General features: G+C 42.0%; 1 protein-coding gene and 1 long non-coding RNA gene across 6 annotated transcripts; both read left to right on the forward strand.

Annotated features, from left to right (window-relative positions):
- Positions 1-103,551: 103,551 nt before the first annotated feature.
- ROBO1 (roundabout guidance receptor 1) lies at positions 103,552-899,303 on the forward strand. Of its 5 annotated transcripts, none has more exons than XM_077342365.1 (32): positions 103,553-103,858; positions 210,074-210,215; positions 468,502-468,585; positions 628,840-629,166; positions 764,391-764,548; positions 785,730-785,850; positions 789,784-789,922; positions 792,655-792,782; positions 810,079-810,087; positions 816,844-816,968; positions 819,956-820,127; positions 822,989-823,194; positions 828,090-828,171; positions 831,270-831,438; positions 831,536-831,702; positions 833,523-833,644; positions 835,880-836,111; positions 838,721-838,842; positions 844,372-844,543; positions 852,361-852,558; positions 855,990-856,016; positions 858,238-858,280; positions 865,780-865,934; positions 867,066-867,398; positions 871,485-871,589; positions 875,815-875,959; positions 876,125-876,376; positions 877,397-877,806; positions 883,278-883,430; positions 892,909-893,217; positions 896,754-896,968; positions 897,647-899,303. In XM_077342365.1, exons 2-32 carry the CDS (start codon positions 210,128-210,130, stop codon positions 897,659-897,661), a joined length of 4,983 nt encoding a protein of 1,660 aa, XP_077198480.1. In that variant the 5' UTR covers positions 103,553-103,858; positions 210,074-210,127; the 3' UTR covers positions 897,662-899,303. The 5 variants fall into 5 exon arrangements, with proteins under 5 accessions (XP_077198483.1, XP_077198480.1, XP_077198482.1 ...); XM_077342366.1 differs by lacking the exon at positions 103,553-103,858 and adding an exon at positions 105,512-105,664; XM_077342368.1 differs by lacking the exon at positions 855,990-856,016 and having other exon boundaries at positions 103,552-103,858.
- On the forward strand, positions 279,073-363,520 carry LOC143840682 (uncharacterized). Its single transcript, XR_013232310.1, has 3 exons — positions 279,073-279,109; positions 357,625-357,676; positions 363,437-363,520. It is a non-coding gene; the product is annotated as an uncharacterized LOC143840682 (long non-coding RNA).
- Positions 899,304-1,149,830: the final 250,527 nt, after the last annotated feature.

Here is a 1,149,830-nt window from a genome sequence, read left to right on the forward strand (position 1 = left end):
CCTAAAAAGCAGAGACATCACCCTACCAACAAAAGTGCGTTTAGTCAAAGCTATGGTATTCCCAGTTGCAATGTATGGCTGCGAAAGTTGGACCATAAGGAAGGCCGAGCGTCAAAGAATTGAGGCTTTTGAACTCTGGTGCTGGAGAAGACTCTTGCGAGTCCCTTGGACTGCAAGGCGAACAAACCGGTCAGTCCTAGAGGAGATCAGCCCTGACTGCTCTTTAGAAGGCCAGATCCTGAAGATGAAACTCAAATACTTTGGCCACCTCATGAGAAGGAAGGACTCCCTGGAGAAGAGCCTAATGCTGGGAGTGATCGAGGGCAAAAGAAGAAGGGGACGACAGAGAATGAGGTAGATGGATGGAGTCACTGAAGCAGTAGGTGCAAACTTAAAAGGACTCCAGGGAATGGTAGAGGACAGGAAGGCCTGGAGGATCATTGTCCATGGGGTCGCGATGGGTCGGACACGACTTCGCACATAACAACAAAGTAGCCCTAGCATGGATGGAGGGAGAGGAGGAGAAACAGCAGCAGCAGAGGAGGCCCCAGTGAGTAGCTTGGCCCTGGAGGGGGAGAGAAAGTGTTGGATTTTGTCTCTTAGCAATAGCCAGCCACAGACTATCAGTCAAAGGGTTAAACTGTTTACAGTTATTGCTAGTGGGGACAGGCAGAGTGGGTCAAATAGTATGTTTTAGATATGCAGATTTCTTCTTGTCGAGGCCATTATCTGACTCAGGCCTGTCACATCCACAAGTTTAGCAGGAAGAGAAGCTTTCTACTTCCTCCCTTTGTTTGAGAAGAGCTCTGCTTTAGGCAGAGAGTCCAATCCATCTTGGAAAATGTGGCTGAATGGAGTCACTGAAGCAGTTGGTGTGAACTTAAATAGACTCCAGGAAATGGTAGAGGACAGGAAGGCCTGGAGGATCATTGTCCATGTGGTTGCGATGGGTCAGACACGACTTCGCACCTAACAACAAGTGGGGTGGGGGAAGCCCCTCCCAAGCAGCCCTGGAAGTTGGCATCCCTGGACCTCTGTGGGGTTGAAGGCCATAGTTCCCCTTCCCAAGCAGCCTTTTTTTCTCCCAGGGAACTGATCTCTGCAGTATGATAAAGAGCTTCCTTTTGGGGAGATCTTCAGCCACTTGGAGGCTGGCATCCCTGGATCTCTGTGGGGCACAAGGCTGCAGCCGGTCATCCCAAGAAGCTCTTTTTTCCAGGGGAACTTATGTCTGCAGTCTGACGAAGAACTGTCTTTCTGGGGGATCCCCAGGTCCCCCCTGGAGGCTGGCATCCCTGGACCTCTGTGGGGCACAAGTAGGGATAGGAATGTTCCTTGAAGTTTGGAAATGGGACCTCAAGAGTCTGGGGGGGGGGAGAAGGTATAAAGGCTGCCCACCAGCCTGATGGGACCCAGAGTGGGCTCTGCTCTCCCTCCTTCCCAGCTGTTTTCTCCAGAAGAACTGGTGCCCAGAGGCCTGTTGTTATTCCTGAAGCTCTCCAAGACCCCACCTAGAGGTTGCCAACCCATCTGGCTGCAAATGGTGGAGGAGTGGGGGATCAATCTGGGCTCTTGAGATAAAAGAGTCTCACACTATTTAATCACTTCCCACATGCTGGATCTTAAGATCCAGCAGGGAACAGGGCAGGGAAAGGATCAGCACCCAGGAAAGCCACAGGGCAGGCATGTGTGCCAGTACCCATTGTATTCCTAGATACAACGGGTTTTGCCCCTAGTAATATATAATCATGGTAAAACAATGAACTCTAAAACAGAATTGATATGAGTAATAATGTCTTCTCAGAAAAAAATGAACAAATGGAAAATGGAAAAAGCATGCATTTAAGGGATGTATCCTGTGAGTTGAAATGCCAAGTTAGATCAGGCTTACTCAAGCAGGGTTTCTTGCTGGCTCTCAAAGTGTTTCCCAAATGGGTGGGGGTTAATTAATGTTTAATATATTTTTTAATTTGCTAAACATTTATTGGGAGATACGACCATATACGGTCATGTTGACTTTCCCCCTCAGTGGCCAATGATGGGCCTGGAGGAGGTGGAGAGGGGAGGAGCACTGGGTGGGTGTGTACATAGCTATGCTTCCCAACCATATTCTACATGATTGGAAAAAAGATGACTAAGGAAGGATATATAAAATTATGCTACATATACAAAAGGGAAAGGAGAAAGTTTTCTCTTTCTCAAATATAACCCAGAAGAACCCAATGAAGAGATTCAGAATAGTCATACTTCATTGTGCAACTTGTTGCAATAGGATTTGGTAATGGCCATCTCTTCAGATGGCTTTAAAAGATATTATATGAATTCTTGGGAAAAGGTCCATTAATAACCATTAGGTGAATGGGGCCTCCATGTTTGAGGGCAATATACTTCTGAATTTTTTAAGCAGAGTAGCAGCTGGGTTTTGCCTTTGGTTCCAGGCCTTCAGATATATCTAACTATCCACTTTGTGACATAAGATGTTTGACAACCTAGACCATTAGCTTTATCATACAGTTTTCATCAGAAATTCTTATGGTATAGCTGTCTTCTTTAATGTTGTCCACAGCCTCTCTTTCCCTCTGTAAAACAGGAAAAGATCAGAGAAAGCTATTTCCCATTTCTGCTCTCCGTTGTCTAAAATTGTTACTTGATAAATTGAACTTGAACTTCAACAATCAATTAATCAATGACAGAAAAGGTCTTAGCTCTGGAGTGTTAAAAATGATGGTGACAACAATCTCCCTTTTCTCTTTATTAAGACAAATATTCTTTGAATTTCCCCAATATTATTCTAAATTGATAATGCAAGTGTGAGTGAAATGACATTTTAGTAGCTCCTCTTGTCCAATCTTCGGGTCCTATTTAAATCTCATTCTGTCAGATGGGTATAATTCCTTTGCATTTCTAGTTGTCATCATGGTGGTAGCATTCTGTATATTATCATTACTGCTGATCCATCCTTCTTTGAAAAATAGCCAATTTACATTCTCTCTTTTGAGCAGGCCATTATTATAAGCCTGACTGGCATCTAAGCAAGGCTTGAATTAGATTAGTTGGGACTTGGCTCATAAAAAAAAAGAAAAACTAGTTTGGAAATTTAATGTAATCATCTCCAATTTATTGTCAGTGTGAGATTTAACATAAAATACTGATATTTTGCTCCAAATATCTCATCTTGTATGAAAAAAAATATTTTGTAAGTTTATAGGAACTATGCCAAGGCTTTTTATGTTTTTATGTTTAATATTTTAAAAGATTTTTTCAGTGTATTATTTTGCTACTCTATGAGGCTTGCCATCTTGCCTGTTATGTTAGAAGTAGATGTTAAAAGTAGAGCTCCATTATGTTAGAAATATAGCTCATTCCTTGTCTTTGATTATCATACCTAGGATTTTTTTTGTAGTTATTTGTTAAGATATCTCACTATTGGTGAAATCTATGATTTCTCCCCTTTGTATATAAATCAGAAGCAGAAAATTAGAAGAATGAGTCACCCTGATCTATAGTAACTGTCATTTAAGCAGTCATGTAGTCTACTGAATCTGGCTGGAAAGTGTCTGATCATTCAATCCCATCTCAGCCATAGACCGCAAATTTTAAATCAGTTGTTCCATATGGTATTACTAACAGCAATGTTTAAATTATCTGACAGCTCTATGCACAGAATTCCTGTACAGCAGATTTACATACAATGCATTTAAAGTTATTTATTATACTAGCTTCAAAGCCCGTTCCTAAGAACAGGCCTTGAAAGGGCCCCTGCCCCTGGTCAGACAGCTTAAGGTGGCTTTGGGCCACAGCTTGCAGCCGGATCAAGTGGGGTGGGCAGGGGCTGGCCAGCTCGTTAGCAGGGCCAGGAGTTCCTTAACAGGCAGTCAGCAGGCCAGGAGGCCCCATTAGCAGGCCCAGACTAGCAGGCTGGGAGGCCCTTGTTAGCAGACCTTCCACCATGACCCTTTGCCCAGGGCCCTCTTCCCTTACCTGCTGCTGGCTCCAGGCACTGAGGCACATCTGAGACCAAAGAGGCTAGAGTCCAGGGATGGAGGACGGGAGCTGTAGGGGCAGGGCCAATCAGGGTGCAGCAGCAGTACCACCCCCAGGCTGTTTCACAAATATATAGAGGAACCATGGATAAGGACAAGTAAAATACACAATGAACCTCTGTGAAAAACAGTAATATGTCATTTTATCTATGTGTTTTATCTATATCTCTACCAGGCCTGAGAATTGTGGGAAGAAACATATAGAATAACTCCTATTGAGAGTAGTGCTTTCCTCTGTTAAGGGAATCTTTGTCCAGTGGGTCTTGAACCAGTGGGAAATTTCACTTGGATTCAGATTCCAGCCCCATGTTTCCACATATGGCTTTACAAAGTCATTTCCCCATTGTGCTCCTAGTGTCAATGGAAAGCAAATAAAAGGTAAGTTGGCAAATGTCTGAGAAAGCAAGAATAAGGTGCAAAAAATGCCAGAAAGAGGGAAGGAGATTTGTAGAGGATACAGGGAAAGTGAGCTGCCATCCCACAAGTCCTTGAAGATCCCCTACCATGCAAGTGGCCCTGGCCCAAAGGCCAGCACCAGAGAACTGGGCCACAGTTTTCCTATGTAGATGCTGCTGGGGAAGACAGAGAGGCAGATAAAGTTTAAGTTGGCTGTTGAGAGGGAAGGAGATATGGTTACCAATTCCAGGATTGGAAATACATGGGGATTTGGGGGGGGGGGCTTGGTGATGGTGGAGTTTCAGGATGGGAAGGAACTCAGAAGAGTATAATGTCATACAATCCACCCTCCAAAGCAGGTGGGGTATGGAAATCACTCTGAATTACAGCTGATCTCTCTTGGAGAAAATAATTGCTTTGGAAGGTGGATTCTCTATCACTATACCGTGCTGTTATGGATCTGGTATATTCTTCTGTTCAACAACAACAACAACAACAAAACTGAGGAAGAGTCCAAAGCTAATTTATTGTAGTCCAAAGAGTAGGTACATTAGGGCAGTTCATTAGAGAAACAGATTGCTAAGAACAAGCTACAACACTACGTCTGGGGCTCATATAGGCATTTCCTCCAGCCACCAACACATGTACACAAAAACTTTTCCCACAGAGCACCAGTTTTAATGTACAAAAGAAAGTTTTAGAATAAAGTTATGACATCTTGCTTTTTAGAAGAAGCTGTGGACATTTGGCTCTAGCCATAATATGCAGAGATAGCACCTCGAAGGCCAGAGCTCCATAGAAAGCTAAACCACCTGGGAATAGATAACAAAAGAAAGGGGAGAAGGGAACTGGAAAACCAATGTGTAAAGAGACCAATGTTGTAGGCATGTAGCCTAGCTGAGTCATGGAGCCTAGATGGGGAGGGCTACATAACACCTGCTGAGTTCAATCTTTAAACCTCACTGGCAACCCTAGAAGGAAAAAAAGAAGCAGGAAAAGGGGAGAGTCAATGGCTTTGGTGAAAGGGAAAGAAGAAATAGCAGGAAAAGAGGAAATGAGATGCTTCCCATAAGACCTTGCATGTTGCCAGTTATCACATTCTATTTACTAGACAGAGTGATTAGCCAAATGTAACTTTGTACTCCTATTGTTGCCATTGAGGTAGATGCAGTTATACAAAATCTGATAGCAAATAGTTTCAAAATGAACATCAAATTATCATGTAGTTCTAAACAGTTACCTGCTGTTGACTTCCACTGAAGTCAATGCAAGTTATAACTCTTAGGACTGCACAGCACGTTACAGTCAGGAAATAAATATATAAATCTTCACTGTGAAGGACCATACTTTCCAGGAGAATGCTATGAATATGTACTGCAGTTTTTATTGTAAGAACCATTCTTCTTTCTCTGGATTTCTGCTTTCTGAAATCTGACGTAATTTTCCCACCTAATTGGGGCTGGGAAGTCATTTGTGAGGCTAGATAGCCATTTGACAGAAATGCTGATTCTGTGAATTTAGGCATACTGTAAGTGGGTGGACAGAAGGGATGGTGTCAATGCTTGGCTCTTTTGGCCCGTTCTTGCATGCCCAGAGAAATGGCAATCACCAATTCGGGTTGGGAGGCAAATTCTTTCCATGCCTAGAGATTTTCTCATTCGTGCTTACTCACTGTTTGCCACCTTGGCACTGCATTAAAGAATCTTGTTCTATGTGGCTCACGTGCCATTTTGATGTAAGCCATCCACCCCACCCCCCAAATGATCCCTCCCCCCAAAAAGAAAAACAACTTTAGAAGGCACCATTTGCTATATGAAGGGGGGAAATATGGGGCAAAAAGAAACAAATGCACACACAGACGCCCATTATGCATGGCCGCCGAAACGGCGATTTCGGGTCACATGGAAAACGCGGAGGGGGAAGACGCGAAGCACACTGGTTATGCACAGGACAGGGCGCAACGGCGGCAAAACCCAGAGTAACCAATTATGCACGCGGCGATCCCGGCGCCACTTCTGGTTGTGCCCTGGTCACCCGGAAGCAGCACTTTCTTCCACGTTTCGCTAACGCGGCTTTTTCGGCAGCATGCACCGAAGCTGCGGCCGGTTGCAGCCAGCTCTGTGCATTATCTGTGATTTTAGTTGCCGCCATTCCACCTGAATGTGCGTTATTCCCCCCGTGCATAATGGATCAGAGAGACGAAACAAACACTGCTGAAAAACTGTATGATACATAGAATCATAGAATCATAGAGTTGGAAGGGGTCATACAGGATATATAGTCCAACCCCCTGCTAAATGCAGGATCAGCCCCAAGCATCCTAAAGCATCCAAGAAAAGTGTGTATCCAACCTTTGCTTGAAGACTGCCAGTGAGGGGGAGCTCACCATCTCCTTAGGCAGTCTATTCCACTGCTGAACTACTCTGACTGTGAAAAATTTTTTTCCTGATATCTAGCCTATATCGTTGTACTTGTAGTTTAAACCCATTACTGCGTGTTCTCTCCTCTGCAGCCAATGGGAACAGCATCCTGCCCTCCTCCAAATGACAACCTTTCAAATACTTAAAGACGGCTATCATGTCCCCTCTCAACCTCCTTTTCTCCAGGCTGAACATTCCCAAGTCCCTCAACCTATCTTCATAGGGCTTGGTCCCTTGGCCCCAGATCATCCTCGTCGCTCTCCTCTGTACCCTTTCAATTTTATCTATGTCCTTCTTGAAGTGAGGCCTCCAGAACTGCACACAGTACTCCCGGTGTGGTCTGACCAGTGCCGTATACAATGGGACTATGACATCTTGTGATTTTGATGTGATGCCCCTGTTGATACAGCCCAAAATGGCATTTGCCTTTTTTACCGCTGCATCACACTGCCTGCTCATGTTTAGTTTACAATCCACAAGTACCCCAAGGTCTCGTTCACACACTGTGTTACCTAGAAGCGTATCCCCCATCCAGTAGGCATGCTTTTCATTTTTCTGACCCAGATGCAGAACTTTACACTTATCTTTATTAAATTGCATCTTGTTCTCATTTGCCCATTTTTCCATTGTGTTCAGATCTCGTTGAACTCTGTCTCTATCTTCCGGAGTATTTGCCAGTCCTCCCAATTTGGTGTAATCTGCAAACTTGATGAGTACTCTCTCCACCCCCTCATCTAGATCATTAATAAATGTGTTAAAAAGTACCAGACCGAGCCCCCGCTACTCACCTCCCTTCAGTCTGATGAAACACCATTGACAACAACTCTTTGAGTGCGCTTCTCTAACCAATTTCCTATCCACCTAACTATCTGAAAATCCAGATTGCAGTCCTTCAACTTATCCGTCAGAACATCATAGGGAACCTTATCAAAAGCTTTACTAAAATCCAAGTAAACGATATCAACCGAATTTCCATGATCCAGCAAACCTGTCACTTGGTCAAAAAAGGAAACCAGGTTGGTCTGACAGGACCTGTTGGAGACAAATCCATGCTGACTTCCTTGGATCATCAAATTGTCCTCCAGATGCTTGCAAATTGCTCCCTTTAATATCTGCTCCATTATCTTACCCACAACAGACGTCAGACTCACTGGTCTGTAGTTTCCCGGGTCATCCTTCCTCCCTTTTTTGAAGATCGGAATAACGTTTGCTCTCTTCCAGTCCTCCGGGACATCTCCAGTCCTTAAAGAGGACCCGAAGATGATGAACATGGGTTCTGCAAATTCTCCGGAAAGTTCTTTGAGCACTCTCGGGTGCATTTCATCCGGCCCAGGGGATTTGAACTCATCCAGTGCAGCTAAATGCCTCTCCACAACCTCTGTCCATGTCAACCTGCCACCCAGACACTATCTCTTGGCTACTGCCATCTCTAGATGTGCCTAAACCCTTTGGCCTGTGGGAAAAAACAGATGTAAAATAGGCGCTGAGCCTTTCTGCTTTCTCTGCATCCTCTGTTAGAGTTTGTCCATCCGCACCCAACAGTGGGCCTATTGCGTCCTTTACTTTACATTTGCTCCTCACATATCTGAAAAATCTTTTCTTGTTACAGTGGGCTTCCCTGGCCAATCTTAGCTCACTCTAGGTAAGAAAGCTAGGGGTCTTCTTACCTGCCTTCTGTTGCTGGCCTCCTGGCCTGTGCTGCTCTGTCTCATAGAGTAGACTCTCACAGTCTGACTCTCCAGAGAGTGTGCTGTTAGCTGCTGCATTGAACATTGGAGGATCATCGCTGGAGAAGTCATTTGACTGAGGGACTCTGATCTTTTTTTTCTCTTGCCTTCACTTTTCTTTTTTCCCTTCTTAACCACTTCTTGAAAACTATTCTTTTGATTTCTGTGGGTGGGGTGTGTGGATTTTGGGGGGGTTTTTTATTCACTGTTTCTTCTAGTGTTTCTTTTTTATCTGAGGGGCAGCATTGTTTGGCTTTTCTTCTTGGGGTTGTGTTCCTTTTATAAGTTGATTTTTTACAGTTCTTTCTTTCAGTGTTCAGCTTTACAGTTCTTTATTTCATTTTTTTGTTTGGGGGGCTCTGTTGTTATAGCTAGATTTGTCCATTCTCCCAGTTTGGTAGCTACTGTACGTCTTGTAGTACATTGCTCGCTTCGGGTATTGTTGTTCTGCTCTGGTTTGCTGGCCTGGGAGGCACTGTTTGGTTCTCCTGCCAAAGCTGTTTTCACAGAGCAGCTCTGTCAGAGCTCTCTCAGGGTGTCTGGCATGAGGAGATGAAGGGAAGGCAATTGTAAGCCACCTTGGGACTCCTTTGGTTAGTGAAAAGTGGGGTACAAAAACCAGCAGATATTCATCCTTTGACTTTTCTGTATTTGTTGGTGGGGGGGAGACTGTGATGATGGAGTATGGATTAAGCACTAAAGGCACCCTGAGCCACTCTACTGGATGATAGTAGGGTAGGTTCATGCAATAATCCTGTTGAGGATTATCCTCTTTTGCACTTACAAAGCTAATTTACTGTTTTTCTTTGAAATAAATGTTCACAAACATTTAACTTACTGATGCCTCAATTAATATAATTTTATTGGTATCTATTTTTATTTTTGACATTTACCAGTAGCTGCTGCATTTCCCACCCTCAATTTATACTTGAGTCAATAGTTTTTTTACAGTTTTTTGTGATAAAATTAGGTGCCTTGGCTTATATTTGGGTCGGCTTATACTTGAGTATATATGGTAATAATTCTCATTTGTTCTGATTTTTTTCCCCTTTCTCCAGCACAGAACTCTTTTTGTTTGTCTCCTACCCTCCCATTGAATGTCTTGGTTCATGGAGAGACAATATACACTTCAGTTGTTGGGTCACTTTGAGGAGTGTTTGCAAAAGGGTAGCATGGGTTTGCAAAAGGGAAGGTTGGGTTTTGACTGTGCTAGCATTTGCAGAGTGTTAATGGTTCTTGTCACCAAAGTACCAGCAGAAGATTAAATTTCAGCTGTTGTTTAAAAAATCCCTCTTCTGCCCTTGTGTGTTTGTGGGGTTTTTTGCCCCCAGCACTCTAGGATATTTTCAGCCTCACCACATGACTGGTGATTGCATCTATGTAAAGTGCATTATCCTATTGCTAAATTTTTACCAGGAAAAAAAGGATACTGGAGGTTGAAACTTTGTTTTATCACTAATCTTTTGCCACTAATATTTTTTTAATTTAAATGGTGGTTGTACAGCAGAGAAAGTGGGGGAATGGCAGAAGATGTTTCAGTGGGCAGAATGACTGATGTGAATGAGGTGCATGTCAAGGGACAGAAAAGGGCTGGGGGGAAATTGGATGAAATTATTATGCTTTTGGAGTTACTTGAACTTTGAAGCAACTAAAAATAACTTTCAACAAAATTTCTCTCAGAAAACATGGGGGGTGAGGGGGGACTGAGCAGAAAGCAAGGTGAGCCATAAAGGGAGATAAATGTATGCAAAAGGGGAGATAAAAACCACTGATGGGCATGCATGATGAAAGCGATGGAAAAGACACATGTGTAATAGGTTTTTATTTAAGTGATTGACATTTTTACATAAAGGAGGCTTTCACAAGACATGGTATTTTAATTAGCTTTGTTTAATAAATGCCTTCCAGTCACACAAGAGGAACCTTACAGACAAACTTGATAATAAAGAATGCCAATTTATAAATGGATGTGGCGCATCAAGCAATAGATCATGAAAATGTATCCTTTGAATGACATCTGGAATCTGGGATTCAAGCCAGGAAGTAAAAGCATTCAGGTTATAAAGCTATGTATCTTCAAGATCAAAGATCCAATCATTCCCACAATCTACCATGTAAAAGACATTTGATTTGAGGGCCCATAAAGCATGCACATCTTAATGCAGATTTTTCAGTGCAGCAAACCCTTAATCTTGACTTGGGATTCTATTCCTGCATTGTTCCTTTTCCTCAAATGTATTTATTCTGCAGCTACAATTAAAAATCAATTTTTAAAATTGGGATTGAATGGCACTTGTGACATGTGGAAGGAGATGTTTGTTGTTGTTTTTTTAATACACAATTTGTCTATCACAAACGCCTTCCATTTAAATTCTCATGGTTCCATACGATGAACACGAGTCAGCAGTGTGACTCAGTGGCTAAAAAGGCAAATGGGATTTTGGGCTGTATCCAACCGAGTATCATGTCCAGATCATGGGAGGTGATAGTACCGCTTTACTCTGCTCTGGTTCAGCCTCACTTGAAGTACAGTTTTGGGCACCCCAATTGAAGAGGGATGTTGACTACACTGGGAAAGGGTTGTTTTCACTTGTGTCCTAGTGCAGCTGCATCGTAATGCTAACTTCCTGTCCTTCCTTGCATTGTGATATTTTTTTAGAGCATGTCCTGTGTGGATTGTACTCTGTCCTCCAAATGGATCAATCTGAAGTGATTCTTAAGTTCAGTAGTTGGCAGAAGGTCCATGTGGCTCAGACACCATGTTTATGTTCGCCTTTTGGAAACTGCCAAAATGACCCCCCCAAAAAAAACCCTTTGCTCACTAGGGTATAAAAGGAGAAAATGTTTACAAAGCTTTAGACTTCCCATCACAGTATCTGTCTCTCTTGACATCATCTGTCAATTTAATTTCCCCACTAATGACTCCCCTTTATTTTATTTGCATGCAGTACTGAAATTTCTTTTTTGAACTGGGGGTACTGCTGTTTGCCTCCTGTCCAATCACCCTTTCTAGTAAATATGAGCAAGGAACAAACTTCATGCAGCTCCTTTTAAATCATTTAATTTTTAATTACTATTATTTTTTGTTCAGTGATCTGAGACTAGTCTCATATATTGCTGGATTCATGCCACTATTTTAAACAATTAAAATGTTTAAAAGAAGGGGAAATTGAGCTTGTACACCGATGAAGAGGCGAGGATGGCAAAAGGTGCAGTGTGGGAGGAAAAACTTCAATGTCGATGGGGAAGTGACCTTCAGGGATGGCAAAAGACTGTTGAGGGATGAAATCTGAGGGAATCTGTATTCTTTTGGATCATCTTCAGATTGGAAGCAAAACAAGTGAAAAGTTGGCCCAAAAGCACTCTCAGAAAACTGGGGGAAACAATGTCAGTGAAAAAGACATTTTCAAGGCAATTTCATGTAGACTTGAGGATATCGAAATGCAAACTATTTTCCGTCCCACGTAATACCTATCCCCCCCAATTGTGGGGCATTCCATCCAACTATAAACTCCTACCAGCTTATCTCTATCAATTGGACTCTCATTTGGCTAGGAGGGTCTTCCTTCTTGCCAGAGTCAACTCCTTCCCCTCAAGCGTGTCCTGGGGAAGATTTCATCAGATTCCCACCTTGAAAATACTACATGGTTGAAAAGCCCTGGACACATTACCACATATTATTTTGGAGTGTCCAGTCTTCTCTCCGCAACAAGCTTTAATACAGTCATATTTGAGGGACTTAAATTCAAAAGTCAATTCTAAATCGTTCATCATCAAATTTATGCTTTCAGAAAAGGATCCCATTAAACTCACCAGGATAGTCAATGCCCTTGGAAGCATAAATAACGTATCTTTGAAAATGTGGGAACATAGTATTGTCTAACCCATTTTATTTCCATGGATTGTGTTTGATGATGATGATGTTATCCGTTCAGTCGTGTCCGACCCTTGGAGATTCTATAGGAAAGTATTTGCCAAACGTCTCAATGACCACCTCTTTCAGTTGGTTTGTGTTTGTGTTTAGATTGTGTTTGTGTATGCCAATAAAGGTTTTTGGAGTCAGAGTCAAGTCACAACTGAGTCATGGTGCTCCAGATCAATGGGGTTTTAAAGGCAAGAGGCAAGCAGAGTAGGTTTCCTTCTTCTGCCTAGCATCCCCAGTCTTCCCTGGTGATCTCACACCCAAATGTAAGCCATGGTCAAATCCTGCTTAGCTTCCAAGCCACTGACAAGTTTGGGCCAGTTAGAGATATTCACTACTTCTTTTTCTGTGTTGATCTCCAGACTTTTTCCTAGATGCTGCTTGTAATATTTTTTAATGTTGAAGGTCATCCAGCCCAGTTTGCTCAATCCTTTTGTACTGACATCAGCCCCAGTGAGCTGACTGGTATTGGAACATACCTTATAGACACACAACAAACATAATCTCTATCTCATCCTATGTTGTTCTTGTTTTTTTTAATTTGGAAGGGATTTACTTCTAACCTGATTTTCTTCATTTGTTCCAATTTACCATGATAAAAAATAGAAAGCAATCAACTTTCACAAATATTGCTTGCTGAAAACAGACTAATTAATAAGGCAAGCAGGTGGCAGAGCAGTTAGCCTCGTTTCTTCAACTGATTAAAACAGTCTCTACCCCAAGAAGGCAGCCAAAACACCTCCTGGGGCCACAGAGAAGCCTCCTATTTTTCCTGTGGTTTTAGCTTTCCAGGGTTTATTTTTGCTGTGCCAAGACCTTAAAGGATGCTGTTTGTGAACAAAGGATAAGAATAAGGACCAGCAGCTGAGCTGCCTTTGGATTCTTTTAGTTACCTCTGGGAAGCAAAGTCAATTTGTTCTTTGCATAGGGCAGCCTGTTGTGTTATGCCCTGTGACACTCCCTGCTCTAAATACTTGCCCAGCCAATCGATGCCATCTTTGCTTGACCACCGGCAAGAATCCAAAACTCTGCTCCACATGACCTCATACAAACACTCATTGTTAACAGGCTGTGCTGTGACAATCATTCCCTGAGCTACAGCTGTTACAGCTGTAACAGTGTCACTGAAGCAGAGAGAAACTTCATGAAAAATATTATGGCTGTTGGTTTGTCCCTCAAATCTGATTCTGAGGCATGATGAGGAACAAAATATCCTGTCAGCACTTCTGAAAGAGAGACTATGATTCAGTCATTCCTGTTCCTTGCCATTTTCTTTTCTGCTCAAGAAGCCACAAAGGGATGGGTAGCTCCTGCCCTCCTACTGAGGGATGGGTAGCTCCTGCCTCCAAAAGGCATCATCAAAAGCTGTATATTCACTAGAACAAGTGACAGAAAGTCATGATTAACAAGGACATCACCTTTCACAGTTTTGAGGGACAAACAAACTATCAATCGGATGGGCAGCTTCATAAACCTATTTGTAAAGCACTTTGTCCTATGATAGAAATCAGGTGGGAGGGATGTCAGGTAGACTGTTACTTTTGAGGGCAGCAAAAGTGCCAGGCTGTTGCCATTCTGTCAAATGATGATATATGTTTCTTTTGTGAAATAATTTTTCCGGTAACAGAAAAAAATTCTCATCAGCTTTGAATGTAGCCATTTTCCCCATAACCTCCTAAGTATACCCACATGATGATGGGACTATTCATTCATTTCTGGCATGTATGTAATATAATCAGGAATTCAAAAGGCTGCCAGGCAAGAGAAATTTGGAGGTGGTTTGCCATTGCCTACCCCCACATCATGATCTTGGTATTCCTTGGAAGTCATCCTTCCAAATGATCTCCCATGCAAAGATAAGACAACTCTGCTTAACTTCCAAGATCTGATAGGATCAGACTTACCTGGGCTATCCAGGTCCTGAAGGGGAAAATGCAGAGTACCACAACAAGGACTGATGTGTCAAAATAGTTAACATTGCTTATTATCAGAAGACTATAATATGTGTAGCATTTATTTATGTATCCCACCTTTCATCCAATGCGTTCAGAGTATACGTGGTTCACTGCCCATTTTCTCCTTGCAACAAATTTGTTAGGTTGGCTAAGAGAACCCTCAAGAAGAGTGAGAATCCAACACAGTTTACTCTGGTTCTAGTCCAACACTTTTGTGAGTGAGTAAACACAAAAGGCAGAATTAAAAGTGTCACTTTGGGACACTGCTACAGAGGGTACAATGTCTCAGTAATACTTAAATCTAAACAACTGTATACCAGGAATGTCAATAACAATCATTTTTAAAGTCTTGTTTTATTTTACAGTAGAAAAAAGGAAGATGCAGTAAAAAGAAGTAGAAATGTTGAAGATGGGGCCAACATGTTTACTGCAACTTTAGAGACAAGAACTAGGAGCAATGGATTCAAATTATGGGAAAGGAAGTTCCACTTAAATATTTGAAAGCAATTTCTGATGGTGATGGCTGCCACAGGGGGGTTGTGGAAATTTGTAGGAGGAGATTGGATGACCACCTGTCAGGAGTGTGTGATTTTTAAGTCCCTGAGAAGGTGGGGAGTTGAACTTGACCTGAGAAGGTGGGGAGTTGAACCTTTCTGGTCTCTTCCAGCTCTGTGTGATTCTGATTCATCAGTATTAGTTGTGATCCAATTATAACATGGAAAATGCTGGGGTGAAGCAAAGAGTTATGCCTTGGTGCAGAGCAGACCAGGGCATTTATTTCCATGGAATCCCACCTTTCTGCAAAATAAGCCCCCTCTGTCACCCCCCCCCCACAGCGGAACTAATCCGCCACTGCTGTTTCAAGGGGGCACACATTTCAGTGGGACGTGAGGTGTCCTGCTGAAATATGTCCCCTGTGTGGACACACCGCCAGTGGCCCAGCTTGGCTGCCATCGTGCGGAATGGGGCTCAGATGCCAGTTAGTGAAAAGTTCTTGTTGTTTGAAGTTCAAATCAAATGTCATAGTGGTCTTTCCTTTATCAGTTGCTTTGCATACTACAGGATCATGGGTAGGTCATGCCTTGGCAAATAAAATACTTTGGTAACTCATTTGAAACAGACAATCAGAGAAGGTCTTCATCAAGATGCAGGATGAGAGTTATTTGCAGGCATACGGTATGCTAGAACTTCCCCTAAAAATAACCATAGTTCCTATTAGGCAATGCAAAGATGTGAAATGGTCACACTGTTTATAATTCTTCCCTCCCCTTTTTTTAAAATAAAGTGGCTCAGTCATATTTTGGCTAGCTCTTTAGACCAAATTTACAGCAGTTCTTAAAATGCTTTAATTGATCTACTTCAGCAGCCATTACTCAGCAGTCTTCATGTGTGGAATAAGTCAAATTCAAGCAGCCATTCTTATTTCAAAGAAAGTCTGAACACAATCAACATATTAATGTTGAAGTTGAAAAGTTTGTATTCTTTCAGCAACATAAGGTTTAACTTTGTAATAATTGGGGAAGGGGAACAGAATGACAACCTGTCTACTAAAATGATGATGCCATAGAAAAACATACAAAATAATCCAAAAACCTGATTCCCACACCCATAAAATAAGTGCTTTGAAATAGAAGATGATGCTCCAACTGGTGTAGCAGCTCCACATCACTGACTATAACATTTTGCTGGCTTGGTAGGCAGATTCAGGGACACAGCTCTTCCAGGTGTCAACATAAGATGATCTTGTATCTTCCCTTAAGATGTATATTTCCACTTAAGAGACCAGAATAGCTAGAAGGAAACTGTGCAAATTATGTGTGTGTTGGGGGGGGGGGGGTCCCAAGCCTCATTACTATTTATTGTTTGCCTACACACAATTGGGTAGTTTAAAAGAAGGAGTACAGCATTAGGCTGAAATCTTTGTTTCTTTTTCTCTAACTACTGGATAGGGGTTAATTTTTTTTGTCCTTTTCTTTTATACAGAGAAGGATTTCACAACCATCATATGAATGTGGATATACTACTACATTTCAATAAATGACTATTTACAAGCATGCAGTAAAACAGATCCAAACAATGTTAATAACTGTCCAAATATTAGGTTCTGTATTAAATCTCCAGTTATTAGAGCATGCTATGGAAACAGCCATTTGAGCACTGAGTATTAAGCAGTTTGTGGCATGCTATAAATTTCAGATGCATGCATGTTACATAGGGCTGCACAAATCATACTTTGGAAGTCAGTTTCATTTGTACCATGTCTGCTGTAATAGACCAAAAACAAGTCAAGCATGCTTCATTTCCATTTTCAGGGGCTCAGGGATCATTCAGTTGAAAGAAGGGAAGCTTCTAATAGCCTTTGAAATATAGCATTAAGAAACATCACACGCAACAGTTCCACTGGCATAGCAGTTTATTAAATTCCTGCTTCCTCAGCACTGTTGATGATTCCATTTCCCCCCTTTTCAGTTCCTTAATTTTCTGTGTACAAGAGATTCCAAACACTCTGTTCTTTCTACTATGCTGTGTACCCCAAAGATTCCAAATACTCTCTGGCACCACACAGCTGGACCTGGGCCATCCCAGTTCCTGGAACTACACAAGAGTTTTTCCACAGGAAGACTACAGGGGAAAGGGAAGGAGTTAGAGCTGTAGATAAGTGAGGGCAGGTAAAGCTAGGCTTGCTGGTGGGTGAGTAGAAGAGTGGAAAGCAGGAAAATGGGAGAGGCTATAGGGCCTTTTAAGGAATGGAAAGAGGAAAAATTAGGAGAAGGGTAAAAAAGGACCCCTGCTTGCTGCAATGGATTTCCAGACTACAGAGAACAGTTGTCCTGAAGGTAATAGTGGCTTCAGAAGATGGACTGTGTGGTCCCACATCCCCACAGAGCTCCCTCCCCTCCCCACACACATGTCTCAAATTTCCAATGATGTCCCAAGCCAGAGTTGGCAACCCTACTCATGTCCCATCCAATTCTGCTGAGATCAGCTGGCACACCAAGAGCCTGAGGTCAAGCAGGTTGCTGCATCTTGCTCTGCAGGAGAGCACAAATGAGATTTAGTGGAGAGTTATGCTTGGTCATGATGGGGAGCCATTCCACATTCCGTACTTCGTATGGATGCACGCTGCAGGAAGACCCAAGGTATCCCTAACAAAGATATACAGTAATCTGAAAGGAACAGAATGATTTAAGATTAGCCTAATAATTACTTCTCATCTTAACACTGAGGTAACTTTATTATAGGTCAGAGAACTCTATCTGAAATGGCTTGCCAGTTTGAAGGAGAGGTGACAGTAAACACTACAAGGAGATGTTTCTTGAATGATTGCTGCTTCTTAATATAATGCCCCTTCTCACACATTAGCACCTTCAGGCTATTAATGTATGTTGTAGTACATTTACCTTTAGCTTTTAATAAGCACCAATTTATTGCACAGGCATTTTGGATTGCTTTTAGGTTGTCATAATTTTATTGTAGATCAGGGAGATGAATAGATACAAACTCCTTCATATGCTAAAGAATGTGCAAAGAAAACACAATATATTTTTGAAAGGGAAAGGGAAACCATAGGTAGATTGCAAACCTTTGAGATAGAGAAGACCAAAATCCATCTTGAGCCTTCCAGACCGTAGAGAACACACATCTAAATTTCATGAATATCTTGGTGTAATACTTTTAGGGTTGGAGTGTAACTGATTGGGCAAAGCTCTTTACCGCCACCTGGTGTAGGAGTTAAACAACCTCACTTTTTAAAAAAGCATATCTGCAAATTATTATAAAGGATGATGATTTAAAATGTCAATTTTTATACAGCTACAATCCTTTTCTTCTGGAGCATCAGAAAGGTTTCTAATGTCTTTAAACAGGCAGTAGATAATATAATTTGTAATTTTGTCCTCAAAAATGAATTCTGATATTATATCATTTTCTAAAGAATATTAAGCATAATTTGAACATGCAGGAACCTTGTGTGAAAAATATCATATTGTGTCTTTCCCAAATTAATATTTTCATTAAATTATTGCTCATTCCTATCAAGAGCATCAAAAGAAGACATGCTTTCCTGCTATACCACTTGTATATACTTAAAGCTATTGGGAAAGGCTGAGAATGTTATAGCCACTTCAATAGATTCAGCACTTAGGTTTGAGGAAATGGAACAATCTAACAAGCAGCCTGTGCTTGCAGCCACCGCTTTGACTTTTCCTACTCCTTTAACCTGATTTGCATGGCTTTTTTGACAGTTCTACTATTACAGGCTTGGATCCAGAGCCTTGCAAATCTCTTGCAATTATTGGCAAGGATAGAAATCTCACATACATTCTCAGCTGCATGTCACTGTCAAGATTTTTCAAGGAGAACATAGGAATCAAAAGATCACAAGCAAGAGTTATAAGCAAACCAAACATTCTGTATACATCGTAGAGAGCATGTCCCTCCCTATGAGCCTGCTGGCCTATTGAGATAATCTTCAAGTGTTTAAAATAAATGTTTCCCTTAAACAACATTAAACGCATGGCTCTGGGGGAGGGCATCAAAAGGATCGGATTTTTTAGCCTTAGAGTGTAGTTTTTATAAATAGTAACGTTATCTCATGGAACATTTTATCCCAGATAATAGTCAGTTTATGTTATGTATTTGTTTTCAAAGTGTTTTTGGAAGAGCTCATCCTGAGCAGAAGTTTTCTAAAATAGCAGGTACTTCTACTGTACTATTCAAAGAACCACACTAGAGAGTATATCTGATTTGAACCACTTTCTGTTTGCTTAGTGCCAGCAAAATCATGCTTCTTTACAGCTACTGCCTTATTTAATTCTGCATAAAACTGAACTGAACTCGCGTAAAGGTGAACTTTTTCAGGTGTTTAGTGGCTTATATCTTCAAAGTGCATTGATGTTGACAGATAAGAGTTCTGAAAGTCCTGCTGTCTACTTATCCTGTCATCATTTCTCAAAGAAAACATCAAAGTTGGCTGTGAATATGAAATAACCAGTTTAATATATACTGATGTCCTCCTTTTTACTTTCAAAGAAACAACTTTCCCTTCTGGTTTAATTTTTGGATAACATTTGTAAAATGGTCATTTAATAGCACAGCATGATTAAATAGGGTCCCCAATCCCCAGTTGAGTGAGGGAGAAAAGGGGCTCACTAAAAACTGTGCGTGCTTTAAACTCCACTGTCTGTATTATTATTATTATTATTATTATTATTATTATTATTATTATTATTATTATTACCCCAATAAAAACCTTATACATATTACAAACACAATACAAATTATAAAATATAAAGATGTGGTGGTAAAACATTAAAATTTTGTACATCCCACCCCAAAACTATACTTATGTTATACGTATGTTAGAGGGCAATAATGTAGCAACACAGATCCCAGGAAGCAAAGAATTGAGACCAACAACTAGTGGTTAAGGATAGAAATACGCACTGTAGTCTTCATCAAAAGACACAATTTGTCAGTAAAACAGGGCCTGATAACTTCATTTTGTGAATAATGGTAGGCATCAGAATGTACCCTTGTGGCACAGAGTGGTAAGGCAGCAGACATGCAGTCTGAAAGCTCTGCCCATGAGGCTGGGAGTTCAATCCCAGCAGCCGGCTCAAGGTTGACTCAGCCTTCCATCCTTCCGAGGTCGGTAAAATGAGTACCCAGCTTGCTGGGGGGTAAATGGTAATGACTGGGGAAGGCACTGGCAAACAACACCGTATTGAGTCTGCCATGAAAACGCTGGAGGGCGTCACCCCTATGGTCAGACATGACCCGGTGCTTGCACAGGGGATACCTTTATCTTTTACAGAATGTACCATCTGCATGTTCATTGACCTGTTTCTGTATATCGACTGCCTTGCTGAACAGCAAGTGTCTAAAACATTTTAACATTTTCTAAAATGCCTCGGATTGCATTTTGTGTAGTCCTCTGTATGTGTGTGTGTTTCTGGTTCATTTTGTGGATTCCACAACTGATGTTAATATTCTCTGTATTCTCCTTTAGATGTGGATTAAGATAACAAATTTTCTGCAGTGAATTTACAGTAACCAAGTGATGAAAACCAATGCAAATAGTTTATCTGATATGGTTCAATTAACAGTGTTCTCAAGAACCAACAAGTAAGATTATCCTTCAGATATAGAGGTCCCAAGCTACCTAGGATTTTTTAGGTAAGTCAGGAACTCAAATATGACTTAGAAGCAATCAATGCAGACAATCCATAATAATAGTTACATGATAAAATCTCCCAGTGATTAAATGAACAGTTACATTCTGCACAACATCAAACTTCTGGATCACCTTCAGTAAAGCCGTACCTAAAACATTGTACAAATATAGGAATCTGCATCTTTGCTTGAAGGGATCACAAGTTGTTTCCACACACAGTTTTTGCTCCAGTTTGGCAGCCCATCAGGAGGAGAGTGTTTTTGGAGTACTCACACAATGTTTCCTTGGGAATTGCCCTTGAAAAATGTCCAGAAACTTCAGCTGATGTGAAATGGTGCAGCTATGTTGACTGGGGTGGGTCATATCACTTCAGTCTTGTTCAGTCCACATTGGCTTCCAATTTGTTTCCAAGCACAATTCAAAGAAAGAAGAAGACCACAAAGAACAAGAAGAAATCTAGATTGTGTCTGAATTGCCATCTTTTTCAACAGATGTCATTTGACACATATGTTTGACGACAATGTTTATGGATCTTTTGGTCTAAAGGTAATGCAGAGGTGCTCTTGTAGCGATTTCACAGGGTTATTTTACAGTATTAGGGTTAACATCTGCCTAAACACAGTACGCAACTTCTGATGGATGATAGGTAGTAATTGTCCAAGCAAATCTTTTGAATTGCCTGTCTTAGAATATATACTGCTCTGCCTGATTGCTTTGACTGACAGTTTTCCCTGTCTGAGTGAGTGGAGGGCTGTGAAAAATCCTTCACTTCATGAGCATTTGGGAAAGTGATTTCTGACACATAAACTTTTGGCAGCAATTTTCAAGGGGGTCATCTAACATGACTGATATAGTAGTTAGTGTGATGCTGGCATAGCACATTTAACAGTCGCTGAACTCCAAATATGACACAGTGGGATCCTAATTGCAGCACTGCAAGTAAGGAGAAGGGAGATGCTTGTGATGCTTGACACATCTTTTATCACTATGACAAAGGAAGAGACATTGCATCTGGTTACATCGGTTATGGAACATTACTATAACATGGGTACCTTTTGCACCTTGGATATGGGCTCTCATTGCCAGGGCAGAAGCTCAGGGGAGGAGGGATTGCTGTCAAGAGATAGGCATTGGTAGTTCTTTTAAGTGGTGACCTTATTTAGCCAATAACCTTGATAATACCTTTTGCATTCAGAATCTCAGAAATCAGGAAGACTGTCTAATGATGGTTCTAGAAATAAGCTCATAGACCCATTATGCACGGGGGTTTTAGCGCACATTCGGGGTGGAATGGCGGCGACTAAAATCACGGATAACGCACGGAGCCGGCTGCAACCGGCTGCAGCTTCGGTGCATGCCGCCGAAAAAGCCGCGTCAGTGAAACGCGGAAGAAAGCGCAGCTTCCGGGTGAGCGGGGCGCAACCAGAAGCGGCGCCCGGATCGGCGCGTGCATAATCGGTTACTCTGGGTTTTGCCGCCGTCGCGCCCCGCCCCGTGCATAACCGGTATGCGTCGCGTCTTCCCCCTCCGCGTTTTCCACGTGACCCGAAATCGCCGTTTCGGCGGCCGTGCATAATGGGCCATACTGAACCTCAGGATCATGAAACCTGCTTTGGGCATGAATGCTCTGTAGTTATATAGCAGGATTAGTAACAGCATGCTGCATAGTTATATGGTTTCTGAATATCACAGTTTTCATTGATTATTTATTTATTTATTTATTTATTTTCTTAGATTTTATACCACCCTCCCATATGGCCCAGGGCAGTTAAAAAAGAGGAGTTTGTAGCTAATGATTGTAGAAATAAGCACAGAATGCTCTTAGGCTCAAAGAACAGGTATTATTGGACTTGATACCTTTCCCTCCCAAAGTTTGCTTGTTTGTTTCTAGATCTGTATCTTTCAGCTGTGGACATAGCTATAGAGGTGGGATCCACTCTAGAATGTGGTTTCCGTAGCCATAGCCATTTCTGGTAGAAAAAGAAAATGTTTAAGAAAAATGACATGATTGCCACATTTCATTTGAACTTGAATAACAGTTTAGAAATCATGACTTCGAACTGTGACGATTGGACAACCAACCAATCATAATCAGAACTGAAGTAAATGATACCCTTAAGCAGAACAGCTTTCCGTTTGAGTATTTCCTTGTTGTTTAGAGTGTGGAAAGCAAACAGACAGGATCTTATAGGTAGGAACTTGCACAAAATATAAATCCTAATATATTAGTCATAGCCAACCATTAAATTAAACCTATGGTAAGAAATCCAGGCCAATAATTGTAACCAGAAATAAATTTAGAAAGGAATACCACAGTTAATGCTGAAATGCCTTAGAAAGTTCATTGCCATAGACTGGTTGAAATGATTTAAGTATAGTAGGATGTTCTGATTTTAACACCATACTTAGTTCTTGGTTTTTGGGTGTGCAATGATGGAACAGGTTCCCCTCCTCTGTTTTGGTTCCCCATGGCCTGAGAACACAAGAAGAGCAACAACTTATCTTTTATATTTTATTAAGGAAAATAAGGCACAGTGGTGAAAGAGGTTTCTATTGTGAATAAGCATACAGCAATAAAATAAAAACAACAAACTAATGGTTCACCAACCATAGATGGTCCTAACTTCAATTACTCCCAGATGCTAAAAGGGTTTCTCCCTTTTACAGGCAGGTGCACAGTCAAAAGTGTGCCTTGACCCTTCTGCCAGGCCTCCACATTGGGCCTCACCCAATCACAAATGGTTGCTGGGCAAATCTGCACCACTTTTTCATAGATTATCACTCCTGATAAGTGGGACAACCAGAAGACTGGACCTGCCAAGATAACACCAAATGACATACAGCTGAAAGCATATTCCAAATACCTCCCCAAAGGCAGAAACTGCTAATGGAAGGAGTGACCAATAGAAGGGAGGGTAGGAGGTGAACCAGCAGTTAAACAGTAAGGAATACAGCTGATTAACTGGGCACCATTAGAGTAGGATCTTCACAGGGTGATACATAAATAAATATATATAATTAGAAATACTTCTCTATGTAGCTGTAGAAATATATCTGGTATTTAGTTGGGTCTATGAAATGGATGCCCATGAGAATTCTTCCTAGCGCCTCAAAGTCAGCAATATCCACTTCTTCATAGGCAACACATGTAGGATCTCAGATTTACTGCAGCCATATCTGCTGTCTGCTAACATAATCCAGCCCTGGCTTATGTCCCAGTTCTTTACAACTTTACTTCATGTCAGTTTTGGAACTACCAAATTATTCAACTCCCTTCCTTTGTATTCACTGAGGACATAAAACATGCATTTTTCCATCTTCCACAAAAATGTTTCCTTTTCAGCTAAATTAAATAAGACAATCAGAACCCTTTGCACTGGAGTTTACTATGTTATATGTTTGCTTTAGGATTTTGTTCTAATAGATAATCTATTTATTTTATCTTAATCTCATGCCTTTGGAGCTCAGGAAAGTAGTAATTATATGTTGCCTGATAGCATCTTCTGGGATGTGGAATTAATAACACAACTGTAAATGTAATCATTTCCCAGGCTTGCCAGTCCAAATTCTTCCCAATTTTATTCAAAACATCTGGAAAAAGAAAACTCTTCATCTTCATTTTTTAAAAGAAAGCAACTAAATTTTGCTTATAAAATGAATGGACATAATTTTTAGCTGATTCATTATCAGTGTTAGCTATTCCTTCAAATACTTTTTTGTGTGTTCTGCATATTTTTTGCATATTATTTTACAAATAGAATCCCATTAAATTTTACAGAGGTTTATGTTCATTCCAGAAGCAAAGGAAGGTAATCCTTTGCTAGGCCATTGCTGGAATTTATCCCAACACCACCTTTGTGGGCTCTGGAGCTGGGGAACGCAGTAGACAGCCACACAGTCTCCAGTCAGCTGGCCACATGGTCCGGTGTGGGGGGCAGGATCCTATAGCAGTTGGAGGACAGTCCATGTGCCAGGACAGTCCAGGCAGGGCTTCAAGCAATCCTTGGACTTTGCCTACTTGCCCCTCCCCTATAAAGTTGTGCAGCCACTGGGATCTCATTCCAGATTTTTTTCATGATTTACCTCCCACCATTCCTGCATTTTGGTTGTTACAGGTCTTGTTTACTGTTTTTTTCACAGCGTTGGGCAGTTTGAGTATTGGAATAGATTGGGAAGTGACGCCTGCATGCCCAAGTCCCACATTCTGGAGACTCCCTTAAGGGGTCTTGGGGGAGCCAATTCAGTGGGGTGCCAAGCTTGGGGGCTATTTGTGGGGCTCTCAGTGGCAATGAAACCATGTAGTGGTCAGCACCCACATAGTTCTTGGGTATGCCTGTCCTCAGTTCACCCCCAGAAGGTGGGTTCTGGTGTGGGATTCATCAAATAGCAGGCAGGTCACTTGATGCAGAATCCATCCCCATGCTGCTCCAGTGCTCCAACAATATACTCAATAAAGCTGTGGCAATTTTATTCTCAAAATTGTCTATGGTCCATTGTTCCATTCCTTGCCTGTGCTCTCCTCTATGCCCCTGGACCCACAACAAAAACAGTTTTTGGAGTAGAAAGAAGATATACAGGATAAAGTGCATCCCGTTTGTGATTCAGTTCCAATACACATTCAATTATTTTGATAATAAAGGGTGCCTTAGCTTCTGTTCACTATTATTGCAGGAATCATTAGTGGGTAGAATAATTAATCTCTGAGAAACACGCATTTGCAAAATGAATATACAAAAGTCAGTTAAGAGGAAGAATGAGAAATAGCTATCAACAATGATGAATTGATTCAGTTTGGAACCCAGACACAGACCTCTCTTATCTAAAAGAGTCCTAAATTTGGTGATTCAGGGAATCAGGTGATGAGATGACCTCAGAGAAGGTGGCTTACTAATATATTTTAATTCTATACATAGGAAAGTTCAGACTAGCGAAATTTATTCAAGCAGAAACTTCTGTGTATCTGAGTACGATGCAGCATCTGATGAAGCTGTTTCATAAAACATCATTCTGGACTTGATTTTGTTAGTCTTTCAAGTTCCATTGGAATTTGTTTGGTTTTGCCTCAAGAGACTAACATGGATACCCTCCTGGAATTGTATACATTTGACAGTCTTTAGAATGTTCTAAGAACATTAGAATAACTGTGCGTACACTCAGTTTTCTCTGTGGACAAAGTACATGGTGGAAGAGCTCCACTATACGGCCTTACCACCTTACCTCAGGCTGAGGGCAAGCTAGCAAAGGGGAAGCAAGCCACTGCCTCATGATGACACTCCCCTAAGCAGTCCTGCCAGTGCCAGACGCCATAGACTATTCCTGAGTCTGTCACATGGGCACCAGTTGCCAAGACTAGGCCTCACAATATACAAAGTTAGCATGCCATGATGAAAATTTTTTTAACATTACCTTTTTTTGACTAGTCTTAGTGATGCAGTAAGAGCCTCTTGTGGTGCAGAGTGGTAAGGCAGCAGACATGCAGTCTGAAAGCTCTGCCCATGAGCCTGGGAGTTCAGTCCCAGCAGCCGGCTCAAGGTTGACTCAGCCTTCCATCCTTCCGAGGTCAGTCAAATGAGTACCCAGCTTGCTGGGGGGTAAACGGTAATGACTGGGGAAGGCACTGGCAAACCACCCCGTATTGAGTCTGCCATGAAAACACTGGAGGGCGTAACCCCAAGGGTCAAACATGACCAGATGCTTGCACAGGGGATACCTTTACCTTTACTTAGTGATGCAGTGTGAAATTGTTTTGTAATCTGATATGGCTATGCTTTGCAAAAGAGCACCTCCAGATTTTTCTCAATGTGTGTATCAATTCTAATTGCTCTTTTCAATCTCTCTGACCTTATCAAAATGTGTTAAAGTAGAACTATAGGGATTTGTTGCTCTTACAATGAAAACTTTATAGGGATCAGAAGATGAAGGCTTCTTGATGGGTGATAACCTGACCCTCAAATGCCATTCCAGAGGTTAACAATGAGTTCAAACTATAGTGATAATTTTGCCAGCAGGTAACTTTTGAGGAATTAGTTAAGACATTTTCCCCAAACCCACTTTCTTTTCAAAGCAGGCTTCCAGTAAGGGGGGGGAACTAATTGGTCAGCTGAGCATTAAGCCTTGTAGGATGTACAGCAGGTGAAGGAAGGGTTGCATCTATAGCCTCTAACATGTTAGCTTTGAATTCTTTCCCTTCCATACATCTGCTTTCCCCCTGCTGACTTAAAATCACAATCTGTTTTTTTCTCCTAGTGAACTTTGAAATGGCCGCAAGGCAGATCCATGTTGAATGCAAGCCCTGGTAAACTTCAGAGCAGACATCAGAGAGTTCAATCAATGAACAGTGCTGGAATGCAGACCTTACTCATATCAGCCTCAAGACATTCCTCATTCTTTTTTGAACTTAAAAAAAGGATTTTGCTTATTGGTTGACTGCCATTTTGTTTGCTTCCTCTGCAACTGGAGATTGATCTCAGTTGTACCTAAATTCAAACATTATTGCAAGAATTTTCAAAGTATATAGAACAGACTCCCAGTGTGTATGAATTATGTGTGTGTCAGTAGGGAAAGGTTCTCTAAAAGAATTGATACACATTTTGAGAAAAATCTGGAGGCACTCTCTTTTGCAAAGCATCAATAGAATTTCCAAGAAAGTTAAAAAAATTTCAACAAGGCTAACAAAATTCTGCAACACATTTGATAGTGTATATTTTGGTGCATGTGTGTACATGTGTAAATGAGCATAGAGAGCTAGTGAGATTAATTATTAAGGACTACTAACCAGAGTCAAATTAAGACTGTGCATTTGGGGGGGGGGAATTTGTTTTCATGGCCACAATTTTGGAAAAGGAATGGCTTTCATTTTCATGATATGCCAGATATATTCATATAGTTTTGTAAGTTAATTTTGGGGAAAGACTTCGCGTATATCAATATCAGGTTTTTCTGTTGTTTCCTTCTCTCTATAAGGCTGGATTTTTGTTTATTAGCTTGCCTCCCAACAAAAAGGGGAAGGAAGGTTATTCAAGCCATGAACGTGTGGCTTCATTTATGGTTTGAAATATAATTACCTCCTCTATTTCTTAATGTATTTATGGGGTTATTAATGACATTTAACCCAATTAATAGTTCTAAAGAATTAGAAAGCTTGCAAACCCTACTGGGTTTGCTGACATTTCTTTGCTACTAGGTCAAAATAAATGACCTTCCAAAGCCAAATCCCCCCCCCCTTTACACACACAGAGAGAAAATACTAGGAAGGGTGCGAAAAAAAATCCTAGGGGCCTTTTCGCACAGGGAACTTTGTTGCAAATTGTTTGCGGAATGAAAAATCGCCATTTAAAATAGTGGAATTCGTCGTTATGCATACCTGCCTTTGTAGTGGAATCAGTTGCGTTTTTTAGCGTTTCCCACAGGCTTCCGGTCTCGGCAGAAATCGCTAGAAAGGAAGCGCTATTGCCAAGCTCGTCCCGCCCCTGGCCGTCAAGCAGCCAATGGGCAGCCGTTAGCATGCTCCCAAACAGCCCCTTTCCCTTTAAGAAAGGTTTTTTAAAAAAAAAACGACCCATAGCAACGAATCTAGGTAGATTCGTTGCTACGGAGAGACCCATCCAGCTGCCTAATGTGAATTGTCATTTGATTGTATGATCGTTTGCACGCTGCCTCGAGTGATAAAAAAAAAATCCCCCCCCCTCTCACGGGCCCGATTTTCGGCTGAATTTATTTGTAAAAAATAAAGGGACTTTATTTCAGCAAACGGGCTTTTCAGTGGTTTGTGCTTAGTGACTAAAGGTGAAGGACTGAAGCCAGGGAAGCCTCTAAACAGAAAGAGGCTCGCCGGTGCGTTTATCCCCGCTCGCTCGGAGAAAAAAAAATGGCGATCGCTTCGCCGGAAGTTTGGAGGAGAGAGCCAGGGGGAGGGACTTTGAAGAACCAGCAACAATGGTAACGCACAGGTCTTTAGCGCTACTGTTGCAGATTGGTTGCAGGAGTGTATCGCTATCCGGAGGGTGAATCCACTTTTCTGGATTCCCCTGAAAGCGCCACAACGAAGCGCTTTTTGCTGATTGGTTTCAGGATTGTTGCAGATTGTCTACGACGTCGTGGGTTATGGCAAATTAGTAGCGTTTCCAAATAGCAACCATTCTGCTACTTTGAAGCCGTGCGAAATGGCCCTAAATTTTTGAAATTTGAGAGAGATGAATTTTGGAAAAATACATCTAACATGAATTATTCAGTAGGTAAATTTAGAACCTCAGTGATGCTGTTACTTCAAAAGTAGCTTTTGTTCTCTCCTCGTCTCCTGTGTATCTTGAAAAGTCGAATCCTCCAGATTACAGAAATAATAAACAGATAAACCTTCAGACTCATAAAGGAGGTGTCACTAGAATAAGATCTTAAAGGTAGCATCACTGAACAAAATGAGTGGAGAAGGCTATTATTGTTGTTATTAAAAATGTACTTATAACTCACCTTTATCATTGAGACTCAAGGGCTAGGTGGTGGCAACAGGTGAACTGAAAGAGGTAGAGAAAAATCCCTCAGAGGGCAAGATGTGGCAGGACCTGCAGGTCAGTAGGGCTATTCCTCAACAAACTACCAAACTATACAGTAAAGAGGCAACCTCCAGAACTGTTCCATTCTATTGCGCTTCCAAACCGTTAAAAATCCTTTCATGAATTTTTCTGGTTTTGCACATTCTGTGAAATGATATATATGGGAAGGGGGCTTTACAAGGTGGGAGCCATGGCAGAAAAAGTGCACAAATGAGCCTTTTAACATCTTTAGAAGGCTTTGCTCAGATAAGTGAAAGTGTCATAGCAGGGCATAGCAGGAGAAAAGATTATGCAGGTCTCTTGGTCCAAAGCCATTAAAGCCTTTGTAGGTGATAACTAGAACCTTGATTTGAATTCAGTAACTTATCAGTAATCAATATAGTGTCTGGAGTGGCATGCACAGGCTATTTAATGCCCAATACTAGCTAGTCTATGGTATTCTGTACCAACTGGAATATCCACATTTTTTTTTGTAGGCAGACACATATAGAGGGCATCACAATAGTATAGCCCTGAGATAACAATGGATAACATGGATCCACATAGCCATTTTCTGAGCTGAGCTGAGGGCATGCTTATTAAATTTGCAAATGATACTAAACTGGGAAGAGTAGCAAACAGCAGGATACAGGATGATCTTGACAGGCTGGAAAACTGGGATAAAATGAATTTCAAAAGTGAAAAATGTCAAGTTTTGCATTTAGGTAGCATTTAGGTAGGAAAAATCAATTTTGTTATTATAGGATGGGGGAGACCTGTCTTGGCAGTAGTAGTAGTAGAAGAAGAAGAGTTGGTTCTTATATGCCTCTTTTCCCTACCCAAAGGAGGCTCAAAGTGGCTTACAGTCGCCTTCCCTTTCCTCTCCCCACAACAGACACCCTGTGGGGTGGGTGAGGCTGAGAGAGCGCTGATATAATTACTCGGTAAGAACAGTTTTATCAGTGCCATGGTGAGTCCAATGTCACCCAGCTGGCTGCATGTGGGGGAGTGCAGAATTGAACCCGGCATGCCAGATTAGAAGAAGTCCACACTCCCAACCACTACACCAAACTGGCTCTCGTATGTGCAAAAAGGATCTAGGGGTCTTAGTAGATGATACACTGAACATGTCAGCAGTGTGACTCAGTGGCTAAAAAGGCAAATGGAATTTTGGGCTGTATCAAAATAAGTATAGTATCCAGATCAAGGGAGGTGATGGTACCACTTGACTCTGCTCTGGTTCAGCCTCACTTGGAATACTGTGTTCAGTTTTGGGCACCACAATTGAAGAAGGATGTAAACAAACTGGAGCACATTCAGAGGAGGGCAACAAAAATGGTGAGGGATTTGGAGACCAAGACATATGAGAAAAGATTGACAAAGCCTGGTCCATTTAGCCTGGAGAGAAGACAACTAAGGTGATATGATATGATAAGTACTTGAAGGGCTGTAACACAGAGAATGGAGCAGAGTTGTTTTCTGTTGCCCCAGAGGTAAGACCAGAACCAATGGGATGAAATTAGTTCAAAAGAATTTTCGGCTAAACATCCAAACATTCCTGACAGAGCAGTTCTTCATTGGAAGAGGCTTCCTCAGAAGGTGGTGGGTTATCCTTCCTTGGAAGTTTTTAAGCAGAGGCAAGGAAGCCTCTGGAGCGGCTGAGAGAAGGCAGAGGACCCCCCTCCAGCAGCGACCATCTGCGGCCTTCTCCCGGCCGCAGCGGCCGGGAGAAGGCGGAGCGGCCCACTCCCCACTGGCGGCGATCGTCTTCGGCCTTCTTCTGGCTGCTGGGGAGGCCACGCTGTGTCTGTGACGTGGCAAGGCCGCTCCAGCTGCCGGGGGAATGTGGAGCGGCTCCCCCCACCCACGACGATGTCTGGTGGCTCTCCCGGCTGCAGGAGCAGCTGGCAGAAGCAGGAGGAGGAGTACTGCAGCTGGAGGATTCACCGCGTCAGCTGCTAGGTCAGTGTGCGTGGTGAGTCTCCGGCCGGGGGGAAACAGCTACTGGGGAGCTGAGCTTCACTTTACTGCTTTATTTAATCTGCTCCGCAGGAGCGGATTAAAGATGTTTCTGTTTCTTCATGGAGCTTGGTATTGGCTCACCATGAAGAATGCTTTTTTTAGTCTTGCAACATTGTCTTCTGTGCTCGAATTGTTTTGTGTCAGGTTTGAGTTCTGTAGTAGATTCTCAAGTCCAATATTGCCTTTGATTCTCAGCTTGTACATAGTCTCATATTCTCTGATTTTACATTTACTGGGTTTGCAACAGCAGTCCTTTGATTTGGCATGGACAATTCTCTGGTTGGATTCTTGGGTTGCTCATTTGTTGTGTTAGGCTTACCACATTGCCCTGCGGTTATGTCGGGATTCCCTGGTTCTTTGGATTTGTTGGTTCTGTCAAGGAACAAGGAACAATTTGCTTGAAGCTAGGGGGCTTATTTAAAGGGCAGGCACCAGCAGCTCTGTTACAATTTAGGTGCAATTTGCTTAAAAAACAGTCCCTCCAGGCTCTGGAAATATTTCCCACAGAAAATAATAAAGCCAAATAATTTTGGAATCTTCTGAATCCCTCCCCAAATAAAACCCAGATTGAAATACCAAACTAATACTTAGAACGTAGAAAACTAGGAATACAAACATTTTTCAGCCTCCTGCTTTATGGATGTACATCTTTACAGGCCACTTTTTCAATCCCTGCTGATCTTGCTTTCTGAACAGTAGATAGGGATACTTTGCATGGTTGTTATGACTGTCATGCTCAATATTTCTCTTAGGAAATACTGACACCAGTTTTACAGGAAAGGGGGATAATGGGGCAATCATTAGGCTGTCAACAGTACAATCCTATGCACACTACCTTCCCTCTAAGCCAAAGGATAGGATTGCCTTGCATAGGATTGCCTTGCAAATTAATTTCAGTGACATGCTTGTATGTTGGGTGGAACTTACTAAAACGTTAATCATTGCATGAATGCATATAATATACATTCATATTTATGTATTCTGGGAAAGACAGCCAAGGTTATGAACATCCCTGCTGTTTGAGGATACAGGCACAGAGAAATTGAAAGGCATGCCTCCTGTGCATGTTGTTATGACAGGGCCTTTTGTCGGCAAAACAGTCTCAGATTAGTTCCAGAAAATCTAAATCCAAACCTAATTTCTGGCAGGGTCTATAGGATCAAATATGTCTCCTTGGCATTGATCTGCTATGTGAAACCCTCAAAAGGGCACTGAATGACAGCCAAACTTATTATCAGCTCCAGCAAGTGAAGGTCAGTGAATGCAACATCTGCCTTGCTGGGACTTGTCTGCTTACTCATGCGCAACTTTCTACTTATCCAGAGGTCACAAAAACTCAGAGAAAGACCAAGCTGCCACTCGAACTGGCTGCTTCTATAGATATTGAAGCAAATTGTTTTACTACTAGCTCACTTTGAATTTTGGCAAAGCCTGCCGACTGAAGAAGTTGAAGGTCACCCAGAGGACATTATTACATACAAGTTAGCAAGGCCCAAAAGTGCACATTGTGTGAATGTTTGATTAGCAGAGGCATATTAGTTTCAATGAGCAAAATGACATTGTTTCTGTACTGGCTTTCCTACCAAACAATGTTTGACCTACAGAATAAGAGAGCCGTCTATTTAGCTGCTATAAATTATTGAAGCTACACAGAAAAATCTAGCTGATAATCGTCATCTTATAGGAACTGACATTTTAAAGTATGATCAAACAATTAATTACTACTGGAAATCATCCATACTAGTTTTTATATTGTTCGATCCCTTAGTCCTAAATATGATACAAACTTCAATATATCTAATTCTCGGCATGGTCCAATGTGAAGATACTTAAATCCAGAAACTAAAGCCATGAACAAAACAAAACAAAAAAAAAACTTTCTACAGACCGGCTTGCTGAAGTTCAACAGCAACCACCACTTCAAAGCTGGTGTGATGTCATGTTAGAGTTTCTGTCTAAGATCAGGAAGACCAAGGTTGAATCCCCACTCTGCCATGGAAACTCACTGGTAGATTGGAGAAGATAAATAGTGAATGGATGGGAAGGAGCTATAGAAAGAGGGAAATATGAGAATATGGGGTTGCCAGGAGGAGGGCAAGAGGAAATATGGTGAAGAGTGAGGTTTCCTAGCTGTGAGAATCATAGAATTGAAAGGTATCTCCAGGGTCATCTAGTCCAACCCCCCTGCACAATGTAGGAACTCACAACTACCTGCCCATCTACAGTGACTCCAATTTGAGGCCCAAGTGATCCCTCCCACACATACACACACACACACACAAAATCTTCATAATCCAACCTAGCTTGGAGGAAATTCACCTACCATCCCACAGTGGCGATCAGCAATTTCCTGGGTATGCAGGGAAGGGCCACAAGAGACAAACAGTGGCACATCCCTTCCTGCCCACACACTCACAATCTGCCTATGTTCATAAAATCAGCAGTTCAATTCAATTACAAAACTCAGATTTGATTTAGGAAAAGAAAGTAGATTATTGAAGGAAAATGATTCGCTCATCCGCTTGCTAAGACTGGGGATTTCTTATGATCAGTAATTTTATAATGTTCATCTTCTCTTCAAGAAATAAAGGTTGGTATACCAGCTTTCAAAATATCTACAGGTATATTAAATATGCCAGCTTTTAAACACTTAGTTACTTGTGAGCTTATACAGCTTTCCTTTTCAGTGAATGGGAAATAACTATTGTAGTCCTTAAATATATTTGAATCATGCCTTTAAAACTTCCATACTAGTCCAAGATAGTGCAGGTAGATGGGAATGAAAAAGGTTGTGTACAGCTGGATCTCTTTAAGAAGAAAACTATTCCTAGTTGGTGACCTTTTCACTGTTTGAAACTGTATAGATGACAGATTTATTCTCCAACTGAGCTCTTCAATCTCTAACTGCTGCATGTTAGCAAACCTATCTGCTGCCATCAGTTTCCAGCTGTTACCATAAAAACAGAAGTGTTCATGTTGCTTCACAATGTCCTTGAACTATTTTTTTTCCCGTCATGTGCAGCAGTGCCCTCCTGGTATTCACTAGGTACGAAATATTGTTGGTAACCTGGGATCATCTATCCTCAATGTGTGGCCAGTCCAGTATGTTTTTACTATGATGAGCATCATACCAATTGTAGTTGGACGGCTCCAGTTCAAGGCATTATTAATAGAAGCATCCCTGAAGCTTCATAAAAGAATACTGTGCTCATGAGGCTTCAGAGAACCCTTATGGTGGAGTTGAATAAGACTTTTAAAGTAGGTAAAGATGTGCATTGATTCAGAATTCTAACCCATTTTAGGGTAGAGTTTTTGTTTTTTTGGGTTTTTTTGTTTTGCATATTCACATGATTTTGAATAAAAAGCAAGGATATAAGTGTCCTGCCCATGTATCAGATGACTTGAGCAAGTGTGGATGGCTCATGGATGGCTGCCCGGACTCCCCCCGGATACATTTGCCAGGTTTTTGGAAGCCATAACTTGGGGGGAGGGGTGTTGGAGCAAAAACTCAACCCATCTAAGACAAAGGTCCTTGGCTGGGAAGGAAGGGGGCAGATCAGGAAGCGTATCTTCCCAACTTGGCTGGGGTTCAACTTAACATTGTGCCCCGTGCTAGGAATCTGGGCATGATCTTGGATGCCTCACTTACTATGGAGGCACAGATCATGAAAGTGGCATGCCTGGTATTTTTCCATCTTCACCAGGTGAGGCTACTAGCACCCAACCAGTCACCAGAACACCTGGCCACAGTAATCCATGCAACAGTCACCTCCAAGAATGACTTCTGTAAATTGCCCTACATGGGCTTACCCTCATCATTTACCCAAAGATTGCAGCTGGTACAAAATACAGCAGCTAGGGTCCTCACTGGGACATCTTGGAGGGCCAATATTCAGCCAGTGCTGAGACAGCTGCATTAGTTGCCAGTTGCAGCCTGGATCAAGTTCAAGGTTCTGGTTCTGACCTTTAAGGCCCTTAGCAGTCTGGGCTCCATGTATCTGAGGGGCTGTCTATCATCTGATGATCCCTATAGGGCCTTGCATTCTACAGGTCCTCAAGAGATTCACCTGGCCTCGACCAGGGCCAGGGCCTTTTCAGTTTATGTAATTAGCATTCACAATGTGAGTATGTTTGTGTCTCTGCAATTACAGAAATGCTTCCCATTTAATTTTCTATGTGGCTTCATCATTTTTATATCCCTCATAAGTTGTGAAATAACTGTTCTACCCAACTCTTCTCTATAGCTATAATAATGGCTGTGCCCTTACCACTAAGCTGCAGTTTGCCAAAGCGGAGTGTGAGGTCATCAAGGAGAGAGTGTGGGGAGGCCAGGGGACATGGGCATGGCTTGTGTGCCATGCATGTGGGGTAAGGGTGGCTCAGTCCCTTTGAAGAGGTGGCCCACTCATTAACTGGCCTCTTGCCTCCTTGACTGGTCAGCGGGAAGATTAAAACCTATCCAGCCACCCTGTAACAAGTGTTAAGTTGTATATGTAATACTGTAATACTGCAACCATATATGTAAGGCAAATTTTAGTGGTCTATTTAGGGATGATAGTTAGGTTTTAACACTGTTACCATATATGTTGTACAGATGTTGTGCAGGTTTAATGGTCTATGTTAGAGGTGATGGATTTCAAAGTTGTAACCATAGTTTGTGCTTTTGCTTGTTGCTATAATTTTGTTGCAGCTGGCAGTTTTGCCCCCGGAAGTTTCTTTTTGAACAGTCTGCTCCCTGGCTGGGGAGGCAAGCTCACATCACCAAGCAACTGGTGGAGAACCAGAGGCTCATGCCCATTGGGTTGCCTTGCCTATTCTGGCTCCAATGGCTATGGGATGCTGAGTGCTCGGCAACTCCAGTCACACCACTGGGGTCTGTCCTTCCTCATGGTCCACTGATCCTGAGACAGCATGGGTTTCTCCCTGGGCTGGGCTGATGCTCCTTATGAGGTGTTAATAAAGCTATGGCCAATTCCATGCCAAACAAGAGTTTGTGTGCACATCCTCCTTGCCAGCCCATAACTGCCCTCCTGTTAGGCAATCATCTTTTAAAGAAAACCTGTAAAAAGAAGTTTTCTTTCATTAAGGTTTTTATTAGGTAAGCTTCAAGCCCAGACTGACAAGTATTATATACTAAAACACAATAGTCTACATTAAGTAATTTTAAGTCCCATTGATTTTGATAGAAGAGAGTTAATACCTATGCTGAACTCTGTTTTTACCATCAATATGATCTGAAGGCACTCAGCTTGCACCTGGTCCACACCCACAGTTACTACCGTTCAGAGCTACAAGTTGAGTGCTTTATATGCATAGTTATAAACAGAAACATCTATTTTGATTTTAAAACCTTTTATCATAGAGGGTAGCACTATGAGAAATACAAATGGCTATTGATTAACCCCACACACAGAACAAATGCTATCTTCACCTCCTGTGTGAAAGCATAGATATGTAAAATGACTTGTGTGCAAAGGGATCTATAACTAATCTTGTTTTTTTTAGTTCGATCATTTCTGTGCAGTTCATAAGGTCAAGTATTATAGCTTTCTCATGGTTAGCCACAACTACTGAAGGAAATTTTAAAGGGACTTCAAAACTGACATAATTAGTACTAATATTTTTAAAGATCTAATGGTTAACTAAATGAACTTATTAATTGTAGAAGTTTGAAAGAACACAGAAAAATATTCTTTTATTATGTTTGATATTGATCTAACTAGCTACTGCATCCTTTACATCTTCAAGAATTGCTTAGTAGATCACATTTCTAACCAATTGTTATGAAAATGCATTTTTTAACATACTACAATGGCCCTGTCTACTTCCCACCCTCAAAGGCAAGATTTGCCCTCCATTTTTCTTCCCCTTCTGTGACTCAGCCATCCTAGTCATCTGTTTTCTTCTTTCCTGAAGAATTCTGGCTGTCAGATCCTGTCACAGTATAATATTTTGGCTTCTTGTTCAGCCAAGGTATTTGAGGGAAGGTATGGGAGACTGCTTTTTCTATGACAAATGGTATTCAAGAAGGCCATAAGTTCTAACCATATCAGTGAGCACATAATCTTCTAAATAAATCCGCTGTTTGAAACATTATGTTTCAGTCATCTGAAATCACTGTGATATAGATAACTGGGCTTGATCACTCCATCACATGAAGCCTGCTGGGTGACTTTGGGCCGGTCACAGTTTTCTCAGAACTCTCTGTCTCACCAACTCACAAGGTATCTGTTGTAGTGAGAGGAAGGGAAGGTGATTGTAATCCATTTTGAAAGTCCTTAACATAAAGAAAAGTGGGGTATACAAATCTAGGGCAATTCCGCACAAAGGGCAATGTCGCTAAGTCTGACCACTATTGAAAAGTGCTGCAGGAAAAAGCGGCAGGTCGCAGTAACGCACACAGTCATTTCTATCGAAAAAAAGGCTCTCCCACTAGCGCTGTTCTCCTAATGCACAAGTTTCTGGTCTCGCCAAAATCACAATAGAGGAGGCGATATTTTTCCACGCTTCCTCCCACCCCTGGCCATCAATCAACCAGAACCCAATTAACTGTTGAGTTCGTGTTTACCTTTAAGAACTCTTTTTTAAAAACTCGAAAACACCGGTAGCAACGCATATTCGTTGCTTCCGTGTATCAGAGAGACGTTTTCCGCTGGTGTAGGAGCTGGCGCTTAATCATTTGCACGCTCTTAAAGAAAAAAATATGAGCCTCTTGTGGCGCAGAGTGGTAAGGCAGCTGTCTGAAAGCTTTGCCCATGAGGTTGGGAGTTCGATCCCAGCAGCCGGCTCAAGGTCAACTCAGCCTTCCATCCTTCCGAGGTCGGTAAAATGAGTACCCAGCTTGCTGGGGGGTAAACGGTAATGATTGGGGAAGGCACTGGCAAACCACCCCGTATTGAGTCTGCCATGGAAACGCTAGAGGGCGTCACCCCAAGGGTCAGACATGACTCGGTGCTTGCACAGGGGATACCTTTACCTTTACCTAAAGAAAAAAATCCCCCCCCCTGCTATTCCTGGCTGAAATTATGGGCAGAGTCGAAGGGGGGTGGAGGGGGTGGGCTCTATTGTGCTTGGAAACTTTACAGACACTTGCTTGTGGAGTGATTTCAGCCAAAGAAGCAACGCTTTTTCATTGGTTTTGCTGGTTTAAGGGGAAAAAATGGCGATCGCAACACCGGAAGCGTGGGAGCGAGAGATTAGGGAGGGACATTCTTTCTACCGCTACATTGTGAACGCACATGTCTTTTCTGGATGTGTTGCAGGTTGTTCTCAAGAGTCTAGCGGGGTTTTTTTTAGGGGAAATCCACTTTTGTGGATTTAGGGGGAATCCACTTTTCTGGATTCCCCGAAAAGCGCTACAACGAAGTGATTTTTGCGGGAGTGTTGTAGGAGTGTTGCTGATTGGGTACGACAAAATATATAGCATTACATAATGGCAACACTTTGGCTACATTAACGCTGTACAGAATGGACCCTACTGTTTTAGTTCTTCATCAGTTAAGAGTATCATTAAGCCTGTTGATTAACCATCTGCTCCATTACAGAATGTACACAGTTTTTATCCCACTGGTAGCTAAAAACATTCAGCTAACCTAGTACTTTTAAATATGATTTTAATAGTTAATTACTTATATCCAGAGAAATCTGTAATATGCTGTGAAGATGGCATAATAAGGCAGAGAAGTTTGCAGTAAAAGAGCTCAGGAAGCAATTGAGCAAAGAAGAAATTGAATATAGATTAAGGGTGGCTGAAGGAAGTAGAGGCAATGAAGTATTTGTGATACATAGGAATATAGATATATATAGAAGATCTCTGAAGAATGCAGAAGCAGGATGAGGAAGAAAAGAAGGATTAAGAAAAGTTATGACTACAGAAAATAATTTTAAAATCAAGGGATAGGAGGGACTAGGTGCTATAAGCAACAGTGCACATGCATTGGAGCACTATAGGATTTATTTATTTATTTTAAAAATCAGAAAAAAAGAAAAAAGGGAGAAAGAACTCAAAAAGAATAACTATTTTTTTTAAAGTAAAAGCACATATAAAGTACAGACAAAAATATAACTATAGTGGTGTAAGGTCTACGCAGGAGTTTCTATAAAAGGTTTTCAAATATCTAAAAATAAACAATTGTCATCTCTATGTCATGTGTTAAAGTACTGATAAAGTTTTAAGGTCCTCAACCTATTGATTTATCTGAGATGAGCATTTATCTCTCCAGTGTTGCAATACAAGGCTTTTAGCAAGCATCTATTTTTGTTGATCATTGGTTAGCCTCCCAGAGATGGGCTGATAGTTTAAAAGTACATAAGCATCCTAAAAAATCAATGACAATTCTAATACAAAATTGATATGAATAATAACTTTCTCCAAGAGAAACTGAATAACTGGATATGCCTGAAGCACATGTTTAAGGACATATTCTGTGAGTTACAATGTCAAGAGTTAGATACATTACTTGATCCTTTGCTAAAGAGTCACTGTGGTGGTCAGTATACTTTTTTTGCTTAGTATGTCACCACTTAAAAGCCAAGGAGACAGCAAGTATAGAGTTTAATATATTTACTACAATTATTTAAACATTATAGGCAGGAACAAACCAAATGAATAGAATGTTGAGTTCATATTCTTGCGTTCATTCATGACTAAGCAATGTTGCAAAAAAGTCATGTTGCAGGAGACACACAGAGTCTAGCTGCTCTAGACTTTTTTGAATATGTATTTTTACTTTTTTTTTAACTCAAACACTGAGTTTGTTGTGATAACCTTTGCTCATATTCTGGGAGACCCCTGGGAGTTCATACTGCTCTTTTAGTGAACAAGGTTAAGTCTGCATGATCAGATCTTACCACTAGCTTTTCTTGAATAATGTATAATCAGATCCTAAAATAATGAATTCTAGAAGAAGAAGAAGAAGAAGAAGAAGAAGAAGAAGAAGAAGAAGAAGAAGAAGAAGAAGAAGAAGAGTGTGAGGTGGGTGAGGCTGAGAGAGCCCTGATATCACTGCTTGATCAGGATAGATTTATCAGTGCTGTGGCAAGCCCAGCTGGCTGCATGTAGGGGAGTGCAGAATCGAACCCAGCATGCCAGATTAGAAGTCCGTACTCCTGACCACTACACCAAACTGGCTCTCTATATAACAGAGGCAAGTTTTAAAATAAGTTGAACTAACTTCTCCCTAGACTGAACTTTTTCATCACATTTTAGTGTATGAAAATCCTACAAAGTTTATATTACAGAAGCAAGTGCCCCAGGGATCATTGGCATGCCCACAGGGATGGAGGAAGAGGCAGTGCATGATACGGCAGGCCCAGGTGACATGGCTGAGAGCATGGTCAGAGATACCTCTGGGGCAGCATAGTGTTCTCCATCTCCCCGCCATATGGCTGGGCCAATCAGGCATGGCACAGCTATTGGGGCCAAGCCAGCCAAAATTTAAATGGGCTCTCCAGGTCTGGCTTGCAACTTTGTCTGCCCACCCATCCTATATTTTGATGGCGACATCATGCATGTTTATCATCAGGGTTATTTCTGTTTGTATTTGTTGCCCTTGTTCTGTTCCTTTTTGGCACAACTGTATTGGCAATATCAGCATGGGAGTAGATCCATTTGGAAGGAAATGCAGTTTTGTGCGGCCATTTTCTCCAAAAGTTAAGGATTTGGGGGTGAGGGTTCAAGAGGCATGCCCAGTTTGGGGGCTAAAAAGGCAGCCTCACTCACAAGTGGAAAAGAAGACAACACAATCATTACTGCTCATGTGGATTCCAGCATCCCCTGGTTAATCCCTTCCCTTAGCAGATGGGCTGGGGACAAGGGAAAGTTTTTATTGGCTGGCAGGTTAATTGGCCAATCCCTAAACACAGTTGCCCCATGCTGTGCCAAGGCAACCAATAAAGTTGTGGCTATTTTAATTCCAGATGGTTGTATATTGTCTTCTTGCAATATATTGGTATGGGTGGCACCTCACTGTTTCCTCCCTCCCCCTTCAGCACATTTCGGTTAAATTCCTACTGACACCAGTGAGTATTTATTTTATATATATATTATTTATTTTTTGCTTGCTAATAACTATCCCAAAAGCACAACCCCATCCTATGGAAGATCAAGTAATTTGTAAGCTGGTGAAATTGGATGTACTGTAAGACTGGAACTTGTGTTTTGTGGAGCTTTATATAATCCCCAGAGCTGCAAGAAAATTGGCCAGCCTGGTTAAGTAAGAGAATATAAAGTATTGCTTAATTATAAGGATAATGGATGAAGGTTATATATTTCTCTTTTTGCTAGGGTTTTGTTTTGTTTTTGTTTTTGTATCTCAAAATGTGTATACACTTCATAGAACCATTAAAAATTCACAGGAACTAAAGATCTTTGCTTCTGTAAACAATATCACATTAAAAAAACAAGAAAAGTTGGAAATGTCACATTCAGTTTGTGTTCCTAGTGGCTATCTAATTTTGTTCTGGCAGGTTTTTTCAACCCTAGAAGATTCATTTGCAATTCAAAAACATTTCATTAATAACACCACTTGGTATGAAAAACAATTTATTATAATGAACCATCCATCCCACTATGCCAATGTTCTTTGATAGTTTGGTGGATTTTGATTAATACATTCTTATGTGAAGGAAAAAACCAATCCTGATAAATCATTATTATTTACAGGAAGTCCAGGTTTTTGAATATGCCTATATTTTCCAGATGAAGTAACAGAAAATCACATTTCCATGCAGTAGGAGCAATTCAAAGTTGTATTTAACCTGAAGAGTATCTTCCATGGTATAATTCATGTAGATATACTGATGCAGAATTTACTTATAGAGATTTGAGTTGAATGTATCAGAAACCGAATATACTAGAGTTATCTACATGTATGACTTTAATTGTTCATGTCCATAACATCAATGGGATTTAACAGTGAAGTAAAATGCACCAGGAATCTTGGGCTGTGGACTCCAGATATATGTTTTAGATATATGCTCTAGTTGATTTTTAAGTTGACCGCTTATTTGCTCTCTTCTGTGCTTCAGCACTACAAATTAGGATTGGGCACAAACCTGGAAAATGTAGTCCACAGCTGTTCATGGTTTATGAGCCTCAAACTGTCATGAACTTTTAGGCACCAAACAAACCAATTTGGTTTCTGAGGTTTGTGATGTAGTAGAATGCATCTCCAAGGGTTACCAACTTCCTGGTGAGAACAAAGGATCATCCAGAATTTCTCCAAGCTGGAGCTGGCCACCCTAAAGGGAACTGAATTTTGTAGTTGGGAGATATATTGTGTTTTTTTTTCAGCTGGGACTCCAGCCTGGTGTAATACGCTACCAGAAGAGATCTGGTCCCTGCAGGCCTTCAATCAGTTCCACAGGTACTGCAAGATAGAGCTATTCCACCAGGCTTATGGTCAAGGCCTAAAATAGCATCCACCAATAAAAGCTGATTTCACCGCTGAAGATCTCACCGTTTGAAGACTGGCTCCTTATCAAAACCTCCCCTGTCTGGGAATTTTAACTGGAGCATTAGTAATACTGTAAAAAAAACGTTTTTTTTATTTTTAACTCTGTATTTTTTAAAATGTTGTTACTCACCTTGAGCAATGTGGAAGGATAGGATAAAATTTCTTTATTATTATTATTATTATTATTATTATTATTATTATTATTATTATTATTATTATTATTATTATTATTATTATTCCTGGAGAACCATGGCTGCCACTGTTGCTGTGGGGAATGGCAGCTGGGCTGCTGGGACAGTGATGAAATAGTAAAAGAGATTGATGGGGTGCTGGACAGAAACAGAGAAGTGACAGGCATGGAGAAGAAAGAGGAAGGCATGGCAGGAGGGAGAAAAACTGAGACACAGAAGTAGGGGAAGAAACAAACATGGGGGAAATTGGATAGCTGCTCCAGCAAGTTTCTTGCAGATCCCTCTTTGTTATATAAACCTTGTGACCCAGTTTCTGCAACTTATTGTTCAGACACAGAGAGAGATCTCTCACATGACTCTGCTTTCAAATTTGCCTCCAGAATCTTAGCCCCATACAGAGATTTTGAAGATGATCTCACTGGTGGCATTGTTACACTAATAAGCGGCTGCGACTTACCGCGGCCGCCTTTGGCGCGGCGGAGGGCAGGCGAAAGGGATGCGTCTTGTCCCTGCGTCCTGGGGCAGGCGCGCTCCGTTTGGAGCGTGCACGCTGGGAGGGCGGGTCCTTGGAGCGCCTATTTAAGGCGCCGCGTGCCAAGGGCTCGGCCTCTTTGCCGGACGCCTTAGAACAGCTTGCTGTTCTGCGGCGTGAGGGAGGAATAAAAAAAAAAGAAGAAGAAGAAGTGGACAGAAAGAAAAGGCTTAGTTCGGCGGGGGCTCCGAGCAGCGGAATATAGGTCTGGGTGAGCTGTCAGGACTGGGGCAGTTATAAAAAAGAAAAAAAAACGAAGGACCCTTTCGAGCAGCTGAGGCGCGCCGGGCCCGCTTTACAAGCATAAGCTGAGGAGGCATGGCCTCAAAGAAGGGAAAGCGGGCGGCGGAGAAGGCGGGAAAGGGTGGCCAGCAGATGTCAGGGGATCGTGAAAATGGGGGGGAATCCCCTTCGGAGACTGGGCGGGGAACAGGAAAAAGGCAAAGTGCCGTACGGGCTCGAGAGGCCTGGGCAACGGCAATGCCTGCTGCTCGTGGGGCGAAAGGCAGGGCAGCCATTACACAGGCTGCAGTGGAGCCTGTTCTCCAGAGGGGGCGCCAGCACACAAGAACTGCCCCTAGCAACAGCAGGCAGAGTCTGTTTGCATCGGTGGCCAGCAGAGGGAGGCAGAGAACCCAATCCAATGGGAACAAGCAGAAGAGCAGCAGGCTTTCCCAGCCAGTTTTTGACACTTCTTCTGAAGGCTCTCCTTGCATAAATGAGGAGGATGAGGAAGAAAGGGGGCTTAGACGCAGGGCCTTGCAGTCCAGGCGCACACGCATGTCTAAAAAATGTCAGCAATCCATACAGAACCGGCAAAGAACAGGCAAGCGCACTCGGGAGTTAAACAATCAAGCTGCTGGGCAACTACCTGGAGGTAGAGCTGCTTCTCCTTCAGGGAATGGGGAGTCAGGGAGTTCTTCCAGTGCTCATATGGCCCCGGCAACAGGGTCACGGGCATACTGGCAAGGGTATTCTCAAGCTGTGGCTCAACTGACGGGGTCCAAGGCCAGAAGAGGTTCTTCCCATAGGTACAGCACATCAGAGGAGGCCAGCGGGGGCTCGAGCTCATATATGGGAGAATCTTCGCGGGTTGGCCCAGGGAGCGGCCGAAGGCGCAGAAGGCGACAGAGGAAGGGTGGCCATAAGCGCAGGCGTGCGGTACACAGCAGTCCATCCTCTGGTGAGACCTCCTCATGGGAGGAGGAGAGGGAAGTTAGACGGGAGGGATGGTACTGGCTGGAAGGGGCTTTTGTCCCGGGCTTGCCAACTTGGCTGCACCACAGACGGGGGAAGGCCACTCGTTTATTAGATGCGGAGGGCATCCCTCTAGGTGACAGGGTCCCTCCGAATAGGTACAATGACACAGAGGCTCCTCCAGGCGTGCACCTTCCCACAAAACTGCGGGAACGGGCATTGGAGGGTTACTACGTGGATGTATTCTTATTCATTCGTGGAAAAGGAAAAGGGGGCAATACAGGCAGTAAGGCGGATAAGAAAAAACAGAGAACCGTTCCTGCCCAGGAGCGCACCTTTGACAATTGGCTCAAAGGTTATACAGAATACTTTACATTAGTGGCGGCTGCTTATCCCGAGCGGGGATGGCACCTGGGGCGACATCTCTCCAATGTATTGGAAGCCAGGGATCTGGCTGGGGACAATGCCGCAATGGAGTACGACCAGAGGTTCAGGGAGCTTGCATCCCACAATGCTGCGGCAAGGTGGGATGTCAAGCACCACGACACCTGGTTAGTACATGTGGGTCCTAGTGTTCGAAGAACTAGGGATAAGGCCGTGACATCTGGTCCTAGCAGGAGGCCCATAGGGCTTCCATGCTGGGACTTCAATAACAGAGGCTGTAAGCGGCGGTGATGCCGCTTTGAGCATCGATGCGAAACATGTGGGGGCAGCCACAGTTTCCCTGCTTGCCCCCGTGGAGGACCGTCCATGCCCTTTCGGGGAGCCCGATCCTCCACTAGGAAGGAGGGAGGAGCGGGCGATGGTGGACCTTCCGCGGGAACAAAACCTAACTAAGGCTATACCAGAGGAGTTAAAAACTTTAGCTCCATCTCCTGTCCAGTTGGAGGCATTGCTTCCTCTACTCCATAGATATCCAAAACGGGAAGCTGCTAGTTACATTGCTGATGGTTTCAGCAGGGGGTTTCCTATTCCTTATCAAGGCCTCAGGATTGCCACAAGCTGTGGCAACTTAAAATCTGCATCAGACCTTCCAGAGGTAGTGGCACTCAAGATAGCAAAGGAATGTGCTGCTGGAAGAGTTGCGGGACCTTTTGTAAGCCCACCATTGGATAAATTGCGTGTATCACCGCTTGGGGTCGTGCCCAAGAAGGCGCCAGGCAAATACCACCTTATTCATCATTTATCATATCCACGTGGAGCATCTGTTAATGATGCGATTCCGCCCGAGTTATGCTCAGTCAGATATTCATCTTTTGATCAAGCGGTGGCCATCGTTCGGGAATGCGGTCCTGGTGCCCTGATGGCCAAGAGTGATGTACAATCGGCCTTCCGTCTCCTGCCTGTCCGCCCTGAGGACTTCAATTTACTGGGATTTCGGTTCCGAGGTCTATGGTATGTAGATAAAGCCATGCCCATGGGGTGCTCAATTGCCTGTGCGGCATTTGAGGCCTTCAGTTCTTTTTTGGAATGGGCGGTGAAGGACAGGGGGGGGTTTAATCAGCTGTCTCACTATTTAGATGATTTTCTTTTTGCTGAGCCTGCTGGGACTGCCATATGTGCAGATCATTTGAGGGCATTTCAGAAACTGGCGGAAGAGTTGGGGGTTCCCTTAGCTAAGGAAAAAATGGAAGGTCCATCTAGCTGTTTGACATTTCTGGGCATTCAGTTGGATTCAGTACAGGGCACGTCACGTCTCCCAGTGGAAAAGCTTCAAGTACTAAAAGAGCTCTTAGAGGTAATGCAGTCCCGCAAAAAATGCACGCTAAAAGAGATGCAATCCCTCCTGGGGCACCTGAATTTTGCGTGCAAAGTGGTTTCCCCAGGTAGGGCTTTTTGCGCTCGGCTAGCAAGAGCAACGTCCGGGGTGAAAAAACCCGGACATTGCATTAGAGTTACAAAAGAAATGAAAGAGGACATGTCAGTCTGGCAACAGTTTTTGAGCAGGTTTAACGGCGTGGCCATTTGGCAAACGCCTTTAGATTTGCAGGACGCCCTGCAAGTACATTCGGATGCGGCTGGGAGCATGGGCTATGGTGTATATTCCAATACTCATTGGTGTGCGGGCAGGTGGCCTGCTACCTGGAAGGTCAAGGTCCTTAGGGACTTGACTTTCTTGGAGCTGTTTCCCATATTAGTGGCTGTTGCATTGTGGTGTCCGCTGTTTACTAACAGGCGGGTTCGCTTCTGGTGTGACAACCTGGCGGTGGTCACTATAGTGAACAAACAGACGGCCAAGTCACTTAGGGTTATGAAACTTGTTAGACATTTGGTGTTACTTTGCCTTGATTATAATATTTCCTTCTCTGCCACACATATTGCGGGACTGCGAAATGAAGCCGCAGATGCACTCTCTCGTTCCCAGGGCGAAAAATTTTGTTTTCTGGTCCCAGATGCCAACCCGGAGCCAGATGTCTTCCCAGAAAGCTTATGGAGCCTTGGCGTCGATTAATTCTACAAGGAGTGGCAGGGTCCTTGGCGCCTTCTACCCAGAGGGCCTATGATGCAGCATTAAAAGGCTTCTTTCAGTTTTCAGAAAGGCTGGGCCGTGTTGACTGTTGGCCCGTGCAGGAGGACTTGTTATTATGTTATTTGGCACAGCTGTGGAAAACTGGCAGGTCACCCACCACACTACGCAGGGCTTTCGTTTTACAGTAAACTGTGGGGGTCGTGGGATCCAGGATCATCCTTTTTGGCCAAAAAGGCCATAAAAGGTTGGAAAAGGGGGATGCCAAGTCAGGCCGATACACGTCGCCCCATTACTAGGGATATCCTAAAAGGCCTGATTGAAAAATTGCCAGAGGTCTGCCACAATAACTTTGAGGTGGCACTGGCAGGGGCTGCCTTTTGCCTAGCGTATTTTGGAGCATTCAGATGCAGTGAGCTTTTAGCACCTGCACAAGCGAGTACAGGACAAATGGCTCTAGCAATAGAGGATGTCACATGCGAGAGCGCTGGCCTGTGGGTGAGCCTTCGCCAATCCAAGACAGATCCAGAGGGCCGGGGTTCAACCACGTTTATACCCAGGTTGGGAGCATCATCCTTTTGCCCGGTCCGCAGGGTACGGAGATATCTGAGAATACGGCCTGACGTGGGAGGCCCCTTGTTAATACATGCAAATGGGTTATGTTTTTCACGATTTCAATTTGTAGCCATTCTACGCATGTGTTTAGTTAAGTTGGGACTGCGTCCTGATAGTTTTGGATCTGATTCCTTTAGGATAGGGGCAGCCACTCAGGCGCACCTGGATGGGGCTTCCCCCCAAGAGATACAGCGTTTAGGGCGTTGGAAGTCGAATGCTTACAGGGCTTATGTTCGGCCTTTTGAAAATGCTTAATTGTGCCCCCCCCTTTTTCCCAGGTTTGAGCGGTTCCAGAATGACGGTGTGGCTGATGGGGCATAGTATCGTTTACTGGGCCAGCCTTTATGCCTCCCGGTCAGGATGGACATCAAACTTGGGACTTGGTGACAGGCTGAAGGTCATCTGGAACGGTTACCGGGGCATGAAATGGCCAGCATTGATGGGGGCAATTGGCAAGGCACATCTTCAGCATGGAGCCCCTTCGGCAATTATCATTCATTTGGGTGAGAATGATATGCCAGCGGTACCGGGACGGCAACTAATTAATATTATTATTTCAGATTTGCAGAACCTGCAATCCTTATTCCCAGAGACATATTTGTTTTGGTCAGAATTATTAGATCGGAGGCAGTGGCGGCATGCTGATCACCCTTCCAAAATAAACAGGGCAAAAAGACGGGTTAACAGTGCTGTAGCCCGAGCGGTTAAGGTTTGGGGCGTTCGTGTTGTCCGGCACCCAGAACTCGACTGCCAAATTGAGGCTTATCTTCGGCCAGATGGTGTCCACTTGACAGATTGGGGGACCGATCTATGGCTACATAGCATTCGGTTCTCCATCGTGGAATGGTTAAATGAGTTTTAGGGTTGGCAGGAACGAGGCGGTGCCACGTTCTATGGCGGGGTTGTGCGTGAGAGGGAGTAGATTTGAAGGGAGGCGGTGTGTGACCGCACTCCCATGGGTATGGGGGCCTCCATAGGAGGCGGACCGGGAAGGGCAAAAAGCCAACCCAGCGGGGTAGGCGCGCGAGCCCCACCCCTTTCTGGTCAAGCTGTCTGAGGGTCAGCCAGAGCGGCTTGCACCCTTTGGCCCCCCCTTTGTCGGGCAGCTTCCCTGAGCAGGCCAATTCCTGAGGCAGGTAGTCTGTTTCCCAGCAGGGAACGACAGCAGGCCATTGTGCCCAACAGGAATTGGTTCTTATAGCAGTCAGCGGACTGCAGAGATGGTACCCTCTCACGCTATGCCAACCCTAACAAATTATTAAAGGTTGTGGCCATGTTAAAAGCCAATCATTTGTTGCGTCTTTCTTGAGCCAAAATTGCACTCCTGCTAGTCAAATGCATGTCTGTAAGGACACTTGTCTAAATTTAGTTGTGTGGAATCAGCTAGCAGAGCCAGCAAGAGGCAGCGTGGCGTAACGTGGGACCTTGTATTGCACAGTTTACTGGGATAGAACCAAGGCAGACAATGATCTAAACATGGAAGAACTTTATTAACACACACTAATTAGACAAAAGACAACACATGCATACTCAAGCAAAGAAATGTACATTCCTAGCCACTAGCACACAAGGAAAAGGCTTATAGGGGAGGAACCTATACTAAGGGTTGATTGGAAGTGATATCTACCTGTCTTCTGGGTGGAGCAGAGTTCCAGAGGTCCAGGGAAGCAATTTGGGGCGATGGACGAGGGACCAAGACAAGCGTCGGACAGAGTTTCTGTAGCTTGGAAACTGACTGCCCTTTGTGGCTGTGGGAGCCCAATATTTAAAGGAAATTTGTGACCTGAGGTGATAGGGGGCTGATCCTACCTTGTCCAGGGCTTCTACAAAGAGTTTGATGGCTGGGGCCGGGTCCCAACAAAGAAACGGGTTGCTGAGACAAAGAAACTAGCTGCTGGGAATATGAAGAAATATTTCCTATCTAGAAGGGCTGATGGCCCATTTCTGACAAATCCTGGATGATTGCTTGTGCCTGGGGATAGTGGTAAGGGAAAAGACAAAGACCAAATCTTGGATTAGATTTAGTGTTGAAAGAGAGTGGCCAGTTCCCTACAAGACAATGTGCTTGGCTGGCTGGAGGGGAGTCTTGGTTGGGGTGCCTTTGTCTCTCTGTAGTTGTGCGGTGTGCTGACAAACTCCTCTTTTGTTTGCAAGCAAATAGGTGGGGGGAAGCCTAACTCCAAGTCCTGCTTCAGAGCCAGAAGTGGGTTTTAGTTGCTCTCCCATTATGCTTTGCAAGGCTTGACCTGGCTTTTCTCTCTCTGGTGCCAGGGTCTGCGCAGGAGTGTCAGGAAGGGTTGACACGGGTGTGCCAGCCTTTGATGGAGGAGTGACAGCCCACATAACAGCATTTTCTCCACTGTATTTCATTTCTCAGTTAATAATTAATTGTTCTTTCAATAAAGGAAATGCAAGAGTGGTAACTAGGAACCAGCATCATATACTCATAATGTAGAAAAATAATAGAGACCTTTTCAGTACCATTCCTATTGCATGTAGCCAATTTTGGGAAGCTGGACAGGTCATTACAAAGTAGAATGTAAATGGCAGAAAGTAAAATAAATCTTGAATGTATAAAATTCAAATCCTCTCTACATGCAGTATTTTTAAGAATTGCAAATAATCTATGAATTCTGAAGATAGCATTTTCTGCAACTTACCTTTCATGATCTGTTTAAAGTCATATTTTCAGAAGAAATGAGGAAATACTGTCACTGACAACTGCTGAATGGTATTTGATAGATCGAGGATATAGGATAATAATCAAAAAGTAGCATTTACATAGGCCTACTTGAAAATATACTGACTTCTTGTGCGTATCAAAAATCCTTTGTGGAATATATTGTAAATTATAGTATCTGAGATAAGATATAGTATCTGAGATCATTAATAAGATGAGATACACAGTATATTTTTATGTATCTCTAACAATGGTTCAAGACTGTGTTTTGCATACTGTTATTTCATTTGCATTTTCAGTGCTTTTGGTTTTTCTAAATGTGTTGTATTGTTTTGACAACTGTGCATACTTTGTTATAAAATAACAAATGGTATTTATAGCCAGTCTTGCTTTTACCTTCATAAAATGAAGCACCAAGGGTGCTTATTAAAGTTTGTGTTCATTGTTCCACTGTGCAAAGGAGGTCTTATTCTCCTAGTTTTAAAACTGGAATGAGATTAATGGCTGAGTTTGTATGGGATGCCTTCGTTATTTTTTTATTATTATATGCTCTTTTGTTCACATTTTTTCCCATTCAATAATATATGAAAGAAAAAAATGGTACCTTACAGTCTATCATACAGTTTATTATTCATACAGTCTATTAGTTATATTATTTATATTTATATAAATAAAAGGTTAGACAAAATTAAGGTATCCAAGGGTGGCTGGCCACAAACGCAATGAATGTTTTAGAAAGTAACTGTTTTTTCAGGTCATTGTGTAAACTGTCAAAGACCAGACCAGAACAATGGTAACACAGAACAACTGTCTTCAATAATCACTTTCACAGCAATGTAAGTGTAACTGCATGAAGCCCAGAGCATTAGAACATCCTGCCCACTAGCAGGGGCACTACAAATTGCCAGAAAGAGCTCATTTTCATTCTAGATCTTGCAGGGAGTGCTATGCACACTTAGTCTGTCTAAGTCCATTGTCTTCAGTGGGCATAGGCTTTAGTCAATGGATCATATTTTTCATCCCTGGAGATGAAAAAATATAAACTTAGGACCTGTTAAATCCAAACAATATTATTTACTACATGTATGATGCCTCAAGATAATCAAGCTGAGTGTCATTTAAATTATTCTTGATATCAATGGCTTGGATTCCAGGCCTTCTTTCCATGTTCAGCCCCCTGTTGAGGAAGTCCTCTGCTCTTCAGCACTTCTGTCTAGCACTGAATTTTTTTTCAATTTCATGAAAAACTTTGATCTGGCTCCAAACCAGTTGCTCCAACCATAGTGGTGGCCTGGGCCAACCAGTCAATTCCTCTCCAGGTTGGCCAGGGAGGGGCAGAGCTCCAGGCTGACCTGGAGTTCAGAGTTTATGGTGTGGTTCCTATTTAGCCAAGCTACTGACAGGGCCATATTCATTGTTGTTTTTGGCCCTCCCTCCCACCTGCCCTTGGATTTTTGGTTGTTATGGGTGCTGTTTCAGTCTACTTTGATTTCATTTCACAGCTTTGTGGACATTGGGATGGATTCATTTTAGAGGGTGGTTGTGCTTGAATGCTCACCTTTTCCATTTTAGAGACTCTCTTTAAGGTGTCTTGGGCTGGAGCCATTCAGCAGTATGTCCAGCTCAGTGCTGTTGGCCACCAGATGACAAAGGAACCACTCAGAGGTACTCAGAAGGATCATATGAGGCTTGACACTCCCGGGTTTTCCCCCAGCAACTTAGCTGGGGTGGAGGGGGGGTAATATCAGGTGGCAGGCAGTTTGCCTGATGGGGGATCTATTCCCATGTTGTGCCAAAGTGCCTATTTTTCCTCAGTTTGGTCTGTATTGTTCTTCTTCCTTAGAGTGAGTCTTTGCCCCTAGGTTGCAAATAATCTGCATAGTACACTGTTCTTGCAATGAAGAAGAATACATTGCGAATGGAAGCAAGAATAAATATCCAAGCCAATAGCACATTGGCATGTTATCAGATGTCATGAGAAAAAGATTCTTTGTGGTGGAGGAAGTCATTGCCACTAGTGAACAGAATCATAGGATCCAACTTACTGAATGTATTTAAGGGTGACCTTACAAAAATTATAGCTTATATATCATCGCCTTCCTTTTATCATAACGAAGAAAATAAAAAAGGGCCTAAGTCCTATCTTAAATGGCAAAATCCTGACACAAAACTGAAAAGCTTAACAAAGCAGCAGAAATGCAGTAGATCAGTCAATATTAATTTGTTCTGTTACCTTTAAAATAATAGCCTTATAAACACAGCAGTCATTTCAAACCAGTTAGTCATGCTGCTTCCTTTTTGAAAGAGTTCTATAGCAAAGGTTCCATTCATGGAATAACTCTCTTCTCATTTTCTGTCAGCTTTATTATCCCAAGACAGTTGAACCATATAATTAAATTAACTGCAACTTTGCAGTTCATTTCCAGATATTTTTAAATAGCATATGATATCTTTTATGGAACATTTAATAATCCTATTCATTAAAAATGTTGATTCAACAAGTATTTACCTCTTTCAAATAAAATTATTACAATAATGGCCTATATATAGATGGCATGTGATTTTACAGTCTTAGTAATACCAAATACAGAGAAGGGAATCACTTTGTGACATTCTAAGGGGGCTAGAATGGATGCACCTGGTGCTAATTAGGCAACCCTCACTAGGAGGTTTAAAAGTGAGACACAAGCCATTTTGAGCCAGGTGCCATTAAAAGTTTATGTCCTCATCAGTTAATGCTGCTGAAGAAAGTCATGAAACAGAATCTTGGTCAGTATGCATTATAGAGAATTCCTCCTTTGGCTTCCAAGGATTGGACAATAAGCAGGACTCAGAATTTATTATTTGTTATAGTATTATTGTATATATTTATGAACATACAATTTATTTATTTATTTGCTGTATCCCTCAGTAGAAGTCAGGATGGACTTTGCCCAGATACATAGCAAAGTCATTTGTGGAAAATAACTCAGGGAGCTTAAAAATAAAAATAAACTCAACACGTTGAATGTGAAAATGTTTTAAGTGGTGGGGGAAGGCTTTTGTGTCCTTGGCACCATCCAGTCATTCTTATTTAAAGGCCGTTTCCCAAATTCCACATATTGCAAAGCAGTTACCTATTGGAGGCTTAATGATCAGGAGGAAAACATAGTAGGCCAGGACACACTCATGGCAGATAAATTTCACAGGTGAAAACCACAAAACAAACCAAGCTGAGATTAGATTCGAGGTGTGAATACAATTTTTCTACATTCTATGCTTACTTTAGCAACAATTTCATTCCTTGGAATGGACAGGGGAGAACCTCCCACAATCTCAAACCAAATTCCAGCTGTCAGGAAGTTTGGTGACTTGTTTTTCATACTTGCAGGTGTCACAGCAATCTTTATGTCTTTTTTTAGCACATCCCACAGGATTTCAAGACCTTTAAACTGCAATTTTCAAGCTGTGGGTCTAGGAGGGGTATTCTGTACATCATAATTATACTTGCAAACATTTCTCAGAGCACCCTCCACCCATGGTTTGTTTGGTTTTTCAGAATTGCTAGTTATGGCTAAAGGCCTTATGTGCATATGTATCCTGAAAAATCAAAATAATTATCAACTAGGTAAGTTAAATCTGTGGATCCTTAAATACAGAGACATGAACCATAAACTGACAAGACAAATCTTTCTACAAACCTCAAAATGTCCTAGATTTGCATTAAAATCTGAAATTTAAGCAAATTAGAATAATTAAATAAATATATTAAATAATAATCAAATAACAGAAGCAACACCTGTAGCTTTAAGTCACAAATGCTTTCAGTAGCCATTGCTAGGCAACCTCAACAATAATGCTAGCCTTCAGGCCTTGGCTCCTGTCAGTAAAAGGCAGGGTCGTAGTATCTTTTTAGTGCTGTTGTGGTCTTTTCAAGGGGAGGCATCAGAGCCAGGACTGGCAACAACCACTAGGCAACTTGTTAGGATGTGACTTGTATGACTTACTAGGATGGGCTGCTTGTTACTATTTAACATTAGCCACACTGCAAAACCCATTGTGGTGTAGCGGTTTCAGTTTCAGACTTGAAATTCTTTTTGTTAGATGTTGAGAGAGTTCTGGGTGCTATAAAACTGAAAACTTGCTCCTGCATCCCTGTCCCTCCTGGCTGGTTAAATCTGGTTGGGACATGGTAGGAGATCTTTCTTACTCAAGGCTGCTTCTCTAGTTCTTTGAAAGAAGCTGTAATTAAGCTTCTGTTGAAAAAGGACCTAGCCGATTACTATTGTCTATCAAATTCTTGGGAAAGGTAATTTAACTGGCAGAGCAACTCCAGGCTTTCTTGGATGATACTTCCATACTTGATCCTTTCCTATCCAACTTCAGGCCTGGCTTCAGGATTGAGATAGCACTTACAGATTTGGTAGAAGACCTCCATCTTCAATTGGATTGACACAGTTGACCATTTGGTTTTGGTCAGCCATCTGCACTTGCTAGGGTTCATTATGTATATATAATGCCTGATACAGATAGCCCAGGCTAGCCCAATCTCATCAGATCTGGAAAGCTAAACAGGGTTTGCCCTGGCTAGTATTTGGATGAGTGACGTCCAAGGAATACCAGGGTTAGGACACAGAGGCAGACAAGAGCAAACCACTTTTGTCAAAGTCAAAAATTACTGTATGTTCAAAGACCCGCAAGTCATAAGTTTAAATTACAATGTGAATTTCAGGTTTCTGTCTTTCAGTAGCAGCCGTGTATTTTCCAAGTTTGAGAGATGATTATCCAGCAAACGGTAATTAGCTTATTGTGAACCTCAAAAGGAAAACATGGTCTACACTTTCCCAAGGTCCTCAAGGATAGAACCTTTTCTCAATCAGGACTTTAGCACTGCAGAAGGCAGAGCATTACATCTTGCAAGAATTAAGGCCTTTCTGTAGCTATGTAGCCCCAAAAAGAGAGAGGTAAGCAGAGGTAAGCACTTTGCTTGTTCATAACCTGAGACCAGGATCATAGGAGGAGAAAAGCCTAGGCTCACAAGCTTGCCTAGAATACTCTTTAGCCAAATGGTATGAAAGTTGTCCAGAGGTAGCTGTACAGTAACTGCTTCTGAATGTCTCTTGCCTTGAAAACTCCAGAAGTTGTCATTTTCTACCACCAATATTCAGATCTATACAGTTACCCATTTGGATCAATATTTATTATATATCTTTTATTATATATTGTTATTGTGGCTTGCTATTTTGAACAAAAGGAACATGAAACTCTTACTGACTTTTCTTTCTTAGAAAATGAGTTGTTCGCAGTGACTAGACTTAGAGAATAATATAAAGAATATATATATGTACTTTTTTGCATATATATAGGACCCCATCCCTCTACATCAGGCTTTCTCAATAGGGGTTTCATGAAAACCTGTGGTTTCTCGACAGCCTTGGAAGAGTTTCTCTGATTGGGTGGGAGTTAATTAATTTTTAATATATTTCTTTAGTTTAAAAAATATAGGGTAATATGACCATATATGGTTACATTGACCTGCCCCCCCTCCCAAAATGGCCAAAGATGGGCCTGCAGGGGTGGAAAGGGGAAGAATGCTTAATAAAAATCCTTGCTGGCTGAGGCTCATCAAGTGTGTGACTTCTGGGGCATGACAGGGAGGTGTGCCCTGCTGATATCACTTCTGCAATTTCTTAAAGCCTCAAGAATCTTTCAGAGGTTTCTCAATGGTAGAAAGTTTGTGAAAGGCTGCTTGAGATTATTATAGAGAGAGCTGAGGGGAAGGGGAAAATGTAACTGCATGTGAAGGTAGAGATCATGCACTATGGAGCCGAGCTTCATTATGTAAAAAACATTTATCTAAGTCAGAAGTAATCTTTTGAGTGCTAAGGACTACACTAGTCCTTGAAAGAATGTATTATTTTCTTACCGGCTCTAAAACATAGGCTTTGTTTTTTTAAATACTGACTGGCAAATATGATAATAATTATAATTTCATATTATATTCATAGATTAGGTACTTTGCTAAGGAAATGTTGTGGGCCCATGGAGATATAAAGCACTGCTGTCTCTAGGTCAATGTAACCAATATGAGAGAATGTATTTTTGTCTTTGTCTGTTCTGCAGTCTTGGAATTGTGCCTAATAAGAAAAAACATGAGATTGTCCTTGCAGTTTCTGCAGGCTGTTTTTCAAAGGGTCAGTCAATGAAGTTGGCATGGCTTTGAAGGATTAAACTAGCTGCAGATGCAGAGGAGTTTCTTTAGAGTATTCATTCTTGTAATTTATTGAACAAAACTAACCAGATCTCTTGAAGGATGAGGGCTAGAAAAGAAACTGCTAACAGCTTAACAGAAATATGTAACAGAAAGAAAAACCATAATAGCTTGCATGTGTGTATATCAGTATTTGTGTGTGTGTGTGTGTGTGTGTATATATATATATATATATATATATATATATATATATATATATATATATATATATATATATATATATATATAGCAAATACTGGCATATAGTTAGAAAGTGCTTTGTCTCTTGCCTGCAGCCAGCTGGGTGACCTTGGGCTCATCACAGCCCTAAGAGTGCTATTCTCACAAAGCAGTAATAGGATCTCTCAGTCTCACCTATCTCATATGGTATCTGTTGTGCAGATAGGAAGGGGAGGCAATTGTAAGCCATTTTGATACTTCTCTTGGTAGAAAAAAACAGGGTAAAAAACCCATTCTTCTTCTGAAATCTTAAGAGTTAAACCTCAAGAAGAATACATATGTGTTTAGAGATAACTGCATAGAGTGTCCCAGTCTTCTGGAAACCAAAGGAGTCAGTGAATACTTAAAGAAAGTAAACTGGAGCATTAGGGAAACACTGAAAGAAAAGTCTCTCATCATAAAGATTTTAAGTCACTGCAAATAGCTTAAGAAACTTAAGAAACTTAAGAAATAGCTTAAGAAACTTAAGAAATACCAGTACCCTGACCTGAGTACATTGAATTGCTATTCTGATTGCTATAGATCAGTGGTCCCCAACCTTTTTATCACCGCGGACCACTCAACTCCGGGAACCACTCACCGGTGCCCCACTCAACGCCTTTTACTTAGGCCCGGTGGGGGGAGGAGTAATTTACTCCTCTACTCTCAACCACTGCCCTAACGTTCTCTGATTGCTATCGTAATGTTTAAACATCCCTTCAAAATAAGATACAGACATGCCACAACTATGAACATAAGGAACATTTTATTTTCGTGGAACTTTTAACTCATGATAATGACAAATCAGTGGGAACCCTGAGCTTGTTTCTCTGCAACACGATAGTCCAATCTGGGAGTGACGGGAGACAATGACACCCAAAGTGTGTTGTAAAGGGCCAGGGGGGTGAAGTAAAGGGCCGGGGGGGGGGAAAGAAGGCGTCCTTCAGGGCCCACCTCCAATTAGTCGAAGGACCACATGTGGTCCGCAGCCCACAGGTTGGGGATCGCTACCATAGATGACAGATTAAGCCATAGCAATCAGAGGCCAATGAGTCCCAGGGGTGCTGAGATTAAGGGAAATTTAGAAGTATTTTTTAAATAAAATAAAATTTTAAATAAAATAAAAGTAAGGACTGTGATTCCCCCAACAGCTTCACGCTTTCTCACAGGCAATTATATGGGGTCTATTGACAATATAAAGGAGACTACAGCCTTTCTTTCAGTCTATGGAAGAATGTACATACATGTGCTGCCTTAAAAAAAAAGCTTAAATGTTCCTTAAATGGATAACAATGTATACTGAAATCTATACTAAGATGTAGAACAACATATCAGAATTGTTTCATTAACTGGTCATACACAAGCCTGATATGTTGGGGATCAAACACAGTATTGCTTGGTATGATCATGAATACAAATTGATTATGGGCATGATTGCCAAACTGGGAGTGAGTAGAGAACCATGGAATTTTTTTTAAAAATCAACACAAAGAAAAGTGCAGAAAAACAAACTGTGTATGTGCCATTTTTACAATCTAATACAGACTGGTCAATAAAAAGTAGAAGACAGATGGAATGCACTTGGGGAACAAAGCCAATGAAAAAATTCTGAACACTGAGTGTGAGAAACCTATGCCTCTCTACCATTTAATGCTCTAACACAGTGGTCCCCAACCTTTTAATCACCGGGGACTACTCAACGCTTGACAATTTTACTGAGGCCCGGTGGGGGGGGTAGTTTACTCCTCTACTCTCAACCACTGCCCTCTGACTCTGGTCGCTATGGTAATGTTTAAACATCCCTTCAAAATAAGATACAGACACGCCACAACAATGAACATAAGGAATATTTTATTTTCATGGAAATTTTAACTCATGACAATGACAAATCAATGGGAACCCTGAGGTTTCTCTGCAACGAGATAGTCCCATCTGGGAGTGATGGGAGACAATGACACCCTAAGTGTGTTGTAAAGGGCCGGGGGGGGGGGTGAAGTAAAGGGCCAGGGGGGAAAGAAAGCGTCCTTCGTGGCCCACCTCCAATTAGTCAACGGACCACAGCAGCCCACAGGTTGGGGATCATTACTCTAACAAAAAAAATATTTTACTAGGTTTTCAAGCAGGCCTTTTATTAATTATTATTATTTATTTGATTTATATCCTACCACCCCCGGCAGCCATCTTGTAGCAGGTTACACATTAAAAACCCCACATAATATACAAAGCCCTATTTATAAACCCTTTAAAACAGTCCCCTGTTCAATTTCTGGCAGCAACTAACACTCTCTTCCCCCAACCTTTGCTCATTTTACTCCTCTTTTCTTGGTCCACTCTCCAATCTGATATATCTTTTATCTGCATTGGTTCAGTTAATTACTTACATTTGATGACCCCCACTACCAGTTCCATACCTCAATGCCACTTTTGAATGATAACAATAAAGGTGTTTGTCATTTACCACAAGATGATTCTAGCTCTGTTGTAATTTGCTTGTATTCCCAGGCTAGTAATTATGATGATAATATAGTCTGAATCATTTTCAGATCCCACTGACCCCATATGAATAAACACCATGGATTTGCCTTAGATTATTTCTGCTGAGTTAGCCTTAGAACATAGCAGTTCTATGTTCTATGAAATGACTGGAAAACATCACAGCTAGCTAGGGAACAATATATGATTCCATCAATTCAGTCCCTTCTCGAGAAGAAAAAGTGATGCTGACAAGAAGTACCTAAAAATTTCCTTATTATTATTCATTTTTTTGCCACAGACTTCAAAGGATGTTTTAAATTCATGTCTGGCTTATTTTCTATGCTATTTATCTATAGATACACACCTTGCACAAGTAACACATACATTTAGAAGAAAAGTATTATCCTCCATTACAATACTATTCTATAGAAACACTTTTTCTCTTTATGTTCCCCCACAGGGTTTTACAATGCCCTTCTCATCTTTTCCCATTTTCCTCCATGACATTATTTCTTTCCCTTCTCTGTCTTCAAGGAAACTCAATTTACAGTTGTCCCTTACAGAAAACTCCCTGCAACTGACTCTTATATACTAACTGCTGGATTCTTTAAAAAAAATAATGTTTTGAAAAAGGAGAAGTGGTCTTTGATTCAAATGCATCACTGCAATGAAAAGTTCTGGAAAAGAACAGGTGCACAGCACTGCACGAAAAGTCAAGTAAAATGGCCATGAAGCTTTGTATCATCTACCACATTCTGTTTTAGAGCTTAAATTAGTGTAACGGCATCAAGAACTTTCAACAAACAAACCAAACACTCTGTATCAACTCAGCTATGCATGTATAAATATAGCAAGCCAGACATAGTAGCAGCATAAACAAAATGATCTGTTTGATATAAATGTGAAAAAGGAACCAAATCTATCACCCTATTTCACATCTGCAGAAACATTTGAATGTACAATTCTTTTGTTACTCTCAAATCTATAGGAGTTCTCAGGTCTTATGATACCAAACAATAAAGAGAAAAAAGCAAACTATATAATTCCATACATACAATAAACATACATCTAGAGAGGCTAGACAGGTATATGAGAAACTCAATCTTTTATAAAGCCAGGAATCCTTATTTACTTCTGTAACTATCCCTCTTTCTCTCTATCCACATACATAATTTAAATAACAACAATAATAATAATTTTGAATTGGGGTGAACCAAGGTTGCAGATGATACAAAATTATACAGCATGATGAAAAACAATGCTTATTGTAAATAGCTACAGAAGATCTCCACAAATTGGGTGAGTGCACAACAAAAAGGTGAATGAAATTAAAAGTAAAGTGATGCACATAATGAGATAATGAGAATGTGCCTATAATAAGTTGTGAAATTCACTGCCTGTGGAGATAGTGATGGCCACAAGTGTAGATATATTTTCTATGTGTATAAATACTATTTCCCTGTTTAATCGGCTGATGTGCCTAAACTAAAATTCTAAATTGAACTGATCTACTCCGGAACACTTTTCAGTGCCCAGCTATTTAAATTAATCCTCAGTGGATTCATATTGTCATAAAACTTTTTTAAAGACATGAGTGTGAGAATGGTGATAAGAAATTGTTGCAGGTGAACATGAGAAAGAGACTGAAGACTGAGTATGAGGACCACAAAAAAGGCAAAGACAGTATTTCACAGATAAAAAAACCGCGGACACACAATTCTATGCACATAAATATCTATGGGGAAAAGAAATAAATTAAATTAAATCGAGAGAAGCTTAAAGATGTATCACAGCTTGAAGGCTGTTATTTTTGTTTTTTATTAGTGTATTTCTCTAGCAGAAACAGGGTCATGCTGAAATTTAAATGGGTATGTAAATCAATATGCAAAGTATTTATAACCTCCAGGCATCTGGGAAGTTGCCAGGGCTTTCTTAGCTCCAAAGTGTTTGGTATAACACAGCTTTGTGGCTGTAAATTCTCATGCAAATTGCATAAATTGTATCTGTGTGTAAATTTTAAAGCTACGGTTTATTGAAGGTATGACACCTGAGGACCTATTATTGGAACTACAACACTGGTGTTGTCATCCGCTGAACTCCCCCCACCCCATCGATAGGTCTCTGCTGGTTTTTTTCATGCTAGTTTGAGATTATGTCAACTCACGTCCCAGGATGAGCTTTGCAAGAAAATGTCAAAGTGGCCCTATATTTCTCAGCAAAGCCAGGTGTGAAATATATGAAGATGTAGATACCTTAGGTTACTATACTTATTAAGTTGTCATTAGCTAGTCAAATTCATTCAGCAATGATAAAAATTAATGAGTTATGCTGAATTTCCTCATTGATAAGTAATCATATATTTCAGAAATGAATAAGGTAATTGAAGTTTAGATCTATTTCTTTCAAATTACTAATTGTTCCCATGATTTTAAAATGTACCTTTCTCATGCTTACAGGGGAAAACAAAGAAAAACAACAAATAGGTTTGTGGAAATGCTGGAGAACTGCCGCCAGTCAGAGGAGTCCACTGACCTTGATAGATCAATAGTATGATTCTGTGCTTCATATGCTTGCTTATGACTTTTTCTTTCCTTTTTATTTACTGTTTTGAAATAATCAAACAATAGTATTCAATAATAGCCAGTAGTCCCAAGCACTAGAAAATGGGAAATATATATTAATTAATGTATTAATTCTGTAGCATGAATTGATTGGATGCCTTGTTTTTTCCTTGTTGTTGTTAGTTGTGAAGTCGTGTCCGACCCATCGTGACCCTATGGACAATGATCCTCCAGGCCTTCCTGTCCTCTGCCATTCCCTGGAGTCGATTTAAGCTCGCAACGGCTGCTTCAGTGACTCCATCCAGCCACCTCATTCTCTGTAATCCCGTTCTTCTTTTGCCCTCAATCACTCCCAGCATTAGGCTCTTCTCCAGGGAGTCCTTCCTTCTCATGAGGTAGCCAAAGTATTTGAGTTTCATCTTCAGGATCTGGCCTTCTAAAGAGCAGTCAGGGCTGATCTCCTCTAGGACTGACCAGTTTGTTTGCCTACATAATTCTGTGATATGAATCAGAGGGCCATTTGTCTCATTTTAGAGGTCCCATACTATGTAATGTTATAAAATTAAATAACAGATTAACAATTTTTTAGAATCAAAGGTAGTTTAGAAGGGCAATTGCTTTCCCCATGAATTTTCCTACAGAGATTAGAAGTCTTTGAGATTACCACTTTATGTAAGTCGCTGTAGTAGATGAAATATAAGGACTACAACATTTCTCTGCTGCTCTCGGCATCACAATGACATATATATTCCAGACAGTGGCTTGCATCTGCTGGAAATACCTGGGGTGTTTCCGCACAAGGACCAATGTTGCCAATTGGTCCCACAAAGCAGAAACGCTATTTTTAAAAGTGCAATCTCGGCGTTACGCATACCTGCTTTTTTAGTGGAATTCAGTAGCATTTCATTCGTTTCCCACAGGTTTCCGGTCTTGCAAAAATCGCTAGACAGGAAGCAATTTTTTCTGTGCTTTGTCCCGCCCCTGGCTGTCAATTAAACAAACAGCCAATGGGCGGTTGTTATCTTGCTCCAGGAAACCCCTTTCCCTTTAAGAACAGGTTAAAAAACACACACACACACGTTGCAACGAATATGCGTTAATTCGTTGCAATGGAGAGACCCATCTAGCTGGCAGCTGGCGTGTGAGCTGGTGATTCATCGTTACCACACTCCCCCGAATAGGCGTGATTTTCGGCAGAAAATAAAGGGAACTTGAAAAAGGGGCTGTGTTGTTCTTGGGGACTTAGGGGAGCTTTAAAGGACTTTTGTGGAGGGACTGTAGCTGGAGAAGCCTCGCTGGGTGAATGAAGGCTCGCTGGTTCATTGCTTTCTGCTTGCTCCGAGGAAAAAAATATGGCGATCGCTTTGCCTGAAGTTCGGCGGAGAGAGCCAGGGGGAGGGACTTTGTTGGAACCGCAACAATGGGAATGCACAGGTCTTTTTCGCTAGTGTTGCAGATTGTTTGCAGGAGTGTAGCACTTTTTGGAGGGTGAATCCACTTTTCCAGATTTCCCTTTAAGCGCTACAATGAATCACTTTTTGCGGGACTGATTCAGGAGTGTTGCAGATTGTGTGCGACGTCTCGTGGAGCTGTAAATTAGTAGCATTTACAATTTGCAAGCCTTCTGCTACGTTAAAGTCGTGCGGAATGCCCTCTGCAGTTGGAAGGTATTTTCACCAGCAAATTGTGATTTCCTTATCTCTTCCATCCCACTGCAGCCAAAATGCATTCATACAAGTGCCACTCATAACACAACATAAAAGTAGAGTCAGAAACATGCCATGAGATGTGGAAAATCACAAAAAAAAATTCTACAAAAACCCTCCACTTTATCTAACCCAGTGTTGGGAAGAATTCAAATGAAATACTAAGTGTTGCTGGCTTTTATCATTAAAAAGGAAGAGATTCCATCCCTAGGAGATACCCACAGAGCCTTTACTTCAATGCAGCTTTCCTGGATAGTTTATTTTTTATTCTGAATAGTCAGCAGATGCAGCTATAGTTATACATAAATACACTCCATCATACACACATACACACACTAAAGCTACAATCCTTTGCAGATTCAAATGAAAGTTATTATTTCAATGGGACATAATAATGCATTAAATGTCCTGCTGCTTCCATCGCTTCTTAACCTATCTTCAGGATTTTAAAAAATCCCCAACAATCCTTCTTTTCTCATCATAGACTACACTACTCTACTACTCTAATTCCTTAAGTGTTTTCAGATTTGGTTTCTTCAGAGACTCAGCCCCAGAGCTGGAATCCCAAATATCTCAAAAGAAGTCAGTTACTATAGGGTAGGGCACTTTTCGTTGATGTGAGAGAAGTATACTTGAGTAATGGACAATGTAAAATTAAGCCATCACTGGTACCACAAAATATGGCCTAGTGCAAAAACCTTGTTTTTAAATCCTCTCTGTTTTTTATGTACTCTCTGAAACAGGATTAAAGAATCCTATGTATACAACAGAAAATACACTACTAAAGAAATCTACTTTACCTCACACACCTAAAGTTAACTGCAATGACATAACAAGTTATGGATGGTGAGGTGGGACACAACTCTCCAGTCTCATGTACTCACTACTGGCAATGTGTTACAAAACAAGATAACAAGAGAAAGGCCTGGATAAGGGGTTGTAAAATAAATAAACTGAGAAATTAAAATTGGCCTAACGGTAGTCAAGAGACTAAGACACAAGGAAGTAATCAAGTTTCCTTGACATTTCTTTGACAATGCTTCTATTCTTTGGCTTCCTTAATCATATTCTGACCATGATTAGCAATCAAGCTTGTTAATCTTCTAATCTTGTTAATCTGCCTCAGTATGTAGATAAGCAGGAAGGGAGGTAGCATAATATAGCCTGAACTCATCAAAGGTCGAGTTGATACTTGGACTGAAAACCACCAATAAAGGCTCTGCAGAGGAAGGCTTTGGCAAACCACTTCTGCTTCTCACTTGCTTTGAATGGTCCTTGCTGGAGTTGCCATGAATTATTTGCAGCTAGACAGCACATACATATGTGACTCTTAGCAGGAGTCAGACCCATCAGCCATCTCCTGGCCATTGTCAACAAATATTGGGTTTACCACTGTTTTGGATGTACACCTAAACACAATGAAGAAGTTGTGTTAGCGAAATTAGACATTTTCTATCAAGAGGCTAAATTCCCAGCAGAATGATTCAAGGTGGAGCAGTTTGTTGTATTATAACAAACATATTTGAAAGAGAGACTTCAGCATGAAACTGCTGAGTTGAAATTTATAGGGAGATTTGATACAATCAAGCTCAGTTCATAATGAATTTCAAGTTCACTATAAAAATTAATTATCTCTTTTTAGAGGTTTGCTCTATTCATCTTTCTTCTCCAGTTTACCAGCAGTCAGGAATCTACTAAGCCTTTTCAAACATTCAGAACTTCATTGTGATTACTTGAATATCTTCAATAAATATTTTAAAGCTTTTTGTGAATATATTCAAATTAAATTCTATTAGGATTATAAATGTATTCATACTAGAATTTGTATAAGGGGGGTTATATATGTGTGTGTGTGTGTGTGTGTGTGTGTGTGTGTGTGTGTGTGTGTGTGTGTATTTGTTTTGCCTAAAGCCTGTAAATTATATAGATGCATCTGTTAATAAAGAAAGCATATTTAAACAATATCTTTTTCAAAAAGACACAAAACAATTGAAAGCACTATTGGAATAAGAGACTTTTTCCACATTAAGATTTAACTTTAGCTCTACACTCAAAGCAGAAAAGTTATCTTTTATCCTTGGTCTATGCCAACTGAACTTTCTGCGGATCAATAGTAATTTAAATGCCATCCTTGCCTGTAAAAGCACTGTGTTCGCATGTCTGTTTATTTCACAAGCCAAATGATTCTTAAAATGAGTCTGGAAAAGCAATCACACTTGTCCCTTTGGAATTAAATGCTACAAACAGAAAAGAAAACTCTGCATTTAAAATGTGAAAGTGTTCAGATTAAGGAGATCTCACCTCTTGAAGTCTGATGTTGATTTATTTAGACATAGCTTACAATTTAATTCCATGACAAAATGAAGGCTTAATAACAAATGCACCAAGTAGACAGAGAGAAAGAATGTTATTCAGAGAGATCTATAAGGAAGCTATTCTTGGTGTTGGTAGAACTGTTAAATGTGTTCATAAAAAAAGTTATATGCCAAGTATTTGATCATGCTTTCTTTATACCAGATCCTCTATTAAATGTTTGTACAAAATTTAACTATGAAAATAATATGTTGAACTTACTACTAGTTCTAAAAAATATATTGTTTTGTTCTACTGAACTATGTATAGATTAGAAAGTATGATGTTAAGCATTACAAACAATACATATGTAAACAATAACAACCTTTTAAGCTCATTGACTTCAATGTACTATTTGTAAACTTATTTTCAGAATTCAAAGGAACTATGATTTTTTTTCTCTCCATTTTTATTTCTCTTCTGTGATTGAGCCACCCTAGTTGCAATAGCTAGTCATGTGCCAATATCAGATTGTGGTGTTAGATGAAATCAGGGATAAAATTTCTGTAGTATGGTCAGATCATTATGCTCTGAAGGCCTTGCTATCCATACCAACAGCTGCCCACAAACACTTGTACATCTAGTTGGATTCCCAATGCCTCCCTGCAACTAATTGGAGGATCTAGTTGATGACTGGCAAAAACAGCTGTCAGTTGCTATTTAAGAGATCACTCTCTGACTCCCTCTCAACCTCTGGCCTAAGCTGGCTCCCCTGCATGAAAGGAAATTGGAGTTGAGTTTGGAAGAAATATCAGGATGAAGCATCAAGAACATCTTATAAAGGTAAAGGCATCCCCTGTGCAAGCACGGAGTCATGTCTGACCCTCGTGGTGATGCCCTCTAGCGTTTTCATGGCAGACTCAATACGGGGTGGTTTGCCAGTGCCTTCCCCAGTCATTACCGTTTTACCCCCCAGCAAGCTGGGTACTCATTTTACTGACCTCGGAAGGATGGAAGGCTGAGTCAACCTTGAGCCGGCTGCTGGGATTGAACTCCCAGCCTCATGGGCAGAGCTTTCAGACTGCATGTCTGCTGCCTTACCACTCTGCGCCACAAGAGGCTTGAGAACATTTTATAGGATGCTTATAAAAGCCCATAAGATCACAGTGGAATTCATAAAGAGAGAACACTAAGTAACTTCCATTGCATCCACTAACTCACACCCAGCACAATTGTTTAGGGTAATTCAGTTTCTTATGGTGCTTGAGGAATGACACAAAAATGACATCCAATAGGACATTAGCTGTGAGGCATTCACAAGCTTTCTCGGGAATAGAATATTGATGTTCTATCATGACCTCCCTCCAACTGTTAATGCAATAAAGGACCTGGAGGCCCCTTGGCCATCATCTGGGATGAGTTTTGAAAGTTTCAGAGAGCTCACACAAACTGAGGTGGACAAGCTTTGGTGAAGCCAACCACTTGTCCTCTGAATCCCTGCCCCTCATGGCTTGCTAAACTGAGTGGTGAGAGGATTGGGAAAAGATAATAAACTTTATCTTCAGAGACATTCCCAGGGAGGCTAAGACCTATTATGCACGGCCGCCGAAATAGCGATTTCGGGTCACATGGCAGATGCGAAACAAACCGCTTATGCACTGGACAGGACACAACAGTGGAAAAACCCAGAGTAACCGATTATGCAGGCGGCGACCCCGGTGCCGCTTCTGGTTGTGCCCTGGTTGCCTGAAAGCTCCACTTTCTTCCGCATTTCGTTAACGCGGCTTTTTCGGCGCCATGCACCGAATCTGCGGTCAGTTGCAGACAGCGCCGTGTGTTATCGGTGATTGTAGGTGATGCCATTTCACCCCAAATGCGGACCTTCCCCTCTGTGCATAATGGGCCTAAGTGAGGCAGTGGTCCTGCCTCTAGTGGGAATCAACTACAAGCATACCTGAATGAAGCATCAGTCCTGAACCTGCCTCTAGCCCAGCCACAGGGTGGATATGGCTCTGTTAGGCCTGACAGATGACCTTCAAAGACAGTTGAAATTAGATGGGTCAGTACAGTTAATGGGAGGAAACTCATAAGAAGAGACCCACAAGAAATATCATTTCTCCCTCCCCCACTATTTCCCCTTTACTTGAAAAAACCCTGGAGCCTCTCCCGTTTTCCTGATTCCTTTCCAACACTACTGTCATAATAAAATAAACTTAGGTTTGTGGTATATATATGCCGTAATAGCTAAGTTGGCCATTAGGATATCTCAGTCTCTTCCAACTCATTTGAAACGCATGGCTGTAGAATTAAATAGTTGTGCACTGAATTAATCTGAAGTGACAGTGACATGGATTTTAAGACAGAGCTTTAATTTCCTTGTCAATAAAAAAGCCGCATGTAGATATGTTTCAAATTTCCTGTCAGTTTTGCATATAACTTATTGCTACACACTTCTGTACCACCTAGAAAGTCTGCAAGAATTTATCACCCTTAAAATATAATACATGAAAGAGAATTTGAAATTAATTATGTACAACACAAACTCATGGTTTATTGAGGGGGTGGAGGGGAATGCTAAGAAAAATGTTATTCACATCCAAGAAGCCCAACTGGGTTATGGAAAGTAGGCAGAAGGTACCAAATCCTCCTTTTATTGTCAAATATATATATATTAGACTGCTTAATATGTATTATTGTATATCAGAATGTATTTCTATTGATGGTTCCCACATGAATGAAACAGTATTCAGGGAACATTAGCAAGAGATGTTATATTAGCAAGATGAAATCTCTGTCTATGCTGTTTCGTCCATTTAAAATATTCAAGTAATTCCGGAGACACTGAATGATTCACTATAATGGAACTTTATCAGTTCTTTACTGGTTTGATTGTGACATAATTGACTGGGTTGGAGTTCACATTTGTTGGACTAGATGGAGTTCAACAACCACTGAATTATATTAGGGGCCATGCTTACTCACCCTCAGGAAAGCTCTACACTGTTTAAAGCAGTGGTCCCCAACCTGCAGGCCGCGGCCCGGTGCTGGGCCGCGAAGGCCATGGCGCTGCGCCTCGGTTCCCTCTCCCCCCCCCGCAGTAAAAAACTTCCCAGGCCGCAAGCTTGCGGCCCGGGAAGCTTCTTACTGCGGGAGGGGGGGAGAGGGAACCAGAGCCGTGCCCACGCATTGCGCAGGCGCGGCCGAGCCACGCATGCGCACATGCGCCATGTGAAGCCAAACTCGTGCATGCGCAGCACTTTCATGCATGCACGCATGCGCAAAAGTGCCACGCATGCACGATTTCGGCCGCGCATGCGCGATGCATGGGCGGGGCAGTTGCCCTGCTGGTCCCCAGCCTAAAAAAGGTTGGGGACCACTTGTTTAAAGGACTTGTATTTAACATTGATTAGACACTGATAAAGGTTTCCATTCCTTTATGGGAATTGAACTGGGATCTCCATCAGCATTCACGGGGATGTTCCCTTAAGAAACTCTAAATAAACATGTCAGGTGTAAACAGGAAATCTTCATTGAATTCAAAGTGATATGAACAAGCACACAAAAACACATAAAATATACACATACAACAATCTTTAAGGAAAACAAGGGGTGAATAGGAATTGCAATAGCATTTGGGCAAATAGGCAATACTACCATGACATGGAGGGAGGACCATGGATTCAGCAATGAAACAACCAGAGTTTTGTGGAAAGGATGAGGGAAGCCTACATGCATGTCAGCAGTGTAAGAAAGACATCTATAATACACACAAAGAAGAGGAAAGTAAGGTGTGAGGGGAGTTCCAGAACACACACACATAATTGCTGATGGGTACTATACTTTTATAGGAAAAATTTTGCTTTGGGCCATGCTAACATGCTAGCCCCTAAAACAATGTATTGGTGGGATTTCCTGTATTTGACAAAAAAAAATCTTAGGAGACATGAGATGACTTTGTCTAGGTGAGGACAATACGCTTGGGAAAACCTTGATGGGTTTCCATGAAGTGTGATTGCTCTACTTGAGTAGCATTAAAGGTATTTATGTTTCATGACAAACCCTTGAGTACAAGACAGGAAGTTATCAGAGTGAGGAAAGCTGTTAGGAATTGCTGACTGAGCGCTGTAGGTCTGAAGGGAAAGAGAGATTGGCAAGATTAGCTACCAGTTCGCAGACGGTCCATTCACCAAAGTTTTGCATCCCTTTTGGATGGGGAGGAACCCATTAGTGAAAATCAATCCCTACATTTCCACAGAACCAGTTATATCTAGTTATGTCTGGGGGACTGACTTTTGGCTGGCATCCATGTTTATATTCCTGCTTGGGAGCGGACAGTGTATTCTGAATTTGACATACAGCTGACATCTATTTCAGTGTCAGTTTAGACTGCTACCCCTTAGTGTGAGGAGTGGTCTGGCTGCTAACATAGTAAGATGTTCAAAAGCAAATGTAGTAACAACCTGCATATAATGAGGAAGCAGAGGCCAGGGTCGACAGCAAATCCCCAATCTTCAGCCTTGGAACTGTCTGTGTTCCAGTGGGACATGTTTAATAAGACATGAACACAGCATTCCATTTGAAAATATAGTTACTATTAAGTCTGCTGGTTCAGTGTTCACAGACTCCAAGTCTTCAAAACAGCTCTTTTTATTTAGCAACTCCAGCAACAGACTACAACTACTGAACAGAGAAAACTCATGCACTTTTATATCTTTCAGGCATCCAGCTGCTGCCTCTGATTGGCTCTAAGCAGAGCAATCTGATTGGCCCTTGTGGAGCAATCTGATTGGTCCTTAAGCAGAGCAATCTGATTGGCTCTAGTGGAGCAATCTGATTGGCCCTCACCAGAGCAAACCGATTGGCCCTAAGCAGAGCAATCGGATTGGCTCTGGCAGAGTGATCAGGTTCCTTGATTGGTTAGTTCCTTGGCTAGCAGAGAACCCTCATTTGCATCTGTGTCCAAATGCCCACAGACGTAACAGTTACCATAATGAACTGAGCTTAAGAAAAAGTCTTCAAACAGCATTCTCTTGACTCAGATAATTAGATATAAGGAAAATAATTCAAAATCAAGACTTTACTTATTTTCCTTTCAGTAACAGCTTGAGTGGAGCAAGAGAAAACATGGTCTTGAACATAGTTCCTAAGAATAGTTTTGACTAAGGATGGGCACAAACTGGCTCACAAAATATTTTTCATAACAAATTCTAGCCTGTATGTTGCCCAGCCATGAACTTCCATGGACTTTTAAGGCAAACCATGGAGGTTCATGGGGAGCAAAAAGCAGAGTTTTATCCCTCTCCTTTCTTTTTACCATAAAAGATGCCAAAACAGCTCTTTAGGATAAAACAGTTGAGCCACAGTGGCAGCCTGTTCCCATGGTTCATTTCAGGTTCTGAATAGCTGAGCTTGCTCCTGTAGCTCAGCGGTTTAAATATACTGTTTTGTGCTCCCTATGAAAAGTGGCAGGCAGCAAAAATCAGAGATCATGGACCCATACAAACTGGTTTGGTTTGCAAACCAACTTCCTACTTCATATGGGTTCATGGTTTGGTTCATGGTTGGACCACAAATCACAAATTTAACACACCTGCAAATATACGGTTTGTGCCCAACCCAAGTTTTGACCAGTTTTGAAGCACTGTCTTTGCTATCTAAGCTATTGGATCTTATATTACAGGACTTATTGGGAAGGAAATCAGGGATTCCTTGGACATCCTAACTCAACGTAATAGGGGCAACAGCCTTTTCTTGTGGAAAGGCTCTGTCTAGACAACCTCTCTGTCCAAGAGGTACTAACTTCATTGCAAAAATAATTCATTCAGTGACTTTGTACAATTATGCTCTGTTCAAATTCAATTGGTGAATCTGTTCAAATCTGTTCAAATTGATGACTTTTCACAATTCTAAGAAGCATATAAATAATTCCTAAATAATTAAACAAATAATGCTTCATAGCTGAATTAAATAATTTTGTGTTTCATTATGATTACTACTTTTTTGTTGTCATGTGTATTATAGATAACATTTTTCTTCTGAAAATCTTCATTAAAAAAAACTATATATATATATATATATATATATATATATATATATATATATATATATATATATATATATATATATATATATATATATATATATATAGTTTGCTGTTCATAATTGTTGTTTGAAGAAGACTGTTCCTCATTCCTGTAAATAAGCTTATGCAGGCAATAAAATCAAGAACTAGAAAACTAAGTGGTAGAGCAAACCTCCAAGGGAATATACAGTTCAGTTGAGAAGCAATAAACTGTCTTTCCTTCACGAGACTAAGATAAGACATTAGTGTGCTTTAGTAAAATAGTCAAGGTTCTTAAATGTGGTATATACAAACATTCTCTTTTGTAATGTGTGTTTTTTCATTCTTTCAAATAATTCAGTCACTGAGGCAAAGGTATTACGTCACATTGTTTTCAGTATTAAACAGATAATCAATAGTTCTGTGTAATAAAATTAACTGTTTTGAATTTATTAAACTTAGGATATGGCTGCAGAGTAACTATAGCAAAATACCATTACAATCTACTTAGTATAAGCATTACTGTCCAAATTACTTGTTTTAAGCTCTGTCATATCCTGGGTAATAGACAAAACGTAAAGAATAAAATAATACTGGATAACTGAATCTACAGTACAAATTCTCCCTTTCTGTCTTGGAGCACTTTATCCATGTTATTTGCTTTGGCCCTCAAATCCAGTGAATACAGCATTCTTATTATTTTATTTTTTAAAAATTGCTGGAATTTCCAGTGTTTATTGAATTTATGAAATATAGGAAAGAAAAAAGTTAAAGTGCTAAATACACAAATACAAAAAGATATTAAACCCCCGTATGGTTGCTATTGACCCTTATTTGACAAATATATTGGTTTACTATCTATCTATATAATCTATGTAGTAATGCCATTGTTCTTTAAATTCTTCTGATGATCTACCATTTATCAGGCTAGTCCGCTTAGCCATCTTCGATAACTCTCCAAGTTTGTTGAACCAGTCTGTTATCTTTGGTAACTCCTGCTGTTTCCAGATTTTGGCTATAAGTATTCTTGCCTCAAGAAAAAATCTTGAACATTTCGAGGAATATTATTTGGCATCACAATAGCATATAATCAGGTTACACTTCAACATTGTTTCTAAATACTATAAATTTTTATGTGGAAACATCTCTAGGCATGGCCCTGGGGTGGAATGGATAGCAATGGAAATCTACAGATATGCTGTGTTGCTCCCCACCTACACAGCAAGAGTGAAAGGGGATTCAATGGCCAGGGGAGAAGTGTGCTGCTGTTTGCTGTTCGTCTCACCTTCTTCCCTTCCCTTCCCTTCCCTTCCCTTCCCTTCCCTTCCCTTCCCTTCCCTTCCCTTCCCTTCCCTTCCCTTCCCTTCCCTTCCCTTCCCTTCCCTTCCCTTCCCTTCCCTTCCCTTCCCTTCCCCTCCCCTCCCCTCCCCTTCCCTTCGTTCTGCTGACATCATCCGCTGCAGCCCCCAGTTGAGATAGCATGCAAAGGAGCACCCAAAGTCTGTGATGGCCAATAAGTGGTTATGAGGATGACTTTTCCTGCATCTCCTGGAAGGGGGGGACGGGACAGAAGACAGAGAAAAGCCAAGCTAGCCAGCCACATAAGGGTGATTGCAGGCTTTGGATGCTCCTCCATGTGCTGTCCCAATGAGGTGGTGGTGGAAGACAGACCATACTGGTGAAGCAAGTAGGGATGGGGAAGAGGAGAGATTTATTCTTTATTTAAGATGAATATCCACTCACTCCTTTCTTGGCTTCACAGCCTTTGCACACAAACCCTCTCCTTTTTCTCTTCCTTCCTTCCTTCCTTCCTTCCTTCCTTCCTTCCTTCCTTCCTTCCTTCCTTCCTTCCTTCCTTCCTTCCTTCCTTCCTTCCTTCCTTCCTTCCTTCCTTCCCTCTTTCATTTTCTGCCTTCTTTAATCTTCTTGCTTGCTTCCTTCCTTCCATTCTCTCTCCTTCACTCTTGTCTTATTTCTTGCATTATTTCCTTCACCCTCCCTTTTTCTTCCCTTTCCCTCCCTTCTTCCTTCCTTTCTTTTCTTTTGTTTTTCTTCTGTCCTTCTTTCTCTTTCTTTATTCCTTCATTGTTTCATTCCTTCTTCCTCCCAGCTGGTGCAAGGAAATCAGTTGTTATTTTTGAGGATCTCCAGACCCTCACCAGGAGTTTGGCAACACATCTGCCCAAAGACACCCCATGATTTTTTCCACATAGATTATAAACCAGAATCAGATCCTCGCATAATTTTTTCCACAGTGGATCAGATACATTAAGTGATAGGATAGGGAGTCTTTTTCTACATGCCATAATTACAAGTCTTCAATCTAGTAATGGGAAAGCAACACCCCTTCTTTCTCAGACTATCATTAAAACAAGAGGAAGTATTTCAGTTCTTCTTATGTCCTAATGGACTCTAAATGAATGTGTTTCCCATATTTTTAGTGATACCGAATTGCTCGGATTGCCTGGTCTCCCTGGCCACTGGTAGGGAATAGGGAGAGATGATGCCAGTTCCAAGATGGGAAACTCCTTGAGATTTGGGGACAGAGGACAGGAACCTCATTAAAGTAGAATGGAGTCAAGCATCCATTTTATCTAAAGGAGCTGATGTCTGTTGACTGTATATGAGTTGTAATTCCAGGGGGTCCCCAAGACCCACGTGGAGGCTGGCATCTCTACTCATTGTATCAGAGACTTTGAATTCATGCAGTGGTAACCATTTCAGTTCCTGCAGTCTGTTCTAGAAGTCTCTATTCAGTTCTGCGGTGATTCAAAGTTGAAATAAGCTTCACACCAGAAGCCTCTATTCATTTCCATAACAAGCCCAAAGTTAAGGTGACCAGAATTCATGGGCTGAAAGGCGGGACGCCTCTCCTCCCCTCCCCTCTTCCCCCTCCCCCTCCAACCGGGAAGCTAAGCAGGGTTGGTACGGCGGCGGCCCATCCCAGGATGAATCCAGCCAACCCTGCTCAGCCCTGGAGGCCTGACCAGACCAACTTCAGATGGTGGCAGCAGGCCCTATGTGCTCTCAAGGCCCTTCCCACTCCCTGCTGAGCATGCACCCCTCAGAGGGTGGGGGAACCTCCAACGATGGAAGTTTTGGGAGGAGATTGGAGGAGCTCCCTCCCCTTCCCCGTCCATGCCCCATGACCATGTTGACCCTCGATCCCCTCCCCCTCCTTCCCCCATGAAAGTCTGGGTGTGCATGCATGCATTCAGGTGTGGGTGCATGTGTCCATGCACATGTGCATGTGGGCAGCTGCAGGGGTCCTACAGCGCCCTGCACAGCCTCCAAGTTGAATGCAAGGGATGAGGCAGCACACACATACTGCTTGGTCCGAAAGGAGCTGTCGCCGCCAGACCCCCAGGAAGGACAAAGTGGGGCTCTGCCCCACGCACAGCCTGGCCAATCATGGGGAAGGGAACAAGAGAAGAGAACATGGTCAGTGCATGGCGCTCTGCCAATGGCTGCCCCCCCGGCCATCCTCCTGTGCGCTGCCCTCACCTCACAATCGAGCCAGGAAAGAGGCTCCCCTGTCCCATTTCTTCACCACTGACTTATTATCTCCTGCAGGGAAGCCGGCGGCAGGAGGCGTCAACAGCGGGAACCCCGACCGGCCTTGTCATGACCCATATTTTTCCCTTGGCCTGCTCAGTGGCAGTTTCTCCCCCAGCGCTGCCTTCCTCCTGAACCAGCCAGGAAAAGAGGACAGACTGAGCATGCAAGGTGTATGGCTCTTGTGCGAGCCCACTTCCATGCATGCACAAGCCCGAGCCTGCGGAGAACAGCTTTTCCTGGGTCTTCATGTGCAGGTGGGGGGAAGTGGGGCGTTTGGGAGATGCGCACCCACAGAATGTTGGGCGCTTGCATAGATGAGGGCCACCAGCGAGTCAAAAGAAAGGCGTTGGTGCCCTCGTCGCCCAGCAAAGGAGGAAGGACCTCGCGGGACATTTAAAGACTCTTGGTGGGACATGGGACTTCCCCCCCAAATAGTAACTGTCCTGTGGTTTCGAGACACATGGTCAGCTTACCCAAAGTGTACTTGAATACTCCAGGTCTTCAAGTCCAGTATGTAGTGTCCCACGACGGTGTTGGTAATTCCAGCCCAAAAAATCCTACTAAAATTTTCTACTAACATAGCGTGTTTCATCCTCACATAGCTGAAGAGTATCAAGGACTCTATATGACATACCATGGATCTATCTATCCTATTCCAAATATGAGATGCATGTATAAAGAGGTAGGTATACTTAAGCATAAAGAGGTAGGTATTCCGCAAAATGAGTAAACTAGAGAGAGGTAATATGATTATGCATGTCTAAATTTACACCCCTCTTTGAATCTGAAGCCCAGGCCATATTCCACCTCTCAGTTTCCTTGCTTATTATTCTTAAATAACAGCAAGCAAGTATTGGTATATAGAGTAACGGACTTTTAAGTAACTATAAATTTGCTTTGCTTGGCTTCACATAAAGTGTTACATTTCTGCTTTTTTTCTTTTCCAACAGCACTTTGGATTTTGATCCCATTAGTATAACAACAGTGAATAAACCATAACATATATAATACCCAGTAGAGAAAATAAATATATAGATTTCAAGATACGGAATCAATGGTACATGTCTGGTTACGTTTCCTGAGAATTGAGATCATTTATCTGTGTTAAGAATAATTAAGGTCTGAATTTTCTACTTCTCCCCAAATGTATTAACATCAGTCTTTTTATATTAGTATTAATATTTTTTTCATTAATGAAAAATTTAATCTATATTATTTTTTCATTCTTTATATTGGCTACATACATTTCTATGTAACTGGTTAAATGTCTTTTCAGGAAATAAGAAAAAGGCATACATAGTGGAAGATAAGCTGAATTTGGGCTGTATTCATGCTGGTTTAGCTGGAGGGATCAGGTTATAGCAGGAGTAGCTGTCTTGTCAAAGCTGAGCTCATCAAGAGGACACAAAGTCAGAGGAAGACAAGTAAAAAACTGAGAGGTCAATGGGCCATTTCGCACGGCTTCAAAATAGCACAATGGTTGCTAATTGGAAACGCTACTAATTTGCCATAACCCACGACGTCGTAGACAATCTGCAACAATCCTGAAACCGACCCGCAAAAAGCGCTTCGTTGTAGCGCTTTCAGGGGAATCCAGAAAAGTGGATTCACCCTCCGGATAGCGATACACTCCTGCAACCAATCTGCAACAGTAGCGCTAAAGACCTGTGCGTTACCATTGTTGCTGGTTCTTCAAAGTCCCTCCCCCTGGCTCTCTCCTCCAAACTTCCGGCGAAGCGATCGCCATTTTTTTTTCTCCGAGCGAGCGGGGATAAACGCACCAGTGAGCCTCTTTCTGTTTAGAGGCTTCCCTGGCTTCAGTCCTTCACCTTTAGTCACTAAGCACAAACCACATAAAAGCCCGTTTGCTGAAATAAAGTCCCTTTATTTTTTACACATAAATTCAACCGAAAATCGGGCCCGTGAGAGGGGGGGGATTTTTTTTTTATCACTCGAGGCAGCGTGCCAATGATCATACGATCAAACGACAGCTCACATTAGGCAGCTGGATTCGTTGCTATGGGTCTGTTTTTTTTTTTAAAAAAACCTTTCTTAAAGGGAAAGGGGCTGTTTGGGAGCATGCTAATGGCTGCCCATTGGCTGCTTGACGGCCAGGGGCGGGACGAGCTTGGCAATAGCGCTTCCTTTCTAGCGATTTCTGCCGAGACCGGAAGCCTGTGGGAAACGCTAAAAAACGCAACTGATTCCACTACAAAGGCAGGTATGCATAACGACGAATTCCACTATTTTAAATGGCGATTTTTCATTCCGCAAACAATTTGCAACAAAGATCCCCGTGCGAAAAGGCCCAATGTATTCAGGCTGTGCAATCTAAGAATCAAATGTCTGGTCTGTGGTCAGAAGTTCCAGGTGTCAGACAAGGCAGGGAGTCCAACAAGATAGGAATCAGCAGAGCAAGTGGCAGCAAAGCACTTTGCATGGTTTTGTTCATCTTCAGGGCTACTGTCTACCATCCCAGTAGCTCTTAAGTCACTCCTCATGCAGATGTGAGTCTCAACTTGACAAAGCACATGGCTTTGGGCTAGTAACCATGCATTGCACCTTTTAGTTTGTCGCTTACTTCTAAGATGCTGCCTGCATTGTTCTGCATCTGTCTCTAGTGAGACAGTCTGAGGATCTTCAGCTGGTCCCTGGCTGGAAGTCCAGGGTGGGCTGAAATGCTGAGGTGCTTCTGCAGGCACTTCCAGCTGTGAGTCTGGAGCAGCGTGCCCCTCAGTGTATTGGGATTCTGTCTGGGTTGAGGACTGCTCAGCTCTCCTTCTGAAGATTCCCCAGTGGCCTGAGTCTCGCACATAACTGTTTTTGACTGCTCCTGCTAAGTTAGTCATTCAAATGTCCTATAGCTCTTGTAAATGTAATGTTATTTAACTGTATTATTAAAGTACATATTTATACAGCTGTCGCTGTATAAAAATAAAAGGCTAAGGCCTAAGTGGCCGGAAAGTGGGCAGGGCCAGTCCGGGTGAGGGCCCAATCAGAAGGTGTAAAGTGCCTTCCGATTTTGGCCCTCACCAGGACAGACAAGAGTTCCAGCCAGTCGGGTGAGGAAGACAGACAGGACAGACCAGAGTTCCAGTCTCTTGGGAGGCACAAAGCCAAAGTTCTGACATAGCTAGATAGAACTCACCTCTTCGTAAACAGTCATGTAGCTTCTAAGTGTATTGTGATGTAATTTGTAATCGTTAACCCAGTTATAAATCAATTGTTGATCACTAGTTAATGTTTGTGTAACTTATGATATATGTTAATTATACTGGATTTCTGTGTTTTGTGAAATACTGCAACTCTATGCATCAGTGAAAAAGTACTGCCAAGCTCAGTAAAATTTACTTTCATGAAAACATGCGTATTTCCCCATAGAACTCACAGATTGTGCCTGATTAGTTTTGGAATTAATGGTATGGATATAAATACTTCACAATTTTTCTTTCTTGTACAAAATATTTACCTATAATTTGAGAGAACAATTCCCCTATGGGTTTTTGGAATTCCATCACAGTAATAATGTAGAATTTGACTAAGTTTTGGAAAACGAAGAAGAAGAAGAAGAAGAAGAAGAAGAAGAAGAAGAAGAAGAAGAAGAAGAAGAAGAAGAAGAAGAAGAAGAAGGGCCTTTACGCACGGGGATCTTTGTTGCAAATTGTTTGCGGAATGAAAAATCGCCATTTAAAATAGTGGAATTCGTCGTTATGCATACCTGCCTTTGTAGTGGAATCAGTTGCATTTTTTAGCGTTTCCCACAGGCTTCCGGTCTCGGCAGAAATCGCTAGAAAGGAAGCGCTATTGCCAAGCTCGTCCCGCCCCTGGCCGTCAAGCAGCCAATGGGCAGCCGTTAGCATGCTCCCAAACAGCCCCTTTCCCTTTAAGAAAGGTTTTTTAAAAAAAAAAAAACAGACCCATAGCAATGAATCTAGGTAGATTCGTTGCAACGGAGAGACCCATCCAGCTGCCTAATGTGAGCTGTCGTTTGATCGTATGATCGTTGCCACGCTGCCTCGAGTGATTAAAAAAAATCCCCCCCCCTCTCATGGGCCCGATTTTCAGCTGAATTAATGTGTAAAAAATAAAGGGACTTTATTTCAGCAAACGGGCTTTTATGTGGTTTGTGCTTAGTGACTAAAGGTAATGGACTGAAGCCAGGGAAGCCTCTAAACAGAAAGAGGCTCGCTGGTGCGTTTATCCCCGCTCGCTCGGAGAAAAAAAAATGGCGATCGCTTCGCCGGAAGTTTGGAGGACAGGCTCAGGAGGAGGGACTTTGAAGAAACCGCAACAATGTTAACGCACAGGTCTTTATCGCTAGTGTTACAGATTGTTTGCAAGAGTGTAGCGCTTTCCGGAGGGTGAATCCACTTTTTGGGATTCCCCTGAAAGCGCTACAACGAAGCGCTTTTTGCTGATCCGTTTCAGGAGTGTTGCAGATTGTCTACGACGTCGTGCAAATCAATAGCGTTTCCAATTAGCAACCATTGTGCGATTTTGAAGCCGTGCAAAAAGCCCCGAAGAGTTGGTTCTTATATGCCCCTTTTTTCTACTAGAAGGAGTCTCAAAGTGGCTTACAATTGCTTTCCCTTTCCTCTCTCCACAACAGGCACCCTGTGAGGTAGGTGAGGCTGAGAGAGCCCTGAGAATCAGAATAGCTTCATCAGTGCTGTCATGAGCCCAAGGTCATCCTGCTGGCTGCATTTGGGGGAGCATAGAATCAAACCCAGCTTGCCAGATTAGAAGTCTGCATTCCTAACCACTATACCAAGCTGGGAAATTGAAGTCTTATCTATCAGATTTATTTATGTATATATGTATGTATTTAGAAAAATTTATATAACACCTCTCAAAATAACCTGCCTAAGTCAGCTTACTATGGACATGGTGTTCAAATTAAATAAAGGTAAAGGTAAAGGTATCCCCTGTGCAAGCACCGAGTCATGTCTGACCCTTGGGGTGACGCCCTCTAGCGTTTTCATGGCAGACATGGCATGCCAGTGCCTTCCCCAGTCATTACCGTTTACCCCCCAGCAAGCTGGGTACTCATTTTACCGACCTCGGAAGGATGGAAGGCTGAGTCAACCTTGAGCCGGCTGCTGGGATCGAACTCCCAGCCTCATGGGCAAAGCTTTCAGACGGCTGCCTTACCACTCTGCGCCACAAGAGGCTCATGGTTCAAATTAAATAGGTCTGGCTATAAACTGGTTAGGCCACAACTAGTTGTCAGGAATTGGGTTTGTTCCTCAGGATAGGTCGGATTAATCAGCAAAGAATTTGAGGCACCAAGCAGGAGAGGATATGTGCCTGGAGCAGTCCATCACTTGCCTTGCAGCTGAGTCACTATGTAGGAGTGCCCTATGAAGGAGTGTGACATCTTTCAAACCCAAAGGAGCTCTGAAGGACATCCAGGAGACAGAAGAAACTTGGTACCTCTTGGCACATAATGGTTGTGGGGACTGGAAAAAGCGAGGCTGGCAGGTGTACTCACTGAGTTTGGAGGCAGGGTGGAGCTGCCCAAAATACATTAATGTTGCATGACTAGCATGCCCTGAAAATAATTAACTTATTTGAATAAGAATTGATGAAGACGAGCCATTTAATTAAATAAACTGAGTTCTCGACGAGGGGGCCTTTTGCTGCTTGGGAGAAGTGCCGCAAAGGACATTGGAGCCCACACACAACTCTTAGTCAAAGCAAGGTAGCGTAGTGCTGTGAGGTGGATAGGCAGGGTGAGGCAGACACCCATATATGGGCTGCTTGAGCTTTCTCAGCCTCTTTTCCCCCTCGGCAGTCAGAGAGGTAGCAACAATGTACTGAGGGCTGGGCCTTCAATGCAGCAGAGTGTGAGAGGGCCGTTGAGGGCAAGGTACCAGGCCAATAGTGGCAATGGCCATGCTGCTGGTGCTTTAAAAAATGACAACCTTTATTCAAGGGTTGGTTATGACTTTCAGCTTTCAAAGAAAAGAGTGAAAATAAAATAAATAAATAAATAAGAATGGTGCCGAAAAAGAGTGTACAGGATAGGGGCAGGAAGAGGGACCAGGAGAGATCCCCGCTTAGGAGCCCAAGTACTCAGGGGAAAGCTGGGAAGAAGGCCCAGGGAAAACTGGCACCTCGGAGGCTAGCAAAGTTGGTGCCTTGGGGGGGGCAAATGTAGGGTGGGTCCATGGGGCCACATAGGGCACATCAGCAGACATGACACCTCCTACCTCCCCTAATTGGACCAGAGGGGACAGGTGCAGGGCAGAGAAGTCAACTGCTGTGCCAGGCTCAAGTGAGGAGAGTGCAGTAGCACAATCCTTGACCCTGGATCAGCCTCCTCAGCAACTATAAAACAATAAGCGGGGGGTGGAGGGATGGCCACAGCACATGCCTGGACAGCATATTATCTCTACCACGATGGGGGATGGGGTTGTGGGGCACACATGACCGGCATATACCCCTCTTCAACCAGCATACACTGGCCATATGGACAGCCAATGCTTGGACAGACTTAACCATTTGACCCACCTACTGGAGGAGCATAGCCCACCCTTACATGGCCAGCCTCCTCCTCATCCACATGCCAGTATGACTCAGTAGGTGGATGGTAGGGAGTGGAGGGAGACTGGCAGGAAAATTTGGGCTGTCCTCTACCTCCTTAGGGTGGGTTACAAGAAATTACAGGAAGGCAAGGGGTGGCAGAAGAGTTGCTGTGGCCAGTTGCAGTATGACCAGGGCAGGGCATGCAGCAACCATGGCAGTGGTAGGTTCTGACTCTTTTCATGGGGTGCAAATTGAATAGCCATCGACTATCCATGTCCCTCAACATCAGGGCGATAGGATTGGGGCTTTAGGAGCCATGATAAACCAGCCTATATTTCTTGGGCAGTGCTGGGATGCAGCTGGCCAGCGGCTAATACTTACAACTCAGGAGACCAAAGTGGTGGAGGTTATAGGAAATTTTGGCCTGCAACTCCGGTGGCTCAGCCAGGTGGGGTGGAGCTTCCATCCCAGGTTGGCACAGAGGTGAAAAATGACCTCGAGACTATACAGAGGTGGCTGCCAACAGTGGAGATTATATGTTTTGCCCTATTGGAGAGGTATGTTTGGTGTGGGGCAATCACCCCTGGATGCATGGATTTGCCTAGGAGGCAGGTTGACAAAGCCATGTTCAAATTCCTGACAGGTAATGGAGGGAGATAGGTAATGGAGAGAGTGTTATCTGGCACCTGGACATTCATTACTTTTAGTGGGCCCTATTCCGCGATGAGGGGTTCACTTGTCCAAATGGGATATGGACATGTGGTCGCATGCAGTGTAATTTGCTATTTTGTAGTGGCCGCATATGTGAGCAATGGCGAGATTACGGGGATAGTAATCCTCTGAGCTCTGTGGTGGTTGTTAAAATGACGTGGATCTGTTCGGGGTGGCCAAATTTGCATGTTGGCCTCCCCAAGATAGGGGGCCTTCATAAGCGGCTGAGTAGATGCTGAGCTGGGGGAAAGCTCACATTTCCAGGTGGCAGATGGAACCCAACATAGGCGGGTGCCAAGTGGGATCCCAACTAGTTGCCACCTCCCATGGGTCACCAGGCCATGTTGTTCCAGTAATTCAGTAATAGCCAGGAAACCTGTTGAGAAGGAGCTTGTTGACAGGGGCTGCCTGGCAGTCAGTTGACCCCATTTAGTGCCTCATTCACTTATGGAAATAAAGGCTGTGGCCTATTTTATGCCACAGTAGCAGAAGTGTCAGTATCTTTACTGAGGTGCAACGAATACCCTCCTACAAGTGGCATCCTTCCCACCCTCCCTTAAGTTAATTGGTTGGATGAATTGTCGGTTTATGTATGTTGTTTCATTTAGAGTTGTCATTTGTATTTTTCACAGCCTGTGGTTGTTAAAATGGGGCAGATCTGTTCGGAGTGGCCAAGCTTGTGCTCTGGCCTCCCCAGGATAGGGAGCCCCCATAAGGGGCTTAGTGGATGCTGAGCTGGAAGAAAGCTCACATTTCCAAGTGGTGAATGGAACCCAACAGAGGTGAACACCCAATGGGTTCCCATCCAGTTTCCACCTCCCACGGATCACCAGGCCTTGTTGCTCTGGAAATTCAGGCTGGCTAGCCAGGAAACCCATTGAGAAGAAGCATGCTGACAGGGGCTCCTTGTGATTGGCTGACTGCAAAAGGGCAAGATCTTTCCCCATTTAATGCCTCATTCTCCTATAGAAATAAAGGCTGTGACCAATTTTATGCCAAAGTAGAAGATGTGTCAGTGTCCTTACTGAGGTGCAATGCATGGGGGTCCATACAAGGCAAATGAATGAAACCAGTTGAACTCACACCTGATTGTCTCATGTCATCATCTGGAGGGTGCCTGGGCAATGTCCTTTCTCTGACTGACACCTGCCTCAACTTTGAAGGCGGGGCATAATGAGAGCCTTGTGAGGAAAATCTTAACTGGTGTGCTGGATGGTATTGGAGGAGATATTTAAATAACAAGGCCTGAAACCATTTAAAGGCAGGTTGCAGCACTCTGAATTAAGCCTAGAAACAGATGGGCAGACAGTATAGATCTTTCAGATAATACTACTGTGTTCCTGACTAATGTATTTTGGTAGCAAGAAAAGGAGCGGTTGTACTAAGATTGGAGCAAATAACAGGAGACAATTGGTATGCTGGGAGAATTAATCTTAATTCAGAGACCCCTATTTGTTTTGCATATGTTTCCTTATGGGGATTTGTATAATATAACAGTCTGAACAATATATCAATTGTCTCTTGTTCTTTGCTCCATTTATACCAGATGAAAACTGTTTAGTTACCTACGTCCCATGTACGTATACATTGTTCTTACAAAGATTGGTATAAGAACTGACAAGATAAAAGGCTAGGCTCAAAGGTGCATCTACATCAGGAAGAAATCAATGAGAGTGAAACATAACATTCACATTAATGTAAATGGAACTCAATCAATTTACTTTTTCCATTGCAACCACATTGATGATCAAAGTACCTTGGAATGGTCCCTCTCATACCGCATTACACAGATGAACAAGCTATGCGGTATAAGAGAAAATTCCAAGGCTAGAACTATAGTAAAGATACATGTCATGAAATAATCACCTGTATCCACCAACTATGGTTACATTGCTAACAAAATGATATCTTTGTTTGCCCTTATCACTCAATTCAAGAAATCAGATATAATCTCATTCAGAACTTTTAAGGTATACCAAAGGAGATGTACAGTGGCTAACAGTGGCATAGACCCTGTTGGTTGCAGTTTATATTAAGGTTCCACTTATCAATAGTTTATGAAGAGCCAACAAATGATTAATACCTCTTATAAGCATGTACCAAGCATGACTATTGTGAGCTATTCCGTTATAGGTAATAGTAAGCACATCAGTTTGCTCTGTCATAAATCAGCATAACCTGTGGGAGTCCGTAAAAAACTATAACGGATTCATTGTAATATCCATTAATTTTTTAAAAATTCTTATTAATTCATTATAAACTGCTTAATATTATAAGCTGCTTAAAAATAGAGGAACTTATAAAGGATGAGACAAGCCATTACTTTGAAGGCTTCAGTTTCTAAACATATCTGAAGAAAAAAAAATTCCATTAAATGTTTATGCACTTTGACTTAGATTGGTATCAAACCATGTCACAACATAGAGAACATTAGTAGTATAAAATCTGTGTTAATGATAATGAAAATAAATGACCTTTTTTAGACACTGCTTTACACTACTCAAAGGAGTCCCAAAGCGATTTACAAACACCTTTCCCTTTTCGCTACACAAAGGAATCCTAAAGTGGCAAACAAACACCTTTCCCTTCCTCTTCCCAAAACAGACATCTGTTCTGCAAGAACAGAACTAAGAGAACCATGACTGGCCCAAGGTCACCCAGATGGCTGCATGTGGAGGAGTGGGGAATCAAACCCAGTTCTCCAAATTAGAAGCTGCCACTCTTAACCACTACACCAAACTGGTTCTGTTAGAATATCATATCTGTAAGAGTAAAATACCAGACCGTTTTCCAGATCATTTTACTTGAATTATTATATGTACAGTTGCTACAGTTGGCCTGCAATATTGAATGTGTTCATGTTTGGTTAATTTGAATATCAATTAGTTGTACTGTGGTGCTGAGAAGTGATCAATACCACGCAGATGCAATTGTGTTATAGATAAAGTGACACAGCATGCACAGTATGTATGCCGTGGTTTCTCTGTGTTTTTTTTAGCATTGATTTTATTTAGATGGAATTACTCTGAGTGCAAACAAGAGCATTAAGGAAATTAGAATAATAGAGGCATAGGCAGAATCCTTATAGGTGACCCTAATAGAATTCATGAAGATACACAGAGAAAATAACCATTATATTTTGCACTCCTTTCACATAGGTCTAGAACACAAAAAGGGCAGATAAAGTAGATGGAAGGATATCCAACCTAGAATGTAGTGATTCTCCTCCCCCTTTTACTATTATTTATTCACTTTTCAGCATGCTATGTGTGCATAAACTACCGATTCTTTCTGCTTGCTTCTTTCCTCCCACTTATACTCCTGAGCAGGGATTCCTCCCCAGTATGATGCCTGTGGATGACAGGGCATTCAACAATTCCTTGGTGCTTTCCCAAGTATTTTCTTTTAATGTGTGGGGCTAGGTGGGGCTCTTGCTCAGCAGGCACCTAGAGATTTCCCACTATGACAACTGATCTCCAGAAGATCAACATTGTTTCCTCTAGAGAAAATGGCTGCTTTTGGGGATAGACTCCATGACATTACACCCTGCTGAGATCCCTCTCCTTCCCAAACCAACCCTCTCCAGACTCAACTTCCCAAATCTCCAGGTATTTCCCAATCCAGATCTGGCAACCTTACCAAAAGGGCTTCTGATCAGAGACTGAAAATCTGATGGGCTGGGCAGATCAAAATTATATTTTCATGAAGTGGGCGGAGACATGGCACTTGGATAGCTCGAATACTTCGAGTTCCTGTTCCACTGAGGGTCAATCGCTGCTGTGATTGACAGAATTGGGTTTTGGGTACGCCAACCCACCCACCATCTACTCAGGAATTCCTTGTGAATCTCTGGGGCCTCTCTGTTCCGCAGGGAAATTAATATCCCATTGGAACGCAAGCTCAGTGTGCACAGGGTCCAGTAAGTGCCGTCCGCCATTTTAAAACTTTTTTCTTTTCTTTCAACTCTGCAATCTACAAAGCTCTTATTTTAATCTACAAAGCTAATTGGATATTTCCCTGCAAGACTTTCGACTCATCATAACTCCGGAGTGAAAACATCTGGCAGACATCAGATCGAGCCTATAAACAGTGTGGGGTTTCCCCCGGCACCTTCTCCCCTGGAATAAACTCTCGGCGTGGAAAGCTGCTTTCTTTAATTTAAGCAAGCTAGAGTGACAGGAAGATAAGCGAATCTACTTTTATCCTCTACTACGATTTACTGCAAATGAATGCTGTGAACTGAGGGGAGGACATCTGCTAAATTCCAAGATATTAAGACATCAATCAACGCACAGAGATGCAAGTACTTTTCCATTTCTCCGTTTCTCCTTTTCCCCCCATCTCTGGCTCTGCTTGAAGCCACCTCGATATGAGGCAGGCTAATTCTCTTTTCTAAGTAGAAGAAGGACTTAAATTAATTCAAACTAATTAGTAACAGCTCTTACTGCATTTGTTTTGGTTTTTGGAGATAAGAGATAAGAGCCGTGGTTGGGAAGATCTCGCGAGAATTCTGTTCCAGTACGAGACATTGCTTTAATATCAAAACAGACTGTTGCTTTCGTTAGGACTCTGTAGGACCTCTACTGGTTATTTGCAAAATTGCCTAAGACTAACAAAATTCTAAGCCTAGAACATGTCTATGCTAAAAAGATTTGCTCATCTATTAGAGAAACAAACTCAAGATCTGAAAGCATTTACAGATGGCTTGCTTAAAAATATGCTCATGGAGTTCAAAGGCGTCAAGGAAGAAGTCTCTAACAGGAATGATGAATCAATAACAGTGGCTGATGATATCTCTAAACAAGGTGGAAAATTACCAGCAGAAGAGAAATTTGAAACTATGGAGATGGAAAAGGGGATGTCGGAGCTTTGTAGCCTAGATAAGGACACCCTACCGAAGAAGACATACAGCCACTCCAAAGCAACAGTACACAAGAACCAATCAAAAGATATATGGATCTGCTGTGAAAGTAATCGATTGAAAGGAGCTTCTTGGAAAAAAAAACTGTACTGATATTGGAGCCCAGGAGGTACAACTGTTTCAAGATTCACCGATGTATATTCCGAGGGAAAGACTACAACTGCACTTTCTAAGCCAAAGGCCAACTGGACAGAACATAAGTCAATGGGAACAACAAGATGCAACAAGCCTCGATATGAGACCCCCTTAAGAAGCTTGGGGGACGGAAATGAGACACAGTGGTTGAAATTCTTTTCCTCCTTTTCCTTTTTTCTGTAGCCATATAGGCAATATAACTAGTTAAGAAGTTAATCTGGGGTCTAAGATCTTCTAAGTAAGCTGAATTTGTATTATTAAATCTAACTTAGTAGTGTCTACCAGCCCAAAATTAAAGCTTAATTAAAAGGAGACACTTAATGGAATGGGTTTATACTACCATGTAAGTGTGGGGTCTTAGATTTCCTATGTTAGCTGAATTTGAATTATTTAACATATCTCTGTAGTGACTCTCAGCCTAAACTTAAAGCATAACTAAAAGGAGGCACCTAACTGAGGAGGTGTAAATGTAAACACTTATATAACTTAACAACCTTAACAACCCATATATATATATTTTTCTTTCCGTACAACTAAGTAGGCTTTTATTTTTTCCTTTTTTCTTTTCCCTAGTGGAAATGTGGATGGCTCTAAGACCACGTTAAGTATAAATTGTTTAATTGTTAAAAACTATGCAAACAAATGTTGAAATGTGGTGGAAATGTGAAAAAGTTTATAAGCTTTGGGTAAAAGTCCATAATATTGTAGCCAGTCTTATAATCTTAAATGAAGAGAAGAGGGTTTTCAAGAACAATGGGGCCCTTATCTGATTTACCTAAGAAAATAAGTTAAAAGGGGATTGAAACGGAGTATCAAGTGTATTAAACGAAGAGTATAATCTTTTTCTTTCTGTATCAATAATGTAGGTTACTTGCCTTGTATTATCTTTAAATATTACAAAAGGGGATTGAAACGGGGAACTAAATGTATTAAATGAATAGCATAACCTTTCTTTTTCTGTACTAACAATGGAGATTGCCTGTATTTCATTATCTTTAATCCTGGAAAATAAAAATCTTATTAAAAAAAAATTATATTTTCATGGTGACTTGTAAGCACTGTGTTGGTGTTATTCTTTCACTTCTCTTTCCCAGTACATTTTTAATTACTCCTCTTTTCCCCTGCACTTGGGTTTCTTCTGTATGGTTGGTTCCACTTTGTGTGGAAGGCATTTTGTGTTTGGTGTAGTTGCACCCATCATCCTTTGTTAGAATTCCAAATGTGCTCATAGATTCAAAAAAGCTGTGGATCTCTGCCCTTGAGGCTAAAGGCTCAGGAAGAAAACTGCTATTCCTGCTTTCATTGGAGGTGTATAACTTCAAGCTAAGCAATGTACCTATGCTGCCTAGTACATGGTACATTTTATTCATATGGTCACATCTTTAAAAATAATCACAAAGTTGATTTTGTGTGTGTGTGTGTGTGTGTGTGTAAGTACAATTTAAACCAAAGCAAAGGAGGAATATACATAGCCATAAGACAACAAAGTAATTTAAACCATCTTTGTACTAATAGCCAAGTTAGCTCAGTCTGGGGATACTTAAATCATTCTATTATTATATATGTCCTTCCCCCAGTAAAGAATTACATGTCCAAGCTTGATCCCAACACCTAAGAATTCAGGCATGAATAATAAGGAACTGACTATGAACCTACAAAACTCTTGCACATTTTCAGTCTCATTAAAGGAAAGGATGAACCATTATATAGGGCAGACTCCAACCTAATGAAGTCTTTTTTTGTCTTGCCAAAGTAGAAAAGATTAACATAATTTACAAGCTAGAAAATCTTAAAGAAATTTTGAAGGTAATTTCTATGAACTGGGCTGGTTATGTTATGGATAGTTCAGTTCACCTCATTTCTGTAGAAAAGAACACTAAAAATGATTTGTTAAAATTGGAAACCCAGCCCAAATTTAACCAGAAAGCCACTCTGTCCTCGTTTAGACTTTATAAGTCAAAACTAGTACTCAAAGTCCTGCAAAAATAGAGAAGAAAGTAAATGGGGTGGGAGGTGAACTACCCACAATCTAATTTGGATAGTCTATCCTCAATATTCCATCTCCCGCCTCTGTATCCCATGCCTGATAGTAACAACTTTTAATTTTAAAAACAAAATACAATGCTCAGAAGCATAGGTATCTTATAAACCTAGTAATTTTAAGAACCCCAACTCCCAACTTAAACTTTAAAAGTGTATGGTTTTTTTGTAGAAAAAATTCAACAAATTCAACATATACTTGGTGGCAGTCATGTTTGCTATAATGCTGAATTTTTCCAAGAGATTCTACATATTAGGCCTTACACAGTGTTTTTGGAATGACTTTGATGAAGGAAAGCCATTCTACACAAGATATATCTTTCATTCCAAATACAAAGAACACTGCACAGTTTATAAGGCATTTGACAGTGCAATCCACAGCAGAATTATATGTTAAATCCATTAAAGTCTATTGACTTCCTGAGTGCTGATGGAGCCCCAACACTGATGATGCTAATTTTAAACAAGATAACCAGTTCTTCTGGGGGAAGAATAATGGTCATTATTCAGGGAAGAATAATGGTCATACAGGGCCATTCCACACCCGGAAAATGTAGTGAAAGGGTTACCTCTTGCAGACGTTTTTTTTTTTTTTTTTACATTTTACATCAGCATCCAGCAGCAAACCAGAATTTGCATCCTCCATTTTAAAGCAGTAGCTGGGGAATCCACCAAAGTGGATTCCCCCAACTATATTGCATGAGTGGGAGAAGAGCAACCAGCAACCACTAGTGAAATGGCTGTGCGTAACTAAAGTGGCTAGAAGTCTTCAGGACCTGCCCTTGTGCCTGCCTCCCTTTTCCTTTCCCTGAAATGGGGCTCTCTTTTTTGTAGCAGTCTGCCTGGAGTGTTACTCCATAGAGGCAGAACAAAAAAAAATTCCTACCCACCAGTTGCACACGAAGCATGTCTCTCAAACCCTCCACCGAAATCGGAAAAAAGTTACATCTGTTCATCTTCAAGTGCCAAACTTCCAAAATGGGCTGGCATTAAACTATGTACTATGCATCTATGATTATATGCATAGGCATAGCAATGGAGAAGTTTTACTTTTTAAAAAGATTGCTTTCCCTTTAAAAGATTGCTTTCCCTAGGAGAAAGTTGATTGCTTTCCCTAGGAGAAAGTTGATTGGCTGGCTGCCATGATGGACAGGCAGAGGGAGAATTGCTGGTATTGCGAGTCCCTCTCTGCAGCCATTTTAATTAGCTGTGTGAAGTGCCTGGAAGCATCAGAAACGGGAGAAGAAAGTGAGAGTGCAAGGAGGTGAGAAATGGCAGAGAGCACAGTTTTTTTTACCGTGTTAAGCAATTGCGGTTGCTTAACACTACGTTTTTAGAGATGCAGAATGACCCACAGTATTTGCAAGGTTCAAATTGCTCCTTATGCTGTATTTTGCTCTTTTTTTGTTATAAGTAATGCAAGTGATGGGGCCTCCCTCCATATGTTCCTTTGAGAGGCTAGTGCACAGTCTAATTAATATAGTAGTTAAGAAATGCTTACTGATATTTCACTCCCTACTTACATTCCTTTTTACAAGCTTAGTATACATTAACTACACTAAATCCATCCTTTCCTTTCTGTTATTCCCAGCATTATCGCAATTCTCTTAAATTCCCATTTGTGTGTGATTGATTCCTTTCTATTTTGGTTCAATTATAAAGCCTTATGAGCCTCAGGGGAGGAGGTATAGAAATATAATAAATAAAATACTTATACAGAAGATTATGTCAATGGAAGCAAAGTTTCTCAGGAGCAGGATGAAAACGTCTGACAGATTTGTACCACTCACCAGCGTGAATTACCATACAATTCTTTATTATATTTTAAATTTGGAATTTGAATAATGAATGATGAATAGGAGTAATATGGTGTAATATGATTTTGCAATGAGGATTTAGGTTATCAGGAAAATAGCACATAAGAATTGCAAAACACTTTGCTCCCTGTTAGTATAACAATAAATTAAAATTTCAAAGTATCTTGTAAATTGGAACATAGTTTATGATTGTTTTGAGGTATTGGGCAATCTCTTTGAAAATATGCACAAAATCTCTTGAGTCATGACTATAAAGAAATCTTAAACAATGTTGAAATTGTTTCTATTGATGCATTTGAATAAAAGAAAAAGTGTTGTATTACTTTTTTCAATTCAAAACATGTTTTAGCTTTCACTTTCTAGCTATAAAATGATGACAATCACTTTAACTACTTTAAATATAAACTTACTTTATTTGTCTCAGTCCATGCTATGTATGAATACTTCAGACTAATGTATTAAAAGATTGCCCTGAAAGAACAGTTGTCAGTCACATTTCCACACAATTCCCAGTCCAAGAAGGAAGCAGATGCTGAGGGATTTTCAGAGGACTTTGGGAAATAGTTATCATGTCAGGAATCTGGCATTCCACGCTCCATCTCACTTTCCTTTTCTCAAATCCATGTGGCCAGGCTCATGTCTACATGTTTAACAGGAAATTATCTTAAATCAAATTATCCAATGATGTGTAAGTATTCCCCCAAGAAATCTAAAGCATGCATGTTGACTAACCAAAATTCTCCATGAAATGTACCTTCAATGTATAACATTCATACTTTTTTTAAAAAAAAAAGCTTAGTTCACACATTTTTTAAAAAAAAGTATACACTGAGAGCTTGTAGACCTATTTCCTTTCAGTCATTTTGAAAGCTTCTCGACAAAGGTTCAATTGTTAACATTCATAATAAAAAGCTACTTTTAATGTTGTAATTTTCCCTTTTCAAAATTAACTAAACTACCAAGATTTTCTCTAGTATATCAAAAATTATTTCTGACTATTGGCTATTAATACCATTACATGCCATTTAAAAATTAAGGCTATGTAGAAGTCTTGACACAATAATTGTTACATTCCTTCTTTAGTTTGATAAAACATTTATTTTATGTTAATATACATTTTGATTAAAAATAATTTATCATGATACTGAATTTGTGTTTTGCTTCATATAAATACTTCAATGATTCTTGAAGTCTCCTCAAAAAATAATTGTCAGTTGATGAAGAAAGTTCATTAATTAATTCCCTTAAGATCCTGGGATGCATATCATCCAGAACTGATGACTTATACAGATTGAGCCTTTCCACGTATTTTTGCCAGCATTTCAATGCCAGCTCTGACAACAAGGATAACTATCTTTTTCCCCTGTAAGAACAATTCAAAGATGTGAATGAAATACAAAAATACAGCAAGGGCAAACTTTGGGCAGATTTCATGAAGGGGAGGCAGCTAATTTTGTGAATTTATAATTGTGTATATGACAAGCCTCACACAGTATGAATTAGGAAATAAAATATATAGCTAGTTTTTTTCCTACAGAATGCACTAAGGGATCACAGCAAAGTTCTTCTGTTTCGTAAACAGAGTACAAAGTACATGAATCCAATAGTCATTAATGTCCTGACAACAATTATGAAAAAAAAGGCTCTTACCCTTAAGCCACCACATAACAAAACTTATTTAACGCAGTACAATACAACAGGCATACAAAAGAACAATCGTTTCAGGCTTTCAACAATATAGAGATTTCTCCAGATTCATTAATCATAACATTATTATAATTCAACTAATACAGAACTTAATCCAGGTTTTAATGAATGAGAAACGCCAATTCAGTAAATAGAATAACAATCCAACGTGTAAAGAACTTATTATTTATTTATTATATTTATATACCACCCTCCCCTAAGGCTCAGTGCAGTTTACATAAAACAGGGACCAATACAGATAACTCATAACTAGGTAGTTGTAACAATAATAAGACAGTGGTAACAATAGACCATAGAATAGTAGAACAATAAATCAACTATCGCATACTGACGGCCCTGTGTGTTGGTGAATCGGCAGGGGTGTCCATAGGAAGGAGGTTCTGGGGGACAATGGAAAGTGATTGGTTCAGGTCAACCTCAACCAAAAGTCTAGTGTAGGAGATCTCTCTGGCCCTGGTTGAGGTCAAGCAAGCTTCCTTGGGACCAGGGATCACCAGGTAATTGGAGGTAGTAGAGTGTAAGGCTTCTTGAGAGTTGGAGGCAGAAAGGTGATCCTTCAAGTACAATGGACCCAGACCATGTATGGCATTAAAGGTGATTACCAGAACCTTAGGCCTAATCTAAAATTTGCTTGGAAGCCAGCACAGCTTTGGAGGATGAGCCGAATGTGGGACCTCCATGGTATTGCTGTTAGGACCCTGGCTGCTGCATTCTGGACCATCTGAAGTTTCTAGATCAAGGTTAAGGGCAGGACTGTGTAGACTGAGTTGCAGATGTCCAGCCTAGAGGTGACCGTCACGTGGATCACTGTGGCTAGGTGTTCTGGGAGAAAGTAGGACGCTAATAGTGTGGTAAAATACCTGCTGCGCTACTGTTGTGATCTGAGCCTCCATTGAGAGGGAGGCATCAAGAATCATACCCAAGTTCTTGGTGGAGTGGGCTACTGAAAGCTGCACTCCATCCAAGTTGGATACACGCCCTTCCTCACTTGGATCTTTCTTGCCCAGCCACAGAACCTCCATCTTTGAAGGGTTGAGATTTAGGTGACTCTGCTTGAGCCATCTCGTCACTGCTTCCAGGCAGCTGGCTAATGTTTCTGGGGAAGAATCAAGGCAGCCATCCATCAGGAGGAAGAGCTGGGTGTCATCAGCATATTGGTGACAACCTGGTCCAAAATTCCACATCAGTTGAGCAAGAGGGCGCATAAATATCTTAAATAGGATTGAAGCGAGAACTGCTCCCTGAGTGACTCTACATGCCAGCTCGTGATGGCTTGATGAACTCACTCCTATTGCTACCCTTTGTCTGCAATCTCAGAGGAAGGAGATCAACCACCAAAGGGCAGTCCTTCTAATCCAGACACTGGTGAGGCAGTGAACTAAAAAAGCTCATGATCAACTTTGTCAAAAGCTTCTGAGAGGTCTAATAACACAAGCAGCACTGACCCATCCTTGTCCAACTGGCAATGGAGGTCATCTCTACCCCATGGCCAGGCCGGAAGCCTAACTGGGATGGGTCACAGTCCGAAGCTTCTTCCAAGTATGCTGATAGTTGGTCTGCAACAGCCCTTTCAAGGATCTTTGCCAGAAACGCTAAGTGCAATATGGGACAATAATTTATGGATTGTCTCGGGTTCAGGGATAGTTTTTTGAGCAGCAGGCAAACCACTGCCTCTTTTAGCCCTTCCGGGAATTCTCCTGTTGAGAGGGAGAGGTTGATTATCTCCCAGAGGGAGATTACCGTTCTTATACTGGTTGTTTTTAGTAGTCACGATGGACATTGGTCTAGAGGGCAAGTGGTTGGCTTTGCTGCTTTTAGTATCTTGTCCACTTTGGTCAGTGCAAGGTGTCTGAAGTTACTCAGTGTACTCTCCAAAGATGGCCAAGGGGCTCCTAGTTCACTTTCTGTATCTAAGGTTGGAGGGAGGTCAGGGCAGAGTGTCAAGATTTTGTCTGCAAAATGACTCTCAAATGCCTCACAACTGATGTCCAATTGGTTATTATTTTGGTGCCCCTCCTCTAGAGTAGTAAGACATCTAACTATGCTAAATAATTGCACCGGGTGTGAGTTAGTAGAAGTGATTGCGGTTGAGTAAAATTTGTATTTTACCAACTTTATTGCCATCCAATAGGCTCTTAACTGCATTCTATAAAATGTTCTTGCAACTTCATCATGAGTCTTCCTCCAGACTCACTCTAGTCATCTCAGTTCCTGCTTCTTCCCATGCAGCTCTTTGGTGTACCAAGGAGCCTCCTTGAGACAAGGGCAGAGAGGATGTTGGGGAGCTATCTCATTGATGATGGCCAGCATTCTGTCATGCCAGTTGCTGACCAGACCATTTAGAGAAGTACTGGGAGGCATTGGGTCCCACAGAGCATTCAAGAATCCAATTGGACCCATATGTCTCCATGGGTGAACTAAAATCTGCTTGGCGCCCAACTGAGGAGGGGTTGGTAGCCTTAGCTGGGCCTTTAGGGCATAGTAGTCTGACCATGGCACAGACTTAGCCAAGATCAGATCTATGGTCAGCCCTGCACCGAAAATGAGGTCCACGGTGTAGTCTGCCTGATGGGTAGGGCCAATAACAAATTACGAGAGCCCTAGCATTGCCATAGCTGACACTAGGTTCAGCCCATTTCCAGAAGATGGTACACCAACCAGATGGCCACACTCTCAGTTGAGTCCTACCTGAGGCCTAGACATTCAATTCCTAGAGTTGACAGAACGGGGAGAGGATGGAGCACAGTTGTTCTCTCTTGCCACGGAGGAACGGACCAGAATCAATGGAATGAAATTAATTCAAAAGAAATTCCGTCTAAACATCAGGAAGAAGTTAGAGCGGTTTCTCAGTGAAACAGGCTTCCACTCTTAACCAATGCATCAAGCTGGCTCTCTCAGTGTTTTAAGTATGATTGTTGTCAGTACATTAATTTCTATTGGTTCCATGTACTTTGTACTGTTTACAGTTTGGGTGTAGTTCTACTGCTGCTTTCTTTTCTCATGATTCTGTTTGGGACATATAGTTTTCTTTTTATTAATTTCTTTAAAAACTAAATTGTATAGAAAGCGAGCCATCCAAAACCCTGCCTCTCAATAGCTTACGATAGCAATTTAAACCCTATGCTGGCACAACAATTATATATACTGGTGTAAATAAGAGATACATTGGCACCAAGGTATGTTGGCGCCACTTTGGCAGGAGGCCAAAGTGTAAATCTAGTGGGTATCTGCCTGTAACCCTGTGTTCTGGGTTAGTTTAATTACAGCAAACTTGGCATAACTAGAAAACTCCCAACAGATATTAGGGAAAGAGAAAATGCAAAACTGCCCCCCCCCAATTTCCTGCCATCCCCTACTGCTAGCATAAGATATGAATAAGATCTGCAGCTCAGTTATAGAGTCATAGATTCTTACAAGTGTTACATAAAGCGCAGACATTATACCCATAGATATATCTCTCTGGCCTCCTATCAGGCATAGTTAGAATACATATAAGGGGAGCTTTTATAGGAAAGTCCACAGACAGCACACTTTGACCCAAACCAGGGAACAGACACAATCATAGCATATTTCTGTTCTGAACACTGCACGTATTCCACTTCAGAGCACTAACATCAGACAGAAGCTTTGGTTCCTCCAACTGCAGATGGGAGGACAATGACCCCCGCATAGATAGACCAGGGAAGGGAATCAATTGTCAAAAGCTGTGACTGTACTGTTCTGTGTGCCCCATGTACCTTCTCTATTTGTTGCCTCAACATATACAGAAACCTTCAACAGTTACCAACAGTATATGGGAAAAATTACAGGCCTAATTAGCCAATGCTGATCAGACACAAACTTGCAGGATCCATTTGTTCCTTCCTTTCTTGTGTTTTGTGTGTGAGCAGCAAGCAGGCTGACCTTAGGGAAGCACTAGCATGCACTTGCTGACTGTTGGGTGTCATGGGAGCATTGGAGGCATGCCATGTCATGATGGTGGGATTGCTATGGATACTGGTACAATTGCAGCACCCTGCACTTCTCAGGTTGGGGTCCTTTATGGATTTTTTTTTTTTTTGCTCTGCTGAGCAAAAGTTGCCAACTAGTGGTGTTACTACAGCCATGGTGATCCCTACAGTGCATAGGTGTTGCTTTCTTAGGAAAAGCTACCATATGAGGAAATCGACAGCACTTTTGTGAAAGTATGAAATATTTCCTCGTCAAAGTGAAGAAATGCTATTTTCTTTTATTACAACTTCATCTGGTTTCTAAATGCTCACATCCATAGGAAAATGTGAGTTGTACACGAGAAATTATATAAATAATGATATTAATAGTGCTATGCTATGTTGTAGGTTTCCCCCTTTTTGTCCTATATCCTACATGGGTATAGAACTTCCACCATTCCACGAGTTGGTTGGATGCAGCCAGCTTTTTCATTCAGACTTTCCCAATTTATTTCATTAAAGCTTCCATTCCACATTAATTTCACCTGTGCAAATCTCATGATTCTTAGTGTAAATATTAAGGAGGTCAAAGATTCATTTATAGAAGTTAGATCAGTTTAAAGGGGTACTTAACAGCTGCTATGAACAGAGATAGTACTCTCAGTTTTGTCTTGGTCTCTTTTTAAAAGTGATGATGGCCAGGAAAAGTGTAACATTCTATTTTTTTTCTTTCAGGCAGAATGAAGAAACAGATCAGAAATGATGATACAGAGGCTAAGGCAGTGGTCCGCAACCATTTTCAGGTTGCAGTCCGAAGCCAAGGGGTGGGGGGAGAGGGCAACCCAGGACCCCATGCATGTGCGGCAGCCCCGCAGAAACGTGCATGTGCGGCAGCCCCATGCATGCATGAAACAGCCGCATGTGCGCGTTTGCAGCCCCACTGTGTACAAATGCGCATGCGCAGCAGGTCTGCGCATGCACATTTATGCTGCTGGCAGCCGTGCTTCCCTCTCCCCCCCCTTCCGCTGCAAGAAGCTTGCCGTGCTGAAAGCTAATTGGCCGCTTTAGCTTTAGCGGCCAATTTGCTCACAGCCTGGTGAGCTTCTCGCTGCGGGGGTGGGGTGGGGAGAGGAAGCTGTGGCCTGGTTCCGAAGCTCTCGTGGCCTGACACTGGTCTGCGGACCGGGGGTTGGGGACCACTGGGATAAGGTACAGGCTTAGAAAAAGAAAATCATATAATCATTGTCCAAGAAGGATTTTTGCTATGATTTAAAAAAACAACAAAAAGTATACAGTATAATCAAAATTGCTAAAAGATTTATCATCTCCTGCCCAAATTGTAGTATACCTAAGTCAGGTAACTGGAGTTGTGAATGGGCAGGAAAGTCGCAGAAAAGGGCACCAAGTTGCAGGAAAGAAAGAAAGAAAGAAAGAAAGAAAGAAAGAAAGAAAGAAAGAAAGAAAGAAAGAAAGAAAGAAAGAAAGAAAGAAAGAAAGAAAGAAAGAAAGAAAAGGAGGGGGAGGTCACACCCAAAAATGATAAAAGAAGCACCTGTAGCTTTTAGCAGTGGATTCTTTCATTGGCTGTTGCTAGAATAGAATATTTAATTTTTATACCGCCCCTCCCCATATGGGCTTGAGGTGATTCGCACAATAAGACACATTCAATAAAAACAGTTACAATAATACAATTGCATTAAAATACAATGTTAAACCTCATGCCTGCCCCCCACCCCTTCACACCCTCAACCAGCTACCCCAGATGAGTTGACACCAATAAATAACAAGTAGGGGCAGCCAAAAAGGAGATGAAAGGAGACCCATGAAACCTTAGGACTGCTCTGATCTCAACCATAGGCCTGGTGGAAGACTGCCATGTTACAGTCTCTGCAGAACTTGGACAGTTCCATGAAGACCCAGATCTCAATTGGTAATTGGAATTTGAGAACCTAACAGCCCAAGCAGCTTTATGATTCTACCTAGCAGCTTGGAATGCACTGTCCCTCTGGGAATTCTTGTGGGAGCTTGAGCCGTGCTGCCCTTCCCAGTTTAAATCATTGGTAGGGTTGGCTGACTGTTCATGCCCACACTTCACCCCACCACTGCCAGTCATCCTCAATCAATTGTTTGCCCCAGAGGAGAACATACAGGTACACAGAGCGGGGGAGGAAATAGCAGCTTTGTATGTGCCTGTGTATGTTGATATATGCTAGGGAAATGGCATGGGAGAACTTCCCTCCCACCATGGCACCATAGTCACGATCCAAATTGGCACTTTTGGCTGCTGTTATCTATCCTAAAAACTATGGGACATCCTGTGCATGTTTCATATACAGTTTGGTCCCAAAACAGACCTCAGCAGCAGGAAAAATGGCAGTCTTCATTGGTTTAAACGTTAACAGCTTTGCTCAGTTGCTAATGATTGGATTTTATATAGTGTATATACTTTACATTTTATATATACATTCATTTATTCAGATTGTAATCTACTGGATGGAAGGATCAGAAAGTTCTTAACTGCTTTAATTCTTTTCAATGCAGCTTGTGCCCGAGAATTTCCTGCTGAATTCTGTCCTTAAGGTATTTCAAATGCAGACTGATTTTAAATTCAATTCACAGACTTGTGTTAGTTTCTTTTTTATTGTTTAATGATTTTTTTGATCTGCCTGCATCATACTATTACCCATTCAGTGATCATTGATCAAGCAATTGCATTTTAATTGTCTTACTAGAATGACATTTATCTTTTTTTGTTTTGTTTCACTACAGACGCATAAAATTTGCGTAGATGGTTAACTGCCCACCCACTTTGGTTTAATAACCAATCTTCCTGTTCTGGTTTATTAATCCCTACAGAATATGCAGTAAGTATGCCGATTTCTCCTATGCCAATGCTAAACTTGTTATAGTAGCTATACCACCCCAAACTTTTATTTTTCCAAATAACTTCTGGTGATAAATCTTAATTGTTTCATTTTTTTATCATCCCTCCCATCTTTTTCTGCAGCACTAGCCTAATAAAGAATTCTGGGCTTACTTTGGGATATTTTCATTGCAAATTGATGCATTTTATTAAACCGTTGTTTCTACACAGAATTCCTGTATAACAGATCACAAGGCTGTAGTTGGCCCCAAACTTATTACTTACATAAATGAAAAAGCAACTATTTCCCCAGCAAGTGAACATCATTTTGGGAACCTAAAGTACTCTTAAACTCCCTCTCATACGTTTCAGGAACAACCAAAAACATGTCTACTTGGAACTACCTTACATTTTATCCAACAGGCTTATTCCCAGGAAAGTGTTCTTATGATGGCACCATTCCATACATAAACAACTAGACCTAACAATCATGATTCTCTGCTGAAAGACAGTTGGCCTGATGGTTACTAATTAATGACCCAACATGGTGGACTCAGTCAGTTGTTTCCTGCTCTGAAATAAGACAGAAATAAGTTAAGTGACCCAATGTAATGGGTGCAATAATTCATCATGCCTTGGGGAAATATTTTCATGGCCTTGACCATGATGTGAAAAAATAGCATAACTAGCTTTATTTTCTTATAAGACCAAGTCAACTTTCTGGCACCTCTAGACCCCCCAAATTATGAATTGAAAGTATTGGATTTTATTAACCTTTATCCATCAAAATTCACGGAAAACCACCGAACTTGCTAGTAGTTAGTCTAGAAATTCCATTGGGGTGTGTTAGTGTTTCTACATTCTGGGGACCTGTACTTCTTTTCTCATGTATCCATTGTCTTTATATCTCTAAGTACATATAGTTTCAGAGCTCCTGCCTTACTTTCCCCATGGTTGTTGTTTAGTTAATTTTCACTAAAAAAATTAGATGAGGGACAGGTGCTTTGCAGACACAAAAAAGAGCCATAACTTTTACCTTTAGGTGTAGATAAGCTTTTATATGTGAAATGCTAGATGTCTTTGTTCTTGCTATCTACTTCCTGTAAGGTCAAGGGTTGAGATTGGCCTTAGTAAGGGATATTTCATGTTTTTTTAATTGTCTTTATATAAGCACAGCTACCTTGACTACTTCTGTATTATTGTCAATTTCAGAGCATGATAAACAAATCAGCCAGGTGAACTGAGGTAGTGATTTCTCCTTCTCTGGAAGTTTTTAAGCAGATGCTAGATAGTCATCTGACAGAAATGCTGATGTTATGAACTTAGGTAGATTGTGAGTGGGTGAGCAGGAAAGGATGCACCAGTGTTTGTCTTTTCTGGCCCTTCCTTGCATACCCAGGGAATTGCTAATCAACACTGTTGGATGGTATGTGAATTTTCTCCAGGCCAGGCTAGATTTTGAAGATTTTTGGTGGGGGGGATCACTTGGGCATGAAATTGGGGTCACTGTGGATAGTCAGGTTATTGTGAGTGCCTGCATTGTACAGGGCATTGGACTAGATGACTCTGGAGGTACCTTCCAACTCTATGATTCTATGGTCCTCAAAATGTAAAATGATAACTTGGATAGAATCATAGAGTTGGAAGGGGCCATACAGGCCATCTAGTCCAACCCCCTGCTCAACGCAGGATCAGCCCAAAGCATCCTAAAGCATCCAAGAGGGAGATCAGCACATTTTAGATGTTATTCTGGGGCCTCAATCATATCCCAAGCAGAACAATTGTTTTACATGCCCTGTGGAACTGTTTAAAGTCCTTCAGGGTCCTGATCTCATTAGCCAGGGCCATTTGAACCTTGATCTCACAGATCTGAGTATGAAACTCTAACCCAACCTTTCTCAAGTTTTCTTACCATAGAGAAAACTACCATAGAGAACCCCCTGAAACATTCTACAGGCTTCAAGAAATCCCCAAAGTGGTGTGATCATACAGAATATTGTTGAAAGCATAGCTGTGTACATGCCCACCTGGGGCCCCTACCCTTCCCACCCCCTCTAGGCCATTGGGAGTTCAGGTTGACATGACCATATATGGTTATATCACCTGATAAATGTTTAACATATTTTTAAAAATATATTAAAATGAATTGACTCTCAACCATTTGGGAAACCCTTCCAGGGCCATCAAGAAACCACAGGGTTTCATGAAACCCTAGTTGAGAAAGCCTACTTTAACCACTATACCACATTGGCTCTGAATTACACTCACTATGGCAAATGGTTGATCAACATGTTCAGGGCAATTTGTGAGTTGCTGCCAGGACAGGGCTTTACAGCCAAGATTTCTCATTCAAATCCTATCCCATATATAGTTATATAGTCAAATATTGAAGCTGTTCTGAGCAGGACTCTGAAGAGATGGAAAATATCCAACACAGATAAAGAACAATAAACATAACTTAGAAATTAAAAATAACAAATACATCTTTGTTTTCCAACTAATATATTTTAATATAATCAAATATTATCTCATGTGTATAATTGTTGATCTTGTGACCTGTACAAGAGAAATAAAAACTATGACACCTAAGAATCTGTCACACATCCGTCTGTTTTTCTGACACAGCGATCTGTATGTGTCCAAAAACTATAATGTATAATCCTTATGCTAAAGTCCTAAAAAGGTGAAAATTGATATTTTTTTACTACCTGATTCAATAAGTTTTGTGAAAAGAGAGGCCGAGTTTATAAATCCTTTAAAAAATGGATGGGCTAAATGGTATGCCACGTATACTAGAATAAATCACAGCTAAAAGGGCATTAGACTGGCGCATCCCAGCACCCAATGCTGATGGTATGTCCAAGGAGCAGCAATCACCAGCAATACTGCATTGATGCTTCTCTCCCACAACTCTATGTGAGCGTACTTAAGCTATCCTTCTGATAAGGAGGGAGTGATTCTGATGATAGCCCTTTTTGGAAATAAATATGAGGCATTTCTTTAGCAGAGTATCTTCCTGCTATTTTTTTTTTCTCTGCCAGAAGGATTGTATCCCACAAAGCCATAGGGGTGCACTCTCATGCTTAAGGGGCTCTCTGTCTGGAGGGCTGATTGTTTCAGGAAACTTGATGAAAACAATCTTATTTTACTTATATGTCCACTGTGTCTTAAACCAATGCACAGAAAAAATATGTTGAAATATATTTTTTTTACTTCTACTTTCCTAATCTTAGCATTAACTTATTTTAAAAATTGAAGTGTTTCATTCCAATGTCTATCAAGCCTCCAGTACAAGGAATCCGTGACAGCCGCTGAATGTGTATTTTACTTGGTAACACATCAGCAACACGTATTACAACAGAGGTAACGAATCAATTCAGGTCTCTTCATTCTCCCCCCCCCCCCCCGCCATGCCTCCTCCAAAGCCGCTTGCAAATTGCTGCTTTGTAGTTTCGCTGCGATGGAGCAGTAGGACCCAGGGGCCTGCCACAGCCACCAATAGAAGCTCATACTTGGATCTATTTGTATGCAATGCCTTCTGCTCTGCGCATTAATGGTAATACAGATAACGGGTCTGAAAGAATTCTCGTCTGAAGAAGGATTTGATTTTTCGGGGTCCTGATAGTGGGCAGAAATCCAGTTTCATTCCTCCTTTATGGTGAAAAGTCTGTTGAACATCTTGTCTACTTGAACTCAAAGGTCTGAGCGTGTAAGGAAAGTTGCGAGGACTGCGTGAAGCATGGAGCGGCGCGTTTTCTGACAGCCTCCTTATCTCTGAGGGTAAGTGCTGCAAATGTCAGAACTGTTGAGTTTTGTAAGGTTATAGTGAGTATGAAACGAACTAGTTATCTCTCTCTCGATACACATAGAAAGGAATAGGGCATCCGTCAAAAGACGAAGCCTCCAATGCATAGCCAACAAGTTTCTTTGCAGGTACCTCCGGTCAAGCTTTCTTATTGTATCTAAAGTTAGCAGGTTACTGCGGTGCTGATACTACAGCGAATGTTAAGGAACAAGTTGAAAAGCTCCATGGGTGTAGGGTAACATTGTTTTACAGCGAATTTCACGGTGCATGGGCAACGCAGAGGGAGATTGCCCGTTCCTCCCCCCGTTTTGGCAGATTTATAGACTGTTTGGAAACGCAACTTTGCAGGAACTGGTCTTTCACTGCGGAACCGAGTGGTAAGAGATTTCCTGCTCGAAACGTCTTTGGCTTTCCTGCTACTTCGCAAATCAGGCAGCTGTATGTGTGTGCGTGCACCTGTGTGTGGCTCCATTCTTTTTTCTTTTTCTTTTTTCTTTTTTGAGAGGAGCTCTTTTCCCCGGCTCATTCCCTATTTACTTTTTAGTAAGATTTTTTTTATAACTCACGGCCTGCCTCCAACGTTATAGGTTGTGAATGAAATAACCCTTTAAGAACATAGCAAGGAAATGTGCCCCCCCCCCTCCGCGCCTGCATTTTGCTTGCCCGTCAAAACCCTTTGGTAACTAGGATGCATATTGCAGGTGGGGGAGCCGTGCAGCGTCTGCATTATTGATGAAAAGCTCCCCGCTGCTGTTGGAGGGAGGCACAGCCCCCTCCTCTCCGAAGGCTAGGGCGGCTCCGGGGGCGTGGAAAGCCGCTCGGTTCTCCCAACCGGGCGCGGGGCTGTGTTGCTGCCAGCGCGTAACACAATAGAAGCAGCCCCCTGCAGGCCACCGCGGGGTGGGGAGGGGGTGCGGGGCGAGCAAGAAAAGGCTCGTCGGCTCCGCTGCAGCAGCAGCAGCTGTTCGTGCTGCAGTAGTCAGTGCCGCAACCCTGCAGCGTTTTCACTCCGCCGCCGCCCCCCCTCCCTTCCCCATCCTGGGCTGCCTGCGGAGAAGCCACAAATGAGGACAGGGGGGAGTGACACTGGAAGGGTGCAGGGCAGCCCTTTCGACCTCCTTCCCGCCTCCGCAGGCCTCTCGAGGGCAGAGAAAGGTAAATACACGGAGGCTCGCGCCTTTTCCCCGCCGCCCCATCTTGTTCTTTCTCGACAGACTCCTCCAGGCTTATCGAGCCCAACTTAACTAACTGCAAACGGGGGTTTGGAAAAGCAAAACGCTCCGGGAAAGGCCCACGCCCCCTCCATGGCCCCACCCATTCCTGGCCATGCCCGCCCAAGGAGGAAGGGCCGCCGGTGGTGGGGAGGGCTGCCTGTACTTCTCCACACAAGATGCTCGTCTTTCCTCGCACGGGACAGTCGTGGGCGAGGCGAGAAAGTCCGCGCGGAGCGGGCTGCGGCGGGGTGGGACGCCTGTCTTGCGCGTGCCCAGCAGGGGCGATGCGGCGCTCTCGTCTTTGCACCTCCCGTAGAGTTGGCCGGGCCGAGGCAAGCGGTCTTCGGTCCTGCGCACAGCGGGTCAAGAGGAGGCAGCCCCAGCCATCGGCCCACTGGGGTCTAAAAACAGTCATTTTCTCCCCCCTCCCCCGCGCCTAGATTTTGGTTCTTCTGACGGTTTAGCCACAGCTGTCTTCGTAAGAAAGCACTTTCATGTCGAAAACGGGGTGAGCAACACTTGGCAATCCAGCACACATGCGTATATGTGTACATACCCGAGGAGCCGGTAAACCCCGACACAACGCACATCTGTAATTGCCAGACATGGCAGTATACAGGAAGGTTGCCAAATGGATATGACGCTAAAGGCCATTCCAAGCACAGGTGTTAACATGAGTAATTAAACCTTGCATATTCACAACCAGGATTACTAGAAGAGGCTTTCAAGACATATGCTAAAGGGTGGCTTTGGTGGTTTTAAGTTACTGTACTCTAATGTGTGATGTAGATGAGTGAGGTTGCTTGTATTTCTAGCCGAGGGATGCCAGGTACATAAAGAATAATAAGGAAGCGGTTTTGGAGGCTGTTCTCTAATTAGAGGACTTGTATGCTTCAAACTTTTAAAAATATGCTGCATATGTGAATAGTGGCATGCAGAGAAGAATGCATTTTTGCTGTGACACGGGGCTACTTAGCTTTATTTGCTTACCCAAGGCAAAGGGCAGTGTGTTTGAAAGAAATGCTATGAATCCATAAAATTGTTTTATGTGTGTGACAGAGAACAATGAGTGGGTTTATTCATATATGATACTGAAGTAATCCCCAAGTTTGCAATCCATGTATAAAACCATAATTGGCTAGGACTTTGAATATATTAAAATAGCTTTTGGCAATGGTCACACAGAGATATAGATAGCATGATATCAAATATTATTTTAGAGTATTTGAGCATGATATTTTATTATATTTATATACTACACTACCAAGAAAATATCACCAACATTCTTCATGTTACTTAGAAATACTGTCCTCTGTATTCAGGATTTGAATGCAAAGAGATATTATGTTTGACACTCAGGCCATATAGTAAGCACAACAGAAACTGGAGCTTGACAAGATGTCTAATTTTAGTTTTGGGGTCCAGAACTCAATCCTTAGACTGGACAGGATAAGGCATAACCAAGTAACCATGTGACCACGTAAAAGGCCTTAACTACTTTTATGCATTTTATATCATGAATGGAACAAATCAATCAGATCAATTATCTGGTGCCTGCGGTTTAAAATATTGCTACCAGAGTCAATAAAAAGGTTGGAGAGCAGGTGTAAGCAGGTCAATTCAGGATCCTGTTGAAGTCACTTTGATGAGGCTTACTCCCAGAAAAGTATTCTTACAATGGCTTTGTAGCAATATTAAACTGCTCATGCAATACAGTAATAGTTTCAGACGTTATTTTTCAGTTTCTTAAAAATGACACTGTTTAATGGTGCTGCTGAATTTTATGTGCATTTTCTGTTTTGGTTTTTTAGATATGTCTTTCAGTATAAGAAAAGACTTTAATAGCCTATTAGGCTACATTCAAATGTAAGAATGGGAAGTAGCAACAAATCCTGTGAGCTGTGTATATATTTGAAGCAAAGGAAGGTAAAAAGAGAGCTGCCCTGCTGGATTCTCCACCTCAAAAGCTAACTTAAAACAGCATAATACTGTTTAATGAAGTAGCTTGCTTTGTTAGAGGTTGCATTGTTTACATTGTGAAAACCCACATTCTGTTTATGCCTTTTTACCTCTGTTTTGAACTGGAAATACTTCATCTTTGTAGAATGCTACCCTTACACAAAGATGCAGCTAGTTTTCTTTACTGCCCACAGAATTAGAGGTTTAGTATCACAGTACTTATTAAAATAGATGCCAGAAGCCTTTTATGAAGCTGATTATACAGATCATTGGACCAACTAGCTCACTATTGTTTACATTGTTTAGCGATAGCTCTCCAGAATCTCAGGAAAAGAAACATTGTTCACAGCACCTCTAACCTGTGCCCTGTTTCAGATTCAGATTCTGGGGATTGAATCAGGGGTTTTCTGTATATATAGCATGTGATTGCCCTCTGAACCATAACCCCCCTCCATTCACAACTATGACTGCCAACTTCTTGCTATTCTTTGCTCCTGTGCTTTAATAGCAGTTTTCTCTGTTGACATAAATAGGTAATAATGCTTCTTTCAGTGCCCAAATGTTTTCTTGTTGATTCTTCATCAAGTGGCCATTCACAGCCCAACCTATTTTTCAACCATCTGGCAACCACAGTCATGGAAAAAAATTGAGAACCTATCTCCTTACAGTGGCTGATAGCTATATTTTTTTTTGGTTCACATCCCTAATAAGCTGAGAGATTGTCTCTGGTCCAAGGCTACCCAGTGACCTTCATGGTTAACAGATATTTGAAAGTCATGCTTTCCACACAATCACTACTAATCTGCCCATGTATTGACTGCCTGAGATTTCTTATTGCTATAAATCTATGTTGTGGAAAAATATACAGCTATATTTGTGTTAGCAGCCTGTACTTTCTGTCAAGAAAAAAGTTACAACTTCAGTAATGCTTTTTGACCATACATCTTATCTAAGATGGCTAGCTTCATTGTGATTGGTAATTTGAAGTCTTCAGATGATTATGGCTGCTGCCTTTTTATAACAAGGATGCTGGAGCAATTGTATGAATGGGTGTGAAGGTGGATGATGAGCAAAACTTAATTTATTGTCATTGGCAAGTTCTGGTAAAGCCAGATTATAGAATCATAGAATCATAGAGTTGGAAGGGGCCATACAGGCCATCTAGTCCAACCCCCTGCTCAACACAGGATCAGCCCAAAGCATCCTAAAGCATCTAAGAAAAGTATGTATCCAACCTTTGCTTGAAGACTGCCAGTGAGAGGGAGCTCACCACCTCCTTAGGCAGCCTATGCCACTGCTGAACTACTCTGACTGTGAAAAACTTTTTCCTGATATCAAGCCTATATTGTTGTACTTGTAGTTTAAACCTTTTACTGTGCGTCCTTTTCTCTGCAGCTAACAGGAACAACATCCTGCCCTCCTCCAAATGACAACCTTTCAAATACTTAAAGAGGGCTATCATGTCCCCTCTCAACCTCCTTTTCTCCAGGCTGAACATTCCCAAGTCCCTCAACCTATCTTCATAGGGCTTGGTCCCTTGGCCCCAGATCATCTTCGTCGCTCTCCTCTGTACCCTTTCAATTTTATCTATGTCCTTATTGAAGTGAGGCCTCCAAAACTGCATACAGTACTCCGTGTGGTCTGACCAGTGCCGTATACAATGGGACTATGACATCTTGTGTTTTTGATGTGATACCCCTTTTGATACAGCCCAAAATGGCATTTGCCTTTTTTACCGCTGCATCACACTGCCTGCTCATATTTAGTTTACAATCCACAAGTACCCCAAGGTCTCGTTCACGCACAGTGTTACCTAGAAGCGTATCCCCCATCCAGTAGGCATGCTTTTCATTTTTCTGACCCAGATGCAGAACTTTACACTTATCTTTATTAAATTGCATCTATTTGCCCATTTTTCCATTGTGTTCAGATCTCGTTGAACTCTGTCTCTATCTTCCGGAGTATTTGCCAGTCCTCCCAATTTGGTGTCATCTGCAAACTTGATGAGTAGTCCCTCCACCCCCTCATCGAGATCATTAATAAATATGTTAAAAAGTACCGGGCCAAGCACCGAGCCCTGAGGTACCCCGCTACTCACCTCTCTCCAGTCTGATGAAACACCATTGACAACAACTCTTTGAGAGCGGTTCTCTAACCAATTCCCTATCCACCTGACTATCTGAAAATCCAGATTGCAGTCCTTCAATTTAGCCCATAGATTAGCCCATACTGTTTCCAGGATGTAATGTGGAACTTCAAATTGAAAGCAAAAGGCTTCTAATTAAGAAAGTTTGGCTTCTAAATATTTGATTGCTTTCAGGTCTTTTAAAGACTTTGGCTTGTAAGCAGTCCAAGGGACTCGCAAGAGTCTTCTTCAGCACCAGAGTTCAAAAGCCTCAATTCTTTGACGCTCGGCCTTCCTTATGGTCCAACTTTCACAGCCACACATTGCAACTGGGAATACCATAGCCTTGACTAAACACACTTTTGTTGGCAGGGTGATGTCTCTGCTTTTTAGGATGCTGTCTAGATTTGCCATAGCTTTCCTCCCAGGAGCAAGGGTCTTTGAATTTCTTTGCTGCAGTCCCCACCTGCAGTAATCTTGGTGCCCAGGAAAATAAAATCTGTCACTATTTCCATTTCTTCCCCATCTATTTGCCAGGAATTGAAACTGTCCATTGGGTTTTCATGGCAAAGATACTGGAATGGTTTGCCATTTCCTTATCCAGTGGATCACCTTTTGTCAGAGCTCTCAGCTATGACCTGTCCATCTTGGGTGGCCCTGCACGGCATAGCTCATAGCTTCACTGAGCTACGCAAGTCCCTTTGCCACGGCAAGACAGCGATCCTTGAAGGGAGTTGTAAGTGCTACCAGAGTTAAATAGAATTGGGAGATTACGAAAAAAATGTGTCTGTTATGAGCTGCGATAGATTGATTGAATCGAGGAAGCCACAGTTCATAGTCCTCAGGACTAAGGCTATTGATGACAGAATGTTTTGAGGGGATCATTAATTTATAGGGTTGTCATAGTTTGGAAGCAACTCAGCAGCACTTAACACATTCACAAATAAAGTAACAGGACATTTATCTCCAGGCCTGTTGGCAGTCCTATTTATGAGCTGAGTTCAGGAAGTTTGGATAATTAAGAGAAAAACAGAAATGGCTGGGGACAATGGAGTTCTGGTGAAGATCGTGAAATCTTTGGCATTAAATCAGTATGCTAACTTAGACAGTTTTCACATAGTGCTTCAACAGTAAACCTGAATTTAGAGTTTTCTTTATTCAAGTATACAGTGGGTAAATATCTTGAATAACATTTGTTTCCTTCTCATGTTTTTTAAAACTTTCGCTGCCTGATTGTGTTAGAACTGTTGAATTGGTATGTGCAGTGTTATTGCAGACCACCCTACCTGGCCCCATCCACTCTCTAAAATCAGGTGGATGCCAGGAAATATTTATGATGTAAGTCAACAATATTTATGATTTCTACACTAAGTGTGTCTATGATATTTGTTATGCATTCTACATGGATTTTGGATATTAGACATTAGTTTTTAAGTAAATTGCAAACTTTGTTTATTTATTATATTTATATACTGCCCTCTTCTGAGGCTCACAGCGGTTTACATGAAACATAGAGGAATAGGAACAATAACAGTAAACTCAATCACTATCTGATGAATATCAGTATTGATAATAACAGCAATAAACAGAGACATTCAAACAGACCCATGGTTGGTCAGTTAAGGGCATTTGAATTTATGTGAGGGAAGCTTGGGAGCTCAGTGGATGTTGTCCGCTTAGGTTGACCTCAACCAAATGCCTTGTGGAAGAGCTCTCTTTTGCAGGGCCGCCTGCAGAATTGTTCTAGTTCTGTCAGGGACTTGATCTACTCTGGGAGCTCATTCCACCAGGTGGGAGCCAGGACAGGAAAAACTCTGGCCCTGGTTGGGGTGAAGCAAACTTCCTTGGGGCCAGGGATCATCAGCTAGTTGGAGCAGAAATCTTTTATAGGGGTGTAGGCAGAGAGGTGGTCCCTCAGGTACCCTGGGCCCAGACTGTGTATAACCTTAGAGGTGAGTACCAGAACCTTAAGTCTGATCCAGAATTTGACTGGTAACCAGCTCAGTTGTTGGAGAATGGGCCGAATTTGGAACTTCCATGGTGTTGCTATGAGGACCTAGCTGCTGCATTCTAGACTAGTTGAAGTATCCAGATTAAGGTTATGGGTAGGCCTGTGTAGAGTGAGTTGCAAAAGTCCACACTACAGGTGACTGTTGTGTGGATCACTGTGGTTTGGTGTTCTGCGGCCAAATAGGGTGCTAGTAGTTTGGCTTGGTGAAGGGGGCAGAATGCCAGCCGTTCTACTCTTGCAACCTGTGCCCCCATCGAAAGGGAGGCATCAAGGATCATGCCCAGGTTTCTGGCGGAGCAAATCGCTGCTAGCTGCACACCGTCCTGGTTGGGTAAGAATGCTTCCTCACTTCGGTGAAATGGTGTGGATCACTGTGTGGCTATCCATCAGGAGGAAGAGGTGGTTGTCATCTGCATATTGGTGACATCCCAGCCCGAACCGCCGCACCAGTTGGACAAGAAAGTGCATAAAGATGTTAAATAGGATTGGAAAGAGGACTATTTTATTGTGTTTTAACTATTTATGTTGTAAACCGCCCTGAGACCTATTGGGAGAAGGGCGGTCTAAAAATTAAATAATAATAATAATAATAATAATAATAATATTTCTGAGGGACTCCACATGTGAATCGGTGGCAGCTTGATGATCTCTTTCCTATTGTTACCCTCTGTCCACAGCCCTGGAAAAAGGAGACTAGCCATTGAAGGCCTGTCCCCTGTATCCTGGTGTCAGCAAGGTGGTAAGCTAAGTGCTCGATTGTGTCAAATGCTGCTGAGAGATCTTGGAGTACAAGCAGCGCCGACCCGCCTTGGTCCAATAGGCAATGGAGGCCATCTGTCAGGGCAACTAGCACTGTTTCTACCCCATGGCCAGGCTGGACACCTTGAATGGATGGGTCTAAGACTGCAGCTTCTTCCAGGAATTATAATATTTTGTCCATGACAGCCCTTTCAGTCATTTCCCCCAGAAATATTAAGTGTAAGACTGGACAACAGTTGGCAGACTCTCATGGGTCCAAAGATGGTTTTATCAGCAATGGGCGAACTGCTGCCCCTTTTATCCTTTAGGAATTCTTCCACTGAGAGGGAAAGGTTGATTATCTCCTGGAGAAGGGGTCCTAATATAAGTTGTCTTTAGCAGCCACAACGGGCAGGGATCTAGTTATCATGTGGTCCACTTCAGTTAGTGTGAGTCATCTGAGGTTATTTATTTATTTATTATATTTATATACCGCCCTCCCCGGAGGCTCAGGGCAGTTTACAGAAAACCTATAAACAATACATGAAACTTACTTAGTGTTACTTAGTGTTCTCTCCAAAGATGGCCAAGGGGCTCTAGTTCACATTTTGTATAGGTTGGGGTAAGGTTGTGGCAGAATGTTGAGGTTTCATCTGCAAAATTATTTTAAATGCCTCACAGCTGATATCTGACTTATTTCAGTGCCCTTCCTCTTGGGCAGTGAGAGACTGAACTATTGTAAACAATTATGCTGGGTGTGAGTTAGCAGGTGTGACGAAAGTGGCGTAAAACATGAGGCTTACTGACTTTGCCATTTCATAGGCTGTCATATGCATTCTATAAGATGTTCTCGAAATTTCATCACAAGTTTTCCTCCTGACTCTATTTGTCTCAGTTTTCATTTCTTCTCATGAACTTCCTCAGTGTACCAGGGGGCTTTCTTGAAACAGGGGCAGAGAGGACGTAGGGGAGTTACCTTGTCAGTGGCAGCCAGCATTCCAGTCACTGAGCAGGTCATTTAGAGAAGTGCCAAGAAGCATTGGGTCCTGCGGAATGTTCAGGGATCCAATTGGATCCATAAGTCTCTGCTGGTGAACTAGCATCTTCTCAGCGCCCATATGGGGAGAAAGTAGTATTCTTAGCCTAGCCTTCAGGGTATAGTGGTCTGATCATGGCATGGCATTTTCTATGACCAGATCCACATGCAACTGTCTGCTGAAAACGAGGTCCAGAGTGTGGCCTGCCTGGTGGGTAGGGCCAACACATTGCGAGAGCCCTAGTGTTGCCATGGTGGACACCAGGTCCAGCCCATTTCCAGAGGGCAGTAGCTCAGCATGAACATTAAAGACCCCCAGGATTAGAAGTCTAGGGAACTGTTGCATCTGGGCTGGAAGGGAATCTGGAGGTGCATTGTGTACACAGTATACCAGCCAGATGGCCACACTCTCAGTTGAGCCCCACCTGAGGCCAGTACATTCAGTTGCTTGGATTGATAGTGTGTGAAGAGCCCTAGAGGAGAAATCCTGCCAGATTAGGATTGCCACCCCTCCTCCCGCCCCACAGTCTGAATCTGATGGAGGACACAGAACCCAGCAGGGGATAGCTCTTTAGGAGCGACTGTTTCACCCTCCCTGACCTGTGTTTCTGCACTCACACCAGGTCCATTCTATGTTCTTCAAAGTAGGTTTGCAGTGATAACTGAAATATAAGAAAACTTTGTAGAACCAGACCTGTGGATCATCTAGTTCAGTGTACTGTTTCACATAGTAGCCAACCAGTTGGTCTGGAGGATCAGAGAAAGAGGACATGGACTGAGGACTTTCCTTGCTGCTGCAGCTAGTACTGTTATTCAGAGGTTTGCTGTCCCTGTATATGGAGCCTCCCATCAGATACCATGACAAGTAGCTATTGACAAGTAGCTATTCTTCCATGAATCTAATACCCATTTAAACCTTTCTATGTTTCTGTCCATCATCACTTCCACTCACAATGAATTCCAGTTTAATTGCTTATTTAGCAAAGAGGTATTTCCTTTTTGCCTATCATGAACCTATTCCCCAACAATTGTGTGTTCCAGAGTTCTAGCTCTGTCTACCCCATAAATCATGTCTCTTAGCCATCTTTTTTCTAGGTAGAATTGTCCCAGACTGTCCAAACTTTCCTCAAAGTAAAGGTGTCCCAACCCCCTAATGGTCTTGGTTGCCCTCCTTTGGTCTTTTTCCAACTCTGTAATATTATTTTTGAGATATGGTAACCAGTATTACTCACAGTATTCCAAATGAGGTTGTATCAAAGCTCTCTTCAATGGCATCACAATATTGGCCACTTTTTTCCAAATTCTTTCCTTATTATTCCTAGCATGAAGCTTGTCTTTAAGTGTACCTTGGGTCAACATTTTGATCAAGCTTTCTAGTATGAAGCCAAGATCTTTCAATCTCACTCTGTCAGTTCAGACCATATCAGCGTATATCAGTATTATTTGTTCCATTGCAGATCACTGTACACTTACGCTTGTTCAAACTTCATTTGCCACATTGTTGCCCTAATACCCAATTTAGAAAAATCTTGTAGCTCAGTGGCTCCTTAACCTTTTTGGACCCAACCCCCTTGGTTCTATAAGCTCATCCACAGTGCCTTCTGCCCTACCCTATAAGAACATTATTCAGAATAGTGCTTTGCTCAACCCACTATAAAATACAGTAATACAATCTAAAACAGCAATGATTAATTGCATCTTTATTCAAAAGCCAGTTACAACTTTTTAGTGTAATTTGTTCAACAAAACTAATGAACCGGATCTTATGATGCCAGCTTTTCAGAGTCTAATTGTGCTGCCCTAGCCGGGCACACGCAGGGTTAGTCCACAGGAATGCACACTTGCCGAGTCAACCAAGTTCAGAGTGCATACCAGAGAGTAGTCAAAAGTCCAGTCCGGGTCTTATCCGAAGCCTTGACAGCCAACGTTCAAAGGAAAACCGAAGGGGGAGTTGTTAATCACACCAAGGCCAAAGCCTGAGAGTCGTTCAGGAATAAATCAAGTCCACAATACCTATTCGTAGTCAGTCGTCATATCAAGGGTCATCAAGCCGGGAATCAGTCAGGCAGAGCTTCGCTAAGGCGCAGGTAGTCCAGAACCGGGTCAAGGCAACGGGTGGGCTTGTGCATAAGTTGTAGCCACGCTGAGAACCACTTCTGCTGTGCTTAAATGCAGGCTGAGCTGACAGGCTAAGTGGTTGCACCCGGTACTCAGTCTCCGTCCCCCACCTGGGCCCCACCTAGCTTCCTCCCTTGCTCTAAGCTGAGCACTTTGATGGCGCGCCATCGACGCCATTCTTCTGCATTCCCGCCTGCGCACTGGAGATGAGTCTGGACTGCGAAGGGTGTTGCTGCAGGCTGAAATGCTGCTGGCATAGAGGACATGATGTCTGCCTGGCTAGGACCTGGTTGTGTGTCCCTATCGGGGCTAGCCTCTTTAACCAGCATCCTGCTGCTTTGCCCCAGCTCCGCATCTTCTTTCTCCGAGGGATCTGGCAAAACAGGCTCTGGCATTGGTGCAGAGGCATCCTTTGGTGACGGTGCCATGACACTAATAGTCATTTTACAAGAATCTTATGTACCACATTTAGTAACTACTGTTCATTAAAGTTGTAATTCAGTTTCTCAGTATCTGGTTTAAATTAATTTATCAGGAATCTTCGATCACCATGTAAAGTAATCTGGAATTGATTTCCTTGCTTGGAGAGTCATCAGATGACCACGTTCAATAGTCACAGTGGAATCCAATTTGATTTAGAACACATTGGCCCTTCAAGATGCTGTTTCTTGATAGGTATTCACAGTGGGAAAATTGCACCTGGGGGCCCAATGTTAGCAAAAGGGTACCATCAACAAGTAGTCAGCAGCAAACAAACCCAGACCTCCAAAGGATGATAGTTTCAGGCTAATAATACAAGCAGCACCGACCCGCTCTGGTCCAACTGTCGATGCAGGTCGTCTATCAGGGCGACTAGCGCTGTCTCTACCCCATCGCCAGGCCAGAAATCTGACCGGGATGGATCTAGGATCAAAGCTTCTTCCAAGTATGCTGATAGTTGGTCCGCAACAGCCTTTTCAAGCAACTTCGCCAGAAACACTTAAGTGCGAGACGGGGCGGTAGTTGGAAGGCAGTCGCGGGTCCAATGATGGTTTTTTGAGCAGAGGGCGAACCACTGCCTCTTTTAACCCTTCCGGGAATTCTCCTGTTGAGAGGAGAATTTTACACAAGAGGTCTGATTTCTTAAAATCCACATTAAGACAGGTGACAGAACACCTGTTGCTACACCACTACACCAAGAGTGATTAAGAGTGGCGGTTTCTAATCTGGAGAGCCAGGTTTGATACCCCATTCCTCCACATGTAGCCAGTTGAATGACCTTGTGCTAGTCACAGTCCTGTCAGAGCTTTCAGCCCCACGTATGTCACAAGGTATCTTTTGTGGGGAGAGGTTGAGAAGGCAATTGTAAGCCAATTTAAGACTCCTTCAGGCGGTGAAAAGCGGGGTATAAAAACCAACTCTAATTTTCTGTGTGTATCAAGTGCTGCGAAGCAGTGTTTATTGTAGGTAGACTTTATCCACATTGAAACAGATGAGACAAAATATTGGATTTATTTTATTGTTACTTTATTTATTGGTTTTATACACCACCTCTCCCCCAGAGCAGGCTTCGAGCAGTTTGTAATATAAATGTATCCCAAATGAAACCATGAGGAAAGACAGGATATGTTTTAATAACAAAGTGTTGTTTTAATTTAATTTACATCCTTACTTTTTATTGTCTTACATGGAAAGATGCAATAGATTAAATGTTAGTATAAACTTCAGATTCAGTATTCCAAATGCAAGAATACTTGAGCAGCTGAATATGGTTTCTGAATGAATCTTGACTTTCTCAAAGAAGATGTACTACAATAAATGTTTGGTTAGCATCCTTATGACACATTCCCACTCCTCCAACCATATAATCTAGAATTTATTGATGAGTGTAAGGCCATCGCATAGTGAATTTCATATCTGTATCTATTGAATTGGACTGTCACTGTACTGGTCTCTATGAGACAATATCACCCAATGTGAAGGTTTTGATCTTCATGGTAAATGTATAAGGTGTCTTTCATGTTTGGTATGAAAATTCAGGTCCACATCCTTAGTTTATCATGGAAGTCATAAAGCTGAAAGAAAGTGACTTTTTCAAGACTAAAGTACCTCATCTGGATGCTTATGTGGAAATAAAATGTCAAAATAAATTTCTTGAAAGAAGACAGACACATTCTGTTTTTAATTAAACTAAACAATATAAATGATTTGCTTTTCAGCCAGTTCTCCTAAAATTTTGGTTGAAAATTGTTTTCAAATGATATCTGAAAAGTATATTTAAATTGCAGAACTATAGGATTGCCACTTTTTTTTTCCTGGCAGTGCTTCATGCCTTTAATGTTAGCATAATGGGAAATAATTCAATATATGTGGCTTTCCCTGCCTCACATCAGGAAATATTTATATATTGTTCTTCTGACTGTCAGGCAGCTTTTAAATGGAAAAGAGTAGTATCAAGCAAAGTGGCCAGCCTAAGCAGAACAGCAGACTAGGTTCATCAGAGAATTTAGAAATCAGACATTGTTCTTATTATTTGTCATCGTGTTGTCTCTGACTTCAGGATGAAAGGCCTACAACTGAACAGTAAACAAATTGTTCCTGGAAGAGTGTGCCAAAAATATGTCACCATATTTTTGACTACCTGTCTCTCCTATTATTTGTTCTAGCTCTAACTTGTAAAATATAGGGAAAGGAAAGATTGAAAGCCTACCTTTGCAAACTGTTTAGAAACTTAGAATCATAGAATTATAGAGTTGGAAGGGGCCATACAAGCCATCTAGTCCAACCCCCCCTGCTCAACGCAGGATCAGCCCAAAGCATCCTAAAGCATCCAAGAAAAGTGTGTATCCAACCTTTGCTTGAAGACTGCCAGTGAGAGGGAGTTCACCACCTTCTTAGGCAGCCTATTCTACTGCTGAACTACTCTGACTGTGAAATTTTTTTCCCTGATATCTAGCCTATATCGTTGTACTTGAAGTTTAAACCCATTACTGCGTGTCCTCTCCTCTGCAGCCAACAGAAACAGCATCCTGCCCTCCTCCAAGTGACAATCTTTCAAAGACGGCTTAAAGACGGCTATCATGTCCCCTCTCAACCTCCTTTTCTCCAGGCTGAACATTCCCAAGTCCCTCAACCTATCTTCATAGGGCTTGGTCCCTTGGCCCCAGATCATCTTCGTCGCTCTCCTCTGTACCCTTTCATTTTATCTACGTCCTTCTTGAAGTGAGGCCTCTAGTTAATACAGCATGTGGTAATCAGGTTATTGTAACTGTCTGGATATAGGGACTATATCACCCTTGAGTTGAAGGAGCTATAGTGGCTGCTTATCTGGTCTTGAATAAAATTCAAAACATCATTTTTTACCTGTAAGAACCTATAAATGACTTGAGGGAGGGTGATTGAAGAACCAGCTTCTCCCACTTTTTCCATCTCATAGGTTAAGCTACCTTTTTCAAGGCCTACTTCTTTTGACCCTGCCTGCAAAAGGTAAGTTGGATAGCAACTATGATTTTTTTGGTGGTGGAATGTGCTGGACCAAAATATTTATTTTTACCCAGCTTTTACCTAAGGGGTTCCATCTTATTTTGCTGTGTGTTAGTCTGCTCTTTACTTAAGGACTGTTTATCAATAACATGTTACCATTAACCATTTTAGACTGTTTTATTTTTATGTTCTTTTCTGCTTTTATGCCGGGGTTTTCTTTTAGTGGCTATTCCTATTTATTAAATTTCTATACTGCCCTCCTACGAACCAGCTCAGGGTAGTATACATCATACAATACGATTAATAACAGAATGATTAAAAGAATAATAACATAATAAAACATTTAAGCAATTTAAAACATTTAACAGTATCTGTAGTCAGTAGCAACATCAATTATTGTCATACTTTCCAAAATTGGTTACTATCCATTGATCTTTTCCAGCCTTGGTTGTATATGTGGGAGGTATTTTGCCGGGGAGGGTCGGTCGATGTTATTGCATGTCTTTATTGATTTAAACATAATTATTTATTTCATAGGACTTGGTTTGTATTGAGTTGGTTTTATTGTCTTGTCTGCTTTTTTGTTTTATTGTTTTACTTGTGAGTAACATCAAGAAAGTCTTCAGAGGCGACACCCAGATTTTTGAAATAAATATACCCATTGCCCCCAAAGATCAGGAAGTAGTTCTAATATATGAAATAAAAGTTCTCACTTGCACATGGATTCATGGCATGCATTGTGTATGTTGAACTTCTCCCTTTCTCACTGTGTTTTGTTTCTTTAGGCTTTTACTCCTACTTGATTTTGTGTTCGTTACTAGTAGAGTGAATGGTTCAAAACAGTGAATTATAGTTAGGAGGAAGCAGAGCTAGCCTCCTACCTCCATGAAAAAAAAAAAAAGATCCCTTGATGGTTGCCCTGGGAAAACAGGATTTAGATTATAGAAGCATGACCACCAGAGCCCAGAGAGTATGTTATCCTTTACTATTGGCATTTCCCCCAAAATAAAATACCAAGGTATTTTCTTCTGATGATAATAGCTAGGTGTAGAAGGATATTTGTGTTAGCATGGTTGAATGCACCGCCATTTGCAGTTTTAATGTGAAGATACCATTCATGACAACGGTTGAAGGAACAGTAATCGGATTCTATTACTCCTTACTTTATATATGGAATTGTGCATATAAACCCCCGATATACTACAGTACTCTAAATTATAATAGAGTTGTCAGAAATATAATTTGTCATTCTGATTTTTTCATCTTCTAGCTTCTCTGCCCCTTTTAATGTCCAGCCTGAGAAAGGGTTATAGAGCATTAGAAATCATGCAGTCAGTTATCCCCAGTCTTGTAGGCATGTGCAGAGCAAAGACTGTGTCCTGCAACTGCCATAAGCAGGCTCCCTAAAATGGGGACAGGGTGTAGCATTAAACAAAGACACTGCCTCTGTTCTCCATTTTCCCCATTTTCCCTGCCTTGCAGCATCTGCAACCAAAGCCTAACAGGCGCCTCCAGGTGGGACTTGGGGATTCCCCCAGTATTACAGCTCATCTCCAGAATACAGAGAACAATTCAATAGGAGAGAAAAAAATAGTTGCTTTGGAAAATGTGGCACTGTACCCCACTGAGATTCCTGCCCCCCCCCCAGGCTTCATCCCCAAATCTTCATGTTTATCAACCTGGATCTGGCAAACCTACTCATCATCCCAATTCCACCAGTGGCCAAGGGGACCAGCCAAGCATGTTTTGAATGTAATGTCATTTACATAATTATGGGGTGGGGGGTTATCTCTTGCTCAATTAGAATTCTGACAAATGTGTATATTGGTACCTATGTTTTTCCGAGAAAAACCCGGAGTGCATTTTACAAAGCAGTGAGTTGGAATTTTGAATGCTATTTCTCAGCACTAAATAATTGCATAAGTCTTGAATTTGGAAGAACATATTTGAAGGCAATTTGGTGTTGGGGAATGAGAGAGAAGTAGTTTAGGTCAGTGTAATAGTCAAACATACAAGAACTGGAAAGGAATGTTTTACAGACATTAAAAATAATTCCAAAATGTTTGAAAAAGGTTTTATTTCACTATGAATGATGGATTAAAAATGGAGAAAATAGACACTGCAAATATGAAGTTGTCTTTCATTGTGATAGCTTTAATGCAAGACCTCTTAATATGGTGTTTTGGTTTCTTTTGTTTTGATAATCTTGGGTGCAATTATTGCTTTTATTCTTAGGCCCTTTTTAGTTTTATGTTAGACTTTAAACTTTATGTGGCATTGATATTAATTTCAGGGAATCAATTAAGGTAAGTGTTGAAACTTACAGTCGTTTATATTCAGAGTTATTTAGAATATGTAAACTAAAACAAAAGTAATGTTTTAAAAACAATTTTCAAAAATGTTAATAGCATTCTACTTCAATTTAAGAGGACTCTGATAGGAAAAGGATCCAAGCTTGTATGATTAGGATTGGAAGATGAACTGTGAAATCATTATATTATCTTTATTGACACAAGTGCAAAAACTTTCACTACATTTTTCCACTTTTCTGAATTTGAAAGATTAATAAATGTGGCAGACAATTACTACAGCTATATGACCTAGCCTACATCACAGGCTTTATTGATTGGTTTCAATTAATGAATGTCAGCAAGTAAATTAACATAGCACCTGAGGCATAATTCTCTAGTGGCTCATGTACACTTACTATTCACCATCCCAGTGGTTTTAACTCCTGTTGAGAATATTGCTAGGAGGTACAGTGTTTTCAGTCCAGACATGAACTTTACCTATGTAATGATGGTCATTTGCAGCAAATCCATGTTTTACCACAGAAGCATCTCTTTAATTGATACCTTATCAATGACAATTCAATTAGTCATTCTTAAGACAGTGAAGTATATTTTACATTCTGTCACACAAAGATTATTTTGCATGTCTGATATCAGTTGTAATTTCTATAACTAAGTCAAATTTGTAGCATGTTTCAGAATGCCATCTGAAAAGTTTTGTAGAAACAACTGCATGCATTTTGTGCACTAAGTCAGTTCGGTGTAGTGGTTAAGACTAGTGGTTTTTAAACTGGCAAGCAAGATTTGATTCCCAACTCCTCTACATGCAGCCAGCTAGGTGACCTTGGGCTTGTCATCTGTCCCTCTTGATAAAACAGTAAGGGGTGCTGGGGTGGGCTGAGTCCGGGATCAAAACTCCTGGATTGGCCCCTTGGCCCTGGACTGACACGTGGAGGGGACAATTGGAAGGTGCAAACCGCCTTCGAATTGACCCTCACCAGGACAGACCAGAGTTCCATCCAGTCAGCCCAGCCAGGGACAATCTGGAGACATCGATGCCAGTCTGCTCCTGACCACCACAGGGAGAGGAGGTCAGTTGGGCTACCAAGAGGGATGTGAATGGAGGCTTGGACAGGCTGTGCCAGCCCCAAGGCTGTCCTAACTGTCATGTCCAACTGCAAATTGCCTCAGAACCCTGACAGAGCTGGCAGGAGGCTGCAGAGTGCTCCCCCTTCCCCCCTCCAGAACCTCTGACAGGCCCTGACTGAGGGGAGGGAGGCATTTCCAAGAGCAACGCAGGGGAGTCTGAGGGCCTTCCTTTTGAGGGGGGGGGACTTTCCCCTTCTGCCAAACAGTTGCCTGACAGGGAGGCCACAGAAAAGCCCCTTCTCACTTAAAATACCGCTCTGGCCAGGGGTTAGACACAGCCAAGCCATGTGTCTTTCTTCTTTGCAACTCTCTGCAGATTTGAGGCCACTGCACAGCGTTATTCAGCAGATGAAACTGGTTCTTTTGTCTCCTGTTTCATCTGCACAACAACACTGTGCAGTAGGCCTCAAGTCTTTCAATTCAACAACAACCTGTGTGGGAGGCCTTAAATGTTTCTTCTCTACCACAACCCTGTCCAAAGTAGCCCTTTCTGCCTGGGGAGCTGATCTTTATACTCTGCAGGTGAGCTGTAATTCCAGGAGCTCTCCAGGCCCCACCTGGAGGTTGGCTACCCCTGGGTTGGAAATATTTCTGAAGGTTTGTAGGTGGGACTTCAAAATCGTACAGTGCCTCAGAGTCCAGCCTTCAAAGGAGCCATTTTTGCCCGCCATTGGGAAGGATTGGTGCAGGTGTGTCCCTCCTGGGCTATGGGCTATGGCCAGCATTTACCAGCAACTGTTTGTATTTTGGGGCACAGACAGGCAGACCAGCATTAGTCCTGTGAGTCTAGAAAGTGCAGGAAGATCTAAATAAATATTTACAGCCTGAAACTGTAAATAGTGAACATGTAAATGGCTGGAGACATGCATTTTTTCAACCTTGGCCTGGCAAATAAAAAACCTTACTAAGGTCAAGATTGCTGTGCACAGAGAGTCTTCCTCTTAGGGCTGCCAGCTTCCATGTGAGGGTCTCTACCCCACCTCCCTCATGGGGAGTCTGCTTTAGGGAGAGGAAGGGAAGACAACTGGAAAATGCTTTGAGACATTTGAGGCCTGCTGGGTAACTGCGGCCCATTCCCAGTTCTCTCAGACCTCTCACAGCACCACATACCTCACAGGTTGACTATTGTGTGGAGACGAATGGAAAAGGTGTTTGTAAACCGTTTTGAGACTCCTTTGGGTAGTAAACAGGGTACAAAAATCCGTTCTTCTAAGGAGCAATCATGAAAGAAGCATTTGGGCTCGTAACATTTTATCAACAGTGAAAAAATGGAAAAGAAGGAACAGGGTGGACACCTATATACTGTGACTACCCCATGTGTATTAGGGCAGAGGGGCATTTCGGTGTCTGTGGCCTAATTCACACAAGAAGGGAGATGACGCAGAACTGGGGGGAATTGGTTGCCGTGTAATCGTTCCCTAAGAAGAGTCTCCAGTCTGATTTTCCCTTCACATATCTGAAGACATGGCTCTGAAAAGCTCATCTGTAACCACTATGCCACAATTCCCAAAGGTCAGTCCTCTCCCACACTCAATGAACATTCCAAACCACAGGTTCATGACACCTATATCTTCACACCCATGCCCTCATTTGCCACCACAACCTCCCATACAACACACACATTCAACCCCTTGCCCTTACAGACTGGACAACTCTTCCCCTTCCTCTTCCCAGTTTCAAGCTCTAGTGCCCGTTGTATTCTTGTATACAAGGGGCTTTGCCCCTAGTAGCATTGATAAAGCTGCTCTGACTCAGCAGTAATATCAGGGCTCTCTCAGCCTCACCTCCCTCACAGGGTCTGTGGGGAGAGGAAAGGGAAGGCGATTGTAAGCTGCTTTGAGACTTTTGGTAGAGAAAAGCAGCATCTAAAAACCAAATCTTTTTCTAATATAATTTAAAATGTGAAAACTTCATAGAAATTTAGTGATGCATGTATCAAAAGTATATGCACATACTTTGCAGAAAAATATCACTAGACAAATGGTCATGAGATTGCTATGAACAAGACTCTCAGTTCTCTTAGAACTACATGAATCACAAACACATGTAAAGCTCCTGTACTGTATGACTTCAGAGTATAGCCGTGTGACCTATTCAGTCATTCCAGTCTAAGTTAATTGAAAGCAGTACCGTATGAAATGCAACCTGTGAAATTTAAAAAATTAAATGTATTTTCTATGAATTAAAGGCTCAATAAAAACAAAACTCTAGAAGATATCCTTTTATCAAATGTAAGTCTTCTTCTCCACAGCTGCTTAAAAACTCTGGTGTGTGCCAGTAGCTTCTGTTCCAGTATGAAAGCAAATGCACAGAAACTATTGGCACACGCACACTTTGGGGTGGGAACATTAGGCTTAGCATTGTAGGTCTAGCATTATGTGGTACACATTTTGTAATTTCAGTGATTAGCTATGGGCTCTATGTTTTACCTTTTTAACTTTATATGTTGTGCACAATAAATGTTAATTGAATTTGTATATTTATATTCTGTGAACATCTTACCTTTCAGTATCTAATTAATGGTGGGTTTAGGTTTGTTATTTTTTACACTACCCGCATTTTTGTTTTCTTATGAAGATAGAAAACTGCCATTTGATCTACCTTTGTGATCTGCACCTTCATTGAAGGGGTGGTGTCGAAGAGCACACCCAAATTCCTAGCAGACTATGTAGCAGTCAGCTGCATGCTATCTGGGCAGTGCAATCGTACTTCCTCACCTGGCCATTTCCTACCCGCTATAGGACCTCTGTCTTGGAGGGATTGAGTTTCAGGTGATCCGCCCTGATCCATCTGTCATCTCAGGTAATTCTTTAGAGCAACCAGTGTTGTTTCCATCCCATGACCAGGACAGAAGCCAGCCTGAAATGGGATGAAAACTGATGTTTCTTCTAGGTATGCTAGAAGTTAGTCTATGGCTGCCCCCTCAATCACATTCCCCAGAAATGCAAAATGGGTGGTAGTTGGCTGGGTCCTGCGGGTCTGACAATGACTTTTTCAGTAGAAGCCAAATCACTGCCTGTTTTAGCCCTTCTGGGTTAAACTGTAGACAGGGAGAGGTTGATTATCTCCTGGACGGAACCTCCTATCCTCTTGTTGTTCAACTTGAGCAGGCAAGAAGGCCAGGGATCTAATGGATAAGTTATAGGCCTCACTGAATTTAACAACCTATCCACTTCGGCCAGTGATAGCTGCCTGAAGCCATCAAACACTCTCCCCAAAGGCAGCCAAGGGGTCTCCACTTGCATTAATATATCAAGTGTGGGGGGAAGGCCATAGTGGAAAAACAAGACCTTATCCACAAAATAGCTCTCAAAAGCCTTGCATCTTATGTCCAATTTGCTACTATTTGCCCTTCCTCAAGGTTGGTAAACAGCTAAACTTCCCTAAATAATTGTGACAGGCATGAGCTAGCGGGCATGATGGATGTTGCATAAAACTCATGGTTAGCAACCTTTGCCACCATCTCATAGGATCCTATGTTCCCAAAGCTCTGTCACGAGTCTTCCGCCAGATTCATTCTAGTTGTTCAGTTCCAGTTTCCTGTAGTGTAGCTTTCTGGTATACCAGGAGTCCCATTTGAAGTAGGGTCAGAGAGGATGTTGGGGGGGTGATTTTTGTCAATGGTGGACAGCATTCAGGTATGCCAGTCGCTGACCAGGTCATCTAATGACTCACCAAGAGTCATTGGATCTCACAGAGCATTCAGGAAACCATTCAGATCCACAAATCTGTGAGACGGCTAAAATACGCTCCCTGCCTATACAAGGAGGGGAGACTTATGGAGCCAGGACTTTACAGAATATGGTTTGAGCATGGAACAGTGGTAAGTGCAACCAGGTCTACATCTACCAATGCCCTACAGATCAGATCCAAAGTGTAGCCTGCCTGATGGGTGGGACCAGTAACAACCTGTGGGAGCCCTAGTGTCTCTGACACTAGTCCAGACGATGTCCTGAGGCTGACGGCTCTGTATGAACATTGAAGTCTGTCAAAATCACCAGTTTGAGGAACTACAAGGCACAGCCCACTGCCACCTCTCAGAGTCCTGATCAGTCATCTTATGGCACTGTCACGAACCTAAAAGTAACCCCTGGGGTCACACAGAACAAGTCTAGGCATCTCTTAATAAAAGTCCAACAGCTTTTTATTCAAGTCCACAGAGAGCACTGGTAGGAGCCTTCATGATAGGTAGGCATTACCGAAAACAGATATCTCAGGTACAACTAAGGTTCATATAGGCAATCCTCCATTCTTCTTTTCGCACACAAATTGTGTGCCAAAATCCATTCCCAACACTTATCATCAGAGAGAGAACTGCACAGAGCATTTGCACCCAAGAACCTGTAAGCCAGCGAGGCTGCTTGGTGTTTTAGACACAACACAGGAAGAACACTGATAACACCTCAGAGAATGGAGCAGGAAAGCGACCTACGAGCCAAATAAAAGCAAGGGGGGGCAGAAGGGCTAGGCAGCCTCAAAGAACCAGGAAACCAAACACCCAGGAAAGACCAGGCATGTAGCACACCCAAAATTCAGTACAAGTAATTGGGGGAGGGGGTTACATGACAGGGACACTAGGTGGGCATCACACCAACCAGATGGCCAAGCTATCAACCAAATCCCATCCTAGGCCTGCACCTTGAATACTGGGGATCTTTGATGCTGGGAGAGACTGGGGATATTGAAAGTGATTGATTTGAAGAGTGAGCTTTATGGGGACTTTGACTTTGTTTGTCATGTATGAAAACACACATGCTTCTCCACCATCCTTTTCCTGGTTTTTCCACATGACTGACTGAATCAACCTAACCTGAGAACAAGTGCTGAACTGCAGGACATCATAATACTGACTAGCTGATCAGAGTTGTATATACAACAATCTTAATGAAGGCACAACAAATTAAGAAACAGGTGTTTTTTTGCAAAAAATACCCAAGAATTGTGAAGAAATTTTTTGAAAGTGCAGGAAATGTTTGTGATAAATAGTGAAGAGTTTCGGCTAGTCTCATTATTCATCAACTAGTTTCTAAATATTCTTTCCACCGTGACTGTCAAGAAGTCTTGAAGGTTTATATTTAAATTTTCCCAAGTTGTTCCTGGATACAGAAATATCAGTATATGTAATGCATTTGTCAGATTAATAATGGTCAAATCTTAGCCAAATTTTGCAAATAATTTTGCAATTTAAAATTGCTTCTGGTCCTAAGGTGTGACCACTGCCATTATAGGGACTGTATTAGAATATAAGTGGGTTATTGGACTCTATTTTTGTTGTTTTAGGCTTTGTTTATTTGTAAAGTTTCCTGACTAGGTAGAAAGACATGACAAACTAGAGATTACCGTAAGAAAATAATGTTGACTACAATGGTAACTGATTGCATTACTGTAATGGTACAAATGGCAAGAAAAATGACAAGGAGCAGTGATATCCCGTTGTGGCTGCATAGAATAATACTCAGATGCACTAATGTCATATTTTATAATTATTTATCCCCTGGCACCATTAAAATCACCATTTTTTCAGGATAAATGTGCCAAAAGCATTTTATCCCACTGCTATGAGAACGTTCTTTTAATAAATTTAATTACTTTCAGGTCATTGGGAAGAAACAATGATTTTGCAGCTTTCTAAAGGTACTTATTATTTAGAGTTTTAAATGTCAAAAAGCAGCTTGAAACACTATAGGGAGTCTGTTCAGTAATTGGAAAAATGTTTTCATATTAATGTTTGGATTGCAGTAACATGTGCCATTGGTACACATTAAGTGATAATAAACATATCTTTGATTAGGTATAATTTCAGTATTGGCTTTTTAAATAGATACTTTTGGCCAGTGTTTGTAATGATATTTTAATCCACTTGAGGCATAGGCAGTCTCCCTAATGCCTGTTATAGTTTGCATAGAATGTTAAAAGAACAGCTAGGTTAAAAAGTCACTTTAGAGGGGGAAAGTCAAATGGCTTCAGGATTATTCTTTCTGCTGAGACTACTGATTGCATGACTAATTATGCTTTAGTCCATCTCAAATTTGTAGTTTGATTATTAATGTACTTAGAACATAAATGAAGCCATGTAGATTAGTTATGTTTCCATAATCTAAGTCAACAGCTAGTTGATATAGAACAACACAGCTTGGCTGCTATTTGGCATAAATCAGATTGAGAATGCCATACCCATTCTGAAGATTAGTTATCACCTACACAGTCCTTAGTGGCATTGGACCTATATATGTTCAGAACAGTCTCTTGAAAACTGAATGGAGGGAAGTAGAAGTCCCTCATTCCTCCTCCTCCCGCCTCAAGTCCATGATCCTCAGCATAATCATGGCACTTCTAGAATATAATAATAGGATCTAAAATGGTGCCAAGCCGTCATGGTGGATTCAAGGTTACGGTAGCATCTAGTTTCACCCTGTGAGCACCTGTAATTGGGAAAGAATATGTATTGGTCTTATAATTTTCCTGAGACAACAGCTGTACAGTTGTGGTAAACCAATGAAAAACCTTAATGTGTAATTTCTGATTCTCTCAGCCTCAGCTACCTCACAGGGTATCTGTTGTGGGGAAAGAAAAGGGATGGCAAATGTAAGCCGCTTTAAGACTCCTTCTGGTAGAGAAAAGTGACATATAAGAACCAACGCTGCTTCTTTTATTAATTCAAAGGCTCAAGTGAATTAATTTGTACCTAATCATTTAAAAACAGTGGAAGTGGAAGTTTCTTTAAAAACCACTTTTAGTGTTGTGGCGTGTCCCATGGCAACAGGAAATGTATATTAAAAAATATTTTTGGACTCGGGAGGGACAGATGTTTGAATCCCCAAAACTACCGCTGTGAAGGGATTGGTAGATTACATTGATTGACAACTTGAGGAGCTGGGGGGAAAGTTCAGGTTCTCCATGCCTCCGGCTTCTTCGCCACTTCGTCAGGAGGCTGAAAGTTGCAGCAGGATAGTGTGGGAGGGGTCTCCCATCAGGAAGCATGCAAATAAACGGTTTACTATCACACGCTTGTAAACAGGAGATAGCGTGCCTTTTATGCCTCCATGCAGAAATGGTAAAAGCGGCTTAAAAATTGTCTTCTCTTTCCTCTCCCCACAACAAACACCCTGTGATTTAGTTGAGGCTGAGTGAGCCCTGATATTATTGCTAGGTCAGAGCAGCTTTATCAGTGCTGTGGTGAGCCCAAGGTCCCCCAGATGGCTGGTTGTGGGGGAGCAGGGAATTAAATCCGGCTCTCCGGATTAACAGTCCGCACTCTTAACCACTACACCAAGCTGGCTAATGGTTAATTTTATTTATATGGCACTTTATAACTAGATCATAAAGGTAAAGGTAAAGGTATCCCCTGTGCAAGCACCAAGTCATGTCTGACCCTTGGGGTGACGCCCTCTAGCGTTTTCATGGCAGACTCAATACGGGGTGGTTTGCCAGTGCCTTCCCCAGTCATTACCGTTTACCCCCCAGCAAGCTGGGTACTCATTTTACCGACCTCGGAAGGATGGAAGGTTGAGTCAACCTTGAGCCGGCTGCTGGGATTGAACTCCCAACCTCATGGGCAAAGCTTTCAGGTGGCTGCTTTACCACTCTGCGCCACAAGAGGCTCTCTAGATCATACTACATTGCTAACTTGAATCACAAGTTCTTTTCTGTTCTTGTATTGTATTTTTACTTTCCTTAAACATGATGTGATATTTGCTGCAATTTTTTTTCATAATTACGATATAATATTATCATACACAATGTTTATGGCATTGACCTGGAGATCAAATAATATAGGTGCTTTTCTTCTAGATAAAGACCTTTCTTATATGATTGAACTCAAAATGTGACTGGTCGTCACACGTTTTTAAAAATAAAAGGACTACTATATCAAGTAGCTATAGTGTAAACTCTGAGCCTTCAGGGAGGGCAGTATATAAATGTGAATAAATAAATAAAATAAATAAAGCTTAGGTGAAGTATTTGAATTCCTTTTTTTCTTAAAGCTTAATTGGTTGCTTTGACAATTTGTTGCTTCTCAGGATAATGTGTGTCCCTTTACTGCAGCAGGCCTCCATGCCACTTGTCTCTGCCAGTACTGTCAGCAATTTCAAGAGTTCATATGCAGTGTGCCTTATGGAAGGACCACTTGATTTCTGTCTGTGATTTCTTAACACTCCAAATCCATATCTATTTGTTTATGCTTGCTTTCTTTCTTCCCCCCCCCCAGATATGACCTCAATAGCAGTTTCATGTATAGACTTAGAATACCGTAGCAAGGTTGAGAAGTGCATATGTGAAGCCTCTAGACATGTATCCTTCAGCTCTGAACTGCAAGGGAAAGTGATATATAAATGAAATGAAATAAAAATAAAATAAATCCTTCTGCTTTTCTAGATTGCATGCTTTAACCTTAATCCCAGGTGTCAGTTTATATTTGGTAGTAAAGGAAATAGCAGAGACATAGCAGCATATTGGATGTAAATTTATAGCTCCATAGTAGGTTTAGACATGCTTGACTCTGCAAAAGATAACATTGAATAGTTAATACTATACGTCATTAAACCATATATTTTCCAAAAAGACATGTCATTTGCTACCTGATTGGCCCTCCTTAGAGGTGTGCTACAATAGAGACAAGGTACTCTGCAAATGAGGTCCAATCAGTTCAAATTGCACTCTATCAACGAGGGCCAATCAGCAGATGACTTACTCTCTACCTGATTCCCACCCACCCCCCGAAATATTCCCCCATTAGAAGATGGCCTTCAGCCAGAAATGGCCTGCCCTGGTAGTTTAGCCAGGAAGGGCTGATAAGTGGTCAGCTCTCCACTTCAAACTTTCTGGCAGTTTCAGATATTTGCTGGGTGGAAAAGGATATAGCCTCAGAGCTACCTTTTTAACCACTACACCACCATGAATCTTAAGATAGAGTGGGAAGCAGGTGGAGGAGGGTGTCAAAACCATGATTTATGCTTATGCCATGTGGTCATCACCCATGGGATACACATTCCAGGTGTGCCTTCAGATGCCCGGTGCTTTTGCCTCTAGTGTTTACATAATCACAGAACTAATAATAACTATGCAACCTAGACCTCAAGACTTTGCTTAGTCATACCTAAGTTTCATAAGTTTGGGTGGGAGTCTGAATTGTGGGAGGGAAGAAACAATAACCCAGAAGGTAGCAGGAGAACCTTTAGTTCATAATGGCAGACTTTATTGTGTGTAGCAACTGACAAGGAAGAAGGAGCTACATAAAAAATGTAATGAAGTCAGAAATTGCACAAGGTAACAGAATGGAGTGAAAAACTATTAAACAATTCTAGTAAAAGTGATCATATTAAACAAGATATATTTATCTTGGGCTTGTGCAACCAGGACCCACTGTTGTATGTACATGTGGTGTCCCCAAAACAGAAGGCAAAAAGGGAAGGAGTGGAAATAAAGATTGTGCTTGAAGTGCACACAGGAAGAAAGATGAGTTTAGAGTGAGTTCTGGAGGGTAGTAGATTAAGGTTAGGAGGAAAGGAAGATGAAAAGATGCAGCATTTGTTTAGAAGTGAAAAGGGAACAGGGAGTGCATTACTAGCACAAAGGAAGGTATCTAGAGCAGTTCTACAAATGAGTGCAAAGAAGGGAGCAAAATAACTTGAGATGAAGATGTGGGGAAGAATGGCTGGTGTCACAGAGCAAGAATGCGAGCGAAGGAAAGAGTGAGGCAGGATACCTTGCCTGATTGATAAGCATAAACAATGTCACAAGTCAGTGGAGAGATGACATTTCTGGAATGAAAGTGAACCTAAAATTCTGGGCAAAAGCGTTTCTCAAATTACTTTTAAGAGGATGCTAATGGAGAAAGAGATGAAATTAACTTGCAGATTGAAGGCTGCTTATTTTACTGGATAGACCTGCATTACTCTGGATACTCCTGGATGGGAATGGAATATTCAGCTATTGTCACACTAGTGCTGGCCATTCAATCTGTGTGGGAAAATTGCATGAAGGGAAGTAACAGCATCTTCAAGGGACCTGTATGCCTTATCTTTGGCTACATTTTATTTATTATATATATATATATATATATATATATATATATATATATATATATATATATATATATATATATATACACACACACACACACAAGTTTTTTTTATTTTCATAAAGATAGAAATATAGGTTGCAATACGAGTTATTAATACAAAAAACAGTAAATAAAATATAATCATCGTTTGAAAATATACGACCCCACATTAACTACACAGTGATATAAACTTTTGCCCAAAACTGAGTCTAAGAGCCATCCACATTTCCACTACATTAAAAAAGGCCTATTTAGATATACAAAAGAAAAGTTGTTATTAATCAACTTACTTGAGAGATCGTAGATCTCACGTTAACTGCTCATACTGTTCTACTCATACTGTTCTACAAGAAATGTTTAATGTTAAGCATCTAACTTAAACCTAGAAATATCTGTCAGGATAGCTCTCAGATTGTATCACGTTAACTGCTTGATACAATCTGAGAGCTATCCTGACAGATATTTCTAGGTTTAAGTTAGATGCTTAACATTAAACATTTCTTGTAGAACAGTATGAGTTTTGGCCCTGTATCAATACCCTAATGAAGGGAAAGGAAAGTAGGGCTTTGCCTTAAAGATGTACAAAAAAAAAAAATTACAAGAGGATGTCATAACTTCTCCTTATCCTTAATACAGATACATCTACAAAACAATTTATACTTGACCCATTCTAAGAGCCATCCTGACAGGTATAAGTTGAGAGCTTTGCATTTTCTACAGATCAGTGTGAGCTTTGGCCCTATAACAATACACTAATAAAGAAAAAATAAGGGGGGGGAAACCCCATTTTATATTTCCAACACTAACGATTATATTACCTATATGCCTACAAAGGAAAAGAAACAAGAGAGAAAAAAAAAACACTGCTTCCCCTTTTTCATAAACATAAAAATAGCAATGTAGGATACAGTATATGTTGTTAATACAGAGAATAGTAAAGTTTCCAGGTTTAGATTAAATGCTTAACATTAAACATAGAACAATATAAGCTTTCAGTCTTCTATAGCTTCTCCTTATCCTTAATTCAGATACATCTACAAGACAATTTATACTTGACCCATTCTAAGAGCCATCCTGACAGGTATATTTTCAGATTTAAGTTGAAAGCTTAACTTTAAAAGTTTTCTACAGGTCAGTGTGGGCTTTGGCCCTAGAACAGTACACTAATAGAAAAAAGAAAAAATAAGGGGGGAGAACCCCATTTTATATTTCCAACACTAAAAAGCCCCCAAGACTTATCTTAGGGGGCCATTGCTGCTGCGGGGGAGGAACACCGACAGGGACCTGGCTGGTTGGAGAGATTGCCCAGCCCTGGCATTCTCTGAGCAGTATGTGTGTTGGCATGGCAACAGGGGGTGTGGCTGAACTGGGCGTCAGTTAAACGGATGGCCTGATGTTCTTTGGCCTCTTTCCCCCCTTCAGGGCGCCCAAAGACGCATCGCTTGGTGGAAGGAGCCTTTTTCCTGGCCCAACCGCCTCGCGATGTCAGGAAAGCCCAGCAATTTTATTTCATTTTACTTTTTGAGGGAAAACGGATGCTAGACATGCTGCAGGGCATTGTTTGTTTATTTGTTTTTTAAACTAACAAACAACTAAGCCTCTCACAGGCCGTTTGGGCAGGAGCATTTGCCCCTTCAGAAAAGGAAGGAGAGGGAGAGAGGAACAAGTGCCCATGGCGCCGAAAAAGGATGCTAGTGGGGGGAAGCCCCAACTGCCCATGAACTGTGCTGTGCTGGTGGCAGCTGCTGGTTCCAGGGCCTTGGGAGCAAGTGATGTGACAGGCACATTTCATGATGCAGCGGCAGCAGGTTCCTCTGCAATTCATGGGATGCTGGGGGCATTAAGATGCGTGGCAGTGGGATCATCCACCTTGATAGAGGAAGGGAGGGTCTAGGTGGGAGAGGTGAGGCTTCCGCCCCCCATCCCCTTCCAACAATTATGCAGGGGGTGTTTTTACTCTGCAACATGCGGGCCCATCATTTGGGGGTGCGGTAGATCCTGGCTGCAGTTGTACAATTGGTGCAGGACTGGGGCAGGTTGTTGTGGGCCCATCTTGGTGGCAGGGATCATCTGGACCACCAGCCATGGGGAAGGGAACATCCATGGTTTTCCTCTGAGAGGATTTGCACAACCAAGCCCGTCAGAGGTGGTTTAGGTTCACGTGTGTCTAACCACTGTGGAATTGGCAGTTTCTCATCTTGCTCACCTGTGGCTCCATGGGGTCCAGGATACCAACAACCCCCTTTGTGGCCAGGGGGCCATCAGGATTTGTCTGCTGGGCCTCTGGGCCAACACTTGGCTGACTATCAAGCTTGAGGTTATGCTGTAGGACTGCAGACATGGATGGGGAGCAGGACTTCTGCTGCTGCACATCTGCAAGATCACCCTGGTCATACGGCCAGGAGGCAATGCCTCGGTGAAGCTGGCAGCAACCTGGCCCTACGATGTCTGGGTGGTATGGACAGGGTTGGCCAGCTCCACATCATGGTATGCAGACCATACACATGGGCATTGACCCTATAGCAATTGCTATAGCAGCACATCAGGGACAGGCCAGTGTAGGTGCGGTTAGTATTCCTAGCTCCTCCAGGAATGTTCAACAGGGAGGAACAGAGCAACAAGAGACAACTGGGCATAAGAGTATAATGTATGGAGGAAAGTACTCCAGGGCCTGGCAGGCTGCCGGTACCTCGGGTGAGTTCTCTTCTCTGAAGGCCAACAGGATGGGACCTATTGGCGTCAGGATTCTTTGGTTCTGGGTATCTGATCTGGATGATGAATCAGCTGCATTCTTTGCATATTTATTATAAAGATAAGGCGGGGATGGGTTAGTCCACGAAATCCCCTTTGGGTTATGCATCTGGTGAAAACCCACCTGGTACTCACCTTACTAGGAAATCAAGAGGGCCCATGATGGGTATTATATTGACATATTTAACAGGCAATACATGCCCACCAGACGAGATGTTCCAAAAATAGGGTTCAAAGGGGATTTAAAAACAAAAACAAAAACAACTTTACAGTGGGATATAACAATCACTCCTTGACTAACTGGTTAAGGGGGTAAACAGATTTTCTACGCTTTGTGGCTGATGCTCTCCCAGAAGGGAGTTGGCACTTGGAGAATCATTTAACAAATGTTTTGGAGGCCAAAGCACTTTTTGGGGATGCAGAGGCCATGGTGCATAATGATTAGGCTCGCAAGTGATCTTCAAACAACATCTAGACAAGGTGGGACTTAAAGGACCATGACACCTAGAACATGAAAGTGGGCCCATATGTCAGGAGGACAGAACAAGACAGATGTAAGCCCATGTATAGGAATGATGGGCGGGGCACCTGTTGGGAATTCAATATGAGCATGTGCCAATACTTTGAGCACTGCTGCGAGGCTTAAGGTGGAGCCCACTTGAAGAAAAGACGTGACAAGCCAGTGGTTACAAAAATGCCTTTTTGTGGGGATCAGCCCTCTTCCCAAAAAAAGGGGGGAAGGTTGGGATCCAACAGTGGAGCTACAACCAACTACAGTTTTTGCAAGGGCACATAGCTGGCAGAGACCTCATTGGGTCATGTAGTCCAACCCCATGCTGTACGCCATGGGCACTGTTCGCATAAGCAGAGTTGGCAGGGACCTCCAGGGTCATTTAGTCTAACCCCCTGCTTCTGTAGCAGTCTCGGTTTGTATGAGCAAAGAGCTGCAGGTACCTTTCAAGGTCATCTAGTCCAACCCCATGCTTCTGACAGCAGTCTTGGTTTGTATGAGCGAGGAGTTGGCAAGTACCTCTCAGGGTAGTCTAGTCCAGCCCCCTGCTTCAGGCAACGGTCTTGGTTTGCAGGAGCACAGAGTTGGCAGGGAACTCTGGGGGTCATCCAGTCCAACCCCTTGCCTCATGCTGAGGCAGGCTGCTGTGCACCAGCTCGGAAGGTCTCCAGGGAAATCTGAGGGGGCTTGCAGCCATGGGGAACAATGGCATCTTCGACAGCAGATGGTGAGCACTGTCCACTGGCCTGGCTGCTGGTCCCTGGCTCAGGTGGGTAGGAAGGCACCCACCCCATGGGTGGGGAATGGAGCACCCAGTGGCCCTCAGCTGGCCACTGGTGTCTGGTGGCCACTGGCCAGGGCTACACCGTTGTCTTCGCCAGGCAATACATGCCCATCAGACAGGCAGTGGGTGCCAGTATTGGGGGAACGGGGGTGCCATGTACTATGGGTCTTGGGGCATTGTTGGATGCCACTGGTGGGCCTCAGCCAGTGGCATTGTGATGCATGATGGGCCCTACAAGGGCCAGTTTACAGGGGGCACCAACCCAAAGGCTACTCCAGGGGAGAATATCATTGCAAAAGGGGAGGTGGCTCCCTGGTGGCCGGGTCAACCTGCAGCAGTGGCCGGACATCACCTGTTGGCTTCAGGCAAGCCACGCCTTCTGCAAATGGTGTCAGAGTCATCACCTGGTCTTGTTTTGCAGGGCGGCCAATCCCAGGTTATTTGAAGTTAATGGGCCAGCCTGGCTTGGAGGGGTGTGTGTCTCATTACAGGTCCAGTATGGAAGTGCTGTTGGTGTGGATGGGCGAGCAATGCCAAGAGCTTCCCAGGGCTTGAGCTGGAATGTGCTTGGCACAGGAAGTGGCTGCTTAGGACCACACAAGGTATGCAAGGTGCTGCACCCTAGAAGCCGGTGGAGATCTTTGGCCAAGGAAATGAAGTTAAGGCACCCACATAGTAAGGTACAATGCTCTAAGGGAGCATTCATCTGGTTATATAGTCTCAGTTATGATAGACTGCAGGTCTGTCAACAACTGGTAGATCACTCTGATGCAGGTACCTCTTCATCCCATTCAGGAATTCCCTAGCTTCATATTTATGCCAGCGTTATTTGGCTCCCCATCACGTGATGCCAATGCTGTTTCTAGCTGGAGGGAGCAGGGGCAGACTACATATTAAGTTCTGCAGATCAATCCCTCATACCTCTTCACTTCTATACATCCGATCTGTTTGGATGGCCTCATTGATCATCTGAGCTTTGCGTTGCAGCCCAGGTCTGCAGATATATGAGATACTGTCTGACGAGGCCAGCCTTGTGGGAGGACGTGGCTGCAAACCTGTCACCTGTCCTCACCCACTCCCCACATAGCGTGGGGGCCTGGGGTTGCTCGGATTCCAGTTATAGGAGTGATGGGGCCTCTTTTGACTAGAGAGACCAATTTTGTCCTTCAGGGAGGTTGCTTAAATTATGTCTGGGGCTGGGACAAACAAGTGGTTTAGGGGGAAGTGTCACATGGCCAGCATGAGTTCAGGGAGCTGTCTTGGGACTGCATAGACTCCAACCTGGGAAAGTGGCATGGGCCCCATCTGCCTGTGCATTGGAGACTAAGCATATTGCAGGTTCAGGAGGATGTTTCATGGCTGGGCTACTAGCAGATCCAGTCAGGTCTCAATATGCTGGCATATGGGGTTACCCCGGTATGACATCCGTGGATCAGAAGGTGTATGTACATTAGTGGTGGTTCACAATGTCACCACGGACTGCAACCTGTAGGACTTAGGGACCAAAGGTGGGATGGGCTTCAGTGCTCAAGGGGAACATGTCCAGGGCTTTGGCAAGGTATGCAGTAGATGCAGAGCAGGGCATTGGCCAAGGGAGGTCTGCCCAGGTTGGGTGGCACAGTACTAAGGGCTTTGCCAGGGCATGCAGTACAATGTTTTCCCACAGATCACAACCTGTAGGGCCTAGAACCCAATAGGGTTCTGGTACTTGGTGCTCAGGGGAAACATCTCTAGGGCTCCTGCAGGGTATGCAGTATGCAGAGCGGGGTATTGGCTGAGAGCGGCTGGCCCAGGGCGAGCATGGGACCGTGGCCAGTGTCAATCAGTGTGCAAGGGTGCTCATGTAACTCTTTTCCAGTAACAACCTTTTGGTTTCCTTCAGAGCGGCAGTCAACGGGGGTGCCTGATACTGGTTACAGAGAACGGCACCATGCGGCAGATGGAATGGCATGCTATAAGACCTGGAAGTGATCCACTTGGGGGTCTGAAGGCATCACCTGGCTCGGACATTGTTTGGATGCAGCTGCCTTCCTGGACATTGCTGTGATGGCAGACTTCCTGTTCAAGTGTGACAGTGGGAGTCCGTATTCCTCAAAGCATTGGCTGACCATCATGGGACGTTGGCTTAGCTATAGTTGTGAACGTTGAGCTGAGCACCAGGAAACATTGTTGCAGTAATTGCCATATGACACTTTGCCAGCATTGGCAGGGGCAATGGGGTTGGGCCCTGGTAACCTCAAGGGACAGTTATGGTCTGGGCTGAGTGGCTAGGATGCCATGTTGCTAAAAGCTATGTCTCACAAGAAGCCCCACTGGGCACAGTGGACAATCACCAAGGAATGGTCCCTGGTGGCGAGTGACCCTTTCACCTGTCGCCCAGAGTTCTGTGATCTCAGGCGGAGCTAAAGCCTGGGTATCTAGCTGTATTGGGATGTGTATTACTCATTGGGGGCCCCATGGTATGGCATTTGCAGTTCTGGGCCCTTTATAAGAGTGATGGGGTGCACTTGGGATGCACTTGTTGGAGTGGGGCATGGACATCTGACTCCATGGGATCCAACATGTTATTTTGAATTGGCTGCAAAATTGAGCGGTGGCGGGAGCTCGAAGAGGTATATACCTATTCGGGCTCAGTGGCGGAAGTGGAGCATGGGAAGGATCAATTTTGGGGAGGCCAAGCTTGCGCGCTGTCCTCCCCTAGATTTGGGGGGCCCTTTAAAGGGCTGTGTGGATGTAGAGCCTGATTGAAGGCTAGCATTTCCGGGGGGCAGGAGAACCCAACAGAGGCTGGTGCCCAGAGGGGTCACTCCATGGTGCCTCCCTCCCCTGTTTCAGCCTGCCATTATGTCCGGGTTTTGGGGCTGGATAGCCAAGGCAACCCGTTGAGGGGCAGGCTGTGGTGGGCTTCCTTGTGGTAGGGTAACCACAAGATGGCATCATTCTCTTCCCATGCTTGCCACACACAATGTTGAATAAAGGCTGTGGCCAAATATTTTATGCCAAAATTATGGTTGTCAGTGTCCTCATTAGGTGGTCAATATCCCCCTGCAAGGCAATGATTATATTACCTATATATGCCTACAAAGGAAAAGAAACAAGAGAGAAAGAGACACTGCTTCCCCTTTTTCATAAACATAGAAATATAGAATACAGTATAACATAAAACATAAAACAATATGACCGAGCTTTCGGTCTTCTTAAGGGGGTCTCATCTCGAGGCTTGCTACATCTTGTCGTTCCCGTAGACTTATATTCTGTCCCATTGGCGTTTGGCGTAGAAAGTGCAGTTGTACTCTTTCCTGCAGAATATGCATCGGTAAATCTTGAGGCCGTTGCACCTCCTGGACTCCAGTATCAATACAATTTTTTCCCAAAGAGCTCCTTTAAATCGGTTACTTTCACTACAGATCCATATTTCTTTTGATTGATTTTTGTACACTGTTGCTTTGAGATGGCTGTATGTCTTTTTAAAAAGGGTGTCCTTATCTGGGCTGCAGAACTCCGGCATCCCCTTTTCCGTCTCCAGAATTTCAGATTTCTCTTCTACTGTTGGTTTACCACCTTGTTTAGAGCTGTCATCAGCCACTGTTATTGATCCATCATTCCTGTTGGAGACTTCTTCCTTGGCATCTTGGATCTCCTTGAAGATATGAATTTCAGATTTCTCTTCTACTGTTGGTTTTCCACCTTGTTTAAAGCTGCCATCAGCCACTGTTATTGATCCATCATTCCTGTTGGAGACTTCTTCCTTGCCATCTTGGATCTCCTTGAAGATATTTTTGACCAATCCTTCTGTAAATACTTTGAAATCTTGGGTTTGTTTCTCTATTAGATGAGCCAATCTTTTTAACACAGACATGTTTTTGACTTTAAAAACAATAGCCGGCCTCAAACAATTTTACAAGTGGCCAGTAGAGGTCCTCTGTTTTATCCTCTGGCATGTGACGTATTGAAGTCAGTAAGGCAAATATTCTCATACTGGAACAGAGTTCTCGTGAGATCTTCCCATTCACAGCTCTTATCTCTTATCTCCGAAAACCAAAACAATTACAATAAGAGCTTTTGCCAAGTAATTTGAGTTGATTTGAGTCCTTCTTCTCCTTAGTTAGGAGAATTAGCCTGCCTCATAACGAGGTGGCTTCGGGCAGAGTAAGAGGAGGGGGGGAAACAAAGGGCTTTGATGCAGGAAGAGAGACGGAGAAAAAAAAAGAGAGATACTTGCAGTAAATGATGTTTTGGAACTCAGCCGATGTCCTCCCCTCAGTTCACAATGTTCATTTGTAGTAAATCGTCGTGTAGGGTTGAAGCAGATACTTTAAGATTAAAGAGAGAAAAGAAAGTCCGAGATAGAAAATGGCAGTCGTTCTCTGGACCTGGAACACTGACAGCCTATAATCCAGGGAGATATACTCCCTAAAGGATTGGAGACGGCCCCAAGAACTTCCTGGGTAGAAAGGTGAGGTGGGGTTTGTGTACCCCTCCTCTTTTCTGCCAATTGCTTGCGCAATTGCTTGCTCAATTGATCCCTTCAGAGATAGCAGAGCAGATGCCCTGCCACCCTCTCAGAATGACATCTTTAGCCACACCCCCTTTGGCTACATTTTATTGAACTCAATTTGTATCATTTATTTATAGTCCACCTTTCTCACTGAGTCCCAAGGAAGATTACAGGAAACATAAATCTGAAAGGGACATTAAGGGTCATCTAATCCAGCCCCATTACACAATGTAGTAATTTCGCAACTACCTCTACTCCAGTTATATTATATTTCTATACCACCCTCCCTTCTAGCTCTGGGCAGTTTACATATAACAAATAGGAAGTACAAATAACAAGTAGTACAGCACAATTCATAAATCCAAGAAACTAATAGTAACAGTGATTTTAACTGGTGATAACAGTATGTATAACATCTAGTAACTTGCTAATTATGCAACAGTGATTCCATGGGTAGGCCAGTGTGGGATTCAGTATGTGGATAGGGGTTTTCTGGGGGCCAGGTAGATTCCATTGTTTCGGTTGGGCACAACCAAATGCCTGGTAGAATTGAGCCCAATAGAGATGCTCAGCAGCCAATGGAACAGCTACAGGAAGGATATAATATACATGTTCTTCTTAGTACCCACTAACAATCAGGCTGCTGCATTTTGTACTAGCTGGAGTTTCCAAGTTGATTTCATGGGAAAACCTGTGTAGAGTCTATTATAGTAGTCTAGTTTTGTGGTAACCACAGTAAACCATGGCACAGATCGGCCAAGTGAAGGCTACCTGCTATACTGTTGTTAGGTGCGAAGTCATGTCTGACCCATTGCGACCTCATGGACAATGATCCTCTAGGCCTTCCTGCCCTCTACCATTCCCTGGAGTCCATTTAAGTTCACAGTGACTGCTTCAGTGACTCCATCCAGCCATATCCACTGCTATACTAGGTAAAGCCAATAGATGGGGGTGGGGGGCACAGTGGTTCAGGCTTATTTATCCATTCGTAATTCAGGATCCAATATAACCCCTAGGCTCGTAACTGTATTAGAGAGTGTCAGCTGGTGTGATTTCCTATAAGATCATGAAGCTGTGGTCTGATCCAATGTAAAATTCATCTGTATTGAACAAACTGTAAGTTTGAAGGGAAACTGCTCTGTCTCATTCTTGATGCCATGTGAATGCTATTCAGAACTTGACACCTACTAAAGCAAAAAACAATCTTAATTTGAAATTGCCTGTAGTTGTATGTCATTTGTAGGATTTGATGAATCCCCCCCCTCAAAATAATAAAGGAGATGTTGTGAATTACACATCACAGGCCACAGGAAAATACTTTTTAAAAAAGTAGCAAACCTATGCATTGAATCTTTGTTTGACTTTTATATATACTTCTTCATGGGAAAAGTATAGATGTCTTGCTCAATTGTCAGTTTGTGAAAGGGCATATTACAGGAAAAATATGAAGCTGCACTTTGTTCCTGTCAGTCTTTGATGAGACACATATCTCACTGGGTTTCATATCCTGCTCCTCACAAAAACAAAAGAAAACATCATGAATGCTCCTGGCTAATAAAATTGATGGATTGCTGCTTTTGTTGAAATTTGGCTAGGATTGGCTTTGATCAAGATAGAAATGGAAAATAAATGAGTTTGAGCTGATGCCATGTGTTAATACACACACACACACACACACAGACACACACACAAAAGAAATGGATGTGAAAGACATCTTTCAGCCTTAAGAAAGCAGACCATTGGCAGGTCTGATTGTTTTAGGCTTTAGTATCATGTCAAAAATGGGGAGGGTGTGGAGTGGTTTTAAATTTTTGGTACTTTATTTACTGTTTTTGCCAAACACTAGATGTTCCATCTTGAACTTTCAATGAGATATAACAGAAAATATTTCCTTAAATAACTATTTAACTTCGGTACAGTTCTACTGCTATGGTTAGATTGTTTCCTTTATGCCAGGCTTTTTGATAGCACAGAAATAGAATTTCAGAATTCTGTAAAATAAAGAATTGCCTGCTAAAGCAAATCTTTAGAGATACAAATCAGCAATATATTCAGGAAGAAAGCTTCTTGTTGTTAGGTGCGAAGTCATGTCCGACTAAATCAATGCTTACTGATGGCCCAGTGGGTGGATGAATCTGCAATGATGGTTGTAGGAGGGAGGCTCAGGGGGGCCGATTTGAAGCAGTGGTACTGGTCGATCTCAACCAAATGCCTCGCAGAGGAGCTCCTTTTTGCAGGCCCTGCAGAACTGATCAAGTTCCATCAGGGCCCTGATCTTCTCTGGGAGCTTGTTCCACAAGGTGGTGGCCAAGATGGAGAAAGCTCTGGCCCTGGCTGAAGTCAAGTGGGCATCCTTGGTGCCAGGGATCACCAGGAAGTTGGAACTGGTGGAATGTAAGGCTCTTTGAGGGTTGTAGGCAGAGAGCCAATCCCTTAGGTACACTGGGCCCAGAACGCATATGGCCTTAAAGGTGATAACCAAAACCTTAAGTCTGATTTGGAATTCAACTGGAAGCCAGCACAGCTGCTGGAGGATGGGTTGGATGTGGGACCTCATAGGTGTTGCTGTGAGGCAGCTGCATTCTGGATCAGTTGCAGTGTCCGCATTAAGGATAAGGGCAGGCCAGCATAGAACAAGTAGCAGAAATCCAATCTAGAGGTGACCATAACATGGATCACTGTGGTTAGGTGATCTGCGGACAATTAGGGAAGTGGCATATAAGAACCAACTCTTCTTTGTCTTTTTGTCTTTTGTTTACTTAATTAGTTAATTTTGCCATCTTAGAGAATTCACCCATTTTATCCAATCAATTTATCGCATTAGGTGGGTCTTATTGTTTATAGGTCTGTGTAGTTTGCAGTCTCTCCACTGTCATAGCATGGGGGGAAAATTCCTTAGCCTCAGCAGGTATATTTTCAGAAAAAACACTTGGAGAAATGTATTCAAAATACATAGGAATTTAATTTTTAGTATCTACCGCAGCATAGTATGTATTTTAATCCAGAATTTTTTAGCTTTAATACAATGCCACCACATATGGTATAACAAACCAATAGTCTCATGACACCTCCAACATTTTTCATCATGTTGATTTGACATCCTACTAATCCCTTTAGATGTTACATATCATCTATAAAACATTTTATACCAATTTTCTCTCAGATTGACATTTAATAAGCTTAACATTTTTACCTCATTATCGTTCCCATTGTTCCAAAGATACATTGTGATTAAACATTTGCATCCACTTAGTCATACAATTTTTGATTTGCTTACCGTTAGTCTCATATTTTAATAACATCTTATATATTTGACCTTGTAAGTGGGGGTTTCCTTGTAAAACTAAGTTCTTTGCTGTTATTTGCAAGTATCCACACCAGTCAACTTTCTTGTTTTAATTGCTCCCAGCTTTCGATCTGTCCATTGCCAAACACAAATGTATTCTTGTGACAAAATAGTGAAATGTTATATATTGAATGAAATATTTTTAACGAGCACCTCTTCAGGAGTTCACAAAAAATACTAGTAAACTATATATTTAGTTATTGCTAAACACATATATAAGTACTATGATAAACTGAGAAATAATATGACCAAAATTGTGTGATTTGGGTTTTTCCTCTCTTCACATATGCAATATCTTAAATGCCTGAGAGCAAATTAAAAGCCAGAGCTAAATATCAGATTTTAATCAATGGCTATTATCTTTAGTGTGAATGTCCTATGCAATGCTTCAGTAAAGCTAATGTGCTCCCAAATATAGCTATTCAGGTTAATGGAGAATTGTGGCCTATTGGCAAGTCTCTGTTCCTTTAAATTGTAAAGTATATCTGTTATGCCCTTATTAGTGTAACATAGAATCAGTAGATGATGTCCTCAATTTTTGTAGTGATTTCAAGAGCCTCTTTGTTCACAATCAGTTTCATCTATTCTTTCAATTTCAGAGTGTTTAAAATATGATCAGAACAGCATGTTAGGAAGGAAGGGTGCAATCCAGAATATTTAAAAAATGACAAAGATGTGATTTGTTTAATTCTTCCCTTCCCTGTAAGGAAACTGAAACCAAAGGGCTTTTGAAAATTATTTTAAAAAGCTGAACAATGACATCTAATTGAGTTTAGTTGGATCTAAATCTTACTGGTTTTGATTAGACTTATTTTAAGTCATACTCATAGGGCTAAAAAGATACTTACATCCCTTGGTGATAATATATGTTAAGAGGAGTATATGCTTACAATCACAACTAGGGTTGGGTGCTTCGGTGCCCGAAGCAGCCGGTTGCTCCTGACGCAGCCAGTGCCACGCCACGGGGGGGGGGGGAGGGGAGGTGCGGGTGTCGGAGCGCCAGTGGGTGCACACATGCAGGTGCGGAGCTCCATGCCTGCGTGTGTGCGCCTGCATGTGTGCTGATGTCTGTGCCTCCCCTCCCTCCCACAGCGCGGCGCTGGCTGTGTCGGGAGTGACTGGCCACTTTGGACGCCGAAGCACCCAACCCTAACAACCTAACATTTAGAAGCAAGTTCCATTGAACAAAATGGGGTTTACTTCTGATCAAACAATAAATACAATTCACATACTGTATTCTTAGCATATACTGCTACCATTATTTCTCTGGTATTTATTGTAGTTTCCCAGTGATCATGTGCTTCGCACAAAACATTGTATTTTTGGCTGACTAAAATTAAGTGTCATAGTCATAAGCTATGAATTCCTGGAACAGTTGTATCAGGGTGTGAACAACTATTTTTTTGCTTTCAGATATTTTCTATATATTGTTTTTTCCCCCCTGAGGTATGAAAAAATCTACAAAAGACCATCATTGTGTAGTTTATGATATGGCTTTTCATGTCACCTAAAGTTTGTTAGTTAATTTAATTAGCTATCTAGAACATATTTTTATAATTAAAAGATTTAAAAGATTTTTTTAGAAATGCTGATGGCCAGTAACTGCATAGATATGTCACTGTGCCATCAACACCTACCTTGGCTGTTTTCTGTTGGTGATTAGTGGCAAGGGTACATGACTTTCCACCCTCTTGATTGTCTTTTTAACAGATAGTGTTCTCCCTCTAGGGGTCAAGGAAATCTTCTGGGTGATTTCTACCAATCTGTAAAGGGGGCAAGACTTTTATAAAGTTCTTTTTCCTGTCATCAGGTGGGAGTCAGTCTCAAGACCAGTTCGTTTTCTGCCTTTGTGGGGAGAGCAGTGAGCTGGCAGCCTTGGCCAAAGCTGGATCCAAAGCACCTGCTTTGGATGTCCTTTTAACAGTCCAAAGCAGGTTAAGAAGAAACCGAGCTCATTCTACCAGGTGGGGGTCAGGTCTGAAAAGACCCTGTCCCTGGTCAAGGCCAGGCAAACTTCTTTTGCACCAGGGATCACTAATCTATTGGAACCAGTTCAGCCCCAACCGGTAGAGCCCCAACCTGGTAGAATGAGCTCCCAGAAGAGCTAAGGGCCCTGCGGGATCTACCAGCTTTCCGCAGGGCCTGCAAGACGGAGCTCTTCCGCCAGGCATATGGTTGAGGCCAGGGCAGCTCTCCCACTAATCCATCAGAGGATCCTCTCCAATATTGAAATCTCTAACATCGAGATCATTGTTAGATCTATTGTATTGGTGCCACTCTCTTCTGAATATTATTCCCGGGGAACTACGATCAGAATTGTGACCACCGCCTCTTATATGTGACTTGTTGTTGATATTAATTGGGGTTTTTATGGGGATTTTATTGTTTTTAACTGTTTATGTTGTAAACTGCCCTGAGACCTATTTGGAGAAGGGTGGTCTAAAAATTAAATAAATAAACAAACAAACAAATAATAGTACTCTTCAGGGGGCGGAGAGGCAATTCCTCAAATACTCTGGGCCTGGACTGCAAATGGCCTTGAAAGTCACAACCAACTCCTTGAACCTAATCTGGAACTGCACTGGGAGCCAATGCAGCTGACTGAGCACAGGGCATGTATGAGCCCTCCATGGTGTTCTGGTAATGATTCTGGCAACTGCATTTTGGACCAGCTGTAAATTCCAGAGAAGGGACAAGGCAAGGACCATGATAGAGTGAGTTACTTAAATCTAATCTGGAGGTGACCATTCCGTGGATTAATGTGGCTATATGATCCAGGGCCAAGTAGGGCACTAGTAGCTTAGCCTGGCATAGGTGAAAGACTGCCTGCTAAACTACTCTAGTGACTTGGGTGTCCATAAACAGGAAGGCATCATATATCACTCCCAGATTCTTGGCCATCTGTGCAGCAGTGAACTGACCACCATCCAGGCTAGGCAGATGAACTTCTTCTACTGGTCCCTTCCTGCTCAGCCACAGACTTCCATCTTTGAGGGGTTCAACTCTAATGTGTATACAATCAGTGTTTTGTCAGAACTACTAATGGTGAATTCTAGATCCCTTAATTTTATAAATGTTTATAAAATATTGAACCTGAATTGTAAAACTAGAAAATGCTTATTGATCAAGTAGGACAGAAGTGTAAGGTATTCCTGTGAGCAAAAATATTTAAATCACTGAATTGATAATAACCACAGAGTCCAGTACAGAGATGAAGAAGAAGATAACTTGTGAACTGTAAGCTAAATTTGAGCAGAGAGTGTGATGTGGCAGTAAAGAAGGCAAATGCAATCCTGGGCTGTATCAACAGAGGCATTACATCAAAATCCTAAATTGCCATAATTCCACTGTTAGCCACATTGTTCAGACCCACCCCCCACCCCCTGGAATATTGTGTGTATTTCTGGAGGCCTCACTTCAAAAAGGGTGTGGACAAAATTGAGAGGGTTCAGGGGAGAACGATGAGAATGATCTGGGACCTGGGGACAGAGCCCTATAAGGAAAGGCTGAGGGACTTGGGAATGTTCAGCCTGGAGAAGGCTGAGAGGGGACATGATTTCTGTCTTTAAGTATTTGAAGGTTGTCACTTGTAGGAGGGCAGGGAAAGTTTTGTGTTGTCAGCAGAGGATAGGACCCACAGTAATGAGTTTAAACAACGTTGAGAATAATATTGGTTAGATATCAGGAAAAAACTTTTTCACAGTCAGAGTAGTTCCACAGTATTCAAGCAGAGGTTGGACGGATACTTATCCTGGATGCTTTAGGCAGGGGGTTGGACTAGATGGCCTGTATGGATCCTTCAAACTCTATGATTCTCTGATTCTAGAAGAGGAGAAGTTGATTTTATACCCTGCTTTTCACTACCAGAAGGAGTCTCAAAATGGCTTACAATTGCCTTTCTTTCCTCTCTGCATAACTGACACCTTGTGAGGGGGTGAGAGAGCTCTGATAGAGCTGCTCCATGAGAACAGCTCTTATCAGGACTGTGACTAGCCCAAGGCTATCCAGCTGGCTAAATGTAGAGGAAAGGGAATCAAACCTGGCTCTCCGGATTAGAAGCCACAGTTCTTATTCACTACACCAAGCTGTTGTAGAATTCTTTAGAGGCTCAGAGCATAGAAATAGGTAATGGCTCAAAAGAGGCTCTTAGGCATGTGGAATTACTGCCATGTGCACTTCAGTCTCACCCATTCTCCTTTCTGTACAATGTGCACTTGCATGTCATTGACTACTATCTTAAGGATGGAGACCACTAGGTATTCCTATTGAATACTTCTAAGATACATGTGCAACCCATTTGGATTTCAGCTTTAGTCTAATACAATAAAAACATGACTGTAAGATTCTCTAATTTATCAAATTGTGAACTGGATCCCTTGAAAAATCTCATAAAATATCAGTCCTTTCTATAATGAATCTACAAGTACTATATTTCTTCAGCAAATATATTAATAATATTAAATATAATTTAGATGATTGCTGACATGTTGTTTATCTGAGGCCCGTTATGACTACCAATGTCAACAGATGTGAACCATTCTAATAAAGAATTTGGCAAAGCTAGTGGCAAGTACCTTTGTACTGAAGCAAAGTTATAGAATGTTTTCTGGATGCTATCATTCTAAACTTAATTGGCACCTATGTCCTGGCAAGGTTGTACATGAATTGGCAAAACTCCTATGAAACAGATGGAACTGAGTACTGGTATGCTGAGAGCCAACATTTGCATTTTGTTTGAATATTATTGACTGAATTTCCCTCTAGGAAGTATGAGTTTGCAAAATATAAGAACTTCTGAGTAATGAACCAAGATGCATTAGTTTCCATCTCTAAATTAGGTGAAACCAAAGAGGAGTACAGCAGCTGTGCAAATACTCTAAAACTATGTACTTGCTGCTAGTGCTGTGAAAATAAAAATATTTAGCAAAATTACTATCTAACTATCTATCTATCTATCTATCTATCTATCTATCTATCTATCTATCTATCTATCTATCTATCTATCTATCTATCTATCTATCTATCTATCTATCTATCTATCTATCTATCTATCTATCTATCATCTATCTATCTATCTATCTACCTATCTACCTACCTATCTATCTATCTACCTATCTATCTATCTGCAGAGTGCTTCATCTGAAAAAATGACATGGATAAGATTATTTCTAAGCGACCTAAGTTTCCTTCACCAATTTCTATATGAAATTTTTGTGTTTTTGTGTCTTGTAAAAATTCACGTTTCCTGCTAAATGGCATGAAATGCTGATGGAAATTTAAAAACCTCATAAATTAGGAGCTAAATAGCATTAACAGGATGGAACATGTAAACATGTTTTTGATTGTTAAGCAGCATTTTTATAAGCATGTAAATTAATCCAAAATAGCATTTCTCTTCCTTTGTTCAAATAGTTAGTTGGTATGTTTTTAGCATAATAAAATCTAAAGTATACAAGAGAGGATACTCTTACTCTCTTGCCAGTTGCAAATGCAGGCTGTAAATATAAACCAGAATAGTCTTTACCAATTGACAAGGGGTGCATTATTCCAAGTTGCTGCATATTATGTGTGAAGAGTGCCCCAGCTGTGTCATTGGTGAGGTTAAAAGGTGTTAGCGCTTGCATCTTCTAAATGAGCATAGTAAATGAAAGTGAACAATTAAGTAAGAAATTTGGCTTGGTATCTGTACATGCTGTGTTTTATTGTGGTGTTGCCAGCTTCTCTGAAAGAAAATACAAGAGCAAATTAAACAGCTTTATGAACTCGCAGGAGGAGCAGTTGTTCTAGTGGCTTTCATACAAATGTCTAATTAATTCTTGAAGTAACTCAAATTGTCCTTTTGTGAATAGTGAATGGGAATTTGCAAAGGAACCTGTGCAGATGAAACTAAGTGAAACAGGACATGGGATTTAACGATTAGCTGGCAGTTCATAGTTGCTGGGACCAGGAAATTTTAGTTAGTTTTCTCATTAATATTGCATTAGTAAGTTAATGAAACATTTGGGTGAATATATTATAAGTAATAGAGGCATTAATGTTATTTTTGAACACTCAATTATGTTAATTGTCATCTGTTGTTTTGCCTCTGAATTTAAACGTTAGCTGAAGAAATCCAAGAATAAACAACTGAGGAATATTCATTTAATATTTTATTCATTCTAATAAAATCTTGACTTTCAAGTAACCATAATTCAACATTTCTTAATCGCTTCCTTTGAGAAGGCATTTGTTTTCACCTCAGGTTTGGACTATCCCCTCCCCTTGACAAGGGCTGGTTTATTGATGCTTTTGTGTGTACCCCTCTGGCTGCTCTGGCAGCTTTTCAGGTCCATATTCTCCCACAAACTATCCAGTCATTTCCTTCGAAGTTTATTGAATCTATACCATCCTAGGCCCTGTCGGATCCTGCAGTGGTCCCTCAAGGTTGTGGTCACATCAGCTAGGCAGGTTGGGGAATTGGTCACTTTTCAGTTGTACCCCCGCTTACATTCAATTTCCCCCAGGAAATGTATTATTGTGCATTTCCAAAGATTTCCTTCCCAAGGTTATCTCCCACTTCCACCTAGCCCAAGAATTGCTCTTCCCAGTTTTCTACCCTATGAGCTATGGGCTCATCTGCAGCGTTTCTTCACAGGCTTCTGCTTTCTGAGATTCACCGTGCAGCAACTTGGTTGCAGGAAGACATTCATCAAACATTACATGCTGTACCTTGAGGATAGAAACAATGCTGTCTTTGGAAGATCAGTTCTGCAGTCCTTGTTCAACTGGATGCTCACCCATCCTCTGTGGTAAAAGCTCATATAGGTCCCAATGTGGGGCTGCATCAAAAGACAGATAATGAAAACAGGATTACACTTACCCCGTCCCTGCTGTGAGCCTTTAGATTATTCTTTATTAGAGGCAAAGCCTAGTGCACCCTGGAAAGCACTGGGTGCTAGGATGCATGCCTTCATGGGTGCTGGCAACATGGCAAAAGCATAAATCATGGTTTTGACATCCTCCTCTCTCTGCTTCTCACTCAGTCTTGTGATTCAGGGTGGTGTAGTGGTTAAAGAGTGGCGGACTCTGATCTCAAGAGCTGGATTTGACACCTTTTCCATGTGCAGCCAGCTGGGTTGCAAACATTCAGAGGAACTGAGAAAAATAATAATTGGCTGTGCAATAAAGTCTATTTTGAATAAATAGATTTTATCACACAGCTAATTACCAATTGGTTCCTTGGCTTTTACTTTGTGGGAGTTACAGGTTTTTGTTTTTGAACCTCATGGGGAAGGCTGGAGATCTTCAGGAATTACAACTGGTCTCCAAGCATCAATCCCCATGGATGTATTTGAGTATGAGCCTCCTTTCTGCCCCCTCCCCCCGGATGCAGAGAGTGCAGGGAAAAGCACTTGGCCAGCAGTTGCTAATCTGTGGCCTGGTGTAGATCTTGCCAGGGGAATTTCACGCACACAAACATGCATGTCATTTCAAGGTGCTCACCTGCAGAGTATAAAGATCAATTCTGCAGGAGGAAAGAGTTCCAGGTATTTTCTAACCCAGAGCTGGTAACCCTCCCCCCAAACTTTCAGCCAATCCAGGGTGGACAATCAGGTTGAGAGTGAGTTATCTGCATTACCACTGATTGGTCCTTGTTGGCAGTATACAATTTGAACTGATTGGCCTTCATAGGCAGAATGCAATTTGACCTGATTGGCCCTCGTTTGCAGAGTTCTCTGTCTCTATTGGTGGCACACCCCCAGGGAGGGCCAATCAGGTAACGAATGACCTTTCCTTTTGCAAAATATGTGGTTTACTGATAATGATTGTATGTCCTAATGGTTCCTTGCAAATGTGTAAGCTAAATGATTAACTGGAAGAATAATCATATCTTCAAGGAGAATTTAGTCCAATTGTTGTGAATAGATTTTTTTTTAAGCTATGTGCTTTCTAATGTAACTCTTGATATACAAGTGATTGTTTGATGTCATATTGTTGCATCAGCAGGATATAAGGATGAAGTTGTTAGCTTTAATATCTTTAGTTCAGGCTATATCAACCATGCTCTTAATTGTAGAGAACTCCTTCAGTTTTATTTCTCTAGTCTTGAAAGTGTATTATATTCTCTTACTTATGTGTATTCTGAATCAGTACTGCCTAAAGGGTGTGAATGGCAAGTCTGTAAAGTATGCTTTTCAAAGCTGCCTGACAGCTGTGCTCCAAAAAACCCTTTTACACAATCATTGAGGTGTTGTTTCATAGCAACATTGCCACATAAGCCGTGCTGAGATCACTTATAGCAAGACCTACTGGGAAGGGTACTATAGGAACCAAAGAGTAAGAATGCAAGGTGCAGTGAATGCACAGCGGTGTTTACTGAGCCATTTATATGACACATTTGTTGGTATTGTAATCACGGTTAAGCTCTAATGAATATGCTCGAGTATTACTAGCAGTATGCCTCTTGACAAAACAGCCTTTCAGGCAGAATAAGGGCTGGCAAACATGGCAATTATAATGTAATCAGATACATCCCAAAGTAGCTCCCTGCATGGCAAATGTGAGATTTGGGAAAAGATTTCATTATGCAAACAACCATGATATTATGCACATCAAAGACAAAGCTTGCTTCACCAAATTAATTCCATGTATATGTAGGCACAACTCCTGACATTAGTGGAATTGTATTTGCTTGTGCCAATATGTAGCCGAGTCCCGTCTGGCTTCAAATGATCATTCCTTTAAGTATATTGATAGGAATAAGTAGAAGTCTAGGTTGGGCAGCTCACGTTCAAGAAAACTACATTCTAACACTGAACTCTGAAAGGTAATTCCATAGCCTCTGTAATGAAGGTCAAGTTAAATGGTGTATCACTTATCTGGAATTTGGAACCTGATTGTAGGAATTGTAAAGTAGATTAAAGTTAAGCGTGCAACAAAATTACAGGGATCTTGAGCTTCATTTGTATTCAGAATGTAGCAGGATGTAAAAACAAATATAATACTTTATAAACTATTTAGTAATTTGCAAGACACATTTTATTATTATTTTATTTATTTATTTGATTTCTATACCACCTTTCCATATGGCTCAGGACAGTTTACATACAACACATGGAACGAGTCAACATACAACATAGTCAATATACAACAATAACAATCCAACAATGGTTCTAACAACACAACTTCAGTGATCCCAACAATTTTCTGTTCAAGTTGTTGAGATCATAGGTTATCATACAGAGACTTATATCATCTCACTATCTTTTTATTGTAATATTTAAGAAAGTTAAAGTGATTGTTATGTGATGTATTAAAATAATTGAAAACCTTCTCATTTGAATCCTGCAAATTATCATGTAAATATTATCTGCCATTTTTAGACAGCACCTGGACAAAAGTTTCATTTTTATCCAGTGTTTTAAGTTGCACTGAAAATGTTTTATGTAATTAGTCCCAAACTACTGTTTGATAATTGTGTGTAGGGAAATTCTGTATTACATAGAGTACCAGGTGATGCTGTGTGTGCATCATGTGCCCTAGTGTCTTGCCCTATGATTGGCTAATGGTGTCAGCTAATGTTTAATTGTTGATGTTTTTCAAGCAAGTTCCCAGATCATCATTGTCATCATCATTGTTATTAATAATAAATGTTATTTATAATCCCCCACCCTTCCCTGAAGGTTCAGGGCAAGTAACAACAAAAATATACCAATAAAATAACACAATAACAGTAAAATAAACAATAATTAAATTCCTAAAATATAATTTATATTCAGTTTAAAAACAAAATTATTCTAAAATTTTGCCTCCTTCTCTCTGGTGAGTGGGTGCATATTAATTTGGTTGATGGTCAGTATGGGAGTATATTAACTGGTATTTTGGGCAGGGAGGCCAGAATTTTGGTATTACTTCATGCCTTAATCATTGGATGGAACAACCTTAATTTATAAGCCCATGCGGCCCTAATATCACCAGGAAGAGCATTCTGCCAGACTGGGAATAAGACCAGTTTAGCCTCTTTGGGGCTGGGGATATTGAGCAAATTTTGCTCACTGGATCTTGACCTCCTTTGGATAATACACTGGATGAGGTGAGGTGGTCATGTAGGTATGAAGGTCCAAGAACATTTAGGGCTTTGAAGGTGAGAACCAAAACCTTCAACCTGATTCTGTCCTCAGTGTGGAGCCAATGCAGCTGGGAGAGCACAGGTCAAATGTGTGCTTTTCATTGGGACCTGCACAGCCGCATTCTGGACCAGTTGAAGCTTCTGGAGTAGCTTCAAGGGCAACACTGCATAGAACAAGTTGCAGAAGTCTAGTCTGGAGGTAACCATTGCATGGATCACAGTGGATGACTAAAGATAAAGAGCTAGTTGCCATACTTGGTAGAGGTGGTAAAATGCCTGGCAGGCAGCATTTGCAACCTGGGCCTCCACAGATAAAGTAGAGTCCAGAATTACATCTAGGCTTCTGACAGTGGCCAAAGTTGTTAAATTCACTCCATCAAGACCCAGGAGTTCCACTGGCATACTTGGGGCATACCAATTCAGCCAACAGGTTTAGCTAGGTTTAACTTAGCTAGGTTAATCCATCTTTTGTTGTTGTTAGGTGTGAAGTCGTGTCCGACCAATCGCGACCCCATGGACAATGATCCTCCAGGCCTTCCTGTCCTCTACCATTCCCCGGAGTCCATTTAAGTTTGCACCTACTGCTTCAGTGACTCCATCCAGCCACCTCATTCTCTGTCGTCCCTTTCTTCTTTTGCCCTCAATCACTCCCAGCATTAGGCTCTTCTCCAGGGAGTCCTTCCTTCTCATGAGGTGGCCAAAGTATTTGAGTTTCATCTTCAGGATCTGGCCTTCTAAGGAGTAGTCAGGGCTGATCTCCTCTAGGACTGACCGGTTTGTTCGCCTTGCAGTCCAAGGAACTCGCAAGAGTCTTCTTCAGCACCAGCGTTCAAAAGCCTCAATTCTTTGACCCTTGGTCTTCCTTATGGTCCAATGTTCGCAGTCATACATTGCAACTGGGAAGACCATAGCCTTGACTAAACACACTTTTGATGGCAGGGTGATGTCTCTGCTATTTAGGATGCTGTCTAGATTTGCCATAGCTTTCCTCCCCAGGAGCAAGCGTCTTTTAATTTCTTTGCTGCAGTCCTCATCTGCAGTGATCTTGGAGCTGAGGAAAATAAAATCTGTCACTATCTCCATTTCTTCCCCATCTATTTGCCAGGAATTGAGAGGGCCGGATGCCCTGATCTTTGTTTTCTTGATGTTGAGTTTCAAGCCATCTTTTGCACTCTCCTCCTTCACCCGCATCAACAGGCTCTTTAGTTCCTCTTGACTTTCTGCCATTAGAGTGGTATCATCTGCATATCTAAGGTTGTTGATATTTCTCCCTGCAATCTTGATCCCAATTTGTGACTCCTCTAATCCCGCCTTTCTCATGAATCCACCTTAGCTAGGTTTAACTACTCCACTTTAGCCAACATACCACAGCCTCACGACAACTGGCCAGCAAATTTGAAGTTATAGATGGATGGCCGTCCATGAATAGATGTAGCTGGGTGTCATCTGCCCATTGATGCCAGCCCAGCCCAAAACTCTAGGCAAACTGGGCAACAGGAAGCATATATAGCATATATAGATAGAAGCATATATAGATGTTAAATAACATTGGGTTCCCTGCAGAACCCCACATAACAGACATACAGCTGGGAGTGTCTTTCCCCTAGTGCCACCCTCTGACCCTGGAGAAAGGATTTCAGCCATTCGAGGGCTGTGCCTTGCACCCCCATGTTTGATAGGCATTGGGTGAGCAGCCCATGATTGACAGTGTTGAACATTGCTATTAAATCCAATAAAAACAGCAGTGCTGGCCTGCCTAAATGCAGCTGTCTCTGGAGTTTGTGTGTGAGGGTGACCAGAATTGTTTCTACCCCATGGCCAGGTTAGAAGTCAGACTGGTATGGGTCAAGGGCAAATGTTTCATCCAGGTAACTCTGAAGCTGTTATGCAACTGTCCACTCAACCACCATACCCAGAAACAGCTGATTGAAACTGATCCACACTGATGCTGTCTTTTAGCAGTGTTTACCAACAGCAGCCTACCTAGTTTGATGATAAATGTGCAAGCTGCTGGTGTGGTTAGAAACTGCCTTTAGAAACCTAAAAGTCAGTTAAAACCCAAGACGAATACTGGTGATTCAAAAGAAAGGGTTTAGATATTGGAAATTGTGTATCAGCTTTTCTGTAAATCAAAAGAGAAAATATTCAAAGAAATTATAGTGCAGTGTTTGGGGAAACATTGGAACAAAAGCCTATCAACATAAAAATTTAAGTAACTGTGAATAGCTTAATAAACTCATTAGCTTGAAACAAGAATGTGCATCTACTGATTTTTATCTCAATTTTCAACCCTTGATTTTATCTGACTTTTCCCCTCAATGTTAAATGAAATATTTTGTTATTTTTAAATTTCAAAATGTCTCAAGTGCCATTTAAGTTGTTCAAAGAGGCTCCTGATCCTTCTCTCAGGTTCCTAGGTTAAGCGGGCATCCAAAATATTGTATTGTGACAGGATAGGGCAACCAGAGTTCTTCAGAAAAGAAGAAAACCCGTTACTTGGGCAACTTGGTCAGTAAAGGGAAAGAAAAATGAGGGAAAGTCTTGCCTCTGATGCAGGGAAGTATACAGGGATGTCATAGTATCATTATTAAAATAAGGTGTATTCTTTATATAATGTATAATATATATAATGTATAATATAAAATAATCAGTAACTGAATTCTTTGTAACTGTCTGCAGTCCTTATTAATAGTTTTATTTTTTTCTTGACAGCATGCGGTGTTTAAAAATCATCCTGTTTTTGTCCCTGGAGGGCAAGCAGTAACAATTAAAATCAGCTGAAATAATGTTAATGAGAAGGCCACCCAATTCTACATGGCTATTTTACTTGATTAGCTTTAACTGTGAGCAATTAATTTAGTTCTTTTACTTGTCTATTGGGCATAACAAATTATCTGTAATCTTTAATTGGGGGGATAGCATAGTAACATACACATTACATTCTGGAATAAATCACAGATTGATTGTAAACAACAATTTTAAAAACCCCCGCTGATAATAAGAATTAAGAAATTGTAAAGAACAAGAGGAGGCTTTGTGTTAGATGAAGAACATAATTTTTGCCAGATGAGGAAAACATAACTAACATCTTCTAATCATCTTCGTTTATGTATAGTGAGAGACATATAAGTTAATGTTTTCCACACAGACCACAGGAAATGATTGACAAGTTTCGTAAAATCATATGTGAAACCAGTATCTGCCATCTGAGTAGCCCCTAGCTAGGGTGCGCTACTGTGGCTCATCACCCTCACAGCCTCTTATGGAGGCCCCCAATATGGGGAGACCAGCGCACAGGCTTGGTCTTCCCCCACCCAAAAGGATCCACCCCGATGTGCAATACCCACCAGGTGTGACAATGAAAAGTAAAAGACATTCTGTAAACATTCTGCACATACGTAACAATTGCTATATCAGTGTACTGCAATAACAGAGTTGCATTGATCTAACGTCATGTCGTCATTATGGATAATTGCTGGAAAGCCATCCATACAGCCAAGAAATACGGTGAGAGGGTGGGTAGCTCTGCATCTGGTGCAGAAGAGCAAGAGTCCAGGAGCAGATGTGCCCCCCATATCATGACCTGCTGGCCTTCTGCTTAACAAGCCCTGCTCCTGCACCCAGGCTGCAGGCTGCAACAAGGCTGCACCCAGTCAGTTGTACACTGAGGGTTTGCCTGTTACCTGGCCATCCTTCCAAATGAGCAACAATGCCTGTCTTTTTACTGGTCTCCCGTAGCTGCGATCTTTGCAGCCTTGGTAAGTCTCAGGCGTAGTTTCTGTAACACTTCCAATGTTCCAAGCATTTGTGCATACTCTAGAATTCTGAAGCTTTAATCTTGTAAACATTTAATATTTTAATTTTTTCTCTGTTAATTTTTATAATTTTATCTTTTTAGCTTACTATATCTACAAATTGTTCCTAATGTTTGAGTGTTACAATCTCTTATGTCTTGTTTTTATCTCTTATGTTTCTGTACTCTGGTCTATACTTTATCCTATTGTTATTTATGACTTCGTAAATAAATAAACAAACAAACAAACAAATAAATAAATAAATGCTTGTTTGCTTGCTTGCTTGCTTACTGAGATAAGGCAACATTATTTTTCTGCAGCTCTCTAATTACTGCATGGCAGAGGAGATATTTGAATCTACTCTTGGATCTTAGGTGTAAGCATTATCTTTTGATATACTTTTTCACAATATATAACAGTTTAATTGCAAAGTTGCCATTGTCTACAGGCACCATGGCATCTGCTGAAGTGTTTTGTGGTACTTTTTCAGATGCAAAAGGTTTCAAACTGAAGAGGAAAAAAATGGGGTTTCAGGTTACTTCTTACCAGCTCACTGAAAAGCAAAGTGCTGACAGCTCATTCCAGATAGGGGCCTCCCAGTCATGTGTCCTTGGCTTGGACACAAGCAAAGTACTGTTATGTGTGCTTTTTAACCTCTCACTGTTGTCATGCAGGTTTTTAAAAACTGAAACAAATCTGTATTTCTCAAAACAAAGAATTGATTCCCACTTCCTTCTGCGTCTTTGGGGCAGAAGATGCTTGACATCAACCTAGGAGACAGCCTTTGCATTTGCTGGGGGCATCTTTGGGAAGCTGCTGTTTCCATTGTAGGAAGTAACAGACCCTGATAATAATTTATTTAATGGACCTACCCTCCTGACAGCCATTTATAATTGGATTTGCTCTTACTTTAGCAAATTTGTGTTAGTTCCCATTGGGTTTTTTTCAACTTCCAAAATACCCACAGGCCTAAAAAGGTTAGGGACCTCCATTCCGTATACCCTTTACATGAAAAATTTCTGTCCTAAATTAAAGAACATATGTTGTTTTCTGTTGATCTTTGTTTTCTGTTAGTTTTGAAAAACAATTATTTCCACATTTCTCCCTTTCATAATTCATGGGTAATTTACAATATAATCATAAAAATCACATAAAAATCACAAGAAAAATAAAACAACAATTATAAAAATACATAAAAAGTCACCATTTAGATTTAAAAAACACCCATTATGAGTTGAGTCTGAAATCACTGTCATGTTTTGTTTCTTTTTAAATAAACCATGCTTTCATAATTTTATTTTAATGTATTTTTACCTTTCATTTTACATAGGAGTAGTGTCTACTGTCTACTGTCAGGGGTACTGTCCTTAATATTTGTCTTAAAAAAAAGATTGCACAATTTGCCTGTCCATTATGTTGTTCTTTATGAGTTGAACCTGTCAGTCTGTAAATCTTACGAAAGCAACTGTAAATCTTTTTTTATGATCTGTGTGGAACTGGACAGCTAAAAGGCATATCCTAGGGTAAAGGGTGTTCAGTAATGTCAGATGAATCCCTAGAGTCCAGCATTCTGTCATATTATTTTCTGCAATGTTGACACAAATGAAGTGAAACATTCATTTATATTCATATCCACATGATTATGATAATGAAGCCATTGATGGTAATATCAGTATGATAAATTCAGTAGAAATAACATATACCTTTAAAATGGAATGTTACTTCAAATTGTGGTTCCTAAAATTGTAATTGTAATGTATTTTTGAGATGAAATGTAATTTTTGGGATATATATTGTGTGTAAAACTATGCAAATGAAATGTATATATAACATACTGAGAAAACATAAAACCCTTCCAACTCTCATTACCCTTTATATAACTGCACTCAAAAGAAAAGCAGGATTACTTTACAGGAAACTGTCAGCCAGTCATAGTAAACTAAGGTTATAGCAGTAATTACATTTATCCTGTGCTGCTTAGTGGTTGAATATCTGTTGTTATGGGCACTTATTTCAATTGTAGAAAAATATTTTTCTTCTATGGAGTGATTTTCTCTATTCCTACACATCCAGACTACATTGTGTAACTGTAGCAGTGATTGCATGTAGTAAAAATGAAGATGGGAAACTACTTAATGTGTTTAGAGATATCAACATGAAGTGTACATAGACATTTTGTTTTGTAAGGTTTTTAAGAAATTTGGATGAAAGGAAAAAAACTTCTTTCACATGACCTGCACCAGACATAATTCTTTTTGGTAAATTCTTTTAACTACCTATTCAGTTTGAAGCATTTGACTCTGATTTTATTTTTAGAGATCTGTTTGTCAATTTAGAGGAGGAAGCATCAAAGTAACGGAATAAAATTCATGTTATAACCTAATTAGCTCATTTTCCCTTCGATCAGCATAGGTAAAGAGTTTGCAATAATCTATTTACTGCTTGGTGAGATTTGAGGGAGATTACAGAGCAGATTACACCGATAGTTCAAAAAAGTCTGGTCTGAGAACAGAACTGGCTTAGACAAAATACCTCCCCCCCAAACTATGGGATAAAAACAGTATAGTATATGCATAAGCCTGGATTTCACCAAGTATAGGATCCAGTGAACTAGATTTAAAATTTAGAGAAAAATTATATAAATATAGAATAATACATTGACTAAACAATGCAATATGAAGATGGAGGGGAAAGAACTATTAAAAAAATTACAGGCAACTAAAATTTGAATACTGTTAATTTTAGAGAAAGTGCCCTTATGCACCATTCCATATTACCAAGTTTCTATTCCTTTTATGAAAATGATCTCTTGAAAAGTTCTGGTTGATATATGCTGCAAGGTGACAGAAGCGTGGCAACTATTGTGACATTGTGATACAGCCATTCCATTAGGTGGGCGATGCTACAGAGAATGCTCAGGTATGGGCAACTTTTGCCCATTCAGAAGAGCCCTAACCTGGGCTTTACCCTTTTGCACATTCAGAAGAGCCCTAACCTGGGTAACCTAGACTAGCCAGTCTTATCAGATCTCAGAAGCTAAGTGGTGTTGGCCCTGGCTAGTATTTGGATGGGAGACCACCAAATAATAGCATCATCATGATACAAAGGCAGGCAATGGTAAACAACCTCTGAACTTCTCGTATTAGAAATCAGCAAGGTGGAGGTAGCACAGGCAGGGAAGGTGGAGAATATCCCCAACTTTACCAACCAAAGGCAGTGTACATAATAATTTCTCGAGTTGTTCTTCAAAAACCACAAGTCTCTTATTACTGTGTAATAAATGGTTGCCCTAGCAACCACTGACAGTCTTCCAGAAGTCTGTTTCTATACATTACTGTCAAGATCGAAGTCTTCCTGCAAGCAGAAATGAAGCCTCAACCACAGCTACACAGATGGAGAGTAGTGGGCTATTTGAACAATTCGTAAAGAAAACCAAAAGGAAGTATTTAAGGCATACACAGTTTCCTGCAGTTGCAACTACTTTTTTATATATCAGTGGCTGACTACTTGCAGTATTGGTAGAGGAACAGCAAATTCTAAAATTTGCAAAACTGCAAATTAATAGATTTGGATTTCAGGGTTTGGGTCCCCCATAGCCTTTGAGTAAGAGGAATACAAATTTTTTGAAGAATATTGAGATTGTTATTTTTTATGAGAGATTCTTTCAAGGGACTGGAGTAACAACATTTTTTCTAAATTAATCAGAACACCACAAAACAGAAAACCACTAGTCTAAAAAGACAACACAGAAAGACCTTTCAAGCAATTATAGAACACCAAATGTAGAACCGGATAAACTTTTTAGAATGATTACAACTTTGAAAATTCCCATCCTAATCTGATAGCAGTGCAAAAAGGTTACAGGGTGTTAAATATAGTTAGGGTTATTACGTAGATCCTTGATTGCTATGACGGAAAATTACCATAGAAATATTGAAGGAAAAAGATTATCATCTAACTACATAAAGGAAATAACACAAATGAAAAACTGCTGTTCATATTTGTATGCAATTAAAAACAGCTGTGATGGAAAACTGGCCATTTAATGGCAGCAAACAGTTGCATTTCCTTCCACTGAAATTAAAAACATTCAAGTTAGAATTACTCCTGCTAAATTCTCTGATTGTGTAAAAATTTGCTAAGTGAGCTTCAAATATGATTTGGCTGCTATAAATTATGATTTGGTTGCTATAAACTATATTTGAAAATAAACAAATTATAGAATCATAGAGTTGGAAGGGACCTCATGGGTCATCTAGTCCAACCCCCTGCACTATGCAGGGCATTCACATCCCAATCGCTCATCTACTGTAATCTGCCACCCACTTAAGCTTTCACAGAATCTAACCTCTGTTTAAAAATTTCCAAAGATGGAGAACCCACCACCTCCCGAGGAAGCCTGTTCCACTGAGAAACCACTCAGGAACTTCTTCCAGATGTTTAGATGGAATTTATTTTGAATTAATTTCATCCCATTCATTCTGGTCTGTCCCTCTGGGGCAAGAGCGAACAATTTTGCTCCATCCTCCATATGGCACCCTTTTAAATACTTGAAGATGGTTATCAGATCCCCTCTCAGTTGTCTCCTCTCTAGGCCAAACAGACCAAGCTCCCCCAGCCTTTATTCATATGTCTTGGTCTCCAAACCCCTCACCATCTTTGTTGCCCTCCTCTGGACACATTCCAGTTTGTCAACATCCCTCCTCAATTGGGGTGCTCAAAACTGAAAACAGTACTCCAAGTGAGGCCGAACCAGAGCAGAGTAATGTGATACCATCACCTCCTGTGATCTGGACTCGATACTTTGTTTGATACAGCCCAAAATCCCATTTGCCTTTTTAGCCACTGAGTCACACTGCTGACTCATGTTCAATGTATGGTCTACTAAGACTCCTAGATCCTTTTCGCACATATTACTGCCCCCCCCCCCAAATCTTATATTGGTGTATTTGGTTTTTCCTACCTAAATGCAGAACTTTACATTTGTCCCGATTTAACTTCATTTTATTCAGTTTAGCCCACTTCTTGAGCCTATTAAGATCATCCTGTATTCTATTGCTGTCTTCAGTTGTGTTTGCTACCTCTCCCAGTTTAGTATCATCTGCAAATTTAATAAGTATCCCCTCTAATCATCCAAATCATTTATAAATATGTTGAACAACACAGGCCCTAGGACAGATCCTTGTGTACTCCACTTGTTACTCATTTCCAAGAAGATGCTGAATCATTAACAAGTACCCTCTGGATACGGTTTGTCAACCAGTTATTGATCCACCTGACAGAATTAGTATCCATACTGCATTTTACCAACTTGTGAAGAAGAATATCATGTGGAACCTTATCACAAGCTTTACTGAAATCCAGATAAACTATGTCCACAGCATTCTTGTACTTACTATTTTATTATTTATTATTTATTGGATTTTTTACCCACTGCTTATCTCAGTGTAAATATTCACAATGTACTTAGCTACATAGTAGATGGACAGCCCGCTTGGGAAAGATCCACAAGTGCAGCTGAACTTTCATACTATTTTCTTGAAATAGTCTGTCTCTGTTTATGAAGCAGCTTCTGAAACAGTGGGCAAAGGGTGGTGTGTTGCCAGGAATTGTTGTTGAAATACAGTGTAGTTCTGTTGGATATATATTGTTTGTTGGATTGTGGCACCATCTTTGGAAAAACAAATGTATCCTGAAAAAGGAGTCAAATGAATAAGGATTAAGAAAAAACAAACACAACCCTACTTTAATTGCAGATTCCCTCAATTCAATTTAAAAATTGTTTTCCCCCCCTTATCGTACTTTTTGCTATGGGAATATGGGAATGTGAACATCTTTAAACCGCCCGCAGCACCGCGGGCGCCACAGGCGCCACGGACTAAATAAAGCAGTAAGGGCTGGTGGGGAGGAGTTAGGGCGGGCTCTGTCCTGGATAAAAACTCGGAGGAGTGAATCAGGAGCCGCGAAGCGAAGCAGCTCCTGATTTGCTCCTCTGAGTGCCACTCTTTTGGACACTTGGCCCGTCTCCCGGACGCCGCGCCTCCAACTCTGCAGTCCTCCCCAACAGCCATCCTTGCTGGATGGCTTCCAGGGAGGACGCTCGCCCCACGCCGCTGCGGTCTGGGGAACCTGCTTCCCCGCCAAGCGGCTGCCCTTCCACTCTAAGCTGCCTGCGACCAGCTCCACTACCGCGCCCATCCTCCACTTCCCACCCCCACCCCAGACGTCCGTCAGCCGCCAGCGCCCACGACCTCCCCCCCACGTTCCCACTCCCCACTTTGCCGCGCACCCTGGACGCCCTTCTCTGCCCTCCATCCCCCATCCCGATGTCCTCTGATGCCTGCCGTCACCTGCATACTTCCCCCACCCAAACCCCACCCCACTTGCGCCTTGCCGCTTCCCCCAACGTCCCCGAGCTTCCCCGCCACAGCCGCCATGATTCCTGAACTCCTCGCCCCCGTTACCCGGTTGCCGGCCTCAGATACTTCGCCGCTGCTGCTGGGGCCCGCGCAGACGGCGCGCCCGAAGACGGGCCGCCGGCCATGCTCTGAGATGGTGCCCGAGACCCTGACGACAACGAGCCTGTGCTGACGAACACGCCGAAGACAGGCCGCCGCCCACACACCAAGATCGCTCCCGAGACGCTGCTGACGCCCTCAACAGCAAGCCACGGACGAGCTGTGGCTCACGCCGCTACCGACCTGCTCCCTCAGATACGACTCGCTCTCGCCTGTACACTATCCTCCCTTCCTACACCTCACCTCCCCTCTTCCTCCCTCTGCCTCCGGGACCCCTCGCTTACTCCAGCCTGCTCTTCCAGGGACACTTCCAGGCACCCCTGCCAGCACCCCATAGGAAGCCGCCCCGCCGCTAGCACCCATTGTATTCCCACTACAATGGGCCTTATTCCTAGTGGATATATAAAATCTGATTAATGAGTGGTTACATTTCTGCAAAATTCAGGCTTATGCTTGAGAGACCAGCTCTCACAAACCCATTTGAACTATGAGCTTGATATTCTTAGATATACTGATAAGCAGGAATAACTGGTGCTTTCTCCTTATCTGTTTACAGAGAGATGATTAATTGAAGGACTGAGACTACCATACTTTATGTTTGTTGAGTGTCTGAATTATTTTCTTTTCTGTGAATTTTTCATTTTCTTTTCTAATATATCTGACCTTGGGATGCGCACGAATCATATTTTTGCTATTCAGGTTGGTTTATGGTTCATGACTGAACCACTGGCTAAGTCAAAATGATATGCCAGTCCTGAACCAAATCATTCATATAGATTTGCCGGCCATTTAAAGTTTAAAGCTCTGCGTTCAGCTCCCCACAAAAGTGGTGGGGGCAGAAATCAGGGGTTTAAATGGTTTTGAACCATTTAAACCCTCTGGTTCTGCTCCTGGGGGTGTAAAACCAGAGGGTCAAATTTGGGGTAAAGTTTCTTGCAGGTGTATGTTCCCCATTTTCTGCTGGCCACAGTTTTCCTTGGCCAGCAAAAAGGAAGGGGTGAAGTTCTTCCAAGGGGACACTTTACCACCTTCTGTCTGCTGGAGAACAGAAAGGAGGGGCAGAATGCCCCTTTCAAGGTACTTAACACCTTCCACTTTATTTCCACCCTTGTGGGGAGAGGATCTCCAAAGAAAGGTCTCCCACCTCTCTCCTGGCCACAACAATCCTTGGCCAGAAGAAAGTGGGGAGATTTCCCAGGAAGGGATTCCCTTCTACCATTTAAAGGGGCTCCCTCATGCTGCACAAGGAAGCCTGAGACAGCTGAGCTGGCAAAGGGAGACCTCTCCCCACCAGCCCAGCTGTCTCAGGCTCCCTTGGGCAGCCCGTTGAAAGGAAATCCCTCCTACAGTTCATTTAAAGAGCCTGAGACAATATAGCCAGAGGAGAGAGACTTCCAAACAGCCACGAAGAGCCAAACTGAGCAGCCCATTGTTCAGCAAATGTTTGGGAAGAAAAGCTTCACCTAACATTGCTTCCTAGTCTCCAAACCAACCCAAATTCAGCCCCAATTATGACTTGTGAGCGAGTTTCTATATATTCCTAATATGCACTGTAAAAGTATGCTCTTCCCCCATCTTTTTTTGCTCTTTCTCCTCATGTCAAAGATTTCATTTATTCTTGCTGTGCTGGTTGTTAAAATCCATCTGATTTTAATCAGTCAAGTCATGGTGCTACGAATTTAAAAAGAGTAACATAGATTTCAAAATGAAGTCAATTGGAAGAAAATGATAGAAAATGATATCTCCCCCTACTCACTGCATAGTCTTGTAGGGTTGCATCAATGTTTCTCAGCAGTGTTTCTTAATACTCCTTTCCATATTGCTTGGTTTGCGCTATGTAAACTTTGTATTAATAATTTGTAAATTTTGAATTGAATAATCACTTAGAATTGTGTCCCAGCAATCCATTGCCTGTACCACTATATACCATCCTGGCTACATTCAGTTTAACAACCCTCACCAGAGCTTACCATGACTGATTTCCATTTTGAATCTTTATCAATGTGTATGTGTGTATACATGTGTATAACTGAGGGAGTTTAGTATGGGTATCAAATAATATTTATGTTCTTCAAGATTGTACAAGTTTTCCTTCCTTGAGGCTAAAGTAAACAAAATTTAGGAGATAAAATCATTTCTGTTTGTGATATTGCAGCATAAAAGAGCTGTAAATGTAATGCTGTTACAAATTTAAAGCAAATGATGCCATATATCTGCTCATAAAATGAATTGCAAAATGTGCAATGGAATAAAATATTAAGCCAAGGTATACATAAACTCAGGCGATTTATTGGGCAAACATATCAACAAAGCTCATAACATTGCTTGCAGGCTGAAAGAAAGTAATGGTTTGACAAATGTAGATATAAAATCAGCATAAAAGAAAGATGCATGTTGTGAACTGATAAATCTTCACACAGCATATACTGACCACTATAGAGGACTTTTTTTTTTACATACATAGAAAGAGCTTGGAAGATACTGAATAAATCTACTGTTTCACTCATGTTTTGCAATAATATCTGGATAAAATGATTTTTAAGTCCTCAACTCTAAACATACTCTATTTTTATATGGCTTTTTCCTCCTACCACTTGAACTCATTTTGTATCTTCACATCAGTTTCCTTTTGCCGAATGTATACATTCTCGGGTTGTTTATCCATCAGTGATTCAGAATTATACTCTATTGTATGTATAAATTATGTAAATTGTACAATAAATTGCACACAAAACCAACACAATGTATAAATGGAATACAAATGAATCTAGAAAGCTGAACGCCAAAAGTCAGTAAACAAAACCCATGAGAAAATGTGCTCATTCCTATCTCCATGTAGTAATAGAGATGAGAGGCCTCCAATATGGGAATAGACTTGATGTTTTTATACTGTGCTGGCACCTCAGATACTTGCAGAATGAAATGAGTTACAATGGTGACCCAGCATCACACCAGCATGCTAATATAACTTCCAGTAAAAAACTCCAGAGTAGAACCATAGATAAAAGTTTTCTTGAGATAGAAAATACCCTCATATACCATTTATGCATTGGTAACTTCACTGCCCTAGCTCCTGTGCACAAGCACAAATTGGGAGTGGATTAGGTGACCAGGCCAAATGCTCCCCTATGTGGGTACAGGAATTGGTGGGGCAACCTGCCACGACTAAAACTCCAGCCTGTAGCCTGGCGTGAAACCTCCAGTGCATAAATGGTCAATGTTAGTTATCAGTGCTGACAGATGTTTGAAATAGGCCCTGAATACTGTGGAACATACTAATTTCTGTTTTTTGTGAGGGAGTGATCTTTAGGAATTTGGGTTAGGGTTGCTTTTTATTTAGAGCTGTTCTACTAGCCTATAATTACTGGCCTCCCTGCCAAAACCATGTAAACAAGGACACTGAAGATCATACCTATGATATCTTCTTTCCATTCCTTAGAATAGGGGGGGGGGATCATACAGATGGATCTTGTTGTTGTTGTTAGTTGCAAAGTCATGTCCGACCCATTGCGACCCCATGGATGATCCTCCAGACTTTCCTTTCCTCTGCCATTCCCCGGAGTCCCCATTTAAGTTTGCACCTACTGCTTCAGTGACTCCATCCAGCCACCTCATTCTCTATTGTCCCTTTCTTCTTTTGCCCTCAATCGCTCCCAGCATTAGGCTCTTCTCCAGGGAGTCCTTCCTTCTCACGAGGTGGCCAAAGGTGGACAACTGGAAGTGCAACCGATATGTGTATGACAGCCACAAAGTTGGCTAACAGTATAAAACAAATGGATATTATAGTTTAAATTACAAATTGCATTTAAATAGAATAGTTTTTAATTTAAAATTTATATTATACATTTATATTGCTTTTTTGAACTTGTGTAAGCCACCTAGAGCCTTAGAGTAAGGGTGGTATATAAATACAATAATTAAATCAATACACACACACAGTGTTTATCACATTTATATCACATACCTGCCAGTTTATATCACAGTTTATATCACATACCTGCCAGGTAGCACACCGGATATCAGTTAATTACAACCTTGATAGGCAATTCATCGTCAAAGTCCAGTCCAGAGGGTCTAAACCAAGGGAAGCAGTTCACCAGAGAGGGCGGGATAGGGAGCGAAGTCAAAGTTGGGCCGAGGTCCTTTGCTAGGGAGAGTACCGAAGCCGTACCATGGTTGAGTAGTTGAGAACAAAATCAAAAGCCAGGAATGGAGTCAAGAAGCAAGCCAAGGTCAGGAGCCGGAAGTGCAATCAAAAGCCAAAGTCAGGAACCAGGGATGAGTCAAGCAGAGCTTTGCCATAGTGAACTGGAGCACCGAGCATCAGGAAAGACAGACAGGGAACATTCATATTTCACCCACAGATGACCTTGAGGCAAGTACAGCAAGGCTGGGTGGGGTAACTTCAGGCAGAGGTCTTGGAGCCGTGCCTAATCCTCATCTGAGGAAGGAGATGTACCTGGACTCTATCTAGACTGACAGTGTGCTGCCAGCCATGCTGACCTTCTGAAAGTTGTCAGATTTGCTGCCACGCTGTCAAGTCCTTCGAGCTAGATGGGTTCTTGTCCTGTGGCTTCACATATGATGGAGCATAGGGCAGGTTATCAGACTGGCTGGGAATGGGCTGCTCTGTAGCTGGAGGATCAGGCTGGCCTTGATCCGCAACACAATCTCTGACAGGGTCCCCTGGCTCTGCTGGGAAATTGTTTGGCTTGAGCAGCATCCCTGGGTCAGCTGTAGCCTAGAGTGCCCTCCAGGGGCACAACTGGAAGTGCAACCGATATGTGTATGACAGCCACAAAGTTGGCTAACAGTTTAAAACATACATGATAAAATCACTTTTTAAAACTATTAAAATCATTCCCATCAAAACACAAGCCAGTAAAACAATAACAGTTAAAAAAAATTTAAGGGCATAAAAACAATTTAAACATTTATCTAATGGATGGCTTATTTAGGATGCCAAATGAAACAAAAGTCTTCACACAATGGTGGAAGATGAAAAGAGAAGGGAAAAGAAAACTGCCCTAAAGAAAATTCAGAGATTTGGTGCCTTGACCAAAAAGTCTCTCTCCCAGATTGCCACTTGACTAATCACAAAAGATGGGGACACCGAAATGAGGGCATATGAAGATGACCATAGTGGTTAGGCAGGTTCATAACAGAGAAGGCAGTCTTTCAGTTATGTAAGTCCCAAACCATATAAGGCTTTGAAGGTCAAAATCAGAACCTGGAACCAGCATAGGTGGGCCAAGACTGGAATGATATAGCTCCTATGACTCATCCCAGTAAATATTCTGGATGCTGTATTCTGTATCCATTGAAGTTTCCAAACACTTCTCAAGGGCAGCTACATGTAGATCACATCTCATCTAGATGTAACCCGGGTATGTACCCATATCTTTTTCTGCCTAGGAAATGCCGCAGCTGTCTAAATTAGTAAAAAGGCAATCATGGCCACAGCTACCACCTGCTTATTCAGCAATAGGTCTGGGCCCAAACTTAATGCATGCTCTTTCAAAGGGAGTACAGTACCATCTAAAACAGCATAAATTGCAGTTCAGACCTTCCTCCCACCGGTAACACTTTCCTCTTGTTGGGTTTAAGCTTCAGTTTACTAGGCTGCATCCACTCCAAAATTGCCTGCAGGCACCACTTCAGGGTTTCTGTAGCCTCCCTGCAATCTGTTGGAAGTGTGAGATAGAATTCAGTGTCATCTGCATATTGAAACTACCCAGCCCAATTCCCCAGTTTTCTTATACAGTGGTCCTGTATGTAAATGTGAAAGATCAAAGGGGACACAATGAAACCTTATAGAACCCTATAGGCCAGGGGTGGCCAAACTGTGGCTCTCCAGATGTCCATGGACTACAATTACCATGAACCATTGCCAATTGGCCATGCTGGCAGAGGCTCATGGTAATTGTACTTTGTGGACATCTGGAGAGCCACAGTTTGGCCACCCCTGCCATAGACCAATGTCAAGTGGCTGAGCAGCACAACCATAAAAAACCTGTCCTCCATGTAAGACCATAACCACCACAGAACAGTCCAATAATAGTTCGATTTATATCAGACAGAAAAGTACAAGGTAAAAATGGTATCAATACATTTTAGCTATTTTCAGTATAATTTAATTTAAAGCATTTATTTGTTCTATAAATTACTTCTGCAGTTCATTTTTATATATCCAGTTTATATAATTACAAATAAAACAAACATAAGCATTCACAGCTAGCTATCAATTTAAGCTCATTCATCAGTTAATTTAATTAAGTACTTCGCTTCTTGAAATCAGATGTGAAACTTAAACCCTAAGATATTGCTGCAGGCATGTCTACAGAAGTGAGAAGGAAGCAGTGGGTCACTGAATAATCTGACAGAGTGAAAATCACTGGGGGATCAGTCTTTCACACACAAAACAAACTCAGTGCTTATGATACTATACCTAAACAGCTGACTGAGGAAATTAGAGCACTTTGATTACTATTACATAATATCTGCTGTATTTCTTTTTGTTCTGCTGAAGAAAGCATTCTACAAAGATATTTTTAAAGTGAATAAGAGAAACATCCAAACTTTGGTATAATATATTTACCCTAGAGCTGGAGACTTTAGTATGAAACTAGTGTGTCAATAAGATTGACTAATGGGGGTGTGGCTAAAGATGTCGTCCTGAGAGGGTGGCAGGGCATCTGCTCTGCTATCTCTGAAGCCTGACAGGGGTCAATTGTGCAAGCAATTGGCAGAAAAGAGGAGGGGTACGCAAACCCCACCTCACCTTTCTACCCAGGAAGTTCTTGGGGCCGTCTCCAATCCTTTAGGGAGTATATCTCCCTGGATTATAGGCTGTCAGCGTTCCAGGTCCAGAGGACGACTGCCATTTTCTACCTCGGACTTTCTTTTCTTTCTTTAATCTTAAAGTATCTGCTTCAACCCTACATGATGATTTACCACAAATGAACGCTTTGAACTGAGGGGAGGACATCGGCTGAGTTCCAAAACATCATTTACTGCAAGTATCTCTGGTTTTTTTTTTCTTCGTCTTTCTTCCTGCATCAAAGCCCTTTGTTTCCCCCCTCCTCCTACTCTGCTCTGCCCGAAGCCACCTCGTTATGAGGCAGGCTAATTCTCCTAACTAAGCAGAAGAAGGACTCAAATCAAGTCGAATTAATTGGCAAAAGCTCTTATTGTAATTGTTTTGGTTTTCGGAGATAAGAAGATAAGAGCTGTGAATGGGAAAATCTCACGAGAACTCTGTGCCTTAACTGACTTCAATACGTCACATGCCTGTGCCGGAACATTAGAGGATAAAACAGAGGACCTCTACTGGCCACTTGTAAAATTGTTTGAGGCCGGTTTTTTTTAAAGTCAAAATCATGTCTATGTTAAAAAGATTGGCTCATCTAATAGAGATACAAACCCAAGATTACAAAGTATTCTTAGATGGATTGATCAAAAATATCTCCAAGGAGATTCAAGATGGCAAGGAAGAAGTCTTCAATAGGAATGATGGATTAATAACAGTGACTGATGACAGCTTTAAACAAGGTGGAAAACCAACAGCAGAAGAGAAATCTGAAATTCATATCTTCAAGGAGATCCAAGATGCCAAGGAAGACGTCTTTAACAGGAGTAATGGATCAATAACAGTGGCTGATGACAGCTCTAAACAAGGTGGAAAACCAACAGTAGAAGAGAAATCTGAAATTCTGGAGACGGAAAATGGGATGCCGGAGTTCTGCAGCCCAGATAAGGACACTCTTTTTAAAAAGACATACAGCCATCTCAAAGCAACAGTGTACAAAAATCAATCAAAAGAAATATGGATCTGCAGTGAAAGTAACCGATTTAAAGGATCTCTCTGGGGAAAAAATTGTATTGATACTGGAGTCCAGGAGGTGCAACGGCCTCAAGATTTATCGATGCATACTCTGCGGGAAAGAGTACAACTGCACTTTCTACGCCAAAGGCCTATGGGACAGAATATAATTTTACGGGAACGACAAGATGTAGCAAGCCTCGAGATGAGACCCCCTTAAGAAAACCGAAAGCTCATATTGTTTTATGATTAATGTTATACTGTATTCTATATTTCCATTTTTATGAAAAAGGGGAAGCAGTGTCTCTTTCTCTCTTGTTTTTTTTTTGTCTCTTTTCTTTTGTAGGCATATAGGTAATATAATCATTAGTGCTGAAAATGTAAAATGGGGTTCTCCCCCCTTATTTTTTCTTTCTTCTATTAGTGTATTGTCCTAGGACTAAAGCCTACACTGACTTGTAGAAAATGTTTAATGTTAAGCTTTCAACTTAAATCTGAAAATATATCTGTTAGGATGGTTCTTAGAATGGGTCAAGCATAAATTGTTTTGTAGATGTATCAGAACCAAGGATAAGGAGAAGCTATAGAAGACTGAAAGCTTATATTGTTTTATGTTTAATGTTAAGCATTTAATCTAAACCTGGAAATCTTATTATTCTCTGTATTAACAACATATACTGTATTCTACATTGCTACTTTTATGAAAAAGGGGAAGCAGTGCCTTTTTTCTCTCTTGTTTCTTTTTCTTAGTAGGCATATAGGTAATATAATCGTTAGCGTTGGAAATACAAAATGGGGCTTTCCCCCCTTATTATTTTTTTTATTATTGGTGTATTGTTATAGGGCCAAAGCCCATATTGATCTGTAGAAAATGCAAAGCTCTCAACTTATACCTGTCAGGATGGCTCTTAGAATGGGTGAAGTATAAATGGTTTGTAGATGTATCTGTATTAAGGATAAGGAGAAATTATGAAATCCTTTTGTAATTTTTTTTCTTTGTACATCTTTAAGGCAAAGCCCTACTTTCCTCTCCCTTCATCAGGGTATTGATACAGGGCCAAAACTCATACTGTGCTATAAGAAATGTTTAATGTTAAGCATCTAACTCAAACCTAGAAATATCTGCTAGGATAGCTCTTAGATTGTATCAAGCAGTTAATGTGAGGTCTACGATCTCTCAAGTAAGTTGACTAATAATAACTTTTCTTTTGTATATCTAAACAGGCCTTTTTTTTTTTTTAAATGTAGTGGAAATGTGGACGGCTCTTAGACTCATGGCTCTTAGAGTTTTGGGCAAAAGTTTATATCATTGTGGAGTCAATGTGGGGTCGTATATTCTCAAATGATGATTATATTTCTATCTTTATAAAAATAAAAAAAATCATTATTAAAAAAAAAAAAAAATAAGATTGACTAATCATTTAGAAACTATCAGAAATAATGTTGGACTTGTTTATTGAATGCAGTGTAACTATTTTTTAGCCTCTTGCCTAGAATTACTTGAAACCAATTCTGTTTGAATCTGCTCTGCATTTAACATGTAATTCAAGCTTTAATGGACTTAAATACAACCATTGAGGTATTCCCAACACCATTCTAAACAATTTTTTTTTTAACATCCAGCCTGAAGAAATCTGTGAACTCAAAAAAACTGCATATTGTTATATCTTGTTGGTTGGTTTTAGGGTTGTGCAAAAATTTGATATTTTTCAGATTTGGGTATATTGAACCCCAAAATATCAGGGCCATTCTGCACTCAATAAAAGTAGATGCCATATTTTTGACATTTTGCAGGAGGTTGCCAACATCCAGCATCCAAGCAGTAAACTGGCAGCTATATCCTCCATTTTAAAGCGATAATTGAAGAATATCAAAACGTTGATTCCCCCAACTATTTAGCGTGAGCGAGAGGAGAGCACCCATAAAGCCACATGCCAAGGAAATGTGCAGAGCCGAAGTAGCGCTATCTCTGCCTCCAGTGCCCGCCCTTGCATTTGCCTCCATCTGCCTTATCCCAGGGACGGGGACTTTCTTTTTTTATAAGCAAACTGCCTGGAGCAACGAACACGTGTTAAATTGCCCAGGCAAAGCAAAAAAAATTTTTTTCCCCACCAGTTAACACACAAAGATATACACAGGGCCTCCTTTTACACTGTGTCCTCACAAAGTCATGTCCTGAGCAGATCAAACTTATCCAACCTGACAGCCGCCACCCCCACGGATTAAGAGGAGGTCACCCAGATGCTTGAATAATACTAGACAGAACCATGGGCAGCCCCAGATGTCCCAAACACAAGCGAAAACCCCCAAAAACCTTGCAATGGGTGAGTTTGCAACAATTAGGCACTGTCAACAAACACGTATGCTCACCTGCCCTGCAAGAGTTAGAGAAGGAACAGCTGGTAGGAACGCCGAAGCCTTCCTGCCAGAGAGAGAGAGAGAGAGAGAGAGAGAGAGAGAGAGAGAGAGAGAGAGAGAGAGCTATTTGAATTGCAGCTGAAGTTGGAAGCTTCTCACATTCCCAGTGGGTTGTTTGGGCTTGGAGTGTGGGGAAGGGAAATCAGACAAGGAAGATCTCACCTCCAGATAAGCAGATACTGTTTCCCCAGAGGATAATCCAGCCCCCCAACCCCCTTGGCAAGAAAGTCTTCCCTTCTCATCTCACCTCCTGCCAGCCCTGTCTCCCTCACCCTTCTGTGGATGTCATGGTCTTGTCTGTGCCCCTCTTGTCTATCTTTTGAAGAAATCCAAGGGCTTTTCTAAAGGGGCGAGAAGTGCAGTGTGTTCCTCTCTTTTGCCATTTCAAGCCCCCGTGTGGAGTGATTAGAAATGTGAGAAGGTAGCAGAGGGAGGGGAGGGAGCTGGGAGGTGAGGAATGGCTGGAGGCATGCTATTTAATAGCGTTTCGCTATGGCACTGGCATGACACTATTTTTTTAGATGTGCAGGAATACTCTAAGTATTTCCTGATATTCTCAAATCTCAATATTTGTATGTTATTCAGATTTGGTAAATATTTGGGAATCCAAAATAGTAGTCTTTTAAAATGACTTCTCCAAACCATGACTTCAGCTTAGAATTAATTCAGAAGGCATTTAAAGGGCTCACAGTTCCTTCAAATGCCTTCTCCAAGTTGAGAGTTCACCCAGAAGACATTTAAAAGGACTGCAGTCACTTTAAACACCTTTTAACTTGGGCTATCAGGTGGTCCCCCAAAATACCAAATATTTAGGATTTCTTGATGTCCAATCTATGTCCAGCTGAAAAACTATCTGGAAAATACCAATCAGGTATTTTTGGAGGGGGGTAGTTCAGTTCGCTGAGTGCACACTCCACGGTGGTAAATATTTGGAGTGCACACTCCAAGGTGGTAAAATAATATATCTTTAAATAATAACAATAATATTGTACCAGTTATCACTGGAACATTTGGTGCATCTGGGCATTCTAGACATTCAGCAAATAACACCAGCTTAGCTCCAGAAGACAATGTTGTCTGGAACAGTAAGAATCCCGTGAGGGATAACAAAAATAGATTCCAATAGCACCTATAAGACCAACAAAGATTTATTCAAGGCGTGAGCTTTCGCGTGCATGCACTCTTCCTCAGACTAGATGAACAACCATAATAACTGTAGAGATATAAGGCAAAAGCAATTTGTGGCAAATTAATAAACTGTGTCATATCCAAATTAAGGCATATGGTGCCATATGATAATTCTTTGCTAAAACAGCTAATAAGTCCTTTTGAGTTCAGTTGTAGTTCATAAAAACATTGGAGAAATAAAGCTGTTCACGTTAGTAATTAATGGCAGACACTTTTCCAGTCGTTTCTGGCCCCATCCATCTCCACCCAACCATGGAAACATCCCTGCAAGTGACAAGCTGTCCTGAGACCAGAGAGTTAAATTCAAAATTACATTACATATTACTAACATCATATTACAATCACATTGTCCCAAATAAAATAAAAAGATGAGAGGATTGTAAGGAATGTGCAACTTTGCAGCTCCTAGGTGTCTTTGTTGCATCTCTAATTAATACCCTCCTTGCCTGATCTGTGAGTTTCAGAGGGTGGCCTTTTCTTAGCCAGTCTGTAGTGGTGCCATATTCTTTCCATTTTATTAAATTGGATTTAATGGTGGTTTGTGGGATATTCAAAGTTTGGGATATTCGTTTATAACCCATCCCTGATCTGTACTTCTCAACAACTTTGACCTATTTGGTGTGCTCCTTGCCCTTCATCTTGCATGCTTAGTAATGCAGCTGAGTCAGGGGCCTTTCAGAACCTGTGGTAGTTCATGTGCCTATTAGATTGCAAACTGGCATACCCTAATTAACTAATCATGTGATTTCTGGTTGGACCATATCTTATTTAGAGGTGCCATAGCAAGGGTGGGGGAATACTTATGCACAGTCATGATTTGTGTTTTTATTGTCTTGAGTACTGTTTGTGTCGCAAAAAAGAGTTTGCGTCTTCTAAGCGTTAGGCCTGTTGTGAGAATCAAATGGTGGTAATCCCCCCCCATCCCTAACCCAATTTAGTTCCAGGTTGTAATGCAAAAAAAAACAGGACAAACACCACGAAATATAGAAATGCTAGAATACTTTTGCAAGCCACTGTAACAATCCCTCATCATCATAGAATCATAGACTCATAGAATCATAGAGTTGAAAGGGACCTCATGGGTCATCTAATCCAGCCCCCTGCACTATGCAGGACACTCACATCCCGATCGCTCGTCTACTGTAACCTGCCTTCACAGAATCAGCCTCTCTGTCAGATGACTATCTAGCATCTGTTTAAAAATTTCCAAAGATTAAAAATTTCCAACAGGAAGCCTGTTCCACTGAGAAACCGCTCTGTCAGGAATTTCTTCCTGATGTTTAGATGGAATTTCTTTTGAATTAGAAGAAGAAGAAGAGTTGGTTCTTATATGCCGCTTTTCCCTACCCGAAAGAGGCTCAAAGCAGCTTACAGTCACCTTCCCATTCCTCTCTCCACAACAGACACCCTATGAGGTGGGTGGCTGAGAGAGCCCTGATATCACTGCTCGGTCAGAACAGTTTTATCAGTGCTGTGGCGAGCCCAAGGTCACCCAGCTGGTTGCATGTGGGGGAGTGCAGAATCGAACCTGGCATGCCAGATTAGAAGTTCGTACTCCTAACCACTACACCAAACTGGTTCTCTTAATTTTATCCCATTCGTTCTGGTCTGTCCCTCTGGGGCAAGAGAGAACAATTCTGCTCCATCCTCCATATGGCACCCTTTTAAATACTTGAAGATGGTTATCAGATCCCCTCTCAGTCGTCTCCTCTATAGGCTAAACAGACCAAGCTCCCCCAGCCTTTATTCATATGTCTTGGTCTCCAAACCCCTCACCATCTTTGTTGCCCTTCTCTGGACACGTTCCAGTTTGTCAACATCCCTCCTCAACTGGGGTACCCAAAACTGAACACAGTACTCCAAGTGAGGCCGAAGCAGAGCAGAGTAAAGCGGTACCATCATTTCCCGTGATCTGGACATGATATTCCATTTGATACAGCCCAAAATCCCATTTGCCTTTTTAGCCATTGAGTCACACTGCAGACTCATGTTCAATGTATGGTCTAGAAAGACTCCTAGATCTTTTTCGCACATGCTACTGCCAAGACAAGTCTCCCCCATCTTATATTGGTGTATTTGGTTTTTCCTACCTAAATGCAGAACTTTACATTTGTCCCGATTTAACTTCATTTTATTCAGTTTAGCACATTTCTCAAGCCTATCAAGATCATCCTGTATTCTGTTGCTGTCTTCAGTTGTGTTTGCTACCCCTCCCAGTTTAGTATCATCTGCAAATTTAATAAGTATCCTCTCTAATCCCTCATCCAAATCATTTATAAATATGTTGAACAACACAAGGTCATGATATATCTTCATACTATTTGCTCATGTTTCTTTGGCATCCTATTGCACTGTTTTTAAATAACAAATTATAATGCTGCAGTTAATGTGCCTGCTGTATTTTGTAGGCTCCTTTTTGTTACTGTTGCATGTCTTAGTTGGCTACACTGTACCCATTTTTCTTTCATTATTTCCATTTCCATTTAACATTTTGCTATCATTTTTACATAATCTTAGCCACACTTTGTGAATTTGACAAGAATAAAGAAATATAAGATTATGTAACTTTACCAATAAATTGATACATTTAGCTACTCAACTTCAAACTGCAGATTTCAGTGATAATAGGTTTTGTCCTGATTTGAAGGTAAGGTTGGATTTCGTCCAGAAAGTAAGCCTACAATGGTGCATTAGCTTCCATAGGAGCTAATTTGATTAATGACAGCTGAGGTAATGTCCTGTAGTGTTGAGGATTTTTACTTTGCTGCAATTAAATCATATCTTCACTTCAAACATTGTAGACTATGTAATACCTACATTGCCTATGATGATTCGGAGTTGACAACTTGGGAGGATAAAGAATATTGTTGCTTATGTCTAGGTAGGTAAAGAATTGGGGATTAGGAGTAATAAATTAAAACCGGGAGAAAAGGAAATTGCTTTTTCATATCTTTGTAAATATAGTATGTTGGGTGAAGCATGGCCAGAATGGGATGTTTGACTACTCTATGGATGTTTTTCACTAGGCACACTGCTAGTTTCTCCTGTTCCTTAGTTACCAGATGTACTACTGTATTATTTCAGTTCTGTTCATTTAAAGGTTGGTTAGCCTTACCAATGGTCCAAAAGACTACCTACTTCAGTCAACTGTGTTGGTTTTTAATTAGATTTTGAGTTTGCTTTAAACTATCATTAAAATGATAGTGATTTCTAAGGGTTGCTGTTGATTCTGGAGCTTCCTGTGGTAAGAAGATCATGGAGAGTACTGCACAAGAAGATGTATCATTTTGGAAGTGGTGTTACATAAAGTAATATATTGAAAACATTGTTAAATATTCTCCTTTGAATGCATAGCATGTGTACATCAAAGTCGAACTCAAAGCAGTTGTTTTATTGCAAAGGGATTTCAGATTGGAATGGGAGACTGCTGAATTACAATTTATCCCAATGCTCAGGGCAATGGAACTCCCAGAGTTCAACAGCAAAATCAGATTCTTATCTCACTATATATGTTACATTGCTCATAGAATCATAGAGTTGGAAGGGACCTCCAGGATTATCTAGTCCAATCCCCTGCACAATGCAGGGACTCACAACTCCCTTTCTATCCACAGTGACTCCAATTTCCTGCCCAAATGATCCCCCCCCCCTACCAAATATGTTCAGAATCCAGCCTAGCCTGGAGGAAATTTACCTACTATTCCACAGCAGCAATTGTCAGTTTCCTGGGTATACAAGGAAGGGCTACAATAGACAAAAACTGGCACATCCCTTCCTGTCCACCTACTTGCAATCTACCTAAGTACATAAAATCAGCATTTCTTTCAAATGACTATCTAGCCACTGCTCAAAACTCAGTTCTTGCTTATACTCAGTATTAAACTTTGCTTGTCATAAAGGTGCCACTAGAATCAAACTGAATTCTTGCAGCCAGTTTGGTGTAGTGGTTAGGAGTGCGGACTTCTAATCTGGCATGCTGGGTTTGATTCTGCACTCCCCCAGCTGGGTGACCTTGGGCTCACCACGGCACTATTAAAACTGTTCAGACTGTGCAGTGATATCAGGGCTCTCTCAGCCTCACCCACCCCACAGGGTGTCTGTTGTGGGGAGAGGAATGGGAAGGCGACTGTAAGCCTCCTTTGAGTAGAGAAAAGCGGCATATATGAATCAACTCTTCTTCTTCTTTATTATCTATAGGCTATTTGCTGCTTTCACAGGTCTTACCATCTGCTTTAATCCAGTCTTAGCTATATTTATCCCTGAGTTACTCATGCATCTTGATTCTAATTAGATCATTCTGGCAACCAACCCACACACCTGTATGTAATGGTTGAGGACATTTTGTTTCATTGTAGCTGAAGAAGAGTGTATGCATGCATGGACACATTTGAATTAAACTTTGTTGGCCTTAAAGTTGCCAGTGGATTCAAACTTTTTTCTACGTGCACTTCTGTATATCTAGTATATAAAGGTAAAGGTATCCCCTGTTCAAGCACCAGGTCATGTCTGACCCTTGGGGTGACACCCTCTAGCGTTTTCATGGTAGACTCAATACGGGGTGGTTTGCCAGTGCCTTCCCCAGTCATTACTGTTTACCCCCCAGCAAGCTGGGTACTCAATTTACCGACATCAGAAGGATGGAAGGCTGAGTCAACCTTGAGCTAGCTGCTGGGATTAAACTTCCAGCCTCATGGGCAGACAGCTTCAGACAGCATTTCTGCTGCCTTACCACCCTGCGCCACAAGAGGCTCTCATATACTACTGTTTAATTTGTCTTTTAAATCAGTGGTCCCCAACCCCCGGTCCGGGGATCGGTGCCGGTCCGTAGATCAGTCAGTACCAGGCTGCAGCTCCTCCTCGTCCTCCTCCCCAGCTGCTGCCTCAGGGGCTGCCCTGCCACTCTGCCACCAGCTCACCTTTGGTGCTCTCCAGCGGCCGCCATGGCTGAGGCTGTCCGTTGGCATGGCACTGAGCAGCTGCTCGTGGCAGCACCCCCCAGTGGGCGGTGGGAAGTCAGGGGCGCTGGCTCTTTTGACCCATCAAGGGATTTGTATTGAGTCCTGAAACTACTTGAGAAATGTTTTATATTACTGATGTGCATTTTGACAAAGTGCAGTCACTCCGAAATCAGATGACTAGAGACATACAAGCAGCTGGTTTCTGAAATTTAAAAGGAAGATTTGTAACAGGCAAGGTGGCAATCAAGACAGAGGTAGGTGTGTATTATAGTCTGGAGGGGGGGGGAAGTGCTTTACAAAATGCATGGTTATTCAACATACTTTCCTAAGCTTGGAACGTAATAGAATCAACTTATGATTGATGCTTATTCATTTCAAGCCAAAAAACTGATTACAATACCATAAAAGCAGTAGCATTTTATAAACTAACTAGCATATAAGCCCGTTGTATGCCCAATACAATGGGCTCTAGCAGCAGGCACCTTGTGGAGTGGGGGCAGTGGCAAGAGGATGGAGTTGGGCATGGGACGGTGGGGGAAGGAAGCAAGCAGTTGGCATTCCGTGTCCGGCCCCCTGCAGAGGCCGGAGTGTTGGGAAAGGAGGCAGCGGCCGGGCGGTAGAGTTGGTGGTCATCGTTCCCAGCGTTCTCATAACTTGTGAGAGGCAAGTGGAACATGGTTGAGGTAGCGGGGTGGCTTGGGGAGGGGGGGAGGGGGCAGGCAAGTCTCCCTCCCCAGACTGGTGTGGGTTTGGTGGTGTGGCTCCTGCATTGTTTCTGAGCCCTTGGAGCATGTCGCAGGGCTTAGGGAGCAGGCGGAGGGCACAGCGAAGCCTCTCCCCGCTCCTCTAAGTTGGCATTGGCACTGGGCCATATCGTGGAGTGCCGCCTGATCATCAACGCGCCGGGGCATAGTGAGCATGTGGAGTTTTGAGCAACTCCCCCTGCCTACCCAGGGACTTGCCTTGTGAGCTGTCACGTGTTACAGCATTAGTTCTGAGCAGCCCTGTGGCACAGGGATTTGGGAGTGGGCGGAGACAGGGGTGATGGCCCTCCTCTCATCTCCACTCGAGCTTGGTTTTTGGTGGTCTCCCATTGCATGGCATGTTTCCCGATCATCCCCGCAGCCTGGCGCGGGGCTTTGTGAGTGGGTGGAGGCGATCCCCCGCCTTCTGTGTGTGTTCGTCTTTGTTTTTGGCTGTATAGCGGCTTTGGCGGTGAGCAGCCCTGCAGCTACTTCCCCCCTCCTCTCCACCAGGTTTGTGGCATCTGCCTTCTTGGAGGCACACTTGTAGCGTCCCCACATCCAGGCTTTGATAGGGGGGGCATTTCCCTCCCGCCTGGCCGCCCTCCCGCCATGTGTCTGGCGTCTCCCCGTTGTGGCTCCTGATTTGGCTTCGCATTCCACAGTGCACAGTGGGGCTTTGGGAGCGGGTGGAGGTCACAGCCATTCCCACCCCCGCCCTCTTACTGGTTAATCACAGTTCTCAGCAGCCATGGTCCTGGAAGCTGTCTGTAGCACTGTCCGAGCAGCACCTGAGTCTCAAGGGGTGAGTGGAGTTGTGCCAGCCGGGCCAATCAGGGTACGGCCAGCTTCAATGATTGGCCCTATTCCAAATTGGGCATCCGGACTCGCTCCACCCCAGGGGCAGTTTCATAAATATACAGAGGAACCATGGATAAGGATGAGAATTAAATAAAAACTAGTGAAAAGAAAAATCATTTTTCAATCTTGTAAAAAAAAAACAGTTGTTTAAATTGTATATTGGTTTATGGTATAAAGCAAAGGTTTATGGTATAAAGGGGGTGAGTTCCTGATGACAATTTTCATAAGGTTTTGCAATTTCCCCCATTTAAGTGAAGACCTGATTTGTCTTTTGTATTGTTACTGAAGCCCCCCTGTCACTAGGGTTCCTAACTCCAGGTTGGAAAATTCCTGAAAGTTTGGAGATGGACCCCTGTGAAGGCAAAGTTTGGTGAGGGGAAGTACATCAGCTGCATGTAATGTCATATAGGCCAAACTTCTAAGTAGCAATTTCCACCTGAGAGACCAACTAGATTTTGGGGGTATAATCTTTTGAGAGTCAAAACTGACTTCATCAGATCAGTTGTAATTCCAGTAGCTCTCAAGGCCCCACCTGGAAGCAGGCGACTCTGCTCTGACCCAGGAGTGGAATTGGGGGGGGGATTTAGTGTGCTGCACTGTGGGGTAGTCTTGGAAAATAACTTCTGTTAGCAGAAATTGTCATTGGAGTCCAGCTGATGTTGATGAAGCACATGAAGTATATATGTTTAGTGCTTATCATCCTGAATCGCCAGTTTCAGCAGTTTGTTAGTCAAGAGAAATTTACATTCTGTTTGGATTAGCTGTAATTTCTTCTCTCATGATACAGTACTTTACTGGAATGGGTTTTTTTGTGTGGCGCAGAGTGGTAAGGCAGCGACATGCTGTATGAAGCTATCTGCCCATGAGGTTAGGAGTTCAATCCCAGCAGCCGACTCAAGGTTGACTCAGCCTTCTATCCTTCCGAGGTCAGTAAAATGAGTACCCAGCTTGCTGGGGGGTAAATGGTAATGACTGGGGAAGGCACTGGCAAACCACCCCATATTAAGTCTGCCATGAAAACGCTAGAGGGCGTCACCCAAGGGTCAGACATGACCTGGTGCTTGCACAGGGGATACCTTTACATTTACCTATTTACCTGTGTAGCCTGAAATACTGCCCCAGATGTTGCTGTTGGTGACAATGGATCCCAGAAACAGCAATGGGGGGGGGGTAATTATTTTCTGTTAATATAATTTCCCCCTACTGAATCCATTCTTGAGTTTTATCAATACAGTTCCTTCATCTCAAAATCTTATTAATTGCTAATTTAACATAGAGGGTCTGCATCCATATGTATAGCGTGGGATCCAAAGGCCTATGTGCAACTAAAGCTTTTCAAATTCAGGTTCTCTTTCCAGCATAACCCCTCCACCCTCAACTCCCCCAAATCTGTTCCTGAAAGCATTTGTTGCAGTCTGGGGGATTGCAGTTATATCAGAAAATGGAGCTGAAAATGAACAAAGGAAACCGTGTAGTGAAAATATGCTTTAAAAATGGGCTTTTGTATCCCAGCTATATACTTTTGTGACCTATTGTGTTACAGGTGTTGTAACTAACAGGGATGATTTCACATCTCTCAGCCCTTCTGCTTTGACTTCAAACTGTAATCTGCATTTCAATTTTATTTCTCCCCTGTGCAAAGTGAATGTGAGTATATTTTCATTTCCTCACATTAAATTACAGATAGGCAATTTTTGCTGCAAAAATAGCACAACAGAAACAACTTGATCTAGACCATAGCAGGAAAGTGGCCCAACAAAAAAGACAAGCAGCAAAGTAAGAAAATAAAGAAATATTTGTGCATCTCTAAAAACAAGTGCAAAAACTTGATTTGGGATTTTTGATCACAAGAAATATTTAAAATATTTCTTGAAAAGAAGCTGCAAAGAAGAAATGGAGATATGTAAGACCAAGGGAATAGTGTGTTCTTCCCTTGCATTGGAAATAAAAAGTTGTTTACAGGTCCTTCGCCTAGAACAGTCTTTCTCAACTTTTTTACTGCTGAGAACCCGCTGAAATATTTTTCAGGCTTTGAGAAACCCCAGAAGTGGCATGATCATGCAGAATATGGGTGGGAAGCATAGCTGTGTACATGCCTATTCATGACCCCTCCCCTTTCTACCCCTCTAGTCCTATCATTGGCCATTTTGGGAGGATCAACATGACCATATATAGTCATATCACCCAATAAATGTTTAACAATTTTTTCAATATATTAAAAATTAATTAATTCCCACCGATTTGGGAAACCCTTCAAGAGCCATCAAGAAACCCCAACGTTTCACGAAACCCTGGTTTAGGAAGTCCGGAGGAAGCTTTTAAATTTTGCTTAATGGGGCGATAGGATACAGGCAATAAGTCTCATATATACAAGACTGTGTTTGATTTTGTTGTTATCCTCATTTTTTCTGTTGCATAGAATGTGATCACAGATACAGTCAGTTGTGTTAAGGCTGTTTCCAATATGACTTATGGGGAGTGTATATGAAATTCACGAAATGTGGATTTGGAAAGTGTGAAGTACATTGATGTCCGAAAGAAAGAAAGAAAGAAAGAAAGAAAGAAAGAAAGAAAGAAAGAAAGAAAGAAAGAAAGAAAGAAAGAAAGAAAGAAAGAATGCAGAGCAGACTTTGGGAAACTGACTCAAGGTCATCTATATTCAGTACCAATTACTGTTGTGCCATCAGTATAAAAAATCTGATAAGAAAGGGAAAACCAGCGCCTGGGTCCGTGAGGTGATAGTTTTAATGTTTCTAAAATTGTGAATAAGGTAAGTTATCAGTAGAGAATATAATGTTAGGAGTCTAGGAACAAATGGTGAAAGAATTTAATTTGAACTTGGCTCTGGGAATGAGAGACAGCTAATGGAATGAACTGACATGTGAGCATGGAAAATAGAAAATGAAATTATAATACTGAAGCTGGTTTGTGATAGGTAAAATTTAGATTATGTGCCAAGACCCAAGAATGACTTTGATAACAAGATTGTAGCAAGTGTAGATAAGAATTACATCAAAAGTTGCCTTTAGTTAAATGAAAAAGAGGTTTCCCAGGGAGTATTAGCAAAGGATTCAGCCACGCAAATTTAGCTGAAGGCTAAGGGATTTCCAAGATCATTTTTAAAGAGATGTCAGGGAAGTTCACATGAAGACGGTGATTTTAGTGATTTTGGTTATTTTAAAAATACTAACAAACAGGGTTTAAAGACTCCAGCCCATACATAAAAGCCATTTGTGGATTCTTTTTCATTGCTTTATTACTGTGAAAGGCACAATCATACTATCTTGTTTCTAATGGGCACATGTTCATCTCAGGATCAGCCTTTATTTGCAGTACTCAAATATAGAACCATGGATTCCTCAATGTGAACTCAGAAGAAAAAAGGAAATCACAAGGCACATAGTAGTCTTCTCTATGTTCATAGATGAAAAGGTTATAACATAAAGTCTAAATGGTCAAACATATGATCAAACATAAAGAGTCAACCAAAACGGGATAATGCTCACTGAAGGAAAGTGCACTTTATGAAATCCCCAGACGATTATGAGCATTTTGCCAATGTGATACTACAACTACTACTGTGACAGTATATTGGAAGAGCAACCACTGACGAAGATAATTCAGAAAGCGGGTCACTTAACCTAGGATCCCGTTTTGGTTGACTCTTTATGTTTGACCATTTAGACTTTATGTTATAACCTTTTCATCTATGAACATAGAGATGACTACTATGTGCCTCGTGATTTCCTTTTTTCTTCTGAGTTTATTTGCAGTACAGCATGCATACAGAATTCTGCATGTATAAAGTATCCTATGATTTCAAAGCTCCTAGTCATTAATCAGGCATCTATAGGCTCTGTTCTAACCTCTGTTACATAAAAATTGGGAACCTGCGGTATGGAAATACTGTATAATAAGTACTAATGTAAATATCATGGTTCCTTCCTCAGAACAGATATTTAAGTTTTTAAAGTAATATTATATTAAATATTTAAAGAGTTCTATATATTTTTTAAATGTATAAGAAATTCTAGCTTTTGATCTTGCACACAAGAGAGACAGTTTGTGTTTTGCTTCTACCCCAGGGAGATTCCAGATAGATGCCTGTTGAAAAATGGCCCTGGTATACAACCACCAGTAGCAAATTGTCAACCCAGAAAATTCTACCTAAGTAATTATATTTTTGCCCCCTGGTTGAAAAAAGAATTATTATATTGCATTTATTATTTTGTATTATTGTATTGACCTCTGATGAAGATCTTATAGATCAAAATGCATTAGGTTCAAGTTTTTTTGTACTTACAGTGTACAGGTTTGACTGATATGAGTGTGAGCTATAGGGAAGTGTTCCCTTTTTATGGTTTTTAAATATTTTTAATTTTCTTGAACTCTGTTTAATAAATTGTTTATTTAATATATTTTTATACTTTTGTGTCCCTCAGCCTCTTTGGTTCTCACCTGTTTGTCAGATTGGCTTTTTTTGTTTTCCTTCTTTTCTCTTGTGAGTAAACAGAGAAATCTGATGCCAAATTTTCATACTGAAATATGAAAGTTAAAGAAAGTGCTCTTTCAAAAACACAAACCTTGATGTATTCCTATATGGAGATGTTAATTCCTTAGAATAATATGCTGCAGTTTGGCAACCTGAAAGGACCAACTCCAAAGTAAGAAAACTTGCACAAAAGTAATAAAAGGGGATAACTGTGGCAAATTCTATACATTCTTATAAAGTAAGGAAAGGTTTGAAGTATGAAAATATTTGTGTTCATGCTAAACGTATCGTATGTCCACTAGCGATGTCACCAGGTGTGCATATTTGCTTCTCAGAAAATTATTTCAGGATCATTTACTGTAATGATAGTGATGCTAGCCACTCAGTCATGTCCAGCTCCTGGCGATTCTATGGCTCTTCTGATCTTGTACCCCTGTTTTTAGTTGTATAATGCTCTGGCCAGTGTCCATTTTGATCGTATATAATCAATGTGTTCTTTGTTGGCTTAGTTGTTATGTTTTTTTTCTACCATTGACCAGTCCTAGCATAATTGCTGTCTCCATTGAGTTGGATCACATAATATGGCCAAATTTAGTGAGCCAGAGTTTTGTAATTTTGCTTATCAGTAGATATATTAGCCTTTATGCGCTTGTTTCTTAATTTTTCTGTCCATGGAATTCACAGAAGCCTTCTCCAGCATCAGAGCTCAAATGAATCAATTTTCCTCATGTCCTGTTTTTTTTCATCCAACTTTCACAACCATAAGTGATTATTGGAAATATGACAGATTGGACTAAACTACACTTGGTAGTGTGGTTTATGTCCTTGCTTTTCCATGCTTGTTTCAAGTTTATCATTGATGAATACTCCCTCTCTCTCTCAAAAACAATAAAAGACTTTGTTCTCCTCCTTGCTTCTCGTTGCTAGTGGTGCTAGCCTCTAAAATAGAAAAGAAGTATTATCCTTTTGATATGAGAGTTATATCTTCCAGGTTGCTTCCAGGTTGCATGTTTTACTTTGTCACTGTGTTAAAGGCAAAAGTATTTCTACTCTCACTGAGATATAAAATTCTAGACATTTGGCTTTCAGGTCAGAGTTCAAATGTTTCCTGAAAACATGATGCTGTTCTGAACCCTCTAGGGCATGACTGAACAGTTGACAGCTACCAAACAAATTTGTTTATTTTTGAAAAACAGGCTGTCATAGTAACATTGACAACTGCTGTAACAAGGATTGACATTTAAATTATGTTCTGTTGCTTCTGCGATATTTTTTGCTTTTGTTGAAATTGAATTGTTTATCTTCCTCTCTCTTTCTCCCTGTCTTACACAGAAGACCCATAAATACTGTATAACTGATCTTCTTGTTATGGAACACTAAGTCCCAAAGCACTGCCAAGTACAAAGTAAATAAGCCATTTAAAATAATGTGTTGATATAGTTGACTTAATTTATATGCAAATACAAGCAATTCTATTGTAGATTAGTGCTGCTAATTACAAAAATGCCTGTGTTTCAGAAAAGGATACCATGTTTTAAAGAGAGAAAAAAATTACATGGAAATTTAATATGTAGCATAGCCAATACCTCCATCTGTTTAGCAAGATAGAAGTTGCCTCCATTGTGTCATATAGAAGGTTTGGTGTTGAGTTATTCTTGTGCTAAGTTCACCTTGCTTGAATCATCAGTTCAGTTGTCTTTATTCAAATACGCATGTTCAAGAATATGGTGCTGAGCTTTGACGTGAGTAAGCCTATGTAAGGATGGTAAAGTAAAATTTAATTTGTGAGTCTTAGTCAACTAGGTGAGCCTTAGTCAACATTTCTATCTCACCTTCACAAAATCTTATCCATAGTGGCTAACAAAAAAAGGAATAAATAATATAATGCATTTAACATAGATTAAGAAAAATATTATAACCCAAAGAATTTTACATGTTAAAATGTTACTCTTATGTGGCAACAAACAGCGTTTGGAACCCTACAATTTGCAGCAGCAAATGAAAGGTAGCATATGTGTTCCTAAAATGGCTCAATGGACTTGAAGCTACTAAACAGTTGTAAAACTGTGGACATAAAAAAAGGTAGAAAGAATTTATGACTTAGTGAGAAATTGTGAAAAGGAAGAATGGGGCAAGAAAGTCCAGTGGACAGCCTTTTTTCCACCCAGTTTTGTATGAGGATTATAAAAAGTAAGCTGGGAATCTCTAATTCAAATCTGTAAAAGACTCCAGTTTAGGAATCTCACGGGACTGAGTGCATTCAGGCCGAAGAAAACAGAAGTAGTGTGCTGCATTTTTTTGTGCTTCAGGCAAGGTGTACAACATCAGATTCCTGGCCTTGTATTCTTACTTGGTCAATGGATCAGTATATTCTGTTCACTGAACTTACAGTCCTCTGATTAAGTTTCAGCAACTGACTTAGAGTAGTTTGGATTCTGGTACAACTGCCTGTGGTCTTGACTAGTTGTGACAAAAATCTCTCCCTAGGCCTGAAATCTATAGGTATTGCCTTCAGACAATGGAGTCTAATTGTACTGACTTACAAGGTTATTGTAAAGATTACTGAAATATTATATATATATATTAATTATATTGAACCATCTAACTGTGTAAAAGGAGAAATTAGATAAATTTTATCACTGACAAGGATACTAAACAGCAAAAATGAGACCTCGGAACCAGCTAGGTTGTACTTTGTTGGTCTTGGAAGTGCCCCTGGACTCAGAGTTCATTCTCACATCTGTTTGTTAATGTTTGGATTTGTATGCTAATTTATTGTCATTCACAGATTTTTCAGATGTCTTAATCTAATCTCATCTATAATCACCCAGTTACTTATGCATCTTGACTTTTATTTGGCATTCCTAGCAACTAATCCCTCCCCCCCCCCCCCCAGCCAGGGTGGTGGTGAAGAGTGATGAACTCTAATCTGGAGAGCTGGGTTTAATTTGCCACCTCTCCATTTATGCCCAGCTGGGTGACACTGGGATAGTCTCAGTTTTCTTACAGTTGGTCTCATAGAACAACTTTCTCTGTAAGGGCTTTTTTAGCCTCACCTACCTCACAGGGTGTCTGTTTTGGAGAGAGGAAGGGAAGGTGATTATAAGATGCTTGGGGACTCCCTCAAGTAGTGAAAAGCAGGGTATAAATGCCAACTCTTCTTATGTAATGGTTGAATAAATTCTATTTCACTGTATCTGAAGAAGCGTGCTTGCACACAAAAGTTTTTACCTTGCATAAAACTTTGTTGGTCTTAAAGGTGCTATTAGATTCAAACTGCTGCTTCAGACCAACACAGTTACACACCTGAATCTGATTAATATCTAGTCACTGTTGATCTCTTTTTTAAAGAGTAGAAACACTGATATTGTAGTGTTACAGTACAGAGGAGATCTCACTGTTGTTGTTAGGTGCGAAGTCGTGTCGGACCCATAGCGACCCCATGTCCGACTAGAGGCACCTAAATTACTTGTAGAGTGGTTTTGATTTAAATTATTTTCTTTTAAGCTATGAAGTTGCAAAATAAAAACAATTATTTCAATGTAATAGATTTGTATTTTCTCATATACACCTGATTTTTAAAGAATATGCTGCATTCATACAGATTCATCCTAGAATTTGTCTTATTGGCTTCTGAGAATCCTTGCATCACTTTGCTAATTCCATCAACATGTCTTTGTGGGCACTTCATACGGTACTGCATGATAACAGATTGCTCGAAGCTGATTATTTCACACTCTTTGAGGTACAACCTGGAATACTACCATTGTTGGAGGATAAGCATTTTGTTTCCTTCTTAATGTGTATATAAAGTTTCTTGATTTTGTAGCATCGTGTGCTAAAGCATGAAGGGTGTGATGCATGTATATGTATATATCTTCTATATCTCTCTCTATAGATATATAGCTTTATACACACACAACAGAAATCTTATGGCATGTGTGTAGTACCCAGTTGCTGCTCGTGAATTCTCACTCCTCCAATGCAAGAACAAATTTACAGTCCAGTGACACCCTTAAGACCAACAAAGTTTTATTCTAGGTGTATCTTGTATCCAAGGAACTGTACGTGCACACGACAGCTCATACCTTGAATAAAACTTTGCTGGTCTTTATAGGTGCCACTGGACTCTAACTTCGTTCTGCTGCTTCAGACCAACACAGCTACCCAGTTAAATCTATCCTCCAGTGCCAGGATAAGATACTGGAGGAAAGGTTCTGCCTTGTCTGAGACCAGTCTATGTATTTAAGAGTAGTGCAACATGTTTGCGAGAAATAGGATTTTTTTGGCACTCTAAATTGTTCAAAATGCTTTTGGGAGTTTGGAATTTCAGATGTTTGATTGTAGATTGAAAGTAGTGCTTGCTTCTCTAAGTATTTAATTAGTGCATCTATAAATTAATTTGTTGTTGTTGTTAGGTGCGAAGTCGTGTCCGACCCATCGCGACCACATGGACAATGATCCTCCAGGCCTTCCTGTCCTCTACCATTCCTTGGAGTCCATTTAAATTTGCACCTACTGCTTCAGTGACTCCATCCAGCCACCTCATTCTCTGTCGTCCCCTTCTTCTTTTGCCCTCGATCGCTCCCATCATTAGGCTCTTCTCCAGGGAGTCCTTCCTTCTCATAAGGTGGCCAAAGTATTTGAGTTTCATCTTCAGGATCTGGCCTTCTAAGGAGCAGTCAGGGTTGATCTCCTCTAGGACTGACCGGTTTGTTCGCCTTGCAGTCCAAGGGACTCGCAAGAGTCTTCTCCAGCACCAGAGTTCAAAAGCCTCAATTCTTTGACGCTCGGCCTTCCTTATGGTCCAACTTTCGCACCCATACATTGCAACTGGGAATACCATAGCCTTGACTAAATGCACTTTTGTTGGCAGGGTGATGTCTCTGCTTTTTAGGATGCTGTCTAGATTTGCCATAGCTTTCCTCCCCAGGAGCAAGCGTCTTTTAATTTCTTTGCTGCAGTCCCCATCTGCAGTGATCTTGGAGCCCAGGAAAATAAAATCTATCACTAATAAATTAATACACTATTGTAAATTACCATAACTGCTCACTGTTCTCTTCTGTAGTAGGTTTTCAAAAAACTTTTCAGTGATTGCTAGCAACTTTCTGCCACTTGGGAACAACATTGATTGCATATTAAAAAGTTACTGTTCTGTATTTTCCACAGATATGATGTTTTCTACATCTTGTCAGCTAAATAAGTGAAATAGTTGACTGTCCGTCACTGGCTCCGGGGTACATTTTAAATTTGTATAGCTTCCTGTGACACTCAAATTATTTGGCTGGTAATTAGGTGTTTATCAGATTTTCTCCAAAAAGGATAAGACCGTTATCTTACACAATTATCTTTGACAGTTGAATTCTCTCTCTCTCTCTCTCTCTCTCTCTCTCTCTCTCTCTCTCTCTCTCTCTCTCTCTCTCCATGTGCGTGCGTCTATGTATGTCCTACTGGGGACGTTGAGAAGAAAGGAGACATTTCATAACTACATGACTTTAAAATGCCTATATTGTTAGATGTTGTAAAACTGAATTAGAATCTAGCCATATTTTTAAATAAGTTTCTCAGCCAAGTGTAGTGCTCTTTCATTAATAAAGAGTAGCACTCTTTATTAAGGTCAGTAATGTTATTTACTTATTCAGATATATGCTTTATAACTATTTTTCCTATATATAGTGAGAATTTTCAAAGGAAAAGTGTGTTTTAGATTTATATCCCAAATCTTCTCTCAGATTCAGACTTGCTGAAGTTATAATTTATGCCTTATGTGAAGTTTAGATAAAATCCCTGTTGATTTTTAATCCTTTTCCCTCCCAGTCACATGCTCTGCAGACACCTCCCCTCCCCTTTTCCTCAGTTCTTTGCTATTGTGTTGTGAGGACAAGATTTTTTCCAGCTTTTGGTTTTGTGAGTTGCCTTTCTTTTCTAAGGAGTGTTGCTCTTACCAGTATTGCTATGTCACGGAAGGCACTGTTTACCAAATATATCTAGTGTGATACAAAAATGATTCACTTTAATGAGCATTTGCTTTGCCTTTTTTGCTTCGATGAGACCCACAATACTGCCATGTACTCAGAAAGCTCACCCAGATCAAGCAGCACATTTAAAGGCTACCTTATGGGATAAAATACTTTCTTATTCCAAACAGTTTGGGAACTAAGGTATCTGTCCCAGTCATACAAGACCACTCACTCCCTGCCTTCAAAGTCCCTTGTTAGAATCAGCCAACTTTTGAGCCTGCCTTCAAGCACTTCAGCCCTGCCTGTTGAAGGGATGGAACTGAAGTGTCAGATGCTAGCACCTACCTGTTAAGATAAATGTTGTGCTTCAGAATCCCCACCCAAGAGGGCTTGACCTAAGACTGAACATAAGGAGAAGCATCAGTCTTAACTCAAAGGCACCTCCCAAGACAAATTGCATTAGTTCCAACCAACCCAATTTCGGTGACAACAGGAACGGAAGAGATTTCTCCTTTGCATACACCCTTGTTGCATGCCTTCTCAACAGCCAGATTGTTCTCAGAAGGAGAAATAGAGCCTTATTGTGGTATGTTTGCTATCACTGCAGTGAGCCAGGCTTCAAAACTGTCACTTTTGGCCCCGTGGCAGGTGTCCATGCCTCCATTTCTTTGGCAAGGCTATATTTACTATTTTCCTTCTCTTCATTTGCTGTAATGGATTGACTGGCAGTTGCAAAGACCATGTCCAAAACTGAGACATTCATCTCAGAATCAAGATGCTTCATTCATTTCAGCTTGGTACTCCCCCCACCCGCCCTGCCCCGCCCCGCCCCTCTGTTTCCTCTCAGCCCCTTATGGGACAGTCTGATTTTGAGGGAGAACAGTTTGAAAGGGGATTACTCTAACTGTATTTTTAACTGTTTTAACAATGTTTTTATTTTATTACTGTAAGCCACCCTGAGCCTGCTTGTGGGGAGAGTAGGAATAAAAAAATCAAAGTATAAATAAATACTGTATAAATAACATTTGTATGCTGGTACCTTATGAACAAATGTTAATATGAGCTGGGGAAAGCTTGCGATCATTATGGCCCCTTGCAAAAGTCCAAGAGACCAAGACCTTGAAGAAAATAATGTTGCTCTCCCTAAGAGTAAACAGACGAGAGTAGGAGTTTTTTTTACCCCAAATCCCACAAATAAACAGACAAAAAATTAGGTGTTTGCAATTAAAATGGCTAACCGGTTCTCTCCTCTTGAGAGGTTTGCGAGCAAGAGAAGAAGGTAGAAAGTGATATAAATATGCTTGATAGGGATACTGAAATAAAAGCTATAACATGCTGAAGCTGAAGTAAAGCATACGATGGAGCAACAATCACAAACAAAGCTAGAGAGGGGGTGTCCTCCAGTACCTGAGAACTAAAATTAAGTTGAACTGATTGGAAAGACTGTGGAGTACATTTTTAGGAATATGAAGCACATTAAAATCCAACTTAAAATGATTACATCTGAAATTGGGAGATTGACAGCTACATTTGATAAGCTACAGCAAGCAAAATTTTGCAACTTAACATCTGATTCTCAAAAAATAAACAATGTGCAGCATTATAAACTTGTCTTAAAGCCAAATACGATCTGCCTGATCAACTGCAGCTATAAGGGGTTGATCCCAAGTTGGATAAATAAACTCAAGATCAAAGAATATTTAAGTGCACTGCTTAAGATTAATTATTCTGTAATTGAGCTTACTGAATTTGAAATAGTTAACCATCCATCACAGGTAAAGAAGATTTGGCTTACATTTTATACCTCAAGAATTCCATCATCCATTCAAAGAAAGAAAATGATGTTGAGAGCAAAGTATAAATAACATTGGACCTTTCAACTGATGATACTGTGAAGGTTCCTGATCTTATATCACCAAATGAAGACTTAAGGCTCTACGTGGAGCAAATGGTGCATTTCCTGCCCAATGTTGATTTTAGGGTCTATGATTTCCCCTTTTCTAACTGAAAAGGGATCATCCTTGTTGTCTCCAAATAATGTTTCTTTTCCTCCTAATTTGGCCTGAGTTGAGAGTATAACCTCACTGACCAAATTCCCACTGCCAGATATCTGTCCCACTTCTCCACAAATTGTGTAGATCAGCTTTCAGTGAACTAAGTTCTCTAACTAAAGTTTCTCCTCAGAGCAGATGGTAGATATTACCTCTCTGCTCTCTGAACCAGAATCCGAATAGCATTATCTCCTTCGAGCACATAGTGTATCAATTCCCACTTACCTTTTACTGGCCAATCAGAATGATCAGTCCAGCCTGTCTCTGGCTCTTTCTGCCTAGTGAAGATTTGTAACCCTTCAGTTACTGCTGCTGTTACGTCAGTACTTGGGACCTGACTTTTAAAATGCTGTTAGTTGCAACTGGCTTATCAGCTCAGGTTACAAGTTTCTTTGATCCTACAAATGTGTCAGTAGTTGGGGTTTGTAGAAAATCATTACTTTCACGTAGTCAACAGGCTTCTTTTATTCGAGCCTTCCTAGACTCTACTGTGGTAAGAGACAGGGTTTCTTGCATCAAAATGATAGTTAGCTATCTGTTACATAACAGCTTCCATTCTGAACTCTCCCCCCCCCCCACAGAAACTATTAGAACTGATGGCCTCTAACTGATGCAGCGGCATCCAAATTGGTCTTTCCAGGTCGACACAGCCAGTGCACGCCAAGGGGGGGAGGCATGGGCACCAGTGCAGAACGCAGTGCACACATGCAATAACAGCTGATTCAGACACCGCCATGCACAACCCTACTCCCATATACTTGTCTATGGGTGCAACCTTTGCAGAATTATTTGTTGTGGAAGTAGCTTTCTTTTTTGCATTCCCAAACACAAAATTGATAGCAACTAGATATATAGTTTTAAATATGTTATTTTGCGAGCTTAAATGGACTCCAGGGAATGGTAGAGGACAGGAAGGCCTGGAGGATCATTGTCCATGGGGTCGCGATGGGTCAGACATGACTTCGCAACTAACAACAACAACAAGATATATAATTCGTTAGTTATTCTGTTATGTGATGGTAACCACCTATCAGGGATACCATTTAGGGGAGAGGCGCCTCCAGTTTCAGTTACCAAAGACACATCAATGCATAACTGCCCCCCCCCCGCACACTGTGGTTCATATTCCATACAGGGCATTTGGTCTCCCAAAGATAAGGGTTTTACATTAACCTGCTATGTGCAATACATTACCCCTTACCTCATTTGCAGAGTTTACACACAAAAATGCTCATTCAGATTGCTGTGAACATTACTATGCCAATGACCTATATAAATTGATGAGGGGCTGGGGCAGTAGCCCTCTGAAGGTAAACTAGTACCATTTTGAAAATAGCCATAGCTCAAGGATCTTCCTTTATGGCAGCCCTACCCCCAATCCCCTGCCTGCAGCCAGGAGGGACCTGACAGCCCTGCCTTGATTAGTAAGACCAGGATTAGTTAAAGGGCAGTACCAAGTAGAGGGGTAGAGGGGGATTACAGTAATATTGAGCAGAAAACCAAAAAATGAATGGGCATATACAAATAGTTATTTAGTAAGAAAATAAAGAGAGGAAAACTTGGGGAACAAAAGTGAAAAGAGATCAGGACAAATTTGTGAACAGAAAGAACAGTTCATGAATTAAGATTCGAGATTATATACTGAACATAATGAGAAAAGGATGCCAGTGACAAGAAGAGAGAAAAAGCAGGAGGCAGCTCAGACCAGATGAGCTGTAGAAATGAGAACAGATGAAACAGTTTCCAGGCAGAAATTAGAAGAATAGAAAGTAAAACTAAACTAGAAATAATGAATTGGATCCTACCAGCTTTTCTACTGGCAAAAAGGAGAAGCTCCTGTTGACTACAAAAAAAGCTACTGATCATAAAACTCGATGTAGACAAAAAAAACAAAAACAAAAAACAACCAAACACAACAACAGTGCATGAGCTCTGGGTGTTGCTTGGACTAAGGGAATCAATAAAGAACTGAAAAACTAATAATCAAGTATACAAGCGAGAAGCAATAATATTTATAATTTTCACTAAATATTTTTAGTCATTGTAAGGTTTTGGATAACTATAGATGGCACAATTAAAAATATATAGTCAACTTCCTATATATTTCATTTTTTCTCCCAAGATATTTTCCTGTATTTATAGAAATTATCTCAATTTAAGTAGTACCTCACCTGACTTTTAAAAAATGACATAAAGACAGAGTGGACCTTAATGAATTTAGGTTCCAATAACAGCTGGCTTAAAAGCATTAATTTGTTGTTAGTTGTGAAGTCATGTCTGACCCATCGCGACCCCATGGACAATGATCCTCCAGGCCTTCCTGTCCTCTACCATTCCCCAGAGTCCATTTAAGCTCACACCGACTGCTTCAGTGACTCCATCCAGCCACCTCATTCTCTGTCGTCCCCTTCTTCTTTTGCCCTCGATCGCTCCCAGCATTAGGCTCTTCTCCAGGGAGTCCTTCCTTCTCATGAGGTGGCCAAAGTATTTGAGTTTCATCTTCAGGATCTGGCCTTCTAAGGAGCAGTCAGGGTTGATCTCCTCTAGGACTGACCGGTTTGTTCGCCTTGCAGTCCAAGGGACTTGCAAGAGTCTTCTCCAGCACCAGAGTTCAAAAGCCTCAATTCTTTTGACACTTGGCCCTCCTTATGGTCCAGCTTTCACAGCCATACATTGCAAGTGGGAATTTATTTGATTCCAAATAAAAACAGAGTGTCAGTGTGGTGTACCTGTTCTCTAGAATAGTCCTGAAGTAGTTATTGGTCTCTTTTTCTCCTGTACTAAAAGCTGCATTGGCATAGATTTCTGTTGAACTGTCATGCAGATTACAGTCCTACTGAATTTTCATCTTTCCCTATATAGCAAAGTGATCAAAGACTGCATTATATACCTGAACAAACACACATGGTGAGAACACTTTCTTCTTGCTGTCTATTATTAAAAGTTTACTTTTGCACTTCACCATTCTTCTTGTGCCTGTTGAGGGACAGCTCATCTGATAGTATAAATATACACAAATGTTTTGAGGGTGAAAAATATGCAGCACAAAAAGGACTTACAATACTGCAAGCTGGCCTTTACAGTTACTACCTTCAATGGTTAAAAGTCACATTGTAAAAATAAAATCAGAGTCCAGTAGCACCTTTAAGACCAACAAAGATTTATTCAAGGAAGAGCTTTCAAGTGCATGCACTCTTCCTCAGACAAAGAAAAAAGAATGTTTGACATTTTGAGATTAGACTTCTTACGATGTATCTTTTTGTGCCTTATACTTGTGTAATTTGTTATCTATTGCTGCTGAGATGTTTCAAAGCACATGTGCATTCTCACATTGTCTTCTAAAAATCCATTTCCATGTCTACCAAAATTATTTTTATAACTTTTTTGTAAGCAAGAACTGTATCTCAGGGTTTATTACTATACACTATTCCTATATGCATCACCAGCACTGAAAATCACAAGGAAAGGCAGCTAAATAAATGCATGAGCATTCTTCCACTGCCTCCTGAGAACCATAGATTTTTTTTAATGGGAAAGACTTATTGTTCAATTGTCATCCTCTTGTCATAACAATGAAAGGCTCTGACCAGACTCTGAAATACAAACAGCTACTGAACAACAGCAAAGCTGTTTAGCATGATATGACGCCAATGTTAAGGTAATTCAGCAAGGGTACTCAGCTCATACTTAATGAAGAGTTCAACCAATTTTACTCATCATTTGCCTTGTATATTGTCCCATTCCCAATCAGCTATGGACACATGGAGGCAGCCAAGATTTAGCCAATCTCGAGTGATTAAATAATTAAAGAGCAGGAAAGTGGAAAGATCCACAAAGTGTATCAAACCTTTGGAAAGCTAGAACCACCCTTAGTAGAATGCTGTCCAAGTATGAGATGGTAGTGGAAATTAGAGCCTAGCTGAGAAAATATATAGGGAAAAGATATCCTTGCCCTTTAATTTGCCCTTGTCTTTAGATGGTTGCATTGTCTTTGAAAGTAAGCCTGAAGAGCAAGAGGACTCATTCTGCTAGGCATATGTTCCTTTGCCTCCTCTAGGCTTCATCTGTAGCCCTCCACCTTTGGGCAGTCCGAGAAGAAACTTTGGCTTGTGGGAGTGAAGATAGACCCAGTCAGGGGGCTTTGGGGTTGCCTTCCTGTGTATTCTAGGATGTAAGTAGCCTTAATGTACTTGAATAGTTGCTGATTATATTTTCACCTTGAGAATGAAACAGATCAGTTTCTGGCAGTGTGAAAGTTCTCAGCATCCCAACTTATGATTGATGACAGGCGAGGATGGAGTCAAAGCCCCTGGTTCTTGCATGAGTAACTGCTGTTGTAGGATTATGAGGTGAGTGAAAAGTAGCAAAACCAAGATCTGCAGGGTTCTTTCTTATTTTAATATCTTTGGCTCTATAGCTGCGTGTCATAGCAACAAAGTTAAAGAAAGCAGGAAATACAAAAGCAGATTAACCCCTTTTCTATATTCACTGCAGAGCTTTATTCTTCTTAGGCTTTGTGCATTTTAATTTGCCATTGATTTTGAAATGATTATAGCTGCAATAGGTTCTTTTTTATGCCTGTGAAGCTTCTCAGGCTTGACTCTTTTAATTACGGTGCTTCAAAAGAAACTTTATGGAATAAAATGGCGTTGAGCTGGTAAGCTACCATTTCTCATTACCCTTTCCCCCATTTTAATCAGATTCAGTATAGTCCATGTGGGATAATCCCCCTCCTGCTATTCTGATTGCATTTAGGAGTAGACAGTATGTGGTAGGCAACCATTGTTGCTATGTATCAAGATACCATCTGATAGTTTGTTGCATAGAGGTAAATAGAACTCAAGTGAAATTTTCCATCAGGAATACTGTTTCAGAGTTCGATAGCAAAGAGATTTCAGTAGGAGGGAGATCAAATAGTAGGGCTAGTTGTATCATGATACAGTTATTCAGATGGGATATGGGGGGGGACAGTGTTGGCGTTGCTGTGAAGCGGAAACCGTTGTAGTGGTTTGTCACTGCGCTGTGACAGATGAACACAAGCAACACAGGTTTGTAGGTTTCTTAACCTTTTATGTACAGAATATTTACATGTTATCCAGCAGAGTGCTGCGCGCACAATGGCATTTCAGAGAGACAGAGACAGCTTCCCCATCACTCCTTATATACACAACTTATGTACATGCAACCTTCTCTAGTATTGCATCAGCTTTCTATCCAGCCAATAGAAGCATTTGTGCTGTGTCATTCCTGTCCACCTGACACTTCTCACATGATCAGTACCTGTCAGTTAGATCAGTTTGATCAACTTCACGCTGTTAGCTGTCACTTGGTACATTATACCAACACCCCTCCTCAGATAACAGAGTGAAGTCCTAACATGTTACTAAACAGTTCATGTTTGTTTATACATACAGGCTTTGTGAATACACCAGATACATTCTCATCAGTTCTGCAATTTATGTGAAAAACCTCTTGCCACAAGCCTAGCTTTTGCTTGTGAAGAACCGTCGGCCTTTTGCTTCAGACGATAAACCCATTTACAAGATATAGGCTTTTTTCCTTCAGGTAACTCTGCCTCTGTGAATACTTCGTTGTTTACCAGTGAGTCAAATTCCGCCTGCATGGCTCCTAGCCAGGCGCCCCTTTCTGGTTCTGCAAAACTCAGAATTTCCTTGAAACTCTCTGGCTCCTGTGTGCCAACAAAGTTTATCACTGGAGTTCCCAGAGTCTCATACTGCAAGCGGTTTGGTGGAACCCCTGCAGTCTTTCTAAGAGTTGCTCTGACACTTGGCTTAGTCTCTGAGCTTGCCTGCATCTGCTGAGATGGACCAGGCATTTGACCTCCCTGGTCATTGTGATTTGTTTCACCAGCATCTGGAGTAACTGGCAGCATAGCCATTTCAGGACTCTGTATGTGAGACCAGATATTCTGCTCATTGAATGAAGCAGAACGGCTGAACCTCACTCCAGTTTGTCCCTCTTGAAAACGATATGCCTTCATTCCAGACTGATAGCCAATGAATTTCAGAAACTTTGACCGTGGCCCTGCCTTAGTTCTCTTTGCTTTGGGAATGGACACCCAAGCCCCAGACCCAAACACTCGCAAGTAGTTCAACTTAGGCAGTTTTCCATACAATAGGAAGTATGGAATGTGATTAATAGAACTCGACCACACACGGTTACATACATAACAGGCCGCACTGACAGCCTCTGCCCACAGACACGTAGACGACCTTGTGTCTTTTAACATACACCACATGACTGTCTGCAGTCTGCCTATATGTCTTTCAGCCACTCCATTTTCACTGGGACACCCAGGATTTGCTATCCTATGGCTGATGCCATTTTTCTCCAGCCACTGCTCAAAATCATGAGAAATAAACTCACCCCCAAAATCTGTTTGTATGGAGGACAGTTGACACCCCAACTGCTTTTGTGTTTTAAGACACCAGGTTTTAAATAGCTTGAATGTGTCTGAATTGTGCCTCATAGTTAGTGTCCAGCAGAACCTGCTATAATCGTCCACTATACAAAGCATGTACTGCCGTCCTGAGACACTAGATGGCATCTTTCCCATAAGATCCATGTGTATTAGCTCAAGAGGTCTATGTGTTACTCTTGTGCTTCTTTTAGCCACTGGATACGCCTTGGCTTTTACTTCCTTACACACCTGGCAATCCAAATAATTTGTACACTCCGAGATGTCACCAACCCCAAGAATATCTAAGGTTTTTTTCAATGCTGAGTATCCTATATGCCCAGCCCTTCGGTGCAATAAATGTATACAATTATTGTGAATGGGAGTGTTATCAACAACCTGTGCACTTTCTGAAGTCTCCTTCAACAGATACACACCATCAGACAAACACCCCTGCACCAACTCCTTTCCTTCTTTCCAAATTGAACACCCCTTATTAGTGAATATGACATTAAACATTTCACTTGTTAAGACAGACACACTTAGGAGATTGGAACGAAGTGAGGGAACACACATTACATTCTTAAAAGTACAATTAAGGTGTGGGAGATATAGTGAACCCATACAGACAACTTCTGTTGTTTGTCCATCAGCCAGCCGCACTTCCTTTAGCTGGGATGTCTAAATGTCTGTCAGCAGCCTCTGGTCATTGCAGAAGATCCCTGTAGCTCCGCTGTCGATTACCCAGTCCCCTACTGAGGGTAATGCTGTGTTCACGAGCTTGATCGTAGCAGTACCCATTATCCTTTGGGCACTATTTGTAACATCCTTCACCGATTGGGAATTAGCTTTTGAACAGAAACGAGCAATGTGCCCCGTTGACTGACAAATCCAGCACTTTCTCACTCTCCCAAACACCTTCTCCTGCTTTTGGAAGTTGCTTGCATGCTTGCCCTTAGGTTTTACATAGACAGCAGCCACCTGGGAGCCGGAATATTCTTTACATTCCACAGACGAAGTCGATTTTCCTTTGGCCATATGCCCAGACACAGATAAGACTCCCTTGGCAACTTGCCTGGACTCAAAATCTTGTAGTCGCCCAGTGACTTGGCTCCATTCCAAATCACGTGCTTCATAGCCCTCCAGGCTGGAAACGACTGGTTCAAACTCAGGTAACAGAGATGAAAGCAGAATGAAAATGCGATCCAATTTCGAGGTATCTTTTCCTCTAAGCTCCAAATTACGAAAGCACTCACCCAGAGCATCAATATGTGATCTCACAGACTGACCTGGCAGCATCTGAGTTCTATACAACCTCCTTGACAGAGATATCAGCGTACCGGCCGAGTCCTGGAGATAAACATTGCTCAGAGCAGTCCATGCCTCGCTCGCAGAGTCAGCATTGTAGATATGCAGCAATTGTTGATCATTCACAGCTAACACAATTGTAACAAGAGCCCTCTTATCAGCCACCTCTTCCTGTGAACTCGGTTTGGGAGGGGGATTCTCCAAATACCTCCAGAGCCCTTCTCTGGTTAGATAATGCTTCATCCACAGCACCCACACATTGTAGTTTTCCGAGTTGAGCTTCTCCACGGGGATAGCAGCTGTGCTCGTCATCGCAGCTGGAGAACTCATCAACACGTCTCTCTTCCCGCCTGCCTCCGTACCTTCAGCACCGGCAGATAACTGTTTCTCCTCAGCAGACATCCAAGCACTCAGGATAACACCACTGCCACAAACTCACCACTGCAACCACTGCAACCTCTGGGCCCATAGCCCTGTTTGCGTTGCTGTGAAGCGGAAACCGTTGTAGTGGTTTGTCACTGCGCTGTGACAGATGAACACAAGCAACACAGGTTTGTAGGTTTCTTAACCTTTTATGTACAGAATATTTACATGTTATCCAGCAGAGTGCTGCACGCACAATGGCATTTCAGAGAGACAGAGACAGCTTCCCCATCACTCCTTATATACACAACTTATGTACATGCAACCTTCTCTAGTATTGCATCAGCTTTCTATCCAGCCAATAGAAGCATTTGTGCTGTGTCATTCCTGTCCACCTGACACTTCTCACATGATCAGTACCTGTCAGTTAGATCAGTTTGATCAACTTCACGCTGTTAGCTGTCACTTGGTACATTATACCAACAGACAGACGGTCTCCCATCCTGCCATCCCTATGGTCCTAGGCAACCCTCCCAACTGCATAGTTGATTAGGCATTATGAGCAAACTCTCAGGAGGGAAAGAATCTCTAATAAGCCCTGTACTGCATGAGGAGTTGCCCATGCCATTTTTAAGCAGTGCTGGAGCTTCAGAGACACTAGGAAGATTATCTACTCTGGCTAGCAGAGGGAAAGCAGATGCAGCAAGTCAAGAGTAATGGAAGGGAGGCTGAAACAAACCTCAGGTGACATAATATCTTGAGCCAGCACTGGTCCTTCTTGGGTTTCTGGAATTCTGTGATCATAGAACATTTAACAAACATTCTTTATTAATATGAATATTCATTATTATTTTAAAAAAAATCTTTACTTGGGCCAGTTAGTGTGCTACATTTTGACAATGCCTTTACATATGTAGATTTTATTCTTAGAACTCATATCCTACCCTCAGTGTAAGTTGTTATTATTCAGACTGCTTAAGAAGGCCCTCAGGCCGAAGTGCATTTGGTCTAGTGGTTCTTGTATGTGTAACCAATATTAAGGGTGTGCATTCAGCTAATCCAAGCTGGTTCAAATATTCCTCATGGATCGGATTAAAAATGTTGCTGTTGGAAACCAGATGACATCACTATGGGTTCTATTTTGTGTGATTCCAAAGGGCAAATCCTTGCTTTTCAGTCTCTATATAAAACTCCTAGGAAAAAATCTTGTGTAGTTTGTGGATTGATAGTCTTCAATATGCCTGCCACCTCTAGCTTTATATATCATTCAGATCTCTTGCTGATGTGGTAGAGGTTATGACCTGCTGCTCTGGTTAACTGGCTAGAGGGGAACTAAACTCTGAAAAGTAATGCTAGTTGGGAAGGTGGTGGACTTGAAGGACATTGTTCTCCCCATGTTTGATGGAATTCAACTGACACTTTCTGACTCAGTAAAAAGTCTTAGTGTTTTACTACATCCAACTTTATTACTAGAGAACCAAGTTAAGTCAGTTGCAAATAACACTTTCTACCGACTCAGACTGGCCTACATTATTTTATTTTTTAATGTATCTAATTTATATGTCACACTTCCCTGACGCTGGCTCGGGGCAGTTAACATAATGATAAATTACATAAACTTAAAATTATAAAACTATGAAAGATGGGGCCCCTTGATAGGTATTGAGCTTGATAGGGCTGATCTGACCACTTGAATTCATGGCACAGTAACATCAAGGCTGGGCTACTATAATTCACTCCTCATTGTTTGCCCCTCAGAATCAGTTCAGAAACTCCAGCTTGTGCATAATGTAGCTGTAATCAGGAGCTAGGCAGAGTGTGCATCTTGTCTCCATTTCGCAAACACACTATTGGGTGGCCATCTGTTACTAGGCTTAATTTAAGTTATCAGCTATCACAAACAAAGTTTTTCATTGGATAACTCAGGCAAGTCCAATCTTGTCAGATCTTGGAAGCTAATCAGACCTCACTGATTGGATGGGAGACCTCCAAGGAACACTAGATCCATGATGCAGAGGCAAGCAATGTCTGAACGTCTCTTGCCTGGCTACCAGAGAATCCTAGGATCTTCATGGCTACACCACACATGATCTACAATCAATCAAACAATCAATCAATCAATCAATCAATCAATCAATCTGTGACCATATATATTTTGAAATGCCACTAGGGGCGGTCTGCTGTCTGGGACACATCTGGTGTCTGGACTCTGTTTCCAGTTGTTGTTGGGTGCGAAGTCGTGTCCGACCCATTGTGACCCCATTGACAATGATCCTCCAGGCCTTCATGTCCTCTACCATTTCCCGGAGTCCATTTAAATTTGCACCTACTGCTTCAGTGACTCCATCCAGCCACCTCATTCTCTGTCGTCCCCTTCTTCTTTTGCCCTCAATCACTCCCAGCATTAGGTTCTACTCCAGGGAGTCCTTTCTTCTCATGAGGTAGCCAAAGTTCCAGTGCGATAGGCCAATCTGGCCTCTGCAGCGCCCACCCCAAAACCTGGTTGCCAGGTGTGCATTCCTTTGCAGCCACACACTCCCCGCCAGCCACCGAGCCCTACCCAGGCTGCCGCTTCACATGGCCAGCGGTGGTGGCGGCTGTGAAATGCCGCCATTGGCCCTAAGGAGGCAGCAGCCCTGAGGAGGTTGCAGTGGCCTCAAGGAGGTGGTGGTGGCCCTGAGGTAGTGGCGGCTGCAGGGAGGCAGTGGCGGCGGTGCTCAGAAGGCCACGAGGAGGAGGTAGCTGTGGACACAAGGAAATGCCAAGCATATCTGCCAGGATGAACCACCCACAGCCGCAAAGAGGAGTGGGCACCCCAAGCCATTGGCAGTATCCACAAGGAGGAGGTAGCCGCAAGAACAAGCTGCAAGCAGCCACTGACTGAAGGAGGCAGCCTGAGGCAGGGGCGGAGGCTGGCCCTGAGCCAGCAGCTGCGGCCCCATTCGGTCGCCACCAACTGCACCTCACCACTGTCACGAGACCGCCACCAGCCTGATCTAGGAGCGCCTGCCCAAGGACCGCCAGCCCCAGGGCCGCCGCCCGCTCCCCACATCACATTCAGAAGGACAGGTAATGGAGGGTGAGGGATCCCACTTCAGCCTTCCTGGCCCTGACTCTCTCCACCTTCTCCACAAACAATCCTCTGCTAGCACCCACTGCACTGAGGCATGCAGTGGGCTTTTTACCTAGTAAATAAAAAAAATCTTCATGGCCTTGACCTCTCTTATTTGTGGGACCACCTCGTTCATGTCCGCAGGACCTTCTGCAGGTGCCAGTCCACAAATGGGCAAAACCTGCAGCTGCCTGTACACCTTCTCTCTTCATGTGACTTCTTTCGTTGTGGAGTAGCCTGGCCAAAATGGTTAGGAAAGGTCCTGGCTTTCTGCAGCCCATTTAAAACTTAAAAAATTAAAATAATTTAAAATGAATTATTTATTTCCCCTTTTCTGTACTTAATCAATCATTAAGAACTGTGGTCAATACAATTGAATAAGGCTTACTATAAGTATGATCTTATTATGTAATTTTTGCACACCTTAATGTATCATGTTATGTTATGTTTCAGTTCTTTCTGGTATTTCCAGATTTCTGCAGTCCTAATGCATTGTTTATCAAATGACCAATGTTATTGATTGTATTGCCTCACTAGCCAGGGTCGCGTAGCTGATAAGAGTTGCAGACTCTAATTTGGAGAAGGAAGATTTATCACACCACTCCTCCACACGAAGCCTATGAAGATACCATGGGCCAGTCACAGTTCTCTCAGAACTCTCTCATTGTGGGGAGAGCACAGGAAGGCAGTTTTCAACTGCTTTGAGATTCCTTAGCGTAGAGAAAAGTGGGGCATAAAAACCAACTCTTCTTTTACCATGCTATGTGTAATCTGTCTTGTGGGAAAGGTGGATGAAACATTAAGAAACATAAATATATAAAGAAACAATCATTACATCATTCAATCATTCCTGATGTAGGAATGTATAGCAGAAACTACCAGGCTTCAGAGGAGCCTATCTTACTTTGTTGAGGATATTTATGTCTGGCCTTTACTTAAAATTTGTAAAGCGCTCCCGCGGGAGTGGTAAAAATAAAGGAGAAAGGGGTAAGTGGGTGGAAAAAGAGGTGGGGCGAGTCCGGGATAAAAACCTGAAGGGGTCAATTGGGAGCCGTTCACGGTTCCCAATTGGCCCCTCCAAGTGTCAGTCTGGGGCCAATCAGGACCCATGCAGCACGCGGCTCCCGATTTGCCCCTTGGCCCATCCCAGACTCAGCAGGGAGGGGGGCGCCCAGGCCATGTGGCGGGCCTGCTCCGCGTTGAAGCCTGCACCGCCCCCAACTCCCGGGTTCAGTGCAGGGCTCTGAGCCCCACGCTGAAGCCGGGAGTACGGAGGAGTGGGGCATGACTAAGAGGCAAGGTAAGCTTGACTCTGCCACAGGACATGTTCACTTACCTTGAGATGGCTCAGTATTCGCAAAGCTGTAGTTGCTACGGTGAACTAAGGGCAGACGCTTCAGAAGCAGTTGTTGAGCATGCTCAGTTCTGTTGAGCATGCTCAGTACCAGAGAAACCAGCTCGAGCTGCTGACTTTCCTGGGACACTGGCGGCTGCGGCAGGAGGAGGAATACGAGTGCAGCGGATGATCTGCCTGCCAGATCCTCCGGCAAGGTTTTTTTTTGCTTTAACAGCCGGAGGAAGCAGGAAGCTGAGGGGTGGGAAGGCATTTTACTGGAGCTGAGCAAGGCTTGTGCGCGGCCGCGGGTGTGTATGGTTGCAGTGGTAGCAGGTTGCCGTCCGGAACTGCTGGGCTGGATGAGGCAGTGCTATTTCTTTTGACAGGATTGCACACTTTAGGTTTTGTATATATTTCATGTATTTATTTACATGATTTATATTTCATCTTTCTGTTACCAGTGGCTAACGGTTTAAAACGTACATGATAAAATACCATTTTAAATCCATTGAAATTACCCCAACACATCATTAAAACAATTAAAACCAGAGTTAAAATACATACAAAAACATACAAGCGGCCATTAATACACTGGTTAGGAAGTAGAGATGAGGGTATGCCAAATGAAACAACACAGCTTTCACACATTGGCAGAAGATGGCAACAGCAGCTACTGCCCATGAAGGTGTAGAATATACTTAGGGAGAGAGTCAACTGGCAAGGTGATGTACAGTTACAGAACTTGGAAATACAGCAGTGTTCCCTCTCATCTTTCCCCTACTGAGAGGAACAGTTCACACATCCTGAACAGAATATAACTGCTGCAGACTTAAAATGAGCAATGGACAGCACATGACCCTACACAATTCCAGATTACTGCTGAGCTGGGCTTTCTGCATTAATGAATTGCCACTCATGCACAGAGCTTCTAGGGAGCAGTGGGACACAGCATTGCTATCACTGATCCTTCTAATCCATTTCAAACAGTAACGATCAACACTTACTTTGAGCTCATAGGTTGTTATTCTGAATGAGCCAGCCAGTGCCTTGAGAACCATCCCATGAGTTGGAGTAGATTATATATTTTTATTTGTCTAATCTATATGTTTGTGTTGTTTTGTACAGTTCTTTGAATCTCCAGTGGGGAGAAAATCAGAGCAGCTCCAGTGGCAATATGAAGTTTGCCCTCTTAAAGTGTTTGTTAAGCATTAGAAAGCAGAGACTGGTACAGACAAACAGGTTCATCAAAACATTAAATTTCTTGACTGTTTTAACCAGATACTTCTTTACATGGAAATGTTAACAATTTATTCCTGCGCGTGGGAGAGGCTGGTAGGGGCCCTTTCAAGGCCCGTTCTTAGGAATGGGCTTTAAAGCTAGTCTGTACACTGCCCATGGCGCCGCGGGCGCCACGGACTATATAAAAGAGTAAGGGGTTGTGGAGAGGAGTTAGGGCGGGACCAGTCCGGGATAAAAACTCGGAGGCGTCCAATCAGGAGCCGCGAAGCGGCTCCTGATTGGGCCCCCCCGAGTGCCACTCGAGGGCCAAGTGGCCAATTGGAAGGCGCGCATAGCGCGCCTCCCTATTGGCCACTTGGCCCGCTCCGGACTCCTCACACACGCCACTGGCAGCACGCACCTCAGGTAAGTGCGAACCGCGAAGTAACGCCCGGGGCCGGCAGAGGCCTTGCCCACCTACCGCAGCTGGCTTTCGGGAGGGGGGGCGGCGGCAGCCAGCCTCCTGTCGCCCCAGGAGCGGCTTTGCCGCTCCCGGGGCGAGAGGAGGCCGTTTGGGGCTTTCGGGAGGGGGGGGCGGCGGCAGCCGGCCTCCTGTCGCCCCAGGAGTGGCTTTGCTGCTCCCGGGGCGAGAGGAGGCCGTTTGGGGCTTTCGGGAGGGGGGGCTGCTTTTTCACTTTCCGCCATCATATGTATTGATTACTGGTTGTATTATACTTTCTCTGAGGGAAGATGGCATGGTACAGCTCGATCTGATCAGATCTCAGAAGTTAAGCAGGGTTGCTATATGGAAGGCAGATCACCAAGGAAGACTCTGCAGAGGAAAGCAATGACAAGCCATGTGTGTTTCTCCCTGGCCTTGAAAGCCCCTTGCTGGGATTAAGCCTGTCAGCTTTTTCTCAACATTTTTAAACCCTTGAAACAGTCTTCAGGCTTCACACACATCATTTATCACATTTCATTCTAATTGTGAAATCCACTGCATTGGATCCTATAAGTTATGAAACCTAGGTTATTGTATTGTTTTTTATTATTCCATTATTTTTAGTTGTGTGAAGTGTCTTTGGAAAGGAGTTGTAGAGACTGGGGTTGGCTGCCAAGGAGGTATTTGTATGAATACTTAACAAATTTACCACAAAGGGGGTTTCAACTACCATATAGAATCATAGAATCATAGAGTTGGAGGGGGCCACACAGGCCATCTAGTCCAACCCCCTGCTCAATGCAGGATCAGCCCAAAGCATCCTAAAGCATATGTGAATGTATTTATTTTAGTAAGAGTTTTAAGTTTTATTTTTGAGACTCCTGAAAATCCCTTCAGATTGTTGGGTATTCTTTTAGGTGTAAGAGGTTGATTTATGCGAATAAATTAAACAGGGCGTATTTTAAATATTTTCTGAACTGTCTGAAAATGTAATTTATCATTTTCTGTTTCTTATATTATGCAGATAATATTTGCATAACTTGCTGCTGGGCTGGTGTGATGCAAGAACAGAAGCAACATGAAATGGAAACATTATTCTTTTACTGTCGTGGTAGCTGTACTCAGCCTGTCCTCTTTCCATCAGTTATTGGGTCAGCTTATTCCAGGTAGGATCTGAATTATCCATACCATACTTTTATACATTTATTCAGTATTCAGTGTTCTAGTGTTTCTATTGTAGGCAGTATTTGGCTTTCTGATGTGGAGTGATCTTGAGGACGCCACTAATTAAAAATTAAAATATTTTTAAAAATATACAGAACAAAAACAGGCAAAATGGAAATATACAGCAATCATTGGTGTAGTTCATTTTTGGAGTCTATTCCAGAGTGAAATCAGTGAGGGACTATCTAGATTAAGTAGGAGTGTTGTAAGGGAAAGTAGGAAAGCACATTCTTTGAAGTTAATGTAAGGTATGAACTGATCTCCAAATAGTGAAAGAGGCAATAGAGATGGAGAGCATGGTGTATTATGCATGGCAGAAAACCTCGCAAAACGTCTGCCTAAAAAGATGTTGTTTTTATTTCTCCACATGGGATCATTTTCGCTGTGCAAAACCCATTGTATTATTTTTGATTGTACATAGCAGCCCTTCCTCATAGCATCAACTGTATTTTTTCAGCGCAGTATCTAAAACTAGCTTTGTAACTACTTTTCTTTTGTGACAGTACTGAGGATGCTCTTTTTTGATGCATAAATGTTAGCATGTTTTTGGTCTCCTCCCCTTTTCTGCTCACAGTCCCTCATCCAACAATGGGAGCTCGAGGCACCTGCTGCTGATATTCTGCCTCCTCAGTGTCATCAATCAGATTCCCTGACAACCTAGCAAACTTTATTGTTTTATTGCATAATAGCCTGAGGAGGTATGCTTGGTATTTCCTGCTACAACAGCCTTCCTCAAACACTTCTTCCTTCCTCGAACACTACGAAACTAGCTTCTCTGTAGAACTGTATCACAGAAGTAATTACTTGCAGCAGCCTTCAACCTCTCATCAGTGACCATACCGGGGGGGAGGGGATGGGGATGGTGTTGTTTGACAGTTTATCAGGTTGGCAAAGCAGAGGGGTCTTCCCTGTGCCACCTTGCATTGGCTCAGCAGCTGTCTGAAATGCCAGTTTCATCTTGAAGGAGAATAAGGAAGCAGAACTGCTTTAGGCTATGGGTGGAGGCCCCCGTTTTGTGCTCGCCAGTGATTAAAAAAAAAAACACAGGGGAGAGGATGGTATGGTGGTTCATGTCCATGAACTACAATTCCCATGGTGTCCTGCAAGCACCATGTGCCAAAGTGGCGGTCAGGTGATATTGCAGTACAATGGAGGAAGTTACCCCTCCCAGAATTACCATTGGAACTTTTACAAATATATAATTACAGCAAAACCCCTCTCCCCCACAATGCAGTATCAAAGCACATGCATAAATGGGAATGTTTTGAAAATTGTTTTTAAAAGGGTGATTTAAAAGGGTTGGCAAACTGACTGCAGTGAATCCCAGTACATGGATAGTAGTCCCAGGAATGAAATTAGAGAGAATGTCTGTTTTCAATATCCTTCCACTAATATGAACTATAAAAGTTATCCCAAATGGTTTTCAACATCTCAGGTTACTGACTTTCCTTTTCTCTCATGGATGCAACTGTATATGCCATACAGTAGACTACTGTTGGACCTAAATATGAATGCTGCTGAAAACATGCAATGACCATATATCAGGGACCTACAACATGGCATCTATGGTGAAATGGTACCCACTTGCCCTTTCCTGGCACCCACCAAGTATTTTAGAAAGGGATGTGGGCAGCAGGTTATCTGATTGGCCATTGGACAGCTGACTCTCTGTGCAGGCCTTTTAAAACCTTCCTTTGGCAGCATCTACTCCCACAACAAAAACTGACGACAAGATGCATATATGAAAGTATTTTTTTAAACAGTAGGTTCATTTCTAAAGGCATCCTGTTAAACAGAGCTCTTTCCTGATATGCTGAATTGTTGTGCATAACCTCACTCCCTAACATTTTGTGATTGGCTCCGCCTCTTGCAGCAGTCATTTTGTATCTGTGTACACCAGCCTGTGTCTCTAGGCTCAGAAAGGTTGGGTACCCGACATGGGGTCACCTGGCCCCTTTGTTGGGGTCCCCTGGTTGGTTGCTGCTGCCGCCGTGGCGGTGGCCAGGGGCAGGCAGCAGCGGTGATGGGCAGCGGCAGGGCAACAGTGGTGGTGGGCGGTGGCAGCAAAGCAATTTCAATGGCCGCCTCCACGCTGCCTGCCCATTTTGCGCATGCACCCTTTCCATTCAGGTTCAAGGCAGTAGACAACAATTGTAATACATTTTGATAAAACAGTAACATCAATAAAGAATAAAACAGAAAACTATCCTGTATGTCCTCTGTGTGTTTCATTTCATGGCCTTGTTTTTATCTTTGTCCCTCCAGCCTTTTTGGTGGTAAGAAACTGTTTATTCGACGTATCAGTACTAAAGGAGTGTCAACCTCCAGATGGGTTCTTCATATCCCTAAGAATTGCAGCATGGTCTCTGTGCTTCAGAGATCACCTCTTCTAGAAGAAATAGCAACTTTGATGGGCAGATTTTCTAGCATCAGATTTCCCCAAGCTCCTGTCCTCTTCAAGTGCCACTCCAAAATTTGCTGGTTTTCCCATGATTTACTTGGAAATCTTATTTGATTGGGATGTTTATTTGTTCTGAATAGTTATTTAATTAAATCAGATCTTATGCCCAATTTGATATAGGTACATTAGTAAATGAAAACCAAATGTCCTCATTTTCAAAACATTAATTATGTTGTATCACACAGTCAGACCTATTGTTGTCAGGTTGGGCAACAGATGCTTGGTGGTGGGGGGGACTTACCAGGAAAAACCATGTAGCAACAGTTTTTACCATAGCTTTTCCCCAAATACCAGAGCATTGCTTGAACATTGCTGGTATGATGACATCAATTCTGTTCAACATTGGGAACGTGGCCTGTGTCTTCCTCTTTTTTCCAGGTAAGTCCTCTTGCCAGGTGGGGGGGGGGCAGGTCTGGTGGCAGGAGACCCCTGCCTTTACTGGGGGGAGGGGCTGGCAACCCTAGTCATGTGTAAGGATTTGACTAGTGCAGTCTTAAATGTGTAATCACAGCTTCATTTAAGAGTTCATTTAAGTACCATTCAATTTTTAAAATAATTTTCTAAATTAGTTTCTTGCGTAAAAGAAAAATGGAAAAACAATAATCTTATGGTGGAATAGCCCTATGACAGCAAGAATCATTATGACAAATTCTTATGAATCAGCGCTTCCAATAATAGTAATAGTAATAGTAGTTACAATTCTCTCTTTTTTTAAGATCTCCAGAAGCTTGCAATATGTTATCATTTTGAACTTTCCTATAGGAAAGATATCTTTCATAGTATGTTCTTTGAAAAAAAAATCAGAGCCTGACTTTACCTTTTAGCATTGGTTGTTCCTGTAGCCTGGATTCTGTTCAAAAGTCTAGACACAATTTAACCCTTTTGATTAAATTTCTTTCTGTATGAAATCACAGGAGGCATCCAGACACTTTCCTATAATTTATAATGAGTCTCAGATATCATCTAGGAAATCTTTTAACTCAGACATCCAGGCTACTGGTAGTAAGAGTGGTGGCCCAATTATTATATTGTTGGAGATTGAGTGCAAGAGTCTTTCCGACATCCCATTCTATTAATGTTATTTCTCCTCCCAGATATTTTAAAGATAATTCTCACCACTTTAGTTCCTTTGAATTTTATATATAATAATGTCTTTTTAAATAACATACAACTTTTTAAAAGACCAACACAGATCCACTGACTTAGCTTTTAAATAGAAATAAAACTGGATATCATCTGTATATTGGTGGCACTTTACTCCAGATCATCTCTGCTAATGGATTCTTATGAGGTTTAGCAGCATGTAGCTTGTAGATGTTAAGCAGATGTAACATTAGCGTAAATACCGTGGGCCTCAACAACTGTTCCTCAATACCGTCTTCTGGAATTAGCCATTCAAATAGTAACATAACCATCTTTGTATGGTATACTTCCAATTCCCAATCCATCCAGTCCTTTCCAGAAGGACTTACCATGATCAGTAGTATCAAATGCCACTTAACGGCCCACAAGAATCAACACGAACACTCAATCCCAGACCTAAATCTGCATTAAAAGGGTCTTGATATGGGTCCTCCAAGACTGCCTGAAGCTCTGTAGCCATCACCTGTTCAATCATCTTGATCAAAAATGGAATGTTGGTGATCAGGTGGTAGTTTTTTAGATTCCATCGGTAAAGGGATGTCTGGGGTCTCACAACTACTCTTTCTAGGCAGTTGGGATTGTACCCTTCTGTAGAGCAGAAGGCCTCGGCACCGGACCGCGGCTCCTTCTTCCCTCCCCCCCGAAGCGAGAAGCTTGCCAGGCCGCGAGCAAATCGGCCGCCAAAGCAGCCGATTAGCTCACGGCCCGGCAAGCTTCTCACTTCGGGAGGGGAGGGAAGAGAAGCTTGCCGAGCCACAAGCTAATCGGCCGCTTTAGCGACCGATTTGCTTGCGACCCAGAGGGGCCGGGAGGGGAAGTTTCCTGAGGTGAACCTACAGCCAAAATATCGTACTGTGACAGGATTAGGGATGCCAGTCTCCATCTGGAGATTCCCCAGAATGACGGCTCATCTCCAAATTAGTTTCCCTAAAGAAAATGGCTGTTTTGGAGGGTATATTTTGTGGCATTATAGATCACTGAGGTCTCTGTCCTCCCTTGGTACCATCCACAAATCTCCAAGAGAGACACACTCAATCCCCTACCAGTGGACATAAGAGACCTGGCAATCCTAGACAGAGTGGGGCAGGCAGAGTTCAGCAAAGAAGAAAACAGATTATTAGTGTGGCTCAGCCAATAAAAGGAAAGAAAAATGAAGGAAAATCTTGCCTCTGCAGAAGGGAAGTGAACAGGGCCATCATAGGAATGAAGATATGGAAAACGTAGGTGTAGCAAATGTTCCTTAAGTGGTGTGAACATGTTTTGACAGAAGACTTCAGAGGAATGCACAGAAAATTAATGGTGCTTTTAATGTTCAAGATATTGTTTTGACTCTTGTTTTTTTAAGGGATTCTTCCTTTCTCTTTGTGTAATTATTCCAATGAAAATTGTCACCCCTGAGGTGATTTAAGTTCTGGCAGTGAAAACTTGGATATCCATGGCTTTTGACAAGGTAGTATAAAAGCAGTTCAGTAATGGCAATCATGTCCTGGATTGTTTCCTGTGGAAACAATTTGCAGCCCCATGGCAGCAGTTCATAAAAGAAAAACAAGGTTAAAAGATCTTCATACTGGGTATTTCTACCATAGTGGCAGCTCTACCAGCTAATTATTCTACAAAAAAAGTCTTTTTGCTTGCCATTTTAAAAGACAGTATTTAGTTTTGGTAGTAGTAGTTTCGAAACTCTGACAAAAGACTGGCAGTATGTGTTTATATCAGAGGGTAGATTTGCTTTCTGAAAGCCTTAATTCAAGAGCATGTGATATAGCATAACCTTGCATTGGACTAGTTACTTTGGGACCATATATTAATTCATACTAAGTGATTTTCTTTCTTTCTTTCTTTCTTTCTTTCTTTCTGTCTTTCTGTCTTTCTGTCTTTCTGTCTTTCTGTCTTTCTGTCTGTCTTTATTTATTTATTTATTTATTTATTTATTTATTTATTTATTTATTTATTTATTTATTATGCCACCTGTTTCTTACAGTTCTGGCTAGTTTACATGGGACATCATGTAACTTTACACGGAACATTATAATAATCTATAACATTATACAAGTTTCAATACAACATCACAACCATCAAGTAACAATTCACAACCTAACATAAATAACAACACTGGGGAGATCAAATTGTTCAGTCATGGAAGGGCATCTGAAGAGGAGGCCCAGCAGATGCCCTTCTATGAGCTCCCCAAATTTTGTACCCCTGGTTCCCCACCAGTGGCTCTGCTAATGTGTACTAGTATTCAAATGTTCAACAGCTTTAATTGAATTGCCTAACTACCAGTGTCTTATATGCAGCAACATTTCTAGGATAAATATCTGGAAAGTGTTTCCAGCGCTATAAGGAGCTCACATCAAGCATTGAGCCATGACAAATTAATTAGCAGTGGACATGAATTCTTCCCACTGGGAATTTCATCCAAACTCTCATTGGTTTAGCAAGCTTGAATGAAAATAATGAGCAATGTTATAAATGTTTAATACATGTTGCAAATTGCATTGTATCTACACCAGTACACATTAACTTCTGAATCCTAGAGATGACGAACCATTCCCCCCCCCAACTAACTGCAGAGTAAAGTGAATGTAATCAACATTTCATGAATCATTATATTATTTTTAGCCTGGTATGGCTGCCTCTCATTTATATCTTTATGAATAGCTATCGTGTTCCATTACAATACAGTGTAATCTCTGAGCAAACATAATCTCATACTAATACTGTATGTCATTCTTAGTCATTCATGTTTGTTTGATGCACATTACATTAAGCTATAGCTGAGGAGATCATTATTTCATACTGGCATAACTCAAATACCGCAGGATAAATGTCAGACTTTAATTTTATTTATTTATGGGAGGGTAAGTGATCATGTGTGAGGCACTTTAGAAACATAACGTATCTGAATTCTGTACATCATTTGTAAACATTAATAAATCAATTTGAGGGACTTTCTCCTCAGTTCTGCACCTACCTGTTATATTCCTGCACTTGAATGATACATACATTTACTTGGAAGAAAGTTCTGGAGAGTTGAACTACTATATAAATGTATGTAGGACTACATGCTTTAGGCAGCTTGTCCAGTTCAGCAATGCTATCTCTTTAAAAAGGAAACTATAGCTGCCATCTGTTCAGATCATTCTTCCAAGGATGGTTTTGTCAGCCATCACTTCCCCTTCCCTTTTTCTTTTGATTGACACCAAAAATGGTCAAAGGCCCTTCAGTGTTTCATTTTCCTCAGCTCTAAGAGTTGACCTTTGTTTATTCTTTACCTTTTTTATGTGAATGACAAAGGCCTGGAAATCCGATCAGCCAAAATGTCATGCCCGAAAAAAGGGCAGATATTAAACAGCAATAGAGAGAAAGAGAGATAGACAGCACCATGCATACTTTGCCTTTTAGATGTTGTCACTATATATATTGCCAGAAAAGATTGCCAGCTGCACTTCAATGCAAGGTCTTTTTATTAGCCTTAGTTTATCTAGTATGTGGTTTTATTTAATTGTCTGAATGGATGGTGACAAATCAGGAGATACAGTCAGCTGCATGATACTTAATGAAGAAATCCGTATTTCTAATCTAGCTGTAGAGCACACAGCTCTCCTGCTTTGATGAAGAGGCCTTTTGTGATGAACCTGACTGGAAAGCCACATGTGTTGCACTGACTATCTAATTAAGTCATCAGAATGCAATGGAGCAAGTGTAGGGGTTCACATGGACTCATATAAATAATTTCAGTCCCTCTATTACCTGGCTAATAGAAAGTGGCACTATTGCAGATTATGACTGATAGGGGTTAGAATGGTACAGCTGCTGTGATTATGTGAGCAGGTAGATTTCTGTGAAACACACTTTTTCTTTGTCTTCAGGAATTGAGGAGTCACTTTGTTTTATTTCCCTATATTTTACATGGGCATGCCATTACTTCCACTCGACTGCTACTATCTCTTCCTCTACTGTCCTGCAGAAACCAACTCTGTACTATGATAGATTTCTACAGTTTATCTTCAGGCTAGTCATTTACTCCTTGGAAAATGCAGTGAAAAGTTTTCATTTGGCCTTGAATATTTTGCTTTCTAACACTTGATGCAGTAGAATACCTTATCTTTTAAAAAATACCTACTGCCCCATAAAAACTTCCAGCAAATAACAAAGATAGATAGCATAATAACTACCACTTTGGAAGGTCCAGCACTGATTAGGAGGTCCAGGCATTTGGTCAGCAAATAAATCCAATAGGGAGGAAGAAGCATCAGTGAAACATCACATATCAATGTTATTTCTACAGCACCTAAAATATGGGTGGTCGGGAACTAGTCAACAGTGCACAAGCAAGAGTTCAGAAGGGAAGGCAAGCGCCTTGGGGAAAGGATCCTGTCCCCAGTCACAGGAAAGTAGGTTGTTTTCTTTTGTGCCTTGGAAAGGGGAAATAGGTAAATTCATATCTGTACACCGCCCGGGGCGCCACGGGCGCCACAGACTAAATAAAAGAGTAAGCCGTTCTGGGGCGGGATGTGTCCGGGATGAGGAAGGGTCCGGATTGGACCCTTCCTCATGACAGACAATCGGAGGGACCAATCGACAGGCGCTTCGCGCCTGCCGATTGGTCCCTCTGATTCCCAGCCCCAGCAGTTGCTCCCGGCCTGGTGGGGGGGTGGGCCAGCCAGCCTTCTCCCGGCCTGCGGAGCGCCCTCGCAGTGTCTACGACGCGGCGAGGGCGCACCGCAGGCCGCGAGAAGGCTGGAGAGAGCTTCGGGTGGGGGGGCGCTGGGAAGCCTTCTCCAAGCCCCGAGTCTGCTAGCGCTTTAGAACTGCAGAACTTTAAAGTTCTAAAGTCTGCTAGCGGGAAAAATGAGATCCATTCCCGGCCAGGAAGCTAGCGGGCAGAGATCCATTCCCGGCCAGGGAGCCCCCGGCAGCCGCGCTCCACTTGAAGGAAGAGGGGGGGGGCTCTTAAACCTTTCCACGCCTGCTCACCTCTAGGAGCTGCATTAGATCAGGGGCAGGAAAACTCTTCCTAGATCTCCCCAAGGAGAGCTTTCTAATGGAGAGTTCCACACCTCCAAGTGGGGTCTGACATATCTCAGAAAATTTAGGGTTTCCAACCGTTAGGAAACACATGGATTTTTTTTGGGGGGGGGGAACAGTGGAGGGCCATATTTGGGATGGGAACAGATCTTAGGGGAGAGGGGGTCATAATGCCCAGAGCCCACCCTCCAAAGCAATCCTTTTCACCAGCTACATTGATGTTTGTAGCCTGGAGCTCAGCTGTTTATCTGGAATCTCCAGGCTTCATCTGGAGCCTGGCAACCTGACCAGAGATCCATTCCCCTCGGAAAAATGGCTGCTTGGAGGATGTGTTCTTCAGCATCAGACCCTCCCCAGCCTCCAGGAATTTCCAAATCTGATTTGGAAATGGACTGGGCTTAACTCTTTCCCTGCCTGCCGTTGCTTCCAGCTGTCAGTTGCACACAAGGCAAAAACGTACAGGAGAAACAGAAAGTTCTAATCACAGAACTCTGACCTCTACGTTGCCTCTTACCAGAGCAGATTTAGGGGATCTGTGGCTACTCTGGGGATCTCCCTCCCTCCCCACCCCCCGCGAAGTGCCTCTCACCGCGTCAGGCTGCTGCCCAAGGGAGCCCCCGGCAGTCGCATGGAGCGCGGCTGCCAAGGGCTCCCTTGCCTAGCACCCGCTGTATTTATTTTACAGCGGGCTTGATCACTAGTGTGTGCTATAATTGGATGACTTAGGAGAGAGCAGAGTTCTGTAAATAATGCTGAATCAGATAAAAGTGAGAAGAGTTCCAGATGTACAAAACATTTTAAATCCAAGATTGAACTAAATAGACTCAGGCTAGGAAGACATTGTATTCATCTTAATACTAACAACATTTGGTGATTCTTCAAACAAGTATTGAGTGTTTGTGTCTGGAAGTTAAATCATCCAACTGTTTTGTTTAGTTTCACTTAAAGTTCATCAATAATTGAAGTTGTTCTAGTAAGATTCTGATTCAAGCCAAAATAAAAATTCAGTTTAAACAGATATGGCAAATCTTAATTCTCTTAAACGCAGATGGAAAAAAATTAAATATATTCTTTGTGGTATGAAATAAATTAATCAACATCATTGTAATATTTCATCACAACACAATTTAGTTAAGTTTACTACATATTAATTCACAGTCCAGTTAAATACATTCAGTATTTGCTCCAGGCACCCTTTAAAAGAAGACATAAGACAACAACTGATCTGCATAATATTTAAATATGCTAACATATGTAAATAGATGGCCTTTTCTAAGGCAGCCCAGCTGTAGCTGCCTTTCCTCGCAGACCCACCCTGACTCAAAACACAGTCAGAATCTTCTGCTAGCTTTGTTCATCATCATTTGCAGACAGTATTGAGAGGTGCCACTCACCTGATATGCCGCACAGCTACTGCCAGGTTCAGAAAGATGTTGCTTAGCACCAAAAGTTACATCTTCCCAGCCACACCCTTCCCTATAACCAGTGATGCATTGGCCTGGATGTTCCTTCCTTCCTGTTTGGTGTCTCAGGGTGCTAGATGATCATCCTTACCAATAATGATCAGCCCACTCAATCCCTTCTAAAGTAGTTATGCATCTTTGTACAGACCTATTGAATGCACCACCCTCAAAGAACACCATGAAGAAGGTGAAAAAAGTCACTCACACCCCAAACACCTATTAAGAAACTCAAACTCAAAAATTCCTACTTGGCCCCAAACAGTGATCAGCTAGTCCAATGACACCTAAGAAAGAAAGAATGGGCAGCACTGAGCTACTAAAGGCTGCTCAGAGGAGGGACAACTACATTATAAACCCATAAGCTGTGCCCCTGACTGGTTGTCCAATACTTTTGCTCACCAATAGGGTTTCATGCAATCTTTGAATTCAATGGGGTATTAATGTCAGGAATTTGATGTTATCAAAAAAAACAGGACATTGGAACACAAAAGAGAAAGTATAGTAAGGAAATTATATATCTAACCTTGCTTTATTACTTGAGAAGAATGAATAAACACCGCACTGGGCTAGAAGAAGAGCTGTACAACAATGCAAACAAACATTTAAAAAATCTTTTTTTAAGGCAACAAAGCAGTCAATGCAAGCAAAGACCTGCGTAAGACAATAAAACTGTCTAATGTTTTACCTATGGTACTTAGTTTCTATGGTAGAAGATCTGGGGATAAAACAGGAAATTTTCTCCATGCTAACTGAAATATTCAAACATGGATGAGAAAGAAAATATAATGCTTGGCCTCAGCAATTTAGGACTAGGTACCTGATATAAATTATTTTATAATTTGAATCAATTTAAATTACAATAATAAAATGACCTTTTAATTTCACAACTAGGATAATGACCGAGACATGCTACCAAACTTGTAACAGTTATTTTTGTTTTAGGGACTGCAGTAGAATTTGTGTGCACATTTCTGATCATTGGCATTCAGTTCACACAGTAGGTTATGTCCCTGTCCCTTGATATCATCTTTTATTCCCTTAGCTAAACTTTAAAAGGTTGATGTATTCTCACAGAAATTCCCTCAGATGCTGGGCTGATTTTGCCCGTGGTTTATCAAAGGCCTGTGATCTTTTATAAAACCCACATTTGCAGAGATACTGCTTTAGAGTCGCTCATTAAAGTGAACTGGGGCTCAGAAATCTAATACCTTTTAATATTTGGTTGTATAAACATTTCATTTCACTTGGGCATATAATACAATCCTAAATTAAGGTCAGAATCTTTTACAAGAGCTTGCAAGATTCTTTTGCCATTTTAAAACTAATCTAATTTTTTAAAATGATAGCCGTCTTGTTGAAAATCAATATTTCATTACTTCTACATTTCCTAAATGATATGAATTATTAGTCCAGTTATACCTGTTTTATGTTAAAATTGGTATTGTTTACTCATAAAACAGTTTGTCATAAACTGCTCTTTGATGACAGTTTTTGCATTATTAAAGGCTTGATTCATATAAGCAGAATTCCTGACCTAACTAGGTAGGTGTGTGTATGTGGGGTGTCTGTGTGTTTCACACAGCCCACTGAAGGATGTAAAGATAAATAAGTTGATAACAACCATTAATTGCCTGTCTAGTGGAGAAAACAACATACCAGAAGAGAAAAAAGGGACCCTTCCTACTCATTTAACTTCAGCTTCCCATCCATCTTTCCTATGGCTAAATAGGAATTTCTTTTATGCCAAAAAAGGTGCTTTTTCATGTGCTCATATTTCTGTTTCAGAGAGGTTAATGTAAGTAGACCTGGCACAATGAAAGTAGACCTGGTACAATGTCTACCTTGGATTGGCACAATTTGTGTGGAATCATGATGTTTATATTGGCCAGCAACCTAAAGATAGGGCAGGCAGCCCAAATCATTCATTATCTAACCAGGAGAGTGGGAAGAAAAACCCCTGGATATGGGTCTTAATCCCTTGTACTACAGACTGTGCAGTAGGGTTAATAAGCAGTATATTGGAGCATAATTTTGCTACAAGCAAGCAAGGTGTGGCTATGGGCCGTGCTGGAATTTTAGCCTGGTTAGATTGCCTGACAAACTTAATCAGAATGTTTTCAAATCTAAGGGGGAAAATCATACATTCCTCTGTCTTTTGCACTATACTAATCTCTATGTATTTTCATTCTTCATTGAGGTGGAAATATGGTGGGCTTCTAATAGGACCACATGCTAGTTTATCAACTAGTCTCCAGTTACCATTCATGGGTTCATTTCTCTGGCTCTGGTGCCTCTTTGGGACTTTAATGCTAGTCAGAATGATGCAGATTCACATTTATGCTTTCTATGGTAGATACCATCTTCATATTCTGCCTCCTAAATTATTGGAAACTTTGAAGCTTAATGTGTGGCAGATGGTGTGGCCATTCTGGCCCACAGGCTGTATTCCACTCTGCCCTCCAAAGCTTTCCCAACACCTGGAGAGGCTATTCTCTCCAGTAACCTGCTACCACTGCTTGATCTTTTTGTAGGAATTACCCACTGGGACAATCAGGATTTCCAGGCTTTGCATCTGTGTCTGGTCTTTACCTGGTCACCATGGGAACTGTTTACTGCCTTGTAAACAAATGATGTGACAGGCAATCTCAATGGATCTGAGGGTCCAGAGAGGTGATTTGGCTTGCTAACATGTGGGTTCTTATACCTTGTTGAATGGTGGCACGTGCTAGGAACAGCACGTACACAGGATGGGCTGGCCTGGAACCAAGACTTAAGGGTGATGGCTCACGATGGGCTAGCTAATGGCTCAGGAGGGGTGGTAATGTCTCAGAACAAATTGGTCCAGTAGAGCATAATAGAAGTCTTCCAGGGGCTCCTGGAGACGATCTAGAACAGGGGTAGTCAAACTGCGGCCCTCCAGATGTCCATGGACTACAATTCCCATGAGCCCCTGCCTGTGTTCGCTGGCAGGGGCTCATGGGAATTGTAGTCCATGGACATCTGGAGGGCCGCAGTTTGACTACCCCTGATCTAGAATCTTGATGTGGGGAAACTTCATCCTGTTAGAGTGACAAGGGTGAGCCATGAGTGAAGACAAACTAGGCAAGGAAGCAATCAAGTAAAAGACTGTTGAGTACTGATCAGCGATACAGTGGGGCAGGGGGTATGAGCAGAGTTGTCTGGTCAGGGTCACTATAGATGCTCAGGACATACCCAGTGACTTTTGGCAAGTTGACATGCACAGGAAATGGTGGTCTGGTCAGCCCTGATTCCTAGCTGACAAGAGCACATGGGGTCTTGCTTTCCCAAGCCTAGGCCAGTTTTGTGTGCCATGGGAAGTTGGGCGCAGAGCATCAGCCCAATGATGAGGTATGTGATTACTTGCAACAGCAATGGTAAATGATTGATCAGTTTATTGGTGGGCTCTGCTTACTTCCACACCCACCAGAGTGTAAATACTCTTTGGCTCCAGCTCTCCTACCTCACTTTTTTGGAAGTAAGCAAATTCAGAAGGGCCTTTATTCTGTCTAGATTTGCAGCCTTGCCCTTAACCATCATGAATGGCAAATACAATAGGATCTCACTCTCTGAGAGAATCTGCCCGTGCCTCCTTGGAGAAATTGAGACCACAGAGCATGTTTTTTTGTTTGTTTGTTTGTTTGTTTCTACATTGTCCTCTCCAGAACAAGCTGCGGCATAAGGCTATTTTGTAACTGTTATACAAACTGTTAGAATATGTCTCAAAAAAACTTTTGGTTGACAATGTATATTCCTATTTCTATGTTCTATGTACACCGCCCTGAGACATGACAGTGAGTGGCGGTATAGAAGCCAAATTAATTAATTAATTAAATAAAAATTCTTCCATTCCTAGATGCACCACAAAGTTTTGTGCTTCAGTATATTTAGCTTATAAAGGTACAAATATCAAATTATGATTTGTGGTTTTTAAATTATATTGCTGGCTTTAGTTCTATTTTTATAAATCAACATTATAAATTTTATTTTCATTCTGATAATATTTTAACTATAACTGTTGATATTACTCTTTTGTATGTTGACCTTTTGTTAAAATGTTTTCTTTGGTCTGTGAATGTAAATAAATTTGATTGGTTCACACCCACTTCTCTGAAGAGGCATGTCACCACTTCCGGGGTTTCTTGAAGCCCAAAATATTACGTTGTTTCCATTACGTTTCCATTACGTTGCAGCTTCATCCAGCTGTCTAAGTGATCATATAATTACTGGATGCCTCCAGCAGACTTCATTTAAGAATTCTGTCTGCTCTGATGGACTTAGTACAAAAGAGAACTCCTGCCTTGCTTCCAGGAGTTTTATCTTCTGCTTTTCCCCTCCCATTGACCCAGTCAGGCTAGGTCAAGGAAGCTTTTTCTGAAGTCTCCAGAAATTTCTTTCTGAAGTCTTTTTAGTCTTTAATTCCTCCAAATGTTTCATGCTTGGAATGGAGGGTAGGAAGTTTGACCATCCCATTTTCTAGATCTATTGGCATTTGTATGAAGGTGAGCTGAGGCAAGTGTAGAAAGCAATCCAACTGACTTCCCCACCCAGACTTTTTTGCCCAGAAAGAGAGGAAAAAAACATTTAGAAGAAGAAGAAGAAGAAGAGTTGGTTCTTATATGTTACTTTTCCCTACCCGAAGGAGGCTCAAAGCAGCTTACAGTCGCCTTCCCATTCACAACAGACACCCTGTAGGGTGGGTAAGGCTGAGTGAGCCCTGATATCACTGCTCGGTCAGAACAGTTTTATCAGTGCCCTGGCGAGCCCAAGGTCACCCAGCTGGCTGCATGTGGGGGAGTGCAGAATCGAACCTGGCATGCCAGATTAGAAGTCTGCACTCCTAACCACTACACCAAACTGGCTCAGAGTAAAGATTTAGCTCATTTAGCTCCAAAGAAAAAATGCATTTCTTCACAGATGGTAACATTCTTTATCTACCAGCCGAGCATTAGTGATTCAAGCTATTTTGTAAAGGAACTTGACTGGACAGCAGGAAAAATAGCTTTCTAGAATTTAAATCAGGTGTTTGTTTAGCTGTTTTTTTTAAGAGATTGATTTTTTGGAAAAACAGATTTTGTATACCATCAAGAAGAACATTTTTGTGCTGCCTATTTTCCTTGGAAAAAATTCTCTGTTTGGTTTGTTTCCTTTAGGACATTTTAAACCAATTTATAACATGCATGCCATTTTTATGCAGTTAATAAAAAAGATTAATTGGTTGAAGAAAAGAGTGATCTCAATTTTATTCTACACCTGAAGAAATCATCATAAAACAAGCTTGAACTCAATAGTTGTCTTGATATTCTGTAGCATTCCACATTTAGCCCAAGCCAAATTTGGGTGTTCTGCTTGGATCTACTGCTCCAGAAGTCTAGCTGATCTCCTCACGTCCTGACTAATTCTTCATGGCAGACTTCTTCATTAGTCAATATAGTTTATGCACTTCACACCAAATGAAAAACACAACCACACAAAATAGCGATATCACAGTGATTTTGGTATTTCTTGGAAACCTTCAGGGACTTGACACAAATTATTCCATTATCATTCTATCACAACAAAATCTGTCACTGCTATCAAAAGAAAGTTTAAATACTAGCTGAAATATCACATTGAACATATTTTATGCAGCTATCATTTGCTGTACATGTAAATGTTATCTTGCTAAGGTTATTCAAAATATAATATATTGTATGTTATTTTGCTATATTTGCTTAGTTTCAGATGACATATGGAGTGACAGAATGGAATTAATGATTGACAGAACATTTTTTTCTTTTAAGTATTTGGCAAGACAATCTGGACGAGCAAGAATGTGTATATGTTGACCCAACACTTATTTTCCCATTGAATAAATACCCCAATTTCTTAATGTAACAGTAGCAACACCTGGTGCCAATCATTTTCAGGCTCATTAATTTTGACAATGTTATTTCACTTTATGTAGTCAACTGTGTACATAAAATATTTCTATTTGTTCTGAAATCATTTCTAGACAAGAATTACATTTCAGTACATGTATATTTGACAGTTGCAAAAACACTTTCTCAGCAGGTTTATGTGAACAGTATCACCTTCTGTTCTGCGTTGTTTAACATTATGCTGTCAGTCAAAACATTATTGTTTTTATTGTTGTCTTTTATGTGGGTGTTGCTGAGCACAACTTTACACCAAGCTAGAAGTTCATATGAACATAGGGACCAGATGCTACATTAGAAGAGAATATATAAACAAAGATGACTATGGGAATTTTACATAAAGCGTAGCTTGAAAAATAACATTCATGATTCGTATTCTCTCTGCTTTGACTTTTATGGATTCCAACATGTTGAAAATAAAAATCATAGCTAGTAGTTCAGTTAATATTCCTAATATACAATATGTAAAAATAATATGAAATTTCATTTAAATTATAGCTGGTGTGACTGAAACAGCCATAACAATTAATTATAAAATATTTTCATGTCATTCAGTGTCAAAACAATAATATTCAATGGAGATAGTTTTTATGTTTGAATGAAACATGCAAGTATGATTATGTTTCTGTGAACTAGTCCATTGTCTCTAGCTTGGTCCCAATTTTTTCTCCCCCCCCCCCGCCTCCCAAGCAGGGTTAAAATATTAAGTATGAGTGTTTGCTGTCAACTAAATATTGCTCTTTCCGGCAGGAACTTGGGGATCATCCTGGATGCCTCCCTATCAATGGAGGCGCAGGTAACGAAAATAACCTGGCAGGCCCTTTTTCATCTACACCAAGCAAGGCTACCGGCAATCTATATGTCCTCTGAACACCTGGCCACAGTGATCCATGCAATGGTCACTTCCAGACTAGACTTCTGTAACTTGCTCTAAGTGGGTCTACTCCTGTCCTTGACCCAGAAATTGCAGCTGATGCAGAATATAGCTGTTAGAGTCCTCTGGAACACCTTGGCCCATATCCAGCTGGTGCTGAGGCAGCTGCATTGGTTGCCAGTTGCATTTTGAATCAGGTTCAGGGTTTTGGTATTAACCTTTAATGTCATCTGTGGTCTGGGCCCAACATACCTAAGGGACCGCCTCTTGCCCTATGCCGCCTGCAGGGCCTTGCGCTCATCAGGCATGAATCTGCTGGCCATCCCATGAGAAGTATGCCTGGCCTCGACCAGGGCCAGAGCCTTTTGGGTCCTGGCCTTGACCTTGTGAAATAAGCTCCTGGGAGAGATGAGGGCCCTGACAGAGCTTGCACAGTTCCGCAGGACCTGCAAGATGGAGTTCTTCCACCAGGCATTTGGTTGAGGCTGGGTGACAGCTAAGATCAAGGGCTCCTCAGATTGGCCAGCACATCAGGCCTTTCCCCTTATTTACACCTTAATACTGTGCCAGAAGGGGGAGATTTCAGAACAGATGTGGGGAGGGAGCCAGCCACGAGCCAGCTTGCTGGGAACGGTGGGTAAGAAATCTAATTATTATTATTGTTCATGATTAAAGTAAATGCATTAACTCCAGGGCCAAACACAGGGCCTTTTGTGGTTGCAGGGAGGGAGGGAGGCTGGGTCAGAAAAAGGCTGCTTTGTGTTGGCCATGGCAACATGCAAATGCCTCACAGAGACAGAAGGGAAGCTTTTGTGTGGTAGCCCGGCATATCTCCAGGCAAGCCAGCCAATATTGGGCTGTCCAGAATTATCTGGAAACAAGGGTTATAGCAGACCTCAAAAGTACAATCTTTATTCTGGTCTGGTCCTCCCCTTTTTACCTGCCATGTTGCCCGGGCCCAGCTGCTCAGTCAGCTTTGGACACAGTTTGTTCTTTTTGCTTTATTTTTTGTCACAGCTTTGGGCAATTTTCAGGTACTGGGCCAGATCTATTTTCGGGGAGAGACAGAATCTGCATGCCTGCCTCCCCGACTCCTTAAGGAGTCTTTGGGATTGACGTTGGCAGTGACATGCCCAGTTTCGGGACTGTTATCTGGCAAGGGAACCACACAATGGTTTGGGCCCACGTGAATCTACTGGCTTGCCACTCTTGGTTTAACCCCAGCATGTAAGTTCTATCAGCCCAATGCCTGGATCTGTGCCCCATGCCATATCAGTGCTCCATAAACTGTAATTTAAAAAGCTGTGGCCTGTTCTGCACTAGTAGTCAACAATCTGTACTAGCATCAGTTGTGAACTCTGCACATGTCTGAGCTACCAATCTTAGAGAGTGACATCAAATAGATGTCTTCACGTTCCTACATATCTGTACAGTTTCCTAAGTATTTTGTATGCTGTAATATTTCCCTTTATGTGTATAATGTGTGTGAAAAAATATTCCAGTTTCCATTTTGATCCAAATTTACACTTCTGCAGTAAGTGTGGAGGAGGAGCTGTTGTTTTGCCAATACACACATTGAAGAAAGGATATTTGCAGTGGTTAAATATCTAGAATATACCCTTACTTTGATTTATTTTGCTACTTATAATGTCCTTGCATTGCCATTTGAAAAGTGAAAGTTCCATATTTTGAGTTGACCAGTGTTAGTAGAGTTATATAACAATGTTTTCAGGCTTGGCTGTTTAGGCTAACTGATCATTTTTTGTTCAGAATACAGTTTCACCAGTTTTCTTTTCACCAAATAACGCTTTCTGTTTGTGTGCATGTATGTGAACAAATATATACAACATTCTACACATCTTGTCATCTTAGATATTCCTGTCCTGGGATAATAACGAATGAAAGGTTTGATCAGTGAAACAATAGTGTTGCTAGGTCTTCCACTATGGTAGAAGACTCCCACTGGCCACCTTGTCTTCCTGCTGCCACTCGAAACAACAGCAGGAGAAAAATGAGCAAATTTTTAAAATGTCATTGGGCAAACCCATGATGCAGTGATGCCAGGCATCTTTAGGAATTGCTGGAAATGTTATGAGTTTACTGTAGAGGTTCCAGAGTCATAATATCTCTGAGTAGAGGAGGTCTCTGACAGCCTAGAATGTCAGTAAGAATATACCCATATTTTTTAACAATCTTGCTGAAATTGGGGGACAGGTGTGAGTACTCAAGAGAGTATATAATCTTGTCAACAGGTTCTTTAAATTTAGCCTTAAATAAATTCTCTCTATATTAAATATCAGCATCTGGCATTGCCAGAGGGAGCCCTTCAGTGTCCTTTAGTGCATCTATAGCATGCCTTGTTATGGCACAACTGGAAATTAATGTGACATGTCATTCTGTAGCAAATCCTTTAATAACATAATTTTTTATATTATGCACTGGCAGTCTTCAAGCAAAGGTTGGATACACACTTTTCTTGGATGCTTTAGGATGCTTTGGGCAGGGGGTTGGACTAGATGGCCTGTATGGCCCCTTCCGACTCTATGACTCTATGACTCTTTGATTCTGTGATTCTATGATTCTTATAAACATACTGATGACGTTTTCTCCTACATCTAACGTTACCAGTACTGACTCTGCTGGAACTTTAAAATGTTCTATCTTATAAATGCATGAATGTCTGCTACCAATGATTTTTAAAAGGAATCAAAGTATTTAGCTACTGGTTCTAGAATGGAGCCTATGCCACAAATTATAGGTCTCCCTGGAATTCCTTCTTTAAATGGCAACCCTAGAGATATGGCAAATAAGAAAGTTGGCATGAATAATAGGAATACGACCAGTAGCTAGACCCTCTTGAGTAACAACTCTATTATAGAAACTAGCAGTAGAGCCCGCTGTCAAAAAAATACAGTGGGCCCTAGGGGAGGGTTTGCTTCCCCTCACGCCCATGTAGCAAAATGTTCCCCAGGCCCCAGGGCTTGGGGAGCATTTTAAAGGCTGCGGGGACGCATTAAGACGCTGGCCAAGCCCCGGGGAAGGCGTCTGCGGCTCCTGGAGCCGCGGAGCGCCTTCCCCGGGGCTTGGCCAGCATTGTAAAGGCGAGGGGGGGCTTTAAGACGCTGGCCAAGCCCCGGGGAAGGCGCTCTGTGGCTCCTGGAGCCGCGGAGCGCCTTCCCCGGGGCTTGGCCAGCATTGTAAAGGCGGCGGCGGGGCTTTAAGACGGCGGCGGGCTTCTTCCTGGAGCCGCGGAGCGCCTTCCCCGGGGCTTGGCCAGCGTTTTAAAGGCGGCGGCGGGGCTTTAAGACGATGGCCAAGCCCCGGGGAAGGCGCTCCGCGGCTCCTGGAGCCGCAGAGCGCCTTCCACGGGGCTTGGCTAGCGTTGTAAAGGCGAGCCGTTTTCGGGGCAGGGGCCAGGGAGCCTACCTTTGCCCTCGGCGGCCAGCAAAGTAATGGCCACCGGAGCGAAGGGAAGCTCTGATGGGGGGTGGGGCGGGCTGGGAGGCGCTTCGCGCCTCCCAGTTGGTTTGTGGCCGGGCAAGCAGCCAATCAGCAGCCGCACTGTGCGCGGCTGCTGATTGGCAGCTTGGGGGTGGACTGACCAGCGGAGGGGCCAATCGGGAGGCGCTTCGCGCCTTCCGATTGGGCCCTCCGCTGGTCAGTCCAGGGGAAGGGGCCTATCGGCACCCTTCCTCATCCCGGACAGGGCCTGCCTTTGGAGCCCTTACTCTTTTATTTAGTCCGCGGCGCCACGGCGCTGCGGGGCTGTGTTAAAGATATGTGCTATAGGGTTTACGGGGAAAGGTTTGTAGAAATTTCTGTCAGAGAGTTGACTAAATATTTCTTTATCATAATCTATTTAAAATGACCACCCCTCTTCCTTTATCTTAACTCAAACAGTTAAGTGATCCTTGGTCTGCTACGGAAAAATTATACCATGACTTTGTCATAGTTTTTTCTAACTTCTTAATATCTCTAAGTACCAATTTTTGAAACAGTTATTTCCATGTAGATTTGAAACATTTCCCCCCAAAAAAGGTCTTAATGTGAATTGTCTTATATGTTGGAAAATATCAACATGAGTTTTATTTATTTATTTACTTGCTTGCTTACTTACTTACCGTCCTCGCCGTGTGGCTCAGGGTGGTTTACATAGAACATAGGAAACAAGAAGATAAGTACTTTATAATTTAGAATAATATTTTAAAAGCATTGTAATGAGGTCTTGGAACATAAGAAATCCCAAATTTCAAAACTCTTTCTTCTGCCATGGTTAATTGTCAGGAAGATAACATTAACAGTTACCTGACTGTGGTGTCGTGGAAGATCTCAAAAATCCCTATTTGAGTATAGTACAAATGCAGGCATAATGGTGATGGGGTCAGGTTGAGCTGGTGAGTACGGTATAACTTACCGCATTTATATTCATAGAAACTTTTTTGCTGTTGTAACATTATACTATCATCAGAGGCATGTCGCTGGGGATACTTGAACACCTGCTGGTTTGACTTGCATCCAGATTGCCAGTTTTGAACAGGGAAATGATTTTCTAACATTTGGTTCAATTGTTCATTGATCTGCTCATGCATGTTCAGCAGGTTGTTTATTCCTTACTAATTTTGCAGTACAGTGTAATTAACATTCTGTGCATGTGCAGTTTCACACAGTCCAAGTTAGTTTTGCGACCTCCACATCTTTGCTATGTAACTGCTTCACTTAGACAATGGCTTATATAGACAATTAGATCATTCAGAAGTCAAATAAATTGTCATCAATAAATGTGTTTCAAGTAAATCCTTCCCTTCATATTTTTCTGGCCACTGATAAGTGTGGATAGTGTCTTTGCAGTTTTGATAAAACTAAATGCAAACCATTTTGGTGAGGTGCATATACTTTTTTAAAAATCAGTTTTGGATACAGATTTCTAATTGGTCATTGTTTTCATTATTGTGACTTTTCGGAAGTGTTGAAACTGGATTAGAAATATATATATATATATATATATATATATTTGTATATATATTTGTATTTCTTCTTACCAGAAGTAGCAAGAGTGGGGAGAGAGGTTTCTTCTTGCTACTGGCATCAGGGGGAAGAGCTTGCCCGACAACTAGAAAATGGTGGACAGGCTCTTGAGCTCCCATGAGGCTTGTCCATTGCAGTGGCCATTTCCTCTCCTTCCCCATTCAGGGTGTTTGTGCATCAATGACCGTTTCTGCTGTTAAGTTGGTTCCTTTCTGCTGCAAATGTATAAAGGAAAACATATCTCTGCATAGAAGAAACCAGAACCTTTTGTGTTTAAACAAAAACAAGATATTCAGAAAAGCTAATACACATATTAGCTAAACAATTCCAAATCTTAAAAAACCCTAAAAATGTACCCCGTTGGCAGGGAAGCAGATTGTCAGTACAACAGCCAAGTTTTTCTTACTTATTTTTCTGCTTGTTTTTTACTGTTTATAATTGCCCTTTCTCACAGGGGATCAAGGCATATTACACAGAGAGAATCAGCACAATCAAGAAAGTGGGGCATTTAATAACCAATGTGTTAAGACTGAAGATCTCTGGAACCAACTAGAAAGAACTGAATTATTAAACAACTAGTAAGCAAGCCCGCTGCAGGGAAATGCAGCGGGCGCTAGAAACTGACCCCGGTTCAAGGTCTTGGTGTTGACCCTTAAGGCCATTCATGGTCTGGGACCCACATATTTGAGGGAATGCCTGGCACTCTATGTCCCTGGCAGGGCCTTGCACTCTTCAGGCTCCAACTTATTGACCATTCCTGGCCCTAGGGAGACTCTCCTGGCCTTGACCAGGGCCAGGGCTTTTTTAGTCCTTTCCCTTACCTGGTGGAATGAGCTCCTGGGGGATCTGTGGGCCCTTGGAGAGCTTTCTGCTTTCTGGAGGGCCTGAAAAATGGAGATCTTCCACCAGGTTCATGGTGAGGGCCAGTGCAAATGGTATGGGTGCCCTCTCCTGTTGGTGTCCAACATCTTGACGCCGATCATCTGGTTCCCCCCATGCTGCTTCTGAAAAGTATTGTGTTAGGATATAATGGTTTTTGCCATCTGTGGAAGTTACTGTATTTGATAATGGGGTTTTTAATGGGATCTCATGGGATTTCATGGTATTGTTTGGATTTTTATATAACCTGCCATAAGCCAGTCTCTAACAGTGGCGGGCTAGAAATCTAATAAATAAATGAAAGTTTTATCTTGAAAATAATTTTTACCAATAATTGTAACACACACATACACACGGATAAATGTAAAGGGACATTTTAGCATCTTTGGGATACATGTCCTCGTGATTATAGGCAAACATAGTGCAGTGCATATAGGAAATATATACAGGATACTTGCCCAGAAGTGAATCCACAGGCTATATTGTTGAGCAGTCTGAGTAAAGCTTTCACCCACATATCATCAGAATAAAATAATTTTCTTCTTGACTGTAGGTTAATCTTAGGTGGCATATATTGCAGAGAATAAGAGGAGACAATCTGGATCTCACTCATGTTGGACAAAATATCATAGCAAAGAAAAAACCCCTGCAGACCAGGCTATTGTGATCACATTTGCACAGAATAATTACGATCGGCACTCGATCCATATCAGTCTGGCTTCCGACCTGGCCACGGGGTGGAGACGGTGTTGGTCGCCCTGTTGGATGACCTCCGTCGCCAGCTGGATAGAGGCGGGTCGGCAGTGCTGGTTCTTCTGGACCTGTCGGCCGCTTTTGACACCGTGGACCACGAACTACTGGTCCACCGCCTCGCCGAAACGGGGATACGGGGCACAGCTTTACGCTGGATACGCTCCTTTCTCCAGGACCGGACCCAGAGGGTAGCAGTGGGAGATGAGCTCTCGTGCCCCTACAGACTTCCTTGTGGAGTCCCACAGGGCGCAGTCCTCTCTCCCACATTGTTCAACGTCTTTATGCGCCCTCTGGCCCAGCTGGTGCGGAGTTTTGGGCTGGGTTGCCACCAGTACGCTGATGACACCCAGCTCTATCTCCTCATGGACGGCTGCCCGGACTCTCCCCCGGAACCATTTGCCAGATGTTTGGAAGCGGTGACAGAATGGTTCGAGCAGAGTCGCCTGAAACTCAACCCCTCCAAGACGGAGGTCCTGTGGTTGGGACGTAGGGGTCGGGAACAGGAAGCGCGTTTACCCACCCTGGGAGGGACGCACCTTACCATCGCGTCCCAGGCCAGGAATTTGGGTGTGATCATTGACGCCTCCCTGACCTTGGAGGCGCAGGTCAAAAGAGTAGCGGGCCAGGCATTTTTCCAGCTTCGCCAGGCCCGACTACTAGCACCCTACCTGTCCCCCGAACACCTAGCCACAGTGATCCATGCAACGGTCACCTCCAGAATAGATTTCTGTAACTCGCTCTACGCGGGCCTTCCCTTGTCCTTGGTCCGGAAACTCCAGCTAGTGCAAAACGCAGCTGCCAGGGTCCTCACTGGTACACCTTGGAGGGCTCACATTCAGCCAGTGCTGAGGCAGCTGCACTGGTTGCCAATTGCTGCCCGGATCCGGTTCAAGGTTTTGGTTTTAACCTTCAAGGCTTTACGCGAGTTGGGACCCACATACCTGAGGGACCGCCTATCACCCTATGCCCCCCGCAGAGCCTTACGTTCTGCGGGAGAAAATCTGCTGGTCGTTCCCGGCCCCAGGGAAGCACGCCTGGCCTCGACCAGGGCCAGGGCCTTTTCGGTCCTGGCCCCTACCTGGTGGAATGAGCTCCCGGGAGAGCTGCGGGCCCTGCAAGATCTTCCATCATTCCGCAGGGCCTGCAAGACGGAGCTCTTCCGCCAGGTTTACGGTTGAGGACGAGGCTAACATCTATGCCCCCCCCAGGGACCCGGGACCCAGGACCTGGGATTGAGATTGGGGATTAGTACCATCAGTATCCCCTCTCCACCTGCTTGTAGTAGGAGGGGGAGGTTGATTAGCCTATCTTGCCAGGTTAGCTTGCTAACCGATAATGTTTTATTGTAATTGTTGCTGAGGGTTTTTAATGGATTTTATTGGGGGTTTTAAAATGTTGTAACCCGCCACGAGCCGTAAGGGAGTGGCGGGCAATAAATCGAAAGATAATAATAATAATAATAATAATAATAATGATCAGGCAGGGATGCTGGTGGCCATTGTATGGGGACTGGGACAGGGAAATGCAGGAAAACATGCTGTTTGGAAGCTCCATTGCCACTGTGCTGCATCGGCAACCACAGCTACAATATGGAAACTACAGAAGGCTGTCCCCATGTGGAAAAAACTGACATTAAAACAGCAGCTGCCATCCCGCATAACAAAGAAAGGCTGTTGTTTGTAATGGCCACAGTTTTTACTAAACTGACCTTGGGGAGCGGCGGGCTGGTCGGCATCTTGGGCGGCGGTGGGCTTCTTTGGGCTTCGCGCCTCTCGCTGCGTCAGTCCGCCAGGCAGGGAACCCCCGGCAGCCGCGCTTCGCGCGACTGCCGTGGGCTCCTTCGGGCGGCGCACTGACGTGGCGAGAGGTGCTTCGCGCCTCTCGCCGCGTCAGTCCGCCAGGCAGGGAACCCCCGGCAGCCGCGCTTCGCGCGACTGCCGGGGGCTCCCTCGGGCGGCGGCCTGACGCGGTGAGAGGCGCTTCGCGCCTCTCGCCGCGTCAGGCCGGGAGCAACTGCGAGCCGCGCTGCGCGTGGCTCGCAGTTGCTCGGGCTGGGAATCGGAGGGACCAATCGGCAGGCGCGATTGGTCCCTCCGATTGTCTGTCGTGAGGAAGGGTCCAATCCGGACCCTTCCTCATCACGGACAAAGCCCACCTCAAGGGGGCTTAACGAATTATTCAGTCCGTGGCGCCCGTGGCGCCACAGGCTGTTTAAAGATATGATTTAATCAATAGGTATATAAGTAGAATCAATCAGATTCTAGTTATAGTAAGCTGTACACTGCAGAATCTGATCAGTGCAGTATAGATCACAGTCCATAATGATTTGTGTAAGTAAATCTGTTAAACATTTTGTATACTGCAACCCTATTACTTTTGCAAAAATACCCTCTGGCTAGCAGCTTTTTCCCTGCAAAGTTACCTCCCCACTCCTACACTTCCACACAATGCAAAAACACTCTGAAATCCTAGGAAGTAAATTTTGGTTACTCTCTAAATTCTGGTAGCATTTAGGATAAGTTTCAGTGTCCTGAGACAATCCAAACAGCTAAGGTATAATTTTAACTCAGTAATACTCAAATGTACATCCATAGCTTAGGACTTTCACAGCCTCCCTACATGTCATGGGCTAAGAGGGCTCAAGATGCCAACTAAATCCCACTGCTCCTTAGGCATGCCTATGGCACTGCACATTTTTGAACACTGAACCTATACTGCAGTTATACTAGTGCTGTGTTAGCAGGGAAATATGCTTGGATATATCCAACTTATGGTTGTGAAGGAACTAAGCTGTCATTATAAGTAGTTCCAAGATAGATTTAGAATTGTGCCCTTATACTACCAATCTGTACCATGAATGTCAATGCACAAGTTATAGAGTTAACCTCCAGTAATGATAGACAGTTTGGAGAAAACAGAGGCTGTTGTATTCCATTCCATCCAGGGAAAGCTACATATTTTGGATCTTTAGGGTAAATATGTAACTACATTCACACACACGCACAAATGCACATGCACTGAATATATATAAATTTGACTTCACTCTGCCTAACCACTATATCTGTTGGTAAACATATGGGAATTTAATAGTCAAAATTTAAAACCTAATACATCCCAGAAAACAGAAGCATAAAACCATTTCATTAGACAACATAAATCTTTAATTATGTTTGAATACCAATCTAGAAAGGAAAATATATTCATCAATGTAGTTCCAACACCACAGAAATGTCTTTTTCTTTTGCTCCAAACCAGTGTAAAAAGCACAAAGTACAAAACTGAAAAAGATGAATTATTGCAGTTATCTATATGGGCCACATGTATTGAGCTTCTGATGTCTGAAAGATAAGGAGCACAGACACTTTTCACCTAGCAGGCATTTATCCTCATTATGCCAGTATAATGTTTTCTTCTCTGCAAAAAGATGGGTTTACCTTCCTATAGTCTAAATGCTGTATATAAATTGTACTATTAAAGAATACTTTGTGCTGTGCACGGCATAATTCTAAACATCCTTGTTAAGGGTCATTCCTCTAATTTGAATATCATTGAAAAAGTTCAGCTTTTTCATTACCCATATACATTACCTATGACCTAATATGCACAGGTGTTTCCCATCATTCTATATTGATTTTCCTACCTTTGCTTTCAGTTTGCTTTCTGGTTGCTGTTTCCTTGAGTATTCTGAGAGAACTTTTGTGCCATTTCCCCCCTTGTTTCATTTCCAAGCCAAAGGTAATTCAAATGCATACAGATTACCTCAAGTTCCCCCTTTACTGCCCCACAAACATCAAAGTTGTTCTGCCCATTCTGCAGCTTCTGCTATCCTCCCCCCTTCATTGGTATACAAACTCCATTTTCCCTTCATTTTTAATTTATTTTCCCAAGCAGTGTTGCTAGTTTCAGCTTCCTGAATAAAATAAAAAATAAAATAACAAGGGATTGTTTAAAAGGAGCTGCTAGTACTAACTTGAAATCAGAGAGGATGCAAATTACAGTGGGAAGAAATGCAATGCTGCATGCAAACCAAATTAAGTGGGGGGAGGATTGTTGGCAGGGAGTGGAATTGTCATGAAATGCAACGAGAAAGGGTGAGACTGGGATGGTAGACCTAAAGCTTTGAAAACATTTTGTTCTTTAATGCTTTACTGAACAAAGTTTTTTGGGGAAACAATTTTGTCAGTCTCCAGAAGACAAACAATAAAATGGCAGCTGAGCCATATGGATTATCTACAAACTGCCAAATTTAAGAATTCCTTGGGATAAATCCATTTGGAGGACAGAGTGCAATCTGCACAGGATAGGCTCTAAAAATTGCCAAGATCACAACCAGTGTGTAGAATCAAATTAGGGATTCACAAATAGAAAATTATGCAAATTTGCAAGGAAATTAAAATTGCTGTGCAGCTGTACTAGGCAATTGATTAAAATATTCTCCACCCCCCCCCCCGATTTAATGGTACATGACTAAAAAAACCCTCTTAAGGGCCTCTGTGGCCATTGATTGCAGCACACAATGCCAGTGTCAGTGGGTTCTACCACGCATTCTGCACACTCAACATGTTTCCTCATATTATGAGAACATGTGATTTCCATTTTTTACAGTGTCTGATAACACAGCAGAGAATCTCCTAGTGCTTCATAATATGGGTAATGGGGTATCACAGTTGCTTAACAGTTACGAAAAAAGTCTGGTCAGTTTCAACATCGGGTTTTCATCTTTTGCCAGCCTTCCTTTCTGTTCCTTTTCATTCAATAAACTGATGTTACGCTGGATATGCTTCTTCCTCCAAAACCGGACACAGAGGGTAGCCGTGGGAGAGGAAGTATCGGGCCCTTACCGGCTCCCTTGTGGAGTCCCACAGGGCTCGGTACTCTCTCCTACATTATTTAACATCTTTATGCACCCTCTGGCTCAACTGGTACGGAGCTATGGGCTGGGTTGCCACCAGTACGCTGATGATACCCAGCTCTTTCTCCTCATGGATGGCCACCGGGACTCCCCCCCCAGATCCATTTGCCAGATGTTTGGAAGCCGTAGCTGGATGGCTCGAGCAGAGTCGCCTGAAACTCAACCCCTCCAAGACGGAGGTTCTGTGGTTGGGCCGTAGGGGGGTAGATCAGGAAGCGCGCTTACCCTTTCTGGCCAGGACGCAACTTAATATCGCATCTCAGGCCAGGAATTTAGGGGTGACCATTGATGCTTCACTAACACTCGAGGCACAGGTTAAACAGGTAGCTAGCTGGGCATTTTTCCATCTTCGCCAGGCTCGGCTACTAGCGCCCTATCTGTCCTCCGAACACCTGGCCACAGTGATCCATGCGACGGTCACCTCTAGAATAGATTTCTGTAACTCGCTCTACACCGTCCTGCCTCTGGGCTTGATCCGGAAACTGCAACTCGTCCAAAATGCGGCTGCTAGAGTCCTCACAGCTACACCATGGAGGGCTCACATCCAGCCAGTTCTGAGGCAGCTGCATTGGTTACCGGTCGCCTTCCGGATCAGGTTCAAGGTTTTGGTTTTGACCTTCAAGGCCATCTGTGGTCTAGGCCCAGCATATATGAGGGACCGCCTTTTGCCCTATATCCCCCGCAGGGCTTTACGCTCTGCGGGGGCTAACCTACTGGTCGTTCCCGGCCCCAAGGAAGCCCGCCTGGCCTCGACTAGGGCCAGGGCCTTTTCGGTCCTGGCCCCAACCTGGTGGAATGAGCTCCCGGAAGAGCTGAGGGCCCTGCGGGAATTACCAGCATTCCACAGGGCCTGTAAGACGGAGCACTTCCGCCAGGCTTATAACTGAGGCCGGGCGGAAAGAAGATCAGCCCCCCCCTCACAAACTGGCGGTAGAGAGCGTCACCCCCCTCCGTAGTTGAGGATGCGGAGAGCAAATGAGTAGATTATGCCATCGCTGTTGCCATTACTGTAAATTATCGGTTTTTATTGTCATTTTATGGTTTTAGGGGACGGGGTTATGTAAGCCGCCTCGAGCCTTCGGAGGGAGGCGGGGTATAAATATAAATATAATAATAATAATAATAATAATAATGTTAAATTGCAGGTGCAAAACCTAAAACATGAGGATTTATATCGGTGGTTCCTGAACACTACTAAGTAGCTGCAATAGGGCAGTTGTGTAAATTTTAAAAATACTTGGGACACACACACACATCACAAGTGACATTCTACCATACTTTAGAAAAGTATGGGTTTTAAATTTGAGCCGCAGAATAAATACACTGGAGGGGGAAAGTGGTTTATAAATTGGAGACAGCACCTGAAGATTAAAAGCTTACAGTTTTGAAAATCTGCACTTTAATGTGAGTGTTTAATGAGCCTATTCTCCCCAAAACTGTTTTGGAAAATTTTATACCTACTGACCTGCACCAGCATGATCCCTTTGTGGGGGGGGGGGGAGGAGAGCACCATCATCCCCCCTCCCTCCCAAACTAAAAAGGTGGTGCAGCTTGAAGCTGCCTTGCCTGGCTGGTTTGCCAGCCAGCTGAGCTGGCTCCAGGCTGCTATGCCTTTTTACTTAGCTAGGGAAGGGCAGGGGCGAGGGGAGAATGCTTGGCTGGTGTACTCGCCCGCTTCCTGGGGAGGGGGAGGTCAGGAAGCTGCTCCATGCCTCTCCAGACCTGCCTCCCCCCCACCCTTTGACTCACTAGTGCCCGCTGCATTTCAGCCTGCAGCAGGCTTTGCTGCTGGTTTAGCTATAAACTATAAATATATAAAAAATGATCAGCACTTATTGAACCATGAATCAATTTCATTATTATAAGAATGTGCATGCCTCTCTTACCATTTCTCCACTGACACCGTCTAGGGACTCCATATGTCTAAATCATCCTATTCCATTTCAAAAATATGCACAAGTATGGATCCAAAGTCTACTTTAACCGAAACTCAGTTCTTTTGAGGCATTTATTAATGCATGTTTCTTGACTTGATACTCATGCATTTTGTATGCTAGTGCTAGAACTCAAGTTGAACCATCTTCAAAAGATAGGTAAAGGTAAAGGTATCCCCTGTGCAAGCACTGAGTCATGTCTGACCCTTGGGGTGACGCCCTCCAGCGTTTTCATGGCAGACTCAATACGGGGTGGTTTGCCAGTGCCTTCCCCAGTCATTACCGTTTACCCCCCAGCAAGCAAGCTGGGTACTCATTTTACTGACCTCGGAAGGATGGAAGGCTGAGTCAACCCTGAGCCGGCTGCTGGGACTGAACTCCCAGCCTCATGGGCAAAGCTTTCAGAGAGCTGCCTTACCACTCTGCGCCACAAGAGGCTCTTCTTCAAAAGATACCCTGAAGAAAAAACAGCTAGTTTTATGCCAAGCTGACAGATGACCTCTGTCTTCAGGTTAGTCTGAAAATGTGGACTTTTATAACTGTTAGGACAAAATTTGCAGAAGGGAGAAGGGCACAGTACTGAAAAAAGTCATTAAATAAAAAGGCAGATTTCACATTCATAAAAAGTGTCCCATGCTTTAGTATATCCAATAGGCATCTAGAAGCTATCTGGCAGTGCTTCTACATATGGGTAACTGGACTTCCTCAATATAGCAAGAATTCCTTCTTCGAAATAGCTTACTGAACAACAACTCTGATAAAGATAATGTAGTGTAATATGGATTAATGACTTCATTTTACTCTAGTATAGACTTCAGCCTCTTGAAAACTGATACAATATAATAATTTCAGCTTTGCCAAATGTGTGTCTGGCACTCATTAAAACCCCAGCATGAAACACAATAAAATGTTACAGTGGGTGCTCACTTGTCATCTGTTCCAGGTTAGACTTGTTTCTATCTTACATCTTTTAAAACACAAACAAGTTTGGTTTATATGAAATACAAAAAAAAACCCTTTTTGCTACTTTGACAGGACTATATATCATGTTGATGTTAAATCTTGCTGACACTTTGTCCTTGACAGTCTTCAATAAGTTACATGTTATCTTATAAATGTAGAAGCACTAGCAGTAATGCCTACTGAAACCAGAGGAAGTTCAGTGCATAACATTCAACTGTTGGGCATAAAATAGGTATTTACTGAGATATAGAATAGCAAAATGTCATATCTTCAATAAATTTGCTATATATCAAACAAATGAATTAAATAAATAACTATAGCAAACTGTCAAAAATGGAGTTCCAGTCAGTTTGAGTGAACAGCTCTTTTAATATAAATGTTAAATATATATAAATATAATGTAGAAAATTTGTGGGAGCAACCTTTTGATTCTCCCCACCTTTGTTTCTCCCCCCTTTCCTCCTACTTCTCTGCCTCTTACTCTTTCCATCCTGCCACCCCTTTTCTTAAGCCCCTTTCACATTACCATTCTAGACCAGATGTTATCTGTTGTTGGCCCAATTCTAACTAAAGCAATAGAGGGATGGAGGTTTCATACAGAACATTTTATTCTGTTAATGGGCTGCCTCTCAAGCATTCTAGTCATTTCATACAGTACCATACTTTTTTCATGCCACTTTTCCCCATGTGAACTTTTTTGGAAAGCTTTAAGTTGAGCGCTTTAGTTCAATATATATGTTCTTAATGTACCTCAATGTGGCCAAGGCATCTAAATAGTACTGCCTATCTCTTCCACTCTTATTCACTTGTACCATCCTTTATCTTATTTATTTATTTATTGCCTACTCCCCCCTCACACAGCAGTAGCAGCAATAGCACCCCATATGCTTCCTCCCCCCACCCCACAGCACCAGTTATTTGGGAATCATAATGGAACTCTCAGCTACAAAATAACTAGGATTTTCCCAGCTTGCAACCCTTGTCAGGCCAGGCCTCAAGGATCTCTCTCTCAAAGGCTTAGATTTACCTTCAAAAGGCCCTGCCCACCTCCCCAGCCTTTTACTGAAAGAACAAAACTTGGAATACCATAGAGGCCTATCAAGAACCATTTTGTTTTTAAACTACAGGCCTCCTTTTATGAGTTTCGGCTTTTTAAAGCTGCCCACTGTACTTTTTTTTTTTTAGTTTTCACATTTTTCTGCAAATCTGAAAGATATGTCTTGCTTCCAGTTCCCAGATTTAAGTATCCAAAGATATCCCACCTTCTCTATTAGCACAAGGATTCAGCCGTAAAGTATTAGCAAATAATTTTAAAGCTTGATGAATATCAACTAGGGTTGTGGGCGGCTGTATCCGAATTGGCTGCTTCAGGCCACTGCAGCCAGCGCCTCACTGCGGGGAGGGGAGGGTGCGCAGTTGTGCATCCTCCCCCCCTGCAGTGAGGCGCTGGCTGTGGTGGCCTGGAGTGGCTGATTGGGACGCAACTGCAGAAAGTGAGTCTAAGGCAGTACCATCAGCCAATAGAGAAGCAGGGTTTGGAGAATATCATATTGAAAAGATGAGGAACAAGAACACAACCCTGAGAAATCCACAGGTGACTATGAGCAGATAGGAAAGAGCCTTGGGAATGATAACATACTTGCAGTGATGAACAATTGCTAAATTGAGTAATAGTGGCCTAGCATGTATAGTGTGACTACTAGTTTTGGAGATTGAATCAAAACACATTTTGGAAATTGAATCAAATGTTGACAGGATGTTGATAAATGGAGCATAAAGTTTTCCAGTTTCTTCTTCCATCTCTTTCCCAGTTTCTTCTTCCTTCACTCTCCTTGCTGAATTACTGAACCCCCTCCTTTCCCCATGAACCTTCATTCCTACCACGATCCCAAACTCCACAGTTGATTTTAGATTTCTTCTTCCATCTTGGGAAATTATCCTTGGACAGCTTTCCTTCTCTTGCCCCAGATCTCAATGTGAAGGATGTGTCCTTTCAGGATGAGAAAACACATAGGACTTTCTTTATCTGTTTATATTCCCTTTAGATTACCCATTCAGATCCCAATTAGATAACAACTAAGGGCACCAGTGATAGGACTGTCAATATATTACAACATTATGTTTTGCTTTCCCTTGCATTTCATTTTTCTGCACTTTTTATTGGAGAGTCTCTCTGTCTTATCTTTCTACAGGTATAGTTATGGAATTGGATCTATGTATAGAAAAGATTGAAGTGGTCCCAAAATCTTAGAATATATGCATGGTTCTGCACATGCAAAAGACACTCTGAGCATGACAAACCCTGCATGAGGACCTATTTGGGTAGCATACAAATCCACAGATATTCCAGGATTGTTTATGTAGCACCAAGCCACAGTTTAAGGAGTTAGCTATATTTTCCCCTTCCTTCAGTCTCCTTGTGGGATTTGAACTGGTTAAATGCTGCACTTTTATGATACTTTCAGTCTTTCAGTACAGAACTTTTTCTGAAGAGCCATCTGCTGGCTAACTGCAGTTACAAAAATACAGATTTCTTTCTTTAGGTCAAGTTCCATATGTCTACTGTGGTGAGAACTAATTAATGTAAAATGTAATCATATTATATGTATAATGTGCTTGGCATGCTGCAGAACGACTCACCTCTTAAAGCTGGACATGCTTGGTGTCCTCAGAAGTTCCACAGGGGACAGGAGCTTCATTACATGCAGCTGGTGTGGCCCATGGAGGGATGGTTGCTTTTTGAGATGTGTGCTTGCTCCCCTACCTGAGGAAGAGGCAAAAGGAAAAGAAAGGTGGAGGAAGGAAGTGTGAGGGGGTCTTGCTTAGCGTTGGCTCTGCATGGTTGTGGGTTCAGGAGCTGACATCCCTTCTTCTCACTACATGCTTCAGGCACGAAAAGAGAAACAAATATGTGGGAAGTGGCAACCAGCAGGTGGGAAGGCACACCCATAATTTCTGCCATTTCCATCAGCTTCCTTCTCCACTTTTCCCAGCATCATGCCACAGTAGGAGGCACCCAGAACAATCAACCACAGTCACCAAAGTGTGAAGAAAGTGCTAACTGCTACCCTGCTTTATAACAACACTGAGCTTTGTCTTTCCAGCCAAATCTGGTCACCTCTGGCTATTGGAGCAGCTGCCCATCTTTGGCTGCCCTACGACCACTTTCATATCCTAACTCTGGGTGTCCTAAGGGGGGAAAGAAGCCCAGCAACATCAGGACATCCTTTTTAAAGATGATTTGTTCAGCCACCCTCCCCCCGTAGCCCGGCCAATGTGCGCGCCACCCAGAGCATGCCGGGGCTGGGAGTTCTTTCCCACCAACCAGGTCGCTGTTGGCGTTCTTCCCCCGCGGTGGCTTTTTATCAATAATGTAAACATTTACAGTGTTAGAACTGAGCAGAATAAAACATGTGATACTTACTAGATACAGATCAGTGGCTGAAACACAAAGAAATGTGGGCTTATTTCTAGATTTTTGGTACCATACCTAGATGCCATGACTAGGTATGTAGTCTATTAGGGTCTGATCCAGTATAAGGAACTAATCCATAAATTGATTAATTTCATATATTGACCTTCAGCAAGTCCTCAACCTTTTGATTCTATCTTCTTCTTCCCTTCCTCTGTGACAGGTGTGAGGCATGCTGAGCCTTGTATAATGACTGAAAGCATATTTTCAACATTAGATACTATTGTAATGGTGGCATGGCTCAGTGGTGGAGCAACTGCTTCACATTCAGAACCTCTCACGTTCAATACCCAGCATCTCCAGTAGATTATGTGAAATAATTTGCTTGAGATCCTGGAGAACTGCTGCCAGTCAGTGTAGACAGTAATGACATGGATGGACCAAGGGTCTGATCCAGTATCAGGCAACTTAGAATCATAGAATCATAGAGTTGGAAGGGGCCATACAGGCCATCTAGTCCAACCCTCTGCTCAACGCAGAATCAGCCCAAAGCATGTGTCCTTCATGTGTCCAAATGTATTTAAATAAGATTTCATTGAATTATTGACTACAAATGTATCAATAACTGTGGGATTTGTCAAACTGTTTTAGACATGAGCCTTTGAAACCCATTTCACAGGAGAAAGTTTCAGATTGCAGACACTGAGGCTGATTGCACATGGGCAGAAAAGGCTGGGAGGGCAGTCATATGGAAATGAGGTTATTCCAAGGCCTTCAGCGCATTATGCCACCATTGCCCCCCTTTAAGGGAACACAGATATATTCCGTGTTCCCTTAAGCACTACAGGAGCCAACAGGGCTTAGCCTGGCAGAGGCCCATGTGAACCGTAAGAGGCCTGGAGGCAGCAAGAAATGCTCCTCATAGCTCTGTTGTGCTTCATGGCACCACGGGGCTGAATGGAGTGATTCTGTTCTCACACACCTTCCTGCACAGCAGAATCATTCCGCCACCGCTGTGTCTTCCACAGGGATACATTTGGTGATGGGCTGGGTCTGACAGAGAAATGTGTCCCGTGTGGGGACACAGAAAGTGATGGACCAGCCTCCATGGGGACAGAGCATGCTGCTCTGCTGCAATACACTGGTGGCACCCCAGAGTACCACTGCTGTTACAGAATCACTCTGATTTAGTTTATTTTAACCATAATTTATTTTAACCATGATTATTTTGTGAAGTCAGCTTGCAATGCAGATAATGACACATAATCATAGAGTTGGAAGGGGCCATACAGACCATCTAGTCCAACCCTGTACTAAATGCAGGATTAGCCTAAACTTAAAGCATATTCTAATTTACCTCATCAAATGTTGGTTTTATCACAAGTTCTCTGTGGACTGTTTGGGCCATCCAGGAACATGTCAGGATAGTAATCAGAAGATTTACATTCATATATCATGCAAAATCCTAATTCTGTCCCAGTATTCCCCTTTATATCATTTTCCATTTACATTAATTGCTGCCATTAACTCCTGTTGGACAGAAAGCACAGTGTGCAATCCTTCTGTTCGCCTATATCCACTCCCGTTATGGATTTTTCTAAGCAAAAATAATGTTACAGAGAAATTATGCCAAAAGATATTGTGTGTATGAAAATGGTAAGATACAAATATATTTCATAAGTTAAAATGGTTATACATAATCTGATGCAAAAGGGTTATTGGGGAAAAATTGTCCTAAACACAACATTTCATCCCTGTCAAGGTAGATAAGTCTGCAATAACCTTCACTTGGATATGGAATCAGCATGATTATAGTCAGTGCAAATCTCAGGACCACTCCATGACAATAAATAAATGGAGGTGTCGAGTCTCATTTCAATCACCTTCAGTAATGACCTTGAAGGCATGCAAATGTGAAATTTACTCAATGGGGACTTCATGGTAACCCCATGATTCAACTGTGAAATTAGAGTAGCTTGTCCTTAAATGGGGATTTCACACAGTCTGAACCAGTAAAGTCTATTTGTAAGGAACACAACTGTGAAATCCCAGCTATCAATCTGGTTTTGTGACATGCTTATATGGGAATTACCTTGTTTATATATTTATGCTTAAAATAATTAATTATAGACTTCAAACAAAATTTCCAGGAGTCACACTATGCTAGGTTCTAGTATTAAAGGTTATTCATAATCTTAGAAAGTTCTTTGAGGATACAGAACTGACATCATATTTTTAAAAGGAATTCTTAATTTAGATATCGCTCCTCTTGAGCCAGTCGTCTCAGGGCAGTGTACAACCTTAAAAATGGACACTGATAAAAGGTGTAATTTATCATGAATAAGTATTGTAAAATAATAAATAAAATGAATCTGAACCTGTTTTACTCATATATTACAAAAATGTGAACAAACTAGTAAAATAAAACTTGTCCTATTTGTTAACCAAGGCTTGGGTTTTATTTAAGAAAAAACTCGATGTTTATCAATTTATTTTTATTATATTACATAGTATATTCAATGTATAATACCTCTTAAATGGTTATTTATAACAGTCTTTGCTTTTTTTCTGTTTACCTATTACTTCTTTGACAAAGATTAAAAATATTAAAATAAATATTTCATGGTTGTAGCGCATGATGTCAAAAGTCATGGATATGTACCGCAGAAAATATTTTCTCATCTTGGAATCATACCATTGTTTGCATAACCTCTGTGGCTTGTCCTAGCTCACACAACAGATTACAAAGTCCCATTCCCTAGTGTACATTAGAAGATCAATACACTGTCATTCTTACACTAAATATCCCAAAGTGGTTTGCAAAGTAATCAATTTGATATTGATTATGTAGGCACAAAGCCCACACACACAGCAGTTAATCACATGCAGAACTACTCAACAGAAAGAAATGACAAAGAATATTTCTTTTTAGATGAACACTGAAACAATTTTCTTATATTTCTATCCATTTAAACATTCTACAAAGCATTTGTTCATGTGAAACCATTACCCATAAATATAAAACACAAAACCCTTGCTAAATATTTTCTTTATGATGCCTTTTTTTAGCTTCATCTGTTTCCTTGTAGATATTTTATTATCTTAAATACTTTCATCCTTTCTTACTTCTGACACAGTACTCTACTGTCTTTAGCCTGTGACTTCCTACAAATTATCCTCCACTCTTACAGAATTTACCAATTGATTAGATATGAGTTCCTATCACATCCCTGGTATCTGTTAGAATGTACGTTGTTCTTACTCTCACGCATCAGGAGCTCACTTGGTAAGTCTAGATATGGCTGACTACTTGATTTACTTGCTTCAATAGTTTATCAACTTTAGGGAAGGACAGTAAAGACATCTAATAATTAATAAACATAACACACATGTGATTGCTACCACCCATTTGGTACTATGTATTTTTGTATTTATATTTATTTATTACTAGAAATTAATCAGAAATACAGTGTGAGAACTCCACCAGCCTCAGCGTGGCTTCAGCGTGGGGCTTGCAGACGCGGCGGGCCTGCTCTGAGCCCCACGCTGAAGCCTGGCCCAGCCGTCCCCCTCTCCACCATCTGGGACAGGCCAGCGGGCCAATTGGGAGCTGCGTGGCTCCCAGTTGGCCCCTTGGCCCTGGACTGACACTCAGAGGGGCCAATCAGGAGCCGCTTTGTGGCTCCCAATTGGCCTCTTCAAATTTTTATCCTGACTTGCCCCACCCCTTTCTCCACCCACTTACCCCTTACTCCTTTATTTTTACCGCTCCCATGGAAGCAGCTTACAGATAGTTCCGTTTATAGCCTACCACTTCCATGTAGTGTCTCATGGCGGATAAAACTGACCCCCCACAGTAACCCCCCATAATAAAACTCCATTAAAACCCTCCTTCGATGACAAAGAAATTCCCTACCTCCAGCTCCACAGACTTCTTAAAGCTGCCTCGGGACAAACCCAGGAGTAGCCTGTTGACCTGGCTTACTCAGGAATGGCCCAGATCTCACTCACCCTGGAATCAACCAAAGTTCAGAAGAGCTCCATTTTGCAGGCCCTGTAGATCTGAGAAAGTTCTGTCAGGGCCCTCAGCTCCTGGGAGCTCATTATATCAGGTTGGCGCCAGGATCGAAAAGGCCCTGGATCACGAACAGATTTGTACCTATCAACCAGGGATCACAAACAGATTTGTACCCACAGAGCAAGGTATACTGTGGGGGACATAAAGAGGTAGGCGGTCCCACAAGTATGTGGGGTCCAGAGCACAGATGGTCTTAAAGGTTGATACCATAACCTTGAACCTGATCCGGGCTGGATGTGGGCCCTCTAAGGTGTTCCTGTGTGAACAAAGTTATGCAGAACAAAGTTAGTGGCACCTTTAGGACTAATGAAGTTTTATTCAAGGCATAAGCTTTCATGTGTACACACACTTCAGATATCCACCTGGCTCTGGGTAGCTCACAAAAAATATGAACAATACATTAAATATGTAAAATATTAATTCAGTAAATTAAATATTTAAAACAGGTTAATGGTGTGGAGGGCCTATATCCAGCCTGTGCTGCGGCTGCTGCATTGGTTATTGGTGACTTTTAAGGCCATATGTGGTCTGAGCCACATGAAGTCACATGAAGTCTGCTTGGCCTCAAACAGTACTATGGCTTTTCCGGCCCTGTCCCCGGCCTGGTGGAATGAACTACCAGAAGAGCTGAGGGCCTTGCAGGAGTTGCATCATTCTGCAAAGCCTGTAAAATGGAGCTCTTCTGCCAGGCCTTTGGTTGAGGTCGGGTGGAACAGGGAAGATCTTATCCCTTCCTGGATTGCTGTTTGTCCATCACCCTGGGCATACAAGCTGATGGGGGTGGGGAGTGGGAGTTGGGTATAGATCTCAGGATGAGGGTGGGTTTTTAAAATGGGGATTGTGATTGTGATAGGAATTTTTAAATAATGTTACCGTATTATTTTTACTTGTACATTGTTGTGAACCAGCAAAGCTGGGAATGGTGGTAAACAAAGGTAATAAATACGTAAATCAAATTATCTATCTATCTATCTATCTATCTATCTATCTATCTATCTATCTATCTATCTATCTATCTATCTATCTATCTATCTATCTATCTATCTATCTATCTATCATCTATCTATCCCCTTACAGAGGGGGTTACCTGATGTTGAGGGGTTTAGCAGGTAGATGGATTCTTAAATAGGAAGGTCAGTATTTTAGATATTATTTTCCTGGTCACAGTCTAGATACTTTGTAATTAAGCTATCTGTAAACCGCTCCGCAGGTATAAATAAAGCCCTAAGGGCATTGTGGGCGGAGAAAGGGCGGGACAAGTCCATGATAAAAACTCGAAAGGAGCCAATCGGGAGCCGCAAGGCTCCCGATTGGCCTTTGGCCCTGGACTGACAGCGGAGGAGCCAATTGGAAGCCGCAAAGCGCTTGCCTCCTCCAGCCCTTGCCTGCATTTTTATACTGTTGGGAGGTGCGAAGCACCTCCCAACCCCTACGGCCCCACTCCTCACCTCTGCCAGGCACCCTACATTGCAGTACACAGTTGGGAGAGCCATCAAGCCCTGTGACAAAAGTGCCTTTTGACACTGATGGCTGGTGCGGGCCACCTCCTGGCCCAGTCCTCGCCTCTGCCGAGTGCACAGCCCCTTTACAAAAGCCCCTCCCGGGCCCTACCAACCTTACGGCTGCACAGCCAATCAGGAGACACAAGCTGCCTCCTAATTGGCCCATCTGCCCACTCACTGTGATTCAAACTTCTCCGGCCCCACACAGGGCTTCCCAAACCCGCCCCTCAAGTCCTCTGCCGATAGGCTCCAAGCCCGCAGAGAGCTTCAGGCCCAATACTACAGGCCCCTCCCCCACGACCCTTATGCCACGCAGCGGCAGCAGCCAGACGCCCCACCAGCACCACGCCGACGCTGCCTCCAGCTGCCCGCCCTACAGCCCCCAGTCCAGTCTGCACAGCAAGCCTCGCACCCCCCCTTCTGCTTCCCTGTGTCAGGGCTGGGTGGGAGATGGCTGGCCCTTCGCCGAGTGGCTTCCTCGAGGGCTCCGAGGATCGAGGGTGGGGCCAGGAGCGCCACAGCAACAGCCCCCGAAGGGGAGGCATTCACGGCGACAGAGAAAGAGAGACACACAGCACCAAACAGTATGGACCTTGCCAGAAGGCAGCACAAGGAGGGCCTGCTGGAGGATGCAGGAAGTGTGGGGAGGGCAGCCAGAAGGGGAGGAGGAACCTCCGAGACACAATGGCGGGATTGCTAAGACGCTGAGGGGCAGACACACACTCAGGCCGCTGCAAGACAGAGGGATTGCAGCCACACAGTACCTGGATCGGTCTCGGGGCCAAGGACAGACACATAGAAACAGTGGCCTGGGACACAGAGAGCCCATGGAATGGCCACAGGTGGGAACAGAAAGACAGCACACAGAGAACATGCAAGACGGTGGGGGGGGGGAGAAGGAGTCCTGGGAAATGGAGCTAGCAGGGAGGGAAAGAAGGAGGAATAAGAAAGGGTGGAGTGGGACAGAGAATGGCATGGCCAGCATGCTGGAGGGAGAATACCCAGGAGGGAAAACCCACGGCCAGGAGACATATGAAAAGTGGCCTGGAAGAAAGCAGGCTGGAAAGGATACTTGGAGGGCTGCTCAGATTGGGGGCGGGGATGAGACTGCCGAGCCGACAGGGCAGGAAGTGGAGGACTGCCCAGATAGAGAGACACCGATTGAGAGAGAAGGCACACAGACAGCGAGGAACACCAGAGGACTAAGGTGGGGGGGGGGAGGAGGCACATAACAGACAGGCAGAGATACCATGGCCTGGGCACAGAGAGGGATGGATGCGTGGATGGGTGGATTGGTACAAGGGCCAAGGACAGGCAGACAGAGAGCCCTTGCCATGGGCACACAGAGATGGCCACAGGTGGCCACAGACAGACAGGAGGCAGAGAACAGGAAAGACAAGAGGGGGGGGGGAGTCCAGGGAGAGAAGTAGGGAGTGAAGGAAGGAAGGAGCGGGGAAATCCTGGGATGGATGTATGGATGGGTGGATTGGTACAAGGGCCAAGGACAGGCAGACAGAGAGCCCTTGGCATGGGCACACAGAGATGGCCACAGGTGGCCACAGACAGACAGGAGGCAGAGAACAGGAAAGACAAGATGGGGGGGGGGGAGTCCAGGGTGAAAAGGAGGGAGTGAAGGAAGGAAGGAGCGGGGAAATCCTGGGATGGATGGGTGGATTGGTACAAGGGCCAAGGACAGGCAGATAAAGAGCCCTTGCCATGGGCACACAGAGAAGGCCACAGATGGCCACAGACAGACAGGAGGCAGAGAACAGGAAAGACAAGAGGGGGGGGGGGAGTCCAGGGAAAAGCAACATCAAACCACCTCCAGAGAACCCCACCACCCTCCAACCCAGCCTCTTCACAATACGGCCATACAATACCTTTCTACACCACAGTTTAATCCCTCTTTAACAAAACACTACTGCCCATTCCCACCAACTATATCTTCACTTTCCTGAACCTCTGCCATCCACTCTGCCCAAACACCTACAATACCACTTGCAGAAACACCCAGTCACCAACAGCACTCTCAAATCTACACTTTCTAGCGCCCGTTGTATTTAAACATACAATGGGCTTTAAATCTAGTATAGTATAACTCTCCCAACTTCAAATCTCTATCCACTCAGGTTCTGTGCAATTTTCCAGTAACTGAGCTGAGTATAAAAAAAAAAAAATCAACAGAATCTCTAGCTTTCAATGCTTGCCTTTTAGCTAATGAAATCAGCAGGTAGGTTACAGTTGACATGGTTACAGAGCATCTAGAGCAAAATAAAATATATTGAGTGAGGAAAAAAGCTCTCTAAGCACTTCATCCAAAAGATGTAGGATGGAATTCATAAAACATAACTCCAGACTGGGAATCTTTAACCAAAGACTGTTTATTTATAAGAAATTTGGATATAAAACACATAAAATTACATAACCATTTTTATGACACAAAGCAAAGTAAGACTAGAGTAGAGATGCCAACATTTAGGTGGTATTTGGGCTGCCCCCAGAATTATAGGTCATCTACAAACTACAGAGGTTAGTTCCCCTGGAGAAAATGGATACTTTGGACACTGTCATTGTGCCCCAATGAGATCCCTGTTCTCCCTAGGCTCCATCCCAAGTCTCTAGGAGTTTCTTAATCCGGATCTGGCAGCCCTACCTGTGGGGACCTGGCAACGCTGGCAAGATATAATGGAAAGTAGGTGTCCTGTTTGCAGTCCTATACCCCACCATATAGAATTGTACTTCTTTTCTCCATTGCATTTTTAAAGTTATCATTTCAGTTCACCCTCAGGGACAGCTGAGTACTGCTGAACCCCTCACCTAGAAACAGGATGGTTGCTTGATGTTGAGTTCCAGTGACACTTTAATTTTAACAAAAATGCGTACATAATGCAGAGTTCTTTCTCTGCTTCCTTCCTTTGCCCAGAGCCCTTATTTCTACACATTTCAATTCTGAGTATAAAGGTTCTGTTACTGGTCCTGACTCCATTTTCCTTTCTGCACTTACTTTATAAAGCTCTTTCCAGTAAATATCATCCCTCTATCTTCCCTTTGACATTCCTGTTGTTTATTTCATTCTCACCCTCCTGTGCACAGTATGCTTGTTCCTGCCAGTAACTCTTCTCTCAGTTTGTCTTTCTCTTGCCCTCCTGTGCAAAGAATTTGTTGGCCTGCCTGCAGAGTAGAAAGCCTCTTGCCCGTCTGCTTTTTCATGCAATCACCTTTGTCCTGAGGGAGATAAAAATACTTTTAACCAGAAGACTCTCATGAAAGTTGAATACCCCCCCTTCCATTGTTCCATTTAGAAGTGGAACAGAATTACAGAAAATCAAGATGGGGTGAGGGGGGGAGGAGTATGTCAACTCTCTGTACACTTCTAACCAGTGGTTAATCCATAGCCAGCATATGCTGTGAAATTTGCCATTTCCTGTCTTGGCCAAATTATTCTATTTATTACAGGAAAAGGGCTTTGGCATTTCATATTATAGCACACATAGTAATATAAAATATCAAAGCCCTCTCCTTGTTATAAGTAGAATAATTTGGCCAAGACAGCAGATGTTACTTTTACCAGCATATATTTGCTATTGATTAACCAGTAATTATTAAGAATATATAAAGAGACTTCTCAGTAGCAGTATTTTGTGACCAAATAAAATAGTTCTAGCACAAATGTATTAAATGACTCAGCATATCAAATAGTCCCACCAGGAAGCACCTAAATTTGCTCTTTTTATGTTATTAAATTCACAATATAAATTCAGCATGGCTCAACTGCCTGTATACGAGAAGCTCCATTAAGATTAAATAAGGGAATGTGATTATTTAACATTAATTTCTTTTCCTGCTGTGTGAGAATGGGTATTGAGTGTAATCTGCATAGTTAGGCTGATCTAATAAAGAGAATAATAGCTTGTAAATTGAATTGGTTTGCATTAGAGTACAGTTCGTTCTAATTTAGCTATAAAGGTGCATTGTCTTAAAGCATTTATCAATGATACCTGAAGGGAATCCAGGGGCAGTGCGCTTTAAATATGACAACCATTTTAATACATTTTTCAAACCTCACATATTAGGGGGTCTATAATGTTTAAAGTCACAATCAATGTGATTCGTGTTATCAGTGTTCAAGGCCAACATGAATGTGTTTTATTATGTTCCACAAAAGTCTTAAAAAACTACCAAGATCTTTAAAAAATGTTCCACCAGGGTCTTCAAAAATTATTACAAGTTACAAAGCAATACTGCTGTGGCCTGAAGTAAATATCATTCTGAAATGTATGTAATCATAGATCAAGCTATACATGTAATATCTACTTCCAATGGAGAATGATCAGTAGGATGTAGGTGGCAGAAGAAAGGAAGAATAGCTCCTCATCCCTGGTCCATATGTCTTCTCAAGGGTTAACCCACCTACATACAGGTACAGGTTATTCAGTCAAAAACTGAATGGGAAAAGAAGCTGCTTCAGGGTAATTTAGAGTTTAAAAGCAGCAGGGACAGAAAAGAATTAAACATAGATTCATTCATCTTGTCTCTGTTCCTGACTTTCTTTCATTTGAAGGGACTATCAGGTAACTGTTTTGTAGTCACTCCATGCAACATACTTTGTAAAATATCATCACATTTTGCTGGTGAAAAACTGCTGCATATTAATCTGTTGTGTTCTAAAGAAGGTGTTCTAGGGAATATATTTTCTTGATGTACTTGGCACTTAGATTACTTCTGAAGTACTAGTGGAAGAGGTAGAAGGAGTAAAGGCAAGAAAAATAAATGTTTTTCACTCTTGTTGCCTGGCAGTCCTATAAAACTTATTTGTTTGAATAGGCCAGCCTTTCTCAACCTTTTTACCATGGAGAAACCCCTGAAACATAGTTCAGGCTTCCAGAAATCCTGGAAGTGGTGCAATGGTCCAGAATAAGGTAGGAAAGCTTACCTATGTATATGCCCATCCAGAGCACCTTCTTCCTCCCCCACCAGGCACATCATTGGCCATTTTGAGAGGGGGAGGGCAGGCCAAGATTACCGTATATGGTCATATCACCTGAAAAATGTTTACAAGTTTTATATATTTTATCTATATATATGTGTGTGTGTGTGTGTATAATATGTGTATAATATGTGTATAATATGTATATAATATGTATATGTATAGAATCATATATACATACAAACATACATATATGTATGTATGCATATGTGTATGTGTATATGTGTGTGTATATACATACATACATACATGTATACATGTATATGTGTATGTATTAGGGAACCTATTAGAGAAACCGTTCCAGGACCATTACGGAACCCCAGGGTTTTATGAAACTCTGGTTGAGAAAGTCTGGAATAATCAGTCAGTCAATCAATCAATCAATTAACGCCCTCTCTTGAAGCTCAAAGCTGTTTACCAAGAACATACATTTTATTATACAATACAATGTAGTTCAATAACTGTGTCAATTAACAATGCAGCATCGTCAACAATAATCATAACGGAACATAGTAATAGAACATTTAATCACAGTGACATTATGGGCGTACTCTCATAGAGTGAGCATATCTGGATGGGAAGGATTCTGAGGGCCTAATAGGTGTTGTCATTGGCCTCAACCGAATGCCTGATGGAAGAGCTCCATTTTTCAGGCCCTGTAGAACTGTGGTAGCTTTAACAGTGCTTAAATCTCTTCTGGTAGCTTATTACACCAGGTGGGGGCCAGGACAGAGAATGAGGCCAAGTGTGCCTGTTCATTAGCTGGTTGATATTGGCTGAGCATAGTGCTCTTTGGGCACATGGGCAGAGAGTTGGTCTCTTAGGTACACTGGACCCATACTGCATATGGTCTTAAAGGTAATTATCAGGACCTTAATTCAGTATTCAGTATTCAGTATTCAACTGGTAATTGTTGCAGCTGTTGGAGTATGGGCTGAATGTGGGCCCTCCAAGGTGTTCCTTTGAGAACCCTGGCTGCTGCATTCTGGACCAGTTGTAGTTTCCAGATCAAGAATAAGGGTAGGCCCTCGTACAGCAAGTTGCAGAAGTCCAGTCTAGAGGTGATCGTCACATGGATCACTGTGGCTAAGTGTTCCAAGGCCACGTAGTGTGCTAATAGTTTGGCTTGGCACAGGTGGAAGAATGCCAGCTGCACTACTCTTGTGACCTGTGCCTCAATAAAAAGGGAGGCATCTAGGATCAAGCCCAGTTGTCCTCCATCCAGGGCTGAATCTGCACAGATCTTTTATTGCAATCCCAGGTTGATTCAGTCCCTGATGTCTACACTGAATACGATTTCCATTTTGATTTTGGGCACTTAAAAATTTTAATCTGCAACAAGCATGATTGATCCGAAGTGATCCTAACTTTCCCCCACGATATCCTGGAGAAGATATAACACTCGATATTTGAAAAATTGGCATGAGTAAAGGTGCAGCTCTCTACTTGTCCTGAACTAACTTGCTGGCTCCGGCCTCCAACACTGTAGAAAAGCCCTGATTGCCCAGGACGTCAGTTCAAAGGCTTCCTCATTCCCAGGTTGCAAGACTTCCCTTAAAGGGGAAACCCTACCCTCTCTCAGCAGAAGCTCCAGTAACCCTAAGATTTGCCTCTTGGATTTATTCCCCCTCATCTACTATCTCCAATCCTACCCCCCCCCCCCAATTCAAGAAAAGAAAGAAAGAGGCTCCTGCTGTGTTTGGCTCCCCCCCCCTTCTGAGCTTCCCTAGTCACGTATAGAACACTTCTCTGTTTCAATGGGGGAGGGATAGAGGAAGTCCCGAGTTCAAAGTGATCTGAATTCAGAAGGATCCACAACGGAATGAACAAAGTAAGTGCAGAATCAGCCCAGATTGGGCAGTTGTACTTCCTTGCTTTGACCCTTTCTACCTAGCCATAGGACCTCCATCTTTGAAGGGTTGAGCTTCAGGTGGCTCTGCTTGAACCATCCTGTCACAGCTTCCAGATATCTGGCTAAACTTCTGGGGGTGGATCAGGGCAGCCATCCATCAGGAGGAGGAGCTGGTTGTCATTGGCATATTGGTGGCAACCCAGCCCAAACCTCTGCATGAGTTGAGCAAGAGGGAAAAGGATTGAAATTACAAAATACATACTGATGGCATCCAATTTCGAACCTCCATAGTAGCTGGGCAAGAAGGTACATAAAGATGTTAAATAAAATTGGAGAGATAACTGACCCCTGTGGAACTCTGCATGAAAGTTTGCAGCAGTTCGATTGTATCTTTCCAATTGCTATCCTCTGTCTGCAAACCCAGAGAAAGAAGATCAGCCATTGGAGGACTGTCCCCCATATTTCTGCGAGGTGGTAAGCTAGGAGCTCATGATTGATCAAGTCAAAAAGGCACTGCTGTGAGGTCAAGTACTATAAGCAGTGCTGACCCACTTCAGTTCATAAGGGCAAAAAGCACTGTTTCTACCCCATAGCCAGGCCAGAAATGTGACTAGGATGGATCTAGGACTGAAGCTTTGTCCAGGAATTTTGATATTTGGTCCTTGGCAGCCCCTTCTACCATTTCCCCAAAAAACGCTTAGTGCAAGACGGGGCAGTAGTTGGTGGGTTCCCATGAGTCCAGAGATGGTTTTTTAGCAGCAGACATGCCACTGCCTCTTTAAACCCCTCCAGGAATTCTCCCGTTTATAGGGAGAGGTTGATTATGTCCCAGAGGGGGCCCCCAATCCTCTCATCAGTTGTTTTAAGAAGCCTGAGTGGCAGGGCTCTAGTGGGCAAGTGGTTGGTCTCACTGAAGCTAGCATCCTAGAATAGACGTATAAATGAAAGATGCCGGTCCCTTGATTATTGAGAAGAGATAGCATCTGTTTTTGTTCTGGGAACCTGGACTATGAAAGGAGGTATCACTTGTTATGTGATTCTTTCATAGCACATGGAAAAATAAATATGAAGAATAGCTCAGTCCATATTGATATCTGTTAGTCCTGATAATATTTATTCATGGTAGATTTTAACTTACATCTACTAAACTTTATGTATTTCCTTTACATAGAAGATATGCTTGAGTAGTTGATAGTTTGTGCCTACAATGCAGGCCCAGTGTTAAAGTCACAAGAATTTTTCTTTAGTACTGATGGTGAATCTGCACTAAGAAGGAATTTCCCATACCATCACTAATTTCTCTGCTACAGGTCTGTGATGGAGGAAAGCAGAACACTGGCATCTCCTTTTTCATCTGAGCTTTGTCTAGTTCCTAAGATTTTGAGGTGGCCGATGTATATTGGCAAATGTAATTGTCAGTTAATCCTGTATCATAATATTGAGCATATTGGCTCATAATTTCTAAACACTTTAGTCAATTATAGACTGGTGAGACAATGGGGGAAGATTGATTATTCAGAGAGGTCACCTACCTACTAAGGAAGAACAGGAGCAAAGAAGTTGAATCTGGGGCTGGGGACTTCAGAAAACCACTGAAAACAATCTAGGGTAAATTTACTCACTCCCAAGTGGATGAAATAAGACTAGGAGTAGCCCAAGTTTAGCTTACTAAAGTAAGCATGGTGGGAGAAGCCACCATTTTTTTTCTTCTGACTGGAATATAATCTATAAATATGACTTTCTTTTATTAATATAAGACTATTTCAGAGTAGTCAAAATAGTGATTATTGTATACTCCAAAGGAACCTGGAACCTGGGGGCTAAAGAGCCGAAGGGGGGGAAATTAAACCAAAACCACAAAAAAACGGAACCAAAACCACAAAAATCAAGCTGAAAACAGGACCTTAAAAGGTTGAGTGTCTGTAATTAACATGAGTTAATTACAAAATTATATGGTTTTTATTGTGTACAATTAAAACTTAAAAAATTATAAACATACATATACAGCCCATAGGCAAGAACAGTGTTATAAGCACTATATAAATCAACTATAGACTGACAGATTTCAGCCCATGTAGGGCCTTCTTCAGAGGTGTGATTATGATACACTCATTGATACACTCATTCATTAAACATAAGATATGTACAACAGCCAATAAAAGAACCACAGATTAAAATGGTTGTGGAACTTCATTTTTACCATGGAAGCAATCAGAAATAGCCACTATGTTCCATGTCATTTAAATCCCAGGACTGAACTTGATGTGTCTCAATCAAACTTCTAATGATAATGTTGATTTAACTCTACATTACGCTGATTACAATGACTTTATTAAAGCTCTTTCATTACTACCATTAGTCTTTCTTGAACAAAGAAGCTATTTTGTAGTTTCCCGTGGGGGGGGGTGAAGCCAAATTGACAGCCCTCCCCCCAAAAACTAACAAAATAGAAATAGATTTTTAATTAATTTATTTAAAGTACACATGGCAGAGAAGGCTGTGTCTGCACTGAGATAATTTGCAAAATCTCTGTGTGTGTGCGTGTGTGCATGCACGTGCATGTATGAAGATTGCAAAACAGTCAATCCCTTAGTGTATTTTAGCGATGCTGTACAGATGTAAAGGAGATTTTGATGTCACTCAGTAAGGAATCCTGTTGGCATGATTGACACACAAAGCAATTTTTTTTTTGCCATTCTAAGATATTTTCTTAGAGAGGGACACTCCATGGACAAACCCATTGGAGTAATCCTTCCCTGTTGTCATCTGTTAAGGGGATTTTTATTCTAATGAAAACGATCTGCCTTGTGTGCCAATAACTAGCCATCACTGTTTGATATGCACAGAAATTCAATCAGATGCGTAATTACATTTTAACATGAGTTCCAAACAGCTGGCTAATTCCCTTGTTTCTGATTAAAAAGATTACAAAATAAAATTTAACACTGCATTTACATACTGCTCTAAAAGGAAACATTTGCACATAAGTTTTAGTCATTTAGGAAATCTGCTCAGCACAGGGGATCAAAGCTTTCAGCACTTGTATCACAGGGCAATGAGATATAATTTTCTAAAGATAGCATGACACATATAAAGCAGCCTGTAGTTTATCTTTGTTCAACAGACAAATCACAAAAGAATATGAAAAAGAAACTGGGAAAATTTAATTTTTTAAAAAAAATACATGCTGTTCAAAAGGTACAACAAAATTTGCACCTGTCTAGATGAAAGTACCAGCAACAAACTTATTTGGACTGACCTGTAATAATGGACAGATTCATAATCATATATTGTATAACTAGTAATCAAGCCTGCTGTATGATTAATACAGCGGGCGCAAGGCACTTACTGTCGGCGGGGGCTCCGTCGGGCAGCGAATCCACCCCAGGTGGCGGGCTTTCGGCGGCGGCGGCGGGCTGAGGCGGGGGGGGGCTCCCCGGGTGGCGGTGTTTCTTCTGCGGCGTCCTGATGCAGCGTGGGCTGCCCTGGGCGGCAGTCTTTCGGTGGCGGCAGCCTGACACGGCGAGAGGCGCTTTGCGCCTCTTGTTGCGTCAGGCCGCCAGGCAGGGAGCCCCCGGCAGCCGCGCTCTGCGTGACTGCCGGGGGCTCCCTCAGGCGTCAGGCCGGGAGCAACTGCGAGCCGCGCTGTGCGCGGCTCACAGTTGCTGGGGCTGGGAATCAGAGGGACCAATTGGCAGGCGCTTTGCGCCTGCCGATTGGTCCCTCTGATTGTCTGTCCTGAGGAAGGGTCCAATCCAGACCCTTCTTCATCACGGACACATCCCGCCTTCGAGCCGCTTAACCATTTATTTAGTCCGTGGCGCCCGCGGCGCCACGGGCGGTTTAAAGATATTTAAAGTGCCATTATCCATTCTTCAACAACAGTGTAACCATAGTCACATAGTGGTCATAGGAAAGACTGATTCTGAATTATGAGTAATTCAATATCTTGTTCTATCATGAAATTTGGACAGCTACAGTATTTGATATTTTTGAGCCATAGCCTAGCTAAAATTGTCTTTATTCAAGTTCACCTCATACTGACTAATTTCTGCTACTTTTTTTCTAACCATTGTTGCTCTTCCAGGTGTGCTGTGATTTTTTTGTACCCTTCCATTACAACTTTCTATGCCCTTTCATTATAACCCTGGCCCATTTTACCCTGCCTGTGAACAACTTCTGAGAGGGAGAATGTCAGAAGCCTGCTTTTTTTTTGGGGGGGGGGGGTCAAGCAGGCACACATGGTGAGGTGTGTGTATGGTTGAACTGTCAAGAAATAGAAAGGAAATGTCTCAGAATTTTGGAGAAAATATAAGTATGGATCAATGGGTGACATTGTAGATTAATGAGCTGAAATTGTCCCATGTAAAAAAGAAACCTGATATGTTTTGGGTGGTATACTGCTCTCGGAGATATAGTGAGAATAACTAAGAATTATGATGGGAAATGCTGGAAGTATCAGGATATAAATGCATCATTTTAACATAGGTAGTGGTACAATTCCGCAGGGCCTGCAAGATGGAACTCTTCTGTCAGGTATTTGGTCATGTCTAGGGCTTGGAAAATCATTGGGTCCCCCCCCCCTTCTTTGGATGACTTCCATCTTATCTGTAACACAGTCTAGCTTCTGCCCTGGAACATCTGTTAGGCAGATGCCGCAATCTTTATGGGGGTTATATTGTGGGTTCCATGCTGGTTACTTTTTTAAAAATCTTGAACTATTGTAATGTTTTTATTCTGATTGTTAGCTGCCGTGAGCTGGCCTGGCTCAGAGTGGAAGGCAATAAAACTTTAAAGCTCTAAATAGCTTGGGACCAGGGTACTTGAAGGATTGCTTTCTCCCATATTGCCTACCTTGCCAGTTAAGATTGGTCTCACAATCCCTGCTCTGTATGTCCCTGCTTTCGAGGGGAGATGGGTAGCAAGAAGAGGCAGGGCTATGTTAGTAGTGGCATCAAGCCTCCTTTGGGCTTCTATACTTCCCATGTTGCTTTATTTTAAGTCTGAGATCAAAATTTTTCACCCAGGGTCTAGGTGTAAGGTCAAAATATTTTGCTCATCCAGGCTTTTAATTTAGGCTTCATATTTTAACACTATTTTAGGCTGGAAATATTCTGTCGTAGTTTTAGGTATTGTAACAGAACAGTGGTCTCTTTCATTTTATTTGGTTGAATGTTTTTATGCTAGGCTGAGTTTTTAAAGCACGGATTTAGTTAATATCTTGTAATGTTTGTTTTTATGACTCTTATTTTGTAAGCCACCTCAGGCAGGTTTGTGGAAAGGCAGCACAAAACATTTATAAAAGAAATAAAACATAAAGATCTCTCACATTTTGCCACCCGTATCCGGCAGCTAATTTTTCTTCAGGGACATAGAATTTAATTCAGAAGAACCATAGCACTATGTCCAGAGGGCCATGTTCACAGAAACATGCATGTATCCACTAAAATGCAATTTTTGAAGTTAATTTTTGTATACAGTCCTATATTGCAATAAACATACAATGCAAACAACTATGACTGGCTGTTTCTTTCAGCCATGTACATATTTTTAAAGAAGAAAAACAACCTTGTAGTAATTTCAAACAAGATTGTTTCAACAGCCACACAAAAGTACACTGTGTAAAGTTTACAAAAATGTTGGATTGCTCATAACTTCCTATTAACAGTACATGATTGTAGATTATTTTGTAAAGAGTTAATATTATACAAAAAGTGTTCACATTTATGGTCCTTAATATTTGGAGTGTTCTCCTTACATGTCAATTTCAAACGTGCAGCTATGGGCAAGGCTTTCTTAAAGGATCACTGTCTCGTGAATACCGACGTTCCCATTGTAGTAGTGCTTCATTCCTAGAAATTCCCAGAATTAATCAGGTAGTAAATAGATACAATACAAAATGTTTATTCATTTAGATCCACACTATGTCCCACTATCTTCCGTTCTGTGCCTGGTTGACAAACTGCAACCAGCTTTTTCAGGCTCATAGGGAGAGATAGATTTAATGTATTTTAGAACTTAAATGCCATTGTATTGGTTTTTGACTTACTTTGTAAACTGCCCTATGACCATGGGGGGAAGAGAGGCCTATAAATTGAAATGCAATAAATAAATGATCTGAACACAAACATACTCCTGCAAAACAAAAGATCCAGCAATGCTACCTAACAACTACTAAGAATTGTTAAAAGGAGGGGCAATAAAATGGGTGTAAAGAAAAAAAATGAGCCTGATCTATTGAGAGTCCAGAGAGTCTGAAAGAAGACAAATGTCCCACAGCAATGTTACATGGTGAACAATCCTAGAGATTGGGGCGAAAATGAAAGAAAGAGGCCGAGACCTTAAGTCTCTTTAGGATCCTATGCAGGTTCACAGGGAAAGTAGTAGATGGGAAATGATGATAGCAAATAACCTAAAGGATTAGTGCCACTTTTATGCATGGATGATGTTTCAGGACTTCTGTACTGGGATTGGACTGAGGACAAAAGGTTAGTTTGAATTTTACTGTTATTACAGAAAAATTATGAACAGCTGAATTTGACTTGCACAAGTGTTAGATAATCATGTTGAAATATTAAAATGTATTGAAATGACAGCTCCGTTGGTGATCTCAGAGGACAAAATACCAGGAGTGCTTTGTCTTCCCAGGGAGAGAGCCCTGGGAGGAAGAGAGCACTCTCCCAATGAAGGCCAATTTACAGACAACTTTCTCCCTATCTGATTGGCCCTACCTGGGGGTATGCTACCAGCTTGGTGTAATGGTTAAGAGCATAGACTTCTAATCTGGCGAGCCAGGTTTGATTCCCCACTCCCCCACATACAGCCAGCTGGGTGACCTTGGGCTCACCACAACACTGATAAAGCTGTTCTGACCAAGCAGTAATATCGGGGCTCTCTCAGCCTCACCTACCTCACAGGGTGTCTGTTGTGGGGAAAGGAAAGGCGATTGTAAGCCTGTTTGAGACTCCTTCTGATAGAGAAAAACAGCATATAAGAACTAACTCTTCTAATTTTTCAATAGTGAATGGGTACTCTCCCAACGAGGGCCAACTGGCAGACAACTCTCCCTATCTGATTGAGCCTTCCTGGGGTTGCCACCAATAGGGAGAGAACACTCTCCCAATGGCCAATTTGCAGACAACTCACTCCCTGCCTGATTGACCCTCTCTGATGGTATGCCACTAATAGGGAGAGAACACTCTCTCAATGAGGGCCAACTGGAAGACAGCTGACTCCCAATCTGATTGGCCCTTCCTGGGTTGTACAACCAATAGGGAAAGAACCCTTTCCCAATGAAGGCCAATTTGTATACAACTCACTCCCTACATCATTGGCCCTCCCTGGGGGTGTGTCACCAATAGGGAGATAGCACTCTCCCATTGAGAGCCAATCATGGATCTTAAATGTTCACTACCTGCTGCTTGCTGGATGGAAGAAGATCTCATTCTCCATCCCTCCATTCCTTCTTCTGTCTCCTCTTTTCTTCCTTCCTTCTCTTCCTTTCTTTGCTTTCTTCCTCCCTTCCTTTCTCTGTTCCCTGGCTCTCCCCCCCTTCTTTCTGGATCAGTTCTCCTTCCTTGGAGATTAGTTTATATTTAATTATTTAATTTATATGCTACTGCTCTCAGAACCAGCTGTCCCTATTATTCCTGAAGGTCTCCAGGGCCCAACCTGGAGATTGGCAACTCAGCTGGCTGCATATGGATGAGTTGTCAGGAATCAAACCCATTTCTTGAGATTAGAGTCTGCTACTCTTTAACTATTTCACCACACTGGATCTCAAGGGCTCAGGAAAGTCACAGTGCATGTATATCTGCTAGGACCCCTGTATTCCTGGGTGCAATGAGCTTTGCCTCTTGTTTGTCTGTGTATAAAATGAATGATTGCCTGATGGATTCTTTCTTCTATTAAGCTTATTTTAAGCCTTATCTATGTGACAGTATTGGAATCTTAAGTGGGAATGTAATTGTAAGAATTACTTCCAAGAAGACATTTTCTACACAATTGGCTGAGGGCATGTCAAACTACTGAAATTTAACCGGAAGCCTGGGTTTTTCCTGTGCATGTACTCCAACACTTGGGAGAGACCAAAGGAAAAATACACACAGAACCATCTTGGGAGTTCACATGTTGGGGTATACTCAGCAGGCTTCAGTTACCGGTAATATACCACTTGACAATAAGTAATGGAGCCTTGTAATTTTTTGAAAAATGATATATTACTAAGTATCTGTGACCATTTACTATAAATATGGCATACACATTACTGAACAATTTTTGTTATTCAAATTACATGCCTTTTTAGTATTAGAAATTTCTTCTGAAGTTATAATTCTCCAGGTAATACTAACCATTAGATAACAATTATCTTCTGTAATCATTTGTATAATGGAAGGTATGTAAAATAAATTGCTGCATGATTTAGCACCACAATGTAGTTATGGTTGAAGAAACTTTTTCATTACAGCCCTGTCTTGATAGAATTATTGAAATTAAAAATTCATAAAATCAGTTGGTTCATGTGTTATGAATAACATGAAGCAATGTAATATTCCATGTTACAGTGTATATTTTTACTACTTAATATGATAGTTAAAAAGAAAATCCTTTGAAAACTCCAAGCCTAAAAAAAGAGAAAGGTTTAAGTAGTTTGTATTTCATCTGATTAGAAGTCCTCATGTTATGAGATGCTTACAGTTTATGTGGATTATCTCTGTGTATATGTGAGGACTTGAACTTTTATAGAAGTCAGTAAAAATAAATATTTTTAGCTTAGAACATAAAAGAAAGTAGAGTAGGACTAGGTGAGCATCAAGGGCTAGGGTGTTCCATGTATTAGGTGCAACTTCTGAGAAAGAATGTGCTTTTTCTAAGGCTATTGAATGATTACGATACAAGACCTTAATTATCAACTTCTCAGACTACTACTCAGTAGACAAATACAACAAGATATTCCAGAGAGAGTCTAAAAGGGACATCTCTGGCCAGACTCCAGGGCAGAGTCTGCACTTACTTTTTTTATTCCATTGTCAATCCTGTTGAATTCAGATCGATTTGAACTTGGGTCTTCCTCTCCCCCCCCCATTGAAACAGGAAAGTGTTCTGCACGTGGTTAGAGTAGTTCCGAAGGGGGGGGGGGAGGCAAATGAAGACTCTTTCTTTGTTTTCTTGAAGGGGAGAAGAGGATAAAAAAGTCAGAGGAGGGAGGAAAAAATCCTTTCTTTTCTTGAAGGGGGGGGATCGAAGAAGGCAGAAAAAAAAAATTCAAGACCTAAGTAAGTTGAGAGAAATTAGGGGCTTCTCCTTTAAGGCAAGTTTCTCACATGACCACCTATGGCCAATCATGGGTCCTCTACCACGGAGGAGAGCCCAGATTCAAAACAGCCTTTAAATATTGAGGGTTAAAAGCACTCTAAGATATCACACAATAAAGGTAGGGTCACTCCGGATCAATCCTTCTTGCTGCAGAAGGAAATTTTAAATCGCCCCAAATCCAAATGGAAATCGCATTCTGTGTAGAGGGCAGGGACTGAATCGACCTGGGGTTGGGATAAAAGCTCCGTGCAGTTTACACCCAGGTTTCAGGATCTGTCAAGTGGCTGACCAAATCCAAAATGACCATCCCAGTTTCATTTTTGTAACTTATATCAAATTAAGTCAGAGTTTGGTTCTTCATGCAGTTCACATTTGTGTTTTTGATTCTTTTAACAGTGCATTCAATTCTGATTACACTAAGCAGTTCTGACAAGGAAAAAATGAAATAAAATGTTCTGCAGTACAAACATTGCAGGTGACCTGTTCTGTAGTACTATTGGTCATCAGCTACACTGTTCATAAATGATAAAGTTGCCAAAAATACAATCATATCAGGTCTAAGCCCAATTATTTCAGTTGTATTGTAAGAAATAAATGTCTCTGAAAATGAATTTACCTACTGTTTGAACTATTTATCTGTGAGCCTATACCAAAATAATTTTAGACCTTAGTCTTCTTCAATGTCAGTTCCTGCCTTTCTCTGCCATCTAGTGTTCAATAGTCACATTTCAGTTTGTCTGTTTTTAAATAGAAGGCAACTGGACATTTGAATCAGTTTAAATTACTGAGTAATTTAAAAAAATTATCTCTAATGTGCAGTGAAAATCAGTTAACATAAAACTTGAAAAATAACGTATAGGCATAATGTAAGAAATTAATGCAATATCTCCTATGCCTGTATGACAGAGATTTACACTATTAGAAGTGAAGTATTTATTACAAGGAAGAACAGAGGATGACAAATTATCGGGAAAAATAGCATAAGAAACTAGCCACATATAATTTTGTGTATTTATTGTTCCTTAGTTTAAATATTAAAAAATGAATCGGTAATGGAAAATTATTAAATGCTAATATTCTAATACATAATGCTGATTGTTAGTATAAAATGTTAGATACACTTCATGTCAACATACCCTATGTACAGCAAAGCTGTTAACTTGCTTCTATTCCTTCTGCCACTTTTGACTTTGGATTTACTTCTGGGAATCTCTTGTCTCATCAAGCATTCCTACCTTGAACTAAAACAGATTTCCCAGGTTACAGCATTCCCTGGAGGCAGTCAATATGGATATGCCCTGTGGCCATGTCTTCAGCTAACTTTCACTGCCACATAACCAAGCTTTGATCAAATTCTTTCCCATTCCCTCCTTAATATTCCCTCTCCTCCCTCCGTCATCTCTACTACACATAATCTGTCAATTTTCATTCTTCCTAGCCTTATATCCAAACTCCCTTGCACTGCATTCTGACTTCCCTTGCTTTACCCCAGCTATGTTTCATGATTTCTCTTCACACTTTCCAGCTTTGCCTGAGTAGATATTACTTTTATGTTTCATTAATGTTGTGCCAAACTTTTTCAAAAGAAAAAACTCCAGGTGGCCAAGAAATGCAGATAACATTGATGAAGAAAGGCTGTTGGAGGGATTGTTTTTTGCTCTCCTGAAGATTGGCTAGCTGGCTGTTGCTAGAATTTGAGAAGGAGGGAACAGTTGTCAAGGCAGATTGACAGAAGGAACCTGGCTCTCCCTTCTTTTCTTTCTATGAATGACCATTCATGCTATCCTGCCCAATGATCGATCAGACAACCTTGACTCATCTGTTGGCATCAAATAAACATGTCCCTGTTCTCTCTTGGGGGGTGAGAGAATGAGCCAGAAGGATGTTAATAATATGGCTAGAAAAGCTAATTCTGCTCTTTATACTCACTCTTTGAAAATGCCATCTCCTTTTCCCTCCTCTTATTAAAAAAAATAGAAAGGAATCTCAAAGTCTTCTTGGTAATATTTTTCACATGGCTCTATGAAGATGTTTGAGTAAGGGAAATAATATTTTGGCTGAGTATAATCAATTATTTAGAGCTGGGTTTTATTTGATAGAAGCACAAGTTTCTATCATTCCCTTTCAATAGGAACCTCATGGGAATATCATTAGGGAAAGGGTTAATTAGCCTCTGTTCACATGCTGTTACTCCAATCTGCAGCCTGCAAAGGATACCTGAATTTTAAAAATCACGGAGAAAAGAATTACAGAATTATCTAGAAGATGTAGTTTGACCCTAAAATCCAGATAGGAATGAGATGAATCTGCATATGAACATGAATTAATGTATATTTTCTTTATATCTCACAAAAGAACATGACACCTAAGATTATGAGTTAAAACTTTCCCAGAAAGAATTGCTGCATCAGTGATGTTTGACTTCAGGTGCATTATAAGGGCTTCCCTGATTAGTCCATAGAGCAACTATCGATGTGCTATTTTTGCTAACTTTTGGCAGGATGTATGGTACAGAGTGTCAAGCCTACTTCCTCTCTTTTTGTGTATGCTGAGAAGGGGTAAAAAGATGTTAGTTTATTATACTGAAATAAAAGTAAGTATCACCTTGACACCTAGAACATTTATTTTAATACTAGAATGAAAGCATGTTGCAGCAGAGAATGCAACAGGTGCTAGGGCGGGTTGTCCGGGGGGGCTGGTGGGCAGTTGGGTTTTGGCTGGGTGGGCAAAAGGGCTGGCAAAGGGCAGCAGCTTCTTGCTGGCGGGGCTGGCGGGGTGGGATGGAGGCAGTGGGCAAGGCTTCCAGCATCCTTGGGAGTGGCAGAAGCCATGGTGCATTCCTCGTTAGCAGCTGGGCCCATAAAGCTGCTGCCGGAGTGCTGCCCCCTCACATAGGGAGGCAGGAGGTATTGGAGCAGGCAGATCAGTGTCCGGGCACATCCAGAGCAGCAAACAGGGCAAGATGGAGCATAGCGGGAAAGGCAAAGGGCATGGGGGACGGACATGGGGGATGGGTGGTCCCCGGAATGTGAAGGTGGGGGGGAGAAGGATGCTTTGGGGGGGGGGGGTGCTGGGCATTCAGGTTCCAGCAAGTCTGGCAAAAGGGCTGGCAAGGGCCAGCGCCTCCCTGGTGGCGGGGCTCATGCTAATGGGGCTAGAGGCTGGTCAGCATGCTGCAGGGCTCCCCAGGTCAGCATGAGCAGCAGAAGCTTTGGCGTGCTCCCCGGCAGCCTGCTGGGCGGGCAGGTGTGTCGAGCGGCGGGAAGGCCAGGGCACCATGGAAGCACCCTCTGCAGCACCCAGGGAGCATCTGGCTGCAAGGTTATGTGTGCACCTCTCAGCCAGCTTCAGGGGCCAGCCCAATCTGGGTGTGCCCAGCTCTACTGGATGCACCCAGATTGGCCCATGGGCTGGCTTCTGGGGGCTGACACTCCAGGGGCCAGCCCAATCTGGTTGTGCCTAGCTTTGCTGGGCATGCCTGAATTGGCCTGTAGGCTGAACAGGGCCCGGACAAGGCTCTGACACTGCTCCTCCCACTGTGGCTCTTTCAAAAATATTAAAAGCTACTAATGGTTACAGATGAACTTTCATAAGCCACAGCCCACTTTGTCAGATAAATAAGTGAAAGAAAGTTGGACACGTTTCATATATTGCCTACTCCTGTAGTGCAAATATGTTCTCAGAGTTACATGCAGCAAGGTAACATTCCAGGTGGAATACATCCTACTTATGTTGTTATGATAGAGAGCCTATGACTGGCCCTCAAGGTGGTGGGGGAAGGAGAGATTTCAAGAGTCCAAGTGTTGAAGGGACCACCTTGAGGGAGAATGAACTTAAAGTGACAGTACAACAGTCTTCTTAAATGCCAGAGTGCCATGCCCCTTTTGACAGCATATGACAACCTCACTTACTTCCCTCCCTCAGAATATAGACTTTCCCTCAGTTTGTTCTTTCCCTTTCTGACTGAGCAGCCCTATTCATCTGTTCTTTTCTAAATAATTGTAGTTTTTTTGAGATTTTTCTGCTGGTTTCGCCTAGGAACCTGAGGGAAAGGTCAAGATCCCTCTTTAACCACTCAAGGCTTTTTAAAGTTAAAAAACCCAAAATATTAAACATAGAGGGAAAAGAACAGGTGAAATGAGATATAATATTTCTAAGATAATGTGACCAGATTGTCCCACTTTTGGAGGGACATCTGGGGGTACCTGGCAAATTATACTTATTTTGAAATATATTACAATACTATTTTTGCATTCCATGAAACTTTTTGTTGCTCCATATAGACCAAAGTTTTAATAAAGAACCCCCCCCCCCCCGGTCATTGGTGTCCCACTTTACCAATGTTAAAATCTGGTCACCTTATTCTAAGATAAACCCCAGATTTTAAAGCAACTGAAAGTTTCTTCTGTTTTTTACAGTCACTTAAAATCTTTAAGATGTGACAAGATTTTGTTTTAGTATTTCCTAAACACTCCAGTATGCTTTCTTGAGTATATTTGACTTTTGGTTTCCAGAAGGCAAGGCTACTCTGTCCTATATTCAGATTCCTTCACTAAACACACCAGTACACTTTTTGAGTTTTTTTTACTGACCGTTCAGAATTTAAAAGACAATTTCTAAATACAAATGGCCTGGGATCTTTTCACTCTTCAGAGCTATCTTTCTTTCCTAACTGGGTAAGGAATTTCTTCTGTCACTAGAAGATCTGTCTTTTTTCTGGCCTTAAGTGAGAGCCTTCACCTAATTACCCACTCTGTGTTAAATCACTTTCAATCAGGGCTAAAAACAGACTCTGTCAGCACTAAACCCTTCTCTGTCAAGGCTAGACTCAGGCTCATCAGCACTAGACACTTCTTAGTAAGTTCTGAATTCAGCATCCAACTGTTTTATGTCAGGCCTAGACTCAGACTGAATGTTCAGTACCCAATTCAGAAGTCTTTCTGTTCAACTAATTCTAATCAATCAGATCTCTTGGTTCAGACTGCCATTCAAGGTTCTCTGGTTCTGTGTGGAATTAAGCCTTCACAGTCCATTGCTTGTTTACACAGCACTTATAAAACATACAGCTTCTAAACATAAAGTTTGTCACACAGCAGTGGGAAGTTGAAAGTCAGGGTCTATGTGCTGTGCAGATGAGTGTTACCTGCTTGGATAGTGGTGATCTCACCCTCTTCCCTACTTCACATGCAGGATGTTCCCTTTGTTTCTTCATTCTGTCTTGCTTTGTCTATTTATTCTAATTTGTTAGTCTATAGCTGTCCCACCTTGATACTTTATTTTGATGTTGGGCCAGCCCAGGGGCTTGAGGAAAGAGGAAAATTCACCTTCCTATCTTCTACTCTCCCTTCAAGGTTCACTGCCTTGTCGTGACAAAAGGGCTTGCGTAGCTCAGTGAAGCTATGAACTATGCTGTGCAGGGCCACCCAAGACGGACAGGTCATAGCAGAGAGATCTGATCCACTGGAGAAGGAAATGGCAAACCACTCCAGTATCTTTGTCATGAAAACTCTATGGACAGTACCTAAAAGCAAAACGACATGACACCAGAAGATGAGCCCCTCAGGTTGGAAGGTGTCCAATAAGCTACTTGGGATGAGTAGACGGCTAGTACAAGTAGCACCAGAATGAATGAAGCGACTGGGCCAAAGCCGAAAGGATGCTCAGTTGTGGATGGAACTGGAGGGGAAAAGACAGTCTGATGCTGCAGAGATTTTTATTCCATAGGAACCTGGAACATCAGATCCATGAATCAAGGAAAGCTGGAGGTGGTCAAACAAGAGATGACAAGACAGACCATCGATATTTTAGGAATCAGTGAACTAAAATGGACAGGAATGGGTGAATTTAATTCAAATGATCATCAGGTATACTACTGTGGGCAAGAATCTCTCAGAAGAAATGGAGTAGCCTTCATAATCAATAAAAGAGTAAGAAAAGCAGTCTTGGGATACAATCCTCAAAATGACAGAACGATCTCAGTTTGAATCCAAGGCAAACCATTCAACATCACAGTAATCCAGGTCTATGCCCCAACCACTGCTGCTGAAGATGGTTAAGTTGACCAGTTCTATGAAGCCCTACAATAACTTCTAGAAGCAACGCCAAAAAATGATGTGTTTATCATCATGGGGGATTGGAATGCTTAAGTAGGAAGCCAAAAGATAATCGGGATAACAGGCAAGTTTGGCCTTGGAGTATAAAATGAAGCAGGGCACAGGCTGATAGAATTTTGTCAAGATAATACAATGGTCATAGCAAACACTGTTTTCCAACAACCCAAGAGATGACTCTACACATGGACAACACCAGACAGTCAACACAGAAATCAGATTGACTATATGCTGTGCAGCCAAAGATGGAGAAGTTCTATACAGTGAGTAAAAACAAAACCAGAAGCTGATTGTGGTTAAGATCATGAGCTTCTTGGTGCAAATTTAGGCTTACGTGGAAGAAAGTAGGGAAAAGCACTAGACCACTCATGTATGAACTAAATCATATCTTTGACGAATATACAATAAAGGTAAAGGTAAAGGTATACCCCGTGCAAGCACCGAGTCATGTCTGACCCTTGGGGTGACGCCCTCCAGCGTTTTCATGGCAGACTCAATACAGGGTGGTTTGCCAGTGCCTTCCCCAGTCATTACCGTTTACCCCCCAGCAAGCTGGGTACTCATTTTACCGACCTCGGAAGGATGGAAGGCTGAGTCAACCTTGAGCTGGCTGCTGGGATTGAACTCCCAGCCTCATGGGCAAAGCTTTCAGACGGCTGCTTTACCACTCTGCACCACAAGAGGCTCATGAATATACAATAGAGGTGACAAATAGATTTAAGGAATTAGATCTGATAGACAGAGTGCCTGAAGAACTATCATTGGAGGTTCTCAACATTGTACAAGAGGTAGCAACTGAAACCATCCCAAAGAAAAAGAAATGCAAGAAAGCAAAATGGCTGTCTGAGGAAGCTTTACAAATAGCTGAGGAGAGAAAGGAAGTGAAAGGCAAGGGAGAAAGAGAAAGATACACCCAATTGAATGCAGCATTCCAGAGAATAGCTAGAAGAGATAAGAATGCCTTTTTAAATGAATGGTGCAAACAAATAGAAGAAAACCATAGAATGGGGAAGATGAGAGATCACTTCAAGAAAATTGGAGATATGAAGAGAACGTTTAATGCTAAGATGGGTATGATAAAGGACCAAAATGCTAGGGACCTAACAAGCAGAAGAGATTTAAAAAGGTGGGAAAATGATACAGAAGAACTATATAAGAGCGAGATTAACATCCCTGATAACCATGATGGGGTAGTTACTGATCTGGAACTAGAGATCCTGGAATGTGAAGTCAAATGGGCCTTAGGAAGTCTGAGCAACAATAAAGCTAGTGGAGGTGACAGCATTCCAGTTGAACTATTCAAAATCTTAAAAGATGATGCAGTAAAAGTGCTGCACTCAACATGCCAGCAAATTTGGAAAACTCAACAGTGGCCACAGGATTGGAAAAGGTCAGTTTACATTCCAGTCTCAAAGAAGGGCAATGCCAAAGAACGTTCAAACTACCACAACATTGCACTCATTTCTCATGCTAGCATAGTTATGCTCAAAATCGTACAAGCTAGGCTCCAGCAATATGTGGACCGAGAACTTCCAGAAAGACAGGCAGGCTTTCGAAGAGGCAGAGGAACTAGAGATTAAATTGCCTATTATTATTATTATTATATTTATATACCGCCTCCCCCCGAAAGCTCGAGGCAGCTCACATAAAATCCCATCCCCTAAAATCCATAACAATGACAGTAAAATTACCGTAATTAACAACCAGTTGATTGACAATAAAACAACAAGTGATGGCATCATCCTAATCATCGAGTCTCCGCATCCTCAACTGCAGGGAGGGAAGCTGGCACTCGCTACCGCCGGTTTGTGAGGGGGGGCTGATCCTCCTTACCGCCTGGCCTCACCATAAGCCTGGTAGAAGAACTTTGTCTTACAGGCCCTGAGGAATGCTGGTAATTCCCACAGGGCCCTCAGCTCTTCCGGGAGCTCATTCCACCAGTTTGGGGCCAGGACCGAAAAGGCCCTGGCCATGGTTGAGGCTTGGGGCTGGAGATAACCAATAAATTATCCCCAGCCGAGCGTAAAGCCCGGCGGGGGATATAGGGCGAAAGGCGGTTCCTCATATACACTGGGCCTAGATCACAGATGGCCTTGAAGGTCAAAACCAAAACCTTGAACCTGATCCAGAATATAACCAGTAGCTAGTGCAGCTGCCTCAGGACTGGCTGGATATAGGCCCTCTACGGTGTAGCTGTGAGGACCCTACAGCCGCATTTTGGACTCGTTGCAGTTTCCGGATCAAGCCCAGAGGCAGGCCAGTGTAGAGCGAGTTACAGAAATCTAATCTGGAGTTGACCATCGCATGGGTCACTGTGGCCAGGTGTTCAGAGGACAGATAGGGCGCTAGTAGTCGAGCCTGGTGAAGATGGAAAAATGCCTGACCAGCTACCTGTTTAACCTGTGCCTCAACCAATATGTGCTGGATCATGGAAAAAGCTAGGGAGTTCCAGAAAAACATCTACTTATGCTTCATTGACTATTCTAAAGCTTTTGATTGTGTGGAGCACAAGAAATTTTGGCAAGTTCTTAAAGAGAAGGGAATACCAGAGCACCTTATCTGTCTCTTGAGAAACCTATATGCAGGTCAAGAAGCAATAGTGAGAACCAGGCATGGAATTACTGATTGATTCAAAATTGAGAAAGAAGTTTGGCAAGGCTGTATACTGTCGTCTTGCCTATTTAACTTATATGCGGAGCACATCATGAGAAAGGCAGGATTAGAGGAGTCACAAATTGGGATCAAGATTGCAGGGAGAAATATGAACAACCTCAGATATGCAGATGATACCACTCTAATGGCAGAAAGTGAAGAGGAACTAAAGAGCCTGTTGATGCGGGTGAAGGAGGAGAGTGCAAAAGTTGGCTTGAAACTCAACATCAAGAAAACGAAGATCATGGCATCCGGCCCTCTCAATTCCTGCCAAATAGATGGGGAAGAAATGGAGGTAGTGACAGATTCTGTTTTCCTGGGCTCCGAGATCACTGCAGATGGGGACTGCAGCAAAGAAATTAAAAGACGCTTGCTCCTGGGGAGGAAAGCGATTGCAAATCTAGATAGCATCCTAAAAAGCAGAGACATCACCCTGCTAACAAAAGTGTGTTTAGTCAAGGCCATGGTCTTCCCAGTTGCAATGTATGGCTGCGAAAGTTGGACCATAAGGAAGGCTGAGCGTCAAAGAATTGAGGCTTTTGAACTCTGGTGCTGGGGAAGACTCTTGTGAGTCCCTTGGACTGTACGGCGAACAAACCGGTCAGGCCTAGAGGAGATCAGCCCTGACTGCTCCTTAGAAGGCCAGACACTGAAGATGCAGCCCAAATACTTTGGCCACCTCATGAGAAGGAAGGACTCCTTAAAGAAGAGCCTAATGCTGGGAGCGACTGAGGGCAAAAGAAGAAGGGGACGACAGAGAATGAGGTGGCTGGATGGAGTCTCTGAAGCAGTCAGTGTGAGCTTAAATGGACTCTGGGGAATGGTAGAGGACAGGAAGGCCTAGAGGATTATTGTCCATGGGGTTGCGGTGGGTCAGAAATGACTTCACAACTAACAACAACAACAATCTTCTACTCCTGAAATGGCACACTGGAGGCTTCTGTAAATTTATAATGAACAGAATCTTTTATTTAGCAGAAACAAAAAGGTCAGGTCGAATCAAGGGTAGAATTTATGAGGTGAATAGATAGGGTGGGGGAAACTAACATAACTTTGGAATCACACTAAATTCAGCTAATATGCTGCCAACAAGTAAGTGGATGCTTAGGAGAGTTTGTTTCCTAGCACACATCAGGGAAATTGAAGTCACCCATCATTACAAGATCCAGTTGCCTGGATATTCTATCAGGCTTCTCAAGAAGGGCAGAATCCATGTCCTTACTCTGGTCAGGCAGTCTGTAGCAGAAGCCACCCGTTATATTTTCAGTTTTTCCATCCCTTATCTTCACCCAGATACTTTCCACTTAAGTGTTCCTGGCGCCGCAGTCTTGGGGCAGCGGGGTCGGCTCGGAGGTCGGGCGGGGAGCGGACGGTGAACTGGGGGTGAGTGGGGAGCAGCGGGTTGTGGCCTAACTGAGGGCCTGTATGGCGGCCGGGCGGAGGTTGGCGCAGGTCTGCGGAGGTCGGTGGAGGTCTGGCGGTGCGGGCAGGCGAGGTTTGGGTGGCGTGTGGGTGGGTTGGGGCTTGTTCCGGGCAGAGGCCGGTTGGGGGGGCAGCAGTTTGAGAGCGGCGTGGCGGCTGGGAGTCTGGTGGGCTTGTGAAGGCGTCGGGAAGCGCGGGGGGGCGGCAAGTGGCCGCGGGGCGGTGGGGCGGCAAGGAGCGGCCTGTTCGGCGGCAGGTGCAGGAATGGCGGCAGGGAGGCTCGGGGGAGGCGAGGGGGGCGGATTTGTCAGTCCGGCAGCAAGGGACCAATCGGGAGCCGCACGCAGCGTACACGCAGCGCTGCGCGGCTCGTGATTGGCCCCTTGCTGCCGGACTGACAATTGGAGGGGCCAATCGGCAGATTGGGCTCTCCGATTGCCAGTCATGAGGAAGGGGCCTATCGGCACCCTTCCTCATCACAGACAGGGCCCTTCTTAGGTGCCCTTAACCGATTATTTTATCCCCTCCGCAGGAGCGGTTAAAAATTAATTCTATTGTGGTGGTAAACAGGGAAGAAGTATCTTCCAAAGACCAGGAAGCCTCCAGCTGAGTCAATCAAGTCATAGGAGGAGAGTATTTCAAAAATGGCAGAAAGTTCCTGATTTAACTATGCTAACTACATATCACCTCCAATGCCCTCCACAGGATGTTCTTCTTATGCTGTTAAATCATGCAAACTGCCAATCTTGCATATTCCAACAAACGCCAGTACTTTAAATTGGACTTAGAAGTCAATGAGTAACTAGTGGAAGTACCAAAAGCACTGGGCAGGCTGCACTACAGCTGACAACCTTATTATCTTTAGCTGTCCATGTTTTCAGGCATATCCCTCTCCCCCCATCTAGTCTGTTAATATTCAAATAGACATGCTGGGGAATGAACCTTCTGTGCACAGCGTGTAACCCTCCACTGTTGCTGTTCTCCAACTACTTATGAAAGACTTAAGAAAATGCAAAAATTATATTTGCAGCTTGACTTTTGCTGGCTGAATGTAAGCTGCCACTATCATACTGCCCTTATGCGCATGTACGGTGAGACCACACATGGAATACTGGAAATAGTTTATTTTTATTTATTTATTAAACTTTATTTATTTATTAAACTGGTCACCATACCTGAAAAAATATCGTAGAGCTTCAAAGCACTGGTTTGAAATTATTAAAAGTATTTAAAATGTATTGTTTTAATGCTAGAGGGCTGGCAAATGTTCTTGAACACTTCAGGAAACACAAAATCTTAATAAATTATAATGGCCGGTTTCTATTTATTTGTCTAGTGTGAGTTGATGAAAGACTGTTTCTGCCAGCTTTCTCAGAAGCTTGAATGTACTTGCCAGGAATGTTGTGCTTGTACTGTAGTTGATAGTATTTTAAGCATTGACTTGCAAGTACTTGAAGTGCTGTGAATATCTTTTGTTCAGTTTTGCTGGCCACAGAAAATAACTGATTGATAGTGAAATTAAATTGTGTGCCACTAAATACTTGTCCAATAAACATACATTTGCACTTTCACAAGAAATCCACAAGAGGGCAACATTTGCTAGGCATATTCTTTAAAGCAGTTTGATATAAGACTGCAAGAGTCCTTTTATTCCATGGATGTGGATAAAGTTCAGTGATTTTTGTATTTAGCATACTCCTGTATTAATTGGTATTGTTATCTGTCCTTAACACATTGATATGTGTTAATAGAAACCCTTTCTGTTTTATTAGGTTGTGAACATGGGCACTGGTGTGTATATGTAATTAATTACAATTAAATTTTAATGTGCGCTTGAGTTAATCACTTGACTGCCTTATTACTAGTATTCTTGTCTTGAAAATGATTTGCCAGTTGAAAAGGATGGTTAAAATGACTGCAATATGGTTTTACATTAAGGGTATGTGGACTCACACTAGAGAATGTCATTCTTGTCAGCTCCCTTGAAAATTAATTGAAAATATTAACCAAATGTTTCAGAAATGATCACCTTGGACTTAATGGAATATGTTTTTAATATTTAACAGCTTTTATCAGGATTGTGAAATGCCATTTCTCTCATGCCTTGTCAGCCTTCCAAATGACTTAAATTGGTAAGTAGTTCTATTGCAATCAGTTAAACTACTCTTGGAGTAAACTCTTTTTCTCATTTTGACTAACTGTGGCACAATGAGCCCCCAAATAGTTAAATCAAATAGGTTGGAAATGATAAATTTGATTAATGACTCCTCAAAATCTTTATTTTAACTTGCTGCCAAGAAGAATAAATGGGAAATAATGTTCCATTCATTATTCCAGAGACTGATACGTGCAGAGTCCAGTAGAATGCACATATGACGTGAGCATTTGAAAACACATTTTCCATACACCATAATTCAGTTGTCAAATCAGTTTATGCCATTGCATCCAAAATATATCAAGAGCTGGATGTTTACATCTAGCTTTAGTGAAATTATACTGCTAGATCCACCAGTATGACACTAAAAGAAGCAGGGAAATTTTAGTTTAATCCCTCCTTCTACTTCCAATTCACTTCTTATTCTGTTTCCAGAAGTTGCCATTTATGGGGCCTGTTTGGGCTTCATTGAGAGATGAAAGCTGAGAAAGTCCTTTTCTTCTGATGGGAATTCATTCTACGGGATCCAGCCCTTTTCTGTGGTACTGAATCCTCAATGTAGGTACAAGTAAGGAAGTCACTGCCAATGCCATACTAAGTGGAGTTAGAATCTTCTAACTTCTTTGAAGTCAAGATACTAAGAAGGATGTAACAAAGAAGTATGTATATATATATACTTATATAAATGCCTGTATAACCCCCAAACTGCAGCTTGACTACTGTCAGGGGTTAGTTACTGAGAATATTTTGAACAGTTATACCAATTGCCAGTCTGTTCACCAGTTCAATTCAAGTTGTTGGTTATGACTTTTAAGCCCTCCAACATCGGAAGGACCATCTCTAGCCATCTCTAGCCATATGTTCCTGTAGACCAACTACAGTAATTAGGCAGGTATTTATTTGCTATCCTAACACTGAGGATGGCCCATCTGACATTAGCCATTACTTAGGCCTTTTCTATTATGGCTCAGGTGCTGTGGAATGGGCTTGCTGCAGGGGAGGGGGGCAACCTTGAAAGTCTTCTGAAGGCAAGGCCTTCTGCTATGCTGTTCATACAGTAGCATTTTGTTATTGTTAGGTGCAAAGTCGTGTCCGACCCATCATGACCCCATGGACAATGATCCTCCAGGCCTTCCTGTCCTCTACCATTCCCCGGAGTCCATTTAAGTTCACACCCACAGCTTCAGTGACTCCATCCAGCCACCTCATTCTCTGTCGTCCCCTTCTTCTTTTGCCCTCAATCGCTCCCAGCATTAGGCTCTTCTCCAGAGAGTCCTTCCTTCTCATGAGGTGGCCAAAGTATTTGAGTTTCATCTTCAGGATCTGGCCTTCTAAGGAGCAGTCAGGGCTGATCTCCTCTAGGCCTGACCGGTTTGTTCGCCATGAAGTCCAAGGTCTTCTCCAACACCAGAGTTCAAAAGCCTCAATTCTTTGACGCTCGGCCTTCCTTATGGTCCAACGTTCACAGCCATACATTGCAACTGGAAATAACATAGCCTTGTCTAAATGCACTTTTGTTAGCAGGGTGATGTCTCTGCTTTTTAGGATGCTGTCTAGATTTGCCATAGCTTTCCTCCCCAGGAGCAAGCGTCTTTTAATTTCTTTGCTGCAGTCCCCATCTGCAGTGATCTTGGAGCCCAGAAAAATAAAATCTGTCACTATCTCCATTTCTTCCCCATTTATTTGCCAGGAATTGAGAGGGCCAGATGCCATGATCTTCGTTTTCTTGATGTTGAGTTTCAAGCCAATTTTTGCACTTTCCTCCTTCACCCGCATCAAAAGGCTCTTTAGTTCCTCTTCACTTTCTGCCATTAGAGTGGTATTATCTGTATATCTGAGGCTGTTGATATTTCTCCCTGCAATCTTGATCCCAATTTGTTACTCATCTAACCCCGCCTTTCTCATGAATACAGTAGCATACTCAAATAGAAAAAAATACATTATTTAAATTTACCCAGCACTGATATACCTATGGCCATTAAACCAACCTGATGTTCATCCCTTCATTCATAGATACCCCATTAGAGTTCTATTGATAACAGAGTGCACTTTAACTCTCCAGTTTTAACTTTACACATGTATTTAAGTAGGGAAGTTTCTAAATTTCTTGGTGATAGGAATTGTTCCTGGAATACAGTTTTTTATTCTCCTTGATTTATTTGAGGGAACAAATAACTTATAATAAAACCTTTAGGGCATTGTCACTATGAATTACAGAGACAAAGGAATCAATGAGCCCATTCCACAATTTAAATTAGGTGCCTTTATTTAGCAATACAATGTAGGAATATAATTGATAATGAATGCCAAACTTTATGCCTTAATTACTTACTTATAGGAGGATTGAAGATTAATTAGTTAAAGTCTAATCATGAAAATTCTCTTGTGGGATACAACATACATTTTCACAGGGTCCTATATTAGTAAAATTCTGGAAAAATATTTTTTTTCCATTTTATCAGTTGGTACATGTATTTACCTTTTTAGTAATATAAGTTAACAGTTTAATTTATACTGCCCTCCCTGAAGGCTTAGGACGGTTAACATATAACTGAAACTATACATGGAACCATACATATAATAATAACATATAATAATATCTATGAATCAGTTAATTGATCTTACTGCAAAGTTTTTCAAACTTTTAAAGTGACATGCAGAGTTAAACTCACTGACCTATAAACTATTTACCAATATATATTTGCACACAAACAAACAAACACACATACCTGGAGCAGCTTCGCTGTGTAATATACAAAGCTAAGGCCTAGGTGGGCAGGGCCAGTCTAATCTTTGGACCAATAGGGAAGCAACATAGCCCACCCCTCCAGCCCGACCAGGGGCAATCTGGCAAGCTCACAGCCAGTTTGTCCCTGGCTGCTGACAGGGACATGGTAAGTGGCCTGGGGGAGGGTGGTGGCCTTTTCCCCTTTGGCTGGAAAGACCTCACACCACCTTGCAGAGCTGGCAGGTAGCTGGTGAGTGTGTTCTCTCCCTTCTTCCTTCAAGCCTGCTCTAAGAGCCCTTGACTGAGGCAAGGGAGGCATTTACAAGAGCAATGCAGGGAAGTCTGCGGGCATGGGTGTGCATCCCTTTTGAGTGGCAGGGGGAAGCTAACAGGGAGGCCACTGAAAAGCCCTTTCTCTCTTAAAATACTGCTCTGGCCAGTCTCACTGCAGGAGGCAAGAGGCAGCCAAGGAACTCTCTGTAGTTTTGAGGCCTTCCACACAGGGTTGTTGTGCAGATGAAACTGGATGCTGTTATGGAGGTTCTTTTGCCTCCTGTTTCATCTGAACAACAATGTTGTGCAATAGGCCTCAAATATGCAGAGAGGGGCCTTTACAGCAGGCCTGAAGGGAGGGGGGAGGGAGTACATTCATCAGACACCTGCAAGTTCTGTCAGCGGTCTGAGGCAAAGTGAGGGAAGTTGTTAGACATGACAGCTAGGCCTGTGCAATAGGCCTCAAGTGTTTCAACTCAACAACAACCTGCGTGGTAGGCCTTAAATGTTTCTTCTGCACAACAAACCTGTCCAAACTCGAAAGAAGCCCTTTCTGCCTTGGGAGCTGATCTTTATACTCTGCAGATGAACTGTAATTCCAGGAGCTCTTCAAGCCCCACATGGAGGTTGGCCACCCTTGGGTTGGAAATATTCCTGGAGGTTTGGATGTGGGACTTCAAAATCGTACCATGCCTCAGAGTCCAGTCTTCAAAGTAGCCATTTTTGCCTGCAGAGCTGATCATTATAATCTAGAGATGAGCATTGATCTACAGATAATGGTAGAGGCTCGAAGACTGAGGTTGGGGTGGAGTTGTGCGGGTGTGTCCCTACTGGCTTTGCCCAGCCCTTACCAGCAACTGTTTGTATTTTGGGGTGCCAACAGACAGACCAGCATCAGTCCTGCAAGTCTGGAAAGTGCAGGAAGATCTAAATAAATAATATTTTCAGGCTGAAACTGTAAACAGTGAACAAGTAAATGGCTGGAGAGACATGGCAACTGAAGTGACTATTTTCAAGCTTGGCCTGGTAAATTAAAAGCAGCATTTGCCAGGAAGGTACTATGAACTCAAAGGCATAAGTGGCCCAGAATTTCAAGCGGAGTTACAGAAAAGTAGATAGTGAGACTTTGAGGGGAAATAGGTGATCCACTTTTATTAGGCAATGATAACAACGGAGACTACAGTTGCCCGCAATAGGCCTCAGGCTTCAGAAGGGCAGACATCACAAGCCAAGGAACAGACTACACTAGCCAAGAGGTGTCTAGGGCCACGTGCATTTCTTTTGATGGGAGAGAGCTTTCCCTTCAACTTAAGTGCCTGGAAATTAGCTGTTCTTCCAGGGAATTCTCAGACCCCATCTGAAGGCTGGCATCCCTAAACCTTAGTGGGATACATTGCTACACGGTCACCCCTCCAAAGCAGCCATTTTTGCCTGGGGAACTGATCTTTATAGTCTGGAGATGAGCAGCAATTCCAGATCTCCAGGCCCCTCCTGGAGGTTGGCTGTCCTTGGTCTCAGTATATTCCTTGAAGTCTGGAAGTGGGACCTCAAAAGTGTGTAATGCCACTGCAGCCACCTAGCATCCCCTGACCTATTTCAGGTCAGGAAAACATTGCCGGGAGGAGTAAGGTTGCCAGATTGCTGTAGGTTCATGTTCTGGAATTCCACACCACCTAGGTGTGCATAAACCTGACTAAGGTTAAAACTGTTATGCAAAGAGATACCTCCTCTCAAGGTTGCCATCTTTCAAGTCAGGCTCTCTACCCTCACAGGAAGTCTGCTATGGGGAGAGGAAGGAAAGGTGAGTGGAAACTGCTTTGAGACACTTGAGGCCTGCTGGGTGACTGCAGGTCATTCCCTGTTCTCTCAGATCTCTCACAGCCCCACATTCATCACAAGTTGTCTATTGTGGGGAGACAAAGGGGAAAGACGTTTGCAAACTGCTTTGAGACTCCTTTGGGTAGTAAACAGCAGGGTACAAAAATCCAGTTCTTCTTCTTCTAAGGAGCAACCATGAAAGAAGCATCTGGGCATATAACATTATATCAACAGTAAAAAAAATGGAGACAGAAGAAGAAGAGCAGACACCTGTGTACTGTGACTACCCCATGTGGATTAGGGCAGGGGGACATTTCTGTGTCTATGGCCTAATTCACACAAAGGAAATGACATTGGATGCAAAACTGGGAGGAATGGGTTGCCGTGTAATCTCCCCCTAAGAAGAGTCTCCAGTCTGATTTTCCCTTCACATATTTGAAGAGATGGCTCTAGAAAGCTCATCTGTAACCACTATGCCTCAATTCCGAAAGGTCACTCCTCTCCCACATTCAATGAACATTCCAAACCACAGGTTCTTGACACCCATCTCTCCGCACCCATGCCCTCATTTGTCACAATGTCACCACAATTTCCCACACAACACACACATTCAACCCCATATCCTTACAGACTGGACAACTCCTTCCCTTCCTCTTCCCACCACCAATCTCTAGCACCCGTTGTATTCCTGGATACAATGGGCTTTGTCCCTAGTATATATGTAACACAGTTATCTCACTGGATAAGTTTATAATTTGTAACATTTTATATTTTTAATTGTATATTATTTTTGGCCAATTTACATGTGATACACAAGCAAACTCAAATTTACCATTGAGCCTCACAGAGGTTCCGCTATCAGTTTACCCTGTTTTTCGTCCTTTTTTGAAGCCTTGTGACCTGCTATGAATAGTCTTGACACTGGTCCAGACCCCAAGTCTGCAAACCTAATGGAATTACTCGTAACCTTGAGGTTTCAGGACTGCAGCCAAACAATACTCTAGTAAACCTTTTCAGTGGCATAACCTGTAAAACTTATAATAATGTATGGAATATTTTAGCAGCTGGAGAACTTGGCCATAGAACTGCAATAAATTGCTTACATTTATCTGCCAAGGATATCAAAAGGATTTTTTTTAAAGAGAAAGAGCTGTCAATGGTACACTGCTCTAATATGTTAGAAATTAAATATCTATGTAGTCTTCTGTTTTTAAAAAGGAAAAGGTTTATAAAAGTCAAATAACCTTCTCAGATATGCTTAACAGTGTCAGTTATTGGTACATAGGTTTAAGCCCCTTTGCACTTTCAATGTGCTTTTGTAGCCGGATTATCCTGTGCAGTGCACTGAAAGTGCTTTATCTTACATGTGAAGAATGGACCAAGAGTACTTTAGCAATTAAAATTCTGGTTCACATTGGGGTGCTCCTGAACAGAACCCTCAAACCCAAACAATCCAGAAGTCATGAAATGAACCAGCTGAGTACAGACCAATTCATTTTGCTTCTCCAACTTAGAATCAGGGGGAAACAAAACAGAGGCCTCACAGTAGACAGGCGCATGTGCCCTACAGTAAGGCTGAAATGGCTGCCGGCTATTTGAAACCTCTGTTTTGCTTTCTGCTACTTGGATGGCAGTGGGAGTAAAACAGAGGTTTTAATGGCTGACAGCCATTTAAACTTCACTGCTGACCATAGGATCAATCAAGCTGTGAGGTTTAAACAGCTGACAGCCATTTAAAACCTCAATTTTACTTCCTTCCATTTTTAAGGGGAAGCAAAACGGAGCATTTAAATGACCTTAACTGTAAACACAGCCAGGCAGCAGGTTTGGAGAATGTTTTGGGGAGGTGCCTTTTCTGAACCTGGGTTCAGGGGGGAATGGACTGGCCAGATTTCTGATGGACTTAGTTATGAACTGGTTTGTGTCAATCCCAAAGGGACAGTAATACACTACCTTTAAAAGACCTTGAAGGCTTGACTATAACACTTTCATCCCAGATGCAGGAAGCAAGAGAAAAAGTACTAATATAATCCTGACTATAACAGTATGGAATCAGCAATATGGAATTAAAAGAGGTACATATCTATCATTATTCATACCATCTATTGCAGCCTGAAGACAGTAGGTTGCAGTCTGTAAAAAGGAGATGAACGATGCATTCAGACACTATTAGTGATGTCAGGTTTCAAGGGCTCTGTAGAGATGAAAGCTCTGCTGGAGCCAAGGAGTTTTTAACTAAATTCTATGGTGCTCTGTTCTCTTGTAAAAACACACTCTAAGTGTAGTGATTTCATGATTTAATCATTCATTTGAAATATTTTTATCTCACATTCCGTAATAATCTGCTCAAGGATTGTGTATATGTCTCTCTCTCTCTGTGTAATCTTTAAACAAAACACAATAATGATGGCACAACTAAAGCAAAGATAAGCTGCATGAAAACAGGATAATAAAAATGATAATTAACCACTAAAACAAACTATCAAAATATGAAAGACCTAAAATTATGCTTATTTGTTCTTAACACAGCAATTATAATAATCATAAATAGAAACCTCCCCCTTAGACTTCAAGAAGAAGACAGAGGAGGAAAGATGGGATAATGATACTGTTGCAGAGGATAACATGTTTTAAGCATGAGAAAATTAAAATATTTTCTTCCGGTGCTTACAAGATTGTAAATGTGATTTCCTAGGAACATCTTTGAATAAAAATGCATTCAACTGCTATCAGACATGAGTGACTCTGGAACCTATGAGGAGAAAGGAAGGAATGGTGGGAGGCTGGATAGGTACACCTCTGTGTTGTCCTCTGCTGCCATTCATGGCTCCGCCCCTCCTTTTGGTAATTGGCTGTGGGACATGGAGGTTGTAGGGCCAGAAGACTGGTCCAAAGTGGTCTTTAAAAGAAGGATAGGCAGAACCAGGGTTGGAGAAGAAGTTCTATAGTGTCACAGAATAAAATCCTTTATCTTCCATGGACCGATTATGCATGGGCTAGGAAAGGAGGGCCTGTGTCTGCATACCATCGGGGCTAATCTCCGCTTACACATGATGCTGGCCCCAGCTCAGCCCCTTCCTCATTCCCTGTCTTTTCATGGTGGCCATCAGAGACCTGGCTGGCATAGGTCTGTGCACAAGAGAAGAACCGGGCCTTTCCAGGATAAAAAGTATCCTCAAACTCTTATCTTTTGAAAGTCAAACATTTTGTTGTTGTTATGTGCGAAGTCGTGTCCGACCCATCGCGACCCCATGAACAAAGATCCTCCAGGCCTTCCTGTCCTCTACCATTCCCCGGAGTCCATTTAAGTTTGCTCCTACTGCTTCAGTGACTCCATCCAGCCACCTCATTCTCTGTCGTCCCCTTCTTCTTTTGCCCTCGATCGCTCCCAGCATTAGGCTCTTCTCTAGGGAGTCCTTCCTTCTCATGAGGTGGCCAAAGTATTTGAGTTTCATCTTCAGGATCTGGCCTTCTAAAGAGCAGTCAGGGTTGATCTCCTCTAGGACTGACCGGTTTGTTCGCCTTGCAGTCCAAGGGACTCGCAAGAGTCTTCTCCAGCACCAGAGTTCAAAAGCCTCAATTCTTTGACGCTCAGCCTTCCTTATGGTCCAACTCTCGCAGCCATACATTGCAACTGGGAATACCATAGCCTTGACTAAACGCACTTTTGTTGGCAGGGTGATGTCTCTGCTTTTTAGGATGCTGTCTAGATTTGCCATAGCTTTCCTCCCCAGGAGCAAGCGTCTTTTAATTTCTTTGCTGCAGTCCCCATCTGCAGTGATCTTGGAGCCCAGGAAAATAAAATCTGTCACTATCTCCATTTCTTCCCCATCTATTTGCCAGGAATTGAGAGGGCCGGATGCCATGATCTTTGTTTTCTTGATGTTGAGTTTCAAGCCAACTTTTGCACTCTCCTCCTTCACCCGCATCAACAGGTTCTTTAGTTCCTCTTCACTTTCTGCCATTAGAGTGGTATCATCTGCATATCTGAGGTTGTTGATATTTCTCCCTGCAATCTTGATCCCAATTTGTGACTCCTCTAATCCCGCATTTCTCATGATGTGCTCTGCATACAAGTTAAATAGGCAAGGCGACAGTATACAGCCTTGCCGAACTCCTTTCTCAATTTTGAACCAGTCAGTGATTCCATGTTCAGTTCTCACTGTTGCTTCTTGACCTGCATATAAATTTCTCAAGAGACAAATAAGATGCTCTGGTATTCCCATCTCTTTAAGAACTTGCCACAATTTGTTGTGCTCCACACAATCAAAGGCTTTAGCATAGTCAATGAAGCAGAAGTAGACGTTCTTCTGGTACTCCCTAGCTTTCTCCATGATCCAGCGTATGTTGGCAATTTGATCTCTAGTTCCTCTGCCTCTTCGAAATCCTGCCTGTACTTCTGGAAGTTCTCGGTCCACATATTGCTGGAGCCTAGCTTGTAGGATTTTGAGCATAACTTTGCTAGCATGAGAAATTAGTGCAATGGTGCGGTAGTTTGAACATTCTTTGGCATTGCCCTTCTTTGGGATTGGAATGTAAACTGACCTTTTCCAATCCTGTGGCCATTGTTGAGTTTTCCAAATTTGCTGGCATATTGAGTGTAGCACTTTTACTGCATCGTCCTTTAAGATTTTGAATAGTTCAACTGGAATGCTGTCACCACCACTAGCTTTATTATTGCTCAGACTTCCTGAGGCCCATTTGACTTCACATTCCAGGATGTCTGGCTCCAGGTCAGTAACTACCCCACTGTGGTCATCAGGGATGTTAAGCTCGCTCTTGTATAGTTGTTCTGTATAATTTTGCCACCTTTGTTTAATCTCTTCTGCTTCTGTGAGGTCCCTACCATTTTGGTCCCTTATCATACCCAACTTTGCATGAAACGTTCTCTTCATATCTCCAATTTTCTTGAAAAGATCTCTGGTCCTCCCCATTCTATTGTTTTCTTCTATTTGTTTGCACTGTTCATTTAAGAAGGCATTCTTATCTCTTCTAGCTTTTCTCTGGAATTCTGCATTCAGTTGGGTGTATCTTTCTCTTTCTCCCTTGCCTTTCACTTCCCTTCTCTCCTTAGCTATTTGGAAAGCTTCCTCAGACAGCCATTTTGATTTCTTGCATTTCTTTTTCTTTGGGATGGTTTTAGTTGCTACCTCTTGTACAATGTTGCGAACCTCCGTCCATAGTTCTTCAGGCACTCTGTCTATCAGATCTAATTCCTTAAATCTATTTGTCACCTCTACTGTGTATTCGTCGGGGATATGATTTAGTTCATACCTGAGTGGCCTAGTGCTTTTCCCTACTTTCTTCAATTTAAGCCTAAATTTTGCAACAAGAAGCTCATGATCTGAACCACAATCAGCTCCTGGTCTTGTTTTTATTGACTGGATAGAACTTTTCCATCTTTGGCTGCAGAGCACATAGTCAATCTGATTTCTGTGTTGACCGAAACATTTACTGACCGAAACATTTACTGTGTTGACCGAAACATTTACTGAGTCAAACATTTACTCAGCAGCAATTAATATACACATTTAGGAATGCTAGTCTCCAGGTGTGACCTGGGGATCCCCTGGAATTGTACTCATCTCCAGACTAAAGAGTTTCCTTGAAGAAAATGACTGCCCTGGAGGGTGGAGTATAGCATTATACTCCACAGAGGTCCCTCCATACCCCAAATCCCACCTGCTCCTGGCTCCACCTGGTTAGGTATTTCCTAACCTATATTTGGCAACCCTATACAGAATCCTGTTCTGTGATATGTAAAATAAAAACAGAATGACTACCTGCTAAAAACTTTTCTGTAATTTCTGTAATTATTCTCATCAGTAAACATGTCAAGTTAATCTACAAAGAATATACAATTCTGAAATTCATTATTATAAATCTTATACACCATGCTGGCTCTCACATTTTATTTCCTTTCCATTTTTAATTCTTTCTTAATATGTACTCTACTGTGCATATTGATGTTTTGAGCTTATATTGACAACTCAATTGCTCCTTTGTGTTTAGTCACCTGTGCTGTGAATAGCCGTAGTCAACAAATATGTAGTTAGGATTTGTTTTTATTGTCCCAGTGTATACTTTGAGAATCTTTTTTCACCCACTGGGGATTGGTAGCTCTGTTGTCTATTCAGGACTTTATATCAAACTAAAGTTACACACACACACACACACACACACAACCAAGAAAGCCCATTGCAATCAGGAATACAATGGTGGCTACGACCCAGGGGACACTGAGAGGTGCAGATCTCTCTAAAGAGGTGTCTCTCTCTCCCTCTCGCTGCGTGTCTCTCCATGTGCCTCGCAGCAGGAGGCAAAGCAGGTAATCAGGGCTGTTTTGTAGGAGGGAAGCAGAGCTGGTGTGCACCTTGGGGCAGCTCTCTGTCTCTCTCTCTCCCTCCGTTGCAGCAGGGGTGGTTCATTCTGTGTGTGTCTCTCTCTGTTGTAGCAGAAGCCATAGCAGGTAATTAGGGCTCATGCTTAGGAGGGAAGCAGGGCTGGTCAGCAGCTTGGGGCAGCTCTCTCTGTGTCTCTCTCTGCCTCCCTCACAGCAGGAGCAATAGGAGGGAATGAGGGCGCGTGTTTGGTCTTGCAGGGCTCTGTGTGTTTCTCTCTGGCACATCTGAGAGGAATGTGGCTAGCATCAAGGGAGGGAGGGCGGGAGCTGTAGGGGCAGGGCCAATCAGGGTTCAGCCAGCAATGCTGGCTGCACCCTGATTGGCCCTATTCCAACTTGGACAGCAGGACACATTCCACCCCCCAGGCTGTTTCACAAATATATAGAGGAACCATGGATGGGTGGATGGATGGATTCTCAGTTCAAAAATCTCAAATGGATTTGTTTTCTCTCTAAAATTAAGGAGACTGCAAAAAGGCAGCATAACCATACAAACAGTCATATCTGGATTCATTTGGACCCATTTGAATGGTTCAGCTCACTGCTCCCTACTGGTGAAGATGACAGGAGCTCAAACATGAATAACAGGGTTTTTTATTGTGCAAGGATAGCTAATATAAATAGGAATAGCTTTAACAGGATACTCATTTAATTCCCTTGAACCTTGTAGTTTTCAAGTGTTACTGTGATTTTACAGCTCTCAGAAGATTTCAGTAAAAACCAAAACCACAGAGACCTGGAAAATTATTTGACATGTGGTCAATATGCTTCTCATGCTTATGGGGGTGTGTGGGGGGACCCTTTAAAATGCTGCATGTGTGCTCTTGATATTTAAAGCATATTGTCATCAAAAATATAGTTACAGTTTTTATTATGTACCTAAAAGCTATAGAATACTATCTGATTCTGACATCTGGTTTCATTTACGCGTTTAAGGAGCTGGTAACAACCCCCAACTGGTGTTGTTTGTGTGTGTTCTTCAGGAGAAAGCTTCTCTAGAGTTCTCATTCTACATTGGATGATTTCCAAATAAACTACAGTTTGTACCAAAAGTGATGAAATAATTTGACCATTATTTATATTAGCGATTTTATTTACTCCAGTATCATTTTTTTATGGACAGGTTGAATAGCCAATTAAAGATAAAACAATTTTTAAATTGAATTGACTTCAGTTGAATAATAATAATACTTATTCTTATATTCCACACTTCCTGGCAGCTCAGGACAGATGACAACGTAAGTTAAAATGAACAAATCTTTAAAAACCAATAAGTTGTTTAAAACACTGTGTGCATTGTTTCAGCCTCCTTCAGTAGGCTTGGGGGGGGGGTCCAGATCTTCCCAGAGAGGCAGATTTTCCTATACTTTGGGAGTGAGGACAGCACTTTTGTTGTTCTGACTGCAACCAAGGACCTGATGAAACAGTTCTGTCTTGCAGGCCTTGCATAACTGGTTACAGTCCCACAGGGCCCTGATATCTTTTGGCCGAGCAGAGTAGGCATACCTTTCAAAATTTCCATCCTTGTGCAGCCCGAGAGAGAAGCCAGTTTGAACTACCCTCCCCTCCACAACCCGACAAACAGATGATCCTGCAAATAGATTAGCTATTGCAGGTGGGAGGCATCCTACCATTTTGGCCACTATGCAGAAATCCCCAAAGAGTCCCTTCTGCACTCATCTAAGGCTGAACCAGAAGTTATACAGTGAAGTTTTTTAATCTTTAAAAGTGGCTTTTCAGGGATCATAGAGGTTTTCTTGGACAGTGCGGGAATGCCTGATGCTGGTGCCGAGCACTCTTTGTGGCCCTGTAGATTACATTCTGTTTATTTTTTTATTTAAAAAGATAGATCCTTTCTAATAAACCGTGTAAAAATAAGCTTTACTAAATCTAACTGTCTGTATTTTTCACCTTTGAAGGAAGCATTGGTTAGGAATTGTCTTTTGCAACATTAAATACTCAGCGTTATGAACAATTCCTTTTTAAAATAATTGTACACCTTCCTAGACAGTTTACTGGAAACTTCCAACAGCAATGCAACCTTCTTAGCCTATTGACTTCAATGGATTTAGAATAACATAAATCTTCTTAGGATTCTGCTGTTATAATACTAATGTGAAATAAAGGCACATTCTATATATTGTTTGAAGATTAATGTAGCTTTAATATTCAGGTGCCTGTGAAAGTTTCTTAGACTAAGCTGCTTGCAGACAGCTGTTTCTAATTTTAAAATGTCAAGGCTCTTTAGGTAATAGTGTCTTATGTGTATATCTTACAAAGGTGTGTGAGCTTGTATCTTGGTCTCTGTGTCAATCAAATATATTTTAATAGCAATTTTGACATTTGCTGCTTCCAATATTCAAAACACACATGCCAGCAAATGTTCCTGAGCTGCACTAGCAATTTCTAATAGTTAATTGCTTCTCTTGATGTCTGCCTAATCCCAAGTAACATTAAAGAATATTTTGAGTAACTACAAGTGTTACGTTCAAACATGTATTTAGACAAGAACTATATAAAAAGACTTTTATCCTAAGAATATCCTGTGAAGAACCAGTATAATTGGTTTTAAAAGAATGTGTTGATTTATGCATTGAATTTCCTCTGAGTTTCATGTGGTACAATATGACCCCAAAACTCTGGATGTGAAAAGACTACCTGAAAAATCTCAAGATGGCACTTAAAACACTATAAAACCTAAACAAACACATGTACTTAAGAGATTTCCTCACTCCCTATACTATACAGCACCTGTGTATTCATAATCACTGAAATCCTTTGACAGGAATTACTTTACAGGAAAAAATACTTGGATATAGTTTTAACTTGATCTTTATTCATCAGACTTTGACCGTTTATTGAATTATTGTTATATGAAAGACAATTTTATTTGTCCAAATATTTTCCACAGTTTACATCAAGTTATAGATTCATTCATAAATTTTAGTTGCACATATACAGGCTTAGCTGGGTGAACATTAGCAACCACTTTTTGTTTAGCAACATTAAGCAGACTTTCACACTGGTCTCCTTTAAGATAATAGCCTGACATGAAACTATACAAAAAATATAGAGTCAGTGATTAGGGGGGGAAAAAAATCCATCATGTATGGGTGCCTCACATAGACCATTTATGCACTGGAGGTTTCATGCTGGGCTGCAGGCTGGAATTTTAGTCATGGCAGGTTGCCCCAACTCTTCCTGCACCCACACGGGGGAGCATTTGGCCTAGTGCTCCTCATCCACCCCTGATTTGTGGTCCTGCACAGGAGCTGGGCCAGTGAAGTTCCCAGTGCATAAACGGTCATAGATCCATCAAACCTCTGTCACGTTTTTAACAAGTCACATGTACATGGGAAAAACAAACTATCATCACTGTCATATGAATCTTGCTTCAGTGAGATTCAGTTAATGCTGTGAACAAATGTAAATTTGGGGTTATTATTAGGGCTCCTGTATGAATTTAAAAAAATCTAAGTCCAGGTGTGTGACACATGGTATATCCAGAGGTGCTATCACCAGTTTTCAACCCCAAAACACCTTCTATTTTTCTTTGAGTGGTAGAAATATGACCTGTTCAACTAATACTGAAGAAGATGTAGGAACTGACTCCATTTAAGTATTTAACTATGAATGGTGAAAGTTTTGACTTTCAGTAAATGAAGCAGGGGGAAAATAACATTAAAAAACCTTGTCTGTTTTTTACCCTGACTGTATTTCCTTCACTTTCTTTTCTTGAGCTCCCTTTAATCAACTCAAACTCCTTTACTGGAGTTAGAGTTGATTAAACTCTAACTACACTGGGTTTTTCAAACTTCTCATTGATCAGGTGTGCAGTCTATAAGTCCAGCTATCATGGTCAAGCTGTAGTGAAACCAGTTTCAAGCATTTCTTCTAAGTTCACCATGTCTACCTTTTAAAAATCTTTTAACTTTGTAGTCTGATGTTTACATTTGTACTCTTAGTTTGTCACAAGCTTTTTTTTGCCAATTTTAGATGTTTTATGCCTTTTTTTTTTTTTTTTACATTTGGCACTTCACCAACTGATAGCAATGTGCCCTGACCTGTACATTGCATCATATCCCACTGGTATTTTTTCATCAGTCAGCATTCTCAGTTTAGTACAGGATTACTGCCTTAGCCAAGAAGTTAAATAGGAAAGGAAGGAAAACTTGAACAACAGATTCAAATATCTACATAATTACTAACAGTTCAGAGAATTCTAAAACACCATCCATAAACCGGCAAGAAATGTTAAAACAGTAAAGAAAACATAAGAAAAAGTTGCTGAATTACTATTAAAAAATGGAAGCAAGTTAAAACTTAGGAAGCTAAAGCAAAAAAAAAATAAATGTGTAAATTTTCATTTTGTAGGTATGTAAATGGCATTCCCCCCCCCCAATCTCCTACCATTTTTTTTAACCAAAAGTAAATTTTTCATGATTGGTTTGGTCTGGAAATTCCAAGCTCTGTGTTTTGTTTTGTTTTTAATCAACTAGCCTTTAAACCAGATATCCCCTGACTATTCAATCCTTTCCCTTCCTGTAACCTTGAACACTTACCTTATTTTCTAATTTACAGTACTTGAAGAGACTTTGGTCAGTCATCTTCATCATTATTAACACAACAAAGGAATTATTGGGCAGCAGTGAGCTTGTTAGTGAAGAAAAAATCTATTTAATAACGGGCATCAATAATGCCATCTTATTTTCCCCAATTGAAGTTCATCTGTTCTGTATCTGTAATTTAATTCTTCAGTCCACAAGAAGCCGCTAGAATTGTCAACAAGAAAACGTGCAAAACAGCATTCTTATGGCAGTTTTTTCCCCACACAGATATTTACTCTCATTATTGATCTCGCACAATTTATCTGATGATTTTTGTGTCTATTGTTGAGGGACAAAGCCTTAACTGTTCCCCCTTTCCTCTACAGGACAAGTTTTCTATGGGTGCTATCTTAAGAACACTTTCCCAGTAGTAAGCCCAGTTTAATCAAATGGGATGAATTTTTGAGGAGAATGCCTAATATTTCTCCCTATATTACGATATGTAGTGACATGGGACATTTTGAGATTTTCACATGTTCTGTGAAATCTGCATTGAGCAGTCTATGTGTAGAAATGAGATTAATGGGATGTGTAGTGACAGGCAACTTGATTTTTGAGAATTCCTTGCTGTGAGTTCACTGAGGGAGGGGCTATTACTAATAGTAATAGTAAATTACTATTTTTAAGTTAGTAATTTATATGATTATCCAGGTCTCCTTCTCCTGACCACTCTGGGAGATGACCCAGCATATGGGGCACAGAAGCATCCTAACTCACCTCAGGCAGGCGAAGGGCCCTGGAGGCCAATGGTGCCACAGGCGGGCTAGCCAGCAAACATCCCCAAGTCCCAGATAGTCAGGCTGTGGAGACACACACCAGCAGTCCTTGCTGACAAAAGGGACAGGAGAGCTGGAACAAGAGTTCCCACAAGACACGCGCACCCAGGGAAAAGGGTCGAGAAGCCCCTGGAGGGCTCACAGGGAATGCAGTCCCCCACCACCAGGAAATGGACCTCAGGCTCCCATGCCCATCCCATGCCCATCCCATGCACAGGCAGAGAGGGCAAGTTCATAGGTATGTGGCTGGTGGCCAAAAGGTCAGAAGCATTAGGGGCAGGAGCATGCAGGTGAAGGCACAGGAGGCAGCTAGGTATAAAAGAAGTGTTAAGGGAAGTGTCAAATGCAAGGAGAGTTCAGGGTCAAATGCAAGGAGAGTGAGGAAGAGTAAGAGAACAATATTGGACAGTGGAGAAAGGAAGGAGTAAGAAGAGAATGGCAGAGAAGGACGACAAAGAGCTGAAGGCCCATGGTAGCCAACTGAGGGGGGCAGAAGGGCCAACAGATGGCACTCTGTCCTTAGAAGGACCCCAATATCTTCACAGTCAGCTAGATTCCATTAGCAACTTAAAAATCAACAATTTTTTTCAGTATATATCGAGCCAAGTCTCCCTTCATCAGATACTAGTAGGAATGGAGATTTCTAATCCCTTATATCTGTGGTTCCCACCCTCCAGGTGGCAAATGGAGATCTCCCACTATTACAGCTGAAAAGGAATGAGATATAATGTTTTTAAAAAGCAATGTTAAAAAGCAATGTTTGGTAATAATTCTTGCTATACCTTCTTAGCATCTCCCCTTCGATTCCTCTTTAAAGCATGAAAACATTGATGTTACTAATAATGTTTTCATTTTCTACCTCTAATTATACTACATGTAACCACTAACAGGTCTGAGACACTGAGAATAGGTTTGTTCTTAAGAAACAGTGTTTTGTTTTTGCTTGAATCCTTTTGGAGTTGCTTGCTTATGTTTCTTTAGTATTATAATCACAGGTGGTCACTGAGTCAAGTTCTGAGAGTCATTTTCTCAAACTATGAAAAAAAACACAAAATTCTGAAGAGGTTGTGCATTTTCTATGTAGCATGTGAGCAACACTACAATAATCTCTGTTACATTTATTTGTAATAGAGGCCATATTATGATATGACTTGTGTGTTTTGTGCAGACAGCATTATATATTGAAGCAAAAATAATATTTGCACATCAGTTATTTGGAGGCTTTCATTTGCTATTTTTAAAGCCACCCAATTTCATTTTAACTGCTTTCTAACAATGCAAAGTTAAAATTCTGCATATGAGGACATAAGGATTTTACAGTTGCATGCCATTTGGGAGGCATTATTCTTCCCGCACTTGGTTATGGGGGGGGGGGGGGAGCAGATTGTGCAGTATATTGGTCTGAAAGGGACAATACTCCTACTTCATTCCCTGCAGGTCTGTATAGTTTGCTGCAAATTGTAGAGCTCATACCAGCTGTCCCTTATTCAGTATGATTATGTGCTCAAACTAATGGGACTCTAGGAAGAGAATGAAACTGCCAGCAAAAATAACAATAATATATTAATCTAATAAAGCAAAAGAAAACTAGAAAACTCAAAGAAAACTGGAACTATACAATTTGTGATTTAGAGATTTCAGCCATTACTTCTACAACATCCAGACACTACCCTCATTGCAGCCACAAATATTTGCACATCAGTGCTAATATTGTATTCAGCTGTTCACATTAATGTTGCTCACATAAATTCACAGTAGCACTCACAAGACACACCCTTTCTCTTCTCTCTCCTCTTATGAGATTACATATTGCAGTCCTCATTATTCAGAGTTCTGCAGCCAGATACATACCACCCACCATCCTTCTTACAAGGCCCTGCTGTCTCCAGGATTGGCACAGCTCAAACCTAGTCCAGTGCTGCCAGTTCTCTGGTTTTGCTTGATCCAGACAGTTAAGTCTAGTTTCAGCCTGTAATGTTTATCTGGGGCAAAAGAGCCAAGCCAGCTACCATTTCACACAAACTTTCATATAGCCCCTTCCTGAGTCATATAGTTCCTTGCTGAGAATTTGTCATCTCTCTTTTGAGGCCAGAGGACGCTAAAGAGAGGTTGTTTCTTTGTGGACACATTACATTGAGGCTGATTCTCACTTCTGGTTCAGATGTGTGGCTGTTACTGCCCAGTGGTATGTGCTGGCCTGTTCCAGGTTCAAAAATTCTTGGATATTTGAAGATGGAGCCTGGGGTAGGTAGCATTTGTGAAAAGGCAGGACATCAGCCAGGTATAATGCTACCCCCAAAATAGCTTTTCTTCTCTCCTGAACCCAGGAACTGATCTCTGACATCTGGAAGTAAGTTGTAATTTCAAGGGATTTCCAGACCCTTTGGGGAGGCTGGCAACCCTTCACCAGTATCACATTGGAGCTACAGCCTATTCTCTTGCCCTTCCCCCTTCCCATGAGCAGAGTTCTGGATTTCTGTACCAAGGACTAGCTCCACCTTTTCCATTTTATTTTCACAACAGTCATGTGAAGTAGGCCATATTGATAACAAATGTTAGTAAAGTAAATTTAATTTCTTTTTCTTTTTAAATTAAAAACTTCATTTATTTACTTACTGTATTGCAGTCTTGTGATGGACACTTATGGCAAATGGTTTTCCCAGGTTGTCTTTTGACTTTATCACTTCTATGTCATAATAATGTATTCCAAATATTATTTAACAAATGCCTATTGCAGGACAAACTGGACTAGAAGCAGATTATCCAGCAGTTGAGAACATCAGAATGGCACAATGCTTTGGAACAGCATTGCTCTCTTAGTTCTCATGACTCTACCAGTATAGCAGCACCATGAGGTATCCTTGTGTCTCCAACTATATTGACATGTTCCCATTGCTGAACAACTGAATGCCAAGATCTTCATCGCATCCTCATGCTCAATTTTGTCATTGAATGTCCTTCTGGTTTACATGAAAGATGAGAGAGATGATAAATAACTGCACCCAGGAGATGTTTATTCCATTTCAAAGTTGACATTGTGGTGCAGAGAACTTTTTAAGAGTTGATAATGCTCCACAGGTAGGAGCCAAGAACTAACTTCTCCTTGACCACTGCATAAAAAAGCGCTGTCCAGCAAAGCTATTCCAGGTGATTAATGGCCTTTTGAATCCAGGCTCCCTTCCCTGGAGATTGAATTACCTTCTGCCTGCTACAATTAGTTTTAGCACCTGTTCTGTAGATGAAATTACTTGGAATTGACTCAACTTGGGGGTTGCCTGTTTTGAAACAAAACAAGAGTTGAGTTCTCAGAGACACAGCCTTGTCCAGTTTGTTTGGATTAATTTCAAATAGTACCCCCCTTTTTTTGAGGCATTAGATGTGCTGGGTATATAATGATATCCATGTGTAAAATAGCCCTAGACCCATTCTGGCAGGTGAAAGTTGGCTGGAAGGAGCTAGGTCATTTTTCAAGGTGGTAATCAGCTTGTCCTTAGAGGAAAACAGGAAACACATTATCTTCTTTTTTAAAAGATCACAAGGATACTAATGATTATAGCCAGTACTGTGTCTGTACTGAAGTTCTGTGAGGAACTAAGTGGCTCAGTCAAAAAATTAGTAGAATTCGACTTAGTTTCAAAATATGGGATTTACAAAATTTATTTATTTGTGTATTTATTTGTATAGCCCATTTTTCTCTCTCACAGGGACCAAATGTGGTTTGCTTAGGCAGGGGGATATTATTCATGTCACAATAAGGACTCTGACATCAAAATTGGCATAATGTGGCCACAGCTTTATTCAACCTGGAACATGGCGTTGCATGGGAAGAACATCTGCCAACTAGCAGCCAGCCGGCCGCTCATGGCAGTCAGACAGCAAGCCACTGTCCCAGTTCTGCTGGCAAGCCCACCAGGCACTCAGGACCCAACTAGGCCTGCTATCTTGTGGGGGGAGTCACCAAATGGAGCCCGGCGGGCATCAGTCTCTGTCGAGCTCCAAATCCGCCTGGAAATGTGAACCGTTAGCCCTCTCAACCGAGTGAGAGTGCCATATGGCTCCACATTCACGCAGTCCCATATGGAAGGTCCCTCACCTTGGGAAGGCCAGCGCGCAAACCTTTGGCTATCCCCTAAACAGACCTTCCCATGCCTAATACCACCACTGAGCGTGGGGGAAGCGGTACTTTCTGCCAAGCTCCCACCAATGCTCCCTCTGCAGCCACTCCAGTACTGCATGTCACAGTCCCCCAAGCCAAATATTCATCCCCCAATTGAATAAAAGCTACCCTTCCTTTCTAAATAAGACAGGTTGTTGGTGAGTAATATCAGGGTGCCTGATTATTTCACCCCCAACTTCCTTGATATAGCGGGCGACCGCTTTGTTGGCTCCTCTTCTGGCTAAATCTACATGTCCTGGACCCATTATGCACGGGGGGAATAACGCACATTCGGGGTGGAATGGCGGCGACTAAAATCACCGATAACGCATGGAGCCGGCTGCAACCGGCCACAGCTTCGGTGCATGCCGCCGAAAAAACTGCGTCAGCGAAACGTGGAAGAAAACGCAGCTTCTGGGTGACCAGGGCGCAACCAGAAGCGGTGCCAGGATCGCCACGTGCATAATCGGTTACTCTGGGTTTTGCCGCCGTTGCACCCCCTCCCATGCATAACCAGTGTGCTTCGCGTCTTCCCCCTCCGCGTTTTCCATGTGACCCAAAATCGCCGTTTCGGCGGCCATGCATAATGGGCCCTGGTGAATACACCCCATACCAAGCATGCTGCTCAAGGAGGCACGACCATAGGATGGAGACCTGAAGCCACCACATCAGCAATTCTCACAAGTCTTGTATGATGGTTTTGGAGAGGCCCCAACCGGCCATTGCCAAAATGTCATTCTCTCCCAGCTGCACAATTATTAAGTCTAGAGCTCCCAACATTGGCACAACATTTGAAAATGTTTCTAGAAATGCTGACCATTGCATGCTGCTTTGACCTAGCCACGACATCCTAACACAGCCCTCCAGGCCTGCCAGGTGTTCACCCCAACTGGATCTTGTCACATATCGGGAAGCCCAGTACACCATGCCATGGCCGATGATAAAAATAACTGGCCTTGGTTCTAAATCAGATAAGTAGGCCCGTCCTCACATATCGCTTGTATCGTGATGAGCGCCAACGTCCCAAGGCCCTGATAACCTCCCCTGAAAAACCTTCTATTGCTGCCTGTGTGACGGCCCCTATTCTGAATTAGTGGGTACTATACTGCTTGGCAGGCAGGCTCAATCGGGCTAGATGCACTCAGAACACCACTGTAAATTGGTATCTCGTTGGGCATGTCCCATCGGCATGTATAAATAGCAGTCCTTGGACATGTGGCCGAACCTGCAAAAAGGCCTGTGTGCTTCGTACAGGGCAGGAGAGCTCTCCTCGTGTCCTCTTAAGAGTGATCCATACCCTTTGGTCAGACTGGTCCGTCTTAGACCAACACAGCCTTAAGCGAAGTTCCTCACCTTCCACTAAAATGTCTTGCATAGATACTTTTTGGACATCAAATAAAGTTTAAAATGGAAACAATTTTAAATTGCTTTATTTAAAACATACAACATATAGTTATCTGGTGACCAGTGTGAAAGGTACTCACTTCTCTACTTTGGAGGCTTCTCTCTCCTATATTTCAAAGTGTAATAATGTCTGATAGAATGGTCAGAAAAAGGTGAACTTCTAGCTAATGGGACTACCTATTAATGATACTGGATATGGTTAAAAGTGGCTCTGAAAATTTACATAAGGGTGTAGTTTATGGACAGAGCCATTTGACCGAGAAGGAAAGCCTTATTACCAAGAATGAGTATAAACAAATCACTAATAATTGTAGCTTAGGCTAGTAAGAAGTGCTAAACATAACAAAAAAAGGGTTCTTTTGTAATATTTCAAGTAAGAAAAAGAGTAGGGACACCGAAGGACTACTGCGGGGACAAGAAAGTGAAATTATAACAGATGATGATGAAGACAGGGCTGAACTGCTTAACTCCTATTTCTCATCAGTCTTCTCTTGTGAGGGAAATAGTAATCAATGTGGCAAAAACATAACCCAACAGGGGGGATGGGAAGGGTGGTCTAGGATCACTGTGGGGGCATCTAGTCTCTTTAAATGAAACAAAGTCTGGGCCAGATGAATTATTATTATTATTGTTATTATTATTATATTTATTCCCCACCCCACCACTCCCGGAGCCGGTTTGTGGTGAGTTACAAGGACGTAGATAAAATTGAAAGCGTACAGAGGAGAGCGACGAGGATGGTCCCGGGGCCAAGGGACCAAGCCCTATGAGGATAGGCTGTGTGCTGCCCTAGCCTGGCACACGCAGGGTTAGTGCAAGGGCAAGCATGGTTACAAAATCAAGCAAGATCAAAGCGCGTACCAGAGTAGTCAAAAGTCCAGTCCAGGTCTTATCAGGAATTGCTAGTGGATGAAGTCCAAAGGAGAACCGAAAGAGTTGTCGTTTATCTTTACCAAGGTCAAGCCGGGAATCTGTGGAGCATTCAATCAAAGCGTAGTCTAGTCGGGTGAAGCAGGGTCAAGCCAGGAACAAGTCAAGCAGAGCTTCGCTGAAGCGTCAGGGAGCAAGAAACCAGTCAAGGCAACGGGTGGTCATGTGCACAAAGTTGCAGCCACACTGGAAAGCACTTCGGCTGTGCTTAAGGACAAGCTGAGCTGTCACACCAAGTGGCTGCACCTGGCACTCAGCCTTCCTCCAATAAATGAGCCCCACCTGAGCCCAACCTAGCCTGTTGCTGTAGTCTAAGCCGAGCACTTTGCCTGCATGTTGCCAACTTTGTTCTCCTGCATTCCCTCCTGCGCTCTGGAGATGAGTCTGGGCTGTTCAGGGGTGTTGCTGCAGGCTGAGGTAATGCTGGTGCAGAGGGCATGGTGCTTGTCTGGCTGGGACCTGGTTGTGGCTCCCTATCGGGACTTGCCTCTCTAAGCAGCACCCTGCTGCTTTGCTCCAGCTCCTCCACTTCTTCCTCCGAGGGAGCTGGCAGAATGAGCTCAGGCAGTGATGCAGAGGCACCCTCTGGAGACGGGGCCATGACAGGTTGAGGAACTTGGGAATGTTCAGCCTGGAGAAAAGGAGGTTGAGAGGGGACATGATAGCCCTCTTTAAGTATTTGAAAGGTTGTCATTTGGAGGAGGCAGGATGCTGTTCCCATTGGCTGCAGAGGAAAGGACACGCAGTAATGGGTTTAAACCAGTGGTCCCAAACCCGTGGGTCACGGCCCGGCGCCGGGCCGCGAAGGCCTCTGCGCCGGGCCGCGAAGGCCTCAGCGCCAGGCCACGAAGGCCTCTGCGCCGGGCCGCGGCTCCGTCTTCCCTCCCCCCCGAAGCGAGAAGCTCGCCAGGCCGCGAGCTTTAGCGGCCAATTTGCTCGCGGCCCAGAGGGGCCGGGAGGGGAAGCCGCAGCCGCTGGCATGGTCGGTGGCGCAAACACGCATGCGCGGACTGCCACACACGCGCGTTTGCGCCCCTGCCGGTCCGCAGCAATGTTCACTTGACTAATCATGGAACTGAAGCAGTTGGGTTGTTGGATTTGGACATCAATATCTGCTATCAAGTCAGTTGCTCTCGTCTTAATGTACCACACAGGCTTTGTGAAAGGAAGGCCTTGATGTGAATATCTTGGATAATGGGTGGAATACAAATGCAGCATGGAATGGAATGGGTTGGGGATGGGATGATTGCCTTCTGCTACCACTGATTCCTTTGTTATCAAGAAATGTTTTTCTATCAGAGGAAGATTTAGTGAAAGTTACTGGTTCCAAACAATAAATCAACTGAGATTTTAGTATGCAAGATGCAAATGAGGATGAGATTAGATGTTTCATTGTCAATATACAAATGTTTTATTCCAAATCGTCACCATATTTACAAATCAACATGTGAAACAACAAACATAATTGGTGTCTCTGGTTATTGGGATTTCACAGTCTCATGAGAGTCTCATTGCCCCTTCCTTGTATGTATTACATTCCTTCCCATCCTTCTTCCAAGGACTCAAGTCAATATGTATGATTTTACATTTCCCATTTTATTCTCATCACCTTGTGAGGTGGGCTCATGACTGACTGGAATGATAGATTCAACCAGACTCTCTCCAGGCCTCATTCAACACTATCCAGCATACCACACTGATTCTATTGTAGTGAGCAAACACTGCATAAGAACAGCACTTGTTGGATTGGTTTAGGTCCTTTCCATGTTGCAAAGGCACATGGTCTCAAGTCAATGTCAGTGTTTGTCAGTTTTGACAGGACTGCTTAGTTTCTTCCAGCACTCCTGCATTAATGCAGCATTCATTGACGGTAAACATTCTAGCCTGCATTTTATATACAGTATATCCTTAGGGGGATCACTGGACATATGATAGACTCTTTGCACTACACTGATGTACACAGTGTAGAAACTGGAATCACAACCAAAGGAACTATTGTATAGATGCATATAGGCTTGGCCTGTTTTTGTCAGATAGTCTCCTAGGAGTGCCTGTTATATTTCAGACTAGTTTGATATGAAGTGTGAAAGAAATATGGCAAGGCAAGTGTCAAAGCAGAAGTCTGACAGAGTTTGCATCTACCTAGATATTTCTTTTCAGTTTGTTAAGTGCTAAAATATTAGGCTTACAGTTTCCCCTTCCTGTACATGCTAAATCTTTTGATATGAAGTTTTGAACTGACATGTGTTTCCTCTGGTATCCTTCATGTGTATGCTGTAGACAGCAGAGGCTCTTACTTAATTTTTTATTATGTATTTCTATTTCAGAGGTACAAAACCCTCTATTCACTGTGTTCCACACTGGGAAGCTTCCATTTTCCAGCCTGAGAACTGACTCCATCATGTACACAAACTATTTCCACTTCTGCTGTACGCTCTCCATCTTCTTTCTATGAAAACACACCGTGTTCAACTTTCCTCTTTATTGGACAAATGGGACAAAATTCCACATCATTCAGTGACAGCATAGGACATTTATTCCACAGAAAATAAATTTAGGCACACATGTTCCCAACATTTGCCACTGTAGTCATAAATATGCTAAAACTTTCCAGTACTAAGCACTATGGCTCTTTAATATGCTGTATGTAAATAGGATTTTAGACCTAATTAATCACAACTACAGCATTGTCATGCATTATTACCCCCTATTTCATACAGATGGGAAATTTAAAATTTGAATGAGATTGAGAAATCTGAATGATTGTAGAAACAGATGAGATAAGGAGCTGCAACCTGAAGTTCTACGGTGGCTAGTCCATTCTGACTGTTTTGGAAGGGCAAACAGATGGTGATATAGTTGCGATTTTGTACGCAGCATAGAGTCTAGAATTTATATGAAATGTTCATTCTTTGTTTTAAATGTTGGTGAAGAGCTTGCTGTAGTGATTAAGAGCAGCAGCCTTTAATTGGAGAACTGGATTGGATTTTATACTCTCTCACATGCAGCCAGCAGGGTGACCATGGGCCAGTCACATTTCTCTCAGAGCTCTCTCAACCTCACCTTCATAGGGTGTCTGTTGTTGGGAGAGGAAGGAAAGGCAATTGTAAGGCCACTTTGAGACTTCTTTGTGTAGTAAAATTGGGGTACAACCCCCCCTCCCAAACTCTTCTTCTTTGACCCCACATATCATTTTGAATTCCTGTGAAGCTATGTCACAAAACATAGGACATAATACAGAAAAGATTAATCATGACTAGAGTGTCTTCAAACAGAGCCTATTTGCGTGATGCATTGGCCCTATGCATTGTGAAGAGGCAGGAGAGAGGGACATGCTGTATTTCTTTGCACATCCAGTGTTCTGGCCTGCCTCAATGCCAGTTTGATAGGCACAGATTCCCAGGGCCACTGAACGGAATGACTGTGGGGACAAGATTCAGGGGATCCAAGTCATCTGAAGTGGCCTTGAAGCCAGCATCAATGTTGTTTTCACCAGATGCATTAATTTTTTCTCCACAGGCGGAGGGAAGGCAGAGCACAACATAGGCTAGTATATGAGTCCATGATCTCAGCCTTTCACAAAGTTTACTACAAGGTTGAGGCAAACCATTGCTTCTCAGTTTCAATGGAAGCTTTAGACAAAGTCCTTCATAAAAGGCACCTGAGTAAACGTAGCAGAAGATAGGTTCAGTTCTGGATTAGCAAGTGTTTAAACAAGGAAAACTGCTTTCCCAACCACTAGACAACAGTGGCAATCTGATCAGGTTTGGGATTTTTTAAAAAAATAGATATTAGGAAAGATATAAATATCCTTTTGTAAGTATACATATCCTCAATATTATTATTGTACAGATCAGGTATATTCTTTAGCATATTCCTTAGGGGAAATTCGGTTGATGTCATTTACTTGGATTTTAGTAAAGCTTTTGACAATGTTCCCCATGATGTTCTGATGGATAAGTTGAAGGACTGCAATCTGGATTTTCAGATAGTTAGGTGGATAGGGAATTGGTTAGAGAACCGCACTCAAAGAGTTGTTGTCAATGGTATTTCATCAGACTGGAGAGAGGTGAGTAGCGGGGTACCTCAGGGCTTGGTGCTCGGCCCGGTACTTTTTAACATATTTATTAATGATCTAGATGAGGGGGTGGAGGGACTACTCATCAAGTTTGCAGATGACACCAAATTGGGAGGACTGGCAAATACTCCGGAAGATAGAGACAGAGTTCAACGAGATCTGAACACAATGGAAAAATGGGCAAATGAGAACAAGATGCAATTTAATAAAGATAAGTGTAAAGTTCTGCATCTGGGTCAGAAAAATGAAAAGCATGCCTACTGGATGGGGGATACGCTTCTAGGTAGCACTGTGTGTGAACGAGACCTTGGGGTACTTGTGGATTGTAAACTAAACATGAGCAGGCAGTGTGATGCAGCGGTAAAAAAGGCAAATGCCATTTTGGGCTGTATCAACAGGGGCATCACATCAAAATCACAAGATGTCATAGTCCCATTGTATACGGCACTGGTCAGACCACACCTGGAGTACTGTGTGCAGTTCTGGAGGCCTCACTTCAAGAAGGACGTCGATAAAATTGAAAGGGTACAGAGGAGAGCGACGAAGATGATCTGGGGCCAAGGGACCAAGCCCTATGAAGATAGGTTGAGGGCCTTGGGAATGTTCAGCCTGGAGAAAAGGAGGTTGAGAGGGGACATGATAGCCCTCTTTCAGTATTTGAAAGGTTGTCACTTGGAGGAGGGCAGGATGCTGTTTCTGCTGGCTGCAGAGGAGAGGACACGCAGTAATGGGTTTAAACTTCAAGTACAACGATATAGGCTAGATATCAGGAAAAAGTTTTTCACAGTCAGAGCAGTTCAGCAGTGGAATAGGCTTCCTAAGGAGGTGGTGAGCTCCCCCTCACTGGAAGTCTTCAAGCAAAGGTTGGATACACACTTTTCTTGGATGCTTTAGGATGCTTAGGGCTAATCCTGCGTTGAGCAGGGGATTGGACTAGATGGCCTGTATGGCCCCTTCCAACTCTATGATTCTATGATTCTATATATTGCATGAAACAAATATATTACTCCTAAGATTAAACAGCAAACGCTACTTTCTGAGGAGCTGTCAAGTAGATTAGCAAACTGTGTGAGAAATGTAACAATTTTTCTCTTTATAGTGTCAAGAGGAAACTGAATTTCATTCTCAAGTTTTGTTTTGTGTGTGTGAGAAACTGGATGAATACTTAATGGCTGTTAAATCTTGGGAAAGGAGATAATATATGGACTGAGTGTATAGAGACATTTATGTCCATTTGCTTAGCAACTCAATCACATCATACAGTATAGTAAAATCTACTTTTGGAGAAGGAGATGTGTCATTTATAAATATATAAACAAAAATTAACAATATATGTTCAATTTCATATTTTTTGCACTTACTTTGCTTTATAAAATGCTTTGCTTTATGAAAACACTGAAAAATACTATCCGAATAGATTGTATCTTGTATTTGAAAGGTTCCCTAAGTGGGAGGGTTATCTCAGACAAATTAGACCCCAAAAGAGCCTAATAAATGCTGCCTCCTTCGCCTCAACTGGTTTGATTTCAAAATCAAATATACTTTTCAGTTTTAAAAACTGCTTGAAGAAGATTCTCCTTGGATTCATGCCACTCAAGTAGCTACATGCATGTCATTTGTCATTGCTATTCTGGCAGCTTACCTATTTTTTTTAATTGCTTTTAGATGCTGATTTGGGTTTCAGAGGGGTAGTCAAATTAGTAAAGATGAGCATTAATGCCCTCTGTTAATGTTATGCTGTTTTAATTCCGTTATTAACCCATGATATTATAGTTTGTTTGTTTGTTTGTTTATTTAATTATTTATTTGGATTTTTATACTGCCCATTCTTTACAGCTCTGGGCGGTGTACATGGAACATTATAACTTTACATTGTTGTTGTTATGTGCGAAGTCGTGTCCGACCCATCGCGACCCCATGGACAATGATCCTCCAGGCCTTCCTGTCCTCTACCATTCCCCGGAGTCCATTTAAGTTTGCACCTACTGCTTCAGTGACTCCATCCATCCACCTCATTCTCTGTCGTCCCCTTCTTCTTTTGCCCTCGATCTCTCCCAGCATTAGGCTCTTCTCCAGGGAGTCCTTCCTTCTCATGAGGTGGCCAAAATATTTGAGTTTCATCTTCAGGATCTGGCCTTCTAAAGAGCAGTCAGGACTGATCTCCTCTAGGACTGACTGGTTTGTTCGCCTTGCAGTCCAAGGGACTCGCAAGAGTCTTCTCCAGCACCAGAGTTCAAAAGCCTCAATTTTTTGACGCTCGGCCTTCCTTATGGTCCAACTTTCGCAGCCATACATTGCAACTGGGAAGACCATAGCCTTGACTAAACGCACTTTTGTTGGCAGGGTGATGTCTCTGCTTTTTAGGATGCTGTCTAGATTTGCCATAGCTTTCCTCCCCAGGAGCAAGCGTCTTTTAATTTCTTTGCTGCAGTCCCCATCTGCAGTGATCTTGGAGCCCAGGAAAATAAAATCTGTCACTATCTCCATTTCTTCCCCTTCTATTTGCCAGGAATTGAGAGGGCCGGATGCCATGATCTTTGTTTTCTTGATGTTGAGTTTCAAGCCAACTTTGGCACTCTCCTCCTTCACCCGCATCAACAGGCTCTTTAGTTCCTCTTCACTTTCTGCCATTAGAGTGGTATCATCTGCATATCTGAGGTTGTTGATATTTCTCCCTGCAATCTTGATCCCAATTTGTGACTCCTCTAATCCCGCATTTCTCATGATGTGCTCTGCATACAAGTTAAATAGGCAAGGCGACAGTATACAGCCTTGCCGAACTCCTTTCTCAATTTTGAACCAGTCAGTGATTCCATGTTCAGTTCTCACTGTTGCTTCTTGACCTGCATATAAATTTCTCAAGAGACAAATAAGATGCTCTGGTATTCCCATCTCTTTAAGAACTTGCCACAATTTGTTGTGCTCCACACAATCAAAGGCTTTAGCATAGTCAATGAAGCAGAAGTAGACATTCTTCTGGTACTCCCTAGCTTTCTCCATGATCCAGCGTATGTTGGCAATTTGATCTCTAGTTCCTCTGCCTCTTCGAAATCCTGCCTGTACTTCTGGAAGTTCTCGGTCCACATATTGCTGGAGCCTAGCTTGTAGGATTTTGAGCATAACTTTGCTAGCATGAGAAATTAGTGCGATGGTGCGGTAGTTTGAACATTCTTTGACATTGCCCTTCTTTGGGATTGGAATGTAAACTGACCTTTTCCAATCCTGTGGCCATTGTTGAGTTTTCCAAATTTGCTGGCATATTGAGTGTAGCACTTTTACTGCATCGTCCTTTAAGATTTTGAATAGTTCAACTGGAATGCTGTCACTACCACTAGCTTTATTGTTCCTCAGACTTCCTAAGGCCCATTTGACTTCACATTCCAGGATGTCTGGCTCCAGGTCAGTAACTACCCCATTGTGGTCATCAGGGATGTTAAGCTCGCTCTTGTATAGTTCTTCTGTATAATTTTGCCACCTTTGTTTGATCTCTTCTGCTTCTGTGAGGTCCCTACCATTTTGGTCCCTTATCATACCCATCTTTGCATGAAACGTTCTCTTCATATCTCCAATTTTCTTGAAAAGATCTCTGGTCCTCCCCATTCTATTGTTTTCTTCTATTTGTTTGCACTGTTCATTTAAGAAGGCATTCTTATCTCTTCTAGCTTTTCTCTGGAATTCTGCATTCAATTGGGTGTATCTTTCTCTTTCTCCCTTGCCTTTCACTTCCCTTCTCTCCTTAGCTATTTGTAAAGCTTCCTCAGACAGCCATTTTGATTTCTTGCATTTCTTTTTCTTTGGGATGGTTTTAGTTGCTGCCTCTTGTACAATGTTGCGAACCTCCGTCCATAGTTCTTCAGGCACTCTGTCTATCAGATCTAATTCCTTAAATCTATTTGTCACCTCCACTGTGTATTCGTCAGGGATATGATTTAGTTCATACCTGAGTGGCCTAGTGCTTTTCCCTACTTTCTTCAATTTAAGCCTTAATTTTGCAACAAGAAGCTCATGATCTGAACCACAATCAGCTCCTGGTCTTGTTTTTATTGACTGGATAGAACTTTTCCATCTTTGGCTGCAGAGCACATAGTCAATCTGATTTCTGTGTTGACCGTCTGGTGATGTCCATGTGTAGAGTCGTCTCTTGGGTTGCTGGAAAAGAGTGTTTGCTATGACCATTGTATTCTCTTGACAAACTTCTACCAGCCTGTGCCCTGCTTCATTTTGTACTCCAAGGCCAAACTTGCCTGTTATCCCGGTTATCTTTTGGCTTCCTACTTTAGCATTCCAATCCCCCATGATGATAAGCACATCATTTTTGGGCGTTGCTTCTAGAAGGTGTTGTAGGGCTTCATAGAACTGATCAACTTCATCCTCTTCAGCAGCAGTGGTTGGGGCATAGACCTGGATCACTGTGATGTTGAATGGTTTGCCTTGGATTCGAACTGAGATCATTCTGTCATTTTGGGGATTGTATCCCAAGACTGCTTTTCCTACTCTCTTATTGATTATGAATGCTACTCCATTTCTTCTGCGAGATTCTTGTCCACAGTAGTATACCTGATGGTCATCTGAATTAAATTCACCCATTCCTGTCCATTTTAGTTCACTGATTCCTAAAATGTCGATGTTCAGTCTTCTCATTTCTTGTTTAACCACGTCCAGCTTGCCTTGATTCATGGATCTGACGTTCCAGGTTCCTATGGAATAAAAATCTTTACAGCATCGGACTGTCTTTTCGCCACCAGTTACTTCCACAACTGAGCGTCCTTTCGGCTTTGGCCCAGCCGCTTCATTCATTCTGGCGCTACTCGTACTAGCCGTCTGCTCATCCCCAGTAGCATATTGGACACCTTCCGTCCTGAGGGGCTCATCTTCCGGCGTCATATCGTTATGCCTATTGGAACTGTCCATAGAGTTTTCATGGCAAAGATACTGGAGTGGTTTGCCATTGCCTTCTCCAGTGGATCACCTTTTGTCAGAGCTCTCAGCTATGACCTGTCCGTCTTGGGTGGCCCTGCACGGCATAGCTCATAGCTTCACTGAACTACGCAAGCCCCCTTGCCACAACAAGGCAGCGATCCTTGAAGGGGGATAACTTTACATAGAACATTATAATAATCTATAATATTATACAAGTTTCAATAGAACATCACAACAATCTATCAAGTAACAATTCACAACACAACATGAACAACAACAAACTGGGGAGATCAAATTGCTTAGTCATGGAAGGGCAACATAAATCTCACTTATTGCAGAATAAATCTCACTTTTGTATGCAGACTTTATTTAGATAAACATAATTGCCAATTTTCAAAATCTCTTGTATTGACATTGATGCATATGCTAGTTTTAGAATTGTATGTTCAATTAATAATAAAATTAACTGTGATTCACTCGTGATTATTTGCCTTGTTATGATTTTAAGACTGAAAAATAGTTGCACATCTTTAACCGCTCCTGCGGAGCGGATTAAATAAAGGAGTAAGGGCTAAAGGGGAGGAGATAGGGCGGGCTGTGTCCGGGATAAAAACTTGGAGGGTCCAATCAGGAGCCGCAAAGCGGCTCCTGATTGGGCCCTCCGAGTGTCACTCGAGGGCCAAGCAGCCAGTGGTGAGCCGCGCAAAGTGCGGCTCCCCATTGGCTGCTTTGCCCAGCCTCGCCTGGGCCGGCCGGAGAGTCGCTGCTCAGAGGAAGAAGCCTTCCCCAGCGGTAAGTCCTCCGGCCGGCTTCCCCTCGCCCAGGGAGCCTTCTGCCGGGCCCTGGGGCAGGCTCGCCTGCACCTGTCCCCAGCAGAAGGCCACAAAGCCCGCCACCACCGTCCTGAGCCTTCTGCCGGGCCCTGGGGCAGCCGAGCCTGCCCCTGGGCCCGGCACTAGGCCGCAAATCCTGCCGCTGCCTTCCCGAGCCTTCTGCCGGGCCCTGGGCAAGCCTCGCCTGCCCCTGGGCCCGGCACTAGGCCGCAGAGCCCGCCGCCCCCGTCCAGAGCCTTCTGCCGGGCCCTGGGGCAGCCGAGCCTGCCCCTGGGCCCGGCAGAAGGCCGCAAAGTCCCCTTTAAGGCCATCTACCTTGCTCTGTTCCTCCCTTCCTCCCAGCATTCCCTTTCTCCTTCCCTTTCTTCCTTCCTCCCTCTCTCCCATCTGCCTCTTTCTGGCTACCTGTTTCTCTCCCTCTTCTTCTGTCTCTATCTTCTTCCCTTTCTTTCTGTCTTTCTCTCTGTCTGTCTTTCTCCTATTCCTCCTTCCTTCACCCCATCCCTCCACCCACCCACCATGCTAGGGCCCGCTCTATTTTGGCCACAGCAGGCTTAATATCTAGTCATATTATAAATGATTCCATGCTTGACACCAGCCGAATTTTGCAGGACCATAAAATATCCTTCTTTTTTCTTGTTAGTGTTTCTGCTGAGTAGAGTGGATGTTTCGCTACATTCTGTCCCCAGAGTATAGAATCCATCTGTTGCTAGAAATGATGTGTTTACAATCCTCTTCCAACTGCCGAACTGAAGTCTATCATATTTCCGCTCAAATAAGTATCTGTAAATAACAACTGTTCAAAATAGAGTGCCGACTTGCTAAACTCTCAGAAATATACTTTATTTGCTGCCACAATCACAGTATTACCTGCACTAAGCCCAATAACTTAAAAGGTTATCTAAAAACCTCCTATGCTAGGCTCCATTTTTGCACCAGAAAAGTTTATTTGCTAACTTTCAATTCAGCCCAGTTTCCCATACCATGATTTTTGTGCTTGGAAAATATTTCTAAGGTCAAAGAGACATGTATAACTATTTTCTTGCTTCTGCTCGATTGCTATGTTCCTTGTTATATTAATGAAATCAGTTGTGTTTCCTGAATTTGCCAACATTGGGAAAATGTACTGGAAGTGTAGAAGTGAAATCATATTTTTTGCACCTTATAGTTGCATTTGCTACTTGATTCAAGCAGCTAAATTTATTTTCCCAGACATGGGCAAATGCATATGTTAAACAAAAACAAAACCAACAATAAAAACAGTCTGGCATACTTCTTAATGTTTATCAGCATGACATCAAACTTATTGCTGTCTCTGCAGAAGAGTCTTATTTTATAACAAGTTATTCTTGGTTTACATTCTAGTCACATCAGAATTGCCATTCCAAGCATTTGGTGACTGTCTTAATTTCTGTCATAAGACTAGAGATGCTTTCAAATTTCAAATAGAGATGCTTTCAGATTTCAAAATCAGATATATTTTTCCCATCCCTGAAGAATGAAGATAACAAAAATCACTGTTTTCACCTCACTTTCACTTGGGGGTTTTATGTCAAATGTTAATGATTTCATACTCATATTCAGATTGCCTCATTATGGTAAATATTGACTGTACTTAATGATTTTACTGATTGTATCAACTGATTGGTCCTGGGGGGGGGAACCTAGCTGGAAGGATAGGGAACAAAGGTTATTGTAGTTGCACTGAACTGGAGGAAACCAGGCCACTGCTTTTAGTGATAATAGGATATTCCTGTCTTGGTATAACATAGGCAGCTGGCAGCCAGATTGCTGACTGCAGCCATCATCCACCAACCTGTTGGGTGTAACCTAGGAAAAAGAACCACTTTTAGAGCTAGAAACATCATAAGCCTCCCTGTTGCCTTCCTTCTGAGATGTTTGGTCAATATGTTCTCCCTAAAGGTAGCTGTCGTGCATTTCACCCCAGAGCCCCTTAAGGATACCCCCTCCCATTCTAGGGTCATGCAGGGAGTCATCAGCTAGGGTCATGCAGGGAGTCATTGTGACAGATATCATTTAACATGACAATCACCCATGTATAGAACATATTCGCTTGCTATGAAGGCAAAATTCTCATGGCAACCAAAACTCCAGTCACCACCATGAGTGAAATTCCTTCTTCACCCTATTAAGTGGTTGCCCCAAGAGACATAGCAAAGCTGACTATAAATACCAGAATTTAATTATAAAAATATAGGAAGGCAAAGTGGGGTTTTGGAGAGAACACAACATGGTATAGCCTGAGACCTCATAAGCTAAGCTGGGTCAGTACTTCCACCAAGGAAGACTTGCAGAGGAAGTCAATGGCATACCACCTCTGCAATTCATTTGCCTTGAAAGCCCTTTGCTTTGTGACTTAATGATATATCTGTGTATATGTAAGGTGGGTTTTGTTGGCAAAATGCCTAGGCTGCTTGCAGCCCCTGCCTTTTAAACATGCAGTGAGTACAGAATTAGAACATACTGACATTCAGGTCTATTGGTCCAACTTACTGGCCCCACCCAAGTCATGCAACAGGCCAAGAGTGTGAACCCTGTGGGAAATGTCAGTTGCCTAGCTGAGAGCAAGCAACTATGGGAACAAGTGAACATGGACTGACTAATCAGTTAAAGAGGAACAAGTAGTTATACCTTTTTAGTGAACTACAAGACATCTTCCCCCTGTATAGATAGCTCTGAGATATAGCCATTAACATACATCTCCTACCCAAAGGGTAAGTTTAGTGACTTCTGAACAACTACACTTGTCATACTATCACTAAAGAAGCCAGTATGTATAAGCATAGCTTCAGGACAGTGACATCTCCCTTTCTTTTTTCTCAAGTCTTGAGCTTTTTTAAAAAGGATAACCACTGAGCCTGGTAACTTTTCCAACTTTGTATAACTTTTCCATCTTGAATATTGCCTTAAGAGTAATTACAGGCTTCAGTTAGTAGGATTTATCAACATTTAGTCCTAAAATTGCTGGAGGAGACAAAAGATAGGATTGTCAGTGAGATGGGGGGATGATATGAATGTGGCACTGAATAAGGATTTTTCATCAAGCCTGTTTCCTTAGGTGTCCGAGAAGTATATAGTAGATAAAAAAAGCATTATCTATATGGATCCTCTGCACTACTTTGCTCTACTTGCAGAGCATAATAATACTTAGATCACCTATAGAGGCATTCCTCTGCTTTCCTCCACCAGTAGAGAGCAACAGAATTTAAAGTACAATAAAGTCAGAGTCCAGTGGCACCTTTAAGACTAGGCATGAGCTTTTGAGTGCAATAATAAATCTTTGTTGGTCTTAAAGGTGCCACTGGACTCTGACTTTATTGTGCTACTTCAGACCAACACAGCTACCCACTTGAATCTAGAATTTAAAGTTGTAACCCCAAGATTGCAGTTCTCTCCCCAAGAAGTAAGATGTTTTATGTAAGGTTTTTAATTGCTAATATCAGCTAGCTTGGGGACTCAACTGCTTCAAAAGGAAATATACATGCCAACTATATGGCATATGGACTATAATGTTACCTGGAAACCAGCATCTACATCTTAAGCAAAGAAGGTTGGATCCAAGGTCAGTTTCCATAGTCAGTTTCTCCCCTCTCATTGAGGACAGCCAATTCACTCCCTTAATGTTTATGAGGGTGCCCCAAGAGCAACATTTCAGCGGGCTATAACAGGACAGTAGAGATTTCAAAGTTCCGTTCTAGTGATGGAGAACCTTCCGTTAGTGTAAATACACTGAACTTTGATTCTGCAAGGGCTGTGCTTATGCTTAAGCTCTGTAACAAAGGAAAGCAAAGATGAGCTTTTCCTTCTGATATTGAAGACTTAGTTCAGAAAACAAAGCATACTGGCTAAAGCCAGTTATAAAAAATGTTGCCTTAGCATTTTTGCCCTGCTGAACTGAGGTGAATAGCAAATATGTATGTATTTTATTTTCTGCTTCAGGATTTCTTTTTAAATTGTCAACACAATTTATATCTGCTAAAATGATATGTGCAGTTCTAATGAAGCAGCAACTTCAGATAAGCCCTTTGCCAGCAATTCTTAAAATACCTGTAAAAGCATCCTAAATTTTGGAGGGCAAAATAATCAAACCCCAGATTTATAGGTTGGCTTAGCTACTCCCAAATGACTTTATAGCTGTTCATCCTTGTGATGAAGAAACATTTCCTGTAAGACTGTAATCTCACACTGAGCAGTCAGAATATCTAATGTGGGCACAATGTGCAGACACAGCAGTATGCATTCATTTTTATTCAGCAGCGAGAAACTAATTATAGCTGAGGTTGGCTAAGGATACTCTGACAGTGATGTCTGCTGGATTTCCAGCACCATAAGATGTTACTTCCTTTCTCTAAACAGCACAAGCCATTTTAAAGATAATTCACTTGTATAATAAGAACTGTTTTAAATAGCATCTGAGAATTAAGTATTAATTAAAAATAATATGCACTTTGGATAAAAATATGTCCCCACTGGTAGATTTTCACACAGTCTGTCATGTCAGCTAACAAAAACAGGGAGTACATTCCATGCTCTTCACTGTGATCTACCTCTGATTTGCACTCCACTTTCAAGGGGAGTGTCCTCACACAGAAGTTAATGCCTTATTAAAGAGATACAAACCTTTCTGCAATTAGTCTAGACATGTATCTTGCTATCTCTGTCTCCCCGGCTAGTTTGGGACTGTTATTTTTTGATGATTGGGTTCTGTTTTCTTTTAAATAAACATTTTACACTAATTGGTAACATTGCATCCATTCATCATACAGTTAAATTTTGAATGATTTTGTTTTCTGGTATCTCTGAGGGAGAAGGCTGTCATGCAGATCTGAACCAGGCTTAGTTCAGGCATCACAGGAAAACATGGTTTAATGTAACTACGGTTAGTGGGTTGTCTGAATTAACCCCTTTCACTCAGTGTCTCCTTTAAGCAAGAGGCCTCTATTTATCACCCTGGTGTGTATGTAGGAAAATACTCATATGAATTAAACAGTGTGTAGGAGGCATTACTGCACAATACACTACATAATCAAATTGCAAACTGAATTATATGAATGATACAGGACTGTATATAAAAAGGCATGAATATATAACTGTCAGAAAGATGTGGATGTCTATAGAAATCAGTATAAACAGGTAAATAGGCAGTGGTGAAGCATCCTTACGATCAGTGGCTCTTATATTTGAGAAAGAGCCATGTAGGCGGCCCTGTCCAGTCGCCAAGGGCCACCCTGTCCAGGTGGTGTCCGGGTGGTGTTTGGGTCACGGGCCAATTCAGATGTGCATCCGGATTGGACTGGCCCCTGGAGCACCCGCCTCCAGGAGCCAACGGAACGGGCAAATCTGGACACACTCAGCAAAGCTGGGCGTGTCTGAATTGGGACGGCCTCTGGACCATGGGGTCGCGATGGGTCGGACACGACTTCGCACATAACAACCTGGAGCTATCTCTTCAGCCAAGACAGGAAAGGGGGAGCCAAAACGCTTACCCGCTCTGGTTTGACCTACAGGGAAGGAGTCGCCAAGGAAGCCTCTTCCAAGCCGGCCTGCTCCAAACTTGCACACACAGTCCACTATGGCAGCGGTCCGCAAGCTATCGCTTGCTGCGGACCGCTGCAGTGTAGTGGGGGGAGAGGGCGGCCCGGGGGCCCGCAAACGCGCATGTGTGGAGTGCTGCGCACGCGCGTTTGCACGTGGCAGGGGCGCAAACGCGCATGCGCGCCAGTCCGCGCATGCACATTTGCGCCGCCGCCATGCCAGCAGCCGCGGCTCTCCCTCTCAGCCCCTCCGGGCTGCAAGCAAATCGGCCGCTAAAGCTAAAGCGGCCGATTAGTTTGCGGCTCGGCAAGCTTCTCTTCCCCCCCTCCCGAAACAAGAAGTTTGCCGGGCAGCGAGCTAATCGGCCGCTTTGGTGGCCGATTTGCTCGCGGCCTGGCGAGCTTCTCGCTTCGGGGGGGAGGGAAGAAGGAGCCGCGGCCCGGCACTGAGGCCTTTGTAGCCCGGCACCGGGCCGCAGCCCACGGGTTGTGGACCACTGCACTATGGAACCTTCAGGAGCTTTTGCAGTTCCAAAGGGCTTGCAAAACAGAGCTCTTCCCTCAGTCATTTGGTTGGGGCAAAAGAACCATAGAACATCATCTAAGTGGCCCCATCCTATAAGAGCCAGTAAGAGTCCTCCCCCAAGAAAGAATTAAGTATTATTCACAAGTAAGTAGAGCCAGTAGTTACGGATTTCTAAGTATTTTATCAGCTTCTTAAACTGCTATTTATTTTAACTAGTTTTAATTGATAATGTTATAAACTGCCCTGAGCCAGCATCCATGAGGGGCAGTGATACAGATCTAGAAAGAAAGAAAGAAAGAAAGAGAGAGAGAGAGAGAGAGAGAGAGAGAGAGAGAGAGAACGAACGAACGAACGAACGAACAGGCATGATTTAATTTTCCTTCATTCATTGTTTATTATTCATTGTCAAGGGGAGGTATCATGTGTACCCTGGTTCTCATAGCATGTTAGCAACTGCTTATTTTAACAAATTTAATATACCGGCTGACACACCAGTATCTGGGCTGCTTCAGTTTAATCCCAGAGTCATTGAAGTCATCCCACAAAATATGATAAGAAATCTAGTAATACATGCTTTTCTGCAAGATATCAATTAGCGCCAAGCACAATTATGGTCAGCTGGTTGGAGGGATCTTCTATTGTAAAAATCTATTTGGATAAGATTTAGACCAATTGCCTTTTGAAGTACATTCACTTTTATTTCTGACATTCTACCCAGTCAGGAGATTTTAAATTTTTTTCAACTAGATAAATCTGCTTTTATCAATTTCCAGGTCTTCTGATAACAATTTTGAAGTAATATTGCAGTTTTGTCCAGTCACTTTCATTTTCAGATACTTGATGGCATTGACAGCTAATGACAACATTTTATAGTCTTTATAATATTTTCTTCTCATTACATTACAAATGTCATCAGAAAAAAATTATAATTCTGAATCATAGAATAATAATGTTTTTGTTCAAATGTTTTTTTATAATAATTTTATTGTTTATTATTATATAAAGCATTTACAGAGAAGTTGTAAAGAAAAAGCGACCAGTTGATATGGTTTGCCATCTCTTTTAACATAGATATTTAGTTCCCATCACATATTATTCCTAGTCTAGAAGTTTTTACCATTTTTCTTAGCCAAGTGATTGTTAATACATATGAGAGTATGATCTGTTATAGGAATACATTCTGTTATTATCTTAAATGATATTAGGTCAGTCTCCTTCATAAATTGGCCCTGACCCAAGAATTACTACTGTCGTCTTGTTAATGCCTATAAAATATGGTTTGTCATCCTCTTTTAGCATACATATTAACATACATATTCAATTCCCATCGCATATTAATCCTGATCTAGGAGTTATTACCATCTTTCTTAACAAAGTAGTTGTTGATACCTAGGAGGGTATAATCTATTATAAGGATATATTCTATTATTGTCTTAAATGATATAAAGTCAGTTCCCTTCATATATTGGACCTGTCCTAAAGGTTACTACTGCTATTTTTCCCACAGGAAGCCCGAAGAATACTCCATTGTTCAGCTCATCTTTCAGGTGGTCGCAGAAAATGAAATTGTGTTTTTTTCCATAGTAGAGTATTTCTGATTGTCCTTCTGTCAGGGCCAAAGAAATCTCTTACTTGATTCTTGCTTGTAATCGCCTTTGAGGGGGCTCTGAATCCTTTGTCAATCTGGATCTCTTCCTCTGGTCGCACAGAAATATCTCCTGATAGCTTCCTAGTTGCTGTCGCTTTTGAATAGACTCTTTTTATTTTGCTGATCCAAGTCATTTCCTGCTCTGAATAGACTTCCAGGTTTTCGGTACTTTCCTTCCGTGAATCTGTTTTCCCAGGGTCTTTAAAGGTACTTTGGGTTTTTACATCTCTGGCACTCTCTCCCTCCAGTTGATTAACTTCCAGACATTGAAGTTTCACTTGATTTACTGTTAGCTGAGCTACGTCATCAGCTGGTCTCTCCGGACCTTGGGCTCCATCCAAAAGCTCCCCCTTAGTCCCACGAATTTCCTTTTCCAGCTTATTGACTGCTTTCAGTATCTCTGAGTTTCCTTTGCATAACAAATGGAAAAGCTGTGCCTTAGTTAATTCTTCCATAGTTCTAGGCAGTCACAAACTATAAACAGAAAGTCTCGTGAGGTCTCGCGGGAGCACGAGCGATCCCAAATTATCAGTTTGTCGATCTCCGTATCAAGTCAAATTCCCCCACTGAACTTTCACCGATAAATCTTCAAAGCACTCTCTTTGTTTGGTTAATGGGTATAATTAACTGGGAGTCTCTCACTCGGCGAAAGAAGGAATTCGCTTGTGAATTGGTTGAGGGGGGGGAGGGAAGAGCTTGTGGGAGAAGAGAGAGAAAAGCCAGAAAGCTTTCAATTCTTACTGTTGCAGATTCCAGCTTCTGTCAGCTTCTGCTCCTGTCGATCTGGTAAATGATGGTCTGGGAAGAATGTAAGGTCAGCTGGTCGTTTCAAGCTTGTAAAGTTGTTTGCGACAAAGACGCCATCGTGACCTTGAGCACAAGCCGCTATTAATCCAGGGAGGTCTTCCTATCTCCCCACGGATCTGTAGGACCCTCAGGATGCCGTTCCCGGTTCCTGGGGCGACCGGTGAGCAGATTTGCGTATCTGCTCAGGTCAGCCAGGTGCAGAAGCTCCTGACCCTCGGCATGGCTTAAGAGCTGAACAGAAGTCCAGCTTTTTTTTATGGCGCCATCTTCAGTTCTGTTTTTGTTCAAATGTTCATGTAGATTTGTAGAGACTATAAGCCACCCTTAGCCTCTGGGCAAGGGTGGGGTATAAATGCAAAAATAAATAATGAGTTGTTTTTTATACACCGCTTTTTTCTGCCCGAAAGAGTCTCAAAATGACTTGCAATCGCCTTCCCTTCCTCTCCCCACAACAGACACCCTGAGATTTGTGAGGCTGAGAGAGTTCTGAGACATACTTCTCTGTGAGAACAGCTTCTAACAGGACTGTGACTCGCCCAAAGTCACTTAGCTGGCTGTATGTGGAGGAGCAAGGAATCTAACCCAGCTTGCCGGATTAGAAACCGTTGCTCTTAACCACTAAGTAGTAATAACAAAAGTTTTGGCATAGCCGCAACATAACAATAAACTCAGCTAAATATTAAATATTGTGAAGATTTATATGAGGAGATGGGCAAAGTATGTTAAGAATTTGCTAAGAGAAGGGGGTAATATAGACAATCATTAATCTGTCCTTTATTGCATTATACAATGTATATACTAGTTCCTGTATTGTGATGTATAATTTTTTTGTTTCTGTTTCTTTTTTGAAAAAAATAAAATTTAATTTTTAATTTAAAAAAAGATTAAGACCAGTTGGCCTCCTCATGCATCAGTACTGTTAATGCTATCAGTTGATAAATGTTACCTACTGTGTGGGCACAGAGGCAGCACAAATATCCCAACATAGCTCATTAGAAGTGGCGGCTTCTAATCTGAAGAGCCTGGTTTGATTACCCATTCCTCCACATGCAACCAGCTGCATGATCTTGGGCTAGTCACAGTCCTGTTCTCACAGAGTAGTCCTGTCAGGGCTTTCACAGGGTGTCTGTTGTGGTGAGAGGAGGGGAAGGCAGTTTTAAGCCTCTTTGAGATTCCTTCTGGTAGTCAAAACTAAGACATAAAAAGCAACTCTTCTTCTTGAAACAATAAATTGTAAATATGCACCAGCAAGAGTTACCCCTGAAGTCACCGTGCTGGATGCAGAAGGAAAGCTAATTGAAAAGCTAAGCATTTTGAATTGCAAGCTAATTATTGAGTTGATTAGATGAGGTGCTTGACAGGAACAAGGAGGTATTTTGGACAAGGTAAATTCAATTTGAACACCTGTTTTGTGATCAAATCATTCCTGGTTTAGATTAATGGGATAAATAAACCAGTGGTTTGACTTGGCATAAGCAACATTGTATATATGTTCACTTAATAAAAACAAAACCTGAAGCTTTAGGAAAAGCAACAGTCATAAAATATTTTCCATTGCTGGAAGTACCTTTGATCTCTTCTATGACAAGCACCTAGAGAGTTGCCAAACTGAGAAAGAAATTAAATTTTAGTAAAATGCAATTCATTTTTTTCAAAAAACCTTTCCAAGTGCATATTCTTTCTTTCAGTGACCTACAGAGGGCAGAGGAACATAATAAATGATGGTTGCTATATATACACAATTTGCCAATTTAACTGCATGTGTGAGAGAGAGTGTATGAGCCTGAACAAGTGTTGCTCTCTATCACTCCTTTGCATCACAAACAAGTATATAAACCTCATTTTACTCATTCATAAATAAGTCTAAATTCAATACAAATTTCTTTTATTAGCTTATAATTTCTTTCAAATATCGATTGTTCTATTTCTATTCCATCTTTTTCTGTAAAATGTCTTGAGCTGATTTTGATTTGATGTAGTAATTTAACTATGTTTGTAATATTAGTCTATGAAATATACACCTATTGCTGTGCATATTGATGTCAACCTACTAAAGCTTGTGTAAAACAAACTATGCATCACAGCTAACATCTGATTGGCTAGTATTTTGGTGCCTTTCAATGAGGGCAGTGAGGGATTGAACTATCCTAAATAATTGTGCTGAGTGTAAGCGTGCAGATGTGATGGTAGTTGAGTAAAACTTGTGTTTTACTGACTTCACCATCTCATAGGGTTTCATCTGCATTCTATAAATCCGTATTCTATATAGCCTTTGAGAACCTAAACTTCTACACAAGGGTTGATCATAAATCTGACTGTACGTGGAACGGGTTTGATGTTTATTAATACCCCCATAACTAACATGACTTGCAGTCCAATCCTGAGGATAGTCCAAAATCCACTGATATCAATAAGGGGCATAACTTTTCCTAGGAGTACACTCTCAAGATGCTGTAGGATGTAACTGAGTGTAAATCCGTCTTTTAGGCTTCAGGTATTTATTAGGTACTCCTAATTACAATAATTGTATCAAAAATCACACAAGTTTAATTAACAAAATAAATATATGTAAATATTTGTAAATCAAATGTCAAAAATGTCGTGGATTGGCTGATCATACAGTGGCCTGCTAACTAAATAATTTTCCTTGCCTTTTAATCGATTGAAGTAGTGAATTAATTAAATTATGACCTAATAGATGTGTTTTGAAATATAAAGTGTTAGTTAATTTACAATTTAATAAACATAAGCTGCCCTTTATTGTGACACAGAAATGCAATCTTTATTGTTTTAATTTCCTACTATTTCCTTCTAATATCCAAATACAAATATTCTACAAGCCTGCTCATGACAAGACAACTGAACTAAGACCCAACTAATTTAATCAAATAATGTTTTAATGGGTTAATCCAACAATGAAGGTTAGCAGGCCTGCTTTATCTATGGTTTAACAGTTTTCAAAGTTTTATACATCTGATTATGCAGTCTCTGGTGATGGAAAGTGTTGTCAAGTCACAGCTGACTTATGGTGACCTCATAGGGTTTTCAAGGCAAGAGACATTCAGAGGTGGTTTGCAATTGTCTGCATTATGACCCTTATATTCCTTGGAGATCTCCCATCCAAATACTGGCCAGGGCCAACCATGCTTAGCGTCCAAGATCTTATGAGAATGGGCTAGCCTGGACTAGGGCATACAGTCTCTAGATAGCATCATTTGCTTCTTCCAGCTACTCCAAATTGCATTTCTTCACAAACGTTTCAAGATAAATTAAAATACAAAGAAAATCATTTACTATTCTTACTATTCTCAAGTGCCATAAACATAATTGTGGTATATTTAACTGAGCATCTCTCTTAATGCCTCAAAGTTAAATTGTTTTTCTATATGCAATGTACTTTTTCTTTTAATTTTACAAGTAGATAAATCTATTTTATAATGTTGAAAAGACAAATAGAATATATTTTCTCATACTGGCCTGTTTGAAAATTGAATCAGGAAAGTAATTATGGCAATCTTAGAGGACATTGTGAAGGAAGTAAGCCTTATTGTAGTACAGCTGTTGAATATGGTAAACCGCCATGAGACCTTTGGTGGTATAAAAATAGAAAAATAAATAAAAATAAATACCTAAACATCTATTTTTCTTTTATCAGAATTTCTTTAAAGAATCCTATAGAAATAAGCCTGGTGTTCATCCTATGCATGCCATGATGATTGTTGTTATTATTTAATACCATATGTATGTAGTAGCAAGAAAGCCCATTGCAAGCAGGAATGCAATGGGCACTAGGACCCAGGGGACACCGGGAGGTGCAGATCTCTCTCTGTCTCTCTCCCTTTCGCTGTGTGTCTCTCAGCAGAAGACATAGCAGGTAATTAGGGCTGGAGGGAAGGAGGGATGGTGTGCAGTGTGGGGCAGCCCTCTCTGTCTGTCTCTCTCCCCCTCTATCACAGCAGGGGCTGCTTTCACTGTGTCTCTGTCAGCAGCTTGGGGCAGCTCTCTTTGTGTTCCTAAGAACGGGCCTTGAAAGGGACCTCTCCCCTGGCCCCTGGTCAGGTAGCTTTGGGCAGGCAGGGGCTGTACAGCTCATTAGCAGGCCTGGGACAGAGCTCCTTAGCAGGCCTGGGACAGAGCTCCTTAGCAGGCAATAAGCAGGCCAGGAGGCCCTTGTTAACAGGGCCCGCTTAACAGGCCGGGAGGACCTCGTTAGCAGGCCCAGGCTAGCAGGCCAAGAGGCCCTCAGCAGGCCCTGCTTAGCAGGCCAAGAGACCCTTGTTAGCAGGCCCTCCACCATGACCCTTTGCCCAGGGCCCTCTCCCTTTACCTGCTGCTGGCTCCAGGCACTGAGGTGCATCTGAGAGCAAAGAGGCTAGAGTCCTGGGATAAACGATGGGAGCTGCAGGGGCAGGGACAATCAGGATGCAGCCAGCTTTGCGGGCTGCACCCTGACTGGCCCTATTCTGACACAGACAGCCGGACACGTTCCACCCCCCAGGCTGTAGCCGATACAACAGAAGCTAGCAGGGGGAGAGGGGGGGAAATAGCAAAGAGAGAGGGAGGTAAAAAGGAAGAGAGCAATTAAGATAGAGCTTGGCATTGGGGAGAGGTTGTCCAGTCTGTAAGGGCATGAGGTTGAATATATTTGTTGGAGGAGGGGGGGTTGTGGTGGTGTCATGACAAATGAGGGTGTGGGTGTGAAGAGATGGGTATCAAGAACCTGTGGTTTGGAATGTTTGTTGAGTGTGGGAGAGGACAGACCTTTGGGGATTGTGACATAGTGGTTACAGAACAGCTTTCAGGAGCTATGTCTTGAGATATGTGAAGGGAAAATCAGAATGGAAACTATTCTTAGGGGGAGATTACATGACAACCAATTCCTCCCAGTTCTGTGGCCCTGCTCCTTCTGTCTCCATGTTTTTACTGTTGATATAATGTTATGTGCCCACATGCTTCTTTCACAGTTGCCCCTTAAAAGAAGAAGAGCTGGATTATTGTACCCTGCTGTTTACTACCAAAAAGAGTCACAAAGCGGTTTACAAACACCTTTTCCATTCATCTCCCCACAATAGACAACCTGTGAGAGATGTGGGGCTGTGAGAGGTCACCCAGCAGACCTCAGTTGTCTCTAAGCAGTTTAAAATCATGTTCCCTTCCTCTCCCCATAACAGATACCCTGTCAGGAAAGTGTGGCTAAGAACTCTGAGAGGACTGGGATTGTTCCACAGTCACCCAGCATGTCTCAGGTGTCTCTAAGCTGTTTAAAATCACCTTCCCTGTGTCTCAACATAACAGTCAGCCTGTCAGGGGATTAAGCCTGAGAGCTCTGAGAGAACTGGGAATGGTTCACAGTCATCGAGCAGGCCTCAGGTATCTCTAAGGAGTTTAAAATCGAGTTCCATTACTCTCCCCAAAATAATTACCCTGTCAGGGAAGTGGGGCTGAGAGCTTTCTGAGAACTGGGAATGGCTCACAGTCATCCAGCAGGCCTCAATTGTCTCTAAGCTGTTTAAAATTGTCTTCCCTTCCTCTTCCCATAACAGTCACCCTGTCAGGGAAGGGGCTGAGAGCTCTGTGAGAACTGTGAAGGGACCACAGTCATCCAGCAGGCCTCAGGTGTTTCTAAGTAGTTTAAAATTGCCTTCCCTTCCTCACTCCACTGTGAGGGAGGCGGGAGTAGGGGCCAGCTGTGCTGGCTGCACTCTGGTTGGCCCGTATTCACTTGCAGATGCCTGGAACATGCCTGGAACATGGAACAACACAGGGTTGTTTCACAAATATATAGAGGAACCATGAATACAATATACATACATACATACATATACATAGAAAGAGAGAGAGAGAGAGAGAGACTTGAATACACCAATCTTGACTACACCAATCTTGACAATGGCAGTTTAACAAACAGAACAAAATTCAAGTCCAGGAGCACCTTAACGGCCAACCAATATGTCAAGGTATGTAAACTTTTTAGTCAAAACTCACTTCATAAGTTTAGCCATTAAATATTCAACATAGGAAACTGACCCTTTTTTGACAGGTATAGTGTGTTTTCAGCAGGAGTAACAGGTAGACATTTGTAGCTTTGGTCGTTAATGCATTCCTGTGATAGGAGAAAGAGCCTCTTGTGGCGCAGGGTGGTAAGGCAGCCAACATGCTGTCTGATGCTCTGACCATGAGGTTGGAAGTTTGATCCCAGCAGCCTTCCATCCTTCCGAAGTCGGTAAAATCAATATCCAGCTTGCTGGGGGGGGGGGTAAAATGGTAATGACTGGGGAAGGCACTGGCAAACCACCCCATATTGAGTGTGCCATGAAAACGCTAGAGGGCGTCACCCCAAGGGTCAGACATGACTCGGTGCTTGTACAGGCGATACCTTTACCTTTACCTTATGATAGGAGAAGCCTCACATGTTGAAGTCTTTTCATGCATGTGTTAAGGGCACATGGACTTTGCTTTGGAGATGGGGTGGCAATGTTAATTGTCAGGAAAATACTTTTGTACGTAAAGATTACAAGCCCAGTAAACTTAACATTATTTAAGATTAGAACGCCCACCCTAACTAACTTTTGGTGCACATATTAACATGTCACTCACTCCCTCAAACAGCAAGAAATTCCAAGAACCGTGCTACTAGATTCTGTTTCCTTGGAACGGAAACTTTAAAGAACCATTAGTGTTCCTTTTGTTACAGCTCTGACTCCCACCAGGCATCACTTTCAGACAAGAACATAGTGATATCCCCAGCCACAGTGATCAGATGGAAAACTCATTGCACTCTGAAATGGAGAAATGTTTACAGGAAGATTTTAACAGAAAGAGAGAGAGAGCACTTGCCTCCCTCATAATTCATTATGTACTGCTTTTCTCCAAAATGTTCTTTTTAGTGCCACCACTATATGACAACAGTCATAGGAAGCTATTTAAAATTACCATACTGCCACACAATGGGAATCATTCTTCAAAAAAATAATAATCAGATCTTATGGATTCTTCAAGTAACAGCATCAATTTTAGCCCTTCCTTGTTTCCTTTCTGTTTCTTCTGTCCCAGTATTAATTATCTTGCTATTTCAATATGTTTTATAAAACTCCATAGGCCAAGATTTCATGGTTTCTGCTCTGCTGCTTTCTGTGTCTTTATTTTTCTAGCTTAACGTATTTCTCAAAATTTAATGCTTTATTCTATTCAACGCAGTCTTATTTTTCCATTGCCAAAATACTCCCAGTAGTCCCCTTCTCCATTAAATAAACCTAGGGGAAATATTAGTTTCCAAAAGATAAAAATGCAGTTACAAGAGAAAAATGAATTCTGTCTAAGACATTCTCTGATATATTAAGTCAAGTCCAGGAACTCATAAAAGTTTCTTGTAATGACTCGGTAGAGTTTAGGAGCTCAATATTCAGACTGTTTGGCATTTCACATGATATCACTTCCCAAAGAGAATTAATCAACAGAAGACATCAGCAACTTCTAGTTAGTAAGAGGGATATGACAAGGAGGTGAATCAACAAAGCCATTTTTGTTCAACGTGATCATTGTTCTAGCAGAGGGCCCATCCTTCAGCTAGAGACAATGGGATGAATCCCATCCCTGTTCTACCACTGAACTGAGCAAAGGAAGAGCTACTTAGATTGGAGGAAGACTATTTGGAGGATGGTTCGATCCAACCCACTAGGTTGATCAGCTCCCATTTCCAGGCAGTAGAAGAGATAGTTTAATACAACTCAATAGAACGTTAGTGATTGAGAATCTAATAGCAGATCCAAGAACCACCAGGTCAGTGCCACCTTGGGTGTTGGGGTTATGCGTAAAAACAAACAACATATATGAACCTTAGGCTGTTCCAGAAACTGAATATGTGAAGAGGTTGTCTACAGACACTAACTTTGGATGAAATACTGGTTTGCAAACCTTTTTATGATGTGTTTGGGCTTTTTCTCTATTGTCTCATAAGTCTTCATACACAGCTTTCGAAATTCCTCAGACCTTTAAATTCACATAAGCCACATAATACTAATGGTTTTGGTTGTGTGGTATTATTTATGTACTTATTTACTGCATTTTATAATTTGCTTTTCCCAAATGAGGCTGAAGGTGGATTACAGAATTAGAAAACAATGCAATTAAAGCAGTATTATACATCTAAAAACAAAATAACATAATTGGATGCAGTGTTTTTAAACTGCCTAAAATTTTCACTGACACTGAAACAACAACCTTAGTTCCTTAATTCTTTTTTAAAGTATCTCAACAATACTATTGTATTCCAGCCCCCAGTATTCAAATAGTATAATTTCAACTAGTTATCCAATTGGATTTGGCTGTTACAGAAAGCAGTAAGGCTGTTACAGAAGGCTGTGCTTCTTATATCGGGCAGTGTTTACTAGATCAGTCAGATGGCCATGTTAGATTTGGCTACATTTCATCACCCATGAGCTCAAACTAAGCCATTTCACAGTGGAATGTCTTCTGAACAGTTGAATGCTTTTGGAAACTTGTGATTCTTTTGGAAACTGTTGCCAAAAAGGGAGGCATTGATTTTTAATGATGTTTGTGACAAATACCTATACGTTTATATATAAATTTTAGACCCCTTCGTTAATTAAAAATATTCATTCATTCATACATACCGCCGCTCTTAGCAAGCTGGGTTGCAGCGGTACACATAAACATCATATAAAACACACCTAAAAATACCATACAATATGTAATATCCCCACAATAACAATAAAATCCCCCATATAATTATATCCTTACAATAAATATCTCCCCAATAACATAAGCAGATAAGCAGATAAAATGGCAATAATAAACATGTAAACTCCTTCCTGCACACCTCATAGCCAAGGTTACCAGCAGGTTACAATCACAATGTATTCAGAAGGAGAAAAACTAGAGGATAGATGTCCAACATTCAGGCCCAGTCTAATACCGAGCCCAGGGGAGGGGAGACCTGGTCTTATGTACTTACATGGACAAACCTGTAAGATTCACAGGGGATTCCCATCCTTTTTTAACCCATCTCTCACTAAGTCACTCATTCGTGAGCCAGCCTATCTTGAGAGCCATTTCCAACAGCTGCCCGGTACACCTAGCGGGGAAGCAGTTTTAGCTCCCCTTCTCCTCCCCCCTCAGACCACTTGTCTGTCATCCAGGTACATGCAGCTGCAGCTCTGAGGCCCATTCCGCACAAGTTAAATGTAGCAGGAGTGTGGCAAATTGCAAACGCTACTAATTTGCAGTTATGCACGACATAGCACACAAACTGCCAGATTCCTGAAACAGACCCGCGAAAAGCGCTTCGTTGTAGCGCTTCCAGGGAAATCGCCCAAAGTGGATTCACCCTCTGGAAAGCGCTACACTCTTGCAAACAATCTGCAACAGTATGGAAAAACTTCTGTGCGTTACCATTGTTGCGGTTTCAACAAAGTCCCTCCCCCTGGCTCTCTCCTCTGAACTTCCGGTGAAGCGATAACCATTTTTTTTTCTTAGAGCGAGCGGAGAGCAACGAGCCGGCGAGCCTTCATTCACCCAGTGAGGCTTCTCCGGCTGCAGTTCCTCCACAGAGCTGCTTTAAAGCTCCCCTAAGTCACCAAGCACAACACAGCCCCGTTTGCATGTTCCCTTTATTTTCGGCCGAAAATCGCGCCCGGGCATGGGGGGGCGGATTTTTTTTTCCACTCGGGGGAGCGTGGCAATGATGAATCGGCAGCTCACACACCAGCTGCCAGCTAGATTGGTCTCTATGTTAGGAGGAAGCAAGGAATCAAGGCATATTCGTTGCAACGTGTGTTTTTCTTTTTTTTTAAAAAACTGTGCTTAAAGAGAAAGGGACTTTTCGGGAGCATGATAACGGCCGCCCATTGGCTGCTCATTTGATTGATGGCCAGGGGCGGGACAAAGCACGGAAAAAATCGCTTCCTTTCTAGCGATTTTTGGCGAGACCGGAAACCTGTGGGAAACGATTGAAACGCTACTGGATTCCACTACAAAGGCAGGTATGCATAACGCCGAATAGCACTATTTTAAATTCCGTTATTTCTTTCTGGAAGCAATTTGCCACATTGATCCTTGTGCGGAATGGGCCTGACTCTTCCCTACTTCCACCTTCCTTCCTGCCTAACATATGCCTAACATATGACTGTTTCCCCCTCCTATTCCCAGCTGCTTAATTCTGGAACAGCTCAGCTTCCTCTCTCTCCTCCACCTTCCTTCTTTCCCTCCCTCCCTCCCTCTTGCCCATATGGGTAAGGCAGCAGTGCCTGTTCCTCTGTCTTCTCATTAGCCACACTGAAGGGGACATTCCAATACATTTTCTGCACAGTTTCAGACAATCTCTTTTAGAGAGGATTTAGCTCCCCTCTATTGTTTGGGTATTGTTTTGACTTTTTCAGAATAATATACCTAATCTGAACTTGGCCCTGTTCTCTAGGACTATCAGTCCACATTGGGGCAGGGACAGAATTAGATATAGAATTCTGCTTCAGAGTGGATATGAAACGATGGAGAACAAACAGATATCTTACAGCAGTGGTCCGCAACCTTTTCTAGGCTGTGGACCGGAGGCGGCGGGGAGGGCGATCGCCCGGCTGCGCATGCGCGTTGCGGCAACGCATGGCACAAACACACATGCGTGACCAGCATGGGCAGTGGTCCGGTGGTTGGGGACCACTGTCTTACAGCATTCCTAGATTCACAATAGACCCATTAAGCATGCAGCGGAATGCCCAAGCTGGCAGCAACAGGGCTTTGGGGAAAATCCCTGATTATACTTGATGTCCCTGCCATCCTGGGTGCCGCTGAGCCCAGGCCCTTGGAAAACCTGCGTTAATGAAATCCAGATCCTTCTGGGGGCCTGGGTCTGCTGAGGGCACAGGTGAGGGCTAGGTCAAGCCAGCCCTGTGCATAATAGGAGGATCCATGCTTTTTGGCTTTTGGCCTACTCTTGCCCCTGCCGGCTACATGGCTCTGTGGAGCTGAAAGGGGCATCCCCCACCCCCACCATGGTGGGAGAGCAGCATGCTGCTCCCCACCATCGTGCAGTGGGGGCCCATGCCCCCAATCCCCAACGCAGCTGCTGCCGCCGCTTCAAAATACTTCAGAGCTTCCGTCCCCGTGTTGCATGCGCGGGGTCGTTGTACCGGGCAACCAGCATGCTCCGGGGAAGATGTAGCTGCTGCCGTGCATAATGGGTCATAGAGTTTTAAAAGACAATTTTGTGTTTAAACCTTTTGAAGTCATTTGAGGTTTTTATTTTTTGTTTTTGCATTCCTGGACAGTGCAATGTAGCTGTTTTACTATTTATTTTGTAGTTTAAGAACTGCAGTATTGTTCAGCTATTCTATCTGCAAGAAATTGGACAGAAAACTCTTAGGGGCTTTTTGCACGCCTTCAAAATAGCACAATGGTTGCCAATTGAAAACGCTACTGATTTGCTGTTTTGCACAACGTCGTCGACAATCTGCCACACACCTGAAACCAATCTGCAAAAAGCGCTTCCTTGTAGTGCTTTCAGGGAAATCCCCAAAAGTGGATTCACCCTCCGGAAAGCGATACACTCCTGCAACCAATCTGCAACACTAGCGAAAAAGACCTGTGCGTTAACATTGTTGCGGTTTCTACAAAGTCCCTCCCCCTGGCTCTCTTCTCTGATCTTCCGGCGAAGCGATCGCCATTTTTTTTTCTCCGAGCGAGCGGGGATAAATGCACCAGCGAGCCTCTTTCAGTTTAGAGGCTTCCCCGGCTTCAGTCCCTCCCCTTCAGTCACTAAGCACACTTCAGTCACTAAGCACACTACTAAGCAGTCACTTTATTTTTTACACATTCATTCAGCCGAAAATCGGGCCCGTCAGAGGGGGGGGGGATTTTTTTTTTCACTCGCAGGGAGCGTGGCAACGATCAAACGACAGCTCAAACACACCAGGCAGCTGATGGGTCTCTCCGTTGCAACGAATTAACACAGATTCGTTACAATGGGTCTGTTTTTTTTAAAAAAAAACCTTTCTTAAAGGGAAAGGGGCTGTTTGGGAGCATGCTAACGGCTGCCCATTGGCTGCTTGATGGCCAGGGGCGGGACGAGCTCGGCAATAGCGCTTCCTTTCTAGCGATTTCTGCCGAGACCGGAAGCCTGTGGGAAACGCTACAAAACGCAACTGGATTCCACTACAAAGGCAGGTATGCATAACGACGAATTCCACTATTTTAAATGGCGATTTTTCATTCAGTGACCAATTTGCTACAAAGATCCCGGTGCGTAAAGCCCCTTACTTTCTGTAATGTCTTAAAATTTGTGAGAGTTATACAAGGGTTTTGAAGAACAGAAACAATTTATTAAGCGCTAAATAGATACAGCAAAAAAAATAAACTTTAAAAAATGAATATATAGAGGTTTTTTGTGACTTTGTTAAAATACTATACACATTATTTCTTTAGTAATTTATGTTGCCTTGCAGGGGAAGACTTTCTCACTGCAGAGACACAGAGCCACACATTTCTTTTATTTGGCTTTAAACAGGCCACAACTTTATTCAACATTTAACTGAGCGTTGGATAGCATGTGGAATTAGGAACCAGCCCTCTTGTGGCTCACGACCCACAAAGCAGCCATAGATTAATCCTGCAGGTATGCACGGGGCCCTCCGTATCCCGCCGGGTTCCCTGTGCCCCCAATGACCTGCTGGATGTTACAGGGAGGTGACCAAATCACGCCGTTGAGGCGTGAACCTCTGGGGGGGTTCCGAATCACCCGGAAATGCGGATCTGGATTCAGGGGCATGAGTGATGGCCACCCAGCTCCGCTTTCCCATGGCCTCTTATGGAGGCCCTCCTACTAGAGCATGCCAGCACACATGCTGGAATTGCTCAAACAATGGTTCCTCCCCATGCCCAAAAACCACAAGTTGTGATGATAAATTTATTTAAAACAATATTTCCTTTAAAAAAATTAACAAATCACTGGTAACAACAATGTTTTAACAACATGCAACCATAAAGAACAGGGAGGGAGGGTGGGCAACTCCTTCAGCAGGGAAGAGGGAAAGAGACCTATGCCTTTCTGCCTCCTCTCTATAGGTGGTATCAGGAGGAAGTTGGGAGGAGCTGATTCACTCCCTTACCTCGCAGCCCACCAATCAGCACTGCTGCCACCCCCAGGGCTTATGGGACTTGTAGTCCCCTCCCCTGTGTGCTCTTTAGGTGACTACTTCCCCGCAGCGACAAATTGCACCCAGGGTAAGTCCTGACCGCCCTAATCCTTAACTGGAATGTTTTTCATGCTTTCTCAGTTCTGAGAGTGGCCACTTCAAGACAGGTGTGCAAAACTGCACACTCCCCCACAATTATAGCAATAGCAAGCAGCAGTAGCAAGCTGTGTACATATTCCTCCATCCTTTCTTCACATGATTGCCCTTGGCCCCTTAACTTCGATTATTTCACCTTTTCTCCTGTTGGACATGCATAAAAGTTCAGAGGCAGCAGGAATTGCACCAGTATACTCTACCTTGCAGAAATTTTACAGTGCCTTTTAATTTCCTTTTTCTAACCAACTAACACTGTAACTAGGGATGCCAGTTCGCAGGTGGGACCAGGAGATCCCTAGTTTTACAGCTTATCTCCAGGTAACCGATAGAGGTTCCCCTAGAATAAATGTCTGCTTTGGACAGTTTGCTCCATAGTCTTATACTCCATTTAGTTCCCTCCCTACCCCAAATCTTGCCCACTCCTGGCTCCATCTCCAAAGTGCCCAGGTATTTCCCAACTCAGAGCTGGTAACTCTTGACTTTAACACTATAGTACAACTTAGACGAGAAATGTGTTTGTGGGGAGGGGGCATTTTAAAATGGCTGAAAATGGCGGTAAGCTGCCCTGCCCTCTTCTGAAACTGGAATAGCCTGTAGAGACAATGAAAGATCCCAATCTAGAAGTAGTCCTTGTTTACCTAGAAGATTTTTTCTTGAAAAGGACCATTTTTGCATGGAGGGGTAAAACGCATGTGGCTTCCTGCTTACAAAAACAGGATGATAAACCTCACATTTGCAGCCCTCACGGGGAAATAATTGAACAAACATGTATAAACTTGGAATGTATGAATATGGAACATGGTAATATTCTTATTGTCAGATTTGTTGAGTGCAACAATGGAAAACATTAAAATCTGTCAAAGTCTTCTGCAGAATTCCTGTGTTGTAGTATGTCAAGAGGGGTTGGAAATTACATTGTATGTAAGATCAAATTGTTGCTCTAATGTTAATTTCCTAGTGTATTTAACCTCTCATTAAATTTGGATTTACATTTTTATCGGTTTGGAGGTCATTATTTGTGTATGCTGTGGCGTCAGTTTTCTAAATTGCAACTTTGTGTTTACAAGCATAGCAATCTTCATTTCAAAGGGGATGTATTGACAGTGCACTAAAGAGTTCTAACTGTCATACAATGCTTTCCCAGGATTTAATAGTCCTCTTATCTGACCCTGAAGGAAATATGAAGAAAATGTAATATTTCTTGCATATCTACAAAATTTTAAATTATCTATATTCAAAATATTGTTCTCTGATGTCTTCTGTTTTGCCGTTTTGTATACATTTTAAAGCACTGATCTTCTTTGGGCTGACCTTAGCCAGATGTCACCTGATGTCTTCAGAAGTGAAAGACCAATAAAATAATTTTGCCTTTTTCATGCTTACTACAAATAAACGTTTGGATTCACCAGTTTCTATGTGTTTTTGTACCAGATGTTAAGATTCCATGAAGCCCCTTAGTGACAATTAGATCATATACAACTGGGATTTGTGGTTTATGTTTATTATTTCACTGTTAATCTACGTGATTGTCATAGAATTGTCTTCTCTGAATACTTTCCAGAAGTACTTACATTTAGGGACAGTTTAATTTCCCTCTAGATGGATCATTTGGCCTTCTGGTTCTAAATTTACTTAAAGTGGACTTGGCATCAATATTTACAATGCCACTAGCAGTAACTATTGTATAAACATTTCTGAATTGCCTACTATGAGCACTGATGAGCTGCCTTCATTTCATACTCTCCATAATTACTCAATAGTCGGTTGGAGAATAACTTTCAAACCTGCACATCTGGATGTGGAAGTTGGAAACAATTCTGATTTACTGAATATATTGCAATTAAATTACCATCATTGGTAAGGATCATAGGGAAATGCCTATAAGTGATATGGACGGTCTAGAAACCTGATAATAAATAAATAAGAATAAATATTTGATAGTCTTTGGGTATGTATATGAATTTGGGCAGTATTCTTATGTAAATTCATTCACTGTACTACAACTGTACTACAAGAATGAAACAAATGAAGGGACAAAAGCACCTTCTAGTGATGTGCATATGGAAACTCCTAGGAAGGTATATAAAATCATTAAGCATGTCTGAAGTTTATGCATCTTCCCTCAGTTCTTATTTGGGCTTTATAGTGGATATCTGTGAACAGATATATATTAATTGGAGTTAAACCTACTTTAACCCAAGTCAATGATTTGTTAGGAACAAAGTTGGTGTTGTTGTCCATATTAATGGTTTGAGTTTTTTCATTCCTGAACAAGTTCTATAACACAATATTCGCTCAGATGGTCAAAACATTGTGTTTCACTGCTAAGACACAGCTGAAGGTAGTCACTTATTTGAAAATATTTGACCCTTAATCTTTTGACACAGTATAGCATAACTAGAGACACCAGTATAGTCTATTATGCTCTTCTCTCTTAAATTTATGTATGTTTAATCTCCTACAATTAAAGATTGATACCAATCCAAGCTTTCTTTCACAGAACTATTATCTGGGACTTTTCTTGCATTGAAGTGGCTATTAAAGGTGGCTATTAAGGGCAAGGAAAAATAATCCATTATCGGTCTATAAAATAATTAAATTTTTACTCTATGTCACATATGCCACATATGGTCATCCCAACATAGGTCATATATGTATTGGTTCTTACTGGTGGAAAGCAAATTAGTAACTTTCAGTCTTAATTCAAATTTGAAAAGGGAGATGCAGGCAAGCAGCTAGACCAGACAGACAGACAGACAGTTTATGTTAGCCATTCATGTCTGACCTCTTGGCAATCCTGTCAGTCAGCTGTTACCACGTCTCTTGATCTCACACCACTTCTTTTAGTTGTGTCCATTTTGTTTTTTGTGTCCACAGTGTTCTTTGTAGGCCTGGTTTTTTTTTCACTGACCAATTCTAGCATAATTGCTTTTTCCATTTTGGTTACTACACACACACGCAATTAATAAAATAAAATTAATAAAAATTGTATCTTAAATGCATTTCAATTCTCTTTTATTATTTGTATTTCTGTCTCTCCACTCCTGGCACAGCCAGCTTGCAGCAGCTCACAACCATAAAGGCTGTACAGTTCCAATAAACATCAATTTAGATTAAGCAATAACAGCATCAGTTTAAACTAATAAAATATATATCAAGCTCTCCAGCACAGCCATCTGATTTTTGTAACAGGGTTGCTGTTGTAAAGCAAAGGAGCCAGTAGATGGTAACTGCATCCTGGCCTCAACCAAACTCCCAGTAGAAGAGCTCCACCTTATAGGTTCTATCAGGGCCCTTAGATCATCCAGGAGCTCATTCTAACAGGTAGGGGCCAGAACTAAGAAGGCCCTGAACATTCTTGAAGCCAGGGAGACTTCCTTCAGGCCAGAGACCACCAGTCTGTCATTATTTGATGAGTGAAGAACTCTCTGAGGGGCACAGACAGATGAACCCTCAAATACACTGGGCCCAGACCACAAATGGTCTTAAAGGTCAAACCTTGAACTGGATCTGGAATTAAACTGGAATCAGTGCTGCTGCTTAAGAATAGGACAGTCAAGTTCAGGGTATATATATATTAAAAATTATAGCAAGTTCATTATAACAAAGAGAAAGGAAACTTGTCTTGCTCTGAGTATTTGCACCCAAGCAGAAATACAAGCTTTAGCTCAAGCATGTAATCTTTACTTAGGCAGAACAACAGTTGTGAGCTTGAATTATTGGCAGTTTTCTGAACATTGTGGAAGCAGAAGGATCACACTGCAGTAGTAAAGAGAACATTTGCTCATGGGTTCACAAAAGAATGAGAAATTTTAGTATCTAAAATCATTGCTTTTTTAAGCAACATATGAAGTTAATAAGAGTCATGGAATGTTTAGACAAGGATGCTGCACAGATTTAGATTTATTCTCCATTTGAAACTCAAGCACAACATTGCATGGTACTTAATGAGAATTGCACGTGTGCAATGTGGAGAGAATAAACCTGGTTTAAAATAAATCAACATTTTAGTGCAGTACTGGTGAGAGGGTATGAAAATATTTTGTTTGCTTTCACTTCCCAGAGGTATTCTTCTGTGTTATAGTAACTGCCACCTACACAGGTAATCAGATACCATTAGCAATCAATTCTGTGTAAATCTAATACAAGCATTATTTTGGAACTTCTGTATCATTGGTTGTTGCATGTACAGAGAAGTATGCCAAAAATAATGTTGGGTAATATGTGCTGTCATATGTAAAATATAAACATTTATAATTTTAATTGAAAATTGCCACAGATGTTTATATGCCGCCTCACTTTGCAATATCTAGAATTTCAAACATTTAAATTCTTTGTCAGAATCTACTTGAAGAACTTATAACAAACGAGTTAAAAAATTTAGACTGTTAAATCTTTAAAGAAGAAAAGTACCATAGCTAGAATCTAAAGAAGGCCCTGTACATATGTGAAGGACTTTTATGTGTATATGATGGGAAGAAGAAATTCTTTCCCTGATCTTCAGAACCAGGTTACTGAGAGCTAGAAGGCAGGATTTGGCATTAAATGAAGTTCCAATTAAAGGTAATACTTTGGACCACTGATTGTTGGCATCAAGTCTCCACTTTGGCTTGTCTTGCTCCTTCCCCCTTTGAATGGGAAAGTGGGTCATATTTACACATTAACTTATGTCAGTGTATATGAGTCTTCTGAAAAACACATAATTTTAATAATATATTGAGATCTTGGTTTTAATTTTTTGAATGTATAGTATAATTGAACAAACTGGGTGGTATTCACTGGTGGTAACTGGGCCATACCATGATCACCGCTGGTGCCAGGTCCAGGGGTCTAGTTCCAGCTGAGTGGTGGCCTCCTTGAAGCCAGACTTTGTAGTGTGGATAGTGAATTTCTGGAAGTTACCAAGAGGCTAGAGCTGTGGGAACTTGGGGACAGGTAGAGGGGAGAAAAAAAAATAGGGGGGGTTCTGTGAGTTTTTTTCCAAAGGCTCTTTTTCAGATTTTTTTCAATGGAAAACTTGGGAGAACACTGAAAAGAAAGTCCTGTGAAATTTATTCTGTTTCAAAGTTGTTTATATTCAAAATATATAACTAGCAAAAGGCTGATGGAAACATCAGGAAATTTGTATGAACCCTGAAAAAAAAACTCTCTATATATTCTTTTTTTGAATAAGAAAACCCTTATCTGACAAAGCATTTTACTGAAATTTAATGTACGGTATGAAAAAGTCTTAAGACTTTCTCAGATTTTCCAGTGGGAAATCTGGGGGATCACTGGGGAGATAATTCAGATGCTGTAGACCAGCATTTCTTAACTCATTGTGCAGAATATGGTTGGCAAGCATAGCTGTGTATGAGTCCACCTGGGGCCTCTCCCCGTCCTACCCCCTTCCTTTTTCACTCTCTCCAAGTCAGTTGTAATATAGATGTTACAAACTAGTATTCATACCAAGCCAGAGTATCTCTAATCAGCTACCAGGAGCCCTTGAACATTAGCAGGGATATGGACTGCTCAGTCAAAAACTGTACAGTGCATAGCCATGCCTGTACTGAGCTCCTTTCTGCCTCTTCTTTATATTTGTGAACCAGTCACATAGATCCTCAAGGGAAAAATCATACCTTGTGCCCTTGTGCAAAGTTGTTTTGATGTCCACTGTTATTTTGCCATCATCTTTTGTAGCCCTGATAGCCTATTCCTTAAGTACTCCTTGGAAATTTTACCTAGATTTCTTCAGTTGTTCTGTATCAATTAACAGAGTAGGGTTCTGCTGATGCTACAGTAGATATTTATAGTGTGGAAAAAGTAAGGAAATAAGATTGGTCTGTATATGGAATCCAGAGATCTCACACGTTGCTTACATTCTATCTATAATGCAGCATAAGTTTGTGGCAAATATTTCAGTATATTTGAATATATTTCCATACTTTCGTCAAAGATAGAGTATCTTTGTTTACAAGTGGTGTTCATTTTTCATGTCATTGTTCTCAGAGGAATTAGCATAAATCAGTAAAGCCCAAACTCTCTTTATTTTCAGTGTGAGACCCACAGCTGTTTCCCAGAAGTTCAGTTGTGAGACTTGATAGGTACTTTATGAGTCACAAGTTAGACAGGCAAAGTCAGATGTATCCAGTTTCACACCATGATATATTCACTTTACATTTGGCCACTGGAGATTATGATAACAAAAGAATTGTGTTCAACTTCCGAGAAGTTGTGAGCTTAAGAAAACAATATTTTAATCGTTCTAGCACTTTATAACCATACTGGCATAAAATATGATCAATTAAACCGTTCTTCAACAGCATACTTAACTAGATGTTGAAGTAGCATTCTCTCTGTTTATATTAAATTATTAAAATATTTTGAAACATTTTACAACACATTTTAGTGCATTGTGTACCTATAATTCAAATGTGAAAGCCACCTTGAGGATACCATACGTTTGCTTTTAAATTGACTTTCTTCTTTTGATTTTGCTGTTACATTCAAGTGTGATACATTAGTATCTAATATTACTTGTGAAATGACCTTGTTCTGTGTGGAAACTTCTAATCACTTTTGTAAAGGCACAATTCAGGTGAAAATAAGTACTTATACCAGTAGTGCAGTTAGATAATTGTAAACTTTGAATAAAATTGTCTTATGGGGGATGATGGTATATATTTAAAATGTAAACAACATCTCACTTCGGGAATATCTTTGAAGTCTGTGAGTTAGGGACCCCGTATTTCCATTTATATTATCGCCTTGATGACACCAGTGATTTGTAAGCTTTGGTAAGATTTGGTTAAAACAGACATGTATATACATATGCTACTACCACATGGATGTCCTGTTCTGCCTTTTTTCCCTTTTTCCTCATACCAGCAGGCTGACTTATCCATTAGGCACAGTGCCTAGGGCCCATTATAGTTCTAAAGGTAAAGGTATCCCCTGTGCAAGCACCGAGTTTTGTCTGACCTTTGGGGTGGCGCCCTCTAGCGTCAATACAGGGTGGTTTGCCATTCCCTTTCCCAGTCATTACCGTTCCCCCCCCCCCCCCCGGAAAGCTGACCTTGGAAGGATGGAAGGCTGAGTCAACCTTGAGCCGGCTGCTGGGATCCTACCCTCATGGTCAGAGCTTCAGACAACATGTCGGCTGCCTTACCACCCTGCGCCACAAGAGGTTCTAGGGGCCCACAAAAATGTTTTTCTTTTAAAATCAGGAAAAAAATGAACTTTTAAGGTATTTTTTTTTCACAAATCAGGGGAAAAAATAGGCCCCAGAAAAATCTATTACATTTGACCTAAAACAACAAAAATTAAAATGCTGAAATATTTAAAGGGTTCCATGAATGCAAAAATACCTAGAGCCCATAAAACTCATAATGTGACCCTAGTCAGTAGAGCTTTTAATGTCCATCACCCCACCCCACTGCAACACTTCACTGTGATCATTCTAATAACAGGCTTGGAGTAATTCTTTTATAGAGATCAATATATAGAGATCAATCTTTTATAGAGATCAAAGTACCTTTGGACACTATGTGGACAGCGTGTTGTATGTTTTTGCATATGCTATCCATACCCATGTTTTCTACCTCAACTACCCACTAAATGGCATTTCATATCACTCCACTAAAGGAATGGATAGGGGTTTTTTTAAAGAAAAGGTAGGGGTCACGTGGGACATTTCTACTTATAACTCTACAACTACTTAAATGAAAACTTGGAATAAATTCAGTGTTGCAATAGATTATTACTGTGATTAGGTTAGATTAATATTGTCAACTACCTATTGCAGATTAAAAAAAAAACAATTAAAAGGCATGAAAAAAGGCCTCTAATGCATGGCTGAGAGTAGATACCACCGAGGGTTTAAAGTCAAGGAAACTTTGCGAGAAAGCTTCCATGTGGGCATTCTGTTGCTGCCACAAAAACTTCTGCATTCACAATGGCAAGAAGAGCATACATGCCTCTGTATGGAAGTACATTAAGTATTTAAATGTGTCTGGATTGTAATTTTATTTTAAGAAGGCTAAATTACATTGATGTCAATCAAACTTGTTATTCAACAAGTGAGAACTTGTGAGTACTTGAGGAATCTCATTGCTCAATCCTTGTCTTCCTCTTGCATTTAATGTTTGCCTTCTCCTGGTGGCACCGACAGCCTCTTTCTTTCCATCTTTCTCTCCACTCACCTCTCTCCCTACATTTTTCTGTATCTACCCATTAGCAGTTCCCCACTCACTCAGTGGCCTACCCAATCTTTTATGTTCCTCTTTTCATGTTCAGCGTTGCCTTTTTAGCTTCTCTTTTGTTCCTGCCCTTTTCATAGGGATGGAACTCCTTAGGCTGATCCATCGTTTGGGAGGGGGTTGGACTAGATGGCTTGTATGGCCCCTTCCAACTCTATGATTCTATGACTGCTGGAATGACTTTCAACCATTCCAATGCTCCTTTTTGCTTTCCTCCCTTTGGAAGGGGGTGGGGAAGCGAAAAGGAGCCCAGAAATAGAAGCCCTCCATTTAAACGTGTTATGCCCAGTCTGCAGTCATTCTATTGCCTGGCCATCAGTTACTGATCTCAGCTGAAAGTATTATCATATATGAAACTCTTCATGGCCTTGTTATCTCATATCTGTAGAACTATTTCTATTCTACAGTACTCCACCACAATCATCTGAGCAAAGTCTTCTGCAGGTACCTTCTAAATGGGCATAATCAGCAACTGCCTGTCAGGTAGTTCTCTGGCTTCCTTCCATGATCCTTTCAGGTCAGCTTTACCAAAATCCCATCAGTCCCTTCCCTGGTATATTTACTGTAGTGCATGGCATTGCCTGTCAGGAAGGCTTCCCTTCTGGCCTTCTCCAAGCTATGCAGAACTGAATTATTCAGAAGGACTTTTTTAGACAGGTAATAGAGATGCATTGTACCAAAAAAGTTCAGAAAGAGGCTTTGGTGAAAGGATAGGGACTGTGAACTATAGTACTGTAAATAGTGAGTACTGCCTGCTGCTGTGAGTATGCCTCTACTCTGTAATTTCTGCATTGTTTATGCTTAGCTTCAGCACTTTCTCAGAGTTCTGCAATGCAAACCCTATTGCATTTCTTATTTTAGTTATCATATATTTATTTATTTTCTTAGATTTATACTGCCCTCCCATACTGCCCTGGGTGGTTTACATGGAACGTTGTATAACTAACATAAACATATTTAAATTAATTACAAGTACAATCTTTATTGATGATTGTATAGACCAGTGCAAACTGTAGTATAATATTGTGTCACATGCACTGGATAGAATGCGTATAATTAATTTAATTAAGCATTTTTTTTCCTTCTGCCTTTTTCTTCTCCCTTTACGCATTCTATTTCTTCTCCCTTTAGACAGGAAAAGCATGCAAAGCATCTTAATTCTGAAAAGTATGCTAGAAAAAAGTTGATTCAATATCCAGTGTTTCTGTTTCTTTTTCAATTGAGGATTAGAAATGAATAATTGAATCCAAGTGAATGGCTCCAGTCCTGAATCCAATTATTCTAAAATAGTGCTATTGAAATGAGACCAATTATTGTGAAGCGGTGGTTTGAGGATTGCAGTTCAAATCTGCTAATAGCACATTAGCAGTATCCCCAGTTGAAGGCCAGTAGCCTTTATCAAATGTGGAGAACCAAATTGTTGGCTTAAGTGGAGTCATCCATCTCCTCCAGCATCTCCTGCTGGGGAAATAAGCCAGCTGTCCCAATATTTTTTATTAGCAAACGGACCTGGCAAGAAACTCTTGACTCTCCTTTTCTCAGGGGAGTGGTTTATTTGCTGAAGTCATTTTACACACAAGGATTGCAGTGTATTATTTGTATATGTGGAAAGCTGGAAGTGAATTTAAATATCAGATTTTAAAGGCAGTTAATCATTGCAACTTTGGCACACAAAGATGTGTATATGTGTTGCTTAGACTGGAAAAATCAGCATCGTTGTGAAAATAATGAGATTATAGCATATTGTCTCAAACTAAAACTGGCACATCTTCCATGACTGCAAAATATGTGTACTGTTAAATCTGTGTAATAAATTAGTGTTAAATCTTTTAAATGCATGCTAAATGTTAAGTGCATGCTAAATCTTCTATGGGTGCAGTCCTCAGTGAAATGAAGAACAGCTGAAAAACACTACTGGGATTTGCACAGGAAAATTTCATTGTTTATTATATGAGTCTCTCTTTCTGATAGTTCTACCTCTGGCAGTTTGTAAGCACTTCATTGTAAGAAGTAAAGTTAAGAGAACCTGCTAGTGTTATCTAAATTTGGTAGCTTCCTGCTTGAATCAACTTTGACATATTTTCTTTAAACTCTTAATGAATCAAGAATTTTCCTTAAAACTTACAACATTTCTGAAGAAGTGCTCAAATTCCACTCACTTCCCCCCTCCCCATACACAAAAATGTTAGGACAAGACCAGGTGATGAGGTAGCTCAAGCAGAGTCATCTGAAGCTCAACCCTTCAAAGACAGAGGTCCTGTGGCTGGGCAGGAAGGGTTCAAGTGAGGAAGCATGCCTGCTCAACCTGGACAGGGTGCAGGTATTAATAGCTCACTCTGCCAGAAACCTGGGCATGATCCTCAATGCCTCTCTGAGGCACAGGTCACAAGAATAGCACAGCAGGCTTTCTATCATTACACCAAGCCAAAGTACTAGCACCTTACTTGGTCCCAGAACACCTAGCCACAGTGCTTCATGTAACAGTCAACTCTAGACTACTGCAACTTGCTTTATGCAGACCTACCTTTAACCTGGATCTGGAAACTGCAACTGGTCCAGAATGCCATGACCAGGATCCTAAGTGGTACACTGTAGAGCAGCGGTCCCCAACCTTCTAGTAGTCGGGGACCGCCTCCGAGGGTTGAAGAGAACCGGCGGCCCGGCCACTGCCGCTGCTCGCAAACGCGCAGTTGTCGCGCATGCGCGTTTTCGCCGCTAGGTGGCGCTAACACGCATGCGCGGAGCTGCCGCGCATGCACGTTTGCGTCACTGGCGTGCCAGCGGCCGTGGCTGCTTCTTCCCCCCCTCTCGCTGCGGGGGGGGGGAGGAAGGCGTGGTTGTTGGCGGCCCGGTACCATGGCCTTTGCGGCCCGGTACCGGGCCGCGGACCGGGGGTTGAGGACCCCTGCTGTAGAGGTCCCACATCCAGCCTGCTCTTCAACAACTGTACTAGTTCCCAGTTGAATTCCAGATCAGACTAAATGTCTTGGTAATCAACTTCAGGGCCATATGTGTTCTGTGCCCAGTGTTCCTGAGAGACCACATCTCTGCCTACATCCCCCAAAGAGCTCTACACTCCACTACTTCCAACTAGCTGGTTATCAGTTATGGAATCCACTATTGTTGTCGTTGATGTTATGAATTGCCCTGTATTATCTCTACATTTTGTATAAACCACCCTGAGCCTCATGGGAGGGCAATATAGAAATATAATAAGGGAGGGAGGCAGGGAGGCAGATAGATGGTGCCGGTAACCCATAGAAAATAACCACTAGACATAGCCTTGCCTACTCAGGCATACACACAGTGCTGGGAATAGGAATAGGCATGAACCACAAAAAATGCAGTATGGTTCGTGGTTCACCCAAACCATAAGCCCCAGAAACCCAGTCATATGAACCAAACCAGGTTTGTGAGGTTCATACCTGAAACAACTGAGCCACAGGAGCAGCCTATTCATGCAGCTCAGATGTTTAAACATGCTTTCATGGGCGATAGACCCAGGGGCTGGTTACAAAAGCCCCTTTAAATAGCTAAGCCACATGGAACAGTTTACTCACCAGCTACTTTCTTGGGCAACTAGCCCCAGGCATAGTTATATCCAGGTTCACAATTAATATAAGTGTGTTTCAGAAACACACAAGGCAAGGGCAGAAAGGTCTCCTCTCCAATGCACATGACTAATAATTGCCCACCAGCTACCCCTTCCTCTTGTGTCAGCCCCCATCTGTTGCACAATTTACAAACATCTGAAGACAGGGTGGGTACAAGTCTCCCAGTGAAAGTGGAGCATACCTCAGATAGGGATTGTATCACAGAGCACCATGTTGTATACAGATGAGTCTCATGAATAAACACCTCTTCCACCATTTAGAAAAAATCATCACAATTGTGATCCAAATCTTGGCTGTGATTAAGCTGCTCTCAGCATCAAATTGTGGTCACATATGGGCCACACTAACAGAATTATTTTTTAATTGCCTCAATCACATATCAATAGCTTGTACAGGGTATCAAAATGAGCATTGAAATGACTATTAACATAGGTAATGAAATAAAATGTAAGAATATCGGCGAGTTTATAAAATGGGAAATTGGTCCACCAAAACATGTAGGGATGGAAATAGTTTTCCTGGCTATGTACAATGTTAAAAGATATGGGAACCCCAGAAACTACAAATGAAATCATATCTATATCCCAAATGTAGTCAAATGTAGTAATCCTGAAGGCCAAAGCTGAGAGTGAGCTAAGATTGGCCAGGGAAGCCCATTGTAACAAGAAAAGATTTTTCAGTTATGTGAGGAGCAAACATAAAGTAAAGGAGGCAATAGACCCACTGTTGGGTGCGGATGGACAAACTCTAATGGAAGATGCAGAGAAAGCAGAAAGGCTTAGTGCCTATTTTACATCTGTTTTTTCCCCAAAGGTCAAAGGGTTTAGGCACATCTAGAGATGGCAGTAGCCAAAGGATAGTGTCTAGGTGGCAGGTTAACATGGGATGGTGATCACATTTAGGCAGAATATGAGTACTGTGTTATCACATTTCTTCCCCCTCCGATTCAACACACATGCAGGTCATGGGTGTGCAAGAATAGGGACAGTATCAAATATGCAGCAAATAAAATCAATGACTATGAATGAAGAAAACCTGAAGAAACATAACATTTCATCCCTAATAATAAAAGTTAGCTTGAATGATGCTAGAACCAAGTAACTGGTAAATTATTGTTATTCTGACAGCATTTGCGCAGGTTAGGATTTCAAATAGGTACGTCCTAAGTCTCAAATTGCCATCCTGCAAAATTTAGTCAGTGCATGATTGATACCATCCTGCAAAATTAGAAAAAATGTCTTAGTTGTTAGTTGTTCTTACAGAAAGGTATCTAATGGGCCCCAGTGTGAATGGTATCTTTCATGGAAGGAACTAGCTAGATCAGTTCACAATGTCCAGCCTGGATGTTCTTGAGTGATCATTTCATGTGAAACAATGTTGTGCAATTTATTCATATTTTGCAACAATGTTGCCATAAGATAGATGTCTCCTTTGTAAAAAGCAACCCCTATCATAAATTGTGAAAATTAACATTATAATTGCAATAAAAGGGAGACTCCTAATATAGACCTCTCTCTGATCCTCTCTCAAATTATTCTGTTTGTTCTAATATGTAAGCACTAGGTTGCAAGACACAAACTGAGAAAAATCTGCTAGTGTAGACTTAAATTTGATAGGTTGCTGCTTTGAATTAGCTTTGTTGTATTGTCTTTGTAGCTTTCAAAGAATCAAGAATTCCCCTTGAAACTTACAACATTTCTGAGGAATGTGATTAGGAAGATGTTATGCTATTCCCAGGATATTCTCGAAGATATTTTGCTGCAGGGTAAGCAGGTGCAAGCAAGCAGGATAGCCAAGACTTTTGTAGTGCTACATCAGATGTTTTAGCTGTTCAAGAAATTGAAAAGAAATCAAGATAGGTAATTAAGGTTGTTCAGCCATTTTAAAGAATACAATCTCAGAAGGTTAATAATAGTATTAATTATTATCAGCTTAAATTTATTCACAGAACTCCCTTCTCCCCACATATTGGATATACAAGTTCAAACAGAAGAGCAAACAACATTTTACATGCATTTGTGTGATTTGTTTTCTGCTTTCTCCCCAAAGAAAAGCATCAACAAGAAGCTCACTGCATAACTACGTAATACATCTGACATGTGCCAGGTCATGGGTACACAACCACACGTCTCCTGGAGGAGGTATGTGGAGACAAAGAAAAGGAGTGAAAAGCCCCCCTTCCCTTTCCACTGGTGAAAATGGGGTGGAAAGTAAACTGGAAACTCTTTTTCCCTCCTCATAGGTCTCTTTCATAGAGTTGATAAAACAAAGGTTAAGTCTCTCAATGTATATCTTCTTGTGAGGCTGGTTGCATACCCATGATCCAGGGTACCTGTCAGGTATGTCATGTAGCTAGTTATTCTCAAACACAAAAATATCCCCTTCCAGTTATTTTTCTCTCTTAATAGGAAAGTAGCCAAGAAATGGTATTTTGAGTACACAAGCAGCAGGCCTTCCTACCATCAAGGATCTTCCAGTTCAATATGTACTCCTGTGATGATGATTTCTTTGGAGAAAAACAACAACAAAAAAGTTGCTGTTGTTGCTGTTTTTGTTATTGTTGTCAGCCATTGAGCCGTGTCCGACTCTTGGCAGTCCCATAGCACAGCTGTCATCACGATCCCTGATCCCGCACGGCCTCATACAGCATTTTGAATTCTGCTAACATTTAATTGGTGCAATGGTGAGAACAGGCTTCATGAGCACTAATAATATTGTCATGAAATAGTATTGAACATGATCATTCTATGTATTTTCTTCAGTATTACTTTTGTGAACATCACACTGAGCTTGTTAAGTCTATTAGAAATGGTCAGTATTAAAATAATTGGTAGCCTTTAATGAGTATACTGCCCTTAATAGTTGTGTAAGAATTATATTCTCATTAGGAAATTTTCATTTCTGAATACTTTTTACACAATTAGAGGATTAATAAAGATTAAATAAAATGATGTATTTTTATATGTAAAACATCCCTAGTTGATATATGGGAAATACAAATACTATCACTTTTAGTTAAGGCCTCATTAATTGGTTGTTTCTTTCCAAGCAATATAATGCATCTGAGCCTTATATCCATATTGGAAGTGTTTTATATATCAATTTAGTAACTATGTTCAGGATTTGACATTGTTCCCATTAAAGTTAATGAGGCTTCTGTGACCTTACCTACTGGAGATTCTGAGATATTTTTATGAGCATGCTCTAGCAAATAGGCAGACAGGGCTTGTATCTTTGGCACCATTTTCTGCATTTCATATATCATCTTCTCACAACACCTGTCTCTTATTCCCATGGTGCTATCTTTGTAACTTTAATAAGTACTGATGTGTTGAAAATAGCAGAATAACTAGCATGTATGTATGATGCAGTGTAAGAGACTTTTTGACAGTGTCAATTTTGTATGTGTTGGTAGCTATATATTGGTGACCTAGGAAATAATTGTAGCCTGAGAATGAATTGGTTGCACTATCAGAAGTAATGCCAGTACCTGAGCTTAATGGTGAAAAGACATAAAAGTCAAATAGATCATATAGTACTGTATTGTGGGGGATAGTACTGTATAGATTTGCAATTATAGTGCATAAAGAAAATAATCCAATGTAGAACCATGCACAGTGTAGTGGTTATAAATATATCACATGGAAACAAGGTGAATGTTGATAGGATACACCAAGTGAGATTAAAAGAAGATACTTTTGCCACCAGAATTTTTAAGTGTTTCTGGAACATTCCAAGCTGTGAGCCTCTGATATTATTCTTGTGATGAATAAGTAGTCAAAGCCAGAATAATTTTTTAAAATGCTTTCAAACAGAATAAAAATGCCTTCAAACTTACAGTGGTCTATAGAGAAATCCTCATTCTTGGCGTAGGCCTTATATAATCAAGCCATGTAGTCTCCAGATGAGGTGGTAGAAGAGAAATAAGCATATTTTGCCACCATAGTGTTGCCAGTAATTTATTAAAGTATACAATCCTTTCAAGGTGTAAAACTGAAATTACTTTTCTGTCATCATGATATTATTTATTTAAAAATTAAATGAAAATTTCCTTGAAATCAGAAATACATGTCAACCCTACCTTGGGTGAATAATGCCTTTATGTAAAGTCGGTGCTTCAAAGGTCTCTTAGGATGGTGAGGAATCACCAGCAGATCAACTGGAAAATATCAGAAATAAGTCTGAAATTTATTTGCAGCCATTAGCTGCTAGAAACCCATACAAGTAACTTTCAAAGAGGCTAGGAAATGCTCGGGTCTCAAAAACAAGGTAATTGTTTGATCATTTACCAGTTCACCATCATTTACCATAGTCCCATCACGATTTGCACATAAACCAGAAATCAAGTAGGAGTGTGCATTCAGATATATCCAAGCCAAAATTAAACCTGGAATTAGCTTTTTTCAGATCATTTGGGGACTATCCAATGTGACCTCAAACACTAATTAATCCCATGGAATTTCCAGTGTATTTCAGGGAAACTCAGGTTCAGGAAGGGGCAGAAGGAGGAAGAGAAGAGAGCAGGTGGGACCATACTTGGCTATCATCTGTTCAGTTGGGAATGGTCTCTTGAAGGATCTTTTTTTTTTTTTTGAAGACCTGGGTGTAAACTGCACGGAGCTTTTATTCCAACCCCAGATCGATTCAGTCCCTGCCCTCTACACAGAATGCGATTTCCGTTTGGATTTGGGGCAATTTAAATTTTCCTTCTGCAGCAAGAAGGATTGATCCGGAGTGACCCTACCTTTATTGTGGGATATCTCAGACTGCTGCTAATCCTGAATATATTCAGAAAATCGCATTGTTTTGAATCTGGGCTCTCCTCCGTGGTAGAGGACCCGTGATTGCCTACAGGTGGTCATGTGACAAGCCTGCCTCAAAGGAGAAGCCCCTAATTTCTCTCAACTTCTGTCAGTCTTAGATTTTTTTTGTGCCTTCTTCGTCCCCCCCCCTTTCAAGAAAAGAAAGGATTTTTCCCTCCCTCCTCTGACTTCTTGGTTCCTCTCCCCCCTTCAAGAAAACAGAGAAAGAGTCTCCATTTGCCTCCCCCTCCCGTCTTCTGAGCCTCCCTAACTACGTGCAGAAGACTTTCCTGTTTCAATGGGGAGGGGGGGGGAGAGGAAGACCTGAGTTCAAAGCAATCTGAATTCAACAGGATTGACACTGGAATAAAAAAGTAAGTGCAGACTCTGCCCTGGCCTGCCAAATCAGAAATCTTCATTTCCACAGTCCTGCCCCAATCCTATCACATTTGGATATATCTAGCTGAAATTAAACTTGAAAAAAACAGGCCTTTAAAATGTATGGGGCCATGCATCACTGCATAGCTGAGGTGGTACTGAAGGTAGACTTTCAGGCAAGGTTTACTGGCCTTAAGGCCTTATATCCTTTGGGTGGTACAGAAGTCAGGTCACCATCAAAAGAAAATAATGACCCCATTATTTTCTATCAGTGGTAGATCTAGGCTCTGGAGCTCCTACTTGTTTGGTGTCCCTTGGATGTTTGGTGAAGTCAGGAGGCCAGGCCAACATTATTGAAATTAATGGGTCTTTGAAATTCAAGAAAACAATACACTTCCAAACAACTACAGTTCCTATCTCTCTGATCTCTGCTTCTGCACTTTAGTGCCCTCAGCTGTTTCGTGGTACATGATCCCTCTAAACTGCCATTATTTTCATTATTTTCAAAGGGGTTGACTTGACCTCCTGAGTTCTCTAAACATCTAGGAGCCTCAGAACCTAGATCTACTACTGATTCCAAATAATTGGACCATTATTTCCAGCTGACAGTAATCATGACCTTGAAGGATATGCTTGATAGACCTGGCCTCCTGGATTTAGAAGCCAGGTCTTCCATCTTGGGAATTGCATATAAATTGGTTTAATATTGGGTCAGGTTTTGTGGAATGGCATAAATTTAGGTACCAAAATTTAAGAATCTGAAAACTCTCTCCAAATAATTATAATAACTCACACACACCAAAGTTTTTTCATAATACAGATATTATTACATCCGTAAAATCCAAATGCATGATATGAGCCATATATTGCACAAATGGAGGAGTGGCTAAAATTAGGATACACTATCTCGAAATCAGCTCTGGAGATGAAGGATATTTGTGTTTACTAATTTAAGACTATTAATGGACTGCAATTGAAGCTGTAATGATGATGATGTTTTGTATCATCACTTTATAGAATGTGTAATTCACTATTTGTTTAGAAATTCACAGTGGTTTCATATTTTTATATGGACTGTATAGCAACATGTATGCGTGTATATAGGATTGCACATATATACATTTTAAGGATCTATGCACTTTTAAACAAACAATTAAAATCCGAGAGCGTTTGAAATGCTTGTGATTATCATACACTGCCAGTATTTTTATATATTTGTGTTGGATGTTGAACTTTTATTACTAGTAGCATCATAGAATCATAGAATCATGGAAGGGGCCATACAGGCCATCTAGTCCAACCCCTGCTCTACGCAGGATCAGCCCAAAGCATCCTAAAGCATACAAAAAAAGTGTGTATCCAACCTTTGCTTGAAGATTGCCAGTGAGGGGGAGCTCACCACCTCCTTAGGCAGCCTATTCCACTGCTGAACTATTCTGACTGTGAAAATTTTTTTCCTGATAATACTAGTACTAGTTAGTTTGTTTTGCATAATGTTTACATAATTTCTTGTGGGGGAAAACAGGCATCAAAGTTAACCAAATCTTTATATTTAATTTTATTTGTTCAGGAAAACCAATAACTATAATTTCATCCCAAGTGGGAGAAAATCTTTATCAAAAACTGGGGCTTTTATTACTCAAATCACTAGGTTTGCAAAATTGTAATATACTTAATTAATACTCTGTTTCTGGTTAAATTTCTAAATTGTTAAGTGCCTACATTATTTCTTAGATCTGTTCTTCTTTATTTTTATGTTATGCATTAATTAACTAGTTTCTAGGCAATCATAAATCTATCTTTACAAATATCAAAAACACTTGGGTGCCTGGACTTCTTTGTTCACATTCTAAAAGAAAATTATGGATGCCATATTTTTGGCTTAGCTATGTTTCATAGGAACTATCTGGAAAGATCCCAAAAACACAGTTATATTTGTACTGATTTTATTTTTATTTGTTTAAAATCATTCTCATTTTTTACCCTATTCCATGGTCATTACTTAGTATTTATCCTATTATCTGTATCATAATCCAGTCCTAGGAAATATCTCATTTGATTAAGTTACATGTAGGTTAATCAATGTATCAAGGAACCAAATCTAAGATTTTCTAGTATTCATTGGTAATACTAAATTGCACAGTTCATTCCAAATGGTACTGCAATAAGTGGTAATGCAGTAAGTGGGTGGGTAAGTATAAAAATATAAATGTGTAAAAATATTTAAAAGTATACTTACTGTGGGTAAGTATAAAATATTGATTGCCGTACCAATAGATCTATCATTCTTGCAGGACTCATAGCAATGCAGGAAATCAACCTTGACTTATTAGGTTGTACCCTAGATAAAAGACTGGAGGGGGCAGAAGAGAGAAAAGTAACCTAATTGAGTATGATGATGATGTCATCCGTTCAGTCATGTCCAAACCTCAGCGATTCTATAGGAAAGTCTTCGCCAGGTGCCCCTGTTTCTGCCTGCTTCTTTTAGTTGCTTCATGGTCATCTCTGTATTGGCTTTGATTGTATTGCGCCAGCGGATCCTTTGGCGACCACGTTTCCTTTTGCCATTGACCATGCCAAGCATTAATGATTTTTCTAGCGAGTTTGATCGCTTGATATGTCCAAAGTAAGTGAGCTTTAGCTATAATTTCTTCCCTTCTAATGACATAGTTGGTTTGCTCCTCTCTAAAACTATCTTGTTGGTAACTTTGGCTGTCATGTTGCAGCATTCATCTCCAAGACCATAATTCGAAAGCATCGATTCTCCTCCTGTCTTCCTTCTTCTGGGTCCAGCTTTTGCATCCATAGGTTGTTATGGGAAAGACAAAGGCGTTGACTAGCCGGCACTTTGTATTTAGGCTGATACCTTTATGCTTCCATATTCGGTTCATGCCTAACATTGCATTCCAGCCCAGTCTTATTCGCCGTTTGATTTCACGGTTGCATCCACCACTTTGATTGATCATAGAGCCAAGAAAGATGAAATCATCAATACATTCAATGTTCTCTTTGTCAATTGTGACTTTGGTGCTACTGCCAGTAGTTGTCATGATCTTGGTCTTTTTGATATTTAGGTATAGTCCCATATTTTCACTTTCTTCTTTTAGTCTCGTTATCAGGGTCTTCAGATCATGCTCCAATTCAGCAAGGCTCTGATTCAGTAAACAATACATGGTTGTGGAGCCAAAGTGACTGATCTTTTTGCACTGTGATATGATCACATTGGTTTCCTAATCTTGTTTATAACCAAACACCAAATGCTTGTGTTTTCTACTTTAATACATCCTTGCTTATGGCATAACTGCTGGCCGATGCCCAGGTTACTTTCTTCTTTGCATATGGTAAAGACATTGCCAGTCTCCCTACAAGGGTGTGTATTTACATGTGGTGGCACATATTGGATTCCCAGGGTTTGCACACAAAGTAACATTGAAACTTGCACGGCAATTCTTACTTTCTCTAATGTGCTCATTTAGCTGTTTGAATATTAATCACAATGTTGTGAAATATAATGAGAATACTGGTCCTTTAAGAACCTGTCAAATGTATATTTGTTTAGATCACAGCTTCATGCTCCCTACTCCCTCATAGATCAAGCCCTTGATTGAAATACTGAGTAATGTGCTACACATTTATAACAAAATATATTTTAAAGAAAAACAAATTCTAGTAGTTAAAGAGTTAAAAGAAATCAGTGGAACCTTAGAATGAATCAATAGGCAAATATCATAACACAAAGAAGGAAGGTCTGCCTGCCCCCTGCACCAGTCTATTAATCTTGGTTTAAACCAATATAATCTTCTTAATCCCCTTGTAACACAACAGCTGTAACCTAAAATTCAGTGTTTCACTTGCTCACTTTAGCAACACTTTATTCTGGAAACTAGCCCACATTTATATCCTTGCCAAATCTCAAAGAACTCCTCTGAGCATGGGGGCTTGGAATTTCATAGTGTTTCTAAGTATAGCAAACACAAGCTATCTTTTTATTGTTATGGACTCCCCCAATAATTAATTATGATAGCTTGTCATACCGATGAGTTTCACATTGTACCCAACTATCCAATTGTGCTTTTCCATGGAAAATACGAAAAGCAACAGTATTTCACTTTTTAAATGCTTGCAATGAAGTTATCCATGCTATAACTGGAAAACAATTCACACGAGTAATTACAAGAAAAAGAAATAGAACCTTTCTTCTCTGTATTTTTAAGAAGTACATCACCAGACTCCTTTCTAAGACAACTGATCAATTTTTTAATAATAGTAGGCAGTTTGAAAGTATCAGTTATTTTCCTTAAGTTTTATGCCATAAAAGAACACCTGTCATTTACAGTAATTACCCCTTCCCGGTATATCTCTAATCCTTTATACTGTGTTTATTGCAACTCATACATTTTAAATACTCTGTATACAAAATATTAATAGTAACGAGTTTCCAGCAGGCCTGAAGAAAAATATCCTGTCCCTTTAATTAGTGCTTCACTAAACATTTTGAAGTTATGTACCTCCATGTGTGAAAACTGTCAATTGCCCATTTCCATTCACTAAACCTCTTTTAAAGGTTCAGAATATATTCCTCAGACTTGGTGGCAACCATAACAGTAATCCCTTTCTGTTTGTTAGATGTATCTCCTTGTTCTCTTGTAAATCATGCGTTAAAAACCCACATCTATTAATACAATTTTCCTGACACCTATAAATCATCTTGTACTGTTTTGTTTTTCCAGTATTGAAGAAATGTGCAAACTATTTTTAAAGTATTCCAAAATATAGGAGAATTTTTACGTATTGCAATGTTTTGCCAAAACAATTATTGAGGAGTCACTATAAGCACATACTTTGCAATGATAGATAAAGCCCTTATTGTGCAGGGATGCTACAGGCTGTATCTCACATGCTGTTGCCTTGCAATTATTGTGAGGGAGATAGAGAAGATATAATTGCTCCATTTTTGATTGGAGTACCAGACTATTTAGTAGGTCAGTTAGTTAGCCTTCTTGCTGGGGAGAAAAGTGGCAGTATTTTCCAACGTAGCCACTGAGATAAGATTCCAACAGGATGGATTGGCTCAATCAAGGAAGAAGAAGAGTTGGTTCTTATATGCCGCTTTTCTCTACCAAAAGAAGACTCAAAACGGTTTACAGTCATCTTCCCTTTTCTCTCAACAACAAGGCCCATTATGCACGGAGTGGAAGGTCCACATTCGGGGTGGAATGGCGGCTAAAATCACCAATTATGCATGCTGCAGGCAGCAACTGGCCGCAGAGTCTATATATGCCGCCAAAAAAGCCGCGTTAGTGAGATGCGGAAGAAAGGCCCATTATGCACGGCCGCCGAAACGGCGATTTCGGGTCACATGGAAAACACGGAGGGGGAAGACGCGACACACACCGGTTATGCACGGGGCGGGGCGCGATGGAGGCAAACCCCAGAGTAACCGATTATGCACGCGGCGATCCGGACGCCGCTTCTGGTTGCGCCCCAGTCACCCGGAAGCTGTGCTTTCTTCCACGTTTCGCTAATGCAGCTTTTTCAGCGGCATTCACCGAAGCTGCGGCCGGTTGCAGCCGGCACCATGCGTTATCGGTGATTTTAGTCGCCGCCATTCCACCCCGAATGTGTGCTAAAACCCCCGTGCATAATGGGTCATTGTGGAGCTTCCCGGGACCAGGGTGCAATCAGAAGCGACTCCGGAGTAGCCGCGTGCATAATCGGATACTTTGGGTTTTGCTGCTGTTGGGTTCCGTCCCGTGCATAAGTGGTTTGCTTTGCTTCTTCCTCCTCCGCATTCTTCATGCCACCGTTTCAGCGGTCGTGCATAATAGGCCGAGTAGACACCCTCGGTAGGTAGAGGTAGGTGAGGTAGGTGGCGCTGTGAGAGTCCTGATATTACTGTTCAGTTAGAATGGATCTATCAGTGCTGTGATGATCCCAAGGTCACCCAGCTGACAGCATGGGGGCGAGCAGGGAATCAAATCCAGTTTGCCAGATTAGAAGCTGGTTCCCAGTTTGTCCTGAACCAGGCTGTTAACAATAGGACATTTTGGAGGTCATGATTCATAGGGCATCTATAAGTCAGAAGGGACTTGACAACACTTAACACACAGAAAGAGAGTGAAATACTATTAATCACATCCTAGTAATTGCTGTGTTTTAATATGGTCTATTCTAATAGTCTATTGACCATATAATAAAGTTTATTTAATATAAGTTTTCTACTACTAAAGTTCCAAATTCTGTTTTTCTGATCATATTATGGTACTAATTTAGTTTATTTTCATTGGATCTTTTATTTTACTCTTAGAATGTAATGTAAAGTCTCATGTCAGAAAATACAATGGGCTCCAATTGTGAAAACATTTTAGAAGAAGAAGAAGAGTTGGTTCTTATATGCCAGTTATCTCTACCCGAAGGAGTCTCAAAGCGGCTTACAGTTGCATTCCCTTTCCTCTCCCTACAACAGACACCCTGTGAGGTGGGTGAGGCTAAGAGACCCCTGATATCACTGCTCAGTCAGAACAGCTTTATCAGTGCTGTGGCAAGCCCAGGGTCACCTAGCTGGTTGCATTTTGGGGAACACAGAATCAAAATTGGCTCACTAGATTAGAGGTCTGCACTCCTAACTACTACACCAAGCTGGCTTAATAATAATAGTTGTTTTTAGATATTTATGCCCTGCCTTTCCCCCCAAATAGGGCCACATTCTCCTCACCTCCATTCTATTAACACAGCAACAGCAACTGTGAGGTAAGTTTTAGCTTGAGAGACATTGACATTCTTAAGTGACCTTCCATGCTAAACTGTGAATCAACTAATCACTACAGCCAGGCTTGCTCTAATGTTATCACAACTATTGTGATAACATATAATAATTGGGAAAAGGGTTGGTGCATGGAGCATATTTGGGGCCCTGAGAGTGTCTATCCTCACACTCCGTGGGCTGGCCACATCCCCTGACTGAGATGACCCATGGAAGAGCCGCCCTCTCTAGCTGGCCACGAGGCTCTCCACCGCCATTGCCCCATACGAGCCTCTCTGCCACTGGCGATGTCCTTGTGGCACCCCAGATGCTCTACCCAGGTGGTAGCGGCATGCAGGAGGAGCTGCCAGTGAAGAGGAGACAGTGCTGCTGAGGATGTGGCTGCACCAGACACTAATGAAAGGAAGAGGAGGTAGCACTGAGAACATGGTGCAGCCCATAGCAGAGGTGGCACAAGGTTGGCGACAGCACTGGCTGGACCTGCGAGGAACTGCCGGCACGAGCAGGGAGGAGGTCACGGCTGTCATAGGTCGGGGAAGAGGCAGTGGTGTTGGCCCTGGGCCGCTTGCTCTTCTGCCTTGGCAGGGGGAGTTGGGCGAGGGGAAGATCTCCTGTTCCGTGCCTCACCAGAGCAGCCTCTCCCTCACACACACCTTTGTCTCAGTAGCATCTGCTGCATTTAGGGCTGCAGTGGGCTTTCTCCCTAATTAAAACATAAAATTATGTGTTGAACATTCCAAAGCCTCCAGGTAGAGTTCTGACCATGCAAGGAGGCTGTGGAATGGGAGGCATGCCAGGGAAGTGCAGAATTTGCAGGGGGGAAGTGGAGAGAGGTGGGCCAGGCTGGCCAGAGTGCCAGGCCAGGTGGCCTTGCTTGTTAGCAGCACCACTCCAAATGCCTCATGGCTGCCTGTGATGCAAAGAGTATAATTTTCAACAATTTTCACAAGTTGTAAAACATCCATTTCTTATTTGATAAGAGAATCTTGTGCTGAATTTTTAAATCTCTGTTGTTGTGGTTTATTAAATTGCCACAAGAAGGTACTGTTTCTGACTTAGATACCTGAATCTGAAATTTGAGTATTGACAATACAAACCTATGCAGTTACTCAAGTCAAAATCCATTAAGTTGCAGTGGATGATTGAATTTGTATTTTTACAGTCTACCTCAGGAAGTACTCCAGGCTAATTTGGTGGTGCTATTTATTGTTAATATATTTTAATAACTGTTATATAATCTTCTTGTAAGCCACAATATTGTGCTGCAGAGACAGGATATAGAGTTTTAAAAATATAACATTAGGGTTTAAAATTTACCACAATATTTTAAATTATTACTTTTAAAAATGCTTAAAAATAAGAGCAGTGCACTTATGACACTTTAATTTGTTCCTATGTTTAAACTAATAGGGAGAAGTTTTCATGTAATATTATTTACTGATTAACTAATCTTTGTCAAAATCTTAATCTGTTAGTCCCTGATTATTAGGAGTGATGGTGCAGAAATCAGTATCTTTGAAACTGATTTTTCATAGAAATTATCTGGGACTTGCAGAATTGTATAGATTGTTCTTCAATTCAAGTTAAAAACTGGTCCAGTCAAGTATCTCCATAGCAGAGCTCAAATCCAAACTTTTCCCCTCAGTTGACCCTGGCTATGACTCAATGTCACAAGATAATAGCTAAATTTGTCAAATACCCTTGGGGACTTTTCCTTCTACTAGTGTCTATAAAAGTGTACTGTGCCCACATAACCCTCACTTAAATCAAATGCATGCTAATCTAATGTGATAATTTGGGGCACAGAACAGGAAATAAGGGATTCAGTTGAGAAGGAAATTGCACAAAAGAATTTATGGTAATCTGCTCTCTATGTACCAAAAATACAAGTTACAGCTTCTCCAGAATAGGTTTACTTGTTTCCCCCATTTTATGTAAGTATTTATTATGTGCCACTGCAGACAGTCTTTCAAAAATACTCCTGAAAAATATTTCCACTTTAGTGAAATAAACAACCTTTTCTTCAGCAACAGATCTGTTTGTCTTCACATTACAGGGTTCTTTAAAGAATCCTTGTATAAATATATCATTTTGTGACCAAGGTAACAGAAGTTTTACAAAATCTCTTCCGCTCTCTTTTTCTGTTTGATTTTCCTTTTATTCCCCTATAGTGTTCCAGGGAATTGATGTGGTGTAGGATTTTGTTCCAAACACATGTTTTTCTCTGTATTTGGATACCCATAAAACTATACAGTCAAAAGAGCAACTTTATACTGTTCCTCTTTCCCTACATCTGTACTCCATTGAGCATTGAAAATGAATTTCCTCATCTGGCTATATGACACCCAAGGCCAAGTTAATCCCTGCTGTAAGTTCCTGAAGTAGTATCATAACGGTGCATTTTCCCTGTTTCGGTTACACTCTGGATCCTCAGAGACAAGCAGGAGTGACACATGATAATGATGTATTGATACCTAGTACTAGTGTTGAATGTTCCTAGGGAGAGAGAATCTACTAATAGGAATGTTTGGTTCCTTTCTTATTTCTTTATTGTTGTTAAAATACATTTATTTTCAATATTAATTTTTATATTGTTCATTTTCATGAACACATTCATTGTCTGTCCAGTAGTGTCAATGAAAGTGGCATCTGAGGGTTACAGAAATGACAGCAACTGTGGGCCTTCCATGCTGTGTTGCGGCAGCATTTGGACATTTAATGTTTAACTGTGCCTAGCGCAGACTGATCCATACCAAGCGCTGTTACATTTCTTTAGCATAACATAACTGCAGCATCCCCAGGGTTGCCACATTTAAGTTTAAACATTCCTGGAGATTTGGGGGTGGAACCTGGGAAGACAGGGTGGGAACTCAGCCAGGTATAATACCATAAAATCCACTTTCTAAAACAGCTATCTCTTCCTGGGAAACTGATCTCTATAGTATGAGGAAGTAGCACAATAAAATCAGAGTCCAGTAGCACCTTTAAGACCAACAAAGATTTATGCTGACGAAGAGTGCTTGCACTCGAAAGCTCACGGCCTGAATAAGCAACACAGCTACTCATTTGTATCTGTCTGTATGAAGAAGTAGTAATTCCTGAAAATCTCTAGGGTTTCTCTGGAGGCTGATGACTCTAGCCCCGCTCCTCTGGTATCGTGAATTAGGGGCTGCACACAATTTAAACAGGAAAAATATTGGGATTTCTATAGCTGTTACACATGGCTGTTGTGTAACAGCTATAGAATCATCAGAAAGGCCAAAGCTGAGATCAATCATCAGAAAGGCCAAAGCTAACGGTGAGCTAAGATCGGCCAGGGAAGCCCATTGTAACAAGAAAAGATTTTTCAGTTATGTGAGGAGCAAACGTAAAGTAAACGAGGCAATAGGCCAAACTGTTGGGTGCAGATGGACAAACTCTAACGGAGGATGCAGAGAAAGCAGAAAGGCTCAGTGCCTATTTTACATATTTTCCCACAGGTCAAAGGGTTTAGGCACATCTAGAGATGGCCAAGGGATAGTGTCTGGGTGGCAGGTTGACATGGACAGAGAGGTTGTCAAGAGGCATTTAGCTACACTGGATGAGTTCAAATCCTCTGGGCTGGATGAAATGCACCCGAGAGTGCTCAAAGAACTTTCCGGAGAACTTGCAGAACCCTTGTCCATCATCTTCGGGACCTCTTTAAGGACTGGAGATGTCCCGGAGGACTGGAAGAGAGCAAACGTTATTCCGATCTTCAAAAAAGGGAGGAAGGATGACCTGGGAAACTACAGACCAGTGACCTCTGTTGTGGGGAAGATAATGGAGCAGATATTAAAGGGAGTGATCTGCAAACATCTGGAGGACAATTTGGTGATCCAAGGAAGTCAGCATGGATTTGTCTCCAACTGGTCCTGTCAAACCAACCAGGTTTCCTTTTTTGACCAAGTAACAGGTTTGCTGGATCGTGGAAATTCGGTTGATGTCGTTTACTTGGATTTTAGTAAAGCTTTTGATAAGGTTCCCCATGATGTTCTGATGCATAAATTGAAGGACTGCAATCTGGATTTTCAGATAGTTAGGTTGGATAGGGAATTGGTTAGAGAACCGCACTCAAAGAGTTGTTGTCAGTGGTGTTTCATCAGACTGGAGGGAGGTGAGTAGCGGGGTACCTCAGGGCTCGGTGCTCGGCCCGGTACTTTTTAACATATTTATTAATGATCTAGATGAGGGGGTGGAGGGACTACTCATCAAGTTTGCAGATGACTCCGAATTGGGAGGACTGGCAAATACTCCGGAAGATAGAGACAGAGTTCAACGAGATCTGAACACAATGGAAAAATGGGCAAATGAGAACAAGATGCAATTTAATAAAGATAAGTGTAAAGTTCTACATCTGGGTCAGAAAAATGAAAAGCATGCCTACTGGATGGGCGATACGCTTCTAGGTAATACTGTGTGTGAACGAGACCTTGGGGTACTTGTGGATTGTAAACTAAACATGAGCAGGCAGTGTGATGCAGCAGTAAAAAAGGCGAATGCCATTTTGGGCTGTATCAACAGGGGCATCACATCAAATCACAAGGTGTCATAGTCCCATTGTATATGGCACTGGTCAGACCACACCTGGATTACTGTGTGCAGTTTTGGAGGCCCCACTTCCAGAAGGACGTAGATAAAATGGAAAGGGTACAGAGGATAACAATGAGGATGATCTGGGGCCAAGGGACCAAGCCCTATGAAGATAGGTTGAGGGACTTGGGAATGTTCAGCCTGGAGAAAAGGAGGTTGAGAGGGGACATGATAGCCCTCTAAGTATTTGAAAAGTTGTCACTTGGAGGAGGGCGGGATGCTGTTTCTGTTGGCCGCAGAGGAAAGGACGTGCAGTAATGTGTTTAAACTACAAGTACAGTGATATAGGCTAGATATCAGGAAAAAAATGATAATGTCTTTTTCCTAAGCAAGTAATCCTGGATAACCTGGACTTAAGGAAGCAGTGGTTCGTCCCTTACTGAAGAAACCATTGCTGAACCCGTGGGACCCCACCAGTTACCACCCAGTCTCGCATCATGCGTTTCTGAGCAAGGTGATAGAGCGGGCCATGGCGGATCAGCTCCTAGCATTTCTGGAAGAAAATTTGGCCCTTGATCCATACCAGTCTGGATTCCGTCCTGATGTTAAAGATGTGTTTGCATGTCCATTTCATCAGTCACTCCCAATCAACGTTGTGCTGCTGTTCTGTCCAGTGTTCGATGATGGGAGCATCCCTGATAAGGTTTCTGATATGGCATCAGTGTTCCTGTATTCTAATTTTCAAGGCTCTTGTAGAAATGCCAACATATGCTAGACCACATTTATATTACAAAACAGAAATACACATGCATATACAGAATATAATTGTGTTTGCTGTAATATATAAGCATGGCTAATAACATTTCCAAAGTAATTCCAGTTATATAGATAAGTATGCTTATTAGTATGTGACCATTATGTTACAGTTTTATGTTTTAAAAATGTTTAACCATCTGCTACCAGTTTAGGGAAACTTCATGCATTCTAAATTCATCCTTTTCATTTTTAGCAGCAAGATTATATGCCAGAGAAGGAACATGTAGTAGAAATGGTTTATAGTTATATTATAGTAGTTCCCAAGTCATTTGTCTAGAAATTGTATAATGCAGCTGCACTATGAAACATGCATGAACCTAATACCTAGCTCAGCCAGTATGTAGTGAGTTTTAATTTAATATATTAATCATGTCTTCCAGTGCCAGGAGGAATAAATTCATACAAAATAAGTGCATTAAAAAGACAAATAAAAAGAGGAATACAATTTCATAGTTCACCAGGAATAAAAATCAATATAAGTAAAAGGAGAGATGTATAATATGCAATGGACAGCATCAGCACAAATAAAGAAAGATGATTCATGAATGGAAAACCTGACAGTAGTTCTAGTTTGCAGACTCAGCAAATGTAAGACACATACTCAACACTTCAGTGAATCTTACTATAGCACATATATTTCTCAAATGCAATGTCTCTCTATAGTAGTTTCGCTATCATTATTGAAGCACAAAGCAACCATTAAAAGCAAATGCACATGCTATAAAGCCTTACCATATGGTGTATTAACAATTGAATCAAAAAGAGTGTTAGTACCTTACACACAAATACAAATCCTGAAAGCTAAGAGTCATATCACAGACTTGAGTCCCATGGATCTCTACCGTTAAGTGATGTTGGCACTTTTACAAGTGATGTTGTAGTGCAAGGACCTTCCAGCCACAGAATCCCTTGCATTAGGGGAAGTCTCCTTGACTGATTATGCATGGCAACAGCCACGTTGAGCTGCTGCCAGGTCCTTATGGTGGGGAAGCATGCCCCACTGCTTTCCGCATACGCACAGAGGAGGGAATCTCCCGGCATGCATAGACTGCCCCAGCATAGCATGCAAGCACACACAATGCCAGAGCTAGGTGAACCCAGTATTCTATGCGGCGGCAGGGAAAGCGGGGGGGCCTCAGGAGCATGGTACCCCCACTGCACGATGGCATGGGAGTGGTGAGGGTGGGGGAATTGACGGGACTGACAGGGACATGTGATGTTTCTGCAGGGACAGAGTAGGTTGGGGGTGGGACACCATCCCAGCAGGAACACTGTAGGTTGGGGGTTGGGACACCATCCCAGCAGGGACATTGTAGGATGCTATGCACGGGGCCAGCCCAGGAGGGCTGTGAATGTTGCGCGCAGTATTGCGGGGAACACGGGAGTTTCCACGTTTGTATACCACAGGCCATCCAGGGCACTTTGGTGGGCCAGGCCCAGGATGGCAGCAGCACCATGCATAATTGGTGATTAGCCCCACTGCTCTGCTGCTGCCACCCCGGACTACCCACCCATACATAATCGGTCATTGAGATATAATAAAGGGCCACCATTGAAAGAAAAAATGTGTTGCCTCTCTGGTGCACGGTAATGTGCTTGCATCGGAAAGATCCAACCATTTTAAGAGATGTGAGGGTTGCTGTGATGGCTGGGATCTTAAATATGGTGTTTGCATGAAGTAGAATGATGTACAGGTCAACCAATATGCTGGTCTAGCTCAATACTCTACCTGACAGATTTAACTCAGATTTAACTCAGGAGGCATCTGAATGAAATAATTTCCACATCTATGAAGGAGACAAACAAACAAAAAATACCATAACTTTTATTAACTTCCAAGTACAGGAAAATAAGCTGATTCAGAAAAGCATTATTATAGTTGATTATTTAAGAGAGTAAAGAGCAATAACAGCTAAGCATTCTTGAAGTGAATGTTGGCCTTCCTTCAGCCTTGGGATTCTCAGGGAATTTCCACACCCGTTAAATGTAGTGAAATGCTTACCTTATGTTGTCGTTATATTCTGGCCCTCCATATGACATTGCCAACATCCATTGTCTGGGCAGTAACCTCCATTTTAAAGTCCTAGTTGGGGAATAGCATAAAGTAGATTCCCCAGCTTATTTAGCGCTCGCTTAGGGAGAGCAACCAGCAAGCAACCAGCAGAGGGAAGGTATACAGGCTCAAACATGCTGAAGGTGCTTGCCTCATCCCACCCTTGCGTTCGCCTCCCTCTCCCTTGTTCCCGGGGACAGGAATGTCTTTTTAAATATGGCTGACATCCTGAAGCAATGAATAGGTGGACAAGTATGCAGCCGATTCCAGAAATATTTTTCCCAAAGTTGTAACACCAAGCATGCCTCTCTAAAGTCCCCCCCCCCCAAATCAGGAACAAGATTGATTTTTAAATGTAGAAAGATTCATGATTCAATAAAGGGGTGGCGTTCAAAAAGTGCTAAGCATCTGATCATATCTAATCATAATCTAATCATAGGCATTTAAATGGAGAAGTATGAATTTTAAAAAAATAATGGATATCGCGGGACCTTTAAAATATGGAGAAAGGGGATTGGTTGCCTGGATTGATTGACAGACGGAAGAGAGTCACGTATAAAGCATGTTGCTGTCTCCCGCCATTTCCAGCAACAGTTGTGGAGGCTGAGAAGTGTGAAAAGGTGGCAGACAAGAACAAGACAGCAAAAGGGTGAGGAGGAGCTGGAAGGTGCAATAATATTTAGCACTATGCCATTCAGCTGGTATAACACTATTTTTACCGATGTGCGGTAATGCCCTCACTTTTTCCCCTCAGAATTTGAGGCAGCTTCAGTGTATTTCTCAAACAAGCCTGCTTTATTACAAAAGTCAGGTTCTGAGACCTCCAAATTCTCTTCAGAGTGGTTCTTTCCCAATAAACTCTGGAGATGCGAGCCCTATCACCACATATTCACTACTTTAGCCTATTTACACACAAGGCAAACTCCAAGATGAGGTCCCTCTAGTCTCTTTCATATAATCATAGAATCATAGAATAATAGATTTGGAAGGGTCCTCATGGGACATCTAGTCCAACCCCCTGCACTATGAAGGACACACACATCTCACTCACATTCTCAGAAGAGCTGTCTGAGCTGACAGTGAAAAAGTTTTTTCTCTCTCACCCAACTCTCTTTCTGACTCCTTCAGCCCTTCCAAGGATTGGCTGCTAGCTGTTCTGCTGTCAAACAAACTAGACTAAAGAGAATGGTATATTTCAGAAGGGGACAGCAGCTTTGCCCTTCCACTACAGTTACTATAAGAATTTGTTTATTTTTATATTTATACCATGTCCTTCTCCAGACAATTCAGTTCCTCTATGTGTGTGTTAACAATTTCTAGTCTACATTTTTCACAGTTGGTTTTGTAGACTGAGCCTAAGCTATTATTTTTGTCTGACTCTCAAACATGAGCATTTTTTTGTTAATCAAGTGTTCTAAATTGAGTCATAAATACTTTGTGTGTACTTGAATTGTAATCTGCCTGAGTCGGGAGAGAAGGCTAGCGCCCATTGTATTTTTCATACAATGGGCTTTTCTGCTAGTATAGTATTAAAACTATTATAGTGGACATTTACATCAAAGCTTGGAATGGGAGGCTTTCCCATACTATGGTGCGAAAATATTGTGTTACTATCTCATTGATTTGTTATTTATTATGCTACTATCTCATTTGAGATCATGTATGTTTATGCATTGAAATTTAAATAGGATGGCAAAATAGAAATGTTATCCTGATTGAAGTCACCAAGTAAGCATGAAAACATCAGTAACACATGGTGACATAAAAAATAAAGAAATCCATTATTTGCTTTTCTAGCACAAAGACTTAGTACAACTCATATAGGGAAGAAATATTACCTCATATCCAAACTGATAGGATATGCCTTCCTGTAGCTGCCAGTACCTATTATGTGAAATTGTCAGCAACTGATCCCTATTCATTACTTTACTTTTACATAACTGTTCTGATTTGTGAAAACATGACACAATCCAGCACAGTGAAGAGGGTTGTGTGTTAGTCTGCAATAGAACAAACAGATTTGAATCTAGTTGTTCTTTGGAGACCAACAAGGTTTTAGGAGTATCTGATAAAAGGATCTTTGACTCTCAAATGCTTATATCCCCCAAATCTTGTTGAAATCTAAGGTGCTAGTGGATTCAAATCTAGCTTTGCAACCTATATGACTGAATGTAGTGCAGTATTTATCTGTAAAATGCAGTAACCGTTCAAAAGAGTTTTTGAGAAAATACCATATTGTAAATATACATAGTTATGTGGTTTTTTTTCTAAAATATTGAGATATAAAGTTGGACATTATTTGTTTATTTGAAGAATTCAAATATCAGGGTTTGTGTGTATATGCAACTCTTTTTTCTGTCTGTCTGTCTGTTATGGAATTCTGATGAAATGCTGAGAAAAGCATTTCCAGCCTGATTTGAAGTAATAAGATATTTATGATGATAAAGAATGTATAGCTGAATTCCAGCTTTGTCCCTTGAGGCTCCACGGCTGCATAATTAGGACAGGCATAAATTAGATTTCAGTTAAATCAGTTGACAATTTCCATAAATTATCAAAAAATTAAGGCATGAAATAAGGCTTTGGACCCAAGAAGATTCTCAGAATTACTGTCTGCCTTTTCAGGTAATACTGTGAAAAAATTGCTCCCCATGATAAACAAATTTAATGTTATACTTGATTTTGACTTGACTGATAGTGTAATCTTAAACAGTTACTCCTATTTAAGACCATTTACATCAGTGGTTTTAAATTATATGTCAGGTATTCTGCTGACTTTGCAACAAGGATAGATTGTATTGTCAAGATACTAATTAGTCTATAACACTGGCACATTAATGTTAGTACAGTTATTGTAGCTTTTTAACTGTTATGAATTCTCTCTTTTTATCTCTCTCTGTCTCTTTTTATCTAACCATCCATCCATCTATCCCTGTGTTTAGAAAGTTCCTTATGCTATGGGTTAACCAAGATAAACAAAACTAGTGATCTGATTTCAGTGCAAATTTTATACATGTACTAGGCAGAAGTTGGCACATGAAATCCATGGTTGGCAGCAATAATCTCTATTAAAAAGTTGTTTTATGTAAGAAACACCCAGTATATAAAGGTAAAGGTAAAGGTATCCCCTGTGCAAGCACCGAGTCATGTCTGACCCTTGGGGTGACGCCCTCTAGCGTTTTCATGGCAGACTCAATACGGGGTGGTTTGCCAGTGCCTTCCCCAGTCATTACCGTTTACCCCCCAGCAAGCTGGGTACTCATTTTACCGACCTCGGAAGGATGGAAGGCTGAGTCAACCTTGAGCCGGCTGCTGGGATTGAACTCCCAACCTCATGGGCAGACAGCTCCAGACAGCATATCGCTGCCTTACCACTCTGCGCCACAAGAGGCTCATACCCAGTATATGCAATCCCAATAAAGTTATCAATAAATTAGTGCATTTATTAAGCTAACATGCTTATCACTATATAACCATTCTGTGATTTAATTTGGATTAAATTTTAATTGAGAGCCACAAGATGGCATATATATAAACAATAAAATCCAAAAGGGTGACACATAGCTTACCTGATTGGCCCACTGTGACATCACTCAACCATGGAGGGCAAATCAGGTATGGGATAGCCTGCCCCCAACAACCTCCTCCTCCTTCCACTCAGGGAGCCCAGGGCAACCTATATGGCCAACCACCCACCCAAGATAGCCTGTTGCTCTGCTATCTCACCTCTGAAAGTTAAGCTGGATGAATTGGGTAGTGGGGAAGGAGAAAGAGTGGCTTCAGGCCAGCCTCACAGTGCCCTGTGCAGTCTCTATGGCCACTTAGCTGCCCAAAATGTGGCCACCTGAAATCCTGGAGGTGAGGGTAGGAGACCAGGAAATTGCTGTCTGCCAGCAGGCCTACTCAACATTGGGGAGCAGGAAAACCTTGAAAATGCCTGTGAAAGGCCCTGCCGCAGCCGTGCAAGCCTCAGCCCCACACATCTGGATTCAGAAGGGGATAAAGGATGCCCAAAGGACCCATAAGGCCCATGGGGGCTTGGGATGCTCTTCCATGCACCATGATAAGGGGGAAGGGGGAGAGTTTATCTCCTTTTCTCCCCCTCTCTCCCACCTCTCTCCCTCCCTTCCATCCTTCATTTCTTCTCCTTTCTTTCTGTCTGTTTTGTTTTTCCTGTTGTTACACTTGCCTTCCCTTTCCTCTCCCCATAACAGACACCCTGCTGTACTCCTAACCACTGTATCATGCTGGCTCTCTATGTTGTAAGCCACCTTGAGCTCTGTAAGGAAGAAAGGCTGCTAATAAATACATTTTGAATGTATTAAATAAATGTATTAAATAAATAAATAATATGGGAAGAAATGGCTTGAATCAAGGTATAAACTACATCTACAAGCCTGAGTGATTTGTCATAAGTGTTGTTTCCGGTATATCATTCTGCTAAATTCCCCTCCACGCAGAAATAGAATGTTGGATATTTTTGATTTTTCAAAACAGAAGAGTAGATTTTGGCATTGTGCAATGATAAATGGAGATTGATTTTCCTATCCCTGATTCAGAATAAGGATTTACTAGCATCAGAAATGAATATTGATTATAGACCAAAGTCAACTGTCAATACATATTAAATTAAAGGTTTTTTTAAAGGGTTTGCAAGGTTAAATTAAGAATGTTTGTTTGGGTTATTATCCTGCATTTATAGTCTGATATATGAAGGTTTTATAATTCATTGTCTTTCCATTTATTTATGTAAAAGTCTTTTTAAATCATTCAGTTATCAGTTTTCATCATAAAGTCCTCAGTGAATTGTAAACTTTGACAAAAACAAAGGATAAATCTGTTTATCTGAAAATTAGGATTGATATAATCAAATTGTAAGAGAGGCTGCCTTTTAAAATTGGGTACAATGTGAATATTTCACGGAGTTGTATTCAGCAGCTACATTTTGGGTGACTTTTAGTTGTATAAACTTGAACTAATATAACTAATACTAATTGAACTAATTTAACTAATATAAACATGACACAAACTCATAGTGATTAATACTGACAATAGGAATCTGCTCTGCAACCTCATTTTTGCTGAAAAGTAGGATTTTTTTTGTTAGTGTGCTACTTAATCTTAGCTTTTTTGCATATCAGTTTGGTGAACAGGCATGTACCTATTTGATAGATATATTGTACTAGATAATGCTTCCAGTTATTTCTATTTACTTCCTTCTAGATTACTAACAACCAAGGGAACTTTAACATTGCCATGGGATTATCTATTTAAAGTATTTTTCCATTTCACCAAGTGAGTGTTAGCCCCAGCTGTAGCAATATTATTGTGTACATAAATTCCTTAATAGAATATAATTACTTTTGACAATTCATCAGCAATTTTTTGTATGTGCAAGGAGTGACTTTTGCTGATACCTCCCTTCTGCTTCAAACTTCTGGCTCTTCCATTGCATTCTTCTAAGGGGCCCTCTGTTACCAAAGAGTAGCATTTTGGGGTAACGTTTTGGCCAAAAGAAGAAAGGATGGGATGGTCATATTCCACAGATGAAAGTATCATCTGTCTGTGGGAAACTTTCCAATGCATGGAAGGCACAATTTTAAGTCATATATATATATGAAAGTCATATATATATGAAAGTAATGAAAACTGGCTCTTTGCATAAAACATTTTGGAAAACAAAACCCAACAAAAATTTGGGATAGACAGGCTGCCAGATTCCACTTTGCCTGAACATAATTTGGTAAAGGAATACAGCATTTTTTTTATTATAAAAGGGGAAATAGGGGAAATATAGTCACTTCTACATATGCTAAATCAAACTTAGTTCTCATCTGATGTGAATAAGGACAACAGAAAATTACTATGATGGTTACTATTGTATCCTTGTAAATATATTTTGGTGAATCCTTGGAATGGGGAAGAAAATTTGTAGGCTCTCTTGGCCATTCCGCACAAGAACCAATGTTGCCAAATGTTTTTAGAATGCAGAAACGCTATATTAAATAGTGGAATTTTGTCATTCCACATACCTTTATTTTTAGTGGAATATAGAAGTCCCAGTAGCATTGTATTCATTCACCACATGTTTCCGGTCTCGCTGGAATCACAACAAAGGAAGCAATATTTTTCTGTGCTTCTTCCCGCCCCTAGCTGTCAAGCAAATGGAACAGCCAATGAACTGTTGTGTTTGTGCTCCCGAAAAACCCCTTTCATTTTAAGAACTGCTTTTTAAACTGAAAACACCAGTAGCAACGAATCTGTGTTCATTCATAGCAATGAATCTGTGTTCATTCATTGTCTCAGAAAGACCTTTTTTGCTGGTGTAGGAGCTGATGATTAATCGTTTACACGCTCCTCAAGTAAAAAAAAAAAAGAATCCCCCCCCCATGGGCGTGATCTGCAGCCAAAATTACGGGCAGTGCGGAACAGGGGGCTGTGTTGCGGTAGGGAGCTTTGTTTAACTTTTAATCACTTCTGTGGAGGTACTTTAGCCAGAGGAGCCTCACTTGTTCATTGCTTTCCCCGGTCTAAGGGGGGGGGGGAAATGGCGATCGCTTCTCTGGATATTCGGGGGAAAGAGAAGAGAAGGGACATTCTTTCTACCACTACATTGAGAACGCACATGTCTTTCGCTGATGTGTTGCAGCTTTTGCTCAGAAGTGTAGCAATTTTTTCACAGGGAATCCAGTTTTCCCAATTTCCCAAAAAGTGCTACAACTAAGCGATTTTTGCGGGAATGTTGCAGGTGTGTTGCAGATTGTGTGCGACATCATGCAGAACGTTGAATTAGTAGCGTTTACCAAAGGTAAGACTTCTGCTAAATTGTGCGGAATGTTAAATCGTACGGAATGACCCTCTTTTTTCCTGTGGTTGCCAACAACCTGGAAAAAAGTCCTGTCCTTTTAATAGAGGTTTATAAATGGTCATGACATAGAGATCAGGAACTTGATCTGGTAAATAATATATTATTAAGCCGCTATTTAAAACAGATCTATACCTGATCTCCTAAGTGAAATCCAATTTCTGCATATAACTGTATACATGCACAGTGTTTTCCCATGTAATTAGTAACTTTAGAAAAGTAAGTTTGGCAGTCTGGCACAGGAAGAACATAAGAAATCCTTCTACCTTTCATGACATAGCAGAGTTCTACTTGTTTGTTTGTATGTTTATTTATTTGGGGGGTTTTTTGCCCGCCAAGCTCAAAATTGACTTGCTGTGGGTTACAATCGAGAATAAGACCCTTATACATAAAACATTAAAATCATAAAACCTAGTTAATCACATACTCTGGCAATGAGGAAAATAAAAACCTACCCCCTCCACTTCCCGTATCCTGTATCCAGCGCCGCAGGGTACAAATCCCCATGGGTGCCGATTGTACTTAGCAAAAGTTCTTAGTTGTGGAGGTCTTAGTTGCGGAGCTGCCCCTTCAATCTCCAGTGCCCTGGCCTCAACCCAAGACCTGGTGAAAGAGCTCTGTTTTACAGGCCCTGCGGAACCAGGGAACTCCTTCAGGGCCTTCAGGAATCCTGGGAGCTCATTCCATCAGGTTGAGGCCAGGACTGAAAAAGCCCTGGTCATGGTCAAAGCCAGGCAAAGCTCTCGTGGACCAGGAATCACCAACAGGTTAAATCACCATCAGCTAAGTGAGGTCAGTTATTCAACAGCAGTAAATTTATGGCTTAGTCCTTGTTAGTTCATTAGATTAGAAATCTTTGTTTATTAAATTTATGTGTTGCTTGTCTAGAGATCTCCTTGAGGCTGGCAAGTTAAAATAATACTTTACAATTATTTTTATATATATATTATCAAAATGCAATCAAACCCACTTGATTGCTTGAAAGCAATTAGATTTTTGTACACAAAGACATGTTTTGGTCACCCCAATTGATGTTGACAAACTAGAACGTGCTCAGAGGAGGGCAACAAAGATGGTGAGGGGTTTAGAGACCAAGTCGTATGAAGAAAGGCTGGGGGAGCTTGGTCTGTTTAGCCTAGAGAGGAGACGACTGAGAGGGGATCTGATAACCATCTTCAAATATTTAAAAGGGTGCCATATAAAGGATGGAGCAGAATTGTTCTGTCTTGCCCCAGAGGGACAGGCCAGAATGAATGGGATGAAATTAATTCAAAAGAAATTCCATCTAAACATCCGGAAGAAGTTCCTAACAGTTAGAGTGGTTTCTCAGTGGAACAGGCTTCCTCGGGAGGTGGTGGGTTCTCCATCTTTGGACATTTTTAAACAGAGGCTAGATAGCCATCTGACAGAGAGGCTGATTCTGTGAAGGCTAAGGAATGGCAGCTTACAGTAGATGAGCAATTGGGATGTGAATGTCCTGCATAGTGCAGGGGGGTTGGACTAGATGACCCATGAGGTCCCTTCCAACTTTATTATTCTATGATTCTACTCAAAGACACATCCTTGTTTTTTTTTAAATAATTTTATTATTTATTATTATATGAAGCATTTACAGAAAAATTAAGAAAAAAGCGACCAGCTGATATGGTTTGCCATCCTCTTTTAACATACATATTCAGTTCCCATCACATATTATTCCTAATCTAGACGTTTTTACCATTTTTCTTAGCAAAGTGATTGTTAATACATATGAGAATATGATCTATTATAAAATATATTCTGTTATTATCTTAAATGATATAAGGTCAGTCCCCTTCATAAATTGGCCCTGACCTAAGAGTTACTGCTGCCGTCTTGTTAATACCTATGAAGTATAGTTTGTCATCCTCTTTTAGCATACATATTGGCATACATATTCAGTTCCCATCACATATTGATCCTGATCTAGAAGTTATTACCATCTTTCTTAGCAGAGTAGTTGTTAATACATATGAGAGTATAATCTATTATAAGGATATATTCTATTATTGCCTTAGATGATATAAAGTCAGTTCCCTTCATATATTGGTCCTGTCCTAAAAGTTACTGCTGCTGTCTTTCCCACAGGAATCCAGGAGAGTACTCCACTGTTGTACTCATACTTCAGGTGGTCGCATAAAATGAAATTGTGTTTTTTTCCATAGTAGAGTGTTTCTGATTGTCCTTCTGTCAGGACCAAAGAAGTCTCTTACTTGATTCTTGCTTGCAGTCGCCTTTGAGTAGGCTCTGTATACTTTATCTATCTGGATCTCTTCCTCTGGTCGCTCAGAAATATCTCCTGATAGCTTCCTGGGTGCTGTCGCTTTTGAATAGACTCTTTTTATTTTGCTGATCCAAATCACTTCCTGCTCTAAATAGACTTCCAGGTTTTCGGTGCTTTCCTTCCTTAAATCTGTTTTCCCAAGTTCTTCAAAGGTACTTTGAGTTTTTACATCTCTAGCTCTCTCCCCCTCCTGTTGATTAACTTCCAAACATTGAAGTTTCGTTTGATTTATTGTTGGCTGAGCTGCGTCATCAGCTGGTCTCTCCAGACCATGGGCTCCGTCCAAAAGCTCCCCCTTAATCCCACGGATTTCCTTTTCCAGCTTATTGACTGCTTTCAGTATCTTTGCGTTTCCTTCGCATAACAAATGGAAAAGCTGTGCCTTAGTTAATTCTTCCATAGTTCTAGGCAGTCACAAACTATAAACAGAAAGTCTCGTGAGGTCTCGCGGGAGCACGAGCGATCCCAAATTATCAGTTTGTCGATCTCCGTATCAAGTCAGTTTCCCCCACTGAACTTTCACCAACAAATCTTCAAAGCTCTCTCTTTGTTTGGTTAGTGGGTATAATTAGCTGGGAGTCTCTCACTCGACGAAAGAGGGAATTCACTTGTAAATTGGTTGAGGAGGGGGGAGAAGAGCTTGTGGGAAAAGAAAAGGAAAAGCCAGAAAGCTTTCAATCCTTACTGTTGTAAACTTCAGCTCCTGTCAGTCTGGTAAAAGATGGTCTGGGAAGAATGTAGGGTCAGCTAGTCGTTTCAAGCTTAGACAGTTGTTTGCGACAAGGGCACCATCGTGACCTTGAGCACACGCCATTGTTGATCTGGAGAGTTCAGTCTCCCTACCTCCCCACGGATCTGTAGGACCCTCAGGATGCCGTTCCCGGTTCCTGGGGCGACCGGAGAGCAGTTTTGCGTATCTGCTCAGGTCTGCCAGGTGCAGATGCTCCTGACCCTCGGCATGGCTTAAGAGCTGGATAGAAGTCCAGCAATTACGGCGCCATCTTCAGTCGACTCCCAAAGACACATCCTTGTTGATGAAGGAAGTCTCCAACCAGGATATAGGAGGAGATTATTTGAAAAAAATATCAGGAAGTTCTTAATTTAACTATGCTAAATACACATTTCCTCCAGTGTCCCTTGTAGGATAGTCTTCATATGCTTTTGAATCATGCACTCTATACATCTTGCATACTCCAAACAGTTTTCTACCTCTGGTTTCATCTTCTTATGTGCTGTGGATTGTTCCAGAGAATGAAGAAAAATAGGAAAATTGTTATGTTAGGGTTTTTTCCCCTTATTCAGATATAAACATTGTTAGCATTTTTAATGTTACAATAATTTGTTTGGTCTGTTTTCAAATATCCAAAACAGAAGAGGTTCTGTCACTTGCCCAGAAGATTTCCAGTCCAACATATCTGTGTCTCTGCTAGAATCTGAGATCCCTGGATTAAAGCAATTGTATTCAACCTTTTGTACTCTGTATTCCTCAACCTACCTTCAGTTGTGATGTTCCATTTACTTTTAAAGGTGGAGCAAATTCTAGTATAATAATTGACACATGCACATATCACTGCCACATTACATGATCGCTTCTTCTACTACATGAACTTTTCCATTTAAATTGATCAAATTTCGTCTAAAAATATTTCAGCATTATAATGTGCAAAAACTTGAAAAAATTTCAAAATGAGAGTATTGGGGCTCAAAGATAGGGTAAGGAAGCCTGACCTCTCAGCCGTCCGGCTGCTCTGCTATCACTGGCCGTGATGCTCAGGGTCCCTGTCCATGCCCAGCCGGGAAAGACAGGTCACGCTGCATCAGGGCCTAAGTTCCGCGGGAAGCAGCTTGATGGGAGCCAACACGCGTCCGCCTCCATTGGGCTTCCCAGCCGCCTGGCCACAAGCCCCTGGCCTCCCAGCCGGGTAGTGCCCCCTGATTAGCGAAAATAAATCAACAAAATAGCCATTCAAGGCCTTTTCTCTGATCTTCACTGGTAAGTGAATCCCAGGTGGAACCTCCCCTGTTTTAAAACACCCAGGAGGTTCCCTGCGCTCTTCACTAATACCTGCTTCATCCAGAAGCCTTTTTGACCTCCTTCGCCTGTGAGCCATCTAGGGGGGAATCCAGGGACATAAGCCCTCTCTATCAAAAACCAATCATCATGAATGGTATCCTCACCCTCCTACCACGAAGAGGACTCACTGGACGATGGACTATGCCTGGACAAGCACCTCCGCTTATTTGACACCTTCGCTTGCCGTTTTCGTCTCCGGGTCCCCTTGCTTGACATCTCAGTTTCCTCGACAAAAGAATCAGAACTGAGCTCATGACTGACAGAAGCTGAAGGGCTTGAACTAAGTCTCCCCCTTTGATCTGAACCCCCCCCCCGGGTGAACAAGGCCACAGCCTTTGAGTAGCCCTTCCAGAAACCAGGAAGCTTCGATGGACTAAGCCGCCCAGAAGATGCAGACCGTGATGAACCTCTCTCTGCTGGGCTACCACTGTCCTGCCTCTTCCCTTTCCCTCTGGTCCTGGCAGCCTTACTGCCCTTGCTGCTCCGCCTTGTGGCACTCCGTCCTTGCCGTTGTTGTCCAGATACACGGTCAGGCCTCCTAAGAGGAGAAGGAATGCGGACCCTCCTTCCACTGTGCCTGGACAGTCCCTTGCGAGAGGCTGCGCTCCCCCTTTCCCTTGTTCGCTCAGAACTAGCACTGCCTGAAGAAGTGGGTGAGCTTCCCCCAAGCCTCCTTCTGCCTGCTCCACTACTTGTGCGAGCTGATCCCTTCTTCCTTACATTAGCTAATGAGGACTTAGACTCTGCTGCAGGCGAAGCTTGCCTCCCACGGCCCAGCCCTGTGCCTGTTGCCTCCTCACTCTGGGTCCTGCCCCGTTTTGAAGCCTGGGTCCCAGGGACTGCCGTCGCCCACGCGCTGCGCGCCCGAATCGGGCTCGCCCTTTTTTTTCCAGCTGTCCCGGACCTCCCGTGACTGCCCTCAGGGTGAGGTAATAGTGCCGTGGAAGCACCATCCCCACTCCCCTTATACACCCCTTTAATAGCCGAACTCCTTCAGCTAGGCATCTCTGCGCTCTCTCCCCCCAACTCTCTGTGAGAGGGTTTTGTTTTTTTTTTACTACGAGCCTACAGGCACCGAATTTTCCTGCGTCTAAAATGGCGCCCGTCAGCAGCCTGAAGGCTCGTCCCGGCCTACCTGACAGCAGCCTGAACATCACGCTGTTCCAGCTGCTGGATGCGGAGAGGCAGAGCAGCCACGTGCAGGGGCTTATATAACCCCGCTCTGCCCCCTCCACGTGACAAGGGAGCCGCGGCCGAGCCGGCCTGGGAGCAGGTGTTGCTCCCTCTTTCAGGTGCTGCCGCGGCCGCAACTGCAGCCCCAGTAAGTCCGCGGCTGTTTATTATAACTAAACTCTTTTAGTGCCACATAAAAATTAATTAGGTTTCTCCTGTTTTTGTGTTGCAAAGATGCCTACATGCTTTGTACCTTAAAAATGTAGATATTAAGGTTTTGGTGATAAGTTTAAATTAATTTGTTTGTTTAAAAGAAAATATTTAATTGAGTGACAGGCTGAATTTTCTTATATAGCCATAATAAGGTATTAAGGTAAATGTGGAATGTGTAAAAAAATCGTATTTAATTAGCAGCATCTTTAGATCAGTGAAAATCAAAGCCTAAGTTTACTAGTTTAAGCGAATCCAAAAATTTCATTCCAAAAGTCCCTGATGCAAAGTAGTTGAAAAAACTAGACATTTACTAAAGAGAGATATTATTGAATTTCACCTACATTTCATTGAGTGTTTGTGTAAATTGCTATAATAAGCTGATTTCATTAGATTTGGGATTTCCTGTTAAAAGAAACGGTGGGGGGAATCTGCTTCCTTTCTTTGTGTTTAGTGTGTATCACTTATTTTTTCATGGATTCTATTTTTTCACCTATTATTTGGAAGTGTATGTTGCAAGGCTTGCTGAACATTCAGGGTGGCCGTGAGCATTATTATGCAAAATCTTGGATGCTCCAGTTTTGAAGTTAGGCACGCTTGTAGACATTATTCTGTAGCTGTTAAAAAAATCGCTGCAATGTTTGAAAAGGAAATAATATCAAAGCAGTATACATTATTTCCTTTACTGCTGTGGTTGTACCATTCTGGTTTAATTTTTAAATTGAGGTTAGGCACTGCTAATTAATTGTATTTTTTAAAAAAACTTTCTTATACAATTTAGTGTCCAAAAAGAACAATGTTTTCAAATGCTTTTTGAGTCCTTCAACTTTGGCAGGGTTTTTAGTGGGTTTTTTTCTTTCTTTAGTGTTTTAAAGGAATCTATGAGAGACACAGAAAGAAAGATACCATTAAGTAAATTGTGCTGAGAGGAAGTGCAGAATGAAGCAAATGTAAGACACATGGTTATGCAGTTTTGGGAAGGCGTAATAATTATTTACAGAAAGGGATGTCTTTATGACATAAACGCTATGTTTCCTTTCTTTGTCTCTAAAATATCTCAGTCAAAACCAGCTGGATGTGTCTTGTCTTTGTTCACCACAAGGAAATTCAACTGCATTGCAGCTCCTTTGAACATCCATTTTAACACTGCATTTTGTAAAACTTTTTAATAAGTATTAGTGACAAATGAATATAGGTAGTATTCAATGACAATGTCGAAATCAAAATCTCATCTAAAGGTAAATTGTTTCTGTTGCCAACCTCTGTTCCAAGTGGTAATAAGAGAAAAGGAACAGCCTTCCACACACAGGCTGAAAGTGACAATGGGTGGCTCTAGGAATTTCCAGAAACTCTGTGGTAAAACTCTATAGTCACTTCCAGGTTGTACCCAGAAGTGATTAGTGACATCATTGATATAACAAGTGTATCATGACCTGCCTATCTCTGGCACTGATTCCAAAGCTTGGAAACCTTATTAAAGGCCTGGCAACTCTACCAAAATGCCAACTAGACTGAAAAAACATGAGGGAAAGGGTAGCAGGCAGTTCTCACAGACTTCTCTTCACCTGCAAGAGTGGTCCACCTAACTTTGGTTTGACGGGCTTCTCTGGTTTGGCATTTGTTCTGCTGGGAGAGCAAAAGTGGAGGCCCTCTTTGAGTGTGTTCTGTTGGGCTTCTGTGGATTGCCAAATGTTCTGTTACACTTATAAAAAGTGGCCTCCCTTGGCTGCCTTTGTTCTGCTTCCCCTTGAAGAAATATCCCTCCCCCCACTAGAGATTGTTCTATCAGGCTTCTGCGTTTTGACAAAGGTTTTGTTGTGCTTGCAAAAGTTCCCCCTATGCTTATGACTGTTGTGCTGGGCTTCTGTTGTTTGCCATTCATTCTGGGGGGAAAAATCTGGTATTCTTTTGGTCAACATTTGTTCTGCTGGGCTTGAACCACCACATTGGTCCTGGGCTCTGCTTGCCTTCTGTTGGGCTTGGAAATGTGCCAACTCCTTATTTGAGTTTGTTCTGCTCAGGATCTCTGGACAACTCCAGACAACACCTTGTTTCAGTTCACCACAGCCTGACTCCTAGTTTCTGATCTCAGTCTGAATCCTGACAATGCTCTCGGCTCCTGACCCTTGGCTTCAACTTCTATGTCCCTGGCTCCAGACCTATGGCTCAGCTCTGACTACATACCTGGCTTCTGTTTCTCTGACTCTCAACCCCAGTTTGACTCTGTTCTCTGCCCCACCTACTGTGTGAACTGTCTTCCTGTCTCTCAACCTTTTGGAACAGACTCTGGTTTCTGGTTTGCACATCGCTGTCTTGGCACAACAACCTGGCCTAGTAAGTGTGGCCTGGCAGGGTAGCACAGATACTTAGCCAGATTAATAATTCCTAGGGTTTTTTTCTAGTGGCATATGTATAGCACTTTTGTTACTATTGTTTTGCAATCTCTGTTGAAATACCTTATTTTTAGTTAGTGAAATAAAAAGCCATGAAAGCTTCATTGTGAAGGGTAGCTAGTTTAACTCTGATACAGTTAAAAGTAATTCAAACCTAAGAAACCATATTTTACTTGGAGCAAGGCATGTTGTTCTGTTGAAAATATCTGTAAAATCCAAAGCAAATGTAATATATACTCATGTTATGGTGCTCTGCCACATTTACCACTGATCGCTCATTGGTAAGACTTTTCCCTGTCATGACACTTATGTCTGAGAATTGCAACAGCTGTTCTAGCAGTAAAAGATCATCCTTCATTGTTAACAGCACTGGTAGTATCGTTTTCCTTTTAACTTGATGGAGGAGTTTACCCTATTTTGACATAGCACTAGATGGTTAAAATAAATAAATAAGAAAAGCCCCTTCAATATTGTCTCCACTTCCATGTGGTGTGATAATGTTAACTATTTGCCCAATAACTCAACACATATTGGGTTTTTTTATTTTACAAAGGTCTTTGAAAATCTGGAAAACTTTGACTAAATTTAACATAGAGCTGGCTGCCCTCTGAACCCATATACCTGAATGTTATGGGCATTTCTGGATGTGCAAATTGTAGCTGAACATGTTGGCGGCATATTCAAGCCCCTCGACATGATGTTACTGACATTCCGAGGCTGTCCATTAGCTGGGCCACAATTTGGCCATTTTTAAAGCATGGTGTCGTAAATCCAGAAAACTGGGAACCACCGGTGAGCCACCAGTGAGTAACCAGGGATAAGACTTTATGGAGGGGAAAACACGTGATAATTTCAGCAGCTTTGTTCTGCCCTCGCTCCTGCCCTCTCCTCTCCATTTCCTGCTTTGAGTCATTTTTTCTTTATTAAAATGGCACGGTCCATTTTGCGATGGGACTGCAAACCTACATCATCCAAGGTGAAATAAAATCTTTAAAGTGTTCACTGTCTTCTTGGGATCAAGCAGGCAAAACACAGCCCAGTTTCTATTTTCTGGAGGTGGGAAAGGAGCTGGGAAAGGAGTGGGCAGGGGATCTAGTGGCATTCTCCCGATCATTCAGCCATATGTGCAGTTTGTTTTTAAGCCTCCCATTAGCTCCATCTTCAGCTCTCTGGTATTTGATTGACCGGGTTTTTATTGGGTCAAGGATAAGGGAAGGTTCACCTAGATTGAGTAATAGAAGTCCACTCTGAAGATGATTGTCTCAGGGATTACTGTGGCTAGTTGTGTCTTACTTTGTTTGTTTGTTAGTAGTTTGTTAGTAACAAGTTTGTTTGTTAGTAACAAGCATTGAATACTCTTGAAGGATTGGTGCTGCCCTTTCATTTCTGTGCTGCCCTTAGATCTTTGGACTAAGGAAAGAAGAAATTAGATATATAGTATTCCCTAGTACAGTGGTCCCCAACCTTTTTATCACCGGGGACCACTCAACGCTTGACAATTTTACTGAGGCCCGGTGGGGGAGGTAATTTACTCCTCTACTCTCAACCACTGCCCTAACGCTCTCTGATCGCTATGGTAATGTTTAAACATCCCTTCAAAATAAGATACAGACACGCCACAACAATGAACATAAGGAACATTTTATTTTCATGGAAATTTTAACTCATGACAATGACAAATCAATGGGAACCCTGAGCTTGTTTCTCTGCAACGAGACAATGACACCCGAAGTGTGTTGTAAAGGGCCGGGGGGGCGGGATGAAGTAAAGGGCCGGGGGGGGGGAGAGAAGGCGTCCTTTGTGGCTCACCTCCAATTAGTCGAAGGACCGCATGTGGTCCGCAGCCCACAGGTTGGGGATCGCTACTCTAATACAATCCCAGCAGCCGGCTCAAGGTTGACTCAGCCTTCCATCCTTCTGAGGTCGGTAAAATGAGTACCCAGCTTGCTGGGAGGTAAAATGGTAATGACTGGGGAAGGGAATGGCAAACCACCCCGTATTGAGTCTGCCATGAAAACGCTAGAGGGCGTCACCCCAAGGGTCAGATATGACCCGGTGCTTGCACAGGGAATAACTTTATCTTTACTATTCCCTAAACTTTTTAGTTCTCACACATTAGGGAATTTAAGAGTTTAATAATATCAGTTTAATCACAGGACAAGGAATGTGGTAGGCAGATAGAGACATTTCTCAAATTGAGCTTTTAGGGTAATTTGGGATGTATAATGTGTAGCCTGTTCAAATCCTAAAGCATTAAACTCCAGACTTCAGCCTCCACAGAAGCTTCACGAAGTTTTCAAAAATCTCCTTCCCTGCCCCCTTTCTATGCTTTTATAGTGGCACATTCCATTTAATTTTAAGGACACATGTTCCTTATGGAAAAAGAAACTGTGGCCAGCCCAGTTACTCAGTGATTGCCAAGAGCAAGTTAAAGCAATATAATCCCTAGCCAGTCACTTTAGTCCTCCTAATTCTTTTGTGTGTGGGAGGAAAACTGCCATTTTAGGCCTGAAAAACATCATTTGAGAATCATGCTGATTTTAAAAACTTGTTGAGTTAGAAGAACTGATGGAGGTTAATAGCCCTGAAAGAATGCATTTTCAGGGAGGAGAGGGGGAATGAATCAGTTTTGGATGACTTGATTAAAATGTCATTGGTGAAAGGGAGAAGAGTACATGAATTAAGAACACATACACAATCCTGCTGGGTCAGAGGAAATGCATTTTCTCCACTTGCAACAAGAGAATAATAATCGGACTTTTCTGTTAAAATGAATGCCTGTGAAGTTGCTTTCATTAGTGCTTTAATGAATGATTTAAAATTGAATGCATAAGGTCTGACTTCCTAATGCAAGCCATAACAACTGTCAAAATATACACAGCTGTAATTTAATTCCTCACTTTTGTGTAATTCGCTCTCTTTCTTGAGCACTTTTATTTCTCCTTTTTCATAAAATTCTTAATTGGCTAAATGATGGTTGTCAGATAGTGGTGCCAATGAATACATTTCCTCATAATATTCTCCATTTAACATTTAATAATACATTTATTTTAGATAGTAGAACGTATAAAGTTCAACCTTCTGTAAACATTTTGAGAGTCACAGAGTTCATTGTGATTGTTCAGTTTTTTGCCTCTAAACCTGAGCACGACTGTAAAGAAATTAGTAGGGAAAATATGTAATTGCTTAGTAAAAGTTATTTTTGTTTATGCAAAGTTAAACTCAACTCAGGGGATTTATGAAATGCAAAGGAATTAAGATTAAGTTGTTTTCCCATCTCTCCAGTGAGCTACTTCAGAAAGATAAAGTAGATTTATCAGTGTGCCAGCTCTCTTCTGCATTTTCTGATGTTGGATGAACCACTGTGTTGCTCAGTGACCTGTACAAAATAATTGCAAAGCCTGCCTGTCTTTTGTCAGATAAGTATGTATGAGTTGCATACCAACAGTCACTGCAATACCATAGAATCATAGAGTTAGGAAGGGACCTCCAGGATCATCAATTCCAACCTGCTGCACAATGCAGGAAGTTTATTTCTTGTTGAAGTTTATTCCTAATTCCCTTCTGCCTTTCACTTTGCAGTTACTCAGACTGTGTTACATTAAAAATGTCATCAAATAGCAATGGTGTTTCTCGTGTCCCTGGCACATGATTGTGGGGTCACAATAAAAAGAAAGAGCTGGAAGACAAAAGAGCTAAAAGTATAATCCCCTTTCTTGCCTGCCATCCTTGCCAATGCAGTATGTATGAAAAGAGTCCTTGTGATTCCAGCCAGGCATGGTATCAATGCTAAGAACTATATCTGTTGACTTTCCTAAGTAAAAAAGAAGTTTATTCAGGCTGCAGTTCCAGGAACTAGAAGATGCTGGACAACATATCTTAGAGGTCCATATTCCAGTACCTGTATCCAGCTAACCTTAAAATATTCTATGTGTTTGTAGAAATATAGGTTCACGCATACCTGTAAGTACAATTTACTATGATATTTTTAGAAATGTTCTTGGCAACCAGGACCAAGTTCTTTTTACCCTTCACACAAAATTTAAATTGTGTGTATGAGAATTCCATGCCCCAACATTCTTATCCCATATGTAGTTTGGACTTCTGTTATACTGAAGTGTTTATGTTCATTCTAAAGTAAATATGATATATAGTCAGCAGCTGGTTTGTATCTCTCCAATAATGCAAATAGCTGTAGTAGAAATTAGCAATGGCAGCAAATCTTCCATTTGAACAGTTCAGAACTCAGAATTTATTCTTGGTAAACTTAGGAACAATTCTTTCTAGCTCATTTTATTCACATGCCAGAGTTCTCTATGACAATTTTTAGCCTGGTAGAAGTCTGGACTTGCCCTGCACAGTACTATTTCTGATGTGGAACATATACTGGTGCGATCCCCCAAATGGAAGTTTATGGATGTGACATCCATAGAGTCTGCCCCCAGGGACCACACCAGTGGATGGACAGTGGCAGCGGTGCCAGAGCACTGAGGTGCACTCAATGCTCTGGTGCTGTTGCCGCTGCCAATCTTCCAAGGCTGCTCCTGCCCTCTGGAAGGCAGGGGCAGCCTTGAGAGACTGCTGGGGGTGGGGACAGCACAGGAACACACAGCGCTGTGTGTTGCTGGGCTGGCCTCACCTCCACTATGCCTCCAATGCTGCTCCCACCCTCCGAAGAGCAGAGGCAGCCTCAGGAGACTAGTGGGGCAGGGCCAGCACAGCAATGCACAGCGCTGATTTGATTTCAGCACCATCTATACTTGCCGGATGGATGGATGGGTGGGTGGATGGGTAAGCCTTGTGACAGCAGAGGCTTCAATTTTAAAGCATGAATTGTAACATATATATTTTCCAGGCTGTCTGGAACTCCCAAACATGCTCAGTACAGAAGACTGCTTATTACTGCTTAAAACTGGGAACAAGATTATGAGATCTCTGTTATTCCCTGAAGACCTCATCGTTTTATTTTTTCCAGCTCTCCCTAAGTATGGAGGATAAGGAAGAAAAGTGAATAGGAAGCTTCTCTGAACTTCCTTTTTTCTAATCTCTCTTGCAGAACATTCAAAGTCTTTCTGTATTTTACCACATTTTACTGTTGTTATGGTTTGTCTATTGCATGATGTTAAGACCTGTGGCTATAACACTAATAAATTACTATGAATAATAAATTACTAGTATATTTCAAGTTTTCTCCACAGGCTTTTGAAGAATCTTAGATTGCTTGCTTAGATTGGAGTGGATGTGGAATGTGTATGCCCATTACTACTGTAAACCTCACATTAATTTATAGCTCTTATTTATTCATTTTTGTGGTTTTGCAGGCCACTTTGAAGCAGAGCAAAACTCAATGGCAATCCCTGGGCCCTGGCAATCCCTGGGCCCAACATAGTTGTTGGACACTTTGAACTCTGTTATCTGTTACATCATATGCAGAACCTAAATTAATGTTCTATCAGAGATAATACATTGATGTTGTACAGAATAAAAACATACCAAAAACATAGATACCTGCCCTGAGGAACTGAGGATATTTATTTATTACATTTCTATCCCCTTCTTCCTCCAAAGGATCTGAGAGTTTTGTACATGGAGTTCCCAAGTGATCTACCATCTACATTCTGGCCAGGTCCACAATTGGAACTATGTCAGGTGCCTACTTTGTATCGTATATTTAATTTTTGTAAAGTGTTGATGAGGAATTCCACATAGAATATATTCTAAGTAATATATATCTTGACATTGGTGAAGGTGAACACAATATTTTCCTCATTTTCTGTTATTCTAGACAACATAAAAATACAACATTAATAAAAAGAATTATAAAGTACTACCAGTTGTTCCTGCAGCATTCAAAGCTATTGAGTTTAATATAGTTTGGTAGCAACATGAGAACTCTTGGGGGCTTTTCGCACGCCTTCAAAATCGCACAATGGTTGCCAATTGAAAACGCTACTGATTTGCCGTTATGCACAACGTCGTTGACAATCTGCCACACACCTGAAAACGATCTGCAAAAAGCGCTTCCTTGTAGCGCTTTCAGGGAAATCCCCAAAAGTGGATTCACCCTCCGGAAAGCGATACACTCCTGCAACCAATCTGCAACACTAACGAAAAAGACCTGTGCGTTAACATTGTTGCGGTTTCTACAAAGTCCCTCCCCCTGGTTCTCTCCTCTGATCTTCCGGCGAAGCGATCGCCATTTTTTTTTCTCCGAGCGAGCGGGGATAAACGCACCAGCGAGCCTCTGTTTAGAGGCTTCCCTGGCTTCAGTCCCTCCCCTTCAGTCACTAAGCACAAACAAGAGAAGCCCGTTTGCTGATGTATTTTCCCTTTATTTTTTACACATTCATTCAGCCGAAAATCGGGCCCATGAGAGGGGGGGGGTTTCACTCGGAGGGAGCGTGGCAACGAATAAATGACAGCTCAAACACACCAGGCAGCTGGATGGGTCTCTCCGTTGCAACGAATCAACACAGATTCGTTGCAATGGGTCTGGGTTTTTTTTTTTTTTAATTTCTAAAAGGGAAAGGGGCTGTTTGGGAGCATGCTAACGGCTGCCCATTGGCTGCTTGACGGCCAGGGGCGGGACGAGCTTGGCAAGAGCGCTTCCTTTCTAGCAATTTTTGCCGAGACCGGAAGCCTGTGGGAAACGCTACAAAACGCAACTGGATTCCACTACAAAGGCAGGTATGCATAATGACGAATTCCACTATTTTAAATAGCGATTTTTCATTCAGCAACCAATTTGCTACAAAGATCCCGGTGCGAAAAGCCCGTTGTTTTGGACAGTCATCCCACAATTTAGTGCATGGTAAAAAAACCCCGAAAAACAGCAACAGAAGCATTCAGCAGAGCTGAGCAATTAATTAAATTATATGCTTGTTCGTCTTGCAGGTCATGCAGTTAATTGTGCCAAGAATTGCTTTGATATCATGCATGCTTCATAGTAGACCTTTTGGGTCCCCAGGGAGTTCTGCAGGTCATATTGTGAATCACACTGAGAGTGGCTGGCAGAATAATACTGGGTAATCCTGTTAGCAATCATGAGAATTTGGAACTATCTGGTTCTTCCTTTACATTTAATGACTCAGCAACATGGAAAAAAGAAGCCAGATTTAGATTTCCTCAGCAAGAAATAGGAAAAAAATACAAAAAAATAAAGTTAATGCAATTTATTGTAAAACCTAATTATTTTACATTTCCATTAGCTATTAAAAGCATATGGGTTAATTTGGTTTCATACTGTTTGGGAAAATCCACGTCTGCCTGGATCAGAAATTCTTTTCCCAAGGCTATTTTCCCACTAATTTGGGGGGGTGTTAATTTATTTAGACCAGAAGGGCATTAGAGAACAGAGCGTATATTGTAACTAGTAATGCAGAAAATGCTTTTGAAGATTTCATAAGCTGCCACCCCCTGTTTCTGGAGTGACCTGTCTTGTGTATTTACTGGTCAAGTCTTAGCTTTTAAGTATCCACAGATTTGTCCACAATGTGAAATAAATGCATTGATTTCATTATGGTAGTTTCATTTTTTTTTAGTTCTCCTTCAGAATGGTTTAATGTAAATGCACAGTTTATACAAACATTTTTACAAATACACACAAGAGAATAGTTTATATTTAAGTTTTTACCCAGCAAAATCCCATAAATTGTTTGTATTTTGTAAGCTATTTGGCTCAGTGTAATTCTAACTTCACATCCAGCAAAATACTGATAGCAAACTGTTTCATATACAATACATACTAAACAATGCAATGTGAAAGTCTGTTTCATTCCTCAGTTCAGCAAAGCTCTTGAACATACAGTTGTAGGTCACTGACTTCTAAAGATATGCACATGCTTGAGGTTAAGGATAAGTGCCTGAGTGAGTAAAATGCGGTTCTGAGTTGGAGAGTCACTGAACATACCGGCAACATAGTTTTTATTTACAAAAAAACTGAGAAAATGAACATATGTTCATGAATATATCGAGGGATCACTTGGGCATGAAATTGGGGTCACCCAAGTAGTTGTGATTCCTGCACTGAGCAGGGGGTTGGACTAGATGACCCTGGAGGTCCCTTCCAACTCTGATTCTATGATTCTATATGAAATTGTCTTATACTGAATCAGATCATTGATCCATCAAGGTCAGTATTGTGTACTCAGACTGGCAAGGGCTCTCAGGTATAGGTCTTTCACATTGCCTAAAACCTGGTCCTTTTAACTGCAAAGACTGGGGATTTAATATGGGAACTTCAGCATGCCAGGCAGATATTGTAATATTGATTCTCAGCCCCTCTCCCAACCACAGGTCATTCTCACAGTGTTTTAAATACACAGAAAGTTAATGCTGAATTCCAGTTTGATGAATGTTTGATATCTTATGGTCCCAAATGTTAATCTGATACAACATACTGCACTCAAGAAATGTAGCTGGAGAGCCCCCAAAGGTAGGCGGCAAATTCCGGCACCTCTGCATGATGTCATCTACCTCCAGCGGCTAGCCAGCAGTCGGCTCACAATATCCTCTATTTTAATGCATGACTTTGGGAAGCCCAAAAAGTTGATTCACCACCCCAAAATGTGCATTCTCCTGGCAAACAACCAGCCTCCAATCAGTGGAAAGGAGGTATGGAGGATGAAACATGTTATAGCCTGCTCAGCTTTGTCCTGCCTTTGCTCCTGCCCACCACCCTCAATTTCCTGCCCAGAGTAGGCAGATTCCCCCTGTCATGTAAAATGGCATTAAGTCTCTCTTAAGTTATTTTTTAACGAAGTGCATCTTTTCCTTCTGCTTTGATTCTCAGACCCCCATCCCTTCATCTCCTCTCTTTCCCTGCCACCCCGCTGTTCAGACATTCCATACCATTCCACGGTCTCTCTGGACTCCTTCTCCTCCTAGCTGAGTACCTCTTAAGGTGGGTGCTGTCTGCATTCTGCCTGGCATCTAGGAGTCCTTCTCATCCTCCCCGAGTACCTCGTAAGCCAGGTGCTGCTTGCATCCCACCTGGTGCTGCCTGCATACCACCCAGGTAGTCTCCACACTGCCCATGTAGCACCCATCGTCAGAGGTGCTGGGGTGGGTGACAAGGAGTCCTGGGTGCTGGGCAACCTGTAGACAGTGTCCGGCTTAATAGATGCTGAGGAGGGGGAGGGAGGGAAGGGGTCCAGGGTAACTGTGGAATGGCATGGAACATCTGAGCGGCAAGGTGGGGGGGGGGCAGAGAGGAAAAGAAGGGATGGGGGTCTGAGAACCGAAGAAGATGGGAAGTATGCCTTTATTTGAAAACAACTAAAGAAAGACTTAATGCCATTTTAAATTAAGGGGGGGTCTGCTTCCCTCACCATGCCCTCTGCTGGCAGGCCATGAGTTTTTTTTTGGGGGGGGGGTTAAATAATGTGGCTATGTGTTTTCATAGGACTGAATACACATTGCTACATGTAAGTTTCGAGATTAAAAGGGGTTGGGCGCTAGACCAACAAGCCACCAATTGGTTGGCCGAGGAGCGGTGAGTGAAATGGTGCATCACTCTTTCATTTGCTTTTTGCACAGCATGTGAGAAATTGAAAACGTGAGGCAGGATGGCTTTAAGGTGTTGAGGGGAGAAATAACATGATTTAATATCCTGCTATTGCAGGTAGGAGGCATCTTGTTATTTTGACCACCGTGCGGAAATCCCCTTAGTTGCAGCAATTTGCTGCTGGCAGAAAAAAAAGATAATAGGCTCGAGAAGTGGGCTAAACTGAATAAAATGAAGTTCAATAGGGATAAATGTAAACTTCTGCATTTACGTTGGAAAAACCAAATATCTTTAAACCGCCCGTGGCGCCACGGGCGCCACGGACTATATAATTCGGTAAGGGGGGTAGAGGTGGGATTAGTCCGTGATGAGGAAGGGTCCGGATTGGACCCTTCCTCACGACAGACAATCGGAGGGACCAATTGGCAGGCGCGAAGCGCATGCCGATTGGCCCCTCCGATTCCCAGCTCCAGGAACTGCGAGCCGCGCGCAGCACAGCTCGCAGTTCCTCCCGGCCGCCGACCCAGGAAGCCCCCAATTCCCAGCTCCAGGAAGTTCCTCCCGGCCTGACGCGGCTGTCGGGGGTTCCCTGCCTGGCGGGCTGACGCGGCGAGAGGCGCAAAGCGCCTCTCGCCGCATCAGCCCGCCGCCAACGAAACAAGCTCGCCACCGCCGACCAGCCCGCCGCCGACCAGCCCACCACCGCCGCCGACCAGCCCGCCGCCGCCGCAGACGACTAAGGTCAGGACCTAGCGCCCGCTGCATTCCCCTGCAGCGGGCTTGATTACTAGTACCAATATAAGATGGGAGAGACTTGTCTTGGCAGTAGCATGTGCGAAAAGGATCTAGGAGTCTTAGTAGACCATGCATTGAACATGAGTCAGCAGTGTGACTTGGTGGCGAAGAAAGCAAATGGGATTTTGAGCTGTATCAAATGGACTATTGTGTCCAGATCACGGGAGGTGATGGTACTGCTGTACTGTGCTCTGGTTTGGCCTCACTTGGAGTACTGTGTTCAGTTCAGAGGGATGTAGACAAACTGGAGTGTGTCCAGAAGAGGACAACAAAGATGGTGAGGGCTTTGGAGATAAAGACATATGAAGAAAGGTTGAGGGAGCTTGGTCTGTTTAGCCTGGAGAGGAGACGACTAAGAGGGGATTTGATAACCATCTTCAAGTATTTAAAAGGGTGCCCTATAGAGGATGGAACTTACGTTGCACAGTTAGATTAATGCAACATCTATGAGCCCTTCTAGGGAAAAGGCAGAATAGAAACATAATAAGAATTCAATATGATCTTCACGGTACAAGCTTTTGAGAACCAAAGCTCCATTCATCAGACACCACTGAAAATGTTGTTGATTTCTAGGTTTTCTACTGAACCATTTTATTGCAGACCACAATGGCTACCCTCTGAAATGACCTCTGGTGTGTGTTCTCTGACCAGTGTTGTTGTTGTTAGTTGTGAAATTGTGTCCGACCCCTCACGATCCCATGGACAATGATCCTCCAGGCCTTCCTGTCCTCTACCATTCCCCGGAGTCCATTTAAGCTCGCACCTACTGTTTCAGTGACTCCATCCAGCCACCTCATTCTCCGTCATCCCCTTCTTCTTTTGCCCTCAATCGCTCCCAGCATGAGGCTCTTTTCCAGGGAGTCCTGATCGCCAAAGTATTTTAGGTTTATCTTCAGGATTTGGCCTTCTAAGGAGCAGTCAGGGCAGATCTCCTCTAGGACTGACCGGTTTGTTCGCCTTGCAGTCCAAGGGACTCGCAAGAGTCTTCACCAGCACCAGAGTTCAAAAGCCTCAATTATTTGATGCTCGGCCTTCCTTATGGTCCAACTTTCACATCCATACATAACGATGGGGAAGACCATAGCCTTGACTAGATGCACTTTTGTTGGCAGAGTGATGTCTCTGCTTTATAGGATGCTGTCTACATTTGCCATAGATTTCCTCACCAGGAGCAAACATCTTTTAATTTCTTTGCTGCAGTCCCCATCTGCAGTGATCTTGGAGCCCAGGAAAATAAAATCTGTCAGTACCTCATTTTCTTCCCCACGTATTTGCCAGAAATTGAGAGGGCTGGATGCCATGATCTTTGTTTTCTTGATGTTGAGTTTCAAGCCAGCTTTTGCACTTTCCTCCTTCACCCGCATCAAGAGGCTCTTTAGTTCCTCTTCACTTTCTGCCATTAGAATAGTATTATCTGCATATCTGAGGTTGTTGATATTTCTCCCTGCAATCTTAATCCCAATTTTTGACTCATATAACTCCGCCTTTTTCATGATGTGCTCCGCATACAAGTTAAATCAGCAAGGCGACAGTATACAGCCTTGCCAAACTCCTTTGTTAATTCTGTACCAATCAGTGATTCCATGCCCGGTTCTCACTGTTGCTTCTTGACCTGCATATAGGTTTCTCAAGAGACAGATAAGATGCTCTGGTATTCCCATCTCTTTAAGAACTTGAAACAGTTTGTTGTGCTCTACACAATCAAAGGCTTTAGCATAGTCAAAGAAGCAGAAGATGTTTTTCTGGAAGTCCGTAGCTTTTTTCATGATCACACGTATGTTGGCAATTTGATGCCTAGGTCCTCTGCCTCTTTGAAATCCTGCCTGTACTTCTGGAAGTTCTCGGTTCACATATTGCTGGAGCTTAGCTTGTAGGATCTTGAGCATAACTTTGCTAGCATGAGAAATGAGTGCAATGGTGTGGTAGCTTGAACATTCGTTGGCATTGCCCTTCTTTGGGATTGGAATGTAAACTGACCTTTTCCAATCCTGTGGCCAGTGCTGAGTTTTCCAAATTTGCTAGCATATTGAATGTAGCACTTTTACTGCATCATCTTTTAAGATTTTGAGTACTTCAACTGGAATGCTGTCACCTCCACTAGCTTTATTGTTGCTCAGACTTCCTAAAGCCCATTTGACTTCACATTCCAGGATGTCTGGTTCAGGTCAGTGAATACCACATTGTATGAGATGTTGTCAGAGATGTTAAGCTCGCTCATTGTATGTCAGAGATGTTAAGCTCGCTCTTTTATAGTTCTTCTGTATAATTTTGCCACCTTTTAAAAGTCTCTTCTGCTTCTGTTAGGTCCTTACCATTTTGGTACTCATCATACCCATCTTTGCACAAAACATTCTCTTCACATCTCCAATTTGTTGAAGAGTTCTCTGTTCATTTGTTTATTGTCCTCCCTATTCTATTGTTTTCTTCTATTTGTTTGCACTGTTCATTTAAGAAGGCATTCTTATCTCATCTAGATATTCTCTGGAATTCTGCATTCAATTGTGTGTCTCTTTCTCTTTCTCCCGTGCCTTTCACTTCCCTTCTCTCCTCAGCTATTTGTAAAGCTTCCTCAGACAGCCATTTTGATTTCTTGCATTTCTTTTTCTTTGGGATGGTTTTAATTGCTACCTCTTGTACAATGTTGCGAACCTCCAATGATAGTTCTTCAGGCACTCTATCAGATCTAATTCCTTAAATCTATTTGTCACCTCTACTGTATATTCGTCAAGGATATGATTTAGTTCATACCTGAGTGGTCTAGTGCTTTTCCCTACTTTCTTCCATGTAAGCCTAAATTTTGCACCAAGAAGCTCATGATCTGAACCACAATCAGCTCCTGGTTTTGTTTTTACTCACTGTATAGAACTTCTCCATCTTTGGCTGCACAGCACATAGTCAATCTGATTTCTGTGTTGACCGTCTGGTGTTGTCCATGTATAGAGTCGCCTCTTGGGTTGTTGGAAAACAGTGTTTGCTATGACCATTGTATTCTCTTGACAAAATTCTACCAGCCCGTGCCCTGCTTCATTTTGTACTCCAAGACCAAACTTGCCTGTTATCCCGGTTATCTTTTGGCTTCCTACTTTAGCATTCCAATCCCCCATGTTGATAAGCACATCATTTTTTGGCGTTGCTTCTAGAAGTTATTGTAGGGCTTCATAGAACTGGTCAACTTAACCATCTTCAGCAGCAGTGGTTGGGGCATAGACCTGGATTACTGTGATGTTGAATGGTTTGCCTTGGATTCAAACTGAGATCGTTCTGTCATTTTGAGGATTGTATCCCAATACTGCTTTTCCTACTCTTTTATTGATTTTCAAGGTTACTCCATTTCTTCTGAGAGATTCTTGTCCACAGTAGTATACCTGATGATCATCTGAATTAAATTCACCCGTTCCTGTCCATTTTAGTTCACTGTTTCCTAAAATGTCAATGTTCAGTCTTCTCATCTCTTGTTTGACCACATCCAACTTGCCTTGATCCATGAATCTGACATTCCAGGTTTCTATGGAATAAAAGTCTATACAGCATCAGACTGTCTTTTCACCTCCAGTTCCATCCACAACTGAGCGTCCTTTCGGCTTTGGCCCAATCACTTCATTCATTCTGGTGCTACTCGTACTAGCCTGCTCATCCCCAGTAGCATATTGGATACCTTCTGACCTGAGGGGCTCATCTTCTGGTGTCATGTCGTTTTGCTTTTAGGTACTGTCCACAGAGTTTTCATGGCAAAAATACTGGAGTGGCTTGCCGTTTCCTTCTCCAGTGGATCACCTTTTGTCAGAGCTCTCTTCTATAACCTGTCCATTTTGGGTGGCCCTGCACGGCATAGCTCATAGCTTCACTGTGCTATGCAAGCCCCTTCACCACGATAAGGCAGGGATCCTTGAAGGGGTCTCTGACCAGTATCAAGTTGTATCTCAGACCTGAGCTAAAAAAAACATACTCTACACATTTTTGTTTTATATAATTGGTGAATATTGTAAATTCTCGTATGAAAAAGTAGCACAGCTGAATTCCCTTTGCCAGTTTTCTTGTGAAACTTGCCCTGAAATAAGTAATCCAGATGGCTGAGCAGCTAAACAAAAGAATAAGAGTCATCTGTTTATTACAAAGTGCACAGTAAATACAGACTAAAAACAAAGATTGAAAACCAAGAGGAAGTGGGTATCACATTACATCCATATTGCATATGGCAACTTGCAAACTGCACAAGCGGTAATGAAGAAGAAAACATGGGTTGCATAAAACAGTGATTAGACCCAATGTGATTTGGCCCAGAGTACCTTCTTTGGTGGTCTAAATAATGGTAGCACACACTAGAAATTTACATATTATACCTGTTTTTAGACCATGCAGATTGTATATGACTGTGAGTCAACTAAATAGTGTAGCTCTAATTAATAAAGTACTGATGTCAATTTGACCTGCACACATGGAGAAGCCCACACCCATCAAAGATGATAGCCCTGTACAACCATACTGCCGTTGACTGTTGCTCTATTCAAAGTGTGTGTCCATATGTAAACACAAAATGAACTGGTACTATACATGATAATAAAATTTTGGACGTTCATTTTCTTTTTATTTAACTGCTTGAAGGTCAACAATCTTTGAAGCAAAGAATTTTTCTTCCTTTTTAAAATATGGCTATCTGTATATAGAAGACTACCAATAAGAACTCTTTATAACTTACATTCCATTCTGATCTCAACTATTCTACCTTCTTTCACAAGACAAAAGACAAGAGCATCTCATGCTTTATATGCAGAAAGATCAGTTACCATGCTCTTGAGTAGCCTGTTATCTGATACTATTGCCACTAGGAAAACCTGCAGCTGTTCATATTTTTACTTCATAGCACGTGTCACTGTGGCAAATGTAAAATATTTTGATCCACTAAGATTACAGAGGCTGCTAAAAAGCAATAAACAAACACATAACAAGAATTTTATATAGAAATGACAGTTAATGGCCTGTCTCAAAAGGAATAGACTGGAAATGCTTGTTTATTAGCTGTTTCTGTTACGCCCTTTCTGGAGCATTAAATATTTTTGTCAGTTAAAAAAAAATTATAAAAGGATAAGGTCATTGTAACTTCATTTTAGAAACACAATTTCTATATCTTGAGTATAGAAATTGTATATGGTCTGTTTCCCCAAGGCCTGTGTTAGCCATTTCTACAATCTCAGAAGCAGGTTTGTTAGTTAGTTAGTTAGTTAGTTAGTTAGTTAGTTAGTTAGTTAGTTAGTTAGTTAGTTAGTTAGTTTGTTTGTTTGTTTGTTTGTTTTGCAGCAACTATGAAACTAGCTCCTGGGTATCTCTGTGTACAGGCTGATTCACATTGCGGCCTGGCAAGCTTCTTTTTGTGGGGGGGGGGGAGGGAAGCAGGGCCACGCGTGTGCAATGTGCATTCACGGCCACAAACGTGCATGCACGGCGATCCCCCTCCCCACAGCTGCCGGTCCGCAGCCTTAAAAAGTTGCGGACCACTGCTTTAAAGTATTATATCCATCTGAGGGCCCTCTTTTTCCCAAGTCCTGCTATCCCTAGACTCCACCTCAAAATCTCCTAGAATTTAACCTTTCACCCCCAACTGTCACTGCCAGATGACTGTAGCAGCTCCAGCTTTAAATTAAATTGAAATTAAAATAAAGCAAAGAAGGTAAAAGTATTCTCCCACAAGTATTCCAGCACTCACCACACCCAATACTGCAGCAGTCATCAGTGATCCCTGCGTTGCCTCCACCTCTGGGTTCTGTTTGCACTGGCATTGATGTTGGTGAGCCCATCAGAGATGGTGGAGTCTCAGCAACATGGCAGGGGGAGCATAGGGTTCATAAGTATTAATGTTGGTAGAAAGGTAGAGACTGAAAGTTACAGAGGGTTCTCAAACAGCAGCTGCAACCTTCAGAGGCAGAAACCACACTGCTTGCAGGGGACCCCTTCCTCTTTTTAGCTAAATTTTATTTAAAGCCAGCAAAGCCAGGCTCACTGAGCTTCGACCCCAACCATCCCTGGAACTGATGCTGGTGGGGCCGGCATGTCTCCCTCAACTCCCCTCCCCCCACAACCTTCACAGCTAGTGTCAGTGAGGCACAACTCCTGACCCCAACCCCGTAACATTAGGGCTGGTGAACCCAGCACAGCCCCTGGTCTCTTCTACCATCCCCAATGTGCCTCTCCAATCCTCTTTATCCTCTCAATTGCTGTTACCCAGCCCAGTGTGGTTTCCAGCCTCCCTTACCTGATCCTCCATGACTCCCTGCCCCAATCACGACCAAGATGACAGTGACAGACATAGGTGAATTGTCTGTGCTGACACAAGCTGGGTTTTTTTTTTGGGGGGGGGATTTAAACCTCCAACATAATTATCTCAAGTTTTTCTACAAACCTGGGAGTTACCATAAGTTTAGATATAAATATTTTCTCTCAAAGTGTGCCAAATTCATGGATGTAGGTATCTGCAGATCTAACTACTTACTGTGCCTCTGGCAATACAACAGGAGTCACTGGGGGAGTGAGGGGGAGATAGCTGTTAACTTCTTGCATTGTGCAGGAAGTCGAACAAGACCCCTTGAGGTCCCTTCTAACTCTATGTTTCTACTGTTGCCAGCATGTTTCAGAGGTAATTACATGTTCCTGAGAATAACAATTAAGGTGGTCAGTCAGAAGGTCTAGTTCTCTAATATACTATCTGAGCATTGATTCAGACATTCTGTTTCTGGCAGAACACATCTATCATTGAATGAGACTTAAGTATTTGATATCAAGCTCATGTGAAAATTGCATTCTATATCATAATTAACCATTTTCAAATAAGAGATCTGGCATTCCCTTTTAATGTGATAATTTTTGGCAGAAAGCAAGATTCTGATGGATGTTTTAAAGGAAAAAAATTCCTTGTGAGAAATGATACAAACCTGGGCTTTAATGGTTGATTAGAAAAGTTTGGCCTACACACAAAGGACATCAAAAACTGTTCATCCTGTTCCATGCAGCAAGCATAATATATGAAATCAGTTTACCTCACACATCATCCAGATTGCATAGGAAGTTCTGTACCAGTACTACAAATTCCTGACATAGAGACTCCCTATGTGACTGTGTTATGGAATGCTCAGGAATTTGGTCATCATATGGATCATAGCCTGCATCAATAGTTTAAAGCAATCTCCACATGAGGTTTGAATTAGACTGGGGGGGGGGGGGACACAAAGGAAATTCTGCATTCCTTCCTGTGGAGCAACTGTGAAAATAAAGAAATATGAGTATTTGATTCATTTTTGAAGTCTTTTAATAAAAGGGTTTCATGGGTCTTGTCTGTGTCGCTAGTGGAGCAGTCTGTCCATTTAACTACAGCAGTGCTAATCAAAGTATGTATGCTAGAGGTAAGAACTGCGTTAAGATTTTTATCACTCAGAGAGCATGTAAAAGAGGCTAAGACTCAGAGACTAACTGAAAATATTTCAGGTGAATAAATTCTACTGAAGAGTTTATATGAAGCTGACATTGTGAAAGAGCAAATGGATCACAGAAGCAGGTGCTTGCCTGCAGGAATTAGATGAGCAGGTCTCAGTTTATACAGAAATAATATCTTGTGTACCATTTTAGTTCTGCCTATTCAGTTTCACTGCAAAGGGCACAAGTAGTTCTTTAGCAAAGCTTTTTAAAGCTTTCAGTGATTTACCATAAAAGTATTGTTTCTGTCACTCCTAAGTCAAAAGTATCAAAACTCTGCCTGAAAAAACTTACAGACATGGGAACAGTGAAGTCCTTCCACGATGTATATAAATTCTTTCTTTCCTGGAACACAAATTCAATAGAGAGATAATCTTGCTGGAGTTACATAGAGGTTTATTTGGTGACCAGACATTAAAAACATGTTTGAAAACATGTTTGAACTTTCTAGTCCATTTTATGTATTCTACCAATCCATTTAGAAGGAAATACATTAGCATGAAAGTTGTTTCTTCTGCAAGCCTGTTCTCCCCTGAATTAAAAAAAAAAAACACTACTATTCAATTTCTTTATTGTGCAGGACAGTCTCTAAATCTATCTATATTAATGTTATCAATCATATTTTATTACCCACATGTTACCAGAGTTTTTGAAAAAGTTAAATAGTAAGTAATCTTAACATAATAAACGGATCAGTTTGGCAGGTGATTTCCCCCCCCCACACCACCAAAGTATTTGCTTTGTGCAAATGTTGTATACTTGCAGTGCAAACCTAAAAAGAGTTATATCTTTTAATACCATCAAAAGCTAATGGATTGAAAAGGATGTTTAAGACTACCCTGGTATTTCCCTAGACAATGTCTTGATTCAGTTGGTGTAATAATCCAACAATGTTTCATGACAGCATAGATTCTGAAGTAAGTACAATTATTACTATCTGTACCAGGATTTGTTTGTTTATTTATTTATTTGTGAGATTTTTATACCACTACTCCCAGTGAACTGGCTCGGGCTGTTTACAGCAGTGTCATAAAAACTGTATACAATATAAACATTATACAACCTGATTCATAAAAGTTAGCCACCCCCCCCCCAACAAATAAAATGGCAATACATAAAACTCTCTCCGCAAACAAATTGTTGGAATCGGTCAAAAGAACATTATAGATATTAAAATAAAATTAAGTTAAATGATAATGGGGCGGTCCTCCAACAGCTCATGGTAATGTCTAGTAATGTGCACTAGAGCCTGGGGGCCAAGGGGGGGACCCAATCTTATACCCTGGGATCCTCTGCCTGGCCTCTACCAAACACCTGGTGGAAAAGCTCCATTTTGCAGGCCCTGTGGAACTCAGAGTGTCCCAACATGACCCACAGCTCATCCGGGAGATCGCTCCACCAGTTAGTTTTGAAAAAGCCCTGGCCCTGGTCAAGGCCAAGCAAACATCCCAGGGGCCCGGGACTGTCAGCAGATTCATACCCGCAGAGCGCCCTGTGAGGGGCATAAGGAGGTAGGTGGTCCTGTAGGTAAGTAGGGCCCAAGCCGCTTAAAGCCTTAAAAGTTAAAACCAATACCTTAAACTTGATCTGGAAGCAAACTGGTAACCAATGAAGTTGTTTCAGTAAAGGCTGAATATGGGCCCTCCAAGAAGACTTGGTAAGGACTCGTGCAGCCACATTCTGTACCAGCTGCAATTTCTGGCTCAGGGATAAGGGTAGGCCGTGTAGCATGAGTTACAGAAGTCTAACCAGGAAGTGATTGTTGCATGGATCACAGTGGCTAGGTGTTCTGAGGTCAGGTAGGGTGCTAATAGCTAGGCTTGGTGTAGATGGAGAAACACTGTCCTAGCTACCTTAGATTCCAATGAGCAGCCATGTTGGTCTGAAGTAGCACAATAAAATCAGAGTCCAGTAGCACCTTTAAGACCAACAAAGATTTATTCAAGGCGTGAGCTTTCAAGTGCAAGCACCCTTCCCCTGCATTTTGGTTTCTTTCTGTAAAGTACACTGAATTCTAGGGGATTGGCTATTTTGACAAGGGATTATCATTGGCTGTATTTGGTTGTGACACAGATTTAACAGAATTGATTTTTGCTATATATTCCCTGTCATGTAAGAAGATCATAGTCTGATGAAGGGTGCTTGCACTCGAAAGCTCACGCCTTGAATAAATCTTTGTTGGTCTTAAAGGTGCTACTGGACTCTGATTTTATTGTGCTACCTTAGTGATCTGAGCCTCCATAGAGAGGGAGAACTTGGAATCACTTGTAAATTCGTAAATTCCTCTCTTGTCTCAGCATAATGCTATTTCAGTTAGAGTTGCTAGTTCTCTCAGAATTACAACCAAACTTGAGACTACAGATATTAGTTCCCCTATAGATTATTACACACACACATGACTTGATTGCCCTTTTAAGGGCCACCAAGGCCACTAACAAATTTAAACATACATAACAAAACCATACATTAAAAACCATAAAAATTATATTATTAAAACAATTTAAGTCATTGTTAAAATATATACAAAATATAAAAACAATTAAAACATTTGACATGATCATGAAGAAGATATCAAATGATATAAAAAGTCTTCACTCATTAGTGAAAGGGAATAGGCAAATCCACCTGGGAAGAGAGTTTCAGAGTTTTGGTGCTGTTACTGAGAAGGCCGTTTTTTGGGTTGCTCCCCATCTAATTTCAGAAGATGGAGGAGCCAGAAGTAAAGCCTCTGGAGATGACTTGAGTGTTTAAGTAGGTTCACAAGGAAATAAGTGGCCCTTAAGCTATGTCTATCCAAAACCATATATAGCTTTGTGCATAGAAACAGATTTGGGGCACAGTAGATGGGCAAGATTGGAGTGATATGTGACCACCGATGATACTAGCTGCAACATTCTGGACCTATTAAAGTTTTTGAACATTTTTAAAGGGCATCCTAACTAGTGCACATTGCAATTATCTGATCTATAACTAGGACATACACTTCAGTGACAGATCTGTTCTGCACAGAAAAGGCTGCAGCTGGCTAGTGGTCAAAAGTGGTAAAAGACACTCCTGGGACCATTGTGCATGGCAGGAAACATTGCAATAAGTCTTGAAAAAGACTTTAAAAATTATACATGTGCTATTTTCCTCACTGAAAACCCACCATAGTATTTTTGATTATCCATTGTCTTCCTCACTTTTCACCTCGACATTTGAAACTGACTTTACTACAACCTTTTATTTCATGATGGTGTCGAAGATGCCCACTTTTGCATGCATAAAAATTAGCGTGGTTTCGGTCTCCCCTATGGCATCTCACACCAGTGGGAAAACGGACAGTCTCTACTATGTTTTCCACCAATGGGAGCTTCTTGAGGCGTCCCTTGTTCAGCACAGACTCTCCCACCATTAGTATGACAGCATTACACTAGCAGAAATTAATTTATTCATTCCTTCAGAAGCATTTCAATTCCCTTCAGACAATCAGTGAAGGCACCACAGATATTTAACTCAAAAAATTGCAAATTTTCACAAAAGAGATTTCTGCTCCCATTGGAAAGCCGCCTACCATTGCCCCTCCAGCTTTTTTTGTGCACTTTCCTTTCTCCATTTGTCTTGAGGGTGTGTGTGTGTGTGCAGCAACAGTAGCAGACCCTGTCCTCGTATAGCAACTATAATGGTCTCTGCCACCACTGAAATGGTGTATGTATGTGTAAATTATTATTTACAATTCCATTCTCGAAATGCCTGCTACTTTTTCTCCAATCGTGACATGTCCAAATCAACTCCAAGCAGCAATAATGAGAGATGCAGATGGAATATCTGCTGGACAGTCCCCCAGTGCTGGTCACGGTACTGCAGTTAAAGCATGGTAGGAGAGAACCACGGAATGGGGGTGGGAAGACATGGGGACAGAAAGGTTGTAGTGTTTTCAAAAAGCTGTGAGCCTCCATGAAAATTTCTTGAGGTCTCTGTGTCCTTGAACTCCAATTCCCATGAGGCCCTGCCAGCAGCTTGTGCTAGAGTGGAGGTCAGGTGACATTGCAGCTGACCATGGCCTCCCAATTAGCATCTAGCACAGTGGTTCTCAACCTTCCTAATGCCGTGACACTTTAATACAGTTCCTTATGTTGTATTGAGCCCAAACCATGAAATTATGCAAATGTTCTTTCACAGAAATTAAACTGAAACTGACCAATGGTGTGAAGATCCATTGTTCATGATTGTCTATAAATTGTTTTTTTTCTGAGGTTTCTCAGTTCAGTTCTGCCTCTTGTCCCTCCATGCCAATCTTGCTGTTTTCCACTGCTCCAGACAGATGAACACTCTTTCTTGATCTGCCTCGCAAGGCTTTTGTGTGGATGGCGCTCTGCCAGCCAAACTGATTGTCCTGCTGCGACCCCTGTGAAAGGGTTGTTCAACCCCTAAACGGGTCCCGACCCCTAGGTTGAGAACCACTGGTCTAGCACAAAGGAGGAAGGATTTGCCATAATAATTCAAATTCATAATAACTACAGGTACACACAGAAACAACAACAGCAACACAGTATCAGAGCACATGCATAAATGCGACCATTTTAAAAATATGATTTAAAAGGCTCAGTGTATATGTTTTCATATACATTATGCATGCATAATAGCCCCTGGCCACATCTTCTAAATACTTGTTCATCAGTAGACCTGGGTCCCAGTGCATTCACAGAATACAGAACTATATGCTAGTTATAACTCTAAGTACAATGGAAGTGCAATCCCATCCAAAATGTGTGACATCTCAAATTCTGCATCAGATTTTCTGTTCATCAATAGCATGTCTGACTTGTCAGGATTAAGTTTCAGCAGGTTGAACTCCCAACCTTACAATAACTCTGCCTTCTGCAGATCTGTACACCCAGATCTCCAAGAATGTCCCAAACCAATATTGGTATCCCTATTTTCAATGCAGGTCAGAGTTTTCATTAAATTCTGGTTTTGCATTATACAAAACTGCGATGCCAGTACAACAAACTAATGAGATGGGACCAAAAATTACACATTTTAGAGAAACATTCATTTGTAATTCATAAATAAATTGAAATGAATAGATATAACAAATAAGTTGAAATTTGGGTTATTCTTCTTTTTTAGGATCTATAAACTTATTTTAACTATTTTGATATTGTTCATATAATCAGGAACGAAAAAATCTCCCACTGAAATAATTGTAATTAAGTTTTTGATTGTTTCAAAAGATCACTCCATCAGTTATAATTTTTTCAGTCTGTATTTCAGTAAAGCTTCCCAAGTTTTATAAGTGCAGCCAAGGCGAAAGGAATGTTGTGGTCTATTTGGTCTGAATTTGACACCAGTGATAAAAAGTAACTCTTCAGCATCCACAGTTAGCTGCTAAATTCCAGAAGCTTCTAGCATGAAATAGCACTGTGTCCATGAAATTGCTCGCAGAATGTACTTTTCTATCCTGGTACCGCAAGGCCTGCTGCAGATGATTTGACAAAACACAATGAGTATTTGAGGGGTTGACTATTTTCACAATTGTTGGATCCAGCTGCTTGTTTTCATTTTGCAAGCAGTAAGGCTCAGAAGGATGAAAGACTTTCAGTGTGACAACCTTATAGATGGGATGGGGGTAGGAGACCACACTGGCATTTAAACTTTAAACAAAACTGGATTGTTCATTTGAGAGTTTATTAAATTTCTTAATCTATATTGGGTTTTCTTAAATCACACATATTAACTTGGTTTCCTTTCTCCTTGAATTCCATGTGTGTAGTCTGGCAGTCCAAAACAAGCAATAAGAGCCAAGTCCTATTTTCCTACCTCTTTCTCCTGTGAAACATTTATTTAGAACAGCCAATGGTAGCTGCTGTAAAGGAAATAACACAACATAATATGTATTGTGACTCAAGAATGAGGCCACTCTTCTGAACTGAACCACACAATCTTTATTTCTGCTACAAAAGCTTTCACAACTGGCAGCTACAACTCAACAAACCCATCCTTATATAGACAGTTTGGGTGCCTCTTTTTCCCACCTGTGGGAACTCTTTTCTTTAGGAGTTAACCCTTTGTTACCCAATTAACAATAAATAACAATCTGTGTTCATAAAAAATTAGTTTCCATCAAAAATGTAAATGGTGAATTAATATTAGGGAAATGGATACAACCATTTACTACATACTAATTATATGGGCAAAATGTCATTTGTAATGTCCATATGTATAACTGGAATATTCTATACTTTCATATACAGCTAGAATCTCATTTAGTAAGGGATATATTTTTTTAAAACTTGCATGTTGTCTTATGTCCACCTAGGTCACGGTCTTCTATGGTTACTTGGTCAGTAGTACAGCTATAAAATAATGGCAAAGGAAAACTCATGAAGATGAGAATAGTGAAAAGAATCAGGGAAGCTTTGGAAAGTCAGAGCCTGTCTCATAGCCAGTGGAATTTAAATTGCTTCAGAACATGAAGCTTTCTTTCTTTCTTTCTTTCTTTCTTTCTTTCTTTCTTTCTTTCTTTCTTTCTTTCTTTCTTATTTAAAATACTTATATGCTGCCTTTCCACCCAAATCCCCAAGGTGGTAAACCTCAGACATTAAACATTTAAAACATTAAATGGAAAATGGTTAATAGCCATTGATATTCTTAACCTCTGTGAGTTTTTCTAGTGCTTTGAAAAAGCTTTCTAAATGAGTAGTGATGATAGGGGAAAATTGTGCCTTTGGTCTTCTACATCCAGTCAATGGACATAGAGGAGGAATAAGCACAAGCACACTGGCTCAGCTCTCTAGATTTCCTTATCATGATTGGGAACATTTGATAAAGCGGTATTACCAGTCATAGAAGAGATCCAGACTTGAAGTAACCTTTCCTCCACATTCTCTTCTATTAATTGGTGACTAGAGTTGTGTGGCTTAAAAATAATTTATTTCATTAAAGAATAATTTGTTAAAGTTGCATTTTTAAAAACAGTAAAAGTGTTTGCGAGCCGAACAAAACTTTTCTTCTGACTTCAAGATTGTTCAAGAATATCACAGGAAGACACTTACACATAAGTATGAAAACAAAATAAGGCAATACTATTAAACAGGAAGTTTGCAGAATTTCTGGCAGTTTCACCTGGGACTCACAGCACAGTTCCAGGACCTCCCCTGGAGAGACGCCTCAGATATCATAGTAACGCTGATACATCAACTGCAGGAGAAGCAATTGAATTAAAACTAAAATATTTATGTGTCTGACTCACTCAAATTGCTAAATAAACATGGCCTGATCTTTGGGCAAGATTGCAGAATGTCTCAGGAGTTTGCTTTGCTTTTTTTCAAAGCTATGAAGTGTCAGTGAGGTTTGATTTTTTTTTTAGGAGCAGCGGAAAGACTGGAATACTTTATTTTTAGACCAAACTTATTTTACCCTATAATTCAGAAATACAGATGTTTGAATGTTGAAATACATTCCTTTCAGCCATGTAAGTGGTGCCAAATTTCGCTGTCTTTGGGTGACTTTTATCTGGAGTTAAACATCTTTTCTATGCGTCCATTCAGCCGTGAAAGGTTTAGAAGGCTATAACACATAGCTGTGTCCTGCCAAAAACATCCAGTCATTTAATTTGTCCCCATGAAATCTTAGGCAGCTCATCCTTGCCCTAATGTTATGCACTGTTCCCCTACACACATACTTGTAGATGTCCACCACTATCACCACCAGTCACTGTCAGTTATATGAGTGGATGTGGCTCCATGGCAGAGCATCTTCACATGCAGAAAGTCCCAGGTTCAGTCCCCAACATCTCCAGTAGAAAAAGGACTGGAGGTGATGTGAAAGGTGTCTGTCTGAGACCCTGGTGAGCTGTTGCCCATCTGAGTACTGACTTTGATGGACCAAGAGCCTGATTCAATATAGGGCAGCCTCATGTGTGTGTTTGACCTAGAAACAGTTGATTAACCACAGATATTCCACTTAGGAGCACAAAATGTGTTCCTCTACTGCAGCAGCAACAAGCAGCGACAAGAAATGGTGAGAGGTGGGTGGGAATGACATCCACATGTCTTTTCCCTGTGCTGCTTACTGCTGCCGCCACTCCCCCAAGTATTCTCTTTGATATGTCTAGGCAAAAATCCAGACACTACTGAAACGGTGCAGAGCCCAACTGAAGTCCCCCTCCCTTTCTTTTCCGTTTGGCAGCAGTGCCATGCTGTAAAGCTTCAGTATAGTTCATTTGTGAAAAGAAAAAAAGCCTTTTAAAGAGCCAAAAGGGAATAGAGGAATCACAGAGCTTAGGTGCCTTCTCAGAGTGGTTGTGGTCAGATCATACTGCCTTGAGACATCGTAGTAAGAGATGGTATATAAATTGAATGAATAAAAAATAAAATAAAAAATGCAGATGGGCAGTCTGCCTTCAGACAGGCAGCAATTATTCCTTTGATCTTGTTGAAAAAGGGAAATCCTTGAGGGGGCTCAGAAGGAGCACATCATTGTGTTGACCCTCTTGCATTCCATGCAGAGAAAAATCCACATGTGTGAACAGCAATAGATGCTCCCAAATGATAGGGACCTGTCTGTGAAACTGCCCTATCCATTTATAATAACTCCTTAGCAAGAATTCAATATTCAGTTTGTCACTTTGGCACCAAAACATTCTCAAGATACCGCACTTTCTAAAAGCAACTTCAAACCTTGCTTTTGCCTGGAAATATACAGCCTAATTAAACAATATGAATAGAGAAAATTATTTCTACAAGCCATAAGAATAAAAAAACAATCAAACAAGTGACTAGAGTTGAATGAATTTATTTATAACCATGGTGATGATTTAGATATTATTGTCGTTTCTGATCGCTAGCAACTTAGAGATCTATTTTTTGGTGAAAGTATCCAAAGCTTTCACAATTCAATGCTGTCCATCCCAGAAAATCTGCATATTCAAATTCCAGAGAGGACATAAATGTGATTGGCTTGAAAAGGATGTCCCTTACTCTATGTTAGCTTCACCAGGGCAGAGTCTGCACTTACTTAGTTTATTCCATTGTCAATCCTGTTGAATCCAGATCGATTTGAACTCGGGTCTTTCTCCCTCCCCCCCCTCCCCATTGAAACAGGAAAGTCTTCTGCACATGGTTAGGGCACTTCAAAAGGGGGGGGGGAGAAAAGCCTCTTTCTTTTCTTGGCGGGGGGGGGGAGAGGAGCCAAGCAAGGAGCCTCTTTCTTTTCTTGGTGGGGGCAGGGGGGAGAGGATCAAAAAAGGCAGAGAAGGGAGAAAAAATCCAGGACTGACAGAAGTTGAGAGAAATTAGGGGCTTCTCCTTTAAGGCAAGCTTGTCACATGAGCAGGTGTAGCCTATCAGAGGTTCTCTATCACGGAGCTTGCTTTCCCAATCCGGATTTGAAAAATATTGAGAGTTAAAAGCACTCTAAGATATCGCACAATAAAAGTAGGGTCACTCCAGATCAATCCTTGCTGCAGAAGGAAAATTTAAATCGCCCCAAATACAAACAGAAATCGCATTCTGTGTAGATGGCAGGGACTGAATCGACCTGGGGTTGGAATAAAAGCTCCATGCAGTTTACACCCAGGCTAGAGAGCAGCAGCATCTTTCAGTTAGAAATACTAAAGAACAACGTGCATGACCATAGAACTGTGATGCTGTCCTACCTCGCAGGGATGACTTACAAGCAGGTAATTCTGAAAGTTAACACTGGAATTCTGTGCCATATGTTTATCTAATCACTTCTTGAAGCTGTCTATGTTTGTAGCTGCCATCATTTCCTGCAACAGTGAATTCAACATGTTAATGACATTCCGGGAGAAGAAGGACTTCTTTTTAAACATATTGCACATCAATTTAATTGAGTGGACATGAGTTCTTATATTGCAAGAATAGGAGAAAAGTACTTCTTTTCTTTCTCTATTCCATGCATAATTGTGTAAAACTCTGTCACCCCTCAATCGTTTTTTCTCCAAGCTAAAGAGCCCTAACCTGCAACCGGGACGGTGTTTCATCCATAATTTTAGTTGCTCTTTTGTGTGTGTGACATTTTTCAGTTCTATATCTTTTTTTAGTTGTGGTGACCAGTACTTTACACAGTATTCCAAATGAGGCCCCACCATCATTTATACATGGACATCATGATACAGGCATTGTTTCCCCCCAGTTTCCTTCCTAATAACCCCCAGAGTATTTTTTAAAAATTGCAGTCACACAGTGAGTGAACATTTTCAGTGAGTTATCTACCTTGACACAAAAATCTCTCTGTTGGTCAGTTACTGCAAGTTTGAACCCCATCAACATGTATTTATAGTTGGGATTTTTTGCTCTAATGTGAATTACTTTGTACTTGCCCATGTTGTCATTTGCCAAATTTATGCCCACTCATCTAGTCTCAACAGATCCCTCTGGAACACCTCATAGTTCTCTCTGCTTTTCACCACCCTGAACAACTTAGTGTCATCAGCAAACACAGCTGTTTCTCTGGTTACTTCCAACTCCAAATAATATATGAACAAGTTAAAAAACACCAGACTCGATACCAAGCCCTGTGGTTCCTCTCTGCTTACAGCCTGCCACTGTGGAAACTGCCCATTTATACTCACGCTATGTGGTCTATTTCTTGCTCTCTTATCCCATGACTGCTGAGTTTACTTAGCAGCCTCTCTCAAGAGATTTTCCTGTACAGAATCTGTGCTGATTCTTCTTCAATAACTTTTGTTCACCATGTGCCTACTAATTCTAGATTTAATAACGGAGTCCACCAATTTATCCAGTATCAATGTTAGACTGCCTGGCCTGTAATTTCCTGGATCTCCTCTGGAACCTTCGTATAAAATGGGGTTTACATTAGCTACCTTGCAGTCCTCAAGAATGGGGGCAGAAAAACATAACTACATGTTTTTTACATGTTGCAAGTGTCTTTGATGTGATAAGACAGAGTGTTTTAGGTCTTATCAGGACTCCAGAAAATATATGTTATCATGGGGTGTCTCTTTAGGGTCCCTGTTGTCTTGTAACAGACAACTGATCATCAGAGGTGATAAACTATTCCTTTATGGGCCCTTTCTGCATGAAAAAAAAATGTTTGATTATAATTGACTTTGTGTTGGTATGCCTTTTATTTGAATCCTGTGTTTGTATCTGCACCTTTTAAAAAATCTGATTATCTCTTTGGAATACCAAAGTATGTGTTCTGAATACTAATGAGAAAAAGTGATCATCTGGCAATACTAAGGGCAGTGTGGCTTTGGGGCAGAATGGTCAGTCTCTCCTTATTGGAGAGTTTTGCACTGGGTATGTTTTTTGAAAGTATAAGAAGAAATACTTCTAGCTCCATTTATTGGTTCTCTCCCTCATCATTCAGCATTGCTTACTTTCCCCATATGGTCAACTTCATTTTTCAAAAAAGGAAAATGGAAGAAGTCTAGAGATATATTGCTGCCTCAGAAGACTCAGGTCTGTGGTTTAAAAAAAAAACTGGGAATATTTTATACGGTGCCTTTGTATGTGGTTTAACATTTAAATATATGCGTGCCCCCTTTTGAGAATACTTACTGCAAAAGGGGCAGATAGATCTTCAAATATGCCTACTTGTTCCAACCCCACCCAGCTCAGCTACATCTACCTCCCTGTGTAGCCCCTTTCAGGCTGAGAGAAAATGAGAAGCTGTTCAAGGTACAGCCTGTTTAAAAACATGAACTTTTCAAAAGCTATACTTGTGAACAGAATTGGCTTTAGGCAATCAATGAAGTCCATAGCTTACTGTGGAACATGTTAGGCTGAAGATCAAAGGGTCCCTGGTTTGATCCCAAGTTTGATCACTAATTTTCCTCCTCCCCCACTTGCTAGTTCTGTTTGCCATCTCCCTGCACATTTAATAATTTAGAAGCAGGTTAGCTTCTAGTTCCAGATGGGACTTTCATATGCTGAGGCTGAGCCTCCAACCCCTTTACTCAAGGTAGAAAAAGACACCACTCTTAATCTTCGTCCCACCTCCCCTCTGCCTAGCTTTGGAAACAATTTGGAATTTGATTTCTCCTCCATTATGCATCTGTAGGAACTCCATTTTAGATCCTCCAAAATGAATGCCCAGGAGAACAAATTAGCTAACAGTTACATCATCTTTTTTTTCTTCAAATGTCTATATTAAAGTATAGGGAGCTGGAGCTGAAAATATGAACAGACTTGGCTTACAAAACTAGGAAGGGTGGGAGTTAGTGCCCAGACTTGGATTGAACAAGGGACCTTTTGATTTTCAGCTTAATGACTTTCAAAAAGAACTACTAACTGCTTTGAACGTCAACACAGAAAAATGATCATTAGATTCTCAAAAGTGGGCACAAATCTCTTTAAACTTTATCAATACAAGCTTAACATTCCATATGTCCTTTCACTAGATCTGCAGCCCAGTGTGAAAATAAAAATGAAAACATTTAAAAGATGGAAAACTGGAAAACTAATGGAGATGGTACACCCATGAGGTAGAAGATACAGAAGATAGAGGTAGAAGATACAGAATGGGAGGGCTGATCTCAATAAAGGAATGGAAGACTGGCCTCCCAGTGGTGGGGAAAGAGTGAAAATGAACATTTATGATTTTTGAATTATCTTTACTTTGGGGTAAAAATAGGGGGGAAATCACTATAAAATGCTCTTTAAAAAACCAGTGAAACAGAAAACAGAATGTGAACTGTAAAATGAAGGGTGGAAAAGACACAGAAGCACCCCCCCCCAAAAAAAAAAACCCTTGATGTATATCCACTTGGAAATGGGGAGGGAGATGGGGGGGAACACGGCAGGAATGCAAAGTGAAGGAAAACATCTGTGCAGAAAAGGCCTACATCTCCAATCTGCAAAAAATATATACTAGTGTCTGAGAGAGACGTATTTCTTAGAAACACAGAGAAGCATAATGGATTTAAAATGGATACATTTTGTTCAATAAAAAAAACCAGCAAAGTATTGAAAATGGCTCAGAAAATGCAGTGTTTATTTGCATTTCCGTCACATTTAAGAGATTAGTTAGGAACAGAGAAGGACAATACTTCACCTTGTTAGATAGATTGTTACTGCAGACATTGTATCTCCTACAAAAAGAAATATCAGGTTCTGTAGACAGTAACAGTGTTGGCTATGACAGAAGGAAAAGTAATTTATCTCACTCAAAGGCTACAAATAATATTCTAGACAAAAGACTGAGCCTGAATTCCTGGGGAAAGTGTTATGCATTTGGGGGCCACGGTTTCATCTATGCCAGTTGTTGACAAAACTGTCACCCCAAAATACATAATATACATCCCCCCCTCCACCAAAAAAAAGTCAGGCTCAGCTTTCTGTCTAGGTAACCTAGATATAAACCTTTCTCTAGTATCTCTTCCATTTAATATTTCTGGTAAAGGGGTTGGAGGAAGAGCTGGTCTCATGGCTTAAGTGCCACAGCATTTAACACCCACTCAAAGCAACTGTCCTGTCCCTGAGTGCCTCCTCCTCCAAGTGGTTTGCCTGTCCAGCAGCCAGCCAATCACCTTCCATACCGCACTCCTCCTTCCTCTTCTGTCCAAGGCTCGGAGGCTGCAGATCCCTGCTGGTGAGTTGCCTTCCTGGGGGGGGGGGGGTGTCTCCAGCCTGCAGCCTTTCCAGGTCCTTTGGGGAGAGAGAGGCCATATGCTGAGTTATTCCACCCCACCCCAATCTACTGCCCATTGTATTCCTGAATGCAATGGGCTTTGCCCCTAATAAAGTTTTAAAACTATTATTTTCCATATCTGTCTTCTTGATGACTGTGGATTGTACAGCTTATTGCCAGAATTCTAGCTGTGTTTCTGCTTATCATGCAGATCTTATAATCTCCAACTGAAGGAGTGTAGGAACATCGTGTAAACTAATAATGTGTGATATATGCACTTTTTCCTTACAAGAGAGTGAGCTAATGCAATTAAAACATTTTAAAAATAGACTTCACAAGTGTGGTCTTAAAACTCAGCCAACAATTAATTGGGACATTCCTTCCATTTCATGTTTTGCAGACAAAGAAAGGATCGAATGGCACACAGAGTTTTCCCATTATTTCCAGATGGTTTTAATACGGACTCTTTCATATAATGTAGAACAAGTAGCGGAACTCATTCCCTGCCATGTTAGTCTCAGTTCAGCACAAGTTTTATCCACCACCATTTCCAGGCTCAAAAAGATTTATGAACTTGGTCAAAAAGATCATATCTATTTTCTTTATTTTAAATTCCATATTATCTTCTCATATATCATTCTTCCAGATGTAAATTATATGGCAGCTTCATAAAGCCTGTCTGCTACATTGCTGTTTATATTCTGCTACTCTGGTTGCTTAAAGAATGACACAGCAAGCAGAATATAATTAAATGTATTTGTGGTAGACATTCTGAATATGCTGGTTTTACATTAAAATTTGAGGATGGATAGCATTCCCTTTGTAGTGGTTTATGACACATAATTTGGTACTGCATTATAATAATATGTATATTAGGGGTGCATTTTTCCCCAAATGAAATCAATTTTTCTATTATTTTATTTAAAAACATAATTATTTCACAAAAATCATATATTTATTCTTTCATCCCATACTTTATTTTATTATTGTTATTTTTGGAAATATGTATCTAGCTTCTCAGTCTTAAATTCACTTTTTTATTTTTTTATTTTTATTTTTTAGATTTTTATACTGCCTTTCCATATGGCTCAGGGCGGTTTACATAGAACGTTGTGGAGTAATATATGACCTAAGCATCTAACAGTCAGAAATAACATCAATATTAATCCAGCAGTGGTTCTAAATTAACATAATTTCAATGGTTTTGATCCACAATAATATAACAGGAATGACAGCTTACAGAAACCCCCAGAGAGGTCAGACTGTTATACTACCTGTTATTCAGTAGCATTTCAGCCTCAGTGTAATTATGTCATACTTCAGATTTAAAGATTTAATTAATCCAGCATCAGAAAATCTTCATTATCTAGGGACAAATGGGGGTGTTGACCAACTAAACACAAACAGCTAAGCAGAGTTAGAACATTTAAGTCATTGGCTTACAAGGATTTAACGCTGGATAGAATTGCCATAGTAATGCAATATATGTAATAATTTCCAGTATTATGTCATTGTCCTGAGCTGGAAAGTCTTGGCTACCCTGATCTCATCAGATCTTGGAAGTTAATCAGGAGTGGTAAAAAGGTAAAGGTAAAGGTATCCCCTGTGCAAGCACCGAGTCATGTCTGACCCTTGGGGTGACGCCCTCCAGCGTTTTCATGGCAGACTCAATACGGGGTGGTTTGCCAGTGCCTTCCCCAGTCATTACCATTTACCCTCCAGCAAGCTGGGTCCTCATTTTACCGACCCCGGAAGGATGGAAGGCTGAGTCAACCTCGAGCCGGCTGCTGGGATCAAACTCCCAGCCTCATGGGCAGAGCTTCAGATAGCATGTCGCTGCCTTACCACTCTGCGCCACAAGAGGCTCCTAATCAGGGGTGGTACAGACTAGTATTTGGATGAGAGACCTCTAAGACCTCCAGGGATCTGATGTGTACCCAGGCTATGTACACCACCTCTGAATATCTCTTGCCTGTGACTTGATGGTATACACATACACACACAGTAGGTCACAATGGTTAATTAAATTATAAATAATATAAATATGGAACATTAGCATCTTCAATGAATAGAGGAACCTGCTGTCAAACATATGAAGCAAAAATTCACAGACTTAATCTGCTTCTTAATTTGAAAATTAGAAGTCTTATCATATCAATCTGTTTTGGAATCTAGATTTTTAGATGGGAGGAATGTTTTCAAATATCTCACCACACACTCCAGCCAACTCATCAAAAGGATAACAGGTTTTATGTTTTCAGCCATTGAAAATCCAAGGAGAATTAGCTGGGTTAAAGTTCCATCTCCCAGAAGACAGTATTGGAATAACTAAGAACAAAGTCTGAGTCCAATGGCACCTTTAAAACCAACAAAGTTTTAAGTTGTAAGCTTTCGTGTACCTTTAATTATATTTTGTTGCTCTTAAAGGTGTCACTGGACTCAGACTTTTTACTGCTGCTTCAGACCAACATGAAATCTAGAGTGACCAAGGCTGTTTCAAATGAGAAAGAAAGAAAGAAAGAAAGAAAGAAAGAAAGAAAGAAAGAAAGAAAGAAAGAAAGAAAGAAAGAAAGAAAGAAAGAAAGAAAGAAAGAAAGAAAGAAAGAAAGAAAGAAAGAAAGAAAGAAAGAAACTGGTTTTCATGCCAAACTGAAATGGTCCAGAAAATCCATTTTAGTCAGCAAGGTTATAACATCACTTTGCTATAGCACCTTGTCCAATTAGCTCATATTGTCAGACAAATGTCATTTCTTTTACATTGTTATGTACAAGGAGGGCTTCTTCAAGAAGAGTCTCATTAGTACCTCACTGGATATAAGGGTGATCTGTCTACAACATCAGTCATCCTATTGATCACCAGGATTGATATGGCTCCATGTTCATCCCCCCACAAAGCTGTGCATTTAGTGGAAGAGGATGACCATCCTGATAGAAGGAGTGTACTGTTCTTCACTCAGTGGTATATGATAGCTGCGATCCCTGCTAGAACCTCCAAACAAGATCAAGGTCCATTGAAGGTGAGATTGCTGGTCAATACTGGTATCCCAGTCCCAAATATTCCTGGAAATATTTGGGAATATCCAAGGCCAGAATTTTAAGCCACCAATCTTTCTGTTTTAGCTTTTTGCAGGTAATCCCTGCAGGGGTGGGCAGGGAGACATGCTCTCACAGGCTAATGAGATCTTGGGAAGCTTGCCGGCTAGCTTCAGCTATGATTCTCTTGTTTGACTGGGTTCTTTTGGGGTTGTGCTGCCACATTGGCACTAAGTTCTGTTTGGCTTCTGTGGCCTGACACTGGTCTCGCTTCAAATGGTTTGGCATTCATTGTCTCGTTTGCCATTGGATGTGTAGGGCTTGCCACCCTAGTCTGTGGTTTGTTGTTGGTGTTGTTAGCCTTGTTGTTTCTGTTTCCAAAAGGCAGCTTCCAGCCAGTGATTGCTGGTTCATGTGTGTTTGACTAGGTTTTGCTCTGGAGAAAGTGTGGGATTTCCCCCCCCCCCCCATATGAAAATGAAGGAAGACTGAGGAACCTTGTTTGGAAGGCCATATAATTAAACTGGTTGGTTCAAATCACTTGAAGCATAAAGGTTCTTTAGTTGTCAGGTAGCACCAGTTCTGCTACAATTTTGGTGTTATTTAGTTTAAAACAAAACCAAAATCCTTCAGTCCTATGTAAAGATTTTCTATAGAGAATAATGTATCTGAGTAATATTGCAGTCTCTTAAATAATGATTATTTAAATCACTGACTAGTATCTGGGACCTAAATAATTTGGAATCCCAATGACTATGCCCTTCCTAAGATCCAGAAAAATCTTTTTCCTAGTGCACATCCCAATCCGTGATGTATGCCAGGTCAGCCTCTCATACAGGATCAAGTTCTGGCAGAGGGATTTAACTTCAGCAAGAAGACGTTCAGTCCTAATAGTCAATGAATAGGACCATCTCAACAACTAAGTGAGACAGATGGACCAAAATGGGAAATGGATGTGAACTGTCAGACTTTGTTCATTGACCTATGAGACTTTCATCCAGCCTTCTGTCTCACCATATGTCTAAATTCATCGTGATGCTTAAATTCAGCATTGCTGTCAGATGGCCATCTATCCTTTACTTTAAAAACCTTCGAAGAAAGAGAGCCTGCCACCTCCCTGTGGAAGCCTGTTCCACTGAAGAACTGCTCTGTTGGGAAGCTCTTAATGTTTAGCCAGAACTATTTTGTTTTAATTTCAACCCATTGCTTCTAGTCTGACCTTCTGAAGCAACAGAAAAATCCATTCTGTATAATAGCCTGTCAAATACTTGAAGAAAGCTATGGTTCTCACTGTGGAGAAAGGTGACATTCAAATGAAGTAAAATATATAATAAATGTAGCTGAAAATAAGAGACAGATTCAAGGTTTGTTGGTTAATGTTTTAAAGGGGAAGGGGGAAATGAAGAAGGACAAGGGGAAAGGATATAGAAGTTACCAAGAGGAGGAAAAGAGAAAGTAGTATGGGTAGGTGGCTACAGGGGAAAGTGAGGTGCCTCTCATAAGCCCTTGAGGGCTCTTTACCATGCAGGTGGGACAGTCCCAATGGCCAGCGCCACACGATTGGCCCACAGTTTTCCTAGGTAAAGGTTACTGGGGAGAAAGTTGAAATCAAAAGGCAGATAAAGGAAGGTTGGCTGTAGAGTTCGGAGGGGAGAAAAAGAAGGAAAAGAGAAGTGTGGGGCTTTCAGGAAAGGGAAAGAAGATATACTTTGGGAGCTTGGAATGAGATGTCTTCCACATTCCTTGAGGGTTCCTATTTGTTATTTGCGTAATTAGGAACAAAATGATGAGCAAAATCCTGGACACTAGGACCACAATGAAGTTGTGTGCAGGGCTCTGCACTAAGATTCTTCAGGCTTGTTATTCTTTTCTACCATAAACTTCCTTAAGCAGTTTCAGCCAGACTTGCCTGGCTTAAGTCTCATGAAATAAACATGTATAGAATCAGGCAGTATGTCAAGAACATAATTCATTGAAACATCCAACATAATTCACTGAGACACCCAAATCGTCTATCAGCTACTGTTATCCTTACCCTAGAAAACGAAATAAGTGACCTCTATGAGCTTACTGTACAGAATAATGTTTTAATATCCTTGGGATAAGGACCATGGGTAAACAGAGCTTATAAAATAGAGATTGCCAACTACTCCCTTCTCTCCTAATAGTTGAAAAGCTGAACCGTATACTATCTTCTACTGCTTTGTTAGGGAATGGATAATGCTATGAGTTGGCACTATGCCTTCAAGAACAAGAAAAATATGTTCGTTGTGAGAGCTTAGGGAGGAACTCTCACCTCCCCCTTCATTCTAATCCCCTAGGAATGCACAAGAGGAGCAACTCTATATAATTTGCTATGGTAAGCAATAAATGTGTCATTAAATGATATCTTTTTGTAATATAATATGCACAGTGGCCCTTTCACAATTAAACAGGAACTCACCATCTTTCTTTACCTATCAGAACAGACTTATATAACTGATATAAGTTATAACAGATAACTATAAAATACATAGTCATCCTGTTGCTACTTCTCAAAAGTTTTTCTACATTAACCTTTTTAGATAATATTTGCATTAATTTAGTTTCTACAAAAGGAGAGACAGAAAAATCTAGCATGAACTGGACAAAAGCCAAGAAAGTGTGAGCACAGATGTGTACAGTATTACCTTTTCTATTTGTGTTACTCAATTCTTTGATAAACATGGTTACCACATGTAGACCACAAGACTGCAGCAGCAATGGAATATGCACCAAGGGGAAGACTCACCAGCCTGAATTGGGGAGAAGAAGCCTACAGCCCCCAGCAGGCCCTGCACACTGACCACTGAAGGCACATGGGGTATGTGGTGGAAGAGGTGAAGAGGCCAAGCTGGACAGGGCCCTTTAAAGGGGCCTGCAGTGCATCCTACAGCCTCTTTCCCCCCTCCTAGCCAGCAAGGAATGTTCCCACCCAACCTACCCTTTCATGTTTCATTATCATGTTGATGTTGATTGGTCATTCCATTCTATCATCACAGCTGGTTTCGGGCATGTGGGCAGATTTCTTTGAGGGGGCCTGCGTGCCAGCCTCCCCCATTTGAGGGGGCCTCTATCAGAGGCTGTGTGGATGCAGAGCTACAGCCCCTGCGGGGGAGGTCTGCTGGCTTGCATTTGCAGGGGTGAAGGAACCCAGTAGAGGCTGACACCCATTGGGTTGTCAAGCTGGATGCTTTAGTCACAGCTGACCAGGGAACCCAGGGTGCCAGGCAGGTGCTGCTGAATGTACGTGGTTGTGGCCAGCTGGCCAGGGAAGCCGCTTCATGATCTGCTGGCCACAAGAGGGCAGTGCCTGTGTTCTATCTTAATAAAAGCTGGCAGGCTAGATAATATGGGAGGAAACAGTCTTTAATATACCATGACACCAAGCAGTTTATGGCCTTAGAAAAGCCAGCACTTTGAATTGTGCCCAAACAGGTAATCAGTGTAGATCGTTCAGCATAGTGATATCCCTGCAACCAGCCCTGATAGTAGTTTGGCCACCATATTTTGGAACAATTGATATTTCCAAACGGTGTTCAAAGACAGCCCCATGTAGATAGCATTATTGTTGTCAAACTTGGATGTGATCAGAGTCTCAATCACTGTAGCCAGGTCACAATTCTTAAGGAATGGCCTGAGATGGAGAACCATCTGGAATTAATGAATGGAACTAAGAGAACATGAACCTTTGGCCATAGGCCAGGATCCAGTAGAATCCCAAACTCCTAATCTGTTCCTTCAGTTAAAATTCAACCCTCCCCAGGACAGTCTGGCTCTATAATCCCCAAGCAATTTCTTAATTGACCAATAGCATCAATAGACTTGTCTAGACTGCGTCTCAGTTTATTGGTCTTCCTTCATCCCATTAACGTCTCTAGGCAACAACTGAGAACCACAGACCCAGCTGGTTTAGCTGTTAAGGAGAAGTAACTCAGCTCTTCAACTAGCCTTGGAGACTATGGCTCAGACCCTTCATCAACAATAGTAACTGGGGTCAGTTCACCAGTAGTCTTTATCCTCACTGTTGCCAGTTTTCAGATGGAAGCAATGGGTGAGCTAATGGCCAATGTTGTGCCATTGAACTGAATGACCTGCACTGTGCTGGCCCCATAGGGGCCACTCAGCTTAGTTTGCTCCAAGACCATTTTTACTTCCCAGGCTACTTCAGTTGGACTGGACTACCATGAGTAAGGTCAAGTGACTAGGGACATTTCTATCCCAAAGTTAGGCCTCAGTCAAGATTAAAATGGGTTTAGTCAATCCATCTCCTCCAAGAGCACTTGGAACTGTGTCGCCACCAACCACTTGAGTACCTTAGCAAATACTAGCCATTGGGCAGTAATTATTTAGGCCATTTTGATCCAGGGAATCCTTCTTCAGAACTGTGTCTTTCAAAGTGCGCAAAACTACACTGTCCCCCAGACAGGCATATATTTCCCTCTGGTTCTTGCCCACTCCATCAGCACTCAATGACTGAAAAGTCAGCCATATGACTAGGACAAAACTGCTATTTACTTATTTATAAAATGTATGTTATCTTTTTAGAGAGCTGACAAAGATGGCAATAGAGAAAAAAGAGAGAGATTTACCAGCATTTCAAAAATCAAATAATTTATTTTCCTTCCAATATAAGTTCACTGTCCAGTGATAGGAACAGTAATAGAAATTAAAAACAGAAGAAAAGAATACCATTGAACCTTCTTAGCCGCAGAGTTTGGAGAGCTTTTAGAATGATATTAAAAGCAGTTCTGATCTCCGTTTTCAAAGGAATTCCTCTGCTAGACCCCAAAAATGCAGGGGCAAAATGTGGTGCTGTTTATGTAGGACATGAGAATCATTATGATCATTCAGAGCTATCTTGTACCCTAAGCAATAGATCACACAGTATAAGTAAGCAGGGATCTATACATATTGGGGTTGGTACATTTGATGAATGCACCATGATGCATATAAATATAGACAAACTTGACCCAAGTGAAGATTATTTATTGCTACAAAATATGTGTTCTTCTGGAAAATCTACAGGGCAGCCCTATGTATGCTTACTCAGAAGTAAGCCATGCTAAGTTCAGTGGAGCTTACACAAGTGCACAGGCTTATAGCCTAGCCTGACATCTTTTGGATCTGAGTCCAAGTAAACTTAGGAGGGTTTACTGCTGAGTAAATATATAAAGGATTATTCTGACAGGGAAATGGAGTAGACGGCTGTTGCTGCTACTGCACAAATTGCAGGATTTAGGTTTCTCTGCTATTCAGTGCCTCCTGCTGCTTTTCTGACTGTTATGTACAGCCCAGTTTCAAATGCTGCAAAATGGCAAGGTTCTCCCCAAACCTAACACTTGAAATCCTTCACAGGCATTTTGAAGAAAGATTTAAAGTCAATGGTCTTAAGATTCGACTCACAATGAAGTGTAATCTGGCCCCAGGCAATTTATTCACCAGAATAAAAACCTCCTTGCCACTTATTTGGCTAATGGTATGTAGAGTTCCAGGTAGATTCCACATTACTGGGATTATCACTGTAAAGGTCAGCTCCTATCAGCTGATGGTCACTTCATATGGTGATGATATGTATTTATGTAGGCAAAGGATTCGTGAATGTGCTGCTGCTAAAACAAGCAGGAGTCTTGTGGTATCTTACCGAATGACATTTATTATTTATTAATATAATATGGTTTATTAAACTAATTCAATTTTCTATAGTTTCCCCTTTAAGATAAGTTTTTTTTTTAAATGCTAGTTTTCTAGCTTTCACTTTTGTGGCCTAGAAACCACATCATCAAGTGTATGAAACGAGCATCAGAGGTGCATGGGCATGGGATAGTTTTTCTGGATGTCTGGATTATATTATTTTAATCCCTAACTAGGGTTTCAGTTTTCTGGGATAGGGGTGAGTTTATAATGTTTTAAACCAGATAAAACCAGTAAGGGCAGAGGAATCTCAGGGTTAAGGAAATGTAATCCAATTTATGATGAATTCTAATGCAGAAGTTCCTTGTAGAATTTTCCTTGAAAGTTCTGCTGGAGAATGATGGTGTTTAAGGTTATCTCTAGAGCAAATTAGATACTGAAATGTTCTACTATTTACTTCTGAATTTTTCTATGTCACATTTGTGTAGTTTTTTTTTCTCACAAGAAAATGACCTGTTTATTCTATAAACAGACCAGAAGACATTTTGAACAGATAAATGCCATATCAAGTTCCACAGTCTAGTTCAGTCCCTTGAAGTGCAAGCTGACTTTTAGTTAGTATGAATGACTTTTAGTTAGTGAGATCTGATGAAATGGACAAGCTCCTTAGAAGTATGTGGTTCACCATTCCTAAGGCTTGCCACTTATCCTTCATGGCTAACAGTGTTGTGCTCTACTGGGTTTGTTGAGAGAGTCCAGGGCAGAGTCTGCACTTACTTTGTTTATTCCATTGTCAATCCTGTTGAATTCAGATCGCTTTGAACTCGGGTCTTCCTCTCCCCCCCCCAATGAAACAGGAAAGTGTTCTGCACGTGGTTAGGGTAGTTCAGAAGGGGGGGAGCCAAGCCTCTTTCTTTTCTTGAAGGAGGGGGAGAGGAGCCAAACAGGAGCCTCTTTATTTTCTTGGGGGGGGGGAGAAGATTGAAAAAGGCAGAGAAGGGAGAAAAAATCCAGGACCGACAGAAGTTGAGAGAAATTAGGGTATTCTCCTTTAAGGCAAGCTTGCCACATGACCAGGTGTGGCCTATCAGAGGTTCTCTACCACGGAGCTTGCTTTCCCAATCCGGATTTGAAAAATATTGAGAGTTAAAAGCACTCTAAGATATCGCACAATAAAGGTAGGGTCACTCCGGATCAATCCTTCTTGCTGCAGAAGGAAAATTTAAATCGCCCCAAATACAAACGGAAATCGCATTCTGTGTAGACGGCAGGGACTGAATCGACCTGGGGTTGGAATAAAAGCTCCATGCAGTTTACACCTAGGCTAGAGAGCAGCAGCATCTTTCAGTTAGAAAAACTAAAGAACAACGTGCATGACCATAGAACTGTGATGCTGTCCTACCTCGCAGGGATGACTTACAAGCGAGTAATTCTGAAAGTTAACACTGGAATTCTGTGCCATATGTTTATCTAATCACTTCTTGAAGCTGTCTATGTTTGTAGCTGCCATCATTTCCTGCAACTGTGAATTGGAATAAAAGCTCCGTGCAGTTTACACCCAGGATATAATAAAAGCTTCACTAAGGGAGCCTGTAGTCCCAGCCTCTTTGGAAGAGGCAGTTGTAAGACCCTTCCTGAAGGAGGCATTCCTGAACCAAAATTACCGAAGAACTTCTGCTCTGTAACTAACAATGCATTATTGGGCAAGGTGCTTGAGAAGGAAAAACCTAACAGTTCCTGAAAATCTCCTGGCAATAAATTAACCCTCACTAGCAAAACAAAAATGTAGTAGGTATGAAAAAGTGCATCTTCACTACTGGTGAACAATTAGGCGGGATCTTAATTGTAACAATATACCATATTTTTTCTTATGGAATTGTATGGAATTGTATGGCTATCTACATCTAAAGGAACATTGGGCTGAGTCAAGCCTCCATTCTCTCCAGTGTCAGAACCCTGTGTCTTCTGCCATTAATTATGTTTGTTCACTTTGGCCTGACCTGCATCAGTTATCCATTTTCCCTGCTTAGCCAGCTTCTTGCTTTTAGGTCCTGCTCACAGCTTTAAGGCCATATCTCTAGGTAGTGCCTCTGCTTCTCAAAACAATGCACTGGCATTATTCCCAGAAGCCATACCTGACATGGAGATAGCTCCGTGTTATGTCTCAGCCTGATACCTGAGTTACCAGCAGTCCAAGGGAGGGGTGATTGGGTTTTATATTGTATTGCTCTGCCTATACATTCCAGTTCTGTCTATGCCATGTTAGCTGCTGCAGCTTGAGAATAAAGAAACTTTCCACAAAGAAGTTTTCTTGTCTAAAAGTCAGGAATTCTGACAGTTAGACAGAACTCAAGTTCCATATGGCTTAATCTACCGGACTCATCATGCCGCCAGGGACGTCCACAGCAACTACTGAACCCACAGCTTCTACCTCCACCATCCAAACAGAGGAGGCAGTGAAGGAGGTGGCTGAGAAATGTCGACGGTGATCGGCCACCATGACAGCTCAGAGGTCAGGGGTAGTGAGGGCACTCAGCACCCCTGTCTGGAGAGAAACTGTGGTCTCAAGGCATGTCACCGAACACAGAGGGTGGTGTGCCATGACCCGTTATGATGGGTCACGTTATCAACAGGCTGGTTCTATGGAAGAGTCCGTGGCCAGCCTGGTGTTAAGACTGCAGTAGCTCAGGAAGTATTGGAACTCTGCGGCCATCTTGACCAAATGGCAGACTGGTTGTTAGTGATGCTGGCCCCGACCTGGTAGAATGAGCTCCCGGAAGAGCTGCGGACCCTGCGGGAATTGTCATCATTCCGCAGGGCCTGCAAAGCGGAGCTCTTCCGCCAGGCTGTCGGTTGAGGCTGGGCAGCAAGAAGATCTAGCCCCCCTCACAAATGTGACGGTTGCGTCTGTCATCTTCCCCCTCCCTTTCCCTTCTTAGTGGGTGTGGAATTGGGTTAGTTATATTGAATTTTGCCGCCATTCTTGTCTTAACTTTTGTATTCATTGTATTATGTTTTATTGTGCTTTTATTAGAATCATAGAATCATAGAATCATAGAGTTGGAAGGGCCATACAGGCCATCTAGTCCAACCCCCTGCTCAACGCAGGATTAGCCCTAAGCATCCTAAAGCATCCAAGAAAAGTGTGTATCCAAGCTTTGCTTGAAGACTGCCAGTGAGGGGGAGCTCACCACCTCCTTAGGCAGCCTATTCCACTGCTGAACTACTCTGACTGTGAAAAACCTTTTCCTGATATCTAGCCTATATCGTTGTACTTGAAGTTTAAACCCATTACTGCGTTTCCTCTCCTCTGCAGCCAGCAGAAACAGCATCCTGCCCTCCTCCAAGTGACAACCTTTCAAATACTTAAAGAGGGCTATCATGTCCCCTCTCAACCTCCTTTTCTCCAGGCTGAACATTCCCAAGTCCCTCAACCTATATTCATAGGGCTTGGTCCCTTGGCCCCAGATCATCTTCGTCAATTTTATCGACGTCCTTCTTGAAGTGAGGCCTCCAGAACTGCACACAGTACTCCAGGTGTGGTCTGACCAGTGCCGTATACAATGGGACTATGACATCTTGTGATTTTGATGTGATGCCCCTGTTGATACAGTCCAAAATGGCATTTGCCTTTTTTACCGCTGCATCACACTGCCTGCTCATGTTTAGTTTACAATCCACAAGTACCCCAAGGTCTCGTTCACACACAGTGTCACCTAGAAGCGTATCCCCCATCCAGTAGGCATGCTTTTCATTTTTCTGACCCAGATGCAGAACTTTACACTTATCTTTATTAAATTGCATCTTGTTCTCATTTGCCCATTTTTCCATTGTGTTCAGATCTCGTTGAACTCTGTCTCTATCTTCCGGAGTATTTGCCAGTCCTCCCAATTTGGTGTCATCTGCAAACTTGATGAGTAGTCCCTCCACCCCCTCATCTAGATCATTAATAAATATGTTAAAAAGTACCGGACCGAGCACCGAGCCCTGAGGTACCCCGCTACTCACCTCTCTCCAGTCTGATGAAACACCATTGACAACAACTCTTTGAGTGCGGTTCTCTAACCAATTCCCTATCCACCTAACTATCTGAAAATCCAGATTGCAGTCCTTCAACTTATCCATCAGAACATCATGGGGAACCTTGTCAAAAGCTTTACTAAAATCCAAGTAAATGATATCAACCGAATTTCCCTGATCCAGCAAACCTGTTACTTGGTCAAAATAGGAAACTAGGTTGGTCTGGCAGGACCTGTTGGAGACAAATCCATGCTGACTTCCTTGGATCACCAAATTGTCCTCCAGATGTTTGCAGATCGCTCCCTTTAATATCTGCTCCATTATCTTCCCCACAACAGAGGTCAGACTCACTAGTCTGTAGTTTCCTGGGTCATCCTTCCTCCCTTTTTTGAAGATCGGAATAACGTTTGCTCTTTTCCAGTCCTCTGGGACATCTCCAGTCCTTAAAGAGGTTCCGAAGATGATGGACAAGGGCTGTGCAAGTTCTCTGGAAGGTTCTTTGAGTACTCTCGGGTGCATTTCATCTGGACCAGGGGATTTGAACTCATCCAGTGCAGCTAAATGCCTCTCGACAACCTCTCTATCCATGTTAACCTGCCACCCAGACACTATCCTTTGGCTACAGCCATCTCTAGATGTGCCTAAACACTTTGACCTGCGGGAAAAAACAGATGTAAAATAGGCACTAAGCCTTTCTGCTTTCTCTGCATCTTTCGTTAGAGTTTGTCCATCCGCACCCAACAGTGGGCCTATTGCCTCCTTTACTTTATGTTTGCTCCTCACATAACTGAAAAATCTTTTCTTGTTACAGTGGGCTTCCCTGGCCAATCTTAGCTCACTCTCAGCTTTGGCCTTTCTGATGATTGATCTACAGTGCCTAGTAACCTGTAGGTACTCTTCTTTAGAGCTCTGTCCTTCCCTCCATTTCCTGAACATTTCCCTTTTCTTTCTTAGTTCCTCTTGAAGTTCTCTGTTCATCCAAATAGGCTTCTTAGAGCTCCTGCAGTGTTTTCGTCTTCCTGGGATAGTCATTGATTGAGCATGCAATAGCTCTTGTTTGAGTAGCGCCCACCCTTCACATGCTCCCTTCCCTTCCAGCATTCTCGTCCATGGTATGACACTCATCATGTCTGAGTTTATTAAAGTTTGCCCTACGAAAATCCAACGTCTGCGTCTGGCTACAAGCTTCCTTGGCTCCCCATCTCAAAAGGAATTCTATGAGGACATGGTCACTTCCCCCTAGGGTCCCCACCTCCTTCACCTCATCCACCAACTCCTGCCTGTTGGTCAGTATTAAGTCCAGTATGGCTGAACCTCTTGTGGGTTCATCTACCATTTGATAAATGAAATTGTCAGCCAGGCAGGTCAGAAACTTGCATGACTGAGGACGCTTCGCAGAGTTTGTTTCCCAGCACACATCTGGGAAATTGAAATCACCCATGATGACAAGGTCCTGCCGCTTGGATATTTTCTCAAGCTGCTCACAAAGTGCAGCATCCACATCCTCTCGTTGGTCAGGCGGTCGGTAGCGGACACCAACCACCACACTGTTTGTTTTCCCCTCGCTTATTTTATTGTTTTAGGGGATTGGTTTTTATGTGACCCGCCTCGAGCCTCCAGGGGGAGGCGGGATATAAATTTAATAATAATAATAATAATAATAATAATAATAATAATAATAGTAATAAAAATAAAGATGGGGCTTAAAAAGTGGCCAGTGAGCTTCTAACCGAGATGGGCAAGACAATGCCAAAAGAAGAGGAGGACCCTGACAACCAACAACCGAAAAAAGAGGAGGACTCCGACGAATCCCCTCAGGAGGACAAAATGGCTGGAACGTCCATGGCCTGCAATGCAGGGCAGAGCGTGTGAGTGCTTCCCAAGTTGCTACAGGGGGAACCCCCCACCACATTGGGCGAGGGTGAGTTGAGTTTTTCCATCCAGATCTCAAGCTGCATTGCCAGGTACATCGTTTCCAAGTTAAGTATGATGGGTTTATGGAGAAATTGGCCCATTTTCTGATCCAGCTGAGTGGCTACATGATGGATTATGATTTCCTGTTCCTGGACGGGGCTGATCGGGTCCGTTTTGTCAGGGATTTTTTGGATGATGTCGCAGCGAAATGGTATGTGAGTCTGTTTGATTATGATGCCCTAGAATTGTGGAACTTTGAATTGTTCCTTAAGGCCTTCCTGGAGCGTTTTGAGGATCCTTTGGCTGAAGATGTGGCCAGGGAAGAACTCTGCAACTTGCATCAAGGATTGAAGATAGTGTCCCAATATAATGGTGAGTTCAGATGCCTTGTCACCCAGGTCCCAGAATGGTCGGAAAACAATCGGGTTCATGCCTTCCAGAGAGACCTGCTGCTACAATGCCTGGGACAGGCACACCCAGCAACCCTGATGGGATGGCTCCGACTGGCGGGAGAGATAGTAGGATGATTGTGTGTTTTGGAGTTGGTGGATGCCCGAGATGCCAGGGAGAAGGTGGCCAAGTGCACCAGTGGCCCACATAAAGCTACCACTCTGAAAGCAGTGTCTTACGATGCAACAGAAAGAGTACACTGCCGGGAGAAGGACCTATGCTTGGACTGTGGAGGCCAGGGGCATTTCCTGGCAGAGTGTCCTTCCAAGAAGCCAAAGAAAACTGCCCAAGTTGAGGGGGCCACCCCAAAAGCTTTGTAGGAAAAGGGCCAGTCCAGTAGTGTCCAGAAGACCACCCAAGAAGGCTGTGTGCACCCTTCTCACTCCTTTGACGGAACCGCTAGAGCCGTCTTCCAGCAATGAATTGGCGGAGGAGCCCAGAGTCTGCAAGCCGACAGGAAACGGGGCCGACCTGTCATGAGACAGCCCCGCTGACAGGTCCATGGTAGGGACGATCGTTCAGTAAGTCCTATTCTCCTCCTGCTAGTCCCAGTGACTTTATCCGACCCGCAGACTGGGACAGGAGTCTGGGTACAAGGAGTACTGGACTGTGGGTGTACAGTGACTTTGTGACAGTGACAGTGACAAGGTGGTGTGAACTTTGGGTGTGGGGTTAGTGCCGCTAAAGTGCCTTAATACAGTTTGTCCAGATGGATGGTGAATATTCCAAGGGAGGGGAGGCAGTGTCCCATACTGCTCCCATTAATCTGGACATAGATGAGCATTGAAAGAGAATCCAACCCATTGTGGTCCCCCACGCTGCTTTTCTGTTCATGCTTGGACTGGACTGGTTAAGGAAGCACGACCCCAGCGTGCGCTGGAGAGCGCATGTTCTTATGTTTAACAACCCGGGTTATTGGATCCATTGTAGGCGATTCACACCCCCCCCCCCCGAATCAAAGGGGTAGATGGAGCCAGACTGTGTACCAGGGCTCCAGACTGTGTACTGGGGCTCCTGGAGGAATATTGGGATTTGAGGGATTGCTTTTGAAGAGCTGGAATGTGACAAGTTGCCCCCTCCCATCAAAAAACAGACTGTGCCATAGAATTAAAGCCGGGGGAGCCCTTATCCAAAGCAAAAATTTACTCTATGAGTCCCTGGGAAATGACTGGACTGAGGGCGTTTCTGGATAAGAATCTGGCAAGAGGGTTTATCCACTCTGCTACTTCACATATGGCGGCCCCAGTATTATTTGAAAAAAAGAAAGACGGCTCCCTACGTTTATGCACGGACTACCGGGGACCAAATGCAGTGTCCACTTCAAATGCGTACCCCCTTCCCCTCATAAAAGATTTGTGTCAGCAGACTGCTAAACAGAGTTATATCCTCTTGAAACCTATTGATTTAAGTGATGAAATTCTGCTTATGATGTAGTTGGTTGTAATGACCATACCTTATCATGGCCTACAGATATGCTGTCCTGAATTATTGGTTTTCCACTCTTTTGTCTTTTAAAATCTTATCAGTGCTTATTTTGTGTGTGTGGGGGGGGAGTTGTCAGTAATTCTATATATAAAGTTGTGGAGACTGCTACCATTTCTATTCACACTCTGCAGATCCCCACTATATTGTTTTTATCTTTCTCTGACTGAGTGGAGTAGGCTGGCATACAAGGATCAGGACTTAGGAGATCCCTGAGAACAGGTGCCAGGACTTAGGGAACTCCAATACTCCCCAAACAACCTAAAAACCTGCCCTACTATACAAGTCTGATGGAGAATCCTGATGGTCTTGAAAACTTTTTACAATGTTTTGTTTCAATTTAGTTGGTTGTAATGAAACATTTTAAATTAATTTCATCCTCAGTTTTGGATTTTGAATGAACTAATATGATTGTACATCTGTTTCTACTATACATGAATCTAGGTCTGCTTCTGTGCTTACATAGCCATGGATTAAGGTCAGTGTAAATGAGGAAGCCATACTGCGAGTGAAAATTTCTGTTGTTCTTATCTTAAACATTTCATGAAATATTTACAGAGTTTAAAATAAGAAAGTCTCTCCACATGAGTCATAATCTAAGCAAAGTCAGGAAAGTAGCTTAGAAAGGTCCCATTGTACTGAGTGCCTGATAGTATGAACAAAGCCAAGAGTCCTAAGCGGGAGGAAGAATGCAATCCTTTTTTTAAAAGATTAATCAAATTAAAACTCAACGGAAAGTAAGATTTGGAAGGAAAAAGCGACCATTAAGTACATTTGTGGTGGAATATTAAAGAAGACCATTGCAGGTAAATGAAAAATCAAGGTCTTTGATCAAGAACTTGTGTTTGGCAAATATAAATGTTGTAATGGTTCAGGTAGTTTTTAAAGATGAAAAGGTTGTTTCTGAGCTGATTTTTTTTATTATAACCTAGAGGTTAGTAGTGTTAAATTATATGTTATGCACACCAAAGACATTCTAATACAAATACTCAGTGAATGACCCTTCAAACAAAGAATCAGATGAAGCATGCACATCTTAAGTGTTGGCATTTTTCAGTGAAGGTGTTGAACTGTGAATGGCTATTATGAGCTCAGTCAATCAGTGTCTTGCTGGTGGAGTATTGGAACACTTTTCTTGGTTATAGCTGTCACTTGTTCTTTAATCCGTTGTGAATAAACCTGACATGACAGATGCTGGGGGAGAAGGGGGGGTAGCTGCTTCATATTTTCTGCAGTGTTATAAACTCAGAATTGGCTATGAAATGTTTGTTTTCACCAAACAAAAACACAGAGAATCTCAAAATGTTCGAGTTGGGTATGAAAGTGTTGAGAGAGAACAGAAAATGAACTGTGTGTGCACATCCAGAATAATACAAACTTAATTTGGCAATTTAGGCCAAATACCAGGCTGTTGATTCTGATTTGCTGTTGAATGCCATAGAGTGGTAGCACATGACAGTAGGTGAGATAAATCCAGACTTACAGGTGTGAATCAGAACAATTAATTGTGGGTTTTGGTTTACTAGTACTGAAACTACATATAAATATTTGCATAAACCCACATGCTATCTCAAGAGCTTATTCACACATAGCTGTCAAACCACTGTTTGAACATTTTTATACATTGTCCAGCAAACCGTTTATTGGTGTGACGGTACTGTGAAAACAAAATATTGAGGTATTAAACTGAGATAACTGGTCCTCAGCCATAGACCAAGAGGGTGAGAAAGAGCATGCTTGTGTATGTATTTGGGCAGCATGTAACCAGAATTTTCCTAGTCCTGTTGAAGTCCAGTGTGAATGTAAGCAATATAATTTGGGTCTGAGTCAACCCCAATACTTATTCAATCTCCATCTGTCTTGCACGTTCAAACCTCTAAACAGAGTTTGCAACTGGGCATTTAGTTAATTCCAATTGTAAATACCTATATTACTATAACTATATTGTTTGTATGTATGATTGGCATACACAAAGAAATGTTGTGTGGATTGTAAAGTATCTTAGATGGGGACAGATTTATTCAGTATGTTTTAAAATAAAAGTTGTGATAGGCTGCCTATCAAAGGTGTATGAAACACATACCTGCTCCTGGGCTGTTTGTCCCTCTCCCCCCCCTTTCTCACAGACTCCTCTCCCCATCTCCACCTCCCCACTCCCTCCTTTCCTCTAGCTTCCTCAACCACCTCCCTGGTCCCTCCCCGTTCCTCTCATGCAGACAGAGACACACAGACAATCCTTCCCCTCTCTCCCTCCCTCCTTACCTGTTATGGCAGGAGTGCTACGGCTTCCTTCAGCTGAATGGGCAGCGCCCAATGGCTGTGCAGGTTGCAGGGTGGCCCCAGCAGTGTTAGGATAAGTGCCTCACCCTGCAGTGCATGCGTGGGTTGCAGGGCAGACCCAGCCAGATTCTGGGACAGCAACGTCTCCTGCAGTAGCTGTGCAGCAGCCCTAGCCAGTTTCAGGGGTGGTGCCTCACCCAGCGACGTCCCCATGGCAGCTCCAGCTTCAGGGGTGGCATCTTGCATTGCAGCAGTTGTGTGGCAGCCCCAGGTGGCTTCAGGGGTGGAGTCTTGCCCTGCAGCTGTTGTGTGGCAGCCTCAATCAGCTTCAGGGGCAGCACTTTGCCCTGCAGCAGCCCTGCAGATTCAGGAGCAGCGCCTCACCCCACAGCAGTCACAGCCCCAGCTCCCTCTACTGGCGGCCTCCCCACATCTTTTGGCACACTCCATGGGGTAAGACTACAGATATTATGTCCGTATCCATTTCTATTCCAGGAGCGTGCGCCACAAGATGGGTTTCACATGAAAAACAAAAATGTGGTAATCCCTATAAGTGTGTGCCAATTTCCATAGTTTCCCACTCAGGAATTTCAAGAGTCCTGAAAAAACATGATCGTTCTCAGTATCAATGAGGTCCCCAGCCCTCCAAAAAACTACCACGACCACCACAACACAAGATTGGTTGAATCTTGATTTTGGACAAGGTTCCAGAATAGTTATATGAATGAATCATTAATACAATGATTTTTAATACCATGTGCTAATTGTATCCTTCCCTTTTTTCTGTAAACTGCCCTGTGCCCTCGGGGAGGGCGGTATATAAATAAATAAACAAACGAACGAACGAACGAACGAACGAATGAATTTCACCAAGCACTAGTCAAATGATCATTTTAACAAACAATCCCAAACATTACCTTGGGATATCCCAATGCTTGGTTTGGGGTAAAAGAATTGTATTTTGTAGATATATTTAGCTTTGTGAAAACAGATATTTGTCTGCTAATTTGTCTGCTAACAGAACAATCTGTACCCTATAGTCTTGAAACCACTGTTGTTGTAGATCATGCAGCATATTCAGAAATTATGGGACCATTTTTGAAACAAAAAGAAAATACTAAATAAAACTGATTCTGAATTTTCTGTGTCTATTGTCTATGGCTGTAGATGCATTTGGACAATTGAAAATAAAATGCTAAGCAGTATGGACAGAAAACGGGCTGTGTTAAACACAATCCTGACAAGTACCATTTTGCATATCATTAGAATATCTAGACATGTTTAATGTGGAAAGAGTGATCTCATGACAATGACAATTTAAAATTCTGAGCACATAGTACCACAAGAACTGGCTCATCATACACTCCAGACCAGAAACCATTGACAATGGGAAAATCCCATTGATTTCTGTATAGTTTAAGTTGAAGCAATTCTTCTTAATTACTGTTCTAATATATGGTTACCTTACCTATTTGGCCACCAAGATACTACAAAAACCACATCCCAAACAGACAAAAGAGCAATACACACAGAAACAAACACAATTGTTCAATATGTAGATGTTGTTTCAGAGTTTTCTCCCCAGTCATTAAAGTATTTTGCTTTCACGTCTCAAAGATCACTTAAATTCAGCAGGCAGATTGTTGTTTATAATCCCCCCCAGTGGTGCTCAGCCTCTAGACTAAATACAACTGGTATATTCTTGACAGTTGTTAGCTGGAGAATCAAGAAGGAGGAGACAAAGAATGTCCTTTTCTTGGCTCTGAAGGTTTTGTTGGGAGTACTGCTAAGACAAAATGGAAACAGACTTCATCAATAGAGGGGATCCTGGGACATCAGAGGATGCCTAACTGCTGCCTTACATCCCTGTAGTGGCTCTAGGGCTGCCAACTTCAGGTTAGGAAAATTCTGGAGACTGAGGGTGGAATCTGGAGAGGACAGGTTTTGGCAGGCCCCTCAATGGGGTATAATGCCATAAAGTCATCCTTCCAAATCAGCCAGTTAAGAATTGATTTCTATCATCTGGAGATCACTTGTAATTCCTGGAGATCCACAGGCTACACCTGGAAGCTGGAGCCAAGTCCTGCCAAGTGGAAGGGAAGCCTGATTGCAGCCTCATCTAACTCAGATAATTTTAACTTTAGGATCACAGCCCTGTATGTTAATCTTTGAAGTTTGTGGATTTTATTACAGTGCAAAGGACAGTTGGATATCACATTCTCCTGTTCATTCTCAGAATGAAATTATTCTTTTATTGGCACTGTTTAATTTTCCTCACAGTCGTGCCTCTAAATTTTTTGCCCCCTTTGTTGAAGTTTCACTGAGTCATTCTTAAGATAAATGGAATTTTCCTCTTCAGTCCAAGGCTTAATTATGGTAATTAGTCTTTGCAATTTGTAAAGTTTGGCAGTCAATTCATCCCCTAATATGCATAAGCCTCTTTCTGTTAGGAACTGAATCAATTTAATCAGTTTGAGAAAGGCTGAATTTTACTGCAGCTACATGGGATATTCTCAGATTTTTCAGATTGGTTCTTATTTCAGATTCTGCTACATCATTAGTGGCACTTTTCTATTTTTTTAATATTTATGAAGCTTTCATTTTAGCATTAATCCAGCATCTGTGATTATGATGGGTACTTTGGGAATCTGTCTTTTGTGTGTCTGCTGAGAATGAAAAGCCCGACAGATCCTGGCAGTAAATTAACCCTCACAATGCCACTTGGTGCCAAACATCTTTAGAAATGTTGCCTTCTGCTGCGTTCTTTTCTCTCCAGATTTCACAGTAATGTCTGATTCCCTCAGCAGACATAAGCTTCATTTCATTCTGACAGCCATCTGTGGCTCTGGGGTGCCCCATCTCCACCCCCTTTTCATTGAAAGACTTTAGCTGCTTGCCTTTTCTAGAATGAAAATGTTAATCAAGAGGCAGGGTGAGGGAGTGAAATTGTATCCAAAGAAAGCAATTTAGAAGCTATTCTAGCCTCTGTACTTGCAGGACCTGCTTTTATAGAGTAGAAAATACTATCAAGGAATAGTCACTTATATGTAGTCATATATTCTTAGGCAACAAAATGAAGTACATAATTCACTTTTTTGTGTTTTCCCAAATACTATTCATACTTGGATTCAATGAAGCCAAAAAATACAGTCATGGTCAAATGACTGCAGAATGAAGGAGCCAGGAAAACAATCCATGGGAGTTTCTCTTACAGAAGTAATCTAGTCTGGCAAGGACTGAGATTCCTAGAAAATTAGTCTGGCAGAGTAAAATTAAGATATGCAAAAAAAGGCCTGGCAAAGATAGGGATTCCATCAAAATTAGATTTGGCAGAATAGGAAATCAGATATACAGGCAAAGTGAGAGAGAAATTTCTGAGGTTACCAGAAGTCTATGACAAGGTCTATCATGAGGAGTACTAAAGGGGTCCTCAGGTAGGTCAGGTCAGCTAACAGAGAATTTGAACCAAAAAGCTGTGTAGGGATTTGGGTTGAGGGATTACAGTCAGTCTTCAAGAGTCTGTTACTTCTTTACTATGACAGCAACCTAGTCCAGATTGAGGCGGCATTGTAGCTGAATGTTGCAATATGCTTTATTATTCAGCAAACAAATATATGGTATTTTTATACCACCCTGTCACGTTTCTCCCGTTCTATAAAAGTGCCCATCGAGAAGTATATGGGTGTTGCCTGCTTATATTTCATCACATGCATTGAACTCTCTCACATATTTAGACACTGATAAAGGAATTTATCAGAGGTTAACATTTATTATATAAAAGAAACAGAAGCCTTACAATCTTGAACATAAAGCAGAGGTGATAGGGCTGGAATGTGACTGAAGGAAGCAGTTCTCTGAGGCATAAATTCCTTCTGTGAAATACAATAGCTCCTTGAGAAGTAATGGAACCAACAGCCTACATCCTGGTAATGTACTTAAGATGAAGTGAAGGGTAAGTCACAAAAGGGACAACCCATGGAATTTGATTTGAATTTTACAGCATCTGTAAAACTGGTAATGTAAGAGGATGTCCAGATGTTACAATTGCGCCACACATACACAAACAGTTTTATATATATATAATGTATATATATATAATGTATATATATATATGTATATGTATATGATTATGATTTATACACACACATATACATACACACATATAAAATGTTCAAATCTTTAACCCTCCCCCCGCTCTGGAGGAGCGGGAGGAATAAAGGAGTAAGGGCAAGTGGGGAGGAGTTAGGGCGGGCCCTGTCCGGGATAAAAACTTGGAGGGCCCAATCAGGAGCCGCGAAGCGGCTCCTGATTGGGCCCTCCGAGTGTCACTCGAGGGCCAAGCAGCCAATGGGGAGCCGCGCAAAGCGCGGCTCCCCATTGGCTGGTTGGCCCAGCCTCGCCTGGGCCGGCCGGGGAGTTGCCGCTCAGAGGAAGAAGCCTTCCTCAGTGGTAAGTCCTCCGGCCGGCTTCCCCTCGCCCAGGGATCCTTCTGCCGGGCCCTGGGGCAGGCTCACCTGCCCTTGGGCCTGCCAGAAGGCCACAAAGCCCACTCCCGAAGTCCCGAGCCTTCTGCCAGGCCCTGGAGCAGCCAAGCCTGCTCCTAGGCCCGGCAGTAGGCCGCAAAGCCCGCCGCCCCCGTCCCGAGCCTTCTGCCGGGCCCTGGGGCAGCCGAGCCTGCCCCTGGGCCCGGCAGTAGGCCGCAAAGCCCGCCGCCCCCGTCCCGAGCCTTCTGCCGGGCCCTGGGGCAGCCGAGCCTGCCCCTGGGCCCGGCAGTAGGCCGCAAAGCCCGCCGCCCCCGTCCCGAGCCTTCTGCCGGGCCCTGGGGCAGCCGAGCCTGCCCCTGGGCCCGGCAGTAGGCCGCAAAGCCCGCCGCCCCCGTCCCGAGCCTTCTGCCGGGCCCTGGGGCAGCCGAGCCTGCCCCTGGGCCCGGCAGTAGGCCGCAAAGCCCGCCGCCCCCGTCCCGAGCCTTCTGCCGGGCCCTGGGGCAGCCGAGCCTGCCCCTGGGCCCGGCAGTAGGCCGCAAAGCCCGCCGCCCCCGTCCCGAGCCTTCTGCCGGGCCCTGGGGCAGCCGAGCCTGCCCCTGGGCCCGGCAGTAGGCCGCAAAGCCCGCCGCCCCCGTCCCGAGCCTTCTGCCGGGCCCTGGGGCAGCCGAGCCTGCCCCTGGGCCCGGCAGTAGGCCGCAAAGCCCGCCGCCCCCGTCCCGAGCCTTCTGCCGGGCCCTGGGGCAGCCGAGCCTGCCCCTGGGCCCGGCAGTAGGCCGCAAAGCCCGCCGCCCCCGTCCCGAGCCTTCTGCCGGGCCCTGGGGCAGCCGAGCCTGCCCCTGGGCCCGGCAGTAGGCCGCAAAGCCCGCCGCCCCCGTCCCGAGCCTTCTGCCGGGCCCTGGGGCAGCCGAGCCTGCCCCTGGGCCCGGCAGTAGGCCGCAAAGCCCGCCGCCCCCGTCCCGAGCCTTCTGCCGGGCCCTGGGGCAGCCGAGCCTGCCCCTGGGCCCGGCAGTAGGCCGCAAAGCCCGCTGCCCCCGTCCCGAGCCTTCTGCCGGGCCCTGGGGCAGCCGAGCCTGCCCCTGGGCCCAGCAGAAGGTCCCAAGGCCACCTACTTTACTCTGTTCCTCCCTTCCTCCCAGCATTCCCTTTCTCCTTCCCTTCCTCCCAGCATTCCTTTTCTCCTTCCCTTCCTCCCAGCATTCCCTTTCTCCTTCCCTTCCTCCCAGCATTCCTTTTGTTTTTCCCTTTCTCCCTTCTTCCCTCTCTTCCATCTGCCTCTTTCTGGCTACCTGTTTCTCTCCCTCTTCTTCTATCTCTATCTTCCTCCCTTTCTTTCTGTCTTTCTGTCTCTCTTTCTCCTTTTCCTCCTTACTTCACCCCATCCCTCCACCCATCCATCATGCTAGGGCCCGCTGTATTTTGCCCACAGCGGGCTTAATATCTAGTCCATATTATAATATAAGTGATCCAATCATAGCAAAATAAAATACTAGTCATCAAAATCTACTGTATTAATTTATGCATAAAGGTAAAGGTATCTCCTGTGCAAGCACTGAGTCATGTCTGACCCTTGGGGTGATGCCCTCTAGCGTTTTCTTGGCAGACTCAATACAGGGTGGTTTGCCATTCCCTTCCTCAGTCATTACCATCCCCCCCCAGCAAGCTGGGTACTAATTTTACCGACCTCGGAAGGATGGAAGGCTGAGTCAACCTTGAGCTGGCTGCTGGGATCGAACTCCCACCTAATGGTTAGAGCTTCAGACAACATGTTGGCTGCCTTACCACCCTGTGCCACAAGAGGCTCTAATTTATGCATAATAGAGGTTAATTCAAAATGAAAACTCCATGGGGAGTTTCATCTTCAATAAACAACATACATCAGGGGTGGGGGCATTTCCCCAAAATTGGGAATATTTCATACCTCTCCATTTTCTGTAGATTTTTATTCTTCTAATGTATTTTCACCACAATTCACATAGGTAGTAGATTCAATGGATTTAAATATGAAAAATAACATTGTTTTACTCTAAATACTAGAATGCTATTTATGGGTTGTGAGTGTCCTGCATAGTGCAGGGGTTGGACTAGATGACCCAGGAGGTCCCTTCCAACTCTATTATTCTATGGGGGGGGGAAACGTTATTTGAAAGGACATTCCAGGTATTTGCCAACTTTCCCCCTGCCTTTCTGTCTTAAAGAGAGAAGCCAGGTTACTAGATTTTTACAAAATGGCCTCCATCTCCATCTCCCAACCTACTTCCATTCAGAAAATATTTTACTTCCACATACTATTACAAATGGCAATAATTAGAAACTTCAGTCTCCAGATGAAAATCTGACTTTGGATATAGATGCGTAGATGAATAGGTTCCACTGGGAGCTCAAACCTGAACCATAGGACAAAAATGAGTTCAGAGAGAGCTTTTCTGTGAACTGATAGTGAATAAAAGCTAAAATTTCCCGATTGCCTTAAACCTGGACTAGAATCATTCAAGGAAACCAAAATATTTTCATTTTGAGTGCAGCTTCTATTCACAGGGTGAGGAAACCTGACCTAGGCTTGGGGTTAAGCTTGAGATTGGTTTGATTCCCTAATTTTCACCTCCCTTTTTAAAGATGCTTGACAATTAATATGTTGCAGGCTTAATTTGGTAGAATTGCAGTAGTAACTTAAAAAAAAATTAAAGTGACAAGATCAAAAATACATTTCTAAATGCAAAATTAGAAATACATAATTGTGAAAATAGCTTATTAATGGTAATGATTTAAAGAAAACATAGGCATTCGTTGAAATACTAGCTTTACAAAGGGAAACTAATTAGTATTTTGGCTGTTATAGTGTTTCTAAACCTTTGGCACAGGCTGAATAAACTGTTTAGAAAACTTTTTTTATAATTTTATTGGTGCATTCACCAGTGTCAATGACAGAAATTTATCTTGCTTTAGCAAGTCAACATATTTTTTTTCTTCTGCTAAATGTTTTTGGCAACACAGATGGAGAACGCAGCAATGAAGGTTCCACTCACAGGCGTCAGATAACTGAATGGGTTGCTTCCTCCATTTAGACCAGCTTGTTGACTTGGCAAAGAGCCTTGGTCAAGTAATGCAACCCATGCTTCTGCCATTTGTTAATTCTGCATAATTAAACACCAATTATACATAGCATTGTTTCATACCAGGCTCCTCAGCTGGCTCTTCTTTATTATGGTTGTGTGCTGGTTTCCCTCCTTATTACCAAAAATTACTGCAAATTTGTTATTCTAATGAGAAGATTTAAAGGAAATCATATTTTTCTAAAGGCAAAATGGCAAATGATTATGGAAGATGGTGCTTATTTCATGAGCAAAACATTGCATTTAATAGGTATTTTAAATATCTTTTGTCTCTAGGTACACAAGCCAGTCTGCAGAGTATCATTACACAGCTTTTCAAAAGGCAACTTCTGCTACATGTATAATTGAGACAGTGCACAGGCATACGAGCAGGTATCATTGTTAACTGTTGCCAAATGTCTGTCTGCAAAATTACAAGGTAGTAAAACTAGCCATAGGCTCCTAATTAAAATATTTAGTTCCTTAATGAAGGAAAAGGATCCTTAAACGTTTTAGAGGAACTAGAAACAGAATACATTGGGATATCAGTGGCTTTTATTTCTTTTACTAGAATTTAAGTTAAGAACCTAGGAAGAAGGGTGTTCTATCGGAGGCCATTACTAGGGAAGACAAAGTGCATCACTTTGCAAGTGACTGGAAAGAGTGCAATAATGATACATTGTCCTACAAACCTAAACACATTTTATATAAACGCATTGAACTACATGCAGCTTATTGGTTATATTAAACCCTTAGGATCATACCAGTGTGGATCAGGTATCACAAATATATTATGGAAGATATAGTGCTGTGTTCTGTGTAAATTCATAGTTTTAATTCTGCTTCTAAATGATACTGGAAATTACCCTTCAGTTGTCCTATTGAACATTAGTATGAAAGGGTCCTTATATTTATGACTTGCATGATACCTTCTCATTTATCACCTCCCAGTTCACTTCTATCACCTCCCAATTCATTTGAACATAGGGCAACTGCCTTATAAATTGAGAATCTAGCCCCTGAAGTTATTGAACACAGTGATCCAGCTGGTGTTCCTGTTATATACAATCATTAGCAGCCAGTACTTCTGAAAGAGAGTTCATACACTGGAATTTGCCCAGCAGCATAAAATTCTGTTCTCAATATTGAGTCTGTTTCTATGCCTGCTTTTAACTAAAGGGAATTCTAAACAGTTGGAATGTGTTTAAGATTATTAAGAAAGAAGAACTTACAATTCAAAAATAAACAAGAAAAAACTAGTTCACTCCTTAAAAGGCATATTTTAAGAGACTAATTGCATTTTAAAGTGCCATAAAGTGCTGAAACAGTTTAACAAATAATTGGAAATTAAAAATATTATACATATTCCTTCTTTTTTGTTGAGCCACTAGCAATGGGATTAACTCTGTTTATTATTAAACTTAAGTTAAGAACCCCCTTCAAGGATCGCTGTCCCCCTTCAAGCATCGCTGCCCCCCTTCAAGGATCGCTGCCTTGTTGTGGCAAGGGGGCTTGCGTAGTTCAGTGAAGCTATGAGCTATGCCGTGCAGGGCCACCCAAGACGGACAGGTCATAGCTGAGAGCTCTGACAAAAGGTGATCCACTGGAGAAGGAAATGGCAAACCACTCCAGTATCTTTGCCATGAAAACTCTATGGACAGTTCCAATAGGCATAACGATATGACGCCGGAAGATGAGCCCCTCAGGTCGGAAGGTGTCCAATATGCTACTGGGGATGAGCAGACGGCTAGTACAAGTAGTGCCAGAATGAATGAAGCGGCTGGGCCAAAGCCGAAAGGACGCTCAGTTGTGGAAGTAACTGGTGGCGAAAAGACAGTCCGATGCTGTAAAGATTTTTATTCCATAGGAACCTGGAACGTCAGATCCATGAATCAAGGTAAGCTGGACGTGGTCAAACAAGAAATGACAAGACTGAACATCGACATTTTAGGAATCAGTGAACTGAAATGGACAGGAATGGGTGAATTTAATTCAGATGACCATCAGGTATACTACTGTGGACAAGAATCTCGCAGAAGAAATGGAGTAGCCTTCATAATCAATAAGAGAGTAGGAAAAGCAGTATTGGGATACAATCCCCAAAATGACAGAATGATCTCAGTTCGAATCCAAGGCAAACCATTCAACATCACAGTGATCCAGGTCTATGCCCCAACCACTGCTGCTGAAGAGGATGAAGTTGATCAGTTCTATGAAGCCCTACAACACCTTCTAGAAGCAACGCCAAAAAAATGATGTGCTTATCATCATGGGGGATTGGAATGCTAAAGTAGGAAGCCAAAAGATAACCGGGATAACAGGCAAGTTTGGCCTTGGAGTACAAAATGAAGCAGGGCACAGGCTGGTAGAATTTTGTCAAGAGAATACAATGGTCATAGCAAAAACTCTTTTCCAACAACCCAAGAGACGACTCTACACATGGACATCACCAGACGGTCAACACAGAAATCAGATTGACTATGTGCTCTGCAGCCAAAGATGGAAAAGTTCTATCCAGTCAATAAAAACAAGACCAGGAGCTGATTGTGGTTCAGATCATGAGCTTCTTGTTGCAAAATTTAGGCTTAAATTGAAGAAAGTAGGGGAAAGCACTAGGCCACTCAGGTATGAACTAAATCATATCCCTGACGAATACACAGTAGAGGTGACAAATAGATTTAAGGAATTAGATCTGATAGACAGACTGCCTGAAGAACTATGGACGGAGGTTCGCAACATTGTACAAGAGGTAGCAACTAAAACCATTCCAAAGAAAAAGAAATGCAAGAAATCAAAATGGCTGTCTGAGTAAGCTTTACAAATAGCTAAGGAGAGAAGGGAAGTGAAAGGCAAGGGAGAAAGAGAAAGATACACCCAATTGAATGCAGAATTCCAGAGAAAAGCTAGAAGAGATAAGAATGCCTTCTTAAATGAACAGTGCAAACAAATAGAAGAAAACAATAGAATGGGGAGGACCAGAGATCTTTTCAAGAAAATTGGAGATATGAAGAGAACGTTTCATGCAAAGTTGGGTATGATAAGGGACCAAAATGGTAGGGACCTCACAGAAGCAGAAGAGATTAAACAAAGGTGGCAAAATTATACAGAACAACTATACAAGAGCGAGCTTAACATCCCTGATGACCACGGTGGGGTAGTTACTGACCTGGAGCCAGACATCCTGGAATGTGAAGTCAAATGGGCCTTAGGAAGTCTGAGCAACAATAAAGCTAGTGGTGGTGACAGCATTCCAGTTGAACTATTCAAAATCTTAAAGGACGATGCAGTAAAAGTGCTACACTCAATATGCCAGCAAATTTTGAAAACTCAACAATGGCCACAGGATTGGAAAAGGTCAGTTTACATTCCAATCCCAAAGAAGGGCAATGCCAAAGAATGTTCAAACTACCGCACCATTGCACTAATTTCTCATGCTAGCAAAGTTATGCTCAAAATCCTACAAGCTAGGCTCCAGCAATATGTGGACCGAGAACTTCCAGTAGTACAGGCAGGATTTCGAAGAGGCAGAGGAACTAGAGATCAAATTGCCAACATACGCTGGATCATGGAGAAAGCTAGGGAGTACCAGAAGAACGTCTACTTCTGCTTCATTGACTATGCTAAAGCCTTTGATTGTGTGGAGCACAACAAATTGTGGCAAGTTCTTAAAGAGATGGGAATACCAGAGCATCTTATTTGTCTCTTGAGAAATTTATATGCAGGTCAAGAAGCAACAGTGAGAACTGAACATGGAATCACTGACTGGTTCAAAATTGAGAAAGGAGTTCGGCAAGGCTGTATACTGTCGCCTTGCCTATTTAACTTGTATGCAGAGCACATCATGAGAAATGCGGGATTAGAGGAGTCACAAATTGGGATCAAGATTGCAGGGAGAAATATCAACAACCTCAGATATGCAGATGATACCACTCTAATGGCAGAAAGTGAAGAGGAACTAAAGAGCCTGTTGATGCGGGTGAAGGAGGAGAGTGCAAAAGTTGGCTTGAAACTCAACATCAAGAAAACAAAGATCATGGCATCCGGCCCTCTCAATTCCTGGGAAATAGATGGGGAAGAAATGGAGATAGTGACAGATTTTATTTTCCTGGGCTCCAAGATCACTGCAGATGGGGACTGCAGCAAAGAAATTAAAAGACGCTTGCTCCTGGGGAGGAAAGCTATGGCAAATCTAGACAGCATCCTAAAAAGCAGAGACATCACCCTGCCAACAAAAGTGCGTTTAGTCAAGGCTATGGTCTTCCCAGTTGCAATGTATGGCTGCGAAAGTTGGACCATAAGGAAGGCCGAGCATCAAAGAATTGAGGCTTTTGAACTCTGGTGCTGGAGAAGACTCTTGCGAGTCCCTTGGACTGCAAGGCGAACAAACCGGTCAGTCCTAGAGGAGATCAACCCTGACTGCTCTTTAGAAGGCCAGATCCTGAAGATGAAACTCAAATACTTTGGCCACCTCATGAGAAGGAAGGACTCCCTGGAGAAGAGCCTAATGCTGGGAGCGATCGAGGGCAAAAGAAGAAGGGGACGACAGAGAATGAGGTGGCTGGATGGAGTCACTGAAGCAGTAGGTGCAAATTTAAATGGACTCCGGGGAATGGTAGAGGACAGGAAGGCCTGGAGGATCATTGTCCATGGGGTCGCGATCGGTCGGACACGACTTCGCACATAACAACAACAATTATTAAACTGCTTCTTAAAACTGAGATCCAAAGGGCCTTTTAACCAGTCCTGCCTGCCTACAGAAGCTTAGAGCTTCTGTCATGTTCCACATGACAGCAGCATTCCAATCAGAAGAAAGACTTGAAAGGCCATTAATGTCTACAGGGTAAAGAGTAGTTAGGAGTACTGCCTATCCAATGTACACTGCTCATGAGTCCAATATCAGATAAAGTCTATAGGTGTCAATATGAGCCAATCACTTTGTCAACCATCATTGAGTCTTAAGCAAGGTGATGCACTGGGGGAAAGACTTAGTGGCCACTGGAACTGGAACTGCCAGCAGCAATGACATATCAGGACACTTTTTCAGATACAATGGTATCTGGTACAATGATCAGTGTACCTTATGCTACACACAAGCACAACATGGTATTAGATCTAGATCTGAGTCTTGGCAGCACCTTTCTGAATGCAGTGCAAGACTTGATACAAAACAATTGTTCTGTCAATATAGAAAATTAGATACAAGGGAAATCTACTTACGAGATCAATCACAATGGGTACTTTAGATTAAAACTTCTTAAAGAGTAGAGCCATATCGGGTTATGTAACTGAATAAGGGGGACATGATTTCTGGTGACTTCCAGCCTGTGTGGAAGGGGAGCAACAGCCCTGCTGTGCTTGCAGGTTTGCTTTCCACCCACTGCTTCCCACACTCTGCTGTCTGATTTGTTTTCTGAACTGGCTGAACTGCCTTGTTGCTCTGTTTTCCCTCATTCCATTCCACTGCTGGCTTCTTCCCACACCTCCAGGCTTTTGTGCCACACCTGATTTCATTGTTTTGTAAGTAGAGTGCTTATGGTGGTGGTGTTAGCTTTGGATTGCATTGGATTGGATGGGGGGGGGGGAGGAGGTAAGACTTGGGAGGGAGAGGGTTGGGGAAGACCACTCTGGAGAGCCTGCAGGAGTTGGGAGGGAGAGGGTTGGGGAAGACCACTCTGGAGAGCCTGCAGGAGTTTGCCTTCATCTCCTCCCCGCTGTTTTCTGAGAGGGCTGAATAGCCTGGGATCTCCTTTGCAGTTACCTATGAGCAGCCCTGTTGAGCTGCATTGGAGGACAACACTGAGGGCCATTTCGCACGGCTTCAAAATAGCACAATGGTTGCTATTTGGAAACGCTACTAATTTGCCATAACCCACGACGTCGTAGACAATCTGCAACAATCCTGAAACCGACCCGCAAAAAGCGCTTCGTTGTAGCGCTTTCAGGGGAATCCAGAAAAGTGGATTCACCCTCCGGATAGCGATACACTCCTGCAACCAATCTGCAACAGTAGCGCTAAAGACCTGTGCGTTACCATTGTTGCTGGTTCTTCAAAGTCCCTCCCCCTGGCTCTCTCCTCCAAACGTCCGGCGAAGCGATCGCCATTTTTTTCTCTCCGAGCGAGCGGGGATAAACGCACCAGCGAGCCTTTCTGTTTAGAGGCTTCCCTGGCTTCAGTCCTTCACCTTTAGTCACTAAGCACAAACCACTGAAAAGCCCGTTTGCTGAAATAAAGTCCCTTTATTTTTTACAAATAAATTCAGCCGAAAATCGGGCCCGTGAGGGGGGGGGGGATTTTTTTTTTTATCACTCGAGGCAGCGTGCAAACGATCATACAATCAAATGACAGCTCACATTAGGCAGCTGGATGGGTCTCTCCGTAGCAACGAATCTACCTAGATTCGTTGCTATGGGTCGTTTTTTTTTTTTTAAACCTTTCTTAAAGGGAAAGGGGCTGTTTGGGAGCATGCTAACGGCTGCCCATTGGCTGCTTGACGGCCAGGGGCGGGACGAGCTTGGCAATAGCGCTTCCTTTCTAGCGATTTCTGCCGAGACCGGAAGCCTGTGGGAAACGCTAAAAAACGCAACTGATTCCACTACAAAGGCAGGTATGCATAACGACGAATTCCACTATTTTAAATGGCGATTTTTCATTCCGCAAACAATTTGCAACAAAGATCCCCGTGCGAAAAGGCCCTGAGAGTCGCCTCACTGAGGAATGGAACTTTTTCTCTTGCCTGTAGCACTGAAAGGATTAAGCAGGTTTAGCAAATTTAGGGGAGGATAAAAAGTTCTTCTTGGGGGACAGGATTTGCTATTGAATGGCCAAAGAGAGCTTCAGACCTGCAATAGAAAGAAAAATGTCTTGCAGCCAGGTCCAGGAAGGTTTTCTCATGAATAAATCATGGGGGGAGGAGGGAAATAAGCCTTTCATCCTGGAAGAGAGAAATGTGGCCATTGTGTGCTTCCCCCCCCCTTTTTTTTCCCTTTTTTTGATTGTTGTTAATTGTGAAGTCATGTCCGACCCATCACAACTCCATGGACAATGATCCTCCAGGCCTTCCTGTCCTCTACTATTCCCTGGAGTCCATTTAAGCTTACACCGACTGCTTCAGTTACTCCATCCAGCCACCTCATTCTCTGTCGTCCCCTTCTTCTTTTGCCCTCGATCGCTCCCAGCGTTAGGCTCTTCTCCAGGGAGTCCTTCCTTCTCATGAGGTGGCCAAAGTATTTGAGTTTCATCTTCAGGATCTGGCCTTCTAAAGAGCAGTCAGGGCTGATCTCCTGTAGGACTGACTGGTTTGTTCACTTTGCAGTCGCAAGAGTCTTCTCCAGCACCAGAGTTCAAAAGCCTGAATTCTTTGAAACTCGGCCTTCCTTATGGTCCAACTTTAACAGCCATATATTGCAACTGGGAAGTTGATAGCCTTGACTAGACGGACTTTTGTTGGCAGGGTCATGTCTCTGCTTTTTAGGATGCTGTCTAGATTTGCCATAGCTTTCCTCCCCAGGAGCAAGCGTCTTTTAATTTCTTTGCTGCAGTCCCCATCTGCAGTGATCTTGGAACTCAGGAAAATAAAATCTGTCACTACATCCATTTCTTCCCCATCTATTTGCCAGGAATTCAGAGGGCCGGATGCGTCAAGAGGCTCTTTAGTTCCTCTTCGCTTTCTGCCATTAGAGTGGTATCATCTGCATATCTGAGGTTGTTGATATTTCTCCCTGCAATCTTAATCCCAATTTGTGACTCATCTAACCCCGCCTTTCTCATGATGTGCTCCGCATACAAGTTAAATAGGCAAGGTGACAGTATATAGCCTTGCCAAACTCCTTTCTCAATTTTGAACCAATCAGTGATTCCATGCCCGGTTCTCACTGTTGCTTCTTGACCTGCATATAGGTTTCCCAAGAGACAGTTAAGATGCTCTAGTATTCCCATCTCTTTAAGAATTTGCCGCAATTTGTTGTGCTTCACACAATCGAATGCTTTAGCATAGTCAATGAAGCAGAAGTATTTGTTTTTCTGGAACTCCCTATCTTTCTCCATGATCCAGCATATGTTGGCAATCTGATCTCTAGTTCTTCTGCCTCTTCGAAATCCTGCCTGTACGTCTGGAAGTTCTCAGTCCACATATTGCTGGAGCCTAGCTTGTAGGATTTTGAGCATAACTTTGCTAGCATGAGAAATGAGTACAATGGTGCAGTAGTTTGAACATTCTTTGGCATTGCCCTTCTTTGGGATTGGAATGTAAACAGATTTTTTCCAATCCTGTGGTCATTGTTGAGTTTTCCAGATTTGCTGGCATATTGAGTGTAGCACTTTTACTGCATCATCTTTTAAGATTTTGAATAGTTCACCTGGAATGCTGTCACCTTGCTTTTTTTGATAGGGTTTTTTATTAGATAATTTTAAAATGTAATTACTAGTTTTAAAGATCTAGCCTCCTTCTGGATCCTCCTGGATTTCTCTGCTGTCCTTGGCATAGCAGACCCTGCTCTCACCTAGGGAGCAGAATTAGGAAACAGAATTAGGAAATCTGTGGGTCGGAGTGGGTTAATCATTCCTCATGGATCATACCAAAATTATGGCCATTCAAGATCAGTTGTTGTTACTTTTGTTGTTATTTAGATTTTTATTCCTGCCATTCCCACAACCAGTTCGTGGCAAGTTACAATAGTCCACAATTAACCCCCCCCCCATAAAACCCCATTAAAATATCTATCAAAAACCAGGACATAAAATTTCAACAAAGGAGCAAGAAACATGGCGGTATAAATCACTATTCAACCCTCCATAATTACCCATCACCCGCATAACCACAGTAGAGGAAATGGCAAGAGGGAGCCATAACCCAGTGCCTTAGATGGCCCTGACATATTGCTGCTTAGCACTGAGGGTGGCACCAATGTGATTTTCTTCTCATGCCCCAGCCTCAACCATAAACCTGGTGGAAGAACTGTTTTGCAGGCCCTACAGAATGCGGAAAGCTCTCACATGGCTCACAGCTCTTCAGGGAGCTCATTCCACCAGGTGGGGACCAGGATCAAAAATGCCCAGGCCCTGATTGAGGCCAGGCGATCTTCTCTGGGGCCGGGGACAACTAGCAAGTTGGTACCCACAGAGCACAAAGCTCTGTGGAGAGCATAGGGCAACAGATGTTCTCTCAGATGTGTGGGCCTTAGGGCCTTAAAGGTCAAAACCTTGAACAGGATCCGGGCTGCAATTGGCAACCAATGTAGCTGCTTCAGAACAGGCTGGATGTGGGCCCTCCAAGGTGTTTTTGTGAGGACCCTAGCAGCCACATTTTGCACCAGCTGTAATTTCCGGATCAAGGACAAGGGCAGGCCCCTGCAGAGCGAGTTACAGAAATCTGTTCTGGAGGTGACCGTCTCATGGATCACTGTGGCCAGGTGTTCAGAGGACAGGTAATGTGCTAGTAGCCAGACCTGGTGAAGGTGAAAAAATGCTTGGCAAGCTACCCTCCTCACCAGTGACTCCAAAACTGGTGAGGCATCTATGGTTCCTGTCCTGGTGTGCAATCGTAAGTTGCATCCCAGCCAGGACGGGTAAGCATGCTTTTTGTCCTGCCCTCCTACTTCCCAGCCACAGGACTGTTTCTTGGAGGGGCTGAGTTTTAGATGACTCTGCTCAAGCCACACAGGACAACAGAGACTGATAATGACCAAATTCTCGCATGTCTTAGTGCTTCCCTGCTTACAACCATATGTAGCATCCAGATGGCCACCCAGATCACCAAAAGTGTCCATTCCCTTTGCATACCACCTCTACTGGAGATACAGCAAGAGAAAGGGTGGGGGTGCCAGGAGAACTTGGAGAGACTTCAAGAGAACATGTAAAAATAATTAAGTGAAAGTTTTCAGAGTTGACATATGTTAAGAACAGCACTGATTTCTACAGAAACTCTTCTCTTTATTCGAGTGGCATAATCATAGAAACAGAAGGCTGTAACTGCTCCTGATTTACTTTTTAAACTGTGACATATGAAACTCTTTCATCTGAAACTCATGTCCTACAAGAACAGATACTTTAAAAATACAGATTGCGAGCATTACTAATAAAACGAACTATGTCCATATTCACCTTGGCTGAATGATGCATAGAATTGAATCCAAATGGAAATCAATAAAGTCATTAGTTAGCTTGCCCTCTGGATATGACAAATGAGAGAACAGCTTAAATTCAAACAATTTGGAAACATCTAAGTGGAAGACATTAATAAATTCAATTCTAAATAGTTAAAATTGTGATACCAGTTTACTACTCTAGTTCTGGAACAAGTATTTAGGTATCACAAATGCCATTTATTTCTTCCTTTCTGATTACAGTTTCCTGGGAAAGTTTATTACTTATACAGATGACAAAGCTTAATTTTGTTGGTTTGTTTGTTTGTTTGTTTGTTTGTTTGTTAGGGCAGTGTCACTTATTATGGATATACAATTCTACTGGAGTTATTTACAGAATATGAGAGACAAAGAAGTATGTAACTGGATAACATTTAACTATGACCTTTTCAAATCTCATCTGTTAGCTGGCTAGACAAAAGACCAACTAGTCAATCCCCCCTGTCAAAAGCCAGGACCATTCATTTATCTACTGCTGCCTAGTCCTTCTCGAGATCAATATACACAGTCCGTACTCAACTATTCTACAAAGTATAAGTAAACCATGGTAAAGAATCCCCAGTCCAAGTAATAAATGATATATGCTTTAGTGAGCGTATATACATTTTCAAATAAGATAGGGCTTTTCTGCCATCCCTCATGAACCTACTCATGGCAACAACATTTATTTGAGGTTAAAATCCATACCATTTGTCACATTGACTGCAATCTATGTTTGTGACTGAATCAGTTACATTGAGCTCAATAAGGTTTACTTCCAAATAGACACAGTTGCCATCACAGTTTTGTTTCTTCTCCAGAAGAGTAACCATACTCTCTGTTGTAATTAAAAACACTTCAGAGATTAACAAGTTTATTGTGGCCTGAGAAAGTGTACACCCTTTCATATCTTATTTCTATAATGCAATCAACATCTAATAATGCAATCAACATACAACACAGAGATGTTGACATGATGCTGAGGTATTTCTAAAATCTACCAAGCATTAGCTGCTGTTGCATACAAAAATGCTAGGACATAACCACCCCAAACCCCAGCCATAGCTGATTAAATAAAGTTTATTTAATCAACTATGGCTGGGGTTTCGGGTGGTTATGGTGTCTGGAGCCTCTCAAAGGATAGATACTATAAGTCTCAACTAGACTTCTAAGGTGTGGATCATAATGCAGAAGAATCAGGTAGAAATGAAATGGTGAAATGGACTATCACTTCAGACTGCAAGTGGACAATCATAGAGGATAACATTATTCAGTTCCTTTTCTATATGTGTATTTTTATATAAAGAAACATTCAAAGCTGGAATTCACCACTTCAGACTGAAGTTATGATGACCTTTCTGGACTCGATGTTTATTCTTTTCTTGGAGGAAAGCCCATTTTTAACATGGACTGCAGAAGTCAGAGGGAGGGTGGAAGGCCTTCTGCAGAGCAGAGTTGGCAACCAGTGACGTGGTCTGCCTAGGCTGGTGCAACAAAGTAAGCCCAGACAGCTCCCTTGTTTCCCGGCAGCCAGGCCAAGGAGTGGGGCATGCCCACAGCAAAGCATACCTAGATGGCCTCCCCTGCTCTCTTAGTAGTAAGGAGGCCTGGGAGAGAGGTTCTTCCACAGTGAAGCAGGTTTGGATGTCCTCACCCGGCTCTCCAAGCAACCAGTAAGCTTGAGTGTGGCATGGCTGTGGTGCAGTGTACTCAAGCGGTGTCTTCCACCAGCCAGGAAGTCTGGGTGAGTGGCGTGGCCATGGTGGAACAGGCCCAGATGGCCTCACTTGGTATCCTGGCAGCCAGGAGGCCTGGGAGATGAGTGTTCCCACAGCTGAGCATGCCTAGGTGGCTTCCCCCTCTCCTCCAGCTTTCCTACTCATGCCATGTGCCAGGAAGCAGCACGGAAGAGGACAAAGAGGAGAAGGAGGAGGGCAGGGAAGAACTTCTGATTTGCCCTCAGTGGGGGAGTGCTATCTCTCTTTGGAGGGCATGACCCCAGTGAGGCTTGGCACATTGTCGGTTAGCATGTGCACTCAATGATATGTAGGTTGGTAGGTAGGTAGGTTTTCTGGAGCAATTGACCTTGAAAGCTCTGCCTGAGACATGCTGGAGTGCTTGCCTAGATCATCGCATCAGTTCTTTTGGAGTTGGTGCAACTAGCTGAGGCATTAGTGGAGCTATGCTATGCCACACATATTGATCATGATGGGTGCACCTAGGCAAGAAATATCTTTGTAGCCAGTTATGGCATTCCTGGCGGCAAGCAGAAGTAATACAAATTGATTTTTAAAATACATATCTACATAAAATCTAATGTTTGGATGATGATATTTGTTAGATCAAATTAAATTAATCTATTAATATCAACAAATCAGCCAACAACACAGCATACTTTATATATAAAGGTAACATTAATAACAAGAGATTAAAATTCATAATCTTTTTGTGCTCTAATTATATATAAAGTTATTTAAAAGTTTGGAATATCTGATTTTCTTTGGAAAATATCAGCACAGGAAGAGATATGTATAGAATTTTTCAGATCTTCCTGGGCACTTGGAAAGAATAGGGGAAAGATGTGGAATTGATGTCCTTAAAAGACAGACGGTATAATAGCACATGTTCCAATGTTTCAACTGTGTTAAATTGGCAAGAACACAGATGTTCAGGGTAGGGATTTTATAACTATCTCTTTTCCAATAGCACTGTGGGAAGTCAGTAAAAAAGGGCTAGGGTGAAAGCCCTGCAATATTTGGGAAATTAAAGATATTCCACCACATAAAGTTCTGGCTATGATTTCCTGTCACTGGACAGAAGTGTAAACAAGTTAAATCCCAGATTTGTAATATGAGTATTTATTTAGCTTCCAAAAACCCAATATGGCACATCACTAAGGGGGAGAAGCCAAGCAGTTGCACTTTATTTTCAACCATATCCACCCAATCCAAGAACCGACTAGGCACAAGTATTAAGGGGTTAATCCAGATGAGTTAAGACTGAGGGACATTCCGCATGACTTTAATGTAGCAGAAGGCTTGCAAATTGTAAATGCTAGACACAATCCGCAAGACACAATCTGCCACACTCCTGAAACAGTCCAGCAAAAAGCGATTCATTGTAGCGCTTAAAGGGAAATCGGGGAAAGTGGATTCACCCTCCGAAAAGCGCTACACTCTTGCAAACAATCTGCAATACTAGCAAAAAAGACCTGTGTGTTCCCATTGTTGCGGTTCCAACAAATTCCCTCCCCCTGGCTCTCTCCTCCGAACTTCCGGCTAAGCGATCGCCATTTTTTTTTCTTGGAGCAAGCAAAAAGCAATGAACCAGCAAGCCTTCATTCACCCAGCGAGGCTTCTCCGGCTACAGTCCCTCCACAGAAGTGCTTTAAAGCTCCCCTAAGTTCCCAAGCACAACACAGCTCCGTTTGCAAGTTCCCTTTATTTTCGGCCGAAAATTGCGCCCGTTCGGGGGGGATTTTTCTTTTCACTCGGGGGAGCGTGGTAATGATGAATCACCAGCTCACACGCCAGCTGCCAGCTAGATGGGTCTCTCCGTTGCAACGAATCAAGGCATATTCGTTGTAATGTGTTGTTTTTTTTTAACCTGTTCTTAAAGGGAAAGGGGCTTTCCCAGGGCATGATAACAACCGCCCATTGGCTGCATGTTTGATTGACGGCCAGGGGCGGGACAAAGCACAGAAAAAAATCACTTCCTGTCTAGCGATTATTACAAGACCGGAAACCTGTGGGAAATGAATGAAATGCTACTGGATTCCACTAAAAAAGCAGGTATGCGTAACACCGAGATTGCACTTTTAAAAATAGCTTTGTGGAACCAATTGGCAACATTGGTCCTTGTGCGGAAACACCCTTAGTTTGAGCCAGAAACATATTGCTTAATACCAGCTATTACCTTCAAGTGACATCTGCCCCAGTTCTATTCTGAGAATTGCATTTGATGCACAGTAAGGAACACCAAATATACAACTAAGGAATTTTGACTGAACTGCTTCCAAGAGATGGAAGTCTTGGAACAATCATAGTTATGAATCATTCAGGAAATGAATTATTACTTTACCTTCATAAACTTTAATTATATAGGTGATATGTGAGCCCTCTTTTTAGTAGAAAAATCTCAGGATCTCAGAATAGCTAATGCCGATGTTTGGAAACCTGGACCATCTGAGCCCACTATGAACCTGCTGATTGAAATATTACACCTAGATATTTGAAGGTCTTCACCTGTTCTATATCATGTCCATTGATTTGCCATCATATCTCTTGAAGACTAGAATCTTGGTGTTTTGGAAATGTATTCTTATTTGTTCCTCTTTGCAGAATGCAATAAGAGCTGTGTCATCTGTGTATAGTAAGGTGGGTATTGGTCTGATGGCAACATTTAGTGAATCAAAATTTGGATTCAATAGCACTTGTACGACTGAATAAATATAAAAACATAAATAGCAAAGGGGCTGTAATACAGATTAAATTTGTTGCATCAAAGGAATAATGCTTAGTTTAAAAAACTGAGTGAAGCATTTCTCAGCATTAAAATAGTTTTTTATTTTATCCAGTGTTCAGTTAAAAAAAATGGTTGCCTTCTTTGCACTAACTAGTTCCAAATAAAAATCTACAATATATTAGGATTGTCCAGCTGCTTAAACTTTCTAGATGGATGTAGCTTGGCCTTTTCATTGACAGTGAACAGGCCTTGAGACGAAGGCTGCAGGCCTTGAGACGTAGGCTGCTCCAGAACAATATCTGTATTGACTTTGCACAAATGAAGCAAATTTTATTGAATAGCACTCCAAATAAAAGTGTAAGGCATTTTTTTTACTAGGGTTTTATATAAAGTAATAATAAAGGCCAGGCCTATAGGGAGAATTTTTTATTACAGGGCAATATTAAGGGGGCAATAAGAAGTTCCATATGAGGTTACCAACATCCAGGTGAGGGCTGGAGACCTCCTGGAATGCTGAATTTTTCCTTGCTGGTGCCATGAACTTCAAAGGAGTTTCCTGGGTTCATGTGCCCTGGCTTCCTGGCTAGTACACTCCCTCCTTCCAATCTTTGGCACTGCCTTCAAAGGGAAGACCCCCACAATTTCTTGCTTTCAGTGTCATGATTCCAGCTCCCTAATCTCTCTTGCTCTTCCACTGCCCCCACCCAAAATGCTCTTAATCAAATGAATGCATATGCACTTTTGTCCAACAAGGAAGTATTGCTCAGCTGCAATGCCACACTGATGAAATAGCTGTGAGAGAAATTGAGGAAGCAACTATTTCAGTCACCCTAAATTGACTCAAGACTTTAGGAGGGTCTCAGCAGGTATGGTTGGAGCTGACATCTAGAGTTCAGCATTCCAGAGCCACAGCTGGGGCTGAGGGAGGTGAAGCGTCCTCCCTAGGAAGTTATGCACACCATCACTATAGATAGTTCCTAGTTCCCATTGCTGATGGGTCTCTAGGCTCCTCCTGCACAATGCAGCCAAGTTCCTTTCAAGGGTTTCTTTGATCTTTCTTACCCTTGGCTGTGGTGGGGGCTGGGTCTGGGGTCCTGGAAGACGGGCAGGACAAATTAGGGAATGGACACCAACCCACCTTGCCAACCCATGGCTATGGCCCTAATAAAGGGTAACCAAGAAAGCAGTATTTTGTATGATTTTTCCTTACAAATTAAGCAAATTTAAGTGGAAAAAGGAGTGAAAAGTAGAGTCAAATGGGAAGGGCAAAATGGAAAGAGTGTAGTTAAAAGATAAAGGGGCTGTCCTATAGTGGGGGAAAGCCTTGGTTATACTCTGTTATGGACGGTCCATAACACCTGGAACCAGCCCTGCTAGTTTCAGTTGAAGGAGCTGGCATTCACCTTTAAAGACCTATACAGTGGAAACAGCATACTTTAAGGATTACCTGTTTATATATGAACCTACTAGACTAGCCTTTCTCAAGTTTTTACCATTGAGAAAACCATGAAACATTCTTCAGGCTTAAAGAAACCCAAGCAGTGGAATGATCATTCAGAATATGGTTGGGAAACATAACTATGTATACACCAACTGAGGCTTCCTTCCCTTCTCACCTCCCAAAGGCCCATCATTGGCCGTTCTGGAAGAAAGAGCAGCATGACATAACCATATATGGTCACATCATCTGATAAATGTTTGACAAATTTGTTGTATATGTGTACATATGTATAATTAATATTATTAATATAATATATATCATATATATTATATATGATAACTCCCATACATTTGGAAAACCCTTCCTGGGCCCATTCTGCACATTTTGGATAATACACTTTCCATGTGCTTTGGCAGCAGGATTTTCCTGTGCGGAACAGGATAATCTACTTCTAAAGTGCATTGGAAGCGCATTATCCAACATGTGCAGAATGGGCCCAGGGCTGCCAAGAAAACCCAGGGTTTCACGAAACACTGGTTGAGAGAGCCTGTACTAGACCATCTATCTTAAATTCCATATCATCTTCATAACAAAAAACATCTATAAGATTTGCTGTCTTTTTTGTAATTAAAATAGAAGTTTGGTATGTTATTTTGGTAATGCATTCAAGCTGGTAATAGCAAACAAGTTTTGATTTCCTAATTAATACATGCCATCTAAATTTGGTAAGAGGGTTATTTCTGTGACAAAAATGTATGAACAGAATTCCAGAAGAAAAATACATCAGATCTTGATCACAGTCTTATCTACTGCTTTACTAGTGTCATGGGTTTGTTTGCCAAAGAAATGGATCAATCAAACTGACATTAAGTATACTTTGTGAACCCTAGCTAGTGGGTACTTAGACTTCCATTTTCAATTAAATGAAACACTATTCCATCGCCAGTCAGTGGTTCCAATTCTGTTTTGTGGATTAAAAGTCTGATTTACTGGTATCTAATTATAACATATACTTCCCAGCTTTACTTTTTATGAGAGTATATTCTAGTGCTCAGCAGCTACTTGCTCTCTATCTAGCAGGTTATTATTATATGTTTGTTGGGGGAAAGACAGGCAGAACATGCAAATTGACCATTTATCTGAGATAATTCATGGGTATGTGACTGTTTTGTGGTATATATTGTCCTTATAAGCAGCCAGGGCCAACACTGACTTGACCATTATTCTTTTTAATCTCTTTGCCTGAAACAACAACACAATTTAAGATTGTAGGAGCAAGTATACATGAGCAGTGCAATTTCTGACTTTGGAAGCAAAGTTATATGATCGTTTCAGCACCTTGTATGGTTTAAATCTGAGGTGTCAAAAGTATTTAATTACAAGGACAGGATCTGATATAAATGTTATTTTGTTGGGCTGGGCCACATATGCCACAACATGCAACATCAGGTACCAGAGATATGACTTTTTAAAAGGTGATTTCAGGTGCTGAATTGCAATAGCAGGTTTGATTGGATTAGGTGTGATATGCAGAGGAGGGGTAGTTATCGCTATTGGGGAGGAGTTGGGGCGGGCTCTGTCCGTGATAAAAATTCAGTGGGCCACTCAAGGTTCCACTCAAGGGCCTTCCAATTGGCTCCTCACTAGGACAGACCAAAATTCCGTTCATCCAGCCCAGTCTGGCTGCCAGTCTGCTCCTGACCACCGCAGGGAGAGGAGGTCAGTAGGGATGCCAAGGGGGATGAGAACAGAGGCTGCGCCAGCCCTTTTTGCCCCAAGGCTGTCCTAACTGTCATGACCAACTGCAAATTGCCTCAGAACCCTGACACAGCTGGCAAGAGGCTGCAGAGTGCTCTCCCTCCCTTCCCTCCCTTCAGGCCTGCTGTGAAGGAGCCTCTGACAGGCCCTGACTGAGGGGAGGGAGACTCTTTTGTCTCCTGTTTCATCTGCACAACAACCCTGTGCAGTAGGCCTCAAGTCTTTCAATTCAACAACAACCCGTGTGGGAGGCCTTAAATGTTTCTTCTCTACCACAACCCTGTCTAAAGTAGCCTTTTCTGCCTGGGGAGCTGATCTTTATATTCTGCAGGTGAGCTGTAATTCCAGGAGCTCTCCAGGCCACATCTGTAGGTTGGCTACCCCTGGGTTGGAAATATTCCTGGAGGTTTGGAGGTGGGACTTCAAAATCATACAATGCCTCAGAGTCCAGCCTTCAAAGGAGCCATTTTTGCCTGCAGTTGGGAGGGAGTGGTGCAGGTGTGTCCCTCCTGGGCTATGGGCTGTGGCAGCCCTTACCAGCAACTGTTTGTATTCTGGGGTACAGACAGGCAGGCCAGCATCAGTCCTGTGGGTCTGGAAAGTGCAGGAAGATCTAAATAAATATTTACAGCCTGAAACTGTAAATAGAGAACAAGTAAATGTCTGGAGACATATGGTAACTGAAATGACTTATTGGCCTAGCAAATAAAAAAACAGTATAAAAAACCTTACTAAGGTTAAGACTGCTGCGCACAGACAGGGGTTGCCAGCTTCCCTGTGAGGCTCGCTACCCCACCTCCCTCATGGGGAGTCTGCTATGGGGAGAGAAAGGGAAGACGATTGGAAAATGCTTTGAGACACCTGAGGCCTGCTGGGTCACTGCGGCCCATTCCCAGTACTCTCAGATCTCTCACAACCCCACGTACCTCACAGGTTGACTATTGTGGAGAAACGAATTGAAAAGGTGTTTGTAATCTGCTTTGAGACTCCTTTGGGTAGTAAGCAATAGGGTACAAAAATCTGTTCTTCTAAGGAACAACCATGAAAGAAGCATGTGGACACCTAACATTTTATCAACAGTGAAAAAATGGAAAAGAAGGAACAGGGTGGACACCTGTGTACTATGACTACCCCAAGTGTATTAGGGCAGAGGTACATTTTGGTGAATGTGGCCTAATTCACACAAGAAGGGAAATGACGCAGAACTTGGAGGAATTGGTTGCCATGTAATCTTCCCCTAAGAAGAGTCTCCAGTCTGATTTTCCCTTCACATATCTGAGGACATGGCTCTGGAAACCTCATCTGTAACCACTATGCCAAAATTCCCAAAGGTCAGTCCTCTCCCACACTCAACGAACATTCTACACTACAGGTTCTTGACACCCATATCTCCACACCCATACCTTCATTTGCCACCATGCCACCACAACCTCCCACACAACATACACATTCAACCCCATGCCCTTACAGACCGGACAACTTCTCCCCTTCCTCTTCCCACTGCCAAGCTCTAGCGCCCATTGTATTCTTGGATACAACGGGCTTTGCCCCTAGTTCCAAGATATAAAAACAGATGGACTCACATTCTATCTAAAGAAGTGAGCAGTGATTCATGAAAATTCATGGCTTGCCAGTAGCCGTTAATGTGCTACTGACTATTGCTTCTTTACATTGAAAGACTTCTTCTTCTTCTTCTTCTGTTAGAGATAATCACGTGAAAGTTTATACCTTAAATCAGGGGTAGTCAAACTGCGGCCCTCCAGATGTCCATGGACTACAATTCCCATGAGCCCCCCTGCCAGCAGTTGCTGGCAGGGGGCTCATGGGAATTGTAGTCCATGGATATCTGGAGGGCCGCAGTTTGACTACCCCTGCCTTAAATAAACCTTTGTTGGTCTTAAACGTGCCACTTTACTTGAACATTGTTCTCTCTCTCATGCTGGTTCTTTCCCTCCCTTCCTTATCCCTCCTTCTTTCCCAACTCAGTCAGGAGGAGAAGTTCTCAGCCAATGAAAGGAAGGATGCTGGGCTTTGTATCTCTCCTCATGCCATTGAAGATGCTGAGATATAGAGCCAGCAGTCCCAATGAAGAAAGCAAAAAAGAGCCATTTGCTCATGGGCCAGATATGAGCCTTTGACATGCTGGTTTCAGCCCATGGGCTTTATATTTGACACTTTATCTAAGGGAACACATCTCTTTATGCCTCCCACAGGGCTCTACACTCTTTGGGTATGAATCCGGGCCCCCAGGAAGCTTGCCCAGCCTCAACTAGGGCCAGGGCCTTTTTGATCCTGGTCCCAACCTGGTGGAATGAGCTCTCAGAAGAGCTGAAAGCCCTGACAGAGCATTTTGGGTTCCACAGGGCCTGCAACACAGAGCTTTTCTGCCAGGTGTTTGGTTGAAGCTGGAGCAGAGACCGGGATCATAAGATCTTGAGTCCCTCCTTTTTTGAAATCAGGGACACCAACATGTTAACATCGCCTGGGGTCATCGACTGGAGTAAAGATGACTGAGAGCAGCAGAGCCAGTAGCTGCAGGGGAGTTAGGCTTTTGACTGTGCTACTATTGACTGTATTTTTAAGTTTTTATATGTTTTTATATTTTATGTAAAATACCACAAGCCAGCTGGGCCAAGAGTGGCAGCTTATAAATCTAATCTAATAAATAAATAATATTTATTGCTTTATGTCCTTTGTCTACAATTTTTTCCCGAATTATTTCTTGGGTTCCTAGATATCTTTGAGAGCTTGGAAACTGCAGCTGCTGGGTAATACTTCCCATGTGCTTTGGCAGTACAACGATTGTGCTATTTTACACTTACATGTTTTTGTGTCATCCCCCCTCCCCCCAATCAGCGGTCCATCTATTCACAATCACATTGTAGAATGGTTTCCCATTTTTCCTACTTTTTGCAGTCTTCAGCTACCTCAAATTGACAACACCTCAAGATACCTGTCAGGTTGCTGTTTATCACAAATGCCCTTGTTGTTTGCATGATTGCATACATGATATGAATTGTCTAAGGCTGAAAATCTTCCAGGATAGAACAGTTATTGATAATTATCCTCCACGGCTGTTTCATTTCAGAATGAGGTTTTATTTTCCCTGTTGTCAGAGTTCATAAACTTTAAGAAAGTTTTGCCCCTGTATTTTCTTTTGAGTGATAATACTGAGGAACAAGATCCTTACAAATGTTCTTATGGAACTGATTAAAGAATGATATATTAATTTTGTCTATTTAGGAATCTTTCCAAGTTTGCATTCTCTACTCCATATGTGAAGTTTTTATTATTACTTGTACAACAATAAGTCAGATTCTGTTGTATTCATTTTCCTTTCAATTTTCTTGGTTCGACCAGCATCTGGTAGAGCTCAAAACATGACAATTTTGATTTCCCAATAAAGACTGACATTTCAAACTGGTACAATCAAAATCATTATTAATTAGTTTTCAACTAAAATAAATCCTTTTGCAAACAAAATACTCCTTCAGTAGACAAAGAGATTTATGTTTTACAGCAATACTTTGCATAACAGAAATCCTACTATGTTTTAAATGTGTTTCCTTTAAAGAAATTGTTTTTTTTAATAGACAAAGGTCAGCCCTGTAAATAGTATGAAAGGTGAGTTTGGAAGGTAAGAGACAGTTATTAGCAGCAGTTTTTTCTTCTTCTTTATAATAATGAGCCTATAAATGTATACAGGCATTTTCTAAACTTCAGCCACCTTCTGAGTTTTCTTCGGTGTTCTGGCATTTCCAATGATTGTGCTATTTTACACTTACATGTTTTTGTGAGCCCCCCCCCCCCCCCCCGGTCAGTTCACAGTTCACATCTGTTCACAGTTACATTGAAGAATAGTTTTCCATTTTTCCCATTTTTTTGCAGTGCTTCAGCTGCCTCAATTGAGATGAGGAATCCCCTTATATTCCCTACCCCCCCAAACCAAACCTGATAGTTGTACTTGATGTACATCTTGCCCCTTATTGGTTGCCTCTTTCCCCATGTTTGAACATTCTCTCTCATTGGCTTCTCTCAAAAACTTTGAATTCCCTTACCTGACTTGCATCAGGTACAAAGTTCACAATGTACAAAAGAGGGTTGGCTGAATGGAATAATCCAAACTAGAAAAATTGAACCAATTGGCTGGTATACAAATGTAGTCTTTTGGTTACAATTCTTCCAAATTATTATGTAGATATTGCCTTCATATCTATGATGTACAAACATAAACCAAAACGGGTTCCGGATAAACACAATTTTTTTTTCTTTTTCAACAGCCCGTTTTCAAAGTTGTTTTCTTTCTCAGTGGTGTTTTTTAAATCATACAAATAGTCCCTCAGGCTCAGGGCCATTTCGCACGGCTTCAAAGTAGCACAATGGTTGCTATTTGGAAACGCTACTAATCTTTAACCGCTCCTGGCGGAGCGGAAGAAATAAAACAGTAAGGGCCCTGTCCGGGATGAGGAAGGGTGCCGATAGGCCCCTTCCCCTGGACTGACAAGCAGAGGGCCCAATCGGGAGGCGCAAAGCGCCTCCCGATTGGGCCCTCTGCTTGTCAGTCCAACCCCAAACTGCCAATCAGCAGCCGCGCACAGCCTCCCAACCCGCCCTACCCCCCACCAGAGCTTACCTTCGCTCCAGCGGCCATTGCTCTGCTGGCCGCCGACAGCAAAGGTATGCTCTCTGGCCCCAACGGCTCCCAAGACCCCGGGGAGGCTGCTGGCCGGCTCGCTGGGCTGCTCAGCCCCTTCCCCGGAGCCTGGGGAGCTTTCCCCCCCCCGATCGTGCAAAAAGCTCCCCAGGCTCCGGGGAAGACGCTCAGGAGCTTTTTGCACCATCGGGGGGGGGGGAGAAAAAAGCTCCCCAGGCTCCAGGGAAGGCGCTCCGCGGCTCGCAGAGCCGCAGAGCGCCTTCCCCGGAGCCTGGGGAGCTTTTTGCACGATCGAGGGGGGGGGAGAAAAAAGCTCCCCAGGCTCCAGGGAAGGCGCTCCGCGGCTCGCAGAGCCGCGGAGCGCCTTCCACGGAGCCTGGGGAGCTTTTTGCACGATCGGGGGGGGGGGAGAAAAAAGCTCCCCAGGCTCCAGGGAAGGCGCTCCGCGGCTCTGCGAGCCTTTTGCAAACAAAATACTCCTTCAGTAGACAAAGAGATTTATGTTTTACAGCAATACTTTGCATAACAGAAATCCTACTATGTTTTAAATGTGTTTCCTCTAAAGAAATTGTTTTTTTTAATAGACAAAGGTCAGCCCTGTAAATAGTATGAAAGGTGAGTTTGGAAGATAAGAGACAGTTATTAGCAGCAGTTTTTTTCTTCTTCTTTATAATAATGAGCCTATAAATGTATACAGGCATTTTCTAAACTTCAGCCACCTTCTGAGTTTTCTTCGGTGTTCTGGCATTTCCAATGATTGTGCTATTTTACACTTACATGTTTTTGTGAGCCCCCCCCCCGGGTCAGTTCACAGTTCACAGAGCCGCGGAGCGCCTTCCACGGAGCCTGGGGAGCTTTTTGCACGATCGGGGGGGGGAAGCTCCCAAGACCCCGGGGAGGCTGCTGGCCGGCTCGCTGGGCTGCTCAGCCCCTTCCCCGGAGCCTGGGGAGCTTTTTGCACGATCGGGGGGGGGGGGAGAAAACGGCTCCCAAGACCCCGGGGAGGCTGCTGGCCGGCTCGCTGGGCTGCTCAGCCCCTTCCCCGGAACCTGGGGAGCTTTTTGCACGATCGGGGGGGGGAGAAAACGGCTCCCAAGACCCCGGGAAGGCTGCTGGCTGGCTCGCTGGGCTGCTCAGCCCCTTCCCCGGAGCCTGGGGAGCTTTTTGCACCATCGGGGGGGGGAAAGCTCCCCAGGCTCCAGGGAAGGCGCTCCGCAGTTCGCAGAGCCGCGGAGCGCCTTCCCCGGAGCCTGGGGAGCTTTTTGCACGATCGAGGGGGGGGGAGAAAAAAGCTCCCCAGGCTCCAGGGAAGGCGCTCCGCGGCTCGCAGAGCCGCGGAGCGCCTTCCCCGGAGCCTGGGGAGCTTTTTGCACGATCGGGGGGGGGAGAAAAAAGCTCCCCAGGCTCCAGGGAAGGCGCTCCGCAGTTCGCAGAGCCGCGGAGCGCCTTCCCCGGAGCCTGGGGAGCTTTTTGCACGATCGAGGGGGGGGGAGAAAAAAGCTCCCCAGGCTCCAGGGAAGGCGCTCCGCGGCTCGCAGAGCCGCGGAGCGCCTTCCACGGAGCCTGGGGAGCTTTTTGCACGATCGGGGGGGGGGGGAGAAAAAAGCTCCCCAGGCTCCAGGGAAGGCGCTCCGCGGCTCTGCGAGCCTTTTGCAAACAAAATACTCCTTCAGTAGACAAAGAGATTTATGTTTTACAGCAATACTTTGCATAACAGAAATCCTACTATGTTTTAAATGTGTTTCCTCTAAAGAAATTGTTTTTTTTAATAGACAAAGGTCAGCCCTGTAAATAGTATGAAAGGTGAGTTTGGAAGATAAGAGACAGTTATTAGCAGCAGTTTTTTTCTTCTTTATAATAATGAGCCTATAAATGTATACAGGCATTTTCTAAACTTCAGCCACCTTCTGAGTTTTCTTCGGTGTTCTGGCATTTCCAATGATTGTGCTATTTTACACTTACATGTTTTTGTGAGCCCCCCCCCCGGGTCAGTTCACAGTGCACAGAGCCGCGGAGCGCCTTCCACGGAGCCTGGGGAGCTTTTTGCACGATCGGGGGGGGGGAAGCTCCCAAGACCCCGGGGAGGCTGCTGGCCGGCTCGCTGGGCTGCTCAGCCCCTTCCCCGGAGCCTGGGGAGCTTTTTGCACGATCGGGGGGGGGGAGAAAACGGCTCCCAAGACCCCGGGGAGGCTGCTGGCCGGCTCGCTGGGCTGCTCAGCCCCTTCCCCGGAACCTGGGGAGCTTTTTGCACGATCGGGGGGGGGAGGAAAACGGCTCCCAAGACCCCGGGAAGGCTGCTGGTTGGCTCGCTGGGCTGCTCAGCCCCTTCCCCGGAGCCTGGGGAGCTTTTTTGCACCATCGGGGGGGGGAAAGCTCCCCAGGCTCCAGGGAAGGCGCTCCGCGGCTCGCAGAGCCGCGGAGCGCCTTCCCCGGAGCCTGGGGAGCTTTTTGCACGATCGGGGGGGGAGAAAAAAGCTCCCCAGGCTCCAGGGAAGGCGCTCCGCAGTTCGCAGAGCCGCGGAGCGCCTTCCCCGGAGCCTGGGGAGCTTTTTGCACGATCGGGGGGGGGAGAAAAAAGCTCCCCAGGCTCCAGGGAAGGCGCTCCGCGGCTCTGCGAGCCGCGGAGCGCCTTCCCTGGAGCCTGGGGAGCTTTTTGCACGATAAGGGGGGGGGAGAAAAAAGCTCCCCAGGCCCCGGATCGCCTTCCCTGGAGCCTGGGGAGCTTTTTGCACGATAAGGGGGGGGGAGAAAAAAGCTCCCCAGGCTCCAGGGAAGGCGATCCGGGGCCTGGGGAGCTTTTTTCAAGATGGGGGGGAAAGAAAAAAGCTCCCCAGGCCCCTAGCGTCCGCTGAATTTTGGTTTCAGCGGGCTCTACTACTAGTTTGCCATAACCCACGACGTCGTAGATAATCTGCAACAATCCTGAAACCAATCAGCAAAAAGCGCTTCGTTGTGGCGCTTTCAGGGGAATCCAGAAAAGTGGATTCACCCTCCGGATAGCGATACACTCCTGCAACCAATCTGCAACAGTAGCGCTAAAGGCCTGTGCGTTACCATTGTTGCTGGTTCTTCAAAGTCCCTCCCCTTGGCTCTCTCCTCCAAACCTCCGAGCGAGCGGGGATAAACGCACCAGTGAGCCTCTTTCTGTTTAGAGGCTTCCCTGGCTTCAGTCCTTCACCTTTAGTCACTAAGCACAAACCACTGAAAAGCCCGTTTGCTGAAATAAAGTCCCTTTATTTTTTACAAATAAATTCAGCCGAAAATCGGGCCCGTGAGAGGGGGGGGGATTTTTTTTTTATCACTCGAGGCAGCGTGCAAACGATCATACAATCAAACGACAGCTCACATTAGGCAGCTGGATGGGTCTCTCCGTAGCAACGAATCTACCTAGATTCGTTGCTATGGGTCGTTGTTTTTTTAAAAAAACCTTTCTTAAAGGGAAAGGGGCTGTTTGGGAGCATGCTAACGGCTGCCCATTGGCTGCTTGACGGCCAGGGGCGGGACGAGCTTGGCAATAGCGCTTCCTTTCTAGCGATTTCTGCCGAGACCGGAAGCCTGTGGGAAACGCTAAAAAACGCAACTGATTCCACTACAAAGGCAGGTATGCATAACGACGAATTCCACTATTTTAAATGGCGATTTTTCATTCCGCAAACAATTTGCAACAAAGATCCCTGTGCGAAAAGGCCCTCAGTGTTTCCTGGAGGTTTCTTTACTGGAGGCTCTATGGCTGTAAAAATATAAGGATAAACCAAACTTCCTGTGTCAGTGATCAAAAGCTCTCACCTCACCATATTTCTCCTTGTGTTTTTGTAAACTACAACTCAATTCCAGGGGATTGATTGACTGTTTTGACAAAGAATTATCATTGGCTGTATTTGGTTGTGTGACACAGTCTACTTATATAACAGAATTGATATTTGCTATATATTCCCTGTCATGTAAGGAGTTCATAGTCTGATGAAGAGTGCTTGCACTCGAAAGCTCATGCCCTGAATAAATCTTTGTTAGTCTTAAAGATGCTACTGGATTTGAGTCCCTCCCTCCTTCTTCAGAACAACATAGCTACCCATTTGAATCATTTCTAAATAAATTTAAATGGCCAGATCACCCTTCTTTGAAGAGCCATTCAGCAGGATTTGGTAATTCAAGGAAGTGGCTGCTTAAACTTTAAATGCAAAGAGAAATGGGGGGTAGTCTCCCTTTTTGTCTTTTCTGGGCTCGGGAAGGGGGGTTGAGGCAGAGGCACCAAACTTACAGCATGGTTGCAGGAGTCTTTTATTTTAAAAAAAGTTGCAAAAAGATTGGATCAGGAACACTCAAAAAGGATGTTCCCAGCCAACCACCATTATTTCCTATAGTGAAAAGTTATTAACAGACCAGATAATCTGTTTTCCCCTCTCGTAATGCACTGCTTGAAACAAGCTGGTATATGGCAGGTGCCAGATAAATGTTAAGTAGTTTAATAATGCAGTAGTGTTGCAGTAATGATTGTTTCTTGAATATAAGCCATATAATGCTATTTCTTGAATATTTCATTGACCTTCTACCAGCCCATGTGGGCTAATACTAGTATTGTTTGAAATATTATGTTCTTAAGGAACCATAACAATCGTAACTTTTCTATCATGTATATATGTTTTTAAAACAGCCATTTTGAGCATATAAAGTAATGTGGATAAGTTGTTTACATGTGCAATTGTTTTATTTTTATTTTTACTTGAAACCATGACCCCATTTAATAAATATTTAATCAAACAGAAACTGATCCCTACAAGCCCATTAAATGAGAAAGGTTTCAAAATATCTTGTTTTGATATACATGATATTTGGTTTAATTGCTGCCAAATGACAATTGTGGTGATGAAGGCAATTGGATTCCTTCTCTAAATCAGTATCTAACACCATTTAATTCTTAATGGGCTACTATTTATATATCATTCTTTCTATTATTACCATACATTACATTCTAATGTATATTGGAATGTTTATCTTCCACCAGCACAACAAAGTTAATCACCAGTGGGACAAGCAGATATTTTTGTATATTTTCCATTATTTTACCAAGTTTTGTGTTATCAATTAATTATCACCAAATGATTCATGTTTAGTCACAATAATTACTATTATATATTTAGGTAGTTGTTTTGCTGCATTTAGCAGTGTTTGATAAGTATAGTATATATGGTGAGTCTGCAGTTAAATAAATTGTTATTATAGGTCTAACTAAAATAAGAGCTTGTTTCAGACACATTGACTTTCTGTGCTGCTTTCTACAATCGTAACATTACAAAGTGATTCTTAAAGATACATCATTTCTCACATTCCTATTCAATGTGTCCCACTCTCTTTTTCAGATGCATCTTCCTACATTACTCTAGATTAGTCAGAGAAATCAATGTCAATTGATCCAATTTGCAGAACACAGTTCCAATATTGATAGTAGTTTATACTAATTTGCTTTTACCTAATCTTTTATTAATGATCATCTTCAAGATGTCAATTAATATTGTTATCCAGAGAATCTATAATTAATACTATGTTTTTAAAAATCTACTAATGAATATGTATTCAAAAGGAATGAAAGATGAAGTAAGATAAAATGGGGGCAAATTAATTATATTTTAGTTCTCTAAAAATTGCACTCATTATTAGGCTTCCCGAATTGTCAATTTAGTATTATCACTTACATCAACAGTATGTTAGAACATGAAATAGGGTTAATTAATAAATGTTATTGGTTTCTTATATATTAACCTTGGATTTTTTTTTGAAACATGGAAAAATAGTCATATTTTTCTTTTGCTTCATACTATGACAAGCAAAAAACATTATCTTACAGGAATTGCAAGTAAGAGAGTCATTCATCTCATTGCCCAAATAGTTACAGTAGACAGCTGCATCTTGCTGCTGCTTTCTGCATGCTGCTTCAGGATGCCTATTCCTAGTACATGCCCCCTGCTCACACCATGCTGAGCAGGTCCATGTTGCCTTCCTTGTACAGTGCTGCCAGGGACCACATGAAGGCACAGTTTTCCCTGCTTATGGGAGAACTGCGCATTTTACGTCTAACATATGGACCTCAGCTGAGGCTCACAATGCATATCTGTTACTGACTGTGCACAGGTGGCAAGGCAGTGGCGTTGTAGGTAGGAGTGGGGAAATTAGCATTGGAGTGCTGGGCCAGTTATTACCAGGCTCTACTCCACAAAGAGATACTCAATACGGTACACATAGTAGACAACATATAAGCACCACTGAAAAAACAGTTAGTGGCTACATTAGACAGGGACCTTTTCATGAGCTTCACTTTTGCTAAAGTATTTCATTAAAATCTTAGGTATGCCACCTGTGAAACCAGTAATGGCTATCAATAAAGTGTTCCTTACTTCATCTTTGCCTTTTAACTTCAGAACCAAAATTGAACATATCTCTGCCACTGAATTTACTGGAAGCCTGTCCTGCTGCCCTTGACTGTTATAATTTACTACTCACCCAATGGTTGAGTTGCAGACAAGCAGAAGAGGAGCCCTCCCCCCGCGGACTTTCCCCCCTTCCCAAGGGGCCGGATCACTTTCCCTCGCCTCCCCACTTTCCCTTTCACGAGGATCCCGGGCAAGGCGTGCGCTGCACTGCGCTGCGCAGGGAGGTGCCGGGGCCGGGCGGACAGCACAGCCTCCAAGGGCTTCCTCAGGTGAGGAGGCGCAATGCACGTATGCAAATAAGAGAACAGTCTATTGAAATATAATTTTTATTTGCTTCATGTTCCGCCTCTTTCAGAGCAGTTTTCAAGGATGACAATGAGGTTGCCTATAACTGAGGTAGCAAAGGTAACTGAATGAATAAATGAACACTTTCCCATCTCTTCTCCCTCTTCATTCACAAAAGCATTACAAGAAGAGATCTCTATAACAGAAAAAGATACTGCTGAGGGTTTAGGTTTTTTGAAGCTTTGTTTTCTAAAGGAAATATTTCCAGTTGTACCACCTGCATTTCTTTCCTCTCCTGCCCCATAAGGGACAGTGCTCTTCTATGGATCATTGCCTAGGCAGGAAGTCTTTTTTGGACTATAGTCATAGGAACCATTTTTAAAAGATACTAGAAATAAAACATTTTTTAAAACTGATCAAATGTATCCTACTCACATAGGTTTTTGCATTCTGCACATATCACCAGGTACTGTTATTTTAACTTTACCTTTTTTTCTATGATAACATACACAGATTAAAGAAGAGAAAACAAATTAGACATTTGCCTTGTTTGCAGTTTATAATACCTTTTGCAAAAAAAACCCCTGGTATTTCTAAAAAGCTAACTAATTTCTTCCGTTTGTTTTCAGGGAACCATTATTCTTCTTATTATTACTATTTTCCCAAGCCTCATTATTATTTAACTGAATTTTCATTCAATAAGATTCAATGGTACTTAAACTGTTAACAAAGGCTTTGAAATTTAAAATGTCACATGTTAAAGCAACACATCTGAGGGTTTTCTTTTGATTCATTTCCTTTCCCATTTTTAAATATATCTGCATTGTATTTTATTCCAGCAAGCTTGAGAATATCTTGTTTGCTGTTTTTGTTTTTGTTCATTATTATAAACTGTTGCCTTTTCCAAGATGTGATCATTCCCCTTCTCTTTGCTCCTCCTCCAGAGAAGGTACAGCACAAGCCCTCCTCCTCATTTGAAAAGACAGTGCTTTCCCCCATTCCACAAAGAGGTAGAGTCCCCTGAGTCTGTAATTGCCAGGAGATGAAGCAATGATGGGGAGTGATCACAGTCAATAGCTTTGATTAACAATAAGGTAGAAAATTAGCAATGCCAGCATTCAACCTCACTGCCTCTTCTTCCCCATATGTCCACCACAGCATGTGCTGACTGCTTTGCGGCATAGACACAGCACTTTTTGCTTTGAAATGAGAGTGAAGGTGCAGCAGAAGAATCAAACTAGATAAAAAGAAAAGGGGATTGAAAAGTCAAAGGGAATGTTGCTGGAGCTATTACTAAAGTTAATGCAGCCGACGATGTGGAAGAAGGAAGTATGCTGTGTGCTGTCACTGTTTGTTTTTCTGTCACATATGGATTTACTTGTGTATGGACAATATTTGATAAAAATGGAAACTACTGTTGCTACTATGACCACATCAGCAGCTATGATGTTATTTCCGACAGACTCTGATGACCTGGAAAAGGGGAACGACAGCGGAACACCACTTCCCACCTCTGATAATGAGGACAATTCGTTGGGCTACACAGGTAGAGTGCATCTTTCCAAACTACTCCTTCCATATGCCACCTGTCCACAGTTGCTTAACCATGTTTGATACCACTATCATAAAACATGAGCATTTATCCCAGAATATGCAAATGTATTCCGGAAACAATGTTATGAATTGCTTATCTGAAATTGGATCAGGTAGTTTACTGCTGTGAGCTTCCATGTTCTTATAAAATAACAAGGATGGTACTTTTTCTCAAATGAGTCAGCATAGCTAAGCTTAAAGTTTACTTCAAATAAATTTCTTTTGGGGATTAAAAGTGTGCGTTTTTTTTTCTTTTTAAATTTGTAGTCAAAGCATTTAGCTCTTGCCAGACTGCAAGTTATGTGAGTGTAGGCCACAAGGGGGGGGGAGTGCTTAGCAGTACTTAAGGACAGGGTAATACTTCAGAACCCCCCCACACACACACCAGTTCTTCCATCAGTATTAACATTGGCCATTATGCAGTTAACTTTACTGCCTTTCAGCTACACTTGTTACTCTTGTTAATGTTAAATCTTTCCCACTATGATTACTTACAAAGTCAAAATATCAGTAAGGATGGCAAATGTTCATCCTAAATAAAGATATATGAAGAAAGTGAAAAGCAGACTTTTATACTATCTGATCTAGAAGGTGACACTCCAGGAAAGAAGGATAGTACAGTTTAAGGATTTTAATGTTTTAAAAAGTAGATATACTAGTATAATAGATCTCAATTATTTGGGGCCAATTTAATATGTGAATTCCCATGTAGGTAAAATAAGTTATAACATACATCTGTGTATTTCAGTGTAATAGTGAACTGGACTGTAACTGTAATACTCATTCTTCACAATAATGTCTTTGCAATACTTGGTAGTTCACTGTTCACACTTGGGGGTGGGGAGGGAGATATAAAAAAGGAAGAAGAAGGAAGATGATTAAACAAGGTAGTATCACCTACCTTTTTTCTTTGGCATAAGATATAAGTTTATCTTCCATCTCTTTGCAAATGTTTAAAAGTGTGTGGTGATTTCCCCCCCATTCATGTAGACAGGTTTTAAGATTAGTAGCACAAAGGCATTTGAGACAAATATTTGGCATATAAACTATTTCAGAGAAATGCAAAATCAGCTTCTTTTGGATATGACAATTTCTATGAAATACTGAGTTTCCTTGTAAGCAAGGGCGTTCTGATTCACTTCTAGGATAGGAACAACTTTGTTTAGAATGTGGAACTGTGTATGATCTTGTAATAAAAGGACAGCTTTATATGCTTGCCATGAGTTTAGATAAAACTGTTTAGGGATAATTTATATCTCCTTTATCCCTAATATAAATACCCACAGTTTGGATCCAGGCAGCATTTTTAATCTCACCTCATTTCCCTCCTTTATGTAGCCCCCATCCCACATGTCTTTTATGCAAGTCCTCCTCTATTTTCCAACAGCAGAAAAAACTAGCTGGATTCACATATACTGTTTCAAATCATAACAAAAATTACACTTGAATGCTTTTTGTTTTTGCTGTTGTTCAGTGTCCCTTATCATAGCTATATCTGAACTACTAGGAAAAAAAAGTTTTCTTATTAAATTACCAAGTGGGCCAGTGGGAATCACCTAGTCAGAATGGTGATGTCATGCCATTATGCAGGCCTTGAGATCTGGTTATATGATGACTTTACTGAAAACAAACCTCATTCAGAATTTCAATTTAGGGAATATTATCCTTGTTGCTGAGGCAATTGCATCAGCATTCAGTGTTTTGGCCCAATTGTTGTAGGGTAGAACATAGTCAGGTCCTAATATTTATTTGTTAAAAACCCAAGGCTTATAACATAGCCTCAATAAAAACAATGCATACATGGAGACTAATGCCTCCACTAATGCCTTAGATACTTAGCAGTATCTAAGTAATATTTTAAAATTGTGTTCTACCCTACATAGTTTTAAGTTCATTTTCCTTATTTTGACTTTTTTAGGCTCTTGACTTTTGTTTGACCCTTTGTATTTTGGACAGTGGTCTCATGGCCTCAGAACAGTGCAGTGAAATAGGAGCCTTTGGTTGGGCACCATTGTGCTTCCTTTCAGGATATTGGCTCCAATTTCAGCTCCCGTACTAAAAGTTCTAAAATGCAGGTTCTTGTGCAACTGAGGAAACAATACATTTGAATTAGTACAGGTGTCAACTGTGAAGTTTTCCTTCCATTTCTGCTTGACCAGGTGCTCCAATACAAGTTTTTGTTTTGTTTTTTTGATGGGGGGGTGGAGTTGCACTAAATCCAACCCCATCTGTCTAGGGACTTTGTAGCTCAAAGTAAATCAAAAGTCAGCACTAGGCAATAGGGTTACTAAATAGCCGATAAGAAATAGAAACTGCTATATTTGTGTGCCAGTAACATATAGAAAAAAATTCTATTGATTAAACAAAGGTAGCACAAAATAAAACATAATAAAAATTTTAAAATGGCAAAAAGAAAAAAAAAAGATCAGGAGAGGAATGCTTAGCATTCCAGAGTTCCATAAGCCAAAACCAGTAACCAGGAATGTACTATCCAGAGCCCCTAACAAATTATTTGGGGTTGGAAGTCATCTGCAATGGGACAACTGGAGTCGAACATGGACAATATATAATCCCCCCCTCACCCAGTGTCATGGTCTAATGATTTATCCCCAAAATTCTTGTGTTCAAGGACAAGCAGTAGCTTGCTGTAGTGAAGAGAAACAACTCTGTATCTAATCAGCAGTTTGTCCATCCTTCAGAGGGCCCATTGCCAAGTAGTTCTGATCTTACTTGTATCTACTGAAATCTACTGCTAGAATTACAACCATGCTGACATAAATTATAGTTCTGACATACATATATAAATATATGTGGGACCCAAGTAGGCAGATTTGTTTAATTACAAAAAAACATGAATGCACAGGTACACATGCACTGGTAATTATAAGAAACAATAATTAGAAAAATAATCACATTGTGCTTAATTACACATCACACTCTCTTCGAACATGCACTTTTCTGCCCCAGTGTTGTATCTTAAGATTAATTAGTTATCAGAAAAAGTTATAACTGAAAACTTTAATTCTGTACAGTAACAGCTAACTCAAAGGTCTGTCTTCTTCACCTGACTCACCAAGCCAAAGACTATCAAAGCCATTACAAAACAATTACACTGAATCTATAAGGGACATGTAATAATAATAATAATAATAATAATAATAATAATAATAATAATAATAATAATACAAACTAACTGTAGATTGTATCGATTAAACCTGAGCTGTATATGTGACAACAGAAACTCAGTCACTGAATTCTGACCATTTTCTGCTGATATATTCATTGGTCAATACATCCAATTCATGGGCTTGCTGGAATCATACAAAGAAGGAGAAAGGGAAAGAAGCAGAGTACATTTCTGAATTGCATCAAAAATATTTTTATTGATCATGTGATACATAAAGAAGAGGATGATTGTCCTTTCCCTCCTATCTGTACCTTCAAACTACTGTGAGAGTCCCCCTAGCATTTAAGTAAGTTTATTTGACATAGCACTATGGCCAGATGCAAACATCTACAGCATGTTGTTGTTGTGTTTCACAACCATTTCAAGTGTTCTAGGCAAAATGGTATGGTCACTGAGTAAACTCATAGACAACATATATAATTATACTGGGTATCTCTGTACATTTCTGTTTTATATCAACTACTTTATATTTCCCAAATTGCACAGTATATTGAAAAGTATTCCATTGTAGGAAATCAAAATTATCAAAATAACTTAAATATTCTCATCACATTAGGATAAAATTGAGTTTATTGTCTAGGGATTTTAAATTGATCATTCGTCTTTAAGAAATATCTAAGTACAAATAAAATACGTCAATAGTAATACAGAAGTAGCCTGGCCCACCAACCCCCCTGACTAGTGATAATGAAATTCCAGCTAATTAACGAGATTGTTCTTTTTCATTGGCAGTTTGTTTCTCTAGCCAGTAAAACTGCCAAGCTGAGTAGATGAGACTTACAATGTGAGTTTACAGCTACCACAACTAGGTTTTGGCAAAATATATAACGGTATTTTCTCCATGATTATGACAATTATCTTTCCAAAGAAAGATAAACAGCTATAGCAAAATCCAGGTTATTACAAACTGCCATAGGAATTTGCCTGCTTCCACTAAACTCTGCTTATATATATATTTATAAACAAATATATATTAGAGATATCATAAATCCACTGAACCCACATCAATAGGAATCATTCAAATCCCTAAATTACTGTTAGTGGTTTTCTTACCACAAGGAAAATTGGAATTCAGTAAACTATATATTAGATGGATCTTTTAGCTCTGTAATTATAATTTTGTAAATACTGGATTTTTAAAAATAGCATTATAAACCAGGATTATTAAGAAAAATATTTCACTTTTTTAACCATTTTCTGAAATTGACCATCTGGCACATTGGGGACGTTTTAATTGTGAATAGCTGAATACACTATTGTTTCCCATTGCTTTTCATTGTTGTTCCATAAAAATCAATGAGAGTGTTGTAGTGATCCCAATAGGAACAATGTTTTTACATGTAGGATAGCTAACTGTTCAGGCCATTTTGCTGAGTACCATGTTACAGTTTGGCAGTCCTCTTGAGGCAGTCTTTCCCAGTCTTCTGTGATGTAAAATATTGAGATACCATTTAACAGTCCACAGGCTACAGATAATGTTACACTGCCATGTTCACAGCCCAGTGAACATTTTTAGATAAGATCCACAATTTCTTATTAGGATAACATTTTAATAGCTCTTATTAAAAGCATATTTTTAATGGAATCTTCCAAAATACTTTTGAGCCAGTTTCATTGATGGGCAATTTACAGGTTCTACTTTCCAGGCTGGTGACATCAAAATATTGCACAATATTTTTTAGTAATGATCATGTATCAGCAGTAGTCAAATTTGTGTAGGAGGAAAAACTTGAATCCAAATCACAAGGAAAAGGCGTAGCATGAGGCAAGACACATAAGTAGCTTTGCATTATGTATCTATTGCTGGACTTTACTACATCTGTAAGTAGGAACACAATACTTAAATGAATGCAACATCTGGAGAAAACCTGCACCAAGTTTGGATACAAGGCAAAAAGTTCACACCTAGCTTTCATACTAATTTTCTATGTGGAGAGACATTTTTCATATGAGAGCAAATTAGATTTTTTATCTAAAGTTATAACGTGAGAATGATAAAAATGTGTTTCATTTCTTAATGAAATGCTAAAGGAAGACATTCCAAAACTGAAGAGCAATTGCATGATGATCTAAAAATGCAGTAACTTGAATTAAAGCCTATTATACCTAGATTTTAAATTATGTTATATATTTAAAAGTGTCAGGAAAAAAACAAACATGAAGGAAAAATAAAGCTAAGTTAAAACTGGAGAAAATTGATAAAACTAATTTAACTGAAAGGCAGATGAAGCAGTGCTGCAAATCTGGCAGTTGCAATTGAGATTTTGAATTGCTAGTTGGCTATATGAAACTATTGAAACAGGTGATGATATGCTGATAAGGGATAAGATATAAAACTGTTGACTTCCAAATGGAAGACTTAATGAGATGGATAGAATACTTCAAAGAAGTTCTTACTGATTTAGTTCTAGCACCACCCTGATAGTCAATCATGACAGTTCATTAAAGCAGTTCCAGTTGAATTATTGAATTCCTGGCTTCAATTAAATAGATAAAGAAGGTATAGCTGCTGGACAGGAATTTAATAAATGCAAAACACTGGGTGACTCTTCAGCTACTAAAACTAGCTGACCTATTCAGTGAAGTATGGGAAAAGAGACTGTTCCCAAGGACTGAAAGCAGAGCATCATTGTCAAGATGCCAAAAAAGGATGTACTTGCAGATCAGAAGAATTGGAGGGGAGTTTACCTGCTCCCTATAGTGGGGAGTATTCTGCCAGAAGAAAGAGTTCATAGAAACTATAGGGTAGAGTTGGCTTTTGGCCTGTTATATCATGTGACAATCAGTCACGCTTAAGTTCTTTAGGAAAAAAATGCATAGAATTGCCATGCAGAGTGTTTTAACAATTTCATTGCTTTCCACAAAAGATTTGGGGCCCTGTATAGTCAAGTGGTATATTAATTTAGTATGGCTTTGGAAGATGTTCGACTCCAGTTTAGCATGATTTCTTTTTCTAAAGAATAAGTTCACAGTTATTCATCTCATACTCATATTATTTTATATAAACACAATTTTAGGTTGATTTATCAAAATAACAGGATATATGCAATATTTTCTTTTAATTCCTTACTCCTGGGAAAGTACATTGTTTTAAAATAAACAGTAATAAAACAACAAAAAAAAGAGGGAAAAAAGACCACATATCAACATATGTGGGGGGGAAAAACACATGTCAACATAAACAATACCAGTTTCAAAATAAAACAAATAGTATCATATAGTTCCTGGCAGGGTAGTATTCACACCTGACTGTTACCCAGGAGATAGGGTGGGGACCCGGGATCCAACCTGTACACTCCGTAATGTGTAAATACAGCATTTGATACTTCCTTTGTTCCAGGTAACCACAACATCATGCATGGTTTAATTGTTGGCCCTTGTGAAATGGCGCTTGTTAAATTAATGGCCCTTGTGAAAGAAGAAACACAATATATAGTTAAATAAATAAATAATAACTAGTCTTCTATAATGCAGCAATGGCATTTTTCATCATAAGCAGGACATGGTTTGGTTTTCTGTTGACTCTGAAAATCCTATTTTATGAATGTATCTGTCCATATAAGTGACACACATCATTAACAGTTGAAAGAGAGAAAGACATTCCCAGGAATGTGTTATTAAATATTTAAATTATATTTACAGATTTTTTCTGAGAAAAGACTAAAAGCCAGAAAGCAAAAATTAGTTGCCTTCAGAGACCAGTTCATTGTTATCCACTTTCACAATGCCTCTCCTGTAGCTAAACATCTGGTTAAACATTTCTTAAGTTTGATTATGCATCTCCAAGGGCATGCAAACAAGTAGAAAACTGCAATCAGCCCACAGGGAAACCTTTGTCATTTTAGTGGGTTCTTCACGTTGTCTCAAAAGACTCCTTTGCCTGAGTACAGGTGTGCAAGATTAGCCTCCACATATTGTTAACAGCTGTATGGTATGAGTGACAGTTTTACTTCAGTACTTCACCTTGGAATACTAGATTCCAGGCAAGCCAGGACCTAGTGACATTTCCTATAAAAAGATTTTGAGATTATGAGATTTTAAAATAAAACACTATCTCTTCCCAAATACATTATTTCCAGGGTTGAATAACTCTTTATGCTTGCCTTTTTACCTTAATATTGAGAAGTTCAGGGGAAACATTTACAAGGTACATTTCCTTTGTGAAGAGAGTACATATATATTTTTTGTAATGTTCTGTATGTTTACAAACATATAGGCAGAAGCAAGCACACAGATATATGTAATTATAGAATACCTCTCCCCCTAAAATTCAGGGAGTTGGAGCCAGACTAAATTTTATGCTAACCAAGGGGAACAGCAATTTCTGTTAATTTTCCCTTTCTGCTTCAGACCTTGCTCCTACCATTGATTTCATGGAAGCCAATAAGTGGCTATAGGAAGAGGATGAAGGAAAGTTCCATTCACCTGATGGGAAATTTAATCTGGATCCAACCCACTTTGTATTTCTACTTCAACTCTCTTGATAGTGTAATAGGCAAAACTTGCTTGAGATACACTTCCTTTCTCCATTACCTGAAAAAGGGCATTGTTTAGATACATTTCTGAAATCTGACAACAGCCTTTTAGATATAGTTTAGCTATTTCATGTTATGATAAATAGTCAACTAACCTTTGTTTTAGCATCTAATTACCATTTTGAAAGGTCTGATGCCCAGAATTAATGAGGAATCCAGATTTCTCAAAAACTTTGTCACATGTATCCTGTGATGCATCCTACTCCAAGACAAAAACTACACTAAGACTGATTATGTTCTGCTGTACACGCACAACTCTGTGGCAGGCGGTGTGAGCCAGGGGATTCCTTCCCCGTCCTATGTATGCACGGGGAAGGAATCCCCTGGCTACACCGCCTGCCACAGAGTTGTGCGTGTACATGTACAACTTTGGGTTGGAAAAGGCCTGCTGCATCTCACAGTGGCAGTGGGGGGGGGATGGAGGTACCGCCCCAGTATGGTGGGATAGTAGCATCCCACTATCCAACCAACGTGGGGGTATAGAAATGCCCCATTTGGCTCTGCAGCACCAGAAAGCCAAATGGGGCATATTGTGTCCCTGCAGGGACACTGTAGAAGTGGGGGAAGATATAGGCCTCAAAGACTTGACTCTTCTTTTATGCACGGGCCTGCCCCAGCCATGCCTCTACTGGCAGCTGTGGCAAGATAGGAAATGCAGAATGATCTGCATTCCCTTGCTACGGGCCATCAGAGGCCAGGACTGGAAGGGAACCTAGATGGCGCCAACATCACACATAAGCAGGGATTAGCCCTGCTGGCATGTAGGAGTCGGCCCACCTTTCCTGGCCCATGCATAATCGGTCTAATAAAGCCAAGGGTAAATACTGTTGGCAATCAGACAGTGCCTGAACCACATAGGAAGTCCATAGGTGAATGCAGCTGTACTACTTAGTGACAAAAAGGTGCCCAGCAACTATTTTGATTGCCTAGAATAATAGAGTTGGAAGGGACCTAATGAGTTAATTTTTTATCTAAAAATGTATATTTGTTGACAATTTTGAATGTTAAAATATCATGTTTGTGGGCAAACTTTTTATCAGTCTTGCAGTACTAGATTTTTTTTTAATGAATTAATTTTTTTTAGTGCAAAGTAACTTTGTTACAGAAGAAAATTAATCCTAATAGGTAATTTATTGAAGTAATACCTATGTGATGCTTGTTGATTTCTCAAAAACGTGTGGCTGTGCACTGTGAAAAACAGGATGCTGTAAAAATTGGTATCTAGGTTACAGTTGTCATAGGCACAAAAAGGCCCCTTGGGCCAGCCCTGAATGGGTCATCATACAGAGTTAATTTGGATATGTTGGTAACCATCCAAATAAGTTGGAAACCAGTGCCCTAGGCAATTACTCATCTTCCTTAAAACAAGTAAACTAGGAAGATCAGAATATCAGTCTGATAGTTATTTTCATTGTTTTCAGTGGAAGTCATTTCTGGATATAAAACCCCTCTCCCCAAATCAGTATTGTATCTGTCACCCAAGATATTCTTCCTCTCAAATTTCAGTCAAATAGGAGAGTGTCTCCATTATACAAACAATTGGAAATTCACTTGTAGAGTTGGCACAGGCAGGCATGAATTGCTGTGTTGCCCTACTGGGCCACACATTGGCCACACATTTCACCCTTGGCCAGGAAGTTAGGCAAGTTCAGATTCCAAAATTCAGTCCAAAGGGTCAAGATCCAAGGAAATCAGTCCACCAAGGGAGACGGGCAGGGTTGTGGAGTTGAAAGCTGGGCCAGGGTCTACACTGAAGGAGTTCCAAAGCCATTGCACGTTTGAGTAGCCAAGGAGCAGAGTCAAAAGCTGAGCCACAGTCAGAAACAGAGTCAAAGCTTTAAAGCATAAATATTCATGCAACAATTGGAATGACTGTGGTAAAAATATATTAAATTTACAATCAGCCAAATGCTAAAAGACAACTGGTACAAAATGTGTTTCAGATGGCACATACCACCAAAGAACATTGAGAAAGCAGATAAATACTCCAAAGGAAAATGCTGGAAATGTCAAGACATAGATGGAACTTTCAAATGTGGTGGACTTATAAAAAAGCAAAAAGATATTAGAAAGAAATACACCAAAAATGCCGAACATATTAAAGCTTACATTTCTAACAGAAGCCAAGAACATGCTATTAGGTATTCTGCCTAATAAATTACCAAAAAAATTAGAAGAGATATTCAAATATATGGTGACATTGTCTAGAACTATTTATACAGCAAAATAGAGATTAGACATCTTTCCACATTAAGAATAATAGAACAATAAACTTAATGAACATGCAGTTTGAGAAACATGCGTATCACAAAATTTAAGGAGCGATAGAGTGTGTATCATGGTAGATGAAGACAAAAAGCGAGAAAATGTCATATACAAATGTATGGTAATGAAATAGCAGTAGAATTAAAATATGTTCCAAATGTAATATCTTGAATACAAGTGGGTTCTTGATATGAGATACATCATCATCATCATCATCATTATTATTATTATCATTATTATTATTATTATTATTATTATTATTATTATTATTATTATTATTTCGATTTATTTCCCGCCACTCCCAAATGGCTCGTGGCGGGTTACAGTGTCTTAAAACCCCATTAAAACTCCCATTAGAAGACTTTAAAATGTCATAACATGGCGGCACAATAATAAGATCCCCTTCCTACCCCCCATCCTAAAAAAGGGGGGGTGGAGGAGAGGAGGTCAACGATGTTCAAGAAGAAGCCTGGGAGAGCAGTCGATGTACCCCAGCCTCAACCATAGACCTGGCAGAAGAGCTTCGTCTTGCAGGCCCTGCGGAACGTTGAAAGGTCCCGCAGGGCTCGCAGCTCTCCCGAGAGCTCATTCCACCAGGTGGGAGCCAGGACTGAAAAGGCCCTGGCCCTGGTCGAGGCTAGTCGTGCTTCCCTAGGGCCGGAAACGACCAGAAGATTCTCACTCGCGGAGCGCAGAGCCCTACGGGGGGCATAGGGCGCTAGGTGGTCCCTCAGGTATGCGGGTCCCAGCCCGCGTAAAGCCTTAAAGGTTAGAAACCGAACCTTGAACTGGATCCGGACAGCAATTGGTAACCTCAGCACAGCTGCCTCAGCACAGCCTGGATGTGGGCCCTCCAAGGTGTGCCGGTGAGGACACTAGCAGCTGCATTTTGTACTAGCTGGAGTTTCCGGATCAGAGACAAGGGTAGGCCCGCGTAGAGTGAGTTACAGAAATCTAATCTGGAGGGCCCAAGTAGCCAAGCTTCGCCGAGCTTGGCGAAGATGGAAAAATGCCTGGCCAGCTACTTTCCTGACCAGCGCCTCCATAGTCAGGGAGGCATCAATGGTCACACCCAAGTTTCTGCCCTGGGACGCGATGGTAAGATGCGCCCCTGCCAGGGTGGGTAAATGCGCTTCCTGTTCCCGCCCCCTACTTCCCAGCCACAGGACCTCTGTCTTGGAGGGGTTGAGTTTCAGGCAACTCTGCTCAAACCATTCTGTCACCGCTTCCAAACATCTGGCGAATGGTTCCGGGGGAGAGTCCGGGTGGCCGTCCATGAGGAGGTAGAGCTGGGTGTCGTCAGCGTACTGATGGCAGCCCAACCCAAAACTCCGTAGCAGCTGGGGCAGAGGGCGCATGAAGATGTTAAATAGTGTGGGGGAGAGAACCGCACCCTGTGGCACCCCACAAGGGCGTCCATAAGGGTGCGAGAGCTCATCCCCCACTGTAACCCTCTGGGTCCGGTTCTGGAGGAAGGAGCGTATCCAGCGCAACGCTGTACCCCGTATCCCCGTACCGGCGAGGCGGTGGACCAATATCTCATAGTCCACGATGTCGAAAGCAGCCGACAGATCCAGAAGGACCAGTACGGCTGACCCGCCTCTATCCAGCTGGTGACGGAGATTATCCAGCAGGGCGATCAACACCGTCTCCACCCCGTGGCCAGGGCGGAAGCCAGACTGATATGGAGTGCCGAAGTTTCATCCAAGAAACCTAGGAGCTGGTCCGCCGCAGCCCTTTCCACCACCTTGCCCCTTGAGAAGCCAAGAGGGACAGGGATCAAGGGGGCAGGTGGTCACCCTAACCGACCCCAGCAACTTGTCCACTTCGGAAGAAGAGAGCTGTCTGAAGCCATCAAACTTTGCTGCCAAAGACGGCCAACAGGTCTCCAGTTTGTTTACTGTATTGATTGTGACAGGAAGGTCACGGCGAAGCGACAAGTCTTTATCTGCAAAAAAGCTCGCTAATGCCTCGCAACCAAGTGCCAATTGACTAATATTTTGGCACCCCTAAAGGGCGGTGAGGGATCTAACTACCCTAAATAATTGGGCCAGGCGAGAGCTTGCGGACGCGATTTCCGTGGTGAAAAACTCTCGCTTTGCCACTTTCGCCGCCATCTCATACGCCCTCATAAGCGTGCGATAAGATGTTCTTGCAGCTTCGTCTCGAGTCTTCCGCCACACTTGCTCTAGTCGTCTTACCTCCCTCTTCTTTTCCCGGAGCACCCCCGTGTACCAGGGGGCCCGTTTGAGTCGAGGGCAGAGAGGACGCTTAGGGGCAATCTCATCTATAGCGGCTGTCAGACGGGACTGCCAATTCTCTACTAACGCTGCCAGTGAGTTGCCAGGAGGCATTGGGTCCCGCAGAGCATTCCAGAAACCAATTGGATCCATGAGTCTCCGCGGGCGGGCAAAAGTGCACCCGCCGCCCAACTGGGGAGGGGGTGGCATCCCAAGCCGGGCCCGCAGGGCATAGTGGTCTGACCATGGCACAGCCAAAGCTGGCTCCAGAACCACCTCTATCCTGGCACCGAAAATCAAGTCAAGCGTGTGGCCGGCATGATGAGTGGGACCGGCAACAAATTGCGAGAGCCCTAGTGTCGCCATGGATGACACCAGGTCCCCACCTAGTCCTGAAGTGGGCGAGTCCGTGTGGACATTGAAGTCACCCAGGATTAAGAGCCTAGGGAACTGCAACGCCCAGGCGGCCGCCGCCTCCAGCAGGCAGGGCAGTGCATCTGGTGGCGCGTTGGGCGGATGGTATACCAGCCAGATGGCAGCACTCTCGACCGTCCCCCACCCAATACCGACACACTCCACTCCACTGATTTCTGGCACCGGGAGAGCCCTGCAGGCGAGAGTCTCCCGGGGCAGAATTGCCACCCTCCCTCCCCTCTTATGGGTCCGAGATTGGTGTAGGACCGAGAATCCTGGGGGGGGCAGTTCTTTCAAGGCTACCGACTCCCCCTCCCTCACCCAGGTCTCGGTCATACAAGCAAGGTCCGCCCCTGACTCTGCAAAGAAGTGCTGCAGACTGGAGGTCTTGTTCTTAATCGACCTTGCATTGCACTGGGCCAAGATCGGACCCTCCCTAGCCTCCATCCTCACAGCCCTGGGGATGGGACGGAGGTTAGAAGGGGATCGAGCACACCCAGGGCGAGGGCTGTGCCTCCACGGCCAGGTCCTATGCGGGGCACCAGTGCTCCCACCCCTTCTCTTGTCCAACCTCCTCCCCCAGCCATAGCGCCCCTGGCTCATGATAGTTTGGATCCTGGCCCCAGCATCTGCCATCTCTCCCAGGCGACCCTCCCTCTCCATGTGCCCTCGAGAGAGAGAGGACGTCAATCCTAACTCCTATGCTAAGTCCCGCCTCCTCCCCAACTGCACTAACCCTCCCTAACCCTCCCGACCCCACTAACTCAGTCACATAATAGAATTCTTTTTCGACCCCATGGACAATGATTCCCCAGGACTTCCTGTCCTGTACCATTCCCTGGAGTGCACTTAAGTTCGCACCGACTGCTTCAGTGACTCCATCCAGCCACCTCATTCTCCGTCATCCCCTTCTTCTTCTGCCTTCAATCGCTCCCAGCATTAGGCTCTTCTCCGGGGAGTCTTTGCTTCTCATGAGGCTATATATATATATATAAATATATATATATATGTGTGTGTGTGTGTGTGTGTGTGTATGTATATGTAGCAATGATTAAACTAATGCTGTGGTCAAAATAGACTAGTTATAAAGTTTGAAATTTAAAAGAATATTCCTGTTTAATGGCACATTCCCAAAATATCCTTCTTTTAAACTCAATGGATGACAACATTTTACAGTTTTAAACATAATTGTATTGGTTTATTATCCTTTACAAAGGCTAATGAAAACATATCCCTTTGCTCAAAATGAAGTCATTGAATGTAATAAAATGCAAAACCAAGGAGATTTTCCCAGGACTTAAGTAAAAGATAGTTATTTATACACATAAGATATATTGACCCAGTAGGCATTAATGACGACGGTTTAGTCTTCCTGGCCAAGTTTTGCTCAACATAGCCTTTTGTGGTTGCAAGCAATAGACATCAAAGGCATGCTACCAATGACTTCAGTTCAAACCCAGACAGAAAAGAACATTAAAAAATGTAGTGGGAGATGCTGACTTTGATATTAGAAGATGGTGTTTGAATACCATAGACTATTTACTTGGGGGCATGGGGAGACTTGTTGAATTTTCAGTCTATATACCTTCTATTCATTATGTAATACTTTTTGAAAAGCTATTTGGAAAAAAAGGGCATTCAGAACAAATTGTGCTCCTAAAATGATATCAGCCTGAAGAAATACTATGATGAGAATATGAGTTGAATGGTATAATGTGTCTCAAACACAAAATGTCCAGGGCATTGCAATGTGAGTGTTCCAACATGAAGTTATAGCTAATTCTTATCAGCCATTTATAAAAAGGACCCAACTTTCAACAGCCATAAAAAACAGCTTTAAAATATGCAACCCCTCAGTTAAAAGAAAATGTTTTGGGTAAAAGAAAATGTTTTGGCTTCTCAGCAAAAGGTAAGTTTCAAGGAAAGAGGAATTCCAAAGATGAGGTGCCACTACTGAAAAGTCTCCATCTCTGGGTACCCAGGCTTTCTCAACCAGGGTTTCATATATTTTTAAGCCACTGACAATTCCAGACCATTGTCAGTAATGTTGCAGCAACCTATCTTGGATCACCATGGCAGCATCTCTTCTTGAGAAATGCACATAACTAGCATATCAGCCAAAAGTACTACATGAATGACTGAATTTAGTAATGAATGTCAAACAACTTTTAGTGTACAATCATAGAGTTGGAAGGGACCGTATAGGCCATCTAATAGGACCCCCTGTTCAACCCAGGATCAGCCTAAAGCTCTACCCAAAATATCTTAGCAAAATTCATTTTCTACCTTTTTTTCTTCCAATATAGATGGTAGGAATTAGATGAAAGATGATTATGTCCTGCTCGAAGAGTGTGAGTTCTAGCCATTAGCTATATCTTCTGGACACTTACAGATCTGCCAGTGTTCAATATCTTCCTGACCTCATAGAAGATGATACAAAAATAATATGATCTTCTGGAACAGTGGTCCCCAACCCACGGGCCGTGGCCCAGTGTCGGGCCGCGAAGGCCTTGGTGCCAGGCCGCGGCTCCTTCTTCCCTCCCCACCCGAAGCGAGAAGCTCGCCAGGCCGCGAGCAAATCGACCGCCAAAGTGGCCGATTAGCTTGCGGCCCGGCTTCTTGTTTCGGGAGGGGAGGGAAGAGAAGCTTGCCGAGCTGCAAGCTAATTGGCCGCTTTAGCCCGGAGGGGCCGGGAGGGGGAGCCGCAGCCGCCGGCATGGCGGCGGCGCAAACGCGCATGCGCGGACTGCTGTGCACGCGCGTTTGTGCCCCTGCCAAGAGCAAACGCATGTGCGCGGCAGTCCGCGCATGCACGTTTGCGCTGGGGCTGCCGCGTGTGTGCGGGCCCCTGGGCCGCCCTCTCCCCCCACTCCACCGCAGCGGTCCGCAGCGGCCGAAAGCTTTCGGACCGCTGTTCTGGGACACAAGTATTTAGAAATAAGATGGATATGAGTTACTGTTGCCAGCAAATGAAATCCTGTATGTGTCTGTTGGCAAGCAATGTATTTACATATGCTTGATCTAGCAGAAACAAGTTAGGGTTCACCAGAAAACACTGGAATGGAAAACATGCAAGAAGAGAATCCATTTGGGAGAATATGGCTGTCATGAATATGGAAATCCAGTACTGCTCTACCTACTGACCGTTGCATTCTATCTATTCCAACTAGCTATTTAAAAAAACTCCTAAACAACCATCAATTTCTTAAATCTTCTCTTTGGAGGAAAAACTGATAAGCTAGAATTTGTCAACTTTCCCTAAAATAGGTAGGTGGAGGAAACCTGGAAAATATTCATCCTGCCCTTTAACTGTAATCATAAACAAATATCAAAAACAACTAAAGAGTTGAATTAGATGAGATCAAGATCATGGATACCTAATACTCTTTAATGATTCCCTTCCCCCTAGGCTTGTATGAACACACTTTTGATAGGCAAAACCATGTATTAACTTCTAATTAAATTAGATGAATGAAAGTTTTTCCGCCTACTTAGGCCACTAAAAAAAGTCTAGCCTTAATAATGTTCACTCATAACTAAAGTTCAAACTAGATGACTTTGTAATTATGGATTTCCAAGGAAGTTTAAAAAAATAATTTCAAGCATCAGGGTCTGTTGTTGGAATCAGATCATGATCTGATTCCAACAACAGACCCTGATGCTTGACATTATTTTTTTAAACTTCCTTGGAAATCCATAATTACAAAGTCATCTAGTTTGAACTTTAGTTATGAGTGAACATTATTAAGGCTAGACTTTTTTTAGTGGCCTAAGTAGGCGGAAAAACATTCATTCATCTAATTCCTAAATTGAAATGGAAAATAAAGTGTGGAATTAAATGTGTAGATTGGCCACAATCCAAAGGACCAGGCAAAAAGCTTAACAACCTTCTGGCTTTATTTTTATTTAACAACACTCTTTGCCAAATCCCATTTCTAATTTGGGAAAAGATGAAAATGGTTTTCAGTGTAGCATTGGGAGTAGTGTTGGAAGAAGGAGTCAGAAACTATACAGTACACCAGCCTTTCTCAACTTTTTTATCATTGAGAACCCCCTGAAACATTCTTCAGGCTTTGAGAAACCACAGAAGTGGTATGATCATGCAGAATATGGTTGGGAAGCACAACTGTGTCCATCCCCACCTGGGGATGGTCCCGTTTCCCACCCCTTTCCCACCCCCCATCATTGGCCATTTTGGGAGGGAGAGTTGAAATGACCATATATGGTCATATCACCTGATAAATATTTAACAAATTATATATATATAATTTAATTTATAATAATATAAATTATATATATATACACACATATATATATATATACACACATACACACAATTAATTTACTCCCACCTATTCAAGAAACCCTTCCAGGGCTGTCAGAAAATCCAGAGTTCCACAAAACCCTGGTTGAGAAAGCTTGCTATATGTGCGCACATGTACACACAGGCACACACACACGCCTGTACACACAGAGAGAAACCGATTGTAAAATCCAGTCTCACAACCAGTGGGAGACTAGAGGTATTAGGACAGAAGTGACATTCTTCAGAGAGCCAGTTTGGAGAGAGCCAGTTTGGTGTAGTGGTTAGGAGTGTGGACTTGTAATCTGGCATGCCAGGTTCTATTCTGCGCTCCCCCACATGCAACCAGCTGGGTGACCTTGGGTTCGCCACGGCACTGATAAAACTGTTCTGACCGGGCAGTGATATCAGTGCTCTCTCAGCCTCACCCACCCCACAGGGTGTCTGTTGTGGGGAGAGGAATGGGAAGGCGACTGTAAGCTGCTTTGAGCCTCCTTCGGGTAGGGAAAAGTGGCATATAAGAACCAACTCTTCTTCTTCTTCTTCATCATCATGCCTTTCTAGGAATCACTGGAACCTCTATGGATATCACATACAGGTTTTCCTAACTCTAGTTCAAAAGTGCTTAAAGTCACTTTCTGTAGCCATTATGTTCAGAACTGTAGTTTCTTAGATGGCCGGTATGAGTTCTTAGATGCCCAGAATTTTTTTAAAAATTGTATAAAACAAAAGAACTCTGAAGAACAGTTCCAGGATTATCTGCTTGCAAGTAGCTCAGTTCTCTGAGGGGGGTGGGGGTGGGGGTGGAGAATATTAAGTATTTCTAAATAATTTTAATCATTCAATATAATTCAGTTAGGCAATAAGGAACCAATAATTGAAATCTGTATGAGATCAGGCAAAAGCAATAGGAGTTATTTCTTCTTCTGTGTTCCATTCACCAATGAATTGTTGCCGTCCTTAGACGATTGAGATATTGACTGCTCTTGTCCTGTGATTCATCCTGCTTGGCACTCTCTTCGACATTAGAAGGTTTACATGTCTTTGACAACAATATCACTTACAAGAACTAGAAAGAAGAAGAAGAAAACATGGATGCAAATATATGGTTTGAAGCTTTTAAAATATAGGAAGACCTAAGATACACAGTTTATTCAGAGATTAAAAATATGACACTGGGATCAAGATTTGTAAAAATATATTTATTTACTGACTTTATAGCCTAATGTTCTCCCTGAGCCTCAAGGCAGATTACAAAATATTTTTAATGGCTAAAACACAATAAGTTACACTAAACAATACAGTAGTCCTAGGGTTACAGAACTGGACGACAATATGTTTGAACAAGCAAATAAACCTCAAAAACACCTGTGTAAGGCCTGACAAAGCATAATGCTGAACACAGCATACACACACACACATTTGCCACATGAACCTATTTGTATCACACATTCTACAAAACAGAACTTTAGGAGCTTTCTTGACCTCCTCAAGCAGAGAGTGTGCATGAAGACCAGTTGCCGGTCTTACCATTAGCAGGGTGGTGCCTTCAGAAGGTGCAGCAGAGCATAGTATGAGAAGCAGTTCAGCATTATATGGGTCTTTGACCCTCATCTCGCTTGATGGAACTTGATTATAATTGTCAGCATCAATAGAACTGCTATGGAGCCTACAACTCGACCGTATCATTTTCAGTACAAACAGAAGTACACTCATGAATTTCACATGTTCTTTCGTGTAGTAGAACAAACACCCAGTTCCATTTGGCTGAAGGGCTCTTTATTAACCATAATTGATAGCCAGGTACCTTGACTATTGAAATAAGAAAGAATAATATTTAACTCTCCAGAGCTCTAGGCCAAGATTGTCCTAGCTTGGTTCAGCAGATCCTAAGTAGCCCTGCACTCCTGCAGACTGCTAACAGGGAGACAGAGAAAAGAATCACCGAATACCTCCTTGCTCTGAGGCCTACAGGGATAACTTCTTAAAGAGACTGTATAAAACATGTCCACATGTGTACATTGTAGATCAGCCTTTTTCAAACTTTTGGCTGTGAAGGCAACCTGAAGGGTTTTTTTTTTCCTTCAAGCTTCAAGGCACAGTGGAAGTGATGTCACCTGACAACACCTCTCTGCCATACCCCCCTCCCTGGGAAGTGATATTAGCAGATGTGACATCACCCAAAACACACCTGATCTGCATTGTTAGGGTTGCCAACTTCCAGGTGGGGCTTGGAGATCTCAGATAAGTACAAACTGATCCATAGTCAAAATCCTGCATAGTAGAGAAATAAAGTCATCGAGATGGAAGATACACACATACACAAACAATCCTGGTGAAATCCACACTAAAAAAAAAAACACTTTTTAAAAAAGCTCTCCATGTCAGCCCCTCTTACTGCCACCCAAAGCCTGGAACTCATCAGGCACCTTCTGCCCCTCTTCCTGCTGAAACCCAGTGTGAGTGTTGGTTCTATTGAGTGTGTCCCCTGGCAGAAGGTCTGGTTGGAGTCAGTGCACCCCAAGGTGTCAGGTATGCATGGTACTGTGCATGTCCTCTGCCTGGCCTATGAGAAGACTGTCTTGGTGCACTACATTCCAGGTAGAATGAGATACCTGTACCCTACCTGCTGCTGCCCCCAGTCACCCATGCTACTGATGGTCTCACCAATCCCCTTGTCTCCCTGCTGTGGATACCAGCACCAATCTGCTTGAGTTCACCCTGCACTACCACATGGCTGGCACCAGGTACTGGGATGAGAACAATTATTATAATTACAAGCTGACACCCTGCAAAGGCCAGCAGACTCCTTTGCTCTGAGCTCAATAGTGGCTGTGCCTGGATCGTTTGACAGTGAGGCTGGTCACTCCAAAAGACAACCCCAACCTGAAGGCAGGACTCACCTCCCTCAACTGCAGCTGTCACCAAGCAATAACTCAGCTTGACAAAGTGTGAGGAACCTTGGCAAAGGTTTGAATGGCCAAGGCCCAACCCACCTCCTCTGTTGGCCACTTTGGGAGGGGGCAGGTCAATCTGTCATATAAGAGAGGTTATTTATTTATTTATTTGATTTGTTTTCTATATCAGGGCGGTTTACATACAACCTGGGGGGATACATGGATTTTTAATTTTTTTAAAAAAATTAAAAATCCCAACACATAGCAGCATTGCACTTTAGTTGAGATTCCCTTTTGTAGTTAATGGACAATCTGTAGCAAAGTTGTATTTGAAAAAGTACTGAGAGCCAGCTTGGTGTAGTGGTTAGGAGTACGGATTTCTAATCTGGCGAGCTGGGTTTGATTCTGCGCTTCCCCACATGCAGCCAGCTGGGTGACCTTGGGCTTGCTACAGCACTGATAAAGCTGTTCTAACAGTAATACCAGGGCTCCCTCAGCCTCGCCTACCTCACAGGCGGTCTGTTGTGGGGAGAGGGAAGGCGAATGTAAGCCACTCCTTTGGGTAGAGAAAAGCGGCATATAAGAACAAACTCTTTTTCTTCACTTAACCTTATTTATCTGGCAGATACCAGCTGACTTTTTCCTGTTACTGCTTATTATTATAATGTAACCGTAGGAACTGGCTTCTGTGAAGGTAATAAAGCATTCCTATTGTTTTACTTGGTCACATGACTCGGTTACCATACTGGCTCCTTGCTGCGTCTTTGCGACACTCTTCCACTGAAATCCTTTGGGAAAGGATATCAGCTTTCAATTACACTATCTAATTATCAATTCATATAGCACCACAATAACTACAGAAATACACCCTTTTTGGTTAATACTATAAAGGTGGAAGAACATATCGTCTATGTCTCTGTGAGGGTTCAAGTGGGCAGCGTGCTCTCCAAAGCTCACGCCTTGAATAAATATGTGTTGGTCTTAAAAGTGCTATTGGACTTAAATTTTGTTCTGTGTGTGGGTGTGTGTTGAGGGGATGAATAAGTGAATGCTTTACATTAGTACTTTTGCGTTTTTTGCAACAGAAGAAGCACACAAACAAAAAACAGGCTGTTCTCCCGCCCATTGCACAAACAGGGAATCACTAGAGCTGTTCAAAAGTCATTCTAAAACTGAGAACTGAAGATGGCGCCATAAAAAAAGCTGGACTTCTGTTCAGCTCTTAAGCCATGCCGAGGGTCAGGAGCTTCTGCACCTGGCTGACCTGAGCAGATACGCAAATCTGCTCACCGGTCGCCCCAGGAACCGGGAACGGCATCCTGAGGGTCCTACAGATCCGTGGGGAGATAGGAAGACCTCCCTGGATTAATAGCGGCTTGTGCTCAAGGTCACGATGGCGTCTTTGTCGCAAACAACTTTACAAGCTTGAAACGACCAGCTGACCTTACATTCTTCCCAGACCATCATTTACCAGATCGACAGGAGCAGAAGCTGACAGAAGCTGGAATCTGCAACAGTAAGAATTGAAAGCTTTCTGGCTTTTCTCTCTCTTCTCCCACAAGCTCTTCCCTCCCCCCCCCCTCAACCAATTCACAAGCGAATTCCTTCTTTCGCCGAGTGAGAGACTCCCAGCTAATTATACCCATTAACCAAACAAAGAGAGTGCTTTGAAGATTTATTAGTGAAAGTTCAGTGGGGGAATTTGACTTGATACGGAGATTGACAAACTGATAATTTGGGATCGCTCGTGCTCCCGCGAGACCTCACGAGACTTTCTGTTTATAGTTTGTGACTGCCTAGAACTATGGAAGAATTAACTAAGGCACAGCTTTTCCATTTGTTATGCAAAGGAAACTCAGAGATACTGAAAGCAGTCAATAAGCTGGAAAAGGAAATTCGTGGGACTAAGGGGGAGCTTTTGGATGGAGCCCAAGGTCCGGAGAGACCAGCTGATGACGTAGCTCAGCTAACAGTAAATCAAGTGAAACTTCAATGTCTGGAAGTTAATCAACTGGAGGGAGAGAGTGCCAGAGATGTAAAAACCCAAAGTACCTTTAAAGAACCTGGGAAAACAGATTCACGGAAGGAAAGTACCGAAAACCTGGAAGTCTATTCAGAGCAGGAAATGACTTGGATCAGCAAAATAAAAAGAGTCTATTCAAAAGCGACAGCAACTAGGAAGCTATCAGGAGATATTTCTGTGCGACCAGAGGAAGAGATCCAGATTGACAAAGGATTCAGAGCCCCCTCAAAGGCGATTACAAGCAAGAATCAAGTAAGAGATTTCTTTGGCCCTGACAGAAGGACAATCAGAAATACTCTACTATGGAAAAAAACACAATTTCATTTTCTGCGACCACCTGAAAGATGAGCTGAACAATGGAGTATTCTCCTGGCTTCCTGTGGGAAAAAATAGCAGTAGTAACCTTTAGGACAGGTCCAATATATGAAGGGAACTGACTTTATATCATTTAAGACAATAATAGAATATATCCTTATAATAGATTATACCCTCCTATGTATCAACAACTACTTTGTTAAGAAAGATGGTAATAACTCCTAGATCAGGATTAATATGCAATGGGAATTGAATATGTATGTTAATATGTATGCTAAAAGAGGATGACAAACCATATTTTATAGGCATTAACAAGACGACAGCAGTAATTCTTGGGTCAGGGCCAATTTATGAAGGAGATTGACCTAATATCATTTAAGATAATAACAGAATGTATTCCTATAACAGATCATACTCTCATATGTATTAACAATCACTTGGCTAAGAAAAATGGTAAAAACTTCTAGATTAGGAATAATATGTGATGGGAACTAAATATCTATGTTAAAAGAGATGGCAAACCATATCAACTGGTCGCTTTTTCTTTACAACTTCTTTGTAAATGCTTTATATAATAATAAACAATAAAATTATTATTAAAAAAAAAAGTCGTTCTAAAACTAACTGACCTCTTTCAAACCAAGGGAACTTTATAGTTGCCGTGACCTGCCTGAATAATCCTGAAGCAAAAATTATCTGTAGCATCACAATCAATTTAATTTGTTTGTTGACTGTCTTTAGCTTCATTAGGTGATGAAGGCACATCTTCAGGCTTCAGTCCCCCTGGTGTAAGTGAACATAACACCCAGCTGCTATGCAAAGTGAACAATAAATTAAACGTAATTATGCACAGTGGACACAATTTTACCTAGACAGCTTGTAAATGACAGGGAGGTATATGCCAAACATGCTTGTTTTCCATAAAGGTGCCTCTAGTACATCAAAACAGTCACCTGAAAACACAGCCTTAATGAAAACAGCTCTTTAAAAATGCTTTCAAACCTTCAAATGCAATGGGACCACTTTGTATTTCCTGTGGTGTTGTATATTACTTAATTGTTAGGTCCCTTATGGCATATACTTTGTAAGTATAGAGATGACAACTATCATAAATATTTTAAAACAAAAATGTTTTAATGTTTGCCACCTTGGGCAAACCTGAATCAGGTAGAAATGTTTTGAATAAATAATTAAACAGAAATAACATTTACAAACAATGCATAGAACTCACATTTATATATAATAAATATGCAAATTTAGATGTTTCTTTGTTGAATTCAGCTGCTATGTTATTTCTGCCACCTGGATAAGTAGATTTGAGTAGATAAATGTTGCATTACGAATCCCCCCCCAATAAAATAGATGAATAGAAGGAATAAAATTGGACTTCTCTTTAATATTATCTCAAGCATTCTGAGTACTACTCAATTAAATACAATGAAAACACAATGACCTCTAGACTAGTAGTTAAATAATAAATAGGATACTAGATTAACACACTTTTTAAACTCAAAGACATACTTTAGATCAATTTAATTATGAAGTACTAAACTGATAAGTGTAAAGAACAGTTCACACATCATATCATCATGGAAAATTAATATTGTGTATTTAAATAAGTGCTCACTCATGCAGTTTTCATCCTTAATATTGGTAGCACCATCAAAATACTTGGATTAAACTATTTTTGCCAATTAAGGCAACTTTTATTTTTAAAGTAACTTTCTGGGGACAGTCTCAGCACCCTTACCAGAGATGAAGCAACAAGGGCCAGATAGCACAATCTGGTTGGCAATAGCCCCGCTAACAGAGTTTTAATATATAAACAGGGGTGTAAAGCACTGGCTGCTTAAAAATAAATAGTCTTATTTAGAAGAGAAGCAACTTTGTAAAGAGGAGAGAAAGAGGAGAGAGTCCTGATATCCTGTGTTCTTTTGGAAGCAGTCAGGGAGGAAGTATGCTCAAAGGAGCAGGAAGTCTCCAATTGAGTCAATCAGGACACAGGAGGAGATTATTTGAAACATGCCAGGAAATTCCTGATCTAAATACCTTTGAGGCCTGGAGATCTCATGCTTTTAAAACTGATCTCTAGCTGACAGAAATAATTTACCCTGGGGAAAATGATTGCTCTGCAGCGTAAATATCATTGTCCCACGCTGAGTCCCCTTTCCTCCCTAAACCCTGCCCTCTCCAGATTCCACTCCCCCCCCCAAAAAAAATCTGGCTATTTCTTAACCCAGAGCTGGAAACCCTATAACCAGTAGGATAGTGCTTGAAAACAGAAACACAGCTATGGATAGGGTATTGAGATGCAACCCACAACAGATTAGTCATTTCTACTATTACAAAACAATAATTACATTATTCTGAGGGATTTCTGTGACTATGTTCTATAATAAGAAAATATTGGACTGCCAATTTAGAGCCTCTTGTGGCGCAGAGTGGTAAGCAGCAGAAATGCTGTCTGAGGCCACGTCCATGAGGTTGGGGGTTCAGTCCCAGCAGCCAGCTCAAGGTTGACTTAGCCTTCCATCATTCTGAGGTTGGTAAATGAGTACCCAGCTTGCTGGGCGGGGTTAAAACGGTAATGACTGGGGAAGGCACTGGCAAGGCTACCCTGTATTGTCTGCCATGAAAACGCTGGAGGGCGTCACCCCAAGGGTCAGACATGACTCAGTGCTTGCACAGGGGATACCTTTACCTTTATCTTTAATAGACCAACAGAATACTGGTAGAGAGTACTTTTTACAGAAGTGCTAAAAATCAAATTTGTTCCTAAAAAACAAGAAAAACGAAGTGTTGGGCATATTTATTTTCTTGTGCTTTCTTTATTCAACCCATAATATATAACTTTCAGCATACTCGCAAATATTGTTATGTAGTATGAGACTTTCATTAGTGAATATAATTGTCATTTGTGAGTATAATATATAATACTTTCTGTGCTGGAACAGGCCTGCTAGATCTGTATGCATCTGCTAGATCTATTTATGTTACGGATGAAAACCCTGCACTCTAAGGTGTTCTAAACATGTGGAGAGCTTTCCTTTTGAGTAACCTGCTACCACAGGCTATTTGTAAGGAATTGTCCACTGAGAGAGTCAGGTCTCCAAACTAGGGTTGTGCATGGCAGTATCTGAAGCGGCCATTCCAGGCTGACGCAGCCATTGCGGCGAGGGGGAGGGGAGGCACTGTTGCATTGATGCGCACACACATAGGCGCACCTGCTTGTGTGCGCCGATTGATGCGCCAGCATCCACACCTCCCCTCCCCCCTGTGGCATGGCACCAGCTGTGTCGGCCTGGAATGGCCACTTTGGACGCTGCCGCACACAACCCTACTCCAAGCTTCCCTTCTCAGATCTGAGGCCATGCTTCTGTATCTCCTGCTACACAATGCCTGGTCATCATGGGGAATGTTTACTGCCTTATGTGCCCCTGGAGGAATAGTCATTTGCCAGCAACTGGCCTTCCCCTGGTACTTCTTTTTAAATAGTGTGTACAAGACAGTGGTACAGAGAACTACTACCAGCATCATGAAATATTTATTTTAAAAGCATACTTTTAGCATAGCACCAGATTGAACAAGGGATTCAAAAGTGATCATCATGTTAGCCATTCAGTCGAGTCTGACTCGGTGATCCTATGTCAGACTCAACTGCCATTATGATTTCTGATCCTCCACCACTTTAGTTGTGTAATGTTCTGGTTAGTGTCCATTTTGATCGTATCTAACCATTGCATTCTTTATCAGCCTGGTTCCCTTTTTACACTGACCAATCCTAGCATAATTTCTTTCTCACTTGAGTTGGATTGCATGATATGGCCAAAGTAAGTGAGCTGGAGTTTTGAGATTTTGCCTACCAGTGATATATCAGGCATTATGTGCTGCAGTATTTGCTTGTTTGTGACTTGAACATTTGTTAATTCCCTTTCTGTGGCTGTTGCTATGTGTTGTATGATTTTAGGTGGGATCTTACTAGTATGAGAAATTAGGGCTATTGTATGGTAATTGGAACAGTTTTTTGAGTCGGTAATGGGATGAACACAGATCGTTTCCACTCCATATTAGTTTCCAGATTTTCTGGTTTTGATTGGTACACATCTCAGCAATTTCATGAGTATGATGTCATTGCCCAGGGCCTTCTTGTTTGACAGTTGACTCAAGGACTGTTCAACTATGACTGGTTCAAGTTCTATTTCTGTTTTTTTTTCATTTTAACGAGAACAAACTTCTGTTCTGCATACATACAGTCTTCTGTGTTTTCCTGCTACCTGATCTTGAAGCTCTGTTGGTCAGTCAGTTCCTCCAGTATTTAATTTATCCAAATATCTGTTTCCTGCTTGGGAAGGGGCTTAACCGTCCCATTGTCCATATCTATTAGCATTTGTATGAAAGTGGTCTGATATAAGTTTGCAAAGCAATAGAACATCCTTTTCTACTTCTTGCCTGTTCTCTGCCTTGGGTGCGGGGGAGGTGGCACCTCATTTCAAACCTTGCTCATTTCAAATCTCCAAAGAAAAAAATAATTTTTTTCACATTGTCCAAAGTGTTTGTCTATATGATATTTATCATGGTTGAACATATGGTCTTACTGCTGTGATAAGTTGTGTTTGGCCATTTGGAAGACACAGCTGTATCTGTAGACTACCCAGGTCTCATATTATGTTTTCCATATAAATGGCATTTCACAGAATAGTTTTTGCATACCACACACATCTAGCTGTGTGTTTGCCAAGCATCATTTACATATGGTGGGTTGGTGTCTCAGTAAGATATAATTCAAGATCCAACTGAAATTAATTCCAGGTGCAGTCTAGCCGCAGAATGAAGAGGATTGTCTGATGACGTTAACTGGAAATTAATTTAGTTGAAGCCTCAGCCAAGCACTGATAAAAAGACTTCCATAACCTCAGTGGGTAAACAGGAAGTAAGTATGAGTAAGCAGGAGACTGAGAAGCCTAACCTGGAAAAGAGACAGCTGGCTCTCATTCTGTTTTGGCTTTCAGAACTTGAAAATATTTCAGTGGAACAAGTAGACTAAAAATAACAAGACTGTACTGTGATAGGAAATCAGTCTCCTTGTGCAAGAAGCTCCAAATTATAGTAATTGAAATAGGCTTCAAACAACTGCATTTCCATACTTGCTGTGATATTTTTTTGGGGGGAGGGGTATCCATTTAGAAGCAGGTTTCCAGTGCCAGATTTCACCATTTTGTCACAGCTAACATGACTGATATAGTGTTTCATAGCAAGACCATGCAGAATAAGTGGCAGAACTATGTACATGGATAGTCTGTTGATTTTCAAAGACCAAGGGTCATCAGGAAACAGCTTATGCCCATTTATCTGTGGTGCTTTTCTCTCATTCTCTATTTGGTAATACAATCTATAACCCTTGAACAACAAGGGCAAAACCTGTCCTCTCCTCTGTCTTTTCCGTCTGTCTATGGATCATGGAGTAGCAAGGTAACATTTTATCTCTGCACACTGAGTTTAAAGATATTCACTGTAAGTTCTATGCCCAAGATGCTACACTGCATTAGCTCTTCATATATATTTCATCTGTGGTGATGACATATTCAGCTAATTATATTAATAATGGGTAACTGGAACTCTGGAGCTTATCATTAACTATACTATACTATGGTATCTATACAATAGTATCTATACTATTTTAAAAAGGTATGCTCTGTTCTGTCTCAAGGCATGCAGCCATAGAATGCTGAAACAAGGGATTTAAGTGTATGTATAATTCATGCACCTAAAGTTATAGTCACATTGGAATGCTTTATTGATCTGATAAAATACTGCCTGATCCTGAATTTATTCCCATCAGCTGGAGTTGTCCTTCTGACTTAAGGGATCACTGGGTCAGGGCAAATCATTAGTTGCTTTGTAATGTGTAGAAAATTGACATCGCTCTTTCAATACATAGCGGACTGTCCCTGAAGTTAAAGGAGCCATTCAATGGGTGTGTTCTAGGAGCTGGATTAACCATAATTTCCTAGAAAAGAATACTAGCCAAATTATTTCTCCACTATGGTATAGTAAATGAATACGGAGAATGTCTGTATTGTGGCCCTTTCGTTAGATAGCCTTCAAATCTGTTACAAATTGAAAGGGGAAGGTACTCCTCATCTCCTTTCACATGTTTCACAAGGACTGTGTTTCAACAATGAAAAAATTTATTTGTGGCACTTTTTGTATTGTGAAGTTCAGAATGGTCATAGGCCCCATGGGCCTACCAAGGTAGAAAAGTTGCTCCATGGCTATCTGTTTCTGTAAGTACAAATAGAAGAGCGTGCATGAGCCCTGTGCCAGAGAGATGACAAGCCCCAGTATGTGTTTTGATTTAGTAGTAATCCAAAATCACTACAGATAGATTTAGGATTTGGGGTTTTTTTTAAACCAATGTTAAAGTTTTCATTGCAGTCCTGGTATATCTGTGATTCTAAAAGAAACATAGAAGTGTTAACATACTTATAGAGACTGGAGCAATCACCTGTAGAAATATAATCCTCTTTGAAAATGGTAATCAGCATACCACACTCAAAAAGAAATATTGTGTAAGTCTTTTGGCAGCACATAAGTGGATAGAAATTCAAAACAACATCTTCTTTAATCTGTTGCCAAATGACACTGTGTTCTGCTTAAGAGGAATACAGGTGTTAGTGCTTTCTCTTGTGAGAGAACCAAGACATCGCCTTATTAATGGGTGGATGATATTTTGCCTGATTCATGTAAAATTATTAAAACTGGATTACTACTGGAAATCTGAATGTTTTCAGAGATGACAGGCTTATTGGATAAAACAGGACATTTCTGGAGAAAAACAGACTAATTAGAAAAAGACATTTGGTCTCAATTCATTCTTTTTGGAAATCAGGTTCTCACTGCAAATTTGTTTCCTGTATATTAAACCAGAAGAAGCTATAACATCTGCTCAAGAGGTTGCAGGAAATGTGGCTGTATAGCAAACAGGAGCTAAGCGTACTTGTAGCAACCATTTTCTAAGGAAATGTCCTTTCTGTATCTATGCTACATGACATTTTCTGCCCTTCATAATGCTAATCCTTATCCTATCATACCTTTCTATATAAATACATTGCAGATTAAGGTAATTACATTTTTGTCCACATGTAGTGTTCAGCCATGTTCTCTGTGTATGAGATGAGCTTTCCAGAGAAAGGCTAGGGAATATCCTTTTGTTGTTGTTAGGTGCGAAGTCGTGTCCGACCCATCGCGACCCCATGGACAATGATCCTCCAGGCCTTCCTGTCCTCTACCATTCCCCTGAGTCCATTTAAGTTTGCACCTACTGCTTCAGTGATTCCATCCAGCCACCTCATTCTCTGTCGTCCCCTTCTTCTTTTGCCCTCAATCGCTCCCAGCATTAGGCTCTTCTCCAGGGAGTCCTTCCTTCTCAGTATCCTAGAGGATATATAAGATTCTTTTTCTTTTGATTTTTTGAGTCAAAGCCAGAGCTGATTAAGATGCCATTTTGTTTATTCATCTCCATATTTACAACACTGTGTCTGTGCTGGTGATGGTGGAGAGGTGAGTCCTGACCTGTCTTACGTTGATGCACTCCATCACTTAAGATCCATCCATTACAATTCTGGTAACCATAATAATTACAAGAAAACTGCTTACACTGAAGTGTAGAAGATGAGGTTCCCCTCTCTTGTATATACAGTTTTTGTAAAAAGGAGAATTCTTCTTCACAAGTGTCATATATAAAAAATTTTAAATATTTAAGACTTCTCATTTAGGTGTGAGCGCGTGTGTGTGCAAACGTTGTGTGTGTGTGTGTGTGTGTGTGTGAGAGAGAGAGAGAGAGAGAGAGAGAATTAATCCTTTTGTGTTGACTGTTTTATCCTCTGGTGGCAGATGACTGATGATTTATATTGAGAGAGATACAAAGTGCCAGCAGTGCTGGCCTGTAGGAGTCTTCCAAGGATATTTAGGGGAGCTAAACAAAACAATAGCTCTACTGAAATATTTAATATCCAGTCCTATTTTAGAAGAAATTCCCACAAATACAAAAGTTACCAATTTAAACAAATAATTTACCCTGTCCATAAATTAGAGAATGTCTACATAATATATTAAACAACCTGAATGAATGTTTTAATAACAGGAAACAAAACATACAATTGGGGTGTAGTCTGATCGTATCCAGTTGCATCATTTCATATTCTGTTATCTGACTTGAGTTAGTATCTGTGAGAAAGGTGATTTGTAAATAAACTTAGTAAATAAAGGTTTAGACCAGGGGTAGTCAAACGGCAGCCCTCCAGATGTCTATTGACTACAATTCCCATGAGCCCGAGTTATGTTTGGGCTTAGGAGTGGGACCACAGCTATGGGGAAAGAACTTAGACTTTCCATTTTAATGAGTACCTGATGAAGTGATTGTGAAACATGTAGGGGTCTCAGAGTTAATTAAAATTAATTTTTCCAACTGCACCAATTTTTCTTGTTTTTTATATCTATGGGAAACATAGAACGCTAATGGCCCAAACTAGTATTTCAGAAGCTAAGCAAGAGTGACCCAGATTAGTATTTGGATGGGAAATTACCAAGTAAAGCCAGAGTTGTGACAGAGAGACTTACTATGCCTGGCGGCAGCCATGCCAAACTCCCGCCATTCCATTGTGGTGGGGCAAGAAGCCCGCTGTTCCCCGCATGCGCACGAGGGAGGGGCTCCCCTGGTGTACACGGGCCACCCTGCCACAATGGAGGGCAGCATGTTACTCTACCACCACGATGGAGGTGGGGGAATACCCCTGTCAGCTCCATGGAGCCATGGAGCTGGCAGTGACGAGAGGTATCTCTGCAGGGATGCTGTAAGTCGAGGGAGGAGCTAGGCCCAAAAGCGCGGCTCCTCCAATTATGCACTAGGCTAGCATGACCTAACCCTCATTGGCACTCACAGCAGCCCCAGGAACACGGAAGACTCCATGTCCTCTTAACACGGGTCTTCCAGGGGCCTGGGTTGGGCCAGGGCTCAGTGGCACCCAGGATGGCGGCGACATTGTGCATAATCGGGGATTTTCCCCAAAGCCCTGTCACTGTCATCTTGGGCATTCTGCCCCATGCATAATTGGTCAGAGGCAGGCAATGGGCAAACCAGGTATGAAAATCACTTTTATTGTATTAGATATTTGGACCTGTGATCATACGGAAATTCACTTATACTTGAATTATGCAAGCTTTTCTTCTAGCACAAGGAGGGTCTGTCTGTCTGTCTGTCTGTCTGTATGTGTGTGTGTATGTATATATACACACACATACAGAGACATATACATACATATATGTATATATACATGCTGCATAAACATATGCATATACACACACATATATGTACATGGAGGTTGTGGGACCTGAGTTCATAGACAACTCTGTGGATTGAACTTGCAGTTAGAAAAAATGGGGGAAAAATATTACACTGCTGCTTATGCTAGCAGAAAAGTTGTAGGGATGAATGTTCAATACAGTTAATAGAAACAATGTACAAATTACTGCAAGGATCGGAATGAAATGACATCATGATAATCATGAGTCAGAGTCTGCTTTTGTTAAACTGTCCAGTCCATTAAAAAGTTGTACTAAATTTATGGGAAAGTAATAAATATAATAAGTAAAATATAATAAAATCTGTAGAGTAATGTAAGCAAACATCTTCCTATCTGTGTTCAAATGATCAGTATTCAAACTGTCATTTATCTTTTCATTACTTTCAAATTCTTCACTTTGAAATAATAACTTGTCAGTTAAAATGTATACATTTATTTTTTTTTTGAAGTAATTTCATATATTCTACAATAATCTCCTCCCACCAATTTAGTTCAGGAATTTGCACAAATATCAATACACTGTATTTTAAAAACAAATAAACAAAAACTTGTTTTTGACTATAGCAACACTGAAGGAACAGCAAATCACACAAATGAATAGGTCTTTTGAAAATAATATTCCCTTTATTCTCTTTTATCTTTGTTTGTTCAAACATAGCCCAACATTTCACTGTAAGAACAAAGCATCTCGAAAATATCAGATTACATGAAAAATTGTTACTGGAAACTTAGGACGCCACATATGAAAAACAGATCCAGATTATTTTATACTTGAGATCCGCTGCCAAAGCTTTACTGCCAAACACTTGAATATATCTGTGGTATTTAGGAATACCAGCATAATTTCTCATGGGCTTCTTTCCCCATGCAGCTATCCAATCAAGAAGCTTTCTGTCTTTCTTGCCTGTATCCATATGTTCTCATTAATATCATGAGGCACTTTCTAACCCTAGAACCTGCTTTTTGCTCCCTTTCTCTTACCTTCTTCCCCTTGCTGTGTTATGTCCCTGGCATTCCTCATGCCCAATTCTTGCTCTTCAAGATGCTTGGCTGAAGCATCAAAGAATTTCAATATATCTAGCCTCACAGTTCTACTGAAGTTGTAAATACAGTCAAGTTTTTAGAAAAGGGATGTCTAGGTTTGCCATGTTTCCCCTTGTGAACTCCTCTTTTCCTGCTATACCGTTCCTGAAAATTCACTGATCTCTAGAACGAAAATTTGGGATAGAGGACTCAGTAGGCTACAATGTGAGGGGAAGGTAGAAAGACTATGGGTGACTGGATACACTAATTCAATCTGAAACATAGCATCATTTCTGTGAATGTAAAACAATACAGAAGGAGGCTGCAGAAGGAGAGTTCTTTACAGCCATTGGTCTTTTCTTCATACATAGGTTACTTCAGCTTTTCACTGAATTTGCATTGCATTGCATTGCATTCACATGCTATGCATGCACTCTGCACATTTTTTTTCTTTTGATTTTACTTCTAGGAATAGCAGACTATAAATGCTACATAAATGAGAAATATCTGATTTTGTTGTGACCAAGGTGGGGGTAGGACATTGATCCTAGTATTATTCTCCTGATTAGTCACCTGTGTGATATTGTGCTTAATAATAATAATAATAATAATAATAATAATAATAATAATAATAATAATAATAATAATAATAATAATAATAAAAGGTATTATGCAATCTGTGTTTACTCACATGCAGCCATCATAGCAGTCATTAGCAGTTTTGAAATCTTAACATAGTTTTAATCATAACTTTTTTTGGCAAAATAATGTAGTCTAGGAAAAACACATGGTGAATGCTAGACTTCACTCACAGAATAAGCCATTTGCAGCCTAACCTTGCATCCATTTCCTGAGGTAAATGTGCCCTACAGATGCTGTGATATGTGACAGGAACAGCAATGACCTCTAGTCTAGTGTAAGGAATCAATAGCACTTTCTGTGGCCAACACTTTCTTTATTGTTCTTTGCATGTGCATGGACACACATGCACACACAAACTCATACATTCCAGCAAATTACTGTTGCCATCTTCACACCCCATTCTTCCTCCTCACTTTTTTGAAGCTTGCATAGAAGCTCCTCAGAAGGGGGAAGTTACCTAGCATGAGAAATGTCTAGTTTTCCCTAAGAAATCTCATTCTAACAATCAGTGTGCCTTTTTACTAGACAGTCCACCTGTTCATAAAAAGACCACCATTTTTTTGAACGTTTAACATTGGGGAAATGGATAAGGTAGGAAGGATGGTGGAAGGTATTTATTTATTCATTTAAATTCTATACTGCCCCTCACTATGAGGTCTCTGGGTGGTATGGACTGGGAGGTGTTACTCCAAAGTGGGCGGTGGAGGAATAAAGGAGTGTCATCCAAGTGGCTGGAACGGGGTGGAAAAACAAATCCAAAGGAATCTTTATGCTTTAGATATAACTTTTGTTTTTGAGCAAAGCAAGGCAGGACAATGCACCAAAAGCATTCTCAAATAATCCAGAGATAAAGTGGCTAGAAAGCAGACTGAGTGCCAAATGGAGGAAACATCAGTGCAGAAGGTGCATGGTGAAAGTGCATGGTGGAAGTGATAGGAAAGCAGAATGAGAAAGGCACTGTGAATGTGCAGGAAACCACCAATGCAAAAAAACTCTTTGTCAACAGACTCACCTTTTGTTCACAATGAACTGCTCATTGAGTCAGGGCCAATTAAGCATGACAAGCTATTGCACTACTGGATGTGTATAATTGTTTGTGTTTATAATTGCATGTCTGACAGGAAGAAGGTAATGTAAAGAAGCTGGGAGCCAGCCTGAAATTTGCATTTGGGGGGAAAGACAAGAAAACAGCATTTAGTAGAACTAGGAAGTGCAAATACCTGCCTGACTAGCTTTTCTACTCTGGCTTCTTTCCTTGTCCACGTAGCATTGAAGATTTAAATACATTTAGAAGACTCGAAAAATGAGACAGAAGACCTACCAAGTCTAATATGTTCTTCCACACAGTGGTTGACAGGTTGCTTTCAGAACATACAAATTCCCCCTGCTTTTCTCATCCAACAGTCAGTATTCTGAGGTACACTATCCCCATCAATGCAAAAAGATGCATGTTTCTTCATGCACATCGTTTGGCCTTTGGTTTGAAAAACAATAGACCAGTGGAAGTGAGATAATTCTGGTTTGAATCAGCTAAGTGGCTTCTGCTAAAAACAAAGGCATGACAGTGTTTGGCAGCTCCTCTTGTTCATTTAGAACACATGGAAAGCAAAAGAGTAATCTGCCCAGTCCCGTAGGCATCTCTGTTTTGGCTAGTGGCTAAAATGCATGGATTCTCACAGTATGACAAATAAGCCAGTGCACAGATAAAGAAGATTTAAAATGCTTGTGTTCCCATTTAGCTGGTACAAGTGTAAGTTATGACCTGCTGATCAAGGCAAAAGTATTTGAACATACAGTATCAAAGCACAAACAGAACAGCTTGAACAAGATTCACAGCTCTTTAACTTGCATGTCTTCTTGTTATTCTGTTAAGATGACGACTACGACTACATGTACAAGGATGTTCAGGTGCCTAACTGGATTGCTAGTTAAGTATTCAGATCCATTCACCTCTTAATTGAGCTCATATGATCACATCAATAAAAGAACATGCCTGCAAGAAAATAGGTGGCTGGCATTAATTAGTTGAAGGAGGTAGTTCCAAGACATTACAAGTGTTCCAGTTTTCTTTCACTGTCTCCTCTTAATTTGTATTACGTGAAAAGCTTGAAACATTGTGCCATTGTTCCATTTCAGTCTTTCAGTGCATTTTAGGGTCTGTCAGGCAGGATAATTGAATTTGTTTGTTCTCTCTTCAAGACTGCAGAGAAGGAGGTTAGTTTGAGAGAGAGGATCCTGCAACACTATATGGATATTGTGCAGAGAGAAAAAATTGTCTGATCCTGGGCAGCTTCAAGAATGTGCAACCACTATTAATTTTGCCTGCTTCCTCAGTTCACTCACAAGCTCTAAGTAATTAGCAATCTTTGTATTTAAGCAATACTCAATGTATTTATTTTTTTTAATTTTTCAATCAATTTAAATTATTTTTCAAGATAAAGATTGGAAAATCTCTGAATATACATGTTAAAAAAGCAAGCTTTAATTCCCTTAGTGTGCATTTTTTAAAAGTCAAATTTGCAGAACCCAGCTAAGAGAGACCATACTGAAAAGAAACATTATAATATCACTTTTTATGGATGGTAATGATAATGATAATGAAAATGATGATTTTAGTTTTGTAACATAATATTATCATTAGTAAAATTACAGGAGATTGTGTAATTATTGTAGCTCTTGTAACTGTGGGGAACAGATAATTAAAAATACAAAAAAAAGAAAGAAAACCCTGCTTACAGAGAAAAGTGAATTTCTTACTTCTGCTTTGATAGAATTTAATCTGCTTTCTAGAGATTGCCCTCTAGTGGATATACATGACATACTGTATCACACTATAATCAGGAATGCAATGTTTAAGTTATATGATGCTCTCACCTTTTAAACATCTGGTTAGAGACAATAGTGCATGTAAATATTCCCAGATTATTTGGGGGGGGGGAGTCTTTACTCCCGTCCCCATTTGGCATACACAGTACATTCAACTTTGTACAAAAATGAAATATCCAAATGCTTACAGCTGTGCTTCTAAATGCAGTTATCTGATTTATATATTTAAAAACAAGCATACCAAAGGCATTTGAACTTGCCTAGAATGCTGGTGTTTATTGCAGCCAAAACTAGAATAGCAGCTGAATGTTTGGCTGATGGTTTCACATTAGTATTAGAATTTTACCTTCCTCTTCCTCTCACTTCTTGGCATTACACAGCTTTTTAACCCAGTTTTTTACATTTCCTTTTCTAACACTCAGGCTGATTTCCCCTATCCTTTTTTATTCACTCTCAAAATCTTATCCCTTTTGAAGCAGTCTTTTTTATGGAGGAGAAAGGGATTGTATCACAAAACTGCACAAAAAGTCTGATTTTTAAACAAATCCTTTTTTTAGGAATAGAGAGAATAGTGGAAACAATTTATGTTCCAATGAGCAGTTCTCTATAAAAATAAACATTTATGCCAATATTTTCTTGCAAATATTTGAAAGGTGGAACTAACGCATTTACAACTTCCCTCCCTTCTGCATCCACATAAGCATCTGTTCTCATTTGGTTTTACAGTTTCTCTTGAAACTGTGAAAGGCTATAACATACCCTGTAAGCAGGATTTCTAATACACAAAATTAATGGTAGAATTTCATAACATCACCATCTCCCAGCTGTAGTCCCTATGTGTTGATATGACTCTTCATCCATTGCTAAGGCAGGTCTTCACTGTGGAATGCATTGGTCTGGCATTAGGCACTTACACTTATTCAAAACAAATGTCTTTCAATGACCTATTATGCATGGCAGCAGCCACGCTGGGCTACCGCTGTTCCATTGTGCCAGGACAAGAAGCCCCACCATTCTCCGCATCCACATGGGGAAGGGGCTCCCCCAGCGTATGTCGGCCACCCCACCACAACCGTCCTGCACACGCAACACAGGGCCAGAAGCACCAGGAGCACTCTATGGCGGCTGAAGCAGCAGTGGGGGTGAGTGGGGGAATGGGGCCCCCACCACATGATGGCAGGGAGCAGCATACCACTTTCCCACCATGGTGGGGGTAGGGGGAATACCAAGGAATGCATGTGAACCCAAATTCCCCTTGGTTGGTTTTCTCGTGATGTCTGCCCTTCTGAAGCCTGAGGCCTACTGCTGGCAAATGCACTCCCCGTTGTTGTCTGCAAAGCTAAGTCATCTTTAACCGCTCCTCCCAGAGCGGAAGAAATAATCTTTAACCGCTCCTCGTGGAGCGGAAGAAATAAAACAGTAAGGGCCCCGAGGGCGGGCCCTGTCCGGGATGAGGAAGGGTGTGGATAGGCCCCTTCCCCTGGACTGACAAGCGGCCCCAAACTGCCAATCAGTAGCCGCAAACAGCGCGGCTGTTGATTGGCTGTTTGCCCAGACTACAACCAATTGGGAGGCGCAAAGCACCTCCCAACCTGCCCCATCCCCGACGAGGGCTACCCTTCCCTGCACTGCGGCCATTGCTCTGCTGGCCGCCGAGAGGGAAGGTAGGCCTGCGGCTCCCTGTGCCTTTCCCCAATTGGGGAGCACAAAGGATACTGCGGGCCCGGGGACGGTGCTGGGAGGCTTGCTGACCCGCCCTGCGTCGTCCCCGGGCCCGCAGAAGCCTTTGCCACTGGGGGGGTGGAGGAGAAAGACTTCTGCGGGCCCGGGGATGGCGCTGGGTGGCTGAGCCGCCCTGCGCCGTCCCCGGGCCCACAGAAGCCTTTGCCGTTGGGAGGGGGGAGGAGAAAGGCTTCTGTGGGCCCAGGGATGGCGCTGGGTGGCTCAGCCGCCCTGCGTTGTCCCCGGGCCCGCAGAAGCCTTTGCCGCTGGGGGGGAAGGAGAAAGACTTCTGTGGGCCCGGTGATGGTACTGGGCGGCTCGCAGAGCCTTTCGCCATCGGAGGGGGGAGGCCCAAACCAGTGTCTCCCGCCCTGACCAGCCACCAAGCACCGTCCCCAGGGACGGCTGCTAGCGCCCATTTTATTCTAACATAAAATGGGCTTTAAATCTAGTTGACTAATAAAAGAGCATCACCTAGTTTCCCCCCAACTCCACTTGAAATTCTGGACCACTTATGCCTTAGGACTCTGCACTGTCTTCTATAGCAGTGGTCCCCAACCTTTTTATCACCGGGGACCACTCACCGGGGACCACTCCTTTTACTGAGGCCCGGTGGGGGGGTAGTTTACTCCTCTACTCTCAACCACTGCCCTAATGCTCTCTGATCGCTATGGTAATGTTTAAACATCCCTTCAAAATAAGATACAGACACGCCACAACAATGAACATAAGGAACATTTTATTTTCACTCATGAAAATATTCACTATTTTAACTCATGACAATGACAAATCAATGGGAACCCTGAGCTTGTTTCTCTGCAACGAGATAGTTCCGTCTGGGAGTGATGGGAGACAATGACACCCGAAGTGTGTTGTAAAGGGCCGGGGGGGGTGAAGTAAAGGGCCGGGGGGGGAAGGCTTCCTTCGGGGCCCATCTCCAGTTAGTCGAAGGACCACATGTGGTCTGCAGCCCACAGGTTGGGGATCGCTATTCTATAGGACAGCCCTTCAAGTATTTGAAGATTGTTTTCTTATCGTCTCTTAGTTGTCTTCTCTCCAGGCTAAACATTCTAGGCTCTCCAAACATTTCCTCATACGACTTAGTCTCAAAACCTTTCACCATCTTCATAGCCCTTCGATGCCTATGTTTCAGTTTCTCTACATCTTTCTTCAGTTGTGGTGCCCAAGACAATTGTGCCGCCCCCCCCAGACTACAGATCTGTTCTTTCCAAGAGATATTTTGCACAGAGCCAAATAACAGTTTAAAAAACAGCCAGTTTAGACTGCTTTATTATACTACAATTTTTGTTCTGCATTGAATATACTCTGTTGAAAAACTATGCTGCAATTATTTCTGCATGAAACAATTCATAGCCCTGCCTAGTGTAGATTTGCCAACTCCACTTGCTAGACTCTATTAGAAACTCAGTGACATGCTTTGTTCTCTAATGCAGTCACTAATCTGCATAACCAAGGAGCTCCCCTGCAGCACAGCAGGAATCTCTCTTCCTTACCCAGTGACAATGGAGTTTTTGCCAGTGAGATTGGTGAAGGGAAAATGCAGCTCTGCGGCTCATTTAAAACATAAAAAACAGAGCACAGGATCAGGCTTCAATCATGCTGTCCCACCGAGGGTAAGCATTCAACTGAATTCCTGAGGCTGTCTTCTTGTTTTAAATAATCAAAGTGTGCATATAGAGTGAAAAGCAGCTACCCTTTTTTCTCATTGGCAGGGAATGGAGTAAGAGGGTCCCCACCGCCTATTGGTGCACGTTGAGACATGGGAGGAGTCGAATAACATCTGAAGCTCTGCATGACTAATAGAGCGCCTGAGGCAGGCAGGAGAAAAATAAATCTGCTTTTACCCCCTTTCAGAGATAACGATGAAGAGCCACTGTAAGCAAAAAGACACAGTTGACCATGCAGAGCAAAATCAGTTTTGCGGAGTATATTCATTCTCTTGTGCAGAGATCAGAAAAAATATGATGGTTTTAGTGAGTTTTCATCAGCTTTTCCATCATGCAAAAGAGGCCCACGAGTGTAATTCTATCCAGAATGGGTGACAGTTCAAACCTTCCACCCACCACTAGCACTTCTCTCTTTCTGAAATTAAACTTCTGCTCTTAAGCTCAAATCCACTCCAAAACTGCCTCCAAGCACCGTTTCAGGGTTTCTGCAGCCTTCCGGGGAACAGCAGAAAGTGTGGCACAGAAATGTCATTTGTATATTGGTGACAATCCTGCTCAAATTTCCACATGATCTTGATCAGCAGTTTCATGCAGATTTTTACTAGCATAGGGCTCAAGATGGAACATAAGCTAAGTTATTTCAAAATTGAAAATGATACACTAGGATTTAATGTTGTTCCCAATTAAAGACAGTGAAACAATGACTATAACAGAAGACTGATCTTTTCCACAATAACAGAAGACTGATCTTTTGCAGCCAATAAAATAAAATAAAAATCAGACTGCACTAATATCTTCCAAAACACTAACCCCTGATTTTATACTAACTTTCTGATACTTTCAAGCCCTGTTTATTGTTCAGCACTGTACAAGATTTGTAATAGCTAAAGTGGCAGGCACTTTCCTCCCAGTACACTGAAACAATTTCTGCTATAATCATATAAGTCTACTGTGCATCCTTTGCCTTACATGATTTTGCATGGTATTCAGGTAACACAATTCTCCTGTAAGGAAACAATGATTAGACAAGCTCCCTTCCTTTTGCTGCCTCTCTCATTTTACCCTGCTTTGCTTATCTGGAGTTAACTATCTACCTTAGACAGAATTCCTTTCCAACATTCCTAGGTATTCCTTGGAACATGTATTCCTGATTCTATCTAGGTGATATGACCTGGCCTCATCTGTATATACTCTCTCAGATTAAATCCTAACAGGGAAACAACCCTTACTTGGTATTCTGCATTGATACCACATGGAGTTGCATAACTGGATGGCAAATATTTATATTGCAAAATGTATCAATCTCCAGAAAGAAAGCAAGTGTGAGGGCTAAAGACATCATACTTACATATTATACTTGCCAAGTATGTTAAAGAAGACTAAGCATATAGAAGACAATATAAGACAAACCACATATTAAGGAGATTAATCACTTTGTTCATTAGGGAATAGATGCTATATAACATTAAATGATTAATTATAGTATCATTAGGTTTAATCAAATTAAATAATTTTAGGGTTGGATTGAATTCAAAACAACATAATCTTAGGGAAAGAGGATTTAATCTTTTATTAAATTTTCTTCTGTATGTATGTATGTGAAAAATTTTATAGGACATACATACATACATACATATATACATACATTTGTATGTGTAAATGCAATGTTGGACAAAACAGGCAGTTGCATTTATTTTGGCATTATGTATTTACTTGCATGAAAGCCCATTGCAAGCAGGAATACAATGGGCGCTGGGACCCAGGGGACACTGGGAGGTGCAGATCTCTCTCTCTCTCTGTCTCTCTCTCCCTCTCGCTGCCTGTCTCAGTGTGCCTCGCAGCAGAAGGCATAGCAGGTAATTAGGGCTCATTCTTAAGAGCAGGAGTAGTCAAACTGCGGCCCTCCAGATGTCCATGGACTACAATTCCCAGGAAAATAAAGCGAAAAAACACCATTTTAAATAGTGGAATTCGTCGTTATGCATATCTGCCTTTGTAGTGGAATCCAGTTGCGTTTCTATAGTTTCCCACAGGTTTCCGGTCTCGGCAAAAATCGCTAGCCAGGAAGCGATATTGCCGAGCTTTGTCCCGCCCCTGGCCGTCAATCAAACGAGCAGCCAATGGGTGGCCATTATCACGCTCCTGAAAAGCCCCTTTCCCTTTAAGGCAGGTTTTAAAAAAAAAAACCCACACACGTTGCAATGAATCTGTGTTGATTCGTTGCAATGGAGAGACCAATCTAGCTAGCAGGTGGTGTTTGAGCTGCCGTTTCATCGTTGCCACGCTCCCCCGAGTGAAAAAACAATACACCCCCCACACAGGTGCGATTTTCGGCCTAAAATAAAAGGAAAAATAAAGGGAAAATAATCCAGCAAACTGTGTGGTGCTTGGTGACTTAAAACAGCTCTGGGGAGGGACTGCAGCTGGGGAAGCCTCGCTGGGTAAACGAAGGCACGGCGGTGCGTTGATCTCCGCTTGCTCCGAGAAAAAAAAATGGCGATCGCTTCGCCGGAAGATCAGAGGAGAGAGCCAGGGGGAAGGACTTTGCAGAAACCGCAACAATGGTAACGCACAGAACTTTCCCGCTAGTGTTGCAGATTGGTTTCCGGAGGATGAATCCACTTTTTGGGATTTCCCTGAAAGTGCTACAATGAAGCGCTTTTTGCGGATCAGTTTCAGGAGTGTGGCAGATTGTCAATGACGTTGTGCATAACTGCAAATTAGTAGATTATGCTCTTCGTTTGATACACTTGATACCCCGTTTCAATCCCCTTTTAACTTATTTTCTTAGGTAAATCAGATAAGGGCCCATTGTTCTTGAAAAGCCTCTTCTCTTCATTTAAGAATATAAGACTCCACATGGCTACAATATTATGGACTTTTACCCAAAGCTTATAAACATTTTTACGTTTCCACCACATTTAAAAAGAGAAGCCTACTTTGTTACCATCGTTTCAACATTTGTTTGCATAGTTTTTAAGAATTTTAGCAGTCATAAACAATTTATACTTAACGCAATCTTAGAGCCTCCACATTTCCACTAGGGAAAAGAAAAAAAAAGCCTACTTAGTTGTACGGAAAGAAATATATATATATATATATATATATATATATATATATATATATATATATATATATATATATATATATATATATATATATATATATATATATATATATATATATATATATATATATATATATATATATATATATATATATATATATATATATATATATATATACACCCCCTTCAAGGATCGCTGCCTTGTTGTGGCAAGGGGGCTTGCGTAGTTCAGTGAAGCTATGAGCTATGCCGTGCAGGGCCACCCAAGACGGACAGGTCATAGCTGAGAGCTCTGACAAAAGGTGATCCACTGGAGAAGGCAATGGCAAACCACTCCAGTATCTTTGCCATGAAAACTCTATGGACAGTTCCAATAGGCATAACGATATGACGCTGGAAGATGAGCCCCTCAGGTCGGAAGGTGTCCAATATGCTACTGGGGATGAGCAGACGGCTAGTACGAGTAGCGCCAGAATGAATGAAGCGGCTGGGCCAAAGCCGAAAGGACGCTCAGTTGTGGAAGTAACTGGTGGCGAAAAGACAGTCCGATGCTGTAAAGATTTTTATTCCATAGGAACCTGGAACGTCAGATCCATGAATCAAGGCAAGCTGGACGTGGTTAAACAAGAAATGAGAAGACTGAACATCGACATTTTAGGAATCAGTGAACTAAAATGGACAGGAATGGGTGAATTTAATTCAGATGACCATCAGGTATACTACTGTGGACAAGAATCTCGCAGAAGAAATGGAGTAGCATTCATAATCAATAAGAGAGTAGGAAAAGCAGTCTTGGGATACAATCCCCAAAATGACAGAATGATCTCAGTTCGAATCCAAGGCAAACCATTCAACATCACAGTGATCCAGGTCTACGCCCCAACCACTGCTGCTGAAGAGGATGAAGTTGATCAGTTCTATGAAGCCCTACAACACCTTCTAGAAGCAACGCCCAAAAATGATGTGCTTATCATCATGGGGGATTGGAATGCTAAAGTAGGAAGCCAAAAGATAACCGGGATAACAGGCAAGTTTGGCCTTGGAGTACAAAATGAAGCAGGGCACAGGCTGGTAGAATTTTGTCAAGAGAATACAATGGTCATAGCAAACACTCTTTTCCAGCAACCCAAGAGACGACTCTACACATGGACATCACCAGACGGTCAACACAGAAATCAGATTGACTATGTGCTCTGCAGCCAAAGATGGAAAAGTTCTATCCAGTCAATAAAAACAAGACCAGGAGCTGATTGTGGTTCAGATCATGAGCTTCTTGTTGCAAAATTTAGGCTTAAATTGAAGAAAGTAGGGAAAAGCACTAGGCCACTCAGGTATGAACTAAATCATATCCCTGACGAATACACAGTGGAGGTGACAAATAGATTTAAGGAATTAGATCTGATAGACAGAGTGCCTGAAGAACTATGGACGGAGGTTCGCAACATTGTACAAGAGGTAGCAACTAAAACCATCCCAAAGAAAAAGAAATGCAAGAAATCAAAATGGCTGTCTGAGGAAGCTTTACAAATAGCTAAGGAGAGAAGGGAAGTGAAAGGCAAGGGAGAAAGAGAAAGATACACCCAATTGAATGCAGAATTCCAGAGAAAAGCTAGAAGAGATAAGAATGCCTTCTTAAATGAACAGTGCAAACAAATAGAAGAAAACAATAGAATGGGGAGGACCAGAGATCTTTTCAAGAAAATTGGAGATATGAAGAGAACGTTTCATGCAAAGATGGGTATGATAAGGGACCAAAATGGTAGGGACCTCACAGAAGCAGAAGAGATCAAACAAAGGTGGCAAAATTATACAGAAGAACTATACAAGAGCGAGCTTAACATCCCTGATGACCACAATGGGGTAGTTACTGACCTGGAGCCAGACATCCTGGAATGTGAAGTCAAATGGGCCTTAGGAAGTCTGAGCAACAATAAAGCTAGTGGTAGTGACAGCATTCCAGTTGAACTATTCAAAATCTTAAAGGACGATGCAGTAAAAGTGCTACACTCAATATGCCAGCAAATTTGGAAAACTCAACAATGGCCACAGGATTGGAAAAGGTCAGTTTACATTCCAATTCCAAAGAAGGGCAATGCCAAAGAATGTTCAAACTACCGCACCATCGCACTAATTTCTCATGCTAGCAAAGTTATGCTCAAAATCCTACAAGCTAGGCTCCAGCAATATGTGGACCGAGAACTTCCAGAAGTACAGGCAGGATTTCGAAGAGGCAGAGGAACTAGAGATCAAATTGCCAACATACGCTGGATCATGGAGAAAGCTAGGGAGTACCAGAAGAACGTCTACTTCTGCTTCATTGACTATGCTAAAGCCTTTGATTGTGTGGAGCACAACAAATTGTGGCAAGTTCTTAAAGAGATGGGAATACCAGAGCATCTTATTTGTCTCTTGAGAAATTTATATGCAGGTCAAGAAGCAACAGTGAGAACTGAACATGGAATCACTGACTGGTTCAAAATTGAGAAAGGAGTTCGGCAAGGCTGTATACTGTCACCTTGCCTATTTAACTTGTATGCAGAGCACATCATGAGAAATGCGGGATTAGAGGAGTCACAAATTGGGATCAAGATTGCAGGGAGAAATATCAACAACCTCAGATATGCAGATGATACCACTCTAATGGCAGAAAGTGAAGAGGAACTAAAGAGCCTGTTGATGCGGGTGAAGGAGGAGAGTGCCAAAGTTGGCTTGAAACTCAACATCAAGAAAACAAAGATCATGGCATCCGGCCCTCTCAAGTCCTGGCAAATAGAAGGGGAAGAAATGGAGATAGTGACAGATTTTACTTTCCTGGGCTCCAAGATCACTGCAGATGGGGACTGCAGCAAAGAAATTAAAAGACGCTTGCTCCTGGGGAGGAAAGCTATGGCAAATCTAGACAGCATCCTAAAAAGCAGAGACATCACCCTGCCAACAAAAGTGCGTTTAGTCAAGGCTATGGTCTTCCCAGTTGCAATGTATGGCTGCGAAAGTTGGACCATAAGGAAGGCCGAGCGTCAAAGAATTGAGGCTTTTGAACTCTGGTGCTGGAGAAGACTCTTGCGAGTCCCTTGGACTGCAAGGCGAACAAACCAGTCAGTCCTAGAGGAGATCAGCCCTGGCTGCTCTTTAGAAGGCCAGATCCTGAAGATGAAACTCAAATATTTTGGCCACCTCATGAGAAGGAAGGACTCCCTGGAGAAGTGCCTAATGCTGGGAGAGATCGAGGGCAAAAGAAGAAGGGGACGACAGAGAATGAGGTGGATGGATGGAGTCACTGAAGCAGTAGGTGCAAACTTAAATGGACTCCGGGGAATGGTAGAGGACAGGAAGGCCTGGAGGATCATTGTCCATGGGGTCGCGATGGGTCGGACACGACTTCGCACATAACAACAACAAATATATATATATATATATATATATATATATATATATATATAGGTTGTTAAGGTTGTTAAGTTATATAAGTGTAAGTTATTAATACAAAAAATGGTAAAATAGAGTCTTCATTAGTTACTTAGTTGTACAGAGGAAAAATATATGAGTTGTTAGATAAGTATAAGTTATATAAGCTGTTAATACAAAAATAGTAAAATAAAGTCTTCGTTAGTTACATTTACACCTCCCCAATTAGGTGCCTCCTTTTAATTATGCTTTAAATTTAAACTGAGAGTCACTACAGAGATATGTTAAATAATTCAAATTCAGCTAACATAGGAAATCTAAGACCCCACACTTACATGATAGTATAGACTTATAATGAACAGTAAAGTATAGTCTTCATCTGTTATTCTTAAACCTATTCCATTAGGTGTCTCCTTTTAATTAAGCTTTAATTTTGGGCTGGGAGACATTGCGAAGTTAGATTTAATAATACAGATTCAGCTTACTTCGAAGATCTTAGACCCCAGATTAACTTCTTAACTAGTTATATTGCCTATGTGGCTACAGAAAAAAAGGAAAAGGAGGAAAAGAATTTCAACCACTGTTTCTCATTTCCGTTCCCCAGACTTCTTAAGAGGGTCTCATATCGAGGCTTGTTGCATCTTGTTGTTCCCATTGACTTATGTTCTGTCCAGTTGGCCTTTGGCTTAGAAAGTGCAGTTGTAGTTTTTCCATCGGTGAATCTTGAAGCAGTTGTACCTCCTGGGCTCCAATATCAGTACAGTTTTTTTTCCAAGAAGCTCCTTTAAATCGATTACTTTCACAGCAGATCCATATATCTTTTGATTGGTTCTTGTGTACTGTTGCTTTGGAGTGGCTGTATGTCTTTTTGAGAAGGGTGTCCTTATCTAGGCTGCAAAGCTCCGACATCCCCTTTTCCATCTCCATAGTTTCAAATTTCTCTTCTGCTGGTAATTTTCCACCTTGTTTAGAGCTATCATCAGCCACTGTTATTGATTCATCATTCCTGTTAGAGACTTCTTCCTTGCCGCCTTTGATCTCCTTGAGCATATTTTTAAGCAAGCCATCTGTAAATGCTTTCAGATCTTGAGTTTGTTTCTCTATTAGATGAGCAATTCTTTTTAGCATAGACATGTTTTAGGCTTGGAAATTTGTTAATCTTAGGCAATTTTGCAAATAACCAGTAGAGGTCCTACAGAGTCCTAACGAAAGCAACAGTCTGTTTTAATCTCCGACGTTATTGACGCTGCCAAGTGACGTATTAAAGTCAGTAAAGCAATGTCTCGTATTGGAACAGAATTCTCGCGAGATCTTCCCACCCACGGCTCTTATCTCATCTCCGAAAACCAAAACAAATGCAGTAAGAGCTATTACTAATTAGTTTGAGTTGATTTAAGTCCTTCTTAGAGAAGAGAATTAGCCTGCCTCATATCGAGGTGGCTTCAAGCAGAGCCAGAAACGGGGGGGGGGGAGGAGAAACGGAGAAACGGAGAAATACTTGCATCTCTGTGCATTGATTGATATCTTGATATCTTGGAATTTAGCAGATGTCCTCCCCTCAGTTCACAGCATTTGTTTGCAGTAAATCGTAGTAGAGGGTCAAAGTAGATTCTTGAAAGAAGAAAAGAAAGAAAGGAAAGAAAAGTCCAGAATATGGCCGGCATCCTCTTGGCCCGAAACGCTGACAGCCTATAATCCAGGGAGATATACTCCCTAAAGGATTGGAGACGGCCCCAAGAGTTCCCTAGAGCTTCCTGGGTAGAAAGGTGGGGTGGGGTTTGCGTACCCCTCCTCTTTTCTGCTAATTTCTTCTGCAATTAACCCCTGTCAGGCTTCAGAGAGATCGCTCTGCAATCCCCTCAGGACACCATCTTAAGCCACACCCCTTAACTGGAGGTTTTAGTGGGGTTTTTATGACATGTAACTCGCCACAAGCATATTCGGGAGTGGCGGGAAATAAATCTAATATAATAATAATAATAATAATAATAATAATAATAATAATAATAATAATAATAATAATAATAATAATAATAATGTCTCAGCACCTTTGTCCCACCTCTGCTCCCGCCCTCCCCCCTCTATTTCTTGCTTTGAGTAATTTTTTTTAAAATGGTGTGGTCCTTGTTCATTGGGACCACAAACCTACATTATCAAAGGTGAAATAAAATGTTCTTTAAAGTGTCCATGGTCTTTTTGGGATCAGGGAGGCAAAACTCAGCCCCCCCCTTTTTTTTGGGGAGGTAGGAAATGAGCTGGGAAAGGAGTGGACGGTTGATCCAGCAGCTTTCTCTGGATTTAAGTAGTCCCAAATGTAGCCATGTTCAGAATAAAATATATTAATTCTGGAAGCCATTTATTCTTGTTTATGAAGGAAACTATGATTTTAAGGGTATCTACTGATTCCATGGCAGAGAACTGAAGCAAAGCCAATAAAGCAATTTGTTTAGAGGTATGCATGCACGCATACACTCTCATACACAAACATCTTGTGATACAAACTTGGCATAAACAACAAATATCCTTTCTTCCAAGGCGGGTGCCCTCTGGCAAATTTATTTATTATTATATTTGTTAACCACACACTCTCAGCCAGCTGACTTGTGGTAGTGAAAAAGTGGTTGTAGTTTTCTCTTGCTTTGTTGAATAGTGCTTATTTGATGCTTAATGGGAGAGATGGACAAGAGAATGAGATTTAAGAGTCATGAAGCACCTCATTGCTGTTAGTAAACATAGGAAATACTCTTGGGACCATTTAGTTTAGTTAGCTGTTCCATTTTCAAAATGTTGTTGTTGTTAGATGCGAAGTCATGTCCGACCCATCGCGACCCCATGGACAATGATCCTGCAGGCCTTCCTGTCTTCTACCATTCCTCAAAGTCCATTTAAGTTTGCACCAACTGCTTCAGTGATTCCATCCAGCCACCTCATTCTCTGTCGTCCCTTTCTTCTTTTGCCCTCAATTGCTCCCAGCATAAGGCTCTTCTCCAGGGAGTCCAGAAGAGTCAATCTGATATTTGTGTTGACCGTCTGGTGATGTCCATGCGTAGAGTCGTCTCTTGGGTTGTTGGAAAAGAGTGTTTGCTATGACCATTGTATTCTCTTGACAAAATTCTACCAGCCTGTGCCCTGCTTCATTTTGTACTCTAAGGTCAAACTTGCCTGTTATCCCGGTTATCTTTTATCTTTTGGCTTCCTACTTTAGCATTCCAATACCCCATAATGATAAGCACATCATTTTTTGGCGTTGCTTCTAGAAGGTGTTGTAGGGCTTCATAGAACCGGTTGACTTCATCCTCTTCAGCAGCAGTGGTTGGGGCATAGACCTGGATTGCTGTAATGTTGCATGGTTTGCCTTGGATTCGAACTGAGATAATTCTGTCATTTTGGGGATTGTATCTCAAGACTGCTTTTCCTACTCTCTTATTGATTATGAAGGCTACTCGATTTCTTCTGAGAGAAGAAATCTTGCCCAGAGTAGTATACCTGATGGTCATCTGAATTAAATTCACCCATTCCTGTCCATTTTAGTTCACTAATTCCTAAAATGTCTATGTTCAGTCTTGTCATCTCTTGTTTGACCACGTCAAGCTTGCCTTGATTCCTAGATCTGACGTTCCAGGTTCCTATGGCATAGCTCATAGCTTCACTGAGCTACGCAAACCCCTTTGCCACGTCAAGGCAGCGATCCTTGAAGAGGATTTCCAAAATATCTTGCCCTAAATTCTAGTTTCCTCTCTTTAGAAAAACACTGCTGTTTTTAACTGATTAGTGTAATCAGTTATCTTGTATAATATGTGTTGTAAAGATAATACAAGCTTCAAGCAGCATATCTTCCACTAGATGATGAAGCATGCAAGGAAAGAAATAGAAGGGTCAGTGTGGTAGGATCATGAGTTTATTGCTTTTTATAGGTAGACAAATTGAGATAAGACTCATAGTATGTGATGTGAAAAGGTATGCAAGCCCCATAACATTTATGATAACATTTATAGATATTTCACAATCATGAAGCATGTTACAAATGGCCCTCCATTCCCCCCTGTTCACTGTTGAAGGTCTTCTATACCACTAAAGATGCCAGAAATTACACATAATTTGATTGGCATCATTAGCTGTACCTTTTTTTTCACTCTCCCAAAAAGTCATACTTGCCCACAGGAGTCTATTTTGAAAGTTCTTTTTTTAAGGAGTGGCTATTTTAATAAAGCCAAGACTGCTTATGAGAAAACATAGAATATTATTTCCACCAATAAATAAATGATAGTGCTTATTTTGGCAGCTGCTGTTCATTTAATGGAACACAGATGTGTGGATATAGCTGTGTTTACTTTAATGCAGGGACCATTGTAATTTATAATTGCCAAGAGACTTTATCTCTCCACCATGATCCCACAGGCACTAAGGTAGGTCACAGATGTTGGCTTCACACTGGGCCAAACATAGAAAGTGTTCTTTTCTGATGCAGAGTTTGGTCCAGAGAGCCAATACGGAAATAGATTTTGTATCATTCATCTCCTTGTCCACCTCTAGCCTGGATTTTGGGGATCCACAAATTTTCCTTTATAATGAGAAAAAATATACAACCCAAATTTAACTGAATAATTTCTGTGAAAATCAAGAAAGACGGGATATTCTGATTTAATTACCCTATCCTTGTTTGTTTCAAAATATTTTTCAAAACTCGCTTTATTTCCAAATATCCATTTACATTAACAGGGGCAATTCCACAGTATTCCTCTTGTTTATTACTTATATTATACTATGATGCTATAAGCATTTATCAGCTTCTCACTGACACAGCCAGTTAGCTGTGTGTCCAGTATAGGATTGCTGAATCAGCTCGCACTTGTTCAAGACACCCCCTTAGCAATGCAGGGCTTTCTTCCTTATCTCTGCCTAGATCTGCTTTCCCACATTTCTTTCCCCTCTAGGCTGTACATATTTCTTGTCCCTGCAACATGACTTTAACTGTCTTTTGCCTGCTGAAAACTGATGCTAAATGAACCCTGCTAACTCTTTCCAGCTGCCAGACCTGGGCTACCAATGTTGCAGCTTATTTATCATGCTCCTGAGAGCTTCTTTAAGAACATTCTTAGTGATGGGTAGAATTATTCACATTGCAAATGATGTTGGGAATCTCCTGCTTTCTTATACATGCAAGGAAGGAATGTGGATAGCAGGTGGCCAGGTATAGATTTCAGTAAAACTGATGCTGGGAGGCTTGAGGGATATGTAATACAATCCCCTCAGCAGAATGGGAAACATCTCAGTGCTGAACCAAATTTCTAGGAATTTTGACTAAAACCCAACATTTATGTGTGTGTGTGTGGGAGGGGGGATGTTTGACTCTCATCATCAATCTGTATGGTGTCAGAAATAAAATTTGCAACATGGCCCCATCTGTGGATACTTAAATTCAGAGACTAGGGCCACAAACAGACCTGAAAGAGCTTTCTACAAACTTCAGAAAAGACTTAGGTTTGCGGGGAGTTGTGGGATGCAGTTTTTAAAAAGAAATACAATGGGGACAAACTGTCATAGAATAATAAAATGAGTGCCTGTACTTTTAACAAACAATTGTGGTCATACTGACTTCCTAGACAACAATAATTATTGTCAGCATTCCGTCTTTGGTTTCTGCCAATTAAAGGATCAAGGTATTTTTTCAGGAATGTTTGATCTTTGTAGGAGGACTCATTGGGTCCAGCCCAAGAAGCAGCAACAGGGGGTCTTGCTACCATCACACCTTTATGATTCACCCAGACTCTTCTGGTAACTACTGTTTAACAATAGCCACCCCACAAAAACCACTGTGTTCTAATAGGTAAAGTTTCAGACTAAAAGTTAAGAAGCCCAGATGCTTGAAACATCTGTTTTACCATGGAAACTTGCAACGTGACTGTGGGCCAGTCATATACTCTAAGTCAAGCCTAACTTACAGGGATGTAGTGAGAATTAAATGGAGTAAAGGATTATGATATAAACTGCTTTGGATCCCCATTGTGGAGGAAGGTGGAGTATAAATGAAATAAATAAATAAATAGCTGAAAATGGGTAATAGATAAAAGACTGGTGGGTGTCTGGAAAGGAGAAAAGAAAGTAGGAAGAGGAAAATAATATGAAACCTGCCAGGAGGAAGAAAAGAGAACATAGTGTGTGGAGGGGGATACCAGGAAAAGTGAAGTACCATGCAATAAGGCCTACAGCTGTGTAATTTAGTGTAATCCTGGAGAGCCCACATTCAGCCAGTGCTATGTAATCTGCACTGGTTACCAGTTTGCTTCCAAATCAAGTTTAAGGTATTGGTTTTAACCTTTAAGGCTTTACATGGCCTGGGTCCTATCCATCTGTGGGACCACTTATCTGTTTATGCCCCCTGCAGGGCCCTTCACTCTGCAGGTATGAATTTACTGGTTGTCCCAGGCCCCCGGGATATACGCTTGGCCTCGACCTGTGCTAGGGCTTTTTCAGCCCTGGTCCCAACCTGGTAGAATGAGCTGCTGGAAGAGCTAAAAGCCCTGTTGGAGTTGTCAGCTTTATGCAGGGCCTGCAAGATAGAGCTCTTCCACTAGGCATATAGTTAAGGCCAGAGCAGTACCCAGTGTTACCAACTGAGGATCTCTAAGCTGAGGTCAGTTGGGTTCCTCGCTCCCAGGGAGAGAGTTATTTGACCTTGCTGAATGGGGGGAGTGGTTGGTATTTTAGTATTTGCCATCTTGTTATGTTATTATTTTGCCATGGCATATTTTTATTTCGGGGATTTTATTGTATATTTTCAATTTTGTAAACCACTGCGAGACATTCGATATATAAATATAAATGAATGAATGAATGAACAAACAAATAAATGAATTAATAAATAATTGGGCCTGGCATATAGCACTATAAAATTGGCCCATCGTTTTCTCCAGAGAGAGGCGGAGAAGAGAAGGAAAGTGCAGTGCAGTGCAGATAATGCAATCATTTCAAGACAATCCTAAGAATAAAGTTTGAAGGAAACAGATGAAGGGGTGAAGGTATGGTTCAGCACAAAAGCTAGATAATTCACTCATTGCATTGCATGAGGAGGAGGAGGAGGAGGAGGAGGAGGAAGGATTATTGTTTTCAAAACAATCCTAAGAATATTATCCTGAGAGTAGACCCATCTGAATAGGAGAGAAGGAAACAGATGAAGGGGAGAAGGTATGGTTTAGCACAAAAGCTAGATAATTCACTTATTGCATTGTACGAGGAGGAGGAGGAGGAGGAGGTGGAGGAGGAGGAAGAAGCATTACTGTTTTCAAGACAATCCTAACAATATTATCCTGGGAGTAAGCCCAGCTAAATAAAATTTGGCTTATAGTTGACCTGCTTGAAATAGTGTTATCATTTGGCAGCAAACAGTAATGCACACATACACATTAAAAGCTGGCAGTATTGCCTACTAGGATTATCAAAAACATACAATATCCCAGGGTTATAAGTCTGTTTGTATGAATTTTCACCTGCTTGTAAGTTATCAACAGACACTAAAGGACATGAAAACAAGTTTCCTACTCTGTGTAGAGATCGTTGCAGAATAAATTTAGAAAATTAATATTCATAGAATCATAGAGTTGGAAGGGGCCATATAGGCCATCTAGTCCACCTCCCTGCTCAATGCAGGATCAGCCCAAAGCATCCAAGGATCAGCCCTAAAGCATCCAAGAAAAGTGTGTATCCAACCTTTGCTTGAAGACTGCAAGTGATATTATTTTGTCTGTTTCATAATGACATGGAAAAGGGGGGGGGGGGGATGGATAATAAGAGCCAAAGCAGTAACATTGTGCTTACAGGTTTCTTGGATCCTACATTTTCCTTGTATGCTATGATTTAATTTGTTTTTATATTGTATATTAATAAGCAAATATTTCTGATTGAAAGTTGCTATAAAGGGAATTTTTTTGTAAAATACAGTGGCAATGAAATTCTATGCATGGCCAATAAAAAGCATTCTGCCTTACAGAATGCTTAGCTTCCCATAAATGGAGAATAATTTCTAAGAAAGAACTCTCAGACAGAATTACGCTGCTTTTCCAAAGTTGCTCTAGTTTTTGAGCATACATCTGTTGCCTTGGGTGTTTCATTAGCGCTTCAACTGCAGTTGTATCACATTAAGCTTTTGATAGTTCATGCAAAAAAAATGAAAGTACTTGGAAGAAAGGATGGGAGGAGGGATTTCACAAGAAGAATGAAGATCAAAGTATCAGATGTCACCCACAAATTTCAAAGAGAGAAATCACAATGCCTACAAGAAACTACAAAATATGTGTTTTCTTTTCCTTTCATTTCTCTTCTCCTTTCTTTTTGGAAAAAAAAAATCATGATGTTAACAGAAAGCATTGTGCACCATAAACGTGCACTTTTTAATTAGCTGTATGCAGAATTATAGATTATGAATCCAGGTTAAAACCTGAGCAATCTGAATGGAGTGTTAACTGCAATCTGTGCATGAAATGTGTTCAGTCTGCCCTTATTCAATCTCAACTGGATTATTTTAGCCAACCAAATATTATCTCCAAATACATAACTTCAGTAGTGATAACATTTGTAATCAATAAATCTAGATACTCACAGGAGCTGCAGAACACAACTTCTTTATTTGCAACCTAGCTTCAACTCACTTAGGAAAATGAAAGCAAGGGGAAAAAATTAATTGAGGTATGGAGTTTCCTCCACTCCTAATAAGGATTCAGTTAACTCTTTATTATCTAGTTTACTACATCCCTCCCTCTATAACTTTTGTTGTTGTTTATTTGTGTCATCATCCAAATATAGTCTTTCAAATATTCTGGAGGTCTTCTTGCATGCCTGGGATAATGGTGTTCTTTCACAGCCTCATTTCCCTCAGGTCTGGAAAGTTCAGGTTCTGTGGGTTCTCAACCTGGGGGGTCGGGACCCCTTTGGGGGTCAAATGACCCTTTCACAGTGGTCGCAGCAGGGCTAGCAGCTTGGCCGGGGGGGTGCCACCACTGTTGCCACTCCTCCTTAATGCGCCAATTTATATACAATTTATAACCAATTTATATACAGTTATGAACAATGGATCTTCACACCGTTGGTCAGTTTTGGTTTAATTTCAGTGAAAGAACACTTGCATATTTTTATGGTTGGGGTCACTATAATATGAGGAACTGTATTAAAGGGTCACAGCATTAGGAAGGTTGAGAACCACTGATCTAGAAGGAGACATCAAAGAACATGAGTCATCTGCTTCTGAAATATAGCTGGGGTTCTGGTCTTCCAGGCATTGCTGTTCCTCTCCTTGCACTGACTCTTGCACATTGGTTCTTCTGTGGATGTGATCCTGATGTTACCTGAGGACTCTGCCATCTGGTAACTCAATCTGAAAAGATAGAGGCCCTGTCTGTGCTTGAATTCTATCTGGGATCCAGAGAGTTTAGGAGGCACTAAGACATTTGGTATAAACGTGATCCTGGATTTCTAAATCTCTATCCTTTGAATGGTAATCATGATTGCCTTTTTGAAGAGTCTGTTTTCTTTGCACTTCCTCTTTTATTTTGGGACACATTAAATCCAGGTGGGTCTGTAACCTTCTCCCCATCAACATCTGAGCAGGACTTACTCTGTTGGTGGTCTGTGGAGTGATTCTGTATTTCAGAAGAAATCAAGCCAGTCATGTCTCTGCAGTCCCATTTTACATCTTTTTCATCCCCACCTTGAATGTTCTGATAGCCCATTCAGCTAAGCCATTGGAAGCTGGATGATAGGGAGATGTTAAATTCCATTCTTCCTCAGAAACTGTAAATTCCTGGCTAGTGAAATTTGTGCATTATCTGTGACAAGTACCACTGGAAGTCCGTGACAAGCAAACGGCTGTCGAAGTTTGACACATGTTGCAGCTGACATTGTGGTGTTTATTGTGTGAACCTCCATCTACGTGGAGTGGGCATCAATTATAATCAAGAGCATCTTTCCCAAAAAGGGTCCCTCAAAATCTATATGAAGCTGAAACCAAGGTTTCCCTGGCCACTCCCAGGGATGTAAAGGAGCCAATACTGGTGTCTGCTGGTGGCGTTGACACTGGGCACATTGCTTGCATTCCTGTTCTAAATCCTTATCAAGATTTGGCCACCAGATGTAGCTGCAGGCTAAAGCCTCCATGCGGGAGTTACCAGGATGGGCTTCATGTAATTCCTGTAGAAACTTTTGTCTTCCCTGTGGAGGAATGAATGACCTGGTACCCCACAACATACATCCATTTCAACATTTAATTCAGTTCTCCTGTTCCAGTAGGTACAAATTGCTTCTTCAGGATTCTGTGTAGGCCAGCCCTGCATGATGAAATGAGTTACTTGAGATAGAACTGGATCCTGTCTGGTCCAGACCTGATCTGAGAGGCTTTGACAGGCGCTTGATCCAGATGTTCCATCAACAATAGTACTTCCTCAGGGGCATCTTCCATCTTGGGTGCTTCTGGTAGTGGTAATCTGCTCAGGGCATCTGCATTACCATGTTGGTTACCCGCTTTATAAATTATCTTGTACTGGTATGCTGCTACTGTCAGGGCCCAATGTTGTAACCTCGCTGGTGCCAAGGTGGGCACTGCTTTATTTTTATTAAAGAGTCCAATCAAAGGTTTGTGATCTGTGACAATAGTGAACTGTTTTCCATACAGGTACTGATGGAATTTTTTCCATAGCTAAGCTCTTTCTTCACTTTTGAATAACCTCGCTCTGCTGTATGAAGTGACTGTGAAGCATATGTTAGAGGTCGCTCTTCCTGATTTTCCATGTTGTGGGACAATACTGCGCCAATGCCATAAGAGGAAGCATCATAAGATAGAATCAATTCCTTTGTAGGGTCAAAATGGACTAGTAGATTGAAAGATTTCAGTAGCCTCTTAGATTTCTGAAAAGCTTCTTCTTGCTTCGGCCCCCAGCACCAGACAGTCTCTTTACTCAAGGGGGAATGTAGGGGTTCTAATAGGGTTGAAAGATTTGGGAGGAACTGAAGGTAATAATTCAACATTCCCAAATAGGCTCGGAGCTCTGTTGTGTTTTGTGGTGCCGGTGCTTTATCAATGGTTGTAACTTTATCAGCGAGGGGCTGTACCCCTTCTTGGTTGATTTTATATCCCAGATACTGTACTTCAGGCTGCATGAAAAAGCATTTGTTCTGTCTTAAGCGCAGGCCAGATTTCTCCAATCTTCAAAGTACCAGTTCAGGTGTCAAAAGGTGTGTGTTTTCATCTTTACCAGTGATAAGAATATCATCAATTCTGACCACCACCCCTGGAATCTCTTTCAACAGGTGCTCCATCACTCTCTGAAATATGCCCGGGGCTGAATAAACGCCATAGGGTAATCTGTTGTATTGGTATAAGCCTTTATGAGTGTTTATGAGTTATGAGTGTTCCAATTCCATCTGTTGGTAGGCTTGGGAAATGTCCAACTTGCTGAAGTTTTTACCTCCTCCAAGCACTGCCAGTAGATCCTCTGTATGTGGAATCGGGCAATTCTCTAATTTGGAGGCTTGGTTTACTGTAACTTTGTAGTCCCTGCAAATGTGAATGGTTTTATCAGGTCTGCTACTGGGACGATTGGAGTTGCCCATTCTGAACATTGCACAGGAGAGATAATGCCTTCTTTGTCCAGTCAATCAAGCTCTGCCTCTATCTCAAAGGGCATATGGAATTGGTCTAGGTTTAAAATATTTTGGCTGACTTCCTTCCTACATAAACTAGCTTTAATGCCTTTTAGAGTCCCCAGTTCCTCTTGAAACACTGCAGAATGAGCACATAGGATTTTTTTTTTACTGCTGGCATTCCCTTCAGGTCCAGGTTACATATTTCTTCCAATCAGTTCTCAGTTCCTTCAACCAGTTCCAAGTAAATTTGGTCTATCTCCCTTTATGACCACAGCTTGTAAATCCTGCTGTTACCCTTTGTACTTCACTGGGATCCGCACTGACCCTACTACAGGAATATTTTCCCCAGTATATGTCTGCAATTTAACTTTCACATTTTCCAGAGCCTTGAGGCCTACCTTCCTCTGTTAGTAAGTATTTTAATTAATCACTGTCACTGAAGTCCCTGTATCTATTTCCATGCACAGGTTCATTATTCAAGTCCACAGTGACTGTATAGGGTGCTACTCTTTGTGCCTTAATAGAATACAGGGTGTGAACCAGGCCTTCCTTTTCAGTCTCTTCCAAATAACAAGCTTCCAGCTTCTTCCCCTTCTCTTTAGTAATGGGTAAGTCATTCTGTGGGGCTTGTTGAACCCTCTGAAATTTTGTTCTACATTTTCTGGCTAGATGCCCCACCTTCAAACATTTGTGGCACTGGACATTTTATGCCGGCAAACCAAGGCTGAGTGACTCCCTCCACACCGGAAACATTCCCCTTGGGCTTGAAGCTCTTGCTTCTGAGTTTGTATTTGTTGTAACACCTTTTGGGTGTTAAGTTGTAATCCTTGACACTTTTCATTGCAGCCTCCATGGCTGTTGCCAGTTCTACAGCTTTGGGCCAAGTCAGATTGTTTTCTGACAATAACTGCCATTGAATTTTTTTCATTCTGCACTCCACAAACAAGTCTCTCTCTTAACATATCCTCCAAAACATTTCCAAAGGAGCAATGTTCTGTAAGTTTTCTGAGCTCAGCTACATGGTCTAATATAGATTCAACTTCTTTCCTCATTCTGTTATGAAATTTTAAGCATTCCACAATGATATTAGGGGTATTATATATTGGGGTATAATGTTCAGTCAAAACCTTTTGCAAATATGGGAGACTTTTGACTCCATGCTTCTCAGGATGCACTAGGCCTCGCAAGAGGGAATAAGTTTTGCTGCCACAGACACTGAGAAATATTGCTTTCTATTTAGCGGCATCTGTGATCTAATCATTCCATATATAGTTGACATTCCTCCTTTTCTGAATCAAACTCAGTTTTGGTCCACTGCTGAAATCCGTCCCCCATGGGAATGCAGGAAGCAGCAGAGTATGTTGGTCCGCTACAGTGCACCAGAGATGCCCCGGAATGGCTCCACTGGTGCGGAATAGGCCTCAGTTTAGGCACAATATAAATTAGATTGTTCTATGGTTGAATTTGGATTTAAGATTTGGGCTACGTTGAGAATTAGATGTTGACAAGTGAGGGATGCACCATTACTTATGAGGAACATCTCATGTTTCCCTTATCTACTATTTCCTCTGCCCCTTCCCAGAAAGCCACCATAGCTTCTCTGCTTTTCATGCTTCCTTCTCTCCCTCCCACTCAATAGCCAATTTTTTCTTGACCTTCTGTCTTCTGATTTACCTTGTTCTCTCCTTGTGGGACTTTCTATCCAGAGAAATTATGACCCAATTGAGTGGCATTGGCTAGTGGCTCAGGACCAGTGGTGTAATATGAATCCACATAGACTTGTAGGAACACCACATTTTCCCCTGTATGATTTTCCCTATAATATTTTCCCTTTCCCTCCTTTTAGCAGCTCCCATATGCTTCCGTTTTCCAGACACCAAATTTTTATTTGTCCCCCATCTTCAGCTTTATTATCTCATTTATACCCTGCTTCCCCTTATATTGGAGACCCAAATCAGCTTACATCATTTTCTTATCCTCCATGTTATCCTCACTGCTACCCTGTTGATTATGTGTAACTGACCCAAGGTCACCCAGTTATCTTCCATGGCAGAGTGGTGATTTGAACCTGACTCTCCCATGTCTTCATCTGAAACTCTGTGATAACATACTGGCTTTCATGGGGTGACTGCTGTTAAACAGAATCTAGGCCCAGGTGAGCCATGCAAGGTTCATATTATCAAGTCATCCTGTAGTTGCTGCCAGGCCTGGCTTTGCTGAGTCCTCCTTTAAAGGTCAAAATAGAAAGGGCCGCTCATCTTATTAATAGAAAACAAAGCTTGTAGGCTGGTAATATTTGCTTAGTACTGGCTTAGAAATAACCACTGAGAACATTCATTCTTAAAGTTATGAGATCTATTGTTTTAGAGAATTTTAACCCCAAACTTTCTACCAACCTAAAGTGTTTTACAGATTTATACAAAACTCTGTATTGTCTGGTCATCCCTACAGTCTTTGGATTTAAGTAGCCTCCATAGTCAGGGAAGTATCGATGGTCACCCCCAAATTCCTGGCCTGGGGCGCGATGGTAAGTTGCGTTCCTGCCAGGGTGGGTAAGCGCGCTGCCTGGTCCTGCCCTCTGCCTCCCAGCCACAGGACCTCCGTCTTGGAGGGGTTGGGTTTCAGGCGACTCTGCTCGAACCATTCAGTCACTGCTTCCAAACATCTGGCGAATGGTTCCGGGGGGGAGTCTGGGAGGCCGTCCATGAGGAGATAGAGCTGTGTGTCATCAGCGTACTGGTGGCAACCCAGCCCAAAACTCTGTACCAGTTGGGCCAGAGGGCGCATAAAGATGTTGAATAACGTGGGGGAGAGGACTGCGCCCTGCGGTACCCCACAAGGGAGTTTGTAGGGACGCGAGAACTCTTCCCCTACCGCATCCTTCTGGGTCCGGTTCTGGAGAAAGGAGCATATCCAGTGCAAGGCTGTGCTCCGTATCCCCATGCCGGCGAGGCGATGGATCAGAAGGTCGTGATCCACGATGTCAAAGGCCGCCGATAGGTCCAAAAGGACCAACACGGCCGACCCACCTCTGTCCAGCTGGCGACGGAGATCATCCAAAAGGGCGACCAACACCATCTCCACCCCATGGCCAGGACGGAAGCCCGACTGATATGGATCGAGTGCCGATCCATATATTGTATTATAGCCCACAATCCCAGTCCATTTACTAAGTCACTTTCCGGGATTATTACACAATAGTATTACACAACTTACCCCTGTCCCACCACAATTGGGAACCTATATCAGCTTAGATCATTTTTCTCTTCTCAATTTTATCCTCACAAGAACTCTGTAAGGTACTGTGGTGAATTTCCTCAAGGCCAGGCTGGATTCTAGAGATTTCTGGTGGGGGAGGGATCACTTGGGCATGAAACTGGCCTCACTGTGGGTGGGCAGGTAGTTGTGATTCCTCCACTGTGCAGGGGGTTTGACTAGATGACCCTGGAGATCCCTTTCAATTCTATGATTCTAGGTAGGTTAGGTTGAGAGCATATGACTAGCCCAAGGTCACCCAGCAAGGTTCCATGTCAGAGTGGAGATTCAAATCTGTGTCTCCCAGATCCTGGCCCAGTATTCTAAGCACTACTCTGCATGCCTCTTGAATGTGTTTATTTTACATAGTTAGTTGGATGACAGAAGTGTGGGAGCCTTTCTAAGCCTCTCAATGTGGGGGCCACTACAGAAAATGCACATGTACAAGCAGTTGTTGAATTTACTGATTTGCAGAGTACTGCCTACTAATATGAGTGGAAGTGTCATGATGGAAAATAAGGAGAGGTAGTTGTGTATATATGAGGGTCCAAGGCCATGAAAGGCTTTATATATGCTTGTAAATACCTTGAATTGAGCCTAGTAACTGATGGGCCAATGGAGAGTGACTGCAGAATTGATGTATTATACATGCTCCACCTGGACTGTCAAAGTTGATATTAGGCCTGAAATGTATTGCAGTACTTCAGTCTTGATGTTACTGGGACATGGATCAGATGCCCAGCTTGAATGAATCTAGATAAAGGGCCATCTTTCAGGTTTAACAAAAATGGGAGAAAACGTTTTCACAGTTCTACTGGCTTTGTTTTTTTTTTTCAGTTGTACGGTGGAACTTCGCTTACAGTTCTATTTTCAATTAATAGCAGAACAGTAATATTCCATCATAAAATAACTATCATGTACATAGACACGGAAAATTTGATTTTTATATTTGCTAAGGCTTAAGAGAAGAAATTGCTTGCTAGCTATATCTGCCTATCTTCTTCAAGCCTTCCAAGGAGCAGGCGGCATGCATCATTACCTCTTTCCCATGTTGTTATGACACCTCCTCCTTGAGGTAGGTTGAACTGAGAGCAGGTGACTGGTCCAAGATCCGGGACACTTCAAGCAGCTTAAGGATTTGAACCCAAGTCTTATCATCACCACACCACATGTATGTCACTCTCACACTAAATCTTTCCTTGGATTGTCGATAAGACTTGCTTACCTAGCTGAAAGTCTAACGGCTCTTTTCACAGGGGTAGATAGAAGGGCAAATGGTTGCTACTTCCTCTTTTTATACTTCATTCTCCTGTAAGTTGCGAAATGTGGGGGGGGGGGACTAGTGCTTATTGTCTATGGGAAAATGATAGAAACTTACCATTCACTACTGTATATGCACAGTTTGCAGTCATGACTGCGAAGGTAATATTTAGATAGCTAAACATCATGTTTTATTTTACATTTATCCCCTTTTTGCACCGTTCTTGTGTTCCTTGGTAGCAAAATAAAAAGTATTTATGAAACATTAGTTCTATACATTTTTGTTATAATATAAAAAGATATACAAGTATTATTGGCTTTATTTGTTGTAAGTATAGAATGTTTTGCTGATGTGTTTTTCCCCTTTATATGTTCACAAAGAAAAAATCTTATCTAAAGAAAATATATAAATATAGCACAGTTGATACAGATGACTGAACATATCAGAGTTTTTTTTTTTAGGAAACAACATTTGAACTAAGAACTGTTGGGGAGAAATTATATAGATATAATTTCAAAGACAATGAATTTCAAAGACATTGAATTTAAAGTTCCACAACTGTTGAAACAGGCATACATCAGTCCAATGTATTTGATGAACAATTGTCTTTTATCAGACAATCTCTAGTTCATTTTTATACAATGATAAAATGTTTATAAGTCTTGCATATTCAAAGGGAAGAAAAACTTGAAGTCCCAGAGCTCATTAAAGATGTATCAGGCTGTATTATTCAGAACATGGATGAAGAGGCTTTACTCCACCCTATGACATTAGCTGGATGCTCATAAAACAGGGCAAAGAATAAGTCCCTTCTCCAGGGGATGACATGAAACCTCGTCCAGGATAGATTCAAAAACAGTTAAAGGCTGCCTTTGTGCTCATTAGCAAATTCAGGGACAGCATTTTGTGTTGGCAGCTTTAAGTTTTACCAAAGTAGCTCCAAAGAGAGTTGTTACCAGCCTGTAGTCTGCCATTGAGAGGGCCTGAAAAAGAGTGCATTAAAACAGTTAGAATCCCCAGGGCAAATGGAGGAGATTAAGTAGCCTTCTCTTGCAAGAGAATCCTGAGTAGACAAAGCTTCATATTGTGTATTCAAAACACTATCTCTTTCTAGGATTGAACTTTAGTATTGTCCTTCAAGATTCTAGTTTGTGTAACGGTTCACTGGCACCACCACTGACATTTATCTGAGTGTGGGAACTTTTTGAAAAAGACATGGTGCCTGCTCAAGTACTAGAATGTTATTTTAACACACACCTCAATCTTTATATACTCTTACATTAAAAAAAAATCTTGCCAAGAGCAAATGTAGGCCCTGACATCCATTTTGCGATCTTATATTATTGTTGTTGTTGTTTTTGGGGGGTTGTATAGTCAGTCATTTAATGTTTCCACCAATGATCCAAAGAAGATATACTCCAAAAACAATTTGCTAATACCATGGGAACATGACCACAGATAAAATATGTTGTTTAATATGCACTGCTCAAAAAAAGCAAATTAATGATACTCTGTGAGTACCAATTGTATGAAGAACACAATATAAAATCCACTCATTTATGATTAATTGCATGGATCTTGCCAAAATTTTGTTTGACCAAGGTGCCCCAGAGTGAATCTACCTATTCTCATGGACAGAGTAGCTAGGATAACATAAAATGTGATTTCAGTACAGAAATATCAGAAAGTATAGGTGGCTATTCACAAACATGCATTAAGCTATATAAAAATGTATATTATCCAGTTGCCTGCTGAAGAGGAACATATTAACTTAGAATATGTTATACTTAGAACTGGTAGAAATTCTGTAATCATATTCAATAGTATTAATAAATCAGCTTCCTCTTAATGCAAGTACAGGACACCAAGAAGAATATCTGTATGTGTTTGAAACTCACAGTGCAGGTCCTCCACAGACAAAATCTGGTAGATTGTTTTTGTGGAACAGTTCACCACACAGTTGGAAAAAAAAGTTAAAGACATATACTGGCAATGTGGTATACCATCAGTAATCCAGGGAGAGGTGCTCCTACCCCTGCTTATCTGGCCCCACATATTTCTGAAGCAAATTTCTCACTGTGAACAGAGATGATAGCTCACAAATGGTATGAATCTTTTTCTAATTTTCTGCTCAATACTGGTATGGGGATCCAGGATTCTTCTTCCTCAAGTTCAATAGACCTAGACATTTTTTGTTGTTGTTAATTCCCAGGACCTTTCTGTATACCATAAATATAGTGAAATGCTTACCTGGTGAAGACACTACATTTTGGGTGTTTCGCATGAGGTTGCCAACATCCAGCATCCAAACAGGAAATCGCTAGCTACATCCTCCATTTTAAAGCACTAGCTGGGGAATCGTATAAAGTGGATTCCCCAATCTAAAAAGTGCAAGCTACAGGAGAACAACCAGCAGGCCACACGCTAAAAAAATGTATGGAGGCAAAGAAGTGCTATCTTCGCCTCCAGTGTCCCACCCTCACACCTTTTCCCGGGAATGAGTTTTTTGTTTTTTGTATTTGAAGCAAACTGCTTGGAGCAATGAATAGGCGTCCATGTGCAGGCAAAGCAAAAACATTTTTTGCCCACATTGTCATACAGAACATTCTTCTCTAAAGCCCCCTCCCCCTCAAAATCAGGAACAAGATTTTTTTTCTCTATCAAGACACATGAGTCCATAATGGGTGGCATTCAAAAAGCACTATGCATCTATGATTAGATGCATAGGCATCTCAATGGAGAAGGATTGATTTTAAAAAAAAATAGTGGGCATAAAAGGTTGAAAAAGGGGATTGGTTGTCTGGTTTGATTGACAGGCAGAAGAGAGTTCTATGTAAAGTGTGTTGCTCTCTTCCACCATTTCAAGCAGGCATGCAGAGTGTAAGGAGCATGAAAGGCAGAAGTGAGACAGGCAGAAGATGAGGAATGGCTGGAGGCATGATTATTTTTAGAGCTACGCCATTACACTGGCATAACGCTATTGTTTAAGATGTGTGGAAATGCCCCTATTATAGACTATGATTTTTTTTCATTTTTTTCTCTTATAACTTCTTTGAGATTACCTTTTATCTTTTTTGTATTTTGTTTTGAGATTCTTTACATGCAGTTATAGCCACTATGTGATTTCATGGGCCTCTTGTGGCAGCTCTAATACTGGTCATTTATAACTATAGCAGATTTTATGTGGCTTTTTTTTGCCTGAAGATTGCAAAGAAACCAGGACAAATTGTAGCTTTAATCATTAATATCTGTATAGATATACTTTGTATTTTATGATTTTGTGACCCTTTTATGTCCATCTCTTATTACTTATTTCTCTTTCTTAGTTTTGGTTCTAGATCTTTGATAATGCTTAAATCAAGATCACTTTAAATGTAGGGAAAATCTGGCATGTAGCTGTACTAACATCTGTCAGTTGTCCCAGAAAAAGGAGAAAAATGAGCAGTATTAGAATAGTACTTATGACCAAAGTTCTCAACATATTTTATAACATTTATAGACATTGATTTACATGTGCAGGACTTAATTTTTAAAATCTGTTTAAGTGTACTTACTAAGATTTTACTTCAAGCTGAAGTTTATCTGTGTTTGTTTTCCCTGCTGTAAATGCATGCAACTTAGCTATAAAGGTAAAGGTATCCCCTGTGCAAGCACCGGGTCATGTCTGACCCTTGGGGTGACGCCCTCTAGCGTTTTCATGGCACACTCAATATGGGGTGGTTTGCCAGTGCCTTCCCCAGTCATTACTGTTTACCCCCCAGCAAGTGGGGTACTCATTTTACTTACCTCGGAAGGATGGAAGGCTGAGTCCACCTTGAGCCGGCTGCTGGGATTAAACTCCCAGCCTCATGGACAGAGCTTCAGACAGCATGTCTATTGCCTTACCACTCTGCGCTACAAGAGGCTCCTGCAACTTAGCTATACCTGATATAATTATAGCTCTAAGTTATAATACAAATACATAATTTAAAAGAAAATAATCAAAAAAGAAAATAATGTGCAGATTAAATGAATTGTAAAAAAAACTAGAGACAACAGGAAGTGTGACCAACAATGATAAAGAAAAAGGAAAGCATGTCTGTATGGGAAAAACAGGGTATTTTTATTGCTTGTGCCATCACTACTTGATATATTCTGGCAGCTAACATAAACTTTCTTATAGCCATGGATTTGTTAATGAAAACCATAATAATAAATGGACCAAGCCATGGAATGAAGTGTATAATCTTCTGTTATGATGGGGGGGGGGGAACTTCAGGGGCTCTAATTAGGTTGCAAAGAAAAATTATATTTTGTGTAGCTGGCAAAATTCCACTGCATCTGCTTATCCCTATTATAAGTGAAATGAAATAGCTAACAAGTCATACACTTCCTGGAATCTACTAAAAGCAGTTATTTAGTAGCAAAATTACTATGTTAGAACTCCCATGGTGTTCTAAAATGAATAGTAATGTCAGGTAAACTATAAATGTCATAATATTAAATCAACTGATATTTTACAGATTTTGTTAATTGGAAGGGTGATCTTGGTTTATTGGTATCAATTAGTGGTACATATGAATCCAAGAAGAATGACTCAGGTAACAATGACTGTGGAATATCACCTTGTGGTAGATATCCTACATTAAGACAGGGAGCAATAATTTGTCAAAGTTTTATCAGGAATGTAAAATCTGTCAGCCATTTTTCTATGTTTCTCAGAGCTACCATTTGTTAAGGGCCCCTAAGAAGCTACTGGTCTGTTTCCTAGCAAAGTAATAGACAATTGTTAGTTCCAGGCCTCCTAGAATCTTTCTAAAGAATAGGTTGCTCTCTCATTTGGATTATCATTACTTTGATAACCACCAAAGATTTCTTAGGCCTCCCCTCTTCTGTCTACAGCAGCTGTTTCTAGAAGCACTTTGGATCTTTGTTATGTGGTCAAGACACTCCTTAAATAAGCAAAACATCAATTAACTACAAAGTCCTAAAATCCCAGTATCTTTGTAGTCAAAACAGCCAATCAGCTGCAAAACTTTAAAGTAGGATTGCAGTCTTTTTGACATCTCTCATTCCTGTCTGGTTAGTGTTTAGAATTGGTGGAGTAGGATTTTCTGTTATAATTACAATGCAGAAAAATTCTCTGGTTCAAAGCAAGGTCATGTAAATCTTTCTTTCAACTCTGATTTATGGGGGTTTCCCATCTATGTGTGTAAGTCTTCTCTGGAATAATGAAAAAAAACCTATCTATAAAATGCATATCAGCTCATTAGTGAATTTAGACTGGAGCTCAGAGGATTGCTAACAAACAATGTAATTAGTTTTAAACTAAAAAAGATAAATTTATAGAGCTTTGATGTTATGGTGAGTGGTAGCAGGACTGCTGAAGTCATGAAAGATTGTTTTCATCTAGTCATTTGGTTATTTTTTTTCCAATTTTTTTCCAAACTCAGATGTAATGGTTTATGTTAAAGTGCAAAAATCCCAGCGTGCTTAATTAGGCATGCTTGTTAACTTGTGCATGTACACTCAGATTCTACATTTTGTGGGGCTAATATATCCATTATTATTTTACAAGTTGTTGAGACTGACTGAATTTTTAAAATCTTTTGGCCTTTGTTGGGGGACCCATTCTTCAAAAATTTCAGTTCTGTTCACCACCATATGGACTGCTTTTATAAGCCCAGTTTATATTACAGTGGACACATGTACAATGTGTACATGTATACTTGATTTTTAAAGAAAAACATGCATTGAATAATTCTCGTTACATATAGTGCATGTACACCTGAATGTGATGCCAAAGCTCACATTTATCCAGTCTCTGGTTGCTACTTTCAACTGTAAAGAGATGTGCGCATGAAGTGCATGCCTTCATCATAACGTATGACCTATATTCTGTTATACAAAGGAATAACCTCAGGAAGCATTCTCAGTTAGCCCAACCAAACTGACCAATGACTTGGTGTGTTGTGTGTTTTTATATTCTTTGGGCCTGGATACTCTAGCCATTTTTGGCTTTCCCACTTCATGAGAAAGGCAGGATTAGAGGAGTCACAAATTGGGATCAAGATTGCAGGGAGAAATATCAACAACCTCAGATATGCAGATGATACCACTCTAATGGCAGAAAGTGAAAAGGAACTAAAGAGCCTGTTGATGCGGCTGAAGGAGGAGAGTGCAAAAGTTGGCTTGAAACTCAACATCAAGAAAACAAAGAGCATGGCATCCGGCCCTCTCAATTCCTGGCAAATAGAAATGGAGATAGTGACAGATTTTATTTTCCTGGGCTCCAAGATCACTGCAGATGGGGACTGCAGCAAAGAAATTAAAAGACGCTTGCTCCTGGGGAGGAAAGCTATGGCAAATGTAGACAGCATCCTAAAAAGCAGAGGCATCACTCTGCGAACAAAAGTGCGTTTAGTCAAGGCTATGGTATTCCCAGTTGCAATGTAGGGCTGCGAAAGTTGGACCATAAGGAAGGCTGAGCGTCAAAGTATTGAGGCTTTTGAACTCTGGTGCTGGAGAAGATTCCTGCGAGTCCCTTGGACTGCAAGGCGAACAGACCAGTCAGTCTTAGAGGAGATCAGCCCTGACTGCTCCTTAAAAGGCCAGATCCTGAAGATGAAACTCAGATACTTTGGCTACCTCATGAGAAGGAAGGACTCCCTGAAGAAAAGCCTAATGCTGGGAGCGATTGGGGGCCAAAGAAGAAGGGGGCGACAGAGAATGAGGTGGCTGGATGGAGTAACTGAAGCAGTAGGTGCAAACTTAAATGGACTCCGGGGGATGATAGAGGACAGGAAGGCCTGGAGGATCATTGTCCATGGGGTCACAATGGGTCGGACACGACTTTGCACCTAATGACAACAACAACTCTAGCCATGGATGATGAAAGGTTTGTTTAGAGCTGAAATGCCACCAAATTGTTGCCCAGTTGACATATAACATAACACAAACATATAATATGTTTGAAGTACTAGGACACAGATCATTCCTGTCTTTCCAGTATATCTCTGAGGTCTATAATCTGGACTTCCCAATTCATCCTGTTTCTGTCCCTTGCTATGCCACACTGTAGGTGAGGAATATGGTCAGAACTACTAAGCCACCACTCTCTTCCAAGAAGTTGTGTGGATGTAGAACTTCTGTGGCTGCCAATGAAAATGTGCCTTTTACAAATCTCAAGAACCCTTTTTAAAACATGGAAAAATATGCAGAGGTGAATTCATTAAAATGTTGGCTGGATTAAGTCAGATGCTGAATGAAATCAGATTTCTCTTTCTAATGTCAGATCCCCCTTGCAAATTTAAATACTCATGGCATTTGGGTCTTAGATATGCACTCATATGGCAATGCTGTGTTTCCAATTTAAAACAGACTAAGGAAAGATGCACACCACATAGGTAATTTTTTTCATCATCTGAACAGTTAGAAAAAATCTTTGTATGTACATTCATGACATTGGCTTGTTCTATTGAACATTTTCATACCATATGCTAAAACAAAAGTTCTGAAATATTTTAGAGCAGTGGTCCCCAACCTTTTTATCACTGGGGACCACTCAACGCTTGACAATTTTACTGAGGCCCGGTGGGGGGGGTAGTTTACTCCTCTACTCTCAATCACTGCCCTAACGCTCTCTGATCGCTATGGTAATGTTTAAACATCCCTTCAAAATAAGATACAGACACACCACAACAATGAACATGAGGAACATTTTATTTTCATGGAAATTTTAACTCATGACAATGACAAATCAATGGGAACCCTGAGCTTGTTTCTCTGCAACGAGATAGTCCCATCTGGGAGTGATGGGAGACAATGACACCCGAAGTGTGTTGTAAAGGGCCGGGGGGGGGGAGGCATCCTTCGCGGCCCACCTCCAATTAGTCGACGGACCACATGTGGTCCTCAGCCCACAGGTTGGGGATCGCTATTTTAGAGTATTAATTTGTGCTATACTCCTTTTAGTAATTTAGTTTTAAAGTTTTCACATGTGATTGTACTAAAGAAAATTAGGGACAGAGATCCTTTTAGTTTTTGCACCTATAGGTAAAGGTAAAGGTATCCCCTGTGCAAGCACCGAGTCATGTCTGACCCTTGGGGTGACGCCCTCTAGCGTTTTCATGGCAGACTCAATACGGGGTGGTTTGCCAGTGCCTTCCCCAGTCATGACCTATAGATTTACTATATATCACAGTGCGATTTAATATTCTTGCATGCTCACCTAAATTATCAGCATTATATTTTTTTAGAAATGAAGATGACATCAATGATTAAACCATGACATCTTGAAATTAACAGCATGGAAAATTAATGGAAACACTAAAGATCACTACAAAATTTGAGTCCAGTGGCACCTTTAAGCTCAACAAAGATTTATTCAAGGCTTGAGTTTTTGTATGCATGCCATTGAACTCAAATTTTTGTTGTACTATTTCAGTCCAACCCACTTGAAACTAATAATTATTGCTACTGTTATTGAACTTTGATTGGATTGCAGAATTAAACCCTAGATGTTCTTCATTTGCACAATATTTATGTCATTATAATAGCAACAAATTATTTGTGATTATGTGTGTTCCTTCAAACAACAGCTCTGCAAAAGTGGCTAGTTCTGCTGCTGAATAGCAAATTGAACACCAGACCCATATTGTGATTATTAACGGTAACGGTAATGGTATCCCCTGTGCAAGCACTGGGTCATGTCTGACCCTTGGGGTGACGCCCTCTAGCGTTTTCTTGGCAGACTCAATACGGGGTGGTTTGCCAGTGCCTTCCCCAGTCATTACCGTTTACCCACCAGCAAGCTGGGTACTCATTTTACCAACCTCGGAAGGATGGAAGGCTGAGTCAACCTTGAGCCGGCTACTGGGATTGAACTCTCAGCCTCATGGGCAGAGCTTTCAGACTGCATGTCTGCTGCCTTACCACTCTGCGCCACAAGAGGCTCATTGTGATCATTACTTGGGTTTAAATTATAAATTCATAACTGATTGACAGAATAATCTTTTGTTTGTTTGGCTTGGCAAAAGCACATTCTGTATATAGATTTATATATATATAAAGTTAGTTATTAACATTGCTTAATGGCCTAAATCTACCATAATGATGGGGAAAGATAAATACCAGCTAATGTGCTTTATGTTCTGAGAAGGGATTTATTCTAGACCTTGGTGTTCAATATGACACAGTTCAAGGAATATGGAATTAGAAAAGCATTAAACATCATACAATATCACTCTGTTCTTCGAAGTTTAGCTTCTTTTTTTGTTACTCTTGGCATAAAGCTGTTGAGATGAACCCTCATCCCTTTTTTCTGTAATGAAATGTTCTTTTAAGCAAAACACACACACAAAGAAAATATTACTGAGATCTGCACATAATTTCTGTGAATGAGAATAGTAAATTTCCATTGCCTGAGGCTCCCACCCTTCTGGGACTTGAGACTCTGCTTGAAATTGAGTTGTTACTGCCTTTAGTTTATGTGATTAATTCTTTGTTCCCCATTAGGCTGCATACAACCCCCCCCCCATCCTTTAATTATCTTTCATGAAAATATGTGGTGCACTGTGTTCATCTCACTTTACTAACTGCTTTCCTGGACACTAGGTGATAATACACACTATAAATGAGATAATGATTACATAATTCCAATCTTAACTGAAATAAGCTGAAAACATTGCTATGATGAGAAGCTTTCCTGTCATAAATATCATAGTAGTTAGGCCTTGTGCATCTTGGTTGGTGTATAAAGCAGTTAGGCCAAAACTCAAAAGTTCTCATTCACACCCATAAAAGACATTCAGAAACACATTTCAGAACAGTGGTTTAAGGAACCACAACTCCATGGCATTGCAGGCTGAAGGCCCCAGGTTCAATTTCAGCTTCAAAGGGCCAGTCAGTGAGTGATGTGAAAGACTTCTTCCTGAGAGCCAATGACAGTTTGAATATACAAAACTGTCCTTGATGGGCCCAGGGTCTGATTCGTATGAGGCAGATTCAGATATTAATGTCATGCAACTGGATATCACAGAGCAGCATATGTCATATGGTATCTTGTTAATAATGTGAACAGACAGGAACAAAACATTGGCAAAGTTGCTGTCCTAGTTCAGAATTGTAGCCTTTAGTTCTTAACATCTTTAAGAACATTTAATTTTTTGTGTGATCGAAATTGAATTGTGTAACTTATTAAACATTTTCCAGTCTGTTGGTTCTGTAAACGGCTGCCTCGTTGGGTATGCCAAAATTTTGCCAATTCCATGCAAACACCATGTGTCGCTGCAATAAATGTGCAATGAAATGTTTCCCATCATACCCATTCTACTCTCTACAATATAAAAGTTTAAGCAACAATATATAGCTCAAAGAATTAGTAGCTCCTCCCAGTCCACTAATACCATATCTAGTTTGAGAGATTTCTCCTGTGCCAATGTAATAATAACAAGCACTTAACACATACTAATCCTGAAACTCTAGCTAGAGACTAGCCAATCCCCCAGAATCCAGCCTAATTAAATAACCCAAGCATGTTATAAGAAATATAATTTGGGTGAAGCCTTCTATCAGACAGATAGAAACATGCCCCAATTCTTTTTGATACAGAAGCAACTGGATAATAGCACATTAATTCCAGAGATGGGACAGAGGTAAACACTACAACAAAAGGAAATACTTTCTTACAGAGAGGGTAATGAAAATGTGAAATTCACTGCCAGATGATGTAGTGATGGCCACAGGCATACACATTTTAAAAGAGGATTATATAGTTTCATGGTATTTCAGTGGCTACTAGCCAAACTGACTGAGGGTATTAACGCTCTGAATTCCAGTGCCAGAAGGCAACAACAAGAGAAGGCCTCTATGCCCTGTCATTGACCCACCAGTGGAACTAGTTGGCCATTATATGAGGCATGATGCTGGACTAGAGGGACCATTGGTTTGATCCCACATGGCTCTTTTCGTAGTCATATGAGTTGAAGTACATGGTTACACGGAAATACAGTTTGGTGAAGTGGGTAGGAGTGTGGACCTCTAATCTGGTGAGCCGGGTTCGATTCTGCGCTCCCCCACATGCAGCCAGCTAGATGACCTTGAGCTCGCCACGGCACTGATAAAACTGTTCTGACTGAGCAGTGATATCAGGGCTCTCTCAGCCTCACCCACCTCACATGGTATCTGTTGTGGAGAGAAGAAAGGGAAGGCAACTTTAAGCCGCTTTGAAACTCTTTCTGGTAGAGAAAAGCAGCATATAAGAACCAACTCTTTTTCTTCTTCTTCTTGACTCTACATTTCTCATTTTGCATCCCTAAATATGTTCCTTCCCATTCTAAAGCTAAATTACTAAATTATACTAGGAGCATAAAACATAGCTATCAATTTTTACCTGTTCTGAAGTCCTGAGGCTTACAGCCTCAGGACTTCAGGATAGCTTATATGAATCTTCTACCCACATAACCTCAATTGTTTGAGTAGGCCCATCTAACACACTGGATGTACAAATGTCTTACATTCTAATAGTCAATTATGTCCACTCTGCAAATATTTGAATCCATGGATTTTGGCCATTTACACACAAGGGTTTTTTCCTGCAACAAATTTAGGACTTCCTGGCTTGCAGAAATATCTGAAAACTGGGGGAGGGGGGGTTCTCCAAATGGAGGAGTATTTTTCATGCAAGTACAAATAATCTTCATACATCAACCCAATAGAATGTCTTACCTTTGAAAGCCAACCAGCATTCAACCTGTTACCTCTCAGATTTGATGGGGGGGGGGATCTCTTCACTGCTGCTCTCTTTCTCCTATTTGACATCCTTCATTTCCCTCCTTTCTTGGTGCTTCCTGGCTTTTAAGGGTTGCCAGGGGACATGCTGATTGCCACTTTAAGCCTGGTACAGTTCTTGCCTGAGAAGGTTCAATGTAGCCTCCTGAATGCTCAAAAAGGAAGGACTCCTGTGAAGCAACTGCCTGCCCCTATTGCCACTGCTCTACTAGCCTGGCTTGGTCTCCACCTCCCCATTCCTCCCTTGCTCTGTCTGCCTGTTGTTTGGTGTAATGGGAGAGAGCCAGGTGGCACAGGAGTCATCACTGACCCCCCTCATGAAGCTGGAAAAGGAGTCAATTGCTCCCTCTCTGCTGAGCTGGCATCGTGGTAGACAGGAGGTCGTGGGAGTCGCTGTCTATCACCATACAGTTTTGAAGGTAGGCAATTTCAAACCTTAGAAGTTAACTAGGTGACTATGATGGACTCTCTCAGAGCGACCAGTGAAAGTTGACAGAATGTTGCAGGGAGGCAGTTGGAAAACAGCAGTTAAGGCAGCAGTTGGTAATTGGCAGCTAGAGAAAAAAGATGTCTGAGTGAAGGTGAGCTGAAAACTGGCTGACTAAAAAAAGGTAAATTTGTAACAAGATCCAAGATACTGTAATAGGGAAACAGTTCAAACTTCAATTGGAAATTGAACACCTTGACATCTACCTTGCTTTCTTAAATGTTATGTTTATATATCATAAATAAAAGTTAACTTCTTGTTTTATTTAACCCTGTTGCCTTTATGTCTCAGGGAAAGAAACACACACATGATGTAAGCCCTAATCCCAATAACACAGGAAAGTGTGAGTGAGGGCCACTTATTAAAGGGCATCCCAAGTTGTGGATGTCTCTGTGAGTGAGAGCAGCGATCCCCAACCCCCGGTCCGGGGACCGGGACCAGTCCGTGGATCAGTCGGTACTGGGCCGCAACTCCTCCTCGTCCTTCTCCCCAGCTGCTGCCTTGGGGGCTGGCCTGTGACTCTGCTGCCAGCTCACCTTTGGTGCTCTCCAGCAGCCGCCATGACTGGGGCTCCCCCTTGGCGTGGCACTGCACAGTCACTGCTGGCAGCACCTCCAGCGGGCAGCAGGAAGTCAGGGGCGCCGGCGGGAAAGCAAGTGGAGTAGGGGTGCAGGCGACAGTGACATCTCTTGGCAAAAGACTACCCCCCCAGGCCTCAGTAAAATTGTCAAGTGTTGACCGGTCCCCGGTGATAAAAAGGTTGGGGACCATTGAGTGAGTGGACCTGAGATATGGAATTGTCATGTCTTTCTCTAAATATTAAATGAGACATGAAATATGTTTACCCTGAAACTGAGCAAAAGCAGTTTAAAGGGTAGTAGGCACATTGTGTGAGCATCACAGAAACCAATCATGTACCTTCAAGTACCTCCAAGGGTTGCTGTAGGGATAAAGTGGAGGAGGGAAAAGCATGACATAAAATGTTTCAATCCCTGCAGTGGAGAAAGGTAGAGTATACATAAAATAAAACAAAAAATAATAAATATAGCTCAATAGTTCAATATGGGGCACATGGAAGGTAGGTTGCTGAATATTTGAAAAAGAGAGATTGAGGCAGGGAAAGGGGAGTTGTGGGATGTCGGATGTGGGAGTTGCCAAGGGGAGGGAGTGAGGAAATAGTCTGAGGAAGGGTCTATGGAGGAAAGTGAGGTGCTGCTGCTAAGCTTTGCAGGTTGACCTGGCCCAGCAGCCAACTCCACACAACTGGGCCGTTGCTTTTGCCAGGCAGAGGCTGCTGGGTGGACAGAGTTTAAGATGGGAGGGGCAGATAAAGATAGGTTTGTTGTTGGTTGTGAAGAAGATGAAAGTAGAAAAAGGGGGGAGGCTATAATGACTATCAGGGGAGGGAAAGAGAAAAGCAAGGGGGAAATCTTAATAGTAAAAATGGAAACATTTGCTTGGAAGGGACAGAACAGTTCCTTTCAGGTATAAAAACAGATTATACTTATTATGGTAATGTTAATATCATTTGCCTTGCATACTGATGCTCTGATGTAATAAAATGAACAAGAATAAGTGGAATTTTTGGACAATTCATATGTTTGCTGGTTTTGCATGGAAATTTGGAAGTATTTTTCAGACAATGGTATTATTTACTTTTTTCTGTATAAATAAAATATATTTTACCTTGCGTTTACAGAGACAATGTGTTAGCACCTTGTTATTAAACAGAACTACTGTGACCCCCCTCCACATGAACCAAATATGACCCATTCTTGTCTATATCGCCCCAAGAAGTAAAAGTAAATATTTACAACATAAAACCAGCAGAGGGCATTATAGTATAATTCAAAGTACAACAAACAAGCTCAGCAACAACAAAACAACTTTACTCAGTCACTTTGTTAGAGCTATGTTCAATTCAGATTTGTTGCAAATCTGGGTGGTTTATTAACTGAGCTATTCTCGTTTATATTTATTTATAATATATTCACTTGGTGTTATAAGACTCTGAGATAACTGGTAGCTTCAAATGACTTGAGTAAAAAAGCATGAAAAAAATCAAGGTTTGATAATATAAAGCAAAGTAGGAACTCTTATGTTACTGTTTTTATGATAGATGCAAAGCATAATAAAAAGTATGTTCTGACTTACAAGACACAGAATATAATTGCATATTCAACATTTAAGAGAGTTGTATGGAACTGGCAAGAATTCAGGAGATTTTCTCCTAACCAATACTGACATATGATTCAGTGCTGCAATCATACTTGAGAGAACATATTGCATGCTTGGGTGATTATTCACAACCAAATAAAATGAACTGCTTCTATCTCAGTAGCAATGCTAATGTATTTTCAGAATGAGCATTTTAAATAGTACCACGTTTGATCAAAAGTAACACTTCTTATGAAGTGTGTGAGTTAGAGAGACCAAATTTGAACAGGAAGTCACTACTGTCATATTGACCCTGTGAATAGCTTAGCTGAAACTGTTGGAATATGCAAGATCTGTAGTGTTCATGATTCAAAAGCATATGAAGAATATCCTACAGGGGGTATCAGAAGATATTTGTATTTAGCATAGTTAGATGAGGAACTTCCGTTATTGTACAAATAATCTCCTTCTGTGTCCTATTGTCACATTTTGAGACTTCCTTATCCTTTGAGCATACTTCCACCCTGCTTGCCTCCACAATAGATAGGATGAAATCAAAACAATAGTTAGACTAAGACTCTCTCTCCTCTTTATATGCAAAGTGTGCTTCTATTAATAAAACTATTTTATTATTTCACGCAGTTTGCTATCTTATATATTTCAGAATCAAAATACTTTTATTTGCATAAAATTGCAAAGCGTAAATATCTTACATATTTAAACTCTCCCAACAGAAACTGTAGCTCAGGCATAAAGAGTTCAGCCTCACTGCCAGGGCGGCAGAAGTTACTGACACTGTTTCAAGCCCAGTCAGATCAATTCGCATATGACCAATGTAATATGCAGACCATATCACATGGTCTAGTTCCCATGGCTTTTTCCCAAGAACATCTGTAAGATCAAATTAGGTGATCTAAGAATATCAGGTCGATGGTCTTCTATTTTAGGAATGGAAACAGTGCCATGAAAAGTTACTGTATATCCATCAGACTGTTTCCACACTGGAGGTTTTATGCTGGGCTGGTGTTTGAGTCAGAGCAGGTTGCCCCACCTCTTCCTGCTCTCGCATGGACTCTTTATGCACTGGAGGTTTCATGCCAAGCTGCAGGCTGGAGTTTTAGTTGTGGCAGATTGCCCCACCTCTTCCTGTACCCGCATGGGGGAGCATTTGGCCTGGTGTGCCTCATCTGCCCTCAATTTGTGCTCCTGCACAAGAGCTGGGGCACTGAAGTTCCCAGTGCATAAACGGTCATGGGGCGCATTTGGCCTGGTGCACCTTGTTTGTCCTGGATTTGCGCTCCTGCACGTGAGTTCAGGCAGCAAAGTTTCCAGTATGGAAATGGTCTCAGATTGACATAGTTCTGTATCAGAGAAGTGGAAAGAGGTGGTGGCATAGCAGAAATGCCTGTAAAAAGCATGTTTTATTGTACCTGTAAGAAACATGCTTATTCAAGGGCCGTTATGTCAGTGGCACCTTTAAAAACAACAAAGTTTTATTCAAGGTATAAGTTTTCGTATGCATGCACACTTCTTCAAATCCAATGAAATGGTATCTATCAGTTCATACATATAGGTAGAGGCTGAGCAGTAAATTAGCAAACAGCAAAGCTGTTTAACAGATTCAAGGACCAAACAGGATTAATAACTTTATATGGTTACCATTTGTTTGGGTTTAATTCTGGGAGGAAACACATAAACTACAAGAACGTATAAATTACATGACTAGTAAATAATAGAACTATACACAAATTCATGTCCTTTTACACGGGTGCCACTAGGCGTCAGGGCTGAGCAGCTGGAAAAAATCAGCCTTAAATGGCAAGTCTCCCCCATCACCCAAAGGCCACATGAGGGAACTTACGACTCTTTTTCAAAGCTTGAACAATTAAGGGCAGAGCTGCTGGAAAAGCTTGAACCCAAAGGGACAAATTTCGCCTTCATGTACATTTTCCCTATGTGCCTCTTCCCTAGTGGAGGGGAAGGAGTTCCAGCACATAATGGGAAACATGACTGCCAGTACCAGACATGAGCTGTGTTGATTGCAGATGATATGCGGGGGAGGGGAAGAAACACTGACAGGGCTCCACTTTTGATAATGTGCTGGGTTCATAATATTGAATAAGAAATTAATATGTCCTTGGCCTTCCTGACCATATTTAAAAATAGCTACCAGAGCTGGTTTTGTTGGCTTTGTGACTTTCATCTGTGTAGGCTAGAAACATGGTTTAGAAGAGTTGTCCAGTTTCCTAAAGAAGAGTTCTTTCACAGCAACTAGCTTATGCCTGTGGATCAGTCTCAGCATTTGGTGTATCTATTTTCCATGTGTGCATGTGTAGCGATTTCTGGGACATTCCTCCTTGCTTACAGCAGGATCAAAAGAAGGGAGTTCCAAGATGGTAGATTAAGGGAGGCTATCCCTGGGTGTATCCTTGGGGATGGGGAAAAGAGCTGTGAGGCATCACTCTTGACAGTTTCAAAGTGATAGTGCTCTCATTTAAAATACATAGAGATTCTTTTTGTTTTGGTTTTGAAGGTCTGTTTGGCTGGGAGCCAGTGACCTCCTGAAGAGTTGTCTTCTGCCTTGCAGGCTAGTCTGACCTTGGAGTAACAGATGCTGGAAGGTGTCAAGTTCTGTTACATTCTGCATTAAATTTAAAGCTGCTGCTTTTTTAAAAAAAGGAAACAAAACCCAAAATGAACAGTCCTGGCCTCTGTTAAACTGATGCCTGTAACAGAAATCTCTTCTGCAGTATATCCTGCAGTACATGGAAAGCCTAGACTGTTCCCAGTAGAATTACAATCTCCACAATTGCCATTGTCTTTCCACTTTCAAATCTGTAATTTTATGGTCATTCTACTTTATTTCATATGGATTTGGTCACCCACACTGAAGTGTCATTCTTTCTGGCAACAAAGTAAAATCTGTTTTATCTTTCATACAGCTTCATGTGTCACAGAATCAGTTCAAGGTAATTCCTGTATATTTGGCTTGTTTGGTAAACTAATTGAAAGTAAATTTCATCCTGGCTCTTTGACTCTCTTGAGTGATTTCAGGCACTTACAGTATTTGCTGGCGTATAAGACTACTTTCCCCCCCTGAAAAACATGCCTCCAATTGGGGGGGGCGTCTTATACGCCAGGTGCACTTCAGTTGAGATAGATATAGCTGCCTATAGTGGCCCATAGTACTGTATTTTGAGTGGAAATGTTGGGGGGTCATCTTATACGCCCAGTTGTCTTATACGCCGGCAAATACAGTAATTTCCTTTAGGTGGTTGTTGGGTGGGAATGTTTTAAATTGTTACTTAATGTCATTATTATTTATTTCTTTTGTTCATGTTTTAATTATGGTTTTAATTTTTGTAAGCTGCCTTGAAGCTACCTTTAGGTAGGTAGGTAGGTAGGTAGGTAGGTAGGAACCAGCTACACTGATTGCCAGTATGTTGGGCCCAGTCCACGAATCCCTTTAAGGTCAAAATCATAATCTTGAATCTGATCTGGAATTCAACTAGAAGTCAATGAAATTGCCTGAGAACAGCCTGATATGGGCTCTCCATGGTGTTCTAGTGAAAACCTGAGCTGCTACTTTTTGGACCAGTTGCAATTTCCAGGTCAGGATGAAGGGCAGGCCTGTGTAGTTACAGAAATCATAGAATCATAGAGTTGGAAGGGGCCATACAGGCCATCTAGTCCAAACCCCTGCTCAATGCAGGATCAGCCCAAAGCATCCTAAAGCATCCAAGGGTGTATCCAACCTTTGCTTGAAGACTGCCAGTGAGTGGGAGGTCACCACCTCCTTAGGAAAAAAAAAAGGAAAAAGTTCAGGAAATGGAGGGAAGGACAGAGCTCTAAAGAAGAGTACCTATAGGTTACTAGGCACTGTAGATCAATCATAAGAAAGGACAAAGCTGAGAGTGAGCTAAGATTGACCAGGGAAGCCCATTGTAACAAGAAAAGATTTTTCAGTTATGTGAGGAACAAACGTAAAGTAAAGGAGGCAATAGGCCCACTGTTGGGTGCGGATGGACAAACTCTAACGGAAGATGCAGAGAAAGTAGAAAGGCTTAGTGCCTATTTTACATCTGTTTTTTTCCCACAGGTCAAAGTGTTTCGGCACATCTAGAGATGGCCATAGCCAAAGGAACTTGCATTTTTCAAGGGTCAACTTTATTGTCAGTTTCCGCATTAAAATTCGCTTCTTCAGATGCAGTTCCAAATTGCCCCTCACTTTGTTGTTGTTGTTGTTAGGTGCGAAGTCGTGTCCGACCCATCGCAACCCCATGGACAATGATCCTCCAGGCCTTCCTGTCCTCTACCATTCCCCGGAGTCCATTTAAGTTTGCACCTACTGCTTCAGTGACTCCATCCAGCCACCTCATTCTCTGTCGTCCCCTTCTTCTTTTGCCCTCAATCGCTCCCAGCATTAGGCTCTTCCTTCTCATGAGGTGGCCAAAGATTGCCAAAACAGGTGCTGCATGAGAGCATACTAGGACGTGTGCTTTTTGTTCCCAGAAGCAAAGAAGTAACTAATGCATCTGATGCAGCACTGTTCTGGGAAGTAACTTTACATGCTGGCCCAGATAATAGTATTTCTTCATATATAGCCACCTGAGACACAGTAGTTCTCCAGTATCAGTTTTTCAAAGGGATTGTTGTGGGAAAGTAGGGAAAATTTATTTCTAGTCTGTAATCTGTGCATGTTTAGTTCTGTGTATTTTAATATGATTTGTTCTAAAACTTGCTAATTGGACTGTTAACTTTTGTGTCCTTGTCTTGTGTTAATTTTTGTATCCTGGTGTTGTGCTGTTAGCCTCTTTGAATCCATGAAGGCAGGGGAAGGATGTAGATTAATATAATGTGTGATGGTATGGAACAGCTGACTGACTACTCTTAAGGAAAACAGAACCCGGATACTATGTTGGCAGATGGGTACTGAACTTTTTATCAGCTGATTGGCTGCTTCAGATTATTTCTGACTCAATCAGGTTCTTTGTACAAAATTTAAACCATGTGATGATGTCCTCATGAAAATTAATTTGAAACTCTGCAGGGTGAAATAATATCTTTATGTACTATTCCATGAGTTTCTGTATAACATATAGTTTGGCTGTTGCAGGCCTGAGCATGAAGACTAAGGACACTAGATGCTGACAGTATTTTAAAGTTAAACATTTCTTGCAAGTACAATGCCATTGTATGAAGACTGTAGAATATTCTATGATACTTATAAAGTCCCAAGAGTTAACAAAGTTGGCAACTTGAATTTATTAATAGTTATTGGAATGTTATTACTAAATGCCTAATGGCATTGTAATCTAAAGACTTTCAGAGACTTGTGTTAAAACTCATATTTACTGATGTTAATTGACTTGCTAATTACCTTCATATGGGTTATTAAACTTCAGAGTAACTAACTGCAACATGGGTTCCTCTGGGTGTTTTTCTGGGGGGTTTTTTGCTAGCTTACTGATTCAAGAAATAGCCTGCTTTCTCTTGCATTTTGTAACTGCAACAGAAATACTTCCCTTTAAAAATTAGGAGAGCTATACTACTTTATACTAAAGATCTCATACTAAAGTTCTAAAATATTACATTAGCTACCCTTAATGGCAAGGCAAATAAACCGGTCAGTCCTAGAGATCAGCCCTGACTGCTCTTTTGAAGGCCAGATCCTGAAGATGAAATTCAAATACTTTGGCCACCTCATGAGAAGGAAGGACTCCCTGGAGAAGAGCCTAATGCTGGGAACAATTGAGGGCAAAAGAAGGGGGTGACAGAGAATGAGGTGGCTGGATGGAGCCACTGAAGCAGTTGATGCGAGCTTAAATGGACTCCAGGGAATGGTAGAGAACAGGAAGGCCTGGAGGATCATTGTCCATGGGGTCCACGGAGTTGCGATGGGTCGGACACAATTTCGCACCTAACAACAACAACAACAAAGTGAAGGGCAATTTGGAACTGCATCTGAATAAGCGAATTTTAATGAGTCAATACTGATCAAACTGCTTTCATAGAATCTGGTGTTTCCATGACAGCCTAGAACACTTCCTTTTAAAACTTACCTTCTGCACTTGTAGGAAACATATTATTTGTTTAGAATTTTTTCCCACGTGACACAAAAATGTAGCTCCCAAATTCTCAGCATTGTATATGTGGTAGGTGAATTAAGTAGCAAAGGCCAAAAACCTGTCAGCTGGAACTTTTCAGACAAGCAGGGACATTCTATGAATATACTTGAATATTAGTTTTAAAATCCAATACATTTCAGAAGTTGGATTTGACCTGTTGAATGAAGAGTGCTTGATTAGATACAACTGTGAATCATAACAGGAATTGAAAAACAACATTTTGCAAGCAATTGTGTATTTTGATATATTTACTTTTAGTAATGGTTAGTTATTATGGAAGTCTAGATTAATGCTATCTTTTCATCTAAAAGAGAACCATGAGACTAGTTAAATAAAATCATATTATGAAAACATCAAAGCAACAAAAGCAAAAACTATCACTGCAAAAGAAAATATGCATTAAAATAAAAACCTGCTGTCTCACTTCTTAGAAGCTCAGTGGAAAATAATGCTATTAATCATAGAATCGTAGAATCATAGAGTTGGAAGGGGCCATACAGGCCATCTAGTCCAACCCCCTGCTCAACGCAGGATCAGCCCAAAGCATCCTAAAGCATCCAAGAAAAGTGTATATCCAACCTTTGCTTGAAGACTGCCAGTGAGGGGGAGTTCACCACCTCCTTAGGCAGCCTATTCCACTGCTGAACTACTCTGTGAAATTTTTTTCCTGATATCTAGCTTATATCGTTGTACTTGTAGTTTAAACCCATTACTGTGTGTCCCTTCCTCTACAGCCAATGGGAACAGCATCCTGCCCTCCTCCAAATGACAACCTTTCAAATACTTAAAGAGGGCTATCATGTCCCCTCTCAACCTCCTTTTCTCCAGGCTGAACATTCCCAAGTCCCTAAGCCTATATTCATAGGGCTTGGTCCCTTGGCCCCAGATCATCCTTGTCGCTCTCCTCTGTACCCTTTCAATTTTATCTACGTCCTTCTTGAAGTGAGGCCTCCAGAACTGCACACAGTACTCCAGGTGTGGTCTGACCAGTGCCATATACAATGGGATTATGACATCTTGTGATTTTGATGTGATGCCCCTGTTGACCAAGCCCAAAATGGCATTTGCCTTTTTTACTGCTGCATCACACTGCCTGCTCATGTTTAGTTTACAATCCACAAGTACCCCAAGGTCTCGTTCACACACAGTGTTACCTAGAAGCGTATCCCCCATCCAGTAGGTATGCTATTCATTTTTCTGACCCAGATGCAGAACTTTACACTTATCTTTATTAAATTGCATCTTGTTCTCATTTGCCCATTTTTCCATTGTGTTCAGATCTCATTGAACTCTGTCTCTATCTTCTAGAGTATTTGCCAGTCCTCCCAATTTGGTGTCATCTGCAATATTGGATGATTAGTCCCTCCACCCCCTCATCTAGATCATTAATAAATATGTTAAAAAGCTTTACTAAAATCCAAGTAAATGACATCAACCAAATTTCCACGATCCAGCAAACCTGTTACTCGATCAAAAAAAGGAAACCTGGTTGGTCTGGCAGGACCTGTTGGAGACAAATCCATGCTGACTTCCTTGGATCACCAAATTGTCCTCCAGATGTTTGCAGATCACTCCCTTTAATATCTGCTCCATTATCTTACCCACAACAGATGTCAGACTCACTGGTCTATAGTTTCCCGGGTCATCCTTCCTCCCTTTTTTGAAGATTGGCATAGAAGATCTCTTTCAGTCATCCGGGACATCTCCAGTCCTTAAAGAGGTCCCGAAGATGAAATTTAAAAGAAGTGAATATGTCTTTACCTTTCTTCATCCTTCTCCAACTAGAACAGTGATATCAAACTTATTTGTAATGAGGGCCATATCAGACATAAATTTCACTTTATAAGGTGAACCATATATGCCATAAAATGTAATGCCAGGTAAAAGGTAAAGGTAAAGGTATCCCCTGTGCAAGCACCGAGTCATGTCTGACCCTTGGGGTGACGCCCTCCAGCGTTTTCATGGCAGACTCAATACGGGGTGGTTTGCCAGTGCCTTCCCCAGTCATTACCATTTACCCCCCAGCAAGCTGGGTACTCATTTTACCGACCTCGGAAGGATGGGAGGCTGAGTCAACCTTGAGCCGGCTGCTGGGATTGAACTCCCAGCCTTATGGGCAAAGCTTTCAGACAGCTGCCTTACCACTCTGCGCCACAAGAGGCTCATTTGCCAGGTATGGGAGATATAAACTTTATGAAGGACATAGGCAACCCAATTAAATATATTATTATTACTGAAAACACAAGCATACTTAAAATGATAACTTTCTTACAATATTTCCTTAAAGTATGTCCCTTACGCCTACTCTTCCACTTCCACTGCCTGTTGCTTATTAGTACTGACACAGAACGCAGGAACATAATGTCATCTGGCAATAAAGGTACTGACTGACCAATCCAGCTCTTAGGCTGGACAAAAACCCTGGATGAGCCAGTTTTGGCCCACAAGCCCATGTCTGACACCTCTGAGCTAGAGAATATTACTAGAAATGTTACATTTATGGTTCTCTTTAGTTAGTATTTAATTGTGACTATAGTCAACAAGCCTACTATCTCCTCTCCATTCCCACCTTCACCTAAGGCACTGGTTCTCAACCTTCCTAATGCTGTGACCCTTTAATACAGTTCCTCATGTTGTGGTGATCCCCAACCGTACAATTATGCAAGTGTTATTTCACAGAATTTAAACCAAAACTGAACAATGGCATGAAGATCCATTGGGTTTTTCTTCGGGTTTCTTAGTTCAGTTCTGCCTCTTGTTCTGCAGAGCTGTGCCACCACCTGGAGCGCCTGGCGGGAAACTGTGCTGCACTGCAGGCACTGCTGGAGCGGCTGGCAGCCAAGCGCGGGCACCTGCAGGAAGAGCAGCAACGGTGGCAGTGACCCCCCCCCCCGGCCAAGCTGCTTGTCCTGCCGCAACCCCTGTCATTCGACCCCCAAAGGTGTCCCTACCCCCAGGTTGAGAACCACTGACCTAGAGGGACTGGTCCTAATAGAAACTTGAACTGAAATTGAGGTTGAAAATGTTCATTGCTAGTTGGGATAAGGTTGTAACGTTTCTGCATCACCACAGGCAAGTTTACAACTTCCTGTTTTTTACACATGAGAACCTATTTTTGTGTTAAAATACCTTTCTTCTCCACCTCCTCACACACACATTAACATCAACAGTAGGACAAAGGCTACCAAATGTTTTAAGTGACCTTTAAGTATTCAGGATTACGTTTGCCTATGATACTTTAATTTTGGAAACTTCCATTTTCTGCAAGTCTGGATAAGGACAGCTTTGTAAGTATCTGGCTCCCTATTGTCCTTTTGTGGGTTTTCCAGAGAATTTCCTTTCAACATGATACTTCTCATGCTTTTAGTTATGTAGAGCAATGCCAAATCATAACCGTGGGAAACTATTGTCTGGATCAGCCCTTTAAGAACTGGTCTTTTGGAACTGTGAAATACTGCAGTGGAATCTAGTAATTAGCTGAATGGAGTGATGAAAGAATTAGGAGGTCATGGTGTGTACTCAGCAGTGTATAGTAATTGTAGTAATGTTATAATAACTGCCTCTGGGTGAGTCAGAAACTAGGTATGTGTAGGCGGGCAGGTGAACTGTTTTTAATGGTTTTAGATTTGAGTCATATGGTTCATGGGTGGTAAATCTCACAATTCAAAGTTAGGGAGGTTTAAAAATTAGAAATACAATTTGACTTTGCTGAAATTTTGGTTTAAATTGGGCTTCTCTCTCTTTTTTAATTTTTATATCTTAATTCAACTAAATTAATAGTGCAATAGTTCCCAGCAGCACAACCCAGTGTAAACCTACTAGTGCTCAACAGCAGAACTCAGTGCCATTGTGACAAATGCCAGCACAACAGGACCGATGTAAACTACAGAATCACAAACCAAGCTGTGGTGTGTGTAGCAAGGAAAGAAGAACCATTGTAATACTGTCCAGCAGCAGGAAAAAGGTGGGGGAAGGCACCTAAGATAGAAGAGAAAGCAAGAAAACCCTAAACCGAAAGACCCGCCACACAAACACACCAGACCAAAATATGAAAAGGTGGGAAGGGAAGCAGAGGAAATAAGCAACGAAGTGTCACTTCCACACTCCCCAAAAAAGACAGACTGAAGAAAAGAACCTTGAAGATTGTTGGAGAGAGAGAGAGAAAATTCAAGTAAAGTAATAGATTTTTTTTAAAGCAGAACCTCTCCACACACCATACTCACAAGCCCCACAAAAGAGCCAAAAATGAGTAAGCTAATCAAGTTTTAAAACAACTTCAAAGAATCAAAGCCAAGAAACAAAACAGAAAGAAGAACCCTTGGCCTCTCCCCCACACCTTACCACCAATCCGCAACAACTACAAAATTCCGGTTGAGAATGTCTGCCATATATGGTTGTCCACCTGCCCTCATTCCCAAAATGGCCAATGATGGGCCTGGAGGGGGTGGGAAGGGGAGTTGTCCTGGGTTGGTATCTAGACAACCATTGCTTCACATCCTTATTCTGCACAATTGTGCCACTTCTGTGGTTTCTCAAAGCCTGAGGAATGTTTCAGGGGTTTCACGACAGTAAAAAGTTGAGAAAGACTGCTCTATTTCATCTTCCATTAAGTACCTTGCATGTTTATTCACACATTCGCAGTGACCATTGAATTGTGATCCTGGAGGACTTTGCTAGGCCTGACCACCAACCAGCACACAGACCAAAATCTATCACAAATTTTGACTGGTCCATCACAAATGCTAATTAATTTTACTGCAGTCTGTGGTGGTTCTTGAGTGGAGATAGACAGGCACTGATCAATTAAACTGTTTGCAACTTCAAGGCAATAGTGGAGGGGAATTTTCCAGCCTTGGAAACACCAATAGAAGTCTTCTACAGGTTAACAGGCACTGCTGCCACAACAAAATAATCATTCTGGTCTATGGGCTCAGAAGGCTATATATCGAGTTGAGCTCTTTCCCCCTCCTTTGTTGGCTGGTGAAATTATTCATTGATGTGCTTTCTGTTTGCTTGATCTCCTTTGTGTTGCTGGGGTTCAGAATTATGGTGCAGTGGACTCTAGGCTCTGACTTTCAGTATGGGGACTTAGATATTGTGCCTTCTTTCCCTCTCATCTCTCTTGTTAGTGATCTGTTCTGCTCTCTGCTGCGAGAGTTTGGGAAACCAGAGATCTGGCTCTGCTGCTCTTCCTGTACTCACACTGAGCACAGGAACTTTGCTATTGGGTGTCTTTCAACTCCCTCAACACACTAGTGGTCTCGTCTGCTGTTGGGGTTTGGAAAGTTTATCGAATCGAGATTGGCATCTTGTTTCTGTGCTCATGTCGAGGACAGGGGCTAATCTACTGGGTGCCTTTATACTCCCACCCACACTCTCCTGCTAGTGATGTCATCATTTACTTCCTTTAACCCACCACATCTATTGTCTCAGAGATTTTGAGACTAACACCACATCCACTTCCTTCTCAGGGCTTCCAGAGGTGGAGCAAGGACTCCACATGTACATATGTCATGGCATAGGAGTGGACTCAACCTTTTGAACCACCATATCAACTTCTTTCTCAGGACTTTTTACCTACAACATCTACATATGTCTCATTGCCTTCAAGCTACCATGTCTATTCCCATCTCAGGGCTTTGATAAACCATATTGACTATGCTACACACACAACAGACTTCCTTCCACCACATTTAATGCCTTCTGTGGGCTTCAAGCCACCATCTCTACTACTCAGGGCTTTCGAGCCACAACTACGGTCTTCTCAGGCCCTCAAGCCACCACATCTATGTAGGTATCAAGGTTTCCAACACATCATTACATCCTGGTTTGGGTCTCAGGGCATATTGCCTTGGTTCTGCTGGGTTGGTGAAAATGCCCCTGACCTTCAGTTTTTCTGGAGATATTTTCAAGGATTTTGATTCTGTTTGTGTCCTTGCTTTTTTTGCTGTTCTTTTTCCCCTCCTCCATTGGAAGCTATGAAGTATGGATCTCCCTCTTTGACAGGGATTAACTGAGACTCCATACATCGAATCTCCAACAAATTTGGAGGGCAGGTGGAGCAGTCAGCTGGATATCTGCTTAGGTTTAGTTTTTCTAGCACACTCGGGGGGGGGGGGTCGTCCTACCAAGTCATAATATTCCCCAACTGGTTTAGTATGACAGTTTTTTTTTGGGGGGGGGGCAGGTTGTCTGTGACTGTGGTTCAGTTGTGGGCCCAGTGAGAACCACATTTCATCCCCATATTTAGAGTCTGCTTTGTGCTAGAATTCAACTAAGATTCTCTCAGCCTCTATTAGAGTGAATCACATTCTGATGTTCACTGCTATCTACCAAAACTCAGCCAAGCATAACTAAAGCTGTGATATAATCCACATGTTTATTTAACAATATGAGTATCAGAGTTCTGACATGGATTATGCTGATGAGCAGCTAGCATTTTTCAAAATAAGGGGCCCTTTCTGAACTATGCATGTTTGCCCTTGTTTGGGAGACAGTAGCAGCAACTGATGAGGAGAGAATGGTTGTTGAGCTGACACACAGTTGGCTCATGATTGGAAGAGCGCATTTGTAGCCCATATTCCTTGAAGAAGAGTTCCTGCATGCATTCATTGTCTTTAACCACTGTTGGAGGGGTGAAGAGTTTAATTTTTTGTTTGTGACTTGAGATGACAGAGTACCAATAAGGTTTCTAAGCTAAGTACTAATATAGGCTAGTATAAAAAGTGCTTCCTTTTCAGCAAAATCCCCTTTCCAGTTCCCATCTTTAAATCTGCCCTGCAGCTATGTGTGTGTGACTGAGGTCAGAAAGCTGTAGCCTCCTACATGGTTATTTATAATCTGACACAATTATGTCCTTAGGGTTTATAGGATACGTAGGAGAGGTATGAGTGGCTGCAGAGTTAGTTGCTCTCCTAAGCTGCATTGGAAGATGGAAAGAGGGAGCAGTTGCTCCTGGATTGCTATTGGATTGGTGCCAGGTGGTATTTTTTGGCATTTGTTTTAGGCTGTTTGGTTAAGCACATTTGAAATGGAGGCATCTCTCTATAGGAATTGTTTTGTGTGCTTAGGTTCAACATTGGACTGATTGGTGTGAGTTTTCTGGGCTGCATGGCCATTGGAAAATCCACAACAACCAGTTGACTCCTGCCATGAAAGTCTTTAACAATTCATTCAACCTTGGACATCTGAACAGCCATCATTAAGTATATTATAATAGTATTTATGCAGCTGATGCTAGAGAAAGCAGATTCTAGGGCATACATTGTCCCTTTGGATAGGCTCATGTTTGAACATTGTTATAACATTCAATATATAAAGAATATAAAAAGTTTGACATCTTATACTTAGCTTTTTTGACCTATTGAACACAGTGGAAGGCAAAATGGCCAAAGGTGGCCCAGCACCTCCATGGCCACACTCTTCTATTACCATGCCTTCAAAGGATAAAAGGCTGGCCTCTGGTGAGGACTACTGTGGAGTTATCCCAGGTAGGATAAGAAATCTCTTCTTGCATGGTATGGGCAAATCTTGACTAACATGGGGAAGCCCAGGTGAACTGAGGAATCTCTTGCCTTGTGCCGGGTGGGGTGAGGAGAGTCCCAACTTGTGTGGAGTCAACCTGGCCCGCTGGGATTTACTGCCTCTGTCTTAATATACAGTCCTACCTGTAACTTAATTCTGAGTAGGCATGCAAACAATGAGGCTGGAATGACTTTTCATCTTATAAAAAACTAGAGGCAAAGCCTGAGTACCCAGGAATACAATCGGTGCTAGGATGCAAACCTATGGCCTCCCTGGGGGCTGGCAACATGGCAAGAGCTCCTCCCACTCTTGGACTCTTGAACCCCACCTCCAAACCTCAAGAAACATTCCTGAACTAGGGGTCACCAACCTCCAGGTGTGGCCTGGAAATCTCCTGGAATTGGAATATACAGATCAGCTCCCCAGGGAAAAGGGCTGCTTGGGAGGGGGGACTCTACAATGACAATTCATCTCCAGGCTCCTGGAAAAGAAAGGACTTACTTGGGAGGGGGGATAGAGGTTGCAGAATGGGAGTGGTTGGGACTGGGGAATTTACTGGAATTACAGGTCATTTTCAGGCAACAGATCAATCCTCCTGGAGAAAAGCCCTGGCTTTGGATCCCATGGAGATGCAGGGGTGCCAGGCTCCAAGTGGGGAAAAAAGAGAAATGTTGGATGGTAGTAATGGCTAATAACAATAAACATCAAATAATTCATAAACTTATCACAGTTTTTTCCTTCAATGAAAATATGTAATAGCAAAATTTGTTTGAAGAACTGAAAAGCTTTCAGTCTGTAAGTTCTTCAGTTCAATATCAATTAAATCAAAAACAGTTGTATGTTAGAATCATGTGCTCTACTACAACTCTTTAAGGCAATGACAATTTGTACAGCTTCTAATGTGTGAGCTGGATTTTATTCCCTGCTCGTCCACATGCTTGGTGACCTTGGGCTGGTCACAGTCCTGTAAGAAACTGTTCTCACAGAGCAGATTCTCTCAGAGCTCTCTCAGCCTCATATGGTATCTGTTGTTGGGAGAGGAAGGGAGGAATATTATGAACCACTCTGATACTCCTTTGGGCAGTGAAAAGCTGGGTAAAAAAAACCAACTTGTCTACTGGAAAGGATGCTACTGGGAAACAGTATATTTCCCCCTCCACATGTCCCCATGGTGCTTCTGTGCCCCATCTACAGTTTCTCCATCTTCCATTCCATTGGTCTCAAATTTGCTTTGCTGTGATGGTCTTTGAAAGATTTCAGCAAGACCAAGGTGGACCATATGGAAAAGGAAAGTCACACCCACATCAGCATTATGTGCTGCAATTTCCCTAGGACAGAGGCTTTTCCAGGCTGTCCTGGGTCCCAGAGGGATGATGGGGGGCATTTCTGGACCTCCCACAGCCCCTCCTCTAGTATATTCTGACATGCCTAACAGAAAGGAAGGGGGGGGGGGGAATATGGTTTTGACCAAATCAGGGGGGGAGGGTCTGATTCTCCATCCCCTTACAAACCTACAGAAGTGCTGATACCTTATCTTCAGCAGAAATATTCAATGAGATCCAAGCCAAGGTGAATCTTGTGACTTACCATGACTCATGAGAGACAGTCAGGTGTGGACTTCTAATCTGGCAAGCTGGGTTTGTTTCCCCACTCCCCCCCTCCCCATGCAACCAGCTGGATGACCTTGGGCTTGCCACAGCACTGATAAAGCTGTTCTGACTGAGTAGTAATAGCAGGGCTCTCTCAGCCTCACCTACCTCACAGGGGTCTGTTGTGGGGAGAGGAAAGGGAACGTGACTGTAAGCTGCTTAGAGACTCCTTCAGGTAGAGAAAAGCAGCATATAAGAACCCACTCTTCTTCCTCTACAACACATTGTAGGAAGTATCTAATTTTCTCCAAGTAATTACAGAGGTCTCATGCCATAAAACAGGGGTAGTCAACCTGTGGTCCTCCAGATGTCCATGGACTACAATTCCCATAAGACCCTGCCAACATTTGCTGGCAAGGGCTCATGGGAATTGTAGTCCATGGACATCTGGAGGACCACAGGTTGACTACCCCTGCCATAAAACAAGAGGTAATTGGGGAACAGGTGGACAAACATATTTAAATGAGTTAATCTATTAAAGAAGCCATATGTGCTTCCATATCAGCATGTAGTATTTTTTACCATTTGGTTTGAATCTGTCACATCCCATCAATGGGATCCATGTGGTAGAAAAGCACAGGGGGGGAATCCCTCCTCCCTGCCCTTCCATGCACAGTATACATGTGCATTCTACAAGGGGTTGGACTAGATGACCCTGGAGATCTATTCAATTCCATAATTCTATACAAACCTATAGAAGCTCTTTTCCCAGTGATGTCATCACAAGTCACCCAGTTCACATGAAAAGCAGCATACCTACCCTTCCTCTCCCCACAACAGACACCCCATGAGACAGGTGGAGGTGAGAGAACTCTGAGATACCTGTTCTACATGGATAAGAGAACTGTGACTGGCCCAAGATCACTTAGCTGGCTGCATACAGAGAAGATGTGAAGATCCAAACCTAGCTCTCCATATTAGAGACTCTCCTGCTCCCAACCAATACCCAAAGCTGGCCCAGTAGGCCAGTAGATGCTCTGCTGCTGAGCCAGAGCCCCTCCCCCTTTCTCCAAGGGTGCTACCCTGTGGGTTAAGTGCCTGGTGGAGAGAACCCAACCTGACCTTTGCACAGCTTGGGAAAGGCTCACAACCTTGAGAGTTTTCCAGAATTACCAGAACATAGTGCAGCCTGTGACAAACACCTAATACTTCCCTATCGTAGCCCCTGCCTGAATGCTTCCCATGACCAAGTACCCCCATCCCCCCAGCAAAGATCCTTGGTGGCGCTAGTGGTAAAGGAAGGCCGGACACTTGCTCTGGCCATCCTTTTAAGCCCGCTAAGGCAGCGGGCCACGCCCACACCTGGCTGCAATTAAAGGTGACCAGCTGAATAGCTTCCCGCGCAGCCTAGCCACGTGGGAAAAGAGCTGGGCTCCCTCTTTGTTCTGCCGGTGCCCTCCGCACCGCTAGCAGTGGTGGCCACGTGCCCAGGTAAGTGGCACTGTAGCCGGATATGTGAGCGAAAGACAGAACCCTGCCATTCCGTCAATATCACTGGTGGAGCCTGATCTCAATTTTCCAGCACCGAAAGAGTTAAACTGTTACCCGCCAGGATTTTTTGAAGTCATACGCTAGAAAGTTCCTTTTGTATTACTGGGGAAGTAAAGGTTGAAACAAAAAATGGGTTGTTCCATCCCAAACCGTGGCGCTTTGTTGTCCATTTACATCGGGTACTTTTAACCATTCATCGGCAGGGTAAAGTTTCACACATATTTCATGTTCTTTTTTTTTTTTTGGGGGGGGGTGCAGGGGATGAGCGAACGAGTCTACATTTGCCTAAGGCGTTGGGACGGCTCCTTTAAGGTGTCCCGAGTCGGCATCAGACCTGCAGCAGCGACCAGGACAGAAGGCGCTCGTACCGCCTGCCAATAGGAGGCCCGAAACTTCAGCGGCTGCAGCCTCCGAAAAGAGGGAGGTTTCCGCTTCGCCGCTCTTCAGGAAGGTGGTGAAGAGCTTCACTCTTTCTCCACCAGGGGCTGGCTGGAGGCGGCGGCGGCGGCGGCGCTTGGAAGTTTTGCACGCACTCTGCCATCGTCCTCCTCCTCTTTTGTGTCCCGTCCATCCCTGGCTTGGGCGAAGAGACGCGTTCGCTTCGCAGGGCGCCGAGGGCAGATGTTGGCTGCTGCGAGGAGCTGCCGGGGTTCCCCTGTTGCCAGCGCCGAACTACCTTGGCCCGGGGTCCCAACTTTGGGCGCCTAGTGATGGGATCCAGGGCTGCTGCAGCTCCTCCTTCTCCTGCTCCTCCCGCACAGCCACTTCTGCCTGCCTTGTGCTCGCCCAGCAGCAGCAGCGCAAGCAAAGCCTCGCCTAGAGCAGCCGCCGTCGGCCAGTCTACGCAGCTCTCTGCCTGAGTTCTCCGCTGGCGGCGGCGGCAGAGGCAGCAGCAGCAGCGGCGGTAGCACTTTCTCCACTTCGCGGAAAGGGCCGGGGGGGCGAGTGTGAGTCACGGAGCTCGTTTTGCCTTTCCCGAGGAAGCGGGCGGCTTTTGTTTCTGTCTCCTTGTCGGATGGTCTGCGCCGGGGCCACAGATCGCCCTTTGGGATCGCCCGGGGCCAGAGGAAAGCCAAGCCCCCACCTTCCCTGGTCCTGACAATAGAGGCTGTCGGCGAAGGGCGAGGGCGAGCCTCCCCTCTCCACCCAACTCCTGGAAGGATTCAGGAGCCGGCGCTGAATATTAAGCCGCTTGTGGATTTACAAACTGGGAAGCGTTGGAGGCTTTTGGGAGAAAGTCCTCCCCCTCCCCCTATTCTGCTAGCCCTCCCTTTTGGCATGAGACTATCGACAGGCTCCACCTGGAGACAATGATCGCGGAGTTTGCTCACTTCTGTCTCCTTGGATTAATATGTCTCGCGTCAGGTAATCGCTGCTGTCCCCACTTTTGTTATTCTTCTTGTTCTCAGGAAAAAAAGAATGGGTTGCTTGCTGCCCCCCCCCCCCCCTTCGGGGCAGGATCTATGCACTGCTGATTCCCATTGGTTTTAATAGGGGAGAACCGAAGCATGTGCTAAATTCCTGTCGCTCACAAGGAGACTCTCCGTGTTGGGAAGTGTGAGGGACTGCTCAGTCCTGTGGAGATGTCTTACAGTTTTCTCTACTTCTTTGACCCCCTCTGCTTCCTTCTTCTCTCACCTTCCCCCATCCAGTTTCTTTCTACCGCTTCCAGTGGTTTTTGGTGTGGTGAGAGTGTGTTTTAAAGGCAATTTTCTAGCCTTGCATTTCTGGAGGAGTGTGCATGGTTTGCATCCAGTTTTGAGGAAGAAAAGCAGGCGTATTAGTACCCGAGGACTCCTGTGGCAGCAACCCAGAGATGCTTCTGCGTTGTTAGTCGGCCTCTAGCTCTTGAATACAAATTGCCAAAGAATGTAATATCCCTGTGACCTGATTGCACGCACTTGACAATATAAGCCTAGGCTTTTAGGCTCAGTTACTTGTGGATCTCTGTATGTGTGACTCTTCTGTAAAAGCAGCTCTCCCACATGTTCTCTGTTTGCCTTAGCCATCCTAGTCCACAACAAGAGGGCCATTAGTACTTGTTTGATGTATCTGAGGGCTGTAATTAAAACTGATCATAAAGAAACTGCAGGAAACAACTTCTTGCCATGGGATGTGAGTAGTTTCTTCTGGATTTCTTTTGAAGTAGAAAGTTTAAAGGGGGAGGGGAGTGCAGGTATTGGCAAAGAGTTTAAGGCATACTCAATGTGTGTGTTTATTGATTTGCTCATGCAGTATCAAATTCTTGCCTTTATACAAGGATAGCTGCTCATTGTTTAGGTTATTTACATAGAAATAAATCTCCATGGAATTGATTTCAGCGTTTACTTTTAAATAAACACTAGATAACTCACTCTAAGTAGTTTTCTTGGAATTAAATTTCATTTCAGTGAGAATTCGAAGTAAGATGCCTATCGATCAGGGCATAAGTCTTGTTTTACAGCTGCTAAATCTTCTGTTGTTCTGAACTCAAGTATGTACTCTGCTGTCTGAGTTAATTATGCATGGAAGTTTTGAGTTTACTGTGCATAGCCTTAAGTGGATAATTTTCTGGTCTGAAACAGTTTTTTTAATACTCTCTGCCTCATCCAGCCCTCCCTTTGCTCAACTTCCTTCAGCAAGTTTGAGCAAGTTACAGTCAACTTGCAACCTTCAAACAGTAGATAAAGTGGATTATAGATTTGGACAGTAGCTACATTTAAAGTATACTTTCTTTTTTTGCATATTATAGTGAAACTAAGCAGTGGCTGTTTCAGTTAATAATTGCATGTTCGCCATTTCTGTAAAATAGCCTTATATTGACCAGCAAGTTCCAGTGGTGTCACACATGTGCTTATCCATTTACCCTTGAGTGCATAAAATGGTTACAACTCCTTGAAAACTGCTCCTTTAAGAACATGAGAACAGTCTGTAGAAGAAAATGAGCTACTTCCCAGGTACTAACAAATAAGGCACACAGTGGAGGCTACTTGTCAGCTGAGTGTTACGGGAATAGGACAGGACATGGGGTTAAACCTAAATCTGTGTCTAGTTCTTGTTCAGTTCTCTGAGTATTGTCACCATCTCAAGCAGTTTCCATTATTTAATGGAGAACACTTTAGGAAAGTGGGATGCAAATCATGGCCACTGTGTTAGCAAATTGTCCCCATTGTTTCTCTTGCCAATCCACTTGTGCCCGCTGTAATTTATAGCCCAAAGTTCCTCTGTGATTATTTTAAATTCACTTTCCCCTTAAAGTTTATTCACAGATGTAAAGTGAACTGTCAAGTGTGATAAATGGGGGAAGGAGTGATAATCCAATAGATGGTGGAATTATTGGTCAATGTTTGATCTGAGTTCATGAATGTTGGAAAGTTTCAATTGCTGTGAATGTGATGTAGTTTGGTGGTATACTTTACTTTTAAAAGTTATGGTTCTGAATATTCTTTAATAAGTGTTTTGTCTTTTAAGATGCCATGTATGGGGGGCTTGTCTTTCTTTCTGCTACAGTTTAAAAATATGTCCTATGTTCACCTATGTTTAAGTATCCTCCTTTGATCTTATTACAAGTTCAAGCATATGTCCTTTGCTTGCCGTTCTTCAGTATTGAGTGGACCTTTCCTGATTATTTTAAAAGAAAGTTCTGTAAGGAGATGTTAGAAGTATAGAGTCTTGACTGTTTGTTATTGTTGTTGTTGTTTGTTTGTTTAAATGTGAACAAAGAGTCACTGACTATATTCTTCTTCCTATTCCATTCTACCCTAAGCTGCCTTTGATTTTTTTATAGTTGTGCCATCAGAGTTATTAAAGTTCTGGAGATGCAAGATGCAAGATTGAATGAATTAAGTTCTGAAAAGATAATAGATTGAATGAAAACAAAGACAAATTAAGAAGTGTTTGCTTTTGTCAGCATCTTGACATGTTATTAAGTTGATGGTTAAACATTATATTTCATTTATTTGTCAAAGGAGTGTATAGTCTTATTCAGAAGTGCACAGTTGTCTGCTGTTCTTTTGATACATATGTTTGACTGACATTGTTGGCTGTAATTGTTACTATAATGAATGCTAAATCTTTCCAGCACTTTGAAAACTGTTTACTCTATTGATATTTGTTCCTTGAGCTCAAATTTTGGAAAAATGTTTATTTCATTGTATTACTACTTAATGAAATGATTACATTTGGTTCTTCCACTGAAGGCTAAAGGGCACTTTTATCTTACTAAGGATTTTTGCAAGGAATAGATACATTCTTGGGTAAAAAATAAATGCTTATCTTGTTCTTTCTTCCCATGCTCCAAAACATTGCTTGTGTAGCTGATTCCACTGAGAGTACTATAGGGGTTGACAAACATCATGCAGGCCAAAATTCACTTGGTGGCCTCAGAACAAGCATCTGAGCCCAGACAAGCCCAGTCTCTTAGATTTCAGCAGCAGTGTCAACCCTGACTTCTATTCTATTTAGATGGGAGATCTCCAAGGAATGCTACGGTCACATGACACATAGGCAGACAATGGCAAGACACCCCTGAATGTCTCTTTCTTGGCTAGCGGACAAACTTAGGATCTCCTGGTTATACTACACATATGCCATATGCTAAATAATCTGAAGGACAAATTAGCACTCAAGAGAAGGGCTTCTTAAATACTTAAGATTCAAAATCATTCCTCCCATCATACTGCAACTCCCACTGAAACAAATATATGAATGATCTTTCTCAGAAGACTGTTGTTCACTGAGGTAATAGAGATGAAACACTTTGAATACTTACAATGCTGGATGGTACTGTTACTGTTGCCTTGACCGGGATGGCCTGGTATCATCGGATCTCAGTAACTAAGCAGAATTCACCCTGGGTAGTGTTTGGGTGGGAAATCACCAAGGAATTCCAAGGTCTGCTTAACAGAGGAAGGAAGGCATGAGCCAACCACCTCTTAGTCTTTGGCCTTGAAGATCCTACATGGTTGTCATGTGTTGGTTTTGACTTTATGGCACTTCACATGCACCCATATTATTGCTAATATTATTCTGTCATTTTGTCAATACCAAAACTGAAGTGGTAAAAAATCTAGATATTCAGCATATTTTCATGTTGCAGAAAACATCCCAATACTAGGCCTCCTAGGACCACTAAGGTAAATCATGCTCATTTCATGAATATAAAATTTATAATCCAGTTTTATATTTACACATTGTCTGTTTTGAGGACAGAGTAAGAAATACATTATTTCAGGGCTTGAGAAATCTCAGATCACCATGGTTCCTAGAAATTTCGCAGTGGAACCAAATATTTTTGAAATTATTTTATTCTGGAGTATCTCAATTCAAAGTACAGAGTTTATTTATCATTCCATGTCAGAGTATGTGGCATGAAAACATGTGTGAGTGAAGTTCTTGTCATTGGTGGTTTATGTGTAAATTTTACACTGTTTAGTGGTGGTGGATGAATGTATTTCTTAACTAGGTGCATCCGAGACTGGCACCGATATTCAGTGATGGAATTATCAGTAATAAAAAATAAGTTAGTATAGGTTTACGGGCCATATTTTTCTTGTAGTAGAGACAACCAGGGCTATCCCTGTATTTATATATAACAATTTTGTCATCATAGCTTTAATAAAATTACAAAAAAAATTGTGCAGCAGTTAGGATTATGTTTTGTGGTAATAGTAATTAGAAAATATGGTAATTAAGGAACTAAATACCCTAATTTAATAAAATTAAAAATGAGTCTGGCTCCTAAATTTTGGGATGGCTCTTAGAGCTGAAGAAAAATTCATCAAGGTCAACATTAACTTTCCCCCAACAGTTACAAAAAGTGCAGAGACACTACGGATTTCAGACGTTTGTGTATGAAAAATAGTTCTTAATTGTCAGTTTAGTTCACTAGAAGGCCAAGCTGACCCAAATATTCTCTTAACTTTAGGTAGCATCTGAGATTCCTCTTCCGTGAAGAATGATATGGTTTCCTAGTACTAAAATATCACTTTCCTTTATATTGTTTATACATCTTAGGCCAAGTGCTGCTATTTTTATAAACTTGTATTCCTGAGTTCTTTACAGAAAGAATTTTTACTTTATGTTGCTTGAGGAAATGTTGTTTATCCACTGATATTTGTTTGGCATATTGAAAAAGTAGAGAGGTGCTTAAACTAGATTAATTTTTCCAAATAAACTTGCGCAAGTTTACCATTCTTCCTATTCCTACTGTGTGCGTGTAATGACTCCTTTAGCAAAAGCAATACAGGTTGTTTCCTGAGAAACAGGCTACATAGTTGCTGTTTTAAAACACAACAGCTTTCTCTTTTATTTTCTAGTTTAGGTTAGATTAGATTAGATAATATTTATGAAGGAGTCCTTTGAACATGGGAAGTGCAGTCTCTTAGAACTTTATAAAGCTGTTTCAGAGCATGCTGTACAGTTCTACATCCCCGGCCTGTGTGTATCACATTCTTCTGTGGTAGCTCACGTATCTGTTTGCAACTTCTGCATTCACTTTGTGAAATTCACAAATCTTGATTAAACTTTCTTCTGGTCTCCTTGCCACATACCCAGCAAACCACAAAGATTGACATGCTAGCCAAGAAACCCTACACCTGTTTTCAAAACTGTCCCCTGTGGCAGTCTCACCTACAGTCCACATGGAAAAATATTGTTAAAGGGTGTTTCCAACAGGGTAGTTTTGTATGAGTATCACTTCTGTATGCATGCATACCCATATATACGATAACCTTATGCATATCTGTTTTCCTGTGTGCACAAATAGTGGGTGTTTAATGGCAAGTTCTGTCAGTACATGTGGCAAAATGAACATTTTTCTCACATTTTACAGTGTGCAGATAGTTTCTTCTTTTGAAAAATGATATCTAGAAGGAAAAAACAGTCTTGTGTGAAGTAACCCTCGGGGTGCATAACGATCTTGAAGCAGAGACATTTTTCAATTAATGGATGGTTCACATAGCCTGGATGGATTTCAAAACCTTCCACACCATTCCTCTGCAAATTGCGAACAGGTTTGCAAAAGGGGACTAGATGGCTGGCGCTACTGCCAGACAGCTCTTTTTTTTTTTTTTTTAATAATGATTTTTTTTATTTTCATAAAGATAGAAATATAATCATCATTTGAGAATATACGACCCCACATTGACTCCACAGTGATATAAACTTTTGTCCAAAACTCTAAGAGCCATGAGTCTAAGAGCCGTCCACATTTCCACTACATTTAAAAAAAAAAAAGGCCTGTTTAGATATACAAAAGAAAAGTTATTATTAGTCAACTTACTTGAGAGATCGTAGACCTCACATTAACTGCTTGATACAATCTAAGAGCTATCCTAGCAGATATTTCTAGGTTTGAGTTAGATGCTTAACATTAAACATTTCTTATAGCACAGTATGAGTTTTGGCCCTGTATCAATACCCTGATGAAGGGAGAGGAAAAGTAGGGCTTTGCCTTAAAGATGTACAAAGAAAAAAAAATTACAAAAGGATTTCATAATTTCTCCTTATCCTTAATACAGATACATCTACAAACCATTTATACTTGACCCATTCTAAGAGCCATCCTGACAGGTATAAGTTGAGAGCTTTGCATTTTCTACAGATCAATATGGGCTTTGGCCCTATAACAATACACCAATAATAAAAAAAAAAAAAATAAGGGGGGAAAGCCCCATTTTATATTTCCAACGCTAACGATTATATTACCTATATGCCTACTAAGAAAAAGAAACAAGAGAGAAAAAAGGCACTGCTTCCCCTTTTTCATAAAAGTAGCAATGTAGAATACAGTATATGTTGTTAATACAGAGAATAATAACATTTCCAGGTTTAGATTAAATGCTTAACATTAAACATAAAACAATATAAGCTTTCAGTCTTCTATAGCTTCTCCTTATCCTTGGTTCTGATACATCTACAAAACAATTTATGCTTGACCCATTCTAAGAACCATCCTAACAGATATATTTTCAGATTTAAGTTGAAAGCTTAACATTAAACATTTTCTACAAGTCAGTGTAGGCTTTAGTCCTAGGACAATACACTAATAGAAGAAAGAAAAAATAAGGGGGGAGAACCCCATTTTACATTTTCAGCACTAATGATTATATTACCTATATGCCTACAAAAGAAAAGAGACAAAAAAAAACAAGAGAGAAAGAGACGCTGCTTCCCCTTTTTCATAAAAATGGAAATATAGAATACAGTATAACATTAAACATAAAACAATATGAGCTTTCGGTCTTCTTAAGGGGGTCTCATCTCGAGGCTTGCTACATCTTGTCGTTCCCGTAAAATTATATTCTGTCCCATAGGCCTTTGGCGTAGAAAGTGCAGTTGTACTCTTTCCCGCAGAGTATGCATCGATAAATCTTGAGGCCGTTGCACCTCCTGGACTCCAGTATCAATACAATTTTTTCCCCAGAGAGATCCTTTAAATCGGTTACTTTCACTGCAGATCCATATTTCTTTTGATTGATTTTTGTACACTGTTGCTTTGAGATGGCTGTATGTCTTTTTAAAAAGGGTGTCCTTATCTGGGCTGCAGAACTCCGGCATCCCATTTTCCGTCTCCAGAATTTCATATTTCTCTTCTACTGTTGGTTTTCCACCTTGTTTAGAGCTGTCATCAGCCACTGTTATTGATCCATTATTCCTGTTAAAGACGTCTTCCTTGGCATCTTGGATCTCCTTGAAGATATGAATTTCAGATTTCTCTTCTGCTGTTGGTTTTCCACCTTGTTTAAAGCTGTCATCAGTCACTGTTATTAATCCATCATTCCTATTGAAGACTTCTTCCTTGCCATCTTGAATCTCCTTGGAGATATTTTTGATCAATCCATCTAAGAATACTTTGTAATCTTGGGTTTGTATCTCTATTAGATGAGCCAATCTTTTTAACATAGACATGATTTTGACTTTAAAAAAACCCGGCCTCAAACAATTTTACAAGTGGCCAGTAGAGGTCCTCTGTTTTATCCTCTAATGTTCCGGCACAGGCATGTGACGTATTAAAGTCAGTTAAGGCACAGAGTTCTCGTGAGATTTTCCCATTCACAGCTCTTATCTTCTTATCTTCGAAAACCAAAACAATTACAATAAGAGCTTTTGCCAATTAATTCGAGTTGATTTGAGTCCTTCTGCTTAGTTAGGAGAATTAGCCTGCCTCTTAACGAGGTGGCTTCAGGCAGAGCAGAGTAAGAGGAGGGGGGAAACAAAGGGCTTTGATGCAGGAAGAAAGACGAAGAAAAAAAAAAACGAGAGATACTTGCAGTAAATGATGTTTTGGAACTCAGCCGATGTCCTCCCCTCAGTTCAAAGCGATCATTTGTGGTAAATCATCATGTAGGGTTGAAGCAGATACTTTAAGATTAAAGAAAGAAAAGAAAGTCCGAGGTAGAAAATGGCAGTCGTCCTCTGGACCTGGAACGCTGACAGCCTATAATCCAGGGAGATATACTCCCTAAAGGATTGGAGACGGCCCCAAGAACTTCCTGGGTAGAAAGGTGAGGTGGGGTTTGCGTACCCCTCCTCTTTTCTGCCAATTGCTTGCACAATTGACCCCTGTCAGGCTTCAGAGATAGCAGAGCAGATGCCCTGCCACCCTCTCAGGACGACATCTTTAGCCACACCCCTGCCAGACAGCTCTTAATCTAATGTCTATGATCTGATGGTTCAATAGAGCGTTATATACAATATAGATCTGGATATGTAATCCTTTGACAGCTATTGAGAACCAGTGATACATATTGATAATGTTAATATAAAATGGGAGATTGTTTTTGTCACCACGTGTTTCCTTGTGTGCATGCCTTCGTTTAATATATATAAGGATATTGCGAGTTAAAGCACTGCAGTAGGATCAGCTTTGGGGTTTCAGAGTTATAAATGTTACACATGTTTGATTATAGTGGGCTTTGATTATACATGATCTTACCAAAAGTAGAGGGGGGGAATATTTCTGGAAGCACCTTGTTTTAAATCATCAGCTAAAAAGTAGCATCCGATACGTTTCTGATCTAGCAAGCAGAGAGTTCTATAGCCCTGCTAATTAAGCAACAGGCATTTTTGGAAGGGCCACTAATGAGTTTATGCTTGTTTTTATCTAAAACATATTGTGGAAATGACATCTGTTTGTATGGTCATAGAGTTTCAGAGTGGATAAAATAACTTTTGCTCTGACACTTCATTGTATCACATAACATGTAGGCCTTAACCAGCATAAGAGCAGTTCAATATGAGATTTTAAAAATTACCCAGAATTGCAAAGATCACCCACAAAAACTCCCAGGCAGAGAGGGGATTTGAACAAGAATCTCCCAGAGTCAAGTCTAGCATTCTAACAGTGTTCCCCAACCCCCGGGGTTGCGGACCGGTACCGCGCCATGGAGCCCTTGGTACCAGGCTGCAGGAAGGCGTGGCTCCCTCCACCCCCCATGGCGCAGCGCTTGCTGCACCGGGAGTGGCCAGATGCTTCAGCGTCCAATCACTCCCGGCGCAGCGAGTGTTGCGCTGCGGGGGGGAGGCGTGGGCGCCGGCATGCTGCCGGGCGCAAACTCGCAGGTAAATGTGACTTTCTGCATTTTCCTCTATTTATAGTAAAATATCAGTCATGTAAATAAAACTGGTGACACGTGGCAACAATGAAGGAAAGCATTCAGGGGAACAGTAGATTTTTTTTTTTTAGGCTACAAATGACTAATGGATGTGTTTGTATGCAGATAACATTTATGAGCTTATGAGAGAAAAAAGTAAAATAAATACTTGAAGAAATTAATGAACTCTTGACAATGAAATTAAAACTCAAATAGTTCAAACTTAGAGTGTAGCTCTGCTTAGATTTGCACAGAATATCCACTAGCATAGTCACTAGATAGCTCAATACTTTTTTCCTACTTTTGAAAATATCAGTAATTATGATCAATCTAAAATGTTCTAAACAGCCTAGGACTAAAACATGCATACAAGCATTAACATTTCACTAACACACCAAAAACCAGACGATGCACACGCACACATATACCAAACACAAAAAATACACCAAAAGAGTCAAAAGTGTAGAGATTCCACCTTTAACAATTTGGGGGGGGGGGGGTTGCACCAGTTTATAATAAAGTAAAATTTGGAGGAGAACAGACTAGGACAAGAAGTAGAAATTAAAGTGATCTTTTTTTGTTGTTGCCTACAAATGACAAGTCTACTTTTTAGCAAGAGCACCTGCTGGTGCTTTAATAACTGCAAATAAAAAGGCATAGGTGGAAAGACTTCTCAGTTCCTATAGCTGTAGGAAATATGTTTATTTGGTTCAGGAATATGGCAACACATTAATGGACAAACCCTTTCCAGTCTGATTCATAATTGGGCAGTAGGTGGAAACATTGATGAGCACTGTCTACCTCTAAAGCAGGGGTGGCCAAACTGTGGCTCTCCAGATGGACATGGCTGGCAGGGACTCATGATAATGGTAGTTCATGGATATCTGGAGAATCACAGTTTGGTCACCCCTGTTCTAAAGTACAGCTAGATGCTTGCTGTCTTTAAACACTTATATACATTTATATCTGCTGCTTTTATAACCATCATCTTCTTGTTCTCCCAGAAGTCAAATGTGTATCATTGTGAAGCTGATACACCTTAAGACAACATACCTTACAAACAAGCTACCTAATCCACAGTAATTTTTAAATACCCTTTATATTTTCCCCATTAATATGGGATGGTCCATTAAGTTTGCAGTCTAGCCCTGAATGCTTTCTTTCTTTAAAAAATGTGTGATGGGCACCATCTCTTAGATACAATTGTTTCAAATTGCTCTTTTTGTAGCTTACTTGATAAATCTCTAATGAAGCTTGCTGCGTTTTTATACAGAAAATTTGGATAGATGTAACAGTAGAAATGCAACTTGTTGGCAGTGAGGGATAAAAAGAAAAGATATGCAAGAAAGCTAGTGGAAGGGCTTTTTCAGCCAGAATGAAATATAAATTAATTTATTAGGTGATATGATCATATATGGTCATGCCCCCCCCCCCCCATGATCAATGATGGGCCTGGAGGGGTTGGGGAGAAGAGAGGCCTCGTATGGACAAGTACACAGATCTGGTTCCCAACCATATTCAGCATGATCATGCCATTTCTAAGGTCTCTTGAAGCGTGAGGAATGTTTCAGGGGTTTCTTAGTGGTATAAAAGCTGAGTTAAGAAAGGTTGGGATAGAGAAAGTAATCAAGTGAAATAGGCATAGACGAAAAGGAAATCTTTGGCACTTATGGAACTGCATTTTTATCAAAACCTATAAGGCATGTTGCATTAGCAGGAGATAAATGTTTTGGATTTCTGTGAGAATATATAAAAAATTAATATATAAAAAAGAGGTGAATAAGTTAATAGCTAGTTAATACTTCTGGTTTTATTTGTGTTTTACTGCAAGCTACCACAATATGTATGAGCCTCTTGTGGCGCAGAGTGGTAAGGCAGCTGTCTGAAAGCTTTGCCCATGAGGGTGGGAGTTCAATCCCAGCAGCTGGCTCAAGGTTGACTCAGCCTTCCATCCTTCCGAGGTCGGTAAAATGAGTACCCAGCTTGCTGGGGGGTAAACGGTAATGACTGGGGAAGGCACTGGCAAACCACCCCGTATTGAGTCTGCCATGAAAACGCTGGAGGGCATCACCCCAAGGGTCAGACATGACCCAGTGCTTGCACAGGGGATACCTTTATCTTTACCACAATATGTGTTTGTGAGAGTGAAAGAGAGAAAATATCTGTCATTTCAGTAGTTTTGATGCTGTCGTGCTTCCTGCAGGAATCACCATCATTCAGTTTAATTGTTCTTCATTATTTCCAGCACTAGTTCAGCTGAGTTCTTGCCTCAGAGCCTCAGATATTTTCTTGTGTACATGTTTACACTCAGCTGCCATGACCTGGATAGTCCAGGCTGCTCAATCTCCTGAAACTAAGCAGGGTCAGCTCTAGTTAGTACTTGGATGGGAGACCACTATTAAAGTCTGGTTGTTACTACATGGAGACAGGCAAACCACCTCTGAATGTCTCCTGCCTTGAAAATCCATCAGGGTCACCATAAGTTGGATGCAACTTGATGGTGGCAAAAAAACTCAGATGTAGTTCTCTTCTATAAATGCAGACAATATTCATTTGCAGAGCCAAAATTAATCCACAGTGGATTAAAAACAGTTATTCTAATTTTCTTGCCAAGAGAGGCCAATGACTGGGCTAAGGGTGGAAAATACCAGTGGTGTGAACACAGTAGCTGGCAGGAGACAGTTCCAGGCAAGTGGTTCCTGAATCGTTAGCTGTTCCAGGAGCCTTGTGTCTGTTTAATCCCTTGTTGGATCTCTTTGCCTTGCTATTTCCACAGATACCAGAAACCAAACAGAAGTATACTCTTTCTGCCAGCCCTGAGTCACTGAAGAAAATTATGTGGAAAGGGACAAAATTTTTCATCACCTCATATTGGATAAGGAGACCTTGATTTCTCCCTCATTATGCAGCTGTGATACAGCCATACTGGACAATTTCTGCTTGTGACAACATGCTAGCACAGAGTCTAGTATCTCACTTGGACTGTGAATGTGTCTATCTGGTTACATAGCCGTTGAGTGGAAACCTATGTTGTAACAAGAATTTTCAGAACAAGTCATACTGGTTTCTAGGCCTCCAGGATATACCATAGTAGATGGACGACTTTCTCTAGATGGTGCAGGAGGAAAAAGATTGAGGCTCTCCAAGCAACTGTTCCTCAAATTCTTTCAACAAAGTGATCAGTTTCAGTGGCTTCAGTCTAACAACTCACACAGGCAAGTGCTGGTATTACATGTGTCCTATTACTGATGAGTGGCATTTGTGTTTTCAGAAACTTCCACATAAAGCAGAATTTTCTTAGGGAGGGATCTTGGCTTGGTTCCCCTTGAATAGGTTTCCATGAGAAAATGACTATATGGTCATGAAAGCACAAATTAAGAGTACTTTGAGTACTTAGAAGAGGCATCCCTGATATATCTGACTCTTAAAATCCTCTTTTCAAGGGGCAGTTGCTTCAACCAGAAAAGTGCCATAAGTTCAGGTCTACAACTATTCTTAGTCCATACCTAAAGCGAAGTCATCTTTTCACAGAAATTATTTACAGTAGGAATTAATTTTATCGTAAACCACCACGAGCCATCTGGGTTCAGGAATAAAAGTAAAGGTATCCCCTGTGCAAGCACTGGGTCATGTCTGACCCTTGGGGTGATGCCCTCTAGCGTTATCATGGCAGACTCAATACGGGGTGGTTTGCCAGTGCCTTCCCCAGTCATTACCATTTATCTCCCAGCAAGCTGGGTCCTCATTTTACCGACCTCAGAAGGATGGAAGGGTGAGTCAACCTTGAGTCGGCTGCTGGGATCGAGCTCCCAACTTCATGGGCAAAGCTTCCGACAGCATTTCTGCTGCCTTACCACTCTGCGCCACAAGAGGCTCTTTCTATGTTAGTATCTCCCCCCCCCCCAAACCCAGATACCAATGCTCATAGAGTATTTGAATCTGGGATTTAAAAAAAAAAATTCTGTGAACTTTTTTGTTGTTGTTTTTGGAGGGAGGGAGGTCCAATAGACCCAAATCCAAACAAATGCCTTCTGGGGTTCAATTCTAATCTCAACAAAGCTTGACAGTTTTCAGGTGTAGTTGCATGGTACATAATTTCATTGGTTTATTGACAGTGATTTTTCCATGTAAGAATATAAACATATTTCTCTATTGAGCCTATTTATGCCCATGCAGAGACCTGGATAAGAATTTTACTTCTGTGCTAAGTTGCTATATTTGAATATCTCATCATCAGAAAGAAACAATAATTCAAGCTTGCCTCGATTTTCAGTTAACAGTGAGGTGGACATCTTCCTTAGGAGAAGAGAGTAAAATCCTAATTAAACATGAAAGGAACAGTTAGATTGAGGTAGATTAGGCTTCTTGTGTGCTGTGGCTGAATATTATTTGAAAGGTTTAATTCTGGAATTTTAATGTTTGCCCCAGAGGGACAGACCAGAATGAATGGGATGAAATTAATTCAAAAGAAATTATATCTAAACATCCGGAAGAAGTTCCTGACAGAGCAGTTTCTCAGTGGAACAGGCTTCCTCAGGAGGTGGTAGGTTCTCAATCTTTGGAAATTTTTAAACAGAGGCTAAATAGCCATCTGACGGAGAGGCTGATTCTGTGAAGGAAAGGGGTGGCAGGTTACAGTAGATGAGCAATAGGGATGTGGGTGTCCTGCATAGTGCAGGGCGTTGGACTAGATGACCCATGAGGTACCTTCCAACTCTATTATTCTATGATTCTTTGTCTTGCAAATGATCACTTTTGCTGAACCATTGCAGACTGTTTCAATAGTACAATAGTTGGAATTTTGGACAAGTACTGGGTTCCCACACAGTCTTGAAGCTCCCAAAGTAACTTTGGTCCAGTCACTCACAATCAAGCTTTCCTTAAAGATAAAGGTATCCCCTGTGCAAGCACCGAGTCATGTCTGACCCTTGGGGTGACGCCCTCTAGCGTTTTCATGGCAGACTCAATACGGGGTGGTTTTCCAGTGCCTTCCCCAGCTGGGTACTCATTTTACCGACCTCAGAAGGATGGAAGGCTGTGTCAACCTTGAGCCGGCTGCTGGGATTGAACTCCCAGCCTCATGGGCAAAGCTTTCAGACGGCTGCCTTACCACTCTGTGCCACAAGAGGCTCTTAAGCTTTCCTTACCATTAAAGAATTTTTGTGAAACTAAACTGAGGGAGTAAGAACTTCACATGCTGCTATGAGCTTCTTGGCATACGATTGGGATAAAAATATGGCAAATATTTATGTATACCACTCTGTTAATATTGTAATGTTATAACTCATATTCATATACCACCAGATGAAAAGATCTTTGTCAAACATCATCCAATGTTTAATGTCTAGAACAGCTCTCCAGATAACAGAATTTCTTTGCTTACCCTGGATTACACATTTGGTCTGTTATGAAGAAACTATAGTATTTGTTATGCTGATAACCTAGTGTTGGCTAGTATTTACCATATATTTTTTGCAGCTTTGGGTGTACAGCTGAAGTATTTTCAGACAGAAGCAAAATGATCCCCAGTAAAAATATCCTTTAATGTATAAGCTGCAAACTTTACAGCATTGCAGTATAACAAGTTAACAGTTTACATAACAAGATACTTGCATATTATCACCATGTAAAATCTTTATCTTCCATATCAGATTTGTCGTAATGCTTTTTGCACTAATCTCTACAGTTACAGTATTGAAATTAAAATTGTTCTTTTAAATTTCTCTGTTTTGCATGAATACAAGTGGAGGACCTTCAAGGACTTACATGGGGATGTTCCCCCTACCCACTATTTCCTCTTTCCTTTCACTAAAAGCCCCTATATACAGTCTCTCTTTTTTGCTGCTTTCTTCTTTCCTTCCCATCCACCAATAAACTACATTTGCTTGCCATTCCATCTTCACCTTTCACTTCTTCCCTCCTCCTTGTAGTTTCTACCTGAGAAAATGGTGTGGGTCACTGGGCCCAATAGCATGGTGAGGAATTGTAAGGACTTGCAGGCGTTGCCTCGCTTAGTTTTGTGTACCCTTCCCCACATTATCTCTTCTTTCTTCTTTCCCTCCCCTGTCCCACCCACCACGTATCGTATGCAGGAGAACTGTGGCTGAGTTGCACGGTGCTAGACACCAGGCTAGATCAATTTGCATGTTATATTGCTGTTGCTCCTGGGAAGGAAAGCTATGGCAAATCTAGACAGCATCCTAAAAAGCAGAGACATCACCCTGCCAACAAAAGTGCGTTTAGTCAAGGCTATGGTATTCCCAGTTGCAATGTATGGCTGCGAAAGTTGGACCATAAGGAAGGCCGAGCGTCAAAGAATTGAGGCTTTTGAACTCTGGTGCTGGAGAAGACTCTTGCGAGTCCCTTGGACTGCAAGGCGAACAAACCGGTCAGTCCTAGAGGAGATCAGCCCTGACTGCTCTTTAGAAGGCCAGATCCTGAAGATGAAACTCAAAGACTTTGGCCACCTCATGAGAAGGAAGGACTCCCTGGAGAAGAGCCTAATGCTGGGAGCGATCGAGGGCAAAAGAAGAAGGGGACGACAGAGAATGAGGTGGCTGGATGGAGTCACTGAAGCAGTAGGTGCAAACGTAAATGGACTCCGGGGAATGGTAGAGGACAGGAAGGCCTGGAGGATAATTGTTCATGGGGTTGTGATGGGTCAGACACAACTTCGCACATAACAACAACAAATTGCTGTTGTTATATTTGTTTTCCACCCTATCTTGGTGGATTCAGGGTGGATGGATTACATCAAAGTAAAATACATATACAATAGAGAGCACAGTTAATAATTAAATAAGTTTTAAAATTCTTAAAAAAACAAATTTGAATAACCAGTTACCCACTTCTTTTATTGGCAGGAGAGGAGGCAAGAGGAAATAGAAGGGTCATATCAACTCTATATGACATAAAGAGTAGGAGGGTTTTGATGGGGAGGCCAGAATAGTTCAGATGTTGGTCTGGGCCTCAACTATAGGCAGAACAGCTCCATTTTGCAAGTTCTATGGAACCATTCAAGGTCTTTCAGGGCTCTGACATCATTTGAAAGAGTGTTGCAGCTGGCCCTAGTTGAGGCCAATCTTGGTGCTGCCGTTTTTGCTCACTGGATCTTAATGTTCTTTGGGGAACATAGTGGGACAGGCAGTCTTGCCAGTACATTGGTCATAGATCATTTAGGGCTTTAAAAGGTCATAACCAAAACGTTGGATCTAATACTGTCTCCAGTATGGAGCTTGTACAGCTGGGAGAGCATTGGTTGTATATGGACCCACCACTGAATCCCAGGAAGGAACAGTGCAGTTGTATTCTGGACCAGTTGGAGTTTCTGGAACAGTTTAAAGGGTAGCCCTGCATAGAATGAGTTGCAGTAATCCAGTCTGGAGGTGACCATTGCAGGGATCACAATGACTTGATTGGATATCGATAGGTAGGGCACTAGCCGTTTTGCTTGGCGAATCTGGTAAAAAGCCAGGCACACAGCATTTGTGACTTGAGCTCCCATAGATGAGGAAGCCTCTAGGATCACACTCAGACTCTTTACAGTTGTCAAAATTGTTTTCTGGACCCTGTCAAAAGTCAGGAGTTGTAGTGACTCATCTAGAACATGCCAACCCAACCAGAGAACCTCTGTTTTAATTGGATTCAGTTTAATCTGACTCAGATTGACCCACTCCACCTCAAATTCCAAACATTTGGCCAGATAATTTGGGGATGTAAACAGATGAACGTTCATCAGCAGATAGAGCTGTTTGTCATCAGCATATGACACTGTAATAGGAAACTCTGGATCAGTTGGGCAAAAGGATGCAGATAGATGTTGAACAGCATTGAGGGGAGAACATCTCCCTGTGGAACCCCAAACATAAGAGTATGCTGCTGGGACATTCTCTCCCCCAGCATAACCTTCTCTCTTCAGCCTTGGAGGAAAAACTGCAGCTATTTAAGGACTGCACCTTGAACTCCCACATTGGCTAGGCATAGGGCTAAAAGCCTGTAATCAACTGTTTTTGAGAGTGACCAGAGCTATCTCTACACGATGGCCAGGTCAGTTGCTGGGCACAAATGCAGAATGAGGAACACACAATTTAATTTCTCTGGTATTCCCTTTTTCCAGCGGCCAGGGTCCTCACAAGAACATTTTGTAGGGACCACAATAGCTACCAGTTACAATGGCTACCTGTTGAATACCAAATCAGGCTTAAGGTCTTGGTAATTACCTTTAAGCCCATATGCAGTTTGGGTCCAGTGTACCTGAGAAACTGTCTCTCTGCCTATACCCCCAAAAGACCGTTGTGCTCAGACAATGCCAACTGGCTAATGATCCCTGGCCTCAGGAAATCACGGTTGGCCTTGACCAGGACCAGGTCATTCTTTGTCCTGGCCCCCACCTGGTAGAACAAACTCCCAGAGGAGATCTGGTCCCTGTCCAAGCTATCACAGTTCCATAGGGCCTGCAAAATCTAGCTCCTCTGCCGGGCGTTTAGTCAAGGCCAATGATAATATCTACTGGGCCCCCACCCCCCTCCTAACCAAATGAGCGCACACTATGGCACTGCAGAAGAATTACCACCTGAAACATGCTGTTGACATGCTGTTTGTTGATACTGTTCTTGATACTGTTGTAATAGTTGTTAAAATTGTTGACAATTACCAAAGTTGCCTGTATTCTTTTACCCATCTAAGATTCTTTGTAAGAATATTCCCTTATGGCTCAGGGTGGTATATAAATGCAAATAAAATAAATATTTTCTCCAGAGCAACTGTTATCTGGAGATCAGTTGTAATTCCAGGGGGTTGACAACATAGTTCACTTGGAGAATATGCCTGCTATGAAGGGGGGAATTATGGCATTATACTCCTCTGAGGTCCTCCCTCCTCAAACCTCACCCTCCAGGAATGTCCTAGCCTGGAGTTGGCAATTGTATCAAATTCCAACTCTGTTTTGGAAGGTCACTGGGAGACTCCCAAGTTTACTGGTAAATGTTTAGTATACATATGGCCCTGATCAGCAGATTTAGGTATCCACAGATAGGGACCACATGTCACTAATAATAGTGATAGTCCTGTAGTTATGTAAGTTACTTTCAAAATATTGCTCAACATAATTTATTACTCAGTTTCAAGACTTAAATCCTCAGTGATATGCTGAACTTCAACATATGTATATCCAAAAACTGCACCCATATTGGAATATACAAGTTCCACAGATATATGCCATCATTCTCTTTCAAAATATGCCAAAGTTACATATAATGGTACATTAAGACTGCTGCTCTTTGACACCTTGAAAAGTATGAAAACAATGTAATACCAGAAGCATTAAAAAGATTGGGGGAGGGGACTTGGTAATGGAGGGTGATGCAGCTTATATAAAAGGGCAAATGTTTCTTATGATTGAGTAGGGTGTATTTTATGAACAGCATAGAAATCTTTGTAACTAACAGTGAAGAAATTCTGTTAGAGTTGGTATTGTTCATTTTGGTATGTACAAGTCTTTTCAGAAAAGCAACCAGATCGAGTTGAAAACCGTACTGAGGCTTGAATTGGCTGTGCTTGTTATTTTCTTTCATTTCCTGCTTAATAGAAAAAAAGAAGAAAAGAAAACTGGGAAAGAGGCTCCCTTAACTGTAGTACTGGGAAAATATCAGGTACTGCTTTCTAGGTTCTAGGCAGAAGTTTAAATTGGTTCTCTCTCTGGATTGGAGGACATTTGAGATACGGTTTTCTCATCCACGCCCTCCTTTCTTGAAGAAAAAGATTTGGTTCTTATATGCCACTTTTCTCTACCCGAAAGAGGCTCAAAGCGGCTTACAGTCGCCTTCCCTTTCCTCTCCCCACAACAGACACCCTGTGAGGTGGGTGAGGCTGAGAGAGCCCTGATATCACTGCTTGGTCAGGACAGTTTTATCAGTGCTGTGGCAAGCCCAAGGTCACCCAGGTGGCTGCATGTGGGGGAGTGCAGAATCTAACCCGGAGTGCTAGATTAGAAGTCTGCACTCCTAACCACTATACCAAACTGGCTCTCTTTTCCTGGCATGCACTTTTTCATCCTTCTCTTCAGTCTTTCTCCTGCCTCAGACAGGGAGCACAACACTGAGATAACTCTACCGTACTTATCTATTATTTAGACAGTTTCCTCTAAAATCGTTAGCCATATGCTTGGATGCGATCTGGGCCCAGTGTGTCTGAGAGAGCTCCTCTCTTCTTATACATCCCAAAGAGCATTACATTCTGCCATCACCAACTGGCTGAGGATCCCTAGCCCCAAAGAAGCATGTCATGCCTCAACCAGGGCCACACCCTTCTCTGTCCTGGCCCCCACCTGGTGGAACAAGCTCCCTGAAGAGATCAGGGTCCTTCCTGATCTCCTGCATTACCACAGGGCCTGTAGAAGGGAACTCCTCCACGAGGCATTCAGCTGAAGCTGACAGACTTAACACCATTCAGCTGGCCCCCCAGTCATCACAGACATCCTTCTATATCCCGAACCCAACTGACCCCCCTAGGGACTCTCTTTAAAAGTTCTGTTGTATTGTTAATTGTTATATTATCATTACTCAATACTGATTCTTACTGTTATCGTTACTGTTATGTTATGATTGTTGTTGTTGAAATTTATATCCCTATGTATTTGATAAATCACCCTGATCCTTATGAGAGGGCAGTAGGACCCCTCTGCTTACTTCTCTCCATTGTGTAAACTGTCCATTGATTTCCTACTCTTTGCTTCCTGTTATTCAACCAATTTGTATTCCATAAGCGAACCCATAATATGATGATCTTATCCTATGACTGCTAAGTTTAGTCAGGAGTCTTTGGTGAGGCACCATGTCAGAATCCTTATAAAAGTCCAAGTACATATATGATATCTACTGGGTCACAGTTGTCACTTACTCAAAGGATGCCAGAAGGAGTTACTCATGTATAGTGAACAAGTCTATGCTACCTTTCTGGCAATAACATTAAATTCACTTTGAAGTGGATCTTTTTTGTTGTTTTTTTTTTTGGGGGGGTGGAATAAGGAAGAGATGTGTTCCCAGCATAGCAAAAAAAGACAACTGATTTGAGACATATTGTAGTATACTGGATATGTCTTTGTGTTTATCTACTAATCTCAGATTGAAATAGGTGAGCAGAACACTGTTCCATACTGTTCTACAAGAGATGCTTCAGGAAAGCATTTGTTAGCATAAATGGATTCAAGGAGGCATTCATGTCAGTCAGTAGATTTGGCAACCCGTATCTGTTCCACAGAAATAGATTTGTACAACCAAGAAACTCCAGGGGTTAGAGTGGCTGACTAGGACCTGGGTGACTGAAGTTTGAATCCATGTTCTGCCATGGAAGCATCATGACCTTGGTCAGCTATATACTCTCAGATGAAACCTGCCTTATATGGTGGTTGTGAAGAAGAAATGGAATGGAGTACAGTGTAGGTTTCTGGTCCTTATTGTATCTGTTTTTCTCTCTATCTTGCCAGAATCCAGCTAGAAGTGTTTTATGGCAACAATTTGGATTTTGTGATACAATAACAGATATGCTTTTCATGTAGTAGAGTACTCCTAACTTTGGTATGCATTCATTGTTGGACATATTCAGTGATTCTCAAGTTTCAGAAAGTGATACTATTTTCTCATATGTATAATTACAACTTATTCACAAAATCCTTGTGAATCATCTTACAGGGCACAGCATCCCTTCAGAAGATATTGCCACGCTTTAGCAAAACATGCACCAGAAGCATCACTTATTGTTTTGTATCCACTAACTTGCAACTCAGTCATTCATCACTTCTCCCGTAGTTTAATGACTTTGGATGGCTGTCAGGGCCTGATTACTGATCGTTAGGCACAGCTTTTATGCAAAAAATTGAATATAGTAGGTGAAGTTATACTCTAGAAATAAATCTGATAGGCACACGATTCGGGTGTTGGCACAGTGTCCAACTTCTGGCTCAGCACACAGCATTTCTGAGGTTTCTCTACTCCACCCAGACATGTGCTGTGACTGGTATTATATGTTATACTTGTTAAATCCTGCTGGAAAATCCTTAAAGTAGTAATTCATCCCATTTTTCAAAAGCTATAATAAAGGACATTCTAAAATAGAACTGTATGTGAACATAGTCTTGAAACTAAAATCTTATTTTGCTGAGAATCATAAAGTGATTGTACTATGATTGTCTTGGTAGTGCCATCTTAGTACTGTGTACTCAGACTAGTAGTGGCTCTCCAGTCTTAGGTAGAGGATTTTCAAATCATCTATGTCCTGATCCGTTAAACTGGAGATGCTGATGCTGAACCTGAAAGCTTATATATGCTGAGCCCCAACCTTTCTCTACAGCCCTTGCTATATAGTATGCTCTGTTTGTGGTTCTGTATTATTATTACTATTAAATATATACATTTTTAAATGATAATAGTGTCCAATATGGAGCCCAAAGAGATGAGAGAACATATGCCAACTTACAGATTTTAAGTCTTTCCCAGAATATGTGGGAATTGCATAGCTTCCCTGGCAAAATCAATGAAAAGGAACTATACCAGTGATTTCCGAATGTTACAGATAATAAAAAAATGAAATCAGCAGGCCAAAATGATAAGTCTCACAGCCACTCTTGTTTGGTGTGTAAATCATATAATTTCTGGGCAATCAGAATGGGCTCCTAGGTATATTTGTCCCCGTTTTCTAATACTACTTCAATGATTGCCACTGCAGAGTCTGTATTCCATTTAACAGTAAATTAAGACATATCTCTCGGCTTTAAGCTCTCTATTTTGAGGCAATTTTACTCCTACGTGCAGCCAGAGGAAGTCTAGCCACAATGAACAAACTGACTTCCTTCAATAACACTGAATTAGGTCAGTTTCCACTAACAGATGGGATCAGCTCGATTTTAGCTATTATGCTTTGGGCTGATCCTGCGTTGAGCAGGGGGTTGGACTAGATGGCCTGTATGGCCCCTTCCAACTCTGATTCTATGATTCTATGTATGTATTGAAAATAAAAATAAACCCAAAGTGATTCACAAATACTAAAATTATTTGCCCTCTCCTAGATAGCTGAAGCTAGCCTGATCTTCTTTGATCTTAGTATTAAGCAGGGTTGGCTCTGGCTAGTATTTGGATGGGAGTCCTTCAAGGAGTACTACGGCTATGATGTGGAGGCAGGCAGTGGCTAACCACCTCTCACATCTCTTGCCTCAAAAACCCTTTAGGGTCACCATGACTTGATGGCAAATTCAATCAATATGTTTCATTAAGACATATCAAAACGTGTTTGCTATGTTAAAATCTTAATTGTAAATAGCACACAAAGAATGTTACTCACTGGACTTCCATCATTTGACATGAACATGGTTTTAATGTTAGAAAGATCATGTAAAACCAGCTGTTTTAGAGTGGTGGTAGTTTTTGCAGTGTAACAAGTGGAAATAAGGAACCTTGGTTTGCATCTCAACTCAGAGCAGGTTTTCCAGAGAAACAATAAAAATGATGTTCCCCTAGTTTATTACTATCACATGTTTCGTAGTAAAATCTTATGCCAATGTATTTTATCACATGAAGTAGGGCAGTTGTTTATATGTAGCTTCTTGATTGTTGGATACCTGTATTTCCTGAGAGAGCAGTTGGCATGAGTTTGTATAATGTAGACTCAAGGGATATTATTATTTTAAGATTATTTTTGTCTCCCATAATTAGAATTACGTGCCAACCAGTTCTATTGCTAACATGGTTGGGAAGCTGTGCATAAGGAAATACTGTGCTTTGTTTGAGATTTAAAGTATCCCCACTCCCAACGTAAATGAGATAGTTTCAGAGAAATAAATGGTGGATTACAAATGTTTACATAATTTCTTTTATGAACCCCAGTGCCAATTCAGCTTCCTGCAGCAGCTTCTTCCTTTATCACATGCTGACCATCTTGGTAGGACCCTGTTTTTTTTCTGTGTAATGGGTTTCCAGAGGAAGTCTGAAACACGCCATCAGATTAACATGTTTCCAAATTTATTTAATAAGCAGTTAAAATTTCTTACTGTGGGTTTTTGGGATGTATTTTGATCTGTATTTTCACTATTTGACCCTGAACACAGGATAAATAAAGGACATTGATGACATTAACTCCATGGATCATTTTGGGCTGACCTCTGTCTTTTTCCTTCCTAAAGGAGACACAAGGGCATTTGATGGTCAGTTGGAGTCAGCCAATGGTTAGAAGGCCATGTGTGAGGAGTACCTCTCCTTTTGGCAGAAATAGTACAGGTTGCTCAAATTAGTTTGGGAAAATTGGCAAAAACCTGAGGCATCAAGTGTGTGTATGTGGGGTGGTCTGGAACAGGCCATCATATGCCTTATGGCTTGATATATTGGGAAAGTGCATCCTTTGTGCTGAGCACATCTTTGCAAACCTGGTAGAGACCTTACGCCATGTTAGGGAAGAGGAATGAGTCTAGGCACTGGCCAGATTTAGAGCTGGGGTGAAGTAGCACAATGAGCTAATTTTATGACGTTTGCCTCCATTAAAAGGGAGGTATCAAGGATCTCTCCCAAATTCTTTTTGGAGTGCAAAGTTGTTAATTGTACTCTATCAAGGCAGGGGAGACATGCTTCCTCATCTAGTCCTTTCTTCCCCAGCTTAAGTTGGTTCTGTTAGACCCCCCCTCCTTATGGCTTTAATAAACCTGGGCAACAGATCTAAGGATGTATCTGGTCAGCTGCTCATTAATAGCTAGAGCTGGGTGTCATCAACATACTGATGGTACTTGTATCCATGCCTCTGAACCACCTGTGCAAGAGGGAACATGTAGATGTTAAATAACATCACGGAGAGAATCCTCCTTGATGGCTACCCTTTGTCCCCAACTCTGGAGAAAAGAGGCCAGTCACCATAAGACTCACCCCCATATCCCCATGCCAGTGAGCTAAAATATTGTCAAATGATGCTGTGTGATCTAATAACACAAGCAGTACTTACCTGCCTTGGACCAGCTGTATCTAGAGGTCATCTGTAAGAGCAACCAAAGCTGTTTCTGCCCCATGGACAGGCAGGAAACATATCTGGAATGAGTCCAAAACTGATGCTTCCTCTAAGAATTCCCTACTTGTCGCTGTTTTTTTCCTGCTGGCAGAAAGAAGAAAATGACCAGCAGGCCAAAAATGTAATGTTACCAGGGCAAGTGGTTTCACACATCTCTAAGAATTATTGGAAATGCTATAGTCTCTCTCTCTCTCTCTCTCTCTCTCTCTCTCTCAATATAAGGGTCTTCTTTTAGTTACTTTTAGTAGTATAGGACACACTACAGCACAGTTTCTTTTCATGTTGCTTGGAAATGCTGGATGTCTGAGATAACATGGAAAAACCCATACCATGGTTTCTTCCCCTTAAAATTTTACTCTTCAGAGACCTAGGGCATTTCTACATCCTTTAAATGTAGTTAAATGTTTACCGTATATAGTCATTATTTATTTGATTTTTATACCGCTGCTTCCATAACTTGCTCACTGCGGTTAACACAGTAAAACATCCATACAGTTTAAAATCCCCATAAAACAATTAAAACAGTTGACACATATGGCAAATGGCAGCAACCTAATATAACCATCCCTCCTATTCCAGGCATCGGTCAGTATAGATGAAAATAACTGAAGCACAACATAAGATGGAATAAAACCATCTAGAGGATGAAGTTAGGCTCCTCAACAGTCTAGCACTGTAGTTCAATAGGGCTTTAGGAGCGGGGGGCCCAATTGAAACCCCAGGGCTCCCACCTGGCCCCAACCAAACACCTGGCAGAAGAGCTCCATTTTTCAGGAACTCAGGGAGTCCCTACAGGGCCCGCAGATCATCTGGGAGCTCATTCCACCAGGTAGGGGCCGGGATCAAAAAGGCCCTGGCCCTGGCTGAGGCCAGGTGGGCCTCCCAAGGTCCCAGGACCTTCAGCAGATTCATACCCACAGAGCTAAATGCTCTGCAGGGTGCATAAAGTGGGCTGTCCCAAAGGTAGGAAGGTCCCAAACCACATAAAGGCTGAAAGGTCAAAACCAAGACCTTGAGCTTGATCCGGAAGCAAAATGACAGCCAATGAAGTTGTTAAAATAAAAACAAAATGGTAAGGACCTGTGCATCTGCATTCTGCACCAATTGCAATTTCTGGGTCAGGGACAAGGTAGGCCCGCATAAAGAGAGTTGCAGAAATCTAGCCTGGCAGTGACCATTGCATGGATCACAGTGGCCAGGTGTTCTGGGGACAAGTAGGGTGCTAGTAGCCGAGCCTGGCATAGATAGAAAATTGCCATCCGAGCTACCTTAGTGATCTGAGCCTCCATGAATAGGGAGGTATCGAAGATCACCCCCCCAAATTCCTGGTTTGTGGTACAGATGATAGTTGTACCCCATCGAGTTTCAGGTGGCTCTACCTGATCCATATTCCGGCCCCTCCATGTAAGGTTGCCAACATGGAAGTTATGGAGAGTAAAACGTACTTCAGGCCCCTGCCTCATCCTGCTCTCGCACCCGCCACCCTCTCCATCCTGCTCTCGCACCCGCCACCCTCATCCTGCTCTCGCACCCGCCACCCTCTCCATTGTTCCTGGGGACAGGAATGTCTTTTTAAAAACGTCTACATCTTGGAGCAATGAATGCAAGCATGCAGGCGATGCCAGAAATAATCCCCCGCCAAATCATGCCTCTCTAAGGCCCCCCCCCAAAAAAATCAGGAATGAGATTGATTTTTAAAAGTGATATGCATAGGCATTTTAAACAGAGAACTATGAATTAAAAAAAATAGTGGACATTGCGGGACCTTTAAAACCTGGAGAAAGGGCATTGACTGCCTGGATTGATTGACAGGCAGAAGAGAGTCGTGTGTAAAGTGTGTTGCTTCCTTGTTCCATTTCCAGCAGCACTTGTGGAGGGTGAGAAGCATGAAAAGGCGGCAGATGAAAGCAACACAGGAAAAAGGTGAGGAGGGGCTTGGAGGCGCAATAATATTTAGCGCTATGCCATTCAGCTCATGTAATGCTATTTTTTTCTGATGTGCGGGAATGCCCCTAGAATACTGCTCTTGTACTTCTGATGGTATTAGGCCATTGAAAGGCATGTTGACTAATTGTGGCTGTTTACTAGGAGAGATCATAACATTGATGAAGTTTAATAACATTTCTGAAACATGTCACAACAAATTGCCTAATCTTGAGATGCCTTTCAGAAGACTTGTTTATTTTCTAGTTCTGTGCTAAACCTTCTTGTATAGATGGCAGAGAAGAAAACATGCCATTTTCCCAATGAAATATTTGACAGCCACATACATTTTATTGGCATAAGCTATTCAGTACGATTAGAGTATCACCATTATCAACTCCTGATCTAAACTAGAGACCTGGAACAGTTCCTCAGTAGGTGAACTTGTACAACCATTAGTTGTTCTTGTCTCAACCAAAGGTTTGCTTTTTTGTCTTGCTTAGGCTTTGTGTTCCAAAAGCAAGCACAATTATAGCTATTGTTTACGCAGCATGAACTCTTCTTAAGGAATTCCCCAGACCCATTGTGTGAGGGTAGGAGGGGGCTGTCTGAGTCTTGTATAGTTGGGTGCCTTTTTTCTTCTGCTGAATATCAGTTAAATACATAAAATATTGCAAGTATTGAGCTGATATTCTTGCATTATTTATTATTGAATGCATTTTCCATATTTGGATGCTTGCTTTTCTATTACATAAAGTTTTAACAAATAGCAATATATTTTATTTTGATAAGCATGTAGCTACTCTGTTTCTTGCTACAGGCATTTTATTTACTTTAATAATGTACCCTACAATTCATGACTTCTAATTTTGCATTTCTTTATTTTTCTGTTATGGAATAAAGAAGTAATAATGTAGTGAGGGGGGGGCTGCCTCTTAAGCACTTATTTAAGACAAAGAAATCTGTTTCTTCAGGCTTCATGAATCAACAGTGAAAGGTGATTACCTTAGTCTGGCTGCACCCCATGTAATTTTAGAGACTACAAATGTTGTTACAAGAAAAGTAAGGGTGAAAGTATAGTGAAGTTCCACTGAATGACTTTTACAGCTTTGAGCTAACGTACACAAACAAAGACACTTTTGTTTTGTCTTCTCCATTATGTGTGCAATGAGAGGGAGGTGAAAATTAGGCAGGTTTGCAGGAGGTTTCAAGCTGTATGGAAAATTTTGGCACAATATAATCTAATTATCTCATTTTAATATTTCCTCTTCTAAAACAGACAGTATTTGAAGTATTAATTGCTTTAAAGTGAGTGCTACCCATTTTACTTTTGTAACGATGAAAGCTACATGTTCCTATATGTATTAAAACAACAGGCAGTATCACAAATACAGCAGTATGAATACTGTTACCTTCATACAGTGTTGTTTCTGCTCCTCACTGTTGTTTACTGAAAATAAGCTATAAAAGGATATCAGCAAAATAAACAAGCAAAACATTACCCAAAAACTAATCTAGATAAAAACTCTTAGTCTGAGTCTCAGTTTCAGATAGATCTGAATTGATATAGAATGAAAGAGCTCAAACTGCATCAAAACCTTCCACTATACTTTTGTCCTTGACAATAAAACTGGTCATAGGTTTTGGGTGTGTACAAGTATCTGTGCACACACTCTTCTTGGATTTTGTTCCGACTGTTTCCTAACTCCACATCTTCAGTCATAGTGGGATCAGAACTGGCTTAGCCACTAATATCAATCAATAATAGTTCATAAACTTGTTATATATTTCTGGCTGAAGATCTTTTTCTCCCAAGAATCACTTCTAGTAGAAGGGCATATGAAGAGATAAAAGAAATATCAACAGAGATCACATGTACCATCTTTCCTGGCTAAACCAGGATTATCTGAACAATATTTAAGTGGTTTTAATCAAGTAGTCGCTAGATGAGCCTTGTTCAACTTTTTTATCATTGAGAAACTCCTGAAACATTCTTCAGTCTTCAAGAAACTCCAGAAATGGCACAATCATGCAGAATAAGATTGGGATACATAGCTGTGTACACCCCCTCCCAGGGTCCGTCCCTTTCCCACCCCCTCCAGACCCATCATTGGCCTTTTTTGGGGGTAGGGGGGAGGTTGTCATGACCATATATGGTCGTATTACCTGATAGATGTTTAAGAAATTTAAAAAAAATAACTCCAGTGATTCGGGAAGCCCAGGGCCATCAAGAAACCCCATGGTGTCACAAAAGCCTGTGCTAGATGTTTAAACAAATAATATTGGGCGTAAATTCAAAAGTAAACCATGGGTTTACTTAGTACCATGAGTTCCAGCTACTTTATATAAACATCTTATATTTGTTTCTGTCACTCACCTGATTTACCTTAATGACTTAATCGTCATAGAATATAGGGTTTGGACGGATATTATACAGTTGGCAGTATTGAAAGGATGCTACAATAAGATCCTGTTTGATTATCAAGTGGACTTCTGTAATCACCAATCCATCGAAGATGTTCAAGATTTGTAACTGTTTGGGAGAAGTACCTTGGAAATATTTTTACAATTATGTGTATAAATAAATGTATTAGGATTTTTTGGTTGGATTAATTATATTATATATGATTGATTGGATTCTGTGGATATAGACTTATTGATAGGGTTATGCTAATTTATATTATTGTTTGATCAATTCATGTGGTAATTTGTATTGACATTGTAATTTGGGATTAGTATTGTATTTTCCATTTTTTGTGCTTTGTTCATTTCTATGGCTGTGCAGAAGCAAAAAAGTTATCTGATCTGTTCCTACTATGAATATTTCTTGTAAAGGCAGAGGCTTTCTCATATTTAACATAATCTTGTTAACATACTAATGATAGTAAGGTGTCAGGCTGAAGAAGTTTCTGAATATTGCTTATACAGCCAGGAGCTTCTCTCTTCTCTAATCCAGTGCCCTGGAAGCTGTGGTTGAACAGTGGAGGCAAAACCCATCAAAGGTACTGAAGTCATGTGGCTAAGTAAGACTGTGGATAGATTGCGGCTTCCAGCTCTGGATGGGGTCCAGGTCTCATTAGTGGACTTCATGAAGAGTCTAGGTGTCTGGCTGGATGCCTCTTACCTTGCACAAGCAGTTGTTCACAGCTGTAAGACAGGCTTTTTTCTGTCTCTGCCAAGCCCATCGGCTGGACCTGGCCACAGTGATTCATGCCACGGTCACCTGCAAAATTGACTGTTCCAATTCACTTTATGCAAGCCTGCCTTTGAAGGTTATTCTGAGATTCCAGGTTGTCCAAAATGCAGCTTCCAGGTTTCTGAGCGGAACATTTTGGTCATGTATTCAGTCTGTCTCGAAGCAGCTGCATTGGCTGGCTATTGGTTTCCAGATCAAATGGCAAGATACTGTTTTTAACTTTAAAACTCATAATAGTCTGGGGTCATTATACTGAGGGACCACCATTATGACCCTTCTTCCGCTTGGTAGCTGTGGTCTTCACCTTGTAGACCGTGTCCTTAAATTACACATTTGGCTTCCACCAGGCCAAGTTCTCTGCCTCCCCCCCTTTTCTCCCAGTTGTAGTGTCATTCTGATACAAAGCCCTCTCAAATCCAGGATCTTCCTAGATTCCATGGGGCCTGTAAGGCTAAGCTTTTCTGTCAGGCATTTTCTAGTTAAGTGTTTTTTTTTGTGGGCATACTACTGGATTCACTGCTATAAGTTGTTTGTTTTTTATACTCCGCATTTTATACAGTTTTAACTATATTTATTAGCTCTGCTTTTATACTTCTGTGAACTGCTATGAGCCTGACTTTGTGGAAGAGGGGAAATAATAACTAAATGAACAAACCCCCACTCCCCAATGAGTTTTAACCTATATGTTGAAGAGACAAGACCTTTAGAGTTAGCAACTCTGCATCCCATTTCCATCTCTCTCCCCTTTTCCTGTCCTGGTAGTGAATTGCTAACACAATAGGTTTGAATACATTTGCTGTAAATTCTCTTTGATGTTACTAAAGAACTATCATGTATGATAGTATTATGATTCTTTTATTGACTTATTTGTAAAATTCACCAAGTTCAGTGGTGGATTTTTCTAAATAGTAAGAGGTCATATATTTCTACCCTGAGTTCAGAATCATAACTAAATGTGTTACTAGCTAAGCTAATTGTTGACCATATTGTTCTGAAAACCAGAACTCTGTGATCCATGGAAACAACTTTTGAAGTGTCCTATGTAAATATAATGGTTAGATAGATGATCAGGAAGTGTTGCATGTGTCATGAAAGCAGCTAGTGTCCTTTATCACACAACTGCATACAATTTTGAAAATACGTGCTTTAATTAATGAGATCACACAAGTATATTAGGAAGGGGAAAATCTACTTGCATCTTGATTTACAGATATGTCATTTAAATTCTACTATTCTGGAGTTTACAGAGTTGGGTCTTTCTTTCTGTAGTAAGCAAACACCTAGGATTTTCACTTGGCTACAGGTAGAATCATAGAATCAGTTGGAAGGGGCCATACAGGCCATCGAGTCCAACCCCCTGCTCAATGCAGGATCAGCCCTAAGCATCCTAAAGCATCCAAGAAAAGTGTGCATCCAACCTTTGCTTGAAGACTGCCAGTGAGGGGGAGCTCACCACCTCCTTAGGCAGCCTATTCCACTGCTGAACTACTCTGACTGTGAAAATTTTTTTCCTGATATCTAGCCTATATCGTTGTACTTGAAGTTTAAACCCATTACTGCGTGTCCTCTCCTCTGCAGCCAACAGGAACAGCATCCTGCCCTCCTCCAAGTGACAACCTTTCAAATACTCATGTCCCCTCTCAACCTCCTTTTTTCCAGGCTGAACATTCCCAAGTCCCTCAACCTGTCTTCATAGGGCTTGGTCCCTTGGCCCCAGATCATCTTCGTCGCTTTCCTCTGTACCCTTTCAATTTTATCTACGTCCTTCTTGAAGTGAGGCCTCCAGAACTGCACACAGTACTCCAGGTGTGGTCTGACAAGTGCCGTATACAATAGGACTATGACATCTTGTGATTTTGATGTGATGCCCCTGTTGATACAGCCCAAAATGGCATTTGCCTTTTTTACCGCTGCATCACACTGCCTGCTCATGTTTAGTTTACAATCCACAAGTACCCCAAGGTCTCGTTTACACACAGTGTTACCTAGAAGCGTATCCCCCATCCAGTAGGCATGTTTTCATTTTTCTGACCCAGATGCAGAACTTTACATTTATCTTTATTAAATTGCATCTTGTTCTCATTTGCCCATTTTTCCATTGTGCTCAGATCTCGTTGAACTCTGTCTCTATCTTCCAGAGTATTTGCCAGTCCTCCCAATTTTGTGTCATCTGCAAACTTGACGAGTAGTCTCTCCACCCCCTTATCTAGATTATTAATAAATATGTTAAAAAGTACTGGGCCGAGCACCGAGCCCTGAGGTACTCCGCTACTCACCTCTCTCCAGTCTGATGAAACACCATTGACAACAACTCTTTGAGTGCGGTTCTCTAACCAATTCCCTATCCACCTGACTATCTGAAAATCCAGATTGCAGTCCTTCAACTTATCCATCAGAACATCATGGGGAACCTTGTCAAAATCCAAGTAAACGACATCAACCGAATTTCCCCGATCCAGCAAACCTGTTACTTGGTCAAAAAAGGAAACCAGGTTGGTCTGGCAGGACCTGTTGGAGACAAATCCATGCTGACTTCCTTGGATCACCAAATTGTCCTCCAGATGTTTGCAGATCACTCCCTTTAATATCTGCTCCATTATCTTCCCCACAACAGAGGTCAGACTCACTGGTCTGTCATTTCCCGGGTCATCCTTCCTCCCTTTTTTGAAGATCGGAATAATGTTTGCTGTCTTCCAGTCCTCCGGGACATCTCCAGTCCTTAAAGATGTCCCGAAGATGATGGACAAGGGCTGTGCAAGTTCTCTGGAAAGTTCTTTGAGCACTCTCGGGTGCATTTCATCCGGCCCAGGGTATTTGAACTCATCCAGTGCAGCTAAATGCCTCTCGACAACCTCTCTATCCATGTTAACCTGCCATCCAGACACTATCCTTTGGCTACGGCCATCTCTAGATGTGCCTAAACACTTTGACCTGTGGGAAAAAACAGATGTAAAATAGGCACTCAGCCTTTCTGCTTTCTCTGCATCCTCTGTAAAGTTTGTCCATCTGCACCCAACAGTGGGCCTATTGCCTCCTTTAATTTACGTTTGCTCCTCACATAACTGAAAAATCTTTTCTTGTTACAATGGGCTTCCCTGGCCAATCTTAGCTCACTCTCAGCTTTGGCCTTTCTGATGATTGATCCTACAGTGCCTAGTAATCTGTAGGTACTCTTCATTAGAGCTCTGTCCTTCCCTCCATTTCCTGAACATTTTCCTTTTCTTTCTTAGTTCCTCTTGAAGTTCTCTGTTCATCCAAATAGGCTTCTTAGAGCTCCTGCAGTGTTTTCGTCTTTTTTTTAACAATTTAATCTTGTTTTGGCACCTGTAAACCGTCACGTTTCTGTTCTCATCCTTAAATATATTTTGTAAATTAAGCTGTTACTTGTACATTTGACACTTTAAAATATGTTATAAGTAAGTTATGATGCACTGAAGTGTTGTGTTCTAAGTATACAACTTTTATGGGCTGAGGCAAGTCACATTATATAAAGCAGTGATCGTCAAACTGTGGCTCTCCAGATGTCCATGGACTACAATTCCCATGAGCCCCTGCCAGCGAATGCTGCTTTAGATGCTGTGGGAATTGTAGTCCATGGACATCTGGAGGGCCGCAGTTTGACTACCCCTGGTATAAAGTGATGAAAAACAAGAGGTCAGGGCTTTGCACTTCTCCTTATATAAATAGTGTTATGCTCTGGTAGGTCCAAGAATTGATCTAACAGAGTTCCACAAAGATTGTTAATGCCTATGTTAAGTACCCTTCTAACCCCAAACAAATTAAGGGAAGAAAAGCTAAGAGTACTAATATATCCATTTAAAGTGGTCTCCAGGCCATAAGTAATTAACCCAGGCTGTTTGTAAGGCCTTGCTTCTTGCATACTGGTTTCGTATATATAAGTTGGATGAGTTAAACTGCATAATTAGCTAGGAATACTGACTTCATGTCTCTGCCTTAGAACACATTTATAACAAAACTGAGAGAATAGGCCTTGACCTTAGATTTAAAGTGTGACCTACGGGATTGCATTCCTCTTAAAATAAGAGGCCTGTAGGCTGGGGGTGCTCTTGGGTTTCTGTGTACTATTGGATAAGCAGAGGAGCATGATGGTTACTTATTCCTTATTTGTTCTTATTCATGGATTCAACCAACAAGTTTTGCTTCTTGGGGGTAGTCCAGAAAGGAGCTTGTGGGGCCAGAGCTAGTGTTTAGACCAGACACAAACATATGCCCACTTTAGGGAACAGGCTCTGGAGTGTGGGGAAACAGCACATGTCCTCTTGAAGGGGGAAGTCCCCCGAATGTGAAGGGTATATAATTTATGGTGGTCCAAACCTTACTTTGGGGTTCAGAGTAAAGTGACCAGATTGTCCCACTTTTGGAGGGACATCTGGGGGTACCTGGGAAACTGTATTTAAGTTTATATTTATAAACGTATTTATTTATTTATTTATTACAATACTATTTTTGCATTCTATGCGTTCTATGAAACTTTTTGTTGCTCCATATAGACCATACAGACCAAGAACCCCCCTGCTTTATGGTCAATGGTGTCCCGCTTTACCAATGTTAAAATCTGGTCACCTTAGTTCAGAGAGCTCTTTTCAATATTGTTGGTTGAATAAGGAATAAGTAACCAACTTCAGCCTCCTGATAAGCAGGTGGCAGCTGTGTCCAGGAGTGTTTTTTACTAAGCAGTTAGCCAGCTGCAGCCTTTACTAGGCAGTAAAAGATATGGCCATTGCCACCAGCCGATGAAGACATTATTGTTTAATTTGGCATTTTTTTCATTATCCCTCCCTCCTGCCCAGTGTTTTAATTGTTGCTCTTATACTTCTCTGTATATATTTTAACTCTAATTTTTTATTATTCTAATGATGTATTTTTGTTGGTTTTTAATAGCTTTTAAGGCATTTTTTTTTAAATTGTTGGCTGCCTTGGTGGCCCTTATGAGAGCAGAGGTAAAGAGAATGCATTCTGTAAGATAAATAAATTATGTTAGCTATCAAGAGCAGAGCAGTCCAAGCTGCCCTAGTTAATTGGCTGAATATAGAATCATAACATGACGAGACTTGTCAGGGTGTTTGAATGTTTCTAAATGGAGTGTGCTGGAGATAGCTTAAGCCTTCCCTTTGTGTGGCAGTGACAGTGTGATGTAACAGTTTTCCACAGAATATCTCTAGGTATTGTGCCACAGGCCAGTCCATGAGTTGCTTTGATTTCATTCAAGACTTAAAAAAAACAAAAATATAAGGAGACTGAGTACTGAAATAATATTATTGCTTTTCTTAATAACACATATCTCCCTCCTCCAGATGAGCCATATTTATAGGGAACAAAGCCTTTATATCCACTTCTAACTTGCTTGTTTTAAAAACTTTCCCAGTTACTTTTTCTTGTGAATTAGTATAGTAAGATCAGCTTTTCTCTTCATTCTCCCGTCACCTTTGTCTGCGACAGGTCCCAGTGGCATTTGATTGCTTTAATACATTGTTCCTTATTTCTTTTCCATGCCAAAGTTCAGGTATTCTAAATAATAGGACTTTCTGTTGTAATTAACAAGACTACTAAACTTGTTGTTGGAATTAAGGACAACCGTTGTCATTTGTGAGAATAAAACCTTTCTTCCCATGGATTTATACAGGAATTCACAAATAGTGCTTTGAAATAGGTAGACTCTAACTACTTTACAACAGTTACCCTATCTCACTGCAAAATCTGAAATGTGCAAAAATACATTCCTATTTGATTAAATTCATGTATGAGAAGCCTGCAGTCTCTATAGCTAATTTACTTTTCCTATGTTGAAGAAAAAATATATATTCTTGGGTGTATATGATATATTTTACTTGGTTACTTTTATGTTGTTGTTGTTGGGAAGTATTTGAATGTCAGGTGTTACTTAATGAATTATTTTCTGTAATGTTGAAGATGACTGATTATGAAGAAACAATTATGAATGTGATGGTGACATACAAAAAAGAAGGCATTTGCTGATAGATGGAATATTATACACTCAAACGTGTGTTGTGCAGCAATGCTGAATTTCTGCTTTGATTTGTGTAGCATATCACTGGTCATACCACCCATGGTTCTTTAGTTTGGTGGAATTGTCTGTAGTGGAGCAATATAAGTTGTTGATGTATCCAGAAATTCTTCTGAGATCTAGGCTACTGTGAACTAATAGCTCAAAGTGTTTTGTCTTCTTTGAAGATCTCTACTGCCAGAATTTATGACATTACCTGGAAGGCTTGTATATTTTGGTACTGGAGAAAATTGTGTAGATTCCTTGCCTTGTTACAGGTGCTCAAGCTTTTATGGTTTGATTTTGAACAATGATGTAAAGCTAGCATGCTATGTAGATAGGTGGCAGCCGTGCCCAACAACTAATGGCATGCCTCTGTCTCAACATCCTCATTTAATCCAATTCCTTAAAGGTGTTAACAGCTGAACTCTTCCATAATTCATCACCACCCCTCCTGGTGTATTCATGTGGTTTTATCTGCTCTGAGCCTCTATTTGAGCCTATCGGAGAAGTTTCCATTGAAATGCTGACTCAAAAGGTTCTTTTCCTGACAGCCATCACATCTGCTTGTAGGGAGCTTATGTGAATTAGCTACCCTCTCTGCAAGAAAAGATCTGGATGTATTTCACAAGAAGAAAGTTGTCCTCTGAACTGACCCCACATTTATACTAAAAGTTAATTTGTGATTTCATAAGGCACTGTGAAATGTTCACTTCCTTTTGTCCTCAAGTGTTTCATTCAAGGGTGACCCTGCCTTGGTGCAATAACATAACCAAATTCTGGCCTTAGTAGGTTTAGATCACTGCCCAGCAAACCACATGAAAAAGAAGCAAAAAAGAAAAAGAAAAAAAGAGAGAGAGAGAGAGAGAGAGAGAGAGAGCTTAACTGAAGAAATTAAAGAAAGATTATTAAAAGCAAGGCATATAGCACAGTTGAGTGCAATAAATAGCAAAAGACTGCCTATTTCACTTACTTATGCAAACAGCAATTCTGCTGGTTGTTATAGATGAAGCACAATGCATCAGAGCTTACACAGAGTATCTTCAAGCAACAGGGTGGTAGATGGAGCAACAGGGATAAGAAGGGAATTCTCTCTCTCTCTCTCTGCTATACTTGATAAAATACATTTTGCCAGCCATAAGTTCCTGACTTGGCCAATAAATCACAGAGCTGTTCCCATGGAATTTTCTGGGGTGACAGTGAGTTCCCCTCTCCCATACTAGATTCATAGCTGAACTGTGTTAGTTAGCAGGTTCTAAAGATGACCTTGGTGAGTAAATGTCATTTTGACAGTGTGTGTGTTAGCTGACACCTGCAAGTAGAATGCTAGATGAGAATTTTAGCTGGAGTTTCCCTTTAAGATGGCTTCTCTATTGACTGTCTCATGCTGATGAGATGTAGTGGTATACACTGGATCTGAGAAGGACATGAGAATTTATATCAGATGGCAACTGCTTTGATTGCTGAGGGAGGACATCCTCTTAGTCTACAAGGCAAAGAAACTTCAAGCTCCTTGGGGAGTACAGCTCACTCTCTTTGCAGCACAGCTAACAATACAGATTTTACTGGGAAAACTTTGGTGGACGACCTTTATAAGGCTGCTATATGACCTTCGAGTTCCACATTTATTTGGCATTATAAAATCGATACCCTTGCCTCAGGTTAGGGTTAAAGTAGTTCAATTAGATTATCATACTCATTTGGTATAGGAACTGCTTCTATAAATGCCTTGTGAACCTCACCCCCCCCCCCCAGAATGATACAAGGAACATTGGGCTTACAATAAAGATTCCTTCTAGTTGAAGGACTGGATAGCATCTTACCCCACCTTTTATGGGTATCCTCCCCCCTCCCATATGGTTAGATCTTTCAGTTTTTCTTCTACAAATCTTCCCTTTTCTTCTGTAAGTCTTCCTTTGTAATGGATGCTGTGGTATATTCTTTCATGTTTAATTTTTCCTTTTAGACTTGTTACATTGGCTGTTACTGAGAATATTTATTCAAGTATGTCCAGTTAAGGCTTGGGAAGTTTCCAACTGGGGATATAGGTGAGCCCACTGCTGGAGACAGGAAGTTTGAGTTGAGCTGTCTCCTGGCTGATTGGTGGAAGACAGCTCTTGGAACAGAGGGAATCTTCATGGTAAGTCCTGTGTTCCTGGGAAAGAACAGTTCAATGGGATAACAAGACATTCCTACATATAAGCATGGTGATCCAAGTCTTCATTTTATAGCAACTCTGTGGATATAAACATAGGCTTTTTCCTTCTTTGGTTACATGTGTAGCACCTCTGTATTTCCATAATATTTGCTGGCAACTTTTGACTAGAATTTTGGAAACATTAGATAGAAAGGCAGATATCACTTGGTAAGGGTTTTCCACTGTGCTTCTCTAGTTTTGTTAGACACAACTGTGTGAACAAAGTCTAATTTTCAGTGCTTCTGAAACGTTGAAATCAGGCTTGAAAAGCAAAAATGAAATAGTGGAAGAAACATCTGGCTTTTTATGCACATAATGTAATGGTTATCCAGCATTAATACTTCACCCTTTCTTGAATTCTTAGAGTGGCTTCCCTTGTACTTTTGTGGGTTGTGGCATACCGGGGGGGGGTGTGTTCCTTCAAATAAGGTACATAGTGTCATTCCAGAGTCTTAATACTGGTTTTAATTAGTCAAAATGTGTTTGTTAAATTAATTGTATTTGTAGATGAACTCAGAAAAGCAATACTTTGTTTTCCTTATTAATATAAAAATGTGTTTGGATATGAGGACAATAGAATATTGTATTTGGGACATATTTTAATACATAGGCTCAGAGTTGGAAGGCACCTCCAGGGTCATCTAGTCTGACCCCCTGCACAATACAGGAATTCACAACTACCTTCCCACCCACGGTGACCCCAATTTCATGCCCAGGTGATCACAAAAAATCTCCAGAATTGAGTCTGGCCTAGAAGAAATTCACCTAACCACAGCAGCAATTAGCAATTCCCTGGGTATGCAAGGAAAGGCTACAAGAGACAAACACTGGCACATCTCATCCTGCCCACCCACTCACAATCTACCTAAGTTAATAAAAGCAGCATTTCTGTCATGAGGAAGCCTGTTCCACTAAGGAACTGCTCTGTCAGGAACTTCCTCCAGATGTTTAGCCGACAATTCTTTTGAATTAATTTCAACCCATTGGTCCAGGTCCAGCTGACTGGGGCAACAGAAAATAATTCTGCTCCATCTTCTATATGACAGCCCCTCTAGCATTTGAAGATGGTTATCATATCACTTCTTAGCCGCCTTTTCTCCAAGCTAAACAGACCAAGGTCCCTCAACCTTTCCTCATACAACTTGGTCTGCAAACCATTCACCATCTTTGTTGCACTCCTCTGGATACCCTTCACTTTCTCTTTCTTCAGTTGTGGTGCCCAAAACTGAGCAAAGTACTCCAAGTGGGGTTTAACTGGAGCAGAGTAAAGTGGTAACATCACTTCATGTTAGCTTGACACTATACTTCTTTTAATATAGCCCAAAATCCCGTTTGCCTTTTTAGCTATCGAGTCACACTGCTGATTCATGTTCCATGTACTAAGATGCCCAGAACCTTTTCACATGTACTACTACCAAGACATGTCTCACCCATCCTAGAGTGATGCATTTGATTTTTTCTACCTACATACTTTACATTTTTCACTATCAAAATTCATTTTATCACAGTTTTTCAGCCTGTCAGAATCATCCTGTATCCTGATTTGTCTTCTGGTGTGTTTCCTCCCAGTTTAGTATCATCTGCAAATTTAATAAGCAGCTCCTCTGTGGTACCACTTTACTCTGCTCTGGTTCATCCTCACTTGGAATACTGTGTTCAGTTTTGGGCACCACAGTTGAAGAGGGATGTAGACAAAGCATGTCCAAAGCAGGGCAACAAAGATGATGAGGGGTTTGGAGACCAAGATGTATGAGGAAAGGTTGAGGGAGCTTGGTCTGTTTAGCCTGGAGAGGAAATGACTGAGAGGGGATCTGATAGCCATCTTCCAAGTATTTAAAAGGGTGCCATATGGAGGATGGAGCAGAGTTGTTCTCTCTTGCACTGGAGGGACGGACCAGATCCAATGGGATGAAATTTAATTCAAAGGAAATTCCATCTAAACATCAGGAAGACGTTCCTGACAGAGCAGTTTCTCAGTGGAACAGGCTTCCTCAGGATGTGGCGGGTTCTCCATCTTTGGAAATTTTTAAAAAGAGGCTGGATAACCATCTGATGGAGATGCTGATTCTGTGAAGATTCAAGGGGGTGGCAGGTTACACTGTCAGCGATAGAGTTGTGGGTGTCCTGCATGGTGCTTGGGGTTGGACTAGATGACCCAGGAGGTACCTTCCAACTCTGTGATTCTATGATTCTATTCCTTCATCCAGATTATTTATGAATATGTTGAACAACACTGTGCCCAGGACAGATACATAGAATCATAGAATAATAGAGTTGGAAGGGATCTCATGGGTCATCTAGTCCAGTCCCTGAGGCACTCCACTCTTCAGTCTTCTCCAAGAAGTTGACGAACCATTTAATGTCATCCTTTGGGTGTGATCTGTCAACCAATTCTCAACCCACCTAACATTAATATGATCCATACAGCATTTTACTAAATTGCCAATAAGAATATCATGTGGAACCTTATTAGAAACCTTACTGAAATCAAGGTAAACAATGTCCAAAGCATTCCCATTTTCCAGAAAGGTAGTAATTTTCTAAAAAAAAAAAAAAAGTAGTCTGACATAGAATCATAGAGTTGGAAGGGGCCATACAGGCCATCTAGTCCAACCTCCTGCTCAATGCAGGATCAGCCCAAAGCATCCTAAAGCATCCAAGAAAAGTGTGTATCCAACCTTTGCTTGAAGACTGCCAGTGAGGGGGAGTTGACCACCTCCTTGCAAGGAAAGGCTACAAGAGACAAAGAGAGAACATGAATTGTTCTTGAAAAAGCCATGTTGACTCTTCGTAATTACAACCATCCGCTCTAGTTGTTCAAGGACTGACGGATGATTTGTTCTAAATTTTTGCCAGCTACAGGCATCAAGCTGACGAGTCAGTATAAAAAGTTGCCAAGTCTCTTTAGATTACTTGGAAACTTTTAAACCCCACAATAAATATATCGTTCAAGTACAACAATATAGGCTAGATATCAGGAAAAAATTTTTCACAGTCAAGAGTAGTTCAGCAGTGGAATAGGCTGCCTAAGGAGGTGGTGAGCTCCCCCTCACTGGCAGTCTTCAAGCAAAGGTTGGATACACACTTTTCTTGGATGCTTTAGGATGCTTAGGGCTAATCCTGCATTGTGCAGGGGGTTGGACTAGATGGCCTGTATGGCCCCTTCCAACTCTATGATTCTATGATTCTATAAAGGAAGCTAAGATAGAATATGTATTCTGATTTGGAAGAGTACTACCAAATCTTAGAGGTTGCCATAATAATTAATTGGCAAAATTTAAGAATCCATACAACATAAGGCTTTTCTTGAAAAGCAGAATTTTTGTCCATTTGAGATGAATAACATAGATGGATATAAGTTGATGGTAAGAAGAGACTATAAGAAATCTTACAATAAAATTAAAATAATAATTTTGTTAATAACAAAAGCAGAAATCTACCTAGGATGCTGATCTGCTCTTGGATACAAAGAGATAATATAACTCAAGGAAAACTCAGCAGAAGAAATCCTGCAGAAAAAAGTAGAAAGTTTCTATTTTCAAAAGTACTTAGTAATATAGTTGCAACAAATAAAGTTCTAAGGCCAATAGACAAATAAAAACTTAATGTTACTAGATCCTGGTAGCATATAACTTAATGTTACATTTTCATTTATGCCCCTGTTGTCACCCTACATTCCATAACTGTCCTGTCTAAGGACAGGAATGTTGTATTCAAAGATCTGGTGGACAAGAAAAATTAAAACAGCTAATTAAATTAAACCCTATGAATTGGTTTCACTAGCAATTAGGTATTTGGTGGTTCTTTCTAATTTTACTAGAGTGATTGTGATCTTCTGGGTAAATAATCAGGAAATGGACATTGATCTTCTATTATTCAAGAGGTCTCTTCTTAAAAGCAAAAAAGTTATTGAGTTTACTGTGGATGCATCAAAAGACACATGTAATTTTTTGACAGAGCAGCACAAGCTGCAAATGTGGTGTTCAAGGAAAAACCCACTGAAGCACTGAAGGGTAGATCCTCTAAGACAAATTAATCTACAGAAAAAAAATTGGTGGAAACTAAAGAGAAGGAAAAAAAATTAATGTTTTCCACTTCTACTACTGACACAAAAAGAAAAACGTAATTCCGTATATATCTACAGGATTCCCATAAAAGGCAAAAAACTATGGAAGTGGTCATGTTTTTTTATCACCCTAGATTTATTTATTTATATTTTAACTTATATAATGTCGCTTTCCCGATGTTTTAATTGCAGCAGTGGTACATTACTAGTGCAAGTAACTCAAATTTGATCATGTTTATGCTTATTCAATAATGAACAATACCAGATTAAGAAATAAAGTAGTTCCACATTTGAGATTCTCAGATGTAGAACAAGAAACAGGTCTAAGTGGTATCTATTTCAAGGAAAAAAGCAAAAACAAAAAAGCTGCCAGGCTTTGATGGCAAAACCATTAGATACAATATTTTCACCTGTTAAGCTCAGCTGTTCCTCGTGGGACTGTTTTTCCTTTATGTTTTAATAGCTCAGTTCCTACTGAACTCTGTAGAGGAAACTATAAACTAACTAATATGAACAATAGCTGGCTTTACAATATAAGTGGCAAGGGAAGTCTCCTATCAAATGGTAAATCTATGTTCTTAACATATTCTCCTTAAGCTATATTGAAATTTGGTGGCATTCTACAAAGTAGACATTATATTTCTTCTGCCAAACTTGACTAATAGAATGGTCAATTGACACCATCTGTCTGTGGAATCCACAGCCGCTCGCATTGCCACGCAATAGATGGACATTCTTTATGCTGAACAATTTCTGTCCACTTCATTATCCTACCCCACAAACTCCTGCCACCCCTGCAAAATTAAAAGTGATGATTCATGTTTGAGTATAATATTATTTTATACAAATGATAACTGGATGTGCAAAAAGAGGGAAACACTGAGATAGTTAAATGTGCTGTGCAGATTCTCCAGTATAATCTGATATACTGGCACATGTTGCACAGGCAGTAAGAAAACCCTGGGGCAATCTGGACAGAAATAAAATGGGAGCAGCTCATTTTACACATAATTCCCTTTAACTATTTACTTCTGGAAAACTGTGTGTTGTGGTGATTTTTTTTTTTAATGGGACGTGCATTTTGACCAGCTTCACAAGGGTGTCTTAAAGAATTTGAGTTAGTCTCATAAATACCAATTTAAATGAAGCAGGATGTTAGTGTGGCTTAATTTTTATTATCGCTCAAAAATAACTAGGAGCATCTGAGTTAAAGCTTTGCTAAAATGTACAATGTAGAAATCTCAGATTCCAAAGAAACAAGGGTATGTTTGTCCCCAGGAATCTCCATTTTAACACTCTGAATCTGGTGCAGCTTGGAACAACTCAATAGTATTCAAATAATTTCTGCAAAGGAGAAATTATGGACAAAATATTTTGATGTCTTAATGATTACACCAAATTGCATAGCAAACACAGTGATACCCCCAGCCTTGGGTATCATACCAACACTCCCATGAGTAGCAGACTCAGACACAGTCAAATAGTGCTTACCAAATTGGTTCCTTGTTGTGATATAGCTACCATTGTTATATTGGAATGCAGACTGGGCAGATCATTTACTCCAAGGCAGATTTAGGCATATATGGCAGGAGTTCTCGAAAGCAGTTTTCTAACCACCTAAGTGAATGTACAGGAATGAGACATGTACACATTTTAATGATGTGGGACACATCTTCTGGCATGCCTTGTCAAGTGGAAATGTAGATGGATATGACATCTGTTGTTCTGGCCACGAGGTGCGCCAGAAGATGAGAAGGGTCAGCAAGCACCCATGCTGGCCCTTTGGGCCTAGGCAGAGGCTGCCCCACCCCTCAAGTTTTCGCAGTAGCCACACAGGCCTCTGGAGCCTGGGCAGCTACTACACAACCCATGGGGGCCTGGACAGTGTCTGTGCTGCCCCTGAGGCACTCACAGCAGCTGCACCATCTCCCGGGGACCTGGGTAGCCACTGCATGACCTACGGACTTTAAGGCAGCGACAGAGGCGCAGGTAAACAGGATGGGGAAGGGGAAGAAGGAAAGGGAGCGCCTGTATATCTCTCTGGGAGAGTGGGGGGAGTTTCCCAGGGTGTGTGGGAGCCCTGACCAAGTTGCTCCAGAGTAGGTATGTGTTTATACATGCCCTCTGAGAGTTAGACTGTCAGGACATTTTTTTAAAATTCCAGCAGGATTACTGAGCACAGTTGAAGCCACGTTAAACATTATAACAAATAAACCTGAATGTGTATTTGCTGTTGCATGTGGCAAATAGTTTGGTCAGTGGACATTCATATACTTCCTCTTGTCATTGGGTGGATTTAGTACACCTGCATGGATCCATTCACCCCTGCAAACCCATACAAGCTGCTGGGTTTATCATATAACAGCAGTAAATGTGGGGGAGTGTTCAGCCTGGAAACTCCATGGTCTTAGTTGGCATACTGTTGTGACAGGGAAGCATTCAGTGCTGGAGGGGCTCAATTATCTTCCTAAGTACAACCTATATGCTGTTTTACATGCAATTGCCATAGGGACTTGTAGCTTTACCACAGCTGTGAGTAGTTCTGGAAAGCAGCTTTGGCAGCAAATTTTTAGAAGAACCTTGGGAGCTCAATCTGATCATAGTATGGGGGAAGATGTGGCTCCTCCTCATGTGCCATTTTCTGAGCCTGAAATTGAATGTTTGCACAATTAGCTTCCTGATAGAAAAAATAACTTCTCCAGCACAATTTTGGATCAGGAAAATGGTTGAGAAGGAGGAGGCAGGAACACCTGCTTCCTTGTGCTCGAGTGCCAAGCCAAATTTAGAACCAAGTTGCCATGAGAAACTTGCAGATTGTGTCCTTCTGCAAATTTCTATTGGAACCACATGCTAAGACAGAATGTATTGTTTTGGCCTAAACTTTACTAACGCTATGATGCTGTCCTGATGCTTCCTATTTCTGGCAAAGGGCTTTAGGCTGAGATTTAGCCCGGGGCTTCCAGTTACTGAAGGTGCTTGGAAGTAGGAACTATATCTGTATGCACACCCTTGCCCAGCTGATCCTGAATTTTGGATTGGGTTGTCACCAGTATGTGGATAACATCCAGCTATATCTGTTAATGGACAATCATCCATTGGGACTCCCAGACAATCTGGCCAGGTGTCTGGAGGCTGTGACACATTGCCTGAGCAGACTTGGCTGAAGTCGAATCTAGCCAAGACAGAGGTCCTGTACCTGGGACAGCTTGTAGAGGGGCAGATGATACAGCTCCCAGCATTTGACGGGGTACAATTAACACCGGTACCCACTGTCAGAAATCTGGACATGTAAAGGCCCGAAAAAGGTGAAGTTAGCTTTCAGCAGTGCCAGGGCCTTTATGGCCCTAGCCCTGGCCTATTGGAATGAGCTGCCAGGAGAAATCAGGACACTGGGGGACCTCAATCGGTTCTGTGTGGCCTGTAAGACATAGCTATTCTGCCAGGCTTATGGTTGAGGTAAAAAATAACATTCACCGTAAGAGCTATCCTTACTACTGGGCGTAAAAGCAGAGGAGATGGAAGATCTACTCCTTCCAAACCTTCCCCATCTGATAATAAGTCAAGGGCATGTCTGGCAATATTAGAATGTTTTAATGTTCTAACTCTGTATATTGTGACCTGCACTGAAGGGTGAGATATATCTCACTGGGAGGGTGAAATATAAATAAATTATTATTATCAGGGGAGTAAAAAAGTCCTTGTTTTGGTGGAGTAAAATTATTAGAAACATTAATGATATGTAGGCCTGTAAAATGCTTTAGATGGGACAGCTGAATGGAAATACAGTGTTCAGTAGCAGTAGAGATAAAAATGCCCTACCACCCTCCCCACAAAAACAAAACAAAACAAAACAAAAAAACCCATAGGAAAATTTGGAAAGAGGTTTTTTAAAGGAGTTCTCAGTTTTGCCAATGGAGAAAAAATGGGAAATTTTGGTGAGCAAGAAAGAAGTCCTATGAAGTATTTTCTCTTGTTGTGTGAGAAAGCCTTTGTCTTGAAAACAAAGCACTCAGATATATAGCATTAAAATATCTGATGTCTCAGTTTTTCCAATGGAATGCATAGTAGCCAGAAGACTTAAAATTTTTCAACTGGGATTACTTTTTTCCCCTCCTGTCTGTCAAATGAATATTAATGTACAAAGGTGGAGCAGTTTGTTTATATAATTCTGATTATACAGTCTTATCGAAAATTAGGCATGTATACTTTTAAATTCTATAAATATGTCAAATAGTACAATTTTGTATGTTAAATTATAAACAGTGCATTTTATATGATCAAATCAGTTATATACATACACATATCTGTTCCACATAATATATTTCTGGTATGGCCTTGGAGGAGGAATGTATCTCATGGCTTAAGTGCCACTCAGCGCTTAACATCCACTCTGCGCGGCTGTCCCAGCCTTGAGTGCCTCCTCCTCTAGCTTGGCTTGCCTGTCTGTACAGTAGCCAGCCAATCACCTTCCATCCCCCACACCTAACCACCCCCTCCTCCTTCCACTTTGAGGCTCAAAGGTTCAGATCCCTGCTCTATGAGAGCTGCCCCTGCCGCTGTGTTCCCTGCCTGGGGCCTGCAGCCTGCAGCCTTTTCAGGTCTTGGGGGGAGGGAGAGGCCATCTGCAGAGTTCTTCCAACCCCCAAATATAGTGCCCATTGTATTCCTGAATGCAACAGGCTTGGTCCTCAGTATACTTCGAATCAAAAGGATAGGTTCCATGTATTCAAGTTAGATCAGGGCCCCTCGCTGGCTAGCCAGGTCATTGGGCACCTCCTGAGAAACTGTTTTATATACCGGAGAGAAGTGGGAAGCTTTGCTGCCTAGGAGGGTGGGTCTTTTATAGGGATTTTGTCATAGTTTTATGGGGATTTTAATGTTGAGCTGATTATTGTTACCCGCCACAAGCCACATTGTTGTGAGTGGCGGGATATAAATGGGAAAATAAATGAATATTAATATATTGCAGTTTTCTCAAATATTCACCCTATGGCTTCAACATTTGTGGAACTATGACAGTATATCTTAATGCCAGAAGAATAAAACACTGAGAAAAAACAATTATGTTTCCACAGCATACCTTGCTTGTGAATTGTAAAGGCATTTGTCTCAATGTATAGAAATCATAAGCCTCAGTTTAGGAAGGCTATTCTCACATTCTTATTTTCATTAAAACAATAGTGGTAGCTGTGAATTTTTGGGGTCTGTAACTATACAGAGCTACACTTCCCTAAGCCCATATTTACTTCAATACATGTATGTGGATGCCGCTCTGTTTCGGATTGCACTAATGTCACTTGCTTCTTGTACTTCTGAATATGCTGAGGACTTTCTCAAAACAGTCTGTGGCCTATCCTTTTGATTCAAAGTTAGTTTCTTTCACTTTATTATTTGAAAGTTTCTACAAATTTTGTTTTCCAAATTTCAATTATATCTATCTCTTTAAAAAAAAAAAAAAGGTCGGTTCAGTCACAATGCAGAAGCTTCAGCTCCAACACAAAGAGAACTTTTATGAGCAAGGAGGAAAGCTGACACATTATTAGTTGTAAACACAACCTTAAGATTGGCTACAAAACACACTCTGATTGGCTGCTTGAAACATTCTAGTGAATAACGATTGAGGACCTAGGAGCTAGGTCCTGGCACAAGTTCAGATACATTAACTCTTGTTATATGAGCCACATATGTAACAGAGGTGAATTTCAGGTCTACATTCTGTTCAGGTCTACACTCTATAAAATGATGTTCAAATCAGGTTGAACACGGTACTATCTACTGTCTCTGGCTCAGATGATGATAAAATAGGTTTACTTTTGGTCAACATTTTACCTCTTGTCACTTTAATGGTTACTAATTTGATTTCCTCATCCATTCTTCTTAGAAAAAGTATGGCTGATGAATCCTTATTTTAGTTGATGTATGATTATTTTATTCCATTTTATTTATTTTATTCTGCACTTGCAGTTTTCTTATTGTGGCCACTTGTTTATACAGTGATGCGCATGTGTGTATGTATGTGTGTATATATAATTAATGTTTTAATGGTTTGTTTGCATGATTGTTATGGCTTTGGCTGCAACCATCTATTCGAATTCATATTTCAAGTGCAAGAGAGTGAACACTAGAAATCCCTTTCTTCTAGTAAGGGTCCTGAACAAGGTACCCTTGAGTAGCACCTTTATTGATATCTGACAAGTATTTTTAGAAAGTGGGCATGGCCAGTTGGGGCTTTGGGTCAGCAGAGTTTCTAGTTGGCTATTGGAAGTTTGATTGTGCAGGTTTGCTGTTTCAGCAAAGTGGCCAACATAGTACAATCATCTTCACGGCCTGACTGAAGATAAGTTATGTGCATGTAAAAAAAACCCTTTAAACAGAATATATATATACTAGCAAGAAAGCCCATTGCAACCAGGAATGCAATGGGCGCTAGGACCCAGGGGACACCAGGAGGTGTTTTTTTTTCTGCTGCGTGTTGCTGTGAAAGGCTCCGACAGGGTTTTTTTGTTTTCTGCTGCTTGGAGCTGGGAAAGGCTCCTACAGGGTTTTGTTTTCTGCTGCTTGGATCTGTGAAAGGCTCCTTCCGGGGTTTTTTTTCTGCTGCTTGGATCTGTGAAAGGCTCCTGCAGGGTTTTTTTTTTCTGCTAGCTCTCGTGGGCGTGCCGGCTTGGAGCTCCTACAGGGGTTTTTTTCCTGCTGCTTGGAGCTGGGAAAGGCTCCTTCAGGGTTTTGTTTTCTGCTGCTTGGATCTGCGAAAGGCTCCTACAGGGTTTTTTTTTTCTGCTGCTTGGATCTGTGAAAGGCTCCTGCAGGGTTTTTTTTTTCTGCTAGCTCTCGTGGGCGTGCCGGCTTGGAGCTCCTACAGGGGTTTTTTTTCCTGCTGCTTGGAGCTGGGAAAGGCTCCTTCAGGGTTTTGTTTTCTGCTGCTTGGATCTGTGAAAGGCTCCTGCAGGGTTTTTTTTTTCTGCTAGCTCTCGTGGGCGTGCCGGCTTGGAGCTCCTACAGGGGTTTTTTTTCCTGCTGCTTGGAGCTGGGAAAGGCTCCTTCAGGGTTTTGTTTTCTGCTGCTTGGATCTGTGAAAGGCTCCTGCAGGGTTTTTTTTTTCTGCTAGCTCTCGTGGGCGTGCCGGCTTGGAGCTCCTACAGGGGTTTTTTTTCCTGCTGCTTGGAGCTGGGAAAGGCTCCTTCAGGGTTTTGTTTTCTGCTGCTTGGATCTGTGAAAGGCTCCTACAGGGTTTTTTTTTCTGCTGCTTGGAGCTGTGAAAGGCTCCTTCCGGGGTTTTTTTTCTGCTGCTTGGAGCTGTGAAAGGCTCCTTCCGGGGTTTTTTTTCTGCTGCTTGGAGCTGTGAAAGGCTCCTTCCGGGGTTTTTTTTCTGCTGCTTGGATCTGCGAAAGGCTCCTACAGGGTTTTTTTTTTCTGCTGCTTGGATCTGTGAAAGGCTCCTGCAGGGTTTTTTTTTTCTGCTAGCTCTCGTGGGCGTGCCGGCTTGGAGCTCCTACAGGGGTTTTTTTTCCTGCTGCTTGGAGCTGGGAAAGGCTCCTTCAGGGTTTTGTTTTCTGCTGCTTGGATCTGTGAAAGGCTCCTGCAGGGTTTTTTTTTTCTGCTAGCTCTCGTGGGCGTGCCGGCTTGGAGCTCCTACAGGGGTTTTTTTTCCTGCTGCTTGGAGCTGGGAAAGGCTCCTTCAGGGTTTTGTTTTCTGCTGCTTGGATCTGTGAAAGGCTCCTGCAGGGTTTTTTTTTTCTGCTAGCTCTCGTGGGCGTGCCGGCTTGGAGCTCCTACAGGGGTTTTTTTTCCTGCTGCTTGGAGCTGGGAAAGGCTCCTTCAGGGTTTTGTTTTCTGCTGCTTGGATCTGTGAAAGGCTCCTACAGGGTTTTTTTTTCTGCTGCTTGGAGCTGTGAAAGGCTCCTTCCGGGGTTTTTTTTCTGCTGCTTGGAGCTGTGAAAGGCTCCTTCCGGGGTTTTTTTTCTGCTGCTTGGAGCTGTGAAAGGCTCCTTCCGGGGTTTTTTTTCTGCTGCTTGGAGCTGTGAAAGGCTCCTGCAGGGTTTTTTTTTTCTGCTAGCTCTCGTCGGCGCGGCGGCTTGGAGCTCCTACAGGGGTTTTTTTTTCTGCTGCCTCTCGTCGGCGCGGCGGCTTGGAGCTCCTACAGGGGTTTTTTTTTCTGCTAGCAAGAAAGCCCATTGCAACCAGGAATGCAATGGGCGCTAGGACCCAGGGGACACCAGGAGGTGTTTTTTTTTCTGCTGCGTGTTGCTGTGAAAGGCTCCGACAGGGTTTTTTTGTTTTCTGCTGCTTGGAGCTGGGAAAGGCTCCTACAGGGTTTTGTTTTCTGCTGCTTGGATCTGTGAAAGGCTCCTTCCGGGGTTTTTTTTCTGCTGCTTGGATCTGTGAAAGGCTCCTGCAGGGTTTTTTTTTTCTGCTAGCTCTCGTGGGCGTGCCGGCTTGGAGCTCCTACAGGGGTTTTTTTCCTGCTGCTTGGAGCTGGGAAAGGCTCCTTCAGGGTTTTGTTTTCTGCTGCTTGGATCTGCGAAAGGCTCCTACAGGGTTTTTTTTTTCTGCTGCTTGGATCTGTGAAAGGCTCCTGCAGGGTTTTTTTTTTCTGCTAGCTCTCGTGGGCGTGCCGGCTTGGAGCTCCTACAGGGGTTTTTTTTCCTGCTGCTTGGAGCTGGGAAAGGCTCCTTCAGGGTTTTGTTTTCTGCTGCTTGGATCTGTGAAAGGCTCCTGCAGGGTTTTTTTTTTCTGCTAGCTCTCGTGGGCGTGCCGGCTTGGAGCTCCTACAGGGGTTTTTTTTCCTGCTGCTTGGAGCTGGGAAAGGCTCCTTCAGGGTTTTGTTTTCTGCTGCTTGGATCTGTGAAAGGCTCCTGCAGGGTTTTTTTTTTCTGCTAGCTCTCGTGGGCGTGCCGGCTTGGAGCTCCTACAGGGGTTTTTTTTCCTGCTGCTTGGAGCTGGGAAAGGCTCCTTCAGGGTTTTGTTTTCTGCTGCTTGGATCTGTGAAAGGCTCCTACAGGGTTTTTTTTTCTGCTGCTTGGAGCTGTGAAAGGCTCCTTCCGGGGTTTTTTTTCTGCTGCTTGGAGCTGTGAAAGGCTCCTTCCGGGGTTTTTTTTCTGCTGCTTGGAGCTGTGAAAGGCTCCTTCCGGGGTTTTTTTTCTGCTGCTTGGAGCTGTGAAAGGCTCCTGCAGGGTTTTTTTTTTCTGCTAGCTCTCGTCGGCGCGGCGGCTTGGAGCTCCTACAGGGGTTTTTTTTTCTGCTGCCTCTCGTCGCGCTAGCGGCGAAAGGCTCCTCCGGGGGTGTTTTTTTTTTTTTCTGCAGCTTCTCGGCGGCTGGAGTCTTGTGTTGTGTTTGCGGCGGGGGCTTCCTTGGGGCCGGCCTGACGTGGTGAGAGACGCTTCGCGCCTCTCACCACGTCAGGCCGGGAGCAACTGCGAGCCGCGCTGAGCGCGGCTCGCAGTTGCTGGGGCTGGGAATCGGAGGGACCAATCGGCAGGCGCGAAGCGCCTGCCGTTTGGTCCCTCCGGTTGTCTGTCATGAGGAAGGGTCCAATCCGGACCCTTCCTCATCCCGGACACATCCCGCCCCAGAACCCCTTACTGTTTTATTTAGTCCGTGGCGCCCGCGGCGCCACGGGCGGTGTACAGATATTAAAAGGAATATGGTTAAACAGAGCTTCCTACTGAAAAGTTGAAGAGTAACTATTAGAGTTACATTTTATGGTTTTAGGGGACGGGGATATGTAAGCCACCTCGAGCCTTCGGGGGGAGGCAGGGTATAAATATAAATATAAATATAATAATAATAATAGAGCTATACCTAACTTCACTCCCTGACTTTTTGTTGTTATCCCCATCTCCTCCTGCAGTCATTTTATTTATCTAAATCATGTGTAACATGCCTTTCTTCCCAATGGGGACTCAAACTGGTTCACATTGATCTCTTCCTCATCTGATCCTCATAGCAACCCTATGAAATAGGTAAATGTGACTGTGAGCTTCCATGACACCAGAGGGGGTCTGAACCTAGATCTCCCAGATACTACTCCAACATTCTTAACTAATATACCACACTAGTTGGTGCTGCCTACTATAGCAGAGTTCCAAAGGTGCCCACAAGTTCAAAAAGATTGAAGACCCCTGTTCTAAATAAAACTTTGGATTCTCTCTTGTGTGCCTCTTTAACATTGAAAGAAAGAGAGAGGCCTTTTTTTAAATCCTCAAAATACTTTGATATTCTGCTTTTTGAACCACTTGGAAGTAATTATCAGCTTTTATAATTAATTAATTAATTAATTAGTTAATTTTTAAAATTTATAGCCACTCTTCACACGGACTGGTGGTGGTTCACAACAATAAAACATTAAAACAGAGTAAAACCCATAAAACATCCCTTCCAACAAACAGCGGCAGATGATAAAATATAACCCTTTCTTATGACTCCAGTCCCCCTCCCTTCCGGTTCAGACGAAGGACAAGTTATCTCCCGATGGAAGTGAGGTGCCATACAGTTGTACTTTCAGGGGTGATCCTCAGATGGAATACTGGGACTCCACCCTGGCCTCAGAGCTTTAGGGATTCATGTTTTAAAAAAATTAAAAGAGAGATGTTAGATTCTGCTCCAATACTGTTCAAATGCAGAAAAAAATGTCCCCAAACTGTTTTTAGTTTTGAATTCATGTTCATTTTGACTATTTGCTTAAATGGTTGATCTGGTCCTGTAAACCTTAGAATTCCAGATGTGCCCACATCTGTTTGTATCAGCACCTCCCAAATGAAGACACAAGATACCAAGTGTGGGTTCAACTACTTTATTTTTTTTAACTGTATTCAACTTATGTAAATAGCTGATCTTTGTCTAGGTTGAAAGTGAGAGGGAGCAACTGGGGAAAACAGCTGAATCTCCTTGCCTGATTAGCTGCTGTTTCTTCTAGAGCCAATGGAGCCTAGTCTTTCATTTGAAGTGTTTGTGTGGGCAAATCAACCCACAGCACAATTTGCTGTGAGTCTCACTTTTTACAGTCTGATGAAGTAGCCCCAGAAACTCCTGCAGAGTTAGAGCAACAAAGTGCACTAATAGAAATGTGCATCTTATGGAGAGAAGACACAATTAGGAAGATTTCCTAAAACTCTGATAGTTTTAAGTGCTTACTTCAACTTCAGAAACCTGCTATTTCTATTAAAGTGGGTGTTTTGCAAGAAAACTAGTTGAAGCTTGTACAGTGATTGACACACTGAACTTACATTGAAGGATTGTGGCAGCCTTTCTTGGCTACTCGTTATTGTGGGGACTAGAGGGCAAATTGGAAACTGCTGATCACATATGAATGAAGTGTTGTGTCAGCAAGTTTAAAAACTCTACTACCATTGTGGGTTGTCTTGAGGCCAGCCATGAGCTAATACAGCCTGCTTTAGTTATTCAGTGATGATCCATTTTGTTTGATTTTAAACCTAGAATTAGGACTTTTGCTGCAGTTGTACACTTTTTAACATATTATAAAAGTTCATACTTAACATGTTATAAAGATCACTTTTAAACTGATTCTGCAGATAAGATAATTTTATTTACAAAAATTTGGTAAGGAAATGTATTTTAAATTCATAACTGCTAAAAGTTTACTTAGTCTCTAATCCTGCAACGTATTTCTATTACAACGTGTTCTTGTTGTAAATATTTTGATTTTTTTCTAAGTAATTTGAAATGGCACAAGTATTGAGAACATCCATGTTTTGCTATGTTTCTCATTTGGAACATTTATATTCAGTAGACTGGTTTCTCAATGTTCTACAAAGGTGAGGGCTTTTTTGTAGTAAGATAGAGTGCCTTTACTATTATCAGCATCCAAAAAATAAATTGTGAAATATTCTGCTCTCCAAATAATAGAATGTGCTCTGATATCTTTAGATCCCAAAGCAATACAGAAGGGTGGGAATGGGGACGTTGCTGAATCCATTCATAGCTTGAGACCCCCAGAGTGTCAGTGGGCTTGATTGTTCCCTGGAACAAACCATGAGTATGAGGCAAGCTTAATGGAACACTTGGGGAGGTAATTCTGAACTATGACACTATCTTGAGAGAAATATGATTCTGTGTTGTAACCAAAACCAGATTTTTAGGGCTATTTATAGTAGGAAATGGAGGCAGAAGTTAAAATCATTGTTGTTGAAATGTTTGGTGTTTTGTGAGTTTTGAAATATTCTCAATTTCCGGTGGTATTATGTGTCTTACAGTACCAGAATCCTTTTCTGTAAACTTAATGGTACAATTTAGCAGCTTTTTTCTTCCTGCTTTTTATCTTTGTCAGTAGTATATTGAAAGCCTCCATTTCTTATATACTTTGATCAAAATACCTCTGTGAACTTTTTGTTCAAATACAAGATTTTACAATTTAGAGACCCTGTACTCCCCCCCCTGCACACACACATACAGTTTTCACACTTTAATGAAGTCAGAGTTGAATGGTGAGTTCATATAACCTAATGATAATATGCCTTGTTAACATTGCAGATTTCAGAAAGTACACCTTGAACCAACAAACTCTTTGATCTGTCCTTTAGATTCTGGTATCTCTAAATTATGTATTTCTGTATGTGGTTTAAACTGATTTAATTCCATCCAGTGCATGGAAAAGTTTCCTGAGTTCCATTCCTGAAGCGACTCTTAATTCTTGGGAGGATCATTGCCAGAGTTGCGATACCGGTGAAGAAATAACCTGGACTTTTTTTTTGGGGGGGGGGGGATCTGAAGCTCAGGTTGGAGTAAGGAAAGGTAAGCATGGCCTGAAATATGTAGGTCTCCTTGCTTTGTTTCTTAAACAAACAGTCTCACACAGTTTAGAAACACTAGAACTTTACATCTGGAGAATATCCATGGCCTTCCCCTAGAAATGACCTGTTTCCTTGTGTGCATGCTTCCAACAATGAGTTGAATGTTCCAAAACCTCCAGAGAGCCCTGCCCATGAGGGAACTTTGGAACATTCAGCACACATGCCACGCCAACTTTTCAGGAACAGTATGCCCAAAGGTGGGGGGGGGATTTAAAGGGAGCACATGGCAGTGCAACAGCTGCAAATGACAGCCATTTGGCTGATATTATCAGCTGTTATACAGCCTCTTCTCTTTCAGTGCTCCCCCTAGACTGTGAGGAGGTGGGCCAGGCACCCTTAGAGGCAGCACACTTTGAGTGCTGGTGCCGGCTGCCCTGATCTCCAGCAGGGATGGCCCACTCTCACTCAGGCCTCCTGCCTGCAGGAAAGTGGAGGGAGGATGGTCAGGCACCCTCAAAGGAACCACATTCTGAATACCAGGCCAGGTGGCCCTGTTCACTGCCATAGCCACCACACTCTGGAACATTTACAGGGAGAGGGTGCCATTTAACACCTGACAATTACAGCCATGCCGCCTGCTCCCTTTAAATTCTTCCCCAGCTTCAGAAAGAATTTACAGAGAACAGGCAGGGCAGCTGTCATATTCAGCTATTAGGTGACCACCTGATCCCTTTAAATCCCTCCCACCCACCTTCATAAGCAAAGCTGCCAGTGAAAGTAGGAGGGAACATTTAAAAGGAGTGTGGGTCTGGAGCAGATTGTATTATTTGGTCAATTTCACACTCCACTACAAGGGAGCAAGTTGCCTAGAGCAAGTTGCCGAAATCTAGCCTGGAAGTGACAGTTGCATGGATCACCATGACTTGGCTGTTTGTCAAGATACAAGTAACCAAAATGTGTATCTATTTTAATACGTAGTAAGCTGCCTCATGTCCAATGGGAGAGTGGTATTTTAGAAATCTAATAATAATAATATTAGTAGTAATAGACTATAAAGAAGAAAGACACAAGTGTACCATGTAAAATGTTTACAACTGTGGCTGTGATTCCTGGAAGAAGAGTTGGTTCTTATATGCCAATTGTCTCTACCTGAAGGAGTTTCAAAGCAGCTTACATTCATCTTTCCTTTTGTCTCCCCACAACAGACACCCTGTGAGGTGGGTGAGGCTGAGAGAGCTCTGATATTACTGCTCCGTCAGAACAGCTTTATCAGTACTGTGGCAAGCCCAAGGTCACCCAGCTGGTAGCATGTGGGGGAGCACAGAATCAAACCTGGCTCACCAGATTAGAAGTTGGCACTCCTAACCACTACCCAAAGCACTACACCTAGCAGCTGAGATCCAAAATGAATATAATATGCAAATAATAATTTAAATGTATTGTGTCCCCCACCCCTTCCTTTTCATAGGAAAAAAATAAACATTAAACATTTCATGCTTGGTAGTTTCCTGGTCAACTAGAGCAGGGGTAGTCAACCTGTGGTCCTCCAGATGTTCATGGACTACAATTCCCATAAGCCCCTGCCAGCATTTGCTGGTAGGGGCTCATGGGAATTGTAGTACATGAACATATGCAGGGCCACAGGTTGACTACCCTTGAACTAGAGTATTTGTACCTTTGTTTCAGCTACTATAGAGCCTCTTGTGGTGCAGGGTGGTAAGGCAGCCAGCATGCTGTCTGAAGCTCTGACGATGAGGTTGGGAGTTCGATCCCAACAGCTGGCTCAAGGTTGACTCAACGTTCCATCCTTCCAAGGTTGGTATTATGAATACCCACCTTGCTGGAGGGGTAAAACGGTAATGACTGCGGAATGGAATGGCAAACCACCCTGTATTGAGTCTGCCAAGAAAACAATAGAGGGCATCACCCCAAGGGTCAGGCATGACTCGGTGCTTGCACCTTTCATCTAGTATACTTTCTGGAATTGTTTCCCATGAAATATTTTTCTCATCCAAGAAATGTTACATAAACATCAAATCAAAATGATAATAATTTCCCTCTTAGTAGATGGGTAAATTGTTGCTGATCTAGTTACCACTCTAAGTTTCTAATTCCTAGCAATCATAGAAGTGGCTATTGACCCTCAAGGCCACAGAGGTCCATCTAATTAATCCTAGTTTAGGGATTCAACCATTCCAGCAAGATTTATATTAGGCTGTGGGTACCTTCTTGTACTTGTTTACACAACCTGGGAAACAATCTAAATATATAGTGTAATTTATCCAACATTTAGGTAATAGTTTGCTGTTCTTCCTCAGAAACTAGTCTGATAGTTTCTTTAATGCAGTCAAGATGATTGCTTGTCTTTCGAGAGAAGTCGAGCTAATCTGTATACTGTGTTTCACAGTATAAATAAAAGGCAAAGTGGGGTGGGGGTGGGCCGAGTCTGGGATTGAAATCACCGTTTGGTCCCTTGGCCCTGGATTGACAAGCAGAGGTGCCAATTGGAAGGTGCGAAGTGCCTTCCGATTGGCCCCTCTGCTTGTCAGTCCAGGGGCTTGTTGCCAATCCCGATTGGCCCCTTGGCCCTGCCCACTCCACCTCCATCTCTCGCCAGGAACCGTTGCCTGCCTGTGATCAATGTCAGCGAATCCCAGCAATGCAATAACAAACTGGGCCGCCGCTCGGTGCCCTGATCCATGGGCTAGCAGCCAGGAGGTTGGGGGGCTTCAGCCCACCCCACCGGCAGCAAGAGCCTGGCAGGGAGCAGATCATCCCAGTGTCTGCTTGCAGATGCTCTGTGTCCCCTGTGTCTTCAGCCTGCACTTAGCATGCGCGGGGCGCCCTCACCGACAAGCCTCAGCAGCCCCCTGGTCTCCCTCACCCTTTTGTCGTCACTGCCACTCGATTCCACCTTGATCATCAAGGTTGGTGGGGGCTGTCGAGGACAGGGAGCCGCCCAAGTCCACACTTTGTGTGCGCCCAAGAGCACGCTGCACACCCTGGTCTGCTTTGCCCATTTGTCGCCGGCACCCATTAGTTGCTCGCATCCGCCTCAATCATGAAGGTTGGGAAGCCCCTGGGGGCGTTGGGGGCCATCGAGGACTGGAGGGCAAGCTGCGAGGTCCGGTTGCTCGCCCTGTATTCGGGGTGTGTGGTTAGCTTAGGAGCACACCGCTTTCCTTATGGCGTTGAGATGCATGCATGAGCACCAGAGCCTCCCCAAGAAGCACCCCTTCCCCCCATGCAGATCCCAAATGCACCCACTGCTACTCTGCCCCTTTCATCCAGAACTCTTCCTCCACCGCCTCCCCCCAGGTCTCCCCCCCTCACTCGATCTCTGGACCCTCCACCTCACCCCCTGCCCCATCCCCTTTCAAAGCCCATTTATTTTAAATGGGCTTTGATGCTAGTAATCAATAATGTAATTATTGGCTCCTTAAGAGGTTTTTAGGAATTATTGTACCGCCACCTACTTTTTCTATTTCCATTTCGTTTTACTGTTAAGGGTTTTTTTTAATGGGCTCTTGTATTGTATTTTTATTGGTTTTTACTGTGAACCGCCATGAGATGGCTTGTCATGAGTGGCAGTATATAGATTTAAAAATAAATAAATAAATAGTTTGAGACCAAAATCTGCTAGTATACTTTTAGGCGTGATGAATTCTATCCAAAATAGAATTTTCTGGACTACTTTGTGATAAGTAAGATTGTTACTGGTTGCTTTCTAATACAATAGGCTAGCTACATAATTTGCCAAGGTGAGGTGTGGATTACTTGTGTACTTGAAGCTGGCTAGAGGCTTTCAATGCATCATGTTATTTTCCTGTGTGGATTGCTTGTCATGTGTAGTGGATGTGACAGATAGAACACAAACTTTTGTGTCACAGCAACCAAGGTATCCTGATATACTTGGAGAAGTCATTATTTTAATCAGTGGCTTGAGTTGAGCAGAGGGGAGTACAAATAGTAAATGGTCAGGATACAGAGAATATATATTAACATTCTAAAGGCTCATAGAATATAGATAACATTGTTGTATTTCAGAATACTACAGGTTCAGCAAGTTCATGAATCCAAAATCATGGCTGCATGGGACAATTAAAACAGATTAAATTATCCAGAAATGAGAGTTGAAAATGGTTTTCCTCTGCTTCTTTCAGACTGCTTTAACAAAGTGCCTTTTAAAACAAATTATTTTTAATTAAAAAGTTTAGTGTTATATGTTTAAAAGAAACTTGATCAAATGGAATATTGGCCCCAATTATTTGAGCTTGTTGTTGCTTTTTTCATATGTTAGGAGCATTTCATAAAATTTATTTATCTAAGGCCATCTCATTTCCTATTTGTGGGTTATAAATTCAGTGGATCTTCTTAGAGTAAGGACTGTTTTTGTTCAATCATCTCAAATTGTCTTGAAATCTTGCATCAGTGAAACTTTTCACCAGTTATAATATCAAGATATTCTAGTAATGCTAATAATACTTGTTGATTTTATTAGAAACTGGAAGCATTTATTGCAACAGACCAAAAATGTTTTGGTAACAAAGTAAGAAGAATATTGACCTTGGGAAGGTATGTTGAAGTTAAAGGTAGTTAAAGGTATTTTATTGAACTATGCTATCTCAGTTTTTAAACAGTATCAGACTGTTGTGTTACATTTATTGTAAAGCAGTCTTTGCAAGAATGTGGATATTTAATTATTGAATTACAGACCTTTAGTTGGATATTGATTAATCAAAGTAAGAGTTGATTCAACTGTTAAAATTAAATTTATTATTAAAGCATCAAGATCCTGAAAGAATCAGACTGTGGGCTACTGTAATTCTAAAGAGACAAACACATATGTAATGAAACTGGAAAGAATCAACCAATTAGTATAATTATAAATTGTGTGCATATAGTTTGAAGTGCCATTTGTTTATATACACGTTTGTTATTTCATTCGGTCATTTTTTTCCATTTTTCTTTGTTTCTTTGTTCTTTCTATGTTCCCTGTCCCCCTCTCTCTCCTCCACACATGCTAAAGTGGAACCACTAAATATTACCCATTTATTGTGCCAAAAATTATAGTTACTATAATTTGTGGAAAATATTACCGCAGTAATTGGATTTCCATTAAAATAGTTTTAGTATTTTTCTACATTTTGCAAGGTCATGTTCTTTGCTATAAAACAGAAATTGTATTGGTTTCTGACTGTTGCTCATTTATAATAACAGAAAATTTCTTTTTATTCTTGAGCATATCTTCATAAAATAGAATGTCAAACATTATTTTTACATTGTAGTGGCTACCGAACCCCGGCCATTTTGTTCAAAACTACCTATTTATACAGAAATTCATAATTTAAAATTAAAATTTATTTTAATAATAAACCAGCACAAAACATGAAAAAAACCAGCACAAAAATGAAAAAAACAAAATATTTTTCTATTCACATCCAACAACAATAAAATCTGGAAATCTTTTTTGTCGTATTCTATTATTCATTTAGATTACAAACCGCATTAGGGGATGCTCATGTTGATTTGCCTGCAAAAGTCTTGGACTTTATATTCTTTTTGTCTCATTAACTTAGTGCTAACAAATGCTTAGTGAACATTGGAAGAGTTGACTTTAAAGTTTAAATATGACTGAGGTTGACTGCATTCCTTCAGGGATTTGTTACTAATCCTTTAAAAGGCTATTTGAAATATTTTGTTTTCCAAACGTCTCTGCAAAAAATGCATAAATGTCTCTGCAAAATTACCCTTAGAGTTTTGCTTTAGTATTTTGTGTCAGGGGAGCTAATAACTCACAGAAACCAGAGTTCTTTAAATATCTCCTTTAAGTGTGATTATTTTATAATAAGTTTATAAAAGCTTCACTGAATGTTTGAATAGAAGGCAATCAGGTTAACACAAGAATCATCAGAAGATTCACAACAGGTACTTATAGAATCTGTATTTTTAGCAGAATTTTCCATGGGAAAATGGTACATTTCATACCAGGTTGCATTTCATACAGGACAGCAGTTATAGGCCAACAAGGACATGCATATGAACGCTTGTTTGGCATAGAATTGTCCACAGCTTTATTAACATTCCAACTGGAGCATGGGTGCAGCCTGGGAAGAAAACCCTTGTCGCCTCACGATCAGCAGTCCGTGAGGAAGGCCAGACCTCAGTAGTGGGACCGGAGTTGCCAAGTGCTCGGCACCCTATAGCCACTGGGACCAGAATGGGGGAAGGCAACCTCATATTGGGAGGCCAAATGGGTGTGGTCCTCTGCTTCGTTTCCCCCAGTTACCCGTCAATGTGAGCTTGCCTCTGCAGCTGGAGAGGCACCACAGTTCAGCATCTATGCACCCTCTTACAGAGCTCACCCTCCTGCTACTGAAAAGTCTCGTTCACAGAACAGACTGCTCAAAACACGAATCTCCCCAGGCTAAAACCACCAGCTGCGACAATATTTTAGCAACAAGCAAAAGCACAAAAATATGTTTACAATTTTGAGAACCATTAAATCGAACAGAGACCATTAAATCATTAAAACATATGTGGTAACTGTTTTAAAACATATCCATCATCCTTAACACTGACCTCTAAAATTTGCCTTACATATATGATAACAATTTAACTACTAATGACTTATTCCAACTTAACACTTGTTACAGGATGGGTGAGTTTTTAATCTCCCGCTGGTTGGTTGAGGTGGCAAGAGGCCAGTTAATGGGCACCCCTGCCATTGCACAGCACACACAGAAGCGAGCCATGCCCAAGCCACCTGGCCTTGCCATGCTCCCTCTTTGATGGCACTACTGTCTGCTTAGGCAACTTGCAGCCTAGCGGTAACGGCACGGCTGTAATTGGCCAACAGGACATGTTAGTCAGAAGTAAATTAAACACCAATAAATCACAGACTAATACTGTAGAGCAGTGGTCCCCAACCTTTTTATCACCGGGGACCACTCAACGCCTTTTACTGAGGCCCGGTGGGGGGGTAGTTTACTCCTCTACTCTCAACCACTGCCCTAGCGCTCTTTGATCACTATGGTAATGTTTAAACATCCCTTCAAAATAAGATACAGACACGCCACAACAATGATGCGTGTTGTAAAGGGCTGGGGGGGATGAAGTAAAGGGCCGGGGGGGGGGGAGAAGGCATCCTTCGGGGCCCACCTCCAATTAGTTGAAGGACCACATGTGGTCCGCGGCCCACAGGTTGGGGATCGCTACTGTAGAGAATTAGAGGATTCCTCAGTATGTGCTCTGTCTCTAAAAACAAGTATATTTAGGAATGTTGCAGATCAGACTTTTTATATAAATTGTTTTGCTAAATTGTGCCAGTAAATCTGAAATCTTGCAATTCAATGTGAATGTGAAAAACTGTATTTAGTCATGACGCATACTGTAGTCTTTGACTAATAACAACTGGATAACTTTATTTTCCTGGGCTCCAAGATCACTGTAGATGGGGACTGCAGCAAAGAAATTAAAAGATGCTTGCTCCTGGGGAGGAAAGCTATGGCAAATCTAGACAGCATCCTAAAAAGCAGAGACATCACCCTGCCAACAAAAGTCCGTCTAGTCAAGGCTATGTTCTTCCCAGTTGCAATGTATGGCTGTGAAAGTTGGACCATAAGGAAGGCCGAGCATCAAAGAATTGAGGCTTTTGAACTCTGGTGCTGGAGAAGACTTGCGAGTCCCTTGGACTGCAAGGCGAACAAACCGGTCAGTCCTAGAGGAGATCAGCCCTGACTGCTCCTTAGAAGGCCAGATCCTGAAGATGAAACTCAAATACTTTGGCCACCTCATGAGAAGGAAGGACTCACTAGAGAAGAGCCTAACGCTGGGAGCGATTGAGGGCAAAAGAAGAAGGGGACGACAGAGAATGAGGTGGCTGGATGGAGTCACTGAAGCAGTCGGTGTGAGCTTAAATGGACTCCAGGTTATGGTAGAGGACAGGAAGGCCTGGAGGATCATTGTCCATGGGGTCACGATAGGTCGGACGCGACTTCACACCTAACAGCAACAATAACTTCATGTATGATGATTTTGGATTCTTCTTTCAGTGGAAAAGCCACATAAACTTGGAGGAATGATTCCTTAGGCTAGAAGGGGGATTTAGCCTAATGATCTTCAAACTTTGTTCAGTGAAACAATAGGATCTACCCCAGGTTTTCAAGCTTCAACTGGCAAAAAATGCCAGGATTCAAACAGGAACAGTGTGTAAGAAATGTATGTAATCATTTTGAAATAAACTCTATTGGCTGTCAATTTTGTGCATAATAAAAACAGCAGTTGAGGATCCACAAGAAGCTTGTGGGGTGGCTGCCCCATTCTAAATTTCTCTTCAAAGATGTATAACTGTCTCTGCAAAATTACTCTTAGAGTTTTGCTTTCAGTACTTTGTGTCAGGGAAGCTTCTTTCCCTCTCTTACATTCTTCCTTTCTCCTGCCAACCTTATTATTCTACCCTCCCTTGTCACTTCCTCTCTCTTTCCACCTGTACTCCCTCACTCTTTCTTTCTCTGTCTTTTTACCTCATCCCTCTTTGTCTCTCTTTTGGCCTCCTGTTCCCTCCCCCACTTGCACAGCAACAGCAGTGGTGGAGGAAGCAACACTTCCAGCCACCCAGCTAACCTCCCTCACAGCAACAGTGGGAGTGGCAGCTCTCCAGGAATCACAATGGATCTCCCAGCTACAAAGATCAATTCCCTTTAGGATTACCATCTTCAGGTTGGGAAATTCCTGGAGGTTGGGTGTAGAGCCTTGGGATGATGAGGCGTGGGGATGGAGACAACCTCAGCTGGGTATCATGCTATAGATTTCACCCTCCAAAGCAGTCATATTCTTGAGGAAAATTGATCTCTGACATCAGGAAAGCAGCTAGGATTCCAGGTGATCTCCAACCCTCACCTGAAGTTCAGCAAAAGTACAGGCACTCTGTGTTTGTGTGTGTGTGTTCTTTTTAAACTCCCCAACATTTTTTTAAGATTTATTTTTTTTCAGCAAATGTGAAGTATTTTTCAGATTTGTAGGAAGATCTGTGTGTGTAGGTGTTTTTTAAAGTTTATTTGTCATTGTAGGAAGATCTGTGTTGCCCATTCACAGCTGCAGTCCCCATGTTTAAGTATCAAAACGTTTTGGTGATTGGATTTCAGAATAAAAGATTAAAAGTTTTGGCTGTTCATAGGCTTAGTCCTACTTATACATTTTGGCCACTTTGTTGCAATTATCTGAGAAGTTTTGATGCATTTACCTTTAATCACAGGGCCAGTTTGATAAGAAGGTTTGTTCCTCGAGTTCTACCACAAAACTCTGATTAGTGGTCTCCTAATCAGAGTTTGTGAAATTATCTGTCTCTTTCTTGGACTTTAGGATGTAGGCAAAGCTATTTGAGAGAGCGATTTAGAAATGGCTGCTGAAATTTGTAGTCTGTGTTTTTGAGAAGTGTTTTGCAGGCTGTTGTGTTTTTTTTTAAGTTTCTTTTTATGCTCAATCACTTTGAGAGGTATGTTGAAGAATAAAATAGCTAAAATGTTTTAAAATTGTATATTAATGTATTCGATCACATATGACCGTATTATTATAATGCATAAAACAGTATGAGAATAAGTTTTGAATATAAAAGTATAAGGCAATGGATTCATTGTGAGATGTATAAGATTTCCCTTTTGAGTTGGGTATATTGAAAGCAATGGGCAGTGTGTAGAAATGACAAAATGTGTAATATGGAATGTGTAGTAGTGATGAAATTAATGAGATGGTTGTAAAGTACATTGGATGTGAAATTTGAAGTGTTTGAAGTAAGATTTCTGAAAAGTATAATGATTTTGTAGAGGATTCTTGAAAAGTATAATGAAGAAGATGGTGGGGAGAGATACTTTCTGTTCCACACGCCCAGTAATGTGGATTTTTGCTATGTATATTATATTGTATGGTTTTTCTTTTTTCTTTTATCTCCCTTTTATATTATTGCATTGTTTTTAAAATAAAATCATTATAAAATAATAACTAAAATATTGTAGATATATAAATATATAAACATAAGGGTATTCTGAAATAGTAAAACAAATATATTAATGGCCAGCTGTACCCTTTAGAAACATAATGTTCATAAGCTATATTCTGAATTATGAGAAACTAGAAATAAAGCCTGCTGTCCTCTGAATACAGCGGCCGCTAGCATGTGTAGGCTGGGGGGTGCGGGCAGTTGTAGAGTATAGAGTTCAGGGGCCATAGGAAGGGGTGGAGAGGGTGGCTAGTTGTCGCCGCGCGAGTGTGCGCCAGTAGTGGTGCGCCACCAGTGGCAGGCACAGGGCCCGACGTGTGGCCAGCGGCGCGGCCAGGGCTCGGGGGCGACGCTGCCGGCAGCAGAACGGAGCAGGGAAGAGCACCGTCACGTGCGCAGGCAGACCTGGTGGCATGCCGGTGGCGGCGGGGAAGCGGGCAAAGCGGCAAGTGGCGGCCGGGAGAAGGCTTGGGGGGGTGCGAAGGGACGTGCGGGGTTGGGGTGGGAAGGGCGTGTTGGCGGGGCGTGGAGAGCCGTTTGGGAAGGTGCAGCGGGGGTAGCGGGCAGTTCGCTGGGCGGGGAAGGGGTGTCTCTGGGCGGAGGGAAAGCAGGTTTCCCTCAGCCCAGCGGCATGGGGCGAGGCTCCTCCGTGGCAACTATGCGGTGTATGTGGCCGACTTATTGTGCTGCGGGCGCAGAGGCAACGATGGCGGCCTCGGAGGAGTGGAGAGGCGGCGGCGGGCCAAGTAGCCAATGGGGAGGCACCTTTTGCCACTTGGCCCTGGAGTGGCACTCAGAGGAGCGAATCAGGAGCTGCTTCGGGGCTCCTGATTCGCTCCTCCGAGTTTTTATCCCGGACAGCGCCCGCCCACTCTCCTCCCACTTACCCCTTACCTTTTTATTTAATACTGAGGAGCGGTTTAAAGATTATTGCTTAAATTTGAAGGAAACATATAATTTATGTGACCTGCTTGTTCTGGTGAAATTGCAGCAGTCAAAGAGGCTGTATATGCGTTGAACAATACATGTATGGGTCTTTTCCTTTCTGTCTTTTTCATGCATGGAATTTTCTTAAAATAAAGCTCTAATGGCATAGGCTTTTATAACTCAAAACTTGAGTTTATCGGTTAGCTCTAAAGAAAACGTATGTTAAAATTATTATTATTTCTTTTTAGGTTCGCGTCTTCGCCAAGAGGATTTCCCACCGCGAATTGTTGAACATCCTTCAGATCTAATTGTGTCTAAAGGTGAACCAGCAACTTTGAACTGTAAGGCTGAGGGAAGGCCAACACCAACTATTGAATGGTATAAAGGAGGAGAAAGGGTTGAAACTGACAAAGATGATCCTCGCTCTCATCGGATGTTGCTACCAAGTGGATCTTTATTTTTCTTACGCATAGTTCATGGCCGCAAGAGTAGGCCTGATGAAGGAGTCTATGTCTGTGTAGCAAGGAATTACCTTGGTGAAGCTGTGAGCCATAATGCATCACTGGAAGTAGCAAGTAAGTTTTTTTCCCCCTCTGTCCCATATGCTGTTCATTAGCTATTGCTTTGGCAGTCGTCACTTGAATAGTTATAAAACCAAGTTTGAGTCCAGTTGCATCTTTTAAGACTGACAAGGTTGTATTCAGTGTATGAGCTTTTGTGTGCATACATTGAAACAGACTTCCTCAAGCTTTTGGTGTAGGTGGAGAGAGGATGTGTGTGTGTGTGTGTGTGTGTGTTGGGGGGGGTGTTAATTGCCAGCAAGGACTAACTAGACTCAAAATGCATAAGTAACTGAGGGATAAGTATAGCTAAGATTAGATTAAAGCTATTGGTAAGACCTGTAAATAGCAGCTAATTTGCACACATACAGTAAAAGAGTTAACAAACAAATTTGAGAGCTGCCTCAGCAGTGAAGGATAGTGCAGTGGAAACAAAAGAAAGGGTTAGGATCCAAACCAAAATGTGAGTCGATAGTAAAGAAATAAACTGTGTTAAACAGCAGGTAGAACAGATGTGTTCATTATCAGTTTGTAGTTTTGAGAATAAACAATCTGGTCTAAACTGAAATTTGAAATAAAAGTATAATGAAGATACGTGATTTATAAGGGTTTTTTAATAAGAGAAAAACTGTTTCCAATATGGAATCTGGCTGTTCTTGTGCTCATTTGCATCTACTAGGCAATGTTGCAACACATGTTCCATATTCCATTTATCTATTTCAGCGATCTTGTATTGGTAGACTATGAATATGCTTAGTGAACTGTTGTAGTACAGACTGTAGGCATTCACATTAGTATACATGGGCCAGGGAGACACTGGGTATATTTGAAGCTGTGTGATTGGTGAAATATGTTCAAGTTTTTTTGCTTAATGCATTGACTTCAAAAGTTTTCCCATAGCTGCAGGTGCTGTAAGTAATTTTTAAATTTCCATAGAAGAGCTGTGAATATTTCATATCTGAGATATCCATTAAAACTTGTAACTACATCCTTGGTGAATTAACTGTTGTACAGAACAGACAAATTAAACAACATATTCAGTTGCTCTCCAACACATTCTACCACTGGGAAACTAAGAATCGCTAGCTATACTGATGCTGACGTGAAATGGATTTATTTTCACACAAGTTTCTGTATATGTCACAGATGTCATTTTAACTATTTATTCTATTTAGCATTTGAAATTAATTGTCACAAAGTATGGTTTACAACTGTTCTATAGCCTGTAAATGTGTTTTGTTGATTTTTTTTCCATTACATGCTTTCATGTTTCAGTACAGTATAAATAGATGGGGAGGTTTTGCAATTTGCCAGTTCACTTGTCAATTAATGTGTATTTTTGATCCTTGTCTTCAGTGATATTGATTTGGTTGCAATAAAGGGTTTAATTATAAGTTGGTGGATTAATGAAAAGATTAGTTACAAACTGGGGGTCCTGCCCAATGCTAAGCATTGGCATGGTAGATCTGAGGCCTTGAGTGATATCAGTGGATGAATACAGTTGTAGGTGGACAGAGCTGACTCGAATAGTGAGAAGGGTTGTTTTATTCCACTATCTAGGGTAATATTGTTAACTGTTGTGGGGGTTTAATGGGTTATAATGTTTTATATATTACTCTGTAAGCCGCCTCGATGACTTTGTTGAGATGTGGGATAAATAAATCAATTCCAAATTTCTTATTAAGTTTTTGAAATGATGGTAAAAGTTCATATGTTAAAAGAAATAAGTGACATGTAATAATTATGTAGTATGGTAATTTAAATGTACAGAAAACAAAATGAGACTTCATCGAAAATAAAAATCTCAATTGTAGTATAGCAAACATTTTAATAAGAAAATGAGAATTCTGCCAGATCAGACCTGTGGTCCATCTAGCCCAGTTTCATGTCTCACACATTAGCCAGAGTACAGTTTTCTGTGGCGGTCCAACAACAGAACACAAAGATTGAGGCTGGTCCCTGATGTGCCTCTTGGCACTGTCATCGAGAGATTTGCTGCCTCAGTTCTTTTAGTCACCATAGCTAGTAACCACTGCTAGATCTATCATCCATGCATCTGTATAATCCCTTTTTAAAGCCGTCTATGCCTGTGGCCTTCACTACATTGTCTGCCAGTGAATTCCAAATTTTAAGCACTTGTTGAATAAAGAATTATTTCCTTTTGTCTGTCCTGAATCTACTGCTCATCAACTTCATTTGAATGCCCTTGAGCTCTACTATTTTAGGAGTGGGTGTGGGGAAATTCTTTCTTCTTTCTCTAGCCCATGTATAATAGAAAAACAAAAATTAGGTACATATACCGTACAATCCTAAACAGACGAAAGCCCTTCTAAATTCATTGACATCCACAAAATTAACAGTCTAAGATAGCATTGTTAATTTATGAATAACCAAGGATTAATGATTTATTTTGAATTTATTTGAGCCTGCCTTTCTCCCACAAGGCAGGATCTAAGGTGGCTTACAATGAAAGATGCTAGGTAAATATAATAAAATAAAGAATCGTCCAGACCTTTTGAGGAACAGTATTATTATCTCTCTAAGCAGAGTGCTTCACATATGGGGCAAGAAGGAGATGAGAAGCTGAGGAAGACCAACCTTTGCTAGAACCCTTTTCTCTAGCAATAAGTTCACAGAAGACTTGCCCCAGTGTTGCAAATGAAGACTTGAAACAACAGAATGGGTTTAACTAGTTTATTTAATTTTATTCAAATTTGCTGATCTGTGTGATCAGTTAATTATGGTAATATTTAATTGCTAGAGTAGCACCTGAGAGACCCAGGTAAAAATCCCTTAGGGCAAACACACTCAACCTAACCTAACTCACCAGGTTGTTGTAAAAATGGAGGAGAGAACAACTTAAGCCACTTTGGCTGCCTGCTGGGGAGAAAACTGTGGTATATTCTAAACAAGTAGATAAAACAGTAGATCAATGAACATATCCCCATGTTAGAAAATAATTGTCGATCCAACCCCAGTCCATTTACATAAATTAATAAAGTAATCAACACAAAACAGAAAAGAAGTTCTTCTGCTTTGATTTCTCCTATTTTATTTTAGGCACTATACCTTCTGGAGAGCCTTCTGGAACCAGAGCTCAGAAACTGATGGGACATAAACATACAATTAGATTGCAAGCTTTCTTTTTTAAAGGAATCATTTTCTGCCAGTAAAACCAATGGCCGAATGGAAGTGGTATATCTTATGAATTAGTCAAGTTATTGCTAAAGTCTGTTCATCTCTCGCCCTCAATTTTTTTCAACCTAATTTTTTAATCACTTGAAGTGTGTTTGTATGTTTAAAGTTGAAATTACCCTCTGTAGTAGTAGTAGTCATATTCTTGCCCAAGGAGCCGTGGGATTCTTTCATTCCATTTGGAGTTGTTGGAGTTGGGAAGGTGGCCTAGTGGTACAGTTAGTGAATTGCCTGAGAAGGGGAGCTGTTCTAAGTAGGGATGTGCAAGGGGGAAAAAATCAGCATTGTTCAGTTCCATTGGATACCCCCCCCCCAAGTTGGTATTTCAGGTAGGGGAATGGATCCTGATAATAGTATGGTTATGAGATGCAAGATTTTTTGGGAATCCTTAATGTTTTCAGGTACAATAGACCCAAGAATAAAATGCCCATAAAAGGGGGGGCATCTCAACCCCCTGGGGCTTGCTTGGCTTCTCCTGCGGTATGGTTTAAACCTAACTGCAGAAAAGGCTGTCTCCGGGATCTGTGTGTGACAGGAAGGTCACTACCACATGCAAACCTGAGAAAATTAGCCGGGATGGCAAGAGCTAAGAGCTCCATGGCAGCCCAGCTGCTGCTTGGTTAAAACTGAGCTGCAAGAGGAGTGAGACAAGCTCCAGCTGAGATGCCACATAGCTCTCAGCTCCTGCTGACCCAGCTGATTGTCTCTTGGAGTTTGACCATGGAAGACATGACCAGTTGGGATGGTAGGAGCTGATAGCTTCATGCTGTCTCAGATGGGGCTGCCTCCTCTTCAGTAAAGCTAAATACACATGAATAAAAACTGGCTATCTACATTTGTCTCTGGTAATATATTTAGTGCATATACCTGTAAGGGTTTTTTTTAACGTTTCTGGCAGAAAAGCTATCCATATAGTTCATGGCTATCATATAATTAGTTGTTACTGGCTTGTGTTTGAAAGTAATCTGTTATGGACAGTTCAGTGTGGATAATTGGTTCAAGCCTGTGCAACCAGATAAAGGTTAGATTGGTTCATACAGTTGTGTCAGAATGAAGCTAATATAGTTTGAAAGGTGCTGACCGTTTACCAATCATACAGCCTTGTAATTCTCTTAAAATCAATAATACATGACTACTGTGAGGTAACAGAAAAAAGTTATGCTGGGAAAAAAATAAGAATTGTTTTCTGTTCTGTAACTTTTTTCTGTTACCTCACAGTAGTCATGTATTATTGATTTTAAGAGAATTGCAAGGCTGTATGATTGGTAAACGGTCAGCACCTTTCAAACTATGTTAGTTTCATTCTTATTTCTTTTTCCCCCCCTTATGCCACAAATAACTAATTTAGACTCTTGTTTTAAGAATTAGAAAGGCTTGTTTTTTTCTGTCTCAGCAGCAAACTGGTGATCTGTTAAATACCCTTTCTTCTTCATGAAGAATCAAGCAAGCATGCTGGAAGAATCTGAGAGATCATTCTGTATTAGCAACTCATACATCATTTGCTATTGAGTTACTCAGATTCTGCTCCTGTTCTTGTTTACCAGCAGCTTCCTCTGTCAATCCCTAATCCTCTGGTCTGTTTCAAGTCAGCTTCAGAAATTTCAGTGAAAATAAAACTCAGTTTCAGTGTAATGTGCCAAAATATATGTCTGATTGACCACTGGATATAAGTTTATCACACTGAAAAAATTCCATGTAGTACAGTAGCTATTTCAGGACCCCACTGCATGTAGCAGATTTGATAATACTTCATAGTATTTGAAGGCAAGCTGATATGTTCAGCCATATCTAGGATCCAGAAGAGTAACTGAGCTGAAATAGGGTTTACTTTCCTAGATAGACCTGATACTGTAGCACAGTAATTTTCATCCTAATTGCCTTACTTCAAGAATTTTGCCTGTCTCCTTATTGATAGGTAGTTTAGTGTTCTTTCCACGATCTTCATGGCAATCTGAAAATGAAGTTAGAAAATTGCTTGTCAAGAAGTAGCTATGATGAAACATTCAAAGTGCTCTGTAAGGAATGGTTTGTTTTCTGTTTTTGTTTTTAAACTATGCAGTATATCATTTTTTCAGAGCCTAAAAAGGGGGATGGCTGATTTCATGTAATGAGAGAAAAGGTTAGCTGACATAAGTGACATTCTTGAATTCAGAAATCAGAAGCGGTTGTTTATCGTAACCATACTAATAGTATGCAATGGAATATATTGATGTTTGAAAAGAATTGCACTGTAAAGATTTGAAAAAAATCATATCAGAGGAAAGGTGAGTAATTTGGCAGCAGATTCTGTCACAAAGTAGCTTGTGATTGGCATTACAAATCCAAATCTGTTTTTGTTTAATTCTAGGCAAGTTGCTGCAAACATATTGTCCAAAATGCAGGGAGAAAATGAGAAAGCCAAGTTGGGCCAAAGGAAAGTGAGTCAACAACTGGTGCCAGGAGATTCCTAAAATAAGATAATATCCTGGGATTAGCCAACACTAAAACTGATAAAATAATTTAAATCCTTTAAAACGGTGGTCCCCAACCACCGGGCTGCGGCCCGGTGTCGGGCCGCAAAGGCCCTGGCACTGGGCTGCGGCTCCTTCTCCCCGCCCCCCCCCCCCGCAGTAAGAAACTGTGCGGCCGGGCAATCGCCCTCCCTGCTGTCGCCAGTCCCCAGCCTGAAAAGGGTTGGGGACCACTGCTTTAAAAGACAAAGAACTAAATGATTGAAATTGTGAATTTATTTTGAGAACACTCATACTAAACGTGAGAGCTTGTATAATCGACTGGTTAATAATGAACAGGAGGCCTGGGATGTAAATTTAAGAAGTCTGAAAAATAATCAGTTAAACAAACCAACTCCTGTAATTTTTTTAATAATAAAAAAGCAAATTGTAAGCTGATGCCATAAAAGGATGAATTGCAGTAGTAACTGTCAAATGATTATGATTTTGTCATAGAGATTTTAGTGATTCTGTGCCTGTAGAAAAATGAGGGCTTAAGTGTTTACAATCGGCAATTTGTTCTTTGTTCCCATTAAAATTTTAAATTCACTTTGTTTTCATTTTTATTTCCACATATACCTGTAGTGGAAATTATTTCTTCACTGTAGGTTTCATTTTTGAAAAAAGAACTTTCAATATGTGTTTTTACATACCTAGTTTAAGTGAACAAGGTAAAAAAAAATCCTTAATTACAAAAGTGCTGAGATGCACTGAAGAATAACTTTATAAACCAATTTAATTCCACCATTTCGTTTGTACCACTGTTTCCTTTTTCTAGGCTTATTCCTTTCAATTGCAAAACTCTTTTTAAAGGATTAAAATTATTTTATCAGTTTTAGTGTTGGCTGATATTAAGCCGATTTTTTGTATCAAGTTGATATGAATAATGTCCAAAACCCCATCATCTTATGTTACTGACAAATATTGTGCTGCTTCTAAATGAACATATGAAACCCTTTCAGTCAAACAGCCAGCAGGTTCCCAAGGCAAGGTTAGGAAGCACTCTTTGTAATTAGGACATTTGGCAGAACAGCTTGAAGGAAGGACTGGGTCTCCAGGGGTGTCTGGACAGCATGGAGTGGAAATCCTAGCTTCCCCCCAACTTTATGTGAGTCCCATAAGTCACAGGCAAGGAAGCAAACACCAAGGGCAGCCCACAGGTAGAGAACATTTGCAAGCTGCCTGCCACTCACCCAGGACTGTGCCAAGGAGGGCTAGGTGAACAGCAGGTTGGCATCCCCAGTTACAGTACCAGAGAGTTCACCCTTCAAAACATCCATTTTCGGTTTGTGGTTTAGGCCAGGCCCATCTGGCTTTTCTTGGCCTGCAGGCATGTCTCAGAGTTGGCAGGACTTGGTGTAGAGGCACGTGCTGGCAGCCTCTATGTCAGGTGGGTGGGAGGGGCGGCCTGGTGGTCTGTGTGCCCTAGAGACTGTAAGAGGGGGAAGGTAGCAGCTGTGGTGGTGGGTTGGGTGCTCCCCCTCAGAGAAGACCCTGGCTGGCTTCACTAAGCTCTGTAGGCAGGAACCATTGTCTCAGGAGGGAGAAGCCAAAGAGCCCCCTTATACCCCTGACAGCTCACTCACCTCAGGAGAAGAGTCTGAGGGGTCAGAGATTGTGAAGAAGTGGCAAACTTGTAGGAAAATGGTTAGGGGCGGGAGTTCTAATCTGATTGGGCAGCCAATGGGTTGATGGCCATCAGCAGTGTGCTGGCACCAATGATGGACCTGATTGGCCCATAACCTGTAATACCGAACTCCTCCCATGACTCCTTATCCCTTTTATTTAGATGCTCATGTTTACACATGGTGTAAAATCCCATTTTGTGAAATTGAAACTTAACTCCTGTATTCACAGGTACATTCATTCACATTGAGAATTTAATGGAAAAATTCTAAACCTGAAAGTCATCAAGCTTGTTCCACATGTGAAGAGAGTGAGGAAACAAGATGAGCTAGGTTTGTGCCTATCACAAACAAGCTTCTGATTGTTTATGAAGGCAGACATAGAAATAGTGTATTTATTTGAAAAAAAAACACCAAGTAGTGGCTGAATGTCTATGTTCCATTGAAATGAACAGTCCATGTAACTTTGATTAGAATCAAGATTTATCCATGATTGCAGATCTTCTCATCAATATGCCTGCACCTTACATTTAAGACTCTTTTCTAAGCAAATGATTATTAAGTTTAATCACTTACCTAGTTTCATTGGGTAATTCTTATGCAGGGTATTTTGTGGGGGAGTTTCTTTTGTATTTTCTGAACTTTTTGAAGTAGAATTTGTATCCTTAATCTGTCAAGTTGATGTGCTTTCAAGCCTTTATGTCAGAAAGCGCCACTGATTTAAATAAAATGCTTGTCAGTGGTGACAGGAATAAAACCATATGGTGCAATTATGTACCATCAAATAATTGTGGTAGACCATTAATGTAGATCTGTGATATTTGCCTTTTGCTGGTTTGTATAGAGATCTCTTCTACTGAGAAGTAGGGAAAACAATATATAGAACTGCATTGCCTGTTAGAGGTGCAATGAAAAACCATTTCTGCTTCAAGGCATCCACAGTCCACTTGGCAGTCCTGTGTGCCTTAACTGTCAGTGCTGTTATCTCTCTGACAGTAGATGCTGTAATATCTGAAATATATGGAGGAGTTAACACAGAAGAGAAATCTCACTTGGGCATTAGTAGCTTCTTGGCATGCGAAGGTCCCAGATTCAGTCCCTGGCATCTCCAGTTAAAAGGCTCACCTTGTAGGCAATGCAAAAGACCACTAACTGAGACCCTGTAGACCTGCTGTTAGTCTGAGAGGACTTTGACAGGCAGGAGTGCATTATTGGCCCCGAATGAAGATGCTTCAAACATGTTTAATTGGCAGAACCGGCCACAGCTTTATTTTCCAAGGAGTGTTGGATGGGGAATAGGGGAGAGCCTGCCTTGTGGTCAGCCGACCACACCCGCGCCTAACTATTCAGGCGGCCCCATCAGGAATCCCTCCTTTCCTCCCAGCCGGGAGTCAAGGATCCTGGGCCACCGGAATCCTATCTTGGGAAGTGTAGCACCCGAGGTACCGCAGGAGGCGCACACCTCCATTGGTCCAACCTCGGGCCACCCGGCTGCGTGAATCCCTGGCCTCTTCCACAGAGGTCATCCTTCACGCTTGGCCACCTCTTAGGAGGTCCCAAGTTTTGGGAGTCGGGCCGCAAGCCGTCCTCCCCCAAATCTCAGGCTCTCCCTATGCCCCCCGCCTAGCTGTGACGAAATAGCAGAGAAAACACATATTCAAGAACCATTAACAACAAACGAACTAAGAAATAGGGAGGGTGGGTGGGAAAGCCTCCCTCCAACCTGGCTCCGGAGCGACGAAAGAGGCCGGGCTGGCGCACGTGGCGCCTTTTATAGCCCGCCTCTTGGCCCCTCCTCATGCGTCCTGCGTCCCCCCGCTCCTGGACGTGCCAGCCGGCACGTCACTCCTTCGCGCCTCTTCTACGGCGCCCAGCAGCTCCGCCCGTCAATGGGCAGCTTCGGGTGAGTCCGGCTTTCTTTTGACAGGCAGGAGTGCATTATTGGCCCCGAATGAAGATGCTTCAAACATGTTTAATTGGCAGAACCGGCCACAGCTTTATTTTCCAAGGAGTGTTGGATGGGGAATAGGGGAGAGCCTGCCTTGTGGTCAGCCGACCACACCCGCGCCTAACTATTCAGGCGGCCCCATCAGGAATCCCTCCTTTCCTCCCAGCCGGGAGTCAAGGATCCTGGGCCACCGGAATCCTATCTTGGGAAGTGTAGCACCCGAGGTACCGCAGGAGGCGCACACCTCCATTGGTCCAACCTCGGGCCACCCGGCTGCGTGAATCCCTGGCCTCTTCCACAGAGGTCATCCTTCACGCTTGGCCACCTCTTAGGAGGTCCCAAGTTTTGGGAGTCGGGCCGCAAGCCGTCCTCCCCCAAATCTCAGGCTCTCCCTATGCCCCCCGCCACTAGAGCAAGGTTTTAAGACCTTGCTCCCGCCAAACACTCCTGACCCTCCAGCCACATGACCAAGGCAGCCCGGATATCCTGCAGCCAGAGGTCAGTGCCCCACTCTGACAAATGCACGCCATCTGGGCGGTATAGAGCCTCGAGCTCCCGATCAATGTCTGGGTGCATAATCACCGACCCCCCCCAGCCGACAATAAATCTCGTAACCATCTTGTTAACTTTACGAACTGTGAGATTCACCCCTTTAGGTGTCAGCGCATGCTTCCACCTGCGACGTTCAACTACCGCAGACCAAAATATCTTTGTATTTGGCAAACGTTGCCGTAACACGGCTAAATCGGCCGTCATAACATTAATTAACTGGAGGCCTTTCGTTTTCGGAATATCATTTCCCCCAAGATGAATCACAAGGGCCGCAGGCGCCCTGTTCTGGTACACCTGTGTCGCCACCATCTCCAATAGAGCCCTCCATTTCATCCCCCGGCATCCAGACCAGCGCAGGTGAATGCGGCCATCGAGTCCCAGGTGAGGTCCCCATCCGGAGCACGCAGCGTACAGCCCGGCTCGATATACGTAGCTGTGGCCCACGAAGAGGACATCCACGGGAGATGCAGGAGACCCTGGAACAATGGACAGGTCAGACGCAAAACCCCGGACGCACATACTTTCTATAGGCCTTAGACCTCCACCTCCCCAGTGACATTATTTCCTCCGGAGAGGCCCCATCCTGAAACGCCTGCGTTGCTGCCCCAATGCGGAAGGAGTGTGCTCCATAAAGGCCTGGGTCCAGCCCCAGCCGCTTCACGCAGGACTTAAGTATGGACGCAAATTGATATCTGGAGAGGCAAGACCCATCCTGATGTAGGAAGAGAGCCCCCCGTATGCCCGGCCTGACAGCCAGGTACTCCCTCATGGTCTGCACTGGGCATGGATCCCCATTGGCTGCCAGGTGCAGCGTCACCCACGCCCCTCTTCCCATCTGATCCGTCTTGGACCTACGCAGGTGAACCTTGACCTTGTCCCCCGTCTGGATAACATCATTGCGAGCCAGTGCCCTGCTCCCCTTCTCGGCCTTAGTTTGGGCCAGGAACTCCCCGCACCTGAAAGCCCCATAATGGGCTAATGTGAAGGCAGCCTGCAGCAAGATGGTCTCATAGGGGGAAAAGCACAGATGCTCAAGTTCCACCATCAGCCGCCGCAGGAGATGCCTAGTGATCGGGCGTCTGGCATCCCTGTCGCCCGGGTTGGCCCGCCGCCATCCCTGTATGGCCCTCCTGGCTAAGAAGGAGGTGCCCGGATCCCACCCCCCAAAAACTTTGCTGAAGAATGATAGCCCAGCCATTTGTACTCTCAATGTGCCGGGCGCTGTGCCCGCCGCCTTGAGCCGAGCCAGATGCTGCAGGACCAAGTGCTCCTCCATCGGCCACGGGGACTGGGCACCCCTTTTCCGGGCAAACTGCACGAAGGCCCTGGCCGCCCCACTGTATGCTCGTCGAGTTGACGCCGCCAGGGAGCCCAGGACCCCCTGCATTATGACTCGACGCCAAGGCTCCATAGCCCTGGTGGAAAAGCTTCCGGTGCCAACCGTGCCTGTGGGACGATCTGACGAAATCGGGCGATCTGCGAACGAGACAAAGCATCGGCTGCTTCATTGCGGACCCCCGCCACGTGCCTCGCCGCAAATGAGATGTTTGCCGCGAGGCAAGTGAGCACCAACTTGCGGACCAAACCCATGACCCGCTCTGACTTGGATGACTGTCGGTTGATTATGCTCACCACGGCCTGGTTGTCGCACCAAAAAGTTACCTTTCTATTGGTAAAGCTGTCCTGCCATAGTACAGCCGCCACGACTATGGGAAACAGCTCCAAGAACGTGAGGTCTCTTCTTACCTCCATGCCCCACGTGTCCGGCCACTTACCTGCGCACCAGCGGTCCTCGTAAAGCACCCCAAAACCCATGCTGCCTGCCGCGTCCGAGTGCACTTGCAGAGCATCCTGCAAGTTCAACGGAGATTGCCAGATGGCTATCCCATTGAAGCCCTCCAGGAACTCCTGCCAGACCGCCATGTCAGCCTTCATGGCTGTCGTGACCCTGATGTGATGATGCCGTGCCTGCACCCCCGCCATGGATCGAGCCATCCTGGCGCAGAAAGCTCTGCCTGGGGTGACGACCTTGCAGGCGAAATTCAAGTGCCCTAATAACACCTGCATTTCCCTCAGCTGGCATTTTTGGCGGTGGGCCATGTCCCTCAGCAGGTGGGCGAGTTTTTCCAGCTTATCAGGCGGCAATTGGGATGTGCCTTGTTCCGAATCCAGCAGTATGCCTAAATAAGTTAACCTTGTGGCTGGGCCCTCCGTTTTATCGGCTGCCAGGGGAACGCCCAATTCCACGGCCAGCTCCTGAAATGCATTGAGCCGTTTCTTGCACTCCGTGGAGCCCTGGGGCCCCGCAAAGAAAAAGTCATCCAGGTAATGGGTCCCCTCTGCAAAGTGGCCCTTCTCTTTGACGGCCCACTCCAGGAAAGTGCTGAATGCCTCAAAAGCTGCGCACGCTATGGCGCAGCCCATGGGCATAGCCTTGTCGACGTACCATGCTCCTTGAAATTTCATTCCCAGCAGGCAAAAGTCGGAGGGGTGAACTGGCAAGAGGCGAAAAGCTGATTGCACATCGCACTTTGCCATCAATGCCCCCTGTCCGCAGGCCCTGACAATCGCCACGGCCTGGTCCAGTGAGGAATACCGTACCGCACATAAGGCCGGGTCAATATGATCATTGACCGATGTCCCCCTGGGGTAGGACAAGTGATGGATAAGCCGATACTGGCCCTTGGCCTTCTTAGGTACCACCCCTATGGGGGAGATTCTGAGGTTTGGAATAGGTGCTGATGCGAATGGTCCCGCGATCCTGCCTGCCCGGCACTCCTTATCCAGCTTCTCCCTCACCACCTCAGGCATATGAGCCGCTGACTTAAGATTCCCACTAATAGTGGCTACCCGCGGCCCTGTGAAAGGAATGCGGAAACCTACCTCAAAACCAGCCTGCAGGTAAGCTGCCGCCTCCTTATCTGGGTACCTTTGCAGCCAGGGCCGTAAAGCCTCCAGCTTCACGGGGGTAGGGGCCCTGGCAAGTGCCTCTGCCCCACAGGCCTCAAGCATTCTTTGCGGTTGCGGAAGATCCAGGGGCACCCGACCCTCCCTCCTTCCTCGGGAAGGATCGGGCCCCTCGAAAGGGCTGCTGGCTGCCCCCCTCCTTGACGCAGCTCAGTGCCGTGTGTCCGCCGCCGCACCGTTCGCAAGCATGCGCATATCGGCATGGCTTCCGGCTGCAGACCGTGCGGTTATAGTCCCAGCACACGGTTCCCACGTCCCTCCTGGTAGGGGCTGCTCTCCGCTCCCTCTCCCGCGGGAAACGCATGTGCAGGCCCACCCACACCAGCCAGGTATCCTGATGTTTTAGGTCCCACCGAGCCCGAGGGTTGTGAGAGGCCATTTCTCTGAAGCACCTATCGTACTCCATAGCCGCCTCATCCCCCCCGAGCTCCCGGGCCTCCAGGACCTGCGCCAGGTACCTATCCAGGTGCCACCCCCGCTCCGGATAGGCTGCACTGATCAGGGCAGAGTACTCGGCGAAGCCCCTGAGCCAGTTGGAGAAGGACCGCTCGAATTGAGGGGCCGCTTTTTTCTTGGCCTCCCTACTCTTACCAGTGACCCCTTTCTTGGCTGTCTGCCTGATGAAGGCGAAAATGTCCACAAAATACCCTTCCAGAGCTCGCCTTCGCAGCTTTCTTGGAAGGTGAATGCCCGGCGGGGCTTCAGCATCATTGTATTGCCTTGGAGGCTCCGTTGCCATGCCCCCTTCCCTTTTAAATTGCAGTAACTGCACGGCTTTTTCCCGACTCCTATGGAGCCATGCGGGAAGGCCTGGCATGAAGGCACCTTCCAGCCAGTGCCAACCATCCCTGCGCTCTTCATGACCTTCCCCCTCGGTGGACTCACCCGAGGACGTGGAGCTCAGCCGTGCGCAACTGCGCGCATGGCAACAGCTGGGGCGCTTCCGGTGCCGCCTTGACCTGGCCCTCGAGGCTGAAGAGTGTGGGCTATGCTCAGAACCCCGCGCACCACTGCGCTCCCCTGACGAGCTGCTGCCAGGTGGCACCGCCCTGCCCTTGCCCCCAGCCGACTGCTGGGACATCGCCTGGGCATATCCTTGCCAAAAGGCTGCTGGGTTCGGTGAAGGTGACCTCACTCGCCTGCTCTCCCTGGCCGAGCTGGAGGCTGTGCTGCCTGAGCTGGCCTGCCTAACAGACCCAGCTGGCGAACTCCGGTGCAGCCGAGCCGCCCTGCGCCCCTTGCCCTTGGGCGCCCTGCCAGCCTGCCCACCAACAGCCCCAGAAGGACCCGCCCGCTCCATTTGCCCTGCATCGCTGCTGGCGGGACCCGCCTCCCCTCCTGCCGGAGTGGGTGCCCGCCCTGAGGAGCCACTGGAGCCCCGTGCCCTCCGTTGCCGCCGCCTTAGCGGGGACGGGGAGCCCCTGTCCAGCCTCCCCGTGGCTCCATCCCCCCGGTCCCTCGAGTGCCTCCTCGCCCTGGTGGCTGGGCGGCCCCGCCCCGAGGGCGATCCATGACTCCCCCCCCTGGGAGTAACCGGCCTTTCCCTCCTGCTTGGGGCCGCTCGCCTCCTGGAGGGGACTGCCGTCGCCCACGCCGCTTGGGCTCGCAGGGCGCTCGCTCTCCGCGTGGGCCCGTCCCTTCCCTGGGACCCTGTGCCACCGCTACGGCCCGGGGCTTCCCCTTCCCCGTCCACCTCCCTGGGGGCCTCCCTCCGGCTCCGCTTCCGTGGAGCCATCCTGCCCCGCACTGGGAACCTGGTGTTTTTTTTTTTTTTTTTTTAAATCGGAGGGCGGGGGGGGTAGCCCGCACACCCGCGCCGACGTCCTCTCTGTCCCCCGGCACCAGGAGACTGCCGCCGAATCCGCAGCCGCAGATCTCCCTCGCCCGGAAGCGAGCACTCGCTCCGGACGAAGAAGCCACGTGCCGGGCCGATGCGGACTGAAGACCGGTGGGCCGCTGCTACTCCGGAGCCGACGAAAGCCTCCCTCCAACCTGGCTCCGGAGCGACGAAAGAGGCCGGGCTGGCGCACGTGGCGCCTTTTATAGCCCGCCTCTTGGCCCCTCCTCATGCGTCCTGCGTCCCCCCGCTCCTGGACGTGCCAGCCGGCACGTCACTCCTTCGCGCCTCTTCTACGGCGCCCAGCAGCTCCGCCCGTCAATGGGCAGCTTCGGGTGAGTCCGGCTTTCTTTTGATAGATCAATGGCCTGACTGAGTATAAATTGGGGTATAATACTGGAGAACTTTTCTTTGACACTTCTGTGATTAAAAAGGAAATGGGAGAAAGAAAGGATAAAATCTAACATGTTTATTAAAGCTGTATCCATAAGTACTGGCACTGAAAAAATATTGTTCAGACAATAAAAGGTTTCGCAGAAGAGTTGCTGAGTGCCTTTTTTAAAGTGCCAATTTTCTATCTGCCTTAAACTGTTATTATATTACAGCAGTAACAGCAGCTATATCTTGAGTTACTAAATGCCAGCATTTAAAGCTTTTTCAAAAATGAAATTACATTTAAAATCTTACTTCTGGCAGAATCATGGTCATGCAATTTACAATATGGTATATGTTGTTTGTATTTTAGGGAGGCAAATTATTACATTAGCTTGTTATCTTCATAGATGTTTTGGATGTTTCAAGTAATGATGTTCATCACTTCAGTCAACAGCACAACACATTTAGTTGAGGGTTTTTTTAACAATCCAGGCTTTCAAGTCTTCTGTTTAATTCCAGCATGGTTTGGGCAGTAGACGGGGAGTGGGAAATAGCATATATTTAATGTCATGATTTAAATTCTCTTCATCCATCCAATAACTACTGAATAATAAATACATCACGAAATGTTACTTTTACAATTTTGATATAGGGCTGCATTATTGTGACAATATGAAAAAAAATGAACAACCAAGGACCTACTTTTTGCAAAAGGTAAAAACAAAGTGAATGGAAAAATGTCCATCTCCCCCAATTGTCTGTTTGTATACATTTTTCCTGAATTTGATACACGAAAGTGAAATAGAGGTTTTTATATATTTATTTGTAATATCATAATGCAGAAAAATAAAACTGTATGCCAAGAGGATACTTTTTGTTGTTAAAATTTATTTCAAAAACAGATGATGCAACAGCCCCGAAGTTTTATCTTGGTCTGGAGCTTGTTTGCAATAGTTGGGTGTTTTTGCAGTTTTGTTTCTGCATGCCTCTTCAGGTACTTCTTTTTTTATTTAATGGAACTTTTGTATTAATTTAGTCCAGGTGTTGCTGTAATGTTTTATTAAACAAGGGTTTTTAAATTGTGTTTTAGCTGTATTTTAGTCAAGTAATACAGGTGCTAGAAGTGCAAGGTTTCAGACTACCTTCTATCTAATTGTTTAGAATATGCTCCTTGAAACATTTTTTGTCTTGAAATTCCCTGCAGATGTTTGAGGTATAGTTGTCCAGCCACAGACAAATACAGACTCAACAGTTTTAACTCTGCCCATGAGGGTAGGCAAGAACCAGAGTGCTAATGCTAACCAGATGCTAGTGAATGCCTTTGCACAATCATATGCCAGTAAACCTCTTAGTGGCATTGTCCTGAAGTGCTAATATTGGTATTTGGCCATTAGCAGAAAGTGTTTCTCTCTGTGACTTACCGTTTTCCTTTTGATGGTTATAGAGATTCGTACTTAGCATGATTCTAATTTACAGGTTAGTATCATGCTAAATCATAAGCAAGGAGATTGACAAGTGTTGGCCAAAAACTTGCTGTAGTCTCCTGTAGTAAGTTGCTAAGTAAAACAAGGTCTGTCATGTGAATATGAGGCCAGTTGTATTTTTATGCCAGTAGTACTTATCTTTGTGTGGGGTGAGGGTGAAGGGGATGCTGTCATTTGTGAAGATGTCTTTTGTTGATGTCAGTGTAGGTGCATTAAAAAAAACACACACATCTTCTAATTTCTTCCCACTGCTTTGTTATGAGTGACAGATTTCTAGAACCTTTTTTTTCCTGTCCTGTCCTGAAGGCCTAATTGGCTTTTAAGTCTGTAAAATTCTGACAAGAGAGTGGCATGATTGATTTTCATGTGTGCTTGCTTGCTGGAAAAAACCATGAGGTGTGTTAGGTTCAGAAGGTTGCTCATTATGTACTTATAACACTGTCTAAATTTTAAAATATGGCTTTTTCTCAATTTTAGTATTTTTCTTAATATGTTTGTCTTCATATGAATGCATGTGGAATGGTAGCTTTTGAACATCAGTGTTCTGAGATTCTGCAAAGGTATTAGTTTCAGAGGGTAGATATGCTGGTCTGCTGCAGAACTGTTAGGTTTGAGTCCAGTAGCCCCTTACAGACCAAGACATTGGCAGCAATGAGCTTTCAAGACTCAAAGCTCCTTCATGGCTAACGTTACAAATTTCCACCTCAATGTTGCAACCTACTGTATATATGCATATAAGCCGAGGCACCTAATTTCACCACAAAATGCTGGAAAACCTTATTGACTTGCATATAAGCCAAAGCTGGTGTTTGGATAGTGGCTTTTCCCTCTTCCCTTCCCTTCCCTTCCCTTTCGGCCAGGATCTTCCCCCCTTTTCTTCCCACCCTCCCCCTCCTCCTCCTCCCTCTTTTCCTCTGACCCCTCTTGCCTTTTTATATCCAATCCTTCTTCTTCTCCTATTCCCTTCTTAGCTGGGTGTTCTGTCTCCTCCACTTTCCATTCCTTCATCTAGGGGCGTTTCCTTCTTCTGCTCTCTGCTCTCCCTCTGAGACAGAGGCTTCAGAGCTTCCTGCAACAGCAGCATGTGCTAGCCTCATGCTAGCCTTGTTAAGGCAGTGAGGTGGGGAGGTGAAGACTGCTCTTCCCTCCCCTCCCACTGCCCATCCTGGGCTTGCTGCTTCTCTTCCTGCCTCTGTTTCTTCAGTTAAGTATACTTGTCTACCACCCCCACCCTCATGTCTAGTCTGGTAGATTTTTTTTAAACCTGCATATAAGCCGAGGGAGACTTTTTCAGCTTTAAAAAAGGGCTGAAAAACTCAGCTTATATGCGAGTATATCCGGTAAGCTATTCTCCCCCCACCCCGCTTTTTGATACTATTCTTAGGGTAATTGACCAATCGGTTAAATTGCACTCTGCCAATGAGGACCAATCAGATCAAATAGCATACAGACAACTCATTTTCTACTTGATTGGCCATCCCTGGGGCTGTGCTGGCACTAGGGAGAGAGCACTATCAGTGAGGGGCAATCATTTCAAATTGCATGCAGACTACTCGCTCTGATTGGTCCTCCCTGGGGTGTGCCACCAATAGGGACACAGCACTTTTCAATTGAGGGCCAATCAGGTTTATCAGTTCTCTTCAACCTCTTCCTGCTGCTTGCCAGATGGAAGAGGTGCTATTCTCTCTTAAAGGTCCTGCTGCTGGTAAGTACTCCATCCTCAGTCTATTCTCACCTTTCATCACGTCCAGGCAAAGGAGGAAAGCCAGCTGCTTCTTTTGTCTCCTGTGTTGGTCTCAGGTGACAGCTCTCTTCTGGAATGAAGGACAGATGAGCTGAGAGGAATGCAGTATTTCCAAAAAAGAATGCCAAGGGACTGTCAGAATGCAGTGAATATTTTAACTCAGTCCACTGAGACAAGGGTTTGTTCAGGCAGTTCAATGGCATCATCAGAAGGAGCAGTTCCATAATCCAGGTCTCCCAACCTAAAGATAATATAGGTTGTCAGCAGCCTCTCAGTCCTCACTCTGTGATGACTCACAGTCTTCTGCAGACAGTAGCTGTCTTGGTAACATGGTGTTGTGCCTTTTAGACTAGAGCTCTCTTCCAGAACATAGTTGGCATTGCTTAATTGGCTCAGGTAAGCTCAGTGGGCCAACAAGGCAATGAGTTGCAGCTAGAGATTTGGCAGAGGAATGAAGAGCTCCTGCAATAGCTTTGGAATATAAGTCCTGGTTTATCTGTGGCTCTATTCCCTTCTGCTGGTCAGAGAACCCCTGTTGAACATCTGGCAGGGCTAAGCTCTCATCCAGTTGAGGCTTGGGTGAAGCTGGGAGCTCCTGGCAAGGCTTCTCTTTCAGGGAGGCCCTTCCTAACAGGACCTGTGCTCACAGCACCTCCCCATTGCCCTGTACCTGGCCATCTGAGAGCTCTTTGTTTTCTCCAGCAGCCTTCCCCACCAAGCCTGGCCCCTGGGATATATGGGGGGTGGGAAGGAGGTAGCCCCTATAACTTTCCCTGCCTGGCCCAGCCTTTGGGAGATGTGGAGGGGCAGGAAGGAGGCAGCCCACTCCCATGGCCATCCCTACCTGGCTCAGTCCTTTGGAGATGTGGGGATGGGTTGGAAGGAGGTAGCCCATTCTCCATGTCCTTCCCCAAACAAGAGAAGGACCTTTGAGAGATGTGGAGGAAGGGGTGAAGAGGAAGCAGCCTCCCTGTGGCCTTCCCTGCCTGGCCCAGCCTTTGGGAAAAGGAGGCGGGCAAGAAGACTGCAGCCCACTCCCCCTGTGGCCTGCATGGTATGGCCTTTGGAATATAAGGAGTTTGATGGGAAGGTGGGGACGGTGGGGACCTGTGTACACACTGTTATATAATGGTGGAGGTAGGAGGGTCAGTGTTCCTCAAGAGCAGGTCTTTTCTCCCCTCTTTATTTCTCTTTTTTTCTCTCATCTTCCTGAAGTTTTTTGGGCCCCCACCTGGAAGTTGGCAACCCAGCTGGCTGCATATGGAGAAGGCGTCAGGAAGCTTTTGTGATTAGAATCTGTTACTGTTTAACCACTTTACCACACTGGATCTCAAGTGGAGACTGGGTTTGGGGTTGGGGGAAGGCCAGAACCCAGAAAGGTCACAGTGCAGTTATATGTACCAGCACACATAGTATTCCTGGGTGCAAGGGGTTTTGCCTCTAGTATGTATATATTGTCAATTCACAACTGATATATGGTGACTCCTGAAAGTGTCTTTCAAGGCAAGTGAGAAGCAGAGGTAGTTTGCCATTGCCTTCCTCTGCAAAGCCTTTCTTGGTAGCCTCACATCTAGGTCTTGATCCTTCATCGCTTCTGAGATCAGATAAGATTGGGCCATAACATGCCATCTTTTCTCCCCAATATATGTTACGTGGTTGGCATTGCTGACTTTTTTTGTGGGTCCAGAATCCATGTGTAAAGAACCATATTGTTTTATTTTTCTGACTATATGAAAACAAACAAACAAATATAATGTCCAGTTTATAGTACAGTATTTTTGTCCAAATGCATGATCTTTAAAAATATTCCATAAAAGACTAATTAATTTGAGACTACGTCATGTGTTTTGTGTGTGTGTGTTCTAGTACTAGTAGAAGTACTGAAGGATTCCTGCTACAAATCTATTAGAAGCATTCCTGCTTCCTTTTTCTTGGGTGAAAATAAGAAGGGAAAGTTCTTATTGGCATTGTAAATGCTAATTTATGCTCTTGTTACATGAATTGTAAAATATATGTCTGTGTGCATCTATAAAGCCTTTTCCCTCAAGAAAATTTAAACTTAAATGACCTTGAACATCAAAGGTCATTCATTTTGATTTCCTTTTCTTTAGAACATTTACTTAAACCAATCATGTTGCTCAATGAGCTTGCTTTGTTTTTTTGTATCCAGATAATTCAGATGACAATCATCTGACCTAACTTGGATACAGCATGTAAATTGCTTGCAGCTGATTGCATTGAATTTTCAATGCAATTTAATTTAAAAGGCCCCTCTCCATTGTAGAGGATGCTTTTCTACGTCATCTGTTAAGCAGTGCACAGTCAGCATATGGTTGTTCCTCTTCTATTTAAGCTGTTTTCTCCTGAGAAAGGGAAATTCCCTCCAGACCAGACAGACATCTGCTGGCTCTCTTACCAGCAAAGCCACAGAAGAGTTATCTTTCCTGTGATTAAAAGAAATAACGTCTGGAGGTTTTTAGTTTTTGTTCAATTAATCAAAGATTAAACCCATGTGGTAGTCGGGGGAAACTGAGCTTCTTTGTGTCTTCCTTCTATTTCTCAGGATACCAAGGCTGAAATTCAAGTGGTTCCTTTTTTTTTGCAATCAAAAAATGTAAAGTACTTTTGCATTTGTTAAAAAAGTAATAATTTAGCAATGGAAATATAAAAATTGCACTATTGACATTCTTTTCAAAATAAGTCAGAATTTGTAATGGCCGCAGCATTAATAACAGGGACAGGGAGACTAGTAGACAGGGTTCAAAAGGCTGTTCAGGTACGACTTTTTGGCTTCAGAGATACATTGGTGCCTTTTCCCTCTATTTCTTAGTTTCCAAATAAGTGTGCCATTATTCCAGCACTATCTGTTTCTGGTCTATTTCAAATAAAATAATGTATTTTCTGAATGTAACCAAAGCATATGGTAAACTTATGACTTTAAATACAATGAAAAATGTGTACAAATCATAATGAATTTGTTGTAAATAGCACATCAGAACAATGGCTAAGCTTCTCAGATTGTTTCAGAAGCATGTATTTTGTTCTCAACTTCACCTGTCTGCCCCCCCCCCCCCGGTTAAACAGCAAGAAAGAAACAGTGTCCATTTAGGCTTCCTAAAATTTTATTGAGTTTGTGAATTGAACATTTCATAAGATCAGGATGGCATCAATTAAGTAGATTCTCTGAATACCAGGCAGCTTTATTTTTATTTTTTTCATCTGTCACTAGTAAGAGACTCAGTGCAGACTATTTGGAGATAATTTGTTTGGCTCCAGTTTTATTAACAGAATTAGGTCTCTGGCTTCATTTTGAAATGGCAAAACCCCTCAAGATTGCTTTTTTTCCTGATCTCCTTATGGGAGCCAATTGCCTTACTCTTCTTTACAGTCTTTCTGTTTTGTGTAGGTATGTTTCTTTTATTGTTTACGCTCATACCAATTATTTTTCATCTTATCACTAGGTTTAAAATCTCTCCATGAAATATAATGAATACACAAAATACTTCTACCTTCAATACTTCTACCTTAATTTTGGTATCATGACTAGATTAACCAGTTATTTAAAAACTTGCTACCTTTGTAACTAACTACATGCAAAAATATGCCCTTGGAAAGTAAAGCTATTGTCATACTGTTTAACGCAGTAATAATCATTGTGACAATAGCAATTCCTTTGTGAAAGTGTGAATCATTAAGAAATTATCATACTATGGTGTACAGTGTAGGCGGGGAATATGAAGTAACCCCTACAAGGCTGTGCAGGTTCCCCACTTGTTTTAACCTACAGTATTTTAAATACATTTTAGTGCTCTTATATGTCATCTACTATTACATTATTATAATAACTAGCTAGAACCCACAAGGAATTTGCAGAAAAGCCTCCCCCCCAGCAGATCCCTGCTTCCCAGCCTTAAATTTTAAGGCATATTGTAAGCCAGGGTCAAAATTCATTATTTGGCTTTCCTTAGCCTGTGGTCCTGTGTATACTTTTAAAAGTTTAGGGCTAAATGTTTTAATACTTATTACTAAGGCTAAGTCTTCAGAGTTAACTTCTAACTGATGTTATTTTTAGTGATGTTGTTTGTTCTGCCACTTCAGTTTGACTGACAGCACTTACTCAATTGAGATTAATCTTTTTTTTCGTACATGTTTCATTTGACTTAACTGGATTGGGGGCTTGTTCCCACATCTACTTTAGTATGTCAGTGACTCATTTGCAAATTGTTAATATTCAAGCAAATATAATTATATAGTTGTTCCAAAGAGAGAATTCATCTACCATATATGTAATACCATATATTCAATGCCATATGCTTGGCAGGGTTATTTCATAAGGTTGCTATATTGGTCTGCAGTAGAACAGCTAAATTTAAATTCAATAGCACCTTAGAGACCAACAAGTTTTGAGGGATATAAGTCGTCATGAGTCAAAGCTTCATTCATAAAATAGCTTGTATCTTATGGAAGTTTTGAGTCTTGAAAGCTTATAGCCCAACAATGTTGTTCATCTGTAAAAAGAGCTGTTGTTTTATACCCTACTTTTTACTACCTGTAAAGGTATCCCCTGTGCAAGCACCGAGTCATATCTGACCCTTGGGGTGACGCCCTCTAGCGTTTTCATGGCAGACTCAATACGGGGTGGTTTGCCAGTGCCTTCCCCAGTCATGACCGTTTACCCCCCAGCAGCAAGCTGGGTACTCATTTTACCGACCTCGGAAGGATGGAAGGCTGAGTCGACCTTGAGCCGGCTGCTGGGATCGAACTCCCAGCCTTTATGGGCAAAGCTTTCAGACGGCTGCCTTACCACTCTGCGCCACAAGAGGCTCATATTACTACCTGAAAGATCCCCAAATGGTTTATAATAGCCTTCCCTTCCTTTCTTCACAACAGGCACCCTGTAAAGTAGATGGGAACTGTGACTAGTCCAGGGTCACCCAACTGGCTGCATGTGGAGTAGGGACTCAAACCTGGTTTTCCATATTAGACGCCACCACTCTTAACTACTGCACCAAACTGACTCTCTGTAAGGGGCTAATGGACACAAATCTAGCTGTTAATATGGTTCTTAACTGGTTAACACATTTGTCATTGATGAATCATCTGCATTTAGCTAGTTAATTGATGCATTTATTTCAAAGCAAGAGCTTCATGAGATATCAGTAGATTTCAAAAATAAAATTGAAAGCAGACACCATTAATTCAGGTATATTAATGGAACACAAAAGAGCCGAACAGTCTAAATAAACAAATGTGCCTTCTTAAATTGTTTTCTGTGAGTTATGTGTTCATTAAATGTATCAACTAAAGGGTTTTTAAAGATTCACTCAGATGTGTTTTGCTGGTTGCAACACCTTCTCTTTCCTGTTATCCAAACTAGAATGGGCACAAACATACTAATAGCAATCTTGGGGGAGAAGCAATATCTGAGGAGGAGAACTGGGGAAAGGGACCCTTCCTTCCTTCTGTCCATCCGTCCGTCCATTGGTCGTTCAAAATATTTATTAACTGCTTTTCTTATGAGGCTCACTATATTATTATTAAAACACATTAAGAGATTACATTAACAACTTAAGCCATGGGGCAGATCAGGAATCCCCCAGCACCACCTTGCTCCCCATAGGTCTCAAACCACCTAACCCGGTGCCTCCCAGTTATTGCTAAGAACAGGTTGACAGTATCAAAGGCTGCTGAGAGATCCAGCACAAATAGCAGGATCATATTCCTCCTGTCAAGTGCTCCATAGCTGTAGTAGTCAAGAGACCAAAACAGTCTCTGTTCCAAACCCCATTCTGAAGCCCGTGAAGCAGACAAGCAATCACACTCTCAAGAATCTTGCTCAAGAATAGAAGACTGGCTGACAGTGACTGAGCCTGAAGTTGGATTTCATGCTGTAAGACAATGCACTCAATAGGCTGAGACATATGATAAAAAATAGGGTTACAGAAATCTGAAAAAAAGCTTAAAGTAGTAATAAAATGTTATGCAATGCAGAAAATGATATTATGTAAATATAAATGAGGTGAAAGGATCACAGCAAATATATATACTGAACACAGTAATCATTAACATATTAATATTTAACAGTTTCTAAGGCCTTCCTGAACTATTTTGTTATAATGCAGTCCTAGTTCGTGACCTCCTGAACAGTTATATTAAGAAAAGTATAGGGCCTTCTTGACCTCCTAAGGCAGGCTGTTTTCTAAATTAGGGGCCACAACATAGGATGCATGTATATGAGCAGGTGTTGATCTTGCCCATTTGCAGGGTGGTACTAGTCACACATGCTAAATGTGGGGGAATAGAAAAATTAGTAATGATTTTACACCTGTCCCTTTACTCTTGGAAGATATAATGTAAGCAGAACAAAGACAATCCTGATCTCCCCCCCAAGCATTGGAAATAATACAGAAGTTAGCAGCAGCCTATGATTAAGACACAATTTCCAGGTTGGTGCCCAGAAGCTTATATGTCATGTAAGATACAGAAATAGCTTATGTAGGAAAGTGAGTAGGTTAGGGAATCCCAAAACGATTTAAAACTTGGAGCTCTGATATTAGCAGAAATGTTCTGTTGCTTTACAAATGCAAATCTGTAGGTATTAAAATGAGAGAATAAATTGTAAACTAAATGCTTTTAAACAGCCAGTCTCGTGTAGTGGTTAGTGCAGGGATTCCCAACCACAGGGGTCCAGGAGTTCCAGAGGGGGTTCACGGCTTTCCCCCTCCTACCTTAATGGACTCAGCCACAAACTAGGGAACCAACTGCTGCCATTGCTTCCCCTCCTGATCAAGAGTCCTCTTGTGTTACAGGAGGTGGAAAGTTAGCATGATTTGAATAGAATCAATAATGCACTGTATGTCACCTCTCTTCTAAATAGATTATCTTTCTAATATTGACAACTCTGAATTTAGAAGGGCATTTACATTATTGTGCTACAATGCTCTCCCTTCAGCCATGGGTAGAGGTAAAATATAATAAAATATAAAATATAAAATATAATAAGCTTCCACTCCAGAAATGTACTTGCATATACCAGGATGGTAACATCGAGAGCGCTGAGCATGTGATTTTGATTGCTGTATTTACAACCAATTGCATCAGGAATTGCAGTATTCCATCTTCACTGAGCCTCTTGTGGCGCAGAGTGGTAAGGCAGCCGTCTGAAAGCTTTGCCCATGAGGCTGGGAGTTCAATCCCAGCAGCCGGCTCAAGATTGACTCAGCCTTCCATCCTTCCGAGGTCGGTAAAATGAGTACCCAGCTTGCTGGGGGGTAAACGGTCATGACTGGGGAAGGCACTGGCAAACCACCCCATATTGAGTCTGCCATGAAAACGCTAGAGGGCGTCACCCCAAGGGTCAGACATGACTCGGTGCTTGCACAGGGGATACCTTTACCTTTACCTTTACCTATCTTCACTGACTTAAGGGCTACTTCAAGACAAGGCAAATTAAAGGAACTCCTTTTGGATAAAAATATGAATTTATCCAATATTATTACCAAATATGCAAGACTAGCAATTAAAAGTGCCTGGCTAAATATGTACAAGGGTTAGGATTGATCTATTGAACATATGAAGTATTTTGGAATTTTTAACCAGTCTTAACCAGCTCCGAACCTGCATGTGTGTGCCTGCCGGCGCTTTGATGCCGGCGCCTCCCCCGCCCGCAGCGGGGCGCTGGCTGCATTGGGAGCAACCAGCCAAAGCACCCAACCTTACTCAGGGGTGTTGTGAAGATAAAATGAAGCAGAGACAAACCACACAACAAACCTTGGGTCTCTGTAAAATAAATTTACAGTCCTCACCCAGTAATAAGCTAGCAGTTATAGGGAAGTTAGACCTTTTACTAAGGATTACAGTTAAAGTTGGATGAAAGTTCCAGAAGTGAAGTTGATATATAAACTTAATAATTCACAAACAGTGGATGTCAAGCAGAGGCCTTGTTAAAATGCAGAATAATTTAAGTATAGTAGAATATGAGTTATGAAGAATAGGTCAACAAAAAATTAGGTTTAAAGTTTTTGTTAACACTGCCTTTGTGCTTTTTCACCTTTTTTTCACATATTGTTTAATGAGTTCTGTCAGATCAAAGTTTCTTTGGTGATTCAGTAACTGAAAGCAGTAATGATGAAATGGGTCTGCAGCAACCACATGATTTAATTTGGAAACTTTTTGGTTGGGGATGCTGTAAAAGCAATGTGAACAACATGTCCTTTGTTCACAGAAGTGCAGAAACACTTTTGGTCAGTTCGCAAAACCACAGCCAATTAGTTCAATATGAAGTCATGCATTGTTATTTCATGAATAATTTTATGCTGAAGTCTAACCTCATTTAATAGGAAAAAGAATATTAATATTTTTAAAACAAACATTCTTGAATAACTTGTTAGTACTTCTTAGGTACAGGTACAGATTGAATCTTTAAACAACAATAATGCAGTTTTTGAAGGGGGCATGGTGATGTTCTTTCTCAGGACTTTGAATTATTTATTTAGAACATTTCTATCTCTCTTTTTTAGGTCACAAGTTGCTAAAGCACTATACAGTATAAGTGATTTTAAAGTGAATATAAACTGAAATCAACTAATTATCTGCTAATCTGGCCTGCAGGAGAAGGGTACTTACTTGTCTAGCTGTCTGGGATAATTTACAGTATATTCAGTCTGAGGATGTACACAGGATCCTTGGAGGGCTTAAGCCTACTGCCTGGATGCTTTCAATACCATCAATCATGTAATCCTTCTGGACTACTCTTTTGGGCTGGGACTTAGATGCATGATGGTTCTGATCCTGTTTGGAGGGGAAGTTTCAGAAAGTGGTGTTGGGGGACACTACTTCCGTGTCCTTAGCCTTTAGCTCTGTATCATCCCTTTTACTTTTCACTCTGTACATGAAACCCCTGGGTGATGTCATCCTCATAAAATCATTGGATTGTTACTAATCTGTGGATGACAGTTCTTTCTCATACTTCAGGCTGATCTGAGGGAGTATGTAGAAACTCTGAACTTGTGCTTTTAGGCAGCTTTAAAGAGGATGTGGGCAAATAAATTGAAGCTTTAATCCTGACAAGGCAGAAGCACTACTGGTCTGACCAAGGATTTATGATGTTGCCCATTCAGCATAGGGTTGTATTCCCCTTGAAAAAGCAGGTCTATAGTTTGAGGTGTTGTTGGACCCAGGCCTACTGCTGGGAGCAATTGTGGTCAAGAGTTCCTTTTACGAGTGTAGTGTGTTTAGCCAGATATGGCCTTCCCTGTGTCGAAAAGATCTGGGCTGTGAGCCATTATGCACAGGGGGGGAATAACGCACATTCGGGGTGGAATGGCGGCGACTAAAATCACTAATAATGCACGGTGCCGGCCGCAACCGGCCGCAGCTTCCGTGCTTGCCGCCAAAAAAGCCATGTTAGCGAAACGTGGAAGAAAGCGCAGCTTCCTGGTGACCCAGCGCCGGGATCGCTGTGTGCATAATCGGTTACTCTGGGTTTTGCTGCCGTTGCGTCCTGTCCCGTGCATAACCGGTGTGCTTCGCGTCTTCCCCCTCCGTGTTTTCCATGTAACCCGAAATTGCCGTTTTGGCAGCCGTGCATAATGGGCCTCAGTGGTATGTACCTGGCTATATCCCAGTTAGGTTACTGCAATGCACTGTGTGGGGCTGCTCTTGAAAAATGTTGAGAAATTTCAATTTCAGCAATGTTACATATATGATGTTGACTGGAGTGGGTTGTACCTCACATATACTGGATTTTAATTCATTTCTAGAAAATTCAAGGTGCTGGTGTTGATTTATAAAGCCCTGAAGAACTGCCTGCTCCATTATGTCCCTTACCTAACCTCTAAGGTCATCATCTGAGGTCCTAGTTTGTGTTTCCCTACCTTCTGAAATTATGCGGATGGCACCTTTGGAGAGGGACCTCTAATTCATGCCAACAAAACACTCAAAGTCTCTCCCCAGGGAGACTGCCCCATCCTTTTCTATTGCTGTCTTCTGCTAGTGGATGAAGCCTCCCCCCCCCCCATCTAGTTTCCTATAATTTTAATTTAATTGTCGTAGTTATGTATTTTGTTGATTTTTAAGAAATTTATTTATTATGTACATTCTTATATTCTTAGCTGTCTTAGAGGCTCTAATGAATGGAGAAAAAAAGGGTTTAAATTTTATCTTTAACAGTGGGTCACTGTTAAATAAAAGGCTAAGGCCTAAGTGGGCAGAGAGTGGGTGGGGCCAGTCCGGGTGAGGGCCCAATTGGAAGGCGCTAAGCGATGGGGAAGTCCAGAAAGTGGCGGGGAAGCAGCGTCACGGCGTGAGTACAGAAGGAGGCCTTCCTCCTGGGCCCAGAAGCACAACCAGGGCATCAAAGAGGTCTCGGGTGGGCTTCTAGGCCCGGGGGAAGGCCTGGCCGCTACCGGGGGGAAGGGGCAGAAGGCCAGGCCACTGTCGGAGGGGGGAGGAGGGAAAGGAGGCCTTCCCCCGGGCCTAGAAGCACACCCATGGACTCAAAGAGGCCCTGGTTGTACTTCTAGGCCCAGGGGGAAGGCCTGGCTGCCACGGGGGAAGGGTGCAGAAGCACACCCAGATCCCACTGGGTGCAGAAGCACACCCAGATCCTCAAAGAAGCCCTGGGTATACTTTTGGGCCCAGGGTGACCGCTAGGCTGCAACCGGGGGGGAAGGAGGCCTTCCCCCACAGGCCCAGGAGGTTCTGGGCCCGGGGGGAAGCCATGCCACGGCCAGGGGGAAAGGAGGCCTTCTCCCCGGGCCCAAAAGGCATTCTTCCCCCCTTTTCTAGCGCCCATTGTATTTAAAAGTACAACAGGCTTTAAATTCAGTCTAGTATATAAATAATATAAAAAATCAGTAAAGCTGCATGCAAGGGAGGGTCAAATATGGAGTGATCTTATATGACAGATTCTTTATGTATGTACAGAAACATCAGGATACAATTATCATGGTCCATGCAGAAGGAATAGTAACACATAACTGAGTGCTATGTAAATTGGCTTACATACACATACATTGTGTGTACGTGTGTGGTGAAGGTTATATTAACAGGCGGTTTATTAAAACTGTTTCTATATTAAGTTGTTATTGTTGTTGTTGCTGTTGTTAGGTGCGAAGTCATGTCCGATCCATCGCAACCCCATGGACAATGATCCTCCAGGCCTTCCTGTCCTCTACCATTCCTCAAAGTCCATTTAAGTTTGCACTAACTGCTTCAGTGACTCCATCCAACCACTTCATTCTCTGTCATCCCCTTTTTCTTTTGCCCTCAATCGCTCCCAGCATTAGGCTCTTCTCCAGGGAGTCTTTCCTTCTTATAGTAGGTCTTTATTCAGATAGTATGTGTACTGGCTCCTGAATTTCATGACTTTCCCTTTTAGGCTATCATTTCTGGTAGTCCACCACTTCAGATTGCTTTGTATGAGAGTAAACACAATCATGGCTGAACTCTCATGAGTGGGAGTACTGTTAAGCAAATTCACGAAATCCTATGGGTCATGTGTAGTTTGCTGAACCATTTATGGAAAGTAATTGAACTTCCTTTAATATATTTAAGATTAATACAGTTATAGAATGGAAGCCCCTGTTTCAGAAAACTGAAACAGCACTCAGTATTTCTCAGTTTGTTTTTCAAATTCTCATACCGCATCATATGAAGATGATAGGTTTAAAGTCCAGAGTGCATTTTCATTGTAATTCATCACAAGAGTACATGTAGTTAAATGCCAGTTCAAAATTTTAATATAAACTACCTTGCCCAACTATAAGTGTTATGCTAGAAATTATTAGTCAAAGATCATTTTCTTCTGATGCTTTTCAGGACACTTCCATGGTAATAATATTTCTGAATTATTTAATGGTTTCACATAATAACATTTTCTTGCTAAGTTCTATATTTCTGTGAATGGTAATAATCACTGTTAGTAAGTATTTCCCTTTACAAAATATTACACAACGGTAACATATTTCATGGTTACATGATTACTAAATGATTGATGACTATTAACTACTAATGAGGAAAACCTTCTGGGTTTGAAAAACATTTCTATTTGTTGTGAAAAAGAAAAGGTAATTTTTCCTCCTTTACCCATCAACTCCTGATTGTGCATTATTTAATCATCTGGGTGTAGTAAAGAGTAATAAAGAGTTCCTTCTTCTTTTGAGGCAGGCCAGTATAAACTTATCATCATCTGAAATTATTTGAGATGTGTCACTCCTCCCCCTTTAATAGTCATCCTGTCAAAAAGCGGCAGTGCATGTTTTGAACATTTATCTACAAATGGATATGTGTTTTGTTTTCCAACCATAGAAGTGTCTAAATCACAACTGGCCATGTTGTTTTGAACTCTTATCTAAAATGCAATAATTGGGTATGTTTGCTCATCTCAAAAGGATTTGAAAATATGGATGTTGGGCATAATGTTATCTGATCATTGTTTTTCATTCCGCAGACTAAGGACAGTCTTCCCTTCCACCCCCATACTTAATTCTTGCTTGGAGAGTCTATTACAGTGGTGCTAGACAGCTTCCTTGTCCTTTGCAGATGGCTGGTTTCACCTGGTCTGCTGGAGCCTTGGGAAACCATTCTTGGCTGCCAGAGAAATGAGCAGGAAAGAGAAATTGAAGCAACACTGGCAGATGGCAGATAGGTAAAGGGATTTGGGAAGACCCACCCCAGGTACCCTTATATAAGGCCTTCTAGAGACAACTAAGTCTTGTTCTCAAAAATAGAGGGCAGGCTGAGGGCAGCCACATTGAAAGAATGTTCTCCTCTCCATTGCTTAGGTATTGATTCTCAATATGTTTGAAAAAGAGAAGCTGGAAGGTATGGGCACATTGGTGTAATCTGACAGATTATATTTTCCTGAATGCATGAATCTGGGATTTATGTATCTTTCCTGCTTTGTACTATTTTCCCCTTGTATTTTGCAATGTGACATTTGTGTAATACTTGTTAAATGTAAAAGGTTGGATTATTCGAGTTGCTTGTCTAAAATGATGGTTTCTTTTTTTAAAGTCCATGGATACTCATTACATTGCTACTTTTCTTTAAATATATGTTATATGAATATCTGTTACAATTTAAGTATAGTTAACGGTTCAGAAAAAGAACATACAAAAGCAGTTAATTATATACTGTCAGTTTGCTATACTTGTCTTCAGATTGTACGTTAAGATTGAAAATCAGATACAGTCATGAGATCTGTTTATGTAGCTCACTTGCCCTCCTTTCCTTTCCTTTCCTTTCCTTTCCTTTCCTTTCCTTTCCTTTCCTTTCCTTTCCTTTCCTTTCCTTTCCTTTCCTTTCCTTTTACAGGCATCTGCTCTGTAAATTAATGCATCCAGCTTCTGGAACCTAGTATGATTTTCAAAGTAGATTCCAATACAGCATAGCCATGTTGCTTAAAAACAAACAAAAATCCCCAGATAAACTTATTCATAAAAGTGGTGAAGCCTGATGGACTCATAATTGTTTCAGTTATTTTAAACAAGTGATGGAACTTCAAAGAACTGCTGGTGGTCATGCTGTTGAAATCTGATTTTCAGAATTATGGGTATGGAATAGGAAGAAACTCATTATGAAGTCCTTTTTGGCCCTGGAGATCCTTCACCTCAGAAATCAAGGATTGATCTTTGTGAAAACCCTATTTGTTTTTTCCACTTAGAGTTCCTTAAGTAAGAATAGAAAAGAACTCACACTTTTTAAAGTTTCCTTGGGCTGCTGCAGTGCTGAAAACTTGCTTAGTGCTTCATCATCATCCAAGTCCATAATATCCATCAGCAACTATTAAAAAGAGAGATGATGTTTAAGTTCCCTGATATTGTGCTCTGTTGTTAATGTTGTAGTGTTGCTCATGGAAGATATAAGAAACCTATATAAATTATTTTGGATACCCTCCAGATCTTTTAATCTTCCCATGCCCCATAGCCCAGCAGGATAAGTAAACTGGATTGGTACCTTCCCCATAAAAATGCTAACAGCTTAGAAACCAAATCTCCCATTATTCCCATCATTTTTTTCAGTGCCTCCAAAGATTTCTGTTGGGAAAATGGGGGAGGGGGGAATGTAGGAGGCCACCAATCATCCATCAAAGTTTACCGGTTATGTCCTCTGTGGAAAAATGGATTTCCCCCCCACTGATTTACTCCCTCCCCCAGGGCTGTTCCTCCATCTCTATTTGCATAATGTAGTATGTAAAATTTAGTTCAGTTAAATGCTACCACCTTTTCATTTGTAATAGGTGCTGCCAGAATATACTACTGGCGAAATCCTCCAATCAGGGAGGCAGGAACAATTTTTCTGACTTCCTGGCTCCAGACTACAGGAGTCACCTGCTTCATTTTCTTTCCTGCTTCAATAGGGAAAGCACCTAATAAATAGGTTTTGCTTTCTCCAGTGCTAAAAATCTCCTTATAATTCTTACCTTTCCTTTCAGCAGTTCACTCCAAAAGTTTCTTCTTTCCTGTCTTCCTCTTCTAAGTCCTCCTTCGCTCAAATGCCTTTCCTCCCCTGTTCTCTGGGAGAGCAAGCTAATTTAAGCAACAGCGAACATTTTATTTAAGCAACAGAGACCATTCAGCTGATTCAAGTATGAATCAGAAATATGGCAGCAGTTGATTTCTATACCAGTGGTCCCCAACCTGCGGGCTGCGGCCCGGTGCCGGGCCGCGAAGGCCATGGCGCCGGGCCGCGGCTCCCTCTCCCCGCCCCCCCGCAGTAAAAAACTTCCCGGGCCGCAAGCTTGCGGCCCGGGAAGCTTCTTACTGCGGGAGGGTGGGGAGAGGGAATCAGGGCCGGCCCCGCCCGTGTGGGTGCGGCCCGATGCATGGGCGCGGCCCAATGCACGGGTGCGGCCCGTGGGCGCGGCCCGATGCGCGGGCGCGGCCGATGCGTGGGCGTGGGCCGCGCGGGCCGCAGGCTGTGCCCCGATGCCCTGCCGGTCCCCAACCTCAGAAAGGTTGGGGACCACTGTTCTATACAAAGGGAAAGTATTTATGTTGAACACAAGGAAGACTGCTGGGGCAACTGATAAGGCCCACATTCAGCTTGCCTTAGTGGCTGTGGTCAACCCCCGGTTGTAAGGAAAGAGAAAGAAGTTATGCAAAAGAAAATGCTTCTTAGTGAAGAAAGCACTAGAGCCCATTGCCAGTTCAAGCCTTTGGACTAAAGATGGTGGCCAGTTTATACAGTCCCAAAGACCTCATAACGGTAGCTCTTATACGAGTATGGCCAATCCGGAGGACATGGACCCTGGATGTTCTGGCACATCACAACATTTGGGAGCAGAGAATCAGGGAACACAATGGTATTGCAGATGGCTGCGATACCTGTAAAGCAATAAATATTTTTAAAGCATGGCTTTCATCTTTTCCCTGAGTTCATATCTATGATTAGTCAGAATGTGAGGGAGTAGATTCAGATCTAGAGTTTATATTATAGCTTAACTATTTTTGGAGTTACCTGACCTGAAGAGGGTGACTCCCATAGGCTGGATACAGGGAGTGGAAAAAATTGTTCCTACTTCCTTGGTTAGATAGTGGGAATCACCCTCAAGATGTCTGTGTTGCTTGGCAGGATAGGCATGGCAACAGGGTGCTTCAGTCTGGTCAGATATTTAGTCCAAGTTCAGGGCAAGCATAGTCAGGAGCATGGTCAGGCTGGGCTGAATGTTGAAGCAGGCATTGCGTGGTCCGGAATCACACCAAAGGTCCAATAGGCAAAAGTTAGAGCACTATGTCTTCTGTCTTTACATTCTTGTCTCTGTTGTCATCTTCTTCTGTCTAATGGTGTGTGTGCCACACATTAGCTGGATATTTGTTTTTCTGACAATGCTGATGACTCCGATGTGAGAGGTTCGTTATCAGGAGATGAACCTTCTATAGAATCCCTCTCCAGACTCTGCTTCAGGCTGTTTGCTGTGATGGTCCTTCTCAAACTCCAGGTATTCTTCATGCTCATAGCTCTGTATCTGTCTTAAGGAGATTTAAATTTTACATTTTAATGTATTCATTTATTTACTTTTATAACATATTTCTCCACAAAATAGAATATACATACATACTGTATCAACCCAGCTGTGGTGCTCACACATGACATACTGAAGTTTTATTGAAGGTACTAGGCAGATCTCCTACTAGGCTGGATTCAGCCTGCCCCCTTGTCCAGTGGATAGTGCACTAGCCAGTGGATAGTGCACTGGGGGGTGGGGGGAGGAGGGTTGGGTGGGATATAAGTATAGTGGGTTGGGAGGGTTAGGGTGGTTCTTTTTAGGGGTTAGTGTAGTTAGTTAATTGTTAGAATACTTTGGATACTGGCTCTCTCTTGGAATCACAACAGGCTTGAGGGAAATGTATTAGAGGGGGGCCCTCATGAGGCCAGGATAGCAGTCATCATGAGACATGGGTTCTATGGCGTGGGCTGGAGGCTAGATAATAGAAGAGCTCAGAGCAGAGGCTCAGCTGTGGCAACATGACTGGGCCATTAGACACGCTTGTTCCTCTTCTAGTCTCCATCCCATCCCTAGATATGTGCAGTTGGAGACTAGAGAAGACCCAATATTGGTCTTATGCAACAGGAAGTCAGTTAACAACAAGGCTGCAAATCTGCAACATTTCTTTACAGAATCTGGGGCTGACCTCACTTGCATTACCAAGACCCGGGTGCAGGAAGGAGAAACCGTGGCCTTGAAACAACTGGCCCCACCCGGGTTCTTGGGTGTACACCAATCTCAGTGTCTGTGTCACTTATTTTAAAATTTTAAAAGATATCCTCTATGAAAATTGGTAGCATAGAACAGTGGTCCCCAACCTTTCTGAGGTTGGGGACCGGCAGGGCATCGGGGCGTGGCCCGCGGACCGTGCGGGCCACGCCCACGCATCGGCCGTGCCCGTGGGCCGCGCCCACGCATCGGGCCGCACCCGCGCCCGCGCATTGGCCCGTGCCCGCACGGGCGCGGCCGGCCCTGCTTCCCTCTTCTCGCCCTCCCGCAGTAAGAAGCTTCCCGGGCCGCAAGCTTGTGGCCTGTTAAGTTTTTTACCGCGGGGGGGCGGGGAGAGGGAGCTGCGGCCCGGCGCCATGGCCTTCGCGGCCCGGCAGCGGGCCGCGGCCCGCAGGTTGGAGACCACTGGCATAGAATACAGCACTCTGAATTGTTGTTGTTTTTTTCTGGATGGCAAAAATGAACTCTTATTTTCCACAGTTACTTATCTAAATCACCTGTTTAATATCCATGAAGAGATTTCTACCAGGCTTAGGCCAGTGCCAAAAAAGCCCATGTCTTTGCTTGTCTTGAGACCATTTTTAGCATAATGGGTTTTTTTCCCCCTGGAAGCTAATTTTGAATTGGCTTTGTCTTCATTTATAATGTTTCTTTTAGTTTTCTTTCTCCTATCCACCTCTAGCCCCACTGTTCAATTATTGAACTGTCATGGTCAAACCATTCCCTCTCATCCCCCCTGAGGATGAGAATTTCTTTTAATTCTGCCCCAAAATATCTATTGATGGAACATTGGCATAGATTTTCTTAGGCCATTTCTGTGCCAAAAGCTCTGAACTGGGCTGAAGTTTTAGTCGGGGCAGGTTACCCCACCTCTTCCTGCTCCTACAAAGGGGAGCATTTGGCCCACTCCAGATTTGTGCTCCTGCACACGAGCCGCGGCAGCGACATTCCCAATGCAGATCAGCCTTTTCCAACTTTTTTACTGTTGAGAAACCCCTGAAATATTCTCGGGTTTTGAGAAACTCCAGAAGTGGTGCAATCATGCAGAATATGATTGGGAAGCATAGCTGTGTACATGCACACCAGGGGCTCCTCCCCCTCTACTCCCTCCAGTCCCATCATTGATCATCTTAGGAGGGGAGGACGGGTGCATGTAGTCATCACACAATAAATGTTTCACAAACTCTGTTTGAAAAAACCTGTTCAAAATTATCTGATTTGATTTTTGAGTTTTAAAAAAAGAAACTGTCCATTTTCCTCACAGAGACATAAGGAAAAAGGCATATCTCACACGAGGTCAGAGAATTTCTTTAATGAAATGAAAGCTCAGAATTCAGTGAATCTCTTAAGCCTATTGTTACAACTGTCAAATTATTTATCAGTATTTAATGTGCAGTGCTGTGATCCTATCAATGACATTACCAATGGCTACAGCACTCTCCCATGAAAATTCTCATTATAGAAAATAATTAACTGAAAATACTTATGGATCTGGTCCCAAGAATATCAGGAGTAAATAAGTGTGTAGAAAAGCACCATGGATGATGTCTGAAATGGAAAGAAACACTATTGCAAATCATGCATAATCGTATTTAAATTCTCTTTGAAAATATTTTTGAAATTATTGCTATTTTCATATTGTGCTAAAAATTTGATTACTCAAATGGACTCCAGGGAATGGTAGAGGACAGGAAGGCCTGGAGGATCATTGTCCATGGGGTTGCGATGGGTCGGACACGACTTCGCACCTATTAACAACAAAAATTTGATTATAATAAAATTTCCTAATACAAATAAGACAATATTTAATGTCTTGAGTGAAGCTGTAGTTAAGTAGATATTCTAATGCCACAATACATAATGTTCATCAATATTTCATAATTTTGAATGCTAAAAAGTATGAAGTTACCACATTTTTGAAGAGCCAAGGAGGATTTTAATAAAGTAGATATGCATTTGTGTGTTTTTATGATTCTTTGATCCACTCCCCAATTGTTAGCAGATCATAGTTTGAAAGGGTAGCATAGATCTATAATTCTTACAGATCATTTTTTAATTCAGATAACTTTTAAAGTTATAGTATTGATGATGAATTTAAATTTAAGCTATATTTCCATTTAGATTTTTGCTGTTGTTCAGTATAGTAGTAAAATCAAAAAGAGGCATATGGCTATACCTTAAAGGTCACCAGCATAACCAGTAAACAAAAGTTGTAACTTTTTGTCAGCTAATCCAGATCTTTCAACTTCTCCCTGCAGTCTCTTGTGCCCCCTAAAAACTGTTCTTGAGGGTCATGGTATCACAAATAGTGCATTGTTGCTTTCACCTCTCCACTCTTGTATGAGCTAAAAAGAGCTGATGTTAGATAGAGCAATATTTCTGCCTATTTGCCCCAGGGTGAGGCTACAAGGAAAACAGAGAAGGAGACAGCTGGTCGTGTGCACTATTCCACATTCTATGTAATCATCAAGAAAATTATAAGGAACACAATAAAAGTAAAAGAAATACAATGCTAATGGTTACATGCATTTTCTAAACAGAATAAAATAATATTCAGTGCCTGTGGGAAACGTAGAACAATCTAAAGGAAGGAGTTAAGATCCTCTCTTAATTTTCTGGGTACATATGAATAATGTTTCAATGTATTCAGTATAAATAGTGAATTTGGGTTATATCTTCTTTATAAATTAATTCCTGCAGGGGGACATAATTTATGAAACAACCAGTTGCTAGGTAGATTAATTGTTCTTAATTCTCTATTCCCCTCTGAAATTTCAAAGAAGTATTAATAACTTATTGCATGAAAGAGATAGTTTGTTTCAGTCATATATGTAGTTAACTGCTACTGTGTAGAACAAAAAGTAAGTTTCCTGCAGGATATACCATAATAAAACAAGAAAATACAAGGAGAGATTAACAGAAATATGACATTCTTAACTTGGACTTTTGAAAAATTATGTTTGGTGAAGACTGATTTTCTCGTCTACTTTTTACTTTCTTCTTTTTTCATTTTTCCCACTGTCGTGTAAAGTATTTATTATATCCCTTAAGTGTTGAGGCTGCTGCCTGTCAAATGATAAACTGGTGAGCAAGAAGAAAAATCAGCTAGTTGTTTGGTCTGTTCCCTATGACATTAATGAGCAGTAGTCAGAGCAGATAAAAGAAGTAATAATTCACCCAATTTAGTTACATGTGGAATTCACTGCTATACAAAGTGGTGGTGGCTGTAAGTATAGACAACTTAAAGAGGAAATTGGATAAGCATATGGAGTAGAAGTCCATCTGTGGCTATTAGCCATAATGTTAGATGGTGCACTATGCCTGGGGCAGTGTCTTGGTGCTTGGGAAGCATCAGGGGAAAGGCTTCTGGACTTCTGGCCCCTCTGGTGGATGTCCTGATGGTACTTGGGTTTTTCCCACTGTTGACTAGTAGGTTCAAATAAAGAAAGAGGGCGGAGGATTCAAATAAGGGTTGAGGGCAGAAAAGGGGGAGAGCCATGGGGGCTTTCAGTGCCAGGAAAGAAAAAATAGTGGGGGAGGGGGAAATGAGATAATCCCCACAAGTCTTTGTGGGTTTCCATCTTGTAAAATATTTGTAGCTCTTGAAGAACAAAACTGATAATATTTATAATATGCTGTCAGACTGTCCAACAGAATATTTATCCCCTTGGATGTAAAAACTGATTTGAATTGTTAGCAGCTTTCTTCAGTGCTTATTGTTAGATTTGTTTATGACCATTACAGTCTCCTCATCTATTTTTTTGCTCCTATAAAGCAGTTTTCTGAAAGAAGATTGTCATAACAAGGATTAATGAAAACCTTTGAAAAAGCAAGATGGGTGGGAGCTTACTGTAGAAGCTTGATTTCTTGAAGCATAGATTAATGGAATTTTCATCCAGTTGGGTATAGCTAACTTTGACTGTTTGATTTGTATAAAGATTTTTTTAAATATCCTTGTTTATATTGGCTTACAATGTTTTAGTATGAAACATACTTTGCAAGACTTTACATTTTTCTGAAGGCATGTTAATTAAATCTGGCAAGCTGTGCAAAACTGAGACTCTTCTGAAATAGCTGTGACAAAAACAGGCATACAAGTTATGTCAAGTGACATTGTAAAAAAGTTAGAATCAAGATTTGGATTTCATATATACTTTATAATTCATTGTGTTCCATGGAATCATGTTACTATATAAGTAGAAGTTTGTATGATGCCGGCACTAAGATAATTAGCGCATGCATGATGCCAGCACTAAGATAATTGTATAGTCAAGCAATGGTGGTCCACTCAAAGAGAGCTGTGTCAGGGGTCTTCCTCAAACTTGTCAGCCATAAAGGATTGTGGTGGTGTTGTTTTTTACCAGTATTTCCTCATCTCTGAGTGCTTACAATTCAAATATTTTCCCCTGTGACCTGTGCTGACTTCGCCAAATGATGCCTACAGGATTCACTGGAAAGTAAAACTACCCTAAATGTAAGATGGCTCCTTTAAAAGTAGGATATATATAAAAGCAGGTGAGCCTGAATTTAAAAAGACCTATCTAAATGAGAAAGCAGTACAAACAATCCAAGTTGCAGAATAAAATAATTATTTTCTCATTTGCCACTCTCTGCACTATAATTGTTCACAAGTAGCACTGTATCATGCTGTTGTAAATTTTAAATGACGAGAACCTGGCCTAATCCTTCTTCTGCTTTACCATTTACCAGGCAAGGAGCTACAGCCTGCAGCCTGCATGCCTGATTCCTTCTTTCATAACTTGAAACTCAAAACAGTTTGAAAGGCAACACTTGCAGACTTCCAATGCCACTCCTTTCTGCTGGTGAGTGAGTTGGCACACTTTCTCCAAAGCTCTGTCCACATGCACTATGAATCACTTCTCACACTCATCGGACCCATATTCTCAAGTGGAATATGACCCCCACCCCCTTAGAGCTAGACTTAAGTGCACCATAGACCCATTATGCATAAGCCAGAAAGCCCACGCTGGTAGCGGCAGGGCATCGGGGAAAATATGCACAACCCCGCCACCAGCATGAGCATGGCCCAGCTCAGGGCCATGGAAGGCCCGCATTATGCAAACACGGGAACTTCCGCAGTCCCTGGTAAACCATGGGTGCCGGCTGGGGCTGGGGCATCCCGGCGCTGTGCATAATTGACAGCACTGAGCATTTTGGCTCTCCTGGCCCTCCTGTAGGGACACCGCACGCCCCTGCAAGCTCCATGGAGCCAGCAGGGGCATCCCCCTGCTCCAGCCATAGCATGTGGTGAGGGCCCACCCCCCCACTCCCCCTGGCCCCTGCTACTTACAGTGCCTGGCAGCATCCCAGGTTTCCTGATCCCGGAACACAGCACATGTGCGTATGCTACACCGGGGCATCCCTGTATGCCAGGGGAGCCCTGCCCCCCGCAGTGCGGAGTAGCTGCCTCTGTGCATAATGGGTCATAGATACCCAACCATATTTTAGAGAGCATTTTGAGAGTCAAAGTTCCCTTTGTCAGACAAACAAAAAAGGTAAGAAATATCTTTCTTTTGAGCCTTATCGTCTCAATAAATGACAAGTTCAATTAATAAATGACAAGTTCCCTTTCCTCTCCCCACAACAGACATCCTGTGAGATAGGTGAGGCTGAGAGAGCCTTGATACCACTGCTTGGTCAGAACAGCTTTATCAGTGCTGTGGTGACCTCAAGGTCATTCAGCTGGCTGCATGTGGGGGAGCACGGAATCAAATCTGGCTCACCAGGTTAGAAGTCCACGCTCCTAACCACTACACCAAACTGGTATAGTTTAAGGCAAAGGTCTTCATAAAGAATATCATGGCTTCTTTGATTGATTGAGATTTCTGGCTGATTTTTAGATTTTCTGTCCCTAGTCTCAAGTCCTAATCTTTTGAGTGGTCATGGGAAAACCACCATTCACACACCTCTAATAATTAGAATCACAAGTTTTACTTGGAGTGATAAATTCCTCACGTTTGATGCAGAGAATAAAACACTGCTGGTACATTAATCTTAGGTGGTAGAATAACAGCGGAAAGGCTGCAGTCCTTAAATCTCTCCGATGGGCACTGTGAAAGCCTCCTGCTAACCTCAAGCCTTGTGAGGAAATGACTTTTTCCTGGATCATGGGACTGGTGCCACAATGGGGGAAATGATGCTCACTAGAACTACAGGTTGTTCCTGAATGGTTGAATGAATGTCACTATTATTGTATATTATTGTGTCTTTAGAGGTAGTAGTATCATAGTTTCTGTAGATTCCTAATGGAAATAATAATCCGAATACTGTCGTATTTCTATTGCCATATACATAAACACATGTTTGAAAGAAAAATCAATGTGATAGATTTTTGAGCCCTGGAAACAGAGGACTTTGACCATTTCTCATAATCCATCAAATTATCCTTTTGCAAAATTATTTTAAAGGGAAATGTCACTCATCAAACCATACAAATAGAAAGCTTTACCAAAAATGATAATGTTAAATAGCAAGGTTTATTTTAAATAATTTAATCTCTTTTTGTATTTTAAATAGGCATGCCACTCCCAACAGTTTAGTAACCATTCTCACCAATATTTTGTTACGTCAGTGACTAATGAACTTGCAAAACCTTTGTGAATTAATAAAGTATAACAGTTTCCACAGAGAATAGCTTTTTCATTACAGAATTCAATTAAACAGCAAACAATAAGATAATTCAAATACAGTATTTGCTGGCGTATAAGACTACTTTCCCCCCCTGAAAAACATGCCTCCAAGTGGGGGGGTCGTCTTATACGCCGGGTGCACTTCAGTTGGGATAGACATAGCTGCCCATAGTGGCCCATAGTACTGTATTTTGAGTGGAAATGTTGTGGGGTCGTCTTATACGCCCAGTCGTCTTATACGCCGGCAAATACGGGTACATGTATGTGTGTGTATTATAAATAGCTGTGCTGCATTTTAGAGGTTACAAAAGTAAAAGTTGTAAAAAGTCAAGGCAAGTCAATTTGGATGCTATTACCTAATTAATATTGGGGCCTCTTGTGGCGCAGAGTGGTAAGGCAGCCGTCTGAAAGCTTTGCTCATGAGGCTGGGAGTTCAATCCCAGCAGCCGGCTCAAGGTTGACTCAGCCTTCCATCCTTCCGAGGTCGGTAAAATGAGTACCCAGCTTGCTGGGGGGTAAACGGTAATGACTGGGGAAGGCACTGGCAAACCACCCCGTATTGAGTCTGCCAAGAAAACGCTAGAGGGCGTCACCCCAAGGGTCAGACATGACTCGGTGCTTGCACAGGGGATACCTTTACCTTTACCTTTACCTAATTAATAGAAGCCATGGAGACCAGATAAGCAAAGATCCATTAACCCAGTGATCCCCAACCTGTGGGAAGCGGACCACGTGGTCCTTCAACTAATTGGAGGTGGGCCCCGAAGGATGCCTTCTCATGAGTTAAAATTTCCATGAAAATAAAATGTTCCTTATGTTCATTGTTGTGGCGTGTCTGTATCTTATTTTGAAGGGATGTTTAAACATTACCATAGCGATCAGAGAGTGTTAGGGCAGTGGTTGAGAGTAGAGGAGTAAACTACCCCCCCCCCACCGGGCCTCAGTAAAAGGCATTGAGTGGTCCCTGGTAAGTGGTCCCCGGCGTTGAGTGGTCCCCGGTGATAAAAAGGTTGGGGACCACTGCATTAACCCATGGGTATTTTTAGTGCACTGATCTGTATTCATTGGTTGGGTATATAGTAAATCTTTGGTTCAGAATTATATATGCCAAATGGATGGAAGTATATCTGTTGTAAAAATAAATTGTATTTTATCCCAAATGACAGTGATATGAATAGAATAAAATAAATCTGAATGATTAATAGAATCTCAATTTATTTTGTAATTTTGATTGTAACACTCTGGGTTGTAAACAACATATTGTTGATATATAACTTCTCATATTGTGTGTCTGAGTGTTTCAACTTTGCACTTCAGATGAGTGAATTTCTCCTAACTTGAACATGTTTTTACAATGTCAGCTGGCCTGTCTAACATCTTGACAAGTATAGCCTAAGTGTATGTTGGCTCAAATTCACCTCCAGAAACAGATCTTACTTCAAAGCTCTTAAGACTTGAAAAAGGTCCTGTGTATAGTTCACTAACAATAGGTCACATATCTTCAAAGATTTCTCCAGGGCCTCAGCCCTGTTAAGGAGATAACAATGAATAAAAGGATTTTATAGCATCAGAAGACAGGATTAAATGAAAGAAATTTAAATTGAAAAGTAAACTTAATCCCATTTAAGCATAATACTTTAAATTATACTGGTCTTCCTCATTAGTAGGAGTCTTCTTTATTTGAAGTCTTCTTAAAGTTTCTATCTAGGGCAAGAATTAACTTTAATTTCTTTTGAAAAATTCTTGTGAACATTACTAAAGGTGTTATTGAAAGTTATTTTCATGATCTAAGGGCTGAAAAAATGCTGTCAGTGATGGTGTCAACATATATAAACAAAAATTAAAAGTGGACAACTACTATCATTATTGGTAATAATGTACACTTTGTATGGTAATTAACAGATGTAGCAGCAGTGTATATCCCTTGATATTCTAGACCAGTTAATCTTTCTTTTACAACATGCCAATTTCCTGGTGGTACCTGGAGACCTGCTATTACAGTAGGTGACCAAGCTCAATTCCCCCGGGGGAAAGGGCTGTTTTGGAAATTGGACCCTATGGCATTATACCCTGCTGAGGTTCTTCTCCCCAAACCTGGATCTCCCCAGGCTGCACTCCTCAATTTCCAGATATTTCAAAATCTAGAAATAGCAGTCATAAAACACACAGATTGTGTTCACAGAATACTGTTAATATCTCTGAATGTGTGGTCAGGTATTTATCCTGTTTTTTTTCCTTTTTTGGATAATGCGTATTATATACAATCAAATCCATTACAAAATGTATATCCTTTATACCAGTATTTCCTAGGTTGTGGGTCAGGACCCAAAAGTGGTTCAAGAAGCCTCTGGAACTGTGTTGCAGGCTAGCTCTCTCTAATGGCCACCCTGCCCTTTCTTTTGCATTCTCTGTCTCACTCCCCCCCCCCCACCCCCAAATATACATGCTTATCAAGTAAAGCATGTCCTGATAGTCACTAGAGTGAGTTTCTTAGAAAATTAGAAATTAGAGAGGGTTTTGTATCAGGAAATTGTGGTCAAAGACCAGAATGTAATTGTTATATGTCAGAATGCTATTTCCACTGTAAAGAAAGCTGTGCCCTTTGTACAAGGATTGTTGGTTTGTCAAAGATTAGTGGTTATCCACTGTAGAAAATGAAATACTGGACTAAATTGGCACCGAAGTCATAATTTGCCTAGGGCACCAAAATATTTTCAGTCGGGCTGTCAAAAAATGTCCAGTAAGCTACTGTAGAAAATGGAATGTTGGACTATATTGGGGCAGTCCTGCAGAAATCACCACACCAAGAAAATTTGAACTTCTGACTCAACATACCTAAAAGTTTGGAACAATTGTTTTAGACCTTCTTGCATTTATATAGGGTGAATGTTTATGAACCAGTTGCTAAAGTCACATAACTCAAGACTCAGAGGGAAAACAAGAACATTTTAATATGAAGTATAAATATTGAACCCATCTGAATGTTTAGCACAAGTTTTACAAAATATGTGACAGACTGTTTATGCACTGGAGGTTTCATGGCAGGTTGCCCCACCTCTTCCTGCATTTGACCCAGTGCCCCTCATCTGCCAACAATTTTTGCTCCTGCACGGGAGCTGGGGCAGTGGAGTTCCCAGTGCATAAACGGTCATAGTGGTTAAGCCAGAAGATTCCCCAATTTATGTTTCTTTATTCTTGTTAAATTATTGTGTAGCTAATTAGCGGAAGACTTCACATCTCTTACCATATATATTTTCACTGTTCATTACCCTTCTTTCTTCACAGTCTTTTAAAAATGCAGTAATTTTCCACCTTTGTCATTTAGGGTTTTTAAATATAAAAGCCCTAACCACTTTAGCTGTGGAGTACACAAACTGTTGATCACTTCAGTTGCTTTTAACTCACATTTACAAATGAGTAATCTAAAGCAGTGGTCCCCAACCTTTCTGAGGCTGGGGACTGGCAGGGCAACTGTCCCGCCCGTGCATCACGCATGCGCGGCCGGGCAGCACATCGCGAATGCGCCATGCATGGCTGAAATCGCGCATGCGTGGCACTTTCACGCATGCGCACGTGCACAAAAGTGCTGCGCATGCGCGGTTTTGGCCACACATGTGCGCAGTGCACGGCACGGCCCTGATTCCCTCTCCCCGCCCTCCCGCAGTAAGAAGCTTCCCGGGCCGCAAGCTTGCGGGGGGCAGGGAAAGGGAGCCGCGGCCCGGCGCCATGGCCTTCACGGCCCGGCACTGGGCTGCGGCCCGCAGGTTGGGGACCACTGATCTAAAGTATATTAATGAGCCAGGAGAATTAATATTCAGTTTTGAACTGGGCCAAATATGTGTATACTTAAATCCAGGAACGGGAACTATGGACAAGAAAGATCTTTCTACAAACCTCAGAAAAATATTTTTTAAATTAAAGGGGTTAAAAAACCTCAAGTTTTTGGATGCCCTCAGTACCCATTGCTAGGCAACCCCAACAGTACTGTGAGCCTTCAAGCTTTGGTTTCTGGCAGTAAACGGCAGATTGAGGGCCAGGGACTTTTCCAAGAATATTTTGGGCTTTGAAGAAGGACGTTTTGTTTGTTTGTTTATTTTGTGTACTTATGTTGCCACACCCAGATCAGCTGATCCACATCAAATCACAACATTGTATCCATAAAACCAACAATATTAATAATTCCTCAGTGCCTCCCCAATTTTAATTAATGTGGGTATTGTAATGGAACAATGGTTAATGTGCATATTTTAATGTGCATAAATTAAAATATTTAAAAGTAATAGCATTGTTCCACGTACTGCACCTTATTAATATAGAAAATTGAGAGGAAATAAACAACACCAGTAAAATCTCAAAGTCCTGTGTTGTCCAGAGTATCAGGATGTATAATATAAGACTCCCATAGTACTAATTCTATTCCTACATATTCCTACTCAGCCTCATTTACATGCATACCTATGCTGGCTTTAGATGCAGCTGATACAACTCACATTGGAGAATCCCAACAGATAGTAAAGGGAATTCTGCCCATCCCTCACACTTGCTGGTTTTATATGTGTCTCAGGCCCTTTATGGTTTGCACTCTCCTCCTTTCCAAGTATGCTTTCTAAATATGGCTTTACTGAATGGCCTCAAGAAGGGCAGCCATCTTAGGGAGCCAATTGATTACGAAGAAGCATCTAGATTCACTTCCAGAAAACCTTGGATTCTCTGCATAGTATCTGGTGAAAATGGAAATGGAGGATTCAATAAGCATGACTTAATGTGAGTTATTAATCTGCATTTCCACATGTGCAAGAACACAAAATACATCAAATCCCATGTAATTATTTTTATTATATTTTGAGTAAGTCATTTGAACATTGGAAGTTTGTAAGGAATAGTATCAAAATACATTTTGATTCAAAGTGGAGCTGTACATTTTCTGAAAATTTTAAAGCCAGGGGGAAATAGAAATTTAGAGAAAACTGATTTTAGAAAACAAAGTAATTCAGTCTTTTAAATATGCAAAATAATAGCGTTATAAGTTATAAATGATTGGTTATATATTTTAAAGAGTAAAATAAATGTTGTTTTCAATAAGAAAGTAATGCATATTTAATTTTTTCCAGAATGTTTGGTGCTTTCCTGGGGGTGGCTGGAAACTTCTTTAGGCTCTTGGCTTCAAAACATTTGGAAGTTTTTTATTTGGATTCTACTTTGGATTCAACCAATTACATATACATTTGGAAACATCATTATGTGCTGACTTTTGGAATATCAAGAACAGAATGAACAAAACCAGTAAATAAATCCAGAAAGAATAACAAAAATAGCATGGAATAACTCCATAATTGGGGTTGAGAAAGAACCAGGAGAGTTGTGTAAATCCAATCGTAGCTATGAATGCGGTAGTGGAAACTACTGTCAAGTCACAGCTGACTTCTGCCAACACCATTGTTCCTCTTTATATATTTGTGAAACAGGCCTGGGGGTGGAGACTGTCCTGGCAGTCCGAGATGGAGTAGGGCCAATCTCGGTGTGGCCAATGAATCTGGCCGCACCCAGATTGGCCCACTCTCTCCACCTCCCATCCTCCCTCCTTGCCTGCTCGCAGGGGGGAAAGATTCCCTTCCCTGTGGCCCGCAAAGAGCTCTCGCCACCTTGCAAGGGTAGCGAGAGTGCTTTGTGGGCCCCAGGGAACTGGCTGCGGTGCCGGTGGGGCTTGGGGGGTGGGGCTTTCAAAGCCCATTCTTACAAATGGGCTTTGCAGCTAGTAATATAATATTATACAATGCAATCTGTTCCACTTAATATTTCTGGTAAGAACTTTGTGGAGGAGCTGGTCTCATGGCTTCCGTGCCACTCAACACCTACTCAGGGCGGCTGTCCCACCCCTGTGCCTCTTCCAATCGGCTTGCCTGTCTGTCCAGTGGCCAGCCAATCACCTTCCATCCCCCACATCTGACAACCCCCTTCCCCTTCCACTTCCCTCAGAGGCTGCAGATCCCTACCACATGAGAGCTGCCTCTGCCGGTGAATTCCCTTCCCTGGGCCTCCAGTCTGCAGCCTTTCCAGGTCCTGAGGGGAGGGAGAGGCCATCCATAGAATTCTTCTACCTCCCCCCCCCGCCCAATCTAGTGCCCATTATATTCTTTAATGCAATGGTGTTTTAGCCCTAGTTCAATATATAATATGATATAATATATAAAATATTATAAAAGGAATGTATTTTAATTTAACTAAACTAAACTTGCTTAAAAGAGAAACCATGACTTTTATCCTTGAATGAAAAATAATATTGTTGATAGTGCATTTTTTACTCTTAAGTGCTTTACAAAAAGAAAAGAAAAATATTTTTCTGAAAAAGTTATTTCAGTAGTTAATTTTGGACATTTCAGAGACTGTAGGTTTGTGAAGAGTTTGGATGGGAAATGAAGTAACTTTTTGCAGAGGCCTTTCTCTAGTTCACCAGATTTCAATTTTTATAGAATTTATGGAGTATTAGCAGCACTATTGCTTTGCATTTCAGTTTCATAACTTTTGTTTTGACATAAAAGTTAATAACACTTCAGCCCCCCAGATTTACTGACCATTTGAGACATTTGTCAGTTGTAAAACAGACATGATTATGAGATATTAACTCATGTGGGGAAAAATGGTGTAATTTCACACACAGATGTTACTTTTCTCTAGTATAAAGAGTCATTGTTTATATCTGAAGGTTTCCCATTAAGATTGTCAGGTACAGGAAATAACAATCTACAACATTTTGTAGTTGGCAGTGTCAGGAGATAGCCAAGGTGTTTGCCAATATCTTGATGAAAACTAGAAAACCACACCTCCAATTTTCTACTTTTAGAATTTCTTGGAAATTGTATGTTCTTATTTACACAGTGCACTAAACGTGTGTGTTTAGAAAGGCAATTCAATTAAGTTTAAAATGGAATATGTCACAATATGCTTTGAAAGAATTAGAATAAGAAGATAATTCAGTTGTGGCCTTACTGGATTCATTCTACTTTCATGCTATGTTGAAAAGGGGGGGGGGAGAACCCCTCACATTATTGTTCGAGTACAATGCATCTTCCATTACTTTATACAATCCATGTTTATTTTTACAAGTAGTTTGCTTGTGCCATTTTAGCATTAAAAATTCAAGATACTGTAAATATTTAATTTATATAATAACTAGCCAGAAAACCTAATGCAAGCAGGAATGCAATGGGCGCTAGGACCCAGGGGATACCGTGAGGTGCAGATCTATGTGTGTGTGTGTGTCTCCCTCTCGCTGCGTGTCTTGGTGTGCCTCGCAGCAGGAGGCATAGCAGGTAATGAAGGCTGGTTTGTAGTAGGGAAGGAGGGCTGGTGTGCAGTTTGGGGCAGCTCTCTGTCTCTGTCTCTCTTTCCCTCCCTCGCAGAAGGGGCGGCTCTCTCTGTGTCTCTCTCTGCCTCCCTCACAGCAGGAGCAATTGGAGGGTATGAGGGCTCGTGTTTGGTCTGGCAGGGCTCTGTGTATCTCTCTCTGTCTCTGTCACCTTTGAGAGAAAAGTGGCTAGCGTCCAGGGAGGGATGGCAGGAGCTGTAGGGGCAGGACCAATCAAGGTGCAGTCAGCAATGTTGGCTGCACCCTGATTGGACTTATTCCAACTTGGACAACTGGACACATTCCAACCCCAGGCTGTTTCACGAATATATAGAGGAACCATGGATAAGGATGGTATGATCACTAATGAATGTATTATGGATACATAGGCCACTGCATCCTCCTCCTTTTTCTCATATGATTCAGTTCCTCCCAGACTTCCTGTTCTAGGCAGGTCATTAAAAGAATGATGGGAAAAACTCAACATTATATATATATATAAAGATACATATAGAGAGATTATATTTACTTATTTATTTGGATTTTTATACCACCCTTCCATACGGCTGTGAGAGATTTACAAAAAAATTCATAGGGTAATTACATAGAACATTAAAACAAATAATAAGAATCATAGCATATCAACTAGAACAATATTTAATTAATAACAATCACTTTAACAGAACCCTTAGGTAGATCAGATTCAGTCATGGAAGGGGGTGCCCGAGAGGGAGAGACCAGTGAATGTTATTGGGTCAGTTGGCCTCAAGCAAATGCTTGGTGGAGGAGCTCCCTTTTGCAGGCCCTGCGAAATTCTTGGAGTTTGGGCAGGGCCCTGATTTCTTCAGGGAGATCATTCCACCACGTTGGGGAGAGATCTGGCATGTCTCTTTCAGGTCAGGGATCACCAACCAGTTCGAGGTGGCAGAGTGTAGGGTTCTTTTGGGGGTGTAGGTAGACAGACGGTCTTTCGGGTACTCTGGGCCCAGACAGTGTATGGCTTTGAATGTAAGTAACAAAACCATAAGCCTAATCCATAATTTTAATGGGAGCCATCTGATTTGTTGTACAATAATATATAAACAGTAGTGACAGATTTACAGATACATTTCTTCAAAAGGTTTCCAAATATCTTTTTTAAAAAAGGCTATATGCTGTCATCCATGTACTATGTTTTCATATGCTGATAAAGTTTGAAGGTCCTAAATACACTGACTTGCCATAGGTGGGCATTTATCTGTCTTTTAAGGGTACAGGGGTCCATTTATGTTGACTGACAGTCAACATAAATGGACCCCTGTACCCTTAAAAGACAGATAAATGCCCACCTATGGCAAGTCAGTGTATTTAGGACCTTCAAACTTTATCAGCATATGAAAACCTGCAAGAGACAGGCTGATTGTTTAGCAATATGTAAGCATCCTCAAACATCAATGAAAATTCTCATTCAACATGCTTCCTTGAGAGATGGTGGGTTCTCCATCTTTGGAAATTTTTAAACAGAGACTCCAACTAAAAGAAGCTGTCATTGACAGACGCATAACAGAAGGTTTCCTATAGAATCGCCAAGGGTTAGACATGACTGAATTGATGACATCATCATCAAACAGAGACTGGATAGCCATCAGACAGAGAGGTTCACGGGGGTGGCAGGTTACAGTGGATGGGGTTGTGAGTGTCCTGCATAGTGCAGGAGGTTGGACTAGATAACCTAGGAGGTCCCTTCCAATTGTATGGTTCTATGATTGTAATCCTTTGCTAAAGAGTTCCAGTGGTATCCAGTATAATGGTGAAAACACCTGACTTATGGTGGACACATAGGATTTTCAAGGCAAGAGACATCCAGGGGTGATTTGCAGCTGCCTCCCTCCTCATCACAACCCTAGTATTCCTTGGAAGTCTGTCCTAGCCAGGGTTAACTCTGTTTAGCTTCTAAGATCTGATGACATTGCTGAACAAGTCACAACTTAAGATCCATAGATAGACCAGGAATAAACTTTAAGGCTATATCCCATTGCTTTGGGCAAATCAGAGATTTAGCACCTTATTCCATTAATTCTTGAGCTTCTGCATTTCATATTTATTAATCAGCATCAAATATTTATAGACAAAGATTTTTGCATTAGTTCAGTCAGAAATTCTAGAAGCAAAGGAGATTCTGACAAATTCCTCAAGGCCATATTTGTAAATACTGCTGTTGAAAAGTCATTCCTAGACCTCAGCTTAAAAAATGACAAAAAAATCATTCAGAAAATTGAAGCTCCATGAATAGTGTAGCATGATACTCCAAGGCTGTTAGAGAAGTTAGGTGATGCATAACTTTCACATTGTACAGAGCACAAAATCATCTGTTGAATTGGGGGGGGGGGGGCGGAAAACCTTTGTCAGGAAGTACAAAATGTATTTTAGCTTACCTTTACCTCCCCATCCACCTTCATATTGACTGCAACTCATTTTGAGCAATGCATTAACTGACTTTTACGAAGGAAGCAAGTAGCTGACGACAGTGCAAAAAATATAGCTATGGTATTATCTGTATCATCATTAGAATAAATAGTTATTGATAATCTAATAACCAAAAGTATTTTGTTAGGTAGAGTTAATTTTAAAAGGTATTTCTGGAAGAAAAATAAATAGTTTACTGGTACAAAGGTTCTACAGAATTAGCTTAGCTTTCAGCATAATTAATCAGAGAATTAGTGCAAATTCCAGCGTGGAAATATATTTGTATGTTTTATTTTAATTGGAATTGGCAAGGGCTGATGAAATAACTACTTATTTCAAAAGTTAGATTTAACATTCAATTGTCACAACAATTGGGAATTAAAATAGGGGTTTTAGGTTTAAAAAATGCAATATTTGTTTTGTTTCTTAAATATAATCAGGTTTGGATAAAGGCATCTAATAGAAGAAGAAAAAGAAGAAAGAAACTAAAAGTGCAGCTTCCCTGATCAACCAAAGCTTTTATCCTCTGAGCTCCATAATACTGACTGCTAGGAGGATAGAAATCTGGAAATGATAATGTGTGTAAATGGATAGTGGAATCCACTGAGCTATGATTTGATTACTGCTTAGGAATGTATTTGACCAGGGACTCTGCAGACTCATTTGTTTTGTTATATATAAAGTGTTCATAACTTTTAGTTTAGGATCACTGAGATTTGTTCATCTTTAAAATTCATCCAATGAATGTTTTAGTATTTTGTTTTTCTGCTGTATGCTTAAAGCATAATATTGCTATTTGTATCTTTTTTCTTGGTCTAGAGTTAGCTTTTTGAAAAACCAATGTAATTTTGTATATAAAGAGATTTATAAGGTTAATTTGTTGTGGAACAGTTGGCATTCTGAGCTGATCCTTTTTGTAATGTGAGGAATCAGATATATCATTTGTTTATATTACCTCTATTCCAACTGATGCTATCAGATACCATAATCCTCCCAGAAGGCATTATGACATACCAGTTCCTTTGAAATGCTTCAGTATAGATTAAAGGACATTAACCTGGTAATTTATATGAATAAAATCATTTTTACATAGACGTATATATTAAAAATCAAATTCTCCAGTCATATTTCTTTGTTAAGATCCTGTGTAGACTCAGCTATGAGCCAGTATAGGTGTCAATGTTGTTTTTTAAACATATTTACCATATTTGCCGGCGTATAAGACGACCCCCCCCCCAACATTTCCACTCAAAATACAGTACTATGGGCCAATATGGGCAGCTATGTCTATCCCAACTGAAGTGCACCCGGCGTATAAGACGACCCCCCCCCACTTGGAGGCATGTTTTTCAGGGGGGGAAAGTAGTTTTATATGCCAGCAAATACTGTAATTAGAGGAAACTTATTATTACTGATAGTATCTGAAGAAAAGAAAGCATAACTTTAAAAATGGCATACCGTTTTAGGAAAAAAATGATGCTTACGTTCATATTTGTTGGGAAGAATATATCTGGTATTAACATATTCAAAATCATAACAATTTATAATAAAATCAATAAAATGCATTTACACAAAACCCAAACATGTTTTTAAAAGCCAGATCCATAAAAATAAAAAGCCCAATAACAATTGAAAAAACAAACACAAAAGTGAATATCAGCTAAAAACAGCCTAGCAGGTGCTGTTGGATTGGTACCTGGCAGAAAAACTCCCCTTTTCAGGCCCTGTGGAACTGGGGGAGTTCAGGGCACTCATTTCACCAGGTGGGGGCCAGGACAGAGAAGGCTGTGGCCCTAGTTGAGGTCTGACATGCTGCTTTGAGGCCAGGGATCACCTGCCAGTTGACAATGATGGAGGATAAAGCTCTTGGGGGGGGTAGGCAGTAAGGCAGCCTCTAATGTATACTGGGCCCAGGCCATGTATGGCCTTGAAGGTGATTACCAAGACCTCAAGTCTTGGTAAATAAATATAATCTATCAAACATCCAAAACATGCAGTTCTTTATTTGGCTCAAGGACTGATACAGCCTTCCAATGACTAGATCTTTGCATTATCTCTATAATGATGGGAGCCCAAATATTTGTAGACAGCCAATTCATCATGTAGATATTAAAAACAACAGGATACAATATGGAACTTGTGGGGACTAATAACAATATCCCAGAAAAGTGCTTTAACCCAGGATCCACTTTTATTGCCAAGATATCAGCATATGCAATTAACTGCTGAGATGCACCCATGTAGTCACAAGATGTGAGTCATATAACAAGGAGAGCAGGAGCCAAAGTTATGACTTCAGTGATGAAGAAGGGTAACAGAACAACTGGCACAATGAAGATAGTCTTGGAGAACAAAGAAAAGTCAAGGGGGAGCTTTGCAAATATCCACTGCTGCATAACATTCCCTTGCCATCCTATTACTTTTCAGTATGTATACATAGAGAGGCAACCCCCCCCCAAAAAAAACCCAGTATGTGTGCTAACAAATTCACGTCCTGACCCCAAAGTGGCAATCTGCATTTTTTGATTCCCCAAACATCCACATGAAGTCTGGTGGGTGATTCTGGACCATTCATACTTCCCTCCGAACTCTCTCAGTCCCACCTACCTCACAAGATGCAAATTGTGGGAAGAGGAAGCGAGCATAATTGTAATCCACTTTGAGATTCCTTGGGTAGAGGAAAGTGGGTAGATAAAAGTCTCTTCCTTCTCTTCTTCAACAAACCACCTGACAATCCCAAATCAAGTGCTGAAGACACTTTTAGTGGTTAAGAATGACAGCTTCTAATCTGTGCAAACTGGGTTATTTATTTTTCATTATTAGATTTCTATACCACCCTCCCATACTAGTTAGTAGCGATCCCCAACCTGTAGGCCGCGGACCACATGTGGTCCTTTAACTAATTGGAGGTGGGCTCCGAAGGACGCCTTCTCCCCCCCCCCTCGGCCCTTTACTTCACCCCCCCAGCCCTTTACAACACACTTCATTGTTGTGACGTGTCTGTATCTTATTTTGAAGGGATGTTTAAACATTACCAAAGCGATCAGAGAGTGTTAGGGCAGTGGTTGAGAGTAGAGGAGTAAACTACCCCCCCACCGGGCCTCAGTAAAAGGCGTTGAGTGGTCCCCGGAGATAAAAAGGTTGGGGACTACTGCTATTCAGGGCAGTTCACATGCAACATTGCATAGAATATATGGAACAGTGTAAACATCCAACACAGTCACAAAATAACACATCAGCAACAATCTAACAGTGGATCTAAATCAACAGAACTCCAATGGCTTCGGTTAGCAATAACAACAAGTACATCGTAGACAAACTCCCAAGGTTGTCAAGTTGGTTCAGGTCTGAGGGGGTCCCATAGATGTTGTTGGGCCGGTCGGACTCAAGCAGACTCAAGCCTGGTGGAGAAGCTCCCTTTTGCAGTTCCTGGGGAAATTATCAGCCAGTTGGGTGAACTTGGGCTTGTCACAGCCCTGATAGTTCTGGATATCATTTCTATCAGAAACACTCTAAGTCACTTTGAGACTTCTGGTAGTGAAAAGCAGGGTATAACAAACAACAACTCCATCTCCTTCTGCTGCTGTTGCTGTTGTTCTGGCACTATGTTTTAATTTTCAGTAGGATACCAATGGTTGATGAAATGAAGAGTCTAACAGAAGTGATGACCATAAATATTTGGAATTTTTATAACCTTGTGAACTAGTTATAGAAGTTATCATACATTGTTAAGCACTTTAAATGAAACATTGATAGTGATAATGCTGACTGGACACATATTTTGGTTTCTGAATAATACATTCAGAATTAATATTCTGTTAATTCAGAATATTCAATTAGTTTTGCAAAGGGAATTATTTACTTAACCTTTATCTTAATAGTAAAGAGAATGCTGTGTTGCATGTTTAGTCTTGTAAGCAAGACTTATTTAGACTTGTAGCAGCTTTCGCTTATAAAATATTTGAACATCTATCTATATTTCTTTCAATCTCTTTCTCTCCCTTATTTCTTTCTTTATCTTTTTCTCTCTTTTTCTCTTTTTTGCTCTTTCTCTCTCTCTTTATATATCTCTTAATCACTCCCCTTCTACCTCTCTTTCTTTCCTATATTTGACACCCTCCACCATGCTAGCACCCATTGTATTTACAGCTACAAGGGGTTTTAATTCTAGTTAATATATAACATTCTGTCCTTATTTTAAAGGTCTATGTTTTGTATGTTTTTACTGGCATATATAAATCATGCTGTGAGGAGGAAATATGGTTCACTTGTACATGGATGATAAATAGAAGAAAAGAACAGTTGGTTTTTATACCCTACTTTTCACTACCCGAAGGAGTCTCAAAGGGCTTACAATTGTCTTCCCTTCCTCTCCTCACAACAGACAGCCTGTGAGGTAGGTGGGTCTGACAGAACTGCTCTGTGAAAACAGCACTATTAGGACTGTGCCTAACCCAAGGTCACTTTGTACAAAAAGATTATTCACACATTTATCTATATTTTCTAAAGTAAGTCAATTCCAATGGTCTTGGAAATGGACCACTGAGAGAGAGAGAGAGAGAGAGAGAGAATCAATGTAGATTGATCCTAACTTATACAGAACTACACAAATGGATGTGTTTCAGTTATAAATATGGAATGAATAAATAAGACTACAAATAATCTATTCAGTTTTAATGTATATTTCAGGGAAAGTTTTTTAACCTGGTCTTACTCCATACATTTAAATTGTTATCATGTATTGTTATCATTTATTTCTAATTGTTGTTGCCAACTCCTTTAGAAAACATGCTTCCATCTTTAAATACCAGTCTGCTACAGTGTGCTATTTCAGATTATTAAAATTGGATTCATGTGATGCCAACTTTATTCATAAAGCTTATGTTGGGCCAATCATATCCATCAAGAACAGAAAAATAGGAACCTCCCACAGGGAAAGTTGTAGGGCTAAATTCTATGAGCTTAGTTAACTTCGTTCTGCACAGATTGTAAAGGATTGCTGCTGTCCATTCTCTTAGCATGTCCATTTTTATTTCATCCTAAATGGACAAGAGGGCATGAGTTTAAATGTATGAGCTAATGGAGCTTCTGTGGTCCAATTCACTAATTAGAGTATCTTGCACAGATGGTATTTAGACTGCCTTTTTTGTGAAGAAAGCATGTGGTAATGATATTCATGAATTTTTATAAGATCAAACATGCTACTTAGGTTTAGCCTGCATATTTTGTAACCTTGTACTAAAGCCAGACCATTTGGTAGAAACAAATGTGAATGTAAAGCTACATGCAGAATAGTATTCTTACTAAACTGGTAAAAACCACAAACTAGGAACTCAGATATATTATGAGAAGGAACATTGAAAAAAATAATCCTGAAAAATATTTCTGTTTTAGAATGACCTGAATGTTTTTAAGATGAAGTTTTACTAAAATGTGTAGAATGACCTTTTAAATTGTGTAATACTATCAATGACAAATTGAATAGTACGGTGTTTTCAGTGATATAAAATTTAACTAGCTACCTAAATTACTTCTAGTCCTATTTTGACTTCTTGAGAATATTTTTACCCAAATAATATGCTTTGTTTTATTTACTATCAAAAAAAGTTTCTAACTTTAATTTTTATTTTTCCACTTTTCAGATTTAAACTGCAAAATGTTTAACAGTTTAATATTTAATGTTTAAATGTGCTAAGGTTGCTGAAGGTGAAACAACTTTCAGTTCTCTTTCTTTTTATGTTTACATTTGTAAGTTATCTATAATAATGTATTTTTGGCAGGAAAAGCCCGATGCTGTACTCTGTCATTTTCCTCTTGATGTAAGATTTTTAGGAATACTTGTGGATTTTTGCCAACATCACAGTTTCCCAACACACACACACCAAGCATCATGTACAGAGAAACCAGGGAAATATTGCTCTATTGGCAATATTCACAGTTTCATGGAAAGATCAATGTTTTTAATAGCAAAAATATGCTTTGTTGAGTGAAGTATCAATATTGATTGAAACTAAGAGGCAAGAAAACCATAACAAGGAGAATATCAAGAAGTCCTTGGAGAAAATTAATATGTAAAGGTCATTTCTTCCTGATTGTATTTCTGAAAGGATCTTGAAAGTACTTGTGGGGAAACCTTAGAATCATTTGATATATGGATTAAGAAATCCTTAAAATTTTTTAATTCAATGCAATCTAATACACAGTTTCTCCAGATCAGACGCTGTTGTTCTTAACCACTACACCATGCTGGCTAATAAGGGGGGCATACAAGTAATAATTGGTTTGACCATTGTTTACTGAAATCCTTTTTTGAACTCTTTAACAAGTTCATTTAAGAAAACAAATACCATTTTATCAATTAAGAAGTCATAGCTGGAGATCTCTTTGGCTTTATCTCAAAATAATATGGCAAAGTTCTGACAATAAGTTGTAAACTCAGAGGGTGGGGGGTTTTGCTGTGAATTAGATTCCTGTATTTCTGAGGCGCACTGGGAAGGATATTTATTTAAATTACTTAATGATCCATCCCAGGCAGGTAATATAGTTGAATCACTCATGGCAATTTCTTTAACCCTTTTCTGTCATTGGCAACCTGTTACTATTGGCATAATAAAGATTTCATAATTTCAAGAAATACTAAATTACTGGGTGAAAAGTTTATATCCTCTCTGCTGATATGCTTAAAGCTTTCCACAATTGATTGGCCCTAGTCTTGGCTATTCTTTTTTACTTATATAATCCATTAGAATTGCCCAAGACTGGACTTCTTCTGTTGCTGTTGCCATCCATAATAAAGGGCAGAGGGTGAAGGAATCCAACTGGCTATATACCAATAAGTTTGCTTAATGTTACAGGAAAGCTTGATATCAGACCCTTCTGAAGCTAGAGATGTGGATGAATGGAAATTACTTGTTAATATCAGGCTAAATCAATTTTAGTTCTGATCATTCAACTTTACATCATCATCATTTAAAAAAGAAAAGTTCTATCCTGTCCTTCCCCAGTTGGCTCAGGGCAAGTAACAACCAACTTAAAAAACAAAAACCAGTAGATAAAATCTATTTAAAACAATAAAACAACCTCCTCCTGATAATAATTCACATTTTTCTTAAGTTGGTCAAAGCTTGGAAGAGCTGGTAGATGGGTTTTAGGCAGGGAGGCAGGTGTCTTGATGTTTATACCTGGCCTCACCCCCCAAATATGGCTATTCTAATAATTAGAATATTGCGCAGTGAAAATTTTAATATAATATTTGGTGTTCAGTAATTGTAATTAGTTGATACCAGATAGATAAATTTTATTTTGTTAAATCTGCAATATGTTATTATCTCAGTTTTGAATTAATATTATTAAATAGTATTGCATTGTATAGTATATTTATCTTTGGAAATTTTATTGATTTAGGTTTGTATGTCTTTTATGACATGTCATTTATAGTGTTGGAACTGTAGAATGGGCTATAGTTTTGGGGCTGGTGCAGTGAAATAATGTTCCGTGGATTTAACTGTAACTTTCCAAATATGTCTTTCAGTGTTAAGTTTAGACTTTTCCCCTAAATCACAGTATTTCATTGCAAGTAAATTTGTAAAAAATGTGGATCCTAGATTTTGAGATATCCAAATTGTGCAGTATGGCTTTTGGTTGCTACTCAACATCTAGAGCTCAAATATGACAGAGGTTCTTGGGACATTTCTATACCTCACCCGCTTAAACTGACCCCCTTTCTATTATACTAGTATATATTTTTAAAATTTCTTTTGTAAAATGTTGCAAACATTTTAGGAGAGGCTTGTGGGGAGGATCTATATTCCAGAATAACCAGGCTAATACTTTTGGGGGGCATTTTATTGAAAATGCTGCATTACAAATAATCATTCACATACAAATGTGTGCTCATGTGGATATCCAAATGCAAAACTTGTCTGCCTTGTGTGCTGTGAAGGACCAGCATCATGATATGCGAATGTGCACAGAAAATGATAGCATTTCTTTATGCTGCATTACTTCAGTGGAATGTGAACTTGGAAGTATACCCCAGTCCAGGAGACTATCAGTTCCTTTGTATTGCCATTGTGCTGTATTCTCACTACCACTGCACAGAACAGTAGAACAATAGCTGTGAATGGGCATGCAAAACAGTATGAGAAAGGTAGTGTGTGTCAAGTCTACTATTTCTCCCTTACCCCAAAATACATCCTTATAGGTAATGTGAGCTTGGTGGGTATGAGAAGCAAAAAACTTAGTGACACTTTTTTACCTTCAGTCCTTTTTGCACACAGCTGTTTTGCTTTCTAATTGTTTCAAACTACTGCATATAAGTTTTCTCTAAATTGACAATTCATGATTCTTTTCCAGAGTCAACATACTTGTGGGTCTTCTAAACATTTAATATCAGTGTGTTATATAATCATTAACTATTATTGCATAAAGTGAATTAAAGCATTTGATTTCTTATATTGGGCATTGGGCTATCAGTGCTGAAACATATACAACAACAACAACAACAACAACAACAAACCAAATGGGAAGTGAAGTGGTCTAATACTACCACTGAGAGGTGTATATAGAATCTATAGCAGTGAAAACTACTACCCTGGGAAAATAAGCAGAATCCGCCTTGAATATCACCACAGGCTGGGCTTCAGTGGACAGACAAAAGAATGTGGACAGTAAAGAAACATGATCTAGCAACTTAGTCTGCCCATCTATTTCCTTTTTAGAGGAACAGACACAGGAAAACTTGATCTCTCCAGAGGGAGATCTTACTGCAAGTGATACAATAAATGCTTCTGTACCTCATACAAGTACTAGAATTCTCCTAAAGAAGTGAATAAAATAAATTGGGCATGGAAGCCTAACACTTGTCTTTCCCTATCACACAGTGCTTTCCTAGCTTCCTTGCAAAGAAAGGACATTGAGATTCAAGAGAATGAGATCACAAGTCTCTCTTTTTCCCCTCTTGGGACTAAAGTGGGCTATTTTAATGAACTCATTTACAATTTTATACATCTTCTCTCTTTTTCTCCCACACACATACACACAACCCTCTTACATTTTCTCAGTACTTCAATTTTGAACAGATACTTCTGAATGTACATGTTTTTAAACCTCTTTTCTCCCCTCCAAATATTCAGTTGGTTCAAGGATACAAATATCTAACCTTGTTTAGGCAGGTCAGTGTGAAAAAACTAAAAATGCTTTTATTATTGCTAAGAGTAGTTGAAATAAAGGAAGCAATATATGTGGATGTTGACATTAAAAAACATGTATTACAGAAGAGTCTAAGTTTATATTCCAGAAATAACATTTTATTGCATATGAAGATTATAGAATTTGAGATAACCGGTCAATTTTGTTTAGTCCTTCAAGAATATTTTTACTTCAGAAATGTATTATGAAGATAGCCACTACGATGAATTCTTCTGAACTTTGAAGGCAGATAGTGAGATGTATGAAATTTATGAGGCGTGTTTTAGTATTACAACCTAAAAAGTATATTATGAATTTTCTCTTTACTCAGTTTTAATGAGAGAATTATTAATATACTTTTTGAGGGTCCTGATAAATTTCACAATTTGTCCTAATTTTTCATAGTAAGAACAAAAACTATGTGCTCTGGAAAGAATGTACTCTGAAACCTTGTATTTCTCAAGGTCACATCACTGATAGAGTTTCTTTGTACCCTTTTAACACATTTATCTCCTTTTCCTTGGTTTTCTATCCTATACTACCTTAGCATAAAATGGATAATTATGGATAATGATTGTGAGGTACCGCTTTCTTTAAAGCATTTCATATTATTTCCTACCTCTTCCAGTATTTGAAAGACATAGATTTTAAACTTACTCTCCATTATATTTGCACTAAAAGCTGTCTTTAATTTCTCTTGTGGAAATTGAGCTCTGAGAAAAATGAAATCCATGTACTTATTCTGCTCTGGCTGTCCTTGTACACTGCCCTTATAGCAAGCATGAAAGGAAACAGGCTAGCTAAAATAGAGACCAAGGGTTGTCTCATGAAGTTCAGTTGTGATCAATCCATCCACTGCCTTTAGTGGAAATAATAAATAGCATGAATCACAAGAATTTAAAATTTATGTTTAATAAACTCACACATTCCCCCTCTCCACCATTGTCAATGCATAGAGAAAATTGCTGCGCTTTGAAGAAAATCACTCTGCTGACTAAAAGACTAATGGTGGCATTATAAAGAATGAATTTTTGTCAGCACTTGGTTTCTTTGATCTACAGGTTCCAAACTCTCCAAACTTCATAGGTTAAACATGGTGGGAAATGAGAAGAAGCTAGTGATGCAAGGTACATGTATTTGGTACACCCTTGGTAAACCATTGCTCTGTGTACAGTTTACAGGAGCACTGACCTATGGGTAACTCCACAAGGCTAAATAAATATAGACATGGCATTTTTAAACAAGTTGAATTTGGATTCTCTAGACCCATCTTGCTTTCCTTGCAACCACAAACAGTTGCAAGAAACTAATTTTTAAAGCATCACTTTGACTTACTCTGACTCAGTGCAGGGGGAAAGGTGCTTCAGCCTTTTCTCTAGACAATTTCCTAAAATTGGAACAACCCTGAGACTATTTCCCCAATTTTTGAACTGCACAGGTATAGAAAGTTAGCCCTATATAAAAAGGTACAGTTCTAAGCAACTGTCAGAGAAAAAAAGATTTAATGGTGTCCAGTGGACACCTCTAGAGTCTGTAAAGAGCCTTGGGATGTGGTTGGATTCATTGAATGAAAAAGTTTCCATGGTTGCACAGTAAGTGTTTTTTCACTTATGCCAGGCCCATTATGTGTCTCTTTATTTTTCTGGGCCAGACCTTGCCACATTGATACATACAATGGTCTCCTCAATATTGCTCTAGTGTTATTTGATGTATGTAAGACTATCCTTGAAAATACTTCAGAAACTGCATGTGGGCCAGAATGCAGTTTTCAAGTTGCTGACTAGAACATCATGGTCAGCTTACATCACTCCAATTCTGTATCAGCTGCACTTGCAACCAATGAGTCTCCAGATTCAATTCAAGGTGTTGTTGTTAACCTTTAAAAAAGAAGAGGAGGAAGAGGAGTTGGTTCATATATGCCACTTTTCTCTACCTGAAGGAATCTCAAAGCAGCTTACAATCGCTTTTCGTTTCCTCTCCCCACAACAGACACCCTGTGAGGTAGGTAAGGCTGAGAGAGCCCTGATATTACTGCTCAGTAAGAACAGCTTTATCAGTGCCGTGGTGAGCCCAAGGTCACCCAGCTGACTGCATGTGGGTAAACAGGGAATCAAACCCAGTTTGCCACTCTTCTGTTTTCCTTGAAAAGACTTTTATAGACTGTTATGCTGTAAAAACCTTAAACTAGCAATCCCCAACATGTGGGCTGCGGACCACATGTGGTCCTTTGACTAATTGGAGGTGGGCCCCGAAGGACGCCTTCCCTCCCGCCCTATACTTCATCCCCCCCCCCGGCCCTTTACAACACACTTCGGGTGTCATTGTCTCCCATCACTCCCAGATGGGACTATCTCATGGCAGTGAAACAAGCTCAGGGTTCCCATTGATTTGCCATTGTCACGAGTTAAAATTTCCATTAAAATAAAATGTTCCTTATGTTCATTGTTGTGGCATGTCTGTATCTTATTTTGAAGGAATGTTTAAACATTACCTTAGCGATCAGAGAGTGTTAGGGCAGTGGTTGAGAGTAGAGTAAACTACCTCCCCCCACCGGGCCTCAGTAAAAGGCGTTGTGTGGTCCCTGGCGTTGAGTGGTCCCCGGTGATAAAAAGGTTGGGGACCACTGCCTTAAACAACTCACTGAGGGGAAGTGACAAGATGTGATAAGTGCTATATGTCTGGAAAGAAAAAGAAAGCAAAGCTAAAAGTTGATCAAATTGATGTGGTCTGTCGTAGTATAATACTTTTTTCCAGCAGCAATCTATAGTAGACACTGAGAGAGGATTTTAAAGATGAGAAATAGTATTACTTTGATCATGTTAATATTGAGCTGTCAGTAAGCTGTCTAAAAATGCATATTGTAGGAAATCTCTCTAACTTATGGAGGGTATGCATCGCCTTGCACACTTAAACACAGACAAATAGCTTTGGGCTTTGGTCTCCAATTTGATATAATTGCAGAGCACACTGATCCATGTTATAAATGTACAATCTATTTTAAATTGTAGGCTAGGATTCTTACAGGATACTGGAGTTGTGTGGAGGGAGAGGCTCTTCAATTTTATACACCCGGATAACAGTACCTCAGACGCTTTTATTTTTGTAGGATATGGTCCATTATAGCAGTTTAAAAAAAAATTCCAGAAATATTTTTCAGACGTGTAGAGCAGCTACAATTATTTTCTAGTTTGAAAACTGCTGATATGACATGGAAGATTTCATGCTGAAGCATTCTTCCAAGTGTAGTTTCATTGTTTATGGCAAAATCATATTTAAGATAAAGAAACAAATAAGACTACAATTGTCTCTTTACTTATCTGAGGTAAATCTAATGAGTCACAACAGGACTTGTTTTGGATCATAAAAATTAATCAAAAGCAGTCTTATACAGAAAATACCGAGATATTCTTTGACGTATTTGGGGAAAACACATTTTATAAATGAAGGGCAGCCTATGTATTATTTTAGTCAATACATAAACAGTACCCTAAAAAGACTCTTTCGCCAATATGATTCACTATGATGGAATACAAGGTGGAAACAGTCTTTTTTGGTATGTTGAATCTATCCAAGCCATTTGCAGTTTTATTGTTTAGCGCTCTTGTCCTATTTCTGGAAGGTAATCGGAGGTGTACCACTGTCAATAGAATACTGGAAAAGGTGGAAATCCCAGTTTCTTGGGGCATATGAAGGTTGCCTGTTTATGTGACACAGTATCTAAATAGTTAGAGATTTCTTTTGTAATTTAATAATCCATTTGCGTTTACAGTTGGAGTCTAACATAGTTGTGTGTGAAAATGTCAGTCAAGGAGACTGGTTAAGTTAATGCTACCTTTTTAGAGGATATGCCCTCTTTATTTGATGTCTATCATTTGGTGTGTTAAAAAAAAAAGTGATGAAAATGCCCTGTTCAGGTTGGAAGGTTAGAAATATTCCTAGTTAATAGCAATTTATTTGTTTGGTAGTATTTTACATTTCTAAATTGTCCCTATCAGACCCATAGTCTTAGATCAGTTTACAAGAATTATCACCGTTTTAATGATGCTGGAAATACCAAGACATACTGCCATGAAGCTAATAGTTACTCTGTATAACTATCTTCAATGTTGTGGAAATAAAATGGAAGAGGGAAGAATGATATATATGTTGGGAGCAGATAATGGGCTGAAAACATTCTGATGCACATTTTTTAAATAATAAAATAAATGACTGAGCCATATAAAATATATACATTGATTGTCAAAACTGTTTACAGTTCATCAGAGTTAGTTAATAGTTATCCTTATGAATTTTTTAAAGATTAAAGTGGAAATAACTATTCAGCTGTACAAAATATCACTATTTAAGACACCATCTGACAATTTACAATACATAAAAAATACAGGATTTTGCCTATCCTGTTTAAGCAGTGAAGAAACATCAAAAGGATGATAGTATCTGATAGGTATAAGCTGGAATTTCCATTCCTTTGAAGTTCTGTTCGCATATATAATGAATACATGGGTTTTCCTTCCAGCATGGCCAAGATTTATGAAATCTAATGTAACTTTTTCTTACCGTCATATATATTATGCATCCTAGTCCACTGATAAACATTGGAATATATCCTTTAACATTTTTTAAATCCCTACCCTCACTGTATTTTCCTTATAAATAATCTTGTGCATACACATTACCTCTGGTACAGCTTTAGAAGCTACATTGCTGAAGCTTCAGGGAATGATTATCTTTTCCTATACCTGCCTGAGAGAATTGTTTGTTTTAGTTTCACTTAGCTGAATTCCATGTAACTGGATACTTGTCAAACTTTTCGCAAATTATTTTAGAGATGGTAGGGCTGCACAGTTTTGACTGACCTAACTTAGTTTGTACAACATTTAACTACTGGAGGTGAATGCTACTAATTTTCCTATTAGATATCAGACTGATTTTATAAACGTATTGTGACGTATAACATTTTGGTTAATAAAATAGTCAGGGATCAGAGAATCCTAGTATAAAGCAACAGTGTTCTATACAATTCAAGTTTCTAAACTCTGAAGCCAGCCAAAACAGTTAATATAATGTGGATTGATCGTAGTGGTATGATGCACATTCTTGCTTGCTTGCTTATTTATTTGCCATTAACAAGAGTTTTGGACACTACAAAATCCACAGAAACACAGAATCATAGAATAAAAGAGTTGGAAGGGACCTCATGGGTCATCTACTCCAATCACCTGCACTATGCAGGACACTCAGATCTCAATCGCTCATCTACTGTAACCTGCCATCCCTTTGCCTTCACAGAATCAGCCTCTCTGTCAGATGGCTATCTAACCTCTGTTTTAAAATTTCCAAAGATGGAGAACCCACCACCTCCCAAGGAAGCCTGTTCCACTGAGAAACCGCTCTAACTGTCAGGAACTTCTTCCGGATGTTTAGATGGAATTTCTTTTGAATTAATTTCATCCCATTCGTTCTGGTCTGTCCCTCTGGGGCAAGAGAGAACAATTCTGCTCCATCCTCCATAAGGCACCCTTTTAAATACTTGAAGATGGTTATCAGATCCCCTCTTAGCTGTCTCCTCTCTAGGCTAAACAGACCAAGCTCCCCCAAACCCTTCACCATCTTTGTTGCCTGCCTCTGGACACGTTCCAGTTTGTCAACATCCCTCTTCAATTGGGGTGCCCAAAACTGAACACAGTACTCCAAATGAGGCCAAACGAGAGTAGAGTAAAGTGGTACCATCACCTCCCGTGATTTGGACATGATATTCCGTTTGATACTTCCCAAAATCCCATTTGCCTTTTTAGCCACTGAGTCACACTGCTGACTCATGTTCAATGTATGGTCTGCTAAGATTCTTTTCACACATACTACTGTCAAGACAAGTCTCTCCCATCTTATATTGGTGTATTTAGTTTTTACTACCTAAATGCAGAACTTTACATTTGTCCCTATAGAACTTCATTTTATTCATTTTAGCCCACTTCTCGAGCCTATCAGGATCATCCTATATTCTGTTGCTGTCTTCAGTTGTGTTTGCTACCCCTCCCAGTTTAGTATCGTCTGCAAATTTAATAAGTATCCCCTCTAATCCCTGATCCAAATCGTTTATAAATATGTTGAACAACACAGGCCCCAGGACAGATCCTTGGGGTACTCCACTTGTCACTCTTTTTCAAGAAGATGCTGAACCATTAACAAGTTCGATTTGTCAACCAGTTATTGATCCATCTGACAGAATTAGGATCCATACCACATTTTACTAACTTGTGAACAAGAATATTGTGTGGAACCTTATAAAAACTATGTTTGAATCCAATGGCACCTTTAAGTCCAACAATGTCTAATTTGGGGTATAATTGAAATCTGAGTGACTTTGCATGTATAGATGCACACTTCTCCAGATACGTTAAAACATTTCAACCTCCCAGAGCACTCTATGGAACATCTCAAAGTAGTTGCTTTATTGCAACAGACTGGAGCAAGAAATAGCCGAAACACTCAGGATAATGGAAACTCCAGGACTTAACAAAAATAGAGAGTTCTTACATCACTATATGTGCTAGATCACTCAATTCTTGCTTATACTCAGAATTAAACTTTGTTCATCTTAAAAATCCCACTCAGTTTTGAAATTGATTTGTTGTTCAGGGTTTATATTGTTAATAATCAGTAGGATTACTAGAATTTAATATTAAAACCAATTTAAATAATAATATGCTTATGTGTTGAAAAGGCTATGGTATTCCCAGTTGCAATGTATGGCTGCGAAAGTTGGACCATAAGGAAGGCCAAGCGTCAAAGAATTGAGGCTTTTGAACTCTGGTGCTGGAGAAGACTCTTGCGAGTCCCTTGGACTGCAAGGCGAACAAACCGGTCAGTCCTAGAGGAGATCAGCCCTGACTGCTCTTTAGAAGGCCAGATCCTGAAGATGAAACTCAAATACTTTGGCCACCTCATGAGAAGGAAGGACTCCCTGGAAAAGAGCCTAATGCTGGGAGTGATCGAGGGCAAAAGAAGAAGGGGACGACAGAGAATGAGGTGGATGGATGGAGTAACTGAAGCAGTAGGTGCAAACTTAAAAGGACTCCAGGGAATGGTAGAGGACAGGAAGGCCTGGAGGATCATTGTCCATGGGGTCGCGATGGGTCGGACACGACTTCGCACATAACAACAACAAGTGTTGAAAAGGATTATATAACTAAAATATGTAGATTTTACTTAAAACTCACCATCACTACAAAGACAAAACACTGAATTAAATTGATTGGGAGGAGAGGAACAGGACTGATCAAAATTTATTGGAGGGGGATCTGGACTGTGTGAAATTGATTAGGGGGAGGAAATCAAACTGATAGAAATTGATTTGGGGAAGAATCAAACTGATTGAATTGATTGTAGGGAGGAAACGGAGACTAGCGGAAATTGGTTACTGGTGGATGGGGAAACTGGCCAGAATCGATCCATGGGGGGGGGGAGTTGGACACGGGGAATTCATTAAACAGAATCAACCAAACTGTGGGGAAGGGAGACACTCCAAATGAAAAAATTAGGCGGGAACCTCTAACGGTAAAAATTGAGGTGGGAATATAATAAATGGGGAGGGGGGAGGGAGAGAAATCACTGAAGAGCAACAAAAACACAAGAAGGAAGGGGGAGGGTGAAGGAGAAGGAAATGGGGGAGGAGAGAAAATCTTAGAGAGAAATAGAAAGAACCTGCCCAATAATGAGAAGAGAGAGGAGGGAAGGAAGGGAGAAAACTGGAAAATCAAAAGTGAACCTGTCAAATAATGAAAAAGATTGGAGAGAAGGAAGAGAAAAGTCTGTGTAACAAGGAGAATGAAGGGAGGAAAGAGAAGTAAAACACCATGCCTAATCAACCACCCCCAAAGCAAATAACTACCCAAAACTGAATTGATCAATCAAATCCCAATAGAGTATTAACCCTTTAATCAACCAATTTAAATTAATAATCCCTAATCAGACTCCCACTTGACCCTGGAAATTAAAACATTAACTACTGAAGAAGAGCCAGAAAAACATCAGACGTGGATGGCTCACAAACAGCAGGCACAATCATAGTCACAACATCAACAGGGAACCCAAGGGTGTCAGGGATCCCAGTAATAAGGGTAAGAGGCAGAGCCAGCGGTGGGATGACGTTGGACAAAAGAAGGGGCTAGAGATACGATCAAGCTCGGGCTCCTTCTAACCTCCACCCCATTTCTTGGGCCACTAGGGCGGAGGCAATGGTGAACAATCCACCACTGACAGTGATGCTGTGCAACGTCAAGTGGATCAGCAACAAGCCTCCACCCTGCAAGCCTATTTTGTGGAACTGCAATGGGCAATTCTGGCAATGGGTGGATCTGGTGTCAGCCATAGCGACACTAGGGCTCTCACAATTTGATGTTGGCCCTACCCACCAGGCAGGCCACACCCTGGACATTTTTTGTGCAGGGTTGAACATGGATCCAGTCACCACGGCAGTGCCATGGTCAGACCACTATGCTCTGAAGACCCGGCTAAGGTTGCCATCCTCAGTTGGGTGTCGAGGAAATTTCAGCTTGCCCACAGAGACTTATGGATCCAATTGGATTCCTGAATGCTCTGCAGGACCCAATGCCTTCTGGCACTTCTATGGATGGACTATAGAAATGACTTTTTCTACCATGACCTTCCTCCAACTTTAGACACAGAAACTAGAGGCTCCTTGGCCATCTTTGAACACTGAGTTATTTCAGATGACTCAAAAATTGAAGTGTCCAGGATACTAACAGCAACAAGGCCAACCACTTGCTCACTAGACCCGTGCCCATCGTGGCTCCTAAAAACAACAGATATAAGAATTGTGGCCCCCCTCTGGGAAATAATCTCTCTCTCTCTCTCTCTCTCTCTCAATGGGAGAATTCCCAGAGGGACTAAAAGAAGCTGTGAGGTGCCCATTGCTCAAAAAAACATCCCTAGAACTGCAGAAGCCTACCCCCCCCCCCGATCTTGTATCTAGCGTTGGGGAAGTTAGTTGAAAGGGCTGCAGTGGACCAAATATCAGCATTCCTGGAGGAAACTTCAGCTCTTGACCCATTTCAGTCAGGTTTTCGGCCTGGCCATGGGTTGGAAAGGGTGCTAATTGCTCTGATGAATGACCTCCATCACCAGCTAGACTGAGGCAGGTCAGCGCTTCTTGTAGTATTAGATCTGTCAGCAGCGTTTGACACTGTAGATCGTGATCTCCTATCTCACTGTCTTGCCGATGCCAGGATATGGGGGACAGCTCTCAAATGGCTGATCTCCTTCCTCCGGGATCACGGACAGAGGGTTGAAATAGGAGAGAGAGTATCCAACCGTCATCAGCCAGACGTGGAGTCCTCTCTCTGATTTTATTTAATATCTTCATACACTCTTGTTCAGCTGGTATGGAGGTTTGAGCTGGGTTGCCACCAATATGCAGATCATACCCAGCTCTGCCTCCTGTGGGATGACCTCTCTGATTCCCCCCCAGAAACCTTAGCCAGAAGCCTGGAAGCAGTGATGAAATGGCTCAAGCAGAGTCGTCTGAAGCTCAGCCCTTCAGAGACTGAGGTTCTGTGGCTAAGAAAGGTAAGAAGAGACCAAGCAGGGAAGTATGCCTACCCAACCTGGACAGAGTGTGTCTAGCAGTAGGCCACTCTGCCATAAACCTGGGTGTGATCCTCGATGCCTCCTTCTCCATCAAGGCAGGTCACGAGAGTAGCACGGCAGGCCTTCTACCACCTACACCAAGCCAAGCTACTAGCGCTCTCCATGGCAGAACACCTAGCCACAGTGATCCATGTGACAGTCACCTCTAAACTGGACTTCTGCAACTTGCTGTATGCAGGCCTACCCTTATCCTTGACCCAAAACTGCAATTGGTTCAGAACGCCGTGGCTAGGATTCTCACCAATGCACCGTGAAGATTTGGCCTATACTTCAAAAACTCAGCTGTCTCCCGATTGAATTCCAGATCAGGCTTATGATTTTGGTTCTTACCCTCAAGGCCAAATGCAGCCTGAGCCCAGTATACCTGAGAGACTGTCTCTCTGCCTACACACCCAAAAGAGCATTACTGGCTGGTGATCCTGTGCCCCAAACAAGCATGTCGGTCCTCAACAAAGCCCAGAGCTTTTTCTGTCCTGGCGCCTACCTGGTGGAATGAGCTCTCTGAAGATGTCAGGCCTGCCTGAAGTCCCACAATTTTGCAGGGCCTACAAAAGGGAGCTTCTCCAGGCATTTGCCTGAGACCAACCAAACCCAAATAACATCCACAGATCCCTCTCAGACATCCTCTCCAGTCTGACCTTTCTGGGGGCCTTTGCTAATTTACCGTTCCTGTTATATTGTTGTTGTTTAAGACCACTGAAGTTGTGTTATTCAAAACCACTGTTATATTATTGTTGATGTACTGACTATGTTATATGTTAGGTTGTTCCATGTATCCCCCCGTGATGTTATCTGTAAACCGCCCTGAGCTGTATGGAAGGGCAGTATAAAATCTAATTAAATATAGATGGGGTAATAATGAGATCTTCACATGTTCCCTGATGCTTTTCTGCATAGTGAACCACCCTGCAATGTGTACTTTGTGTGGCAAGCTCATATTTAGTGAGCCCATTTATGTCTGTAGACCCTTGGTACACGTATTGATGTCTGTGTGTTCGAATTGGGATTATTGGAGAAATGTTCTTTCAATTATGGCCTACTTGTTCATTGGTGCTCCCAAATCAGATTGTATATTATAACGAGATATTCTTGGCTGTCAAAAGGAAGATGTTCCTTTCAATACCTTAGAAAATATATTGATAGGAAATTTTTTACAAAGTTGTCTTTGTGCTTTTCTGGTCTAGTAGTGTAAATTCTTTAGTGATATTGAAGTTACAGAGTTGATTTCAGGTAGTAATCTTTTTGGTGTTTGGAAGTAGTTAGCATTCCAATATATTTTATATATTATTGGTGTACAGCTTAGAAAATATGCATTCAACATTTTCTATCTCTTTGAAAACAATCTAGCCTTCTTTTTACTCAGAGAATGTAATTCTGGATCCTTATATTTTTTTAACATATGGAAATTTAATAAACATAACAGATGCAGTCTACAGAGAAATTATATTTTAGTACCTCAAATAAAATTTAAAGGACCATATGAATTTGAAAACACTTTCAAATTTGCACATAAGGGAAGAAATATACCATACATTTGTTTGCCCTAAGCTAGGAAAGCAGAAGGTAAGTAAGGAATTAATCTCTTTGTGGCAAAACATTTAAACTTAATCCCAACTGTGACAAGTACTGAAATACATATTGGTACATGTGAGTATAGTCCATAGTCAAAGCATTATAGTAAATAGTAAACTGATCTTTTAACAGCCACCCTGGTAGTTAGTTTTGTAAAATTACATATGGAAAATGGTAACATATCTGAATTAAGGTTTCCTGTGTAATTGGAAGAAAAGTAATTTTCACTATCTTTATAAAGATTTTAAGAAGCAACAGCCAGTAGTCAGCATAGTGAAATGTCTCATTAAGTCACAATAATCCTGCTACTTCAATACAGAAATAAATGCGTATTTTTTTCTTGATTAGGCACACCAAGGACAGATGAGTGGGTAAGCAGATGAGAGACATTTTGATATTTTTATATCAAGAAAATCGTAACTTTCAAACCTGTAAATCACAGAGGTCACCTATATACCATTGCAAGTGCCATACACATTGAATGATATAGTACTCAAAATACTATTTTTCCAGATGTGCTGTTGGTGACTGTAGTGACAAAATTTCTTTAAAAACAAGAATTTTAAATAGGGTATTCTGTTTAGACTAACTGTGTAATAGTACTCACTGTTCAAATATGTCCTTTTTTCTTCAGTTGCTATACCTTCTATGGCACTAAGCAGATTTTTTTTTGTTGCGGGGGCAAACACTAAAGGTTCAAGTTTTTTACCTTAGCACTTCCGAAAGGACATGAGATAAGTGGTCAAATTGTTTATTTATGGTATCAACTTCTGTAAATTACTAATTTACATCACTGCTTATTTCAATAACAGCAGCCCAGACTTACCTGGTCTGGGACGGCGGCCTGCTGTTGGACTGCCATTGCAGTTGGATGGCTGCTAGTTGGCAGATTTCCTTCCCACGTAACACCACACTCAATTGAATAAAGCTGTGAGTGTTTTATGCCAAATATTGGTGTCCGAGTTCTTATTCCGATGTGTAGAATATCCCCTTGCTTAAGCAAACTGATGATTTTGAGGGTGGATTGTGATAGACATCTGCATGGACAAATTCTGGATAGAGCCACCCTGAGTCCAAATTCAGCTGGTGTTTCTGATAGTCTTGTTTATCACTGCCTTTGCACCACTCACCACCATGGACATGCCTGCACAGCACACCCAGCTTCAAGGCATATGAAAGCCTGTTGGGGATCCTAACCCCCACAAATAACCAGCATCTACTCTAATGGGTAGCATTCAAACCAGAACTACCTATTTGCCTATATATTTGCTTAGTCACTGACATGAGGTGAAACACTAGTACCAATGACTACAACAATCCTGTTCAACCTCCAAAGCAGCCCTTTCAGCCTGGGGAGCTGATCATGAGAGCTGTAATTCCAGGAGCATTCTAGGATCCAGCTGAAGGTTGGCTACCCCTGGAAATATTCCTGGAGGTTTGGAGGAAGGCCTTAAAAGGGTACAATGCCTCAGATTCCACCCTCCAAAGTAGCCATTTTTGCCTGCAGAGCTAATAATTATCTAAAGATGAGCAGCGACCTAGAGACAATGGTAGAGTCTTGCAGACTGAGGTTGAGGTGGAGTGGTGTGTCACCCCTAGGCTCTATGGCCTTTGGCCAGCCCTTACCAGCAACAGTCTGTATTTTGGGGCACAGACAGACCAGCATTGATTCTGCGAGTCTGGAAAATGCAGGAAGCTCTAAATAAAGAATATTTACAGCCTGAAACTATAAATGACGAATAAATAAATGGCTGGATGGACACGAGAATTGAACTGACTTTTCTCAAGCTTGGCCTGGTAAATAAAAACAGTATTTGCAAGGAATATCAAAGGCATAAGTAGCCCAGAATTTGAATTGGAGTTAGCTTTACAGGAAAGACAGTGAGACTTTGGGGGGAACTAGATGATCCACTTTTATTAGGCAACAACTTGGCCTTGTGCACAACAACAGGGACTGCAGTTGCCAGCAGTAGGTCTCAGGCTGTAGAAAGGCAGACATCACCAGCCAACCATGTGCATTCCGTTTGAAGGGATGCATGTGAGGGGGGAGAGCTTTCCCTTCAGCCTAACTGGAGATGAGCTGTACTTTCATGGTATTTTCAGACCCCACCTGGAGACCGACATCCCTAAGCTCAGTGGGATACAATGCTGATCTTTGTAGTCTGGGGATTAGCAGCCATTCCAGGAGATCTCCAGGCCCCACCTGGAGGCTGGCTGTCCCTGGTCTGAACATATTCCTTGAACTTTGGAAGTGGGGCCTCAAAAGTATACAATTGCCCTGCAGCCACTTAGCACCCCCTGACCTATTTCAGGTTAAGAAAACATTGCAGAGAGGAGGTAAGGATAGTGTAGGTTCATGTTCTGGAATTTCACACTACCTATATGTGCATAAACCTGAATAGGATCAAGTTTGCTGTACATAGACCTTCTCTTGCCAGCTTCCCAGTGAGGCACTAAACCCACACCAAACCATGAGCTTGCGCTCTCTGGCCCCAACTCGCTGACAGGGTGTCTGTTATGGGGAGAGGAAGGGAATGCGATTGTAAACTGCTTTGAGTCACCTGAGGCCTGCTGGGTGACTGTGGACCATTCCCAGTTCTCTCAAAGCTCTCTCAGCCCCACCTCGCTCACAGGGTGTCTCTTACAGGGAATGGAAGGGAAGGCAATTGGAAAATGCTTTGAAACTCCTTTGGGTAAACAGCAGGGTACAGTGAAAGAAGCATGTGGACCCATAAGATTTATCAACAGTAAAAAGATGGAGGCAGAAAGAGCAGAGCGGACACCTGTGTAGTATGACCATCCCATGTGGATTAGGGCAAGGGAACATTTCCTGGATATAATGGGCTTTGCACCTACTGATTTTATGTCATCGCTTCATTAAAAAAAATTATTCGAAAATGCCTTTAATATTAATTTTATACCTTCTTTTCTCACGAAACCCCTGGTTGGCTGCCAGGTAACCCCAGGGTTTTGCAAAACAGTGCTTGAAAAACCCTGGATTAAACTTTTTAAAAATCTTAAAAGTATGCAGAGGTGGTCAAGCTGTACCCAATATAAAGCTTTATTTACATGCTGCCATGTTCGTTGCACTGGCAGATTGGATAATGGAACCAATGGCTAGAGACTTAATCTTGGAGAAAGGCAGGCTTGGGGAAAGGATTTCACAATATTCTTTGGCTCTTACTGAAGCAGAAGGGGGGGGGGACCCAAATCTCAAACTATGTTCATTTGGTCTGGTGAACACTTGGTGTAGATACAAAGACAGACTTTCTGCCTAACCTTGATTGATGAAATCTCTGGTTGAAGCCAACTTTACAAGATATCAGAAGAGTATAACATGCTTAAAATACAAGGATATGTTATTTAAGACATTCAAACCTTAAAGAAAGGAGGATTGGAAATACCGTGGTTAGACTTTAATCAATTGCTTTCTAGATTTAACTCGGAGTTCACCAGGCAAGTGGAGATGGGGGCTCCGCTCCCAGATTTTGAGAATATTTTAGTGCAAGGTAAACCACATCTGCAAGGCCAGATATACAAACTGTTATTAAGGCATGAAGCTGAATCAGAACAAGTTAGGACTTGTATAATTAAATGGATGCAGAATATTGATACTAATATTACACTGGAAACATGGGAACGTATATAAATTAAAGTGCGGAGCGGATTAAATAAAGGAGTAAGGGCTGTTGGGGAACCAACCCTGTTGGACACTTGGCCCATCTCCCGAACGCCACGCCACAGACTCCACTCTTCCAGAGCCGCCATCCTTGCTGGATGACCGCCAGGGAGAAGGCTCGCCCCACGCCGCTGGGCTTGGGGAGCACTAGTTCCCCTCCGCCCAGCGGCAGCCCTTCCCTGCGAACGCGGCTCCCACGTTGTCCGCCTAAAACCCCCGAAGCCAGCCGCGCCCTTCCCACCCCCACCCTGACCGTCCGCCACCGCCCGCCGTCTGCGCCCTTCCCAACCGCACCCCCCCCAATTACAGCTCACCACTTTGCTCCCTCTCTGCCGCTTTCGCCGCTGCCGCTGACACCCCCCTGAGTAATGGATGTTATCAACTTGACAGGACCTGTTGGAGACAAATCCATGCTGACTTCCTTGGATCACCAAATTGTCCTCCAGATGTTTGCAGATCGCTCCCTTTAATATCTGCTCCATTATCTTCCCCACAACAGAGGTCAGACTCACTGGTCTGTAGTTTCCCAGATCATCCTTCCTCCCTTTTTTTGAAGATCGGAATAACATTTGCTCTCTTCCAGTCCTCCGGGACATCTCCAGTCTTTAAAGAGGTCCCGAAGATGATGGACAAGGGTTCTACAAGTTCTCCGGAAAGTTCTTTGAGCAATCTCGGGTGCATTTCATCTGGCCCAGGGGATTTGAACTCATCCAGTGCAGCTAAATGCCTCTCGACAACCTCTCTATCCATGTTAACCTGCCACCCAGACACTATCCTTTGGCTACTGCCATCTCTAGATGTGCCTAAACCCTTTGACCTGTGGGAAAAAACAGATGTAAAATAGGCACTAAGCCTTTCTGCTTTCTCTGCATCTTCCGTTAGAGTTTGTCCATCCACACCCAACAGTGGGCCTATTGCCTCCTTTAATTTACGTTTGCTCCTCACATAACTGAAAAAACTTTTCTTGTTACAATGGGCTTCCCTGGCCAATCTTAGCTCACTCTCAGCTTTGGCCTTTCTGATGATTAATCTAAAGTGCCTAGTAACCTGTAGGTACTCTTCTTTAGAACTCTGTCCTTCCCTCCATTTCCTGAACATTTTCTTTTTCTTTCTTAGTTCCTCTTGAAGTTCTCTGTTCATCCAAATAGGCTTCTTAGAGCTCCTGCGGTGTTTTCGTCTTTCTAGGATAGTCATTGATTGAGCATGCAATGGCTCTTGTTTGAGTAGTGCCCACCCTTCACATGCTCCCTTCCCTTCCAGCATTCTCATCCATCATGTCTCTGAGTTTATTAAAGTTTGCCCTACGAAAATTCAACATCCACGTCTGGCTACAAGCTTCCTTGCCCCCCCCCCATCTCAAAAGGAATTCTATGAGGACATGGTCACTTCCCCCTAGGGTCCCCACCTCCTTCACCTCATCCACCAACTCTTGCCTGTTGGTCAGTATTAAGTCCCGTATGGCTGAAGTTCTTGTGGGTTCACCTACCATTTGATAAATGAAATTGTCAACCAGGCAGGTCAGAAAGTTGCATGACTGAGGACGCTTCGCAGAGTTTGTTTCCCAGCACAAATCTGGGAATATTTATTGTTGTAGATTTCTCTGGAAAAATATTTGAAGTACGATTTCCAAGTCTCCCCCACACCCCCACCCGGCCAACAGTGGGAAGTATGGGGGTAGGGACTCTATTTGGCAAGGATGAGTAAATGGATGGGTAAATTCAAGGCTTTATAAACATTTACTTCTAGAGTCCCAGGGCTATTTACTGTCACTCCAGATTAAGTTTGAAGATTCTGGCACCTTGAGAAAGCACTCAAGGAAACTGGTGAATGATGAGCCAACTGCCATCTGGTTGCCATGATTGCCACACCTTCTTACTGCAAGAAAATTATTTGTTACTAGTAGTTTAATTGTTAATTTCTTTTATAGTTTGTCCGTAATCTTGGTTTGCATGCCTTTTTTTGCAAGGAAGTTTCTTGTTGTTAGTTGTTCATGTAAAGGCTCAATTTTTGCTTTTTTACAATTTGTTCATCATCATTGTATAATTTCTTTATACTGGTCTACGTCAGCTATATGCTTTTTCATATATATATATATATATATATATATATATATATATATATATATATATATATATATAAGGTAAAGGTATCCCCTGTGCAAGCATCGAGTCAGGTCTGACCCTTGGGGTGACGCCCTCTAGCGTTTTCATAGCAGACTCAATACGGGGTGGTTTGCCAGTGCCTTCCCCAGTCATTACCGTTTACCCCCCAGCAAGCTGGGTACTCATTTTACCGACCTCGGAAGCCTGGAAGGCTGAGTCAACCTTGAGCCGGCTGCTGGGATTGAACTCCCGGCCTCATGGGCAAAGACGGCTGCCTTACCACTCTGCGCCACAAGAGGCTCATATATATATATATATATATATATATATATATATATATATATATATATATATATATATATATATATATATATATATATATATATATATATATATATATAACAATTTCAAAAACTTGATCACATTAGTTATTTTTGACTGGGCATATTTTTTGTTTGGCGTTGTTCTGTAGTGAGGTTTCCTTTCTCCCAGGTTTTGTTTGTTTTAGGTAGGAAGGATTGCAAGCTCCAGGCTGGGAAGCTAGATTAGGTGGTAGAGCATGAGGAGAATAGGGATCTCAGTGGGATAGAATGCCATAGGCTCCATTTTTTTCTGGGGAAACTAGTTTCTGTCATCTGAAGATGAGCTGTAATTTCAGGGAATCCCCAGGTCTCACCTTGAGACTGGCAGCCCTAGTTGAAATGATTCTCCACATTTGGAAGTTGTGGGGAAGCTCTTGTTGTCCTGAATTTGGAATAACCCAGTACAGCTGTAGTGTGTCACAAGAATATTTGGTTTATTATCAATGCTTGTCTAAACCAAACATTCTAACAGCCCTCTGCTGCTGTATTTCATGATGATTACTATTTCTGCATACTATTATGTTTTGTCAAGGATCACTTAGGTAACATGATTTGTAAATTTTATAACTGCCACATGCATCTTGATATTACACAGTTAAACAATTCAGCATGGTCTTTCCAAGAGCTAGTGATCTGGATGTTACTAGATGTAAGGCTTTCTCACTATGTCCTTTAAAACCGATCCACTCGTGTGCTTTTGATGCATGTATTTGTTTTACTTTTCTAAATCCGCAGAATTAGCAAAATTGTATAATTAAAGAACATTTATTTGCTGTTTCCACAGAAACAGCCAGGGTCTCATTACAACACTGTGAACTCTCTTCCATTCTCTCTCTCTGTTAGGGTTACAAAGATGTATTCATGGTTCCAGCTTTTGCTTACCATGTATAATTGAAAATATTAATATAATATTAAATAATTTGGTATGATATTGGCATTCATATGAAGAAACCTACTCGGAGACAGAAAGATTCACTCTCAGAGTTAACAGAAGGCAATCTTGTAATCTTGTAACCTTTAGCTCTGAAGGCAAAAGGAAAAATGAGCAAATGTAATCATGTCACGTGTAGTGGTCACTAGACCTTATTTACCTTATTTAGCATAGTAAGAAATATAGATTATGAACACTTATTTCCCTGCTCTGGGTATGAAAGCCTGGTTGGGAAATTCCTGCATGGGGAAATTGGGAGCTGTACCTAGAAAGGGCAGAATTTGGATAGATGTGGAAGCTAAGTGGAGATGAGATTAACTTTAAGATTTCTATTGTCCTAGACTGTATAGTATTCTCTAGTTTCTGCCCCCCTAAACTGCCATTCCCCCAGGTGAATTAGGATTGCCAACTCTGGTGTCTGAAATTCCTGGAGATTTGCAGCTGGAGCTTGAATAGGAAAAGTTTTGGGAAGCAACGCCAGCAGGATGGAATGATAGAGTCCATACTCTAAAGCAGCCATTTTCTCCAGAGGAACTGATCTCTTTCATCTCAAAAGCAGCTGTAATTCTGAGAGATCTCCATGCCCCGTGTGTTGGTTGGCACCTCTAAGGTATATTGATTACTGGTCATGAGTTGTAATTTGACGGAAATTCCAAGTTCTAACCTTGAGTTTGGTAACTCCTGCCTGGAAGCTCTTGAAGATAAAACACATTGTTACATGTAAATTATCTTTGATTTGTCATAGGTGTGCAGTCAAATGGCAATCTAAATACTCATTCTGTGTAGTAAGGGATACTCAATTTAAAACATAAAATTTTATGCCTTTTCATTGATTTCCCTGCTAGAACTTAACACAATTTAAATATCCTGGTTCATTAAAGGGGGGGGGGGAAAGAATGCAATGCAACAACTTTAACCAAGGAACATAGCTATGGGATGATGCTAATGTTTGAAGAATTTTTTAAAAAATACAATTGCTAACAGGAATATTCTCAATGTCAATTTAAAACAGAATGATTTTTGTGTTCTTACCGTCAGCTGACTTTTGAAATAGGGAAACAATTTTTTAAAGACGAGCCTGAAACAATGAAGGTTTGTTTGTTTGTTTTTCTATTTATTTGTTTATATACCATCCTCCCTGAAGACTCAGTATGGTTTACATCAAACAGGAATGATACAAATAACTCAATTTATAACAATAGTATAATAAGAATTAACAACTAATAGAACAATAACATTGGAGAGAACAATAACTCAATGTGTACTGATGTCCCAGGGGGATTGATGAGTCTGCAGAGGAAGTCTACAGCGGAAGGCTCTTGGGGGATGATGGGAGCTCGTTCAGCCAGGTAGGAGCTAGGACAGAGAAAGCTCTGGTTGAAGTCAAGCGGGCTTCCTTGGGGCCAGGGATCACCATCCAGGTTGGTTGGTGTGCTTCCTTGGTTGGACCTTTCCTGCCCAGCCATAGGACATCTGTCTTTGAAGTTTTGAGCTCCAGACAACTCTGCCTGAGCCTTATCATCACTGCTTCCAGGCAGCTAGATAATGTTTCTTGGGGAGAGTCATAGCACCCATCCATCTGGATGAAGAGCTGGGTGTCATCGTTATATTGGTGGCATCCCACCCCAAATCTCCACACCAGTAGACCAGGGGGGCGCATATATTGAATAAGATTGGAGAAAGAACTGCGTCCTGAGTGACTCCGCAAACCAACTCTCTCCTGTCTGCAATCCTGATTAAAGAAGATCAGCCACTGAAGGGCAGTCCCTCTGTTCCTGTCATTGGCAAGGCAGTGAGCTAGAAGCTCATGGTCGACTGTATAGTTTGCTACTGTAATTTAATGCAGGCTACAATTCAGGATGTGCCAACATTTTAAAGCATAGTGAACTGCAGACACTTGATACTTAAATAATCACAGTTTATCATTTTTTGAGAAAGTTAGATAAAAATAGGAACTATGTATTTTGGTTGCATTCAAGAATTCATTTTTCTTGGATAGAAAATTGATACATGTATTTCTATGGGTTTTCTGTCGTTTTTGATTGTATCTATTACTAACACATCAAACCCACATGGATATATGAAGCTTCCTGATAACTGAGTAAGACAGTTAGTGCATCTATTGTTAAATCTGTTTGTGACTGTCTGAGATTCCAGGGAGAAAAAAATGGTTTCAAAGTGCTTCTTTTGATAGGAAATGCCATGGAGTGAATCATAGGTTATCTACATCCAAAGCTTGTGCTCTACCAGTAAACAACAGAACTCCAAATTCAAGTCAATCTTGCAATAAACATAAACAATTCTAAATAAATCTTAATAGTTTTGCTATTCTTTTTATACTAATACTAGTAAAAAAGCCCATTGTATAAAAAAGACAATGGGCGCTAGCAGGCGGGGGCAGAGCGAGGGGCAGGTGAGGGTCGGAAGGCTACCTGAAAGAGGAGGCGGGCGGTGGCTCCTCGTCGGTTGTAGGCGGCGTTGTGGTTGTCGGCGGCTCCTCGACGGATCCTCGGCGGTTTGTGCTTGTCGGCGGCCATTAGGCAAGTTAGCCCCCGGCAGCCGCGCTGTGCGCGGCTGCCGGGGGTTCCCAGGGTGGCGTCCAGACGCGGCGAGAGGCGCTTCGCGCCTCTCACTGCGTCAGGCCACCACCCAGGGAGCCCCCACCAGGCGCGCCGCGCTGGGCTGTGGCGGCTCCTTGGCAGCACCTCGGCGGCTCCTGACAGCGGCTCCTGACGTGGCCTGACGTGGCTCCTCAGCGTTTTTTTGGTTTCTGGCGGCTCCTCGGCGGTTTGTGGTTTTCTGCGGCCATGAGGGCAGGGAGCCCCCTACAGCCGCGCTGCCGGGGGCTCCCTTGTGGGCGGTCTGACGCGTCGGAAGTGCTTCGCGGAAGTGCTTCATCTGTGCGCGGCTCGCAGTTGCTCGGGCTGGGAATCAGAGGGACCAATCAGCAGGCGCTGAAGGGTCCAATCCGGACCCTTCCTCATCCCTGACACATCCCGCCCCAGAACACCTTACTGCTTTATTTAGTCCTCGGTGCCGCGGGCGGTGTTTAGATATTTCAATTAAATTTTGTGAAAATTTTCCCAGTCGTAAATACATGCATTGTAAATCAGTTGTAAATCAGTCAATAATGCATGTATAAAATCATCAGTACTCCAGAGCGGTGGTCCCCAACCACCAGGCTGCGGCCCGGTGCCGGGCCGTGAAGGCCCTGGCACTGGGCCGCAGCTCCCTTTCCCCGCCCCCCCCGCAGTAAGAAACTTCCCAGGCCGCAAACTTGCAGCCCGGCAAGCTTCTTACTATGGGAGGGGGGAGAGGGAAGCAGGGCCGTGCATGTGCAATGTGCACATGTGTGCCCGGAAATGCGCATGTGCGGCACTTTCGCACATGTGCACATGCATGAAAATGCTGAGCATGCGCATTTTCGGCCGCATAATCGCCCTCCCTGCTGCCGCCAGTCCCTAGCCTGAAAAAAGTTGGGGACCACTGCTCCAGAGCACAATTATTTCTACTGCAATATAACTGGCATTTAAAAATCCAGTTTTAGATGTATCCAACGCTTTCAGTTCTATTTGATTTATATAAGAAACTGTTTGTAATGTTTTAAAGAATATCTTATAAACAACTTTTGTCCTTAAATCACTTTATTTGTAAAGTCTTAAAAGCAGAACTTGTAAACAACATTTGCTTTTAAGCAGATGTTTGTAAGAAGTATTTCTGCTTGCATTGATGTATTTAAGCATAGATAATAGATAATACTGAAAGTAAAAGATCCTCCTTTTGGAAAACCTATCCCAAGCATCAATGGCTAACACCCCAGTATGGAGTGTGATTAATAGAGGTGTGTGGTTTTTAAGGTCCTTTTTAGAGACTATTTTTATGAATACATTTTTCAAACTGAGACAGAACACATTATCGCTTTCTCGATCATTGTAGTAAGTGTTGAGATCTGAGAAGGCCAGCTGTAGCAGCTGTGTTTCCCCTTGAATCACAGAACTAAATAACTTTCATCTCTGTTGCTATCCCAGCTGCTAGTCTCAAGCCTTCCCATAACTCACCAAAGTGGTATAAGTAACCTCATTGGAATGCTTTTGGGGAAACCACAGGAAGGTAGTTTTTAAAAAAGTGAACGGAGCCTATCTGTTTAAAATTTTCTCTTCCCCCCCCCCCCATTTTAAGGTATTATGCACATGATTTCAATAGACTAAGGAGAGCTCTTCCATCACATGTATTCCTCCCCCCCCCCCAAGGTAATACGTTTAGCTGGAAGGCAGGGGTGATCTTTCAGAATTAGTATGCTAAAAGTAAGACATTATTAATCAAATTTAACATCGGCATTATAAAATATGAAACAAACAAGCATATAGATGTACATATGTATATACATTTAAGTAAGATAATACTAAAGTACTTTAAAAGACTTATTTAAAAACTATTTTTAAATATTTATATACCAAGAGCTTAGAAGATTAATCAGGTATCATTGCAGGAGAGTATGTAGTTATTTTTCCAGAAAAAACAACAACAACAAATAACAGATGTATTTAAATTCTAGATGTACCAGCACAAAGTTCCATGAGATGCAAATATATTATTCACACTGCAACCCATTATGCATACTGCAGGGGGCCTATTTTACGGGATGTTTGTTTTGTGTGGAACACAATCCAACCTTCCTGCAAAATAAAAAGAAATGCCCCGGGTGGTCCTGCGACGTTGGAAAGCACTGCAAAGATGACCAGGGGGGTGGGGTTACCCCCTGTGGGCCCCCTCTTCCCTATTCACACAGGCTTGCTGTGGGACACACCATGTTAGCCCCCAAGGGGCTATGGTAACACAGACTCTCTTGCATTCATTTAGCCGGGGGCAACCAAGGGCTCGATCCCCAGGAGGCCAGAGAGGGGCTCTGCCCAGTGGCTGTGTCTATGGAAGCAGGGATTAGCCCCACTTCCATATGACTATCCTCACAGCCTTTTCCACCCATGCAGAGTCGACCTGGGAGAGTTCATTATAAAATATTCAGCAAAATTGTAAAGATGAGAAAGAATTAAATTAAGAAATAAATAGTGCGTGTCAACAAAGCCTCCAATGAAGAAGCCCACAGATAGGAAATGCTCACTGAAGACAGGTATGCCTCACCCCCCACTGGAGGACTGGCAATCCTTGGGGGATAATTTGGTACAAAAAGTGTAGGTAGACATGCTAATCTATTTGGTTTTCTAATACAGCTACACAGCTATTGTACTTTTGGATACTGGTTTTATATTCATGTAATAGTTAATCAGAGATACAGCTACCAGCAGTTCCTGTGTTCATGTGAAGTGAGAATAATTTATATTTCAAACAAGTTTTATCATAAGTCTTAAATAGATATAGCAACTGTAGCATCTTTCTGTGAAACAGCATAAGCCATCCTTTCTCAGCTTTTTTGCAGTTGAGAAACCCCCAAAACATTCTTTGAGAAAGTAGCATGATCATTTAGAATGTGGTTGGGAAGAATAGCTGTGTACATGCCTACCTGGGACACCTCCCCTTCCCTTTTCCTCCAGGCCCATCATTTGCCATATGGGGGGGGGTTGATATAACCATATATGGTCATATCACCTGATAAATGTTTAACACATATGAATTAATTCCCATCCATTTTGGATACCCATCCAGGGCCCTCAAGGTTTTCATGAAAACCTGGTTGAGAAATCCTGGCCTAATACCTAGGCCAAAACTCCAGTGTTCTACTTTCTGTTTCCTATCTGTTCCCTCTTAATGAAACAGTAAGGAGTGTTGGGGTTGGCTTAGTCCGGGTGGGGAGGCAACAATTGGCCCCTTGGCCCTGGACTGACAAGCTGAGGAGCCAATCGGAAAGCATGAAGCACCTTCCGATTGGCTCCTCACCATGACAGACCAAAATTCCATTCACTCAGCCCAGCCAGAGGCTATCAGGAGACATGGCTGCCAGTCTGCCCCTGACCACCGCAAGGAGAGGAGGTCAGTAGGGCTGCCAAGGGGGATGAGAACAGAGGCTTGGACAGGCAGTGCCAGCCCTTTTCTCCCCAAGGCTGTCCTAACTGTCAAGTCCAACTGCAAATTCCCTCAGAACCCTGACAGAGCTGGCAGGAGGCTGGTGAGTGCACTCCCTCCCCCTCCCCCCCTTCAGGCCTGCTGCGAAGGAGCCTCCGACAGAGGGGAGGGAGGCATTTTCCTTCAGAGAACAACGCAGGGGGGCCTTAGGGTATGGGGGTGGGAATTCCTTTATTCTGCAGACAAAAATGGTTGTTTTGTCTCCTGTTTCATCTGCAAAACAACCCTGTGCAGTAGGCCTCAAGTCTTTCAATTCAACAACAACCTTAAATGTTTCTTCTCTACCACAACCCTATCCAAAGTAGCCCTTTCTGCATGGGGAGCTCGTCTTTATACTCTGCAGGTGAGCTGTAATTCCAGGAGCTCTCCAGGCCACACCTGTAGGTTGGCTACCCCTGGGTTGGAAATATTCCTGGAGGTTTGGAGGTGGGACTTCAAAATCTTACAATGCCTCAGAGTCCAGCCTTCAAAGGAGCCATTTTTGCCTGCAGTTGGGAGGGAGTGGTGCAGGTGTGTCCCTCCTGGGCTATGGCCAGCCCTTACCAGCAACTATTTTTATTCTGGGGCGCAGACAGACAGACCAGCATCAGTCCTGGAAAGTGCAGGAAGATCTAAATACATATTTACAGCCTGAAACTGTAAATATTGAACACGTAAATGGCTGTAAATAGTGAACAAGTAAATAGCTGGAGACAGGGAAGCTGGCAAATAACCCAGTATAAAAAAACCTTACTAAGGTCAAGACTGCTGTACACAGAGAGTATTCCTCTTAGGGTTGCCAGCTTCCCTGTGAGGCTCTCTACCCAACCTCCCTCATGGGGAGTCTGCTATGGGGAGAGAAAGGGAAGACGATTGGAAAATGCTTTGAGACCCCTGAGGCCTGCTGGGTCACTGCGGCCCATTCCCAGTTCTCTCAGACCTCTCACAGCCCCACAAACCTCATAGGTTGACTATTGTGGGGAGACAAATGGAAAAGGTATTTGTAAACCACTTTGAGACTCCTTTGGGTAGTAAACAACAGGATACAAAAATCCGTTCTTCTTCTAAGGAGCAACCATGAAAGAAGCATGTGGGCACATAACATTTTATCAACAGTGAAAAAATGGAAAAGCAGGAACAGGGTGGACACCTGTGTACTGTGAATACCCCAAGTGTATTAGGGCAGAGGAACATTTTGGTATCTGTGGCCTAATTCACACAATAAGGGAAATGACGCAGAACTGCGGGGAATTAGTTGCCATGTAATCGTCCCCTAAGAAGAGTCTCCTGTCTGATTTTCCATTCACATATCTGAAGACTTGGCTCTGGAAAGCTCATCTGTAACCACTATGCCACAATTCCCAAAGGTCAGTCCTCTCCCACATTCAATGAACATTCCAAACCACAGGTTCTTGACACCCATATCTCCATACCCATGCCCTCATTTGCCACCACACCACCAGAACCTCCCACACAACACACACATTCAACCCCATGCCCTCACAGACTGGACAACTCCTCCCCTTCCTCTTTCCACTGCAAAACTCTAGCGCCTGTTGTATTCTTGGATACAACGGGCTTTGCCCCTAGTCCTATAATACTTCCTCTATCAGCAGCCTCTGGTGTTTATAGCCCCTGCTACATCTAAGAACATCACAATGGTCCAATAGTATTCCATTTCAGAGATTTTAAATTACTGGATTTTTTTCTCACCTTGTTTTGTAGATTACCATTACCATACAAATGCATACATAGGACTCCAAATAAGAAACAATTGTAGAACTAGTCAATTTTAAAGTATATTATTACCTACTGCATTTCTCCATCCTTGATTTGAATCTCCCTGAAGATTTACTGTGTTATGCAGGTTGTGGTTTGAAAGCAGTCATTTTGAAGGAATTGAAAGAGAAACTTTCATATCATTTTCGTAACCTTTTAAATGTCTTGACCTTTATACATAAACCTATAACTGTGGCCAACTCAATGCTAGTATCGATTTACTCATCTTCAGATCTGTCATTTCTAATCTCAGACCTTTTGACCTTTTATCTATTTCAAAAATGGTTAGATTTCCCAACTCCCAGTATCTAACAGGACTCTGGTACATGAAAGGCTAGTGTGTTAAATTTGTCTACTTATCTGTTATTTAAACAATTTAGAGAAAATGTTGTAATGAAATGCAAATAACTAAAGTCCACTAAAACCATCTAATTCCTATTTCTATGGGGGAGTAGAAGATAGAGATGCACATTTAGGTTATGAAACAAATTTAGAATAATAAGAGGTTTTTTGTTATACACATTTCGCTTCCTGAAGGAGTCCCAAAGTGGCTAAATACCTTTCTCTCCCCATTTCCACAAAAGATACCCATGGATAAAATATCTTAACTGACCTATCTCAGTTCTTAGCATACAATCTTGCCCTGAATGAAAACCATGAGATTCCAAGCACGGGTCAACTGGCTTATTTGACTTTCAAATTATGTTAACGGATGATCTGTGCCACTGCTTAGTTCAATAAGCTGATGATTTTGAGGGCGGGCTGCACTAGGTATCTACATGGGTTCCCTTCTGGAGAGATTCACCGTAGCCCCAAATACAGCAGGTGTTTCTGCTGGCCTTACTTATCTCAATCTACACATTCCTAGTGGCAACTGGTACCCAGCTTCACTCCTCTATATGCCTGAAGGCTACTACCAGGTTCAAAAGATACTACTTAGCAGCAAAGATGTTCCTTCACAGTACATCCAGCTGCAAACCATGTAATAATCTGTTCCAGACCATTTCCACACGAAGAATCTGCCCCTGGACAGCCTCTGGTTGCTGGCGGGTTTTAGAGCCTCCTCCAGATGACATCACCTGCATCCTGAGGCTGTCCAGTGGCTGGCCTGTGTTTTGCCCAGATTTGCCATGGGATGAAGGAAATACCAAAAAAGTGGATTTGCCACTTTTGATCTCGCATCCCATCAGTGAGCAACCAAAAGCAAGGCTGGATGAGGGGAAAAGGTCTTTGCAGCATTGTCTTGCCCTTGGACACTTCCTCGCCTCTCCATTTTCTGCTCAGAGTAATTTTTTAAAATTGTGTGGTCTGTTTTGCAGCGCAACCGCAAAGCTACATTGTCAAAGATAAAATAAAATCTTCTGCAAAGAGTCCATAGTCTTTGGGGATCAGACAGGCAAAACACAGCCCTGTTTCTGTTTTCTGGAGGTGGGGAATGAGCTGGGAAAGGGGGCGGGTGATCAAGCATCCTTCTCCCGATAATATGGGTCTGAGCCCTTTTTTTTAAGCCAACTATTTACATAAAATTATTTTTTGGGCTCCAGGGAGCATGTTTAACGTCTCAGAAATCCACCTAGACAGAAATCCAAAAGAACACAAATTCCAAAAAGGGGAAGGAATGCTGTATTGTTCTGGTATTTCTCCATAGCAATGCAATAGTCTTGATTTTTAGTTAAATGCATCTGTGTTGTGGCATTACCGCACAGCAATGCAGAAGTGTCTTTAAAAAAAAAAAAATTTCGGGGCTCGGGCGGGGGGAGAAAGTTTCAGTCCATGAGAGAACTGCTGTGCTGTGATTGTTAGCTTTCTGATTGACAAGCCAAAGAGTGGGGGGAGAATTTTGGCTTGTTTTCCTTTGCAGTCTTGTCAGGAGGCAAAAAGCCACAACTGGGAAGATGTCCCGTGAGGAGGGCTGCAAACGTGAGGTTTACCAATCCACGTTTGTAAACAGGAGGCAGTCCCAGAATGCTCTGCATCATGTATATGTCTCAGTGCTTGCTGATTAACCCTACTTGTTCAAAGCAACCTGCCTGATTACTGCCACAAAGGGGCTAACCTAGCTTAATTTGCCCCTTTTAAAAAAAGGTTTTAGAAGTAGGGAATCAGCTTATGCTTGACCATATAGGAAATGCAATTTTAAAGCATCTGGAGCACAATAAAAGTATAAACAAAATGTATAGGTGTATCTAATGTAGTTAAAATGTATTTTATTTATTTTTATTATTCGGCATCTACTCTCTTTCTCTGCAAGCAAGCTTAGGGCAGTTTACAGCAATGGATTAGAACAATTCATAAAATAATTAGGACCTCATAAACAGCTAAAAAAAAAGCCCCCACCCTACCACCTGCCAATTCCAACCTTCCCTGCAGAATTGATTGTAAGCACGATAACATAACATTTAACATAACATATACCAATATCAAACAAAAATAAAGGGGCAAGAAATGTCAGAGAAGAGGGAAGCCTACATAATATTAAGCCACCATGGCCTTAACCATAGACCTGGTGGAAGAGTGCCATCTTACAGGCCCTGAAGAACAGCGATAGTTCTTTCAGGGCTATGATCTCATTGGTCAATGTATTCCATCGGTCTCTAATTGAGGCCAGTCAGAGGTCTTTGGGGCCAGGGATTGTCATCTGAAGGATGAAATGCTCTCTGGGGAATTGTCCATCAGATATGCAGTTCCAAAACTGGCATGGGTCCGGACCAAGACCTTGAACCTGATCCAGAACTCTACCAACAACCAGCACAGGAAAGTAACAAAGAACAGGCAGAAGCAGGACAGAGTTCCAGTGGCACCAAAGTTAGCCATGTCTATTGAAGTAAAATAAATGTAATAATTTTATTTAGATGGAGAGAATGTTCATGTAAAAAGACTTTCCCCATTTTTTGTTGAAATTAATATTATGCCAATAGTTCCTTCAAGTAAATAGATAAGGTTTCTGAAATAAAATATAGTTTCATATATTCTTCATGGATATGTATGTTTCTAGTATATATTTTTCCGTATATATCTTAATTTGATTTCCCCAAACCCAAACTACTTTATACATAAAACAAAAGTTGTTGTTGTGTATTTGTTTATATTTATTTGAATTCTTTCCCGCTGCAAGCCAGCCTGGCCAAGAGAGGCAGGAAATAGCTCAAACAAACCAACACACAAAACAAATTTGGTTTCAAGTATAAAAAGTATTTTGGGTTTGGGGAAGCCAGATTACAGATTAAAACCATAAGGTTTCCCATTTAAACAACAAAACAATAAGCCCTTGAAATACAAAAAACAGCCCATAGATACAGTGGCAGGATAAAAAAAAAATCAAAACAGGTCCCCTTCTCCCAAATTAATACCTATTTGGCTCAATAGGCCCCATTACCTAGTTCATGCCACAGTAGGATGAATAATAAATACAGTAAGGGGCTTTACGCACCGGGATCTTTGTTGCAAATTGGTCACTGAATGAAAAATCGCCATTTAAAATAGTGGAATTCGTCGTTATGCATACCTGCCTTTGTAGTGGTATCCAGTTGTGTTTTGTAGCGTTTCCCACAGGCTTCCGGTCTCGGCAGAAATCGCTAGAAAGGAAGCGCTATTGCCGAGCTCGTCCCGCCCCTGGCCGTCAAGCAGCCAATGGGCAGCCGTTAGCATGCTCCCAAACAGCCCCTTTCCCTTTAAGAAAGGTTTTTTTAAAAAAAAAACACACACCCATTGTAACGAATCTGTGTAGATTCGTTGCAACGGAGAGACCCATCCAGCTGCCTAATGTGTTTGAGCTGTCATTTGATCGTATGATCGTTGCCACGCTGCCTCGAGTGAAAAGAAAAAAATCCCCCTCCCCCCCCTCTCACGGGCCCGATTTTCGGCTGAATGACTGTGTTAAATGTGTGTGCTTAGTGACTGAAGGGGAGGGACTGAAGCCGGGGAAGCCTCTGTTTGAGCTGTCATTTGATCGTGGCCACGCTGCCTCGGAGTGGAAAAAAAAAATCCCCCCTCCCCCCCTCTCACGGGCCGATTTTCGGCTGAATGACTGTGTTAAATGTGTGTGCTTAGTGACTGAAGGGGAGGGACTGAAGCCGGGGAAGCCTCTGTTTGAGCTGTCATTTGATCGTGGCCACGCTGCCTCGGAGTGGAAAAAAAAAATCCCCCCCTCCCCCCCTCTCACGGGCCGATTTTCGGCTGAATGACTGTGTTAAATGTGTGTGCTTAGTGACTGAAGGGGAGGGACTGAAGCCAGGGAAGCCTCTAAACTGAAAGAGGCTCGCTGGTGCGTTTATCCCCGCTCGCTCGGAGAAAAAAAAATGGCGATCGCTTCACCGGAAGTTTGGAGGACAGGCTCAGGAAGAGGGACTTTGAAGAAACCGCAACAGTGTTAACGCACAGGTCTTTATCGCTAGTGTTACAGATTGTTTGCAAGAGTGTAGCGCTTTCCGGAGGGTGAATCCACTTTTTGGGATTCCCCTGAAAGCGCTACAACGAAGCGCTTTTTGCTGATCGGTTTCAGGAGTGTTGCAGATTGTCTACGACGTCGTGCGTTAAGGCAAATCAATAGCGTTTCCAATTAGCAACCATTGTGCGATTTTGAAGCCGTGCAAAAAGCCCCTAAATATCTGGGTGGCTGGCAAGATGTAATATTGCCTCGGATAACAAAGGCATTTGGGGTGGGGGGGGAGTAAACATCTTATTTCCAACTTCATATCAAAGGTCTTAAGCATTTTGAGATGCCAGCCTCCAAGTGGGACCTGAGGATCCGCTGGAATTACACATCTCCAGGCTTCAGAGATCAGTTCCCCTGGAGGAAATGGGTGCTATGGAAGGTGAAATTTATGGCATTGTACCGAGGTCCATGTAGCTCCCTGTCCTCAAATTTACAGGAGTTTGCCAACCTGGATCTGGCAACCATATATCCCCATTCCCTGCTGCTGTCCAGGGATGATCTGGCAATCTTTCATACATTGTATTTAACACACACACACACACACACTTAAAACATGTGTATTTCACTTCAAAAATAAATGAAACAACTGGATCAAAGAAGGAGCATTTGTAGGCCATCAGGACTGCCCATTCAGTATTCTGTATTAATTAGTAGATATGTATAAATGTAGTGCAATTTCACAATTTGTCTTTTTGGTTTGTTTGTTACTCATTTTCAGGACATTTGAGAATGTTTTTGTTGTATTATGAGGTACAATTGACAGTATCCTGTTCTCAAGAAATACGTATAAGAATATCATAATAAAACAGTTCCTATACATCCAGGATGGAAAGCAGAAGCCTTGCCAAAAACAAACAAAAAAATTTCCAAATCTCTCAGCCTAATTCTGTACTATTTTCTGCCAGGAAATTTCTGGTAAAAGGTAAATACCATTAAGAAACAAATTCTTGCTTTGTGATGGACAAACACAGCCAATAATACCTTCAACATGGTTTAATGGCACATTGTCTGACAGGCAAAATCCAATATTGAAATTCATTTTCAAAATCCCTTTCAGCCATTAAACCTTTAATCCATGATTATTTGTTCTCCAAGGTGGCAGATGGCAAATCAACTCCTGTTATTAAGACCTTTGCCTTGGCACTCGCATATGTTTTCTCTAGGGCAACCACGACCAGGGAGCCTAGAATATTAGAACCATCTAATACTTTAACCATTTCCAGAAATCTGATATCCTACCTGGGATGTAAACTTTTGCAGAGTCATACTCTGTTATTCTTGGGGAAATGAGCTTGGATTCTTTTTTTTAGAAATTTACATATTATTCTGAAATAAGTGAATGGGGGAAAGCTGGTATTTAAAACTATGTTTACACAATTGTGCTACATACATCTCTGGACACCATCACTACCGAAAAACTAGTCCTCTGTTCAAGGAAGGTCCTTTAACAGAACAAATATATAAGAATCAAATGCGCTACCTTTTCTATCAAGCACATAGTAAAGATCCATACAGTTGTAATAATTTACACATTTACAACACATGTCTTAACTATTAACTGGTCAAAGCTCATCATTACAATTAACAGAACAGCACAAAGCCTTAGAAGGAATTTTTAAAAACTTTCCTTTCTTAGTCGGGTTAGTTAGTGCTCGCCTGTTGCCCAACATCGATAGTGTGAATTGGTTTTAATGGTTTTAACTATGGGTTTTATTGTAATTTTTATCGTGTAAACCACCGTGAACCTAAGGGAATGGCGGTATAAAAGTTTTATAATAATAACTAGCAGTAGAGCCCGCTGTTAAAAAAATACAGCAGGCCCTAGGGGGCTGGGGGACGGTTTGCCTCCCCCCCCCATGTAGCAAAACGCTCCCCAGGCCCCGGGGCCTTGGGATCGTTTTTCGGCGGCGTTAGAGGTTTGAAAACGCTCCCCAGGCCCCGCGAATCGCCTTCCCCGGGGCCTGGGGAGTGTTTTTCGGCGGCGTTAGAGGTTTGAAAATGCTCCCCAGGCCCCGGGGAAGGTGATCCGCTTCGCACCTCCCAATTGGCCCCTTCGCTTGTCAGTCCAGGGGAAGGGGCTTATCGGCACCCTTCCTCATCCCGGACAGGGTCCACCTTCGGGGCCCTTACAGCTTTTTTTATTCTGCTCAGCGAGGAGCGGTTAAAGATAACAATAACAATAACAATAATTATTATTATTATTAGTGGTGAAATAAATGGCCTACAAAGATAATTTTGGTAGAATTGGAATTGCTGGGCTCAATTCTTGGAGTTTCTCTCCAGAAATAAGAAATTTATATTTATTGAAATACACTTATTTGAGTAACTATAGATATAAATAATTAAATGTATGAATCCCTTATTTCCAGTTAACCTAGTTTCAGCCTATAATGAAAATGTTTATTTTTGTACATAACATTAAATACTTACGTCCATAAACTAATGTTGAGCACCATGAATAAACATTGGTTTTGAAATTCAAAAATGTATGTGTTTTCAGACACTTTAGGCTGTGGGTTGATTTGCTTCAGCCCGTAACTTGCCACCCAGACACTTGCCTACTACAAATGACCAAACTAGGGTGAAGGCGTGGATGCTGCTCTTCTTGAAAAGCTTGATAGAATATCCGGGCATAAGTTGCAATTACAGGTGCCTTCAGTTTCCCTGCTGTGTGTGGAGAAACAAAGTCTGCTAAGTATTCAGAGTGGGGTGGGAGGTTAACAGTGGATGAGCGATAGTGTTGTGAATGACCTGCTTAGTGCAAGGGGTTGGACTAGATCAGGGGCAGTTAACCAGTGGTCCTCCAGATGTCCATGGACTACAATTCCCATGACCCCCTGCCAGCATTTGCTGGCAGGGGCTCATGGGAATTGTAGTCCATGAACATCTGGAGGACTATAGGTTGACTACCCCTAGACTAGATGACCCAGGGAAAAGTGTTCACAAGCACAGTAGTTTAGCAGTGGAATTGATTGCCTAAGGAAGTAGTGAGCTCTCCTTATTGGCAGTCTCCCCCTCACGGCTGGACAGATACTTATCATGGATGTTTTAGGCAGATCCTGCATTGAGGAGAGGGTTTGATTGAATGGCCTTTATGCCCCCTCTATGATTCTAACAGTCAGTGGTATCTGAATATTATGTGCTTTGAATTGAGACTTAACATTCAGCTTAATATGTAGTTAAACTATAAATTAACTGATCAAGTGGATAATCCCTAATGTAAATGAATGCTTGAAATGGAAGAGATTTATCTTTAAAGGTATATTATTAACTAATGAAGTGCAACTGAGATTGTATCTAGGACCAAAAGAAGCTGTTTTTTTAGGCGTGATTTCTGTGCTTACTAAAATGACACCTTAGCATGCCAAAACATTATTTAGTAAGATATATAGCAATATAAGAAGAGCAATATAAGAAACTGCCATGATTTATAGCTTTTAATTATAAAGGATGCAGAATTTCTTCTATTTTAACATTTATTATGATGTGTCCTGTTTTAATTGCTATGAAAATATGATCATTTCTATTTTCATTTCATTTTAATTTTATTTGTTCTATGAATCTTCAGATATTTCACTGCTTGTGAAGGCTATTACTATTAAATATAAAAAAGTGGTTACAGTTTTATAGGTTGCACTTGAAGGTCAGGAAAATTGTGTGGTTAAGTTACAGAAAATTTCAAGTTAGGCAGCCTAAATGAATTGCACGATAATACTGAATCTTCCAGCAACAGAAACTATTGGGAGGATGTTCTGTTTCTACTGGCAAAAGCCCAGTGTTTTCACATGCTGCTGTAATGATATTACTAATTCTGTGAAAACATACTCTTCATTGATATCACACAATCTCATGAGGCTTGGATGGAATAGCAACAAAAACATAGGTTTTCCCCCACTCCTGTGTCAATGAACAGAGTATGTCTCTGTGACAGATGATTTACAATTAGCCATCTTGTGTGGAAAACAACTATGTTCTGGCATAAGAGGATTATATTGGCATTAACCCTCGACTAGCATTTAGCTTCAGGAATCTTAAAATGGGGTTCCTTACTATTTCTTAGGGAACTTGGAGATTAGGTGTTTGCCCACAGGAATTTAAACCTTGGATATTATAGGTCAAAGGGCGCTTGAAAGAACCTAAATTCTTTCATGATGAGACAATTTTTGTCCCTTGTTGCAAATAAGTGGCTGAAATATGAGGTGTGATCTGGAACAGAATACTGCCTGCATTAACTGATAGACATCAAGGTCATTATAGGGAAGGATAAACAAATTCCAGAAACCTACCAAAGCTACTCAAAGGTAAGAATTCAACCAAATTTAAGTACAAGTGTTTTTAAGAGCATAGAGATGTGTTCCTCTGAGGTGTAAAGATAGGAAGTTAGGCCAGTAAAACTTTGTATTCATCCACCACAGAAGTAATATGTTTTTACAAGTCTTTCATTTTTACTTGTCTAGTTAAACAGATGTGTTGAAGGCCTTCTTACTATATTGTCCTAAAAATCAATAAATAAGATTAATTAGTCTAATTGTATCAAATCTGTGTTCATTCGTTAGTCTTCCTTAGTGACAACTGGGGACCTAATGGTTGGAGTTCACCACCTCCTTACGCAGCCTATTCCACTGCTGAACTACTCTGACTGTGAAATTTCCCCCCTGATATCTAGCCTATAGATAATTATACTCATATCTGAGTATAATTAGGTCCTAGCAATATTACATGGAAGCATGATAATTAATACATCACCATAGTGGAAGGTTTAGGATTACATTTACAAAATCATCTTTTTTGCATGATTGTTTTAAGTTTTTCCACAGACCTCAATTTTCTGAAGCAAAACATACTTCATTGTGGAATAGCATGCCAGGCTAACTGTACATACCCATAACGAAAGTACAAGAAAAAAAGAAGTAATCTACATCCCTGCCCAGTTGTTCTGTAGAGAAATTGCAAATGCTTGCAGAGGTTTGGGATACTTGATTTCCCCCTGAATCCTCATTCCCACTATGACTTTTCTGTCCTCTGTGCAGCCCCATATCTTCATCTTTCTGTTTTCTTGTTTCCTTCTCATTCCCCAACCAACCTATTTGTCATCTGCCCCAATCTTCAGATATATTCATTTATTTCATTTCTACTCTGCCTTTTTTTCTCAGTGAGACCCTAGGCAGCTTGCATCATTCTTCCAGCCTCCTTTTTTATCCTCACAATTTGATAAACAGGCTGAGAATGTGTTACTACTACAAGGTCACACAGTGAATTTTTAGGTAAGACTGGTGATTCAAACTTGGGTTTTCCAGTATCTAGTTTGAAACGCTGACCTGCACCACACTGGCAACCAGTTCTGGCTGAATGTTGCAAGTCATGTGGTAGAAAACTGCTCAGTTAATTCTCTTTTAAAGAACAGGACTGCCCTGGAAAGGATCTTACCTTACCTTACCTTCCTACCATGGCTTGAAGGCTGAGATTACTGCTGTGGTTGTCTAGTAACAGCCACTGAGGTATTTGTCTCTTAAAGCTACAGTTGTTGGTTCTATTTTTGGAGGGGGTGAAATTTCAGAGTTTTCTGCAAACCAGGGGCATTTTTTTAGGTTTGTAGAAAGATCTTTCTTGTCTGTTCATGGCTTCAGTCTCTGGTTATAAGTATTCATAGATTTGGTCACATTGAGAATTAAATGGAATAATTGTTCCATGGAGGTCTCTCCACTTTTCCTAAAGGAAACTGGTGGTTTCAAAGACGTGTGGCATTTGGTGGGTGTGGATTGATTGAAGGAAAAAAATACCCTACATTAATAGCCAAAGCTACATCTGCAGTAGGGATGCCCCCCCCAAAAAAACTTGGAAAGTTTCATATGAAAACCCAGTTTGCAAGCTGGTGTTTTGGAATAATTTTCTTTACATTGGACTCTGGCTTTACTGCAAAGAGCAATTAAGACCATATGTATAACATTTCTTGATCCAAATTTCCCTATGCCCCACATGGACTTGGGAGCCATACATGGTAACTGACTTATGAAACTAGTTATATAGAAAGCATATTTTTACAATAAATATTAAATGCTAACTTCTACAACATATGCATTTGTCTGCTTGGGATTTTGTGCTTGAATATGCATTTTTTTTTACATTTCAGTTTTGGTCAGATGGAAGCTCTGGTTGACCTCGTAGTTTTATAATGGTTGTAATATGCCTGTGTAGTAACATATATTCTGTTAAAAAAATAAAAGCTATATGACTCAACCAATTAAAGTGCTCACTTCAGCCAGTTAGGTTTCCATAGCATGTTATTATTTTCACTAATACGCAACAATATAAACTGGCTGGTGACAGTTGCTGCAGGATCGAATTGTTAGAATGATGCTGACTCTATAAAAGTTGTAATTTTTAAAAAATATTATTGTTCAGAGACCTGTAAAGAACTACTCGTTTTATTTATGTGTAATTAACTAGTAGTGTTTTTCTGCCAGCCAACTCCAATTTGTTTTGATACTCTTGTATGCATTTGAAAGGAAACTGTTGACAACACTGCTGAAATATTTTCCCACTCACTAAAACCTCAGAAGTTTCCTTACTCTTTTTAACTTTGCTAGTCAGTTTCTGCTTGTGTTTTGTAATTAAGTATTATCCTTTTGAACATGAGTAACTTTAAAAATATTCAGCCAGTCACTGCAAGGAGAGCTGGGATTTACTAGAATAAATATGAATAAAAGTCTGTGTTAAGGCACAAGGATCCCTTAGTATATACATTTTGTGTCTGTGTGACACATTCCCTTTTAATTCCCTTGTGATAATTTTGATTATGGATTCAGCCACTATGTTAAACATTTATGAAAACAAAAGCTATTCAATTTTACATAAAGAAAATTATTTTGTCTAAATCAAAATGGAGGATAGGAATTTGGGGAATCCAATTATTTTGGGGGAAATCCAGTTATACTATTCTTTCATGTTGCTGATCCTATAATCTTAATTTTATGAGCTACTTTCTTAAGGACAATATATACATTTATACACTTATCAATCTCCATCATCAATCCTATTTTAACAAAGCAAAATCAAAGAATCTGCATTTGGAGGGAAAAGGCAAGGGGAGTGGGGAATGTATAACCCTTGTTTAGACTGCAGCTTCCAATCTCCTACTGCTGAAGTCTCAAATCAATGAAATGGAAACCAGTTTCTATTATCCTTGTACATACCTGTTCATTGGCCCTTTTATCAGATCAGTTATAAGTCCTGGCTTCTTAAATTTTTACTCATTAACAAAATGGTCCACGTGTTTTACATGCATTCTCCTCAGTTCTTTAAACAGTCAACTGAAATGGAACATAAATTTCTAAATGAACTTTTAAAAATGAACTATCTGCTGACTAATTTGCGATCTGCAAACATCTGGAGGACAATTTGGTGATCCAAGGAAGTCAGCATGGATTTGTCTCCAACAGGTCCTGCCAGACCAACCTAGTTTCCTTTTTTGACCAAGTAACAGGTTTGCTGGATCAGGGAAATTCGGTTGATGTCATTTACTTGGATTTTAGTAAAGCTTTTGACAAGGTTCCCCATGATGTTCTGATGGATAAGTTGAAGGACTGCAATCTGGATTTTCAGATCGTTAGGTGGATAGGGAATTGGTTAGAGAACCGCACTCAAAGAGTTGTTGTCAATGGTGTTTCATCAGACTGGAGAGAGGTGAGTAGCGGGGTACCTCAGGGTTCGGTGCTCGGCCCGGTACTTTTTAACATATTTATTAATGATCTAGATGAGGGGGTGGAGGGACTACTCATCAAGTTTGCAGATGACACCAAATTGGGAGGACTGGCAAATACTCCGGAAGATAGAGACAGAGTTCAACGAGATCTGAACACAATGGAAAAATGGGCAAATGAGAACAAGATGCAATTTAATAAAGATAAGTGTAAAATTCTGCATCTGGGTCAGAAAAATGAAAAGCATGCCTACTGGATGGGGGATACGCTTCTAGGTAGCACTGTGTGTGAATGAGACCTTGGGGTACTTGTGGATTGTAAACTAAACATGAGCAGGCAGTGTGATGCAGTGGTAAAAAAGGCAAATGCCATTTTGGGCTGTATCAACAGAGGCATCACATCAAAATCACAAGATGTCATAGTCCCATTGTATACGGCACTGGTCAGACCACACCTGGAGTACTGTGTGCAGTTCTGGAGGCCTCACTTCAAGAAGGACGTCGATAAAATTGAAAAGGTACAGAGGAGAGCGACGAAGATGATCTGGGGCCAAGGGACCAAGCCCTATGAAGATAGGTTGAGGGACTTGGGAATGTTCAGCCTGGAGAAAAGGAGGTTGAGAGGGGACATGATAGCCCTCTTTAAGTATTTGAAAGGTTGTCACTTGGAGGAGGGCAGGATGCTGTTTCTGCTGGCTGCAGAGGAGAGGACACGCAGTAATAGGTTTAAACTTCAAGTACAACGATATAGGCTAGATATCAGGAAAAAGTTTTTCACAGTCAGAGTAGTTCAGCAGTGGAATAGGCTACCTAAGGAGGTGGTGAGCGCCCCCTCACTGGAAGTCTTCAAGCAAAGGTTGGATACACACTTTTCTTGGATGCTTTAGGATGCTTAGGGCTAATCCTGCGTTGAGCAGGGGGTTGGACTAGATGGCCTTTATGGCCCCTTCCAACTCTATGATTCTATGATTCTATGATTCTAATTGGCTGTCTGTCCTAAGGCAAGGTATAATTTAAAACTGTTATTTTATTTAAAAATATCAATCTCTCTAAAGCTTTATTCTAAATATTAAATATATATCAACATATCTAGTAGCACCATTGAGCTCACAGGTAAGCATAACTATGAAACCAAAGGCCTGTGCCGAAAATTAAGGTAATATTTAGTAATTAGTTTCTAGTGATCAGAATACAACCAGCAAAGTATTTTCTTTGTTCCAGATTTAACTATATGTGCATGGAAACAATTAAAATGTGAGGACAATATAAATTAATAAATGCATATTTTTGTGAGAAATGTAAAACCACTGAAAGGAAAGCTTTTTTGCTGTGCAAAATAGTTCACAAAACAGTGAGGGGGAGTCTTGAATAATTTCACTTGACACTAACAACTTCGAATAATATCTGGAGTTAATATCTGGAGTTAAGAATATCTGGAGGGGAGGGGGGAGGGGGGAGGGGAGAAGGGGAGGGGGGAAAGAAGGAAAAAAAACGGGAAGGGAAGGAGAAAGTGAGAGGAGAAAGGACTGAAATAAAGAAAAGGGGAGGGGGGAGGGGAGGGGAGGGGGGGAGGGGAGGGGGGAAAAAAGAAAAAAACGGGAAGGGAAGGAGAAAGTGAGAGGAGAAAGGACCGAAATAAAGAAAAGGGGAGGGGGGGGAGGGGGAGGGGAGAAGGGGAGGGGGGAAAGAAAAAAAAACGGGAAGGGAAGGAGAAAGTGAGAGGAGAAAGGACTGAAATAAAGAAAAGGAGCGGGGAGAGGGAGAAAGGAAATACTCCAAAATCAAAAAAGAGGAGGAATCAAGAGGGAGTCAAAGATAGCCCAACCTTCACCAGCTACCAACCCACACCTGACGTATCCCCACCCCCCTACCCAGCCAAACCAAATTAAATCAACATATCCACCCACCAATCAGCCATAACAATAAACCCAACACAATTAAACACCATCAACTGACCTACCCCAAACCCACCCAAAACAATTAATTCTACCAATTAAACAACTAATCCCCACCCCAAACAACTGATTCTACCCCAAAACCACCCAAATAATCAATCCTACCAATTAAACAAGCAATCACCATCAATTGAACACCCAACCCAGCCTGAGGAAATTAGCTCAATCAACCAATTAGCCCAACTTACCAACCAACCCAATAACTTGCCCCCCACTTACCAAACAACCCTACCATTCAACTGAACCACACCCAATTCATAAACCTCAGTCCCAACCCAACATGAAATAACACACAGATCACTCATACACCACACACCCCTGGATTGGGCAACCCTGAGGTGCCACAATAGGCGATCGGGACTACCCCTCCAGGCTCCCACAACGATACACATCCTACACCCAACACATAACTACACAAGCGGAACTGGGAAGCCCTGAGAGGCTGTAATTAGCGATCAGGGCCAACCTCCCACAGATACACAAACTCAAACACACAAAGACAGAACCGGGGTTTAACAATCAACCCCAGCCTAACCACTGAACCAAGAATTGAACCAACAGTGTCCATAGAGCTCACAATGCCTAACAAATCTGAGGAAGGAGGAAAAGCAGGGGCCATGATAGGGTCAGGGATCCCAATAATAAGGGGCAAAGGCAGGGACAGCGGATGGCGGAGGTACATCAAACCAAGGGGGCCGAAAACCAACCATACTCAGGCCCCCTCCAGACTCCGCCCCATCCCTCATGACACTAGGGTGGAGGCAAAGGTAAACAACCCGCCTCTGACACTGGTGCTGTGCAACGCCAGGTCAATAAACAACAAAACCTCTACGCTGCAAAACTACTTTGCAGAGCAAAGAGCGGACCTGGCGTGCTTGACAGAAACCTGGACCAGGGAGGGGGAGACAGTTGCCCTCAAAGACCTAGCCCCTGCTGGGTTCTCTGTCCTCCACCAGTCCCAGACAGCCGGGCAGGGAGGAGGGGTGGCAATCCTAACCCGAGAGGCTTTCTCCTTTAGAGCCCTCCCTGCGCCGTCAATACCAGGCATTGAATGTGTTGGCCTCGGATGGGGATCAACCGAGAGCGTGGCCATCTGGCTAGTGTACCGCGCGCCCAATGCACCGCCAGATGCCCTGCCTGCCCTGCTAGAGGTGGTGGCGGCCTGGACGCTACAGTTCTCCAGTCTACTAGTCCTGGGGGACTTTAACGTCCATGCTGAGCTACCGTCCTCTAGAACTGGACAGGACCTAGTGTCAACCATGGCAACACTGGGGCTCTCGCAATTTGTTGTTGGCCCCACCCATCAAGCAGGCCACACCCTGGACCTTATTTTCGGCGTAGGTTTGGATGTGGATCTGGTCACAACAACAGCCTTGCCATGGTCAGACCACTATGCTCTAAAGGCTTGGCTAAGGCTTCCACCACCTCCTCAGTTGGGCGCCGAGCAAATTTTAGCTCGCCCGCGGAGACTTATGGATCCAATAGGATTCCTGAACGCTCTGCGGGAACCAATGCCTCCCGGCACTTCTCTCAATGGCCTGGTCAGTGACTGGCATGACAGACTGCTGACTGCCATTGATGAGATAGCTCCCCGACGCCCTCTCCGGCCCCGTCTCAAGCGGGCCCCCTGGTACACCGAGGAGCTTCGCGACAAGAAACGGGAACTGAGACGGCTAGAGCGAGTTTGGAGGAAGACTCATGACGAAGCCTCGAGAACATCTTATAGAATGCAGATGAAAGCCTATGAGATGGCGGTGAAGTCAGTAAAACGCAATTTTTACTCGGCTACCATCGCATCTGCAGACTCACGCCCAGCTCAATTGTTTAAGGTAGTTCGATCCCTCACTGCCCTGATTGAAGGGCAACAAAACAATAGCCAATTGGACATCAGCTGTGAGGCATTTGCGAGTCATTTTGCAGACAAAATCTCGACACTCCGCCACGACCTCCCCCCAACCTTAGATACAAAAAGTGAACTAGAGGCCCCTTGGCCGTCTTTGGAGAAAACTATGAGTAACTTCAGACGACTCACGCTGGCCGAAGTGGACAGGATACTAGCGACAAGAAGACCAACTACATGCCCACTAGACCCTTGCCCATCCTGGCTCTTAAAAACAGCCGGCATAAGAATAAAGGGCCCCCTCCGGCAGATAATCAACCTATCTCTCACAACAGGAGAATTCCCGGAGGGTTTGAAAGAGGCTGTGGTACGTCCACTGTTGAAAAAAACATCTCTAAATCCACAAGAGCCTAACAACTACAGGCCCGTCTCGCACCTAGCATTTCTGGGCAAGACGATAGAAAGGGCAGTCGCAAACCAACTGACGGAGTACCTGGAAGAAGCTTCGGTCCTAGACCCATCCCAGTCTGGCTTCCGGCCTGGCCATGGGGTAGAGACAGCGCTAGTCGCCCTGACGGACGACCTCCGTCGCCAGTTAGATCGAGGCGGGTCGGCACTGCTGATATTATTAGACCTCTCAGCGGCGTTCGACACGGTCGATCACGAGCTTCTAGCTCGCCGCCTCATCGATGCTGGAATACAAGGGACAGCCCTTCAATGGCTGATCTCCTTCCTTCAGGATCGTGGACAGAGGGTTGCAATAGGAGAGAAAACATCAGACCGCCGGCAACTTACTTGTGGAGTCCCACAAGGAGCGGTCCTCTCTCCTATCCTATTTAACATCTTCATGCGCCCTCTCGCACAACTGGTACGGAAGTTTGGGCTGGGTTGCCACCAATATGCAGATGACACCCAGCTCTTCCTCCTGATGGATGGCCGCCCTGACTCTCCCCCAGAAGCATTAGCCAGCTGCCTGGAAGCAGTGACGAGATGGCTCAAGCAGGGTCGTCTGAAGCTCAATCCTTCAAAGACGGAGGTCCTGTGGCTAGGTAGGAAGGGCCCATGCGAGGAAGTGCGCCTGCCTACCCTGGATGGCGTGCAGCTCTCTAGGGCTCACTCCGCCAGGAACCTAGGCGTGATTCTGGATGCCTCCCTCACAATGGAGGCCCAGATCACAAAGGTAGCGCGGCTGGCATTCTACCATTTCCGCCAAGCCAAACTACTAGCGCCCTACCTGGCCCCGGAACACCTAGCCACAGTGATCCATGCGACGGTCACCTCTAGACTGGACTTTTGTAACTCGCTCTACGCAGGCCTGCCCTCAGCCCTGACCCGGAAACTACAACTGGTTCAAAATGCAGCAGCCAGGATCCTCACAGCAACACTGTGGAGGTCTCATATCCGGCCTATTCTCCACCAGCTGCAATGGTTACCAGTTGAACTCCGGATCAGACTAAAGGTTCTGGTTATTACCTTCAAGGCCATACGCGGTCAGGGCCCAGTGTACCTGAGGGTCCGCCTCCCCGCCTATGCCCCCAAAAGAGCTCTGCGCTCTACTACCACCAACCAGCTAAGGATCCCTGGCCCTAAAGAAGTCCGTCTGGTCTCGACCAGGGCCAGAGCATTCTCTGTTCTGGCCCCTACCTGGTGGAACGAGCTCCCAGAAGAGATCAGGGCCCTGACGGAGCTTAAACCGTTCCGCAGGGCCTGCAAAAAGGAGCTCCTCCACCAGGCATTTGGCTGAGACCAGACGTAATCAACAGTGACCAAGGGCCCCTGCTCCCCCCCCACCCCCCCTCAGAATTCAATAAATAAACCACCCCCCTCAGAATCCCAGCAATAAGCCCTGGACCTGTTTGTAGTACTATATTGTTATACCGTTATATTATGCTGTTATTTTGGTTACAATTATTAGTTATCAGTTATACATGTTACAGACTGTTTTATGTATTGTTCTCTGTTATGATGTAAACCGCCCTGAGCCTCCGGGGAGGGCGGTATATAAGTATGATAAATAAATAAATAATAAATAAATAAATATTTCCCGTTGACTAGACTTGCACAATAATGAGCAAAGGCAATAATGAGAAAAGACTATATGAAGTCTCTAGCAAAGAAAGATATGATGCCTGTATTCTGAGCTGCTTTTGTCTTGCCTGTTAAACATTTCTTCTAACATGTTACAGATGTTAGCAGAATGAATGTTCTTAGATGGGAAAAGAAAATAGTGGAAAGTACTGATTGGTTTAAGTTTTCAGTCTTGACTGATCTAGTCACTGAATTACCTTTTGTTCCATTTCATGGAAGTGCTGGGCTATAAATGAAATGAATAAATAAGGAAAACAAATACACTTGGAATGAGAGTGCTAGATAGGGATAACCACAAACTTGGTGAAGCCATTTTGGTTGGTTGTTCATGACATGCTTGGTTCATCAGCAATGAACCATCACAGGAGCTAAATGAAACTGTTTGGTTCATGACGTTTGTGATGCAATAGAATTCTCCCCCCCCCCTTCCAGTGTGCTAGGGACGCCAAACTCACAGGAGATATCTGGCTCTCTCCTCTACCTGCCCCCTAATGTTTGGTGAGGATTGAATATATGGGGTCCTTAAAAAGGTGCTCCCACCTCTATTGTTTCTAATGGAGGGGGACTATCCAAAAATTAATCACAGTAGAAGCCCAGCAGAACAGAATTTTTGCAGGGAAAACTGCACAATAAAAAGATGGTACATGTGAGGAATAGATTTTTTGAAAGCCCAGTAGAATCAGTACAATGTACACAATGCCCAGTGCCACTGGCATTGCAAGCTTAAAAAGACTGATGTCTAGCGCAGGGTCACAAATCTAAGGGGTGTGTGGAATCTTCAGGCTCTGTGCAAGAAAATTGGAAGTGAATGGAAACAGTGGCAAAGTGGGGAAATACTTTATTGAAGCTGACATGACTAATTTGAAAATGACAACAGTATTTCCAAGGCTGGAGAATTCCCTTATCATTTCCTTTGAAATTTGGTTAACATTTTGTTTGAGTGGAGATGCATCTGTCTGGAAATGCATCTGGCATGAATCTCCACAAATTGCCTGAAAGTTAGTGGAGGTTCCTGCCAGTTGACCTGTTACATACTTCCATTTATGAACCATGAATCAACCAAAATTTATAATAAACAGTAATTTGTGAGCCAGTTTGTGTTCTTTCCCTAGGACTGGAAATGTCCTTCATTCCTGCATAGATTTCTTCTTGAGTTGTAAGAATCTTAATTTCTGCTGCATTCAGAGGCAGTCATCCCCCACTATGGCTGGATTTCCTCTGTGACCGTTTATGTACTGGGAACTTCACTGCCTCAGCTCCCGTGCAGGAGCATAAATCGGGGGCAGTTGACGTGCACCAGTCCAAATGTTCCCCCGTGTGAGTGCAGGAAGAGGTGGGACAACCTGCCATGACTAAAACTCCAGCCTGCAGCCCAGCATGAAACCTCCAGTGCGTAAATGGTCTATGTTAGCTAACTTTGGGATTCTACATAAAGAAAGGTTAGCTGTTATCAGGCATCATATCCTGTTCCTTGTGCCTCACAGATTCAGCAATCTTGCAATCCCATCAGAGCCTGGGTGCATATAGCATCATAACATTGTTGTTAATGATATAGTGATTAAAAAAACCTCTTCTGATCCATGCTCTTTGTTGATTTGATAGAGTTTATGATTAGGCTGTAAGAATCTTGTTTTCCCTTCTGAAAAAATTCTTTTACACATTCAGCATTCTCAATAGTGGTGCTTCTCTGGCAAGTTCACTAGCCAAGGAAGCTGTTAAAATTTATGTAGCACAGCCTTTTCCATGTGCAAATGGTCAGGAAAATAAACATCTTTATATAGTATCTTAGACTTCCTGTTCTATCTTGGTAGAAATAGTATTGCCAAGTTAAATAAATAAAATGCAAAATAATATGGTCCTGGGTACAAAAACCAATCCGTTTCAAGGGGAAATGGTATTTTAATGAACACAGTTACACAGAGAATTAATTCCTGTGAGATTTGCCCTATCTGATTGTTATATCACTTATCTTTTATATACTAATATACTAGTATATATACTAATATACTAATATACTAATATAACTGATTATTATATCACTTATAGTTCATTTTTCCCTAGCTGCTTGTAAAGCGGTACCAGATAAAATCCTGGTCAAGGAAGGATGATGATGATGATGATGATGATGATGATGATGATGATGATGATGAAAACAAGTTGTGGCCTGCAAACTATTGTTATATTGATTTGTGCTTAAATTCTGTGTGTGCATGTTAATTCTGCATGTTAACATGTATAAAATCAAACAGCTAGTATATGGAAAACAAAATAGAACACCAGTCTTCTTTAAACATAGCATAATTATGCTTGGTAATCACTTTCACAAATAAATTGTCATGCAATGAATTCCATGTGATGCTCTGTGCTATGAAATGAAAGTCTAATATTCACATCCATATGTAGAGATGTGAGAGACTTGAATCAAATGTCCCTCTCACCCAATATTTCTTTACTACCCCAAAAAATCCCCTATAGTCTCTCTCCTTTTCCTGCTTCCTTCTCTTCTTCCTATCCACCACACAAGCTATCTTTATCAGTCCCCCTGTATTCAGCCTTCCCTGCTTCCCTCCCCTTGCAGCCTCTGCCTGGGAAAACAATAGTCCAGTTGTGTGGTGTTGGCCACAAGTCCAGGCCCACTGGAATGGTGAGGAGCCTTTTAGGACTTCGGAGTAGGACAGCCAGAGTTTTTCTGAAAGAAGAAAATTGATACTTGGAGCAGCTTAATCAGAAAGGGAAAGAAAGGGGAAATCTTGACCCCGAAGGAGGGAAAGGGATGGGAGCATTATACCACGCCTGGATGAGTCATGTTGTAGAAAGTTGGTCCCAAGGTTGCTAGTGAGTCGGGCACAGAGGAGTCTTTCCTCAAAGACTAGAACCACCCTCCTCCTGGCTGACTCCTCCTGGCCCCACCCCCTCCTCCTGGCTGACAAAAAACAAAGTTTGAAGCTTGGCTTTACTGTTGTAATACCATAGCAACGGCATGTTTTTAAAACCTACGTGTTCTTAAATATTTGGCAGAGTTTTAACTGTCTAATAACCTTCTTTTAAAAAATCAGATGTTTCTGCAAACCTGCAGTATTATTTCAGTATTTGTCAAAATATATGTATTTATTAATTGCCCCATTCTCTGGATTTAAGTATCTCATATTTGGTCACATTGAAAATTCTATTAATATTAATGGTGGATTGTTAATCCCTTCGATTCTGAAGGTTGATTAGAACAGTTTAGAAAAGTCTGTAACAATAATCAAAGACAGATGCATCACATTCACAGTTGTCCACTTTTGGGGGGGCATCATCTACATTTCCAAATATGAGCATGGTCTTTCCCATTTAAAACAGATTTTTTAAAACAACAGAAATTTGGAAGATACAACTGTATTGTGAGTTCTGCAGAACAGAACATTACAACATACTTCAGCGTTGTGACCAAGAATTAAGTTTGGACATATTTTAGCACATTAAAATTTATTTGTCTATAATTTATATAGTAAAATGTTGATGATAGAAGTCTCTCAGTATTCAAATAGTGCATGTTTAATTATTCAACTTAATTTATTGTATGAAATACAGATTGTTGATGTGAAAATATCACATCCTGAGGGGAAAGCAATGGAATTCATTACAGAACTGACGGCATTCTTGGGGAGGTGAGGAGGAGGAGTGATGGCATTCTGAAGGGAAGGAAGATTGGCTGGGAGAAGGAAGTAGTAGGGAGTGGAAGGAGGAGTGAGGAATAAAGTGGGAACAGCAGAGGGTGGCCTAGAGGAGATGGAGACCATTTGTAGGACAGGACAAAGCAACAAGGCTGAGCAAATAAGGCCAGGCCCGCTGCCCCCCCCCCACTTGCCACCCTTTCAGAGCCAGCCACCCTGAGGACATCCACTGGAGTGACTCTGACTGGCTAAGGGAGTATAGCATCTGATGAGTGTGAGAGTGAGCAAGGCCTGGCTCGCTGCCCTCCTGATGCCTCCCTCACAGAAACCTCTCTGCAGCCTCAGCAAGCTGCTCACCTGATGGGAGTGTGGCTGGATAGCCTCTTTCCCCCTGCCGTTCTTCCCCAAGGAACAAACCCACCTTCAGCACTGTGCCAAACTCTTGTGCCAGCCTTTCTTTATCATGTTAGATTCTCCTTTCTCCCTATATCAGTGTGCCACAGGGCAGAGCTGGTAGTCTCAGTGTTGACTGCCAATTTCTCATCTTTCAAAGGGTAGCTCAAGGTTGGCCAGTTCAATGGCCAGGAGGAAGGAGGGAATTCAGGTTAATCTACTGTAGAGACAATGGCAAGGAGGCCGGTTGGAAGTTGCCTTCACTGCTACAGTTACCTGGCCTGTGGGCAGTTCTCCCAAGAAAGCCTTGGACGGTGCAGGGTAGGGCCCTGTTGCCCAGGGTACTGCTCGGGATTCACAGGCTCGTGGTCCCTCTCTATCTGCCTCTTCCCAGAGCTGGAGAAGCTCCTGCTCTTCCCCTGGCAAGGAGTAACCACTACCCATGGTTCCCTCTTCTCATTTGGGAAGGCACGCTGGGAGAGCCACTCAGGTCCATGTAATCTGAGCTGCAGCCATCAAGCACCTGTTCGGGCAAAACATAGGCAAAAAGGGTTAGGGGAAAACAGCATTGTAGGAATTCTTATAGACAGCACAACACACTGATTCAGAAGAGAGAAAATGGAAGAAAGCAGCTCAACCACACTTTATTAACCCACCACTAACTTGTTTGTATGAAGAAGAGTTGTTTTTATACCCTTCTTTCCACTGCCCGAAGGAGTCTCAAAGGGGCCAACAATTATCTTCCCTTTCTCTTCCCACAACAGACACCCTATGCAGTAGGTGAGGCTGAGAGAGTTTATGACAAGATTGCTTGCCAGAACAGCACTATCAGGACTGTGATGAGCCCAAGGTGGGCCACATGTGGAGGAGCGGGGAATCGTACTTAGGTCACCAGATTAAAAGCTGCCACTCTTAACCACTACACCATACTAAATAAATTCTGCTAGCATCTGATTACTGAAATAACAGAACACAATCCATTAGCAATGCTACTAAAAAGGAATACAAAAGCAGTTTGTACCTAAGTTCTGCCGGGCCTGTGAAATGGTACACAAGAGCATCTTGTGGCGCAGAGTGGTAAGGCAGCAGACATGCAGTCTGAAAGCTCTGTCCATGAGGCTGGGAGTTCAATCCCAGCAGCCGGCTCAAGGTTGACTCAGCCTTCCATCCTTCCGAGGTTGGTAAAATGAGTACCCAGCTTGCTGGGGAGTAAACGGTAATGACTGGGGAAGGCACTGGCAAACCACCCCGTATTGAGTCTGCCATGAAAATGCTAGAGGGCATCACCCCAAGGGTCAGACATGACTCGGTTCCTGCACAGGGGATACCTTTAGCTTTACCTAAGTTCTGTCGGGCCTGGGAAATGGTACTATTTCACCAGAGTTATGGTTGAGGCCAAAACAAACAGAAAATTAAATGGGCCTCCCTCCTTCTCTCTCTGGAATTTTCCCTCTTCTGGAACACTCCACCATTGAATAGCAACCAATAATATTACAGTCAAAATATGGTCAAGGGCCACAAAAGTTGAGCATTTGTTTTATTTATATAATTTATTGTTTTATTGTTTTTTAAATAGAGTTTTAACATGTACACTTCTTCAAGCCTGATTGCAGAGAGGGATGTTCTATAAATTTAATAAATAATGAAGTTTGAAATGTCTCAATGTTTTGTAAGTCCATATTAGTTTAGTGTAGAACATGACTGGGCATAGTGAAAGAAAACTTACTGTATTTTCAATCTTAGATAAATGTCTACCAGCATAGACAGTTATGAATCATAATTAGTCTGGTCCCTGTTACAGCCATGCCCAATTAATAGTTTCTGGAGCCTTTTATTAACTTATTTTTAGTGCTTGCATTGAGTTCAATAAAGGGAAAGTTTACTTGAATTTTTAGTCAATTTTGGCAGGTAAAGGGGAACTTCTGTTTCGCCATTGATATGCTGATTACATGTAGAACTTCATTTTCCTTTCTTCTTACCTGGAGTGTGTTTTTCCTCTGGTTTTAATTACATGATTTTGAAGAGATAGGGAATTGTCTTCTGAGTGTGCTAACTTATGTGGAATTGGTAGAAATCTAAAGGAAATAACAGCATTTCTTTTCAAAGTCTGGCATATATTTTTATGTATTTTATATTATCTTGCCTCATCTCCATGGAGATCAGGCTAGTATTCATGGTTTCCTTGTCATTCTTGTATAATAGAAAGATGCTGGTGAATTCATTACGTTGCTTTTGTTGTTGACATGACCAGTGCTTACCAAAAGTATAAATGATCCCTATTCCTATACTGTCCCTTGTAATAAAAAAATTCTTAGAAAAAGTTGGCAAATCCCATCTTCTATGAGTATTCAACTGTAACTAGCTTCTGTTAATTCTTGGCAAATTAAACAAACCTCCTACGTGTAACTTTTGTTGTTTTTAGTTTATTCCATAAACATGGGAACGTTTAACCATTGTACATAATAAATTATTTCCTTTTGTGAATTTCGTACTGTGCTTTTGGCACACATCTGTGTAAAATGTTTAACACATACATATTTAGAGTAGACTGCTGTTAGAAAGAATTCTGGAAGTATGTTCTGGAATGTGCATAGGGGGTTCTCTTCTGTTTTGATTTGGGAAAGTTCTTTTCATACAAAAGGGAATTTGATTATAGAATTTTTTTTGTCATTCACACTGCAATATATTTTCAGATGACTTTTCAATGCTGCCTTTGTGCATCACTACAGCTGTCTATTCTAGCAACAGATCTCCAGCGCCTCAGGCAGAAAAAGCACTTCCTGTCAGGAATATCATTGTTCAGGAATTTCTTCACATGAATGAATATTTTTCTACTCTTATTCCAGTCTCCATCCCCATTCCTTTTGATCTAACTTGTGTCAAATTTTAGACTGTAAGCTCCTTGAGGAAGGGACTTATTTTATTCTGAACTGTAAAGTACCATGTATGTGGATAATGCTCTAGTGCTCTATAAATTAAATGATAGCAGTCTGGATACTGAAACCTTTTTGCATTGTCTTTAATAAAAATGATGGTTCATGTAATCTCTCTTCGATTTTGCTCCAGGGTACTTGGGACAAATCAAAGCACCTGGTACTAAGAGTGTATGATTTCTTTGAGTTTTCTGTACTTTGAGTTTACGGTACTACTGTATGATTTCTTTGAGTTTCCAGACATCCTTATATCCAAGGATAGATTTTATTACTTAGTTATTTTGCTGCTGGGATTTATCCCCATATTTGGTCTTAGATATATTGCAACTTCTACTATAATGTTTTACAGGATAGGTTTTTATAGAATCTGGGTATAACCAAGGCACACCCAGGGTCTACCATTTTGTCTAGCAGGATTTCTTTTGTGATAAACCATTGCTGGCTCATATTAATCAAAGCATTTTGTTCTAGATACTCATAGATCAGCTATATAACAAGTCTTCTGTAGAATTTTACAGGAATTGACATCAAGCTGATGGCAAGAACTGAAGATGGGAAGATTGCAAATCTACAAGGAACGACACAAACAGGGAACTAATAATTTACAAGAAAGTTAAAAAACAAAAACCATGGGACACACAAAGGAAGGATTGTGATGTGTCTACACTAATGCACAGAGTATGGGAAACAAGCAAGAGGAACTAGAAGTCTTAATAGAGGAAGGAGACTATGACCAAATAGGAATCACAGAAACATGGTGACAGTTGGAATACTAGAATTGAGGGGTACAATCTATTCAAAAGGGACAGACAAGTAAAGAAGGGGGGAAGTGTGGCAATATATGTTAAGAATCTTTATACTTGTGAAGAAATACAGGTACATGAGCATGAAAGATAGGTTTAGTGCATTTGCGTAAATATAAAAGTAGGAAATGAGAATAGTAGTGTGGGGGTCTGCTATAGACCACCAAGCCAGTCAGAAGACTTGGATGATATACTTATAGACCAGATTACACAATTCTCAAAGAGGGGGAAAACAGTAGTCATGGGAGACTTCAGTTACCCGGGTATCTGTTGGAAGACCAACTTAACTTGTCCTGCTGACAGCTTCATTTCCCAGAAAGTAGAGAGGGGAACCAAGGGTTCTGCTATTTTAGACTTGATTCTCATCAACATGGAAGAACTGGAAGATGAGGTAGAAGTAGTGGGCACACTTGGTAGTAGTGACCATGTGATTCTGGAATTTACCATTGTGGGAAAGAATAAACCTTTATGTAGTCGAACATATGGACTGGACTTCAGGAAAGCAGATTTTAAGAGACTTAAAGGTACGTTGGGTAGAGTCCCATGGTCAGAAAGACTTAAGGAGATTGGAGTCCAAGACGGTTGGGAGTTTCTTAAAAGTAAAATACCAAAGGCTCAAATCACAAACAGTTCCCTTGAGAAGAAAAGATGGAAGGAACCTAAGGAAGCCAAGGTGGCTCCATAAGCAGTTGAGGAATAAAAAGTGTCATTTAGGAAATGGAAGGAAAGCCTTATTACCAAGGATGAGTATAAACAAATAACCATGACTGTAGGGAGAATGTTAGAAAAGCTAAAGATCAATATGAGCATAGGCTAGCAAGAAGTGCTAAACATAGCAAAAAAAGAGTTCTTTAGTTATATTTTAAGTAAGAAAAAGAGTATAGGGACCCTGCAGGACCACTACGTGGGCAAGAAAATGAAATTATAACAGATGATGATGAAGAGATGGCTGAACTCCTATTTCTCCTCAGTCTTCTCTTGTGAGGGAAGTAGTGCTCAATGTCGCAAAAATGTCTTTCAACAGGGGGGACGGGAATGGTGTCATAGGATCACTGTGGGGGCAGTCTATAAATACCTAATTTCTTTAAATGAAACAAAGCCTTCTGGGCCAGATGAATTTCACCCAAGGGTACTAAAAGAATTTGCAGATGTAATCTCTGAACTTCTTTCCATTCTTTTTGACACTTCTTGGAGAATAGGTCAGGTGCCAGATGATTGGAGGTGGGTAAATGTTGTCCCCATCTTCAAGAAAGGGAAAAAGGAGGATCTGAGTAACTGTTGTCATGAACCCTGATTCATGCACCCTCCTCCTGCTGCATCCCCCTGGTCTCCTCCAGGCTGGGTGTCATAAAACCATAAATCCCTGTTTTGGTTCCTGGCCGCCTCTGCATACTAAAGCTGCCTTCAGCGGGGCATTCTTATCTCTCCCGCTTTTTAGTGACCTTGCTAGTCTCACTGGAGACTCAACAGATGTATCAGTTTAGATCAAAGCTGGGCCATCTGACTCTGCTGGGAACTTTGTAACTTTTTGTATATGTACCTTTCCTGCTATCCTGATACCCCATGCCCCACCCCATGCTTGGTCCCCCCTATAAGTACATCCTAATGTCTATTGTATCCTTGTCTCTGCCAAAATGTTTGATCAATGAGTTTTAGCATATTTGAGCTCCTGTACTGTTCTGTTCAATAAAGACTTTCTTTTGGATCTGAGCCTCCGGGGAGGGCGGTATATAAGTATGATAAATAAATAAATAAATAAATAAATAAATAAATCTTCGCTCTGCTTGAGATCCTGAAAGTTCCTTTATCACGGACTTTGCTCACTGACACCTGTCTGATTCTTGACACCTGTCAGCTTGACAGTTGTAGCTGGCAAAATTTTGGAACAAATCATCAAACTGTCAGTCCTTGAGCAGCTGGAACAGAGTGCTGCGATTTCTAAGACTCAGCATGGGCTTCACAAGAACAAGTAATGTCAGACCAACTGTATCTCTTTTTTTTTTGAGAGACGACCTTGCTGGATCAGGGGAATGCTGTGGACAAAGTTTATCTGGATTTCAGTAAAGCTTTAGATAGGTTCCACATGATCTTTTTGTTGACAAGTTGGTAAAATGCAGTATGAATCCTAATTTTGTCAGGTGGATCAATAACTGGTAGACAAATCATACCCAAAGGGTACTTGTAAATGGTTCAGCATCGGAGAAGAGTGACGAGTGCCCCAGAGATCTGTCCTGGGGCCTGTGTTGTTCATCATATTTATAAATTGGGATGAGGGATTAGAGGGGGTATTTATTAACTTCGCAGACAATACTAAACTAGGAGGGGTAGCAAACACAGAATAGCAAAGACAAATCAGAATACAGGGTGATCTTGGTAGGCTCAAGAAGTGGGCTAAACTAAATAAAATGAAATTCAAAGGGACAAATATGAAGTTCTGCATTTAGGAAGGAAAAACCATATAGACCAATATAGGGTGGGGGAGACTTGGCAGTAGTATGTGCAAAAAGGATCTAGTAGACCATACATACTTCTGCCAAGACAAGTATTCTACCACCTTTCTATTGATCTGTTTCTCTTGAGCAATTCGTATTTTCCAGTCATGTGTGTCATCCAACCTAGTCTTAGTGACAGTTACTTTCCAGTACTGGTTTTTCTGTTTATCCTATATTACTTCCTATAGTCTGTGAATTTGTATATAGTATAGTCCTTGGTATAACTGACATGCCATTCAGAAGCAGAACAAAATGAATCAAACCTGTTAAAACAGTATTATAAAAGTAATTATATATATAAAATTTCTCCATATGTTAGGAAGCAAAATCTGTGTCCACCAAAATGTTAGGAGGATTCTGGATATGTGTTTTTTCTTGGAGCTCTCAAACGTTGCAGAAGTGACCTGCAGCAGGTAGTCCTACCAATTAGCACTATAAACCCAGGGCAACTTGCTTTCAGCTGCCTTTGTGTGTTGGCGGGGGGCAGTCCACACTCACAGGAGAGTGCTGGGTTCTGCACTATTGAAGAGAGTTCCACTGATTCCTGTAGCCCAGTAAACATGGAGACTTATTCATCATTTACTGAGTTTACTGAGCATCCACAGGATAGACAGAACATTATGGCAAACCTCCCATCTCTTCTAGCAGGAAGAAACTAACTCCTTTCCTGAAGGCTAAGTCCCTTTCTCCGCCTCCCTCAATGCCTCAGGGAAATCCCCCGACTGGAGAGAGCAGTTGACGAGGTCCCTGAGCTGATATACCAGTCATAAATTCATAAATTTAGTCTTGCGTTTTAATATTCAAAAATCTCCTAATATTGACTTAATCTGTATTCATTTAGTCTCGTTTAAGCAACTGATTTCACTCAAAGTGACATCCTTTCCACATGGGAGATGGTATTGTGTTGAGACATGCTTGATGTGCAGGGCTAAATTACAAACACAGATGCTAGATATGGAAGAACTTCATAGTCTAACATGTATGGACATTTGGTTCTATACACAGATACTGTTTGTAGATGTGATCTATATACACAAAATTTAATTCAGTTTCTACCTATAGAACGTAACACTGTTGAATATTTAGAAAATTTATTGAAACAGTGCAAAAATAGTTTCAGATTTGTATTTCTATGTATAATTCTAGGTGTGGTGAGAGATCTTAACTAAAAAACATTCAGCTCAGTGATGGTCACAAATGTCTTGGTTAAAGGAAAATCAACTGCTTGCTTTACTGAGTTGGTTTCTTGGCATGTTTCTGCATCTAAGTTTGACTGGTAATAAGTCCAAGCAGACATGATGAAATTTCTTTTGATCTCTAGTACAAAACATCTGTTAATGTTTATTTGACATTTGGTAATGATTTCACTTTGGTTTATAGCACAGGGATGTGTTTATGTATGTTTTTCTTCATCTTGAGAACCAGTGTGATGTACAGTTTAAGAGTTTAATGTAACCTAGATCTGTGTTCAAATCTTCAATTGTCTAATTTTTCTTTTGTTGTTGTTTATTTAATTTATACCCCGCGTTGTACTCAACATCTTTCCGTAGGGAAGCCCAAAGTGACTTACATCATTCTCCTCTCCTTAGAATCATAGAGTTGGAAAGGATCTCCAGCCTCCTGCAGACTACAGAAAATTCACAACTGCCTGCCCAACTACAGTGACCCCTATTCCGTGCCTAGATGATGCCGCCTCCCCCCCAAAAACAGTATCTCTTGCCAGTCTGGCCTTGAATAAATTCAGCATTGACAGGAATGTGGCTTGCGGGGCGCCTTGCCCTGTGGTGGTTTGATCATGGGTGGATCCTGTGGGGCATAGCCTACACCTGCATGCCAGGCTCTGTTAGTTTGGGGACCTCCATAAGAGTCTAGGCACATGCAAAACAGAGCTGTCTCCCAGCTGGGGAGATGTCTGTTTGCATGGCGGGTGGCCAGGGGGAGCTCCAATAGAGGGGGAGCCTCCATGGGGCTTCTCCTGCCCATTATCTCTCTGGGTAGCAGCAGGCCTGATGGATAGGGGGAGCTTGACTTGGGTGTTTCTCAGTCCCTGCAAGCGGGCATGCTGGCAGTTTACCCCTCATCCCTTTGCAGTGGCTGGCCACAGGAAGGGTAAGGGTTTGATGGATCCATGAAGGAGGAGGAGAAGGAGGAGGACTTGGTTCTTATATGCCACTTTTCTCTTCCCCGCGCAAAGCAGCTTAAAATTGTCTTCCCTTTCCTCTCCCCACAACAGACACCCTGTGAGGTAGGTGAGGCTGAGAGCTCTGATATTACTGCTTAGTCAGAACATCTTTATCAGTGTTGTGGTGAGCCCAAGGTCACCCAGCTGGCTGCATGCGGGAGAGCGCGGAATCAAACCCTGCTCATCAGATTAGAAGTCTGTATTTCTAACTACCACACCAAGCTGGCTCTCACCCACTATCTGTGCCCTCACTTATGTATATGTAAATATAGCTGTGGCCTTTTTTAAGCCAAAAAAGTAATACTTTGTGTCTGCGTTCTGTATGCCCGGAACTGTACCCCCTGCCCAGCAAGGAATGTCTTGGTCTTCCAGTTCCAATTCAAGTCAGCAGCTGCTGTCATTGAAATTGCTTGTTTTAACTGTAGCTTAGTTTATTTTAGGATTTTTCTTTGTCTTGCTGTGGGCCTGCATACACTTATCTGTTTTCTAAATAATGCTATAGGAAAGGTTTGGTAATTAATATAGCGAAGTCTTAGGTTATCATTTTTAGTAGAAAACAGAAAGTAAGCGATTATAAATGGACCATTGCTGATCTGCTTATGAAACCGGTCATTCAGTTTAAATACTTGGGAGTACAGTTAATTGCTGATCTCATGCACTGAGAACTCATGTGACACCAGTTACTAGAGATGCAACCAGCATTGAAAAAGCAATTTGTTTACACTTCAGGGGGACAATATGTACCTTTATGTCTCAAGAGTGTTTAAATCTAAGGTAGCTGGTCATTTGTTGCATATGGCTTGTATATGGATAGAAGCTGTTCCAGAGGATATTGATCAGTCACTAATTAAGTTTCTTCACAGTATACTGGGGAGGTCCCAGTGTGTGGCTGATGTTGTTCTAAGAGCTAAAGTGGGTGAAATCTCTTACAAAGCTAGGGCATGGAGGAGGGCATTTAATTTAAAGCTAAAGATCCTACAGTCAGATCCAGAGTTGTTTGCCTGGCTAAATTAATCATAAGAGCAACTGAGATAAATTGATCAATTACAAACTAACAATTTCAATAGACTTTATAGGAAGAATAAATGTTGATGAACTAAGACATCTGACTGAAATTCGTTTGCAATATCCGGTACATCAATAAGGCCATTAAGTGTTTGCTCAGCCTTCATTGTTGGCATTCCCCTACTAGTTCATATCTCAGTGTATTTTTGTGATTTAATATATTCTAAATATAGACACACCTTTAATGCTTTACCATCTGCAGTGTTGTCAAGGAGCTATGTGGGTATTCAGTACTTAGATAGAACATGCAAATGTGATGTTAATCACATTGAATCCAGTGGCCTGAATTTTAAAACTCAGAGACAGGAGCTGATTTCCTTTCTACTTAGTAAGGATTCTGTCTCTTGAACCGCTAAGACTTCTAGGGTACCGAGCAATGAAGATGGATGTGTTACATATCGGTTTGCTAGATTTTGGCTGCTGTTTAGAAATACAAAAATATTCTGAAGTAATTGCATAAACCCTATCATTTTGTGGCTAGCTTTCCATTAACTGCTTAAACATAACATCGTAGTGGCTGTTTGAAAGCACTGGGTCAATCAATTTAATTACAGTCACTGACCAATGAATTTCCAATGTACAAATATAAAAACAAAATTGATATTTAGTCACAATGCTAAGCTTTGTGAGTTCTATACAAATGAATGTTAAATCTAATAAAATATGCATTTGAAATTATACAGTCTAATCAGCTTTACATATGAAGAAATGTGTATCAAATGGGTCAAATGACCAGTAACAGAAAAGAAAATTAAGATAATAACTGGTCAACATTGCAAGCAGATTTATTTTATAGGAAGCCTTTTAAAATGAACATTTTAAAAATGAACATTAAAAAAATCACCTTGCATACACCCAGTTGCCTTCAGTCATGCAGTGAAGTTCTTATACAATGGTGACAGCTGCTGCCAAAGCACCTTTTGAAAAATGTGCAGACCTATCAGTTCTTCAGTGACCAGTCAGAAGCATTTCTAGATAAAAGCCCCATCTGGTGCCACCCAGTTTCTAAAAACACTTGGCTGAAGCCAGAAAAGGAGTCAACAGGTACCATGGCACCCATGGGTGCTGTTAGGGATCCCTGCCCTAGCTACACAAGCTGCTACTGCTTATTTTCAGACAACAGTATTGAAAATAACTTGACTTAGCTACCACTGAAATAAAAAAATTTATGAAAAAAAAAGATTTCTGATGCTAGAAGTGAAATGGGCACAGAAATCATATTTACGACTAGCCTGATTCCACCATTACTTCTCTGTGAAGCCAAATATGATCAAACTGGAGTATAGGAAATGTTAATATGAAGAATGTTAATGGCGATACTATCAATGTTTGTATCCATGTTGTTCTATCAGAAGAGTTAAACTTAGAAGATTTCTAGTTGAGTTCTGCCTTTGTGCTGTTTTTATTCACTGATATGCCATCGTTATTCAACATGCATTTGGAATAAATATCAACACTTGGCTAAGATTATATTTAAAAAAAAAAGATGGGAGGTAGCTTCAGTCATGTCTTTATTCTGTTACTGATACACATGTGTACTCAAACATAAGCAGCTGAATCCTAACCACTGTCATTGGAAAACATACAGATTCTTCATTTCTGCTATTCCTTTCATCCCCTTGATAGTGTTTACAAGGTACATTAATAGCCATGTGAGTTGGAGACTGCATTGAGAAGAAAAAAGCTGGTTATTTAATACCATTCACTGTCCTCACATGTAAAGATGAAAGGAAATTGCGGACAGTTTGCTGGTGGCCCATGAGGTGAGCCTCACTGTGCCTATATGAGTAGGCTCATGGTATGGAGGTGGCAGTTAAGAGATGGCTGTTTATAGCATATCTTGTGTCATGCCTGCCTCATTGACTTACCTCTAGAAGGCATATGCAACTTCAAAGAATAGTAGGAAATGTAGTTTAGAAATAGACGTCAGCTGATTCATTCTTCATTGAACCAGTCATTCCCCCTCTTTTTTAGTGTTTATATTTTTTGCATTACAATTTTTTAACATTGTGTGCTGCTTTGGGTACCTGTAAAGTAGAAACATCAAATAATTATGTAAGTATTTATTAATGCAATTAAATAGGGACTTCCTAATTCAAAAAAAACTACACTTAAATTTAGATACGAGTAGAACATAGTAACATAGTAGAACATAGTAAAGAGCCTCTTGTGGCGCAGAGTGATAAGGCAGCCGTCTGAAAGCTTTGCCCATGAGGCTGGGAGTTCGATCCCAGCAGCCGGCTCAAGGTTAACTCAGCCTTCCATCCTTCTGAGGTCGGTAAAATGAGTACCCAGCTTGCTGCTGGGGGGTAAACGGTCATGACTGGGGAAGGCACTGGCAAACCACCCCGTATTGAGTCTGCCATGAAAACGCTGGAGGGCGTCACCCCAAGGGTCAGACATGACTCGGTGCTTGCACAGGGGATACCTTTACCTACCTTTAGAACATAGTATAGCATGCATGTTCTTTGAAATTAATAACATTAAGAATGAATGTTGTGAAACAAATAATGGCAATCATAAGGCTTTTGTTACAGAACTCTACTTGCATGTAAATAAAATGTTTTAAATCAATTTGTTTTAAATTGTTGATTTTAATTGCCAGTAGAAAAGGATGATTTAGATCAAATTTAATATATTTAAATTCATGTGTTTCCAAAAAAGCCTTTTTACTGTCTAGGAGCATAAACCAAATCCTCTAGGCATGCAGCCTATAAATCTTTTGGAGCACAGAATTTGTCGGCTTGGGGATACAATTATAAAATTGGCTCTTGGTCTTTACATATAAAGACACTAAGTAAAATACTTTATAAGAAGCCTGCATGCCCAGAATTATCCACAATTCGGCCAACTGCTCTCTAGGTAAATGTTTCTTCTGTTACACAAGAGGTAACGAGGCCTTCACAAGTGACAAACTACCTGGAATCTGTAAACCGCTCCGCCGTTATAAATAAAAGAGTAAGGGCATGTTGGGAGGAGTTAGGGCGGGCTCTGTCCAGGATAAAAACTCGGAGGGGCAAATCAGGAGCCGTGAAGCGGCTCCGGATTCGGCCCTCTGAGTGTCATTGCCTCCTTGGCCGCCATACACAATGCTTCGATGCGGGGAAAGGAGCAGGGACTTTGACGCGTCGGCCCTGCTCCTTTCCAGCCGCACACCCTCCCAACTTGCCGGGAAAGGAGCAGGGGGCCCTGCTCCTTTCCAGCTGCACGCCCTCAACACTTCGACGGGGAGCCGGCCAGCGATGCCACGGTCCCAGGACGCCTTCCGCCTCCCACCTACCCGCTGCCACCCTCCAGGACCCTGCCGCCGAACGGGGAAGAAGCTCGCGCACCACCCGCTCTCAATGCCACTCGCCGGTGATACCCCCCTCCCTTCCCTCACTACTCCCCCAACATCTCCCCCTTCGCCGACTCCCCCGCGCTTCCCCCCTAAACCCTACCCCCCCACACACCACCCTTAGCCCCGCCACCCACCCACACACACTCAGACAAGACCTTACCCCCTCGGACACCGGCCCCTTCTCCCCTGGCACGCTGCGAGCCGCGGCAAAGGTGCCGTCTGCACGCCTCCGAGCAGCCACCGACCCAGCATCCCCACACCTCGCTGACGCTATCGAGCCTCTACCACAGAACACAGGTAGGCCACAAGACGACCAGAAGCCCGGCTCGTCGGAAGCCTTCCGCGCTACACCCCGGGGACGAGGATGCCTGCTTCTGCGACCCACGCCGTCCCCGGGTGCGCAGAAGCCTTTGGAACTCGGCCCCGGGGGAGGGGACCTCTAGCGCCCATTTTATTTAAAGATAAAATGGGCTTTAAATCTAGTGAGAGAATAAACTGGTGAGTTTAGCATGCAAGTTCAGAACAATGAGGAAACCAGGACAGTAGTCTCTCTACATCCCTAAGTGGGTAAAGACACTTTCCAGAAACAAATATGGTCCCACTAGTAGACCTCCTTTATTTTCAAAGAAGGAAATTCAAAACCCAAATAATAAAAAGGCAATTATGAAGCAGAATGCCAGCAGGAGGTTGGGCTAGTCACTGTATTGCAATGAATTCAATACATCTGCCAACAGGATAGAAGTCATGAATGTGTATTCAGTGCAAGAACCCTGTCATTTTAGGCAGACATTACAAGAATTGAACTAGGAACTTCTGTATGCCAAGCAGATGCTCTACTGCTGAGCCACAGCCCACCTCCATTTCTTAAATCAGGCCACCCTAAATTCTCAAATGTTTTCATTTTCTACACATCCCACCCTTTCTCCTCCCCCTTAGGGCTTACTCTTTTATTTATTCCGCTCTGCAAGAGCGGTTAAAGATGTTATTGTTATTATCACATTATTGTTATTGTTGTTTTAATGTTATTATGATCATCTGTTGTTACCATATGTTATCTGTATCTCTTTCCTGTTTCCTGTAAACCTCCCTGAGCCTTCCGGGAGGGTGGTATATAAATATAAATAAATAAAATAAATTTTGTGTCACATGATTTTTGGCCAATACAAGAATTACTGTGAAATTATTGTTTCTTTCCAACTAGTGTTTGCACAGAGAAAAGTCAGGAGACCAAGAACTTTTTCTGCTGAAGAATTTTTACTCAAGAGTTTCCTGGATTAAGGTTTTTCCAAACCATACATACAGTCATTTATGTTTCTTTGAGCTTCAGCTGAAGGCTTGAAAAGAGTTTTGAATGTAAATAAATACTAATCAATTGGAGATCCGTTTATTATTTTTCTAGGAATTTCTGTGCATTTTGTGAGCAGCCTGCTGCAAGTTCAGGGGATGATTAGGCTTAACCTTGCTCTTCTGTTAGCTAGATTGGCTTACATTCTATCATCAAGGGACTTAAATTTACCCTGACACATTTTAATTGGCATTTGTGCGACACATACACACAGATGCTGAATTCATTCAGAAATTCTGAGAGCCATCTGTTTAACTAGCTTTGCCCCCTAATATAAAGTATATAATACAATAAGGCCTAGGTCTTTTGGAATTTACCCATATAGTTATCACTAATGTTTACAATTGCTGCATTAATAGTGGTTTGTAATATGTATAAGTTATTACTTGATGGATTTACTTAAAAGAAGTTTTACTGTACTTGCTGATGGCTATGTCTCCTATATTTGGCTCAGACAAGGTTTTCAGCAGTGGCTAACATGTTATTGATACAATAAAGCCTGAAATGATAAAAGTCCCTCATTTACTGCTTAGCTGAATAAATACGTTTTACTGTATACATGCTCATGTATATGTTACATGTGAAAAAAAAAGATTATTTACACTGACAGCGCTCTGTCTTTTGCAAGCAACCTAGAAAGCCATAATGGTACATGGCTTGATAAGGTAATGTTCTACCAAACCATCACTGACCTCAAGCCATTTGATTTAATTCACATGTTTCTGAGATTAGTACAGCTTCTAATTATTATTTTTTAAACCCATTTTTGGGCCATGCCTCAACACCAACTGATGAAATGGGGGTTTTGTTTGTTTGTTTTTTAGGTCACAAATAGGCCACTAATGTAGCCACCGTCAGAGCTCCCCTTCGGCAGCTCCAATCACGGCGACAGGGAAGAAGGAAAGGGGCATGCACCTCTTTCCCCTCTACCTATATGGCCAACAGAGGGGAGGCTGGGAGGAGCTGCTCTGGCCCCTTCCTCCCCAGCCATCCCCAGCAATGTGCCAGTGACCCCAAGAGATTGTGGGACTTGTAGTTGCCTCCCCTGAATCTTTTCCGGCGATGGCTTCCCTGCAGCAGCAAATGCTCCCCGATCACCCTTCGCACCAAAATGTATTCATTAAAAAAAATACCTGGAATAGAGAAGACAATGTGCAATTTTCATAATTTTCATAATTTTCATAATAGCAACTTTTGATAATTCTAGCCATATGCGTATATATATTTCCTATATTTGAATTAGGGTATTGAAACTACATCTTGTGAGCAAAGAATGTGGACTTCTTCGGTAATAGGGGCAGAAAAGAGGTTGGTTTCTTTTCAACATGAATGTACAATTTCATGTAAAAAAATACCAAAAAACTTTGATGCAGGGAAAAATATTGATTAATTTAACAAGGTAATAGTGCTAGCATAGTGATAACACAAATAAGTAATATAAACTATGGCGTTTTTAATGTTTAATCACTTAATATGAACATTTTAAAACATCTCATAAAAGTATTTAATGATCAAGTTGTCTTTTCCCCTCTGCTACTTATTTCATCTAAATTATAATTATCCAGTTTATTTCTTCTCTGCCTCATTATTCCATTGACATTTGCATTGTATGTGTGTGAGATAATATGTAGATTAATTTCCATTGCAAAATCCTTAAATGATTTATACATTTAAAGAATGTACATTTCCATTGTTTATTGCACTGGTTTTTCTCATTAAGAATCTTCATTTTTCTTTTAATTAAATCTCCAGATAGTGTAATGTGGCCTGTGTTTTCATGATATGGTCATATAAAGACTCAGTTTTGTTTTTGCTGACTACATTTGGCTATTAACTAAGAATAATTTGAATGATAGTAAAATTTTATACCATTAGATTTGCATTTTAAAGCACATAAATAGAAGATTAGTAATTTCTATGAAAAATGCGTCATGAAAAAAAGGTTGAATTTTTCAATTTTATCGTATGAGAAAGGCTGTATTAATCTCTAGGTTGATTGTATTCATTGTTAAAAAATTAGGCATACTTTTTATCCTTAATGCTGCTGTGTTATCCAAAATAGCTGAGTGCTACAATGGACTGCTTTGTAATCATATATCCGGTTTATATCTGTTATATATTCAGTAATATTTCAAATGCACAAAATGGTTGTAAGATAAAATTTTCTCATTTCATCTCATTTTATATCTTATGAGAAGACTGAAATGTCAAAATAACATTCATTGTGACAGTACGACAAAACTATGCACAATAAATACACTATTTTATACACTGTGTACCTCGGACCAACATCTAAGATTTTAACAGAAAAATGTATTCTGTTTCCTGGTAGCTGCAAGGTCTTGTAATATTTTTCTTTTAAAGATCTGAGCAATCATTTATAATTACAAATAATGCAAGATGCCAGTCAATTTCATTTAAGCAAAGAACGGACAAGAATTTATGGTAGAATGGAAAATTTCTCCTTGTGTTTTAAAATGTGATATGCAAATGAGCAGATATATCTTGTGACTTCTTTTCTGTTTTTTCTAAACCAGAAACTAAAAAGCAGTGTTCTAATGCTTGTTACTATTTCTGTTTGGTAGAGCTAAGACTTTTATGTGAAAGTTCTGTTCAAGGTTCTCAGCTTTCTTTATAATATACTTGTGAACACATGTGCTTCTAACACTGTGTCTATTTGTAACTAAGAGGTGGGGCACCTTATACATGAAACATGCATTTATGAAAATTGGTGGTGAAAAACAATCTTTATGCATGATCGGAGTGCTGATTTCGTCTAGAAAAGAGGAGATAACCTACATAGGCAAAGAAGATGCACGACATCTAGGAAATGGTCTGTCTGAAGTCTATTATACAACACATTTATACACACAAACAACAAATCAAATCTACCAAAGTCTGTCCTTGCAAGATTTACCACATCAGAACAAGAATTAGAAAGAAGCAGTTTGGGGTATGCTTTGTAAGTAAGTAAATAAGAAGTGAGTATGTAAGTAATTAAAAAAAAACTTATGTTTATTTTTATTGTGCCTCTAGGAATAACCTGCAAGAGGCAACATCACTCGTACTTCCAGTGGGAGCTTCTTGTGATTCACTTGACAACTCTGGCCACCCACATGCATTAAATTTTGAATATCTGTTAACAATGAATGTGTTCATTTTTAGTACGTTTGTCCTGCTGGATTCATGGTGTGTGTATAAATGCCATCAAGTTTCAGCACGGGGTTTTCAAGGCAAGTGAGAAGCAATGTATGTTTTCATTGCTTTTCTCTGCAGAGACTTCCTTGAGGGTCTCAATTCCATTTACCAAACTTGCTTAGACTCTGAGATCTGAGAAGACCAGGCTATACTGTGTCTTTTCTCCCCTCGCATCTGACTTATGGAGACCCTAGGCCAGACACACTCGGAGGAGGTTCGCTATTGCCTGCCTCTGCATAGTGACCCTGCTATTTCTTAGTGGATTTCCATCCAAGAACGAATGAAGCCTGATGCTGCTTATCTTCTGAGATCTGGTGAGATTGCACTAGCCTGGATTATATAATACAGTTCAAGACTTCATGCACCTGTCCTAAAGAGACATGTCAGAGGTGATGCTGGGATTGAAACCATGTCCATGTTAAAATGCTGCATGCATAAGAAGTTGGTTTGTTCACCAGACGGAATGCAAAAATCTTATCTAGTAAATTTTCCTGATGGGTGCTGGAAAACAAACTTGCAAAGTGTCCAGAGTAGGGCAAATTTCTAACCTGACTGACAAATTTCTAACCTGACTGACAATTTTATTTATCAAGTGGTGGAAAACCCTACAAGAGGCTCAGCCATACTTGACTTAATACTGACTAACAAGCAAGAGCTGATGGATGAGGTGAAGGAGATGGGGTCTCTGGGAGGAGTGACCATGTCCTCCTAGAATTCCTTTTAAGATGGGAGGCCAAGGAAGTTCATAGTCAGGCGTGTATGTTAGACTTTCGTAGGGCAGAAATACATTCAGGGACACGATGAGAGCCATCCCGTGGACCAGAATGCAAGTGATGGGTGAGCTGTCTTTAAACAAGAGGTATTGCGTGCCCAAGCCATGACTATTCCAGCAAGACGGAAACATAGTAGGGGATCCATGAGTATCTGCAGATTATTAGGCACTGTAAATCAGCCATCGGACAGGCCAAAGCTGGGAGTGAGCCAAGACTAGCCAGGGAAGCCCACTATAACAAGAAAAACTTATTTAGATATGTGAGGAGCAAATGTAAGTTAAACAAGGCAATAGGCCCACGTTTGGGTGAAGATGGGAGACTCTGACAGAGAGAAAGCAGAAAGGCTGTTTTACCTCTGTGTTTTCCCAGAATAATATCTAGGGATTGTAGTAGGCAAGGTATAGTGTCTGAGCGGCAGGTTAATATGGACACAGTGGTTATTGAGAGTCACCTGGCTGCACTGGAAGAGTGCAGATCCCCTAGGTCAGATGATGTGCATCCAAGAGTGCTCAAAGAACTTTCTGGAGAACTTGTTGAACCCTTGTCCATCATCTTTAGGATCTCTTGGAGGACTGGAGATGAGCCAGAAAACTGGAGGAGAGCAAATGTTATCCTAATCTTTAAAAACAAGAGGAAAGATGACCTGGTAAACTAGAGTCCAGTGATTCTGACCTCGATTGCAGGGAAGATAATGGAGTAGATGTTAAAGAGGGCAATTTGCAAAAATCTGGAAAATAATTTGTTGATCCAGGATTTGTCTCCAACTGGTCCTTCCAAACCAGCCTGATTTCCTTCTTTGACAAAGTGATGGGCTTATTGGATCGTGGAAACTCAGTGGATGTTGTTTACCTGGATTTTAGTAAAGCTTTTGACAAGGTTCCCCAAGATGTTCTGATGAGTTAACTGGAGGACTGTAGATTGAATTTTTAGATGGTTAGGTAGATAGGAATTGACTAGACAACCATGCCCAAAGAGTGGTTGTCAATAGTATTTTATCAGATTGGAGGGAGGTGAGCAGTGGGGTTCCACAGGATCTGGTTCTGGTAATTTGAAAATGACATCAAATTGGGAAGAGTAGTGAACACCATAGAACAGTGGTCCCAAACCTTTTTATTACCGGGGACTGGTCAACACTTGACAGTTTTACTGAGGCCCAGGGGGGGGGGTAGTCTTTTGACAAGGGACATTGCTGCCGCCTAAGCCCCTGCTCCGCTTGCTTTCTCGCCAGTGCCCCTGACTTCCCACCGCCCACTGGGGGGCACAGCAGCAGCTGTGCAGTGCCACGCTGAGGAGGAGCCGCAGCCATAGCGGCTGCTGGAGAGCACTAAAGATGAGCGGCGGCAGAGTGGCAGGGCAACCCCCGAGGCAGCAGCCAGGGAGGAGGATGAAGTGGAGCCGCGGCCGGGTACCAGTCTATGGACCGGGGGTTGGGGACCACTGCCATAGAAGATAGAATTCAACAAGATCTGAACATGCTGGGAAAGTGGGCAAATGAGAACAAAATGCAGTTCAATAAGGATAAGTGCAGAGTTCTACATCTTGGTCACAAAAATGAGAAACATGCATACTGGATGGGAGAGACACTTCTGGGTACCACTGTATGTGAATGAGATCTTGGGGTACATGTGGTCTGTAAGGTAAATATGAGCAGACAGTGTGATATGGCAATAAAGAAGGCAAATGTAGTCCTGTATCAACAGAGGTATCGCATCAAAATTGCAAGATGTCATAATCCCACTGTATACCACATTAATCTGACCCAATCTGGAATACTGTGTGCAGTTCTGAAGGCCTTGCTTCAAAAAGGACATGGACAAAATTGAGAGGGTTGAGTAGCGCGATGAGGATGATCTGGGGCTTGGGAATGAATTCTTGTGAGGAAAGGCTGAAACTCTTTGGAATGTTCAGCCTGAAGAAGAGGAGGTTGAGAGGGAACATGATTGCTCTCTTTAAGTATTTGAAAGTTTGGCATTTAGAGGAGGACAGAGAAAGGTTCCTGTTGGCAACCTTGGATAGGACCCACAGTAATGGGTTTAAATAATGCGTAGAATGTTATTGACTAGTAGTCAGGAAAAAAAATTCACAGTCAGAGTAGTGTGTAGAATCAACTGCCTAAGGAGGTGGTGAGCTCCCTGTCACAGGTAGTCTTCAAGCAGAGGCTGGGTAGATACTTATCCTGGATGCTTTAGGCTGATCCTGCATTTAGCAGTGGTAGGACTAGATGACCTGTATGGTCTCTTATAACTCTGTGATCCTAATTGATTCTGTTACAGCGTCCAGGCATTTATCCAAGGAATCAGGGGGGTTATCAGGCTAACCGCCACCAGAAGATAACAGCTGGGTGTCATCAGACTTGATTTGATCTAGAACCCATTAATTTGTCCTTTTGTCCATGGTATCCAGAAAATTATCTTCCAACACCACATTTCAAATAAATCAATCCTGTCAGGTTTCTTAATTGTCCAGTTTTCACAATCATATATAGTAATACAGAATACTCTAGCATAAGTTAGCTTGATCATGGACACCGCAACATATCCTTATACATAAGATTGGTCTCCTTCTGATTTCTTGGTTGCAGTGTCCCCTTGATATATGTGAATTATATGATACTGCTTTTCAGATGTAAATTGTGTCCTAAACATTAAATCTACTATGATGGTGGCAGAAACTGTACATAAATAAAAATAGGAGAACGGCCATTGCCAGGACTTATACATGAAAGAACTAGAAAAAACCTCATAAACTGTACTTGCTGATTAGCATGCAGATGTCCCTGTGGATTAATCTCAGGTCCACTGGAGTATAAACAATGGGGGGTTGGCTGGACCAGAGGCCTGATTCAGCACATGCTTCAATTTTACAAAGGTATAATCTCATACCGAGATACTTGGGATTAAGCCTCATTAAATAAATGGTGTGGAATTTATTTCAGAGGATATATATATATGGTAGGGCTGAGGCTCAGTGACACCCCCTACCCAGAGTATAAAAAGATTTCAGTAGCCATCAGTAGCATTCTTTTTTAAACCCTGTTGTTTTTAGCTGCTAAGTGATATCAAAGCAGGGGGTAGTCAGTACTGTTTTTAGTGATACTTTTTTCTGGCTGAGAAATTATCAGGAAGGAAAGGGAAGGAGTAGGAGATCTCAAAGATAGCTGATCTTGCTTTGAGAAACAGAACAGTATCTGGCTGAAAATTAAATGCAGATACAGAGTTAATAGATTGTAAAATAAGACCAGAAGCTTTTCTTTTGGACTGATAGATAAACAGTTTGAAAGTATTCACGGAACTTTGTTTTTATATATGATAACAGCAATGAGACTATTATATAGTCAGAATTGGAAAACTGTATACCTACAGTAGAAGACAGGCTGTTAAAGACACTGGAATTTGCAGAGATAGCTAAACTTATGTCTTTGATTAGAGAAAAGCCAACTTCTTTCATGCCTATTTAGAAACCCTTTATTGATTTCCTAAAGGAAAACAGAAAAAATGATTTGATTATTTGTGGTTTTAATGACAAAACAAAATAAGTTTGAAATAATTTTAATGTAAGTAAGTAAATGGATCAGTTTGAATTATTTGATAATTGTTTATATCTTGTTTGCATAGAAACTCAAAAAATTATTGTGATGATTTTTGTTTGATTGTTCTTTGCTTTTCATTCTTTTTTCTGAACTTTTATACATTTGTATTAAATATTTTTAATAAAACTTTTAAAAAAAGAATTTGTTAAAGGTTGTTGTTGTTATGTGCGAAGTCGTGTCCGACCCATCGCGACCCCATGGACAATGATCCTCCAGGCCTTCCTGTCCTCTACCATTCCCCGGAGTCCATTTAAGTTTGCACCTACTGCTTCAGTGACTCCATCCAGCCACCTTATTCTCTGTCGTCCCCTTCTTCTTTTGCCCTCGATCGCTCCCAGCATTAGGCTCTTCTCCAGGGTCCTTCCTTCTCATGAGGTGGCCAAAGTATTTGAGTTTCATCTTCAGGATCTGGCCTTCTAAAGAGCAGTCAGGGTTGATCTCCTCTAGGACTGACCGGTTTGTTCGCCTTGCAGTCCAAGGGACTCGCAAGAGTCTTCTCCAGCACCAGAGTTCAAAAGCCTCAATTCTTTGACGCTCGGCCTTCCTTATGGTCCAACTTTCGCAGCCATACATTGCCACTGGGAATACCATAGCCTTGACTACACGCACTTTTGTTGGCAGGCTGATGTCTCTGCTTTTTAGGATGCTGTCTAGATTTGCCATAGCTTTCCTCCCCAGGAGCAAGCGTCTTTTAATTTCTTTGCTGCAGTCCCCATCTGCAGTGATCTTGGAGCCCAGGAAAATAAAATCTGTCACTATCTCCATTTCTTCCCCATCTATTTGCCAGGAATTGAGAGGGCCGGATGCCATGATCTTTGTTTTCTTCATGTTGAGTTTCAAGCCAACCTTTGCACTCTCCTCCTTCACCCGCATCAACAGGCTCTTTAGTTCCTCTTCACTTTCTGCCATTAGAGTGGTATCATCTGCATATCTGAGGTTGTTGATATTTCTCCCTGCAATCTTGATCCCAATTCATGACTCCTCTAATCCCGCATTTCTCATGATGTGCTCTGCATACAAGTTAAATAGGCAAGGCGACAGTATACAGCCTTGCCGAACTCCTTTCTCAATTTTGAACCAGTCAGTCGGGGATATGATTTAGTTCATACCTGAGTGGCCTAGTGCTTTTCCCTACTTTCTTCAATTTAAGCCTAAATTTTGCAACAAGAAGCTCATGATCTGAACCACAATCAGCTCCTGGTCTTGTTTTTATTGACTGGATAGAACTTTTCCATCTTTGGCTGCAGAGCACATAGTCAATCTGATTTCTGTGTTGACCGTCTGGTGATGTCCATGTGTAGAGTCGTCTCTTGGGTTGTTGGAAAAGAGTGTTTGCTATGACCATTGTATTCTCTTGACAAAATTCTACCAGCCTGTGCCCTGCTTCATTTTGTACTCCAAGGCCAAACTTGCCTGTTATCCCGGTTATCTTTTGGTTTCCTACTTTAGCATTCCAATCCCCCATGATGATAAGCACATCATTTTTTGGCGTTGCTTCTAGAAGGTGTTGTAGGGCTTCATAGAACTGATCAACTTCATCCTCTTCAGCAGCAGTGGTTGGGGGATAGACCTGGATCACTGTGATGTTGAATGGTTTGCCTTGGATTCGAACTGAGATCATTCTGTGATTTTGGGGATTGTATCCCAAGACTGCTTTTCCTACTCTCTTATTGATTATGAAGGCTACTCCATTTCTTCTGCGAGATTCTTGTCCACAGTAGTATACCTGATGGTCATCTGAATTAAATTCACCCATTCCTGTCCATTTTAGTTCACTGATTCCTAAAATGTCGATGTTCAGTCTTGTCATTTCTTGTTTGACCACGTCCAGTTAAAGGTACAATGTAGCAAATTCCTTGGCTTTTAAAGGCAGTTACCAGAACCAAGAACTTCGTTACTGGTGGTAACCTGGCAGGTGCTTTTGCACAACAAAAATAACATTAGAACATATTTTAATTTACATTGAATTTCTGTCCAGTTTACTCTGTGTTATATACCTTTTATCTGAGAAAACTTATTTTCACTGACGTCTCTTTATTTTCAATATAAAAGGGAGTAATCAAAATTTTGTATTAAGGAAGGTCTTCATGTCAAACCGATATAGCAGACAATAACCAGTATTGTAGAAATGAATGTTTAATTTAATACATCAGGGTCATGTGCTTAAGATTATGTTGTTGTTGTTTTTTAATATCCTCTACTCACCAAGAGAATGATAAAGAGGATGAGTCTGATTTAATTTGTAGGTATTCCTGTGGGTATGATGGAGATTCCAGTATACTTTGGTGATTGTAAATTTAATCCTTTGTTATTGTTGTTATGTGCGAAGTCGTGTCCGACCCATCGCGACCCCATGGACAATGATCCTCCAGGCCTTCCTGTCCTCTACCATTCCCCGGAGTCCATTTAAGTTTGCACCTACTGCTTCAGTGACTCCATCCATCCACCTCATTCTCTGTCGTCCCCTTCTTCTTTTGCCCTCGATCTCTCCCAGCATTAGGCTCTTCTCCAGGGAGTCCTTCCTTCTCATTAATCCTTTAAGTTACTACAAATTTCACAGGCATAGTCTTGTGAATGGGAATAGTGGCACAGAAGGTAACAGCTAGGACTTGGCTTACTAAATTACCTGTATAAAAGACTCTGAAATAATCCTTGATTTCTATAACACCATCACTTTCCTTCACACAAATCCCAGTGGTGATTTCTTTCTGAAAGAGCGATTTTCCCATAAGCAGAATGAAGTCAGGATAAAATTACAACTTGACTTTGAAAATAATATTTTAGAAAGCAAGGAATCAGATTGACTTGAGTCTTCCTATCATGATAATGTGCAGTATTCATTGGTAAAGAAATAGCAGTCTCTGATTTCCCGTTTAGAAATGGAAACATACAAAGAAGCAGTTGGCTAGACTTCCTAGGCAACAGTTGGACCCATCAACCAGCTTTGAAATGCAAGCGATACAGAAGTATTCAAACAAAGAATTATGAGAGAACAGATTCTAAAATAAAAGTTACAGAATTTGAGGTCAGTGTCTTGGCCAAAGGCAGAATGTTGAAAAGAGGACTAGAACCGTTTGATCAAATTGTTTTAAGTTTACCAAAAAAAAAGGTTCACATGCTGAAATTTGAACTTTAGAAAATTAAAATAAGATATTTCACTGGATCATGAAGTATATTACTACTGTGTCTTGAAAAGGAAATATGTGTTCAGTTTAAATTTGAGACTCAATTTATAAAGATCACAGAGAGAATTGCTTTTTCAGCAAGAGGAGTAGTCTTTAAATTTATAACTTTATGTTCAATTGCCAGGGCCTGAGGCAATCCCGAATTATGTATCTATTTTACAGCTGCAAAAATAATTAAGTGACTGCTATTTTCAGAGTAATCTTTAATGGATTACATTCTGTTAGCTTTTCATTATGTAATGTTAGAAACAAAATAATTAATATTAAATGGAAAAAAACACTATTTTGCTGTATCTAGTCCTATTCCTTAGCTGCCGAAAAGTTCTTGGTTTGCAGACAATGTAGAATGCTGGTTGGCTAGATTTTAGCTTAACATATAGAAATTGCTCAGCTAATTTGCTTTTCTTGCACTAGAATTACATTCTTTGTTGCTTCAAAAGTGTTTAGAAAGAAACTCAAGAGGTATCCGAGGTTTTCATCTTTCATTTTTATGTTTTTCAAATAAAAGGCCCTTAAAAAGTTTTTTTAAAGGATTAAAAACTACTGTATTGCATGATCCTTTAGTATATCTGCATTTTAGTCTGCTGATATAACCTTGAGATCTAATACGATATCTAATACGATATATATCAGGGTCACTACTCTCTACTCAAACTGGCAGTGGCTCATTTTTTTTAGATCATCTACGACTAGATCATTTAATTCTGGATTTTCTGGGTATTGAATCTTGGATTTCTGCATGCCAAGCAGTTGCTCATTGAGCCACAGCTCTGTATTATCCCAGAGAGCCAAAGTGGAGGACGCTTTTTGTATGGACAATGGCTCCTAAGAGGATGGTTGGATCTACCCCTTTATATTGTAAAATATTGAGATGGCTAATGGAAAGTTATATAAAAAACTCTTTATCACATTTTATTGTAACTTATTATTTTATGTGGTGTATATACCTTTTTACCTTTGTAGTTTAAACGGGTAAAGTAATCTGAATTTAACATGGATGGTTTTCACAAATTCATGTTCATCCAATTCCCCTCCTCCCATTTAAGGGAACTTTGGTGTATGCATTAGAAAGCCCTAGTACAATGTAGAATTAATTATTATTTTGTGCATATTAGTATTTTACAACTTTGAGACTCCTTCGGGTATAAAAACCAACTCTTACACTGCTGCTGCTGCTGCTGCTGCTATAGTCTATTGAATTTGATTGTTATTCTCTTTGGTAATTGAGCAACAGACCATAATTAAGAGTACGTGAACATGGCAATGAAAGATGAAATTCAGAAATAGCTTGCCCATAAGCCAAGCAAATTGTATGAGCAGATTTAAAGATGAAAGATTAAATGATTAGACCCTGCCCATTGACAATTCATTCTTGGAATTAAATGACAAATATGACATTTCTACTCATTGTTGTGCTACAAAAGAGGAAGAAGCTGTAATTGTAAAGAAATCAATTTCATTTTTTAACAAAATGACAATTTACATTCAGGTTCTTATGTATGTTTCCTCATCTGTTTTATCAATTTTGATGTTCTTTTTCCTCTCCTTTCAGTATTACGTGATGACTTCAGACAAAACCCTTCGGATGTCATGGTAGCTGTAAGTGAGCCAGCTGTGATGGAATGCCAACCTCCAAGAGGCCATCCTGAGCCTACAATATCATGGAAGAAAGATGGATCTTCACTAGATGACAAAGATGAAAGAATTACTGTAAGTAATTAATACTGTAATACTGTAAGTAATTACTATATGTTTAGATCTAAATTTTCCCTTATTGGCAATTCAAAGACACTAATATGCAAATAATGGCTTAGGAATTGATGCCAGAATTGACAAGGCTCAGGATTGTCTATCAGCAGCTGACTCAGAGACAGGGAGTTTCATCCAAACCTATAAGCACTGTTTCTGGAAGGGCTGCTCTTAACTTGGAAGTCCTGTCTCATATTTTGCTTTGGGGGTAAAGTGATTGAAAATTGGGCACTCATTGGTATTGTGGCCTTGTCCCAAACATAGAAGACACAACCATTTTAAGTAGACAGAACCACTCCTCAGCTGAGCCATTTTCTTCTCTTTTTGGACCATGACTAGCAACATAAAAAAACAGAGTGCCTAGAAACTAAAATATATATAATGGCCATCTATTTGTGTTTCTCTCTGTCTGATTCTGCATGTAGGTTTTGCAGAAACAACAATGACAATGACTGCCATCACTGTGCAACTGAGGGAAGGAAGGCAGAAATTAGATTTGTTAGGTCCAAAGATTTGTGTGTCTGAAGCCTTGACAGTTTTGAATTGGTATTTATAGTACAGTCAAGGGAGGAGGTACCAGCTATTTCTGTATCTTTTATGGATTGCTTCCCTGATGTTCAGAAGCAATTGGCCAACATGTTACGGATGGAAGCAGTAAAGCTTTCCAAGCAACATATGAGCTCAACAAGGCATGCTGGAGTCTGCACTAAATAATTGTCTTGAGGAAACATAGCTAACATCTGTAACACTGTCTTTTGAAACTAAGTCCACAAAAGAAAACTTCCCTTTTGAGAGTTCATAATTATTTCTTGAAGGCACTGATGAGGCACTGGAAAATATGAGAAAAAGAAAATTCACTGCAAAATCTCTTGAATCTTAGAACAGTTGACAGAGGAAAAAAGAACACAATATACACTCATTTACTGATTCTGTTGGGTTATGGAAACCATTATTTTTCCTTTTCTTCTCAGCCTAAAAGAAATTACAGAGAGGTACAGAGAAATAAGCTGAATCCTTTCAAAAACAGTTAGTTAAAATATATAATTGATATTAAATTCAAATATATAAGATTGATGTTACATTCTTTCAGTATAGCTTGTTATGCCATATGAGACATATATGCCAGTTTTAAACTGGAAAAAAATGTATGAGATATCTATAGGCATGAATCGGAAAAGCTACATGGTCTACTTGAATATTTCTTGCAGTATTTGTAAGGTAAAGGTAAAGGTATCCCTTATGCAAGCACTGAGTCATGTCTGACCCTTGGGGTGACGCCCTCTAGCGTTTTCATGGCAGACTCAATACGGGGTGGTTTGCCAGTGCCTTCCCCAGTCATTACCGTCTACCCCCCAGCAAGCTGGGTACTCATTTTACCGACCTCGGAAGGATGGAAAGCTGAGTCAACCTTGAGCCGGCTGCTGGGATTGAACTCCCAGCTTCATGGGCAAAGCTTTCAGACGGCTGCCTTGCCACTCTGTGCCACAAGAGGCTCTTTGCAGTATTTGTACATTAGTCATTTATCCTTTTTAAAGCATAAAGGTATGATATGTTATAAATGTTAAATTATATATGCTCTGTTTTTGAATAGTGACTAAGAATCTACCAATTGTATGGCTCAATAACTAATCATAGAGTTAGAAGGTACCTCATGGTCCAACCACCTCTAGTCCAACCCCCTGCACTATGCATCCATTTTAACCTGCCACCCCTTCGAGCCTTCACAGAATGAGCTTCTCTGTCAGATGGCTATCTAGCCTCTGTTCAAAAAATTCCAAAGATGGAAAACCCACCACCTCCCGAGAAAGCCTTTTCCACTAAGAAACCACTCTGTCAGGAACTTCATCCTGATGTTTAAACAGAATTGCTTTTGCATTAATTTCATTGCATTGATTCTGGTCCGTACTTCTGGGGCAGGAGAGAACAACTATGCTCCATCCTCTATATGGCAGCCTTTTAAATACTTGAAGATGTTTATCACATCCACTCTCAGTCATCTCCTCTCCAGGAGAAATGTTACACAGATTTTCCCTTCTTTTCCATTCATCTCTATTATATAAAACACCAAGGGTACTTCTCACGATGTACTGGGCCTCTAATTGGCCCTGGGGGGGGGGAGGGTCCTCTTCCCCCAGGGCCACTCAGAAAGGCTGGTGTGTTGTCAGTAACCACGCTGTGAATACTGATGGCCCCACACTGGAAGAGGTCTGCCATCACTGGCAGTCAATCAGGGGCTCCTCCCATCCTCTGTGTGGGCTCCAAGTCCTGACTGCCTTTGCCATGGACTGCACCTCTGCCCACCTTCCCCACAGCATTCACCACACACCTTGCTGCCCCCATGCCTGAACGCTGCCATGGCTTGTGGCTGTCTCTACCATGACTGATGGCACCTGAATCCCAGCCCCGGGTGGTATCAGCTCACATGATGAGAGACACTGCTGCTGGATACCACCATCCCATCATGAGCCCTGCTGCCAGGGATGAGGCTGCCGCCAACTCCTGGCCTCCCATTCTGACTCCCCCCCCCGTTTTTCTCCACCCTACTGCCTTCTGCCGCAATCGATGGGGGGGGGGCGATATTGGCTTCTAGCCCTTCATAGTCTTACAGTCCTGCCCGGTGCAAGTGCCACTAGAAGCCTCCATTGCACCTCTGCACCCACTACCACATTGGTCCAGAAGCAGCACTGGCAGGGTGGTGCCATGGAAGAGGTCCCATGCTGGGGGGGAGGCAGAATTCTGCTGTCTCCCAGCCACCTCCCAGGTACCTGTGCCGAGAGTGGGTGCTGGGAGGGCAGGCTTGCCACTGTCTACCAACCTCCTATCCCCAGCACACCATCATGCGCATGAACACCGCAACAGCTGGCCTCGCTTTAATGGCGTCCTTCACTGCAGAGCTCTCTGGCCCTTCTCCTTGCCCTCCCACGCTGGCAGTCCGGGGGGGGGGCAGAGCAGGCTCCTAGCCCACTTTTAAAGTGGGCTTTCACCCCTAGTATATATAGTTAATAATTGGGGGATCTATTCTATACATAATGGTTAACTGTGTCAGTGTTCTGACTGTAAAATACCAAGTGTTGCCAGAATGTTACATTTAGATGAAAACATAGTGACCACTGAAATCTCAGAGCAAAGTCAATATTACAAGGATGTATATTTTATGTTTGTTACATTGCAATATACATGTTTTTAATATTAATTTTAGTAAAAATCAAGTATTTTGAATAATGTGAATGAATATGTAATAAATATACTGTACATATATTCAAGAGATGGAAGTATAAATGTGGCATTTTTAATTGGTCTCAAAAGGAAAACCTTGGCCTACGAGACTGAGGTTAAAATACTGTGAATCCTTTCATAAAATGCTTGCTTTTCATTTATTTTGAATCACTGTAATTCACTTTTTAAAAAGGAAAACCTGGAGTAGTAATTCATCTTTTTATGTTTGTGATTCTTGGCTTTTAATAGTAAAGGATTAAAATGAATATTGCATGAATTTTTTTTATCTTGGTTGTTTATGTAACTCAAATTTTGAATGACTTATAGTTCAGGTAAGTTGTTGCTCCATTTCTGTTATGCCTGCTCATCAGAAATCCAAAATTTACAACTTGCCAAATTAAGTTTCTGTCATCAGAATTAATAATTATATCAATACTGTATTTTTTAAAAACACTAAAGCTTACAATGGAAGAACTGGCTTCATCAAAGGTTCAGTTCGATCAGAACGTATTAATGTGATATACTGATAGCAACTGGAATTTATTCCAAAATGACAAAGCAATCTTTGAGCTGAGAATTCAAAGTGCTGTTTTACTTTATTTAAAAGCCAATCATTTGAAGTAGCTAGATGACAAAGATAAAAGAAAATGAAAAAAGGCATTACATATATGAGCCAAAGGAGATCAGTGTGTAACAGATGAAATAAGAAACTAGCAGAAAATTAATCTCTGTCCCAAGGAAGGTGCTCTCCCTTTTGAAAGATGAATTATTTTGATGGAAGAAGGGTCAAGGAGGAGACAACTAACTATGATGGTTGAATTTCTGGTTGTCTGAAGTAATAGTTTTAACATCTGGATACTGGTTTAGGTACAGTTTTGGTCTTTATTTGCGTTGTGTTTCATCCCCTTCCTGGAATATTATGTCATTTTAAAAACTTGTGCTAATGTGTGCTGTGACCTTCAGGAACAACTTTGTACTGTTTTTTGTTCATTTTTCAGGGTCTTCAGTAAAGTGTATGGTTGTTATATAATCTTCTGTGTAGTAAGTTACGATTGAAAGTACTTAACTAAGCAAGCACAGATGTATCTTGTATTGCATGGCAGATCTAAAATAATTTACTGTGGGCTAGTTTGAATGTGTTCCTTATCTTTAAACCGCCCGTGGCGCCACGGGCGCCACGGACTATATAATTCATTAAGCCCCCTTGAGGTGGGCTTTGTCCGTGATGAGGAAGGGTCCGGATTGGACCCTTCCTCACGACAGACAATCGGAGGGACCAATTGGCAGGCGCGAAGCGCCTGCCGATTGGTCCCTCCGATTCCCAGCTCCAGCAACTGCGAGCCGCGCAAAGCGCGGCTCGCAGTTCCCCCCGGCCTGACGCGGCGAGAGGCACTCTGCGCCTCTCGCCGCGTCAGGCCGCCGACCCAGGGAGCCTCCGCGGCTGCCGGTGGTTCCCTGCCTGGCGGCCTGACGCGGCGAGAGGCGCTCCGCGCCTTTCGCCGCATCAGGCCGCCGCCGCCGGAAGATCGCCGCCAAGATCGCCGCCGCCGACCAGCCTGCCGCTGCCGACCAGCCTGCCGCCGACCAGCCCGCCGCCGCTGCAGCCGACGACTCAAGTAAGCACCTAGCGCCCGCTGCATTCCCCTGCAGCGGGCTTGCTTACTAGTATTGTAATAAATTTCCTTCATGTCACAGTCTTAGCAGTCAGTGATGAAGACCTGTGAATGGAGGCTTCCTGCTAAACATTTTCAACAGGAATGGGAGATACAGTTTGAATTGCTCGGAGAGTGGCTTAATCCAACTGCCATTTCTCAGACTTAAAGCTCACGGGATAATCTTGGGCAATCACTTGTACAGCATAACATGCTATGGAGTTGTTGTGAGGATAAAATACAGATTGCATAAACTTCCTTGAGATTTTTAAAGACAAGTCATGTAACATTTTAGCTCATTTCTGAGATCCATTATATGGAACACCTGCAAGGACACCACTCTGTAGACCCCCTGGAAAACGAACCACACCATTTAAAAAAAATACTCAATGCAGGAAATGGAGAGGGGAGGGCAGGAGAAAGGGTGGGACAAAGCTGCTGCGACCATTGCATGTTTTCCCTATCCATATGGTCTTACCCCTGGTGGCTCACCGGTGGTTCACATGATTTAGGGTGGTAAATCCAGTTTTCTGGATTCCCAAAATCATGATTTAAAAATGGCCAAATCACGACCCGGCTACTGGACAACCTCAGGATTATATTGATATCATGTGGAGCTATATATGCTGCCAATATGCCAAAGCTGTGCAGGATCATTTTTCTCATGTGGAAATGGCCAAGATGTTGGGAGCTGAAAAATTATTTCCCCACTGTGTAAAAATAAAAACAAACCTAATACTGATTGCACTGAGGTAGGCTACTTGAACTCTTCTAGATAGGTTTGCCAGCTGCTGGCTGAGAAATCCCTGGGGATTTGGCTGGGGAGAGGGAGTCAAGCCTAGGCAGGGTAGTGGAAGGGGGCTTAGTTGGGCATAATACCATAGAGTCTATCCACCAAAGCAGCCATTTTCTCCAGGGAACTGATCTCTGTCATCTGGATATCAGTTGTAATTCTGGAAATCTCCATCCCTCGCCTGGAAGGTGGCAACCCTAATTATACCTCTTTCTAGAACATGTGTCTCATGACCCTGTTACCTGAACTATTAAAGAATGACATAGCACATTATTATTGATGTTAAATAAATCTAGTCAGATGTATTCCCTAATCTTTTTTGTTACAGCTAGCAGAATTCTGTGAATAGGTTTGCATTACCAAAAATAAATTTCATTGCAATGAATGTCATGCTTAGTGCCATGACTCTGAATAGTTTGAAACAATGAACGATGCAAGTTTCAGTCCAGAGTTCAAGCTAAATGTAGCTGTAGAATACATGCCTGTTCACAGGCTTAAGTCACAGATTTGGCTTCAATATTTACATTTCCTTAAAAATTAAAAATATAATAGGTAGCTCTTGCAAAAAAAAATTGACACACCATATTATGGAATTTGACACCCCCCAAATCCATTAAGTTTCACATATGAAAAGAATCACTCTCTGTACATTTAGATAACTCTGTGGTCATTGTTGTTTGTCATCTCATGAATGGCTTATAGTTGGTTGAATCTGACATCTAGTCACTTGCTGACAGCAAGGATCACATTCTGCCATTTCCAATCCAAATGCTGGTTCAGAACTGTGTTTTGAGTTATTTTTGTGAACTAGAGGGAAAACTTGAAAGATTTATTCTATTTTAAAAATTTTCTTATATGTGTTAAAAACCTATATTTATCTATGTTCTGATTTTTTTTAGTCATTATATTATTTCATTCAAAAGGAAGGAACAGTTAGACAAAATTTGGGTGAAAGAATGCTTCCCTTGCCTGGAGCTTGCAAACAGATGTGAATGATTAGTGTGTGTTCTTGTTTGGATTGCTTTGATACATTTTATTTTCTTTCAGTCTAGTCATTTTCCATTTTGCTTATTTCACGTTCCACTTTGGATAGCTTTGCATTTCTGAAGTTCCTAAACAGCTTCTGGTCATATGAAAAGTGTAATTCAAAGAACAGAACTTTTTAAAAAATAATATTTGTTCCAGGTCTTTGGTTTCCTCAGCCGAACAGACTTGCAATTACTTCTTTTCAGGTTTGTGCCAAGAACAGATAGCAGGCATGTGCAAGAGTACAGAACTGACATACAAATTGTTGGACTTCATTCAAGTTTCCCTTGGACTAGCCAAAAAAGTAGATACTTTCTATCACAATTTATATGGTTTGGGGGTTTGGGTAACCAAGCTGAAGTGGTTTTATTTGCAACTGGAAGCTATTTCCAGGGAGGTAATGAAAGACAGAAAGGCATTAGGGAGCATTAGCTATGTGCGCAAGAAAGGCTGTATGAGAAATTTAGCATTTGCTAGATGGCTTCAGAATGCTTGAAAAACTTTCTCCATCGCTATCCCTGGCAGAATCTCCCTGGGGAATGTCTGGCAAGGTAGTTAGCAGTGCTGGCTAACCGGCAGGGCTAAACCCAGTTACATGGTGGGAAACCTTCAAGGACTTCACAGGGCACATCAGGTTCCCTTGTATACTCTCCCAACACTTTCCTCTTTTCCCTTCTGGCAAATACTGTATATCTACCATTACCTGTTTCCTTCTCTCCTTCCTTCCCACTAAGCAAACTTGTGTGTGTGTGTATTTATGACTCACCTTTCTACCCAGTTAGAATTCAAAGCACTCCTCCTTCCTCCATTTTATCTTCACAACAATCCTGTGAGGTAGTTTATGCTGAAAATGTGTAATTGGCCAAAGGCCACCCAGAGAGCTTTGGAGGGTAGCTACAGTTGAACAGTAGCAAGCAACCAGGTCTGAACATACACAGAATTGGTGATGTTGAGTGTCAGAAATATTGATTAGTATTAAATAATTATTGATCCTGACTTTAAACAACAGTTTAGTACAAGCAGAGACTTTGAATCTATGTTCTGAATGGATAAAGGTGGTATTATGTTTAATTGTTCCTGTTTGCAGGATTGAACAAATAATTTCATCAGCAAGTTAACTGCCTTACCCTCAAATCAAATCTCCACTTCTTACAACTGGTACTTTGATCAGATTAGCTGAGTCTTCAAGAGAAAAATAAAGTTAAAAACATTTTCTGTGTCAGAAGATTTCACTCAAACATATTATTTCATGCAGGAGCCTCTTGCGGTGCAGAGTGGTAAGGCAGCCATCTGAAAGCTTTGCCCATGAGGCTGGGAGTTCAATCCCAGCAGCCGGCTCAAGGTTGACTCAGCCTTCCATCCTTCCGAGGTCGGTAAAATGAGTACCCAGCTTGCTGGGGGGTAAACGGTAATGACTGGGGAAGGCACTGGCAAACCACCCCGTATTGAGTCTGCCAAGAAAACACTAGAGGGCGTCACCCCAAGGGTCAGACATGACTCGGTGCTTGCACAGGGGATACCTTTACCTTTACCTTATTATTTCATGCATATTTTGGTAACACCATACATTTATATTGCCCAATTGCATTTTTTCTCATTGGATAATTTGTGCATTTTTTCTGGCATTTTATAAAGGAAACATTGTTTGTGGGTTGATGCATCATGAGATGGGAATCATGTTATGTTTGTGTTACAGGTTACAGGTTATCTGGACCTGGTTTCAGTTGGATACCACTAGGGGAAACATATTTAAACAGCTGTCTGAACTCTTTAGAGGAAGAGTAGCAAACAACCTTGTTATAGAAAATATTCAGTTGCCTAACTATAATTTTTTGACTGGGAGCACAGATCTCCATATAACCCCATCTAAACTAAACATTACTCTTTTAAAAATGCTGGGTCCAGAAATCCTGGAAACAGACTTTGGAACAGCACTGTGCAAGGAAGAAGGCCTCCTACCTGTCTCTCTCCATTGCTGTTTTCCTGTGCAAAAACTATGCTAAGGGGGGTGGAATTATTGCCCCAGTTTTGCTGCTACATATGTACACATACTCCATGTGAAACAGCAAAATTGGAGATCCGTAGTCTGGTTTCTGAATGAGAAAACAGTTTAGGCGGGGCAGGACTCCTTTCGTCCTACAGCACTATCCCAAGTTCATTTGGACTGTCTCTCTGTGTTTTCATTTCAAGGAGCCATGTGACTGCATGGAACACAAATTAGGGCTTGGAGCCCAGAACTAATTCTTTGCAAGAGTAATACTTAGTTTAGGCCTGAATGCAAAATTTTTCACAAATTTTTTTCCGTAATTTCTCACAACAACACTTTGAAAAGTTGAGGCATCCACTACACAAAACACAAATGTTGACCCTTTATATATATATATATATATATATATATATATATATATATATATATATATATATATATATATATATATATATATATATATATATATATATATATATATATGTATATATATATGTATATGTATATGTATATGTATATGTATATGTATATGTGTATGTATGTATGTATGTATGTATGTATGTATGTATGTATGTATGTATATGTATATATATATATATTAATTGCAACTATATGGGAACAGGCATATTATGTCATGAATATCTACTTATGACCTCAGTTGTGCTCCCATTATTAATACACAAAGCAACATTTTTCTAGGATTAGTGAAGGGAAATTGGTTTGAGACCAAACTTGGATTATTTTGTTTAAGTATTAACTGCCCTCACTGCCTTCCAGGAAGGGCATCAAAATGATAGACAATTGGCTATTAGCTGTGAGGCATCCGTGAATTGTTTTGCAGATAAAATCTCAACGCTCCAACATGACCTTCCCCCAACTATTGATACAGTAAGGGAACTAGAATCTCCTTGGCTGCCTTTGAAGGGAGTATTTGACGGCTTCAGTTGGCTAAAGCTGATTGAAGTGGATAGGTTGCTGCACATGCATGTATGCCCAGATACACAAGTCACACTTGAGCCTGCATTGGCGAGAGAGAAGGGGGAAAAGTGACACCAAAAAAAAAAAAAGGGACTCCCACTAATGTCTTAGTGCTCAAGTTTTTAAATCTTTCCAATGCCAGTGCTTCACTGTGCTACCCACAAATGCTCCAGTCTGTCTCCTGTACTGCCATCATTGCTGATTCCAAACAACACAACCAGCTGCACACACTTGGTCATTTTGCAAAGCTCCAATATCCTTCCACTACTTGTGAGTTTTTTTCACCAGCCAATCCACACATAGGGGATTTAACTGTTTAAAATTAGTAGTCGTAGAATGCAAGTTCTGATGGTTCCAGTGAAATTAGCAGCCAGCTGAACTTCCTGGATAGGCTATATCACCCCTGGGGAGTGCTTCCATCAATCCAGGTGATATGTCACTATGGTTAGAAATCCCTTCCTTAAGGTATAGTGGAGCAAAATAAAAATAAAGTTTCCCAAATATTTATTGATTCTGAATACACTACTGTTATTGGGGTTCAGAAGTACTGGGGAATGCTGATATTTTTGGTTTACTATTACCTGAACCCGAAAAATACCACGTTTGGTTCCATTTTATATGCTTCTGTAGAAAATAGTGTGCTAAGCCTACATCCTTATTTGGTCTTCCATGAGATTTTTTACTTTAGAAAGGGAATTATTTATGTGCAGAAAACATTCAAAATGGTATTCCTATCCTGTTCTTTTTTTTAAGTCATTATCTCAAATTATTGTCAGTTCACACTGCCACACATATAAAGTAGGAAGGGTTTTGTGTTTCTGAAGTTTGACATGTCAACGTATAAGGAATACGAATGCATCCCCAGGGGTCTTGCTTCCCTTTAGGTGATGACTTTTTTCAATTCTGCTATGGTATGTTGCCATAGCTCACAGAGAAAATAATGTGGAACAAAGCCCCCCATAGAACATTAGGAAAGGATGCCAAGACATTTTTCATTTCGTAGGAACACACTTCACTTTACCTAACAGAAAATCAGGGTTAGCAGAAAGAAAGGCTAATTGGCTTTTACTTTAGAAGTTCCAATGACAGGAAACAGCAATTACGATCTGACAAAACCTACATTGCACACTGGCCACTTAACTGAGAGTCAGGTTCATTTAAGAACCTGGCATGTTCTTAAGGGAAGGTTACCTTTAACCTAGCTCATGCAGAATTTTGCTAGCAGTACACAAAAAAGGGTGATGTGATTTTTAATTTACATTTGAGTCTTTTTTTGTTTTTAGCATTAACTTGTGGTTTGTAAATCTTTGTGGGGTCAAGTTACTATATTTTTTTCATTCAGACATCAAGATGATCTCTGTGTGACAGAAGCAATTCATTATCCTCAGTTGGCTTAAAATTGTTGACCTTTCAAGTGTGTGGTTAAATTGTTACTGAGATTCTTAAAGGAAAAAAAATCTAGCATAATAGATAAATCAAATCATCTGACTTGCTTGTGGGCAAAAAATTAAGACATATTAGAAACTGAGTTGAATTGAAGTTCACTCTCATTTTTGATTTCATCTATTGATTGCACAGAATAAAATAGCAGCAAATAAACAATGAATGTGCATAATGGTCTAAATTTTGCAGTCCTATTCATAATGCATCTAGTGGTAGTAATATTTGAAGAAGCAGCAGCAGTTTTAGTTTTTCATACCTCATATTTCACTACCCAAAGGAGTCCCAAAGCCACTTACAGACACCTTTCCCTTCCTCTTCCCACGACAGATACCATGCGAAGTAGGTGGGGCTGAGAGAGCTCTAAGACAACTGCTGTGCAAGAACAGCTCTGACTAGCCCAAGGTCACTTAGCTGGTTGCATGTGGAAGAGTGAGAAATCAAACTTGGTTATCCAGATTAGAGGCTGCCTCTCCTAACCACTACATCATGCTGGCCCTTACACTACCACCTGAAGGTATTTAAAGGGCTCGCAATCCCTTTTAACACCGTCTCCAAGTTCAACCAGAAGATGTTTAAAGATACTCAGATGCCTTTAAACACCATAAAATCAGAGTCCAGTAGGACCTTTAAGACCAACAAAGATTTATTTAAACACCTTTCAGCTTCAGTTGTCCAGTGGTCCCTAAATATCCTGAACATTTTAGCAAAATCTATGTATGGCTGAAATAATGCCCAAGACATTATTCAGAAGAGTATTAATTGGATGTTGCATTCAATAAAGTGCTAGAATATTTCTAGGTGTTATATTTCTAGGTCAAATTGGGTTCCCATAGAGGTCTCAGTGGATGTTCCTTATAGCTACTATGTGGAAAGCAAAATTGGGACTGGGAAACTAAAACCTGGTGCTTTGAAAATGTCTCATGTAGCTTCTTCAGTAGTTCATAGAATCACAGAGTTGGAAGGGACCTCCAGGGTCCTTTAATCCAATGCAGGAACTCATTCCAATGCACAATACAGGAACTCACAACTACCTGCCCACCCTCGGTGACCTCAATTTCATGCCCAAGTGATCACTCTACCAAAAATCTGTAGAATCCAGCCTGGTCTGGAGGAAATTCACCTACCCACATGGGCGATTAGCAATTCCCAGGGTACATAAAGAAGGGCCACAAGTAGGGTTGTGCGGTTCAGCCATTGCGGTGATCACCAAAGCCTGAGAGGAGGAGTGGCCCTCCTTTCTGCGCTGCGGTGCTGGCTGCCTCAGGCTTTGGTGATCACCAAGGCAGCTGAAGCACATAACCCTAGCCACAAGAGAAAAACACTGGCACATCCCTTCCTGACCACTCACTCTGCCTGTTCATAAAATCCGGATTTATGTCATATGACTGTCATAGAATCATAGAGTTGGAAGGGGCCATACAGGCCATCTAGTCCAACCCCCTGCTCAACGCAGGATCAGCCCTAACCATCCTAAAGCATCCAAGAAAAGTGTGTATCCAGCCTTTGCTTGAAGACTGCCAGTGAGGGGGAGTTCACCACCTCCTTAGGCAGCCTATTCCACTGCTGAACTACTCTGACTGTGAAAAATTTTTCCTGATATCTAGCCTATATTGTTGTACTTGAAGTTTAAACCCATTACTGCGTGTCCTCTCCTCTGCAGCCAACAGAAACAGCATCCTGCCCTCCTCCAAGTGACAAACTTTCAAATACTTAAAGAGGGCTATCATGTCCCCTCTCAACCTCCTTTTCTCCAGGCTGAACATTCCCAAGTCCCTTAACCTATCTTCATAGGGCTTGGTCCCTTGGCCCCAGATCATCTTCGTCGCTCTCCTCTGTACCCTTTCAATTTTATCTACATCCTTCTTGAAGTGAGGCCTCCAGAACTGAAGTGAGGCCTCCAGTACTCCAGGTGTGGTCTGACCAGTGCCGTATACAATGGGACTATGACATATTGTGATTTTGATGTGATGCCCCTGTTGATACAGTCCAAAATGGCATTCACCTTCTTTACCGCTGCATCACACTGCCTGCTCATGTTTAGTTTACAATCCACAAGTACCCCAAGGTCTCGTTCACACACAGTGCTACCTAGAAGCGTATCCCCCATCCAGTAGGCATGCTTTTCATTTTTCTGATCCAGATGCAGAACTTTACACTTATCTTTATTAAATTGCATCATGTTCTCATTTGCCCATTTTTCCATTGTGTTCAGATCTCGTTGAACTCTGTCTCTATCTTCCAGAGTATTTGCCAGTCCTCCCAATTTGGTGTCATTTGCAAACTTGATGAGTAGTCCCTCCACCCCCTCATCAAGATCATTAATAAATATGTTAAAATGTACCGGGCCGAGCACCGAGCCCTGAGGTACCCCGCTACTCACCTCTCTCCAGTCTGATGAAACACCATTGACAACAACTCTTTGAATGCGGTTCTCTAACCAATGCCTTATCCACCCGACTATCTGAAAATCCAGATTGCAGTCCTTCAACTTATCCATCAGAACAGCATGGGGAACCTTGTCAAAAGCTTTACTAAAATCCAAGTAAATAACATCAACCAAATTTCCACGATCCAGCAAACCTGTCACTTGGTCAAAAAAGGAAACCAGGTTGGTCTGGCAAGACCTGTTAGAGACAAATCTATGCTGACTTCCTTGGATCACCAAATTGTCCTCCAGATGTTTGCAGATCGCTCCCTTTAATATCTGCTCCATTATCTTCCCCACAACAGAGGTCAGACTCACTGGTCTGTAGTTTCCTTCCTCCCTTTTTTGAAGATCGGAATAACGTTTGCTCTCTTCCAGTCCTCCTGGACATCTCCAGTCCTTATAGAGGTCCCGAAGATGATGGACAAGGGCTGTGCAAGTTCTCTGGAAAGTTCTTTGAGCACTCTCGGGTGCATTTCATCCGGCCCAGGGGATTTGAACTCCTCCAGTGCAGCTAAATGCCTCTCGACAACCTCTCTATCCATGTTAACCTGCCACCCAGACACTATCCTTTGGCTACTGCCATCTCTAGATGTGACTAAACCCTTTGACCTGTGGGGAAAAAACAGATGTAAAATAGGCACTAAGCCTTTCTGCTTTCTCTGCATCTTCCGTTAGAGTTTGTCCATCCGCACCCAACTGTCTAGCCTCTGCTTCAAAATTTCCAAATATAAGAATTCACCACGTCCCAAGGAAGCCTCCCAAGGAAGCCTGTTCCACTGAAGAGTCACATTAACTTTCAGGAGCTTCTTCCAGATGTTCAGCTAAAAATTCTTTTGAGGTCCGACTCTCTGGGGCAACAGAAAACTACTCTGCTCCATCTTTTATATGAGAGCCCCTTAAGTGTTTAAGATGGTTATCATATCACACTCTCCTTCTCTCCAGGAGAAGCAGACCAAGCTCCCTCAATCTTTCCTTGTATCACTTGGTCTCCAAACTCCTCACCATCTTTGTAGCCCTCCTCTGTACATGCTCCAGTTTCTCCACATATTTCTTCAGTTGTGGTGCCAAAAACTGAACACAGTACTCCAAGTGAGTTGTAACCAGAGTGAAGTAGCGTGGTAACACGTCCTCATGTTATCTGGACACTATACTTCTTTTAATACAGACCAAAATCCTGTTTGCCCTTTTAGCTACCGAGTCACATTGCTGACTCAAGTTCAGTGTATGGTCTACTAAAAGTCTGTTAATTAGCTCAGTTCAACAGTAAAAATGTTATGGGAGGGAGGAACTCACTCCAGAAAGCTCCATGGAGACAGTCATGTGATTGTTTGGGAAAGTCAGGAAGTTATAGTAGAGGGATCAGTTCCTTCTTACCTTTTTCTACCACTTATCCCCATTGTTGCCTGTCTCTCTGGAATATCATGCTTCCACTGTAGGTAGGAATCAGCCTTGTTGCTGGTAGGAGAAAGAAGTAGAATAGCCAATTAGCCTTTTGTTGTTATTTGTCTTATGACTCCAGCAAACCATATGTCTTCAATAAAGATTTGTTGCTTCATTTTTGTGTGAGTTTCTGGTGAGCGACATCAACCTGTCAGTTTTTCCCTGAACCGACTTGCGAAGCCCATAAAGCAAATCCAGACACAGCATAGCAGTAAGCTCTTATTTTTAGTCTAGCAAGAAGGTTAGAGTAATACAAGTTTAGAACATCAGAATCTGCTTTTACATAAACAACGTTCTATTTTATAGGTAACTTGACCACACCTCTACAAAGCATCATTTGACAAAGGCATACATCACAGATACATCACAGGTTAAGCTTGCTAAAGCATTTCTCACAAGTAGCAAAAACATTCTATAATTAACATAAATATCCTGGCTCTAGGCATATGCATAATTGTAACTTCGTTATTCAGTTAAATCAAACCCAAATAAATTTGAGATTTAATAGCATTATTTCCATACTAGATTTCAAGCCCATTTTAATTTGAAATAAAATGGGCGCTAGATGGGCTGGGGGGGAGAGCCCGTCCCCAGCAGAAGCCAGAGGGAAAAGGGGGGTGGGGTAAGGAGGCTTCTGTCGGGGCGGAGATCTCCCTCGCGGTTGCGAGGGAGAGCTCAGCCCCGGCAGAAGCCGGAGGGAAAAGGGGGTCCGGGAAAGGAGGCTTCTGTCGGGGCGGAGATCTCCCTCGCGGCTGCGAGGGAGAGCTCAGCCCCGGCAGAAGCCGGAGGGAAAAGGGGGGCTGGGAAAGGAGGCTCCCGCCCCCCCCACCCTCCCCAAAGGCTCCCACGGCGTCCTGTCGGCCCCGGGAGCGGGCTCGCCGGGCGAGGCCGCTGCCGGGGCCGACAGAAGGCCGGCTCCCACCACCTCGACCCTCCCCCAGCGGCGAACGGCGTTCTCTCGGCCTCCGGAGCGCCCTCGTTGCCGCGAGGGCGCTCCGGAGGCCGAGAGAAGGCCGGCTCCCACCACCCCCACCCTCCCCAAACGGCGAACGGCCCCCGAAGCGCTCACCTGTCGCTGTGCGGGTGAAGCAGGGAATGCCTGCTTCGGGTGGGATGGACACTTGGAGGGGCCAATCAGGAGCCGCTTCGCGGCTCCTGATTGGCCCCTCCGAGTTTTTATCCCAGACCGGTCCCGCCCTAACTCCTCCCCACTACCCCTTACTCCTTTATACAGTCCGTGGCGCCCGTGGCGCCACGGGCTGTGTACAGATTAAGAGACTAAGTTTCTAAAGGCAACTGATTAAACTTTGTAGGTAGTTTAAGCATAGCTTCAATGAAAAAAGCAGGTAATTCAAAAATCTTTAGCAATGGAAAAAAACTTTTTAAAGAACATCACACATAGTTACTAGACCCTTAGCCAAGGGCCATAAGAATTATGTGGAAATTCAGATGCCCCTAGGAATAACCAGACTGGATTTTCCAGTTTGGGCCTGACGGTTTAGCTTCTATTGGTTTCTTAAGTATCAGGGCCTCAATGAGGCTTCACTGACAGGCAAACACTGGCATTACAGCTTAAAATGGTGTCTCAGGGTTTCCTACCAAGCCTTTGAAGATAGATTCAAATGGGTAACCCTGTTGGTCTGAAGTAGCATAGTGCTTGCACTTGAAAGCTCACGCCCTGAATAAACCTTTGTTGGTCTTAAAGGTGCTACTGGACTCTGATTCTATCAAGCCTTTGAAGGTCTTTAGAGGAGGAAAGGGCACTTTGCATGAAGTGTATGAAGTAGGATTTGCATGACAATAACATTTTCTCAGTACAGAACTCCTTGCTAGCAAAAACTTGCCAGTTTTAACTTAATGCAAACATCTCTTCGCTAGTTGAATAGTTATTTAATTATTAAAACACATCCTCATCCTAGAATGTGGCAAAACCTTTAAAAGAACAAACCTTCGTAAGTATTATTAAGAATCCAATTCACTTTAAAACACCAAAGTAAAACACATTAATGCAATTCATGTTAAAATACTGGGATAAAACATAATACCAGAATAAAATATATTAAGACATTTCATAAAAAATTAAACCATTAATCCAACATAATACAACTGTATTAAATTTATATGAAATACACCATGGCACTTCTCTCCCATAGGCACAACCATTTAAAATCTGTGGGTTTATTATTATAACAAATGGGCTTACGCAAATGGGTTTTATGAAAATTTTCAAAAAACACTAGACCAGTGGCAAGGCTGCAGATAATAACTCTTTAAGAGCAAGACCTGTATGTCCTGGCAAAATAATGAAATGAGATTACAGATTAACACTCTTCTTCTGGGAACAGAGAGAAAATAGCTAACAACGTATAAAGCACCATGGGAGTCCAGTCAAAAGAAAGGTAATTGACTAAGCCAGCCCATTGCTGAAACCTCTAAGGTCTCCTGGCACAAGATATGGCACAAATAAGGCCATTTGTGGCACACTGGGCATTTCTGCACCCTTTAAATGTAGTGAAACACTTACCTTAAGTAGTCATTATATTCTGACTCCTCCATATGACATTGCCAACATCCAGTGTCTGGGCAGTAACCAGCTGGCAGTAACCAGCTCCTCCATTTTAAAGCGCTAGTTGGAGAATCGCTTAAAGTGTATTCCCCAACCTACTTAGCTTGAGCTACTCGAAAGCAACTAGCTGGCAACCAGCAGAGGGAAGGTATGGAGGCTCAAATGTGCTAAAGGCACCTGCATCATTCCACCCTCTCCCAGCCTCCTCCTTCTTTGTTTCCAGGGATGGGAATTTCTTTTTTAAAAGGTTTCACAATCTGGAGCAACGAATAGGTGGACAAGCATGTAGACAATGCCAGAAATAATTTTTTCCCAAAAGTTGTAACACAAAGTATGCCTTTAAAGTCCCCCCCAAAAAATCAGAAACGAGATTAATGTTTAAAGATATCAAAGTTTGTGATTCCATAAAGGGTGGCATTCAAAAAGCACTATGCATAGGTGTTTAAATGCAGAACTATTTATATTTTAGAAAAAATTAGCTGGCATTGTGGGCCCCTTAAAGGAGATTGGCTGCCTGGATTGACTGACAGGCGGAAGAGAGTTGCGTGTAAAGCATGTTGCTCACTTCTGCCATTTCCAGCAACACTTGTGGAGAGTGAGAAGCACGCAAAGGCAACAGACAAAAGCAAGACTGCAAAAAGGTGAGGAGGGCCTTGGAGGCTCGATAATGTTTAGCGCTACACCATTCAGCTGGCATAACACTATTTTTGCCGATGTGCAGAAATGCCCTTTGGGTTTCTGCACTGGGTACTTAACTGCCCCAGCTCCTATGTGGGAGCACAAATCTGAGGAGAACCAGTTGCCCTGGACCAAGTTCTCCCCCATGTGGAAGCGAGAAGCAGTGGGGCAACCTGCTCTGCCTCAATCTCTAGCCTGCAGGCTGGCACATAGCCTCCAGTGGGGAAACAGTGTAATTGAGCCTGAATTTAGGTATGTTGTTGGGAATTGCCTTATATGTTGACTTTTCTGCACTAACTGGCAACTAACTCTCCGAAGTCCTAAGAAGAGGTCTTTAAAAATTATCTACTTCTTGGATCTTTGTAACTGGGTATGCTGGGAATTGAACCTGGACCTTGTGCTTGCAAAGCAGTCTAACAAAAAGCACAATCTCTCCAAAATCTAAAACCAAAATTCTGCACTTAAGAGACCTAGTTGAAAATATTTCCCCCAAACAGAGAACACTTTTGACTCAGCCTTATTCAAAAGAAATATATTGTGTGGCTTTGTATGCCTTTGAGAAAAACATTAATTTAACTCATCCCATTACATTTAGATGTATGCTGAATACATTTCTATTTGTTATAATGAACACAAAAAATGCATTGTACTTTTAAAAAATTAGGTAGTCACCTTTAATGTTCCTTTTTCCATGTCTCAAATCTTCCTTGAAATTTCTGCAGTTAGTTTTCTAGATTATAAAGGGTATACATTGTTTTTTGTGTTCATACAATCTGTGCTAGAGGCAAGGAAAAAGAGAGAGATCTATATGTGGAACATTGTACGTGCATGTTCATCTATCTCAATAACTGACTGTCATCTTTGTGTGCATAGGTCTTGCAGTGATAATAAGAGTCCTATATTCCTCAAGATGTCAAGTTTCCAGGGATAGATTTCTTGCTGTAGGCAGCTTTACCAAAGTACTTCACATTGTGAACATGCTTCTTCCAGCTGATAGTCATATTAGGCTGCCTAACTCAGCCATACAGGAATCTTCCTTTTACTACCACAGCCTCAAATATTATCATTTGTGATCTTAAGCCTCTGCACCCAGCTTTGTTAACTTTGAAACTAATCATGAAGTACAAGTTGGAGAATATATAAAACTCAGGAAGTCGCATTATTAGCTGCTCCATATCTGTGATATGAATGGCCTTTGAAAGATAAGTACCGAAAATTCTGTGTAAATACTGGAGAATTTTGACAATTATGTAATTACCCTAAAATATTGATCACCAGACCTTTTAAAACTGGACTTCCTTTTGACATTTGAATTCACAAAACAATATCCCTGGTAAAATGGTTCCTGTAGGCTCATCATTCTGTTATGACAAATGTGGTAGTGCGGTCATATTGATGGACCTAGATTCAAATCCACACTTGTTAGGTGACCTTGGGCAAGTCACACACTCAGCGCAGAGGGTTGTTGTGAGGAAGAAATGGAGGTAAGGAGAATGATGTCAGCCACTGTGTAACTGAGCTGTAACTGAGACATGTATAAATGAAATAAAACAATAAAGCTGATAGGTCCCCATAAATAATGGAACTGGTGGCCAAATTCTTGGCCACTGTGATACAAAGGGACAGTCAGTTAGGCAAGAAACAGTTCTGGAACAGAGGCATTTACAGTTGGTAGAAATTGCTGATTGCTGGGCATTCTGGAGGAATCTATTGTTGGTTGCTGCTTATTTGCATGAGGGGAAGCATGGAATCAAACCCAGCATGCCAGATTAGAAGTCTGCACTCCTAACCACTGCACCAAACTAGCTCCACAATCACCAAACCTCCCCTTTCCCAAGTTCTTGTTCCTTCTGATGTTGTCAAAAATGGGGATTGTTGGGTATGTGGGACTTCCAATGCCAATTTTATACTCAACTGGTTGGAGTGTAGAAAAGCGGCAAGTTCTGGAATATGATTGCTACAACTATCTCTAAAGGTTATATAGAAAGAGCTTCCATTATCACCTAAGAGTTTTGTTGTTGTTAAATAATGTAGAATTTCCCTCTATAGATGTTTGTGAATTTGGATTGGTTAGAGAAATTAGCAATAAGTATTCATTTATGTAAACTAATTTATCTAGGTCATGGCCAAATATCTGATAAATTTGAAAAATACAATGCTTTTCTATCTAGAATGAAAAATTAATTTTGAGCTTGCATTACTGGTTTTTTATGGTAGCTTTGTGATTTGTATTTTAGGACTTTGTATTATTTGTTTTGTTTCTGTTTTGTTTCTATTTCATTGTTTTATTAAAACAAACATTATTTTAAAATAATACGACTGGTGCAGTATAGGCATACAGCTTTCAATGTTAGGATTTTACAAGGGTAATTTTTCTCTCCTTAACACCTTTCATGTGGAAAAATGTTAAATGCTTCTTTGAGAAAACATATTTCTGTGATATCAATATCACAGAATCAGAATCACAGAATCATAGAGTTGGAAGGGGCCATACAGGCCATCTAGAGCAGGGGGTTGGACTAGATGGCCTGTATGGCCCCTTCCAACTCTATGATTCTGTGATTCTGATTCTGTGATATTGATAATTTCAGAGATTTACAAAAAAAAAACCATTGCTCCTTAATATATGGCAGTACCTCAGTGTTCATGAGTCGCTGCTTACTTCTTCAGCTGCTGCTCATTTTTTTCAGGTATCTGAAGAAATGAGCAGTGACTCACAAAAGCTCATAACCTGCCACAGATTTTGTTAGCCTTTAAAGTGTTACTGGACTCTTAATACTGGACTCTTGCTACTCGAAACAGACTAATGTAGCTATCCATCTTAAAATATTGTTTACAGTTGTATCTCTGTTCTTGTGTACAGGCATGTAGAAATTTGCCTCAGGGCTTCAGGCATAAATTATTTTAGTTACTTTTTGTTTATTCCTTGTTTCAGATCAGAGGAGGAAAACTGATGATCACCTATACTAGGAAGAGTGACGCCGGCAAATATGTGTGTGTTGGAACAAACATGGTGGGAGAAAGGGAGAGTGAAGTGGCAGAGCTTACAGTTTTAGGTAAGGGGAGTTTCATTGCAGTAGAAACGTAAAAGCAAGAACAAAGCTGGGTCAAGCCTTTATTTTTTTCCATTCAGCCTCAACCAATTCCTTATCTTACAACAGCTTGCATCCCATGTGGCTTTTGTCTATGCTTGTTCAGTGATCCCCCAACATAGCACTTTGGGGTGTGTGGGAACCCTCTTTATGTTTTAACCAGGAAGAAAACTTGTAAGATCAAACACAGAATTCTTCAGTCAAATACTGATTTTTTAAAAAGTAACCATTCAATAGACTCGGGTAACTCAGGTAAGGCTTTATAAACACAATTCTATTTATTTATTTCTTAAATTTGTTTTCTGCCCTGTTTCAAGTTACTCAAGTGCCCTGTACTGTACCTAAGCAGTTATAGTATATTTTGCTTGTTCCTTTGGGAATCTGATTGTTTTACATTTCAGTATCTGTGGCTTACAAGGGACGCTGAACAGTGTACATGTTATAACTCCTATGGTGATTTCCATGATATAGTTACAATAATAGTCTACCTTCTACTTTCTCATGCAACCCCACATTAAGACTGTACAGGCCAGTCATGGGCATTTTGTTGCTAGCTTAAAAGCTCCAAAATGGGGGAGCTTCCACCCTTTTTTGCTAGAACACTCTCAGAATTCCTGCCCCAATCCTGCATGCTCCTACAGTAGGCACCCATACACAGAAGGAATACCCGTTTTTGCCACCACTAGGACTGGAAGCTTTTCTAGCATGCCCCATAGTTATTTGTATTTTTTAAAAAATATTACTCCTGTTCATCAGGGAGTTATTATTCGGGTTTTGAGAGCCTGTTTTTATAGAAGGAAAGCCTCATCATCAACCAGGTCCTTCTTGCTCATGTGCTTGTGGTCCCTTGTTATGACATCCAAGGCACTATTAAACAGATGCTCCGTGTGGACAAAAATGACTCATAACGATGAGCATGAGCTCTGCCTCCAGTGTTTAGGAGAGGCTCATAACACTGAAGCTTGCCTGCTTAGTCAGTTATAGCTTCTAGACTAAAAGCTGTTCTGTGGGAGAAAGCTTTTGTCCTCTTTGGGTCCAACTAACATGATTCTGGGCTCAGGATCCATGGCCTTGGGCCCGTCTCATCTGAAATCAGCTGCCATACCACATTCTGAAACCCCTTCAGTCCATGCAGTTCCAAAGGGTCTGATTGCCAGAACAACCCCACTTCCCTCAAAGTCTCCTTGGTCACCCCAGAGGTAGAGTCTAGAAGGTCACATCTGGCTTCTCCAGAACCTCCAGCAAAAGTCCAATCTCACTCAGAACCTCCCTCAAAGAAGCACAAAAGGTTCCAGAAAAGCTTCAGAATTATCACCAGATGATACAGTAGGCAATCCAACCCTGGTATCCCTCAGTGGTGGTCTACAAAAAAATGGCAAAAGCCCTAGACAGATATTGCTAATTTAGACTCTCACCAAGTGAATTATTAACTCTTCCTCTGAGAGAGTCTGTCCCAGTATTTAGACAAGCTATAGTTTTTAGAGACACTCAGGACTACACAACACTTCTCTTCCCACACAGACTTGCTGTAAGGTAGAGGATCTTCCCTTTGAGGAATCAGTTTGAGCCAGCTTGAAACCTTCATTTTAGCCTATAAGAGTGTAGCATTTTTTGTGGCTGTTACCTCAGCCAGGAGAATTAATTTATTGGTACTGCTCAGAGTTGACCTGCCTTTTCTTAATATACAAGTTGTATTATAATTGAGGTTAGACTGCTTCCTAAAATAGTTTCCAAGTTCCACCCAGTGCAGGAAATTGTTCCACCAGAGTTCTTTCCCACTCTTTATACAAGCTGAAGAAGCCTTACATACCCTTAATGTTCAGAGGGCTCCCCGATATTATTTAGAAAGAACCAGGCCTTTTCATAAAGATACAGCACAATTTATTTATTATTGAGGATCCAAGAAGGGCAGGGTGGCATTAGCCCAGGCTGTGTCCAGGAGAGTGCTGGCTGTTATTTGTTCCAGCTACAAGGCATCTGGAGTACCATGTCCTCTTGATGTCAAGGCATATTCCACCTGAGCACAGGAGGTTTTGGCTGTTTTTCATTGGTGGATTCCCCTTCTGGACATCTGCAGGGCAGCAATCTGGCCAAAAGAGGACACATTTGTGAGACATTATGCTCTGGATCTGCAGGCAATAAAAGAAGTGGATGTGGGCAAGGCTATTCTGCAGGCTCTGTTCCAGTGAGAGACTAACCCCACCTCCTTTGGTGAGTAGCTCGCTAATGGTCCCAGTGTGGGGCTGCACAAGAAGACGGAAGATGAAAATTGAGTTGCACTTACCTGTAACTGTTGTTCATCAATGTCTTCTGTGCAGACACACATTCCATTCCTCCTGCCCTGCTGTGAGCTCTCACAGGGCCTATTGTGCCCAAAGAGAGATAAAAAGGGGTGCTCACAGCTACTTAGTGGGAACTGAGAGAAGGGGGCCATCTACTGCCAGAAACCATGATACATTGGGCAGGAATCCCATGCGTACACCAGATCATGAAGGTGTGGGCACCCCCATTTTGAAACTTTTGAACTAGAAACAAAATGTCCACAGCCAGCCTGTACAGGTGGTCCCAGTGTGTGTCTGCACAGAAGATGTCAATGAACAACAGTTACAGGTAAGTGCAGCTCTGTTTTCTGTGGCAAGTTCTTCATTTCTGACACATACAAGCCCTTGAAACATGACATGATTTTGTTCTGTGTCCTTTTTTCTATTTCATGTGAATGAACAACATGAGTTATTCTGTATTGGTAGAATGCAAATTTTGAAATCAATTAATGGCACAGAAATAGTGCTGATAGAATAGCAAAACTCCCCCAAATATTTCCAAGTATTTCCCTGCCATACCTTTTAGTCCAGCTCATAGTGATGGTCTGGCTGTAGTCCTGCTCAGCCTGCCATGTCAAATCATTGCTTGGTGGAACTTCAGATTCTTTGTTACCCCAGTGGGCAAGACAAAAGCATTTACTGATACAAATTAAATGATTTATTACAAGATTATACAAAACATACATTTAAAAAGCAACTCAACACACAACAATAAATAAAGAAAAGTAAGAACATGCGAAACGCAAAACAATATGTGTATAGAGAGAAGAAAAATAGATTGGATAAATGGATAGAATGAGAGAATAAATGAACAGGAATCAATTTATTTTACCAGTCTAAGATGTGGTAAGAAATGAATAGATAAATGCTTATGAATCTTAAAAACATTTATAGAAAATTATTCCATAATTTAAACTGCTTTAAATAAGGGCACATACTTCATTCAGTTATTCTATGAGTGCTTGAAATAGGCTCTGCCTCCCAAATATCCTGTCCCCCTATTTTAGTTAAAATCTAACTTCTAAATTCTGTTACTCAAGTTACTTACCAGAGGTTCAAGGACCATCCCAGCAGGATGGGCTCTTAAATCACATTGAGACTATAGTGTGATCAAAGTCTGGCAACAGTCTGCTTCATCACAAGGCAACACTTTGTGGGGCTAAGTACAGCTGAGGTCATTTGGGGATATTTTTGTCAGAAAAATCCATTTGGGAAAGATTGGTCTCTAAGTATAGCATTCTCTCAGTATTAACAGTTAATTAAAATTAGGTATCCAGTAAAGTATAGCTATAATCTCAGAAAAAGTTTCTTATGAAAAATGATGATGTTTCAAGACATGAATTTGTTCTAACTGGTGGAAAAAGGGGGATACTAATGCACTGCAAAAAATCTATAAATGTCTTATTAAAATCATTGTAATGCCATATATAAAAATGTTGTGTTCCTGACAAGTTTTGCTGTCAGTTCTTCATGGGATCTTCTGGTTAATAATTGTGTCTTAGAACTGACTGGTAAAAACAGAGAATGGACAGTTTCTACCATTTCTTTCATTTTTCTTTCACCTTTATTTCCTTAGAAAGACCTTCATTTGTGAAGAGGCCAAGTAATTTGGCAGTAATCGTTGATGACAGTGCAGAGTTTAAGTGTGAAGCACGTGGTGATCCAGTTCCTACAGTAAGATGGCGAAAGGATGATGGTGAACTGCCTAAAACAAGGTACCTAAAATCTATATAATCCCCAATAAAGCTATGTGGTCTTGTGGCCACCACACCAAATGGCAACATATTCCACGAGTTAGCACTCTCTGTATAAACAAGTACACTGGGACTTTTCAGTTCAGAAAACAGATGAATAAGGGGGGATATGATGGAGGTTTATAAAAGTATGCATGGGTGCAGAGAGATGACAAAGATAACATTTTATCTCTCTCCCAAAATACTATAATTTGATGGACAGTAGATTTATGACAAACAAAAGGAAATACTTCTCAACACAGAGAGTAAAGATACACATTCACAGAGGATAGGTCAGTTAGTGGCTACTAGCCATAGTCCAGATGGGACTACAGCAAAGAAATTAAAAGACGCTTGCTCTTGGGGAGAGTTGCAATGTATGGTTGTGAAAGTTGGACCATAAGGAAGGCCGAGCATCAAAGAATTGAGGCTTTTGAACTCTGGTGCTGGAGAAGACTCTTGCGAGTCCCTTGGACTGCAAGGTGAATAAACCGGTCAGTCCTAGAGATCAGCCTGGACTGCACCTTAGAAGGCCAGATCCTTAAGATGAAACTCAAATACTTTGGCCACCTCATGAGAAGGAAGGACTCCCTGGAGAAGAGCCTAATGCTGGGAGCGATCGAGGGCAAAAGAAGAAGGGGATGACAGAGAATGAGGTGGCTGGATGGAGTAATTGAAGCAGTAGGTGCAAACTTAAATGGACTTTGAGGAATGGTAGAGGACAGGAAGGCCTGGAGGATCATTGTCTATGGTGTTGCAATGGGTTGGACACACTTCGCACCTAACAACAACAACAAGCCATGATGACTGAGAAATGTCCACAGTCAGAGGCACTGAATATCTGAATCCCAGAACCACGAGGTAACATTTGAGGAAGGTCTCAGCTTCTGTTGCCCCTTCTTGTTGCCCCTATAGATAAGCTGATTCGCTACTGTGTGAGAAAGAATGCTGGACTAGAAGGGATACTGCATGGTTCTTTTTATGTTCTTAATTTGGATCATGCAAAAAAGAAATTCCTCCAAGTATTCCATGCAGAACATGTTGTGTGTAGCATCCTATTGTACTTGCAGCTCTGGTATGATCAGTTTTTTTTCCTGGTGAGGGAAAGTTTGATATAAAGGATATACATACAGAAAGACAGTATTCTATTAAAGTTTTCTGGAATCAGGTTATTGTCTGTAATATAAAATCAGGAAAGGAGTTAAATGAATTGCTAATTCAACTTCATTGTCACTGTGGTGGAAAGTGCAATCAAGTCACAGCAGGCTTATGACAAACCTGTAGTATTTTCAAGATCAGAGAGGAGCAGGGTTAGTCTGCCATCGTCTCTCTCTGCATAGCAACCCCGAACTATGGTCTCCCATCCAAGTACTAACAAGGACTGACCCAGCTTAGCTGCTGAGATTCGATGGCATCAAGCTAGCCTGTGCCATCATTCACTACTGTTGCCCTGAAGCCCTAAAATACATTGCATCTATTTGACAGGATGAGCTATTCAAACTTAATAGAATTTATCAGCTTGTTGGGCTATACAGGACATATTCTTTAAAAAGAAGCCTTAACTAGTGATTTCCAGGTTTGCCTTTTCCACTTATCCATGCCTTTCAAGTTACAATATAGTGGTGCATGGCTGTAAGGCATATGCATACTGTGCTTTCAATAAACTTTTAATTCGTAGGTAAAAAATGGTTTCACACAAAGCTGATTCTATCCCCACCAGAACAAAGTTGTGTCCAGTGACACCTTTAAGACAATAAAGCTTAATTCTGGGTAAAGCTTTTGTGTGTATTGCTTCAGACCAACATGGCTACCCACCTGAATCTATACCTAGCAGACACACAATTTCTAGCCTCCCACAGAGCAATAATGATGATTGTAGACAGTCACTCTGGTGCCCTAAGGAAAAGTGGATTCTAAGACCTTTTCTGTACCTAGGTTTTGCTGCTGTTTCTCAGCCAGTTAAAACTTCAGCTGATGTTCTAACTTTGCAGCACCCCTTCCATAAAAAAACACTTATTCCATTTAAAAAAACATTTATGTTGCTTCAATTCAGATCCGACCCCCCCCCATGTTTTTTGTACTTTCTTTGAAAAGAGGTAGTGCAGCCATGCCATTGTGTACTTCATCAGCAATGGAACCTAGATGCAGAAAACCATGACATTGTAAAATAAATTTAGATGTATAATGGGGAACAGAAAGGTTGCCACCTCTTTAAATGGCTGACAATCATTAAATTGGATACACCAATTCATAACACTGTTGTTCAATAATTACGAAACATGCTAAATGTCTCATCATGTACTTTGTCAGTAACAGAACTTCCTTTTTTGCATATGCAGTAATGATATATCTTCTGCTTTATGTGATTTTATCGTTTTACTGTAAACTGCCACAAGCCGGCATGGCTCGGGAGTGGCGGTCAACACATATAATAATAAATAATAAATAACAATTTAAAAGGCTGGATGGATAGGTGGAAAGAGCATGGTTGCCACCATTTCAAAGATCTTTCACTCCTCAGTCGCTAGCAGTAATATTATAACATCATAATATTGTAAAAAAGAAAACACACTGGGAGCTATAAGGGCAGAGAAGGGAGGAGAGAATGAAGATACAATACAAATGTGTTGCATCAAAACCTACCCACCCCAAAAACAGGAAAGGAATGGAGATAGTCTGAGTTCGTCTAATAGGATTCTGTTTCTTCGGTTTAGATATGAAATCCGTGATGATCATACCTTGAAAATCCGAAAAGTTACAGCAGGAGACATGGGATCTTATACTTGCGTTGCAGAAAATATGGTTGGAAAAGCAGAAGCATCAGCAACTCTAACAGTTCAAGGTAAGAATTAATTTGAAATACTATTTATAGTCTGAGAAGGAAAGAAATGGATTTTAAGCAGTAATTTTATTGGTCTCATAAATAATATTTACTGCAGGAACTTGCATTACCAAAAAGGAAGAAAAGAAAAGAAAGGTCACTCTCATCTGATTGTTGGATTTCAACTGAACTGTTGAAGCATTTCAAATACAATTTTCTTTCAACGGGTGGAAAGAGTTATGATCTGTCATGGTAACGGAAAATGAAAGTGTTTAGTACACCACTGCTCTTCAAAGGTGTTAGTAATGTGAATTCTTGAAGGGTTAACAAACTGATAAATAAACTTTGTCAGAATCATACTGAAGGGCTGAACCAAAAAAATATGTTCACTTATTTGAGCTTATATTTGTTTCTTAGTAGTGTTTCAGATTGTGATACAGTGTTTGTCCTTACAGCATATGAAATCATAAGTATTTGCAGATTAATTTCTGGTTTGGTTTTTCAAGGAATTTAACCTTATTTAGGATAATTACATAAAATCACTTGAGTTACTCATAATCATTTCATATTAATACATGAGAACATATCAGAGGACTACTGTTTTTTTTTTCTTTAACTGTAAAACTGCAGAATCCCGTGAATGAGTATGTGTGAAAATCTGTCATTGGATTTATATATACATTCCAGATGTTCACTCTTGAGATAATTCCTTGCTTCCTTTACTGGCTAAGAGGCAGACAGTGATGTCATACCATTTTCTCCTCATCTTAATGCCTGTGATCTTCCATCTCGTTCCCTATTCTAGTACATGTGGACTTCACTAAAACAGTTAAAACTTCTCACAGTATTGTTCCTACTTGTGACTATTATAGTCAATGTGTTTGTACTGGACTTACTGTTTAAGAGACTGGCTAAAGCACAATAAATCAAAATAGTGTATAAGTTATTTAACTGGATTTGTAAGTAGCCTTCTCTGCTTTTGGTCCAAAGAAGAAGAGTTTGTTTTTATACCCTGCTTTTCACTGCCTGAAGGAGTCTCAAAGCAGCTTACAATGGCCATCCATTCCTCTCCCCACAACACCTTCTCTTCCTTTTCTCACCCTGACCGTTTATGCACTGAGAATTTCATTGCCCCACCTCCCATGCAGGAGCACAGATTGGGGGCGAATGAGGTGCACTGGGCCAAATACTCCCCCATGTGGGTACAGGAAGAGGTGGAGCAACCTGCCACGACTAAACTCCAGTCTGCAGCCCTGCATGAAACCTCCAGTGCATAAACAGTCCCTGTGAGGCTGTTAGGCTGAGAAAGTTCTGACAGGACTTACTGCCCTATTTTTCATTTAGGCCCATTATGCACGGACAAAACGGCGATTTCGGGTCACATGGAAAACGTGGAGGGGGAAGACGCGAAGCACACCGGTTATGCATGGGACGGGACGCAACAGCGGCAAAACCCAGAGTAACCGATTATGCATGTGGCGATCCTGGCGCCACTTCTGGTTGCGCCCCGGTCACCCGGAAGCTGCGTTTTCTTCCGCGTTTCGCTAATGCGGCTTTTTCGGCGGCATGCACCGAAGCTGCAGCCGGTTGCAGCTGGCACCGTGCGTTATCAGCGATTTTAGTCGCCGCCATTCCACCCTGAATGTGTGTAAACCCCCCACCCCCGTGCATAATGGGTCTTACTGAAGCTTTTTACTAGTTTGTTATGACATCTAATTACAGTCACCTAATCTTGATGGGATCAGAGCATCAGCAGTGACCAGGTGAAGCTTATCAAGGAAAATCTGCTGATACATCAATTAAAGTTTCCCAGAGATGAATGCTTTGTTTGCACATTGGAACCCAATACTATTTCTATCTACAGTTTTCAAGGAGAGTGACCAGAACTCTGATTGATTATCCAGTAACTGCCACTTTTACATGGATTAATTTACTGATTCTCAGCCAGTCCATTATCCAAACATTGATTCAGAATGCCCATTCTCTCAGTTAAAAAAGGGAGGTAGAGTTGGCTTTCATCAACAAATCTGGATGGTATTCCTAGTCATTCCATATAGAAGCTAAATAACATTGGGGGGGGGGTGGTAAGAGCAAATCCTATAAGATCTTGAGGCACTTAGGTTCAAACAGGTCTCTCTGCATGTAAACCAGCCCTTCATCATAGTGGAAAGATCTCATACTTACAAAGTTCATAGTTTGCCTCCAATTTTAAACTGAATTTTAAGTTCTTATAGCTACAAACTCAAAATTGGAAGGATTTTTTCCTGACTGGCCTCAAAGTTCTCTGAATCCAATTAATTGCTACCACGGGTGGCCTGTCTGACTCTCCCTTCAACATGCATAAAGGCACTTCAGGCACATTGCTAACCTCATTTTTGTTTTAAGGTAAATTTAGCTTAAAATTCCAAAGCAGCTCTAATGTCTGTCTTTTATGCTTCTCTTTCAGTAAGAGTAGTTCTCTTTCCTATTTGCCAGGAGCTGTAACTGAGTTTCTCTCAGTTTGAATTCAAAAAGGTATTATTATAGCTGACCCAGTTCCATTCCTGAGGAAATTTAGTCTGCATCAAAGAAGAAAATGATTGTACATCTCATTGTAAAAAGAAGTGAAAATGGACTTATGTCCTTAAGCAGTTTGCCAAGCAGTCACATTTTATCTCTTGAAAACTAAGCCATTAAGAAAATCTAAAACTACTTTTGTTTGTTTCTGTAGTGATAAGAAATAAAAGATATCTAAACCCATTATCTTCCCATACAATTAGATTCTGCACTGAACTTTCTATGGTTGCTCAGTGCTTAGAAATTGCTTATTCAGGGAATGGACTCTCACTGAGTGCTTCAAATGGATTCTTCTTACTTTATAGAAAAGTAAAGGAACAATCCAAAAATGTTCTTCTAATTCTGTACTCTAACTTGCCTTTTCAAATTCCCTAGATCTCTAAAATATTATGATTCAGGGAATGGAATTCATTGTCTTTCTTTCTGATTATGACTGAATACCAATTTACCCATTGTAGCATCTATGTAAAGACTATCCAGAATCTCTTTAGCACAACAGCTTATAATTAGGCATGCTTCTGTTCACCTGTTGCTTTCAGGTCACAAGCTGGGAACTGACTGTTCAGTGAGCTGTTCAGATACATGAAACTGGGCTTTTTATGTTTGCCACCTGTCTGCCGCTGTCACCAACTCCACTTTCATCAACATTCAGGAAGACAATCATGAGATTCCCTCACATGTACTTGAGGGAGTTCATTTGGTATAGTAGTTAAGAGTGGCAGCTTCTAATCTGATGAACTGGGTGTGATTCTCCACTACTCTACATGCAGCCAGCTGGGTAACCTTGGGCTGGTCACAGCCCTGATAGTGCTGTTCTCATAGAACAGTCCCATCATAGTTCTCTCAGCCCCATCTATCTTACTTTGTTGGTCTTAAAGGTGCCTTTGGACTCAAATTTTGTTAGCCCTAACCCAGGTACCAGCAGATGTAGTCAGTAGTCTCAAACACATAACCCCTACCCATGCTTACTTGAATATGTGGAGGATAGTAAACTTGAGCACAATGGCTCTTCCCCATCTCTGTGTGGTTGCTGTTTAATGAACAAGTGCCTACACTTGAAGGCAGTGGATATGTGTATACTATCTCATAGACCTTTGAGATCTTTACTTTCATATCTCATACCTCCAAGCAGTTTTTTGTTTGTTTGTTTTTGGGTTTTTTTTTTTGTGTGGCTGGCCTGTTCATGTACAATTTCCATGTGTCCCTGCACTCAGTGAATATCAGTTACAGTTAGAAAATATTGTTTTGTCATCGTTGTGGAGATCAGGAGGTTATTAATTTAGGGGCTAGAAGGTACTGTTCAGCCCTTTGGGAGGGCTTTTCAGCTTCTGTATTTTCTTGTTTTGCCAAGGTTTTTTAATTTATCTAACAGGCCTCACAATTTTTTGACACTTTTTTTTTCTTGGCAAGTGTAAATGCTTTACTACTCACATAATTGTCAACTTACTGTGAAGACATTAACCATCCCAGAGACCCTGCCCTTCTGGTAGAGCTGTAATTGAAACTTTACCTCATTTTGTGTTTAGTTGTTATTTGTTCTCATCTATAAAAGCTAAATATTTCTTACCTTTATTGAGTAGGTTCCCTCACGATTTTCATCTGTTACATCTTTTGGCTAGTAATAATAGCCACATTTATATTTTGTGTCCAGACAAAGCACCTATGGATTAAGTGTTAGTAGAGCTATTGTTTTATTAGTTTTGCCAAAGGAGCTTTGGGGCATGTAGGCACTCTGATTTTGAAATAGGAACAGGAATATCAGTTACATGTAAGTACAACCATATTTTCCTACTGAGACCCAAGTTGGACGATCAAGATCATTGTTTTTATCAGGCATGTGTCTCTCTCATTGCTCAAATTTGACTGGCAACTGCATGCCATAAGAATCTTAAATTATTCTATGCATTTCAATTTCAAATTGCTAGCTATTGGAAACAATTGATTAGAAATTTTGTGATATTTACCATATATTTAAACAGTTCTATGCCACCTTCCAACCTAAGATTTTGGGGGAACTAACAGAAATCAACCTAAATCTGACAGAATATACCACCAATCATGTTGGAAAACCTGTGAAGTGTTAGGCATAGTGGCACAGAAAGTATACTATTGAATTGACTGAATTGCATCCAGCACAGTTATTTGATGTAATTCAGAAACTGATGAGTTCCTAGACAATCTTGTAGCAGAGGTAAAATGCTATTTCTAATATAATAGTTAATTATTAGCAGTCATCATATTTATAGACCTATAATCTAATAATCTTAAAGTTGTATCGAGGTTAAGAAGTTCAGTACTGAAAAAGAAATTGATATACATGTACAACATTTCTTCTTAAGGAAATAATTTTTAGTCCAAAAATAACCATCTGATTTGGTTTTAAGCTTTGAAGTGCATGAAATACTTCTGCTTTCAATAATCTCTATTAATTTGGTGGGCCAAGTCAGTACAAACAACAGAGCAATGCAAAAATCAGTTTGTCAGATGAAATGAGGGGGCATACATCCTGGAATGTCATGTGAAAATGTTTAAAAACTCTGAATGACAGAAATTGTTTTGCCTTTAGGTGTTAAGTGAATATCAAAATGGGAATAATTTAGATTCTCTACTGGATATTTATTTAATTTAAACATATACGTAAAAAGTGAGACTTGATAAATTAGTGGATTCCTTACTAAACAGAGTGAAAATTACTGCTGAGTTTAGAAGAGTAGTGTCAGGCAAATACAGATCAGCCTATTAATTTATTTTAATTACTGATGACACTAACAGTGCAATCCTGTGCAGAAACACCTTTTTTCATGAGTAAATCACTGAAATGCCTTGCTGATTAAATATGCTGAGAATATAGTCAAGGAATTATCTTATAGATATTCTTGGTGTAGAATTATAGCAGTATTTGAAAGAATAATAAGATACCATATATTATGGAGGACTTTATGAAAATTAAAGAAGAGAGTTCATTTTCATTGTACAGTAGGAGTTTTTAAAAATATCACAGAGGAATATTTGCAACAACTGATATTTTATTACATGTCTAATTTTATTACATGTAATAGCGAAGTTATTTTTGAAGCATTCACTTTCAGTTATGGTAGTCAAGTAAGTTTTTCTTATTCTCTAGATAATACATTGCATATCCATTTCTCTGCACTGTAGCTGCAGATTTTGCTTATACCTTGTAGTACTTCTAACTTCTAACATTCCAACTGTAGCTCCTGGTATCTGGAAAACAGCAGAGCCTAAAGTTGTGCCTAGAGGCTCTACGCTAATAAAAATTACACTGAGAAGCTGAGGTGGCTCTATAGATCATCTGACTGTCTATATGTTAATAACATATAGGATGCTTTAGGATGCTTAGGGCTGATCCTGCGTAGAGCAGAGGGTTGGATTAGATGGCCTGTATGGCCCCTTCCAACTCTATGATTCTATGATTCTAACAGAAAAAAGAACCTATCCTAGGCTATAATAAACAATTTCACAATGAAACGGCCTCCAGATTATAACCGTTTTCAAGTGAGTTTTCATCAGTGGTTGTTTTTCAACTTAATGTTTGCTAATGAAGTCCTTCAATAGGATCAATTCTTCTTGGCAGGATTTAAATAATATATATGTGGCCTTTGGCTCACAGGTACGGGGGGCAGTTAGCAAACATTAAGTTGAAAAACAACCACTGATGAAAACTCACTTGAAAACGGTTATAATCTGGAGGCCGTTTAGACACGTTTAGTTACATTCATTGTAAAATTGTTTATTATAGCCTAGGATAGGTTCTTTTTTCTGTTATTATACTCATTTTGTGTCCTTTTTTTTCGTGGTGTCTATATGTTAATTGCAAGGCCATTTGTAAAAAACAGAATAATGGAAAAATACCAGAAAAATGCTACACAGTTCTCAGTTCTTTAAGCATAAATCAGTTCCTGATTAGTAGACCTTACATTCAGATAAGTTTGCAGAGGATTACAGCTGTAAAAAAAGAATTCTGAATCTGAAGGGAGAGGATGGGATAACATTTTAGCAAGAATTCAGGTCAAAAATGACATGCAAACAGCTATGCTTCTGAAAATTAAGTAGCCCTTTACCCCATGGCTGACACAACACAGTACTATATCCCACCCTTGGTTTTGACTTACAAACAAATTCAGTACCAGCAGTGCAAAATTTCCTGCCTCACACCTACCCCCAAACATTTCACAGATAAAAAATTGTAACTTAAAATGTGCCCCACTGGATCAGACCAATGGTCCATCTAGACCAGCATCCTCAACAGATGCCAACCAGTTCCTTTGTTTGGCAGTCAGCAGGTTATAGAGGCTGAGAGATTCCCCTGATGTCACCTCCTGGCTCTGGGATTCAGAGGATTAGTGCCTCTAAATGTGGAGGTTCCCCTCAGTCACTGTGGTTAGTAGCCATTCATATACTTATCTTCCATGAATATATCTATCCCCCTTTATTATTTCTGTGGCCATCACTGTTGGAATTGGATTATCATAATGTCCTTTGGGGATTATAGTTAGCTAAGTGGTTCATCAGATACACTGGGCCCAGATTATGGCCTTGAAGGTTAGTACCAGTACCTTAAAACGGATCCGGAATTCAGTTGGGAGCCAACGTCAAGGAAAGGCCCGCATAAAGCACATTACAGAAATCTGATGCAGAGGTAACCATTTCATGGATCACAGAAGCTTGGTGTTCTGGGGCCATGTAGAGCGCTAGTAGCTTTGTCTAGTGAAGATGGTAAAATGTCATTGATCAAAATACAGCTGCTAGAGTACTTACTAGAACTCTTGGAGAGTCTTCATTCAGCCAGTGCTGAGGCAGCTGCATTGGCTACTGGTTGAATTCTGGATCTAGTTCAAGGTATTGATTTTGACCTTCAAGGCCATATGTGGTCTGGGTCAAGCATATATGAGGGATTGCCTATCTGCCTATGCCCCCCATAGAGTTCTCCATTCTTCTAACACTAATAGATTGGTTGTCCACCTGGCCTTGACCAGGCTTTTTCGTTCCTTGCCCCTACCTGGTGGAATGAGCTCCTGGAAGAGCTTAGGGCTCTTTCGGGGCTATCACAGTTCAGCAGGGCATATAAGATGGTGCTCTTTCGCCAGATGTTTGGTTGAGGCCAGGATAGTGACAATTGCTATCTAGGGTCCTTCCTCAAAATCATGATGCTTCATGGTCTCATTCAACAAGATGTAGTTGTGATTGATATTGTATTTTAATTCTGTATGATGATGATGCTGGGCTATTTATTGCCTTTTTAAAATGTATTTAGTCACTGCGAGCTGGGCTCCTGGGAGCAGCAGCATAATCTAAAGTAATAAAGAAACAAACAAACAAATTAAATAACTTAGAAACCTGCGCTTCCATGGACAAGGAAACATTGAAGATCATGCCTAATCCCCAGCTGATTGTGCAATAAGCTGTACACTGTCTAGGCTTCCTCACCTGGTCCTTTCCTATCAATCCACCAGACCTCTGTCTTGGAGGGGTTGAGATTCAGGTGACTCTGCTTAAGCCAGCCCCTCACAACTTCCAAATATTGCGGGCTTCCAGACATATCTTCGAGCTCTTTACAAAACCTACTGATACCATTCAACATAGTTAAAATGAGTAACCTCTCAAAGACCCTGGACTTTCTGACCATATCTATACCACTATCAACCCCAGACTATTCATTACCACTTACCTGCACTGTCAAAGCCAGGGGTAGTCAAACTGCGGCCCTCCAGATGTCCATGGACTACAATTCCCAGGAGCCCCTGCCAGCGTTCACTGGCAGGGGCTCCTGGGAATTGTAGTCCATGGACATCTGGAGGGCCGCAGTTTGACTACCCCTGGTCAAAGCCATGTCCAAGAGCCAAGTCAGTAATACCTGGGACCTCACTCAAAAGTATATAGCTGGGTGGTATCAGCATACCTACATCTAATTCAATCCAGTCTTAGCTAGGCAAGCAAACAATTTTAAACAATTTGCTATGGGAAAGATGTCCCAAAGGCAAGGTGTGAAAATGACTGCATTTTATGCCAATTTCTCACCTTGCTACAGTTAAATATAAATAAATATAATAGAAATATAATAAATAAATAATAATAATAAATAAATAAACTGTATGTAAGATGACGACAGACATGTTTATTTGACTGTTTGTTTGGTGCCTATGCAGCATGAATAATATAATATAATAATAATTAATCCATATTTAATGGTTTTAAAAATTGTCCTGCTTTGTGTTACCTAATCTAGGCTTCAGTTTTAGTTGCTGTAGTTACATATAGCATTGGTCCCCAACCTGCGGGCAGCGGCCCAGTGTCGGGCCGCGAAGGCCATGGCGGCGGGCCGCGGCTCCCTCTCCCCGCCCGGGAAGCTTCTTACTTGCGGCCCGGGAAGCTTCTTACTGCGGGAGGGCGGGGAAAGGGAATCAGGGCCGGCCGTGCCCGCCGATGCTCGGGCGTGGCCCGATGCGCGGGCGTGGCCCGCGAGTGCGGCCCGATGCATGGCCGCGGCCCGTTGCGTGGGCGCGGCCCGTGGGCGCGCCCCGATGCCCTGCTGGTCCCCAACCTCAGAAAGGTTGGGGACCACTGACATATAGCACAAATTGGAGTTGGGCTTCACTTTAAAATTTGAATGAATAATGTCTGAGCTGAAAGGAGGAACTATTCTTTCTGTGCTTACTAAATTTAGTATGCATTATCTTAGTGCTAAATTTAGAGTGCTTTCTCTCCCATCCCACTGGAAATTTAACAGAAATAAGATTATATACCTTTTTCTCTCTAGTCTGGGGGGAAAATATGACAAACATATTTCTTGGGCAATGGGCTATATCATTACTGTCAGCTCATTTATTCATGATTCCCCCCCCCCATATTTAGCACTTTTACAAGTCCATTTCGCCTTGAGAGAACCATGGCCAAAATTCTTTGTCCCCTAAAACATTAGGAAAAATATACTTTCAATTACAATACCTACAATAGTAGGTTCGTGTTTAGTGCTTCACGATATTTGGCAAGGTGCTGTATGTCTTTCTGTCTAAAACATGTTTTTCCCTCTGATTCCAAGTAATAAAATGAAATCTAAAATTGGTTTATAACATTGGGCTGTCTAAATTAAAACCTGCCCTTCTTAAATACTGTCTCATATTGTTTTAAGCTGGTAAGTATTATGAAACAAATAGCTATATGCAGTAACCTATTGGACATGTGCATTTAATCATTGGATTTTCTTATAAATGGAATTATGGGGTACTGAATGTAACCAGATTCAAAAAAGAATGTATTATAACTGCCTTATATGTTCATTTCATTTTCACTTAACATCTGCACCTTGTCCTATATACTGTTTACTTGAACATCAACCTGTATTTCTCTTGCCTAATGAATTGTGACAGGAAGGATATTATTACTTTTCTCAGTATGCCTTATTGGAGGTTAGTGTACTGCAGGTGTTTACCAGCTAATTGTGAAAGTGTACTCATGCTTAAGAGTAGTTATTTTTAATCTGCATCTAAAAGGGTAAAATCAAATGAAAGCACTGAAGGACTTAGCAGAACATCCCTTTAGAAGCCTGAATGCGTTGACATTTATGGAAATTATTCTGCTCTTAGTTTAATTTTTTTTAATCTAGTGTTCATTGTACTTTATCTGTTCATATGTTTACATTGCAGGTGTATATATATATACGTTGTAGTTTCGAAATGCATACTTAGAATCATAGCATAATAGAGTTGGAAGGGACCTCCTGGGTCATCTAATCCAACCCCCTGCACTATGCAGGACACTCACAACCCTATCCACTGTAACCTGCCACCAATCTGCTTGTGTATGTGTAATCTCAACAGTTTTCTTTTTAATGAGATCAGCACTGTTGCTTAATTTTACAAACATTGAAACTACTTATCAGAGAAATATGGAAGAATAATTTAAAGTTTAGCATTCCCATTAACACCTTTGACCCTCTCCCATTCCAGTTGCATTGAATATAGGTCTGAAATTAAGGGAATTGCTTGTAGGATTTTTAAATATCCAAATTGACTATGTTTACTGAAGCAATCAGGAAAGGAAAGATTTAATGAATGAAATACTGCAGGTCATCCTCTCTTTCATAAAATAATGTTTGTGGGGTGAGGTACAACTACTCTAGCTCTTCCAACTCATGCAAATTTAACTTTTAAAGAATGAATTTAATTTATTTAAAAAGGATTGTATGACTACCATATCATCCCTAATCACTCCTGACTAAGCTTATTCATAAATTACAGTGAACTCATGATCTTTATAGAGTATACAATGTATACAATTTTTTTCTTTATACGTGTGTTGAGTAATTCTCATGTTATGCTTAACACATGTACAACTGAAACTCCACATTTATCCAAGTACTCGTCCATGGTTTCATTTGTGAAGTTAATGCAATTTTGCACAAACAGATGTTCTCATGTACATTCAGGATACACATGCATCCATACTAACATGAGAAAAGGACTAATGGAATTAGGTATAGTGAGGTAAAAAAGGTAGCTGCAAGTTGTTCCTGCTATCCCTACCGCATCAGTAAACCATATATTTTCCAATAGGGCAGGTCATTCACTACTTGATTGGCCCTCCTGGAGGGTGTGCCACCAATAGAGTCAGGGCACTCTGCCAACAAGGGCCAATCAGATCAAAGTGCATGCAGGTTACTCTCTCTTTACCTGATTTCCCCCCCTGGAAATATTCCTGTATTAGGAGATGGCCTACAGCCCTGGTAGTTTAGGCCCAATCATAGCCCTCAGCCATAAAGAGGTACTAGTGGGCAGTTCTCCTACTGCAACTTTCTGCCAGTTTTAGAAGTTTGCTGAGTAGGTAGGAGAAGGTAGCCTCAGAACACGTCCTGCTGCCAGTAAGTTACCCTGATTTTCTGGCCTCTTTCAACTCAGAAGGCATGGGGGGAGGGGCAGAGTGAACTGCCTCCTACCATAGTCTCTTTGTACCTTCTGGAGGGGGGTTCCTGGTCCTGCTGTTCCTGGTCCTGTACTATTAACACTTTCCATAAAGAGGGGGGTGGGTTGTGGGAAGCCCAGAAATGGCCCCCTACCAGCCCTCTGGTACCCAGGACAGCAAGGAAAAGCTTCTTCCCTGCAAATGTTTACTCATGAGTAAGTTATGTAAGGTTTGCTATTTGCAGTTTGAGAAGGGAGGAATGCTTTGGAGTAACCATCAGAGGCAATACTAGCAGGGATAATAATGCTGAAGGTGGGACTGGGAAGATATGGACTTTCCCTTCCCACATGGATACCACATTGGACTTGCTGCCATCTTTCCAAGACCATCACAACAGAGCAAATTTGAGACCTTTGCCATAGAAGATGGGGAAACTGTAGATGAGGCCATGGGGACTGGTTCTTGGTAGTACCTTCCCAGTAGAAGAAGAGTGTTTTTTATACCCTGTTTTTATCCCTGCCCACAGGAGTCTCAGAGTGGCTTATTTTAGATTTCCCTTCTTCTCCCCACAACAGACGCCCTGTGAGGTAGATGAGACTGAAAGATCTCTGAGAGAAACTTATCTGTGAGAACAGTTTCTAACAGGACTGTGACTAGTCCAAGATCACCAAGCTTGCTAAGCATTACCCAGCATGTGGTGGAGCAGGGAATCAAATCCAGCTTACACATTAGAAGCTGCTGCTCTTAATCACTGCAACAAGCTGTATAATTTTCCATAGTCTTGAAGAAATGTAGCTGGATCACAGGCAGAAGAAGCTGTTGCAGGAGGATGGTGTAAGTCTTTTTTGACTTGCTCACTGACTGTTATGGGATTCTTCTCCTTTAAATATGAACCTTCTGGCCAATGGCTTCTCAGAGCAATCCAAGGAGGGAGACACTCAGGTATTTCCTACATGGATAGGTGATTGTGTGCTTCGTAAGGTTTGCAACTGGAGAAGGGAGGAATGCTTTTGTCTTCTGTGTTCTCTCTTTCTCTCTGTGAGTGTGTGTAAAGAAAAGTGCTACACAGCCCCCGTCTCCAACCCAAGCAGTTTCTTTTTTCAGGGGAATTGATCTCTGCAGTCTGGAGAGGATCACTGATTCTGGGAGTTCTCCAGTTACCACTTGGTGGCTGGCATCCCTGAACAATGGCAGGGATGCTAGCTTCGAGCTGGGACCTGGAGATCCTATTTCTGGGCCTTCTCGAAGCTTGAGAAGAGGGCCAGGAGAGGCCAAGAAGCCTCCTTGAAGGCACATCCTCCACCTCACTCAGCCCACTGAGGCATCTGCCAACCTTGGCTGCCCTCATCCGGGTTTGAGGGGACCAGTAAGCCTCCCAGTGGTGTGCCAGAGATCAGGGTCATGGCGCTGACACAGAAACGGTCCCCTGCTGGCTCTGCAAAGTGCAGGGCAGTCAGTAGAAGCCTTCACATGCTGCTCCCTGAATCTAGACTAGAGTGGCACACATGCTGAATCAGGGGCAGGCTGCTGAATTGGGGCTGTGGCAGTGCGCTCTCTGGATTGGCCCTCTGCCCAACAGCCCCCTGCCAGTCCTGTGGAATGCAGGGCGCCCAGGAGGAACCTCCCTCTCCTTTCTTCTTCTCCTTCCCTCACCCCTGTCTCTATTTCCATTCATTATCTTGTCCTCTTTTCCTTGCTTCCTTCCTTCCACTCACCCACCCACCGACTTCCATGCTACCAAAACCTCTAACTCCCTCCCCCACTCCCTTCTCCATTGCCATAAAGGGTTTTTTTGCGGGGGGAGGAAGTTGCCAGCTCTGGGTTAGAAAATACCTGGAGACTTGGGGCTGGAAGTGGACACAATTTTTGGTGGGCAGGGATCTCGCTGGAGTGTGTACCTCTGGAGTTCCCCCTTCAGAGCTGCCAATTTAGTCACCTAAGGATGCTGGCACCTTCCATGTAATCCTTCCCTCTAGATGATTGCCTTTTGCAAGTAAGAGCTGTTGTAATTCTGGGAGATATGCATATCTTGCCTGTAGTCTCCTCTCCAGGGGGAATCATCTCTGTGGTCTAGAGAAAAGCTATGGCTCCAGGGGATCCTCAGGTCTCACCTGAAGAGTGGAATCTCTGAACCTCAGTGGGGCCCAAGGCCACAGAGTCTCCTCTTTCCAGCTTGCCTTTTTGCCAGGGGAGCTGATCTGTATAGTCTGCACATGAACTCTAATTCCCAGAAATATTCAGGCCCCACTTGGAAGTTAGCAAATCCTGGGGTGGAAAAATTCCTGGAGGTTTGGAGCTGTCTCTCAGTCTCCCCGCCACAGTAGCAGAGTTGATCTTTATACTCCACCAATGAGCACTTGGAGATGACATCCATGTTTGTGTGGGTGAAATTCCCCTGGCAAGACCTACACCCGGCCACAGATTAGCAACTGCTTGCAGAGTGCTTTTCCCTGTGTTCTCTTCCTCCAGAGAGCAGTGGAGGGCGGGGAGGCTCGAACTCAAATTCACCTGTTTTCTCCATGGGGACTGCTGCCTGGAGACCAGTTGTAATTCCTGAAGTTCTCCAGGCCTCTGCATGAGGTTCAAAACCAAAAACCTGTCTATCCCAGGAAGCAGAAAAAACAATTGATAATTGGCTGTATGATAAAGTCTTTTTTTTTTTTTCAAAACAGACTTTATTTTACAGCCAGTTATTGATTCTTGTTCTCGGCTCCCCTGGACATTGGCAACCCAGCTGGCTGCACATGGAGGAGGCATCAAATCCAGTTCTTTAGAGCCTGCCACTACAATACCCTGAATATTAAGATGGAGTGGGAAGCAGTGTGAGGATGATGTAAAAACAATGATTTATTATTTTCCTATATGCTCAGCACCCATGAAGTCCACAATCTAGTCGGGCCTCCTAGTACCCAGTGCACTCTCTCTCTGTCTCTCTCTCTCTCTGCATAGGGTTAACATTACCAGAGGACCAGAAAGAACCTATAGATTGTGAGCTTTCAAAATCTAAGGCAGGCTGTTGTCCCAATGATATGATCTCACTTCAACTAGAATACAGTGCAAAGAGGTCAGGAACATAGCTAAATCATAGGGGGGAAATGTTTAATAGGACACTGTCCAAATCAAAATAATTATATTGTGTGTCTGGTATCTGTACTGTACAGATCTGTACTGCAACTGCAGGCTTGTCTTTTCCTGCAGGCCATTTTAAATCACACTGCTAGTGAAACTGTCCCCAGGATGTGCATGTAGTAAGGGAGTTCTCTTGCTTCCCCATGCCGATCTGAGAGGACCAGCTGCGCTGATGGAGGCGGAGAACTCCACATCGCCCTGGCTAATCCTGGGTTTGCTTCTATTGCCACTTCCTTTAAACTGAGCTGCAAGGAGTCAGTCCCGGCTGAGGCAGTGTGGAGGTGTCAGTTCCCACTGTCCCAGCTGACCTGGCTGGGAGAACTTCTGCAATTTAAACCACACCACAGGAGAAGCCATCTCCAGGACCTTCATGCAGTAATGTAGAAATCTCTTACCACCACATGCAGATCTGAGAAGATCAGCTGTGGCAGTGATAGCTTTCCTGGTCAAGCTGCAACAGGAGGTGGTGGGGAACTGTCAGTATAGCTGCATATTCCAAATAAAAGCTGAAGAGAACTGTTTTTTTATTTGGGCTCAACTATACCTTTTGTTGATCAGATCAGAGAATCTATAAATGGCTTATATTATACATGAAAAATACTGGTAAGGTGTTTTTTCTGGTCTTTTTCATCTAGGTTTTGCTGAATTCACATGCATATTCAGCACTCTGGCCATTTCCGCACATTAGCTAAAATAGAATCACGCCCGTGGAATGGCAAAGCGTGAAATTATATTGTGCCTCCCAGGCCCTCCTCACCTTTTTTCCTGCCTTGCCCTTGTCTGCTGTCTTCTCACACATTTTACCCTCTTCATCTGCTGCTAAAAAAGGCAGAAGAGTGCTACATGCCTTATACGTGTCGCGCTTCCTCCTGTTGATCAATCCAGGCAACCAATCCCCTTTCCATATTTTGAAGCAGTTTAAAGGTCCCATGATGCCTGCTATTTTTTTTATTCAAACTTATTAGTTGCAATGCCTATGCATGGAATCATAGATGCATAGTACTTGTGAACGCCACTTTCGAGAGCTACGCTTTGTGCCACAAACACATCTTTATTTGTCTTTATTCACTGATCAGGGGCCCTGCGCCGCCTTCTCTCCCCCTGCCGCATCTGTCTCCGTTCAAGGTCTTTTATTTCTTGCATTGCCTACACAGATGACTGCCTATTAATTGCTCCAGGCATGTTGCCATTTTTAAAAAGAAATTCCCGTCCCTGGGAGAGGGAGGCAGGTATGGGGGCAGGATGATACAGATGACTCTAGCGCATTTGAGCCTGGTTGCCTGCTGGTTGCTCTCCGGTCACTAGCCCTTTTTAGGATGGTGAATGCACTTTATGAGATTCCCACGGAAGCACTTTAAAATGGAGGATGTAGTGACCCGTCAGCTGGCCAGATGCTGGATGTGGGTGACATTATGAGGAGCAGCCGAAATATAACGCCTACATTCGACTGGCATGATGCTACATTTAATGGATGCGGAAGTCCCCTCTAAGTTTCCAAGCCTTTTTAAAACTCTTCAAGCATGTTTCGAATATGACATAGGGTAGTGACACAACCACAAATCTGTGCCATGGGAAGTGTAAGAAGTTGAGGTTATATAGAACAGTAGTAGTAACTCTTCAACATTTCCTACAAAAGCTCTGCTTAATTGGATACCTTTTGAAATTAAAATATGGTTTAAAATATTTACTTACATAGACATAGCTTACACTTCAGTCATATAGTGAAGATCCTTGTGATGTGATGGCAGTTGCTGCTAACCAGTGCTTTTAAAGATCTACACAGCCAATTGGGTCTCCAATGGTCTGCTTGCCAAAACCCCATTTGGCTCTACTCACTTTCATAAAACAATTGGTGGGTACGAGGAAAGGTTTGGTGGGCATCACGGGGTGATGATGAACATGAGCCAGAGGTTTGGATGGAGGTACATCTTAGGGTGGATGAAGGCTAAAACTTTGGAATGAGCCGTGCTTCAATATTTCACTAGAACCTATTTTATATCTACAATATGTGTGGAAGACTACTAATCACTGCTACATGCCTCTTAATATGTAAATGTCTCTTTGTGTACCAATATACTTGTAGAAAAAAATTCCTGCTATTGTTTTGTAGAGAACAAATGTTTTAAAAGAAATCAGCTGAAACAGAGTTCCTTTATCCATCAGAACAGGTATTTCCATTCCCTACCAATCCTGCCTGAATGTATTGAGTAGTTGTTCCACCCTTCTGCTCACCAGTAATATAAATGCATTGAACACTGAAAGTGATTATGAAAATTACTCCTAGATTATGTGATGGATGGAACATCATAATAGATTTTCTTTCTGTTTCTCAGCATGAAGGTTGTAGTGGACAATCATCTTCATTTGTTACAGCAGGTTGGGGTGTAACTATGCTGAATATGATCCCAGCACTCTGCTCAGCAGGGAGAAAGATCCTTTTCACATTATGGCACATTTCTTGTATATCCTTGATGTTTCATGCTTCATATCACCTGATTTACAATTAGGTTTTCTGTTCAACTAAAAGGAACTGTTTGTTATTAAGACTTTTTTGTGTTATGCTGTTTCTCATATATCGTAAAATATATTTGTGTTCTGAAATAATTACTTTTTGTGAAATAGGATCTTGTAATTTTAAACAATCATTTTATTTTTGGGTTCATTTTCTGTTTGATTTTATTTATTCCATTTTTTCTTTTTGTTTTGTTTTTAGTTATATCTGGTAAGTTGAAATGTTATTGGCCATCTTCTCATCTTCGTTATCCCTGTGAATGGAACTCCTCTCCCCTTTTTCATCCATACCCTTCCATATCTGCCAGCTTCTACTTCCATCTTTCACTTGTAATTGACTGGACAAACTTCAGATTCTGCATGAAGTATAGGTAATTTTTGTGTCAAGCAGCAAAGGTAACTGGTGGCTTATTATTGTCTGCTTTAATTATTGTAATGTTGAATTCTGTTTGTTTGCATACAGTTTTTATTTAACATATGTTTGGTTCAGATCTTGCTCTGGATCTTCAAAAATACCATTTTTCATTTCTTTTTTTTTAATACATATTCATTGCAACCTAATTTTGTTGTTTGTTTTCCATTCCATTTTATGGCATTTTACACTATTTATATGCAATGTGGTATTTATACACGAAATGGAAATTAATTTTAATAGTACTATTTCTTTTCATTTTTTTGTACAGTCAGAAAAACAATTAGCAGTTATTCACAGATCTTTCAAATCGGATTGTGCTACAGAAATATGGTGTTTACAAGAAGCTTGGTGGTGTCTTACTAGATTGTGAGCACAGGTTTGATTTCTGGTAAAAAGTTCCAATTCAGATGTGGGATTCCTGGGAAAATCTGAATTGGAACTTTTACCAGAATTATTCCAATGTTCTAGAAAATGTCCCAGTGCTCTAATTAATGTATTTGGATCTAGCATACATGTTTGGCTCATTTGTGTTTTGTCCCTAACTCCCATCTTTTCTCAACTGGCACATATAACATCTGATATTTAGTAAACAACATTAAAAATGCAATGTGTCAATTTTGTGTGCAATACAGACACATCAACATTTCCCCCAATAGCCACAAAATGTTTGAACTGAAATATTTGATCAGGGGGAAATTAAATTAAGCGCACACTATAGTTTAACTGTTATGTTCAAACACATAAACTGTTAAATTCAAACATTCAAAACTTTACAATGACATTATTTTTGGGAATACTCATAAACATCACATCATAAAAATTTAAAGACAATAGTATATTCTTCTCTTATGTTGCTTGTTTATATTGGGCAGGGAAAATTAAGACTGTGAGAATTACAACTGCACCTGATGCTAGGATACCAATGAGTTGTACTTTATACCTCATGTTTACCTTTTGTTTATGTAATCGTGGCATCTTCAGCTTCTCTGTTGTTCTTTGTACTGCTTATGACCTCCATTTCCAGTTGAGAAAGACCTTAATCACAGCTGGGAGCGATGTGATATAGATCCAAAAATAAATAAAATAAAACAAACAATTTGCACTTCATATTTTCACCCTAACAGATGACTGAGTCTGTGGGCAGAGCACATTTCTCCTTTATTACTTGTGCTTGTAACTGTGACTGATTCTCCAGAAGCAAAATAAAAATAAGCTTAGCTGCTTATAAATTTGTTAGTCTGTTCCCATTCCTTTCACAAGAACCTGCTGTTGGTGGAATGCTTAGGATCTTTATGGCAATTCGAGACAGCAATCAGGTATTGCTGTATCCATTCTACCATTTGAGAGAAGATATTTTCTCTGCTGCTCACCGATAATGACTCTGTGCCACAGTTTTTCTTTTGGACATTAGTCAGCATAACATCTATTCAATGACATTGGGGACAGTCTTAACTGTGTCCATAACTGTATCAAACTTGTCTCCAGTAATTTGTTGACTTTTGTCGTCCAGAACGTTAGCACAAGATAAAGTGTATCGTGTGTAACAAAGATCGCTTAGCAAGTATTTGGTTTTCTACTACTTTGAAGGATAGAAGTTCAGTGAAAATTTCTTTGAGTTTTCTGATTGCCTTACAGGAGTGCAGTTATGAGCTGGCAAGGAGGACGTGCACACATACTCTTGCTTGGCATGGAATTAACCACAGCTTTATTAACATGACATCTCATGATCAGCAGACTGTGAGGAAGGCCAGACCTCAGTGGTGTGACTGAAGTTGCAGAGTACTTGGCACCCAATAGCCACTGGGACCAGAACTGGGGGAAGACAACCTTATATTGGGAGACCCAATGGGCATGAGCCTCTGTTTGGTTCCCCTCAGCTAGGAGGCTTTCCTCCCCAGCTGGTGAAGCTCCGTGGTTCAGCACCTATACAGCCTCTTATGGAGCCCCCTTCCCCAGCTGCTGATAAGTCTGGTTCACAGACGTGGACGTGGTTTAACCTCCTGCTGGCTGGCCAAGGAGGCAAGAGACCAGTTAATGGGCAGGCCGTGCCTGTGCCTCCTAGCCTCCCCACGTTCCCTCATTGATGGCCCTGTCCTCCTCATTGGCAACCTAACGGTGATGGCGGAACCATGATTGTCTCATGACTATTTGAAAAGTCTGTTGTGTCTCTTTCAAATTTTTCATCAAATAGCTACTGACACAGATATTAGCAAATTGAATGCTTTCAGTAATTCTGTGCTGAGAGTGTAAAAAGCTATAGCTTTTTTTCTGACGCACATGAGATACACTCTCAGCACAGAATTAAACAACAACAAAGAAGGGTGACCCTAGGTACATATCATAGGAGGTGGTCTCCAAAAAGGATAAAATTTTTATATATATTGGCTGGAGCCATAATTTACAGATCCCATTTAACCAATCAGCTACACTTTATAAAGAGTTTAATATAGGTATTTACTATAAGAGTGTATCATCACAGTTCTGACCACTCAGGAAGACCCAGTAGGGTCGAAACACGTTTGGTCTTATGTGCTGTTAGTTCTGTATAGTTTTTTGTGAGTTTTTATGAAGTTTTTAAATGTGCACTATGATAAATAATCAACAAGTTTTACATTATTTTGTTGTACAGCTCAACTTCTGAGTTTCTACCTGTTAAGGTTGGATTGTGTTCCTTTTTTGGTTTGGATTTCCCTCCTAAAAACAAGAAAGTAGCAATAAAAAGGTTTTTTTTTAAAGTATATAATACATATGCAATAAAGAATATAGACTACGTCACTTGATGTGGGATGGTGCTTAGAGTGTTGGAGTAGGATCTGGAGTGTTGGATTTGAATCCATTAGTGTTAGAAGCCTGCCAGTTGACCTTTTGTGCATCACAATCTCTCAGCCCACCCTACCCTCACTAAATTGTTGTTGTGAGTATTAAGGGAAAAGGGGGAACAATATAAAAAGCTGTTTTGGATCCCCAACCATAGAGACAAATGGGAGATAAATTAAAGATAATAAATACTAAAATTATTGGGTACCTCCAGCCTGAATCACAGCAAATGCTGATGCGGGTTATTATTTTGAAGCAGAAATGCAGATCAGTGCTAGTAGAGCAGCAAACTCACCCCCAATGTTCCTACCATTTCTTATCATTGATCAGGCAAGGAGCTGCAGTTTTCAAAGCATGAGTCTACCTGACTCCTCTCTTCACTTGAAATCCAGTATTTGCCACATGCAACTTTACTTTCACTGTCACTCCTCTCTGCTGGCGAATGAGTTGGTGCACTTTCTTAAAGGCTTTCCCCAAATGCGGTAAATCACTGCTTACTCTCAGTAAATCCAAATACTGGAGTGGTAGATGACTTCTCTTTTTAGAAAGCCAAAAAGGTTAAAAAACTGTTTTTCTTTTGACTACATGCAGTACCTTCTGTGCCATATTGCTTTCTGAATTCCTGACCCTCACCCTTCGAAAATACTATTTAATGTGTTTGTGTATCATGTATATAATGTATAATAACAAGGAAGGTGCAGGAGAGTGCCAAGTTTAGCTCCCCTTTCCCATGTACTTGGGTTTCATCATTAAAATAATGATGTACTTGGGTTTCATCATTAAAATAATCTAGCACCCTTGCTTTAGATGTGAACAGGCATCATCATGAATTTTCTGCTATTATCATATTTAAATTGTCTAACTACCTCCATACCTAACACCAACATCTGTCTCTGCCCACTCTGTAAATCAGAATTTGTGCTTATAATGTATCAACATGAACCCTTTTGCTAATAAATACAGAATGTTATCCCAGTTGAGTAGGAGAAATTGTTACTGTCAGACACCTTTGACAGAAAGAAAATTAACTAGTGCACACAATCAGGTTGGTGTGTTAGGAATGCAGGTATGAATCTATATGATCTTTCTATCATTTACCTAGCAAACAAATCTACAGCATTTATCATGGTGCCCCAACCTTGCTGGAAGTGGTTTGAGAGTGATGGATATATAGAGATTTCCCCCACTCCCCAAACAAAAGATGCCACACACAAACTTGGGTTTAACTAGGATTTATTTATAAAACTTATATGGTGTTTATTAATACCCAAATCACAGCACGGGCTAATGAACTGCCAGAGACATGACAGCATTAATGGGCAAACCTACCCTGTCTCCAAGTACATGAGGTATGCATGCCACAGAATGTCAAGAGAGACTGTAACCCCCAGGGCAAACACTAGAGTTTGACTTTTAAAGCTACAACTTTGAGGGGACCTGTCTGGTAAGCTAAGTGGGGTTGGTTTGAGACACACCCTCCTATAAGATGCCTCAGGGTGCTTGCCATAGTCCCTTAACTTAAGCAATAGCTCACAGCCAGTCCCAGTAGACCCTACCCATTCTTAAACCAGGCTTAATTTGAACACCTCACCTCTGCAATTTGCCGAAATGAAGCAAGGCAAAAATAACGATTTTCTCAGCAAGTCCGACAGAATCCAAAAAAATTGTGCTTGTCCCCAAAGCAACTACCTTGCCAAATGCTGTTATAGTGAAAAGGCAAGCTTCTAATGTTTGCTTGCTCTTTGCCCTTGATCAGTAGGGAGCCTAGCCTCCCAGCTTGTTGTAATATGTGGAGGGAGAAGAGTCTTTTTGTTGGTTCCAAATTATTTGAATTGTGTCAGAATACTATTGCAAACCCTGGAGAACTGGTAATGTGCTCCCAATGACCCATGTCTGCCGGGAAGTAGTTCTCTGCCAGATTCAATTTGTGAACACTCATCAAGACAGAATGAAGATAATGATTACAGCCTTCATTTGAGTTTGTGGAGATATGAATTTGGTTATTAGGTCTGAATCCGAGTGAAAGGTGACAGACTTCTTCAAAAGTTTAAAGATTGTGTAACTACGGAAAGCTAGATATTGCTGTTGGTAGGTGAATTTGTCACCTTGGCAAATCACAAACCAACATTTGCATTAAAAAAAAACATTTAATTTCAGGTATGATTATTCTATGATTCCAGACCCACCACCAAGGAGCACAATACTGCTGTTCCTGGTCCTGTACTATTAACACTTTCCGGAAAGAGTACACAGATAAGTTCAGAAAACTAATTAATCCTTCACAGTGCTGAAACTTTTTTCACCTCATCACTACTCAGAGATGAACAGAGATTCACTTGAAACTACCTAAGGGATCATCATGAAGCTGTTATTCATTTGGCGAGTCAGTCTTTTGATTCATACCAGAAACATGATTGTTCGGGAGCCAACCACTGCAATTCTAAGCAGGGTTACACCCTTCTAAATCCACTGAAATTAATGGGCTTGGAAGGGTTTAATTCTGCCTAGAATTATACTGCAGTAGGGCGATCCTATACAGTCTTACTCTGGTGAAAGTTGACTGAAATTAGTGAGCTTTGACATGAAATAACTCCACATAGAATTGCAGTGTAACTCTCTTCTCTTTCCTGTGCTGTATGTATTTAACCATCTAAAGTGTTGTTTTTAAAAGAAATTGTTCACAGTAATGTATAAACCCTAAATGCCAAAATAGTGTTCAAACATGATTGTGACATACCTGTTACAATCAGTAAGGATACAGAGGAAGCAATTAGTTTTCCAGATGGCTGGTGAGTTAAAGAGCTGAAAAGTATAAACCATTAAATACATCTGTTATAGAAATCCTTGTCTTTTCAAGCCTATAAGGGTAAGATAAAACAGAGCTTTAAAATAATAATTTCTTCTAGTCTAGTTCATTCACTGTGCCTAATATACTCAACTGCCATATCTCAATGTAACTGACATAATTTTTGACGTTCTATTTACTGCTAGATGAAATGGCCATTTAAGTCTCTATAAATCAAACAGTTTGGACAATGCTAGCAGTATTTATAATGTCACGATGAGCAGATGTTTCAAATTTGCCTTCATTTACATATATATTTTGTTTGAGCATGCCCTTGCCTATGTAAATGAAGGAAGCATTCTGCTTCACTGTTGCTTTAAATTCATTCCTCTTCAGTAATTGCATTGAAGATTTTTAAATGGTTATAATTTACACAGTAGCAATCCTGGGGCTTTTGAGTTAAAGTGAAAATTTTTTTGAGCAATCCAGATGACATCAAAATCAAGCCTCTTATGGAAGCTATTCAATGATTCCTAAATCAAAGTTGATGACTTTTGTGTATCTAAACCCTGAATTTTCAGTCATTTAGTTTTTACCATAAGAGTTACTAAAACAGGGAGTGTTCTTGATTCTTCTCATGACCTCTGGAAATTTCTCTCCGTTAAGATTGTGGCACCCCCTAGAGTACTTTTGTAAGAAACCTCACTGAAGGTAATTAGGCTTTGTGAGACTTCAGACAAAAGGTTGTTCTGTGGTGGTTTCATAGAGATTCCGTAGAAGCGACTGTGACACTAGGCTTGTGAAACAATTTCAGTCGTGCCTGAACTATGTTTTCTTTATTATTTTAAGGAGAACCATTCTCTCTGCAAGTAAAATGTTATATATAAGTCTCTAATCCACATAGATAAAAAAATATATTCTGCTAATTTTGTTGTATATTTTCCCCTTAGAGCCACCACATTTTGTTGTGAAACCTCGTGATCAGGTGGCTGCATTAGGCAGAACAGTGACTTTCCAGTGTGAAGCAACAGGGAACCCTCAACCAGCAATATTTTGGCGAAGAGAAGGAAGTCAGGTAAAAGAAAATCTTTGATTGTACACAGTCCATCACAGGACACATCCCAAGAAAACATTGGAGTTCAGGATATACTCTTGCTTGTTTCCATGCCACTTCTTATGTGAGTGGTATTTCCACACGGGCTGCAAAATTGCACAGACCTCTTTCTGCAGTACATGGGTATGGACTGCATATAGCCAAGAGATATATACTATATGTGCCGATTTTTAATAAAACTTCAGTAACAGTAAAACTTCAGTAAAGTAACAAATAGCCTTGAATAAGTTTTAAATCAACTATTTTACATTCACTTACTGAATAGATTCAGGTGTTTAGCAAGAAACTGAAAACAGAATGTCAGTTATAAGAATGGGAAAAGCTAATGAAAAATGATATATCCTGTTTGTTTTGCTACCAGTTTAAGAACTGATAGTTATCAGATAGTTATCAGAAAAGAATGGCACTAAAAATCTCATTTCTTTGTGTAATGTAATAAGTTGTTTTTAGATTGGAACTAAAAAATGAACATTTGATGCCATGTATATACTTCAGGACTTATGACCACTATTGGAGGAATAGCTTATACAAGGCTACAGCTACCTATAAACAGGTTTTAGTGTGATGCAAACACTATCAACAAAACTAAAAAACTACTTTAACTATGTAGACTTTAGGTATCTGAACACTTTAACAGATTCCTTATGAAAGTTGAGTTTTGAAAATTCCACAGAGTAGGTACGTAGACAAGCAATGAAGAAGAAAAATGCAAGAAAAGCTCCCAGAGACTTACCCACAGGGGCAGTTTGCTGCCGTGTGGCACCAGGAGCTGGGAAGGACCTGCAGGCAGGAGCGTGGATTCCTGCCCCTAGCATTCTTCAGGCAGTGCACGAAGCCGAATAGCAGCAAGGGAGGGGCTGAACCTCATGTCCTTTTAAAGGGTGGACAGTTGGGCTCAGCCTCCTTCCGCCTTTTCCAGTGTCTGGGCACATGCCAAAAAAGTGGATCTGCCACCTGCCAACAAAGTTTCAACAGTGCTAGACAATGCAACTGCAAGAGTGATCATCCTTTTACACAAACTGTAGCCAAAATTATTTTTATAACATCATACCTCACCTTTCTAAAAGAGGAGATATTTTCCATCTTCCCTCTCTGTGCCATTCTTTTCCCCAATATGTCTACATTGTTTTGCTCTTGTCCATGTATCCTCACTATAGCAGCCTGTGAGATTCATTATTCTGAGAGTACATGCTTGCCCAAATTTCCATGAAAGATTGGGGATTCAAACCTGGTTCTCTTGGATCCTTTTCAGACTCTCACGCCTCTAGACCAGGGGTCATCAACCCCTGGCCGCAAATGCCTCGGTACTGGGCCGCCGGCAGCCGCGCCTGCCTCCCCCCACCCGCAGCGAGAAGGAAGGGAAGAGGCAGGTGCAGCTGCCGGCACTCCGGTGACACAAACGCGCATGTGCATACTCCACCTGGTGGCGAAAACACACATATGCAGTTGCCGCGCATGCGTGTTAGCACCACCGGGTGGCGAAAACATGCATGTGCGCAACTGCGCATGCGTGTTTTCGCAGCACCCGGGCCATCGGCTCTCCCCACATCCCGGAGGCGGTCCCTGACCTGAGAAAGGTTGGGGACCGCTACTCTAGACCACACAGGCTCCAATAGCTCAGAGAAGTTGTTGAGCCCTCTTCTGAGTTGTTTCCCACTGTCTATTGTCTTCCCTTTTTGGATTCTCCTGAGTAAACTTTTTGCTTCTGTTGTAAATACCAGAGCGATATTTGTGAACCACACTCCTCCAGAACATTCTAGTTCCCTTAATTTTAGCACTGCGAGCCCTGTCATCACCCTGAAGCTGGTGTCCAAGTCTGCAACTCCTAGGTTTATTTTCTGATGTCTGCTACAGACAAAAAACAACACAAAACCTCTGCTTCCATTGCAAATAGCATGGAGAAAGGGCTTTCTATTAATATCCTGTGCCAGAAGTTTCCAGTTCCCTTTATTTGCATTAAAACACCCACAATCATACTGAAGCTTTTGGCCAACTTTGAAATGCCTAGCTTTTGTTATCAGTTATAGCTGCTAGAGGCAATCATAGTTTTTTTCAGAAAAAGCAAAGGATGTGGAGCTCAAGAATACATGGAGGATGTTTTTATTCACTTCATGATTGGGACTGCAACTTCCATGATTATTCTGAAGCTGCTGGCTAGTTTTTGAATGTCATTTTCTGACAAGTTATATCTGACAGATAGATTGTTTTATAATTATGCCAATTTTTAAAAAGGAGTCCAGAGGAGAATCAGGAAGTCAATGACCTGTTAGCCTAATATTGGCTCCAGACCATTAGTAAAAAATGTAAAAAAAAAAAAAAAAAAGAATTGGCATATAGAAGAACAAAGCCTGCTGAGGAAGAATCAGCATGACTTCTGCAAAAGGAAGGCCTCACCAGCCTTATAGTGAGCCTCTTGTGGCGCAGAGTGGTAAGGCAGCTGTCTGAAAGCTTTGCCCATGAGGTTGGAAGTTCGATCCCAGCAGCCGGCTCAAGGTTGACTCAGCCTTCCATCCTTCCGAGGTCGGTAAAATGAGTACCCAGCTTGCTTGCTGGGGGGTAAACGGTAATGACTGGGGAAGGCACTGGCAAACCACCCCGTATTGAGTCTGCCATGAAAACGCTAGAGGGCGTCACCCCAAGGGTCAGACATGACTCGGTGCTTGCACAGGGGATACCTTTACCTTTACCTTTTTACCAGCCTTATATTGTTTGAGAAAATAAACAAATATATTAATAATGATGATCTGGTAGACTTTTGACAAGGTAACTCACAAAAAACTCCTGAATAAACATATATACATATATATAATTATATTTTTATATTTACATATTGGTCCATCGTTTGCGAAAGGGGCCGTGTGTAAGGATGCATGACCCTCCTCTTCAGCCTGCAGAAGAATGAAGAATACGCAATATGTCTTGCTATTTTTTTTTTCTCCCCTCAATAGAACCTGCTATTTTCATACCAGCCTCCTCAGTCTTCTAGCCGGTTTTCTGTGTCACAAACTGGTGATCTCACTATTACAAATGTACAGCGATCTGATGTTGGATATTATATCTGCCAGACTTTAAATGTAGCAGGGAGCATTACAACAAAAGCCTACTTGGAGGTTACTGATGGTAAAGTAAAAATACATTCACTATCATTTTCATAAAGGTTTATATTTGAGTTCTGACAATGTAACAATGACTTTACATTTATATGCTTCTTAGTATACAGGTGAAAATACCCAGGTCAAAAACTGTGGTGCAGAATTAGGCACCTTCCTAAGCAGTTACACTTTTCAAAGATCTAGAAGGCTCTGCTTAGTCGTTTGCTGCAAGTGCAAATTAGTGTGGCACATATTTTTTCTAGAAAGATAGTGTCTTCAAAATGTTAACTGACCAATTATTGAAATATGCAAGTCCATTTTTCCAAGATGTTTTAAGTTTGTAACTACATTTATCTTTCATAGTTTCAAAAACATATTAGTATAAAGAAATAAAATATATATTTGCTACATTTTATAGAATTTTGCTGAGTTTTATAGAATACTGAGTCTAAATGATTGGCGGGTAATATATATGTAAATACCCAAACTTCATAATGACAGCACTAGCTCTAAGGAGTACTAAGGAATATAATTTTAGTAACTACGAATTAGCATTGTTGTCATATAAAGGACTTTTGTGCTATATAATTATGATTATTATGAGGAAGCATTCTTACTTTCTCAAGAACTAAAGAAGTTAAGTAACATGGAAATATATCTAATTAGATTAGTAGATAAAATTAAAGATAACTGTGAACCTCAAGCATACCTTGGATATATATGAATTTCATACCTCAGTTACCTTGTGAAATTAACAAAAAACAGTGGTCTTTTTATGGTGCAAATTATCTGAACCTTTCATGCTGTCTGACTTGGTTCTTCCTTGTATTTACAATAATTTTGCACATATTGAAGAAAATAATGAAATAGCACACATTATCTGTGCAATAAAAAAGAATGATTATGAACATTGTTCAGCCTGGAGAAAAGGAGGTTGAGAGGGGACATGATAGCCATCTTTAAGTATTTGAAATGTTGTCACTTGGAGGAGGCCAGGATGCTGTTTCCGTTAGCTGCAGAGGAAAGGACGCGCAGTAATGGGTTTAAACTACAAGTACAATGTTAGGCTAGATATCACAGTCAGAGTAGTTCAGACAGATTTTCACAGTCAGAGTAGTTCATCAGTGAAAAAGGCTGCCTAAGGAGGTGGTGAGCTCCCCCTCACTGGCAGTCTTCAAGCAAAGGTTGGATACATACTTTTCTTGGATGCTTTAGGATACTTTGGGCTGATCCTGCGTTGAGCAGGGGGTTGGACTAGATAGAATGTATGGCCCCTTCCAACTCAATGATTCTGTGATTCTGTGATGACTGGATTACTTCAAACAAAAGGATTTTAGTAGAAAATAGTTGTGACAGTCAGTCTAATTCTAAATCTAATTCCATCATCTTTAACCCTCCCCCCGCTCCGGAGGAGCGGGAGGAATAAAGGAGTAAGGGCAAGTGGGGAGGAGTTAGTGTCACTCGAGGGCCAAGCAGCCAATGGGGAGCCGCGCAAAGCGCGGCTCCCCATTGGCTGGTTGGCCCAGCCTCGCCTGGGCCGGCCGGGGAGTTACCGCTCAGAGGAAGAAGCCTTCCCCAGCGGTAAGTCCTCCGGCCGGCTTCCCCTCGCCCAGGGAGCCTTCTGCCGGGCCCTGGGGCTGGCTCGCCTGCCCTTGGGCCCGCCAGAAGGCCACAAAGCCCACTCCCGAAGTCCCGAGCCTTCTGCCAGGCCCTGGAGCAGCCGAGCCCACCGCCCCCGTCCCGAGCCTTCTGCCAGGCCCCGGAGCAGCCGAGCCTTCTCCTAGGCCTGGCAGTAGGCCGCGGAGCCCACCGCCCCAGTCCCGAGCCTTCTGCCAGGCCCCGGAGCAGCCGAGACTGCTCCTAGGCCTGGCAGTAGGCCGCGGAGCCCACCGCCCCCGTCCCGAGCCTTCTGCCAGGCCCCTGAGCAGCCGAGACTGCTCCTAGGCCTGGCAGTAGGCCGCGGAGCCCACCGCCCCCATCTGGAGCCTTCTGCCGGGCACTGGGGCAGCCGAGACTGCTCCTCGGCCTGGCAGTAGGCCTCAAAGCCTGCCGCCACGTTCCCGAGCCTTCTGCCGGGCCCTGGAGCAGTCGAGCCTGCCCCTGGGCCCAGCAGAAGGTCCCAAGGCCACCTACCTTCCTCTGTTCCTCCCTTCCTCCCAGCATTCCCTTTGCCCTTTCCTTCCTCCCAGCATTCCCTTTGCCCTTTCCTTCCCTTCCTCCCAGCATTCACTTTGTTTTTCCCTTTCTCCCTTCCTCCCTCTCTTCCATCTGCCTCTTTCTGGCTACCTGTTTCTCTCCCTCTTCTTCTGTCTCTATCTTCCTCCCTTTCTTTCTGTCTTTCTGTCTCTCTCCTTTTCCTCCTTCCTTCGCCCCATCCCTCCACCCACCCATCATGCTAGGGCCCGCTGTATTTTGCCCACAGCGGGCTTAATATCTAGTTACTGGATAAAATAGGAAGTCCTGGGACTGGAAAGGGTACTTCTGCTCCAATAAATTATGCCTGCTGAACAGTTCTCTTCCTGCCATGGCTACTGTGTGGTACATATATGCTTGTATTCTAGTCTTCTAATAAACTTTGCCTATTTCTGGAAGAGCTATAAATGAAGGAACAGGGGCATCTTTCAAGTAAGGTCAGGAATTCTTGTATTAGCTTTATACCTTTAAAAACTAATAGAGGTAAATAAATCTCATGAAGATTACAATGCATACCACCTTTTCCTTAAAAAAATGAGTGAAATTTATTCTAATACATATCTCCTACTTTAATTGGTTATTTAATTATCTTCAGATTCTTTCAAAGGCCATAGCAATGACTGCTGCTTAAATGAATAGAAATTGTTTCCAGTTTAATAAATCTTGTGTTTGTTTCCCTTACATTTCATTTCCCAGTAATTGCAGACCGGCCTCCTCCTGTCATTCGACAGGGTCCTGTGAATCAGACTGTGGCTGTGGATGGCACTTTAGTGCTCAGCTGTGTGGTTGTAGGCACTTTAATGCCCACCGTTCTCTGGAAAAAAGATGGCACCCTCCTCTCCACACAAGACTCCCGGATTAAGCAGTTGGAGACTGGTGCATTACAAATTCGATATGTCAAGGTAAATTGAAATGAAAATCCCATACGTTTAAAAAAATTTTTTTGCTTCTTTTATATTTGTGGTCCTGAAGGGTACAAAGTCTAATTTCAGAATTAATATCATGTTAAATGACTATTAATATTGACGAATCATGACTTCACGTAGCTTATTCTGAATTTGCAATATACAAGGGACAATAATTTATTTATTTTTATTTTATTTATTTGTATTTTTATACTGCCCTCCCCGAAGGCTCAGAGCGGTTTACATATAACTGAAACTATATATGAAACCATTAATATAATAACATATTATTAACTGGTATAACCGGGTAACAGTATGACACAACAGTATAACATTATAACATAAACATTGGTAACTCAAACAAGTCCAGGAGTCTTAGTGGGTTTCTGGGGGGAGGGGCATGGGCCCTGCAGATGTTGGTTGGTTGGCCTGGCCTCAGCCAAATGCCTGGTGGAAGAGCTCCCTTTTGCAGGCCCTGCGGAACTGTTTTAGTCCCGTCAAGACCCTGATCTCCTCTGGGAGCTCATTCCACCAGGTGGGGGCCAGGACAGAGAATGCTCTGGCCCTGGTCGAGGCCAGGCAAACTTCTTTTGGGCCAGGGACCAGTAGCCAGTTGATGGCGGCGGAGTGTAAAGCTCTTTTGGGGGCATAGGCTGGGAGGCGGTCCCTCAGCTACACTGGGCCCTGACCGCGTATGGCCTGGAAGGTAATTACCAGAACCTTTAACCTGATCCGGAATTCAACTGGCAACCATTGCAATTGATGTAGTATGGGCCGGATGTGGAATCTCCACGGTGTCGCTGTGAGGATCCTGGCCGCTGCATTTTGGACCAGCTGTAGTTTCCGGGTCAAGGCTAAGGGCAAGCCTGTGTAGAGCAAGTTACAGAAATCCAACCTGCAGGTGACAGTTGCGTGGATCACTGTGGCTAGGTGTTCTGGGGCTAAGTAGGGCACTAGTAGCTTGGCTTGGCGGAGATGGAAGAATGCCAGCTGTGCTACCTTCATGATATGGGCTTCCATTGTGAGGGAAGCATCCAGGATCACACCCAGGTTCCTGGCGGAGTGAGCCATAGTAAACTCTACGCCATCCAGGGTGGGCACACTTCCTCACATGGGCCCTTCTTACCCAGCCAGAGGACCTCCATCTTCGAAGGATTGAGCTTCAGGTGACTCTGCTTGAGCCAATTGGCCCCTGTTCCAGGCAGCTGGCTAATGTTTCTGGGGGAGAGTCAGGGCGGCCATCCATCAGGAGGAAGAGCACTACTGGCACATTATGTTATAAGTAAATTTTTAAGAATTAATCTAAGAAATTGTTTTTATACAAGATTTTCCAAGTATAAGTTTTTGTCAGCTGGAGAGAGCTTTGACTCTAAATGAACCTGTCTTGACGAGGGGGCCATTTGCTGTGGCTGGCGGTGGAGTGCCCACCCTCGTGACTTCCCCTCCTGGCAAGCTGCAAGGACGGGTGGAGCTACACATCCGTGACCAAGGGCAGGAGTGAAGCAGATGCCCTTATATGGGCAGGAAGAGTGTGCTCAGCCTCCTTTCCCCCTCAGGTGGTCATCGCAGCAGATCCCTCCCACCTTCCCTATTTTTGAATTTTGCTTATCAGCAGGTTAGCATATGTTGAAACAGTTGTGAGTATTTGCTTGGAAATGTTAGTTCATGGATTTCTATTTTTCACAGCCTGCGGTAGTTAATTGGGAATGATCTTTTGGGGAATGGCCAGGCTTGCGTGTTGGCCTCCTCAGGATTGGGGGGCCCCATAAGAGGCTGAGCGTATGCTGAGCTTGGTAAAAGCTTGCATTTCCGAGTGGAAATGGAACGTGACAGAGGCAGATGCCCATTGAGTTCTCATCACGTTGCCACCTCCCATGGGTCACCAGGCATTGCTGCTCTGGAACATTTAGGCTGGCTAGCCAGGAAACCTGTCGAGAGGGAGCCTGCTGACTGGGGCTACTGCAAGGTTGGCTGACCACAAGAGGGTGAGATCCTTACCTATTTGATGCCTCACTCAACCCAGGATAGTAAAGGCTGTGGCCAGTTTTATACCAAGTGGCAGTTGTGTTGCTGTCCTTATTGAGGTGTAATGAATACCCCCTTGCAAGACTAAGTTTACGAAATAATTTGGAGCTCTAAGCTGCTATAGGGCTCAAATCCACTTTTTCTTCTACTGCAGACCAACATGGCTACCCTCTGAAATCATTTTTACAGAAGGTGTAAATGAAGAAAATAAAGGGATAAAATGAATTTCTGTATGAAGGGGTAAAGTGAATTTCTGTAGCTTTACATACCAAGAATTACTGTTTTCCTAAGCAGGGTCACCACACTTCATCCTTCTGAAGTCAGATGACTTAGAAATGTATAACGGTACATCATTGTTACTGCCCGCAAATGGTAATAGGTTTCAGCCACATTGGGTTTGTGGCTAATCCTACATCAGGATTCCATCATGGCTAATAGATGGTATAAACAGTAAAGTAACTAGTAATTCTATTGTTTCACTTAGTACAGCATTCTAACTGTCATCGTCACAGTCTGTATTGCATCAGCAAATAAGCCATAGCAATTTTAAACAATATTATTAAGATGCTGAAACTTTTGCTCTCCTCTTCTATATTTATAATTTATATTTCTCTACCACTAGTTCTTTGTATTTTTGTTCTTGTGCTTCCTCCATTCTTTACCATGCCATATAAAAATGCAGTAATGATATGATTCTGAACGATTAACTAGATCAAGATAATCAAACAGATGACTTCAAAAGGATTTGGGAAAACATGCTTGGTCAATGCGCTAGTCCCCTGTCACAAGTTATAGCGAAACAATTTACATTTTTGTAAGTAGAACACCTGTTCTTACTTGCTGGGTGTTCTTGCCTTAGGATAACTTAATTCATAAAATTAAACTAAATATAAAGAGTCCTTTCCATACAATTCTTTGTTTGAAACCATCTGGTTGCCTTCCCATGAATACTCTTCATGCCAGCACAGAATTTGTAGTGTTGACAGCTGTCTCTGATTTTTAGCTTGACCTTTTGTGAGTGGATTAATCTTTCATTGCTTTATGAATGCATTACGGGTAACTTTGGTAGGTTGTATTTATATGTGGGTGATTATACTGTATGCAGCCTGTTTTACACACATCATATTATCACAATAAACTGTGAACCTCAACATTTCAGGAATTCAGATAGCCTTGGAAATAACTTGCAAGAGTTCCCTTTTTTCTGATAAAAACTTTCACTCATTTCTTTGTTGACTTTTATGAGCTCATTAACATATTAGTAAAACTTCTGAGGAGGGAGCTTTCTCCACATAACTCTTTCATACAGAATAGACAATGGCTGAGCTAGATTGTGCATGGAAGCATCATGCGTACAATGTATGTATTTCTCCAAAGAAAGACCATGGGCCTTTCAAAATGAGTACTGTCTGCTGTCCCTGAAAGCAGCTCGTATAGGGTGCCATGTGACAGACTTCATCATCAGCTGCTGCTCAGTCGTTTTAACTGAAGATATCAGGAAATGAATACAGAAAATGCTACATCTAAATTAGATGCTTAGAAACTGAGCTGTGGCCCATTCCCCAATGATGCAACATAGTGTTTAAAGTGCTGACATCAGCAAGGGATTTCTCATTTAACTCCAAGCCTGTGTGATGATGAACCACACCCCACCCCCAGTCATAATTAAACTTCACACCAGGGTTCTTTTCATTTCAAACTCATGAAAGCTCTTAAAAGCTTATGACAACCTAGACTGAAAATAAAATTGATACTATAAGATAATTGGGGCTAGATCAGTTTATTTTCTCACCCCAATGTTTCTCTTCCCCACATAACTACCAGTCAGCAATCAGTGACACATGGAGAACAATGAGCATGCCCAGTGTTGTTTGGTTCATTTTACAGAGATTTCTTGTTCAAACAACTAATATGGGCAGACCTGTTTTGTGTGTACATGGGCCCCTTTCATTAAGAAACATAGACCTGTTATATTATTATGGTAATGACAGAAGGGGATCTAAAATAAGCTTGCTTAAGAATAGTCTCAATACCTTCAAAGCCACACATGGTCTAGGCCCTGAGTACCTGCCTCTCTGCTTATGCCCCTAGAGAGCACTACACTCTACAAATTCAAACAAGCTGGTAATCCCTGTCACCTGGGAGGCTTGTCTGGCCTCAACCAGAGCCAGGGCTTTTTCTGTCCTGGCCCCCACTTGGTAGAATGATGTTCCAGAAGAGATCAGGGCCATGCCAGAGCTGAAATAATTCTGCAGGGCCTGCAAAATAGAGCTTTTCCACCAAGTTTTCAGTCAAGGCCAAGGAAATAGCACTAGGGGCTAGAGCCCCTAGAAGGTTCTCCCACCAACAACTGCATGCAGCAGACCCGCAAAATGAATCCTGATCTGGCAATACTTTCTTAAACGTGAACCATAGATGTGCAGTTAACAGTTATACAATTACAAAGTTACAAATTATAATGTTAGAAACATTATAAGTTGATCATTATAATGCTTGTTCTGTACTTGTACTATGAATCACTGTAAACCACCCTGAGCTGCAAGGGAGGGCAGTGTAAAAATGTAATAAATAAATACATTTTGAGTTGTCAATTCAAGAAACTTTTTTTAAAAGACAAATGGCCTCCTTGATATCTTATAGTCTTTGTCCATGTACCTTGCAAAAGAAAGCCATGGAAATCACCACTGATGGAAGGTAAGTATGAATGGAAGACATTTGAGGTAATCCCACTAAGATGACCACAAAACCTGACTTTTTACAATCTGGGAAGAATTCCCATCAAATATAAAGAAGACACCAAGAAAGGGTCACACATTTCTAATAAATACCTGATCCATGTATCTATTTGTTTCTGTTCTTCTCTTCAGCTGGGTGACACTGGTCGGTATACATGCGTTGCCTCAACTCCAAGTGGTGAAGCATCGTGGAGTGCTTACATTGAAGTTCAAGGTAATTTTATCAAGATTCCTGTATATAAGGTAGAAATTGTAAATATGACTACTATTTTGATTATGTAATTAATTAAGAGCCTCTTGTGGCGCAGAGTGGTAAGGCAGCCATCTGACAGCTTTGCCCATGAGGCTGGGAGTTCAATCCCAGCAGCCGGCTCAAGGTTGACTCAGCCTTCCATCCTTCCGAGGTCGGTAAAATGAGTACCCAGCTTGCTGGGGGGTAAACGGTAATGACTGGGGAAGGCACTGGCAAACCATCCCGTATTGAGTCTGCCAAGAAAACGCTAGAGGGCGTCACCCCAAGGGTCAGACATGACTCGGTGCTTGCACAGGGGATACCTTTACCTTTACCTTTAATTAATGGTGTTGATGATCTTTTTTTTCAGTTCATTTGCTTATAAGCAAGCATGTCTATATATATCATAAGCTGTTAGACAGGATGAAATTATATATATGAAGTACAAATTGAGAATGAAAAAGAAACAAGACATCCCAGAAACAATTTACAACAAAATTGTACAAAAATTGTAATAAGAAAACAAATCAACAGAATTAATGATAAAACCAGATGATTACAATGTTTGTAAATGTGTGTGTGTGTTTAGAGGTATATTTTAATGTAATTTAAAACTAATTTTTATATTTAAATTTTAATAATTGTATTTTTCCCTGTTGTAACCTACCTGGAGCCTTTGGAAATAATAAAAATGAAATAAAAAACAAATAAATAAATGAATAAATCTGGAGCAGCTTCGCTGTATAATATAAAAAAGCCTAGGTGGGTGGAGATTGGGCCAGGGCCAGCCCTTCTGTTTAGTCCAAAGATTGCACTGGCCTCACCCCCCCCCCAGACTTTGGACCAATAGGGAGGTAACACAGCCCATCCCCCATCCCGGCTAGGGGTAATCTGGCAAGCTCACAGCCAGTTTGCCCCTGGCTGCTGACAGGGACACAGTAAGTGGGTTGGGGGGGTAGCCTCCCTTCTCCTTTAGGCCGGGAAGACCTTACGCCACCTTGCAGAGGCAATGTGAGGGCTCCCCAGCCCAACGGATGCTATTGCAGAGGTTCTTTTGCCTCCTGGTTCATCTGCAAAACAACCGTGTACAGTAGTCCTCAAATCTGCAGACACTCGTGCAGAACAACTACACATGGCTTGGCTGTTTCTTCCCTTCAGCAATGAATCTAGCCATAGCAGTATTTTAAGTGTGAAGGGGTTTTTCTGTCAGCCAACTGTTTGGCAGAAGGGGAAAGCTTCTCCACCCTCAAAAGGAAAGCACACCCATGCCCGCAGACTCCTCTGCATTGCTTTTGGAAAGACCTCCCTCACCTTAGTCAGGGACTGTTATAGACTCCTTCACAGCAGGCCTGAAGGGAGGGGGAGGCAGAACACTCATCAGCCACTTACCAGCTCCTTCAGTGGTCTGAGGCAAAATGAGGGAAGTTGATGGACTTGAGAGTTATGCCTTTACAGTAGGCCTCAAGTATTTCAACTCAACGACAACCTGTGTGGGAGGCCTTAAATGTTTCTTCTGCACAACAACCCTGTCTAAATTCCAAAGCAGCCCTTCCTGCCTGGGGAACTGATCTTTATAGTCTGCAGATGAGCTGTAATTCCAGGACCTTTCGCGGCCCCACCTGGAGGTTGGCTTCCCTTGGTTGGAAATATTCCTGGAGGTTTGGAGGTGAGACTTCAAAATCATACAATTTCTCAGAGTCCGGACTCCAAAGAAGCCATTTTTGTCTGCAGAGCTGATAATTATAATCTAGAGATGAGCAGCAATCTAGAGATGATGGTAGAGGCTCGCAGGCTGCGGTTGGAGTGGAGTGGTGTGGATGTGTCCCTCCTGGACTATGAGTTTGGCCAGCCCTTACCAGCAACTTTTTGTATTTTGGGGCATAGACAGACAGACCAGTATCAGTCCAAGTCTTGAAAGTGCAGAAAGATCTAAATACAGAATATTTACAGCCTGAAACTGAAAATAGTGAACAAGTAAATGGTTGGAGAGACATGGGAACTTAAGTGACTTTTCTCAAAGTTGGCCTGGTAAATTAAACAAACAGTATTTGCCAGGAAGTTCCTATGAACTCAAAGTCATAAGTGGCCCAGAATTTCAAGTGGAGTTATCTTTACTAGAAAGTAGACAGTGAGACTTTGGGGGAAACTAGGTGATCCACTTTTAATAGGCAACGACTTGGCCTTGTGGACAACAACAGGGACTGCAGTTGTTAGCAGTAGGCCTCAGGCTTCAGAAGGGCAGACATCACCAGCCAAGCAACCAAGGGTGTCTGGGGCTGCATGTATTCTTCTTGAAGGGATGCATGTGAAGGGAAAGAGCTTTCCCTTCGGACTAACTTCCTGGAGATGAGCTGTACTTCCAGGGGATTCTCAGACCCCACCTAGAGGCTGCTATCCCTAAACCTTAGTGGGATACAATGCTTACAGAATCACCCCTCCAAAGCAGCCATTTTTGCCTGGAGAGCTGATCTTTATAGTCTGGAGATGAGCAGCAAATCCAGGAGGTCTCCAGGCCCCACCTGGAGGTTGGCTGTCCCTGGTCTGAACATATTATCAACCATAAAAAAATGGAGACAGAAGGAGCAAGGTGGACATCTGTGTATTGTGACTACCCCATGTTTATTAGGGCAGGGGAACATTTTGGTGTCTGTGGCCTAATTCATACAAGTACTGAAATGACATTGAACGCAGAACTGGGAGAAATTGGTTGCCATGTAATTTCCCCCTAAGAAGAGTCTCCAGTCTGATTTTCCCTTCACATATCTGAGGGTGTGGCTCTGGAAAGCTCATCTGTAACCACTATGCCACAATTCCCAAAGGTCAGTCCTCTCCCACACTCAACGAACATTCCACATCACAGGTTCTTGACACCCATATCTCCACACCCATGCCCTCATTTGTCAACACGCCACCACAACCTCCCACACAACACACACATTCAACCCCATGCCCTTACAGACTGGACAACTCCTTCCCTTCCTCTTCCCACTGCCAAACTCTAGTGCCCATTGTATTCCTAGATACAACAGGCTTTTCCCCCTAGTAAATAAATAATATGCCTTTTTATTTCTTTTTGCTAGAATTTGGAGTGCCTGTGCAGCCACCAAGACCTACTGACCCTAACTTGATTCCAAGTGCACCATCAAAACCCGATGTTACTGATGTCAGCAGAAATACAGTAACATTGTCATGGCAGCCTAATTTGAATTCAGGTGCAACTCCAACCTCTTACATAATAGAGGCCTTCAGGTACTATATTTATCATATGATCTGATTGCTCTCATATTTGTCGATGCTGTTTAATCACAGACATGTACTAACCTGTTTTTTTATGTTTTATCCTTAGCCATGCAGCTGGCAGTAGCTGGCAAACTGTAGCAGAAAACATAAAAACGGAAACATTTGCTATTAAAGGGCTGAAACCAAATGCAATTTATCTCTTCCTTGTACGGGCAGCCAATGCATATGGAATTAGTGATCCCAGTCAGATATCTGACCCAGTGAAAACTCAAGGTAAACATATATGTGAGTTAGGGGAAATCACATTCAGTCTTGGGGTGTTACTTAGATATGAAATTTGTCTGCAAGATGATGTTAACAGGGTTTTTTTTACATATACTGGATGGTTAACCATTGTTTCTTCAACATACAGCAATACATATTTTGGGAACAACATTGGGCAGAGGCATAATAATTTTTTATATTACTGGGAATGTTCCCAATTGAGTCAGTGCCCTGGAAGGTCACTAGCAGCTAGGAGCAAACTTTAACAACCTCCTCTCTCCAATGCTGGATGCATCACAAGAGCTGTTCACTTGACACTAGTTCAGCAGCAACCACAATAGGCTTGCTCATTTCGTCCACCTGCAGTGCCCATGTACTAGCCTTATCAACAGTGTTCATTGGGGGATGATTTGCTCACCTCCTTCCCTGCTGCCACAGATTACTTTGAGCCATGCTGTTAGTGTTGACCCAGCTAATGAGATGAGGTAAGGTGATGCCAAGTAGTATCAACGTTGGCAAGTATAGCCCAAGTGAGTTTTGTCAACAGGGAATGGTCTAGCATTTTAAGAATTAAAGAGGATGTGTAAAGCATCTATGAGTGTGGTTTTCCAGGAATAATAGATGGGACTGATTAAAAATGCTGTTGCTGCGATTGGAAAAGCAGATTTCATCTTTTTTGTAATGATAAAACTGTATGAATGTAGAATTTGTTGCTGTAATAAACATTTGCCCCTGATATGTACAGTTGCTGATCTTTACATATAGGACTAATTTGGGCTGTTATTTTTTATGGAGTTCTAGTTCAAAAAAAGTCATGTTTATACTTTGAAATGCTCTGGTAAAATGTGTATTTATATTTTGATGCTACCTAGAAACATTTACACATCTTTCTCATGTGTTCCACTTAATATTTCTGGTAAGGGCTTGGAAGAAGAGCATGTCTCATGGCTTAGCCACTCAGTGCTTAACACCCACTCAGGATGGCTGTCCCACTCCCAAGTGCCTCCTCCTCCAACTGGTTTGCCTGTCTGTCCAGCAGCCAGCCAATTGCCTTCCATACCCCTCCCCTGACCACCCCCTTCTCCTTCCACTTTCCTCCAAGGCTCAGAAGCTGTAGATCCCTGCTGCATAAGAGCTGTTCCTGCCAGTGAGTTTCCTGCCCAGGGGCCTCCAGTCCTTGGGCCTTGGAGCTTCCCAAGAGAGTGCCTCATCCCTAGACAGCCCGAGCCACCCAGCCACGGCCTTGGCCAGGGATGCACCGCCCTGACAGGTGCCTGCAGCCATTCCGGGTCCTAGGGGGAGGGGCAGGCCATCCGCAAATTCCTTCCACCACCACCACCCAATCTAGCACATGTTGTATTCCTGAATGTAATGGGCTTGGCCACTGGTATAGGATAATAATTTTATTCAGTAATATCTAGTAAATTAGTAAATTCTCACCTATGTCAGTGAGATTGTCAGTTGTATGTTGGTCCTTGTTACTTGCCATGGAATAGCCAGTGTTTATTAGCTATATGTATAATGCTGAAACTAAAATCATTATAGTATGCTGGATTCTCCCCCAAACACATTTATACTTCTTCACATATTTGCATTGTTCATAATTAATTTTAGGAGGTAGTCATGAAGTTTTACTTAACAAGAGAGGTTGGTGGTTCTATAACTGACCATCATTCTCCTATTTTTATATTTATACTTATATATTTTTAATTTATACCTTGTCCTGCATATGCTAAAAAATTTACAGTTGTATTTTGTAGCAGATACCACAATAAACTTATTTTAAACTCATTGCTTGAAGTCTAAGTATACTGTTAAAATTGTTACAGATGTTCCCCCTACAAGTCAGGGTGTAGATCACAAACAAGTACAGAGAGAACTGGGGGATGTTGTTCTGCATCTCCATAATCCCACCATCCTTTCTTCTTCCTCGATTGAAGTCCATTGGACTGTAAGTAAAGTATATCTGTATCTATGTATTTAGGCATATGCACATAAGTCCCCTGAAAGCAGACCATTATTTACTAATGTATTTATGGTGAATTTTGAACATATAATGCATATATGCCAAACTGCTTCTGAGAGTTTGGATGGCAATTTAGTAATGGTGGTTCACTAATAAATATGTTGTCTGTGCACATGTTGACAAATATTTGTTGGTTACATCCTAATATAATTCTGACCATGTACATCTCTCACCATGTAGGCTTTTCATGAATTAAAAAATGGGGGGTAATTTGGATAAAGAAACAGAATTTTTTTAAACATTCAAAATATGTAGAGAAGATGTAATTAACAGATCCATAACAGCAGATTTGAATTTTTGTCTGGGTAGATCTAAATGCCAATATAGATTCTGTAGGGTATGGATCATAAGATTTAATAACTGTCTTGTCAGTAACATTTTATATTCCCAGGGATCAATAAAGAGTTTGTTGTTGTGACTCTTAGTAATTAGAGGAAATTGCCTCACAAAGTGGGCTTTTTCTTGTATCCCCAAAAACATAAAACCAAGCCAAGATTTCTTTGACCTCTACAGACCCACACTTGTGATTTAAACAACCAATTTGAGAGTGAACACAGGCAAATTGATACATACAGAACAATTTCTGGACAGTTTTTCATGCATGTGTGACATTTTTCAGTTATGTAGTTAGCTGGGAGAGTCATTGACACATAGCATTTGATTATGCAACAAGGAAAAATGAAAGTGGCAAAACATAGGATTTGTTTTTAATTAGGTGCTTTTATCTTATTTCTTATTTGATTTATATCCCGCCTCTCCTGACTGAGTCACCTCGAGGCGGCTTACAATAATAAAAACATATCCTATAAAAACCCATTAAACATTAATATATAATTCTCTACAATAGGAAATGTACATATTAATCTGTGTTTATATATTAACTTTGCATAAGTGTTTGAAAATCACACAGTGAAGCAGCTTCTGTGTGCAAAAATCTCTAGATTTATTGACAGTGAGCACTAAAACGGCAACCATTTGTTTGTTTGTTTTTGCATCTATAAACCGCCCCTTTTGATCATGGCACTTGTTCACTTAAATATTCCACCTGTGCTTCATCTCACATAAATACACAGCTTGTGACATATAGAATTGCTTGTTGCGCTGGGCAGGGCTGACTCTGGGGTGAATGGACCAGCTCATATCATAAATGTGTTTATATGTCACAAGCTGCGTTGTGTGATTAGCTGGACAAGATCATATCTGCCTGGGTCCAATTTATCTTTGTTGGGGAGTAAAAAGATATTAAAGTTGAAATCAAAGGCATTATAAAATTGGCCAGAGCCATATAAAGTACCAAAGAGTTCATTTGTATCTGATTTTATATCCTGCCTTTTTTTTCCCAGTAAATAATGGTTTCCTATTGGCCTCTTGTAATAATTTAACATATCACCATCCCTGGCGTGCACTGTTCCCAGCTGAGGTCATGAGAGCAGAGGAAGTGATTTGCTTAATCTGGATTTACTTGATGGAGCCAAACACAGTCAGCAGAATGAGAATTCTGCCAATTGGCTGCCCTTTTTAAAAATCTGTAGTTTTCAAAGGGAACAAAAAGGAAGCATAAATAATTTTATGAATTTGGGAATCTGCAACTCCTTTGGATAGGAGTGTCTAACTATTTTTCTGATACCGTAAGCTGTTTATGATTTTTTAAAAAACATTTAAATTATAACATTTTCTATCACATCCATTTGGATAAAACCTAGATCCTATATAGAATACTACAGGGCTCAATATGATACTAGTAAAATTACTGGTTTTAGATATGAATGTTAAGATAATAGAGTAATATTTTTTCCGTTTTCCAAAGAAATATTCCTAAGTATGTCATTAATTCAGATAAATGTCAATTTCATGGGTTTTGTTACTGTTCACATTGTGTTGAGGAAGTTAGAGATCTGTTCCTATCATTGTCTAATAATTAATTCTTACAAAAAATGTTAACCTGTTGCTGAATTTTAAACTGACACTGGTAAATATTGGTCCATTTCCTTTAATTGATCTCAAAATATAGCTCTAATGTTACAATAACCATTGCCCATTAAATTTTTACTGTTCTATGGTAACACGTGAATAATGAAAAATCAATGAGTGATGAGTTTCATAATTTGTTGTTATTGAAATAACATTTGACATTGAGAAAATTGTTTCATCATCTGCTAGGTTGACCAGCAGTCCCAGTATATACAAGGGTATAAAATTCTATATAGGCCTACAACTGTTTCTCATGGAGAATCTGACTGGCTGATTTTTGATGTGAGGACCCCAACAAAAAACAGTGTTGTCATTCCTGAACTGAAAAAAGGTGTCAACTATGAAATTAAGGCTCGACCTTTTTTTAATGAATTTCAAGGAGCTGATAGTGAAGTGAAATTTGCCAAAACATTGGAGGAAGGCAAGTAGTATGTCTATTTCAGTTCCTTTATTTTTATTCTGCTTCCCTCTGATATGATCATTACTTAATTTGCTTTGAAGTGTATGCTTTATTGGAACTCAGTTCCTATAGCTAAGGATGCACAAGGCTAATCATTATACGGTTTGTTTGTTGACATGGAAGTAAATCTTCAAAAGTGTGCAAGTGAGAGGCAATGTAGAAATATCCTCAAAGATGTAATAGGAAAACCATCCTTTGTGTTTTACTCTTTTGTTGTACACTTGCCGAGTCCCACTATTCAAAGATTATGATCTGGCAGCAAATGATTTGTGTCAAATCCAGATATTTGATAACCACTATAAATTGTAGAAATCACAGTGTCAGATGAATGAAAATAACACATTAGAACACTTTCAGTCTATATTGTTAGAAAAGGGCAATTTAAAGATGATGAAGGAAGAAAAATGTTAAATTGGTACGACTCATACTTTCCATGCGTGCACACACACATATTAGAAACATGTCTACACTGACCAATATGCACTCTTATCATACTTCCATGAATGCCAAACATGATGGCTGATACCAGAAATCTGCAGTGTAACTGTAGGGAGAAGGGGATGCAGATTCATGTTGAACTGAACCTGGAAAGAATTTCAGTAAAATCAGCGTCCAGTAGCACCTTTAAGACCAACAAAGATTTATTCAAGGTGTGAGCATTGAGTGCAAGCACTCTTCTTCAGACTAAGAACTCCCTACACGACAGTGGGAATATAGCAAAAATTAATTCTGAGTAAACTGTGTCACACATCCAAATACAGCCATATGATCATTCTTTGCCAAAACAGCCAATCAGTCTCCTGGAATTCAGTTATGGTTCACAAAAATATAGGAGAAATAAAACTCTGTCAAGGATCCTACCCTACTATTTACTGTTTGCCCCATCTGTTCTGTTAACCAATGTAACTTTGCCAGAAAAGGTTAATATGACTGGTCTGATTTATCCCAATCAACAAGCAGACCACTGCATTTTGAATAAGCAGCAATTCCAAGTTCTCTTCAAGGGCAGCTCCAGAGAGTATTGCAATAGTCATTTTTCAAGGATTAACGTGAAGTTTAAACAAAACAAGCTCGAGAAGTGGGCTAAACTGAATAAAATGAAATTCAATAGGTACAAATGTAAAGTTCTTCATTTAGGTACGAAAAACCATATACACCAGTATAGGATGGGTGATATTTGTCTTGGCAATAGTATGTGTGAAAAGGATCTAGGAGTCTTAGTAGACCTCCTCCCTCCTATCTGACCCCCACCTCCAGGTGTATATATCTTGTAGTTCCCCACTACCACTTTGGCTATGCTCATAAATTATATTATTTATACTTCCACTGGTAGCAGGACCAAGAAGTTGACCTTTGTTGACTGTTACAAATTAACGTACCCCTTCCTTAAATAGTTCGGAAGGAAGGAAGGAAGGAAGGAAGGAAGGAAGGAAGGAAGGAAGGAAGGAAGGAAGGAAGGAAGGAAGGAAGGAAGGAAGGAAGGAAGGAAGGAAGGAGATCCAGTTAAACATGCATAATTGTTGTCTGGGTGAGAACTTTAAGCATTGAGCTGTGGACAAAGTTCAGTATTTATGCAGGAATGGATTTCCTTCATGATGCTAGAGGAAACTCTCTGTAATTGTATCAGAAAGTAAAATGTATAGGAAATACTAATGGGGTGGGTAGCTACAACACATGCCCTGGTTGCAGGCCTTAATCACTTCATGCCTTCAACCAGTTTTTCTTTCCTTCCATGCTATGCCAAGAGCGAATGTATCCAATAAGACTATGGGCTGGATTGCCATAAATGTCATTCCCCTCCCCCCAGCCTGCGCCAGCTGTTCTAATTCATAGTATAAGCATAAATAAAGGAATCTTTCCAAACTAAATCTAGACTCACTAGGGTCATATATTCACATAGCTTATTTTGTTAGCTTTTCAAAATATAGCAGTTTCTGTGTAAAATCACTGCCATAGAAAAAGCCATCAAGCCTACTATGTTGATGACAACTTTCAAAACTATTAACCTTTCTGATATCATGATTCTGTTGTGTGCTTGTGATCTGTCCAATGAGCTTGCACTAGTGGCATGTCTGGGCTGGGTAGGTATGGGGATCCAGAGCCTATGACAAAATGGTAATATTTCTTCATGACTATCAAAAGTTAGCATAATCCAGGAAATGGGTTTGTCCAAGCAGATCAGGGCTGGTAGGAAGCAACCATCCATATACTCTGTGTGTGTGTATACAAAGAAATAGCTATTTAAAATTCTGCAAGAGGCAGAGAAGCAAACAGTCACTATTTTGGGTTGGTTCATACAACCTGGGGTGCAAGATCTCTCTGGGAACGCATGGATAGCAGATCTGCTGTAAGTGTGCTTGCGTTGGTTCCAAAGGGCACCAACCCATGAAATGCCGCCCCTGGAACTTCTCACAACTCAAAGAAGTGGTGAGTGCATTACAATACATAAACTCTGCATGTAGAAACAAGGAATTCAGTAGGATTTGTGTGTTGCAGAATAAGCTTTGTCTGCTTCATAGGCCAACCTTTTAAAATTCTTTCATCACAAACACACGTCTTTCCATACACAGCTCCAAGTGCTCCTCCTCAAAGTGTTTCAGTAAGCAAGAATGATGGAAATGGCACTGCAATTGTCGTATCTTGGCAGCCTCCTCCAGAGGGCACACAGAATGGAATGGTTCAGGAATACAAGGTAACTAACATACAGTTTTATCCTGGCAAATAATTGTCAAACCACTGATAATGCGTTTGTGGGTATTTGGCTCCATCTGGTGGTAAAAAAAATGTACAGCCAAATGAATCCACACTGCACTGTATTTTGGATTATGTGTATGTGTTTGTGTGTGTGTGTGTAATATTTAGGAAGGATTTTGGTTACTGTTTTGAAATTCATCTCTGTTGTAAAAGTAACTCCAACTAAAATACCAGGAGAGGATGGTACTGTGAAAATGTACCCTTAAACTGTTTCTTTTTAATTTTTGCTTTACTTTTTGAGAGAACTGCAGTCATAAAACTGGAAAGGATGTTAGTGTAATTACCATGTACACATTAGGTAGTCAACAAACCTAATGAAACAGATTAATTTTTAAATAATATTTGCTCTTATGATGATATGTAATCATGACCTTGAGTTATATTCATGCCATGACTACATATCATAAGAATAAATATTTTAAACTAATATAAATCTTATTAGAAAACTATGCAAATAAGGAAATCATTGGTAAAATTAAGTTGGCAGTTTAAATTCAGGACATTAATCACAGAATCACAGAATAATAGAGTTGGAAGGGGCCATACAGGCCATCTAGTCCAACCCCTGCTCAACGCAGGATCAGCCCAAAGCATCCTAAAACATCCAAGAAAAGTGTGTATCCAACCTTTGCTTGAAGACTGCCAGTGAGCGGGAGCTCACCACCTCCTTAGGCAGCCTATTCCACTGCTGAACTACTCTGACTGTGAAATTTTTTTCCTGATATCTAGCCTATATCGTTGTACTTGTAGTTTACAAGAAGAAGAAGAGTTGGTTCGTATATGCCGCTTTCCCCTACCCGAAGGAGGCTCAAAGCAGCTTACAGTCACCTTCCCATTCCTCTCCCAACAACAGACACCCTGTGGGGTGGGTGAGGCTGAGAGAGCTCTGATATCACTGCTCAGTCAGAACAGTTTTATCAGTGCCGTGGCGAGCCCAAGGTCACCCAGCTGGCTGCATGTGGGGGAGCGCAGAATTGAACCTGGCATGCCAGATTAGAAGTCCGCACTCCTAACCACTACACCAAACTGGCTCTCAGTTTAAGCCCATTAATGTACGTCCTTTCCTCTGCAGCCAACGGGACAATCTTTCAAATAAAGAGGGCTATCGTGGAATATCTGCAATAATTATGGAATATCTGAAATAATTTTGGTTACATTTAGGGCCAGGCCAAAGGTGACAGCAATCCCAGCTCTGACCTAGGGACACTGCTGGCCTTTAAAATCACCGGAATGGCCTGATCAGTGCCACAGCTGTTTTGGCAGTTGAAAAGGTGCAGGGGGACAAGACTGCTTTATTATTATTATTATTATTATTATTATTATTATTATTATTATTATTATTATTAGATTTATAGCCCGCCACTCCCTTGCGGCTCGTGGCGGGTATCCTGTCGGATTGCAGCCTCATTCAGAATCTGGCTGTTATAATATTTTAAATGGCCACTATTAAGCTTTGAAATGGCATGGCACACCTGAGATACATGTGGAGATGCTATCAGATCTAGTGTAGCACTTTGCTCCTTGTACATTGAATGTCATTGGAACTCCTCGATTTCTTGTCAGTTTATAATATCTTGGTTTTGAGAACGTGTAACTGCATTTGCTTTCACCCAGAGTCACCATCGTTGATCCGCACAAGCTTAAGTTTACAAACTTTAGTTATCAAACAATATGTATCGTGTTGTGAAAGCAGTTTTTGCTTGTGCGGATCAACCATGGTGAATTCCTGTTTTGCGCAGGAAAATCCTGCTGCAAAAAGTACATTGAAAGTGTGTGTGGAAAGTCAGAAAGAGAACTGCACACTGCGGCATATTACTTTATCATGTGTAGTTTTTGCCATCAGAGCAAGGAGAAGATTAAAGATGATGATGATGAACAAACAAATGCTGTAAACAAAAGGAGTTGTTTATCTTATTTGGATAAGAATCCGATATAGTCTCAGTAGAACTAGTAGTGCATTCAGGTGTTAAATATGAACTTTTCAGCAATTTGTTATCATACACTTTATACCAAATTAATTGTGGACAGCATTTATTACAGACAAACAATAAACATGTACTTGAAAATCCATCATCAATGCCTACAGTACACATATAAATTATCATTATTTACTGCTGAAGATTTTGACACAAACATTTTGATAGTACGCATTTGATATGGTAAAGTTTGGTGTTTTTTATTTCTTCTTTTTGAGCTTTTTAAAATGTTTCCCTCAGTTTCCACTCTGAGACTTTTTGAGAAAGGGTAGGATAAAAATCTAAACATAAATTCATTTCTGGTTTTATTACTGAAAAGAAATGGGGGGTTATCCTGGGGGTGGGAAGAAATTTTCCACGTATTTTTTCTGATCTTTTCCCATGCCCTCTTATCTCTGCAGAGGAAAAGACCAAGAAGAAAAAATGAAATACACACCTTTAGCCCAATGCCTATATTTAGATATTAATTGGTGGCCCATCTTCCCGCAACTAATATTTGTGTCTTTAAAACATAAAAACATAAGGGAGTGACCATTTTATTTCATCTCAGCATCTGGGATTAGGGCTAAAAGTTTGAAGATACCATAATTCTCAAGCAAACTTAAAACCAAAGTACTTATTGAAAGGGAAAAAACTTAATTGTACAGGCCTAAGTACTAGAAAGGGAATTAAATACAGGTAATTAATAAGTAGGTTTATTTGATACAACATTATGTCCATATCCCACATGATCATGCCAATTCCAGGGTTTATTGAAGCCTGAAGAATGTTTCAGGCGTTTCTCAACTGTAAAAAAGTTGAGAAAGGCTGATCTAGGCATGTTGTTTATTTACTACATAGGTTAATGAAACATTGTTGCATATTTGTGAAATGACAACAAAATTGCAAGCCCAAGTAGACAATACCGTGCAAGATGGGTCAGTGGTATGATTTAAGGCATATGTTCATATTTTCCAGAGATCTTTCCTGTGTCCTAATCATCAGGTCCAGATATTGGGAATGGGTGCATGGGGCTTTTGTAGGAAGGATAATGCGAGGCCTTTACCATGTGCAAGGCTTTCCTCTTTCCTCTGATTGTTTGTCTCCAATACACAACACTTGTGTTCCAGTAAATGTGAAAAGGCATAGAAATCACTTAGATCCCTCATTAATGTTAAATATGTTTTTGTGTCCAGTGTCTTTCACAAAAATCATTGTTTCTTACATTTCTTATTTCTTATATATCGTAAAACTAGGAAGTATTCATGGTGAAAGTTCCATTTAAAGGTATTATGACAGTGGACTTTTAGGGGTGGTCATCCATCTCCAAATACTCTTTCAGTTTCAGAATTAATTTAAAGGACAAAATATTGCTGAAATCATATAGAAGATAAAAAGGTACTAACTAGTTTTCAGAGGCTAGCTGTGTTGGTCTGCATTAGAGCAGCTAGATCTGAGTTCAATAACACCTTAGAGGCCTAAAGAAAATTTGGGATGTAAGTTTTCATGAGTCAAAATTGCCTTTGTCCAGTACTAACCTGTATGTGACAAAGGGAGATTTGATTCTTGGAAGCTTGTACTCCAAAAATATTGTTGAACCCTAGGGTACTAGTTAATATTTTTTCCCATTATCTGGACAGGAAAACTTATAGGACAAACCAGGTTTGATTCTCCGCTCTCCACATGCAACCCGTTGGGTGATCTTGAGCTTGTCCCAGCCCTGATAGTGCTGTTCTGACAAGAGCAATCCTCACAGGGCCTCTGGGGAGAGGAAGGGAAAGGTGATTGTAAGCCACTTTGATTATCCTTTAGTCCTCCCTAAATCAATAGGGAGGTGTTTGTTTCACAACTTGGGATCATTAGAGAAGTATTGCCCCAGCTCCATCAGTTACATATCAATTTTTGCCAGGGTAATTGTTTTTGATACACTGTATTCCCTGCAAGAAACACTTGACCTAATCTTCTGACCCTCAAGTAATAAGTAACAGTTAGTTAGTGAATGGTTAGAACAACCTTTTTCAACTTTTTTACCATTGAGAAACCCCTGAAATAATCTTCAGGCTTCGAGAAACCCCAGAGGTGATGTGATCATGCAGAATATGTTTGGGAAGCATAGCAATGTGCATGCCTACCTGTGGCCTCTCCCCTTCCCAGCCCCTCCAGGCCCATCACTGGCCATTTTGGGAGCAGGGGAGGATCAACATGACCATATATGGTCATATCACCTGATAACTGTTTAATAAATTTTAAAAATATATTACAAATCAACTAACTCCTGCCCATTTGGTAAACCCTGCTCTGGTTCGGAGTACTGTATCGTGTCCAGATCAGAGGAGGTGTTGGGTACTGCTTTGTTCTGGTTCGGCCTCACTCGGAATACTGTGTTCAGTTTTGGGCACCAGAGTTGAAGAGAGCTTGGTCTGTTTAGCCTGGAGAGGAGATGACTGAGAGGGGATCTGATAATCATCTTCAAGTATTTAAAAGTCTGCCATGGAGTTGTTCTCTCTTGCCCTGGAGGGATGGACCAGATCCAATGGGATGAAATTAATTCAAAAGAAATTCTGTCTAAACATTTGGAAGAAATTTCTGACACAGCAGTTTCTCAGTGGAACAGACTTCCTCAGGAGGTGGTGGGTTCTCCTTCTTTGGTAATTTTTTTAAGAAGTTGGATAGCCATCTGACGTAGAGGCTGATTCTGTGAAGATTCAAGGGGGTGGCAGATTAGTGTCAGCTGAAGTGATGTGAGTGTCCTGCATAGTGCAGGGGGTTGGACTAGATGACCCAGAAGATCCCTTCAAACTCTATGATTCTATTATTCTAACTCTTCTACAGCTTCCAAGAAACCCCAGGGCTTCACAAAACCCTGGTTGAGAAAGCCTGTATTATGAAATTTTAAACTACTGTGAATACTTCTTTTGCTTTATCATTTTTCAGGCAGTTTTTAATCAGCCAAACTTGGTATGGCAGTAGCTGACACTTTTTTGTCAACATTCTCTGTTTCCATTGCCTGAAGTAGGTGACTCAATGCCAATCATGTAAACTAGGTGTTGCAACAAACACAATGCTCTCTGAGATCAAAGGAGCTAGCAGACATGCTCCGAAGTCATATTGTTTATTTCTGTTGGAGTACACTTAGAGCATATAGATTAAATTTGTAGACTTCCAGTTAACTTGAGCTAAGTGTTCTGGTAAGACTATTCCCTACTATTAGAATAATGCATATGGGCTGTTGTGAATTTCTTACCATATGGGCCATTCTGAATTTTTAAAATGGCAAAAACTATTATATATTATCAAGTCGCACTCAGCAACCTTATTCACGTGGTTATTCAGATGGTTTGTTTTCATTGGTGTTTATATCCATTTGTTAACAGCTTTTACAACAGTTCTATTAATGTTTCTGATTCAGGTCCTAGAGTGAAGCATAAAATGCCATATGGTACATTTGATACTATTATTTATATCTCTTGTTTAAAAGCCTGTGCACATGATATTTGCTTTATTCTTAATAGGTCTGGTGTCTTGGCAATGAAAGTCGGTACCACATAAATAAGACAGTGGATGGTTCAACATTTTCTGTAGTAATTCCATCTCTAGTTCCTGGTATTCGATATAGTGTTGAAGTGGCAGCAAGTACTGGAGCTGGAGCTGGAGTAAAGAGTGAACCACAGTTTATTCAATTAGGTAAGCCACTTAGCAATTTTGTCCACTTTATTTTAACTTCTAAGGGACCTACGTGCTGTTTTTTCTGCATGCGGTCAGGTGCATACGTACTATAGTAACATGCATGCTTTAGTAAGGTGATATTATTGTTTGAATGGATCCCATTTTTACAAAATGTGTTGTGGCAGCTGGACTATAATAAACTGTGAAGAATAATACCTACTTGCCAATAAACTTATCAGGCTTGAAGGCCCGGGTAACCCTTTTCCTTTGACAGTTTCAGCCCTGCAAGTGAGCTGGTATCTACCAAGCTTGCATGATAGCGGTGTAAATGCTGGGGAATAGATGGAGACTGGCACCAGAGGCAGGAGTGGCTTCCTCAACCTCTACTGAAACATTCCAATAGCAATGGAGTTAGTGGTATGCAGAAAGGGTATTTTTCAAATTTGGTTTTTTTACCTTATATTCCTGAATCCCTATACCAGTATGGTATTTGCCTTTGGTAAATATTTGTGAATCCTGATTTTTTTTTCAGCTCCATTATACCCTCTGGAGACCATTGCAGTTAATGGTCCTCAAAAGGTTTAATGGAGAATTGATCAAGGATATCTGGGGCTGGGATATAGGCACCAGATTTGTAACATAACTGCTGCTGTATCTCCTCAATCCTCTCCCCCCCCCTTATCAAAAATATTGGACTGGGGTGGTCCAATTCTATGAGCACACAAAGAAGGTATCCCCTTCCTCCATTAGTTTCAGTGGAGGGGGAAGGGTGTTTAAGAATCATCCTAGCTGCAAGTGAACTCCAAAAGCATTTAAAGACTTTGTAGTCCCTTTAAATGACTTCTGGGTGAAATTACCAGTTGGAAAAGGAATTTAAAGGGACTACAAAGCCTTTAAATGCATTCTCCAACTGGTGAGTTCATACAGAAGTCATTTAAAGGACTGCAATATCTTTAAATGCCCTTTGACTATCTGGCAATCCCAACAAATCCCCAATATTTTCAGGATTTTATGGGCTGAAAATAGCTGAAATTCAGCCCCAATCTATATCCAGCTGGGGAAAAAAGCCAGAAAATACTGAAAAGGCTAAGATTTAGCTGAACGTGCATCCATAAATAGAGCAAGCAAGAGTTTTGTTGGCACATCAAAAAGCCCAATAGCAATTGTAGGACCAGGTTAGACCAGCTGGAAGCTGGAATAGAAAACCTGGTTATTCCACTAGGAATAACCTACTTGAACACTTTTGAATGAGTGGCTACTGCAGCTGGATGAATGCAAGGCCCTATAGGCACTGATCTTAACACTATACCTAATGGTTCCTGCACAATAGTTGGTTGCCTCACTCCCAAGAAATGAAGAAACCAACTACAAAATAAAGCCATTATTCTGAATACATTAAACATTTTCAAAGACACTTATTGGGTTTGCCAGTGGCAGATGGAATCCATCTCACATCTCACAGTGTTAATAAAGGTTAATGAGCAGGTAGTAGATCTTATTATGTTAGAAAAATATTCAGCTCTTTTCTCATACGTGGGTTGGCACTGGCTCCTATGCAATGAGCCCAAACATTAGCAGATACTGTGGTTCTAATACAGTCAAAAGGGCCATACAGGCCATCTAATCCAACCCTCTGTTCAGTACTAAGGGAGACGGCTATGGGAAGCGGGCCTAACATTCAACTCAATTAAATGTAAAATGGTTCTCACACATTTGCTATACCTAGAGTTTCAAGGTGGGAAGGTGTTGATAAGGTCTATGGAAGCTAAAGAGCAGGCCTTTGCACAGTGGGTTTCTCCAAGGGATAAAAAGGCCTTTCAAAGGTTCTTGGGATTGGCTGAGTACTATGAGTGCTTTATACCCTGGTTTGCATGGTGGATAAGAAACAGAATTGGCTCGGATTTAAAAGCAGTGATCAGTCATCCCTAAGTGTGACTGATGAAGGAAAAATGGCTGATTATGCTGTAGCCAGATAAGTGAGTTATAATTGTATTGTAGGCGAAACAGTAGTATACTTGTCCAAGGACCATATATCAGAGTTGTTGTATAGTGAATAACATGTAAGGGAGACCTTTGCTGAGTCTTTTGCTGCCCTCAGCTTTGCGAGTAAGGCTGAACTCACCGGGCCCATGTGACAGTGACAGGGAGTCATGTCTCACAGCTGAACTTACTTCACAAGGTTATTGTGAGAATAGAGAATGGGAGATTCATGACTAAAAATCTAAGTTCATTAGAACAGTGGTCCCCAACCTTTTTACCACCGGGGACCACTCAACGCCAGGGACCACTCAATGCCTTTTACTGAGGCCTGGTGGGGGGGGGGGTAGTTTACTCCTCTACTCTCAACCACTGCCCTAATGCTCTCTGATCACTATGGTAATGTTTAAACATCCCTTCAAAATAAGATACAGACACGCCACAACAATGAACATAAGGAACATTTTATTTTCATGGAAATTTTAACTCATGACAATGACAAATCAATGGGAACCCTGAGCTTGTTTCCCTGCAACGAGATAGTCCCATATGGGAGTGATGGGAGACAATGACACCTGAAGTGTGTTGTTAAGGGCCGGGGGGGATGAAGTAAAGGTCGGGGGGGGGCAGAAGGCGTCCTTCGGGGCCCACCTCCAATTAGTCGAAGGACCACATGTGGGGATCACTACATTAGAAGATAGACTGGATAAAAATGTACTTAATAAATAGTGATTAGAAACCTAGTTTGAATTGTACCATAGTTGAAAGCAAAATGTTCAAGGGAGTGGTTCTTTGATGTACTTTTCACAGACCAATTAGCTCTCATAAACACCAACAATAAAGATATTTTAATTTGGTGATTAAGTGCTTCTTTGAGGCTGGATGGTGTAAGGCAAACATACAGCACTCAAATAGAAGAAAGTTTATGAAAAGAGAATAATACAAGCATCAATGAGAGGAAATGAGCAAATCTGGAGGATATGATTACAAATATTATGTATATTGCAATGATGGGAGATACTGCGCCAGTATGTCACTTCTGGTACTTCCGAAAATTGCTGCAAGTTCTGCATTTTTATTATAGCGTTTTTGGCAATTGCTAGACCACCCACTGATACCTCCAAATTGTACCTAGAAGTGATGTAGTAACACCCATATCCTATTTAATAGGATTCTGAACTGACCTGCTTAGGATGACACTAATAATTTCTGGAATTAGTGGCTAAGAGGTGATGGGAGGAGTCTTATTCCATCGACAGAAGAGAACATACAGATCTGGTTAAGTAATAGAAGAAGTTTTGAATATACTGACTTACTTTCTTTCTCATATTGGGAAAGTCACAGAACTTCATTTTCTTACCCTGTCTGGTTGTTTGTAGTGTGTATCTTGAATCAAGAGTGAAACACTACCACTCGCTCCCAAGGTCACTGGAAATTTAAATTTGGGATGTACAAAAAAAAAATACAACAGTATTTGGACCAGCTGTTTGTCAGGCTGTATGACCCACTTATACAGAGCCTCTTGTGGCGCAGAGTGGTAAGGCAGCCATCTGAAAGCTTTGCCCATGAGGCTGGGAGTTCAATCCCAGCAGCCGGCTCAAGGTTGACTCAGCCTTCCATCCTTCCGAGGTCGGTAAAATGAGTACCCAGCCTGCTGGGGGGTAAACGGTAATGACTGGGGAAGGCACTGGCAAACCACCCCGTATTGAGTCTGCCATGAAAACGCTGGAGGGCGTCACCCCAAGGGTCAGACATGACTCGGTGCTTGCACGGGGGATACCTTTACCTTTACCTTTTTATGACCCACTCCCTCCTCCCACATGGGCCAAGAAACAGCTGATCTGGGGGGGGAAGTCTCTCTGCCGGATTAGTTTGGATATGGGGGGGGCTGGTCCCCAGTTTTTCAAGTAGTGATTCAGGAACCCAAGCCAAAAGCTGAATCAATTCAGCATCAGTTCTATTATTATTATTATTATTATTATTATTATTATTATTATTATTATTATTATTATTATTATTATTATTATTATTATTATTATTATTACCTAGCAAAATGAACACCCCTAATTCAAACCTGGCTCTTCCAGGTTAGGAGTATGACTCTCTAACCATTACAATCGCCTTATAGGCACTTCTTCTATGTATTTGCCAATCAGTTAATTATCACTATGTAATACTCCTTACCCCTGTATATTCTTCAAAATAGGTATCTGTGGGATGTCATTTTTGACCAGAAAGTCCATCGGACATTTTTAAAAAAATAAACAAACATAATCTTTCATGTGTCTGTGATGAGAGTATAGAAATTAATAGTTAACATTGAGAAAGTGGGGGTCCAGTTACTGTTGCAAGGGCTAGCTAAATGGTGCTGTTTCTTTTGTTGGCAAACAACAAGAGTAGGTTGTGCTCAATCTCCGGAAGAGATTGTACATCTTTCCAAAATACAACATACTCATTGCTAATATTATATATGACTCGACGTACCCATAGAGAACAGCAGTTAAAGAATTAAGTAACTGATGGCCTATACTGTTTTCCTGAAGCTCCTCCAATAGGTCTCATACAAGTGATAGACTTTGAGGCACATATTTTTTTCCAGCACACAAAAGTTAGCATTTCTTACAAACACATTAACCTGCATAAATACATAATGCATTTATGATATGGTTCACTCAAGTTAGTATGAAAGTTAAGTGTATTATTCATGCCATGGACATCTGAACTGAAATTAATACAAACAACTCTCCTTGAACTTTTATTGCTCTAGCAGCTTCCATTATGAGATGTGATTTATAAACTAATTAACATGCCTTTCGTGGTGATGTGTCAGCAACTGCTAGTATCTGTACTCCCTAATTTTTGTGTGTGTTTAAAGCCATAACCCTGCATTGTACAGTGCAGAGCCAGTCTAGGGTTACTGCAGGGAGGCTGCAGCAGTACTTGGTTATTATTTTGTTTTTTTACATCTGCCATATTAGTGCTGTAATGTGAATATACCCATCTCTGTATGGCAATAAATAAATTAATGCAAATTTATTCATTTATTTTTGTATTTATATACCACCACATTCCATTTGGACTTGCGGCAGTTCACAATAAAACGATAAAACCCATTACAAATTAACATTAAACACTGATCATTAAAAGATGGTGATACAGAATTATAACCCCCACCCAATTTATATAGCTATATAAATTGTCCAGCAGAATCCCTAATAATCCCAAATCATAAATTGCCTAAAAGCCCTTGGTATATGATATACAGCAGGGGTAGTCAACCTGTGGTCCTCCAGATGTTCATGGACTAAAATTCCCATGAGGCCTTGCCAGCAAACGCTCTTGGCAGGGGCTCATGGGAATTGTAGTCCATGGACATCTGAAGGACCACAGGTTGACTACCTCTGATATACAGTATATTTTCTGTTTAGGCAAGGCTCTTCCCACCATAAGCCATTTAGTTGTTACTGTTAAACTGTATACAAAAAAGTTCTTTGTGTATAAAGATTATGCTGGCGTAGCTGTGGGTTACAATCACAATGTTCTGAGCTTTTTACTAATGAGTAAAGCACATGAATATTCTACTGTACCTTAAAAGCACAGGTAAAACTAATCTGGGTAATTTTTTTCCCTTGTGTCCACAGAGAATGTGTATTCATGCACTCCTTCTGTATTAACAACTATGAAAGCATGCAAATACCTGAAGTGGCTCACTGAATGAAATCATTGCTCCCATGCTGATTAGTTCACAAACAGCATCTTATAATATCAGCCATTAGAGCAGTAAGAGTTCAAGGAGTTCTATTGCACTCTACGCTCTTGAGACAGTCACCGCATGATCTCTGCACATAATAAAAAGTGTGATTGTGTTTAATGACACTACTATATTTGCCTTAGACAACACTCCTTATTTCTCTAATTTTACATAATATTGTTTTTTTCTATGATAAGTTAAGAAGTTTTAATGGGACAGTAAATAAATGCATACATACATACATACATACATACATACATACATACATACATACATACATACATACATACATACATACACACAGACGTGCACGCACGCACGCACAAATAGATTTATAATGTGGAAGTATGGTTTTCATGGAAGAGAAATCTATCTGATTTTTGTAACATTAGAGTAGCACTATTTTCCATATTTTAGTATGGCCTCAGCTGCTACTAGATAGCAAATAAGATGTAAAATGGCAGTTTACATTAATTAGTCACACCACACTTTATACAGTTAATCCCATCTGTCTATATGGATGTTTTTTCTTCCTTCTGTTTTTCCCTGCTCATACAATTCAATGCAACTGAATATAACCTTACATAAATAGGCATGACATTTTTGAATCTGGAATGTTCTAAATGGGCAAAATAAAAAAGAATTAGCTTGCTTATTGAATTACGAGGTGCTTTCTAGGATCACAGAAGATGAAAGCATCTGTGACATGAAATAAAATGCTCATTCACCAGTAAAAGTACTTATTGCTTTCAAATGGGTATTCAGCCTTGATTTTCTATAGAATACAATCCTGGTCTTCTGTGGAAGGGAAAAAGAAAAGTACTGTGAACAGTATCCTAACTGTGATTTGTGTTTTTAAAAGTCTTTTTTATAAAACTAGTGTTCTTTAGAAGATGCATGTTCTAAAGACCCAATGTTGTTTATTGTTACAAGACTGAAATAATGCACATTGTCAGATTTTCCTGAGATTCCCCTATGTCTTTCCAGGTTTTGTTGGAAATGAGCAGTTTCAACATCAGCTCAGGTGGTAATGGAAGTTGTATTGTGAAAACAATTGGAAAACTCATTGAGTTTATTACAATGTTTTTGCTCTTTTATCAACTTACCATCCATTTCTGCTGTGTTACTATTTTAGGTTCATTTATTTTTATTTCAATTTCTATACCGTCACTCTCGGGAATACCATTTCGTGGTGGTTTACAGATAAAATTACAATATAAAACCCTCTAAAACCCTTATACAAAACAAGAAACAGATGGTGTCATAGTCAGATTCTCTAGCCCATCTAAACTCTTCTAAAGCTCAGCCCTGTAGTTCCAGCCTATGGGTCCTAAGTGATGGGAGCTGGAGGTCCTGATCTTTAAGAAAATATGGTGGGATCCACAGTTTGATAACTCCAATCACCACTCTGGCCTCAACCAAATGCTTGGTGGAAGAACTGCATCTTGCAGGCCCTGCAGAGCCCAGAGAGATCTGTCAGGGCCCTTAGCTCTTTCGGGAGCTCATTCCACCAGGTTGGGGCCATGGCCGAAAAAGCCCTAGCCCTGGCCCTGGTCGAGGCCAAGCGAATGCCTTCGGGGCCTGAGACAACCAGCAAATTCATACCCACAGAACAAAGAGCCCTTCGGAGTACATAAGCATAAGTAGTCCCTCAGATAGATAGGACCCAGGCTGCATATGGCCTTAAAGTTCAAAACCGATACCTTGAACTTGATCCAGAAGCAAGCCGGTAACCAATGCAGCTGCCACAACACAATATGGATATGGGCCCTCCAAGATGACCTAGTTAGGACCCTTGAAGCCATATTTTGCACCAGCTACAATTTCCAGGTCAAAGACAACAGTAGGCTTGCATAGAGCAAGTTACAGAAGTCTGATCTGGAAATGTCTTCCCATTATTATTGTTTTATGTCAGAAACATGGTGCTACTTTAGAAGCCCACTTCTATATCTGGGTCCTGTCGAAGTTCGAAGGTGCCTTATAGAAGTTCCTGTGTCCTGTTGAAGTTCCAAGGGGCCTGCAAAAAAGTGCCATTCCGCCAGGCATATGGTTGAGGCCAATATAAGCACACAATAACATCAGAACTGGTTTCCCTCCTCTCTTTCAGATTCTCATGGGAACCCTGTGTCTCCAGAAGATCAAGTCAGTTTAGCCCAGCAGATTTCAGATGTTGTAAAACAGCCAGCTTTTATTGCTGGAATTGGTGCTGCCTGTTGGATTATCCTGATGGTTTTCAGCATTTGGTTGTACCGCCACCGAAAGAAGCGAAGTGGACTTGCTACTACTTATGCTGGTATTAGAAAAGGTATTTTATTGTGTCCTTCTAAAAGTTTGAAGTATTTGTGCTGTTCTTTTTAAAGAATGGTCTTCCTCTATCTTAAGATAGAAGGCTGATAACAGTAAATGTTTTTTTTATTTTGTTTTTTAAATGTTAAATTACTTGGACCTTCTTCTGGCTTAACCATAAACCAGCTCAAATTAATCTTACAAAAGTTCTTAGATTTTGGCATAGTTTCAAGAATAATTTTTTATTACTAAACAAGAGATATCCAGGTTGTTTCTCTGTTCAATCACACTCAATCTGAAATATATAGACAGTAACTTCAAAGAAACTCTCACCTTATTGGATATATGATGCCAGCGAGCAAAAAATACAGTACTGTGATCAGAGGAAGTCCAGAGAGTTAAAGATTTTTCAGGTCTAAACTAGCACTTCTGTTTTTATATGAGAAGCAACTTAAGCCATTTCATATTATGTTCCTAACTAGTATACACAGGTTTGGTTATTTTGTTCCATATTTTGTTGTCCACAGCAGGGGGACTTATTAGGCCAAAGGGCCCTGTTAACCCTATTTTAATGGCAGATATAATTCTTACATATTTTTCAGCCTTCTACAGTGCTTGAGCAGTGTGTGGATTTATGTTCCATCAGCTTGCCCAACCACAGCCAAGTGCAATCAGTGCGAAATAGATGAGATGGACCCAGTTGCCCTTAATCCATGGCAAGATTAAGTCTCATGGCTCAGTACTATACTGCAGTGGTCCCCAACCTTTTTATCACCGGGGACCGGTCAGTGATTGACAATTTTACTGAGGCCCGGGGAGGGGGTAGTCTTTTGCCAAGGGACATCATTGCTGCCTGAGTCCCTGCTCCACTTGCTTTCCCGCCAGTGTCCCTGACTTCCCGCCACCCACTGGGGGGCTCTTGCCAGCAGCAGGGGGAGCCCCAGCCATGGAGGCCGCTGGAGAGCATCAAAGGTGAGCCGGCAGCAGAGCGGCAGGGCAGCCCCTGAGGCAGCAGGACAAGGAGGAGCCGCAGCCCGGTACCAACTGATCTACAGACTGGCACTAGTCCCCGGACCAGGGGTTGGGGACCACTGCTGTACTGTACAAAAATGAGATTCATATGACCTACATGTGCACTATCTGCTGGGGCTACAAAATATATAAAATTACCACTTCCCCAAACAGGAATAGTTGAAAAGAGTGTAGTTGTTGACTAGATGAAGATTATTCTTAGCATCAGTAAATAAATTAATAGTCTTCCAAGAATCAGAGTCTTAGAAATCTTACAAGTTGTGGTATGATGGCTTCTATGGGTATTGATTGGTGTTGGTTGATTGGTGTTGGTTGTTTTTCTTCCAAGCCCCCCCCCTTTTTTTTGCTTTATGGTACTTCAATCAAGTATTTTTTCTTCTAGCTCTACTAATTGTATGTTGCTATGCATTCTTTTATTCAAATTTCTGCTAGACTAATACTGTCATGTTGGATGGAAATGCAGCTGAACTTACAGCATGAAATTTAAAAAATACTCTCATAACATCTAAATTCATTTACTGGTCTTGCATTCTGAAGGTAATGCTTTGTAAAATGTTCAGTAGTTCCAAATATGTAAAAAAAAAAGTATAAAGTTCTACATGCAGTTTAGTTATCAAATACACTTGAAAGGAAAGCATAATCTGCAAGGAAATGGAAATCATAAGATAATCTGTCAGCACAAAAGCTGAGGAACAGGAAACTTCATTAATTCTTTTTTTTTTCTTTGTTGGGCTTCTGGCTTGAGGCTTTGACAACTGTTAAAACCTTTCTGTATTCACACATAAATATCAGAGAGCATGGTAAGCATTTATTAAAATAACCTTTGATGATTAGGTGGCTGTGCAAGTTACAAAGAATTCACTTCGTCCCTTACAAACAAAATGATGTTGAATGTTTACGTCAAAGAAAAAAATGATGAGGAAGTTTCATATTTTCCTGTGTCCTTGTGATTTGCAGTTTAGTGTGGGGGTGCTTTATTCTTCCCTTTGTAGCACTTCTTTTAAATGCATCTTGTGTGTTTGTGTGTATGAGCACGTGTACACACTTTATTACTATATTGTTTCTTAATGTCACTAAATTCCTTTGGCTACAAGAAAGGAACTAGCAGAAAGAAATCAAAATAGGACGTGGAGATTAAAAAAAACATCACCCTTACTACAAATAAAAGGCTGCTTGAATTTGGAAATTGTTTTGGAGGCCTTCATTTTTGTTCTGTACAATATTTCTGAAACTAACGTGGTTTGATAAGGAATGACCCACATGCAGCATGTTCTGCATTAGGTTTTCCTGATACCTTAGGGACTTAAGGGCCCTAGCCTATACACACACACACACACACACACACACACATCAGACCTGTGCACAGCAAAAAAAGAAGAAGCAGAAGCCATTGGAGCATCTCAAGCATTCCATTATCCTTTGTGGCAGGGCTGCTAGCCTGAATTCCATGGTTAAAACACATTTCATAGCTTTTGTGCTGCTTTTCTCATATGTCTTTGTTTTGCTCAGAATTGAGAGGCTTTCCATGGATTCCTTCTTCCTATTAGCAGTGCAGGAAATATACTCTATTGTTCCACAGAAAAGGAAATGAGTGCTGTAAAAAAAATGGAGTAAATGTTACTCTGGGGGTCTGCTATATGATTACAGGTCTTATTGATTCAATTAAGTTCTATGGAGCCTCTAAGAATGAAGGCTTATTGGGAAGAATTATTTTATTCTGAACCTTTTCTGTTTAAATGTAAGGGCTGTGACTTTTAGATGGATTACTGTAGGTAAAGTTAATAGTTGAAAATAACTAAGTAATCTTTAAACAAAACCTGGAGAATTTTTTAAAATTATCTTTTGTATGCATCTACTTTGTAAGAAATTTAAAGAATGCTATAACATTGGGCTGTTGCTATGGCAACATGTAAGACACTTCAGGGTGCAAGGATGGTTAAAAAACATTTTATAGTTCTTCAGATGCTTCTAATAATTGCTGATTATTAAGTGCCTATATTGGCACATTTTACCAGCATTTAGTTGACGTGATGAAGAAAACAGACAGGCAATGCACTTATACATGCAAAAATACCTATTAGTCTTTGTTTTAAATGATTAAATAGTATAGGCTTTTTGTTTATACATGGATTTGGTGTAAAACATAAGGCGCTAAAGTGAAGGTCATTCAGAGGCTAAGCCACACTCTATTTCCTCAAGAGCACAGTATACTAGAATGGCACTCTTCCTCAGAAATGCTGTCTATAGAGACAAGACACCCTTTAAATTACAATTTTTGTTTTATTCACATATCACTATGTCTGAACATATTTATCCTAGCTTTATGTTCTGTTGCTGCTTTGATTTATACTAATGTTGTATGGTCTCACTTCCTCTCTTCAGCTTAATAACCAGTTGTTATTGTGTTTGATTTTTCAGTCCCGTCCTTTACCTTCACACCAACAGGTATATATTTGCACTTTTCCCTTGACAGTTTGGCATGTGCCTGTGATACTGTGATGCTCTTTCTTTTTCCTTCATATAACCAGGCACAACGTTATACGGTAGTAAATATTGTTATTTAAGGTGTAATATTTTTAGTGTTCTTTTATCCATATCATGGATTTAACATTGCTAACTCAACCATAAAATTCTATCATTTAGAAAGCTGCATGACATCCTATAGTCTGTCATGTCAATATATAGCATGGTTGTTTTTAGTCATTTGGTTAGACCCAAATTATGGCAAAGGTGCCCACTAATATCTTGCTCTTGCACAATGGACTATTGAAGTTCTGAATAAAAGGAGGAGGCATTCCCTGATAATTAATCTAAGTGAAACATGGCTTGGCCTGTAATAGAATGAGAAAGTTCTGAGTTGCTATTCCTTAGTCTTGCTCTGTGCTGAACCTTTTCCCCTGAGAAGTTGGGTAGCATATATGTAAAAAACAGCCTATTTCATGTATTAATTTCACTATGATATATAATAAGGTGACCAGATTTTAACATTGGTAAAGTGGGGCACCATTGACTGGGGGGGGGGGGCTTGATTAAAAATTAGGTCCATATGGAGCAACAAAAAGTTTCACAGAACTCATAGAATGCAAAAATAGTATGTATATATATATATATATATATATATATATATATATATATATATATATATATATATATATATATATATAACAATACTATTTTTGCATATCAATATAAATACAATTTGCCAGGTACCCCCAGATGTCCCTCCAAAAGTGGGACAATCTGGTCACCTTAATATATATGAATCATCAGTTGCTAACATGTGCATTTACTGAACAGACCCCCTACGTACATAAAAAGAATGTTTGGTGGTTACTCTTATTTAGCAGTGCTAATGAATCCAAAATCTTGAGCATTGAATATCACACATCTCTAGGGTTTATTGCAATGTCAAAAAACACTATTAGAAAGCACGTCCACATTATTAAATATTAGTTGTTTATTACCTAGTGCTTCAGTAATGTACTGTATGTTACTAATTGATATGGTTCTTTTGTTGGGAATCATACTTTTGTGTCTGAGAAGTGCCAGCTGTTTGAAATTCATCAAAAAGAACATGTTAGAATGGTTATTGAAAATCTTTGCGAGCCTTTGAAGTGGCTATTTTTGCACTTTGTAGTATTTTCTAACCTAATTTTAATCTTTAACCTGTAGGGTATTATTGTTCAACACTTTCATGGGTTCATCACTTTCAAATTCTGTTTTTGAACTCTTTGGGAAAATAGGTATGCATAAATTTAAGCACATTATGAGTTTTATTAAGATCATTCACAAGCTTAAATTTTACATGCAGGCCTAAAGAGTCGGATATTTTACAGGAGGAAAATCTTCCAAATTGTGGAGACTAAAATATTTGAATCAGACTAGGCATGTAACAGCAGCACAACAGAAAGATTTGATAGATGGCTTCAAATGTAGGGTGTATTTTTAAAATTCTTATTTTCCATGATTCAGACTCCCACTGGTTTAGTTCCACTGAGTTTAAATGGTAAGCAACAAATTCAGCAAAAGGCCTGTGTGCTATTGGCTGCTACATTTTAATCCTGTTATTGTAATCGCTGCAAGCAGTTATCTCTCTCTTGCAGACCCCCAATTTGGAGTTCTTCTAAGGAGCAGAATTTGGCTGCCTTTTAAAACACATTCCTACTTTGGGAAATGCATAGCTGTGGAATTCAATGTAGTTTGCATGAAGGCTAATCTACTTAACCCTTTGCTTAACCTGATGGTGGTATAACAACGCATTCTTAAGCTGAGTTACACTCTTTTAAACCCAATGATGTTAGAAGGGTCTAACTCTGTTTAGGACTGCACTGTAAATTATATCAAGTTTATTTAAATATATTTGGAAACTACAGACCAATTGGTCTGCAAGGTGCAACAATGTATTGTGTCAAAAAGAAAGCAAGCATTGAAAATTTTTTTGTCTATAAACAATCTTTGATTTTTACTGTGTGAGGTGAATGTTTGTATACCAAGTACATATGTGATCACTGGATGTGTTTTACTAGAAACTGCTGTTAAAACAATATGTTATTTGGTGCCAGTAAGTTAACAAAGTGGCTTTTTTCCTATTTGTCTTTCAAAAATCCAATGAGCGAGATTCAAAGAATTTATTTAACCCTTGTACTATATTTATTTTGTATTTTAGTAACATATCAAAGAGGAGGAGAAGCCGTTAGCAGTGGAGGAAGGTAAGTGCTTTTCTGGTCTCCTACCACTTTCATAATAGAACGAACCGCAATGTTACAGGCTTGCTACTTTAAGGTTATGGGCAAAAGTGCATTTCAAAAATCAAAACAGCAGAGGGAGCACTTTAACTTCAAACTACATTTTGTTGGTTTGAAAGTGGGTAGGTGAATTGTGGCCTTTAAGGCTACAAAAATATAGTAAAGAGAGTAAAGGAAAAAACAAGTGTCAGTAAGAAAGCATGCTTATACTGCAGCTGCAAAAAGTCGAGAGAAGGCGAGTTCATTTTGTCAAACCATTCCATTTCTATATTCAGGTTGTAACTAAAACCGGAGGTAATTAACCAAAACTCTTCACATGCAATTACCTCTTGTGTTTCATTGCAGCTTTAGGGTCAAACTACAGAAATCAGTGGAGTTACATTAATCTGTTCTTTATAAAGCAGCCATGGAGGGAATCATTAGGAGTTGGGGCTGTGATGCTGCAGAAGAAGAATGTTAGTCCTCAGATCTAATTTTGGTCATAGTTTAGAAATTAGGCCCTTCACCAGATGCTTTGAGCTCAGGTAATGAAAGTAGTAAGGTATGTGCTTTGTGCCATCAGCTACTAGGGTTTAATAAATTCTGTGGTACAATGATTTCTGATCAGGACATGGGTGAAGGGAGGGAACCTAACATCTATTTCTAAGCAGTGTGTTCTCAGTCTGTATCAGGCCTTTACAACTGCTTTTTAGGGCCAAGTTATGCACCTAAAGTAAGAAAACTCCAGCATCACTGAAGAACTGTTCCTTAAGTGAAAGCAGCATTTGGGGGTTCACTGGTCAATGTAGCACAATATGTATTTCTGCTATGACTGGCAGTGACTCTCTAGGCCAAAGAGTGTTATCCACCTCTGGTATTTCTGATGGAATTGCGTTTTACAGTGGAGACAGATGAGCAGTATAGCATTTGGTCCCGTGCTATTTAATTTGCTCATTCATTCATTCACCTTTATGGGCATTCCAGAATATTGCAAAATATATATGGCAGAAACTCAGAGCAAGATAAAATATAGTTTACTCATAAATGACTGAAACTGGAGGTAAACACTAAGACAACAATATTTGTGTATGACACCCAATAGTTTAGGATGGTTAGAATACTAGAAGATAAAGAGGAATTCTTAAAGGATCTCTCCAGGTTTGGTGACTGAGCAGTGAAATAGCAGATGAAGATCAATGCAAGTACAAGTGATACTGGAAAAAGATGTTTAAACACTGACTCTAACACAGTGGCAATGTTTTAAAATGCAGATTCCATATATAGGGTTTATTTTAAAAGGGGCTGAGAATAAAACTGCCAGAGTAATGTCCTGGAGCAGCCTCAATGGGGATATAGCTTACATTACTCTATTTCGAAAGGGGTACTGAAGAACCGGAAGAGGCACAGAAAAGGGCCACGAAAACTATTGGAGTTACAGTGCCTGTCCTATCAGGGAGGACTAAAGTATCGGGGGGAGGGTTTACATTAGGAAAAAGGGCAAGAGAAGGCTGGCATTATAGCTGTAAGCAAAGTTATGCATGACAGTGGTTAGAAAATTTCCTCCCTGCCTCATAATACTAGATATTGGGTTTGCCCTATGAAAATGAATGAAGATTCAAGACTGAGGTAGTTTTACTTTGAAGAATGGATGAGTTGACAAAGCAAGAGAAGGTACATTGCACAGAATGCTGGGATTAATGAACATTGAGGTCTTCTGATTTTTTTAAAGTCTAAATAAAAACTCGAATGACAAATATTATGTTACAACAGAATCATGTCATGTACACAGTGAACAAAAACCAAATTCCATGCAGTTAGCATTGTAACTGCTATTGTGCAGGGCTGTTCACTAGCACTCCTAGCATTCATTTGGTGAGTGAAGGTCATTGCTACATATGAACAAGAGTCCCTCTGGGGAAAAAAAGCAAAGAGGTATTGTTCTGCACTATCCCATATCTAATATCTGATGGAGTTTTGACTCTTCAAAAGCTCAAACTGAACTCATATTCAGCTGGTCTACAGTGGAACAACATGGCTACCTTCTGAAACAAAGTGTCCTTGTGCTTACTTTTTATAGTACTTCGGATTCATACTTAGCCCTGCCATAAAATGTCTGTGTGCTTCTGCTGGCTTTATCCTTGTATTTGGCTACGGAAGCTTCCCCATCAGTCACATGCCACACGTCTCTGACCCTGTATCCACTTTGGAACAGCAAGTGAACGTGATGTAAATGGAATTGCAAAACATCTGGGGGGGGGGGACTTTACAACTGAAGACAATTTTGATTGAACATAAAGCAAAGCCAAGGAAATTGTGATCATGGGATACAGATAATATACATACAGAAGGAGCCACTTTACAATTTGGCCCCATGTCACATTAGATTAGTCTAAACATATCAAAGAAAAGCTTCCATCAACTATCTGGCATTCCTAGAAGCTGCAGGTTTTGGTTGTACACTTGACTGTGCATCCATTTGGGACAACAACGCAAGCAGCAACCAAAGAATAATTTGATAATAAGATCCTGGTGGGCCAACATCATTTCCTTCTTTGATTGAATGACAAACTTACTAGATCATGGAAATGCTATTCATGTTGTATACATGACAGGGTTCGTATGATGTTCTGATGGGTAAACTGGAGGACTGCAGACTGGATTGCAGAATAGTTAAGTGGATGGTCAACCACACACAAAGAATAATTGTCAGTGGTATTTCATCTTATTTGAAGGAGGTTCCCTGTGGGCTGTCACAGGGTTCAGTTCTGAGCCTAGTACTTTACAATGTTTTTATAAATTATCTGGATGAGCGGGTGTAGGGATACTCATTAAATCTGAACACAGAAAAAGTGAGAGGATGTGAACAAGATGCAGGTCAACAAGGATAGGTGCAGATTTCTACATCTGGGTAACCAAAGTGAGAAGTACACGTACTGGAATGGGGATACACTTCTGGATAGTAGCGTGTTTTAACATATCTTCTGATATAGGTGGACTGTATCAGTCAGTATGATACAGTGTCAAGAAAAATGTAGTTTAAGGGTGTATTAACATCCAAATCACAAGAGAATGTATGTTGCATTGGTCAGGCTCCATCTGGAGTATTGTGTGCAGTTCTGGATGCCTAACTTGTGTGCAGAAGAGAGCTTCAAGAATGATCTGGGCCTGGAGACCAAACCCTACTAAGAAAAGCTGAGAGACTTGGAAATATTCAGTCTAGAGAGGTTGAAATGAGCTTGTTCTGGTGGTAGAAAAGGATAGGCTTCATAGTGTTTAAATTATTGGTAGAAAGGTATCGGCTGGTTGTTAAGGATTTTTTACATTAATGTTACAATTAGGATAGGGGAATTTTTTTTTTACAGTAAAAGTAGTTTGGCAGTGGAATCAGCTGCCTAGGGGGGGTGAGCTCCCCCTCACGACCATTAGCTGGACAAAGACTTCTCAGAGATACTTTTGGCAGATTGTATATTGAGCAGTGGATTGGACTAGATGACCTGTATTTCCCCTTCCAACTCAATGATTCTGTGACAATAAAATCAGAATAGTTTTATTGGGTGTAATAATTAATATACTCATGCATGTCATATCAATCTATAATTCTTACTATAGCATTGACTAATCTCTTGTAGGGATTCACCTTTGCCCCAGATTTCCTAGTCCCAAAAACTATTGTTGGGTTTTTCTCATTGATCATAATCATATGGTTGAAGATTAGAACCTTTTGATTATACCTCTTATAGCTTATTAGAAATTACACCAACCCAGAGATTAACCATAGTGTAGGATAAAAGATAATTTGTAATATCTTTACTTGAGGCCAAGAAATCTGTCAAATTTCTAGTTTATTCAGTGTTGTATTTACAGTGTCAATGATGCTATCTTAGTATAACATAGCATTTACAGGAATGTCAAGCTCAAACTTCCCAACTAGATTTACGAGCAGAAAGACAGTAGCAATTAGTAAAAGTATGCTCTGTCTTTTTTTTTTTTTTGGAAATGCTGTTTTCATCGTTCAGATCTTCATTGTAAGGGAATACTTCTTATCCATAGGAAACTGGGACTTCTTCCTTTTCTACTATTATCTACAAAATTTTCTCAGTTGAAAAATACATTTCATGTAGTACCAGATGTCTGTCTGTTTTTTCCTCCCTGGGTAAACTATTATCTACTATCTCTCATCACATTTCTGTGCCTTCTACATGTTCTCCCTTCTATTCTAGAACTGGTGCTTTGTGATATGTTTATGAAATCATGCTCTTCCTGCTGTCCCTGTACTTTGACATTGTCATTATATGATTGCTATAAGTAAATTGTAGTGTCTTCAGGAAAGAAAATTAAGACATGACATAGTCTTTGTACATAACCATAACCTTAAGTCTAAAATGCCACAGTGTGTGGTGGCATAAAGAAAAATAAATGGTATACTGTCTTATGCAGTATATGCTTGCTAGCTGTGGGGTCAGGAAAGGTATTCTTTCAAGTTCTATTTTAAAGATTTCTCTCTGCTATACTGTGGAAATTTTTATTTACTTCACTATAAACTGAGATTCTTGTAGACTGGGGGGGTGGAAAGTGGTTTGTTTTTAGTAAGCCATTTCTCATGAGTTTATATAAGAGCATTCACTTCACATTTAAGACATTTCAGAGAAATGCATCTCTCATCATGTTCATTGTTTCAAGTCCTACCCTGAAGATCTGATGCATACAAAACAGTTATATTACATTGAAAAGAGTGTACATGCTGGAGACATTTTTGAAGTACCATTCTGGATGTCCTATTTAAACTTTTGTCATAGTCTTTTGCAAAGAGCTCTTGATGAAACTCCTATTCAGAAGTGTAAGCAGATTAACATATTTTAGGTTTTACGCTTTATTAAATCTACTGACTGTGACTGTCTTTTTTTGAGTACTGATGACTACTGGTTTTGCTGTTTACATTTTAAGTTATAACTATCATCAATTTCTGCCATTTCTACTTAATAATTTACAGGCCACTTCCGCATGAAGAACATGTTCCTGGACAGCCTTGGGATGTTGGTGGCACATATATCCCCCTCCACATGAAGTCACCAACATACGGGGCTGTATGATAGCTGGATCACAATGTGGCCATTTTTAAATTGCAGTTTTGGGAATCCAGAAAACTGGATTTACCATCCTAAATCCTGTGAACCACTGGTGAGCCACCAGTGAGCAACCAGGAATAAGAATGTATGGAGGGGGAAACATGCGATAGTCTCAGCAGCTTTGTCCCACCCTATCCTCTCAATTTGCTGCTTTGAATTTTTTTTTAAAGTGCTGCAGTCTGTGTTGCAGTGGGACCTCAAACCTACATTATCCAAGGTGAAATAAAATCTCCTTTAAAAGTGTCCATGGTCTTCTTGGGATCAGGCAGGCAAAACACCGCCCTGTTTTTGTTTTTTGGAGGTGGGAAATGAGCTAGGAAAGGGGGATGGGCAATCGAGCAGCTCTCTCCTGATCATTCAGCCATGTGTGCACTTTGTTTTTAAGCCTACCATTAGCACAAAATGTATTTTTGGGCTTCATTTACCTGTCCAGAGCAAAGTCTGTACTGGGCTTTTTATCTACCCCCAGTCCAAATCCCCCCCCCATCTACACTTAATGCTATTTCCATTTTGATTTTGGGTGCTTTTTTCCCTCTGTATCATGCATAATTGAGCTGTGGTGACCTTACCTTTCCTCCACAATATCCAGGAGCAGATATAACTTGGTATAATTGATTTAGCCGCTGAGGTAGAGAAGCAGTCTGTCCCTGGTTGAGTGCCAGTTCAGAGATTTCCTGGTTCCTGGGGAGAACGTTTCAGTCCACGAGAGCTGCTGTGTTGTGATTGATGGATTGCTGTGATTGACAAGCCAAGGAGCAGAGGGAAAAGTTCGACTTGTTTTCCCTTGCAGCCTCATCAGGAGGCAAAAAGCCTTGACAGGGCAGAGGGAAAACCCGGGGAGTCTCCCTGTGAGGATAGCTGCAAACATGAGTTTTACCATCCCAAGATTGCCAGCAGGAAGCCACTCGTGTTTTACTCCTCCAAGCGGAAATGACCACTGTATTCTTGCCCTTCCATTATTTCTTGTTTCTGTAAATCCTGTATTATTCACAATAGCTTTAAGTATTTACTTAGCTTTCCCAGAAGATTCTCTCTCTTGGGCCCATTCTGCACATGTTGGCTAATGCACTTTCAATGTGCTTTTGCAGCTGGATTTTCCCATGCAAAATAGGAAAGTCTACTTCTAAAATGCATTGAAAGTACATTACCAATGTATGCGGAATGGGCCCTAGTTTACTTTTTTGATAAGTTGCATATGAAGCCTTAAAAAGTGGAGAGTAGATTTTAGGTTCATATAAACCTAATGCTGTTCTGGGTGTACTGTTATTTTTATGTAACTGTAGCCAACAGTTGTTTTATGCCCAAAGGAATATTTTTGGATACATTCAATTGAATTGTGCTATGGAATCAACATAGCTTAGTTATTTAATTGACTCTAGGTCTCCCAGTGTTAAATCTTCATGAGGCAGATGTGAAACTATTATGACAGAACTTGCCTTTCCATCACCACTTAATAAGCAATTGCACCTCTCTTTCCACTATGATTAGGGCAATCATGTTCCACATAAGGGTAATATGACTTCTAGGGAGACTTTTGCTAAGTTTATACTTGACCAAGTTTATATTTACTAAATTTATATAAATATAAGTTTATATTTGCTAAGTTTATATTTGTTTAATCAAAATAGTTCAAGTATATATATTGCCACTTCATTCAAAGAGGGAACAAAAATGACAGTACTCTGGTTCACTGAGCTTGCAACAACAGTAACAGTCAAGGGAAGACAAGGAAACAACATAGCTTACTTAGAATGCCATAAAATTCTCATGACCACTGAATAGCCAAATCCAGAGATGTCATGTCTTGAATTGGAGTAAAGGGTCTGCATTTTGGAAGTGAGGAATTCCAGGTAGATGGGCTGACAAAAGGCTTCATAGAAAAAGTTTTGAGGAGAGATTTTAAGATACAGCATTGCTGCAAGAGATATAGGTTGAACTTCCAGGTTAAAGGTACAGCAAAGAGTATGGTAAAAGTTGGCTAAAAGAGCAGAAAGTGGCTGAAAGTGGTGCAACTGGCAGAACAAAGTTCAAGGAGATGGATATAATAATACAATAAGGCTGACATATGTGGAACAAAGCCATAGAGTGGTAGGGGGAATAGAAGAATCTGTTGGTGAAGTTCTGATAGAGGCTAAGCTGTGACAAGGAAGAGCAAGTGGGAAGATTGCAGTAGTTATGGTGAGAGATAAGCCAGAATTTTAGCTAACAGGGCAAAGATGAATGTTGGATACTTGCATGTTATATAGGAAAAAATGTACATAGTATGGCTATAGATTGGGTGTGGGAACTGCTGACTTTTAAATTATGGGCAAGTATTTTTATAGATGCAACTTTTGATCAAAGTAATTCTTTTTTAAGGCCAGGTCTTTTAAACATCAATGAACCTGCTTCTCAGCCATGGCTTGCAGACACGTGGCCCAACACTGGGAACAATCACAATGACTGCTCTATCAGCTGCTGTACATCAGGCAATGGAAACAGTGATAGCAACCTCACCACATATAGTCGACCAGGTAGTTTATTAGTCTTTATCAAGTCTTTTTCTTTAAATTTGGCTTTTATTAAAGGTAAAGGTAAAGGTATCCCCTGTGCAAGCACCGAGTCATGTCTGACCCTTGGGGTGACGCCCTCCAGCGTTTTCATGGCAGACTCAATACGGGGTGGTTTGCCAGTGCCTTCCCCAGTCATTACCGTTTACCCCCCAGCAAGCTGGGTACTCATTTTACCGACCTTGGAAGGATGGAAGGCTGAGTCAACCTTGAGCCGGCTGCTGGGATTGCTCATGGTCAGAGCTTTCAGACGGCTGCCTTACCACTCTGCGCCACAAGAGGCTCCTTGGCTTTTATTGCTTCCTGCTTATTCATTCGTTCTGTTCAAGTCTCCCTCTGATAGTAGCCTCTTCCTTTTGACAGATTAGAATTGAAATATGTGTTGGAGAATTCTTCACTCCATGATAAACATGGGAAATAATGAAGGATTTATCCTAAGATGTTCTCCACCCTTCCAAGTCCATTGAATCAGGGATTAGAATGCTGTAATTTTGCTTATGATAGTACTATCAGCTTTTCTGGGTGCATTGATGAGGGCTTATTAAAATCTGATCTTGAATGCCATGCAATATTTAAATTGACAGCAGATATCCAGACATGTCTTAAAAACTATTGACTACCAAACTTCAATTTTTTTTCTATTTTGCAGTTTTCATGAGCTGCTGCATATAGGAACAAACATTTCTGTGTGCTTATTGTAACATAATTGGATACTTCCTAATTTTGGCAGATGTGCAATAGACTTTCATTTCCTTTCACTGAAAACAACCAGTGGTTGTGTATTTAATATCTATGAGCAGATTTGCCATCGGAAATTTTAACTGTTTTTTTTTGGCTATAACCTACCTGGAAAGAGAAATAGATATGAAGAGAATGGGAACCTGTTTTCCATACAGATATTTGTTCCTTGTTTTAGAACCATGAATTGTTTCTTTATACTGTTTAGGATTCTGATTTTTCTATTTATTTCAGCTACAAATCTATTTCTGATTTAAAAATCAAATCACATATTTGTGCACAAGATGTTTTTACTGGCATAAAATAGGTGTTATAACTGAACACAATCTTCTTCCTTTCCCTTCCTGCTGTGGTTAGCTGATTGTATAGCAAATTACAACAATCAGGTGGAGAACAAGCAGACAAACCTAATGCTGCCTGAGTCAACAGTTTATGGAGATGTGGATCTAAGCAACAAAATCAACGAGATGAAAACCTTCAATAGCCCCAATCTAAAAGATGGAAGGTTTGTCAGCCAACCAGGGCAGCCTACACCTTATGCCACCACTCAACTCATCCAGTCAAACATCAGCAATGTTAACAGCGGCAGTGGAGATTTGAATGAAAAACATTGGAAGCCTTCTGGACCACAGAAGCAAGAAGTTGCACCAGTACAGTACAACATTATGGAGCAAAACAAACTAAACAAAGGTAAATCACCCAGTATTGTTTCGCCTCTCCTGTGCATTGGAAAATCCTTAGGACTTGAGTTTGAGGTTCGCAGTGGTATAAGCAGAAAAGCACTGCATATATTTTTAGCATCTCAGGATAGTTAACTGGAGTATAAAATTTGCCACAATAGACCAAGCACTGTGGTGCAATCTAAATGCCTTTACAGATATACTAGCTTCAAAGCCCATTCCTAAAAATGGGCTTTGAAAGGTTCCCCTCCCCTGGCAACCAGCCAGGCAGCTTAAGGTGGTTTGGGGCCACAGCTTGCAGCTGGATCAAATGGGGTGGCTGGGGGGTTGGTCAGCTCATTAGCAGGCCTGGGACAGAGCTCCTTAACAGGTAGTCTGCAGGCCGGGAGGCTGTCATTAGCAGGTCCTGCTTAGCAGGCCAAGAAGCCCTCATTAGCAGCCCCAGCCTAGCAGGCCAAGAGGCCCTTGTTAGCAAGCCCTGCTTAGCAGGCCAAGAGGCCCTCGTTAGCAAGCCCTCCACCACAACCCTTTGTCCAGGGTCCTCTCCTCTTACCTGCTGCTGGTTCCAGGCACTGAGGCACATCTGAGAGCAAAGAGGCTAGAGTCCAGGGACAGAGGATGGGAGCTGCAGGGGCAGGGCCAATCAGGGTGCAACCAGCTTTCCTGGCTGCACTCTGATTGGCCCTATTCCAACTTGGACAGCCGGATATGTTCCAACCCCCAGGCTATTTCACAAATATATAGAGGAACCATGGATAAGGATAAATTCCCAATTAACAGTGTCAAAATAGTTAATTAGTACTATATTAATCTTTGAAGATCAAATTTAGCCAAATAAATAAGTAGCTGCATCTTAAAAGAGAGCCAAATAAAACATATTTCATATGTGTTCGGGCTTAATTTAAATTTAATAATAACAAATTAATGATTGGGACTGAGACTGTATCCTTACTTTATAAAGATGGTTCAAAGTACAACCATCACACTCACATTTTAAACAGGTCAGCCCAATCTTTTCGTGGTGAATGAATGGTAATTTAATGTACACATCTTTATAAATATATGAATGTACATATAAAAAATGGAAAATATTATTGTAGCAGATACTGAAGATGGAAGCAGATAAATGTTAGCATCACATTCACCATCTTAACATTTTTGGACTTAAAATTTGTTCTTTTCAAAAGCACAGGATCCATAAGCTAAAAATGAATCAATTTCAACGTTGGTTTCAAAATCAGAATGTGCTTTCTAAGGGCATATCTATCTAGTTTAATGTTAGATACAGAAAAGAAGTTATGTGATTTCTTACTCATCCTTCAGGCTACCATGTACCTTGCTTTATTCTGCAAAATTCTATCCATAGGAGCTGGACCTGCTCTAACTTTAAACGTTGTGATCATATTGTTGTAGCTCAGATGGCCACCTAGTGATATGAGAAAGTTAAAGGACATGTTCCATTACAAAAGGTTGATTCAATTTATTTACTGGATGACCTACTTATCCCCAGAATAGTTCAGAGGCCACAGAAATCTGACATGACTGTACAGCTGTTTAATATAGCAATCGTATCGTTTTAATTATATTTTTGCCTTTCATTTTTTCCCACATGTCTTTTTATTTCAAAACTGTATTTTGAAATCTAGAATTAAATTGATTCTTTCTGATTAATCATTTTAAAAATATTTAGACTTCTTTGTATTTATATTTGTGCATGTGCACAAATATGTATTTGTGCACCTTATGTATATACACTTGGACATATATACATCTCTATAAGTTAAGATAGCTGAGCATTTTACCATAGAAGAGCCTGCTTAATTCATTTTCTGGTCAGATAAATATATGGTTTTTTAACCAGAAAGGCGAGTTTCCTGCACAGTTATATGCTCATATTTAAAAATCTGCTTTGTACCACTTCTTGAATATCAGGAGAGTAGATGCTTTCCTAATGGCTTCTAGAAGACTCTGCAACAGGAATAGGTATATACACCAAAAAGAGATTCAGTTCATTTCAGGTAGACCCAAAACTGAAATGATTCAGAAATCCTGACTCACCTGAGTGCCAATATTGGTATAGGGGTTCAGGTTCTGGTGATTTGATTTTCACAAATCTGCTCACCTCTGAAGCATTTAAAGAAACCTAGATGTTGATTTAAATACCTTGGAGCCTGCCAAACAGCTGATCCCAACAAGTGAAGTCTCTCAGCAGGATCACCTGTTTGTTGGGCTGTGAGGAAGATGGTTCAGATTAGCCCTTCCTACACAGCCTGCCAGCCAGCTGATCTGGGCAGAGACTTTTCTTCCTGGGATCAACTTGGACTGTATGGGAGGTAGGCAATTTGAATGCCCTTCCCCCTGTAGAGCCCGACAGCCAGCTGATCCAGACAGAACCTATTCTCCCTGGATCAGCTTGGGCTTTGCAGTGAGTGAGAGGTTCAGAGTTCTTCCTGCCCCAATTATTCCAGTTATTGAACATGTGGAGCTGGTGTGGGACATGGTAGAGAGATTGGCCATGTGTTTGATGTTGTTATTGTTGCTAGGTGTGAAGTCATGTCCGACCCATCGCGACCCCATGGACAATGATCCTCCAGGCCTTCCTGTCCTCTACCATTCCCCGGAGTCCATTTAAGATTGCACCTACTGCTTCAGTGACTCCATGCAGCCACCTCATTCTCTGTCGTCCCCTTCTTCTTTTGCCCTCAATCGCTCCCAGCATTAGGCTCTTCTCCAGGGAGTCCTTCCTTCTCATGAGGTGGCCAAAGTATTTGAGTATTTGAGTACTGTGTTTGATGTACTGCCCACCTAACACACCAACAGATATCCTGCTGAGCTTCTTGGAGCTGATGGCTGGGTGAGCTTTGCAGTTCCACATATTGATTGACTTTGTTTATGCAGAGAAGCCCAGCTCCATGCAGAGTTCGGACCTGTTTTCAGCCATGGTGACACTGGATCTCTCCCAGGTGGTGACCAGCCCTACACATCAAGCAGGCCACACCCTGGATCTGATCTAAAGGGGCTGTATACTGGTCCAGTCCAATGTATGGCAGTGCCATGAAATCCCCCAACACTGTCTTCTGAGACCAGCCCCCTTGATAGAACTCAGACCACCTTGATATGATGTCCTTTAGGCCCAGTGCTAAGAGGTGGCTCAGAATACTATGATTGTAATGTATGTATTTTAATAGTTCAGGATTCTCAGATTTGGTTCTTGCTTTCTAGCCATAGTAACAGTTTACCAGATGAGAAAAGAATAACCATTTAAACATGTTATACACTGTGTGTTATTGTTTCTATTTCATTTCCACTCCACCCCCCCAAAAAAAGAGTTGTGCTCTTGATAAGAACAGATTGTATTGCCTGATAAGCATGTTAATCATGTGACAGCTTTGCCATATCTTAGATTTAAAAAATTAAACTCTGTCTGATGCTACCACTAATGAGAAAACTTGTTGCAGACTTTTTTAGCCCTCATTGACTACTTTGTGATACATGTAGAGGGCAAAAGCAGTCACCTCTGCACAGCATAGGAACTTGTAAAAGTAGAAAGTAGGCATATGAGTGGCAAGATGTAACATCTTTTACACCTAAGCCTTTGGTAGTTTCCTACCACTGTCTATAATACCTGTTGTATATCATTTGCAAGATGCAGTGTCTGCTCCCCCTTCACTTCGGAATTAATAAGTGAACAATAGATTGATTTGTATCAGTAGATTATGTCAAGTTATTGCTGGTGACCCTATCCCCCCTCAAGGCCAGCATAGGCTGAGTCTTAAATTCTTAGCTGCTACTTTGCATGACATTAGATTTCTGCTTTAACATACAAAGGCTCAACCTTGCTGAATTTATTTCAGCAGAGAGTCACATATAACAACAAGGCATAATTATTAGTAATACCGATAAACCCTTATAAAGTCATGTATTTTGCATGGATTACTTCTTCTTGAATTTGTGGTTAACAGATATGAAAACTTAAATTATGTTAGACTGGGCCAGCAAAGCTCTTTTTTTCTGCAGAAATATTATTTTCTATTCTGATAACCTGATAATCACTTATTTGATGTGCAAAGATTATCTTCTGTTATTAAATTTACAGATTATCGAGTAAATGATAATGCTCCAACTATCCCATATAACCAGTCATATGACCAGAATACCGGAGGCTCCTACAACAGTTCAGACAGAGGAAGTAGTACCTCTGGTAAGTACGAACAACCATCTAGGATCCTTTCTAAAGCTGAAAAACCTTTATTAACGAAAGGTTGTAATATTATGTCACTAGTGTTATTTGAAACACTGTGCTATAATGCTGATTCTTACTTTTTACAAAATTACATTTTGAGAAAAGAATGGCTGAAATAGTGACTAGATTTCCTGAACATTTTGTCAATATGTTGTTGTTGTTGTTATGTGCGAAGTCGTGTCCGACCCATCGCGACCCCATGGACAATGATCCTCCAGGCCTTCCTGTCCTCTACCATTCCCCGGAGTCCATTTAAGTTTGCACCTACTGCTTCAGTGACTCCATCCATCCACCTCATTCTCTGTCGTCCCCTTCTTCTTTTGCCCTCGATCTCTCCCAGCATTAGGCTCTTCTCCAGGGAGTCCTTCCTTCTCATGAGGTGGCCAAAATATTTGAGTTTCATCTTCAGGATCTGGCCTTCTAAAGAGCAGTCAGGGCTGATCTCCTCTAGGACTGACTGGTTTGTTCGCCTTGCAGTCCAAGGGACTCGCAAGAGTCTTCTCCAGCACCAGAGTTCAAAAGCCTCAATTCTTTGACGCTCGGCCTTCCTTATGGTCCAACTTTCGCAGCCATACATTGCAACTGGGAAGACCATAGCCTTGACTAAACGCACTTTTGTTGGCAGGGTGATGTCTCTGCTTTTTAGGATGCTGTCTAGATTTGCCATAGCTTTCCTCCCCAGGAGCAAGCGTCTTTTAATTTCTTTGCTGCAGTCCCCATCTGCAGTGATCTTGGAGCCCAGGAAAATAAAATCTGTCACTATCTCCATTTCTTCCCCTTCTATTTGCCAGGAATTGAGAGGGCCGGATGCCATGATCTTTGTTTTCTTGATGTTGAGTTTCAAGCCAACTTTTGCACTCTCCTCCTTCACCCGCATCAACAGGCTCTTTAGTTCCTCTTCACTTTCTGCCATTAGAGTGGTATCATCTGCATATCTGAGGTTGTTGATATTTCTCCCTGCAATCTTGATCCCAATTTTTGATCCACAAAGATTCTTGATCCACAAAGATTCTGCTTCTCCACTTCATGCCTTCAAGAATAAAACATCATGTGAAACTAAATACTATGGGCTTCCATGCTTACTATGCCTTCACCCCCATCTCCTTAGTGAAGCACTTAATCTCTTGAGGGTAGGGGTATATATCCTGCAAGTCATGATCTGAAAATGCTTTACTGAACAATGACAATTCTCTCTTCCAATTGGATCCTTAAAATACATATTTCCTAAGTGCTTCTTTTGATTACAACTGGTGTTAAATTTCCATTCAAAATGCGGTAAAGGTAAAGGTAAAGGTATCCCCTGTGCAAGCACCGAGTCATGTCTGACCCTTGGGGTGACGCCCTCTAGCGTTTTCATGGCAGACTCAATACGGGGTGGTTTGCCAGTGCCTTCCCCAGTCATTACCGTTTACCCCCCAGCAAGCTGGGTACTCATTTTACCGACCTCAGAAGGATGGAAGGCTGAGTCAACCTTGAGCCGGCTGCTGGGATTGAACTCCCAACCTTATGGGCAGAAAGCTTCAGACAGCATATCGCTGCCTTACCACTCTGCGCCACAAGAGGCTCTTCAAAATGCGGTAGTACCTTAAGCAAAATGCGGTAGTACCTTAATAATTGTTTTTCCTTCAAAGCTGTTCAAATGGCTAAAGCTTATTTTTATTGTAAACCATAATTTTCAATGGTGTGTGGCTGAAAACATCTATGCTATATTTTCTTCTGTTACTTTCATTGTGGGTTAGTTTAGTTCTTTCAGTAATTATTTGCAGCTGCACCTGCTATTGGGAATAAATTTAGTAATTCCATTGTGCCTGAAACATTTCAATGGACAAATACAAATTAGGTATATTTATTAATGTAACAGTGGAACTTTAGTAGATCATGTCTTTATTGTATTGTGTGTGATTAAGCTCTGGCAATTAAGTAACAGAAAGATACTTGGGAGAATATATCTGCAACTTATTTGTTTTAGATGATAATCTCTATTGTTATTAATATCTGTATGATCACTTTAATTATATTTCTTGTATGAGTCATTCATGGATTTAAAGTGTTTTATCCATTAATTCAACTTATGAACATTTTAGCAAAATATTGATAAATTGTGGTGAGTCCAAAGCAACAATTTGGCAATGTATGTAGATAGTTGTAAATATTAAGAAGTTTAACAGAAGGAAAAATGTGTTGTTTATTCAGTTCCTATCCCATGGTGTTGTATCACTCCCACTACTAAAGCTTACTTTCTACTGGACAGAGTTACTATAGGGCCATAAATCCATGCTTCTTTCAAAATCAGGAGACATTGCAATTTAGTTGTAACATTCACCCTGTTCTACTTCACTGTAAATAAGTGAGCTGGTGTGGTATGCCTCGAGTCATTGGGTGACGTCAGGCCAGTCAAACACTCTCAGCCTTGCCTACATCATATGATTGTTTTGAGGATAAAAGAGCTACTTTGGTTCCCTGTTGTGGTTGCCAACCCCCAGGTAGGGCCTGTAGTTCTCCTGGACTTACAACTGATCTCCAGGGTACAAATAGTTCCCCTGTCAGCTTCAAGAAGTAATCTCTATGGCATCATATTCCACTCCTCTCCAAATTCTACCCCAGGCTCTCCCTGCTAATATCAAGGAATATCCAAACCTGGAATTGGTAAACCTCGTCCCCTTTGGGGAGAAAAGTAGTATATCATCATCAATTAAGTGAATAAGTAGTGGCCAAGTCTGAAAGCCAATGCTCTTTTCAGACACTACTGGTGATGCCATACATAACATTAATGAGGCACATGCCTCACAATACTGTGCCTGTGCCATTCCAGTTATCTGTTGTTGTTATTGAAGTGGCATACATGAAACAGCTAAGGCATTTGTTCCAAGTGTCCTTTTATTTTACCCTTCCTAGGTCAGGCGGTATGCATTTCTGCAGCCTGCCTTGAAGCCCAGATAGGAAATATAAACATATTGGATAACAAGAAATTATCTCCCAGGCCCTAATAGTTGTAGCACAGATGGACCTTGTACTCCAGCATTATAAAACAATTTATTTGGATGTTGACCCTGCTCCCAAACTTACCTACACCCAAGCTTACTTTGCATGGTGAAAAATGGAAAGGTTCTTCTGATTGCTGCATGTAAGTGTGAAACATTCCAGGCAATAAAAGAGGCAGTTTCACTTTTGAACTCTTTAACTGGGACAAATATGGAATACTGACAGGAAACAAACCATGAATCAGCTGAGCTGTGTGCATTCAGACATTAAAGTAAGTCTGATTAATAAACCAACTGAACATCCTAGTTTCAACTCCTTCCATAATTAGTATATTGACTTGCATTTGCACAACCAATTAATTACAGTTAATTTAATTATGACGAAGAGTGCTTGCACTCAAAAGCTCACGCCCTGAATAAATTTTTGTTGGTCTTAAAGGTGCTACTGAACTCTGATTTAATTAAACCATAATTTTGCTTTGTCTGAACTGTTTATTTATCATATGGTAGTTACACATAGAAAGCATATATAAAATATATAGCCAAGTAGGTACAACAGTTATGCAGACAGATTGGGCAATCTGCCTAAATGCTAATATCTAAGTATTCAGTTCATTCAATTGCAGTTGGAAAAAATACAAAGAGCTCTGTCACATCTCCCTGGAAAGCACGACACTCATATTCCTATGACAGAAAATAGTTTGCCAGACTGTCCCACAATCATATTGAGGACCTGGCATTTAAACAACTGGTCTGCCCAACTACCAAAGCTTGTTTGTACTCTATTATCTATATTCCATATTTTACATGGCACATAAAAATATGTGAATCTCACATTGTTGTTAATAAGGTTATGGATATTGAGTAGAACTGATCGCATCCAATGTTTGCAACCATTAATTCACTAGATTGAAAACTTGTGATTGCAGTATTTATGGAGACAATGCTGGGTGCTGGGATTTTAGCCTGGATAGGCCTGTATCAGTCATGCCTTTGTGGATGGGCAGCTGTCTGTTTCCAGTAATCTTTCTGTATATGTCTGAATTGGGCCAATGGTTCAATCAACCATCAAATGGAAAGGGTAGATTGTTCATCAACTAGTTAAATTGTTAAATGTTTATTTTATTTTTTAGAATATAGCACAGGATTGCATTGTTCATTCTAGAAAGTTAGATTAATCATATAAATATATTTCTTCATAGGGAGTCAAGGGCACAAGAAGGGTGCTCGAACCCCCAAGGCTTCAAAACAAACTGGCATGAATTGGGCAGACCTACTTCCTCCTCCCCCTGTACATCCTCCTCCCCATAGTAATAGTGAAGATTATAGCATTTCAGTGAATGAAAGGTAAGATGAAATAAGTATTTAGCTGACCTCTAGTGATTCAAATTCACTTAATTTCATAAAAGTATTTGACATCTCGCGGTTGGAAATGAATCTTCAGTCAGGTGACAAGAATTTTCCCAACCATGTCCTAGGTTCTAATTCTCATTTTTCTAAATCAATTCTTAGCTATGACCAGGAAATCCCATGCCCAGTACCACCAGCAAGAATGTATCTACAGCAGGATGAGCTGGAGGAGGAGGAAGAAGATGAACGAGGTCCCACACCACCAGTTCGAGGAGCAGCTTCGTCTCCAGCAGCAGTGTCCTATAGCCATCAGTCTACTGCTACACTAACTCCTTCCCCCCAGGAAGAACTCCAGCCTATGTTGCAGGATTGCCCAGAAGAAATAAGCCACTTGCAGTATCCACCTGACCGGAGGTCAGTTATTCAGCCATGCTGAGAAATAACTTTTATCTAACTTGATGTTATGATATCAGTCCACTGTGTTTAAATCACCCATTTCATTGGTGTATTATTCTACTACAGTAAAATGCAGTTTTGTTTTGAATGTATATATGTACAACTATTTGTACATAGTTTCAGATTGGGATCTGGAAGAGCCAGGTTTAAATCACCTCTCTGCTTTGGAAGCTCACTGGATGACCTTGGGCCAGTTATATATTCTTGGCCTAACTTACCTCACAAGCTTGTTGGGAGGATAAAATGGAGGAAAGGAGAATTATATCAGCTACTGTGGGTCCTTATTGTGGAGAACTACAGGGTATAAATGAAGTAAATAAATAATATAGTTGAAGATGAGAACAGATTAAAAAGCAGCTTGCTGAATGGCTGAGGCAGGGAAAGGTGGAGAGGATACAGGGGTTGCTAGGAGGAGGGAAAGAGGAAGTAGTCTGGGGAGGAGAATCCTGGGGAAGGTGAGTTCCCACTTGCAGGTTTCCTTCCATACAATTTCCTCCTAGTGGCTGGCAGCTATAACTTTCCTGGGTAGAGGCTGCTGGGAAAAGCGAGGAATGCTAAAAACTGGGAGGCAGGTAAAAGTATGTTGGCTGTTAGATAGCTAGGAAAGAAGGAGGCAGAAAAAGTTAAGAGGCTATAGGGGTTTTCAGGAAGAGAAAGAGGAAATAATAGGAGAAGGATTTCCCTTCACAAGTACTTGTAGGTCTCTTTCCTGTTTTATACTTATTTAAGAACTTATTGATGGAAAAAGCCAATTATGTTTTCATTTTAAGGTGAATTACTTTTCCACTTCATATGCTAATCAGCAATTACCACATTAAGAAAGAAAACTCATTTAAATGGTGCCCTGGGTATGAAGGCAGCATAAAAATGTTACAAATAAGTTAATATAAACAGTTAACATGAAATATAATAAAGATATGAATATCTTGTTGACAGTATAATACAAATATCAATATGTAAATGTTTATTTGTGTTTAGGCGGCAGCCCGTGAGTCCTCCTCCACCTCCAAGACCTATCTCCCCACCACATACCTACGGTTATATTTCAGGACCTCTTGTATCAGACATGGATACAGATGCACCAGAGGAGGAAGAGGATGAAGCAGACCTAGAAGTTGCAAAGATGCAAAGTAGAAGACTTCTTTTTCGTGGCCTTGAGCAGACACCTGCTTCAAGTGTAGGAGATCTGGAGAGCTCTGTGACAGGTTCCATGATTAATGGCTGGGGATCAGCCTCAGAAGATGACAACATATCTAGTGGACGGTCTAGTGTTAGCTCATCTGATGGATCCTTTTTTACAGATGCAGATTTTGCACAGGCTGTTGCAGCAGCAGCAGAATATGCTGGTCTTAAAGTAGCAAGGCGTCAAATGCAAGATGCTGTAGGAGGTGAGTTTTTCCCATTCATATATTTAGCCAGGGAATTCTATCAGAGAAACAATTAACAATTAATTGAAAAATATCCAATTAGGCATACAACTTTGTGACTACCAACGAAGGTTAAAATGATTCTTATAGAAATATTCTGTTCACACAAAATATTATATCCCTATGTGAACTAGAGTTAAACCCCTATTTTAAAAAGCTTTTTCCATGCATATATGTGCACTTTCAATTAAGTAATGTAAAATTTCATTAATTTGTTTTACTATGTATGTGCACTAAGGCTGTAATCAAAAAGAACAATTGTATAACAAAATATGCAAAAAGGAGAAGCAATATATTACAAAATTGGTGTTAAATGAAGAGAAATAAAGAAAATACAGTGACAAATAATACCACTCCACTTTCTTAACCTATATCTTTATTCTAACATTACTAAAGAATCAGAAATAATACGTGTAAAAATACAAATACTCATACCCTTGGATCTTAATTACAGTCTTTTCTTTAATTATTTCCTTTTGCTGCTGTTTTTATTTTTCTCAGTTCACCATTTCCTCTGTAATGATGTGGTAGTAGGAACTGGATCTATCACTACAGATAGATGGGCCCAGCTACATTGACCCACCACTGTGCAGTTTATGTTTGTCTATCTTTGTGGGAGAGTTCATCGTTAATTGTTTCTCTTTCGATCTTCAAGAAATGCCTCTGGCTCCTTCTGGGCTTTACTTGGAAGCAAAACAGATGTGAAGCAGGGATTCTGAGATGGGATCTACTAACCTTTTTTAATATAAAAGAGTCAGTGGGGGTTGATCTTTTTTTCCCCAACATTGTTTTCTAATGTGCATCATCCTCATCAAACAGTGGGGGAGAAACACAGATATATGTCTTGTGTCTGGATTGCTGTGGGTTTTGCTGTAGGAAAGTGGTCTGAGGAGGTTAAACATCCTTTACAACTGCTTCTTCCATCAGCATCATCAAGGTTGTCATTCTGTCTTATGATTGTTTTAAAGTCACAAATATAAATCTAGAACTTTCTATTTATAGTCAGGCAATAACATTGCAATGCTAATGTTTTCTCAGCTAACTCAACTGGAAAGTAAGAGAGTGCCATTTTCACAAATGTATTCTGTACAAGAACTTGCCAGTTGCTTACTACTTGCTTACTACTGGGGAGGCACTGTATATTTTGACAACATTGTAAAGATGTCATGGAAAAGCTCTGCTCCCAACAGTAAAGTTCACTTTCTAATACCATTACAACAGATTTTCTACTACTGCATGTTTGCTTGTCTCCTCCTGTAAGAAAAGCCTGTGTGGCATTTTTTTCTTTTCTCTATGCAGTTTGGGTGCCCTTCTGGAGAGCTTTTCAATTCAATGTACTTAATTCCAACAGGACCCTATCTTTAGATCCATAGACTAGAACCATGGACAGACAAGGCAGATCTTTCTACAAAACTGAAAAAAATAAAATCTGAAATCTTAAAATACTGGAATTTTTAAAGTCCACCAAAATGATTGAAGCAGTTCCTAGAGCTTTAAGGAAATAATACCATCAATGAATGTTGCTAAGTAACTACAATAGCATTAGAGAGGAGATGCTTGACATGCAGGTAGTCTCAAATTTAACCCTCAAATTGGGGAAGAATGGGGATTATGCCGCCTTTTTGTATGTTTTTATGCTATCAAGAGATTGTGATTGGTTTTATTGGGGTTTTAATCTGTTTTTGTGTAACCCGCCATGAGTCCACAGAAAGTGGTGGGATATAATGGAAGCAATAAATAAAATAAATAAAAATAAATAAGCTCCTGGAATCTCCATTGGGAAGGATCAGATAGCTGGTGATTTGAAAAAACTTCTGCCTGGGACCCTGAACAGCCTCTCCATGTCTGAGTGGACAGTACAGAGTCTGATGGACCAAGGCAGCTATAGGTATTTATTACCAGCCTTCAAGCCTTGTTTTCTGACAGTAAAATCCAGGGCAAAGGGGTAGGGCCATTTTCAGGGCTTTTTTGACCTTTGAGGGAAGATGCATCAGGGTTAGGTCTGGTCAGATAGCAACCAACAAAACAACTTGCTACCACACCACTTGCATGATTCACTCAGTCCCACCAGCTTGGTACTGTCCAGCAGCAGCCACCCCACAAAAGCCAGTGTGGTCAAGTCATTAAGTATTTTATATCCCCACTTTAGCATCCTGCTCACACAGTCCCTAATCTATCTCACAATTTAACAGGAGCCCTTACAGCACTGTGCTTTGAAACAATGCTTACTACTGCCCAGTTAAGTTGGTCTCCGACACCGAAGAACCAACAATATTGTATATGTGGTCAATTAATTGTGGAAGATTTGCCACAGTATATTCTTGAATGTTCTTTGTACTCACACCCTAGAGCTAAGTTTATAGATGGGGCTATCTGTAGCTTAAAACTTATCACTGCTTCAGATAAGTTCAAGTTTTTGGGGTCAGATACTGACTCTAGCATCTCTTGCAGAATGTCTTTTTGCTATGGTAGCAAAAAAACTAAGGCCCAGTATTACTTTGTCTAATATTTCTATTTAAGGTGGTTTTGGCCATTTTAAACATGTTCATAAAGAATGTTAATTCATATATATTACTTTATTTAGTATCTTGCACTTTGTATCTTTTTTCGGGGAGGGGGGTTAATTTTATTGGAATGTATTTTATTTTTGTGCATTTTGGATTTGCAAAGATCTGTGGTCATACGCAATGAAGTTTACTTACTTACTTACTATTATTGCCAGCTCCATGTTGGGAAATTCCTGGAGATTTGGGGAATGGAATGTGGGAATGTGGGGGAGGAACATTAATCAGGTATAATACCATAAGGCAGGCTTCCTCAACCAGGGTTTCATGAAAGTGGGGTTTCTTGATGGCCCTGGAACGGTTTCACAAATGGGTGGGAGTTAATTAATTTTTATATGTGCTAAACATTTATTAGGTATATGTCCATATATGGTCATGTCAGCACCCCCCCTTCCCAAAATGGCAAGTGATGGGCCTGAGAGTTCTGGAATGGGTGTGTACATTGCTATGTTTTCCAACCATATTATGTACAATCACACTATTCCTGGTGTCTCTCAAAGCCTGAAGAATGCTTCAGGGGTTTCTCAATTATAAAAAAAAGTTCAGAAAGGCTGTCATAGTGTCTATTCTTTCTAATAAATTATAGTTGCTATAACAATTAACCCACAACAAACAGCCAACCAATATAACTTGATTTTTTCTGGTAATTCTTCAGTACATATTAGTGAAATATATTTTTTTATTTTATTCATTCATTTCTTTTACAGTTGCATTTTTTTGCTTACAGCTTCTATTTTTATGACCTTGGGCCTTTATAATATTCCTATATTCCTTTAAAAAGAAATGGCATAGATAATCTTTAATGCTTTTAACGATGTTGGTCAATACCTAGGCTAAATGGTGGCTGTGAACCAAGAAGTCATCAGTTCACCTAGCCAGGTAGTTCATTTTGTAGTCTTGGACTTTACTAAGTCATTAGGATAAAGTGTTATCCTGTAATCAATAGAAGAAGTGAGATAGAAAAATAATAAATAAATCCAAGCAGATTCAAAAAAGTTGCTTCTGTATTATCTGTTCATTAATTCATTCAGTAGTTTCTTCAATAAAAAGTATACCATTCTTTTTTGTACAAATTAAATGCCAACTGTCGTATCTACAATAATAAACTATAGCTGATCTTATAATTCAGTAATCTTTAAAAGTCTGCTTAAGCAGTGGCAAGGGCATCCAGAAGTCATGGAACCTGACATAAAATGTGCCAACAAAAGCTGCTTCTTTATGAGAATGAAGCATGTTTATACCAACTCAGCTCTGACTGCTTTGATTGGCAGAAGCTCTCCGGAGTATTTTCTCCAGACTTTGTGTATAAGACCCTTTAACTGGAAAGGCCAGGAACTGAACCCATGACCTTAACAATGCAAAGCATGGGCTCAGCCACTGAACTATGGCCTCTCTCCTCCCTGAAGTGAGCCTTTAATGCCTGCACTGAAGTATGAGTGGATGAAGAAAAGGCAGAGAGACCTTGGATATAGGCACATAGATGGGTAGCTACGAATACGCTCAGCACATAGCTTAGAAGTAAAGCAGCCAGAAAGGTATGTTATATTCAACAATAGCAACCAGGGAAATGAAGATGGACTGCTAGACCAGATGCAGAAGGAAGATTGAGAGAGAATGCCGCTTTGATCTAAAGGCAGCCCTGTTTCTCTTTGCTGTATTTAACATATGCCTCTTAGACTTATATTCCAACCATTCCCTGCTAAGTGCAAAATAATCTCATTTAGTATTTGGGATGGGAAGGCCACAGACAGGCTTATGAACCAGAATTCAGCATGAACTGTCCCTGGTTCATAGCCCTTGAACCAATGTTTGAGGAAGGTGCCTTCCCCAAGCATTTACTGGACTTTTATCCAGTTTGGTTCAGCTGCTCAGACCATTTAAACCTAATAGCAATGCAGGGCAGGTCTGCCTGTCAGCTGTTAGATTTGAATGGCTGCAAGTAGGGTTGCACACTCCGGCGAGCACTGACACCCGAGGTGACAAGCGCCGCAGAGGGGGAGGGGTGATGGCAGCGCAGCAACTGGCACACCGCCGCCATTCCTCCATGCTATGGCGCTGGCCACCTCAGGCGTCCGTGATCTCCGAAGCAGCCAAAGCGCTCCAGAGCACGCAATCCTAGCTGGAAGCCATTTAACCCATCCATTTAACTCCCCTCCTGCTTCTAGGCGGTTCAAGGCGTGGGGAAGAAGCCGAACAGACTAGTGAAATGGCTCTCAGTTACCAGCTGACCGTCACACCTACCCAGCTGTTAGGTTCAAATGGCTGCAAACTGTTTAACCCATCCATTTTGCTCCCCCCTCTTCAAAGCAGGGGAAGAAAAACAGACCACTAAAATGGTTCACAGCCTTTTAAACCTCACTGTTTGGATTAACTGTCCACCAGCTGTTAAGTTCAAATGGATATGAGCCATTAAACATGTCCACCTCACTCTCTCCTGCTATAAAACAAAATGAATGGACTAAATAACTGCTAGTCATTTAACCCTTCCCATGTGACCCCCCCCCCTTCTCCAAATACAGTTCAGTTCTGGGTTCAGTTCGTGTTTTAGGTTTGTACTCCTTTATTATCTATTAGTTTGTGGGTATTTTACTATTTCCAATGTTGGAGAGTCTGACAGTGTTTGCTACTTCTTTTCTACCTCAATTAATATACATGCAATTCAGGTTCTTGATTTATGGAATTGGTTCTTGATTTTTGTATTACTCTGGAGGAAATATTGTCTTCTAATTTATATAATTATATATAATACAATACCAAACTTCAGCTGTGTCAGAATAATGATATTTGTGTTTACAAATGGAAAGAAAATGATGTTTCAAAAAAAAATCAGGGAACATATTTAAACATTAAATCTCTCTTTCTTTCCAGGCCGTAGACGTTATCATGCGTCACACTGCCCTAGACCCACTAGTCCTGTATCTACTGACAGCAATATTAGTGCTGCTGTAATACAGAAGGTTCGACCTGCCAAAAAGCAAAAGCACCAGCAAGGACATCTGCGCAGAGAAGTCTACACAGATGGTAAATGTCTTTAGATGTGCACTCTTCTAGTATGCATACAGAATAGTAGGAGTCCATGGCTTGTTCTTCCTCTTTTTATGCTCATTTAAAGCGGCACATTGAAAGCTTCATCATTGTTTTCATTGTCTAGTTAATCTTCTTTTATACATATACAGACCCACCATAATTCTCGAATCAGCTATTGGCTATCACGATTTTTGAGACCTGATATTGCAAATGGATACAACAGAGGAAAATAATACATTCATGAGATTAAAATCTTCATTAAAATAAATCCTCCATAGTGTCATTCTCCCCCATCAAAGGAACAATTTAGCATTCAAATAGCAAGCAGGAAAAAAAAATCATTGCTTTTTAATCCTAACCATACTATTGTTCCAAGCCGTTACTTTGTGCACCAAAAGGCAAAATCTAATCATCTCCTCTCATGCCTTCACACACAGTATCGACTCCTGCTGAAAAGGTAATGCTTGTATTCTCTGGGGAGTATAGAGGGATAATGCAAACATTGTGATGTTGGCTAGAGAGAGCCTTTAATGAAAATGCCTCAGGAGGGCCAGTTTTTATTAAACCACCACCTTTCAGTTTTACAAAACAACCAAAGGGCTTTGTTAGAAATTCATGTAGGATATATTCCCAAAGACTTTACCCGTCTTGTAAAGTTTTCTAAATTCACTAAAGAGGAAGGGGGGAAGTAGTAGAGGCATCATTCCCCCACCCCCTGCTTCTCAACAACAACAATCTGATTAGGACTTTCATTACCAGTCAGAAATTTTTCAAAGAGGGGCATCATTTGCCATTATCATATGAAAGCCTAATATTATAGATACTTATCCAGGGTTACAAGAAGGGGTTTTCAAGCCACTTCTCCCTGTGATTCCTACCACTTGACAGAAAAATTTAATACAAAGCGCACAGCATGATGAGCAAAAGTAATTTTGCAATGAGTGGTTGTCCATGCTATTATCTGTACTTTATTCTGAGTATTTTCTCTCTCTAGCATCTATCTGATATTAGACTACATTAAATACTAGCATGACACAATGCACCTGGGCCTCTTGGCTTCTGCCCAGGCTCCCTTTGTCATTGAAACTGAATTGTCAGAATATTATCTGATTTCAAGAGCTTATTAAAGCAGTTTTCTCTGTGTTTTTCTGTGTATAAAGGGAGAACACAAGGTGTAAATCTCAAAATTACACCAGTATTTCTACATTTACGGAACTTCCTGTAGTTCAAAAGAATTTAAGAATGTCTTCAGAAGTTTTATTATTTTAAGTAGTAAGGACTCCCAAGTGAAAAACAAGACTATGTATCAAACATTGGTCTGAAAACATTTATGCTGGAAAGAATACCTCAAGGCACTCTTGTCTGGATCTTTATTTGGTCATTTCCTCTTCTCTAAAATAGAAATAAAAATGCATTTAATAGCATATTGATTGCAAAAAAACCAACAAAAATTAACAGAATTTAGTAGCAACCTCACACTGTCTTCCAGATTATGCCAGGGACAAAAGACAAACACTTACAGGGACAGTATAATTACTGAAAGAGCTCAGTTGCTGCTGATGAACAAAGAGTATACTGCTTTTGGAACATGGTAGGCCTTCCTATGCAGAAGGATCAGTCCTGTTCAGCATGTGGGGCAGTCTTTTATATCCCATTACAAATACTAACAACTGCTGTATGGGGCCACTGTGTATCAGAATGATAATGAAAAATGACATGTACTATACACATTGCAATTATCTTTGGTGTGATACAACAGGCAGAATATTCCTAGGGTCATTTAGCATAACTTCAGAAACTGCATGGTCTCATTGTGTGTACCTTTAGGGTCCTTGTTCTGAGAGAGAAAATGACTTTTGGGCGAGATAAGTTAACAACATAGTTAACAACATAGTAGGTAATTATATAAAACTAGGAGCAAAGCCCGTTCTATCTAAGGGCGCTAGAGCTTGGCAGTAGGAAGAGGAAGAAGAGTTGTCCAGTGTAAGGGCATGGGGTTGAATGTGTGTGTTGTGTGGGAGGTTGTGGTGGCGTAGTGACAAATGAGGGCATGGGTGTGGAGATATGGGTGTCAAGATATCTGTGGTTTGCAATGTTTGTTGAGTATGGGAGAGGACTGACCTTTGGGAATTGTGGCATAGTGGTTACAGTTGAGCTTTCCAGAGACATGTCTTCAGATATGTGAAGGGGAAATCAGACTGGAGACTCTTCTTAAGGGAAGATTACATGGCAACCAATTCCTCCCAGTTCTGTGTCATTTCCCTACTTGTGTGAATTAGGCCACAGACACCGAAAAGTCCCCCTGCCCTAATACACATGGGGTAGTCACAGTACATAGGTGTCTACCCTGTTCCTTCTGTCTCCATTTTTTCACTGATGATAAAATGTTATGTGCCCACATGCTTCTTTCATGGTTGCTCCTTAGAAGAAGAACTGGATTTTTACTACCCAAATGAACGGGCTTTGTAACTAGTCAGTTATAAAACCAAGTTCTATATGCCTGCACATATCTTTGATGCTTACAACAGAACTGAAGGAAAGATATTGCCAAATAAAAATCCTGAAATACTGATACCCAAGAGTTATTGTGAAAAGTCATGACTGTTACATTTGGAACATATATAGGTCTTAAATTCCTAGGAAGATAAGAATCATAGAATCATAGAATCATAGAGTTGGAAGGGGCCATACAGGCCATCTAGTCCAACCCCCTGCTCAATGCAGGATTAGCCCTAAGCATTCTAAAGCATCCAAGAAAAGTGTGTATCCAACCTTTGCTTGAAGACTGCCAGTGAGGGGGAGCTCACCACCTCCTTAGGCAGCCTATTCCACTGCTGAACTACTCTGACTGTGAAAAATGTTTTCCTGATATCTAGCCTATATCGTTGTACTTGAAGTTTAAACCCATTACTGCGTGTCCTCTCCTCTGCAGCCAACAGAAACAGCATCCTGCCCTCCTCCAAGTGACAAACTTTCAAATACTTAAAGAGGGCTATCGTGTCCCCACTCAACCTCCTTTTCTCCAGGCTGAACATTCCCAAGTCCGTCAACCTATCCTCATAGGGCTTGGTCCCTTGGCCCCAGATCATCCTCGTCGCTCTCCTCTGTACCCTTTCAATTTTATCTACATCCTTCTTGAAGTGAGGCCTCCAGAACTGCACACAGTACTCCAAGTGTGGTCTGACCAGTGCCGTATACAATGGGACTATGACATCTTGTGTCATAGTCCCATTGTAAATAAATAGACACATGTGTAGCATATATTTTTTCTGTTCAGTCATGCCACTTCCCATGTGTTTCGAAACAAACAGCTCAGGTCATATATGACAGTTGCTTGAAAGCATCACTGATATCAAGTGAACAGCAAGTTGCCCTTGAAACCATCATTTGGGATTTCATAGAAATAAGTGCAAATAGGCATTGCTAAAATGTGTAATAATGCATTTTTATTTGTATCCTGTTCTTCCAAATGCTCAGTGGAAGTTAACAGCATTAAAGCATATACAAAGATTAGGAATGCAATACATTTCCCATTTTCTATAGCTCAATCAGCCTGGCTAGAATATCAAATGAGGAAGGTTTGGCAGGAACTGATCTTCCAGTTCCCTCCCCCTCCCCCCCCCCAGCAGTGAGGCCAGTGTTACTTTTGAATTTGACCGTAAGCCTAGTTGAATAGCTTGACCACAAGTCTGGTGGAATTTTGCAGGCCCTGGGAAACTGATTAAGATCTCTCAGGATCACGATGTCTTCTGGGAGTTCATTCCACCAGGCTGGGATCAGGTCCAAAAAGGCTATGGCCTTGGTCGAGGCCAACTTCACCTCTTTTGGGCTTGGAACCCTGTGCAGTTGTTGTTCCGAGGATCTCAGAACTCTTGTGAGTTCATAAGGAAAAGGCGGTCCCACAGATAACCAATGGATCTTTTACTTTTCCAACCTTTCTCAGTGTGTTTACATTTTATTTATTTGTTTGTTTGTTTGTTTATTTATTTATTGGACTTGTATACCACCGCTCCCAGCAAGCTGGCTTGCGGCAGTTCACAAACAGAAAAGAAACAATGTACAAGAAGTCACATCTAAAACATATCATAAACAATCTCCAGTAATCTTAAAACAATCCCCAGCACCATAAAATAGGCAGTATACACTATTAGTATTAAAACCTCCACTCATACATTGGACCACTGGTGTCGGTGTCAATGCTAATAATGACTGACAGTTTTTAATAAGATGACATGTGGTCCCTAATGCCCTCAATACTGTGCACAGGGACCAAAGCGAGGGGGGAGGGGATTAAGAGAGCAAATCTAAAATACAGGCTTGAGGCTTCTTTGAACCATTATGACTTTTTTGAATCATCTAAAGATTTCTTACTAATTACATATAAAAGAGGTTTGAAGTCAGACAAATATGAACACTAGCCTTTGGGATACAACCTATTATGTATTTTTTTCATTTACTTAATTTATACCCTGCCTATTTCACCAATTTATTATTCAACCTATACACCACCCCTCTCCACAAACAGGCTTGAGGCAGTTTACAGCAATAGCTTAAAACATTTATAAACAATTAAAATATAAAACTAAAAACTAACAAAGTTAGATTTTGCCCTCCCCCAGCCCCCCTAATGCCCTCCCCCAGCCAGCCTTCAATGTGGCCTGCAGAGTTGACTGTGGGCAAGGTAATATATTCCACACAGAAGCTTAAGAGGAGGAGGGAGGCCCACAAGATATAAGGCCACCATGGCCTCAACCATAGTCTGAAGAATACCATCGTATAGGCTCTGCAGAACTGTGATAACTCTGTCAGGGCCTTGACGCTGCGGCTAGGGCTGTAAAGCTTCTGGCTCAGTCAAGGTCAGGTGGATGTCTTTGGGACCAGGGATTACCAACAGATTGGTACTTGAACAAAGTACTCTCTGGGGAGCATGTTGAGAAAGATAGTCCCTCAGATACACAGGACCTAGACCACGTAGGTCCTTAAAGGTCAATACCAAAGGTCTGAACCAGAATTCCACCAGCAACCAATGCTGAAGAGCCATGGGATCCTCATGAGCTTGCATAGCTCTACTCTTTTCCATTGTATCCTCACAACAATCCTATGAAGTAGGTTAGGCTAAGACTATTTGATTGGTCACCAAACAAAACTCCATGCCAGAATTGAGATTGGAACCTGGGTCTCTTAGGTCCTAGTGCCTCTGAAGGCACTGAGGAATTGTTGAGTGCATTTTTAGGAGGAAGAAGAGGAGGAGGAGGAGGTGGTGGTGTTGTTGGTTCTTATATGCCGTTTTTCTCTACCCAAAGGAGGTTTCCCTTTCCTCTCCCCACAACAGACACCCTGTGAGGTGGGTGAGGCTGAGAGAGCCCTGATATCACTGCTTGGTCAGAACAGTTTTATTAGTGCCGTGGCAAACCCAAGGTCACCCAGCTGGCTGCAGAATTGAACCCAGCATGCCAGATTAGAAGTCCGCACTCCTAACCACTACACAAAACCGGCTTTGATCTATATCCCTTGATCTATATTCGATCTTGATCCCTTGATCTATATTTGATCCCTTGATCTATGTTTGATCTATATCCCTTGAAAAGCTATCATGGAGTGTGTTTAGAAATTAAACTATTTATAAAATAGATAATTAACTTGACAAAATCTTGTGATATAAAGATATTTTTAATAAGTAATTTTAATGTACCTCAATTGAACAAACCCAAACTGAATATATTGGAAATTATTTCAAATAATTATTTGCCTTCTCTGTCTTCAGTACTAAACTTGCTGGTAGATTTTATTTGCTACTTATGCAATTATTTTTCCCATGGTTCCAATATCCTCTCATTTAGAGTGCAGTTGAAAATTACAGTCACTGTTTTTTTAAAGGCACATATGGAAGCTTTTCCCTGTAGGACATACTATAAAAGAGCATTTGTTAATTGTTTTTCTTTAAGCAGGCAACAATGCACCAGTGATATGCAGACATATATAAATGAAATAGAGGAGTGCAGCTGACCTTTTCTAGTTACCTCTGAGTTCCACATATTGGTTTGATATCACTGTGTGATGTATTTTGTATTTCTCACCATGGAGATCTCCGTGTTCTTTTTAATAGCTAAGTGTGCAAGTTTATAGTAGATGAAACAGACTGATTCTAGATTCTCTCTGTGATTTGAGCTTTTAAATAAATACCACAGGGGTGAAATAGTGTTGACCTCTAAAAAGTTTCCTTTTTTGATTTGGAGGATTCCTCTCAGCAAGGAATGGTGTGATGTAATGGAAGTTTCTTTTCCTTCTCTGCAGGTTGCAAAAAAGCTTCCTTTACAAGCATTTCACTTTGTAGCGCTCATTTCTGTTGCATGTAAAACTGCATAATGAAGTACTTTGATAAAGAGATACTTCTCCTTTCGACACCTATTATGGCAGCAGTCTTTTAACTGCAGTGAATCCTAATATAAACTTGTGGTAATAACTTGAACTTTAAAAAGTGCACAATCAGTAAGCTACCTTGTCATATACTTGTGATACACCGTCTACACTTCACTAATAAGCTCCGTAGCATTAACCAGTCAGTATATATGGCCCTATCAAGATTTCTGGGGGCACATTGAACTCTGTCTCCCTACTGAAAAAAATGTGCAAGCCCTTCTTGGCAAAATGAGTGCTATTTAGGCAGCTTAGTTGGCTCTTGTATACTTGTCATAACATATTTATGAATGTAAGTGCCTTTAAGTTGCAACCAACTTATGGGAATCCCAACAAAGAGTTTTCAAGGCAAAGTAAAATGTAGAGCCTTCCTCCACAGACTCATGCTTGGTGGTCTCCCATCCAAGTACTGAGCCTACTTAGTTTCTGAAGTCTGATTAGAGCTATTCCATGCAGCCTTTCCTACTCCTAATGTATATTCAAAATTCTAACAGAAAAGAGAGTCAAGTAGCACCTTAAAGATTAATTCTAGGGCAGCTAAGCATTAGTCTACACACTCTCTGAAATAGACAAAATTATAGTTTAATTGAACAATAACATATAACAGCAAGGGTTGTGTTTCAAAGTGGTGTCAGCTAGGACAAAATCTTTTAGCAGCAGGCTACATTTTGTATCCAAAATGATCAAATATCAGAGACTGTAAACATTAAAAACTATAACTTACATTAAAACTAAGAAAAATGTCTGTTGTGTGGAAAAATATAATAGGCTCTTGAAAACTGTTTGGAGAGAGGATCTGATATAGCAGGAAGCTTAAAGGCGAAGCTAGTCTCTGACTCACTTTGAATTACCTTTTGGGAAAGGACTAAGTTACTAGAAACCAGGGCTGTTTCAGCATAGAGAGACCCAGTTTCCTCCTGGGGTTGCCAGGTCCCCGCAGGGATAGAGTGATAGGGCTGCCAGATCCAGGTTAGGAAGTTCTTGAAGATTTGGGAACAGAGCCTAGCGAGAGGGATACAACACCACTGAGTCCCACTTCCAAAGCATTCCTTTTCTCCAGGGGAATTGATCTGGAGATGAGCTCTAATTCTGGGGTATCCCCAGGTCCCACCTAGAGGATGGCAACCCTATTCCCCTCCATATGGGAGATAAAACCAGCAAGCACATAAATGGGTTTTTCAGAGTGTACAGTGATTTGCTTCATGGGTTATATAAAGTGGAACAACTGTGTTTTGATCCAGAGGTTCTAAAACAGCAATCCAAAGTAATTGATTTTTCTTCCTTGCATGTCTGTATAGATCTTGTGTGTGGGTGTATGTATATTCTTGTGATGTTCCTAGCATTCTTAGGTGCTTTAGAAGCAAAGGATGATGTCAATACAGACTTGAACACACTTCTAAGCTCATTGACATCATTAGGCTTACAGGTATAACTCTCACACTGATAGAGCCCAATCCTATACACGTTTACTCAGAAGCATGTCTTTCTGCAATATGTGTAAAACAAACTGTTCTGGTAATAGAGCGAGCACAGGCTGAGGACATCTGGAAGGCGGCCGGTTGGTCGACTGGTGCCCCCTCCTCTATCCCCTCCTATGCCCTCCCTCCTTCCATCGTGGCAGAACCGGGTTGGGAGTGCAGTTGGTCCTACGGGCAGGATGATGCACTGTCAGTGCCTACTCGGCCTCTGAAGATTTGCAAATCAGGTTTCAAATCCAGTAGCACATTAAAGGCAAACAAAATTTCTAAGATATGAACATTTGAAAGTGAATTCTACAAACTAACACAGCTATTACAGACCTGACACTGACTTGTCACTGTCTTCCAGTGTGCTTGCTGCTTTTGGAAGCCTTTTTTATTTTGCAATACTATGTTTTTAGGCATCTTACAACTTTGTTTTTATTTTCAGTATGTTCATTGTTAATGAACAAAATTAATTGTTTTTTAAAAGTTCTCTGTAGGCAAAGTAATGGTGAACTTGCAGTGCCTTTAATGATTTACAGTCAAATCCTATGGAGACATACTGCTGTCTAAATCATGGCATCATACACTTGAAAGGGACTATATAGGCCATCTAGTCCAACAGTCTGCTCAATGCAGGATCAGACTATTGAAACTTACTGAAATCAGTTAGCTTAGAATGCAGTATATACAGGATGGTAATGTTAGCGTTCTACCGTGTTTCAAATTTAGTGTCTCTTTGGGTCTTTTTAAAACACTTCCTAATAATGCAAACTATGCATAGAAACAACCTTGATTTGAAGACTACAATCAAGGGATGCAACTACCAAGAGCCAGCTTGGTGTAGTGGTTAGGAGCTGCTGTAGTGGTTAGGAGGTTCTAAACTGGCAAGCCGGGTTTGATTCCCTGCATGCAGCCAGCTGGGTGACCTTGGCCTCACCACAGCACTGATAAAACTGTTTTGACCAAGCAGTAATATCAGGACTCTCTTAGACTCACCTACCTCACGGGGTGTTTGTTACGGGGAGAGGAAAGGGAAGGCAACTGTAAGCCACTTTGAGACTTCTTCTGCCAGGGAATCTCTTCTTAATTTAAAAGAACAATTAATTTCCTTAATTACATTTTTAAATATATGGTATATAAAACGATAAAAGGAGAAACATTAACATGATGTCATTAATCGAAAATAGCATTAAAATAAGGGAAATACTGTGATTTAGAAAATACTTAGATGTTCACAGCTGACAATTAAATGGAAAAATCTCCTTGCAATATCTTCTGATTTATATATCGACAGCATTTCCAGTAACCGAAATTTGAAGTGTAAATCTGATATGTGCATTTGGCTTATCTGTACCAAAAAATACCAATAAAATTCCTAGCTGTTTTTGTTTCCATTATTTGTAAACCAGATACAGATTCTCTAATCTTTTTCGGCTACCAGTATTCCTGATCCAAATATAAGCTGAATTTTTCCAGATTTTATTTAGGCATAATCAACTATGCCCTCTATTTATTTCCCCATTATGTTAATGATGTTGAAGATAATGTAATATTGCTAAATGAATTTATTCTTTCTTTTCTCCCTTCTGTAGACCTACCACCCCCTCCTATACCACCACCTGCTATAAAATCTCCCACTGCCCAGTCGAAATCTCAGATGGAGGTTCGGCCTGTCATGTTGCCAAAGTTGTCTTCTATAGAACCAAGAACAGAAAGGGCAGTGGAAAGAAAAGGAACATGCGCTAAGGGGAAAGAGGGTTCTGATGGCCGCCAGCATTCTGATGTACGGACAAATTCAGGGGAGCGCCGGGAAACACAGGAACAGCAAAGTGATAGCAAACTGCGAGGAAACAAAGCAGCAAGGCGAGATGGCACACCAGCAAAAACACATCTTCTTCAAGGTGACTTGAAATGCTGAGCATAAATTAATTAAAGCTTTGCCAGTAGTTATGAATAAAGTTTTTGTAGTATAACCACCCCATATTCCCTGCTGACATACCAGCTTAGTGGGGCTGTCTCTTCTTGTGATGGACATGGAATCTTGCCTCCTAGAATTTAATTATATCATACCACAAAGCAAATATAGAGCCCTGAAGTGTTCATCAAGAAGGAAATATAGAGAAGTAAGCCATAAGCAAATAAAACCAAATTCCCTTTAGAAATTTAATGTCTTCTGAACATCCCATGCTGCATTGCATGACTGCATTTCATTGGTTATTGTAACACAAGGAGCCCAAAGAAAAGTATTTATGAAGAGCTGTCTGAGCTTTTCTTCTTTGCAATATGGTGTTTTTATTTCCATCCAAAAAGTTTTTTTTAATTGTTTCCTGTTTCTCTTCACATTCCTAAAAGCAAAAGGTATAGTAAAGGCCATTCAGTACACTTTTAAAATGTGCAGGATATATACACAAAGCCACAGTAGCCTGGCTTCTGGCTGTAAATATCAGTGCACAATATGCCACAAAAGCCACACATTGTTCATACCAGCTCAACACAATCTCAGTTTATGGCAACCTGTGGGACCCGGAAGAGAATAATTTAATGGATTTTTCCCCATTTTTGTGTGTGTAAAAGCTGTCATGAAAGAGGCAAGCCAGAACTTGATCCTGGCCCCCTTGAGCATGAGAAAGCAGAACAGAAATTTAGTAGTAAATTAGTTAAATAGACGCAAAAGCAAAGAGAAAGAATTCGTTAACAGGACATTTCAGGATTGGTGTTACAATTGTTGTTTTTGAGTTTACATATTAATAGCTTAGAGCTGGTGGCAAAACTTGCTGGTGACATTGAAACTGGAAACACTGTTAATGTTTAAGTAATTTATCACCTTCAAAAACTCTTAAAATACTAGTATGGAAACTCTGTGTATTGATTTAGGACTTTGTTATTAGATAATATACTGTCTTTTTCAATGCCCCATACTGTGTCAATACAGTATCTTTACTATATAAAAACTAACAATTGCTGATATGTCTTAACTTTCTGGAGCAAACTTTGTTGTTCTGTGCAAATTAAAATCTGTCCAATTTTGTGTACTGTGTCAACGTTGAGGCTGAAATATCAGAGATCTTTAAGAGTGTAGGGACATTCTCTATCCAGTAAAAGTCTTTGTGAATAAATCTCTAACATATATTATGAATTTTATGGGCGATTTTTTATGTCAGGTGTAAATTCCTCTTGGATTTTTCATTCTCCCCTCAGCATACTTACATGAACTGAATAATGCCTGAGCCAAGAACTTACACACTGCAGCAACTTCCTTGATCTGAAAGTTGCCAGTTAGAGGATTCTTGATCATAAAAGTTGCTGTAGTTGAAGCCCTTATATTCCTAGTGCATATATTATGTTTACCCCAGTTGTAACCAATCAGCATACCTCCTAACCAAGTCAGTCAGTCATTAAAACAAAGGGCTATTTAGCCTTATAAGTTTGGATTAACCAATCCATTTTTTATTTAATGGGTGCCTACTATTAAATTCTACTTCACCCACACTGACTTTGTTGACCATGATGCCCCCCTCAAGCTTTAGCATCCCAATTATTTATGAACTCAGTTAAACAGTTCCCCGAAGACAGGGTTGATTTAAAAGCAAGTCACCTATAGCAAATAAGGAGAATTTAAACAAAAGTTTCTTGACATCTGTAACCAGCTAACTCTGTATTATCCAAAAAGTTATTGGAGAGAGGGTGGAATATAAATGTAAAAATAAATAAGAGAAAAAAGAGTGAGTTCTTGCATATAATTGAAAGGCTGTACTTGGTAGCATAAAACACTGTGCAGTCCCAGGAAGAAATATATTGTGACTCTTTTGTGTTTGGAGTCATGGCTAGTACACTGTGTTGTATGCTTGTTTTGAATTAATTATTTTTAGAACCTCTGCAAAAGTACTGTATGCTAACATGTTGCACTGTCAACAGAGTGTTATGTCCAGGAGACAGGGAGCTGAATGTTGCCCAACTCTGTTAATATCCTATTGTAGTCTTGAGATGACCGCATATACCAGCCTGTGCATCTTGATGTAGTGGTTAGGAGTGTGGACTTTTAATCTGGTGAGCTGGGTTTGATTCAGCACTCTCCCACATGCAACCAGCTGGGTGACCCTGGGCTCGCCACAGCACTGATAAAGCTGTTCTAACTGAACAGTAATATCAAGGCTCTCTCAGCCTCACCTACCTCACAGGGTGTCTGTTGTGGGGAGAGGAAAGGGAAGGCAAGTGTAAGCTACTTTGAGACTCCTTAAGGTAGAGAAAAGTAACATAGAAAAACCAACTCTTCTTCATAATCTTGTAAAAATCATTTTAAAAGACAGAGTCCTAAGGGTGAAATTTGAACACAGGTAACCTTTAGAATTTCTTTCCTGAAATATCCAGCACTTGCTTGCCAGTCCATTCTTGGAATTTCTAATAATGAAGACTGGTGTATTTGGGGAGGGGGGAGGGATGATAGATTAATATGCAGTGGTCTTAGAGCCTCTTGTGGTGTAGGGTGGTAAGGCAGCTGACATGCTGTCTGAAGCTCTGACCATGAGGCTGGGAGTTCGATCCCAGCAGCCGGCTCAAGGTTGACTCAGCCTTCCATCCTTCCGAGGTCGGTAAAATGAGTACCCAGCTTGCTCAGGGGTAAAACGGTAATGACTGGGGACGGGAATGGCAAACCACCCTGTATTGTGTCTGCCAAGAAAACGCTAGAAGGCGTCACTCCAAGGGTTAGACATGGCTCATTGCTTGCACAGGGGATACCTTTACCTTTACAATGGTCTTACAGAGCTCATGATTTTGCTCCCTGGTTCTGTGAAAAAATGAAAGCCTCAATTTCTGATGGAAAGTTGTATGTTCCCAAACCTCAATGCTATTTTAATATTTCTTCCACCAATGCTGAAACAGTAGGTCTAGTGTAGGAAAAAGACATGGACAGGAATGTCATGGATGTACTGCTCCTAAGCAACTGTAACAAATTCTTGTGTAAACTCCAATTTGCATAAACTTCACACTTATTACCATTTGAGACTTTTAGAGCAGTGGTCCCCAACCCCCGTTCCTGGGACCGGGTCTGGTCCGTTGATCAGTCAGTACCGGGCCGCAGCTCCTCCTCGTCCTCCTCCCCAGCTGCTGCCTCGGGGGCTGCCCTGCCACTCTTCCACCAACTCACCTTTGGTGCTTTCCAGCAGCCACCATGGCTGGGGCTCCCCCTCGGCTCCCCCACTGCGCAGCTGTTGCTGGCAGCACCCCCCAGCAGGCGGCGGGAAGTCAGGGGCACTGGCGGGAAAGCAAGTGGAGCAGGGGCTCAGGTGGCAGTGGCGACTTCTCTCGGCAAATGATTACCTCCCCCCCCCCCCGTCAAGCGTTGACCGGTCCCCAGTGATAAAAAGGTTGGGGACCATTGGTTTAGAGCACCCATCTGTCTATGGCCATACTAATAAATATAAAATTATTTCCACAGAGGATATTCTGCCATATTGTAGACCTACATTTCCAACATCAAACAACGCTAGAGATCCCAGTTCTTCAAGCTCTATGTCATCAAGAGGATCAGGAGGTAGACAAAGAGTAGAACAAGGAAATCTAAGTCGAAGGAATGTTGCAGAAATGCAGGTATTTAGAACATATGAGAGAGGAGAGGATGAAGATGAAGTAGAAGAAGAAGAAGAATTACAGGTAATAGCAGACAGTTTTAATAGATCATTGGAGTATTAAAAATCTATTGTGAAAATACAAGTGCTTGTCCCTTAAAGATAATAGATTGGTTAATAGTGGCTTCAAACCGATGGCCTCAGAGGATAAGGATAGCTTCAATTTATTTTAGGCTAATTTATTTAATACACAGTTTACATTCTCTATACCCCCATGAAGGATGTTTAGTTTCATTCCAACACTTAAGTGTGGGCAAGATTATTGGGGGCAGGGGACAGAGGGAGTATATTTCAGAATGTTTGCCAAGGATATTTACAGTCCTTTGTTGCTAATTAATTGATTTGTTGTTAACATGAAAAGTGAAACATGAAACAAAATTGCATTAACCATCCTATCATGTCATCATGAAAATAAAGAGAATACATCACATGCGTATAACATTCAGAGCCCTAAACTGTAGACAAGATTATGCTGGGAAGATGTTCTTGTTCTTCTCCTGATTATATTAAATGTTTCTTAGGTACAGTCATTTCTTTTATAGTAGTTATCTTAGTCACTTTAAAAAATTGCTTACACAATAGCCTGCTGTTATATGACATCAAATTATTTCCATGTGTTTGTTTTCAAAATTGGTATATGAAAATATTTTAAGTTAGACAGCAAGAAAATACCCAGTAATGGTCTTGATTTCTTTTTTTACAGGAAACTGAAAGCTGAAGAAGAGATGTACTGTTACACATTTTTTGAAATCTGATCAAAAAGATATCACTCAAGATGCCTCAAGTCTGATATTTGATGCCAGAAATAATATTCCGTGCAATCAGAGAGTACAATTTCTTGTCTTTTTTTCCCATGCCACCAGAATGCTAATTTGATTTTAATGTTTCTTTTTTAAAAATTCATCATAATGAACACTGCCTGTTTATTCCCTTAGGCTATTATACCACATTTTCTCTGACCAAGAGAATAATTAAACTGCTTTTTGTGGTGCTAAGCTAGTTGCTTCTTCCAATTTTGGGCAGAAGGAGGAGCTCTAGTTTGCTTTCACTGAGGCAGTGCGGAATAACACAAGCATTCCACCAAATCAGTTCATAACCCCGTTACTGTTGATGATAATTGATTAGGCAATAGCAAGTTGCAAGGAATTATGTCTATGCAAAGGGTTTTCTAACCTTACATTGTTGTTACAGGCTGCATTTGCTTCACTGCATTGCATTTTCTTCCAGCAGACAGAGCCCTTTGCAGCAAAAATTACGGTTTCATATAATTTAAATTACAGTGGTTCATTCATATTCATTTCTCAAATCCTCATTGAACTTTAATTTGTATATACATTATCCCTTTCATCATGAAGGTACATTCATTAATGGAAAAGTCCTTAGGGATAGAAAGAAGGCATGCCAATGAGAACTTGGCAGTTATAAATCGAGTTATGTTTATCAATTACTTGAACAATTGTTGGTATAAACCAGTGCGAAACACAAACTTGCAAAGCAATGGACATTATTAAGCATCAAGGAGAAAGGACATCATAATGACTGGCCCAAATCTCAGACCTCTGCTTTATAGTGTCAATTCACCTTAAAGAAGTGCCACTTAAAGAAGTTATGTTTGATCTCGGGGGTAGGGGGGTTGTTTTTTTGTAATGCACTGTTTATCTTTTTTTGTTTTTTGGTTTTAAAAGCACAATCACTAAACTTTATTTGTAAAACATTGTAACGATTAACCGTTTTTGTCTTATTGTAAAATGTTAAGCTTTTGTTTGTTTTTTTCATATTTTTGTTAATGCTCTATGTCTATGTTTTTATTGGGAGTATTTGAATGCTGACAGATGGTAAAGGTAGCAAACCTAAGAATGGGCCATAAACAGAACACTTTCCCCATTTCCTGAACTTTAAACACTCAAATTTCCTGTGGCCTATCTTGACATTGGATTTCTTCAAAAACTCAAATAGAGCCATTAGTTCCTATGAAATTACAGAATGATGTCCTCTGTCTGTAGATTTTTTATGATCTCTTTTGTAATTATAAAATTTATTTGTCATCGGTGCTAATGGAAAATTGTGTGTTTGTTTATGGACCATTATCAGGCCTAGCCTCAGTGGGGAGGGGGGGGGAGGAAAGAAGTGTTTTGGTATTAACTGAGGGCTAAACATTTTCATTTAGGTAATTTTTAAGAAATGGTTACAATAGAAAGGGTGTGCAGTACTGAGGGAACAATCCATGTGATTAATGTTTTTCATTATGTTCATGTAAGAAACCTCATATTTTAGCCATAATTTTGCATACTGAGGATTCAATAATCATAAAAGTAATTTTTGTCACATTATTTATTAAAAACGTTCTCAAATACATCATTCTTTCTTGTGGAGTTTCTTGTTTTCCCTACAGATTATTGTTAGGAACTAATTCTCAATAATGCACAAACCAGCTGATCAGGTTATCATGTGACTCAAATAGTGAGATAATAGCAGAACATTTTATCTTAGCACCACATAATTTTAGGGTAGCATATGTTATAAATTCATCTAGACTTGAATGGAAGCCAAGAATCAGCTGCTATACAGATACAGATTACTAGACAAATGACAATCATATTCCAAAGATCTCATGTTCTCTGAGGACTTCAGGGACCACACTATATTCAAGTATGCTTAGTGGTCAGATATATTGCTTTTACCTCATTTGATTCTGTGACATTCATTGTTGTTGCTGAAGTTTGCCTCACTGCAACTGTAATTTCAAGTGTCAATCTTTTCTTTTTTTTCATTGAAGAAAAAATATATCCATATATGGTGGAAGGTTTCTGGGACAAGGTTAGCAGTCTTTCTCCTACACTCCCAAACCCACCCTGTTAACTTAGTTTAAGCATGTGAAAAATTTATTCAGCATTTGTTTCATATTTCATATTTCGTTATCATGCCAGAATATGGCAAACTCTTTGTAATTAATTTTTATATAGTGAACTAGTAAAAAAAGCCCATTTGTAAAAATGGGCTTTGAAAGGGGAGTATGGGGAAGGGAGACAGGCGGGCACAGGAAGCCACCCATCCCGATCAATGAGAGGCACCCTGGCGGGAGTGGTCTGGGCGGGCCTGGTAAGGAAGGGGAGGCGAAAGGCGGCAGCGACTGACCTTGCAGGGACCCTGGGTGCTGAGGCCGGCGCGGCAGGCGGGCAAGTCGCGAGTGCAGGCGGGCAAGTCTCGGCGTCGGGTGTGGTCCGGTGTCCATGGCGGGCCTGGGGGAGGCAGTAGCGAGGCTGAGGGGTGGTGGGCAGCGAGGCGACGGGGAGGGCGGTGCGGCAGCGGGATGGCGCGCGTGCGTGTTAGAGGGGTGGGGCAGGGCTGCGTTGGGGAAGGGAACCAGGCATGCGCCGGAGTCCGCGCATGCCTGGTTCAGTCTAGTGCTGTGGCGGCGGCCGTGAAGGACGCGCGGCCTAGCCACAGCGCTATCGGCAAGGCAGAAAAGGGCGTTGGAGGCGCAGGAGGAAGGTAAGGACAGGCGGAGCGAGTGTTTTTCGGCCGGGGAAAGGGACGGGCGGGGTGGGGGTGGGAAAGGCGGGGATGGCTTACCGTTGAGAGGGCTGTAGCGACGGCGGGCAGCTCCTTCGCGGCGGGCAGCTCCTTGGGTGTGTTGTTCGCGGCGGGCGGGTCCTTCGGCGGGCAGCTCTTTCGCGGCGGGCGGCTCCGGCGGCTCCTTTGCGGCGGGCAGGGTGTCTTGTTCGCGGCGGGCGGGTCGTTCGGCGGGCAGCTCCTTCGGTGGCTCCTTCTCGGCGGGCGGCTCCTTTGCGGCGGGCAGGTCCTTCGGCGGGCGGATCCCTGGCGCGGTCTTTTTGCCGGCGGCCATCTTCTTGCATCTTAGAGGCTCTTAGATGTCGGGTGCTCCCTGCCCGGCGGCTGGACGCTGCGAGAGGCGCTTCGCGCCTCTCGCAGCGTCCAGCCGCCGGGCAGGATGCACCCGCCACCCAGCAGCCGCGCTACGCAGGGCGGCTGCCGGGGACTCCATAGGCGGTGGCCTGACGCCTCGGGAGGCGCTTCGCGCCTGCCGAGGCATCAGGCTGGCGGCCAAGGAGCAAATGCGAGCCGCGCTACGCGCGGCTCGCAGTTGCTCCGGCAAGGAATCGGAGGGACCAATCGGCAGGCGCAAAGCGCCTGCCGATTGGTCCCTCCGATAGTCTGTCATAAGGAAGGGGCCAATCGGCACCCTTCCTCATCCTGGACACAGCCCGCCTTCCAAGGGCTTACTGTTTTATTTAGTCCGTGGCGCCCGCGGCGCCACGGGCAGTGTAAAGATGTTTTAATGTTTCATATATAGACAGGGATTTTTTTCTTTATGTTGCCCATGAGGCCATGTTTCATTGGTACCATCTTAGCCAACAGCTTTAAGATGCAAAACATCAATATTGTATGAAAATTGTTGGAGAGGAAGCACATATATTTTCTAAATAAATAAATCTATGAATACATCAGTTGAAGTTCATAAGGCTCAAATCACATGGCTAATTTATATATCAGCAAGTTGCCTCCCCAATACAATGATATAGCTTTTTTTCTGACACACATGAGATACACTCTCAGCACAGAATTATATAATAGCGAAGGTATGTCAGTCAGTCAGTCAGTAACCTTTTATTGGCATAAATGCGAAGGTATGTATGGGGATATCCTGTTGATAATATGGGCAATTTTACTCTTTAATTCTTCAAAAGAAGTCTCTTATTTTTATTATTTTTACAGAGTGGTGAGCCTAGGCATGTGCCATAGGAGGTGGTCTCCAAAAAGTATAAATTTTACATATATTGGTTGGAGCCTTAATTTACAGTAAGTCACCACTCATGTTTGAATGATTCATATATTAGACTCTCCTTTTTAATCATGCTCATTCTGATATTTTTCATTATTTTCTAGGATCCCATTCAAACACTCAGCCACACTTTATAATGAGTTTAGACATTTTATATAGTATGTATTGTTACAATACTGACCACTGAGGAAGACCCAGTAGAGTAGAAACGCATTTGGTCTTATGTGCAGTTAGTTCTTTATGGTTTTTATGTAGTTTTTATTATGTTTTTAATTGTGCACTATAATAAATCATTACCATTTTTACATTATTTTATTGTACAGCTCAACTTCCGAGTTTCTACCTGTGATGGTTGTGTTGTGTTCCTTGTTTAGTTTTAATTTATATATCAACCACTTCCTGAGTCAACAAGTATCTGATGAAGGCGGTCCATACCATTAATTTGTTTTTAAAACAGGTTCAAAGAATGTTTAATAGCTAAATATTCATTTCTGTTAATAGAAGATATATCGTTTTTGCCTCTTACTGGCCATTTTTAGGAGCCATGTTCTCTCTCTCTCTCTCTCTCTCTCTCTCTCTCTCTCTCTCTCTCTCTCTCTCTCTCTCTCTCTCTCTCTCTGTCTCTCTCTGTGTGTGTGTGTGTGTACATTAGAAAGTTTAGCTTAACCTTACAAAACCCACTATCTAGTGCAGAATCTTTTTTCCAGTAGGGACCAGGTATATGTGTTTGAGAAGCCTACAAGGAAGAAAAAAAGGTTACAGTCTTCCTTATTTGCTTCTGTTATCTGATATCAAACATATACTGCTTCTGCCCATCAGTGTCACCTTGTCAGCTAGTCAAAGGAAATGGTTGGAGCCACAGGATGAAGGCAGCGAGAAGGAAGACCTGCCAAACCCTAAAAGTAACCACGGTCCAGAGGTTGGCCAATCAGCAATCACCTTGACAGCAGGGTGACTGGAGTTCATTGGGTGATGGATTCAGCCCTCCCCCACAACATTGACAGAGACCACTGCCAGATAGCTCAAAAATAAGGCCCTGTGCCAGTAAGTAATGACTTCTCAGTTGAGTGTGAGACAAGCAAAAACTGTATCCACTGTGCCAGTGCTGCATGTGAGAAGGAGGAGTTGTCCCAGTCACTGAATAAAGGGGTCAATGATAAGAATCATCACACACTGAAGTGAGCAATGTGTGAGTTGGGATGGGTCTATGTGTGTGTAAGTCAGGATTGCCCAGTGCCCACCCAATAAAACACCCAAACTGGACCTGTTCCATGGACATCTTTGAGAAAATAGATTATAACCAGAAGGGGTAGCTCCAGATAGTTATGAACAACGTCATCCAATTCCCAGGAGGGGTTGGGCCAGCTGTGTGTACATGGCTATCTTCTTGTAGTCATCTTTGATTGGTGAGCCCATGCCCTTGCTTGGCACTCGGGTCAACAAAACTAATGGAAGCCCTCCGCCCAAATTCATTCCCTGTATGTCATCCATGTGTCCTGTCCCCCACCCACGCTCTGGCCAAGAGAGATGGTCATTTATGGTGATCCCCAGTGACACCCCAGAAGGATCATACTAAGCTGTTAGCCAGCTATCATCTTGCCTGCAAAGAGGGGGTGGTTCTGAGTCCGCACAGGACCCCATGACCTGCCTGAATAACAGGATACGTTCCTCGGCAAGCCAATGCCTGAAAACACTCAGTCTTCTTTATCACCTTGCCAATTGGCTGGGTTGTAGGAGGACAACTTACAAGGAGAAGGATCCCCAAGCATCTGGAGCTTTGGAACAAAGACAGAAGAGGAAGATCACCCCAAACACGTCTAGATATGCCCTTAATACTCACTGCCCACACAGCATCACCTTGATAATGGAGACTGAGTAAAAAGGGATGGCTTGAGCTTGATGATGGTGATGATGAGTGAGACCCACCTGCCAACTTTTAAAATGAGTCCCATGGAAAAAGTTTGGCCAACCAGCTATCCATCATCTTGACTGTGTTGCAAGTGAAAGCGCTGGCTGCATAGTTGCACCCTCCCAGAACACCAAAAAAATGACAGTTTCCAGCATGCTCCGCAACAAGGCTGTTTCCCCACCACCACCACCACCTGATCTGGTAACAGCACTTTCATAGCAGAGTGAGAGATGGGATGACTGCAGGTACAATATCAGTGAAGAATGTGAGGGGTTGGCCAGGGAATAAAGGGAAGGCATTCTTGGATGAGTACAAGAGCCACCATATGCCAAAACAAGCACTATGTGTTGACATGCTGCCCCAGGCCATCTCAGGTAAGGAAGATGCCAAAGGACCCCACACTCGTGGATGTAATGGCTCGTGCCACAAAAAAGGGTCTCTGACATGCACCACATATTTCTGCCAGTGGATTGATAATTCAGGCCTGGTAATTGTCCTGCCTGCAAATGGTGGGGGTGGCTTGTGGCCATGAATTGCATGGGAAGGTGGCTCAGTTAGGGCCCAAAGGAAGTGAAGAGCCAAAGAAGTGAGCACAGAAAACTCCAGGACAAGGCCCTGGTGAGAGAATCTGGCCATATGGTGGCAACAACCACTTTGACAGAGGGACCAGTTGGATACTTTCCTGTAGTGTGCTGTGACACAAGCAAACATTGAGGAAATGACATCCTGCACCATGCTTCTGTGCTCAACTAAATGTGTATTCATGGCACAGGTGGAGTTTCACTTGGTGGAACTCAACCGAGAAGGCATTGCTTACCGGACACATAATGGATGAGTAAACTGTTTTCGTCTCAAGGGTGGTAGCATCTCTCCCCTTAGCAGTGCTCCCCAATCTCAGGGCATCTCTCACCACTTCAGGTGTGCTTCAAGTGTGCACCCTTTTGCTTCAGATGTGCACCCTTCACTATTGCCTACATGTTGGCAATTGCATTCCAGTTGCCACCAGCGGTCAATAAGAGAAATGGCTATGATCATGGCTGCTACAGAGGTCCATTGTCAGATGGACAATTCGACCTCATGCTTTGAAGAGCTTGACCTTGATCAGATTCATCACACAGTAGTGCATGGAGGGCAAGATTCATTATATATCCAGAATTGCCTTTGTTAAGGGAGTCTTGTGACAATTTCAAACTAATTGTATCTACTAGTTTCCTGCTTCACATAAATTATTTCCTTGCTTACTGTATGTTTATGGTAAAAGCCAGCCATGATTTGATTAACAGAATAGATAAATATTTGTTTACAAAAGCATTGGGGCTCAGAAGATGAGTTTTTTGCCTTTATGATTAACTCAGGAATATGTTGTGTTTTAGTCATTTGGCTTAAAAATCCCTTTGTCACATTTCTCCTTTATTTCACTGGACATTTCTTGTGTTTGGAATCTGAAACTATCTCTGCTATACAAGGTATTTGCTTTTAAGATGAACTTCCTTTTTACAATGAACTTTCTTACCTTGAATATTAACTAATTATTTACAAATGATTTCTTTGTGAGATTCACAGCCTGGCCCATGCTACTTCTTCCCCTGATATTTTGGCATGTCTTCTGTGAAAGAATGCCTTTAGTTGCCCCTTTCTACTACAGGGGTGCTAATATAACAATGAAAGGTGCAAGACAACATATACAAAGTTTGATATAAATTACATGTTGAAGATGTCATACTTGTCATAAATATTTTTTAAAAATTGCAAGCAAGAACAGACCATGAGTAATAATTATTGTGGAATAAACTGCTAGATGAAGCATTCCTTCCTGGCAGGTTTCTTCAGCAGTCTCTTGTTCAGATAAATAATACAAAAGGGGAACATCTATAGAGACCAAGAGAGGACTTTAATTTACCAAGCCAGTCAGCAATCTAATCATATTGGGATATTAAGTACCGTGCCTACTCAGCAGTGAAGTCCATATTAGGCTGTGGAGCCAATTGCTTTTAATATTTTTGAAGGATGACAGTAAAACTGTTTATTGAAGTTTTTCTGTGTTCTAAGCAGTTATTTAGCAAGAGTGCTATTGCCAAATGCTAGGGAATCTGTTTAGCATTGACGTTTTTCAGCTTCTGGTCTCCACAATCAGTATGAAAGCAGACATATAGGTACAATAACTGTTCCCAATGGGTTCAAGGCAATTAAACCCTCCTTCTCCATTTTAGATTATGACAGGCAAGTAGACAGCGCACATTCAACACTATCATCAATGAGGTTGTTCGAGCTTTGTTAATATTGCAAAAATATTAGAGTTCTAGAAATTGTAGAGATCCATTATTTATTTCATATTCCAAAATGAATGTCCTGTACATAAAGCGAAATAGGTTTTGCACGGAAAGCAAAGAATATTTAAACTAAATAGTAGCTGTAAAATAGCTGATAGCATTTACAGGACCCTAGATCTGGCCACTGTGGTGCATGCCTTGGCTTCATCTGGCTTAAATTACTGCAGTGCACTGTATGTGAACTACCCTTCAGAAGTGTTCAGAAACTTCAAATGGTGCAAAACTAGCCAGGAGCATAACAGGTGTGGGTTGTAGCAACGGTGCTTGCACTTTATTTGTTGAATGTATATTAGCACTGGTTTTAATTATTTTAATACATGTTTTGTTGGTTTTAATGGGTTTTAAAATGTGATATTGTTATTTACATTTTAATTTGTTTGCCACCTTGGTGGATGTTATAAATTCTCCTTTATGATCTTTCTTTTACAAATGGTTTTTTAATATCCTTAGATATTTTTAAAACTGAACATCCATAGCTACATCTTAATAATTAAGGGTCAGTTCATCAACATTCCCCCAAAAAAGCATTATTTCACAATTAGCCCTGCTAAAGTTTCCAGCACTAGTAGCAATGGCATTGTTTATTTATTTAGAATATTTATGCTACCTCTCCAGAGGACCTACCGTTGTAGTTAAATATTTTTAATTACTAATATATATATTTCTACTGATTGCCAGTCATCCCATTGATTTGTTAGGCACAACACTGAGCCTGGGATATCTTTGATGTGCTGGGCTTCCATAGTTACCCCCACCACAAACACATATAACATTTATGAATCAGAAAGGAGAAATCTAAACTCTATTGCTTTGGTAGCATGCTGACATGAGAAAAAGCCAAGAGTTTAGTGACCCAGGAACTGACTGGACGCCTGTTTGCTTTACCTGGTCTTGCCTTTGGATTCTGCACTAGAATATATAGAAATTGGTCTTTGCCAAATTTCCTCTATTCTCCTAGGACACAGTTGGATTTTCCCAGGACATCCACAGGGAGAAAGATTTGAAAGGATTTTTCTGCACATTCATGATGGGATTTCTTCTGACCTATACCAGGACTATGTAACTACATGAGCACTTTAGTTCATGTGGGATTATCCATTTGCTTCTTACTGAGAATTAATAGTATTACTTATTACCGTATTTAGCAAATGAGTAGAATCATGCGTAAAGGCAATAATATGCAATATGAGAATGTGTTTTGTATTTCTCAGTGCCTAAATGGGGCTGTTTTATATCCACTTTTGTTCTTATTTTTCAGCTCTATAAAAATCTATGCATGGCACAATAGCCCTGGCCTGGAGCTTTTAAAAATGGGCTTTGCCACTGGTATCCAGGCTGCTCCAGAGTCAAGAAGTAGGTTTGTTCTCTTAAATTCTTCCTCTTAAAAAACAGCTTTTAAATTTCACAAGGAGTTTATGGAACTGGCAGGTAAGGACCATGCAAAGGAATCAGAAACCAAAGTTACCATGTTATGTAAGGTGACGAGATTGTCCCACTTTTGGAGTGACACCTTGGGGGTACCTGGCAAATTGTACTTATGTTGAAATTAAAAAATATATATTACAATACTATTTTTGCGTTCTATGCGTTCTATGAAACTTTTTGTTGCTCCATATAGACCAAATTTTTAATCAAGAACCCCCTCCCCCCCGGTCAATGGTGTCCTGCTTTACCAATGTTAAAATCTGGTCACCTTAATCTTACGTGCAGAGTAAATTCTATCAAATGTACGCTGGACATGCAGGAGAATGGTGGATACCAGTATTAATGTTTGGAATAGTGATAATTTTGAAATGATTCTGTCTAACTGAAAAGAATCTGTGACTTCAATTCCTATCTATTTGTTTTCAGCTTATTCTGTTACATAAGTAGCCAAATTCACTCCTTGTGTGCTTCTATCAGTCACTTTTTCAGAACTGATTTTCTTTAAGAGGCTAGTTCATGCACAAATCAGAAGCCTGCCATTCCTGTAAAGTCTACTTGTTAAGCTAATCAAAATGAATACAATTAACTTTCAGCTTCCTACATTATATATAGACAGTGCTAACTATTTGCTTTTAAAGTACACATACATCAGAACATATTGAATCACTGGAACAGTTAGACTTAATGTATATCAAAATTAGCATGGAATGCCAAGGTGTTCATAAACACACACATCCATAAAAGCCATAAGTAACAGCACTACTGTCAATTTGCTTCATGATTATATTAAAAATGCCTTTTCAGTAAGAATCAAAGAGCTTTATTTATTATTGGACCACTAAAGTGAACTAAATTTGTATTGCAATAAGAGTTAAATAGAGTTAAATAGAGTTAAATAGAATGTTCATGGAATCATTCTTTCTTTTTAATACTACTTCTTCTAGGCATTAATTTTTTCCAGTGCATTTATGTTGCCTAATTCTCCCTAAGCAGATAAAGGTAAATATATACCCAAAACATAATTCCCTAAATGTGAAAGAATATAAGTAGTGGGCAGGCTTGGCTATGAATAAGGAGAAACACAATCAGTTTTAAAAGGTCAGTTCAGTGGTAATGCATAAACAGCAACACACACTGTCCTTAATTGCTCTCCATGTTTAATTTTCATCACAGAGAACTAAAGTGCTTTTGACTCATTGAACGCTCCTAATTACTTCCACACTAATCTTGTGCCATGGCACAACATTTAATGGGCTACAGAATGTTCATCATAGCATTGAATACAATTTTAAAGAATACTAAATTTGTACAAGTAGAAACTTGTTTTCACAATAGCCCTTTTCTCATTGTTTGACAACAAAAGAATCGAAGCTGCATGCTTTGGAATGTAGCAATCAATACTCACATTGTAAAATGCCATGTTAATGCTAAATTTTATTTCTTACAATTTTGACCATAATAAAATGGACAGCATATCATTTGACACCATAGCTGAGTTGTGATGAAAGCATGAATCACTTATTAGAATAACAATTATAATTTGATGTTATGATAAACACCTCAGATAATGCCTTACCGTAAGTAAAACAACCCTACATCACAGCCATCTACATCCTTCCACAGTTAGGTCTCATTATAACTTGGCTCCAGCCTACATCTTATATACTCCACCTCAGCTTCTTCTCTGTAGTAAAATTTTTATCTGTGCTTTATAAAATGTAGTATGAGTAACCATGAAATATTTCCAGTTTGCATCTGTCTGCAGAGGACTTTCTCCAAGCAGTATGAAAGAACCGCATGCATGCTAGATATTACACTAAAGGTTGAGAAGTCACTGGAGCATCCAGAGTCCTGAACAGAATACCACATATTTCAAAAGGACATCATACTCTGTTTTGCTGACAAAAGTTGGTCAACAAGAAAACATCATAATTCAAGTTGAAAACCCATTAAAGAGAAAGCTGATCATGTACAAATGTGATCAGATATATATATATATATATATATATATATATATATATATATATATATATATATATATATATATATATATATATATATATATATATATATATATATATATATATATATATATATTCTTGTGGTTGTTTGTAAACATACAAGACAAGCTGCTTGTTTCTCTGTGCATGTGCCTCACATCTAACTATCTAACTATATTAGATAATATATAGTCAGTGATATCTAAGAAAAAAAATCCTGTGAAATCCAAAGCCTCACTGTATATTGCAGTAAACTTCAAAATAGAGCAATTCACATTCTGAAGTAGAAATGGACCACATCCTAACAATATTTTAAAGAGAGAGGGTTTTCTTTACCTTTCATATATGAATGTCTATTTTACATTTATCCACAGGTACATTAGATTTAGAGAATAGTTGAGCTGATTTTCCCATCTTAAATTCTAAAAGCAAAATTGGACAAATCTGAGGCAATCTAAATCCAGTGATTGGAGCTGTGAATGGGCAATACAGATGGCTGAGACTGAAAAATGCCCCAGGTTTGCAGAGAAAAGTCTGAAATCTTAAAAACAAAATACAACATTGAGAGTTTAAAACCCAAATGATAAAAGGAGCACCTTTAGCATTAAGCAGTAGATTCCCTCAGAGGCTGCTGCTAGGTAACCATAGCATTCTAGGCTGGGTTTCAGTGACTAAGAAAGGGGGAAGGGTCCTTTCAACCCTTGAGGAAGAGTTCATAAGGGCCAGGTCTAGCTAGGGTTGCCAGCTCCAAGTTGGAAGATTCCTTGTGCTAAAGTTTGAGGAGCAAAGAATTTGCTGAGCAGAGAGGCCTCAGCCAAATATAGTGCCATCGAACTCCCCTTCCCTGCAGACATTTTCTCCAGATGGACAGATCTCTTTTGTTTAAAGTTCAGATGTAATTCAGGAATATTCCAGGTCCCACTTGGAGGGCAGCAACCCAAGGCTTGGAAGCAACCTCTGGGTGTCTTAATGCCATTGGACTTGCATGATTGAACTATGCCTGGGTGCTTGCTATTGTTCAGCAACAGCCATCTTATGAAAGTCAGCATGGTGTACTGGTTAGAGCTTCAGAATATGGCTTGTGAGACCCAGGTTTGAATCTGCATCTTGCTGTGGAAGGTCACTGGGTGAATCTGAACCAGTGACATTTAAGATTAACCTACTAGTAGGGATTTAGTGAGGATTTAAAAGGAGAAGAGAAGAATCATATCAGCTGCTTTGGTCCCCATGGAGAACCAGCATGGTATAGTGGTTATGGGTGGCAGAGTCTAATCTGGAGAACCAGGCTTTATTTCCTATGACCCTGCATGAAGTCTGCCACTGATCTTGAGCCAATCACAGTACTCTCAGAATTCTCTCAACCACACCTATCTCACAATGTGTCTGTTCTGGGGAGAGAAAGGGAATGCAATTGTAAGATGCTTTGACTAGCTAGGATAGAGAACAGTGAGGTATAGAACCCCACTCTTGTGGAGAAAAGTTAGATATAAATGAAGTAAATAATAAATGCAGCAGAGATGAAAGATAGATGAAAGGTATGTTGGAGAATGGCTGAGAAGATTTGCTGTTGGGTGGGAAGGAAACAAGTAAGCAGGGAAAGGGGAGAGGCTATGGGGACTTTCTGGAACGGGAAAGAGAAAATAATAAGTGAAGGTGAAATTAGATGCCTTCTGCAGGTCCATCTGAGTTCCCACTTGACAGATATCTAAATGTGAAACAGGCCACAGAATAACATGTGCAATGAGATCAGGTACAGAATAGCGAGCTGTTTCTACAAATCCAGGAAAACTCCTAGATTTTCAGGGGGAAAAGCCCAACATGAGGAAGTTTTAAAACGACAACAACAACAACAAAATGCAGACAGAGATCTCACAAGGACACCATGTGTGTTGTGGGATTGTCTATTCACTATGAATTTGAAAACCAGAGACAATGGCTGAAGGAACAAAATGTTAAAATAAGAAAGTGGAGAAAACAGGTTGTTGTTGTTGTTGTTGTTGTTATTTAGATTTATATCCCACCACTCCCCTAAGGCTCGTGGTGGGTAACAGCATATACGACCCCCCGATAAGAACCCTAATACATAAAAACCATCCTAATACATAACACATCAACCAACACGGCGACATTACCCAAGGATGAGAACAGGGATAGCCTGAAGGATTGCAGAAGAGGGGGACCCGATCATACCAGGTGGCACCGGCCTCAGCCATAAGCCTGGTGGAAGAGCTCCGTTTTGCAAGCCCTGCGGAAAGCTGGTAAATCCCACAGAGCCTGCAGCTCTTCCGGGAGCTCATTCCACCAGGTAGGGGCCAGGGCCGAAAAGGCCCTGGCCATGGTTGAGCCCAGACATGCCTTCCGGGGGCCGGGAACCACCAACAAGTTAGTCCCCATGGAGCGTAAGGCCCTGCGGGGGACATAGGGTGTCAGGCAGTCAGTCAAGTATGTGGGTCCCAGACCGCAGTGGGCCTTAAAGGTTAAAACCAAAACCATGAACCTGATCCAGTTAACAACTGGTAACCAATGCAGCTGCCTCAGCACCGGCTGGATGTGGGTCCTCCAAGATGTTCCTGTAAGGACCCTAGCAGCTGCATTTTGCACCAGCTGCAATTTCCAGATCAGGCACAAGGGTAGGCCTGCGAGGTACAGAAATCTATTCTGGAAGTGACCATCGCATTGATCACTGTGGACAGGTGGTCTGGAGATAGGTGGAGCGCTAGTAGCTTGGCTTGGTGAAGATGGAAGAAAGCCTGGCCCGCTATCTTCTTGACCTGGGCCTCCAATGTTAATGAGGCATCCAAGGCTTAAGACGTGATGATGAGTTGCGTCCCGGCCAAGGTGGGTAGTTGCACTTCCTGATCTGCTCCATTCCCCCCAAACCACAGGACCTCCGTCTTGGCAGAGCTGAGTTTCAGGTGGCTCTGCTCGAGCCATCGAGCCACAGCTTCCAAACATCTGGCAAATGGATCCAGGGGGGAATCCAGGCGGATGTCTATCAGCAGATATAGCTGGGTGTCATCAGCGTACTGATGGCAGCCCAAGCCATAGCACCTGACTAGCTGGGCCAGAGAGCTCATAAAGATGTTTAAAAGCATGGGGGAGAGCACCGAGCCCTGTGGAACTCCACAACAGAGCCCAAAATGGGCTTGATAACTCATCCGCCAACCCTCTGGATCCAGTTTAGGAGTATAGACCGTATCCAGTGTAATGCTGTGCCCCTTATCCCCATGCTAGTAGGTCATGGTCGACTACATCAAATGCGGCTGACAGATCTAGCAGAACTAACACAGCAAAGCCGCCTCGATCCAGCTGGTCAGGGTGACCAACACCATCTCCACCCCATGGCCAGACTGGTATGGATCAAGTGCTGAAGTTTCCTCCAGGAATGCCAGGAGCTGGTCCACTACAGCCCTTTCAATCACCTTTCCCAGGAATGCTAAATGCGCAACTGGGCAGTTATTGGCCGGGTCTCGTGGATCCAGCAATGGTTTTTTGAGGAGTTGCCTCCTTTAGCAGCTCCGGAAACTCCCCCAATTGGAGGGAGCAATTAACAATGTCATGGAGCTGTTCTCCCTTGAGGAGCCAGGAAGGGCAGGGATCCAGAGGACAAGTGGTCACCCACACTTGCCCCAGCAACCTGTCCACTTCGGTTATAGAGAGCCATCTGAAGCCATCAAACACCACATCCAAGGTTGGCCAACAGGCCTCCAGTTCATTTGCTGTATCAAACGTGACAGGGAGGTCACGACGGAGCGACAAGACTCACTAATGCCTCACAGCCAAATTCCAAACTGCTACTGTTTTGGCGCCCATCCTCCAGGGCGGTCAAAGATCGAACTACCCTAAACAATTGGGCTGGGCAAGAGCTTGCAGACGCAATTTCTGCAGCAAAAAACTTGTTTTGCCGCTTTCACTGCCATCTCATACTCCCTCATAGAGAGAGTGTGGCGGAAGTCTTGCGACGGAAGTGTGCGATGAGATGTTCTTGCAGCTTCGTCACAAGACTTCCGCCACACTCTCTCTAGTCTCAATTCCCTCTTCTTCTCCCGGAGCACCCCAGTATACCATGGCGCCTGTTTGAGTCAAGGGCAGAGAGGACGTTTAAGGGCAATCGTGTTGATGGCATCAGCCAGGCAGGACTGCCCGTCTTCCACCATGGTGTCCAATGAATTGCCAGGAGGCATTGGGTCCTGCAGAGTATTCTGGAATCCAATAGGATCCATTAGTCTCTGCAGGCAGACAAGAATACATCCGCCACCCAACTGGGGGAGGGGTGGGGACTTGAGCTGGGCCCACAGGGCATAGTGGTCTGACCATGGAATGGCCAAAGCTGCATCTAGACTCACCTCTATCCCTGCGCCAAAGATCAGGTTGAAGGTATGGCCGGGCTCGGCAACAAATTGCGAAAGCCCCAGTGTCACCATGGCCGACACCAGGTCCGAGCCAAGTCCTGGGGGTGGCGCGTCTGCTTGGGCATTGAAGTCCCCAAGGATGATAAGCCTCGGGAACTGCAACGCCCAGGCGGCTGCCACCTCCAGCAGGCTCGACAGGACATCTGGAGGCGCGTTGGGCGGGTGGTATACCAACCAGATGGCCAAGCTTTCGACCGAGCCCACACTAATACCAACACATTCAACTCCCCCATTGTCCAGCACAGGGAGAGCCCTGTAGGAGAAAGCCTCCTGGACCAAGATAGCCACCCCATCCCCTACTGTCGGACCGAGATTGGTGCACAACTGAGAATCCTGGGGGGCAAGTTCTTTCAAGGCAACAGTTTTGCTGTCCCGCACCCAGCTCTCCGTCACACAAACAAGGTGTAAAACAACTGCCACCAGGGGTAAGAAAGAAGTGGAGGTCACTTGAAAGGGAATTTTCCTTCCCCAACAAGTTCCCTTCTTGTTTTGTCCAATACAGAAATTTACCAGCCAGGGAGGTATGAATCTATGATCCTATGACTAATAAGTATTACGGGTGGATACAGAAGTGCTATTTACGTAACATACTAAACATAGGTATTGAACATACATTACATTGCACATAATAGAGCCAGGCTAGTAGCTGTATTGGTCTGAAGCAGCTGTATTGGTCTGAAGAGAATAACTGAGACCATTACACTGAATGCTAAAACTAATGGCACAATCCTATTAATACTGGGTATGCATTCAAATCTACCTGAACCAAAATATACCCAAAATATACCCCAAAATATATTTTTGCATCCCAAAGTTATCCAGGATTTTTTGAGGAAAGTGGGGGGAAACCCCAGATATATACAGGGTAGATCCCAAAAGCAGCAAAGTGGTAGGAGCAATGTTTGTCAGCTGTTTCTAAGGCAAGGATTCCAGGGAACACTGGGGCTACACCAGATTTCCCCAGGGGTTATGCAGCCTTTCCCAGAAGTTCGGATGGCTGCTGAAATCAGTTGACATCACTGGAGCCCACTTCCTCTGTTGCCCTACAGGCAAGTCTCTTTCTTCATAGAATCATAGAGTTGGAAGGGATCTCATGGGTCATCTAGTTCAACCCCCTGCACTATGAAGGACACTCACAACCCCATCGCTCATCCACTATAACCTGCCAGCCCCTTAAGCCTTCACGGAATCAGCCTCTCGGTCAGATGGCTATCTAGCCTCTGTTTAAAAATTTTCAAAGATGGAGAACCTACCACCTCCCGAGGAAGCCTGTTCCACTGAGAAACCACTCTAACTGTCAGGAACTTCTTCCAGATGTTTAGATGGAATTTCTTTTTAATTAAGTTCATCCCATTCGTTCTGGTCTGTCCCTCTGGGACAAGAGAGAACAATTCTGCTCCATCCTCCATATGGCACCCTTTAAAATACTTGAAGATGATTATCAGATCCCCTCTCAGCCATCTCCTCTCTAGGCTAAACAGACCAAGCTTCCCCAAACTTTCTTCATATGTATTGGTCTCCAAACCACTCACCATCTTTGTTGCCCTCCTCTGGACACGTTCCAGTTTGTCAATATCCCTCTTCAACTGGGGTGTCCAAAACTGAACACAGTACTCCAAGTGAGGCCGAACCAGAGCAGAGTATAGTGGTAGCATCACCTCCCGTGATCTGGACACAATACTCCGTTTGATACAGCTCAAAATCCCATTTTCCTTCTTAGCCACTGAGTCACACTGCTGACTCATGTTCAATGTATGGTCTACTAAGACTCGTAGATCCTTTTCGCACATGCTACTGTGAAGACAAGTCTTCCCCATCTTATGTTGGTGTATTTGGTTTTTCCTACCTAAATGCAGAACTTTACATTTGTCCCTATTGAACTTCAGTTTAGCCCATTCTCAAGCCTATCAAGATCATCCTGTATTCTGTTGCTGTCTTCAGTTGTGTTTGCTACCCCTCCCAGTTTAGTATCATTTGCAAATTTAATAAGTATGCCCCTAATCCTTTACCCAAATCATTTATAATCATATTGAACAACACAGGCCCCAGGACAGATCCTTGGGGCATTCCACTTGTCACTCTTTTCCAAGAAGATGTCGAACCATTAACAAGTACCCTCTGGGTATGGTTTGTCAACCAGTTATTGATCCACCTGACAGAATTAGGATCCATACCGCATTTTACCAACTTGTCAACAAGAATATCATGTGGAACCTTATCAAAAGCTTTACTGAAATCCAACCTCTATTCTTAACACATAGAGATTGCAGGTAGGGGACTGGAAGTGGCAGAATTCCCTTGAGCACAAGAAGTATCCTTGACAAGAAGGAATACTAGCTGTACCCATGTGGTGAGTCAGATCCTGGGTGGCCTTGCCTGTGAGATCAAAACAGAGGAGGCCTGCATCCCACCAATTGTTTGCACTATCATTAGCTTTGGAATTTGTTTTCGGCCTGTGTACACTGCAAATATCCCTTGATAAATGAACTTTTGATTTTCCCAGTTTATGGTGTTGACTCTTATTCTGCATCTGCAGACAAAATGGTCAAGGCGAATAATGGAACAGTACATCTTGCACACAAAGAGCTCTAGCTTCCTGGAAAAAATTGTAGAAATCCCAAACCTGTCCATATGAAAAATGGAAATGCATGCTAATGTAAAGCAATCTTTATATTACTAGAGCTTGTGGAATAGCTGACTGCAAAATACTTCTAAGTACCATCCATGAAAAGTTCACATTCTGGCTGAGTAATAAAGGTCTCCTGTCCCTTTTTAAATTGTTGCAAGGGGGGGAAATCTCCTAGGAGATGCCATTTCTCTTTTCAGACATTCTAGGAATGGCTGCAAATTATAAATTCTTATCCAAACATTCTTTATCCTAAGGAAATGTCTGTGCTTCTGCTAATCATCTTTTAAGAAAATTGGTAGCCATTAATCCCAAGCGATAATTACAAGGAATAATTGATTTCATCACACTTCAATAGAACATGTTCTGAAAATTTTAAGTTATTATGCATTGTTTACATTTCATGATGCTGTGCTGCCTCTTGCTTCAAGAAACAAGAAGCTGTGGAAACTTCCCAGATTTGTTTCCTTCTGAGTAACCCTGTAATATCCTATGAAAACCAAGCTTGTCATAAATATGAAGATTGACAAGGATGGAACATTTTTGCACATTCAGTGTGCTTGCCAGTATAGAAAAAAAGGCAGATCCCTAATCCAATATGGTTAGAGTTCATCCCAAATTGTTTCTGTGCATTTACCAGTGGAAGCAAGGCTGACAACTATTAGGTACAGTACCTAGGGCCCACAATACTTTTTCAAAGTCCACGAAAACGTTTTAGTATCTTTAAAAATCAGAAGAAAAAAATGAACATTTAGGCTCGTTTTTTTAAATATCAGGATAAAATGAAATTTTAAGGCTCACAGAAATCTATTAAATTTTGCCCAAAACTGGAAAAAATGAAATGCTGAAATTTAAAAGAATTTTAATATTGACATTATTATTGTGCTAGGCATCAGTACTTTATGCCACAAAACTTAAATAAGAAAAAAATTAAAATGTCATAGTACAACTACATGCACAGAATATAGAATACTAATACAGAACATACATACTAAAACAGATATATATACAATTCAAATCAAAGGTTTTCACTGGAGCCTGATTGTATTAAATTTTGAACTTATTCATTTATAAGAGAAAAGAAATATAATTAACATCCAGACAACACTATTTTGATGTATGAATGCACATTTATTATCTAGATTTAAACTTTACAGAAATTTTAGTGATAAAATAATTTATGTCCATCCTCTGACTTTCAGTAGAGCGTAGATGGGACTTCATTGTGTTTGTAACATAGTAGAACATAGATAGCTCTTGATGCAATTTAATTTGGGAAATGACCATTCTTCTACATTTGTGCCACAAGTTGATAAGTAAAGTCTTAATGCGGTATATATGCTTAGGAAACTTGTAATTAGATTTTTTCCCCAATTTGTACGAGCAGTGTTGAACTGGGGGCTGTATTGTGCTTGAAAAGTTTAAAGACAATTGCAGAAGTGAGCTTTGTTTTACTGTTAAGCATTTCTGAATTGCGTGTGAAGTGACCTCAGCTGAAGAAGCCTCATGCTCACTTATTTGTTGCTTTGAGCGGTTTATGGGTAAAAAAGTGGCGATCCCATCTCTGGAAGCTGGGGGGGCAGGAGCTAGGGAGGGACATTCTTTTTACCACTATTTTGAGAATGCACATGTCTTTTGTTGATGTGTTACGGATTGTGCTCAGAAGTCAAGTGCTTCTTTTGGGGGGAATCCACTTTTTACGATTCCCCCGAAGTGCTGGAGTTTGGCAGGAGTTTAGCGGTTTGTTCGAGATGCCATGCGTCTAAAATTATAATGTTTACAAACTGTACAACTTCAGCTACAATTAAGTTGTGTGGAATGGACCTTACATTTCCTTTGTGGGAAAACCAATGCACTTGAGAATTCTTTCTCTGTTGTAGTGACAGTACAATATCTGACTGTATGGATAAAGATAATCTGGAACAGCTTCACTGTATAATGAAAATCTAAGGACTAGGTGGGTGGAGAGTGGATGGGGCCAGTCCAAAGATCAGACTGGTCCCGCCCCCTGGACTTGGGACCAATAGGGAGGCAATACAGCCCAGCCCCCATGCCCGAGCAGGGTCAATCTGGTGACATCACTGTCAGTCTTCCCCTGACCACTGCATGGAGAGGAGGTCAGTAGGGCTGTTGAAAGGGGTGCGAAAGGAGGCTTTGAGAGGCCATGCCAGCCTTTTTCATCCCAGAGCTATCCTAATTGTCACATCCAACAACTTCCCTCAGACCACTGACAGAGTTGATGGCTGGTGAGTGCACACCCTCCCTCCCTTCAGGCCTGCTGTGAAGGAAGCCTCTAAGAGCCCCTGACTGAGGCAAGGGAGACATTTCCAAGAGCAATGCAGAGGAGTCTGTGGGCGTATTTGTGCTTTCCTTTGGAGAGGGAAGCTTTCCCCTTCTACCAAACATTTGGCTGACATGGAGGCCACAGAAAAGCCCCTTCCCACTTAAAATACTGTTGTGGCGGCCTCACTGTTGGAGGGAAGAAACAGCCAAACAACTCTCTGCAGATTTGATGCCTACCACACAGGGTAGTTGTGCAGACAAAACTGGGTGCTGTTGCGGAGGTTCTTTTGAATTTCAAGTGAAGTCAGCTTTACAGGAAAGTAGACAATGAGACTATGGGGGAAACTAGGTGATCCATTTTATTAGGCAATGACTTGGCCTTGCAGACAACAACAGGGACTGCAGTTGCCAGCAGTAGGCTTCAGGCTTCAGAAGGGCAGACATCACCAGCCAAGCAACCAAGGGGATTCCCAGTTCTCACAGACCTCTCACAGCCCTACATCCCTCACAGATTGTCTATTGTGGGGAGATGAAGGGGAGACACTTTGAGAATCCTTTGGGTATTAAACAACAGGGTTCAGAAATCCTGCTCTTCTTTTTCTAAGGATCAACTATGAAAGAAGCATGTGGAGACATAACATTTTACAGTAAAAAAAATGGAGACCGAAGGAGCAGGGCAGACTACCCCATGTGGATTAGGGCAGGGGGACATTTCTGTGTCTGTGGCCTAATTCACATAAGAAGGGAAATGATGCTGAATGCAGAACTGGGAGGAATTGGTTGCCATGTAATCTCTCTCTAAGAAAAGTCCCCAGTCTGATTTTCCCTTCACATGGAGTTCTGAAAAGCTCATATTTAACCACTATGCCACAATTCCCAAAGGTCAGTCCTCTCCCACATTCAATAAGCATTCCAAACCACAGGTTATTGACACCCATCTCTTCACACCCAAGCCCTCATTTGTCACCATGCCACCACAACCTCCTACACAACACACACATTCAACCCTATGCCCTTAGACTGGACAACTCGTCCCCTTTCTCTACCCACTGCCAAACTCTAGTGCCTATTGTATTCCTGGATACAACAGGCTTTGCCCCTAGTATATATTACATAAAGCTACTCTAAATATTTTTACAGTTGCATGGACAAAAAGGAGGTCATCTTAAAAACATCAATTCAAAGCATGCACAATTGGCTCTTTTCCCAATCGGATTAAGATAGAAAGAGAAACCTCTTTTTAAAATAATAAAATATATAATAAAATAAAACTGATTTGGAAACATTTTCAAAACAAACTAGCAGGTAGGAACAATGCTCTGTCAACTGCCATTTGTAGTCGAGGCTTCTCTCAAACTCATTTAAATTAGTCTAGAATGACTATCTTAGTAACAACCCTTGAAAGGGAATTACCAGATGTTCAAGTTGGCTTTTGATGAGGGCATGGAACCTGTGATCATATAGCAAACCTGCGCTGGATGCCGTAAAAGTCACAGGAATATCAGAAGGATATCTACATCTGCTTTATTGACCACAAGAAAGCTTTTGATTGTGTGGACCACAAAAAAATTGTGGGAAGCCCTGCAAAATTTGCGGGTGCTAGTGCATTTGATCAAACTGATGCCTTTTGTTAAATTAGAAGGAAAGATATTCATTCTGGCTAGCAAAAAGCTCTTAGTAAGCTTAGTAAATTGTCTAATTAGTAAATTGTCTTAGTAAATTGTCTAATGCACAAAGATTGGGATATATTTCTCTATAGTCTGTTGTTATTCCCCAGTGCTTTGGCAAACACAATCTAACTGCCTCAGATCTCAAAAATCGCACTTCCAGATCCTCCAGTCTATGGATAAACTGCAGCAATATTGATTTCTCATCATATCCAATCAGAAATGATAGATCTAATCCCATTGTTGTTATTTTCTGTTGGACTGATGCTGGTCACTTGGACGCAAAGGGATCTTCCAGTAGATTAGAAACCAGACTCCCCTGGCAGGTCTTAAATTACAACCCAAGCCAGTACTTATAAATTTGCTTCCATACTCTTGTTGCAATCAGGTACTGACCAAGTTCTGCAACCAAGGTTTTATTGCCTACACAATTAGGCACTGAGCAGTGACTGCAAGAAAGCAGTTTGTAATTTCTCAAGATCTCCATTTGCTGCCTCAATCCACACTGGGACCCCATAGAGGAGATGAGACAATATTTTGGATTTACTTTCATTACAACTGGTAGATTCTTATTGCCTTTACAATGAAAGAATTTAGGTAGCAGTGCCAGCTGACTTTTAATAGGTTTTGTGACAGATGTCCTGTGCTCTGCCCAGTTGTTGTAGGAAAAGGTTAGGCCCAGTTATTTGAAATGGGGGGGGGTTGATGGATCTCATTTGACCCTATTTTCCATCTATATTTATGCCTCCTAGTAGCAAAAACCGTTATTTTAGATTTGACATAATTTATTTGAAGTAAGTCATTCTGGCAATAGTTAATGTAGACATGAAGGTATCTCAATAGACCTGTTGTTTTTCTTGATAGGATTACTGTGTCATCAGCGTATAGCAGCAGTGGCGTAGGCCTTTTCGCTAGGATTAGCAGGTGTCCAATGACCTCAGTCAGGACCTTAGGGAGGTCACTTAAAAAGAGATTGAAAAGCTGTGGGGCTAAAATGCATCCCTCTTTTACCCTAATATCGATGTTTATTTGCTCCTTCTGCTGTATACGTGATCTGACGTGTATTTCCTTTGTGAAGTTGTTTTATTAAGAAAAGGAGTCCTTGATCTATTTTAAAGAATCAAGCTTCTCCCTAGGGATAAGGTCAAATGCTGATTTTAAATCCATAAATGCTGCAAAAAGTTTCCCTTTGCAGGTCTTGTATATTTTAAGAAGGCAAGTATTGAACAATGATCTAATATTGAGTTCCCTTTACTGAAGCCAATCTGTTCAGGTCCCAGTATGTCATTTGCATCACTCCAGGTGGTCAATTTTTGAGCCAAAAATCTGGCATATAGCTTACCTATGATTGCCAGTAAACTAATGGGCAAGAGAAGAATTGATTCATTTGAACTCTAGTGTTGAAGAAAGCTTATGTGGGGTCCATGGACAGCAAAAGTCACAAACAAAGAAATACTACAGTACATAAAGTCTGAAATATCATCAGTAGGCAAAATCATAAAACTCCAGCTAACTTAGTTTGGCCATATTATGCAATCCAAACTCAATGGAGAAAACAATTATGCTAGAATTGGGCAGTGGAAAAAGGAAACCAGGCCAAATGGTTGGATACAATCAAGACAGACACTGGCCAGAGGGAGGCAGCTTGGGATCAAGGATCATGGTGCCAGCTGTGCCATGGGATTGCCAAGAGTTGAACACAACTGAATGGCTGGCAACAACAGAATGAGTTTTATTATGCCAAACCCTCTGAAATTCCAGAAATATTTTTTTCAGATTCAGAACATTTCAGAACATAATCACTGTTTATTTGTAAATATGAGAAATGTTCTGAATGTGAACATTTAGGTTGGCATATGAAGGCTTAGTACTTTTATGATGGCTTATTTCTCATCAAGGATTTTCCACATTTCTGCCCCTTGATCCATGTGGCATTTTTTCTTATTTCCACATTATGTCATCCTGTAAGCAATTAAAACAAGCCCATTCCTTCCTTTTAAAAAAGGCTCTATTTATACCTGTAAAAAGAAGAATTTCCCTGCAGGCCACTATTGCCATGCTGTTTTTTTGTTTTTGAAAGGGAAACTACATCCTGTGTTTGAATGATATGGTATCTCCCCTTCTCTCTCTTCCTTCCTTCCCTCCCTCTGTGTTATGTTGGTCTTGTAGTCATTTATAAATTCCACTTCCCTCCCCCAAGACTGGCATTATTGCTACTACTAAAAGTTAAATAAAAATTGGTTCCTGAAAACATTGTGACAGAGTTTCAAGAGTATGATGGAGAAATGCCACTCTTCCTGCCCTATACAATGCCCCATAAGCACTTTGGGAAACTGCTGGCATGTCAGTTCTTCTGTTAAATGCCTATCCCTCTGTGATGCTCATTTCCCCAGTGTCTAATGTCAAATACATGCTGATTTCATCACCCTTTCTGGCCCCCACCACAAAGCTCTTTCTCCTTCCCTAATCTTGCCCAACCGTGTCCCCCACCCCATCACCCTTTCTTTATTATTTATTTATTTATTATTGGATTCATATACTGCTCCTCCCAGCAAGCTGACTCTTAACCTCCCACCTGCCATGCAGCTACTGGCTCCCCCTCCCCACCCCGCAGCACCATCCCCAGATAAAGAGCAATGAGAGGACTGGAGGTGGTAGTCATTTCTCTTCCTCCCCCATCTTGAAGTGTTGCTGCTAGAGAAGCAGTGATGGCAGATCTGATGGAAGTGGTGACAATTCACTCCTCTCCACCCCATTTGCAGTGCTGCTGCCAGAAAGGCAATGATGGTGGGCCTGTCAGCAGTGGTGATAGCAGCAGTTCCTCCTCCTTCCTTCACCCTCAATGCTGCTTCCAGACTAGTGGTGATGATGGGTCTGGAAACAGCAGTGGCAATTCCTAATCAGTTTCTTACCCACAACACCATTGTTGGAAGGCAGAAATGAGCGATGGTGGTATTAGCAGTCAGACCCCTCCTCTCATTGAGGGACAGTTTATAGATGGAAAACCATAAATACTTTTCCTATAATATTTCAAATATCACAAGCAACAAACTACTTGCCCCAAAATAAGAATAAAATTGATGTCAACCAGAATTAAGTCTGGACATGTAGTTTAGAAGTGTGGGAAACAGCAGCTGACCATTAACAGCCTCCACACCACCCCAGGGAGATATATAATTTAGGACAATGGGCACCACAATGGGCACCTCTTGTGTCTAGAGGACTGGGTACTGAGGGATGTGCTGGGAGGTGTTTTTAACCACTTTCATCTGTAAAGTCATCCCAGAGGAACCTCCAGATGCTTTGGTCATCAAGCAGGGAAAAAATGACCAAACTAGTAACTAAGGGGTGGACCATCAGACATAGATGCAGCCTGTGCTTCATCATTCCTTGCCTCCCAGGGGTACAGCTCTTCTGGTCAGAGTTGCTGGAGTGGCTTTCTCACTGGTTAGGATCGATGTGTCCAGGTAGAAAGTGAGCTGGGCAAGTAGGCAAGTCATAGAGGTCAAGAAGGGCTCAATCATATTATACCCAGATATTTTCTTCAGAAAGCTGACATTCTTTTTGGACAAAAAGTATGCACTTCTGTGAATGCGGTTAAGACATTTGACTGCACAGCTTGAGTAACATCCTCTGTTCTTAGGACATGTTGGCAGGAGCTGGCACTCTTGTGACTGGTCATCATGCTGGATCCAATTTGGGGAAGGCTAAGCTGGTGTGCCAGCTTGATGTAGTGGTTAGGAGTGTGGACTTCTTATCTGGCAAGCCAGGTTTGATTTCGCACTCTCCCACATGCAACCAGCTGGATGATAAAGCAGTTCTGATGGAGCAGTAATATCAGGGCTCTCTCAGCCTCACCTCCCTCACAGGTGGGGAGAGGAAAGGGATGGTGATGGGGAGAGAAAAGTGGCATATAAGAACCAACTCCTCCTCCTCCTCCTCCTCCTCCTCCTCCTCCTCCTCCTCCTCCTTCTTCTTCTTCTTCTTCTTCTTCTTCTTCTTCTGATGCTGGTGCTGGTGCTGCTGCTGGTGCTGCTGGTGCTGCTGGTGCTGCTGGTGCTGCTTCTGCTTCTTCAGCTTCTTTTTCTTCCTCCTTGGGCTGGGGACCCCTTGATGGTGGTGGTTGTTCCATCTTGGGGGCTGGTGCTCAGTCCTGACCCTCAGGTTGCAAGTAAACTATGTCATAGTAGATGCCTAGGCGAGACCCCTGGATGTGTGTTCTTGTCATGCTCTGCCAACAGGCAGGCTGGGGAAAGGTGTGTCATTGGCAACAGTGCATCACCCAGTACTAGATTCATGCCCCATGCTGCACAGTGCTCTTGAAGTTGTACTTAATAGAACTATGGACCATACTATCTCCAAGTCAACATGGTCTGCTTGTCTTCTCCTCTTTCCCTTCCTTGCCCCTTTGTTCTGCAAGTATTGACCCTTGGACATCTGGTTCTGCTTTTGAAGCTGCAGGGTTAGGAGGCATGTAAAGTGGAAGAATTTCCCTATGGCATCCTGACAATGAAGGAAACTGTGATGGCCAGGCCCAGTCATGGCAGAGGGTGGTCAGTCAGTCATTTGGGACCTCAGGGGAGGGATGGGACTTCTGGGGCATATAGAAGCAAGAGTTTCATGCTGGCCCATCTATCATTTGTTCAAGGAACTTTGTCCAGCGGTGGCATCAGTTGAAAGCTGTGCCAGTTGATAGTTTCTTCCATTGCCCACCTTGGAGTTTTGCAGTGATGGGATGGATGTTCATGTTCTTGTCACAGTCTTTTATTGATAGTTTGGGTACTGGGCTGATGTAAGCTTTGAGGAGGCTTAGCTAGTGTGAATGTATCTAGGGACCTCATAATAGTTTTTTGGGGTGGAGGTTTGTTTCACATTATGCCTACCTTGTGGACTGGTGCCCAGTTCTAATTCTCCAGTGGCAAGAGAACCACACAATCGTAGATGTTCATGAGAAACCGCTAGACTTGCCATCCATGGTGGCCCTCCAGCAGTTGGACTGGGGAGGATGTGTCATTGGCCATAAAACAAGTCACCTGATGATGGATCTGTGTCTCAGACTGCACCAATGTTCCAATGACTGGACTCAATAAAATGCTGTGGTCACATTATCTCTAAATCAACATGGTCTGTTTGTCTTTTTCTTTTCACCCTCACTCCCTCCTGTGCATCTTTGGTCTGCAAGTGGAGGATGGAAATATTTGCCCTCTAACACAAGTATTGTGCAGTCTGTTGCAAATATTGGATGCCAGTTCAGATGGTAATCTAGTCAGTGTGATCCTTCTGGCCTTTCATGGAGCTAAGTGTCTAATAGATCTTATAGTGTGATTCATCTTGCAACAGAAATTATTGCTGAAAAGACAAACCTAGGGAAAGGGCTTTTTCTTCTCTAGCCAGGAGTAATATCAAAATTTTGCCCAGGGTTTGATGGCCTGGCCTTATAATCTTCACTTTACTGGGAATAGCTCGCTTACTGTCACTGAGAAACTTTCTGGTTTAGTGTATTTGACTGTAAGCTTGAAAACTGCTTTCCTATAATAATTTAGTATTTCTTGCTCTTGGTCTTTTTGTGAACTTGTTCTGCTGACTGACATGCCCTGTATAAAGAGTTAGCCCAAAAGAGACATGATTACTATCATCCTGTTCGTGCTCAGCACAAATACAGAACTTGCAAGGAAGTAACTTATAGCTACATGTGCCACATCTAATGAAATAGAAAAGTTGCTTCTTATGTTGTCCTTCAGGATATAATAAAGCAGAACACTGACTTGTCTAGAAGAATTATGCATATCAGTTTAAGGGAGGTAAATGGCACTGTGCCCTAAGTACGCCAAAAAGAATATTTTGTCTTTTAGGCTGAATAATTCAGTGTCTTTGTATAGCACACACTATATCTGGATTAGAAAAGGCATTATTCTTCCAACCTTGGACTATAAGCAAAATATATTATCCTCCAATTTTAGCCAGTGTTCTGATTATAATGCAATGGGATTTTCTTTCACATACAGCCATAGTTCTCACAATGTGGTCTTGGAGCCATTATTGATCCCAGATGTGTTTCCAAAACCACTGTGAAAATGCTGAAGAACCAGAGATTTGAATTTTTTTTTCAAAATAACATTGGAAAAATACAGTCCATTTCTCAGTATAAATGTAAAAGGTTAACCTGAAAGATAAGCTGCCTCATCAGCCATACAATAATGTGCCTCTGTTGGATGTAGCAACAAAGTGCGTAGATGAATATTAGCTAAGAAATATTTTTCAAGTATCTTCTCATTAAGATTTTAAAAATGAGGTCTACAGATAAATCAGTAGTACTACGATGTTTGAGAAGCATGGATATACAGAATTGTAGGCTAAAAATAATTACATCCCTGTTAATTATATGGAAGTAAAGTAACATTTAATTTGAATGAAACTAACTTTCACTTACAAAGCACATGAAATCAATGAGGCTTACAAGCAAGGGAGATGCATGAAGCATAGATAATTTGAACTAAGGCCTATTCATGTGAAAGGGGCTTCTCGGTTCCATTGAAATAATTTCTGATGATGTTGTAAATATATTCTATGAAAGACTTTAGATAGTCCAGTCTCTTGTCTGCTGTTGCTCAGGGCCTGTATTCTTGCAAGATTCAGCACATTGTCCTTTATGCACCAGTTATAGTGGACACAGGAAGTCAGTTTGTACAGTCACTGACTGCTGTTCAGATTATCTAAGACAACTTTCCATTGTTTGTCTAGTTAAATAGGATTTAATAACAAAAACTGGCCACTTTGGTAGCTGGCCCTAACTGATTTTAACTATCATAAAGACTTCTTTTGCCCATCAGTTCTCTCTTCTTGAACATCTGATCTAGGCTTTCTCTACCAAGGTTTCATGAAATCTTAGAGTTTCTTCATGATCCTGGAAAGGTTCTCCAATGGATGGGAGTTAATTAATTTTTTATGTTTTTTTTTTTAAATTGTTAAACATTTATCAGGTGATATGACCATATATGGTCATGTTCATCTACCCCCCCCTCCCATGGCCAATGATGGATCTGGAGTGGGTGAGAAGGGGGAAGAGCCCCAAGTGGGCATGTATACAGCTATGCTTCCCAACCATATTCTGCAAGATCGCACCACTTCTTGGGTTTCTCAAAGCCTGAAGAATGGGGTTTCTCAGGGGTAAAAAAGTTGAGAAAGACTGATCTAGTCACTACCACTTTGTTGTTGTTGTTAGTTGCGAAGTCGTGTCCGAACCATTGCGACCCCATGGACAATGATCCTCCAGGCCTTCCTGTCCTCTACCATTCCCCGGAGTCCATTTAAGTTTGCACCTACTGCTTCAGTGACTCCATCCAGCACCTCATTCTCTTTTTATTTTTATAATGATTTTTTTTTTATTTTCATAAAGATAGAAATATAATCATCATTTAAGAATATACGACCCCACATTGACTCCACAGTGATATAAACTTTTGCCCAAAACTCTAAGAGCCATGAGTCTAAGAGCCATCCACATTTCCACTACATTAAAAAAAAGGCCTGTTTAGATATACAAAAGAAAAGTTATTATTAATCAACTTACTTGTGAGATCGTAGACCTCACATTAACTGCTTGATACAATCTAAGAGCTATCCTAGCAGATATTTCTAGGTTTGAGTTAGATGCTTAACATTAAACATTTCTTATAGCACAGTATGAGTTTTGGCCCTGTATCAATACCCTGATGAAGGGAGAGGAAAGTAGGGCTTTGCCTTAAAGATGTACAAAGAAAAAAAATTACAAAAGGATTTCATAATTTCTCCTTATCCTTAATACAGATACATCTACAAACCATTTATACTTGACCCATTCTAAGAGCCATCCTGACAGGTATAAGTTGAGAGCTTTGCATTTTCTACAGATCAATATGAGCTTTGGCCCTATAACAATACACCAATAAAAAAAAATAATAATAAGGGGGGAAAGCCCCATTTTATATTTCCAACGCTAACGATTATATTACCTATATGCCTACTAAGAAAAAGAAACAAGAGAGAAAAAAGGCACTGCTTCCCCTTTTTCATAAAAATAGCAATGTAGGATACAGTATATGTTGTTAATACAGAGAATAATAAGATTTCCAGGTTTAGATTAAATGCTTAACATTAAACATAGAACAATATAAGCTTTCAGTCTTCTATAGCTTCTCCTTATCCTTGGTTCTGATACATCTACAAAACAATTTATGCTTGACCCATTCTAAGAACCATCCTGACAGATATATTTTCAGATTTAAGTTGAAAGCTTAACATTAAACATTTTCTACAAGTCAGTGTAGGCTTTAGTCCTAGGACAATACCCTAATAGAAGAAAGAAAAAATAAGGGGGGGAACCCCATTTTACATTTTCAGCACTAATGATTATATTACCTATATGCCTACAAAAGAAAAGAGACAAAAAAAAAACAAGAGAGAAAGAGACACTGCTTCCCCTTTTTCATAAAAATGGAAATATAGAATACAGTATAACATTAAACATAAAACAATATGAGCTTTCGGTCTTCTTAAGGGGGTCTCATCTCGAGGCTTGCTACATCTTGTCGTTCCCGTAAAATTATATTCTGTCCCATTGGCCTTTGGCGTAGAAAGTGCAGTTGTACTCTTTCCCGCAGAATATGCATCGATAAATCTTGAGGCCGTTGCACCTCCTGGACTCCAGTATCAATACAATTTTCCCCCCAGAGAGATCCTTTAAATCGGTTACTTTCACTGCAGATCCATATTTCTTTTGATTGATTTGTGTACACTGTTGCTTTGAGATGGCTGTATGTCTTTTTAAAAAGGGTGTCCTTATCTGGGCTGCAGAACTCCGGCATCCCATTTTCCGTCTCCAGAATTTCAGATTTCTCTTCTACTGTTGGTTTTCCACCTTGTTTAGAGCTGTCATCAGCCACTGTTATTGATCCATTATTCCTGTTAAAGACGTCTTCCTTGGCATCTTGGATCTCCTTGAAGATATGAATTTCAGATTTCTCTTCTGCTGTTGGTTTTCCACCTTGTTTAAAGCTGTCATCAATCACTGTTATTGATCCATCATTCCTATTGAAGACTTCTTCCTTGCCATCTTGGATCTCCTTGGAGATATTTTTGATCAATCCATCTAAAAATACTTTGTAATCTTGGGTTTGTATCTCTATTAGATGAGCCAATCTTTTTAACATAGACATGATTTTGACTTTAAAAAAAACCGGCCCCAAACAATTTTACAAGTGGCCAGTAGAGGTCCTCTGTTTTATCCTCTAATGTTCCGGCACAGGCATGTGACGTATTGAAGGCAGAGATTCTCGTCCTGGCACAAAGTTCTCGTGAGATTTTCCCATTCACAGCTTATCTTATCTTCGAAAACCAAAACAATTACAATAAGAGCTTTTGCCAATTAATTCGAGTTGATTTGAGTCCTTCTTCTGCTTAGTTAGGAGAATTAGCCTGCCTCTTAACGAGGTGGCTTCGGGCAGAGCAGAGTAAGAGGAGGGGGGAAACAAAGGGCTTTGATGCAGGAAGAGAGACGGAGAAAAAAAAAAGCGAGAGATACTTGCAGTAAATGATGTTTTGGAACTCAGCCGATGTCCTCCCCTCAGTTCAAAGCGTTCATTTGTGGTAAATCATCATGTAGGGTTGAAGCAGATACTTTAAGATTAAAGAAAGAAAAGAAAGTCCGAGGTAGAAAATGGCAGTTGTCCTCTGGACCTGGAACGCTGACAGCCTATAATCCAGGGAGATATACTCCCTAAAGGATTGGAGACGGCCCCAAGAACTTTCTGGGTAGAAAGGTGAGGTGGGGTTTGCGTACCCCTCCTCTTTTCTGCCAATTGCTTGCACAATTGACCCCTGTCAGGCTTCAGAGATAGCAGAGCAGATGCCCTGCCACCCTCTCAGGACGACATCTTTAGCCACACCCCCCAGCACCTCATTCTCTGTCGTCCCCTTCTTCTTTTGCCCTCAATCGCGCCCAGCATTAGGCTCTTCTCCAGGGAGTCCTTCCTTCTCATGAGGTGGCCAAAGTATTTGAGTTTCATCTTCAGGATCTGGCCTTCTAAAGAGCAGTTAGGGCTGATCTTCTCTAGGACTGACCGGTTTGTTCACCTTGCAGTCCAAGGGACTTGCAAGAGTCTTCTCCAGCACCAGAGTTCAAAAGCCTCAATTATTTGATGCTTGGCTTTCCTTATGGTCCAACTTTCACAGCCATACATTGCAACTGGGAATACCATAGCCTTGATTAGACACACTTTTGTTGGCAGGGTGATGTTTCTGCTTTTTAGGATGCTGTCTAGATTTGCCATAGCTTTCCTCCCTAGGAGCAAGCGTCTTTTAATTTATTTGCTGCAGTCCCCATCTGCAGTGATCTTGGAGCCTAGGAAAATAAAATCTGTCACTACCTCAATTTCTATCCCATCTATTTGCCAGGAATTGAGAGGGCCGGATGCCATGATCTTTGTTTTCTTGATGTTGAGTTTCAAGCCGACTTTTGCACTCTCCTCCTTCACCCGCATCAACAGGCTCTTTAGTTCCTCTTTGCTTTCTACCATTAGAGTGGTATCATCTGCATATCTGAGGTTGTTGATATTTCTCCCTGCAATCTTAAGCCCAATTTGTGACCTGTCTTTCTCATGATGTGCTCCGCATACAAGTTAAATAGGCAAGGCAACAGTATACAGCCTTGCCGAACTCCTTTCTCAATTTTGAACCAATCAGTGATTCCATGCCCAGTTCTCACTATTGCTTCTTGACCTGCATATAAATTTCTCAAGAGACAGATAAGATGCTCTGGTATTCCCATCTCTATAATAACTTGCCACAATTTGTTGTGCTCCACACAATCAAAGGCTTTAGCATAGTCAATGAAGCAGAAGTAGATGTTTTTCTGGAACTCCCTAGCTTTCTCCATGATCCAGCGTATGTTGGTGCCTGGATTACCACCCTAATAGGGTTGGCAACAATGTATTTAGTGGCAGGATTTATGGATGTGTCAAGGAGTCTAAACTGAATTCCACAGCTAGTGCACACAAGAAAACAATCCTTGTAAATATATATATGAAGTCTATTTTAATAATTTTTATGAAATAGGCAACATACCACTCTAAAATCATACAACAAAAGAAAACAAGAAAAACTAGCTTAATTATCTAACACATTTGAAACCTGCATTAGATGGCAGAATCTGAAAGTCTCAGAGTCAAAGGCCATAGCTTATGTATCCTCTAAATTGGGGTCCATTGCAAAATAAGCACACCATGGTCCAGGCCTTCAGAATCCAAGCTAGTTTCTCTTTACCAGGCTCTTAGCCAAACTATAGGGTTTTTATTGTTTGGTTGGTTGGTTTGCCAGCCATCATCAGGTGATGATGACAATCCAACCAGGACATGTTCTTGCTGGAAATCTCTAGAAAGTTACCTCATCACTCCTGACAAAAAGTATTTAATTGCTTCAATTAGCAGGGGCCCCCATAATACTTTAGGCTCCCCTTCTTACATTTTCTAGGTTGTGGCCCTCTTCAAAAGTGCCAGGGCCACCCAAGGGGTAATATGGCCCTCGTTGAGCATGGGTGTTATAAACAATAACTAGACAATCATTAACTCTTTACAGTATTGTATAGTGTCTAAATAACACCCAACAGTTCCTTGGCTATGTGACCCCCTACTTTTCCAGAAATCAGCAACATCTCTTCCCTGTCTTTGAATGTTAAACTGCCTCAGGTTATTCCCTTCCCCCAACATTCTATTTATTGTTTTAGATCTGATCTTTTCTAACCTGAATGTGTGTGTGGGGGGGGGGGGAAGGGCATAATCACCATAATCACAGAGGCATCCAACTTTTGAAGACCATTGTTAGGAAATAGCAGTAGGGGAGAGCATTTGCCTTCCAGGGAAATCAGTTGGCAGATGTGTAAAACAGAATGCTGGACTATATGGATCATTGATCTGACTTAGCAGGCTCTTATTAATGGCCTGAGCTGAGCTGGGGACATTTTTTATGTGCACTTTCAGCATCTGCCAAAATGGGCATATTTGGGGTCTCATAAAGGATTTATAATATGTGAAAGTGACAATCCATATTAGGGAATTTCATTTAAAAAGCATTGCACCCTGAAATGGTTGTGTATTCTCTTATGACATTGCTACATAGCTGCTGACAAGAACAAGCAAACAAAGCTGCCCACAGTGGTACTGTACTAGATTCTTGAATCATTTCCTCCCCTTCATTGATTCATACAATACACTTATGGGAGACACTACACTGACTCAAGGGTCTTATCTGCACTGGGCTTTTTTCATTCTCTATCAGCTCAGATTTAAAAGAACAATATACATCTTATCTGATATTCAGTCTGTTGTCAATCAGGTCTATTATTCCAGCTGCAACTTCCAGGCTCCACTTTAGAGTGATATCACCTTTTCCCTGGGATATCTGAGGTCCATTCCGCACAACTTTAATGTAGCAGAAGGCTTGCAAATTGTAAACGCTACTAATTTGCAGTTCCGCTTGACGTCGCACACAATCTGCAACACTCCTGCAACACTCCCGCGAAAAGCGATTCATTGTAGCACTTCTAGGGAAATCGGGAAAAGTGGATTCACCCTCGAAAAGTGCTACACTCTTGTGAACAATCTGCAACACTAGCGAAAAAGACCCGTGTGTTCGCATTGTTGCAGTTCCAACAAAGTCCCTCCCCTGGGCTCTCTCCTCCGAACTTCTGGCAAAGTGATCACCATTTTTATTTCCTCGGAGCGAGCAGAAAGCAATGAACCAGCGAGGCTTCATTCACCCAGTGAGGCTTCTCCGGCTACAGTCCCTCCACAGAAGTGCTTTAAAGCACCCATATGTTCCCAAGCACAACACAGCCCTGTTTGCAAGTTCCCTTTATTTTTGGCCGAAAATCGCGCCCGTGCAGGGGGGGGGATTTTTTTTCACTTGGGGGAGCATGGTAACGATGACGCGCCAGCTCACACGCCAGCTAGATGGCTTTCTATGTTAGAAGGAATCAAGGCATATTCATTGCAAAGTGTGTTTTTCTTTTTTTTTTAAAAAAAAACCTTTGCTTAAAGGGAAAGGGCCTTTTCCAGAGCATGATAACAACCGCCCATTGGCTGTTCATTTGATTGATGGCCAGGGGCGGGACCAAGCACAGAAAAAATCGCTTCCTTTCTAGCGATTTTTGCGAGACCGGAAACCTGTGGGAAACGAATGAAACGCTACGGGATTCCACTACAAAGGCAGGTATGCGTAACACCGAGATTGCACTATTTAAAATAGCGTTTCCGCTTTGTGGAACCAATTGGCATCATTGGTCCTTGTGCAGAAATACCCTGAGAGTAGATATTATCCACTTAATTGGAGAAACGTACTCCAAAAGCCCATTCATCCTTGTGTAGATATTTGCCTTTTAGGATTTTCTTTCCCCACTCCTCCTCTTAGCCCAGCCACACCTCCATTGTTCTCCTTGAGACTGCTGTTTCCACTTACCCCTCCCCTGCTTGCTCTGGCAGCATAGCCAGTCAGGAAAACAAAAATCAACATTCCACCTTGTGCTCCTCCTTTAGCACCTCCCTCTCCCCCAGCTTACTCTGGCAGTAGAGTAGGGGGACAAAAGGCTGAAAATAAAGCCCTCTCCAGCCTCCTGCTCCTTCAGTGCTGGCTGGAACTTCACACAACCCCCACTTTCCTCCCCCTCTAGCTAAAAGGTGCCTACAGGCACTGGCATGTGGCTGCCCACACACAGCTGTATCAAAGAGAGAAAAACCTGTCAATTCAAACAATTCAAGTGCAGAAGACAGTGTCTTAGTGAAAGCTGTTTCAAGTCAGAAAAAAGGAACATTGCAGATCTGTTGCAAGATCCAGGTTCAGAGTGATCAGAATTTGGCAGGATTGACCGGGGGGGGGGGGGATGTGAATGCAGATAGAACCTATGATTTCCCTAACTGATATTTTGGTGGGGAGCCAGCTTGGTGTAGTGGTTAGGTTTGTGGATTCTAATCTGGTGAGCTGGGTTCGATTCTGCACTCCTCCACATGGAGCCAGCTGGGTGACCTTGGGCTCGCCACTGCAATAATAAAGCTGTTCTGACCGAGCAGTCAGAATATCAGGGCTCTCTCAGCCTCACCTATCTCACAGGGCTCTCTCAGCCTCACCTACCTTACAGGGTGTCTGTTGTGGGGAGAGGAAAGGGAAGGTGACTGTAAGCCACTTTGAGACTCCTTCGGGTAGAGAAAAGCGGCATATTAGAACCAACTCTTCTTCTGAAATAATCAGTCACATAATCTGGTCTAGCTCACATGGGAAGAAAGATCTTTGTCCTTGATCACTTTATGAGATCACTAAGTCATTGTTCTAAAGGTACTTAATATAAAGGAATTCCATGGACCTCAGTAGGATTTCACCAAGCTAAACAGCTTGCTATAAAGAAGAGGAAACAGGTAGTATTCATTTACATTAAATTTATAACCAGCAGCTAGTAGCAATCAATCAGAAATTCTTCTCAACATGTGTTTGTGAGAGTGAGGTCTTACTTCCTGCTAGGAAAAATCAACATAATATACCCAGCAAGAAGATTAATCTGATTGCCTAGTAAAACATTCCAGGTCTTGTCTAATCAGCCCATTCACCGCTCTTAATCTCTGAAGCTGAGAAAAGCACTGATTAGAGCCACAGCTCAGAGCCTCATTATTTCATTAACAATATAAATATTTTTATATTAACATTTCCTAATTATAATGCAGTGCAGCAGTGCAAGAACTGTGGATTATTAATCCAAGCCTGGTTGAGTTGACAGCACTTGGCCTCTGCTTCTGTGCCTAATGCACTAAGTAAGAATTAATGCAATACACTTCACACTCTGTCATGTCCCATTGCTTAATTAACCTATCAGAAATATTTGGAGATGAGAAAGAAGGTTTAGCTCTGTGAGTTGGATTTATGTCTCTGGATTTCTTGTAGCTAAATTTCTCTTCACAGCTGAAGAAAAAAAACCATAAAACCAAAATGCAAACATACACATATACACTTGATTTAATATTGACGCTACATTTATTTCTGCTCACTTCTAATCTTTTTGGCTTCCATGACAATTTTGTGTAATGCTGTTTTCAGTGACTGAATCAACTGTATGCCCACTGAATAATATGTTTGTCATAATTTTGATTATATATTCTGCCTTTCAAAGGACTCGGCTGAGAAAATTTTCTTTTGACTGAAACTTTGTTTTACAAGAATATATCTCAGCCACTGTGGTGTATGTATGTATGAGTATATCCATCGAATCTTATTTTTCATAAATATTAAGGCAGGTTTTTCATGGAATAGACTTAAATACAATAGAAAAATGACTCAACAGGATAAAAATATTCACAAAATCTCATTCTTTTTCTGTGTTTTAATGACTCTTGACTCTGATAATTTTTTTTAAAAGCTAGTGAAATCAGGTCCATGTACCAGATGAAATCTTCAAGTATTTCCAGTGGGTATAATCCATCAAAATCATATAACTTAGTTTGTTGTAAGATTACATTCAAGAGATAAACAGTAAATAAAGGTTGACCATCAATAAAAAATAATATAAAACTCAGTTGCAACTATGCAACCAGTGGTTCAGGACATTGCTGAAATACCACTCTCTCAAAATTAGGCTTATGTCATGCATTCAAAGACTCTGAATGTGGAAGATACAACTCTTCATGGCTAGTTAGTAGAATAAAAAGAGTTTGTTTTAATACACTGCTTTTTACTACACAAGAGAGCCTCAAAGTGTCTTAAAATTGCCTTCCTTTCCCCACAACTGACACCCTATGAGGTAAGCAGGGCTGAGATATCTCTGAGAATTGTGACTAGCCCAAGGTCACCCAGCTGGCTGCATGTGTAGGAGCGGGGAATCAAACCTATTTCTTTAGATTAGTATTTCTTTTTCCCATTCTCAATCTATTGCTTGTTAAGATCATTGGGTGTCCTTGAGTTCTAGTATTTTGTGAGAGGGAAAAATATTCTCCCTGTCCACTCTCTCTGCCCTATGCATAATTTTATCTCTATCATAACTGTTCTTAGTCATTTCTTTTACAAACTAAAAAATCCCAGATTCTTCAGTATTTTCTCATAGGTAATATATTCCATATGCAGCCGTCTGAAAGCTTTGCTCATGAGGCTGGGAGTTCAGTCCCAGCAGCCGGCTCAAGGTTGACTCAGCCTTCCATCCTTCCGAGGTCGGTAAAATGAGTACCCAGCTTGCTGGGGGGTAAACGGTCATGACTGGGGAAGGCACTGGCAAACCACCCCGTATTGAGTCTGCCAAGAAAACGCTGGAGGGCATCACCCCAAGGGTCAGACATGACTCGGTGCTTGCACAGGGGATACCTTTACCTTTACCTTAATATGTTCGAACTCCTATTCACCTCAGTTGCTATCTTCTGTAGTTTTTTTCAGCTTTCCTCAGTTCCCATCACAAAACCTTCTCCTACCAGCTATTTTCCTAGTCCAAACCATACTTTCTAAATTGCTTGTCCTTTCCCCAGCCTACTGGCTTCCAAAGACATATTTATGATGGTCAACACACAACTGAAACCCCGTAAGAAGGAGAAGTTGCATAGGGGAGAAACAGCAGATGGAGAAAGGTTAACATCTTCTGTGCTACTTTGCCGAAAGACAAAAATTGTCTTTTCTTGTATTTATTAAAACAGACTGATAAGGGTCCATTACAGTCCTGGTGGGTAACATGTACTGTTATCTCTGTGTTAATATAAATATTAATATATAGTCTTTGCATTTACATGTTGTATGGAATGTACAGTTTTGTTCTGCTGTTTTGAGAGCATAGCAACATTCCTAATTGCTATGAGATGTATGGCAACTTCCATGTTGTGATTCAATCGGTTCTGCTTTGAGGCAATCCTTTCCTGTAGTCGTTGGCAGAAATAATTGGTAGACATTCCAATTCAGAACTGCAGGATGTCTTACATTGTGAGATGATTTATTATTTTAGCTGAGTGATTTTCATGGCTGCAATGATGGGTGACTTTTGTGGAGCCTACATTACCCTTTAGTACCACAATACCGCATCTGGAGCTGAAAAATGCAGGGGTGGAGTAGATAACGTAACTGAAAATGTTTTTGCATCATTGCATTATATTCCCAGAAGAAACCATTACTGGAAAATATATAACCGGAAAGCAGTAATTTGAAGTGCAATAGCAGAAGGTGGTTTATAATTTTGTATTTATAAAGCATAATTAATGTATATAGAAAACAGTAAAGTGGGTAGAATCTATGTGTGCAGTTTAATTGTACTAACGGAATTGAGATATGGTGCCAAATTTGTTTGAATTCTGACTCCATGATCATTTTAAAATTTGCTACCATGGAAGTTCTGTCTGTTCTGTTTTTTTACGCATTGCAAACCCTGGGAGAACATTCCATTGTGAGTCATTACCCATGATACTTTCAACATTTATTTTTGACATTCAGATTATCTATATATGTTTGCCAAGTCCTACATTTGAGTAGTCTAGGGCAGGAGCTAAGAAGACAGCCTGAACCCCCATACCACCTCACAACTGACTCCCCTCCTTTGAATTTTATACCCACAGCATCCCCAACGAGCCATGCAGGTGGAGTTGGCCAGTTCCCTTGCTTGTGGCCAAATCCATTAAGGCAGGAAGGGAAAGGCCATGGACCCCCCCCCCGGAACTCCCACAGACCTCCAGGGGTCCATAGACTCCTGTATGGGAATCCATGGAGTAGTCAGTAATACCAAATTTTGAGTTGATAAAGTAAAACCTTCAAACTCAAGAGTAAAAAGTCTTTGCCGTTAATGATTAACTGTTGTAAGGATGATATATTTATAAGAAAAGAAATATTTGGTTTATATGATTTCATGTATATATCTAATAGTTACATTTGCCCCACAACTGCAAATATCTAAATCCATAGATTGGGGCCACACTGATGTTAAACAGATTCTTCTGCCTATTTGGGACAACCTCCAGATATGCAAAACAATCTAAAAACTTTAAGATATGTTGGGCATCTTAAAACCCCAAATTAAAAACATTGACTGTGTCAGGACACCACAGAGATCAGAAGCCAGTGTAGTCAGTGGGGATGGAGGGGGCAGAAAGCATCAGTAGGCTTTGTGGTAGAGGTTGGAAACCCCAGGGGACTCAAAGGCTGTGGGTAGAGGTTGGGAACCCTAGGGTACTCAAAGGCTGTGGGTACAAGGGAGGAGAAAGCCCTTAGTCTCTATTGCTAGTGTCCATAGGGGACAAGAAATCTCTCAGCTGAAGTTGCATTGTAATTTGAGAAGATTGAAATCAAGCTGGAGGTTGGCAACCCTAGACCTAAAGGAACCACTGGGTGACTTGATACCTCCTGGCTTACATGACTTAACAAGATCTGGTTGCTTGCTACTGTTCAACAGCAGCTATCCTTAAAAAGCCAGTGTAGTGTAGCAGAGCTTCATATTAGGAGACCCAGGTTCAAATCCTCATCTTGTTGTAGAAGCTCACTGGATGATTAGGACCAGTCACATACTTTCACTCTAAGCTGCATCATGGGAGTATTGATAAAAAGCAGAATAATGTAAGCTGCTTTGGTCCCCACCATGGAGAAAGCTGGGGTATAAATGAAGTATATAAATAACAAATTTACTTGAAGGTGGGAGGTAGATAAAAGGTAGGTTGATGAATGGATGAGATGGAGAGAATGCTGGGAGGATGTCATGAACCCCTAGTTCCTGACCCATGATTTCCATCTTCTTTGAGGTTACTTTATACTCCTGGATCTCCCGCTGAGTTGTGGCACCTCCTTGGGTCCTCTTGGCAGTCCCTCCCCCCATCTCCTCCTTGCATTTCAAAGGCTCATCCCACAGCCCTTCCTTTATCTCCTGCCCAAGGCCGGCCTCGTCGGCAAAACAGTCCAAACAACAGATGTCTGGGTAGGGCTGTTTTGGCACCTTTCAGATCAGAGAGCAATATTGCCTTTCCCCATATGAATCCCTGTTCCCACCAAAACACTACCTCTATGTCCCCCCTTCTCCAAGCCAAGCTATATATTCTATGCAAGCCTAAAGTCACCAGAACTTTTGGACTGTAAGGTGGGATGTGCTGCTGCTGTAAGGTGGGTGTAAGGTGGGCTGTAAGGTGGGTGGTGGTGCATGCGGTGGTGGTGCATGCAGAGGCAGTAGCGGCACAGCATGTGCAGTGGCGGTGCAGTGCATGTCGTGGTGGTGCATGCAGAGGTGGCGCGTTGCATGCGGTGGCCTCCCTCTCTCTCTCTGGTCTCACTCACTTCCCGTGCGCCTCTCCCTTGAGCCTCCCGTGCATCTGCGTGCCTTTTGTGTGCCTGTGTGGCGTCGGCTCCGGCTGGCTGGCCACTGGCGGGACATTTGAGGACCCCGGCAGGACCCAGGGAAGACCAAGGTGAAGACCAGGGAAGCGGGTGTGTCCCGGGATTTTCGGGATGGATGGGCAGTTTATGCAAACCCCCTTTCCGGCATCTCTGTCAGGATTCCTATCTAAGAGCTTACACGATGTGCTGATTCCTGTCCTGATTCTCCGAATAAAGACTTTTACTTCAACCTGAAGCCCAAGAATGATGTCTGTTTTGTGAATCTGCTAGGTCTCAACTGCTTGGTTCCTGACGGAGGAAAGGGGAGAGGACATGGGGGTTGTTGGAATAAGGGAAAGATTGCAGATGTGGGGATACATGGGAAAGTGAGGTGCCCTTTAAGGGTTCCCTATCATGCAAGTGAGTGTGGGCTGGCCCAGTTGCTGGCACACCACTGGGCTATAGTTTAAGGTGACCAGATTGTCTCACTTTTGGAGGGACATCTGGGAGTACCTGGCAAATTGTACTTATGTTGAAATTAAAAATATATATATTACAATACTATTTTTGCATTCTATGCATTCTATTAAACTTTTTGTTGCTCCATATAGACCAAATTTTTAATCAAGATAGATCTGGTGCTGAAATGTGTCCCCCATGGGGACACAGTATGCCACAAAGAATGCAGCTCCATAGCAATGCCCAGGCAGCAGCCCGGAGTGGCACTGCTGGTGCAGAATCACCCTCTGAAGCTGCTTTGCCTTCCTGAACATTATGATACTGTATGGAATTATGCTTGACTGTTTTCTACTGGATCCCAGCATTTGTACAGTAGATTATGTGAGATCTGTTTTCTAGCTCTCAAAGAACTTGTAGAGAAAAGCTGATGTTAGTTGCCAGGATGGAAAGGGGGGAGGGACAGAAAGGCCAATTAAATGTGAATAGGACTGAGCCACTTATAATTTTCTCAGAAACAGAGTTATACATTTAAACCACAGTCCTACTTTATTAAATGTGCAGCTTACTCAAGCACAACTTTTCCATCTAGACATATTTTCATTCTGTCTTAGTAAACTGCATATCTATCATTTGAGTTCTAGAAAACTAGGCATATTATCTTCATCAACCTACTTACATTGGTTTCGCCCCAGAATTATATCACATCTGTTTGTATTTGTTTCTATGCTATTTATCTTGTTGACTTTTTTCCTTACCCCATTTCTATGCTGCAGGCTGAAAAAGCTTTCTTTATGTTAATGTAAAAATACCGTTACCTAAAATATATTCTGTTCAAAAAAATTCTGTAGGATTTCTCTCTGTGTATGTTTTTGTTGGTTTATATGTAAAGTGCTGTCAAATCACAACCAACTTATAAAGAATCCAGCAAGGGGTTTTCAAGACAAATGAGAAGCAAAGTTGATTTGCCATTGCATTCCTCTGCAGACTCTTTTTTGATGATCTCCTTTCCTTAGTTTCCAAGAACTGAAGACATGTGTACATGAATGAAAATGAATGTGAATGAAGCAGATAACATTCAGGATGTTCAGCTTGAAAGGAGTAAGTGACCTATTCAGAACTGAAAATGATGAAAGAAAATATCTGATCTACACCACTAATTAGTCCCAAGGAAAGAATATTTTGATAAAGATCCCAAAATTATTTTGCAAATGAGGTACCTCAAAGTGAGTGGGTTCTTTTTTTAACTAGATACTTTTCAGACATTCTATGCCATATACATACACATTATGGTATTTTTTTAAATAGCATGATTCCTTTAATATGGGCCAGTGTTTTATGCTGCTCTAGTCCATTCTAGAGCTAGTGTGGACTTGAAGAGGGAGAAAATAAGTTGTTGTCACTTTTGCTCCACACAGAGAAAGAACCCTTGTTGAAAAGGTGCTCCTATTTGAAACAATGCTGCCTAGTTTAAAGGACACAAAACACATAGGTGTGCTGTCTCAGCAGCGTACTGCATCCTAGGCAACATGGTAACAATACTTGCCATGTGCTTGGAAACCTTGCCTTCTTTGGGTTCCCTGTCATACGAAGCAAGCCATATTTTCACACATGTACATTTGTAGGTTGTATACATGCACAACCATGATCCTGTTCTCCTCCATGTTGACACTCCTTTACTTCCAGTTTGGAATATCTGAAATGAACTAATATTGATTGTAAATGCTAGACCATTGGTTCTCAACCTGGGGGTCAGGACCTCTTTAGGGGTCGAATGACCCTTTCACAGGGGTTGCGGCAGGGCAAGCAGCTTGGCCAGAGGGGGTGCCTTCCAGGGTATATCGAGATCGAGAATTCATCTGTCTGGAGCAGTGCAAAAGAGCAAGATTGGCATGGTGGGACAAGAGGCAGAACTGAACTGTGAAACCCCGGGGGGGGGGGGACAATTTATATACAATCATGAACAATGGATCAGTTTCGGTTTACTTTCTGTGAAAGAACACTGGCATAATTTTATGGTTGGGAATCATCACAGCATGAGGAACCGTATTAAAGAGTCGTGGCATTAGGAAGGTTGAGAACCACTGTGCTAGACAATGTGCTTGAAATATCTCCCTGTCCTCTGCATTCTGAGAAATTGGTGGACGTTGGCAACTACAAGAAACAAGCTCACTGGTAGCATGAGAAGTGATGAGCATTGCCTGCTGGACCTAAACCACCATCAACTGGGCAACTCATCTCATATCTGACCATTGCTGGTGCAGGAGGTTGTGACAATGGATGCACCTTGCTTGGGGCAACAACATGCCTTTGTACTGGCCTTGTATCCTAGAAGCAGGTGATAACTTCAGAGAAGCTGGTGAATCACACAACAGAGATACAAGGACTATTAATTATTTCTGGGTTCTTGTTAGATTAATATTTCCCCATCTCAAATAACATACAGCTGCATAACAAAGGAAAGAAAAATATATGGCTGCCTTCACGCATACTAATAGTAATACCAACTCAATCACAACCGGGGGGGGGGGGGGGAGGACAGGGATGGATGGATTTTTGCAAACCAAGCAGAACCAGTACAATGTGGCAATGACAGCTCAACAGTCAAGCACAGAGTCACATTCCAAGCAAGGGTTGTTGGGTTTTTTTGCAAACCCGACAGAACCAGTGCAATGTACTAGTGCCCATTAAAATCTACTGACATTGGTACCGCAAGCTTTACAAGCTTAAAAGGATTTATCTCAAACCACATGTCCAAGCAAGGGGACATGGAGTTTGTAAGGAATATTTCTTACATGAGGAACCATTCCTGTAGACAATGGGGTAGTGGCAGCAGGCTTGGAAAGTAAACTAAGGAAAAAGTTTAGATTACCTGGATATGTTGTTAAGCAAATAAGGGTAGAGCACCCATAGGACCCTAAGTGCTTTAAGACCTTTGGCCTGAACATCTTAAAGAAAAAATTGAGAAGTATTATTTGAAATGTAAACTCCATGGGAGTAAAAGAATTCATGAACAGCTTGGGGATTATGGATGCCTCTAATTGAGAATGTCATGCATTCATATGAATGGAATGCAGATTTGCAAGTATTGAGTCAAAGGGTAGATAGAAATTAGAATCTTGTATAATAGAAACAGAAAGATTGCTTGCAGAGAAGTTTGTCAAGAAAAGCAAACAGGGTGCAAATCTTATGGAATCCTAGGAGTCCACTTAGCAGTTGTCCCCCAAGGAGTCCCTTAAGTCAGGTGGAAGGAGTCAGGCAAGTGTCAGGGTGCTTTGCTTCACATAATAAAATACAGAAGAAAACCACTGAGCATGCCAAGCAGAGAGAAAAAGTGTGAGGAGGCATATTAGAAGGGTGAGGCAGACTGCCTGTTCTTCATTCCTTCTCTTATTTGGGGTGTGGGGTCTGGGTTTGTTGGGAAAGGAACTCTTATCCAGGATTTTTTCACTCTCAAGATAAAATGGAGGGGAGGAGAATGGTGTATACTGCTTTGGGTTGCCATGGAAAGGAAGATGCCATATAAATGAAATTAATAAATAATAAAGATGGGGGGCAGATAACATCTAGGTTGACGCATGAGTAGGAAGAAGATAGGGAAGCAGAAAATAATGAAGATATGGGAGTTGTCAGGTGAAGGGAAAGAGGAATTAGTGTGGAGATCAGTACTGAAAATCTGGGCCATAGCTTTCCTAAGTAGAGATTCAGGATTGATTTGGCCTTTGAGAAGAGACTCATCAGGACTAGCCCTGGCAGCAACCACCAGGCAAATTGATATCATATTGAGTGGCCATTAAGATATCTTCCAGTGGGCCAATGGCCTCTGCCCCCACCTAGACTGGCCAGCTGTAAAGTCAAAGGGCTAAGCATGACATTCCAGAGAAGGTATAAGTCAGGGGAGGCAGCACCCAGTTACCCTGTGAGGTAAAGGAAGCAGAACCCAGCCCTCCTGAGGTGAGGCCAGGAAACGATACCCACCACACTAGGCATGGTGAAATGGGAGAAGTGGTATTTGGGCCACTTGAGATGTGGCAAGACATGAGAGGCAGCATCTGCCTGGTCCACCCAAGATGAGACAGATGAGGCTTGGCAGTTTTGACAGTGGAATGGATCCATTTGGAGGAAGATAGGGCATATGTGGGGGTCCCTTTGGGAGTGGAGGCTTAGGAAGGCATGACCAGCTCAGTAGCTGTAGGGGTCCTCCTTGCCCCCCGGTGGAAGGGGAGCACACAGTGGCCTGTGTCCAGACATTCCCATCTGACTGCTATCTCGGGTTGTCAACCTCCAGTTGATGCTTGGAGATCTTCTGGAATTACACTTGATCTCCAAGCAAGAAAAATCAATTCACTTGGAGGAAATGGCTGCTATGGAAGGTGGACTCTATGGAATCATACCTCGCTGAAGTCCCTCACCTCCCCGCCCCACTCTCCCCAGACTCCACCCCTGACATCTCCAGGTATTTTTAACCTGGAGCTGGCAACTCTGCTGACATTGCAGGTGGGCTGAGGGATGGGATTTTCTCCATCAGGCAGTAGGTAGGTTGCTCAGGGCCTGGATTCATTGCCCAATGACAAGCCAAGCTTTTACAGCAATAATCAATAAAGCTGTGGCCTGTTCTCACTCCTTTCTCATGCCTGGCTTCAGCCACCCACTTACCACTGGGGGCTGCAATAGTGTTATCTTTCTGGAATACAGTCTTGGATACATATTTATTTATTTATTTATATTTCTATATTTATTTAGATTTTTATTTTATATTTCTATATATAGTTAGATTGTGATCAGGATGCTTTGATTTTTGACTGCAGACAGTTGCACTCAGTTGTATTTCTGTCTGGAACAATTTGATCTGAGTTAAATCAACAGTTAGAAACTTCTGGAGGGAAAAATAATCTTGTAGTTCCAGAAAAGTCAATATCAACTGGGGGGGGGGGACTACCATTCTGGCAGAATTAATTCTCAGTAGATTTAATGTGCACTCTGATTTTTAAAATTGCAATAGACAACAAAGTGATATAAAGGTTTCTTTAGCTCATATATAACTTAGATTGATTCATCAAATATATCATAAAGAGGGGGAAATGGTTTTGCAGTTAAGGGAGGAAATGCCTTATATTTATTTCAATCCCCCAGTGATATCCAGTGCCTTTCCATAGCATCCTAAAACATCTATTATTTAAGCTAGAAGACAATTTAAGCTAGAAGACAGTGGAAATACAAAATATCACTGCATATAGTCATCTGTTTATTATTGCCCATTCACAAATTGTCAGGGGCTGGTTCAGATGTGTGTGTGTGTGTTTACAGCATCAGATATCTCACAATAATAATATCTAGGCCAAAGAAAATTTTAACACAATATTCTAACCAGAAGCCCCAATAAACCTCAATATTTTTCCTCACTGAGCTATACTGTTATGGAAATAAATATTCTTCAGAAATAGGGTAGTACATTTTGATCCCTAGCTCAAAGTCCAACATAATGCTTAATTAAATATGAAATGAATTTGTTTGCCTGCTATATTCAGGGCTGTTCCGCACGACTTTAATATAGCACTAGTCTTGCATTTTGTTTTTGCCACTAAAACTACGTTCCGCATGACGTCGTGAGCAATCTGCAACACTCCTGCAACACTAGCGCCAAAATTGCTTCGTTGTAGCGATTTCCGGGGAATCAGGAAAAGTGGATTCACCCTCAGAAAATCTCTACACTGAAACACTTGCGAAAAGACATGTGCGTTCTCAATGTAGCAGTTGCAACAAAGTCCCTCCCCCTGGCTCTCCCTCGAACTTCCGGCGAAGCGATCGCCCATTTTTTCCCCTCGGAGCGGGGAAAGCAATGAACCAGCGAGGCTTCTCTGGCTACAGTCCCTTCACAGAAGTGCTTTAAAGCTCCCCTAAGTCCCCAAGCACAACACAGCCCCCTGTTCGCCAGTTCCCTTTAATTTCAGCTGAAAATCGCACCCATGCAGGAGGGGGGATTGTTTTTTCCACTTGGGGGAGCGTGGTAATGATGAATCACCAGCTCACACGCCAGCTAGATGGGTCTCTACATTGTGAAGAATCAAGGCATATTCGTTGCAATGTGTGTGTTTAAAAAAAAAACTGTGCTTAAAGGGAAAGGGGCTTTTCGGGAGCATGATAACAACCACCCATTGGCTGTTCCATTTGATTGATGGCCAGGGGCGGGAATAAGCACAGGAAAAAATCGCTTCCTTTCTAGCGATTCTTGCGAGACCAGAAACCTGTGGGGAACGAATGAAATGCTACTGGATTCCACTACAAATGAAGGTATGCAGAATGCCGAGATTCCTCTATTTAAAATAGCGTTTCCGCTTTGTGAAAGCAATTGGCAACATTGGTCCTTGTGCGGAATGGCCCTCAGTTTTCACCAAAAAATTAGAATTTGTGGCAAAGGATGACATTAGCGATAGTAATGTAAACAATGACGTGCACAGCAGTACTTTAATTTCAAATAGTCCTCAACAGTTATACCTTTCTAAGGAAACTGAAGTCTATAGATTCAGAACAGTATAACACTAGTCAAGATTAGCCTGCTAAATGTCCAAGATAAGCCTCTTGTCACAGTGTAGAAGAAGCTCATTGGTATGGTAGAATTTTAATATTTTAATAGGAATAAGATATTATACAAGAGGACAGATTCAAAAAATTATTGTATGTAACTTGGCAGAACTATGTTGCAATAAAAATAAATATATAGAAACAGGTAATGGTGGTTACTTACATAAAATGTGAAGCTCCCAACAATATAATAATAATAATAATAATAATAATAATAATAATAATATCAGACATAGAGCTTACAATAAAAATCAAAGTAGTCAAGACTTGTAAAACAAATAAAAATATATGAAACACATTAAATATATCTTAAGCATATTATAATCAAATTGCAATTACTTTTTTACAAATAGAGATTTTTTTAAATACATACCTGTCCAGGGCCAATGAGTGTGCAAACTCACGTGTTAACCAAAAGAAAGTGATTTGCCAATACAGATTTGCTGGGGTTAAATACAGGTGTACCAAGGATGAGGCAATCCAGCTCTGAAATGATTCAGCAGTTCTGTAACTATGAATCCTTAAATCATGCAAGGGAAGGGGATGATGGATCAGTGGTTATACACAGGATGGAGAAAATGAGGAAAAGAGGGAGGACAGCTTCAAATCTGATTTTCAGGAGGAGGCCTGTTCCTGTGTGCGGCAGCCCAGCAAGGCTGTCAGGCCAAGCCGTTCATTCACAGCGACACAAATCATGGCCAGCTGGCCTCTTCCCATTCTCCAGCAGGTAGGAGGCCTACTCCAGAGTGTGGTGGCCCACCCAGTTGAGTGCCCCTAGGACTCGCAATGCAACTATGGCACCACAGAATGTGGCTAGCCCACCACCTCACCCTGCTTCATGGGTTATTGTTCTATTCTTCCTCCTCACTGCCAACAGCCCTAAAGTGGCACAAAGGAGAAGGAGGATAGGAGCAGGGAAGATCCACAATTATCCCTCAGTGGGGGACTACCCTTTCTTTATTGGGGACATATCTACCACTGAAGGCCAACTGGGGCATGTTTTACTCAGTGCATCATTAGCACACTAACTGGGTTTTATTAGAGGGAATATATTCAGCTACACTGATCATGTTTTGCTCACCCTTCCAAGTGAGGGGAAGAGAACGGGTCCAGTTAAATGGCTGTCAACCATTTAAACCTTAGAGCACAATGAGCCTATTCCTGGTGACATTATAGTTATTATTTCACTCTCTGTGGCAGGGATTCCCAGCAGGGGTTATGAGGCTTTTCCCAGAAGTTTGCATGGTCACTGACATCACAAGAAGTCACTGGAGCGCACTTCCTCTGTTGTTCTCCAGGTGTTCTCCACAATGAAAAAAGGGTACCTCAGGGCTCGGTGCTCCATCCGGTACTTTTTAACATATTTATTAATGATCTAGATGAGGGGGTGGAGGGACTACTCATCAAGTCTGCAGATGACACCAAATTGGAAGGACTGGCAAATACTCCAGAAGAGAGAGACAGAGTTCAACGAGATCTGAACACAATGGGAAAATGGGAAAATGAGAACAAGATGCAATTTAATAAAGATAAGTGTAAAGTTCCCATTGGCTGCAGAGTAAAGGATGCACAGTAATGGGTTTAAACTATAAGTACAATAATATAGGCTAGATATCAGGGGAAAAATTTCACAGTTAGAGTAGTTTACCAGTGGAATAGGCTGCCTAAGGAGGTGGTGAGCTCCCCCTCACTGGCAGTCTTCAAGCAAAGATTGGATACACACTTTTCTTGGATGCTTTAGGATGCTTTGGGCTGATCCTGCATTGAGCAGGGGGTTGGACTAGATGGCCTGTATGGCCTCTTCCAACTCTATGATTCTATGATTCTATGATTTTATGATTCTAAATGATCAATTGATTTGCTGGCTCCTACATATTTCTTCTGCACTCACTTCTCTGAAGGGACACATTACCACTTTCGGGGTTCTACAAAGTCTGAAAAATATTTCAGGGATTCCTCTGATGGGAGGAGGTTGTGATGTCACTTTTGAATTTTTTACAGAAGGAGTTTGTATATTGCTCTCTGGGGGACATTGGTAGAGAAGCGGCCCCTCGGGTACACAGGGCCCAGACTGTGTATGGCCTTGAAGTTGATTACCAAAACCTTAAGTATGATCCAGTATTCAACTGGTAGCCAGTGCTGTTGTTGGAGTGTGGATCGAATGCCGGTCCTCCAGGGTGTTCCTGTGAGGACCCTGGCTGCGCATTATGTAACAGCTCAATATTCTGGTGCAGAGATAAGGGTAGGCCTGTGTAGAGTGAGTTAAAGAAATCTATTCTAGAGGAAACTGTTGAATGGATCACTGTGGCTAGGTGTTCTGGGGCCAGATAGGGTGCTAGTAGCTTAGCTTGGCAAAGATAGAAGAGCATCAGCCATGCTACTCCTGTGGAGAGGGAGACATCAAAGATCATGCCCAGGTTCCTGGCTGAATTTGCCACTGATAGTTGCACCCCACCCAGGCAGGGCAATCATGTTTCCTCATTGGGAAACTTCCTACCAAACCTCAGGACCTCCATCTTTGAAGGATTGAGTTTCAGACTGATATGATTGAGCCATCCCATCACTGCTTCCAGACATCTGGTTAATTAGTCTGGGGTGGAATCAGGGCAGCTATCCATCAGGAGGAAGAGCTGGGTATCATTGGCATATTGATGACATCCCATTCTGAAAATCCATACCAGCTGGGCAAGAGGGTGCATAACAATATTGAATAAGATTGGAGAGAGTACCACTCCTTGTTTGTTCTCCTTGACAGCAATGTGATTGATTCTCTCCAATTGCTACTGTCTGTGCCTGTCATGGTCAAACCTATTGGTTGTGATGTCTCATACAATCTAATACAAACTCCATCCTGGCACAAGACAGATGATTCAATGAGAATAGATCCTGGAACAACTAACCAAGTTCTTCCATAGTCCTACTTATATGTAGCCATTAATGCTGGAGTTGTGTGCAGATGGCACACCAACTACCGAAATGGCCTCATGTGGGGAATATGCCTCCAATAGGGAGACGGCCAGTTGAGTGGCTTCTTTGCCCTCCTATCCACTCTCTTCCCCTTCAGGGTAATGAGCAGGGCAGGAGAAGAGCCAACCATCCTCCAGGTGAGACATCCAAGGTAAGTCTTGCTCTTTTGGAGCAGGCCATCTGGCCTGTGGCTGAGCCACCAGGGAGCAGGGGAGTCCACTAGCTGCTCTCCAAAGCACCATGTCAGCCAAGGTGGCCCAGCTTGCTGGCTGGGCCACTACACTCTATGCGAGCCCTCCTGCTTACTGCCCTTTTCAATGTCCATTTTTAAAACAGTCTTTGATAATAGTGTTAGTTTATATTTGCCAGTAGCTATGATGATCTTAAATCCTCTTCCTCGTGTCTACATTTTCTACATACCATGGCAAATTACAGCAGCATATCATAACCTGAGCAATTTTTAAAGCCATAGTTATCTACAATCACCCACAGGATCTGAATGATCCTGGCAGGGCTGCAATTTCCCTACAACTTCAACAAATTGTTCTGCATTTCTAGTTAATAAAATCTAATGGACATTTGTTGAAAGAAAGGGACAACAGAAATCTATACTAGCATGCTATCTATATCATATTCCTATTTCTGTGTGCAAAACTAAACATGGAGGAGCTTATTCCATTCCAATATATGCAAACTAACCTCCTTGCACAAAAGAAAAAAAATAATTGCCTTGGGTATTGAGTTGTCTGATTTGGAGATATAAGGAGTTGACTATAGGGCCTCAAAGTGACAAATGTATCATGCGCTAAACATCACTTTATAGCCTGACTTTCTTTTCCTTTCTGTGAGTAATATTGCAAGTAGGTCAAAGAAAAAATGCTGTGAATGTGGCAGTTGCAGGTGAGAGTTCTGAACTGCATATCTATCCTGTGTGATTTATAATCTGTGTTATCTTCAAAGATTTTTGTACTACTTATAAATAGAATTAGTCCATAATTTCTAGACCTTGCAGACCTGCAATGTTTGGTGCTCATAATTACTGGTGTTCATAATTACTTAATTTCATAATTACTGTACTTAATATAATTTTTTGAATACTGAATAATGAATTGAAGAAGAGGGTTTTATTGTACCCCACTTTTCAATATCCGAAGGAGTCTCAAAGTGGTTTCCAACTGCCTACACTTCCTCTCCCCACTCTGTGAGGTAGATGAGGCTGAGAGAGCATTTAGAGAATTAACTGGCCCAAGGTCACCCAGCTGGCTGCATATGGAAGAGTGGGGATTCAAATCCAGTTCTCCAGATTAGAGGCCGTCACTCTTAAACACTACACAAAACTTGCTCTCAGGAGACCTTTTAATGATGCAGTCTATGCAGGCCTACCCTTAACCTTGATCTGGAAACTACAGCTGGTCCAGAATGTAGCAGCCAGGGTCTTCACAGGAACTTCTTGGAAGTCCCACATCAGGCCCACTGTCCAACAATTGCATTGGCTACCAGTTGAATTCCAGAGCAGACTTAAAGTCTTGGTAACCAGTTTTAAGGCCATATGTGGTCTGGGCCCAGTGTACCTGAGGGACTGCTTCACTATCTATGCCCCCCAAAGAGCTTTACATTCTACCCCTTCAACTGGCTGGTGATCCCTGGCCCCAAGGAAGCATGTCTGGCCTCAACTAGTGCCAGAGCTTTTTTTATCCTGGCCCCCCACCTGTTGGAATGAGCTCCCAGAAGAGATCAGAGCCCTGCCAGAGCTAGCATAATTCCAAAGGGCCCGCAAAATGGAATTCTTCTATCAGGTATTTGGGTAAGGTCGACTGAACCAACAACCACTACTGGGTCCCCCAAAACCTCTCCCCGTGAACTGAATCCAAACTGACCAACCTATGGGATCATAGTTAATAAGTTAATATTGTTACCACTAGTTATTGGAATGTTGTCGAAACCGCCGTTGCTACTGTTATTTTATTCAATGTTGTTGCTGCATTGTACTATACTTATTGCTATGTTCTCCATGTTCTATGTAAGCTACCCTGAGCTTCAAAGGAGGGTAGTATATTAATAGAATGAATGAATGAACAAACAAATGAACAAATGAATGAACAAATGAATGAATGAATGTTCAAGAAATTGAAGCACTCTTTTCATGGCATGTTTTCTGTAGACAGAGAAATAAAAATAGATATATAGTCTAGAAGCTATGAAGATTGCATTACAACCTCCAAAGAGGCATAATCTTTGCCTGTGACCTTCCTGCTTATTTATAATTGATGTCAGTGATAAACATTGATTTCTTGTTTTTGAACAGAAAATATCTAACATAAGAAGCAAACTTCATTTATAGGTAAACTAGTAATAAAGCCCATTTGTAAAAATGGGCATGTAGAGACTGGGGGCAAAGGTTGAGCGGGCAGGTGGGTGCAGCAGCAGCAGTGTCAGAAGAGCAGGGGTGGGTGACACAGCAGAGGAGCGGCGTGGACGTGGCAGTGCTGGTGGGCTGGGGAGAGGGCGTTGGCGGGTGAGTGGGGGAGTGCGGGCCGTCGCACAGTGGGAGGTTCGCTGTGGTGGGGCCTGGGCAGTACGCACCGTCCCCAGCGAAGCCTTTGCAGGAGGCTTCTGGGAGGCTGCGTGGGCCTGGGGGGCAGCTGCTGAGTGGGAAAGGAGCAGGACTGTCGCGTCCTCAACGCGGCAGCCCTGCAAATGTAGCGCGGGCCTCCGTTCCCCCTCCAAGGCGGCCGTGTGGGGGCGGGAAAGGAGCAGGGCCGCTGTGTCTTTGACACAGTGTCCCTGCTCCTTTCCCCAGTGAGAAGGGACCCCAGGCGGGAAAGGACCAGGGACACCGCATCTTCGACGTGGCGTCCCTGCTCCTTTCCCTAGGGTGAGGAGAAGCCGACTGGAGGACTCACCGTACAGGAAGGCTTCTTTGTCTGTGCGGCAACTCCCCGGCCTGCCCAGGTGAGGCCGGACCAACCAGCCAATGGGGCTCCACTTTGCGCGGCTCCCCATTGGCCACTTGGCCCTGTAGTGACACTTGGAGGGCCCGAGTTTTTATCACGGACAGGGCCCACCGATTCTCCTCTCCTTTAGTCCTTACTACTTTATTACTACCGCTCCACAGGAGCAGTTTAAAGATATGTGCATTTTACATTATGGTTTTTAAGATTGACATATGCTAAATATAGCAGCTACAGCACTAAAGAAAAGAAAGGCATATTTCTTATCAAAGAAGTTATATAATCTCATAGTCTTTTTCATATGTCCATATTGCTATATTTCATGAGATAGAATGCATTCTTTGGCTTCATACAACAGGCAATGGCTGGCTAAAACACCTAATCTGGCTCTTTGCTTCCCATGATTCATGAGGATGAATGTGAGACCAGAATGTCCTGTCAACTGCATACTTGTATAACTATGAAAGTTCAGGAGAGAACTCCTTGCTTTACCTCAGCATACTTCTTGACACTGAGAAGTGTTCTTTGCATGCTCTGATAAGGGTATATATAGTCTTTCCCCTACAGTTATAGAACATGGCCAATACAGTCCTATGTTATCTGGATATGCCAGGTTAACCTAAGGGTGAAGTACTAACACTGCTATTGTGACAGTTCAGCATAATAATATCTTGAAGCATGTCTTACTTTATGAACAATGTAATTTATTTAATTAATTGCCAGGTCAGTGAATATGTTGCTGGAAAATATCTTTGTGTAGTACTTCTTCATGAGGGCTGAAGTCACTTGAAGTGCTTGAAGTCACTTGAACATGCTTTGAGCCAAAAGTCTCTATACTATCACACCCCTAGTGACAATTGCTGTGTGTGTGTGGAAACAACACACACAATTGGGCCAACACTGAATTAAAACGATGGGCTTTCAAATGTTGACTAGCGTGATAGTATTTGGCCAATGAGATGCGAGTTGGCTTTTGGCATGAACAACGCCACAGCTTTATTAACAACCATGAACAACGGTTGGCCTAGCACGAGAGTAGAGTAATCCCCACACAGCTGTTCAGCTACTGACATGGGCTCAAGGGGCCCCTGGGTGCCCCTTTCCTCCCAGCCAGTAGGAAAGATCCTTTGCCCCTTGACACCCTCACTAGGGAGGAGGGCAGTAATGGTTGCCGGGCATCCACCTCATCCAACCATCCTTACCTCCTGGCTATGAGCCCTTTGCCTTCCCAGCCAGGCAAGGTCGCACTTGATGTTAGCCGGTCTCTTATTGAGACTGGCTCCTGAACCAAATACTCTACCTCATGCTCTTATTCCACAGCTGTGACGAAACAAGAACTCAAACCAAATATTGGGTGGAAGGGTGGGTATCTGTCCTCCGGCTCGATCTGGCGATGAAGAGGGCAAGACAGCAGCAGGTGGCACTTAAAAAGTGCCTGCCTCCGCCCTCTCTGTTGCTGTGACACGCAAAACGCATGCCAACGCTCCCATGCCTTCCTGTATTCTTGGCTCGCCCCCATCCGCCGCGTCAACTGCAGCCTTGTTGATCCGCGGCCGCTCTTTAAGTTTGCTTAGATTGAAGAATTTTCAGCAAATGCTTTCTGCAACATTGTTTCATCCCTTGGAATCAAGCTGTTATCTAGACATCCAATATCTGTCCGCTAGAGTCTCATGGACAATAATGCTTTTTGAAAAACAAATATAGCTTGAGTTCTATAGAATAAGAAACAGACTCTTAAGAAGTGCTAGTACTCTAATTCTTTTCAGTGGTAATGGCTGGTAAATGTTTGCTTGACTTGTAGAGGTCCCACATTAAGAGAGATTGCAATGAATATTCATTTTGTTGCTTTACCACTTTACTGTCGATGAAAATGAGGGATTAACTAAGGCAATACTTTATTTCCTTCTGTAATTGTGAATACATAACATTAATTATATTATTAATCCATCCTGAAATGTTAATACAAAGCTATTTTGAGCCATTAGTTGCATCATAGTAATTGATGGATTATTGCATTAACGTTTAATTTAGTTTTGTTTTCAAGGCATAACACTCAGTTTCATTCAAGTTAATTGTATAACCAAATAAGGAGATAATTTGTTCCAAGAGAATGAGTAATATAATTCCAGAATCCTTCCCAACTCAAGGGGTACAGAGGTATCTCATCCATTTTAACTTAAAATGAAGTGGTAGTTTCAGATTTTCACTCTTCTTCATACATAAACATGCATCAGTAAAAAAAATACGCGTCCAGATTATTTTCCCCATGAATATTATCCTTGAGAGAAAACCAGATAGAATTTATCATTCTCCAAAGAGAGCCGTTTTTCATTCACAAAAGGTCTGATCAATAACCTCTTAACCTTTTCTCTTTCTCTCTATTTATCTCACAGTTTGATTTTCAAGCCATTGCAATCCAAAGACCTGATACAGGTAACATTTTAACAATATTTAACAGCATAGGAAAAAAAACAAAATAATAATAATAATAATAATAATAATAATAATAATAATAATAATAATAATAATAATAATAATTATTATTATTATTATTATTATTATTATTATTATTATTATTATTATTATTATTATTTAATTTTTAGACTGCCCTTCTTCCAATAGGTCTCAGGGCGGTTTACAACATAAATGGTTAAAACACAATAAAATCCCCATAAAACCCCCAATTAGCATACTTGTTCAAAGAAGATACCATACTACAATTAATGAAAATTTTCCTGATATTTTGATTTGTATTATTGGTAATCTCATCTAATATGGTTTTATCATGTTAAGTAACAAATGTTTTGACTTCAATGAATACTGCTTTTCAACTTTTGAATATACTTCAGATGTAAATTGGTCATGAGTGTATCCTGTGTTTTGTGTTAGAATGTTTATGAGTTGATATAATAGAAACAATAGTAGCTTTATGAATATATTAGTATTCACTCTGGGATTCAGATCCTATATAATTTTTGCTACATATGTATCTACTAGCATGAAAACCCATTGTATGGGTTTAGCTCTAGCCTCCACCATCCCCGGCATCCCCAGCAAGGCCTCCTTAGGCCACAGAGAGGCTGTTCAGAGCAGGGGCAAACTCTAGTGGGTGCTCCTGCCTACAACCCCACACATGGATAAGCTTGGGCAGGTGCTCCTACCTCCCCCTACCTAGTCAGCCAGTCTCGCTGAGGCCTTGTAAGGCCATGGTGAGGGAGGTCGGGGCAGGGTTGAGCTCAGGTGGGCCACCTTCCCATCACCTAGCTAGCCAGCCAGCTAGAGCCAGCCTCACTAAGGCCATCCCCTGCCTGATTGGTGCTCTCGGGGAAGTTGACTCCCCAGGGGTCCAATCAGGTAGGCAATGAGTTCCAACTCCTCCCACCATCCCTCTCTGGCTTTATTTATGGTACAAATTGCAATGCTTCTGAAAACTTATTGCTACTATTTGGACTCAAAGATTACTATTTTAGTACTACTTATACAAATTAAATATATGATTCATTATGTTTGCATCTTTCTGTTTTGTCAGATTTAATTTTTTCACAAAATGTATTCATTTTAACTTTTATTTGCATATCAATAAACTGGCATTTAACAATATTTGTATTCTACGTATAAAAGTCAAGTTAGTTGCAAATTATTTTATTTATTTATTTATTTTATTATTCAATTTATAGCCCACCACTCAGTGGCTCATGGCAGGTAACATCAGTACCCCACAGTAAAATCCCCTTAAAACAATAATAAAACCAGATAAAAACCCTCCTCTGGTGATGATAAAATGGGCTCCCCCAGCTCTACAGGCTTTTTACCTAATGCCTTAGGGGACAACATCAGGGTAGCCCAATGAACAGGCCCAGATATTAACTGCCCTGGCCTCAACCAAAGACCTGGTGGAAGAGCTCCATTTTACAGGCCCTGTGGAACTGAGAAAGTTCTATCAGGGCCCTCAGCCCACCCGGGAGTTCATTCAACTAGTTTGGGGCCGGAACCAAAAGGTAAACAATGTAAACAATGCAAATAAATCTAGGAAACCAACAATCAAAAGTGAAAAACTAAAGCTGTTGACAAAAATATGACCTTTTGCTCATGTCTATCTCCATACTAACTCAGCACAATGTAAAATGCTTTTAATATTGTACTGAAGCAGCAATACACCCCCAAAGTAGTTGATGTTGAGACCACTGGTGCAGCTAACTTAGCACTGTCTATTCTGACAATGCTTTCTGCAGACAGATTGCTCACAACTCTGCAACATAATCTCCCTTAAGGAAAGATCTGACAAATGAACTCAGTACATGCAAAGCATGAGCTCTGCCACTGAGAAATGGCCTCCTCTCTCTGTCCACATGTACCATCTGCTTCACTTCTTACCTTCCAGTTCTCTCTGACCTGTCAAACATTGCACTGCAGACCAGCAAAGGACTTGCTGGGAGCCACTATTTATTTGTAGGTGCAGCCAGTCTTAGGATCATGCTGAAAGAAGTACGTTTTATTATGTATTGTTTTAGAAAGACAAATTAAGGGGGAAACTGCAAGCATAAGAAATTACTCAGATGGTTGTAGCATAGCTCATTTGCCTCCAGCGTGAGAAGGGGGTAGGTGTCATATATTCATGTCATGGCATAATGGCACACTCTAGGCTATTCTCATATACATTCTCATTCCAAGCTCATTTGTCAGTTGTCTGTAAATCCAACATCTTCCTCATGTGGGCTAGTTTATATATCTTTTTCTCAGCTGGCTGTAAACAAATTTCATGTACTATATGGCAGATGACAAATAGATGGATATGACCAGGTGAAGTTTTGCTGCAATCTATACATTGCACATAGGCCAAGCTGCTGTATTTTACTGGGGGGTGGGTAGATGTGGTAAAGACAATGGATGTCACACGTGAAGGGAAAAAGGGATAAAAGAGCTACTTTGGCAGAACTGACCCATTCACTCAAGACAATCTCAAAAGGATTTTCTTTGTTCTAAATTTTAAGGGTTGTGTTTAAAGGCCTAAAATATAAAGATGTTATATACCAGTCCTGTCTGATTTGATCACATTAAATGAAATAAATATATCTGAATAGTTGGATGTACAACAGGCGTACTGACAATGACACCAATATATATAAATATGGTGGAGACATGTTTATGTGTAGGCCTTTGCTATGTTTAGGTCTTTGTTGTGTTTTGAGAGACAGTTTGGTGTAGAGGTTAAGAGAAGTGGCCATAATCTGGAAAATTGGGTTTGATTCCCGACTCCTCCACACACAACCTTAGGCCAGCAACTGCACTGTTATTTTAGAGTGCTCTCAGCCCCACCTATTTCATAAAGTGTCTTTTGTGGAAAGAGGAAGGGTAGGCCTCTTGGACCAATTATACACAGGCAGAAAAGGCCAGGATGGCGCTTGCATGGCACCACAGCTTATCCCCGCTTATGCTGGTCTGACCCATTTTAGGGCCTCTGATGGCCTGCAGTAAGGGAATGCTTTTCCAACATTCCCTTTTTTCTCTGCAGCCATCTTTGGCAGCCAGCCCAGGCCTGATTCATGCTATGGTGGCCAGGGAGGGACAGAAAATGTCCTACTCAGCTCCATGGTGCTTTGCAGTGCTGCAAGGTTGAATTGGGTTTGTTTTGTTATTTTTCAGGAAAGTAGGATTACATTCGAATGCAAATCCACCTGCCTACAGCCCCCCCCCATCATGCAGTAGAACATTTTCACCACAGATGCATTCCACGGGGGATGCATTTCAGCTGCTCCATCGCTGAAACGTGTCCTCTGCAGAGGCACAGCTAGATGGACCAGCTCTGCCACTGCCATGTGTTCCCCATGGGAGACAAGAAATGGCAGAGTATGCTGCTCTGCTGCAATGCATCAGCAGCAGCCCAATGCAGTTGCTGCAATGCATAATTAGTCTTTGAGACTCTTTGGGGAAGTAAAAAGTGGGACACAAAAAAACCCACCCTTCTTCCAGCACTTCTTGGGTTGACCTCTTAATGTACAAGATTTACAAACTGGAACAAAAATGCTAACAAATGGTAACCAGGAAGGTCGCTGAAAATGAAGCCAAATGTTTGTAAATGAAAGTTTGACAGATTAATCTGAAGTGGTACTTTTAGTAATCATAGAATCATAAAATCATAGAGTTGCAAGGAACCTCCTGGGTCATCTAGTCCAACCCCCTGCACCAGGCAGGAACTCACAACTACCTGTCCACTCACAGTGACCCCAATTTCATGCCCAAGTGATCCCTCCACCAAAAATCTCCAGAATCCAGCCTGGCATGAAGGAAATTCACCTACCATCCCACAATAGCAATTAGCAATTTCCTGGGTATGCCCATATAATGCAAGATCTATATAAAAATGGAGAAAACTGATTCCACACCAGCACTGCTGCTCCGAGCTGACACTGGTGCATTGTGGTGGAGCAGCAAGTTCTGCTGCTTCCTGTGGTGTGTTATTGTTATTGTTATATTGTTATATTGATGGTGTTCTATGTAAATGTTCCAAAATGTTTTATGTAAACCGCCCAGAGCTGTAGAGAAGGGCGGCATAAAAATCTAAATAAACAAATAAACAAACAAACAAATAAAAGATGAATTTTGGATGTGAAGTCCCCTAGTATGTGGAACCTTTATTCTTTGCCATTCAGTTGTGCTCTTTGTCTATTCTCATGATAGGAAAATGCATCAAGTGGATATCACAGAATCATAGAGTTGGAAGGGCCATACAGGCCATCTAGCCCTGCTCAACACAGGATCAGCACAAAGCATCCTAAAGCATCCAAGAAAAGTGTGTATCCAACCTTTGCTTGAAGACTGTCAGTGAGGGGGAGCTCACCACCTCCTTAGGCAGCCTATTCCACTGCTGAACTACTCTGACTGTGAAAAACGTTTTCCTGATATCTAGCCTATATCGTTGTAGTTTAAACCCATTACTGCGTGTCCTTTCCTCTGCAGCCAATGGGAACAGCATCCTGCCCTCCTCCAAATGACAACCTTTCAAATACTTAAAGAGGGCTATCATGTCCCCTCTCAACCTCCTTTTCTCCAGGCTGAACATTCCCAAGTTGCTCAACCTATCTTCATAGGGCTTGGTCCCTTGGCCCCAGATCATCCTCGTCGCTCTCCTCTGTACCCTTTCAATTTTATCTATGTCCTTCTTGAAGTGAGGCCTGCAGAACTGTACACAGTACTCCAGGTGTGGTCTGACCAGTGCCATATACAATGGGACTATGACATCTTGTGATTTTGATGTGATGCCCCTGTTGATACAGTCCAAAATGGCATTTGCCTTTGTTACCGCTGCATCATACTGCCTGCTCATGTTAAGCTTACAATCCACAAGTACCCCAAGGTCTCGTTCACACATATAAATGCTTATCTATTTATTCAGCACCTTGGTAATCTTGTTTGAATAGAAAGGCAGGATATAAATATTGTCAATTCATAAATTCATACATTTTAATAGTTATTGGTTCTTTTTGCTGTACTAATTTATGGATTACTAGTAATCAAGCCCGCTGTACGTAAAATACAGCGGGCGCTAGGCATGGGAGCTCCTGGCAGTCGCGCTCCGTGCGGCTGCCAGGGGCTCCCTTGGTCGGTGGGCTGATGCGGCGAGAGGCGCAAAGCTTTGCGCCTCTCGCCGCATCAGGCCGCCGGCAAAGGAGCAACTGCGAGCTGCGCGAGACCAATCGGCAGGCACTTTGCGCCTGCTGATTGGTCCCTCCAGTAGTCTGTCCAGAGGAAGGGGCCAATTGGCACCCTTCCTCATCACGGACACATCCTGCCTCCCAAGCCCTTATCCTTTTATTTAGTCCGCGGCACCCGCGGTGCCGCAGGCTGTGTTAAGATGTTTATATTCACTGTTCTTTTTGTACAGAATCTTGAAACTGGTCCCAGCAAATGTTTTAAAATATCCAAATTTCAACATGTCAACCCTAATTCTTTGTGTCAGTCCTACAAAGGCAATCAGAGCTTCTTGAGTTTGCAATACAAAGAAAGCTCAGAAAAGGAAAAAAATAATGTGATTGTGACATATAAAATACAGCAGATATTTAGGTCATATTAGCTCAGCTATTTTCTTTCCATAAAATAAAAAGCCATCTTAAACTCACTTCAAAAATGTACATTTCCATCTTTCATTCTATTGAAATCACTGCTCCAAATGATGCCTGCTTCCTGTAATCTAATTCTCTTGCTTAGATCTCATCCACAAATAGTCAAAGCAATTACCTTTTAAACTTAGTCTTCCTTGTTTGTTTTGAAGCAGGATTTTCATAAAGGTTCTTATTTATATTAAATACAAAAAAGTTAAATGCATCATTTTATGTATAATACATAAAGTTAAAGTGGTCTGAACCGATTCTATTAAATCAGTCCTTATCTGCATACTGTTCAAACCGTTCACTCTATTTGGCCATAAAAACCAATAGGTGAGAACAGCATAATGTCTTAATTCTTTATTGAACTCCAGGTAATATCTGATCTCAAATCAATGTATTGTTTATTATGCAGGAAAATTACTTATTGTAAAAAGGCTTCATAAGGGTGCATACATCTAAATGACTAGGATTAAATATTCAATGGAATTACTCGAGATACATTATTTATCATAATTTTTGGATCTAATAATTTATAACACAGCAAAGAAGCATCCCACAAGCTCATTAATAATTTTAAATGAATGATACACACACAGGACATCCATCATACATGTTGAGGTCCTATTTTAAATATATATCTTTTTAAAATTCTGTGTTTGCACCTGGGTTTTTTGTCCTGAATAAATGATGCTCATTTAGAATATTTCCCCACAGTCTATTTCTCCTTATATATAAAGCATGTTTTATATCATGTCAAATTCCTGTACTATTCCTGAAAGCACAACTGGATATTGTTGAATGCTTATGAAGCCTGTGTGAGGGGATATTTTAAGGAGGTATTGACCATTTTGGTCTGAAAATACTGACCCCCAGCTATTTTTTTCCCAGTAGGCCTTTGTGACTAGATGCACCCCCTGACAGTAACACAAATACAAATCTGTGGGATAGAGGTATGGTTGGGGAGAAAAGTGGAATAAGAACATGGGTTGAGTTTTCCCCTCCTGCATGCCCTTGCTGCATCTTAAGTTTATTCACCCTTCTTATAAGTATGTGGCATGACCTGGGGTAGCCACAGAGGTGTTAGTAGTGTTAACTGTGGCTTGACCAGAGATGCATTTATATGCATTTATATGCATGTAAGCGAGAACTGCTTGAGATAAATCATTATTATTATTTCAAAAATGTGTTAATGGAAAGATTTTTGACAAATGAGTACGTTCCAACTATAGCTTTATTTTGAATAATGAAAAGAGAGGCAAGAATCCTTTTACATTTACCCAAATACACTCAACTGAACTTTCAGTTACCTGTATTTCTTCACAAGTATAAAGATTCTTAACATATATTGCTACACCTTCCCCCTTCTTTTCTTGTCTGCCCCTTTCGAATAGACTGTACCCCTCGATTCTAGTATTCCAATTGTGAGTATTATCCCACAGAGTTTCAGTGATTCCTATTAGGTCATGTTACGACTACTTGTTCCTCCTGCTTGTTTCCCATACTCTGTGCAGATGATGAAGACAGGGCTGAACTGCTTAAGTCCTATTTCTCCTCATGTCATTGATCAATTTTGGTTTAATTTCTGTGAAAGAACACTTGCATAATTTTATGGTTGGAGATCAACACAGCAGGAGGAACTATATTCAAGGGTTGCGGCATTAGGAATGTTAAGAACCACTGCCCTAGTGAATATTGTGCTAGCGTAATAAGTAAGTGAGCTAGCATTGTGAAGTGGTTAAGAGCAGTGGCTTCTAATCTGACAAGCTGGGTTTAATTCTCTGCTCCTCCACATGCAGCCACCAGGGTAAGGTGACCAGATTTTAACATTGGTAAAGCAGGACACCATTGACCGGGGGGGGGGGTCAAACATTTGTTCTATATGAAGCAACAAAAATGTTCATAGAATGCATAGAAAAATAAGTATTGTAATATATATTTTTTACTTGCAACGTAAGTACAATTTGCCAGGTTCCCCCAGATGTCCCTCCAAAAGTGTGACAATCTGGTCACCTTGCACCAGGGTGACCTTGGGCTCATCACAGCCCTGATAATGCTATTCTGACCAAGCAGTCCTGTTTGAGCTCTCTCAGTCTCAACTACCTCACAGGGTGTCTGTTGTTGGGAGAGGAAGGAAAGGTAATTGTAAGCCCCTTTGAGATACCTTGGGTCATTGAAAAGCGGTCAGTGAAAACCATCTCTTCTTTTTCTTTTGAATGTGTTGCATGGATTTAAAATATTTTTAAAAAATTATAGTTGGATTGCTACACTAGCCCTCACAGCATTGCTGGCTTTGGGAGGTTTACAACCTTTATAAACATAATATATCATAATCTCATTAAACAATAAAAACACTGCAATTCAAACCTGACCTTATGCTAAGTAGCATCAAAAACCTTTGTTTTGCTGGCATCTTGTTTCAGTGGGCTTCATTTTCATTGAATAGGTAATTTCTGAAAAATGCATCTCTAGTTTAAGATTCTTCACTTGTATAATGAAAAGAGATCATAGGTACTTAATGCGACTTTGTCTTCTTTGGGAAATATTGAATTTTTGTAATGAAAAAGAGGCCTCCTATCTACCAAATATTACCCCATTTGGCTTCCATTGACTCATTACACAATGCATCATCTAAATTAATCTCCAACTTGTTAATATGACTACTCCATTTTTCCTCTGCTCATTTTTTAAATTCCATTTGGTGATGGTGAGACATTTAATTAACCACTGGCTTTTATCTTCTTAAATGGAGATTGCAATTTGTCCTTCTCAGCAGGTTTGGGTGCCACCTAATACCACCTAATCTAATTAAGCTTTCAACAGTTTCTGTGCAACTAGGGATGGGACTGAACTGGTTGATGAACTAAAGTTTATCACAATTTTTGGCTGTTCATGGTTTATGGACTTAAGAAGTGCCACAAACTTTCACACATTTTGGAGCTGTTTGTGGCAGTGCATGAAGAGCAGAAGACAGGGTTTTAAAGCTATGGAGAGCAGGACTTTAAATGGCTCTAAGACTGGCTGGTTTCCCAGGGAAGTCCCTTTAAACCGCTGAGCCACAGGAAATGTTTGCTAATGGGTTGGGGGTGAGGCTGGTGGGCTGGGGGTGGTTTTTAGCTGGGGTTGTTAAATGTTGGGGTTTTTATTTATTGCAATTTTATAGTTGTAAGCCACCATGAATTGGCTTCCCAGGAGTGGCAACATACAAGTTTAATGTCATATCCCATGTCCAGGTTAGCTCTGGAAAGTTGGCTTAGGGCTCAGTTGGGTCAATCTAACTCCTTCCTCAATTCCCCTCCCCCACCTCCTCTCTCTTGGTTTCCTTTCATCCGTATTTACAACCAGCAAGCACATCTGCCAATTCCCCCCCCCCACCAACACTGGGAACTTAGAGGCAACAAAACAACCAGCTGCGAACTATGTCCCATCTGGGAAGGAGACTTGATGTCTCGAGAGTTTGCGCCTAAAAGATATGAACCACTGTTCCCGCCTGAACCCCCAGGCCTATATAATACTGGGGAGAATTATAGTTCCTTGTCTCTGTCAATGCCTACTGTTCCTGTCTCTGCGAGTTCCACTCTGCTTTGTGGATATTCTCAATAAAGATTACCTTTCCTTTTCACAATCTATGGAATTGTGTTGGAATTTCATCTGAGAGAAGGTCTCATCCCCACACCAGAATCCTTGAGCTGTGACATTTAATCAATCAATCAATCAAATAAGAGAAATCATTTTTTGCAATTTGGTTTTGTGTTATGAAGATCATGGAATCTGGAATATAAGTGGTTGGTAGTGCTCAATTTCATGTGTTTATTTTTTTTAAAAAAAATCAGTTAATTCTTCCACTTTTGGCCAGGGATTCATGGTAGCTAATCACAATTAATAAGCAGGAAAAAATCTAATAACATCACAAAACAGTATGCATACAGAAGCAAAACCTAATATTTTTACAATCTATCCAATTATCTCAAAACAACTCTCAGAGCAGCAACCTTTACCCAAATTCTCTGAAATAAATGTCATTGAAGGAATTCCTGTGAATAGGCAATATTTTCTATCCAGTTCATCTCTGATAGCCTCTTTCATAAAACTGGATCAATCATCAACATGATGTTGAATCAAACTGGAGAAGAGGGAGTGGGGTTGGTAGGATTTGGGCTCTTTGTTTATGTGCGTTTGTGTGTGCTTACCAAAAAGTGTGCTTCTATGCATATCTCTATTGTAGCTTGTACATGAGGAAATACTCAAATATGCAACCCCCATACCTGGATCTGAAGTAGTCCTATCCAGACAGACTTTGGAAATATATGGTCATAATACCACATAACGTTAATGTTGCTTATTCTTTAAGGCATGATTATTATAGTAAATAATGCACAAATCATGTTTCCTCACTCTTTCTCCCCCCCCCCCAGCTTCTACATCCAAGCTGCATTTTGTACCAGTTGTAATTTCTGAGTCAGAGACAATGGTAGGACCATGTAGATCGAGGTACAGAAATCAATTCTGGAGGTGACGGTCATATCATTATATATAATCATTATTTATGATTACGCCCCCCCCAGGCTACTCAATCCTCCACCAATCTCGGACCCACAAGAGGGGATGGGGGGTGGCAATCCTGGTCCGGGAGGCTTTTGCCTACAGGGCTCTCCCGGGGCCGGAAATTGGGGGGAGTGGAGTGTGCCGGTATTGGATGGGGCGCGGTTGAGAGCTTGGCCATCTGGCTAGTCTACCGTCTGGCCAACATGCCACCAGATGCCCTACCCCGCCTGCTGGAGGTGGCGACCGCCTGGGCGCTGCAGTTTCCCAGGCCTTTAATCCTGGGTGACTTCAATGTTCCTGCGGACGTGCCATCTTCAGACTTGGCGGAGACCTGGTGTCTTCCATGGCAACACTGGGGCTCTCGCAATTTGTTACCAGCCCTACCCATCATGCTGGCCACACACTCGATCTGATTTTTGGAGCTGGGATAGAGGTGGTTCTGGATGCAGCCTTGGCTGTGCCGTGGTCAGACCACTACTCCCTGCGGGCTCGGCTCAGGATACCACCCCCTCCCCAGTTGGGCGGCGAGTGGACTTATGGATCCGATTGGATTCCAGAATGCTCTGCAGGACCCGATGCCTCCAGGCGACTCACTAGCGGCCTTGGTGGAGGACTGGCAGTCCCGCCTGATGGCTGCTATAGATGAGATCGCCCCTAAATGTCCTCTCTGCCCTCAATTCAAACGGGCCCCCTGGTATACCGAGGGACTCCGGGAGAAAAAAAGGGAAGTGAGACGACTGGAGCGAGTGTGGCGGAAGACTCGTGACGAGGTTACAAGAACATCTTATCACACGCTTATGAGGGCGCATGAGATGACGGTGAAAGTGGCTAAACGAGAGTTTTTTGCCACGGAAATCGCGTCCGCAAACTCTCGCCTGGCCCAATTATTCAGGGTAGTTAGATCACTCACTGCCCTTGAGGGGCGCCAAAATACTAGACAATTGGCACTCGGCTGTGAGGCACGCGAGCCATTTTGCGGATAAAGTCTTGTCACTCTGTTGTGACCTTCCCGCCACAATTAATACAGTAAATGAACTGGAGACCTGTTGGCTGCCTTTGGCAGTGAGGTTTGATGGCTTCAGGCGGCTCTCTCTTCCCGAAGTGGACAAGTTGCTGAGCTCGGTCAGGGCGACCCCTTTCCCCCTTGACCCCTGCCCTTCCTGGCTCCTCACGGGAGGTGGCCAGGGGATAGGAGGCCAACTCAGAGACATCATCAATTCCTCCCTAAGTTCAGGGTAGTTTCCTGAGCGGCTAAAGGAGGCAGTGGTTCACCCTCTCCTAAAATAAAAATCAACACTGGACCCGTAGGACCCTGCCAACTACCGCCCAGTATCGCATCTGGTGTTTCTGGACAAGGTGGTGGAAAGGGCTGTGGCTGACCAGCTCTCGGCATTCTTGGAGGAAACTTCGGCACTCAATCCATATCAGTCAGGCTTCCGTCCTGGCCACGGGGTGGACGGTGTTGGTCGCCCTCTTCGATGATCTCCGTCACCAGCTGGATAGAGGTAGGTCGGCCAGGAATCTAGGGCTGACCATCGATGCCTCCCTGACTATGGAGGCTCAGGTCAAGAGAGTAGCAGGGCAGGCATGTTTCTATCTTCGCCAGGCCTGACTACTAGCACCCTACCTGTCCTTTGACCACTTGACTACAGTGATCCATGCAACAGTCACCTCCAGAATAGATTTCCGTAACTCGCTCTACGCCGGCCTACCCTTGTCTCTGATCCGGAAACTCCAGCTAGTGCAAAACGCAACTGCTCGGGTCCTCACTGGTACATCTTGGAGGGCCCATATCCAGCCTGTGCTGAGGCAGCTGCATTGGTTGCCAATTGCTGCCCGGATCAGGTTCAAGGTTCTGGTTTTGACCTTTAAGGCTATACGCGGGTTGGGACCCACATACAGGAGGGATGTCCCCCACAGGGCTCTACGCTCGGTGGGGGAGAATCTCCTGATCGTTCCTGGCCCTAGAGAAGTGCGCCTGGCCTTGACCAGGGCCAGGGCCTTTTCAGCCCTGGCCCCTACCTGGTGGAATGAGCTCCAGGGTGAACTGCGGGCTCTGCAGGATTTACCAGCTTTCCGCAGGGCCTGCAAGATGGAGCTCTTCCACCAGGTTTTTGGTTGAGGCCGGGGTCAGCGAATGAGTGCCACATTCCCCCTCCCCCCCAGACCTAGTAAGTTAGATCTCCTCCCTACCCTCCCTTCCGCTCTGTTAGCAGGGGGTAGGAATAATGAGAGCTTCCGCCATGTTGGGATTGTTTTTAAAGTCTTTTAATGGGTATTTTAATGGGAATAAGACTATTGTGACCCGCCACGAGCCTATAAGGAGTGGTGGGAAATAAATCTAAATAATAATAATAATAATAATAATAATAATAATAATAATAATAATAATAATAATAATAATATGAATCACAATGACTAGTTGTTCGGAAGACAGATAGGGTTCTACTAGCCATGCCTGGTGAAGATGGAAAATGCCTGGCTGGCTACTTTCTTGACCTATGCCTCTAATGGTCAGTGAGGCATCCAAGATCACCCCCAAATTCAGTTGTGTCACGGCCAGGAAGGGTAAGTGTACTTTCTGATCTGCCCTTATCCTCTCCAGCCATAGGACCTCTGTCTTGGAGAGGTTGAGTTTCAGGCAACTCTGCTCAAGCTATCTAATTTTTCCTATACATTTTTATTAATATACTACTGTGTAATGCTCCTTTCCCCCTTCAAGAATCGCTGCCTTGTTGTGGCAAGGGGGCTTGCGTAGTTCAGTGAAGCTATGAGCTATACCGTGCAGGGTCACCCAAGACGGACAGGTCATAGCTGAGAGCTCTGACAAAAGGTGATCCACTGGAGAAGGAAATGGCAAACCACTCCAGTATCTTTGCCATGAAAACTCTATGGACAGTTCCAATAGGCATAACGATATGACGCCGGAAGATGAGCCCCTCAGGTCAGAAGGTGTCCAATATGCTACTGGGGATGAGCAGACGGCTAATACGAGTAGCGCCAGAATGAATGAAGCGACTGGGCCAAAGCCGAAAGGACGCTCAGTTGTGGAAGTAACTGGTGGCGAAAAGACAGTCCGATGCTGTAAAGATTTTTATTCCATAGGAACCTGGAACGTGAGATCCATGAATCAAGGCAAGCTGGACGTGGTCAAACAAGAAATGACAAGACTGAACATCGACATTTTAGGAATCAGTGAACTAAAATGGACAGGAATGGGTGAATTTAATTCAGATGACCATCAGGTATACTACTGTGGACAAGAATCTCGCAGAAGAAATGGAGTAGCCTTCATAATCAATAAGAGAGTAGGAAAAGCAGTCTTGGGATACAATCCCCAAAATGACAGAATGATCTCAGTTCGAATCCAAGGCAAACCATTCAACATCACAGTGATCCAGGTCTATGCCCCAACCACTGCTGCTGAAGAGGATGAAGTTGATCAGTTCTATGAAGCCCTATAACACCTTCTAGAAGCAACGCCAAAAAATGATGTGCTTATCATCATGGGGGATTGGAATGCTAAAGTAGGAAGCCAAAAGATAACCGGGATAACAGGCAAGTTTGGCCTTGGAGTACAAAATGAAGCAGGGCACAGGCTGGTAGAATTTTGTCAAGAGAATACAATGGTCATAGCAAACACTCTTTTCCAACAACCCAAGAGACGACTCTACACATGGACATCACCAGACGGTCAACACAGAAATCAGATTGACTATGTGCTCTTCAGCCAAAGATGGAAAAGTTCTATCCAGTCAATAAAAACAAGACCAGGAGCTGATTGTGGTTCAGATCATGAGCTTCTTGTTGCAAAATTTAGGCTTAAATTGAAGAAAGTAGGGAAAAGCACTAGGCCACTCAGGTATGAACTAAATCATATCCCCGACGAATACACAGTAGAGGTGACAAATAGATTTAAGGAATTAGATCTGATAGACAGAGTGCCTAAAGAACTATGGACGGAGGTTCGCAACATTGTACAAGAGGTAGCAACTAAAACAATCCCAAAGAAAAAGAAATGCAAGAAATCAAAATGGCTGTCTGAGGAAGCTTTACAAATAGCTAAGGAGAGAAGGGAAGTGAAAGGCAAGAGAGAAAGAGAAAGATACACCCAATTGAATGCAGAGTTCCAGAGAAAAGCTAGAAGAGATAAGAATGCCTTTTTAAATGAACAGTGCAAACAAATAGAAGAAAACAATAGAATGGGGAGGACCAGAGATCTTTTCAAGAAAATTGGAGATATGAAGAGAACGTTTCATGCAAAGTTGGGTATGATAAGGGACCAAAATGGTAGGGACCTCACAGAAGCAGAAGAGATTAAACAAAGGTGGCAAAATTATACAGAACAACTATACAAGAGCGAGCTTAACATCCCTGATGACCACACTGGGGTAGTTACTGACCTGGAGCCAGACATCCTGGAATGTGAAGTCAAATGGGCCTTAGGAAGTCTGAGCAACAATAAAGCTAGTGGTGGTGACAGCATTCCAGTTGAACTATTCAAAATCTTAAAGGACGATGCAGTAAAAGTGCTACACTCAATATGCCAGCAAATTTGGAAAACTCAACAATGGCCACAGAATTGGAAAAGGTCAGTTTACATTCCAATCCCAAAGAAGGGCAATGCCAAAGAATGTTCAAACTACCGCACCATTGCACTAATTTCTCATGCTAGCAAAGTTATGCTCAAAATCCTACAAGCTAGGCTCCAGCAATATGTGGACCGAGAACTTCCAGACGTACAGGCAGGATTTCGAAGAGGCAGAGGAACTAGAGATCAAATTGCCAACATACGCTGGATCATGGAGAAAGCTAGGGAGTACCAGAAGAACGTCTACTTCTGCTTCATTGACTATGCTAAAGCCTTTGATTGTGTGGAGCACAACAAATTGTGGCAAGTTCTTAAAGAGATGGGAATACCAGAGCATCTTATTTGTCTCTTGAGAAATTTATATGCAGGTCAAGAAGCAACAGTGAGAACTGAACATGGAATCACTGACTGGTTCAAAATTGAGAAAGGAGTTCGGCAAGGCTGTATACTGTCGCCTTGCCTATTTAACTTGTATGCAGAGCACATCATGAGAAATGCGGGATTAGAGGAGTCACAAATTGGGATCAAGATTGCAGGGAGAAATATCAACAACCTCAGATATGCAGATGATACCACTCTAATGGCAGAAAGTGAAGAGGAACTAAAGAGCCTGTTGATGCGGGTGAAGGAGGAGAGTGCAAAGGTTGGCTTGAAACTCAACATCAAGAAAACAAAGATCATGGCATCCGGCCCTCTCAATTCCTGGCAAATAGATGGGGAAGAAATGGAGATAGTGACAGATTTTATTTTCCTGGGCTCCAAGATCACTACAGATGGGGACTGCAGCAAAGAAATTAAAAGACGCTTGCTCCTGGGGAGGAAAGCTATGGCAAATCTAGACAGCATCCTAAAAAGCAGAGACATCACCCTGCCAACAAAAGTGCGTTTAGTCAAGGCTATGGTCTTCCCAGTTGCAATGTATGGCTGTGAAAGTTGGACCATAAGGAAGGCCGAGCATCAAAGAATTGAGGCTTTTGAACTCTGGTGCTGGAGAAGACTCTTGCGAGTCCCTTGGACTGCAAGGCGAACAAACCGGTCAGTCCTAGAGGAGATCAACCCTGACTGCTCTTTAGAAGGCCAGATCCTGAAGACGAAACTCAAATACTTTGGCCACCTCATGAGAAGGAAGGACTCCCTGGAGAAGAGCCTAATGCTGGGAGCGATCAAGGGCAAAAGAAGAAGGGGACGACAGAGATTGAGGTGGCTGGATGGAGTCACTGAAGCAGTAGGTGCAAACTTAAATGGACTCCGGGGAATGGTAGAGGACAGGAAGGCCTGGAGGATCATTGTCCATGGGGTCGCGATGGGTCGGACACGACTTTGCACATAACAACAACAACAATGCTCCTTTAGAGCCTCTTGTGGCGCAGAGTGGTAACGCAGCAGACATGCAGTCTGAAAGCTCTGCCCATGAGGCTGGGAGTTCAATCCCAGCAGCCGGCTCAAGTTTGACTCAGCCTTCCATCCTTCCAAGGTCGGTAAAATGAGTACCCAGCTTGCTGGGGGGTAAACAGTAATGACTGGGGAAGGCACTAGCAAACCACCCCGTATTGAGTCTGCCATGAAAACGCTAGAGGGCGTCACCCCAAGGGTCAGATATGACCCGGTGCTTGCACAGGGATACCTTTACCTTTAATGCTCCTTTACATTATCTATTTGTCTGTCTGTCTATTTACTAATAAGATAAAAAAAACAATAGGTTTTGAACTACAAGAATCTGAAAACATGGAGATCCTTCCCATGATATACTTCCACCAGCTGTGACAATTAAACAATAATACAATCCAACATCTAACAAATCGTCCAACAATTCATAAACAGGGAGGGAGGGTGGGTTTCACATCTTCGGGCACCCTGAGGAGGAAAAAAGGCTGAGCTATGTCAGGCCATCCATTTAACTGATGCCTAGCTCAGCCACAACCCCTGTTGCTGTGCCAACACACACATTGCCCAGAGAATGCCACGGCTGGGAGTTCTCTCCCAGCAGCCAGGTGCCTGTCGGCGTTCCTCCCCCGCAGCGGCAATGGCCCCCCTTAGATGAGTCTTGGGGGCTTTTTATAGAAAACATTGTAATATAGTCAGGGCCAGATTTACATGAAAAGAGGCCCTAGGCTATTCCATTTACGTGGCCCTTTCTCCTCCCATTTTTAATTTGTAGCGGAGCGGATTAAATAATTGGTTAAGGGCCCCAAGGGTGGGCCCCTTCTGTGATGAGGATGGGTGCCCATAGGCCCCTTCCCCAAGACTGACACTCGGAGGGTCCAATCGATTGGGCCCTCCGCGTGTCAGTCCTGCGCCAAGGACCAATTGCGAGCTACGCAGGGTGCGGCTCACAATTGGTCCCTTGATGCAGGACTCACTAATCGGGAGCCGCCACCCTTCCTCCTTGCCTACCTGGCTGCTGCCATTCCCGCACGGCCATGTAGCCCGGCCGGCCACTCTCTCACGACCCGCCCTGTGGCCGCCAGCTGCCTCGGCCCTGCCACCACCTCCGGCATGCCTCGCCCTCACGGACAACGCCTACAGCACGCCGCCACCCACCGTGCTGCCTGCTACCACGCCTGCGGCTGCAGCTCCAACTGCTGCCCTGCGGCCCTGTGCCTTGCCTGGCCTCCCACCCTCCAGCGCCGCCAGGTGACGGGCCTTGCCTTCTGCTGCTCATTCCCCGGCCATTGGGTTACTCGCCTTCAGACATGCGCTCAGCAGCCTCCGCTTTCCGGTTGGCCCACTGCGCTGCCTTGGCCGGTAGCCTCTTCCTGGTTCGGCTGCGTCTTCCATGGAGGAGGGGTTGCCAGGACACCAAGGTAAGCGGAGCCCCAACACCAGGGGTACCTGCCGACCCACCCGCACACAGAGCAGCTCCATGGCCCGCAAGGTAGGCCACGCCGCCAGACCATGCCACACAGCCCGAGCCACCCCAGCCCCTGCACGCCTCGCCAGCCCCATTGCATTAAGCCTGCAGCGGGCTTATTTACTAGTATGTCCATAAAGCTGTCCATTCTTCTGAACATGCCATTAGGTTTCTATCTCAGGCATACTGTACATTTACACAGAAACAGAGCTGAATTTCTTTCAATCATACTGATGAAAAGCCAGGTAAGCAGTCCTGATCTCACAGCAGTCAGTCCAAACATACCTGTTGATTTTAATGGTTCAGCATTCAACCTGAATTATCCTGACAAGGACTTTTATTGATTCTCAGGGCTGGGACACAGCTGTTTTCAATGTGTATGTTACTAGCAATAGGAAAGACTGCAGGAGTAATTTTAGATTTGAAAATGATACAAATGTTGGATAATAAAATAAGATCATAAAAATGTAGTAACATATGGTAGAAAAGCTAAAAATGTATATTCTGAATCACAGCCATTTAATGGGCTAAAACTGGCTGGTTGCTATTCATGAGCCTCTCAAGCCCACTGGCTGAGCTTTTGTGATTTCTTTATATGTTCAGAATTTTAACTACAGAGATGGAAGAATCAGTCCCATTGTTTTGACAAGTGAATGTAATGAAAGTAGAAGACTGGTTTGGCTGGGGGCAACATCTCATAGTGCCCAGGCAAAACAGATGGTTTGAGAGATGGTAGGGAAAGTGGTTTGTGAATGCAGCAGAAAGAGAGAAAGATTTATGATTACTGACTGAAGATGTTGTCATAAGCATATACCAGTGCTCTGATTCTACATTAATGTGAATTTGATGGGTATATATGTACGTGTCCATACACTATCAAAATGTAAATCTATAGACTTCTAGAACAGTGGAGGATAGTCACTCAAAAGGAAATCCCATTATGGGACCTATTCCCAAGAAAATACTCATAGGATTTCAGTCTGAAAGTACAGAAGTTTTATTTAAAATATGAAGAATATTAAATTGATCAGTGGTCAGGAGTGTCCACATTACCAAACACAAGGTTCAGAGGCACCTTTAATATCATTGGAGTTTTATTCAAGATATACTATAAGTTTTTGTGTGCAAGCACACTTTTTACCAGAGACAGTAATGTGAAAATCCCAAATCTATATTTGGAAAAAGATGTTGAAATAAGATAGTTAAAATTCCTGGCAGAATTTTAATTAGATGCTAACTCAGAAAAATGAGGAACATACATTTTTTGAAAGAACTTCAGGATTGTCTTTCCCTGCCACCTTACCTGGGCGTTCTTGCCTGGCTTTCTGCAGGGCACTGCCGTGAAGAAGGAGAGCAGCTTCCCTTCCCTGGCAATGGGATGCACCGCTGCAGCCTGAGAGGAAAAAGAGGAGGAGGGGGAGGGTCCTCTGGTGCCGCTTGCCCCCTCGCACCCAGACCCGCTCCTGGCCCCTCACAAGCCCCAAATTGCTGCCATACAAGTGTGCATGCATGTGGGAAGAGGGCAGGGTTCGCTCTGCGCATGCGTGGCACCGCGGGAAACCATGCTGAGGAGGAAGTGGGCGTAGTGAGTGTGGGAAGTGGCCGCCGATGTGGCCGTTCCTGCCCGTCGCAGCCAGCACTGCATTGTGGGCTTGGGGCAGGAGGCACGGCTAGTGGCGCGGTGACGGGCAGGAACGGCCGCATTGGCAGTCACTTCGCAAAAGCGGGATTTTTGAAGGACATCCTGGGACACGGTACAAATCCTGAAATGTCGGGATTGTCCTGCGGAACCTAAGAAGCCTGGTCACTATAGCCTGGGAAGTTGATCTTTGCAGATGAGCTGTAATTCTAGGAGCTTTCCGGGCTCCTAGAATTCCTGGGTTTGGAGGTGGGACTTCATAATCGGCCTCCAAGGTAGCTATTTTTCTCTGCAGAGCTGATCATTACTATCTAGAGATGAGCAGTGATCTAGAGACAATGGTAGAGGCTTGCAGACTGCAGTTGGGGTGGAGGTATTGAATTGAACTGAAGAATGTACAGACTGAAAAATTTTAAGTTCTTCAAGGAAATTTTGCTATCAATTAAATATTTTCATTGAAGGAAGAAACTGTGACAAGTTTATGAATTATTGGATGTTTATTGTTATTAGCAAGTACTGCCACACAGTATTTCTCTGGAGCCTGGCATCCCTGCACCTTCATGGGATCCAAAGTCAGAGGGACTCCCCTCCCAAGTAGCCCTTTGCTCCTGGGGGACTGTTCTCTGTTGCCTGTCATTCCAGCAAATCCCCAGATCCCAACTGGATATTGGCAACCTGCAACCTTTCTCACGCACGGTGCCACAGAGTTCCCCATACCAAGTAAGCCCTTTCATCTACAGGAGACAACTGAAGACAGCAACTGAATACAGGATGATCTTGATAGGCTCGAGAAGTGGGCTAAACTGAATAAAATGAAGTTCAATAGGGACAAATGTAAAGTTCTGCATTTAGGTAGGAAAAAAACAAATGCATCAATATAAGATGGGGGAGACTTGTCTTAGCAGTAGCATGTGTGAAAAGTATCTAGGAGTCTTAGTAGACTCAGCAGTGAGCAGTGTGACTCAGTGGCTAAGAAGGCAAATGGGATTTTGGGCTGTATCAAATGGAGTATCATGTCCAGATCAGAAGATGTGATGCTACTGCTGTATTCTGCTCTGGTTCGGCCACACTTGGAGTATTGTGTTCAGTTTTGGGCACCCCAGTTGAAGAGGGATGTTGACAAACTGGAACGTGTCCAGAGGAGGGCAACAAAGATGATGAGGGGTTTGGAGACCAAGACATATGAAGAAAGGTTGGGGGAGCTTGGTCTGTTTAGCCTAGAGAGGAGATGACTGAGAGGGAATCAGATAACCATCTTCAAGTATTTAAAAGGGTGCCATATGGAGGATGGAGTAGAATTGTTCTCTCTTGCCCCAGAGGGACAGACTAGAATGAATGGGATGAAATTAATTCAAAAGAAATTCCATCTAAACATCCGGAAGAAGTTCCTGACACTTAAAGCAGTTTCTCAGTGGAACAACCTTCCTTGGGAGGTGGTGGGTTCTCCATCTTTGGAAATTTCACTCAAAATAACCTGATGGAGTCTATTAAAATACCTATACCTCTTGTTCCACCAACTTCCTCTCAAGTTGAGCTTTCCCACATCTTTGCACCTAGCCAACTTTCTAATTTTTCAGTAGCCCAAGACTGAGACACAATATTTTAGTAGTTCAGAATTGAGACACAATATGCCAGGAAAGACAAAGGCTTGACTGGAAGACAATATCATCCTTCTGAGCACTCTTACTTGAGTAGTTACTGAAGTTTCTTTATGTCCCCAGCCCTCTAATTTAGAAACAGTCACTCAAAGACAGAAATTGACCAAACTGTGCCCACAAGTACAGTTGATTTTCCTAGATATTCCCTAGATTATCTGTGAAGATAAGGATACCCATATAAGAAACTCCACAGAATGTTTAACAAATATCCTTCTTGGAGATGGGGTCCCTCAATAACCAATATAATGCTTGGCCAGTAGAAAGCTACCAAGCTAATTTTGTTAGCCAGTATTTGATAAACTTTTCTGTTCAGTTTGGTCATCATGGGAAAATTTTGATAGCAAAGGAGATTTTACTTATGTCTCGGACAGAGGCCGCAGTATTTTGACTACATTTTTGTATCCTCTAATATTACAGATGTCTACATTTTTTCTTGCTTATCTATATAATAGAGATCAGGCGCTATTGCTTTTAAAAGTTAAGGCTAAGGAATGTTGATTCACTTTCCATAAATATTTTGGGAGAAATATTAGAGTTCTAATAACATTCCCCACAGAAAATGGTTACTATTTATGGCCTAGAAGATTGATTTAGCCTTGGAGTTCCCAATTCTTGGAGATTTAAGAAAAACTAATATAAAGGGCCCTCCTGAGAAGGTGATTCAGTTGTGATTAACAGCATAAAAGAAATCCTAGCAACCCTTCAGTCTCTGTTTTCTTAAACATAACTTTAATCTTCCATGCAAGGAATATGAAAGCAAAAAAGTTCTTAACTTGGACTTTCACATAGTTTTCAAATGTCCTCAGTTCTAGTTTTTGAAATTTCTCATCTTTATTTATGTTAATATTATATAAATAGAACACCCATCTTTATGATACGGTGGGTATAGAGGAAGTCTTGCATGTTCCATGAAGCCTGGGAGAGGCATGTTGAATTTCTGTATGCCTGTGTACATTATGCCTAATTTCTATATGTCTATGTACATGAATATATTGTGCTTCCATAGTGCCTAGTCAATGGGAAGTAAGTCAGCCAGAAACAGGTGCAATAGGAATTTCCCATCATGGAAGATCATGAGGAACCCTGGGAGATAGTGCAACCTATTTATAGGCCATGGCATTGGCATGTGGAATCTCTCTGGCACACTGGTGTTGTCATTTGTTTGGGAAGAAGATGTGAATTTTTACTGCCTGCTTTGTATTGTATGAGGTTTTTAATTGGGGGTTATGTTTTTATGTTGGATTTAATGCTGCGATTTGCCATGAGATGGCTTTGCCGTGGGTGGCAGAACAGAAATTCAAAAATAAATAAATAGTTATTGAACCTGTTTATTATAAAAGACAAAAGAGTGCAGCACAAACTACTGGGGCAGGTTTTACCTATTTTCAACGAAGGCAACTTATATTGTCCTAATGGAAACCCCTGAGAACTTCAGAACCGCGTCTGCAGAACTCACCCACTCCACATGGCGCCCTCCAGTGCCTGCCACTCCAACGAGGGGCTGACTCAGGAGACCCCGCTGAAGACACCGTGCTTATGCCGCACACCGTGACTGATAAAAGTCTACATTTCTATCATTATGAAGGTGGTTAAAGATGGTATAACATTCAATGTTAAACATCAAACATTAATTGTAAAAGAGCCACATCTATCTTCTAGGGGTGCTCTTACAGCTGGTATAACTCTAAGCACCTTGCACTCAGCTGAGGTTTAAAACTACGCCAGTATCAACTACTGCATTGATAATTTAGCTTTGTTGAGCAAAGAACATATACTGACATGTATGATGAATGCAATGAGTTGTGCTGTCTGAGTAAGCAAAATGTGACATTTGACTACCAGTGATAGCTATATACATATTCCTAGGCAGAATAGTATCTGCAGGAAAATCATAATGTATGAATTTTCTCCTAGAAGAACCAACTTTAGTGCCTCATCTGAGGCAAAGTTCTGATCTGTATTTTAGAAACCAAGACCTGACCCTGGAAGCTGTTATCTTCCATGTCATACTGAAGTTGTTTTTTATTCAGCACATATGCACGTTGATTTAAAAATGAAATAAAATGTGTTCTGAAGGTTACTAGAATTTTAAAGGGGATTGGAAGGAATAATAAAGGGTAGCCCAAGGCTAGCATGTATTGTCCATATAGAAAGGTAATTCCATTTGCTTGAGGTTTACAGTGGGTACTGCTATACCTTTTGCCACAGTTTTGACAAAACTGTAATAAGTCTTTCACCTGATTCAGTGTGTAGCAGTAAAAGCAATGTCCAGAGAGTAAAACATCCAAGGAAACATTCAAGTTACTCCCTAGAGTGCCAGTGTTATCTTTTCAACTGAGCTTGTATGTATGTGCTCTGGAATAGCACCACTCATTCTCTGAACCTCTTAGACCGCTTATGCATTGGAGGTTTCATGCTGGGCTGCAGGCTGGGGTTTTAGTTGTGGTAGGTTGCCCCACCTCTTCCTGCACCCACAATGGGGAGCATTTGGCCTGGTGCACCTCATCTGCCTCCAATTTTTGCTCCTGCATGGGAGCAGTGAAGTTCCCAGTGCATAAATTGTCTTAGAGAGCACCTTGATTGCTTCCTAGAGATAGGACTATACAGAATATCATTGACGTGTTCAAAGGGAGCTGCATGTTAAGAAAAGTAGTGCTAAAGGCAAATGAGAAATTTTAAAAAATGGAAATATTGAAGTTCAACTGTTGTCCCTATCTACAAAATCTAGCCAATATATCTTATTCTTCTGCCATTCATTTCCCAAACAAGAATTAGGTTATTAGGTTATTTATCCTTTTCTGTTAACAGATTCTTGAATCTGCCTTATTTTGTGCCGAATATGAAGAAAGGAATAGCCAGGATAGCTTATTTGTGGAATCAAATTCAAGTTCTGATTTAACCTTGACAGGCAGTTACATGATTGACATTTCCATTGCTAAAGTTGGTCCAAGCCATTACAAGAGGCAGCTAAATTTCATTTTGCCTTATCTGCAAGTTATCATTCTTAGAAGAATCATCACATTCTAGCAGGATCTTGATTTAAGGCTTTCAACTTGGCTTGGCTTGAGCTAAATTCACAAGGTCAAAAAGACTCCAGGTTTGTACATCATAATGCATAGCTTGAAGATGGAATGCCAGTCCCTTCAAGGCCCTTGTAGTGGTTAAATGTCTTTCATATTCCCATTTTCAATTAGGGCGATTTTTAAGGTTGTCAGATAGCTCACAGTTTTCTCTCATGGTTCTTTTCTCTCTTTCCTCAAGGTGTGAAACTCATGATCAATTTTGCCTCATGTTCATTTGCAGCCCATTTGATAATTTAACAATCTGAAGATATTTAGTTCAACTTAGGTATTATTTTACTTTACAGGAAAGGACTATTTTTCTTTCTGATATAAAATTGTGAACTGTAAGCAACGGCTTTGGAATGCTGTTTAATAAACACTTAATATATGCATTGTCTTAAAAGGGTCATGGTATTTATAGTAAACTGCTGAAAAAAAATTATAGTGCAAAGTTTGAGTCAGGTAGCACCTTTAAGAGCAACAAAGTTTAATTCTGTGTATAACTGTTACTTATTTATCCATGCTGGCATAGATATAAAAAAATTATGAAGCAAATATTTAAAGTGAAATGTGGATACAACCCAACAGATGTGAAAACAACAAAGAAGCAACTAATGAAGTAATATTTATTTAGTTTTAAGTTCTAAAAATACATATGATTATAACAATTGAACAAATGACCCTTGGGCCAAACCAATAAATGCAAACTAACTTTTTCAGAACAATACATGAACTCAAGAAGCTGCCTTTTGCTGAGTCAGATCATTGGTCTGTCAGGGTCAAGACTGACAACAGCCACTTTCCAAGGTCTCAGGCTGAGGTCTTTTGTGTCACCTACTAACTCATCCTTTTTAGTGAAGATGCCAAGAATTCTCTCCATGCCAAGCAGATGTTTTCCTATTGAGTCATGGTCCATCACCACAAGCAGTAATTTATTGTCTGTGATAACTGAAGGGAAACTGAAGTAATTGCGGAGCAATAATCAACTGCATAAGCTTGCATGGATAAGCCAAAATGTAACTAACTCAATTCTGATTTGGGTAATTTTTTACCTACCTGAGTTGAACCAACCTGAATTGAACACACCTGCATTTAAATGATCAATATCAGGGGTGGCCATATAGCAATTTGGTGATTCAGCCATAAGTTTCCCTGTTTAAATGCATCTCCTCCCCACTTTCTCAGTTAACATCCGAGAAGGCAGGGGAAGAGAGTGGCACACCAAACAGGTAATAATAGCAGGCATGCCACTCCCCTTTAAATCCCTCCTCAAACTTGTTCTTCAAGGCAGCAGATGGCACACCTATCATTATCAGCTGTTAGACAGCTGCCCACTTCCTTTACATATCCCCCTTTGCCTTCACAGGCAAAGCTGCCTGCAAAGGTAGGGGGGAATTTAAAGGGAGAGAGACGTGCCAAACAGATGGTAATGACAGATGCATTGCCCGCTCCCTTTAAATCCCTCCTCAAGGCTGAGGAAGGATTTGAATGAAGTGGCGTACCTGTCATTATCATATGTTTGGCAGGCACTATTTCCCCCTTTCTCAGGCAGCCTGGGAAGTAGGGAAACAAACTTCAGATTTGGCCGAATTAATTCAGCCAAATCTGAAAAAGTGAAGGGGTATACATGCATTTCAGTTTTGGTCTGAATCATTACAGGCAAACATTTTTGTGTGTGCACATGCCTAACTAGTTAAACTCTTGTTCGAGCAAGGTAAGAATTAAACAGATCTATACTACCCAATTTAATTCCTCCTATTAGTAATATGGGATCAGGAAAACTTGCATACCTTAGGAGGCTGTCATGCAGCAACCTGAGAAAAATGTGAATACATTTTAAAATGCTATTTAAATGCCAGGTGTCCTGTATTTGTTAGTTTGAAGACAGATATCTAGTCCTACTCCATAACTGCCATAATTCTACCTTGGAATAAACATACATTGATTATCTAGTTAGCATATTAACAAACAAGGCATAAGATGAAAACTATCGATTGTGATCAGCACTATTCTTTGTCGATAGAAGAGTCAAATATGTCCTTTTCATTGATTAAGTTGCAGATTAGCTAGTAACATACAGTAATTGAGATTGGTCTGGTAGACCTATTCATTCTCTAGCGTTACTTAATTAAAATGACTTCTTGAACAAATCTTCAGCAAGATTGAACTTTATTTCATGGTTATACCTGATGCATATTTTAGAAAAGGTATTCATGTAGATATCCTTCATATTATCATGAGACCTACAGAAAGGTCATGGGGTCGTGGAGGTGGTGTCGGCACTCTGCGGGAGCGGGGAAGGCTCCACGGTGATGCATCTGCCCCTTACCAAGGCCTGCTCATCGGGCAACAGGTGGCTTCATGCATCCTCGGGGGCCCCTCTATTCATGGTCACACAGGCGCTCCTCGGCATGGGCCCGTTCTCAGCCCTCAACGTGGCATGGCAGTCCCCCGTGGGTCACTCCCTTCTTTGCGAGGGAGAAGCCCCTTGCAGTGTTGCCATCCTCGGCCCAGTAATGGGCTGCAGGCTCTCCAGTATGTGGCTCTTCTTGGGCCATGCAGGCGGTCCTTGCCATGGTCTCCTCCGCAGGCCAGGAGGTGGGCGTGTGGTCCCCTGCAGCTTGAGCTCCTTGTGTGGTCACAGGGGCAGCTCGCCATGCGCTCCTGCTCAGGCAACCAACTGGCTTGGTGCTGCCCTGCATGGTGCAGCTCCTGACCCAGCAGCCTCTGGTGGGCAGGGCAGAGGAAGCGGAGGGCAGCAAAACCATGACCACCGAGTGGCTAGGCAAACTGCTCTGCGCCTTCCGATTGGTCCCTCACCCGACTGGCTGGATTTCTGGTGGGGCTGGTCGGGAGGCACTTTGCATCTCCTGACTGATGCGAGCTCCAGCCAGTCAAGTGAGGGGCCAATAGGCCATGGCCCCCATCCGGGACCGGTCCCACCTCCCCTGGCCTTAACAAATTGTTTAAGAGGAACGATGATCAATTCTTGCAGAATCTCAATTACTTTGTGACCTACCTCACTTCAATAGTACTCATTTAGGATTAAGATACGGTGACAGGAAGAATTATGTATGTAATTTCTTAGGTGCATAGAATCATAGAGTTGGAAGGTACCATACAGGTCATTTAGTCCATCTCCCTCCTCAATACAGGATCAGCCTAAAGCATCCATGAATCTCAGCAGTGGATGCCAAAGAGAATGTGAAACAAGCTGGGTTAAATAAAAATCATTATGTACCATAGAGGTCCCATGAACAGAATGAGTTAATGGATCTGATTTGACCCTGTTTTTCTGTAACTTCCTGCACCCCTCTAGAAGCTGCACTAGAGAATTGGAGAACCTTTGATGATATGACCATGATGGTAGCAACCACATATAAGTGGTTTCCATCTGATGAACAAGTGATGGGATTTCTATTATTTTCCTTTTTTTCTATTCACAATTCCTTGGATTTACAGAATTAGTGACAAGGGTTATAGAAAAAGTTTTGGCCATCATGATTCCAAATTCATATATGTTACATTAAAAACAATGACTCTAGAAGTGGACATCAAACGCAATGGAAGGCTGCCATGGAATAACATACTTTGCCTTTCTATTCAGAGTCTCTCACTGAGCTTTCGGGATCTGATGAGGCTGGGCCATGCCAGGGTGGCTTGCTTTCCCACTCCAATCTCAGCCCCCTGCCATGACAAAGAAGCTGCCCTACCATGGCACAGTGCTCTGATCACAGCTGGGAAGCAAGGTGCCCAGGACACCTGGTTTTTCCACCCTGATCTGAGCCCCATGTCATGGTGGGGCAGCTTCCCTGTGGTGGCAGGGGGCTCAGAATGAGGTGGGAAAGTGAAGCTGGCTGGGCGCCTTGCTTCCTTGATGCAATCAGAGCCCTGTGCCATGGTGGGGCAGTTTCCCTGCCATGGCAGAAGGCTGAGATTGGGGTGGAAAAGCCAGTTGCCCTGGTATGGCCCAGCCTCATCAGATTTTGGAAGCTCAACAGCAGACTCTGCAGTGGCAGACCATGCTAAACCTCATCTGCTTTTCACATGCCTTGAAAGTCTCTGACATGCTAGCCTCCCACAGAGGATGGCAACATGGGAAGGGGCATGCTCAAACTCTCAAAATTGTAGGTGCTGAAAAACACAAGTTAAAGCATTATGTCTTTCCACCCCAATGTGGAAAACAAATGGCAGATTGTAGGCTGGACAACGAGGGGAGGAAAGCCCAAATGCAGAAAACAAATGGTATGGAGAGTGATCCCAAATAAAAAATACAGGAGTCATGGCAAAATGATGGCTAGGTGAGTCCTTAGTGTGGAAATGGTCTCTTTTCCTTGCAGGTGCTTCAAGATAGGATTGGATAAACATATGGAGAAGAGGTCCATTAGTGGCTATTAGCCACAAGGTATAGATGGAACACTACATCTGGGGTAGGAGTGATCTGTATTCTTGGTTAGTGGGAAGGCAACAGTGGGGGGGGGGCAGCCTCTGGAGCTCTGTTCCTGCTGGTGAATCTCCTGATAGCAATAGATTCTGCCCAATGTGTGACACAGAGCATTGGACTGGATTGGCCATTGTCCTGATCCAACATGGTTTCTCCTATGTTCTTATTTATTTCATTGAAATCAGCCATTAGCTGAGTCCAAAGTCCCCCCACATACATTTTCTAGTGCCAGTAAATCTCCTTAGCTCTCCATTTTTTGCTTCCCAGGAGGTAGGAGAAAGATGCAACCCTGTTGGCATTGCACCTGGGGTTTACATTTGGCCAGACCAGCTGTTGTACAGAGCCATCATGTCACCCTAGGAGCTACTTCTTGCCACTATAGATATATACACCTAACATATGAATATATCATTGTGAGGCTGAAAGTTTTGGGGAAAAAGAAAGCAATCTTTGAGAGAATATACGGAAGTGTGTTTCCTATGAGTCTAGGAACATAGCATTTCTGAATCATATTCCCTGTAAGATGTTGCCAGTGTCACCTAGAATAGTAGTGCAGTTAAATTTTTATTGATTGCAGTATCCCATATTTCTCCATTACTATTTCTTCCCATTCAATTTCATGCTGACACCTTTCAATGTATAAACTCCTGAGAAGCTTTGCAGCCTTCTGTTTTCCCTCCAGTTCTTTTGCTGATTGTATTGTAAGCAGAACAAATTCACTAGGTACCTTACGTTTTATAAATAACTCTGCTGGAGTTTTGTTCTCTTCTTCAGAGCCACAATTGCTCTATGAAAACAGGGGGGGGGGACTGCATTACAGCATTGCAGGTCTCTATATCATTTTGACTTTGATGGCCTGTTTCAGGTATGTGAACAAAGAACTCTGTGGAGCCATTCTATGCTAGATAATAAGTAACAGAAATAGTGTGATTCAGTGAATTTGTTTCCTTTAGAAATGCCTGACTACATTTTTTTTTCTTTAAAGCTCCAGGTAACCCCATGCTGCACAGAAACATTTCATGACACTTGATATATTGAACAGATGACCTGGGTAAAATGCCAACTACAATGAAGCATAGTATGGGTGAATGTTTGAAAGGTATGTTGTGTAACCGTGTAAGTGGATTCACAGAACCAAATTGGACTATTGGTTTTGTTTTACCAGACAATTTTAATAGCAGAGACTAAAGTGTATTTCAGAGTGTACTTATAAACATGTTTATCATGCTATAAGAATTATTTTAAAAATCTGCACAAAAATGCAGTTACTGAGAACTGGAAAAGACATTTCTGCAAACCACATTTGCATGAAATCCAGGCACTACAGCTCTGCTCCCTTCTCAATCCAGGGTGGGAGAGGGTTATGAAGGAGGGCCTTATTGATGATATCCTATTAACTTATTGGCCTCCACCAAATGCCTTGTGGAAGAGCTCCATTTTGCAGGACCTTCAGAACTGGGGCAGCTCCTATATGGCCTGCAGTTCTGGGAGCTCATTCCACCAGATTGAGGCCAAGACTGAAAAAGCCAATGCAGCTGCCTGAGTACAGATTGTATGCAGGCCCACCAAGGTGTTCTAGTAAGGACCCACACATTTTGGACTATGTTCAGTTTCTAGGTCAGGGACAAAGGCAGGCCTGTGTAAGGTGAGTTACAATAGTACAACCTGGAGGTGACTGTTGCATGTATTCTGAGGCCAGATGTGGTGCTTAGTAGCCTATCTTAGCAAATATGGTAAAATGACAGCTACAATACTATGGTGACTTGTGCCTCCATGGATAAGGAAGGATCAAACATCATGTCCAGGTTCCTGGCAGATTGTACAACTGTCAGCTGCAAATCATCTAGGCAGGGCAGTCACATTTCCTCTCCTCGTCTTTTCCTCCCAGCCACAGGACCTCCATCTTGGCGAGGTTGAGTTTCAGGCAGCTTTGCTTGTTCTAATCCATTACTGCTTCTTAATAACTGGCAAATAATAACTGCCCTTCTCTATGTGACTTATAAGCTGCCTTGATGTTTATGAAGAAGATAGGCAGCTAATAAATGCATTATATAAAGAAAATAAATAAGTGTCATATTGCATTTTGGCTTTGCTTTCCCACTCCAACTAAATATATGCCAATGATGCAGTGTGATGTAGTGCAGTCCATGACAACTAAAAGAATTAAATCTAGCAATGTTGTTCCTTATTTTCTTTTTATTCTGCAATTCCTTAGTCCAGAGGATTCCAAGAGAACTGTTAGCTACTAGTTGGTATAGCAAGAGGAGCAATTAGTTTGGGAATTCTTCCTTTTTCCTTGGATGCATTTTGGAAATTTTATTTCCAAGAATGCTTGATATTTAATTCCCAGAATTCAGGAACAGAGAAAATGTAAGTGTAATGGACAATGAATGATTAACATGTTAGCATTGTCTGAGAATCTGTATGGACAGGAGGATCAAATGGAATTCTACAGTTGAAAGTGGCAGTTTAGTTAAAAAATCAGTTAAGCAGATTCAAGGATCAGAACAGAACCTGAATTAGGGAAGTGGTACCAGTAACCCTTATCTGAGGGAAACAGCTCCTACCCTGTCAAGTATTTAAGAAAGAAGTATTTAAGTAAGTATTTAAGAAAGAAAATGTGTGTAGGTATGCTCCTGGCTTCACAGTTAAAATTTTGAGACCAAGAAACTTATGCCTATTAATTTAAACAGTGACTGTCAAGAAATTTCTCTCCATAGTTTTAAAGAATATAGTTTTATAGAACCAAATAGCTACTTTATTGTAACAAACTATCTATGGGGTATAATGGTACAAAGCTACCTTATTTCTTTTGCCTGTTTATCTGCAAAGTTTCTACCTGATATCTACCTGACCATTTCTTCTTGGAATTCAAATAAAATAGTTTATTTTGAATTAGCATCAGTCTCTTGTGTAACATCATCAAACATATACAAACAAAGAGTTTTTGTTGGTTACTCAGTTACCCAGGGTGGGTCAGGATATATCTACATATATATTTAAACAACTGGTTAGTACATACAGCAAAGCAAAGAAGAAGAATGGGGGCTGCCCAGCCAAAGGAAAGGGAAAGGGAAGTCGGAGGAATTGTTTAAAAAAGAATAAAGAAGGAATCAAAATGTAGGAATAAAAATTAACTATCTCTAGGAACAACTAGCATTTAATTCTTCTTCACATTCCCTCTTAGCCAGGGATGCCAGGGTCCTGTACTTCAGCCCCAAATGTTAGTGGTGATGACATCATAGTAAAAGAATGGTAGTTAATGGAGTTATTTCAAATGCTAATGGATTATCTCCCTGAGGGCCATCAGCAACTGATGGGAAATAATTTATCCACTTGACATATATAAATCCCAACTGCAGATGTTACTGCTGTGATGTAGGAACCTAGTCACATGGAAGTAGAAACCACACCACAATTATGAATATGAGCTGGACATAAGATACAGGAGATGTCAAAGTCACCACAGATATGTAGCTGAAAATTATTTTCTCGTAGCCAGTAATGCTGCTCAACTCATCAAGTTTAGAAGCAGCCACAGTATGCTTTTAAACATTGACATTAATTCTTAGCTAAGAAACAACATATTTCTTAATTCTACTTCTATATTCCCTGAGAAAAATACAAAGAAGAAGAAATGAGGAGACACATTGTAGTAACTAGCATGTGTACTGAAGATCTGCACCATATTTTGCATTTGAAAATATATTGTACATTGGTTCCATTTTTACAAAATTCTGCATATTTGAAACAAACCTTTTCAACAGTGTGTCCTAACCCCCTCCCCACAGTCTCTGTACTGCCTTTGTTCAAAGTACAAATGCTAGCAAATAATATATGACCATAAAACCAATATCACCAGATTGTAGCGACTTCAAAACAAAATGAACTTTTAAAAATAAAAATCGATGTTTTATTATTGTTGTCTTTAAATTAAAAGTCACCATTCCCTTCATACAGCATACCAAGTAAGTGTCATTATAAAAACATCATTAATATGGAAATTGCAACGCTTTGATTAGCACTTGCAGTCCCCTTTTATAAAGAAAAAAAGAGGAAGGAACTAACCAGATTGCGGCAATTTGCATAATAAGAGCTCAGTGGTGGCAATAAGTAAGTGAAACTAAAGAAGGCTATCATACATTTTTAAACAATTTAACACAGTTTTTAAATGTGCAATACAATAGAAAGGAAAATATTTTTCTAGAAACTGACTATTCATCCAAAAGAGAATACGTCAGAAATGAAGGCTATCTGTTGGGGTGATAATCTAAACTAGAACTGTAACAATAGAATATATTTAGGTTTATTGCATGAAGAAGAAGAAGAAGAAGAGTTGGTTCTTATATGCCGCTTTTCCCTACCCGAAGGAGGCTCAAAGCGGCTTACAGTCACCTTCCCATTCCTCTCCCCACAACAGACACCCTGTGGGGTGGGTGAGGCTGAGAGAGCTCTGATATCACTGCCCGGTCAGAACAGTTTTATCAGTGCCGTGGCGAGCCCAAGGTCACCCAGCTGGCTGCATGTGGGGGAGCGCAGAATCGAACCTGGCATGCCAGATTAGAAGTCCACGCTCCTAACCACTACACCAAACTGACAGTTTTGAAGTACAAGTGTTGTGTTTTGATGTTGTTTAGTGGTATCTAGTACACCACGTGAAAAATATCCAGTAGTTCATGCATTCTATATATTAAAGGGAACACAGCCCAGAAGCTAAGCAGGGTCGATAATTAGATGGGAGGCCACCAAGGAAACCTCTGCAGAGGAAGGCAATGGCAAACTACTTCTGCTTCTCACTTGCCTAGCAAACCCCTTGTCTTGGTCAGCATAAGTTGGTATAGCCTCAAAAGGCAATGGTTCTTTTCCCCTTAAAATGATTTGGAGGCAATAGACACAAAATGTCCAAACTAAAGGGTAGACTCTGAAGGATTTACTTCCAATCTCAAATCAGCCAGTAAAATTATTTTGTGCTACTTTATTTCCCCCTTTTTTTCCTAACAGGAGACATAAATCTAATATGGCCAGGTTTAAGATGTGCAGGACTCATAGCACCACAGCCAGTTTAACAATTTGTTGGGCCCAGCAGTCTGATTGCTCCTGTGGCAGGAACAGCCAGATTGGGGGCAAAGGGGCCCCCACAATGGAAAGGGGTGTGACTCCAAGTGTCCTTAAAGAGGGAAAGTGGGTGAGGAGAGAAGCTATGTTCCTGTAAGGCACGATGCAGGGCCCCTGGAAATGTGGGCCAATAGTATGTACTACATGTGCTCCATGGATAAACTGGTCCTGAATGTTTCTTAAATGTTTAACTGAGTCTTTAAACAAAAGCTGCATACCATCAGTATTGGAGAGATCCATACAATTCAGATATGTTACAAACCAAAATCATGTCCATCCCATCTAAATTTGGGTTTCCTTTATTTCTCTACAACCACTTAATCACAACATTCTGGACCTGGCACAGTTCAGAAATAGCAGCGCCTGGAGTTTTACAATGCAAACCTATGCAGAGTGCCTTATTAGTCAAGATGATATACAATTGCATGACATCAGCATGTTGGTGACACCCAATTCCAAATACTGTTCCACTATACTTTCTCCTCTTTTTGGTGCTTTAACAGTATGATATGGTCCATTGTGTCAAAAGCAACTGGGAGCTATAATAAAATTAGTAGGGATACAGTCATTTTATGCGTTTGAATATACAGGTCATCTACCTGCACCTCTAAATCTGTGTTTGTCTCAGTCAGACATAAAACTAATTGAGGCAGGTCAAGGGCACATGTGGAGAACATAAAGCAAAAATAACTCATACTTTCTGTTCTTACTTTGCCTGCATTCAGAGCCATATCATAACACACTGGAGTTTCCAGCTGTTGCAAGTCATGACAAGGCTGCTTCCCTATTTGTGTTTCAAGGAAGCTGATCATGGGGACAGAGATTTTAATAGTGCTTGGATTACTCAGTGAAAACAGACACCTACTTCCAGTGACTTTGATCTTGTTGATAAAGCTACAAAAGTTGGGACTGATGGTCAAACAGCTAACTTTCCTGGAAAAGCCTTTTTCAGCTCCTGATACAGATCAGTTAAAGTTGTTTTTACATCTCCATCTGTTAAGGATTATCTATAATACTAGGGTAGGTAATAGGGTTATATTCCCTGGCCTGGGAGAATGGCATAGATTTAGGACTAGCCTCACTGCCATCCTTACCCATTCTATCAGTTTCCCTCAACTGTTACTGGAATTGGCACAGGAAACAGTCATATACCTCAGGGGTAGTCAACCTGCGGTCCTCCAGATGTTAATGGACTACAATTCCGATGGTATCCCAGTGAAGAAGAAATGGATAGTAGGGGGCAAATAAACAGAAATTTATAGTCCTAACTAAGATAAAGAATAGAAGAGGGGAAGTAAAATTAAGGCAATACGAAACAAGAAGGACTGAGAATTGTAGTCCATGGACATCTGGAGGACGACAGGTTGACTACCCCTGATATAGCTGATGCCTTTTCTGACAAGGTATGTTCCAGTCCTCAGTAGCATTCAAAATTGGTTTGTTGTTTGCTTGATGATTACCATGACAAAAAGGACATTTCTCAGTCAACACAAATGTTTTTGTGGATTATTCATTAGGATCTTTCCTATAGTTAGTCTAAAGAAGATTGGAAATGTGGAAGGTTGTAAGAAAACATTGGCAATTGCCTGTGTTTTTGCGCTCACTGAAAGTCACAGGCTCCTAGGAAGAATAATTCCATAAGAAACAGAAAAACGAATAACATGTTCACTAAAAGAAATCTAAAATGCTCACTCTGTTCCTTCAAAGAATGTTACGAAGTTCATATTGGAATAATACCTTGCTAACACAATAGGAATTGGATTATATTTGGTGGAAAATTGTTTTCTACAGTCCTACAGGGATTTTCTGCAACTGGTTTCACCACAATATATCTAAAGCTAACAGCCTATATCTAATAGCCAAAGTCTGGCCACTGTACAAATAGGCAAGGCCGGATAATGGGGTCATCCATAGCTATGACAGAGTTCTGCAGGGGGAAATCTTTAACCGCTCCTGCAGTATTAAATAAAAGGGTAAGGCCACCTGGGGAGGAGTTAGGGCGGGCCCTGTCCAGGATAAAAACTCAGAGGGCCCAATCAGGAGCCGCGAAGCGGACCCTGATTGGGCCCTCCGAGTGTCCATCCTGGGCCAAGCAGCCAATGGGGAGGTGCACAAAGCGCCTTCCTATTGGCCCCTCACCAGGACAGACCAAAATTCCATTCACCCAGCCCAGTCTGGCTGCCAGTCTGCTCCTGACCACCGCAGGGAGAGGAGGTCAGTAGGGCTGCCAAGAGGGATGAGAATAGAGGCTTGGACAGGCTGCGCCAGCCCCTTTCATCCCAAGGCTGCCCTAACTGTCATGTCCAACTGTAAATTGCCTCAGAACACTGACAGAGCTGGCAGGAGCCTGCAGAGTGCTCCCCCTCCCCACCTTCAGACCTGCTGCGAAGGAGCCTCTGACAGACACTGACTGAGGGGAGGGAGGCCTTTCCAAGAGCAACGCAGGGGAGCCTGAGGGCCTTCCTTTTGAGGGGGGGGGGACTTTCAATTTTTTAATTTTATTTTAATACAGCACTGTGGCCAGATAAGGGGGAGGGACTTTTCCCTTCTGCCAAACAGTTGCCTGACAGGGAGGCCACAGAAAAGCTCCTACTCACTTAAAATACTGCTCTGCCTGGAGGTTAGACACAGCCAAGCCATGTGTCTTTCTTCTTTGCAACTCTCTGCAGATTTGAGGCCACTGCACAGTGTTATTCTGCAGAGGAAACTGGCTCTTTTGTGTCCTGTTTCATCTGCACAACAACCTTGTGCAGTAGGCCTCAAGTCTTTCAATTCAACAACAACCTGTGTGGGAAGCCTTAAATGTTTCTTCTCTATCACAACCCTGTCCAAAGTAGCCCTTTCTGCCTGGGGAGCTGATCTTTATACTCTGCAGGTGAGCTGTAATTCCAGGAGCTCTCCAGGCCACACCTTCAGGTTGGCTACCCTTGGGTTGGAAATATTCCGGGAGGATTGGAGGTGGGAATTCAAAATTGGTGAATGTGGCCTAATTCACACAAGAAGGGAAATGACGCAGAACTGGGAGGAATTGGTTGCCATGTAATCTTCCCCTAAGAAGAGTCTCCTATCTGATTTTCCCTTCACATATCTGAGGACATGGCTCTGGAAAGCTCATCTGTAACCACTATGCCAAAATTCCCAAAGGTTAGTCTTCTCCCACACTCAACGAACATTCCACACCACAGGTTTTTGACACCCATATCTCCACACCCATACCTTCATTTGCCACTATGCCACCACAACCTCCCACACAACACACACATTCAACCGCATGCCCTTACATACTGGACAACTCCTTCCCTTCCTCTTCCCACTGCCAAGCTCTAGCGCCCATTGTATTCTTGGATACAATAGGCTTTGCCCCTAGTAATTAAATAAAAGCCTTATCTGGAGATTTTTTTTAAGCTGAAAAATTGATAGAAACACCACCTGCTCATGTGTACATAAAGGTAAAGGTATCCCCTGTGCAAGCACCGGGTCATGTCTGACCCTTGGGGTGATGCCCTCCAGTGTTTTCATGGCAGACCCAATATGGGGGGGTTGTCAGGAACCAGGCTGAGCCTAGCCTGCAGAGTCCGTGATAAAGACACATCCGAGATCCAACAGGCAGTTGTAAATCCAAAGAGAGCTTTATTATACAGTCCACAGAACGCTAAAGCAAGCCAAGATCTTCCTAAGCAAAGATCTTGATAATAACAAAGTACAAAGGAACAAGCAGGGCAGTTATAGAGCCCACCAAATAAGGGAGGGGGCACTTAGGCATTTTGGCGGGAGAGCAAGAGGACAGCAAAGGTGGGTTGATTCCCAGGCGACCAGATGGCCAGGAATCTTATCTAAGCAGTTGGCACTTTGTTGAGACTTTAAGTTGCCTCTGCAAGGACACTTACAGTAAGATTGATACATCAACATGGAGCCTCTCCCGCTGGGAAAAGGAAGGGAGACTGGGAGTTAGCCGACAGGTTTATTGCTTTATGGCCTTGGCTGGGGCCGGCTGGTGAGAGACCAAAAGGTTTCTGAGAAAGCGAAACTTAGCTGGCACTGGGAATGCAAGGGGAGTCTTGGAGCCAAAGAGCAGATTTATAGAGTTATGATGGCTGGGCTTGCCAGGGCCCAGGAAATGAAAAAGTCATGAATCGGGGTTCATGACAGTGGCTTGCCAGTGCCTTCCCCAGTCATTACCGTTTACCCCCCAGCAAGCTAGGTACTCATTTTACCGACCTTGGAAGGATGGAAGGCTGAGTCAACCTTGAGCCGGCTGCTGGGATTGAACTCCCAGCCTCATGGGCAGAGCGTCAGACTGCATGTCTGCTGCCTTACCACTCTGCGCCACATGAGGCTCTCATGTGTACATATAACAACAAAAAAGTCTTCTGCAGCAACAAGGGTAATAACAGCCAAAATAGTACACAAAGAATTTCAAGTGCATGCAAGAGTTTAGGGGAGACGATCCCATGGTTGATTCTGTGTGGGTGGAAACAGCCAAGAGACAGGTCATATGGAAGCAGGGCAAATCTCCGCTTCCACCTGATGCAGCTGCTGAGCAGGCCCCCTCCCAAGCCTGCTGTGGATTAGGCCCTCAGTTGGCCTGGGCTAAAGGAATGCAGGAGAATCCATATTTCCTTAGTGGCTGTGGGGGTCAACAGGGTACGTCCTGCAACATTTCCACTCCTCCCTGCCCTACAGTGACTCAGAGGAGGCAAAGAATGTTCTGCTCGGCTTTCCAGTGCTTTGCTGTGCTGCGTGGTAGGCTGGAGCATTCATTTTTATTTTGCATGAAATGTAATCCCACCCTTCTGCAAAATAAAGGAACCCCACTACCCCCCTTGCACAGCAGAACTAATCTGCCACTGTTTTGTTTCCTGGACACATTTCAGTGAAAGGTGAAAGGTGTCCCCCGTGTGGACACAGACTGCTCCAGAGCATGCAGCTCTGCAGCAACACACTGCTGGCAGCCCAGCATAGCTGCCACCATCTAGGAATTGGCCCTAGAGAGGGAAGGGACTGAAGGGGAGTCACTAGGAACATGGAGGATGTAAAGGAGATACCGTATGGGAGAAAGTACATCCCATACGGTTGGGAAGATGAGAGGAACAGACTGAAGTGGGTGCAGAAAAGAAGAACCCACAGGGGTTAGGATGGAAGAATGACAAGGCTGTGGTGACAGGGAGAGGGTAAAAGAAGAATCCATCGGACAGGAAGTTGGAGCTGGCATAAGAGAGGGCTGACAGAAAGGAGGGGAAGGGGGGAAATGGGATGCCCCCTTTCTGGGAATCATCACAGGCCAGGTCTTTTTAGTACACATCATAAGAACAGGACAACAGATTTTATTTCCCCTTTCAAACATTAACTTGGAAAATTACAAATCAGTGGGAACAGCAAGGACCAATTGGAAGGCCTGTTTGTTCTAATCCTGGACAAAAGAATGCTTTTCAAATGAGTAGATATAATTAGCTTTTCATTTATCTGCAAATACTTTATATTTTATTGAAATGAAATAATATTATTGTCAACTTTATGAAACCAGACACTGATACCTCCCCCCCCCCAACAATGCTATAGAACAAAGTGTTTAGACAGGATCATCCTAGTCTGTATTTATATGTGTGTGTGTGAAAGGAATATTATGCAAAAAGGATACAAAGCATCTAGTTGATGAGTCTCTGTTGTGAATTAAATTGGTTGGCAGCATATTTCAACAGAGAAGCCAAGCCAGCTCAAAGACCTACCCTATAACCTCTAATCTTAGAGAGCTGAACTCTATTATTTGCCGTTAAAATGAAAGGATGCCAGACTGAACCAGATGTCTTCAGCAGACACGTCTTCATTACAGCTGAAGTTTAGGCAAATGGAAATTGAGCCACAAATTTTATTTTGTCGATTATGGGGCTAAAGAGCTTTGTGGTTGGACTTGGCATTTAAAAACATAAATTATAAAAGCTTTCAGAAAATCAAGCTCTAATTAACGGCCCAGCAGTTCTGCTGAATAACAATATAAGAATGAAGTATATTATGAAAGGAGTTGTTTAGCAATAACCAGTTACCCCAAACATAGAACCACCAGGTCACACAGTGCATGGCCCAGTATAAGGGGTCCTTGGTTTGCATCTCGGTAAAGTGTGTGTGTGTGTGTGTGTGTGTGAGGGGTGGATATCCATAATACTTTAAACAAAAACATTCTGGAGTTTACATGGATATGAAAACATTATGCATATTTGGCAATGCAGGTGTTGGAGTAAAAACAGAAGGATTTAAGGCCATCTCCTATTTATGACAGTTAAACAACAAAAAGCTGGACATCAGTGGCAAAGTTGTTTTAATGATGCAATTTAAGCTAGCATATCCTATTAATATGGAACTTCCCTCTTTGACTTCAGTGCCTAATAGAGCATTGCAAATATTAATATTCCATATCTGGATAAATTTTCATGTGCCTGTAGCACTGAATTAGAAAGTCTAGATTCCAGAGTAAAATGACTTTTTTCCCCTCTTTAATTAACTGTTTTCAAAGATGCTTGATAGTTGAAAGAGCTCAATCTTGAACAGCTTCGCTGTATAATATAAAAAGCTAAGGCCTAGGGAGGGTGGATAGTGGGCAGGGCCAGTCCAATCTTTGGACCAATCGGAAGGCATGAAGTGCTTTCTGATTGGTCCAAAGATTGGACTGGCCCCACCCCTAGAGTTGGGACCAATAGGGAAGCGACAACCCCCACCCCCAGCCTGGCCAGGGGCAATCTGGCAACATCACTACCAGTCTGTCCCTGACCACCACAGGGAGAGGAGGATGGTAGAGCTACCAAGGGGGGTGAGAACGGAGGTTTGGACAGGCTGCGCCAGCACTTTTCACCCCAAGGCTGTCCTAACTGTCACTTCCAAAAACTTCCCTCACTGCTAGGTGACTGACCCATTCCCAGTTATCTCAGACCTCTCATAGTCCACATCCCTCACAGGATGTCTATTGTGGGGAGGCAAAGGGAAAAGGTGTTTGAAAACTGCTTGGAGACTCCTTTGGGTAGTAAACAGCAGGATACAAAAATCCAGCTCTTCTTCTAAAGGGCAACAGTGAAAGAAGCATGTGGGCACATAACTTTATATCAATAGTAAAAAAATGGACACAGAAGGAGCAGGGTGGACACTTGTACACTGTGACTACCCCATGTAGATTAGGCCAGGGGGACATTTGTGTCTATGGCCTAATTCACACAAGAAGGGAAATGACGCATAACTGGGAGGAATTGGTTGCCATTTAATGATTGGCCCTCACACCGTTATTGGGGCTCAAACGCTATTCCAGTCACATGCTGCCACTACATCTTGTAATACATTCATAGACTGAGACATACGTGTGTGCGCTTCTTTCTAATAGACATGTAGCTCATAGCAAGAAGTTAACTTTTATGATATTAAAATAACACTGAAGAAAATAAGGTAGAAGTTACACTGTTTTGCCTCCACTGAACTTTTGAACTGTGTCCTATTCCTCCAACTGAGATTCTTTGGTTACAACTTGACTATTTTCAGTCCACACAGCAGCTTTTCTTCATAGTTTCACTCAGTCAGACAACCACCTTTTCCTTCTCAACTCCCCAGCTGCCAATGCCCATTTATAATTGCTGTTTTCCAGTTGACAGCTCTTCAACATTCTATCAGAATAAAAAGGGTTGTTTTTTTATACCCCATTTTTCCCTGCCCAAAGGAGTCTCAAAGCAGCTTACAATTGCCTTCCCTATAGTATTTATCATGAAACTTACATCATATGCCTGGATAAATCCTCCCCGGGACTGCCCTGAACTGGCACCAATGTTGTCCAGAAGCTGAAATTAGCTCTGTGACTGGATGAGCTCTGGGCCAGACCAGATTCCTGGTGTGGAAAGGGTCCAAGTGATAAACATCTGTAATCTATAATTATGCCATCTATAATTGAGTTGAAATTAATGTATATTTATTTATTTATATTTACATACCGCTGCTCTTGAATGTCTTGCGGTGGTTTAAAAAATCTATAAAGTACAATAAAATCCTCTAAAACACCCCTTAATATAAATATGCCATGGCAAAATGTGTTTTCTAGGCCTATAATTCACACTGTGTTTTTATAGGTGATTCTGAAATAGACCTTGAATGGTAAATATTATTTCCCCAAAACCAGTTCCAAATAAGTACCAGGAAAATGACAGGTATTAAAGAACTGTACAAAGCACTGTATACATTTACATACAAGCAAATAAAGGGTATTATTCCAGGTAAAATTGAGGTTGCTGGAAGACAAATGTATTATTTTTTTCTTCCAGAATATCTCCAGTGATTCCATACTATGGGCTCTAATTGGAATCATTTCTGAGTACTGCACTTTTTGCATTTCAGGCCAGTGTCTGCTTCCTTTTAGCTTTTCCAATTTGAATGAGTTCACAGAGATGCTGTTTACCAGGGTGTAAATTTCAGCTTATTTGACACAGTTCAGAGAAATGCTTTCTCTCAAAATAACTTAAGAGTAAAGAATATTGGCATCCGTAAACAGGAGGTAAAATATTACTGCCTCATTTTCTGGTGTCCTGAACTTCAACTATTCCAGCTATCAGTTGTGCATTTTTCTTTATCACTACTTTATATCAAGGTTCATTTAGAGGTTCATGTTTTACATGGCTTACTTCCATATAAAGGAAAAAGAAAATCTTCAAAGTAAATGAGTATATTGAAAAATCTTCAACAGTTTAATGGTATGTGTTATAAGATGTCTAGAAGTATTTATATCTTCTCACCCCTATTAGCTTTGCTATGATGTAGTAAGTGGAACTTTCAAATTCTGTTCCCACTAGGCTCTCAATACAGGAGGATATGATGCAGCTAAATGCAACTCCTTACTTAGGAGATTATTGCTAAGGATTTATATAGTTCTTTCTCTTCTCTTCCTTCAAATCTCATCTGAGACATCTATTTTCTTTAGGTGTCTGGTCCAATTGCAGTGAGCACTTTTAAAAATTACAGTTCAACTGGATGAAATCTGAGGAAACTATGAACTGGTTCAGTGTTAAACATTTTCCAGCCCTCCACACATCCCAAGAGGAGTCTCACATTCCATTTAGCCTGAGATATTTAGGAAGATTTATTGGATAATAGGACATGGACCAATTAAATGGCAAAAAACTGTACAAGGAAATTCAAACAGTAGCCATAATGATATAAAGAATTTGGGTGTTGGAATAGGCAAGAAAAAAAAGGATTCAAATACCTTCTTCTAGCCATGAAACTCACTTGGTGATAATGAGCCATTCTTTTCTAATTAGTCTCCCTTATATTGTTGTGGGGATAAAATGGAGGAGCCCTTAACTTCTTGGAAGAAGGACAGAATAAAGATGGGTTCTGGCCACTGTTTGAAATATAGGCCATTGGCTGGATCCAACATGCCTGCTCTTATGTTCTTATTATTCATATAAGTATCCAGTATGGAGCACCAACAATATTTTTTCTCTGTATTACCAAAGTAGACAGAAAATTGCTCATTTAAGCACATAATGATGAAGGGAGCTTTGACTCTCAAGAATTTGACTCCAGAGTAACATTCTAATCTTTTGAATTATTTACAAAGGCATTATCTGTCCCTGTATCAGAAGCAGATGCTGTACAGGTATAAAGTACATTGTTATGGTGAATTCACATGGTTAATATATTAAACTAGAGGCAAAGGCCGTTGCACCAGGAATACAACAGGCTCTAGCACATACAACTGCACTGTGACCTTCCTGAGTTCTGCCCCTCCCCCACTCCCTGCTCAATCTTGAGATCCAGTGTGGTGAAGTGGTTAGGATTGGGACATGCAAAATTACCAGTATTTTTGTTGGCTAAATATCCCACTGTATATATTTGTTTTATTTTGAAGTTTTGTATTTCTTGCTTGCCTTAGGAAAACCAGCTAGAAAAATAGAGTGATCAGAGATTTCTTTGATTTTGATGCCTGCTACTATCCTTTCACCCATGTAACTAGCTGGTTCTTATGCAGGGTCAAATGACCAGTGTTGCTGAGATCCCTAGACAAAATAATGGCATTAATGATCAGGTTTTATACATTTGCTGCCTTCAAGTAATCCCAATACACTGTAACAAAGACATTATAGGTGCACCATAAATGGATCACATCTGGTAGCAGTCTTATAAACAGGGCTAGAAGAAGAAGAATTGGTTCTTATATGCCTTTTTTCTCTACCCAAAGGAGTCTCAAAGCAGCTTACAATCTCCTTCCCTTTCCTTTCCCTATGGCCCATTATGCACGGAGTGGAAGGTCCACATTTGGGGTGGAATGGTGGCGGCTAAAATCACCAATTATGCATGTTGCAGGCGGCAACCAGGCGCAGAGTCAACATATGCTGCCGAAAAAGCCGTGTTAGCGAGATGCAGAAGAAAGTGGAGTTTCCCGGGACCAGGGTGCGGTTCTGGAGTATCGGTTCTGGAGTATCCACGTGCATAATCAGATACTCTGGGTTTTGCCGCCGTTGTGTTCCGTCCTGTGCATAACCGGTTTGCTTCGCTTCTTCCTCCTCCTCATTCTCCATGCCACCATTTCAGCGGCCGTGCATAATAGGCCTAAAACAGACACCCTGTGAGGTAGGTGAGGCTAGGAGAGCCCTGATATTACTACTCGATCAGAGCAGCTTTGTCAGTGCTGTGGCGAGCCCAAGGACATCCAGTGGGCTTCATGTGGGGGAGCGCAGAATCAAACCCGGCTTGCCAGATTAGAAGTCCGCACTCCTAACCAAGCTGGCTCTTGAGTTTATTGTTGATTACTATGTAGGTAATTTTGGTACAAGAAAGCAAAAAGAAAAAAAGTTAAATAAGTATTCATTCTAGTGTCATCTTATACAAAAAACTAGAATGACTTATAGTGTGCTTGTACATATAAAGAGGCAGCCCATAGAAGGAAATCTCCCTTCAGAAATCATGAAGACACTAAATAGCATTACACATTGTTTATCTCTATACTGGTGAAACAGATTATCCATGGGGAATAGGAAGCCTTCAGAAAATGATACCATAGTGATACTAGCTAAGACCCATAGTCCAATATCCAAGGGGCATTATTATACAGAAGATGGCAAAGATGACAATTGATACTGTGAAAAAAGATATGTATATCAGTTATCCTGGGGACTGGGCTCCCAGCAGGAATCCTTATCTGTTTTCCATAGACTCTGCAGGCATTCACCTATCTTCCTAATATTTCTACTGTGTCCATACATTCCTTTCTGCAGATACGGTTATGGTTTGTAGCTCCGTCTGTTCAAAATATACATTTTATGGGTTTATAATACCGCCATCAACTAAATAGCTCTGTAAATTGCAAATATGGTTAAAATATATGGAATAGATGCACACGTTAGACACAGAAATGGGCAATTTTGCTGTCTGGAAATTTATACCAGTCTGGATGTAATTACCTTTTGTTATAGTTCAGGTGTAGAGAATAGTCATAAGTAAATATAAAAATGGAGATTAAAAAAAATAATTATACCTGCAACTATATTCAGTCAAGGAAAATGAAAACTGTTTAAAAATAGGAAACTTAGCTCAACAAGAAATGCTAATTATAACACAAAATATGTCAGGAAAGATATTGCATGTTTTCATATGTAATTAGGTTAGTACTTTAATCAGATGCAGCACAGTGCATTATGTTCAGGTTGATATTTATACTTTTAGGAAGTTTGCTGTAGAGAAACCAATCACATCCCAAACAACACAGTAGATGTGTACCTAATTCTAACTTCTATATATTTTCAAACAGAAGCTCTTTGTGACATGTGGCAAATGTCTTTTGAATCTAAAGAGACTTTCAAAAGCAATTTGAGATATGATAAAGGAGTTGCTAATCAAACATCCCCCTGGGCAAGGCCAAGCCAAAGCAGCTCTTTGTCCTGCGTGGTCAAACAGTGGCCAAAAGCAGCTCTCAGGTACTGTGTAGCAGGAATTATGATTTTAAAAAGTTTTGTTTAACCATTTGATAAAATAATTTTTAAATATTTTATATTTATTTTTTTTAATTCCCACATGTTCCATATAACATAATTACTGGCATTGGTCCATTTGTGTATTCAAATCAACTATGATTTATACAAATACTATAATTTTTCCAGTTCTGCTGTGTCTTTTTGAGAATTCCAGAAACTTCAAAACTTATTGTTGTTTTATGACTTTGCTATCGTTTTTTCATAGTTGCTTGTGGCAAAATAAGCAGACCAAGAGGAGAGATCAGTTCAGTCATTAATCGAAGTCACAAGGGGAGATCTTCAACGAGCAGTATTAGCAGATCTTTATGAAAAGGGATGTCTTAAAACTCATTTCTTTGCACAACATTTCCACCAGTCATTTAAGGATGTGTATGTGAGTTTTCCCAATTGAATGCAGAATTCCACAGAAAAGCCAGAAGAGATAAGAATGCCTTCGTAAATGAACAGTGCAAACAAATAGAAGAAAACAATAGAATGGGAAGGACCAGAGATCTTTTCAAGAAAATTGGAGATATGAAGAGAACGTTTCATGCAAAGATGGGTATGATAAGGGACCAAAATGGTACGGACCTCACAGAAGCAGAAGAGATTTAAAAAGGGGGGCAAAATTACACAGGTCAAGAAGCAACAGTGAGAACTGAACATGGAATCACTGATTGGATCAAAATTGAGAAAGGAGTTCGGCAAGGCTGTATACTGTCGGCTTGCCTATTTAACTTGTATTCCGAGCACATCATGAGAAAGGTGGGATTAAAGAAGTCACAAATTGGGATCAAGATTGCAGGGAGAAATATCAACAACCTCAGATATGCAGATGATACCACTCTAATGGCAGAAAGTGAAGAGGAACTAAAGAGTCTGTTGATGCGGGTGAAGGAGGAGAGTGCAAAAGTTGGCTTGAAACTCAACATCAAGAAAACAAAGATCATGGCATCCGGCCCTCTCAATTCCTGGCAAATAGATGGGGAAGAAATGGAGATAGTGACAGATTTTATTTTCCTGGGCTCCAAGATTACTGCAGATGGGGACTGCAGCAAAGAAATTAAAAGACGCTTGCTCCTGGGGAGGAAAGCTATGGCAAATCTAGACAGCATCCTAAAAAGCAGAGACATCACCCTGCCAACAAAAGTGCATTTGGTTAGGCTATGGTATTCCCAGTTGCAATGTATGGCTGCGAAAGTTGGACCATAAGGAAGGCTGAGCATCAAAGAATTGGGGCTTTTGAACTCTGGTGCTGGAGAAGACTCTTGCGAGTCCCTTGGACTGCAAGGCAAACAAACCAGTCAGTCCTAGAGGAGATCAGCCCTGACTGCTCCTTAGAAGGCCAGATCCTGAAGATGAAACTCAAATACTTTGGCCACCTCAAGAGAAGGAAGTACTCCCTGGAGAAGAGCTTAATGCTGGAAGCGATCGAGGGCAAAAGAAGAAGGGGACGACAGAGAATGAGGTGGCTGGATGGAGTCACTGAAGCAGTAGGTACAAACTTAAATGGACTGTATGCCATAACCATATCACTATTCTTTTTCATTTGAGACAGAATCGGGAAAGTAATACTAATGACCATCTTAGCAATTGGAGCAACATTCCACAGATCGTCTCTTTCAGTTCTGGCCCTGAGATAATCATCAAGGAAATGTTCCTCTAATGCTGCTGCTGAAGAGCTGGGGTGGTACACCGTATAATTCAATACTTTCTCAAATTCACTCCAATTTAGCAGGCCCCCTTTTTTTTTTAATAAACATCCATATATTTCAGTCACAAAACATTACTGTCCCAAATTCACAGTGTCTTCAAGATATCAGTCTGTTATACTTATACTTATACTTATACTTATACTTATACTTATACTTATACTTATACTTATACTTATACTTATACTTATACTTATACTTATACTTATACTTATACTTATATGGTGATACTTATCTGGTATCTAAGGACACTGATGGAACTACAAGACAGAGCTCTTTCTCCATGGTTGGACACGATGGGGTTGGACACCAGGCACAACATTGCATGGCTGAGGGAGGCATGTGGGATCAGGGTGACAGCTGTGCCATGGGATTGCCAAGAGTTGGACTCAACTGAATGGCTGCTGATAACAATAGGATATTATTGCTGGGTTATTTTATGGGTGGTTTAATGTTATTGATTTTACTGTATATTTTAATGTTGTTATCTGCTATGAGCTGGTGATCCCGGGAGTGGCAGCCTAGAAATCCAATGAATGAATGAATGAATGAATGAATGAATGAATGAATGAATGAATGAATGAATGAATGAATGAATGAATGAATGCATGTAGCTGGCAGGGCAAGATGAATCATAGCAATCCACCTTTAACAATTTCTTACCACCTTAAGTCTTTTGTCTCATTTTCAGTTGATTAAGATTTTTAAAAACTCGAATTCTTTTAAAAATTAAATTAGTATATTTGATTTCACTTTCAAAATGAATATTGTGCTTGTTGAAGTTAATCAATCAATCTTCATTTAAATCAGTGGTTCTCAACCTGGTGGTTGGGACCCCTTTGGGGATCGAATGACCCCTTTCACAGGGGTTGTGGCAGGGCAAGCAGCTTGGCCTGGGGGGTGCCATCCACAGAACAGCCTTTTGGGGGATAGATTGAGATAGAGCTTTTGTCTGTCGGGAGCAGCGAAAAGAGTGAGATTTGCAATTATATGTTCATATAATTGACAGAGTTATTAAGTTCAGCCCTAATCATATTGACAAGAACCACTATTTATTTGTTTATTTACATTGTTTATGGTCTACCTTTCTCACTGGGACTCAAGGTACATTACACATAGTGAATCAATACAATCAACAAAATGGAAACATTCAATAACCAATGCATTTGAATTTTAGAAGTTAGGAATCACCAGAAAGAACTGAAGCATACATGGTACATTAAGCAGTGCAAGATTTACATAACAGAACCCTACTTACAATGAGCTATATACAAGCATATAGACCACAGTCCCTAATCACATCATTCACGTAAGTTGTCGGGGACCCGCTTGCTAACTGAAAAAACAGGGTGCCCCTTTGAAGAAAACGTCACGCCAGGCCTGGTGAACGATACAACAGGAACAAGCTTTATTTCAGCAACGTGGAGTCCGCTGGTATGGAGTAAGAGCTTCCACCGAACTCCAGGTGGAAGCTCCCTTTTATACAAAACCCACCTCCTTAGGCTGTATTGCCCCACCCAGTACTTGCGGAGGGAACATGCTGATACAATCATGACTCATGCACATATGCGAGGTTTTCCGGGGTTCCTGATGGCCCATTTTCCTGGAACAAAGGGCCATCTCCGGGCCCTTGTCAAAAGGTGGAGGGGGACATTGAGGTTCTTTAGCGGCCATTGCCACCTCAACGATCGGGTGGGGCGCCCAGCTGCCGGCTTGCCTATGATCACCATGCCCTACCTCCGTGATCGCGGGCGCCTCTGATGGCGGGGTTCGGTCCGGTTCCCAAGCCACCAAGGACCGAACCACGACATTCTGCCCCCCCAAAGGTCCATTCTCCAACCCCCCGGGACGGCCAGGATACCGCTTGTGGAAACGTTCAGTGAGTCGGGGCGCAAGGACGTCCGCTGCCCAGACCCATTCCCGGTCCCCCAAAGCGAAGTCCTTCCATTCCACGAGGTACTGCAACTTCCCCCTGTGGAGTCTAGAGTCCAGGATATCCGCCACCTCGTGGTGCTCCCCCCCCGGCCGGACCTCGGGCGCTGGCGGGGAAAACACGGGGTGCCAAACGTCACCGTCCGGAGTTTTTTTTAGAAGGCTCACGTGAAAGACGGGATGGATGTGCCGGAGGTTCTTGGGGAGCTTGAGCTTGATCGAAACTTCGTTGATCGGGGCCAAGACCTCGAAAGGCCCCAAAAACCGAGGGCCTAGCTTCTTGCTGGGCAAATTCAACCGTAGGTTCCGGGTGGAAAGGTAAACTCGATCCCCCGGTCGGATCTCCTCAGCTGGTCGTCTCTTCCGGTCGGCGTCCTCTTTCTGCGCTGCCTTGACTTTGTGGAGCTGCTCCTGCAGCGACTTCCAGCAGCTCCCGGCACGCTTCCCCCACTCGCGAAGGTCGGCCGATTCCCGGGCGGGGACCTCTCCAAGCTCCGGGAAGTGTCTCAGGTCTGTCCCGTAGACGACGGCAAAAGGCGACATCTCCGTGCTGCTGTGGTCTGCGTTGTTGTACGCGAACTCGGCCAGGGGGAGCAGGGGCACCCAGGTGTCTTGATGATAGGAACCGAAACACCGCAAGTACTGCTCCAGTACTTGATTAACCCGCTCGGTCTGCCCGTCCGTCTGGGGGTGGTAAGCGGAGCTCAGCCCTTGCTCGATGTCTAACAGGCGCAGGAAAGCTTGCCAAAACCGGGACACGAATTGTGAGCCTCGATCGGAAATCACCTTGTCCGGCAGCCCGTGCAGTCGGAACACGTGATCCAGGAACATCCGAGCCAACTGTGAAGCACTGGGGACACTGGCGCAAGGAATGAAATGGGCCTGTTTGGAAAATAGATCTACCACCACCCAGATCACCGTTTTCCCCTTGCTGGGAGGCAAGTCTGTTATAAAGTCCATGGAGATCACTGACCACGGCCGGGTCGGGACCTCGAGCGGGTGCAGCAGACCTTTCGGCTTGCCAACCCCCGGCTTGCAGGTCAGGCAGACAGGACAACCACTGACGTAAGCTTTTGTGTCCCGCCGCAGACTGGGCCACCAAAACCGCCGCCGGGCCAACTTCCAGGATTTTACGAAACCGAAGTGCCCGGCAGTCTTAGCATCGTGGCAGAGGCTGAGGGCTTCCCGTCGTAGCCCTTCCGGGACGTAGACAGCCTCCCCCCTCCGCCAGAGACCGGAGTCCAAAATCAAAGAGTCCCGGAGCTCAGCCAGCTCCTCGTCTGTCCCGTAGGCTGCCACTAGGCGGTCTCGGAGCGGGGCGGTCGCCGGGTCGGGCTCCCATTCCTCCCTGGCCCGACGCCTAGTGACGACCCCCCGTCCCAGCTGCTCCTCACCAAACACGGACCTGGTGCAGGGAGCGTACCCCTCCCCATAATGCAGCAGACGGGAGAGGGCGTCCGCGAGGAAATTCTCTTTGCCGGGGATGTGACCAAGCTTGAAATTGTACCGCGAAAAGAACTCCGCCCACCTCATCTGCTTGGCGTTCAGGGATCGCGGTTGCCGGAGCGCCTCCAGATTCTTGTGATCTGTCCAGACCTCGAACGGCTCCTCTGTTTCCTCCAGCCAATGCCGCCATTCGGTGAGGGCGAACTTAATCGCAAACGCCTCCTTCTCCCAGGTAGACCAGTTCCGCTCCGTTTCGGCGAATTTTCGTGAGAGGTAGGCCGCCGGCCTCAGCTGTCCCGCCTTGTCTCGCTGCAGGAGAACCGCCCCGGCTGCTGCGTCGCTGGCGTCGACTTGTACCACCATCGGCTGGGTTGGGTCGACGTGCAGTAGCGTGGGCTCAGACGCGAAAGCTTGCTTGAGGGCCAGGAACGCTGCCTCCGATTTCTCATTCCAGCCGAGCGCTGCGCTGGGCCGCGTGGCGCGAGGACCTCTCCCCTTGGTACCTAGCAAGTCCGTGAGGGGAGCCACTACGGAGGAGTATCTGGGGATGAAGCCTCTAAAAAAGTTAGCAAACCCCAGGAAGCTTTGTAGCTGTTTCCGGGTGCGGGGCCTTTCCCAGGCCAGCACCGCCTGCACCTTCTCGGGGTCCATAGCTATGCCCTGGGCTGAGATGCGGTAGCCCAAATAGTCCAGGGAGGGACGGTGGAATTCGCACTTAGCCAGCTTCACGTATAGGTGGTTTGCCAGCAGGCGCTTTAACACCTCCCTCACCAGGGTCACGTGCTCTTGGGGATCTTGGCTGTAGATCAGGACGTCATCCAAATAAACAACCACCCCCTGAAACAGAAGGTCCTGCAACACCTCATTAATTAGACTCATGAAAACCCCAGGTGCCCCGCTTAAACCGAACGGCATCACTTTAAATTCGAATTGTCCCAATTGACAGTTAAACGCTGTTTTCCACTCATCCCCCTCCCGGATGCGTACCCGGTAGTACGCCTCCCTTAGGTCCAGCTTAGTGAACAGAGTCCCTTTGCCCAGCCGGGCCAGCAAATCCGGGATCAGCGGGAGGGGGTAAGCGTTCCCCGCTGCGATGGCGTTGAGGCCCCGGTAGTCCTGGCACAGCCGTCGGGACCCATCCTTTTTCCGGACGAACAAGACTGGAGCTCCCATGGGACTGGAAGCGGGCCGGATGAAACCTCGGGCCAGATTTTTACCCAAAAACTCCCGGAGGTCCTTGAGCTCACCCTCACTCATCTTGTAGATGCGCCCTTTGGGTAGTACCGCCCCCTCTGGGATGTTGATAGCGCAGTCCGTGCAGCGGTGTGGGGGTAGCTCGTCCGCTTCCCGCTCGCTGAAAACGGCTGCGAGGTCTCGGTACTCTGGTGGGACCTCGGGCTCTGGTATCTCCTGCTGCGCCGCCGCCGCTCCCCTGGGACGCGCCGCCGTCCTCTTGTGGCTGGAATTCTCGTGGGGGACCCGATGCCGTGCACCCACCGTCAAGTCGAACTTCAGGGTCCCCGCCCGCCAGTCCACCACGGGGTTGTGTTCCTTCAGCCAATCCAGGCCCAACACCGCCCGATATCCCGCTACGGGGACCTGGATCAGCCACCGCAGCTCTTGGTGGTCCCCTATGTGGATGGCGATAGGACCCACCTCCTCCCCGAAAGGTCCCCCCTGAATCGGGCTGCCGTCCATCTGGACGAAAACCAGGGGAACCTTCCGAATGCGCTTCGGTAGCCCCAAAGCCCGGGCTATCTGGGGGTGGACCATGCTGTGGTCGCATCCAGAGTCCAAAAGAGCCTCCCCCACCCAACTTAGTCCGTTCTCCGGGTTCCGGAGCTCTACAATTACCACGTTCGGAGGTCGCGCCTCATGCTGTAGGGGTTTTCCCTCGCACCGCGGGACCTGCTGCCCGGCGCCGTCTACAGCAGGTCCTGGCCGTTTTCCCGTCGCCTGGGCGCTTCCCGGTTCGTTGCGGAGGTCCTCCGCCCGGCGTGCCTGCTGGGGGCGTGTCGCACCTCCCCCCTGGGAGAGCCCGCGGTCCTCCCCCCCTTGCCGTTGGCACGCTGCTGCGAAATGTCCTGACCCCCCGCATTTCAGGCACAGACCTTCCCGGCGTCTCCTTTCCCGCTCGGGGTTCGGGGGTCGTTTGGGGCGAGAGTTGTCGGGGCCCGGTCTCGGCGCCTCGGCTGACCCGCCTTTGGCCTCCCGGGGGGGTGCGGCGGCCCAACCCAGGCTGGCTTCCAGCTTGGCGACCACAAAACACCACCCCTCCAGTGTAGACAGATCTTCTTCCGTCCCCTTGATCACGGCCCATTCCCTGAGCTTCGGGTTAAGGCCCTCCCGGAAGTACTCGATTTGGGTCTCCTCGTTCCAGGAGAACACCTTGCCTGCTTCCCTCCGGAAAATGTCTATATAGTCCATAACCCCCCTAGTACCCTGTCGAAGTCCCTTGATCCGACTCTTTGCCTTGTCCTCAGCCTGGGGGTCCTGGAATCGTCGGCGGAGCGCGACCACGAAGTCCTGCAGGTCCCGCGTTGCCGGGTCGCCGCGCTCGGCCAACCCTAGGTACCACTGACCCGCCTTGCCCTGGAGACACGAGGCCACCCCCCAGACCAAGTCCTCGGAGTCCTCATACCGGTCTCCATACCTCCGGGCATGCGTCAGCGCGTGGAGGAGGAACTGCGGGAGGTCGTCCGGCGTCCCGTCGAAACGCGCCTTAAGCTCTGGGGGGGAACGTTTTGGAGAGTAGTCCGACCCCCTCCGGATCCGGGATTCTCGGCGTCCGCCGTCTCGTCCTGCTCCGCTCCACCGGCTACCAACTTGCCCAACGACGCCGTGCCGCTCCCTGCCTTGCACGTCGCTCCTGCGTTGGTCCGGCTCTCGCCGCCCCGTCGGCTCACCCGCTCCCCCGAGATCCTCTGCTGTCTCGCCTCTCCGCTGGCCGTCTCGCCTACTCGGGACTGAAAACTGCTCCGGGTCGGGGTCCGGGGCCCGCTCACCAGTGCCGGGCTCGTCCTCGTCGCTGGAGACGTCCTCACTCGACGCGATCCCCTCCGCCGTTGTATTACCAGTCCCTCCGGGCCCGGCCCGAGCTTGCTCACGGGCTTCAGCTGCCTGCAAGCGCCTGGCCAAGTCCGCCATGGCCCGCCGCAGGTCCTCTAGGGATTCCTCAGGTCCTACCGGGCGAAGCGCCTGCCTCAGCTGGGTGTCCCAGGTTGGGGCCAACCCCCCAGACCTCGGCGCGCTCCCCGCCGTGCTTGGGAACCCCATGGCCCGGCGCCTTCCCTTGGCCGCCGCTGCCAAGGGTCTCGGGGTCCCGGACAGCTGCTCCTGGCCCCCCGATTTTCGGAGGAAATCTCCCGGGGACATTAAACTCATGTTCCCGGGGTTCGTGGGGGTCGAGACCGCCCCGTTGCTTGAAAACGCCATCTCTGGATCCGTCCCGATAAGCGCTCGGATGCGATGCCGACCCTGGAGTTCGGTGGGAAGCTCTTACGATGTCGGGGACCCGCTTGCTAACTGAAAAAACAGGGTGCCCCTTTGAAGAAAACGTCACGCCAGGCCTGGTGAACGATACAACAGGAACAAGCTTTATTTCAGCAACGTGGAGTCCGCTGGTATGGAGTAAGAGCTTCCACCGAACTCCAGGTGGAAGCTCCCTTTTATACAAAACCCACCTCCTTAGGCTGTATTGCCCCACCCAGTACTTGCGGAGGGAACATGCTGATACAATCATGACTCATGCACATATGCGAGGTTTTCCGGGGTTCCTGATGGCCCATTTTCCTGGAACAAAGGGCCATCTCCGGGCCCTTGTCAAAAGGTGGAGGGGGACATTGAGGTTCTTTAGCGGCCATTGCCACCTCAACGATCGGGTGGGGCGCCCAGCTGCCGGCTTGCCTATGATCACCATGCCCTACCTCCGTGATCGCGGGCGCCTCTGATGGCGGGGTTCGGTCCGGTTCCCAAGCCACCAAGGACCGAACCATGACATAAGTTTGTGAACCATTTTATAGAGTACAAATATTACCTGTGCAGAAAAGCCCTCTTGAATAGTACAGTTTTGCATAGTTTACAGAAAACTGGGTGACTGGGAACTTTCCTGATTTTCTTGGATAGGCCATTCCACACAGAAGTTTCATTTTTCATTTTAGAGTTTTTAATAAAATATTTTGTGTTCCATTGTGTGTAAGAACCTCTGTAGGCAGGATGTTTCATTGATCAACAGGTGATTTGGTTTTTGTATACATAGACTATCTGTGTGTCTAAGGGAGTTATGGTTATCATGCATAAAAAGAGATGTATGAGAAAGTCTAAATATTCTTTCATGCAAAACATCTGTCATTTCAAGGATACTGCAAAATGAATAATCCAGGAATCCATTTCATGCATCAACAAATTTGGATTTGTTGTTAAACATATACTGTAGGAAACTTTGACTGATGCATGAAACAGCAGTCTATTAAAAACTGGCTTGTCCAAGACATCTCAGGGATTCTGTGGCTGAAATCTGAAATAAAATTTCCTTCTTGAGTCCAGCAAGATAAATACTTAGTCTCACAGTGCCATTGTTCCTTAAAATAGTTCAAGACCTTGAATATTATACGTACAGCTAACTTGTTTTCTTTGAACAGAATAAAGTGGATGAAAACCTTATAAATGTTAGAGTGGTAAAGAAGATTCCATTGATTCCACAGTTGTAGGTGATACACAAATGTAACCTAAATTTACAAGATTTGCATTGTATTGAAGATTTGCATTGATTACATTGTACCTCACAGTTGAAGTTTAAAAGTATAGGGTAGATATTGTGTGTCTTAATGTATTTCTGAAAGCCATATCCCAAATGAAAAAAAGAAATCTGTATTTCACTTGACAATAAGATGATCTTAAATGCTGTAATTAAATATAAGAAGCACTTTCATTAAATACAGAATCCCCATTGTGCAAATTATCTTAGGAACATTTTACATAATACTTATGAATCTGTAATAACAAAGAATACAAAGCAAATTTTACCTTGCATAGATTAAAACGACTGTATATTCTTTCATATAGTGACTACTAAATTGCAGATCTGCAACATTCACCAGTGCAAGTATTCCATCAATTCAAGTAGTCAGATTTAGATCTTTCCCATAATTAATTCATTTCTGGTTCACAACCTGTTAATAAATGATGCTAATCATCTCATTCTCATTGGTATCCAATATGTGGAATCCATTAAAGTCTAAAAATAAGAAAGGACCAGTTTGGTGTAGTGGTTAGGAATGCGGACTTCTAAGCTAGCATGCCGGGTTTGATTTCTTGCTCCCCCACATGAAGCCAGCTGGGTGACCTTGGGCTTGCCACGGCACTGATAAAACTGTTCTGACTGAGCAGTGATATCAGGGCTCTCTCAGTATCTGTTGTGGGGAGAGGAAAGGGAAAAGGTGAGTGTAAGCCGCTCTGAGCCTCCTTCGGGTAGAGAAAAGCAGCATATAAAAACCAACTCTTCTTCTTCTTCTTCTTCTTCTTCTTCTATTTTGTGTAGTGTTAAAATTTTCTCCTGAAACACCATTTCACATTTCACATATTATATAAAAGCAGCATAAAAGGAAACATGAAGCATAGGAAAACTGAGACCCATGAGTTCAAGGGCCTCTGGGGCTCCCAAATCCCACTGATCATGAGGTCCATTATTTTCCCCTTCCATGCCTCATACAGTACCAGTTCCTCATGTATTTTCTTTTGATGCTTCTTTGTAATTTCTGAAGCTCTCAGAAACAACTAAATGTTTTTTTTAATTGTATAAAATGATACCATAAAACCAAAAGGCTAAGATAAGCAGAATTTCTGCAATGTGGGCTCAGATAAGACTTCAGGGGTCAAAGAACCAGTCTGCTAAATTACTTACCTAGCTGAGGACAAAGAGAATGTCAGAGGAGACTATTTAGGGTCATTAATTCTGTTTTAGAGAGGGAGTGAGAAAAGAGACAATCAAACTCTCTTGGAATGTAAATGAATATTCATGAGAGGTTTTCTTTTGTGAAGGGAACTTCATCACTGTGCAACATCTCTCACTAAAATATGATTAGGTTGCTGAAAAATGAACTTCCATGATTGGAAGAAGGCCTTTCCTCCTGGTTACTGTTTGGCATATTATTTAGAAACCAGGAGGAGGGATGCCTCAGAGGCATGGTCTGTTGGAACAAGCCTCACAGAACCAACAACAACAAAATTGGAGTCCAATGGTACCTTTAAGACCAAAAATGATTTATTCACGGTGTGAGCTTTCATGTGCACGCACACAGCTTATGCTAGGCGAACATTACGATGACTGCAATCAGTCTTTGCTAACATGTTTTGTATTTGAACAAGAACAAAGGGGGTTTATCTCAAGTCTTTTAACATAAACAGATGATTTAGAAGCCATTGATTAATCACATGAGCAAGCATTGCATTGCATTGATTTCATGATTTTGTTTTAGCAGTCAAATAATGTAACTTATAGATGTTTCTGCAACACCCCCACCTCATTTAGGATGTTTCTTTGACTTTTTAAAATTAGCTTCTATTTTTCACTATAAATTGCTGATGCTTTTATCCATTCCCCCCCCCTTATTTTCCCTGAAGTAGCCTCCATCTGGTGAATACTACATCATTTATGCTCTTGTCTTCCCGTAAACATATTAAAATAATAAGAATCACCAAACATTAATTGCTTTTCCTATAATGGAGAATTATATCTCTTTATCACTTTGTCTTTAGGAAGCAAAATGCTAACCAACTGAAGACTAGATTTTTGCATTTGCAACAACATTTATCCCCCACAAGTAAATTGTGTAGTAAAATGAAAAAAAGAGATCTACATTTTATTTGAAAAAAATCAGTTTGTGGAAAAATAAATTTTGTTTATATGATCTAGTTTATATATTAACTAGATGGAAGAAGCTAGCAGGCACTAAAGATGGAGTCACAAGGCAGACACAACACCTGATCTATTCCCAGAAATCACTGCTGGTTTCCTGTGAATGTACATTTACAGACATCTTGGTTACTACAGATGATCGTCTCCTAATATCACCAGCATATTGCATGCTATGCTTGTTTGGAATCAGCCATCAGACATTTTATTTAATTTTTCAGTACAAGTTGCATGCCAAAGTTATATGTCAATGTATGTTCTTGGTGTGACTACTGTTCCTTGTGAATACTATTTAGACATCAGCATACATTTCAGGCCCTACAACTTTGTTGAATAAACTCTATAATCATCAGACATATTATCCAACTGACACGATGTGAAAAAATCACCTTATAGATTAGATCCTGACCTATTTACCTGTTTATCTCTTATTAACTTTCTTTTGTATGATGAAGGGAAAGGTACTGTTTAGATATGAATGATATGCCAACATGAACCCAGGAAATGGCCAGGGGGAGGTTCTTACCATAAAAAGTAGTGTTGAAAAATAGAAAAACTGTCTCTCAAACTCCAAAAATGAAAAGAAAAAAGAAAGAAAAAAGCTTAGCCTTATCACTCATAAAATGCTATGGAAAACTGGCAGCAATAAAACAGCACAGCTGGAACTGGCAGGTCAAAAGCAAGCAAGCAGGTGCTCTCAGCCAAATTACTCCACTCCCATGGTTTTAGAGATAAAAAGTGATAGGAAACTAGTTCCCTCTCTTTTGGCAACGGTAGAACTATGGGGGTTTGAGATAAGGGAGAAATCCGTCTTGCCTTGTTCACACACCTAAGCTCAAGACAAGACATTTCTTTGATGGATTTCAAGCCAAAGGAAATAAACAAGTTCCCCAAAGTCACCATGGGAATTGCCCAATTGCCCAATTGCTTCTGAATTGTTTACTGGACAGGTCCTTAATCAGCTGTGCCCAGAGTTTCTTTTATTTACTTCATTTATAGTCTGCCTTTCTTGCTGAAGCTAAAGCCAGAATTCAAACTATTTAAAAGATTCACGTGAGTATCATAGATTAGCTTCATTGAACCAGAAAGCACAAATCGGGACTGGAAAGGTTGGGTTAAATGAAGAAAAATACCTGATTCATAGACTTGGCAATAGTCTTTCCCCTGTGACATTTTCCATTTCACATGTAAAAATATACTCCATGGCTGTAGTAAGCTATGGTTTCACATAACCTTATTGAGCATACATGGTTTTTCAAGTATTTTGGTAGATGCAGATTTTAATTTATTGTGTGATGATTATAGGACTGTTTTATTTCTTGTTCTTCTCTGTTACCTGATAGGCTTAATTTATGTACACCCTTATTTCCCCTTTCTCTTTAATAAAATGGTTATTGATTCAGGAAGGATCTTGAAATGAGATGAATTTCTTTTGATTGCATTGTGTCTCCTCTGGGGTGTGGTAGTAAATTCTGTACAGTTACTAACACTGGACTTCCCTGGAAGGAAGTAGATAACTTTTCTTCCTCTTTTTGTTTCACTAAGGGTCAGGTATAATTTGAGATGTGGGAGATCCTTCTTTGAGTCTCCCACATGGTCAGATAATTGGAAAAGTGCGATATGACTACATTTAATAAATAAATAAGTCTGCTGAAGCTAGGCAAGATGCTAGTTTCATTTTAGTAGTAGAGCTGCCTTGATGTGGATGGCCCAGGCTAAGCTGACCTCATCAGATCTCAGAAACTAAGCAGGATCAGCCTTGGTGAGTATTTGGAAGTGAGATAACCAAGGAAGTCATTTTGCAGGTTCACTACAAAGAGGCAAGCAATTTCAAACCATCTCTGAATGTCTCTTAACAAAAGATTTGCCAAAAGTCATCTGTAACTTAACATTGCTTTCCACCACAGTAAAGCTGAATAAAATTGTAACTACAGGGATTATTTGTGTGACAAAATCCCATACATTATTTTCACACACTCAGGGGAAAAAATGTACTTAATTTAATTTACACTTCTGCAGATTATATTTCAGTTTTTTAAAAAAAGTTACGTTGGAGGCTAATGACATTTCCTTGCCATGTGCAGTTGGGTTCTTTGAAGACTGTTACTTCTTCCTGTTCCTGTTACTTCTAGGAAGTCTTTAGTAATTTTTGCTCAGCATAGTTTCCCCAAACCTTGATGAAAACTTGATTGGCAGATGCTTGGGTCACTTGGAGTCAAACTGAACAGATGTGGTGATTGGCTCATGTCTCATTGACACAGTTGGTCAGACCATACTTGAAGTACTGTGTGCAGTTCTGGAGGTCTCACTTCAAAAAGGATGTGGACAAAATTGAGAGGGTGCAGAAGAGACTGACAAGTATGACCCAGGTCCTGGGGACCAAACCCTTTGAGTAAAGGCTAAGAGACTTGGGAATATTCAGACTGGAGGAGATTGAGAGAGGATATGATTGTTCTCTTTAAGTATTTGAAAAGTTATCTCTTGGAGGAGGGCAGGGAGAGGTTCCTGTTGGTAGCAGAGGTAGCCACAGTAATGACTTTAAACTACATGTAGAAAGATACTGGCTAAATATCAGGGGGAAACTTTTCAAGCAGCAGCTGGTCAGATAGTTATCAGGGATACTTTAGGCTCATCCAGCAGTGAACAGGAGATTGGACTAGATGGCCTGTATGGCCACTTCCATCTCTATGATTCTATGACAGAGACCCTAAAACCTTAGTAGAAACCCCAGAATTGGTTTGATCAGGCAGAATATGGTTGAGAAGCATAGTTGTGTACACACCCGTCAGGAATCCCTCCACTCCCCCCCTCAAGGCCTATCATTGACCTTTTGGGGGAGGGGTGTGTGTGGAATGATATGATCATAAATGGTCATATCACCTGATAAATGTTTAACAAATTTTAAAACTAAAAACTTAACTCCCTCCCATTTAGAAAACCCTTCCAGGACCATCAAGAAACCCCAGGTTTTCATGAAACCCTGGTTGAGAAAGCCTGACTTGGAGTGTCTGGGAACTTGGAATCCCTGGAGGTTCCATCAGAATGATCCATTCATTTCTATTCCATATCAGACCATTATAACATATTTACTCCCTTTTGGACAAAGGACAATCTGATTTGGATGAGACTACCTAGTTGTTGTTATAGGAGTTCACAAACATTGTTGTTGTTGTTAGGTGCGAAGTCCTGTCTGACTCATCGTGACCCCATGGACAATGATCCTCCAGGCCTTCCTGTCCTCTACCATTCCCCGGAGTCCATTTAAGTTTGAACCTACTGCTTCAGTGACTCCATCCAGCCACCTCATTCTCTGTCGTCCCCTTCTTCTTTTGCCCTCGATCACTCCCAGCATTAGGCTCTTTTCCAGGAATTCCTTCCTTCTCATGAGGTGGCCAAAGTATTTGAGTTTCATCTTCAGGATCTGGCCTTCTAAGGAGCAGTCAGGGCTGATCTCCTCTAGGACTGACCGGTTTGTTCGCCTTGCAGTCCAAGGGACTCGCAAGAGTCTTCTCCAGCACCAGAGTTCAAAAGCCTTAATTCTTTGACGCTCGGCCTTCCTTATGGTCCAACTTTCACAGCCATACATTGCAACTGGGAATACCAAAGCCTTGACTAAACGCACTTTTGTTGGCAGGGTGATGTCTCTGCTTTTTAGGATGCTGTCTAGATTTGCCATAGCTTTCCTCCCCAGGAGCAAGAATCTTTTAATTTCTTTGCTGCAGTCCCCATCTGCAGTGATCTTGGAGCCCAGGAAAATAAAATCTGTCACTATCTCCATTTCTTCCCCATCTATTTGCCAGGAATTGAGAGGGCCGGATGCCATGATCTTTGTTTTCTTGATGTTGAGTTTCAAGCCAACTTTTGCACTCTCCTCCTTCACCCGGATCAACAGGCTCTTTAGTTCCTCTTCACTTTCTGCCATTAGAGTGGTATCATCTGTATATCTGAGGTTGTTGATATTTTCCCTGCAATCTTGATCCCAATCACAAATATTACCAGGTGTTTAATGACAGTGTGTCTGTATTTTATACGGTTCTTACAAGTAGCAGTAGCCTCTGGTATCAGAGACAGGGATTTGCATGGGATTGGAGAAATTAGTTTGTCATTCTTACAAAGGATATTTCTCTTCCCCACATTTTCAAATGCACAGATACTACTGGGTTTGTTAGAAGATCTATTCTAGGGGGCGTTCCGCATTCGTCCAAAATAGCACAATGGTTACTAATTGAAATTGCTACAGTTTTGCCGTTATGCACAACGTCGTTGACAATCTGCAACATCCCTGAAACCAATCCGCAAAAAGCGCTTCATTGTAGCGCTTTCAGGGAAATCCCAAAAAGTGGATTCACCCTCCGGAAAGCGCTACACTCCTGCAACCAATCTGCAACACTAGCAGGAAAGTGCTGTGCGTTACCATTGTTGCAGTTTCTGCAAAGTCCCTCCCCCTGGCTCTCTCCTCTGATCTTCCGGCGAAGCGATCGCCATTTTTTTTCTCCAAGCGAGTGGAGATCAACGCACTGGCAAGCCTTCGTTTATCCAGCGAGGCTTCCTCAGCTGCAGTCCCTCTGTTTAAAGTCACCAAGCACAAGCAACACAGAGGCCCATTTGCTGGTTTATTTTCCCTTTATTTTTCACACTGTTTTCAGCTGAAAATCACGCCTGTGAGGGGGGGGATTTTTTTTTTCACTCGGGGGGAGCGTGGCAAAGATGAAACGGCAGCTCAAACACCACCTGCTAGCTGGATGGGTCTCTCCATTGCAACGAATCAACGCATATTCGTTGCAACAGGTTTTTTTTTTGTTTTAAACCTTCCTTAAAGGGAAAGGGGCTGTTTGGGAGCATGATAACGGCCGCCCATTGGCTGCTTGACAGCCAGGGGCGGGACACAGCTCAGCAATAGCGGTTCCTGGCTAGCGATTTTTGCCGAGACTGGAACCCTGTGGGAAACGATAGAAACGCAACTGGATCCCACTACCAAGACAGGTATGCATAACGATGAATTCCACTATTTAAAATGGCGATTTTTCATTCCGCAAACAATTTGCAACATGGATCCCGGTGCGGAATGGCCCTAGGAATTCTGTCCTGACCATTCATACTTGCTCCAGCACTGTGCTGGAAGAATACCTTCTTAGCTAGTCTGTCTAGATGTTCTCAGAAGGTCCTCAGTGGTGGTGGTGGGTTAACAGTGGAATTTTCAGTATATTCTTGGTATAAGGGAATTTCCCAGCAAGGCAAGACACCATTTCCCCCTACATATTGTTACAAGACTGTCAAGCACAAACTGGCATACTTAAAATATTGAGAACTTTAAAGGTCAACACCAGGGAAATATATTTAAGGAAAATGAACTTAGGGTGGAATACAATTATAAAAAAAATTAATACCAGTATTTATTAATCAAGTAAAAAAAAACACAAGGCTTTTAGCATAGCCTGAATAAAATTCTGAAAGGAAAAAAGAAAAGCTGTGTTATAATAGCATGACTGTTCATTTAATCTGAGGAAGAGTGTATGCATTCGAAAGCTCATGCCTTGAATAAATCTTTATTGGTCTTAAAGATGCTATTTGACTCTATTTTTGTTATGGTATAAATCAATTAGGGAAACTTTATCAAAAATGTATACAGTTTCTTGCTTATGTAGTCAATTCTCTGGACAAGAAGGCCAGATTGAGGCCCTGGTCCAGTCAAGCACCTATAAAGTTTATAATTATTATAAATTCCCATATGCTAAGTATGATGTTACACTGCAATTTAATGGCCAGAAATATCAACTTACTTCTCTAAATCTCTTTGTTTGGAGTTACATGATAATATCAGTTGATTATTAGAACATAAATTAAAAGTTTAATTGGTTATGTGATTAGTTATGCTTTGTTTAAATTGCTTTTATAATAATTTTTTAAACTTATTTTAATTATTTTTATTCATCACCTTGGGGAACCTAAATTGGGTGGAAAGATGAGATAAAATGTTTTTTTAAAAAATAAGAACAATATCTTAACCAGAACTTGATCAAAGGACATCCCTCCATGGGTCTGAGAATCTAAAGCCACATTATGTTTCTTTCTTGTACAACTGTGATGTGTAAGCTAAATGAAAAGTCAAACTAGGATTGTTTGTAATTAAATTCACAAATGCAAAAAGGCATCTGCTTTGAAAATCTTCTGTGTCACAAAGCTCTACAGGATCTTTGAAGCCCACTAACACTAGTATAATCTTGTTAGCATAAAATAAGGTTGCCAAGGTATAAATTAGGTCTAAACTTTGCTTCTAGGACTTCTGCAATTAAATAAGATGTGTACTTGCCTTGAAAAAATAGAGTGCAAGCATTCGAGTAAGGTTGTCATTTGCATTAGTGTCTTTCTATACTAATCCACAGATGCATCACAATAACTGTAGAGAGGAGAGTACAAAAAAAACCCATTATGAGATCATTCCACAAACTGCCCTTTTTCCCATTGGTATTCTATGCTGCAACACCCTTGAGCATTATGATGTTGCACCACTTCTGCTAAACTGCCGTTGTGTCATAGCAATCCCAGTGGTATTCAGGTATCATCAAACCCCTCCAGGTGACCCTTCTGTTGAAGGGAAACTGATTGCCCTAGGATATTTGTTATGATGAGTAATGTGCATTTATTTAGATGTCTGGAAGTCAAGGAGAAACACAGTAGCTGTCCCCAGGCACAGATCTTACAAACATTTTTTTTCTTGAGGTTGGTACAGAAGCCAAATGAATTATGATAGCTGTAAAACTCTATACATGCAGCCCATAAGCCAACAGCACATGTGGTAGGGCAGAGGTAAAAAAAGAAAAAGAAAAGAGTGCGTATGTTTTCAGTGCTGTCATCCATCTCCATAATGAGCACCCAAAACCTCCTTTGAAAATTAGATGCCTGTGATTAAACAGATCTCCAAATGTAAGCATTTTCTCTATCTGATTCTGAAACATATTAATATGAATAGTATGCTAATTTTTATGTTTTTGACCTAGACATTATCTCAAAGATTCAAGAGGATATTGCCTAATTAACTCTCTCCCTCTCAGTTTTTTTTCACTGTCTCTCTTTATTATAGAGGACCCCCCCCCACACACACCTTTCTTTTATTCTTTGGAAGAACAAATAAACAAGAATTCTTAGGTTATATGCTATCTATTTCAACCTCACAAAGTTCATATGTAATTATATGAAAGAAATTGCTGTTGCATCCCTTCCAGTCTAACTAAATTGTTTTGATGTTTATGGTTCTTTCCTTTTCATAGGAGTTTTTGTGATGAAATACAAGGCAAACAGAAACAGCCCAATTTTCATAAGCTATTTGACCTTGCAAGACTCAGAAAAAATGAAGTAATCTGAATTCTTGTTAATGTGGAGCCAGCAATGAGTCAGGTTCACTTGTACTACTAGTATCAACACATTTAAACATACAAATATCATTTAAAGTTTCTTGACCTTGCAGAGAACATAAAGGGCAATTCTGTACATTCAAAAAATAGTGTTATGCCAGCGAAATGGCATAGAGCTAAAAATTATCCTTCCTCCGACCATTCCTCACCTTCTGGCTCTCTCGCTTCTGTCTGCCTCCTTCTCATAGTCCTTGCACTCTGCATGCCTGCTTGAAATGGTGGAAGACAGCAACACAGATTACAGGCTACTCTCTTCCACCTGTCAAGCAACCCAGGCAGCCAATCCCCTTTCTCCATATTCTATAATGGAAATTTCAGCATTCCTGCCTTTCTTGGGGTCTGGGTGAGGTTGGGTTTGAGATAGAGCCTCCAAACTTTCAGGGTAGATCCAGGAGGCTCTTCCCTGACTTCCCTCCAAATTTCATAATAATTGGTCTAACAGTTCTACTTCTAGGCACTCCTTTAGAGGGTGCCCCCATCCATCCCATTATATCCTATGGAGAGTTGGTCCCATAAGATATAATGGAGGAATGGGGGGAACCTCTCTTTCATACTTCTTAATTTGGGTAAAATCACTAGATTCAACACCTACGATAAGATAGTTACCAGCAATTCCCTTGTAGGAATGTTTCACAGTTGTATGGAGGCAGATGGGACAAGCAGTATATGGTGAGGTGAGATCCTTTGATCACTGACACAGGCAGTTTTGTTTCTCCTTGTGTTTTTGTAAACTGCAACTGAATTCCAGGGAATTGATTGGCTGTTTTGACAAAGAATTATCATTGGCTGTATTTGGTTGTGTGACATTGTCTACTCATGTAACAGAATTGATTTTTGCTATATATTCCCTGTCATGTAAGGAGTTCATAGTCTGACAAAGAGTGCTTGCACTTGAAAGCTCACGGACTGAATAAATCCTTGTTGGCCTTAAAGGTGCTACTGGACTCTGATTTTATTATGCTACTTCAGACCAACATGGCTACCCATTTGAATCTCCAAAATTCTCCCTTTTTTCATAAGGGATTAATAAGGCAATCATAAACAGAGCTAAACTTTTATAGACCCATTGACTTCAGTGGATTTGAAGTGTGTAACTCTGTTTATGATTATAATATCATAGAATTCTAGAGTTGGAAAGGGCCATACAGGCCACCTAGTCCAAAACCTTGCTCCATGCAGAATCAGCCTAAAACATCCATGAAAAGTATCTGTCCGGCCTTTGTTTTCCTAGATTAATTTGCTCACAGACTAAGTTGAAGCAGCAGAGTAAAAGAAATGGGAATTATTTGAACTGTAATCAGTAGATCAACAGAAGAGGATAATGAGATGATGGTAGGTGGTTTCAATCAAATCCTGCCCCCATACAACCCAAGCTGATCTAGGGAGAGAAGTCAGGGTTCAGGTGAGATGGGGGTAGAGCTGACCTGAGTGACTCCCTCCTTGGATTGCTCTGACAAGCTATTGATCATAAAGTCCATATTTAAAGGAAAAGAATCCCATAACAGTCAATGTGTGTCAAAGGCAAACAGGCTCACAACTAGGCTTTTGAATTAATAGAGAACTTTACTGGAAGTAGATCTGAACACTCTGATGTCTGTAGTCGAATCTGATTGATACATGGCAAGCAAGCAGTTATCAATGCATCCTTCCCACCCAATTGCCCCCTTTTTCCCAGGGTAGAATTACCCCCCTCTCACAGGTGCCATCCTGGGCTTCCTGCCAGACCGTCTCTGGCCCGGCTGGCCTTGGGGGACCAGTGACCTCCTTTTCAGATAAGAAAGTACAGAGCAACATTTGCAAGAAAAGATACACAGAACAGTGTGAAATAGTTCAGGGTTGTAAAAAGGGTTACAAAAGGTTCTTCAAACAACACATATCAAACCAACATGGAGTTTCTCTGGTCAACCACAAATCATGGCAGAGATCAGAGGGGCTGATCCTGACAGTGTGTAAGTCAAAAAAGACTTACACCGTCCTCCTGTAATGTCTTCTGCCTGTGTTCTAGCTAAATCTCTTTAAGGCAATGACAATTTGTATAGCTTGGTGCAGAGGTTAAGAGCAGCAGCTTCTAATATGTCAAGTTGAATTTGATTCCCTGCTCCCACACATGCTGGGTGACCTTGGGCTACTCACAGTCCTGTTAGAAAATCTTCTCACAGATAAGTTTCTCTCAGAGCTCTGTCAGCCTCACCTACCTCACCTGTCTATTGTGGGGAGAGAAAGGGAAGGTTATTATAAGCCACTCTGATACTCCTTTGGACAAGGAAATGCCAGGTATAAAAACCAGGTCTTCTTCTACTGGGAAGGTGCTATTGGGAAACAGTTCCCATGGCCTCATGGAACTTCTGTGCCCCATCTAAAGTTTACTCATCTTCCATGCTCTTGGTCTCAAAATTGCTTTTTTGTGATAGTCTTGGAAAGATTGCAGCAAGACCAAGGTGGCACCCATGGAATGGGAAAGTCTACATCTTCCCAGTCCTACCCACAACATTATTGTCCCTGCTGCAATTGCCTGTGATGGTTACCCAGGGGGCAACTTATTATCCCCCCCCATGTCCTCTGAATCCAAAGAGGCCAGGAGACCAGGACAATGTACTGGCAGAAGAGCATGCTCTGAGGCTGGCCCCTCTTCCTCCGAAGTGGACAAGTTGCTGGGGTTGGTTAGGGCGACCACCTGCCCCCTTGATCCCTGTCCCTCTTGGCTCCTCAAAGGATAGGAGGCCAGCTCAGGGACATTATAAACCTCTCCCTGGATTCCAGGGAGTTCCCTGAGCGGCTGAAGAAGGTGGTGGTTTGCTCTCTTCTGAAAAAAACAATGCTGGACCCGCGGGACCCTGCCAGCTACTGCTCAGTATTGCATTTGGTGTTCCTGGGTAAGGTGGTAGAAAGGGCTGTGGTGGGCCAGCTCCTGGTGTTCTTGGAAGAAACTTTGGCACTCAATCCATATCAGTCTGACTTCTGTCCTGGCCATGGGCAGAGACGGTGTTGGTTGCCCAGCAGGATGACCTCTGTCGCCAGCTGGGTAGATGCGGTTCAGCTGTGTTGGTTTTCTTACACCTGTCGGTGACCTTTGACATCATGGACCATGAATTATTGGTCCACCGCCTTGCTGGCATGGGGATACAGCGCACAGTCTTGCACTGGATAAGCTTCTTTCTCCATAACCAGTCCCAGAGGGTAGCAGTGGAAGATGAGTTCTTGTGTCACTATAGACTCCCTTGTGGGGTCCCTCAGGGCGCAGGTTTCTCCCCTACATTGTTCAACATCTTTATGTGCCCTCTGGCCCAGCTGGTGCAGAGTTTTGGGATGGGTTGCCATCAGTACGCTGATGATGCCCAGCTCTATCTCCTTATGGACGGCCAACCAGACTCGCCCACGAAACCATTTGCCAGATGTTTGGAAGTGGTGATGGAATGGTTTGAGCAGAGTCACCTGAAACTCAACCCCTCCGAGATCGAGGTCCTGCGGCTGGGAGGTAGGGGGCGGGATCAGGAAGCGCGCTTACTCACCCTGGCAGGGGCGCAACTTACCATCGTGTCCTAGGCTAGAAATTTGGGAGTGACCATTGAAGCCTCCCTGCCTATGGAGGTGCAGGTCAAAAGAGTAGCAGGCCAGGCATTTTTCCATCTTTGCCATGCTCGGCTACTAGCGGCCTACCTGTCCCCAGATCACTTAGCCACAGTGATCCATGCGACAGTCATCTCCAGAATAGATTTCTGTAACTTGCTCTAAGCTGGCTTACCCTTGTCCTTGATCCAGAAACTTCAGCTAGTGCAAAATGCAGCTGCTAGGGTCCTCACTGGCACACCTTGGAGGGCCCATATCCAGCCAGTGCTGAAGCAGCTGCATTGGTTGCCAATTGCTGCCTGGATCCGGTTCAAGGTTTGGGTTTTAACCTTTAAGACCTTATGCGGCTTGGAACCCACATACCTGAGGGACCACCTATCGCCCTATGCTCCCCACAGGGCCTTACACTCTGTGGGGGGGAAATCTATTGATCATGCCTGGCCCTACAGAAGCGCACCTCAAAGAGGGCCAGGGCTTTTTCTGCCCTGGCCCCTACCTGGTGGAATCAGCTCCCGGGTGAGTTGCGGGCCCTGCGGGATTTGACAATGTTCCACAGGGCCTGCAAAATGGAGCTCTTCCACCAGGTCTATGGTTGAGGCTGGGGTTGGTAAGGTAGACCTACTGCCCCCCTGGGGTTTGAAGTGCATATCGCTCCTTCTCCATTTTCCATCTCCTCGGTAGTAGGAGTGGGATATTTCTTTTTCTGCCATGTTGGGTGTTTTGAGTCTTTTAATGGGAGTTTTAATGGGGTTTTAAGATTGTTGTTGCCCACCACAAGCCTGTCAGGGAGTGGTGGGAAAGAAATCGAACAATAATAACAATAATAATAATAATCACACTTCTGAAACTGGCAGAAAGTTGGAGGCGAACAGCAGACCACTTATTAGCCTTTCCTGGCTAGGAGTTTCCTTCTGACTGGGGGCTAAGCAATAAGGCAGGCCATTCCTGGGTGAGAACCATGACTTACTCATGAGCAAACTTTCCCAGGTTAGAGACCTTTCCTGGCCTCTCTGGGTCCCATAGCACCAGCAGGATGCCATTTCTCAGCCTCCCACAGCCCCCCTTCAGAAGGCCCAGACCTGACTGTGCCAGACGTCAGGTCAACCCCGCCCCATGTCTTCTGAGATGAGAGGCCAGGAGACCAGTGAAACACTGGCAGCAGGACATGCTCTGAAGCTACCTCCTCTTCCATCCAGCAAACTTCTGAAACTGGCAAAAAGTTGGTGGTGGAGGTCTGATGACTTATTAGCTCTTCCTGGCTGAGGGCTCTCTCCTGAATGGGGCTAAACTACCAGGGTGGGTCATTCATGTCTGAAGGCTACCTCCTAATGGAGAATATTTCCGGGAGGGGGGTGCAATAAGGTAGAGAGTAAGTCATCTGTATGCAAGTTGAGCTGATTGGCCCTTCTTGGCAGAGTGCAATTTGAATTGATTGGTGTCAAAAGGAAGTTGTGAGAGGGGACATGATAGCCCTCTTTAAATATTTGAAAGGTTGTCACTTGGAGGAGGGCAGGATGCTGTTTCCGTTGGCTACAGAGGAAAGGATGCGCAGTACTGGGTTTAAACTACAAGTACAATGATATAGGCTAGATATCAGGAAAAATTTTTTCATAGTCAGAGTCGTTCAGCAGTGGAATAGGCTGCTTAAGGAGGTGGTGAGCTACCCCTCACTGGCAGTCTTCAAGCAAAGATTGGATACACACTTTTCTTGGATGCTTTAGGATGCTTTGGGCTGATCCTGCGTTGAGCAGGGGGTTGGACTAGATGGCCTGTATGGCCCCTTCCAATTCTATGATTCTATGATTCATGTACCCCAATTCATGCCCTCCCTCTCTTCCTGCAGCCTGGCCTCGCCAGGCACCTTAAAGCTGTAAATCTCCCTTTGGCTCCAAGCCTCCTCTGCATTCCCAGTGGGACACCACTATCTCTCTTTTTTATCAAGCCGCTTATTCTGACCTTGCCTAGACGGCAGAGTCTCTACAGAAATGTAACTATTAGGATCAAAGACCAGGCCATCTGGCCTGGCTGGGAAATCTTGCACCTTTGCTGTCCAATGCTCTCCTGCTTAAATTCCTTGTACCCCCTCCCCTATAGCCTCTGCCCTATAATAGTCACCGAATGTCTATTGTACCTTTGTATCTCCCAAGACCTTTGCTCAAAGGGTCTTGGCATGCTCCAGCATCTAGTACTGTCTGTTTAATAAAACTCTTTGTTGGATCCCTAACAGCTGTCTGGATTCTGAACGTGCATTATCACGGACTTTACTGACTGGGCTCAGCTTGATTCCTGACAATTGGCCCTTGTTGGGAGAGTGCTCTGTCTCTATTGTTGGCACACCTCCAGGGAGTGCCAATCAGGTAGTGAGTGACTTGTACTTTTGGAAAATATATAGTTTACTGATGATGATGATAATGGCAGCTGCTGTTGAAGCAACTTGTTAAAACATCTGCACAGCCAATCAGTTCTCCAGTGGTGAATAAGAAGCCCCCCTGGGCAAAAGCTCTTCCTGGCCCCACTTGCTTTCTAAGAAAAAAAAAAAACCTCAGCTATCAGATTTGTCTTTAACTTATAACCAATCATCAATCACTTATATCACATAGTACCTTCCCATGGGGTAGTCCTGGGAATTTAAAATGGTATATCAACCATTAGCCAATCCCAAAGAGGTGTAATAAATTTAGTGCTCTGCTTTTATTTCATTTTCATTATTTTATCAATAAAGACATTTTATTTTTATTTCTGGACTGGTTCTTTACAAGGGATTCTCCCGAGGAACTGGAATCCTGTATATATACACAAGAAAAGACTTTGGCTACCCATGCCTCTTGCTTTGCTAATTCCCCCAAATTAAGAGGATTTGGGGTAATAACTTGGGAAAGCATTCCTTTAGCAGAGCCAAACCCACCCAGTTTGTATAGATGGGAAAGTTTCCTTTTTACTGTTTGCCCAAAGTTACTGTTTGCCCAAAGTTTTGGAAACCCTGCCTGAGGGTTTGCATCTTTGCTTGAGAAATAATACTAATAGGCAGCTAAAGGGAATCTGTGTTCCTCACTTGTTGTTCCCCTCAGGCCTCTTGCCTCTACTTGTTGAATTTATATATGCTTGCATACAATATGGGGAAATGGGGACATTTTGAATAATTACATCTTAAAATTAACATTCTAGTATTTGTTACTAATTTCTGCATCTTGTTATAACTGAAACTGCTTAAATGTATTATTATTCTCTTCAGCAGAATTACTTCTGGTTACTCTACATCCCAGTGTTCAGTGCTTCCTCAAACTTGTGTGAAGAGCCTTGCCTCTTTGTGACAAATGATCCCTAAGGTACTATTATCTGTGTTTGTCAAATTCCCCTTCTCCCACTACACAACCAGGTATAAAATGTCAGTTGCGTGTCATTTAAAGTAGAAAGAAGACATGGCAGAAGGAAGATTATTTCCTGATGCTTAGGCTTCCCCAGTTCCCCATTAATCAGTTAGCCTAGACAAGTGCCTGCTATATCTGTCCACACAAAGTCCACACAAAGTAACAGAAGAACATGGGATTTCAGAATATGGGAGACTCAGGTCCATTCCGCACGACTTTAATATAGCACTAGTCTTGCATTTTGTTTTCATCACTAAAACTACGTTCCTCATGACGTCGTGAGCAATCTGCAACACTCCTGCAACACTAGCGCGAAAATCACTTAATCGTAGCGATTTCCGGGGAATCGGGAAAAGTGGATTCACCCTCAGAAAATCGCTACACTCCTGCCAACAACCTGCAACACTTGCGAAAAAGACCTGTGCGTTCTCAATGTAGCGGTTGCAACAAAGTCCCTCCCCCTGGCTCTCTCCTCCGAACTTCTGGCGAAGCACATCGGGCCACGCCCGCACATTGGGTCACGGCCGCACATCGGGCCATGCCCGCACATCGGGCCGCACCTGCGGGCCGCACCTGCACGGTGCACGTCCGCGGGTCGTGCCTGCATGGGCCACGCCCACGCATCGGGCCGTGCATGCGCAATGCGCGGCCCGGCCCTGATTCCCTCTCCCCGCCCTCCTGCAGTAAGAAGCGGGGGGGGGCGGGGAGAGGGAGCCACGGCCCGCAGGTTGGGGACCACTGCTTTAAAGCTCCCCTAAGTCCCCAAGCACAACACAGCCCCCTGTTTGCAAGTTCCCTTTAATTTCGACCAAAAATTGCACCCGTGCGGAGGGGGGATTTTTTTTCCACTCGGGGGAGTGTGGTAACGATGACTCGCCAGCTCATACACCAGCTAGATGGGTCTTTACGTTAGGAAGAATCAAGGCATATTCATTGAAACGTGTTTTTTTAAAACTGTGCTTAAAGGGAAAGGGGCTTTTCGGGAGCACGATAATAACCGCCCATTGGCTGTTCATTTGATTGATGGCCAGGGGCGGGAACAAGCACAGAAAAAATTGCTTCCTTTCTACCGATTCCTGCAATACCAGAAACCTGTGGGGAACGAATGAAATGCTACTGGATTCCGCTACAAATGAAGGTATGCGGAACGCCGAGATTCCACTATTTAAAATAGCATTATTGCTTTGTGAAAGCAATTGGCAACATTGGTCCTTGTGCGGAATGGGCCTCAGTCTGCCTTCAAACATTTTTACAACTTTCTTTCAAATATGTCTTTGCAGTCATAAGGACTAGAAAATTGGCCTCCACTAAAAAAGTTGAGCAATTCTCATTCAGTGCCAAATTAATTTACTGATCTTCCATGAAATAAATGATGGAAATCTGAACGTACAGGGTTTGCTCCAAATAGTCTCCAGAGGAGAGATTTGCCACAGCTTTATATTATTGAAAGGCTTACCATCTTAGGTTCCATCATTTTCACTTTGCACAAGATATACAATGTTGTAAGATATACTAGTTTTGATACTAATTTTTGCAACTTCTAATTATTTTATATGGATATTTTTATTGTTGCACTTTGGAAAAGCAGCATAGACCTTTTCCAGTGGAGATGGGAATCACCTGCTGCCAGGCTCCATTGTCCCATCACTGATCAGCTGGTCATTAGGGAAGAGACTTACCCAGAAAAAGAGGAGTAGTTGACATCGCAGTGCCGTGTCTGCATAACTTTTGATGTGACCCAGAAATGACATCATCTCATCAGCATGGTTGTGCCAACATTCTGGTATTTGGACATAAACTTTATGGTAGAAGCCAAATTTACCATAGAGCTTTTGCCCAAATACCAGAGCATTGCCCCAGCATTGCTGCATAGTGATATCACTTCTAGATCACATTACAAGTGATGTAGACATGTCACTGCAACATTGGCTGGATCTTTTGCCCACTCTCAATAAGTCCCTCCATCTCCCCACTAGTTTCCAGGAGATATCTGGCAACTCTAGGTTCAATACAAGGTATTGGCTATCGCATACAAACCCTTCATGAACTTAGACCGTCATTTCTGCAGGTCTGCCTGTCCTTTTCTCATTGTACACTCACAATATCCCAAAAGGCTGGTTAGACTGCTAATGGTTAACCTAAGGACACTCAGTGAGCCAAATATAGCATCAATATAGGCTGATCCTGTATTGAGTAGGAGGTTGGACAAGATGGCCTCTATGATTTTATGGTACATAACACATAGTGAGACCCAAGATGTATATTCTAAAAAGCCTAATTAATGGACTAACCCTTTGGGAGTCAGCCAGTCAATGACAGCTGGCAGACAGCAATCAGTCAAGTGACTCCACACAAATCCTCCCCCCCCCCCCATTGAAAGAATGGGGGAAGAAGAGGTTACCACAAGGAAGGAGATTGCTACAAGACCTGTATTGATATCTCATAGGTTTGACCATGCTTCACAGGGCTTCTAGATAGTGAGAGGGTAGAGGACATGCATTAGGCATAGCTAAGGCCTTAAAATGTTTAAGGAAGGAGCCCAAAGATGATGCACAGCTCTTAGCTCAGAGGGGAATAAAGTGAGGGGAGGTGGAATAGGGTGCTATTTACCCTATAAGCTGGACCTGGCACATGAAATACACAGCACAGAATGAGACAGAAGGTTTAATTGAACCTTCCCATTTTCCCTTGATAGTCCTGTATTTGGACATGAGTTCAGAAGCTTAAAAGACACCTATTCAATTCTTATACTTTGTTTATTCATGTGTGTCAGTTATTGATGTGTGAAGACATTTAAACATATCATGCGACAGGAGTTCATAAGCATATCAGAGAAATCTCCATTGCTCCAGTAACCACCCATTCCTCCTGCTTTCTCCAGCTTAGATAGGTGGCATGCTATTTATAAATGCTTGTTTTATCAGACATTATAGAAGGCCCCACAGTGTATATCTTCCTTTTCAAATCCTAGCCTTGCAGATAATTGGTAGCATCAAAATGTAAAAATATGCTTTCTACATGACAGGAAACTGTATATTTTAAATTGACTATTTTAAATATACCTAAACTATAGGAATATGTTGACTGAACCGCTAGGAGCAACAAACATGCAGAAGTTAGTATTTGCACCCTATTTTAATCTGTCAAATATTAAAGGGTATAATCAAAAAACCAAATACTCTTGGGGATCAGCAGGAGTACAGATTATGAACATTCTCAGCTACATGAAAGAATAGCAAGAAGCTGAAGCTCCTGTTAGAATATGATCCATGTGGCTTTGTATTCTGATTTCACCTTTCTCATTTGCTCTTTTTTTAGACTGTTCTTTATTAATGAATTGCAGCCCAAGGCACTTCATCAGAATGAGGTTATTGCAAAATCTGGAAGATATAAAAAAGAATAGTGAAGCATTCAAATGGCAGAACATTTGGCAATTTGCAGTTAAATTTGTTTATTATAATCGAGGCCTATGTAAAATGTATACAGCACATCTGACAGAACTTCCAGACAATAAACTTGACTGTTTACTGTGCTCTGTGTCAAGGATAAATGAGATTTTTGCTATAAATCTGGTTGGTTATGATGAAATACCCAACTATTCCAACATACCTAAAATAACATACATTTTCCAATCAGGCAGAATGTTTTGTTCTAGTATTTCAGCTCTTGCTGCTTTTACTATTTGAGTGTAAAAGTTTGAGCCCAAAAGAAAATACTGGATTAAAAAAAAAGAATACTGGCAAAATTGCTAAATTGTAATGAATGTTTCTGCATTGTAAGATTTAGGAAAATATAAAGAATCTTGGGGAATCTGGAAAGAAAATTCAGGCGCAAGCTAAGAAGAGAATGGTGATCAAAAGAATAACCAACATACTAGCTTAAATGTAGACTATGGTTTGAAAGGCTACTATTTCTAAGGTCTACATATATTAACAGTACTTTAGAAATATAATGGATATTATATAATGGATATCAACAACAATATAATGGATATCGACAACAAAAATGTTGGGTGACTGGTGGGCTAGAGTGGAAGGGGAAAACGGGGAAGTCCCATTGTATGAAATCCGTTGATCGCTACATATACACTAATGATTTTATAGAATGCGGTTTGTTTCAATACTTTCAACTTAAATGTGACCAGTGGTACTAAAGCACCATTGCATTTGTGTGTGCTGTCAAGCCAATTCTGATTTATGGCAGGCCTATGAATTAATGTGTTTATTCTATTTATTTATTTTATGTTATTTATTTAGGTTTTTATACTGCCCTGCCCTACGGCTCTGGGCGGTTTACAGAAAACATTTCAGAATATTTACATGGAACAGTATCAGTATCAATATCTGTAACCGCTCGGGCAGTGGTATACATGATTGGTTAAGGGCTATGTGGGCAGAGAGTGGGCAGGGCCAGTATGGGTGAGGGCCCAATCAGAAGGCGCGAAGTGCCTTCCGATTGGGCCCTCACCATGACAGACCAGAATTCCAGCCAGTCGGGAGGTGCTTCGCACCTCCAGCCCTCCCCCCCACAGGGACCATTGTGAGATGATTGCCTCATGTCCATCTGCGGCCCATCTGGGAGTACAGGGGGAAGGCTGCACAGTGGCTGGGGAGGAAAGGGGGGAAGGAGGCCTTGGGTGTGCTTCTGGGCCTGGGGAGAAGGCTGCGCCATGGCCAGGGGAAAGGGTTAGGAAGGAGGCCTTCCCCCTGGGCCCAAAAGCACACCCCCGGCCTCCAGGAGGCCCCAGGTATGCTTCTGGGCCTGGGAGAAAGGCCATGCCGCAAGCGGGAGGAAGGAAGCCTCCCCCCGGGCCTAGTAGCACACCCGGGGCCTCCTTCCCAACCCTTCCCCTCTGGCCACGGTAATAGGAAAGAGGATAGGAAAGAGGACTGCTCCTTGTGGGACTCCACATGTGAGCTTGTGATGACTAGATACTCTCTTTCCTATTTCTACCCTCTTCCGCAACCCTGGAGGAAGGAGATCAGCCAATTGAGGGCTATTCCCCGTATTCCAGTGTCAGCAAGACGGTAAGCTAGGAGCTCATGATTGACTGTGTCAAATAATGCTGACAGGTCTAATAGTACCAGCAACGCTAACCGCCTCGGTCCAGCTGGCAGAGGTCATCCATCAGGGTGACTTTCAAATGGAAAACAAGATAGACAATGCAGTTTTGACGTTCACCAAGGTGGCCACTAGTGCAACAGCAGCAATGCTGGTCCATTCCTAAAAAGAATCCACACAGGCAGGAGACCAGGGCTGAATCTGCACTTACTTTATTTATTCCTGTTGAATTCAGATCGATTTGAGCTCGGGTCTTCCTGATTATTTCCCCTCAATTTGAAACAGAAAGTACTCTGCACTTGATTCGGGGAGGGCGGAAGATTTCTCCTCCGTTTGACTGCCGGTGGAGAATCAGCTGGAGGCTCTGCAACGAGGCTCCACCAGGGGAGGGGGAGCTGGCAGCCGGCTCCTTGTATTTTCTTTCCCATTATGCCAATACCAGCCTTCCACTCTGGGACTTACAGGGAATTTGATCCATCTCACAGGGAAAGCTTGCAGCCGTCCTTTAGAAATAGGAGGCTTGACTAAATTGCAGGAACTGGAAGGTAAACACTATCCCCTCCCCTCCCCAGGTTTGCAATAACGTTCATTAAAAAAGAAAAAAGAAAACCAGCTAGCCAGCAGCTTCTCAGAGAAGAGGCACATCCAGAGGGAAACAAAGAGAAACAATACATCCTGAGAGGAAAGTTTTGCAACTGGAAGCATTTGAATAGACTCCCTTACCAATTGGAGGCTCGGCGGCTTTTAGTTCGGGGAAACGCAAACAGCTGCACATTTTAAGAATGTGATTTTTTAATTTATCGAGGGTTAAAAGCACTCCAGGAAATCGCGAAGAAAAGGTAGGGTCACTCCGGATCAATCATGTCTGTTGCAGAGGGAATATTTAAATCGCCCCAATTCAAAATGGAAATCACATTCCATGTAGACAGCAGGGACTGAATTGACCTGGAATTGCAATAAGAGCTCCGTGCAGCTTCCACCCAGGTATCCCTGGAAGCAACACAATTGAGGTTTTCAGGAAGCAGCAACAAAACAGCTGAGCAGCAGAAGCACACCCAACTGCTTTGCTATTTCTTTTTAGTTTAAAGAGACTGCACAAGAAAGCTGAGAAAAAGGGAACAATTTTGTGCAGCGCTGGGCACCACTTCAATGGGGAAGTCCCCTTACATCACTTGACTATCCAAGACAGCCCAGGTGCTCAACCAATCTCTCTCATCACCTGAGGATGCCCCGCCCAACTTCTCATTGGGAACTCACCCAGGAGGCTAGTGTGGGAGGAGGCCAATGATGGAGAAGAGGTGGCCAACTGAGGCAGTCGACAGAGAAGATGGCTACAGTGAGCTGTCAGCTGGACCATGGGCTATGGCTGCCCCAGAAGCCTAGGGTGCAGGTGGGGTAGAAGCACCAACAGGAAAGGGTTGGGCATCCCCTGTAGCCAGCCTGTTTCCTGCTTTGTTACCACCATTGCTAGACCCAGTCCATGTGATTCTTGGGGTGGAGTGGCTCCCATCCCTGTTGGTACCGCCCAAACTGGGCTTCTGGGTTTATGATGGTCAAAACAGTGATCAAATATGATAAATAGTACCCATAAACACATGGTGTAGCCAGTGAAATGATTTTTTCCTATTTATATCAAGTTTCAGAAGCCTAGCTGAACCTAGGTTGCTTGTAGCACAATCCACTCCCACGTTCTTAAATATAGAAAGGGTGGCCCTAGTTTTGTTAAATTCAGGACCAGTTTTAACAGACAGTTCAGATGCTTTTTCATTTGGATTATATTATTCTATGGACCCTGACTAGGTCCAATGCAGAGAGATAGGGTCGAAGTTATGCCTGGTGCAGATGGGAAAATGCTACATGAATGACCTTTGTGATCTGGCCCTCCATTGAAAGGAAGACATCTACAATCAGGTCCAGATTCCTGTCAGAAGACACTCCATTCCTCCACAAGCAGCCAACTGAGTGACCTTGGGATGGTCAGTTGTTTTAGGGATGTTCTCCAAGAGTAGTTATATAATAACTCTCTTAGCTCCACCTTCCTTACAAGGTGTCTGTTGGGAGAGAAAGGGAAGGCAATAAACTATTATGGCTGATTCTGAGTGGGTGGAAAAGGCCGAGAGGGAAGTCATATGGAAATGGGGCTAATCCCGGCTTCTATAAGATGCAGCCACCGGACAGGTTCCCAAATGGGCCTGCCATGGATTGGGCCCTCAGTTACCCTCGGCTAAGGGAATGTGGATCCTTCCAAATTCCCTTAGCCTGTTGGGAGGGGCAACAGGGCCTGTCCCATGCTGGGAGTTCAATCCCAGCAGCCGGCTCAAGGTTGACTCAGCCTTCCATCCTTCCGAGGTCGGTAAAATGAGTACCCAGCATGCTGGGGGGTAAACGGTAATGACTGGGGAAGGCACTGGCAAACCACCCCGTATTGAGTCTGCCATGAAAACGCTGGAGGGCGTCACCCCAAGGGTCAGACATGACTCGGTGCTTGCACAGGGGATACCGTTACCGTTACCGTTAGTACTATAAATTCCTCAAACACCCAAGCTGGCCATTGGCAGAAACTCAGAATTTCTGGTCTAACATGACAGGTTGTTACTATGTGATGGGCCCAGCAGTCCATGATGATTTTTTTAGATAGGCCCTGTTTTCTTTCTCAAAAGAAGGGGGTATATGGTGAGCCTAGGAATAGAATATCACAGTGACATCCTGTCCATAATCTTCATTTCAGCCTAGGCATATCTGTTTGCATATTACAATTTAAAGGGCTTGGGAGCTTACTTCATGCATGCAGTATCCTGTATTAATGCATCAAAGGTGGATGTATCTTAAAGTGATGTTATGTCTTTATATTAGTCTTTCACATATTTTTTACAACTGAAATTCATCACCTTGACATTGCTGCAGGTTCCTGTTTTTGCTTCAGCATTCTTACACATGCTTTTGCAATCTATTGGCCTCATATAAATGAAACATAAATCTACAGGAAATTTCTGTTCATAAAATACTCCACTCTCCATCGTAAAGCAGTGCATTATGTAGAGAAAAAAACCAAAAGAAACAATAGTTGAGACAGCACATTATTTCAGTACAGACCTCACTAAACTTCCATTAAATACAACCCCCAGCAGAAGAATAGAATGGCAGCAGCCTTTCATCAAATTATCAGCAATGATGAACTTCTTAGAAGTTAACTCTCAAAAAATCTATTACTAATGATAGCAAATTTGGCCATTCAGCCTTCCCTCGCCCATGAAATCATCCCATAGTGATCATGGGCAGTCTATGCTGAAGGCATAGGGACATTTTCAAGAGCTGTAGATTAGCGATCCCCAACCTGTGGGCCTCGGACCACATGTAGTCCGTCAACTAATTGGAGGTGGGCCGCGAAGGACGCCTTCCCCCCCCCCCGGCCCTTTACAACACACTTCGGGTGTCATTGTCTCCCATCACTCCCAGATGGGACTATCTCATTGCAGAGAAACAAGCTCAGGGTTCCCATTGGTTTGTCATTGTCATGAGTTAAAATTTCCATGAAAATAAAATGTTCCTTATGTTCATTGTTGTGGCGTGTCTGTATCTTATTTTGAAGGGAAGTTTAAACATTACCATAGCGATCAGAGAGCATTAGGGCAGTGGTTGAGAGTAGAGGAGCAAACTACCCCCCCCTGGGCCTCAGTAAAATTGTCAAGCATTGAGTGGTCCCCAGTGATAAAAAGGTTGGGGACCACTGCTGTAGATGATATATTGAAAGACAGAAGTAGCAGTCTTCTGTCACTGCCAGTCTTCAAGCAAAGGTTGGATACACACTTTTCTTGGATGCTTTAGGATGCTTTGGGCTGATCCTGCGTTGAGCAGGGGGTTGGACTAGATGGCCTGTATGGCCCCTTCCAACTCTATGATTCTATGATTCTATGATTCTAAGTAGATGAAGGAAGAAGTGCTGGGTTTTTTGTACCTCATTTTTTTACTACCCAAAGGAGTTTCAAAGCAGCTTACAATCACCTACCAGTTCAGAAAGTTATAGCTGTGTCTTTAGGAGATGTGTTTGGCTTATGGAGAGCTACACAAAACAAGGTCTCTTTAGTCTCCTTTCCCTTTTAGCTGGAAAATCTATAAGGAATACCTCCTGCCACAGCTGTTAATTGACTGAAGGGGTTCTGGACTGGCTGGGCATGATCTCTCCATCTGAGCCATTTCTCTATGACTCCAAATATCCAGCATACAGATGGACCACTGCTATTGCTCAAGAATGTGCTTAGGAATACGGATGGACAAAAACTGGTTCACAACCCCAAATTCCTCACAAATTTGCCTGGTTCATGCCCCCCTGAAGATAGGCTTGGGGGAAGAACCACCTCCTGAACATTTCCTGAACCTATTATCCAGTTGGATATGGGAGTTGGGCCATTTAAATCTAGCAGCCAATAAGGGCAATATGACTTTCAGCTGTTAGGTTTCCCCCCTCAAAACAGAGGGAAGTGAAATGGACCCATTAAATGTCTGCCAGCTATTTCAACAGTTGGGTGTGCCACCCTGCTGTAAGGGTGAAATGGCTCCAAGTCATTTCAGCAATCAGTTTCACTTTCCCTTGCTTTGAAATAACAGGGAGCAAAATGGAGGCAGATGTGCCTTTCTGCTGTGAGTATTTTGTTTCCCTCCCTTTGAAAGCGGGGAAGCAAAATAGAGGATTTAAATGGCTGGCAGCCATTTAAACTTAACAGCTGATGGGGGAACCAGCCAAACTGTTTGGTTTAAATGGCTGGCAAGTAAACAACTGAATCCATGCAGGCTCAATAAATAGTTTACTAATTGGAGAGTGCCAAAGTTCAACACAATATTCAACAAACAGTTCCTGGTGAATTACCCTTGTTTTGATATACTTTGCCAGTGTATAATACATTCTGCGTCAAAATGAAAAAAGATAATGAATATTATACCATTTGCAAAAATTCTAAAGTAATAGAGAAGATGCAGAGAACTAAGGCATTAAGGAATTTCTGACATGTTTGGACATGTTTCACCAAAAGGTGGATTTCTCTGTCAAAGGGATGTTTTAGATGTGGCAGGTGTGACTGTTTTAGATTTACACATGATACTAAAAATGTTGAACTTGTTGACTTAGATTACAATATACAATTTGATCATTTCAGCAACAAATAATATGGATCAGACAAACTCCAAGTGGTATCTTAAAAATACATTAAAAGCGGTACTTAAAAAAAATTATGCGATTTGGGCCAAGGACTATGGCATAAGTGCATTATGTTCCCTGAAGAACATTGTACTTAGCAAACACTAACATGCTGGTGGTCCCAGGCTCCAGAGAGATTTGCCTGGTGGGATGAGCTGCTGGTAGAAACACAGGCCCTGACGGACTTGCCAAAATTCCACAGGGCCTGTAAATCGGTACTCTTCCACCAGGCATGTGGTTGAGGTTGGGGTGGTTTAGATCAGTGGTCCCCAACCTGCGGTCCGCGGCCCGGTGCCGGGCCGCGAAGGCCAGGGCACCGGGCCGCGGTTCCCTCTCCCCACCCCCCCTCGCAGGAAAAAAGCTTTCCGCAAACATGGCGGTCGTGACGGTGGAGGTTGCGCTAGCAGCGGCGGATAGAGAGGGAGGCGGCGCAGGAGCAGCAGCAGCAGCAGCCGAAGCTGGACTGAGGAGCACGTCCGAGTGAGCGGCGCGCCCAGCCCAGCCGTCTCCTCTTCCCTGCCTGCCCTGCAGGGGCTGAGATGGAGGCAGTCTGGGCCGCGGAGGAGGGCGAGGAGCCTCCTAAAGAGGTCCGGGTTCTGGGCTCGGAACTGGTGGAGAACTACACTGTGAGAGCGGGGAGGGACAGCCTCCCATGGAGGCTTCGCCTTGCGCGGGGCGCTGCTGGAGCTTTCCGGGATTGCGGTCTGGTGGCCGCTCCGGTCTGCAAGCGAATCTGCTTAGTGCCGGCCAGGATCCTGGGAGCTCTTGAGCTGCACGGCGCTTTCCCTCCGACTGCACGTTCGCAGCCAAGCGCCAATACCAAAAGGCCGAAGATAGATGCTTCTGAGGGGAGGGGGTGTATGTGCCGCGCATGCACGTTTTCGGCTGCTTCCACTTCAGCTGCCTCCTTTTCCTTGCCAAGTGAAAGACAAGAGCCCCGCGGCTGCTCTCTAGCTGAAGTCGAAGCGTCCCCGGGCAGCCCCTTCAAGGAGAGCCACGCCGCCGCGCTGAACGCGTGAACCCCCGCTCACCCTGCCCTCTCCCACCCGCTTCAGCCGCGCCCAATGCGCACGCTCCGTGCGCTTCCAGCAGCCACTTTTCCCCTTCTGCAAAGGGACCTTAGATGCGCGCCTCAGCCCCGCTCTCTACTCCGGGAAAGGCGTATCTGACAGAGCGCTGCTCGGTAACAGGGTCCTAAAGCCCCCCGGAATTCTTGCCTGCGCTGGCGTCTGGGAGGTGCCCAGGCTGGGAAAAGAAAGCAGGGAAATGGCGCCTGCGCGCTGAAGCCGCTGCCGGGTCGGTCGGGCAGCGGCGAAGGGAGCGATTCCACCGTGCAGCTAACGCGAGAAGCAGGCGGAGCATTAAGGGCTCCCCCCCCTCCTCCACCGGGGTTTGCAAGGAAGGGAAGCGAATCCGGACAGGCTGTTTTTTCACACGCATCAATGTGCTGTCAGTGTGGCTTCGCAGAATGCTCCCCGCTGGGCGCAAACGCGCGTGCGCGGCAGTCCGTGCACGCGCATTTGCGCTGGGCTGCCGCGCGTGCACAGGGCCCCGGGCCGCCCTCTCCCGCCACTCCGGAGCAGCGGTCCGTGGCAACCGGAAGGTTGCAGACCACTGGTTTAGATCATCATTCCTTCCCTTCTGTCTTCTCCTAACTTATCCTCCCCATCCCTATCATAAGCTTTGTCCTGCTCACCCACTACCATCAATAAGGCTGGGAAAGGGGGGGGGGAATCACCAGGAATATGGCAGTGCAACACAAACAATGGCTATTTTGAAACTGCCTTTGCATTTTGTTTTAGTAACTGGTGGCTAATGGATTTTTTCTGCCATTTCAGACAGACCTATATTAGTAACTGGTTGTTAGCTGAATTTATTTACCTGTTCATACAAATTCACAGAGTATGGTTGAGATGCTTTTGTAGGAAAGTACTTTCTTTCTTTTCAGCCCTTTCATTGTGCTTCTGAATCACTGTGATGTGCTCTTTAAAATGTCCATAACGCTTCCTTCAATGTTGCTTTTTTTGGCCATGTGATCTTCCGTGGACTATTTTTTTAATACTCTTAAGTCTAGCACTGTAGCGCTTAATCAATATAACATCTCAATGCTATAGCGACACTATTAAAATGCCTTGACTCTATTCAATCAAGGGCATGGGGGAAAGTGGCGCTGTTTGAAATGATCATAGCACTTCAGAGATGGCTCATCTGCAGTTTAAACCACATTTCATTTAGTAAGAAACTGGGCCAACAACAAATAGTATCTGGTTTAGAACAGTAAAATGAAGAACTTCAATATTTGTCTGAGGATTGTAGCTACCCCCTTTTGTACTGAAGCTTTGCCTTGGGAGATGCTTTGAAAAGTGGGCCTGAAACACTGGATCAATAAATATAGTTCTATAAAATGCAATAGGCTGCAAAGGCTTTATTTCTCTCTCTCCCCCCCCCCCATCTGTCTTTCTAGCAGATGAAGTTATTTGTTTCTGATTTCTTGAAACTGAAGAACAGAACACCTGAGGGTGAAATGTTGGAATTCACAAATGCATTTCTTCCTAACGTTACTGCAGCGTTTATCTTGATAACTCTGAAATGGATGTTTGGTTTCATTCAGCTCAAAAAGTTTTTAAAAATTCATGCAAAATGAGAATTGTACATTTAAAATAGCCTTTAAAGTATTTTAAACAGATTTATCAAGTGCCAACTTTGAGGGAAATAGCTGCATTCTGAATTACCTCAGTGACAAAATGTTTCTTCTGTTTTTGTGCCACTGAAAAACTGTATAATGGATTGTGGTACTAAGTAATATAATGATACAGAATAATCAGTGATATTGTATGGTGAACCATATGGAAGACATGGCTTTGCATGCTGCTTTGATTGTTATCATTTCCCCACTTCTGTTTCAGAGATCCATAATGGATCACCTAGTAATAATATGCCAATACATCTGGTAGGCAGTACTGTAAAACTTCGCAACATGAAACATATGTGAATATTGGATTTGGAGGAAGGTGCGTAAAGACCATTCACCAATACGTTGCAGATTTTTCTAGGAGCAGAATAGGACGGGAACCAACACAAGAGACATCATATCCAAATGATTATACTGAGGAGGTAGGCTGGCTCATGAAATTCTCTGGTCTTGTTACTCGTAACCCCAAATAATCAAATTGAAAAGAACAAAAAGAAAACCTAGGATAAAAATTAAAAAACAGACTGAGTGATTCTATGAAGTCTGACTGTGCAAGCCAGACTATAATGTGCTATCAGGAAAAAAGGAGTGGCACTGGAGAAAATGCCAATAAGACAGTTACAGCAGGATACAAATGTTCTTGTAGTTATGAAGCCACCAAAACATACCAAAGACACACAGGAAACTATTGGTAGTGCCACCCTAAGCAAAGTTACATTGAAGTAAATGGGTGATAAAGGTAAAGTGATCCTTAAGATGGCACTGTGGTTCTCCTAGTCCTCAGTTTGACTCACTCCCCTAAATAATCTTTTTAGAACCTGTATTTTTCTTAGTGAACCTAATAACAATTTGGGTTATTTAAATGGAAGGGTGGTAGAAAGTGAGAGTTAAACATCTCCAACTGCCAGTTGTTATTTGCACCCTCTGGCTACTTCAGAGTAATAAAAAATAGAAAATCCTATCATGGTCTTTCCCATTTATCTATTTTACTAGAATCAAAGCCCATTTTATATAGCAATAAAATGGGCGCTAGAAGGGCTCTCCTTGCCCCCCCCATCGACTCCTAAAGGCGGAAGATGGGCATGGGCTGTGCTGGTGGCGCAGCAGGGCTCGATCAGTCTAGTGGGGTGAAACTTACCTGGGTGAGGAGACCTGTGGCGTGAAGGAGGCGAGGAGGGGATCGGGCAGCCATGTTGCGATGCGTGGCCGGCGAGGGCTGTGCGTGGCGCTGGCGGTGAAGCGGTGGCGCGGAGGAGTCCTTTGCGGCAGCGCAATGGAGAGGCCGGGCGGCAATGTCTATAGGCACGGCTTGGTGCGGAGCGGCTTGGCGGCAGCCTCGTAGCGTTGGCGGCTGTGTCACAGCTGGCCTGCTGGTCGCGGGGGCGGTGACAAAGAGCGGGGAGGACGGCGTCAGCGGAGAAGCATCGATGGTGGTCCGTGGGTGCGGCAGCAGTGGCGAAGGTCGGATAGAGGGCTGGGGACGCAGGAAGTGGGGCCTGCGGTGGCTGGGTGCGGGGGCTGCGGCGAAGGTGTCAGAAAGGGCGGCGAGCGTGGTGGCTGTTCTCGGCGGCGGCGAAGGTCCGTGAGAGGGGGCAAGGGGGGGAGTGGGCCGTCGGGGAAGGGCAGTCGCTGGGCAGAGAGGAAGGAATTTTCCCCAAGGCCAGCTGCGTGGGGCGAGCCTCCTCCCTGGTGGCCATCCGGGCAGGATGGCAGCTCGGGAGGAGTGGAGTCTGTGGCATGGCATTCGGGAGACGGGCCAAGTGTCCAACAGAGCTTCGCGGCTCCTGATTCGCTCCTCCGAGTTTTTATCCTGGACAGAGCCCGCCCTAACTCCTCCCCAACAGCCCTTACTCCTTTATTTTATCCGCTCCACAGGAGCGGATTAAAGATTATTGAGATGAGAAGTACACCACAGAAAAATGTAAAAAGCTGCCTAAGACATTGGTCACTTTGTCCATGAAAAACTGTTCCTTAAGTCCAAACACAGTGAACATTCAAAGCTCAGTTGTAGCACAAACAGACTGCTCTGAACCAGATTATTCATGATCTGAATTGGTGTTGTGATGCTTGAGGAACTCTTTTTTGGTAAATCTTCCTTTCCTAGTTAGAATCTTCCCCATGTGTTAAGTCCTGGTAAGGAAAGGAGAGAGGAATGTGTACTGTGGCCATCTTTTTCTTCACCAAAACATGAAACCGCCTAAAGAAGAGGCACTTTTGGTCTAGGAAACATCACAGAGGTTGTCAGTGCTGTAACCTGATTTTGATTGTGGTATCCTGCTGCTCTGCATGTCTGACATTCCAATCATTTGTATTTATGTCCCCACCCACTTAAAACAATGGGAAAGCACCAGATACCACGGTGGAAGTATTAAAAGAAAACAGACTGGTGGGCAGTCTTTTTGGCAACCCTCTTTAGATTTATGTCCTAAACAATCTCGAGAAAAGTCTATCATGTGGGTCTAACAAAAGTAGACAGATGACTGAAGTATTGATTGACAGATTGGAATCTGATTTTAATGCAATTTTTAAATTCATATGTGAAGGAAGAGTGGCAGAAGTTAAAACATGCACAGACCCAGTTCTGAAATAACCAGCAATCCCATAAAATCTCCCCATTCTCCAGCCTGTCAGTTAAGGTCCACATCTCAAGAATTGGCGTACCAAGGACAAGACGTAGGTGTGGTGTGTCCAGGATGCAGCTTGATGAAGGTTCTTGAAGTAGTGACTGTGAAGCCAGTGTCATGCTGTCCAATTGAACATCTTTCTGCTTATTTTTAACAATGTAGTTCTGGCTGCAGCTGCTAGGGGCACAGGGTAGTTTCAGCGTAGCAAGAAGAACTGTACGATCGAGTAGACCAGGCTTTCTCAACAAGGGTTTCATGAAACCCTGGGGTTTCTTGATGGCCCTGGAAGGGTTTCCCAAATGGGTGGCAGTTAATTGATTTATGGTTCAATGATATGGTTCAAAATATCATGATTTAAAGCACTAACATTAAAATTATATTAAACCAGCCATGGGGAGGGAATGCCTTTAAATCTTTGTCGTAGGCATTTTGATTTCTGGGACAAGGGAGATGCTACCTCATATGTTTACCAATAAAAGCACTGCCCTCAGCAGTGTTGATGCCAGGCATGACCTAAATGATGCTATCCTGCTTTGCTTCCATTTACACAACAAAGACTTGAAAAAGAGATTAAAGGACTTCTGACTAGATGATAGTCTACCACTGGTTGGAGTTGGCATGAATCAATCTTGCACCATTGTGAAATGGTACATAGATACATTCAGGTGTCATTTCATACTGGAGATGTCTGCATGGACTGAAGTTACAAGCAAATTAACAGTGTGCTATATTTCATTTGGCAAATCCAGACTCATTGGCTTAATCTGGATTTGGGCTCTGAGTTGCAGGAATGCTATAATTTCATTTCTTAAGTAGCCTACTGTCAAAGGCGCATGGACCACCCTCCAATTTAAATCCCTTCTGGGCCACAGCAAGAGGATTTGCATATATTCTCTGGAATGCTCTTTAAACCTTGAAAAGTATTATGCCCTGAAGACATTATTAGGTAAGTATCTGAGGGTGGTTGTTGGCAGAGTAAGGCTAAATGCAAAAATGATTTCCTTTTCGTGCATTTTGGAGAGGCTAAAACTAACAAAAAAAATCCAATTTAGAAAGATGGGGGTGAGTGACAGGCAGATAGGCAAAGCAAAACTGTGGCAGGAAAAATGATTTTCAGGAAAAACAGTGTTTTTAGTACAACCTTTAGTACAGCCTTTCCAAAACCTATTATAATGACAAGAATGTTTCTCCCTTCCCCACTGCTCACATTGCCATGATCTACATGACAGACAAACCTGAGAGATCGATTGTTCTTTTTTATATATTCGCTTTCACTGCAAATAGTACTTTGAGGCAGCAAGTGTTGCAAACAGTTTCTAATTCCATATCATTCACCTCTGAAATAGCTAAATGAATTCCACGCATAATGGCAGTGTTATGCAAAATGCCCTGTGACAGGGCTGTATAGAATTGTTCAGAGCTGCACTGTAGACTAATTTGTGTTCAGCCTCCACCTGGGGATTTGCATATTTTGTGAACCCTGGAAAATGAGGCAAATATGTAGGTGATATGGGTAGAGCAATGCAATATCACCCCCTCTTTTTTTGCTTTAGCTCCAGAGAATTGCAACGACAATTCACAGTTCAAGAACAAGAACAATGGTTGCCATTGTTTGGCAGTAACAAAGTATGGCTGCATCTACTGCAGTGTTATTCTGATAGTAAATCTGGTATAATGTTCACTTGAGAGATAAGGGACAACCACAAGGGACTTTTAAATAAAAGGAATAGACTCTGAAAGGTGTCAGTGTAAGTGGTTTAAATACTGTGAAGTTAAATTAAAACAATACTCTAAGGTCTAAAACACACTGTGTCTTCTTAATTAGAGTTAAGAGAGAATAAAAAATAATTTACTTTGGAGAAGAGGGATATCGTGCATAAGTGCATGTCTGTGGTGAGGGTAAGACATAAGCACAAAACATTGTCACATTTCCTATATAAACATTTTATCTCCCTTAAATAAAAGTTGCTTACAAAGGCTAAATTATGTGGTATTGCTATAAAATAGGCAAAATGCAGCTATTTAAGCATGCAGTTTTTGAGAGCCATGTGATATGATGGAATGAGTGGCAGTATCTGGAAGACCAATTTAGAATCCCCACTCTGCCATGGAAATTGATTAGTAACTATGACCCATTTCAGTCAACATCCTGGCTGCAGCATTCTGCACCAACTGAATTTCCTGAATACTTTTCAATGACTCCCCCATATAGAATATGTTGCAGAAATCTAATCTAGAGGTAACCAGGATGTGCACTATGGTGACCATATCTTTTCTATCCCAGAAAGGCTATAACTGGCTAAAGAACTGAAGCTGGACACAGGTAGACACAAAAGCACAGACAGCTAATATCCAGGTGCAAAGCTGCTTGGGGCTGAATGGCAAGAATTTTGTCTCTAACATGTATAAACATAAGAATATAAGAAGAGCCATGCTAGATGAGACAAGTGGTCCATATAGCCGAACATCCAGGCTTGCAGAACAGCCAACCAGTTCCCCTGGAGGTCCAACAACAGGGCATACAGGGTGATGTCTTCCCTCATGTTGCCTCCTAGCATTAGTATTCAGAGGTTTACTGCCTTTGAATTGGAAGATTCTTGTTAGTCAGCAGATTTTGTTTAGTCACCATAATAAGTAGCCACTGATAGAGCAGGGTATAGTCTGCACAGGGGCTCTTTACCCAGTCCCAGTTCGAATGAATCTCTCTTGTCTACCCTGAATTCAATTTGCATTTTGATTTTCAGTGCTTTACATTTCCCCTTTGCAACAAGCATGTTTGATTTGTGGTGACCTTACCTTTCCCCTGCATTATTCTGGAGTGGATATAAGCCTCAATATTTGAAAAACCGGCACCAGGAAGAGTTCAGCTCTCTGCCCTTTCTGCTGCCACAAAGCTGTAGCAAAGTCTTCCCTAATTGGCCATGGTCTCAGTTCAAAGTCTTCCTGGTTCCCGGTTGCAAGGCTTGTCTTAAAGTGACTGTGCTTTTATGCCAATAAAAGGTTACTGACTGACTAACTTCTCTCAGCAGAGATTTGCCTCTTGTTTTTTCTCTCCCTCCTCTGCTGTCTCCAATCCTTTCCACCCCCCTTGTTCAAGAAGAGAGACTCCTGCTGTGCTTGGTTCCCCCCCCCCATTCTGAGCTTTCCCAATTGAGTGCAGAACACTTTCTGTTTCAGTGGGGGGAGGGGGATAGAGGAAGACCCGAGTTCAAATGGATCTGAATTCAGCAGGATCCACAATGGAATAAACTAAGTGTAGAATCAGCCCAATCCTCCATGATTTTTTTCTAAACTGCTTTTAAAGCTGTCTATGTTTGTAGCCATCTCTGGCAGTGCATTCCAAATTCTGATAACTTGCTCTGTAAAGTTTTTTTTTTTTTTTTTGGTGTCCTGAATCTACAACCCACCAGCATAGTTTTTACCTTGATTTAAGCTTCTGGATTTAAGCACCAGTTGTGAATGATTCAGGGCCATTCTGCACCCAGAAAATATAGTGAAATGCTTACTTCTTGCTGATGTCATATTTTCAGCATTTTGCACAATGTCGTCAACATCCAACATCCCAGCAGCAAATCTCAAGCAACATCCTCCATTTTAGAGCACTACTTGGGGAATCGCTTAAAGTGGATCCCACGAAATATGTATGCAAGCAAAAAACAGCAACCAGCAAGCCACACATGAAGGAAATGTGTGGAGGTGAAGTAGCACTATCTCTGCCTCCCATCCTCACACCCGTCCTCACACCCACCTCTCCCTTCTCCCGGGAATGGGTTTTTTTTAAAGACGCAAACTGCCTGGAGCAATTAATAGGTGTTAAATAATCCAGGAAAAGCAAAACAAAACAAAACAAAAAACCCACCAGTGAACACACAAAGCATGCCTCTCTAACCCCCTCCCCACAAAAAAATCAGGAACAAGATTACTTTATTAAAGATTCAAGGCTCATAAATCTAAAGGGGGTTTCAGTAAAATAAGCACTATGCATCTATTATTAGATGCATAGGCATAGCTATGGAGAAGTTTTACTTTTAGAAAAAATTACCTTACATCATGGGCCCTTTAAGCCATTGAGAAAGGTGATTGGCTGTCTGGCTTGATTGACAGGCAGAGGAGAGTAGCATGTATAGTGCGTTCCTCTCCTCCGCCATTTCAAGCAGGTATGTGGAGTGATTAGAAGCGTGAGAAGATGGCAGAGGGAAGTGAGAAACCCAGGATGTGTGAAATGGCTGGAGGCACGATTTTTTATAGCATTACGCCATTGTACTTGCCTAATGCTACTTTTTTTCGATGTGCAGAACGACCTTCAGCCTTACCACATAGCTTCAGTGTTGTTGCTCAGTATAGCACAGTACCTTAGGGTTATCTAAATAAGTAATTATATACCTATTTCTGACTTTGACTTTCTGTCTTCGACGTTTTGTGCATGCACAGCTTACTGAAGATTTTCACAGTGGTTGAATTTTGGTGGTTTTTTCCTCGGGTCAGTTTTGTCTCTTATAACATCATATTTAGATAACAATAAAGAGCTGATTGAACTCCCAGTGTCCTGGCTTCCTTGAACCCACGAATTTAACAAGTGCCTTGAAGTTTCTAGAAGGCAATCTCTGGCTCCCTCAAGAAGATATAAAGGACATGGGGGAGTTAAGGGAGATGCCAGAAGCAAAAGCTGTGTAGCACTCCAAACCTATGCCCCTTTACTCAGAAATAAGTCCTGAGTTCTGTGGCTCTCTTTGTCTCAAAAATGTGTGTATGATTGGTGCAACATTACACTGGGAACTGAGTCCTGGGGATTTAAACTCATGATTAGTATTTTATCCTTAGCCTTGGATTGCTAAATTAAAAAAAAATAACTTAAAATGGTGGTTGTATGGCAATGAAGGAGGGGGATGGCAGAAGGTGGCTAAATGGGCAGAGGTCTGGGTGGGGGATCCAATGAAAACATTAGGCACTTAGATATGTTTTGACTTGGAAGTGAACTAACAGTGCTCTCAGAAAATACAGGGGGAGGGGGGAGTAAACAGAAAGTGAAGCAACCCCTAAAGGAAAGAAAACATATGCAGAAAGAGCAGCAGTAAAACTTTGATGGACATGTGTGCAGAAAAGCAATGAAAAACTCACATACGTAATCAGAGCTGATGCCAGGCTTTTTTGCACCTTAGGCAAGGCTATCAGTTTGTGTGTGTGTGTGTGTGTGTGTGTGCATGCACAAACACACATTGCTTACCTATATACAAAAATAGATGTTTTGTAGAAAAAAGGCACAAAATTTAAAATTGCTATTTTTTTTTTAATTGTGAGGATAAGCAATAAAACAATCTTTGACTTTCTTTCCCCAATTCAAAACAGTTTTAGCACACAAATCATAATGTTAAATAATCCTGTTGACTGATGTTAATATTTAAGTGTCTTGAATTTTAAATTTCAGGCATGTCAAAATCACATTTTGTATGCCTTTTCCTTTGCAAATTGTGTCACCAATTCCATGATGTCAAGTGCTGATGCTTGGGCATGTTTGATACAGTTGCCAAACCAACCTGTTTCTTCTGCAGCATTGTTGTTAATATGTATTTTTTAAATAAGTTTGAGCTTTGAGGAACTGCATTCACCATTCACCACTGACACTGGAAGTATGAAAAGGATCCATAGAGCAATGGAAACATTAGGCTATATAGGAGTTTTTGTTGCAGTCTGAAGAGAATTACACCTTGTGGTGACATAGAGTTTGAAAGGGTTCGAGCTATTGTTATAAACCAGCCTCTTTCAACCTTTTGACCATGGAGGAACCCCTGAAGTATTTGTTTAGGTTTTGAAGAGTCCTGGAAGTGATGTCAGCTGGCCACGCCTCCCTGCCATACATCCCAGAAGGTACATGGCATAGAGGTGACATTACCACCGGCATTAATACGTAGGCTCAAGGAGGATGACGGGGGAGACAGGATGCGATTTAAGGTGGGAGTAGGCATGCCGGCTCCTCCCCCTTACAGGTACAGAAATGGCAAGAGAACTCACACTTGGGAGGGGGGGGCAACAGGAGCAGCCAATTCCCTAGCTTGTGTCTGAGTCCATTAGGGCAGCGGTCCCCAACCTTCTAGTAGTCGGGGACCGCCTCCGAGGGTTGGAGAGAGCCGGCGGCCCGGCCGCCGCCGCCGCTCGCAAACGCACACGTGCAGTTGTCGCGTATGCGCTTTTTTGCCACTAGGTGGCGCTAACGCGCATGCACAGAGCTGCCGCGCGTGCGCATTTTCGCCAGCAGGGGGCGCAAACACGCATGCGCAGCTGTTCCGCGCGTGCGCGTTTGCGTTGCTGGCGTGCCGGCGGCCGTGCCTGCTTCTTCCCCCTTTCTCGCTGCGGGGGGGGGGAAGGCGCTGGCGGCCTGGTACCATGGCCTTTGCGGCCCGGTACCGGGTCGCGGACCAGGGGTTGAGGACCCCTGCATTAGGGTAGTAAGAGAAATGCTGCAGGCTCCCTGTGGAGCTCCCACAGACCCCAGTTCATTGCTATATTATTTTGTGTTTCACAACTAAAGGAAAATTTAGCAGTCATCCTGTTCCCCTTTTCAGGTATAACTCAAGGATGGGATCAGTATTTAAGCGCTTAGATTTGATGTAGAAAGCTTTCCTTACTATTAGTGAATACTCAAGATACCTCTACCAAAGTAGCTATTAAATGACCCCATTAATAGGGAATTACCTCTGAAAATACTTAAGGGTGCCTATCTCAATACCTCATTCTTAACACAGGGAAAACATTAATGCAAAAATAAAGACATTACATTTACTAAATTTTGAGACATCCCCCTCTCCAGATCAGTGCATATTTTGTAGAAATAATTTCCAGCACTGAAAATGTTTCTCACTATTAAAGCCTGATATTCCTCTGCCTGTTATTTAGGATGGAGACAGCATACTGAAAGATGGCTCAGCAAGCTGCATGCTGGCAAACAAAATTATTCAACAGCACTATCTACTGTATAGTTAACAACTGATACAGAATTTGATTTGAATTCTAAAGCTTCAGTATTTCAAAAGGTTTTTAATCCAGTCAATAGACAAATGTTGGGATGGGGAGATCAAGGGTTAGTTCCTATGATTTCCTTTCACTAAACTGGATGCGTCTCTCTTTTGCCTTCATTTCTGCACAGAATGTAATATTGTTCTTTTCAAGTGGGTATTTGACAGTTGGCTTGCAGGTGGACATTTTGGGTGCAAAAGAAGATGCTCACACTTTTGTTGGGCTTATAACAGGCCCATGGCTTTTATTAACCAGTAACAACAACTGAGCCAACTGGGAAAGTGGTGTTGGCCTGGTATGGGTAAGGAAGCCTGTGTTTTATTCTATTATAACAGAGCTTTGTAGCAGCCACTTGGAAGCCCACCATGTCCCTAGCCGAGCCCCTTGGGCCCTCCTGCTACTGAGCTCCTTCAGGGAGTTAACCCTTAAGGTGTCGCAGGGAGCCTACCTTCCTTTGGCCCCAATCCCGGGCACCCAGCACTGCAAATCCTCCAGGACCCACCTCTCCAGTTAAAGGCCCTATGCTCAGTCTTGCTGTCTCAAGTCTTGAGACCTCTATTCTCGTTTCCTGTCTCAAAGTCCACCCCCTCAAACAGGCTCCGACCCATGCCTTAACTCACCAGCTATGACAGGTTTTTCAACAAAGTATTGCACACAATTCCATAAACATTTTACTCATCAATTATATTATAACATTATCAACAAGGGGATGGGGTGGGCAAACCACTTCTTCCTAGAGCCATGAGGAAAGAAGCCGAGCCCAGGAACATGTGGTGCCTTTTAAGCACAATGCTCACACCTCTTTCTCCCGGTCTTCACCCCCAGTGCTTGGCATGCATACTCACCCCCATATTGCCAGTGCCCCTGCGTCTGTTCCCTTCCTTTTGTGACCCTGTCCTCTACCATGCCAACAGGCAGCTGTGGTGAGTCTCCACTGCATTTAATTTATAAAATGCTGCTTGAGTAGAAACCTATGTAGCTTTCTTGTAGTCGCTAGAGGAAAATCAGCATGGAAATATTAAAATAAATAATTATGAAACTTTCCTTGCATTTTTCAGAATTTGGCTAGAGATTTTGGACACGGACATGGTTCATAGTAAGGTTTAAAGAATCTTGGATTTCTTAATTGCAAATTAGAATGATATTTATTGTTCTTATGCCCAGAACAGCTGGATGTTCCTTCTGAAGCACAGGTCTGAACAAGAACAGCAGAAATGACTCTTAAGAATTACATATTTAAATTTTGGGGGAGGATGTAGATCTGCTTCCTTATGTTGTTCCAAATCACATGTTTCTTGGATGTAGCCTTCATTTTCTTTAGATGGAAAGGACCATTGAAGTAGAGAGCAGCAGAGCTGCAAATATAAAAATGGTGCTAGGACTAGATAGAGGTTGGATCCTCTTCTAGTGAACACAACATTCCCTCCTCCCTCCCCCAGATGTTATCTCAAAGGGCCTTACAATACTTTTCCTTACAATACTTCTGGGAGATTCATGCATGACATGTTTGCTGTTTTTAATCTCAGGAAGAAACCTATTGCTTTATAAATATGTTAGGGTTTCCCAGACACTGTTTTGCATTTTGTTGTGTTTTCTGATATAGATGAGTATACCCTGATGTGGTGCCACACATAAATCATGTCAACCTTGTTAAGATTAGAATCCTCACAGCCTGTGGCAGCTGTCACTGCCAAACCTATCATATGACTAGAAAGTGTACAATACCTACATTGTCATTGCTCCTTATTTTTTAAAAAATACAACTTTCATATCTTAAGTGAATTGTGTAAATTTGTGAGATCATAGGGAGCAAAAAAAGCTAAAAATTATATGAGTTAAAGGTAAATTATGAGTCAAAATATAGCCCTAAAAGTGTGAATATATTTTAAGAATGACATGGTAAGCATTCTATCATGGCGCATCAAACTGTCTTTCCAGTGCTGCTGATGCTGGTTTTGAGCACAACTGGGTTGTATATTTCTGCTGTATATACAGAGGCAACATTAACTATCTGGTTGCACAGGCATTTTTTTATCACTCCTAAGGGGGGGGGAGATCTATTGGCTACATCTACTGAATTTCTGTTGTCAATTATTCTCTTTGTGTAACGGATTCATTTTTCTAGAAAGCTTTTATACCCATTCTACCTCTGTTCATTATAAAAATTTTAATAGATTTCTTGTGCTTTGGGAATTGTTTGTCATATCTTAGAGACCTGCTTAAAAATAAATGAGAAATCAGAGAATTTCTAACAATTTTGAACAAAAGAGCATCATACTATGGTCTTCAACAATGCCTCCCATTTGTAAACCCTTTAGTCCTTAAATCTAAACTGTACTGTTGCAAATTAATAGAGGGTATTATATTTTGTCTTTACATAACATTATTATTCCATTTTTTCTTCATGTGCATTTGCCTTTGTTTTTTTTTTTAATTCAGCAAAATGGGTGGTGTTTGGTTTTTTTAACTGTTATATTGATATATTTCAGATGCTGGTTTAAAAAGGCAGATGAGATGTTTGCTATGGCCTCCATGCACAGTTAGTATAATTGCTATGAATCTGGCCAGGTGTAGCTAAATGATTTTTCAGGCAAAGAACTAATAGCAAAGCTTTTTACACAGTAATTTCCCTGGTAAGGTTCAACAAAATGAAAACTCATCAGAAACCCTGCTGGGATTCCATCAGCAAGCATTTATTTGCAGTTGCTTCTACACCTGCTTACACAGTAATAATACACCAGTGAGTTAAGTTTCTATGCCAATGCAAATTAGCTTTATTTTGAACCAAGTACTGGATTTCAGCACATATGATAAGCAAAAAAATGTGCTGCCACTAGATGGATATAGCCAATGGGAAAAAAATCTACACATATATATTGCCTATTGCTTTATGCAGATTCATCCCATAGGATTACTAGGTTGCTTCTATTTATAGTATATATCAGGAACATATGCTTTGCTCCATTGGTGTAATGAAGTTTCTCCCCCTATTTTCAGCCTCAGGTTTACCATCTGCAATCTGAATTTGTTTTAAAAGATGTTCCATATTTCAGTCTAGGAAGAAATTCCTTCCTTTATAACCATATGGGAATCTCTTTGTTACAGGATCTGTTCCTCTCCGCATGCTTTCATTTTTGAATGTTAGACCTCTATGCAGCCTTAAAAGGAATCTGAAATGGTTGTTTGATTAACCTTCACATCAAATACTGATTTAATCATTTCTTCATTAAGACCAAATTTAGATTTTAGAGTGATATTTGAGAAAACCTAAACGATTGTTCTGTATACTCTTCTTGGTTTTGGACACCTCCTGATTATATATCAAATCACTGTAAGTGGTTTAGACATAATTATAATTTAGATATTGTGAATTACAAATGATAATTTAGCCCTACAGGCTCACTGTAAAGTACAGAATTCCTTTAAGCCAGTGATTCTGAATGGAAGAAGATGAGATTGTTAATTTCCAGGTGGGGCCCAGAGATCTCCTGGAATTATGTCTGATTGCTGGACAATAGAGATCAATTCCCCTGGAGAAAATGGCTGCTTTGGAGGGAGGAGTCTATGGTAATGTGCCTAGGGTTGCCAACATCCAGGTGAGACCTGGAGATCCCCTGGAATTACAACTGATCTTCAGACAACAGTTCCCCTGGGGTTCCGGAGTTGATGGCATCTCATATTCCATTTGAATTCCCTCTCAGACCTAAGGGGCAGCCCTCCCCACCTCCAGCATGGTGTGATGGTTAAGTGGTGGCCTCTGGTTTGGAGAACCAGGTTTGAGTCTCCATTCCTTCATGAGCAGCCAGCTGGGTGACCTTGGGCTAAGCAGTTCTCTCACAGCTCTCACCCGACCTGCCTCAGAGGGCCCCTGTTGTGGGGAGCAGAAGACCATTGTAAGCCACCTTGAGGTCGTACTACGTCAGGTAGTAAAAAACCCCCCAAACTCTTCTTTTTCTTCTTCAAAAAGCAGTGGCAGGTTACAGTAGATGAGTGATTTGGATGTGAGTGTCCTGCCTAGTGCAGGAGGTTGGACTAGATAACCCATGAGGTCCCTTCCAACTCTATTATTCTACAATGCTATGATTCTATGATTCACAACCTGCGGGTAAGGACCCCATTTGGGGTCACCTGGCCCCTTCTGGGGGGTCCCCAGGTTGGTTGCTGCCATGCTGACAGTGGCTGGCGGTGGCCAGTGGCAGCAGGTGGCAGCCACAAGGCAGTAGGCAGCAACGGCGGGTGGTGGCTGGCGGTGGAGGAGCCATGGCAATGGCTGCCTCCATGCTACCCGACCATTGTGCGCCTGGGCATTCACATGCACGCTGCCCATGCACATGTGCATGCTGACCCCACCACCGCTGCAGTTGGGCTCGCCAACTCAGAGCGGTTGAGAACCGCTGCTTTAAGCTCAGACAGAAGCTAAATCTAGAGAAGACCAAAGTGATGTTGATCAGTAGTGTTAGGATGATGTCCGGAGACAACATTTACTTTAGATCAGTCCTCTTTGGCAGAAGTACATAGGATTGTTTTTTAAACAATCAATTTATAAAATATACAAGTAAAGAACATGTGGAGGTACAAAACAGCACTACAACCATGCAACAGGGCTACTACCATATATCAGAGCACATATCATGTCTCCACAAGAGAGATCCTGCATCAAGATACTTCAACTTACTCACTGAAGCATCTATATACTTTCCTCTCTTTCTTTGGTATGTGCCAGATCTTCCCCTCAGTTAGGATGGGTCACCTCTAGGTTAAGGTGACCAGATTGTCCCACTTTTGGAGGGACATCTGGGGGCACCTGGCAAATTGTACTAATGTTGAAATTAAAAATATATACATTACAATACTATTTTTGCATTCTATGTGTTTTATGAAACTTTTTGTTGCTCCATATAGACCAAATTTTTAATCAAGAAACACCCCCCCCCCCCGGTCAATGGTGTTCCGCGTTACCAATGTTAAAATCTGGTCACCTTACTCTAAGTGGAACTTTAATTAGTGGTTCAAAATGGAAACATCTCACTTGAGGAAACAACTAAGTAATTACCCATGGGGGACCTACAGTAATTAAGGAACATTAACATTGTGTGACACGGTATCCACTTCCATCTTTCCTGTTGATTGCTCAGTGTTTTAGAAAGTGGGTGGATCCAGGTGGCTTCTAATTAACACTAGAGATCTTATTGTCTGTGTAGATTAAAAGGCATCTTATTAGACAGGACCACCTGCTATTGTGGACTCTTCTTGTATTGCTGCTATATGTCACTGTGAAAGAAATATCCACAGGATCTGTATAAGCTTTGTGACTGGTGGAGGTTAACAGGCTTGAGAGTCCAATTCAAGTTTCAACTATTTTTCTACTCTCCAGCTTCCTATCTGCTGTGGGAATTGAATCAGTTGGGGTAAGGCCAAGTTTGCTTTTCTAGGTTTGTTTTAAGTAGGTTTTCACTCATTTTGCCAGGTCTACCTGGCAACTGGTGGGCGGTAGAGTTTCCAGATTTGGGTTGGAAAACTCCTGGAGATTTGGGGATGGGGTGGTGGGAGGACGGGGATCTCAGTGGTGTCCGATGTCCACCCTCAAAAACACCCATTTTCTCCAGGGGAACTAATATCTAGAGATAAACTGTAATTCCAGGAGTTCCCCAGTTCCCACCAGGAGGCTGGCAACCCTAGTTTCAACTTCACAACAGCTCTGTTTTTGAGAAAAGCCATGGAGATATATGCATTGCTCTGCTTTATAATTAGTTCTGGCAATAAGAAAGAGAAAAGGCAGAATTATAGGGATGAGTAGCATCAGTATCCCAGTGACCTAACTCAGTTATTGGCAGATAACACTGTACATATAACAGGTCCTCACATATTACCCTGCAGAGCTCGTTATAAAGGTTTTATAGGTAGACAAATATAGAATGTTATCATTAAAGTAATTTGGAGCAAGAGTGAATGGAAGGGGTTTCCTGTGTATAATAATCGTTAAGATGCTGCATACCTTTAATTTCCAGCTTCATTTAATGCATGTATTGTAGGGCATTTTAAACATCAGAACTGAGGAGGGAGAACTAGTCTCTCTCAAATGGGTAAAGTAAGAGTTCCAATTATTAAACATTTAAGAGGCAAACATTTCCGTAATGTCTATGTTAGGATATTACTGGATATTACTTTGTGTGGGAATTTATGACTGCGAGAGCCATAGTAGTCTGCAAGGTATTATGCAATTGGAAGTGCCCTCTAAGGATCCACCTCTTGTAACATCATCAATGAGAACTGAAGGTAATGATACAAACCTTCCTTTTTTTTCCTTCCAAAGGTCCCTGCTAGTACTGAGCAAAAAATTCACCACTAAATGCCTGTTCAGTGGTCTGTGGATAATCAGCAATTGAAATCCACTTGGTTCCTGAGGGATAGGCATCTGTATTAAACAAAGACAATACAGAATTGCTACAGTAAGCACCCTAGTGGGCAGTTTCATCAGGAAGTCCAAAGACTGGAAACGGAAAAATTGTCTCTCACACATAACAACTGAGAACTGCCTCAAGCTATTACAAGATGCTTGCATCTTCAGTGGCTGTTTTTTTTTATGAACTATGTGAATAAATATAAGACAGTGAATCTGCTTCTGATTTCAGGTGATGTAATATAGTTTGAAAGTGACTCCTGTGATGCTATAAAGGAATGGAGAAAGGATTGGTCCTCTGCCCTTCTATACAGCTTAGACTGGGGAAATACAAACATGTATTTTTGCCCCAGCCACCTAAGATTTAACAAAATACGGCATTTCTAGCATTTTTATACCTTCCCTGAGTTGCTGCATTTATAAAGCCATTTATAACATGGCTTTAACCATAGCGGTGGAAATAGAAACATACCATTTGCTATGCTGCTGCCAAAGCAACCAAAATGGTCCCCATGTGATCCAGCTGTTAGTGAGCAATAGAAGGGACTATACAGTAAGTATGTTTCACTTTTTGCTGTTATTTTTAAATGGAACTGATAAATACTTGCCTGAAAACTTAATTCAAACATAACATAAACCCACAATGTTAAAAAAAAGGCTAGAACAGAAATATTGCAAGTATAGAACAGAAATATTGCGAAACATATTTTCCCTATGACTGAATTTAACAACACATTTCGAAGAAAGACAACCCTTAGGGGTGAATTGCTTTTATAAAATACATAAATAGTTTTTGAAGATCAGATATAGAACCAATATGTCTTACATATCTGCTTCCTTATATGTAATAACATTGTGGTCCTGGGGGATGACAAGAAAGAATAGTTTCATTTACTAGGCCTTGAATTTTAGTGATCTTAAGCCTATAATTTTGTGACAGAGGACCACAATATTGCTTTATAATTTATGTCAAGACCTTCAGGAAAAGTCTAGCAGCATGGCTAAAAGCACCTTTTCTCTCTATTTTTAGTATTCTCTTCAGTACATGTTGCTGTGTGGCATGTTTCACTGCAAGGTTTTACGGCTGCATGTTTACTACTTCCAGTTTCACATGAAAGCTTTAAAAACTAAAAGTATTATTTTGTAACTAATCCATCTCAAGAGAATTTGTGGATGTGTGGATGTGTGTGTTGCACCTCAGAATACAAAAGTATCATAATGCCTAGCAGTTGTGAACACTATATCACAGTGGTTCCAGATTTCACCATCAATCCATAGTAGGGTTGGGCACTATGGGGTCCAAAGCGGCCATTTGCTCCCAAAGTAGCCAGTGCTGTGGCACAGGGAGGTAGGGAGGTGCTGGTGTGCCGGTCAGTGCTCACACAATCCATAGGTTACCTATTTGTTAAATGTTACATACCTGTTTTTTCCAGGCGTTGAACTGTTCCGATCTTTTTCCAGAATAGAAGCACAGTTTCCCCTGCTATTCTGTAATCAGCAATATTTCTGTCTTCCCTGTAACATGCAACATTGCAATTTTTCATTTTTTTTAAAATGACATGGGTGTTTGATTTCAACACCTTAAAGTTCCTGTGATGTGAGACTTTTAAATCTTTTATACTATTATTATTGTTTTCTCTCTTTTTGAACTGCTTCAGTTTTTAATTACAAGTGTATTTGAATTTTGGCCTGAATGACCGTAATATAAGATTGATTGATTGAGGTGAAACTGGAAGGGCCTTATGGGAGGGGGGCCTCCCTGCCGCCGCCGCCGCAGAGAGCTGACCCCACAGGGAGCCGCCGCAGAGAGCCGTCGCCGCGGGACACGCCAAAGTGTGAGTTGCTAGCGCCCGCTGTATCCCTCATACAGCGGGCTACATTTCTAGTTTGGATATATTTAGGGATTTTTATCTAAAGATATCTGGACACTATTATCAAAGCAGCAAATTATAGTTGAACAATGACAAAACTTTGTCTATCCTCCTTTTGAAGAGATCAATACTGCACAGAAAGAGTCAGAAGGCTTCTGAACCCAACCTGTACAATTCACAGCTAAGATTTTCCTAGCAGCCTCAAGCGTATCCATCGGATTCCTATGCAGGGTTTGAGACCAAATTCCCTCAAAACAATGAACACATCTTTAGAAATGGTTGCAGTGTCAATGGATTGACAAAAATTATTTGTGTTCAGTTAAGTGTTCTTGAGACCAAATTAATGACAGTTATCTCTTTGAAGTACCTTTCCAGGGCTTTAATGTTTATTTATCCCTTCCATACTCTAGAAATAGCTCAGTCACATTCAACCATTCTCAGCCCTGCCAACTACAGTTTTTACTGATGTAGTTACAATCAAAGGCCATCAGCTTGATAGCCTCAAGGCACTTATCCAGGTGTCAAACAAAATTTGATTTTCACCTCTTTGTATTCTTCTGAAGTGTAGATGGCTCGTGCTCAGTAGCATTATTCCAGGCATAAGCAATATGCATGCCTTCCAGTATTACAATAAATTATCCTCAGTGGATGGTTACTTTTGCAGTTTCTAAACACACTCATTGAAGAAACCTAGGAAAGTAGTCCTTCTCCCAGAAGACTGCTATTTAGATTGGGTTTAGGTAAAGGGTTCCAACTTCTAATGGAGCTCAGTAGGAAAATTGGTTACACTGATAACAGGCTGCTATGTGTTATTAATTAAAAATTAATGGATAAGCAGCCACTTGTTATACAAAAGTTACCTATTAATATAAATACAACCTAGGGCTTTTAAAATATATTCTAAGACACAACTGAGCAGCCTTCACTGAGGAAAAAAAGCTTTGAAGAGAAATAAACCATAAATAAAACATGAGATGCACATTGTCAGAAGACACTTTTCAGTTCTGAAATGTTGTCTGTGATCTAGTGTGATGAATACTATACAGCACAAGGGGGAGAGAAATGACTGAACTCTTTTACTCATATCATTTCCTCTTCTACGTGGAATCTGAGTACAGAAAGGTTTATTAGGCCTTTGAAAGAACTGGTAAGATACCCTACAGTGACATCACATCTGTAACCAGATATGATTTGGCTTGCCATTCCAGACTTCTTCCCATTGGATCAACCGTGCAAGGAGTCATTTGGCTTTCAATCTATGCTGAAGTATCTTCCTTTAAATCTCTCTTACATGGAAAAGAATTTGATTTTCTCTTTTCATGTAGATTCAGGGGTATAGCCAGATTGGTCTGAAGCAGCATAGCAAAGTCTGGGTACCATTGGACTCAAATTCTGATCTTTTCATGTAGGTATTTGCTCTTCCTTTTTGCAGAAAGATACATGAAATCCACATTTGTCTGGAACTTCAGATATAATGCTGGAAGCATAAAAGGAGGGACTAATTATGATCCTTCTTTTCAATACTTTTGTATGGCTGATGTTCTTGCAAACTGAGGTTTACATTTTGTGAATGCTATGAGTACAAAATTATTATAACTTTTGTGATAATTTGGCCAATCCTAGTTTTAAAAAATGCTGCTATTGTTGATGTCTACAGGTCATTTTAAGGAAGAAAGAAGAATGATTACCCAGTGGGGCTAAAAGAAATTATATCCTGAAGTACCATCCCTAAATTTATTATCACCAGGGAAATACATGAACTTAATAGGACAATAGCAGGCAAATATAAACACACACATTTAATTTTATTCTTGTCTATATCTGATCAACCTCAATAAAATACTGCCTTATGCAATTTAAGATAAATGTTAATAAGGAGGCTATCATATCTGTATTGTAAATTAAAAATCAGAGGTGAATGCTAATATGTAAAAGTAACACAAAATATAAAATTCTAGGAAATAAAAGAATTTGTCAAACAGTCCATCCTTGCTGGTATTTTTGCTGTTCTCTCCCAATCTGGTCTTGGACAATGAATACAGTGTTTCACAACAGTATTCAGACTTTTCCCCTGGGACAAAAATGGGAAGAGGGAACAACTCATATTAAATGAAATCAATCTTTGCTGTGAGTGTTTAATCTGGCTCACAACCAACACAGACACAGAGAGGGCGGTTACCACAGGTCACCAAGAACCACTATGACTCTTGGAGAACTGAGTGAGCTTTGTTCACCTCATTAAAAAGTATGTTTTCTTTTTAAAGCAAAAAGAAAAAAGAAAAAAAGAAGGAGTTATACTATCTAAACTCAATGTTTATAGAAGGTGACTGGTTTACTCAGCACTTAAAAAAATCACCAGCCCTGTGTCAGAAGATGATGTGTGCAACTGTGTCTCCCACCTGTTGTTATTCTTTTTGTACAAAGAGATTGTGAAGCAGCTGTATGCATAAAAATGAAGAAACATCTGTGCCTTCCAGAAAGGGATATCTGCTGCTTTCGATACAATATCCTATTGTTACAAACAACAATTCCATTCATTGCCTCACTTAATAAAGATTTCTATTTCAGAACTCTTTAGAATTCCACCCAGAGAGACAAATTGGGTCCTTAGTGTACTAATCACCTTTTCTCCTTTCACTTTAGAGACTCCATATGTCTCCATTCATAGACATATTCTGTTCTTTAGCTTTTTATGGGGGGGGGGTGAGGCGGGAAGATTGAGGAGAATTTAAACCCTCCATTAAAAAAAATTATTGGATTTTTCTGCAAGCTCAAATTTGTACAAAAGCCTGTTTGGACTGAGGGTGCTCTCTATCTGTGGATTTGGATATCCAGATAGGGGCTACACTTGAGAATTAGATATATTGATTCTACTTGCAGCCAACTATGGAAAGGAATGTCAGGGCAAAGCAATGTGCCGGTAAAAAAGCAGATTGAAAACAAATTATATAAGTGGAGATGTGAGGAGACCACTGAATTAATGAAATACAGTCGCTGCAATGACAATACCAATCCAAATCAGCAATGCAGCCTCTTGCATCGCAGTTCTTTTGAAAGAGACATTTGGAGAGCCAATGTAGTGTGATAAGTAAGAGTGTGAAAAAGAATCCAATATTCCCAAATCTTAGTATGACATTTGGTTTTGGTAAATATTCAGAAATGCCAAATTATTTTGGCTCCATTTTACCCTATGGAGACCATTATAGTCAGTGGTCTGGGCCATTTCAGATAGCTGAAAATTATCAAAATTTATATTCAGCTGAAATAATACAAAAACCCTAAAACAAAACAAAAACCAATGAGCAATTTTTTCATCTTGAATTAGCTGACGTTTGTGCCATTAAAGCTTCATGGGTGATCTTGGGCAGTTACACTCTCTTGGCCCATCTTACCTTATAGCAGGGGTAGTCAAACTGCGGCCCTCCAGATGTCCATGGACTACAATTCCCAGGAGCCCCTGCCAGCAAATGCTGGCAGGGGCTTCTGGGAATTGTAGTCCATGGACATCTGGAGGGCCGCAGTTTGACTACCCCTGCCTTATAGGGTAGGATGATAAAATGGAGAGGAAAATTATATTTGGGTTCTACCTGGGGAGAAAGACAGGGTATAAATGCAGAAAATAAATAAATACATACATACATTTCCAAAGATAACGGTATGGGCTGCTTTTCTGTTCTCTGAAGAAATAAGTTAAAATGGCTTTACACTATAGGCATTTGAGGGGAATAATGTGTACATTTTAAATTGGGAAAGTAAACCACTTTAATCCACAAATGAAGGTTGGTGCACAAATATTTAAATAAATGCTGAACAGTGTTTTTTCCTCCTTGAAAAATAACTATGATGTGTAGGGATTAATTTTTGGCTAATTTTAACAACATACCAGAAAGTGATCTTTCTCCTCAACTTTTCCCACTAACAACTATATATATGGATAAAAGGACAAAAGCTCTTAGGATGTCTAGAGGGTGTGATTACTTGTTTGGAGTTTGAGAAAGGTGATTTGTCTTTAAAACTGATGATGTTTGTAGCCACTTTGTTTCTTAAAAGCAATAAACCACAGTTGTCAAATGCATGCAAGTAACTATCCAAGGAGAAAAATACTCAGCCACATTAAATGTTATTTCTCAGAAATGTACACCCTGTTATTCATGGCTTTTTGATGTATGGCTAAGAAAGTCAGACATTCATAGTTTGTCCTTGGTCAAATATTTATTTCCTATGTTCCTATGAGAAGCAACCTTTAAAAAAATCCCTGTCAAGGCTTGCATATAGTTAACAACATGATTGCAACAAGCGTCAAAGTAAATACCTGAGAGCAAATAAGACAGCTAGCAAGAAGCATATAAACTCTGAAAGTCTTGGAGCCTCTATGTAAAGTATTCTGAACAGAATAAGAATGTAAATATGATGTTTGCTGTGGAACAATAAAAGTGTTTTTATTGTTCCAGCTTCCTCTTCCCTACAGTCAGCTGACTCCTCACCCAGCCTTTCTCACTCCATCTTCCAGAGTCCAATTAAACCTGATGGAAATGTATCAATGCCATGAGTTTACTTTGCCATTTTACAATTATTTTAAAATTCCACAAAGTATGGAACCAGTGCAAGGTTGTGAGGCAGAGATTTTCCCACCCAACCCTGCACATTTTCTGTACCACAATTCTGCACCTGCAGAGTTCTGCACTGCAATTATTTGCTGGGTTGGGGCCTTGCATCACTATAAAAACATGGTAAAATGACATGGGAAAACTCTATGGTGGGGCCTCGTTTGGAATAGTGTGCACAGTCCTGGTCACCAGATCTCAAAAAGGATATTGCAGAGCTGGAAATTGTACAGAGGAGGGCAGCCAAAATGATTAGAGGGTTGGAGCACATTCCCTATAAGGAAAGTCAGAAAAGTCTGGGACATTTCAGTTTGGAAAAGTGATGACAAGTGGGGGGTGGGGCATGATAAAGGCTTATAAAATTATGCATAGACTCAAAGGAGTAGCCGTGTTGGTCTGACATAGCACAATAAAATCAGAGCCCATTAGCACCTTTAAGACCAACAAAGATTTATTCAAGGCATGAGCTTTCGAGTGCAAGTCTGACAAAGAGTGCTTGCACTCAAAAGCTCACACCTTGACTAAATCTTTGTTGGTCTTAAAGGTGCTACTGAGCTCTGATTTTAAAATTATGCATGTAATGGAAAGAGTTGACTAAGACTGGGTGGCCACTGTGTGAGACAGGATGCTAGACTAGTTAGACTATTGGTCTAATGCAGCAGAGCTCTTCTCATGTTCATAATTTTCCATCAGATTTAGTTGGGCTTTGATAGAAGGAGTGAGTGAGGCTAGGTGAGCCATCATCTCTCTGTAGAGTGGAGAAAGGTGATGGTTGGGAATGGTGTGTGTATGGCTTAGCTTCCTCCCTAAGTAGAAGAAGACTTGGTTCTTATATGCTGCTTTTCTCTACCAGAAGGAGTCCCAAAGCAGCTTACAATCGCCTTCCCTTTCCTCTCCCCACAATAAACACTCTGTGAGGTAGCTGAGGCTGAGAGCGCCCTGATATTACTGTTCAGTGAGAACAGCTTTATCAGTGCTGTCAACCCAGCTGGCTGCATGTGGAGGAGCTGGGAATCAAATCTGGCTCATCAGATAAGAAGTCAGCGTTCCTAACCACTACACCAAACTGGCTCACACAGGACCAAAACATTGGAGGAGGGCAAATCCCCATTTCCAGATTATGTCGGTGCTGGACTGGGGCGGCTCAGGAGTGGCCAAGACAGGGCCTCGGTTGGTCCGTAGCAAAGGAACATGGATTCTTCCCACATTCTCTTTCTTGCCATGGGCAGCATTGGAACCTATGTGAGGACATACCTGTCTGGCAGGGAAGAATCAGACTGTCCAGACCCAGCTTCTCCCCATAGCTATGGCATCGTGGAAAAGACAAAAAATGCCCCAGTCAGCTTCATGGCTTTGTGCAGCACCATGGACCAATTATGCATTGCGGCAGCCATGCCTAGCTCCCGCCGTTCCAGTGCGCCGGGGTAAAAAGTCCCACCATCCCCCAAGTACGCTTGGGGGCGGGGCATCTCGGGTGCACACTGGCCACCACGGCGCAATGGCCCTGTGTACACAATGCAGGGCTGGGAGCACAGATAAGCTGCGGCAGTGGCTGGGGGGGATCAGGGGCAGGGGGCCCCAATGCAGGATGGTGGGGAGCAGCATGCTGTTCTCCCACCATGGCAAGAGAACATGCTTTCTGAACATGCTTTCTGAAGCTCTGCCCATGAGGCTGGGAGTTCAATCCCAGCAGCCGGCTCAAGGTTGACTCAGCCTTCCATCCTTCCAAGGTCGGTAAAATGAGTACCCAGCTTGCTGGGGGGTAAACGCTAATGACTGGGGAAGGTACTGGCAAACCACCCCGTATTGAGTCTGCCATGAAAACGCTAGAGGGTCAGACATGACTCGGTGCTTGCACAGGGGATACCTTTACCTTTACCTTTATTGTAATTCAACCCCACCTTCTTAAAAATGGAAACAAATGCCCTGCACTGCCACATAGTATGATAGAACCTCTCTGCTCTGGCTGCCTCTTCTGGAGACAGAAATCCAGGGTGGATGGGGTGCACTGGTGAAAATGGCTCATTTTGGGGGCACAAGAAGCAAAAAAGCTAAACTGTCCTATTGCTATAGAGGAAATACACATAGTGATGTTAATAATAGTAGACCCCTACAAATTTGAATTTATGTGACCAGTTTGGGATTGAATTATATACCTAAGAAACTATAAGATATTAAGTTATTTCCAACAAACATTATTAGACAAGATTGAGATTACAATATTGAGAATTTACTGATGAAGGAAGCAAAAAAAGAATATACCTGGAAATCCGTTTTGAAATTGCTTTGAACATTTTGATATTTTGAATATTAAATTACTTTTCGATCGCCAGCTTGAGACTTTTTTCTTCTATTGTATCATGACTGATGGGTCTTCAGCTTTTGTTCCATTGCAAACACCCAGCAGCAGCCCAGCATGATGCTGCCTTTACAAAATAGGTCACAGTGTAACAACCTTGTAGCAACCCAGGATTTCCTTGGTGGTCTCCCATCCAAGGACTAACTAGGAGCCATCCTGCTTAGTTTCTCTAACAAGATCAAACTAGCCTGAACTATCCAGATCAGGGCATCCACCATCTATGCCATTAATTTACTCTACTTATCAAACTTCTCTTTCTGGTTTGTCCCCTGACACCTTAAGGATGTTAGAAGGGATAATGTAGGGGGTAATAGCAGACTATCAGAGAACTCCAGGGACTTAGCAGGAGTTCTTGAAAGTAAGGTGACCAGATTGTCCCACTTTTAGAGGGACATCTGGGGATACTTGTTGAAATTAAATATCTTTAACTGCTCCTAGTGGAGTGGATTAAATAAAGCGGTTAGGGCCCCTTACTCTTGGACTGACTAATCGGGATGAGGAAGGGTGCCGATAGGCCCCTTGCCGCTGGACTGACTAATCGGGAGGCGCCGTGGGGGGGGGTCCCAGGACAAGCCAGATCTGGCTCACATGCTGCCCCACAACTGCCCTCGGGTCCGGCCCCTGGCCCAGCACACCTGGAGAGCCGGCCTCCAAGACTCCCGAGTGTCGCTAGCGCCCGCTGTCTTTAGAGTACAGCGGGCTTATTTCCTAGTATATATATAATACAATACTATTTTTGCATTCTATGCATTCTATGAAACTTTTTGTTGCTCCATATAGACCAAATTTTTAATCAAGAACCCCCCCCCCCCGGTCAATGGTGTCCTGCTTTACCAATGTTAAAATCTCGTCACCTTACTTGAAAGAAACATGGGTGGGCTATTACAGAGCCCTTTAGGTCTTTTTCTCAGCTACCATCCCTATACATTCGTGTTATTTTTAATTCTGGAACTTGTCAAGACAGCAGTGTTTACCATGTTGTTCTTTGATTCTGCTTGTTTTTATAAGCAGTGGCAGCCTTCTAACCAATCAAATCCTGGGCAACAGTCTAGCACTCCATGTGAATCACCTTTGTAGACAAGCTGCAGAGAGGGAATGTATCACATGAATGCACACCTATTGTTTCCTGGTTTTGCTTTTTTCTCAAGCACTGGAATCCTTATTTCCAATCAGATCCTGGCAAGGGAAACATACAGAGTACTTCTAACCAATCACCTTTGCCAACAAGCTAAAAATTTAACAAGCTGTTGGCACTAGGGGTGTGCATTTGTCTAATACAAGACAAAAAAAATATCTGGATCTAGATTGGGCTGAATTTCAGCTATCCAAAATGGCTGAGCCTGAAAAATCCTGAAAATATTTTGGGACTGACGAATAGCCAGTTAAAAGGTGTTTAAAGGGATTGCAGTCCATTTAATTGCCTACTTTTAGTTGTATTGCATGTGCATGGAAATGAGCTACTGCATGGAATCTGCATTGGGATTGGGAGATTGGGAATGGGGGTTGGGAGGGGAAGAGGAGATTACATTTTCTGAGATATCAGTGGTGTTATATACCATGATTACAGTGCAGGAAACCCTCTAATTGGCTGTGCATTGGGGAAAAAACAATGTCTGCAAGGCATGTGCACAGTAAATGGTCTCTAACCAAGGGCATTTCTGCACCCATTAAATGCAGTGTAATGTTTGCCAAAAGAAGTTGCTATATTCCGGACCCTCCATATGACATCGCCAACATCCAGCATCTGGGCACTAACTGGCTGTCTACCCCGGAAATTGCAATTGGTGCAGAATGCAGCTGCATAAGTCCTTACCAGGTCCTCCAGTAGGGCTCATGTGCAGCCACTATTGAAACAACTTAATTGACTGCCAATTTGCTCACGGATCAAGTTCAAGGTTCTGGTTTTGACCTTTCAGGCTTTACGCAGCTTGGGCCCTGCTTACCTTCAGGACCACCTACCTCCTTATGCCCCCCCGCAAAGCACTTCGCTCTGCAGGTATGAATCTGCTGAAGGTCCTGGGGCCTCAAGAGGCCCACCTGGCCTCAACCAGGGCCAGGGCCTTTTCTGCCTTGGCCCCTACCTCGTGGATGAGCTCTCTGACGAGCTGCAGGCCTTGTTGGGACTCTCTGAGTTCCACAGGGCCTGCAAAATGGAGTTCTTCTACCAGGCATTTGGTTGAGGCCAAATAGGACCCCCCGGGGTTTCAATCAGGCCACCTCCCCTTAAGGCCCTATTAAACTGCAGTGCTAGACTGTGGTAAGGCCTAATTTCATCTTCCAGATGGGTTTATTCCATCTTATGTTATACTTTCAGTTATTATTTTATCTACACTGACTGATGCCCGGAACAGGGGAGATGGTTATATTAGGTCGCTACCATTTGCTATTTATTATATGTTGTAAATCGTTTTAACTGTTTATGGGGATTTTAAATTGTATGGATTTTGCTATTATTAACTGCCGTGAGCCAGTTAATGGGACTGATGGTTTAAAAATCATATTAACAACAACAACAACAACAACACATCCTCCATTTTAAAGTGTGAGTCGGGGATCACATAAAGTAGATTAACCAAACTATTTAGCACTAGCTACCTGAGAGCAACCAGCAGGCAACCAGCAGAGGGATGGTATGGAGTCTCAAACACACTAAAGTTGCCTGCCTCATCCTGCCCTCACACCCACCTCCTTCTCCCTTGTTCCCCAGACACCGGAGTTTATTTTTAAAATTGTTAACTTCCTGGAGCAACGAATAGGCGGACAAGCATGCAGGTGATGTCGGAGATAAAAGAATTTTTTTCAAAGTTATAACACAAAGCATGCCTCTCTAAAGTCCCTCCTTTTTAAAAAAATGTACTTCTGAATTCTTAAAGTAGTCTGATCCTTTGTTAAACTTTACTATGGTGGTAGATTCCTAGATCTTGCTTTACCCACATTGTTCATTGTTTCATTATAACACTGCTCCTGTTTCAAAATCAGAGTGCTTACATGCTCCAAAGCACTTTGGTGAAACTTGATATAATACTAAAATGGGTAAGCATAGTATCATGCCATGCATCAATACAGAGTTCTGGGAAGCATCTGTGTTAATCAATGATCAGATGGGAATGCCCTAAAGTCACTCCTTTTGCCAATCCTTTAGCCAGGTACACCTTTGTACTGGGAAAATAGGGAGTGGTTATCAGGGCAGACTTCCTAAGTCTAGACCTTTAAAGTGTATGACAGTCTTAAGAGTAGCACAGTGTGATTTCTCATGTTACTGGAACAGTAAAAGGGTGGGGGGAATTGAGCCTAGTGAAACGCTCCCTTCTAAGCAACTCACAAACCTACATGAGATTCTCATTATCTGCACTTAACAGCATTCTCTTCACGATAGCTGAATCAGCAAGATGGCATGGAGATGCACATTTTTGTTGTTGTGACAATAGTGTACCTTAGGACACAGACAGACATAAAGAAATCCAGGAGCAACTTAAAGACTCACAGATTAATTCCAGCATGAGCATTTATGAATCAGAGCTTATTTCTTCAGCTGTTATATGGAAGTAAACCATTGTGAAGACTTTTATAAGAAAAAATTACCAAAGGGAGAAGGAGAAGGAGAAGTTTAGGGAAACATAGACTTTGTATGAATGTGATAACATGTGGTTTTCACATTTTCTGTATAAAAGACTGGAATGGATTGGATTGTTACATACAATGGATAATGGGAGACAGAAAATCATGGATTTCATTCTATCTGTAAAACGTAATAGTGAATATGTGCAGCCAAAAGGCTGGGAGAACACAGAAGGGGATAAGGCTGCCAGTGACCCACCTCCTGCCCCCACCTCAGACAATTGAGTGGCCAGGAAAAAGTGGGGGCCATTCCGCACCCGTCCAAAATAGCACAATGGTTACAAATTGAAATCGCTACTGTTTTGCTATTATGCACAACGTCGTTGACAATCTGCAACACTCCTGAAACCGATCTGCAAAAAGCGCTTCGTTGTAGCGCTTTCAGGGAAATCCCAAAAAGTGGATTCACCCTCCGGAAAGCGCTACACTCTTGCAACCAATCTGCAACACTAGTGGGAAAGTTCTCTGCGTTACCATTGTTGCAGTTTCTGCAAAGTCCCTCCCCCTAGCTCTCTCCTCTGATCTTCCGGCGAAGCGATTGCCATTTTTTTTCCTCCAAGCAAGCAGAGATCCACGCACTGGCGAGCCTTTGTTTACCCAGCGAGGCTTCCCTGGCTGCAGAGCTGTTTTAAGTCACCAAGCACGAAACAACACACAGCCCCATTTGCTGGTTTATTTTCCCTTTATTTTTCACTGTATTTTCGGCCGAAAATCACACCTGTGCCAGGGGGAGGTTAATTTTTTTTTCACTGCGGGGAGCGTGGCAACGATGAAATGGCAGCTCAAACACCACCTGCTACCTAGATGGGTCTCTCCCTTGCAACGAATCAACGCAGATTCATTGCAACGTGTTTTTTTTAACTTCCTTAAAGGGAAAGGGGCTTTTTGGGATCATGATAATGGCTGCCCATTGGCTGCTTGACGGGGCGGACGAGCTCGGCAATATCGCTTCCTGGCTAGCGATTTTTGCCGAGACCGGAAACCTGTGGGAAACGATAGAAACGCAACTCGATTCCACTACAAAGCCAGGTATGCATAACGACAAATTCCACAATTTAAAATGGCGTTTTTTCATCTCGCATCCAATTTGCCATATAGATCCTGGTGCGGAATAGCCCTGGGGGTTGACACCACTGACACATGAATGTCACTCCCAGTCTGTTTCCTTATTGAGGACTCACCTAGGCATTATGTTGTAATGCTTCCTATTTTTAAAATTCGGCATCACACTCTGGACCATTTCTATTATCTGAACTGGGAGCCTTTGCCATCTGTTTGCCCTGATTTTGGCTCCAATATTTGTCTCCACAGTGAAGCCAGGGGACATGAAATGTAAACTTCCGGCAACCTTTCCCCCCACACTTGTCCATCCTAACAAAAGCAGCCTATCATCCGTTACTGACATTTTGTTGTCTCTTAATGCCCCTCCTTCCACGACTGAAATCATGTTTCCTTAAAAAAATCAATCACAATTGTGTTATAACATGATTCCCCTATTTAAAAAATCATAACCCCCTCTCCACTTGCCACAACCTGCCTGCTGGAGGCAAATCCAGTTGCCCCAGCTCTCAGCTTTCTTTAGACTTCTTTTAACCTCATGAATGTTTATAAGACATGGACAAATAGTAAAAGTGGTCATCTAGGGACATGGGAAATGGAGAGGTCAACTACCTGCACCAAAATAAGGAGGCCAAAGGTGCCACGGGCCCTGTTGGAAGCAAGGAGGCTGAGGAGCAACTCAAAAGGCTTCAGGAGAATCCACCCAGCAACCAAGCCAGGCCAAGGCCAGTAATGCTGCTGGAGGAAGCCCTAGTGGGCTCCACCCCCTCTTCCAAATGAGCTGCATGCCTATGCAGAGATGGTTGTTGCACCTGGCCTGCCTCCAAGGCCCCAGGCCTTGGCAATGGAGAGAGCTGATTGGGTTGCACCAGGATGTCCGGCCTGGGTTCAGCTCACCAAGTTTCTTACAAGGTGGACCCAGATGGCCAGAGAGGCTCTGCCAAGCCCCAGAGCTTCAGCATCTCCCAAAGCCTTTTAGGGCACTCCTTAGCCTCCTAACCTCCAATGGGGCCCACGGCACCTTTGGGCTTCCTCTTTTGGTGCAGGTAGTTGACTTCTCTATTGCCTGTTTCCCTGGAGGACCACTGTACCTAATCATTCATCCCTGTCTTATATGAACATCCATGGGGCCAAAAGAGGTCTAAATAATGCTGAGAGCCAGGGCCATTGAGCTTGCCTCCAACAGGTGCTTAGTGGTGGAAGTGGTAGTGAAACAATTTTTTAAATAGTGGAATCACATTATAATGCAATTGTGGTTGATTTTTTAAAAAGGCAACATGATTTCAGACATGGAAGGGGGCTTCAGAGGCAGCAAAATGGTGGTGGCAAATGATTAGCTTCTTGAGCCATCCAGTTACTGCTTCCAAGCATCTGGCAAAGTTATATGGGGGTGCCTCTAGGCAGCCATCCACTAGGAGGTAGAGCTGGTTGTCATCTGCATATTGATACCACCAAAGCCCCAGACCAGCTGGGCAACAGGTCATATAAAGATATTAAACTGAGATGAGGAGAGAATTTCACCTTCTATCAATCCACAATGAAATCATTGCATCTCCCCAATAGATACTCTCTGTCCGTGACCCCAGATCAGCCATTTCAGAGCTGTCCCCCATATTCTGGTGTTGGGGAAGTAGCAAGCTAGAAGCTCATGGTCAACTGCATTGAATGTTGTCATGAGATCTAGCATCATTAGCAGTGCCAACCCACCCTGATCCAGCTGTCTCCAGAGGTCATCCAACAGGGCAACCAGCGCCGTTTCCACCCTGTGGACTGAAGCTTCCTCTAGGTATGTTTGCAATTAGTCTGCAGTGGCCTTTTCAACTACCTTCCCCAGAAATGCCAAGTGCAAGACAGGGTGGTAGCTGGCTGGATCCCGTAAATCAGTGGTTATCAACCTTCATAATGCTGCGATCCTTTAATATAGTTCCTCATGTCATGGTGATCCCCAACCATAAAATTATGCAAGTTTTCTTTCCCAGAAATTAAACCGAAACTGACAAATGGCATGAGGATCCATTATTCAAGATTGTATATAAATTGTTTTCCCCCGGGGTTTCCCAGTTCAGTTCTGCCTCTTGTCTCATCATGCCGATCTCACTCTTTTCCACTGCTCCAGATAGATATACGCTCTCACGGTCTACCTTGTGAGGCTGTTGTGTGGATGGCACCCTCACCCCAGCCAAGCTGCTTGCCCTGTCGCAACCCCTGTGAAAGGGTCGTTCAACCCCCAAAGGGGTCCTGACCCCCAGATTGAGAACCAGTGCCTTATATCCAAAGATGTTTTTTCAGCATTGAGCGGAACAGTTCCTCTTTCAGCCCTTCTGGGAATTCTCCCATTGAAAGGGAGAGGTTGATAATCTCCTGGAAAGGACCTTCTATCCTCTCATCACTCATTTTAAGGAGCCATGAAGAGGTGGGATCTAGTGGGCATGTGGTCAGTCTTACTGAGGCTAGCAACCTGTCTACTTTAGTCAGCATGAGCCATCTGAAGCCATCAAATACTTCCTCCAAATGCAGCCAAGGACCCTTTAGTTCCCTTTCTGTATAACAAGAATGTATTATTTTTTAAAAATTCAGCAACATTTTGTCTTGTATAGGAGAAAAATCTAGCCAATTAAAGTAGAGGGTATATTTCCCTCAACTTTATTAAAGATTGCCTGGTAGAGATATAGTAGCTTTAATTAGTGGCATTATTTACTTAAGAAACATTAAACTAGCACACTGACCAACTATGTGTTAAACTCAAAGATAAAGTTCTTAGGATGAACTGATGACTTTACTCATTCAGGTGTGGAACTTTGATGTAGGTATCAGTATGTTTCTACAGCTGCTGATCTTTAACACCAGTCTATCAGTTTCAACTGCTGTTGATTTTGCGGTTATAGAATGACTGAGTACAATGGTCAGCTACAATCAAACTTGTAATTTATCTCCTTCCTCTTCTTCAATCAATTTTTCTGTTTTTGTTTTTACTTGGCTGTAACTTAAAAAAAAACATAAACAGAAAAAGACAAAGAGTTCCTCAACTCAGTAATATTTCCATCAGGTCTATGCCACTCTGTCTCCCCCACCCCAATGCCATAAACAGGGCTGAAGCCTATGATATCCCCCCCCACACACACACAAACAGTTGTTTTATTTATTACTTATTTATTGGATTTTTATACCACTGCTCCCAGCGGTTCACAATCATATAAAACAATATCCAATTCCATAAAACAACATATAATATACTAGAATAACCAATTCCCCAAAAGCTATGGTCTGTAACTTTGTAGCATAGTGGTAAAATACTAAAAACTCCTTTCCTTGCAGCAGAAGCATTGGGAATCAGTTCAGCTGGCAACCTTGGTGATAATGAAAACAGGAGATAGATCATCTGATACTCTGAAAACAGTCTAATACAGTGCCTGGGGCTCCTTAAGGGGGGGGAGAGGACCAGATCTTATACCCTGAGACCACCACCCAGCCTCAACCAAATACCTGGCGAAAGAGCTCTATATTGCAGACCGTGTAGAACTAAAAGAGTGCCAACAGGTCTCGCAGCTCTTCAGGGAGCTCATTCCACCAGGTAGGGGCCAGGACAGAAAAAGCCCTGGCCCTGGTTGAGGCCAGATCATAAGAAAGGCCAAATCTGAGAGTGAGCTAAGATTGGCCAGGGAAGCCCATTGTAACAAGAAAAGATTTTTCAGTTATGTGAGGAGCAAACGTAAAGTAAAGGACGCAATAGGCCCACTGTTGGGTGCGGATGGACAAACTCTAACAGAAGATGCAGAGAAAGCAGAAAGGCTTAGTGCCTATTTTACATTTGCTTTTTCCCACAGGTCAAAGTGTTTAGGCACATCTAGAGATGACCATAGCCAAAGGACAGTGTCTGGGTGGAAGGTTAACATGGATAGAGACGTTGTCGAGAGGCATTTAGCTGCCCTGGATGAGTTCAAATCCCCTGGTCCAGATGAAATGCACCCGAGAGTACTCAAAGAACTTTCCAGAGAACTTGCACAGCCCTTGTCCATTATCTTCGGAACCTCTTTAAGGACTGGAGATGTCCCGGAGGACTGGAAGAGAGCAAATGTTATTCCGATCTTCAAAAAAGGGAGGAAGGATGACCCGGGAAACTACAGACCAGTGAGTCTGACCTTTCTTGTGGGGAAGATAATGGAGCAGATATTAAAGGGAGCGATCTGCAAACATCTGGAGGACAATTTGGTGATTCAAGGAAGTCAGCATGGATTTGTCTCCAATAGGTCCTGCCAGACCAACCTGGTTTCCTTTTTTGACCAAGTAACAGGTTTGCTGGATCAGGGAAATTCGGTTGAAGTCATTTACTTGGATTTTAGTAAAGCTTTTGACAAGGTTCCCCATGATGTTCTGATGGATAAATTGAAGGACTGCAATCTGGATTTTCAGATAGTCAGGTGGATAGGGAATTGGTTAGAGAACCACACTCAAAGAGTTGTTGTCAATGGTGTTTCATCAGACTGGAGAGAGGTGAGTAGCGGGGTACCTCAGGGCTCGGTGCTTGGCCCGGTACTTTTTAACATATTTATTAATGATCTAGATGAGGGGGTGGAGGGACTACTCATCAAGTTTGCAGATGACACCAAATTGGGAGTACTGGCAAATACTCCGGAAGATAGAGACAGAGTTCAACGAGATCTGAACACAATGGAAAAATGGGCAAATGAGAACAAGATGCAATTTAATAAAGATAAGTGTAAAGTTCTGCATCTGGGTCAGAAAAATGAAAAGCATGCCTACTGGATGGGGGATACGCTTCTAGGTAACACTGTGTGTGAACGAGACCTTGGGGTACTTGTGGATTGTAAACTAAACATGAGCGGGCAGTGTGATGCAGCGGTAAAAAAGGCAAATGCCATTTTGGGCTGTATCAGCAGAGGCATCACATCAAAATCACAAGATGTCATAGTCCCATTGTATACGGCACTGGTCAGACCACACCTGGAGTACTGTGTGCAGTTCTGGAGGCCTCACTTCAAGAAGGACGTAGATAAAATTGAAAAGGTACAGAGGAGAGCGACGAGGATGATCTGGGGCCAAGGGACCAAGCCCTATGAAGATAGGTTGAGGGACTTGGGAATGTTCAGCCTGGAGAAAAGGAGGTTGAGAGGGGACATGATAGCCCTCTTTAAGTATTTGAAAGGTTGTCACTTGGAGGAGGGCAGGATGCTGTTTCCGTTGGCTGCAGAGGAGAGGACACGTAGTAATGGGTTTAAACTACAAGTACAAAGATATAGGCTAGATATCAGGAAAAAAATTTTCACAATCAGAGTAGTTCAGCAGTGGAATAGGCTACCTAAGGAGGTGGTGAGCTCCCCCTCACTGGCAGTCTTCAAGCAAAGGTTGGATACACACTTTTCTTGGATGCTTTAGGATGCTTAGGGCTAATCCTGCGTTGAGCAGGGGGTTGGACTAGATGGCCTGTATGGCCCCTTCCAACTCTATGATGATTCTATGATTCAGACATGCCTCCTGGGGCCCTGGGACCATCAGCACATTCATACCCGCAGAGCGGAGTGCCCTATGGGAGGCATAAGAAGGTAAGCAGTCCCTCAAGTAGGTAGGTTAAAATGAGAGTAGTTACATCTCTGAACTCTCGTCACTACCACATGTGATGAGCCTTGGCCAGCAAGGATTTATATGGCTGGGCCCCCTCCGCTAACCACCCCCTCCAGGCCCATCATTGGCCTTTGGCCACTCATATTGCACAATATATATTTTTTAAAATTGGAAAATATGTTAAAAATTAATTCACTCCCACCCACACAGCAAAACCCTTCCAGGGCCTTTGCAAACCGCAGAGTTTCATGAAAACCTGGTTCAGAAAGACTGACCTAAATGATAGGGGTGATTTTAATAGATAGATTCATAGAGTGGCCTATTAATGATTCAGCATAGTGAACCACTGAATCAGGCTGAAATGCCTTGGAGCTGTTGTTGCATTGATGACTGACTATTTGCCAGGATAACATTTTGAAATAAAAACCTGTGAAACAGATCTTAATTAGGGGTAAACAAAGCCCATCATAATTAGTTGTTGGCATAGATTTTCATCTGTCATAATCTCAGGTAAGAAATGGCACCCAAACATTAAGATCTGAATTTCAATGTGACCTATCAAGAGGAATTAGGTACAAAAGTTCCATTAAAAATAAATGGAGTTGCAGGTTTAATTTTCACAGACTAGTGCTGAAAATGTACCCCGAGTCTATTTTCTTCTGCTAAAATTGAATCAAGTGAATAATTTATGTAGTTCAATTTTTGCATTATTTCTTGGCTGATTTCTAAGGATGGAATGTAATATTTTGTCAAATTTCCCCAAGAAAAAATATCCAAAAATGACAATTATAATTTCTAACAGCTAAAGATTGATTTAGCTCCTTGTAACATTTCTTTCGTCATTCAGTTCTGATTCTAAGACCTCAAGCAATATAAGTTATCTGAAGAAGAAAATGACAGCATGGTGTGAGGGGCTGAAATAAAATTAAACCCTTTATAGTTCATAACATCCAGGTGCAGCAAAGTACTGCTCTTTAAATGAATTCAAGATACGGCCTCTTGATGAGGTGTTATGCCTCATTATATGAACATGTTCTGTTATACTGAAGTACTGCAAAGTCTAGTGGACTTTCCTTATATTCCATCTGCAAACATCTCACTGAGAATGCTCTTGAGAATGCTAAAGGAAAAAGATTAACACACCTGACTGTACTTTCCCAATGAGCTTTATACCCACTTAATTTCTATAGCATTTGCAACATTCTAGTTAAGCCTAGATGTTCTATACGTTTATCAGAATGGGGATTAAGAATTGTACTCAGTATAAACAGCTTGTTTGCCACTGCTTTGCAGGAAATGCTTCTCACAGATTGTAAAAAATGTACACACTTATACAAATGTGTGCCCTAGAAGTGACAGCAATTGATATCAGCCTCTTTTTTTGCCATTCCCTGAGCCAGAACTGCACAGCATAAGACAACTATCACTTTTTACAGATCTATACAAATACTTCCAGATTCATAAATTTATAGCTTATTTCTTTGATCTTTAAAAAGTACTTCAGATTACATTCTTTATTTCACAGCATATATGACTATGGCATTTGTGTATGTTCAGTAACTGTCCTACATAACATAACAGTTTGATACTTGTCAGGCAAGTTACATGCCGCTAAACCAGCAGAGGGAGCACATAACACATGGTTAGTTATATTTAAATTTAGTCTGGCTATTCTGCTTAAACTAAAGACTGGCTTAAATACATCAAAGCCCAGAGAGCTCATTGTGGTTCCTATGAGCCCTATGTTTCCCATCAATTGCATCTGTATGAAATGTCCCAACTCAGAGAGCAAGTCAGAAAGCAACAAGACAAGATTCAAGCTTGCAAGTTCACAACTGACCTCTGACAAAGTGATAATCTCTCATGACTTTTCTAATAGGGTTCACATTTTGAACCCGATTGTATAATTTGTACACCAAAAGGTGCACCAAAAAGAAGGAATATAGAGAAATTTTAAAGATCATATGTGCTTTTAAGGTAACGGAACTTTTCAGAAGCATATGTGTGGAAAGCTACCACTGTGCACAAGGGATGCATGGAACTATGATTAAGGTAGCACAATAAAACTAAAGATACATTTTACTTAACGCCAGAACTTAAACCTAACGGAAAATTAAGTTATTCCTCACAGATCGTTTCCCAGTCCTCCTGAAGACTACATAGTCTTAGGTACATTTGGCTGTAAGTATTGTATTCAAAACACACACACAAGACTTAGAAGGCTGTTACATTAATATTTTAGTTATTATTTTTAAAGCAATAATGTATGATAAGCTTCCCGAAATTAAGCATATGTCCTTGTACAAAGTGGTCTGGGACTTGCTTTGAAATCAGAGTTTCAAATGTTGCGAAGTTTCTAAATAACTATATTGATATTGTGTTGTAAAGTCACAGCCAATTTATGGCTGAACCCATAGGGTTACCAAGGCAAGAGATATTCAGAGATATATCCCATTGTCTACCTCTGCATACCCATCCTGGACTTCCTTGGTGGTATCCCAGCCAAATACAAAACAGGAATAACTTTTCTTAGTTTGTGATATCTGATGAGATCAGGCTAGCATAGGCTATCCAGATCAGGGCCTTGAGAGCAGGACTATATTTAAAATATTTCTAGTGAAAGAGTAGAATCCTTCCTAAAATATTAGGAAAATCATACTAAGTTTTTTTTAAAAAAAACTCATTTGTAGCTGAGACAATTATTTTAGACTACATCAAATCCTTTCAGATCCAGGGGGATAAGATCATTCTGAGTAGCATAAGATACAGAAACTTCTGATGGATGTTTAATATAATTTTATAAGCAAGTACTAGCTTCACAGCCCGTTCATAAGAATAGGCTTTGAAAGGCCCCCCCTGCGGCCGCTTCCCCATGGCCCCCTCCACCCTGGTGAGGCCGCGACTTACCCGGGCACATGGCCTCCTGACTGGAGGGCCCGCATGATGTGCGGGTGGCACAGCCGGCTCCTGGAGGCGGGCGCTCCAGGGGCTGGCCCAATCCGGACGCACCCAGTTTTGCTGGGCGCATCCAGATTGGCAACTGGACCCGGCAGCTGATTCAGCTCTGGCTGAAGAAACAGGGGATTCTGACAGGGATGCTGGGGAGGGCTGCTCCAGTCAGCTGGGCCCGGCATATGAGAGATTGTGGACACTGCCACAGCAGGAGTCTGAATCAAACGACTCAGATGAAGCTGTAGGGTGGGGATGGCAGAATGCCGAAAAAGCCAGAGGCTGCAGGCACGCTGCCAGAATAGATGGTGGCCAGCTGGGTTACCTCCGGTGGGGGGAGGGGGAGAGGATGGGTGAGTCATCCCCCAGGTGCAGCTAATTAGGTGGGCTGCATTTAGGAAGACAAACGCGACTTTTCAGGCATGGAAGCAATCTATGCTACTACCCCACCTCCAGACCAGCTCTGCTCCTATGAATGTCTGATTGATCACCGGCAACTGACCCCTGGCTTCGCTCTTGACTCGGATTCTCTGGACTTTGACCTTGGGACTGCTCGACTATTCTTTGCCTTGCTCTGCACTGTACTTGTTTCACTCCCGGTGACTTGGATGGAACTCTGACTCTCCTTCGGCTGGGCTTGCTGCCCAGGCTTCTCTGAGACAGTTGCTACTGGGTGTGGCCAGCTAGGGCAGCATACAGGTTGTGTTGAGGCACCTGAACTATTCCTGCAAGGTGGTTACACCAGGCAGGGCGTTCCACGCCAATATGGCATGCTCAATGGCAGGAAAGGGGTGCCCCCTCACCATCACATCTGGCTTACATAGGGTATGAAGGCTGATTTGGGGGTGTAGCAGGAATTTCTCCTGGGGTTCAATGGGATGGCCATGTGGCAATCTCCCTTATTTTTGGCAAGTGATCTGCAGGTTTACACAGATGCAGTGAGGAGCTTGGGATTTGGGTGGTTTTATGGGGGCCACTGGTGCGCCCAAAGGCTTGGCAGGCAGTTGATGTGGTCTGCGACCTCACTTTTCTGGAGTTGTTTCCCATTGTGGTGGTGGTGTTTATTTGGAAAGATCTGTTTAAAGACAGGAGGGTCATGTTCTGGTGCGACAACCTGGCCGTAGTGTGGATAATCACCAGACAGTCCTCATGAGCGGAGTGCGTTATGCGGTTGGTATGGAAGCTCATTCTTACATGCATGGTCTCTAACATCTTTGTTGCCAAGCACATTCCAGGGATTGACAACACTGTTGCAGATGTCCTGGGGGCAAATGGAACGGTTCAAGGCCCTTGCCCCAGCGGTGAATCAGCATCCAAAGGACTTCCCGGAGGACATGTGGAGCTTTGGTGGCGTTACATCCACGAGGGATTGATTGGATCTTGCTCCCACTGAGGATTTGGTTTTGAGATATCTGGCCCAGGCACATCTGGACAGCCTCACAGCATGGATACTGTCTGTGCATTTGGCTGGCCTTTCTGGTTCTTGCAGACTCTGCAATTGGTGGGACCCAAGTTCCTCTTATGTCATTCACAGGGCTCTGGAAGGGTGGAAGAGGCTCGCTCCACTCAGGGCTGACTACAGATGGCCCATATCTCTGTCAGTCTTGCAGGGTTTGATGGGGCAGCTCAAATGAGTGTGCTCCTCCTTCTCTTCCAGGCTACCTATGCGCCTGCATTTTTTGGTGCTTTTTGAGATGGGGAATTCCTAGCAGCATCCTGGACTAATTGTTCCAACAGGCCCCTGGGCATCCATGATATCTGTGTGGATGGGTCACGGGTCTCTGTGCGGTTAGCACGGTCTAAGACTGACCAACGGGGAAGGGGGACACACATCATTTTTAATCCCATAGGTGGCCCGAGGCCCTGCCCGGTTCAATGCATAATGGAATATTTAGTGGTGCAACCACCAGTAGTGGCGCCATTTTTGGTTCATCGGGATAGCAGTTGTCTATCCCGCTATCAGTTCACTGTGGTCCTCTGCTCTTGTTTGGACAGGATGGGGTTACCTGCTGGGTGCTAAAGCATTCACTCCTTCTGGATTAGGGGGGTCATGCAGTCTGCTGCTGCTGGGGCAGGGCCAAAGGCAATCAAGGCTGTGGGTGAATGGCGATCGAATGTGTACTGATTCTATGTCTGCCCTGCATGACTTTGTTTACTTTTGGGTCTGTTGGCTCCCTGCTGCACTGTTTTCATCATGGTGCATAGCATTGTGTACTGGGCAGTGCTGTACATGGCCTCTTCCGGGTAGGGGTCGGACCTGGATCTTGGAGATGTGGGGGGATGGGTAGTAGGCAGCCTCATCGTGGCCTTACCTGTCCAGCCTGTCCTTTGGGAGATGTGGGATGTGAAGGAGGTCACCTCCCTGCAACCTTTCATGCCTGGCCTGACCTTTGGGAGATGTGTGATAGGTAGGAGGGAAGCAGACCACCACCCATGGCCTTGCCTGTCCAGGGGTGGATGGTAACAAGGCAGTTCATCCCCCATGGCCTTCCCCACCCAGCCTTGCCTTTGAGAGATTTGGAGGGAGCAAGCAGGAAGGAGGCAGCTCCCCCTCCCCATGCAACCGCCCCTGCCTGGCACAACTTTTGGAAAATGTGTGAGGTGGTGGGAAGGTGGCAGTCCACCCATCTATGGCCTGACCAGCCTGGCCTTTGGGATATATAAGGCTGGATGGGAAGGTAGGTACAGTGGTGACCTGTGTAGATACTGTTGTATGGGGAATTAGGAGAGAGACAGTGGCCCTCCCAAGCAGCTGTTTTCTCCAGGAAATCTTATGCTTTCCTTCCATCTTCCATTACCTCCCCCCTCTTTCTTTCTCCGTCTCTTTCTCTCATCTATCTTATCTTTCATCCTTCCTCTCTCCCTTCCTCCCCATTTATTTCTTTCATCCTCCTTTCTTCCTCACTCCTTTCTTCCTGTTTTCCTTCCCTCCTCCCTCCTTCCCTCCCCTTCTCTCACTCTTTTTTCTTTCATTTATTCTTTCTTTCACCCCTCCATCTTCCTTCCTTTTCTTTCTCCTTTTTCTCTCCCTTTCTCCCTCTCTTTCTTTCTCTTTCTCCCTGCCACCCTCCCTTTCTTGCTGTCTCCCTCTTTTTTCTTTCTCAACTCTTTGCCTTTCTCTCCCCCTCTTTCCTTCCTTCCTTTCTAGCTTTCTATTTTTCTCCCCCTTCATTCCTGATCTGTTTATTTTTTATTTATATATTTGATTTATATGCCAGTGCTCCCAGAACCAGCTGGTCCTGTTATTCCTGAAGGACTCCAGGCATCCACCTGGAGGCTGATAAATCAGAGGGTTGCATATTTATTTTTTATATTTATATACCACCCTCCCTGAAGGCTCAGGGCGATTCACATAAAACAGAAATAGTACAGATAACTTTGTTTAGCAATAATACAGTGATAATGACAAGCAACATAGTAGAACAATAGAAAAACAAGGAGAACATTAAATCAATGCATACCGAAAGCCCACTGGGTTGGGCGGAGTTGTAGTGAGTGCCATAGGAGGGAGGCTCAGGAGTAGGGCCCATTGTAAGTGGTGATTCAGGTCGACTTCAACCAAAGGTGTGGTGGAGGAGCTCCCTTTTGCAGGCCCTGTGGAACTGTTCAAGTTTTGTCAGGGCCCTGATCTCCTCTGGGAGCTCGTTTCACCAGGTGGGGGCCAGGATGAAGAAAAGCTCTGGCCCTGGATGAGGCCAAACAAGCTTCCCTGGGGCCAGGGAACATCAGAAAGTTGGAAGCACTAGAGCGTAAAGCTCCTTTGAGGGTGTAAGCAGAGAGGCGATCCCCTAGTTACACTGGGCCCAGACCACATATGGCCTTACAGGTGATAACCAGAATCTTAAATCTGATCTGGAATTAAATCAGAAGCCAGAGCAGTTGCTGGACAATAGGCTGAATGTGGGACCTCTGAGGTGTTGCTGTGAGGACCCTGGCAGGTGCATTCTGGACCAGTTGCAGTTTCCAGATCAAAGTTAAGGGCAGGCCTGCGGAGGTACCTCCATATGGAGGTATGGAGGAGGAGTCAGGAATCAAATCCATCTCTTGAGATTAGAGTCTTTTACTCTTTAATCACTTCACTGGATCTCAATATTGAGTGGGGAGCAGGGGGGGCAGGTCAAAACCCAGGAAGGTCACAGTGCAGGTGTATGTGGTGAAGCCTGTTATATTCCTGGGTGCAAAGGGCATTGCCTCTAGTTATTTAATAAATTAACTCCACTGTCTCTATTTGAATCTCTCATTGGAACCCTAAAAAATTTCCTCATCAGAAGAAATAAGAATAATATTCTAGGGCATGGTGAAAACATTTATGATGTCTCTATTTATGGAAGATCAAAGTCTAACATTAATATGAAAAAGAGTTTTAGAATTGTTGAGTAAGGACAAACCTTGCAAACATTTTAAGAGGTAGAGACTTAGACAGGTCAAAGTCATTTAAAGTGGAGGTCAAGATGAACAAATCTGATTAACTTCTTCAAGGGAGTGACAATGACAGCTGACAGAAATGAAGCAACAGACTTAATCTACTTGGACTTCAAGAAGCCTTTTGCCACAGATAGACCTCAAAGAGCAGGATGGAAGGTTAGAGATGATGATATTGCTAGCAAACCCTTTAAAGCAAAAATGAAAAGGAACCTTCACCAAGTATTAGCAGATCATTTGTTGGAACCTTCATGAGAATATATAGAAGCTGAAGAAATGGTGGTTATGGGAAGCAGCTGGAAGGTAACTTGAAGGCTGAAGATCATCAGGAAGAAGGCTACCAGCTGAGGCTTTCTAAGAGCTGAGGACAGAGATGCTGAAGGTAAGGTGGATTTGCCATTTAGGAAAAGGCAGGAGAGCAGTTATAACCTAGGGAGAGGCATCAAGATCTGTGGTGGAATCTGATTGATAAGATGAAAAGAGTGCCTCAAGTAGGACCAAAGGGACTGAGAAGTAGCCTGCAGCAGTCTTCTAACATCAACAAGAAGCTGACAGACTAATTAAGACATTCTTTAGCATTAAATGTGTTAAGTACAGTACAGAGTGGAGGAGTAGGGAAATCTGGACTTTTATTTTGATAGGGAGAGTGATTGTCAGAACCTCATATTTTTGATAGGGAGAGAACCTCACTCCTTTAATGAGTGACAGAGTGAAATATAAACTTGATTAGTTGTCTAAAACTCTCTCCCTGTGTGTGTGTGTGTGTGGAGAGAGTCAGTTTGGTGTAGTGGTTAGGAGTGTGGACTTCTAATCTGGCATGCCGGGTTCAATTCTGCACTCCCCCACATGCAGCCAGCTGGGTGACCTTGGGCTCGACAGGGCACTGATAAAACTGTCCTGACCGAGCAGGAATATCAGGGCTCTCTCAGCCTCACCCACCTCACAGGGTGTCTGTTGTGGGGAGAGGAAAGGGAAGGCGACTGTAAGCCGCTTTGAGCCTCCTCCTCCTCCTTCATATATATATAGAATAATAGAGTTGGAAGGGAGCTCATGGGTCATCTAGTCCAATCCCCTGCACTATGCAGAACACTCACATCCATATCGCTCATCCACTGTAACCTGCCACCCCCTTCAGCCTTCCCAGAATCAGCTTCTCCGTCAAATGGCTATTCAGCCTCTGTTTAAAAATTTCCAGAAATGGAGAACCCACCATCTCCTGAGGAAGCCTGTTCCACTGAGAAACTACTCTGTCAGGAACTTCTTTCTGATGCTTAGACAGAATTTCTTTTGAATTAATGTCATTCCATTGGTTCTGATCCGTCCCTGGGGCAACAGAGAACAACTCTGCTCCATCCTCGATATGGCAGCTTTTTAAATACTTGAAGATGGTTATCAAATCCTCTCTCAGTTGTCTCCTCTCCATGCTAAATAGACCAAGATCCCCCACCCTTTCCTCATACGTCTTGGTCTCCAAACCCCTCACCATCTTTGTTTCCCTCCTCTGGATACCCTCCAGTTTGTTTACATCCCGCTTCAACTGTGGTGCTGCCTAAAACTAAACACAGTACTCCAAGTGAGGCCGAGCCAGAGCAGAGTAAAGCGGTACCATCACCTCCTGTGATCTGGACACGATACTCTGTTTGATACAGCCCAAAATCCCATTTGCCATTTTAGCCACAGAGTCATACTGTTGACTCATGTTCAATGTATGGTCTACTAAGACTCCAAGATCCTTTTCGCACATGCTACTGCCAAGACAAGTCTCCCCCATCCTTTATTGGTGTATTTGGTTCTTCCTACCTAAATGCAGAACTTTACATTTGTCCCTATTGAACTTCATTTTATTCAGTTTAGTCCACTTCTCGAGCCTATCAAGATCATCCTATATTCTGATTCTGTCTTTGGTTGTATTTGCTACCCCTCCCAGTTTAGTATCATCTGCAAATTTAATAACTATCCTCTCTAAACCCTCATCCAAATCATTTTTAAATATGTTGAACAACACATCCCTGGGGAACTCCACTTGTCACTCTTTTCCAAGAAGATGCTGTCAACCATTTATTGATCCACCTGACAGAATTAGGATCCACACTGCATTTTACCAACTTGTCAACAAGAATATCATGTGGAACCTTATCAAACGCTTTACTGAAATCCAGATAAACCATGTCCACAGTATTCCCCTGATCCAGCCAGGTAGTCACTTTCTCAAAAAAGATATAAGTTTGGTCTGACATGATTTGTTCTTGTGAAACCCGTGCTGAGTCTTAGAAATCACAGCTCTCTGTTCCAGCTGCTCAAAGACTGACTGTTTGATTATTTGTTCCAAAATTTTGCAGTTGATGGGACTAGTTTGACTTCATCAGGCCTGACTGGGCCTGGGGAACAGGACCTATGTCTTCCTCGACTCAGTCAGCATGGCCTTTCCAGCAGGGCATGATGCAGGGCCCCTCATTAACACTTTAGAGCAGGGCACAGGATACCATTAATAGAATATTACAAGCCTTGGATCTATATGTTGTGCAGCCAGGATTGCAAGGCTCCCTAATGAAGTTGTTGCCAAAGTTGGGATAACAATCAGTGCTACTTAAAACATTTTCCCTACAGGAAGAAGTCTTTCCCTCTGCGAGGTCACTTGCTTCCAGCTAATAAATTTAAAATATGGTGAAGAGACTATGTGGATGTTTTCATTGTTGTTTCAAGAGCCAGCAGTTAAGGGTAAAGGGAAGAAGGAGAAAATAAGGAAGAAACCACCAGACCATGCATGGAGTAACAGGCTTTCTGGTTATAATATTTGCATGGTCATACTGATTCATGTTCAGCCTGAGAAGGCAGTGATAGTAATCAAATATCCGGACATATTTCACAGGATGTGTGCAGAATATGCTGGCTCTTTGTGGCTGAGGTATGATGAAACATTCATGATGAGAGCAGCCTTATACCCTGAGTTACCTTAGGACTAGGGAAATAAATAGTTGTGGCTTCTGTTTGAGTCCAACACACTGTTTAATGGAACGATATTTAATGGAATGATGTATGAATTCAGATACTGGAACCCATATATCACTGCAGCTTCCATAAAAGGAAAAGAAAAAGAAAATCTGCAATCTGCATCTAATGAGAAACAGTTGTCTAGGCTGGAAGGTGAGGATGAATGAAAATTCCAGAATCAGAGCAGTTCATATATGATTCCAGTAGAACTCATCATCACCCAATTGCAAGTGAGAGTTTCGAGGACCATTGAACACTGAACATTCCCAAGGTGCTGCAATTACAGGAACAATTGTGCTAAATAACTTTGTGTTGGTAGTGCGTGAACATGTGCGTTTTTCTCATCAACTCTCCAAATTTAGTATATCTTCCTGTTGAAGAGCTTGACTGCTCACTGGGCTAAGATGCTGAATGTTTTAGGTCATGGAGCTTTTGCTTCACTAACCTCAAAACATGCTTTCACCTATTCACTTATCTTGCTGAAGTGATAGTATTTCCATTTAGCACTTTCATTTGACATTTAAGTGTGGCATTTGTATCTTGTGGAGCAGCTGAGTGGTACTGTGGTCTGACACCTAAAGGTACACATTTGTATAATTCGAGGATTTCTGAGGATTTAGTATGAATTCACAGCAGCTTAACTGCAAGGAGAAGTTACATCACATTTCCTCATCTCAAGGTGATAAATATATCTCACAAATAGGCAGCAGTGTGCCACAGTAAGAATGAAAGCAATAGATAGGTTTCCAGGATATACAATATTAATTTTAAAATGAGTAGCACAGTGCTTCATATCTCTTTATTAATGGTTTAAGCATAAAATAGTTATTAATCTATAAGAGATTCTTCATCAACTGGTAACCAGTTTGTGGTCAAAACCACCTAGCATCGTAAATGAGGTCCATAATTTACACCTATTACAAATTTCAGTTCTATTTTTCAATAACCAGAAATGAACAGTGGTGAAAATGGGTCTTTAAAAAATCTGGTTTAGTGGGTATCTTGGTCATGATTTCAAATTAGCAATTTTAGATCACTATGGTATGACCTTTATGAGAAGAAGTTGTCGGTTTTCTCTAGTTCCCAAAGGGCAGGTGCTCATATCCATCAAAATCTCTCCCTTCTTGTTATGAAACTACCAAAATGCCTAGAAAGATACACATGGTATTTTCATTCTTCAGTATAGTTCCCATGGGGCCATCACAGAGGGCTTTTGTAATAACATCCGAGTTCTCACAGTTTAAAACTCGCTGCTGAGTATAAGCAGAACTTCTAGCTGTAGAACTTCAAATCACTTTCATCAAAAAGTCTCAACTGACCTAGAATGCTTTTCAAGTTACCTGCTGCTGATAGACTCACTCAGATATGCTACTTTGTATGTGAAAGTTGATATTGTCTTTGTTAAACAAACTTTATGGAAGGTTCAAAAAACAGTCAATTGAACAAAAAGTTAGAACTTTTACATATTTTTCTCATGTTCTTACAAAAAATTGTGGATGTAAGTTTGATCTCCTGAATTAACTTCTATGCCATGCAAACATTCAAGATCTGTACAACCTCTGATTTGATCTTTTAGCCCTTTTCTAAATACAGTACAGCTTCCCAGATGAATGAGGCAGCAGAGTCTGTTACCACACAGCTATCCCAGAACCATTCTGCAACAATGGGCTCTTTTCTATATGTATGCAAGGAATTTCAAATAATGCATGTTTTTAAAAATTTAATTCCACCCTATCCCTCAACCAAGAGAGTAACAAAGAGATGTTTGCAGGCAGTTCTGCAGATGGTAGTGAAACATCAATCAGGCCCCTCCTCTGATATATCCCACCAAAAGGTGTTAGGAGGTTGAGGTGGTTATGGAGCTAGCTGGGGGCGGGGAACAAAGGACTGAGATTTTACTCTGGGTTGGAATATTTTACTGCTGTTTTATGTGATGTAAACTGCTTCAAGCTGGCTGGCCAGGAGTGCTGGTAAATAAACATAAACATAAATAAATAAAAATAAATGGGGAGGAGGGCTTTCCAGACACTAGTGCATGAAGATGTGCTGGTATGTTGATTGTGGGGGGCACGGAGTAATTTAAAAGCCGATGGGCTCACACTTGCTCTGTTTTGTCACCTATTGCAGCATATTGGCTCTCTTTATTCCTCATCTGCCCCAAAACAAATACACTATAATTACAGCCAACTCCTTTCATCACTCAATGCCACAGGGTGCCCACTTATTTTCCTACCTATTCTACTTGACTTCACACACTTCTGCCACCTAGTTAGGGCCTGTTTAATCGGCTCCATGCTCACACCTCAGATTGTGAGCATGAGGCAGATGAAAAAGTTGGTCCGTTGTGCCTGCTCAGCCCCAAACCAATTGGCTATTCTCATAACTGTCAAACCAATGGTGGTGGAGAGAGAGAAACCGCATGCAAAAAACCTGGACCAGAAGGTGGGGCAGTCCTTCCAGCTAGTCATAGCACATGTGACACATAACAGTCACAACTCCCAACAATTCTTGCTTTCCTCATTCCTTTGAAAAGGGGTGTCAGCAAAAGCCTCACAGTCCCCCTTCAGGGAGGGGAATGGGGTTATACTACTGCACCTTTCTTGGATCCTGGGATGCCTAGGGAAAGGCGGGTATATAAATATTTTAAATTAATAAATATAACAACCAGAAATAATTGGCACATATGGAATTCATGCATTTGTGCTATTGTCATTCATCATGTACTTACACTGAGTTCCAAGCTTAAATGGTAGATAATTACATAGAATTTTGTTCCATTTTTGGATTCATGGTATGTACCTCGCCCAGTGTATATACATTGCACACAAGACAACAAATTACAGATCTATGCAGGAATTGCCTGTTTGGTGTTTTCTCATGATATAGAAGAAAGTTAAATAACATGTTCTGCACACAGGATTAGTGTTTCCATAATTCTGAGTAGGAGTTTTCCACACACAACTGCATCCTGGATTAAAGACACTATGCTGTATAAGCTTCAAGAATAGTTTATGTCTGAAATTGTGTGTATAGTAAATGGAATGTTTAATCCCTTCGAGATAATGCACTTTTAGTAATAATAATTTACTTTCAGTATACATTTCGGTTAAATTGCATGAATCTGATCCTATAGTAATGAAGTAGGGGAAGCAAACATGCAGTAATTGAATACAGATGGAATTGTATTTCCTTTGTTCTTTTTAGCATTTGCTTAACATAAACATAAACATTGACATATGTGCTGGAGCTAAAATGACCCCAGTGAAAAAAGAAGGGAACAATCTGTTGCTTGGAACCCATACACAGAATTAATGTGAATGCTAATTTTATCTATCCATTTCATTTTAATCTTACAATTTCTCCAAAGGCAGTTTACATATTTCCCCCTTCTCAATTTCATTCTCATAACAACCCTGTAAGCTCAGTTACACTAAAAGATTGTGGCTGGCCCAAGGTAAATCAGAGAAATTTATGGCTGAGTGGGAATTTAAGCTTGGCTCTGTTCAGTCTTCATGTCATTATAAAGTCTTTAACCTCATTATTGTGGTGGACAACACGAGGACTTTGTATCTAGTACTGAAGAGGAATTATGTGCCTCCTAGATGCATGCCAATCCTTGTGATCACAGTAAATGGGAAGAAGGAGCTTCAACCTTTCCCCAGGGCCATGACTGTGTCCTCAAACTATCCCATGGAAGTGCTCTTGGCTCTGTTGCAAAAATCATATTACATTACATAGTAATTCCTCAGAGGAGCCTATAGCAGCACCACCACATGATCTGAATGCAGAAAAATAATGGAAAGGGGAAGCTGAAGCCACTTCTACCTGTGAACCATGGTGGCAACCTAAAACATCGATGAGAATTAGATTGTCAAAAAAGATTATGTGGAGTGGTTCCTCTGTCAGTCTTCTTTACATTTTATGTCACCCTTTTGCCACTCCTCCATCTCTCTTCTCTCTCTCTCTCTTCCTTGTCAGTCCCTTGTCATTACTCCATCTGTCTTCATTCCCTCCGGGTCACTCCCCCCCTCCACCCATCCTTGCTCCTTTCTCCTTCACCTCCCTATCATCTTTCATCTCTCCTTCCTTCTCTCTCCCCCTCTTCTTCCTCTTTCCTCCATATGTTTTTCTTTCTTCACTATCCTCTTTCTCCTTTCTTCCAACCACTCCTCCTGGGTTTCCTCCTCTCCCACCCACATGTCAATGGCTAGGCAGAAGCTTTTTGTACATGCACACTTAATCCGGACATAGGTTTATATGTGCATGCACAATTATTCAGGGCAGAAGGTTATAGCCAGGAAAGCTTGTGTATTGAATTAAATGTTGTCAGTCTTCAAGGTGCCCCTGCACTCAAACATTGTCCTATTGCTTCAGACCAACCCAGAACCCCACCTCAGCCCATCCCACAGGTTGTTGCCATAGTAGTTGCAAGGTTCAACGCAGTGCATGAGGGAACCCCCTGCCACTGCCAGGTCCCCACTGGGGAAAACAGTGGAGTCAGGCTGGAGGGGGCAGACTGGTGAGGGACTTCCACCATTGCTTAGGTCTTGCAAACTGAGGGCCATGGCTTCCTCTACTGAGCCAATCTATCTCATGTTGGGTCTTCTTTTTCTGCTTGTGTCAACCTTTCCCAGAATTATTGTCCCTCTCCATGAGACCTGTCTTCTCATAATGTGGCCAAAGTACAATAAGTTCAATTTAGTTATTTTAGCTTCTAGAAAGAGTTATTTTTTATCTTATTAATTTTTGAGATGTAAAAAGGGTAAAATGCATTTCAGAATGACTTATTATATTTGGATGTACTAATAAGGAAAAATTAGAAGCTGGAGAATGTACATTACATACAGTCCAACATTTCAAGAGCAATAAGAAGAAATAACATAATTACCATAGGTTAAAAATGAATATGATAATTGCATGGTTTAATATTTTGTATTAGTAAAACCAAAATTATGCCATTGTACAGATATTTATATCTGTCTGACAATATATAAACTTATCACACCATAATAGAGAAACTTAGAGGGAACTTATAAAGTACATCAAAGTGCTTGGAGGCATGAAATTGGGTGGGCAGGTAGTTGTGGATTTCTTGCATTCTGCAGGGGATTGGACTAGATGATCCTGAAAGTCCCTTCCAACTCTATGATTCTATGAGACTAAAGTTTGGGAGGTTTCTCAGATTAGGAAAAATGGGGAGAAAAATGTTCTCTATTTATATGGAGTAATTAGAAATGGGCATGAACTGGATTACAGATTAAAGTTAGTGATGAATTTTGGGTGTTTATGACAGGTTACATGGCACAAGCTTCCTACAACCTTTCAAGCAGCTTGTGGGCCGTTCATGTGGTTCATGAATGGATACATTTCCAGACAGACTGACTTCATTCAATCAAAATGTTTACCATAATTCTTGTTAGTTCAAGAGGGATTTTCCTTCTTTACTGGCACTCATTTGTATTCCCTTCCCATTTTTTAATGCACAGTTTATGAAATCCCCCCCCCCCGGATTTGTAGCTGTGCTTTAAGATCAGTTCTTTTAAGCTTGCAGTGCCAATGCCAATGGACACTCCTTAACTGCACTGGTACTACTGGGCATTCTGTACATTGCATTGATTTTTCTAGGCTGAGGAAAATGTCCATCCTTTAGTTTCGTCTGCTGAGATTCTCTTGTTTGACCTTAGTTCCATTGGATTTGCACTGCCACAGTGACACTGGTTCTTCTGGGTCACTGGTTCTATTGTCCCTGCTTTTTGCTCTCCCTCCTTTGGAATCAATAGAGGATGGTGGTACCTTATTCAGGGGGCATAATTCAGACCCTATAAATCCAATGAAACTTGGTTGACAGGTAGAAGCGATTCAGCTGGAAATTCTCTGCAAGTTTGGTGTCTGTAATATGCTGGGGGTCTTCTACTATGTAACAAACGTTTCAAGCACAGCTAGTTAATTTAAAGCTAAAGTTAATGATGGTTGATGGTTCATGAAACAAGCTGTATTTTCCGAGTTCTTGCCCATACCTAGGAGTGACTGAATACAGATACTTTTTTATCTCTTTGTCATAATCCTAAAACTTGGAGGTCACTCAATTCATTTTGTTCAGGCCAAAATCTTTAAAAAGCTTCTAACGTCTCCAATATTATGGGGTAAAGCAAAGAATTCTGTAAAAGTAGTGTGGCCTTATACAGTGAGGCAATTTTTATAACATATATGCACAAACAAAGCAGTACTTTTCAAGTGCTGTTAAAGATAAAGCAATATTCTTTGTTAGACAGATGTGCTAGAAAATGAGGATATTTTATGTCTCTTGTTTAGTGCTTTGATTCATTTTATAGCATGATGAATTAACTGTGAGCATGCTACTTTATAAAAACAGTGGAAGTAGCCATTAAATGGGAACCAAATTAAGCTATTTAAACATAAATAATTATATTAAAACTGTGACTGCTACTGACTGTGAGATAAAGCTATATGTTCTTTGGGAATTGCCTTGCTTACTAGCTGAAAATTATAATTCTCATTAGATGAAAGTAAAGTGTTTTTATTCATCAAAATGTCTGCTGCTGTAATATATGGATATATTTTTCAGGATACATATGATTTATGAATACTTATAATATCCATTATAAACTAATGATCCTCTGGTTTCATGGGATGTTTTGATGCAATTTTGATAAGAATTACACTGATGAGAATTCTTAGAAAACTTCTCTCTCTCTCAAACGCACACACAAACACAGACAAAATGCAACTCATATTGTTTTTGTAACTAGTTATTTCTATGAACATGGAGGACTTACCATTCCTCTCAGATTCCTAAACATTTCTAGAAATAACCACACATCTCTTGGCATTCCATTACATAAAATGGAACAACAAGAGCAGCAAAAATGTAGGCATTGGTCAATGCCAGGAGAACTACCTTAAGCATGACAATAGCCAGTAGGTGGCAACCTGAAGATTCTGATGCATATATAGAAGACATAGTCCTTTATATTTATGGATCCTAGACCCTGAAGAGATTTTAAGGGTATAACCAGCACCCCAGAAACAAGCTTCCGGGTAATGTAGCTGTTTTAAAACAGGTGACATATGACTGCCTCTTGACTTCGCAACTAACAACACATTCCTTGATGTGACGAAGGGGCAAGCTAGCCTATTGCAGAGGCACGACGATGTATAGTATATATAGTATATAGCCATTGAAGAACATGGGTCATAGAATGAGGCATTCCACAGGCCAAAACCCAAGCTCTACCAAATGTTGCTGATAGACCTAAACATATCAACAAAGCAGGTTGTTCCTGTTAACAAAGATTGTTTGCAATTGCTACTAAAGTTCTCTCAGTTCTCAGCCCTGGTCTAAAATTCAAATGCAATATTTTAGGGTAGATGAGTTATCCCGGTATTTCTAGAGTTAATATTACATTATCACCTTTCTCCCCCCAGAATAGTAAATTAAAGACCGGATTAAAATTAACCATCTTAATCTATGAAGTAATCAAAAATAGAATTGTTTGGCACATAGAGGAGAAAAGCCTGCTGAGGGAATAGCATCATGGCTTCTGCAAAGGGAACTCATACCTTGCCAACCTTTTGGAGTTCTTTGAGAAAGTGAACAAGCATGTAGACAACAGTCAGCCAGTAGATATTTATTCATTCATTCTTTCCTTCCTTCCATTTTGATACCGTCCTCCACTGAGGCTCAGGGCAGTTTACATAAAACGTAGGGATAATACAGTGTAATTCATAGCACAGTGACCATAACAATGGGAATCATAACTGAAGGCAAGTATTATAATATTACTAGAGGCAAAGGCCATTATACCCAGGAATACAACAGGCACCCAGTAGGCCTTGGTAGATTAGTCCTAATCAGGAGGGAGCTCACATCCAGGAAAGGCTAATAAGGAAACAACTCTTCAGTTCCAACTTTCTGCCACTTTCAGAAGCTTGTTGTGTCAAAAGGGAGCTACTCTGTTGCCAGAAAGTTTCCTAGCTCTCCCGGCAACTTTCAACTTGGAGGACATGGGGAGGGAGGAGCCACCTCCTTATGCACCCTCTGTATGCCATCTGGACGGGGGCTGTGGGAGGCCCAGAAATGCTTTTCCTGGCTGGCCAGCTCTCTGGGACTTAGGACAGCCAGGAAAAGCATCTGCCCTGGGAATGTTTAATCATGAATAAGTCATCTGAGGTTTGTAATTTGCAAACTGAAAAGGGAAGAATGCTTTGGGGTAGCCATCACAGGAAATTGCAGCAGGGAAAATAATTATGTGGTTGGGACTGGGTAGATGTAGACATTCCTTTTCCATATGGATACCACCTTGGTATTGCTGCAGTCTTTCCATGACCATCACAACAAAGCAAATTTGATACTAATGGCATGGAAGATGGGAAAACTGTAGACAGGGCACAGAAGCGCCATGGAGACATGTGGAAGAGGGGGGAGGGAGACTGTTTTCCAGTAGCACCTTCCCAGTAGAAGAACAGCTGGTTTCCATACCCTGCTTTTCACTGCCCAAAGGAGTGGCTTATAATCCATTCCTCTCCCCACAACAGACACCCTGTGAGGTTGATGAAGCTGAGAGGATCTGCTCTGTGAGAAGTTTCTAACAGGACTGTGACTAGCCCAGGTTCACTCTGCATGTGGAAGAGCAGGGAATCAAATCCAACTCACCACATTAGAAGCCACTGCTCTTAACCACTACATCAAGCTATACAAATTGTCATTGCCTTAAATAGCTGTAGCTAGAGCACAGGCAGAAGAAGCTGTTGCAGGAGGATGGTGTAGGTCTTTTTTAAATTGCTCATTGACTGTTATAGGATTTTTTTCTTTTAAATGGCTTCCCAGAGCAATCCAAGGAGGGAGACACTCAGGTATTTTCTACACAGAGAGGTGATTGTATGGTTAATAAAGTTTGCAATTTCAGAAGAAAGGAATACTTCTGTCGTGTGTGTGTGTGTGTGGAGTTAAACACAGCCCTCCATCCCCATTCCAAGCAGCCCTTTCCTCCAGGGAAACTGATCTTTGCCATCTGGAGAGGAGCTTTCATTCTGTGGGTTCCCCAGATCCCAACTGGAGGCTGGCACCCCTAACCAGTGGTGGGGATACTGGCCTCCAGCTGGGACCTGGAGATCCCACTTCTGGGGTTTCTCAAAGCCTGAAGAATATTTCAGGGGTCTCTCAATGGTAAAAAAAGTTGAGAAAAGTGACAACCAATGTTTTCATGCTTGATTGTAACATACAACTGTTTTATTTACTTTGACATTGAACTGAACAGAATAACTTAGACTGAAAGCTTTTCAGTTCTTCAAGCAAATTTTGCTATTAAATATTTTCATTGAAGGAACAAACTGACAAGTTTATGAATTATTTTATGTTTATTGTTATTAGCAATTACTGCCAACCAGTATTTCTCTTTGCTTCCCACCTGGAGCCTGGCATCCCTGCACCTCCATGGGATCCAAAGCCAGAGCTTTTCTCCAGGAGGACTGATCTGTTGCCTGGAAATGACCTGCAGTACCAGCAAATCCCTGGATCCCAACCTCTCCCATCCTGCAACCTCTCTCCCCCCTCCCAAGTAAGCCCTTTCTTCTCCAAAGCAATTCCCTGCTGCTCACAGATACGTGTCTTGGACGAGTGTGTGTGTTTCTGGTAACACAAGCAAAGGGGAGGCAGCATCTAGTTTCAGGACAAAAGAGCTCATGAAGTCTACTACTCTAACTAACAAACAGAACTAAGGAGCAGGGACTTTACCAATGAGACTAAATTAACACACATACATATCACACTGTTCCATTGTGATGTATGCAATAAACAAAATGTATGGGGAGTGGCATTTGGAACCCCTAAGTATAAGGACAGGAAGGCCTGGAGGATCATTGTCCATGAGGTCACGATGGGTCAGACATGACTTTGCACCTAACAACAACGTATAAGGATGTGCATCCCTTGATTATTAGCTATTTGGGATGGTAATTATATTAGCTTACAGTAGGATTGGCCTTTTCCTCTTTTTTTCATCTTTAGACAGCACCACTGCATGATAATGATTTATGATGCAATCCTAAAATGTACGTTATGCCCCACCCTTTCCTTCCTGTACTTTGAAGCTTTTTGAAGTATTATTTAGGGAGAAATGTTTACAATTCTTTTTACAACTCAAAGCGGATCCATTCATTTTTACTTTTTGAAATCCATCATATTGAAGAGCTAAATTCAGCATTTAATATTATATCTGCAAAAAAAATCACTGGATAAACACCATTCAATTAACTACACACTGATTATTCAAAACCAATTTGAATTCTTTTTAATTATCCAAGTAAACACATAAAAGTAGCTGATGGCTTGGATTTGTGGAACAAACGGAGTTTTGGAATCTTTGAACATCAGACACATATTCTTTGATGCCCATCAATTATATATTCAATAGAAGTCAATAGAAAACATAAAGACTGAGTTACAGTTAATTGTCCTTTTTCATAATTCTCTACAAAGATCCAGCTATCATTTCAAACAAAAAAATTCACAAACCTTTTTCTAGTAATTTTATGACGTGTAGAAGATAAGTATATTTATTGTAAAAATCTGGGTATATGCAGCTAAGAAAAAAACACTTTGTCTTTTAACTATATTAATTATAAATATAACCTAAAAATGACAATATCTGTAATGTAATATATTCTTACTGGAGATATTTTGATTTGCTCTCATCAATCCTCTAAAATTATTTTTATATGCACAACTTTAAGTAAGCCAATGTGGTATAGGGGTGCAGTAAAATTTTAGAAGATCATTTTCATCTTGAGGAATCAGGTGGTGAACCACAATTTCTCCATTTGTGCCTGGATTGTCTTGCAGGCCCAGACACTTCCCTCTGCTGGGCATATAAGCTCTAGCTGATGTTCCTAACTAGGGAGTATATAACTTGATAACTTATGTGCCTAGTAAAGGGAGTAGTGAGAAGATAGCACCATTAAATATATTAGACACTAGCCACATATACTACAGCTAACCAGTTGGCCTTGGAAGAGACTGCCATCTATCAGTCCTGTCAAGGTTGGTTGTGTATTATTAGAAGCCTTAGTGAAATTAATTACTCTTAACATATAAAGCCCCAGAAGTATTATTGAGATTGTCACCTCAGTGCAACCTGAAACCATTGAACAGAGCTATGCAGCTGCCCAGTTGCAGGGACTCTGTTTATTGTTGTTCTCCAGGAATTCCAACAGCTGAAGGAATATAACAAAATTTTATATACCACCCTTCCAACACTCAGGATAAGTAACAACATAAGCTTATTGATGTGGAAACATGTCCGTAGCCATAATTTGGAAGAACCTACAATTGAAGTATTCAGGAAAATGACATTGTGTTCCCCTGCCACACCTGAGCAGCAGAGCAGCAGAACCCAGCAGAGTGAGGAGGATGAGGAAGAGACCATGGCCTTGGCAGTTGGCCCTGCGGAGCCTGGCCAAAGCCTCCTTTCCTCTCCCATCAGAGCTATGGGACCAGAAAGTAGCTATTGCCCAGAGCAACCACAACCTGGCCTGCAGACACTGAGCCCTATGAAGAGGATGAAGAGGAGAGAAGGAAGCCAGGTCATGTGACTAAACTCAGTGGCAGTCGCTTCCACCTCCCACTGGCCTGGGTATGTATGAAGCTGGCCCATTGTCCCTGGCCCCATTGTGGTTGCTGCATCACTTCACATCTGTGCTGGCTTCTCCCAGGTAGGCCCTAGGCTTCAGGCTGCTTCTGGGAGATCTCCAAAGAGACCATGGCCATGACAGAGATAAGTGAAGATGGCTCATCCACGCTACCTTATACCTGAGAGACCCCAGGCCATAGAATCATAGAGCTGAAAGAGACGTCTAGGGTCATCTAACCCAACTCCCTGCACAATGAGTCAGATGAGGCCATCTTCACTGTTGGTCGAGGGCAACCTGCCAGCCCCATAGCCAACAGCCTCATGGCTTGCAGCCCCTGAAACCCAGGGAGGGGGTAGGAAAAGAGGAAAAGGAAGGGGGAAAGAGGATGAAAAACAAAGAAAAACAGATGGGGGAAGAGAAGGTAAGAGTGATGGAGAGATGAAGGATGAGAGGGAAGTGAGGAAAGAAAGAACAAGTAGAGGAGGAGAAGGGAGCAACCGGGAAGGAAAGAACATAGATGGAAGAATGACAAGGAAGTGACAGGGAGGAGGGAGACAGATGGAGGAGGGAGAAGAGGGTGACAGAGTAGAATAGACTGAGGCCGATTCCACACCAGCTGTGCCACTCTTGGGAGGTTGCCAGTGCAGTGTGGCAGAGCTGTATGCTCTACAGATTTCTGTGTCCCCACAGGGGATACATTTCAGCAGGGCACTTGGTCCGCCACTGAAATGTGTCCCTCCAGGGGACACAACTACAGAGAATAAGTTCTGCCACACAGGGGGGCTGTGGGGGGTTATTTTGTAGGAAGGTGGGATTGTGCAAGAATGTGATCCCACCTTCCTGCAAAAAAAAAAAGAAAGAAAAATCTCCAATTCGCCCCACGGAGTTGCAAAGTTCTGTAAAGCTGACGGGGGAATTTTTCCCTCTCCAAACCTCCGAAGGGCAAGGAGGAGTTGGGCATGGAAGTCCTGGCTTGTCCCATCCACATGGGCCTGCCACGGGACAGGCCCCGTTAGTGCCCACAACATGAAAAGGAAATGCAGAAGAATTGGCAGTCCCTTATCGCAGGGCTACTATGGGTGTGATCTGCACAAGGCCCAGGAGAGCACCAGCCTGGCAGTGACATTATATGGACACAAAGATTAGCCCCACAGCCATTTATTTTATAGCTGTCAACACATCTTCTCTCTTTTGTGAAAAGGAGGAGGTACAAACATGCATCCTTGTTTTGGGTAGGTAACTGTATATTTTCATTTGATTTGGCAAATTACAGTTTGGAGTGGCTGTAGTGGTTTGCTTTTTTGGAAAACAGCAAAGAAAGGTTTCTCACTTAAGCACTGCCAACTAGCAAATCAAGGTTTCCCACCCAAACAATGTCCTTTTTGTATAAGCTGACATTTTTTTACTAGTTCCTCTCACCATTTAGTGATAGGTAGCTTCCCAAATTCTTGAAAACAGTTAAGTACTGTCAGAAATATCAAGTCTGCTTCCCATTGCCTTATAAGAAATCCTTGGGAATCTCCCCATCTTGACACTCAGAGACATGAGTGTCATACCATGGACGAGAATGCTGGAAGGGAGCATGTGAAGGGTGGGCGCTACTCAAACAAGAGCTATTGCATGCTCAATCAATGACTATCCCAGAAAGACGAAAACACTGCAGGAACTCTAAGAAGCCTATATGGATGAACAGAGAACTTCAAGAGGAACTAAGAAAGAAAAGGAAAATGTTCAGGAAATGGAGGGAAGGACAGAGCTCTAAAGAAGAGTACCTACAGGTTACTAGGCACTGTATATCAATCATCAGAAAGGCCAAAGCTGAGAGTGAACTAAGACTGGCCAGGGAAGCCCATTGTAACAAGAAAAGATTTTTCAGTTATGTGAGGAGCAAACGTAAAGTAAAGGAGGCAATAGGCCCACTGTTGGGTGCAGATGGACAAACTCTAACAGAAGATGCAGAGAAAGCAGAAAGGCTTAGTGCCTATTTTACATCTGTTTTTTCCCACAGGACAAAGGGTTTAGGCACATGTATAGATGGCAGTAGGCAAAGGATTGTGTCTGGGTGGCAGGTTAACATGGATAGAGAGGTTGTCGAGAGGCATTTAGCTGCACTGGATGAGTTCAAATCCCCTGGTCCAGATGAAATGCACCTGAGATTGCTCAAAGAACTTTCCAGAGAACTTGCACAGCCCTTGTCCATCATCTTCGGGACCTCTTTAAGGACTGGAGATGTCCAGGAGGACTGGAAGAGAGCAAATGTTATTCCGATCTTCAAAAAAGGGAGGAAGGATGACCCGGGAAACTACAGACCAGTGAGTCTGACCTCTCTTGTGGGGAAGATAATGGAGCAGATATTAAAGGGAGTGATCTGCAAACATCTGGAGGACAATTTGGTGATCCAAGGAAGTCAGCATGGATTTGTCTCCAACAGGTCCTGTCAGACCAACCTGGTTTCCTTTTTTGACCAAGTAACAGGTTTGCTGGATCAGGGAAATTCAGTTGATGTCATTTACTTGGATTTTAGTAAAGCCTTTGACAAGGTTCCCCATGATGTTCTGATGGATAAGTTGAAGGACTGCAATCTGGATTTTCAGATAGTTAAGTGGATAGGGAATGGTTAGAGAACCGCACTCAAAGAGTTGTTGTCAATGGTGTTTCATCAGACTGGAGAGAGGTGAGTAGCGGGGTACCTCAGGGCTCGGTGCTCGGCCCGGTACTTTTTAACATATTTATTAATGATCTAGATGAGGGGGTGGAGGGACTACTCATCAAGTTTGTAGATGACACCAAATTGGGAGGACTGGCAAATACTCCGGAAGATAGAGACAGAGTTCAACAAGATCTGAACACAATGGAAAAATGGGCAAATGAGAACAAGATGCAATTTAATAAAGATAAGTGTAAAGTTCTGCACCTGGGTCAGAAAAATGAAAAGAATGCCTACTGGATGGGGGATACGCTTCTAGGTAACACTGTGTGTGAATGAGACCTCGGTGTACTTGTGGATTGTAAACTAAACATGAGCAGGCAGTGTGATGCAGAGGTAAAAAAGGCAAATGCCATTTTGGGCTGTATCAACAGGGGCATCACATCAAAATCACAAGATGTCATTGTCCCATTGTATACGGCACTGGTCAGACCACACCTGGAGTACTGTGTGCAGTTCTGGAGGCCTCACTTCAAGAATGACATAGATAAAATTGAAAGGGTACAGAGGTGAGCGACAAAGATGATCTGGGGCCAAGGGACCAAGCCCTATGAAGATAGGTTGAGGGACTTGGGAATGTTCAGCATGGAGAAAAGGAGGTTGAGAGGGGACATGATAGCCCTCTTTAAGTATTTGAAAGGTTGTCACTTGGAGGAGGGCAGGATGCTGTTTCTGTTGGCTGCAGAGGAGAGGACACGCAGTAATGGGTTTAAACTTCAAGTACAACGATATAGGCTAGATATCAGGAAAAAAATTTCACAGTCAGAGTAGTTCAGCAGTGGAATAGGCTGCCTAAGGAGGTGGTGAACTCCCCCTCACTGGCAGTCTTCAAGCAAAGGTTGGATGCACACTTTTCTTGGATGCTTTAGGATGCTTAGGGCTGATCCTGCATTGAGTAGGGGGTTGGACTAGATCGCCTGTATGGCCCCTTCCAACTCTTTGATTCTATGATTCTATCTTTCCTTGTGGTTGTGCACAGTGCTCATTTGACTGATCATTAAGGTAATGGCAAAGCCTCTGCCTAGTCTTTTAAAGAAAACCTTAACAAATCCAAAATGGAATAAGAAATGGTTAGATATGTAAACATTCCTGGTGTTTAAATGTTACAAAGTTAAAAGCTGAAACAAAACAAGTTAGACCTGGGCTGAATCTGCACGGAGCTTTTATTCCAATCCCACGTCCCTGACGTCTGCAACAAGTAGGATTGATCTGGAGTGACCCTACCTCCCCACTGCAATATCCTGGAGTGGAGATAACCTTCAATATTTGAAAAATCAGCATGACTAAAGGTGTAGGTCTCTGTTTGTCCTGAACTAACTAATTGCTTTGGCTCTCCAACACTGTAGAAAATCCCTGATTGGCCAGTTCAAAGGCTTTCTTGTTCTGAAGCTACAAGGTTTCTCTTAAAAGGGAATCCCTAACTTCTCTAAGCAGAGGCTCCAGAAGCCCTAACTTCTTTTGGCAAGAGATTTGCCTCTTGGATTTATTCCCCCTCCTTTGCTGTGTCCAATCGTCTCCCCTCCTTCAAGAGAAGAAAGAGGCTCCTGTTGTGCTTAGCTCCCCCCCTTCTGAGCTTCCTTAATCATGTGCCAAATACCTTTCTATTTCAATGGGGAGGGGATAGAGGAAGACCCAAGTTCAAATTGATCTGAATTCAGCACGATCCACAACAGAATAAACAAAGTAAGTGCAAAATCAGCCCTACTTTTAGTTAGTGTGAGGGAAGCACACACCTGATCTTGGAGGGAGTTACATATGTGCAGACACAACAGAAAAGTTATAATTACTGTGGCCTTATGTACTTGTGGGCTGCTTTATTTTCTCAACATTTTTCTTTCCATCTCACCTTTCGGACTCACCTTCCTTTGTGGTCTGATTGACTAAAAGACAGAGTAATGTAACCTTGAAATATTTAACAGAAAATATTTCAGCATATGCAAAATAATATTCTTGGGTCTTATAATAATGTGGAAGAACCTCAGGTATAAAGTTCACTTTGAGATCCTAAAGGCTCAGGAATTCCTATTATCTTGATGGTTTGCTTGTTTCTTGATACTTGATATCTATCTTTTCCTCACAGCACCACTTCATCCTTATATTTTTGGTCGCTGTGTCTCTATGGTACTCACCCTGTGTATTGAGGAAGGCAGTCACTTGTTTATAATCCCCTTTGGTGAGGCAGGGTCATCCCCCCAGATACTTAATTGTGATAGCTGAGGCATACTAAAAATTTGGTGAAAGTGTCATGGAGTCAAACCTTTTGCTCCCTGCATAAACTATAAGCTATAAAAGCAAGTGTATGTCATTAGGCAGCCACCACAAAATAGTCAAAGAAAGGAAAGAGGACAGAAGGTGGCTGGAAGGCAATGAGCCAAAAAAGAGAAATGTATTGATGGTATTGAATATAATTTAAAAGGAAGGGGAAAAAACACTCGAAAGAAAAATGCTCTCTGTATTGCATTTCCATTCTCAGAGCTGACATAATGCTTGAATGCATAATGCATGAGTAATGAGTTCTGTGGTGGTGCAGGCAGGAGGATATTTGCATTGCATGCTCCATCCTGTCTGAGCCTGATCCAAAGTCAAATAAAAGGAAGTTTTAACACAGCTTTCTGAGGTGGACCAAGGCAGCAGAATGGCTTCCTCTAGTTAACCTTTGGTCTTCGCTATGTTTATTATTTGTAGGCAACAGAAAAAAAAGATATTTCCCCATAGTCCCAGGGAAAATGTATGCACAGGATTTCTAAAAATCCTTTAGAAGCAGGAGATTGGAATTTTTTTAAACAATGAAGGGGTTCTGATTCTCACTTGTTGTTAGGTGCGAAGTCGTGTCCGACCCATCGCAACCACATGGACAATGATCCTCCAGGCCTTCCTGTCCTCTACCATTCCCCGGAGTCCCTTTAAGTTTGCACCTACTGCTTCAGTGACTCCATCCAGCCACCACATTCTCTGTTGTCCCCTTCTTTTGCCCTCGATCGCTCCCAGCATTAGGCTCTTCTCCAGGGAGTCCTTCCTTCTCATGAGGTGGCCAAAGTATTTGAGTTTCATCTTCAGAATCTGGCCTTCTAAGGAGCAGTCAGGGCTGATCTCCTCTAGGACTGACCGGTTTGTTTGCCTTGCAGTCCAAGGGACTCTGAAGAGTCTTCTTCAGCACCAGAGTTCAAAAGCCTCAATTTTTTGATGCTCAACCTTCCTTATGGTCCAACTTTCACAGCCATACATTGCAACTGGGAATACCATAGCCTTGACTAAACGCACTTTTGTTGGCAGAGTGATGCCTCTGCTTTTTAGGATGCTGTCTAGATTTGCCATAGCTTTCCTCCCCAGGAGCAAGCGTCTTTTAATTTCTTTACTGCAGTCCCCATCTGCAGTGATCTTGGAGCCCAGGAAAATAAAATCTGTCACTATCTCCATTTCTTCCCCATCTATTTGCCAGGAATTGAGAGGGCCGTTTTCTTGATGTTGAGTTTCAAGCCAACTTTTGCACTCTCCTCCTTCACCCGCATCAACAGGCTCTTTAGTTCCTCTTTACTTTCTGCCATTAGAGTGGTATCATCTGCATATCTGAGGTTGTTGATGTTTCTCCCTGCAATCTTGATCCCAATTTTTGACTTCTCTAATCCCGCCTTTCTCATGATGTGCTCCGCATACAAGTTAAATAGGCAAGATGGCATGTGTATTAACCAGTATGCAGACCAAAATTTGTCACGATTTTTGGACAGTCTGCGAAGCTATGTCTGTGGATACTCCACAATCATAAATTTCCATGAATGTTTTAGAGTGATTCTTGGCATTTCATGACCATTTCTGCATGAGGAATTTGCCTCTGCACAGCATCTCATTGCTTGTGGATTTTAGTGCTGCTTCCACATGTTGGCAGCTCCCCATGGCTGTGCAGGAGTTGCTGTGAGTTGTCATCCAGTTAGCTCCACGCTGAGGGAAATCACAAAAAGATATATATCTGTTGTATCAACTTGGTTGTGTTATATTATTATATGCTTCCTGTGTGCAACTTTTCCATACAAGAAATAAATAGTAGCTGCTGGCAATCCTGTGCAATATTTCCTGTTTAAATCCCAGAATTGATCAATGGAAAGCACTCATTTCCCCTCTCCCTAGCAGCCATTTCTGAATCATGAAAAAATTATTCCCAGTGTATCAGAGTAATTGCTATGTGAATCAGGACTGCAGTGGAGATAGGATGCAGTCTTCTGTATTCCCTGTGCTGGCTTGAATCCTTTATCATGAACACCCAAAATCTCATAAGACCTGTAAAATTGGGCAGAACTACACCATGTAGAGCCTCTTGTGGTGCAGAGTAGTAAAGCAGCCATCTAAAAGCTTTGCCCATGAGGCTGGGAGTTCGATCCCAGCAGCCGGCTCAAGGTTGACTCAGCCTTCCAACCTTCCGAGGTCGGTAAAATGAGTACCCAACTTACTGGGGGGGGGGTAAACGGTAATGACTGGGGAAGGCACTGGCAAACCACCCCGTATTGAGTCTGCTATGAAAATGCTAGAGGGCGTCACCCCAAGGGTCAGACATGACTCGGTGCTTGCACAGGGGATACCTTTACCTTTACACCATGTAGGCCACAACATTTCTGAAACTGGATGTGCTAAAGTGAAAAATATTCTGTACTCATTTTAGAAATAGCTTAAGTCCTTTTGAAAGCAGTGATTCTGGTCCACATTTCTAAGGAGGCACAACTCACATCTTATCTTTAGGAAAGAATTCCACAGCATATAGACCAATACTTCAATACATGGATCAATAAGATGTTCTACAAGTTTTGGTAAACATATAATGTATTCATCTCGTTATCACCTAGGGCTGCCAAAAGCAAAACTGGAGATTTATTATGTCAAAGAACAAGTATGCTGATGCAAGTAAGCATCTAGTGTGCATATCAAAAACTTTATCGATTTTATATGATTCAGTTGAGCATTATCAGCTTTATTTTGTAAAAAAATGTTTTATTGTTGTGGCATGATCATGAAGCAATGTACAAGTTTAAAAAAATAAATGTTTCAATCTTGTGGCATTTCCTCATAGCAACATGGAAGTGTATTTTTTAAAATTTAATTTTGGGACTTGGGGCGGGACATTTTAGTCCTCAAAACAACTACTGTGAAGGGATTGGTGACTTGCATCGATTGACAACCTGAGGAGCAGGGGGGGAGAGAAGTTTTGGTTGTCCACACTTCCTGCTTCTCCACCGCCTCATCAGGAGGCAAAAAACTGCAATGAGGCAGCGGGATAAAGCAGTAGGCGTCTCCTGTCAGGAAGCGTGCAAATGCACAGTTTCCTGTCACGCATTTGCAAGCAGGAGATGGTTCATGGTTTTTTAAATATATATTTATTTTTATTGCATATGAAGCACTTACAGAAAGATGAAAAGAAAAAGAAAGAAACAGCTAGCAAAATAATTGTTGATACATGTGAGAGTATACTCTGTTATTATCTTTAAAAGTATATATTCAGTTCCCATCGCATATTAGTCCTAACCTAAAACTTACTGCTGTCTTTCTTAGCAAAGTAATTGTTGATACATATGAGAATATAATCTGTTATTATCTTAAGTAATATATAGTCAGTTCCCATCGTATGATGGCCCTAATCTAAAAGTTGCTGCTGTCTTTCCTAAGAAAGACCAGGTAATTGCTCCACTGTTTGTCACATTCTTCAGGTGGTCACAAAAGATGGAATTGTGCTCTTTTCCATGATGTATTTGCTGGCAGGTCTTGAAATATTTGTGCTTTTTGATCCACCAAACTCAGCGGCATCGCCTGATGCTTTTTGGGTAGAGTATTTCTTGCAGCCTTACTGTCAGAGCCCACAAAGATGTCTCTTGGTTGCTTCTTGCGCGCGGTCGCTTTTGAATAGACTCTGTATACTTTGTCAAGCCAAATCTCTTCCTCCTCTAAGTAGTCTTCCAGGCTTTCAGTGATTTCCTTCCTTAGGTCTGTTTTCCCAAATTCTTCCGAAACGCCTTTGATTTTTACGTTCCTAGCTTTAGATTCTCCTTCCAGGGCTTCGGGTTTATCTTCTGCCACTCTCTCCCACTCCTGTTGATTAACTTCCAGACATTGGATTCTCGTTTGGTGTGTAGCCAGCTGAGTTGTGTTTTCATGAGTTATTTTTTTCAAACCGTCAATTCTGTCTGAGAGCTCTTTCTTGGTATCTTTAATTTCCTTTTCAACCTTTTTGACTACTTTCAGTATCTCTGAATTGCCTTTGCATAACAAACGAAAGATCTGTGCATTAGTTAGGTTTTCCATTGCTGTAAACAGTCACAGATCACAGATAGGGTGTCTTGCGAGAGTTCAGGTGATCAGGAATTATCAGTTAGTCAATCTCCATATTCTGTCAGCATCTCCCACTGAGCTCTCCTTAACAAATTCTTAAGCTCTTTCTTTTGTTTATTTTAATGAGTGTATTTAGCTGGCTTGCCTCCCTTGTAAATTGGTCAGGGGGAAAGAAGGGGGGCTAGTGCTTGGCTTTAAAGAAGAGTAAAGCAAACAGAACTCACAGTCTTTGTGTTTTTGATATGTCAGACTTCGGCTGGAAAGAGATAATCTGGGGAAAATGCAGGATTTTATGCGGCTGGTCGTTTCAAGCTTAGAAAATTGTTTACGATAAGGACTCCATTATGACCCCGAGCACAGGCAGCTATGATCTGGAGAACTTAGTCTCCGCTGATCTGTAGGACCCTCAGGATGCCGTTCCTGGGGCGACCAGCGAGCGAGATTTGCGCATCCCGCTCAGGTCTGCCAGGTGCTTCTGCTCCTGGCCCTCTGCTTGGCTTGGGAGCTCGTTACGGAATGGACTAGCACAGCACCATCTTCAGTCGTCTCCGAGCATTATCAGCTTTTTATAGGGTTGTCACTAGGAATGTGCACCCCACAAAAAATTCAGACTGTTGCAGGTTTGAAAGAATCCAATTTTGACCATTAAAGGGCTGTCCAAATCTGCCAATTCAGATCCTGCTTTGGCCATTAAAGTCAATTGCACCATTGACTTTAATGGGGAATTTAAGGTTTCCGAAATCTCTGTGGCCTGGGGTGGTGGGGGTTTGAGTTAGAAGCTCCAAACTTTCAGGTCAGGTTCAGGAGTCTCTACTCTGACTCCTCTCAAAGTTTCAAAAAGATTGGAACAGGGGATCTAATTCTAGGGGCTCCTGAAGAGGGTGCTCCATCATACCTCCATTATATCCAATGATGAGAAGAAATAGACTCTATTCTGATCTTGAATTCTCATCATAGGTCATAAGGGGCCATTACTTCCAATGGTGAGAATTTATTATCAGAACAGAGAGTCTATGTTTTCTCATCACTGGATATAATGGATGTAGGATGGGGAGCCCCTAGAATTGGACCCCCTGGTTCAAACTTCTTGAAATTTGGGGAAAGTCACAGAAGAGGCTCCTGGAGCTACCCTTAAAGTTTGGAAGCTCTAACTCAAACCCACACTCCCCATGCCACAGAGACATTAGAAACCTAAAAATTGCCACAGCAGGGGGTGGACTCTCAGTCTCAGGTCCAGCATGCAGATGCAACCCTCCAGACAGGAGATGATGGGAATGACCCAGAATTGCAGCTCATCTCCACACAGAGAGCAGTTGCCATTCCCATTACCTCCCCTGGGAAAAGTGAATACTGCATGCCAGAACTATATGGATCAGCTGTGGCTGGCTGCCCAAGCAATGCTTGGGTGTCAGCTTCCAGGTGAGAACTGGAGACCCACTGGAGTCCATTTGGAACTCACCTGAGTCCCCCTGGAGAGGAGGGGGTGCCAAAGTGTGTGGGAGAAATCCCCCAGCACCACTAGTAGTCTAGGGATGCCAACCTCCAGGGAGGACCTGGAGACCCACCAAACACCACATTGGGGGGAGGGGAATGCCTGCTGCTGGCAGGTTGGGGGTAATTGGTGGGCAGAACAAATCCATGCAAGCAGACAATCCAGTAACTCCAGGGAAGCCTCAGAAAGCAAGGGGGTAGTGTCACATGGATACCTTCCTTCTCAGCAGGATCAAAGCATGCACCAACCCTGATTTCCCCCAATGGAGGAAATCAGGTTGGCCTAAGCGCTGAATCCATGCTTCCTTCATCACAGGTTCTCCCTTCCAACCCCAGCCCCCCAAAAAGAACAGTCAAGAGGAAGACTAACTGCTGGTTTTTATATCCCCCCTTTCACTGTTCAAAGGAGTCTCAAAGTGGCTTACAATTGCCTTTTCCTTCCTCTCCTCATGCCAGACTCCATGAGAGAGCTATGTCAGAACTGCTGTCAGAACAGCTCTTAAAGGAGTTAGACAAAGCCTCGCAGATGTCCACACACTGAGCACTGGGGTCGGGAATCAAACCCAGCTCTTCAGATCACAGGCAATCTCCTTTTAACCACTACACCAAGTGCTCATTATTCAACCACTGTCTTCACCCCTGGCTCCTAGAATGTGCATATGAACTCCTGAGCACAGCCTGAGAACTGATGGTTTCTTCTTGTGTTTTATATGAGCGCTAAGGCTCACGCTTGATTTGGGAGGAGATTTTACCTTTACGGGTGGCTACTAGTGACTGAGGGGCCTATATTTGATCTCCAGGGCCCTTTGGTACTCTGTCTACAGTGAGACATTTCCAGATTGATGGGGGGTGGGGGAGGTAAGCCAATTGAAACGGGCAATGATGGCCCTGCTGCTTCTGACTATAGGGAGAGTGTTTTTTGATCCCGCAACACCCAACAGACTCAGAGGGGATGCAGTCACAGCAGTTCTGTTCTCACCTCAGTCCTCCTCAAAGCCCATATCTAACATTAAATCTGGCTAGTTTTAAATGTCCCTAACTAACCTTGAGCAGGAAACAATTAAGTCCTACCATTTCTAGAAAGTTAGGGTAAGGTTTCAAAATTCTAACTATTGACTCCTGACTAACAAGTCTAGAAGGAAGGCTGCAGAGGTGTGCAGCAGGCTACTAAGAACCCAAGAAACTGGTGGTCTTGAAGTCCTCTCCCTAACAGAAAAGCTGGCCTTCAATGGAGAAGAGGCATAGCCCCTGGAGGTGGTTTTTAGCTATTTAACTGTAATGAAGAGGTGCTACTTATATAATTCCAACCCTGAGCTGGCTAATTAGGGAAGGAGCTGAAGGTCTATCCTAAAATATTAGTAGAACTTTAAAATATATCCTGAAATATTCTCATTTAGTGCCTATTTATAGGAGAAAACCTAATTGGGCACCCCAAGAACCAAGCAGTGCCCCCCCAAGGCCTCAACAGCAGCAAACAAAACCAGCAGCAAACCAGACCAAAGCAATGTGCACCCACCCAGGGAACAACAGCCCCCAAAGTGGGCAACCCCCCACTGCAAAAATAACAGTGAGAATAAATGAATTAAAGCTTAAAACTGTAAGCAATTTTAAACAGAAAAAAAACAAACAGTGCTGCCCCACAACAGCACTCAATCAGAACAGAGAAAAACAAGAAATAAACACCAGGAGAAACAAAACAGTGAATCCCAAGCACTCCAAAGTACCCCCAGACTCCACCCCACCCCACCCACAGAAACCCAAATAATAGTTTGGTTTAAAAATAAGAAGTGAAGTCAAGTAAAGTGTGATTAAAAGTGAGAAAAAGAAAGAGGAAAGTGAGAAAGAAAGAGGGGAAAAAAAGATCAGTAGTCCCTCAAGCAAACCGTTCAATGTCTTCTCCAGCAATGAAGTGTGAGGCACTCTTGGGACCCGCTCCCTGCTTCTCCTTCCTCCATCACTTTTGTCAAAGATACACAAGCTCACACAGCTCTCCACAGCAACAGTTTATTCAGCATCAGTTCCTCCACACAAGTGTTACCTCCGACATACACCAGCCAACTACCCTTTCTTTTTCCCCTCCTTATATTCCCATGTGCTGACTCCACCCCCTTATTTAGTCACCCTCACTTCATTCTGGCCTCACCTGGCTCTAAACCCTGTTGTATCTTCCCCTCAGCTGTGTTCATCTTTCTTTCCCCTCTAGCAGTCTTCTCTCCTCTTCTGACCATTCAGGTAAGTTAATTTTATTGTCTTCTAGGTTCCATCACATTCTGGACATTGGTCTAGCCCTTCGTGGGAGTGGCAGAACTGGGGGGGGGCTACTGTAGTTTTCCCCAGCTCTTCACCCTGCTTGCGGGCTGGCTGAGAAACCTCTCCCCAAGCCTTCCTACAGCTCTCTGGAACAGCCCTTCACCCCTAGTAAGTATCCTCTGCCCTTCCTTTATCTCTCTCCCCTTCTGTCTCCCTCTTAGTCTTCCTAACTTCCACTCTATCTTTCTCTTCAAGTCCGGGCGGGCTTTGGAGCTTCTTCTGGTTCCCCACAGCTTTCCCTTTGAATTCTATCGGCTCAGCATCTTTTCCCCGGACCTCCCTTGATATCCCAAATGCACTGTGGGGTTTTTCTCTCCGGCTATGCCCGTCCCTCCCAGACATGAAGATCCTCCAAGATTCAACGCAGACGCAGCCACAGCAGCACAAGACAGCCAGCCAGCCAGGCCCAGCACACTGTCTGGGAGTCAAACTCAAAGAATCTCCTCTACCAGAGCAGCAGGTCAGCAAGGCAGCAGCCAGCAAGAGAAGCAGGTAAGACGACCCCCCTAGCCTTATATACCTCTTGGCCATGCACAGATTTTCAAAAAGGAAAAACCTTCTTTGATTGGTCAAGTAATGTTTTCCCCCCAAACCTGCCACCGCATAGGCTAACTCCCCCCCCCCGCCACTTATCTTATCTTGCTTTGCAAGTTGCAAGACCTCATCACTGCAATGCATTTACATACGCAAAATGCATTGCAATGATTGGCTGGCCTCTTCCAGGGCTTTGTGTTCTATTAGAATTTTCAGTTTGGACCGTATTTGGCTGATCTGTCTTTGAAGCATCCCTGATTTGGAGATTTTTCAGCCAGAGCAGTCTGAAGTGCACATGCCTATTTGTCACTGTTGCCCTGAACATATGAAGCCCCAGTTAAAGTTTACTTCATCTGGATACATGATTGTTTAGTAATATAAAACTGATATTTAACATATGGTTAGAAATATTTTTCTTCAGTTTGATAGATGCATTCATTCTAAAACATTTTCAGTCCTAAGGCAGCTGCCATCACTAGTAAGTATTGGTAAGGCATATGTAAATATCCCTCCTTTTACCATTATAGAGGGAGAAGAGACGGTATGATAGTCATCTTCAAGTACTTGAAGGGTTTTCATATAGAGGATGGAGCAGAGTTGTTTTCTGTTGCCCCAGAGGGTTGGACCAAAACCAATGGGATGAAATTAATTCAAAAGAATTTTCAGCTAAACACCCAGAAGAAGTTCCTGACAGAGCAGTTCCTTAGTGGAACAGGCTTCCTCGGGAAGTAGTGGCTTCTCCTTCTTTGGAAGTTTTTAAGCAGAGGCTAGATAGCCATCTGACAGAAATGCTGATTCTGTGAACTTAGGCAGATTGTAAGTGGATGGACAGAAGGGACTGTGTCTGAATTTGGCTCTTGTGGTCATTCCTGCATGTCCAGGAAAATGCACTTTGGGATCAGAAGGCAAATTTCCTCCAGACCAGTCTGACCAGAGATTCTGGGTGGTTTTGTTTTGGGGGGGGCATCATCTAGACATGGAACTGGGGTCACTGTGGGTGGGCAGGTAGTTATAAATTTCCTGCATTCTGCAGGGGATTGGACTACATGACCCTGGATGAACCTTCCTACCCTATGATTCTAAGATAAATGCTTTTATTCACCTCATATAGGTTGGATACTTTTATATCCTTACTTTCATCTATCATGGAAATGGACTCACATCCAGGCATTAGCCAGACTTAGTAAAATTCAGTTGCAAAGCAGATAGAAAATGAAAACATCCTACAACCTGTTTGCTATTATTGCACCATGTGAGCAGTCTCCCAGGCTATGATGTGGCTAAGACAGCAGTCCTAAGCAGGCCATTTAGAATCCTTTTCAGGTCTATTCTGTGCCCTTACTCATCGGAAATCATTTCATTGCCAATGTACTAAACATCCTTCAGTATGAGGTTTTCAAAAACTTCTTTATATTAGTAATATTCACAAGAAATAAGACAATGAGTAATTATTCGGATTGTGTTCATTGCCAGTTACTGCTTATCAATAATCGGGGGGGGGGGGGGGGGTTGAATCCTTGTGAGACCCAGTGAAGTGAAAAGGGAAAAAACTATTTTTTCTTCTGTGTCTGTTCATTGGCATAATTATGTCCAATCCTAATGACTAATTTGTAAATAGGGCAAAATGCTTTTATTCTAATGTACTTGCCTGGTGAAAAACATAATGGGGTCAACCTTTTTGTTGTGGCTCTGGTTTCCTCAGCTTTTGCTAGAATGCTGCAATCATTATCATAATGTCTTTTTAGTGAACTCTATCAGCAGAGCATGGTATGCCTCATCAGACACTCATTGGGAATAAATGTTAGATTTAATATTCTTATCAGGCCATTGGAGCTTGATACTCACTGACCCTCTTCCCACTCATATCAAAGTTGCTCATACTCCTACAGTAGAAAAAAAGGTACTGTATTTCATGTCTGACTGCACTTGAAAAGAGAGAGAGCAGAATAGCAGAAATAGAGAACTGAATGCCCCTCAACAATCAGAGAATGATCAGGTGAATTCTGTCAACCTCTAACCGGAAGATGACTAATTCAAATTGACATTATTTTTTATGTATTGATAAATATGAATATTATTTTCTTGTCCCTATTATTTAAAGCCATCCTATATTTTCTCTCATTGTTGGCAATACTATTTTATAGTTTTGGTTTTACACCAAAATTATATGAATTCCATACATTTTTAAAATATACACAGATCCTAAATTAAAATTATAGTTACAATGTCCATGAGACTTCTTAGATTTAGGGAGTTGATCTTTTTTTATAATGCAAACATAAAACCTGCAGTGGCTCCCATATACAAGATATATGGCAATCAAACATGATTGCCTTTTTCAGAGATGAAATTCATGACTGGATGATCTCAGTGTTTTCTGGCAAAACTCATCACAATGTTGAGCAATTTTGTGGATGTGTGGTAGCTCTTTGGACCTGCAGCTAGCAGTTGCTTTTGCCCAATGCAAGAACTAAATAATCTAATTTATCAGAGAAGCGGCAGTATCCCTAAAGGTCATGGGCATTTTGGATGTTAAATGGACTGACTTGAATAAAGCTCCACACCTGTGCAGTGAATGTTATCCCTTAAATGACCAACATTGGATAGATTGTATTGTCTGCTTTTTGCACTTGCACACTCAGGCACATCTATCCAAGATCTAATTATACGTATGGATTGCAGTAAAATTATGTAATTTGAATGAGACTGAATTGGTTCAGACACATTTGAAGAACTCACCAAACAACCAGCCCCCTGTTTACAACGGCTGAGCAGAATGTGAGCTGAAACAGTAGGCGTTTAATTATCATTCCAATATATGTTAGATTAGAATTTCTGTGCTCTACAGAACATACATGTTGTGCAATTACAGTGAAAAATTATTTTCACAACTCCTGTAAAATACACATTAAGATTCTTGGTAAAGCTCAATGCTGGTTAAACTGCTGTTCCTTCCTTAAATAAATGCCCTGCAAATACTATATGTCACTCTTTAAGAGGTGACTGAATACTGTTAATTGTATTTGGGAAGTAACTGAAATGCATAAATGGTTATAAGAGTATGTATAATTTTATGTATGTATTTATTAGTGTCTTGTCTTATAAGGCTCTACTTATTATAAGTCTATATCATTCCAGAAGGGATCTATCATCATGTAGTCTATTTCAGTTATTCCTTTATAGTTTATGAACAGTGGAAATAAAAAACACACACCAATGAACAATGTTTTTTTCTTTAATCTATCTAGAACAGATAAATCATAGAATATCCTTCCTATAGTCTTGAGAAAGGTTGTGTGTGATGTAATTTTAGTACAGCTTTTCACATATTGGCTTAGTGTGCATTTAACCAAGTTAAGCACTTTGTGAATAACAAAACACTAACTGTATGCATAAAAATAATTTAAAATTGTGTAATACATATGAAAAGTGTGTTCTATATATGTACTGAATCCTGTGATTTGTCATGTGTGCTTTAATTGTGCATACTAGCAGATTCAATATTTTTTTCCATGTCAGAGAATGAGTTTCCTGGTTCATAAGACACACTTTGGCAAAAACTCACTGGTAGACTGCAAAATTGTTCTCCCAAGAGAATGCATATTCAGCAGAGATAGAGAATGGTTTAGTCATGGTTCTCCCATTCACCATTCTTTTTACTGTAGTGTTTCTTCTCCTTTTCATGGTACTGAAAAGAAAACATTCAAATATAATAGTTTTGTTTGGACTAAAATCAAAGGAACCAAAAACCTTCTTTACAACTAAGTACACCACTTAACATCCTCTGAGATAACATTGTAGTTTGTAACTACTGTTGTGCGCTGAGGCGTCCGAATCGGTTGTTCTAGGAACTCCACACCTGCATGTGTGCGCCAAGTTACACACAAGCACCTGTGCCTCCACTCCCCCCCACACATGGTGAGACGCTGGCTGTGTCGGCCTGGAACAGCTGATTTGGACACCTCCTATTTGTAACTAGTTTCACTTACTGAAATTCCAGATTTACTCATGTTTCTATGGGGAGCGGGCTGATGTGATTTGATTGTTGTAGGCAATATTGATTTATAAACTCAGATTGGATTTCAAGATTAATTATTAATTAATTATTAGTTCAAATGAATTTTTGGCTAAACATTCAGAAGGAATTCCTGACAGGGTGGTTCCTCATTAGAAGGTGGCTACTGAAATGAAAAGGCTTTGGCAGTTGTGCAGAACTGTCACTTAAATGTGGTAAAATATCAGTACTTGAATGTAATTGTGGCACAGCCCACCAAAGTATTTCTCATTTGTCACAGAAATGTGAGCATTGTGTTTTTCAGGATGATGTGGTAGAGTTCTTTGAACTCTTCCCAGCTAAAACTGAGTGGACTAAAAATGTAGATATTAGTATTTAGGGGGATTTCCCAATAGGTATGTATATCTGTTGTATCAACTTCGTTGTGTTATATTATTACTAGAGACAAAGCCCGTTGTATCCAGGAATACAACGGGCACTAGAGCTTGGCAGTGGGAAGAGGAAGGGGAGGAGTTGTCCAGTCTGTAAGAGCATGGGGTTGAATGTATGTGTTGTGTGAAAGGTTGTGGTGGCATGGAAACAAATGAGGGCATGGGTGTGGAGATATGGGTGTCAAGAACCTGTGGTGTGGAATGTTCATTGAGTATGGGAGAGGACTGACTTTTGGGAATTGTGGCATAGTGGTTACAGATGAGCTTTCCAGAGTCATGTCATCAGATATGTGAAGGGAAATCAGACTGGAGACTCTTCTTAGGGGGAGATAACATGGCAACCAATTCCTCCAAGTTCTGCATTCATCATCATTTCCCTTCTTGTTCCCCTTCTGTGGGGTAGTCACAGTACACAGGTGTCCACCCTGCTTCGTCTGTCTCCATTTTTTTACTGTTGATAACATTTTATGTGCCCAAATGGTTCTTTCACGGTTGCTCCTTAGAAGAAGAGCTGAATTTTTGTATCCTGCTGTTTACTACCCACAGGAGTCCCAAAGTGGTTTACAAACACCTTTTCCCTTTGTCTCCCCACAATAGACAACCTGTGAGGGGGGATGTGGGGCTGTGAGAGGTCTGAGAGAACTGGGAATGGACTGCAGTGACCTGGCAGGCTTCAGGTGTTTCAAAGCAGTTTCCAATCACCTTCCCTTCCTCTCCCCATAGCAGACTCTCCATGAGGGTGGTGGGGTAGAGAGCCTCACTTGGAAGATGGAAACCCTAAGAGGAGGTCCCTCTGTGCACAGCAGCCTTGACCTTAGTCAGGTTTATGCACACCTTGGTAGTGTGGAATTCCAGAAGATGAATCTACAAAAATCTGGCAACCTCACCGCCTCTCTGCAATGTTTTCTTGACCTAAAATAGGTCAGGGGGTGCTAGGTAGCTGTGGGGGCATTACACACTTTTGAGGCCCCACTTTCAGACTTTATGTCTTTGAGTTCATAGGAGTTTTTATTTACCAGGTCAAGCTTGAAAAAGTCACTTTAGTTCCCATGTCTCTCCAGCCATTTACTTGTTTGCTATTTACAGTTTCAGGCTGTAAATATTCTTTATTTAGATATTCCTGAACTTTCCACACTTGCTGGATTGATATTGGTCTGTCTGTCTCTCTGCACCCCAAAATACAAACAGTTGCTGGTAAGGGCTGGCCAAAGCCCATAGCCCAGGAGGGACACACCAGCAACCACCCCACCCCAACCACAGTCTGTGAGCCTCTACCATCCTCTCTAGATCGCTGCTCAACTCTAGATTATAATGATCAGCTCTGCAGGAAAAATGGCTACTTTGGAGGCTGGACTCTGAGGCATTGTATGATTTTAAGGCCCTCTACTCATTTTAGAAATAGTTTAAGCCCTTTTGAAAGCAGTGATTCTAGTCCACATTTCTAAGGAGACACCACTCACACATTATCTTTAGGAAGAAATTCTACAGGGCTGTGGTGAGGTGTTGTGAGCCCAGATCCTGTTTGGGAGGACTTCTTAAAGGAAAATCCTTGCTAAGAATTCCCAGTTTCACTCAAGCCTCAGCTGAATGAGAGCTTAGCTCAGCCATATGTTCAACAGCCAGAGAGCTCTGACAAGCAGAAGGGAAGGGAGCTGCAGACAAACTAGGACTTAGATTCTTTTATTGCCAGAGCATCTCATTCCTTTGCCCAGTCTCCAGCTGTACCTTCCTGCCTTATCAGCCCAACTGGTTCCCCTGAGCCAATTAAGCAATGCCAGCTATGTGCCAGAAGAGAGCTCCAGTCTAAAAGGCACCACACTACGTTAGCAAGACAGTTGCTGACTGCGGAAGACTGTGAGTCATCAAAGAATGAGGACTGAGAGGCTGCTGACAGCCTATATTAATTTAAGGCTGGGAGGCCTGGGTTGTGGAACTTCTTTCTGTTGATGCTCGGATTGCCTGAATGAACCCTTGACTCACTGGACTTAGTCAAGACATTCATTACATTCTGTCTCCCCCTTGCCATTGTGTTTTTGAAATACTAATTGTCTCTACCTTCCTAGCAGCTCGTCTGTGCTTTCTTCCAGCAGAAAGTTGGATCCTGAGACAAACACAGGAGGCAAAGGAAACCGTTGGTTTCCCTCCATTGCCTGGGGGAGATGAAGTGTGGGAAGAGGCTGATGATGTGGCACTTTACCAGTAGCAATGTCTTTCAGAGAGGTCAGCACTTCTTCCACCTGGCGAGCAGTGGGAATAGGAAGAAAAGGACATATAAGCCCTACAATTGGCCCTCATTGGGAGAGTTTTCTCTTCCTATTGGCAGCACACCCCCAGGGAGGGCCAATCAGGTAGGGAGTTGGCAACTTGAGCTTTATTATGTTTAGTGGTAGTGATAAAACAAAACAGAAGTCTATCCTATGTAGAAAACAGTATTGTTAATATATGGTGACATATATCACACTGAAGGATGAATATGTGGATGAACCTGAGATGCTTCATTTGTGGGATATGAGAATGTACAGCTAGGAAATTAAAATAACTGGATGATAACCTCATGAATGAAGCGGTAAGATGTAGGAAACATAGGAGAAAGGAGAAAAAGGAACGTGAAGCAGCTTGCAAATTTATTCAGATCTTGTTATTAGCTACCTCCATATTCTTCCTTTTTAACTGGAGAAAACTTAAGACACCAGCATTGTAAACAGTGTTCTGTAGGCATAATGAAGGATTTTGCAGCTGCTAATACTTTGTCAAAATTGAGATCATAGTCCCTTAGTGCCTGGTTGTAGTGTATTAGATACACTGTAAAAAATTTGATATAAAGTGAGCCTTTGGTTCTAAGCACTTAAACAGGATGTGATTTTATTTTTTACTATGCAACAAAAAAGTATAAAATACCAAAGAACTATAGTAAATTAACAGTATTTGCCCTGAGGGCCTTTCAAAGCTCCTTGTTGGATTACATGTGAATGTGGCGCTCCTATGCATGTTTTCCTGTATGCTGTAATAGATGGAAGTTCTTCAAGAACCCACTGCTTTGTGCCCGAGTGCTTATTCTTTGCAGGAAAGTGAATGACAATTCCTTTGGGAGTACTCCATGTTTCCACGGCATGACAGGATTCTGTATATGGTATACAATCCAAGCAGGATCCAGCTTTATTTTCTCTCATGCATATTTATGTTGGTGGTAAAAGAGTAGTATTTGGTAGAATGCTAGCCAGACAGCATACTGTTTGAATCAGCTAATGTTATGTCTTCACATTGACTTTCTGGAACAAGGACAATGCCTTTTGAACAGCAGAAATGCAAACAGAAAATAAAATTATCTAGACCTTCTGTTCTATTTGTAAAAGGCAATGCGTAAATGTTGTTCAATTTTTTTAGCCAATAAGAATATAAAGAGTTTTTCAAATACTACGAACAATTATCTTTTCTCATATCGGGTTATATTGGGGAAAATATACTGTGTGTTGTTCATTGTCATCAAGCACAGGCTGAAAATGAATATATCTTCCCAAACTTGCATTATACACTTGTCAAAACATCTTAGGAAGTAAGGTTCCACTCAGTTCTGCTCTTGTGGAGCCTTCTCTACAGTACACCCAGCCTGACCTGTCCTTCTGTATCCATGCCACAGTGACATCAAGACCAGACTACTGTAGTGCTGTGTACAAAATAAGTTTGGAAACCTCAACTGATGCAGAATGTTGTAGCTTGTCTGTTAATAGTAGTTATGTAGATGGGGTATGCATCCATTCTGCAGATGCTACATTGTCCATCTTTCCTTGGCTCAGTTTAATGTATTGGCTTTCATGGCTGTGGACCCTCTTTTGCTTTGTTTCACCCTTCCTGAAGATATGAGGCAGGCAGTGACCAGAGACAGGGCTTTTTCAGTAGTGGTATCTCATCTGTGGAATATCTGCTCCCTTCAGGCTCACCTAGGCCCATTCTGCATGCATTGGATGATATACTTCCAATGCACTTTAGAAGTAGATTTTCCTGTGTGGCACATGAAAATCCAGCTACAAAAGCACATTGAAAGTGCATTACCCTAGTGCCTAGTTGACCTTCCTTTGGTCACCAGACCAAAACATAGCTTTACATCCAAGCATTTAAATAGGGGTTCGATCTGCTTGAAGTGTTATGAGGATCATTTAGTCTGCTTGATGTTTATGTGCTGAGTTTTTATGCACTGTGCTTTTATCCCTCTGGGTTTTATTGGTTGTTTTTAATTATTGTTAATGAGTTATTACTTGATTGTTGTGCTTAATGATTATTAATGAGTTATTACTTGATTGTTGTGTTTTGAGATGCCTTAACCAGGCTTCTGAAGATGTGGCCTGTGCTTTAAACAAATAAATACCGCAACACTAAGGATAACTGCTACCACAATGGTAGCAGCCAAAGCATGAGAAGCAGCAGTTAGGTATCTCTGATTAACATTCTTGCTTTACCTGAAGCAGTTTTATGCGTTTTTATCAAAACTGCAATAAGTTAAAATGAATCTCTGGTGGAAAATGGTAAATGACATTTAAAACAAAACTTGATGGCTTGACACATTGTTTATAGACAGACAAAAGCCAGAGAGGTATTACCAAAGGGTTCTGAAAAAAAGAGGATTATAAATGTGCAGTCTTATAAACTTCAACAAATTAAGTGTCAGCAATGTGAACAGCTTCTTTTGGAAACAGGATTGTTTCTACAGCATACACAAGATATATAGAAAATAAGTCATCTAAATCAATGTTGTGCATTGTCTTTAGGCAATTATTTTTTCTACCATTTGTCAAAAGCAAGAAGTAAATTGTAAGCAGAATTGAACAGTTATTTTGCTGTAATTATACTTCCATTTTACAAAGATACTATGATTTATATAGCTAGCTAGTACTTCAGGGTTATTTTGTGGCATTTTTATGTCATGGAGAGACATAATTAAAAAACCCCACAGGTACATAGAAGATAGGTAGATGCAAGAGTGTGCAGTGCAGCCTGAAATTAATTTGAGCATCTAAAGATTTATATGAGCATTTTAAACATTTTATGATCGCATTAGCTCAATTTACTACCATGTGGGCATAGTACACCTCTGTATGAAAATTTAATTTTGACCTTTGCCTGCATGCTAGGAATGGTCTCATAAATAGACACAGCTGGTTCAATAGCCAGGATTCATGAATGCTATCAGGAAATCTAACTGTTTAGGGTACAAGAAGGTCAACAGGGCTCAAATATTTGATGCCACTGAATAATTTCATAGGAAAATTTGCTTCCAGCAGTTTTATGCAACAGATATTTAGAAAACAATTTGTTTGCAGTTCAGTGCTATAAAATCTTGTCTCTATTTAGTAAATAAGAAATATATACATTATTTTTCAAATCAATCATATTACTGTTTCTCTTTCAGGTGTAAATATTTCAAACAAGAATTGTCTCAATTTTGGTATCTTTTATATTTAACAATTGTTTTTCAGTTGTTGTATAGATGTTTACTTTTTTAAATCCTCTGGCAGAAACAAGAACCACCTATTTATTTATTCTTTTATAATGCCCTGCCTTGGCTGATTTGACCTAATGCTTAAGTAATGAGCAAACTTGCCTTTAAGAAACGAGATTATAAAAAAAACACCAAAATCCCTAGGTTAGTTTAAAAGAGAAGTAGTTGAGAATAGTAACACAGTGGGGCAGCATCTGGCTTTTCAGTCACACTTTTCTATATACAGCCGTGCTTTGAAGATTAGGATCACATACCAGAGCCAGTGTAATGTAATAGTATGATTGTTAGACAAGAATTTGCATAACTAGAATTGGAAGCTTCCAGGTCAGGCCTGGAGTTCTCCTGCTACTACAAGTGATCTCCAGACAATAGAGATCTATTCTCCTAAAGAAAATGGCTCCTTTGGAGGTTGGATGCTATGCTAGGGAGCCAGCGTGGGAGCCAGCTCTGTCCAACTCACCTACCTCCCAGGGTGTCTGTTATGGAGAGAGGAAGGGAAGATGATTGTAAGCGGCCTTGAGATTCCCTCAGACAGTCAAAAGCAGGGTATAAAAATCAACTCTACTTCTTCCTCTTTATTGTACCCTGCAGAAATCTCTCTCCAGCCCTCACCATCACCAGACTCCACCTCCAAAGTCTCCAGGCATTTCCCCAACCCTGGCAGAACTGGCAGCTCTATGCACAAACCAAGATCAATTCCCATTCTGCCATAGAAGCTGTCCTGTCTTGTCCTGTCAGCTGCAGTCTCAATCTCACAGGGCTTCTGTTGTGAAGATAAAAGACAGGAAGGTTCATAAATCAACAAAGCAACATGCACTCTCTTACACAGTTCATAAGGATAATAATTTGAAAAAAAACATTAATTACAATTTTGTAACTACCAGGCTTGTCTAATATTGAATTGGCAATGGCTTCCATTACTTGCTATTAGTTTTGTGAAACCATGGACCAATATAAATCAAATAGTCTCAGTGGGAAAATATAGCATTTCAAAATTATCCAACCTACATCTGTGAACAGTATCAAAGACCTTTAAACATGCTCAGATTGCTTTCAATAACATAACCAATGCATAAATTAAAATAGCTCAGATTAAAGAAGGATTTGCACAGACACACATGAAGCTGCTTTTGTAATATACAACCATCAAGGATTTATTTTATTTATTTATTATATTTATAGACCACCCTCTCCAGAGGCTCAGGGTGGTTTGCATAAAACATAGAAATGATAAAAGAAATAATCCATACCATATAAATAACCATAACATTAATACTAATAACTGATAATTGTAACAGTGATAACAGTACAAACAGGTCCAGGAGCAGAACTCATTGATGGTTTTCTGGGAGGGAGGGAGCAGGGGCCCTGCAGATGTTGTTGGTTATGCCTGGTCTCAACCAAATGCCTGGCAGATGAGCTCCCTTTTGCAGGCCCTGTGGAACTCTTTTAGCTCCATCAGCGTCCTGATCTCCTCTGGGAGCTCATTCCACCAGGTGAGGGCCAGGACAGAGAATGCTCTGGCCCTGGTTGAGACCAGACGGGCATCTTTAGTATTATTAGTATAGTATTATTCTGACTGGAAGTGGTCCTCTCTATGGTTTCAGGTAAAGGACTTGCACTACACCAGCTTGGTGTAGCAGTTAGGAGTGCATATTTCTAATCTGGTGAGCCGGGTTCAAATCTGAACTCCCCCACATGCAGCCAGCTGAGTGACCTTGGGCTTGCCACACCACTGATAAAGCTGTTCTGATCAAGCAGTACTATCAGGGCTCTCTCAGCCTCACCCACGTCACGGGGTGTCTGTTGTGAGGAGAGGAAAGGGAAGGCGACTGTAAGCTGCTTTGAGACTCCTTTGGGTAGAGAAAAGCAGCATAGAATCATAGAATCATAGAGTTGGAAGGGGCCATACAGGCCATCTAGTCCAACCCCCTGCTCAACGCAGGATTAGCCCTAAGCATCCTAAAGCATCCAAGAAAAGTGTGTATCCAACCTTTGCTTGAAGACTTCCTGTGAGGGGGAGCTCACCACCTCCTTAGGCAGCCTATTCCACTGCTGAACTACTCTGACTGTGAAAAACTTTTTCCTGATATCTAGCCTATATCATTGTACTTGAAGTTTAAACCCATTACTGCGTGTCCTCTCCTCTGCAGCCAGCAGAAACAGCATCCTGCCCTCCTCCAAGTGACAACCTTTCAAATACTTAAAGAGGGCTATCATGTCCCCTCTCAACCTCCTTTTCTCCAGGCTGAACATTCCCAAGTCCCTCAACCTATCTTCATAGGGCTTGGTCCCTTGGCCCCAGATCATCTTCGTCGCTCTCCTCTGTACCCTTTCAATTTTATCGACGTCCTTCTTGAAGTGAGGCCTCCAGAACTGCACACAGTACTCCAGGTGTGGTCTGACCAGTGCCATATACAATGGGACTATGACATCTTGTGATTTTGATGTGATGCCTCTGTTGATACAGCCCAAAATGGCATTTGCCTTTTTTACCGCTGCATCACACTGCCTGCTCATGTTTAGTTTACAATCCACAAGTACCCCAAGGTCTCATTCACACAGTGCTACCTAGAAGCGTATCCCCCATCCAGTAGGCATGCTTTTCATTTTTCTGACCCAGATGCAGAACTTTACACTTATCTTTATTAAATTGCATATTGTTCTCATTTGCCCATTTTTCCATTGTGTTCAGATCTCGTTGAACTCTGTCTCTATCTTCCGGAGCATTTGCCAGTCCTCCCAATTTGGTGTCATCTGCAAACTTGATGAGTAGTCCCTCCACCCCCTCATCTAGATCATTAATAAATATGTTAAAAAGTACCGGGCCGAGCACCGAGCCCTGAGGTACCCCGCTACTCACCTCTCTCCAGTCTGATGAAACACCATTGACAACAACTCTTTGAGTGCGGTTCTCTAACCAATTCCCTATCCACCTAACTATCTGAAAATCCAGATTGCAGTCCTTCAACTTATCCATCAGAACATCATGGGGGAACCTTGTCAAAAGCTTTACTAAAATCCAAGTAACTGACATCAACCAAATTTCCCCGATCCAGCAAACCTGTTACTTGGTCAAAAAAGGAAGCTAGGTTGGTCTGGCAGGACCTGTCGGAGACTAATCCATGTTGACTTCCTTGGATCACCAAATTGTCCTCCAGATGTTTGCAGATCGCTCCCTTTAATATCTGCTCCATTATCTTCCCCCCAACAGAGGTCAGACTCATTGGTCTGTAGTTTCCTGGGTCATTCTTCCTCCCTTTTTTGAAGATCGGAATAACGTTTGCTCTTTTCCAGTCCTCCGGGACAACTCCAGTCCTTAAAGAGGTTCCGAAGATGATGGACAAGGGCTGTGCAAGTTCTCTGGAAAGTTCTTTGAGTACTCTTGGGTGCATTTCATCCGGACCAGGGGATTTGAACTCATCCAGTGCCGCTAAATGCCTCTCGACAACCTCTCTATCCATGTTAACCTGCCACCCAGACACTATCCTTTGGCTACGGCCATCTCTAGATGTGCCTAAACACTTTGACCTGTGGGAAAAAACAGATGTAAAATAGGCACTAAGCCTTTCTGCTTTCTCTGCATCTTTCGTTAGAGTTTGTCCATCCACACCCAACAGTGGGCCTATTGCCTCCTTTACTTTACGTTTGCTTCTCACATAACTGAAAAATCTTTTCTTGTTACAATGGGCTTCCCTGGCCAATCTTAGCTCACTCTCAGCTTTGGCCTTTCTGATGATTGAATATAAGCATATAAGAACCAACTCTTCTTTTAAACTCAAGATGTCAAGACCTTCTGCATGCAAACTGGATTCTCAGCCACTAAGCCATGGCCCTCCCTTAATAGCGAACAGGTGATGTGAATAAAACTGGACAACACATTTGCTCCATGGTAGTAATAAACATTTTAAATATGAACAAAATTGCTCTTCAGCAAAATGTTAAGTAATGGCCTTGAAGGTTCCTTGAAAAACAGCTAATCTTCAATCTCCATCCTTCCATGTGATGAAGGGCCACAGAAGAATTGGATATCACAGAATATACTCTTTGTTTATTAAAATTAATTGTGAGGTACAAAGTATGTATACCAGAACTCTAGAATTTTCCACAATTCACCCGGTCTCTGTGTATATGGACAATCTTTGCCAGTTAAGTGAGTGTTTTGTTATAGTAGAAAGCTTGAACTAGATCAATACAATATAATAATACAATTGTGCTTTTTTATTGCAGTGGAGAAATTAAGATGGTGTGATTTGTTTCTCCCTTACTTATGAAGCACATATTACACGAATTAGAATGGAGTTGTGTAAAATGTTAAGAATTAGAATGCCCACTAGAATAATATTCATTCTCTCAACACTTGTAGTAACACTTCTGCTATTTGTTTCCTCTATCAACATTTGACCTCTATTTTGACCTTTAACCACGTTGATTATGAATTATTATTTTAAACTCTAAACAGAAATATCTATTATATTTTTTGACCTTGGATATTCATGTATCATTTATACTAAGGTCTTGCACTCACCTTTCTTCTCATAAATTTACCTAAAATTCATATTTATCATGTATTCATGAATTTAGAAATATTGTAAGAGCATGAGTGCCTCCTTATTTCTGTGAAGCATTAAGTAATTAAGAAAATATAGTGGAATAGCTACATGATCAGACTGGAGAAATATATTGCATATCATGTTGTACTACATAGTAGGATTAATTTCAGTTTTACCTTGGATGTGTTTAGTGGGGAAAAGCATAGACCAAAACAATCTTATCAAATTTGGTATCTAAAATATTTAAATATGACATTGCAAATATTTCATGAGGAAAGATAATAGAAGCTCTGGGCCCTGTGCTTGGGTCCCTTTGTTAGATTTTGTTTTAGATTTTCATCAGACCGCTCAGGAACAGTGTGGTCAGGGTGAATAGGTTCCTGTTGTTGTTGTTATTTGTTGTTATGGTTTATGCCATATCAATGTCAAGAGGGAGATGGGAAGATAGGGAAACTGAGTTCTAGAATGGAAGAGGGATTTTAAAAAGCAGGGGGAGTAGCAAATTCACCTGCTTTTTGACAAACAGATGAACCATGAATAGAGACTGTTATTGGGTTTTTTGCTTTTGTTTTCCACTGGTCATGTTTTATCATGGCTTGTTTTACACTGTATTATTTCTAGAATTAGGTTAGTGACTTACAAGAGAATAGACAACAAGAAAAGTTAGGAAAGTAAGGAAAAATTCAAAACAGTGATTTTATAGTGATAAGCATCTTATTTTTAAACCAGATTTTTGCCCAGACTCTCCATATGCAACAGAGGTTTCAGGTTTCCCTTGCCAGTATAAAATAATGCCTCAGTAAGTAGTAATTTAAAGAAGAGTCACTGACTTAATTTCATATCTTTTCATACATAATTGTATTATCAAGTTTTGGGAAGATTTCACAGCTGCAATTGCTCATGCCAATAGGAGGGTTTTCACTTACTAATGCTAGAAACCTGTTTAACTGCAGAAGCAAGAATAAGATCTCTCCTTGGAAAAACTTAAAAAGCTATTCAGATAGTCCCAGTCCTTCTCAGATTTATATTACCTACTGGAAATTTTAATACAAGGGGAAATTACTTTGGATAATAAAGGAAGAAATGGAATATCACTATGTATTGAAATGAAATATCACCATATCATCAAAATTTACAGATGGAATTATTAGTCACCAAGTGAATAGTGCAAATAAATATAAAGATAGAAAGGGGGAGTGGCAGGTGGGTTTTTAAAAATACATCTCTGAGGTATCACCTGTGAGAACACTTTTAGGTAGCCTGAAACTAGACATTCTCTGAATGGGAAAGACACAAAAGCTGGTTCTGGTAGCAGTATTTGAACTGGAACAATCACTATGGGCATTTCTGCACACCATAAATGTAGTATAATGCTTACTTAATGAAGACACTATATTCTGGACCCTCCCCATGACATTACCCACATCCTGTGTCTGGGCAGCAAACTGCTCGCTACATCCTCCATTTCAAAGTGCTTCTCTGGGAATCCCAAAAAGTAGATTTGCCACCCTAAAAAGCTCTAGCTTACGGAGAGCAACCAGCAGAAGGAAGGTATGGAGGCTCAAACATGCTAAAGTCATATGCAGCATCCTGGTTCCCAGGGAGAATAAATACTTTAAAAAAATGGCAAACTTTCTGGAGCAATGAATAGGCGGACACACATGTAGGCGATGCTAGAAATAAAAGAATATTTCATTCAACAAAGCATGACTCTAGAAAGTTCTCCCTCCCCCCCAAAAAAAAGAAATAAGGAATAATATTAATTAACTCATTTATCAAAGGACTCTGCTGCCTCAGTCTTGGTGCCCATAAAAGTCAACGGTGCTATACTATAATGGGAATTTTGGCATTCCCTCTGTTCCTGGGGCCTGGGGGTGGAGGTTTGAGGTACAGCCTCCAAACTTTCAGGGTAGCTCCAGGAGGCTCTTCTCTGACTCCCTTCAACAATTCAAAATGTTTGGTCCATGGGGCCCATGACTAAGGGTTCCAAAAGAGGGTGCCCCCATCTGCTCCATTGTATCCTATGGGATGGACTCTGCCTTGGGTGGCAGCTCAGGCAGTGTGTTGGCAGCTCCCCCAAGTGCTTGGGGAGGGAGACGGAGGGCAAGAGTCCTAGGCGAATGGGAAAGGGGGGGGCTGAACGGCAGGAGGGAGGACCAGTGGCATAGTAGGGGAGAAGATGAGCAGAAGGGATGGGGGTATGACACACAAGAGAAGGAAGGGAAGAAGGCACTTGGGCGGAGGTTACTTAGGACTACTAGAGAAAACCTTAATAGTAGTTTGAACTTTTGCAGAGGTCGGAATTTGCCTCCCTCGCCGGGCAGGAAATGGAGAGGGGAGGGTGAGAGCAAGGACAGGACAACACTCAAGAGACTATTGCACATTTCCCCCTCTATATGGTCATTTTCCTAGTTGATCACTTTTTGTTCACTGGTGGCTTGTGCATTTTAGGATTTGCTGGATTTACTGCATCACAAATAAAAAATGGTGAAATCACGAGCCACCTACTGGACAGCCTCGGGATGTTGGTGACGTCATGTGTTGGGGTCTGAATATGCTGCCAACATGTGGAAGCTGTCCAGCTATATTTTGCATGTGCGGAAATGGCCTGGTAATAGAAATGAAATGAAACAAAAGCCATTCTGCTCTCAGTTAAGAGAAACTTCTTCTGATTAACAAGGTTTAAAAAGAGAAAATCAATTTTAAAACTGGAAGCACATCAGTGAATAAAAGAATTTTAAATTTTAATGCAAAGTGAAACAATGTGGATTTCCTAGTCATTTTGGATTATTAAATATTAATTAACAATGACAAGAACAAAAGAGTAGGTTTCTTTCATGCATTTCCTAAATTTTAGGCATTAGGCAAATAACCTTATTTATTATAACTGCATAGTATGGTAAGTTCCTTTTGGAAATGTCATACTTACAATCAGTACAGTTAAACAGAAAAGACTCTTTGTTGTTATGCAGTTTTGATCTCCAGAAAAGTTTGAAATTCAGCTTTCTAATATAGGATTTTTTTAATGGAATAGCCAGCATTTTGAAATGGCCTTTTGAAGGATGTGAGAAAGCCCCCTACAGCTTTCAGGTACTAATACAAGGCTGTTCTCACAATACTCATCTGCATTTTTATTTGTTGTTTATCTTAGTTTGTTCTCTATATTCTACTTTCCCCCTAATACTTTTGATCCTTTGTGAGGGTACCTGGATGGAAGATTTTTTTTAAAAACCTGCTATCAATTGTGATGGGTAAGTTAAAATTCTGCAGGGCTGATGGAGGAACCCAGTGAGGGGAGGGGCTGGGAGGTCGTGCAGATGTAGACATGCCCAGAATGCTGGACATCACTGTCGTGTTGTGGGGGCTAGGAGGCCTAGGCTGAATCTGCACGGACCTTTTATTCCAATCCCAGGTTGATTCAGTCCCTGCCATCTCCACTGAATCCGATTTCCATTGTGATTTTGTCCGAGTTAAATTTTCCCTCTGCAACAAACATGATTGATCCAGAGTGACCCTACCTTTTCCCTGCAATATTGTAAAAATAGTTATGAGAAAGCATGAGAAAGCATGCAGAGCTCTGCATGTTCCGAACTAGCTGCTGAGCTCTGTGGTAGAGAAGCCCTGATTGGCCAATCTTCAGTTCCTTGTTCACAGGCTGCAAGCTTGCCTTAAAGGGGAAGCCCTACTTCTCTCAGCAGCAGTTTCAGAAGCCCTAACTTTTCTCAGTAGAGATTTGCCTCTTGGTATTTTTTTCCCTCCTATGCTGTCTCCAATCCTCCCCCCCCCTTCAAGAAAAAAAGACAGAGGTTCTATCATGGCCCCATCACCAGAGGGCGCCTCTGCACAAATGCCAGAGCCTTTTGACTACTCTCTGGTATGCACTCTGAACTTGGTTGACTTGGTAAGCATGCGTTCCTCTGGACTAACTGTACATGTGCCCGGCTAGGGCAGCACAGGCTCCTGCTGTGCTTGGCTCCCCCCTCCCCTTCTGAGCTTCCCTGACCACATGCAGACTACTTTTCTGTTTCAATGGGGGGGGGGGAGACCCAAGTGCAAATCAATGTGGATTCAGCAGGATCCACAGTGGAATAAACAAAGTAAGTGCAGATTCAGCACTGGTTTCCTGGGCTTATGAAATATACCAGCCCTGAGCCTCCTTCCCCTCTGGCCTACTTCAGAGCTAATGCTGTTTCATCATTTCTATATTAGATGGCCTGATGTTACATATATGTTGTGGTTTGCTGAAAGTATTGATGAAAGCCATTGTATGCCTTATCATCACATCTGGTGGTTGTTGGGCATTGGGGCGGCTCCATTTGGTGAGCAAGTCTGTGCACCAGACTCCCCATACCAAAGTGCTCCATAAGAGAATGTGTGGATGAAAAGACACAGTGTCACTTTCAGGTGGGGATGGCCCAGCTATCTGATAGTTCTGGGTGGCAGAGAAAACCAGGTAAAGGCTAGTGTCCATGTGGTTCCCCAATATCCTGCCATCTTCTGCAGAGTTCCAGCAGGTGAGGGGCTGAACTTCAAGCAAAGATTGAGTAGGTTGATTGGTCTAGCAAGAACTGCTGGAATGGGCACATCAATTGACAGGCATGCCACAAGATGGCCCCTGCTGTACCGATGTTCTTTGCCAGGGGATATATGTTTGTTAATAAAGTCGTGGCCAAATTATTGCCAAAGATTGGTGTGGATGTCCTGTTTCATGAACTCAACACATGACCTCAGCACGCAAGCACTGACTCATTGTGCTAGGAAGAAGAGCAGGCATAAGCACTCTGGCCCCCAACCACAGCCACCACATACCTGTCAAGGATTACTAGGGTTGTGATGCAGAGAAAAGCTATGGTAAGCAGCCTATGAATGTCTTTTTTATTGAAACCTCGATGAGGTCACTATAAATTGGCTGCAGCTTGATGGCAATAAAAATGTATTCTCGTCCATGGTATGACACTCATGTCTCTGAGTTTATTAAAGTTTGCCCTACGAAATTCCAACATCCACATCTGGCTACAAGCTTCCTTGGCTCCCCATCTCAAAAGGAATTCTATGAGGACATGGTCACTTCCCCCTAGGGTCCCCACCTCCTTCACCTTGTAGCTATTCATAGTCCTTGTCTCTAAGCCTTTAATCCCTCCCAGTGAATAATGCTTAAAAAATTCAGGACTCCTGTGTGGTTATAGACTGAACAAAGTGTTTTCTGAGTTAAAAACCAAAACAGGAGAATGGAATAAGAAGCCTGTTAGATCTACAACCCTTTAGAAGGGGGGAACCTTAAACAACACCCCCACATACAAGCTACTTTATTGGTGATAGTTTATCTGTTCCACTTAATATTTCTGGCAAGGCCTTGGAGGAGGAGTATGTCTCATGGCTTAAGTGCCACTCAGCACTTAACACCCACTCAGAGCACCTGTCCCATCCCTGAGTGCCTTCTCCTCCAATCAGCTTGCCTGTCTGTCCAGCAGTCAGCCAATTGCCTTCTATCTCCCACCCCTGACCACCACCTCCTCCTTCCTCTTCCCTCTGAGGCTTGGAGGCTGCATGATCCCCTATGAAAGATAAGATGGTGGCGCGGTCAGTTGTTGGAGTTTAATGCTCCACCCGACGCCTAAGGAAATGGGTTTTTATGAGGCTTCAAGCATCCTTTTTTATCTGTATTTGGGGAGGGTTTTAGAAAGAACTACCTGGCCCCCTCACCCGACGGAACTGACTCGAAAAAGAACTGGAAAAAGAACTGGACAGAGCTGAGAACAGTGAGTGCGGTGAGAGCGACGAGGGAGGGGGACGGGCAGAATAGAAAGAACAGAAAGAACGCAGAGCTAGTAAAGGGAGTGACGACCCTGCAGCTTGATAAAGACACCCGGCTGGATTTATTGCAGCTGTGGAATGCAACTCAAGTCGGGGGTGTAGTGGAAACGCTACCGTTCATCCCCCCTCGCCCTCCCCCCTCCTCACCTGCTCCTTATTCCTTGCGTCTGCAAGCTTACCCTCCTCCCTCTGAGGAGCTGCCTTTAGGCTTGTTCCCCGATTAAGTCCACAGAGGGAGACAAAAGAAGAAGTCCCTACCAGCGTGGGAATCGTGGGTGAGGCCGCAGCAACTGAAACGCGCTCCTGCACGGCAAGGGACTGGAGAGAGACCGCGGAGCGGCGTCCAGGGTTTGGGCAGCCATTTGCTTGGCAAGTGCGTGGAACCGGCACCCCAAACTTAAGAAATCGAGCTGCGGAGGAAGATCTCTCTGCGTATTCCCTGCTGGCCCTGCCGCTGGGTGGGGCGTTCGAGGGCCTTTGTTCTATTGTGAGCTGCCGGCCTGGGAGGCCTTCGGAGCGGTGCTACCACTTTAAGCTACGAACCGGCATTACGAAGATCTACCATCCTGCGCTCTCTAGTGGCTCGACCTGGCAGGGTCGTAAAGATCATCCAGAAAACGCAGCCCTGGACCTCCAGCGCCATCTACTGGCCTCCAGAATAATCATTCAAGATTATCAGGATCATTCTGCTGGACTAGCAAAACAGCTGCCTCCTGGAGTTACCATTGGAAGCAGGCGACCGACTAAAGTTGAAATTGGACTCAGCACCTGCAGGAATCAACTCATTAGGGGGCTGAGGGGGAGGGGCAAGATAAGGATAAGAATACGGGCATACTCAAGGCCATCTATGGGGAATTAGATAAGTTAAGGTGCCCTAGCAGGGATCTATTGGAACCAGTGGGGGGCAAGGTCGTGAGAACCCCCTCGAGGCGGGATCTGACTAGGCCCTAGCCTGCTGGTGAAATAGGACTACTGGCTTGCAGAGATAAGGTTAGGGAGGGAAGTTAGGGTGGGTTTAGGGGGTAGAATTGGGTTAGGGGAGCTAGGGTGGGATATTTCAGTGCGACCTAGGAGTATTAGTGCTAGGGTTCTAGGGCAGCTAGTTAGCTGAGGGTTTGTTCCCCTGGGAGTATGGTTGGAGGGGTACCGCCACGAGGGGGGCCCCAGGTTGGGGCCGGGATCTCGTCTATAATGGGTCGAGGGCAATATGGCTGGGGGAGGAGGTTAGACAAGAGAAGGTCAGAGAGCACTTGTGTTAGTCCTTGGCAAAGCCGTGGTTACACGGCAGATGCCCGAGGAGTGCTCGCTGCCCCTTTAACCTCCGTCCCATCCCCAGATATACGGGGGAGGAGGCAAGGGTGGACCCGGTCTTGGTCCTGTGCAATGCAAGGTCAATCAACAATAAGGCCTCGACTCTGCAACAATTTTTCGCGGAGTCTGGGGCAGACCTTGCGTGCGTGACTGAGACCTGGGCGAGGGGTGGCGAAATGGTCGCCTTAAAGGAACTTGCCCCCCCAGGGTTTGCGGTCCTGCACCAATCCCGGGTCCATAGGAGGGAAGGGGGGGTGGCAATCTTGGTCCGGGAGGATTTCTCCTACAGGGCTCTCCCGGCCCCAGACATCGGAGGAGTGGAGTGCGTCGGTATTGGGTTGGACTCGGTCGAGAGCTTGGCCATCTGGTTGGTATACCGTCCGCCCAATGCCCAACCAGATGTCCTGCCGAGCCTGCTGGAGGCGGCGGCCACCTGGGCCTTGCAGTACCCCAGGCTTATAATCTTGGGGGACTTCAATGTCCATGCGGACACGCTGCCCCCAGGACTTGGCTTGGACCTAGTGTCAGCCATGGCGACGCTGGGGCTCTTGCAATTTGTTGCTGGGCCCACCCATCAGGCCGGCCACACCCTCGACCTGATCTTTGGGGCAGGGATAGAGGTGGTTCTGGATACAGCTTTGGCTGTACCATGGTCAGACCATTATGCCCTGTGGGCTCGGATCAAGATCCCACCCCCTCCCCAGTTGGGCGGCGGGCGCATTTTTGCCTGCCCAAGGAGACTCATGGATCCAATTGGTTTCCAGAATGCTCTGCGGGACCCAAAACCTCCCGGCATCTCGTTAGCGGCCATGGTGGAGGACTGGCAGTCCCGCCTGTCTGCTGCCATAGACGAGATTGCTCCTAGACGTCTTCTCTGCCCTCGACTCAAACGGGCACCTTGGTATACTGGGGAGCTTCGGGAGAAGAAGAGGGAATTGAGACGACTAGAGCGAATGTGGCGGAAGGCCCGTGACGAGGCTACAAGAACATCTCATCGCACGTTTATGAGGGCGTATGAGATGGCAGTGAAAGCGGCTAAACGTGACTTCTTTGCCGCGGAAATTGCATCCGCCAGCTCTCACCCAGCTCAACTATTTAGGGTTGTTAGATCTCTTAACGCCCTGGAAGATGGGCGCCAAAATAGTAGGAATTTGACCATCAGCTGTGAGGCACTTGCGAGCCATTTCGCGGATAAAGTCTTGTCGCTCCGCCACTCCCTTCCAGCTACAGTTAATACAGTTAATGAACTAGAGGCCGGTTGGCCGCCTTTGGAGGTAACGTTTGATGGCTTTAGGCGGCTCTCTTTATCCAAAGTGGACGGGTTGCTGGGGAGGATGAGGGCAACCACCTGCCCCCTTGATCCCTGTCCGTCTTGGCTCCTTAAGGGGAGGGATGGACGGATAGGTGAGCAGCTCAGGGATATTGTTAACTGCTCTCTCCAGTTGGGGGAGTTTCCTGAGGTGCTGAAGGAGGCGATGGTGTGCCCTCTCCTCAAGAAGCCATCCCTGGACCCACATGACCCTGCAAGCTACCGCCCAGTAGTGCATTTAGCTTTCCTGGGTAAGGTGGTGGAAAGGGCTGCGGCGGACCAGCTCCTAGCGTTCCTGGAAGATACTTCGGCACTCGATCCATACCAGACTGGCTTCCGCCCTGGTCATGGAGTGGAGACTGTGTTGGTCTCCTTGTTGGATGACCTCCGTCGCCAGCTTGACTGAGGTGGCTCTGCTGTGCTAGTTCTTTTAGATCTGTCGGCCGCGTTTGACGTGGTCGATCAGGAGCTGCTAGCAAGCCGCCTTGCTGGTACAGGAATAAGGGGTACAGCGTTACGCTGGATACGCTCCTTCCTCCAAAACCGGACACAGAGGGTAGCCATGGGAGAGGAAGTATCGGGCCCTTACCGGCTCTCTTGTGGGGTCCCACAGGGCTCGGTGCTCTCTCCTACATTATTTAACATCTTTATGCACCCTCTGGCTCAACTGGTACGGAGCTATGGGCTGGGTTGCCACCAGTACGCTGATGACACCCAGCTCTTTCTCCTCATGGATGGCCACCCGGATTCCCTCCCAGATCCATTTGCCAGATGTTTGGAAGCCGTAGCTGGATGGCTCGAGTAGAGTCGCCTGAAACTCAACCCCTCCAAGACGGAGGTTCTGTGGTTGGGCCGTAGGGGGGCAGATCAGGAAGCGCGCTTACCCTTTCTGGCCGGGACGCAACTTAATATCGCATCTCAGGCCAGGAATTTAGGGCTGACCATTGATGCCTCACTAACACTCGAGGCGCAGGTTAAACAGGTAGCTAGCCGGGCATTTTTCCATCTTCGCCAGGCTCGGCTACTAGTGCCCTATCTGTCCTGCGAACACCTGGCCACAGTGATCCATGCGACGGTCACCTCTAGACTAGATTTCTGTAACTCGCTCTACACCGGCCTGCCTCTGGGCTTGATCCAGAAACTGCAACTCGTCCAAAATGCAGCTGCTAGAGTCCTCACAGCTACACCATGGAGGGCTCACATCCAGCCAGTTCTGAGGCAGCTGCATTGGTTACCAGTCGCCTTCCGGATCAGGTTCAAGGTTTTGGTTTTGACCTTCAAGGCCATCCGTGGTCTAGGCCCAGCATATATGAGGGACTGCCTTTTGCCCTATATCCCCCGCAGGGCTTTACGCTCTGCGGGGGCTAACCTACTGGTCGTTCCCGGCCCCAAGGAAGCCCGCCAGGCCTCGACTAGGGCCAGGGCCTTTTCGGTCCTGGCCCCAACCTGGTGGAATGAGCTCCCAGAAGAGCTGAGGGCCCTGCAGGAATTTACCAGCATTCCGCAGGGCCTGTAAGACGGAGCCCCCCCTCACAAACTGGCGGTAGAGAGCATCACCCCCCTCCGTAGTTGAGGATGCGGAGAGCAAATGAGTAGATTACGCCATCGCTGTTGCAATTACTGTAAATTATCGGTTTTTATTGTCATTTTATGGTTTTAGGGGACGGGATTATGTAAGCCGCCTCGAACCTTCGGGGGGAGGCGGGGTATAAATATAAATATAATAATAATAACAATAATGAATGCTGCCCCTGCTGGTGAGTTCCCTAACAGCTGCCTGCAGCCTTTCCAGGTCCTGGGAGGAGGGGGAGGCCATCTGCAGAGTTCTTCCTCTCCACTCCCCCTAATCTTGCATCTGTTGTATTTCTGAATGCAATGGGCTTGGCCCCTAGTCTATGGCAGAACCTGCACACTTATACAAAAAAGAAATTTATGAACCCCCTTCAGTTGGGTTAAGGATCAACCCAACTGCAAATAAAATCATTAGCTGTGATTTTATGCACTTGTATATAGATCCCACCTGAGTCTTTACACCAATGTTTGAGATAAATTTCTGTTTCAGTTTTGTATGCACAGTAAAAGGGCACAAAGAAGTGGAACTCCAAGTTCTGTTGGGATTTTTTTAAACTGGATTAATAAAATCAAAAAAGTAACCACATTTTAAAAATTGATTTTGCTACTTGGGATGCTTTTTAAAACCCTGATCTGTATAATGCATTAGGGCCACAAGATTTTTTAAACATATACCCCTTATTGACACTGGGAATCAGTTACGTGTTCTGGAAAGATAGACCACTTCCTGAAAATCTGATGACTTTCTGATAACCTGGAGAAGATTCACCTTGCCACAATATTCTCCAAATATGTACCCCATGCATATGCTATAACTTACATGTGTAAGAACTAACATACATAACATGGCCAATAAACTTTGGGGTCTTCTCCCTGTGTATACCAGAGTTCCAATTTGAAGCATGACTCCAAACCAATGATGGAGAAATAGCTCTTCAATAAGATATAGACTGGAAAATAGAATGGCAGGAACAGCAAAACAAGAACAGCAGAAACTTTGCATAAGCCAAGCTTACTGAGCTATTGCCAACTAGGGAGAACCTGGGGGAAAGGGGACTGGCAAGCAGTAAGGCAGGCGAGGGGGGTATTTGCTCGCCAAAGTAGCCAAAGTGTGCTGGAGTGCGCAACCCTAATTCAAAGGGCCAGCATTCCTTAAGGATCACTTACTCATATATGAACCTACTGAACACTATGGTTTTCTTCTGAGGACGTTTGGGTGCCCCTGGGTATAGATGGGTGTCTACTGAAGTCATGGCACCAAAATTATGCAATTTCCTCCCCAGGGAAATTTGATTGCCCCTTTCTATCATTGTCTTATATGAATTTTCTGTTCCTGTGTCAGAACCTGTGTTCAAGTCATTTTGACATCATTTTCATGTTCCCTAAAATGTACACTGATTTTATTCTGAGGTGTATCTTTTAAATATGCTGTGATACATTATGTCTTATGCCAGCTATGTAGATTGCTTGCCTATTACACAAAATATGGATAATGTTGCAAGCTTAATTATAATGTTAATAAAATGGTACCTTGGAACTAAATAAGCAAAATACAAAAGAGTTCAGTGTGATAAATTAAATGGAGTTAAAAACAAATCCATTGGGACACTCAGCAGAGAGACGGGGCGGGAGAGAGACTGGGAGAGACTGGTATAGGATGCAAAAGTAATAAAAGCTCTTAAAAGTAACAATTCCTCTGGAGAATGAATAGAACACTCCATCACTTTGTCCATTGATTCAGTGCTCCTTTGTTTGTTTGAAATGTTTGATCTGGGCATATCATCCTTCATGTTTGTAGAATAGATGCTTGAAAGAAAAGAAGGGCATAACAGTAAACATACTAAACCCTGAGATAGTTTTATCTTGTTTTATCTTGTTTTCAGTATCCTAGTCTGTCTTTTTAAGGCAAGTAGTTCTCAGGGAGTCAAATACTGTCATTGTTAACATAAAGTTCGAACAAAGAGCTGCCATTATTTTTCAGGTGTTAAGAGAATGAACACTGTAACCGCATAGCACTGAATTCCTGAAGGCTAATTCACACATAGTATAATCAGATACTTCGGTTATAGCTAGCTGGATTCAGGCACATTTGAGGCAAAGCAATTTCCCATGAGCTCCTGACGTAATTTAGTACAGAATACACCATACACAATTGTTTGAAACACAGTTTTGAATCAGGGTTTTCTAATGACAGAATGCACAATCATTCCCTATCAATATACATAGACATTTCAGACAAAAATACTTCTGTATTCAGAGGAAACAGTGAGCCTTCAAACACCACACTAGCAGAAGTCACACAATAGTGAAGGAATTTTACAGGATAAAGATAATATAATCATCCTCCCATTGAAATGGAATAGCATAGAACTAAGTGCTGGATGCCATACAGAACACTGTGAAGCAGTAGTGGAAAAATCTTTCACTAAAAGGAAAGAGCACGGTACCTCTTAAACAATGTTTTCCCCCCCCACCCTTAAAATAAATTCAACAAATTAATTGTATACCCTATATACTCCCATATAAGTTTTTCAGAACCTTTTTACACACTGAAAAAGCCCTCCTCGGCTTATACGTGGGTATACGGTAATTAGAATAAAAGCCTGCTCCAGCCAGCCAATTGTTGCATTGTCTTTTACAAATGTGTACTGCAAGCTGAGCTTGCTCTGGAAGCTTGTAGGACATCAACGGTTTGACAGAGGGACTCTGATCTTTTTTTCCCCTTTTGCCTTCACTTCTTTCTCTTCTTAATCACTTCTTCCAAGCTATTCTTTTGGTTTCTGTGGGTGGGGTGGGTTTGGGGATTTACTGTTTCTTTTGCCTAGCGTTTCTTCTTTTATCTGAGGGGCAGCATTGTTTGACTTTTCTTCTTGGGGTTGTGTTTCTTTTAAAAGTTGATTTTTACAGTTATTTATTTCAGTGTTTTGTTCGGGGGGGGGGCACTGCAGTTGTAGTTAGAGTTGTCCATTCTTCCAGTTTGGTAGCTGTTGTACTTGATGTAGTAGGTTGCCAACTTCTGGTACTGTTGTTCTGCTCTGGTTTGCTGGCCTGGGGGGCACTGTTTGGTTCTCCTGCCAGAGCTGTTCTCACAGAGCAGTTCTGGCAGAGCTCTCTCAGAGAGGCATCAAGAGAGGAAGGAAAGGCAATTGTAAGCCGTTTGAGACTCCTTTGGTTAGTGAAAAGCAGGGTACAAAAACCACAAAAAAAATTCATCCTCTTAACTTTTATGTATTTGTTGGGGGGAGGCTGGATGGGAGAGCCTGTGATGATGAAGCATTTCCCACCCTCGGATTATATGTGAGTTAATAAGTTTGCCCAGATTTTGTGGTAAAATTAAGTCCCTTGGCTTATATGCGGGTCAGCTAATATGCGAGTATACACGACATCTAAACTTGACCATAGTGTCAGAATTAGTAGCTTTCAAATTGAAACTAGGAACATGGGGGATTTCTCTTTAAACCATAGAGAAGTTCTAGGTTTACGGAGAAATCTGAAAACTAGAATTACTTTGGGGGACCAAAACTCCCTCAAATAATAAAAATAACCCTTGTAACTTTAAGAAAAGAATGTCCAGTGATCTCAGGGGCCATATTGAAAGTTTCTAGGTAATTCAAAAAATATTTAAAACAATATTAGAATGTTTTATACAAATAAATACACACTGGTCAGCCTTTTAAGCCTTAGTTTCTTTAAAGTCATGGGAGTCAAGGCTCTTGATGGCAAAGACACCAGAATAAAAGATCCTTATCCTCCTTTACTGTCATGTACCTTAGTGGACAAAGACTTCCCAGGGATAGACCCAGTGGTGACATAAAACTGGACCAACACCACACAACTGGACCCACTGCTAGCAGCAACCACACAACTGGGCAGGCATTTCCTGGCACAAAGCTGCCAGAAGGGAAGAAAGGAATGTTGAAGACAGTGAGGCTGATAATGTTAGGTGACTTCAGCCTGGGAAAGAGAGAATGAAGCAGAAAAGGGGAGAGGCTGCCATGGAACAGAAAGAACAAAGACCTACATAGGGAAAATGTGATCCCTTCTTGTTTTCATAACTAGCTTGGTGTTGTGAGGCAGAGCACCCTAATTTCCCTCAAGGGTTAATATAATTATTTGCAGGCCTGCTCTGGCTCACCTGTGGCCATGATTTGGGCCTTTCTGCAGGTACCATCCTTTCAAGGTTAAATATTAACGAATGTGGTAATTGGTTAATCATGAGAACCTGTGCTCGGTTGTGGAGCCAGATGAGAGGGGGCAATTAGGAGTGGATGTTAACATCTTCTGGAAAGTTCCATCAAGGAATATGCCTGATAGGGTCTAAGAAACCACCTGGTGTGAGAGGGCAAAAGACTGTAATAATATTATAGGCTTTATTATGGCACCCTACATCATGATGGGCTGCCTGCAAGGTATTGGATACTTTAGGCTACAGCTGTAAGAATGTGTGCCATCTAATATCAGGTACTAAATGTGATTTAAAAATTAGCATTTTTATTTCTCTGTTGCTAAGTTATACAGACCTTACTACATAGTGATATCCTTTTTAATATTTGAATTAACCTGTATATATTTATTTATTTTTAAAAGGTCTGCTTTATTTGTATGCATTTAACCTCAAAAACCAAAGGACTATGTGCTATTCAGGCAAGAAGAAGTAGGCTTTGGTCTCTAGGAGGTGTATAGGTATCTTCTCAAGTATGTTTTTTTTAAATTTCTTTCCAAGAAAGTAATGGGCAGAAAAGAAAAAAGATTATACATAACTTAGGAACTATTATACATTGTATAATGCAATACAAGATATATTGATAAGCATCTCATCATCAAATTCTTAATGTAGTTTTCCCTATATCCTTCTCATCTAAATATTAATAATATTTAATATTTAGCAAAGTTTATATTATTGCTACACTTTCATTATTATTACTTATTCCATTGTACATCTTGTAGTCTTTACTGATCCACATTAACATTTGAACAAATATATTATACTACCATCATTCAAAATAACTCAAGATAAATTAGGTATCATAAGGAAGATAATAAAGATTATATAAATTGGTATGACACTTACGCTTTATATAATTATACATGTTTTTAAAAGTTTCTCTTTATATGTTTAATTTCTCTTTTCTCAAGTATCTTTCTGAGGTAACTGAACTATCTGGTCAGGAGCAAGATTTTGCTTCTCCTTAGGTCTCTCTCCCTTAAATACTAACCTGCATCTGACACAATTCAACTGCATCTTGGGCTTCTACCCCTGGAAAATTTAGCTGCATTTTATCCTTGTTACTGCCTGCAATGTAATCGTAACATTCTATGTAATATAGGATTTAATTACTGCAATGCTCTTATCTGTTTATGCTGAGTCATATTCTTTCCTTTTCTGATGTTGCCAAAAATGGAGGATAGAAACAGCAAGGCAACAGAATAGTTAGCCAAAAGTTATGAATATCTGTCCCTCTTAATAAAACAGTAAGAAGGGTTGGGGCGGGCTGAGTCTGGGATGGGGGGAGCCACACATAAATCATGTCAACTTGGCCCCGGACTGACAAGCGGAGGGGCCAATCGGAAGGTGCGAAGCGCCTTGCGATTGGGCCCTCACCAGGACAGACCAGAGTTCCAGGGCAGACAGGAGTCATCGCTGCCAGTCTGCTCCTGACCACCGCAGGGAGAGGAGGTCAGCAGGGCCGCCAAGGCAGGTGAGAACAGAGGCTTGGACAGGATGCGCCAGCCTTTTTCGTCCCAAGGCTGTCCTAACTGTCATGTCCAACTGTAAATTGCCTCAGAACCCTGACAGAGCTGGCAGGAGGCTGGTGAGTGCACTCCCTCCACCTCCCCCCCTTCAGACCTGCTGCAAAGGAGCCTCTGATGGGCCTTGACTGAGGGGAGGGAGGCGTTTCCAAGGGCAATGCTGGGGAGCCTGAGAGCATTCCTTTTGAGGGCAGGGACCTTTCTCGTTCTGCCAAACAGTTGCCTGACAGGGAGGCCACAGAAAAGCCCCTTCTCACTTAAAATACTGCTCTGGCCAGGGGTTAGACACAGCCAAGCCATGTGTCTTTCTTCTTTGTAACTCTCTGCAGATTTGAGGCCTACTGCACAGTGTTATTCTGCAGAAAACAACAAGCCTTTAATAGCATATAAAAGTACAATATACTTGTTGACAAGGTGGGCAAGGATGGTGCGTACTTCTACCATCTAATCATCCCACAACAGCGTAGAGCATTCATGTTAGCTAGAACTAATTCTCTAACTTCTGCTGTTCTATATGGGAGATTTCAACAGATCCTGCATTCAGCTAGGTTGTGCCCCTGTGGACAATGCTGTATAGAATCAATTAAACACGTTTTCTTCCATAAAAAGCTCTTAATGTTTCTTCTCTACCACAACCCTGTCCAAAGTAGCCCTTCCTGCCTGGGAACTGATCTTTATACTCTGCAGGTTATCTGTAATCCCAGGAGCTCTCCAGGCCCCACCTGGAGGTTGGCTACCCCAGAGTTGGAAATATTCCTAGAGGTTTGGAGGTGGGACTTCAAAATCGTACAATGCCTCAGAGTCCAGCCTTCAAAGGAGCCATTTTTTCCTGCAGTTGCGAGGGAGTGGTGCAGGTATTGTCCCTCCAAGGCTATGGGCTATGGCCAGCCCTTACCAGCAACTGTTTGTATTCTGGGGTGCAGACAGGCAGACCAGCATCAGTCCTGTGAGTCTGGAAAGTGCAGGAAGATCTAAATAAAGACTATTTACAGCCTGAAACTATAAATAGTGAACAAGTAAATGGCTGGAAAGACACGGGAACTGCAATAACTTTTTTCAACCTTGGCCTGGCAAATTTCAAAAACAGTATAAAAAAACCTTACTAAGGTCAAAACTGCTTTGCACAGTCTTCCTCTTAGGATTGCCAGCTTCTATGTAAGGCTCTCTACCCCACCTCCCTCATGGGCAGTCTGCTATAGGGAGAGGAAGAGAAGACAATTGGAAAATGCTTTGAGACACCTGAGGCCTGCTGGGTCACTGCGTCCCATTCCCAGTTCTCTCAGACCTCTCACAGACCCACATCCCTCACAAGTTGACTATTGTGGGGAGATGAAGGGAAAAGATGTTTGTAAACCGCTTTGAGACTCCTTTAGATAGTAAACAGGGTACAAAAGTCCGTTCTTATAAGGAGCAATTATGAAAGATGCATGTGGGCACATAACATTTTATCAACAGTGAAAAAATGGAGAAGAAGGAACAGGGTGGACACCTGTGTACTGTGACTACCCCATGTGTATTAGGGCAGAGGGGCATATCGATGCCTGTGGCCTAATTCAACAAGAAGGGAAATGACACAGAACTGGGAGGAATTGGTTGCCTCGTAATCTTCCCCTAAGAAGGGTCTCCCGTCTGGTTTTCCCTTCACACATCTGAAGACATGGCTCTGGAAAGCTCATCTGTAACCACTATGCCACAATTCCCAAAGGTCAGCCATGTCCCACACTCAACAAACATTCCAAACCATAGGTTCTTGACACCCATATCTACACACCCATGCCCTCATTTGCCACCAGGCCACCACAACCTCCCACACAACACACACATTCAACCCCATGCCCTTACAGACTGGACAACTCCTCCCCTTCCTCTTCCCACTGCCAAGCTTTAGCGCCCGTTGTATTGTTGGATACAAAGGGCTTTGCCCCTAGTTGTGAATAATTTGGGTAAAATTTAAAATGTCTAACATTTCCAACAACTTTTATGTTGATAAAAGATTCTAAGAAACAATTCAAGATTTATTCTCCTGTATCTTTACAAATGACCTAAGATGTTTTTTAATGTGTTAATCTCTCAGACCAACCTTTAGAATATGCCCTGTGTCATTCTTCATCTCTCCTTGCAACATGAAGCAGAACTAGGCATACAATCATCATCAGTTCATGAACAAATGTAAATATGTTTTGTTAGTTGAAAGTTGACAGCCTTTGTGCTGGGTATGACTAGCTGGGAAATATGCCCTTGAATAAGATTCATATAAACAAATGAGATTAATGCTTGGAAATTGCTCATCTGTTAAAATGTTTTCAAAAATAATTTGGAGGATATTTCAGCAGAAGCCTGGTTTCCTTAACAGCAGTGATGACATTTTAGTCTTTTTGGCAAAGCTTAGGAATTATACAATTGATGCTCTTTCATGTTATTTGCCTTCTGGAAAGCTTCTAATCTAACATTTAATGAATCAAAATGTACACTGAATGCCTGCTAGTATACTATGGATCTGTTTTCTATAGTATGGTAGGTAGTCTTTATAGAAGAAAGGAAATAAATAAAATAGGACAGTTAGATTTTATCCATTTCTGCCAACTGCACTGCAGCACAAGCTTTTATAAGGGGCATCTCAAAACTGAATGAGTTAAAAATTCTCATACAGTACTGTATAGGTTAGCAAGGATGAACCTACAACCAGCAAAAATTATTGCATTCTTAAGCATCTTTATCTGTATGTCCCATTTTGAAAAGTATATTTGAGACTGGGACACGTTCATCACAAATTCCCACTTATTTGCTTTCAGTGAAACATGAAGCCTAATCAAATGCATGTTTGTTCAGATTTAAGTTCCATGTATTTGGTAGGAATCACTCCCTGGCAAGTTCAAATAGAAACTCATCCTTAGTCACAACTATGAAAATTAAGATTGGATACTCATTGTATATTGGAACTTCTATGTAGCATGTGATGAAATCGCATACCAAGGTCTCCTAACAGAATTCAGTAATCATAGAAGGCAAATCCTCTAATGCAGTGGTCCCCAACCCCCAGCCGGGGACCGGTACCGGTTCATGGATCAGTCGGTATCGGACCACGTCCTCCTCCCCAGCTGCTGACTCAGGGGCTACTCTGACACTCTGCCACCCGCTCACCTTTAGTGCTCTCCAGCGGCTGCCATGGTTGGGGCTCCCCCTTGGCATGGCACTGTGCAGCTGCTGCTGGCAGCGCTCGCCAGTGGGTGGTGGGAAGTCAGGGATGCCTGCAGGAAAGCAAGTGAAGCAGGGGCACAGGCGGCGATGACATCCCTCGGCAAAAGACTACTCCCCCTGGCCTCAGTAAAATTGTCCAGCGTTGACTGGTCCCTGGTGATAAAAAGGTCGGGGACCACTGCTCTAATGGATTGTTAGCTGGTCAACCATATGGAAGAAAACCATAAAACAAGTCAACTTTTTTGCTTGGAAATAAGCACCTGTAAAATCATTGGAATTTTGACCTAACCACAAAATGTCCTCTATTATTATTATTATTATTATTATTATTATTATTATTATTATTATTATTATTATTATTATTATTATTATTATTATTATTAAGGTAAAGGTATCCCCTGTGCACGCACCGAGTCATGTCTGACCCTTGGGGTGACGCCCTCTAGCGTTTTCATGGCAGACTCAATACGGGGTGGTTTGCCAGTGCCTTCCCCAGTCATTACCGTTTACCCCCCAGCAAGCTGGGTACTCATTTTACCGACCTCGGAAGGATGGAAGGCTGAGTCAACCTTGAGCCGGCTGCTGGGATCGAACTCCCAGCCTCATGGGCAAAGCTTTCAGACGGCTGCCTTACCACTCTGCGCCACAAGAGGCTCTATTATTATTATTATTATTATTATTATTATTATTATTATTATTAGATTTATTTCCCACCTCTCCCGATAGGCTCGAGGCGGGTCACAACAACTAATCCCATTAAAATTCCCATTAAAACATTAATCTACTAACATGGCGGCTAAAAATCCCATCCCTCCCCCAATTATTAAGAGGTGAAGAGGAAAGGATAGGGGAGTAGCGTACACTCCAACTCCTAGGGGGGGAGCAATGTCCCTGATTCGCTGACCCCAGCCTCAACCATAGACCTGGTGAAAGAGCTCCATTTTACAGGCTCTGCGGAAAGCTGACAAATCCTGCAGGGCCCGCAGATCACCCAGGAGCTCATTCCACCAGGTAGGGGCCAGGACTGAAAAAGCCCTGGCCCTGGTCGAGGCTAGCCTCGCTTCCTTCGGGCCGGCGATGACCAACAGGTTCTCACCTGCAAAGCGTAAGGCCCTGCGGGGGGCATAGAGCTGTAGGCGGTCCCTCAGGTATGTGGGTCCCAACCCTGACAGCTGCATTTTGTACCAGCTGTAGTTTCCAGATCAGGGACAAGGGTAGGCCTGCGTAGAGCGAGTTACAGAAATCTATTCTGGAGGTGACTGTCGCATGGATCACTGTGGCCAAGTGGTCAGGGGACAGGTAGGGCGCTAGTAGCCGGGCCTGGCGAAGGTAGAAAAATGCCTGGCCCGCTACTCTCTTGACCTGAGCCTCCATAGTCAGGGAGGCATCAATGGTCACACCCAAATTCCTAGCTTGGGGCACGATGGTAAGTTGCACCCCTGCTAGGGTGGGTAAACGCGCTACCTGTTCCCGCCCCCTTCCCCCCAGCCACAGGACCTCCGTCTTGGAGGGATTGAGTTTCAGGCAACACTGCTCGAACCATTCTGTCACCGCTTCCAAACATCTGGCAAATGGTTCCGGGGGGGAGTTCGGGTGACCGTCCATTAGGAGATAGAGCTGGGTGTCATCAGCGTACTGATGGCAACCCAGCCCAAAGCTCCGTACCAGCTGGGCCAGAGGGTGCATAAAGATGTTAAACAATGTGGGGGAGAGGACTGCACCCTGAGGGACCCCACAAGGGAGTCTATAGGGCCGCGAGAGCTCTTCCCCCACTGCAAACCTCTGGGACCGGTTTTGGAGGAAGGAGCGTATCCAGCACAAGGCTGTGCCCCGTATCCCCGTACCGTCCAGGTGATGGACCAACAGTTCGTGGTCCACGATGTCAAAGGCCGCCAATAGGTCTAAAAGGACCAACACGGCTGACCCGCCTCTATCCAGCTGGCGACGGAGGTCATCCAGCAGAGCGACCAAAACCATCTCCACCCCGTGGCCAGGGCGGAAGCCAGACTGATATGGATCGAGTGCTGAAGTTTCCTCCAAGAATGCTAGGAGCTGGTCCACTGCCGCCCTCTCCACCACCTTGCCCAGGAACACTAAATGCGACACTGGGCGGTAGTTAACAGGGTCCAGCGGGTCCAACGATGGTTTCTTCAGGAGAGGGTGGACCACCGCCTCCTTGAGCCGCTCAGGAAACTCTCCCGTATTCAGGGAGGAGTTGATGATGTCTCTGAGCTAGCCTCCTATCTTCTGGCCACCTCCCTTGAGGAGCCAAGAAGGACAGGCGTCGAGGGGGCAGGTGGTCGCCCTGACCGAACCTAGCAACTTGTCCTCTTCAGAAGAAGACAGCCGCCTGAAGCCATCAAACCTCACTACCAATGGTAGCCAACAGGTCTCCAGTTCATTCACTGTATTAATTGTGGCAGGACGGTCGCGGTGGAGTGACAAGACTTTATCCGCAAAATAGCTCGCAAATGCCTCGCAGCCGATTTCCAATTGTCTAGTGTTTTGGCGCCCCTCAAGGGCGGTGAGTGATCTAACTATCCTGAATAATTGGGCCGGGCGAGAGCTTGCGGACACGATTTCCGTGGCAAAAAACTCACGTTTAGCCACTTTCACCGCCATCTCATACGCCCTCATAAGCGTGCGATAAGATGTTCTTGTAGCCTCGTCACGAGTCTTCTGCCACACTCGCTCCAGTCATCTCACTTCCCTTTTCTTCTCCCGGAGCACCCCCGTGTACCAGGGGGCCCGTTTGAGTCGAGGGCAGAGAGGACGTTTAGGGGCGATCTCATCTATGGTGGCCGTCATGCGGGACTGCCAGTCCCCCACCATGGCCGCAAGTGAGTCGCCAGGAGGCATTGGGTCCCGCAGAGCATTCTGGAAACCTAACGGATCCATGAATCTCCGCGGGCGGGCAAAAATACACCTGCCGCCCAACTGGGGAGGGGGTGGCATCTCGAGCCGGGCCCGCATGGCATAGTGGTCTGACCACGGCACAGCCAAAGCTGTATCCAGATCCACCTCTATCCCGGAGCCAAAAATCAAGTCGAGCGTGCGGCCGGCGTAATGGTTGGGCCCAGCAACAAATTGCGAGAGCCCCAGTGTCACCATGGATGACACCAGGTCCCCGCCAAGTCCTGAAGAGGGCGCGTCCGCGTGGACATTGAAGTCACCCAGGATTAGAAGCCTGGGGAACTGCAATGCCCAGGCGGCCGCCGCCTCCAGCAGGCGGGGCAGGGCATCTGGCGGAGCGTTGGGCGGACGATATACTAGCCAGATAGCCAAGCTCTCGACCGAGCCCAACTCAATACCGACACACTCCACCCCACCGATTTCTGGCCCCGGGAGAGCCCTGTAGGAGAGAGCCTCCCGGACCAAGATTGCCACCCCCCCTCCTCTCTTGTGGGTCCGGGATTGGTGAAGAACGGAGTATCCTACTGGGGCCAGTTCTCTCAAGGCCACCTCCTCTCCATCTCTCAGCCAGGTCTCCGTTATGCACGCAAGATCAGCCTTTGACTCCACAAAGACGTGTTGCAGATTCGCAGCCTTGTTCTTGATTGACCTTGCATTGCACAAGACCAATGTCAGACCCACTTTCCCCTCAGCCTCCACCCTCACATCCCTGGGGATGGGACGGAGGTTAGAAGGAGATCGAGCACACCCAGAGTGCCGGTCGTGTTTCCACGGCCAGGCCCTATAGGGGACACCAGTGCTACCAACCCATCTCTTGTCCAACCTCCTCCCCCAGCCATAGCGCCCCCGGCCTGTGATCGTCGGGATCCTGGCCCCTCTATATGCTCCCCCCCTGACCAGAACTCCCCCTCCATAATTCCTCCCACCTACCCCCCCAAGAGAGGGCACTAATACACCTAAACTAGGTCCTTCTCCCTACAACTACATCCCACTCTAACCCGCCCAGCCCACTTACACTATCACCCACCCAACCCCACCTCCCCCCACCCACCAATTCTAGCAGCTAGCGAGAGGGGTCCGATCGCAGGGCGAGATCCCGCCTATCTCAGGGGCTCTCTCTGTCCTCCGGCCGATCCTCTCTACTTAACTGACCTGACCTAATCTCAAGACTCTTGGTGAAAATCTCAAAAATCATCCTTCCATCCACAGCAAGTCAGTATTGACAGCAATAAGAAGGAGCAGGTCCAAATGATGTTCTGGCCAGAGCTACTGGGTGGAAACCGAAAGGGCAAAACTAAACCCAGAGACTCAATATCGACTCTTTAACATTTCCGTTTATTGTTTAAAAATATTATTTGTATGTACATATTGTTTGATAAATAGCCCACCACTCCCAGGCAAGCTGGCTCATGGCAGGTAACACAGTAAAAATCCCTGCAATAAAACCCCCACTAAAACTAAGTTGAAAAATTAACCCTTCCCAGCAGTGAAAACTAGACTTCCCCCTCCCTGCCCAGCAGGCTTTCCAATATCCTATGCCTCAAGGAACAGATGGAAGTAGAGTAGGCTGATATTCTAGCAAATTGGGGGAAGTGACCTAAAGCAAACTTCCCTAGCGGAAGAGCTCCATTTTGCAGGACCTGTGGAACTGGGAGAGCTCAGACAGGGACCTCAGCTCTCCTGGAAGGTCATACCACCATGTCGGGGCCAGGACTTAAATGTCTTGGGTCAAGGCCAGGTGTACCTCCTGCGGCCATGGATCACCAACAAGTTCTCACGTGAAAAGTGAAGTGCTCTGTGGGGGCCATAAGGAAACAAACAGTCCTACAGGGCACAGACCGTGAAACGCCTTGAATGTCAACAATAGAACCATTTGTTTCTTTGTTTGTTTATTCATTTATTCATTTATTTATTGGACTTGTATATTGCCACTCCCAACAAGCTGGCTCACGGCAGTTCACAAAAGAAGAAACAATGTACAACAAGTCACATCTAAAACAATCCCCAATAATCTTAAAAACAATTCTCAACATCATTAAAAGGCAGTTTACTCTATATACTAATAAAACCTCTGCTCATATATTGGACCATCAGGCTAGTGCTAATAGTAATATTGATTGGCAATACATAATAGATGACATAGAATCCCTAATGCAGCCTGATACGGCGCACAGGGACTGAAAAAATTGGAAGGGGCCCCAGATCATACACCCCAGGATTACCATCTGGCCCTAGCCAAATGCCAGGCAGAAGAGCTCCATTTTGTAGGACCTGTGGAATTCAAGGAATCCTGACAGAGCCCGCAACTCACTCAGGAGCTCATTCCACCAGGTAAAGGCCAGGACTGAAAAGACCCTGGCCCTGGCCGTGGCCGAGGCCAGGCATGCCTCACGGGGTTCTGGGACTTTCAGCAAATTCATACCCACAGAATATAGTGCCTGCGGGGGAGGGGGTATAAGGAGGTAGCCAGACCCATAGGTAAGCAGGGCCCAAGCCGCGTAAAATCTTAAAGGTCACAAACAGTACTTTGAACCTGATCTGGAAGCAAACCGGCACCCAATGGAGATGTTTCAGCAAAGGCTGAACATGGACCCTCTAGGGCAACTTGGTCAGGACCTGCACAGCTGCATTCTGCACTAGCATTTTCTGGGTCAGAGACAAGGGTAGGCCTGCATACAGTGAGTTACAGAACTCTAATCTGGAAGTGACTGTTGCATGGATCACAGTGGCCAAGTGTAGCTGGACCTGGCATACATGGCAAAATGCCATCCAAGCTACCTTAATGACTTGAGCCTCCATAGAAAGGGAGGCATCAAAAGTCATTCTGAAGTTCCTGGTTTGCGGTACAGATGTCAGTTGTACCCCATCCAGGCAGGGAAGATGCGCTTCCTGGTCCTGTCCCCTTTGACCCAGCCACAGGACCTCCATTTTGGAGGAGTTGAATTTCAGGCAACTCTTCCTTATCCATCCAGCTACTGGTTCCAAACAACTGGTGAATGTCTCATGGGGGACATCTGG

The sequence above is a fragment of the Paroedura picta genome, chromosome 6 (assembly GCF_049243985.1).
Source record: "Paroedura picta isolate Pp20150507F chromosome 6, Ppicta_v3.0, whole genome shotgun sequence".
In the NCBI taxonomy this organism is placed as follows: domain Eukaryota; kingdom Metazoa; phylum Chordata; class Lepidosauria; order Squamata; family Gekkonidae; genus Paroedura; species Paroedura picta.

Bases quoted from the DNA above. Each gene is read 5' to 3' on its own strand.
- ROBO1 (XM_077342365.1), top strand. From the start codon at position 210,128: ATGAAATGGAAACATTATTCTTTTACTGTCGTGGTAGCTGTACTCAGC. The intron at 764,549-785,729 runs GTAAGTAATTAA...TCCTTGTTTCAG, and splicing joins ACAAAGATGAAAGAATTACT to ATCAGAGGAGGAAAACTGAT. The intron at 875,960-876,124 runs GTAAGATGAAAT...ATCAATTCTTAG, and splicing joins AGCATTTCAGTGAATGAAAG to CTATGACCAGGAAATCCCAT.